The 1,068,411-nt window shown below is 39.2% G+C and overlaps 6 protein-coding genes, 5 long non-coding RNA genes, 2 other non-coding genes and 2 pseudogenes across 24 annotated transcripts; 8 read left to right on the plus strand and 7 right to left on the minus strand.

The window, feature by feature from the left end:
• The first annotated feature begins 32,882 nt into the window (after window positions 1-32,882).
• LOC131838147 (uncharacterized) lies at window positions 32,883-35,355 on the plus strand. Its single transcript, XR_009356494.1, has 3 exons — window positions 32,883-32,971; window positions 33,640-33,813; window positions 34,398-35,355. It is a non-coding gene; the product is annotated as an uncharacterized LOC131838147 (long non-coding RNA).
• Window positions 35,356-101,729: 66,374 nt separating this feature from the next.
• Window positions 101,730-102,426, minus strand: LOC131838148 (large ribosomal subunit protein uL16-like). Its single transcript, XM_059183898.1, has one exon. The coding sequence runs from the start codon at window positions 102,378-102,380 to the stop codon at window positions 101,736-101,738; it is 645 nt and encodes a 214-aa protein (XP_059039881.1). The 5' UTR covers window positions 102,381-102,426; the 3' UTR covers window positions 101,730-101,735.
• A 1,823-nt stretch (window positions 102,427-104,249) lies between these two features.
• Window positions 104,250-104,534, plus strand: LOC131839888 (non-histone chromosomal protein HMG-17-like; annotated as a pseudogene).
• A 30,054-nt stretch (window positions 104,535-134,588) lies between these two features.
• GPR158 (G protein-coupled receptor 158) lies at window positions 134,589-563,631 on the minus strand. The gene is made up of 11 exons (XM_059183899.1): window positions 562,648-563,631; window positions 532,135-532,240; window positions 362,408-362,510; window positions 331,386-331,582; window positions 281,507-281,575; window positions 203,811-203,920; window positions 174,814-175,052; window positions 150,234-150,372; window positions 143,516-143,621; window positions 139,824-139,970; window positions 134,589-139,030 (listed from the first exon to the last, which is right to left on the minus strand). The coding sequence occupies exons 1-11, from the start codon at window positions 563,547-563,549 to the stop codon at window positions 137,555-137,557; spliced, it is 3,594 nt and encodes a 1,197-aa protein (XP_059039882.1). The 5' UTR covers window positions 563,550-563,631; the 3' UTR covers window positions 134,589-137,554.
• On the minus strand, window positions 195,431-195,536 carry LOC131840053 (U6 spliceosomal RNA). Its single transcript, XR_009357165.1, has one exon. It is a non-coding gene; the product is annotated as a U6 spliceosomal RNA (small nuclear RNA).
• On the plus strand, window positions 536,419-584,715 carry LOC131838151 (uncharacterized). Its single transcript, XR_009356500.1, has 4 exons — window positions 536,419-536,505; window positions 550,819-550,991; window positions 556,999-557,108; window positions 584,474-584,715. It is a non-coding gene; the product is annotated as an uncharacterized LOC131838151 (long non-coding RNA).
• On the minus strand, window positions 564,454-626,125 carry LOC131838150 (uncharacterized). 5 transcript variants are annotated; one of them, XR_009356498.1, is made up of 7 exons: window positions 625,793-626,125; window positions 616,532-616,709; window positions 615,338-615,588; window positions 613,439-614,076; window positions 605,052-605,141; window positions 602,616-602,761; window positions 564,454-564,558 (listed from the first exon to the last, which is right to left on the minus strand). It is a non-coding gene; the product is annotated as an uncharacterized LOC131838150 (long non-coding RNA). The 5 variants fall into 5 exon arrangements; XR_009356497.1 differs by lacking the exon at window positions 564,454-564,558 and adding an exon at window positions 598,634-600,956; XR_009356495.1 differs by lacking the exon at window positions 564,454-564,558 and having other exon boundaries at window positions 602,461-602,761; window positions 625,793-626,124.
• Window positions 626,126-667,332: 41,207 nt separating this feature from the next.
• Window positions 667,333-680,703, minus strand: THNSL1 (threonine synthase like 1). Of its 2 annotated transcripts, none has more exons than XM_059183901.1 (3): window positions 680,619-680,703; window positions 674,175-674,347; window positions 667,333-672,952 (listed from the first exon to the last, which is right to left on the minus strand). In XM_059183901.1, the coding sequence occupies exon 3, from the start codon at window positions 672,904-672,906 to the stop codon at window positions 670,675-670,677; it is 2,232 nt and encodes a 743-aa protein (XP_059039884.1). In that variant the 5' UTR covers window positions 672,907-672,952; window positions 674,175-674,347; window positions 680,619-680,703; the 3' UTR covers window positions 667,333-670,674. The 2 variants fall into 2 exon arrangements, with proteins under 2 accessions (XP_059039884.1, XP_059039883.1); XM_059183900.1 differs by lacking the exon at window positions 680,619-680,703 and adding an exon at window positions 680,341-680,529.
• A 243-nt stretch (window positions 680,704-680,946) lies between these two features.
• ENKUR (enkurin, TRPC channel interacting protein) lies at window positions 680,947-706,136 on the plus strand. Of its 2 annotated transcripts, none has more exons than XM_059183903.1 (5): window positions 680,947-681,283; window positions 690,477-690,622; window positions 694,533-694,756; window positions 698,519-698,665; window positions 705,586-706,136. In XM_059183903.1, the coding sequence occupies exons 1-5, from the start codon at window positions 681,207-681,209 to the stop codon at window positions 705,757-705,759; spliced, it is 768 nt and encodes a 255-aa protein (XP_059039886.1). In that variant the 5' UTR covers window positions 680,947-681,206; the 3' UTR covers window positions 705,760-706,136. The 2 variants fall into 2 exon arrangements, with proteins under 2 accessions (XP_059039886.1, XP_059039887.1); XM_059183904.1 differs by lacking the exon at window positions 705,586-706,136 and adding an exon at window positions 699,785-699,886.
• On the minus strand, window positions 695,307-695,471 carry LOC131839937 (U4 spliceosomal RNA; annotated as a pseudogene).
• Window positions 706,137-712,851: 6,715 nt separating the features above from the next.
• Window positions 712,852-734,811, minus strand: LOC131838155 (uncharacterized). 4 transcript variants are annotated; one of them, XR_009356503.1, is made up of 5 exons: window positions 734,412-734,811; window positions 732,515-732,665; window positions 726,111-726,178; window positions 719,570-719,688; window positions 712,852-714,584 (listed from the first exon to the last, which is right to left on the minus strand). It is a non-coding gene; the product is annotated as an uncharacterized LOC131838155 (long non-coding RNA). The 4 variants fall into 4 exon arrangements; XR_009356502.1 differs by lacking the exon at window positions 734,412-734,811 and adding an exon at window positions 734,252-734,399; XR_009356504.1 differs by lacking the exon at window positions 734,412-734,811 and adding an exon at window positions 733,283-733,652 and having other exon boundaries at window positions 732,519-732,665.
• Window positions 733,844-829,370, plus strand: PRTFDC1 (phosphoribosyl transferase domain containing 1). Of its 3 annotated transcripts, XM_059183905.1 has the most exons (9): window positions 733,844-733,961; window positions 743,033-743,139; window positions 748,945-749,128; window positions 809,006-809,071; window positions 820,133-820,150; window positions 821,516-821,598; window positions 822,085-822,131; window positions 825,068-825,144; window positions 825,696-826,982. In XM_059183905.1, exons 1-9 carry the CDS (start codon window positions 733,914-733,916, stop codon window positions 825,741-825,743), a joined length of 678 nt encoding a protein of 225 aa, XP_059039888.1. In that variant the 5' UTR covers window positions 733,844-733,913; the 3' UTR covers window positions 825,744-826,982. The 3 variants fall into 3 exon arrangements, with proteins under 3 accessions (XP_059039888.1, XP_059039889.1, XP_059039890.1); XM_059183906.1 differs by lacking the exons at window positions 825,068-825,144; window positions 825,696-826,982 and adding an exon at window positions 829,152-829,370; XM_059183907.1 differs by lacking the exon at window positions 809,006-809,071.
• Window positions 829,371-860,106: 30,736 nt separating this feature from the next.
• Window positions 860,107-873,535, plus strand: LOC131839889 (uncharacterized). The gene is made up of 3 exons (XR_009357058.1): window positions 860,107-860,201; window positions 871,914-871,999; window positions 873,406-873,535. It is a non-coding gene; the product is annotated as an uncharacterized LOC131839889 (long non-coding RNA).
• A 47,452-nt stretch (window positions 873,536-920,987) lies between these two features.
• ARHGAP21 (Rho GTPase activating protein 21) lies at window positions 920,988-1,058,417 on the plus strand. The gene is given in 27 exon segments (XM_059183908.1): window positions 920,988-921,335; window positions 922,718-923,177; window positions 981,647-981,826; window positions 982,054-982,078; window positions 1,007,025-1,007,117; window positions 1,008,558-1,008,636; window positions 1,011,369-1,011,423; window positions 1,018,035-1,018,064; window positions 1,019,446-1,021,342; window positions 1,034,085-1,034,252; window positions 1,034,388-1,034,490; window positions 1,037,999-1,038,035; window positions 1,040,605-1,040,730; window positions 1,042,073-1,042,357; window positions 1,044,229-1,044,293; window positions 1,044,376-1,044,512; window positions 1,045,357-1,045,499; window positions 1,046,298-1,046,453; window positions 1,046,555-1,046,633; window positions 1,047,290-1,047,363; window positions 1,047,441-1,047,530; window positions 1,050,565-1,050,690; window positions 1,050,881-1,050,922; window positions 1,051,242-1,051,347; window positions 1,053,268-1,053,299; window positions 1,055,925-1,057,520; window positions 1,057,522-1,058,417. Coding segments are annotated over 26 exon segments (5,853 nt in total). The 5' UTR covers window positions 920,988-921,335; window positions 922,718-923,099; the 3' UTR covers window positions 1,057,573-1,058,417.
• Window positions 941,162-941,263, plus strand: LOC131840015 (U6 spliceosomal RNA). Its single transcript, XR_009357135.1, has one exon. It is a non-coding gene; the product is annotated as a U6 spliceosomal RNA (small nuclear RNA).
• Window positions 1,058,418-1,068,411: the final 9,994 nt, after the last annotated feature.

Below are 1,068,411 nucleotides of genomic sequence, written 5' to 3' on the forward strand. Positions count from 1 at the left end.
TTTTTAAAAACTGACACTTTTCTTATAATATTTCAGCTCTGAAGACATGCTTTTTGTCTTTATGATACTAACACATCTTTCATGTAGCAATCAGATGTTGGCTAGTTCAATTTCTGGCAGCAGAAATCCTGGGTGAATCTTGTCATCTGAATAGCAGAATGACAGATAAGAAAAGGGACATAAGCCTGTGGTTCACGGGGCTGTCTGGCTAACCCGTGCACTGTGACTCCTATGTTGCGGGGGAAGCACAGGGACCAGCTAACAAGCTCAGGCTTCATCTTGCCTTTTCAAAACATTTTTCTGTACCCAGTACTTTCTTCTGAATCTAGAATCCCTCAATGTTAGCTTGGGTGGGAGGTACAATTTGGGGTGCTTTGCTAAGGGTCATTCGTATTGTTTCTCTCCTGATTAAGAGGAGTTCTTAGGGACGCCCAGGTGGCTCAGTGGGTTGCTGTCCGTCTTCAGCTCAGCTCATGATCCCAGGAGCCCCACAGGCTGCCTGCTTAGCCAGGAGCCTGCTTCTCCCTCTTGCTCTGCCTGCTGCTCCTCCCGCTTGTTCTCTCTCCGTCAAAAAAATAAATAAAATCGTAAAAATAAAAAAGAAGAAGAATTCTTGGTCACATCATCAACCACGAACCTTGATCTTCTCAGAGGCTCCACATCATCGGAAAGGAGGTGCCAGAGAGCATGGTACATGAAATTGCCCTGAATCAATAATGAATCAAGACACTCCAGGTCACAACAGAAAGCCAAAACCTGACCTTGAGGAGCACGGGGCTCAGATACAACAGAACATTCTTAAGCTCCTCAGTGGTCCTGCCAACATGCCCGTATTATCACCCAGGACAAGGACTAACGTTCACTGTTGACAATGAGTCATCAGTGAAAGGGTAATTTATGCTCAGTCATCTACTTAAAAAGCCAGATGAGTGTAGGACGTTTTCAGAGGCATTTCCCCCAAATGGTAAGATTTTAAGAGTCTTGTGCTTAAAGGAATGAACTGCCATTGCCTGGTAATTTGCCTTTTGTCAATTAGCCCATTGCTTTTCCTACCCACGCAAAATCAATAGAGGTATTTATTATACCATTTGACCATCTCCAAGTCAGTAATATACCTGCAATTCATTTTTAAGCATAAATGATTTTGAATAACATTTTATTCACCTTTGTGAGAGATAAGTGGTAGACATGGACTATTACATATACTCAAAATCAAACTCTGAAAAATGCAAACCATTTAAAATAATTACATAGGGGTGGCTGGGCAGCTCAGTGGGTTAAGCGTCTGGCTCTTGAGTTTAGCTCAGATCATGATCTCAGGGTCGATGGAGGGAGCCCTGTGTCTGGCTCCCTGCTCAGCGGGGAATCTGCTTGACATTCTCTCTCTCCCTCCGCCCCCTCCCTCAACCTGCTCTGTCTTCCTCTCCCTCTCAAATGGATAAATATGCGCCTGTGTGGCTCAGTTGGTAAAGTGTCTGCCTTTGGCTTAGGTCATGATCTTGGGGTCCTGCAATCAAGCCCTGCAATGGGCTCCCTGGTCAGCAAGGATCCTGCTTCTCTCTCTTCCTCTGCCCCTGCCCATGCATGCTCTCTCCCTCTCTCTCAAATAAAATCTTTAAAATAAATAAATACTTTAAATACTTAAAATAAATAAATACTTTAAAATACAATAATTACATATTGTGGCTTTCAGTTTTGCCTTATTATAAATATGTCCTCTTTTTGCTTCTTTGCCTTCCTCCCAGAATAGGTGGTAAGTTCCTTGAAGCAGAATCATGTCTAATACATCTTGTGTCCTGAGCAGTACATAAAGGAAATGACTGACACTATTAATATTCTCAGCATTAGTGGCGACAAGGGACTATAAGCATGGATCCCTAACCTGGTCATCACATACAGATCCTAAGTTTAAGACCAAGAAGGACTATGTCAGTCTGGAGCGCCCAATGCCACAAATGGGTGAGTCCTTAATGCTTCGGGAAATACAGGAGGAGGAACTGAACTGTGGCCAAGATACAGAAGAATCCAAGTGTGTATTTAATAGAATAGTCACAATTTCGGTCACTTTTGTTGCCAAAATAAATTCTATTCTAAACCTCTAAATATCTTGAAATAGCATCAACTAGAGAAAGTCTTCCTTCTCTCAAAAGAGTGTCCACGGAGGATAGACTGACGAAGCTAATCAAGCAGTGTTTAATTCCCTAGAAGAAAGCAAGCCTGGATGCCATGATATTTGAAGAACGATCTCGCAAAAGAAAGAGGAAGGCAAGATGTCTATCTTTGCTGTTTAAGTGAAAGTCGAGTCCGTAAGTGCACTGCATTACAGAGGCAAAGAGAGGCATAAATGTCTGTGTGTGTGAGAGAGAGACAGAGACAGACAGAAACTAGACAGAGGCCGAGAGAAAGAAAGAGACGAAGGGAACCAGAAAATGAATAGAGAGCTAGAAGAGACATTGAGGTAGACTGTCTTATTTTCAGACCTCTCACGTGGGAAGTAATAAATTCTGCCAATTAATGAGAGATCACATGGGATGAGAGTTCAAGTCCTTCCGACTCCAAATTCCATGTGTTTCATGTCTGGATGCTTACCTTACTCAGAAGGCAGGGGATGATCGGCAGAAATAATGACTCAGCTCCAAATGGAATCTTAATAGCAATTTTTGGTTGTCATAGCAATTCAACCTCCAGCTTCTGAAAAAATCCAGTGGGAGCATGCAGACTATACATCTCCTCCAGTGCCTTTCCATCCAACAGGAGCAGTATTCCATGCTAACCCAGAGACCCAAGCCTGGTATTTTCCCTCACGAGTACCTGTGGGACATCCTGGTCGACTGCCACACACTCGCACAAATTCCATTAAATACAAATGACACAAGCTGGGTCAAAATACAAATGCTGGGTCTTGCCAACAGCCCAGGTTCAAGTTACCTTCTGTGTTACACGTCTGCGCTTCGAGATGCCACGGCACTGAAATGACCTTAAAAAATAAGTAAGACGTACTTGACGCAGAATGTGAAGGTAACTTTATAGTCCTCGAGGGCATTTGCTTTAAAACAATAGAAGGATATTCGGAAATATGTTAGCTATACAGTCAGCTCATAAACTAGGGTAAACTAAATGTCACAAACGGGACAAATTATAAAGAGCAGCACAACAAAGAAAAAAGCAGAAATCTGGTGGGAAAAGCAAGAGCAGAGAGAAGTAACAAAGCCAACCTTATCTCCCATGTCTTGTTCCTTTTTTTTTTTTTTTAAGAATTATTTATTTGGGAGACAGAGAGCACGAGCAGGTGAGGCAGAGGTAGAGGGAGTCTCCAGCAGACTCTGCAGTGAGTGTAGAGCTCGATCTCGGGACCCTGACATCAGGACCTGAGCAGAAACCAAGAGTCAGACGCTTAACCTCCTGGCCTACCCAGGTGCCCCTCCAAAAACTGGTGCTAAATTAAGCCAAAGATTCCTTGTAAGGAGGCATTATGTCTCTAATTCATCTGGTGAGTGCATTTTCATAGTCAATGACAAGTGTGGGTGAGGATACGAAATGAACTAGGAGTGAACAGAAGCCCGATTTGTAAAAAGTGCTTTTAAACAGCAAATGAACTTTCCAATTGCGAGAATATGCTTGTTAATTTTTTTTTTTTTAACAGAAAGAGAGCATGTGGCTTGGACGCTGGCCTCTGCAAGTCCCCCAGGGTCCGCCTTTCACGGACTAGACACCTTCTCTAGGGGAGCATGAGGGTCACTAATGCGAACGCAGCATTGATGTTCCTGGGAGCTCTTGCGTTGTCGCTGTGGCTGCGAAGTGGCCCCCGGTGCCTTAGCAGCAGCCTTTATGTTCCAGAACTGACAAGAGGAGTGCGTAATCCTCCTGCTGGCAGATTTGGGTCAGTGCGACCTGTTGTCGAGAAGCTTACCGGTGACTCTGCACCGCTCATTCCTTCTGCTGTGAACATTTGTAGCTCGAAGCAACATTTCAGGGAACTGGAACCCCCTTCTCATTTGGCAGATGTTTCAGCAAATTACTTTTCTTCTGCATAGCTCAAGAGAAGTGGCAACTAGCTGTTAGTGCCTACCTGGCATGTTGAGTTTCCTACAGGGGACAAACAAATCAAACGCAATTAGAAACTGTTTTTGAAGAGTATAGATCATATTCCCAGTGCATAGTATGACATAACCATTTCTATCTCTGGTACAATCTATAGCTCATATAGGACACTAGTAAATGGCAGGATATTACAATAAAATATACAATGCATATTCTCTTGATAAATATTATGGCCACTTTTTTTGTTTCCAATATGATTTTTGCTATGATGCATATTCCATTATGAATCTTTGCCTTGAGAGGTAACCTTTTAAAAAAAATTATTTATTTGTGAGAAAGCCTAAAAGAGTGAGAGAGGGGTGAGGGCCAATGGGAGAAGCAGACTCCCCGCCAAGCAGGGAGCCTGATGCGGGACTTGATGCTAGGACCCTGGGATCATGACCTGAGCCGAAGGCAGTGGCTTAACCGACTGAGCCACCCAGGCGCCCCTAGAGGTAACCTTTATCATAAAGAATCCTTTGGATTTTGAAAAGCTAAATTTAGGGTATTTTATGAATTAATTATTAAGACTAAATCTAGGGTAGGGCACCTGGGTGATTCAATTGGTTAAGCGGCTGCCTTCGACTCAGGTCGTGATCCTGGGGTCCTGGGATCAAGCCCCACAACCGACTCTCTCTCTCCTTCTCCCTCTCCCACTCCCCCTCCTCGATCGAGTCCTGCACCGGGCTTCCCTGCTTAGTGGGGAGTCTGCTCCTCCCTCTCCCTCTGGCCCTCTTCCCTGCTAGGGCTCTCACTCACGCTCTCCCTTTCAAATGAATAAATAAAAGATTTAAAAAAAAAGACTAAATCTAAGATGTTATTAGTTATAATATATAATTAAAGCTTGAGAAAACAAAGATCCTTTAATCAAGTAGAGTTGTGCATTAAATAAAAATTTTGCATTGAAGAGACCCAAAACAAGCTAATTAATAGGTAATAGGCCTTGGTATTGACACTATATACTTATAGTTTCAAACTATGAATTTTAAATATTAGGCACCACAATTAACATATTTTGGTGTTATCAGTTCTCTCAGGAGAAATCAACAGTAATAATAACCAACAGAGATGAAAAATTCTTTTCCACAAGAGTCTAGAAATCCAATGATCCTTTCAAAAAAGGAGGGTTCATGTTGATGGGTTCAGGACACACTACCCCAAAATATAACAACTTGGCATAAACAAATATTTCAAGTGGAGGGACTTTGAGAAATGGAATGTGCCGGAAGGACTTTCTGGGTTTTTTCCCCCAAAGCAAGTCATAAACCACTCAAGTAGGAGGTGCTCTCTCTATCCCAGAGTAAAGATGCACCCTTGTCTTTGAAGACAGAGGGGAAGCTGAACATCAGGCTTTACTAAGGTTCCCATACTTACCCCATACATTTGTATAAAGATATTTTCCTCCCCTACAATGTTTTCTAACTTCTTATTGTTCTCCTGGAAAATCTATTTCCCCCACTTTGTTATTGCATTTGAGTTTCTTCAGTCACAAAGCTGAGTGGATTTCCCTGTGTCCACTGGGACTCTAACTTCTTCATTTCACTCTCTGCTTTCTCCAGGTGTATCATCTCATTAAGGTGAGCACCCTGGAGCAAGGTAGTTTATCAACCTCCTATTCCAGGAACAAATTTGCCCTCTCCAGAAAGCTTTTCCTCTATCCTTCCAGAAATGTTATATGTGTACCCAATTAGCATATGCATATAAATATTCCTAATCTTTTTTCATACAAAACAAGAAAATAACAACGAAAATGAAACTTATTTTTCTTATCTAATGGTAGGTCTTTGAGAGCTTTCCACACCAGTCCTTACAGAGTCACTCCATTCTTTCTAAGAATAAACAACTTTGTAAATTGTGGACAAGTTTTACATATTATTTTATGGTGATTATATTGTTAAGGTTTTCTGTCTTATATATAGTTAATATTAAAATTTATAGTTTCCAAAAACATTCATGCATTTCATGTACTTTTTCAAATTTATATAGCTTTGATGATGGTCTCATATTTTTCTTAATTTCTCCTGTATATGTAGTAATTTTTCCGCTTTCATTTAATTTATATAATTAAATTTTGTCACTTTTTTCTTTGCTAGTTACCTGGGTATCTATTTTATGATTGTTTCCAATGAAATGAAACAATGAATAAATTTTTCACAGTCTTTAATTTTTGTTAGAATCACCATTTCTTCCTTCCTTCTGCTTTCTTTAAATATATCTTTAAATTTTTTTCTCATTTTGAATTGGATACATTTTCTGTTGTGTATTCATTCACTCTAGCTTTATTGAGGCATAATTCACAAATAAAATTGATACATTTAAGGTGAAAGAGGATGATTTGATATATGATTACCATAATCAAGTTACTCTGTGTGTGTGTGCGTGTGTTTGTGTGTGTGGTGAGAACATTTAAGATCTGCTCTATTAGCAAATTTTGAGTAAACAATGCAGTATTGCTAAGTATAGTCACTGTGCTATAGTTTAGATCCCCAACTTATTCATTTTTTAACTGAAAATTTGTACCCTTTGACCAATACCTCGCTGTTTCCCCCATCTCCCAGCTCCTGGCAACCACCATTCACTCTGTTTCTAGGAATTCAGTTTTTTAGATTCCACATATATGTGCAATCATGCAGTGTTTGTCTTTGTCTAACTCATTTCACTTAAGAGAAAGCCCTCAGAATTTATCCATGTTATCCCAAATAGCAGGATTTCCTTTTTCTTTTCTTTTTCTTTTTTAAGTGAATCTCCTTTTTTTTTTTTAAGATTTTATTTATTTATTTGACAGACAGAGATCACAAGTAGGTAGAGAAGCAGGCAGAGAGATAGGAGGAAGCAGGCTCCCCGCTGAGCAAAGAGCCCGATGCAGGGCTCCATCCCAGGACCCTGGGATCATGACCTGAGCTGAAGGCAGAGGCTTTAACCCACTGACCCACCCAAGTACCCCAATTTCCTTGTTTTTTATGACTGAATAATATTTGTTTACATATACACACAGCACGTTTTCATTATCCATTCATCTGCCAATGAATACTTATGTTCTCTCCATATTTTAGCTATTGTGAGTAATGCTTCAGTGAACATGGGTGTGCAAGTATCTGTTTGATATCCTGATTTGATTTCCATCAGATATATATGCCTAAAAGGGAAACTATTGGATCATCTGGTAGTTTCAGTTTTAGTTTTTTGAAGCATGTCCATACTGTTTTCCAAAATGGCTGCACCAATTTACGTTCCCACCAAGACTGCATCAGGGTTCCCTTTTCTCCACATGTTCTCCAACACATGTCATCTCTTGTTTTTCTCATAATAGCCATCCTAACAGACATGAGGTTATTATATCTGTCTTTTATTGTGTGTAAGTAGTTAACACTACGTATTTTCCAAGTATTTAGGGTAATGTATTTTCCTTGGATAGATAGACAGATTCATATTTATTTTCTAGAAATATTGCAACTTCAGTTGTTCATGATGCAGTGTCCCAAGGGTGAAGAGATGTTTTACTCCATATGGGAGTGGATTTGATACGGTTGTGATTGTTTTTAACGACTTTCTGTGCTATTTTCACTGCATTTCATTGCATTGCACTGAATGTTGTCTATTTCTATTTTTTATGACTTGTGGACCATATGTGGTCATTTTGGCATCATTCCATGAATAAATAAAAGGAAAGGAAAGTATGCTTTGTCTTTTCAGAGTATAGAGTTGGAGGTATACCAATTAGATATACCTTATTACATCTGTCAACTATGTTATTGTAGCAATTAAATTACCTCCCTTCGTTTTCGGGTTATTTTTACAAATACAATTCAGTCTCACTTTTTCCATGTGATCACTTCAGGAGAAGTGAAGCTTCATACTACTATTGTTTGTCTATCTTTCTCTAGATTTCTTATATTTTAGCTTTATGACTATTGATGCCATGATATTTGGTGCTTAATCACAAATATTAAATATTCCTGCTGAAGGAACCATTTGTTATTCTATGGAGCATTTTGTTTCCTTTAATGCCTGTTCATCCTGATTCAACCCTGTTCCTTTAGATTGCAACTTTTGCTTTCTTTTTATTTGAATATTTCTGGTGTATCTTTTACGAACTTTACTTTCAAACATTCTGAATCTGTTTTTTTTTTTTTTTTAAGATTTTATTTATTTATTTGACAGACAGAGATCCCAAGTAGGCAGAGAGAGAGGTGGAGGCAGGATCCCGCTGAGCAGAGAGCCTGATGTGGGGCTCAATCCCAGGACCCTGAGACCATGACCTGCGCCGAAGGCAGAGGCTTTAACCCATTAAGCCACCCAGGAGCCCCTCTGAATCCGTTTTTAAAGAGGCAAGTTTTTGTATGCCTCATGTTGCTAAATGTTGCTTTGTGCTTCAAACCTAGAATCCTTTTATTATCTTTTATTGGGAAGTTTAGTTCACTTGTATTTCTCAATATAGTAAATACCTACAGGCCTAATCCTAACATTTGAGGGGTCTAGTGCAATCGTATGAATATAGGTGCACATGCCACAGGTCACAAATGTCCTTTTTTTCATCTTCTAATGTGCAGACCAGAGTGACATTTTGTTGTTTGAGACTTGTGATTTTCATAGGAGCAATTCTTTTTCATTCTCATTATTTTGATCAATTATTAAATATTCACTCAATAAAGAAGATAAAATTGCAGAGATTTGATTTGTTCAAATTCTGGATTCAATAAGATTGTCTTGCTCTTTCTCAATGTTTTTTCCTCTGTATTCTTTCCTTTCTTTTTAAAAAAAATTCATGCATTTATTTATTTAAATTCGAGTATAGTTAACATATGAAACTATATTAGTTTCAGGTGTAAATATAGTGATTCAACAATTCTATACACGACTCAGTGCTCCTCATGATGAGTGTGCTCTTAATCCCCTTCATCTATTTCACCCATCCCCCACCCACCTCCCTCTGGTAACCATCTGTTCTCTAAAGTTAAGAGTCTTTGTGTGTGTGTGTGTGTCTCTTCATTTCTTCTTTGTTTATTTTGTTTCTTAAATTCTACATGAGTGAAATCATATGGTGTTTGTCTTTGCTGACTCTCTTATTTCCCTAGCTCCATCCATGTTGTTGTAAATGGCAACATTTCCTTCTTTTTTATAGCTGAATAATATTCCATCTTGAATATGTGTGTGTGTCTTTATCCCTTCTTTATCCATCTATCTATCTATATATCTCTCACATATCTCATATATATGTAAATAATCTCACATCTTCTTTTTTTTAAAGATTTATTTATTTATTTATTTGACAGACAGAGATCACAAGTAGGCATAGAGACAGGCAGAGAGAAAGGAAGAGAAGCAGGCTCTCGGTCGAGCAGAAAGTCCGATGCGGGGCTCGATCCCAGGACTCTGGGATCATGACCTGAGCCGAAGGCAGAGACTTTAACCCACTGAGCCACCCAGGCCTCCCACATCTTCTTTATCCATTCATCTGTTAGAGGATACACGGGCTGCTTTCGTAATTTGGCTATTGTAAATAATGCCACAGTGAACAGAGATACATACATATATCCTTTCAAATTAATGTCTTTGTATTTTCTGGGTAAACACCTCATGGTGGGATTACTGGATCATATGGTAATTCTATTTTTAACTTTTTTTCTATTTTTAAACTTTCTGAAGAAAAACCATACTGTTTTTCCACAGTGGCTATACCAGTTTGCATGCCCGCTAATGGTGCACGAGGGTTTGTTTTTCTCCACATCTTCACCAACACATGTTTTATGTGCTTTTGATTTTACTATTCTGACAACCGTGATATTGTTTTAGTCAATAATTAAATCTTCATGAAATACATAACTTATAAAGTCCTGTTTGAGAATTTTAGGCAGGTTATGCTTAAAAGAAGTTTTTTCACTTGCCTTGTTTAGAGTTTTCAAAAATTTGAACAATATTTCTTTCTGAAATCATTTCTACTTTCTTTCCTTTTCAGCTTTCTTTAAGCATCTGTACTATTGTGTTTTCTAATTCTATCAAGGTTCCATTTGTACCCTCTCTAAAATACTAAAAAGTAGGATAAAATTGTTTTCAAAATGTATACGGTTTCAATATAATTTGTGAAAAATCGAAGTAAACATTGGAAATTGAAAAAGTGTCTTACTATCCTTTTTTAGAAAACACATTTTCCAGGGGCACCTGGGTGGTTCAGTCGGTTAAGCAACCGACTCTTGGTTTCTGCTGAGGTCATGATCTCGGGGTCCCCTGGTGGAGATTCTAGTCAGGCTCTGTACTCAGCGTGGGGTCTGCTTGAGATTCTCTCTCCCTCTCCCCCTGCACCTCCCACTTGTGCTGTCTCTCATTCTCTCTCTCTCTCAAATAAATAAACAAATAAATCTGGAAAAAAAAGAAAGAAAGAAAACACATGATCTATTTTCTACTTTTTCATAGCACTGGATGTGTGTGTGTGTGTGTGTGTGTGTGTGCGTGCGTGTGTGTACATGTGTGTGTATTTATCCTGTCTGAATTCTAAGGTTTCATCCCCCCCAATTTTTCTGGGATTGTATTGTTTTATCTTTCTGGATTTATTTCTCACGGAATACAATATGTCCTTTATTATAGACTCAGATCTAATTTTACTTATGGGAAGTTTTCTTAAGCCATATGTTAAAGGGCATTGTAGTAGTCCTTGGAGATATTTGCAAATATTTTCCCATTCATAGTACATGCATAAGTACATAGGAACATTGAACTTCCCTCCCCACTTGAAATTAACTGTGGCTCTCTGACTTGCAAGTGACCAAGGGAATGTTTGTGGAAGTGGCATGTGGGACTTCTACTGGAAGATTTAAGAGCTGCTGTATGGCATGTCTTCTTTATTTCTAGTTATGGAGGCTTGGGACGTTCCAGATAACAGTGGTTTCTTCAGCCTGGGTTCCTAACTAGGGATGATGGAGCAGGCTCAGTCAACCCCCAACAAAACACATAACCTGACTGAGAGATTAAAATTTATTGTTTTGTTTTATTGGGTAGGCTCCACGCCCAGAGTGGAGCCCAGCCTGGGGCCTGAACTCATAACACTGAGATCAAGACCCGAGCTGAGATCGAGTCAGACACTTAATCAATGGAGCCACCCATGTGCCCCTAAAATTGGTGGTTTTAAACCACCAAGATTTGGGGGCATGGTGTCATTGCAGAGTAATTGCTTATAAATGTAAGCCTGCTTGAGAAAACTCAAGGCTGCCAAATGAACAGACTGTTCCAGCCAACCCATAAGGAAGGATAGGGCCCTGCCTCCCAGGCCCTGCTGGAAGGTGGGAGCCTAACTTTGATACGCCCCAGTCAGCAAATCCAGGTAGGTTCCCACAGACCAAACCCTCTCTTCCCACTTGTAGCGGTCACTTCTCTGACTCTCCCGAGCCCCGCTGTCCTCCTCTCTTCACCCCCATTCTCTCTGAAAAAATGCCCAGTCACTCCACAATCAACATTGAGTTCAGTTCCTGCTGGGCTCTTGTCCTTATTACAATAGTTATTACTGATTAAAATCAGTCGTTGCTATTTTAACCAGTGCCCCCCTTGGCTTATCTTCGACAGCTGTCTCATGTGATTCTTCATTCAGTTTCAATTCCCTTGCTTCTCCTGGGTGTCAAACCCAATCCAGACAAGTGCCCAGCACTAACATCTGTTCCCATTGTTCCAGACAGTGGATGAAAGTCTTGTCTTATGAGATGTGCCAACATTTTAGAGCTCCTGCCCTCTTTGCCCAAGAGACATAGCTGTAGATATTTCTGCCTTGCATTTCATCAAACCCAAATTCGACTTCGCCTCATAAAGACCATCTTTTCACATTTCTGTTTGGGACTCTAGTTGTCTCCTAGATGAAATTTATATTTTTACACTCAGTTCTCTTGTGATTTTTAGAATGATTTTTAAAAGGAGAGGAGACAACAGCGTTTTCAGTCTGCCATCTTAAAAGTGAAATTTCGTATAATTATATTTAAGATTAAATTCACTAGTAATACAGTCCAGTCTAAAGACTTAATAACAACAAAAAAAATACTTAATAACCTTGGATTTCTTGAAATCACAATGTTGGCCAGTAATACCAAAGCTTTTATGCATTAATAGAGCTAGATCGTCTCCACCATAGGCAGATCAGGCAGATGTCCCCGAACAAAATAACCTAAATGTTTTAAATTTGTCCCATGGAAAATACCATTAAGGTGTCCAGTGAGAGAATCTTTTTCAGCTAGCCCTACTTGCAGGCCATGACTCTTCCCATTGTAAGGAGATTAAAATGACCCATAGTAGAAAATGGATGGAGCCGGAGAAAAAGCCACCAGTGGCTCCCTACGTCTCTCCCTGGTGTTAAACCTTTAGAAGAGAGGAAGTTACAGAAGTTTTCAGATATCCTGGAGGGAAGTAAGACTCCCTTACTAATTAAGTCTCTGGTCAAGGGGTTAAGATCAGTGGTCTCAGGTGAATACAGGTTATTAGAAAGGCTGTATGGAGCACACAAACAAGGGCCGATACCAAGAAAACCCAAGTAGAGTCAAAATTTTGATGCTCTGCGGAGGCACCAGGAAAAACAACTTGTACCTATTTTAGTCACACTGAGTTTAGTTGCTGCTCTCAATGTGCCAGAAGACCCCCATGTAACATTTTTCTGCTTATAATCTTTCCAGTTCATTTCTTCACTCATTCACTTATTTATTCATCAAATAGTTTTTGGGCTAAGCCTGGTAGATTACTACTGATGTATAGAGCAGAGGAGAATTTTCATCCAAATCAACTTCTCCTAACGAATATGGGCTTCCAGATTTGAAAACAAAACCTTAATTCTCCAAACCAGCCTCTAAGGAACAATGCAATATACCTATGTTTTAACAGAACATTTTATAAAATCAATAATCATTCTGTCTTTTATTTTTATTTTTTTAAAGATATTATTATTTATTTGAGAGTGAGAAAAAGCATGAGCAGGGGTGGGGTAGGGGGAGAGGGAGAAGCAGACTCCCCATGCTGGCCTTGATCCCAGGACCCCAAGATCATGACCTAAGCCAAAGGCAGACATTTAACGTCTTGAACCACTCAGACTCCTCCATTCTGCCTTTTAAATATAACATTAAGAGTAGGGATGATGACCTGTGTTCCTTTTCCCCAACCAAAACCTAGTGTTTTTTGTTTTTTTTTTTTTTAAGATTTTATTTATTTATTTGACAGACAGAGATCATAAGCAGGCAGAGAGGCAGCAGAGAGAGAGGAGAAAGCAGGCTCCCTGCTGAGCAGAGAGCCCGATCCCAGGACCCTGAGATCATGACCCGAGCTGAAGGCAGCGGCCCAACCCACTGAGCCACCCAGGCGCCCCCCAAAACCTAGTTTTATGTATACAGCAGACCCTCCATGAAAATTTGTCAAAAGAAAAAACAAAAACAAAAACTTGTGGTATACATACCAGGTAAACAATTTCTTATCATGGCACATATCAACCATATTAACTGAATAAGGAATTGCTATGTACGAGGTATTGCTATGATAAATCATAGTTGCACTAGCAAGAAAGCAAATAGTGTCATTTACCCACGAAGGTGTCAGGGTGACATTATCCATTTATTAGCAAATTAGTTATTTGTCACATTCAAGGAAACCAAACATTTTCTTATATTTCTTCTTTCCATAAATGCTTTGAGTCTGTAAAAATACTCGTTAGTGGGAAGTGCCAGAATTCTCTGGAAACCAATTCAAAGAGCCTTGCCTGTCAGCAAGGTGACAGAACACATTTACTTGCTCAAATGCCCTAGATACCAATGTCAGTCAGCAACAGCCTTGCTAAAGCCACCGGCACAAAATTCCTAATTGAAAGAGTCCACAACAAAACCGATGAATATATTGCTTTTAATATTCAGCTTTATTAAAAATTTTGGTCTTTCAGTTGAAAATGTGCTATTCTAATGGAAGTATATAAGGAAGTCTCAAGGAAATGAAATAAAATTGAGTTTCATGAAAACTATACTTCAGATCTGGGAAGTGAGGAACCATGTCTCTCCCTTCGCTCCTCCTGGGTCTCTCTTCTCTGTGGGTGGGGTTCTCTGTCCCATGTTCTCTCCTCTGCCTGTTTGGCCCCCGGAATCTCCTAGTATTTTGTCTTTCAATGTTGACTTCCTCTGCTTCCTCTTACTTTGATTCCCTTTTACTGTACGTGATTGTGGCTCGCCGTGGTGACCTTTAATTTCTGACAACAACTTCGGTCTCTTAGTCAAATTATTGATAATCAGAGAGTAGGACAGTCTGGCTATCCAAACGGCTTGGCTTTTATGAGGTCAGGAATCCATCCCTGCTCCACCTGGTTAAAAATGACATAAAATATTGAGTTCTCTTGCCTGGCTGGGGCTGAGGGGTGATGATGATGGAGAAGGAGGCTTGAGGTGAGGGACACTTTCAGCACTGTCTACTGCACGCGCCAATGGTCCAAGGTCTTAGAGGTCAAAGTCCCTGCTTCTGCCACAGTCCATGTGTCTCAGGAAATGGAAACTGTATTGAGTTCAGGCTTCCCATCTTCTTTGTCCCGTCATTTATTCACTCATTTTCACTAAGTATTTACTGAAGATCGGCTATGAGGCACACACTGTGCTGTGGGGGGGTGGGAGGAAAGATAATTTTTAATCTTCCTCATTGCTCAAGAGAAGATAATATTTAGATTCTGACATATTAAGTCATGCTTTAATGTCAAATGGAAGACACCAAGGAAATGATGACAAAAAAACACATTCTTCAACCTAAGTATGCTTTTATTTGTCATAAGACATGATCTAAGTTGTGGAAGAAAGATGTTTGGAATCCAAGGAAAGCAGCCCTTGATCCCAGGCTGACCCCTCACCAGTGAAACATGTACATTCAGGGGACACCTGGATGGCTCAGCGGTTTAAAGCCTCTGCCTTTGGCTCAGGTCATGATCCCAGGGTCCTAGGATCGAGCCCCACATCAGGCTCTCTGCTCAGAACGGAGCCTGCTTCCCCCCACCCCCCACCCCCCCGCCTCTCTGCCTACTTGTGATCTCTCTCTCTGTCAAATAAATAAATAAAATCTTAAAAAAAAAAAAAAAAAAAAGAACCATGCACATTCAGGCAGATCAGTTCAACTCACTTCCTCAGTTTTCTTGCCTCAAACTGGGTACATCCTCACAGAGGGTGAAAACTTAGATTTTCTGGGTGTGCAATGATAAGACCTATTAATACTTCTCTAAAGGTTACCAAGGAAAGACATTTCAGATTTGAGGGGAAATCTGATGGTGCCCTACCTCATTCCCCTCCCCCGGTGTGGCTTGCATTTATTTATTTATTTATCTATTTATTATTTATTATATTCTTTATTGATGTCTAGTTGACCCACAGTGTTACATTAGTTTCAGGCAGACAACATAGTGATTCAACAACTCCATGCATTAAGTGAGGCTCACCACAGGTGTAGCTACCAGCTGTCACCATAGAACATGCTCACAATACCCCTGATTATAGACCCTGCGCTGTGTCTTTCGTCCCTGTGACTTACTCATTCCGTAAGTGGACGTCTGACCCTCCCACTCCCCTTCTCGCATTTTGCCCCTTCCACCACCTCCCACCCGTCTGGCAGCCATCAGTTTGTTCTCTGTACTAATGGGTCTGTTTCTGCTTTTAGTTAATTTGTTTGTGCTTACTCATTGGTTTTGTTTTTAGATTCCCACATATAAGTGAAATCAGATGGCACTTGTCTTTCTCTATCTGACTTATTTCATTTAGCATTATACCATGGTGTTATAAATGGTGAGATCTCATTCCTTTTTATGGCTGTGTAATAATTCATCATATATATGCATGTGTGTATATATATGTATGTGTGTGTGTGTGTGTGTGTATCACATCTTCTTTATCCATTCATCTATGGCTGGCTATGTCCTATCTTGCTTATTATAAATAATGCAGCAATAAACACAGGGGTACACATATCTTTCCAAATGAGTGTTTTTCACTATATTATATTGCTTTAAAATATAGTTGGAGATCAGGGTCTGTGTGTTTTTTCAGTTTTCTCATTTTAAGTCGTCTGATGTCCAACATGGTTAAGTTTTTGTATATACTGGTTGATTTTTTGAAAATTCCTAAAGAAGAAAAAAGTACAGGTATTTCTTAAAAAGATATAAGATTAGCTAAGTTTTTCAGTTTTTCCAAAATCATGCAGACGGATATTAGCAGAATTGCCTGGGGGAAAAAACAAACCTTGTAATAATGTCCAGTATCTGTCCATCACTTCTGCCGAGCTGCTCTTAGACCCTCTCAAAATCACACAAACACACAGATCATTCTATGATAAAACTCCATTATTTTCAAGGCAGACAAAAGAAAATGAATTTCAGCAGAGGCCAAATGCATTTAAGAAAGGCCTACGACAGTCTCTCTAAAAGTACTTATTTCTGTCTAATGCTAGAATTCCTTGGAAACCTCCTACTGAGGAGCAGAAGCCCATCCATGAATTAGTCTAACCCTTACTTTCAATAAAACCTATCAGTTTGTTCTATCTCCTTGTTCTGGTTCTGTCTGTTCTAGAATATTCTCCCTCAAACTCCCCACCTTTCTCACTCTTGGCCTTCATGCCTTGGGACAAATGCCTCATCTCTCAGGGTCAGTGCCCCCCTCATGTTCCCCCCCACACCCCCCACGCCCCGGCTCTCTGATAGCATCATTTTCAGGCCTGTAACCATTCTTTGTGAACTGACAGTTGCCCTCGGACGCAGGGAGAAAGTTTCCTCCCTTACTGGTACACCCTAGAGCTTAATGCAATGCCCGTACACACCTGCAGCAGTGCCTTATATGGAAACCGCTCCTGAGAACCGGACTTCAGCTGAGAGGACAGAGGACACGGACGTGCAGCCGGGGGCATCCGTGCACAGGATATGGTTTGTGATTATCTTCCTTTGGGAAAAGGGGAAATGAATGTACACCTACCATGTTTCAGCTTAGATGCTGTGATTGGTTTAAAGTACACAATCAAAGACAACTGGTCAGGAAAAAAAAAAAAAAAAAGTTTTAATCCAATGGGAGTAGAGCCCGGTGATGACGGAAGACTCTATAGGCAACCTCCAGAGCCTGAATAGTACTAATTCGCTTACTGGCTTTGTGCACTTGGGCACTGTGCTTAACCTGTGTGTCTCAGCGTCTTCATCCATAAACCGGGGAAATAACTGTACTCATCTTCCGCTCTGACCAAGGACTCTGTCTAAATCACAAACGGATCCTGTCTCTTCCTTTAAAACAAAAAGAATTGGTCCCTCCAAGAGGTAAAATGGCCCTTCTTGAGCTTCCCTTGGCTTCCCTCCAGCCCCGGTTCCTGCCCCCCCCCCCCTGTGTGGACTCCCACGTACTCCTCTGTTCAGTGAGTCTGTATTGCACGGCAGCAAGGGGCCCCGCACTGCCCCGGCATTCCACATCACAGCTGGCAGCGTGCAGCACGCCGTGTGGCGGGCTCGGTTTGGACTATATGGATACAAAGAGTCCTGATCAGCGTAGGAGAAATACAGAAGTCAAAATAGAAAGGTACAGTATGTCACACAGGCCGGAGTCTAGGCTAAGAACGTGGGTAAAAAAAGAGGGGCTGGCAAGGTAGGAAGGCATTTATTCTTTCACATTGGATGGTCGGTGCCGCCCGCCCATGAGGTTAAAAGGAGCAGAGACGTGCAGGGGACACGTGGGGGAGGTGGGGGGGGGGGGCCCTGCAGAGCCTTCAGGGCAGGGGCAAGAGCAGAGAACAGCAAGAGAAGTCAGGAGTAAGGGGTTGCCTACTGGGTTTGAGGATGAGAAAGAGAAGGGCGGGGGCTGAGCCTTCGGTAGCCAAGAGAGGAACCGAGAAAAAGAGGTCAGTGATGCAAGAAAGGGCCAGAAAATTTAGGGCTTCCTAGACCACCGGGAGGACTTTGGATTTTGGACTCATAAAACCGCAGGCAGGTGCGGAGTGAGGAGCGTCATTACATGATGCGGGTTTCAGCAGGTGCATGAGCTGCTGTTCCGAGAACACCGTGCAGGGGGCGCGGGAGCAGAAGCAGAGAAACCAGAGGGGAGCGCCCTTGTGGAGACCAGGGATGTTCTTTCATGGCTCCTGGGCTCCAGGCCTCTCAAAGGAAGGCTCTTTGTCTCATTTTCTTGTATTTTTCTCCAGCTCCGAGCTCACAGCCCTGCGGAGAGTCGGCCTCCCATAAACATTCGTTAAATAAACCAATGCTTCCATCCCATTGCAGATATGTTCGTCCTTTCCAGCAGGCTCTCTCAGCCCCCACGCGGTGGGGGGTGGGGGTGGGGGCTCAACCTTCAAAGCTGCTCAGACATTGTTCCTTCACAACCTAGTAAGACCTTGCCATTCGAGTCTCTCGAGAGACCTGGGGATTAGTTGGTTTGAAGAGCTTGGCAGGTGATCCTAGTGCGTAACCAGGATTACACAAGGAATCCCAAGGAGGACAGTTCTCAGAAGGTGTCTGTGCCAGAGCACAGAGAGACGCAGCATAGACCCCATCACTGTAAACTCAGACTCCTTTCCCCGGAGAGGGGTCAGGGTCACACACTGCTGGCTTGTTTCAGTCCCCTGGCACAGAGCTGCATCCTGTTGGCCAGAATGAGAGGATTGGTTAGTGTCGGGGGAGTGGTCAGAAGGCCAAGTCCATCCCCTCAAATCCTCCTGGGATCAGCTAGTAACTCATTAGGCGTAAAAACAAGGGCTAGAAAAAAATGGTTTTGTGAAGCAGGGGAAATGAAACGAGTGTATGTCTCCCTTGTGTCGACCACCTTAAATCTATGAGGCCCCTGCTTTGGTGTAATTTAAGTAGACATTTTTCTCTCCTTAAAATGTAAAGAGAGTATGTTTCTGGAATGCCCCAGATAGAACTTGAAGCTTGGTCCCTGTTTCTCAAAACAGTGCCTGCCTGGGTGCCTCCAGGTACTTGATAAAATGGGATCTTGAGCCCCACCCCAGATAAATGAATCATCCCCAATGGGGGTATTGGAGAATCTGCATTTTAATTAGGTATTACTTATTTATATGGCCTCAGGGTGCTTTTCAAAGCGACTTCCCCTCTTGAGAAATTGCCCTTGGTTTTTTGTTTGCTTTTATAATGCAGGAGGCATCAGAAGGTGCTCTGTCTTCCTTAAGTTCCCCCAAAAAAGTGCATGCAAAGAGCAAACCTGTTTCTGAGGATCGTGGGAACCTAGGGCAGTCAGCAGCCTTGGGACTGTTCCCGTGCCCAAATTTGTCCTTTTAATAGTCAAAAGCTTTTTGTTCCAGAGAGTGTTTCCATTTCACGGGGGAAGGAGATTCTGCACTGTATGACTTCATGTCACTTTGGATAGGATGGATTTGTCTGCGAGACCTCCAGGTGTTCTCTGGGGAAGCCTCAGAAATCAACACGGTGACAGGACAGGAGTAGGTGAAACCAGCTGGGTAGAGAGCGTGTAGACAATGGCCCTCACGCAGCAACTCAGGGTCACAGAACTCATCCTCTCCTGAGTAGACAGAGAGCAGAAACTGCACCGCCAAGATTCTCATTTCACTAAGGAAACCCTGATTGTCCCACGACCTGGCCCTGCTCTCAAGGAGCCACGAGGAGGAGCTGCCACAGCAACCATAGGAGAACAGGGTTGTTCCGAAACAAGAATGCAACCACGGAAATTTCAAAGCTCTACCTGGCTTCTTCATCGATTCCTGAATCAGGCAGCATCCCTTCCAGCAAACAGAGAGGAGCTCCAAAATGCTGCAGAAAAGGAACTGTTTTTAAAGATAGAAAGTGAAAAAAAGGAAATGATGAGCAAAGAATCTGTTGCTTTAGGCCAGGTCGCCCTAGAAGGAGGGAATGGGTCCACAGGTAACTGCCTGGTGCTGACTAGGAAATCGTCACGTTGCCTGGTGACAGATTGCATGTTTGGGGGGGTTGAAACAGCAGTCACGTTGGTGTTATGTCTTGGGTTATTGACTTGGGGCTGTAACCTCAGTGGCAACATTGCCATTCTGGGCCTGTGGTTTTCTTCTTGACACGGTGCCCTGCCCACCACGCGCTAGCAGAAATCCCTGAAGGAAAAGAAGCAGCCTTGCCTTTTAAAAAAAAATGGAAAGAGGCATTTCTCTTTTTCTAATTATAAAAAAAAAAATATGTTTATTTATTTGAGAGAGCACAAGCAGGGGGAGAGGGAGAAGCAAACTCCCCAATGAGTGGGGAGCCCGAGCAGGGCTCAATCCCAGGACCACAGGATCATGGCCTGAGCCAAAGGCAGGTGCTTAACTGACTGAGCCTCCCAGGGGCCCCTCAGCTAATGTCTTGTTGTACAAATCCCACGTGAATTCACATGGTTCAGGTTTACAAGACTTTAGAATCGAATCCACAGATTGGAGATGGACGCTGGTGAACAATGGCTTCCTTGTTGTGAGGTGAGGTGAGGACCGGGAGAAAGAAGAACCATAACTGCCACTGGTCGCCTGAGGCCACCTCCAGAGAACAGAGGGACAGGCGGCTCCCCCAGCCATGTGCTGCGTGGTGAAGAGTCCTAGGCCAATAGTACGGGCAAGTACCACATTTTAAATGATTCGGATTCCACGCATTGAGTAGGCACTTACTGAATACCCGCTGCCGGGGGCTGGTGTGGCAGTTGGCAGAGAGACAGAGCTCCCTTCCCAGTCAGCCAGCTGCCACCTGTCTTTCACGGACTGTCTGTCAGGATCTATTCTGGGATAGACGCGGCCTCACAACACGTGGCACCAAGACTTGATCTGAAACCGAATGGAAAAGAACCAAACAGGTGGTGAATATCCAGGGGTTTCTGGAGTTACATTGCTATCACCGGCGTTATCACTGGAGAGAAGGAAACCTGAGGTTCAGCCAACAACTGTTCATGAAAAGATCAGAGGCTGGAACCAAGAGCAAGAGGAGCGGCTCGTTCAAATTAATCCAATCCGGGTCATGGAAACAGACCTTAAAGATGACACACAGAAGTTCGACAGAGCGTGTGGGAATACACTAGTGTAGCTTTTATTGGTAGTTCAAGTTGTTTAATTGGGATAAATCTTCCTTTAAGATGAAATGCATCAAAGGACAAACAGATGGCCGTCAAGAGAGTACATTCCATAAGCTGGCATACTCCTTACCATTAGCTACGCACACAGGAAGCCCACTCGCTTCATTAGCCCAATGGTTTTATCCATTATGTAATAAATGGCCATGAGGACTGATTGAGAGTTGATTCTGAAAACATCTGATTCTCTGTTACGGCGTTGGTGCTCCTTGGCCACTCTCTTACAGGTCAATGTCATTACCCTTTATTAGGCAGATGTTTTGTCCAGACCTCCCCCCCTCAATTCCACAATGGCTTTGTTCGAAATATAATATCAGGAATGCATCGGTAGGGAAGCAAGAATTTCCTGTCCCCTCTTAGGTCCTACCTGGGCTAAGAATCAAATTGACAGGAGACAGGCAAACAGGAGAAAATCAAATGTGATGTCGTACGTACCAGGAATCCACACAGTTGGGGAAATTCCTAGGAGAGTCAAGCAAAATGAAGTAGAGGGGTCCTCTTCAAATAAGGAGAAGGGGATAGAGGTCTGAGACTTCAAAAGGGAGGGAATGCAAGCACAGGAAGATGAAAAAGCGTCAATGTTTGGTAAACATGTGTTTGCTGGGTCCTCAGAAACCATGGGGCATGAAGGACTTTGATCAATCAAACAGGTGTTCCTAGGTTTCTCCCTGTCTACCACACCTCGTTTGTAATAATATGATGTGGTTCTCTCTGGTGCTAGCTCCCTACTGGAGCAGGTGCTCTATCTCAGTTCTTTTGGGCACTACTGGGGGAAGTAAAGATGCTCTCCTGAATCTGCTGGGTTTTGATTGCTTTTTCTTTTTTCTTTTTTTTTTAATATTTTATTAATTTATTTAACAGAGAGTGAGTGAGAGTAGGGACACTATCAGCAGGAGTGGGAGAGGGAGCAGCGGGCTTCCTATCAAGCAGGGAGCCCAATGCAGGGCTCCAACCTAAGATCCTGGGATCGTGACCTGAGCCAAAGGCAGAAGCTTAACGACTAAGCCACCCAGGCGCCCCTTGATTGTTTTTTCACTCAAAATCATCTTCATGCCAAAGGGGCCCATTTTAGGGGGGTCTGTGCCCTCAGCCTGACACTGACACAGAAGCACAAAGTAAGAAAAATAAAAAACAATGCCATCAGGAGTCAAAGCATTTATACTAACAGTTACCCAAAATGAAATGGAGAAAAATCTTGGTAAGACCTGACCTCTCCGGTGCCTCTTTCACGGACCCCATCACCCGACCTCTGGTTCTTTGCTCCTCTTGCCCAGAAATCGCCAGTCAGAGCAGCAGGACTAGAGGTGATCGGAAAGGGTGAGGGAAGGAAGCACATGTCGAGAGCAAGGTGAGTACGGTGACTCGAACAGAGAACAGGGATGCTGCCCAGAGGGGGGTAGCGACCTCTGACCTTATTACTTTTTCCTAATCTACTACCTCAGACCAAATTCTGCTACGAATTCCTTAACTGAAAGTCCCAAACACTTGTTTCCCTTAACCTGTAATGCCCTCGCAAATTTATTGGCTCTTTGCCTAAAATGTATGAAAACTGCCCACCTTGGCCATTTCTCTAGATCTCACTCTCATTATTGGGACTCGTGTGCACATAATAAAACTTTGTGGTTTTTTTTTTTTTTTCCTCCTGTTAATCTGTCTTAGGCATTGATCTTCCACGGTTGAAGACTGGCAGTCCATGATCAAGGCACTGGCAGATTCAGTGTCTGGTGAGGTCCCCCTTCCTGTTTCAGAGCCAGTGGTCTTTTCTGCTACAATCTCGCATGATGGAAAGGGCAAGGGACCTGTTTGGAGTCTCTGTTGGGCGGGCAGGAATCCTATTCATAAAGGCTTCACCCTCATGACCTCATCGTGTCCCAAAGGCCCCACCTCCAAGCATCACCAGAACGGGGATTAGGTTTCAACATATGTATTTTGGGAAGACGCAGACATTCAGTCCAAAGCCCCATCTATCAACTGCCCTCTGATACGTTGTCTTATTGTCCTGCCTTTTCCAGGGCGGGACATACAAGAGGTTTGCTGAAGGAGTTTCTCACAATTGGTACTTCTTCATGGAGCTAGAAGGTACCACTCACATAGTGGTCACATGTGGCAACTCACAGGTTCTTCAAGACCCTTTCAGTAGGTTCCTTGAAAACACAAAAGGACCCATGTAGATAACTCACGTACAAAAAAAAAAAAAAAATGATAAGAATTACTACGTTAGTAATTGTAGACATGCAAATTTTCATTTTTCTTTTATCAAGTTGACAGATGTTTCATCAATGATATTTTGGAGTCTTGGGGATCATGCAATAAAATAGATCCTCCCAGTGACTGCTGGAGGGGAAAAAAGAAATATCCCTTACCTGGTGATTCCACTGATATTAAATTGTTCTAAGGAAATAATCATAGATGTGTACTATAATTTATATACGATGAAGTATACCATAGTTTTATTTATGAGCGAAAACCAGAAATAGCTTCAGTATTTAACAGTGGAAAGGTTAATTAAACAAATTACAATAAATTTATGTAATGGAACACTATGCCACCATTTAAAAATATCTTTATTAATACAGATGTTGGAAAATACTACGTGTATAATTTTAGATGAGAAGGTCAGGTCACAAAACTGTGTTTGGCATGGAACTTACGCATCAGTAGTTAATTTTATAATCAGAGACAGGAAATGCTATTAAAAATATTTTTCTAATCAGAAAGATAGTAAACATTTCCTAATGGAGCTAAAATAGGTAGATATCCCCTCATAATGTCTAAGTATGTGATCCCTTAGGGGATAACAGAGAAATGTCCCAAGGGGCTCTTCCCCTGGGGTCTTACAGAATGGGTTACCTGCAATGGACCGGGGCACAATGCAACAAGAACCAATTCTTTGCAGCTTGCATCGAATTGGTTGGGAAGTATCTCTTTGGGTCCTTGAAATGATCAAAGGTCAATGCCATTTGGAGATGCAAATAAAAGATTAGTGAATGTTTATCTCAGAAGGAGAATGCTCTATCATATCTTAAAATGTGAAGCCTGTGGCACCAGGAAACAAAGAGTCCTCTCTTGCATACTGTCTTCCAGGTGCAGAACCAGGAGACAGGCTTTGAAATGATCAATTTGAATTAGGTCATGAAAAAATGTTCACTCATCATACACTTATTTGTTCTCATTTATCTGATCTTGAATTCATGAAAACTGTCCAAGGAAGTCCTTTGCGTCCATCAAATGAGTGAGTTCAAGAAAGGAGAGAGAGAGAAATAAACCTTGAGCACATCATCATCTCATCAAAGATCAGGTTGTCCTGCCTTCCCCATTTCATTAAAGCTAGATAATCCTGAGGCTGACAATGCTGAATAGAAATAAACTACAGCACCATAGAGCTGGAAAGACTTCACAACCTGTCTCTCCCAATCATCATCTCTTATAGACAACAAAACACACTCTGCCGAGGTGAAGAGCCTTGTACGAGATCACACCACGACTTAATAGCAATCAGCACGAGAGTTCTGACCTTCTCACTTCTGGGCCACTCTCATTGCACAACAACACACTAGTTTGCAGCAAGAAATGTCTCATTTGATCTGTTTCATTTATGCATGTAGTCAGGGGATGTCCCCACCACCATAGCGAATGAGCCTGGGTGACAGGTATGGTAAATAACACATCCTCTAAAAATGCCGTCTTTCTGTACAATGTATTTTTATCTACTTTGATAGGTCATTTTCACTTTGGGCATTAGAAAACACCCTTTAGAGTTAATTCTAACGAACTTAAAGATCACCATTTTCCAGCATGACCTGTGCCATCAGAGTTCTGATCTATTTTATAGAAGGGTAGTGACTTTTTCCAGCAAGAAGCCACAGGCTTTTCACAGATACCCAATGTTGCTTAAATGGGATTTTTTATAGCCCCATGTGAGAGATCATAAATACACATAAAAGCTCAGACACATCCAGGTAGTAAATCAAGCACATCTCAAAAAAAAAAAAAATCTAGAAACATTTTTAAGGGGGGAGGCAGATATGGGAATAAAATATGTATAGAACTAGCTAGCATTTACTGAGCGTATTCACTCTGTTAGCACTTTACACACATCATGACATTGAATCTTCACAATAGCCCAATGGGGAGGGCACAATTATTTCCCACACTTCACAGATAAGGAAACTGAGGCATAGAGAGTTCATGTTAGGTAAACCAAGGCAGATGTAGGATATTAACCAAGATAGTTTGGCTCTGTAGTCCATGTTCTTTTTTCTTTTTCTTTTTTTAAGATTTTATTTATTTATGTGAGAGACAGAGAGAGAGAGGAGGACAGGGAAGAGAGAGGAACAAGTGGACATGAGGATCGGGAATGGATCCCAGGACCCTGAGATCACAACTAGAGCCTCCGAAACCAAGAGCCAGATGCCCAACCGACTGAGTCACCTAGGCACCCCAGTCCAAACTCTTAATAACAATGGGGAGAAATATAACTTACGAAATGAGGGAGAAAAGGAGTAGCTGAGAATTTTAAGAGTAAAGCCCTAAATATAAGCCTCGATGTCTCTTTTTATCTAAAAGCCTAGAGGTACAAACAGTGAAATGCACTTAAAACAGATTCCAAAATGTAGGTTTTGTTAGCCATTTCCTGGGCCCTGTGAGGCCGTATGCCTTCATAAGATTAACATAGTTAAGTCATTATAGGAAGGTGCATTTAATTTGAGGGCTCCTTGAGGAAACCACATGGGAAAGATATAAAGAAACACACGTTTCTTCTCCAGGGGCTCATAATTCCGTGGAGGAGATGTTCACATATGCCTCTGGTGAGAACAAGGACAGCAGTAGCCGCCGTTAAAATCAAGAGGGTACAATGCTTGAAGAGCAAGGGCTTTCTTGGGGGCTTTATGTCGTTGTTTCTAATCCAATGCACTTTAAAGATCGAGTGAGAATGGCAATGCCTCCAACAAAGGCACCAGCTAAGTTCTCCGGATCCGCACTGGCCAGACCTATGAAATGTAAGAGTAACAAGTCTAAATATCACCATTTACAGTGGCTGTGACTAAACCCTCATAAATCCGACACATGAGTTTTTTCCTGAAGATCAAAGATAGTAGCTATGTTTTTCTCACCCCCTCCTGTCCAACCAGACCTGAGAGGTCTGAGGCTGGACCCTTGGTTCCTGGACTTGTTTTGAAAGCATAAAGCAGAACCGTAGTTAGATTAGTTGCATTATTAACTTAGCGCCATGTTCTGTTTTGTTCCCTACTTAATTATGTTTTATGCACCCCTTAGCCCCATGCTCAGTCAATCATTAACGCTGCCTTTTTCACCCCTACTCCCTGTTTACCCACTGATTGGGGAAACCTAATGGGGACTGGATAGTAACATTTGTTTTGAAATTATCTGATGTACCTGATTGTACCAGGTCCCGAATGCCACCTCATTTTCTGGAAGAATGCATACCTCCAGATTGTTTCAAGCCCCCCACCTCAAGGTTTCAAGAAACCCCTTACTCTCCTCTCGTCTAATCAACTTCTTCTCTAAACATAGATAAGTTGTCCCTGGGCTTAGCAGGGAAAGGCAGTTGGGAAAGCATTTTGGAATGCTTTCTTATGGGCTGCTCTTCCAACAATAAAGCCTCCTTTGCCTCGAAATTGGTGTCTCAGACATAAGCTTGCGGCGTGTCAGGTGCACAGACTAACCTGAGTCCTGTAACAGGTCCATCACACGGGTGAGTGTTTCGGCAACCGTTGCGTGAATGTGCTTGGAATGCTGTGGTTACAACTCCTGGAAAGTCATCACAGCTTTCCCCAGGTCCAGACTGTTAGATAGGGATTTTGATCTCCTAACCAAACACAGGATCACAAGAGAAATATGGCCTTTCAGAAACTTGAGCTTGGAAGGAATCCCGTTCATTCAACAGAAATGTCAACAGCCCACCAAGGGCCAGCCTTAGGGATATACTGATAAGCAATATGGCCGGTTCCCATCAGGGATGTGCTGCGGCTGGTCTGTTACACTTGTAGGAACCTTACAAGCTGGTAGCCGGCATGTTGGTAGCTTGTGAGTATTTGACCACAGAGATGGGCCAACTCCGAGGGCTGGTTGTTTAACATTTAGTAGCATGTTAGTGATTTCTATGCTGGCAAGACTTACACTCTAGTGGGAAAGGAATTTGTTGGATGGCCAAAACATATAGAATAATGTATAGCATAACATTATTAGAAGTGGGATGAGCAGCAGAAAAGCTGATGTACAGTGTGCAGTGAGAGTGATGGCCAGGGGATCTGGCTTATCTCAGGGCTGCTTAGAAGTAAAACTCAGCTACATTCCTTCTTAAAATCAGCTATATTCTTTCATAGTGTGTTCTCAGCACTGATATGTATCCCACTTCTAAACCCATTTTGTATCACCCTTGTGAAATAAATATGCTACCTGGTATTATGAGCAGGGTGTGGTTTAGGAAGACATTTGAACTCAGAGTACAGCTCCCATACTTGCCAGGTGGTTTGTCTCTACATAAGGCACCGAATCTTACTGTGTGTTACTCAGTGTTTTTCATTTGCAAACACGGGATACTGACTGCTGATACCAGAAATGAGAGAGGGACATCACTACAGATTCTATGGACATTGAAGGAATACTGTGAATAATCCTAAATGCTATGCCCACAAATTTAATATCCTAGAGGACATGGACCAATTCTTGAAAGATGTAATTTGCCAAGACTCAAACAAGAAGGATTAGACATCTAAGCAGAGCTATATCTATTGAAGAAACTAAGTCAATAACTAATAACCTTCCAAAACAAGTCCAAACACTTAAGGGAAAAATTATACTAGCTGTCTACAATCTCTCTCAGAGCATGGACACAGAGGGAATATTTTCCAATTCATTAGTGAGACCAGCATTATCCTAATACCAAAATGAGACAGACATAACAAGAAAAAGCAATGTACAGACAAATCTCTCATTAACATAGATGCAAAAATCTTCAAAAAAATATTAGAAAATCAAATCCAACAATGTATAAAAATAAATATACACTGTGACTGAGTAGAATTTATCCTTGGTATACAAGGCTGGTTCAACATTTCAAAATCAATTAAGGTAATCCATCCAATCAGGCTGACAAGGAAAAAAATCACATGACCATACCAACAGATAAAGAAAAAGCAATTCAGAAAATCCAAAAGCCATTCATGATAAAAACTTTCATGAACTAGGAATAGAGGAGAACTTTCTTAATGTGATAAAGGAGATCTACAAAAACCAACAACTAACATTATACTTAATGGTGAGAAATGAGAAGCTTTCCCACTAAGGTGGGAACAAGGCAAGGATGTCCCCTCTTACCACTGCTTTTCAACATCTTATTGGAAGTCCTAGCTAATGTGATAAGACAAGAGGAGGAAATAAAAGATCAGGAAGAAAGAAAAAAAAAACTGTCTTTGTTTACAGATGACATGATTGTCCATGAAGAAAATTCAAAAAAAAAAAAAAAGAGAGAGAGAGAGAGAAAAGAAAGAAAAAGACAAAGGATCTCCTGGAACTAATAGGTGAAAAGTTGCATGATATAATTTACAAAAGTCAGCTGTTTTCCTATCTATTAACAATTAACAAGTGGAATTTAAAATAAAACAAAAAACACTATTATTTACATTAGCTCTCCCCAAATAAAATATTTAGGCATAAATTTAACAAAATATATAGAAGATCTCTATGAAGAAAGCTATAAATCTTCATCAAATAAAATAAAAAGAAGAACCACATAAATGCAGATATATTCCATGCTCCTGGATAAGAAAACTCAATAATGTCAAAATGTCCGTTCTTCCCAACTTGATCTATGCATTCAACCCCAATAAAAATCCCAGCAATTTAGTTTGCAGGTATTTGAAACAAAAATCAAAAGTTTCTATGGAAAGACAACAGACCTAGTACAGCCAACACAATAATGAAGGAAAAGAACAAAGCTGGAGGGCTGACATCACCCAACTTCTAGAATTACTATAAAGCTATGGTACTCAGCACGCCTAGGTGGCTCAGAGGGTTAAGCGTCTGCCTTTGGCTCAGGTCATGATTCCAGGGTCCTTGGATTGAGTACCACATAAGGCTCCTTGCTCAGTGGAAAGCCTGCTTCTTCCTCTGCTGGCTGCTCTCTGTGTTTGTACTCTCTCTCTGTCTCTTTCTCTCTGACAAATAAATAAATAAAATCTTAAAAAAAAAAAAAAGCTAACGTACTCTAGACTATATGGTATTGAAGAAGAATAAATAAGCAGACCAATGGAACAGAATAGAGAGCCCAGAAATGGAACCAAATAAATAAAGTCAACTGATCTTTGACAAAGGAGGAAAAACAAAACAATGGGTCAAAGACAGTCTCTTCAATACATGGTGCAGGAACAAGTGGACAAACACATGTGAAAAAATGAATCTAGATGTGGACCTTAAACCGTTCACAAAAATTAACTCAAAATGGATCATAGACCTAAATATAAATTGCAAAACTATACGATCCATAGAAGGTAATATGGGAAAACCCTTCAATGACCCTGAGTAAGTTAGTGACTAGATATAACTCAAAAGGCACAATCCATTCAAGAAACAGTTAATAAGCTGAAGTTCATTAAAATTAAAAAACTTGTGCTCTGCAAAAGACAATGTTGAGAAAATTAAGAAGACAAGCCACAGACTGGGGGAAAAAAATTTGCAAAAGATACATCTGATGAAGGAGTGTTAGAAAAAAACATAAAAACAATGCTTAAAACTAAACCGTAAGAAAACGAACAACCCGATTAAAAAAAAGGGGCCAAAGTCTGTCATGGACCCCTCACCAAAGACTATATACAGAACACAAACAAGCCTATGGGAAGATTCTCCACACCATGTCATGAGGGAAATGCAAATGAGAGCAATAAAGAGATACTAGACACCCCTCTTAGAATGGCCAAAATCCAGAATACTGACAACATCCAGTGCTGACGAGGATGTGAGGCAACAGGACATCTCATTCACTGCTGGTAGGAATGCAAAACTGTGCAGCTACTTTGGATGATTGTTTGGCAGTTTCTGAACAAAACTAAACATATTTTTCCTATATGACTCAGCAATCGCTGTCCTTGGTTTTTACCCCCAGGAGTCAAACATTTATGTCTACACAAAAACCTGCCCATGAATATTTATAGCAGCCTTATTCACAATTGACAAAACATGGAAGCAACCAAGATGTTCCTCATTTGGTGACTGGATTAATAAACTACGACCCGCGGAATCCAGAAAATGAAATATTGCTCCGTGCTAAGAAGAAATGAGCTAACAAACCATGAAAAGACACGGAGGAGCCTGAACTACATATTATTAAGTGCGTACTCTGAAAAGGTTACATACTGTATGATTCCAAATATATGCTATTCTAGAAAATGCAAAACTATAGAGATATCCAAAAAAAGACCAGTGATGGCAGGGATGGGGTAGGAGAAGAGATGAGTAGGTGACAATATTTAGAAGAATAGTAGAAGACAATATTTAGGGCAATAACACTAGTCTATCCAATACTCTAATGATGGATACATGTCATTATAGATTTGTCCAAACCTATAGAATATACAACACCAAGAGTGAACCCTTACATAAACCATGGACTTGGGTGCCTGTGTTGTTAATGATGTGTCCATGTAGGTCGATCAATTGTAATAAATGTAGTGCTCTGATCAGAGGTGTAATAGAAGAGGCTGTGTATGTGAGGGGGTAGGGGACATATGGGAAATATATGTACCTTCTTTTAGTTTTGTTGTGAATCTAAAACCGCTCTAAAAGCTGGAGTCTTAAAAAGAAAATACAGGATAACGATGACATTTTGCAGCATTGTCAAGACTAGAGGCGGTGGGCATGTGTTAAGTGACTAAAGACACATCATAAATGCTCAAGAAGTGATGGCTAGTGTTATTTCTATCATTTTAATTTGAGCCCTTGTTTTTATTCAGACTTCTAAATTTCAAATTCCTTGAGAAAAGGCACTATATTTTATTTCCCGCATACGCTAGAAGTGGATGCGTGATAAATGAGAAAAGTTTATCGAATTAATTTATTGTTAATTGAATTTAATTGCCCCTAAAAGTCTATTTGCAGAGTTAAAAAAAAAAAAAAAGTATTTCAATTCAAAATGTGGACTAGACACAGCTTTGCTGTACCGGGATCAAAGACAACATTTGTTTTAAAATTAAAATAAGGCAAAATGTCGACAGGTTAAAACTGTATTTAATTTTTCAATTAAGATAACGCCAACTACTGCACCATAATTACTGAACCATACTTCCTCACTATGACCCCAGTAATAATGATCTGTTGTTTCATTGGAGAGATTTTCGAAGAAAAGTGCTGGGCTGGGCAATGTAATAATGATCTGTTGTTTCATTGGAGAGATTTTCGAAGAAAAGTGCTGGGCTGGGTCGTTCCCCTCCCCCCATATCCCTTGTTTCCATTCCCCATATTTTGTCTAAGCTTTTTCTAAATGGCGGAGGAGACAGATTTTATGGAGTCCTACGAGATTTCAGAGCTGCAAGGGATCTTTGCAATCAAGCTTCATTTTATTTTATTTTTTTAAGATTTTATTTATTTATCTGACAGAGAGATCACAAGTAGGCAGAGAGGTGAGGGGGGGGCAGGCTCCCTGCTGAGCAGAGAGCCTGATGAGGGACTCCATCCCAAGACCCTGAGATCATGACTGAAGCCCAAGGCAGAGTCTTAACCCACTGAGAGTTAACCGAGGCATCCCCAAGCTTTATTTTACAGGTAACTGTGATTAAAAAAAAAAAAAAAAAAAAGGATAAAGAACCAAAGGCCACAGAGTGAGGGAGATTTTTGGAATGGAATCAAGACTACTTTTTTCTATTAAAAAAAAAAAAAACTCTATAAGGGAAGCTAGAAAAATATGAGTTATAAAAATAGGCCCATGAAACCTCTGTGGAAAAGAAAAGAAAACAGAAAACATCTCCCTGCTGGGGCTGAAATCTTAGAAGCAGTAAAATATGAAAAACTGAAAAACATGGCAAAGGAGAAATAAGAAGAACGAAGAAACCATCAGGTTGAATGTGAAATTGGGGGTGTGTGTGGGGGGTTGTTGTTTTCTTCAGAATGCATGCGGATGACCCACTTTGAAGCAATGGGCATTATGCCTTCTTTCAAGTTGCCCTTTTTTTTTTTTTTTTTTTTTTTTTTTAACTTTTCAGACATTTTGGTTCTAATCGCGCTGTTCCTCTGGTGCTTGAAAACCAAATCAAATGCCGAATGCGTCCCCACATTTAGATATGCGGACGTTGATAAGGTTCCCTAGTGGAGTATGGTTTTTCCTTGTTCCGTTGCTTAACTGCTTTTTTTTTTTTTTCTTTAATCCTTTCCGATCTAAGTCTACCGATTATATATTTCTAAGCAATTAATTTTTTGGCCGGGGCGCGCAATCCACAGGTGCGGATGACTGACAGCGCGCTGATAGGCTCCATCTGTTGGCGGCTGATAATGGGCTCCTGGGGGCTCGCGGGTGCTGTCGTAGCGCACAGAAAAGCGCGCAGCCTAATCTATTTGCAGGCAGGCGGAAAGGCCCTGCAGCTCGCATTGTTATTCAGCAGGAACAATTGGTTACAGACGGCACTTTGAGAGGCACAGTGGGGAGGTCTGCGGAGGGGAGGGGGCGGTGTTCCCACAGTGCGTGATGCTCTTTCCAAGCCCACGGTGACTTTCCTCCTGGGGGGGGGGGTGGGATGGGGGGAAAAGGTGGGACCGGAGAGATGGAATTTTGTCCTGTTTTAGGGGGAGGGATCTGTCATTCATTCCTGACTGTCCTTGGCTTCACCCTTTATAAAAGAAAGGTGAGTTGGTAATTATGATTTAGTTGGGGTGTAAGTAAATGGATACCGAAGTGGTAGGGCTGGGGGCAGAACTTTTGGAATGCAAATTAAAAATTTTAAAAAAAAAAAAAAAAGCGTGGTTGTTTTATTTACGTACCGAAGAGCCCATGACACTCCGCTTAAACAGGTGAGTTGGGTATGCGTTTTAGGGTGGTTGGAGGGGCCATACAATTTTGAATGCTTGAACCCTAAAATAGATTATCTATAGGATATAGATATTCTATAGGCTATAGACAAGCGGGACAAAGATTTTCGAACCAGAAATATCTTTAACGTTGTCTTAAATTATTTGTAAGTAGCAAATATCTCAGATTTAGGTATATGGTTGATGTGCCCAATTTGGGGGGGAATATCGGAAGATCTGAAAAACAAAGAGTCTTGTGCCTTTCTTGTCTCGTGACTTTGTTCCCTAAGAGGCTACTTGGGGATGATTTAGCTTCATCTGGGTGTATCGCCCCGCCCTTGCGGAAAGGAACAGGAATATTGAAGCAGACAGGTCTACTTTGATGATCCCATTGGAATTGTTTTTTTTAAAAAACCCACCATGATGTAGGAAATGGAATCCCCCCCCCCTTTAATTTTATCCGCACCCTGCTATCACTCTCTTCTCCCTTCTCTTTGGAACTCAGGAAATATAAGACCTCTTAAAGGAGACATGTGCATCCAGAACCTTCTGGAACCAGCAGGACCCCTCAGACTCCCTAGTATCACTTAGGCTCACCGACTTGCATCCAACCTCCTCCCTGGGAGATTTTATCTACTTCAGAACACAATCTGTATGGACATCTGAGAATTCCTAATGGGTAAGGAATTTAAATGCATATTTGCTAATAATAATCATATAAAATGCCTTGTTAACCTCTCTCACAGCTAAAGATGAATATATTTCGGTAAATGCTTCTTTTCTACTTTTAGACTCAGGACAAACAGGCCTCTACTGTAAACATCAGAGGTGATATTAACAGAACAATTAAGTCTGTGTAAACAGCACCAACACGTCTGGACTTTAAGTGATAAAAACAGATTCAAGATTCAATCGGCCCCATTCATCCAAGGCTGTAGGATAGTGGGGGCAAGTTTTGGGGATGACACAGTGTTAAATAACTAATTTATATTTATAATGGAATATTTGCATTTTTATGGTCATGATCATTGACAAGATTCCAGGTATTGGAAATACCGCTTTAAAAAAAATTTCTATGTCTCAGTTTAATTTTTGGTTCTCCGTGTCCAGTTCTGTTCTCGGCAGGAAATGTAATCTAGCATCTCTGAGATGTTTCTTCTATTGAATCCAGCATTTTTCTTTCCTCCTTCTCTATCTACATCTTATTTCATTCACTGTTCTGTGTTCCCATCCATGGTTTAATTGTGTAATTCTCACACACAGGTGGAAGTCCTGCTCCCATCACACCTGTTCACAGAGGGCGGAGAGAGGGAGACATCTGGGTCCAGGAGAACTTTTTGTATCAGTGCAGAGGGACTGTCCCTAGTCACATGTCGTCTATTATAGACGGAGATCATTCTGTCTGAGGTTCTGCCCTGACCTCGCCTTGGAGCCTGTGGCAAACTCAAAGTTGTCAGTGGATACAACATTGCCCTCCAACCCCCTCACTGACATCTGTGTAAGATGCCAGCTCTCAGAGAAGGAGCTGAAGAGACGCTATCTCTCTCACTAGTTTCCTCAACTGGTTGAGCACTTTGCCTCCTATCTCCTGTCCCCACAACAATTGGAGGGTGTTGGGTGGAAGAGAGGTTTTCTTCCATAAAATCCCCCTCTTTTCTTTCAGGTTTTCTGGTCTTGTGCCTAAAGTGTCCACTTACAAGCTGAAGTGTGTAGAACAGTCTCTACAACCTGGGTGTTCTCTGGTTTAGCTGTCAAGTGGGGAGTGTCCACACGTGGCGGGAAGAGAAAAGCCACCCCTTCCCGTGTTCCTTCAGAATAGGTAGCATTGTTAATTTATGCTATTGAGGGTTAAAAGCATGAGGCCCAATATTGGGATAAAATATATTAACACGTATTTTGACAACACACATACTTTATAATCTGAATTCCAAAAGTAGAGTGAAAAATATAAGGACAATGAAAAAAACAGGCATATCTGTTTAGAGATGCAATGTAAAGGTAGAGTTTTATAACGTTCTCATGGAAACCAGGGATGCCTGGACGGCTCAGTCGGTTAAGCCTTTGACTTTGGCTCAGATCATGATTTCAGGGTCCTAGGATCCATCCCAAGTGAAGTCAGGCTCCCCACATCAGAGGGAGTCTGCTTGTCCCTCTTCTTCAACCCCTCCCCCTGCTTGTGCTCTTCCTCTCTCTCCCAAATAAATAAATAATGTCTTTAAAAAACCAGAAACCAAACATGAGTTGTTACATAGCTTTGATCACAGCGCATTTATGGTTGGTTCCTATTGGGAGAAAATTAGCCTGTTTGGGATTAACTACTACACGTGAAACTCAAAAACGGCCCATAGTAAAGGAACACTGAAGGAAAGGGACTGAAAACAGGCTGGTATGTCCCCAGCTAGATGACCCAGTAAGGAAAAAACTGCCCCAAAGCAGTTAGGAACATGGGAGGAGTCAGGAAAGGAAACATATAAAGGTTATTTTCCTTTTTGGATAACTACCTCAACCCAGCTATGGGGACTGTGGCTTTCCCACTGACAGGATGGGCATCCTAGTTGCATAATTTTCATCAGAACAAGTATCTTAGTGTTAATTCTTTTCTTTTTCTACATGACTTGAAATCCTTTTTTACTTCAGTAAAGTCATAGAAACACAAAAATGGATTTCCAGTAAGTCCCCATTGTCTTACTCTGGGTGGGTTGCTATAACACATTACCACACACTGGGGTGACTTGAATAACAAACATTTATTTCTGTCTGGGAAATCCTTGGTCAAGATGCCTGTAGATTCGGTTCTGCTGAGAATGTTCTGCTGCTTCGCGGATGGCTGCCCTCTTACCAGGTACTCACCTGACAGAGAAAGAGAACGGGCTCTCCTGGGTCCCTTTCCCGAGGGCTCCAGCTTCATGACCTAATCCTTTTCCCAAGCCCCGTGCCCTCAAACCCCAATGCATAATATAGGCAGCTGATGTCAGCCTTCTGTGACCATCTCAAGTGACTGCAAGGAAAAATAAAAAACAAGGAGAAATGGAAGACCAAGTAAGCTGAGGTATACATGCAGTGTTTTTGATCAGATATAGAAACGTAATATATTAAGGTGACCTGAGGGTCTTTCTTGTATCTGTGTGGACACCAGCAAACCTGATATTTAAAACCTTAACAAACTATACCCTGTTATGGGCAAGTATTTGGAGAGCTGCTTGCCAGCAGATGTATCTCTTTCTCCCCTTTGTATATACCTCTATAATTCCCCTTAACTAACAAGCTTTGGAGCAGTTCTCTAGAACAATCTGAGAGACAGTCTCCCAGGGTATATAGTCTGTGGTAAAACAACGAGTAAGGTATTTACTAGCCTACTTTGAAGTTGGCTTTCTTTCCATTGACAGGTTCCCCCTCTTAAAACCATCACCTCTGGAGTTAGAATTTCAAAATGGCCGTTTCAGGAAGACACAAATACCCACTGACAACTTTTAACATCCCCGGGCTCACTCTCCTGATCTATCGAATGAGGTCTGTGCTCTCTGGAACTACCATCTGAAGTGTCTGTCATTTTATTTCGCTGCGAGAAGAATCATAGATTCCAAGCCTAAAGGAAATCTGTGTGATTGTAATTATTCACAGGCGTGCGTGTGTGGGCATGCGTGTGTGTATGTGTTCCTTCCCACCCCCGCCCCCGACCATAAACTTCTTTAAAACACAGATTTGCCTTTCATCCTTATATTGCTAGTACTGGACACATACCTGATGTTCTCTGAGTGTTTGTTGAATGACTACGGGAAGGATCAATGCCTCTGTAATAAATCGCGGAATAGATATCATGGAAATTAGGTTGTGAGCCTGTGGAGAAACCGGTGTATCCTATTGCACCTTTCTCTTTGATTTCGTGGAAACCTTACTGGTATAAAAGTATATGGTTTTTCCTCAGATTCTGGCGAGGAGTACAGACAGAGCTTAGTTGCTGGGCAGAGGTGTTCCTCTACAAGCTTTCTTTTTGTCCCTTAAAAAAACACCTGAAATGTCTAAATCTTTGTTTTATCAAACAATTAACACATTGGTTTTGTCTGGTAAGGGCCTTGTACTATCCAGGGGCAAAAGTTCTGAGCATCGTTAGAGTTTCTAAGCGTGTATTTGCAGTGACATAAATATAACTGTGGGAGATTGGATCAACCCTGCACTAGGCATAGAGCGTTTTAGAAGGCTGCTTAGCTAAAAAAAACCAAAAAACCTCTGCTAACTCGTGCCACTGCCCTTAACTTTTTCTCTTTAGTGTTGCAGGGCAAGAATCCGACTGATGGAACATTGTATGTCAGTTTCATTGAACTAATTTAATTATTGCAATTATTAAGGTAGTATTTAATGGGAGCAGTGGATGTGCCTTTTCCACTTCATAAATGTATACTAAGTGCATCTTCCTTTATGGTGTGGCAGGCACATTGGCTCTGTTTTGCTGTGCAAGTAAATGGTTAAATGTCTTGCAGTTTGCCTTGCCCCCCAGGGTGAGAAGGAAAACAAATCATTTACCTTCAAAAGCTCCCATGAGGCATGAAGAAGGGTGTGCTGCTTTTAAATAGATTTCTGTAGCAAAGTGCGTAGTCATTTTAAAGCCAGTGACGTATTTTGAGAATTATTCATTTCCTATCTGTCAGCTCCTACCTACCTTTGGAGTTTTGGGTTTTTTTCTCCTCCCGGACAGCGAAGTGCAAGCTGACTCAATGCTGCCCCCAAGTGGCACTTCAAAAGAGGGGCACAGAAGGGGAAAAGAAACAAAGAGCCACTTAGTGGGAAAAAAGAAACACATTCTCAAAATCCACAGTATATCTTGAATTGTCCTTCCAGTTGCTATTTAAAGAGAATACTTGGGGCGCCTGGGTGGCTCAGTGCGTTAAGCCTCTGCCTTCAGCTCAGGTCATGATCCCAGGGTCCTGGGATAGAGCCCTCCATCGGGCTCTCTGCTCAGCAGGGAGCCTGCCTCCATCTCTCTCTCTGCCTGCCTCTCTGCCTGCTTGTGATCTCTGTCTGTCAAATAAATAGAATCTTTAAAGAGAATACTTTATGGAATGAAATCAGTTCAACAAATATCTTTGGAAAACCCCATGCTATGCCCCATGCTATGTGTAGATGATACAAAAAAATAATAATATGATCCAAGACGTTAATGGCTTTTAAACAAGTTAGAGAGACGAAAGGTTAAATAAAAGTAACAAACAGATGTCACCAGAGGTAACTCTAAGACAGTCTAATCCAGGTAGCTAGTTTTAAAAATTATAATACACACAGTAACCATTTTTAGGCACTATGAAATCCTTTGCATTTGTTATTTTTGTACAATAACCCTGTGGAAAAGGTAATAGTGGGTCTTCTTCTTTGTTTCTTGTTTGTTTGTTTGTTTGTTTATTTATTTGACAGAGAGATGGAGAGAGGGAGGCAGAGAGGCAGGCAGAGGGAGAGGGAGAAGCAGACTCCCCTCTGAGCTAGGAGCCCAATGTGGGGCTCCATCCTAGGACCCTGGGATCATGACCCCAGCCGAAGGCAGCCGCATAACTGATTGAGCCACCCAGGCACCCCATAGCGGATCTTTTTTTAAAAAAGATTTTATTTATTCATTTGAGAGAAAGAAGGAGAGAGAGTGTGCAAGCTGGGAGGGATAGGGGAGGGGTTAGAGGGACAAAGAATCTGGAGCTCCACACACAACCTCCAGATCATGCCCTGAGGCGAAACCAAGAGCTACCCAGGTGCCCTGGTAATAGTATTATCTTTCAGTTTTTCCCCTGAATGAAACTGAGGCTTTTACCTGAGAGCAGGATCAACCGCCCCCATCCCCCCCACCCCCCCACCCCCTGCTACCCCATCCCCCACCCCCGGTATGGTAAGGACTGGAAGGCCTTTGATCTCCTGGTCCTGAAAGCCTTTGTTCCCACCTGAGAGCTTTAAGGTCATAGGATGCTGGGAAGGGGGCGTTTATGCAAGTAGAGTTAGCCCCATGGGGTCAGGAAGCTTTAAAATTAAAGAAGTAAGGAGTCAGGGAGGCACCAGCTTTTAAAAGGAGCCCTGTCTGGTTTGGTCAAAGGAACTAGAGGTTATTTATTTATTTATTTATTTAAACATGTAATGTATTATTAGCCCCAGGGGTACAGGTATGTGAATCTCCAGGTTTACACACTTTACAGCACTCACCATAGCACACACCCTCCCCAATGTCCATAACCCAGCCACCCTGTCCCCCCCACCCACCCCCAGCAACCCTCAGTTTGTCCTGTGAGATTAAGAGTCTCTTATGGTTTGTCTCCCTCCGATCCCATCTGGAACAAGAGGTTTTTAATCAGTTAGATCTGGATTTCTAAGTCTGAGTCTGAATCTCAGCTCAGTTACTTACTTAATTTCTTAAACCTAGTTTCCTTCTCTGTCAGATGAAGATATAATAATGTCCATCCCTACTATTCATCAGGCATGGGTGAGAAATGTCTGGATCTCGGCTGGGCAGCTAATATCATGGGAGAGGAGTAGAAGTCTTGGACCCAGTAGTTCAAGGTCATCAAAGTCAGACAAAGATGAGACTTCAGAACCTGGAATCTCTTCAAGGGGGATTTTTGTAACATGTCCAGGCCCCGGGGATACCACAATTGTAATGATTATGCAATGCATACTTTCGAACACCAGCCTAGAATGTACTTGGTTCCTTCCGCAAATGTCCCTGATCTAATTCCTGCTCTCCTGAGAATGTAGCTGAGGAAAACACAGAAGATGGTCAAAAAAGATAAAAAAGGAAAATTAACAAAGTTCTCCTAGATCAGATTTAGAACTTACGTATGAGCCTATCTAAGCCACTCATTACCATGTGTAAAATTAGGTCATATCTGGGGAAACCCAGATTCTCACTTTGTTCTGTTTTGCTCAAATATCCTTTAAAATGCTGTTGCTGTCACAGGGCTCTGTGGGCCCCTAGGCCCTATTCTGCATCATGGCAAAGTCACCTTAGAGGGCTTTTTGTCAGTGCTACATAATTTCAAAACTTCTACAATCACTATTGCTGTAAGCATGATTTCCCTGCTGACTTGAAATAGTTAATTTGCTTTTCTAAGCACCCAGCTTAGGAGCGAGCTGTGACTCAGGCTGTGCCCATGGGGAGATGGAAATGAACCTACTTCACGGGGGATCTTCCTGCCTGAGTGAAACTTCCCTTTTGCTGAGAATTGCAGAAACCAATAGGCCTAATATAATCTCAGTGTTATTTGCTTGAATGTATACCTCCCTCTTTAAAATACTTTTTTATTTCAGAAATAACCCAATTAGGAGTTTTTCACACTCGTGCTGTGGGTGTTTATGTCTCTTTCACACTCTATGTACTGGTATTTATGCCTTTTTTAGGAGAGGTTTTCAATTCGTGTTTTTCATCAGTAAAGTGTCTATTCAAAGAGCACTTTTTAGCTTATAGGAAATTGCTAAAAGAAGAAGAAGCAGAAGGAGGAGGGGGAGGGGGAGGGGAGGGAAAGAAGAAGAAATTTCTTTGACATTATAATTATACTCTCATGCCAAAGAAGGATGCAGTCTTAATATTCCCTGTGTTATCTGTGAAATCCCAATAGGAGATTTCTAATCTATTCACTTTACCTTTTTATCCCATTTTCCCCCATTTTCTGTCCCTGACCGCTCACTCTTCTTCCTCAGATTAGACCACGTGGCCCATCATTGTAAATCTCGCGCGCATATCACACAGTCTCTTGCCCCCTTTCCCTTCATTGCACTCACCCGGCAAAGCCTCCATGTGGAGTCAACCCCCCTCTCTGCCATTCCCCTCTCACACGGAGGAGGAGCTGAATGTAGTTGGAGAAAACCACCAGCACGCTGGCTGTGTGGTTGTGAACTCAGGAAGCCAGACTTCTTGAGGAACTTGGCTTTGTCCGCCGCCGACCCTGGCCACTTCACTCCCCCTCCCAGAGGACTTCCCCAAGTCTTCTCACTCTCAGCTGGTTCCTGTTTCCCATTTGCCTGAGATGATGGATGCCATCGATAAAGAACATCCACTTCTTATCTTTGCATGTTCCAATCTGTCTGGGTCTCTGCCCATAATCCTGCCTTCTCTCCGAAGACAGTGGATAAACTGTCCAGAGCTCTGGGCAACGTTTCCCCTTCATGCCTGAGTCCCATCTCTAAGTGTCTCTCCCTCCTAAGGATCCGGCTTTTGTGTGTGTGTGTGTGTGAGATTTTATTTATTTATTTGACAGAGATCACAAGTAGGCAGAGAGGCAGGCAGAGAAAGAGGGGGAAGCAGGCTCCCCACTGAGCAGAGAGCCTGATGCAGGGCTCCATCCCAGGACCCTGGGATCATGACCTGAGCTGAAGGCAGAGGCTTTAACCCACTGAGCCAACCAGGTGCCCCAGGATCTGGTTTTTACAAACAAATCCTGAAAGCGCTCCCTTCTTCCCACACCCTGCCCAAGCTCCTGCTTCCTGTCTTTGTTTCATTTTAAACAGAAATTCCCTAGAAGATCTGTCTTTTTCAGCTCTCCGTACTTCCTCCCTTTCCGCATTCTCTAGGATACATTCCAGTCGTTCTCGCCCCCCTCTTGCCGGAAGTCACCTCAAGGACCTAAGTGACCAGATGGTGACTCTGTGTCTTCTCACCACCGTTCTGATTAAAATCAAATGATTACTCTTATTGTTCCCTTTCCACTTAACTCACAACTGTCAAGCTGCTGCAAATGTCTTTGGCTGACGCAGTTACAAGAAGACTTGGTGGTGCACCACCACTTGGTGGTGCAGCAAAGCTGTTAGTTCACAGGAAGTGAAGTGTGAGCTCTGGTGAGCCGGAGTGGGACTGCGTGGGCTGTTGGTGTTAAGAACGGAACTCAGAGGTAGCCCACCACCGACAGAGCAGCAATCTAGGGCTCAGAAGTAGACTAGGCAATGGAAGCAATGGAAGCAGGAAGAAATCTTGACAATCATGTGACTTCATGGAGATTCAACAGGAACTAGGGCTTCTGACAGCTGATGATCAGGAATTATTCAGAAATTTTATTTATTATTATTATTATTATTATTATTATTATTTTATTTATTTGAGAGACAGTGAGAAAGCACAGAGGGAGAGGGAGGAGTGGGCTCCCCGCTGAGCAGAACTTTCATTATCTTTCCTGATTCCATAGTTGACTGGGCTCAGCCGGGCAGTTCTTCTGCTGGTCTTGATTAAGGTCTATCATGCTGCTGCAATTAGATGGCAGGTGGGTCTAAAACCTCCATGATGATTCCCTCCTATACCCGGTCCCTGTGCCGGGATGACTGGAAAGCTGCTTCAGCTGGGGCCCTGGAGCAGCTGGGGCCCCTTTGTCTCCACCTAGTCTCAGGGCTTATTCTCCATATGCTGCTTCCAGCAGAGCAGGAAGTCCTTACATAGGGACTTAGGCCTCCCCAAGATCACAAATAGAAACTTTCAGGCCTTTTTATGTGTCAGGCCTGGGACTGGTGGAGTCTCAGAGGACCATCCCACATTCAGTGTGGGAGAGGAATCCACAAGGTCTTGGTTAACAGGAGGGCTGGCTGGCCGGGGCCATCATTCAGGGCTACCTAGAACACCGGCATTCAGTTAATTCTAGTCATCTTTGAGAAACTCTGACATTCCCCAATATTTGTTTTGATTTACTACTTGTATCCCCAGTGCCTGACCCAGTTCTCAAAAAATAGGTATTGAAAGAACCATTTGAGGTGCCTGGGTGCCTGGAGGTCTCAGTTGGTTAAGCATCTGCCCTTGGCTCAGGTCATGATCCCAGTGTCCTGGGATGGAGCTCCATGTCAGCCTCTCTGCTCAGCAGGGGGAGGGGAAAAGGGGGGTTGGCACTGCTTTTCCTTCTCCCTCTGTTGCTACGCCTGCTCATGCTCTCTCTCTCTCTCATCAAATAAATAAAATCTTAAAAAAGAAAGAAAGAAAGAAAGAAAGAAAGAAAGAAAGAAAGACTCCCTACTACAAACTCCAGAGCATAGTGGTGGAGAATGTGGTCCAGCCACTGGAACCAATGTGAGCCCCCCCAAATCCCAGCTTTGTCATTTGCTGGCTGTAGGCTCTTGGGCAAGTTATTGATCTTTATGTGCTTCAGCGTTCTCTTCTGTAAAATGGGTAGATTCGTAGTCTCTACTGAAAACAATTTTGCGAACATTCAATGAGGGGATAAAGGTGAGGTGCCTAGGACAGTGTCAGGCATGTACAAAGCATTCTGGAAGTGTATGGTTGTTCTGACGACTGTTAACACCAGAGCCATGCACCCACCTGAGGGCCCCACAATTCTCTGTGACCAACAACTTGTGTCGACCCCCGAAGAACTCACTGAAACCCGCAAAGAGTGTCTCATTCCCCTGGACTCCCCTTTGAACCTTCTTCAGATTCACATTCAAAGAAGGACAGAAACGTGCCCTGTTCTTCCAGTCCTTCAGTTTTTTTTCCAGTTGCAAAATTCCAGCTCAGAAAGAGGCAACAGTGCAGAAAAGCAGACTTGCTTTGGCTTAGTCACTGGGTGGAAAATGAGCATAAAAGCTGGAGAAACAGTGACTTGCAAAGGGATGCCCTGTGAGAGAGATGTTCAGGCAACCCGACTCTCACCTTACCTGTGAAATGAGTGCCCAGGTGCATACATAAATTGATTGACGGATTGGAATTCCCATGCTTTGTTGTACAAATATGTTGTTATTTATAGTCCTGGGTGAGGGAACAACCACTGACTCCATCCATATCAGCATTGGTTGAGTTGATGTCAAAGAACAAAGACTGAAGTGAAAAGAGAGAGAAGGAGAGAGAGGGGTGAGGTGGGAAGGAGAATCTCATTTACTTTTGAGTACAGGACCAGCCAAAAGACAATGATGATAATAATAATAATAATAATAATAATTGGCATTTGGCATTTGGTTTTCCCCATGTCCTTTGCTAAGTTATTCTCCATGCACCTTATTGTAGCTCCTACCGACTTTTCCACATGGACTCAGACTCCGAAATTATTTCCAACACTCCCCCTTATCCACAGGACATTTCCCTGAGCACAATTGGGGATTGGAGCATTTCGGAACCAAGCAAATGGAGCCAACTTATTCACTTTACAGTAATAGCTCTTCAACAGCCCAGAAGTCATCCCATTTTTTTCCCCCCTGCATGTGTTTCTAAATTGGTGGAATGTGAGAGTTTCTCAAAGTAAAATGAGAAAAGAAGTTCAGTGAATTCACTTTGCATCTGCAATTTCTGCCTGTTTGAACTTCATTCTTGCCCTCGCTTTTGAAATCTATGAGGTCTTCCATCATCTTCCCAATGCCACAGCCATATTAGGGGGTGGCAGAGGGATGGGAAGTGGGAGTGGGGGACAGAGTCACATTTTCTCTAAAGGAGCGAGTTATCTTCTAAGTTAGATGCTGCCCAAATTCCTCAGACTCTGAAAGCCTTCATGGACTGAGGCGACTTTCCCACCTGAAATATTAAATATTTAGGTTTCTCTTCCAATCCTTTCTATAGCTTCATTAGGATGCTGTCAGAATGAGTGAAGGGGAGCACAGGAGAAAAGTGGCTTACTTAGTGATTAATCGGGACTGGTCCATACTTAATCACAGCTCTCAGCTCAGACTTTATAATTGAAGCCTCACTAATAGTCTTCATGATTTGTCAGCCACTTCTACAGGCTATCTTTGAACTGAGAGTCTGGCTTATCTTTGGAATTAAAGCAGGCAACGTTAGCCTCGGGTCTTCAATTTGGTGTGAGTCATTCAGTGGCTAAATCAAACAATGTGTCAGGAAGCAAATTGGTTTCCCAGGACCTCAGTCACTGATAATAATAATGAACCAGACAATTCCACTTTAACTTCTTTGGGATAATTCCCTAGTACCTTGACATGCAAATTTCCATAAATATTTCTGGGGCCTTGAGTACATAGATCACTTTGGGTACGACTTTTGATGATGGGCTTGACATACACAGTGTTCTCTCTGGAAATAGATGTATAACCAAAAGGTGATAATTCAGGTGGCCTTCCTCGAATCAGAGATTTTTGGTGACTCTGCTACCAACAGTTTACTAGGAGAACACATCCTACTTATCTATGATTATCAGCATTTCCCCAACTCATGATTATCTTGAGAATTTGCCTTAAACTCTTAACTCTTAAACTATGTGAATAAGGTTACCCAGTTAAAAAGAAGTTGTATTTGCCGGGGCACCTGGGTGGTTCAGTTGGTATAGCGTCCGACTCTTGGTTTTGGCTCAGGTCATGATCTCAGGGTCGTGAGATCAAGCTCGGGTTGAGCTCCACATCGGACTCTGCTCTGAGCATTGAGTCTGCTTAAGATTTTCTCTCTCCCTCTACTCTTCCCCTATTTCTTGCTTGGATACTCCCTCTCTCTCTCTCTTTCTCTCTTAAAAATAAAAAAAAAAAAAAGTTGTATTTGCTTAAATATTAACAGGAAGGCAAGTCATCAAACTCTGATAGAGCTATTAGAGAAATGTAAATAACATTTATGTATTCATACAGTTCAAATCAAATTTAGTTGGAAAGAATGTAGTTCTGAAATAGGGTGATAGCACCATAATATCTTTTGTGAAAAATCCTAATGCTAATGTTCATAAAATGTAAATCCAGTATGATCTGAAGTAGCAGGAGTGATTTGAAATTAAATCACTTTTCATAACTCAGTATCACACTCATCCATATAAATAAGAATGTTTGCATTTTCATTACTTCTTTGTCAATCTGACGTTAACATCGTTACCTCAATTCTGTGTCAGGATTGACTGGGAAACAGAAAAGTCCTGCTGAATGCTCTTCTGTCAACTACTAAAAAATCATTTCAAAAAATACATTGAATAAAATATCGTTTCATTGTGCATTGAAGGGTGGGGAGGAAGGAAGTAGACATTCATGCCTAAGATGATGCTTTGCCTAATGGACAAACTTTGAATAGTTATTAATCATGATGATGAAAAATAATGAAATCAGTTACCACACCGTTTTCAACATTGCAAAAGTTATTAAAATTTAAATAGAGAGGAGAATGAATTCAAGTTGTTCCTAAGGTGAAATGTGGGGAAATAAATAACATCTGGAATTTAGTTTGAAGGTTAAACACTGGCAAATAACTCAAAAAATTAGGGGAAGTCACAGGCACACTCAAACTAAACAAACTGGTGGTTTTGTGTAGACACATATTTATTCAAAAGACCTCATCTTTGAACATTTGTCTCTCTCCTTTGACACTCTCCTAGTGGAATACTGAAATTCCTAGGGTACGAACTTAACCATCTACACAGAATCTGAAGTCCCCACTCTAGAAATGCATGGAAATCACTATGGCAGAGAATAAAGGGACCATGACAAAGGACCTCATTTTTACAGATTTGTTTTTCCTTAAAATGAGGTTCGTGTTCCATCACCATGGTCCAGCTGTGTTTTCGGAAACTTTTGAGAGGATTCCTTCTATACCTCTACAGCCTACGAATTCTATATGATATGTTCACCTTCCCATCTCCCAACGGCTGTGAAGAGTTAGCTCCATATTATAAACCTGCCTTTTACGACCTCCACAAAGCTAGGAAATCTTCAGTGGCAATTCCCCACAATTTTACATTTCAGTCAAATCAGTTACATGGAAAGTCAGCCAACCTGGCAACACTGGTAGAGGGTATGGCCCATCTCCATATGCCTTTTTTTTTTTTTTTCCTTTTTACACTAAAATTTTCATTTTAGGATAGTTAGAGTTCCAGGAAAACTATGAAGGTTTACAGAGTTCCTGTGGACCTCATATTCGTTCCCCTATTTTAACATGTAAGAATTAATGAACACATATTAACACATGAATACAATATTATCTAAATTTCATAATGGATTCAGATTTCCATATTGGTTTCCTGGGGTCCTTTTCCTCAGTCATCTCCTTTCCTTAGACTCCTCTAGACTAGGACAGTTTTTCAGACTTTCCCTGGTTTTGATGTCCTTGACAGTTTTGAGACCTTAAATGGCAGGGTGTTTGTAGTCTGTCCTTCAGCTCGAGCTTGTGTGATGTTATTCTCACGATTAAATGGGCTGTGGGTTTTCGGGAGGAAGGCTATAGAAATAAAGCACCATTCTTTCAACATGGCCTGTCTCTGATGCTGACCTTGATGACTGGTCTGAGGTAGAATTTCTCAGGATTCTTCAAACATGTGCTTTCCCCCTCTTCTCTCTCTCTCTCGTTCATTCTTCATTCATTTGATAGAGGGGGGGGCAGGGGGAGGGGCAGAGGGAGAGAATCTCAAGGAGAGACCCCGCTGAGTGAGGAGCCTGACACGGGGCTCAAACTCGCAACCCTGAGATCAGGACCTGGGCTGAAACCAAGAGTCAGACGCTCACCTGACTGAGCCACCCAGGCGCCCCTCCCCTCTCACCATTTATAAGGAAGTCACTGTGTGCGGCCGCGTGTAAGGGGGAGAGAGTTATCCCCTACCTCCTTGAGAAGGGAGTGTCTGCATCAATGATTTAGACTTTCTTCTATGTGAGAAATGGACCTATTCCCCTCCTTTTATTTATGTGTTCCGTCATGTACATCAGTTAGACTCCGGAATACTTATTTCTACTTTGTGTTATAACTCCATACTACATTACGTGTTTTGTTCAAATTGTTTGGGTTTTGTCCATTGGAAGCTCTCAGTTGACAACTGTATAACCCCCATCACTGTGTCCCACCCCCCACTTTTTGCTTTACTTTTTGCTCCTCACTCAACTTGTACACTTTCTTCCCCAGTTCTAGAGTCAGGCATCTTCGAACCTTTTATTGGACAATGATCTTAGACACCAACATCTGGGAGCTAGTCTGCTTGTTGCTGTTAGGTTGCTTCTGGACCCTTTCAGCTGATGCCAGGAAATCTCTGTGTAATACTAACTCAGGTGTATATTTTTCTTTAAAATATTTCTATATGTAACCTGTAGCTGTAGCTCTATTAAGTTAGACATGAGTTCATATTGACCTCTCCAACTCTTAATTATTGAGCACTTGCGAATCTCTAACCTCCCAATGATGAGAAGCTTGTTTCCCAATGTCCACTATTTATTTACTTCATTGCTAGATTCCAGTATAGAGATATGGTAGTTTTGGAATTGTGAACTTGTACGCCCTTGGGAAACCCCTACACTAATTAGAGCACAATGCTTATGTACAATTTTTGTTGTTGTTCATTTTGTTTTGCTTTGCTTTGTTTGCCTTTAGAGTTATAGACTCCACTCATTTCCAGAGGGACTTAGGTCAGTATCTTTTTCCTTGCCTTTTCCAGCGACAGTTGCTTCATATATTTTTAATAGAGTGAGGGGTTTTTTGTTTTTTGGTTTTTTTTTTTTTTTGTTACATTCTTCTTTCCCTCCTAAGACCCCCTTGACCGAAATGATTTAATTTGCAAACATTAAGGTTCATTCTGGGTGCTGTAAGGTTGTATAGGTTTTGACAAATGCGTAATGTTATTTATTTAACATTACAGTATCATATAGCATGTTTTCACCACCCTAAAAATAGCCCTATGCTTTACTCATTCAACTCTGCTTCCCTCCTCGGAGCCCCTGCAACCACTGTCTCTATAGTTTTGTCTTTTTCAGAATGTCATGGATGGCGTAATATAGTATAGAGCCTTTCAAACTGGATTTTTGCATCTATAAATACACATTTAAGAGATTCATCCATGTCCCACATGATAGTTCATTTCTTTTTACAGCTGATAGTTCATTTTTAGTGAACTATTTTCATTTCAGTTTGATAGTTCATTTTTACGGCCTGATAGTTCATTTCTTTTTACAGCTGACTAATATTTCCCTGCATAGATGGGCCACAGTTTGCGTATGCAATTGCTGATTGCATGGTATCTTGGTTGCTTCCAGTTTGGGGAAATTATAAATAAAATTTATAAATTGTTGATAACAGATAAACTGTTTATAACAGATAAAACGGTTATCAACATTCATGTACAGGATTTTGTGTGGTTGTAAGTTTTCATATACTTGGGTAAAAAGCCAGTAGTCTGATGCTGGATCCTATCTAATGTTATGCTTAATTTTGTAAGAAACTGCCAAACTGTCTTCCAAAATGGCTGTCCTATTTTGCATTCCCAAGAATCATAAATGAGAGTTTCTGTTCCTTTGTGTCCTCACCAGCAATTGGTTTTGTCCATTTTTGCCTAGTAACCATTGTGGTAAGTGTATGGTGGTACCTCATTGTTCTTTTACTTGCATTTCCTTTATGCAAAATTATGTTAAGCATCTTTTCATTTGCTTATTTGTGCTATGATATGTTTTTAGGTGAAGTGTTTGTTTGTATATCTTGGTCATTTTTAAAAAAAAAATTATTTGAAAGAAGGAGTGTGTGTACACACATGCACACACACACACACAGAGGAGTGGTGAGGGAGGGACAGAGGGAGACGCAGACTCCCCACCGAGCAGGAAGCCCGATGTGGGCTCAATCCCAGGACCCCAGGATCATGAGCTGAGCCAAAGGCAGATGCCTAACTGACTGAGCCACCCGGGTGCCTTTATCTCTTGGCTGTATTTAAAAATAAAAGGTTTATTGATATATCATCCACCTATCATAAGATTCATGTTTTTAAAGCATACAATAGTTTTTAATGTGTTTACAGAGTTGTGCATCACAGTTCTCTAACTAAAACACTCTCACTGTGTGCCAAAGAAACCTCATAGCTGTTAGCATTTGCTCCCCATCTCCCTGTGGTCCCGGTGCTTGGGAACCACCAGTCTACTTTCCGTGTCTAAAAATTTCCCTAGTCTAAACATTGCATATAAATGAAATTTTACAGGAAGTGGTTTTTCAAGTTTGTTTTCTTTCACTTAGAATCACGTTTTCAAGTTTTATACAAGTTGGGGCACATAACAGCACTTCATTCCTTCTTATGGCCAAACAATATTCTATTTTATGGATATATCATATCTTATTTATCCATTTTTGGACATTTTTGGTTATTATGGCTATTTGGCTGTCGTGGATAATGCTGCCGTGTTTTTGGTGTCAAATCTAAGAATTTATTGTTAATTCTGAGGTCATGAAATTTAACCCCATGTTTTCTTCCAAGAGTTGTGATCTTTGGTGGATATCTAGTTGTTCTAGCATTTGTTGAAGACGCATGAAACTGCTGAAACTCAATTGGCTGTAGATATTTAGGTTTATTTTTAGGGTCTCAATTCTGTTCCATTTGTTGTCTATGTTTATCCTTGGGCCAGTATCAAGCTGTGCTGACAACTCCAGCTTTGTAATAATAGACTTTCAATTTTTGAAATTGAGAAGTCTGATTCATCCGGTTTTGCTTTGTTTTTACAATATTGTTCTGACTATTTGGAACCTCTTATACTTCCACACGAAATTGAAGATTGGCTTTTCCATTTCTGAAAAACAAATGGCTGTTGGGATTTTGATAGGAACTGTATCAAAATCAACATTGCTAAGATAACAATCTTACATTCTTTCAGTCTCTGAATATGTGATGTCGTTCCATTTATTTAGGTCTTCAAGTATTTTTCAGCAAATTTTATAGTGTTGTATTTTTCAGTGTATGAATCTTTCACGTTCTTGGTTAAATTTGCTCCTAGATATTTTGTTCTTTGATGCTATTGTAAACAGAGTTGTTTTTGTTTTTAATTTTAAAAAGTTCAATTCTCAATTTTTCTTTCATGGACTGCGCTTCTGGTGGTTTCTCTAAACTCATTACCAAATTAAGATTATATAGATTTTCTCTCCTGTTTTCTTCTAGAAGTTATACAGTTTTCTATTTACACGAAGGTTTGTGATCCATTTTTAGTTCATTTTTCTTAAAGATTTATCTATTTATTTGAGAGAGAGAGAGAGAGAGAGAGCAGGTGCATGTGCTTGAGTTGGGGGCAGGGGCAGAGGGAGAGAATCTTCAAGCAGACTCTGGGCCCAGAGCCCAGAGCCCAACTGAGGGGTGGGGGGGCTCCCTCTCACAACCCATGACATCAGGACCTGAGCTGAAATCAAGAGTCAGAAGCTTAACCGACTAAGGCCCTCAGACGCTCTGAAGCATGAGACTTTTAATCTTGTTCTTCTTCAGTATTGCGCTCCATGTTCTTTTCAGTCATCAACTTCATTTTGCTACAGTAAGCTGAGAGAAATAGAACATTTTGTTACCTGCAGGTCCCTCACGACCCTGCCAATCAAAAGGACGTACCGTCTGATTCTATTTTCATGAAGTTCTACATTAGACACAATCAACCTAAGGCAGAAAAAGAGCAGAACAGGGTGGCTCTGATGGCAAGTGTGGGGACTGACAGGAGACTGTGGAGACTAAGTAGAAAGTCTACGGCAGAATCCCTCGTCGCCCCCAATTCTGTGACCTGACTGAGAAAGAGAAGTCGTATAAGCATCTGAAGCAGGACCCAGAAAAGAAGTCAGAAAAGACAAAATAAGAAATCATTTTAGAGGAAGATATCCCATCACACTGAAAGCTTCAGATATGTTGTGGAAGTTCGAGACCGAGCTCTCTCCATTAGACGGAACAATAAGCAAGTTGTTAGAAGCCTTGTGGGAACAGTTAAATGTCCTTGGGGTTTGGGAACAAAAGCAGGAGGTCTTATGCAAATGTAAACCTATGATTTCTGAAAATCTGACAAGAAAGCCTTGAGCAATGAAAGTAATTATCGGAAATAATACAGTGTGACGGCCTAGTATATTAGTTTTGATTTCCGAACATGGTCCCTTAAGTGATAAAAATAACCTACGCTTGTCTCCCTTTTCTCTTTAGACATTGCCACATCGTACAAGGAATCTCTCATCCCAAGAATGTTAATTAAGAAGCCTTATGTATAATCACAGTTTACGACAAAGTATGGTACTGCGTCCTTAAACTATTTTAAGTTCATCTTTTTAAAAAATTCTGGAAGTGTAGGTTGTAAGGCCAATCCCAGGACCAGGCAATAATTTCTTCATTTGCAGACATTCCCTCTGTGGGAAATAATAGTCCATTCTCCCTTCACAGACGTGAAGAATGTTATTCTAGTTTGAAGAGCTTGTTGAATCTTAAAGACCATTGTTTACCATCTGGAAGCAGAATTGCAAGGCCCTGATGGTTTCAGATTGTGAGATCCTGAAACCAAACGAAGCAGGGTCAACGCTGCTCTGTCCCTTGTCCTCTGAACATCCGCTAAGGCGAGCACGTTTCCCCCGAAGCAGTGGTTTATTTTGGGAAACCTTATATTTTTATTTTTTTTTTAAAGATTTTATTTATTCATTTGACAGACAGAGATCACAAGTAGGCAGAGAGGCAGGCAGACAGAGAGAAGGAAGCAGGCTCCCCACTGGGCAGAGAGCCCGATGCGGGACTCGATCCCAGGACTCCGGGATCATGACCTGAGCTTAAGGCAGAGGCTTTAACCCACTGAGCCACCCAGGCACCCCATGGGAAACCTTATATTTTTATAAGATTGCAGCCCACAACTCCAAGTGCATCTCGCTCTAGGTGAGAATCCTGAGTTTATACACCAGTCTCCAAGAACCGTGCAAATATTTAGTGATATCTCAGCCCCCCCTCCCTACAGCCCCAAGAAAACCCTAGCTGTGAGTCACTTGAAATGACCACGTAGCTGCTAGAAAACAGGACTTTGTGACCTAGGGAAAGACCTTGGTCCTCAGTCCAGAGTCTCAAGATAAAACACAAAACACCTATAAGTCATTTCTTCTGCTACTTGCTAACCCTGACTCCTTTTTAACTTTATGTCTGCTTCTGTTAATAATAGTAGTCACCATTAGTATTCTCATTAGTATTATTAGGGTTTATTGATCATATACTACATCTCAGGTAGGATTCCAAGTGCTTTACTCATTCATGACTCAAAAACCAGATGAAGTAGGTAAAATTATTACTTTCTTTTCATAGGTAAAGAAGCTGAGACACAGAACAGTTAGGTCACTTGCTTGTGGGTATACAGAGCCAGGGACAATCCAAACCAAGGTAGGACCCCAGCGCAGAGGCCCAGATTTCCCTACGCCGGAACCATTCCTGGCCCCTGACTTCCTTGTGTCAGTCACTGGAGAGCCACTGTTGCACCTGCTGGACAACATCAAGGAGCCTGAGATGAGGGAGCAACCAAGGGGCGGCCTTCAGTTCTGCAGGCTCTGCCAAAAGCAGCCCAGAGAAGAGGCTAGAATCACCAGAACAGTGTGGTTTCCCCACCGGAGCGCCAGGTTCTAATTTCTTTTGCTTGTCTGCACTCCTGGGACAGAACCCCATGGCGCCAGAGAAACAAAGAATCAAAGTGCGAAGAAAGGGAGAGAGAGACAGACAGGAAGATATAAAAATTAAAAAAAAAAAAAAAAAAAAAAAAAGCAAGCAAGGTGGGGGAGGGAAGAAAACAGGAAGGAGGAAGGTGAGGGGGGAGAGAGAGAATGCAGTTTGCACTGAACTCAGGGCTGGTAGTAGGGACCCCTCTGCCTGACCCAGTGAAGTATTCCTGCTGTCACAAATGTTCCCTTTGTTTGGAATTACAAATATTTTGTTCCAGTATGTAGGTGCTTAGGACTGTTACGTTTGTTCTTAGCAAATCCATAAAGAGGAAAACTCAACACACATATATTGGAGGGGAGAGAACAGGTCCAAATAATGGCATCCTGCAGCCCCATAGAAGGAAGGAGGGAACAAAGCGCGAGTTTTTGCGTAGAGCGCCACCTAGTGGCCACGAGTGGCTATACGTCCATGTTAAAAGCAATCAGGGAGGAATCCGGAGTAAAAACCAGCCTGACAAGGAGGAATGAACCCAGAGGCTTGGGCGGTTTTCCACTCAGTTCCCTCTTGGTCTGTTTTCTGGGACATATTTTTACAACTGTAGTTATACAAGGTATCATGCAAAAGGCAAAGTAGGTTCTCCAATAAGCCAAATTTAGAAACTATGAAAGGTAACTTAATGGCAGTATTCACAGTCTCAGACCACTTGTCCATTAGTGAAGGGAGTAGCAAGTAATTTGAAAATACAGAGAGACCCGCATGGATGGTGAAACCGGGAAGGGCATGATCAGTTAGGCCAGAGGTCCGCAGCTCCTGTGGGCATGGGGAAAAAAAGTGAGAGCAATAAAGTGGGTGTGTAGTGTGACCTCATCTCACGCCTCTCTCCACATCATGCCTCTTGCTTCTTTGTTTCCTTTTATCCCCACTCCCAGCCCTCTGTCTTCTTTCCTCCCCTGCGCTTAGGACCCTCATCCTGGAAAACGAACAAGTAACTAAATGTTACATTTGAGGCCATCCTTCAACCCTGTGTCCAAGTATCCTTTGCAGAATATTAAGCTACCCTTCATTTTTATGGATGTTTTTTATGTTCTTGCAAATACATTTTGTTATTTTGAATGCGCCTGCTTTGTTCTCTTTTCTCTTTCTTGAAGGACATTTGATGCGCAGTGAAATGCACAGGTCTTACACGTACCGTGAGATGAATTTTGGCAAATATATGCACCCGTGTAGCACATACTTCTGTCAAAAGAGGAAACATTTCCATAAGCCCAGAAAGTTCCTTCATGAACTGCCCCAGTCCGTGCTCTCCCTCCGCTGAGTCAGAGGCACCCGCTGTTCTGCCGGCCATCATCAGAGTGAGTTTTACTTGCTGGGGAAAGTCACCGAGATGGAACCACACAGGACACCATCTTCCACATCTGGCTGCTCTCACTTACCTCACGGCTTTTGGGTTTCATCTGTGGCAGTAGTTTTTGATTTTGTTTAAATTGAGCAGCATTCCTTTGTGGAATACCACAATTTATCCGCTCCCTGCTTGAAGGATGTTGGATTGTCTCTGGGTTCTGGCTGGTAGGAAAGAGCTTCTAGAAGCATTACTGGGCGGGTCTTATGGCAGCATACGCTGCCATATCTCTTGGAAAAATGCCCAGGGGTGTGGTGCTGGGTCAGAGGGTAGGTTTATATCTCCCAGCGTTCTAAAAATGTGAGGGCGGTGTCCCATTCCCACAAAAGAGGTGTAGAGTTCCAGTATCTCCACATCCTCAGCAGCAATTATATTTCTCTGTCTTTTTAATTTTAGTGGGTGTGAAGGAATATCTCATTGTGGTTTTATTTTCTCATAATTAATAAATGTAAGCATTTTTAAATGTGCTTATTTATATACCTTCTTTCATGAAGTATCTTTCAAACCTTTTGACCATTTTTTACTGGGCTGATTGTCTTTGATTACTAATTTGCAGTCATTTTAAATATATTCTGGTGACAAGTCTTCTGTCAGATTTACATATGGAGAATATTCTTCTAGCTTATGACTGACTTTTTCTTTTCTTTTTTTTTTTAAGATTTTATTTATTTATTTATTTGACAGAGAGAGAGAGAGAGAGAGATCAGAAGTAGGAAGAGAGAGAAAGAGAGAGAGAGAGGCAGTAGAGAGCTCGACACGGGGGTGGATCCTAGGACCCTGAGACTGTGACCTGGGCGGAAGGCAGAGACTTAACCTACTGAGCCACCCAGGCAACCCACGATTGACTTTTTCATCTGCTTCGCAATGTCTTCTGATAAGCGATTCTTAAATGTATCATGGTCCAATTCCTAGTGTTCTCTCTGTGTGTCGTAATATCTGGTGAATTGTCTAGGAAGTCTATGCTTGTTCTTGGAGATGCTATCCTGTCTTCTAAAACATTTTTATTTTAGCTTTTATGTTTACTCTTATGATTGTCCTTGAATTAATTTTGGTGTGCTGTAAGCTTTGGGTGAGATTTATTTCCCCCTCTGTGTTTGCTCAGTTGTTCAGGTACCATTTGTAAATGTCTTTGTCAGAAATCAGTGGATCATCATATTAAATGACCATTTGTTGACTTTGGCAAAGATCTGTATCATTCGGTTTGGCTCAGGATTGCTTCCACTGACTTTTACTTGTGTAGGATGAGCACATGACTGTCTTTAAATGATCATTTTTTGTTTTCTTCCCCCCCCTTCTTCCGTATATTTATTTATTTTTTTTAATTTATATTAATTTAATTTATTTATTTATTGTCAGAGAGAGAAGGCAACTACAAGCAAGGGGAGCGGCAGGCAAAGGGAGAAGCAGACTCCGGGCAGAGCAGGGACCCCAGAGCAGGGCTTGATCCTGGGACCCTGGGATCATGACCTGAGTGGAAAGCTTATTAATCTACTGAGCCACCCAGGCACACCTATATTATATCGTTCTTTAAAGGTGTTTTGTGTTGTACCAGAAATCCCCCAACTTTGTTCTTTTGAACAAGTTTTCTTGCATATTCTGGCTCCTTGCATTTCTATATAAATTTTGGAATCATCTTGTCAGTTTCCTGAAAAAAGTCCTGCTGGGATTATGAGTGAGATTTTATTAAATCTATTGGTCAGTTTGAGAGAACTGACATCTTTTCAACATTGAGTATGTTCATGAGTATATTTGGGAAATTTATTTGTGTTTTCTTATTGTATGTAAAATGTTTAGTACCATTTTGTCTATTATTTATATGTATCTTGCTGCATTTATTCCTTTGTATTTACTTCTTCAGATGCTATAAATGGTGTCATTTAAAAATTATTTTAAATTAATTATTTAAATATAAAACTGTAATTGATTTTGTATGTTGACTTTAAAGCAGTGACCTTCCTAAGTTTACTTATTAAGGTAAGTGGATTGTCTGTGTATGGTTTTTATGTACTAATAAGGTAAGTGGATTGTCTGTGTATAGTTTTTATGTACTAATAATGCAAATGTAAATTATGGCACTTTTATTCCTCTACTTTCAATTTTTATATGTTTTGTTTCTTTTTCTTGCCATATAGTACTAAGATATCTAGTACCATCTGACTAGAACTGGTAATAATGGGCATCCTTGTCTCATTTCTGGTCTCAGGAGAAAAGCTTCCAGGACTTTACCATTCTGTATGATGATATTTATAGATACTTTAGTATTCCCTCAATTAGTTTTAATTTTCTTTACTTCTATTAGTAGTTCAGTAAGAATTTTATCATAAGTGTTAAATTTTTATTATCTCCTTTTCCCACATCTATTGGGATGACCATAATATTTGTTCTTTATTCTCCTAATGAAGTAATGGATTTTTTATTATTTATTTTTGGTAATGGATTTTTGAGTGGTAAAGCAATCTTGCATTCCTAGAATGAACTCAACTTGTTTTCTTTTTTTCTTTCTTTAAAAATTATTGCTAGGTTAGGTTTTTGAATTCTTTAAAAATGTTTGCATCTTGAAGCTGATTTATGTTTGATTTTCCTTTCTTATATTGTTCTTGTTAGGTTTTACTATCAGAATTCTACGAGTCTCCTAAAATTAACTGAGAATTGTTCTAATTCCTTCTTTGTTTAAAAAAATAGATTTTGTATATTTATTTGAGAGAGAGAGGGCAGAGGGAGAGAGAGACACCCAAGCAGACTCCGTGCTGAGTGCAGAGCCCGATGCTGGGCTCCATCTCATGACCTTGAGATCATGACCTGAGAGTTGGGTGCTTAACCGACTGAGCCCACCCAGGTGCTTCTGCTCTCACTCATTCTATTCACTGGAGAAATCTGTGTAAGATTGGTTAATTGTAAACACTTGGAAGGACTTCTAAGTAAAGTCATCTTCATCAATGGTTTGGTTTGTTTTGGGGGGCAAAAAATTTTGTTTTATAGATTTATTTCTCTAATACATATAAGAATATTTTTTTCCTGTTTCTTGTGTCAGTTTGGTTCATAGGTTTTTTTTTTTTTTTTTTTTTTTTAGGAGTTTGCTTATTATGGAAAATTTTGAATATCACATATGTAGCTGGTGTAGGTTAATGAATCCCATGTACCTATTACATCCCTCCCCCCACCATCAACCAGCAGTGCAGAGCCCTTTCCAGGCACCCACCACTAGCTTCACTCCAACATACTGGAGCAGATCCCACACATTGGATTTTCCCCATACAGTTGCATCATGAAACCCATCTCCACGTGCGTGCAGTTAGGTAACTGCATTATCATCACCACACTTACAAGATGGTGACAGTTCTTTGATTATCCAATGTTTAGTGCTTGAATCTCCAATTGTCTCATAAATACCTTAATTTTTACACTTTGACTATAATCTGTTGCTGTACCTTTTTAGGATAGAGTCTAGATTCATGTCTCTTTCCATGTTTCTGTGTTTTCATGATGCTTTTTCTTTAAAAAAAAATCGCACTTGCCAAAAATTTATCAATTGTTTTTAGTCTTTTCAAAGATTCTCCCTTTTGTCTCGTTAATTATCTATTGTACTTTGTTATCATTAAGTTTTGCTCTTTTCTTTATATTTTTCTACCTTCCACATTCTTTCATTTTAATTTGCTTGTTCTTTTTCTATCTTAAGACCAAAGCCCCAAATTAATTTATTTTCAGCCTTTCTTCTTTTTAATATTTCTCTTTAAGGCCTGTTAAGTAGAGTTTTATCTGTATTGCACATTTTGGAATGCTGTATTTTTATTATTCTTCAATTATTTTCTAAATTCCAGTATTATTTCTACTTCGATCTATGGTTATTTAGAAATATATCATCTAATCTTAAACACTTGGGGATTTTCTAATTATCTTTTTGTAATAAATTTCTAGCTTAATTCCGCTGCGGTCAGAAAACACACTCCCTACGATTTTAATTCATTAAAACATACTGGGACTTGTCTTACAGACCAGCAAAAGGGCAATTTAATCAACTACTCTGGGTGCTCTTGAAATGAATGCAATTTTCTGGAGCAGTATTTTATAAATGCCAAATCACTCAAGTTGTTTAATCACTTTGTTTCAACATTTTATAGCTTTACTTTTTTTTTTTTTTTTTTTGGTCTTGTTTTATGGGGAAAAGGGTGAATGATAAACATCTTCAAATATGATTGTAAATTTGAGTAATTTATCTTGAGGTTTTATATCATTTAAATATTTTGAAAATATGATATTAAGCACATATCAATTTATAATTGTGTCTTCCTGAAGTATTGACTCTTCTATCATTATGAAATATTTCTTTTTCTCTAAATAATGCTTCTTGCCTTAGAATCCATATTTTATGATTTTGTTTTCCTTTGGTGTTTTCACAGAAAAATTTTTCCATGCTAATACTTCAAGATTTATATACACTTTAAAAGAAACACTTGCAAGCAGCAGATGTTTTTTGTTTTTAAATTGTTTTATCAGCTTTATTAGGCTTCATTGGGGTATAATTCAAGTATAAGTCGCTTCCACTTCAAGTGTAAAGTTCATGGGTTTTAACATGGATACACCCATGAAAATATGACCACAATCAAGATACAGATTTCCAGACTTCTTCATGCCACATTACAGGCTCTCTCTTCACCACTCCTGGTCCCAAGCAACTACTGATCTTTTTTGGGCACTCCAGATTAGCTTGTACTTAATAGAATTTTGCATATAGGAAATCCTATAGTATGTTCTCTTCTGTGATGAACTATTTCACTCAGAATAATGATTTTGAAATTCATCTCTGTGGTGTGTGAATTGGTGGCTTCTTGTATCGCTGAGTAGCCGTCCATTACCAGGAGGCACCACAAATTGTTACTACAGATGGATGGCGAAGTTGTTTCCAGTTGGTGCTATGATGAAAAAAAAAATGTGCTATGAACATTCATGTATAAATCTTTGTAAAGATTTCTTTTTTCAAAAAAGATTGTATTTATTTATTTGAGAGAGAGAGAGAAAGAGAAAGAGAGAGTGAGAGAGTGAGAGGGAAGAGGTCAGAGGGAGAAGCAGACTCCCTGCTAAAAGGAAGCCAGATGTGGGACTCGATCCTGGGACTCCAGAACCATGACCTGAGTCAAAGGCAGTTGCTTAACCAACTGAGCCACCCAGGTGCTCTTCATAAAGACTTCTAAAGTATGTTCTTATTGATTGGGGGGTTGTCCTCAGGAGTGGAATGTCTGGGTCCTGTGATGGGTCTAAGAACTTAAAAAATTCTCTCCAATTCTAAGGAAATACTCTAACAATTTTTCAGGGAAGCAGGAAAGACTGCAGCATTGTTGATAGCTACAAAGTTTGCCAACAGACTCAATGTTCAAAATGCCCAGCAAATGACAATCAATTATATAAATTATGCTGCCTCTATAGCATAGAACATTCTGCAACCTTTACGTACAGAGCAGGGTGACATCCAAGTATGTGGAAAATGTTTCACGTTGTGGTTAGCCAGGAAAGCTAAGTCTTAGCACTGTTTAATAAAAATAAATGATAAATAAATAAACACATTTGCATCTATTTTATTTATTTGTGTTTATGTTCATATATTTGTCTCTCAATCTATCCATGTACCTGAAGGTTGTTAATAGTTTTGCATTAGTCGGTTGTTTTTTATTTTTTCTCTCTTCTTATGCTTATCTTTTTCATGAATTCAGTTGGTTTCCTTACAGGACCACCCCTTTTTACTGGTTAACAGCAGCTTAGGCTGACAAGTCACCTGCAGAAAGAGGTCATCTTTGCTTCCAGAGCTTAAACAGAAGTTCACTCCTGGAAGTGAACGACTTTTACCTAGTCTGGTCCTGTGATCCTGAGAGACTATGAGGACTAGAGAGGCCTGAAACCAGAGGGGTTGGCCAACGATCCTCCATAACATATGGATGACGGCTGAGTGGGGAATGTCTTCCAAAACAAATCTGAACCGAGGTGGGGAGGAACGTGGGTGTATGAAGGAGAGGCAAAAACACAGATGTTCATTCCATCTGTACCTTAAAATTTTTTATAAGATACCTGCGTTTCTTGTGTATCCGTAAACAAAATGAGGCCTGACCATATGAAAATGCTCAGTCCCTTTGCATTCCGATAGCTTTTTCAAACCACAATTTATGTTTTTATCCATCTTTGCGTCCCCTGTATAGGGCACAATTACTAACACATTGTAACCATTCACTGTATTTATTTGTTGAGTTGAAGCTGCGAGTGTTTAAAAAATCCATACTAAAATTGGCCACAAGATGTCCCCACAGCTCTAAAAGATGGCTTTTATATGGCCCCCCTACACAGGCTTTTTTTTCATTTGCATTGATTTACTCTGAGGACGCTAACCAGGTGAGGTTTAATGAGATTTTTTCCAACCTCCTTTTAAAATGTTATGCCTCTAATTTAATATGTATTCAATGTTCAGAATAGTAGATCACTTCAAACACGAGCTAAAGGACTATCTCCAAATGCCAACTGAGAGCTTATCTTTTAAAGGTCTGTATTCAACTACAGTTTTCTTAAATTCTGGGATGCCTTTGTGGCCACCTTGCTTTTACATTATCGGGAAAAGTTACTACTGTGACATGCATTTACTTGCAAGATTATTCTCGGTAGAAGCTAATTAAAAGGGAAGCAGAATTAAAGAAAGTAGGGCTAGCAATGTTTACTGCGAGATATATGAGGAATACAAATATATTTTATTTCTAAATATGAACTCTGGAGGGTGCCAGCCACATCTATACAAGAATCAGGGATGTTTCTCTTAGTTTTATGGGGCGCATCTCAATTGTGCCTGCTTTGTGCTACCAGTGAGACTCGCCTCTCTTCCTTACAGGTGTCCCATCAACACCTTAATCAGCCACAGATGGTCTCAACTAGACAGTTGTTGCCTGAAGGATTCCTTAAGTGGAAGGCGTTCTGGAAATAACTTCTAAACCTAACACATAACCTGGGTAGGAGGTGAAGAACAGATATGCTCAAAGGACCGAGATACTTCTAGAGGCAGATTTTATAAACCCATAAAGTGGGATCCACTTTATAATCAGGATTCTTCTTTTAGTTGGCTTAGGGTTTGTTATTTTTTTTTAATTGCTTCTGATTTAGTTATTGGTTAAAGTGTCATTGCAGAAAATACAGGTCCACGTTGACAAAGACTGTATCTTCCTTTTGAAAGCGGTAGAAAAATGAAGTATTTTATTTTTTAAATCCCTTGATGGACAGTGTTATGGGTTATAGAAGTTGGGAGAACGACCTGGGGCAGGTTCTCTTCTAGGGTCCTCAGAAGCCATCAATGCTGCTGACAACCTTGATCTCAGACGTCTGACCTCCGGAACGGGTGAGACAATACATTTCTGTCTTTGTGATCACAGCCCTGGTGAGCTAACACAGGCAGTCATCGCCTTAAGGACGTGATTCATGTGAATAAAAAATACACGCAGTGTATCTCTTGGTTATTTTTCTAATTTTTCTAATTTTTTTTCTCTTTGTTGACATTCATCCTCCTTTGGTATTCAGACTTTATAAATAGTCATGATGAAACGTACATGAAACAATTTTCTCTAGAGTCATAAGTAGATTTGAGTCCAACCCCACTAAATAATAGAATTGTGGAATCATTCAGGATATCTCCTTTTATTAGAGATGAGGGAATCAAGGTAGAGAGGTTCAGGGGCAAAGCTGTGCCCCCACGGAGATAAGATGGGAAACTTTCACATCTCTTCCGTTTTGATTGATTGCCTCATAATAGAAGGTTAAAGATAGAGTTTTCTAGTCGCAGGAGAAACAGATATATTCTGGGTCCTCTTGAAATGTGGGTGTACTATCAGCTGCCACGACAAGCAGAATACAGATGAAGGAAGACCTAAAATCTTGAAATTAAACTTTTCTTAGTGAATCACCCAGAAACAGGTGGGAGCTCTTTACTATCTGTTCTCCCCGTAACTGGTGTCTTTTCTTCTAATTAAGAGCAAATTAAACTTTCTTTTGGTCTGGTTACAGCCCATTTCATGAGTCTTCCCTTCTAGAAATTTATGTGCATTTCTTCCCCTTCCTCTCTGTCTCCACCTTCTCTGTGCTCCAGTGTGAGCTAAGCTTCCACGATGGGCTGACTTATATTCCTTGAAACTCGAAATGCTGAAGTCCTAACCCCCAGAACCTCAGAAGGTGACCCTATTTGGAGCTGGGGTCTTGAATAAGTTAATTCTGTTGAAATGGGGTCACTATTTTGGGTCCTGACCCAGTAGGACTGGAGTCATAACAAGAGGAGGTGAGGACATGGACAGGCACAAGAGGGGGACTGTGCAAAGATGCAGGAAGGAGGTGCCGTCTGCCAGCCAAGGAGAGAGGCATCCGAGGGAAATCTCCACCAACACCCTGATCTCAGATTTCTAGCTTCCAGAACTGTGCGGAAATCCATTTCTGTTGTGTAAGCCATGTAGCCCATGGGACTGTGTTAGGGCAGCCCTAGGCAATGAATACAACTTCTCGAAGACCCAGTCAACTTTTTTAACTGCCACATCATTCCCTGCTCAGGATGTGGCATATTTTAAGCAGTTTTTATTCTTGGGGCGTCTGGGTGGCTGGGTCCCTAAGCATCCGACTCTTGATTTTTGGCTCAGGTCATGATCTTAGGGTTGTAAGATGGAGCCCTGCATGGGGCTCTGAACTCAAGGGGTCTGCTTGAGATTCTCTCTCTCCCTCTGTCCCTCCCCACCCCGCTCACCCGAATGCACGCTCTCTCTAAATAAATAAATGAATAAAATATTTTAAAGAACGGTTTTATTCTTACCCTCACAGACTTCATCTTCTGTTCAAGCATCAAGCCTACTAAATGCACAGTTCCTTGACGCGGCCACTAGACGCTAACCATTGCCTTTCAAAGTCCTTCAGGTTTCAAAATCTCGAGAATACCCCCAACCTTCAGGGGGAAAACCTAAACTGAAAAGTCTTTCAGTAAAAGCTTTTGTACCTATCCAGGGCCTGGATGGTCTGAAGCAAAACCTTGGTGAGGGGCCTCTTGTTCTTCGGGTGTAAATGAAAATTCAGGATAAGGGGCCTGTCCTTGGCATGTCTGGCGTGGGCATGGTTGGGCCGAACTCGGACACACGGAGCCTGTGATCCTGGCTGCAACGTGTGTGCCCCCTTGGTCCCAACCGACCATGTTAAATCCGCTCAATCAAGAGCGAGATCCGGTCTTGGGCATCTAGTTTCCCCTTGGCCCCCTGCCCATACAAGGGGCTTATCCGAAATAAACCTGAGTCGTGCTTGTGTGGGGACAAAGCAGCAGCAGCTTGAGTGGTTTGCTGGGCAAGGATTGGGTTTCGGTGGCCTCCTGAGTCCAAGAGCCCTTTCAAAGTCCCTTAACAAACTCAGATACGGCCCTCAGGAAAAGGGTGATGCCCTGGTTTTTTGACTGAGATTCTGCAAAGAGCAGAGAATAGGCTGGAGGTTACAAGGAGCTTGAGTCTTAGAATAGTAAACCGAAGTCTACAACCCCCACTGGCGAAGACTACAGGCTCTGTTGACTGTTGAATTTTCTATCCCAGCTCTGCCTTGACTACCTGAGTGTGGCTGGGCAAGCTGCTTGATCTACCTGTGCCTTAATTTTCCCAGCTGGAAAATGGGTCTAATAGTACCTGCCTCGTAGGTGTGTTCAGTCAATGCACTGTAAATGATTGCTAAATATTAGCAACAAATCATTGTCATCAACAGCCGCAAATGCCCAAATTTGCAGTCTGCACCTAATATATGTTCTCTTAGGATTTTCTAGCTTTTGGGGGGAACAAACTTCATTAAGTCCCCGGATTTTATCTGTCATGGATGCACATTATAGGTGACACTAGGGGTGAGCAGACACAGCTGCTGGTTTTATTTATTTTTGATTTTTTTTTATTTTTTAAAAGATTTTATTTATTTACTTGACAGAGAGAGATCACAAGGCAGAGAGGCAGGCAGAGAAAGAGGAGGAAGCAGGCTCCCTGCTGAGCAGAGAGCCCGATGTGGGGCTTGATCCCAGGACCCCGGGATCATGACCTGAGCCGAAGGCAGAGGCTTTAACCTACTGAGCCACCCAGGCACCCCTGGTTTTATTTTTTAATGCCAACCCTGAAAGTGTAGAGCTGGCATCTGAGAAGACGCGCCCGTCCTTCTCTGAACTCACTTCACATATATACAGGGCTCATCCCTCCTGGGGATTACCTACTTACTGGTCTCTCACTTTGACCAGAGACCCAGGCGTCCAGGAGATGTGTTTTCCACTCCCTCTGGATCTGGCACAACGCCTAGCACAGGGCACTGCTACACCCACTGCATGGGTGTAGTGCTGTGTTCATCTCCTAAATATCTCACATCTCCCAAGCTATTCCAAATCCCCATGAGGACTCCATTATTTCAATCCTTATTTGTTCAACTTCTCCAACATCTCCTGTGATAGATCTGTCCCCAAATTGTTACCTTCCCTGACCAACTGAGTTTTGCCAATCTCCTACCATAGCCAGTGTGTTGTATAAATAATTTTTCAGATACCTCTCCCTCCCTGCTCCCTGGGAGAGAACCTCTACATCTTTGGAATTCTGAGTGATAGGAGTGTTTGTTACTCACACTGGGCCCCGTGGACCAAACTTGAGTTTGTGCTAATGAGATGAGTCAGGATAGGGCCAGCCATACCAGGAACCCCAACAGGGCTGGGGCTTTGAACCACTTGATATCAGCCCAATCTCTAGGGGAAGGAAGAGAGTTGGAGACTGTGTTCGAGGTATGGCCAATGATGGAGTTAATCACACTTCCATAATGAAACCCTAGTAAAAACTCTGGTCACCAAGCTCAGGTGAGCTTCATGACGGGTGATATGCATCTATGTGCCAAGACATCCATGGGATGCTTCCCGTGGACACTGAAGCTTGGTATTTGAGACAGCCCCAGTATTCTCTGGTGCTACCATGTCCCAAGATGGTTTCCTCCAATATTCAGGATTCCTGCCATTAACTCTTTCTTCTCCATGCCTCTCTTATTTGACAGCTTTAGCTCCTCCTATCTTACTGTGTTTCTCAGAAAGTTCTCCCAAAGCCTCATCTCTTTCCAGTTGTTCTATTTCATCCCATACTGTAGATTTTCCTTCTACCAAAGAAGGGTGCTCCCTTGCACCTGTGGGTCTGCTTGCCATGGATCATCGCCTAAAATGCATACTCTCACTGAGGCACGTTGCCTTTGTTGTCAATTTCAGATTATCTAGGTCCCCATAGCTCTATCTTCCTTCTTTCCCTTTTCCTGCCTCAATATCTTTGCCTTGTTTCTTGCTTTAAGACACAAGCTCAGGGTTCACTTTATCTTCTTTTTTTTTCTACATAAAAGGTAACTTCCACTTTGCATTTCAAAGCAATGCTAGCTGGGGCACATGGGTGGCTCAGGCAGTTAAGCGTCCTCTTTCGGCTCCGGTTATGATCCAGGGTCCTGGGATCCAGTCCCTCATCGGGCTCCTTGCTTAGTGGGGAGCCTACCGGGAGCTCCCGGTGCTTGTGCTCTCTCTCTGTCAAATAAATAAATAAAATCTTTAAAAGAAAAGAAATGTTAGCTTGGTCAGGATATGGCTTCTGCTCTTCTGTAGACATAGGCAGAGTTCTTAGGACAGAGTTCACAGAGTGACAGAGACATGGGGGTCACAATGCCTGGTTGCATCTGAACATTTTCTTTTCTTTTTTTTTTAAGATTTTTATTTATTTATTTGACAAAGAGATCACAGGTAGGCAGAGCAGCAGGCAGAGAGAGGGAAGCAGGCTCCCTGCTGAGCAGAGAGCCTGATGTGGGGCTCGATCCCAGGACCCTGAAATCATGACCTGAGCTGAAGACAGTGGCTTAACCCACTGAGCCACCCAGGTGCCCCTCGTCTGAATGTTTTCATAGAAGATCTACAGCGCTCTCACATGTTGAGTTATTATTACATTTCATGGGAAATGATTAAAGAAGACAAATTATAGATACAGATAAAAAGGAAATTATGTATCTAGAAATGTAAGTAATTTGTATTCAGAAATTGTAATGGCTACTTTACTAAGCATTTTCTATGAGTTAGGTGTGTTCTAAGCCCTTTATAAGAATTAACCCATTTTATAGATAAGGAAAACTGAGGCCCAGAGAAACCAGGTAACTTGCTCAAGATTGCACAGCCATAAGAGGCGAAGGCCAGCATCAATGACGATGATGTACCAGGTTCCAGGATGTACCTGGAACCACAATCTAGACCCTGGAAGCAGGAAAACAAATGGCTGGATGAGTGAGTGATTGTTGTGTAACAAAACGTAGTGGCTGGAAACAACAGCTGTTCATTGGCCCCAGCTGCTGTGGGCTAGGAGCCAGGTGTGGCTTAGCTGGGTCCTCTGGCTCAGGGAGCAGCATGTGCCCTTCCAGGCTCTTTTCAGGGCCCCCATAGACCTCAGTCCCTTGCCACAAGGCCTCTCCATCATCCTCCCTGTGTGTCCTTGTGGCCTGGCCCTTAGTGCTCCCAGCCACAAAGAGTAGTCGAGGCACAACATGATTTTGTAACCCTCATTTCAGAGCGGACACGCCACCATTTCTTCTGTATTCCAGTCATTAGAAGCAAATCCCCCGAGCCTCAGGCCACAATGAAGGCGAAAGACTGCACAGGGACGGGGGACCAGGAGGCGGGCTGACTGTCGCCCACAGAGCCTTTGGAAGTTGAACAAATCGCTCTGAGCAGTGCGGGCCAACTTCAGATCCAAGCTGTCAGGGATAACAGATAATGCAGGGTTTTTTGTTGTTGTTGTTGTTGTTTGTTTGTTTTTGTTCTGTTTTGTTTTTCCTTTTTTCTTCTTTTAAATAGGTAAAACCATCTTCCATTTCTATATTTCTTAAAACACAGAACAGGAATTGCACTGGTCTGCCCCTCCTGAAATGCGCCCGCGATGTGGGAGAACCGGCCCCTGACTGCAATGCGGGCCTTTTCCTTCTGGAAGTTGAGCAAGTAACCACGGACGAGATCACCTCCGCGCCCACCACGGCCCCTGTCCTTGTCCTCTCCTTTCTGATAGCGACTGTCCCTTTTCTATTCGGTACCACCTCACTGACCTGCCCTGTCCTTGTGTAGCATTAGAGCTGGGTCAACCCGTGCTTTCATGAAGACCTCCCCCAATCCAGCACATCCATTCCAGAACGGTGGTGTGCAGAGGCCTGGTCAGTCAGTGAGAAGAGGCTGAGGAGCCTTGGGGGTTGCCATGGCAACCGCCTGATAGGAAAGGAGCCGAGGACATGCAGGTTAAATGAGCTGTCTCCTGTCACCGGGGGCTGCGGGGTGGGGGCGGGGCGGGGGTGCTGCTGTGGCCGCGGGAGCCAGACGGGGATGCGGGCTGCATACAGAGCAGGGCCCGGGCCGACCTTCCTGGGGAGGTGAGACACCCCAACCTCTGTCTCCCGGTCCAGCGTCCCCCAATCCGTGCGCAGCTCGCGTCAAGGACTTGGGCCCCACAGGGAAGACAGGTTTCCGCAGCGGCCGCAGGCTTCCGCTTCTCCATGGGGTGCTCTTCTTTTTCCCTCTTTTTCTCTTCATTTTTCACTCAGCCTAAATCATTTTTCTTTTCTGACAAGATGCGCGTTGCCATCTGCTGACCGGACTCGGTCACTGCAAAGACAACGGAAAACCTGGGTGGGGAGGCGGAGGGCGAAGGCTCCCGAATTAATTCAGATTAAGATAGACGGCTTGGGGCGCCTGGGTGTCTCAGTGGGTTTAAAGCCTTGGGCTCGGGTCATGATCCCAGGGTCCTGGGATCGAGCCCCGCAGCGGGCTCTCTGCTCAGCAGGGAGCCTGCTTCTCTCTCTCTCTGCCTGCCTCTCTGCCTACTTGTGATCTGTCAAATAAATAAATAAAAATCTTAAAAAAAAAAAAAAAAGATAGACGGCTCTATTTCAGTGTGATCATTGTGGTATTAGGATCGGAAACCGTCAGCACGGTGTGGCTTGATGGGAGATTATAAAAATAGAAAAGGAGGCCCCAGATGCTACCTCTTTGAGCTAATTACAAAGGGATACTCATCTTTTTGCCTCCTCGCATGCATAAACAAAGGGCAAATATCTCAAATCCTCATACTTATTCATAAAGAAATCAATTGAGAATATCACCATTTAATGCTTTAAGGAGGAAATAACCAATATAGACATAATGACCTAAAATAAGGGGAATAAACAGGCCAGTGGTTAGGCCTGGTCCGGGCAGAGATTGGGCCGGCTGCCCCCCCCCCACCCCCATCTGTACAAACGGAGGTCCACACACCCTCTGTCCAATATTTAAAAGGAGAAATACAGCTACAGACTGTTTTATAAAAATATCCCGTCCTTCCTTGGCAAATTTAGCTTCGCAGTGACATGGTGCGTCAGGTTTGAATTCGGAACTCAGAGTCCCCAACATTGAGCCCCAGCATGCCGGCCCACAAGAAGGACCAGCCTCCGCGTCCCCGGCTTTCCGCCCCGCCCCTTCTTTTCTGCAGCCCCGCTGCCTTCCAGGAGGAGGCAGCCGCGTGTGCCTATCCCAGTCTCCCATCCCTGTTCTAACCCTTACCCCCTGCCTCAGGCCTTGGGGTGTACAGGCTGGAAGCATGGGCCCTCGGAAAAAGTGGGCAGATAATGCCGCCGCCCACTCGAGACCGTTGGAATAGGTCATTCCAGGGTCCTGGGTACCCGGAATATGCGGTCTGGAAGGGGGTGCCTAGGTTCCGGGGGCCATGGCCTTTTGCCCTCTTGGGCTCCTTGTCCAGGGGTGAGAAACCTCGCTCAGGAGGGGCAGAGCGGCTGACAAGCACGGAGCTGGGGCAGGGGCTCCTCTTGCCCACAATTCGGACAAGGCTGATGGGCCAGGAGGTAAGGAGGCGGGAAGGGGTGGCCGGGAGCTGGGTGTGGGAATGCCCTCTGCTGTTCCCCCACCTACCCTCTGTCCCTTCTTTTCTTGACCCCGTTCAAATCACGCGCATTATTCAGTTATTCATGCTAGAACACCTTTACCATTTCCCAATACCAGATCCTCAAAACTCTGCTGCCTGACATCCCAGATCGGTGTCATTTGCCCCTTGGTCACTGTCCTGAAGAGGCACCAAGAATGGACGTCATTTAAGGTCAGCACAAGTAACTGGGTATTTGTGCTCACTATTTTTCAGGGATTTATCATGACAAGATGTTGTAATTTCATTTTTCTGGTTTTTTTTTTTTTTTTTTTTTTTAGATCTGAATGTTTCCTGTTCCAGATTTTATTTTTTTGAGGTAATATGGGTATGTATAGTATTATATAAGTTGTAGGTGTGCAGCATTATAATTCGACTGTATATATTGCAAAGTGATCACCACCCAAAATCTAATTACTGTTTGTTATTAGATTTGGAATAGACCATACAATTGACCATACAATTGACCCCCTTCACCCATTTTGCCCATTCCCATATCCTTCCCTTCTGTCTGTGTCTGTGAGCTTGTTTTTGTTTTTTTTTTTTTTTTTTAAGATTTTATTTATTTGACAGAGATCACAAGTAGGCAGAAAGGCAGGCAGAGAAAGAGGAGGAAGCAGGTTCCCTGCTGAGCAGAGAGCCCAATGCGGAGCTCGATCCCAGCACCCTGGGATCATGACCTGAGCTGAAGGCAGAGGCTTAACCCACTGAGCCACCCAGGCGCCCCTGTGAGCTTGTTTTTACATGGTTTGTTAGTTTGTTTCATCTATATCCGTATCTATATCTATACATATATCATGTTCTTTTTATCCATTCATCCATCAATGGACTCATAGATTTATTTCCATACATATCATGTAAATATTGATGCAATGAACGTAGGGGTGCGTAAATATTTTTGAATTAGTGTTTTTGTATTCTTTGGATCCCAGAAGTGGAACAGCTAGATTGTAGGTAACTTGAGGAACCTCCACATGTTTTCCACAGTGGCCGCCCCAGTTTGCATTCCCACCGACCGGGCTCGAGCGTTTCCTTTCTGGCCACACGCTCACCAGCACTGTTATTTCCTGCCTTTTTGACAGCAGCCGTTCTAACCCTTTCAAGGTGACAACCCACTGTGGTTTTGATTTGCATTTTCCTAATACTTAGTGATGTGGAACACCTTTTAATGAACCCATTGGCCCTCTAAGATATTGTAATTTAAAAAAATTTCAGCAGAGATCATTTTTTAGATGATCTCCATAACCTAATTCCGCCTTGTCTTTCTGACCTCCTTCCTGCCTCTGCTCCCTTCGGTTTCAGGAAGGACAATGGCCCTGCAGCCTCCCGTGTGCAAACAGACCGCCCTCTGGTGCACACGTACACTTATGATGGACACAGCCCGGCAGCCATGGCTGTTGGCAGAACTTGTACCTCCTTCTTGTCTGAGTCTGCCAGGCCTGACATAACAAAATACTCCAGATTAGGTGGCTTAAACAACAGAAATTTATTCTCTCAAAGTTCTAGAAGCTGAAAGACTGAGATCAAGGTGTCAGCAGGGTTGGTTTTTCCTGATGCCTCTCTTCTTGGCTTGCAGATGGCCGCCTTCTCCTGGTGGCCTTGGCTCTTCTTGACGTCTCTCTGTGTGTCCTGATCACCTTTTCTTGTAAGGATGCTGGTCAGACTAGATCAGGGCCCATGTTAATGCCCTCATTGTAATGTAATGACCTCTTCAAAGACCCCACATCAAAATACAGTTAGATTCTGAGGTTCTAGGAGTTAGGGCTTCAACACACAGACTGGGGAGGAACATAGGTCACCCCCAGGGAAGAGGTTTAGAATAGCATCAGCGGTGAAGGTCAGGAGTGCTCATGAAAAATGTCCTGAACTGAAGAAAAGAAAGGCTCGACATGTACAAGGGACAACCTCACCTCACGTCCTTCATTCTGAGCTCTTAGGTCCTTATGTTACTTATTCCTTGTCACCACACAGCAAAGGGAGTTCTGAAGGTCATTGGCCAAGACTGGCCAAAGAAAGAGATTCTGTGGCTTATCCCCTCGCACCTCCAAATGGAGTAAATAGATATTCACATTCTTGGTGACTTTCCTCGTGGCTGAGCATTCTCTTGAAGGGGCTCACTTTCCTGGGCCTCTGGATAACTGTTCTGGAAGGTTGTCCACTGTTTCTCTTCACAAACCTCACCGGCTCCTTCTTTGGCTACCTCTATGCCATTCTCTCGTGCAAGGTTCCATCCTTTGACATCTGTTCTTGTTACTCTATGTACACTCCCTGGGTCTCTTCTGTCCCATGGCTTCAACTACACCTTTGATACAAATGATTCCTAGTCTGTGTCCTGATCTGTCCTGGCTGTGTCTAGTGAGCACGTCCCACGTGGATGGAACTGGAACCTTCAAACACGGTGCGTCCAACGACAGATGAATCCACTTCCTCCCCGAATCTCCTCCTTGCTGGACCTCCTATAATCAGTACAGCCAGAAAGCTCAGAGCCAGATTAGATTTCTCCCCCTCCCTGAGTCCCACAGTCGAACACACCACAGACTGTTTTCTTTCTGTTTGGTGTGTATATTAATCCCTTCTACCGTTCCTCTCCACGTCTGTGCTCTTGCTTCCGACCTCCCTGGCCAGATGACTGCGCTTTCTTCTTCCTTCCTTTCTGTTCACTTGCACCCTGTTCATTTTCTTAGATTAAAAAAAAAAAAATCTTTAAAAATACAAGAATTAACCATTTTGACGATTGGTCCCATTTGATTTAATTCTTATTAAGTCATTAAATGAATTCAACCTTATACAGCTAAGAAATAGTTCATTTTCCCAAATTATTCGATGATCTTTTGAAGCAACTACTCGGTTGAATTTAGATTATAACCTTTGAATTAATTCTTATCACAGTTACCTGTACATAACCGTATCCAGAGCAAGCGACATGCATTCCATTGTTTTAAATTTATAGACATGGTGCTATGTGTATCTTAAATGAAATTTTAAAATTTGCCATTATAACTTAGACTGTATCCCTGTCAATATATACGTGTGTGAAATGCATAATGTATCTGCATATACAGATTTACAGGTCTATCTGTCATCTATCCGTCTAGACAACTTGTTCACGCTTCTAACTTCAGAATCCCGATCCAACACCTAAATATATCACAATTAATTATTTATTCCTTTGTTAACTGTTATTTAAGTTTTTTTCCAGTGAGCAAGATTTTATATGTTTCCTTGTACACACATACACAATTTTTTCTCATTTTCCTTAAAGATTTTATTTATTTACTTAGAGAGAGAGCATGAGCAGGTGGAGGGCCAGAGCAGTCAGAGGGAGAAGCAGACTCCCCACTGAGCAGGGAGCCTGAGATGCCGATGTCTGGACTTGATCCCAGGACCCTAAGATCATGACCTGAGCTTAACTGACAGCCACCCAGGAGCCCCCACACAACACTTTTCACTGGGTGTGTACTTGGAACTACATTCATTGAGTCATTTCAAGGCTTAAGGAAGTGGATTGTTTTGTAAGAACACATGGGGTCTGAAGTTGGAGCAGAGAGGTGGGGGTGACAGCTCCAGGTCTCAGCCGGGTCCTATGTCCCCCACGGGTTCGGGTCTCCCTCGTAGCATTGCTACTTCTCTCTGTCTGTCCCATTCTGTGCCTGCTGGCTCCACGCATTTCTGCTTCCTCGAACCTGCAGCTCTCCCAAAGTTAAGGCTCATCATTGCCTGACCCTCTTGTGGTAGCCTCAAAGCTCCTGACCCCTCTGCTGACTCTCTCTGTATTTATTGTGCCCAACACTCTAGAACCACCATCTGGCTTGTCTTCCTGAACCAGGCTGATGGAAGGCTGCTGACTTGCCGTGGCTGCTGTGCACGGGGCAGGGGCTGGAGCTGGACTCTGTGACAATCTTTGTGAGGTCAGGGCCGTGGGTCCAGAACCGGCTTCTGTAAGGGGGTGCGGGGAGTGGCGCAAGCATTCTGAAGTTGGGTCCGTCCAGCACACTCCTCTCTTCCATCAAAACTCAGCTGAAGCATCTCTTCCTCCAGGAAGCCCTCCTGACCTCCCTGTGGATTTCGACAACCTTTCTTCTTTCATGGCCCCAGGACGTACCTCTGTGAGAGTGCTAGTGACTTTGATCTGTTATTTCCCAATCATCACCCTGCTTGCAGGAACCTCGTCTCCTTTTGCTCTGCCCAGTGCCCGTCACATGTCAGATAATAAATGCCTGACCAGTGCCTCAAAAGTGCCCTCGAGAATGGAAGAGTCAGACACTGCTTCCCACGGGAACTGGAGGGTGAGCTCAGCCCAGCATTTAGCCTGATGACGTCGGTCGGACCTTTTCAAGATTGTAACTGATTTTCCTTCCATCATTTCGTCCCGTAATGCAAGCAAGCTGGTCTTTATCCCGTCACAACCCGAGCACACCTTTCTCCGTCCAACCCTTTCCTTAGCTCTTGGCTTCATTGCCCCCACACCAAGTCCACATCCACACCTTCCAGACTTTCCAGGGTGTCCAGATCTACCCAATTTGACTCAGGAGTGAGAAACCTTGAGGCCAAGTGAAAAATGAAACATTCAACAAACCAACAAAAAAAAGCAGTTCAAAGAGTTCTCAAAGCCAGGGTAGTGAGCTGAGTGAGTCAGAGGGACGGAGGAGGTGGTGGGAGGGTCTGGGAGGGTCGAGTCATCAGTTCAACAGGGAGGGAGGGTGGTTGGGGTGACACCGGGTGGGGAGTGATGGACAAAGAGGCCACTGCGGGGGTGGGGGGGCACAGTTCGCTGGGGGAGGGGTGAGGGGAGGAGGGAGAGGCCAGGGCATCTGGGGACACAAACTCTCCAAGAATGGCAAAGAGTATTCGTGGAAGAGAGGCCCGGGAAGGAGCTGCGCTAGTGAAGGAGCCGGAGGTGGGGGGGGGGGGGGGTCGGGGGGAGGGCAGCTCAGTGCTCTGGAAGGGCCTGCTCCAAACAGGGGCAGCCGCAGTGGTCTGAGGACAGGAGCATTTCAGAAGGGAAAGGGCAGAGGGGCTGGAGTGGTTCTGGGGGCTGGGAGGGGGGCTTGCTCCTGCCCCACGGGCAGATGGGAAGGCTGCAGGAGGCGGGGGCCTCAGGAACCAACAGGAGGAGGGAGCTTTCAGAGAAGAAGAGGTGGCGAGTACAGGGATGTGGCCTCAGACCGAGCGGGATCCCGAAGGGCCTGGTGGGAGGGCTAGAAAGCTGAAGCGGGCCGAAGGAGAGCAGCTTTGCAAAGACCGTGGTGGGGGGAGACAGACTCCGTGGGGGGAGAGGGCACCATGAGATGCCACCAAGGGTCAGGGTCCTGTAGTTGGTGTAGTGTATTACGAATATTGCCGATCCTGGCCTGCCGAGTGAGGACAGACGAGCCACAAGCCAGACCCACGGAGACGGCAGGGAGCTCCCGCGGCATCCGAGCTCCCACTTCGGGGAAGTAAAAACCCAGGGTCATGGACTTGAAGGTGCAGTTTCAATATACCCACACATAAGATTTGTTACTTAAGAGATCCTAGCAGCCAAGGGGCTGCGAAGGACAGTCCTCTGTCCCAGGTCCCCAGCGGGGACAGCAAGCAGGGTGGATGTCACTCATGACTTAGAAGGTGCCTAGAATGGAGGTCACTGGTTTTTCAAGGGCTCGACTCCAAGGCCGAAAACTGTGGTGGGGATTCTAAGCTCTGGCCTTTCTCTAAGCAGCCAGGCTGACTGTGAGCAGGGAGGTCCTACCGCAGAATACCCGCCGCCAGCTGAACCCAGTTGTCTTTTCCTCCCACAGTGGGAGGTCTCCAGACAGACAGATGTGGTGAAGCTTGAGGGGTGGGCCCGGAACCGAGGTCTTCCTGGGGAAAGGCAGAGTTCGGGAACCCCTGCTCGTGGCTGCCAAGACCTGGTTGGATGCGGGAGTGGGGGAGTATCCACGCCCTGGGTAAGGTCACCGGGACTGAGGGTGGTCGGCTCCGGAGAACCAGGAGCTAGTGGCAGGTGCCCACTCACTCCGTGAACGTGACCATGGCCGTGACCATGGCAGACGTTCCTCCTTTCTCCCTCCCCTCTTAACCATCTCCATGGCTGGTGCCAGTCTTTGCTCCAGGCTTGAGGTCCCTGGTGTTGCTAGGGGACCTGGAGTTGGAGTCCCTGAGACCACAGGTCAGGTCGCGCAGAGGCTTGCTCCTCTCTGCCCCCGCCAGCACCGTGTCTGCTCCCCCCGAGGGCCTCCAGCGCCCTGGGACTCGCTCCCACCCAGTCCTGCACCGCGCTTCACTGTGACTCGCTCGTGTCCGGACAGTGTCCCTGCCTTTCCAAACTGCACAAAGAATTGCTCTCCCTCCTTTGCTCCTCTCCCCAGGAGAAAAAAAGTCTCTTTGGGTAATGGTTTTAAGCTAAAATAAAATTTTAAAAGCCTGTAATGGATATATTACCTTTCTCTAATTATTGCACAGCCTGTGTACCACAATTAGAATTTATATTACCGATGAGTGATGAAAATGTGACTGGAACCTATGGAAAATTCCACGTTAACAAGGTAGCAAATTCTGAGAGAGAAGTAGCCAGTGTTAGAACAGCCTTTGGTTTTTACACAGGTCAGGGGTCAGACATTTAGATGCATTAAAACCTGGGTAGTTTGGCATAGTTTCTTACACATAGGGCTCTGTCACCTCATTGGCACGGCCCTGAGAGGGAGACAGGACCCGGTGTCCCCACCAAGCCTGCTGTGCCGCCAAGCTGCAGGACAAGGGTTCTAGCCTCACTCCTTCTCCACCGCTCACCCTAGAAACTCTCTGGAAGCTTGCCGATATCCAGGTCAGAGCCCCACCATCCTGGCAACATTCCAGGGATCTCACCTAGGGTCGCAGTGGAAACACGACACTGACCGGACACAGAAGTTGTCCGGGGAAGTCGGGTTCCACCCGCTGCTACCGGAGGTCACAGCTCCCATAGCTCCGTCCCCTGAAATACACAGGGGGTCGCTGGGGACGGAGGCCCTTCGGGCTCTCTCCTCAGAAGACAGATCTACATGAGGCAGAACGTGGCTCTCTGTTTTAGGACCTTGCCAAGGGAGCTGGCGCCGTCCTCCCTGATAACTGGGGCTGCAGATGCTTCCACCAATGAGCGCTCCTGTGCCCGCCGCCCCCATCATACGGCTCCGCGGTGAACGACCGTGTCCAAGATTAAAGTCATAAAAGGGTTAAATTTCGGAGTGAGGAGCAGTCCAAATCCTCCTCAGACACTGTCCCCTGAGATGATTTCAAAGATCGCATTCTGCAGGGACGCTAAGTCCTGGGACCTCCTGGGGCCGAGCAGGGCTGGGCAGCTGGAGAGAGGCTGGGGGCCGTTGGAGTAGGTGCCAGCTGAGCGCTGACGATTGGAACTGACCGTGGGAGGGGCTGTTCCAGAAGATCGTGGGGGAACTCAGGGGCTGTCTGGGCATGTGGAGTGACATCACTCTTCCCTGACTTTTTGTCATTTGTGTGATGGCCTGTTATTTCAGAAGGTTCTTTGAGATGTCCTCCCTCCTTTTCTTGCTGGACAGCGTTGCTCCTGAGACAGAGCCCCTGTCCTTTCTCTCCAGGGTACTCTTCAGATATGGGTCCTGTTACCCCCGCTCCTTCTCAGAAATCTTGTTTTTCTCCAAAGTGGTAGTAGAAATGCGGACTTCAGTCACTGGGGCTAAAGTGTTATTATGAGTGAACCTAAGGATGTGACTCTTTTCCTCACTCAGGGGCTCAACCAGGCTCAACCATGGAGAAATCTAGGAAAGGCCACAGAGCCACAAGGAGAGCTGGCCAAGATGTCCCATCCACCTGGGGTCCAGGGCATTTCTGTACTGGCATTTTCAAGCAGCTCATAGGTGACAAACCAGAGGTCACTTTCCAAGGTGATTCAGCAAGAGACCAATTGTCCTTGCAGCCAACTGCCCTTGGCCAGAGTGCAAAGGTGTTTTGGGGACCCCCATTCTGCTACTTTCTTTGGAGACATGTAGGGTGAATTTCACAGCTGATACTGTTTTCTGTCCCCCACAGAGTTCACATTGGCTTTATAGTGACCTCCCTGGATGACAGGAGCCACCATTGTGGTGTGAGCAGACATGAGCTAGGGCCGTCACATATCAGGTGTGTTCCTCCATGTTCTTCTAGGGCTTGGGTGTCGACCAGCATCTTCACACCACTTCATTGATTTGTTGCCTGACAGACCACACCTAAACTTAGTGGCATAAATCAACAGCAATATATAGTTTCTCATGATTTTTTGGGTTGACTAAGTAGCTCTTCTGTCTCACTGGATGTTGGCTAGAGCCCTGGGAATCGCTGGAAGGTTCTGAATGTCTGACTCCTTTCCATTTCCATCAGACCCAATGTGTGGAAACTCAAAAGCTATAACTAGAGGGGCTTTAACATTTTGGGGGGCGTGGCGGTGAAGGGAATGGTAGGACCCAAAGATTACAGGGTATACCAACTTTTAAAAAAAATTTATTTATTTATTTGACAGAGTGTACAAGCAGAGGGAGCAGCAGGCAGTGGGAGAGGCAGGCTTCCCGCTGAGCAGGGAGCCTGATGCAGGACTCGATCCCAGGACTCTGGGACCATGCCCTGAATGGAAGGCAGACGCTTAACTGACTGAGCCACCCAGGCGTCCCAAGAATACCATTTTAAAGAAATTAGTCAATATTGCAAACTAAGGAAATCTTATTCATGCTTGCTTTAACATTACAAGGACTTTGCCCAGTATCTTCTTTCATTGAGGTATGGAGTTTTGGACCTTGGGGTAAGTTTCCAATCTATGTTTCCGTAATTGCATCAGTCATTTTAACTTATCATGACATGACTAGAGGGTTCTCACTAAAATAATTAATTCTGAGATCTGGTAATGTAGGTTAAACTAAACACATTTAAAAAATAACATATATTGTATTCTTAATAATGATCTCTCCCACCCCCAAAAGTTCAGTCCTAATTTCCAGAGCTTGTGACTTTGTTACCTCACATGGCAGAATGGGCTGTGTAGATGTGATTAAGGTTAAGGATCTTGTGAGGGGGAGATTATTCTGGATTAAACTGGATGAGCAGAGTGTTGACTTAATGAGTCCTCAGACGTGGAGAACCTCTCCCAGCTGTGATCAGAGAAAAAGGCACGATCACAGAAACACTGAGAGAAGCTCAGTGCTGGCTTTCTAGGTGGAGGAAGGGGCCACAGTCCGTGGAATACAGGAAGCTTCTGGAAGCTGGAAAAGACAAGGAACCAGATTCACTCCTGGAGCCTCCAGAAAGGAATGCAGCCCTGTCGAGGTGTTGATTTTAACCCAAAGAGCCTGGTATCCGACAGCCTGCAGGACAGTAGGATAATACATTTCTGTTGTTTAAAGTCACCAAGTTTGTGCACACTTCTATTGTTTATTATTATTAATATTGGTTCTTTCTGTGTAGGGGCTTTTATTTCCAACTTTTTTTTTTTTGTACTTTGAAGCACTGCTGAGAATTTTTAAGAGGTGTGTGCACAGCTTTCTTCAGACTATTGAAGGAGTTTATGATTGGGAAGAGGAAGAAAAAAATAAGAAAAAAGAGAGGCAAAGACGAGAAGAAGGAAATAGAAGATTCTGGGACACATTTCCATTCAGATTTGATGACCCACTGGGCACTGTTTGGTCAAACCTATCCAGCCTCAGTTGGAGGTGGCTGAACACAGGTGGGCAGTGGCTCTTTCATGGCTCTTTCTCCTGTGTTTGTTGTCACCACACATTCCCTCAGACTCTGCCCCACTCAAGAGGAAGCTTGACCTGGGGGCGTGTCACTGTGTTTTTTGGCTTTAAACCGTCCACACTGAATTGAAAAAAAAAGTTGTATGTGATGTTATGAGTCTTCAGTAACCTCTGAAGTGTGTTTTCTGGAGCTCATGTCCCTTCTATCACAATTTCCTTCTTGACTTACTTCTTTTGTGCTTCCCCACCTCCTCCCGCCCCCAGTTTTATTGGAAATAATTGACATACATTACTGTATATGTTTAAGATATACAACATGATGGTTTGGGTTTCATGTATTGTGAAAGGGACTACCACAGTGAGTTCAGCCAGGGACGCCTGGAGGGCTCTGCTGGTTAAGTGTCCAACTCTTGATTTCAGCTCAGGTCATCATCTCAGGGTCGTGGGATAGAGCCCCATGTTGGCTCCATGCTGGGTGTGGAGACTGCTTGGGATTCTCTCTCTCCCTCTCCTTCTGCTCCTCCCCCTCCCACATACACACTCTCTCTCTCTAAAAAAAAAAAAAAAAAAAAAAAAAAATCTTAAAAAAAATAATAGTTTCAGCCAACATCTGTCATTTCATACAGACACAATAAAAAGCAAAGAAAAAAGAAAACACATTCTCCTTGTGACAAGAACTCTTAGGATATACTCTCCTAACAACTTCCCATGTATCCTGTAGCAGTGCAAGCCATGGTCATTGTGTCCCACCTAATTTTCTTATAACCGGCAGTCTGTCCCTTCTGCTTTCTGATAAGGAGACTGAACTGAAAGGCTTGGTGGCTTTTGCATGACTCTTCCTTATCAGTGGATCTCCCGCCCGCTTCTTGGCATTCATCCGCATTCTCTCCACAGAAGCCTCAGGGAAGCCTTTGAAACACTTCTCGTCACATCTCTCTGTGGCTCAGAATCTGCTGTGGCTTTTCTGTCTTGCTCAGAATAAAACCCCAAGTCCTTCCTGTAGCTTAAAAAGCCCGTCGTGAGCTGGTCCCTGATTCTAGGCCCATTACCGTCCTGCCTGCCTCCGCTACTTCTGGCCTCCTAGCCTCCTCGATGCTCCTTCCTCGAAGTTCACGCCCAGCTCAGGGCCTCAGCATCTGGTTTCGTCACTGCCGGCGATGCTCTCGTCCCGGGGGGCTCTGGGGTTTGCTCCTCATGCCTTCAGGTCTCTCCTCAAATGCCCATTTTCAGAAAGACCTCCAATCACTCTGCATAACCCTCCCAACGGTCGCAAGCTATCTCTTATAACTTGACCTTTCTTTAAAGAACTTGGTTCCCACTGTCATTAGCTATCTGTCTGTCTATCTATCAACTATCTATGTGTATATTTCTTTACTAATTGTCTCTATCCACTAGAATGTAAACTCATGAGATCACGGACTTTCTTTCATTTTTTTTTTTAAACTCTTTTATCTTTACTGCACAGCCTGATTGTTCGATAAGTATTTGGTGAATGAATGAATGAATGTATGAATGTATGAATGGCAATAAAATTTAATAATAATCCAGTTCAAGAGGCCTATGTATTCATTTGTGTCTGTAGAAAATAGCATTCCTAAACACAGGGACCAGAAGAAGCCTGCTTTAGAATAACTTAAGGGTCCTGCTCAAAATGCGTATTTCTGGGCACTCACTGAGTCTGAAAGCCTAGGGAGGGGCTGTGACATCTGCATTTATAGCAAAGTCCTCTAGTGATCCTCTGACCAAAGCTTGAAATCCATTGGTTTGCGACAACCTATGAAAGAATGGGTAGACCAGAGAATGAGTACAATGCAAATTACTGAGCTCCTTCTAAGCGTTGACTGCCTCTTTTTGAAGGAGAAAAACTTCATAATGAGAAAAAAAAAATCACTAGAACCAAACAATATCATACAGTCTGAATGCATCCGTGGGGACTGATACTAGGATTATGGTCAGAACTTTAAAAATATTTCAGGAGGTTCCAAGTCTCCTGTGCTCACACAAGCAGTGTTACCATTGAGGAAGAAGACTCCTTATCACTTCCCAGATTCTCAAATTCAGATTATTTAAGACTCATCCTTGACAGCAGAAACCACTCTAACCCTGAATTAATAGTGCTAAAACGAATGGTAACTTCCTTTCCTTCCAAGAAGAATTCAGAATCTTTGGGTCTTTCCTATTTGGCTTGAGGTGGGATTTTCTCTCACAGACATGGAAGCCTTTTTGGAAGTCCTTAAGCCAGTCTAACCAAACACAACCCAGACTCGAGTGCAGCTGGGTGGTGACGAAACACTCTTCAGATGGGTCTGGGACGTGGACATGATCGGGTTTTCAAGTTCCCCACATTTCTGGGTAATTAATAGTTTTTTTTCCCCTCTTCATTCATCCCAAAATATTGACTGAGACTGTACTGGGTAATGATTATGGCAGTAAACATTATCATCATAACTGCTAACTTTTGAGAGCATTTACCATGTGTCTGGTTCTGTTTCGGTACCTAGTAACTCAGGTAATCGTCACGGCAACCCACTGAGGCAGGGAGGGCTATTATTAACCCCAGTTCGCAGAAGAAGAAAACTAAGCACAAAAAGGTGCTGCATAGATGCTGAGGTAGCTCAGTAAAGGAGGGCACTTACGTAATAGGAAAAAAAAAAAAAAAACAAAACCCAAATTCCATAGAAGGTAATTTCAGGTTACCATGGACACAGCGTTGAAAAGGTTTGTAGCAGGGAAACTGCAACAGGGATGGGCTGGACATTAAATATCTTCAAGGAATTACAGACTCCAAGATGGCATCTGGAAAAGAATGGGCAAGGGAGACGGGGGTGAAAACATGGCCGGCGGAAAAACCACTCAATATTTTAGCCATGCAAGAAATGGCAACTGGGCCCGCACATGGAGGCACCTGTGCTCATCATGGTTCAGGGTCTCTAGGGGGGTCCCACTTTGCTGGGCTCGAGGCCTCACCCTGAACCTCGAATTCGCCTCTTCACCAGGCAGCCCCGTTGGCTGTTGCAAACGCGGCTGACAACAACGCACAGGCATATGATCTCAGTAAAAGTTTCTTTTAAAGCATACAACCAATGATGGCAACCAAGTCCCAGGATGAACCCCACCATGCCTTAAAATCTTGATGAAGGAACATTTTTTTCGTCTTGTCCCTGAGTGGCCCTTGCCGGCCACTGCCTTCTCCCAGAGGCACTGTGCATAACATCAGGGAAAGTGCTAATGTCTTCTCCAGGTCACTTCTCTTGGGTCCAAAGCCACAGAAATAAAGGGCATAGTAGAGACACCTGCCCTCTGCTTAACCCGGGAGTGGGGGCAGGGCACGTGCACCTGCATGCTGGGGAGGGACAATTCTGGCTCCTCTCTGCAGGGCTGCCTCTCCAAAGGCTGCCCACTCTGGCACTATTTTTATCCACCTTCAAGATGAAGAACCCTCTTCTTGCTGCTGCTTTTCTCTCTTCACTTCATCTTCCACCTGAATCAAAGCCATGTCGGATCTTACCATAACCAGCTCAAGGTGCCGTGTTGTCCTCTGTGTCCTGCGAGCTGGACAGAAATCCACCCAGGGCTGATTTTAATAGTCTTCCATGTTAGACCCTCACAGGAGAGTATTAGAAATATCTGAACCGAGGAGGAATTTTGTCTCTTTCTCATAAAGAACATCTTCTTTAACTTGGTGAGGGGAACTTTTCTCTGGAACTAAAATAATAGGATTCTACCCCAAAGGAAGGGCAGGGAGTGAAGCAAAGAGGGGGTTGGGGGGATGGAGGGGGGCTACAGGGTGGAAAAAATGTGTGCATGGGAAAGGACAAGCGTTGAATAAAATACTATGGATAAAGTTGGGCTCCCTCCTTAAGGCTAAGGGAAGAAGGAATTTGGCAAGCCTGAATTTACTTGAGTAAGGTGCCAAGATCCGGGACGCACAGGAAAAGGGTCTTTGCGGGGTGTTTTCCACCTCATTAACCCTGCTCATGCATGGCCGTTCTCCTGGGGATAATTTTCTCTGCAGTCTACAAAGTCAAAGATGAATCCTTTAAAGCCTGTACGTCCAGTAACATTTTATCTTCTTCTTCTAAATGACTTCTACCTCTCCGTCTCACAATTCCCGATCCACAGAGCATTTGCACGACTAATCTTTCCTATCCCCCTGCATGCCCTGTAGGTCATATCCCTGTGGATGAAATATGGTTTTTCTTGGAGAGCAAAATAAGGATGTGTAGACCTGAGAAAAAATCCAGTTCAACCGCATGTGAACAAAGGCACTCCAAGTTCTCTTTGATTAGAAGAGTTGGATAGAGGTTATGAACGCCAAAGTTTTTGTAGAGCCCGGGAGAGAGCTCGGGGAAGGACTGCCTCTAGTAGGTTCTCCGAACCTGAGGGTGGCCGAGGGTGAGCCTGGGACATGACCCAGAACAGTGCTGGGGAGGGGGCGCTGAACGTCCAGCGGACCATGCCCAAGCGCTCCGCGGACAGCCGCACGGATCCCTGTCCACTTTCGTGCTCTCGCTTTTCCGCGCTGTTTTTGCTTCCAACAGCAGGTGCCTGCGTCTCAGGTGCCGACTTGAGGCCAGCGTTGACTTGTGTTTAGGTTGGCAGAGCCTGCTTCACCCGCACTGGTGGGCAGCTCTGACCTGTTCCCTGTGGGTGTGGAGTGTAAGTAACAGGACGGGTTGACGTGTCACCTATACTGTGCCCAGAGCTCTCCTGGGGGACTGAGCCAAACTTACCTGCCTCGGCTTTTGCTGGATAAATCATGCTTGTCTAGCTTATTCCACTTGCATTCCTTTTTGTTTTTTTTTTTTTAAGAAGATTTTATTTTATTTTATTTTATATTTTATTTATTTATTTGACAGAGATCGCAAGTAGACAGAGAAGCAGACAGAGAGAGAGAGAGAGAGGGAAGCAGGCTCCTGGATGAGCAAAGAGCCGGATGTGGGGCTCGATCCCAGGACCCTGAGAACATGACCTGAACTGAAGGCAGAGGCTTTAACCCACTGAGCCACCCAGGCGCTCCAAGAAGATTTTATTTTTAAAGTAATCGTTCCACCCAGTGTGGGTCTCGAACTCATAACCTAGGGATCAAGAGTCACACACTCTGTCAACTGAGTCAACCAGGCGCCCCTTCTCCTACTTGCCTTCTTGCCGCACTTCCCCACTCACCTACCAGTTGTTCCTGGAGGTACATTCTACATATCAGTCTTATACACTTTCGTCTCTGAGTGGGCCTGCTTCCGGGGAGCCCAGTCCGAGACAGGAGGCATCACAGAGCATTTGAGCCCAGTGAGGATGGGTGAGCCTGGTTCTAACAGTGCAGTGATACGAGCCACTCAGATGATTCCATTTCCTCTCCTGGCCCCATGCTTCAGTCCCATGATCACCCGGCCATCTTCCAATGGTAACTCGCTTTCTCACATGCCTTTTCTACATGGACAGAAGGTGTTTATTAGCAAGAAAGATCATTTCAGGTTCATTGGACAATCTTATTTCTCACTGTGTATTTGGAGTTTGGGATTATAGATCACTGTCGCTGATTAGTGTCACTAAGGTAAGTCTGTCTCCGAGAGGGAGACTGCTCCTGGGAAATGAACAAATTGTATTTCAGTTCCTGCAAGGCTGGGACATTTGGAACCAAGGACATCAGGAGTCACCTCGAGAGGCCTCGTTTTGGAAGCCACTTGGCCTATCTTGGGCACCTTCTCTATCAGGCTCCCTTTTAACCCCCGAAGCATCAATTCTTTGATCTTCTGACTGGGCAGGGTTGAGGACACAGATTTTAAATGTTTCCCTCACCTCCTGGAGAGGAACCCCTTCCCCTCACCCCTCTGAGAGGCAGACGGATTCTTCGGTTAGAATCTTCAGAGATGGGGGTGCCTGGGTGGCTCAGTCGTTAAGCGTCTGCCTTTGGCTCAAATCACGATCCCAGTGTCCTGGGATCGAGCCCCATGTCCGGCTTCCTGCTCCGAGGGAAGCCTGCTTCTCCCTCTCCCACTCCCCCTGCATGTGCTCCCTTCCTCTCTTCACTGTGTCTCTCTCTGTCAAATAAATAAATAAAATCTTAAAAAAAAAAAAAAAGAAAGAAAAAGAAAAAAGAATCTTCTGAGATGGATCCCGATTTGGACTTTAATCCTGTGACTTGTACAATTCCTAAAATCCCTTACTTACATTCTGTGAGGTTTTACCCTATGGATATTAAGGGGAGAAGTGAAATGATATTCCCATGGATGCATCAAAGGTAGGGAGTGAAAATATGAACACATAAACTTGAGGACTTACATCTCCCATCTCCGTCACAACAGGCAGAATCACAATCAACTCTTTTGCTTCTGTGGATTAAGACTTATATACAGGAGGGGCTTTTTTGGGAGGGGGCAGCGACCCTGGGTGGCTCAGTCAGTTAAGCTCCGGCTTAGATCATGGTCTCAGGGCTGTGAGTTCGAGACCCACGTTGGGCTCTGCGCTGAGCAGGGAGGCTGCTTAGGATTCTCCCTCTCCCTCTCTGCCCCCCCCAACCCCCCATTCACACAGACTCTCTCTCGCTCAAGAAAATGAATTTTTTTTTTCCCAAAAGAAGAAAGCTTAAATTTTGATTAATGAGCTTACTCTAAGGTCTTGAGTGATTGATTAGGATGATTAATAAGTGTTTGTAGGCAGGCTCACACGCTGTGAGCACAAATAACCACATTAATATATTTTCCCAAATCGACTTCGCTTCTCAAGGATCTTCCTTGAGTGGAGGGTAATACAATTGTCATTTTGTTTCTTTTTCTGGAAAGAAGTTCCAAAGTCAAGGGCAGCATTTAACTCCCTCACCCTCCTGTTACAGACCTGAAGCTCATTGTAGCCTCTGCAGATGTGGGTCTAGAGATAAACCCCGGAGGAGAAGCTGCTCCTGACCTCTGCCTGGTCGCAGAGCTCCTTCGCCGGCCTCTCGCTTCCCTGCAGTTCTGGGCTGTGGCCACCGAGAGGCGCTGCTGCATTGAGTTCCGCCGCGCGGGGACCCAAAACTGAAAGTTGCCAAAATCACTGACGATGAGATCACTTCCTCTATGTGTCTTTCCATTTCGGGGGGCGGCGGGGGGGGGTGTTTTTCAATTAAAACTCCAGACGCAGACAATCATCATTCACGGCCTGCCTCCTTCAGAGCCCGGTCGGAGGCCAGGGCGGGCCGGAGCAAGGCTCGCTATTTGGAGGAGCAGCCTGCGCTGTGGCAGGAGAAGCCAGGAATAGACCCGGAGACAGAAGCGAATCGGGACTTAGCAGATGCTCAGAGCCGTTTCTCTCCATCAATCTCTCTGTCCACTTCCCACTCTCTTCCATGCCACCGAAGGCCATTAGCACTCTATTTTTGTCTGCGCGGAGGCTCAGGGCCCTGGTCACCCTGCTTCTCCCCCTGGCAGAGTCTCTCGTGAGGGCAGCACTCCTGGGCTCAGGGGTTGACATCATGAGTTATTTTTATCCCAGTAGATTGCAATATCATAACAACATAGATCTGGTGCCAAAGAACGCCCCCAAAGCCGACAAAGAGGGGGACGTTCTCTCAAAGGCAAACTCCTTGATGTCAGGATGCCCCTTCAGTGACACTATTTAAAGTTACTGCAAAATCCGTAACAAAAATAGACCCGTCCCGAGTGCGGGCTGGAAAACCGTGCGATGTGTTCTCCAGCTTTGTCATCCCCTGAAGAAATCCTTCTGAAAACGCTGTCCCACATCTAGAGGAGGTCGGTGGCCACCTGGCCATGATGAGACATGGGGTCCAGGAAAGATGCCCCTGTGGCCCCAGATCTACCCTAAGGGTTCATCTTTGCTCTCATTAAAATTTTGCTCTACTTAAAAGTCTTCTGTTGTGAATCCCATTGGGTTGAATTGTGATCAGGGCGCGGGAGCTGTGCAATGCCTGCGTGGAGGCGCACCTAAGTGTGGTCTCCCATTGGAGGACCTGGGGTGTGGGGCAGGGGCGGGAGCAGAGCCCCAGACCTTGCAACACGGAGGATCCGGAGAGATGTCCGGATCATGGGGCCTGTGGAGACGGTTGGGTGTCAGAGGGGAATGATCCGGGGCCCTGGGGGGGGGCACCAAAGACAAACCACAGACAGCAGAGCTTAGCTTAGAGTTGGAACACGCGATGTGGGCATCTTCGTTGGCCAGAATCAGTGGAGAATCAGTGCTGGAGCCGTGCCATCTTGAAAAAGGCGGGGCCTGCCAGCCCAGAGGGTGCAGTCCTGCCCCAGTGCACCCTGCTGGCCCCTGGCTCCTGCGCCTGCTTCTGCTGCCCCTCCCCAGCCTCTTCACAGCACTGTCCTGCCCCTAAACTCAGTGGGCGTGGTGTCAAAATCCTCAACCACTCTTCTTTCAACACACTCAACAGATAACATCTCCATAGAGGACACCCCAGTAAGAAGTGTGGCCACAGTGCTGGTTCTTCTACGGAAAATGTGGGGATGGTCCAGGCGTGTTTCCTGGCCCACTCTCCCTCATTCCTGCCTTTCTTGTTTCCAGCGACCAGATGACCCTGTGGTGTGGAGAGAGGCCATTTAAGAACTGCTGGTCTGTCCCATCAGGATGGCAAGAGAATCTACGGGGGGCGCAGTTATAGCAGGGACATTTATCGGCCCCTCTACTCCAGATCAGAAACGAACAAACAAAAAACACCTGCCGTCGAAAGTCTAATTGAATTAGGCTTAATTTGAGAGTATCTAAAAGATGGAATCGTGACATTTACGGTCATTTGCATGGGGATTGACTAAAATGGGTGGTTGTGGATAAGGAGCACTCCAAATAAGAACCAGATCCTGTGTCGGATGCCATATTCCTTTGTCAAATGTGGGCTTGGTGGATGCAGCCAAGGTGCCATGACAGGTGGCCGTTGTTGTTGGGAGACTTGATTTGTACTTTCAGCAACTCAGTCAAAGTGGAGCTTTAGTACACGGGCTGAGCTGGGAGCTGTAACTTCCTGAAGGGATAGGAAATAAAAAAGGGTCAGTCTTCTATCTCAACGTTATGTCCTATTAGCAAGAAAGCAGGATGCAGTTACGCTGCCCTATAGGTCCCTGTGGAAAAAAGGGGAGTTTGCGAGCATTCCCCACTCTCCCCCCTCCTCAGGGGCTGGGCAGAAAAAGTCTACACGCACAGAAGCTCATATAGGACTGACCTGACAGATCAAAGAGGCTTTCACTCTTCCATGTTCAAGTTTTAGGGAACGTCCGTAAAATCATACAGCAGAATTTGAGAACTTTTCAAAAAAAAAAAATCATGTGGAATAGACACTAACTACCCAAATCCAATCTTATTTGTAATTTATTTTTCATGCTTATTCCATCTTGCTTTCCATTTACTGGTGAGTATTTGCAACCATAATTGTCTTGCTGAACACATCTGTAGACAATCCTGGGATTCAGCCCAGAGTTGTTTAGCTCCAGAAATCTTTCCTTTAAAGAAGTGGTCATACCTCTCAGGGTGATACCAACAGTGGTACCAACCATATTTTAAAATAACTTCATCTTGGGAATAAATGGACAGTCTCCCACAGAGACTCTTTTGAAGAAAAAAAAATACATTTGTTTGGTTAAGCTGTGTGGTGTGTGCATTCATACACATCAATTTCATTTTTCTGAGTTCACCCACTTCTGGACCTCGATAGGCATTTCTGGAAAGTGAACATCTTCCATTCGAAAGACCTTAAAAGTTAGCATTCAACTTCTCTTTGCAGAAGTTTCTCAAGTAACTCGTTTAGCACATGTAATTTTTTTTAGCCTAGGGTTTTAGAGGTATTACATTTATGAGGGTGGTAAATGCTAGTGTAACATTCAAAGAGCTTAGTTGCTGGCTTTGGAGCCAGGCGCGCTGAATTGGAGTAAAGCCACTCACCAGCACTGGCAGGCCCAGCCTGAATTCAGGATAACTTGGCTCGACAGCCGAATTTCGACCATTCCTGGTTTCCAAAAATGGCAATTTTGTATGATTCAACTCAACTGGAAGCTCTAGTGCCTTAGGCTAGTGCCTGGAATTAGAGCCACAAACTAGCATTTAATTTTCATAGGCAGGTTGCTGTAGTTAGTGTAGGACCATAGAGCAGAAGATACATGACGCTTTATAAGGTCAGGAGCACAGCACATGCTTTTGCCTTCTGAGCAAAGGTCAGAAAGGACAAATACCAAAGTTCAGATCCAAAGGCCTGAAATGCTCCCTAATGGGTCCGAGCATTGTGGGTCCGTGATATTTGTAAGACCCTAAAAGAAATCTTGTCTCTGACTTCTTCCCCAACACAATGTGAAAGCAAAGGCTGATGTCTATTTGACAATTAGCTTCAATTAGGTACGAAGTCATTAGGATGTCTCTGATGTAATTACAGAGAGTTATACACAGTGCAGTAAATGCCTTTTAAAAACACTTGGCCTGTGAAAATCCTATTCTGTCTGCAGCAGTAGGCACCGGTCACACCAATGTTTGTCTGTTGTCTGTTTAACTCTTCTGTACCCCACACATTTTCCTTCGTTGAGTCATCTCCCAAAGCTAGGAGGAAACCAACTTCTGCCCACAGAAAATATATTGAGATCTCTCATTAAGCAGCTTAATTGTAAAAGCATCTTATGGACAAAACCAAAAGGGAAAGCCATTTACAGTTGGGTCCAGGTGTAGTAACTGGTTTCCATTTTATTTCGTACTCCAAGGAAGCAACAGAATCTAAGAAAATATGGGATTTTTTGGATTGTGTACTGCACTGTCCTATTTTACTTTTAGTAAGATGGTCATCTTTTCCCCAACTTAAAAAAAAAAAATGATTGCTTACTTTTCTTGTTGACCTTATGCATGTGAGTTTAGTAGTTTTTTTTTTTTTTAAGATTTTATTTATTTATTTATTTGACAGAGAGAGAGATCACAAGTGGGCAGAGAGGCAGACAGAGAGAGAGGAGGAAGCAGGCTCCCTGCTGAGCAGAGAGCCCGATGTGGGACTCGATCCCAGAACCCTGAGATCATGACCTGAGCCGAAGGCAGCGGCTCAACCCACTGAGCCACCCAGGCGCCCCGAGTTTAATAGTTTGACAGAAGGAATCTCGAATCTTAAAACTTAATCTTATGATCTCCAAAATTTAAACTGAGCCGGCAGCATCCTTTACTACATCAAGGCATAATAGGTACCTGGGGTTAAATAATCAGTAATGAGAGCGGAAGTAATTCATATTTCAAGTAGCTTCTTGATAATTTATATTTCAAGTAGCTTCTTCTCTTTTTTGTGAGATTGCATGAAGACTGCTTTTACTGAAGGTGTTGCAGAGAAATTGTATGAAACCCAAGGCAAATGGTGACTCTGCCATTTTCTTTTTTTTTAAATTTTTTATTTTTTTATTAACATATAATGTATTATTAGTAGTAGTAGTATTAGTATTACCCAGGGGTACAGGTCTGTGAATCGCCAGGTTTACACACTTCACAGCACTCACCATAGCACACACCCTCCCCAACGTCCATAACCAACCACCCTCTCCCTAAACCCCTACCCCCAGCCCAGCCACCCTCAGTTTGTTTTGTGAGATTAAGAGTCTCTTATGGTTTGTCTCCCTCCCGATCCCATCTTGTTTCATTTATTCCTTTCCTATCCACCAACCCCTCCACGTTGCTTCTCAACTTCCTCATATCAGGGAGATCATATGACCAATGTCTTTCTCTGAGTGACTTATTTCTCTAAGCATAATACCCTCTAGTATCATCCACGTCGTCACAAATTCTGCCATTTTCTTATTCTTCGCTTTTGCTGAAATTGTTAGCATGATCATTGAAATATAACTTCTTAGCACAAATCTTTTGATGTCAGTTGTTCATTTGATAAGGATACATCTGTTTTAAAATGAAGAAATGTAAACCACAAAATTATTTCATCCAGTGTGAAAATCAATTACAGTACATCACAGTGCAGTGAACTCTTGTGTTGGAGGGCTTTCTTTCATTGGATCACCGTAAGGGAGGTGCTTGCTGTGCTTTGAACGGTACCACACTTAGAAGCAGGTTCTTCTAGGACTAGTTTAGCACCAGGTTCCCCACATATGCTCCTTGCCCTTGATGAGGGGCAAGTGGGTGGTGCCCCTTCTGGCCAGCCTTATTTCCTGGAAGGAGGGGCTCTTCACTCTGGACCCTAGTCCTGGCACACAGTGGCTGTCGGGGGGAGGGGGGCGGGTGGGGATCGGCTATCCTGAGCCAGCTAAAGCTTCATATCACTGCCTTATTGTCCTGCCTGGGCAGATTCTGACTTGGAAGACTTCCGTCATAATCCCATAGGTGGTAGATCAAGTAGTGTTTTATTTTATTTTATTTTTTTAAGATTTTATTTATTTATTTGACAGAGAGAAATCACAAGTAGATGGAGAGGCAGGCAGAGAGAGAGAGGGAAGCAGGCTCTCTGCTGAGCAGAGAGCCCGATGCGGGACTCGATCCCAGGACTCTGAGATCATGACCTGAGCCGAAGGCAGCGGCTTAATCCACTGAGCCACTCAGGCGCCCCTCAAGTAGTATTTTAAATAGTGTTAAAAGAATGTATGTTTAGATAAAGAAGGCAAATGGAAATAGAATACCCACATTTCCTCCTAAAGCCACCCCAATCATCTTTTTTGTTTGCTTGTCCATCCCTCTTAAGGGCACAGGTGTCGATCCCTGTCTCTTAAACTGGTCCAGGAGACACTGACATCAAAATTACTAGAAATAATTATTTAAAATGCAGATTTCCAAGATCTGCTTTGGATGAAATTTTCCAAGTGTTTGAAAGTACAGTCCAGTACCCACAATGAATAATAATACATATTGAGTGTGTGTTGTTTGACAGATACTTTCTTAAAAAAAAAAAAAATAACACACACACACAGGTTAAGTAATTTGCCCAAGGCAATGTGCTAGCTAATAACTGGTACAATTAGTATTCAAAACCAGAACTGAAATTCAACAAGCTCATAGACACTATGATATGCTAGTTCTCTGTATGACTCTTACATAAACGTTAGGTTTAGAATCATTGCTTTACATGATTTTCTGAACATCCTGAAATTGAATATATATGAAGATCATCCTTGGCTTCTGGGTCTGATTATTTGTGAGATTAACATGAAATTAATTTTTATTTCTAATTAAAATCTGAATATGGATTAGTAAACTCTATGTCCCAGGAAAATAGAAAACCAAATGTGGGTCAAAATATGCACAGTATTTGGTAATTTCCTCAATTAATTTACATGTGATGTCGATAGGTGTGATTAAAATTGCGGTCTCGTTTTTTTCCCCTCATGTGATCTTTTAACAAAAAAAAAAGAGGCCACACCCACTCCCATGTGTCACTTCCTAGCAAGAGTGATGGAGAACACATGTGTCTAGAAAAATGTCTCTGGATCACAGCATCAAAAAAAAAAAAAAAAAAAAGGAAAAAAAGGAAGCAGCTCCATTCGAGGTGTTTTGGGCAGGTGGGGTCTATTTTTAGTCTTCCCGGCTATACCTGTGAGGTGGGAGTCTACAGGACAATAGAATCTCTTAGTGCTGCACAGAGACAGAGTGCCCCGTTAAACCAGGGACAGCAATGAAGGCACAGAGCCATTGTCCTCAGGTTCCCAATGCAGCCAGGGTCTCTGGTTGTGCCTCACCTGAAGGCAACTGGAGGCAGGTGTATGAGGGATATCGAGTCACTGATGTTGCTGCTTTGATGTACAAAGTCTAGGTCAGTAGCCCAAAGGTGCCACAGCATTGTTAAGGGATTATGTTAAAAATACATACTGTTGGACTCCTTTTCAGAGATTCTGGTCAATAGGGTCCAGGATTCAGCATTTCATGGATTCCAGGTGATGCCAGCACAGGGCGGGGGGGTCTGATCACCACCCATTGAGAAACAAAGAGAAAAGAGTTGTTGACCTGCAGGATGGATATAACTGGAGCAAAAGATAACAGCTTAAATGATGAGAAAGGTCAATCACATACAGCAGCACAGAGATGAGCCACAAAAAATGGGGGGCAGAGGGAAGAACCAAGACTTGGGGTAATGATGAGCATGGGAGGCAGCAGGAGGATGAGGCTGATTTACAAAGACCCTTCCTCTGCTGCCTCTTTCTTCGGCTGAGAATCACCGAAGAGAATAATGACAAAAGAGCCATTGGCCATCACCCTGGTCTGGATGATTTTGATGGCCAAAGAAGGTGACCAGGTTGTTTCAATATACTTGGGGGTATCTTTTAAGGCCATGTTTTGATCGCCATGCAGGGCCACTCAGAGGCTGTTCTTGGGAATCAGAATGAATAATGGGGGATTGAGGAGGCGATGGTTTGTAGCACCGAGAGGGGGGTGCCCTCTGGTTCCTACAGGAGGATGTGATTGGGTTGCTTGAGTGATATGATGGACTGGCAGGTCTTAGCAGGGACGGTGTCTGGGCTTCTTGATAAGGAGGGTTGTTTGGTTAGTGAGCCTTATCCACAGGAGCAGAGCTCAGAGAAGAACCCACAATTAGGCCATGTGAGGCTCTCAAAGTCTGATGTCAAGGCAATAGGTAATTTATGTGATACTGTGGCTTATAAGAAATATATATTTGGTCTTCATCTTGTTCCTTGCATAGAGCTCCTAAAGTCCCTAGAGTTTCCTAAGTGTTGAGAGCAACAAAAAGGTGTCTTTTGTTACATTGATAAGGCGACACTCTTGGAAAGTCCCTAAATCTGTGCAGGATGGAGACCGGTTGCCAGGGGAACCAAGCAGGTAATTAGAGGGTCATAACTTTTAGTCCCATCTCCCTGACTGCTGGGGAGCAGAGAGGGGCTTAAGACTGAGTTTAATTGCCAATGGCCAGTGATTTAATCAATTGTGCCTATGTAATGGTGCCGTCCTAAAAACACTAAAGGACTGGGGTTCAGAGACCTTCCAGGTTGGTGAGTACATAGAGATGCAGGAAGATCGGTGCCCTCAGAAGGTCCTTGTGCTTTCCCCATCCCTAAGCATTTCTTTCATCTGGCTGTCCCTGAATATATCCTTTTATAATAAACCGGTGATCTAGTAAGTAAAGTGTTTCCCTAGGTTCTGTGAGCTGCTCTAGCAAATTAAGCAAACCTAAGAAGGGTGTGGGTGCTGTGGGAACCTCTGATCTATAGCCTGGTGACGTCTTGACCTTTGGTTGGCATCTGAAGGGGAGGGACAGTCTTGGGAGACTGAGCCCTTAATTTGGGGAATTCGATGCTATCTCCAAGAAGATGTCAGAGTTGAGCTAGATGCAAGCACAGCTGGTGTTGGGACAATTTCCTTGGTGGGGGTTGGGGCACACTCACGGGAATTGGTGTCAGTAACACAGTACGAAACCTCGGCTGCCTCATAGGCTCGTTGTCTCTTGTGTTCTAAGCACAAGACAGGTGGAGGGATGGGCAGGCTGCCTACCCATTCCGTGGAGAGCACTGATTAGGTGCCTCAACTTTTACAAAATGTCCTCTTATCGGAAGGGATCCCCTTTAAAGGTCATGCTCTCACACACACCTGCACTCCAGGGGCAGATAACCGGTCTGTCAGCAGCTCAGCTCTTCATCTAAAGTCTCCAAAGGGGGAGGAGGGTATGTGCCTCGGTGGTGCAGTTGGTTAAGCACCTGACTCTTGGTTTTGGCTCAGGTTGTGATCTCAGGAGAGTGAGATCAAGCCCCATGTCTGGCTATGTGCTCAGCGTAGAGTCAGCTTGGAGTCTTTCTCCTTCTCTTTCTGTCCCTCCCCATGGCTCTCTCTCTCTCTCTAGAACAAATACACAAATCTTGAAAAAAAAAAAGTCTCCAAAGAGGGAGACAATCTGTATTTAAAATTGAAAAATAGGACAGAACTACTGGAATTTCCCCCTAGATAAAGCTGGAATTAAGAATGCACGCTGAAGGGCTCCTGGGTGGCTCAGTTGTTAAGCATTTGCCTTTGGCTCAGGTCATGATCCCAGGGGCTGGAATCCAGCCCCTCATCGCATCAGGCTTCCTGCTCAGTGGGAAGCCTGCTTCTCCCACTACCCCTGCTGTGTTCCTTCTCTCTCTGCCAAATAAATAAAATCTTAAAAAAAAAAAAAAAGAATGCAGACTGAAACTACAGTGTTTTAACATCCTACAAACTTTATTTTGGCAGTGGGCCTCCTAGCTGACTTTCAGGTGCATTAGAAGCAAGAGCCCCCTGCACGATTCTGCTGCATTTACAGAAGGAAGTGACTAAGAATGTCATCTACTTCCTCACTCAGTGTTCTCTATTTTCAGTTTCATGTAAGAAATTTATTTCAAGCTTAAGTGTAAGGGCAAGATTTCCTTTTGCTGATAAGCTGGCATAGCTTTTCCAAATGCTCTAAATATCTGGGTATCCGTTCCAATCTTGATCTGACTCTTTCTCTGTTATCCAGAGTTCCTCCAACTCGATTGGCTTATATTTTTCTAATGAATTTAATTTTACTTCTACTTAATTTCTAGAAATATTTCTATTCTATTTAAATTATTATTTATATATTTTATGTTGCTTCAAATTGCTTAAAAAAAAAGACTTCATTTATTCATTTGAGAGAGAGAGGGAGAGCACAAGCAGGGGGAAGTGTGGAGGGATGAGGGAGAAGCAGACTCCCCACTGAGCAGGGAGCCTGACTCAGACTCTGGGCTCAATCCTAGGATCCTGAGATCATGACCTAAGCAGAAGGCAGATGCTTTACCGACTGAACCACCCAGGTGCCCCATTGCTTCAATCTGTTGTGAAATTAGGGAGGTAGGAATGTAGATAGATAGAGAGATGGCAGATAGATAGATAGGAATAGATAGATAGCAGATCGTTTTTTTAAATTAAGAAAGATGGGTTTTTACCCCAAAGATATAGATGTCGTGAAAAGAAGGGCCATCTGTACCCCAGTGTTCATAGCAGCAATGGCCACAGTTGCCAAACTGTGGAAGGAACCAAGATGCCCTTCAACGGACGAATAGATAAGGAAGATGTGGTCCATATATATACTATGGAGTATTATGCCTCCATCAGAAAGGATGAATACCCAACTTTTGTATCGACGTGGAAGGGACTGGAATAAGTTAAGGAGAGAGAGTCAATTATATGGTTTCACTTACTTGTGGAGCATAAGGAATAACACAGAAGACATTGGGAGAGGAGAGGAGAAGTGAGTGTGGGGAAATTGGAGGGGGGAGAAACCATGAGAGACTGTGGACTCTGAGAAACAAACTGAGGGTTTTGGAGGGGAGGGGAGTGGAGCATTGGGTGAGCCTGGTGGTGGGTATTAAGGAGGGCACGTATTGCATGGAGCACTGGGTGGGGTGCATAAACAATGAATTTTGGAACATTAAAAAAAAAAAGTAAAACTAAAAATAGACACACACAAAAGAAAGATGGGTTCGTCCCCTTATCATCTGTTTCATTCCTGAAACCTTCCCTGTGAAGGAAATTCCAGGCTGTGCACCATTAGTTACCTGTGGTGGCTACACTAGTTCTTATTTGTAGTGTTTCTCCGTCTCCTGCTCACTTACTTGTATACTGTCTTTACTGCTCAGTGTTTAAATGACTGCTCCGTTAATTTAACCTTTGGTTCAGTGGTGACCATGAGCAAGAGCTTCCATCCTTAGGTTATGGAAGTGAAAACATTTCATGAACAAGAAAGTACTGAGCAAATTTCTTCACCGTGGACATTGGCAGTAGTGCTCAACAGTTGAACCTCAACTCGGATTACAAGTCCTGGTGTTACAATGGGAGAGCCGAGTTGCCCCCTTGTCGATGGAGGATATCCCATGACCATGGCACCGCTCCTCCCAAAACTCCACTTTGAGTTGAAGCTTTTAGGAGCAGGGGCCCCTGGAAAGGGCAGTTTTACGTAGTACAAACCTGGTGTGAAAACTCTGCTTTCTCCTTGGGGGTTCATTTATGGGTAATGCTACACATACTGTTTGACATGTGTGATTGGAGATAGATATTAATTTTGAGATTTTAAAAAATCTCACTGACTGACTCCTGCATGATAATTCTCAAGCAGAACCTAACCACTCAGGCATTCATTCAAACACACCTTTCATTGTCATCCTCTCTCCGGGGCTGGACCAGAAATAGTGATGATTAAATAAACGAATAAGTTGCTTTCGAGCTAGAGGTCCATGTGAGACCTGTCTTTATTTTACTTTTTACCCTTTTGAGATTCTGAATGAACAACTCTAGTTTGTTGCCTGCTTTATGTTGTTTTCTCTGATGCCGCTGCTGTGAGGTTTAACCCAATGTGGGTTTCCACCAGTTGGGTGTACAACAATTTAATGAACAAAATGTTTTACAGCCCCCGAGCACCAAAACCTTGGTAGCTCAGAAACAGGTATTTAAAGATAATAAGCAGCTCCTTTGATGGAGATGGAGGATGGAAAATATGCCACAGATCACATAATTAATGTCTACAGTCCTTATGAGGATCACACAGGTTAATGGAAGTAAAACGCACAGCACACTTTCTGGTTCGTGTGAGAATAAAATAAATGATGGAGGAGCAGGCTGTCTTAGCTGAGGACAAAGTGGGAGTTTTCTCTTTGGGAAACAAGTGGATTTCGAGCACAGGTACCACTGCCAGGTCCTACTGCAGATTTGTATGGTGGAATATTTATTAAATTGCATATTAAAATCAAACCAAGGGCTATATATTGGAAATCAGTGACTATGCCAGGATAGTGGACTGCAAGAATTTCTGAAGAGGACCACAGTGTTTAAAAAAAAAAAAAGTTAAAAACTCAAGCATGCAAAGGTGGGTTTGGAGAAAACTGTAAAAAATATGAACCCTTCTCCAGGGGGAAAGCAGCCCAATAAAGGAAATAAGTGATGGGCAAGTAAACAACTGGACACACTAAAAAATAAATGTAATAGGTTCCAGGCTAGAAAGCTGGGGTCGGGGGGTCATCCATGCAAAAGTTCTGTTAGGAGAAATTCCAAACTCATAGACCTTCCATGGAATTCTTCCTTGGCTTCCATGGTCCTGACTCATGAGTGTACGAGAAAGAGAACAGCTCTCTGCTATTTCATGACATTGTATATCTTCACATGTGCTAAATGGCACAATCAGGGGCAAATTTAAAGAAATGAATTTTGTCTTAGTCAAAGAAATAGCTTTCATTGTGGTGTCTTCCAGGCAACGCTTCTGTTTTGAGCTTTACTTGACCCAAATTCATAAATTCATTGAATTTTAGAGCTTTATCTAACCTGAAAGATAAGCTAGTCTGATGTCCCCATTTGGTAGAAAGCAATGATTTTTGTGCAAAGCAGATTTGGATTAAAACCTCTGCTCTGGTGCTCAGAAACTTTGGACAATTTACTTAAGTTCTTTTAGCCTTGATTGTAAAATGAAATGCACAGTGCTTGGTATAGGAATTTCTCACAAGTGATAGACGTGAGTGGTATTATTTTTAGACCCAGGCCAACTAAGTGACTAGTTTAAGGCCACACAGCTCACTGTGGAAGAATTCAGGTTAGCAAGGAGATTCCCAGGCAGCTGTTCTTACTATTATGTAATACGAGTTTGTGTATCCCCTCAAATAATCTTCCATTTCTCAAAAAAAGTAATCTTTCTTCTGATTGCATTGCTGCCTGAAACGTTCTTTCAGAGTTTGGTTGATGACTGTTATTTAGGGAACGCTGACATGTCCTTCAAGGAATGAGCTGCTTCTCCAGAAAGGAAATGTGGTTTCTTATTTCTTATTGGTCCCATGATATAAGTAGATGACAAACAAACTGGGTTACCATGTAGGGGAACTGAATAAAATGTAAATCAGTATCTCTTAAATATACATTTGGTATTGTGGAACATTCCACAGAAATGAGAATAGTGAGAGAGGAAACAAGAGAAAACAAAGTGAACACACACACACACACGCACACACACACATACACACACGTTTTATCCTTCATTTACTGGGCTCCAACTATGTGTTCAGGCACTCTATTTGATGTTTATAAATGTTACCTTATTTAATCTTTATCATAAATCTGAAAGCTGGGTATTGTTACACTTATCCCCAAACTGAGGCTCAGAGAAGTTAAGTAACTCACCCGAAGTTACAAAGCTTGGAGATGACAAAGCCAAGATTTGAACAAGTCTGTCTGTCCCACAGACCTGTGGTACTGATGAATGAATAACATTGCATTTCTCTATTGTCTATCTTAAATGATCACTACATGGGATTTGGACTGCAGAAATCTCAGTAGTAGACCCAATAAACATGTGACTTCACATAAAGGAGCAATGATGAAAGTCACCCAAGTCAGGTTTACCAATCTTTATCTGGGCAAAAGTTTGTGAAATGGTCCCTCCCATTTTGAGCACCGCTTCTTACTCATCTGATTAACAGAGTTGATTGCTATGCCAGAGATGAACCTGAGGTTGAGTTCTGAGAAGGGAGAATTAAATGGATACTACTAACTTCCCACCAAAATCCATTTTCCCCTTCTTATGTGTTCAGGCAGCTGTACCATGGCTGTCTGGCTACATTATATGTTTTAACCTCCTTGTCATTAGGTATGGTCGTATGACTAAGTTCTCACCACCAAAGACTTAAGCTGTTTGGAAGTTCTCACCTCCATTATATTCTCTCCCATACACCAGTCTGCTCTGGAACAGAAAGTGGGAGAAATCCAATACTGCAGGGATGGTGTATAGTGACTGAAAGATACCTGGGAAGGAGCTGCTCTGCTCACTCTGGTCCATTTACCTTGAAACTATCATTGCAGAGAGGAGTTTCCATCCACGTTAAGGCACTGTATGTGCTATGGTTTCTTTTCTGGCAGTTGTTTGGCTTTATCATAATTTCAACAGGGATGAAATCATTGGGTATGATCCCCTGGAGGAATAGACTTGAGTCTGTCCTCAAAATATTCATTAAAGATTAATCATGTGAAAAGAAAAAAGGCAAAGACAGAGAAAAAAGACCCTTCTTTATAATTGTCTTTTAGGGACTAGACACTCCCCTGTGCATTATAAAATAGAACAATAAAATCTACCTATGTTGAGAGTCTCACTTTATGACAGAATAGAATTTATGGAAAGTAAAAACAGATTCTTCATGCAAATGTCCAGTAGAATTAAGTTACCTTAATTTTCATTAAAGTATCTCGACCTGGCTTCTCTATCCACATTTTAAGGACTTTTTCATAGAAAAGAAAGGGATTGCTGTGGTTCTATTTGGGATTACATAAAACTGTAGGATAGAACCAAACCTCCGTTCTCTGGTGCAACTGAAAAAAGTATGAGCAATTATAGTTTTACTCTATAGGCTCTATCCTTATGTAACTCTTCACAATTTTACCTTCTAAAGGGAATGTTTCCCACAAGCCATGATGGGGTTACTGGCACCAGACTCGTTGTCCTGCCATAAATTAGAAAACTGCTTGAAGACATTAGACAAGGAGCAATGTAGAAGTGAAATCCCTATGAGAAAAGAGACAATGTGAGTCTTATGGTGAGCCTGGTTTTCTCCCTCGAGGCATTTTCTGGGAAGCAGAAACTTGAACATATCTTGTCTGGTCTCACTGAATGGAGACACAGAGGAGACAGAGATCAGAGTCTGCACAGGTTGAGGGTTGGAGTGGGGAGTACCCAAAAGAAGGGTATGCTGGTAAAGAGATCCAGGTCCATGAACGGAGGTCACCTTAGTGCTGTAGAATACCAGATTTGCACATGCAAAGAGGAAAATTCTATGAGGCCAAGAATGGCATGGGATTTATGGGCTAGCAATTCCCACAGTCCACAGGGGTTAGGGGATGTTCAGCTTTCTCTCAGCCCCAGAAGAGTAATACCTGGAGTTCCCTGAAAAGTCACAAGGTAGCTATAGGGTGAAACCATCCCTAAAGTAAAGGCAACACTAGCCTTGCCCAAATATGTATTTAAAACAAGCTTTAAAAAAATTAAACCAATCCTCAAGTAGTTGTGGCACATATGAGAACAATGTTCAGTCCTCTTTAAAGACAATAAAATCTAGTACTCAACATCATACTAATTACAAGGCTCAGCTTCCAATAACAAAAAATTAGTAGGCATATGAAAACAACAATAAAATGTCACTTGCGCTTAGGAGGAAAATATATTAAAGATGGAGAAAAGACAGACATGATCAAATTAGCAAAGACTCTTGAATATTTACTAGACAAGCTGTAAAGGGTTCAGGAGAAAATATAATCATGAGGTAAGATGTGGGAAATAAATCTTAAAGGAACCTAATAGAAGTTATAGAGTTGAAAATGCAGTATTTATTTATTTATTTATTTATTTATTTATTTTGACAGGAAGTTGGATTTATTGGTGGGCATGAATATGACGGGAAGGGGTAGTGCTAAGGTTCTCATGAGTGCAGAGCCCTCCATTTGTCCAAGGGACCACGGTTAGGGATGTATTTGACCCCACAGCCATCTGGGATAAGCCGCTTTTCAGCCACCATGTCTTCAAATTCATCCACATTGAACTTAGTAAAGCCCCACTTCTTGGAGATGTGTATCTTCTGGCGGCCAGGGAACTTGAACTTGGCCCTGCGTAGGGCCTCAATCACATGCTCCTTGTTCTGCAGCTTGGTACGGATGGACATGATGACTTGGCCAATGTGGACCCTGGCTACTGTGCCCTGGGGCTTTCCAAAGGCACCCCGCATACCTGTCTGCAGCCTGTCCGCTCCAGCACAGGACAACATCTTGTTGATGCGGATGACATGGAAGGGATGGAGCCGCACTCGGATGTGAAAACCATCTTTGCCACAGCTTTTCACTATGTATTTGTTGGCACAAATACGAGCAGCCTCCAGGGCTTCAGAGGAGAGCTGCTCGTATTCATCGGACACCATGTGGCCACACAGTGGGAACTCATCTACTTTTGCCTTCTTCCGCCCCAGGTCAAAGATGCGAATCTTGGCATCAGGGACACCTCTGCAGAAGCGAGATTTTGGATACGGCTTGTTCTTGCAATACCGGTAACACCGGGCAGGGCGGTGGCCCATGGCGACACCAGGATCTTCAGTGGCGCGCCGAAGAAAAAGAGAGAAAATGCAGTATTTAAATGACATTTTTACTAAATGCTACAAACAGGAGATATTAGGAGCTATAAAAGAAAACAGCAATGAACTTGAGTGCATCCTATCCAAATGGAGACAACAAAAAGAAAAAAATGACCTGCGAGATGATATCAAACATGTGCCACATCATTACTATAAAAATGAAGGTTAGAAAAAATATTTTTAAAAACTATAGCTCAGGGGCACTTGCGTGGCTCTGTTGGTTAAGCAATCAATGTGGCTCAGGTCAGGATCTCAGGGTCCTGGGATGGAGCCCCGTAGCAGGCTCTGTACTCTGTGGGGAGTAAGCTTGAGGGTTGTCTCTCTTCCTATGAATAAATAAGTAAATCTTTAAAACAGCAACAACAGGGAGATCATATGATAGTTGTCTTTCTCTGCTTGACTTATTTCGCTAAGCATGATACGCTCTAGTTCCATCCATGTTGTCCCAAATGGCAAGATTTCATTTCTTTTGATGGCTGCATAGTATTCCATTGTGTATATATACCACATCTTCTTGATCCCTGATATGAGGAAGTGGTGATGCAACATGGGGGCTTAAGTGGGTAGGAGAAGAATAAATGAAACAAGATGGGATTGGGAGGGAGACAAACCATAAGTGACTCTTAATCTCACAAAACAAACTGAGGGTTGCTGGGGGGAGGGGGTTTGGGAGAAGGGGGTGGGATTATGGACATTGGGGAGGGTATGTGCTTTGGTGAGTGCTGTGAAGTGTGTAAACCTGGTGGTTCACAGACCTGTACCCCTGGGGATAAAAATATATGTTTATAAAAAATAAAAAATTATTTAAAAAAAACAGCAACAACAAACTATAGTTCAAAAATATACAGATTTGGATATCTTGACAAAGTCATAGGGTTCAAGGTCAATATAAAAAATCAATTATACTTCTATATACTAAAATAAATAATTGGAAAATAAAATTTTATAAAACGACACCATTTAGTGTCATCTGAAAACACGAGCTATTTAGGAATAAATTTAATAAAATATGTGCAAGAGCTGTACTCTAAAATACAAAAAATGAGAGAAATTAAAGATAATGTAAATAAGTTTAGAAATGCAGCATGTTAAAGGATTGGAAAACCAACATATGAAGGTTTCAATTCTTGTGTTAATTAATCAATTATTGTGTCTAGAGTTAACAATACTGACTTGTACACTTAAAATTTTGTGAAGAGGGTAAATCTCATGTTAAGAATTCTTGCCACAATAAAATAAAATAAAGTAAGATAAATTAAAATAAAATTATGTGAATGGTACCCAAATTGTTCTGTAGATGGAAAGCCACGCTAATCAAAATCTCAACAGGATTTTTGGGTAGAAATTGGCAAGTTGATTCTAAAATTTATATGGAATCCAATGCCAATACTAAGATAGTCAAAATAATTTTAAGGGGAAAAAAAGAACAAAGTCGCATGACTTGTAACTATCTGATTTCAAGACCTTCTGGGAAGTAACTAATCAAGGTAATGTAATATTTGCATATGGATAAACATACAGATCTATGGACTGAAATCTAGATATAGACCGCACATGTATCATCAATTGATTGTTTATAAAGATGCAAGTTAATCGATTAGGATAGTCATTCCAACAATTGGGCCTTGAGTATCCGAATAGACACTGATTAAATAAAAAGAACCTCAAGATCTGTTTCTCATGCCACACGCAAAAATTTACACAAGATGGAAGACAGATCAGAAGAAGAGGTGAGAACGACCCTGGACTGGCCAAAGCCAGCACGTGCCCCATGCCCCCGACCCAGCGCCTGTGTCCCACTCCATGGCCGCCATGCCCACGCGAAAGGCCCAAGGGGGTGCTAAAGGAGATAAAGCCAAGGTGAAGGATAAACCACAGCGGAGATCTGCAAAGTTATATGCTAACCCTCCTTCTCTGAAGCAGAACCCAAGCCTAAAAAGGCCCCTGCCAAGAAGGGAGAGAAGGAACCCAAAGGAAGAAGGGGAAAGCTGAGGCTGGCAAGGACGCGAGCCCCCCTGCAGAAAATGGAGAGGCCCAAATGGAGATGCCCGAGTAGAGCAGGCGCAGAAAGCTGAAGCCGCTGGACCGGCCAAATGAAGTTTGTGCATTTTTGATAACTGTATTCCGTTGACTGTACAGTCTGAAATATGACTTTTTATCCAGTTTTATAAAAATGCAAAATTTTGTTTTACCTTTTTTAGCCCTGTTGTTAGCACACAGAATGCTTCATTGTTGTGCTGGGGGACGGCCATAGATCACTAACAGAATATCTCCAAAGCTAGATTGATAGGAGTGAAAACACCTCTCCGAGTTTTGAGAATCTTTCTCTTGGTTTCCAGAAGGAGGGATTCCTTAATGTTGACACACATGAGCCACATTGGCACAAACGCTTTGTCATGTGGAAAGACTAAAATTTATTTTTTATGTCTTCTCCCTCTGCCTCCAACATAGACTTGACTCCCTTAAACCCAGACACCTGTTGGAACCTGACTCCAAGAAATGGTTCTAGTATGTCAGGCAATCTAGACTCTCCAGTGTCACCGTGGAGATGGCGTCCTTCAAAAGAATTCCTTTTTTAGCTTTTGCATCTTTAGATGGATACCTCTGCCATTTTCATTTCATTTCCTGAAAGTCAGGGTCAGGTTGTGAAAACCCGTTGAAAGACCTGCTAAGTGTGACATGACAACCTTCATGCTAACCTCTCCCTGTTCAGGGCATTCCATGAAGAGTTCATTGGGTTTTATAATGGATTTCTGATTTCGGTAGTCCATTGAAGAAGGGAGTTTGAAAGTTGTTGTATACTGTTACCGATTGTCTGCCCATGTCCTGCCTGAAGTACCATGATTATCTGTGGAAAGTATCTTTAATAAAGCTGGATACAGTTTGGCTTGGGGGGGAAAAAAAAGATGGCAGGTAGATCTAAGTGTAACACCTGAAATTATAAAATGTCTGGCGATAAACCAGAGAAAATCTTGGCAATTATAGAGAAAGCACAAAACACAAACTATAAAAACTAGAGCAAAACTCAATTTTATCAAAATTTAAAATTCAGTTGCTTGGAAGACACCGTTAAGGAAACGAAAAGGCAAGTTAGACTGAAGGATACAATATATATCTGACGGGAGACTTGTGTTAAAAAATTTAAAAGAACTCTTCTTACAAACTAATAAGAAGACAGCCCTATTTTTTGTAAAAATGGGAGAAAGATTTTAAACACTTCACAAGAGAACTTAATGAATGGCCAATAAATACATGAAAAACTATTCAACATTACTTGTCATCCGGAAAGTATAATTAAAGCCACACTGAGATATAGATTTACACCCATTTCACTGGCTCTGGTTTGGAACAACTGGAAATCTTGGGCATTATTGATGGAAATACAAAGTGGTATAGCTAGCTTGGGAAACAGTTGGCAGTTTCTTTTAAGTTAAAAATACACTTACTATATGAGACAGCAGCTCCATTCCTAAGTGCTTACCCAAGAAAAATGAGAACATATGTCCACAAAAATTTTTGGATGCTAATATTCATGATAACTTTGTTCATAATAGCCTAAAACAGAAAAGAATCCAAATGTCTTAAGGGTAAACACATTGAGTTACAATCATATAATAGAACATTAGGAAGCAATGAAAAGGAATGGGCTGCTGATGTCCGTGCAACACGGACTGAATTTCAAAAACGTTAATTGAGGGGCACCTGGGTGGCTCAGTCAGTTAAACATGTGGCTCTTTGGTTCTGGCTCAGATCTTAGGGTTGGGGGATCGAGCCCCGCATGGGGATCCGTGCTCAGTGGGCAGTCTGCTTAAGGACTCTCTCTCTCCCTCTCTGCAACCACGTGCATGTGTACTCTCTCTCTAAAATAAATAAATCAACCCTAAAAAAATTTAAGTGGAATTTTTAGGAAGTCATGATATTAACTTCATTTATATGAAATTCTATAAAAGGCAACATTCACCCACAGTGACAGAAGACAAATTGGTGGTTGTCTAAGACCAGGAATTTTGGGGTGAGGTAGGTGCTCCCTATCTTAACGTAGTTGTGGTTATGTGGGAATATACATTTATCAAGTTCATGAAACTGTGAGATAGACAAAATTGGTATTTCTTTCTTTTTTATTTTTAGATTATTTATTTATTTGATTGACAGAGATCACAAGTAGGCAGAGAGAGGAAGGGAAGCAGGCTCCCCTCTGAGCAGAGAGCCAGATGCAGGGCTCAATCCTAGGATCCTGGGATCATGACCTGAGCTGAAGGCAAAGGTTTTAACCCACTGAGCCATCCAGGCGCCCCCCAAATTGGTATTTCTTAAAGGGGGAAGTGCTTCTACCCTCCGTTTTAATTCCACTCCCCACCCCGTGCTTTTCAGAACAAGGTACACCTAGCAGAGTTGCCTGGTTGCTTTCAATCAGGAACTCCTTGAAAAGTCTGCTGATGAAGGGAGCCTCACAATTAGGCCATTAGAACAGCTTGATTTGACACCTAAATGTAGAAATCCTTAGAGAAAAAAAAAATCGCATTTGCATTGTCGCCATGGAACGAATGGCCCAGAGAGAGGACGTCATGGCGACAGTTTTAAGATGGGGTTTCCTTTTCTAGCAAAGTGCAGGGGCATAGGATTGTGAGCTCATTATGAACAAGGATTCTGAAACTTCTTTTTGTTTTTATGAATACATTGTTGTTTGGACGGAGGAACTGCTACTGTGATGGAAACTGTCTCCTGCACTGAAGAAACGGCACCAATTAACAATATTCATCTGCCAATTCAGGCTATTTTTGATAAAAATAGCTCTTTTTTTTTCCTGAGGAGGGAAAGTTTTCCCTCTGTCTCCCTCTCTGGTGATGGGCAGAGATGGCAGAGGAAATATATTCCAGATCAGTTACCCTCCTGTCTCATGCTCTGGCCTCAGCCACTGAGTCACAAGAGACCGGCATCCGAGGGGACCCGTTCCAGGACCTTACCTTCTCTGGCTTTTTTTTTTTTTTTTTAAGATTTTATTTATTTATTTGACATAGAGATCACAAGTAGGCAGAGAGGCAGGCAGAGAGAGAGGGGGAAGTGGCTCCCCACTGAGCAGAGAGTCTGATGCGGGACTCGATCCCAGGACCCTGGGATCATGACCTGAGCCCAAGTCTGAGGTTTTAACCCACTGAGCCACCCAGGCGCCCCCCTTCTCTGGCTTCTTAACCACCAAAGTCAGTCTGTGTACGTTCGTTAGCCAAAGGCCCCACTGGAATGTTTGCCATTTGTCTTTTTCCTCTTACTCTTCATATCTTGTTCTCCTTCCTTTCAATTCTCTCTTTCTTTTGGTCTCCTGGTTCTTCCTTTCTTTTATGGAGGATTTCACCTGTCCCTGGCATATTTTTACACATATTTTACTCCTTTAATGAAATGAAGGTGGACGCTCCCTTCACAGCGTATCAGATTGTTCTGTTTCTTCCTGATGCCACTTCCTCATGCGAAGCGATAACAGGTCCTCCCCACTCCCGTCCTCACCTCCTCTTCGTTTTGGGTGTTCTGTTCCTGTCCGGAGACGGGACTGGCCATTTCTTCCTGGTATCTTGCCCTACTTAAATACCTAGAAGCTAATTCCCTTCTAGAGCCCAAGTTTTCTCTGTAAGAGGAAATCCTTCCGTGATCCCTGTAAAAGTGACAATTGTCGATTGCATTTAAAGAGCAAAGGATGGGGCATCTGGGTGGCTCAGTGGGTTAAGCTTCTGCCTTCGGCTCAGGTCATGATCTCACGGTCCTGGGATTGAGCCCCGCATGGGGATCTCTGCTTGGTGGGAAGCCTGCTTCCCCTCTCTCTATGCTTGCCTGCTTGTGATCTCTCTCTCTCTCTGTCAAATAAATGCATAAAATCTTTTAAAAAAATAAAGTAAAAAGAGCAAAGGATAAACATCCATTGCATCACAATGAAATGGATGCCGAAAAGTAAATTTGTTGCCATATAGTGGAAACAGGCAGATACAAAACAATTACAATAAAAGAGTGTGAAAGACAACAGCAAAACTTTCAAGGGTGATTGGCAGGTTCATTAACTTGACTATAGTGATGGTTTCATGGGAGTTTATTATGTCAAAACTCATCAGATAGTACAATTTCAATATGGACAGTTTATTTACATCAATTACACCTTAGCACAGTTGTATAGCGAGCAAACACTCAAAAAACATCTGTGACTTAAAAACCAGGCTATCATCACTTGCAGACAAGTGTACATGGAATTATAGCCACGTTATTAACCAGTTGCAACTGTATTATATTAAAGTCTCACTTTACCTTAAAAAATTATGATGTGATGATAAATGTAATGGGGTGCTCTCATGCAAGATTATGTCACTATAAGCCGACGGATCAGCCTAAAACCTGTATCACACATACTGATCACATTCACTTTTACAAATGAGATTGTTTTAACTCATTGTTCCCATATGCTGAAGGGCACTCACTGTGGAAATACAGGAAGCAGAGATGTTATATCTACCCTGAACCCAAGTAACTTCATTTCTAGTCCTACACTGTCTTACATCCTAGTGGAGCTAAGGTCCTGAGATCACCAATGAAGGGCTTATCAGTGTGTACACATTAATCAATGCTCTTGATCAAAGCAAGGAAAATTTTCCTTTACCCACTTTGCAATAGAAAAAGCTATGAGTAAGCAAATACAAACAATGGAAAGATAACCTTATTCCACAAAGCCCTTTTATTATTTATTTTATACAATGCATTATGCTTCAAAGTAGAATGTTTTGATAGAAATGAACATGGATTATGTGGGTCATCTATATTCTGTGTGTCAGAAGCATTACCCCATTAACTAAACAATCCTTGATTATGTTTTGTTCTGATTATGGATTTCTGTTCAGGAAACCTGTTGTTTGATAATATTAGAAAAAATGGTTAAGTGTGGTTTTCTTTGTTTTCAATAGCTTTACTGAGGTATAATCTCTATCTAAAGAATTGAATTCGGCAATTCTTACCATTTGATGGGTTTGGACATAAGCAAACACCTGTGATTCCTTCACCATAATCATGGTGAAGAGACATACCCAACATTTCCCCAAGTTTCCTATGTCCCCCCTTTTTGGTGGTAAGAATACAACCTGACATCCACTGTCTTAATAAATGTTGAAGTCACAATACTCTACTATTCACTATAGGTCCTATGCTGACAGCCGATCTCCAGAACTCATTCCTCTTATGTCACCAAAACCTTATTCCCGTGAAACAACAATCATGTGTTGCCCCCTCTCCTGGTAAACACTATTGTATTTTCTGCTTCTATGAATTTGACTGTATGAGCTACCTCCTATAAATGGAATCATGCAGTACTTGTCCTATGACTGGTTTATTTCGCTCAGTAGAATGTCTTCCAAGTTCATCCATGTTGTTGCAAATGGCGGAATTTCCTTCTTTTTTTTTTTTTTTTTTTTTTTTGAGCCTGAGTAATATTCTATTATGTGTATATATACTATATTCTTTACCCATGCATCCATTGATGGGCACTTTTTAGAATTCTCCAAAGTAACCATAAAGAACCCATGTTAGTGACAATAGTGATTCCTCCATGCTTGCCGTGGGTGCCGGGGAGCTAGAAATCCAATGCCCAGCTCTGTCTTTTAAGGATGTTTACATGCGTGATGGGTACTATCCTTACTCTAGCAGCAACTTCTTTTCCTACTATTGTTTCCTCTTCATCTTCATTTCCTTCTTTAAGTCTATTTTATACTTCCAAGCTTCCATCGCCCCCTTTTCAAACAAGGTGGAGGATAAAAGGAGTCACAAACTTGAGATGCATGAATGTTTTTAAGTGTTATTTTCAAGAGCCTCAAGGCAACACCAGGATAACAAGATAACATGAAAACTGTAGAGATAAATTGTGAATCTAGAAGCCCCAGGGTGGCTTTTCCTTACAAGTCATACTTCTCAGAGGGCTGGACAGATCTAAGCCTGGGATTCGGAGACAGAGCTCTGAGGCCAAAGCTTCTCTGTGCCTAACCATGGCGTGTTTGCAGCAGAACAAAGGTAACACTGGGGAGGGCCGTGGAAGGAGGGAAGTCTGTTTTCGAGGGAGATCATTACACTAGCCCTCTCAAGGTACAGCAATAGGTCATTACTATTACCTGGTGAACTTAAGAAAAAAAAATCGTCATTAGGAATCGTGTATGATAACCAAAAAAGGCTAATTTTTTACTTTTTCCAGGTGGATTTTAGTGCATTATTGACACACCATCTTTGTGGGGTTTTGTTTGTTTGTTTATTTGTTTGGGCTTCTATTTCCAAGGATTTTCATGTCGTCCATAAGGAGAGGCATGGACACAGCAGGCGCCAGCCCTAACAGCACTTTGCCTTGGTTGTCCTCACAATGTGTCACTCCATTCAGTGTGACCTCCCTTAGAGGATCCACAAAGCAGGTGGAGACTGATGGCACACACAGCACAGGCCTTCAGGTGTGGCCAAGCTTCCGCGCTACCTGATGCCCCACACAGAACCCAGGGCAGGGGAAGACTGGAGTGTGGTGTCTCTGTTACCCTGAACAAGGAGGCTGCTGGGCTCCTGGGGAGCCCTAATGCCATCGTGACCTCGTAAGGAAATCCAAAATCGAAGCCTGCAAAAGTCTCAGGGCTACAAAATGAAAGCAGCCGAAGGACAACCAAGCACAACCACCAACAGGACCAAGCCAGAGCCGATCGAATCATTTCCTGTCTTGGCTTCTGCCCTTTATCGAAGTCTGGCTCCCGTGGTCAGAAAGCTCCCAGTCACTTCCTGTTTGGCGATGCTGGATTCCAACTGATAAATGCTCACATCAGCTCTTAAAAATTGTAATGTGACTCAGTTCATCTTTTAACAACTCTGTTCACCTGATTCCCAAGTGGAACACCAGGTTGGATAGTTTGGCCTTACTGGTACAGGCGTTTCCTTTCTATATAACTGGGGTCAAGTAATTATAAAGCTTAACTCGTTATTTACTATTAGAAGCACTATTCATACCGTTACATAATCTTTATAATCTATTTAAAAAAAGATTTTATTTTTATTGAGAGAGAGACAGAGATAGCAACAGAGATGGTGAGTGAGAAAGCAGGAGCAGGGGGCAGAGGGAGAAGCAGGCTCCCCACTGAGCAGGGAGGCTGACTTGGCTCCATCCTACAACGCCTGAGCCAAAGGCAGATGCTTAACTGACTGAGCCACCCAGGCTCCCCTAACCCTACTTTTAAAAAAGGTTTCTTATTAGATCAGGTAGATGGACCATGATTGAGTTAATCATTCCCCTGTTGTTAGATATATTTTTTTCTAGTTTTTTTAATTATTAAATAGTTTTCTCCATTTTTTTTTTTACTATTAATGATCTGAAACACTTTTTTGTGCATATGTTCATTTTTCCATATTTTGGATATTATATTAGGCTACAGTTTCAAAAATTGAGGCTAAACCTATGTAAAAGGCATCAATCTTTTTATTGCTTTTGATTCATATTGTTTAATTACTTTCAAAAAGGAGAACAATTGTGAGTGCTATTACCAACTGACACTATCCTTACTCACTCTGAGTGATATCATTTAAAACAGTCTTTATGGGTGTGGTGCATAAACAATGAATCTTGGAACACTGAAAAAATAAAATTTAAAAAAATAATAAAATTCAGCAAAAAGGAAAAACAAAAACAAAAACAATCGTCACTTAACAAAGAAAAAGGCACCTATGCAATTTCAAAAGGATTTCACATTGGACACTCTATACTGGTATCTATTTTCTGCTTTGCAATACCTAGAAACAAATACTGATCCCAAGGGGATTGGAAACATTTCCTAAAGACATATTCCCTAGACCACAGTTGTTAAATTCTGACTTGTGAAGGCAAGCTGCTCAAAATATTGGGATAGGACCATATACTTTCAAATTCAACTCAGATCTTTATTTGGATCATTTTGTGTTTGGAGAGGTTAAGAGAATCATCAGTGGAGATAGTGTGGAGGCAATAGAAACACTGTGCAATTAATGTTCTTATCCTTTTTATTTTAGGTAATAGCACTTCTATTTTTCAGAATAACATCTTCAGGGAAAGCATATTGGATTCAATCTGTTGTGTGAATATTTTCAGTTAGAAGGTACAGTATGTATGTATAAATGAATGTACAGACTGCTGATGATTTATTTTGGTTCTATAGCAGCCTTGGAAATAGAACCAGGTTTTTTATATAGCATCTTCTAGAGTCAGGGTAGCCCTAAGCTCTTTATGGAGCAGTGATTTGGGCTATGTCTAAATATGGCTCATCCTTATAGCCAAAGATAAAAAGTTCAGATAATAAACTACTTCATTTTTCTATACAACATAATGAATATGGTTTTATTTGGGGCTTCCAAAATTGCATGGCTATTTTTGCCTTGGCGTGTGCATCTTTTGCAAGTCCTGATGTCCTATAAAAGTAGTAGGCTGTCAAGGGTGCCCTAGGTGACTCCACGGGTAGGGCTGGGAAGGCCCCTCTTGGAAAACAGTCATGAAACCAGTCATGGGATCCACATGGATCTGTGACTTCAAGATGTTGCCTAGGTATGCAAGGACAGCTCTGTCTCGAAAGGAACAGCTCTAACTTGTCCTTAGTGAGGGAATTATAGTGGAAATACTTGGAATAGTAATTATTGTGGATAGTTTTTTGCCCTGCCTATCAAAAGGACCCTCCGAGCTCTTCAGTTGCCTGGTGGGTAAATGTATGTATGCGAGTCTTTCCTCGTGCTCAGGAATAAATCTAGCAGCCATATTTACCAAGAGTAGCTTTTTATAGCCTGAACCATGCATTTTGGTCTGTGTTGTCATATTAATAGCAATGCTTTGCACTTGTGCAGACATCCAGACTTCTAAAAACCTACTTATACTTCATGAGATTATCCATACAATAATAACTCCGTCATCAGCTACAAGTCTTCTCAGTTCTACCACTTAACTGTATCTCAGTTTCCACTTCTCCCCGCTACACTTCGTTTTGAAACTGTCATTACTCTTGTTTGCACCACGTCAGTGCCAAGCTGGTCTTTCTACTTACTACACTCCTGATGCTGTTGCAATCTCTTCTCCACAGTAGAGCTTGAGTCAGCTTTAAACGTCGAACTCAAAACCTGTCTCTGTCCTGCTTAAAATCATTTATTTGTTTTCCATAGTGCTTATTTAAAAAACCCTACATGCACAAATGCCCTACAGGATTGGCCCCTCCCAGCCTCTCCAACCCATTCCACTCCCCTGCCTCACAGCCACACCTCTGTAGGTCTTGAGTACAACCCCCCAACTGACTCTCCTGCGGACCCTTGCACATGAGACGTCTGCCTGAAAACCTCTTCATGTGCCTGAATTCTTCTCATCCTTTGGGATTGAGCTAGAATATCTCATCTCCAAGAATCTTTCCCTCTAAAACAAGCATTAATGGAGAACGTGAGGCCCAGATGGGGGTCCATAGCGATAGAATCATGGAGCCCGGAAGGGGCCCTGTTTTCCCACTCCTTGTCCACGACCCCTGCCATAAATTCTGCCAACCTGTGATTTATATACTTTTCTCTGTCACTAACTAGGGAGATCCTAAATTATATGGACATTTCATCTATTTTTGTTTGTCGGCATTATTTTGACGACAATGTTTAGGAAAATGGGGAGGACGTTGCTGATGTTAAGTAATTTCCTAATGGTTGAGATGATTCTGACAGGACGGGTTTTGACTATTTGAGAACTGACACAAGCATGCTTCCTGGCCTTCATGGAACCATGCACCCTTGGGTTCCTTTCCAAAAGGGACAAGAGCTCCTCTGGCTACATATTTGTCTGACAGCACCCTGGATACTGTCGTTTAAAAAGTGACCATAAAACATCTCATCATGAGTTATTTGATTTAAAATGGAAACATATTTTAGGCCCAGTTTCTGCTCTTAAGTAATATTTCCCCTACACTTGGGTATTATAGAGTAAACAAATCATTATTCCTCTGGGATATTTTTTTCAGTCAAACACGTTGCAAATATAATTTTTACGTCTGTTTGGGACTCACTCTCACTCTTTTTGCCTAGAAACTCTCCGTTGTCAGCTGGTCTCTCCTGAGTTACTCATCCAGGTCTGGAACATATCGAGTACCTATGGCATGTGTCACCTTGGATGGCAAAACCAAAGAGGGTAATAAAAAAGAAGCAAACCACTACACAGTTGCATTTCAGCTATTTTCATGGATCTTTATTTTAGAATAACTGAATCCCAAAATGGAAAGATCTCTTAAAGATATTTAGGTCCATAGCCTCCCAGGTGCACTGCATCCCCTTGGCTGTGTCCCCACCATGCTTCACCCAACCTCTATTTTACCGCCTTGGGTAGTGGGAACTTTCTCTTCCGGGGGCTGCACCATCTTTGCATGGAATTATTAGAAAGTTAAGTTGAGCCTAAATTTCTGGTTACTAACTTGATCAACAATTAACATAAGCTTTCATCCAAGTCATCATCAATTAAACCCTGAAGAGTCAAGAACAGAGAACAGTGGTCAACTTCCTGAGGACTCTAGAACTATCAATCAGCATGGGCTGTGCCTTAAAATCTGGTTGCAGTGTTTGATGAGGAGACCATGGAAGTCTTTGGCAATTAAGGTAAACTATATGTCCTATGAACATTCCTGGGTGAGTCTCCCTAGTCTAGGAGACTCTGATGACCTCACGTCGCCCCCTGACATCCTGGTGGTTGGCAGTGTTATTAAGTAAGCTAAGCCCAAGGGAAGGATTTGACAAAGATTTATATAGATTAACACCTCTTCTCTCACTGCAAATTTTTCAAGTCCCCTCAAAGGTCCTCTACCTCTTATCTCCATAATAATCCATGCCATGATGGTCCATGGGAGAGCCTGATTGTTTGATGTCATCACAAACCGAGAGATGTTCATCTCTGCATACATCTCCTGCTAATGGTATCTTCTTTCCTGGGGCTCTTTGCATTTGGGGATGCGTAGTACATGCCCAATCATACGAGAAGAATTCCCAGGTGATTCTAAAGCTCCCAATGTCTTCCTGCAGTGAGGATGTTATGTTTATGTGTATTCTCCCCAGTATTTACCATTCACTAAAAAAAAACCCCAAAACCCAAAAAACCAACTCTACAATTATATGAAACCTCTGTCTCCAGGTTGGAAAAGGTAAAGGATCCCAAAGACTGTAGAAGAAGGCAGGTAGACTCTCACTTGTTGGCTTGTCTTAGGTGGAGAAGTGGAGGATGGCTGAGTCCTGGAAAAGGCTTAGGGCAGGGAAACAAGGAGAGGAAAAATACAGACCGAGATAGGTCGGTTATAGTCTTAAGCTGGATAAATACAGCCTGCCTCAGTTCTGCTGGAGTGTATCCCCACTTCGGCTTACTATAATACTGTATACCTGTGTTTGTAACTGCATCAAAAAGGAAATGGGGTTAGCCTGGCCAGACTTACTTGTTCTAACTGAACCCATGCTGGTTGCTAATGACTGCTTTCTTTTTTAAATGCTCCCAAGCCATCTGTTTAATAATCAATTCTAGAATTTCGCCTGAGAAGAATCTCAATGCTAGTGTAGCAGAAAGATCCCCAGGCAGAGGTCAAGAGACCCTGGATTCTAGCCCAGGCTCTGTCGCTAACTAGTTGAATGCTGCGAGGTCAGAACCTTCCTGTCTTGTCCTGTTTTATCTCTAAAAGGAGTGGGTCAGAAGAGATGATTTCTGGGGTTCCTTTTGGCTCTGAATTTATGATTCCTCCATGACAATAGTCTGCAGTTCTTGGAACCTGCTCTCTTTCCTGTTGAAAACTAGGACTTCAACCATTTATAGTCACTGAGCATTTCTGCTCTGTGTGTTCTAGATCTGGCCCTTCCACTAACTTGCTAATAGCCCAGGCAAGCTGCTAAAATTCTGTAAGTGCCAGGTACCCCCTCTTTAAAAATGAAGGTGTTCAAGCCAGATGACGTCTAAATTTCTGAGTATGAGTCCGTAACGCCGAGGCAGTATTGACTATCATCTCTGTGCTCACGTCCTGCACAGTCTTAAAGGAGCCGAGTATTGTGTATGTGACCTTGGAAAAAAGGGAAACAGATTCAAGGTGGGGCAGCAGGCTTTAACATTATCAGACAGTTTACTGAATAATCTTTAAAGTGACCAGTTGCTTTCTTCCTTGCCTTAGATTTAAATAACCTTGAATTTGCAATTCACACACTGAAGTTTTAATTTAATTTTTCTCTTTGCCACTGAACATTCAGGTCTGCTGTCTGGTCCAGCTGCACTGACTGAGGGCAACTTGTTTATCTCGGAGAATGTTACAGAAGCTCTAAGGTTACAGGGAGAGGGACCTCTAAACTGCTTCTATTTTTTTATTTCGTAGGTAATGAACGCTTTGGGTTCTAGAGCTATTTTATTCTGGCCTGATGGTGTTGCATGACTCAGTGTAGATGATTCCCACAGGAAGGTCTGGTTTTTATCCTTTGACTAAAAACTAAAAATAGAGCTTTCGACCCATCCCGGACTCTCAGCTGTCATATGCTGTAGAAACCTGGACACTTGGCACGGCTGCTTGCAGCTTTAAAAAAAAAAAAAAAAAAAAATCACTGCATTCTTTAGGTTAAAAGAAAGGACAAACAAATATAAGTATGTGAATCTGGGATGTTGTTTTATTTCCCATTGTCTTTATTCTGGGTGAATTACACAGCTGAAGGTGACTTTCCTTTCAAATTGATTTACATGCTTTTTTTTTTTTTTTTTCAAAGATGACCCTAAACAGGTAAGGCCAGGAAAATTGAGATTCTGATTAGCCCTGGAGTCTTGTTAAGGGTGCCTTCTCAAGAATAATAAATGATGATGGAATAAATGAGAATAATAAATGATGATGTTGTTTACATGGTCTCACTGTGTGTGTGGGGGGGAGGGGGGCGTTATCTGTTACCATTATCTGTTGTCCCTTCAGGAATAAGCAGATTGAACTTCAGTAAGTCCTTGACCTCAAGTCACACTTGGCCTCAACTAGTGAGGAGATGAGCTAGAACCGGGACCTAGGATTGGTATCTTTAAAGCTTAAATCTTGCCATGACTGGTACCCCACATGCCACTCCACCCAACAAAGTGTCAGGTGAAGCCAGTGCTGTCTTCTTCATGAGCCCTGCCCCGGGGGGATTCCTTCACACACGGTCATCCCCGTTCTCTGATATCCCTCATAGCTAATGTTGGTGCCGCCCAACTGAGGTGCTTTCTTAGTTCCTTTGTCAAAAGAATGAAGGCTTCTCATACCTCTCTATTTTGACTAGACTGTTTCTTCTCCAGAAGCCTCTGTCAGCACAGAGCACGGAGTTGAGTTCACGGTAGGTTCACTAGTTCAGTTCAGGGAAAATGAGCTTCCAGGCCAGAAGAGAAAACTAACCCAGACCTGGAAGTAATGAATGGGATCTCTCTGGCACTTAGCCCACCTCAAGGCTCCTTCTGGTCATGTGGGTAGATTGCTGTGTGGAATCTCTCTGTGTGGAACTTCAATCAGTCGCCATTTTTTAGTAGTCAAAAGGGAAAAAAGGAGCAATTATACCTAAATTAAGTCCCCGGAGACCCTGAACAATAAATTTCTATTCTTAAAACTTTCCCTAGAGAAGACTTTCCAGTGTCTCTCAATGAATCCTTTACACGGTTGGGAAGTTAAATTGAATCATAGTAGCAACCAGCAACCAGCTTGACTGTTTTGACTGAATAAGTTGGTGAATTCATTTTATTCACAGTAATTCATAGTAACAATTGAATTTTAAGATATTCAAATTGGGTTTATATGCTTCCGTAGCAAATGTTTACTCCAAATCTCCCTTTGTTCAGTTCCAGCTAACGCTGTGGGAAGTTACTAGCCATGGGCGTGCAGCCCTCACAGAGCATGCTGCGGAGCTCTGTCTCATTAGGTCTTAGGCCAACCTGCAAAGAGAAGGATGCTGGCTGGCCTGTTCTATTTCTTTCAAGAACTGGGTTGGGGAGGGCAGACTTGCGACCTTGTGATTCCATAGTTAGGAGTAGGATCATGGACATAGCCATCATGTCTACCCTGTTTTACTAGTTAGTCCCAATATCCTCTTGTCAGTGATCGCGAACTTGACATTGCAAATCACTTTGGTGAACCGAGGACATTCTCTAAACCTGTACTTACCATATTGCCTATTTGAAACTATGCCAGATACTAAGGTTTCGGTTCCAAATACACTCTTTTTTGCTCTGCTTGGTGTTCCTGGAGATAGACCCTGGAGGGCTTCTCGTTTGTCAGCTAGTGCAATATTAGGACTTGACATTGGAGAGCATGGGAGAGACACTGAGGGAGGAAGGAGCTTTCTATTCTCTTTCTGGTGCTCTATTTTTCTTGTTTTCTTGCATGGAAGACCCAGTGATGCACAACGTCCAGTGATTTCCATCACTACCCCGGCAGGAGATTTCCCAGCAAACTCCCCAACGCAGCCCCCACCCCCATTCCCTTGGGCAGTTTTTCTCCTGTGACATCTCAGCAAGCATCCCCATCCAGTGGGCTACTCATGTACAGAGATGTCCTTTCCAAAGAGGTGAATGTCAGCTAGAGTGAGCGTTTTCCAAGTTGGTTACTTCTCCAAGTTGGTTACTTTCTCTCAGTCTTAGAGGTAGTGGCTACACTCTGTGTCTGCTATTTCTGTATTATTAACAGTTCTCTTTACCTTTCTTAGATGTTGATCCCTTGTTACTAGTTAATGCTTTTTGTGTTAAATTTTCCCAGTCAAAATTACTAGTGTGGTTTCTGGTCTTTTTTGACTGGACTCTGTGATAGAGAACTCTTTCAGAAATAGATCATCCTTGACCTCGGATCCATTTGGCTTCAACTCTTAGTTCTCTCCCCTGTTCGGCCCTGGTTATGGTTTGGCTTTGATCTTGGCTCCCTGGTACTGACACAGAAAACTAATTACGAAGGTCAGGTAGCAGGAGTGGGAGCCATGGGCATTTGGGCAAGTTCCTTGAGTAACTTCCTCATGTCTCAGACCTGCTTGAGCCTGATGTCATATAAACCACTTCTATTTGATGATGGAGTGCTGCTAATCATACCTCACTCTGGCTTGGCAGGTCAGATAACACCCAGTTCATGATGGGCAACTCAGGTCACATGGCAACTTGGTGGCCATGGCTAAGTACTCAGTCTCTACTAAGACCCAATAGCAAGCCAAAAGCTGTTTCTCAAATGGAAAGTAATTATCTGCAGAAGATGGTAGGTTTTCGTTCTAAAATCCTAAGGGTCTGAGATGTGGCTGATCAGCCTGCTGAGCCTGCCAGAGGCTCTAAGCCATGTGTTTAGCCCCCACTAACAATCTGAGCACCCTGATGTGCTGGGCCCACTCTCCCAAGTAGCAGAGCAGCTTGTCCACAGTGTAGACTTGTTGCAGATCCTCCTCTCGCTCTGGGCTCCACTAAAAAATGGCAGCTTTTCTGGTTACTCAGTATATGGGTCCCCATAGCATATCCAAATAAAGACTATGTCACCTCCAAACTACAGAGACCCATGAGGCATCGTGCTTCTTTTCGGGTTATAGCAGAGATTAGACGTGACAATTTATCTCACACTTAAGAATGATATCTGGAAATGCCCCTCATCATCAGACGCCCAGAAATTTCACTGAGGTGGAAGGTCTCTGAATGTTTGTCAGACTTCTCTCTCACCCTCTGACCCATCAATATCTTATCAATAAGTCTATAGAGTTCTTGCTCAGTGGGTCCAACCGACATAATATCATCATTGTCATGGACCACTGTGATCTCTGGTGGAAAAGAGAGGCAGTCAAGCTCCTTGCAGACTGAATTATGACATACGGCTAGAGAATTAATAAACCCCTGAAGACAGGCAGTGAAGGTATACTTCTGGTGTTGCCAGCAAGAAGCAAACTGCTTTCAATGGTCTTTACTAATAGGTATGGAGAAAAAAAGCCTTTTCCAGATCAGTGACTACACACCAGGTACCAGGGGATGTGCTAATTTGCTCAAGCAAGGAAACCACATTTGGAATAGCAGCTGCAGTTGGAGTCACCACCTGGTGAAGTTTGTGATGATCCACTGTTCTTCTCGAGGAACTGTCTGTTTTCTTCACAGGTTCAGTAAGTGAGTTGCATGGGGTTGTGGTGGAAATCATCATTTCTGCCTTCTTCAAGTCTATGGTGCTGCAGCTAATCTCTGCAATACTTCCAGAAATGCAGTACGAAATTTGGTTTATTTCTATGCAGACCTGATTCTAGTGGCTTCCACTTGGCCTTTCCTACCATGCTTTATAGGTCATAGAAACAATGTGGTGATTCAGCCAATTGCTGAATATTTATACCTTAACTATGCATTTTGGAAACAATAGCAAGATCCACAGGATGAGCTCAGAGGTTCACCATGTGACAGATTTTGCTGAGACTCCATTGATCACTTGACTTCCGTAGGTCCCTACTCTTTTAGACCATAGTGACATTTCACGTTTCTTGGAATTTGTGTCAGTACAGACCTAGTAACCAGTCGTCCCTGAAAAGTGTGATTATTTCCTTTTCCCCATTGCATGTCACCCTTGTGAAAGGCTGTAGATCTCCTTGGGGAAAGCTGGGAGAAAGATTAACAGTATAAGTTTTTGGCCGTACAGTGGGGTCTTTCTCCAGGGACCTGGTCTCCTCTTCATCCAAGGAGTTCTGGGTATGTGAACTGCCCCAAGTCTAGGACTTGACTCAGGGGCCATGACTCTCTGTTTTGGTGATTCATGTCAGACTTCTATCACTTCACCTAAAACTTTCCCACATATGCAAATCAAGGAAGAATTTAGTAGACTGTTCATCTGTTTCTCTCCTAGGGAAACTATGATCAAGTAGCCAATGGGTCTCTGTGAGTCAGGCTGTTCTGATCTCCATTCTATGGCTTCAGGGGCTAAAGATTTTTTTTTTCTTTTTTTTTTGGTCAAGGCAAACATAAAAGCTTTCAAGTCATTATGTGATGCTGGAGGTAGGGATTGGAATCCCCGAATTCATCTTTTTCTTTCCCCCATACTGTTCAGAGAAGTTAGGCACAAATAGGTAACCATATTATACTTGTCATTTTGGCAAAATGTTCTAGCATAACAAATATATGGTCATGCAGAAACTTGCTTTTGTAAGTACTTGATTAGGAATGTCCGATGGTGAAATTTTGGAGATATATTATGAAAAAGTTGGAAAAGTCTTGAATGTGTCAGGAAGACAGAATCATCCCCCCAAAGAAATAGTCTAGGGATTCTGTGTCAGGGAGAGAAGAGGAGCTAGAGGACCCAGAGAACATGTCACGGAAGGAGCTTGAAATTTGATATAGTGGACTGATTATCCAGAGCATTTTCAAGCTCTCCTGCTCAAGAACCCTTTCTCCTCTGGTATTACCCCAACACTATTGTTAATTTCTTGCTCTGAAACTGAACTCAAAACTTCCGTAGTTCTTTTTAAACTTTCATTTCTACAATATACTTTCAATATTTAGGTAACTTTTCCCCCAAATTAATGTACTTTTCTCTTACGTTATTTCTGTGAAAATTGCCATCTCTTTTACAAACCTGATATAGAATGGGGATCTGGATGAGGATTATACAGCAGGCATCTAAAAAAAATTAGTTAATATTACATTTCTGCTATCCTAAATGGGATTTTGTAACAGAGGAAGAGGCTTGCATGCCTATTGATATAGGGAGAGAGGGTTTTTCTAAACTATTTTAGACCTGGATGACTTGGATCATAGATTTTATTCCTTAAAGGTAGAGAAGATGCTTCTTCTACTCATGTGAAGAAAATGTGATGAAGGAAGAACTTGAAACCTACCACTTCTAGTCTGATGGGACTGCAGGACAGAGAAAGAGGAGAGGGAGAGGGCAAGAAAGTCAGATACCGGGTTCTCATGCGTCCACCAAAGACAGCTTCTGGGTAGAAGCAACTGGGGTGGAGGAGTGGCTTCAGGAAACATGGACAGGCATGGGAGAGTTCAAGAATATCTAGGTTCATGGCATACTTCCTCAGTCCCAGGGGCCAAGGGGAAGTTGTGAGCTTCAAGAGAAACACTATACGGGGTGTTCTGATACATGGGGGAGGAGGGTGGGAGTCGGATGGTGTGAAGGTGGTAGCAGATGACAGATGTTGAGTAAGGCAGCTAATCTGAGCCCCATGGGTTATCCTTGGTGTATGAGAAAACTAGATGACTGTGGGCCCCAGTTATGAGATGTGGAGATGCTAAGAGTCCCTACCAGGTGGACTGCAGTGCCCTGGGGTAAAAAAACTGCCAAAGGCTGAAGAGAGAGGGATTTCCAAACCCGGGTCGAGTATCTGGGAGTGCAGGCTCTAGGGTGGCAGCAGTACGGATTGCAGAAGACGGGATGGAGGTGGTTCCCCATCACGTGCCCTGTGAACATGAACCCATCAGAGTGATCAGAACCAAGGACCATGTCTCCCTCTCACTTTGAGAGCCCAGAAAGACCCTTCTCACACCCAGACACATGGGAGAGAAAAAGGTCAAAATACGCCACGACTTACACAGAAGTTCATCATACTGAAGATGGGCATCATGCTGCGTGAAATATGACAGTCCCAGAAAGACAAGTACTGCACGCTTCCGCTGTGTGAGGCAGGAAACAGTGAAACTCACAAATGCGAAGAATCAAGTGGTGGGTGCCAGGGGCTGGGGGAGGAGGAAATGAGCGGTTGCTAATCAACGGGTATAAAGTTTCAGTCATGCAGGATGAATAAATTCCGGAGATTTGTTGTATAACTTTGTGCCTGCAGATAACAATACTGTGTTATACACATTTAATAAACTGTGAAGAGGGTAGATCCCCCCCCCCAAAAAAAGAAGGTAGATCTCCTGGTAAGTGTTCTTACCACAACAAGAAAAAAAGAACGGAATGCTTACAAAACAAAAAGGAAAATTGCTTATATTAGAAGGAACCGAGATACTAATAATTTGCAAATCCAATTTGTCCTTCTCTCCCAGAAGGGTGAAGCTGGGAAGAAGGGCAGAGCATTCGGGGCGGGGGGGTGAGGGGGTGCGGGACGTGGGGGTAGGAAACTACATTTTTTCCACATATCTAAGTGTAGGGTAATCCTACTTCAGTCTGAACAGTAGTTCCTTCTTGATTATATGGTGGTCTGAAAGCCCCTTAAGCAAGCCAAACATTCTAAATGAAAATTTAAAAATTAGGTTAATATTAGGGACAGTAACTGGGTTTTTCATCTTATGAAGGTAATTTCCAAGAAAACTGCTTTATTTCTTCAGAATGACTTGTCACAGACTTGATTCACAAAAAAATTAAAATATTTTTTTAAAAGATTTTATTTATTTATGTGATAGACAAGTAGGCAGAGAGGCAGGCAGAGACAGAGAGGAGGAAGCAGGCTCCCAACTGAGCAGAGAGCCAGATTTGGGGCTTTATCCCAGGACCCTGGGATCATGACCTGAGCCGAAGGCAGAGGCCCCAACCCACTGAGCTACCCAGGCACCCCCAAAATTAAAATATTTTTAATACAGCCTTTGAAAAACTATATATTTTGGGGCACGTGGGTGGCTCAGTGGTTAAGGCCTTTGCCTTCGGCTCAGGTCATGAGCCCAAGGTCCGGAGATTGAGCCCCACATCGGGCTCTCTGCTCGGCAGGGAGCCTGCTTCCTCCTCTCTCTCTCTGCCTGCCTCTCTGCCTACTTGTGATCTGTCTGTCAAATAAATAAGAATCTTTAAAAAAAAAAAAAAAGAATTTTGTGAGCTCTAGGCCTTTCATGAATATTAATTAAAAAAAAAACTATATTTTTCTGTTACATTCCTTTCATATTTGCTGGACTGTAAACTCCTGAAGGGAAGAGAATGCATTTTCTTCCAGTGAGTATGACACATTTTACAGCAGGTCACAATGTGAGTTTGGCAATTGGAGGCCCCTTTTATTCACTGGGGATACAAGACGTATACGTTTTATATAAAGGTGTGAAGGAGAGCAAAGCAATACTCCATTGTGTTGAGCATTTGATGATACGTATAATGATTGCGCAATAAATAACATCATGATTTTCAGAGTTTGTTCAAGGTTCTGTTTTACTTGTTTTTTGTCTCTACATTTCAGGACCCCAGATGGCCCTGCTGGTTGAGGGCACTTGGGACAACAGTCAGTCAGTCTGCGTTTTGCTGACCCGTCACTACTCACCTCTGCTATATTCCCTGCTGCCTCCTACTTCTCCTTCCTTCCCCTCCTTCTCTGATACTTGTCAGTTTGATGTTCCTGGCTCTAGGCTTTAACAACCTCATCTATTTACATCAGGCTCTTCTTTCCCACTGGACCTTCTGTACTTTACCTGTTTTCTGTACTTGGAGCATTTCTTGGCTATTTTCCTGCCAGTCTTTGTCAATCACTAGCTGCCCTCCAAGTTTGGGGCTGCTCCGGAGCCCTGAGGCTGTTAGACTCCCCATGTGTGGAAAACACAGGTATTATAATGCAAATAAAACAAAAACCAGAAATAAAAAGTCAAGATGAGGGAACCAAATATCTGTTAGATGAAGTTTAAAAGGAGAATTTGATCTTATTTATCTATTTTTAAAGATTTTATTTATTTATTTGACAGACAGAGATCACAAGTAGGCAGAGAGGCAGGCAGAGAGAGAGGAGGAAGCAGGCTCCCTGATGAGCAGAGAGCCCGACACGGGGCTTGATCCCAGGACTCTGGGATCATGACTTAAGCCGAAGGCAGAGGCTTTAACCCACCGAGCCACCCAGGCACCCCTAAAAAGAGAATTTTAAAAATCAAGAAAGTATGCCTGCTAAATGGTGAAGAGATATTGAATAATTTACTTCTATTTAATTTGAGATGCAAATTAAGCAGTTCGAAAATTGTGTTAATTTAATAATTTTTTAAAAGATGAGCAGGGGGAGGGGCCGAGGGAGAGGAAGAAGCAGATTCCCCACTGAGCAGGGAGCCTGACATTGAGCTCCAACCCAGGACCCTGAGACCATGACCTGAGCAGAAGGCAGATGCCTCAGCCAACCAGGTACCCTGGAATTGTGTTATTTTGAATGAAGGTGGAAACAAGCATATAAGTACTTTCTTGACAAACTAAAAAGATGGGAAGAAATATGATTGGGTCATAGAATGGGATGTGCCTTTTGGAGGACACACTGGTGGAAAGAGGTCCTATGTAAATGCCAGGTTATTTTTATATCCTTCTTACTTTAAGATGCTCCAAAAAGGTCAGGCATTAGCCAAAGAGAACAGAATCTTGAAAACACAAATGTTTTCAGCTTTTAATGGACTAGACTTGGAGGACGCTTACCAGGGGTCTCACAGACAAGCTAGATATAAAAGGTTAAAGATTTTTCACCAAAATATTAATATCTTAATTAGGTCTTAACACTTCTAAATTTGTTTCAAAAGGATTTGAATCCTAATTCGTAATCAACTTCCTGTTTCTTGGGTAGACCGGGAGGACTGAACAGATTCAAAAAAGAACATCAGGTATCTTAAAGAGAGGGACCCTGATCTTCAAAACTCAGTTCTCAATTCATGTAAGGTGCTCAATAAAAATTCACTGATTCGACTTGGTTGGAAAGAAATGTTAGCCCATTGTGGAGACCAAACCAACAACTCAGTGAAATAGACTGTCCTTTCATGATCTTCTTGCCTGAATTTAATGTGGAAAGTGTCTCTCTCAAATAGACTGCAGTTGTCTTGATTCAAATGTTACTTTTAAATGATCATTTCTAGAGGTGCCTGAATGGCTCAGTTGGTCAAATGTCTGCCTTAAGCTGAGGTCATGATCCCAGGGTCCTGGGATCAAGTCTGGAGCCTCACATCAGGCTCCCTGCTCAGTGGGGAGTCTGCATCTCCCTCACCCTCTGCCCCTCACCCCTGCTTGTGCTTTCTCTCTCTCATGCTCTCTCAAGTAAATAAAATTGTAAAAAAAAAAAATCATTTCTAGGAAAAAGTAGAATTATATCCTCATGATAGTATTATGCTCAGTTTCCTTTGGATTTTAACTTAGACTCTTGTTTGCAGAAGTGTAAAAGGAATACTCTTGAGAAATTTTCTGGGTTTTCACAAATTGCTATTAAAACATAGATATTACCACTTAGAACCACCAACTGTGTTTGCCACTGAGGGAGCAGAAATGATGCTTTATCATCTTTCTCTAACTGTTCAGGGTCTAGTGTCTATTCTATAGAACAGTGTGTATGTTTGATGTCTATAAACATCAAAAAAGTTAATTATATTAATGTTACATCATAGAAGAGCCTAAAAAAAAATGCAGTGACCCTCTCGGACCAAGGGGATAAAGCACATAGAAGCAGAAACCAGGCTACAAAAATGGCTTATTTGCTGTTATGTCCCAGAGCATCACCTTCTGCAATGTCAATTTTAAGAAAGGGTGACCATTCAGGTAAATTGGCTAACAGAAGTCAGAAAATGCAATTCTGTCCCTCAATGTGCACTCCCCAGGTGGGTATTATAGGATCAAACATGTCATTATGAGAGGCAGATCACTTCACTTTGTAATTTCTCTTCTCCTGTAGTGCCATTATACAGTTAAAACTTTCTGTGCACTCAAAGCCCACCATGAAGAGGTTTACACCAAAAGAGGTTCAATATTACTGACTCAGTATATTCAGTATTACAGACTCCATAGTACTAGATAAAGCTGGGACATTCCAAGAGTAGACTCAAAATCTGTACTTAAAATAGACCTTCCACTCACTTGTTACCTCAAGCAGTAGCTAGAATGGAACTATGAGATAGATCCTTCATAGAATGGATCCTTATTAGCAGGATGGTTTCTTACTCTATCAAAGGCGATTCATCTCCTCAATAAATATTCTATTCATGGCATGGCCTCCTCCTCCTCACATTACCTCCATGGTGGAAAGATTCAAAGCAAGGACTATAATGATGGAGTTTAGGCTACAGTTTGGTCCATCAATTGAATAGACTTTCAGTATCTGTCAGCTTTTCCTGGGTTAAGCTGTGGTAACAAACAACCCTGAATTCTCAGTAGCTCACAAAAACAAAATTTCATATTTTGCTCATATTATGTGTTGGCTATGGAGATACTGCAATTTTGCTGGGTTCTTTGTGGCTCTGCTCCACATGTCTTTTTTATTCTGAGATCTAGGCCAGAGGAGAAGTTCCAATTTAGGACATGCTGTTCTTGAGGCAGGGAGAAAACAACTAAGCCAGAACCACATGAAAATTCTAAAAGTTTTGCTTGACTGTGTTGAGCCTGAAGTCAGTAGGGGAAGGCACTACCCTTCTCCCCAGGAAGGCCTTGCAAATCATGTGCCAGCGGGCAAGGATGTATGCAGAATATTCTTACAGGGAAAGCAGTCCATATTCTTGTTCTCTTCCTTCCTCAAGCAAAATACTCACATGCCCCTTTTTCTAAGGAACACACAGTAAATTCTATTTAGTCACTATATAGAGCTCAGTGTCTACCATCTCATGACAGACCCTCTGTTAGATAAGGCTTTCCTTGATCTAGAGTCCTGGGAACTAAAAAGACAAGTTGCTCCTCCCCAACTCCCCATCTCATATACCCAAGATACAATAGTTTCCATTGATTTATTGAAAGAAATAATGCAGAGACCTATGGCTTTCACATGCACTATCAGAACTAAAATGAAAAATCTTAGTCATGTAGAACACATTGAGAGCCAACATAGCTTACATTATATTTGGTAACATTTAAGTCACTGAGATAAACTAAGTACTGGCCTCCTAGACCATAGTACAGAGTGTTAAGCTGGGTCTATTCATATTTTTGTCAACATCAAAAGTTTTGCTTAGTGTTAGCCTTGCCCTCCTTTTGTTCTTGCTATTAGCTGTACTACTACTGTCTGTTTTATTATCTTTAGATATTCAAGTCTACATATATTTAGATATATAATATAAAAAAATATAAAAAAGATATTTAGATATCTTTAGATATTCAAGTCTTTTTTTTTTTTTTTAAAGGCTGGGGGCTGGGTTGGGGCAGAGGGAGAGGAAAATAGAGTATCTTAAGCAGGCTCCAGGCTCAGAGTAGAGCCTGACACAGGGCTTGATCTCATGACCCTGAGATCATGACCTGCGCTGAAATCAAGAGTCAGATGCTTAATTGACTGAGTCACTCAGGTGCCCCATAGATATTCATCTCTTTAAAAAAAAAAAAAAGGTGAACCCCCTGGACAAAAATCCTAACCCTTCAAATTGCATACTGGAAGCCTTTAGCAAAACCAACCTGATCTCCGAATCTCTGTACCATTCATGCCAACTCTATGGCTGCTGTTTTGTGTATTCTGGTCCCAGGCCAAATGGCCTAGAAACTTGAGTTTCATTAATTTCAACTGGAAACTAGGAAGGGATTTCCAGAAAAAGAAAATTATTCTAAACTTAACTTTCTTATGTCAGCTGCCTGCTACAAATATTTTTTTATCCCTTATAGAGAACCAAACTCTTTGCTTTTGCACAAAAAGGGCTTTCAGCGGTCTTTGCTTCATTCCCAGTATTTCACCACCCCTTGGGATCAAAGATAATAAAAATTTCTTAAGTTAAACACAGCTTTATGAAACAACAGGGGATAATTACCAGAGAAATAAAATGCAAGGGGTGCATGATGCATTTATGCAATATTCGGACTTGGGAGAAGATCGGCTCTTTCAATGTAGGGAGGAGTAGTAGGATGTAAAGTCTGCTTGTAAAATACGCCCAATCTCAGGAAAACTAAATCAAGTTTAAATTGATGCTATCCGTTTTATGTTTCAATAAAATCAGAAAGTTGTAAACAATTAATGTGGAGAAAGAGTACATAATTTGTATTACTCATTCTATTTCTTTTCTGAGTATTAGTAATTACCTACTGTCCAAGCTGGTGTTCAGCTGAACGTCAAGGGAGAATATGGTTTGTTGTACTCTGGGGATAATTTTGGAAGGGTAGGCATTTGTCATACAAAACTGACTCTGGATTAATTGTCCACCGATCTTACTACATAGTAGGTTTTTACACTATATTTGACCCTATTAAATGTCATTATGATGATAAAATTCATTTAAAACTTGGTCTCCCCAAAATATTTTGATGAGTCTTCTAATGCTACATGGGCTATTACTTCTTAAAGAAGCAGAGCTATTCATTCCTAGCAAAGAGTAATAGTGAAATGTTGAGCAAGGAACAAGAATCCAGAAAGCAAACTGCTTTCTAGCTTCTGATTCAGGGCATGGCTCTAGCTTCATTTTACTTTTTGAAATACATATTCTGTGGCTTTTTTCCCCCAGAATATGAGAACTCTCTAACTTTATTTTAGTACAAAATATATCAAAAATCAAGGGGATGGGTCTTAGTCATCACACTGCTATTCCCTTTCATTTGTGTGTCTTCTTCCTCTGGATGATTTTAAATTTGCCAAATGTTAAGGAGTTTGCTTAGTTGTATATACTCTAGTAAAAGAGTTTAAATACATTCAAACCCAGAGTGTAATTTTACACACACACACACACACACACACTGGAGGGGTCCTGAGATGCCATCTCCCCCAGATCTCTCATTGTCCAAGTTAAGAAATGTAAACACAGGAAGTTGAAGAGACTTTTTCAAACCAAACATACCTATAGGAGAACCAGGTTTCAGAAACAGTCTTGAACTCCCAGTTTTTTTCATTCTACTCTTACCAACATTTACCAGTATTTGTACATGTTATAAAAATCTCTAAAATATCTCCCAATATACAAAAAAATTTTACATGGGTTTTAAAAAAATTTTTGTTTTTATATGTTTTGAAATTATGTTTTGAATATGTTTTTAAACTTGAAGTTATAGAAATACAATTACAGCAAGAGGTATAAGAGCACCAGGGGAGGTATGTTCTGCTCTAGCTTTTACATGGCTCCTGGGTCTCTAACCACTGAGGAGTGTTCACAGCTCTGTGTGGTAGCTCTCTCTGCATGGGGAGAGTCAGGATTGAGCAAAGAGAGGGTTCTTCTGTATCTTTGCTGGAGGATATAAAAAGGGACAGTGCCTATGTATGTTTGGATAACAGCCTTCCCAGCTTTCCAGCAAGTGGTTCCAGAAGAGTCAATCTGCCAACTCTAATTTTATTCAAGTGGTTATGAAATGGAATTTGTACCTGAGTATTCTTGAGCAACCCTCTCTCCCCCTTACAGTTTTCTCATGCATCAGAAAGTAATTTGCCTACAAGCCACCCTTTACCCTGGTTCAGTACTGATTTATTTGCGTTCTTCTTTTTTTTTTTTTTTTTTTAAGATTTTTTATTTATTTGATGGAGAGAGAGATTACAAGAAGGCAGAGAGAGAGAGGGGGAAGCAGGCTCCCCACCGAGCAGAGAGCCTAAGGCAGGGCTCAATCCTGAGACCCTGAGACCATGACCTGAACCGAAAGTGGAGGCTCAACCCACTGAGCCACCCAGGTGTCCCTATTTGCATGATTCTGACACTGAATTTGGCCTGAGAACTACAATAATAAATCCAAGTCTCCCAATTACTTTATGTACGGAGTAATGTAAGAAGCAGAAGGACACATTTTTTTTTTTTAAAGATTTTATTTATTTATCAGAGAGAGGGGGGGAGAGAGCGAGCACAGGCAGAGGCAGAGGGAGAAGCAGGCTCCCTGCTGAGCAAGGAGCCCGATGTGGGACTCGATCCCAGGACGCTGGGATCATGACCTGAGCCGAAGGCAGCTGCTTAACCAACTGAGCCACCCAGGCGAGAAGGACACATTCTTAAGCTACACCAGTCACCATTTGTGGTCATGGTTACTAGCCTTTAAGACATAAGGGGAAGGGCGCCTGGGTGGCTCAGTGGGTTAAAGCCTCTGTCTTTGGCACGGGTCGTGATCTCAGAGTCCTGAGATTGAGCCCCGCATCGGGCTCTCTGCTTAGCAGGGAGCCTGCTTCCTACTCTCTCTCTGCCTGCCTCTCTGCCTACTTGTGATCTGTCTGTCAAATAAATAAATAAAATCTCAAAAAAAAAAAGACATAAGGGGAGAAGTATCTTTCATGATCTTTAATATCATCACTATTTATATATATATAACTTATATAAATTATATACATAACTTATATATATGGGTAACTTTTATACTATTCCAAGTTACCAAAAAGTTGTTTATGTGTCTGCACATATTTCTTTCAAATAGAGCACCTTTATATTGTCTGCATATTAGGACTATTTCTAGATAACATGAAATGTATGGCTAAGAAATCTTGTAGTCAGTAAAACATCCAAAGACTTTGTTCAAATATGTCATTTCCCAGAAACTTCTGGAAGATAAACAGCAGGATCTATGTTTACGTGGATGTCTTCTATAGATCCTGATCCACTTTATTTTTCAGAAAGAGTTCAAATAACTAGTAGCAATTTTCTATAACCAAATACTTTTTATGAAATATGGAAGTGTCTTTTATAGCTCTAACAAACCACTCTATGTCCCAAAACCTTAGGTTTCTCCCTCATGGTGACAAAGCGACACTTACCTTATGATGCTAGAGAGTTAGACTTAATGTATCACAGTCTGTCATCATCTGTGATTTTTCCCAGGAACTGTCAGGGTGTAGACGGAAGACTAATTAGTATTCAACATTTGAGATATTTTGCATCAAGATTTCATCCAACTCATGAATTTTTCTTTTTGTCCAAGTGTATTTTAGACATGGGTTAGTCATCAAAATTTCAATTTTGCAAATATTTAGGGAACTCGGAGAAAAACACACCGCTTGATATTGGGGATAGATAAATGAATAAAGAATTCCTTGCTCTCTAGGAGCTCTTAACTTGGCAGACGATTCAGGGAAGTACGTTAACTAGCTAAATTGTGAGTCCATGTAATCACAGATTTAAGCCAATTCCTAAGGTGAGCACAGAGGAAGGAAGAATTCACTCTGATTTGGGACATTTGCAAAGGCTTCCCATAGAGGGAGTGGGACATTTGTGCTGCTCCTTGGATAGGGGAAACACTGGAACACCCAGGGTTTCCTGGGTTAGTCCCAGTTTACGTTGTTATTCAGGCACAATTATAATACTGCCTTTTCATGTTCGAAGGTTTTCTTTGGACAATAAATTATATGATCACACTAGTATTCTTTCATACATATGGTGTGGACAGGGAAAATAAGGGGGAAATAAACTTCAGATGGATCAAACAGCAAGTCAAAGGGCATAGGGGAATAAAATCCCATGGCGTATTTGGGGAAAAACTATGCATCTTTCTCTTATGTGCTCAAAATAGGGCATTTCCCCCCCTTTCCTATTGCTGTTTGAACTGAAATGGGAGTATATTCTAGAAGATCTGTCATGAGCTTTTCTGTTTGCATGTTTAACTTATTTTTCTTTCTAGGAATGTGACTGTTATGCAAAGACCTTTTTCTATATTCATCTTTCATTTTCCATTTTCATTTGGCCAGTTTTATTTCTGACAAAGTACCACTGTCACATCACAGAGGAAGAGAGAGAAGTTAAAAACCAATTCATACATTTCATCATCTGCCTTCTGACCAATTAATATTGAGTTAGAACGTACAATGTGCCTGGACTTTGTGTACATTCCAAGAAACAAATAATTAAAGAGAAAGTAACCAAAATTAGAAAGATATTATTTCTGTCTTTATAACTATTCAGGGGGAGAGGAATGGAATATGCTGAAATGAGAAAGAAATTCTTAACCAACTTGCATTGTTTTAGAATAACAGATTTACATTACTACTTGTTGTGTGATAAAGGCCATTTCTCATGGAAATATTTCCCTTAGAAAATATCTTTTACCAGAAAGTTCTACATTTAGAACAAAGACAGAATGCCTAGCACATGCGTATATAAGAAAATAATAGAGCCATCAGCTAAGCAGTCCTACAAACACTGAGAAGACCACCTTATCACACAAGAAAGAACAGTAGACTTGACTTTCCTGACTTGTTAATTGCCAGTTGCTTTTGTTTTAGTCCTTTAGGGTCAAAGAACTCAAAACGCTGATTCTTTGTCTCAGTACCTAAAGTATGTACAATATAGGACACACACAGTGTGAAGAGATGGGGGAGGGCATTCCCAGCGACTTGGTTACGGGAGAGGTGACTGCAGGGAGAAGGGGGCATCCAGCTCCCTCTTCCGCCCCCTTGCTGCACATCTGCTTCCCTGGCTTCAGAGAGCTGCCTCCCTACATGGAATTTAAGACCTACTGCAGGCAGGTAATATCAAGATTTTTCGTAGCATGAGTTTTGTATTCTTTTCCACAGCTTTTCTCCTGAGCAGGTGATATGAGGTCTACAAATTTTCCAAGAGGGCTTTAAAGATTTTGGAAACTACTCAATATGTCCATAAAGTTGGAAGGAGCAATTATATTGGATATAGTTATCGATGACCCTGATTTTTCTGACCTCCTAGAATGTAACACCAAACCGATCTGAAGATGCCAATTTGGTAAAATAACCAATCATGTTTTCCTCTCCTTCTTAGGTCCTCGCCTTCCTTTTCCTTGACTCTTGGGCTGGTATTCTAGCTAATCTAGCAGCTTGCGGTCTCTTCCCGCTTCAGTCCATCCCTGGGCTTATCCCCAAATGATTCTTCTACTCGGCGACTTGCTTATGACCCAGTTTACTGCTTTTTGATAGTTTCCGGTACCGCAGGATGAAGGTGTGGTTACTCTGAGGCATGGCATGCAAGGCTGGGCACAATGACCTTTCCGGCCTTAAACCTTTTCCCGTTCATAACTTATGCCTTTGCAGAATTTCAGCCTTGGGAGCTTGCCCTCTCTCTTAAGCCTCCCTTGACTCCATGAATTAGTCAGGCTCTCCTCTGTAGTAAGACAGTGATGATTGGATACTGGATATTGGAATTCTTGTTCATCTAAAGATCCTCATCATTGCTTAGCAAACGGCCTATGTGTGTTCAGTAAATTAGAAAAGGTAGCTGGATTACTTCCTGTTTGGGCAGAACTTTCTTAAATCAAAATCATGAGCCCTAAGAGGTTTTATTGGCTCCAAAGGATGACCTGTTTGTTTGAGGCCACATTTAGCAAATCACATAAGTCTGTAGACGGGCATAAGAGGATGCAGGTGCACAAGTGTACCAAAGCCAAAGATACATGGGATTCTCTCTAAAGTTGGCTACGTGAAATAAATTTTATTTTTGATAAACACGCAAATCACCATAAATCACTTTCGTATAAATATGTTTTATTGCAGAGAAGTTATAATTATTTACATGCTGTAACACATCACAACATAAATTTACCAAATATTTTTCATGGTGGGATGCTGTAGGTTTCAGATAATAGTTTCAGAAGAACCACAGATTAAGTGAAGAGACTTACAGCTTTATTGACTCTACAACTCTCGGTTGCTATATGCTAGAAGTCAAAAGGCAGTGTTTCTCAGTCCTACCTGTCATCACTTGCATGCAGAAACCTAGGAAGCAAATACAAGAGAACTGTCGAGTTTCAAATCCATATTGCCACCAAAGTTTACAATGGGCTGAGTTACAGTTCATGTTGTAAAGCATTTAATTCTTGCATAAAATATACAGTTCTATTAAGGTTGGTATAAATCTACTTATTTATAAACCCTGGCTTAAAAACAAGGACGGGAGGCAGCCTGCACATGCATTGAGAAGGACAACCTAGCAAATGTTTGTGACCTTAACAGTGTGGATTCACTTTCTTATTGTTACTGATCTAGGAAAATAACCTCAAGAATTGGAGATTTAAACTTCTCATGGTGATAAGTAATGGCAATGAAACTCTAGGAAAGACCCGAGGCACTCTCACGATTTATGCTGGTGGAAGAAAATCTATGGACTGTAGAATGTCACTAAGGTATAATTTGGCAAGTCTTCTTTAAGCCACATCTCCAACAGGATCATCCTGAAGTGCAATAAAAAGTCACCGATGCTTGAACTGCTTATTTCTCAAAAAGTGAATAAAGTGCTAACAGACCTTGAACATAAATGAAACAAGTAGGTGGGCCTAGAAATTCCAAACCAAGTTCATAAATAGACCTTAACATTGTGTTCCGAGGTTACCAAATAGAGAGGCCTTGACTGAAAAGGAAGAAAAGAAGGAAATAAATGAAGGAAACACCAGAAAAATAGAATTTCTCTATCTCTTCACACCTACCCCACCGACCTGAGTAGCGCACAAAGCAAGCGAATGGGTGAGGAAGATGGACGCACAGCTTTGCAAAATGGCGACGTGCTCGCTTCCTCCTGAATAGAAACCAGTGAGAAAATCCCGATGAGGAGTAAAGAGAAGTCCTAGTTTCTAGCTTCCACTGAGAATGATCTTCTCTCAGAACAGCCCTCTATCTACCCTCTGATTCCCTTTTCTCTCCTTTTACTCCCCTAGCATGTTCTCCTTGCTGCCCAGGAGATGAAAAACCGTTCGTTAGGCTGGAGATGTCCTGGCCAAGGAAGCCATCGATCCTTCAGCGTCTAGCGTGAGAGAAAGGGAAGTCTGCGTTCTACCCTTAAGTGATTCTTCTTTAAATAAAAGGAGACCAAGCTTTGGAATGGAATCTCTTGCATGATCACATCAGTAGGGCTAAGTCAGCAGCTTAGGATTCTCATGCCAAGTGATCAGGGTAGAACGCAGTCAGTACATTTTACAAATTTTGCTCTGGGGGCTGTTTTGCTTTGCAAATAAACCTTGCTTTTTTTTTTTTTTTTTTAAGCTGGGTGGCTTGCAATGGCAATTTTCAGGACTTGTAAGTTTTCCAGTGCTTGGCAGGAGGAAGAGCCCACACCACCTTATAGGCTTTGAATAAATCAGGTTGTAAACCTCTTTGGGATTGAAGCCCAGCAAGTGTTACCTCTAGCTGAAGCAATGAATAAGACTTATGAGAATAAGTAGTTTAAGGTAATTTAAAATATATATTCAGTATGCATAATAAAAATATATCCATACAATGATCTTGAAGCTATCATAATTTTTCTCTTTAAAAAAATACTCCCTTGAAAGTGCTATCAGTAGCCCCCTTCCTGTCTGTGTTTTGAAAGGTAGATTCCCTGGCCCTGCAGTACTGCTGTAACTCCCATGTCATTCCTAGAGTCTTCCCTTTTCAGTGGTAATAATAACACACAGTATGTTTTTCTCACTCTTAGCTTCTTCCTGGCGAAATGCTGCTAAGTATGGAATACTGAAAGAATTAAAAGGGACAGTAAATTGGAATGAAGGTGTGACCTTGTCTCTGACTCTAAACAAACAATAGGTAAGTTGTCCTTTATTGAGACATACGACTCGGTAGGACCCCTGGGTCTCTGAGTCCTAACAAGAAGTGCAAAACAAGTAACTCAACTTGGTATAAAAAAACCCTGATTAAGACAGTATAACAAACCATGATGTGAAACAATAGAGTCAAATCCAAATTCACAATATATAAACCACAGCCAAAACAGAAAGATTTTATCATAACGGTTACGGCTTCCCAAGCCAGAGAAAGCTTACTGTACTTCGAGAATCAACTAAAGTTGGTAGATAGCAGGGATTCTGGAACTTGCAATAACAATTGAGTAGCTGCAGATTGCATAAATGTGTTGTGTCACGTAATATCAAAGTTATTTGCAAAAATTATACAATCTGGAATGCTTGAATATGAGACACAACAATGTACTGAAACATACATTTATAAGAAAATGAGAGCAATCATTAATATAAAAGGTATTTTTGGGATGCATTACGTGAGCAGTGCTATCAAGGTTAAACAGGTGAAGGAAGTTCAGTTAGCTACTTAGAACTTCGGTCATATAGGTCTATACCTTCTTCTTCTTTGCAGAATCTCATACCTCTTCTGTGTCTTACGGTTGACCTTGCTTAGGATTTTCAAAATGCCACGGGTAAATACTGATCAGGGGCAGACAGTGAGGGTGACTCCCGCTAACCATGCTGAAATGTAAGGCTTCTCCTCATGTTCCCAGGGGAAGACAGACTTCCCTTGGCCAGTCTCATTCTTCCACTGTGGCGTTGCTCTGCCCTTCCTGTCTTTTTCCACCTGTGACTTCCACGTTTCCCTCCAATGACAAACACTCCTTGGGAATTTTGCATCCTTCTGTCTTCTGTCGAATTCAGGGTTTCTTCCTTCTCCTTTTCTCTCTGGGGATGCTACACTTTAAAAGGATCCCTGACCTCTTATTTCCGAGGCCCTGCCATCTTATTTGCACTTAGAGTGCAAGAGGCAGGGAAAGCTACACTTCTTTCAGCATTTGGTTGATCTGCGGCCTCAAACTCCCAAGGACACACCTCAGCTCGTGATGTTAAAGGCTGCCGAAGGTTATTACTTGAATTATAGGAGCGGGGCGCATTTTCCTCGGGGGAAGAGGTCTTTTTTTCCTGGTCTCCTGTTGGGTTGAGATTTTCATTCTTGATTTTTGATGCTACAACTTTGGGGGGCGGTTCTTCGTACTGCCCAACACACACGTTGGTGGCATAATGCTGACTGCCGTTCTCATCTTTGGCTCTCCCTGGGGGAACCTGAGTCTTAGAAATCAAAGGCTTCTCATCTTCAAAACCGGGCTGACCTTGGCTTTCCCAAGGGCATACCTCAGCCTTGTCTATGCTCTTCTGACTGGTTTGCTGACACAGTTCAGCTGCCTTGGGCTTCTGATGAGATTTCTCCTTTAAGGAAAACGCTGGGTTTTTCTCCATCTCAGAAGCTGCAATAGATACGTGTTTTTGAACTTTTGATTCTGAAGGCACAGGACCAGGGGCCAGGTCATAAATCTCCCAAGGGCACACCTCCCCTATGTCAAAGTTGTTCTTCTTCTTGGTGGTGCCTGGGCTCATGTCAGAATTGGCAGTGGGCGGGTTGACCCTTTGTTGCTTCATAATCCCAGATTTCTGAGGTTTTCTTGGCTCCTCCAAGTGATTGGAGTTTGGGGGGGCAGAATCTTTAGTTTCTGCATTATCTGAATTGGAGTACTTTCTGTTTGCTTCTTTATCTTTTGGCAGAGGTTTCTGGGATTTCGCACGTTCTTCCACGCCCGATGTTTGGGTTTTCCCCGCCAATCCAAGAGTTTTCTCCTTGGCACTTGCTATGACACTGAGAGACTTCTGCAACACGGATGTTCGGGGGTGGCCCGGCTTCTTCTCTGAGCTGAGATTGTGAGCGCTCGCCGACTTACACACCAAAGGCACAGACTCTGTGGACTCGGTCTCACTGTTTTCTTTCAGTTTCTGGGTTAGTTTTTTACTTGACAGAGACTCCAGTGTGGAATTTTCTGTAGCCTCCTCTTCCTGACTTTCCACCGGTAAACTGTTGGACTCTTCCGTGTGCTCCCTCACGTGATCGTAAGTGCTGTGCGATTTCTTTAGCGAGAAGACTCGGTTTCTCAGGGACTCCTCTTTGGGCTTCCCGGTGTTACCTGAAGACTCTTGTGGGTTCTTCCTGGTCAGGGCAGTGCTTTTGGTCATGCTGTGGTCTGTGACTTCCTTGTCCTCTTTGGAACACTGCCTGCTGACCGTCTCTGGGATCTCGGTGATGCGCCTCATGATCGAACGGCCCAAGCCCTTCTTGGAGCACCGCTTTTTCTGGAGGTGGGGGTTATTCGTAATCATCTTCTTTCTTTTATATATTTCCAGCTGGGCATAGAGTTTCTTCAGCTCATCCTGCCAGAACAAAAGCAAATTCACAGAGATGCAGAACTTAGTGGTTCAGCCAGATACTATTACTAAATGTAACTTGGTCAGTAAGCTTGAGCTCTTTAGGGAAACTGACCTAAAGCTTTTCACACCACGTGTGCTCCTCACCCTTCTCCTCATTCTTACTTTTCTGATGAACCTGTGCTCTGTTACCCATAGAGTTTGAACTTTAAGACTTAAACACATGCATCCTGCACAAGGAATGAGCCCGCTGGACTTACAAGTTGTGTGGGTCGGACTTGACCTTGGCCATAACAAAACACAGCATTTCGTGTTTCCTAATCAATACTGGAAGCATCATGTAGCCATTGATAAAATTACCTGTAATGTGGATTAGGTTTAGGGGACAACAGACCATCAATTACTAAAAGCAGCTTCTTACTCCAAATGCTGATATACTGTCACAGATCACTTTCAGTAATCCGGGCTCTCTGCTCGCAGATCTATCCTATCTCTCTACCAGCAAGATGTCAGAACCTGTAGTAGGGAACGTGTATCATCAGTTCATCATCATGACTGCTCCTAAGTCAATTGTGACTGTCAAGATTGGCCTGTGTAACTTCTACCATGATGTGGGTTTTAGAACCGGGTTAGCCCCGCATTCGATGTTTTTCAGTTCTTAGGCACACACGTTCCCCCCTCTCTTTTTCCCTCTGGACCCATGTGCACACAGGTGAGCATATGGATATGTCAGCCCACACGTGCTTGCCTGTGTGCACGGGGTGAGCCCGAAACAGGAAGGCTGAAATATAGACATTACCCGAATGTCTTCCGGGTCTAAGCTGTGCTCACTCCACGCGGAGTTGATGCTGCTGTTCAGGTAGGACCCAGACCGGCCCAGGTCCAGCTCATCTTCATACGCTTCCGTAGCAATGTCATCTCGGGGGTTATTGCTTGAATGTGAAAACTGCAATAGAGACGCCGAATGAGCTGCGGACATTAACCCGCTGGCAGACACAGCAGAATAATTTGTTAAAGGTTCTCATGTTCATATCATTTCTTCAGCTTAGATGAACTCATTTACCAAGCTTCTTAGAAAAGATCTGTTGCTATATTTATGTTTTGCTTTTCATGTTACGCACTAGAGCTCTTAGGCCATCTTAATACGTGGTTCCTTATTACGTGGTTCTCTGACCCCTATTTTCATCTTTGTCTTTTCCCAGGCTCACACGGTTCACTTACAGTACTCCTCATACATGTGGTTTGCATTCTGAGAATGAAAGTAAGTCAAAAAACCCACACAAATGTTCTCCAAGAGTAGGAATCTGGACCCACTGGCAGCTGGAGGGAAATATTTTTCTTGAGCAGTAGGGTCTACCTTGTGTTTCTTGTTCTGCATCACCTAGGGGAGGCTATAGGTCACCAAAACGTACAACTGGCTCTGATCACAGACAGTGACTTTGAGTCTATGACACATGGCTCCAGAAATGTTGCCTCCGAGACCTAGGGGATAGGAGATCTGCATGCTGGCATCAACTGTGTCGATAGTCAGATTGGAAACAAATCACGGACGCTCTCTGGAGCACAGGGCTCTTTCTGCCTAAAATGATGATCATATCTAAGCTTAAAATGCAAATGTTCACTGAAATTACAGAATTTTTTCTCAGGCTCAGCATTCCCAAGTGCCTCCTTCGTCACATTTTGAGGTATTTTTATTATTTTCACGTGGTCTTTGAATATGTTTGTTCATGGACTCTTGCTATCTCTATTCTTCATCAGATGGAGATGTGGAGAAGAAGGAAGGGGGAAATGATGGAAATCAGGAAGAATCAAAACAATTTGGCCATTTCACGTAACATAAAAGCCCACGGATCGTCCTATGAAAATGGAGAGAATGGTCTAGGGAACATGGGTTCTCTTCTCCCAGCTGCTCATCAGGTCAAATATTCCTTTAAAAAAATTAACACATTACCCTTTCATGATACAGAGCTATTTTAAAATGTCAGTGCTTGTTAAAATATTTAAGTGGCAGGTGAACATCTATATAACATAACATGAAACAGCAATTCTCTACGTAAGGAATCATGAATGTTCTGTAACTGGAACTGACTGAGAAACCACAGAAACAGGCGACTCTTTCCTTCATTCTTCTACTTACAACTGTGGTTCTGACATGTGTCAGGAATTTAAGGCCATAAAGATGAGTAAAACAGAGCCCCTCTCCTCCAAAATCTCAAATGCTGCTAGGAAACCACTCAGAAGTTATTGATAAGAGAGTAATTGTTCTTGAGCACAGTCTCAGAGATGATCGTGAGTTTAAGGAACACTTTTCAGATAATACCCATTTTCTGCTTTATTATTTGACCTTAGTATTTATATCTATCTAAAAGAACATTTTGAATTCTTGTCTTCACCTATTTCTTCTGTGTCCCCCTTCTCCACAATATAAATACCACAAGAGCACATATTTTATCTGTCCATTATTCTTATTCCAGGATATAGAACAGAGCTTAGCGAACCTCCTCAATGATTTTGTTAAATTATCTCAAGTTGCGACATAGTTCACATACCATAAAATTCTCAAATTTCAATTGTACAGTTGAGTGCTTTTTGGTATATTCACAGTGCTGTGCAACCATCACCACTATCTAATTCCAGAATATTCATCACCCCCAAAAGGAACCTTACACCCACGAAAGCGGTCATTTCTGTTTCCTCTCTTCCCTAGCTAGTGACAACCACTAACTTGCTTTCTGTCTCAACAGAGCGGCCTGTTCTGGACATCTCATATACATGGAATCACATGAGATGTGGCCTTTGTGTCTAGCCTCTTCCACTTGGTGTAATGTTTCCAAGGTGCGTACTAGCTGTAGTGCGTACTGGTGCTTTACTCCTTCTTATTGTTGGGCAGTGCTGCATTGTGTAGATGACACTGCATTGTGCTTCTACGTTTCCACTTCTTAGCTATTATGAATAAGGCTGCTAGGAACATCCATGTATCAATCTTTGAATGAATATGTGTTTGAATTCTTACCACTGAATGAGCCGTCTGTGTGTGTAGTACCTCCATCTAATAAAAAATGTAACCATATAATGCAAAGTATGAAAAAAGGAGAAGATAAATTGCAGTAACAGATTAGTCCATGAAAATGTGGCTATTTGGTATATATAATTCAAGTAAGGAAGAACATAGGAATTTTGTTTTGTTTACATTTGTTTGCCCTTTTAGTCAGGCTGAATTTCAGTGTTTCGCTTATTATAATGTTTCGCTGGAGTGAATGACAAGCAATCATAAATTCCTGTCTCAGCTGTGTTAATATTATATTGTGGTACTAATACAGATAAATGATGTTCCAATATTTTGTTTTTCTATGCGTAAATGAGGAAAATAATAATAATGATCTAACTTGGGGGCACCTGGGTGGCTCAGTGGGTTAAAGCCCCTGCCTTCTGCTCAAGTCATGATCCCAAGGTCCTGGGATTGAGCCCTGCATCAGGCTCTCTGCTCAGCAGGGAGCTAGCTTTCCCCTCTCTCTCTGCCTGCCTCTCTGCCTACTTGTGATCTCTGTCAAATAAATAAATAAAATCTTTAAAAAAAATAATGCTCTAACTTGTGTGTTTTTTCCCCACACTCTGATATCATATTATTTCATTGTAAGCTGTTTTATTGCTATCGTATCATAGATGAAGAAACTGAACCTCAGAGAGATGAAAAGTTTTAGCTAATGTCATACTGTATAGCCAGTGTGAGTGTGAACATATATTCTTAATCCGGGTATTCTGAGTGCTGGCCCATTTTCCCCCACTTCGGTATGCTGTCTAGATAAGTCTTTGCCAAAATCTATCATTATAAAGCAAGATTTTTCTATACAAAATATTATAATTATTTACATAACAATTTTCTGAATGTTTACAACACAAAGCTTCCTGAATATAAATCCCAACAGGAGGATTCTTAGAATCTCTTTAAAGATTACTTTGATGTTATAGGTACAATAAAAGTTACCTTGGACCCATGATTAAATCATATCTGAATATAAAAATATTTGAGAAAGGGGCACCTGGGTGGCTCAGTTGGTTGAGTTTCTACCTTCAGCTCAGGTCATGATACAGGGCATTGGATTGAGCCCCAGATGGGGCTCTCTGCTCAGCAGGGAGCCTGCTTCCCCCCTCTCTCTCTGCCTGCCCCTCTGCCTACTTGTGATCTCTCTCTCTGTCAGATAAATAAATAAAATCTTAAAATATATATATATTTGAGAAGGAGCCAAACCAGATGATGAGTTTTGTACAAACTGAAGCATTTAAAAATTCTATGGGATGTTTAATAAATTCTAAAAGAAAAGAGATATCTAGTTCCCTGAGGAGAGAGCTTTAAAAACATTTTAGTGTCAACTAAATCTCCACACTTCCCTTTCCCTATATTGCCAGATACTTTTTTTTTTTTTTAAAGAGGAAACAACTCCATGCTTATTTAAACTGTCTTACAAGAGAAAAGTAATGTTAAAGGAATACCTTTGGAATCAAAAGCAACCCAATGGTGACTGTCACAGTCAAATGAGTATGTGCAAAATACAGCATTAGCATCCAGTCAGACTGAAGTCTTGAGGCAAGAACGAATCTGAAATGAGAATTCACCAAGTTAGTAATCCAACAAGATCTCTATTTAAAATACTAGGATATTTGGAAACTTTTTTTCCTCAGTGTTTTTTAAAAGCAAGCAAGCAAGCGTGAAGAAAGCTGTACTGTCGTCTCTGTGGCACACATTTTCATCACAGAACAAGACCCAGAGTAACTGTGACTTACATAAGACATGAACTCCTTATTTATTATTTTAACTTATCAGTAGTAGGAAAGACAGCATATAGACATATAATATGCTAATCATTTCCTGGAATAATTATTTTGCATGTCAATGGAATGTCTAAAGTGAAAACAGTGAATACATGTGAATTTAAAAGAACAGATTTACAAACTAGTGGCTTCAGGCAATTTGGGTTATAAGACACAGCCACATAATTCTTGATTCTAATCTTTTTCCCTTGAAAACATTAATTAAGAAAAAAGGGGTGGGTAGTTATCTGTCTTTGTGAATGACCTCAGAGGCTTAAATGATAAACAATGCAATGGTTAAATGAATATACTAATGGTTTGTAATATACATCTTTTAAAATAAAGATTTTAGTTGTTGTGAAGTATCAAATTGTTTTAAGATAACTGAAAATCCTATCTTGCTGAGGAATTTATAAAACGGTGTTCTAGGACAGTCCTGCAGGCAACGTGTATAGGAAAAATTCAGTACTGATACCTACTCTGGTGATTTTGGAATGTTTTCATGAATCAGTAGGTCTGTGTACACACGAAAACTCAGGTTTTAAGGACTCATTCTTTTGCGGAAACCAGGTGATGTTTTATTAAGGTCATTTTACAATCATACTCTTCTTTTAATTTTTTCCCAAGCATTGTTTCTCCGTGAAAGCTAAATAGGAGATTTTATTGTGTTTAGAATGAAAGAATTGGCATTTTTAAAAAAGATTCACTTATTTATTTGCGATAGAGAGAGAGAGGGAGTAGAGGGGTGGCAGGGGCAGAGGGAGAGGAACAAGAGAGACGCAGATTCCCCACTGATCCCTTGCAGAGCCCCATACAGGACGCAGCTCCCCACCTGGAGATCTTGACCTGAGCTGAAATGGACAGTCAGATGCTCCGCTGACTGAGCCATCCAGGTGCCCCTAGAGAATCAGCATCCTGATACACTGATATATGTCATCATATTTGAAAAGCTAACATCTTAAGAAAATGCTTATGATAGAATCATAAAACAAACACATGAATCTAAAACCAGAAGAAACTCATTTTATACCTGCATTATGCCGTATTCATGACAAATTTACTGAGTAAATTAGCATTATTAATACTTGAAACAAAATTTCCATGAAGGGGATTTCTTCCTCATTTTCACCTCCATCCCAGCCCCCGTCTTCCTTCCCCTCCTCCCCCCAAATCGAGCTAAAGTGGAAGCTCGAGAGTTGTTTGACATGGAGATAGTTTCCTCTGTGTTTGGAGACATAAAACAGACTTAAAATATATACATAGAAGTACAGAAAGTTCGTGATGGTTTACCTATAACCAAATAGCATTTTAAGAATTAACAACTTCTCTAACTCCTTGGCGAAAAAAGTGGCTTTATGCCTGCCTTGAATATGATTAAATGAATAGTCACTTTGTTTGGGAATGACATACTTTTGATAGATCCTGTGCTGGGTCAGAAGAGATTTTTTTTTTAGGCACTGAAATAGGATCATCATACTCAGGAACAAGTAACAGTACCTGAGGCATAGGACTGAGGCATAGAAGCAATATAAAATTGTGACCTGGAAAATTATACAATCCAAATCTGCTGGGGCCATTTCCAGCACTGGAGCAGACAGTTATATCAAATGAGATGGATTTACATTCTAAAAGTGTTCTCATGCACTGCGAATTTCTGTCTCAAATGCCAACACAAGTGAACCTGAAGCCAGCCTGACGATATCTGAAAAGAACATGGTTACATATATTTTAAATTAAAACGGTGAGTCTTCCAAAAAGCTAATTTGAAGTACTCTATACTAACATCAACTGATTAAATTAATCAGTTTTTAAATACTGCTAGGTTTGTTAGGTTGCAGTTCTGAGTAGAAATATCTTAAGAAAAAGTGGGTTTTGCAGTCTTCTTCAAGATTTTTCTTTAAAAGACTTTTTCAACTTCTAAAAAATAGATCTAACAGTCAGGAACATAGAAATAGTTAAAATTGAGGTTAAGAATAAAAGCAAACTTTTTAAAAGTCTTGCACTTTCCCAAAGCTTTGCTCTATGCTTAGTAAAGGATTATAGAACAGATTAGGCAAAATGCCTTCTGCATTATTAGACTTCTAGACTTAATCCTTTTAGTTTATTTTTGCTCAGTCTGGCAATTTGGTGAGAATAAAAGTAAATCTGCATATAAATATGTAGTCATAGCTTTAAGTTTATGTATTTATGTATGTAGATATGTATCCACAGTTACGTATATATAATTTTATATTTTAAGCAAACAGGAATGAACATATATGCCTATTGATAGAGAATATTTGCTGATGTTGGAGGCTTTACTTAATATTATTTCATTCTAGTAAAAATCTACAAAGATGGGTCTAGTTGATTTATATTATTATGTTATTGTTTCCTATTCTTAGACTTTATCAACACTGGAACCACAGCAGGTATGAGTTCAGTCCACATGTAAATAAGAAATTATAGGGGCGCCTGGGTGGCTCAGTGGGTTAAAGCCTCTGCCTTCTGCTCAGGTCATGATCCCAGGGTCCTGGGATGGAGCCCCGCATCAGGCTCTCTGCTCTGCAGGGAGCCTGCTTCCTCCCCTCTCTCTCTCTGCTTGCCTCTCTGCCTACTTGTGCTTTCTCTCTGTCAAAAAAAAAAAAAAAATCTTTAAAAAAATAAATAAGAAATTATATATACTTGATTTCTTTAATTATTACTGCCTATTGCTTTCTCCCTGCTCATCTCCCTAAATCGGTGTTCTGTAGATTTACTGTGTTAAACTATAATTTAAACAATAATTCCATCTTTGGTCCTTTATGGCCATATAATTAAATTTCCAAGACAGAGTAGCTTGTCTATACTATAATTCTTTGAAGCCAACATGCCACAACTAATTGGGTTTGGTCTATGGAGAAAGGTAAGTTGAATTTAGAACTTAAAAGTAGGGCTTTCCAGCAATGTCCACAATAGCCAGACTGTGGAAAAAAGTAGAATTCCATCAACAGATGAACGGATAAAGAAGATGTGGTATATATACACAATGGAATACTATGCAGCCATCAAAAGAAATGAAATCTTGCCATTTGCAATGACATGGGTGGAACAAGATGGTATTATGCTGAGCAAAGTAAGTCAATCAGAGAAAGACAATTATCTTATTATCTCCCTGATACGAGGAATTTGAGAGGCAAAGTGGGGGAGTTTGGGAGGTAGAGAAGGAAAAAATGAAACAAGACGGGATTGGGAGGAGACAAACCATAAGAGACTCTTAATCTCACAAAACAAACTAAGGGTTGCCAGGGTGAGAGGGGTAGGGCTAGGGTGGCAGGCTTATGGACATTGGGGAGGGTATGTGCTATGGTGAGTGCTGTGAAGTGTATAAGCCTGATGATTCACAGAACTGTACCCCTGGGACTAATAATACATTATATGTTAATTAAAAAATTTTTTTAAAAAGTAGGGCTTTTCATTCAGATTTTTTTAAGCTTGTCTAAGAAAATACCCAAGCCTACCAAGGCCAGTCACTTTGCTACCACTAGAAGTTCTCCCTGTTCAAAACTTAAAGGGACTATACAGTTGTGTCAAGGAAAGCTGATTTTTTAAGTAGGTCATGTCTACCAACACAAAGTCTACTAGGTTCAACATGTACAACTCAGTCAGATCTCGCATCTCTGTGAACCCAGCTAGGCTGATGACTCTGTAGGAAAGACCTAAACAAAGTAAGAAAGTTATTATTATTATTATTATTATTATTAAAAGCAAGCTCTATGTGTAGTGTGGGGTTTGAACTCATGACCCTGAGATCAAGAGTCACACGCTCCCTGACTGAGCCGACCAGGTGCCCCTAGAAAGCTATCCTGAATGAATATTTAGAATACATTTCTCCTCACCTTGGCCAAGTATCAAAACAGAGTTTTCTGAAGAGTAGCTTCTGTTACCAGATGTCAGTTGAGATTTGGGGGGATATCATGGTGAATGGTTTGGAAAGTGCTGGTTAAACAAACTTAACTAGCTTTCCTTATAGCAGGACTTCCTGGTATGTCACACTGTGCTGTGACATTCCTAAAGGGGAGCTACCAAATGCAATGTGTTATAAATATCCAAAAGTGATATCCTAATATATTAACAGTGCTTACCGTCATCGGGTGGTTTGATTAGGCAGTTTATTTTAATCATTTTATGATTTATCTATAATAACCACCTATTGCCTTATTAGGAATTTTTAGAAGTTCATTTAAAAAATAACTATCTTGCCTACTTGGGCAAACTGAGAGTTTAAAGTCCATTGAGGGATGCCTGGGTGGTTCAGTGGGTTAAGCATTTGTCTTCGGTTCAGGTCATGATCCCAGGGTCCTAAGATCCAAGCCCTGTGTCGGGTTCCTAGCAGCAGAGAGCCTGCTTCTCCCTCTCCTTCTGCCTGAAGCTCCCTCAGCTAGTGCGCGCTCTCTCTCTCTCTCAATGTGTTAAATAAATAAATAAATAAATAGAATCTTAAAAAAAAAAAAAGTCCTTTGAAAAAACATATTTAATGATGAAAACATAACAGATGTAAATCTTAAGATAGAAAAGGATAAAGATCAATTTAGGTAAATGCTTTGAACAGATTTAATTTCTCAGGCAATTAATTTGATTCTAAGAAATACAGCAGCTGATGTAGGGCAAAAGTAGGAATCCCTTTGCATGACCTGGTCACATTCTGACAACAGAAGACATTTAAACATGTCTGTAAATTTCTTCTGGCATGCTTATAACTCTTTAATTGGTTTGTTAATACAGCATTTAACTTACAAATGGTTCTAGAGAAGCATGTTTGTCGTATCTTGAAACGCAGGCGTTTGATATTCTGGAAACAGACAACGAAAATGCAGCTTTTCTTGGGAGATGGTTTGGGAGAAATGTGCAGGCTGTGGGGCTCTGCCCACAACAGTGTTCTTCAGAGCTCACTACAGAGCATCCCCTCTCACATCCTTCAGCTCTAGTCCGAGGAGAAATGAGAGAGCCTTCTTTTTGCCTATTTATAACATTGTATTTTGTTTTGCATCTTTCCTTCCTCGTTTCTTTTTCTCTTCTCTCTCTCTCTTGAGAGGGGGCAAGACAGAGCAAGGAGGCATATTCCTTTGATTCCTGGTGCTTTGATGGAATTTCTAGGGTTGTCAAATCATAAATACTTCTTTTCTTACTTAAATGTTGAAAAAGTGTAGGTATGCCTAAGGTTCAGCTGTTCTCTGGTATCATCTATTCCTACAAATGCAAGATGTAACTTGATAATTATTGACTAAAGTGAGAAGTGATACATTTCTAAAACTTCCAAAGATCCACACCTTCCCACTCTGACTGCCACCATTATTTATCACTGTTTTTCCACTGAGGTAAAAGACAAATATTCAAAAGTTCTCAGTAAACTCTTATGTATGTCCTAACTTTGTCGAGCAAATGAATGACATCTTTTTGTTGCTTTGCAAGTTATAGGATTCCTTTTTTTTGTTCTCACTGAGGTTTTCATTTCATTTTCAGATATAAATAGGTGTAAATTCTCTGAAGATAAGTCATACATATTTCATTTTGTTCACTATCATAAGCTACTTGCTTCCTCCTTTGTACTTACTGACTAGAGTAATAAATGGGATATTAAGAAATGGAGGACCAGGCCATACTAATAAAAAGTCATTGCTAAAATGTGATAGTGATAAAACCTCATTGCACACAAAAAAAATCCAGTCATCGGGTTGGAGTGGTTTTTTTGGTTTTGAATTTAGCAGAACTAGTACACATAAGTTGACTATCTGAGCATTAAGATTTTAAAAGTATAAATCAGTGTATTAACATGAATGGAAACATAGACGATTTATCTACACCTACTTTATAATGTAAGCATGTGTTGTTTTATATCTTCAGAACAAAAGACATTATCTATCATAACAATATTCAATGATATTGCCATAAGTGGTTTAATTAATACAGTAATATTGAGTTAACCTTCAAATAAATAAAGGTAATAAAAAACATTAGAAGTAACTAAGAACATCAGTTTAGGAAAAAAAAAATAAAGGGGCACCCGGGGACACAGTTGGTTAGGTGTCCGACTCTTGGTTTCAGCTCAGGGCACGATCTCATGGGTCCTGAGATAGAGCCCCACGTTGGGCTCTATGCTCAGTGCAGAGTCTACTTGGGTTTCTCTCTCCCTCTCCCTCTGCCCCACTCCACTGTGTGTTCTCCCTCTTTAATAAATAAATCTTAAACAAACAAACAAACAAACAAACAACAAGCTATCTTCATTTGCCATTTGTGCAAAGACAAAGACATTAGTCAACTTAAAAACACCATCCTTCCTAAATCTTTCCCTTATGCATGCTATCCAGTTTTGCTATTTAAGTTAAACTGAAACACACCAGAGAAACAAAACGGTTATTTACTAGCTCTACAGGGCACTCGCCTGATTGTGTGGAATACAGCAGAGATAATGAGCTCGTTGTGAACTGCAACAGCCATATAGCGTGGCTCATGAAACGCTGACGGCACCGTCCGCACTGCATAGCAGAGATAAACACCCCACAAGAGGAATAAAAATTCAGCTGTGAGAAGGGAAAAAAAAAAGAAAAACAATCTTCCATTAGTTTTATAGGTGAATAATAATGTAAAATTTAAGTTCTTTAGCATGCATTTTGTGTTTGAGAAACATAAGTTCAGTTAGAAACAGATGCATATAAAATGTCATTCACATATAAATACATATGACATATTTATTTTAAGATTTTATTGAATGTAACAGAAGATTTTACAAAGGTATAGCTTGGTTTTTCTTTTCTTGCTTTCTTAAAACTGTGGTTGGCCCCTCAGATTTTTCTTTTGCTAATACCTGGCTTTTTCCTAAAACAAATATAAAATAATTTTCCACATTCCCAACCTAAGTTTAAGATACTCATAGAGCATCTGGGTTGTAATGAAGTCATCAAGGCAACCAAGGCTTGTAATGTGTTTATATCCAGCTTCTAGAAATTTAAACTCTTACTGTATTGAATCTGGTTCCACAATGTAAAGATACCCATTGCCAGAAATGTGAGAAAATAGGTTGTTAAACATTCAGTGGCATTTTTTATAAATGAACCATTATTTCTTCACACATGAAAGAAATCTTATCTTTTATGGGTGGAGTGCTGAAGGCTTCATAAAATTCACAATCGTCTTATTTGTGGGGCTCAAGTCAGAAGAGACAAGCATAGCATAGCATTTAAACATAGGGCTTTGGAATCACACTAGACCTGATTGGAAATTCTAGTTCTATCTCTAATTAACTTTGCATAATCTAAGCCAACTTAATATTTCTGGCCACAGTTATCTTATCTGGAAAATGACAATAACAAAAGTCCATATTTCACGAGATTATTTGCTAATGAAATAATGAATATAAAGCACTTAACATAGTTTCTGTCTGGTAGATATTAAATAAAGGAATAAATAAAAACACACATTAAATGGTTCTTATTGTTGAACATCTCATTTGACTTTTTTTTTCCAACCTGGACATCACTATTTTAACTCATTCTGACCAATAATTGTTCAATCCATTTTCTATCTTAGTGACACGACCTCACTGGAAGATAGTATCTAAAGAAGATCATATCTAATCCATCAGAGTAAAGAAGAAAGCTTTAATTTGGAGAAAGTCTTCAATCAAATGCATCACTTCAAGGTAACCTACTTACTTATCTATTGAAACATTGACTTCCATTCCCATATGCCAAGTTGTTTACCTGCCAAGCTTTCAGCATATTTCTGTCAGTATTTAAACAATAGGTAGTGCCCTAATTACTGAAAATCCCTTAAGTAAACACATCCTTTAAGAGTTACTCTAAAACCCTGATGTGGTCAGAAGCCAAATATAAAATAAGCCACACTCAAAGATCTCCATGAGATTTATTCAGTCCCAGTTATTCAGTACGTTGGCCATTGGCCATGTGCTATAAATGTTTTTTTTTTTTTTTTTTTTTTTTTTTGGTCCAGCCAAGTTCTACTGGATCAGGAAAAGTGAATCAGGAAATGCTGAGGTCTTCATGTACAACTTTCCTTCCTACCTCTTGTATTTCTGTCCATGGTACTATTATTGCCTCTTTACCCAGGTGTGAAATCTCTGCACCACCCTTCACTGGTACATTTCTACTTTGAGCTGTTTTTCATACAAATCATTCCTCTCAATGCCCACAATGACTATCCTTTAAGTGCCTATGATGTCACTCCTTATTGGTTATAATTATTTTTCAACTGCCCCGTCTAAACCTGGATTTACCCTGAGTTCATTCGTTCTTCATTTCCTGAAACTTCCTTTGGATCACATCAGGATTTGTCCAAATCCCTGGTACTCCATGTGGAGTAGCTGATTCACATTTCCACTACAGGATTCACTAAGACTCACTTAGGGCCCAGGAAATAATTCCTGCCCCCCGCAAAGAAAGACTAGAAGGGATTCATGCCTGGGTAGACATGTGCTCGCTTTTAAGATTTTTCTTGCCACCCAGGCTTCATGTTAGCTGTCCACTTTGCTTATTCTTTTGTACCTATATACTTTTCTTAGGCCCTGACTTATCTAGTTGCTGACCCTCAGGCCAGACTTTGGTAAGGTGTCATGTGCACCTTCATTCAGAAATCAGTAGTGCCTTACTATTATTTTACAGATGCTTGGTCGTGGCACTTCTTGTCCCCTATGACATCATGGTATATGTCCAGCATGATCTTCCAGGGCTCCCCAGCATGAACTCTAAGCTGATCTAGGCAGACTCACCCTCTGAACCCTTCAAAGATTCCTCTTGCTTCTGAGTCTTCGTTCATGCTATTGCTCACCCATGAAATCTCTCACCCGCATTTCCAAATCCAATCCAGTTTTTCCATGTTTCATTCAGGTCCTACCTCCATCGCAAGGCCGCATGAATTGATTTCACTTTGCATGGAATTTTCCTTCCTCTAATATCTTACAGTTTTTAACTACTGATATTACGAAATGCAGAGAATAATCCCACACAATATATAACTGAGAGAAAATCGTGGAGTCTTGTTAATCACTCCATTCCTTAGCCCCAACTAGTGATGACCTTCATGGCAAGAAGTGAGTCTTTATCTATTTATTTATTACTTACTCACTTTTTAAATTCAATATAATTAACATTCAGTGTTTATTCATTTCAGGTGTACAATATAATGATTCAACAAGGAACTGAGTGAATTATTATTATTATTATTTTTTTGCCTCTGCCTCCTTACATAGCTCAACAGTACTGAGCAGACATAGATAAGATTCAATAAATATTTGTTGAATTGAAAGAACCTAGATGATACCAGTTTCAGGTTATTAGAGGTGTAGAACCTCTGTTACCTTGGCTACTCCATCTAAAGCTGCAGGCCTATACATGATCTAAAGGTTATATTGGCATTGTTATTAATAGTGGTAACTGCTGTTTACTGATGGGCCACTAAGAGTATGGTGATGTGTTTGGCAGTTAAGAATAGTTAAAGCAAAACTATTTTTAAACAACAGCACAAATATATGGTGAAATTGAAGGATTCACATGTAACTGACACTGTCTCCTTTTAAAGACACTCTTCCCTGCCACTTATTATAGTGTTTTGATATAATGTTATCCTGAAGATTGAGAAAAAAAAAAAAAAGGACAATAGCTAGGTTAATTAGGGTATGACAATGTAGAATTACATTTAAAAATAAGAGATAAAATAAGATTCCTCCTAATGGCTACGCTTAACATTAAAATCATTTCATTAGCAATATCAAACAATATGCTCTAGCTGAAAAACAATTTATTATTCAAAGTACCAATTAAACTAAATGTGATATATGAAAGTTGTGCTTAGGAAAAAAATCAGTTTCATATAATTAACTTCAAACTAACATCGCAATTAAGAAAGAAAATATGCAGATGTTACCAAATTTTGCAGTGCTATTACGTGGGAGTTGAAATATGTGTTGTGCTTCTGCTTTAGAAAATAATTTCTGTGGTTAAATGATTTTGATGGGAGGCATGAGTATAGTTAAAAAGGGAATTGCATTTATATTTAAAGTTCCAAATAGGGCTTTCAGAAAACCGAGGTATTTTACTTTTAATCTATAAAGGATAACAGTTTGAAAGTTAACTACCACAGCCTTTTACAAATTAATAGACCATAATGAAAGTGATTTCATGTTATCATTCCAACGGGTTGGGTCAAGCAAAGAAGTGAGAATTTGTATCAGCTCTTGAAGGTGTCTTAGCTCTGTGATCTTAGAACACCCACAAGGGCTGAGAGAAAAATGACTTCAAAGTACAAAGTCTCTCACAAGATGTGGTCTCCTGCCTTGCCATGTTGCAAAGGAATTTTTTCTTTTTAAGATTTTATTTTTTATTTATTCATTTTTTATTTATTTCACAGAGAGAGATCACAAGTAGGCAGAGAAAGACGGGGAAGCAGGCTCTCTGCTGAGCAGAGAGCCTGATGTGGGGTTCAATCCCAGGACCCTGAGATCATGACCTGAGTCAGAGGCAGGGGCTTAACCTGCTGAGCCACCCAGGCGCCCTGGCATTTTTTTCTTAATAACATTTTATACTTCTTAGCCCCTTTTAAAAAATGTTTATATGGCACAAATAAATGTACAGATGAAGCATTTAGGTTTCATTTTTTTTTTTTTTAATGTCCAAGGATTTCTTGTAACGTCTTCCTCTATTTTCCCTCTAAGTCCTTCAAATTAGATGTCCACTGTCTTTATGCTAATAACATGGCAGCTGGCACAGAAGTGATCATGAAGGATTAACCAACCTCAATAATCCTTGAGACTAGCTCAAGTTCCAGTATTCTAGGGTTCAATTGGCACACACGAGCCTTTATATTCTGGAGGCTTAGTTGCCTTTTCTTTGGTTAAAATGAGAACAGTTATCAGAGTTATAAGGCTTAAAACAAAGAGAATGATACTTTTGATAGAATTTTAAAGCTAGGGGCACCTGGGTGGCTCAGTGGGTTAAGCCTCTGCCTTCAGCTCGGGTCATGCTCCCAGGGTCCTGGGATCGAGCCCCGCATCGGACTCTCTGCTCAGCGGGGAGCCTGCTTCTCCCTCTCCCTCTGCTGCTTTGCCTGCTTGTGGTCTCTCATTCGTTCTGTCAAATAAATAAATAAAATCTTAAAAAAAAAAAAAAGAATTTTAAAGCTAGAAGACACTTTATGAGACCATGTAGTCTGGGGTACTTTTTTTGAGTGTGTATAGGATCATCAAGATGGGTGACTGGTGAATTGCTGTTACTCAGTTTGCCTGAAGTGGGTTTATTCAGCATTGGGACAGCGAGTGACGGAGAAGGTAGATGTTGCAGTAGGTTTCCCAAGCACGACAGTGGAGGCAGGAATGTTTGTCTGTTCCCTCCTCAGCTTTCTGGAAGCAGTGAGCCAAGGGATGGACAGTGTTGGGCTACCGAACAAGCCTGTGGAGAGCCTTGTACCCCTGTTGCCCTCACAGAGTGCACAACAGAGTGGAGCCTGGAGCACAAGGCTCTTTAGTTCCTGACCAGTGTTCTTGAAATTACATCCCTGGCCTGAGGGTTTCTTTTGCTCTATTACTAACAGGTAGAGACAAAACCTGGGGAAATATTGTTTTAATCCTACAGAAGAAAATTTCCAAGCAGTAATTTTTTGTATTTAAACAATTAATATGTTAATCATAAACAGCTAGTACTTCCACTTGGACTGACGTTTTGTCCCCTCAATCTGACTTGGTAGCGAACATCTGTTGAATGTGTCAGGCACTGTGCTAAATGCATTTTGTACATTACCTACATGCGTGAAAGCTTTATTATAGGATGGGGCAAAATTATGAATGTCCCAATTTCAAGCTTGCAGCAGAGATCCTGTGTAGTAATAGCAAGGAATACTGTTGTTCATCATCTGAACTGTGTAGGTCACATAGTGACTTGATGATTCCATTCTGGTCCCCCGGAGGGAGCTCTCCGAGGCAAGAACTGCGGTGAATGGTCACACATTTGCATGCTGGCTTTTCTTGAGAGGGAAAATTCGAAAACGTATATTTTCTTCCCTCTGTCCTTGGCATGGGCACTTAAGAGTTTTAAATTCTGATGTGGGATGACAGAAATTTAGTGAAATCAGACACTACACAGCTTATGGACACACAATCAAGATCATGAATGTAAGAAGGGCTCATAAAGACAAGAGTGGGGACCTCTCCGGGCACAGGGTCAATGACGGGGCAGCAAGTTTGGTCTTCTAGTAACATTCTTCTGTTTCCCTCTCCTGCTCATTGGCCTTTGTGTTGTTTGAGGAGGGAGTCGGAACTGGGATTATTTGTTACCATTTAAAAAATACATCTAAAATTGTCAATCTTTTTGTAAAGACTGACAGCATTGGCAATTTGCTTTTGCTTGGGCAACGTCTCTAGATTTACACATACTTTTTGAAGGACTAGCTTGAGTGGTTTTAGGATGATTACAGTGGGGGTTAAATTTCTGTTTGTTTATATTCTGCTTTTGGGGAAAATTATTTTACTTCTTTGAGATGTAGTTCTTTATATAACCTTAAAGGGCAAAGAGAGAATAAAATATTTTATACCTTAATTTTATACTTAGAACATCATTTTCTCTTTTGGAAGTTTAAATAAAAAAACTAACTTCCTTGTTCAATTTCTAGCTTATAAAATCTTTGAGACAATTTTGCTGAGTTAGGCTTGGCTCAGGACCTTGCTTGACAACTGAGTGGCAGATTTACACGCTCATTACAAATCTGCTTTTTTCCTGGCCAAGTGATCTCTTTCTTATTTAATGTATTCCAGAGTTTTGACTACTTTGGGGAATGGGTCTCAGTGAGTAGAAACTGAAAACCCACATACTTTTCTCCTCCTAAGTAATCTAATCTCAGAGGAAATGGTAGCGCCCAGCTTTCTATAATCACTAAGGAATCAGAATGCTTGGAGCTGTAAGAACACGCTGAGACCCGCAGTCCATGCGGACTAACAGCTTGTTGTTTGAACTATGACAATCGTTTTAATACAAGGAAAAGATCTGCCAAAATCTTCTTGACAACTGAGCTAATCTATAGACTATTATTCTTCAAGAAACAGAAAATGGCTTTTTTCCCCTCCTTTTCTTTTTAATTTTTTTCACTGTTCCAAAATTCATTGTTTATGCACCATACCCAGTGCTCCATGCTATACCTGCCCTCCATAATACCGACCACCAGGCTCACACAACCCTCATCCCCCTTCCCTTCCAAAACCCTCAGTTTGTTTCTCAGAGTCCATAGTCTCTCGTGGTTTGTATCTTCCTCCCAATTTCCCCCCATGCACTTCTCTCCATCTCTCAATGTCTTCTGTGTTATTCCTTATGCTCCACAAGTAAGTGAAACCATATGATAATTGACTCTCTCTGCTTGACTTATTTCACTCAGCATAATCTCCTCCAGTCCTGTCTACATTGATACAAAAGTTGGGTATTCACCCTTTTTGATGGAGGCATAATACCTCACTGTATATATGGACCACATCTTCTTTATCCATTTGTCTGGCTCTTTCCACAGTTTGTCAATTGTGGCCATTACTGCTATGAACATTGGGGTACAGATGGTCCTTCTTTTCACTACATCTGTATCTTTGGGGTAAATACCCAGTAGGGCAATTGCAGGGTCATAGGGTAGCTCTATTTTTAATTTCTTAAGGAATCTCCATGCTCTTTTCCAAAGTGGCTGCACACCAACTTGCATTCCCACCTCTTCTACACTTGTTGTTTACTGTCTTGTTGATTTCAGCCATTTTAAATGGTATAAGGTGGTATCTCAATGTGGTTTTGATTTGATTCTCCCTGATGGCTAATGATGATGAATCCATGGTACTGGCCAAAAACAGACACATAGATCAGTGGAACAGAGTAGAGAGCCCAGATATGGACCCTCAACTCTATGGTCAAATAATCTTCAAAAAAGCAAAAAAAATATACAGTAGAGAAAAGACAGTCTGGTCAATAAATGGTGTTGGGAAAATTGGACAGCTATATGTAGAAGAATGAAACTCGACCATTCTCTTACACCATACACAAAGATAAACTCAAAATGGATAAAAGACCTCAATGTGAGACAGGAATCTATCAAAATCCTAGAGGAGAACATAGGCAGTAACCTCTTAGACATCGGCCACAGCAACTTCTTTGAAGATATGTCTCCAAAGGCAAAGGAAACAAAAGCAAAAATGAACTTTTGGGACTTCATCAAGTTCAAATGATTCTCCATATAAAATTTTAACATTTATATTGAGGTCTTTCTAGATTTGTTCACCTTGGCGGGTGATCTTTCTACCTCTAGTACACAAACGCTGGTTCCATTCCCAAGATTAGGAAGATTTCCATGGAGAATTTGTTCAACTCTATCTTCCAGTCTTCTTTCTTTCTCCTCCCCCTCAGGGATCCCAATGATTTTGATGTTGGAACGTTTCATGGTGTCATTTATTTCCCTAATTCTTTTTTCATGGCTTCTAAGCTGTTTGTTGCAGGCCTCCTCCTGATCATTTTTCTCTATCATTCTGTCCTCCAGATCACTAATTCTATCTTCTGCCTCGGTTACCCTAGCTGTTAGAAAATTTAGATTAGATTGGATCTCATTGATAGCATTTTTAACTTCTTCCTGGGTGGCTTTCACTTCTGCCCTAATTGATTCCATGTTATCATTAATGGTTTTCTCCAACCTAGCCATTGCCTGGATAGTTGTTACCCTGAATTCCCTTTCCGACATACTGGTTATGTCCATATCCAATAGCTCTGATGGAGAGGGCACAGTCTCTGAATTTTTTCTCTGTTGGATGTCCCTCCTCCTAGTCATTTTGCTGAGAGGTGGTTGAGGGGATGTAGAGCTGAAAATACCAACCATGATTGAGGCAAGGTGCACCCTGGAAAGTTTCAGAGCAATCGAAGTCACAACCAAAAAGAAATAAAAAGAAAAAAGGAGAGAGAGAAAGAGAGAGACATCAAAAAAAGAGAAGACCCAGCCAGAATGGGCCCTAAAGGCAAGATTTAAAAGATATACAAACAAAAATGGACAAAGAAAAAGACCAAGAAAAGAAAATGACAAGAAAAAAAGAAAAATACTCAGCCAAAATGAACCCCAAGGATGAGATTTATATAATACCAGAACAAAAACAAATACATAGAAACACTGACAGAGGAAAAAGATGGGAGAGTGGTTATAAATCCTCGATGTGGGCGAGGAAGGTTATTTTGATTCTTCCTGGGTGTATCTTGGTATCTTTGCTAAAGGAGTCAACTTTCTAGAGATAAAGGGAGATTAAAACTTGTTTATATATAGAGGTAGTATTGATTAGGGAAACAGGATTACCTTGAAGCTTATATCTATATATATATATTTAAAAAATAATAAAATAGAAAAGTGAAAGAAAAATATAGGTATATATATGAAAAAAATTCAAGTTAAAAAGGTTATTATGGAATATGCTCTATTACACTCTAGCTATAATGGAAAGTAGGTTAAAAAATTAAAAAGAACAAGAATAGAATGTATTAAAAATAAAAGTTGTATCTATGAAATATACAGGTTTTAGGGCAATACCGTCAGCTTAATATATTGTTTTCACCTGATATTGGGTTTCTACAATTTTATGGGGACTCTGCGGTGGTTGTCCTCTCGTTCTTTTGGCTGGTTTACTGGGGGAGGGGCCTGCCACAGTTTTCAGTCAGTCTTGCTTGGGTTGAGTTCTCCAGCTCCCTTTCAAGGGACTGGGTTCTGTGGAAACCGGTTTTTCAGGCTTTTGTTCTCTGGAGGTTTTATCCTTTGGAGGATTTTTGCTGCTTTTTAGAGGTTTGGTGGAAAGCAAACTGCACCCAAACCTCCGCCTCAGAGAGAAACCTCAGTCTGCTCCCCTCTGGGTGGTCTAGAACACACAGACTCCCCTCTGCAAACTCTGCTGAGCTGTCCTCCACAGGTGGTGCGCACCCCTAGCAACCGTCTCAGGGGTTGCCTGAAGTGCCTGCTTGTCCCTGCACCCCCATGCCAAAACCACGAGTGATACTGGTCCAGGGAGCCTGCTTCTTCTGGTGGCTGTCTTTGCCGGGGGTTGGGGGGGGGGGGACTGCTGTCTGGGGTAGTTCTTTCAAGTCCTGGGAGGGTTCAGACTCTCAGCGGGTCCTAGAGACCACTAACTAGCAGCCACACAGAGCACTCTCAGGTGCGGGTGGGGAGTGCGGTTCAGTCGTCGAGAAGTGAGCAGAGTGCAAAAGGCTGTGGTTCTAAAGAGCACCCACCTGACTCCCTCAAGCCCAGCAACCTTGGGGGCTCCAGGACCAGGACCGCACTCTGTCTGGCACTGGTGGTCGCTAGTGGTGGCTGACCTGGGTCAGTGGGCTTAGGTCCATGCCTGTGACTGTCTGATTCCACCAGCTGCCCTTTAAGATTTTTTGTTCTTTTTGAGTGCTTTTAACTAGACTCCAAGTCAATGCTGGTCCCCAATCACAGGGCAATTTCGTATTGGGGTATTGCTTTCCAAAGGGTTGCTTCCCGTGGCTCCCTCCTGCTTCTGTTTATCCTCCAATATCAGTCCTATCAGTCCCAGTATGCTTTTTACCTCTCCACTGGCTTCTTCTGCCCCCATAGAGATCCAGAAGTGTATAATCCTCCATCTCAGGCTGGTTTCATGGGGGTTCAGAGTGTTCTGGTAGATAATTAGCTCACTTTAGGGGAACTGCCGCTTCTCTGCCATCTTATCCCCCATCCCCCTTTTTTCCCCTCCTTAATGTTGCTCCCCCCCCCCCCTAAAATCCCAGAGTTCCACCAGGGGGTTGAAACTCGTGGAAGAAACTGTGATGGCCACAGATATCTTAGTTACTCTTGCTCCATGTCCTTCAGGAGCTGTTCCAAAATAATGCCCAGTCCTATCACAAAATTTAACTTCCAAAAAGAAAAGTGGCATTGTAAGGATAAAATTAAGATACAGAAAAATTTGTCCTTTCAGCCCTGTAGCATCATATAAATAAATGCTCCTCGAAGTTGCAAAATATTTTTCAAAAGAGGTGGTATCTAAATAAATACGAAAATAACTCCCACTTCACTCTTTCTAAAAACACTCAAGCAGGACCTCCCACAAGTATGTGCAAGTTTCTAGCAATGTAGCCCAAGTCAAGGCAAATAAACTGTCTATGTGGTCAGGCTTTTATCCTTTGATTGAAATTAAAAGCACTTTTTTGAGGTGGTAACAAGTGATGGAGTATGGATTAAGACATACAGGACAATGGGATAAAAGAAGATGTATGTAAATGAAGCTACACCAGGAGCATTAATCTAAGTCAGATGAAGAGGAAGTCTAATCTATTTTCCCTCACACTCATTAAACGGCGCTTATATCCCATTCACCTGTCATAAGACAGCCTAATCATCTAGGGTAATGAAATATTTAAATCCTTAGAAACAATTGCTATTTTAGAATTTTCCTACACAACTCAGTAGGACAGTTACTGTAGTCTTCTTACTTCCTTCTAAACAGCAGCATATGACTAATTAAATTACCGAACATATGGTCACGTATGTTTAAAATACTATACCAGGAAGGAAGAGAACAAAGAAGAGCATGTGAATGAGAAGGAAAGCGATGATTATGGTTTCTGCAGTGAACTCATTCTATGTGAAATTCATCTAAATGAATTAGAACTTCTAAAGAGTGGATGAATCAATATTGGGATTACCTTAAACAACGAAATATTTAAAAATTCCCAAATGGAATGTGAACCCAAGCCGGGCACACCTGTTTGATTATTGCTAGACTCTTCTCTATGTCTTTCTTTCAAAGTCAGTGAATACCATATTTAACAAGAAATGTCAAGCTCTAAGAAGTTTCCCAAACCACAAGATACTTCATGCACCGGACTTTTCACAACTATGATGACATGGGCAATTTATAAAAAAGTCTTAATTTATAAAAGAGTCCTTGTCAGGGAATAGCTAGGCCATAGCAGTGATATAGAAAGATACAGAGAACAAGAGAAGGTAAACAGAAACTTGGATATAACTTTTTGTATATATTCTTGTGCTCGGTTAAGGAAGGCAGCAAAATAGCTTGATTCTCAATTATGTTCCTTTTAAGTCATGTTAGATTATCATCACCTAACTTCTAAAAGTAACCAAGGAAACATTTCTGCACTTGCCTAGATCTGAACTAAAGTCTGAGGCAGGGATTTAGCCGTGGAGAGGAAGTTCCCCCATGTCCTTGACATTACCATCTATTAGTCACCCTTTGGCCTTGTTGTTTCTTGTAGGTAAGGTAAGAACCTGCTCACTTATTCTAACTTCTCTTGGTCTCTGGTACTGTTTCATTGTCATCAGTCTATGTTCTGATGGTGTAGTCAGAAACTGCCTGCTAACCAAAAAAAGAATGAACTCCATGGTATCACCCTATTAAATTTATGTATTCCAAATGTGGAAGCCGCATATTAGAGGACCCTGCCTGTAAGGGTTAAATTCAGGTGGTTTTCCTTATGCTGGGGTGACATCGTGAAGGGAATTCAGGCATGAGAAGTTAATTTTACTCATTTGTCAAGTTTTTACCAACACATTAGGAAACTCCTAGAGCAACAGAGTTTTAACTTTTTAGCCATAAAAAAATTGTATTGCTATAGTGCAAAATCCTGAACATGCACAACTAACTACCAACTTATTAAATAGAATAAGTAGATTCAGAAAAAAAAAATCTGAGAATCCTGCTACCAGCATTTTTAGATATTTATTTGCTTTCTCCATTAATTTAGAAGGGTGTTTCTCAGTCCCAACTCCCTTATTCTTTACATAGCTCTTAAAGGATGGTGAAGTAATAAAAATTTTTCTCAATAGCACATCAGATTTGTTCAAATGCATTATGTGATATTTTGAAAATTTTAATTCTGACTTATTATGCCAAACTGATACCAATCTCTTACTTTTGACTGTTGGACAAGTCAGAGGTAGAATTTCATAAAAGTGCTAGGGACTGCCAATTTTTTTTCTTTTCTTTTTTTTTTTTAAGATTTTATTTATTTATTTGACAGAGAGAGAGAGAGAGAGAGAGCACGCACACAAGCAGAGGGAGTGGCAGGCACAGGGAGAAGGAGAAGCAGGCTCCCCACAGAGTAGGGGGAACCTGATGTGGGACTTGAACTCAGGACCCCGGGATCATGACCTGAGCAGAATGCAGTGGGCTTAACCAACTGAGCCACCCAGGTGCCTGCCAATTTAGTTTCTTTAACTTTTTCAAAAATACTTTCCAAAATCTGAACATATACTTCATCATTAAAATGAATGTAGAGACAATTGTGTAACTCCTGGAATTCTAACTTTAACATGTTTCCTCACACTGGTCTAATTCTGACCATGGAAAGTATTATAAGACAGAGGGAGCTGAGCTCCTCCTTTATTCTTTGAGCAAATGTTTATCAAGAGCTGACGGATACTTTACTAGTTCTCAGGGACATAGTGAGAACAATCTAGGTAATGTCACTGAGGAGTGTTAGGGCTACTGGGTTAGGAGAGAAACAAGGGATAAGCAGATATAAGACTAGGAATGGTAGATAGTATACTTAAAAATACTCAGAAAAATTCAAAAGTGTTGAACCACATGATGAATAGTTTAAGTACTACAGTATTATAATACTATAATATTATAGTTATAGATGATTTTCAAAGATGTATGGCAGCTTAAGTCTTTACAGGAACTCTAGTCTAGGAATATTCTGGAACATTCACATTTTGAAGTTCATTTTCCAGCAGATTAAAAAAAAAATCAGTAATAACTCCCAGACTACTGGGCCTGTAAAACACTGCCCCATGTTCACCTGTCTTTTATAGTCTCAAAGTTTACACCTTTATCTGTTTTCCATTAAAGCTGACCGCACAATCTTTTATATAGGATGAACCTGATAATTGAAAATTATAAATACATATAAGTAACAATAGGATTGTGAATGTCAACTTTTCCCCCTTTCTATGTTTTCACACATTTCCTCGAAGAAGAAACTGAGTCTCATAGAGTTTTGGGGGTTTTTCCAAGCAGTTTCTAAACCTGTTTCCTGTCTGAAACACTTGGGGTAGGCAAATCACCTGTCTGAGCAGATTTGGAGGTGCCCCATACAGTAAGCAAAACAGAAGAGACCCATCCTTTACATTTCTGACCCATGTTCTAAACAGGGTTCTACTTCGGTGGGAAGACTAGTAGTGCACTCTTTCAAATGGTTCTTCAATTTGTATTTTTTAAAAAAATAGATGCTTTTTGACAGGTAAAGCTAATCCAGAATGCTTGTTTATAAGCATATGAATAATCACTTTCTCTTTTGTTCTAAATTGACTCCTGACACTAACGTTAAGTATACAGAGCTTCCAAACAAAGATTGTCCACAACCTCAAGATAAAACCTATCCATTGCTTCTCCACAGCCTGTCCCCTATGTTGAAACATTTCCATTTAGGAAATGGAATAATTTAGCTTTTGGGACAGGTTTCTTCTTGGCTGACTGAAGATACAAGAATTTCTTCTTAAATAACAGTCTGAGTATAAAAAAAAAAACTAAGGGCAAACATGCTACTTATAGAAATATGTAAAGAGAACTGAAAAGAAGCATCTGCCGCACATTAGAAAACATTAAATTAAGAGAGGTTAAATACAGAATATCTAGTGTTACATGTACTAGAAATAAAAATGAAAGATTCATGGAAGATAAATAAATGGAACTGCTGTAGGGTAGTGTGAAAAAAAAAATCACAGCAACCACATGGCTCTGATTTTTTTAAGACAGTCCTAATTTCAAATATTTGTTCCTGTTGTTAAATCATGTGTCTCGACTTTTCTTTAGAGAAATGTGTCACTGCAGGAAAAGGGTATTATTGAAATGAAGGTGTTCCGGGAGTTTATAGGATGGAAACAGTGCCTGGAGACGACAAAACCGCCACCACCACCACCATCTAACTTCCTCTCACCTCTTGGTCTCTGCACGTTATCACTAGTCTTTTATTTCCTGAGACCCGAATGTTCTTGAACACCCACGGGAGTATTAGTTTAACTAATGCCTGCCTTTCAAGTTTTGCTACTTTTATCTCACTCCTAAAGCCTCGACCTAGATCTTCCCATCATAATAATCCATCTCTTCTCTTAGCTTCTCCTTCTCTTCTTACATTAACTGAGACCGGCTTCTTGTCCAAGGAACTGCATTCCCGGTAGCCGTCCCAAGCTACGGACCTCAAGCTAGTCTCTCTTGTACTACCCACCCCAGACTCCTCAGGAAGGTGGGCTTAGTCCTCCTTGCTCTCTGTGTACCCCTTACTCTGGGATGATCCAGAAGTACTTGTATTTAAAAAATGCCTACTTTTTTCATAGTTTCATCCTTGCTAGTGGAAAAATTTGCTACCTGGTAAGCTATGTCTCTGGAGGAAAGCAGAATTTAAGGGCATAAAGCACGATAAAAATAGCTGATGAATCTAAATGCTATTGCAGACAGAGTAGTTAAATAATCTAAGAGAGAAAGTTGGGGTCAGAATGGAATTTTTTTTTTTTAAAGATTTTTTCTTTATTTATCTGACAGAGATCACAAGTAGGCAGAGAGGCAGGCAGAGAGAGAGGAGGAAGCAAGCTCCCCGCTGAGCAGAAAGCCCGATGTGGGGCTCGATCCCAGGACCCCGGGATCATGACCTGAGCCGAAGGCAGAGGCCTAACCCACTGAGCCACCCAGGTGCCCCCAGAATGGAATTTTTTAATGAGAGATCTGAGAGGTAGGGGCGTTTCAGATAATAGGAAAGTCATATAAAGTGAGAAAGGCCTGGAGATAAGGAGTTTAATGTTGGGTGAGTGTGGCACAGGTCATGAGAATTTAGGTAATGGGGGGAGGTGGATAAGAATGGGTAGGAATATGGGAAGATTTATAGATATGATATGTAGACAAGCACTGGAAGACAACTGATGTCTGACTGCTCCCTTACTTTTTTAAGTGAAAAGAGGAACAAAGATAGTTTGGAGGTGTGAAGAGGGGATACACTACACCATTTGAAGAATCTTCTAGTGGCTGATCAGAGAAACAGTATTACGGAGTGCCCAGAGCACAGCTGAGATAGATGATGTAAACTCATCTGATTACTTCCTCTGAGTCAGTAGTTCTACACTTTAGAATAGCATCAGAGTTACTTACAGGGTGTGTTAAACACAGACTTCTGGGCCCCACTATCCCGTTGTCTGACTAGGTAAGTCTGAGATGGGCCCCAGAATGTGCTTTTCTCAGAGGTTCTCAGGTGTTGCTGCTGCGTTGGTTCTGAGACCACATGTTTGAGAATCACTGCCCTTCCTCCATTCTAATGATTCTTCTTTCCAAACCCATGAATTTGGGGTGTGTGTGTGTGTGTGTGTGTGTGTGTAACACATATATACAGATATACATACACACACGTGTATATACATATAACATATATACCACACAGATACTATATGTATGTACATATATGTATACATATATGTGCATATATATATCTTCTAAAGACAATCTAGGTTGACCTTCCTAGACTGACCTTACTGATTCATCACATCACATTCCTAGTTCTCCAAATTCCTCTAACAGCTTTTCAAGACTCAATAAACCTAATATCCAGAATTAATCACAATGTAGTCCAACATAATCTTCTTTTTTTAGTTGGGCATTTCCTTCACATTTCATATAAATTCCATCCATTTCCAGCACTATTCCTATCAAAGAGAACATTTTCTGTACCACTTTACAATAACCTAAGTGTTATCCATGGCTCAAAGAACTTCTCTTTAAAGATTCCTAGGTTCTGGTCCAAACTGTAGTCTTCCTTTATTGAACTATTATTATACCCAAAGTCTTTACCACATAATTTTGTTTTTAAAAAACTTTTAATAATTCATTATTTATATAAACCAACAGACTCAATGGGTCTTGTTTATTGTATGAAACTTTTACTTATATATAAAAAAAGTTTATATAAAATAAACTGAAGTTTACTATCAGCCACATATTCCTATTTATTCCTAAACAGAGATCAGAAATCATAAACATGATTTACTCCAAAGTGTAAAATAAATTTTAAAAGGTATTAAATACATCTCAAGACTAAGGTGTACAAAATTTTTTTTTTTTTTTTTTTTTTTTTTTTATTTTTTATTTTTTTTCCTTTTTTTTTTTTTTTTTTTTTATTTTTTATTTTTTATAAACATATATTTTTTATATACATATATTTTTATCCCCAGGTCTGTGAATCACCAGGTTTACACACTTCACAGCACTCACCAAATCACATACCCTCCCCAATGTCCATAATCCCACCCCCTTCTCCCCAACCCCCTCCCCCCGGCAACCCTCAGTTTGTTTTGTGAGATTAAGAGTCACTTATGGTTTGTCTCCCTCCCAATCCCATCTTGTTTCATTTATTCTTCTACCCACTTAAGCCTCCATGTTGCATCACCACTTCCTCATATCAGGGAGATCATATGATAGTTGTCTTTCTCTGCTTGACTTATTTCGCTAAGCATGATACGCTCTAGTTCCATCCATGTTGTTGCAAATGGCAAGATTTCATTTCTTTTGATGGCTGCATAGTATTCCATTGTGTATATATACCACATCTTCTTGATCCATTCATCTGTTGATGGACATCTAGGTTCTTTCCATAGTTTGGCTATTGTGGACATTGCTGCTATAAACATTCGGGTGCATGTGTCCCTTTGGATCACTACATTTGTATCTTTAGGGTAAATACCCAATAGTGCAATTGCTGGGTCATAGGGCAGTTCTATTTTCAACATTTTGAGGAACCTCCATGCTGTTTTCCAGAGTGGCTGCACCAGCTTGCATTCCCACCAACAGTGTAGGAGGGTTCCCCTTTCTCCGCATCCTCGCCAGCATCTGTCATTTCCTGACTTGTTGATTTTAGCCATTCTGACTGGTGTGAGGTGATATCTCATTGTGGTTTTGATTTGTATTTCCCTGATGCCAAGTGATATGGAGCACTTTTTCATGTGTCTGTTGGCCATCTGGATGTCTTCTTTGCAGAAATGTCTGTTCATGTCTTCTGCCCATTTCTTGATTGGATTATTTGTTCTTTGGGTGTTGAGTTTGCTAAGTTCTTTATAGATTCTGGACACTAGTCCTTTATCTGATATGTCGTTTGCAAATATCTTCTCCCATTCTGTCAGTTGTCTTTTGATTTTGTTAACTGTTTCCTTTGCTGTGCAAAAGCTTTTGATCTTGATGAAATCCCAGTAGTTCATTTTTTCCCTTGCTTCCCTTGCCTTTTGCGTTGTTCCTAGGAAGATGTTGCTGCGGCAGAGGTCGAAGAGGTTGCTGCCCGTGTTCTCCTCAAGGATTTTGATGGATTCCTTTCGTACATTGAGGTCCTTCATCCATTTTGAGTCTATTTTTGTGTGTGGTGTAAGGAAATGGTCCAATTTCATTTTTCTGCATGTGGCTGTCCAATTTTCCCAGCACCATTTATTGAAAAGGCTGTCTTTTTTCCATTGGACATTCTTTCCTGCTTTGTCGAAGATTAGTTGACCATAGATTTGAGGGTCTATTTCTGGGCTCTCTATTCTGTTCCATTGATCTATGTGTCTGTTTTTGTGCCAGTACCATGCTGTCTTGATGATGACAGCTTTGTAATAGAGCTTGAAGTCCGGAATTGTGATGCCACCAACGTTGGCTTTCTTTTTCAATATCCCTTTGGCTATTCGAGGTCTTTTCTGGTTCCATATAAATTTTAGAATTATTTGTTCCATTTCTTTGAAAAAGATGGATGGTACTTTGATAGGAATTGCATTAAATGTGTAGATTGCTTTAGGTAGCATAGACATTTTCACAATATTTATTCTTCCAATCCAGGAGCATGGAACATTTTTCCATTTCTTTGTGTCTTCCTCAATTTCTTTCATGAGTACTTTATAGTTTTCTGAGTATAGATTCTGTGTCTCTTTGGTTAGGTTTATTCCTAGGTATCTTATGGTTTTGGATGCAATTGTAAATGGGATTGACTCCTTAATATCTCTTTCTTCTGTCTTGCTGTTGGTGTAGAGAAATGCAACTGATTTCTGTGCATTGATTTTATATCCTGACACTTTACTGAATTCCTGTATAAGTTCTAGCAGTTTTGGAGTGGAGTCTTTTGGGTTTTCCACATATAGTATCATATCATCTGCGAAGAGTGATAATTTGACTTCTTCTTTGCCGATTTGGATGCCTTTAATTTCCTTTTGTTGTCTGATTGCTGAGGCTAGGACCTCTAGTACGATGTTGAATAGCAGTGGTGATAATGGACATCCCTGCCGTGTTCCTGACCTTAGCGGAAAAGCTTTCAGTTTTTCTCCATTGAGAATGATATTTGCGGTGGGTTTTTCATAGATGGCTTTGATGATATTGAGGTATGTGCCCTCTATCCCTACACTTTGAAGAGTTTTGATCAGGAAGGGATGTTGTACTTTGTCAAATGCTTTTTCAGCATCTATTGAGAGTATCATATGGTTCTTGTTCTTACTTTTATTGATGTGTTGTATCACATTGACTGATTTGCGGATGTTGAACCAACCTTGCAGCCCTGGAATAAATCCCACTTGGTCGTGGTGAATAATCTTTTTAATGTACTGTTGAATCCGATTGGCTAGTATTTTGTTGAGTATTTTCGCATCTGTGTTCATCAAGGATATCGGTCTATAGCTCTCTTTTTTGGTGGGATCCTTGTCTGGTTTTGGGATCAAGGTGATGCTGGCCTCATAAAATGAGTTTGGAAGTTTTCCTTCCATTTCTATTTTTTGGAACAGTTTCAGGAGAATAGGAATTAGTTCTTCTTTAAATGTTTGGTAGAATTCCCCCGGGAAGCCGTCTGGCCCTGGGCTTTTGTTTGTTTGGAGATTTTTAATGACTGTTTCAATCTCCTTACTGGTTATGGGTCTGTTCAGGCTTTCTATTTCTTCATGGTTCAGTTGTGGTAGTTTATATGTTTCTAGGAATGCATCCATTTCTTCCAGATTGTCAAATTTATTGCCGTAGAGTTGCTCATAGTATGTTCTTATAATAGTTTGTATTTCCTTGGTGTTAGTTGTGATCTCTCCTCTTTCATTCATTATTTTATTTATTTGGGTCCTTTCTCTTTTCTTTTTGATAAGTCGGGCCAGGGGTTTATCAATTTTATTAATTCTTTCAAAGAACCAGCTCCTAGTTTCGTTGATTTGTTCTATTGTTTTTTTGGTTTCTATTTCATTGATTTCTGCTCTGATCTTTATGATTTCTCTTCTCCTGCTGGGCTTAGGGTTTCTTTCTTGTTCCTTCTCCAGCTCCTTTAGGTGTAGGGTTAGGTTGTGTACCTGAGACCTTTCTTGTTTCTTGAGAAAGGCTTGTACCGCTATATATTTTCCTCTCAGGACTGCCTTTGTTGTGTCCCACAGATTTTGAACCGTTGTATTTTCATTATCATTTGTTTCCATGATTTTTTTCAATTCTTCTTTAATTTCCCGGTTGACCCATTCATTCTTTAGAAGGATACTGTTTAGTCTCCATGTATTTGGGTTCTTTCCAAACTTCCTTTTGTGGTTGAGTTCTAGCTTTAGAGCATTGTGGTCTGAAAATATGCAGGGAATGATCCCAATCTTTTGATACCGGTTGAGTCCTGATTTAGGACCGAGGATGTGATCTATTCTGGAGAATGTACCATGTGCACTAGAGAAGAATGTGTATTCTGTTGCTTTGGGATGAAATATTCTGAATATATCTGTGATGTCCATCTGGTCCAGTGTGTCATTTAAGGCCTTTATTTCCTTGCTGATCTTTTGCTTGGATGACCTGTCCATTTCAGTGAGGGGAATATTAAAGTCCCCTACTATTATTGTATTGTTGTTTATGTGTTTCTTTGATTTTGTTATTAATTGGTTTATATAGTTGGCTGCTCCCACGTTGGGGGCATAGATATTTAAAATTGTTAAATCTTCTTGTTGGACAGACCCTTTGAGTATGATATAGTGTCCTTCCTCATCTCTTATTACAGTCTTTGGCTTAAAATCTAATTGATCTGATATAAGGATTGCCACTCCTGCTTTCTTCTGATGTCCATTAGCATGGTAAATTCTTTTCCACCCCCTCACTTTAAATCTGGAGGTGTCTTCGGGCTTAAAATGTGTTTCTTGGAGGCAACATATAGATGGGTTTTGTTTTTTTATCCATTCTGATACCCTGTGTCTTTTGACAGGGGCATTTAGCCCATTCACATTCAGGGTAACTATTGAGAGATATGAATTTAGTGCCATTGTATTGCCTGTAAGGTGACTGTTACTGTATATGGTCTCTGTTCCTTTCTGATCTACCACTTGTAGGCTCTCTCTTTGCTTAGAGGACCCCTTTCAATATTTCCTGTAGAGCTGGTTTGGTATTTGCAAATTCTTTCAGTTGTTGTTTGTCCTGGAAGCTTTTAATCTCTCCTTCTATTTTCAATGATAGCCTAGCTGGATATAGTATTCTTGGCTGCATGTTTTTCTCGTTTAGTGCTCTGAAAATATCATGCCAGCTCTTTCTGGCCTGCCAGGTCTCTGTGGATAAGTCAGCTGCCAATCTAATATTTTTACCATTGTATGTTACAGACTTCTTTTCCCGGGCTGCTTTCAGGATTTTCTCTTTGTCATTGAGACTTGTAAATTTTACTATTATGTGACGGGGTGTGGGCCTATTCTTATTTATTTTGAGGGGCATTCTCTGAACCTCCTGAATTTTGATGCTTGTTCCCTTTGCCATATTGGGGAAATTCTCCCCAATAATTCTCTCCAGTATACCTTCTGCTCCCCTCTCACTTTCTTCTTCTTCTGGAATCCCAATTATTCTAATGTTGTTTCGTCTTATGGTGTCACTTATTTCTCGAATTCTCCCCTCGTGGTCCAGTAGCTGTTTGTCCCTCTTTTGATCAGCTTCTTTATTCTCTGTCATTTGGTCTTCTATATCACTAATTCTTTCTTCTGCCTCATTTATCCTAGCAGTGAGAGCCTCCATTTTTGATTGCACCTCATTAATAGCTTTTTTGATTTCAACTTGGTTAGATTTTAGTTCTTTTATTTCTCCAGAAAGGGCTTTTATATCTCTCGAGAGGGTTTCTCTAATATCTTCCATGCCTTTTTCGAGCCCGGCTAGAACCTTGAGAATTGTCATTCTGAACTCTAGATCTGACATATTACCGATGTCTGTATTGATTAGGTCCCTAGCCTTCGGTACTGCCTCTTGTTCTTTTTTTTGTGGTGAATTTTTACGTCTTGTCATTTTGTCCAGATAAGAGTAAATGAAGGGGCAAGTAAAATACTAAAAGGGTGGCAACAACCCCAGGAAAATATGCTTTAGCCAAATTAGAAGAGATCCAAAATCGTGAGTGGGGAGAAAGGGGATAAAAAGAGGTTCAAAAAGGAAGAAAGAAAAAAAAAAAAAAAAAAAAAAAAAAAAAAAAAAAAAGAAAAGAATTTTTTTTTAAAAAAGAAAACACCTAAGAAAAATGTAAAAAAATATATATATATATTAGATAAACTAGTGAAAAATCGTTAAAAAAGAAAAAGGTAACAGTTAAAAAAAAAAAAAAATTTTACCCGAAGGCGAGAAAAAAAAAAAAATGAAAAAGAAAAAATTAAATTAACTGCAAGACTAAAAAAAAATCACAGGAAAAAAGCCATGAGTTCCGTGCTTGGCTTTCTCCTCCTCTGGAATTCTGCTGCTCTCCTTGGTATTGAAACCGCACTCCTTGGTAGGTGAGCTTGGTCTCGGCTGGATTTCTTGTTGATCTTCTGGGGGAGGGGCCTGTTGTAGTGATTTTCAAGTGTCTTTGCCCCAGGCGGAATTACACCGCCCTTACCCGGGGCCGGGGTGAGTAATCTGCTCGGGTTTGCTTTCAGGAGCTTTTGTTCCCTGAGCGCTTTCCGTAGAGTTCCAGAGGACGGGAATACAAATGGCGGCCTCCTGGTCTCCGGCCCGGAGGAGCCGAGAGCCCAGGGCCCCACTCCTCAGTGCGCCCTCAGAGAACAGCGCCCAGTTACTCCCGTCTGCCTGACCTCCGGCCGCGCTCCGAGCTCACCGAGCCTGCGACCGGTTCAAGGTAACACGGAGCTGCGAGCTTACTGTCGGCTCTGTCTCTGTAGCCGGCTTTCCCGTTCCAATACCCGCAAGCTCTGCGACACTCAGACACCCCCGATCCTTCTGTGACCCTGCGGGACCTGAGGCCACGCTGACCCCGCGTGGGCTTCGCTCCGGTTTAGCCTCTGGAGCGATGTCCCTCCGCGGAACAGACTTTTAAAAGTCCTGATTTTGTGCGCGGTTGCTCCGCCGCTTGCCGGGAGCCGGCCCCTCCCCCCGGGGTCTATCTTCCCGTCGCTTTGGATTCACTTCTCCGCCGGTCCTACCTTTCAGAAAGTGGTTGTTTTTCTGTTTCCAGAATTGCTGTTCTTCTTCTCTTCGATCTGCCGATGGATTTTCAGGTGTTTGCAATCTTTAGATAAGCTATCTAGCTGATCTCCGGCTAGCTGAAGCAGTCTCAGCTTGCTACTTCTCCGCCATCTTGACTCCCGACAAACCAAAATTTTTTAAAAATGCTAGATAAATAGGCCATACTTTCTGCTTGTTTATTTTCTACCCAATGATGCATCATTGTATATTTTTGAGTAGAGTAAAACAAATGAAATATAGTAGGCTTTTCTTCACAGTAATATGGGAAAATAATTTTTCCTAGTTTGCTTAATTTGGATTGAACAATGTAAAATAATGTTAGAGGCTTCTACTGAGTAGTAATTTTATATCTATACAATTCATTTAATTTTCATATCTACACTAAAGTCAAAATCAGACTAGTTCTATGTTTTATCTTCTGATATGGGTATCTACTGGTACATGCTGATATCTTTGATATTTCAATATCTTTGATATTGATCAAAATAATGATGGTTGGCTTTACATAGAATCATTATAATCATTCCTTTTACATACCCACATTGCTTTATTATTATAGATATAGGCCAATACAATTCCTAAAATATCTTGCCCAGAAAAACATTATTACATTTAAGTTATAAATTAAATACATCTTTTATTGACTTCTAGCAAAATACTAAATGTGAATATTCAACCAACAATTGCCAAATATGGGGGAGACAGAAAATAGGAATTAGACCCACGTGTTTATTTTTGACATCTGCCAAACAAAAAATAAGACTTGTTCTGTGGTTTATTGAAGGGAATGACAACCAAATAACAAAAATTTGTTTTCATTATTTTTCATATCTTTAGAGGCCTGGCTTAAAAGAGCCTAATGTTCAACAGAAATATTCCTACTGATATCTCTTCCTCATTTTCCAAAAACCAAGGTGCCAGAAAAACCTGTGCTTCTGGCCTAAGACATCATGTGATTCTCCAAGTTCTCCAGCTTCTCGGTCATAGAACTCTAACTAACCCCAGCGAGCGTGGCTTCATTTTTGTGTAATACTGGACCTTCAGAGAATTCCTAATAAATCATCTTTAGAAGAACGATAGATCAATTAAAAAGTCTGCAGGGAAAAATCTCTACCCAAAGAGTGCCCTAGATCCCAAGCCTGAAATATCAAAGGACCAAAACTATATAAAAAACACCACTGTGTTTCCCTTTTGCTCCCACCTAAAGAACTAAATCAGAATAGCTATTGCTAATCAAATCGGAATACATTGCTAAGATGGAAAACAGAAAGTCTCTGTATACGAAGAAGTTGCTCTTACCTGCTGCATTTCCCCTTTCTGATTTACTTGATTACATTTTCTCAACAAAGCTACAAATCTATATGCCTTTGAAAAAGAATGGAAACTCAGAAAAAGTCTGCATTCCACACGTCATTATTGTCCTTTTTATAATATTGTTTCACCCAAACCACATTAGGTGAAATCCCTTTCAGTTTCGTAAAGGATATGGTAAGGCTTCTTCTAAGGAAGTCCGTTTTATTGTCACTGGAAAAAGGACAAGCCAAACCGCACACACCAAGTGACCACATACCGACTGCTGTCATGTAATCCCAGCGCTCGGTGAGGCACATGTTGAAGATGAGGTGATCAGATGTTTGCCCTTGGCCAATAAGTGAAATCTGCCTCTCCAAATTCTGGCAAACAGACGAAGTCCAGCCAACAAGAAACCAGAATACTACCAGAAGCATTACTGCCAGCATCCTCATGACCCGTCCACCAGTCATATATGGAATCCGCTGGGCTGTTCGCGAAAGAAACACCTTCAAAACCCTGGAAAAGCAAAATATCAACATGTGAAGCAAACTTAACCCTCAGAAAAACTCCGTAATACTTTATTTCACCTGGGTGAGATTTAAACCCACCAAAACCTACTTAATGCAGAGTTATAACATGAAAAAAGCCCACAAACAGTATTACTTATATTGTCACTTCATTTCATTCCAGTTTTTGTCTTCCAATAGCAAAACAAGTACCCTACATTAGATGCCAGGGAGTCAACAGATTTGTATAGGATGGAATTCTTTTGAGTGTGTCTTAATATTTTAAGGAACATGCTCAAGATCTTAAGATCCATAGACAAGATCTATAGGCAAGCTAGGGTTTCTGAGGAATCAAAAGGAACAGGGTTTCTGAGGAATCAAAAGCACTCCTGAAAATGAGTAGTTAGATTTCACAATATTATACTAAGTCAAAAACTTCCTTGAACCAGTTACTTTTTTACAGTAGGATGATATGAAAGGTATTTTCTGAAAATTATTCTGAATGACCTCCCTTCGTCATGAATTTAACACATTACCAAAAATCATAATGAAATAAATATGAAAACTATGGAAGAGGTATTTAAACTCTGGAGTAACTGAATTAAGATCACCATACTAAGGAAGAGGTTTGGGATGACCTATAAGAAATCAATTAAAATAAATTTTTTTCTGTGTATGTAATTCAAATGAATAGCCAGGGTTGAGAACTACTGGATTAAATGATATCTAAGAGCTGTGCCATCTTTCTTACTGTGTGGAGACAAAATCCAACCTTACTACAAAGGTCCTTCCTTTTGCCCTTTTCTATAATTTTATCTCCAGAGTGTTCTTAGCTGATTTAACTCCCCACTCTCATTCTGATTATTCTATGTCACAAAACTGAGTGGTTCCTGAGACTATCCATAATCAATTTCCAAAAGGCAAAATTAAATTTATTTTCCCAAACTTTCCATTTCCTCATCCATCTCATTCTTTCAAAAAATTTTTATGAAGTACTCCTATAAATTCCTCATAAAAATGATTATAAATCCAGAAATGAAGCCTACACACTTGAAATAGCCTAGATGTATTATACGATTTTTTCTCTTTCTACAGATCTTTGGTGAATCAACAAACAAGATCTAATGGTGAATCTACAGCTCTTCCTGAATCAACATAACACATCAAGCAAAGAAAGTTTTTTATTTATTTATTCATTTATTTATTTTTTTAGCAGATTGTTATTTATTCTTCTTTCCCCTATACTTTTAACTCCATGGTCCTTTAGCTAACACAGAGGATGAAGATATTTAATTCTAAATAAAATACTTACCCTTAACTTTCCTGAGGAACAATGTCAGAAAGATATTAGTATAAAATAAGAATATAGTAGATCTCTTTACTCTCCATTTAAGTAGTTCACCAGGTTAACGGTTATTCTCCATTCTACGTAAAACATATTGAGTTCTGTCCATGTCGTGCTAAATGCAAGCATTGGCAGCTAACTTGCTATCTCTGTCTAGTATGCCTCAAACACTTCTGCTCCAACCAGCTGAACTGCTACTGGTTAAGAATCAGTTGTCTTTGTCCCCAAATTGTGCCTACTATTATCACCTTATATAATTTAACTAAATTATAAATAAAATAACTACATATGACTGTGAAACAAAATGAGACTTATTTGTATCAAATCTATCTTGAATGCTTTGGAAAGACTGCATATAGGTGAATCATTAAATAAGCTGTTAACTTAGGGGAAAGTGAGGAAACTTTAATATAGTGGGGTGGTCAATAAACATAAAAATCCAGAAAGAATCTATACTCAGATTACTTTAAAAATCTTTAGGTTTACACTCTTATTTAAAGATTAACATTGTGAAAAGGAGATAATGCATTACAGTGATCTATGTTAGAAAGAGAACAATGCACTCCAAATACCAGACCCATATTCAAAGAAGGGGCTTTTTCTCAAAAATATTGGTAAATGAGGGGCACCTGGGCAGCTTGGTTGCTTAAGCATTGATTCCTAATTTTGACTCATGTCATGATCTCAGGGTCCTGGGATTGAGCCCCACGTGGGCTTCTCTGCTCATCACAAAGTCTGCTTGAGGATTTCTCTCCCTCTCCTTCTGCTCCTACCCCCACTCATGCACATGTGCTTGCTCTCTCTCTCCCTCTCTCTAAAATAATTTAAGAAAAAGTTAAAAAATATTGCTAAATAATTATTTGTGCATTTTAAATTATAGTCTCTTACACACTTCCTTAATGCTTTTCTGCTTTAAACAAGTGTATCAATTTATTGGCCAATGACTAATCTTATAAGAAGCCTTCTATTGTAATTAGCAAATCAAAAATTTCAGAGAACCCTCAGAAATAAGAGAAACTTTAAAACAAATTAGTGTTTTTGCTTGTGCCAATCTTATTGTCTGTAGGAGAGACTTGCAGCCACTATGTACACATCATTGTTTCTGGATATACCTGGATGAATTATAAATTTTGAATGACTAGGAACTCAAAAGAGGAAACGTGGCCCATTTTTATGGCTTTCTATGTTTTGGCTGGGCAGAAAAAAGAGAACTCTTCTAATTCTAGGTATAATTTGAATAACTGAAATGTAAGCGTAACAAATTAATATTTATATAGTGACAACCCTATGCTGGGTATCATGCTAGGCAACATGGGGGATAAGATATAGTTCCTGGAGCTTACAGTTTAACTAGAAATAAGTATGCAAATAACTGCCATATAAAACAGCATATAGTCTATGTCGTATGTACTTAGTAAGTATAGTAAGTTAATAGAATCGGTGGTATTTGATCTGGACTTTGATGGATGTCAACAGAAATAGGGGAAAGTGAAGAAGATACAAGGAGATATTCTAGCTGAAGGAAATCACATAAGAAAGTACAAAGCAGGAAATATTAGTTGCATTTTGCAAAGGAAATCTATACGATCCCAAGTTGGTAATCTTTCAGTCAATAAATCCCAATTCTAAATTATTAGAAATTTTCATGTGTTCCAGATGACCCTCTGGATATTTATTATATAGTCTGAGAATTCAAGATTGTCACAGATCCCATTATCTCATTTCCAGAGAGGAATAAACAAAGCAAAATCCCTCATGAGTCTCCCGTTACTGATTTTAACTGGTTTTTGAATCCTGGGAAACAGTCTAACTAACACAAGTCTGCACCTCAATGTTAGCATTTCAGGATATTAGTTTTGGTATAACGGAATAAGATGCATTTTTCTAGTGTTGCCTTAAAATAAAATGAAAATTCTACCATATCTTTAAGAAAAGAAGCTCTTGTTAGTTTATATGGGTTCATTCCTGAAAAACCAATTTCAAAAAAGGAAATCTTTAGATGTGCATTTGTATGAAATACAGCTGTAGGAAAAAAATACAATCATTGAATTTCTTAGATTACTTTTTCTACTATTTTTTTTTTCCATAGGTAAATCTTCAGGCTACCCATCTGTTCAGAAGGTCTCACTATTTCTGAAGGAAAACAGTAACATATACAAGAAGACTGTAAGAAATTTCTAGAATTTAATATGAAAAGGCATATTTAAACACTATACTAAGTTTTCATTATTAGTAATAGATAAATTCATAGAAATTGTGTTGAAACAATGGAAAGGACAACCCATGAACTGGCTGTCACTATATTATATGCTTCTACTTTTTCACTTTCCATACATTTCTGGCTTAAATGCATGAAACTCCACTGTCAGGACTTGTACTTAGGTATCAGTTACTGTCTTCAAGTACATAATTGATATTGTTACTCCTTATGTTAATTAATCTCTCTCTACCTTTCAGCATGGCTAAAGCACTTGGCTTACATTCTGTCATGTCCTCTTGATTTTCTTCCTCTTCCTCTGTTAGCAACTTTGTAGTCTCTAATGCAGATTTCTCTTCCCCAGGTTTCCCCTTAAATGGTAGCATTTCTCATGGATATCCAAAATGTAGCCATCTAGATCTATTTCTTGCTCTGCATATTGTACCCACGGAATTCCATCTACTCCCTTGTTTCAGTTATCTATGGACTGGAAAGTCCCAGATCTGGGTCTTAGTTTAGATCTCTCTCCTGAGCTCAAAATCTCTCTACTCAGTGACCTACTGGACATCAACAGGTCCCCAAATTAAATTATCCCTCTCCCTACTCCTTGTTCCTCTAGCCTTCTTTTCTCCTATGTTACCTGTCTCAGTGACTATTACCATTTAATTGATCAAAACAGAAACCTAGGAATATACTTTAATTTTTCTCCTTCACCTACATTCCAGACATGTAATGAGTGTTTAGAAATTTAATTTCTACCTCTTAAATATCTTTCAAATCTTTCTTTTTCTTTATCTTCACTGTCCCTATATAGTTCTTGGTCATCAACCTACTCCTACAGAAGCTTCATAATTATTGGTCTTGTCCACCTTCAATCCACACCATACACTGAAGCCACAGTGATCACTTCTGATCACATTGCTCCCTGATTATAGTCCTTCAGTGGCTCTTCACCCAAATCCTAGCTCCTTAATATGGTAAAAGGTCTTTAAATGTCTTTGAATATTGGTTCTCTCTTGCCTTGGCAGCCTCATCTCTCATCACTCTCCTTTTCCTACAAACCTGCAGGTCCCTGTGAACTATATGCTGGTGTCCTCTGTCTGAACCTTGCCCTCAGCTTTCCTCACTGCTCCTCCCTCCCATAATACCAACACCTAATTCACCTAATTCCTATCTATTTTTTCATGGCTCAGTTTAGATGTTGCTTGCTCTAGGTCAGTGGTTCCTAAACCTTTATCATCAACATCATTTGTAAACTTATTAGGAATGCAAATGCAACATCTACCTGCTCTCAGGCTCAATGTAATGTAGTAAACATAAATGAATAGGCAATTAAAATATAATGGTTTTGGGTAATGATATCAGCAAAAGTAGTAGAATAAAGAAGTCTATCCATGCATAAAAGCAATGAATAAAGTGGCAAAAGCTATTAGAATCAACTTTTTTTTTTTTTGGAACCCTGGAAAAGAATCAAAAGCATACAGAAACCAGAAGGATGCTTAACAAGAAGAAAACAGCTGAATCTGAGTAAAAGAGTTTTGTGACATTTTAACATACTGTTCTATCCAGTGTCCTATTTCCCATTCCCCAGGTCAGTGGTGAACTCAAAGACAACATCATGCATTTTCAGGACAAGTAAGTAGTACTAGGCAAACACAATGGATCTTATTCTTAAAAAACTGTGGTTGTTCATTTTGACTTTTCTGGAGGCTCCCTGAAAGACTAGTTCAAAGGGTCTGCCTTTTTTTATTATTTTTTTAAATTCCAATATAGTTAACATGCAGTGTTATATTACTTTCAGGTGTAAAATACAATGACTCAATAAGTCTATACATTAATCAGTTCTCATCATGACACGTATACTCTTTAATCCCAACATCTATTTCACCCATTCTCCCACCCACCTCCCCTCTGGTAACCATCAGTTTGTTTTCTAGAGTTAAGAGTCTATTTTTCATGGCGTATCTCTCTCTCTCTTTTTTTCCTTCGCACATTTATTTTGTTTCTTAAATTTCACATATGCATGAAATCATATGGTATTTATGTATCTGATTGACTTATTTTGCTTAGCATTATAGTCTCTAGCTCCATCCATGTTATTGCAAATAGTAAGATTTTATTCTTTTTATGGCTGAATAATATTCCATTGTGTGGTGTGTGTGTGTGTGTACACACACACACACACACACATATATATATATATTTAACATCTTCTATATCCATTCATCTATTGATGGACACTTGGGTTGCTTCCATAATTTGGCTATTGTAAAAAATACTGCAATATAGGGGTGCATGTATCCCTCTGAATTACTGTTTTTGTATTTTTTTGAGTAAGTACCCAATAGTGTGATTACTAGATCATAGGGTAGTTCTATTTTTAACTTTTTGAGGAAATTCCATACTGTTTTCCACAGTGGCTGTACCAGTCTGCATTCCCACCAATAGTGCAAGATGCAACATCCTCACCAACATTTGTTGTTTCTTGTATTTCTGATTTTATCCATTCTGACAGGTGTTGAGATGATATGTCATTGTAGTTTTGACTTGTGTTTCTAAGAGGCTGCTTTATTTCACTCAACTGGGAACATTCCTAAGGCTGGGATCCCTACTTGGGGGTCATCTGACTAAAACAGTTAAAGGCAAATGGATTGGTTGATGCCACTTGGAACAAGAGATAATGGTTAGGACAGAAAACAGACTAAACAGAAAGGAAGAAAGCCTAGGGAATGAGACCTGAGCAAAAAGGGTTTTGAAAAACTTCCATATATTCCCAGGTATCTGGAAAGCGGGAAAATACTCAGAAAAGACTTAATAAGACCTTAAACTTTCATATCTTGCTGACCCGAGACTCTGCATAAGCAGGAAATAAAGTCTAAGGCAAAGTTGTAAAGTGCCTGACTGAGTGTTGATGACGTGTCCCAACATACACATATACACACAAAATCCATGTACAAAAACTAAATTTTAAAAAGTTCTTATTTGTTCAAGGCTTTAAGGAAATCTCTGTTAAACCACTAGCTCATCAGTAAGTCAACAGAACAGAACAGAGACTTCAGTGGCTATATAAAGCAAAGATATAACAGAATTAGTTCAGAAAAGCCAGTAAACAAACCAACAGCAGCAACTATAACAAGGAACAACAATAAGTGCTGGGGAGGATGAAGAATCTGATTCCAGATTTATCACATTATAATATTCAAAATTTCCAGTCACCCCCCCCAAAAAATAAATAAATAAAAAAGAAAAGGAAAAGAAAAAAGAAACAGGGAAAGAAATAAGGGTGTGTGGCCCACATGAAAAAAATTAAATTAATGGAAACTGTCTCTCAGGAAGCTCAGGCATTATATTTACTAGACAAAGACTTTAACTCTATCAAATATGGTCAAAAAGCTAAAAAAAAAAAGGGGGGAGGATGCCTGGGTGGCTCAGTGGGTTAAAGCCTCTACCTTCGGCTCAGGTCATGATCCCAGAGTCCTGGGATGGAACCCTGAGTCAGGCTCTCTGCTCAGCGGGGAGCCTGCTTCCTCCTCTTTCTCTTAGCCTGCCTCTCTGCCTGCTTGTGATCTCTGCCTGTCAAATAAATAAATAAAATATTAAAAAAAAAAAGCTAAAAAAAAAACCATGCACAAAGAACTAAAGTAAAGAAAGAATGATGTTTAACAACAACAACAAAAGAATATCAATAAGTAGATAGGAATTATATAAAGGAATCAAATGGAAGTTTTGAACTTGAAAAATATAATAACTGAAATGAGTTGAAATAACTGAAATAAAAAATTCACTAGAAGGATTTACATGCAGACCCAACCATGCAGAAGAGTCAGTAAATTTGAATATAGGTCAATTGAGATTATATGGTATAAGGAATAGAAATAAAGATAAAATGAAGAATAATAAGAGACCTGTGGTACACTATTAAGAATATCAAGATTTGCAAAATGGGAGTTCCAGAAAGGAGAGAAAAAAGTCAATAGGAATATTTGAAGAAATAATGACTAAAACTTCCCAAATTTGACAACAGATTTAAATCTACATATTCAAGAAGCTCAAGTAATCAAAGTAAAACAAACTCAAAGAGACTCACATTAAGACACATTATAATCAAGCTCTTGAAAGCTAAGATCAAAAGAAAATCTTGAAAGCAACTGGGAAAAGTATCTGCTATATAAAAGGGATTCTTAGTAAGATTAAGACCTATTCTTTCATCAGAAACAGTGGAGGTCAGAGGGCACTGAGATAACATATTCAAGATGCTAAAAGGAAAAAAAAACTGTCAACAAAATTCTGTAACTGGCAAAACTCTTTCAATAATGAAGGAAAAATTAATTTGTTACCAAATAAATAAAATTGAGAGAGTTCATCATTAATAAATCTGGTCTACAAGAAATATTAAAGGAAGTTCTTCAGGCTGAAATGAAAGATACTAGACTGTAACTGAAATGTACATGAAATAATGAAGAATACAGGTAAAGATAATCACAGAAATAAATATAGAAGTCAGTATTAATATATTTTTGGTTTGTAACTGTTCTTTTTTCTTCTATAATTTAAAAGACAACTATATAAAGTAATAAGTATACATCTATGTTGATGGGCAAATAATGTTGAGATTATAATTTGTGATATAACATTGTAAAAGGGGGGACAGAATGATATATGGCAAAGTTTTTGTATTACTGAAACTAAGTTGGTATTAATTTAAATTGTAATCCCCAGGACAACCATTGAGAAAATAACCATATATAGTAAAAAATGAAAATGGAATAAAAATGAGGGATTAGAAAACATTGATTTATCATAAGAGCAGACAGTAATGAAGCAGTTGAGGAATAAAAATGATGAAAGATATATAAAAACAAGTACCAAAATGAAAGAAGTATGTCCTTCCTTATGAATAATTACATTAAATGTAAATTGGTTAAATTCTCCAACTAAAAGACAGAGATGGCAGAATAGATTTTTAACTAGATCCAGCAGTATATTGTCTACAAGAGATTCAGTTTGGATCCAAAGAAACAAATAGGTAAAACTGAAACAATGGAAAAAAATATCCCATGCAAATAGTGACCAAAGGGGAGCTAGTATGACTATGTTAATATCAGATAAAAAAATACTTTAAGACAAAATTTGTTAAAAGAGACAAAGAAAGACATAATTTTAAAACTGCCAATCCATCAAAATATTAATATTTGTAAATACATATGCACCAAACGTCAGGGCCTCAAAATGTATGAAGCAAATATTAATAGTATTGAAGAGAGAAACACAGTTGGTTCTACAATAGGAGTTGGAGATATCAACATTCTGATTTCAATAATAGATAGACTATCTAGACAGAGAATAAGAAAATCAAAGGCTTCAACACTATCATGAATCACATAGATCTAATAGACATATATAGAACACTCCACCCAACAACAGCAGATTACACATTTTTCTCAAGTGCACAGAGAACATTCTCCAGGATAGATAAAATCAAGCCACAAAAGAAGTCATAATAAATTGAAAAAGATTAAAATAAAACAAAGTATCTTCTCTGACCACAGTAGACTAGCATTAAAATTAGTAACAGAAGAAATCTAAAAAAATTAACAAATATGTGGAAATTAAATGGTACATTCATAAAAAACCAATGAGTTAAAGAAGAAATCACATAAAAAATTAGAAAACAATCTGAGATAAAAATGAAAACACAACATACCAAAGCTTATGAGTTTTAGCAAATGTGATGTTTAGAGGGAAATTTATAACTGCTAATGCCTGTATTCAAAAGGGAAGAAATGAAATTAATAAATTTCCACTGTAAGAAATTAGAAAATAAAAAGCAAACTAAATCCAAAGAAAGCTGAAGGAAGGAAATAATAAATATTAGAGTGGAATAAGATGAAATGAATAAAGAATAAGCAAACCACAGTTGGTTCTTTAAAAGGATAAAAAAAATTGACAAACTTTCAGTTACTCTGACAAGGAAAAGAGGGAAAGATTCATGTTACTAGAATCAGGAATGAAGGGAAGACATTACTAGCAACTTTACAGAATAAAAAGGACTATAAGAGAATACTATGAAAAACTGTATACCAAAAAAAACCTAGATAACATAAATGGAACGGACTGATTCCTAGAAACATACAAATTGTTTACACTGACTCAAGAAGGAGTAGGATATCTCCAAAGATCTATAATAAGCAAGGAGACTGAATCAGTAGTTGAAAACTTTCCAGTAAAAAAAAGATAAGGACCAGATGGCTTCACCAGTGAATTTTACCAAACATTTAAAGAAGAATTAACACCAATTATTCTCAAACTCTTCTAAAAATAGAAGAATAAATGCATTCTAAATTATTTTATGAAGCCAGCATTACTTTGACTGTAAAACCAGATAAAGACATCACAATAGGGGTGCCTGAGTGTTTCAGTTGGTTAAGTTTCCATCTCAATTTTGGCCCAGGTCATGATCTCAGGATTGGGACTTAAGACTCTGCACTGAGAGTGGATCCTGTTTGGGATTCTCTCTCTCCCTCTCCCTCTGCCCTCCACCCCACGCTTTTATTTCTTTATACCAGTGATCCCAAAATGAAATTAAGTAAACAATTCCATTTACTAAGGCATGGAAATGAGTAAAATATCTAGGGGTAAATTTAACCAAGGAGGTAAAACATGCGTATGCTGAAATCTATAGAATATCACTGAAAGAAATTAAAGGAGACCTAAAGAAATGGAAAAACATGCTGTGTTCACGGATCAGAGGATACAATATTGGTAAAATGGCAATACTTCCTAAATTGATCTCCTATTCAAGTCAATACGGAGATCGCAATGTATTCTCTATTAAAATTCCAAATGAGGGGCCCCTGTGTGGCTCAGTCGATTAAGCACCTGCCTATGGTTCAGGTCATGATCTCAGAGTCCTGGGATTGAGTCCTGCATGAGGCTCCGTGCTCAGCAGGAAATCTGATTCTCCCTCTCCTGCTGATCCTCCTCTCAGCTTGTGCTATTTCTCTCTGTCTCAAATAGATAAATAAAATATTTTAAAAAATCTAACTGACTTATTTTCAGAAGTGGACAAACTGATACTAAAATTCATACGAAATTGCAAAGCACTTCAAATAGTCAATCTAGGGGGAAAAAAAAGTGGGAAGACTCACACTTTCTGATTTCAAATGCTGCTATAAATCTATACCAAATAAAACAGTATGACATTAGCATAAGGAGATATATGTGTGTGTATGTGTGTATAGATATCCACATACATATATATGTATGTATCTATATTTATCTCTCTCTCTCTCTCTCTCTCTATATATATATATATATATATCTCAATAGAATAAAACTGATCATCCAGAAATGAACATTTATTTACATCCACGGTCAACTGATTTTTGACAATGTTGTCAAGACTATTCAATGAGGATGGTCCTGGGTTGCCTGGGTAGCTCTGTTGTTTAAGTGTTTGACTCTTACTTTCAGCTCAAGTCATGATCTCGGAATCTTGAGATCAGGCTCTATGCTGAGTGTGGAGCCTGCTTGGGATTCTCTCTCTCTCTCTCCCCCTGTTCCTCCCCCACCATTCACACACACACACTCCTTCTCTCAAAATAAAGAAAAAAATAAAAAGGAACAGTCTTTTAAAGATGATCCTGAAACAAGTGGATATCCACATGCAAAAGAATAAATGCAGACCTTTAATTTATATGATCTATAAGAATTAATTCCAAAGAAATCCAAGACCCAAATATAAGAGGTAATGTTATGAAATTCTTGGAAAAAAACAGGGGTAAAATTTTTGATCTGGGGTTAGGCAATAGTTTCTTAAATATGATATAAAAAGCACATGTAACAAAAGAAAAAAATTAATTGAACTTCATCAAGATAAAATTTTTTTTGTATATCAAGAAAATGCTTGTGCTCCAAAGATGTTTAATTTTGAAAAGATAAAGATTAAATCTTGCAAAGAAAGATTTAAATACAGGTACTATTGCTCCTTCTCCATTGTTCTCTCACCCCCAACTTACTACAGAAAGATATTTCAAACAATAGACAGATGACGAATCATTGTGAAGATGAAGAAGAAGTCAGATTATCAAAAGTTATTAAAACTACATGCTTGTTCCTTTTCTTACATCTAGAGTAAATATAATTTCTATGACCATTGTCTTCCAAGTAGAAGTATATAAAAAGGTTCTGTCCTTTCATTTCAATTACTTAGCACTGATTAATGGGTAGAAATACTTTTTTTTATACTTTTTTAAAAGATTTATTTATTCATTTTAGAGAGAGAGTGAGGGAGAGTGAGTGAGAGCATATGAGGGGAGGGGAGGACAGAGGGAGAAGGAGAGAGAGAATCCTCAAGCAGACTCCTGCTGAGTGTAGAGCCTGGCGGGGCTCCATCCCAGGACTCTGGGATCATGACCTGAGCTGAAATCAAGAGTCAGCTGCTTAACTAACTGAACCACCCAGGCAGGCCGGCAGAAATAATTTTAAGTTAAAATTTCATTCCAGGTTTCAATGTCTTTAAAAGTTGATGTTTTACTATTTAATATGATATTTTGGTATTTAAAAACATGACTTTAGACAAACTATAAAAACATTTATTACAGATGGTTGCCTAATAGCATCATTACTTAAATGAGCAATTATATTATAACCTCAAAAGGGAAACATAACGCTAATGGTTCTATAGTTAGAAAATTTTTTAATGATACCATTTTAAGGTTACTATTTAAATTTTGATCTGTTCTTACTTCTAACTCAAGATTTAGTTTTGATGCCTGAAAAAACAAAACAAAACCCTTTCCCTCTGAAATAGGTTAATCACAGAATAAGTATTTCCCAGGCATACCCTAAGGCAAAGTTGTTTGAATCTCTTTTCTCTTCAGTCATGATGTTAAAATTGGGATATGGTAGAAATAAAAGAAAACTTGTTTCTCTTTCTAAGGTTTTAATAATTTTATAAGATCTAATACTCCAGTCTTTCAGTCTCTTTAGCATACATTTAAAGATAAAGAATTGTACCAGACTATATGGGGGTCACCATAAGATAACAAAAAATTTGTGAATATATAGTTACTCTTTTCTATGTGTGATAACTTATAAGAAAACAAAATTCTCAATGAATAGCTGCACATTAACTTATTTAACCTATATTAGCTGTTACTTTCATATAAAAGAAATGCTAAACAGTATAAATGAAAGTAAATATAAAAAAGAACTCTAAAATTACTGTTGCATTCACCTTCACCTTAACCTACAATAAAATACACAAACTATATTAATTAGCAAGTAGAAGGTGCCACCACAAAAGAAGTTCAGGAGATATGCTGTGTGAGTATGTAATAATCACTCTGTTTATCGACTGGTAATATTTTTAACTTTTTAGATGGCAGTTAGTTATCCTTGAAATAGAAGAACTTTTAATTATTGTCAATGAAGGTTTTGGAAATTAAATATAAAGTATTATTGTGATTGCTCTTTGGTTCTCATGCTGTTTAACTATTTCCACTTTGTCTCACTGCTAGATTTAAATCTCTTTGACTAAACTTTGCAGGTCCCAAAGTCCCTGCTACATCAACTTGCCTATTATGGATCGTAAAGTCTCATCTATTTTTACATGCAATTTGATTCCACCATTAAAACTATATGATCAAAGTAAAAAAAAAAATAGAAAACGATAAACAAATAAAAAGAAAGAAATGAATACTACCTAAAATAGCATTATCTATACATAAACACTGTTAGAATTTTGATGAATGTTATTCTCTAGTATTTTTTCTAATGTATATAAAATATTTTATAATATTAAGATTACAATATATAATTTATATGATTTTTAAAATATAATATGGAATTCTGAGCATTGTCATATAACATTCTATATCTGTAAATAGCATGTTATATGATAGCACATAATTATTTTTAAAAAGACTTTATTTATTTATTTGAGGGAGAGAATGAGAGAGAGACAGAGACAAAGCATGGTGGGGGAGTGTGAGAAGGAGAAGCAGACTCCCTGCTGAGGGAGTTCAGGTTTTTTTTTTTTTAATTACTTAGTAATATGCCTTTGTATGAATTATTGTAACTTGTGTATCCATTTTTCTGTTGCTGGACATTGGGTTGGTTCAAATTTGAGGCCATTTATAAAGAAAGCCATTGTGATCATTCTTGCACAAGTGTGTATGGGTATGTTATTATTTATCTTGGATAAATATCCAGGAATAGAATTGCTTGATCATATAGTAAATGTATATTTAACTGTGTATGATAATTCCAAACAGTTTCCCAAGTGGCTAAGCCAGTTTTCATTTTCACTAACAATGTATGAGTGTCCCATCTGTTCCACATTCTCACTAACACTTGTGGTGTTAATCTTTTTAACTGTATGCAGTCTAGTAATTATAAAATGGTATCTCACTGGGATTTTAATTTTAATTTCTCTAATGATGAATAATATTTAGCATATTTTAATGTGTTATTGGCGATTTGTGTGTCTTCTTTTATGAAGTGTCTGTTCAATTCTTTCTTTTTTTTTATATTGTTTGATTTTTCATAATTTGTAGAACTTTTCATAATTTGTAGAAGTTTATATATTATGGATAAGGTCCTCTGAAAGATATTTTTCTCCCAGTCTGTAACTTACCTTTTTTACCTAATTTTAAAAAATAATTGAGGTAAAATTGACAAATAACATTATATTACTTTCAGGTATATAACATAATGATCCAATATTGGTATATTATGAAATGGATCAATACAGTAAGTCTAGTTAACATCTGTTGCTGTACATAGTTACAAATATTTTTGTTATAATGGAGACTTTTATGATCTTCTTTCTCAACAACTTTCAAATATACAATATAGTATTATTACACATAGTCACCATGCTGTACATTATATTCCCATTACTTAGTTATTTTATATCATTTGACTCCTTTCACCCATTTGCTCATCCTCCACACCCACCCTCTGGCAACTACCAGTCTGTTCTCCATATCTATGAGCTTGGTTTTTTTGTTTTGCTTGTTTTTTAGATTCCACATATAAGTGAGATCATACCGTTTTGGTGTTTCTCTCTCTGACTTACTTCACTTAACATAATACCCTCTAGGTCCATTCATGTCTCAATGTCAATATTTCATTCTTTTTTATGGCTGAATAGTATTCTACTCTGTGTGTGTGTGTGTGTGTGTGTGTGTGTGTGTGTATATATAAATATATCTATATCTTTTTTATCCATTCATTCATCAATGGACATTTAGGTTGTTTCCATATCTTGGCTATTATAAATAATGATGCAATGAGCATGGGGTACATATATTTTTTCAAGTTTTCATTCTGTTTTCTTCAGATAAATATCCAGAAGTGGAATTGCTGGACCATATGTAGTTCTATTTTTAATGTTTTGAGGAACCTCCACACTGTTTTCCATAATGACTACACCAATTTACATTCCCAACAGTGTAAGAGGGTTCCCTTTTTTCCATATCCTTGTCAATACTTGTTATTTTTTGTTCTTCTGATAATAGCCATTCTAACAGGTGTGAGATATCTCATTGTGATTGATTCGAATTTCACTGATGATTAGTGATGCTGAGCATCTTTTCATGTACCTGTTGACCATCTGAATGTCTTCTTTAGAAATATGTCTATTCTACCTATTTTAAAATTAGATTTTTTTTGTTACTGAGTTTTATGAGTTCTTTTTATATTTTGGGTATTAACTCCTTACCATATATATGAATTGAATATTTTCTCCCATTTCCTATGTTCCTTTTCATTTGTTGGTGGTTTCCTTGGCTGAGCATAAGTTTTTTGTTTTGATGTATTCCCACTTGTTTACTTTTGCTTTTGTTATCTTTGCTTTTAGAATCAGATTCAAAATCATTGTCAAGACTGATATCAAGGAGCTTACTGCCTATGTTTTGTTCTAAGAGTTGCATGGTTTTAGGTTTACATTCAAGTCTTTAATCCATTTTGAGTTAATTTTTGTGTATAGTGTAATATACTACTCCAGTTTCACTCTTACGCACGTGGCTGTCTGGTCTTCCCCCAGCACACTTTATTAAAGAGACTATTCTTTCCCCATTGTATATTCTTGCTTTCCTTTGTTGTAAATTAATTCACCATATTCGAGTGAGTTTATTTTTTTTGGACAGTCTTCTCTTTCACTGATCTGGGTTGTTGTTGTTTTTTTAAGTAGGCTCCACATGGAGCCCAATGCATGGCCTGAACTTATACCTGATATCAAGACCTGAGCTGAGACCAAGAGTTGGATGCTCAATATACTGAGCCACCCAGTGTCCCTCTGTGTCTTCTATGCCAATGCCATACTATTTTGATGGCTACAACTCTGTAACACCATTTGAAATCAAGGAGCATGATGGCTCCAGCTTTGTTCTTTCTATTTGTTTGTGTCTTCTTCAATTTCTTTCATCCATGTGCTATAGCTTTCAATGTACACCTTTCTTGGTTACATTTATCTCTAGGTATTTTATTCTTTTTGATGCAATTTTAAATAGAATTGTTTTCTTAATTTCTTTTTATGATAGTTTTTTATTAGTGTATAAGAACACAATAGATTTTTGTATTTGGTCTTATATCCTGCAACTCTACTGAATTAATTTATATTCGTTCTAACAGATTTTTGGTAGTGTCTTTAGGATTTTCTGTATGTATTATGTCATCTTTAAGTGGTGACAGCTTTATTTCTTCCTTTCCAGTTTGGATATCTTTTATTTCTTCTTTTTTTTCTTTTTCTTCTTCTTTTTTTTCCCCCTAATTGTTGTAGTTAGGACTTGAAATACTATGTTGAATAAAAGTGGTAAAAGCGGGCATCCTTGGGGCACCTGGGTCGCTCAGTTGGTTAAGCATCTGCCTTCAGCTCAGGTCATGATCTCAGGGTCCTGGGATTGAGCCTTGTGTTGGACTCCCTGCTCAGTGGGTAGCCTGCTTCTCCCTCTCCCTCTGCCTGCTGCTCCCCCTGCTTGTGCTCTCTCTCTGTCAAATAAATAAATAAGATCTTAAAGGAAAAAAAAAGTAAGCATCCCTGTCTTGTTCCTGATCTTAGAGAAAAAGCTTTCAGCTTTTCACCATTGAGTATGATGCTAGCTGTGGCCTTGAGATCATGTATGGACTTTATTATGTTTAGGTACATTCCATCTATACCTACTTAATGTTTAGAGTTTTTATTATAAATGGGTGGTGAATTTGTCAAGTGCTGCTTCTGCACTAATTGAGATGATGCGATTTTTGCCTTCATTCTGTCAGTTTATTTTTTATTGGAGCATAGTTGACACACAACGTTACATTACTTTCAGGTGTACAACATAGTAATTGGAGAATTTCATACATCATGCTGTGATCCCTACCAGTGTAGCTACCATCTGTCCCTATACAATGCTATTATAATATCATTGGTATATTCCCTATGCTGTATCTTTTATCCCTGTAACTTATTCATTTGGAACTGGAAGCCTATATCTCCTACTACCCTTCACTCATTTTCCTTATCCTCTTAACCTCATTATTTACCTTTCTTTTTTTTTATTCTCTTTTTTTTTAAGATTTTATTTATTTATTTGACAGACAGAGATCACCAGTAGGCACAGAGGCAGACAGAGAGAGAGAGAGAGAGAGGAAGGGAAGCAGGCTCCCTGCTGAGCAGTGAGTCGGATGCTGGGTTTGATCCCAGGGTTTCAAGAGCATGACCTAAGCTGAAGGCAGAGGCTTTAACTCACTGAGCAACCCAGGCACCCCCCTTTCTTGATCATATTTTTTGATGTACAAAAGTTTTTCATTTTGATAAAGTCCAATTTATCTCTTTTTTGTGTGTGTGTGCTTTGGGTTTTTCTCCAAGATTATGAATATTTGTATTTTCTTCTAAGAGTTTTATAGTTTTAGGTCTTTGATCCATTAGGAATTAATTTTTGTGTATGGTGTAGAGTTAGAAGTCCAACCTCATTCTTTTGCCTAGAGAAACCTGGTATTGATCTGTGTGTCTCTTCCAATGCCAGTATCACACTGTCTTGATTGCTGCAGTTTTGAAATAAGTTTTAAAATCAGAAAGTGTGAATCTTTCTAATTTATTCTTCTTTTTTAAGATTGTTTTGGCTATTCTGGTCCCTTGCATTTCTATACGAATTTTAGAACCAGCTTGTCAATTTCTAAAAAAAAAAAAAAAAGTCAGCTGGGATTATATTAGGAATTAGGCTGATTCAATTTAGGAAATAGAGCAATCTGAAAATACTAAGTTTTCCAAACCATGAATAAGAGATCTTTCCATTTATCTAGGTCTTCTTAAATTTCATTCCATGAGTGTTTTGCAGTCTTTAGGGAACCTTTCTAGTGGTTCTATTGTTAAACTTATTCTTACATATTCTATTTTTATGCTACTGTAAATGAAAATACCCCCTTAATTTGAACCTCTGTTTGTTGCCAGTGTGTAAAATACAACTGATTTTTGCATAATGATCTTGTATATTGCACCACTGCTAAACCTTATTACATCTGATAGTTTTTTGGTGGGTTCCTTAGAATTTTCTTCATAGAAGATCATGTCATCTGCAAATAGTTTTACTTCTTTCTTCCATTTGGATACCTTTCATTTCTTTTTCGAGCTTAATTGCTGAGGTGAGAATTTCCAGGACAACATAGAATAGAAGTAGCAAGAGTGAACATTCTTATCTTGTTCCTCATCTTAGGGGGAAAGACTTCAGTCCTTCATCATTAAGCAGGATGTCAGCTGCAGATTTTTAACAAATAACTTTTATCAGTATGAGGAAGTTCACTTCCGTTCCCAGTATGCTGAGTGTTTTTATCATGAGAGTGCGTTGGATTTTTGTCAAATGCTTTTTTGGCATATGTTGAGATGATCATGTGTTTTTATCTTTTATTACGTTAATATACTCTATTACATTGATTGTTTTTTATATTCATGGGCTAAATCCCACCTGGTCATGATGTATAATTCTTTTTGCTGCTGGATTCTGTCTGGATTGAGATTTTTATGTCTAAATTCATAAGAGATATTGGTCCGGAGTTTTGTTTTCTTGTAATATATTTATCTATTTTTGTTATCAGGGTACTATTGACCTCTTACAATGAATAGGAAATGATCTCTTATCTGTTTTTCAGAATGGTTTGCAAAGAATTAGTTTTAATTCTTCTTTTTTTCCCCCCAAAGATTTTATTTATTTATTTGACAGAGGGAGAAATCACAAGTAGACAGAGAGGCAGGCAGAGAGAGAGAAAGGGGGAAACAGGCTCCCTGCTGAGCAGAGAGCCCGATATGGGGCTTGATCCCAGGACCCTGAGATCATGATCTGAGCTGAAGGCAGAGGCTTAACCCTCTGAGCCACCCAGGCACCCCTTAATTCTTCTTTAAATCATGGTATAATTCATCAATGAAACCATCCAGTACAGGGGTGTGTATGTGTGGTGGTGGTGGTGGTGCGGCGGGGGCGATTTTTAACTACAAATTCAATGTTTTCATTTGTTTCAGATCTATTAGATTTTCGATTTATTCTTGTCTTGGTTTTGGTACTTTGCATCTATCTAGGAATTTCTAGAATAGTTGTGCTTCCAGTATTAAGTTCCTTATTAGTTCAAGTCCAGCTTTTTGGACTGGACACATGTGAATTCTGTGTGGTGAGAAAGATGGGAACTAGGAGCCAGGTGAGCCAATGGCATGTTAGAAGGTATTATGCAGGTAATGCTATTTAAAATCACAAGCTTAACAACAGTCAAGTTTAAAGGAAAGTAGTCTAAATACACAAACTAAAAGGCAGAGATTGTCAGATTAGACTTAAAGAGGCAAGGCCTAACTATAAACTTCCTACAAGAAATGCATTTTAAATCTAAAACAAAATGTTTAAAGTTAGAAAAATGGTAAAAAAAAAAAAAAGATATCACATGCTAACATTAATCAAAAGAAATCAGAAGTGGTTATATTCATATCAGTTAAGTAAATTTCAGAGCAAAGAATATTATCAGGAAAAATGAAGGTCATTTCACAAAGAAGTCAATCCTTTATCATTATGAACAGGACATGAATAGGACATGAGTCCATGTCCTATAAACAGGACCTAACAACTCCAAATGTTTATGTATTAGAACAGAACTTCAAAATATATGAAGCAAAAGCTGACAGAACTGTGAGGAGAAACAGGCAAATATGTAATTTCTAGCTACTCTCTCAACAGAACAAGTAGGGATAAATTAAAAGGATATAAAAAAAACTTGAACAAAATTATTGAACAACCACAAAACCACAGAAGGCTAGTGCCCATGGAACACTTACCAAGATAGATTATATTCTGGACCATAAAATGAGTCTCAATAAACTTAAGAGAATTCAAGTCATACAGGGTATGTGCTCTAACCACAACAGAATTAAATTAGAAATCAAAACCAAAGATTTATGGAAAATCCCTCCAGTATTTGCATACTAAATAGCACTTCTAAATAATCTGTGGGCTAAAGAGTAACTCAAATTGGAAATTATTTTGAACTGGATGAAAACGTAAACACAACTCAGGTGTTCTGGATTGGACGCATGTAAACTCTAGGTGACAGGAAGCAGAGCAACCAGAGGTCAGCGGGGGGAACCAATGGTGCGACAGAAAGGACACTGGTGCGTCCATCCAATAATGCAAGGCAAGCCCCTGCCTCTGGGCCCTGACAACAGCAGCGGGGGGACAGTGGTAAAGGGCTTTCAGAAGCAGACTGTCTCCTTGGTTTCCTCCTTTCCTTCCTTCTTTCCAACCAACCTTCCATCCATCCATCCATCCATCCATCTACCCTTTCTTTCTGTTTAAGTTAATATATTTATTACAGCAGGTCTCCAGTCAAAAATACAGACAGCTTCGCAAATCTGCATGTCATCTCTGCGCAGGGCCATGCTAGCCTTTCCTGTGTTGCTCCCATTCTAGCACATGAGCTGCTGAGGCGAGCACTCACTGTGGCCTTCAAAGCCTGGTGGTCCTTCTTTTTGCTGGGCCAATGAATTAATCTCATCTCCCACTTATTCTCTTATATCTACTTCACACGAGGAAAAGAAACATTTCTACTTGAGGGCATACAGGAACTGTTAGTTTCTAATGAAGAACATTAGGATAAAGTATCAACTATAGTCTCAGAAGTACTAATTCTGAATTACTGGATGCTTTTTTAATTTATAATTTTAAAGTGGATTCACATACACACATACACACACAATTGTATGCACACATATACAAGTAAAAACCATACAATCCAGGCAATAAAAAAATCCCATGTTTCTGATGTGCCACACAGCCCCTAAAGTATACATATTAATTCAAACCTATTTCCAGAAATCTTGACATAAAATGTTGATACTTTGACTAGAAATCAGAGCATGTATATATATAACAAAAACAAAAAGAGAAGTGTAATATTGAAAAGTTTTGATGTAGATGTTATAAAATAAAATGCATTTCAAACTTATGTGTCACAAAACAATCAAATAGGACATCTGATGTGAGACAAAATAAGTAAAACTTTAAGTCACTTCAGTTTTCTGAGTGAAATACATTCCCATGATATTCCTAATATTTAATATATTCTGAAAAGTAGAACAATATAAAGTGAATTTTGCTTTTATTTCTAATTGTATTAAAAAGTTACTCATTGATGTTTTAAAAGTCCTGTATGACTATAGACCTCTAGTTAATAAAAAGACATCTTTTATCAATATGCTTATATTTCTCAAATCTTTTACTTCCTATAAGCAGATTATATTGAACATATTAATTCATAAATGAAGCTGTTCAGGCCAGCAACACTTCATTAGCTTATGAAAGTGACAGGAACATACCAACATAATTAGCAATACTTAGGGTCATTCAGCTGGGGTCCCACAGGAAGTTAGATGAGGCAGTGTGATGTCATTAGAAGGGGCAGGGTGGGGAGGAATGAGCAGAGGGAACTGTCTTATTCTCTAGTTAGTCAGAGATTTTATAATCAAAGAGAAATTCCTTGGAGTTTAGGAGATTCTGTTTCCGTGGTTTCTGGGAAGCCATCCATAAGGACTAGCTGTATGTAAAGTCCCACCGGGCTCAGACTACGGCAGCCCTGGACGGGTGAGGAGTCTGCCAACAACGGGAAGATGAGTACAGGGAGGAAAAGTGACAGGTCACAATTTGCTTATTTCTCAGGTTTCAGGGGCCTCTCTTCTAGGTCTTTCCAAGTGTTTGAGTGATCAGAATGACAGAAATGTCGTGCCTGCAAAACTAACGCGTGAACTACACACTTTCTGAAAGTTCATAGAATCAGGATAGCACACAGACAGTTCTCTGCATTAGCACGAGTCATTATGGTGTGTTTCATGATGCTTCCTGAATTAATGAAATTATGAGGTAAATTTCTATTGTTAAGAGCCAAATGACTTTTAATCTTTCCTGTTTCATTGACGATAATTTAAAATTATAAAAATATCTCCAGGGAAATTGTTTAAATCTTAAAATCACCAAGCCTAGATTGGCACTTAATGAACTAAGAAACTGGAAAAGAGAAAGTCAAATTATTTACAAATCTCAATCCTTCCCCAAATCTCTTAAAATGCCAGTATTAGAGATAGTTCCAAAACATGAATTTGAAACCTTTGTTTTCTATATTGTCACCCCAAGCATGTCATTTACCCATAAGGCATCTAGTTTTTTCTAGCATATGAAAGGTATATAAGGTAAGGCTCTGATATTTTGTAGTTTATCTCTGAAGCTAAGTAACTTTCTTTGCCTTTGAAACTTACTTAGCTACCTATTGACAAAGGTTGTCCCCTTAATCCAACTTTAGCCAGACTCCTCTGAGCCTTCTCCTTGACTGGGTCCAACCTTTGGATGTCCCTTGTCTTTGCATTGCCCAGTTGTAGCAAGAATTGTACTAAGTCTGCTTAGTGCGAATCTCTCACCCTATTTATTATCTGAGACCACCTTGGCCTGCCTTTTGCAAGACTCCGGTCAAGTTGGTTTAACCAGAAATTCCCCTTTGCCTCTGATACTTTCTCTTGGTAGTTTTTAATCCATTGAACCACACCCTGCTTCTTAACTGCAAATCTCCACATTTCCTTTATGTATTTTTTAAAATTTCTTTCTTTATTTATTTGACAGAGAAAGAGATCACAAGAAGGCAGGGAGGCAGGCAGAGAGAGAGAGGAGGAAGCAGGATCCCTGCTGAGCAGAGACCACCAACACAGGGCTCAATCCCAGGACACTGGGATCATGACCCAAGCCAAAGGCAGAGGCTTTGACCCATTGAGCCACCCAGGAGCCCCTCCTTTATGTATTCTGAGTTGAACCCAATCTCTCTCCCTGGCTGTAAAACCCCTCTTGTTGTACCCTTGAATAAAGTTTGTCTTACCATTCTTTGACAAGTGTCAGAATAATTTTTTTTTTTCATTAACAATGTCCAAATAGTATCCTGACAGGGAAAGAGAGCTTCTTCAGGAGTTTATGAAGGAGTCTCTCTTCTCTGGAACAATATGGTTCTTAAGAAACGTCACTGTGAGTAATTCTTCACTTGATTGTATTCTACACCCAGACTGGCAGCCAGAAAAGATGATCAACCACAGTGAGCTTAGCAGAAAGGAGCCCCTGAGATCCCTATCATGACCAGCATCTACATGGCAAACTCTTCCCATTTCCTAGTCAAAATGTAATGTCCATGGCTACATGATCAAAGCACATGTTCTTGGTAAATTATTTTGGCTGAGGTGGGCAACTGTCTAAAACCATTATGAAACTGTTCCATGTTCAAACCCCTATGGGCCATGATTTGGGACGTTATACATTGTTCATCCGTGAGCGGGGGTAAATGCAAGATTTTTAGAAGAATCTTGTGCACGCCCATAGGCATTTTGCTCAGCCACCTAAGCACAAAGGTTGTTATTATTTATTTGTTTGTTTATTTATTTTTGGCTTTCATAAATGAAGGCTAACTAACACCTTGCTAAAGCAGACGGTTCTGAAGCTAGTAGTCTAATTTGCTTGAGTCTCTATCTCAAATTGCCTACCAGGCAGCGGTTATTGTAAGTTAAAAAAGAAGGCAGCCTTCATTTTGTTACAGATTCTTAGCTTCTCTAGACAGTCTTAACTTGCTTTTCTTTCATTCTTCCAAAAATTTAAGGTACCTTACTGTATTTTATGTAACCTTATATAGAATACATAAAGTAAATAAATATAGGTAACTTCCAGTCACTTTTTAAAATTTACAAGGAAACAACCAAAAAAATAAAACTAAAAAAAAAAAAAAAAACCTACAAAACTTTCCCACAAAGTGTAAATATTTGGTGCTAATGAGCACAGCAGAGAAAACTGTTACGTATTTTGTTGTATCTAGAGCAAGGAGTACTGAATAATGTATGAAATGGAAATCCCTAGTCCAAAGCCAGAAGAAGGCTTTTTCACAGCTTGCTTAAATATTCATTTTAAATATGGTACAAAAAAGTCTTTTGTTTTGTTTTTTTTCCTTGATTAGCCTTGGAAAAAGGCAAAAGACAATTTGCTTTCAGAAACCATATTATAGGGAATAGGAAAATGTTCTTTTAGCATTGAGTTTCTTAATCTCTCCACCTCCTTTCATCTAAAACATTTCCTCATTTTGCCTCCTGAAAATGTATTTGGCTTTTCTAAACCTAGAGATATTGCCTTAACAATTTTCTTAAAACAAACAAACCTAACTTAGCAAGTATTCTAGGCCCCCACACAAGCACACAAAGAACTAGATGTTCTTTGAGATGTGTCCTGTATCATTCATGTCCCAAGTCAAACATCTGTAGAGTTACTGAAGGGAACTCCTCCTTATAAATGAAGCTCCTTCATTTTTCCTGCTTCAGCTCTATTTTCTCTTTGATCCGTATTAAGATCTATACCATTCTTCCTTCTTTCTCCAAAAAGGAATAAACAGTTTCAGGTTGAAATAAATTGCACTGCACGAATGGCCTTCCAGGGAGGTGGGGCATTGGGACTGGCTTGCGCTAGGACGTAGGTAACAAAGGGACACATTTGCCTGTAGAGAACTTAGGGCAATAATAAAGACAACTGAAAGTTGGTCTGCTTTTTCTCACCATCGCGTAACAGTGACTCTAAATGTCAGTGATAAAAAAAGACTCCTCCATGAAGAAGCAAATCACTCTTGCCCTGCCCCCAAATTGTTACCCTATATTGCACTGTGAGAACACAAAAGACTCTTGCAATTTTCCTTTGGATGGGCATGGTAGTCTCTGATGTATAATTCTCAAACACAGGGAGAGACCACTACATTAAAAAGTGGAATATTTGGTAAAAGCAAATGAAACCTTGAAGTTCCCTCCCAGGCTAATAGTATCATTTCAGTGACAGCGTGAGATCCTGTTCCTTTTTCATATTTGCTCCAAGTTTTCAGGGCTACTGGATTTCTGTAAACACTACCATCAATCAGTGAGAAACCAGGAGATGGAGAAAGAAGTGTTCCATAATTTTACTAAGCCTTGAGGGAAGTGACTGAAATAAAACAAAAACCTAGTTCTTTCTTGCCTGAACTATTCTCAAGGGACTTTAACAGTCACTTTATATATCTGTACTGATAATTTCCTCAGAATTTTCTGCCTAGAGAGGCAGGATTTACTTTTTGAAAAAAAATCTTGAAATAAAAAATGAAGTTTCTATGAAATTGATATATGGCATTTACCATGCTATCTTGATCCCTCAATCTATCTTGGGTCAGGTTCTCTAAAGCCTAGTTCCGTACCTTTCTCCATACTTTTTCTTTCATTTTTTTTTTTTAATTTTTAATTTTTTATAAACATATAATATATTTTTATCCCCAGGGGTACAGGTCTGTGAATCATCAGGCTTACACTCTTCACAGCACTTACCATAGCACATACCCTCCCCAATGTCCATAACCCCACCCCCCTCTCCCAACCCCCCTCCCCCAGCAACCCTCAGTTTGTTTTGTGAGATTAAGAGTCACTTATGGTTTGTCTCCCTCCCAATCCCATCTTGTTTCATTGATTCTTCTCCTACCCCCTCAACCCCCCATGTTGCATCACCACTCTCCATATTTTTTCTGATGAATTTTCTTACTGCTTAATTAAGCCATAGTAGCCCCGTCCCCCTTGATATATTTACACACATTTCAGTCAAGTTTAGCCTTTGTAACTTTACAGATGAGGCAAGAAAACTGATTTTCAGGTGTTAAAATAACTTCTTCTTGGTTATATAAATAGTTAATGGCAGAACTGAAATTTGAATTTGGATTTGTTAGGATTTACACTTTATCTCTTTTTAAATTTTTTTAGAGTTTTTTTAAAAAATTTACTTATTTGAGAGAGAGAGAGACAGTAAGCAAGAGCATGCAAGCTCAGTGGGAGGGGCAGCAAAGGGAGAGGGGGAGGGAAAGGCACACTGAGCAAGGAGCCCAGCACTGGGCTTGATCTCAGGACCCTAGATCATCATCTGAGCAGAAGGCAGACACTTAACTGACTGAGCCACCTCAGTCAGTGCCCTTTTAGGTCTTTCCTCTTTCTCATGTTACTACCAAATCTTAGAAGTCCACAAAATGCTTGAATCTAAGATACCAAGCAAAGACACCCATGGCAGCTGCCTTCACTATAACTATCCACCCACTCATTCACTTAACAAATACCTAAATATATAAATATAGGCACGGTGTACAACTAAGAATGGGAAATATGAAACTGGTTCAGTCAGTCTTCCATTGGGTTATTCACATTCTTCTGGGTTATTAATTGTTCAGTTTTACAGACTTAAACAATGTTGGAATTGGTAAAATTTAAGTGATATGAAAAACCCAGAATATAATATAAAACCATATGGTTCAGACAGGTTAAGAATAATCCAGCTCATTAAGATAGAAACAGTTTCTACTTGATTTAAACCTTCAGTGGTAACTCTTCACTACGATGACCTCTAAAGACAAATAGAAAATAGTTTGACCAGTCTTTGAAATAAAGAAAAGAATGATGGACTAATCTAGTTTCTCAAATTCTAATCATTTGCATACCACAGTCTTGATTTCTGCCTAAGTCTGCGTACCAGCTACATATTCTCTAAATCAATTTCTACTGAAAATATTTTAAAGGAAACTTTATATTCCTACTTTACATGAAAAAATGGTAATGCAGAAATAGAAAGTAACTATAGAAATACAGTGAGATGGTCAGTAAATTATATCAATTATATATTATATTGGAATGGAAAGCTCTGAGCCTGAAGCTTGATCTGCTTGTTGTTGAAAAGGGAGATTAGCAAGTATTTGGCAGGTGTTAGAGACCTACTAGTGCCCCGCTAATTTTTTTTATTGGAAATAATCAGAAAGATGGAAAGAGCATCTGAATGAAAGTAATTTTCTCATTACATGATTCAGTGCTATTTAATATTATGTTTGTATCCCACCAAATAGCCTGTTGCAGACCACAGAGTTCTAGACACCTGGGGACATCCAGTGAGTCAGGGAGCTGTGAATGCATTATGTGTGGAGAGAATTGTTGGAAGCAGCTTCTAAGTCTGCATCTGACGTTTTTATTCATTCAATCATCAACTCATAAGTACTAAATATCTCTCATGTATTAGTCATTGTGCTAAGATCTGGGGATTCAATGGTAAGACCCTCACTTCAAAGAGAAAGTAAATTAGGTAAAAATGAAAAAGATAATGAAATAAACAAACTGTATTATATAATAGAGGACCCAAGAGATGCTAAGTGCTAGACTCATAGGGAGAAGGATCATTTTTAAATCTCAGGAGGTCACCCATTCTCTCAGGATTTCTAGAAGGCTTATTGTCTATTACAGGTTGCCAATGATTACTCATTTCCTCCGGTGAGCATCAGTTAAAAATAGCTATCATATAATGAATGGAAACCGGAAGATCCTTGAAGACTACAAGGATATAATAGCAAAGTGTTCCGTGATGTGGAAAGAATAAAATGAATGTCAGAAAGAACACCAGAGATTGGTCTAATCTTTTCCTTTTATAAGAAATAGAAGCCTATGATTTCCTAGAGTTAGAAGCTGAAATGAGATTTAAGCTGGATCTCCTGACATCCAGTCCCATGTTCTTTGTACTACGGGACATACATAAGAAAAGAATCTTGAGAGTTAAGGATATTTATGTTTATTCCAACAAGATACTCTGGAGCATTCCCAGTAAGTAAGTACCAATGCAACAAAACAAACAAAACCAAACAAAAACCCAAAAAAGAAATTAAGATTCTTGTGTAGTAGATAGTAAAATGATCACATTTAAGGAAATACTGAAAGGAGAATATTTAAAGACAAATAAAATACATATAATGATTCTAAGATAAACTTGTCTAAGCCATATTAAAATACTTTTATAGAGAAACACGCCCCATCACATTAGCATGGAAATATGAATGGTTTACTATGCCATTATGTTATATTATATGCCATATATTTCATTATTAGAGTTAAAAAAAAAAAACTGTAAAGCTAATCAGCATAAAGGGTTTCCTCTATAGAGTTGATGTTTTATCTTGAGGGAGAAATTACATTGTCTCTCCAGTGGTCTTTGGCACCACTGCATTGAGAGATCTTGGAAAGAGGAGGCAAGGGAAAGCCCTTTGTGGATAGGTAATGTACTATATGCCTCTTTCTTCTTCATACTCATCATATACATTAAGAAAAGTAGGTGGTTTTGAATGTATAAGAAGATTTACCCCATTGCCTAGTTTACAAGCTTGATAATCACTAGGGCACATTGCTTAAGGAGGAAATCAAGAACACTATTTTTTTAACTTCACCCATTTAATATCAGCAGGATTACTCTGGAGCATGTAATTTACAGATGAATAATAGTAGTCTCTGTCAAGTCAGCAGACTGGTGAATTCTACTATATAAGGATTCTTTGGGAGCACTCGACCTGGATTTTTAGCTGTATTGTCTTTGTATTCTTTACTGTTCTTAGCTAGTAAATACTCTCTTGTCTTCATTCTAAATTGTTTTTTATTCAGAATGGAATTTTCCATACCCAATGGCACAATTTTATTGAAATTTGCTGTTCAAATTCAGTTGTATGAAAGATTTTCCTAGAGAATCCTAATGATATTGCCTTGAAAATGAAAAAAATATGTATTGTCTTTTTGTCTAAATGAAACCATTTAAGTGGTTGACCCAGCTTGCAATTATATGCCAAGCCAGACACTTTGTTCTCCCCACAGGAATGAAAACTAGTGGAATACAATATACCTGTGAAGCTTGAGAGTGACAGTTCCATAAACAGTAGCAAAACCGAGAAGACGGACCCATCTGAGGAGAATACAGCGAAATGTGCTTGGCTCAAAGTACAAAATAACAACCTGTGGGATGAGAACAGAAAGAAAGAGACCTTCAAGATCAACTGATGACCCACAGACTAAAATCAATATTTCACATATGGATTTTGACATAAGCACACATCCTTCTCAATAAAACTTTAAAATATTATTTTGATTATTCATTGTCCAAATCAAAAGACTACAGTCTCCTTATTGCTTTCAAATCAAAACTGAGTTTTTAAATTCTGGCTTTCAGGAGTTTCTACCAATTGTCTCTCAGCCTTTGGCACAAACTTAACTCTCTTTATTTCCCCAGATGGGCCGGCCAGGCTGTCGTCCATTGTCATACTCCACCTCCCTGCTTCCAGCATTAGTCTCCCCTGTCGGAACCAGCCCTGAGAGGATTGTCCTGTAACCTACTCCCCAGTCAGTTCACCCTCAGTACCTGTCTGCACCTGTCTCAAGCGCCTCACTAACTCTTCTCTCCTCACTCCAGAGTTCTCACTGAGCAAATATTAAATAAACATTTACCATGAGCCAGATACTATACTAGATGCTTTAGATACAAAGGCCACTAAGAAAGAGAAGCAAGACCTGTAAATGAGGAATTGCATTAAGGTTGCACAGGTGCTATGGGGAACACCTGGCGGGTTCAGTGGGATGCAAAGCAACAAGTGATCAGTTCTGGGTGGTGGGGTGGGGCCGGTCTAAAGGCATGGGCAAGGCACTGTATGCAGTACCCTTCAGATGCTACTGATGGTTTTGAACAAGCCCTCATAGAATGAGTATTGGTTTGGCCCTGCTTAAGAAATCTAAAGAATAGGGACGCCTGGGTGGCTCAGTGGGTTAAGCAGCTGCCTTTGGCTCGGGTCATGATCCCAGCGTCCTGGGATCGAGTCCCACATCGGGCTCCTTGCCTGCTTCTCCCTCTGCCACTCTGTCTGCCTGTGCTCTCTCTCTCTCTGACAAATAATAAAATCTTAAAAAAAAAATAAATCTAAAGAATAAATGTTGAAGAATGTAGACTTACACTCTTATGGTGGAGTGGCAGGCCTGGACTGATTTTGCTGAAAATAAGGTCAGCATAACAGAAAAACATACGCACTCACAAAGATAAAATTTGGGAAACATAAAGCACAGCTGGGTGACATGGGATGGGTGCCGACATCTTCTTGCTGGTAATGCACAAATGGAGCCCCAGTCTCCAACAATGCCAGGAACAACATCACCGGCACCTCTCTGATGGTATTTCTCAAATAGGCCTACTGTAGAAAGATATTAAACTAGGTACTTCCAATACCATTAGAATCAAATTCTCAAGGAGTGGGAAAAAGGCTGGTATTAAGAAGAAATCAGAGGAAGGTAAAAATAGGTGTGTCCAGGAGATCATGTTGCTTTGTGTCTAGGTCGTATCTGTCCTTAATTTTTTAATCAGTAGGTCTATGCTGGAGATGCAGATCAAGATGGGATTTTAAAATTCAGTCTACCGGGAAAAGTGCTTGGAGTCATCCAAAAAATGATATAAAAACATTTCCTTTATTTGCTATTTACACAAAACAAGTTCAAACTCTGTAAATGTGTGTTCTAGGTTTTAGCTCATAAATTCTAGAAATAGTTCTTTACACAAGGGTCTGGCAGTAATTACAAATTCTGCAAAACAAGCTGCTGTACTGTTTAGCAAGGAATCTGAGCTGAAGGAAGATGGGAAAAAAACAAATGAGGAAAACTTGGTGGATTAAGGCTGGGGGTATGTGCTCCATCTTATGGCAGAGATCAATGATAAATTAGAAACCAGTGAGAGAGGGACCTAAATTCTAGAATATGCAAAATCTCAAATATTTCCACTAGAAATGGCTTTAGAGATTATTTAGAGGTTAGTCCAGGACAGTGGATTCCTGGAATCTACAAAACCCTGTGACTTATTATAAAGTTTCCTGTGGCACACCGAACACTGATTAGGGGCATGAATAAGCAAAAGTGAGGAATATAATACAGAAATCTGCGTGTCTGGAGGAAAGAATTGCTCTTGGATTGTTCAGGAACTACTGTTATAGCTTCAAACTTCTATTTCACAGATGAAGAATCTGAGGGCTTGTTGCTGTAAATGAAAGACTGAATAAGTGAGAAATAATGAAAAAATAATAGTCAATTTTTTTCAAGATCAGTGGGTGAGGTATAAGCTGAAACATAATAGAAAAAGAAATTCCAGTGAACTTAATAAAATACATTATTAGAAACAGTTCAGCGAATACTGAAGGAAAACTCCTAAGTTTGGACTGTGGTAATGGGAGAATCCAGGCTCTGCATCCAGTCTCCCTGGGTTCTAATCCTGGCTCTGTTCTTTACTAGGGTGACTTTGACAAATTACTTGACATTGCCTTGCTCTGCCTCAGTTCTCCCATTTTTACAATGAACACACTAGCACTTCCAGATAGGTTTGTTTTGGAGTTTGAATGTGGTAAACATAGCACCTGGTACATTGGGCATTCAATGAATTTTGGCTAATATATTAGGAGAGCTGAGTTATGTGTACTTTGTTCTAGAAGTTATCATTCTCACTGATGTGAATTCTTTTCTGATTGTTCCAGCTACTCCCTTTGAATTCCTATAGTCACTTTTGACCATACACTTTTTTTTTTACTTTACATTATACTGTTAACTGCATGGGTATTCCCCTGAATCAACGTAAAACCAAAGAGGGTATACTTCTCCATATATTCTGTGTGCTTGGTACACAGAAAATTTAAATATATTAAACATTTGGTAAATGATCTAATTTAGCTAATTTAACAAGGAAAATGTTGTCTTCAAAATAATCTATGTGAAAATTCCGATTAGGATTCACTAATCATTGTGATTCTGACCTGCTCAGTTTCCATTCTGTTTCCGACCTGGGCCCGTTCACCCTTCCTTAGGTAACCTGGTGGTCTTCCGCTCCCTGAAGGTCACCATGTTGACGGCCGAACTTAGTGAGGACACCTGATCGGCATAGCGCACTACAGCCCAGAACTCCTGGCCTCAAGCGATCCTCCCACCTCAGCCTCCCGAGTAGCTGGGACAACAGCAATCACTGGCAATCACTGTGATTCTAATTCATTCATTCACTATTTAGTCTGTGATTTAGAAGCCACTGTAATTAATCAGATGTGGATTAGGTCCTCAAGTTACAGTTTAGAAGAGGGAATGCTCTGTGTACATGATAAAAATAATGGCATGATCATACCAAATATTTACATAGCACTATTATTAGACACAAAATTAAGCTTTTTTTTTTTTTTTTTTTTTTACAGTATTTACTTCTTTAATCCCCACCATACTTCTACAGTAGGAATGTTTATTTTACAAAGGAGGACTGATGCACAGAGAATTTGGGAGATGTGCTCAGCATCACATAGCCGGGAAATGTCAGGGCAAGATCTGAATCCAGGCAGCTGAGCTCCAGAGTTCGTGTCTTGCTTCTCTCAATAGTTCTACCACGTGGGGGAGGTGATGAATGCTATTACACTGTGAATTGAATCATATTGAGGATTCGGAGAAAAGAGGAATTACTTTCAGTGGAAACAAGTGAAGTTATCGTAGGAGGGTTCACCTCTGAGTAAGGACCTGGAGGAGGAGAGGGTTTAAGTATGTAAGCAGACAGAAAAGAGGGAGGGAACCCAAGACAAAGGCCTCATTGTGGGAAAGCTTCAGGAGTGTGGAGTATACAATTTTGGACAGAAAGACATAAAGGGGAGTACTAAAAACCAAGATTTAAAACAGAGATGGGACCAGCTCATTCATTGTAAGTTTTAAATAAAAGGGTTAGGGATTCAGATTTTTATTCCGTATCAAGACCTGTCATTAAACTTCTATAAACTGAGATCAGAAGTGTGTCCCATGGAGTTAATCTGGCAGCATCACACAAGACGACTGGATGCTATGGAAGGGGAAGATATTGAAGGGGAGAAGTCCAGCTGGGAGACATCAAAACAAAACAAATTCATCACCTTTCTCACCAAACTTTCCCTTTTCTTATATCTTATTTCAGCATCCTCCTTACTCTAGTCCCCAAATGCTTCTGCTTCCTTAACTCTTCTGTGTAGAACTTTTCAGTGGCTCCCAGGGTTCTCATGAAAAAGCCTACATTGGCATTTTTGTGAGAAGATTTTACTTAGTTTATTTGAGAGAGATGGAGAGAGAGAGCACCCATGTGTGTGCACAGGGGGAGGAACAGGGAGTAGGGAGACAGAGAATCCCAAGCTGACTCTACACTGAGTGCAGAACCCAACTTGGGATTCGATCTCATGGCCTGGAGATCACAACCTGAACCAAAATCAAGAGTCAGATGCTTAACCAACTGAGCTACCCAGGCCCCCCAAAACCTAAATTATTCAGGATGATAAGATGCCAGCTTACTTCTACTACATCAGTACTTTCCACCTACCCAAACCTTCTGACCTTGCATATGCTGTCCCTCCTGACTAGCTGTTCCTTATACAACCCAACTGTCTCACCTGTACCTGGCTTACTCCCATTCCCCTTTCGGGCTTCAGTCTAAATCTCTCTTCCTCTAGGAAGGGAAGCCTTCCCTGTGGCTTCGCATGCCACCCCTACTTGATCACGGCCCAGGATCCTTAGCCACGGGTTACATTTGCAGACCTGGCAAATGACCATGCTTATCGTGTACAATTCTACACTACTGGCCCTAACTAACTGATTCCCTGGGCACACAGCAAGAGCTCCTGAATATGTGCTGAATGACAGAAAAAATACAGCTGTCGGAGCACGGTAAAGAAGGCTGGAACTACTGTAGTGAGAACGGGAAGCAGGCATTCATGAGAACAGAGGAAAGAACATGCTGAGTCAAGAAAATTGGGCAGCTGGTTATTTGTTGAGGCAAAAGTGAAGAAAGTGTCAAAAATAATGTGAAGATTTTTAAGCCTGGGTGACTGGAAGGATGATTGTGTTTAGAAAGAAACAGCTAAAAAAAAGATGATGCATCGGTCTGGGTATAACGGTGCCAGCTCTGCTAAGAAACCTCCCCGTCCAGCTTCATCCTTCACGTCTCCACTCAGAGCTGGCATTCCCGAGACTGAGTCAGGTTTCCATCTTATCTGCACACGATTTCCTTGTATTGAATTCTGAGCTTTCCTTTTTGACACTTACTGACTGTATTTTGATAGAGCCATCTGTAATTCATTTGTTAAATGTGTCTACTAGCTAGTTTGTAAATTGCATGATAAATGATCATGAGTGATTTACGATCCCTACCGGGATCGTAACTATCTTTTTTTTTTTTTTTAAATTCTTCTTGAAAAGAAATCCTATATTTTATTTATTTATTTATTTATTTTTAAGATTTTATTTATTTATTTGACAGAGAGAGATCACAGTAGACAGAGACGCAGGCAGAGAGGCAGGCAGAGAGACAGAGAGGGAAGCAGGCTCCCCGCCGAGCAGAGAGCCTGATGCGGGACTCGATCCCAGGACCCTGAGATCATGACCTGAGCTGAAGGCAGCGGCTCAACCCACTGAGCCACCCAGGCGCCCGGATTGTAACTATCTTATTCGGGATTGCATACCCATTCCCTAGGACGTGGCAACAGTAGGTAACCAATAATCAGAGGTAACCAAGGAAAGAGATTAAATAGAGGAAAGGAAGGAAGGAGAGGGGAAGGAAGGAAGAAAAGATGTAAGTTTACTTTTTGATATATTGAGTATAAGTTGTCCATACAACATCTAACCTAGATCTAGCCTTTTAGTAGTTAATATAATAATTACAATAATTATATAATAATTGTATATGATAATACAATATACAATAATACATGCAATATATACAATTGAATATTGTATATACAATATACAATAATAATGAGAAAAGGGGGGAAGATGAGAAGTTTAAATATTTTTTAAATCTCAATATTTCACCTTTCCTTACTAAATATAATGTGTATAAAGCTATAGCTTAACAAATTATTGTAAATATCCCTTCCCAAATTCCAAGTGAATAACAAGTTTTATAACAAACCTCTATAAAGGAAGAAATGGAGAAAACCTAAGCCACCGGGCCAAGGAATGTATGAGCGATGACGATAACACAACTAGTTGCCATTTTATGCAGCATTTACAACAGCTGCCTGTGTTCCCCTGCCACTGATCACTGTGACAGATATCTTCTACACATTTTTGTCCAGTATACTTTATTATTCCCACTTTAGAGATAAAGAGACTGAACTTTAATGGAGTTACCTAATTTGCCCCTGGTTATAGAAGATTATGGTTTTCAACCTGAACCCAGAAAAATTTCCTCAACTAGAATAACTGCCCGAGGTGTATTTTCAAAGTACGTATTTTAGGACAAAGCTTTCCCTATTCTCTTTCCAATACCAGAGGCTAGTGACAGGCATGAAGGTGTTTAGCATGTGAGAAGCAGGACAGAAAGAAGTGCACACTTCGGTTACTGAGAACCCTAAAGACCCAAGAGTGCACACTGTACGTGAGCACAGTGTATGGTCTAAGTAGGTTTAGGAGGGGAGGGTCAGAGCGAGAGAGACCTTCTGTGTATTTTAAGGACTTGATTGTTCAACACTGGACGTTTTTTCAGATGCTTACAAAGTTCAGTCAGCTGATCTTAGTGGTGGGATACTCTAGGCATTGTGCTTTTATAAAAAGCACTGCTGTTTTGAAAATGGCCTTCCAAGCATTCCCCTTGTTACAAACAAATCTGCACAGATTTTACACCCATTTCATCAAATACATTTTTTTTTTTAAGCTAGTTTTGAAGTCAGCTTGATTGCCTCTACACTTTGGATACTGAACACAGCTAATGGGGAAGAAAAAGAACCACAAGAGAAAAGAATATTAGGCTTTCCAAATATGCACAAAATAGAAGAACATTTTTAAATAGAATAACTTTCTTTTTGCAAATATAGACATAACACCAGAGATAGAACATGAACCTCTGTGTGTTGGCTCAGTAGACACTGGGCCCCGCGCTTTCAGAAGACAAACGCTGGAAGGGTAAAATGGTCAGAAGCTAGCGCAGGCCAGTGCTCTTCCTAGAACTCTGAGAGGAAAAATGGTGAAGGAAGGTCTGGCTTTAGGCCCGATATTTTAAGGATCTGAGCAACAGTTTCCTAACAGCATGGGACACAGCAGTTCTACTTTCTTAATGGACTCGTCAAGTGTTATTTGCTTCAGTTCAGTGAAACTGGTCATGAATGAAACCACTTGTACAGATGAGTAAGGTGCACGATGTCTTAGCATCTGTGCTAGTGGGCGTGTGGGGACGATTTTATTTACAAAAAAGATTACTGGGTGATGAGAGCCCAGGGACAGATGCCAGGGACAAGACTTGTGTTGATGAAGTTGTCCTTTGATAAGGATGTGAAGGACTTGTAAAGCTTTAAGGACTCTCTCTGCCATGTCTACAATTTCTTTCTGCTTCATCCATGGAAGAGTCTTGCTACTTAAATATTCTCCAGGGCCACTTAACCTTCTCCAGCTTGCCGTGCTCCCAACAGTCCTTACTGAGCAGGGGAGGAACAAAGCTGGGAACTTGTCTGAAGGACAGTCTACAAAAGGAACGCTCGGAAATATCTCATATTAAAACCTATTACTTAATCCAGCCAGGCTTGCTATCTTTTGAAGTAGGACGCTGGAAATAAATCATGTAGGTGGATCTAGGTATATTAAAGGACTTTTATACAGGATTTGCTTGATAAAATAAGGAGTTTGGAAGTTCCTTGAGTGTTCTAAAATTATTTTTTCTATATTTGGGAAGATATATGACTCTGTACACAAGAAGTATTTAGGATGAAGACGTATGTCCTATAAATGTTTAATTTTCTAAAGTTAGATTCAAATGACAAAAAAAATAAAAATTATTTAATACCACTTTATGCCCATGCAATTATCACAAAAATGAAAGAGGCTAAGATTGTGATTATGTCTTTACACAACACAATGGTCTAGAACGTAATACTTTATACTTGGCTCCTATTATTCAAAGCAACAAAACAGGGATAAATTGATAGACTAAAATATAAAATATGTATATGATTTTTACTCATTTATAATATATAAGTAATATTTTGGGGTTACCATGATAGCAGATGAGTTCTGCCTGACACAGCTCCTCTAAAATCCCCAATATAATACCCCCCAAAAGATTAAAAAAAAAATTTTTTTTTAAAGTCACAGCTCTAGGGACACATGGGTGGCTCAGTGGGTTAAGCCGCTGCCTTCGGCTCAGGTCATGATCCCGGGGTCATGGGATCGAGTCCCGCATCGGGCTCCTTGCTTGGCAGGGAACCTGCTTCTCTCGCTGCCTCTGCCTGCTGCTCTGCTTGTGTGTACTCACTTGCTCTCTCTCTCTCTCTCTGGCAAATAAATAAAATCTTTAAAAAAAATAATAAAAAATAAAAAAATAAAAGTCACAGCTCTAAAAACAAAAGGCAAAGATGACAAGATCCCCAGTTCTCACTGGTGATTCTACTTACTGCCTGGTAGATGGTATCGAATTAACAAGCACCTTTTAAATAAAACATCACATGTCTCATTCTCTGAACCAGAATAAGATCTGAAAGCCCAAAGATAACAGGGAGAGATTTTCATTCCTATTCCTTGTCAGAATTTCGTTCTGAGACCCACAGGCTTTTCCTAGATGAAACAAGCACAATGAAAAATCTTGGGTCATGTCCTCATTGTGCAGGGACGATTTCTGCCTCAGCCAGTCCTGCAGCCTTCTTGTCCGTGAGCACTTTTCCCGATCAGCTCCCCTCTCCTCCATCCATTCGGGGATTAGAATTCCTAGGATGTGGCATTCAGAAATGTGATACTCAGCTGCCTAGGGCAAAGCACAGTAGGTGGGGGGGAAGAGCCAGGATGCTGCTGGAGAGTACAGAGAGACTTCCTTCTCTGTTTTCCTATCTCTCCACAAAAAAAGGTGCTTTATAGAAATACCCCATCACAACAAACGGAATATACATAGAAACAAATGACTATGTTCATCTAAAACGTTTACAACCTCAGCTTATGTGTTCAGAAGGAATAATTTTTTGGTTAAGAGTAAGTTATGCAACATGACTTCGATAGAAGATTGTACCATCCTAACAGTCATGCTCTCAAGAACATTCATGAACATGGTAAAGTTCTTATGATTTATGTTAGGTGAAAAACCAAGCAGCATGTAAAATACAGAGAGAGTATACAGTGTGGTATTGTTATGTTTAAAATTTATTTGTATATATGAATATATATATGAACACACACATACACATACATAAATGATAGCATACCTAATCCCTGCTTATTACTCTTAATTTAACACCCCTAATTTGTTCCAGAAAGTAGATCACGAAGGGGCCACTTATAAATGCCAAGGGGGGAAATGTACTGTATTGTTTATTCCTATTAAGAGGTCCATCTTGGGAAGCCTGGGTGGCTCAGTGGGTTAAGCCTCTGCCTTCGGCTCAGGTCATGATTCCAGGGTCCTGGGATCGAGTCCCACATCAGGCTCCTTGCTCAGTAGAGAGCCTGCTTCTCTCTGCCTCTGCCTGCCACTGTGCCTGCTTGTGTGTGCTCTCTCTCTCTCTAATAAATAAATAAATAAATAAAATCTAAAAAAAAGTCTATTTCAAAATTATGTTTTCTATAAATTATCAAAAAGGCAAAAACAAGGAAACAGAAAATCTAAAGCTATGTTTCTGCTTCCTATTTTTAATCCTGATGCCCTTAGGAGTGAACTACATTGTCCTCTGAGAAAAACACACCAATGAGCAGGGTGCTGAGATTATGAATGAAGTATTACTGTTAAGATATTTTTGGTTTTGTATTGTTACCATGAAAAAATGTATATTTTTGGAAATGGTCATGAACTCTCTTTAGGGTTCAGTTCAAAATCTTATTTGCAAATTTTTATTATGCAAGGGTTGGTTTTGAGGAAATTATATATACGTATATGTGGGTATATATGTTAATATATATATATATCTTGTGAACCTAACAGTATTTCCAGTGATTCTCTGGGTTTAGCATTAAGTATGCATACACTTCTTAGTATTTTAAAATTTTTCTATAATTAGGAAAAAAACATTAATTTTAGTAAAAAACTATTCTAATATCTCTTCCAGGAGTGTAATAAATGGTAAGACAACATAGGATAACTGAATCTTTTAGTTTAGTCCATGCAGATAATTGTGAACACAAAGTTAAGCATTCTGGGTCCTCTCCTAAAAGTTGACAATAAGAAAAGTATAATTTATCTGTGAGCCACTAAGTTGTTAGAGAGGTAAAAATATATCTCTTGAGAATGAACAGTTTCAGGAACAAATGGGTTCTAAATATGATCTAAATATGATCTGTGATTTATGGATTCAATTTAAAAAAAATAATGAACAAAGAATAATACAAGAGTTGGTAAATGGAGTAGTAATGAAATGCCATTAGACACTGGGGGATTTCACTTCATTCTGAATATAAAATATATGTAACATGTATCTTAGAAATTTTTGCTGTGATTGCTGGTACAGGGATATACCTGGTTTAGAGCAAAATGAAAATAAACACACACATGGAATGAATTAACTAGCTTAAGGAGAATATATATGAGGAAGGAGAAGAGATCTAATAAGATAAAAAAAATTTAAAAAAAAAGATGAAAATTTTCATTTGTAAAATAGTACAAATGTATGAATTGCCTACCAATCAGGTGGAAGAGATTCTGCAGCCTAGTACAATGGATAAAAAAGAAATTTGGAGTTAGTTGCCATAAATGCCAGTCGGGCTCTACCACTAACTAGACATACAACTTACAAATCCCTTACATTCTGTGGAATTCAGTTTCCTTAACAGTTTAATGAAGACAATGCAAAATCCTATAGTATTTATAGAATCAGTTAACAAACCACAGATAAATAGCAAATGTCAGTTTGTTATTAACATGAAAATTAATTTGGATATTTGTCCCATTTGGGTCAGGAATCTGTTTAGTCCTCTAGTACATGTACCTTCAAATACTGACAGAAAAGAAGCTTCTAAATACTGTGGAGTGGAGAATGGGGTATAGAGGGAAGGTGAAAGAAATACAAGGCAAACTAGGTCTTTAAAGCAGTAGGGGAGCTGTTAGTATGAGGGGTAAAGGCAGGAAAAGCCTGGTGTATTCATTATCTATTGATATATAACAAATTATACAAATTTAACAGCTTAAAAAATATGTATCTATTATCTCACAAAATCTATGGGTTAGCAATCTAAGCATTGTAGATCTCACAGTCTCTCACAAAACTACAATTATAGTATTTATCAGGGCTGGGGTCTCATCTGAAGGCTCAGCTGGGAAAGGATACACTTCTAAGCTCACACAGTTGTTGACAGGATTTGGTTCCTTGGGGGCTGACAGAAGTGGAGCCCTGAGCTGGCTGTTAGTGGAGGCCTCACCCAGTTCCTGGACCTGTGGACCTCTCCAGCATAGTAACTTGCTTCCCTGAAGCTAGCAAGAGAGAGTCTGTTTGCAAGATAGAAGTAATAGTCTTTTATAACCTCATCATGGAAGTGACATTCTTTCATTTTATATTGATGTTTTTTATTGATTAGGAACAGGTTAGTCAAGGAGATGAAACTGCATAGGCTGTGAATACCAGGAAGCAGGAGTCATTGGGGCTATCTTAGAAGCCATCTACCACAAAAGGCAACCCTACTTTTATATAATCAGAAATGCTGTTATGTTCAAAGTGAATGAGGTAAGAAGAATAGAGAATTAAAAGCCATTCAATGCCTAAGGCATGCATTTAGAGAAAGGATAATGTGAAAAATAATTTTAAAAGAGAAGTCTTTAGTTTTTTTCTTTATTTATTCATTAGAGAGATAGAGAGAGAGATGAGCAGGGGGGAGAGGCAGAAGGAGACGGAGAAGCAGACTCCCTGTTGAGAAGGGAGTCTGAAGTGGGGCTTGGTTCTAGGCCTGGAGATCATGACCTGAGCCAGAGGCAATTAACTATCTGAGCCACCCAGGAGCCCCTAAAGGAGAAATCTTTAAAAGATGAAAAGAAATCAACCAAGGCTGGCTGTCCATGGGGTCTAATTCATTGTGAAGTTCATAATTCTGAGGTTGTTTGCACATAGCTCCTGACTAGGAACTGCTGAGAAATGGCTTTTTTTATTTTAATGTTTTTAAACAATGAGATAAATATGATATGGTGGGTTGGGAGAAATAATTTGGATCTTGTCAAGTATTTATGTCTATGTTTAAATTGTGACTAAGAAAGAATGAAGACTTCAAGTTAAACCTGGCCAACTGAACATGTGTATGTCTTCTACTTCTGGAAACTCTAGTTAATGATGGTAAAACACTCAAGACCAAAGGGAGTATGAATAGAAATGCCAATGGATGATAGATATCAACAAAATTCTGGAAGATGGAAAGCAGGTGGCAATGTATAACCAGATAAAAAAATCAAAGAAAACAAAAACCTGTACCCAAACAGAGAGAAGCCCCTCAGGAACCTGTCTCACAATCTTTTCTGGGGAGGGGAGTTGGGTAATAACAATAATTACATCTAATGAGTACTTGCTATGTTTCAATTACTCTTAAGTTGTCCTACATGAAACAAACTACATATTGCTTTAAAAAATCCTTTAAGGTAGGCTTTATTAATATTCCCCACTCTACATGTGGGGCAACTCAAGGCACATAAAAGTTGAGGAATTTGTGCAAGGTCACACAGCTAGTAGGTGGCAGAACTGGGCCTAAAAACTGGCCTGAGTCTAGAGCATAAGCTCATTATCATGGTGCCTCATTGCCGGCCATTATGTAGGAAAGATTGCGTAATAAGGTAAAGATAGGGGTTTTTCATGGTGACTAGATATTGTCCAATGCCTGGTCACCGAGAACTTCGACCAGCTTGTCAGTGTAGTAAACATGGAGGGGTTACACTGAATAACGTTTATAGGGTAAAAATAATTTTCAAGCAAAAAGAAATGGAAAATATAACTGAAGATAAGAATGCAATTAACAACCGGGAAAATGAACACTAAAAAACAAAACTGGAATGATTCATGAAGAAAATTATGAAAGAAAAGCGTGACATCCCAGAGACTGAACTACTGAGTCAGACAGAAGAGGTGGCCATAATCATGGCAAAATTTGGAACCAATGCAATGGTCTTCAACTTTGACTCAACATGAGAATCACCTCTGGTATTAGAGCATGTGAAAGCCCTGGTTTCCTTTGTCGAAACTTTGAGTCAGTAGTTCCAGGGCACGGTCTGAACAATCAGCCTTTTAGAAATTGCTCTACAGGTAGCTTTAACTTAACAAGGGTAAAGAGCTGCTTATAATAGTTTACAGCCCAGAAGCAAGCCACACGTAGAGCTGTTGTGGCCACAGCTCAGACTAAGAGTAGGGAAGAGTGAAGGAAGTGCTCAAAGACTAATAAAATGCAGGAAGAGTTCTATTGCCAGAAAAATATCCTACATACGCATGCATTCAAAATACACAAATATTTAAGTCCAATATGCACAAAAGCATTATTTGCAACAGCAAAAACACTGAAAATATTGTCTACCCAGAGGGGACAGCTTAAATCTACAAGTCCTGTTACATCCATACAAAAGGGAAAACCAGGAAGTTTAAAATAATTAAGTGGATCTGATTTTGTTGTTGAAAAAACATCTTTAAGAGAAATCGTTCAAATGAAAACAAAGTTGCAGAACAGCAATAAAGATATGATTCTGTTTGTATGTATGTAAAAAGGAATGTCTGGCTGCAGACAGTAAACGATCAAGACTATTGACCTCTGGGGTGGGTGGGAGTGACCACTGGGAGTGGAGGAGGCAGGGAGGGAGAAGGGGATTTGCACATCCTTTGGTGCTAGTTGATTTTTTTTTTTTTACAATGAAAATATATTACTCTTATAATAAAGGAATGAGAAAACATGAAAAGATTTTTGAATAGTTTGCTGTAATCAGTATAAATCTTTGTTTTAACATTTAAGAGAAAGAATCACCTGTTCAACCTGACAGCCTTGCCAGGCTTGGTCACCCTTTAAGTTTTACATGTGTGCATGTGTGCACATGCACGTACACACACACATGTACCTAGAAGGACCTGCACAGTGCTTTCACTGAGGGAGTCAGGGCAGAGGGGCCACTTTCCCTGATGAGTTTGTCTTCCACAAGGATGCCTTACTCAAAATGGGCTGTGGGGAGGTTGTGGATGAACCTTGCCTCTGGGGTGCGGGAGGCTGTTTCTAAGTACCGGGATGAGCGAGCAAAGAGGAGAAGGTTCCATATGTAGTGCCTATACGATGTGACATTAAATGGGGCAGCAACATACAGAAAAATGAAGAGAAACTGGAGCCTCTGAAGGTCCCAGACCTCAATAAAGAAACAAGGTACAAGAGTCCACATACACACAAAATGAATTAAAGTACAGCATTTTGAGAAGAAAGGAGAAAAAAATGATAAAGAGACACAATATATTAATAAGATGCTTAATGACCAAAAGCTTTTTTAAGACCAAGAAAAAAATACACAAAGAACCTGATCTGTGTGCCATCTCCTGGTTCTTTTTTTTTTTTTTTTTTTTTTAAGATTTTATTTATTTAACAGAGAGAGAGAGAGAGAGATCACAAGTAGGCAGAGAGGCAGGCAGAGAGAGGGGGGGAAGCAGGCTCCCTGCTGAGCAGAGAGCCCGATGTGGGGCTCGATCCCAGGACACTGAGATCTTGACCTGAGCCCAAGGCAGAGGCTCAACTCTCCGAACCACCCAGGTGCCCCCCATCTCCTGGTCCTTAAGTGGCCCCTGTCCCTTGACCATGGCCCACGTGTTTACCTTAGCTTCGTGGGTCATTGTTCTACTGACAGTCTTGCATAGACCATTCACTGGAAAAACTGTCTTTCTGTTCATAGTCCAAAGATCCTTCCAAATTTGTTGAAGAAATTGGGCAGACTATACAAAACATTAGGTTCTTTGAGCCACAGCTTACATGAAAAGTCTGGAAAAGTAATCATTCAAGCTGCAGTCCCAACCCAGGCTCAGAATTGGCCTGTCAGTCCTATGTGTGCCTTTGTGGAGAAGTCACCCTTGCCAGTACCAACTCTCAGTGCCCTGGGCAGAAAGAAGCATATATTTCCTGAGAGGCAGAAACATGTCATGAAAAGATCATTGTATCTGAAGACACAGAGGACTGCTCTGCCACTTAGTCACTACATGACCTTGAGCACATCCTTCTGACCATCTCCTTCCTCACCTAGAAAGTTGAGTTAATCATCTCCTTTCTCCCTCTACCACAGGATGGGAAAATTGTACGGGAAAGCACTATTTCAGCTAGAGTAGTGCCATTGTTTCTCCTATACATTTTCCTTAAAGATTGATGCAGAATTACATTTATTTCCATTTAAAGTGAGCATTAGGTGATTCTACCTGATCCTTAAAAATTCTCTCTCAATGGCAAAGTAACATAAATAATACGAGATCCCTTGGTAAGGGAACGGCTTAGCCAGCCTGATTCTGTCTGAGTCATTCACTGCCTTACCCCTTTTGGAGAGGACACATTCTTATAACTCAGCTCCAAGTAAAGAAGCTGAAAATAAAAATCTAAGTTTAACTGTAGGAGACCACAAAAGCTCTTCAGAATTTGTCAGTAAGCAATATCAAATGGATTTTCTCAATATATTTTCAGGCCTCCTTTGATTCACTTTCCTGTTCTGGAGTACTCTGTTTAACACGTAATCATTACCAATAATAAAAACCAATCTGCACATGGGGTTTTTACTGTTTATTATGTACTTGATTATTTCTTTCCCAGAACTGAGATACTTAGGAGGTTAAGAGACTTGCCCAAGATCACAGTAATTTAAATATGTCAAAGGCGGAATTACTCTAAATAGTTAACATTTTCAAGGAACATTCCCTCTCCTTTGTAATGAAAAGCTGTTTGATCTCCAAAAGTTGCATTTCCTCCTTGGTAAAAAGTCAAGTGACAAATAGCCCCACAACCTAAGTATTTCAAAGTCAGTGTTCTTCAGATGAGCTTTCTGTATTTAGACATAGACCTTCTCCCTTTAAAATCCTTGCAGTAACTTCCCTCCTACACTCCTGTCTCTACAAGAACTCAACGTGAAGGTACTTCATACACACAGAACTTTCTCCTACAACACCCGTCCTCTGTACTCCTCCACACCCAAACTTCACAGGTCCTCTGCGTCTGTATTCCGCTGGCTTTTGCCTCTAGTCTTTCTCAGACTAGAGAAAGTATATACATGGCCACGTCCTAGATCACCTGGAAACATGGTATCATTTTGAAAAGTTGTCTTTGGAATCCTATGCAACAGGCTCAAGGCCACAGATAAAGGTGTTTCTAAGAATACTACTTGTTTGGTATTTTGAGAACGTCTTTTTATCAGTGAATGGCACTTATGCTCCATGTTCTGTTAGAGGTTGACTATCCAAAATATAAATCTGCTAATATCTCACCCATGGTAAGAAACAGCTTCTGGCTTCCTGTTTTTTGTTAAAGTAAACACTGCTTGTCGTGGCATACGAATTCCCTTTCTTCTATGTCTCCACAAGTTTTTATAGTCTTCTCTTCCAATACCATCTAACATGTATCCCTACGTGAGCCACATGCAACTTGGAACACCCAAAGGAGCACAGACTTTCATAACTCTGTGTCTGTATTTGTGCCATCGGTCCTAGAACATTCTTTTCCCTTTTTCTCCCAGCCACATAGGTAGTAGCTCTTTTCTCTGTGCTCAGAGCGTCTTTTGCTCATATCCTTATTATGGAACATAACACATTGCTTAAAAAATACCACCTCTCACTCTCTCTCTCTCTCCTCTACTGGACAGTATGTTCAATTTTGCTTATTGAGTGACTGAATGAGAGCGTTTTTCATTTAGGAAACAACAACTCTAAATTCAGCTGCCTTCTTAGGTTCAACAAACTAAGTTCACTAAGAGACTTGGAGGCATGGCAAAATGCCCCAGTCACAAAGAAAAGTGGAGCTCTTGGAATAACCTTTGGGAAGACTGCTGCTATGTTCTCATAAAGATGTGTTATAAGTCACATAATTTTAAAGACTTCAGTAAAAAGATAAATTATTCAAAAATATTTTTTTTTCTTACAGGTTGTCACAATGTTTAAAATCCCTACCGTTGGAATCACTATTTATATTTTCAAAAGATCCCTATCAAAATGTATCTGAAAGGATTAGAGTGATGACAACTAACTGAAAGCCACTTTGGACAGAATCAGTTCTTAAAGGAATAGGCACAGGATGGGGAGTTCTGATGCAATGTAGGAGGGAAGAAACTATTCAGGACATGGTCTACTGCTCAGATTGGAAGAGCCCAGTGAGTCAGACCTTAGGATGCCAGAAAGGGTTGCCATGGAGACTGAAGAGCTTGCACTGATGCAGGAAGGGACATGAAAGAAGAGGCAGAGAGGGACCGAGAAGGAAAGGAGCAGATCCTTGGCCATGTCCTATTGCTTCATGTGAAGACGTCGTATCTCTTCTGGAGTATTGCATAACGAGATTCCTTCATTTAAGCAAGACCCTAAACAGAATTTTAGTATGCATTTTTTTCTCTGCGTATGTGTTTAGTTATCTGGATAACTGAGGAACACTGTTTATCCTATGTATTTTTAACCTCTTCTGCTTGTTGTAGATGCTAACAACAGAGCACGCTTGTAGCAGCAAGCTGTCTGCGGGGGTTGGGGGGGCATGTGAGAGGGCAAGGGACCCATAGCTGCAAAAGCTTCAGAGGGCGTCAGACAGGCTTCCTACCTTCCCACAGTGTCTAGTCATGTACTAAGTTCTGTGGATTCTGCATCTATAATAACATTTCATGACTACAGGTCAGTTTGGGCTTTTTTTTTCTTTTTAATATTTATTTGTTTGGGGGGCTGAGGGAGGGAAGGACGCAAAGGCAGAGGAAGAGGGACAAAGAACCCTCAAGTCAATTGCCTGCTAAGTGCGCAGCCCCATGAGAGACCTCATTCCAAGGACACTGAAATCATGACCTGAGCCTAAATCAAGAACAGGCTGCTTAACCAACTGAGCCACCTAAGTGCCCAAGGGCTGTTCTTTCTTTTCTTTTCTTTTTTTTTTTTTAATAAAGATTTCATTTATTTATTTGACAGAGAGAGATCACAAGTAGACAGAAAAGCAGGCAGAGAAAGGGAAGCAGGCTCCCCGCTGAGCAGAGAGCCCGATGCGGGACTTGATCCTTCAACCCTGAGATCATGACCCGAGCTGAAGGCAGTGGCCTAAACCACTGAGCCACCCAGGCGCCCCCCCCCCCCCGAGGGCTGTTCTTAAACGTCATCGAAATGGGATCATTAAGTGTGCATTCTTTTGTGAGACTGAATGACTATCACATTTTTGGTGAAGTAACTAGCTTCACAATGGCATTGCAGTGCTATAATGTATTGGGAAAACCTTTAGAATTTTAAGAAATTTTTTTCCTATGTATTATCTTATTTTAAAAGCTCCGGTTCTCCTCTGGCTCATCACAGAGGTATGAGGTGAGAATGTGTGCACAGATCTCTGATTGCCTCCTAATCTCCTGATTCCCACCACAACCTGAAAGGACCAGGGTCGAGGAGGCAGAAGGCACTGATCTGCATTAGTGGGATGAAATTAGAACTTATTCTGGTGCCATACAAAAGCCGTTAGGTAAGAAGGACCAGTAAGATTTCTTTGTTTTTCATTTTTGTCTTTCTTGCTTGTTTGCTTTTGTTTATCTGGTTTAACTTAACCCGATGGAAAAGTAAGACAACAATGTATGAAAACCACTTTTGGTCACTTACAAATTATTAAGAAGAGAGGATCTAAAAAACCAACCAAACAAACAGGGAGAACAGGGCAGATCTGGGAGGTAGAACACAAAACAGAGAGGGAAACCAATGAGAGTTAAAGATCAGGCCTGGCCGTACTGGCCAGGAAGGAAGACATTTTAATGGCTCTTCCCCATTGGAGCAGTCACTGGGCCAACAGATGATAAACTTCCTGTGTTCTGTTTAATCCTATCAAATCCTCCACAACATCGCCAGGACAGTGTCAATGTGTTCCACCACAATTTTTTTCAGTCATCCTTACATTGTACTTTACGTTCTACTTGCATGAGCTAGTATGATAACAAGTTACCAGAGAAGACAATGCCCGAGTAGTCACGACAACCCCCAGTGCAGCTGCACACCTTCCCCTCCCAGCAACTGAAGGCTTATTAAAGATGCCTTCTGGAAGCAGAAGTTTAAAACTTCTCTAAGTTCCAAATTTCCCGTTCTTTTTATGTTCTGTGATGTGTGTGTCCTCCCAAAGACATCGTTAACCTACCCCAACAATGTCATCATTTCCTCCTATATATTTATCCAGTTCAGCCATGTTAACCATGTGTTGAAGAGAGATTATTTTCACATCGACTTCCCTTGAATCTTTTGTAAAGAGATCAATTGGCCTTTACAGGTGGGTCTATTTCCTCCTGCTGTATTTTGTCTGCTGACCTATTTTCCTACTCTTAGTCCAATTAACACAGTCTTGAGTCCTGTAGTGTTAGAATAACTCTTGCTGAACTTGATAGCTTTATTCTTTCTACATATTGATTTGACTAGTCTAGACCCGTTGCTTTTCTGTATAAATTTTAGAATCAACTGTTAATTTCTATAAGAAAAGCCTAGAGAGTTTTGATGTCAATTGCAATGGTGGAGGAAAACTGACACTATTGTATGAATAACATACATTCCTCCACTTACTAGGTGTTCCTTATTTTCTTTTGTTAAAATTTTATTGTTTCCAGGATAGATGTCCTGCATATTTTGGACACATTCATTTCTAAGTACTGGGTGCTTTTAGAGGCTAAAGTAAATGTAATTTAAAATTCATCATTTTCCAGTTGTTTGCTACTATGTAGAGAAACAACTGATTTTTATTAACTTTGTATCCTACAGCCTTTCCAAATTCACTTAGCTCTAGTGTTGTAGAAGTCTTCAGATTTCTGATGCAAATAAGTATGTTGCCTATGAATAAAAACCATATTACTTCTTCCTTTCTAATCTGTAGCCTTTTCTTTTTCTTGCCTTATTTCAACTAGCCAGGTCTAGTTGAAATATGATGCTGAGTAGCATTAGTTTGAACAAACATCCATGCCTGGTTCCTGACCTTAAGGAAAAAGTGTATATTTCTCTATTAAGTATGGTTTTAGATGATGGCCTTTACCACCAGTGAGGAAGAACTATTCTATTGATATTTTTCCCAAGGGTTTTTATTATAGATAGGTGTTGAATTTTGCCAAATGCTTTATTCTTTATCAACTATGAGCATATAAATTTTTTCCTTTACCCTATTAATGTGGTGACTTATATTTGAGTTTTTAAAAGCATATTAATCTAACCTTGAATCACTGAGATAAAAACGAGTTGGCATGAGGTATTATCACTTTTATCTATATCTAGAGCTAATTAGTTAATATTTTGTTAAAGAATTTTTAATCTGCATTCATGAGGGCTATTGTTTATTTGCTTTTCTTACAATATTTTGGTTAGGTTTTGGTATCAGAGTATAATAGACTCATAATATGAATGGAGAAGTAGGGGTGCCTGGGTGGCTCAGTGGGTTGAAGCCTCTGCCTTCGGCTCAGGTCATGATCCCAGGGTCCTGGGATGGAGCCCTGAATCTTGGCTCTGCTCCGCGGGGAGTCTGCTTCCTTCTGTGTCTCTCTCTGCCTGCCTCTCTGCCTACCTGTGATCTCTGTCTGTTAGATAAATAAATCAAATCTTAAAAAAAAAAAATGGAGAAGTAATCTCTTCTCTTTTTTGAAACAGTTGCATAAGACTGACAATCTTTCTTAAACTTGTGATAGAAATGGATAATAAAGACAAGCTAGCCTATCCTTTTCTTTTTGAGAAGTTTTTTTATTACAAATTTATTTAATATGAACATGGCTATTCAGATTTTCAATTTCATCTTTTGTCAATTTTGGTAAGTAGTATTTTTCAAGGAATTTATCAATTTCATCTAAGTTTTGAAATTCGTTGGCATACAGTTTTACAGTAATATTGTTTTGTTACCCTTTTAATGTCTGAGGAATCTTCAGTAATAAGTTTTTTTTTTTTTTCATTTCTAATACTGGTAGTTTGTGCATTGTTTTCTTTTTTTCTTGATCAGTCTTGCTAGGGGTTGGTCAAGTTTATTCTTTTTAAAATAAAATATCAGCTCTTGATTTTATGAGCTTTCTCTTTTGTTTGTTTTCTATTTAATAGACTCTTAACTTTCTTATTATCTTTCTTCTACTTATGTTGTGTTTAATTTGTTTTCTCTCTAGATTTGTAAATATTTTTGTTTTTAATATTAATATATAACCCTATAATCCTTATAAACATTGCTTTGGCTGTATCTAAGTAACTTTGATATCTTGTATTTTCCTTATCATTCAGTTTGAAATATTTTCTCATTTCCATTGTGATTTTCTTATTTTAGAAATTGGTTTTTTAGATATAGTTTAATTTTCAGGTATCTGAGGACTTCTAAGTTACTATATTATTGATTACTAATTTCACTCAATTGAAGTCCTAGAATATGCATTGTAAGATCTCCATTTTAAAAAAAACGTTGAGATTTGTTACTGGGCACAGGATTTGACTATTTTGATGAATATTTCTCATGTACTTTAAAAGGATTTGTATTCTCCCATTGTTTAGTGTAATGTCCTATAAATAGCTATTATGCCAAGTGTTTTAAAATCTTTCAATCTTAACTGATTTTTGTGTAGCTGTATCGTCTCTTGTCAAGACAGGAGTATAAAAATTTAACTTAATTGGGGGGAGGAGTCAAGATGGCGGAGAAGTAGCAGGCTGAGACTACTTCAGCTAGCCGGAGATCAGCTAGATAGCTTATCTAAAGATTGCAAACACCTGAAAATCCATCGGCAGATCGAAGAGAAGAAGAACAGCAATTCCGGAAACAGAAAAACAACCACTTTCTGAAAGGTAGGACCAGCGAAGAAGTGAATCCAAAGCGACGGGAAGCTAGAACCCGGGGGGAGGGGCCGGCTCCCGGCAAGTGGCGGAGCAACCGCGCACAAAATCAGGAATTTTAAAAGTCTGTTCCGCTGAGGGACATCGCTCCAGAGGCTAAACCGGGGCGAAGCCCACGCAGGGTCAGCGTGGCCTCAGGTCCCGCAGGGTCACAGAAGGATCGGGGGTGTCTGAGTGTCGCAGAGCTTGCGGGTATTGGAACGGGAAAGCCGGCTACAGAGACAGAGCCGACAGTAAGCTCACAGCTCGGGGTGACCTTGAACCGGTCGCAGGCTCCGTGAGCTTGGAGCACGGCCGGAGGTCAGGCAGACGGGAGTAACTGGGCGCTGTTCTCTGAGGACGACTGAGGAGTGCGGCCCTGGGCTCTCGGCTCCTCCGGGCCGGAGACCAGGAGGCCGCCATTCGTATTCCCGTCCTCCGGAACTCTACGGAAAGCGCTCAGGGAACAAAAGCTCCTGAAAGCAAACCCGAGGGGATTACTCACCCCGGCCCCGGGTAAGGGCGGTGTAATTCCGCCTGGGGCAAAGACACTTGAGAATCACTACAACAGGCCCCTCCCCCAGAAGATCAACAAGAAATCCAGCCAAGACCAAGTTCACCTACCAAGGAGTGCGGTTTCAATACCAAGGAGAGCAGCAGAGTTCCAGAGTAGGAGAAAGCCAAGCACGGAACTCATGGCTTTTTCCCTGTGATTTTTTTTAGTCTTGCAGTTAATTTAATTTCTTTCTTTTTCATTTTTTGTTTTTTTTTCTCGCCTTCGGGTAAAATTTTTTTTTAACTGTTACCTTTTTCTTTTTTAATGATTTTTTACTAGTTTATCTAATATATATATTTTTTCATTTTTACATTTTTCATAGGTGTTTTCTTTTTTTAAATTCTTTTCTTTTCTTTTTTTTTTTTTCTTTCTTCCTTTTTGAACCTCTTTTTATCCCCTTACTCCCCCGTCACGATTTTGGATCTCTTCTAATTTGGTTAAAGCACATTTTCCTGGGGTTGTTGCCACCCTTTTAGTATTTTACTTGCCCCTTCATATACTCTTATCTGGAAAAAATGACAAGACAGAAAAATTCAACACAAAAAAAAGAACAAGAGGCAGTACCGAAGGCTAGGGACCTAATCAATACAGACATTGGTAATATGTCAGATCTAGAGTTCAGAATGACAATTCTCAAGGTTCTAGCCGGGCTCGAAAAAGGCATGGAAGATATTAGAGAAACCCTCTTGAGAGATATAAAAGCCCTTTCTGGAGAAATAAAGGAACTAAAATCTAACCAAGTTGAAATCAAAAAAGCTATTAATGAGGTGCAATAAAAAATGGAGGCTCTCACTGCTAGGATAAATGAGGCAGAAGAAAGAATTAGTGATATAGAAGACCAAATGACAGAGAATAAAGAAGCTGAGCAAAAGAGGGACAAACAGCTACTGGACCACGAGGGGAGAATTCGAGAGATAAGTGACACCATAAGAAGAAACAACATTAGAATAATTGGGATTCCAGAAGAAGAAGAAAGAGAGAGAGGAGCAGAAGGTATACTAGAGAGAATTATTGGGGAGAATTTCCCCAATATGGCAAAGGGAACGAGCATCAAAATTCAGGAGGTTCAGAGAACGCCCCTCAAAATCAATTAGAATAGGCCCACACCCCGTCAACTAATAATAAAATTTACAAGTCTCAGTGACAAAGAGAAAATCCTGAAAGCAGCCCGGGAAAAGAAGTCTGTAATATACAATGGTAAAAATATTAGATTGGCAGCTGACTTATCCTCAGAGACCTGGCAGGCCAGAAAGAGCTGGCATGATATTTTCAGAGCACTAAACGAGAAAAACATGCAGCCCAGAATACTATATCCAGCTAGGCTATCATTGAAAATAGGAGAGATTAAAAGCTTCCAGGAAAACAAAAACTGAAAGAATTTGCAAATACCAAACCAGCTCTACAGGAAATATTGAAAGGGGTCCTATAAGCAAAGAGAGTACCTACAAGTTGGAGATCAGAAAGGAACAGAGACCATATACAGTAACAGTCACCTTATAGGCAATACAATGGCACTAAATTCATATCTCTCAATAGTTACCCTGAATGTTAATGGGCTAAATGCCCCTGTCAAAAGACACAGGGTATCAGAATGGATACAAAAACAAAACCCATCTATATGTTGCCTCCAAGAAACTCATTTTAAGCCCAAAGACACCTCCAGATTTAAAGTGAGGGGGTGGAAAAGAATTTACCATGCTAATGGACATCAGAAGAAAGCAGGAGTGGCAATCCTTATATCAGATCAATTAGATTTTAAGCCAAAGACTATAATAAGAGATGAGGAAGGACACTATATCATACTCAAAGGGTCTGTCCAACAAGAAGATTTAACAATTTTAAATATCTATGTCCCCAACGTGGGAGCAGCCAACTATATAAACCAATTAATAACAAAATCAAAGAAACACATCAACAATAATACAATAATAGTAGGGGACTTTAACACTCCCCTCACTGAAATGGACAGATCATCCAAGCAAAAGATCAGCAAGGAAATAAAGGCCTTAAACGACACACTGGACCAGATGGACATCACAGATATATTCAGAATATTTCATCCCAAAGCAATAGAATACACATTCTTCTCTAGTGCACATGGAACATTCTCCAGAAAAGATCATATCCTCGGTCCTAAATCAGGACTCAACCGGTATCAAAAGATTGGGATCATTCCCTGCATATTTTCAGACCACAATGCTCTAAAGCTAGAACTCAACCACAAAAGGAAGTTTGAAAAGAACCCAAGTACATGGAGACTAAACAGCATCCTTCTAAAGAATGAATGGGTCAACCGGGAAATTAAAGAAGAATTGAAAAAAATCATGGAAACAAATGATAATGAAAATACAACGGTTCAAAATCTGTGGGACACAACAAAGGCAGTCCTGAGAGGAAAATATATAGCGGTACAGGCCTTTCTCAAGAAACAAGAAAGGTCTCAGGTACACAACCTAACCCTACACCTAAAGGAGCTGGAGAAAGAACAAGAAAGAAACCCTAAGCCCAGCAGGAGAAGAGAAATCATAAAGATCAGAGCAGAAATCAATGAAATAGAAACCAAAAAAACAATAGAACAAATCAATGAAACTAGGAGCTGGTTCTTTGAAAGAATTAATAAAATTAATAAACCCCTGGCCCAACTTATCAAAAAGAAAAGAGAAAGGACCCAAATAAATAAAATCATGAATGAAAGAGGAGAGATCACAACTAACACCAAAGAAATACAAACTATTATAAGAACATACTATGAGCAACTCTACGCCAATAAATTTGACAATCTGGAAGAAATGGATGCATTCCTAAAAACATATAAACTACCACAACTGAACCAGGAAGAAATAGAAAGCTTGAACAGACCCAAAACCAGTAAGGAGATTGAAACAGTCATTAAAAATCTCCAAACAAACAAAAGCCCAGGGCCAGACGGCTTCCCGGGGGAATTCTACCAAACATTTAAAGAAGAACTAATTCCTATTCTCCTGAAACTGTTCCAAAAAATAGAAATGGAAGGAAAACTTCCAAACTCATTTTATGAGGCCAGCATCACCTTGATCCCAAAACCAGACAAGGATCCCACCAAAAAAGAGAGCTATAGACCGATATCCTTGATGAACACAGAAGCGAAAATACTCAACAAAATACTAGCCAATAGGATTCAACAGTACATTAAAAAGATTATTCACCATGACCAAGTGGGATTTATTCCAGGGCTGCAAGGTTGGTTCAACATCCGCATATCAGTCAATGTGATACAACACATCAATAAAAGAAAGAACAAAAACCATATGATACTCTCAATAGATGCTGTAAAAGCATTTGACAAAGTACAACATCCCTTCCTGATCAAAACTCTTCAAAGTGTAGGGATAGAGGGCACATACCTCAATATCATCAAAGCCATCTATGAAAAATCCACCGCAAATATCATTCTCAATGGAGAAAAACTGAAAGCTTTTCCGCTAAGGTCAGGAACACGGCAGGGATGTCCATTATCACCACTGCTATTTAACATAGTACTAGAAGTCCTAGCCTCAGCAATCAGACAACAAAAGGAAATTAAAGGCATCCAAATCGGCAAAGAAGAAGTCAAATTATCACTCTTTGCAGATGATATGATACTATATGTGGAAAACCCAAAAAACTCCACTTCAAAACTGCTAGAACTTATACAGGAATTCAGTAAAGTGTCAGGATATAAAATCAATGCACAGAAATCAGTTGCATTTCTCTACACCAACAGCAAGACAGAAGAAAGAGAAATTAAGGAGTCAATCCCATTTACAATTGCATCCAAAACCATAAGATACCTAGGAATAAACCTAACCAAAGAGACACAGAATCTATACTCTGAAAACTATAAAGTACTCATGAAAGAAATTGAGGAAGACACAAAGAAATGGAAAAATGTTCCATGCTCCTGGATTGGAAGAATAAATATTGTGAAAATGTCTATGCTACCTAAAGCAATCTACACATTTAATGCAATTCCTATCAAAGTACCATCCATCTTTTTCAAAGAAATGGAACAAATAATGCTAAAATTTATATGGAACCAGAAAAGACCCCGAATAGCCAAAGGGATATTGAAAAAGAAAGCCAACGTTGGTGGCATCACAATTCCGGACTTCAAGCTCTATTACAAAGCTGTCATCATCAAGACAGCATGGTACTGGCACAAAAACAGACACATAGATCAATGGAAAAGAATAGAGAGCCCAGAAATAGACCCTCAACTCTATGGCCAACTAATCTTCGACAAAGCAGGAAAGAATGTCCAATGGAAAAAAGACAGCCTCTTCAATAAATGGTGCTGGGAAAATTGGACAGCCACATGCAGAAAAATGAAATTGGACCATTTCCTTACACCACACACAAAAATAGACTCAAAATGGATCAAGGACCTCAATGTGCGAAAGGAATCCATCAAAATCCTTGAGGAGAACACAGGCAGCAACCTCTTCGACCTCAGCCGCAGCAACATCTTCCTAGGAACAACGCCAAAGGCAAGGGAAGCAAGGGCAAAAATGAACTATTGGGATTTCATCAAGATCAAAAGCTTTTGCACAGCAAAGGAAACAGTTAACAAAAACAAAAGACAAGTGACAGAATGGGAGAAGATATTTGCAAACGACATATCAGATAAAGGACTAGTGTCCAGAATCTATAAAGAACTTAGCAAACTCAACACCCAAAGAACAAATAATCCAATCAAGAAATGGGCAGAGGACATGAACAGACATTTCTGCAAAGACGACATCCAGATGGCCAACAGACACATGAAAAAGTGCTCCATATCACTCGGCATCAGGGAAATACAAATCAAAACCACAATGAGATATCACCTCACACCAGTCAGAATGGCTAAAATCAGCAAGTCAGGAAATGACAGATGCTGGCGAGGATGCGGAGAAAGGGGAACCCTCCTACACTGTTGGTGGGAATGCAAGCTGGTGCAGCCACTCTGGAAAACAGCATGGAGGTTCCTCAAAATGTTGAAAATAGAACTGCCCTATGACCCAGCAATTGCACTATTGGGTATTTACCCTAATGATACAAACGTAGTGGTCCAAAGGGGCACGTGCACCCGAATGTTTATAGCAGCAATGTCCACAATAGCCAAACTATGGAAAGATCCTAGATGTCCATCAACAGATGAATGGATCAAGAAGATGTGGTATATATACACAATGGAATACTATGCAGCCATCAAAAGAAATGAAATCTTGCCATTTGCGACAACATGGATTGAAATAGAGCGTATCATGCTTAGCGAAATAAGTCAAGCAGAGAAAGACAACTATCATATGATCTCCCTGATATGAGGAAGTGGTGATGCAACATGGGGGCTTAAGTGGGTAGGAGAAGAATCAATGAAACAAGATGGGATTGGGAGGGAGACAAACCATAAGTGACTCTTAATCTCACAAAACAAACTGAGGGTTGCTGGGGGGAGGGGGTTTGGGAGAAGGGGGTGGGATTATGGACATTGGGGAGGGTATGTGCTTTGGTGAGTGCTGTGAAGTGTGTAAACCTGTTGATTCACAGATCTGTACCCCTGGGGATAAAAATATATGTTTATAAAAAATAAAAAATTAATAAAATAAATTAGAAAAATTTAACTTAATTGTGAATATATTTAGCTATATTTTAGCTTTTTAAATGTTTCTTATAGTTTTGTTACTTATGTTCACACATGCTTAGGATTACCATGTCTTCCTGACGTATTGACACTTTTATCATTATGATAAAATGTGCCTCTTTATTTCTGTTAATTTCCCTTTATTTGAAATCTATTTTGTCTGTTATTTACAAAGTCTATTTGTTATTAATAAATTCCAATTTTCTTATGTATAGTGTATCTATTCAAATCATTTTACTTTCATCCTATTTAAAGTGCATCCTTTTCAAACAGCATATAGTTAGGCTTTGCTTTTCTATGTCTGGCAATCTATGCCCAAGTGCTGCCCATTCTGAGAGCTGGCTCCCAAAGCCTTTACTCTCTCCGCATGCTTGCCCATCAGTCTTATTTTGCCTGGGTCCCAGAAGGTAGTTTTTTGCTTTTCTGGCAATTGTGGACCACAGCTCCTATGCAAACTAGTACCTTTCTCTGCCATCCACGGGGCTGCGGGCACACCTTCTACAAGATCTAAACTCCTGCCCTTGGAAATGGAGACCCTGTTCAAGTTTGTTTTTCCTTAGTATTTTTCCCCAGGCATATGATGCCATTTAGAATACCCAATATTCAAATTACTTTATAGTTTCTCTCCAGATGGGACTCAGACTGACACATTTCCTTCCCCCACATTTTCACAATTCATTCCCTTAATTTCTAAGATCTCCAACAGAACTGAAATCTAGCCTCCAACACTTTAAGACAATTAGGTTTCAGGTTTTTGCTTAGGTTCTAGCCTACATACACTGCATAAACTGGGGAGTGCCCTCAGGGGAAAGTCAAATGATATAGACCCCACCCAGTGCAGTTCTGTTATCCAAGGGTTAAATTCCTTCCAGTTTCTGTTTGCCTTGGGTAGTTTTCCAATATCTTCAAAAACATTCAGAGTTTCTAATTATTATGTGAGGTAAGGTTAGTTTAACATAAGCCACACTGCTATTATTCAAATAAGAAATGCTATGAGGGACGCCTGGGTGGCTCAGTTGGTTGAGCATCTGTCTTTGGCTCAGGTCATGATGTCTAGGATCCTATGGTCCTAGGATGTAGTCCCACATTTGGCTCCTTGCTTAGTGGGGAGTCTGCTTCTCCCTCTCCCTGCTGCTCCTCCTCCTTGTGCTCTGTCTGACAAATAAATAAAATGTTAAAAAAAAGAATTTCTGTGAGTTGTATAAACAACTTTAGTGCAGTATAATTCACATATCGTAACATACACTCATTTAAATAAGTGTCCAATTCAATGTTTTTACTCTATTCACAGAGTTCTACAACCATTATCACAATCAGTTTTTTAAAATGTTTATTTTTAGAGAAAGAGAAGGAGAGAGAGAGTGAGAACGAGTGGGAGGGACAGAGAGAGAGAGACAGAAAATCCCAAGCAGACTCCCCACTGAGAGCTGAGCCCAACGTGGGCTCAATCTCACAACCCTGAGATCATGACCTGAGCAGAAACCAAGAGTTGGATGCTTAACCGACTGCACCAGCAAGATGCCCTTATCACAACTGATTTTTGAACATTTTCACCACCCCAAAAATAAACCCTATACCAATCAGCAATCGCTGTCCATTTGTTCTCTTTTGGGTAACCTACTTCCTATCTCTATAAATTTGCCCATTTTGAAAAATTCATATAATTGAATCATGCAATATGTGGTCCTTTTAAATTGCCTTAGTTGCTTAGGCATAATGTTCTCAGGGTTGATCCATGTTGTAGCCTATGTCAGTACTTCAACCTTCTTTATTCATGAATAATATTCCATTGTATGGATATACTACTCTTTGTTTATCCATTCCTCAGATGATGAGCATTTGGGTTGTTTCCACTTTTTGGCTATTGTGAAAAAGGCTGTGAACATTTACAAACAAGTTTTAGTGTGAACATGTTTTCATTTCTCTTGGTTATAGACATAGGAATGAAATTGTTGTCATATGGTAACTCTGTGTTTAGCATTTTGAGGAAATTCCAAACTGTTTTAGAACATGGTTTGCATTATTTTAGATTCCCACCAGCAATATGTGAGGTTTCCAATTTCTCCACATCCTTGCCAACACTTGTTATTGCCTGTCTTTTTGATTATAGCTATCCTAGTGGGTATGAAGTGGTATCCTACAATTTTTGATTTGCATTTCCTTATGATTATGTTGAGCATCTTTTCATGTTCTTGTTGGCTATTTGTATATATTCTCTGGAAAAAAGTGTACTCAGTTCCTTTGTTGATTTTTAAATTGGGTCATTTGTCTTTTTATTGAGTTTTAAGAGTTTATTATATATTCTGGATACAAGTCCCTTCTTAGATGTATGAGTAGTAAATATTTTCTCCTGTTCTATTTTTTTCTTCTTTTCACTTTCTTGATGTATCATGGCAGCAATTTTTTTAAAATTTTGATGAAATCCTACTTATCTATTTTATCTTGTGGTTTTGATATCATATCGAAGAACCTATTGCCTAACCTTAAGTCATGAGTTTTATATCTGTGTTTCCTTCCAAGAGTTTTATAATTTTAATTATTCCATTTAGGTCTTTGGTTCATTTTGAGTTAATTTTTGTATATAGTGTGAGGTTGGGATCCCATTTCATTATTCTACATGTGGATATCCACCTCTTCTAGCATCATTTGTTGTGAAGACTTTCTTTTCCCCATTCAATTGTCTTCACACCCTTATAAAAAATCAATTAGACATAAATGTAAGGATTTATATTTAGACTTTCAATTTGTTCCACTGATTTATATTCCACTGATCTATCTTTATGCTACTGACTTATGCAGCATCTCTTGATTACTACAGCTTTCTAGTAAGTGTGGAAATCAGAAAGTATGATTCCTCAAACTTTTTTTTTAATTTGTTTTGAATATTCTAGTCTCTTCTATTGCCATATAAATTTCAGGATCAGCATGGGAAAGTCAGCAACAAGATAGCTGGGGTTTTTATAGGGATTGCATTGAATTGGTAGATCAGTTTGGAGAGACTGACATCTTAATAATAAGCTCTCTAATCCTGAATTCCATGCATGTAGACTTTTTAAACTTGCCTCTCCAGAGGCAAGCACTAAATGAATTTGATGTAAAAGCATCTGGGATGCCTGAATGGCTCAGCTGGTTAAGCAAGAAGCTGCCTTCAGCTCAGGTCATGATCCCAGCGACCTGGGATGGAGTCCCACATTGGGCTCCTTGCTGGGCAGGGAGTCTGCTTCTCCCTCTGCCTCTGCCTGCCATTCTGCCTGCCTGTGCTCACATGCTCTCTATCTCTCTCTCTAACAAATAAATAAATAAAACTTTTTTAAAAAAGCATCCAGAACATGTTTTTCTATTTGTGTTCCACTTATATGTATTCATAAATAATATATAACCTTATTTCATGAGTTTTAAAATTTGCATATAAGTGGTAAACTGTGGATTAGCTCTGCCTTCATAGTGAACTTAATTAAATGGATCCAACTTCCATCAAGGCAAAGTTAAATCCAGGCCTCTATTTTAATCATTCATTTCACCCCTATTCCTGTATCTCATTATTAAAACCAAGGAGAATTTGATTAAAGTTAACATTATAAGGAATAAGGAGGCTAAACCTCTGTTGGAAGATCTCTTTTTATGAAAAAGCAAGGATAGCATTCCCTTGAAAACAGGACCCAAAAGATTTCCAGAGCCCTTTAAAAGCAGGGGATCTGTTACATTCCCTGACCATGCCAAGATATGGCCTCCTACCTGCAGAGTAACATAATTAATATATTGAGACTAGTTGAAAATACTTACTTGACTACTTTTGGACATTTCCCTAAAACGGGCAAGTAATTATAGAAGTAAAAAGGGCTTCTGAGATCACCAATGCCAATTGTCTTAACTGATAAAGTGTGCAAGTCAGACTCAAAAAGATTAGCTGATTTTTTGAAAAGTCAGTCTGTTAGCCAACCCAGGACTTTAACTCAGGTCTCCTGATTCCTAGTTCATTACTCTTTACACTAATTACTGGTTACTAAACTGGGCTCTGTGGAAGCATCCCAAGGGCTGTTTGTAAGGGTCAAGGTAGAAGATCAAGCAAATTAGTCTCTGGGTCTCTATCTCCTTTCACCCTGGGGGTTTCAACTTTTGGTGACTGTTAGCACTTTCTCACAGTTACTGTAGTCAATGACTCCTTAAATGCAGGTGGCCACAGTCCTCACAGGCACTATTATCTGTGTGGGGTTTTCTGCCATTGCTTTCACACCACCAGCAAATTATCATTATTTTTGGTAAATTCATTTGACGGAGTCTCAAAAATTCACCTAATCACTTAGATTTTACTGGGCCAAGTTAGCAAGTTATATTATTATCACCTTTGTATTCATTTACATATTGTACTAAAGTAAGTAAAATGTAAGGATCTATAATGTGGCTATTTTAATTTAGATAAAATGTAAGGCTTCTTCTACATAATACCATCTTGAGAATTTATTAACTATATGGGATATATATTTTTTATTCTTCTTAGGATTATTTTATCAAATAACGGTACATCAGTAAACACTGTTGGCTATCTATCGAAACAGAATTCCCTTCTTCATTACTAACAGAACTCAGATGTCATCCAAGGGTTAGCCATCTCTGTGGCATACTGTTTTTTCCAAAGATGAGTACACTGATCCCTGTCCTAACCTACATGCTCTCCTTACAATGTGATGTTTATATGCCTCAATGAGCCTTAACTGCATTGTCCAGCAGATTATGCTAGATATGATGTGATGTGATGGGACTTTGGAGTTAGGTTATAAGAAGTAATACAGCTTACAACTGGCTCTCTTTTTCTTGGAATGTTTGCCCTTGGAACACAGACACCATTTTGTAAGGAAGCCAGGCATATGCATGGAAAGGCCAGATGTAAATGCTCCAGCCCCACCCCCACTTGCTTGCTATATCTTCCAGCCAATAGTGAGCATCAGTGTTCGATGTGTGAGTGAGAAGCCTTCAGAAAATTTCACCCTAAGCCTTCCAGCTTTCTAGTTAAGGCTTTAGACATTGTGGAATAAGGGCCATCCCGGCTGTACCCTGTCAGAATTCTAGACCCACATATTCCATGAGCATAGTAAGTGGTTGTTTTATGCCACTGAGTTTTGAGGTAATCTGTTATGCAGTCACAGTAACCAGAAAAACACTGTACAATAAAGTCCATGATATTCAGGGGACACTGACCCCCAGGGGTGGGCTCTAATGTAATTAAAGAAGAAGTTCTCAATTAGGGGCAATCATCTGCCATGTGACATTCAGAAATGTCTGGAGACATTACTGGCTGTGATGACTGAGGATGCCTCTGGCATCTAGAGAATAGAAGACAGAAATACTGTTAACCATCCCACAATACACAGGACGGCTCCTTCTCATCATATCCCCAAAAGAATTACCAACCCCAAACTGTCAATATTGCCTTAGTAGAGAATCTGTGGATTACGCCAACCAATACCCTTGTTTATATTTAGTAATTAGTAGCTATTTGTGAAAGAAATTCTTAACAAACAGGTGGAAGAAAAAAAGATGCTACGACATCTTATCAAAGGAGATTATATTCTAAGTATCTAATTCTAAACATTAAGAAGTTGGGAAAATGTTTATAAAAATACCAACTATACTTTGTATGGCATGGAATTCAGGTAAAAATCTGTAATTGTAATCCTTTCTGTCTCTTTTTCCTGGCCCCTAAAAAAAATATATATCCTTATAAACTTTCTGTAATGAAGAATATTAGTTTTAAGAAACTTGCACATCAGAAATTGTGGCCACATTCTCTGGATATAAATTTAGTATTTGAGATTCTTTTTTTCTGAGTAATTAAATCAATTGCTCTGGGTGATAATATTCAGATTGGAATCCCAAATTTCTCAAAGTGTAAATATTTGAATATTTTTGTTAGTCAAAGAAGCTTTGGAACTTCCCCCTTCCTCCTTTGGCATAAAGAGAAATTAATGGATGACTCTGGGAGGTTTTTTTTGTTTTGTTTTGCCTTTTTTTATTTTTAAGCTTTTATTTATTTCTTTGACAGAGAGAAAGAGAGTATACATGCGTGCACGCGTGCACACACACACACACACACACACACACACAAGAAGGGGTTGTGGAAGAGGGAGAAACAGACTCCCCACAGAGCAAGAAGCTTGACTCAGGACTGATTCCAGAACTCTGGGATCACAACCTGAGTTAAAGGCAGACACTTAACCAATTGAGCCACCAGATGACCCAATGGGAGTTTTGTTTTAAAATAATGTGTTCAAGGGGTTATTCTAATGTTGGATAATTGTTGCAGTATCATTAGACTTTCAAAGATTTTCCCTGATCGAGTGTATCTTTTCCTCATTTGTGATAAATAATTTACCTTGAAGAATGTTATAAACATATTTTTATAGCAAGATTGAGCTTTATTTTTTTTTTTTCTTGGTAGAGTCTGTAAAGCATGACCTGAATTTCTTGAATAGTGTAAAATACAATATGAAAGTTACTGTTTTGTAGCATAAACACATTAGGATCTCAATTACCAATACTATTTTTTTAAATTTTTATTTTTTCATTTTAATTCTAGCATAGTTAACATATAATGTATGTTAGTTTCTGGTGTACAATATAGTGATTCAACAATCCTATACACTATTCATCATGTGAGTAATTCTATTACTCACGGTAAGTGTTCTCCTAGTCCCCATCACCTATCTCACCATCCACCAACACACCTCCTCTCTGGTATCCCTAGGTTTGTTTTCTATATTTAAGAATTTTTTTGCGGGGGGTCTCTTTTTTGTTTGTTGCTTTTCTTCTTGAATTCCACTTGTGAGTGAAACCACATGGCATTCATTTTGCTCTGACTCATTTATTTCACTTATCATTATACCTTCTAGATTCATCCATGCTATTGCAAATGGCAAGATTTCATTATTTTTTATGGCCAAATAATATTCGATTATATATATACCACATCTTCTTTACCCATTCATCTATCATTGGACACTTGGGTTGCTTCCATAATTTGGCTTTTGAAAATAATGCTGCAATAAATGTCGGGGTGCATATATTTCTCAAATTAGTATTTTCATATTCCTTGGGTAAGTATGCAGTAGAGGAATTACATGGTAATTCTATTTTTCATTTTTTGAGAATCCTCCATCCACGGTGACCCATTAGATGGCATTCCCACTGACAGTGCACAAATATTCCTTTTTCTTCACATTCTTGTCAACAGTTGGTTTTTGTGTTTCTGATTTTAGCCATTCTGCCAGGTGGGAGATGATAGCTCATTTGGTTTTGTTTTGCCTTTCTCTGATGATGAGTGATGTTGTGCATCTTTTAATGTGTCTGTTTGTCATCCGTATGTCTTCTCTGGAAAAATACCTGTTCATGACTTCTGCCCATTTTTAATTGGATTATGTTTATTGAGTGGTGAGGGTATAAGTTCTTTATATATATTTTGGATACTAGCCCTTTATCAGATAGGTCATTTTCAAATATCTTCTCCTATTCTGTTGTCTTTTTGTTTTTTTGATTGTTTCCTTTGCTGTGAAGAAGTTTTTATTTTGATGTAGTCCCAATAGTTTATTGTTGCTTTTCTTTCCTTTGCCTCAGGAGACATATCCAGAAAAATGTTGCTATGTCTGATGTCAAAGAGGTTACTGCCCATGATCTCTTCAAAGATTTTTATGGTTTCACCTCTCACATTTAGGTCTTTAAATCTATTTTCAGTTTATTTTTATGTATGCTGTAAGAAAGTGGTCCAGTTTCATTCTTTGCTTATGATTTTTGGTTTCATAGCTTGATTAGAAATGGATCACAAATTTTTACTTTAATAATGAAAAACAGAGAACAGAAAATATAGAGATAGGCTTTAGTAGATATCATTATCATCAAAATAAGAGCTGACGTTTATATAATATCTCATGTATTAAAGCCTGTTCTAAGACTTACATGTATTATCTCATTTAACCTGCCTAATAACCCTATGAGGCAGTACTATGTTTTTAAGATTTATTTACTTTTTTATTTTTTTATTTAGTGCAAGTGAGGGGAGAGAGAGAGAGAGAGAGAGAATCCCAGGCTGACTCTGCGCTGAGTGCAGAGCTTGATGCAGTGCTCAATCTCACAACACTGAGATTGTGACCTGAGTGGAAATCAAGAGTCCAATGCTTAACTGACTATGCCACCCAGGGACCCCAAGGCAGGTATTATTTTTTTTTAAGATTTAAAAAAAAAATTATTTATTTGACAGACAGAGATCACAAGCAGGCAGAGAGGCAGGCAGAGAGAGAGAGGGGTGGGGGGGAAGCAGGCTCCCCACTGAGCATATAGCCTGACATGGGGCTCGATCCCAAGACCCTGGGATCATGACCTGAGCCAAAGGCAGAGGCTTTAACCCACTAAGCCACCCAGGCGCCCCAAGGCAGGTACTATTATTCACATTTTACAGATGAGGAAACTGAGGCATATACAGATGAAATCCTTTTCCCAAGATTGTACAGCTAATCAATGATAGAGGTGGGATTGAGTCCGAACAGTATTATTTTAGTGTTCATGCTCTCAATTCTACATTTAATTGCATGTAAGGCACATAGGTAATGATTTATCCAGAACTAACATTCATGTTTCTAATGTAGTGCACATTATAACCTGCAACAGAATAAAAATTTCTATTAAGAGATAAAACATTATTATATGAATTTGGAGTTAGAATATTCAACCATGATAAAACGGTTGAATCAGTAGAGAAAAGCCACATTCCTGCAGGTAGGAGTCAATATATTATGGAAAGAGCTAGATCCTCAATAATATCAATCAATCACAAGATATTATATAAAGAGCTAGGTCCTCAATAGGTCTTCTGGGAAGAAGACCTGTCCCACAGAAAGCAGAACTCAGTAGAGATAGGAATGCTCTAGACTGAAATCTGCTTTTGTTGATCTTAACTCTGAAGGTGATAAGGGCTTAACGGTTTTTTCCACAGAGTGGACTGTGCAGTGATGTTCACCATGTAGAAGCTGGCCAAGGGTCAGGAAGTAAGGAACCAGACAAGGTTGAGCCTGGGGGTCTGTTCCTGGGCCACAAGCTAATGAAAATCAAAGCCAGTTAAGTTGGAGACTGAACATGTCTAAAAAAAGGCAGAAGTACTCGGTTGGCCACCAATCACTCTAGTTTCTTTACTCTATCATTCATTCACTCATTATTCAACAAATACTTGAGTTTATAGACAGGCATTGTGCTAGGCAAAGGACAATGTATTAGTAAATAGAAAATGCGGTCCCTGAACTCACAGAGTTGAAACCAAATGAAGAGACCCATAAATAAGTAAACAAAACAGTATTATAAATTGTTATAAATGTTACTGAAGAAACAAACAGCATGCAAAGAGAGAAAACAACAGCGAGGGATCTTACCATAAGTAAAGGAGGCCAGAAGACCTCTCTGGAGAGGTGACATTTAAGACATGACAGGAAGTCAGTCTTCAGTCACGTGATAAGCAGTAGACAATAGTTCCAGGCAGAGATCATAGCACATCTGTTTGTACAGAGTTTGGTGTGCTAGGAGGAAGATCTCTGTGGTAAAGTTTTTTTTTTTTAATTAATGTTAAAATAGGACTGAATTAAATTTTGGTATCATATATAACCTTAGATTTTTCCAAAACTGTGAAGTTATGCTCATGATTTCAGATCAAGTATTTTAAAATTACTATCTCTGAAAATTTTTATCAAGGAATAGAAGCTTTGCCCTTCAGATAACCCTATCTACAGCTAAAAAAGAAAAAAGGTGGCTTGGGGATTTTCTTTAGAAATTTTGGGTAGTTCTATGGTAAATAATGATACTATAATAAATATATAATAATAAACAATACAAAGATATCAGTGACCTTATTATCTGCATTTATTATTTTTGCCATAGCAGTGTCTATAGGAAGGGATGTTTTAAATATAAGAATGTTACAGGAAGGAATGTTAGAAATACCACAGCACCTTCAACATGTGAGGGGACACAAGGAGGCAAAGGTGTCTACAAAAAAAGATATAAATGTAACTTCAAGTCTTTCCTTGAGTGATATTTTACTAACAGTCCATTTCCTTGGCAACAGACGTGGCATAGCCTGTAGGCCATGAGCTTGGGTGTGATGCCCTCGTGCCCTCCTAATCTGCACATTGCACTTTTTTCAGCACAGTCCCCCAATATTGAAATAGGGCATCATTGCTCAGTGGAGGCAGGGAAAAGAAGCTTATTTCCAGTGTTTGGAAGTGTACCAGACCACAAAGTGGTTTCACCTTGACCTCAGTCACTGTGCCATTTCCAGGCAATCCTATAAATGTGGTTCTAAATTAGAGCATCATTCAGAGCTCTGGTTAGATGTCACACTTAACCTTAAGCCACCTTTATACAATAAGCTGTGTCAAGTTCCTGGCACATGGTAGGCTCAGTACATGGTAGTGTTCTCCACTGCCAAGGGTCCTGGGGAGGATGGTTTATTGTGGAAATACCCTAGCTGTATCTACTTTAATCAGCTCTGCAATTAGCTTTGAAAATCATGGCTGTTCTGAGATTATATAAGCCTATCTCTGTCTTGGGGGAAGCTTAAAATAGTCTTAGATTCAGGCATTCCTTCTTTGGGACTAGCCCTGGGCTCAACCGTTTCATTGCAAGAAGCAGTAATCAGAGCTGGTAATCTTCCCCGGCGAGAGGCACCTGATGCGGCAATGCTCAGAAAGGCAGAGTTAGCAGACTGGCTTTGGAGGCTGAAGCTTTATAGAACCGAGGGACAGGTCCCTGGTATCGGTTGGGGGAAAGACATAGTTTGCAGCTGCTGGGAGTCCAAGTGCAGGGAGAGCAAAGTCAGAAGATGAAATGGAGGGGAGCACGTGGCCTGGGCTTAGAGTTCAAATCCCGGCTTTGCTATTTATTAGTATGCAAGCTGGGCAGCTTCTTTTTACATTTGGTCCTGTTTTCCACACTGAAATGGGAATTGTGATTTTCCCCAGCCGATTTCACAGGATATTAGGAGTATTTACAAGGTGGCGTCAGGCACCCTCGCCAATCTGATTGGCAGGTTCAAGTCTAATCTCCTTAGGCTTACTTGAGTGTGGAATGTTCACGTCCCTTAGAGCCAGAGCTGCATTCTCCAGACTATTGTACAGGGGATACAACCCAATCCATAGCAGTTTTCAAGTCGTTTTCCTCCAGGTTCTCTATGTTCCTTCAATAAATATTTCCTACCTGCCTACTATCTGTCAGGAAGAGTTAAGTGCTGAATTAATTGCTGGGAACACACTGACAAAGAGAACAGGATGCTTCCCTATTGCAAACTGTGAGTAATTCAGTCAGGGAGAGAGATGATAAATACATAAACACAGAAATAAATATACAGTTTGAAATTCTCATGAAGCGGGGAGAAAGCTAGGTTCAGTGACAGGAAATAACAGAAGGAGAGGTTCTGGTATGATGGTTAGGAAGGACCCTTCCAGAGAAGTGGCACTGAGGGTGAGACCCAAGAGATGAGTGAGAAGAAGGGCGCTGTGCCCCTCCAGCGGGGATGTGCAGCATGGCTTCTCTGGGAGGAATCCTTGCACGGGTGCTAATCACCCTTTTCTCCTCCCCAAGTAGTCCCAACTGTCCCTGTGCCGAGCCCGAGCCTGTGGGACTTCTCCTGTCCGGCTTGCTCAAAGCAGGTCTGTGCCCCACTCTTTCCTCTTCCTGGCCTCTACCTTGCACTAGGAATGATTCCCATAAAGCCTCCATCTATTTCTGGGCATGACAGACTGAAACCACTGCGTGCTGCGCAACTGCACGTCTGAGAGCACGTTTTCCATCAGCGTGAATATGGCCTCTTGCCAAACACAGTTGGAGGCCTCCCAGCAAACTATTTTCAGAGGAATAAAATGTCCAAATGATTCCTGAATTAATTTGATCTCACATGGCAACCTAATTTTTTCTTCCATTCTTGTACCTTGCAGCAGTTTAATTTATATGCCAATAAGCTGCCGTGTGTAATCGAGGCAGTTGTAAGCCCTGTTCATCTATCAGTCCCTCCACGCTGTGCAGACCTCTCTGAGACGTAAATGCATGCATCTGCCACCGTAGAAACCCAACCAGTTCTCTGTGTCAGCGAAGGAAACCTCTGGAGGAAACTCACCAGCATTTATGCGTTACTTCCAAACAAATAAATAAAAACTTGATTACTTAGTTAAGATTGATCATCTTAAATAAATCACTGTGTGAAGTTTCCATGTGTCGCATTCTAGAGTAACTTAAGAAGGGTCCTGTCTGACTTTTGTCAGGATTTAAAAGTGATAGGAATCCAACCTATCCTTTAATTTCTTCCTTTTTTTCTGCCAAAAGGCATGGAGTGATCCTCAGCTGTTTTAAAAAAGTCAAGGTAGGCCATCAAATTAAAAGCAAATATCATTCTAAAATCCAATGAAGGTGTCACACGAGTGCTTCCTTGTATATTTACATAGAAATGTAATTTTATAAAATATAGGTTTTTAAAGAAATCTGCAGCTCTCCGCAAACCCAATTCAATTAATGATTACCACAGACCACAAGTTCCATCACTAATTGGATAAAGGGCAAGGATCTAAACATACAACTCTCTCACATCTTCCTTTGAGACTATGGTACTAATCCTCCTGAGGTTAATATGAAGCTGAAAGAAAACTCACAAATGTCTAATCTTCTGAGAAAAATGGGTTCACTCTGCTTTTTAAAAATCTGGTTAATTGTATGCTGAAATGAAATAAAGCAAAGGTCATCAACCTGTGGGATTCAAAAGGCTTCCCACCGATCTCAGAATAAAACCCAACTCCCTCCACTACCAAGGCCCTCTATTTGAGCTTCTCCTCTGGCTCACTGTATGGCAGGCCCTCTGGGTTTCCTTCTGATCCTCAAACCTGTCAAAGCCTATGCCTGCCTCAAGGCTTCTCTACTTGCTGTTCTTGCTGGAACGCTGTTGCTCCTGGGGTTCGCTAAAATGCTCCTTCTCTTCTGCATCTCATCTCACAAGCCACCTCCTTAAAGGGCTCTTCTAATGCTGCTTCTGTTTTGTATTCTCCATAGCATGCATCATTGTCTGGAACCCTTATTAGCTAGCTTTATCTTCTGAACTCCTCTACTAGACTACAAACTCCCCCAGAGCAGGGGTCTTATCTCCTGTGAACTGCTATATCCTCAAAAGGAAACATAACTAACTCGGACCATAGGAAGTACAAAAAGGCAAGAAACAGACACATGCTCTTCAGAGAACAGGAAGGAATCTCTCTGGCTCTTGAATGGCTGAGATCCAACTTATTACCACAGCAGTACCAAGACATTCCTTCTGAATGGTGGGGAGAAGCATTCTTTAAAAGACTTCGCAAAATGAGCTGGAGCCTCTGAGTATGGAACCGCAGATCCCATTGTATTTCAGGGAAGGTAAATTGTCCTTCCGCTGAATCCTAATGAACCTCTTCCAGCCTCTTGAAATTTCAGTTTATCATTAGCAAAATAAAATCCTTTGAAAATTTTACTATCATCAGAAAACTTCTGAGAAAAGATAAAAAATAAATGAAATATATCTACTTTTATCTGCTTGCTACTAAGTCAATCTTCAAGCTCAATGAAAATCATTTCATAGAATTCAGATGCTTCTACACTGACCCACTTTTCTAGATTCCTGAGAACTCAACTCTGTTTCCTTCCAAGTCTGAAATACCTTAGTTACCCTGAAGGCTTCCTTAGGTCCTAAGAAGAAAACCATACCCAGTCCCCAGGGCTATCTACAGCCCCTGCAGGCTTAACGGGTTCCTAAAACTCTCAAAGAAATGATTCACTGCTTTTCAGTCTCAGTGCCCAGCAGGTAATGCCTTTTGACACAAATCTGACAGTTCCGCAACCCAGTAGGTGATAACATTCCAGTGTCTTATAAGCAGAGGCTGCTCTAAAACAAGGCAACTGTATTTACCTCCCACAGAGACTGAATTAAAAAAAAAAATGGTTTGCTGCCCAGGTGACAGATCGTGGGAGGGTTATTAGTCACATAGAATATCTACTTTTTCTGCCAAATTACAACCTCAAATCTAGATACAGAAAGCCCAGGTTTACAAATATTAGTCAGACAGTTGGGCACAAAGCTAGCTCCAATATTATGTAAACAACTATGGATTGCCTTTCAACACATTGCAGTAGGGAGTCTCAACCTTAGGCGCACAGAGGAATCATCTGGAGAGCTTTTAGAAGGCTGTTGCCCCAGCCTCACACCATAGCAACTACGTTAAGTACCCTTTTAGGTAAGATTTAGAGGTGAGCAACTTTTAAAAGCCCCTCGGTGTTTCCAGTGTGTGATCAATTTTGAGAACCACTGAATTACAGAAAGATCTGTATTTAGAACCAAATATGCCTTGTTTTCCTTTAAAACTCTATATAATGGCCAACAGCATTTATACACAACACGCATACCTGCGCGCGCGCGCGTGCACACTCACACACACACACACACACAGAGGCAAATACAGTCTTAGCTGAAAGAAGTGGAGATAGAGGTTATGGTGACGAGCAGGGAAGTTCATAACTGGAAGGAAAATGAGGGGTGTTTCGGGGGCTGATATCATTCTGCTTTGTTTGGGTTTTGTGGGTGTGCTCAGCTTGTGAAAATATATCATGTTGTAGGTTCATGATATGTGCACTTCTTTTGCATATATGTCAAACAAAAGCAAAAACATTACAAATAAAAATTCTCTCTCTCTTCTCCTGAAACTTCCTTTCTTTTCTCCAAATTTATATTTTAAAATGTTATTTTCAAAATGCTAAGCTGGTCCATGATTAAAGAAAGCTACATTGAAACCTTAAGACGAGCAATGTTAAATTATTTTAACAAGGTTTAGGGACATATTTAAGAGTAAACGAAATGGTCTCTTTCAGCACTATTGTTCAACAAAAAAGCAGAAGGGTATAGTCTTTCTTTTCTTTATTTTTAACAGTATCTGTAAAAATTTAAATCTACATTTGTCTTCTTTCAGATTCTAAACCCCATGATGGTAAAGACCATTTTTCCTCTCTTCACCATTTTATTCACACTGCTTAGCACACAATACATGGTATTTGCTTAATGAGTATTTGGAGACGGTAGAGAGAATGAAAAACCAAATCAGTGAAAAGCTGGAACAGAAGCTTTCTCTGTTGTAAGGGTCCTATCTTTTGAATATTTCATGTATATTTTTTCTAATCCAACTACAAGCTGATACTGACTCAAATATCTCTTTGATAATACCACCTCCTGTTTCTGAAACATGGCTAAAGCCTCCCTATTATCAAACTGCAAATTCTAAGTTGTTCCACTGTTGATAGGTATTTTATGTTATTCCTCATAACTCTCCCCTATATGCACCTTGTGATCAAATGCACTTGTAAATGTTGGCTTAAATGAAGCGAATCGAAGCCTTTAAATACCATTATGCATTTTAAGTCACCAGGCCAGCATACACACTTAGCATGCAACACTTTCCACGTTTATTTAACCACAGAACACTTTATCCAAAAAGCATCTGTTGGGATTATTGTTTCACAGAACCAGAGTGGGAAACATTAGCTTCCATTATTTAATCAAAATTCCTTAGCTTCCTAGTCAAGCCCTCAAGGATCTGGCTTCAGCCTCTCCTTCTGGTTTTCTTCTCTTTCTCTCCCCCCACCCCGCCCCAGTTTTACACACCAAATATCTCTTATCTCAGCCTCTTAACACATGCCACCCTCCTCCACAGAGATTCTCCTCTTCACCTCCTCTGCCTGTTTCCTTTCCAAGCTCAGAAACAAATTTTTCCAATCCCACGTTTCTGACCTCTCCAGAATTCTGTCATCTAAACTCCTGCTCTTACTGTCTGGAGGACCCATTGGGCAACTGATGAAACACTGCTAATTGAGGAAGTAACTGTTTCTCACCGAGAGTAAAGTTATCAAACTGTAAAAATGTTTATGGACAATTTTCCCCAATACTGTAAGCTCCATGAGGACAACTCTGTTCTCCCCCCAGATTGTTTCTTTAGGACAGTAATGTGGAGGCCAAGAAAAACAAGGCTGCACACACCTTGAGTCTAGCTCAATTTCCAGAGACAAATAACTCAGTTCCTTAAGCCCAAATGTCATCCTCCCCTCCATAAACAGAACTGAAGGAGGCTGAGGTAGAAGGAAAAGTAAATAAAGTTAAATTTCTTCTAAACCCAAATCTCACTAACAAGGATGTTTGATAGCAAGAATGTGACATTCCACCAGGAAACTCCCAATTGTCTTCATGCTAGTGCCTCATTAAAGGGAAAAACAGCGTTGGCTTGATAGACACCAGGCTTTCAATATCCTGACTGTCTTCTTTACCCTGATAGCCCTTCTGAACACCCTCTGTGTCCTCACCCACCGCCGAGTCCACCCCTACTCTGCTTTTAAAAACTCTGACTGTAATCTGGCTTGGGGTTCAAGTTCCTACTCCGCTGTGTCGGGTATACTTGGGCCCAGGCTTAAGCTTGTCAAATAAACCCTCATATGATTGCATCGGTGCTTGGCTCCTTGGTGGTCTCTAGGATGCAAAAACTCGGGCACAACAGTAACTGTTGAATATAGGTTAATAATTGTTCTAAGGTATACTCAGCAGCCTCCCATTTGGAAGATAATCTTTATCTAACCCAAAACGACTATAAGGATAGCTATTTCCACTGTTAAAACTCTCTCCTTCTTCTCAAATGCCTCTATTTTTTTCCAAGCATTCTTTCCCAACTAATTGGAAAAGCACTAATGATTTCCACTAACTTGAAAAGTCCCCAGAGTCCTTTACTTTTAAACTTGTTAAACACCTGGTTATATATATAGAAGTAAAGTTAAGTCTGCTTAATTTGTTTTGAATAAAATCTAGCAGTCATGTGCAGTTCAACACCAGCTGTAAAGTGGTAAGACCTCTGGTCAGCTCTATAGTGTCTCTCCATTTCTCATGGTCCAAGGCAGCGGCATTCCAAAGGATGCCTTTATTTAGTTGATACTCAGAAGTAACTGGGGCATATATGCACATACACAGCCAAGGCCTCTCAAAGTTTTACCTCATTAATCTGAAATCACAGCAAAACACAAAGACCAGAACCTAATAAGCAGAGGAATAATAAGTGATTGATGGGGAGATATGTATAATTAAGGAATATTAGTAATACAATAAAGTGCTACATTATTTTTAAGTTAGGGCTCTCAACTAGGAGTGGATTTGCCTCCCGCAGGACATTTGGGAATGTCTGGAGACATTTTTGCTTGTTGCAGCTCAAGCTGGGATGCTGCTGGCACCTAGGAGGTTGAGGCCGGGATGCCGCTAATCATCCCACAATGCACAGGAGTGCCCCCCACCCCTCCCCGACAACACCGCAGTGGTGTGGATGTTGAGGAGCCCTGCTGTAAGGCAACCAATGGAGGCAATGAAACATGGAAAATTCCTCAGCTGAAGGACAGAAGAACAGAGGCTTCTGTTTAATTTAAATGCATATTAGTAATTTTATAATGTAGGCTCATTTCAGGGAAAATAATAATTTTAGGAATTTCCACTGCTTCCTATCATAAATGGAGATCAAAGCTGCAGACACACTTACTAGGAAACAGACTTAACATACACCTCATCATCATCATGCGGTAGTTTCTTCTTACAGTTAAGTGACAGAGCAGTGTACAATATATTTTTGAAAATTAATAAAGATCATAAAAGAGTGACAGCTTAAAATAATCTCGAGAATAGCAAAAGTGGCAGAGTTACTTATGAAATCTTGCCTGTTAAGTCAATGAATAAACCTCACCCAACTGAATTTTTCTTCATGTACCTATGAATCCAAAAGAAGTGTGCTATACCAATCTCAGAATGGTAAGAGTAATTCCTCTCTCTTTGCTTGTCTGTACTTTATAAATTTTCTACAGTCAGTCAATTCCCACCACTCACCTCTAGCTCTAGGTAACCACTACTTTCCATTACTATTAAGTAGAATTGTCTTTCCTAGGGTTTCATATCAATGAAATCATACAGTATACACTTTTTTGAGTGGCAATATGCTCTTGTTGGTGAACATTTCTGTTGTTCCCAGTTTGGGGCTCTTATGATAAATAATCAGTATATTCTTAAAATAAATATATAAAACCTATTTAAGAACACTACATTAGTTTTAAAATATTTACATTTTTAAATAAATGAATATTTTAAATAAATGAGTTCATAGTCTTTAACCCACTCAGGGTGATGACCTTTACAGAAACAATTAGAGATATATATTAGTCACATATAAAGTACTTCACTGTTGAATGGTTTAAGATAGCCTCGAACACTAGAAAAAGAGAAAGAAAAAGAGGAGAAAAGAAAAGAAAGAAAAAGAAACTAAAGGTTCAGGAAGAACTAAATAAATTTTGGTACTATAGTACATCCACGTAAGTGAATGACTATGCAACTATAGTATAGGATAACACTGGTGAATACTAGTGATACAGGTAAACTAAATGAGAAAAACAAAAACAAAAACAAACAACCCAAACACTATCTAAAGAAGAATTTCATTTTTTCCACTTAGGTAAAAGTAGTACTGACCAAAATGCATGACTACTTTAATAGTTATCTCTGAGTAATAATATATGGGTGATCTTTACTTTTTTTTCATGCAGCTTTATGTGTAATAAGTTTCTAAATGAAGCACAATAACTTATGATTAGAAAAAAACACAAAAAGTTAAAATCTGTTGAGATATTAATGAGCAAATATTTGAATTAAAATTAATTTGGGGCGCCTGGGTGGCTCAGTTGGTTAAGCGTCTGCCTTCAGCTCAGGTCATGATCCCAGGGACGTGGGATCGAGTCCTGTTGGGGGGCTCCCTGCTCACTGGGGAGCCTACTTCTCCCTCTCCTCCTCCTCTTTTCCTGCTTATGGGTCTGCTTTCTCTCACTCACTCTTGCTCTCTCAGTTAGATAAATAAAATCTTTAAAAAAAAACTAATTCATAATAGAGATGAGTTACCTCTCTATATTGATTTATGCTATCCAAAACAGATATTATTAAGCAATATCCCTAAACATACCAAAGATTCTTCTTCCTATCCTACAATATCCTGGTAGATTTTATTCTTGGCTTCCCTCCTCTTTCCCTTAAATTAGCATCTAGGCATTGGGGGATCCCAAATGCAAAGTCAACCTTCCTCTCTAGTGTATAGTGTAATTTTATACACTGAAAGTTTTACATTTTAAAAGTTAAAATGTAAAAATTTTACGCTAAAAATTTTATACACTAAAAGTTGTCTATAATAAAGTCACTGTTGTGACTTTTGTGACTTTTTAAAGTCACTTTTGTCACTTTTCTGACTTTATTATGGATAAATTTGTTTTAACTCTAAAACATTCTAGACATTAAGTGCCATTTGTTTTTGTGTAATATTTTAAAAATAATTTAAATCTTAGAGACAGTCATTTAGAATGATTTAAACTACAATAGGTACCCATTTATGACTTCCAAGGAAAACCTTTAGCACAATATACAAATAAGTACAAAATCATCTCATACACATTTCTGCAAATAAAGAAGCCCTCAAAAATCATCTGTTTTATCAATTCTGACTCAACAGACTAAATGTGACCAAATGGTCACAAAATATACATCTTCACAGCTTTGATATTCCTATGATAATTTATATTATAGCTGTTTAATTCACTAGTCTAAATGGGCAACATTGAATGATTCTCCAGTACAGATACTGAAATCTGTGACAGGTGAGGTCACTGAGACATCAGGCTGCTTGCACCAGGACACTGCAGGAGCATCTAACTCAGACTATTCTTATACTCTGTTTATCCACCTAACAAGTCCACAGAGTTTTCTGAGTTGATAATGGGCTGTCTGCTCTGTCTCCAGACACTCTCTGGGAAGGTAAAAAAGAAATAAGCCCCCAACCCAAACAATCCTTCAGAGTGAATTCAGTCAGTGAACCCTTCAAAAAACAACTCTTTCAGAAAACACCCTAAGACTACCCTCTTCTAAGAGTGGCATTTACAAAGAACAGCATGGGGCTTATCTGAGTGTGCAGAGATATACTTGGCTAGAATAGAATGGTGCTGGGTTATATAAAAGGGAGAGGAATTGAGTGAGTAATGCTGAAGTCAGACCAGGGAAGACAAAAGCAGGGCAGAGGGCTTTCACTGCATTTCTGTTTAAGTAGGCCCCATACTAGGCGACCTCTCAAGCCTAGCTCTTCAGTGTTCCTTGAACAAAAGCATCTATGATTCAACAGTAAACACATCCCAAAGGTCTCTTTTTTGTGAAAGAGCTATATATCAATAATTTTTAAAAAATCTATTAGGAAATGTGTTCTTTTAAGTTGCAATTCTGTACATAAAGATTTTTGTAGTTATTGTGATTTCACTCTTTGTAAATCCTAATTTTTAGTCAAATCCAATAAATGGTTATCAAATATTAAAAAAATAAAAAAGGTAATTTAAGAAAACATGTCTTTTAAACCCAAATTTACTATATTAGATAATAAATATAATTAATATCAAAGTAGAAAAAGTTCATTTTTCATTGATTAGGTAAGTGGACTGCCTATCACTTGTTACAAGATCAGTAAAAGAAGCTCATTATGATGACTATTTTCATTTTCACCCTATCATGTGAAATGTCTTGGCTTTTGCTCTAATATCTTCTTGTGTGTGGACAGTCTTCCCACCACATGTTCAAAGACACCTGGCCACAGGAAGATAAAGCAATAGTCAAAAAGTCTGTAATATTTTGGGTTAGAGCATAGGAAAAGAGTTTAGAGTTCATAGATGAAAATACTTTTTTTCCTTTCTGTAAAAGGTATTTTATTTATTTATTTGAGAGAGAGAGAGAGAGAGATACAGAGAGAGAGAGAGAATAAGCAAGAGGGAGAGAGGGAGAGGGAGAAGCAGGCTCCCTGTTGAGCTGGGAGCATGATGCAGAGTTCAATCCCTGCACCATGAGATCCTGAGATCCCTGGGCCAAAGGGAGATGCTTAACTGACTGAGCCAACCAGGTGCCCCTGAAAATATTTTTCTTTTGAAGGTACTGTTTTATCTAAGACTGAAGGATGAAAAGAAATAGACTAGGAAGATTAACTCACTACAACACACTCAAAAGTAGACAATGAGTAAGGCACTTTGATACTTTTATCTCCTAAACAACATGTAACGGAATTAAAAAAAAAAAAAATAGGGACACTGAAGAAGCTAGAGATGTTGGAGGAAGGTTTGTAAGCAATGACAGTGTTTTTATAGAGGAAATTCATCACCTTTTCTGTCTGAATACTGTTTTTGTTCAAGAATGTTCTTCATAGCACTAGTTGTAATGACAAATATAGGAAACAACACTGACCATATAAATGTCCAACAGCTGAGAGTATCAGCAAGTTATCTTTGTTCTGTTTTAAGATTTTATTTTTAAGTGATCACACAACCAATGTGAGGCTTGAACTCACAACCTCAAGATCAAGAGTTACATGCTCTTCCTACTGAGGGAGACTGGTGCCCCATCACAGGTTATCTTTTTAGTAGAATTATGGGTAATTTTGATTAGCTTTGTAATTCTGTTCCTAACTTTTCTAAAAATAAACATTTTTATAATAAAACATAAAAATTACATTAAAAGTTTTAAGAATAAATTTGAGTTCTTTTAGGGACATAGGGAGAAACCAGGTGTGTTACTGTGAGTCATACATGATAATTCATCTCAACAATTTTGAGAAACATATTTTTTTGGAGACAGTTATTAGTCAATTTTCAATGAGGCTAACTTCAGGAACAAATCAACACTGAAATCTCAGTGACTTAAAGACTGTATCACACTCTTAAAAAATCCAGTGTGTCTTAGGCAATCCTCCTCCACTTTGCAGCTACCCCATGTAGAAAACGTGTCTTCCAAAATTGCCACAGCAAAGGGGAGCTCCGAGATGTTGGCATAGGAAGAATCCTAAGCTCACTTCCTCTCATGGATACACAAAAACTACAATATATGGAATAATTCCTGATGAAAAAGAATTGAAAACTAGCTGAACAGCCTTCCCCACAAGGGATAGAAAGGATGGGTAGAGGAGGCAGAGATAAGGTCTTACCAAAAACCCTACTACCTGCATGGCAACACACCATAGGGAGGGATCTCATGCGTCAGACTCACTCCCTGAGAAGTTAGGAGTTTGTGTTCTACACTGGATACCACAACTCTGGGGACCTGCACAAGACGGAGGAGACATTTCCAAAAATAACTGGCTTTGGAAACCAATGGGGCTTACATCCAGGGTATCCAGTGAGTTGTGGGGAACAGAGATTTTACTTTTGAGGAACTCACATGCAGACTCATTTGTCCCAGGAACCAGCGCAAAGGCAGCAGTTTGATAACATGAGTAGATTATATGTGAAAGTCATTCAACTGCTAATCTTAAAGCATCTCTGGGAGGGCAGGGATTATCTGGGATTTTCCTTAGGGATAGAGGCAACTTGAAAGTGTCATTTTTTGCCCTCCATCTCTACCTTGTTAGCCCAGGTGGGTATGCTCAGACATAATTTTGTTAGGGCATGTCCTACCCCAGAGCTCACCTCAGGGCTTACTAAGGCTACAGGTGTGCCATATCCCCAGTACTCTTCCACGGCCTTGCTAAAGCACAATCCATACAGGAAATGCCTCTTGATTGCCTGGTTTTGGTGACCAGAGGGGCTTGTGCTCCTGGGCCCCACAGGACCATAAAAATAAGAAAGACAGTTCTGGGCAGAATATTATAGCCAGGGCACTACACAGAGAGCAGACCAAAATATACCTCTAGTTTACACATAAAAGGAGCCCATTTAATTGCCCTGAAGCTTCAGTTGAAGGACAGGCTTCAGGTTGAGGACACATCCAAAGGTTATAGAGGTGTTCACAGGGAACACAGGCAGGGAGACATCATGTGCTCACCCTCCCTTGGCCTTGCCACAGCGTGCTGTTACTGCCCACAAAGGAGTTTATGCATTTGTCTGAAGCCCCAGTTCTTGCAACTGCTGTCCAGGACACCTCCAGAACTCCTGGTCTGGAGGTCAACAGGGTCTATGATTGTGGTTGCATGAGACTAAGTATATATATTTGTATACTTTAGAAGCTGCTGCCTATGATCTGGCTTCCACTCAGCCTGAATCTAGTTGCTGACCCAGATCACTCTCTTTGGAACATGAACAAATCCTGCCATATCTTCAACAACTGGGACTTAACAAGACTAAATCAGGTTACTTAGATAATCCCAAAGGCCTAAGGGTAGAACAATAAGGTTTGTGTTCTATGTAAGAATACACCTTTAAGAAAGGGAGAGGTAGCTATTTCACCTAATACATAGAAACAAACAACAGAGAGTCAAGCAAAATGAAGGAAATAAAGCAAAAAAAAAAAACCAATCCAGAGGAACATGTTACAAATGAAACAACAAGGCAAAAACCTCAGGAAAAAAAAAAGAAATTAATGAAATGGAGTAATCTGTGCGATAAAGAGTTTAAAGTAATGGCCCTAAAGATACTCACCAGAATTCAGGACAAACAGAGTAAGAACTTCAACAATGAGATGGAAAATATAGGAAAGAAACAAAGAGAAGTCACAGAGCTGAAGAATGCAATTGCTGCACTGAAAAATACACTAAATATATACAAAATACAAAAAAAAAAAAAAAAAAAAACGATTCTAGAGCAGACTGGCTGAATAGTAAAATGAATCAGTAGCCTATAAGATACAGCATGGTACTCACCCAAAGACAGTAACAGAAAGAAGAAGAATGAGAAAAGTAAAGATAGCTTAAGGAACCTAATGTACAACATCAAGCAGAGTAACATTTGTATTACAGGAATTTGAGAATGAGAAGAGAGAGAAAAGGGGGCAGAAAACTAACTTGAATGACTGAAAACTTCCTTAACCTTGAAAAGAAACAGACATGTAGATCTGGGAAACAAAGATTCCCAAATAAGATGAACCCAAAGAGAACCACACCAAGACAAATTACAATTAAAATGTCACATGTTAAAGAGGAATTCTTGAAAACAGCAAGAGAAAAAGTACATCTTGTATACAAGGGAACCCCCATAAGGCCATGTACAGATTTCTCATTAGAAATTCTAAAAAAGGGGGGTGCCTGGGTGGCTCAGTGGATTAAAGCCTCTGCCTTCGGTTCAGGTCATGATCCCAGGGTCCTGGGATTGAGCCCCACATCGGGCTCCTTCTCCACAGGGAGCCTGCTTCCTCCTCTTTCTCTCTGCCTGCCTCTCTGCCTACTTGTGATCTTTGTCTGTAAAATAAATAAATAAAATCTTAAAAAAAAATTCTAAAGAAGGGAGTAGCATGATATATTCAAGGTGCTGAAAGGAAAGACCTGCCAACCAAGAATACTCTACATGGCAAGGTTATGATTCAGAAATGGAGGAGAGATCAAAAGTTTTCTAGGCAACTAAGATATAAAAAAGTTAATCACTACTACACCAGCCTTAATGTAGTTAAGTATGTAGTTTACACCAACTGAAATGTTAAAGGGTCTTATTTAAGCTCAAAATAAAAGGCAATAATAACAAATAAACACGTGAAAGGAAAAATCTCACAGGTAAAGGTGAATATACGTATATACAAGCAGTGGATTAACCACTTTTAAAATTAGTGTGAAGGTTAAAAGACAAAACTGGTAAAATTAAATATAACTACAAAAATTAGTTAAGGGATATACAAAGTTTTTTAAAAAGTAAAATATAATGTGGGAGGCTAAACATGTAGAGATTTTATAATGTCTTCAAATTTAAGTTGCTACAAACTTAAAACAGACTGAGATACACACACACACACACACACACACACACACACACACACAGTTATATGTAAACCTCATGGTAACCACAAAACAAAAAACCTATAGAAGACACACAAAAGATACTGAGAAAGGAAGCTAAACATAATACTAAAGAGATTTATCAAACCACAAAAGAACAAGAGAAGAAGAAAGAAAAAAAAGAAACTACAAAAACAGCCAAAGACAACAGAATGGCGATAAGTACATACATAACAATTATTACTTTAAATGGACTAAATTCAATCAAAAGACATAGAATGGCTGAATAGATTAAAAAAATACTCATCTATACATTGTTTATAAGAGACTTACTTCAAATGTAAGCACACACATAGACTAAAAGTAGAGAACTGGGAAAAAAATTTCTAAGCAAATGGAAATCAAAAGAAAATTGGTATAGCTATATTTATATCAGAAAAAAACAGACTTTTTAAGAAAAGACACTGTAATAAAAGACAAAGGAGAGCACCACATAGTGATAGGGGTGGTCAATCTAAAAAGTAGATCAAACATTTGTAAGTATATATGCACACAACATAGGATTACCTAAATATATAAATCAAACATTAACAGACCTAAAGGGAGAAACTGACAGTAATACAATAATAGGAGGAGCTTTTAATATCTCACTTATACTGGCAGATAGATCATCCAGACAGAAAATCAATAAGGAAACATCAGCCTTAAATGACACATTAGATCATATGGACTTAATAGATATATAGAACGTTCCATCCACAGAGCATCAGAAAAGACATTTTTCTCAAGTGTACATGAAATGTACTCCATGATAGATCATATGTTAAGCCACAAAACAAGTTACAATAAATTTAATAAGGTTGAAATCATATCAAGCATTTTTTTCTTACCATATGTTATCAAACTAGAAATCAATTACAAGAAGAAAACTGGAAAAATCACAAGATTAAATAACATGTTACAGACTAAAAGAAGTCAATGAAGAAATGAAAAGGTAATGAAAAAATACCTTGAGACAAATAAAAATGGAAATACAACAACCCAAAATCTATGAGATGCCACAAAAGCAGTTCTAGAAGGAATATATACAGCAATACAGGTCTGTATCAAGAAGCACACACAAAAAAATCAAATAAATAATTTAACTTCACACCTAAAGAAACTAGAAGGAGACAAGCAAACACAGCCTGAAGTTAGTATAAAGATGGACATAATAAAGATCAAAGCAGAGATAAATGAAATAGAAACTTAAAAAAGAAAGAAAAGGAAAAAAGATCAATGAAACTAAGAGCTTTTTCTTTGAAAGGATAAACAAAATAGACAAATGTTTAGCTAGACTCACCATGCAAAGAGAAGACTGAAATACATAAAATTAGTCATGAAAGAAATTAAAACTGATATCACAAAAATCAAAAGATCATAAGAGACCACCATGAACAATTATACACCAAAAAGCTGGAAAACCTACAAGAAATAAATAAATTCCAAGAAAAATATAACTTTCCAAGACTGAATCATGAAGAAATATAAAATCTGAATTGACTCATTCGTAGAAAGTAGCTTGAATCAGTAATCAAAAACCTTTCAGAAAACAAAAGTTCAGGCCTAGATGGCATCACTGGTAAACTCTATTAAACATTAAAAGATTAATAGCTAAGCCCAAACTTTCCACAAAATTGAAGGGGGGAGGTAATGCTCTTAAACTCATTTTATGAGGCCAGCATTACCCTAATACCAAAACTAGAGAAGGACACCACAAAAAAAGAAAATTACAAGCCAATAATCTTAATGAACACAGAGGCAAAAATCCTCAACAAAATATTAGTAAATGGAAGTTAAAAGTACATTAAAAGGGTCACACACCATGATCAATGGGTATTTATTCCACATATGCAAGGATGGTTCAACGTTAGCATTTTAATCAATGTGACAGACTACAGTAACAAAATGAAGAACAAAAATCACAAGATCATCTCAATAGATGTATAAAAAATATCTGACAAAATTCAACATCCAGTCGTGATAAAAACTCTCAACAAACTGAGGTCAGAGGAAACATACCTCAACATAATAAAGGCCATATATGGGGCGCCTGGGTGGCTCAGTGGGTTAAGCCGCTGCCTTCAGCTCAGGTCATGATCTCAGGGTCCTGGGATCGAGTCCCACATCGGGCTCTCTGCTCAGCAGGGAGCCTGCTTCCCTCTCTCTCTCTCTCTCTGCCAGCCTTTCTACCTACCTGTGATATCTCTCTGTCAAATAAATAAAATCTTAAAAAATAAATAAATAAATAAAGGCCATATATGACAAAACCATAACTAATATCACACTTAATGGTGAAAAGCTGAAATGTTTTCCTCTTAGATTAGAAGGAAGACAAGGATGCCCACTCTCACCACTTTTATTCAACACAATATTGGAAATTTTGGACAGAACAATTAGGTAAAAAAAAAAGAATTAAATTCATCCAAATAGGAAAGGAAGAGTAAAACTGTCATAATTTGCAGATGGCATGATTTACATACAGACAACCCTAAAGACTACCAAAAATCATTAGAACAAATAAATGAGTTAAGTAAAGTTGCAGGATACAAAATTAATATACAGAAATTGTTTGTATTTCTATATACTAATAATGAACTGTCATAAAGAGAAATTAAGAAAACAAGATCATTCAAAAGGCATCAAAAAGAATAAAATATTTAAAAATAAATTTAACCAAGGTGGTGAAAGACTTGTACATAGAAAACCATGGCACTGATGAAATAAACTGAAGACACAAATAAATTCTGTGCTCATGGATAAGAAGATTTACTGATGTTAAAATGTCCATAGTATCCAAAAAATCTAAAGATTCAGTGCAATCTCTATAAAAATTCCAAAGGCATTTTTCATACAATTAGAACAAATAATTCTGAAATTTGCTGGAATCACAAAAGACCCTGAATAGCAATCTTGACAAAGAAGAACAAAGCTAGAGGTATCACAGTTCCTAAATTCAAAATATAAAACATGCCTACAGGAATCAAAATAGTAAGATATTGGAATAAAAATAGACACAGAGATCAATGGAAAAGGATAAAGAGCCCAGAAGTAAATCTATGCATATATGGCAAATTAATTATGACAAAAGAGACAAGAATATACAACGGGAAAAGGACAGTTTATTCGATAAATGGTGTTGGGAAAACTGGACAACAGTGAAACTGAATCTCTATCTTATACCATATATAAAAATTAAGTCAATATGGATTAAAAAGGTGAACATAAGACTATAAAATTCCTAGAAGAAAACATAGGTAGTAGGCTCCTTGACATCACTTTTGGTTGTTATTTTTTAAAATCTGATCCCAAAGGCAATTTTAACAAAACCAAAACTGAATGACTAAAAGCAAACTAAAAGCTTTTCACAGTGAAGGAAACAATGAACAAAATAAAAAGACAATCTTCTTAATGGGAAAAGATATTTGCTAAGATAGGGGCTAATTACCAAAATATATAAAGAACACATATAACTCAATAAGAAAAAAAGAAACAATCTGATTAAAAAATGGGATAAGGATCTGAATACACATTTTTTTCCAAAGAAGATGGGCAATATGCACATGAAAAGATGCTTCATATCACCAGTCATCAGAGTAATGCAAATCAAACCATAATGAGACATCAAATCACACCTGTTCAAATGGCTATTATCTAAAGGACAAGAAATAACATGCACTGGAGAGATTGTGGAGACACGGGAACATACATTGTTGGTGGAAATGTAAATGTAAAATTGGTGCAGCCACTGGGGCACCTGGGTGACTCAGTGGGTTAAGCCGCTGCCTTCGGCTCAGGTCATGATCCCAGAGTCCTGGGATCGAGCCCCACATCGGGCTCTCTGCTCGGCAGAGAGCCTGCTTCCTCCTCTCTCTCTGCCTGCCTCTCTGCCTACTTGTGATCTTTGTCTGTCAAATAAATAAATAAAACAAAATCTTAAAAAAAAAAAAAATTGGTGCAGCCACTATGGAAAACAGTATTGAGGTTCCTCAAAAATTTAAAAGAAGAATTACCATATAATTTAGTGATTCCACTTTGGTATTCATTTAAAAGATGAAAGTACAGATTCAAAAAGATACATGAAGTGCCCCTCATATTCACTGCGAAATTACTTACAATAGCCAAGATATGGAAACCATCTAAGTGTCCATGGATGGATGAATGGATAAGATGCAGTATATGTACATGATGTAATATTCCTCTAGCTATTAAAAAAAAAAAAAAAAAGAAAGAAATGAACTCTTGCCATTTGAGACAAACATAGATAGACCTAGAGGGCACTATACTAAGTAAAGTAAGTCCAGCAGAGAAAGACAAGTATCCAATGATTTCACTTACACTTTTTATTTTGTTCATTGTTTCCTTCACTGTGAAAAGCTTTTAGTTTGCTTTTAGTCATTCAGTTTTGGTTTTGTTAAAATTGCCTTTGGGATCAGATTTAAAGCACAAATGAATAAAGAAATAAACTGAAAAACAGACTCAGATATAGAGGACAAACTGGTATTGCCAGAGGAAAGGTGGGTTGGGAGTTAGGTACAATAGATACAGGGAATTAGGAGGTACAAGCTTCTGTTTATATGGAGATGAAAAATAGAGCATAGGGAATATAGTCAATAATACTGTAATAGCATTATAAGGTGACTAATGGTAACTATACTTGTCATAAGAGCACAGAGTAATGTATAGAATTATTGGATCAATATTTTGTACACTTGAAACTAACATAATATAACAGCATTGCATGCTAATTATACTTAAAAATTATACTTAAAAAAAGAAGAATAAAAAGATCATTAAAAAAACTCTGTACCTTATTCAGTACCCTGTAATATCTAGGAGTTCAATTTGTAAATGGCTTCTCAGAATACGTCTTCCTAGTCCTTAAAAATTTCTATCATCACTCCATATGGTATGAGACCTCATCACTACCATCTACCTAGTGATTCAGGAAAATTTAGAAGTATAGAATATAAACAGAAGTAGAAGCAAAGGCTAAGTATATATGATGACAACCAAGAGTTGACAAAAATTGGTCCCAGCCGTAGTCCAGATAAAATGTCTAGCCTTTTAAAAATGAAGCTTCCTTAAACAAAGATCTTCAGCATCTATTCCCATTTGAGACGTCGTTAACTTCAAAGAAATGTGGAGCAATTTGTTAAACATCAAAATTAGTAATCTGTAACAGTAGCAAAGGGAATGAAGCTTAGAGTAAAAACCATAGCTACCAACCCCCCTCCAGTTTGAGCATACTATACTTACTGTGCCTACACTATAGCTTAAAATAACTTCCAAAGGTCTTTAAGCCATTGAAATTAGTACACCCTAAAAGGAGTTGGGCTGTCATCAGAAAACCCCATATGAGAAAATCTTTGGTGAGTCCCTCTTTTAGTAGTTATCTAATAGCCCCATGGATTAAATAAGGACTTTCTTTCCTGTCTGAATCACATTTGTTACATAATTACTTTTTTCCGAGCAAGCAAAAGAAACAAGAGGAGCTATATAAAGATTACAATTAATAATGATCGGCAGTTTTCCACAAAATGAGGTCTGCGTTGTGAGCTGCATAATCAGTATCTCAGTAACCTTAGTTCTCTCTTCAAAAGTCATGGCTAGGCAGAGTCAGGGACAAGACTCTATTTAAATTTTTTTTTCTTTTTATAAAGATAATATATTACTCAGCCATCGGAAAGGATGAATACCTACCATTTGCTTCAGTGTGGACATGGATGGCTCTGGAGGGGATTATGCTAAGTGAAATAAGTCAATCAGAGAAAGACAATTATCATGTGGTTTCACTCTTATGTGGAACATAAGGAGTAGTACAGAGGATCACAGGGGAAGGGAGGGAAAACTGAACGGGAAGAAATCAGGGAGGGAGACAAACCACGAGAGACTCTGGACTCTGGGAACCAATTTGAGGGTTACAGAAGGGAGGGAGGTTGGGGGGTGGGGTAACCAGGTGATGGGTATTAAGGAGGGCATGAGTTGGGATGAGCACTAGGTGTTATAAGCAACTAATAAATCGTTGAACACTACATCAAAAAGTAATGATGTAGATATACTGTCTAATTGAACAAAATAAAAAAAATGGAAAAAACCTCCCTAAAAAATAAAGATAATATATATGTATTGAAGAAATACAGAAGACGCAAACCAGCGACTAGAAGAAAATAACAGTTACAAACATGGCAGAGATGAGATCATGGGAGAATTCCCATCTCCCAGTTTTTTTCCCGATGGGCACAAGGCCCCCCAGACAACAAAACAAAACAAAACAAAACAAAACAAAACAAATTTCCCAGCCTTTTTTGATGCTAAGAGTGACTAGGTAATGGACTTCTGACAAATGAGGCTAAATGGAAGAGAGTATAATATTCCCTCCCCCTTCACAATTTCTTCCCACCTTCCTTGGATGAAGATGAAATTGTTAGAAGGGCTAGAGGGAATGGGTCACCCAGGATCCTTGTAACTGTGAAACACAATTAGCCTTCCACTATTCATTTCCATACTTCTTTTTTATGGGAGAAATGAGTTCAGCATTTTAAAGCTTCTGTTCTTATGCAGCTAATCCTGATCTGATCCTAATACCACCATATATTTTGTTACCTACCTTCTGAATTTTTATATAGCCACAATTATGCACTACTTCTCTGAATTCTTATTTTTAGTTAGTTTACTTTTTTATTTTACATGGGAACTCATGGAGCGTATGGGAGACTTCCTTAATTTAAATACAGTGTTATTCTTTGGAATTGGAGTTTTAAGTAGGCATCAAAAGAAGGATGCTTTTCCTTTTCTTGTCAGAATTTTCAGTTTTAGGGACAGCAATATCAAACACTATACTGAAAGCCAGGCAGTAACTTACTCTGTATGAACCAAGTAGGTCAGGTGGGACCATGAAAAACAAAAAAACAAAGATACATTCCTAACTGGGGTCGCTACTATGTAAGTCCAGCAGATGGCTGACATTGAGCGACTGAGGGTCCAGTATTTATAATCATGGAGAAAAATTACCTTTTTTGAAGGTTTAAGTTCACTTTAATAAAGTGAACCTTTACGTTCACATTAATAAAGTAATTATATTTCCTATAGATTATAGAAAAATTAATTTTGTAAGAGAGTAAAATTATCTGGACAAATTATGATATAGGCACTGTAGTGTATATATATATATATATATATATATATACACACACATATATATATATATATATATATTTTTTTTTTTTTTTGGTCTGTAGGCTGGTTACACTTATTTATTTATTTAGTTAGTTAGTTTTATTTTTTACTTTTTAAAGATTTTATTTATTTATTTGACAGACAGAGATTACAAGTAGGCAGAAAGGCAGGCAGAGAGAGAGGAGGGGAAGCAGTATCCCCGCTGAGCAGAGGACCCCAGGACCCTGGGATCATGACCTGAGCTGAAGGCAGAGGCTTTATCCCACTGAGTCACCCAGGCGCCCCTGGGCTGGTTACATTTAAAATCAGGCTTTGGATATTAAAGTGACTCAATTATTTTTAGTTGGATTCGGGTTGCCTGACTGGTATGCTACATGAGAATTTTTGATGATGATAACATCCAAAGATAACCATATCTTAAGCCCAGGAACCTATATATGTGTTATGTTTTAGTCTCCATTTAAAAGAAGGTAAAAAAGGGGTGCCTGGGTGGCTCAGTGGGTTGAGCTTCTGCCTTCAGCTCAGGTCATGATTCCAGGGTTCTGGGAGGGAGCCCCGCATCCTGGCTCTCTGCTCAGCAGGGAGCCTGCTTCCCCCTCTCTGCCTGCCTCTCTGCCTACTTGTGATCTCTCTCTGTCAAATAAATAAATAAAATCTTAAAAAAAAAAAAAGGTTAAAAAACAAAGGAAAAAAAGGATTGCTAAAATTCCAGAAGGGACTAGACTAAAATGAAACTTCAGTGCACACGTTCACTTTACTTGCTATGTGAATTGTCTGCATTTTTGAAGATGTAAATTCTCATTTATCTGCTAACAAAATCAACTTCCTATCCAAAATAACTAGTTTTTTTTTTTTCATTTTACTTAATTAATATTTATTGTATTTTACCAAAGACTTTGTCTATGACAGATTGTCATAAAACAAAACAAAAAAGTCTGAAAAGCAAGGCTGTAGGCCAATGGTTTCAAAGTGTGGTTCCAGGACCATGGAGCAGTGACAGCAGCATTCCTTTGGTATTTATTTGAAATGCAAATTCTCTGACCCTACCCTAGATTTACTGAATCAGAAATGTAGAGGTAGGGTTCAGCAAACTGGAGCTTAACAAGTCCTAGATGATTCTGATTCTTGCAAAGTCAGAGAACTACTACTTTAAGATATGCTACTTTATTAACTAATACATACCTCATAATATATGTCAGGCACTACTCTAAGCATGCATAGATTTTTGCATGCATAAAATCATCCAACAGTACATTTATAATCCTGATTTTACAGGTAAGGCCATGGATATCCAGAGAGGTTAAATGACTAACCTAAGGTCACACAGCTACTAAGTGTCAGTTACAGTGGCCCCACAGTACATGCAACCACTATAATGTAAAGCTGATCAGATAAGTAAATGAGAGATAAGGTGTATATCAGCTAGTTTATTAAGTTTTTTAAGAAACAACTGCTTTAACATAACTTAATCATGTGTTTCTAGAAAGGTAAGGAACATTTTAAATTTTGTTAGTATGTCAACCGTAAAGACAGGCCTCTATAACAGGGATTTGTCAGCCTTTTACATCATATTATCAAGTAGCGACCTTTTTATGATGTGAAGCTCGACATTGGTGTTGGCACATCAAATTCCGTTTACAGGTAACTGGAGAAATAATCATTGGATTTTTACTATATGTCAGGCATTATGCTACACATTGGCAAATACAAGGATGTATAAGACATAAGATAACACATAGAAAGCACTTCAGATATGTGATAGGGAAAAGCACACAATAGATGTCAGCTCTTATTATTAAGGAGATCCTTTTGCTGCTATTTAAGTGAAGAGAGAAACACAAGAACTCAACTGTAAAACCAAACATAATACAGTAATACTGCAGTAGAGAAATGACAGCTGTAATGCTTAATTGTTCTGTAATACTGTTACTTTTGCCCTAAATTCATTAACAATGTTAATACGAGAGATAATCTCCTTCTTCCCTCCCTTCATCTTCCTGCTGCCCCTCCCTGAAGTCCAGGACTCTGAAGACAGGAATTTATTTCTCATTGTTTTTGGAACATTACCGTAAGACTTTCCCCCCAAAATCATGGATTCATTTCTTTCCAATACAAAGGGGGCAGAAACAGAATATATTGTTCTAAGGAAGAAGTAAGACACTGAAGGACAAATGTGAGACTTCCTTAAAAACCAAGATTTTCAAGATGAAAATAGTTCTGCTTAAACATTAACTAAAAATTGTTAACATTCAGCATTTGACTTTTACTTTCAACATTCTACTTAAACAGAGTGGGACAAAAAGGTGAAATAAAATGGCAAAAGGTTGATCAAATGAAGGGTGTCAACAGCTGCCAAAACATCTGGGTTATTAAGTGTTTAATTCATTTTTGTAGCTTAAGTTTTTTAAAAAGATGTATTTATTAGAGAGAGAGGTTGAGAATGGGCAGCAGAGGGAGTGGGAGAAAGAGACTCCCTGCTGAGCAGGGAGCCTGAGGTAGAGCTCCATCCCAGGACCCCAGGATCATGACCTGAGCTAAAGGCAGATGCTTAACCACGAAGCTACAGAGGCACCCTGCAGTTTAAATGTTTTAATTGAAATGCTATCTGAGCTTCTATCACAGATCAGTTCAATGTTAGCCCTGAAGATCTGTACTGCCTGTGCAGAGTAGGTAACTACTGAATTTTTCATTTGCTTTATGATGGCAGAAATAGCCTAAGTGACCGAATGACCAGTACAGTGACAGCCTTTGAAGAGTGCATGGATACAGACGTGCCTGAACCTGGACTGAACAGAACTATCACTTTGGTCATTATGTCATCAGAGACAGTCATTTTGCCATAGAATGAACAGTTGTCTGGAGGAGGAGATGCATGAAGCCAGATCATGGCAGACTGTGGAGCAGTGATCCCCAAGTCTGAAAAGTCACCTTCAATTATGAGGAAGTAGCAGTTTATTCGTAAGGCTCCCAGCTAACTGCCCTGAGATACTTCCTGAATCTAATAGGAAGTCCTCAACAGTAGGAAAATGAGACAAACAGCTCAAACTTACACCTCAGAGACAACTCCAGTTCTGATTTGTACGCTGACCCCAGGTTTTCATCTGCTATTTCTGGAAAAGAAGATTCAGTACCTCCTTTTTTTACTAATCAATGAGTGAACTGGATGTGTTCTAAGTTCAGCCCCTACACTTACTGGCTCCTATCTAAGGGCTTCCCTTATGACAATATTTACATCTCTCCCACACCATCACTTTCCATCTTTAGGAGTCATTCCATAGTCATGCAAACATGTAATTTATCTCATTAAAAAAAATGTCACTTGACCTATAACTTCCTCCAGTACCCCAAATCCCTACTTATCTTTATTGTGAACCATATAGATAAAAGGGGTTTACTTGCTGTTTCTGTTTCATCTCCGTCTATCACGCCCTACTACTCCAAAACGGGTCTTGTCAAGACCACCTCAACATTCCCAAGTCCAGCAGGCAATTGTTGTTCCTCATCTTAGAAGACAAATCAGCAGCATCTGAAGGTGTTACCCCTCTCTTCTCTCTCCTTCTTGAAACACAATGTGTTTGAATGAATTCAACTGATCCTACTCCTACTTCCCTGCTAGATCATTCCCAGTCTCCTTTGCTGGATGCTCTTCAACTTCTGAATCTCCAACCATTACAACACGTCTCTCTGTCTATCTATCTATCCGTCATGATGATTTTTATATAGAGATACAATAAATAGCCATACCCACTTATCTACCACTCTGTTTAAGAAAGAGGATATTACTGTTCACTACAAGCTTCCTTTATGCTCTTCTTTCTCTTTGATCCCATGCTCTTCCCCTCTGTCTCAGGCAACCATCATCCTGAATTTTGCGTTTGCCATTTTCCTGCTTTCTTAAGGTTTACCTCATATGCTTGCATTATATATATATAGACACACAGACACACAATTTCAAACTCTGTATAAATGGAATCAAACAGCATTATGAGATTTTTGGTATGTATCCTTTAAGGCAACTATTATAGGATTTATATTATTAATTTTACAATGATAAGTTATATAATAGGTATTATGTGGAAAAGGGTATAATGAAATCAAGCAAGATAGAGAAATGGCTCAGTTTTAAATGCATTCCTTTATTGCAGGCCTCAAAGCCTTTAACCAGAAGTGTTCGCTGTGACTCCCTAAGTAGGAGCATTTGTCAAATACACTTGACCTCTTCTTTTTTTAGAGCCTCTTTTATTTCAGAGCATCTGATGAAATGCTGTGCTTTACATCAGAAGGCAAAATGTGCAACTGTTTTGAGAGAAACCCATATGATCAGCAAAGGCTCTGATATCCTCTTCACAATGAACAACAGAACGGATTGACTGATGTGTGAAGTGGACAAGACCACAGAGCAAGCATTTTAGTCCACATTTCTGTAAGCATGATAAAAAGGAGACACTCTCATATAGAAATGAAAGTGTGAAGAATGAAGAAAATCAAAGTTAAATTGAAAGTAAGTTTGGATCAGAATGTCATCTGAACATGTCTCTATTTCAATTAATCATATTTATATTATTGCTGAAGCCTGGACATGGCATTCAAAATAAACCTCACTTCGAATATTCAAGAAGAGACAAGTCATGGAGATTTTTATACAACTAATCATAAATTCCATTTCCTTTAAATAATTTATATTAAGTATTCCTAAAGGCCTATCAGTAATGATTATATTTTCACAATATACAACTAATCTATTTTCTTCATATTATAGAAATTGTAATGTGAAGAGATATTTGTATATAATAATCACAGCTTTTACATAAATGTATAACTGAAATATAAAAATTAGCCCACTTTTCCAATACATTCTAGGAAAGCAATCTGTCCTTTAGCCCAGAAGTTCACATTGACTTTGCTAGTTTAAGCTATAGGTCCAAATGCTTTCTTCAATCACACTTATACCAGGCTCAGGATACTCTGATGTTGGGTATTTGTTAATATGATTCTATGTAAGGATTACATCTCTTTTGCTATTTTCTTTAAGTAATAAATCCATTTCACTGTATTGCGACTCTCTAGTGACATTGTGTCGTCCCTGACATTCAAGGTATGATTTGCCTTGTCAAAACGTCATCTTCTTGTCACTTTTAAAAGAATGCTTGCTGCCCTTTCATACAAGTCTTCATGATTTTTTCCTCTAATAGCTTTGAAGAGGAAATTATTTTTAAAGGTACATTGCCAATTTCATTTCTTTCACAACTTCTTTTCTGTTTGTGACTATTTTACAAATTATCTCTTAAACATCTTTAACAGTATCTTTTACTTTCTTATGTCAAATTTTTCATGTAGAAGACCACAGAAATAAACCTGGACATCATGGTATTTGTAGTCTGCTAATATAAATGTCTAACAATTGCGAGGATATTTTTAGAGACCATTAATGTTCTCTAAAATCACATGTTCACAAATAGTACCTTAAACCTAAAATATAAATTTGTTGGTCTTTTTATTAATTGAAAATAAACAACCAAACTTCGGAAATAATTAACTACTAGTGTCCTGGGTCTGTGCAGGAAAATTTAAGATGCATTTTTGTAAACAGAGGAGAAACAGTAATTTGGAAAAGAGGCAAATGAGCTCCTGATGTGTTTTTTCTCATGGGCAAAGACATTACCCCATAAACTCTAGCAAGGGAGTTAGAAATGAACTGAGACTTTATCCTTTTGTGTCCTTTCTTTCTTTCCCATTCTCTCTTTCTTTCTTTTGTTACTAGAGAGCTATAATATGCTAGCTAGGACACTGCTGTTTTCTTATCTTTTGACTCAAACCATCTGACTGTCAAATTCTCTCTTATTGCCAGAGCCAGGATCTCCATATTTGTTGTTATAAAGGCATTCTCAGGGTAATTTATTATGTTCTTAGTCTACTGTTAAACTGTGACATTTCTGCCTCCACATCTCTACTGTTGTGGTGGTTTATTCTCACTTTAATGTCCTAATTTTTTAATTAACCTCTCTCCGTTTATTACAAAATAATGAGTTCCTTAACTTCCTTTCACAGAAGAGTTGATATCTGAGTGGGGAGCTGGCCATGGAGATATGTGGGTTAAGACTACTCTAGGACACAGCCAAGGTCAAGGCTGTGGGCTAGATTGCCAGGCCTGCTCAAGGAAGAGCGTCAAGACCAGTATTGATGTTGCAGAGTGAGAGAGGCAGAGAGCAGGGGAGCACAAGGTTAAAGAGGTAAAAGTGGCCAGGTCATGTAAGACTGTGTAGGCTAGAATTAAAGTCTGGGTGGCTCAGAGGGGTAAGCATCTGCTTTTTGCTCAGGTCATGATCCTGGTGTCTTGGGATTGAGTCCTGCCTCAGGTTCTCTGCTCCTCGCTTCTCCCTCAGCCTTTGCTTCTCTCTCTCTCTGTCTATCATGAATAAATAAATAAAACTTTTTAAAAAGAGTCTCTTTTTGATCTAGATTCTTTTCTACCTCTCCATAGGGAACCCAAAGATAAAAAAGAGATCTACAGCTGTACAATTATATAGGTGTCTGTGCATGTGTGTAATTGCTTTAGCTAGAATTATATTGAAACTCGATACATTTTTTTTTCTTTTTTTTTTTTTAATTTTTTATTTTTGATAAACATATATTTTTATCCCCAGGGGTACAGGTCTGTGAATCACCAGGTTTACACACTTCACAGCACTCACCAAATCACATACCCTCCCCAATGTCCATAATCCCACCCCCTTCTCCCAAACCCCTCCCCCCGGCAACCCTCAGTTTGTTTTGTGAGATTAAGAGTCACTTATGGTTTGTCTCCCTCCCAATACATTTTTAATGTGCTATAATGGAAGCAGATGCAGCAGACATGGTCCCACTCTTGAAAAACTTGTAATTAGAAAGTATGATTCTAACAGATCTATTCATTGGAGAGTGAATATTTGTCGTAGGAGGGCTGAAAGGAAACTGGGGAATTTTCCTAAAGAAACACAGTGTTATCCCAGATTGGAGAGAGATCTGGAGACACATCCTCTTTGTTGATAGACCTAAGTGGCACACTAACCAAGGAAGGCCACCAGACCTTAAGTGAGTAAGAGAGGAAGGCGAAGCCTCAGATTATAATATGACCTAAATTTGTGTGGCTTCATGTGATTTCAAAATAAAGAAGTAGCCTGTGTCAATCTATGCCTCCTGCAGCTATCCACTTAGTTCTTCATAAAATAGCTACCTATAAAAACTGTTTTCTTAAAAAATGAAAAGCAGTGAATCAAAACCACAGTGAGGGGCGCCTGGGTGGCTCAGTGGGTTAAGCCTCTGCCTTCGTCTCAGGTCATGATCTCAAGGTCCTGGGATCGAGTTTCGCATCGGGCTCTCTGCTCAGTGGGGAGCCTGCTTTCTCCTTTTTCTCTGCCTACCTCTCTGTCTACTTGTGATCTCTCTCTGTCAAACAAATAAATAAAATTTAAAAAAAAAAAAAAAACCACAGTGAGATACCACTTCACACTCACTAGGATGGCTATTAAGTTTTTTTTGTTTTTAATACATACAATAACAGGTGCTGGTAAGGATGCGGAAAAACTGGAATCCTTGGGCATTGCTGGTGGGAATTTAAATTGCTGCAGCTACGTTGGAAGACTGTTTGGCAGTTTCTTAAGAGTTAAATTACCATATGATCCAGCAATTTCACTCCTAGATATATATACCTGAAAACTGGAAAATGGGACTCAGATACCAGTGTTCATAGCGACATTATTTACAATAGTTAAAAGGTGACAACAACCTAAATGTCTATCACAGATAAATGGTAAACAGAATGTGGTATTATACATATAATGGAATATTATGCAGCTGTAAAAAGGAATGAAATTCTGACATATACTACCACATGGATGATCCCTGAAAACATGATGTTAAGTGAAATAAACCAGATACAAAAGGACAAATACCATACAAACCCACTTACATGAGTACCCGACAACAGGCAAATTCAAGACAGAAAGTAGAATGGAGGTTACCAACAACTAGGGGTAAAGGAGGAATGAGAAATTATTATTCAATGGAAGAGCTTTAATTGGGGTTGATGGAAAAGTTCTGGAAACAGTGGTGATGATGGCACAACACTATGAATGTATTATACATTAAAAATAATTAAAATGGTTAATTTATATTTGTGCATATTTTACTACAATTAAAAAAGAATTATAACAAAAAATAAATCAGAAAGGAACCAGCACAGACTCTTTGTTTAAATACTGGAGAAAAAGGGCACATGAAGAATGGACAACAAAAGTGATGTTACCCAAGAAAATTGGCACAAGTTCAAATAAATAATTCTCATGGCCTCAAAGAAATTATAAAAAAACATGTTCCCTCTGATAAAGCTCAAAGAAAAAGACATTAGAATCAAAGAAGAGATAAGAAAAACAGAGAAAGAGATAAAATTGCTCCAAGAAAGCTGGAGAGGAGAGGATAAAGTGAAAATGGAAATAAAATACAAACAGTAGAGAGGTTAAAGGAATATTAGAATTGACTCAAGCAGAATAAACACACCTGAGATTAGTGTAAAGGTCACAGAATAAAAGGCTCGATGGAAACACACAAACCAAAATAGAAAAGAGCAAAGATATAGAAATGACTAAAAACATTATAGATAAAGAAGGAAAAGAAATCCAATGCATACATAATTCCTGCTCCTGAAGAAAAAACAAAAAATTAAATAAATATATTTTTTAAATTCCAGGAACGGAAGAGGCCTTACACCTTTATATTGAAAAGAAACACCATGATCTAAGAAAACCAATAATACAGAATAATAAATTTCAAGATAATGTTTAGTTTCAAGACTGAAGAATGCCATCAGGCTATTTCAAGAGCTGAAAATATTCAGATAATGGATATAAAGGTCTAAGTAATAGAAAATGTGTCCTGAAATTTTTATACTCAACTAAATTATTCTTCATGAAAAAAATTATTCTTCATGTATAAGGACAATGGGTAGAAATTCTCAAGCATATAAGAACTCAAGAACTATACAACTCTTCTTCCTTCATGAAAAATCTGTTAATGAAAACTAAGGGACAAATCAAAATAAAGAACCGAGGAATGAAGAAGGCAGGTTACAAAGACTAGTGGAAAATATTAAACCTATTTAATACAGACTTAAGGTTAAACAACTATGTGTATAATAGTTTCGTAATTGCATATCATATATTCATTATAAATGTTAACAATTCAAAAATTATTTTTTAAAAGATTTTATTTATTTATCTGACAGAGAGAGAGAGAGAGATCACAAGTAGGCAGAGAGGCAGGCAGAGAGAGGGAAAAGCAGGCTCCCCACTGAGCAGAGAGCCTGATAAGGGGCTTGATCCCAGGACCCTGAGTCCATGACCTAAGCCAAAGGCAGAGGCTTAACCCACGGAGCCACCCAGATGCCCCAGCAATTCAAAAATTATTAACAAAAATCAAAAAGTAAAGGGAAGGGCTAATAGGAAATGTATTTATATTTGATTTTTTAGCTGTTCCAGCTGAAGTCAAGTGATACTGTCTAAAGTTGAAACACATAGCTAAGTGAAGAAGAATTAACCCAACTTTTAAAACATTTTATGGTCTTTTTTAACTTTAGATAAATATCTATTAGAACTAACAATGCTTGTTGTGAAGATTCATTTATCTAAAAGTTAGTAACATTTTTAGTATCACTTCAGTTTTTTGGTTAAAACAATAAGGATTATAACTAATTTTTTATAAAATGTCTTAGATTTGTATCTTGATTTCTACCATTCATCCATTTTCTCTTTCAACTTATAAATGTGCACACACAGATGTCTCCAATGATCAAATGTATACAGTGATTATTTCTGGATGATACTGACTTTGGTTGTTTGGTTATGATTTTTTCTTTGTGCCTAGTTTGGAAGTAATAGTAATTATTATATTTCAAACAATCAACATAGTATTTTTAAAAGGAATACAGTCTAATTGGTACATTTTAGCATTTACATTTTAGGAAAAATATAAACACTGTTGCTTTTTCACTGACAAACTAAAGCCAGGGGTCAAATTCCCAATGATTTAAGGCTTTCTCAGTTTATTAAAACTCCTTCAGGTAAAGGTAGATAATTACTTCATTCCTGACATACCACGCACTGATCTAAGATTCTTAACCAGATACCCTGGAATATACATACTGGTTAGCCTCCATGCTTTTATGAGTAAAAGACCAAAACCACCAACAATCAGTTTTCTCTCTGGTAGGCTGACGGAAGAATATAGGAACAAGTGGATAAATGGAATTACACAGAATTCCAGGATATTTATAACCATTTCTTCTATTCCTCTAACCTAACCTATAAAAGGAAACAGTGTCTTAGTGGCACAATCGTTAAGCTCCCTTGAAGGAGGTGGTCTGGTTTTGTCTTATAATTTCAATATTTTAACCAATATTCCCAAAATTAGCAGGCAGTTTGGGGATTAAGAGTCTTCTATTCCCAGGCACCTGGGTGGCTCGGCCAGTTGAACATCCAACTCTTGGTTTCAGCTCAGTCATGATCTCAGGGCCTTGGAATCGAGACCCATGCTAGGTTCTATGCTTAGCACAGAGTCTGCAGGCAAATCCTCTTCATCTCCCTCTGCTCCTCTCTCTACTCGGAAGCACATAAGTATATGTGCACATACACTGTCTCCCTCTCTCTCAAATAAAGTCTTACCAAAAAAAAAAAAAAAAAGAAAAAAAAAAAAGAGTCTTCTATTCCCATACTCTTTAAGCTACCTTGGCATGAAATGACTATTCCCACACTACTGTTTTCTTGACAGTACTGCTAAGCTCATGAGTATTTAACTATCCTTCCAATTTACTTTTTCCTTTTTGCTCTGGATTCATCCCAATGGATCTAAATGACACCAAGTAAGATGCAGTCTAGATCAGCTTAAAAAACTGTGTTTTAAGGATGGAATCTTTGAGTAGAGGAGAAATCTCCTTACAAAAACCCCTAGATAACTGAGGTTTGAGAAACATTGGCCTAGCTGTAAAATTGGGAACGTTGTACCCTATGTTTGTCACAGTGGAAGTAAATCGGTCTTATGATGGACTGCTACCATTTCTCTCCAAAAAAGAACCAGGGATCCTTGGAGAAAAGGCTGATTCCGGGGCTGGGCTAGGGAAACTCTATTGAACTAGAATGCAAGGAAGTGCTTGGGATACTGGGGTAATATGAAAAGAATGCAGGAGCCAACTTAAAGGGGCTTCACTGGGCAAATTTAGGTTAACTTGAGCTTTAAAATAAATAATTATATTAATAATGGATTGAAAGCTCAGCTGCTTTAGCTATATTCTCACAGTCACATTCTTACTCTCCCTCCCTGCTTTCAACTCTCTGTCCTTTATTTCCCTCCCCATAAGCTCTGTGCTCAGAACAATATGCTCCTGTTTTTCCTCTGCTTCTGAATGCTGTGTGCTCTATACCAGAGATTAAAAAAAAAAAAAAAAAAAAAAAAAAATCTGAGTTTTAGTTTCAGGCTTTGGGGTGATCATAAAAAAAGTAGTCTTAGGTCCTGAGCCACTGAAACCAACTTGCTATGGTCTGTAGGGTTATTTGTTAGGTTCAAATATAAAATAGGAATTTTTTAAAGTAAAATGGTTCAGTATCAGAAACATCATATGGTTCAACAGCATGCTCACAGCAGTTTTACATTGGGTCTTACAGTCAAACCATAAGCTCTTTTAAATTGGTTCCCTGTTTTATCCTCCTGCCTTTTATTTCCTTGGAGACCTAATGAGGAAAGGTGCCTGAACAAGAAAGAGGGTAGAACATGGGCATTCCTGATTATCCTGTCCAATGTTATCTCAATCATACATTCATCCCTCTACCCCAAGTACTGTCACAGAATGAAAGGAGTGGCAGACCAGGAATCAAGAGACTACATTCTAATCCTGGCTTTCTCACTACTTAGTTGAGAGAGAAGTTGGGTAAATTACAGTTTCTCTCAGACTCTCCTTTCATTTGCAAAATAGAGGCTGAACAAAGACTAAGTTGTGTTTGATGCTCCTTTCTGTTATAATATTTTGCAGTTCTTTATTTTTGGGCATGGGGTGGAGTAGGGAAATGATGTGAAAATTTGCATTTATTTATTTATACATGTATGGGTATAGAAAGGCTCATTAGCCAACCAAAGAGTTAATCAAGGTTAGAGGGAAAAAATTCACCTAAATAGCTGAAACTGGTGGTTTTGTCAAGTCAAAAACAAACTTCCAGACTCCGTATCACGTAAAATGATTTACTAATCTATAAAAATGTGATTTTATGTAATTTAACAGGTAGAATATAGTTGAGTTGATATTTTAAAGTCCTTTTTTTCTCTCTTCTATAAATTATATTAAAGTTTTTAGATGATTATGAAGACTAATCATTTGTTCACAAATGTATGGACTTCAAATCATGAATCTCTTTTGAGAATCTGTAAGAAAATGTTTTAAATGCTTTCGGTCTCTGCTATCCAATTATAACAATGCTAAATTTAGTCAGATTTTGGTTTGTCTTCATCTGCACAATGATGATAATCTCTAATTTGGACTTTCCAAGATAAGCATTGTTATGAAATCGTCTGTAGTCTAAGATTGCTTAGAAAAGGCAAAAATAACCTTAATTCTTGCAAATCTGAACAACAATATGCAGCATAAAAAGAAGAAAAGGCTCATTGCATAACAACTCAGCAGAACAGTGAATACCCCAAGCCTCCTTCCATGGAGTTACCCAGCCCTGAAAACAATTCTCCTTTATTCAAACACACTTTAAAAAACAACAACAAAAAACTATACGCCCCATAAAACTTTAACAAGCAATTTTGGTAAGGACCACACCAGGAACAGAGAAAGTTGGTAAGATATTTAATAAATAAGGAAAGTGTAGATCGTATTTATATCATCACATGATTAGACTTTTGGGCTATATTAGGTTTACGGAATCATCTTTATCACTTATAACAGAGATCTTCCTTGCAGCATAAAGTCTAGCCAAAAGTTACAAAATTCATTTCTGCAAAACCCAGGGAAGTCAATGAGCCTTGGTCCAATAACCAAATTACTTATTCCTCTTGTCAAGAATGCTTTATGCACATGTACCCATGCACATATACACACCCTATGTAGCAAAAAGTTTCCTATCAATTTCTGATACATCATCTCTCATTCTCTCATCTAAAATAAAATTACTTTCCTTACCAGACCCAATCAATAGTATATTTTAATCTCCTTTTTTCCCCTATATCTTATGCTTCAGCCAAATCTTCATTAATAAACCTGACTCCTTCTGTCTTCAGGGCATAAACACTAACTTATTTGAAACCAAGGTACACAGTATAAACTTGGGAACTATATACATATATCTCAAGCAGTTACAGAAAAATATATATTATAAAAGACAAAATAGATAGCTAATTAAGCATGAAGTCAATATAATGAGGTTTCTGTTAGAATTTTTTTGGTAAGTCTTCTTTTCTGTTTTTTTTTTTTCCCCCTTTCATGTATATTAGAATTACGAAGCAGAAGTGCTATCTTTACATTCTCTTAAATTTCCATTTCTTTCTCCCTTTTTTCTCTGCAACTGACATCATCATTAGATATCTTTCAAAATTGTATACCACTCAATGAAAGGGTCTTCAAAAACTGCGTCAACATTTAGCAGCATAAAACTTACTCTTCTTTCATATATTCTTGTTTTCTAGAGTACTTCATCCATTTAAGAGACTTTAAGAATCTTTCCCAGATTTTAGACCCATGCTCATTAATATAACCACTTGATTTGACTAAATATGAATCTTATAAATAAAAATAAAATGAAATTTAGCTAACGTCTCAAAATAACCTTAAGAAGTGTTTTACTGGGGCACCTGCGTGGCTCAGTGGGTTAAAACCTATGCCTTCGGTTCAGGTCATGATACCAGGGTCTGGGATCGAGCCCCACGTTGGGCTCTCTGCTCAGCGGGTAGCCTGCTTCCTCCTCTCTCTCTCTGCCTGCCTCTCTGTCTACTTGTGATCTCTGTCTGTCAAATAAATAAATAAATAATCTTTAAAAAAAAAAAGAAGTGTTTTACTGCCTATTATCACTAAATAAAGTAATAATAATAAGGATCATTATTCATAGTCTTCCACAATCAAGCAGATTCTTCGGAAGCTACTTAAATAGGACAATAGCCACTAGTTTGCAGTACAGGTTTAAATTCATTCAAGTATAACCTCATGCATTCACTCACTGCATATTGACTGTGCTTCAACTACAGTGACAGCTACTCGACTGTGAGCAAAAAAACAAAACAAAACAAAACAAAACTGTATTATCTCCTATTCTCAAAGAACTAAAGTTTGTTCAGGAGAATGACATTAATCAAATAATGGCACTTGTAAGTGTACACTTACAAACTGAGATGGGGGTTGTAAAGAAAGAGCGTGGGATTCCATGAGAAACTATTAAAATGAATTTGACTCTGATTGGGATTCAAGGAAAGAAAGCTCTCTTAAAAAAGTGATATTTAAGTAGAAATCTGAAGGATGACCAGACAAGTTGTTAGTTAGGCAGAAGAAGGGGTAAGATGGCGGGGAGGAGGAAGATAAGAGGACTGTTTCTGAAGGAAAAGCATGTGAAAATGTCCTCTATCAAGAGGCATATTCATTTCTTATTGCTGCTGTCAGATATTATGGCAAACTCAGGGGCTTAAAACAATTATAGACTTATTATCTCACAGTTCCAGAATTGAGAAGTTCAAAATATATCCTACAGAGTTAAAATCAAGGTATTCTTTCTGGAGGATCTTGGGAAGAGTCTGTTTCCTTGCCTTTTCCAGCTTCTAGAGACTGCCTGAATCCCTTGGCTTGTGGCCTTTTTCATCCATCTGCAAAGCCAGCAAGAGCCAGTCCAATCTTTATCATGATACTTTCTCTTTGGTTCTCTCTCTCCTGCTTCTCATTTTCACTTAGGACCCTTGAACCCATCTACATAATCCAGGATAATCTCTATCTCAAAGTCCTTTATTTCATCACATCTGCAAAGTCCCATTTTCCATGTAAGGTAACATATTTATAGGTTCCAGGGATTAGGACAGTGGACATTTTTGGGAAGCCATTATAACACACCATGAGAGAGATTATGTATCATTTATGAACTGAAAGAAGGTCAGAGTAGGTGGGGGCAGAAAGTGAGAAGAAAAGTGGTATTGGATGAGGCTGGGGAGGTGGGCAAGTACCTCACTATATATAACATCATACACCATATCAAGGGTTTTGATCTTTATTCTAAGAGCAGTGGGAAGCTAGCTATAGAAGTAGTAACAGAGTAGATTTTGTATTTTAAAATACCCTCTGGCTTCTGGATAGAAATTGTATTTAGCAGAGGTTCAGGAAAAAGATGATGGTGACTGCAACAACAGATATTCAGATGATTATTACTCAGATTAGTGAAGTCATTTGGGTCTTTTACTTCCTAATTGGGTGATCCTATAACTTGGGTTAAACATCTTTCTGATAGTTCTATGGGGAAAATGAAAAGTTATGATACACAACTTGCCATTTATACGGAAACAGTCCCATGCGTGTTAAGGACCCTTTGTATTATATCGCTTCTGTTATTAGTTACCATGCATAACTCCATACTAGTAAATTAGACTTCAGTAACATGGATGATTTTATAGAAAAAGTTTAAATGATTATATCCAGATAGATTTCTATCTTAAGAATAAATATAATTCTAGAAGTAGAAGACTTGAATAAATCAAGAACCCTATAAACACTGAGTGGGGAAGAAGATTAGAAAATGGGGTAATGGAGGGGGCAGGATCGAATCACGTTAGAACCTAGAGCTCATTCTAAGAATTTTGGCTTTTACTAGAAGTTAGAATTGTGAACCTTTTGAGCATCTTGAGGTGTGGCATAGTCTTACTTGGGTATTACAACAAGCTGATACTTTGAAAATAGATCATTGGGGGGGGGGGGCGGTTAGTGTGAAGGGACAGAGGCCAGGGAGAGACCATTACAATAATCCAAAAGAGGCTGATTGTGGTTTAGTCCAGGATGGTAACACTGAATGGGGTAGAGGGAGTGGCTGGGCTTTTGGTATGTTTTGGAAGGTTTCTGATGATGTGAGAAAAAGAAAGTTGTTAAGAACGACTCCCAAGTTTTAGCCTGAGTAACTAGTGGAACAGGGTTGTCATCAGTGGAGATAGGGAGACTGACTTTGGGGGTGTAGGAGACCAAGTATCTCAGTTAAGAACATGGTAGGGAATTCTGGTGGACCCTCAAATAGTTGTAGAGTAAGTAATTGAATATGAGTTTGGAGCTCAGAGGAAAGGTCTAAACTGGAGATACGAATTTGGAATTTGGGAGTATTTGCATTTAAATAGTATTTAAGCTTTGAGGCTAGATGAGATCACCCAGGGAGAATGTAGAATCAGAAAGCTCCACTAGGACTGCTGCCTGAGGCACTTAAGTATTAAGAGGTGGGAAAGGAGATTAAGAATCAGCAAAGAAGGCTGAAATGGAGCAGCTAGTGAGGTAAGAGGTAACCCAAAAAGAACATGGTGCCATGGAAGCCCTACCTTTTTCTTCTCTAACATCTACTCATCTTTCAGAGCTCAGTTGAGTGATATTTCATTCCCTGGGCTTAGTTGTCTCTCCTACGAGTCTCCAGCACCCAGTCTCCATAGCCTCTTGGCTTTTTTCAATTATATAGTAATTGCCTGTACTGACTCATCTCATTCTGTAAATTATAAGCTTCCTGAGAGGAGAAATCCAGTTTCTCTCACTCACAAAAAAATTCCCAGTTTAGCATAAGTACTTAACACACAGTAACTGCTGAATATAAATTGGCTGAATTAAATTAGGAAAATTAGTACTTACCTTGTGGTTACAGACAGGTTGCTAGTGTGACAGGAAGAGTCTACTAGGATTATCTATGCCATAATACCGCACACCTATTTACTTTATTTTTGTATGTAACCATCGGGAATTTTTCATCACAAACTTGGCATGTCTCATGGTTTTGATTCAAGTAGAGAGGGAAGGAGACCCTTATTTTATATGTATACGCATATGTATATAGCAAGCATGCATATCGAGCCCACCTTTTTTATGTTAGCTCACTTAAGCAGTTAAGGCTCCTGGCAAATGTGGGAAGAAAAGTATGATTACCTCCACTTTACTTTTTAACTTTATATGTCTATTATATATAGATATGGGCATGTAAACTTGTATATAGACATATAAAAAAGTAATATATATATATGAATAGTTACATATACTATAATATACATACATATACATTTATATAAACATATACACATATACACATATATAAAAAAACATACACATACATAAAATTTTCTGCCTAAGCAAAATAAAACAAATGGCTATTTTAAAAATTCAATTATGTTACTTACTGGAAAGTATAGCAGCAGAGACCCAAAAAGAATGGTTTCCAAGAGGATAAGGCCCGATGCCCTGATGCTCTAATAAATAAACAAATAAATAAATAAAATTTTAAAAAAAAGAAAGAAAGAAAAAAGAAAAAGTTATCGTTAGTTAACATTCCTAGAATGGAAGAACTTATGCTATTGTGACAATACCTGAACTAGTAAATGAAAACTGGCTAATATTTCAGAAGTGAACTTACCTGAACCATGCAAAAAGACTGACTATAAAGGTTGTAGTGGACTTAGTGATTTTGCCAGTGGTGTTACAGAATTTTGTTCTCTAAAATTTGAATCCATGAACAATATGAGCATCTGAGAACACTTTTTGGAAGATCTTTTCAATCCAAGAAGCTCACAGACACAAAATTTCTTGCTTATATTTCTGAAACATCAACAACAAGTATATACAGAATGCTAACTCTCAGCCATTTCAGAGATACTTGCAGGATGGTTTCAGTGAATAAAACAGACATACACACAAGGTCTTGGCATCTCAGTAATATATATCTCACCATGTCAAAATACCATCACCCACGCTCACCTAACAGAGCTCCACTATGTGAGTAATATAAATCACACTAAATAACAGAGGTATTTTACCTTGTGAACATGCTTAAATCATTCTTAACTGAAAATTCAATAGACTAAGTTGATATTTTAATAATTTCCTAATTATTTAAAGTTTACTATACATAAATATGCTTAATAACCTGAAGATATTTTGTTAGACTCAAATAACATTCTCTTTCCAAAGCAAAATGACCGAAATTGTGGCAAGAAATAAAAGACTAAATAATTTTATTTTCTAATAAAAAATTTTGCTTCAATGAGTTTAAGTGTCAATATAGAGTAAATATATTAATTAAGAATACAAACATAAAAGCAGGTTATTCTAGAGTACCTGTATTTTTGCTAAATGCAACATGAAATATAAACAAAAATTACACCTGGTGCAAATATTGTATCTTCACAGGAAAACAATCTGAAGTATCAGCAACGGATTTTGCAACAATAAAAAGAAGCTAAAAACCCAAGCTACAAGGGTCCATTACATTAAAACAATGTCAGATAAAAATAAAAATAAAACAAAAATTTTTTAAAAAAGTCATACAATGTCAGATAAATGAAGCCAGAGAAAGAAAAGTATAATATCTCTTCAAAACACAGCTAGGACATTGTTAAGACACAGAGGAATACTCTATGTAATCCCTCAAAAGAACTCAAGGCTTTGATTAAATCTGAGAATTTGCAATGGAGAAACAAGTTTTGTCAGTGAACAGGCTTGATTAAGTGGCTTCTCCCTTAATGAGAATGGTCTTTATGTTAGCTAGCAGATGCATTTTAGCGAAAAGAAAATTCCTATCAGCATGCCTTTAGATGGATTTTGGCTGCTGGAATTTCTAAGATGGCAAATTACATTCATACCTAATTATGAATGCTCCGTTTTTTAAACTTTATAAAAAGAAGACACCAAGAGTGAGAGCCCAAAATATTACATAAGACTGGTTATAAAACAATCTATGCAATATTGTTTAAAGATTTATTTATTTATTTGAAAGAGGGGGAGAGAGTGTGCTCGTGAGTGCGGGGGGAGGGAGAGAGAGAATATCAAGCAGTCTTTTCCCTGATGAGGGCAGAGCCTCACACCAGGTCTGATCCCATGACCCCGAGATCATGACCTGAGCAGAAATCAAGAGTGACACTTAACTGACTGAGCCACTCAGTGCCCCCTCCATGCAATACTTAAAAAAAAAGAAAAAAAAAAGGATATGAAAAGAAGCTGCAAGGTTTAATGGAAAAGACTTTGAAGTTCTCTTCATCTCAGTTTGATTTATGAAATAATCACTAAGGCCACCTTAAACATCAATGTCTTCACCCATAAAATGGGCACCCTAATAAGGTAAAGACCTTATTAAACCTGAGGGTTCTAATAAAATATAAAGCATACAAAATAGTTGTTATTGTGCCCGATTCTTAGCAAGACGGTACGCACTCTTCAAAGTAAAAAAACAGCACCAGGATGGTGAATTTGAATTCCACAGAAGTAGTAGTCAAAATTTTTTTTTTAATGCTTGGGATCCAAATGACCTCAGAAGAGCCCAAAGTGGGGGTAGAGAACCCAAGTGTTCTTTTTTTAATGAATGAATGAATTTTTAGGGCCAATAGTTTCTTAGCTGCATTGCAACCATTTTTATCATATAACAGCCGTAGTGATGCAGATATTCTCAGAGTAAATAACCTGTTTCCTTTTCATTTGGTAATACCAAACAATCTTCTTAACTCTTCACTGCCTTGCTTCTGGATGAGCAGAGGAGACCATAATTTCAAATTATTAATTGGAATTCCAACAAGTGGTTCTATAATCAAATGGAAGGCCTACTCAAAATATGTACTCTTCCTTTCAAAATATTCTTGGGCTGAGTTGGCTTCATGGCCTCACAGAATGAGTAGGTACCTAATAGGCAGGACTTCAGGGACAAAAAAAAGAAATGTCATGTTCCCTACAACATTTCCCCACTGTCTTAGTGATATTGGAAGTTCTTTGAACTGGAAAGAAGCTTTTTATTTTGTACTTGGTGCCAAGGGTTAATATATAAATATTATAAGTAGCATGTTGATTTAAGTTCAAAGTGAAGAACAGAAATCTCTTCCTCGAAGTCTAAGTGATAGGATAAGGAAGGAAAAAGGAAGGATTGAAATATGAAGGTGATGCTGCCACTCTGGAAAACAGTATTGGAGGTTCCTCAAAAAGTTAAAAATAGAACTACCCTATGACCCAGGAATTGCACTACTAGGTATTTACAAAAAGAATACAAAAACACTAATTCAAAGGGATACATGCACCCTGATGTTTACAGCAGCATTATCTACACTAGCCAAATTATGGAAACAGCCTTATTGTCTGTCAATTGATGAATGGATAAAGAAGATGTGGTACATCTACACAATGGACTAGTATTCAGCCATAAAAAGAATGAAATCTTGCTGTTTGTAATGATGTGGATGGAGCTAGAGAATATTAATGCTAAGTGAAACGAGTCAGTCAAAGAAACACAAATACCATATGATTTTACTTGTGTGCAATTTAAGAAGCGAAGCAAACAAGCAAAGGGGAGAAAAAAAAAAAGAAAGAGGCAAAACAAGAAAGGCTCTGATGGTTACAAGGGGAGGTGATGGAGGGATGGGTGAAATAGGTGATGGGGAATAAAGAGTACACTTGTCCCGATGAGCACAGGATGATATATGAAGTGTTAAATCACTATATTGTACACCTGAAACTAATATTATACTGTATGTTAACTAACTGGAATTAACATAAAAACTTAAAAAAAAAAGAAAACTGAAGATGAGAAAGGGATATAATGAGCAAAATAATAGAGCCCAAGAAAGAATTTCATCTCCTTCACAGTTGTGCCTGAGATAGAAATAGTGGTATGGAACCCTTCTAACCAGAATTGCTAACTGAGAAACTCTGAGAAAACGTTATTGAGAGGATCAACAATATACTATTTATTCATTTATACAATATACTATTCATTCAAAACACATACATACAATTAGCACCATATATTTTCTAGATATATATAAATATACCAAATATATATCCAGAAGATATATACCAAGCTGATAACATTTTTTTCTTCTACTGGAGAAGTGGATAGATTTGTGGACAAATCAACTTATTCAAAAATATTTTCATTTCTTTGGTGATGAAGTCATTCATTGCTATGTAATATGCATTATAGTAATTAAATTAAGTAATATTAAAGAAAAGTAATCTAAAATGTCACAGTTCAACTATTGGAAAATTCCACCACTAGGCATCATAATATGCCAAGAAGTCTAAACGAAGGCCTTTCCAACTAATATCTACTTAATAATATTTTATTCAGTATCAGCCTGAGGAATAAAATTAACAAATAGTACTTTTGTAATTTACAAATTTTTGAATTTACAAACAGGTAAATATAGAACTCGGGGAGTTAGCACTGAGCCTAAAACTCTCTCCTTTAGAATCTAGAAAGCCAACAAATATAATTCCAGAATTTACAACAGAGGTGTGTGGGTCCCATCTCATTCCATCTCACCTGCCCCACTTCTTAAACGTTCTCAACTGACTTATGAAGGTTTCTAACAGTCAAGTATCCAACCTGTATACTGGAGAAAAGAGCTCATCTCATTATACCAATTTTATTAAATTATGTCAAAGTCAATTTCTAAATTCCATAATCCTTGGATGCAAAGTAGAGAGGCATAAGAAGCAGCACAGCTGCAGCTGTCACAAGATTTGCTCGTGATGTAGGCATCCAAAGGGAGCTAAGTCACTACAAGTAGTAAGGCAATGAGAATGCTGAAGTCTGATCTTTTTCAAAAACAATTAAAAATGGTTTGTCATTATTTTCCTTGATTTTACAAGGACTAACTACTTCATTTATAGTTTTGAAACATTTTTAGCCCCTGGGGAAATTAATGTGTATCTTGCTAAAACAGTGCAGCTCTTCTGAATTACAGCTGATTTCTTTAGTCCTGTGACAATTGAAGTTTCTTTCTATTACAAAAGGAACCTCTGAGCATGAAGGTATTTTTACACAGCTGCACCTCAGAATGCATGATGAAAATATAATAAAGTAATAGAATTATATTCTGAAAAGAATGAAATGGCATAGGTTTGGATCATAAAGCAAGACCATAAATCTGTATCATTTACAAAAAGAATTAGCCATGCTAGCAGAACAGACTTTTTCTAGTTCTTTAGAGAAATCCATGGACAGGGAGATTACAAATAAACAAATGCCTGATGAAACAGTCATATAATAATAAATTGGAAGCAAGATGTAAAAGCAGCCTTAAAGAGAATCCTAACACTGAGAGATATGAGGATGCTATTTTTCAATAATTTTATTTATAGTTATATAAATAAATGAGAACACACTACATCTGGTTTGACAGACTAACATGCAATTATTTTGTCTTAGAAGATCTGTGATGAAATATTGAAAAACTATTCAGATTTAGAAAAAGTTGTCAGAGAACAATTGCCCAAAATGTGTTAGTTAAAATCATATTGGTTTTTCAAAAAAATTATCAGCAATGAAAATGGTACCAAAAAAGCAAAGAATATGTTCAAGACAGAGATTGCTAAAGTGAAATAAAAGCAATTCAGAGAGCTTTATTTTATTTTACTTACTTTAAATTTTCATTCAAGTATAATTAACATATAGTATTATATTAGTTTCAGGTGTATGATCCAATGATTCAACAACTCCTATACATTATTAAGTGCTCATCATATAAATATACTCTTAGTCCCCTTCACCTCTTTCACCCATCCCCTTCCCCCATGTCCCTTTTGGCAACTACCAGTTTGTTCTCTATGTTTAAGAGTCTCTTCTTTCTTTTTTTATTTTGTTTTTTAAATTTCACAAATGAATGAAATCATATGGTATGTATGGGCCTTTCTCTGACTGTTTTTAGTTAGCATTCTACCCTCTAGACCCATCCATGTTGCTGGAAATGGCAAGATTTCATTCTTTTTTATGCCTGATTAATATTTCATTGTGTATATATGCACCACTTTTTCTTGAGCCATTCATCTATTGATGGACCTCTGGGTTGCTTCAGTATCTTGGCTCTTTTAAATAATGCTGCAAGAAACACAGGGGTTACCTTTTCAAATTCATGTTTTCATTTTCTTTGGGTAAATATTCAGTCATGGAATTACTGGATCATATAATAATCTTATTTTTAATTTTATTTAGGAACTTCCATATTGTTTTCCACAGTGACTGCACCAATTTACATTCCACCAACAGTACACAAGTGTTCTTTTTTCTCCACATCTTCACCACACCTGTCATTTCTTGTGCTTTTGATTTTAGCCATTCTGACAGGTGTAAAGTAACTTCTCACTGGGGTTTTCATTTGCATTTCCCTGATGATGAGTGATGTTGAGCATCTTTTCATGTATTTGTTGTCCACCTGTATGTCTTCTTTGGAAAAATGTCTATTCAGTTCCCTGCCCATTTTCAATTGGATTATTATTATTATTTTGGTGTTGAGTTGTATAAATTCTTATATATTTAGGATATTAACCCATTATCAGATGTATCATATACAAATATCTTCTCCTATTCAGTCTTTTTGTTTTGTTGATGGTTTCTTTCACTCTATGAAAGCTTTTTTATTTTGGTATAGTCTCAATAGTTTAATTTTGCTTTGGTTACCCTTGTCAAAGGAGACATATCTAAGAAAAGTATTTCTATGGCTCAAATTAAAGAGCTTACTGCCTATGCTTTATTCTAAGAATTTTATGCTTTCAGATCTCATATTTAGGTCAATAATCCATTTTAAGTTTATTTTTGCTTATGGTGTAAGAAAGTGGTTCAGCTTCATTTTCAGTTTCCCAACATTTGCTGAAGAGACTATAATTTTTCCCATTATATATACTTGTCCATTTTGTCATAGCGTCAAAAAGAAAAGGTAGGTTTATTTCTGGGCCCTCAATTCTGTTCCACTCTCTGTGTGTCTATTTTTGTAACAGTACCATACTGTTTTGATCACTAGAGATCTGTAGTATATCTTGAACTCTGGGATTGTAATACCTGCAGTTTTGATATTTTTCAAGAACTTTGACTATTTGTTATCTTCTGTAGTTCCACACAAATTTTAGGATTATTTCATCCAGTTCTGTGCAAAATGCTGTTGATATTTTGATAGGGATTGCACTGAATCTGTAGATTGCTTTGGATAGTATGGAATGGACATGATAACAATACCGATTCTCCCAATTCATGATCATGGAATATCTTTCCATTTGTATATGTTATCTTCAATTTCTTTTATCAGTGTTTTATAGTATTTAGAGTACAAGTCTTCGGGTGCCTGGGTGGCTCAGTCAATTAAGTGGCTGCCTTCAGCTCAGGTTCTTATCCCAGAGTCCTGGGATCTAGTCCTGGCGTGGGGCTCCCTGTTCAGCAGAGAGCCTACTTCTCCCTTTTCTTCTGCCTGCTGCTCTGCCCACTTGTGCTTTTTCTCTCTCTGTCAAGAAAGAAAGAAAGAAAGAAAGAAAGAAAGAAAGAAAGAAAGAAAGAAAGAAAGAAAGAAAGAAAATCTTTAGAGTACAGGTCTTTCACCTTCACCTCCTTGGTTAAGTTTATTCCTAATTATTTTATTATTTTTGGTGTAATTGTGAATGGGATTGCTTTCTCAATTTCTCTTTCTGCTACTTCATTACTAGTGTATAGAAATGCAACAGATTTCTGTATATTCATCATATATTTTGTGCTTTTACTGAATTCATATATGAGTTCTAGTATTTTTGGTGGAGCTTTAAAAAGTTTTCTCTATATAGTATCATGTCATCTGCAAATAGTGAAAGTTTTACTTCTTCCTTACTCATTTGGGCATCTTTTATTTCTTTTGTTGTCTGATTGCTGTGGCTAGGACTTCTAGTAATATGTTGAATAAAAGTGGTGAGAATAGACACCCTTGTCTTGTCTTTCTCCGTATCACTACTTTTTTTGGCCATTTTTATTATTATGTGTCTTGGTGTGGACCTCCTTGGGTTGGTATTGTTGAGGGCCTTCTGTGCCTCCTGAATCTGGAGGTCTACTTCCTTTCCCAGATTAGAGAGATTTTCAGGTATTATTTCTTCAAATAAAATTTTGCCCCCATTTCTCTTTTCTCCTTCTGGGATCCCTATAATGTAAATATTTTTATGCTGGATTTGTCACTGAGTTATCTTACCTTTTCTAATCTTTTATTATTCTTTTTACTTTTGCTGTTTAGCTTGGTTGCTTTCCACTACTCTATCCTCCAACTTGCTGATCAATTTTCCTGCTTCCTCTAGTCTACTGCTTATTCCTTCTAGTGCATCTTAATTTCAGTTATTGAGTTTTTAATCTCTGATTGGTTCTTTTCTATATTTTCTCTCTTTGTTGAATGTCGCACTGAGATCCTCCACTCTTTTCTCAAGTCCAGTAAGTATCTTTCTTTATTACTGTTACTTTGAATGTTCTATTAAGCATATTGCTTATCTCCATTTCATTTAGTTCTTTTGCTATGATTTTGTCCTGTTCTTTCATTTGGGGCATATTCCTCTGAGCCCTCATTTTGTCTAACTTTCCATGTTTGTTTCTTTGTATTAGGAAAGTCAGCTACATCTCCTGATCTTGAAAGTAGTGTTGCCTTATGAAGAAGAGATTCTGTGGTGCCATGTGGCACAGTATCCCCCATTCACCAGAACCTGGCATTTAAGGGATATCTCCTAAGTATGTTGCATGCACTCTACCATTGTGGTTGAGCTATATTTACCTTCAGTAGTGTCATTTGCAATGGCATTCTCTGCCTGTTGTGGGCAGAGTTTGGTCCCTGTACTGTTAAGTGGCCAGTGTCAGCCATCCAGGGCTTATAGTTGGGTCAGACCAGATGTATGCCCTCAGACTAGTACTGAGGCCACAGAGAACTGTAGAATGCTCCTGGTGTTGTCTCCTGAGAAGTTTTTATTGGTAAGCAGAGCCAGCAATCAGATCAGTTGTCTGCCCCCAGCCATTGCTGGGGTTGCAGTTGAACTGATGTATGCGGTTATCTCCTACAGAGCAAAAGTATCTTTGAAGTGATGATGGTCACTGTCAGCATTGCTTGCAGAATGAAACATATCAGGTGCTGCTTGAAGGGACACCTACACAGTGGTGTGGGTTGGATGAGGGGAGTCCACAGGAAAATGTAGGGGTAGCGCATGTGTGTTAGCAAGCTAGGTAGTGGGTATTTGAGCTGGTTCCTGAAGTGTCCTGGTATCTAGGCTGAGCAGGCGGAGGAGAAATGGCACCTCCCAGCCTTTTTGTTCTTGAAGAAGTCTCCTAAGGACCCTACCCCTCCACTGCATGTTTTGAGACTAGTAAATAAGTCTTCCTGTTCACCCCAGGTACTTTCAAACTATTCCTTCTATGCTGCATCTTGGAGGTACTGTTTGTACCTCCTGCTCTTTAACCAGGGGGACTAAGCTCATCTGGTTTTCAAAGCCAAATGTTCTGGGGACTTGTTTTCCCAGTGTAGACCCCCATGTCTGGGGTATCTGGTGTGGGGTATGTTCTTCTCCCTTTTCCATTCTCATGATATCCCCCATTGTGGTCAGTCTCTAAGACCAGTTTAATTTTTGATTGGAACTGTTTCCTTCCTACCATTTTTTTTTTCAGTGTTCCAAGCTTCCTACCATTTTTAATATGGCCTCCTCCCTACAATTAACTGTGGACAGTCTATTTTGCCAGTCTTCAGCTCATTTTTTGGGTAAGTTCAACTGATGTCTGTTATCTAGGTTGAACCAAGGGATAAGGTGAGCTTAGGATCCTTTTACACTTGCATCTTCTCAAATAGTACCACAGAGAATTTTATAGTCATGGAATAAAATACATGAACTTTATTTCCAGGTGGTTTGGGATCTCATCACCGGCCACTTATTAGGTGTGTCATCGTGAGCCAAATGCTGAACCTTCTGAGTTTCTTTATATATAAAATGGGTGCAATGATGTCCCTCCTTGCAGTTCTTTGTAAAAACTGGCAATAACACCGCCCAGCACGGAGTAGGTACTCAGTCAAAGGTAGTTCATCAACAGTCTTTCATGGACATATAGAGTGAGGTCAACAGTCTATCTAAGCTCACTCAGCTGAGGAGTGATCGAACAAGGCCCCATCATCTACCCTGCTGATTCCCAAGTCAGTGTGATTTCTTCTGTACATCCAATCAGACCCTCAGTCATTTTCTTACCCAAAGGAACAATTACATATAAAATAATAACAAAAACATGTAGCACTACTATAGCATTTTAAAATAAATTACAAGTAAGGAGCTTGGTTCAAATGTTATTTAAAAAGTTACTATTCAATTTAAAATCCTAGACGGTTTTATGCAAAATATTAGAATTGTCACATTGCATTAATTAGGAATTATGTCTGATTTCTAAAAGCAGATCATCTCATATTTCACATAATGGAGATAAATTTTCTAAGTGTCAAAAAAGCACACACAAGTAAAGTACATAAAGAATCTCACCTTGAGAAGGGTTACTGTACATTCTCAAGTAAAGTGGCATGAAATTGTTGAAACAAAATAATGTCATTTGCTTAGATTTCTATCTTTTTTTTTTAAAGATTTTATTTATTTATTTGACAGAGAGCGATCACAAGTAGGCAGAGAGGCAGGCAGAGAGAGAGGAAGGGAAGCAGGCTCCCTGCTGAGCAGAGAGCCCGATGTGGGACTCGATCCTAGGACCCTGAGATCATGACCTGAGCTGAAGGCAGCGGCTTAACCCACTGAGCCACCCAGGCACCCAGATTTCTATCTTTTTAAAGATTTTATTTATTTATCTGACAGACAGAGATCACAAGTAGGCAGAGAGAGAGAGAGGAGGAAGTAGGCTCCCCACCAAGCAGAGAGCCTGATGTGGGGCTCGATCCCAAGACCCTGAGATCACAACCTGAGCCGAAGGGAGAGGCTTTAACCCACTGAGCCACCTAGGCGCCCCCTTAGATTTCTATTATTAATTGAAAGCTACTAAGATTGATATATTTTCAAATAAAAAGTTATTACTTGAAAGAACAATTCCTCCTCATTAAGAATCCTAATGGAATGATAATAAATTACAAAATATTAAGTAGTTTAAAAATATTAATAAGGTAAAAATACGGCTTCAAATAATTAGCCTTTGTTATAGAGATGAACTCAAATATCAGGTTGACGTCAAACTTTTTTTAACATAAATGTATTTTATACTTGTAGAAATTCAAAAGAAACTTCACAAATCATTGCTCAGATTGCTCAAATCATAGAAACAGCTCTAGCAATCTTTCCTCATCACTTGAAAACTGTCTAATCTCAGAATTTTTTTTTTTCTTTTTCAGTTTGGTATGTTGAAAACTATGGTCTGCAAGGTAATTACTCTAAAATACTACTGTCCACCCATGGTGCACTTGGATGGCTCAGATGGTTCAGTGTCCGAGTCTTGATTTTGGCTCAGATCATGATCTCAGGGCCCTGGGAGGGAGCCCTGAAGTAGGCACCGTGCTCAGCAGGGAGTCTGCTTGAGGATTCTCTTCCTCTTTCTCTGTCCACCCCCCACCCCGGCATGCTCTCTTTCTCTCTAAAATAAATGGATAAGACTTTAAACAAACAAAAAACAAATAAAGTACTACTGCTCAGGCAAAAGAACCCATCAAATATTAGCCAGACATCAGCATCTCTTCATCTCCTTGTGTAAGAAAAAAACAATGTGAGAACAGGAACAGACCTGCTCAGAACTGTTAAGCCTGTCTTTGATACATTGTCTGTATTCTAAAGCAGGTTTGGAAGTATATGGAATGACGAGACAAAGTGCAAAACAAGGAGACATTTCATATTTTGATATTTGGTAACAGTCTAAACATGCTAAGACTTGTTTATGTTCCTTATACTCCACATTAACACAGAAGTTTCACTTCTGAAAAGATACTTACAAATGTACAAAGAAATGCGATGAGCATTTCAGTGAATAAACCAATAGATGATTTAGTGAGGTGTATGAGATGCTTCATATTTGCTAGATTTGGCAGTTCAGAAATTTAAAATAGCAGTATTCTCTCTGACAGGCAAAAGCAAAGGCGGATTACAAAGTGTTGTGGGAAAACAACTGCTACTTAGATGCAAGGATGACAGAGACAGAATTCAGAACTCAGCCTCTACAGTAGCAAAAACACCTTTAGATTACATGGAGCAAATTGCATTTTTATTTCCCCCAAATTTGTAAGCAGTAAGAAGAATCACTAAATGGGCATTATGAAACTCAGTCCACATGGACTGCATCATTCCTAAACTTGTCTGCCTAAAGACAAAATTTAAAAAAAAAAAAAAAGTAGGGATATATTAATTAATTAATCATGTTTACATTTTGATTGTCAATTCTAACCATTTGTTTCATTAAATTCTGTTGTTTTAGTTAGTCTTAATGTTTATTAGCAAATCATAACATGTTTGCATCCATTAGGTAATTATCTTGGTATTTTGGAGTTTTGCATCTTACATTAGAGAAATGGTTCTGGAGAGATTTAAAAAAATAAATTCATAAGTTTTAATTAAGCAGAATTCAAGAGGTATATAATAACTGAGGGATGTTTTAATTAGTGTTTCCTCTCTGTTTGGATCCTGCTTATTTACTCTTTGTTCTAAAACACATTATAAAAATGTATTAGGATTAGGCTGTCAACTCAAAAAGACACACAAGAGAAGTAATTAAGTACATTTAGATATCTGACAGTAGAGACTTAGAGAAGTTAAAATAATGTTACAAAAAAGGAGAAAAAAGTTTTACAATGTAATAGATTAAAAAAATTATCTAATCTAGTCAAAAATCGAACGATTACTAAAGTAGTTTTCTAGAAATAATCAAATTTTGAAGTTTTTTAAACTAATGATTCCAAGTCTTCCTCTTCAGCCTACACCTCTTTCTGGAGCTCTAGACTCATATTTTCACTTTCTTATAAGACATTCTACCTGAATGACCTATAAACACCTAAAACTCAAGATTTCAAAAACTAAAACTTCCAATGGTTAATAGTAATCAATTACTGTTTTGTAATCAAACTCTCTCTGAAATATATATCTATAGGCTAGAAATAAATGAAGTGAGTTTTATGACATATTCATGGATTTACTTTTCATACTTTCCAGAACTTTCCAAATTTCATTGACTGTCTCAATAAATGAATAAGTAACCAAATAAATGAGCAAAGTGAGAACCAACATGCACTTGACCCATATTCAAGTGGAGAGGAAATTCTTGATTTTTAATTTATGGGTGTTCTCTACGATTCAGAGAATAAACAATCAAAATCTTAATAAGAGGAGGAAAAGGAAAAGGAAGAGAAGGAAGAGTGGAGGGAAGTAGAAGAAACCATCTGTTTATGTTTGGTTTAGCATACTGGGGTTCCTGATTTCACAGGAATTAAATGCAGGAGGCAGATGGGTGGGTGGAAGAGAACCAGACTCAAGTCTCAATGATGTCACTGTTCTCTGAGCTTTCTCGCAGATGCCTCCTGCTATCTTTATTGTACCCTCCTGCCCTGGGATCTCCCACCCCAGATGCCCAGTACCTTCAGGGCATCCTCTGTGTCATTTCATTCAGCCATGCCCTCTTCAAATAAGGTGCATATTTCAAAGTAATTCCCTTATTCCTCTTTATCTCCAACTTCTAATTTCTTCCATGTTTAATCTTATATTTATAAACAAAAGGAATATGATAAATGCCAATTAGGGTGTTAGTGAGTAATAATTTAATGTTTGCTCCTCCAGGTAGGGCTTGGAAGATAAAATAGATAGCCAATATTTAAAATCTAAACACAGGGACGCCTGGGTGGCTCAGTTGGTTAAGCAGCTGCCTTCGGCTCAGGTCATGATCCCAGCGACCTGGGATCGAGTCCCACATCGGGCTCCTTGCTCAGCAGGGAGCCTGCTTCTCCGTCTGCCTCTGCCTGCCATTCTGTCTGCCTGTGCTTGCTCTCTCCCCCCACTCTCTGATAAATAAATAAAATCTTTAAAAAATAAAAATAAAATAAATAAATAAAAAATAAAATCTAAACACAGAGATCTTGAACTTTAAAAGTTAAGAGAGCAAAGTTATTAACACAGTGGGCTTTCTGGGGCCCCCAAAGAGTCTAGGACTCTTTCCACGAAGATTTCCTCTCTTCCTCTAAGATCATTCCTTTATATAAGCAAACCATTCAGAAGATGTAGAGATTCTTTTTAAGAATGAAAGGGATCCCATCATCCTCACCTTTTGTTGAAGATATTTTTCTAAGAAGCAATTCATATTTCAAAAAACCCTTTTATTTCCAGTTGTGCATTAAATGCATCAAGAATAAGTCTATCTTACTATAATTACCACATATCTGTGACTGAGTTAACCCCTGTCAAGGGCACGCTAAATGAATAGGTTTGCTTCCCTTTATTCATTTCTTTCCTTGAAGCAGAATTTTGTATAATATGGAAGGTGCCTTTAAAACACAGCTTTCATTATGTGATAGGTTTCAGGACATGCTGTGTAAGTATGACTCCAAGGTCTAGAACAACAGCTCTCTTCCACCCCCACGAATACATTTCATTTACTATAGTTTTTTCTTTGTTTCTTTTTTGACTACATTTTTAAGCCTATGAAAGAGATATAAACGCATAAATTCTGAGAAAAGAATAGTCGACGAGGGGTGTGGGAAGGGGAATCAATCCAGAACCACCGTGTTTGGTAAAACAGGGACCGAGGAGTACATCTAGCATTGCTAGTTTGCTTATTCAGTGCCATTTTTCCCAACGGAAGACACATTTTGATTTTTGTTAAAATCAAATTTTGATAATAAAAGTGGTAGTAATGACAACAATAACAATAGTAACAGCAGAATTTTTGTACCAGCTATAACTCTAGGCACTTTATGTAAATTAACCCATACAAAAACATTCAACCCTCACTACATATAGTAGGTCCTGTTATGGCTCGCATTTTGTAAATTAGGAGCCTGAGATTTAGAGAGGTTAAAAAACTTGCCCCAAAGAAGTTGACAGAAACACTCAACTTTGCTCCATCACTTTCAAAATCCAAATCTGTAAAGCTGTCATTTAAAATAGCATCTGGGTGGTGGCTCTTGAAACAAAGGAAGACAGCGTGGTATTGGCACAAAAACAGACACATAGATCAGTGGAACAGAATAGAGACCTCAGAAACGGACCCTCAACCCAATGGTCAACTAATCTTCAACAAATCAGGAAAGAATATCCAATAGAAAAAAAGACAGTCTCTTCAGTAAATGAAAAAACCTTTCCTAAAAACCTCTTGCTAAAATATAAAGACACATGTGGAATAGCAAATCACAACCCTGCTGTGAATAGGGAATTCAAAGTAGAAATACAAGTAGAAATAAAAATGTAAAAAAAGTACTCATCCTCATCAATAATAGGGAAATGTAAATAAAAATTATATTATTTCATTTTGAATGCTCTCATTTTGGGGGCGCTCTTAGCAGTCAGAAACCTGAGCACCCTGACGGCCCTGTACCACACAGCTCGTGGGCCCTCCTCAGCCCCACCTGCACTCTGCTCCCCTTTGCTCACTGTGCCTCAGCCCATGTGGCTACTTTTCAGTTCTACAAATGCAGCTGCTCCCCACCTTCGGGCTGTCAGAGCTCATCCTGGTCCTTTACCAGGCCCATTGCCACCTCCCTCTTCAACCTGCATCTGATGCACTTCAACTCATTCCTCTGGTCTTAATTTCTTGACTTCTCACACAAGAAAGGTTTTTCTGAGTGCTTTCTCTGTGTCAGACAAGGTGGCAGACACAGGAGTTTCAGAGACTTTTGTGAACTACCCAAGCTGGTAAGGTTTCCCGTGTTTCATGCTCACGACACACAGTATTTCCACGAGGGGCACTCTTATCACAACTGAAATTAACGTTGAAAGCAACATTCATAAGGAGCACTTCCTAACAGAAAGAACATCTACCATAAATAAACTGCCAATCTTAGTGGTGAGGCCGGCCTTCTTCCTAAAACCAGGCAGAAGATGAGGACACCTGATATTAACATTGGGATTTTACATAATTGCGGAATTTCTATTAAAGACAATGAGATAAGAAAAAGAAATAAGAGCTATAAAGACCAAGAATGATACAACATTATTATCTGGTGGGAAGTTGTCCTAAAGAAATAATCTGAATCATATACAAGGTGTAATTATAAGAATGTTTCAAGCACAGCATTCATACTGAGAGAAAATAAGGAACAATCCATATCCCAAGAGACAGACAAATAGTAAAATAAATTATGATATATTCTATGATATAATAAAATGATGTAATAAAATTCAAGGTTTTGGGGTACATTTAATAACAAAAGAGTATATGATTATAATTTATATATATAAATATTTTATATTAAACATTTTAAAATATCAAATTATTGACTTATAGATGATTTTTATATTATTACTTAAAATTTTCCGCATTTTTCAACTGTAAAATATACATGTATTACTCTTACAAGATGGAACAATTTAGGATTCTAATTTCACAAAAGGACTGAAAAGATTAAAGTCATAAAGACATACCTTCTAGAAGTGTTAAAATTAAAGAGACTGACAATGGCAAATGTAGAGAAGATTTAGAGCAAGTGGAATTTGGGTATGTCGATAATGGGAATATAAAATGGGAATTTAAAACTGTACAACCACTTTGGAAAGTGCTTTGGCAGCCTCTTATAAAGCTAAAAATACATCTGCTCTGTGACCAAGCAGTTCTGCTCATAGGCATTTATCTAAAAGAAAAAAAAATATTTGATCACAAAAAGACTTGAATAAGAATGTTCACAGCGACTTTATAATAATCAAAAAGCAGAACCCAAATATCCATCCAACAGGAAAGTGGATAAACAAATTATGTAAAACTCTCATACCATGAAATCTGACTCAGAAATGAAGGGGTAAAGGGCCGATCCACATGATGAAGATAAATCTCAAAAACTAAGATACTAAAAAAGCCAGACCCGATAAAGTACATATTGCCTGATTCTATTTACATAAAGTTCTAAAACAGGTATATCTGATTTACAGGGATAGAGATCTGAACAGCGGTCGCCTCTGGTTGGTGGGGGGAGAAAGGCATGGGGACTGACTGGGAAAGGGCATGAGAGAACTTTCTGGAACAAAAGGAAATTTCTACATCTTTACAGAGGTGTGAATTACCTGGGTGTATATGCATTTGTTAAACTAACTGCACTGTACAATTGAGAACAATCCATTTCACTCTAAATGAATTATACTTTCACAAAAAATAAATAATAACAAAGGATCTAAAACTCAAGACTAAGGTGGTTAAAGATAAAAATCAATAGAGCTTTTATTATCCCTCAAATCTCATGAAGCTGGTGCCACCAATCTATAAGACTTCCTATAGAAGGGGTAAAGTAGCAAAGAAATTAGACTATAATTTTCTGGTATTTCTACCATTTATGCCTTCAATTTGTGTGTTCTATTAGCTTATATTGAAGCTAATAACATTTCCAAATTTCTTACTCATTTACAACTATCTGATTATCTTGCAAAGATAGAAGAAAGTCCTACAAAAAAGGGTACAAGAAATCAACAGAAAAAATTCATAGTTCTCTACCCACACTCTATCAAGACTAGGAACACACACACAGAGTGGTAATTAAATATAAAAGCTCTGCAGTTTTTATGACCTCAACTTGCATGAGGTTCTGCCACTTAACTGGCCCTGTGTCTTTGAGCAAACTTTATTATATTATATTAGAATTAGCTTTAGTTTATTTTAAAAACCATCAAAATTCAAATTAAATATGATTTTTTGAGAACAAACTAGTTATAGCAAAATGTATCTAACTATATAAAACAAATATGCCTGCTCGTTTCTCAGTGCATGTAAAAACTGTTTTGAAAACAGTCTCTAGAAATCTATTGTTAAATTCTGATTCTATACTCCTTAGATATAAATAATTTTGCCTTTCAATGAGTTCTCAAATTTAATTCTGATATCAGTGAATTTTTGCTAGTATATTACAATTGTGTTTAAATTTGCAATAACATTTTATGACCTTTCAGCTGGTTAGTCACTTTTATCTGGTCTCAGATAATGCCTTTTTCCAAAAGGGCATCATAAAAATAAGCAACAAAACCCCTATTTGCTGTTATTAAAACTGACAGAAGATTTTCTTGGATTATCTTTCCTATTTTATCTATGAATTTAAAATATCGCTACAAATATAAAAAATTTGCTGATTCGTCTTATGGCTAACAGAAGAAAGACACTGTATCCATTTGCTGGTGAACATTCAGATCAATTCCTATCAAAATCTGTTCACAGTACTCAGTTGTTATGACTAGTTTTGGCAGACACAGTTTTATGGTAACCCAATGTCACAAGAAACTAGGCAAGAATACAGACAACAATATTGTATTATAATCATCAAACCTGTTGAAGAACTAGAACTTATTATTCTAACCACTAAAAAGAAATGAATATAGACGTGATAGAGGTTCTAAATATCTCTACAATGGTAATCATTTTATAATCTATAAATGCATCAAATTAGTATGTTGTACATCTTAAATTTATATAAAGTTATATGTAAAATATATTTCAATAAAAAATAGGCTAAACTTGATTTGGGCATGCCAATTACAAAATAATTAAATAGAATGTTTTGGTTTACATAACTAAAATGGCCATATTCACATGTCCAGTCATTAACATGAAGGACCACATGCCAGATAGAATACAAAAAGTTCTGAAACTTACATATGGAAATCCATGGAGAAAGAATGCTCTCAAGTGAATGAAGTTAAGGTAGTCATTAAAACAGAATGGGTCCATTAGTGCTAAATCAGTTAAAAAACTGTCTAAACCATATTCAAACTCTCCTGCTTTTTTAACCACTGCTTTTGGAAGGCAAGAACTCTCTCACCATATGCCTGTGGTCTGCAAGCACGTATCTGGAAGGCTGTTCTTGAAGACTTGCAAAATCTACAAAGATTTTGTGACTTCCTGACTCATAGAGAGCCGTAAATAGAACTTATTTTAAGGCATTTTAACACTAGTTCTCCTGATACCAGAAGAATAAATAAATCGGTGTAAATGGACATAGAAGTAATTGGATTAAGTTTCTCTTCCTGAATCTTAAAATGCAAATCCTCAGGTGATGCAAATTTTGGATACAGACTTGGAGCAAGGGTTTTCTTTTCTAAGCCCCACCTGGGTGATACACAATAAGAGTCTGCCTCTCTTCGTAGGCCTTCTCTGGGGACCTCTTTCATTCCCATAGCGTCAGTAAACACCCCATCATGGTAACTCAAATCTGTCTCCAGTTGTGATCCCTCTTCTGAGCACCTGTCCTGGCCTCTCTCACTACATGTTCACGGATGACTTAATTTCAGCATAGCCAAAACCAAACTCTTCTTTGTCTATTCAAACCTGTTCCTTCGAAACCCCCTTTCTTTTGTTAATGGCTTCACAGCGCATGCTGAAAATTAGAAACCCGAGAATCATCTTGGACTCCTCTCTCTCTCTCATCACCACTGCCAATAACACCATGTCATTTCTACTTTCTAATTACCTTTGAAAATCACTCCCTTTTGTCACCCCTAGTGTCACTGCCTTGAATCAGGTGTGTCTTCATCTCTCTGGAAACTATTATAATAGATCCCTAACTGGTCACTAGACTTCCAGTCCTCACATTCTAGATTAACTGCTACTTTCAGCCAGGGAAACTTCTGTAATATATGAATGTACTATGTCATTTCTTTCTTAAATCCTTGTGATGGCTTGCTATATATAAATCCAAATTCCTTATTTCAGCATTAAAGTCCTTCATGTTCTAGCCCCTTCCAGCATTTCCAGCTTCATCTCAAACACGCCACAGACCACAGGCTGTGTTCCACTGTGTTCTATTTAATCCCAACAAATGTGCAGATTTTGTTCTTTTACCTAGAAAATTCCTACTCAACTTTCAAAGTTATTCAAATATGGCCTTTTATGGAAAGATGTTCCTGATGTTTCTATTTAGAGTCAACTGTTAATCCCTCTGTATATACACTCTCATCTACCTTTTCACTTATTACTAATGTATTTACGTCTGCCTTTTTCTCCAGCTACTTAGAGCTTCTAGAAAACACCTCACAGAAGACACAGAATGCATTCCTGCTACATGTAAGAAAGGCTTTGTACTCTACCTCCATTTCAAGTTTAAACATTAGCTATATTATAGGAATAGTTTATCCCCAAATAGCTAATAATACCAAACTGCCATGTAACTACATGAGGGAAGTGTGATTTTTAGGACATTTATTTAGATGGAGGAGTTGAGCCTCCTCCTCAAGGAGCATCATCTGGAACCTCAGGGAGCATAGTCTGGAGATTTGACGTAGTAGACCAGAAGCATATATACCATGACTAATGTTCTCTAGTGACGCTACCTCAAGATTATCACAGATACAATTCTCAAATATTCTTCTGGACAAGAAAGAAAGGATAAACTTTGGAGTTGAGAGTTAGTGACATTATTTCTCACTGTTTTTTTTTCCCCATTCTTCCAATCAAAACATACATAGTTCTTGTTCTCACGGAATATTCAGATTTTTAGGAAAGACATATGTTGCAGACTGAGGTAGAAGTAGTTACTCTAAAGCTATGGTTCTCGATGGGGCAGTAGCTATTTGACCATGTCTGGAGACATTTTTAAGTGTTATGACTTACGTCTAGTGGGTAGAGATCTGGGATGTCATCTACAATGTACGGGGCCGCTCCCCACAGCAAAGAATTATCTAATCCACTATGTGAATAGTGCTGATGTTAAAGAGCTCTGTTCTACAGGAAAATCACTCAGAACTATGATAGGACACAGAATATCACCTCACACCAGTCAGAATGGCTAAAATCAACAAGTCAGGAAATGACAGATGCTGGCGAGGATGCGGAGAAAGGGGAACCCTCCTACACTGTTGGTGGGAATGCAAGCTGGTGCAGCCACTCTGGAAAACAGCATGGAGGTTCCTCAAAATGTTGAAAATAGAACTGCCCTATGACCCAGCAATTGCACTATTGGGTATTTACCCTAAAGATACAAATGTAGTGATCCAAAGGGGCACATGCACCCGAATGTTTATAGCAGCAATGTCCACAATAGCCAAACTATGGAAAGAACCTAGATGTCCATCAACAGATGAATGGATCAAGAAGATGTGGTATATATACACAATGGAATACTATGCAGCCATCAAAAGAAATGAAATCTTGCCATTTGCAACAACATGGATGGAACTAGAGCGTATCATGCTTAGCAAAATAAGTCAAGCAGAGAAAGACAACTATCATATGATCTCCCTGATATGAGGAAGTGGTGATGCAACATGGGGGCTTAAGTGGGTAGAAGAAGAATAAATGAAACAAGATGGGATTGGGAGGGAGACAAACCATAAGTGACTCTTAATCTCACAAAACAAACTGAGGGTTGCTGGGGGGAGGGGGTTTGGGAGAAGGGGGTGGGATTATGGACATTGGGGAGGGTATGTGATTTGGTGAGTGCTGTGAAGTGTGTAAACCTGGTGATTCACAGACCTGTACCCCTGGGGATAAAAATATATGTTTATAAAAAATAAAAAATTAAATAAAAAAAAAAAGAAATCTAAACAGGAATGAGAGCTTAGGAGAGGCTTTGCTGAGAGTGATGGATAAGTTATTATCTGAAAGACCGGAAGGAGAAAAGAAAGAGCTCAAGAGATAGAGCAGGGATAGTGCTCCAAACAGAGGAACTACAAGTCCCTGGTGTGCATGGTTTATCAAGTGAGTAGGGTATGGCTACATACCAAAAAGAAGGGGAGAGAAGTCAGTGTTGAAGTTGTAAAGATGGCCAGTGCCAGTCATGCTCGGAATTAGAAGATTGGGTAGGATTTTAGTCTCCATCCCATGGCACTGGAAAGCCATCAAAGGATTTCTGAGGAAAGGTATGGGTTTCGAAGTGACAAAATTGAATCTAGAAAAGATCTCTCTGGCTGCAGGGTAGAGAACACAGGGAAGGAGAGCTTAGACGAATGCAGGAGGACACTGTAACGGGGCGGCGGCAGCGAAGATGGAGAGAAGTGAATCCATCTGAGGGGGGTGCCGACTGGACGGACGGGGATTTGTGACCGCCGGGCTATGGAGGATGAGGGAAAGAAAAGTGCCAAAGATGGTGGTAGCATTCCGGGAGTCAGGAAAGAATGGAAGATAAGTTCTGGCCAAGGAAGATCCAGGAGTTGTTTCTAAACATATTGGTGTATTGAGACACAAGCAGCAGTATCAATTAGACAGTTGGGACCATGGGGTTTGGAGAGCAAAGGAAATGTCTGTGATTGTTTAGGCAGCAATGAGAAGAGGACAGAGGGTCTAGGGTTCAGTGGAAATCCAGCTGCCTCTATTATTTATATGAGATTCTCATCTGCTGGCCGTGTTTGTTACATGTCTCATGTGGTCATGTCTTCTTTCTTATTTCCTATATTCATCGCACGGGTGAGCCAATGGTGTTTGCCTTCTGCATTGCTGGTTCATTTGCTGTTGTGCCTAACTGCTCATTTACATTCACACAAGGATTTCTGTTTGCTTATTTGTGTCAAAGACAAAGACAAAAACAAAAAACAAACCTAAACTTCCTCTCTAGTTCGTGTAGCCCTTACTGTCAGTCATTTCATGCAGCTAACACCGGGGTAAGACTAATTAAGGGCTTTCCTCCACATCTGATTTCGTCTAGAATCAGCTTTCATGTTTGTGTCCTCTCCACTTTGCTGTCATTTTATTTATTTTTCTTTTTTTTTTCTCACAGTCATTTTAAAATAAATTTTCCTTTTAGTCACTTGATGGTCTGGGGTAAAGAGATAGTGAATTTCGTTTCACCTAGTGAATCCTGATCAGATGGAATGGCCCCTTTTCTCTCCTGCATGTTCCGTTATTTCTGAAATTCACTGCCTTTAAGGGATACACCTTCCTTCGGTTTTATTTCTCCCTGACCAAAGAAAGCCAAAAAAATAGATTAACCATAATATCTAAGAGGTTTAGTGTTCATGTGATTGTGAAAAGCAGAAATTAATAAAGAAAAGTCTCACTTCTGCTTTCCCAGATGAGATCTTTCTTCAAGTTTTACCTTCAGCCATGTAAGAGGATACAAAGAATAATTTTCAAGGTTATAAGTCAATAGTTCTCAACCTTGGAGGTATATTAGAAACACCTATGACAATTTAAAAAATTATATGTGCTTGGAGACCCCTTTCCAAGAAACTGATTCATAGTATCTGAGACGAGGTCTGCTCATACAAATTTTAAATGCCACACAGAAGAACCTGTAATTGACAGCCTAAGAGATTTAAGGGACAGTGACCCCACCTGAGCATTCAAGACCCCACCCAAGCACACTACCAGCAGTGAGTGCCTAATAATAGGGTCTATATAGGCCAGCCAGGGTCCAACAGTCAGAAGGGTCAGAATTGTGAAATAAACTCCAGAGTAAAAAGGGTAAATCCCAAATCACACACACAAAAAAAGAGAAGTAGGTAAACTTGTTGTCTTAGCATTGCCAGAAAATGCTATTCTACTTGCTAAATGAATTAGGTGTAGAGACACCACCAGCAGACCCATGGCATTAGCGAAGGATTTGTATACCTGGGTTAAGGAGGAAGATTTGGAGAGAAAGAAGAAATTCTAGAGATAAAAGTGCTGAAGCTCAGAGACAGGTTGAGCAAACAGTAAATATGGATGATAGTAGCTCCCATAATAATTATGTACTAAATTTGTACTGCCATAAGCCAAAAAGTGTTATGGCCTTTTTTATTTGTTTTAAGCTTCTCTGCTATTATTAGTCACCTTGCTTCCCTAACTTTTCTATTTTTCATAGTGAAAATGAGGCCACATGTTTTAGAAATAAGAAAATGAGTCCTACCTCTAATCTGTTTTATATTTGGGTCTTAGAGCTAAAAATTGACTGTATTACTGAAATGTCAAAAATGATCCTATCTGAATAATATATTCAAAACAGAAAATAACATATACTCTTCAGAGCCCTCTGCAGTATTATAGAATAGTATTATCCTTAAATTTAGTAATATTTTATGAAGAAATGATAAAATAACATGGAAGTTCATAAGAATGAGTAAATAAGCTTTAAAGACTTTAATTTCTCAAAAATTTTAAACATTTCTAGGATACATGATAAGTAAAAAATCATCACTTTGCATATAATTAGCATTATAAAGACTCTTTAAGTCTCACAGACTTTGCAAAGTAAAAGAAGGAAAAGGAAAAAAGGTCAATGAGAATCCTACATCTCTTGAACTTAGACATTTTTCTCAACTGGGCTTTCTTCCAAATGAAATACATATCTCCCTATCAGATGTATTTCTTAGGTCCTATTGGAGGGGTGCTACTATAAATAATTAAAAGGGAAACTAGAAATCTATGGTTCTACAAACATCAACTAGCGAGCAGTCAAAGGGGGCGTTTGAAGAGGTCTTTTTTCTTCTACTGGCTACTGTACAGGAACCCAGCTGAAGGCATAGCCAGTAGTGTCTTTTCTTCTAAAGAGCCTGTCCCCCACCACCCAGGGTTAAGCACCAGTCTGAAGAGGGTGGGGAAGGCTCATGTCCTTCCCTAGTATTCAGTCCATTTCTCTCCTTTGATGTGTGCTACAGAGAGAAAGATGGATAATCTGCAGGAAGATCCAATCCTGAAGTGGAACCCCGGAGAAACTTCTCACTTTGAAATATTGCAGAGGAGAAAACATACCAAGAACAGCTTCACCTTTTGCCTTCAGGAAGCCAGATTATATATTTATAGGTATGTGGAGGAGAGCATGATTTTTATAGATGTGGAAGACAGAGATAAGACAGAACCTTGCTTTTATGACAGCTCATCTCTCAAAATCTCCAATGGAAAGAAAAAAAATGTCTAACTCCTTGTCACGGTTACCCTTCCTGTGGCTTCAGAGGCCTATGATTCTAACTATGTGAGCAGAGAATGCCGAAGGACAGAAAGTACTATAGATGCAGATACAGAGAAGGAAGGGGAATAAATGAGCTCTGAACTCTCCTCAGGGGATAGCTCCTGGCCTCTAGTTTGAGAAACACTGATGCAAAAAAGTCATGAGTCTCAAAATGTACAACAGACACATACCGCTCTCCAGCCGAGCAACATCAACCTTTCAAGCAGTGACAAGGCTAAATTGATTATGAATGAAATTGACTATGAATGAGCAGTGGTCCAAGAGCTGAGAGCCCAAATGAAATTTTGTTTACTGAAGTAAAAATAAAATTTAAAATTATGAGGAAGGCAGCTAAGCTATGCTACTCGAGGCCAGCAGAACTTAGAAGCAGAGAGTAGACTTGGCTCCTAGTAGCTATGTTTGAAATACAGTTTGAGGCCTAGCTCTCCTGCTTCCCTGCTCAACTATTCTGCCTATGAAAATTGTTTTGAAAATTTTTTTTTTTTCTTATTTTTTTATTTTTTATAAACATATATTTTTTATATACATATATTTTTATCCCCAGGTTCAGGATCTGTAGGACCAGATATGTCAAAGAGGGCAGCAGGTTCAGAAACTAGCAAATGCTCCAAATTAGAAACACCTTTGTAGGTGACAGAAGTAAGGGCATGGTGGAATTATAGGATACCAAGATGACATTTAACCAAAATGTATCCAAGCATCCTGACTTGAACCTGACATTCCAACATTGAGCCTTTATTCATTTGGGTGTAGGATTTTTAGAATTCCTTATAAAAAGACAGATAGCTCTGGAATGTGTAGCACCAATAAAGAAGGCACTGAGCTATGGGGAGATAGGGATGGACACTGGACTAGGCAGGTGCTGTATTTTAAGTGACAGCCAACTTTTTCAGTAAAGGACCAAAGAGTAAATATTTTATGATTTCCAGACCATACTACTCCGTCTCACTTCTGCCACAGTAGTGTGAAATCAGCCAGCGACAATATGTTGATATGTGAGTGTGGCTGTATTCCATAAAATGATACTGAAGTTTGAATTCTACATAATTTCCACATGTCATGAAATATTCTTCTTCTTTTGATTTTTCTTCAAAACAGCCAGTAGGTCATGGTTTGCTGACCTCTGCTGTATCAGCAAGTAAAACTCACAAAATAAATCTCCCTGAGGGGCACCTGGGTGCCTCAGTTGGTTAAGTGTCTGCCTTTGGCCCAGGTCATGATCTAAGGCTCCTTAGTGGAGAATCTGCTTCTCCCTCTCCTTCTGCCCCTCCCCACTGCTCCTGTTCAAGCACTCTTCTTCTCTCTCTCTCTCTCTCAAATAAATAAGTAAAATCTTTAAAAAAATAAATCTTCCTGATTTCAGTTTTAACTTAAATAATAGTGACAGGCCTAACTATATACTGAGCTCCTATGATAGCCTGAAGATGACATGTAATGATAATATTCCCACTAAGTGCTCTTTTCACTGAATTTGGAGGATGTTGTTCATTTAATTATAAGTAAACAGTGGTTTGCATCATGACCTCAGGAGTATCTGGGCATCATTTTCTCCATTTGTAACTGAAGATGCTAATTACTGTTATTTCTCTCCCCCCTGGGGATTTCTCTAAAATTAATTAATGGTCACACATGTTAGCGCTGTAAGTGGACTCAGAAACTTGGAGAGTGAACATTTTTGTAAATCTACTTTAAGAAAAAACAAATGGACACAAAGTAAAATGCTCCTCAGAAAAAAATCTGTACTGCCTCCGAATGATAACCATTCAGTTAACACAACTCTGTATGCTGATACTTTCTATCTTTTCAACCCTCTGTCTTTTCTTCCTTTCCACAGAGCTTCAGAGGAACACCTGTGTTTTCCAATTTGATTCGAGCTCTCAGCAATCCTTTTATCTTTCCCCTTCCCTTGGCTATACCAGATTTCTTCTCAAGTCTCCAGCTCACTCCACTGGATAACACTCCATAAATGACCGTGTGCCAAATCTCAGACAGAAAGTTCAAGAATTTCTTCAACTTTGTGGCCTCAACCCCAAATTATTGATATTTGCTTCATCAGCATCACTATTTCACTATCTCAGGTACAATTCCGATCTTCTCTTGTCCAAAGTGAGTATCTCCACCTCTACTTAGGATCCTACTTCCTTCTGTTGTTCATGGGACCCTTTCCAATAATTATTCCACGTTTCCCTGTATTTTCAACCTGTTGTTCTCTCCCTTCTCTAATGGTTTATAAATACGTTCCAATATTTCAAAATGAAACTCCCTCAACTTGGAGTCTCCTCTTTGGTCATTTGGTCATACTGGGTTTCTGTTTAATTTAGAGCCAAGCTCCTTGAAAGAACGCTATTTCTATCTCCAATCCACCTTTGATTCCACTACAATCGTACTTTGTGCCTAACACTGCTCACAAACTGCTCAGGCAAAATTTTCAGTATCTTCATAATCACTAAGTCCATAGAGTTGTTTTCATCTGGGATTTATTGCAAATGGTGTTAGGGAGTGATCTAACACTATATTTTTCTATATAATTAGACAACTGTTCTAGTAAATGCAATCCTAATCAAAATCCCAATAGGATTTTGCATTGGGTTTGACAAACTTTTCCTGAATATAAAATATGGAAGAGTAAAGATTAACAATATCCAAAATGTTTTAGAGATTAAGATCACCAGCTACCAAACACTTATATCCCAGTAAAACCAATTAAAACAGTGTGACATGGGGCAACAGTAAACTGGTTTCAGACTCATTTTTCTTCATTGCTTTGTATTATTTGTGACTGCTAATAACTCCCTCTTTTTGAGTCACTCTCTTTTTTTCTGTAAAATTCCCTTGTTGGCTCATACCTCCCATTCTTCTGTCCCTTTTCCTCCTTCCTTTTCTTCTTTCTATCCTTTAGATTCTGTTTCAGATTTCTTTTCTTACTTTAAACACTCCCTTACGAAAGCTCAGAATTTTTCAGTTTTAACTGTCACCATCTAGTCAACTCTATTTCTCTGCTCTCTTCCCCCACCACCGCGCCCCCCCACCCCGCCAAGAAAAAATTCTTAGAAGTTTTGGGTAAACGTGCTTTCTCTAATTTCTCAATCATTACATAAAAAATTCCCTGCTAAGGTTGACATTTAACCAAATGACCTCTGTATGGCCAAATCCACTGCATGCTTTCCACCCCTCATTTTATTTTCTCACGCTGTAGCATTCTGTATAGTTGTCCACTCTCTGATTCACTCATTCATTTTCACCTTCTTTTAAATGCTACCCTCTTTTGGATCCTGTAACAGGACACTGATCTGGCTTCCCTCTCTTCTCTTTGGCCACTCCTCGATTATTCATAAAGAGTTCTTGCATTTTACTTTACTTAAAATAGTTGAACTCAGTCCTGAGCATTCTCTTCTTTTTCTTCTTTGTACATTTCCTACGTGGGTCATCTCATTCATTTGCAGGCTGTAAGTTCCTATAACTTAAAGTTCATGACTCCTAATTAATAGCTGTAGCCTGAATTCCTGCACTCAGCTTCCAGTTCATATATCTAACTGCCTAACTGCCCCCTCTCCCCCCACAACTCCACTTTGATTCTCACAGGTGGGTTAAACATTAGGGTTGCCAGATAATATAAAGTGCAGATAAAATAATGCATTGGGTTTTTTTTTTTTTAAGATTTTATTTGTTTATTTGACAGAGATCACAGGTAGACAGAGAGGCAGGCAGAGAGAGAGAGAGAGAGAGGGAAGCAGGCTTGCTGCTGAGCTGAAAGCCCGATGTGGGACTCGATCCCAGGACCCTGAAATCATAACCTGAGCCGAAGGCAGCGGCTTAACCCACTGAGCCACCCAGGAGCCCCAAAATAATACGTTTTAAACAACATATGTTTTCATATGAGAAAGCAACATTTGTCACAGACTTATACTAAAACATTATCCGTTGCTTAAATAAAGTACAAAGTTAACTGAGTATCCTGTTTTTTTATATGCTCACTTTGGCAAACTTAGTTAAACTTGTGTTCAAAATGGAACTCTTGATTTTTTTCTTCTCCCACCCTTCAAACTCTTCTTTTCCCAGTGCTTCACATTTTTTAAATTTTGAAGATAGTCCACTCTTAACCCGCTTCCTCAAGCCTTACAACTGAGGGACTCAAACTTGATTTAATTTTTTTCTTCGCTTCTCACATCAAATTCATCAGCAAGCCCTGTCAGTTCTATCTTTAAATGTATCTAAAATTTAGCCATTCTTCCCTATTCCCACTGCCACCATTATCTCTCACCTCGACTAATTCAATAGACTTCTTATCATGTCCCCCCACTTTTAAACTTGTCCCTTACTAACCTATTCTCCACAGAGCAGCTGGAGAAATTAGTTAAATACCTAAATGGAATCATTTATTCCCTTGCTTCAAATCCTTCAGTGGCCTCTGAGTGCACTCCAAATGAAATAAAACTCTGTACTCTGGCCTATAGAACTCTGAATGGCTGGCCTCTGACTAGCTCTCTGACCTCAACTTTCTCTCCTGCCCTGGTACCATTCTTCATCCTTATTGGCTTCTTTCAGTTCCTAAAACAATGCAAGCTTCTTCACACTTGGGCACCTTCATAGATATGGCTTTCTCTTCCTAGAATACTCTCCTGTCCCTCTTCTTCTCCTCCCCCCTCCTGCTTATCCTAAGGACCCCAGATTCAATGACACTGCCTCAGAGGAGTCCTTCTAAACAACCCATCTAAACAGATTTTCCCTAGCCCCATTCTTCCCTCCAAATTCTGAGCTTTCCTAAGGGATCGTTCAAAGTAAGAAAAGAAGAAATTTGAAACAGTCACTCTCTCACTTTTCTCTGTCACTTTCCTGCATAGCACATTTCAGTGCTGGTATTTATCAATTTATTTATTCACTTATCTTTACCTCTACAAGATTAGGAACTCCATGATCACAGACCATGTCTGTTTTGTTCACTATCCAAAAAGAATGCCCAGGAACTTAGTGCACCCTCAAAAATCACTGAATGAATGACTGAATGACTGACCAACATGTTTCTGTGGTGCTATGCCCATATGTCTAACATCTTTAGCCAAACCAACAATTCATCTCAATGGCCTATAAGTAAAATCCAAAATGCTTGGCCAGATTTTTCAAAATCCATACTGAAATATTTGAATTTTCCTGAATGTGTCATGTGCTCTCCAGTATCTTTGCATATATGTCTCTCTGCCTAGCCTGTCCCTCTTACCTCCTATTAGTCTGACTAGGGAAATTCATTTTTCAAGATTCTTTTCAAGTGTCACTTCTTCTTTGAACTCTTCCCAGATGACCCCTTAATGCCCTTAATGACTCTTGTTTTTATTTACACTATCATATCCTATACATACCTTATTAATAGCTAATATTTACTGAGCACTTTCCACAGGTCATTAATTTAGTAAGAAGTTTATAAGCACAACACACATTTTAATCTTCACCACAACCCCATGAGATTGGTTTATTGTTATTCCCTATTACTGAGGAGGAAACTGAGATAAATGTGAGAGGCGAGGAGAAGGGTGTATCACTATCACTAATCACTACTCCTTTTTGCCTCATCAAGTGCTCAACACACTATAGTACATGTTGTCATATATCCCATATTCCCTTATATTCATTTCCTCACTACACTGTGAGCTTCTCATGGGCAAGCAGTATCATAATCACCTTTGTAAATCTAGCTAAATATTCATGAATAGTTCAGGAAAGCATTAATTTATAATTTTGTAAAATCATTTGCTTACCTAATATTTGAATGGCTTTAAAAATGAAAATCCAAGGAATTTTCAGCAATTCAGTTTATGAGTACATCAATTTTTAATAAGTTATTTTTAGTACGTTTAATATGTAACTGACTTAACCATTCAAATATGCATAAGTAAATATAAGTGCCTCAAAAGAAAAATGGAGCTTTGGTAATCATTAAGCATTTTGTGTCTCTTAAGGTATATACAAATATGTTATAATCACTCTGGTTGGTCTTCATAGCTCATAATTAGTATTGCTGCCACCAGATGGAGTAGGAGGTTATTTAAATGGTATTTCTTAAGAAGCATGGAAAGAAAAGAGATTCCGTTCAGTTAAACTATTTTTCTCTACTTTCTTGCTTCTCCCTATATTTATCCTTACCACCAGCCTCCCTGGTATTTATATACATACATTCACACACACACGTGCAAGTGTCCTTCCCTAAACCATTATACTTGAGTTACTCCTTGTGTTAAAGCACTAAATGATGCCATTAGAATGCAAGGCTGTGTAGTAACTCAAATAAGCAGAACCAAGGAACATATAGAGCCATTGTGCCATGCAAGAGCTTTTCCATTAAACTAGGGGGCACCTGGCAAGAATGAAGCATAGGACGTATAAGCTTTGATGGGGCATAAGGGAATGAGGAAAAAAAGAATGTGTGCAGGCCTAGAATTTGGATTACTACCGTGGGGCCAGGGCTGGCTCCATCTACTTTTTAGATTTTAAGATAAAATTGTGTTGTAACCATATGACAGACAGTATAGTTAGGAGATATAATGAGTTATAAAATCAAACAGATCTGGATATTAATCCTAGCTTCCCCATGTAACATTAGACGGGTCTCTTAAATTCTTTATGATTTGCTTTACTCAAATATAAAAGGAAGATATCAAGTTACATGGTGGCCAAAAGAATTCTGTAACTCCAAATTCAAACATCAAATTATGATGTTACACTATTTCCTTCTCATCACAGCACTTACTACCACTTGATACATTCTTCTTCATTTTGTGTAGTGCCTATCTCCACTGGCCCCACACTCCAATATAAGCCCCTTAAAAGCAGATCTTATTTTTCCTGTTCATTGCTATATTCCCAGGACGCTTAACAGTCCCAAGCATTCGGTAGATGCTCAGCAGATGGATGATGAATGAGAAAAAGGGATGAAGGGAGGGAGGCATAGAGGGACTGCATAAGAAGAAAAGAGAGAAAAATGGAAAATGGAAAATCTTGAGACAAAATCTCACTAAATGGTGGAAACGTGGTGGTGGAGGTTATGAATAAACAACTATATTAAAACCATTGCCCCCCATCATTCAGTGTTCTAAAAGATCACTTTTACGGGCCATATGCTTAAATGCATGGATGTCCTAGTCCAATTTTGAACACTTACTTGTTCCCCATTTGTGTATATTATAAATAGTGCTATGATAAACATACGCACACATATTAATATATTTGTAAATTCTTGCATGCACACATAGTTCTTTAGTAAAGACTCCTGGAAGTAAAACTACTATGGATTTTTAAGTTTATTATACATACCCTTAAATTTTATCTCAAAGTCTCTACCAATTTATACAATCCTCAGCAAGAGATGGGAGCACCTGGGTCCTTACATCTTTGCCAATACAGAGAATTATTACTGTTATAAAAGTACATGTCATTATTTTAATTTGCATTTTTTAATTACTCATGAATATACGGAATGCATTTTTATACTGTTGATAATGTTGTTGTTTTTGCAAATTGCTGATGTGTGTTCTGTGCCTATTTTTCTATTTGATATTCTTCTATTTCTTTTTGATTCCTAAGAGTGTTTTGTTTTTATATTAAGAATGTTAATCCTTCAGTATCATAGCATATCAAAAACACTTTTTTCCCCAATTTGCCTTTTAATTTTTTAATTGTTTAAATATTAACATTGTTGATATTGTTTAAATGAGTTCTAAAGATCACTCTTTACAAGTTGAAAAGCAGAAAGAACAGATATTCCTGATCACTAATCAAAGTAGCTTTAAGGAAAAGTAACCTACAAGTGAGCTAAATAATTTCTACAGTAACAAGAGGAAGAAAAGGAATGAAACTCTAAATTTGAGCTGAGGGGCTAAGCTCTACTCAGAGCTCATAAAATATTTTTGTGTTGACAAAATATACTGGGGGATACACATTGTGTACTGGGAAAGATACTCTAATTTTTTTCTCTCTCTTTTTTTTAAAGATTTTATTTATTTATTTGACAGAGAGGTCACAAGTAGGCAGAGAGGCAGGCAGAGAGAGAGGGACGCAGGTTCCCCACTAGCAGAGAGCCCAATGCGGGGCTCAATCCCAGGACCCTGAGATCATGACCTGAGCTGAGGGCAGAGGCTTAACCCACTGAGCCACCTAGGCACCCCGAGACTCTAATTTTTTAAGATCAAATTTTTTCTGGCACTTTTATTAAAATATATCACACATATTTGTCAGAAGAAAAGTAAAAATGAGTAAAAACGGAAAGCATTGCATTTTACTTGAAATACACTTACCTTTAAATATTTAGGGAAAAGCACCTGTCAATACATTTCAGACTGCATCAAGTTCAAAATACCTGGCTTTTAAGTTATGGAATGGGATAACTGATGGCAAATCTATTATACCTTGGACAGAGGTAGCAAGTTCGTCATCTGTGAAATCCTGAATTTTGATAGAATTGTTCAAGAAGTGGGCTATCCCATTGTTATCACAAGGCCCTCTCACCGCCTACATGATTTCCTCTGAGCCTGACACTCCCAGAGAAGGAGTGGCAAATCTGTGGTCACATGTTACTAGTTTTCCTGCTAACACCTCTGTCTGTTAACGTCAGCCAGTAACAATAGCCTTGAAGAAGAGATCCATTCACTGCCTCTGAATCCTTCTTAACACAGTGCTCCAATAAACAGGAAGAAGGTGGCAATCACATTTTATCTCAAGTTCCACTCCTCATTAGCATGACAGCTAATCTGATTTAGACAGTACCTATTTAAACAGGAAGCCCTTAAAGACTGGAGAACTTTCAAGGCCAAGATACAGGAAGCCCTAACACTGTGGGGACCATGGCACCAATATTTGGAAGAGAGATGCTTAGCCCACACTTCCTTGATCACACTGGGCCCTGCGCCTAACTGTAATGTTGGGGCTGGCCTTACTCAGACTTCTTGTAACTTAAAGAAGACCATTTGACGGTTAATTCAGAAAACGTGTTTTTTTCCTCTAGTTTTCAAGCCTAGCATTTCAGGTCTTTCTTTCTTTTTTTTTTTTTTGTTTTTTAAAGATTTTATTTATTTATTTGACAGAGAGAGACACAGCGAGAAAGGGAACACAAGCAGGAGGAGTGGAAGAGGGAGAAGCGGACTTCCCACTGAACAGAGCCCGATGCAGGGTTCGATCCCGGGACCCTAGGATCATGACCTAAGCCAAAGGCAGAAGCTTAACATATAAACATATAACCTGAGACACCCAGGTGCCCCTCAGGTTTTTATGTTTATATATATGTTTCATATATATGTTTAAATATATTTCATGGAAAGATAAAGTTCCACAAATGATACCACACATCATGTTACAAAATAAAATATTTTGTTTTAAATGAAAAAATTTCTGCTTGGTTCTTGTCTTTTCACTCCCATAAGGACAAAAGTGTAGAATTTAAAGTTGTGATACTTTCTCCTGTGGTAGCTCTTGGAATGTTCCAGAAATTCCTTCAATGAATGAGTCTGTATATACACATAAGTCATTAAAAAATTCATCTCGCATGAATTGTTATGAAATGATTCCTATTTGTACACTCAATACTCCCCTGAACTGCTTACTCTATTAGTCAGGTTTGATTTTAGAGTTTACATACTGTTATTGTTGTTGTTACTATTTTCTAAACTCTTGAACCCACTACAAGAGTTCTCTGGATTCAGTGACAATGACACTTGTGTCCACAGTCTGTTAGCAGAGGAATGATGGCCTCAGCAAGGCTAACCTTTCTACACAATTAGTATATCAAATTAAGATCTCCTGATTCAAAGAATCATAGAATCCTAGTTGCTTGGAAGTTACCTCATCAAATCCACCATTTTGAAGAGAAAGGATAAATAATAAATAATATTTATATTTATAATATTAATGTATAATACTGTCAATGAATATTACTAAATAAATAAAATCAATATTAATAATTAATATAATCATATAAGATTTGATAAAATTATTATATAATCGTATATGATATATTAATAAATGATATTACTAGAATAATATTATATATTATAATATAATAAGATTAATAAATAATAAATAAATGATAAATAGCAGCAAAATGTCTCTAACTCCTAGATCATAAAAAGTAGATATTAAATAAATTGATTTTGAATATAACAGAGTACTCTTCAATTGGAAATTAAGTAAATATTTATAGAGACTCGTACTTTCTCTTTACAATTACCTTAATATTGTTTTGCTGTGTTGCCTATAAATTTATTTATTCTTCAAACACATCTTATCAGTGAAACAAGTGTATAAAATAATCCAACACAATTTATTAATGGAACTAATTTATAAACGTTCTAAATTTTGTTAACTGATATATGTTTCAACCCATTTGTCTTTTAGTAAGAGGTATGCCGATAAAACAAAATCTTCATTTTCTTATGTTATATGCCAAAAGCGAGATGAACGAATTATCATAGGGACATAATGAGACATGTTTAAATTCCTAACAACTATGAACTCAAGCTTACCATATCAGTCTTGCACGGGCAGCTATGTGAAAATGGAAACACATATGCTGAAATAAGTATTACTTTAAGAAAAATACTAATATTAAATATGTGGTGAAGTTGAGCAAATAGGCAAGTTGAATATGAAATTTGCCAAGCTCACAGAAAAGAATTTATACCAATTCTAAGAGTTTACAACTGATATAAAATACCACAGAATATAGGTACTCTTAGTAAGACAGCAAGGCAAGCAAGGCATATAATGCAACTTTCTCTCTTATCCTTTCCAAAATTGATATGATTTTAAAATTATACAAATGAGAGGTGCCTGGGGTTCAGCCAGTTAAGCATCTGCCTTCTGTTCAGGTTGTGATCTCAGGATCCTGGGATCCAGCCCAGCATCAGGCTCTGTGCTCAGAAGAGGGTCTTATTCTCCCTCTCACTCTTCCTCTATGTTCTCTCTCTCCCCCCAAACAAACAAATAAATAAAAATCTTTTAAAAAATTATACAAATGAGAAAATCTATCTTAGCCATGAGAACCAGCAATGAATGATGTTCATGGATGAGTAAACAGTAAACAGGTAAATACAAACCTGAACAAAAAAACCATTATGGTCTGACCAGTGACCAATTCTGTAAAAAGAAATTCTTGGCCATTGGCTCCGCAGTGAGTGGGCTCAGGGTTAGTTGTAGTATAAATGAGTGCACCCAGAACAAAACACACTTGAACACAGTGTGGGGAGAGGTGGGGTTGAAAAGGGTGGCAGGAGATATAGGAGCTTCTCTCCAAGGTCATTGTTCCTTATCAGCAGCCCAAAGAGTAAGTGCTCCAAATATCACTACTGGGATGTTTCAGCCCCTTCCTGGCCCCTTTACCCCATTGCTGCATCTCTAACTAACAACTGTCTATTTCCTTTTAACTTAAATCTGGGCTTTGAATTACTCTGCTCTTCCTCCTTTTGACTATATACTAATATTGCAGAAGATAAGAATAAACAGTCCAAATTTGTGCAACTGAAAAGAATAAATTCATCGTTTTGAGGAAATGACTCTGAGATAGATTGATAGCAAAAAAAAAAAAAAAAAAAAAAAAAAAAAAGAAACAGAAGAAACAGAGGAACATCTTACTTGAATTTTTGGTGGCGTTCAGGAGAACTTTGCCCCAACTGAAATCACAGCAAGAGAGATGGGTAGGAACAGCGGCAGCAGCAGAGATACTGGGCACGCATCAGGCACTACACTAAGTGATTCATTCATAATATCTCATTAATTTTTCATAAACCCTTAGATATACATTACAACTGTCCCCATTTTACATATGATAAAAGTAACTTAGAAAGCTTAAGTGATCTGCTAATGAAGGACGTAATTAGGTAAACTTAGGGTCACACATCTAGAAAATGGAAGAAGTAGGATTTTTAACTTTTAACTCAGGGCTGTTTGACCCTGAAACTTTTGCAAAGAAAAAGAGAAAACATAAGGAACAATAGTACAGAGATTAAAAACAGTTACTGAATTTTAAAATAACCTGCAGATAGAGGACCACAGCTTCGAAGCTGATGAAAATGAAAAGAATGACATAGAAGACAAATAGCTTCTCACAAGAAACTCTTCAAACATAATACAGTGAGAATATTAAAAAAAGAAAGCCTTGGGACCCAACCTGTACTTAATTGGAGGTCTTAAAAGAGAAGCCTGGACTAACTAGAGAAGAGATAATATAAAAGCTAACACATACGGGAATTCTCAGTATCAAAAAAAGCTCTGAAGATCATATTTTTTGCAACCTCAATGAAACAAGAACCATATTGTGATGGTAAAAGTAAATAAAGAAGTAAGTATTCAGATGAGAAATACTGCTCCATAAAGAACAAAAACTGGGCAACCCTGGAAACGGTCCACAATGCTCATTTCTGAAACATAAATGAAACAGGAATAATAGATCCTTGAAAGAAAATGTAAGTAACCCCCCATTTCTGCCCTAACCAGGGTGTTGCCATGTAAAGTCACAGCTGGGGACGTGGGAGGTCAGGTATGACATAGGTATAAAATTACCCTTTTCAAAGCAAACTATTTGAAGATACATTTTGAAAACACATTGGCCAAAATTCAGAACTCAAGGGCAAGAAATCAGAAATGTTTTAAAGAATTGTTTCCCCTTTGAAACTCACAATGGCTCTTATTGAAAACCGGTAGAAACCAACCATAAGTTACATGTTAATAAAATGGGAAGGAGGAAACATAAAAGTGCCAAATTTCTCACATACACTGAATAACAAAATATTATAGTTGTGATATTGTGTGATATTTTATTAGCTCAACAGAACTAAAATACCTAATAAGATTTAAGACCAATACGGTCATTCTTAGGGAAATAAATTAAGGGAAATATCATATATCACAAATGTACAGAAATAAATAACAGCATCCTATGTCGAGTGTAGTAATTGGCTAGTACTTCAAAGAGGTTTAAGAAAAAAATTTTGAGGACACCTGGGTGGTGCATTCATTGAATGTCTGACTCTTGGGTTTGGTTCAGGTCATGATCTCAGGGTCATGATCTCAGAGTCGTGAGATAAAGTCCTGAGTCAGGCTCCCTACTTAGCTTGGAGTCTGCTTAAAACTCCCTTCCCTTTCCCTCTGCAATCCCCTCTCTAAAATAAATAAGTAAATCTGTAGAAAGAAAAACACTTTGTAAATCAGTATGCAACTTCTACAGTACCTCTACAGCTGCATTGAAGGTACTAGCTTCTGGCTTCTAGCCATTCTACCCTTTTTCATGTATTATGCTGTACCTCTCTTCCATAAATGGAAAAGAAAATGAAGAGGATGAGAGAAGAATATCAATTACTAATTATAAAAGGAAAATTATAGACGTGGTTGATTGGCAGTATAGAAGACAATATGTGAAAGCATCCATTTAATTGAAGAAAAATACAAATCCCAAAATCAATTTGTGAAAAGTGATATGTCACGATACTTAGGAATAAATTTAGCCAAGTAGACAAAAGGCCCGTATAATGAAAACTACAAAACAATGTTGAAAAAAAAAATGGAAAAAAAAAGACATCTATAAGTAGAAAGGTATCCTGTGTTCATGGATCAGAAGACTTAATATTGTAGAGATGGCAATAATAGCCAAGGGATCTACAGATCCAATGCAGTCCCTGTTTGAATTCTGATGGTTTTCTGGGAAAAACAGAAATTCATATGAAATATCAAGTGGCTCCAAATAGCTAAAACAATCTTGAAAAGAAGAATAAGTTGGAGGCCTCACGTTTCATAATTTTAAAGGTTACTACAAAGCTAATACAAAGCCATAGTAATCGCAAGATGGGATTGGGAGGGAGACAAACCATAAGTGACTCTTAATCTCACAAAACAAACTGAGGGTTGCTGGGGGGAGGGGGTTTGGGAGAAGGGGGTGGGATTATGGATATTGGGGAGGGTATGTGCTTTGGTGAGTGCTGTGAAGTGTGTAAACCTGGTGATTCACAGACCTGTACCCCTGGGGATAAAAATATATGTTTATAAAAAATAAAAAATTAATTAAAAAAAAAAACAGTGTTGTACTGGCATAAAGGCACAGATCAATGGAAGAGAATAAAGAGCCCAAATAGAGACCCTCATGAATGTAGTCAAATGATCTTTGATAAAGTTGCTAAGACCATGCAATGGGGAAATGACAGTCTCTTCAACAGATGGTGCTGGGAAAATAGATATTCACATGCCAAAGAGTGAAGTTGGTCCTTACTTCACAGTATACACAAAAATTAAAATGGATTGAAAATCGAAATGGATTGAAGATCTAAACATAAGGCCTAAAAGTACAGAACTCCTAGAAGAAAACATCGAATAAAAGCTTTGTGACTTTCGCTTTGGGAATGATTTCTCAGATATGAGACCAAAAGCACAGACAACAAAAGTAAGTGCAGGTAAAATGAATTTTATCAAAATGAAAAACTTTTGGGTGCCAAAGAATACACGTAAGAGATAAAAGACAACCCAGAGAATGGGATAAAAAAAATCTGTAAATCATACATCTGATAAATGATTAATATTTAGAACATATAAAGAACTCATACTCTAATGATGAAAAACCAAGCGACCTGATTCAAGTGAGTGAAAGACTTGAATGAACACTTCTGCAATGAAGACATACAAATAGTCTACAAGCACATGAAAAGACGCTCAACTGTCACTAATCTTGCAAATCAAAACCACAAAAAGATACCACTTTCATTCTTTAGATCGCCATTATTAAAAGCAAACAAATAGAAAATAACAAATGATGATAAAGATGTAAAGGAACTGGGATCCTCATGAATTATTGGTAAAAATATCAAATGGTCTGGCCTCCATGGAAAAGAGTTTGGTGACTCCTCTAAAAGGTAAACACAGAATGATAATAGGATTCAGTAATTCCATTCCCAGGTTATAGCCAAAGAACTGAAATCACAGACACAAATAGACATTTGTACAGTCATGTTCATGGTAGTATTATTTACAATAGCCAAAAGGTGAAAAAATCCAAATATTCATCAACAGCAAAACGGATGAAACAAAATATCTTAAATGCATACAATGGAATAGTATTTGCAAGTAAAAAGAATCAAGTCTGATAAATGCTACAACATGGATGAGACTTTAAAACATTAGGCTAAGTGACATAAGCCAGATAGGAAAGGACAAATAGTGTTTGATTTCATTTATATGAGACACTTTGCAAAGACAAATTTGCAGAACAGAAAGTAGAAGAGAGGTTACCAAGAGGTACAGAGTTCAGTTTGGAATGATGAAAGTTCTGGAATGGATAGTGATGATGGCTGCCCAATACTGTGAATGTATTCCATGGCACTGAATTAAAAATGGTAAATTATGTGTTATGGATATTCAGCACAATAAAAATGTTATATCTCTCCCTTTATTTCACCAAAATAAGTGTTAGTACATTATAATGAGCCTAGTAGAATTTTATTAACAAATCATAGTCTACATTAAAAACATCTAATTTTCCAAACCAAAAATGTACAGCTATAAAATCCCTTGTTAACTAGTTTCTAATTAAAAAAAGAACTGCTATAGGAATGTAAGGGAAAACACAAACCACAGTAAGCTCACTTTTAAAAAATGATTATCACTTTTTTCCCCCCAAACTACTAAGCTCAAACAAAAACATGCTAAAGTCTACTAAGACTAAATCAAGCAAATGATTATTTTCAGAAGTGGAATATGCTGCTGTTCCTTCCAGTGTATCTTTTCTCTTTCAAATTTTTCATTTGGAAATAAATTATACTAACACTTGACATTAAGCTGTAACAAACGATTCTCTTTGGAACAGCTAATAGAAAAATATTTTACTTGTAAAAAAAAAAAAGAAAAATATTTTACTTGTCATATTATTTGTTTAAAAACATAAAAATAATTTCAAAATATTTAATATTCAGCATCTTTATTCAGCACTGTTTTAAAATTGCTATTTTAGAAGATCTCACTGGAGTCATAATCATTCAGTTTGTTGACAGATTTAATCGTTAACCAAGGGCGTAAGGACAAATGTATAACATCAGTTTTCTTAATTATTTAAGAGTAAAATTTAATTTGCTCTTTGTGGTATCATATTACAAACCTCACCTAAAAATATAATGGAATCTAGTTTGTGTTGTTTAAAATGATAAAGTGTTCAACTAACCTTTGACCAATGATTGTTGGTACTTAACTGGAGAGCTGATATTTTTGGCATGGGTAAACCTCATTTAACTAAATGTACGTATAATTAGACTTCCCTGGGGAAAGAGTGCAACTAAAAGACAAATGTCAGTATCATCCTTATGTCTCTTCGTATTTCACTTTACAATGGAGAACTTCTCTATGTGTTATCATTATGGCGTATTTGCATGTTGTCTCCATGTACAGATGAGCTGCTGGGTTTGACACTGCCACCACTTGTCCTATTTTTGATCTGTGAATGTGCTTATTTCTGTGAATTCACAGAAAAAGTCTAATAAGTAAAAGAGACTGACGTTTTCAAGGGATCCATTTCTAACAGGTGCTAAATGAAATAGAGTCTATATACTAAAAGCATTTAAGATGTTACCTATCATGAATTCTGCTGTAATTGGGTAAAAAATACGACTCACATGCTGGACAAAGGGAAGTGGGCAAAAGTCTCAGATTCTCCGTGCTTTTTAGGAGCATGCCTGACTAGATGCCTCAGCCTTCCTTAGCACGTATCAGTTCTGTCACCAGCTTGACTCACCATTGTAGCACACAGCGTCACACTCAGTAGAAACACGAGAAGTGGCCATTCAATTTGACAGGGAGCAGAACCTCAAATTTGGTGTCACCCAGTGAATACCTTTTGAAAACTCAGGAAAGAACAACAATATTTAAGAGGGTTTATGTGATGACTTTGCAGTCCTCCCATTTTTCTAGATCCAGGATGGTAACCAGATTTTGTGCATAGAGCCTGGGGGAGTCCTGCTTAATGAGAGAGGTTTTGATGCTGATTCTGGATCAATGGGAAAGAGGACCATATGTGTCCATCACGGTCTTGCAGTGGTGGCATGTGTGATGCATGCTGGCCAGCTCCAACCTAGATATTCTAGAAGTATCCTTGCCTTCATATTAAATAGCAAAGAACAATGTATCAGGACCACATTTGTGATAACTCTGTAGAACTAATTTGCCTATGCTATATTTAAACATTAAATCTTTAGCACACTTTCAAGAAAATTCACAGAAATAAGGTCATAAAAATTATTCTTTTAAAGATGTTTATCATTCAGTACATTTAACAATATTCTAAGAATCCACAGGAGAAATTTCTCTCATGACTTAATAATAAGACAGGGTGCCTGGGTGGCTCAGTTGGTTAAGTATCTGCTGTAGGCTCATGTCATGATCCTGGGGTCCAGTGATGGAGCCCCTGTGTTGGGCTCCCTGCTCAGCGGGTAGTATGCTTCTCCCTTCTTCTTGAGCCCAGCACCCCCTGCTCATGCTCTCTCTCTCTTGCTCTGTCTCAAATAAATAAAATCTTAAAAAAAAAAAAAAGACTTAATGATAGTTGTATTCAAGTTTCACTTAGGTGACTGGTCAGTTTTTATCTTATGAACACTGACTCACTTTTTTCTCCTCTTTGCAGTGCTACTAGAAAACCCCAGAAAGTTCTTTCTGGCAAGGGACTAAAAATGGATACTTAGGCTCTCACAGAGTCCATTCCATATTTTAACCTCACCCTTGATTTCAACTAATCTTTTCTACTCTTTTTTCATTGAGCCTCAATCTAGTCACTTAATACTTTTAATCTTCTAGAAGGTTTATTCTCTGTGCTGGAGTAAGACAAAACATAAATATGTAACTAGCCCAACCTGGATGGGTAACTTCATGCAACTGACAGTCTCTCAGAAGCTGGGTTTTCTTTTCTTTGAAAAGAGGGACTGCTTCATTCTCTAGTTCTCATAGTTTGTCATCTTTTTTCTCTTAAAGATTTTATTTACTTATTTGTCAGAGAGCGAGCGAGAGAGAGAGAGCAAGCAAGTGCAAGCACTAAGCAGGAGGAAGAGCAGAGGGAAAAGAAGACTCCCCCCTGAGCAAGGAGCCTGATGCAGGACTAGATCCCAGGACCCTGGGATCACGACCTGTGTCAAAGTCAGATGCTTAACTGACTGAGCCACCCAGGTATCCCTTTTATCTTTCTTAATAAAAACCAAGAAACTGGTAATAAATTTATTTAAATTATCAACTTTTAAACTGTTACCACTGTAATAACATAAGAAGCAAGTGTTCCATGACTTAACAATTGATAATCTCCCAAGATTTCTGTAACTTTCCCATTTTGAAGGTAAAGGAAAGAACCTTCCTAGAAAAGTCAGTGATATAGATAAATATGAATAGTGAATAACCATAATTTAGTTGTACACTAAATCACCCATAAAAAGAACAAAAAGCTACATAAAAGTAAATGCTTTTTAAAGATGATCATCACTATAGAAATATTTGTGTAACTGCAGATGCGTATGTGATCAAGCACTTGTGGAGTTTGGGTATTTAAAAGATTGTTTTTGAGGGGGGAGGCAGGATGGAGGAAGAGTAGGGGACCTCATTTCATCTGGTCCCTTGAATTTAGCCAGATATCTATCAAATCATTCTGAACACCTGTGAAATCAACCTGCGATGTAAGAAAAGAATTGCTGGAATTCCACACATAGAAAAATGACCACATTTTGCAAGGTAAGAGGTGTGAAGAAGTGAATCTGAGGTTTGGATATATCAGAAGAGAAACAGTGGGTGGGAAAATACTTCTGAAAGGCGGTGGAAAGCGATTGGCCTGGAGTACAAAATCAGAACCTTTAAAAGACTGCTCCAGTGAGAAACATCCCTGCTGAAAAGTACTTATGTGGCAAGGGGAGAAGAATCCTAGGTGGGACAGTGTGGCCTCAGGATCCCTGGGGTCACAGAAAGAATGGGGGTGCCTGGACCAGCAGACTTCCCAAGCATTTGAGCAGGGAAACAGGCTATGGTCAGCAAGCCCAGGTGTGGGCTCTCAGCTCGGTTTGCCATAAACTGAGAACTGTAGCAGGAAGAGGCAACCATTGTCAGTGTGGAGGTCCAGCAAAGGACAGAAACTCAGCAATGCTCTTCCTTCCTCCTGGAGGGGCAGCATGGGTGAGCACACGATCCAGCGACCACTCTCTGGATGGGGGGCACTGCAGGCAGCAGACCCCTGGCAACCCTCCTCCCTCCCGAGGGGGGACTGGCATGGGTGTGCATGCAGCAGTCTGCAGAGTTTGGCACAGGCAAAAGTGAAGACTGCTTATCCTTGAGGCTTTATGATACAGAGGGGGCTACAATCTTTCACCTCCCCGGCTGCAAAAGGAAATAGTCAACAAAACTAAAAAAGCAACCTGCAGACTGGGAGAAGATATTTGCAAATGACATATCAAATAAATGGCTAACATCTAAGATCTACAGAGAACTTATCAAACTCAATATCCAAAAAACAAATAATCCAGTCAAAAAATGGGAAGAAGACATGAACAGACATTTCTTCAGGGAAGACATACAAATGTCCAAAAGACACCTGAAAAAATGTTCAGAATCATTAGCCATCACGGAAATTCAAATCAAAACCACAATGAGATACCACCTCACTCCAGACAGAATTGGAAACACTAACAAGTCAGGAAACAACTTATGTTGGCAAGGATGTAGAGAAAGGCGAAATCTTTACACTGTTGCTGGGAATGCAAGCTAGTACAACCACTCTGGAAAACAGTATGGAGGTTCCTCAAGAAGTTAAGAATAGAGCTACCCTACGACCCAGCAATTGTACTACTAGGTATTTACCCCAAAGGTACAAATGCAGTGATATGAAGGGGCACATGCACCCCAAATTTGTAGAAGCAATGTCCATAACAGACAAACGATGGAAAGAGCCAAGATGTCCACTGACAGGTGAATAGATAAAGAAGATCTCTCTCTCTCACACACACACACACACACACACACACACACACTGGAATATTACTCAGCTATCAGAAAGGATGAATACTTACCATTTACATCAACATGGATGAAACTGGAAGGTATTATGCTGACTGAAATAAGTCAATCAGAGAAAGACAGTTATCACATGGTTTCAATCATGTGTGGAATATAAGAAACAGTGAAGAGGATCAAAAAGGAAGGGAGGGAAAACTGAACGGGAAGGAAGCAGAGAGGGAGACAAACTGCGAGAGACTCTTTACTATGGGAAACAAACTGAGGGCTGTTGGAGGAGAGGTGGGGTGGGGGAATGAGGTAACTGGGTGATGGGTATTAAGGATGGCATGTGATGTGACGAGCACTGGGTGTCATATGCAACTGACGAATTACTGATCTCTACTTTTGGAAACTAATAATGTGTTGGCTAACTGAGTTTAAATTAAAAAAACAAAATAAAATTATTAAATAAAAAAGGAATACTCTCCCTTGCTCTTCAAATTATATTGGGTATCACAATGCCTAGCAATGGCAGATCCTCAATAAATAATTATTGAATTAAAAAACTAAAAATAAAAGATCTTTTTTTCCACTTGAGACAACCAAGCGAAACTACCCTGCTAATAGTTTAGCATTCCTTCCATTCTTTCATGATGAAAATGTAGCCAAAATAAAAGAATCTGTACCATTGGTGTTTTGCTCATTTCAGCTATCTGGACAACCTATTAAGATTAGTACAAGCTGACTGTTTGCGATTATAAAGAAAATTTAAATGAATTTATTGCCTAGAATTCCATTGCCTGGAATCCCACTGCCTAGAATCCCACTGGCTATATTTTTCAATACCTTATCTTTTAAGCTATTTTGAATATCATACTTGGGGCTCCTGGGTGGCTCAGATGGTTGAGCGTCTGCCTTCACCTCAGGTCATGATCTCAGGGTCCTGGGATATGGAGACCCACGTCAGGGTCCCTGGTTGGCTCAACTGCGGGTCTGCTTCTCCCTCTCCCTCTGCCTCCCCTGACTTGTGTGTTCTCTCTGTCTCTCTCTCAATGAATAAATTAAAGAATCTTTTAAAAATGTCATACTTAACCCCTAACAAGAAGCAAACGACTTCTTTCACAAACCGTTTCACAAACGGCTAATTTCACAAAGTGGTCTAAAATAATATAATAATAAAAGACAAATGTCTAGTAAGGTACTTTATATGAATTATTGCATTATACCTTCAAAAGAATCCTGTCAGGTAAGTAATAAACTCCTTTAAAAATTTTGTAATAGCTTTATTGAGTTATAATTAATATACCTTTTATCCTTGTAAAGTGTACAAGCCAGTGGTTTTTAGTATACTGACAGACTTGTGAAATGTATTACCATAACCTAAGTTTAGAAAATTTTCATCCCCTGCAAAAGAAACCTTGAACCTATTCGCAGTCACACCCCATTCTTCCCTCCTTGCATCTTTTGATAACCACTAATCTACTTGGCTCTATTGATTTGCCTATTCTGGGCATTTCATATAAAGGTAAACTTCATATAAATGATCTTTCATGAATATTTTCTTTCATTTAACATGTTTTTAAGAGTCAACCATGTTGTAGCATGTGTCAGTACTTATTCCTTTTTATTGACAAAAAGATATTCCATTTAATGGATATACCACATTTTATTTATCCATTCATCAACTGATGAAAAGTTGGGTTGTTTCCATTTTTTGGCTATTATAAATAATCTTCTATGAACATCTGTGTGAACATTTTTATGTAGGTAAATATTTTCTTCTTTTTTATTAGTTTCAGGTGTACAATATCATGATTTGACAGTTCTATACATTTCTCAGTGCACATGAAGATAAGTATACTCTTAATCTACTTTATTCTACCAACCTCTCTCCCCCCAGCAATCATGAGTTTATTGTCTGCATTTAAGAGGCAGTTTTATGTTTTTCTCTTTTTCTTTCTTTTTTCATTTGTTTTGTTCCTTAAATTCAACATAGGAGTGAAATACATTTGTCTTTCTCTGACTTAGCATTATACCCTCTAGATCCATCCTCATTGTAACAAATGGCAATATCTCATCTTTTTTTATGGGTAATATTCTGCTATACACACACATTGCATCTTTATCCATTCATCATCTATTGATGAACGCTGTGTTGTTTCCATATCTTAATTGTTGTAAGTAATATTGCAATAAACATGGGATGCATATACTTTTTCGAATAAGTGTTTTCATTTTGGGGGGTTTAATACTCCGTATTGACTCTACTAGGTCAGCTGATAATTCTATTTTTAACTTTTTGAGGAACCTGCAGATATTCCACAGCGGCTGCACCAGTTTGCGTTCCCACCAACAGTGCACAAGGGTTCTTTTTTCTCCACATCCTTGCCACCACTTATTATTTCCTATGTTTTTTATTTTAGCCATTGTGGACATATGTTTCCAATTCTTCTGGGCATATACCTAGAAGTGGAATTACTGGGTCACAATATAAGTCTATTTTTAATTTTTTGAAGGACTGCTAAACTATCTTCCAAAGTGGCTGCAATTAGAGTTCCAATTTCTCCACATCCTCAACAATGCTTTTTATTTTTAGCTATGCTAGTGTGTGCTGGGGGCTTGTTTGAATTTTCCCAATAACTTTGCTCGCTTCGGCAGCACATATACTGAATTTTCCCAATAGCTAATGTTCTTGAGCTTTTTTTCGTATGCATATTGGCCATTTGTATATCTTCTTTGGAGAAATATCTATTCAGATCCCTTGTCCATTTTTAATCTTTTTATTCTTTATATGTTCTAGGTTCTAGTATGATTTACAAATATTTCCTGCTAGTCTATGGGTTGTCTTTTTAACTTTTTTGATGATGTCCTTTGATCCACAAAAGTTTTTAATTTTAATGAAGTTCAATTTGTTTATTTTTTTCCTTTTGTCATTTACGCTTTTCATGCTGTAACTAAGAAACATCGCCTAACCCAAGATCATGAAGATGTATGCCTATGTTTTCTTCTAAAAATATGTTTCTTAGTTTTGAGCCTAATACTTAGGTGTATAACCCATTTTTAACTTATTTTTGCATGTGGTGTGTTAAGCCCCATTTTACAGAGGAAAAAGCTAGTCAAAGTAAAGCTAAGCAATTTTCCCGAAGTGTAATAGCATTCGCGGGCTAAGACAGGATTCGAGTCTAAACAGTCTGACTCTAGGGTCTGCACACTTACCCACAATATTATGCTACTTCTATGTTGGAACTAAAGTTTTCCTCTTTGGTCAAAATAGATGTAAACTTATAGATTAAGGTTTTCATTCTTTTAATTACTGGTGGGCGGGCAATTCAATGGGAAACTCATAAGACATCAGTAGTACTTCAAATGGGATCATCAGTTTTCTGCTTTATGCAAAGAAATGCTGTAAAGACATAAAAACTTTAAAAAGCAAAGCCAATGTCTACCTGCTATAAACATGCAATTTCCACAATGGAAATGGTTTACTGCTTTGATAATTAATCATTCTTTTTGGTAGTTGAAATCAGAAGAGAAAAGTTCACCAAGTGTTTCCTTTCATCAATATACTAGGATCCATGTTCACTGACTTTATTATCTATATTATTTTCTAAAAATAAACCCCTCTATGTTATGTCACATTCTGTGAAAACTGAATCTTCAAAAGGCGGCCATCTTAAAACTCAATAAAGTCTAATTTATCTATTCCAGTTAGTTTGTATCCACAGAAATTTCACCAAATGATATGTAAAGATACCAATTCTCATGAAAGCCCTATAAAGTAGCATTTCATATGAAGGTCCAGAGAAATTTGAAAAGTTAATAATTTTGGAAATGTTAAATAACATCAACAAAGATTAAGACTTTGGTCTAGCAAGAACTATCTCAGTTTTCTTAATATCCAATGTAATATTCTACCCATCATGTATCATTAACTTCTTTTAGCACAGCAATCATTAATGATTATAATCAAGTAAAATTCTTTTATCCCCTGTGTGAATGAATGGCATTATACAGAGTGATTTCACAACAGTTTATTAAATAGAACTTTCAATTCTATCTGCTCTGTCAGTGACAGGTTTTTTTTTTTTTTTTTAACTAATTAATTTTATCTAGGTAATGGTGGTTGGATATTTCTCCATTCTACTTGCCTGCTACTTTATTATATATACAATTTAACGCATATTTTGTTTCAAAAGAATGACAAGTATTGGTTAAATCAAGAGCAATTTGCCTGTCTGCATTTTCTTGCTGACTTAAAGCTTGATTTTGTGTTGTATGCTTCTGTTAATGAAACTACCTATTTAAAATTACTATTAAAGTCTGTAACATTAACATAATGGATACATTCTCTTACAATCTCAAGAGAGGGGATTTTTTAAAATGTTAACTGGAGGCCTTATAATAGACGCCATTCAGAGAATTGTTTTATTTTTTAAATTTCTAAAGGGAACACTTCATGATTCTGATGAGCTCTGTTATCTAAACCAATCTGTACAACTTTGCTAACATGAAGGGGTCATTTGAATTCAGAAAAGGTGGAAACTTTAGGCTTTCTATTTTTTTCCCCAATGGCACAAATAAGTTTCTGAAAGCAAGAGAACCACAAATTCTGACAACAACACTGGCAACATATAATTAATTGGGTGATCAAGTGAAGACAACTCCCCAGAAAGCTTTGCCCTGAATACTTTACCATTTCATCCACCCCTGATTGAGAAGCATACAAATATCTATACTACCGTTTGATTTCTCAGAATAGGACCGAAGGACAGGCTCTCTCAAAAGCCATATAAGCTCTTTGTAGGATCACTGTTATCCTGGGACACTAAAATAAGACCAAATATAAGCTGATAAGTAAATTTATTCTTCAACCTCTCATTATACTTTGAATATACTTGCTCAAAAAAGTCAAGTCCATTTGCCAACTTCAAATATGGCTAAGATAAATAAAAATGAAATATAATAAATATCAAAAAGCTTTCTAAATATGAAAAAAATTAACAATACTTTGGTTACTGGCAGAATAAGTTCTTCTAGAAGGCAAAGAGATATAAAAGAGAGTTCTTTAAGGCAGTAAAATACTCAAACTTCAGGCTAAATAGGGGGAAACATTCTGTAGAAGAAAATGTTATAATAAGATTCTATATTTTTAATCCCTATTTCTCCTGGGAAGACAGAGTTAAAGAATATAATGTGCATACTCTAGTCTGATTATATTATAGGAAGACTTTTGCTAAATAGAGAAGCAAGTGGAACATGGAAAAACTCTAGTTGCTCGAGAAAAGAAGAGGTCACTTCATAATAAAAGGAAGCTCATAACCAGGGTACCTGGGTTTACCTTTGCTTTGCGAAAGTGGTAGACCACCAGCATGCTAACGAAGTCGAGCAGCATACACAGGGCTTGGAAGGAGATGATAGCAAGTCGCAAATACTTATCCTCCTGGACAAAGCAGGGGCTGTCATCAGCACAGTAGGGGCAGCCCTCCCTGCAGGGTAGGCAGACATGGGCTTCTTCTGACACATCTTTTGCACTTCCTGAAAGTTCCAAATAAAACCACAGTGTCATTGCACCTCTGAGATAGGTGAGTACACAAAACACATCCTCACCTCTTTGTTCCTTATCCCTCTTACTAAAGACCTTTTATCAACCTTCTTGCTGGGGGAGAGTTACTTTGTTTTTAGACTTAAATAAAATTCTTTTTATCCTTTCAATTAAAAAAAAAAATTGACTCAAGGTAATTGAAAAACATTAGCAAAAATGGAAATAAAACTCCTTAAAGGCAAAGAACAGTTTTCCAATTCTGTCATATCATTATCTATCAATCCCCAAATGATATTTCCTATGGCAGAAATCATATTCATAAATATGTGTTAAAGAATTAACCAGAAGGAAGGATAAGAAAGTCATCTCTTTTCTGTACCAAGTAATACACAACACTTTTGGAACGTCTTGACCTAGATGGCACAGAATCCAAAATGAGGCTTTGATTGCTCCTTAATTCAGCGGGGAGCTCATCTACTAAGTTCATTAGGTCTAAATTGGATAAAATGGTACTTAACTGGCAGTTGTTCAGTGTGCAATTGCCTAATGATGGTGCATCCTTTACCCAGAGTATAAGCCATACTTACAGGCTATCATGTAATTTCCCACTTTGCCTACTCATAAGACATTTCCTCACTACTAACTAACTGCTGCTACTGATCACCCCTTTACTTTAAGATTCTTCCGTCTCAGTTGTCAAACTTAACTTAGCTCTGAAGCTCAATAGGAAAAAGATTTTCTTTGAGTTTAACACTGGGAAATATCCAATTAAAAACATATACTAAAAACAAAAAAAACAAAGAAAAAACTTTTTCCAACTCTGAACTCAATATGAAAGACATTAGTGAATATATACCTGAATTAGTATGTAACACAACTACCCTGTTCAGTATGTAATACAACCTTGACTGATTGAGGAATCTGGGAATGAGGTTGCTCTGGTTAACAGCATTTTAATAACACAAAGTTTAACAGAAAGTCTTTATCACTTTCAATTCTTGTTGACGGTTCATAATCTAACTGTATTTGTCTGCTCTTCTTCCTTAATAAATATAAGAACAAAAGCATAATTGAATATTTCTTTGATGATTCAGGATATTGTGCTGTTTAAAAGTCACTATTCGTTACACAGTGAAAAGTGCACAAGTTTTAGTATCCAGTAGATATGGTTCCCATTCCAGATAGCTCTGAGATATTAAGCAACTCAGTTGACTACTTTGGGTCTTAGTTTATTTATGTATGAAGTATGAATTGTTGTGGGTATCGAGTTAACACGTATAAATCAGAGTGCCTGGTTTTCTCTTCTCCAAATACTGAAGATGCAAACAGGGAGTTGAAATCCACCAGTGCCTTAAAGAAAAGTAGTACTGTTCAAAAACAAGACAGAAGAAAGAGCCGAGGCAAGGAGGAAGTGAGTGGGAATGATAAACTCCATTTTAGAGAAGATAATTTCGAAATCCAACCTACTGTCCAGCAGTAATATACAATGAGAAATGAGCAATAATAGAAGACTGGGGTTTGGGAGATGGGTCAGTCAGAGAAAGAACCTACAGAGAGCTCAGGGAATGGTGAAGACAATGATTAGGGAATACAACGAGTAAGAAGCTAAACAGGTAGGAATTTTTACAATGTCATAATAGAAAACAGATTTACTGGGACATGCTGACATGTGATCAAAGATGATGACTGAGGAAAGGCTATGAGGTTATGATGATTGTTTTATCTGTCACCTACTGTTAAGACAGTGGTTTCCAAGGAGTGACAGATATTGTAACTAGTTTGTCAGGGCTTAGGGAATAAATATGAGATAAAATAGAGTATTATTTCAATAAATCTTGCATTGAATGAAACTAATAATGCAGTATATATTAATTAACTGAATTTAAATAAAATTAATTTTTAAAAAGATTTTTTAAATAGATTTTTATAAAGGGAAGGAATCAGTTGAAAACTATTTTTCCAATATAGACAAAAGACAATGTGGCAGCCAATCTTATAAAGTCTTATACTTTTCAACAACTCAGCTTGAGAATGAGGAGGGCCAGTTTTAAGAATGTAGACATGAAATATTAAAGTGGCAACAGTACCCAAGATGACTCGTTGGGATCACTTGGCAGAAAAAGAATCCGTTTAGTGTAAGATGGTATGATTTACTGGAACACCTATCCAAAATGGCTTTTTTTTCCCTTATTTTCTACAATTATCAGCATAGAAGCAAATGAGGAGGATATAGCAGTCGAGGATAGAGAGTAAAGGACTGTGACAGTGACATTACATCACAGGGAGGGAGGAAAAGCCAGTTCAAGGCTGTAATGGGGCTGCAGCCCTCACTCCTTCAGAGTAGCCAGGGCTCAATCCTCCAGAGACCTCCTGAGCCTGAGTTAGTTTGAGGAACTAAAGAGGAAAACATTTCTTCACCATCAACCTTATTCATTGATCAAAGGTAGCCTCCAGGGTCATTCACTCCTGTACACTTTTTGGTTAGGCACTTGTGTACTTGGAACTGATTCCTGCATCTTGTGCCATGACTCTAGCAGTGCCCCACAGCAGAAAAGAAATTTAAAAGTGAGGTATGAGGTTCTAATCTGAGGCAAAGCATAATACACCTGTGTTTATGCAAAGTTTTCAGGCAATAGAACAATGACTGGATAAGACATAAGGCCAAGTGGCATTAGAAGGGATTAAAAACAAGTATCTGATATGGACAAAAACTGGCATATACACCAAGAGCTACAAAGTATGAAAGTCTGGGATACTAAGAAAGCAGTAACTGAATTAACCAAGTAGTAATTAGATAATCCTGTGAGTGAAGTGAGAAGGGGTCACTGCCCTGAATAAGATAAAGTTGGGAAGAATTCAGATGCACTAATGTTGGTGACAAAAATGTCAAGAGGTCCATGAACAAATTTGGAAGACAGAGGTCAGGATTTCCCTTTCTGGCCAAAATGGAAGAATATGGGTTGAATTTACCTTCCTATCAGAAACAATGAAAAGAAAAAACAAAACATTAAAGTTATGGTTTTACAGACTGGACATCTGGTAAGAAAGGACAGTAATTCCTAACAAGTGCAAACAATCCTCAATATACCAAGCTACTATAAACAGAGTCACAACAAAAGTTAAGTTAGTAAAGAAAAAGTATCTATGGAAAGTCTTTGTTTTGTGAAATAGTCCTTCTTAAGCCCATCTTTGCTTTCTTGCTTCAGCTAAATAGGCAGATATATTCTCATTGGTTTAAGAAGCTCCTAGTTGCCTATAAGCCTAGCAGTACATAGTATTTACTTTCAATACAAATTAAACTTAAAACTTCACTCATACCTGATGGCATAATTCTCTTAGACAGTATGAGCTATTTAGTATTTTGAATCACTCATGCCTGAGAAGTACAATTGAACAACACAGGTTTGAAACACATGGTCCACTTATACATGGATTTTTTTTCAATAAATATACTGATAAATTTTGGGAGAATTTTGACAACTTGGAAAAACTAGCAGATAAACTGCGTAGCCTAGAAATATTGAAAAATCAAAAGAAAAATTTGGATATGTCATAAATGCCTAAAACATATATAGCTACCATTCTATTTTAATTTTTATTATCATAAAACATATACAAATCTATTGTAAAAACTTAAAATTTACCAAAATGTATACATACTTACAGACCACACATGGAACCATTCTACAGTTGAGAGAAATGTAAACAAGTGTATAGATGTAGTATTAAATCATAACTGCTTCAAATTAAATGTAGTAATACTGTACTACTCCAGTAATTGTGTAGCCATCTCCTGTTGCTACTGTGGGGAGCTTGAGCATTGCCAGTATTTGCCTGAAGCCCATCTGATGCTAATCATCTCTGCAGGAGCATTTTGTCATTCCAGTAAATTTTGTACTCATAAAAAGTGGTCATTCAGGATTCTCATGTATTTATGTGTGTGTGTTTAGGACAATTCTGTAAACCTTGAATAACACCATGGGACCCATAAAGAGTACCACTAGTGATGCTGGAAGGGCTTCCAAGAAGCAGAGAAAAGTCATTACATCACAAGAAAGAGGGAAATTGATATGTACTAGATATGTACTTGAGATTGATATGTACTAGAGATTGAGGTCTGCAGCTGCAGTTGCCTGCCATTTCAACATAAAAGAATCCAGTGTAAGGACCATTGTAAAAAAAGAAAAGAAAATATTTTTATCTCATATTGAAAATGCAGCTTTTATGTGGGTACAGGATTGCTAAAAGGAAAGCATACCTATGGACTCTAATATTATTTGGAAAAAAGTGAAGTCATTATATGAAAACTTAAAGATAAAGGAAGGTGAAGGATCTAAATGCTGGAGAATTTAATGCCAGCAAAGGATGGTTTGATAATTTTAGAAAGACATTTGGCTTAAAAAATGTCAAGATAACAGGAGAAGCAGTGTTTGCCAACCAAGAGGCAGCAGATGAGTTCTTGGATGCCTTTAAGAAAACCATTTTCTGGGTTGGTTCCATCAATGCTGTGTTCTTAAAGTCAGGAAGTACTTCTCCAGTAAGGTACTGCCTATTAAAGTTCTTTTGATATCAGACAATGCCCCTGGCCAGCCAGGACCCCATGAATTCAACACTGAAGGCAGGGGAAAAGTTAAGCTTGCCCCTAAACAAGATATCTCTAATTCAGCCTCTAGATCAGGATGTCATAAGGACCTTTGAGGCTCGTTACATGGTGTTCTATGAAAATGACTGTCATGGCTGTGAAAGAAAACCACAATGGAATATTACTCAGCCATGAGATAGGATGAATACTTACCATTTACATCAACATGGATGAAACTGGAGGGTATTATGCTGAATGAAATAGGTCAGAGAAAGATAATTATCCTACGGTTTCACTCATAATGTGGAATAAAAGTAATAGTACAGAGGATTGTAAGAGAAGGGAGGGAAAACCAAATAGGAAGAAATCAGAGAGGGAGACAAATCACGAGAAACTCTTAACCATAAGAAACAAACTGAAAGTTGGTGGAGGGGAGGTGGGGGGTTGGGGTAATTGGGTGATGGGCATTAAGAAGGGCATGTGATGTGAGGAACACTGGGTGTTATATCCAACTGATGAATTATGAACTCTACATCTGAAACTAATAATGTACTACTGTATGTTGGCCAATTTAATTTAAATTTTAAAAAGAGAGAGAACCACAATAGAGAAAGCATCATAAAAGTCTAGAAGGATTACACCACCGAGGATGACATCATTATAACAGAAAAGGCCATAAAAGCCAAGGCCAAAACTAAATTCCTACTGGAAAAACCTGTGACAAATGTTGTGCATAACTTCACAGGATTTACAACAGAGCCATGCAAAAAAGGCAGGGGGTGAGGGTAAAGGGTGATATGGATGTTGGAGAAATGTAAGAGTTAATAGATACCACAGCGTAGGGATTGACAGAAGACTATTTGATGGAGATGAATGCTTCCAAACCAATGCCAGATGATGAGGAGGAAGAGGTAGAAGAAGTAGTATCAGAAAACAAACTGACATTAGACAATCTGGCAGAAGGGTTCTGGTTATTCAAGACTGCTTTAACTTCTTTAACAGCATGGACCATTCTATGATACAGGCACTAAAACTAAAGCAAACAATGGTGGAAGGATGGGTACCATATAGAAACACTTTTAGAGAAATGAAAAAATAAATGTATTTCCATAAAGTTACAGCAAGTGTGCCTCATTCTCCTGCCTCCTCTTCCACCTATACCACCCCTGAGACAGTCAAACCATCCCCTCTTCCTCTTCTTCCTCCTCCTCCTCCTCTCCTCCTCCTCCTCCTCCACAACCTACTCAACAAGAAAGCAATGAGGTAAAGACTTCCATGATGATCTACTTCCATTTAATGAATAGTAAATAATAATCATGTCAAACAGTTAATAAACTTACTTGTTGTGCATGTACACCACTTCATGTGAAAATCTAATAGCTGTCAAGCAAGAATTGTAGGAGACATTTCTGCATCATCATCACCAACCCTGCTTAAGCATTCATTGTGTAGAACATCATGTGCAAGACGCATATGGAAGTGGATAAGCTATCTTTCCAAAGATATGCAGTAAGTGATATTTAATATAAAATTAATATTGTGTTAGTTTGCTTACAGTTTTATAACTTGGCTTTTGAAGAATTATGTTACCATATCCTAGCCCTCTCTTTCTCTCATAATTGGAGAAACTGTGCTTAGCCTGGCAGCACAGGTAAGTGTTTTTCTCTAAAAATGTAACAATGTTTCCAATACTATATTAAGAAGATGATTATAATACTGCATGTCTTGGGGCGCCTGGGTGGCTCAGTGGGTTAAAGCCTCTGCCTTCGGCTCAGGTCATGATCCCAGGATCCTTGGATCGAGTCCCACATCGGGCTCTCAGCTCAGCAGGGAGCCTGCTTCCTCCTCTCTCTCTGCCTGACTCTGCCTACTTGTGATCTCTGTCAAATAAATAAATAAAATCTTAAAAAAAAAATACTGCATGTCTTGAAATTTTTTTCTTTAGGATTTATTTATTTTAGCAAGAGAGAGAGCACAAGCAGGAGCGGCAAAGGGAGAGAGAATGTCCATTAGACTCTGCACTGAACATGGAAACGCCACTGGGCTCGATCCCACAATCCTGAGATCATGACTTAAGCTGAAACCAAGAGTAGGATGCCTAACTGTACCACCCAGGTGCCTCTGTATGCCATAAAATATGCTATATTCCTTAGCAAATAGGGTAGGCCTTCATGAAGTAACTGTGTTGATTACACTAGGTTACTATAAAGCAATCATATTGCTGCTTCTTTATCAATGCATGAATTGTAATATCTATAACTAAATATAAATTTCTTTGTCACATTATCTTTTCATTTTTGATGTCTACTGTTAGTAATACACATAGCATCTACAGTGTCTTGTTACATAAAAGATAATACTGATGTAGGTATTGATACATGATTCATCTTGAAAAAAGATAACATAAACTTATGATACTGATAAGTGCAATGCAATAAATGTATTTTCTCTACCTTATGATTTTCTTAATAATGTTTTTTCTCTAGCTTTCTTTATTATAATAATAACTCATAGTATATAATATATATACAAAATATGTGTTAATCAACTCTAAAGTATTGGTAGGACTTATAGGCAACAGTAGGCTATTAGTAGTGAAGTTTTGGGGAAGTGAGGAATTATACATGGATTTTTCACTTTGCAGGGGATTGGCACTCCAAACCCCCATGTTGTTCCAAGGGTCAAATGCATTGCAGAATGTTAAGTGCTTTGTATATCTGAACTTGTTAACTTTTGTAACATGACCATGGCAAGCAGTTACAGTCACATTCTAACTACATTTCCAAGTCCTCCAGCTTTGTTAACTTTTCCATTGTTTTTTTGTTTTGTTTTGTTTTTCTTTTTTTAAGATTTTATTTATTTGACAGACAGAGATTGCAAGTAGGCAGAGAGGCAGGCAGAGAGAGGGGGAAGCAGGCTCCCTGCTGAGCAGAGAGCCCAATGCAGGGCTCGATCCCAGGACCCTGGGATCATGACCTGAGCCGAAGGCAGAGGCTTTAACCCACTGAGCCACCCAGGTGCCCAACTTTTTCATTGTTTTTAACCAATTTTAATTTGAGAGTTTCTTTTGGCTTAGGACCAAAGCTATGGTCCACCTTTAGTAAGTGCTCAACATCTAAGCTTATCCCTGATTTTTTTTCATGACAAATATTTTACTTTTGCCCAATTTCCTCATTAATTGTTAATTGTTATTCTGTTGTCAAGTATATATTTCTGTATGGTACTCCCAATCAGTTTTGGAAGGAGGTTGAAGACAAAAAGCATTGATAAAATAATACTTCAAGTTTTACAGAATTTGATAGAAACAAATTATTATTCAATTCAGCAACTATTTTCTGAGTGTTAAATTATGTGTCAGGAACTATTTAACTGGAATTAATTAGTGAACAAAACAAAGATCTCTGTGCCTGTGGAATATGTGTTCTATTGAGGAAAACGGACACAACCAATCAACGTAATAGGTAAATAACATGTTATGGAAACTGATAAGTGCCAAGAGGAAAAATTAGTAGAGCAAAGTCAGGGGAATCAGATCTACTGGAGGTAGGAGCTGCAATTTTAAGTAAGTGGCTAATGTAGATCTCATTCTAAAGGTGATATCGGAGCAAAGATTTGAAGGAAATAAGAGTTATCCATTCTGTTGTGATTGAGGAGAATTCCAGACAGAGGAAATAGCTATTACAAAGATCCAGAAGTGGGAGCATATCAGGTGTATGTGAGGAAGAGCAAAGAGGCTGCTGTGGCTAGAGCAGATTGAGTGTGGGGCAGTATAGTGGAAGTTGAAGGCAGAGATGTAATAGGGCCAATCATAAAGGGCACTTGTGGGCCACTTACAGGGACTTGGATTCTACCCTCAGTAAGATAGAGCGCCATGAAGGATTTTGAGTAGGGAAGTTACATGGTATACCTTGTGTTGTTACAGGATTATTTTGGTATGCAGAATATACTGGAGTGGGTAAGGGTAAAAGTAGGGAAATTATTGAGTGGTTTCCAGTAATCTACTTGAAACCTGTGGTGGCTGGAGCCACAGTACAACAGTAAAAACTTTAAATTCAAACAGAATTTTAAGATGGAGTCAAGAGGGTTTTTATGATGATTTGGTTATGGAATGAGGGAGAAAGAGTCAAGGATAATTCCTAACTGTTTGGCATTGACAAATGGATGGATGAAATTACTATCAACCAAAATGGAGAAGAATGCATGTGGAAGTTTTTGGAGTAGGCCATAAATTCAAACTTGACATTTCAGTTTGAAGATGTCTACTGGAGACTAAAGTGATGATGTCAAGTCTGGAGTTTGGAAGAAAGGTCTGCATTGATGATAAAGACACAAAGTTCATGGGCACATAGACAGCATTTATAGCTCTGCTACTGGGGCAGATCATCAAAAGAATGAATGTAGACAGAGATGACTCCTAGAGTCCTCTAATGACCAACAAAATTCTTAGTCACACAAAACTTTCCCTGTCTCTGACTCAAATTTTAGAGGTTATTGCATTTATTTTTTTCCATAATCATAAATTCAAAAAGTTTTAAAACAACCAACTGCAGATAAACACTTTCTTTGGGTTTAAATATGACTTACTATTATCAAATAATTAAAGCTGCTGTTTTGGTTTGGGATCCCCAAAGGCAGAGCCTGAGAAAAGGACCTGAGTATACATAGGTGATTTGTAGGTGATCCCCCAAAAAACAGGAGTGAAAAATGAGCTACAAACAAGAAAGAAAGGAAAGGCAATAAAAAGTATTGAGCTGGATATCACCATGGAGAATATGAACTAAATTTTCTGGGGAGGACCTAACAGCTGCATACAACACCCCTCAGATTTGTCTCTCCAGAGAGTGGAGGAACCTGGCACACTTACGCAGCAACCACCAATCCTGCTTGTTGATAACTGTTCCCAGGAGCCTTCAATTCCTCTGCACTCCTGCATAAGGCTGAGCAAGCTTATGGGATTTCAGAGAAAGCCCTGAGGCAAAAAAAGGGAAGAAATTCTGTGGACATTTAAAGTAAGAAACTGGCAGCATGTCCCATAACTATCATAATAGCTACAATATGAAGTGGGTCAAGAGTATGGGACACAGGGCACCAAAAAAAGCCAAAACCAAAACCAAAAACTATGATAGTTTCTAGATTCCAAAATCAGCTGTTTCTGGTGCTGTTCAGATGCAATACAATTTGAATGGTGCCACCTAGATGTGAGCAACATGCTTAGCCATAAGCTACACACAAAGAGATGAAGAAGCTTGGGGACCTTGCGGGACACACAGGTAATTCTAATAATGCTATTAAATACTTCCCTATACATTCACAAAGCAATTTACTTTGCAGAAATCGTTTATTGTTGCCTCTGGTCTTTTTCTTTCCTCTGTAATACTATGTCTCCACCAATTTGTTAAAGATTATAGGGAATACAATTAATTACTCCTATTTTATTTAAAGAGCAGGACCCCCTCCAGCTTACTTTTTGTTATATAGATTGTAACTGAATTGCAGTAAGGTGAGATGCTCTAACAAACTGGGTTGGTCAAACTACCCAAATCAGATTTTCAAGACCTGGAGGCCCAAGAAGCTTAAGCTTAAAATCATCACCAAAATAACAACCTTACTTTCACATTAGCAAAAAAAAAATTAAATAAATAAAATAAAAGAAAGAAAGAAAAATAGTTTCTCTTCTCAGATTTTGCCATATTCAACAACTCAGATTGGTATTGTCATGGGCTCACATAAGACATTTTGCAACATTCTAAACATTTGGGTTTGAGATCAGTTATTTCTTCTATTTAAGACATAACTGAAGATTTTTTTTAAAAAAAGGAAAAAGAACAAATTCTCTTCTGCAATTAAAACAGAGTACATTTGTTCTGGGAGCTTGGGAAGATGGCAGAGTAGGACGACCCTGCATTCTCCCCATCCCACATTTACAACTAGGTATCATCCACATCTAAGTCAATAAACTGGAGAGTGATCCGAAGACTGGCAGATCAAACTCCACAAATAAATATAGGGAAGAAGCTGCATCTGAAAGGTTAAGAAGGTCAGAAAGGCAGAGAGGGAGGCTGCCTTCATCAGGGAGGGAGCTGTACACATGAAGAGGGCAGAGAAATGGGCCCCTGTACCAAGGAGATCATGGAGAAGATTAATCCCCATAACCTGTAACATCTGGGTTTGAAAACCAGAGAAGCTGAATTGTGGGAATTTCTAAAACCAAGAGGACTTGCAGCCTAGTGTTTTAAGTCAGTGGACTCAGCAGTGGGCAAACCAGAATGGTTAGTGATAGCTGGGTCTCTGCCCTGAAAGAGAAAGCAGCTTGAGCAAAGAGACAACACAGAAACAGTTTACACAACAGGACTAGGGAAGGAGGGTGTTGGTATTGGTAAATGGGAGACAGAGCTGTTCATACTGATCTCAGAGCATGTTGGAGGATTTCTCCAAATCTGAGAGAACTGGCAGTTGCCATTTTCCTTCCCTGCCTTCCAGCATACACACAGAGCCACCTGCAGGAGGTGCTCGAGACACTTGCTATTAACCTGCTAGCAGTGCACCTGAGGACTTGCATACTCTATTCCTACTAGCCTCAACCCTGGGCTCAGGGCAAATTTGGGGAACATATAGGCTCCACCCAGCTACCGGATGCACAGCTGCCACCACATGCCAAGCCTAGCCAAGCCTAGCCAATGTGATGCATCCCAGCCACCCTGGCCCCCAGCTGGTGCATCATTTCAGGGAATCTGAGGTATGACTAGTGGCCCAATGCAAATTTGGTAATAACCCTGCCCCGCTCCCAAGTTCTTTGGCAGAAGGAACTATTCCAAGTTCCCCATCAAAGCTGGCCTGCTGGGTCCCCCTAACACCACAGAGAACAAATACAGACCACAACATGCAGAGAGTCAGTGCAGCTGACTGCACTGAAAGAAAAAGTGACTCAAACACAATAGGAGGGCAAAAGTAGCACACACAGGATACTCTCCTGAAGTTCCAGGTTTGGGGGAAGAGTGAACACTGCTGTGCAGGGCACTCCAGGGACTTTTCTTCATAAAGCCACTACTTTCAAAAGCAGAAGACATAGCTGACCTTCTTAGCATACAGAAACACACACACAGAGGCAGACAAAATGAGGAGACAGAAAAACTTATCCCCAGTGAAAGAAAAAAGACAAGGTCATGGCCAGAGATCTAAGTGAAACAGATATAAGTAACGTGCCTGATAGAGAATTTAAAGCAATGATCATTAGGATACTCATTGGTCTTGAGAAAAGTGTGGAAGACATTAGTGAGACCCTTAACACAGGAATAATAGAGCAGAAATAAAAGAAAATAAATGAAATGAGAAACACACTTGATGGAATGAACATCACAATGGAAGAAGCAGGGGAACAAATTAGTGACCTAGAAGACAGAATAATGGAAAGCAATCAAGCTGAAATACAGAAAAAAGAATTCTATAAAATGAGAATAGACTTAGGGAACTCAGAGACTTCATCAGACATAATCACATTTATATTATAGGAGTCAAAGTAAAAGAAGAGAGAGAAAAGGAAGCAGAAAATTTATTTGAAGAAATAATTGCTGAAAACTTCTCTAATCTGGGGAGGGAAATCCAGATCCAAGAGGCACAGAGAACTCCCATCAAAATCAACAAAAGCAGATCCACACCAAGACATATTATAATTAAATTTGCAACACTTAATAATAAAGGAAAAGAATTTAAAGCAGCAAGACAAAAGAAGTAATTTACAAAAGAAAAATCCATAGGGCTAGCTGGAGATTGCTCAACAGAACCTTGGCAAGCCAAAAGGAGTGGTCTGATATATTTAAAGTGCTGACTGAGAAAAATCTGCACCCAAGAATACTCTATCCAGCAAGGCTATCATTCAGACTGAAGGAGAGATAAGGAGTTTGCCAGACAAACAAAAACTAAAGGAGCTCATGACCACTAAACCAAACCTGCAAGAAATACTAAAGGGAACTCTGAGTGGAAAGGAAAAGACCAAAAGTGACAGTATGAAGGTAGGAAACACAAAGCACTAAAAATATTTCTGTAAAATAAAAAAGGGATATAAAATATAATAACACATATATAAAGTGTGGGGAGAAGAGGAGAAAAGATCAGGCTCAAACTTAACCACCAACGCAATATCAGCTGCTAAATACAAAAGAGGTGATACACAAAACAATGGTAACCACATATCAAAAACCACTAATAAATACGCAAAGAATAATGAGAAAGAAATCCAAATAGATCATTAATGAAAATCAGCAAACCATGAAATAAAGAAAAACCAAAAAGGGTCAAAGAAAATCTCCATAAAAAGAAAACAAAACAGGTAATAAAATATCAATAAATACATACTTACCAACCAAAAGACACAGGGGTGACAGAATGGGTAAGAAAAATAAGACCTATCCATATGCTGCCTATAAGAGACTAATTTAGACATAAAAGCAACTGCAGATTGAAAATGGGGAGATGGAGAAACATTATTTATGTAAATGGATGTCAAAAGAAAGCTGGAATAGCAATATTTATATCAGACAAAATAGACTTTAAAACAAAGACTAACAAGAGACAAAGGAGGACACGATATAAAAATAAAGGGGACAATCCAACAAGAAGATATAATAATTATAAATATTTATGCATCCAACATAGGAGCACCCAAATATGTAAAACAGTTAATAACAAACTTAAAAGAACTAATCAATAATATTACAATGATAGTAGGGCACTTTAACACCATGTTTACATCAATGGACAGATCATATACAGAGAAAATCAACATGGAAGCAATCAATGGCTTTGAATGACACACTGGACCCGATGGACAGAACATTCTATCCTAAAACAACAGCATACATATTCTTTTCAATGGAACATGAAATGAACATGGAACAGTCTCCAGAACAGATCACATATTAGCCCACAAAATAAATCTCAAAAATTCAAGAAGACTGAAATCATACCATGCATTTTTTCTGACCACAATGTTATGAAACCAGAAGTCAACCACAAGAAAAAAATTTGGAAAGATCACAAATACCTGAAATTTAAATAACATGTTACTAAACAATGAATCAATCAGTCAGGAAATAAAAGGAGAAATTTAAAAGTACATGGGCAAAAATGAAAATGAAACACAAATGTCCAAAACCTTTGGGATACAGCAAAAGCAGTTCTAAGGGGGAAGTTTATAGCAATACAGGCCTACCTCAAGAAGCAAGAAAAATCTCAAATAAACAACTTAACCTTGTACCTAAAGGGACTAAAAGAGAATAACAAACAGAACCTAAAATTTTGCATGAAGGAAAAGAATAAAGACTAGAGGAGAAATAAAAACCGAAAAATCATAATAGAACCAATCAATGAAACCAGGAGCTGGTTCTTTGAAAACATCAATAAAATTGATAAACCTTTAGCTAGACTTATCAGGAAAAAAAGAGAAAGGACTCAAATAAATAAATTACAAATAACAGAGGAGAAATAACCAATATAATAAAAATACAATTATGAGATAATATGAAAAACTACATGTCAACAAATAGGACAACCTAGAAGAAATTGATAAAGTCCTAAAACATAAACCACCAAACTTTAAACAGGAAGAAATAGAAAAGTTGATCAGGCCAATAAACAGCAAAGAAATTGAATCAAAAATTTAAAAAAACTCCCAAAAAACAAAAGTCCAGGACCAGATGACATCACAGGTGAATTCCATCAAACATTTAAATAAGAGTTAATACCTAATCTTCTCAAAATATTCCAAAATCAGAAAAGGAAGAAAACTTCTAAATTCATTCTATGAGACCAGCATTATCTTGATACCAAAAGCAGATAAACACACCACTAAAGAAGAGAACTACAGGCTGATATCCGTGATGAGCACAGATGCAAAAATCCTTACTAAAATACTACCAAACTGAATTCAACCAAGCATTAAAAAAGAATCATTTACCATGATCATGTAAGATTTATTCCTGGCTTGCAACGGTGACTCAATGTTCACAAATCAATCAATGTGGTATTTCATGTTAATAAGAAAAAGGATAAGAACCATATGATTGTTTCAGTAGATGCAGAAAAAAGCATTTGACAAAGTACAGCATCCATTCATAAAAATCCTCAACAAAGTAAATTTCAGGGAACCATACCTCAAATTAATAAAGGCCACATATGAAAAACCTACAGCTAACATTATCCTTAATGCAGAAAAACTGAGAGCTTTTCCCCTAAAGTAAGGAACAAGACAAAGATGTCCATTCTCACCAGTTTTATTCAACATAGTATTAGAAGTACTAGCCATAGCAATCAGACAACAAAAAGAAATAAAAGACATCCAAATCAGCAAGGAAGAAATAAAATTTTCACGGTCTGTAGATGACATCATATTCTATATAGGAAACCTGAAAGACTCCACAAAAGAATGGCTAGAACTAATGCACAAATTCAGTAAAGTCACAGTACAGAAATCTGTTGCATTCTATACACCAATAATGAAGCAAGAGAAAGAAATTAAGAAAACAATCCCATTTACAATGGCACTAAAAACAGTAAGATACCTAGGAATAAACCTAACTAAAATGTGAAAGTACTTGTACTGTGAACACTATAAAACACTGATGAAAGAAACTGAAAAATGACACAAAGAAATGGGAAGACATCCTGTGCTTATGGACTGGAAGAACAAATATTTTTAAAATGTCCATGCTAAACAAAGCAATCTACACATTTAATGTAATCCCCTCAAAATCCAATAGCATCTTTCACAGAGCTAGAATATACAATCCTAAAATTTGTATGGAACCACAAAAGTCCCCAAATAGTCAAAGCAATCTTGAACAAGAAAACCAAAACTGGAGGCATCAAATTCTAAACTTCAAGTTATATTACAAATCAAAACCATATGGTATTGGCACAAAAATAGACACAGAGATCAATGAAAGAGAATCAAAACCCAGAAATAAATCATAAACTACATGGTGAGTCTTTGACAAAGCAAGAAAAGAATATCTAATGGGAAAAGGCAGTCTCTTCGACAATGTTGTTGGGAAAACTTGACAGCCACATGCAAAAGAATGAAAATGGACCACTTTCCTACAATATACACAAAAATAAATTCAAAATGGATGGAATACCTCAATGTGGGATAGGAAACAAACAAACAAAAAAATACAGGCAGGAACCTCTTTGACATCGACCACAGCAACTTCTTTCTAGATGTCTACTGAAGCAAGGGAAACAAAAGCAAAAAAGCTTTTGCACAGTGGAAAACAAACAAACAAACAAACAATAAAACCAAAAGACAACCTACAAAATGAGAAAAGATATTTGCAAATGACATATCCACTAAAGGGTTAAGATCCAAACTATATTAAGAACTTATAAAACTCGGGTGCCTGGGTGGCTCAGTGGGTTAAGCCGCTGCCTTCGGCTCAGGTCATGATCTCAGGGTCCTGGGATCGAGTCCCGCATCGGGCTCTCTGCTCAGCAGGGAGCCTGCTTCCTCCCCTCTCTCTCTCTGCTTGCCTCTTTGCCTACTTGTGATCGCTCTCTGTAAAATAAATAAATAAAAATCTTAAAAAAAAAAAAAAAAAGAACTTATAAAACTCAATGCCCAAAAACCATATTATCCAATCTAAAAATGGAAAAAAAGGTAAACAGACATTTCTCCAAGGAAGATACACAGATGGCCAACAGACACATTGAAAGATGCTCAACATCATGAATCATCAGGGAATAGCAAATCAAAATAATGAGGTACCGCCTCACACCTCTGAAAATGGTTAACATCAACAACACAAGAACATAAGAAACCATAGGTGTTGTTGAGGATGTGGAGAAGAAGGAACATTCCTTCACTGTTGATAGGAATACAAACTGGCACAGCCACTCTGGAAAACAGTATGGAGCTTCCTAAAAAAGCTAAAAATAGGGGGGTGTGGGTGGCCCAGCTAGTTAGCATCCAACTCTTGATTTGGGCTCAGGTAATGATCTCAGGGTTGTGAGATGCAGCCCTGCACTGGGCTCCACACTGGGAGCCCCCCAAAAAAATAAATTAAAAATAGAACTACCCTATTGTAATGTAGCAATTGCACTACTAGCTATTTACCCAAAGAATACAAAAACATAATTCAAAGGGATACATGCATCCTGATGTTTATACCAGTATTATTTACAATAGCCAAATTAAGGAAACAGCCCAATTGTCCATGGAGATTTGAGAATATATATATATATATATATATATATATATATATATATATATATATATAATGAAATATTACTCAGCCAAGAAAAAGAATAAACTTGTTCCATTTGCAATGATATGGTTGGAGCTAGAAAGTATAATGTTAAGTGAAATAAGTCAGTCAGCAAATAACAAATACCATTTGATTTCACTTGTATGTGGTATTTAAGAAACAAAACAAATGAACAAAGGGAAACAGAGAGAGAGAAAGATAAACCAAGAGACGGACTCTTAATTATAGAGAACAAACTGATGGCTACTAGAGGGGAGGTGCATAGGTGATGGGTTAAATAGGTTATGGGTATTAAGGAGGGCACTTGTGATGGGCACAGGGTGATGTATGGAAGGTTTAATTACTATACTGTACACTTGAAACTAACACTGTATGTTAACCAATTGATAGAACTTAAAAAATACATTTTTTCTGAAATTTATTGTGTGTATTCAACTCATATAATTAACAAAAATTAGGCTCTCTTTCATCGTTCTTTCTCTTATCAGAAAAGTTCATTCCTAAATGAGACTTAGACACCATTTTGGTATTATGATAGAGATACATTTCTTTCACTAGTCCAATTTCATTGCTTGTCTGTATTTCCTAATTATGGTCCTCTCCACATTGGTTATTTTGTTATTCACATAAATGAAGCTTCTTTCATAGTGATTGTAATGTCCCCCAATTCTGATTTACTGGGGAGACTGAGTGACTATTGAAACCTACTGAATACAGCATCGCACTGAGGAACAGTCCTGTTGAACAGCGCATTACTGCTGTCCAAAGCCAGACTTAAGCTTATCTACTCTCCCCCATTATTCTCTTCACAAACCTATTATCCAGATCTACACCAACACAGAGGACTTTTCATGCTTAATTGCACTCTGTCTTTGTTCACTTCTCTTCCTGATGCTCCAAGTCCTTGTGGCTATCTTTATCTACCTGTGTTCTTCTACTCTGCCTGTGGCTAAAGTTCTACAGATATATATGCTATACCCAAAGAATCTGTGAGCACAGTAAGAATAGGAACATGGTTTTCTATTTTCCAACCTAGATTAATATTACAAAATATCCAATATACTGGGCCATAAAATACAATCATGAGTGCACGACATACAACAGAAGTTCATACACTGCATTATCTTCCCCAGGTAAGGCTGAAATAATAGTTACAGGTAGTATGTCTACTAACATAGTAGCAACTAGATATAATGTTGGAAACTGACAAGTCCAAACCATTCTATATTTCTTCATATAGGTAATACTTAATTATGTGGGTTAGATGAATACTTCAATATTTGTGGATTAAAGCAATTTGCTAGAAAATAAATTATGATCACATTTTATTCTTTGTTCTCAGAAGTATCAGAAGATCAACCCACAAATGTTGAATAGTTGAGTGCTCTCATGAGAAATTTCCTCTTTAATAAGTGCCTTAACTTTATTTGAATAATCATGAGGTTCTGTAAGGGACACAAAGTGGTATAATGGGAAGAAAGAAAACCCACAAGTCAGAGACCTGGTTTCTAAAGCTCAAAAAAACTAAAATTACAGATAGAGCCTTCTATATGCAGTATTTCCTACAGGATTCAAAGCATGATTAAATAATCTTCTGGTTCCAGAGACATTTTATCAATTTATGTTGAAGTTCTCTAACCAGGACAAGGGGAATATATGCAGCTAGTAGAAATCATAACTAAATAATAACAATGGGCTTTTTGTTAATATACTAAATGGTACCTTAATTTATGATGGCTTGAAAACTTAAGTTCCTAGAGGACCGGGGCCATGATTTATATATCTTTTTATGCACTCAGTGCATAAACACGGTGTTTTATACATATTAAATATTCAGCAAATAATTGCTAATGATGAAAGAGCTCTTCCCATGTAATACAAATGTATAGTTGAAAATGTTCAACCCAACAAATATTCGAGCTCTCAAATCATTTACGCTCAAGAATTCATTCAAAATGGTATTTTTCAAGATGCTAGACACAAATTAGAAAAATATGTTAGGAATAGGAGTTATTACAGGTGTCCTTGGAACCTATGGGAAAGTGTGTTTAGAAATCATCTTGGAGGAGAATTTGATTTGAGAATCTCAGTTCTGAGCAACTTAAAAACATCCTCCATGCACAGAATCCCAGCATGCTTTGTTAAAGCTTAAAAATGAAGACAGTACTTAGAACTTTCAGATAAAACAAATGCTTCCTGAAGACAAATGACAATTATGAAGAGCTGTGAGCTTTGGCAATCGATAGCAGCTTTTCAGCTCATTATATGGATGATTAAGTATGCTGTTTTGAGCAAAAATATAAAAAAGGACATTAGGAGAAGGTTATAGTAGCACCACAGAATATCTGAAGCATCAAATATTCACCTGTAAATATGAGCCTGTTGAGATAAATCGTGAAATTTGTGAACAAGATATTAACCTTTTTTCTTACTTTAACTACACTGACCTCAAAACTTTGTTTTTTTTTTTAATTTAAGTATAGTTTTATTTATATAAGCTAGTAAAAAATAGAAACTTTAGGATGGGTAAATAAACAACAGTACTTTACTCAATGGAATTCTATAGAGCTATTAAAATTATGTTCAAGAAGACTATGTATTATATGTATTATATTCACTATGTATTATATGTATTATATTCAAAAAGATCATATATACACATATTTTATAAAAACCATAAATTAAAGGAATTAAAATTATCAACAGATTTCAAAAGACTTTCGAAATTCTACTTTTCTATACACTCCAAAATTTCTTTAATGAACATATAATATTTTTACAATAAAAACAAATATTTTAAAACTATGATCCTTTAGATAACAGTGAATAACAAAGTGAATTTTTGCTCCAAATCCCAAAGACCTAATTAACCCACCAATGCTACAAGTGCTGAAAAGTTTTAGACCTCTGAATGAAAACATAATGTTCTAAAAATTAGATTTTTTAGCTTTTAATTTTGATATAATTTGACATTTACAGGAAAGATGCAAGAATCATACAAATAAATTCTGTATATATACACTAAAAACGTGGTATATATACACAATAGAATGTTATTCAGACATGAGAAAGGAGAATATCCTGACATTTCTGACACCATAGATAGATTATTCTATAAGAGATAAATCAGAGAAAGAGAAGCACTATATGAAATCACTTGTATGTGGAATCCAAAAAATTCAAAACCTTAAAAAACAGAGATCATATTGGCAGTGAAGAGGATAAGATTGTTGGTGTTTAAGGTTACAAACTTGTAATGAGTAGTATATAAGCTGTAGAGATCCAGTACACAGTAAAATGAATACAGACAATAATATTGTATTGTAATGATGTAATGTAACAAACATTGCCTCCATGAAAATCATATTAAAATAAAGAAATACATTAGAGTAATATGCTATAGGTACCTTAAATTTCAAACATAACAAAAATGGAAAAAAATTGCATATAGTCTTTATTCAGACCCACTATTTACATTCTACAGCATTTACCTTACCATTCATAGTCCTTGGGCAGATTGATAGATGTTTATAGATTTATATGTATACTACTTTTTCTGAGCCATTTGAGAGTAAGTTAGAGATACTGTGTGTCCCTTTTCTCATAAATATTTCAGTTTGTACATCCTAAGAAAAGAGCACTCTCATGCAAAACCACAGTATAATAATCAAAATTGGGAGATTTAATACTGATATAATATTTTTTACAACTAGTCTATATTAAAATTCCAGTAATTCTCAGTTATGTCTTTGTAGCTATTTTCATCCAACTAGGATGAATCTAGATGATGTATTGCATTTAGGTGCCATGTGTCTAGTCTCTGATTTGGAACATTATTAATGAAGAACACTACATCAAAAACTAGTGAGGTAAGACATGTTGGTTAAGTGAACATATAAAAAAAGAAAGAAAGAAAGAAAAAAAAAAAGAAAGAAAGAAAGAAAGAAAGAAAGAAGAAAGAAGGAAAGAAAGACTGATAAGAGAATCTCATTCCAGAAAATTAAGTCTGAACTTCCAGAAATGAAAAAAAAGTTTTCTAGTCTCCAAAAAAACTCTGCTGATGAGCTGCAAGTTTTGATGTTTCATAACATTTTTGTTTTATTAAGTATGAATCAGTAAAATTTTAAGATTGTTATCACACAGCGAGTATATAGCTATGAAAAATAATGTATACTAGATACATATAATATTAAATCCTGTACCTGTATGTTATTGTTGGCTACATTATTTTACATTGAATAATAAAGTGTAATACTTTCTAACATTAAACTAGAAAATAGAGATGATTCCATAATGAGCACTTCATTTTTATGCTGTTCTTTTAAACTTTGTACTGCCCTTTGATATTCTAATATTAGAACAGTTAGCAGTATTAACAATGCTTTTCTAAAAATTTCGCTCTATTTGCAGATTTTTACAAAAAAATCTATTGAAATAAGCTAGACAATTCAAAATAACAACAAAAAAAACCCAGAGACACAGTTTTCAGTAATTTTCTTAGTTATCACTTATTAAATATCGATTTCAGATAATAGTGCTGTTATTCCTACAGCAATACCAATTCCCACAAGAAAGTTCAGGAAAGGTTAAACTGCATTATTAAAAATAAAAGTTGTCCTTACAAATAATGTTACAAATAATGTGGTAACTTAAACTTTCTCCTTCAACAAGGCAATATTGTCATGAAACTTGAGAATTAAATTAGTAGATAACATTAGAAAACTTACAAAGTTCTACTTGAATGCCTTCTACCAAAACAAAAATTACATTGTGTATCCATTGACAAATTTTGTCATCTACCATAAAAACCTAAGTGGTAAATTGGTCATTGCTGATGAAACACTAAAACTTTTTGAAAATTTTCTTAAGGTATCAGTTTTTTGGTTTGGTTTTCTGAAGATTCAACTAATGGAACAAATTAAAAGAATAGTTTTCTTCTGCTCCTTTTAAAAAAAAATAAAAAATATATAACTTTCTTAATCTCTTAGATTGATATTTCCTTGGAATAGAAGTATCAACCTGATAGATCAAAATGTACTCACATTTTTATGACTTGTGGTACCTACTGTCAAAATGTACCACAGAAAGTTTTCTTCCTATGTTTTATGGACGAAAAGTACTGAGTTTCTGATTCAGAATAGAATGAGTTGAAGTGGACTGAAGTAGAAGTTATGTATTTCAGGTCTTCATAGTACAAACATCAGATGGAAATATTAAATGTTTTGCTGAGTAACATTTTTAAGTGCCAGAAGTATAAAACTGTTTTCACAAGAGCAAATAGGTAATATTTGAATATTTGAAATTGGAGAGGAAACATGACAACATTTTAAGGCTAGTTAAATCTTAAAAGCTCTTACATTTGATCTGATTTACTAATCATTTACTAATTATTTACTAATTATTTTAGTCAAGACTGCCTTCATTTGTTGTTTGTGGGTATTTACAATAAAGTTCTGGGAAGAGGTGGGTCTGTCCTGGAAGCTTAGACACTTTTTTTCTGTACTGCTTCAAAGAATGTCTGGGACAGTCAGTGCTCAATAATATTTTTGGCAGATGGATTTTTTGAACATAAGTCAATCGGCAGACCAATCAGAGGTCCCTTCTTGGAGGTACTGCAGCTCTCAGTGATGGGAACTGGCTCTGGCAGAGAAAGATAGAGTCTGGACTTTTGCAAGACTAGCCCACGGGCCCATCCACGTGAGAAAAAGATGAATCACAATGAACAAAATTCAGCTCAAAGTAACAGAATCACGTCAGACAATGAGAGTTCAACATTAGCTCTATGGACAAATAATGGTACAAATAACCTAATGAAATCAACATTAGGTTAAACATCTCCTTTCTTTCTATATATTTGCTTATGTAGCAAATATATATTTGCTTTCTCATTAGAACCAAGGACCGGGGAAGAACTAGAGGAAACATATTCATCCATCAAAGTTTGGACTTAAGATGCTGCAATTAGTTAAACATGGGAAGATATATTTGTTATTTGTTATTTGATGGGTTAGGATGATAAAGTAATCTGCCTCTAGTCTTCAGGTTGTTAAAATCACATCCAAAAATTAAGTGGAGAAAGGTACAGGTACATGAGTAACCAACATTCAGGAGATTTCTGTGTATATTTGGTTCAATATGCATAATATCCATATGGAGAGAAGAGTTAGTGGAATATGCGTATACTTAGACTGCTATCCAAAATGATTCCTCTTGTTAGGACATGAATGTATATTTGCATATCCTAAAATCAGTATTAGCTAATATCATATACTTGCATCACAAATGGGTAGTTGTGAAAATAAGTTCAAAATGAGGCCCAGTACAAGCATTTTATTTTATTTTATTTTATTTGTAAGAATTTATTTATTTATTTGACAGAGAGAGATCACAAGTAGGCAGAGAGGCAGGCAGAGAGAGAGAGAGAGAGGAGGAAGCAGGCTCCCCACTGAGCAGAGAGCCCAATGTGGGACTTGATCCCAGGACCCTGAGATCATAACCTGAACCGAAGGCAGAGGCTTAACCCACTGAGCTAGCCAGGCATCCCACCCAGTACAAGCATTCTAAAATTTGTATTTCTTCACCATGAATATAGTCAGATTTCAAGTTTTTCCCTACCTTTCTATATGCTTACTTATACATTTTATATTCATTTTTCTATTGTCTCTGACATTTTTAGTATTCTTCTTTGGACAAAAATACCATTTTAGATCTTAAAAAGATTCTGCTATGACTTATAAAATTATTAGGCCCAAATGGATTTTTTTGGCCAGTAGGCACTTTATTCATTCAATCCCTACAATATCCAATTCACAAATACTAGAAAGAAAAGGATTAAATTTTCCATATTCACATTAATATAACAATCACCATCATTTTAGGGATACAGTATGGTGTCTCATTTACCCCTTCCTCACAACAGGTAAGGAATAGATCCTACTATTCCTGCTTTATGAATATGGAAAGAGAATCTCAGAATGTATGAGAAAATTTCCCAAGTCTCCTGCTACTAAAAAGACACAAGATTAAAACCAAAGTATGTTTGATGCAAAGGCCCAGATCTGTTGTTGAGTCAATTATTTGGAATTGTTAACAATTTCCTCTAGAGAAAGCACTGTGGCCTACTGTGAACATTGGAAAGAATGTTGGGTAGGAAGCAAGCTGAGTGTACTAGTTTTCTATTGCTGCTTTAAGAAATTCCCACAAACCGAGTGTCTTTTTTTTTTTTTTTTTTTAATTTTTATTTTTTATAAACATATATTTTTATCCCCAGGGGTACAGGTCTGTGAATCACCAGGTTTACACACTTCACAGCACACACCAAATCACATACCCTCCCCAATGTCCATAATCCCACCCCCTTCTCCCAAACCCCCTCCCCCCAGCAACCCTCAGTTTGTTTTGTGAGATTAAGAGTCACTTATGGTTTGTCTCCCTCCCAATCCCATCTTGTTTCATTTATTCTTCTACCCACTTAAGCCTCCATGTTGCATCACCACTTCCTCATATCAGGGAGATCATATGATAGTTGTCTTTCTCTGCTTGACTTATTTCGCTAAGCATGATACGCTCTAGTTCCATCCATGTTGTTGCAAATGGCAAGATTTCATTTCTTTTGATGGCTGCATAGTATTCCATTGTGTATATATACCACATCTTCTTGATCCATTCATCTGTTGATGGACATCTAGGTTCTTTCCATAGTTTGGCTATTGTGGACATTGCTGCTATAAACATTCGGGTGCATGTGTCCCTTTGGATCACTACATTTGTATCTTTAGGGTAAATACCCAATAGTGCAATTGCTGGGTCATAGGGCAGTTCTATTTTCAACATTTTGAGGAACCTCCATGCTGTTTTCCAGAGTGGCTGCACCAGCTTGCATTCCCACCAACAGTGTAGGAGGGTTCCCCTTTCTCCGCATCCTCGCCAGCATCTGTCATTTCCTGACTTGTTGATTTTAGCCATTCTGACTGGTGTGAGGTGATATCTCATTGTGGTTTTGATTTGTATTTCCCTGATGCCGAGTGATATGGAGCACTTTTTCATGTGTCTGTTGGCCATCTGGATGTCTTCTTTGCAGAAATGTCTGTTCATGTCTTCTGCCCATTTCTTGATTGGATTATTTGTTCTTTGGGTGTTGAGTTTGCTAAGTTCTTTATAGATTCTGGACACTAGTCGGTGTCTTAAAAATAAGAAAACAATTCCCAAAAATGTATATTGCTTCTTAAATGAAACATAACATAGTTATATTCATTCTTACATTTCTATAGGTCAGAAGTCTGACGTGGGTCTCACTTGGCTCAAATCAAGATGTCAGCAGGCTATTTTTTTTTTTTCTAGAAAATCTAGAGAAGATTTTATTTCCTCACCTTTTCCAGCTTCCTGAGACCACCTACATTCCTTCGCTGGGTTTTTACCTCCATCTTCAAAGTCCGCATGTAGCATTTCTCTGACCATTCCTGTGCCCTGACAGGAATGGTATCTCTTGACACCTGTAGTCTCTTGACTACAGACAGGAAAGTTTCCTGTTATTACTGGGACTTAGAATGGTTCTAATAATCAAGGATAACGTTCTCATCTCAAGGTCTGTAACTTAATCACATCAGCAAAGTCCCTTTTTGCCACGTGAGGTAATACAGTCAAAGATTGTGAAAAATGGGAACACGCCAATCTTTGGGGGGTGGGAACAGATATCATTCTGCCTATTACAATGAGCTTATATGCGAATGACTGACAGTCAGATTTCCCTGCCAGAAGTTTTTTAAAAAATATTTTAGGGAAGATGATTATTTACAACAGTGAAGCTCAAGTTAGCAGTCCAATAAAGTAAAATAATATAACTAAATAAAAGTAGTAATAAAAAATTTTTTATCTAATGAAGTAAATTTGGGGGGTAGTAGGAAGAAGAAAGATTTTTGGATGATTGAAAATTATATATGAGAGCAATGCCCATTTTAAAGATTAAAAGAAAAAAATTGGGGACATGGGAATATGATCCTTTGCTGGGAAGTAGAGCAGAGACTAGATGAAAGGAAGAAAAATGGGGAAATAATTAGGGAAAGAGGGAAATGGAATAAACTTGGAAATAATTAGGGAAAGAGGGAAATGGAATAAACTTCCAAATATAATCATCAGAACAACAACACTTTTGAGCATTTGATATGTGTCATGGTTAGAACTTTGAATTTATTATTTAATCCTTATAACAATTTTATAAAGCATGTAATATTATCCCGATTTTACATATGTCATAAATGTAGGTTAGGGAAATGAAAGAATATAGCACAGTGCAAGAAAGTAGTAGAGCCAGGATTCAAACTCAACTTAGACTTGTTCCAAAGAATATGTACTTTTTTTTTTTTAAGATAACATGGTATGGAGTATGTCCCAACATTTAGAAAGAACATAACCAATGACTAACAGATTAAATGAGAGAGTCGAGAGTCTAAGAATCCACGTGGACAGCTCTGGAAACCCTTCCACCGGCAACTCACCCCATCTTCCAGACACATTGAGTGACAACTTCATTCACTATGATCAGGACTAACGAAGGAAGACATGAAAACTGAAAACTAGGCAAATGAAGGAGGCAAAAGCAAAAGCATAGCTAGATGGGTAATTGTGCTACTACAACTGGAAAAAAACTGATCAGGACTAATTGTAATACAGCAAAGTGGATCAGATCCCAAGGCTGAAGTCGGACCAACAGCAAAAGTGATAATGCTGATAATTAGACTGTGATGTTCGAGCTCTCTTAATCTGTTCTAAATTTGGGGTTGGTACCTAGTCTGCAAAAAGCCAAGTATCTCCAGCTCACTGGCCATGAAAAAGAGGAGGGACAAACTTATTCCAGAAAGGTTAGCCTTGCTTAACAATTTGCTGGAGTTCAGCATCCCTATATTGTACCTGCTTTCAAAGAGCTTCTTTTTCTTTTTCCCCAAGATAATACCTTTTTTAAATCTCTACATTCTTGTCCTCCGCCTTCTCCCATCATTAGCACCGGAGTTGCCTCTCGACTGTTTTGGTCCCTGTTTGGGTCATTTGTAATTAGATTTTTCTGGAAAGGTACACGAGCCAAAGTCAATCCAAAAGACAAGAGGACTAAGACTGAAAGGCTGGGAATGTATCTACCGAAAAGAGAAAAGAGGTTTCACTCAAGACAGAATTCATATTAAGATAGATGGATTTGAGAGACATGAGCATGTCATAAGCTTCTTTTTCATCAACCTGGAAGTGAACAGCCCGGATTTGAGGAGACAGTTAGACATCAGTACTTGGTTATTCTGAAATCCCGCTACCATCCAGATGTCAGATCCTATTAGTTCACATATGACCACCAGTTTCATGAGAGATGCCTAGAACACAGTCTCTGGGCTGTCAGCACAATTTAAAATCATGTCATTTAAACATTGCCTTGTTGGTCTTTACAAGCTTTGTTTACTGTGGGTCTTAGTCTGAATAAAGATTTTAAATCGCTTCATAGTTTAACAGGATTTTTAAGTCACATTTATATTTTCTCTAAGATGCCAGCGCTATATTTCAGCTCTTCTCTCCAAATGCAATAACATGACAATAACAGACATGGGGATTTCAGATTTTTTTTTTAGATGTACAACTGTAAAGTAAGTGAATTTAATCTTTGAGGTACATTCTTTGCTGTTTTCTGTATCCTACTCTCCTGGTCAGGCCACGAATTTCCTCCTGTTGCCTCTAGCTCCCAAGGATTTCTCCCACCGCCCTTCTCAATGCAGCACTGGTTGTTATGCTTCTGCTGTCCCCATCCATGTGAAATTTATTCTCGAAAGTTCTAGTCTTAAAAAATTGGTCAGTATGATAAAATGTGAGGTAAAGTGCTAATGACAAATGATGTTTAAGGATTATCTCTACACACATCACTGATGTTTATCACTTACTACACTTGCGAACACATGACATTCCATGTACTATGCTTGCAGGTGCACATGTGTTATCTCATTATCTCATATCGCATATCACATATGAAGACCCCCAAAATGAGGGTCTTCAATGTCTTCTTTACCCTTCATTCCAGACCTACACATAGTCATTCCTTAAGTCAAGGGTAGCGCCTTAAGAACATGAGAAAACAACTATTAATACGAACAGCCTGGATACTATGATTAAAAGACTGAATATATTAAAACACGGAGATAAGTAGTACATGTTTTAATAATAACCAGGAATACAAAAAAAAAAATGTTTGGCTAGTCCTCAATTGATAACCCTGGTAAGTTAGAACCTGCATTCTTGGTTAGATCACTGTATTCTTTCTTTAGAGTAAGGAATGAATAATAATAGATTTTCCTGCAACCGGACAAGGCCACCAGGAAAGACAGTTTTGGTCAAAGCACACTTTACTGACTTCAAATTATAACATGTAGCTGGCTTTCTGCTCTGTCATTGAGGAAGGTCAGGTCTGGCTAAGTATGTGCTGAGGTCAAAGCTGAATCACAGCTAATGTCTAAATATAGATCATCTTTTAAAAACTGTGGCCTCTTTTCCATGGCTTCAGTGTGTACAACACAGGAGTTAGGTTTTCATAGAGAAGCTGCCTTTTCTTAGGGAAAGTAGGTCCAGTGAAAAACGCTGGCTTTTAAAATAAGGAAGAAAGTAGGAGTGTGCAAATTAAATAAAGATAAGTTGTTAAAGGTTAACTAGTTTCTCCTGGTGGTGTTATAAGCAAATGGCATAGTCATTCTCTGGTTCTAAAATATTTAGATGTTTTATTTCAGTCACATAGTGGGAGCTGAGAACAAATGTGGGTAAACCAGATACAAAATACCTTCACAGAACATAAGCTAAAACCTATTCCCTTAATTCTTCAGTGTTGAATCATCTGTTATGTCTGGACCGTAAATGTGAAGAATGCCAAAGCAGCTCTGGCATTGCCGTGGTTTGGTCCACACAGATACCAGGAAAAGCGGATCTACCCTGAAAACAGGTTATTGTCCCTATTGTTGTATTTGTTTCTATGGCTATAAAACAAATTACTGGAAATCTGGGGACTTAAAGTACCTATTCATTATTCCCCAGCTTCTATTGATCAGAAGTGTGGGCGCCACATAACTGGGATCTGTGCTCGGGGTCTCCCTGGACTGAAATCAAGGTTTTGGCCTGGCTGTATTCTTATCTGGAGCTGAGGATCCTCCTCCATGTCTAGTCAGGCTTTTAGAAAAACTGAATTGCTTGAAGTTGTAGAACTGAGGTCCACGTTTTCTTGGTTGCTGCCTATGAGTTTCACTCTCAGCTCTTAGGGGCTGCACTAGGGTTTTAGACACATGGCTCTCTCACAACAAGGTAGTTTACTTCTTCAAGGCAGGCACTAGAATCTCTCTTCAGTTGGCTATGCTGGGAGGGAATCTTATTTAATGCAATGTAATCACATAGCTGACTACCAACACCTTTGCAATATAATATAACTCCCCCCCCATAATAATAATAACAACAACAATAATATAGCCTATTATATGTGACTACCTCTCTGTATTCCCAGATCCTACCCACAATGAAGAGAAAGTATTGGACAGAGCCTGTGGAAACAGAAGCTTGGAGGCCATCTTAGAATTATACCTGTAACTATTAATCAGAACAGGGGCTGAGTATTGAACTATACAATGGAGAAGAGAGCAAAATGTTACTCATCTCCAGAGTCTATATATTATATGTAAACTGATTCAGTACCAAGAATAATGCTTTCCAGGAGAAAAAAAAACAAAATGAAATCTACAAATGTCTACCAAAATTCCCAGTGGAAGAAACTCAGTCTCAATCTCAAGGTACCCTTTGAATTATGCCCAATAGAAATGCAAATTCCCATTCAGACCAATAATAAGGCTTGCAAAGATCTGTGAATGGCTCTCTAAAAGATACCTGTACCTCAGTTTTAGTAACCCCAAACCCCAACTTCCTATGTAAGTACCCTTTTTACCACTACACTCCTTCTTTATGTCTAACAGCCAGCTACAAGCCAGTGTGGTAACACTGCATTCTCTAGAGATAAAGTAAAAAGTCAAAATTCAAATTATAACACCGACATTTTCTGGAGTAGGAATAAAATAGCAGATGACCAAGTTTTGATTTTGGAGTACACACACTGTATAATCACCTCCTCTGGAATGTCAGTGGACATGTAAATACGATGAGATCGTCTTTCCTTTCATTAGATTACCCTACCTGGCAAAATGATGGGTCACTCACTCATAATTATTTTATGTTATAAATGATTCAGCCTGAGCACAGTGAGAAAACTGTTTTGTAAGCCTTGAAGAGGGTGAGTTGCAATGTGGTAAGAGGGTCATATGGACAAGCCTTAAGGAACTCTTAGGAGCTGAGAGTAAACCAGGCTGACGAACATCAAGCAAAAAAAAAAAAAAAAAAAAGTGGGGGGCCCTGCCAGATAGTGATCTGAATGGGCTTGGAAGAAGACCCTGGGCCTCAGATCAGATTACAACCCAGATGACGCCTCAATTTTAGCCTAGTGATTCAGGGGGCCAAGCTAACCTCTGACTGGAAAGATAACCAGTGAAAACTATGTGATAATAAATTTTTGTTCTTTAAACTGTTAACTCTGTGCCAGTTTTTTATGCAGTATAGAAAACTAGTACATAAACAAATTAATAAACAAAGTAAACAAACTAACAAAATTGGGTTTAGGAACTTTCTATAGCAACAGCTCCCAACAACAGAATCCCAACTGGTCTTACTGCGTAATTAACATTATTTTCAGGAAGTGTACTGAAAACTAAAACATACTTAAAATAAACACATTATTTTGTGGTACTCCAGGGCTCAGTAGATGACAAACCCAAAACAAAAACTCCTTAAGGAATGAAAGAATGTCAAACCAGTGGGGACTGAAACAAATAACTCCAACAAGGGTAAAAGAAAATCTGAATAATTAATAATGGTGTGTATTATGTGCGGGGTACTCATATTTATGCGGAGAAACAAAGGACACTTACTCTGAAAGTTGTTCACTGAGAAGTCTTGAGGATGATAGAATCCTGCTTTGCAAATGCACTGATAGGCTCCAAGCACGAATCCTAGGCCTTTAATTGGCATACACTATGAAAAAGAAAAGACAGCAGTAGAGTTGATCACAGTTTATTTCACAGTATAAAGACCCACAAATATCCATCACTGCAAATGATAACAGAACTATCACATTTTCCAGAAATAAATATCTCTTTTTTGAACTCTTATTTTAGATTTGTTTGTCAACAGACATTTTTTTAGGTACCACAAACTGAGTTTCCTTTCTAAATACACACCATTATGGCTGTAGGCGCCCACAACGTTAACTCATTCGGTTGACATAGGGAATGAATTTTTAAGCATGGCTTTTGGGTTTAATGCTCAGATATACTATTGCTTTAAGAGGTATTTCCAAAGCCTGTAAGAATGCTTAAGAAGGATTCCATGTAAAACATTTCTATCACAGCAAAGGGAGGTAGATAGGTGGGTAGGTAGATGGATAGAATTTGGAATGTGAAAATTGTTTCTATGAATTAAAAATTTACCAAATTTTCATCCTTGGAATAAAATAACATATTGGTAAAACAACAAAACAATTAAACTTTAAAGTGCAAATTTGCAAGAGAAAAATTAAGATAAAATAATGATCCCAACGACTCTTTACCTAAAATCTGTTTCATAGATACGTGTTCTATATGTACATACATTTTTTAAAAATGACCAACTTTCTAAATATGTCATATCAATAGATATAATAGATATCTCCCAAAAGCTTAATCTTGGCTTCTTTCAAAGATATCACTTAAATCTCATCAAATTTGGCTTAACATACTTCATTTCTGCTACTTTTCATTATATAGCATGGAATAACTTCTACTAAAATACAAATAATACATCAATAAAACAGAAGTGTCTCAAGAATACAGTTAACACTGAAATTTCATTTCTGCTGTCTCTCTACCATGATGATAATCCTTTGACTTTTTGCCATTATAATCAGTTAGAAAATCTTACAATCTAATAGATTTCAGTTATAAAATGTCTCCTTAATACAGAAGCCCTAAAGAGAAAACTCCAAATAATTCAAATAATAATTCCACAATCTAAGCTTAATGATTGGTATCAAGATCAATATTATATACTAGGAAAACCCCAAGAAATAGAAAAGTATTTATATATAAGGTACCAAGAGCTAACACATGTTCTAAATTCATATGGATATATCAAAAAAGTGTTTAACAAAGAGCTTTCTAAGAGACCTTGAATATTTTATTTCATTAATTCGACAACCACCCCAGCCTTTTTTTTTTTTTACCCAATACACAATTTATATCAAACTATACCTTGCAATTAAAAACACAGTTCTTGACCCAGAACAATATACAAAAAGAGATAAGTACCAATCAATTCAACTGAGTTGGCAAGTATTTATGAAATGCCTGCTGTGGGCTTAGAAAATTCCTATAGAACCTAAATGAATTAACACATATTATTTATAAAAATCCAGTTATACAAGAGGTCAGATGATATTTCTGAACTATGTAAATTAAAAACAACTGTAACACTTACTTTGCAAAAACACTAGTATTATGAATAGAGCATATTATTTGTGGTCAGTCAGAAAATAAGACTTGAATTATGACTTCATCACTAACTAGCTATGTGAACTTGGGATGTTCTCTTAACTTCTCTGAGCCTTAGTTTTTTAATTTGTAAGACGAATAATACAGTCAAATTCATATACAGTTTTGAAGAAGGCAGAAACACAGAGATGTTGTAATAGGTTAAACATGGGGTATAAGAGGAACATAGGGTGATTTTACTCTTTTTTTGGCCTGAGCAACCTTAAGACTGGAGATGCCACCATTGACATAGGGAAGTCTCCTGATGGAGAAGATTTGGAAGAAAGAGTAAAAGTTCAGTTTTGTAAATATTAAGTGTGAAGTGCCTATGTGAAATTTAACTGTAGGTATCAAATAGGCAAGCTGATAAAGCTTTAGGGAGTTTAGGAGAGATATCTGGGCTGTATTTGCCCAGATATTTAGGATATCTAGATATTTAGGACTGATTTGCACAAAGATGATAGGTAAAGCCATGAAATCAGGTAAGACTAGCTCACTAAGGGAGTGCCTGCCTACAGGCTGTAAAAGACAGAGGTCCAAAGTGGTGAGACTCAAGACACTCTAGGGCTAAAAGATTAGGCAGAAAGGAAGCAACAAAGCATACTTAGAAGAGTTAGTTCAGTGTGGTATCATTATCTCATTAACTAGATTGTGATACTATGGACATAACATGTAAAATTTCTTGTGAGTTACATTTAGTAAACATTCATAAAGCATAGGTTTATCCAGGTAGACTAAGTATTAGATGCTGTTAATACAATAGTATACTTTAAATATTCTGCCTCTGTGGAATTTGGAGGTTAATGCTATTCCTTAAAACAGCATTAAATTCCCTGATAATATGACAGTATACAACAGTAATGCAGTTGAAAATTTTAAACGTTTAAGGCAGATTTAAAGTTTATGGGAATAAGAATATCTCTTTACAAGCTAACTCTAAACTTGAGATAAAAATGAAGGTTAAAAAAAAAATCCTGGTTGATCAGATAAATATGACCAAATATAAAGTCCCTTGAGCATAAAAAAAAAATCTTCCCAATTTTATTATGGATAACACAGAAATATAAATTACTAGTTACCTCAAATCCCCTGTTCTATTCTTAAATTAACTTATATTTTCAAAGAAAAAAATAGTTAACATCAATAAAAATATCATCCTGCTGCACTTCAAAATTGTAGGACCTGCATGTAACTCAATATGCAATTGCTTATATAGGTTTGCCTTAGTATAAAAGTGATCTTGCTTATTTTTCTATTAATGATTATAAATTTGCAATCAAATTTCCATGCTTTCTTGCTCTATCTGCCATCACCACTCTGTAGCTAGTCTAATTGTGTCACACCTCTCAGACGTATACATTTTCAAGATTAGGCAACTAGTTTAGTATTCAAACTAGTTTTTCAAAATCTACATAAGTATGATGACTACTCAACTAATGTTCATCATATCTGGACTGAGGAGCTGTTTTCTATAATTTTTAAGATTTAGAATTTTAAAAAGATTCCCACGTAATATAGGGAAAAGTCTTCAGAACTTAACTCTAATTTAAAGTTCATTTAAAATATTCACTTGAAATATTAATTTTAGATATTTAAGACATTCATTCATTTTAGATATTCAAGCCTTTCTGCTTTATCTTCACAGAAATCCAAGAAGCTAGAAATGGAAAAAAACAGTACTTCTTTCTCCATGGAGGTAGCTGTTCCATGATACCGTTCTATAAACAGTAAGCTTCTTATATTAAGACTTAAGCATCCCTGTGAATGAAGCTACTCACAAGCCTGGATGCCCTCATCGATGAACCTACAATGCCAATACTTACTAAGCCATCAGCAGAGATATAGCCAAGGATAGCCTTGACAACCTACAATCAGTTACATTCCTGGGAGTAATCCAGATCCAAATAAAAGGAGATAGAGGTCAAGAATTTAGAGAAAAATAGATTCCTAGAAATATACAGCCTATCAAGTATGAGTCATGAGGAAACAAAAGTTCTGGACAGATTTATAACTAGAAAGAAGATTGAATAAAAAACATCCTAATGGAGAAAAAAAGCCCAGAACCAGAAAGCCTCAATGGACAATTCTACCAAACAGTCAAAGAAAAATTAATACTAAATTTTTCCTCAAACTGTTCTAAAAATGTGAAATGAAAATACTTTCTAACTCATTTTGTGAAGCCAGCATTTTCCTGCTAGTAAAATCAGACAAAGATACTACAGGAAATGAAAACCACAGACCAATGTTCCTGATTAATATTGATGTGAACATCTTCAACAAAATAATTACAAACCAATTTCAGCATATTCAGAGGACTACACACCATAACCAAGTGGGACTTATTCCTGGAATGCAACAATGATTCAATGTACAAATTATTCAATGCAATACACCATACTGACAAAATGGACAAAAACGACATGATTACTTCAAGTAATTTAGAAAAAGCATTTGACAAAATTGCATACATTTTCACGGTAAAAACACTCAACAAACTATGAATAGAAAAAAACTATCTCAACATAAGAAAGGCCATATTTGAAAAGCCTATACCTATACCTAACATTATGGCCTAATGGTGAAACGCTGAAAGACATTCCTGTAAGATCAGAAACAAGACAAGGCCAGTGTCACTTCCATTCAGCATTATTGGTCCTAGGCAGAGTAATTATGAAAAAAATAAATGACATTCAAAAAAGAAAGGAAGAAGTACAATTATTTGTCTGCAGAATACATAATGTTACATGTAGAAAGCCCTCAAGATTTTGCCAATAAAAGGACAAAAAAAACTGTTAGAATTAATAATCATATCAAGCTAAGTTCTAGGACATAAAATCAACATACAAAAATTGGTAAGTTTCTATACACAAATAATCACAATCCAGAAAGGAGATCTAAAAAAACAATCCCACTTATAATAGCTTCAAAAAGAATAAAATACTTAGGAATAACTTAACCAAACTGAAAATTATAAAATGTTGCTGAAAAAATTAAAGATACAAACATATAAACTGACAGTTATGTTCATGGATTGGAAAACTTAACACTGCCAGAATTCCAAGGCTACCCAATGCAATTGATATTAAAATCCCAACAGCATTTTTGGCAAAAACAGAAAAACCATCCTAAAAATCGTATGTAATCTCTAGAACCCCAAATAGTCAAAGGAATCTTGGAAATGAAAAATTTGGAGGTCTCACACTTTCTAAGTTCAAAAATATTTACAAAGCTACAGTAATCAAAATAGTGTGGTACTGGCATGATGGCAAATGTATAGACCAATGGCAAAGAATAGAGGCCCCAGAAATAAACCCTCATATATAATGATCAAATGACATTTACAAGGATGCCAGTACCATGCAATGGGGTAAAAAGGGCAAACTCTTTAACAAATGGTGCTGGGAAAACTGAATATTCATATGCAAAATAATTTAAATTACCTTAATTAATTACCTTAAAACATATACAAGAATTAACTCAAAATGGATTAAAGACCTAAACATAGGGCCTAAAACCATAAAACTTCTAGAAGGAAACAGGGGAAAAATCTTCATGACATTGGATTTGGGAATGATTTCTTGGATATGACATCAAAAACAAAGGCAAGAAAAACAAAAAATAGGCAAATGGGACTACATCAAATTTAAAATCTTCTGTGCATCAAAGGTCAACCTACAGAATGAGAGAAAAGATCTGTAAACAATATATCTGATGGGAATTAACATCCAGAATATTTAAAACGGCAATCAACAACAATAACAACAAATCACCTGACTTAAAAATGAGGAAAAAATCTGGAGTCTCATTTCTCCAAATAAGATAAACAAATGGCCAAGTCACATACGAAAAGATGCTTGATCTATGATGACAAATCATTAGAGAAATGCAAACCAAAACTACAATGAGCTATCAGCTTATACCCATTAGGATGGACACTATCAATAAAACAAAATAACAAATATTGGCAAGGTGTGGAGAAATTAGAATCCTTATGCACTCTTTGTGGGAATATAAAATAGTGCAGCCATTATGGAAACAATATGGAGTTTTCTCAAGAAATTAAAAACAGAACTGCTATATAATCCAGGTGTCCCACTCGTAGGTTTACATCCAAAAATCTTAAAGCAGGTCTTAAAGAGACATTTGATACCCAGTTCACTGCAGCATTATTCACAATAGCCAAGAGGTAGAAGCAACTCAAAAGTTCATCAATAGAAAAAGAAAATGTGCTATGTGCATACAATGGAATTACTATTCAGTATTTTTTAAAAAAGGAAATCTTGTCACATGCTAAAACATGAATGGACCTTGAGGACATTATGCCAAGTATAATAAGCCAGTCACAAAGACAAATACCATATAATGTCACGTGTATGTGGGAACTACAGTAATTAAATTCATAGAAAAAGAAAGTAGAATGATGGCTGCTAGAGACTGAAGAAAGGGGAAATGAGGACTTGTTTAGTGGGCACATAGCATTTCCCCATTGCAAGATGATCTCAATCTGTTACACGACAGTATGAATACAGCAACCTACTGAACTGTACACTTAAAAATGGTTAAGATTGTAAATTTCATGTTATTTTTTTAACCACAATCAAAAATTTTAAAAAATAATTTAGAGCAAAATGGTCTTCCTTTCTCGACAATGTATACATAAACTCTATAGATGGTATTGCAAGATATAATTGGTAAGACATATAATTCATTTCAACTTCTGGTGAATATAATTGCAAAACAAAACCTGGCCAGCTTGACAGTCATGAAGATTCTGCAGGAAGGTACTACTGAGCAACACAATGGCAAAAACACAGGCTAAACTTAGGTAAGTTTGGCATTTAATGGAAATAATGATTGTGCCTATGAATCACATTTACATATAATTCTAAAGAAAACCTAATTTGGACCTGAAGGAGGAACCAAAATAAAATACAAATACAATAAAATTGATATAATTCAAAATTCTCTAGAAATGGGTTTTCAAATACTTTTTTTAAAACTTTGCTTTAAAATCTTCCTAAAATGCAAAACAGTTTCTGGCTTCTCTAAACTGAGCACCATGAACAGAATTTAACATTTTCTTCCTGGTCAGAATCGTTGCTTTCAACACTAGGTAGAAAACAATGCCCTCTGGAGCTATTGAAGTTTTATTGCTATTTTCTCATATACTAAATGCCAAGACTGCTGAACTTTTTGAGTTCTTATGCTTAGGTTTTTTGTTTTGTTTTGTTTTTCTCCTTCTTTATTTTGAACAGTTGTCATCTTTTAAACGTAAAACATGGATGTAATGCTAGAATTGTCTTTTTCCTTCTAATTTATAGTTATAATTGCCTGTATATATGGAAATTAGATCACCAAGCAGGACAAGCAAGAGTATATGTAATAATAAATAACAATGTAAGAGTAAATAAAATAGAGAGGGCTTAGCAAGGTGGCAGAGGAGTAGCAGACCTAAATTTTATCTGGTCCCAGGAATTCAGCTAGTTAATTATCAAACCATTCTGAACACTTATGAACTCAAGAGGAGACCGAAGAAAAAGATAGTAGCAACTTTAGGAACAGAAAAGCGACCACTTTCTGGAAGATAGGAGGTGCGGAGATGTGAATCCAAGGCAATATATGGTAAGACAGACTGTGAGGGGAGGGAGCCTCTGTCAGCTAGCTACCAGCAAGTGATAAAGCAGCAGAAAACAAAATTGGAACTTTTAGAAGTCTGTTCCATGGAAGGACATTGCTCTGGTGGCTAAGTGGGGGGGGGGGGGAACTCTCACTGGGACAGTATGGTCTCAGGACCCTCGGGGTCACAGAAAAACCAAGGGTGCCTGATGATGGTGGCAGAGCTCCCAGGTATCAGAGCAGGGAACCCGGCTGCAAAGATGGAGCTCAGGAGTGGGCTTTCAGCTATGGGTTGCCATAAACCATGATCTGTGGCACAGTTGGGCCACTACTCTTCGAGCAGGTACCCAACAAGTGGCAAATCTGGGGAGACTCCCCACTCTCCCCTGAAGGAAGCAGCACAGAAGCACACTGTGGGACTCTGTTGGGTTGGAAACTCCAAACAGGTCGTGCGCCAGAGATAGAAATACTTAGTCACAGGCTGGGTGAGCACAGAGTGTGGCTAGAGACCATGGTCATGGGAGTCATTGACTGCCTTTCTCTGAGGGTTCACTGAAAAGAGGGGGCCCTGAGCTCTCAGCTCTTCTAGGGCGGAGATTAGGAGGCCACTAGTTTCATTCTCATCCTCTAAAGCTGTGAGGAGATTATTCAGGGAGCAAAAGCTCCCAAGAACAAATCTGAGCAGATTACTTAGCCTGGCCCCAGTCAAGGGTGGTACAATTCCACCTGGGGAAGACATTTGAGAATCACTGCAACAGGCCCCTCCCCCAGAAGATCTGCAAGAACATCCAGCAAAGATCAAGTTTACTGAGCAATGAGAACTGCTAGCTCTAACACTAGGAGAATATAGCACATAGAATCCATGGCTTTTTTCCCACGATTCCCTAGTCTTCAAAGTTAATCTTTAAAAGTTTCCTTATTGTTTTCCTTTTCTATTTTTTAAAAAAATTTTCTTCTTTCTTTTTTTAACCAACTTCTTATCAATTCATTTTTTAAAATTATTTTTATTAACATATAATATATCATTTGCCCCAGGAGTACAGGTCTATGAATTGTCAGGCTTACACACTTCCCAGCACTCACCATATCACATATACTCCCCAATGTCCATAATGCAACCACCCTCTCCATAAAATCTTTTTAAATTTTCATTTTTACAGCCATATTCTATCCCTTCATTGTATTTATATATATATACATATATATTTCTTTCTTTAAGATTCTGGGATGCAGCTTCTTCTAACAAAGCAAATCTAGCATATGACTTTTCATTTTTACAGCCATATTCTATCCCTTCATTGTATTTATATATATATACATATATATTTCTTTCTTTAAGATTCTGGGATGCAGCTTCTTCTAACAAAGCAAATCTAGCATATGACTTTGTTCAATTTACCCACCTGATCACAGTCAAAATCGAAAAGGCTATTAATGAGGTGCAATAAAAAATGGAGGCTCTAACTGCTAGCATAAATGAGGCAGAAAAGAGAATTAGTGATATAGAAGACAAATTTATGGAGAATAAAGAAATTGAGAAAAATAGAGATAAACAACTACTGGTCATGAGGGAAGAAATGAAGAGATAAGTGATACCATAAAGTGAAACAATATTAGAATAATCAGGATCTCAGAAGAAGAAAAGAGACAGAGGCAGAAGGTATACTGGAGTAAATTATAGTAGAGAACTTCCCTAATGTAGGGAAGGAAACAGGCATCAAAATCCAGAAAGCACAAAGAACCCCCCTCACAATCAATAAAAATAGGTCACTAACCCAACATCTAATATTAAAACTTACAAATCTCAGAAACAAAGAGAAGATCCTGAAAGCAGCTCAGGACAAGAGCTCTGTAACCTACAATGGTAGAAACATTAGATAGGCCGCAGACCTACCCACAGAGACCTGGAAGGCCAGAAAGGAATGGCATGATATATTCAGGGCACTAAATGACAAAAATATGAAGCCAAGAATACTGTATCCAGTGAGGCTGTCACTGAAAATAGAAGGAGAGAGAAAAACTTTCCAAGACAAACAGAAACTAAAAGAATTTGCGATCACCAAACCAGTGCTACAAGAAATATCAAGAGGGACCTTCTCAGTAAAGAGAAAGCCTAAAAGTAACATAGACCAGAAGGGAAGAGAGAAAATATATGGTAACAGTCACCTTATAGGTAATATAATAGCACTAAGTTCATATCTTTCAATAGTTACCCTGAATGAAAATGGGCTAAATTCCCCAATAAAAAGACACAGGATATCAGTTTGGATAAAAAAGCAAGATCCATTGATATGCCGTCTGCAACAGACTCATTTTAGACTCAAAGAGACCTCTAGATTTAATGCGAAGGGATGGAAAATCATTTACCATGCTAATGAACATCAAAAGAAGGTTGGGTAGCAATCCTTATATCAGAAAAATTAGATTTTAAACCAAAGGCTATAATAAAGAGATGAAGAAGGATACTATATTATACTTAAAGGGTCTACAGAACAAGAAGATCTAACAATTGTAAATATTTATGCCCTTAAAATGGGAGCAGCCAATTATATAAGCCAATCAATAACAAAACCAAAGAAACATATCAACAATAATACAATAATAGTAGGGGACTTTTGCACCCCCCTCACTGAAATGGATAGATCATCTAAGCAAAAGATCAACAAGGAAATAAGGACTTTAAATGCCACACTAGAGCAGATGGACTTCATAGAAATATTCAGAACATTCTATCCCAAAGCAACAGAATACACATTCTTCTCTGGTGCACATTGAACATTCTCCAGAAGAGATCACATCCTGGGTCACAAATCAGGTCTCAACTTGTATCAAAAGACTGGAATCATTCCCTGCATGTTTTTGGAACCACAATGCTTTGAAACTAGAACTCAATCGCAAGAGGAAAGTTGGAAAGAACTCAAATACATGGAGGTTAAGTAGCATTCTAATAAAGAATGAATGGGTCAACCAGGAAATTAAAGAAGAGTAAAAAAAAATTCAGGGAAACAAATGAAAATGAAAACACAACTCTTCATAATCTTTGGGATGCAGGAAAGGAGATCCTAAGAGGAAAGTATATAGCAATACAAGCTTTTCTCAAGAAATAAGAAAGGTCTCAAATACACAAACTAACCATACACCTAAAGCAGTTGGAGAGAGTACAGCAAATAAAACCTAAACCCAGCAGGAGAGAAGAAATAATAAAGATCAGAACAGAAATAAATGAAATAGAAACCAAAAGAACAATAGAACAGATCAACGAAACTAGGAATTGGTTCTTTGAAAGAATTAATAAGATTGATAAGCTCCTGGCCAGCCTTATCAAAAAGAAAAGAGAAGGGACCCAAATTAATAAAATCATGAATGAAAGAGGAGAAATCACAACCAACACTAAAGAAATACAAATAATTACAAGAGCATAGTATGAGCAACTATATGCCAGCAAATGAGAAAATCCAGAAGAAAGGGATGCATTCCTAGAGACACATAAACTATCACAACTGAACCAGGAAGAAACAGAAAACCTGAACAGACCCATAACCAGTAAGGTGATTGAAGCAGTCATTAAAAATCTCCCAACAAACAAGAGCCCAGGGCCAGATGGCTTCCCAGGGGAATTCTACCAAACATTTAAAGAAAAATTAGTACCTATTCTCCAGAAACTGTTCCAAAAAAAGAGAAATAGAAGGAAAACTTCCAAACTCATTTTATGAGACCAGCATTACCTTGATCCCAAAACCAGACAAAGACCCTATCACAAAGGAGAATTACAGACCAATAACCCTGATGAACACTGATGCAAAAAATTCTCACCAAAATACTAGCCAATAGGATCCAATAAGTACATTAGAAGGATTAGTCACCATGACCAAGTGGGATTTATTCCTGGGCTGCAAGGCTGGTTCAACATCCACAAATCAATCAATGTGATACACTACATTAATAAAAGAATAAGAACCATATGATACTCTCAATAGATGTGGAAAAAGCATTTGACAAAGTACAGCATCTTTTTTGTTTAAAACTCTTCACAGTGTAGGGGTAGAGGGTATAAACCTCAATATCATGAAAGCCATCTAAGAAAAACTCACAGTGAATATCATTCTCAATGGGGAAAAACTGAGAGGTCAGGAACATGGTAGGGATGTCCATTTATCACCACTGCTTTGTGAGATCAAGAGTCACTTATGGTTTGTCTTCCTCTATTCAACATAGTACTAGAAGTCCTAGCCTCAGCAATCACAACAAAAAGAAATAAAAGACATCCAAAACAGCAGAGAAGTCAAATTGTCACTCTTTGCAGATGATATCATAATTTATGTGGAAAACCCAAAAGACTCTACCCCCAAAACTGTTAGAACTCATACAGGAATTCAGTAAAGTGGCAGGATATAAAATCAATGCACAGAAATCAGTTGCATTTCTATACAGCAACAATAGGACAGAAGAAAGAGAAATTAAGGAGTCGATCCCATTTACAATTGCACCAAAAACCATAAGATACCTAGGAATAAATCTAACCAAAGAGGCAAAGAATCTCTAACTCAGAAAACTATATAATACTCACGAAAGAAATTGAGGAAGACAAAGAAATGGAAAAACATTCCATGTTCGTGGATTAGAAGAAAAAATATTGTGAAAATGTCTGTGATACCTATAGCAAACTACACATTTAATGCAATCCCTATCAAAATACCATCAACTTTTTTTCAAAGAAATAAAACAAAAAAATCCTAAATTTGTATGTAACAAGAAAAGACCCCAAGTAGCCAGAGAAATGTTGAAAAAGAAAAGCAAAGCTGGTGGCACCATAATTCTGGACTTCAAGCTCTACTACAAAGCTATAATTATCAAGATAGTAAGGTACTGACACAAAAATAGGCACATGGATCAGTGGAACAGAATAGAGAGCCCAGAAATGGACCCTCAACTCTATGGTCAACTAATCTTTGACAAAGCAGGAAAGAATGTCCAATGGAAAAAAGAGAGTCTCTTCAACAAATGGTGCTGGGAAAATCGGACAACCACATGCAGAAGAATGAAACTGGACCACTTGCTTACACCATACAGAAAAATAGACCCAAAACGTATGAGAGATCTAAATGTGAGATAGCAATCCATCAAAATTCTTTTTTTTTTTTAAGATTTTATTTATTTGACAGAGAGATCACAGTAGAGAGAGAGGCAGGCAGAGAGAGAGAAGGAAGCAGGCTCCCCGCTGAGCAGAGAGCCCAATGCGGGACTCGATCCCAGGACCCTGAGATCATGACCTGAGCCGAAAGCAGTGGCTTAACCCACTGAGCCACCCAGGCACCCCAATAATCCATCAAAATTCTTGAGAATAACACAGGTAGCAACCGCTTCGACCTCAGCTGCAGCAAATTTTTCCTAGATACACTGCCAAAGGCAAGGGAAGTTAGGGCAAAAATGAACTATTGGGACTTCATCAAGATCAAAAGCTTTTGCACAGCAAAGGAAACAGTCAACAAAACCAAAAGACAACTGACAGAATGGGAAAAGATATTTGCAAATGACATATCAGATAAAGGGCTAGTATCCAAAATCTATAAAGAACTTATCAAACTCAATACCCAAAGAACAAATAATCCAATCAAGAAATGGGCAGAAGGCATGAACAGACATTTCTGCAAAGGAGACATCCAAATGGCTAACAAACACATGAAAAACTGCTCAACATCTCTTGGCATCAGGAAAATACAAATCAAAACCACAGTGAGATACCACCTAACACCAGTCAGAATGGCTAAAATTAACAAGTCAGGAAATGACAGATGCTGGTGAGGATGTGAAGAAAGGGGAACCCTCCTACACTGTTGGTGGGAACGCAAGCTGGTGCAGCCACTCTGGAAAACAGCATGGAGGTTCCTCAAAATTTGAAAATTGAGCTACCCTATGACCTAGCACTCACACTACTAGGTATTTACCCTAAGGATACAAATGTAGTGATCCGAAGGGGCACCTGCACCCAAATGTTTATAGCAGCAATGTCCACAATAGTCAAACTATGGAAAAAGCCTAGATGCCTAGATGTTAATCAACAGATGAATGGCTAAAGAAAAAGTGGTATGTATGTATGTATGTGTGTGTTTATGTGTGTGTGTGTATGTGTGTGTGTGTGTACATATATAAATATTATACAGCCAACAAAAAATGAAATCTTGCCATTTGCAATGATGTGGATGGAATTGGAGCGAAATAAGTCAATCAGAGAAAGACAAATTATCATATGATCTCCCTGATATGAGGAATTTGAGAAACAAGGTAGAGGGGAAGAGAGGAAAAAATGAAACAAGATGAAGCCAGGGAGGGAGACAAACCATAAGAGACTCTTAATGTCAGGAAACAAAGTGAGGGTTGCCAGAAGATGGGGGTGGGAAGAATAGGGTGACTGGGGGATGGACACTGGGGAGGGTATAGGCTATGGTGAAGACTGTGAATTGTGTAAGATTGATGATTCCCAGAACTGTACCCCTGAAACAAGTAATATAAAATATGTTAAACACAAAAAAATCTAAGAAAAATCAAATCAATAAATATTTTTTTTAATTTTTTATTTTTTATAAACACATATTTTTATCCCCAGGGGTACAGGTCTGTGAATCACCAGGTTTACACACTTCACAGCACTCACCAAAGCACAAATCAATAAATATTTTTATTTTTATTTTTTAAAGATTTTATTTATTTATTTGACAGAGAGAGATCACAAGTAGGCAGAGAGGCAGGCAGAGAGAGAGAGGGAAGCAGGCTCCCTACTGAGCAGAGAGCCTGATGCGGGACTCGATCTCAGGACCCTGAGATCATGACCTGAGCCGAAGGCAGTGGCTTAACCCACTGAGCCACCCAGGCACCCAAATATTTTTAAAAGAGTAAATAATAGTTCATATTTTCTGAGTATTTACCATATGCCAGATACTGTTCTAATACCTGCACAAGTGTTAACACATTTAATCCTATATCAATTCTATTGTTATCTCTATCTTACAGGTGAAAAAAATTGAGGCACAGACCACTAAAGTAGCTCACCCAAAGCAACACAGCTAGTAACTGACAGCCTGGATTCAACCCCAGGGGTGTGGCTTCAGACTAATGACTACCCCCAACAAAATATGGGTACATAGTAATGCATTCTATAAACAAGAATAGATGTCACCACCTGGTCACTTTGGAATCTATGTTGATTGTTCTAAGACATTTATTTTTCATTTTCTTGGTTTGGGGTGTTACTCAAATAGATCAGTTTGCTGGATCATTTAGCTTCAGGTAAGTGAAAATTATTAATTTTTAAAATATTTACATAAATATTACATATATACATAATATATATGTATATACACATAATATATACATAATATATACACATAACATATACATAATATATATATACATACATGTACATAAATATATACATAAAATTAAGACACACAGTTAATTCTTATATCTGTTATAACTTTTAAAAGCAAGCCTCTGGAGGAGTCAAGATGGCGGAGAAGTAGCAGGCTGAGACTACTTCAGCTAGCCGGAGATCAGCTAGATAGCTTATCTAAAGATTGCAAACACCTGAAAATCCATCGGCAGATAGAAGAGAAGAACAGCAATTCTGGAAACAGAAAACAACAACCACTTTCTGAAAGGTAGGACCGGCAGAGAAGTGAATCCAAAGCGAAGGGAAGATAGACCCCGGGGGGAGGGGCCGGCTCCCGGCAAGCGGCGGAGCAACCGCGCACAAAATCAGGACTTTTAAAAGTCTGTTCCGCTGAGGGACATCGCTCCAGAGGCTACCCAGGGCAAAGCCCACACGGGGTCAGCGTGGCCTCAGGTCCCGCAGGGTCACAGAAGGATCGGGGGTGTCTGAGTGTTGCAGAGCTTGCGGGTATTGGAACGGGAAAGCCGGCTACAGAGACAGAGCCGACAGTAAGCTCGCAGCTCGGGGTGACCTTGAACCGCAGGCTCGGTGAGCTCGGAGCGCGGCCGGAGGTGAGGCAGACAGGAGTAACTGGGCGCTGTTCTCTGAGGGCACACTGAGGAGTGCGGCCCTGGGCTCTGGGCTCCTCCGGGCAGGACACCAGGAGGCCGCCATTTGTATTCCCGCCCTCCAGAACTCTACGGAAAGGAAAGCGCTCAGGGAACAAAAGCTCCTGAAAGCAAACCCAAGCAGATTACTCACCCCTGGCCCCGGGTAATGGCGGTGTAATTCCGCCTGGGGCAAAGACACTTGAGAATCACTACAATAGGCCCCTCCCCCAGAAGATCAACAAGAAATCCAGCCGAGACCAAGTTCACCTACCAAGGAGTGCGGTTTCAATACCAAGGAGAGCAGCAGAATTCCAGAGGAGGAAAAAGCCAAGCACGGAACTCATGGCTTTTTCCCTGTGATTTTTTTTAGTCTTGCAGTTAATTTAATTTCTTTCTTTTTCATTTTTTGTTTTTTTTTTTCTCGCCTTCGGGTAAATTTTTTTTTAACTGTTACCTTTTTCTTTTTTAACGATTTTTTACTAGTTTATCTAATATATATTTTTTTCTTTTTTATATTTTTCTTAGGTGTTTTCTTTTTTTAAAATTCTTTTCTTTTTTTTTCTTTTTTCTTTTTTTTTTTCTTCCTTTTTGAACCTCTTTTTATCCCCTTTCTCCCCCCTCACGATTTTGGATCTCTTCTAATTTGGTTAAAGCATATTTTCCTGGGGTTTTTGCCACCCTTTTAGTATTTTACTTGCCCCTTCATATACTCTTATCTGGACAAAATGACAAGACGGAAAAATTCAACACAAAAAAAAAGAACAAGAAGCAATACCGAAGGCTAGGGACCTATTCAATACAGACACTGGTAATATGTCAGATCTAGAGTTCAGAATGACAATTCTCAAGGTTCTAGCCGGGCTCGAAAAAGGCATGGAAGATATTAGAGAAACCCTCTCAAGAGATATAAAAGCCCTTTCTGGAGAAATAAAAGAAATAAAATCTAACCAAGTTGAAATCAAAAAAGCTATTAATGAGGTGCAATCAAAAATGGAGGCTCTCACTGCTAGGATAAATGAGGCAGAAGAAAGAATTAGTGATATAGAAGACCAAATGACAGAGAATAAAGAAGCTGAGCAAAAGAGGGACAAACAGCTACTGGACCACGAGGGGAGAATTTGAGAGATAAGTGACACCATAAGACGAAAGAACATTAGAATAATTGGGATTCCAGAAGAAGAAGAAAGAGAGAGGGAAGCAGAAGGTATACTGGAGAGAATTATTGGGGAGAATTTCCCCAATATGGCAAAGGGAACGAGCATCAAAATTCAGGAGGTTCAGAGAACGCCCCTCAAAATCAATAAGAATAGGCCCACACCCCGTCACCTAATAGTAAAATTTATAAGTCTTAGTGACAAAGAGAAAATCCTGAAAGCAGCCCAGGAAAAGAAGTCTGTAACATACAATGGTAAAAATATTAGATTGGCAGCTGACTTATCCACAGAGACCCGGCAGGCCAGAAAGAGCTGGCATGATATTTTCAGAGCACTAAACGAGAAAAACATGCAGCCAAGAACACTATATCCAGCTAGGCTATCATTGAAAATAGAAGGAGAGATTAAAAGCTTCCAGGACAAACAAAAACTGAAAGAATTTGCAAACACCAAACCAGCTCTACAGGAAATCTTGAAAGGGGTCCTCTAAGCAAAGAGAGAGCCTACAAGTGGTAGATCAGAAAGGAACAGAGACCATATACAGTAACAGTCACCTTACAGGCAATACAATGGCACTAAATTCATATCTCTCAATAGTTACCCTGAATGTTAATGGGCTAAATGCCCCTGTCAAAAGACACAGGGTATCAGAATGGATACAAAAACAAAACCCATCTATATGTTGCCTCCAAGAAACTCATTTTAAGCCCAAAGACACCTCCAGATTTAAAGTGAGGGGGTGGAAAAGAATTTACCATGCTAATGGACATCAGAAGAAAGCAGGAGTGGCAATCCTAATATCAGATCAATTAGATTTTAAGCCAAAGACTATAATAAGAGATGAGGAAGGACACTATATCATACTCAAAGGGTCTGTCCAACAAGAAGATTTAACAATTTTAAATATCTATGCCCCCAACGTGGGAGCAGCCAACTATATAAACCAATTAATAACAAAATCAAAGAAACACATCAACAATAATACAATAATAGTAGGGGACTTTAACACTCCCCTCACTGAAATGGACAGATCATCCAAGCAAAAGGTCAGCAAGGAAATAAAGGCCTTAAACGACACACTGGACCAGATGGACATCACAGATATATTCAGAACATTTCATCCCAAAGCAACAGAATACACATTCTTCTCTAGTGCACATGGAATATTCTCCAGAATAGATCACATCCTCGGTCCTAAATCAGGACTCAACCGGTATCAAAAGATTGGGATCATTCCCTGCATATTTTCAGACCACAATGCTCTAAAGCTAGAACTCAAGAACAAAAGGAAGTTCGAAAAGAACCAAAATACATGGAGACTAAGAAGCATCCTTCTAAAGAATGAATGGGTCAACCGGGAAATTAAAGAAGAATTGAAAAAAATCATGGAAACAAATGATAATGAAAATACAACGGTTCAAAATCTGTGGGACACAACAAAGGCAGTCCTGAGAGGAAAATATATAGCGGTACAAGCCTTTCTCAAGAAACAAGAAAGGTCTCAGGTACACAACCTAACCCTACACCTAAAGGAGCTGGAGAAAGAACAAGAAAGAAACCCTAAGCCCAGCAGGAGAAGAGAAATCCTAAAGATCAGAGCAGAAATCAATGAAATAGAAACCAAAAAAACAATAGAACAAATCAATGAAACTAGGAGCTGGTTCTTTGAAAGAATTAATAAAATTAATAAACCCCTGGCCCGACTTATCAAAAAGAAAAGAGAAAGGACCGAAATAAATAAAATCATGAATGAAAGAGGAGAGATCACAACTAACACCAAAGAAATACAAACTATTATAAGAACATACTATGAACAACTCTACGGCAATAAATTTGACTATTTGGAAGAAATGGATGCATTCCTAGAAACATATAAACTACCACAACTGAACCAGGAAGAAATAGAAAGCCTGAACAGACCCATAACCAGTAAGGAGATTGAAACAGTCATTAAAAATCTCCAAACAAACAAAAGCCCAGGGCCAGACGGCTTCTCGGGGGAATTCTACCAAACATTTAAAGAAGAACTAATTCCTATTCTCCTGAAACTGTTCCAAAAAATAGAAATGGAAGGAAAACTTCCAAACTCATTTTATGAGGCCAGCATCACCTTGATCCCAAAACCAGACAAGGATCCCACCAAAAAAGAGAGCTATAGACCAATATCCTTGATGAACACAGATGCGAAAATACTCAACAAAATACTAGCCAATAGGATTCAACAGTACATTAAAAAGATTATTCACCACGACCAAGTGGGATTTATTCCAGGGTTGCAAGGTTGGTTCAACATCCGCAAATCAGTCAATGTGATACAACATATCAATAAAAGAAAGAACAAGAACCATATGATACTCTCAATAGATGCTGAAAAATCATTTGACAAAGTACAGCATCCCTTCCTGATCAAAACTCTTCAAAGTGTAGGGATAGAGGGCACATACCTCAATATCATCAAAGCCATCTATGAAAAACCCACCGAAAATATCATTCTCAATGGAGAAAAACTGAAAGCTTTTCCGCTAAGGTCAGGAACACGGCAGGGATGTCCATTATCACCACTGCTATTCAACATAGTACTAGAAGTCCTAGCCTCAGCAATCAGACAACAAAAGGAAATTAAAGGCATCCACATCAACAAAGAAGAAGTCAAATTATCACTCTTTGCAGATGATATGATACTATATGTGGAAAACCCAAAAGACTCCACTCCAAAACTGCTAGAACTTATACAGGAATTCAGTAAAGTGTCAGGATATAAAATCAATGCACAGAAATCAGTTTCATTTCTCTACACCAACAGCAAGACAGAAGAAAGAGAAATTAAGGAGTCAATCCCATTTACAATTGCATCCAAAACCATAAGATACCTAGGAATAAACCTAACCAAAGAGACACAGAATCTATACTCAGAAAACTATAAAGTACTCATGAAAGAAATTGAGGAAGACACAAAGAAATGGAAAAATGTTCCATGCTCCTGGATTGGAAGAATAAATATTGTGAAAATGTCTATGCTACCTAAAGCAATCTACACATTTAATGCAATTCCTATCAAAGTACCATCCATCTTTTTCAAAGAAATGGAACAAATAATTCTAAAATTTATATGGAACCAGAAAAGACCTCGAATAGCCAAAGGGATATTGAAAAAGAAAGCCAACGTTGGTGGCATCACAATTCCGGACTTCAAGCTCTATTACAAAGCTGTCATCATCAAGACAGCATGGTACTGGCACAAAAACAGACACATAGATCAATGGAACAGAATAGAGAGCCCAGAAATAGACCCTCAACTCTATGGTCAACTAATCTTCGACAAAGCAGGAAAGAATGTCCAATGGAAAAAAGACAGCCTCTTCAATAAATGGTGCTGGGAAAATTGGACAGCCACATGCAGAAAAATGAAATTGGACCATTTCCTTACACCACACACAAAAATAGACTCAAAATGGATCAAGGACCTCAATGTGCGAAAGGAATCCATCAAAATCCTTGAGGAGAACACAGGCAGCAACCTCTTCGACCTCTGCCACAGCAACATCTTCCTAGGAACAACGCCAAAGGCAAGGGAAGCAAGGGCAAAAATGAACTATTGGGATTTCATCAAGATCAAAAGCTTTTGAACAGCAAAGGAAACAGTTAACAAAATCAAAAGACAACTGACAGAATGGGAGAAGATATTTGCAAACAACATATCAGATAAAGGACTAGTGTCCACAATCTATAAAGAACTTAGCAAACTCAACACCCAAAGAACAAATAATCCAATCAAGAAATGGGCAGAGGACATGAACAGACATTTCTGCAAAGAAGACATCCAGATGGCCAACAGACACATGAAAAAGTGCTCCATATCACTCGGCATCAGGGAAATACAAATCAAAACCACAATGAGATATCACCTCACACCAGTCAGAATGGCTAAAATCAGCAAGTCAGGAAATGACAGATGCTGGCGAGGATGCGGAGAAAGGGGAACCCTCCTACACTGTTGGTGGGAATGCAAGCTGGTGCAGCCACTCTGGAAAACAGCATGGAGGTTCCTCAAAATGTTGAAAATAGAACTGCCCTATGACCCAGCAATTGCACTATTGGGTATTTACCCTAAAGATACAAACGTAGTGGTCCAAAGGGGCACGTGCACCCGAAGGTTTATAGCAGCAATGTCCACAATAGCCAAACTATGGAAAGAACCTAGATGTCCATCAACAGATGAATGGATCAAGAAGATGTGGTATATATACACAATGGAATACTATGCAGCCATCAAAAGAAATGAAATCTTGCCATTTGCGATAACATGGATGGAACTAGAGCGTATCATGCTTAGCGAAATAAGTCAAGCAGAGAAAGACAACTATCACATGATCTCCCTGATATGAGGAAGTGGTGATGCAACATGGGGGCTTAAGTGTGTACGAGAAGAATCAATGAAACAAGATGGGATTGGGAGGGAGACAAACCATAAGTGACTCTTAATCTCACAAAACAAACTGAGGGTTGCTGGGGGGTGGGGGTTTGGGAGAAGGGGGTGGGATTATGGACATTGGGGAGGGTATGTGCTTTGGTGAGTGCTTTGAAGTGTTAAACCTGGTGATTCACAGACCTGTACCCCTGGGGATAAAAATATATATTTTTATAAAAAATTAAAAAAAAATAAATAAAAGCAAGCCTCTGCTTCCCAATGCAGTGTTCTTTAGCTTAGATCTTAGAAAATGAATCTTCATTTCAGGCCATATAAATGAAGTATCTCTTCTCTACCTGAATTCCTGAAACGGAAGCCCCTCTAGGTCTCAGGAGAATCATGAGGCCAGTTCACAGATGCTTAATCCCCAAACTAAACTCAGCAAGTCCAGCAACTGAAACCAAGGACATTCATGGTGGTCCAGACGGTCACTTCTTTCTCTTTATTAGCAAAAACTATGACTTTTTTCTGCTTGGAAAGAAGACTTACCTAACTCTAGAAAGGATTTCCTGTTGTATTGAATTTGCTGGAACTTATTCAAAAAGCAGATGGCAACAACACAGAGGCACAAAGGAAAAGGTTTGATGCTTGCAAGATGCAGTAGTAACTGGGTCTTCCAGATAATTTTTAAAAGAGAGCAGCTTTCCCCCCCCTTTTACTCCTTCTATGTAACTTGTGAAGAAATAGTATAAAATGTTGAATTCATTAACTCGGGGGTGGGTTTGGGGATATTCAGTACTAAAAGAGGTTAATTATGCTATCATCCTATGGCTCTTCTCCACATCTATTTGCAAGTTTATTAAAAACAAAAGGAAAATACTCTAAACTGAAGAAATCTAAAAAGCCTCCAAGCAATGATAGAGTACACATCACCCACATATTTCATCAAACAATCTCCCAAGAAAACAAGAGTTCATGAATAACAAATAATGCAGTATTTCACCAGGGTGAAAAGAACTATGTTTTGTCTCTATTACTCATTAGCTGGAAGAATCTAGTTTAAAAAGCATTATAAACTGGGGCAGAGGAGGGGGTGAGGCATGAGGGGATGTTTTACTTTATGATAGTTAAAACTTAAAAAGAAACTGTTTTCTATTATTAATTTTTGACAAGCTTGTTGTGTTCAGTAGAGCCAGCTCTGGCAAAATAGAACTAAAGAAGGACATGCAGCATCTGGTGTAGACATATTACGAGTCTACAAACTTCACACTGACACACAGCGAGATGCTTTGTGGGGGTTGAAACTGACTCAGGGAAATGTCAGGATTATATCTCATTGAGTGAACAAGCCCAGTTTTCCAGACCCTCCTAACAGAAAGAGCCCCAAACTGGGCTTGACCAAATAGTTCTTAATATGATTAACACTTAAAAAAAATTAAACACTGCCCTCTCCTAAGCCCCAAACTCACTATGAAGCACCTATGTTCTACCTTTAACATCCTGTGTTTCCTGTAGCCACAGCTCATAACCCTGGGGATTTTCTTTTCATTCTTGACTTAATTTAGCACTTGTTTACTGAGCTTTACTGTATGCTATTTGCTTCAGTAACAAAGAGGAATAAAGTCACGGTCTAGTTCTCCAAGAGCACAATCCACAAGCACAAGAGTAAAATTAGAGTTGCTATATGGTGCTGTGCCCTATTCACAGCTAAAGGACCTCATATATATTTGTTTGTTTCTTTTTGAGTAGTCATACCGTCTTTAGATATTTTTCTAGAATCATAATTAAAATATAAATTTCTATACTAAGAATAAAAATTAATAAAATAATATATGCAATATGATTTTGATTTTATAACTTTCAAAAACTTGTAAAACTTTTATAAAGTACTGTTTAAGGATATATTCATAGGTGAAAATGAAGAACAGAGTGATAACAAAATTCAGGGTAATAGTTACCTTTTGTTTGGATGGGATGAGGGAGGAATATCAGGGAGTTTCTGAAGTACTGGGAACAATCTATTTTTTAACCTGAATAGTGGGTACAATCTTTACTGTAATATCCCCAGCTCCTAACATAGTGCTTGACATTAAGTAGGTACCAGTAAATATTACTAAAACAAAGGATGGAAGGAACTGACTTTAATTTCTAACTATGATATATTATGTTGTAACAGGTTAAAGTTCCCACCAAAAACAACTAAAATATCTGGATAAAATGAAAGAAAGAAAAAGAAGGGAGGGAGGGAGAGAAGAGAGAAAGAAACTAACCTACCTACCTATGTGCAGGCATCAGAAAACTGCCAATGGAACCAAAATTGAGGGGCCAAGGTCACAGAAAGAAGGGCAATACACAGCTGTTCTATATTCTACATTTCTGAATCAAACTTAATGTTTGATAAGATGAGGCATTGGGAGAAGACTAAGAATCTGACAGATGGAAGCTGGTAAGAGATAGAAAGATAGGAAAATTAGGTAATCTCACAGGCCTGAGGAGGAAAATGTAATCAATTTGGGGGCTGCCAAAAGACACAAGCCTAAAGACAAAATCCCAGAGAGAATGAAAGTGTAAGAAAAGAAGACTGAGCTTCAGAAACTTTTGTTGAATTTTTAAGTTGCCTAAGGTGAAAGTCAAAGAAGCAAAGTAGAAACTGAGGAGACACAGTTGAATCTGTGGCAGCATTATCATTTTAAACTCTTAAATTGGAGTTTAGGACCTTCCAAGGACAAATGTCTCTAACCAATCAAAGGTCCTCAGTGAGCCCTCTGGAGTGTTATACCTTAGAAGCAGGAGTGAATAAATAATCTGAGCTCTTCATACACTTCTGTTCATTTTGGTACCGATCAGGCACTGCTTTGGATTAAGGTGATCTGTCTGTATCCAGTAAAGTATCATAGACAGGATAGAGCCTTTCTGGAAGAAGGCAAGGCATACAGAACTACTTTAACAACACAGTGTCTAGCATTAACTCTTAAATTACCAAACACACCAAGAAAAAGACAATATAAACAGATCCATAAATGAAGAGGTACTCAAGTTATTGATAAAGATTTTTAAATAACTGTAATCAATATGTCCAAGAGAGTAGAAGACAATAATATACAATTTTCCCAGAGGATAAACAGTATCCTTATTTTGAAGAGCACTCAGTAATATACGGAAGTGTCAAATCACTATATTGTACACCTGAAATGAATATCACATTGTATATGATACTGGAGTTAAAATAAAACAAAATATAAAATAAAAATTCTCCAGAGAATTAGAATCTATTTTTTTTTTAAGGCAAAGAGTAAATTAATGATTCTAGAACTAATAAAAACAAGATTGGGCACCAGAAAAGAAAGGATAAGCCAGGTCAAAGAGTAGCAGAAAGTACCCAGTCTGAAGTGTGAAAAGGTTAAATAATGGAAAAGAACACAAAGACTACATGGGTCATAGTAAACAGATTTGACATACTTGTATTTAGAGTTCTATAAATAGAGAAGAGAACAAAAGTGGAATTTTTGCTAGTAATCTATTTTTTTTTATCTAAGTGCTTGTTAAACAAGTATAGTCATTTTGTGCACTATTCTGTATATTTTGTATATCAATAGAAGTTTTAAAAAAACAACCAAATACCACTATGAGGAACCCCTTCTCACACACGAGGATGGTTAACATAAAAAAAAAAGGCAAATAATAACAAGTGTTGGTGAAGATGTTCCCATCACAGTGGACCTAAAGAACAGAACATCAAACCATTGTTCTTGAACCTTAAGATCTAATGAAATCTGCCTTGCTAAGTGTGAACTTGTCTGAAATTTATCACACCTTTCCTCCTTCTGATTTCTCCCTCTTAAAAGGAATGAACATCTATCCTATCCCTATTCATTGTAGAAATTCTTGAAAAGAAAGACTGAAGAATATTTTGATTAACCCAAAAGAAGCCACATAAATAAGAAAAAAAGAAATGTGAATATAGCAGCTTTAAATCCTAACTCCAGGGGCACCTGGGTGGCTCAGTGGGTTAAGCCGCTGCCTTCAGCTTGGGTCATGATCTCGGGGTCCTGGGATCGAGTCCCGCATGGGGCTCTCTGCTCAGCAGGGAGCCTGCTTCCTCCTCTCTGCCTGCCTCACTGCCTACTTGTGATCTCTGTCTGTCAAATAAATAAATAAAATCTTAAAAAAAAAAAGAAGTATTACCAGAGATAAACAGGGTATCAAACTCTCAGGAATGTATCACAATCCAAATTTATCTGCATCTAAAAATGTTGCTTTAAAATATATAAAGTAATAAATGAAAGATGTCTGAGTAGTCTCTTCATACACAAAAGGCCTATCTTATTTTGAGAAATTAAAGACAATATAAATAATGAAAGGATATACCCATGTTCATGGATTAAAAGACTAATTAAAAAAACAATGAATAGTATTCCATTGTGTATATATACCACATCTTCTTGATCCATTCATCTGTTGATGGACATCTAGGTTCTTTCCATAGTTTGGCTATTGTGGACATTGCTGCTATAAACCTTCGGGTGCACGTGCCCCTTTGGACCACTACGTTTGTATCTTTAGGGTAAATACCCAGTAGTGCAATTACTGAATGGAATATTATGCAGCCATCAAAAGAAATGAAATCTTGCCATTTGCGATAACATGGATGGAACTAGAGCGTATCATGCTTAGCGAAATAAGTCAAGCAGAGAAAGACAACTATCACATGATCTCCCTGATATGAGGAAGTGGTGATGCAACATGGGGGCTTAAGTGGGTAGGAGAAGAATCAATGAAACAAGATGGGATTGGGAGGGAGACAAACCATAAGTGACTCTTAATCTTACAAAACAAACTGAGGGTTGCTGGGGGGAGGGGGGTTAGGAGAAGGGGGGTGGGGTAAATAAATAAAACCTTTTAAAATTTGGACATTGGGGAGGGTATGTGCTTTGGTGAGTGCTGTGAAATGTGTAAACCTGACGATTCACAGACCTGTACCCCTGGGGATAAAAATACATGTTTATTAAAAAATAAATAAATAAATAAATAGATTAAAAAAAAAAACAATGAATACTGTTACACTGAAAATAAATTTTAAAAAATTAAAAAAAAAAAAAGACGAATTACTGTCAAGATGTCCAGTCTCCACATTTAATCTATGGGTATAATGTACTTCCAATAATCTGATTCTAAATTTCGTATGGAAACTTAAAAGGAAATGTGAAGGACCAGGAATACCAACGAGAACTTAAAAACAAAAAGCCCTCAAAGGATGGCTCCATAGGTTATCAAGACTTTTTGTAAAGCAACAGTAATAATTTGTGCAATAATTGGTGCAAGTCAAGAAAAACTATACAAAGCTCCAAAACAGAAAGTCCAGAGACACCTGGGAGGCTCAGTAGGTTGTGTCTGACTCTTGGTCTCAGTTCAGACCTTGATATCATGGTTGTGAGCTTGAGCCCTGCGTTGGGCTCTGCATTGGACCTGAAACCTACTTTAAAAACAAACAACAACAAAAAAGAAAGTCTAGAAGCAAATCCAATACATGATTTATGACGAAGGTGGCTCTGTAGAGCAGTAGGGTAAAGAACAGTCTTTTCAATAAATGGTTTTGAGTCCCCTGGCTATTCATATAGAGAAACATGAAATTCTCTTCCCAGTCCCCAACATATACAAAAAAAAAGATCTAAATATGGAACATAAAACAAGCTTCTAGAATATAGCATAGAGGAACATCTTCATGATTTAGAGGTAGTAATAAATATAAAATAATGCATTAACATTTAAAAACACTTTGACTCAGGTCATGATCTCAGGGTCCTTGGATAGAGCCCCTTGTCAGGCTTCCTGCTCAGCGGGAACTACTTCTCCTTTCTCTCCTCCCCACTGCTCTCTCGCTCACTCCAATAATAAATAAATAAAACCTTTTAAAATTTTTAAAAAATAAAATCACTTTGACCAATAGACAATATTTATAAAGTAAAAAGTCAAAGTGCAGAGAGAAAGTATTTCAACACATAATAAAAAAGGTCGTATCTAGAATATGAAAAAAAACTTATACATAAATACATTCCAAGGTAAAACTGAGCAAAAGTTTAAATAGCATGTCACAATGGTTAGTAAACATATAAAAGTTTCCAATCTCATTAATCTCTAGAGAAAAGCAAATTTAAAATAACCAGTATTTACCAACAATGCTAAAACTTTAAAAACTGACAATCTGAGTACTAGTGAGGAAATGGAGTAAGTAGAACCTCATATAGTGCTGGCAGACCTATAAATTGATACATTTTTCTTAGAAACTGAATTTGGCATTATCTACTAAATTTAAAAGTAACATATCCTATTATCCAGCTATTTCAGTCGTTGATATACACCAAACTGAAAGGTATGCAAACACTCTCCAACAGACATGCAAAAAAAGCTGCACTGTTTCCAAAAGTCTACAACTGATAAAAAGCCAAATGTTCATCCAAAGTAGAAAGGAGGAATAAATTGTGCTCCATTTACATAACAGAATACTATTCAACAATGAAAATACACCAATGCTATATGTAACAGCATGGATGAATTTCTCAATCTCTCAAACAATGTTGAATAAAATATGTGATATATGCTACATTATTCTATTTATATAATGTTTAAAAACAGGGAAATGCAATGCGTGGTGTAAAAGGCAGGACATTTGATAATGTGGTGAAGAGAGAGGAGGAGATGATGGGTAGGGACATAGGAAGGCCTTCCAGATACTGGTAATGCCTTTTCTCTGAAACGAATGGTACTTATAAAAGTGTGTTCTCTTTGTGACAATTCATTGTGCTATATATCTATGATTCTATACTTTTATATAATGCTTTTCCTTTTTTTTTTAAGATTTTATTGATTTGAGAGAGAGAGAATTTATGAACAGGGGCAGAGGAAGAGGAAGAAGCACCCCACCAAGAAGGGAGCCTGCTCCGGGGACTGATGTGGGGCTCAACCCCAGGACCCTGGGATCATGACCAGAGCCAAGGGCAGCACTCATGTGCCCCACAGTGCTTTTTATTTCAAAAAATATATATAAAATTAATATTATGTCACACTTCTGCCTACCCCCACAAATCTTTTGGTTCCCTTCTCTTTCACCTATTATAGAAATTCTATTTTTTATTATTTTGATTTACTTGAAAGAATCAGAACATTCTGTTCATTCCATTTCCGTTAAAAGAGAAGGGGTCTATATACCGATACTGAAGAAGGAAGTCTCTGGACATTAAAAGTAATTATATAAAAATTGTGTAAAATTCAGAATGTGTTTGCATGCACTCAGTTCTTGGCTGCCTCTCAAGTATTTAGAATCTGAATATACATTTGCATTTCCCCAGTGAAATTTTAGAGGCTTTTTCAATAGTAATTAGCAAATCAGCTAAAGAATAAAGGGCATAGGGCTAGACCAAAAGCCAGGAACTGCACTGCCTATTAAATGCTAAATCAAAACTAAATGCTATATTCTCAAGTGGCAGTGAGCTTTTCTTTTATGAGGAGGAAAAAATAAAATATTATTTATCATTCACAAAGAAAATCATTTTAATTGGTATAATTGCTATCATTCTCAGCTGAAAAACATGCAAGAGTCTTTAAACAATTTATCTTATTCTAGAAAGAATTTCAAGACGCATGAATGTCCTTAGTTTATCATTGAATCACACACACACACACACAAAAGGGTTTTTTTCCCTAAGTAGGACAACTTTTAAGCAAATATTTAACACTGAAAAATGTTTTCAAGTACTTTAGTAATATATATTTTTACATAGACAAGTAAAATATTATTCATAAGCATCTTTACTTTATAATTAAATTAAACCCCTCTAAGTAATCTCTATGATATAACATTCAAAGTCCTGTATATACTCTTTAAAATCATAGAACTTTAGTATCCTTTTGCCTTCTGCTGCTCTAAATGTAATTCTAACAACAACCAAAAGATTGGATGGAAATATAAAGTAGCTACATCATCTTATCATTCCTAGCACCTGTGAGTAGAAATGTCAACTATAATTGATATGTACCCTAGGCTTTAAGAAGATAGACTTTCTAAAATAGAAGGCCTTGAAAAAGAAAAGCAAAGCTGAAGGCATCCCATTCTGAATTTCAAGTTATATTACAAAGCTGTAGTGATCAAAACAGAATAGTACTGGCACAAAAATAGACACTTAGATCAACAGAGCAGAACAGAAAACCCAGAATGGAACCACACTATATGGTCAATTAATCTTCCACAAAGCAGGAAAGAATATCCAAAGGGAAAGTCTCTTCAACAAATGGTGGTAGAAAAACTGGACAGCAACATACAAAAGAGTGAAACTGGACCACTTTCTTGCACCATATACAAAAATAAATTCAAAATGGATGAAAGACCTAAATGTGAGATATGAAATCATAAAAATTTTAGAGATTTTATGAAACCATAAAAATCCAGGGAGTAATTTCTCTGACATAAGCTCTAGCAACATCTTTCTAGATATGTTTCCTGAGGCAAGGAAAACAAAAACAAAGCTAAACTATTGGGATAACATCAAGATAAAATGCTGCACAGTGAAGGAAACTATCAACAAAACTAAAAGGCAACCCACAGAATGGGAGAAGATAATCTACAAATGACATATCTGATAAAGAGTTAGTATCTAAAATATAAAAAAAAAAAACTAAAACTCCACATCCCAAATATGAATAATCCAATTAAAAATGCGCAGAAGACATGAATGGACATTTTCCCAAAGATGACAGACAGATGGCCAACAAACACATGAAAAGATATTCAACATCACTCATCATCAGAGAAATACATATCAAAACTACAATGAGATACCACCTCATACCTATTAGAAAGGTGAAACTGAACAACACAAGAAACAAGAGGTGTTGGTGAGGATACAGATAAAGAAGAACACTCTTGCAACTGCTGATGGGAATGAAAACTGATGCAGGCACTCCAGAAAACAGTATGGAGGTTCCTCAAAAAGTTAAAAATAGAACTACCCTACTATCCAGCAATTGCACTACTAGGTATTTGCCCAAAGGATATAAAAGACTAATTCAAAGAGATACATCCATCCTGATGTTTATAGGAGCATTATTTACAATAGCCAAACTATGGAAACAGCCCAAGTGCCCATTAACTGATGAATGGATAAAGAAGATGTGGTATGTATATACAATGGAATATTACTCAGCTATAAAAAGAATGAAATCTTGTGTTTTGCAATGACATGCATGGAGCTAAAGTGTATTACACTACATGAAATAAGTCGGTCATAAAAACACAGATACCATATAATTTCACTCACATGTGGAATTAAGAAATGAAACAAATGAACATGGGGGCAAAAAGAGAGGAAAACCAAGAAAAAGACTCTTAACTATAGAGAACAAATCGATGACTATCAGAGAGGAGACGGGGGAATGGGTGAAATAGGTGATGAGGATGAAAGATGACACCAGATGTTGTATGCAAGTGTTGAATCACTATATTGTATACCTGAAACCAGTATTATATTATATGTCAACTAACTGGAATGTAATAAAAACTTAAAAAATGAAAAAAAAAAGCAAGGCAGAAGGAAAAATCACTCAATAAAACATACATAAAATTGAGAAAATAAAAATATTCAAGAACACTGAGAAGTTCATTTTTTTTAAAGATTTTATTTATTTATTTGTCAGAGAAAGAAAGAGAGCGTACAAGCAGAAAGGAGGGGCAGGCAGAGAGAGAAGCAGGCTGCCTGCTGAGCAAGGAGCCTAAAACCCTGGGATTATAATCTGAGCCCAAAGGCAGCTGCTTAAGAACATCTCAGGATGCTTGGGTGGCTCTGTCAAAGTACCAATTTGATTACAGAGTCAGGAAAAAAAACATTCCTTTAAGGAACACAAGGGTTAATAAGCATTAACATTAAGAGTTTAAAACTTCACAGTATCCTCATTTCCTTCTTGAGAATGTCTGTAATGGCCAATCAGGGCAATACAGAGAAGGCATACATATCAATTTCACTGAAGAATTTTCCATTATTTTTATTAGATTTTTTTTAAATTCTTGGAGAAATGTAAAAAGGTGAAGATATTATTTAATAATCATAAAAAGGGCTCTGATTAATGAAAGGAAATTTATGGCTATGCACTGTAAGGCCTCTGCTCTTGGCAGTATTTTCTTTAATGTGTTTAATAATTGTTTGGATAAAGCATTGAGGACAATGGGGAATTAGTGGCCAAGAACATGGACATTGGAGTGAGGTACTACAGTCACTAATTAATAGCAATGGAACTTTAAGGAAATTACTTAACCTCTTTAAATCCTATTTTCTTTACCCATAATACAGGAATGATAATGTCTTCTCTATTTCATAGAATGCATTATTTCACTTTGCAAACACTTATATCATGTTTATTATGTTAGACATTACTTCTAAATGCTTTATAAATATTATTTTATTTAATCCTCAAAGCAACCCAGTGAGCTAGATATGATTAATTACCATTATCCTCATTTTACAGATGAGGAGACTGGGGTAGAGAGGTTAAGTACCTTGCCTCAGATCACTGAACACATAGTAGAGTGGAGTTTAGATTAGATATACAGTATATCCATTCATACTCATTAAATATTAGAACTCATCTCAATCATCATCATTGGAGTGACTGAATTTAGTAGATTAATTTACTAGTAAGATTAAATTTACTAAAAGCAGAGACTGAAAGGACAATAGGTTAAGTAAAACAAAACAAAATTTAACAAAGAAATATTGAGTCCTTTGATTAGATTTAGAAAAACCAGCCACATAAGTTGCCAAATTGTGATATGGTTGCCAAAAAATACTAAAAAAACCTGGGCTGCATTAATAATAATAAAGTAACATAAAACCAATAATCATTCACATACGGATTATTGATATCAAAATTTAAGACCTCAGTTTAAAGAGAAGTTATATAGTCAAACTGAAGAGATACAGAAAAGAATGATTTCTTTCCCCACAAAAAAACCCCATGCTTCAACTATGTTGTACATAACAGGCACATAAGAAGTACCCCATGTTTACTGCAGCATTATTTACAATAACCAAGATGTGGAAGCAACTTAAGTGTCCATCAATAGATGAATGGATAAGGAAAATGTGCTTTATAGATGCAGTGGAATATTATGCAGCCATAAAAAAGGATGAGCCCGTGCTATTTGAGACAATATGGATGGACCTAGAGGATAAAATGCTAAGTTAAAGAAGTCACACTGATAAAAACAAGTATCATATGATTCCACTCATAAACAGAATTTAAAAATGAATAAACAAAAAACAGAATCAGGCCTATAAATACAGAGAACAAACTAAAAGTTGCCAGAGGGGAGGGTGATGGGAGGTTGGGCAAAATAGATTTAAGGGAGGGAGGATTTCAGGCTTTCAGTTATGGAATGAATAAGTAATGGAACTAAAAGGTACAGCATTAGGAGTACAATGAATGGTACTGTAATAGTGTATAACTGGACAGATGGTGGCTATGCTTGTGAACACAGTGTAATGTATAATCTTGTCAAATCACTAAGTTATACACCTGAAACTAATGTAACATTGTGAGTCAACTATACTCAAATAATTTTTAAAAAGAGGCATACTTTGGATTCAAACATAAATAGGTTGAAAACAAAAGGACAGAAAATATACGCCATTAAAATAGTAAGCAAAGGAGAACTGGTGTTGCTGAATTAATATCAGATACTACATAATTGAAAATAAAAGCTGGTACTGGAGAAAAAGAAGGATAGTTTATAAGGATAAAAAAATCAATACATTAAGAAAATGTAACAGTTAATAACAGGTATGCACCTCAAAATACAGCCCCAAAATATATGAAACAAAAACTAACAAAATTGAAAAAAGAAACAGAGAATTCAATAGTAGGAGACTTCAATGCTCCACTTTCAATAACAAATAGAAGAACTATATAGAAGACCAATAAGAAAACAAATGACTTGAACATTATAAACCAACCAGAGCTAACAAACATCTGGAGAAAACAGTTCATCCAACAGATTACACTCTTCTCAAGTGCACAAGACAATCTCCATGATAAACCATATGTTAGGCCATAGAACAAATCTCAATTGGCATAAGTGGATTTAAAGCATACATAATTAAATGAAATAAAAAATCAGTAACACAAGAAAATTTGGAATTCACAAGTGGAAGTTAAAAAAAACTCTTAATCAATGAAGAAAAATATCATAAAGTAGATACACAGAGATAAATAAAAATGAAAACACAGCATATCAAAACATAGAGGATATACCTAGGATGGCGTGTAAAGGAAAATTTATAGCTGTAAATGCTTATATTAAAAATAAAAATTTCATGTGATGCTTGGGTGGCTCAACCAGTTAAGCATTTGCCTTCGGCGCAGGTCAAGATCCCAGGGTCCTGGAATCGAGTCCCATGTTGAGCTCTTTGCTCAGCAGAGAGCCTGCTTCTCCCTCTGCCTGCAGGCTTCCCTGCTTGTGCCCTCTCTCTCTCACTCTCTGACAAATAAATAAATAAAATCTTTAAAAAAATTAAGATTTCAAATTAATAACATAAACCAATTAAACAGATTAATTTAAGGACCTAGAAGAGATGAAGAAATTAAAATACAAAGTAGGGAGAAGAAAGAAAATAGATATTAGAGTAGAAATTAATGAAATAGAATTTTTTTAAAAAATAGAAAAAACAAACGAAACTAAATGTTTTCTTTGAAAAGATCAACAAAATCAGCAAATCATTCGCTAGATTGACTGAATAAAAAAGAGAGAGAAAGGACTGAACCTAGTAAAATCAAGAAGAGAAAACATTACTACCAACCTTACAGAAATAAAAGGATTATAAGTGTATATTATAAACAAGGGTACACCAGCAAATTAGCCTAGATGAAATAGATTAATTCTTATAAAAATAAGAACTACCAAAATTGACTTAAAAAAAAATAGAAAATATCATTACACCTATAACAAGAGATTGAATTAATAATCCAAAATACTACTCACAATAAAAAGCACAGGCCAATAAGTCTTTGCTGGTAAATTTTATCAAAACTTTAGGGAATAATTATCACTAATCCTTCCCAAACTCCTAACCACAGAAAAGAACAAAACACTTCCAAATTCAGTTTAGGAGTCCAGTATTATCCTGATACTCAAATCACAGATAACATAAGAAAAACACAGATCAATACCTCTTAATACACAGACTTAAAAATCCTCAAGAAAATACTACTGCATTAAATCCAGCAAATACCAAAAAGAAATATATACCATGATTATATGCAATTTATTGCAAGAATGCAAGGTTGGTTCAACTTCTGAAATCAATTTAATGCATCATATTAATAAAGACAAAAGCCACAAAAACAAAGATCTGATCATTAAACAGAGAAAAATCATTTGGCAAATGAAATGTAATCATAAAAACAAAAAACAAACTATAACTATAAGGAAATTCCCTCAACTTAATAAAAGATACTTATGAAAAACTCAGTAATGGTTAATAGTGAAAGATGGAAAGCTTTCCGCTTAGGCAAACACTACTTCCACTCAACATTATATTGGAAGTTTTAGCCAGGGTGACTGACCAAAGGAAAAAAAAAAGAAAGAAAGGAAGAAAGAAAGAGGAGGAGGAGGAGGAAGAAGAGGGGAAGAGAAAGAGATGGAGGAGGAGGAGGAAAAGAAGAAAGAAATAAAGGAAGCATCCAAAAGATAAAGCATCCAAATTGAAATGGAAGAAGTCAAACTATCTATTTGCAACAGATACCATCTTATATACAGAAAATCCTAAGGAAACAAGAACAACAAAAAATTAGAATAAATTAATTAATAAATTCAGCAATGATACAAAATTATAAGAAAAAATGGATCTGTAATAGTATCAAAAAGAAAAAATTCTTAGGAATATATTTAACAAAATAAGTATAAAACTTGAATTCTGGAAACCAGAAACCATTATTGAAAAAATTTAAGGAAGACTTAATAAACAGAAAGACATCCTATATTCATCTTTGGAATACCTACTATTGTTAAGAAAACAATACTACTCAAATTGATCTACAGAGTCAACACAATCCCTACCAAAATCCCAGGTCCCAGGTACCTTTTTAAAAAAACAGAAAAACTGATCTTAAAATTCTTAGGGAAATTTAAGGAACTCAGGATAGCCAAAACAATCTTGAAAAAAGAAAAAGTTGGAAGATCCCCCACTTCCCCACTCCAAACTTACTACAGAGCTACAGTAATAAAAAGAGTGTGGTACTGGCATATAAACAGACATATATATCAAAAGAATAGGATTAAAGAGTCATGAAATAAAGACTTGTATTTATGATCAATTGATTTTTTTGATAAGGGTACCAATATAATTCAAAGAATGAAAGGGAAGAATGGACTTTTCAATAAATTGTGCTATGATAACTGGATATTCCCATGCAAAAGAATAAAGTTACATTCCTATTTCACACCATATACAAAAATCAACTCAAAATGAATCAAAAACCCAAAATTATAGAAATATTAAAAGAAAATATGGGGTAAATATTTATTACCTTGGGTTTGGAAATCTATCCTTAAATACGATCCCAGAAAGGTGAAAAACAAAAGGAAAAAATAAATTGGACCTCAAAAAATTAAAAAATTTGTACATCAAAAATGTCATCAATAAAGTGACTAGAAAACTCACTGAATGGGACAAAATATTTGTGAATCATGTGACTGATAAGAAAATTGTATCCAGGATATGTAAGATCTCTAACAACTCAACAACAACAACAACAACAAAATCCCATGAAAAACATTGCAAAGAATTTGAACATACATTTCTCCAAAAAAAGATATACCAAAAGCCAGTAAGCACATGAAAAGATGCTCAGCATCGTTAGTTATTGGGGAAATGCAACTCAAAACCATAATGAGATACCACTTCATATGCACCAGGATAATTATAATCAAACAAAGACATATAATAACAAACACTGACAAGGATATAAAGAAACTGGAACTCTCATACCTTGCCGGTAGAAAGGTAAAATGGTGTAGTCATTGTGGGGAACAGTTTGGGTTCCTCAAAAAGTTAAAAATAGAGTAACAGTATGATCCGGCAGTTCCATTCCTAGGTATATCCCCAAGAGAACTGAAAACGTATTTTCACCCAAAACCTTGTACTCAAATGTTCATAGCAGAATTGTTCATAATAGCCTAAAAGTAAAAATAATCCAAATATCCATCATCTTGTGAATTGATAAAAAAAAATAGAATATATCCATACAATGGACTATTCAGCCATAAAAATGAATAAAATACTTATACATACTACAACATGGATGATTTCTAAGTGAATGATACCAGGCATAAAAGGCCAGATGTTGTATGATTCCATTTATATGAAATAGCCAAAATAGGCAAATTCATAGACACAGAAAGTAGATTAGTAGTTCCAAAGGCTAAAGGGAGAGTGTAATGAAGTATGGCCACTAATGGGTATAGCTTTCTCTTTAAAGTGACAAAATATTCTGGAATTAGTAGTGATGGTTACAACTCCCTGGATATCTAAAAAACCACGGACTGTACATTTTAAGAAAATTAAAAAACAAACTGTAAACAAAGGAAATTAAAAAAAGCCGAGCATGGTATCATACAAGTTAGATACGGAGAAATCAGAAATATTTAAAAAGGAAAGACTCATGAAAGACATGAGCACTGCCTTGAGAACTTTCAAATCATGCAGAACTATATATATATGTGTATTGTACCGATATATTAACACATTTCTTTAATCACCTCTAAGGGTGTTATATAAATGAGCTAAAGATGGCTCCTTTCATTTGGGCCTACGTTATACTTCTTTAAGCAGACTCACAATTAGTTCAAACCTACCAAGGCCAAACTCAGATTTTTATTTATCAATCACTTTAAATATTGTCCAAATAAGCATATTTTTAGCCATTTAGGGTCTGCCTGCTTTCATACCCTTGCTAGTCACAACTTAGACAAACGCTTATGCATTTTATAAAAAGATGCCAAGCTTCTGCGGCCCTTTGGAACTCTCTCCTCCAGACACTTCCCATCTTGAAACTGAGCAGCATCACCTACATACACTACATCCCCTTTCTCCCAGGGGTTCTCTTGACTTCTCCTTTTGAGTGGTGACCCTGCCCTGCTGACTCTGGAAAGTCCGCTGTGAGGGATTTCTCTCATGTGACTGTCCAAGAGACGCCCAAATAAAGCACATTCTGTGTTCCTGTCACCTCATGGCTGTTTTTTTCTTTGATCCGTCCCCAGATCCTTCAGCTCACCACAAAGGGGTTAGTTCTACTGAATGAAACTACATTTTGGCTCAATATAAAAGAACATCTATTAGTAAAACATGGTCAAATACAAGTACGTGGTGAGTTCTCTGTCCTTACAAGTATTCACGCTTTAGTAGTTAAGCACTTACCAAAGATGTTCTGAAAAACAAAACAAAACAAAACAAAAACCCAAAAACTAGATTACATGGTTTGGACTAGAAGAATGTTGGTATGGCTCCCAACCTGATTTTAAAATTCTAGAAAATCATCCATTTTACCAGTTTTGTAAAAACTGGCATTTTACTGGTTATTTCCCTAAAACATCTAAGATTTTCAATTTAACTATAGACAGCAACTTGCTTTCCCACTGGAAAATGAAGATAGGTATCTGGAAAATGACAATGACTTCTTAATTTTTATCACAGAAATGAAGTATGATTCACCAGTTATTGAAGTTGTTGTAAATAATGCTAAGCTTCATGAAGAAAATATAATGACTTCTTAGAATTTGATAATACAAAACTGGATTCAAAGTTCCAGTGATGGGGCACCTGGGTGGCTCACGGGGTTAAGCCTCTACCTTCAGCTCAGGTCATGATCTCGGGGTCCTGGGATCTAGCCCCACATCAGGCTTTCTGCCTGCCTCTCTGCCTGCCTCTCTGCCTACTTGTGATCTCTCTGTCATAAAAATAAATAAAATCTTTTAAAGTTCCAATGATAATAGGTAAGAACTACATTTGGTAAGTGTAAAAAATATATTAAATAAACCAATAATCAGTCATAAATGTTAATTATATCATTTTTTCTTATGTAAGAAAATCTGTATTTGGAGTTAAGAAAAGGAAGCAAATATGATCATGATGATCATTTTGTAACATAATGATTGTTAAACACTCATAATATATTTTAACGTGAGAATAACCACATGAAGAAAATATTCAGTTATATACATAAAAACATATACTTACTTTCCTATATAGAGCCTAAGTCATTGCAGCAACTGAAGCAAGATATTCAGGGCTTTTCACAAATGAGAACCCTTTACTGTTGAATTAAAATTTGTTACTTTGTATACTTGAAAAGATTAACTGCACATTAGTAGATCACCACTTTAACATTTTTGAGCCTTCTGTCATAGGAAAATTCCATTATTTAGTAATGAAGGGAAGATCCTCTTCCAATCCCACAATAAGATATAGCCAAGCATAAAAGTAAGGAGGTAACTGTTCAAACTCTAAATCTTATATTTCATTATAAGACTACGATGCGCTTTTTTTTTTTTAAAGATTTTATTTATTTGACAGAGAGAGATCACAAGCTGGCAGAGAGGCAGACAGAGAGAGAAAGGGAAGCAGGCTTCCTGCTGAGCAGAGAGCCTGATGCGGGGCTCGATCTCGGGACCCTGAGATCATGACCTGAACCGAAGGCAGAGGCTTAACCCACTGAGCCGTCCAGGCACCCCTACGATGCCCATTTTTATTATAAAAAATCAGTAATGGAAACTTTTAGTGGTTTAAAACAGAAAACGTGGCCTCTGTTTCGTGATCTATTCAACAGTTCTAATTAGGCTAAACCTATCTTACAAAGTAAGGTGTAGGAAATAATTAATCATTGTACTAAGTACTTGTTAAATACCAAGTATACATAAATGTTAACTAATAAGCTTAAGTACTACAAAAATTAGCTATTTAATAAAATATTGGATTTTCTTGGAGAACAAAGTTCTCAACAGCAGAAATCTATTTGCCCTGAGTTGTACATAGTTGTAATCATTACACTTGCAGGATTTTAATAAGGTTGTTTAACTGAAGAAATATTATCATAGCAACTCTGTAATACTAAGGATGTGAAGAAATACATGCAAAGCTATAGAAAATTAATGGGCAGAAAACCACTTCAGATAACCTCTTATCTTCTATCTAGCACTGTACCTGTCATATGCTTTATATTTTTATCTATTTCTTTGAGCATATATCCTCTTAGAAACAAAAGAGATCTCCAGAACCTGTGCTTTTAATCTGGAATAAGCATCTCTATTGGCAGGGTAGGTTTTCAAGAATGGCTAATTTGAGTCTTCAATATTGCATTAGGCTCAGATAGTTAAAAAGCCAAAAGCAACCAAACAGCAAATCTGTATTTGTCTTTTATGCTTCATACAATATGCTTCTTAAAACTATATTAGTATAAACATATGAAAAGCTTATACTCTACAAAAAAGTTTCTAGAAATTGAGATTCCATTTTAAAGCAAGGATGAATATCAAGAAATATATGTTTGCATAAATATCTTTATTTTCAATTGCTACCTCAAAGATTCCCTTTTCTCCTCTGACACAATTCAAGGGCTGCCCTACTCAGTTGTAGGATGTTGCTGAGCTTGCTGTGAAGCTGGCAATGCTAGTTTTGCACTAACTGAACTAAAGGTCTTAACTAAGCTTCACTGGATTGATATTAAAAATATTTAGTGCCCTGTAGGGCACTGATACCAAATCATCCAAACAAAGGCCGCCACAGTACTAGAGCATGGGCCTGGAGAGCCCCAGCTGATCCAGAGGTCTACTTTTTGTTGAGGAGGTCCAGGGGTTTCTGACCAAGGGGCCAGGACGGGGAGGTGTGGTGACTTAGGTATCTAAGTGGTTCTGAGCAGTGGCTACTTTCCCATATTAAAAAAGAAAGAAGTTTCTTGGTGGCTTTAATGCACCAGGCCGGAGTATACTCTTCACAGAAGCAAGTCCCCACTTGATTCAAATAAAAAATGGGAATTCAAGGGGTACTAGGAGGCTCAGTCCTTTGAGCCCTGGACTGTTTGATTTGGGGCTCAGGTTATGATCTCAGTGTCCTTAAGATCAAGCCATGCATCTGGCTCCATGCTCAGTGCTGGGTGGGGAGTCAGCTTCTCTGCCTCTTTCTGTCTCTCTTCTCCTCCCTCTACTCTCTCTCTCTAAAATAAGTAAATCTTTTTTAAAAATTAAAAATTAAATTTTATGGGAATTAAAATGCAAGGTGACAGGAGCTACCTTTATTCCTTTGTCCCTTGGGGTTTTTTTTGTTTTGTTTTTTTTGTTTTGTTTTGTTTTGTTTTGTTTTGTTTTTTATAATGACACCACTTGGTCCAATTCAGGAAGCCTGAAATCCCCTCGGACTTTCATTACATCCTGCATGATCTGATTTGGGTGTTTTACTATTTGTCCCCGGGGCAGGCACTGCCACCCTCCAACCCAGTTCCCCAGGACAATTTAGCATGAAAATAAAGTTGCTTACTTGCTACTACTGCCACCCACTGCCTTCTGCTAAAGCTATCACACAGGCTGACTTATCCCTTGCTCCTCCAGTCTTAGTTGGAGACTTCTTAAAGAGGTCACATTTTTATTTCAAAAGTTAAACACCCTATTTGCAACAAAGAAAACGAGGCTTTGAACAGAATCCTGAGAATGCCTTCTCTTCACAGGCACACCTTGTGCCTAGGGGAGATTTATAGTGAGCACAGGGTTAGAATGTCAGCCTTTCTGAGCAAGCAAATTCAGTCTCCAGACTGCACAGATGTTAACTAACCTCTTCTGTGAAAGATTCCCCATCTCACCTGGAGAGAGCTATTTTCTCTTTGCCATTTGGTCACATTTCTATTATATATCTTGCAATACTCATAAGGCCCTGGCAACTAAATATTTGTTGAGTGAATTAGTGAATGAATAAATTAATCAATGAAAGACACTGAAGTCCAGGAAATAAAAATACAAAGATGAGCACATGTATATAAAAACATACATTTTTATACAGGAAGACACTGAAAGAATAAAAGGAGGCTGAATCCTAGCAAAGGTAGAGGAAAGGTCATCAACAGACACCAAGATTCAGATCTTAATCCTGAAACTACTGTCCTGTCTCCAAGGCAACCTATTCTTAGAAAACCTTTAGGAAATAAGAAAGTTTGACTTCCCAGTCAATACAACCCTCCCTGAACCCGCACTTTTTCTATCAACCCCACTTCTGATCCTGGCCCTAATCCTTTTAAAATTAGTATATGAAACTGGCCAATGGGCTAAGTCAAGAAAATGGTGTTGCAGCTCTACAAATAGCACCTTCAACACTATGCTCACATGTAAAAGGGCAGGTTGAAGAGAAGTGAAAAAAAGAGAGCAATTCGGAGGAATTTTGAAAGGTTCAGATAAGGAAATTTTCAATATACTGTCAGCTAAAGAAAAGGGATCCAAGGCTGCTGGTTAATCCATTCCCCCAACTGTCTTCTACTGACTGTCCCTCTGCCAACAAAATTTTATGGTCACTACTCCATCTTATTAAAAAAAAAAAAAATTGAATTTTACTAAAAAGCATTCATTTCTGGATATTCACAATACATAGCTGTTGATTATTCCAAGTTAGGGTCAACCCAGTTAAGATAAAGCCTGATCTAATGCATCTTTTTGTCAGGTAGGCCTAGAGTAGTTCATTAGCTAAACATGAAAATTCAGCCTCTATCACCTTATAGTTCAAAATTATTCAACTTTTATTGTCACCAGGATCATCTCTGCAACAAGTCAAACTACTTCCGTAAATCAGGCAAGACAGATTTCCATGGTATTATTCCACTGGCAAAATTTCCAGATGAAGTTGGCAAGCACAGCTTTCCTTCAGTCTTGCCGGAAAACGTCACCAGTTTGATTTCACTGGGATGATTTGACCCTGGGGTGGCTGTAACTTCTATGGGCTCATAACATTCCTTTCTAAGGTTGTCCATATCCTAACCACCAAAGCCTATGTCTATGTTACTTTATCTGGCAAAAAGATTTTGCAGATGTGATTAAGGATATTGAGATGAGGTTTATCCTAGATTATCCAAATGGGCCCCAATATAATCACATGTTCCTTACAAGGGAGAGGCAGGAGGGTTAGAGTCAGAGACAGATATGTGACCAGAGAAGTGGGAGTTGGTATAGTGCTAGACAGGGTCAACAAGAAAGGAATGTAGGAAGCCTGAAGAAGCTGGAAAATGCAAGTGAAAAGATTCTTTCCTAACATCTCCAGAAGGAACTAGTCCTGTTAACATCTTGACTTTCGACCAGTGAGACTGATTTCAGAATTCTGACCTCTCGAATGGTAAAATGATAAATTTGTGTTAAGTTACTTAGCAAGAGGAAATTAACTCAGCTGTTCACAGACATTTAGAATTGGAATGTCAACAGTGAAATAATGAGAAACATCAGGATTCCGGTTGATTGGTTTTCTTTAGGCTCCAAGAAAGAATTTAACGTTTTATAAATTAAATAGCTCCCTGACTAGAGTGAATCTTCGAAGCAAGTTTCAAGTCGCCTGAAGGGCCCTGTAATTGAAGCTTTTTTTTTTTTTTCTTTTTAACATAACACATCCTGGTCCCCCAGATCTATACCCTGAAATGTGGGCTCTCCTGTCAATGAGGGTGAGGAGATCATGTATACTGAATTAAAGAAGAGAGAACGTTTTTGCGCACTCCAATAACAATCTACTTTTAGCTCTACCAGAAAAGACAGGGGTTCCGTTTCTATTTCCTTGGCAATATGGAATGCTAGGGAGGGCCAACAGCATTTCCCCCATTAACTATATCCCCCAGTGTACTATATTTTTAGCCATTAATATTATAACATGTTTATGCAAAATTTTGACACTTATTAATGAGAATATAAACTCGATTTTTTTTCTTGGTATGTGGGCCGAATATAACATTGCTTCCTTCCATCCTTTTGAAAGTATCATTTCTCTTTTTTTTTCCTAAAATATAGGCCTTTTACCTAAGAGTTTCAGGAGTCAGCCAACACCTCTTTCTACTCACTTGAAACATGAAAAGGGTATAATAGACTCATACATCACAATTTTGAAGAATACAGAAGTCAGAGAATAAAAAAATTCAGGAAAATAATTTTTGAACATAGAATAATCCAGAGAATAGAATTATTTGGAGAGCTGCATTAACTATTTCTCAGCTTTCAGGTAGCACAGGCCCAAAGCTCTAAGGTAGCCAAGAAGTGTGCAAAGAGAAGACATGCACATAGCACAAGAGGCACAACAGTCCTTCACCAGACATCTGGACTAAAGGCTTGGCCCAGCAGGGCCCACAAAAATGCTGAGTGTCGGGGCACCTGGGTGGCTCAGTGGGTTAAGCCGCTGCCTTCAGCTCAGGTCATGATCTCAAGGTCCTGGGATCGAGTCCCGCATCGGGCTCTCTGCTCAGCAGGGAGCCTGCTTCCTCCCCTCTCTCTCTCTCTGCCTGCCTCTCTGCCTACTTGTGATCTCTCTGTGTCAAATAAATAAAATCTTAAAAAAAAAAAAAATGCTGAGTGTTGATAATGATGGCAGTGGGGACAACATGACAGAGTGAATAAAGACCACACTTCTCACACTGGCACTGCCTCTAACAGTCTGTGTGACTACCATCAGGTGATTCAGCTTTTCCATCTGTAAAATTATAATTGGACCATATAATCACCAACATTATTTTCAATTTCAAAATGCTGTAATTCTGCTGAAAAGTTCAAAATGCTATATAGAAAGATATAGAAATACTGGGAAAATATAACACATGAATTTATTATTGAAATATGTAGCCTATACCATTATCTATACTCTTAAGGCAAGTCTTCCAATTTTCTAAACAGTCCATTATTTAGGAAAAAAAAAAGAAGTATTTTTGAACTCATAACAGATGTCAAATGCAAAATGATGGAGACAGAAATGTTGGCTTTCACAATGATGATGATAGGATTAATTATTACCAATAATGCAATAGATTCTGCCCTCCCCCCAAACACATACACATTTTAATTCCTGGAACCTACGAACGTTACCTTACATGGTAAAAGGAACTCAGCACATGCCACTAAATTAAGGGCCCTGACACAGATAGATTATCCTGGATTATCAGAATGGGTCTAATATAATCATATAGATTCCCAAAAGTGGGGAACATTTTCTGACGGGGGTCGGTGGGAGGTGTGACTATGAGCAAAGGGCGAGAGAGCCACTACCCTGCTAGCTTGGAAAATGAAGAGAGAGGACCATGAACTCAAAAATGTGGAAGGCCTCGAGGAGCTAGAGGAGGTTCCTAGGGCCTCCAAAAAAGAATTCACCTAGCCCAGTGAGACCTGTATTAGACTTCTAACTACAGAATCATAAGATTATAATTTGTGTTGTTTTAAGCCACTAAATTTGTGGTTATTTGTTATAACACCAAGAGAAAACTAATGAACCACTAGATATGTTAAATACTTCACAAGCATCTCAGTTAATCCTCAACACAACCCTGTGAGGTTGGAATTATAATTAAAAATAAGACATCTGGGTCTTATTCAGATTGTGTAATTTTTCTAAGATTACACAATTTATGAAAATCAAGCCAGGATTTGAACTTGTGTATATCTGAGTCATCTGTGTTCTTAATCTGATGTTCCACACTTTTCCCTCCCTGTGTCAGGTCCCTTGGAGGATACCAGAAAAGAGAATCTAGATCTTTCATTATCTGTTGAAATGAGCGTGTTCAAGTTCTGTAACGCAAAACTCTGATCTATTTTCTTCATTTTTTTCAGGAATTTTCCCCAACATGAAGTCTCTATAGGCAACAGAACAAAAAAGGATGAATTCAGGCTTGTCTTCAGAGATGCAATACCCTGTATATTTGTCAAACTGCATTTTGATTTCTTTTCTTACCTAGATGCCCCATAGGAAGAATGGAATGCCTTACAGAAAGACCCCAGAAATTTATCGAGAACCCATGCACCTGAAAAAAGTTGGACAAGTTAAAAGTACATCTGAGAACACTTACAAAACAAAACACTATCTTGTGTGCTTGATTCCATCTTTTTAATAAAAGTTATTTTTAAAATTACTAATTCTTTCAGACTTACAAAAGAAGAAAGTCTACTTATAATGAACACATAATTTTCAGGTGCTAGGAATAATTTTTAAATCTATGTTAAGGTAGTTTTGCCTTTAGAGAGAATGTGGGTTGGAGACTTTTACTCTGACAGGTGATTTTATGAGCACTAAAGTTAAAATTGAATAAAGTCATATCCAATTATTTTGTCTTTCCAGAACAATATTTCTCTGTTCAAAATAAAGTAATTATGAGAGCACCCAGAAACATGAAAGCTTTGTAAGAACTTAAAATATAGCTATTGAAACTCTTAGGGATAATTTGGTGAAAAGTAACTCTCATCACACATTGCGTATATAAACACAGCCTTGCTAAATCCATTTAGGAGTGCTTTGGGTCAGCAGCTCAGCCCCAGGATTGATACTTTAGGTAGGCTACATTAAAACTCCACTTTCCTCATTATCTCATTACACCTTCTGCTCAGAATGCTCTAGAAGAAGCACAGACTGCTCATAGAGTCTTAATCCAGCACTTTTCTGTGCCCCCCCCCACCTTCCACACAACTTCACCCTACAAATGTGTTGCTGCCCAATGCTAAAATGGATTGTGATATCCTCTGGGGGTCTTCTAGAATAGAATCAGTTATTTGGGCTATCTCTGCTTTGGTTTCCCTATCTCTAAAACAAAGAAATCCCTTATTAAGACACCTGATATAGGTAAAGTACAAACTATGGTGAAAACCAACAGAAGTCAGCAAATTTTGATTTTCCCAATATAAATATAGCTAATACTAATGACTTCCAAAAAAAGAAACAAAAGAAAAACAAGCAGACTTATAAGATCATTAGTATATTTGGATTATTAATGGTCATAAATTATAACAATTATGAGACAGGAGTTAATATTGCTTCATGTTTAAATACAAATCTTTTACTTCTTTCCTTTGCAATAGTTTAATTGGGCTTATGTTCAAATTTGTGATTCATAAAAATACAAATGACCGCATTACAGGATTATGAGAAATATGGATCTTTTCCAGGCTTTGGATTCACAAAGGGTACTCTTGTTGCCTGATTTCACAAGAGATCAAAGTACTACAAAGAAGTCTTTAACTTTTCTTCTATGACAGAAGTCAGAAATCTTGTCAAAAGACTTGCCGCACAGTAAGATGGGCAAAGAAAAGGCTCCCGTCAGAGGGAGGTTTAGTAGAGTTCCCACTGGTCAGCCAGCAGGAGGGTCCTTTTTGTCTCTGTTTGCATAAATCTGTGTGACAGCACCACTGAGGGATAGGTTAGAAGGTTTGCTGTGGCAATACAGGACAGATGGCGTTTGTCCTTATTTACCTGGCAAATACAGACACTGGCTTCCATCTCAAGACAGGGTTAAGTACAGCTAATTGCATGCATTTCAAAGAATGTAGATGCCTTACTTGAATGTAGTAACTATTAATAGAACTAGCATTTCTAGTCAGTGATGGTGTCAAGGCTTCATGTTTAGACATTTGCTTTTTAATATAAAGCTTTTGTAATGTTTTATCTTGAATAGATCAAACCATAAAAGACAGGTGGAGAATGAGATTCTGCAACCTCTTTCTAAAAAGTCAAGATAAAAAATAAAATAAAATAAAATAAATAAAATTTAAAAAATCAAGATAATTAATGAATAAACATATGAAAAAAAAAATCAAGATAATTAGTTCTTGGGGCGCCTGGGTGGCTCAGTGGGTTAAGCCGCTGCCTTCAGCTCGGGTCATGATCTCAGGGTCCTGGGATCGAGTCCCACATTGGGCTCTCTGCTCAGCGGGGAGCCTGCTTCCTCCTCTCTCTCTGCCTGCCTCTCTGCCTACTTGTGATCTCTCTCTGTCAAATAAATAAATAAAATCTTTAAAAAAAAAGATAATTAGTTCTTAATTTCATCACCAGCTCCAAAAAAATTACACCTCCCCCCAAAAAACAAAAACAAACAAAAAAACCCTACTGCCCGTGAATTCTCCATGTCTTCACATTTTGAGATCTACTTTAAATTTAATGTTGCACAATATGAAGAGAATTTTCAGCTGCTTGAACCTTTAAAGCAATGAGTTCTGGTGAATGTCTCTTTTGAAAAGAATGCCAAGCACAGAGCAATAATGGAAATTCAAATACTAAGGAAGGCAAATGTGACCTAGTAGCTTCAGATTAGTGTAGGAGGTCTGAGTTATAGTCCAGCACCTTTAACTAGATATGCATAATGATCTTAAGTAAAACACCTAATTTAATAGCAACTCCCTCGTCTGTGAAATGATAATATATTTTTTTCTATTTCTCAGGACGATGATGACAATTTTCAATGATCCTAAGTCTATAGAGCTTATGTACCTTCTAGCAAGACAAATAATTATCTGCTAGGAGTAATATAAGTTAAACAACAGTTTTTTAAAAAATAGTCCATAGAACACCTGCCTAAGAATTGTCATGGGTGCTTGTCAAGCTTTCTGGGACACATTTAGATCTATTCAATTCAAAATATCTTGGGAATTAAGACCAGGGACTTGAACAATTCAAAATCAATCTTAGATGATTTTTATGCATTCTAAATTTTAGAAATGACTCAACAAGGTTTTGATGAATCAGGGATATCTAGTAGGATCACCAACTCAAGGATTCTATGACCAAACTCAAACCATATACCAAGAAAGTCAAATGTGTAAAATTTATAATATCATCTCTATAGGCAAAATAATTGAATTATGCTAACAGATTTAGACAATTTAATATCTTCATAAGAACATATAGATAGAGGTGCCTGGGTGGCTCAGATGGTTAATTAAGCATCTGCCTTTGGCTCAGGTCATGATCCCAGGGTCCTGGCATCACGCCCCACATCTGGGCTCCCTGTTTTGCAGAGAGCCTGCTTCTCCCTCTCCCTCTGCCTACTGGTTCCTCCCAACTCTCTGTCAAATAAATAAATAAAATATTTTTTAAAAAGAAAAAAAGAAGAATAGATGTAATGGATGTAGCCAAAACAGGTATTTTATATTCAATTTAAGTGAGTTGAACAAAATTAAATGAATCAGGAGCCTTATCAGGTTGTAGACTTCTGTTTACTCTCTTCCCCTCCAATTAGGCCAAAATTTAGAAGCCAGAGTCATAATTTTCTTTACTTCTCAAAATGCCTAAACATCAAAAGCAGGCATTTAAGGGAAAGGGGGGGGGGATCAGAAAGTAGATCATTCATATGCTTAGATTTTCATTTTTTGTGTGTTTGTTGTTGTTGTTGTTGTTTTTTCAGAAAATGTTTTCTGAAAAACATTAAGGATGGACTGAGCTTTGGATAAATGCCAGTTAAGCATCTGCCTTCAGCTCAGGTCATGATCCAGGGTCCTGGGATGGAGTCCCACATTGGGCTCCCTGCTCAATGGGGAGCCTGCTTCTCTCTTTACCCTGACCCTTCTTGTCAGCTTGTGCTCACTCTCTCTCTCTCTCTTAAATAAATATATAAATAAATCTTTTTTTTAAAATGCTGGTTTATGAAGGGGGTGGGGAGGATTATTAATTTCTTTGTGTCAAAAAGAACAAAGGAATTTCCACTGCTGGTAATATAGTGGCCCAGATATTCTGGTGGGCACTCCCACCTCAAGTGACTCCTCAATAAAATGCATCTGTTTCCTTTCTTCTTTCCTTGATTCCCTTCATTTGGATCCACTGTTCAGTGTTCCTCTTTGTTACCTTCATGGGTATTCATCCTTTTATTATTACTTCAGATGTTTCTCTAGAGATGACAATACCCATTCTCGATTTATCAAAATCTAATATAAATTTTCTTCCTAGACAATGCATGAACATTAAAATAGACAAGTAAGTTCCCTTACAATTTATATTCTAGCATATGTTATAGCCCATTATTGCTGTTGGTTAGTACAGTCAATATTCATTTATATCTACCCATATGCAATCTTTCTCGGCTTCACTTTTTCCCGTCGTCTCCAGACGCCCATTTGGAATTGTTTTCCTTCTGCCCGAAGAATGCTTGTTAGTATTTTCTTTAGTGTTATTCTGATGATGAATTTTGTCACTGCTGGTCTGAGAATGTGTTTATTTCACTTCATTCATGAAAGATATAATATTCTAAGCCAGCACTTACTTTCTTTTGGCATTTTGAAGATGTCATTACATTGTCTTTTGGCTTCCACCTTGTGTGATAAAATGTCTACTGTCAGTCTTGCTGTAGGCTCCTTTGATAATGTTTATTTCCCTGGCTGCTTTTAGGATTTTGTCTTTGCATTTGGATTTTCCCATTATACTATTGGATGTATAGTTGCTGTATTTTGTTTATCTTACTTAAGGTTGATGGTACTTCCCAAAAATCTGTGATTTGATGTTTCTCATAAGTATTCTCAGTCACTATTCCTTCATATATTGTTTTTGGTCCTTTCTGTCTCTCCTCTTCCTCCAGGGCTTCAACTGCACCTAAGTCGTCGTACATTCTCGTTGTATTCTCTGTTTCTTAAGCTCTTTTCTACATAGCTCATCTTCTGTCTCTCCACATCATAGATGGATCAGGTAGATTAATCCACCTGATTTGCAAAACACAGGGATCAACTGAATATATATATGGAGACAAAGTACTTTATCCCAACTTACACCTACATAAATATCAATTCCCGGTGGATGAAACAAATAACAAATCTTTTAAAGATAACAGAGAAGAAGGTCTTCATGACCTTAAGTCTTAAGCAAAGATTTCTTAGTCACAACAAAAAACAGTGACTATAAAGAAAAAGTGATACACTGGATTTTATTAAAACTAAAACCTTATTTTCTCCACAAAGATATTACTAACAGAGTGAAAAGACAAACTGTACAAGCAAAGAAAATATCTTAATACCAGAATTTGACAAAGGATATGTATCCTGAATATAAAACAAATTTCTACAAGTCAAAATAAAAAGAAAACACATTTTGGAAAAATTATTAAAAGACTTATATATGAACTTCAAAAAAGAGGATATCCAAATGTCCAGTGAACATAAAAAAAGGCATCAACTTCATTAGTTTTCAGGGAACTGATAAATTAAACGAAAATAAAGGGACCCCTGGGTGGCTCAGTCAGTGAAACATCCAACTCTTTGATTTTGGCTCAGGTCATGATCTTGGGGTTGTGAGATCAAGCCCTGTGTCAGGCTCTGCACTGGGGCTGGAGCCTGCTTTAAATTCTCTCCCTCTCTCTCCCCACCCCTAAAAAATGGTTAATCAACAAAAATGAAAAAATAAAGAATTTTAAAAATGAATATTAAAACTACAATGAGACAACACTATGTAATATCAGGTAGGCTGAAATTAAAATTGACATCATGTGTTAGCAAGCATGTACAGAAAATGTTATATTCATACATGGCTGGTAGAAGTATACATTAATCAAATCACTTTAGAAAACTCTTTGACAATATCTACTGCAGAGGGACAATCCTTACCTTAGGATCCAGCAATTCCACATCTAAGCGTATGAATACATATACGCCAAAAGATGTATATGAGAAAGTTCATAGCTACATGATTCATAGCAGCCAAAAATCCAATGTCCGTATTAGAATGGATAAATTATGGTATATTCATACAATAGAATACTAAATAAAAATTAAAATAAACTGCTATTGCTATGCATAACATGGATGCATTTCATATTACAAACTTTTACACAAAAGAAGTCAGACACAAAAGGCTGCAATTTATAACATTCAAAAAAGGAAAATTTATCTATGGTGTTATAAAAGTGGTTACTCCTGGGATGAGGGGATGGTGTTGACTGGGGAACACAGGGAAGACTTTTGGGAAGCTAATAGTATTCTGTATCTTGATCTAGGTGATGATTTACATGAGTGTGTTCATCTTGTAAAAACTGCTAAAAAACTTTTTGGCTGTCAAATGTAATTTGTGTAGTTTACTGTATATATGGTATGTTTACAGTAAAAGAATTTTGAAAGCTAAACAATAAATTTTAAAAGTTAAAAATTTTAGCACATTTTCAAAGTTAACAAATATTGTCAAGTATTGCTAAGATATCATTTTGGGAAGTGGTCCTACTTCCATTTGAAAAAGATGTCAAATGCTATATTTTCAGAAAATATTCTGTATAAGAATTTATGTATCTATGGAACCCTTATAGTTATAAATTACTTACAATCTCCATGTACATAATTTTTAACATGCTATTATAAGAAAAAATATACAATGAGTAACATTATTTAGGATGCTTTTAGCTGATATTTAGAATGCTTTTATTATTCAAGATGTTTTTAGTTATATCAGAAAATTCTGACTCAACTAATGACACCACTAAGAAATTTATTATTGTACAAAAGAAGCCAAGAGGTTGGCAATTCCAATGTTAGTTAATTCAATGACTTAACATCTCTTCAAGGACCCAAGTTTGCTGCATCTTACTGTTTTGCCATCTTCACGTGTCAATTTTGTCTTGAAACTTGTGACTTTATGATCACAAGATGGCTACAACAGTTCCAAGCATCACAATGTTCAGAAGCAAAAAGACCTTTTCTATTTTAGAACAAAAAGAACATTTCTCAGAATCCCTTCAGCAGATTTTCCCTCTTGTCTCATTAGTTACTGCTTTAGAACATCCCCTTACTTAAACCAATTACTGGCAAGAGGAATAAATGAGTGCACCAAATTTAGTAAGATTTATCAGGACCTAACCCTTGGTCTCCTACTGGGTAAGCAGACACCTGAAATAATCAGAGTTCTGTTAAGAAGGAAGAGGAAGAGGGGTAGGGAAATGGTTGTTGCTGAGGAAACCAGAAGTATCTAATAACAGCTGACTGAATCACAATAAAGGAAGCATAACATAAATGGTTTTAGGTATCAATCAAAATATCTGTAATGCTATTAGTTTTTAAATATTCTCTCTGGTTCTATTATCAATATATTTTTTATCTTGCAAGAATCATAAAGAATTCAAACATAAAAGTTCAAGTAAATAGATGAGTGTACCTACATTTTTTTGTCTTACTTGTACAGGATAGGTAAACAAACTAAATACAAGAATTCATTTTTTAAAAATATTTGCCTGTTTAACTATTTGAGTAAATATACATATAGCTACATCACCCATATCTTTTGCAGTAACAGTACTATGACAATTATCCATGTTCATGTTTAATAATAGTCCTGACACAGCTAGTAAATGGTGGAATCATTTAGCCATATTGACAACTGGTGACTTCAAAAGACTATTAAGAGGGCACCCATATAAAAAAAAATTCCTGATACATATCAAGATATATATTTTTTTAACAACATAATGACTTGGTCTCAGAGAAGCAAACCTGACACAACCAAGGTACTGGGTTATCAATAAACTGTAAACAAAATGATAACAACTGATCTAGAAGCTTCAAGAAAATAACAATAGACCTTACTAGAATAGCCTTCCTTCAGACTCTGCAACTCCCTGGACAGTGAGAGGAAGTAATTATCTAGAGAGAAGATCTTAGTTACTGGACAAAATACCAACACGGTTAAACTCCTGTGTTTAGAAAAATTCCATAGAACCATACAGCTGTAACAGTGGAAAATTTTATTCTAGCAGATTATCTAGGAAATATTCCAGTTACCACATTGAGATATTTTAGGTCAGATTCATGAATAACATTAAAAAGTCAATAAGTTATCTATAAAAACAATATTCCATCACCTATAACATCAACAAAAGGAACTGTTATTACATTACCTTGTAACCCCAGGAACTGTTATTACATTACCTTGTAACCCCATATTCCTATGCAAAAAGCTATTAGTGAGTAATGAAATATTAATAGCAAGAATGTAGTTGTATTTTTGGCATCAAACCAAGTTTTAACCATTAGTAAATCATGTATTTATGCCAAAAAAATCCAAGTATAGTACTCATTTGCTCTCTTTCTTTAAAAAGTTTCTTTTTCAAAAGTTTGGGTTGGATTAGTCTATAAACATAACACTGCAAAAATCTGTAGACTGCACTTACAAAAAGTGAATTATTTGTAACACGTGAAGGCCTCCAGTATCCTGGAGCTTTGTATAATATTCTCTTTAAAAATAACGTGGAGAAAAATTATGTAAAAATGGAAGATTTCATGGAGCTTTTTTATCTAGCCAGCTGCTGATAATCGGAGAGATCCTTTTGTTCTGACCTTTCCTAAATCTCACATTGATTCCTGCCCATTCCCTGACTTGCACATCCAAAACAAGGGTACACTTGATTTTGACTTTTTACAAATTCGAAAGTTTAGTATGAAAAAATCAAATATATAAAAGCAGGGAGTTAAAAATCTCCTTTTGTATATACTTGACCTGTGTTGTGCTTTTCGCATCTAGTATCTATTTTATTCTTACGAGAACTTCATGTAGTAGTAAAGGAGGTAAATTTATGCCGCTTCTTAAGGAGAACTGGGTGACACAGAAGGTGAACGTCTGAGATGATCCAGCTATTCAGAAACAGACATACCTGAAATCTAATTCTGACCTAAGGTTCAAGTCCAGACCTCGCTTCCTTCAGATATCATATTTTTTGCATAATATGAGAAATGGAACTCCTTATTTAAAACCAAAACTGACCTGGCATAACAGCTCTGTACTTCTCAGAAGTCCTGATGTCAATTCTGTTGTCAGAGGTATCAAAGCTTCACAATGACAGGAGACTGAGCAAAGTAGGGAAGGATATGTTTCCAGTAAGAAAAAATTGATAATTATAGATTTTGAGTAAATGGCAATAATAGAATCAGCTGACAATAAACTCCATTTTGGAATCTTATTTTAATATTTCTTCCAAATTCTTCTCATAATACACTCCCTATTTAAATTCATAAAAATATCTTGCTAAGCACAAAATGATTAGTTTAATACCTAAACTTTGGGGGTGTTGTTATTACGATGATTAGCTAAAACTTGAAATAAATCTATTTCTAGTTGTCATTTTATACAAGTAGCCTATTTTGCCTTTCAATAATTCCATTTTAGCTTTTTATAGATAAAATACTCCCTTTTGAATTCTAGTAGGAAACCACTCTCCTTAAAATGTTTTTATAAATGGAGCTAATGCATTTCCTCCACAGGAACCATATTATATTTGAACCACAATGTATAGGTTAAAAAAAAAAAAAAAAAAAAACAGCACTTGAGGAACCCCGCCAAGATACAGGGAGCAGGCTGTCTCTGGGCTGTCTATACTTGGCCTGGGACACTTGAAACTAAACCCAAATGACATAAAATAAGAAGCATTCCCAGTGATTTTCTTTCTGTCAAAGCTCCAGGAAATCACCCCATAATTAGAGAGTTGGTGCTATCTTCTCTTAGCAAAAATGAACAGCCATATCATGTGCTTTCAGAGTAAAATGTTTTGATATATAACTTCTGCTTATATGCTTAGTTAACATGTCCTTGGCCAATTCTCATTTTGGAGGGAATTTAGAAACTAGTAAATAATTGTTCTTTTCTTCTTCAGTGGAAATCAATTTTCAGTCATTTATTCTCCCTTCTTTGTTGTCTCATGCCCAGCGACTTAGTTACAGTGGGATAAGTACCTCACTACAGAACTTACATCCTACAGAAGATGAGCTCCAGAGTGACCTGCAGTCAAATGTTATATAATTAAAATTAAGACAATCTGCCCTAAAATATAGTATGTAGATATGTATATACATCTATGTAAGGTAAATCTTTCACATATTAAACTTGAGAACCACTGGGATACCGAAAAAAGAACCAAGAGAAGGGCTATCCACTGACATGTGACCATTCAAACCATTCTGCATTTAAGACAACTACTAACTCCCTAGCTGATAGGCAATGGGTAGAAATTTCTGATGTGTTCCTCATTGCCCACAGTCTTCACTGAATTCTCTTTGGATATTAGGCCTCCAAAACCTCAAGGAATATCAAGTGTGATTTTTGTTGTTATGGGAATCAGAGAAAATGGAAAAGTCACATGGGAAGGAGTTACGTTCTAATGCTAAATTTAAGTTAAAAAATACAATCAACAGAACATCAACATTCCTTGAGTGACTTTCATCTAGAAGGCCCTATAACCCTACAGACCCTAAGAAAGTGCAGTTCCCTTTGCCAGGTTTCTCTAAACTTGCTCTGAAATGCCCAGTTCATCCTCAAGAGCCCAGTTACTGTTCAGGCAAGGATTAATAACTCAGGCATCTCATCTTTCCTCTGCTGCTCTTAGCCATCTTTGGAAGTTTATGCTGGGGGAAACCTAAAATGTACTAACACTGTTCTTAACATGGAGAGTAACTACCCTTCCTTTGTGGTAAATAGATGTTATTTCTAGGATTAGCACTGATTTTTTTTAAGTTATAAAGAGAAATACTAAATACTGAAAATTAATTTTACTTATTTACTTAAGGTTTTATCTATTTATTGTTTGAGAGAGAGAGAGAGAGTACACATTCAGGGAGGAGGAGAAGGAGTGGGAGAGAGAGAGAGAACCAAAGCAGACTCTGAACTGAGCACAGAGCCTGACACCACACTCAATCTCCTGACCCTCAGATCATGACCTGAGCTGAAATCAAGAGTCAGATGTCTAACTGACTTGAGCCCTGAAAATTAATTTTAAATTTAAATGTTCTCTTTGAAGTTAAACAGACTTACACAGTTAGGAGAAAGATGAGAAGAGCGGCAGCATGGTATGATAGAATAATGAATGAAATTACAGCCAAATTTCTCCAGGTCAGAAAATAACTTTTAGTACTTTCTGGGTTCCAAGTGCCTAGCCACCCAATACAATGCCTGGTGCCTTGCAAGTTTTCAATAAATATTTTCTATACTTGGCCATTGAGTTTTAGGTCTATAAAACAGACACCGGACACGCTATGTTTAAGTAAAATTCCAGCTCTAATATTCTTACCCAATCTTATTTCCAGGAAACCAATACTACAGGGTATAAACTATGGAAAAAAGCATCATAGTTCTACTTTAAGAAACACCATTAATTTCATCAACTTGGTGAATTTCACCAATTTTCTCATTGTCTATCTTTGATCTTTACTGAAGTCTTTTTGCCAAAATGGGTTTCATGACATAATCCAGCCAGTTAACATTGGCGATGCTTCCCAAATCTGTTAGCACATGAGAATCACTGAAATCTGTTTCCCTCTCCAGATTTACTAAATTTGAATCTCCAGTGGTAGGACCCCAGAAATACATTTGCCTAAGTCCCCCTATGTGATTTAAACATAGTCTACAAATCTCTTAAGTTTAAAACATCAGAACTATATGTATATATATTTTCTTCTTGTATATCATATGTTAACAAAGGACTTTTTCCTTTATTTTTTGGCTCCATTTTTTGTTTTTATATTGATTTGTTTTAATCTTTTACTATAGACTATTTCAAACATACACAAAATAGGGCAAACAGAAAACCACCAGGTACTTTTCAATAATGATAGATTCATTGCTAGTCTTCATCTATACTGCCACTCTCACATATGATTTTGAACCAAATCCCACAGAGAGCAAAGGATCTTTTTGAACCATGATAAGATGGGTTCTTCTCAAAATAATTTCATATCTTAACTGTAGAACCTGCATGACCAAAGTTTCTACCTTGGAGTGCAGAGCCTGAGATGAAACAGGCCAGATATACTGATGAAAGCCTTAAGTAGTGGTGGTAATTCCTTTTTTAAGTCGTTGCTTTCAGCCTTTCTTATAGTTCATTTTACTCCCTACACATTATAATGTGCTACCACATCTCATGGAGTAACATTCATCCAGTCTGTTTTTCTACTCTGGGTTCATAAACAGAATTCTCTTGTTCCTCTTTACCCCTAATAATGATAAGCTTAGATAGATACGAACCAGTAGATCATACCAAAACAATACTAAGTGGTAGAAAAGTGTGACGTTTGTCTAAGTAACTTGAGTGCTACAATTAAGTCACCAAAGAAAAAAATTACTGGGGTAATTTGACTAAATGTGTCAATACCATATTCTCAGAGAAGATGGTCTTCTTTTTCTTTTTTACCTTTTTCTGTCACAGATCTGAAAACACTATTAAGGCAGCAGAGAGAAGGTACTGTTTTAAAAATGGACATTCATTGATATATTACTATTTATTATAATTTGGTCATTCAGTATAGAGCCAAATGTGGTATGCCAGAGCATGGTTTCCTTTCAATGTAGAGTAGACTGCTGCATTCTATTCAACTCCAGTTGATTCTCTTTGGTAGTTTAAAAAAAAAAATGGGGGGGGGGGCGCCTGGGTGGCTCAGTGGGTTAAAGCCTCTACCTTTGGCTCAGGTCATGATCCTAGAGTCCTGGGATAGAGCCCCATGTCGGGCTCTCTGCTCAGTGGGGAGCCTGCTTTCTCCTCTCTCTCTCTGCCTGCCTCTCTGCCTACTTGTGATCTCTCTCTGTCAAATAAATAAATAAAATCTTAAATTAAAAAAAAAAAAGGTGTTTTTCCAAAAGCTAGTGAGTTAAGGCCTTAACCCTTCATACATCAATTAGTCAAACTTCAACAACTTATTGAGTCAACTTGGTTTCATCTATGAAGGAAAGGTTTTTGTTTGTTTAAGGTTTTATATTCATCTGAGACAGAGAGATAGAGAGAGAGAGGGAGAGAGCATGAGCAGGGAGAGAGTCAGAGAGAGAGACAGAAGATTCCCCGCTGAACTGGGAGCCTGAATCATGGGGCTCAATCTCAGGACTCAGAGATCATTACATGAGCCGAAGGCAGAAGCTTAACCATCTGAGCTACCCAGGCGTCCCAGGAAATGTTTTCTTAACGAAGAATGTTAGAAAGTAAAATTCAACCCCAACAAAGACCATAAATAGTTTCCTAAATATTCCCAAGTTCTAATTTCTAAATATAATTCATATCAAAGATATAATAGGATCAACCTCACAAGATGAAAAATCCTATATGGTATTCCTAGGATAGTCTGGTATTCTTTGATTTCAAAGTGGCTATAGTACAGCCACTTTAATTAAACTATCTGAGGATCAGAAAAGAGCACTGAAATACTCCCCAAATTTGAGTTCCCTTATACTAAATTTCAGTATATGTGACTCTGTTTCTGTGCTTTTTTAGCAATTAGAAAAATTCTGTTTCATTAAATGTAAGCCATTCCTGAAGGGGACAATTATAAAAAGTAGGGGAAGCATGTGGAATAAAAATGAGAAGTAAAAAGATAGTTTAGATAGAAAAGAAAGATTTTAAGAAATTAAAGGGAATAAATACAGATGTTGCACAATCCTACATCTGTTTGAAAAGAGGAGGCTGAATAATGTATGTAAAAGGTAACAGACTATCCTCTGGGGCTACACGTTGGGAAAGACACAGTGGGGATCCAAGAGCTGGATTAACAAATCCAAATCATAAAATCTGAAAACTACTGAATGTTTGGACAACAGGCTAGGTAATGGAAATAAAACACATCTTAGTATGCATATTCCACAACAAAGCAAAACAGATTTATAAACTTTTCAACCAAACCATCAGGCAGAATGATCCTAGAACACTTCCAGTGAGCTAGAAATGATAAAGAGAAAGTAATCATACACGAAATCATTATCGAATTAAGATGTAGAAGATGTTATTCACATTTTTTCTTTAATATGCTATACTAATTAGTTCATTTCTGTGGACAAAAAGAAAAATTTATAATAGCTTTTATTGGTTTACTGACATATTGGCTTCTAAATCTGCATTATGTTATCAAGATGTTCTTCAAGATTCCCAGAGACTAAAGAAATGTTCCAACAAAATAAACACATACGATACCAAATATTTACACAGTGGAATATATCTTTAATAAGGTACTATTATTGGTATTTACAACAATTTCCTAGTAGCATAAATAAATTTATCAACAGGTCTTAGTGTTTCTAAATCTGAGACTTCCTTTTCAATCATAGTTCCAAATATGGGTTCTAGGACCAAAAGTTGTGAGGATTCCTTGGACTGCCTGCATATATTTCTCTTCCTCCATTCTGGAACATTTCAAGTGAATTAACTCTCAGACCAATGGACTAACCAAACTGGAGGGCCAAATTGTACATATTTTAGTATTATCCATAGGACACACTGTTGACATTGCCATTTTTTAGATCTTTGTCTTCAGTTTCAGAAAATGGCTTACCTAGCAATCAAACTATTAATTATAGTAGGGTAGTACATTCAACATGAATTCCACGAACAGAGTTATTATAATAATATATATAAACTTCTAAAAAATACAAATTTTAAAAAGGTTCTGATCATCCTACCAAATACAGTAATGATAAAAAGACTTGGTATTTCCTGCCAAACCATTCTGAATTCCAATCTCTTTCCTCATTCTTTTCTTCTGTTCTCCTCTACCATTTTTGTAATTTTGTTAACTTTTTGGTTTCCAGTTAAGCGCAATAGTTAAAAATGAAGTACACAGGCAATTAACTCCTCCATCAATCGTAACTGCTCAAAAGCCACTGTGGCAATTTACATTTTGTTAGAGCTTCATCGCTCCTGCCTTCCATCTTTGAGAATCATAAATCCCAAAACCGCTTCAGAATGCAAGTCTAGCACAGATGGAAGGAGTTTTATTTCACTTGGGAACTGAGAAGGTGAAGTCATTCCAAAGTGGAAGAGAACATAACCAGTCCAGTGTGTGCCATTTAATTCAATGATTCCCTTGGGAGGTACTTCATTTGCCGATGCACTGCTGACAGCAGAAATGCTGCTTAGCACAGCAATATATTAGCCATTTGTGAGGCATTAGGTTAGCAAATACGTAAAAGCATGGAAAAACTGAAGAAGTCAATGGAATCAGGTTGTCTGAGTGACTCTGAATCAAGGCTTCAGAATACTCTTTGTGAAAATGGACCCAGATGTGTGAAGTAGAAGGGCACAGCTGGTACTGGGGCAGGTTTTGCTTCCCTCCACTCTTCTGAATGAATAAAACAAAAGGTAATGCCAATCACAGGTTTTACACCTTAATTCTTTCCTTTTCTCCCCATCTCTTCTCTTTTTGCCTTTTTCTCTGCTGTGTAGACTTATCTCCAGAAAGTGCAGAGAAGCATGAAAACAAGTATATTAAAAATTAACCTCACCCTTACCCCGATACTTTTTATCTGCCTCTCCTGCTTTACTTTCTTTATTGTGGTCATGATCATCTGACATATTTATATTATGACCTGTGCATAGTAGACATTTAATAGAAAACAGATCTGTGGATAAACAAACATTTGTTTGCTTAAAGTGACATTGTAGTGTAGGAGGAAAATTAATATTTTAAGTGCATAAAATTAATAAAGAGTGGAAAGCGATGGTCACAATTAGCTACCAGGAAAACTGAAAACTATCTGAAATTTATCCACAGTGCTCTTCTAGTGTCCTTTTTATAGCCCGCCACACCCTCTTCACCTCCCCCCTTCCCTGCTTACACACCCCGGCATCCAGGACCCTCACGATGAGGATAATAATGGTGATGATTAGTATCTACTAAGTGCTCAGTCTGTCCCAGGCACTGCAACAGACATTTCACATATTTTATCTAATCATCTCAACAATCCTGTTTGGTCAGATTTTTATATAGAAATACAAAAATCTCAAGGGATTTTTCTTTTATGAGGATCAAATCAGCTAATGTATATTACGTGATCAGGACAGTACCTAGCTGTAAGTGATACATAAGTATTTAAGTGCTACATAAGCTACCACAACTACTGTTATCATTATTGATTTATCTCCATTTTGTTGATGAAGAAATTTACTGCATGTCTTTGGAAGGATAGCCTATCTACTTTCATATGCATACAAAACCTTTATAAATATCCCTCGTTACAAGTAAAATCAAACTATGAAATATTAAAAACTACAAAATACAGGGGCACCTGGGTTAAGTGTTTGGCTTTAGCTCAGGTAATGATCTCAGGGTCCTGGGGTCAATCCCAAGTCCTGGGATCAAGCTCCGTGTCAGGCTCCCTGTTCACCGGGGAGTTGGTTTCTCCTCCCTCTCCCTCTGTGCTCACTCGCTCTCTCTCTCTCTCAAACAAATAAATAAATATTTTTTAAAAGAACTACAAAATATGTAAGATAAAGAACAAATTCAGTATACGTAAGCCAAATTCTCATCACTGTAAAGTTTCAAGGGTCTACAAAGCAGTCTTATTTTTGGGACACCAATCAACAACTAGTTCTAGGCAGCACCAGTGGGGAAAAATGACAGGCAGAAGGTATATATAGATTCCCTATTAAAAGGATTATTTGTAAAAAAAAAAAAAAAAAGTCCAAGGGAGTATCAGTCATGCCCATATCCTCTCCAAATTACCCAAAATAATACAAAAGAATGTAAATAAAAACAGTGTACTTCCTATGAAAACAACTTCAAGACAAATCCCTAACACCATTCCAAAAGGCATCCCTTCCTTAATTCATTCTATGTAGATAGACTGGATCTAAAACTATTCCAGGTCTTTGTGTTCATTAAAAAAGACATTATTTTTTAATGGAAATACTCAAGCACAAATCTTTATTAGGTATTACAATTCCCTGGAAATACAAATCCCAATACAGCTGGACATGCTTTCCTATTATAATGTTCAGTTTCCTAACAAAGACATTCAATGCAGTACCCTCCAGTTTCACATCAATAGAAATACATGTTTAGCTTTAAATTGTGTATCTGACTCACAGAGCAGGAGAATATTGTCTATAAATTGTCTGCTGTAACTTTATCATTTTACAGGTGAGGAAATCTCTCTGATACCTAAAGAGATTAAGTATTCTGACTAGGTTTAAACAGTTAATCAATGACAAGCAAGAATTAAAAAGAAGTCTGCATATGCTGTCCAAAAGCCGATTAGTCTATGCTATGTAAATTTCTAAGCATCTTACTATGTATAAGTCACAGATAGATGCCAGTATGTAAATTATTCATGTATATTCAGAATTTTTTTTTTTTTTTTTTACAAATTAGATATACTAAGGGAGGACTGGATAAAATTCTCTTACTTCCACCAGTGATATAGAAAATAGTATTTATTTACATTTCTTACATATCATGTTAGTTGATCAGAATGAAAAATCTTGCTGGTGTGACTCCTTTTTTTTTTTCCAGAGCTGTCATTTTAGTTCAGTCCCAAAATGCCTATGAATCCTAGGAAAGATACCTAAATGACTTGCCAATATTAAAAATTTGTGTATACATGCAAGTAGCAAGGATCTTGTAATTTACATTTTTGGAATAGTTAAGGCCATATTCGCACACTAAGTACCCCATAGCAGGCTGCCAATTTATAAACAAAGGACTATTTCTATACTGGACACAGCAACTGTCAAAACTATTATTACCACTAGAAAGGTCATCTCAATGTGGTTTCAGATGCTATTTCTAACAAGTGAACAGCTCAGCTGGCTACAGCAGCATGGGAGTGTGAGGACCAGACTCAGACAGAGATGGTCCAAGTAGCTCCCCTCTCTTCCATGTTCACAGTCTGTTATGTACCTGGACTCCGTAATGAATAAGATATAACACTTAAGTAAGGGTGCTGAATGTTTTACATAAAAGACAGTATCACGACTGTGATAAACCAAGTTAGAAAAAAAAAAATCTCAATCAGCAACTATTTATCATCATTATAATGTTCTGTTTTTTTCTAAATAATATTGACCCATTTGGCAGCAAATAAGATTCATCATTAACAAAAAGGTATAATATAGCTTTTTACTTATTCTCAAAATTTATCTACTCACAGTAGGTTTCATTCTAAAGACCACAGAGTACCAAGTCCAAGGGATTCTCTTCGAATTTCTGAGCTTTTATTTTTAGTGGTGGTCTAGAACCAAAGGCAGTATCTCTAAGGTATGCCAGTAGATTGACAGACGCTAGTACATGTAGAGAACTATGTACGGTTCAATTCCCTTGGAGCTATAAGTCTGGAGGAATCAATTAAAAGAAAATCTTCCAAATCATATTAAAGAACTTAGACTTTAACCTTTAGTGCAGGGATTGTAAATTGTGTAGAAAACTTGAAACCTGAAGGTCCAGAGTTGTTTATTTCATCAACATGACACTGCTTAGAATTTTTACATTTGAGTACTTCAAGTCATAAAATACAATTTCCAGTGTTCCAAAGGAATAACATTATTTATTTGAGTCATTTGTACAGGTTATAGTAACTGACTGGAGCTTAAAGGCAATTAATGCATTTGAAGTACTAAATGAAACATGTTAGATTTTCATTTTTTAATAAAATACAGTGAATATAGCTAAAAATAATAGTGATCATGTGAATAAAAATACTGCAAAATATCTTCTAAAATGACAAAGATCAACAATAAGAATAAAATAAACAAATGAAACCAATAATAATAAATAAACATATACTTACATTATAACTAGAATACAAGGAATGCCACAGAAATCAAATTTGTTCTATGTAGAAAAATCAAACACCATTTTCCAGTGGAGTTATGTCTTAAAATTCTATCCCAAAACTTTAAGAGAGTAAGTCAGGGCCCAGGGAACATTGTATAGAAGAGAGAAAAATTAAATGGAAAGTCTATGATTAAACTCAATTACCCTTGAAAAGGGAAAGTCTACCCAGATGTGAAAATACTGGGAACAGAAGTCCAAATAAATCCAAGTATTAATTATAGGTAAGGGATGTCAAAGTGCATGGGATTACAATAGAAGTCTTGAAAAGGCAATGCTGATGGAGAAAGAAATATAAAGGGAGAGAGAGGCACCCACTAGAAATTGCACCATAAAAGGAGAGAAAAGCCAGAAGGGTAAATTCAGGACACTATAAGACATGTAGAAGAGAAAAAATACTGAATGGGATGCAGCAGTCCCCCCCCAACCCCTCACTACTTTCCAAAGAAGCCATCTATAAATAAATTATGTATAACTGTTAGTAGCAGAAGTGAGTGGTTCTTGAACTAAAAATCTCACAATTCACATCAAAATAGCCATCCCTATTCAAGAAAGTAGAGGTACAAACAAAGCTACTAGAAGAAGAAAATACAAGCTGAGAATCAAAACAATTCAGCTGATGAAAACCTAAATACAAAGCAAAAGAAGACTATAGCACAATATTCTCAATGGTATTGAATAAGTATTTGGGAGATATGAAAAAAATATTGAACGAGAAGTTTAAAAACTAGAAGTGAAATGACCAAAAAGAAGAAATATTGATGGAACACAGATGTTTTTTTAAAATTCAGAGAAAAAATAGAAGACAGATACAAATCAGAAATATAGATGAAATTACAAGTGCTCCCCAAATTAACTGAATAAAAACAAGTATTGGAAAGAAATGGAAAATGAAAGTGAGTTTTTTTTTAACAATACTGGTTTTTTTTTTAAAGATTTTATTTATCTATGTGACAGAGGGAGAGATCACAAGTAGGCAGAGAGAGGAAGAAGCAGGGTCTCCACTGAGCAGAGAGCCGATGTGGGGCTCGATCCCAGGACCCTGAGATCATGACCTGAGCCAAAAGCAGAGGCTTAACCCACTGAGCCACCCAGGCACCCCGAAAGTGAGTTTCAAAAGACATGAAAACATCTACAAGATCAATGAAGAAATTAAAGGGGAAATAAAATTTCTTGAGACAAACAAAAATGCAAACCCAACAGACCAGAACTTGCAGGATGAAGCAAAAGCAGTTCTAAGAGGAAAGTTCCTAGCAGTAAACACATATTAAGAAGCAAGAAAGATCCCAAACACAGCCTAACTCTATACCTAAGGACTGGAAAAAGAACAAAGTAAGCCCAAAGTTAGCAGAAAAAAGGAAATAATAAAGCAGAAATAAATGAAATAAAGAACAAAAAAAAATACAAAAAATTAACCAAAGAGGTGATTCTTTGACAAGATAAACAGAAATTAAGAACCCTTAGCTAAACTAACCAGGAAAAATAAAGAAGGAATCCAAATCAACAAAATTATAAATCAAAAAAGAACCATTACAATGAATACCAAAGAAAATGAAAGAATTATAAGAAACTACTAATGAACCACACGCCAAAAAACTAGAAAACCTAGAAGGAATGGAAAAATTCTTAGAAACATACAACTTACGAAGACTGAATCAGGAAAAAATAAAAAATCTGAATAGACTTATTACTAACAAGAAGATTGACTCAGTAATAATAATAATAAAAAAATCCAACTAAGGGATGCCTAGGTGGTTCAGTCAGTTAAGCATCCAACGTTTGGTTTCAGCTCAGGTCATGATCTCAGGGTTGTGAGATGGAGCCCCATGTCAGGCTCCATGCTTGGCACAGAATCTGCTTAAAACTCTCTCTCCCTCTACCCTTTCTCTCATTCTCACTCAAATAAATTAATCTTAAAAAAATTTTCCAACTAAAAAAAGCCCAGAACTAAATTAACAACTTCGCTGGTGAATTTTGTCAAATACTTAAGGAAGAATGAAAGCAATCCTTAAAAAACATTTCCAAAAACTTGAAGAGCCCACCTCCAAACTCACTTCGCAAGGCAAGAATTAGTAATACTGACACCCAGACCAGAAAAGGATGTTACTAAAAAAGGAAACTATAGGCTAATTGTAGGCAAATATCGCTAAAGAATATAGATACAAAAATTCTCAATAAAATACTAGCAAACCAAACTCAGCAGTACATTAAAAGGATCATTCACTATGATCAAGTGGAATTTATCCTTGAGATGCAAGGATGGCTCAGCATATGCAAACCAATCAATGTGACACATCACATTAATAGAATAAAAGAAAAGAATCATATTATTATCTCAAAAGATGCAGAAAAATCATTTAACAAAATTCAACATCAACTTACGGTAAAAAACAAACAAACAAACAAAAACTCTTAGCAAATTAGGCATAGAAGAAACATATCAACATAATAAAGGCCATATGTGACAAGTCCAGAGCTAACCTCATACCCAATGGGGAAAAGCTGAAACTTTTTCACTAATATTAGGAACATGACAGGATGCCCACTCTCACAACTCCTATTCAACATAACACAAGAGTCCTAATTGGAGTAATCAGGTTAAAAAAAAAAAGCCCGAAAAAAAAAAAACAGAAAAGAAAAGAAAGGAAAAGGAAAAGGGAAAGGAAAAGAAAGGAGTCAAATTGGAAAGAAAGAAGTAAAATTATTCCCTTGTACAGATGACATGATTTTATATGTAGAAAATCCTAAAGACTCAACCAAAAAATAAGTGAATTCAGTAAAGGTACAGGATACAAAATTAACATACAAAATTCAGTAACATTTCTAAACACTAAAAACAAATTTTCTGAAAAAGAAATAAAAATGTCATTTTAATTTACAATAGCATCATAAATAATAATTATTCAGGAATAAATTTAAGGAGGTTAAATATCTCTACTCTGAACACTGAAGACACTGATGATACTAATTGAAGATGGCACAAATAAATGAAAAGGTATCTTACATTCATGGAACTGAAGCAATTAATAATGTCAAAATTTCAATACTATCAAAAGTCATCTATAAATTCAAAGCAACCGCAATCAAGAGCCCAAAAGTATTTTCTACAGAAGTAGAAAAAACACTCCTAAAATTTATATGGAATTACAAAGACCCCAATAGCCAAAGCAATCCTGAGAAAGGAAAACAAAATAAGAAGCACTGTACTGCCTAATTTCAAACTATACTATAAAGCTATAGTCATCAAAGCAGTTTGGTACTGGCATAAAAAGAGACAGACTAGTGGAACAGAATTAAAAATCCAAAAATAAACCCACACAGATATAGTCAATTAATATATGACAAGGGAGCCAAGAACACTCAATGGAGAACAGACACTATTTTCAATAAATAGTGCTGGGATAATTGGATATTCATATGTAAAACAATGAACCTGGACTCATATTTAATACCATCCACAAAAGTTAACTCAAAATGGATTAAAGACTTAAATTTAAGTCCTAAAATCATTAAACTCCCAGAAAAAAAAAAAAAACAGGAATAAAACACCTTGATATGAGTCTTGGTCATGATTTTTTGGATATGACACCTAAAGCACAAGCAACAAAATGAAAAAACAAGTGTGCCCACATCAACCACAAATTTGTCCAGCAAAAGAAACCATCAATAAAGTGAAAAGAAAACATACTTAATGAAAAAAAATTGCAAACCATCTATCTGATGTGGGATTAATATTCAAAATATATAAGGAACTCATACAAATCAATAGTAAAAGAAAAAATAACCCAATCTAAAAATGGGCAGAGGGGTACCTGGATGGCTCAGTCAAGAAAAGGCCAAGGTATATGAAAAAGATGATCAATATAACTAATCATTAGGGAAATATAAATTAAATCCACAATGAGATATCACCTCATGCCTATTAAAATGGCCATAATCAAAAAATAAGAGATAATTAATACTGATGTGGATGGGGAAAAAAGGGAACCCTAGTACACTCTTGGTGGGATTATAAATTGATATAGCCATTCTGAAAAATAGCATGAAGAATATTTTAAATTAAAAACAGAACTACTATATGACCCCGTAATTCTACTTCTAGGAATATACCCAAAGGAAGTGAAAACTTACTTGAAAAAAGAATTAATTTTATCCCCATGCTGTACTTCAAATCTGCAGCATTATTTACAATAGCAAAAACATGGGGGGACCCCTAAAAGTCTATCAATGGATAAATGATAAATAAAATATTATTCAGATATAAAATAACAACAACAAAAAAATCCTACCATTGGCAGCAACATGGCTGGAACTTAAGGCATTATGCTAAGTGAAATAAGTCAGACAAAGAAAAACAAATACTGTATGATCTCACATGTGGAATCTTTAAAACAAAACAAACCAAAACAACAACAACAACAACAACAAAACACCTCACAGAAAAAGATATCAGATGGGTGATTATCAGAGATGGAAAGGAAACTAAAGGCAAGTGTTCAGGAGGTATAAATTTCTAGTTATAAGATAAAGAAGTACTAAGTGTATAATGTTCAACATGATGACAATTGTTAACACTGTTGCATGATATATAAGTAAGTTGTTAAGAAATTAAACCTGAAAGTTTTTACTACCACAAGAAAATTTTTTTTTCTTTTTGTTGTATCTATATGAAAAGATGGATGTTAAATAAGCCTACTGTAATATTTCAAAATATATGTAAGTCATAAGTCATAAAGACATTATGCTCTATGTCTTAAATTTATACAGTGAGGTATGTTAATTATTTCTTTATTAAATTGGGGGGGAAGCAGTGTCCTGGGATCGAGTCCCACATCAGGCTCCTTGCTTGGCAGGGAGCCTGCTTCTCCCTCTGCCTCTGCCTGCCTCTCTGTCTGCCTATGCTCGTTCGCTACTCTCTCCCTCTATCTCTGACAAATAAATAAATAAAATCTTAACAAAAAAATTTAAATTGGGGGGGAAGACATGAAAAATGTAAAAAAGAAAGTAGTTAAGACAGTCCAAGAATGTATAACAAATGTAAAGTTGGAGTCGCTGAAGTAGGAAAATAATACAATGGAAAAGAACTAATATTTAAAATTACACAATAGGGCGCCTGGGTGGCTCAGTGGGTTAAGCCGCTGCCTTCGGCTCAGATCATGATCTCAGGGTCCTGGGATCGAGTCCCGCATCAGGCTCTCTGCTCAGCAGGGGTCCCGCTTCCCTTTCCCTTCCTCTCTCTCTGCCTGCCTCTCTGCCTACTTGTGATCTCTCTCTCTGTCAAATAAATAAATAATATATTAAAAATAAATAAATAAATAAAACTGCACACTAAAAGAACTTTCTATAAGTAAAAGAAAACTTTAAACCAATGTTTCACAAGTGGTGTTCTGAGGCATGCCAGTATGCTGAGTGAACTCACAGGCGTGCCATGGAATATTTTTAATGTGTAAAGGAAATACAGTAATATTTGATATCTTTTGAAATTCACACTAGTTCAAATGAGAACTCTTTTGACTCTATGAACTTACCAGATATCCTGGAAAACTGATCCTTGATGATCAACTCTGAGATATAACCTATTAAAGCTATTAGATTATAAAAATTTAAAAAAACAAGGTCTAAGTGGAAAAATCAAATAACTTACAAGAGCAAGAAAATTAGATGGACCTCAGACTTTTTAAAAGCAAATTACAGAACAAAGAAACAACAGAACAATATTTTTAAGAACTAAAGCAAATATGAAACGTGATTTTCATATGCAGCCAAGCTATCCTTCAAGTATCAAGGCTACAGAAAAACAGTTTTAAACATGAAATAAAATAAAATAAAATGAAAAAAAAAAGTAGAATAACTCATGGACTACAATAAACATGAGCCCTTCTTATGCATTCTATAAGCAAATGTATATCATCTAACTTTTTCTGGAGAAATGTTAATTGTGGACAAAAGACCAAAAAAATGATGAAGATTCTATATCTATATCTATATCTATATCTATACCTATGAAAATGTATAAATAGTCCAAGTAAAACATTACACAGAAGAGGAGAGAGAAAAATAAAGTACAATAAGCTCATAGTTTTATAAGCAATAAGTCAAAGTGTACAATTAAAAACTGACAAATTTTAAAAAACTGACAAATTAGATAACAAAGGTGAAATAAAACACAGACTCTAAAAGCGTTATAAATATATTTTAAGGCCAAAAGAAGCCACTAGGAAAAAAAAAAAAAAACTTCCTTAATACCAAAGAAAATTTTAGAAATTAAAGAACAAACAAATGAGGGAGAATATCCCAGCAAATAAAACAGTGCGATATTACTTAGTTGAAATACAACTGTCATATCAATAAATGTGGATTGGCTTAACAAAACAATTACAAGACCAAACCTTAATCTGCTTCACAAATAAGACCCAACTATATGCTACATAATTAAAGACACACCTAAAACAAAGTGATTCAGAAAAGATGAGGATTCAGAAGCAAATTGAACCAATAATGAAGCAGGAGTTGTGAATTTGGTAACAAATAAAGTACAATTTAACCAAAAAGAATTAAATATAACAAAAACTATTTTTAAAACCCAATGCTGCAATTTATAATAAAGATACCACATTCACAAATATTCATGGACCACTTAGTTCAGAAACCACCTTTACAAAGCAGAAAAGATATGAAGAAGAGATAGAAACATAATTCAAAAAAAACTTTACATACCACCCTAAGTACAAGACAGATTAAATGGACAAAAGCCGAGTACAGATATAGCAGGCCAAAACTATATAATCAGTAAGCTGCACCTTATAGGTATATAACAAACTTTTATCCTCATGAGTTAGAGAGTATACTTTCATTTTAAGTGTGAATGAAATGTTAATGAAAGTTTACCATATATTAGTCATACAGAAAGCATGTTTCATAAAAATAGAAGTATTAAAGACATGGTTTCTGACAAAAGCTCAGTAAGCCTAGAAATTAATATAAAACAAAAGACAAAAAAGTTCTTTCCTAACTAAATATTAAGGGGAGAAGCCCCTTCTTCACTAAACAACTCTTGGGTGAAAAGGCAAAAACAAACAACAATTTGAGAATATCTAAAGACAATGATAATAAAAACACTTCAAACTATTATGGCACACATTTAAAATAAGAGAAAAATTTCTAGTCTTGAACACTTTTGTTAGTAAAAACAATAGGATGAAAATAAATGTGCTAGAGAAGCTAGCTATGGCGTAGAGAAAAAACAACCAACGTAAGCCAGAAAAAATAAAGTGAGGGGAATAATAGAGATAAGCAAAAATCTATTAAGTAGAGAAAAGAAAAACATTGACCTAATTAATAAATCAAAATCTTGGGTTTCTCAAAAAAGTGACAAAAATACTTTAAAAAGGGGGGAAGAAAGCAAAAATGCAGCACAAGAAAAAAGAGAAACCAACCATTAAAAATTTAAAAATAAAAATGATGCAAATCTTTATGTTAATAAGTTTGAAAATCTAGATATAATTAATAATTTCCAAAGAAAACACAGTTTACAAAATTTATTCAATTAGAGGTAGAATACTTAAAAAGACAGATTTATTACTCAGATGTAGAGAAAATTTAGGAAAAAATTCTCAACTAAAAAGCTCCAGGCTCTTACGGTTTCACTGGAGAATTCTACCAAACTTTTAATGATCAGATTATTCTAATGCTACATACATTCCTCCAGAACACAGGAGGAAAAAAAAGTAGGTCTTCCAAATTCTTTATATAAAGCAAGTGTAGCATTAAAATCTAAGTCTGTAAAGACAATAGAAATAAATTTACAGATCAATATCACTTATCAATAGAATTCCAAAAATAAAAATGTTAACAAACTAAATCTAAAAACCTAATTCTCCATTAAGATATATATACATCACAACCAAGTGAGATTTATTCCAGGAGCTATATTAATGGATCAGGGAGTCCATTAATAAAGTACAACATAACATCTAAGAAGAAAAATGATATGATTATGACTATCAATTTTAAAAAGTAAAAATCAAAAATCAAAACTTTTACCCTTTGATAAAATTTAACATTTATTTCTGATTAAAAAGCATTCAGGAAACATGGATTAATATATACTTATCTTTAAGGATTTATTTGAGAAAGAGCGAAAGCCCAAGCAGGGGGAGGGGCAGAGGAAGAAGCATAGTTCCTCCTCAGCAGGGAGTCCAACGCAGGGCTCAGTCCCAGGACCCTGGGATCATAACCGGAGCCAAAGGCAGGCACTTAACTGACTGAGCCATTCAGGCACCCCTATACTTTTTAAACGTAATAAAATATAGACAACTTAGTCTTAAAACCAGTATCTTAATACAGAATCACGAGAGATTAAATATTCTTAAGGTTAGAAATAAGATAAAGATATCCATTTTTTCCACTACTATATAACACTGTGTTGTATTGGTGTAAATAGTAAATGCAATTACAAAAGAAAAATTTGTAGAGATTAGTGGTTCTTAAAATGTGGTCTGTAAACCCCGGGTAGTTCCAAGACTCTTTTAAGCAGTTCACAATGTCGGAAGTTTTCCCCAAGTAACACTAAGATATTCTTTGCTTTTTCTGCTGTATTGATATTTGTACCAATGGTGCAAGAGCATGCAGATTAAAACTGCTGGCATCATAGTAAGAATCATGGTAATGACATCAAACTTCATTAATAACTATTATATTCTTTACTAACAGGAACTTAAAAAAAAATTAAATATCACTTAAAATGTCCTTAATCTAGTACTAAAAATAATTAATATTGTTAAATCTCAAGCCTTGAGTACATTTCTTTTTAATAGTGTGATAAAAGGAAAAGTATGCATAAAGTATTTATGTTGCATATAAAATTATACTGTTTGTCTCAAGGAAAATCACTTGTACAATTCTCTCAGTTGTGAGCTGAATTAGCACTTATTTCATGGAACACTATTTTCCCTGACAAAAATTGACAGATAAATTATAGTTGTTCAGATTGGATATCTGGCAGACATTTTCTAGAAAATGTACAAAGTGAAGTTCAAGAAAAACAACTGATGAGATTTGCTGCCAATGACAAAATTCAAGTTTTAGAAATCTTATATCTACCACCATAAGCCTGACAGCTTCCCAATATTTAAAGCTTTTTTCTGTTGTGATCAGTAGAAATTTTAACAAATGAGGATTTTTTTTTCTATTTTCTAATGAAATGTGCTAACATTTGGAATATGTGCATAACTCAGTGAAACATTTATCTCCCATATAAGTCATGCATCAGCAAAAGACCCGTTCAAACTACGAGATACATTAATGGGGTTTAATGTAACATCATACAAAAATATATTACAATTGTTTCAGGCTTCCAGATATGGAATGAATAAGTCACTTGGATGATAGGGGCAGCATAAGGAATACAAGCAATGGTACTGTAATAGCATTGCATGATGACAGCTACACTTGTGAATATGTATAGACTTGTTGGATCACTATGTTGTACACCTGGAACTAATACAATATTGTGTGTCAATTATACTTCAATTTAAAAAATAACTTCAGGTTCCATATTATAAATAACATTTAAGAAGTTACTATAAATCAATTTTGGAGCATAAAACAGAATGCTTGCAATTCTCTGAGAATGTTACTAAAATATCCCTTTGTTTTTCAGCTACAAACTTTACGAGGCCAGATAATCTTCATATAGTTCAAAAAATAATGCAAAAGACTGAATTCATTAGCATATATAAATATTCACCTATCTTCTTCTCAGCCAGATGTCAAAGGGATTTTTAAAAGTGCACAATAATATCAATCTTGTCACTAACTTAACAAAATAACTCATTAAAAAAATCTGCTAGCCTTAATGGATTTACCATTGTTATTTTCTAATGAATCAACAAATAATTATAATTTTCTGAGTCTTAATTCTAATGAGGTAAATATTAATAGATAACTCACAAACCAAAATGTCTTGGGGGTACCACAAAAGTATTTAAGAGAGTAAAAAGCTCTGAGACTAAAAAGTTTGAGAACTGCTGACTTACAGCATTAGAATGGAAAAGCAAAACTACCTGTATTTGCACAGATTTTGAAAAACCACACAGCGTCAATGATAAAACTAAGCAACACAAGAATTCAATAAATTCTTGGGTGGTTCAGCCAGCTGAGTGCTCTGAATCTTGACTTTGGCTCAGGATATAATCTTGGTTGGGGACATGAGATCAAGCCCCATGTCCAGCTCCGTGCTTAGCACAAGGTCTACTTGAGATTTTCTCTCTCCCTCTGCCCCTGCCCCCAGTCTCTCTCTCTAAAATAAATAAATAAATATTTTTTTTAAAAATCAATTCACTTTAAATATACAAGCCATAACCCAACAGAATGGATATATGGTTAAATAAAAGCATTTATCATGGCAAAACAGAAGTAAAATACCTGGAATAAACCTTACCAAAAAAAGCAAAGCCTATGTCAGAGAAACCTTAAAACACTTCTTAAAAAGACAAAAATAGTCTAACAAATAAGAAGATGTTCCTTTGTCTCGGATAGGATGGTTCAACCTCATAAAGATACCATGTCTCTTCAAGTTAATTTATGTATTTAAACCTTTATTCCCATAAAGATACTTAGAAGTTTTTCTTTTATGAAGCTACTACAATTTATGTGGAAAATAAGCATGCAAGCAGAATTGTGAAAAACTGTAAAAGAAATAATACCAGTGAGAAGTTAACTTAACAAAATATTAAAACTTTAAATTCTCTATAATTCAAACAGTGATACATGAATAGACAAACTGGGGACTAGAATAGATGTAAACCCAATACAGAAATATTTACCTTTAGTAAATAAATTTATTTACCTTTAGTAAATAAAGGTGTCATTTCAGATTACTAGAACTAAAAGAAGATATGTATTATTAAATGGTGCCAGGACAAGTGGATAGATGTTCAGGGGAAAGACCAAATAAAATCCATACCTCATAACATACACAATCTTTGTATATCAGAGATCCCAAACAAATGAAACCATAACAAGCTAATTGAGAATTTAGTATTAAGAATTTAGAATTTAAAAAAAAGAATTTAGAATTAATAAATTCTAACATAAACTGGTTATAGCAGAGGATTTCTAACTACAACTTAAAATCCAGAAGAATAAAAAGAAGATAAATTTCACTACAAAAAATAAACCTTTTGCATGGCAAAAACAATCAAACAAACAAACAATAAGCAATGTCAAACACTGAGAGAAAAGATTTTTAACATCTTTTACAGATGAGGTACTAGTATCTCTGATAAAGGAAGTACTCTTAAAAACTTAAGGAAGGAAAAATGAAAACTATAAAATATTGCTTAAAATATTTAAAAAGGCATAAAGTAATAGAAAGAGATTCCATCCATAGATTGGAGACCTTAATATCATTAAAATGTCAATACCAAAAGTGATCTAAAAATTCATGTAATCTCTATCAAATCTCAATAATGCTTTCTGCAAAAAGAGAAAAACCCATCCTAAAATTCCTATGGAATTCAAGGGACCTCAGATAGACCAAAAAAAAAAAAAAAAAAAAACTTGAAAAAGATTTACAAAACTAGAGGGCTCACACTTCCTGACTTCGAAACCCACTGCAAAGTGTGGCAAAGGCATAAAACAGACATATAGTCAATGGAACAGAATAGGCAGCCTAGAAATAAACTCCTTCATATACTCTCAAATGATTTTAACAAGGGTGTCAAGAGCATTCAATAAGAAAAGAATAGCTTTTTCAACAAACAGTGCTGGAAAAACTGGATATACATGCAAAAGAATAAAGGTGGACCTTTACCTAACATCATACACAAAATTAACTCAAAATGGGTCAAAAACCTAAATATAAGAATTAAAACTATAAATGTCTCAAAAGAAAACATAAAGCAGAAGCTTCCCATTAGATTTGGTAGTGATTTCTATGATATGACACCAAAGGCACAGGCAACAAAAGAAAAAATAAGTTAGACTTTGTAAAAATTCAAAACTTGAGGCTCAAAGGAAACAATCAACCATGTGAAAGGCAATCGATGGAATGAGAGAAAAGATATGCAAAGCACTTATTTGATATGGGATTCATATTCACAAAAACTCATACTCATAATGAATGAATGTACTTAATACCAATGAACTGCATATTTAAAAATGGTTAAGACCAATCTGCAAAAAAAAAAAAAAAAAAAAAATGGGGGCGCCTGGGTGGCTCAGTGGGTTGAGCCGCTGCCTTCGGCTCAGGTCATGATCTCAGGGTCCTGGGATGGAGTCCCGCATCGGGCTCTCTTCTCAGCAGGGAGCCCACTTCCCTCTCTCTCTCTTCCTGCCTCTCCATCTACTTGTGATTTTTCTCTGTCAAATAAATTTTTAAAATCTTAAAAAAAAATGGTTAAGACAGTAAATTTTATGTGTACTTTACAATAAAAAAATTTGAAAGAAATTAAAAGGACGAATAACCAAAAACAAAAACAAAAACAAAACAACAACAACCAAAAAAACCCCCAAAAACCTGAAAAACATGAACAGGTAATTCAAACACAGCCCATAACCACATGAAAACATATTCACCTTCACTAAAAATAAAAGAAATATACACAAATACAAGGCTGAGATATTCCTCACCTATCATACTGGCCAAAATTAAGAAGCCTGACAACATGTATTGTTAGTAAAGTTATAGAAAAACAGGTAAATAAACCTTGCTAGTCTGAACGCACAATGGCACAACCCATGTGGAAGGGAATTTAACAATATATGACACAATGATGTATGCGTTTACTTTCTGATGCAGTGATTCTGCTTTGGGGAACGTTTCCTAAAGATACATCTCCAAAGATACGGATATATATATATACACACACACATACATATATACAGCTTACCTCTGAACTATGCAGGCAGGGTCAAGGACATAAAAGCCCTGCAGTCTAAAATCCACAACAATTTTTAATTCCCCAAAAGCTTAACTACTAGTAGCCTACTGTTGACTGGAAGACTTACCAATAAAATATATAGCTGGTTAACATGCATTTTTGTAGACTATATTATATATCGCATTTTTACAATAAAGTAAGCTAGAGAAAAGAAGATGTTACTAAGAAAATCACAGGATCTTTAAAAAAGGGGTGGGGGTGCCCCTGGGTGGCTCAGTGGGTTAAGCCTCTGCCTTAGGCTCAGGTCATGATCTCAGGGTCCTAGGATCGAGCCCCGCATGGGGTTCTCTGCTCAGCGGGGAGCCTGCTTCCCTCTCTCTCTCTGCCTGTCTCTCTGCATACTTGTGATCTCTCTGTCAAATAAATAAATAAAATCTTTAAAAAAAAAGAAAAGAAAATCATAAAAGAAAATACCTTTACAGTACTATTTTTACTGAAAAAGATTCATGGTATAGTAGACCTGCACAGTTGAAACCTGTGTTGTTCAAGAGTCAGTATATATGTACAAGATTATTTATGAGAGCACTGCAAGAAATTGCAAAATACTGGAAATAATTAAAAGCTAAAACATAGAAGTCTAATTAAATAAACAATGGAACATTCACGCAACGGAACACTCTATAGCCGTGGGCAAGTATGAAAAATTCTGAGAACTAAGATGGAATTATTTTCAGAATATACTGCTAAGTGAAAAACCAAAATACAGAAGAACATTCAGAGTATGGTATCTTTTGGATAAGAAAAAAGAGGACTAATAGTGTGTGCATGTGTGTGTGTATATTAACTCATTTGTGGGAAAAAAATACATGACATATCAACCAAATAAACTAATGAAATTACCTACAGGTACGAGTGGAAACAGGATGGAAAAGGCTTGTAAGAGATGTAGTAGGAATTACATTTTCCTCAGAATTTCTTTTTGAAATTTTTTCTTTTGAACAGTATTAACATTTTTAACATTTAGAAACAAAAATATCAACAAGAATGGGAATTTCAAACCACAAAAATGGAACACAAACAAGCAAATTTTCAAATGAACAACATAACCCCTCAATATTTGGACTATTTATCTCCAGATTAAAGACAAAAGATCTACAGGAAAATACTGAACTTCAAATAGTAGGTTTGTTTATCACAGTGGATGGCTTAATGATTATGAAACTACTTTTGGTATACTCTACGCCTGAGGATGAGGAGAGTTAGGTGTCTCATTGTCAGAGAAGAGAGTCACAAACTGTGGACAGTGAGAATATTGTGGTGTTGATTTGGAAGCAGAGGTAAAAATATGTACTCACAATATGCACAAAGACACAGACAAAAGAGGTGAGGAGAGATGCACACACAGATTCCTAAGAGATCCCAGTATTTATACTATCCTCATAACAATGAGCATAACGGCATGCAAATTGTGTTTTCTAAATACCATTCTCCACTAAAAGGAATTACAACTTCACGAATGAAGCCTGATTCCGGGGCCACAGTGAAGAAAGTACAAAACAAGCCTGGAACACCTTGTGCCAGAAAGTAAGAAAATGCTCAGGAAATAATGAGGACAAGTCAAAAGGACAGAGGAGCAGCCTAAAGGAACTCCTACTGGCCAAACCTGGGACAATGACCGAGACAGACAACCCCTTACACATTTTATACCTATTATGACCTACTACAAACATATAGATTCTGTGATATTCTTGACAAAAATGTATTACTTAATCTAATCATTAGGAATCATCAGATAAACCCAAATTGAGGTTCATTCTACAAATCAACTCGCTATATGCTTTAAAAATGTCAAAATCATGAAAGACAAAACAGACTGAGAAACCGTTTCCCAGGAGGAAACTAAAGAGATATGATACTTAAATATACGTTGTGATCTTGGTTTGGCTCCTGGCCCAGAAATTTTTTTAAGCTATGAAAGATGTTACTGGGGCAATTGGTAAATTATAAAGTGTTGAGATTAGATAATAGTATTATATCAGTTTTAATTTTCTGATTTTGATGACTGTAATATTACAGGTGGTCCTTGTTCTTAGGAAATACACACAGAAGTATTTAGAGTTAAAGGTGCAAGATAGCTACAATTTACTCTTCAGAAAAATAAATATATTTATTCCTCCCCATTCATCAAGTCCATATATGTAATTTACCCGCTCATTAAAATTGGGTTGTAACCCACAAATCAAATGCAGCAATTTCACAGTTATTGTGGGCACGCGTAAAGTAGCAAAAACATTGAATCACTCACCAAACACATTCCAAGCTGAGGTCAAAAAATGTGATACTCTACCTTCTTGTTTCAACTGTCATATTATAAACTGTTTTGTGGTCTATTTAGTGCCACAATTTTTTTAAAAGATTGTATTTATTTATTTGACAGACAGAGATCACAGGTAGACAGAGAGGCAGGCGGAGAGAGAGGAAGGGAAGCGGGCTCTCTGCTTTGCAATCCCCAAAGAAAGATAACAAGCATTTATACCTATGAAAATGGCTTCAGTATGAGAGAACATAAGAGAAGATAAAATAAACCATAACAGTGAAGAAAGCCAGGTTGAGTTAATGGTCTGAGAAGAAAGAAAAAAGTTAGAAATGAATGTTAAGAGAAACCAAGTAAGTTAATGCATGGTAGCGAAAATACTACTGAGACTGTCTTTTTTCCACTGTATATTTTTTCCTGTTTTGCCGAAGATTATTTGACCATAGAGTTGAGGGTCCATATCTGGGCTCTCTACTCTGTTCCACTGGTCTATGTGTCTGTTTTTATGCCAGTACCATGCTGTCTTGGTGATTACAGCTTTGTAGTAAAGCTTGAAATAAGGTAACATGATGCCCCCAGTTTTATTTTTGTTTTTCAACATTTCCTTCCTTCCTTCCTTCGGGGTCTCTTCTGGTTCCATACAAATTTTTGGATTATTTGCTCCAGCTCTTTGAAGAATACCGGTGGAATTTTGATCGGAATGGCATTAAAAGTATAGATTGCTCTAGGCAGTATAGACATTTTAACAATGTTTATTCTTCCGATCCAAGAGCATGGAATGGTCCTCCATCTTTTTGTGTCTTCTTCAATTTCTTTCATGAGTGTTCTGTAGTCCCTTGAGTACAAATCCTTTACCTCTTTGGTTAGGTTTATTCCCAGGTATCTTATGGTTCTTGGTGCTATAGTAAATGGAATTGATTCTCTAATTTTCCTTTCTGTATTTTCATTGTTAGTGTAAAAGAAAGCCACTGATTTCTGTACATTGACTTTATATCCTGCCATGTTACTGAGTATGAATTCTAGTATGAATTCTAGTAGTTTGGGGGTGGAGTCTTTGGGTTTTCCATATAAAGAATTATGTCATCTGCGAAGAGAGAGAATTTGACTTCTTCATTGCCAATTTGGATAAAATATACAGTGGAAAAAAGACAGTCTCGTCAATAAATGGTGCTGGGAAAACTGGGCAGCTATATGTAGAAGAATGAAACTCGACCATTCTCTTACACCATACACAAAGATAAACTCAAAATGGATAAAAGACCTCAAAGTGAGGCAGGAATCCATCAGAATCCTAGAGGAGAACATAGGCAGTAATCTCTTCGATATCAGCCACAGCAACTTCTTTCAATATATGTCTCCAAAGGCAAAGGAAACAAAAGCCAAAATAAACTTCTGGGACTTCATCAAAATCAAAAGCTTCTGCACAGCAAAGGAAACAGTCAACAAAACAAAGAGGCAACCCACGGAATGGGAGAAGATATTTGCTAATGACAGTACAGACAAAAGGTTGATATCCAGGATCTATAAAGAACTCCTCAAATTCAACACACACAAAACAGACAATCATTTCAAAAAATGGGCAGAAGATATGAACAGACCCTTCTCCAATGAAGACATACAAATGGCTATCAGACACATGAAAAAATGTTCATCATCATTAGCCCTCAGGGAGATTCAAATTAAAACCACATTGAGATATCACCTTGCACCAGTTAGCATGGCCAAAATTAGCAAGACCGGAAACAACATGTGTTGGAGGGGATGTGGAGAAAGGGGAACCCTCTTACACTGTTGGTGGAAATGCAAGTTGGTGCAGCCTCTTTGGAGAACAGTGTGGAGATTCCTCAAGAAATTAAAAATAGACCTTCCCTATGACTCTGCAATTGCACTACTGAGTATTTACCCCAAAGACACAGATGTAGTGGAAAGAAGGGCCATCTGTACCCCAATGTTTATAGCAGCAATGGCCACAGTCGCCAAACTGTGGAAAGAACCAAGATGCCCTTCAACAGACGAATGGATAAGGAAGATGTGGTCCATATACGCTATGGAGTATTATGCCTCCATCAGAAAGAATGAATACCCAACTTTTGTAGCAACATGGACGGGACTGGAAGAGATTATGCTGAGTGAAACAAGTCAAGCAGAGAGAGTCAATTATCATATGGTTTCACTTATTTGTGGAGCATAACAAAGAGCATGGAGGACATGGGGAGTTAGGAGAAGGGAGTTGGGGGAAATTGGAAGGGGAGGTGAACCATGAGAGACTATGGACTCTGAAAAACATTCTGAGGGGTTTGTAGTGGTGGGGGGGTGTGAAAGGTTGGGGGAACCAGGTGGTGGGTATTAGAGAGGGCACAGATTGCATGGAGCACTGGGTGTGGTACAAAAACAATGAATACTGTTATGCTGAAAATAAATTTAAAAAATGATTTAAAAAAAAGAAAGAAAATACTACTAGATTAGAATTCATCAATTTACATTCCCATTATTAGATTATTTTCTCTAGCATCATGAAACACCCCAAATGTGTAGGCTGAAAAGTTCACTTACATGATTGATATGTAAGAGCACAGAGGGTCAGTTCAAAAGTCAGCAGAGCAAGAAAGCTGAGGCTATGATGGAAATATAGTTCATTTAATCAGTTCTGTACATCAGTCTGGGTGGGGGAGAAAGAAGCTTCATGAAGCGGCTAATAATAGTGGAGGGAAAGAAAAGGATCCAGAAAACAGACCCAGGAACTAGAGCTCAGAGGCTAACAGATGGTCAAGACAGGAAGTGGTGAAGTGGGAAAGTGTAGAGAGGGAAGAGTCAGGGAAGGAACAAGGAAAAACAGAATTGGAGGAGGTAGAGATGGAGAAAGAAAGAAAGGGAGCAGGAAGGAAAGAAGTGGTTTACCTGAGAGTCTGTTTTACTGTATATTCAGACAGAGGGTTAAGTGCTAGCGGTTGCTGGTTTCCTTCAAAAGAACAATGGTTAGCCTCCATCTCAAATGGATTTAGTCATCAGCCGAAGGGTCACCCTTAAGAAACCACTATTCTAACTCTCCACAGTGACCTCTCTGACTTACATCAGCACCCTGGCTTGTACATAATTTCATCAAGTTTTTTTCAGATATTGTCATCTTCAAGTCACAAAAAGCTTTCCTGTGGTTTCAAAGTGAAATTGTCAAAAAGAATAGAAATCATTTTTGTTTAACTTCAATTGGTATCATTCCAAAATACATATTTGAAGCCTCTCCCAAGTAAGCAGTGATAAAAATTTTATATCATGTGCTTACATGTTTTATTTTCATAAATAAAAGATGATACAAAATACTTCTAACTTGCCCAGCATTATCAAAATGGGTTGTATTGGTTGAGCATTGCTATTTGTAACTCAATTTACATTTAAATTTCAGCCTTTTGGAAAGTACATCTAAATCCCTATTGAACAGTTTTTCGAAATCTTGTTTTACATACAGACCAATGCAGTATTGAGGCTCAATCGGATTTTAACTAAGGATGCACAAATAAATATAATTCCAAAACACCTGCAGCATATTTACAGATGTAGAAAAGAAATAATTCTAAGTAACAGATACAGTACTGAGACATAACAGATAAAGATATAAATATATAAAAACAAAAGAATGTGTGTGCATGTGCACACACTGTGAAAAAGTAGAAAAAGTCTAATTCATATTCTTTTATTTTTTCTTAATTATCCTATTAATACAGTCTTCATTCTATGCCTCATAACAACAGAAGCCAGGTCTCTTTTGCTCTCAGTTGAATACACAATGCCTCAAGAAGTATTTATGGGATAATCAATATAAAGGCCAGTTTGACTACAGCAGAAATTCAATGTGAGATATGTAGTACTAAATGAAAACTAAGGTTGGAGGAGCCCGGTATAGCCAAATTTAGGAAGGTCTTAACAGCCAGCTAAGGACACAGAATGAAAGTGATGTAGGAAGCAGACAATGGGGATTCATTGTATGTGAGGGAAATCATTTCATGAAATGCCACTTAGGGAAGAGATCAAGATAGATTAACAAGAGGGGAGAAAAACAGGGAATAAGAAAATACATTGGGGGGGGGGGGCGCCTGGGTGGCTCAGTGGGTTAAAGCCTCTGCTTTCGGCTCAGGTCATGATCCCAGGATCCTGGGATCGAGCCCCACATCGGGCTCTCTGCTCAGCAGGGAGCCTGCTTCCTCCTCTCTCTCTGCCTGCCTCTCAGTCTACTTGTGATCTCTCTGTGTCAAATAAATGAATAAAATCTTTAAAAAAAAAAAAAAGAAAATACGTTGGGAGGCAATAGTCAAAGTGTCATAGTGATGGGAATAGAGAGGAAGGAGCAACCAAAAATGTATTAATAAAAATGGAAATAATGTTCAACATTAATGCCATTTTTAAAATCACTTTTTTTTTTGAGACTTCTCTCCCATTTATTAATTTGCTTCACTTCTCCCTCTGAGGCATTTACATGTAAAGAGACCAGAGCCACCCAGAATCATATTTGATTTAATTCCATGACGTCACAAGGCACCTTATAAATTGCTGCCGGTCTGTCTGCTCCTTAATTGCTCTGTACAAAATCAACCAGCCAAAGTAAAAGAGCACGGCCAAGAAAGGCTCCAGACATGCATACACTTCCCCACTGTCCAGAGTACCCTTCTCATCTTCTGTATTACTTCCAGCTTATTTTGAGCACAACACAGGCATCTCCTTCACTAAGACACCTTTTCTGATCCAACCAAGGAGATGAAACCCTGTTTCTATTACCATAGATCGTGGACTCATTTATATCGGTGCAATGCTAGATATCTGGGAAGTCATTCTTTAGAGAAAGAGATTACATGCCTCACCAAACTGGGACACACTTGCCATCACACTACTTCTGAAGTGTAACAGACTGATTTCTATTAACCAGTTCTTTCCATCTTAGGACCTAATCAAATTCTATACAGAGATAGGATTGAGAAGGCAACAAAGAATTAGGAAATTATTCTCAAACTGTGCTTCATGAAATGTTTTCAGAAGCCACCACCAAGGATGGAAGCTCACCTAAACAGTTAGAACCTTAGAAGTTCTTTGTATAACTTTCTAAGAGTCAGGGACTATATAAAGGTAGAACATGTCATTCCAAAAGGGTGAGTTCTTCAGACTCAGACTAACTGCTTGTTAAATTGCTACAAAGCATATGCAGAAATCAGAGGCTATCTGGGTTATATTACCAGTGGTGTGTCTTATGTGCTTGAGGTTTACCAGACTATTTATAGTCCTTTGATTTTCTCATATTCCGAGAGGCAATGTCAAAGGACAGTAATTTGAAAATCTACTTTATAACCTGCCACCTATTAGCTAGTGTAACTCTGGGCAAACTCCTTAAATTCTTTGATCCTCCTTTGCAGAGTTGAAGATCTATAAAAACATATGGGGAAAAACCACCAAGCTGCAGATACACAGTCACGCAGACATTCAATAAATTCTAGCAAGTGTTATCAAGCTATTATTTATTCTTTCTCTCATTTGTATGCGCCCTTCGCTTCTCCACAAAAGCAAAAGTATTGAATCTTTAGACAAAAGTAAACTGACGGGAAAATGATAAATAGCACAGCTTCCTTATATACCATGCATGATTATTCTGAAACAGAAAATAATGTGATACAGTAAAAATCACACTGGAAACTTCTAACTTCCCCCTCAACCTATAGTCATTCGGGAAATTTCAAATGGTTCTTCGGTTTCAATCAATTTTGTCTTATTTCCAGCCTTGGGTAAATGAAGTTTTTCTGACACCAGGAGTATGGTCTCACCATTATATCATTTAATTATTACGCATTTATTCTAGATAGCACCACAAATTTTCCAATGAAAGACTAGACGCATGTTTTTCACTAAATAACTAAGATAATAGCAATATGGTTAATATAGAAGAAAATTATTTTAAGTCAATAAATTTTGTTAAAAAAATCTATTTCTAACTTAGAGGAAAGGTTATGTATTTTTGGTTGAAAGAAACTGGAATACCAATAATTGGAGGACACAAGGATGAACGGAGAGCAAGGGTCTGCCTCAGCTGCACTGAAATGGCAACAGCTCTAAGTGCCTCCAAGCATTAGCCCGGCTGCAAGCCCCACGAAGTGTCACGGGCCAGCTGTCTTAGGTTAGCCCTCAAAACAACTCTGTGAGACAAGCTTTACTCTCATCCCTCTCACAAATGTGAAGACCCAGGGCACAGAGAGGGTAAGTAGCATGCTTAAAGTCATATAGACAATAAGAGTGGAGATGAACCTGACCCTCTTCTGGAACCAGCAGTCAGAAACGCTGTGAAGGTGAAGGGTGAAATGCCTCACCCCTCTTCAGCCTTGCCAGCTGGTTCCCTCAGTTGTGTACTGGAAGAGATATTTACGTCTTAGAGAATCCCTTCAGCAACCTTGAAGGCATGTATCCATGAGGGTATCATGTAAGACAGCAGCTAATATAAGTATCTAACATTATCATAGTTGAAAAAACTGAGACTTACAGAGTCAGGACACTTGCCAAGGTAGATAACTTCAGTAAACTTTGAATTTGAGATTTTTAAGCCAGATCTTTCCAAACCCTTCTGTCTGCTAAACCCGTTTTTTAACAAAAACCCCTGAGAAAGTCCACCATAAGGAATAAACATGAAACTGCTTAGAAGAACACAGAATTCACACCTGAATTAAAGGACATTCACTTCTTTATGTAAAGCATTACACGTATGTGGGTATAGCCTAACTCACAGTAACTTCTTACCGAGGTGGGCAGAGGAAGGGTTTGTATGTCTGACTACTGAGTCTGTAACTGGGTAAAATCCCTAAGCCCTTAACACACAGTCCTGCTTCTAGGCCAGATACCACTCATTCCTGTATTTGTGCAAATAATATGGGGACCCGAAAGGCAGGATTTCCCTTTTATCTTTGTTAAAACCTATCTTGTTTGATCTAATCCAACCCTCTAGGTTAATAAACAAAATAAAACGTATTTACTTAATCTAGGATTTCTCAGAGCCTTTAATATGTTGATATTCATTTTGACTCACGAAGGATTAGTTACCAAATTTTTTCATCCAAGAAAGAGATTTTTTCATATGATGTGGATTAACTAATTAGTAGTTTGGGGTACTATTATTTCAAAGATGCTGTCAAAACCTTTTAGGAAGCTGTTTCATTTAACATACTATTTATTTTCCCTCTCATACTTGTCTATAAATTTATAAACTAGATTATCACATCCTCTTTATTTGTGAAATCTTTATCTAAATTACGGTAAAAATGTGGATCAACATGATTAAAGAAGAGTTCTTTTTCATGGCCCTGGAATCCTCTACCTGGCAGTCTGTCCAATGAAACTTTCTATGATAAGAGAAATGTTCAAGCCTCTCTTTTTTTTTTTTTTTTATTTTATTATTTTTTTATTTTTTTATTTTTTATAAACATATATTTTTATCCCCAGGGGTACAGGTCTGTGAATCACCAGGTTTACACACTTCACAGCACTCACCAAATCACATGCCCTCCCCAATGGTTGGGATTATGTTCAAGCCTCTCTTATCCAAGACAGCAGCCACAAGCTACAGGCAGTTACTGACCATTTAAAATGGGGCTAGTGCAGCTAAGGAGCATAATTTTTAAATTTAATTTTAATTAATCTGCATGTATATCTATACGGCTACATGTGACCAGTGCTCACTAATTGGACAGCAACAGCAACTAATACCGCACCATGAACTGGTACTCACAATACAAAAGCTTTTATCTAATTGCTACAACCAAGTAGTACCAATTAAGAATTCTTAACTGTCCTCACATCTAATTGCTTCATTTCACCATGAGGTTATTCTAAGTGGCTTTGTCAAATGTCATGTGTTGTGATAGCTACATTTTATTCACCTACCAAACTAGGAACTGAGTCAGAGAAAGAAATGACAGTAGCCTATATATAGTTTTCAGAACTTACTTGGTATCTGTTTGGGGCTTCCTCATCAACTTTTTAAAATCTGTTCTAAATTTCTGTGCTCCACATGTGGCTAGTGGCTACCCAAAAGCACAGCTCAACTCTTAACTCTCATCACAGAAAGCTGTATTGATCAGCACTGACTTGGAGCAGGAATGGCAAATTACAGTCTGCAGGCCATGATCCACCTGCGGCCTGTTTCCGCATGGCTAATGGACTAGGAGTTGCTTTTACATATTTAAAGGGTTGTTTTAAAAATATCTGGCACAGATTGTATGCGGCTAACAAATTCCAAAATATTTACTACCTGGACATTTCAGGAGAAAGCTTCCTGACCCTGTGTAAGAGTAAGATGTATGCTAACCCCATCTAGCAAAGCCTAAAAATAAAAAAACAAGCCCCCAAGATCCACAGGAAAGAGTTTTATGGTTAAGTTCTGCCAAATTAGAGTACTGAAGGAAGTATTTTTGACTTTCCAATGGAATATTATTCAGGAATAAATAGTAATGAGTTACTGACAGATGTAATAAACAGATCAATCTTGAAGATGTTACACTTAACAAAAAGCCTGGACACAAAAGAACACATACCGTATGATTCCATTTACATGAAATCCTATAGTAATAAAATGAGATGAGTAGTTGCCTGGCACAGGAGATGGGGAGAGACTGATTGCAAAGAAACACTAGAAAAACTGTCTTTAGAGATGAAAATCCTGTACGTTTGACTTAGGTAGTGGTTACACAGGGATATAGCTTTGTCAAAAGTAGATAATCTTGTTGTATATCAACCACAGGTCAATTAAAAAAAAAGCAGATGACCTTAAAATGTATTTTAATATATATAAATTAGACCTCAATAAAGTTGGTTTTTTAAAACTCCATTTTAGATTCTCAATTTGCAATACACAATACTGGATTACTCTCCCTTTCCAAAAATCAGGAATTTGTCCCCTCCAGTCTTTCAACATCTTCCAATTCTTCAAAAAAAAAAAGAAAAATCTCTTAATGATGTATCTAGGAAAGGAAATAATTCAAAGCAAGTTAAGTGTTAACTTATAAACTCTTCACTCATTCTGGATAAATTTTGCTTACAAATATTCACCTTTAGCCTGAAGATCTTTACTTTGGGAAAGAATACTGAATCAAAATAAAAGTTGATGAATTCAACCAAATAAATCAATATTTCATTTTTTAAAATATTTTATTTATTTGAGAGAGAGCAAGCACATGCACACAAGTGAGGGAGGGGGTTAGAGAGGTGGGCCGAGGGAGAGGGAGAAGTAGACCCCCCCTGAGCAGGGAACCCAATCCAGACCTTGATCCCAGGACCCTGAGATCACAACCAGAGCTGAAGGCAGATGCTAAACTGGCTGAGCCACTCAGGCGCCCTTAAATCAATATTTCTAAAGGTTGGGCCCAGATATCAACATTTTCCATTTCATTTCTAATGAACAGAGAGGGTTGAGAAGTGACTTAGAAGACCTTTGAAAACTAGAATCTAGCAGGTCATGAACTCCGGGTCCTGCGATGAGCCCTGCCTCAAGCTCTGCAACCCAGCAGGGAGTCTGCTTCTCTCCCCCTTCCATGATATCTGCCCCTCCCCCAGCTTGTACCCTCTCTCTTTCTCTCTCCCTAAAATAAATAAATAAATCTAAACAAAACTAGAAGCTAGTATCCTAAAAGGTCATCTAGTAAGAACATCATATGTGAATTTTTAACAATTTCTTATTCAAGTACAATTAACATATAGTGTTATATGAGTTTCACGTTACAATATAAATGATTCAACAATTCTGTGCATTATTCAGTGCTCATCACAGTAAGTGTACTCTTAATCCATCCCCTCCACCTATTTCACCCATCCTCCCATCTGCATATTAAATTTCACGAGTGAAATTGTATGGTATGTGTCTCTTTGTTTCCACTTAGCATTATAACTTCTAGATCGATCCATATTGTAAATAATAAGGTTTCATGTTTTTTAGGGCTAAGTAATATTCCAGTGCGTGTGTGTACAGCAGCCACATGGATAAAGAAGGTGTGAATATAATTTTTAATTTAATTTTAATTAATCTACATGTGTATTTATATAGCTACATGTGGCTAGTGCTCACTATACATACACACACACACATACACACACACACACACCCCACACCTTCTTTATCCATTCATCTGTGAATGGACACTTGGGTAGCTTTCATATCTTGGCTCTAATAAATAGTGCTGCAAGAAACACAAGGGTACATGTATTTTCAAATTCACGTTTTCATTCTCTAGCAGATCATATGGTAATACTATTTTAATTTTTTTGAGGAACTTCCATAATATTTTCTACAATGGCTGCTCCAGCTCACACTCCCACCTATAGTGCATAAGGGTCCTTTTTCCTCCACATCTTCACCAACACTTTTTATTTCTGGTGATTTTCATTATAACCATTCTGACAGATATGAGAAGATATCTCACTGAGCTTCTGATTTGCATTTCCCTGATGATGAGTGATGTGGAGCATCTTTTCATGTGCCTATTGGCCACCAGAACAAGGTCTTCTTTTTTTAGTTTTTTTTTTAATTTAAATTTATTTATTATTATTATTATTTTATAAACATATAATGTATTTTTATCCCCAGGGGTACAGGTCTGTGAATTGCCATGTTTACACACTTCACAGCACTCATCATAGCACATAAACTCCCCAATGTCCATAGCCCCACTCCCCTCTCCCGACCCCCCAACCCCCAGCAACCCTCAGTTTGTTTTGTGAGATTAAGAGTCACTTATGGTTTGTCTCCCTCCTGACCCCATCTTGTTTCATTTATTCTTCTCCTACCCCCCAAACCCCTCATGTTGCATCTCTACTTCCTCATATCAGGGAGATCATGTGATAGTTGTCTTTGTCCGATTGATTTATTTCACTAAGCATGATACCCTCTAGTTCCATCCACGTCATCACAAATGGCAAGATTTCATTTCTTTTGATGGCTGCATAGTATTCTGTTGTGTATATATACCACATCTTCTTTATCCATTCATCTGTTGATGGACATCTAGGTTCTTTCCATAGTTTGGCTATTGTAGACATTGCTGCTATAAACATTCGGGTGCACATGCCCCTTCGGATGACTACATTTGTATCTTTAGGGTAAATACCCAATAGTGCAATTGCTGGGTCATAGGGTAGTTCTATTTTCAACTTTCTGAGGAACCCCCATGCTGTTTCCCAGAGTGGCTGCACCAGCTTGCATTCCCACCAACAGTGTAGGAGGGTTCCCCTTTCCCCGCATCCTTGCCAGTATCTGTCATATTCTGACTTGTTAATTTTAGCCATTCTGACTGGTGTGAGGTGGTATCTCATTGTGGCTTTGATTTGTATTTCCCTGATGCCGAGTGATGTGGAGCACTTTTTCATGTGTCTGTTGGCCATCTGGATGTCTTCTTTGCAGAAATGTCTTGAACAAGGTCTTCTTTGGAAAAATGTCTATTCAGGTCTTCTGCCCATTTTTAATCAGATTATTTATGAGTGTTGAGTTGTATACATAATTTATATATTTAAATATTAACTCTTTATCAAGCATATAATTAACAAATATCTTCTCCCAATCAGTAGGTTTTTTGTTTTATTGATAGTTTCCTTTGATGCATAAAAGCTTTTTATTTTGGTGTAGTCCCAAAAGTTTAATTTTGCTTTTATTTAACCTTGCCAAAGGAGACTATCTAGAAAAACGGTGCTATGACTGATATCAAAGAGATTGCTGCCTATGTTTTCTTCTGGGAGTTTTATGGTTTCAGTCTCACCTTTAGGTCTGTAATCCATTTTGAATTCATTTTTGTGTATGCTATAATAAAGTGGTCCAGTTTCATTCTTCTGCATGTAGTTGTACAGTTCTCTCAATACCGTTTGTTGAAGAGATGGTCTTTTTTTCTGTGCCAGTACCACACTGTTTTGATTAGCATAGCTTTGTAGTATAGCTTGAAATCTGGGATTCTGATGCTTCCAGCTTGTTCTTCTTTTTAGAGAGTTCTTTGGCTATTTGGAGTCTTTTGTGATTCCATACAAATTTTAGAATTATTTGTTCTAGAATTTCATGTTCTGTGAGAAAATGCTGTCGGCATTTTGACAGAGATTGTATTAAATCTGTATATTGCTTTGGGTAGAATAAATATTTTAGCAATATTTGTTCTCCCAACCCATGAGCATGGAATGTCTTTCCATTTGCTTGGGTCATCTTCAATTTCTTTTAACAATGTTTTATCATTTTTAGTGTACAATTCTTTTACTTCCTTGGTTAATTCCTAAGTATTTTATTATTTTGGTGCAGTTGTAAATGGGATTGTTTTCTTAAATTTCCTTTCTGTTACTTCATTATAAATGCATAAAAACAAAACAGATTTCTGTATATTGATTTTGTGTCCTGTGACTCTACTGAATCCATTTATCAGTTCTAGTAGCTTTTTGGTGGAGTCTTTAGGGTTTTCTCTACATTGTACCATGTCATCTGCAAATAGTGACAGTTTTACTTCTTCGTTACCAGTTTGGATGCCTTATTTCTTTTTGTTGTCTGATTGCTGTGGCTAGGACTTCCAGTACTATGTTGAATAAAAGTGGTGAGTGGACATCCCTGTCTTGTTCCTAATCTTAGAAGAATAGCTCTCAGTTTTTCCCCACTGAGTATGATATTAGCTGTGTGTTTTTCACATATGGCCTTTATTATGTTCCCTCTAAACCTACTTTGTTCAGAGTTCTTATCATGAATGGATGTTGTACTTTGTCATATGCTTTTTCTGCATCTATTGAGGTGATCATATGGTTTTTAAGGCCTTCCCTTGTTAATGTGATGTATCATGTTGAATGATTTACAAATATAAAACCACCCTTGAATTCTCTATCAGGCATATCACTTATTTCCACTTCATTTAGCTCTTCTGCTGTGATTTTGTCCTGGTCTTTAATTTGGAATATATCTGTCTTCTGATTCTGTCTAATTCTCTGTGTCCAATTCTATGTATTAGGAAAGTCAGCTATGTCTCGTGATCTTGAAAATCGCCTTTTAAATAATGAGTCCTGTAGTGCCCCGCAGTGCAATGCTCCCTGTTCACCAAAACCAGGCACTCGGGGGTATCTCCTATGTGTGTTGCATGTACCCTGTTGTTGTGGTTAAATTATGTTTGCCTTCAGTCCAGTTGGCTGCACTGACTCTCTTTGTTGTGGGCAAGGTTTGGTCCCTGTGCTATTAAGGGGCTAGTATGAGGCTGCCTTGGGTTTGTAGTTGGGTCAAGCCAGGTGCTTGCACTCCACAAGTTTTCTGGCACTCTGGTCACACCAAACTGCAGGACAGTCTCCCTCCTGTGTTGTCCTCTGAGAAGCTTCTGTTGGCAGGCAGGGCCTGTAGTCAGACTGGATGTCTGCCCCCAGCCTGTCTGATGAGGTTCAGTCACCCTAAGCCTCAGAGCTCTCTTCTTGTGCTGCTCCCTGGAACGTTTCTGTTGGTCAGTAGAGCCTGCAGTCAGAGTAGATGTCAACAACCGAGCCTATTCCTTGGGCTGCAGTTGAACTGGTGTGTATAGTTATCTTCCCCTCTCCCTGGGTCAAGAGTCACTTTGGAGTGGTGCTGGTCATTGCTGCAGCTGCTTGCAAAATGAGGTAAGTCAGTTGCCACTTTGGAAAGATTCCTGCCACGTGGGGCGGGTTGGATAGGGTGAATCCCTAGGAGAACATGAGATGGGGCATGCAGCGTTAGCAAGCTATGGTCACAGTGTTCATTCTAGTTCCTGCGGGGGTCCAGGTGTTTACAATGGGGAGGAGAGAAATGGCACCCAGAAGCTCTTTTGTTCTTGACATCTCCTAAAGGTCCTGCCCCCTACAACTCCAGTGCACTTTCTGAGATCAATGAATAAATCTCCTGCCTGTATCCCCCAGGTTCTTTTCAAACTGCTGCTTCTATGCTGTTTCTTGGTAGGGTTGTTTGCTATGCTGTAGGCCATCTTATTTTTAAAATGGAGAAACTAAGGTATGTGACAGTTTTTATTAGTTGAAAAATTTTTCTTCAGGAATACTATTCTCAGACCAATTCTTCCCTTGCCAATTCTGCCATTCATAGATACATATACCTTTTCCTAAATTCTCACATTATATTTTGAGAGGATTAACAATTGCAAGTATAACCGTAAGTAGGTATCATAGAAAGCATATGTTGATAGCACACAAATGGCTGAAATTGGAAAATAGCTGAAAAAGTTAAGCTGAGCAGCCACTAACTCAGCAAATTAGTCTTCACCTGAATCTGAAAAATGCCAATGAATGAAGCACTGATGTATTCACTCTTACCAAATAGTGCTTCATTTAGACAAAATAAAATTAATTCGGTTGGTTTTATTTCTCTTATTTGATCTGTCTTTGTCTAATACTATCTGTCTCTCTCCTTCTCTCTCTCTCTTTCTCTCTCCATCTCTGTCTCTCTCCTTTGAGGTTTATTTCCATGTTTCTCTTTCTCTGGATCAGAAGAGGCCAACTGGGAATTGAGACAATTCAAGAAAACAAACTGGTTTCTTTTATCCTCAGTCATGCCAAAGGGTACATTGGCATATAAACATTTGTTAGACTAATAAAACCATTACTATCTATGAAGTCAAGCAAGTTACATAAAAACTTTTACAAGAAAAAAATTTCCTTAAGGTTATTTATATTCAAACAGAACAAAGAAAAATTTATTTTCAGATGTGTGGTATGCAGAATAATCCCCATCCCCCAAATACCCAAATCTTAATTCATAGAACCTGTGAATGCTACTTTACATTGCAAAGGAAAAGTAAGTTGCAGATAGAATTAAAGTTGCTATTCAGCTAAGGTTGTTTACCTTAAAATAGATTAGCTTGGATTATCCAGATGCTTTCCTGACAAGCTAGACATTTAAGATCTTGACTTTGTATGAATAACAGATCCAGTATCTTGCCCTGTCAACTTATGTTTTAAGAAAGCAAAGAGAATGTCATTGCCTATAGAAAATTTTGCTTCCATGTTCTTAAGAGACAAAGAAGGGAGTTCTTGATGATATTAGAACATCTGCTAGAGGGGCGCGTGGGAGGCTCAGTAGGTTAAGCCTCTGCCTTGGGCTCAGGTCATGATCTCAGGGTCCTGGGATCAAGCCCCACATCGGGCCTTCTGCTCAGCAGGGAACCTGCTTCCTCCCTCTCTCTGTCTGCCTCTCTGCCTACTTGTGATCTCTCTCTCTCTGCCAAATAAATAAAATTAAAAAAAAAAAAAAAAAAGAACATCTGCTAGAGTAGTATCTATTTTACTATTCAGATCACTGGCCCTTTACCTGATATATGAAATTACACCCAAATCACAGACAATGGATTTTTTGTTCCATATTCCTCTGGTTATCTATCCTGTCACTTGAAGTAGTACACTTTCTCAACCCATGGCCAAAGATAAAGTGGTGGTGGTCAGGTAGCCTTATTCCCAGGAAATATGAAATGACTCACCATCATCAAAGCCAGCTCAGTGAGTCACAAGCATGACTCAGAGAATTCAGCAAGAAGATACCTTTATGAACTGAAATTATCTTGCTGAGCAAACTAAGTTGATTTAAAAGAAAGATTTCCATACCTTTTTTTAATTATAAGAAACTATTAAGACATGATTTTAATATTGGTTAAGAATTTTGTTAAATGATGATGACTCACGAAGTTTCTTCCACCATCCTCCCACTAAAGATGCTGTGTTTGCTCACTCTTCATCGGCAGTCCTTCCCTTGTTTCAAATAACTGGAATCTCATTCATCTTTTATTAGTTGATTGATTATACTACAGCAATATAATGTGCTTGGTGCAATGACAACACAAAAAAAATTTATTTGTAAGTAAACCTATATTGTTTAAAATATGAGACATTATCAATTTAAAGAACTTTATTTAAAATCCCCAAGTCAGGGTTAGGGAGACAAGATGATCCAAAGAAGCAAAAATATGCTGTTGGCCTTAGCTCCATCTTCTTGGAAACCTCCGCACCATGAGAGCCAAGTAGAAGAAGCAGCAAATGTGCAGGGTGAAGTGTAAAAGAAGAAGGATGAGGCAGAGGTCCAAGTAAACTGCTAGCTTATGCACACACGGCATCACAGGAGCATAAATAAGGAAAGCCCTCTAGAAGCCAGGGATGATGGTACCAGTTGTAGGACTGCCTGCCTACTTTCTAGAGCTTGATTCAAGTGATCTAGAACATCCATCGTCATTTAATCCCAACCATCACCTTTGAGAGACCCACCTTGCTTGTATCAAAATAATCTCTTTTGGTCCTCTGCCTGGACCTGTAACTTTCAGGGCTAATTCTGTTTTCATTTGCGGCTGAACAGAGCATGTGTACAATAAATCATGTCTTCTGCTGTCTTAGCAGAAAAAAAGAAAGAAAGAAAGAAAGAAAGAAAGAAAGAAAGAAAGAAATGTCTAAATTCTCTCTCTCAAATCCCAAACACTTGTCTAGAAAAGTGTGGTACCTATGAAAAACTTGCAAGAAATCTGGTTGCTATTTTTGCCAGTTTGCTTCAGAAAAATACCACCACCAGCAATAATAATGTCGCTACCGTTTCTTGAGAGGCTAATATTTACTTGTCACTGGGTTAAATATATAATGTATCATTTTATCTTCTAAACAAGGATTGACCCCATTGTGAAGCTTATCCCCATTTATTTAAAACCTACAGAACCTAGACAGACTGAACCTACTACATAAATAAGAGAGTCTGGAGCTAGAGTCAGTTTCATGGTCAGATAACTCTCCTGAATCCACAAAGCAGTCATGTTACAATGTAGGTTTTTCTTCATAAAATAAAAAAGATAAAAGTAGAAAGTAAATGACTTTGTGCAAATTCCTCTGTTCTCTCCTAGAAAAGAAATATTCATGAGGCAGCAGTGTATGAAGGATGCATCTTTTACAGTTAATCCACAAAGGAAAATCTACAAAATTTCAAGGGGTCATTTAGAAATCAATAAGCTTAAATCTCTGGTAAAGAACAGTAGGAGAGAGATAATCTTTTACAAATAGCAAAAGATACCTTTTGCATGCCATCTTTGTAGCTAGATCAAATCTCTCATCCATTTCCTGATGGGAAAAATCACATCTAACTCAACTGTAACTGATTTCTCCTGCTGTCATCTTGTATCCCCTGTATTTTTATCATCATCTATCATTGTTTACTTTCTTAATGAACCACATAATTCTGGACAAACAAGTGTCTTTTGTAACAAATAACATAATTCTTGGAGAAAATAAATCAGGTTAGCTAAGAAAATACTGTGTTTGGTCCAGCAAACAAATTTCTTCCGCTTTCCATACATACATGGACATGTGTATGTGTGTTCATGAATGTTTAGAGGGATATAAAAGCAATTCTGTGTATGAAATCTGGATCACATTTGTAGAATTTAGGTTAATGCCATTAAAATTCATTCATTTGTTTATTGGCCTCCAATTTTGTGCTCTTTCCACAAGTCATTATACCAAACATAGCTCAGCTTCTGGTTATCAAATCCTTTAGTCCCTCATTCAATGATTCTGTTATATAGAGCTAATAAACTAATAATGAAAAGGAATATTCAGGAAGCTTGCCTTGAAAAGCGTAACTAGATCTAAGGTCAAAGAAATGCTTTAAACTGTCTACTCATCCTGGGAAAATTTATCCAAAATTAAAGACAAAAGAGTATCCAGTCAAAGTAACCTTGAAAAAAATTTAAGACAAAGAACAATCAGCTATCCAAAATAGAATTTCTAAATGTTAAAGTAAACAGAATTACAAATGTTTCCTTAAAATGCATAATAGTATGTTAACTTTGGTTCAATAGCATTTACCAACACCAAATACATAAAAATGTATGTTCTAAAAAGCAGCTCCATGAAACTCACGAGCATATTTGATACCAAAGTGATGTTGAAATCAACCATATCTTCTTTGTGATAACAAACAAAAGAAATTTCTCTATCGTCTCAGGATTAAGAATACTTGTTGCTTCTCCTACCAAACAACTAGTCTTTTAATCTACTATACACTGCAAATCAGAAACTGATTCCTTTCCCCCTTTGTGTGGTTGCTCAAAGATAAATCTGTGGCCTACATTTAGAATCTAATGGATATGTTATCTCACACATTTCTTTTCTCACCCTTCGCGCTCTTTCTCTTGAACTCTCTTTTCTTATTGGTTTTTATTTAATGTAACCTTGTTCTGTTGTGCAGATTTTGGAAAGCTAAGTTAAATCTTTTTTTTTTTTTTAAACAATATTTTAACAAGATTTTTTTTAACTTTAACACAAAATACAATACAAAACTTAACATTTAAAAATGCATTCTATGGCTGTAATTATGTTAAAAGTATGACTGCATGCAGAAGATGGTGTATAAATATTAAGATAATTTAGTACTACAAACCGTTAACTTTTTTGAATTATGCCATATTTTTCATTTTTTTAATATTTTGGTTAAGTATTTTATTATGGCAGAATTTTATTTTTAATGTGCAGTATTTTGGTGCCCCCATACAACCAAAGAAATATAGTATATTTGGTTCAGTTAAGATTAGGTTTTAAATTAAACATTTCAAAGGGCAATTTTACTTACATAACATATAGTTATCTAGAAGAACTGAAATAAACAAAAATGATCCTATGTTCAAAGTGAGAGAATAATAGTAAGACAAATAAAAACTGCATGAAATGCCTTGCTTTATACATATGAACACTTTCCTACTACATAGTCATTTACAACCTGATTATCTAATATATTTCCACTTCTGATGACAAAAAGCTATTTTTATTATTTTTTTTTCTGAGTTTTGATCTATGTCTTCCTTGGATGATTTCTATTGTCTTTCCCTTTCCTTTGAAAATCACAATTTCTTTTTCTTGCACTGATAAGTTATTTTAAGATTTTACCATCACGTGAATTATACTCTTTTGCTTTTAGGCTTTATCAAAGGATTGTGTAGACTGTTAGTACATCTTTAACCACTGGATTACATATGTCATCAACTATCTTGCCTTATACTTTTCTTCTTAAATTCTAAATTCTGAAAACAAAATTTGCTCAAAGTACTGCAAATGACACTGTACAAGAGGACAGTAGTAATAGGAATTGTCATGTTTGAAAATTGGGATGAAAATATATGGAATTCTTTTCTAAAAGTCAGTGTTATGAAATGTCTTTGACATACTGGATAAAAAGAACTACACTGAATCTGAGTAAGTTTTCCTATGTTGGTCTTTCTGTGCTGTATGGGTTTGACTATAATGACAACCAATCCTACATTCAATTATTTAACTCTGACATTCTAAGCAATGTTACTTTGTATTTATTATGTTTTTGTGATCTCGCAGGGTCACTAATTGTGTGATTATCTTACTGCTAAGGTAATTAATGATAATGTTAATTAACATAGCTCATGATAATGAAGACTTAGAGAATCTAACTTCTTATGATTAATTAGCCTTGATTTGCCATCCTATCACCATATCTTATATGTAAATTTAAAACCAGCATTCCTCTAAGATTGTTATTGACAACCATAACAAGATGGTTTTCAAAATTTAAATTACATTTTTCATAATTCTTTAAAATATGGATTATTAAAAATAACAACAATCCCTCACTTCTGTTGGCCTATACCTGTTCTTGATTCACACTTAGAAAATATTTTAAATGGCCTTTCCCCTGTCTAAAATGCTTTCTTCTTACCTGCTTTGTGGACCTTTATTCATATTTTAAATCCACCTCCTGTGACTTCCGACAATCACAAATCTGCCTCTCCTACATTAAACTCATATGTGTATTTGCATATCATAATTACTTACTCATTAATCCTTATTTTAGAAATGAATTCATTGGGAAGCAGCAACTATGTCCTGTCTATGTCTTATCCCCAGTATTCATCATTGTATCCTATGTATAACAGAAGTACAATAAATGCTTGTGGCTGAATAAATTATCTAATTTGATCCTCATATATTATGAGGTGGAGGTCAAAAAACAAAAGCTCAAAAATGTTTAGACATTTGCCAGAGGCCAAATTGCTAGAGGTCAAATTGCTAAATTGTGTTGCACAGAACACAATGAGTAAGTTTCTGACTCCTGTCCCATTTACACTCTCTTGTATATACATAACCATCACAGAAAGTTAAAGAAGAGAGAGAAAGAAGAATATAAGATGGAAACTCTGCCTTTAAATGATGTACAAGATGAAATGGTATATAGAAATAAGCACCGCGTTAAGTAGAAGGGACAAATTAAAATAAGACTACACTATGGGACGCCTGGGTGGCCCAGTTGGTTGGACGACTGTCTTCGGCTCAGGTCATGATCCTGGAGTCCTGGGATCGAGTCCCGCATTGGGCTCCCAGCTCCATGGGGAGTCTGCTTCTCCCTCTGACCTTCTCCTCACTCATGCTCTCTCTCACTGTCTCTCTCTCTCAAATAAATAAATAAAATCTTTAAAAAAAAATAAGACTACACTAATGAATAAACTATAGATTTAACATTCATTCATTCATTCAGAGGACTAATAAAAGTTAGTCAGTTATTACAGAAAAAGCCCAAGTGGAACAAATAGTTTCTATAATCAAATATAATAGTTAACAAACACCTATAGGGAAAGAACCTTTTGATAGAAATTTTAATCCATGGGTATTTTTTCCATGTCTGAACAAAGATAGATATTTTAACTTTGGATGTGTTCTCTTCTCAGATATATATGTAAGTGCGTGTGATGTAATAAAATGGCACTAAAAATTACACTCACCTCCACCATTTGAGTTGAACCTATAAATAAATTCTAGTCCAAATGAAGAACAGTTAAAAAGATGAATCTCTAGGTCTCAAAAACCTAGAAAAGTTAAGATATTTGAGTACATTTCCTCCCAGTAACACAAATTAAAGGAAAATCAAGTGATCACATTTCTTCCCAAAAAAATAAATTGAAAAAAAAATCAAACAGATGCATTTAAATGAGTGCCAGGAGCACTGGAACTGTACTCATATTTGTAATCAAATGTTATTATAAAATAAAAATAGGATGAGAAAATGAAGATCTTGATTCTATATTGAATCAGCCACAAACTATGTGTCTAGCCCTAGAAAAGTCCTTTAATTCATTTGTTAAGATTTTTTTGTTTGTAAAATGAAAAATTAGGACTAAATGTTCTTAAAAATTCCAAGTTACCTGGATCTGTCACCCTTTTATATAGCTTTTTTCCCATAAAAAGCAGTAGGCTTAATGATTGAAAAACACAGCTTCAAACCCCAAATCTACTACTTAGAAGCATGTTATCTTGAGCAAGTGATTTAACCTCACTATACCTCAATTTCTTTGCTTGTAAAATATAAGTTTGGGTGAGGATTCAATGAGTTAATATGTGGAATATGCTTAAAGCAGTGTTTGGCACACAGTATGCACTACAAATATATTAGCTATTATTATCTTAACACTCCAATTTTCACCAATGGTGAAAAGGTGGATATAGGAAGATAAAAAAAATACGTTATAATGGGATTTCTGCTTGAGCTAATTGAAATCAAAGGTTTTAGTAATTTGTAAAATATATTCCATGAATATAAATTCCATATTTTCATGTTTTTCCATTAAAACACAATGGATGGGTAATGTCTGCTTCTATGGAAGACATAAAAGGTTGGAAAGAACATTGGTCCAACTCTTAACACAATAAAAAATAACCAAGAAAATTCTGGACAATCTGAAAACTCGCAACTTTTCTTGAACTCACTAGAAATCTGAAGTTGTAGAGCAACAAACTCTAACCTAAAATCTATAAAACACCTTCAAAAACAAAAAGAAAGGAAGGAAGGAAGGAAGAGGAGAGGAGAGGAAAGCGAAAAGGAAGGGAGGAAAAGAGAAAGGGAAAGGGAAGGAAAAGGAGAACAAAAACAGAATGTGAGACTTGCTTACCTGGCACAGACACTACCAGACACCATATAAGAAAGAATTCAGTTAAATTTTTAATAAATTGGCAAAAGTTAAATGTGGACTAGCAAGAGAGTAAAAATCTTGGGGAGCCACATGCATAAGAATTCACAGTATTTAAAGGCTCTTCACAGACCTGATCTGCTGCTCTTAAAAAAAAAAAAAAAAAAAAAAAAAGACTAGTGAGTCTTGAAAATGTGTTCTTCATGGTCCAGGCACAGAAGAAGTTATCAGCAGACACTCCAAAAAAGACATGAAAGCCTACCCAGATCTACTTTCTCTTTATTCCCTATAGAAAAAAAAACTACTAGCAGAAACCCAAAAAAGATATTTACCCTTAGGGCACAAGTGAAAACCCACTGAAGCTAGGAGAAGAAAAAGGGTGGAGGGAAACTGCACATCTAGAAAAGAGGCAGGGATACCTAGTTCCATACTTAATATGGGGGATGAAATAGAAGCATTGATAAAGTAATACTTTATCATGAAAATAGTGCCTGCCTAAAACAGAAGCTTAATCAAAGCAGTAATAAATCCCCCCCCAACCCTCACCAAAAGATAAGCATCAAGTAACAATATATGCTGCATGGAAATTGGGCAAGAAAGAGCAAAGAAACTCTCTCTAATGCACAGCACAAAGGGAAAAGCTGAAGCTGAGGGTAGAAAATTGAGAAAGAAAAATCCATGGCAAACTACATCACTGTAAAACAAGGTAAAAACTAGTAGAATCTGAAGTGTATGGTACAATGAGGGTAACTGTAGGAAAAGCAATCCCAAACCTAGATCAATTTCTGTCCACATTGACTAAAAAGAGCACACTCAAGGTTTAACAGAAGGAAAAACATACATTTCTAGGCAAAAAATCTATGCACTTCAGTTGCTATGGTCTTACACCCAGTGTCCACATTTCAACAAAAAATCATGAGCCATCACAAAACAAACAAACAAAACAAAAACAAAAACAAAAAAAACCACGATGTTAACAGACAAAATTACCTAAAGAGCCAGACTCAATATGAAACGCATGGTGAAACTATTAAGGAATCTAAAATACTATTATTAACAGATTAAAGACTCTAAAAGAAAAGTCAGACAAAATATAAGAACAAGTATGTAATTTCAACAGAGATGAAAACTATAAGAAAGAATCAAATAGAAATATTATAATGAGAAACACAGTTACAAAATTAAAGAATACCTTTGACAGGCCAATCACTGGACTTGAAAGACTGCCAAAGAAAGAATCAGTAAACTTGAAGATATGTCAATAGGAAGTACCAAACTAATACAAGAGAAAAAAGAGTGGAAACAACAGCAACAACAACAACAAAAAGAAAAACCAACCAACCAACCAACAAGTAAACAAAAACAGAACAGAACATCCAAGATTTGTGGGAGAACATCAAATTTAATGAAAGATTCTGAACCACAGATCCAAAGGGCTCAGACAATCCAAAGTAAGGTATAAGCATAAAAAATATAACACCAATCAGAAACTTGGATCTAAACACAAAAGAATGAAGAGAGCTAGAAATGGAATAAGTTAAAGAAAATTTGAAATTATTTTCTTATTTTTAAGTGCTCTAAAATATCACTGAGAGTCTGAAGCAAAAAGAATAGTATTTTATGTTATGCATTTATAGTATGTAGAAAAGTAAAATAGCACCACAATAGCACAAAAGATGAGAGGAAGGAATTGGAAAAATGTTGTTCTTGCACTCTATGTGAAACAGTATAATATCTAAAGATAATTAAGATGTATATTGTTAACCACAAAGCAACTGCTAAAATATTTTAAATAAAATGGCATAAATAAATAAGCCAATGTTGGAGATTAAATTAAGTAATAAATAATATCCAGTTTTTTAAAAAGGAAATCAGAATAAGAAAAAAACAAGGCACGTAATAAAACTAGAAAATGATATGCTTTTAATCCAAGAATATGAATAGCTAGATTAATTATAAATGATCTAAAAATAAAAAGAGATTGATTGAATGAAACAGCAAGACCTAATACATGCTATGTTTAAGAAAACCCATCTTAAATATAGAAACAAAGACAGGTTAAAAAATAAGGACATAGAAAAATAAATTTTATTCAAACATATACCAGAAGAAAGCTATTCTAAATAATGGTGTTGGAGAAACTGGATAAACACATACAGAACCATGAAATTAGACCCTTATCTTACACCACTCACAAAAATTAGCTCAAAATGGATCAAAGACTTAAACATTAAGATCCAATTCCATAAAACTCCTAGAAGAAAACGTAAGGCAATAGTTTCTCAACACTTATCTTAGCAATAATTTCCTAGATATGACACCAAAAGTACACACAGCAAAAGCAAAAATCAAGCAGGACTACACCAAACTTAAAAGCTTCTGCACAACAGGGGTGCCTGGGTGGCTCAGTGGGTTAAAGCCGCTGCCTTTGGCTCGGGTCGTGATCCCAGGGTCCTGGGATCGAGCCCCGCGTCGGGCTCTCTGCTCAGCGGGGAGCCTGCTTCTTCCTCTCTCTCTGCCTGCCTCTCTGCCTACTTGTGATCTCTGCCTGTCAAATAAATTAAAAAAATCTTTAAAAAAAAAAAAAGCTTCTGCACAACAAAAGAAACCTTTAACAAAATAAAAAGGCAGTCTACAGAACAGGAGAAAATTTTTGTAACTATAAGTTGTATAAAGGGAATATATAAAGAACACATACAACTAAGTAACAACAACAACAACAACAAAACAATGTGATTTAAAAACAGGCAAATAAACTAGAAATATTTCCAAAGAACCCATCCAAATGTTCAGTTAGTACATGAAAAGATACTCCATATCACTAATCACCAAGGAAAGGCAAATCAAAACCATAAATGACATATCACCTCACATCTGTTAGAACAGCTATCCTCATGAACACAATAGATAAGTCTTGGTGAGAATGTGGAAAAAGGGAATCTTTGTACTCTATTGGTAGGAATTTAAATTGTTCAAATACCGTAAAAAACAATACAGAGGTTTCTCAAAAAATTAGAAGCAAATCTACCATATGATCCAACAACTCTACTTTTGGGTGTACACTCAAAGGAAATAAAAACAGGATACTGAAAAGATAAATGCACTCCCATGTTTATTTCAGCATTATTCACAATAGTCAAGCTATGGAAACACCCTAAGTGCTCACCAATGGAGGAATGAATAAATCAGATGTGACATATACACATACAAACACAAAATGTGATATACACATACACAATGTAATATGTGCACATGTGTGTGCATGCACACACACACACATACACCCACACACAAATGTTATTCAGCTAGAGAAAGTAGGCTATCCTGCCATTTGCAACAACATGGATAAATCTTGAGCATATTACACTAAGTGGGATAAGCCAGACAGAGACAATTACTATATGATAGCACTTCCATGTAGAATCTAAAAAAGCTAAATTCATTAAAACAGAAAGTGAAATGGAGGTTGACAGGGGATGGGAATTTTGGAGATGGGACAGATGTTGTTTAAGTGTACACACTCACAGCAAGCAGTATATAAACCCTAGAGATCTAAAGTACACTATAGTGAATACAGACAACAACCCTGTACTATAATCATCAAACTTGCTAAGAGACTAGAAGTTAATGATTCTAATCGCTAAAAGGAAAGGGTAAGTAAGTAATTTGGACAAAGGCACTAATTATCACTACAATGGCAATCATATTGTAATATATAAATGGATCAAATTAACACATTATATACCTTAAATATACACATTTTATGTCAAATATATTTTAATAAAAAATTTTTCTTAAGAACAAATATGAAAAAAAAAGGAAAAGAAAACTCCAACTTCGGATAATCTTATGGGTCAATTCTATGGACTATTTAAACGAACTCTTCCAGAAAATAGAAGAGAATGAAACACTTCCCAGATCATTGTTATGACCGTATTCCTTTGATGACAAAACCAGACAAATACATTACTAGGAAACTAGAGACTGATACTCTCATTAACACAAAAATTCCCAATAAAATATTAAAAAATAAATCTGAGTGCTATAGAATAAGGATAACCCATCAAAAACAAGAATATCTAGTATGTATAAAAGACTCTGAAAATTTAAAATAAGAAAATTAAACAAAATTGTATAGGACCTTCACCAAGAAGATGTGTAAGTAAAACTTAAACATATGTTCAACATCATTAGTCATATATGGGAAATACAAATAAAAACCAAAGTACACACCACTACACACCTATCAGACTAGCAAAAATTTTTTTAAAACTATGAACTGCAACTGCTAGTGAAGATGCAAAACAAATGGAATTCCCAGCAACTGCTAACAGGAATGCAGAATGGTAGAGCTATACTGGAAAACAGGTACCAATTTCACTTTAAAGGGCGAAATTCATTTGCCATATGCCAATGCTACTCCTAGAACTTAGCAAGAGAAATAAAAATTATGTTCACACAAAAACTTGTATGTGAATATTTACAGCAGCTTTATACATGTTAAAAACTAGAAACATTTTAACAATGTTTATTCTTCCAATCCATGAGCATGGAATGGTCTTACAACTTTTTGTGTCTTCTTCAATTTATTTCCTGAGTGTTCTGTAGTTCCTCAAGCACAGATCCTTTACCTCTTTGGTTAGGTTTATTCCCAGGTATCTCATGGGTCTTGGTGCTATAATAAATGGAATTGATTCTCTCATTTCCCTTTCTATTTTTTCATTGTTACTGTATAAGAAAGCAACTGATTTCTGTACATTAATTTTTGTATCCTGCCACATTACTGAATTGCTGTATGAGTTCTAGTAGTCTGAGGGTTCGGTCTTTGGGGTTTTCCATATAAAGTGTCATGTCATCTGTGAAGAGAGAGAGTTTGACTTCTTCTTTGCCTATCTGAATACCTTTTATTTCCTTTTGTTGTCTGATTGCTGTTGCTAGGACTTCTAGTACTATGTGGAACAAGAGTGGTGAGAGTGAGCATCCTTGTGTTCCTGATCTCAAAAGGAAGGCTGTTAGCTTTTCCCCATTGAGGATGATATTTGCTGTGGGTTTTTCATAGATAGATTTTATGAAGTTGAGGAATGTCCCTCTAACCCTATACTTTGAATTGTATTAATCAGGAACGGATGCTGTATCTTGTCAATTACTTTTTCTGCATCAATTGAGAGGACCATGTGGTTCTTCTCTCTTCTCTTATTGATTTGTTCTATCACATTATTTGATTTGCGAATGTTGAACCACCCTTGCATCCCATGGATAAATCCCACCTGGTCATGGTGGATAATCTTTTTAATGTACTATTGGATCCTATTAGCTAGGATCTTGTTGAGAATCTTAGCATCCATATTAGTCTGAAATTCTCCTTTTTTGGTGGGGTCTTTGTCTGGCTTGGGGATCAGGGTAATGCTGACTTCATAAAGAGTCTGGAAGTTTTCCCTCTGTTTCTATTTTTTGAAACAGCTTTAAGAGAATAGGTATTATTTCTTCTTTGAATGTTTGGTAGAATTCTCCAGGGAATCTGTCAGGTCCTGGACTCTTATTTTTGGGGAGGTTTTTGATTACTGCTTCAATCTCATTACTAGATAATGGACTATTGAGGTTGTCAATTTCAGTTGACAGTTTTGGAAGTTTATAGGTTTCAGTTTTGGAAGTTTATAGGTTTCCAGGAATGCATCCATTTCATCTAGGTTGTTTAACTTGTTGGCATGTAACTGTTGATAATAATTTCTGATTATTGTTTCTATTTCCTTGGTGTTAGTCATGATCTCTCCCTTTTCATTCATAATTTTATTAATTTGGATCCTCTCTCTTTTCTTTTGGATTAGTTTGGCCAATGGTTTATTGATCTTACTGATTTTTTTAAAAAACTGCTTCTACTTTTGTTAATGTGTTCTACTGTATCTCTAGTTTCTATTTCATTGATCTCTGCTCTAATATTGATTATTTCCATTCTTGTGTGTGGGGTTGGCTTAATTTGTTGTTGATTCTCCAGTTCTTTAAGGTGTAAAGAGAGCTGGTTTATTCTGGATCTTTCAGTTTTTTTGAGGGAGACTTGGATGGCTATATTTTTCCCCTTAGGACCACCTTTCCTGTATCCCATTGGTTTTTGACCGAAGTGTCTTCATTCTCATTGGTTTCCATGAATTGTTTAAGTTCTTCTTTGATTTCCTGGTTGATCCAAACATTCTTAAGCAAGATGATCTTTAGCTTCCAAGTGTTTGAGTTCGTTCCAAACTTTTTCTTGTGGTTGAGTTCCAGTTTCAAAGCATTGTGTGTGAGAATATGCAGGGAATAATATCAATCTTTTGGTATCAGTTGAATTCTGATTTGTGACCCAGTAGGGTTTATTCTGGATAGAGTTCCATGTGCGCTTGAGAAGAATGCATATTCCATTGCTTTAGGGTGGAATGTTCTATGAGATCCATCTGATCCAATGTGTCATTCAATGCCCTTGTTTCTTTATTGATTTTCTGCTTGGAAGATCCATCCATTATGGAGAGTGGCATGTTAATATCCCAAACTATTAATGTATTCATATCAATATGACTCTTTATCTTGATTAACAGTTGTCTTATGTAGTTGGCTGCTTCCATATTAGGGGTATAAATATTTACAATTGTTAGATCTTCTTGGTGGATAGATCCTTTAAGAATGATGTAATGTCCTTCTTTATCTCTGACTCCAGTCTTTAGTTTAAAATCTATTTTATCTGATATGAGAATCGCTATCCCAGCTTTCTTTTGAGGCCCGATGGCATGAAAGATGCTTCCCCATCCCTTCACTTTCAGTCTGGATGTATACTTAGGTTCAAAATGGGTTTCTTGTGGACAACATATGGATGGGTCCTGACATTTAATCCAATCAGCAACTCTGTGCTGTTTTATGGTAGCATTTAGGCCATTCACGTTGAGAGTGATTACTGAAAGATATGTTTTTATTGACATCATGTTACCTGTGAAGTCTTTGTTTCTATAGATTGTCTCTAAAATTTCTGTTCTATGACACTCTTTCTTCTTTTATTGAAACCCCCCCTTAATATTTCTTGTAGTGCCAGCTTGGTGGTCACATGCTCTTTTTAACCTTGCCAGTCTTGGAAGCTCTTTATCTCTCCATTTATTTTGAATGTCATCCTTGCTGGGTAAAGTATTCTTGGCTGCATGTTCTTCTTATTTAGTGCCCTGAATATGTCTTGCCAGCCCTTTCTGGCTTACCAGGTTTCTGTGGACAGGTCTTATGTTATTCTGATGGGCCTTCCTCTGTATGTAAGGAATCTCTTCCCCCTAGCTGCTCTCAAGAGCGCCTGTCTAAAATTATGATTCATCAATTTCACAATGAGGTGTCTCGAGATCTTTCTAGATTCTGTGATCTTGTGGGGAGAGCTTTCTGCCTCTAGGACACGAATGCTGGTTACATTCCCCAGACTGGGAAAATTATCCTGGAGAATTTGTTCAGTTATATCTTCTAGTCTTCCTTCTTTCTCCCCCCCTTTAGGCATCCCAATAATTCTGATGTTGGAATGTTTCATGGTGTCATTTATTTCCCTAATTCTGTTTTCGTGGCTTCTAAGCTGTTTGTTCCAGGCCTCCTCCTGATCATTTTTCTCTGTCATTTTGTTCTCTACATCACTAATTCTATCTCCTGCCTCAGTTACCCTAGCTGTTCGAAAATTTAGATTAGATTGGATATCATTGATAGCACTTTTAACTTCTTAGCGGGTGGCTTTCACTTCTGCCCTAATCGATTGCATGTTGTCATTAATGGTTTTCTCCAACCTACCCATTGCCTGGATAATTATTACCCTGAACTCCCTTTCTGATATACTTTACTACAAAGCTGTGATCATCAAAATAGCATGGTACTGGCACAAAAACAGACACGTAGACCAGTGGAACAGACTAGAGACCCCAGATATGGACCCTCAACTCTATGGTCAAATAATCTTCAAAAAAGCAGGAAAAACATAGAGTGGAAAAAAGACAGTCTCTTCAATAAATGGTGTTGGAAAAATTGGACAGGTACATGTAGAAGAATGAAATAGGACCATTCTCTTACACCCTCCACAAAGATAAACTTGAAATGGATAAAAGACCTCAATGTGAGACAGGAATCAAATCCTAGAGGAGAACATAGGCAGTAATCTCTTCAACATTGGCCATACAAACTTCTTTCAAGACATGTCTCTAAAGGCAAAGAAAACAAAAGCAAAAATGAACTTTTGGGATGTCATCAAGATCGAAACCTTTTGCAAAGCAAAGGAAACAGTTAACAAAACAAAGAGGCAACCCATGAAATGGGAGAAGATATTTGCAAATGACACTACATAGGGCTGATATCCAAGATTTATAAAGAACTCCTCAAACTCAACACACACAAAACAGATAATCACGTCAAAAAATGGGCAGAAGACATGAACAGACACTTCTCCAAAGATGATATACAAATGGCTAACAGACACATCAAAAAATGTTCATCTTCATTAGCCATCAGGGAGATTCAAATCAAAACCATTGAATGGCCAAAATTAACAAGACAGTTAGAATGGCAAAAATTAACAAGACAGTAAACAATACATGTTGGAGAGGATGTGGAGAAAGGGGAACCACCTTACACTGTTGGTGGGAATGCAAGTTGGTGCAGCCACTTTGGGAAACAGTATGGAGATTCCCTAAGAAATTAAAAAAAGAGCTTCCCTATGACTCTGCAATTGCACTACTGGTTATTTACCCCAAAGATACAGATGTAGTGAAAAGAAGGGCCATCTGTACCCCAATTTTCATAGCAGCAATGGCCACAGTTACCAAATTGTGGAAAGAACCAAGATGCCCTTCAACAGATGAATGGTTAAAGAAGAGATGGTCCATATATGCAATGGAGTATTATGCCTCCATCAGAAAAGATGAATACCCAACTTTTGTATCAGTATGGACAGGACTAGAAGAGATTATGCTGAGTGAAATAAGTCAAACAGAGAAAGTCAATTATCATATGGTTTCACTTACTTGTGGAGCATAAGGAATAATACAGAGGACATTGGGAGATGGAGAAGAGAAGTGAGTTGAGGGGGGTAACTGGAGGGGGAGAACAACTATGAGAGACTTTGTACTCTGAGAAACAAACTGAGAGTTTGGGAGGGTTGGGGGGTGGAGGGATGGGTGAGCCTGGTGGTGGGTATTATGGAGGGCATGTACCACATGGATGTGCATGCATAAACAATGCTGGAACACTGAAAAGAAAATAAAGTAAAATTGATTTAAATTAAATTTTTAAAAATGAATATTCAGTGGCAAAAAAAAAAAAGAAAGAAAACCTAAAAAGCAAAAAACAAACTAGAAACATCCTAAATATCCTTCAACTAGTGAATGGATACACAAACTGGTATAATCATTCAGTAAAATGCTATTTAACAATAAAAAGAAACAAACTATTAACATGTACAATATGAATGAATGTCAAAGGCATTCTGTTACATAAAAGAGGCCAGACACAAAAGGCTAAAGACTTTATGGTTTCATTTACTTGACTTTCTGGAGAAGGAAAAATTTTAGGGAGATAGCAGAATCACTGGTTGCCAGTAGTTTCAGGGAGGGGGGAGTAGTTGATTAAGAGGGGCCTACACAATGGAATTTGGGGAAGTGATTGACTGGCCTGTTCTACAACGTGATTATGACGGCAGATACCGCATTAATTCATCAAAACTCATAGATAGGTATACAAAAACAGCTAATTTTGGTATACATAAGTTTAAAAAATTTAAGTGTGTAGAAGAAAAAAAATCAAGTAAAATCATTCTTATTTGGGTTATATATTTTTTCTGTTCCTTTTAAAAATTTATTTATTTTCAGCATAACAGTATTATTTTTGCACCACACCCAGTGCTCCATGCAATCTGTGCCCTCTCTAATACCCACCACCTGGTTCCCCCAACCTCCCACCCCCCGCCCTTCAAAACCCTCAGATTGTTTTTCAGAGTCCATAGTCTCTCATGGTTCAGCTCCCCTTCCAATGTCCCTCAACTCCCTTCTCCTCTCCATCTCCTCTTGTCCTCCATACTATTTGTTATGCTCCACAAATAAGTGAAACTATATGATAATTGACTCTCTCTGCTTGAATTATTTCACTCAGCATAATCTCTTCCAGTCCCATTGGGTTGTATTTCTATATCTACACTGGTATTCTGTGATGACTATCCTCACATTTTATACTAAGATAAGAAATGTCACTGAATATTTGTTGATTTTATTAACCTGACTTTAGGTTTCATTTATTTTCCATATTGTCTTCTATTTGATTAATTTTTGCTCAACTACTTTCTTCCACTTTCTTTGAGTTTATTCTACTCTTTTCCTAACTTATATTGGACATTTACCTCACTAATTCTCAGCACTCCCCCTTTTTTTCTATTATAAACATTTAAGGCTATATACTGATTTCCATGTACCACTTTTACTAGATCTTAAAATGATGATATATATTATTTTCACTATTATTAATTCTAAGTATTTTTAACTTCCCTTTTGACTTATTCATTTACTTATGAGTTATTTTTATTAACATATAATGTATTATCTGCCCCAGTATGTATTATTTGTGAATCATCAGGCTTACACATTACCCATGAGTAATTTAGAAGTGATTTAACCTACTAAAAGAGAGGGGATTAGTTTTGTTTCATTCTGTTTAGCTGATGACTAACTTAACTGCATGGGCAGTATATGTGGTATGGTCAGTGTAATATGAACTCTTTAAAATTGGTTGAAATGTGATTTATGGATTCATGGTCAATTTTCAAATGTTTTGTCTGTGACTATGAAAAATACAAAGGTACTAGTTTGGAGGTACAGCATTTTGTGAATGTATGTACATTGAGTCAAAGTTCTAGGCTATGTGGTTAATCTTCTATTTCATTTAATTGTCTGCCTGATCCATCAATTTCTGGTATCTTCCACCCTTGCAGTGGTTTATCCATTTCTCCAAGCAGTTCTATCAAGTTTTGCTTTATACAGGTTAAAACTATTTTATCAGGTACATACAAGTTTAAATTGTTATCTCTTCTTTGATGTATGACATTTCCTTTGCTCTTTATATAGTGACTATCTTTGTAACCAATAGTTTTTTGGGATTTTTTAGTTTTGTTTTTGTAAATGTTTTTTGCCTTCAAGTCTATTTTATCCTACATTAAGATGGTTATCTCAGCTTTCTTTTAGTTAGTATTTGTCTGAAATATCTTTTTTTCATCCTTATTCTGTCAGACTATGTCCTGGTGTTTTGACTGTGTTTTACCTAAAAAAAGAATATAGTCAGATTTTCTATTTTAATTCAATCTGCCAATCTCTACTAACAAGCAACTCTGATTTACATTTATTTATGACTGAAATCTTTTGATTTGTTTATACCATCCTACCGTCTTACTTGCTTTTTTTTCCCCCTAGTTTTTCTATGCTTCTGTGGAATTCCTAACAATTTTTCTCCCTTACTCCATTTCTCTCCTGTGCTGTACTGGTAGTTTCACATCACTTTTCTTTTAATGATTTTCCATTTTACCATGCATAAATGACTGAATTAATTAGGAGCAGTCTAATTTAAAATCATGGACCCAGTCTAGATCACCTAGATTCACATCCTGTCTTCCTTCTATGGCTTCAGGTTGTCAATTTTATCATCTGTAAAATGGAGATACTATCACTAACCTCACAGAGTTATTAAGGCTAATGCACGTTAATATACATACAGTGATCAGAACATGACTGGTATATGACAAGCACTAAATTCATGTAAGTTCATAACAGTAGTGGTAGTAGTAGTTATACTGTTATTGCTATCATATACCCTCCTCCAAAACCATACAAGAAGCTCAGACCTGATCCATTCTTTTCTAGCGTACATATTTTCATCCAATATTTTAATTACATCTTTTAATTTTTCTAACATCATGAATTATGTATTGTTGTTTTACACATAAAGTTTAATAAGTAATTTCCTATATATATATTATTTAATTTGCTTACCATTCTTTTTTCTTATTTCAAGTTATCTTTTTTCTTTTGTTATCTTTTTATCTTTAAGTACATCCATCAGACCTTACTGAAGGTCTACTAATAGTAAATGCTTTCAGCTTTTTATTTAGTTAGCTCTCATTCTTGAAAAACAGAATTGCTGGGCACTCAATTACAGTTTTTTCTTTCAGCATTTTGAAGATATTAATTTTCCAGTTATTATTCCTTCGTACTTACCATGTTTCACTCAAGGCTACTTTTAATATTTTCTCTTTTTCCATTATTTTACAGTTTAACCATGATGTGTCTCAGAGTTTCTTTTTATTTAAGTGAGATGCTTCATGTTTTCTTTGATCAAAGAATTTATCTCTCATCAGTTCTGGAAATTCCTAAGGCATTATTTTTTCAAATATTACTTCTTATTCCTATTTTTTTCAGTCTACTAATCTGGGTAGCCTTATGTTAATACTTCTTTTTTTTTTTTTTTTTTTTTTTTTTTTTTTTTTTTTTCGAACTTTCTGGGGCTACCCACCAACAGAGGGATAACCTTCAGGCCATTGCCTTTATTTCTTTTTTTTTTTTTTTTTTTTATTTTTTATAAACATATATTTTTTATATACATATATTTTTATCCCCAGGTCTGTGAATCACCAGGTTTACACACTTCACAGACAACTATCATATGATCTCCCTGATATGAGGAAGTGGTGATGCAACATGGAGGCTTAAGTGGGTAGAAGAATAAATATGTTAATACTTCTAATTTAATTCTCCATATGTCTTAAGCTCTAATATTTTCCATCTATTTCTCTGCTTTGCATTCTGGATAACTTCAAATCAATCTTCCAGTTTACCAATTATCTCTTCACCTAAGTCTAATACATTTATGATTTTTAATTTACTAATTATAACTTCATTTCTAGAAGTCTGTATTTAAATCTATGTGCCTCTCATGTACTACTTCCTGTCTTTATATTTTATATGTTAAGTGTATTATATTATTTTGTTGGTAATGCCAATACCTGAACTATTTAGAAATCTAAATCACTATATCCAAATCTAAATTCATTAACTTGCTTATGGTTTCCTAATGTGGTTGTCATTTTTTTAAACTATGGATTATTTAGCTAAACATCGCCTTGGGGAATTCTGAGGTCTTGGGTGGCAGGTGGCTCCTCAGGAAAGATTTATATTTGGTTCTGCTAGGCACCACAGGGGGGCTCCCAAACAAAAACTGTTTAAATACAATGTCTTGACTTAGATTTTTCCTACTATTAGCTTAGATTTTTACTACTAAGCTGATAACTTAAATTCAAGCTCCAGATCCAAATGAGGGAAAACCAAAGACCTGAAGTTGCAGATTCTCAGGAAAGCTTATCTCCTGAGCCAAACCAAAGTTACCAAGGTGTCAGACAGGTTATTTACACGATGTTCCAAGCAAGTGGAGTTTTTCCTAGTCTGCTCTCTCTGAAGAGAGGTATCCCTCTGAAGGTCCAAGTTTAGCCACTTTTTGATGGCTTTAGGTCTAATGTCCACAGAATTCTCCAACACAAAGCTATTAATCTCCAAGACAAATTTCTTCATTCCAGCATTTATTCCCACAGTGACTCACGTTCCCAAACTTGCTTATCACACTGGTTTCAACTCCATAATTTATTGAGCTGTGGGTTTTGATTTGGTTTTATTTTTTATTTTTGACATTTGGGGATTTCCCTCATTTTTTTTTAACAAAGTCAGCTATTCAATTAAAATTATTTTTCCTTCATTTGATCTAACTTTTCAGAATATCATATTTATCAATCTTCCCAAGGTAAAAGTTTCTATTGACTTATTTCAATAAGTCAATAAGAGCTAATATTACTATCCTACTCATTACAACTTTGTTCAAAAAAATCCCTGTTAATTTTTGTGGTTTATAGAAAAGCTTCAATTAAAATTAAATTAATAGGTAGATGGTATTAATACTCTTGTGTGGGGAAAAATTCTCTAGAATATATGCTTTACTGTTCTTAGTGATTTTATGACAAATCTGTTCAGAAATCACTCTACGTACCTTCACTTTTCTTGATTCAAAATCTGGAATTTATTCAGATGAGTTTCTTATTTAGGTTTATACTAGAGAAAGCATCTCTCTTGATTCAAAATGGTCTCTGTGCTCAGCAGATTCTGTTCTCTGGGACTATCATTTTTCATGCACAGAATGTGACACTTGTTTCACTCAAGTTAAAGTATTCCTCTTGCCTTATTTCTTTACAGACAAGGTCCAATTACAAGGATTTCTAATGATCTGTTTAGACTAGTGCTCTACACTTCATAGTCTCTGCCTAGGTTTTTAGAGTTGGATGATTTTATCACCTTTGTATGTTATACAAATTGTCATACTTCCAAATTTAAATAACTACTCATTTGAATTGTCACATAGTCAGAAAAGACTTCATTATTGTACCCAATCCACTAGATACTTTGAATATATCAAACTATCAAACAAACATTCTAAAACCAGTTTTACCTTTTTTGCTTTGTTTTTATGTGTTTTTGCTAAACCAAAACTGAGGAAGACAGAGAAGAATGCAGTGAATATTAACAGCATGTTAGCAGATTCTGCTCAAAGTACAGTAAGACTACTATCCACGTTTTAATCAACAGAATTCACACTGATCAGTGTTATTATGGCTAATTAAATGTATCATGCCTTGACACCTAAAATAAAGTGTTACCAAATTCAACCTCAAGCAACAGAGATCCAATGCCTCTGAAAGCTACAATTTGCATGAAAGCTTACTCAATAACAAATGCATTTCTTTAGCTGTTTTCCCAAAAACAAAATAAATAGAAATAGACCTGGAAAACAGAGCAACTATTTAGAACACCAAATGTCCTAGCTACAAAACAATTTTCTCTTCAAATAAATCATTGCAATATACATTTTCATAATAACATGTCCTAAAAAGATCAATAATCTGAAAGTCAATATATCTGGGTCCCGATTCTAGGTCTGCCAACAATTAGGTTTGTGATCTTGAGCAAATCACATAGCTTCTCTAGGCATCCTTTTCTTCACCCATAAAATGAAAGAGTTGAGTAAAATGATCTGGTTTTCCTTCTAGGTACAAGTTATATGAATTTTTTTAAAAAATGTTTACATGCATTTATATGGTTATATGACCATTAGCCCTCTAATCATGGCCATTCTTTGAGGCCATGTGTGAGCTGGGGCAATGAAATATGAATTAAAAGTCTGACAGCACTTAAGTTCAAGCATCTCCTTCTCATTTCTCCCTCTGAAAACCCCTCCAATCTCTCTTTTCCTGGCAGTGCGTGAAAGAATGGTGTTGAAAAAAACTGTTACTGGTATGAAAATCACTTATTTCTTCTGCTATTGTAGTACTTGTTAATGAGAGGTTAAAGTGAAGACAGATGTTTCAAGAGTTCAGCGGCATAAGGTATATAAAAGAAAAAGGATCACTATTTAATAAAGTAGTGGGTCTCGATCTTTACTGTGTATTAGAATCATCTGGGATTCTTATTAAGTCAAAAATTCAGTAGGTTTGGAAGAGGCCTCAACATCTGTTTTTGACAGGCAGCCAAATAACTGATGAAGGCAGTCCTGAACTTTATTTCAGAAACACAAATTTGAAAATGATGAAAGCTCAACAAAGTTCAAATAATGAAATTTGTTGTGAAGCTGTGAACAGTGCCTATAAAATTAGAGGTTATGAAAAATTTTTAAGATGACTTCAACAGCATGCATCCTTTCATACCAAGAAGCTATAAGCAAGATCCTAGAACTGAAAATGTTATTAAATTAGCTAATTTAGTATAATTTTTCCTAAACAAATGGCCCTAAGCACTTTCTCAAACAAGGATAACTTTCTATAATTATTGTAGTATTATATTCCAGATGACAAAGTTTCTTTTTCCTCATCACCATAACTCAGATTTTATAAAGCTTTACTTCTCAGCACATGCAAAAGTCAGAGTTTAGGATACAGAAGGTGAAGAACCTGTATTTGCAACTGGGGACTTACTAAATTGGTTATAATACATCAAAGAACACAATAAAGGTAGTTTAGTTCCTTTCTGTAGTACCTGGTAGGATTGAAATACTTCATATCTCTTCAGTGCCTATCTAAATAGTTAAATGGTTTTTCTGGTTTGTTAACATCAAAGAAAATTAGATTTTTTTTTTTTTAAGATTTCTTTCATTTATTTGACAGAGAGAGATCACAAGTAGGCAGAAAGAAGGGGGAAGCAGGCTCCCTGCTGAGCAGAGAGCCCAATGCGGGGCTCGATCCTAGGACCCTGAGATCATGACCTGAACTTAAAGTAGAGGCTTAACTCACTGACCCACCCAGGTGCCCCAAAGAAAATTAATTTTTAAAATATGTGCATTAATGGGTTTTTAGATGTATCAAAATGGTGGGTCAGATTCTGACCTCAGAAACAAATATTCACCTACCATGGAATTTATCATTTGCTTTCAGCTGTCACCAATGTCCTCATGATAGTCTTTACATAGTGAACACTGAGAAGCAAGTTGTTTTATAAGTCAGACACAGTCACCTATGTTGCTAACTAATGCATACTGATTGGAGGACTCACAGAATTTAATCTTTACATAAAGTTATCTTTTCAATAAAGATTTTTTATGCCCCCTCTATATGATTACTATTTGAAAACAAATAGTGAATAATTTATTGCAGAAGCAAGCTTATTTTATTCTCCACATGGTATGAAGGACTTGGTTCATCATGGTAATATGTGTATATGTTTTCCAGATATACGTGGGAAATGAGCATCTCCTAAAGAAAAAAGGTTTAGAAAGAGTTGAACAATGAAATCAAAACAATCTCAAGTGTTGTGTAAATAACTTTAATACAAATGTTAACTTCAATAGCAGAATAAATGGGCTAGGTGGAGAGAAAAATGTCTCAAGTTCAAGTGAATGATCACAAAGAAAGTCTTGCACTACCAACTTGACTCTCTTTCCAAACTACCGAAAACACAGAAAAATCACATTGAGCCAAAACCATTTTCTTCAATGCACGAAGAAGGTACAGAAGAGGTAGAGTGAACCGGAAAGCAAATAAATGCTTTCTCCCTAAGAAGTTAAAGCCCATAGCAGACTTGTCTACACAGACTTCTTGAAGTACTTTAGTTGTAGTTAGGTATGAATTACCTCATTTTTTTATCCCCAAACTATGTTTTAAGTAAGGGAACATATACATACACATAATGGAAAAATAAAATCCAAATATCTTTGCTTTCTGTTAGATGTGCAAAAAATGTTAAGATATCAATTCCCTTAAGGAAGTCCTTGAATGTTTTTAGGACAGAATTTCACATATAGCCCATTTGTCAAGTAAACTGCATCTCCCTGGGTAAGAGTGAGGACATTATAATTAGACTGAGTAGTCTACTTTCATTCTCCTTTAAGTTAAGAAACATTGCCCCTGACAATGAGGTTGCCAGTGTCGGAGGCGTGACTAAAATAGTCTGATGATCACATCCCATGTGCAAACTAGAAAGCAAAGGGAGGGACATAGGAGGTGCATCTCCAAGGAACCAGAAAATAATTACAGTGCTTATAAGCAGTGACATTTAAAAAAAAATGACTTGAGAATCAGGATATCTGAATTCTATTCCTAGTTATGACATGTTGTGTGACCCTAGGAAATATATAACCTCTCTAGTCTTAAGGAGTCCTCTACCTCTTGTGTTTTCAAATCTGATGAAATTATGATGTTGACATACGCACGGATCTTATCTATAATTCTAGGAGCTCAGCCTTGATTCAAAGCAGTTAGGGATAAAATTTTAAAAGTCGAGTACATCCGTGGATAACCCTCCTCCCATGTTGCAATTGAAAGAACATTTGCTGTTCTATTTCTTTGCCTCACAAAGCAGCCAACATTTTCCTCCAAATTAGGCTTCCCCTCCCCATCCAACCTCTGATTGCTGTGTTGATCCTACTATATTTTGACTGTTTCTATTTCCATTCCATTTTGTACAGGAGGACCAACTTCTGTCTTGATGAATGAATCTCCTGAGAGAAGGAATCCATTTTTATAAACATTCTGGGAAGGTAATTTCCCCTCAAAATAGAAAGCTGGCATTTGTACATCTTTCTGTCTATATTTATCGACTGACTTAACCATAATAGCATATAAATAGGAGATGGGGTCTTGAGACAGGATGAAGAAAAAAGGCTCGAGAGCAATGGGCAAAGAAGGAGAGAAAAACAAAGGAGAGGAAATGAAAAATACAGGAAATACAAAATAAATCATCTGCCAAAGGGAGACAACATGCCATCTCTATTATCCAAACATGCACTAAATCAAAAATTTCCCTAGTGAAGAAAATGTGACAGAAGAATCAAAACAACAAATAAGCAAACAATATATTACCAAAAACAACACTTCAGAAGTTTAACAAGAATTTAGAAAACTCAAATTTAAATTATTTTAACTGTTTGGCAACATTACTAAATTACATTAATTCCACTGAACTAAGTAGCTATATTAAAATGATTCTTTGTCCTCTGATCATTAGGTGCGCTCACAGACAGTTACCCTATAGCTTTCTGATGAAAACAGGCATACAAGCTGGTTTGCTTAAGGTGACCAAGAGGCATTTGTTATCACGAAAGAACAAACTGAGGGCACTACTGGGTACTTTTGCCCTAAAGAAACAACATACCATGATAATGTGATATCCTGACTCTAACTTAAATATTCTGGAATAGAACCCTGTATAGGCAGCATTCAAAAGGCCTTGGTTTCTACAGCCACATAATAAACCCTTAACTTTGTCTGCCATAGGACAAATGTGTGATGAGGATGAATGGAACAGAGTATGTTTGTCGCCACTCCAAGGAACAGCACCTAAAACAGACCACTCTCTGAAAACTGGACAGTATGCAAATAAGATATCTTCTTATGATATTTCTTTCATTCAATATTTGAGTGACTATTATGCTAAGCATTGTGCTAAGAACTGAAGATAAAATTAGGGGTAGAACAGACACATATGGCTAGGAGTTTAATGGAAAAAACAGACACAAGTAAAATCATCACATAAAATGTAATTTCAAATGATCACAACACTACGAAGAAGCATTTACCATGACAGCAAATAACAGGAAAATCAAAGCTAGTCTGAAGCTTCTGGAAGGAAATGCTGGCTTGAACAGATAACTGAAGGAGAAAGTGAGCTAACTAGATAACAACAGCAAATACACATCCAAGGAGAGTTAACTGGGCATCTAAGCGTCCTGGGGTATGAAAGAGCATGGAACACTTGAGGAGCTAAGAGAAAGCACAGTCATTGTCAGATGATTTATTTTGTATAAGAGCAGTGAAATTAACATAAAGCAGTGGGAAAGGCCAAAGCATGCAGGAACTTTATAAGTCATGATGAGGATTCTGAACTTCATCCTAAAAGCAGTGATGGCATCAAAAACTAAGCACAGGGGGGTGCCTGGGTGGCTCAGTGGGTTAAAACCTGCGTTCTGCTCAGGTCATGATCCCTGGGTCCTGGGATCGAGCCCCGCATCAGGCTCTCTGCTCAGTGGGAAGCCTGCTTCCCTTCCTCTCTCTCTGCCTGCCTTTCTGCCTACTTGTGATCCCTGTCTATCAAATAAATAAAAAATAAATAAAAATAAAAATAAACTAAGCAGAGGAAGAGCACATCAGCCTCCTAATTCTCTTAACTGCAGGGGAAAGGACAGAGCAGATAGGACAGCAAGAAAATTTAAGTTTTGGATAATTTCAACAGAGGTGCTGCTGCGTAGGTAGTAAGAAAAGTAAACAAAAATATTTATGAGATAAAATCAACGGGACATGGATAAAGGGATAAGAAGAGGGAAAAAGGAAAATTTGTAGCTTTCTGGCTTAGAAAAGTTGACAGATTGTGGAATCATTCACTTGCACAGAAACCATGGAAAAGGACTAGACCGGAACAGGGTGGCATTTCTGAGATCAGTTCAGGATGTGTTGGGTGTGAATTGCCTGCGGTACACCCAAAAGGAAATGGTTTGTCTGCACACACTTCTGGCCTTGCGGCCTAGCCCTTCTCGTCTCTCCTCCCCAGGCACTTTAAGCATGCCTTCTAGGAATTGCAAATGCCTCTCTATTATATAGAAAAATTCAACTGTACCAATTCTACTTTCAAACATGGCTCCAAGCCTTGTCCTGCAAATAGGAAAAAAAAAAAATCAAAGTTTTTAGGGAAAACAGACCACTTACTCTTCAGAAACACAAAAAACTGACAGAGTTCTTCTGGGCGAACCACCTTCTATGGAAGTCTCATACGGTTTTGAGTGTTTTTTTCCAGCTTTATTAAGATACATCCCAATTTAGAGTATACAGCATAATGATCTGACTTACATATATCATGAAATGATGACTACAATAATTTTATTCAACATCTACTATCTCAGATAGACATTAAAAAAAAAAAGAAAAAGAAAAAACAATTTCCCCTTGTGATGAGAAATCTCCTTGCAATCTCTTTGTGATCTATTCTCTTAACAGCTTCCCCATATGACACCGCCATGTTATTTACAGTCATTATGTTGTACACTACATGACTAGTACTTATTTATCTCATAAGAGGAAATTTGTATCTTTTGACTCTCTTCCTCCAATTCTCCCTCCCTCTCCTCCCCAACACAAATCTGATCTCTTTTCCTATGAGTTTGGGGAGTTTTTTGTTTGCTTAAATTATACATACAAACAAAAATCACATGGTATTTATTGTTAACTTATTTCACTTAAGCACAATGTCCTGTAGGTCCAACAATGTTGTAAAGAATTTCCTCATTTTTTAATGAGTGAATAATATTCCATTATGTATCTATACTGTATTTTCTTTGTCGATTCATCTGTTGATGGAGAGTTAGGTTGTTTCCATTTCTTGGCTATTATCAATAATCTTGCCCTGAACTTGAGGGTACAGATACCTCTGTTTCATTTCCCTCAGATATAGTCCCAGAAGTAGAATTCCTGAATCATAAGGTAGTTATATTTTTAATTTTATGAGGATCCTCCATACAATTTTTTGTAATGGCTACACCAATTTACAATCCTACTAACAACAGGGCACAATTGTTCCCTTTTCTTCATACCCTTGCTAACACTTGTTATCTCTTGTCTTTTGATGATGGTCACCCTAATATGTATGAAGTAATATCTCATTGTGGTTTTAACTGCATTTCCCTGATGATTTGTAACATCAAGCATCTTAATGAGTTCTTTATATATTTTGGATATTAACTCCTTATCAGAAACATGGCTTGCAAATATTTTTTCCCATTCCATAGGTTCCCTTTTCATATTGTTCATATGGTTTTAAATAGTTGCGAGGTACCTGGGTGCCTCAGTCATTAAACATCTGCCCTCAGCTCAGGTCATGATCCCAGGATCATGGGATCAAGCCCCGCATCAGGCTCCCTGCTCAGCCGGAAGCCTGCTTCTCCGTCTTTCACTCCCCCTACTTGTGTTCCCTCACTTGCTGTCTCTCTCTGTCAAATAAATAAATAAATAAAATATTAAATAAATAAATAGCGATTTTGTCTTTTTACCCTCAGTATGTAACAGTGTGCAAATTAATTTTTCTGAAGCTACAACAGAGTATACTTAAAGTATTTTAACACCTTGATGAACATATGTTTAAGATCTAAAATGTCCAGAATCCACCTCAAGTCCTCCTATTTTCCTACATGAACCATCTGTTCTACTTAAAAGAAAGTAAATCTTTCAATTATTAACTAATGTTAAATATTATAAGACATTCACTGATTTGTTAAAAAATAAATAAAATGTCAACCATGTGCCAGGTCCTATGTCAGAGATGTTAAGGTATACAGAGAAAGTTACATAACCTCCATTTTAAATGTTAAGAAAATGAGACAAGAAAAAATTTTAATTTGCTTAAAGTCACAAGTAATTTTTTAAGCAAGTTATTAGCAAAAACGTAAAGCCCAGGTTTCGTAGCTCCCACCTTACAGATCATCAAAAACTCAGTAACAAATGGACATTTGCATCACCTTAAATTACTCAGGAATTTCCTACCACAGCTCAAAGACTTTTCCAAAGTTTCAGTTTACCTGAAAACAATTTACTGAATACCAGTGACATTTTATTGACCCTATTTGATCCTTATTGATAAGGCAAAGATTGGCAACATGGTTACCTCGTGACTTTCCTGTTCTCTTATATCCCACCCAAGTTCCTGCCCCCATTTCCATGTGAACTATAGAAGTCTGAACACAAAAACAGAAACTATGTTGGCGGCCTTCTAGAAGAACTGAAAGAAAAGGTTCCACCTAGAATATACTGCCAGGTGACATTCTGTCCACTACTAGTATATTTTAAAGTCTTTTGTTCGGAATACTAATTCATAGCTTTTGGGGGGAGGGTCAGCTTACCTCAGGTACAATTTACATGCAGAAAATCACCAACTTTAAGTATGTATTTTAATGAGTCTTAACAAATATAAATGTGTAAGCTCTTAGGATCACACATCTCATTTATGAATCTGATTTAATCCATGGAGACTCTCCCTTAAAAAAGACACTCATACCCAATATGTTATATAAAACTGCAAAGATTTCCCAGATATTCTAAAGTTTATCCATGCACCCTCACAGATAGATCCTGGGTTAAGAACCTTTGGTCCCAGGTTAAGTATTCGCTTATGAAAATTACATTCAAGTAAACATTCTTTTCAGGTTGAACAGTATGCTCTTTATCCTATTCATAAGATAAAGATTATTTTTTTTATCTCACTTGATTAAGTATTCACTTGATCTTATATATATTCACAAAGTTCTGCTGTGCAATACTAAAATGTATATTCAGGTTACATATAAAAGACACTTTTTGCATATGGTCCATTGAAAATACTGCTTACAAAAATATACTTATTCTTTGGTAGCATATGGACTGGTCAGTACTCCCACAACTCCAGTTTGTACTGATTTTAAATTATTCTAGTAAATATTTCTATTTGTAGTGAAAGAAATGTGATAACAAAACTGAGAATAAGTTAAAAAGTCTTAATTTTTTTAAAGAATTTTACTTATTTATTTGACAGAAAGAGAGAGACACAGTGAAAGAAGCAACACAAGCAGAGGGAGTGGGGAGGAAGAAGCAGGCTTCCCACTGAGCAGGGAGCCCCGATGCGGGGCTCAATCCCAGGACCCTGAGATCATGACCTGAGCCAAAGGCAGATGCTTAATGATTGAGCCATCCAGGCCCCCCAAAAAAGTCTAATTTTTGTAAAACTTCCACCTCTTTGGGTAATTCTGCAATTCAGTTAACTCAAATAACGTTTACTTAGCACTTCCAATGTGCAAAGTATGTTAGATTTAGGAGAGGACACACACAAAAGGAATAATTCCCTATTCACCTATTTTTAAAAATTGTTTCTACAGATTTGGGCTCTATCATTAAATATGTAAAAATAACATTGTTCTTATTTAGATCAACACTGGGTTCAACCACAAATCCAAAACAAGTATAGGTTTCATCAAGAAAAGCCTGTCAAACTGAAAGGCAACATTTTAGCAGTGAAATTATGATGAGGTTATGAACTTCCTTCTTACATACTGTTCCAAAATAATTCCATGACAATGATAACATACAATCTACATAAACATTGTAGATATTTTTTATATATGATGCTTTTAAAACTCTGATCAATAATTCATTTTAATCATTTTTGCTTTCACGCTATAATGCATATAATCAGCTACAGGAAAGGGGTTTGAGTCACATTTGATTGAAGTTTAAAGAGGACAAGAAGGTAGAAAGATGAAACAGAAGAGAATTAACACCATCTCTCTTAAGTATATTGTCTTAAATGGCCAAATGAAAGGAACTACCAATTACAGTTTAATCCAAATAAATTGATTAATTTAGTGTCACAATTAAGGTAAGACTATCACTAAACGTAAATTAAACACTTGGAAGCAGATGCCAAGTTAAAATCTTTACTCCCATTTTCAGGGACAAAAAGGAATTCTCCATGCGACTTTTTTCCAGGATCATTCTCACACTCAGCATCAAAAAATATTTAGAGGTTATAAACTGCTCACATCATTTTATAAAATAGTATCATTCAGTCATTCAACACATATTTATTGAAAGCAGCTATTATTTATGGAGTTTATTTGCCAGCCTATGTGCTAAGCTTGTCTTCTGTCTCTATAACAAGAAAAAGAAATAAGTTCTCTCCGAAAGCTTAAAACATAAATAGACAACTGAAACCACACTGTATTTGTGTGTAATAGTGGATCCCAATTTGTTTAACTGCACTAAAACCCAGTGATCCAAGGGGTGCCTGGGTGGCTCAGTTGGTTAAGCGTCTACCTTTGGCTCGGGTCATAATTCCTGGGATGGAGTCCCGCATTGGGCTCCCTGCTCAGCAGGGAGTCTGCTTGTCCTCTCCCTCTCCCCGAATTCATGCTCTTTCTCAAATAAACAAAATCTTTAAAGACAAAGAAAAACCCAATGATCCAATTATGGAATGGCCAACAATACACTACAAGTCAATTCTCCCCTGCTCTTTAGATCCATTTGGACTTTTTTAGCCCTTCATAGCAAAGGCCTACAAAGGCATTCATTCCACTTTCCATATATCGGCAACTTCCTGAACACTGGGCATTAAATGATGAGAAAACACAAGCAAGGTCCCACCATCATGGGACCATAATTATCATGCAATTATTTTTAGTCAAATAATTACACTTAAAAATGTAAATTACAAACTGAGGTGATTTTCCTGAAACAGCTTATAAATGTCTTTAATAAAAGTCTTCAGTGGTCAAAGAAATGTTCCTGAGTATGAAGATGGAGCTGAGATCTGAAGGCTGAGTAGGATTAACTAGGAAAAGACGGGGAGTGAAGAAAAGATTTCAGATAAAGAAAGAACGTGCCCTTAAATCCAGTATGACTGCAACAGAGAAAGTGAAGAGTGTGATAAATCATACCAATCCAAGAATATTGATCTTTATTCAAATAATAATGTAAAACCAATGAAATGTTTAAAGCAGACTGTCATTTTGAAAATATCACTCTGGCATCAAAGTAGAGACTGGATTTTGTTGGGGTGGGGGTGGGGGAGATCTGGAACAGTTCTGAACAAAACCAAAAAAAGGAAAATTTTGTTTTCAGAGTCCCCACTAGTTCTTCTGCCAAAATATTCTACCTAGGATCAGCCGGTCTGTAGAATCCCAGTTTTCCTACTTGTTTTCTTCTCTATAATAAGTTGAGAGGTCTTTCATTCTTTCACTGCCTTGCTATGAGCTTTTTACAATTAACTAATCAAAAGTTAATTGCTCTGATCCAGGAAGCATGCCATCTCCTATTTCTTGCTGTAAGTCAGTATTTTAAGGGAGAAGAATACCTTAACTGATCGTATTAAGGTAGGTTAGCTTATAACAACCCATTAAAAAAAGCAATTTACATTTAAAAAATTAATCCTGAAATCCAAATAGATTTACACAACAAAAGTTTATTTTTCGTTCATATTACACGCCCAACTCAAGTCTGTTGAAGACTGCTCTATGTGGCCACTTAGGAATTCAAGGTATTAGACATTTCTCCACCTTGAAATTACATTACCTGGAGCACATACTCTTGCTGACTGTAGCAGGAGAAGAGAGGGTGTGATGTATTTTATGCCAGCAATAAATGGTTGGGCTTAGAAATGACACATAATCATTTCTGTTCACTGCCCATTCTCCACTGATACAGAGCTCAACCTGAATGTGAAGGGGTTGGAAGGTATAGTTTTCTGTGCACTTAGAAGAGATATTGGGAAACATTAACAAAGAATAATATATAGTCTCTTATATAGTAAGAAAACCCTTTATTCTCCTCAAAAGAATCCCATTTTTTAAGACATTCCAACTACAAGAACAAATAACAACAAAAACACTGCATTTAAGTATAATTCATTTCAGTGAGAAACACTGAAGGACTGAAGCAATGTAGTGTCTTAACACTTGTATGCTGTCTTATCTTGAGTAAATGTACCATTTTGGTTAGGCTTCTTGAAATATTAAAATAAGTCTCGGGGTCAATTCTAGTTTCAAGCAAACATGACTCCATAAATATTACTGGAGACTGGAAAAGGTACTCTTACATATCACTGCGACAATTTCAAGAACATTATCTTGACTTATGTGGAATCTGCCTGATACTACTGGCAAAGATAATCAAAAGGAAAAAACAAACAACACTGTGATACCAGTGTAGTAACTCATGCCAAACCCCCCTTCACTGTTCCTTGTTTCGGTTCCCCCTGCTGTGTAAAACCACCCCAAAGCTTAGGAGTTTCAAACAAGAATATTTGGTTCCCACATATAGCTCTGTGTGTGGATTAGGGTCCCCCTGGGCATCTCTTGTTTAGGTTCTTTTATGCAGCTGCAATCAGATAATAGTCGAGCCTGGAGTCATGTCGAGCATGGAGGCTTGACTGGTCTGGATACCCAAGATGCTTCCCTACTCACACAGCTGGTTTTTCAGCTGGAAACTGACCAAACATATATGTATGTGTATGTATACATATGTGTCTTCCCAAGTGACTCCTTCAAATGCCTCACCTGAGTGGCCTTGCAGAATGCAAGTGTCAAGATTAGCGGGGCTTTAAACGTGGCAGCTGGTTTCCCCAGAGCAAGCAACCCAAGAAATCAGGGCAGAAGCTGCAGGGTTTCTTACAACCTGGTTTAAAGTATGCCCATTATCAATCCAGTTACAAAGAGCCAGCCCAGATTCAATGTGTGAAAGACTGGACAAGGGCATAAAGACTGGAGGGTATGATTCACTGGGGGACGAGGAAGGGAAGGGATCTTTGGAAACTCGTGACCACACAATTGGTTTGGGAAATGAGAACCATAGTCAAAAACACCTGATGTGGCTTTCTTGAACATCAACCAGAAATATGTTCAATAAGGTGAAAATTCAGGTCTCCAAATACCAAAAGATAACATTAACCAACAGATAACATTTAAAGATTTCATTTGCTAATTTTGAGAGAGAGAGAGCGAGCATGTGTGCACATGCCCATGCATGCACGTGGAAGCAAGGGCAGAGTTGTGGGGAGGGAGAGAATCCCAAGCAGACTTAGAGCACAGAGCCTGACGTGGGGCTCAATGTCAAAACCCTGAGATCATGACCTGAGCCAAAACCAGGAGTCAGAGGCTTAACCAACTGAGCCAACCAGTGCCCCTTTCTTTTTTTAAAAGATTTTATTTATTTATTTTATTTTAGAGAGCCAACAGATAACATTTATATAAAATTTACACACCATGTATTGGAACTTACAGCCCTTTCTAGGCACACAGGATCATCACACAATAGCAGAACTTTTGAAAAATAGTAAAAAGCATCTTTAAACATGAAATAAAATTATAACAGCATCTTTGAAAAGGAACTAACTCTATTAACATGTCAGAAAAATCATTTCAAAAGATGTGGAAATAAGAGCTTTCTCCTTTAGGTTTCTTTTATCCATACTCCTTTTCTTTTGGAACTCAAATGTAAAATACTGAAAAGTGACTCAGAATGTCTTCCAAAGTGCACTGCAATCATTAATTAGTTATTCCACACAATGTTCCCCTGAGGAGAATAATGATAATTGTCCATTATTATGGAAAGAAATAGCAGGCTTCTAAAGACCAACTTGTCAAAGAATGTGATTTTTCTCTAAAGCTTTCCAGACCACAACCCTCACCATTAAATCATGAGATATCTGCCATTCCTAGTTAAGCCATCTGTTCACTTGGGGAGATATCTTTTATCTTGTAGACACTAAAATTAATGTGCTAAGCTAATCATTTGCTAATATTGTAGCTAGATCTCTGTTTACTCTACTTGGTTCCAAGCCCTAAGAAAGCTCCAGAAAGTGAAACAACTTGTTTTACTTGAAGGAAATGTCATGATTACTTCCCCTGAAGAAATAATTATAAATTTATAATTATGTCACACTTTCACATGATCTAAGCATCACATTAAAGTCATAAAACACAGCATTTTAATAACATGTTATGGTTAATTAACATATTCTGACCTAGAACAAAATCTGGTGATAACCCTACTTCTCTATTTTGCTACATCTGGCCAAGTGACTCTTGTTATTTATTTTCTCCTTTTTTGTTATCTCTAAAGCGAAAAAGGTGATGGTAGTCATAGAGGTTAAAAGCATGGATCACTTTACAAATAAAACAGAGTGCTCTTCTGAACAAATCTGCATTATTCAAAAAGCTAACTGACTCTGCCATGTTAATTGACTCTAATTTATTCCCTTGAAATTACATCATTTTCTGTGCTAAACTATTCATAATCTAAGCATATCACACACTGACTTGCTGAGACTCTGAATCTAGTCTATCAGAATTAATTAGCAAATTAAGAGACTTCGCACTAAAAATTTCTCAGCAGAGGAAAACAAAATTGCATCAGCATACTGTGAAAGATAGAAAAAAAGTAGAACCTTGTAAAGAAAAATAAAACCAGCTGAACATTTTCTGATTCGGTCAACCAGAGGTAGAATAGATTTAGTCACACAAAAAGCATATCAGTTTGAAGAGGATCAAGAACACTGGAAAATTGTTTTCTGTAAACTGGTCACCTGACCTCAGAAGCAAACTGTCTGGCAGAGGAAAGTGCAAAGGCAGGTGAAGAGGAACAGACATGAATGAGGACTGGCAGCCAGATTTTAAGGAGTTGTTCTTAACCTTGCTTTACAATGGAATCCTGGGGGAGCTTTAAAAATTACTGACGTCTGGACATTCAATCTAATTTATCTGGAGTATGGCCTGAGCATCAGGATTTTTAAAAGCTGATTTCAATGTGGGGCAAAGTCCGAGAGCTACTGATTGAAAGGTTAGCCACAGTCAGGCAGGATGTAGCTCAGGACAGGAGGCCTATCCTTTCAATCAATAGAGAAATACTGGTTGCAGTAATATAGCACAACTGATGTTCACAGAATCTCCTCCTGGCATAGCACAACTAAAAATGCTAAATAAAAATTTTTTTTTAATTTTCTTGGGGCACCTGTGTGGCTCAGTCATTAAGCATCTGCCTTCAGCTCAGGTCATGATCCCAGTGTCCTGGGATTGAGCCCCATTATCTGGCTCCCTGCTCAGTAGGCAGCCTGCTTCTCCCTCTCTAGCTCCTGCGTGCTTGTATTTCCTCTCTCACTATCTCTCTCTGTCATAAATAAATAAAATCTTAAAAAAAAAATTTTTTCTCTAATGCATTGCCCATCTGACAAGAAAGTAAGAGAACTCCTCAAAGGCCAGAATAAAAAGAAAGCACAAATCCTCAGAAATAAGCACCCGGGGAACTTGCCGTTGCTTTGAAGTATATGGCAATTCTTGCTAACCTAGACCCCGAGTTTTAATCAGCTACATATAAAAAACAGAAGACAAAGCCAAAGGCTCTTTTAGAGTTGAAGGCTTAACTAGAGAAGCTCCCTTAAATCTGAAGCATTCAAAGGATGATATCCTTAGAACATGAGTTTGGGGGTGGAGAACAGAAACCCAAAAACTATCCCACCAAAAAAACAATACTAGTCATTCTTAGCCCTTAGCCTTAACTCTGGATTCTTTGGCGGTGGAGGGTGGGGTGGAGTCTACCCTGCACAGGAATTCATATTAACCGAGTGGCCTAAAAATCTCGGGCCAAAAATTAGTTTGAAGGGGTCTTGAGATGACAGTAACCACGCTAGCAAAATCAAAACACAATTCTCTTGAAAGAACACACTTTGATCCAGGCTTAAAAGATAACTACAGATGATATTCTGAGAGATATGGCCCCATAATACAAGAAAAAAATAAGTTTCTGTGAGACAGAGTCAGAAGGAAGAAAGATAAAGAATCAAACCTAACATTCTATCAGATAAAGCAAATTCCTTGGCCTAATAAAGTATACCTTCCAAACGAACAAATTACCACAAATATCATAAACAGTAGTGAAAAAGTTGACTCGTTCTTTAAAAAAGGAAAATACAAGGATTCATTACTTCTATTCATTATTGTACTAAAGGCTGTAGTCAGTGAAATAAAATAAGATAAATAAAAAATATGAAGAGTGGAAAGAAACAAAACTGTCATTGTACAAAGACAATAAGCCCCAAAGAAAACCATTAGAATTATTAAGATAGTTAAGTTGGTAAATCAGCATGTAAATTCTGATTGAAATTTTACGTATAAATGTTGGTTAGAAAATGCAATTTTTAGAAAGATCCCATTTACCACAGTAACACCGAAGATGGGTAACTAAGAATAAATCTAAAAAGTGATGTGCAAGACCTAAGAGAATATTATAAACTTTAGTGTAAGATATTAAAGATGAACCAAATAAAAGGAGTCATATATAGGAATAGGAATACAATATTCTAATCTTAGTTCTCCCCAAATGGATGTAATATAATTCAATCAAATTCTAAATAGAGTTTTTAGAGGACTCAAGTTGATTTTTAAGATTCACGTAGAAGAGAGATATCCAAAAAAAAGGCCAAGGCACATCTAAAGAAGTGTCAGGAGGGAGCTCTTGCCCTGCCAGATATCAAACCTTATAATAAAGCTATAATAATTAGGAAGTGGGATAAGAGAACAGGAATGATCAACTAAAAGAATAAAAAAGTACAAAGCCTAGAAACAGTCACACACATATATGGTACTATTATACAACAGATTAGAGCTGAACATCAGTGGGAAAAGAAACAAAAAATGTATCTGATGCTGGCAAACTATGGACTAAAGTCCATAGGCCAAATCCAGTAAGACTTATGCTTTTGTAAAAAAAAAAAAAAATTCCATTAAAACACAGTCATGTTCATTCATTCAAATTTTGTCCTTGGTTGTTTTGGGGCTACAATGGCAGAGTTAAATATTACAACATGGACCGCATGACTTGAAGAAGTCTGAAATATTTACTATTTTGTCCTTTACAGAAAGTTGGCTGACCCCTGAATGACACTGAAAAAAAAAAAAATTAGAATGAATTACTACCTTCTGCCATAATAAAAATCACATCCAAGTAGACAAAGAACTTAACAGGAAATGCAAAATTTTAAAACTCATAGAAAAAATTACAGAAAAATATTTCTATGATTTTGGGGTAGGAAAGGATTTGTTTTAAAAGGTACAAAAAGCACAAATCATAAAAATTTAAAGTTTTTAAATGGTTAATAAAATTAACTTTTGTTCCTCAAAGACACTATCAAGAAAATTTTTAAAAATACAACCTACAGGGGGACCTGGGTGGCTCAGTGGGTTAAGCCTCTGCCTTTGGCTCAGGTCATGATCTCAGGGTCCTGAGATCGAGCCCCACATCAGGCTCTCTGCTCAGCAGAGAGCCTACTTCTCCTCCCCAACCCCCCCTGCCTCTCTGCCTCTTATGATCTCTCTCTTTCTCTGTTAAATAAATAAATAAAATCTTAAAAAAAAAAATACAACCCACAGACATAAGATAATCACATTAACCCACCAAAGGATTTTTATACATAATATATACTTAAATCCTACAAATCAGTGAGCAATATGAAAGGCAAATAGAAAAAAGAAAACAAAATACTCCTTTTACCATGTAGTAGAAACATAAATAATCAATTAACATAAGAATAAAAAGTTTATCTCATTAGTAGGCAGGGAAATGAAAATTGAAACGATAATAAGATGCCCTTTCACATCCTCCATATAAATCAAAATTAAAAAATTAGACCATACCAAAGGCTGTGGATGTGGCAGAGCACAAGAACTCCCACAACGCTGGTGAGAATACAGATTGGTAGAGCCACTTCAGGAAACACTTTGGCACTAGGGATAGAGGAGAATCCGTCTAGTGCACGACCCAGCAGTTCCATTATTTAGAGGAATTCTTGTACACTTGCACCGGGATGTAGGCCTAAGAATGCTTCCTGAAGAATTGTTCTTTATAGGGGAAAAAAAAAAGGTAGGGATGGGCCTGAAAACAATACAAATGTTCACTGACCACAGACTTGATAAAATATGGTATATTTATATAGTAGAATGGTATGCAATATCAAAATTGAATGAATGAACATAGTTACACACAATCACAAGGAGAAATATGAAAACATTATATTAAACAAAACAAGTCTAAATTGCAAAAAACATAAGTATAAATTGTAAAAATCAAAACTAAAAATGTTATTGTTTCAAGATCCACATGTATAATAAACTATGAAGAACACCAAAGAAACATTTCAAAGTTTTCTTAAAAGTCTCTGAGGAAAGAGAGTAGGCAGTAGCAAGCAGACGTGTATTGGGAGAAATCCATAGGAGGCTTCAAACATTTATTTTAGAAGCTGAATGGTATTTACATGGATCTTCATATTATCATTGTTGTTGCTATTATTACTAACGCTGTTAAGATATATTACATCCAAGAATTTAATAGAAAAAGAAGAAAGGCAGGAAGGGGGAGAAGGGAGGGAGAAAGTGAGGAAGTCACCTAGCAGCCATGTTTAAAGGCTAAAAGAGGCGTCTGGTTCAACAGACATTTTGTACTGAAGCATTTTTGTTTTCTAAGTTAGAAAACTAAGGTATAGGAATTATTACAGTGCTTATAATGCAGCTAAGTTTTCTATTTAGTATATTTTGAATGCAGAAACAAATAAATATATGAATGAGCAAATGCATGCCTGTAAGGATGTAAGGATGGTCTAGGACCCCGACAGAGCAGTTTCTTACCGTAGTTTAAGAATCTGCCTTGTTTTTTTTGTCTTGAATGTTTTAGACCTCTCCATTTGACTCTGGGGACCAAGAGAAATTCCTTGGTAGCTACAAGTATCTCATGGAATTAGCTTGCTAGAGGACAGATTATTTTTATTTCTTAAGTATATAACCTTGGAATCAACTGGTAAAACCATACTTTACCCCCATTTTGTAGAAGAAAGGCATTTATTTATACAACCCCAAAATTCAGGAGGCATGTAAGAGAGCAAGGATAAGCAACAGAGGGGAGAATTTTTCATACTCTTCATTCTTCCTAATCCTGTTGGACAGAAGACAAGGCTTGGTTGCAGGACAAGAGACTTACAAAACAAGACTAATCGTATAAGTAGATATTCCCATATGAAAATGGACCTACATCACTTGAAAACTGCATCTATATAAAGTGCATTCTATATAGAAAACAGCCATCTATTCACCAATTTGTACCTGAGACAATGTTTCTCATTTAGGAAAAACAACAATGTAGAGCCCTGTATGTATACCTATCAAACTTTACCTTGTTAACTTCAGCCAACTGCTTTTATTCTGTTAGAAGATATTTTGGAACTCAATTCTGTAACTGTAAGGCGGTTACTAATGCTATTAGCTTTGTTTCATCTCTAGATGTGCTGAACATATGTATGTTTCACTAGGACAACCAAGGATCATAACTAAAGCACTCCACTTTGAAAGATCATTCTCCATACAGAATACATGAAAATATACTCTAAATTCAGATTCTTGGACATTATCTCTAAATAAATATACATCTTTTTCTAAATATCTTCATATTATTTTCAGGTCATAATTGCAATTTTCTTTTAAAGATTTATTTACTTATTTTAGAGAGAGAAAGCAGGGGGATGGGGCAAAGGGAGAGGGAGAAGGAAATAAGAAAACTCGGCACTGAGCACGGAATGGGATTCGGGACTCAAGCCCACAATTCTACCATCGTGATCGGAGCCAAAACCAAGAGTCAGACACTTAACTGACTGCGCCACCCAGGTGCCCCCATAATAGTAGTTAAAGAAGTTATTTAATATTTATTTTGCTGGTAAAAATACATTTTTTTAAAAAGCCTAAAGCACTCACTAATTGTATAGTAAGGGCTATGGATAATAAATGCAGATGGCAGCCACAAGGTCATTGCAGTTATAGACCCATAAGGCCTCTAGTCACAGCACTCACTGACACACCTTTAACTCAGCACCTTGATCTTGAGACAAAGCTGCAAATAGAAACTCATTCTGAAAAGACAGGGCACAGATAGGAAGCAGAATACCAAGATGGCCGACAAGATTCCCACCCTCTTTTACAAACATTCTTTTCATAATCCTGTCCTCCTTGAGTATGGACAGGTCTGTGAATATGTGGAATTTTACTCCCAAGATTAAGTTGTGTTATGTGATAAAGGAGTTCTTCAGATCTAATTTTGAGTAAGTCAAAAGGGAGATTATTCGCACGTGCCTGACTTAATTAGGCAAAAGTTATTCAAAATAGACTGGAATTCAAAGTAAAAGAGATTCTCCTGGTAGCTTTGAAGAACTAATCCTTCATGTTGTGAAGGAACTATATGACTAGAAACTGGGCAGCTCCCCTAAGAGGTGAGAGTGACCTCTGGCTGACATCAAGAAAACAGGGTCTTCAGTCCTACAACCACAGGAGAGTAAATTCGGCTAATAACTTGAATGAGCTTTGAAAAAGACCCCAAACTCCTGATAAGACCACAACCCCCGGTGATACCCTTGAGACCTGATAAGACCCTGGGCGGAGGACTCACCTACAATAACTGAGATCATGAATTTTTATTGTAGTAAACTATTAACTTGGTGGTAATTTATTATGTAGCAATACAAAATTAATACAGCATATAAGAAATAAGAGTCATTTTGGCCCTGCCACCAAACAATGTACCTGGTAATTTAATACACAGAGCTAAACTGAGATACACTGAAAGCTATAAGGGAACGTGGGAGAAAAACAAAATCCAGCCATCACTGTTAAAATTATCTACTGGGAGCTGTACTGCATTAGTGTTGCTCTCAATAAAACAGCTATTTGCAGAGAAAGAGACAGAGACACAGAGACTGAGGGGGAGAAAGAATGAATATGAATCATTCACACAACTGGAGAGGCTGATGAAAATAGCATCCATGAATAGCGAGAGTCCAGACCACAGAACACTCGATGTCATTACAAAACCTGCAACAAGGATTTCTAAGAAGTAAGAGACTCAGCAGGACTGCCCCTAAGACTTTCTATGTTGATTTTAAGGACTGAGCATTAAAGTAGTTGTGCCTCCAAATTAGCTAACTCTCTCAAAAAAGTAGGTTTATAATTTATCTAGTAGTTAGATGTTTTTAAAAGAGGAGAAAGTCAGTTTGCTAAATAACACCTTTACAAATAATCAGTAATCACACTATGCCAATACACTTTCAAAAGCGTTTTTAGTCTCCAGACAATCACATACTCAACTGCTCTCCAACAAAAATAGCAAGGTATTCTGAATCCAGATCTTTAAAATGTTGCATCTTTCCCACTGCCCATCTTGAAATTTCTAGTCTTATTGTATATAGTGTAATGTAATGTAATAATATCAATACAGTAATAGTATTAGAAATAACATTTATGGGGCGCCTGGGTGGCTCAGTGGGTTAAAGCCTCTGCTTTCAGCTCAGATCACGATCCCAGGGTCCTGGGATCAAGCCCCGCATCAGGCTCTCTGTTCAGCGGGGAGCCTGCTTCCTTCTCTCTTCCTCTGCCTGCCTCTCTGCCTACTTGTAATCTCTGTCAAAAAACAAAACAAAAACTACACTTAAAAAAATAAGAAGTAGCATTTAGTTTTTCACTTCTAAATTATTCATTATTTTATAATTTACTGAACTCCTACAAACTTATTCTTTTATGAGGCTTTCGGAAATTTGATTCAGTGACTGCCAAAATATCTAAAGAAACTTTTACCAACCATTAAAAAAAAAAAAGCAAAGCAAAATTCTTTAGTAACAATACTATTTTAAACTGAAATAGTTATTTTTTTGTCAAGAGATAAGCAGCTTTGCTCTTCAGGATATGCTTCGTAAAATAGTATTTTTAAAAACCCATTTTTACAGTCAGTATCGGCTCATATGGTTTTGTAAATCAATTTGTTGTGTTTTACCATAAAAAAAAAATCACTTTTGTCAAGGCATCCTTGTGGATGTCTCAACAGAATAAAATAACTAACTTGCATAGGCAGCCTTGGTTTTCTTAGACAGTATTTTATAAATACAACAAACAGCCAAAGCCCAAAGTGCAAGTGGCAGCATAAATCTTTAAAAAATACCATGTTCCTTAGTCCTTAGTCACAGAAGGTCTCTTTCATTATTTACTTACTTACTTACTTACCTATTTTTCATGGTTCCAAGATTCATTGTTTACGCACCACACCCGGCGCTCCAAGCACTACATGCCCCCCTTAATACTCACCACCAGGCTCAACCATGCCCCAACCCTTCTCCCCTCCAAAACCCTCAATCTGTTTCTCAGAGTCCACAGTCTCTCATGGTTCGTCTCTCCCTCCGATTTCCCCCAACTCCCCTCTCCTCTCCTTCTCCCAATGTCCTCTGTGTTATCCCTTATGCTCCACAAGTAAGCGAAACCACATGATTTTTCACATGATATGAAAGAAGTTCTCTTTCATAATCCATAAGTGAAAGCCATATAATAGTCAAAGCTCTTGGATCCAAACACACATTATCCTTCCACTGGAAAAAGCAAGCTTAATCCTAGTTAGACGTGAGACAATCGTTTGGAAATATCAAGAACAGAACTTTATGGTTTCTAAAACAGTTTTACCACTCTGATGGATCGAGGGTTTGCAGCTGTTTTGAGATCCAGAAGCATTGCATTGACCTGAGAGGATATTCACGAAGCAGCTCTACTACAGATACTCCACTGACCCTCCCTGGTCCTTTCACAAGCAGGTGCATGAATGGAAGGACCCTCTCACAGCAAAGAGATTATGGCTTCCCTGGGTGTGGCCTGAGGCCCAGGTCTTGGGTGCGGGCTTTCAGTGTTGCTTTGTCCTTCCCTGTGATCTCCTTGGGTAACCGGGCAGCACCTGGCACCAGACCCAGGTCGACCTCACTATGCACTTAGCAGTGGGCAGTTCTTTTCAGGGGTCGAAGTGGGCCTGGTAGGAAAGCTGTTTTTTCCTCCTGCTCCTCTTCCTAGAGGGTTTCCTCCTCCTTCCCCAGTGAGTTTTATACGTAATCACTAAATTGGCAGAAAGCAGCAGGCAATATTCTATGTGCTTATTTTGTCCCAAGGCAAATTTTACAATTTTCAATCAGAAGGAAAGCTCCTCTTCATCAGAGAGTTTCCCATCAACAAATCAGAGCCACTTCATACATCATAAATTGCAGCACAGTCCAGAAACTATATGTACATAGTTTCATCATGGCTTCATCATGGTTCATATGCTTACAACCTTCATTCATTGGAAAAAGTAACCACATTTTACCAATATCTTCTCCACTGTTAAAACTGTGAAAATTAACATACTTTCTATAATTATATCTGCCTGTATCAAAGAAGATTGTTGAAGAAATTATTTTGCATAAGACTAAGTTCAGAGTTCAAAGGAATTTAAGGTAACAGTTTGGTAATACAGTTGATGCGACATCAAAAGAAGTCAGTAGTGGGGCGCCTGGGTGGCTCAGTGGGTTAAGCAAGCCTCCGCCTTCGGATTAGGTCATGACCTCAGGGCCCTGGGATCGAGCCCCACAACGGGCTCTCTCCTCAGCAGGGAGCCTGCCTTCTCCCTCTCTCTGCCTGCCTCTCTGCCTACTTGTGATCTCTCTCTCTGTCAAATAAATAAATATATAAAATCTTAAAAAAAAAAAAAAAAAGAAGTCAGTAGTAATTAAATGCCTGGTCTCCTGGTATTCGAAAGTTTCTTTATTGATCACTAATTGCTTATACATTGCTTGTTCCATATATGCTTCCATTCCCACTCAGAGAAACCTCAAGTTCCTTAAAGGCAGGTGTCATGTCTTTATCTTTCTAGCCCCCAAAATGCTTAATTCACAGTCTTTCACTGTTAAACAATGAATATTAAAGGTTTTATTATTAAATATTTTTAAATGTTTAATTTTTATTGATAATGCTACAATCAGAATTTCAGAAAAAAAATTTCTGAAATTAAACTACAGTCAAATTTTTAGAAAAAGTCCTTGTAATCATTAAAAAAAATTGCTTTACACAACATTTTTCCGAGAAGAGTAGGCCAAAGCCTTTACATGAGGTTAAGAGGGCTCATTCCACCATCTCTATTAAAGCACTGGCCCTCAAAAAATAGATCACGTTAGAGTAGATTTGTCATCAGGAGAGACATGACTGTGTACCAAGGGTAGCTCTGCCTGCTTTTAATGGGCAAGACTGAAGCAACAATAAATAAATAACCCCCCCCAAACCATAAAACCTTATATTTGAAAAAAAATTCAAATTAATTTTAGTGTCTCTTTCAATAATAATGACTAATTTAATATCAAAATATCTACTATAAACATTTCATAAGTTTCACCCATATCTGATAGAGTTCTTCCATGTTTTTAAGATTTAGAATTCATTTTACGATCAGCATCATCTCCCACTCTGCTCAATATTCCTTAAAATTATAAAAGTTACACCTGCTTTTCACATTTTAAATGTGATTTCCAAAATCTCAGGAGAGAGGACATTCACAGTCGGAACTAATTAAACTGCACTTTTGTTTATTCTTTACAAAGTTCCACAACAGGAGTTTAGTACGCGATTTTTTAAATGTGGAAGTTTCTTTTAAAGAACTTTGCCACAACCTTGGAAATTATTAATGTTGTCACAAACCAAGACTGAGAACCACAATCTTACACACAACCCACACAAACATTCAGACACACAACGGAACTAGAATTCAATTTCAGTTGAAGAATGGGTTATATTCCAGAAACAGATCAGCAGTTTCTATGTTACTATTTATGGTCCTTTTTTTCTTTTTTTAATCCTTTTCTGTCTCTTCTCTAAACACTCCAACCATAGGTACCACGTTCCCATGACTCCCTCAGAGGACTCACTGACAGGAGCCGGAGGCCACCTCGGAAGACCAGACCTAGGATGGGCCTCTTCAGTGTGCCCCTGAGACAGGTCGTTTGGTGAACAAATGCACCGATTACCCTCTCAGGCTCTTCTTTCACTTCCCCTTCCATTGAATTAGCATTCCTTTTGGATATCTTGATGAACAAAGATGCTTTTGAACACATTTCCATGTCTTTCTCCAAGAACAATTGCAGAACTAGTAGTTCAGAGGCAGTCTAGTTTAGAACCAAAAATTCTAAAGCAATGACTAAGAGGTAGTGCCCAAGGACCAGTAAATGTGAAATGCTATTTCAAAGTTTGCTGAGAACTATAGCATTAATAAATAAAAAGTGACCACAGCAGGCCCAGAATCATTTGCAGTGCCAAAATAAACATGCACGTCTGTATAAGTAAACCAAAAACCCAAGAGAATGAAGGTTAAATACAGAAGTACTGACTTCAAGAACCAGAAACATCCAGGGTACAGAGGTTAAGGATCCCAAGAAGATGATTATCTCCATTGTCAGGAGGACCAAACCTTCTTCATAACTGTTGCCCATGACTCTCCAACATTTATCCAGAATGGTGTTGGGGTCAAGGGAAACACTATTCTTCAAGCTTCTCACTGTATCCTGGCTGAGGACTGAGCTGTTTATCACACTTGCAGCTGAGCTTGAAATGTGGGGTGACAACTCAGATTGGCTTTTAGATCCGCACCTTGCCCATGGTGCAGAGCAGCTGACAGAATACAAAGAAACAAGCAACAGCAGGAATTTCCAGATTCCCTTGGATTTTTACATACCTTCCCTGATCTTGCTGGATGTCACCTTCTGCATTCTAAGATATGAATTATATCCACATAGGTATCACTTACAGAGTTTAAACTTTTTGCATATATACTGTACGTCCATCTTAAAACCTGGTGGGCAGAAAAAGATCCTACAAAGAAAAAGCATTAGCTCCTGTTCTAGGTTATCTCTGGTTTTGCTTGAGAAAGAGGGCACAGAGTCCTAGGAAATGACTGAAGGATATATAAAGAGATACTGTGACTACCAAATGCATGGAGGCTGAAAGAATAGTGATAATAGCAGAATGGAGTAATCCACCATTGGAGCCTTTTGATTATGAGCTAAGCAAGGGTAGTTATTTATTTTCTTAAGCCCAGGTAATTAAAAATGAAATGTCTATGAACATACGGAAAGCAAGGAGGACTCCTGTTCTAAATATATGTGGCAAGTTAAAACTGTTGAGACTCGGGCCTCGAAAATTGGGCCTCCCAAAGCCTGGAACCATCTACTATCCATCAATTCTCTCCTGATTGTATTTAGCATTACCTGTTCCTTTTCTTCTACTTCACTTGCTATAATCATGTAGAAACAAAGGGAATAAATAATTGTTGTGTCTTCTATATATAAACACTTATGTCAAACAAAAAGGACCCATAAAGGAAACCCTCAAGTCACTTCATCTTACCAGAGATAGAGGATCCATAATTTCAAAGATTGATTAAATAAACGATTTATTGATTACCCATTTTGTGTCAAACAATATATCCCTGACTGGCACTGGGGACACATTAATGAACAAGCAACACCATCCAGTTAGAAGAGCACGATGTAAGAGGGACTACAGACACAATTAAATAAAAGTTCGTATGCTGTGAAAAATACTCAGTGCTATGAGAACCTATATTAAGAGCTCCCTTTGGGATCAGAAAACTGTCTTCCCAGAGCAGGGGATATTTAACCTATTTTTTAAAAAATGAGTAGACATCAAGCACAGGAGACTCAGGATCGTATGCACTCGATTACGTTTAACTAACTCATTTTGCTAAAGAACATCACATGAGGGGTATGCGATTTGGGAAAAGCTTTACAAAACAGATCCATTTAAGATGAGCTCTGAAACACACATAGTAATTTACAAGCAGAATACGTGATTAAAGACCAAATTGAGTGACATAATACAGAAAACTCCTTCCATTTTAGAGCAAAATATAGCTTGCTTCTATTGATGATCAATGAAGAAATAGGGCTTGAACTGGGCTTTGAAGAATTAGCAAATTTAATAAGATAAAATAATATTCAGGGCACACAACACAGACTACAGTGTAAACACTGCAGGTACAGAGCTGGAAAAGAAGTTTTTATGATACATGAAAGACTGTATAGTTTGAGAAGTTCCTGGAAGGGAGGTTATTTGGATAAATTGAATAAAATCATTGTAGATGGCTTTGAGGGCCACAATGACCTGATTACACTTAATCTCACAGCAGTAAGAACTCATTGTCTGTTGCTGTCTTCTGTCTCAACTTCAGGGCTGTGAACTATGTCTAAGACCTGTCACATTACGAAAGTTATGAATCCCAGATCTGGTATGGGAATGGATGTGGCCAGGAACTGGGCATCTTACGGAGCACCAAGATAAGTGTCAAGTCTAAATTCTGGGAGTTACAATGAGGAATAATGTGCAGACTCACTACATTAATTTCTATTTGGCTGAGTCTTTTTTTTTTTTTTTAAGATTGTATTTATTTATTTCAGAGAGAGAGAGCACAAGCAGAGAGAGCAGGAGAGGTAGAACAGAAGAGGCAGAAGGATAAGTAGACTCCCTGCTGAGCAGGGAGCCTACCATGGGCTCAGTCCCAAGACCCTGGAATCATTACCTGAGCTGACAGCAAATACTTAAAAACAGAGCCACCCAGGTGCCCCATGAGTCTTTTTTTTTTTTTTTTAAGATTTATTTCAGAGAGAGAGAGAGAGAATGTGAGCAGGGTGAGGGGGCAGAGAAAGAGGGAGAGAGAATCTCAGGCAGGTTCCATGCTCAGCACAGAACCAGATATGGGGCTCAATCCATGACCCTGAGATCATGACCTGAGACAAAATCAAAAAGTTGGGGGGTGCCTGGGTGGCTCAGTGGGTTAAGCCTCTGCCTTTGGCTCAGGTCATGATCTCAGAGTCCTGGGATCAAGCCCCACATCGGGCTCTCTGCTCAGCGGGGAGCCTGCTTCCCCCCTCTCTCTCTGTCTGCCTCTCTGCCTACTTGTGATCTCTGTCTGTCAAATAAAAAAATTTAAGAAAATCAAGAGTTGGATGCTTAACTGACTGAACCAACCAGGGCCCTATTTGGATGAGTCTTAAAACTCCTTTCATGATGCACAGTTTCTGAGATTCCCTGTATATGACAGTAAGTCTCTGCTAATTCAGGTTCCATTGATTAAAATACAGTAAAGAGAGAGAACATACAAAAGTTATTGGGTTAAAATAAATGAAATTAGTTTTCTTCTGCAAATTGGCATAGTACTAATCTTAATTAAAATAAAATCCAACCTATATCTAAAACATTTCAAATCAAATAAAGGAAAGGATTATCTAAAGAGACAAAGTGGGTGATAACTAAACTAAAAGTCAACCTCAAATTTTCTGTTAACATTTAGTTCTAATAAGTTGTGCTTTTTTCCTACTATTAACTCTTCCCATATACCTCATTCATTTACCTGAAAGTAAAACCAAAGAAGATTAAGAATTATATGGAGAAATCTTAATCTCAATTTAGCATTCCCCAAGAAATTTAATCACTCAGAAAATATTAAAGTTATGTTTGTATAACTTGATTTATATTTTTAGATTTTGAAAAAGTAAATGATTTTAATTCATGACTTCATACTGCCATGAAATTAATGGCCACCTATCTACTACCCAGATTTTGAAATTTTACTTTATTTCAACATCCGGTGCCTTCTGAAGGTTCTGAGACAGCTTAATGAAATAAAGATTCACCAGGTCTATTGCCAATATTTGTCTATATATGTGGATTAATTACACTAAGTGTGGCCTAGGTTGCACTATGCTGTCAACAGCTGCTGCCTCTTGTTTTGGGTTTCCTCGCAAATTCCACAAATCCATATGACAACTGAAAGGTCCTTTGAATTGGTCATTTTCTTGGGAAATTGACATGTTTAGTTTGTATAACCATTCCATTCTTTCAAGACATTAACTTAGTCATTCAGCCCATATTTGGTAAATACATCCCAGAGACTGGTTCTCAACAATTTACAAAAATACTTAATATTTCCACTGAGATGTCTTACCTAATGCACCTAGGTATAGAAAAATGTGTTTGAACTGCCTAACTACTACCCAAGTGACCTAAGAATTCAATTGTACCAAATTCAAAAATTCATTGAACATTCTAAGTTTACGGAAGTGCCACCAACTATATAACAAAATAAGTAGAGAGGAGTTATTATCTTATTCTTGTGAAAGTGAAAATTTGGCACTGGATAATAATGGAATTGAAAGTTATACAGGGAAAACAAAAGTCCAGAAATTTCCTTAGCACAAAAAGTAGCTAAAATAAAAATATTATTTTCAGAATTTTGTTTTTTTTTAGATTCCACATACAAGTGATACCATACAGTATTTGTCTCTCTATATATAATTTCACTTAGCATAATGCCATCCAGATTCATTCATGTTGTCCCAAATGGCAGGATTTCTTTCTTTATTATGGCTAAATAAAAGTCCGTTGTATATAACACATTTTTTTTTAATCCAACCATCCACTGAAGAACATTTAGTTTGTTTCCATATCTTTGCCACTGTGAATAATGTTGCAATGATGGTAAGAGTGCAGATATATCACTTCAAGATACTGACTCCATTTCCTGTGGTTATTTACCCAAGAGTGGGATTGCTGGATTATACAGTATTTGTATTTTTAATTTTTGAAGAACCACTATATTGTTTTCCATTAAATGATTGTACAATTTACATAAAAATTCCCTTTTCTCCACACATCCTTGCCAATACTTGTAATCTCTTGTGTTGCTGTTGTTTTTTATAATAGCCATCCTTACACATGTAAAGAGATACCACAAAGTGGTTTTGATTTTCATTTCTCTGATGATTTGAGATGCTGAGCACCCTTTCATGAATCTATGGGCCATTTGGTATGTCTTCTTCAGAAAAATATCTATTAATATCCTTTGTTCATTTTTAAATTGGATGATCTATTTTTTGCTATTGAGTTGCATGAGTTTTTTACATAGTTTGGAAATTCACCCATTATCAGATACACGATTTGCAAATATTTTCTTCCATTCTGTAGGTTGCCTTTTAAATTTATCATTTCTTTTGCTGCACAGATGCTCTTTAATTTAGTCCCACCTGTTTATTTTAACTTTTGTTGCATATACTTTTGGGTGTCTTGCCCAAAAAATCATTACCAGAACTAATGTAAAGGATTTTTCCCTGTTTTCTTCTAGGAGTTTTAGGATCTCAGGTCTTACAACTAAGTCATCAATCCACTTTAATTTTTATAAATGGTATAAACTAGGGTTCAATTTCGTTCTTTTCACATGTGGACTTCCAGTTTTCCCAATATCATTTACTGAAGGGAATATCTTTCCCCATGTGTGTTCTTAACACCCTTGTCAAAATTAGTTGACTATATATGAGTGGATTTATTTCTGGGCTCTCTACTTTGTTCCACTGGCCTACATGCATTTTTTTAATGCCAGTACCATATGTTTTGATTACCATAACTATGTAATACATTCTAAACCAGGGAAGTGTGAAGCCTCCGGCTTTGTTTCCTTTCTCAATATTGCTTTGCCTATTCAGAGTCTTCTGTGGTTCCATACAAATTTTAAGATTTTTTTTTCCATTCCTGTGAAATGTACCATTGGAATTTTAATAGGAATTTCACTAAATCTGCACATCACTTTAGACAGTATGGACATTTTCATAATATTATTTCCTCCAAACCAGTATCAAGGATATTTTCCTATTTGTGTTGCCTTCAATTTCATTAATCATTGTCTGTATTACAGTTTCAGCTTACAGGTCTTTCATCTCTTTGATTAAATTTATTCCTAGGCATGTTATTGTTTTTGATGCTATTGTTAATGAGTAACTTTCTAAACTTCTCTTCAGATAGTTCATTGTTAGTGTATAGAAATGCAATTGATTTCTATATGTTGATTATGTATCCTGAAATTCTACTGAATTCTTCTATTAGTTCTAACAGTTTTTTGATGGAATATTTAAGATATTCTTTACATAAGATCATGTCATCTGCAAACAGGGACAATTTTACTTCGCTCTTTCCAATTTAGATGTCTTTTATTTTCTTGCCTAATTGCATTGCTAGGACATGCAGCACTATGTTGAATAGAAGTGGCAGGAGTGGGCATCCCTGTCTTGTTCCTGATCTTAAAGAAAAGGTTTTTAACTTTCCAACACTCACTATGATTTTCATTCTGGGGTTCTCGTATATGACCTTTATTATATTGAGATGAATTCCTTCTATGCCTAATTTGTTGAAGTGTTTGTTTTTTTTTAAATCATGAAAGGATGTTGAATTTATCAAGTGCTATTTCTGCAGCTACTGGAGGATAATGATTATTATCTTTCATTCTGTTAATGTGGCATATCACAATTATTGATTTTTTAATAGACATATTCTTTCATCCCAGAGATGCATCCCACTTGATCATGGTATCTGATCCTTGAATTTCACTATTGTGTTGAGGATTTTTACACCTATGTTGACTAGAGATATTAGCCTATCACTTTCTTTTCTTTTAGTGTCCTTGACCAGCTTCAGTAGCAGGGTAACACTGACCTCATAAAGTAAGTAAGGGTAATGTTCCTTCCTTTTCAATTTGTTAAGAGTTGAAGAAGGACTGGTAGTTTTGTTTGTTTGCTTGTTTGTTTTGATGCTGAAACCTGGTACAAATGGTAATAATTCTTTCAACTATGTAGTAGAATTCATCTTTGAAGCCATCTGGTCTTAAGGTTTTATTTGTTGGAAGGTTTTTGATTGTTGATTAAATCTCCTTACTAGTGATCAATGAGTTCAGATTTTCTATTTCTTCCTGGCTCAGTCATTAGGTTGCATGTTTCTAGAAATTTATTTATTTCCTCTAAGTCGTCTAGTTTTTTAGGATGTAACTGTTCACAGTAGTCTCTTATAATTCCTTGTATTTCTTTTATATCAGTTGTAATGTCCCCCCTCTTTCATTTCTGATTTTATTTATTTAAATCCTGTCTCCTGAATCCTGTTTTAGTTTGTCTGTTTGTTTGCTTGCTTTTGGTGAGTTTGGCTAAATGTCTGTCAATTTTGTTTATCTTTTCAAAGAACAGCTCCTAGTTTCATTTAGTTTTCTTTATTTAAATATAGTTAATATATAATGTTACATCAGTTCCAAGTGTGATTCAATATATCTATCATTGATCTTTTCTAGTGCCTTTATAGTCTCTACTTCATTTATGTCTGCTCTGATCTTTATTATTTTTTCCTTCTGCCAGCTTTGGGTTTAGTTTGTTCTTCCTTTTATAGTTCCTTGAGGTATAAAATTAGGTTATTTGAGATCTTTTTTTTTTCTTAATGTAGGTGTTTATTACTATAAACTTTCCTCTTCAAACTGTTTTTGCAGCATCTCCTGAGTTTTGGTATGTTGTGTTTCCCTTTCATTTATCTCAAGATTTTTTTTTTCTTTTAAATTCCTTTGATTTTTTTTCTTTGACCTACTGTTCAGAAATGTGTTGTTCCATTTCCACATATTTGTGAATTTTCCAGCTTTCCTCTCATTTTCAGAAAAGATACTTGATAAGATTTTGATCTTCTGAAATTTGTCTATTTTGTGACCTATCCAACGTGTTCTATGTTTACTTAAGAATGTGTGTTTCTATTGCTATTGGATAAAAATGTCTTAAATGTCTGTTAAGTCCATTTCATCTAAGGTATAATTCAACTCCAGTGTTTCCTTATTGATTTTCTGTCTGGAATATCAATCCATTGCTTAAAATGATATCATTAAGTTCCCTACTATGAATGCATTGCTGTCTATTTTTGCCTTCAGATCTGTTATTAACTGTTGAATATATTTAGGTGCTCCAGTATTGGGTGGGTATATATTTACAGTTATAGCCTCTTGGTGAACTTACTCCTTTATCATTATATAAGGGCCTTTTTGTCTCTTATTACAGCTTTTGAATTAAAGTCTATTTTATCTGATACAACTATAGCTAACCCTGCATTTTTAGTTTCCACTTGCATGGAATATCTTTTCCCTACACTTCAGCCTTTAAGTATCCCTAAAGATGAAGTGAGTCAAAAAAAATTAAAAAGATGAAGTGAGTCTCTTGTAGACAGCATATAGTTAGGGTTTCGCTTTTGTTTTTGTTTTTGTTTTTAAATCCATTCAGCCACTCTGTGTCTTTTAATCTGGAGAATGTAAAGTACTTACATTAAGAGTAGTTAATGATAGATAAGGTACAATCACCATTTTGTTAATTGCTTTCTGATTGTTTTGTAGTTCCTTTGTTCCTTTTTTCCTCTCTCACTGACTTTCTTATGAATTGATAGTGTTCTGTAATGATATGCCTTTATTCTATTCTTTTTATCATTTGTGTATCTATTTATAGGACTTTGTGATTTGAGGCTTTCATAATAGTTGCAACAGTCGATTGTAAGCTTATGATAACTTTAATCACATAAAAGAATTCTACACTTTTGCTGGCCCCCTTTCACATTTTATGTTGTTGATGTCCCAATTTACATCTCTTTATATTGTGTAACAGTTAATAAAATATTGTACCACTAATTATTTTTAACACTTTTGTCTTTTAACCTGTATGCTAGGATATAATGTGATTTATATACCACAACTGCAGTATTAGAGTATTTTTGATTTTGACTATATATTTACCTTTACTAGTGAATTTTCTATTTTCATGTTTACCAATTTGTGTCCTTTCATTTCAGCTTTAAAACTTCCTTCACCATTTCTTGTAAGGCAGGTCTAGTGAAATTTCCTTAGCTTTTATCTGGGAAAGTCTATGTCTCCTTCATTTCTGAAGGACAACTTTGCTGATGAAGTTTGCAGCTTTTTCTTTGACCATTTTGAATATCTCATCTCACTCTCTCCTGGTCCGCAAGGGTTCTACTGAGAAATCTGCAGGTAGTCTTAGTGGGATTCCCTTATATATGCTGAACTATTCTTCCCTTGCTGCTTTAAAAATTCTGTCTTTGATTTTTGAGAGTTTGATCATAATGTGTCTCAGTGAAAATGTCTTTGGATTGAATATATTTGGAGATCTTTGAGCTTCATGTCCTTGAATGATCATCTCTCTCTCCAGACTTGGGACATTTTCAGCCATTATTTCTTTAAGTAAGTTTTCTTTCCTTTCTCTCTTCTCTTCTGGGACTACCATAACCTGAATGTTGTTTTGCTTGATGGTATCCTATAATTCATATAGGCTTATTTCACTCTTTTTTAAATTCTTGTTTCTTATTCTCCTATGACTGAATAATACCAAGAGATCAGTCTTCAAGTTCACAGATTCTTTGTTCTGTATGATTGGCTTAATGTTGAAGCGCTCTACTGAACTTTTCATTTTGTTTATTGTATTCTTCAGCTCTAGAATTTCTATTTGGTTCTTTTTTTACTTCTAACTCTGTTGAACTTCTCATTTTGTTCATGCATTGTTTTCTTGAATTCATTGAATTGTCTGTGTTCTCTTGAATCTCACTGAGTTTCTTTAAAGTAATTAATTTGAGGGGCACATGGTGGCTCAGTCAGTTAAGCAACTGCCCTTGGCTCAGGTCATGATCCCAGTGTCCTGGGATCAAGCCCCACACAAGGTTCCCTGCCCAGCAGGGAGTCTGCTTCTTCCTCTCCCTCTGCTCCTCCCCACCATTTGTACTCTGTCATGTGTGTTCTCTCTCTCTTTCTCTCTCAAATAAATGGATAAAGTCTTTTTAAAAATTTAATTTGAATTCTTTTTCAAGTAATGTGCATATTTCTATTTCTTTGGGATCACTTACTGGAAAATTACTGTGTTCCTATGGTGGTGTCATATTTCCTTGCCTCTTCATTTTTTTGATGCCTCTGTACTGATGTCGATGCATTTGAGGGAGTTGTCACCTCTGCAGTGAAGAAAATGTTCATTTCTGCACTATAAAACATGATAGTCACGAGCCACATATGGACATAAAGCATGTGAAATGGGCTAGTGTTACTAAGGAACTGAATTTTATTTAATAAAACTTAGTTTAATTTTAAATAGCCACATATAGTTGATGGTAAAGAAACAGACATCAGTCAATGAATAAAAGAATAAATTATCTTCTTAACAATTATATTAAGTAGATACTGTTATCTGTTCCTCACATATAAGGAAAGGTAGAGCACCAGAGAATAAATGACTTGCTTAAAGTTTCACAGCAAATAAATTGTGAAACTAGGATTTGAACCCAAGTACCCTACACTCAATTACTGCATGGACATGTGTTTTCTCAGATGATTTCACCTCAGTAATCTGGTTTTCAGGGTTTTGGTAAAAGTTTTATGTTGTGATGTATGACAATACAACAGGTTATGTGCCCAGTACCAATAACTAGTATCTGAAAAGCGTTACTTCCATGATGTAAATTATATCTTAAATATTTATTCAATTATATAAAACATATTTCTTATACAGGAAAAATAAGCAATGCAAATGTGCTTCTGAAGTAGTCTCATCCTTAAAGTTAATAGTAATCTATGCTACTTATTCACTTAACAGTGTATTTCTAATGCAGCAAGTAATAAAGAAAGCTTAAAGGTTACTCCTACTTCAGCACAACTAAACATTGGGAAATACATAAATTTGGAGACATAACAGTCTACAAAATATTCCAAAGAGCCCCTTTAGGGGAAAAAAAAAAGAGAGGGGTGGGGAATAAGGTCAGAAAAACTGTATCTATGGAACCAAGCCAGACCCACAGAAATGGATGGCTAAAAGGGCAAAGCTGACCAGGGGCAACTATTTTAGCAATGAAATTATTCTTTGACCAGTCACAAGTAAATCAGAAAGCTCCTAACCGTTCTGCTGATCAGAGACCCTCAGAAGGGTCTTCCATGTCCCAGGTCAATCGTATTCCTAAAGAACAGAAAGAAAGCAGAAACAAAATCCCCCTAAATTTTCTTCACTTTAGGTCCAGAGAACTTCCACTGAGTAAAATCAAGCAATGAGTTCACAAACAAAAATACCAAACTCAAGAAACCCGGTTTTTATGATTGAGAGCCAGAAGAAACAACTGGCAATACTTTTACTCCCAAGTATTATTTGTAGAGAAACCACAGGGAAAAAATAATAGAACTGCTGTGCATAAACTGTTTTAATAACAAACAAATAAAGCATAATTACAAAGTTGGCCAATCAATACAATACTGTTAGAAATAAACAAATTTGGAGGAGAAAGACAGAAGCCCTACCTATGAAAATTATAATTGTTAAAAGGTTATCCAAAAAAAGGGAAGAAAATAACCAACTGATTAAAAAGCAGATTAGAAGCAATTAGTTGTACTAGAAAATATGTCCAAAAATTACCTTCAATATAGCATAGAGAAACAAGGAATTGAAATGTGAGAGGAATGTTAAAAGACATAAAGAATAGAAGGAAAAGATCTAAAATACATTTCACTGGAATGTCAAAAAAAAAAAAAAAAGTAAATGTAGAAAAAGTGATATCCAAAGAGAAAATGGATGCAAAATTTCCAGAACTGATAAAAAATGTGAACCTATCAATCCAGGCAGCACATATTCCAGGTGGAATAAATGAAACAAAATAAAACAAAAAAGTCTAAGCTCTAAAATATTATTTTTAAAAACTCTAAAAATATAGAAGATAAAATTAAAAGCACCTTCAGAGACAAGCCAGAATACTCACAAAATTATGGCAATTATAAAAATAGCAGACTTCTCGACAACAATAGAAGTCAGAAGGTAGCAGAACAGGATCTTTAAAAGGTCAAGGATAAAAACAAAATTTTGTGCCCCACAAAAGTATCTTTTGCTAGATGATAATGATGATAAAAAGAATGATGATAAAATAAAATATTTTAAGTATAGGAACAGAGTTCACTACCAAGAGACCTCAGTAAATGAACCTCCAAAGACTGTATTTCAGGAAGAATAAATAAAGGATCCTGGAAGGACAATCTAATGTGCAGCCAAAACAATGATAAACCTGCATTTTCTTAATGTAAACAAATACTTTTTTAAAATATTAATTATCATTATACTTTTTAATTTGTAGAATTTTAAAAAAAAAAAAAAAAACAGAGGTGGACTTCTTCTCCAAACATAATAGAGGAACAAGGACCAGATTTACCTTGCTGCCTTAACCAAATAAAAATTTGGAAAAAATAAATAAAACACCATTCACAACAGGCAAAGCAGAATATTCCCTGGGAGGAAGAGAAAAATGAGGTAATTCCTATGACTGCCCTACTTTACTGCCTGCAGAGAATTTTTCAGCACAGAAAGAGATAAACTAAGCAGTGTCCCTGAACTGAAGAGACAGGGATGGTAGTCCAGGAAGGCCAAAGTGGCTAGAATTCCAAGGAATTATACAGTTGATTGGATGTGTAGAAAATGTAATTAAACAGCTATTACAAATAAAACTTCCTATGTTCAAGAAACTAGAAAATGCTGCAAAGGGTACAAGAATGCCTCCAGAAAGGGACATGTGGGTGGGTGCTGAGACGGTGTTAATGCAGCCCTCTGGAACACTGGAAGATGAGTGCCACCGGCTGTCCCAGCTGACTGCGAGTGCCGTCAGGAGAGGATGTGCGGGGCACTGGGGATCCTGCGTGACATGGGCTGCAGTTCACTCTTGAAGCAGGAATAAAAAAGCATTTTGGAACCAGGAAGAAAAGCCTCTTCTTCATTCAGTGTCTCTCCAATGCCATCTATTGAAAAGCTTAACATTGTCCTACCTGGCAAAAGAGAAACAATCACAGGGCTCAGCTCCAGCATCACAAAGCAGGGCAAAAAAGGATGGATATGGAGAAAAGAGATAAATTGACAACCAGTACAAAGAGTATATAAAACATTTAAATCTCTAGATTTCCACCTCTGTCATGGAAGATTCAATTTCAAGTTTCACTAATAAAAAAATAGAACTCTCTTGGGGTGCCTGGGTGGCTCAGTCGTTAAATTTTTTAAAAGATCATAGGATCCTGGGATCGAGCCCTGCCTTGGGCTCCCTGTTCCATGGGAAGCCTACCTCTCCCTCTCCAATTCCCCCTGCTTGTGTTGCCTCTCTCACTGTCTCTCTCTCTCTGTGTCAAATAAATAGATAAAATCTTTAAAAAAAAAAAAATAGAACTCTCTTTTAGCTTTTGATAAAAGGACAATGAAAATATAACTAATGAATAGAAGCTCAACTCTCCTGGCTTTTATTAGTAAAATGTCACATCTCTTTGTTTTTAGACTTAATTTTTGGGCTTATAGATAGCATAAATTGAGATATCTTAGTAAAATATATGTTATCTAATCCAAACATCCAGATATATTACATATGTAAAATAATATATATCTCTCATTATATTCATAAAATTACTTATTTACAAGTATGCATATGCACACACATACACAGGCACACACATACTTCACCATATTAGTTATCAAAGAAATACAAACTGAAGCAAAAATTAAGCACAAATTTTTTACCCATCAACTGACAAAAAAATAACTAACATCCAGTACTAGAGAGAGTGGAAAAAGGGAAGGCTAAAAACTGATGAAGATAAGCGTCTCCAATCACACATTTATATATACTGTAAAATCTGCTGTCAAGAATATAATCTAATTTTTAATTTGGTGGTTTGGTTGTAGAGGAGAATTTAGCTAAACAGTATTTGAAAAGTTCTCCATTTTTAAGTCCAAAGAAAGAGTAATGCAATTTTTAAAAGCATCATGTGTTTGTTCATTCTTTCAAATCTAGATCAGTGACAAAAACACTTGACAATAGCAGAATGAGAATAATCACTAGTCAATTTGTAGAGCCACCTACTCCAAATTCTTTACACCCATTTTACAAAATACATCTATCACAGATGGAAAACAATAGAAGCTAAAGCACATAACTAAGTCATTATGGCATGTGCAGAGTTTTTATTTGATTCTAAAAATAATAGTTGATTATAGTATTTGTGATAATAGAAGTTCTCTAATAAAAATTAAAACCATCAATTTTAATTGAACCTCTATTCATTTTTAATTAGAGCTGCCTACAATGAGTAAATTAAATCAACGAAGTAAATTTTAAATGTAATGAAATATAAAACAAATTAAGGTTAGACCTATAATCTACATACCCAGGAAGGTTTTCAGATACAAGAGAGAGTATCAGGAGTAAGTACTCTCTGCCTGGTATTTTCCATTCCTGAAGTAAGATGGAGCACCTGGCAAACTATGGTAGAATTCATCTAAATCTTTCTTACGGGTGTGATATGGTGACACCCGTGACCATAAGAGATGCTCTATTACAAGATTATGGTATTATGCATGAACGTAAACTGCAAGAACAGCCTTAACAATAAGATGTATGAATATGTCATCAGCTATTGATTGGTGTGAATTCTTAATGGAGATGTAATCTACATTAATTTTTAAGAATATCTGAAGGGAGCTTGCTTCCTTCTCTCTCTCTCTCTGCCTGCTTCTCTGCCTACTTGTGATCTCTCTCTCTCTCTCTGTCAAATAAAGAAAGAAAGAAAGAATATCTGAACCTCAGCTTCCTCATCTATAAAACTGAAATGATAGTATCTTTTTGGACTGTTTTCAGGATTAGCTATACCTTTATATATATATATATATATTTATATACATAAAATGTATATATACACATACACATATGACACAGTGAATGGGCATCCAATAAACATAGTTATTCCAATTGACAATAATGTAGTAATTTTAATACAGCATTACAGGTGGCACATAGGAGAGGACCTGCTATGCCATGTGGCTTCTTGCCTTCATGGTACTCACAGTCTACCAGAGAAAACAGATATAAATATGTAATTATAAATAATTAATAATTTCAAGCAGACAAAATGCTATGGAAAATAGAGAATATTTATAGAGGATGTACTGTGCAATGCATTTTACATATATCATAGTATCATTCCCATTTAAAGAAATGGGAGCATAGATTGGGAAACAGGCAGTCTGAATCCAAAGCCAGCACTTTAAACTACTATCCAAAACTATATCCAAAAAAAAAAAAAAGTAGTATGCAATACTCTGCATACATTTTTTATGAAGTTATAATCATAATATCATTTTTTAAATCACACTGGCAGCAGTGCAGATGATGAATTGGAGAGGAATAAAACCGAACACATCAGAGTACTGGAAGCATCCAAGTGAGAAATGATTAGTACTAGAACAAAGTCAGTTGTAGTAAGAATGAGAGAAGAAAACAAACTGACGAGCTATTGAGGTAGAATTGTGACTAGATATGAAAGTGAGGGAAAGGGATAGCTCAGCACACGGCCACCAGAGAGACCTGGCTACCAAGCACTTCTATAACTGAAGATTTATCCAACCCTGACCCATGATTTCATTTCCACCCCTCCCCACGCATTCCCACCCTTAGCTATAACATATGCATCACTGCTGCAGACATAACAAAATAGCATTGTATACCAATCAAATATTTAGCCTATATTTAAAGAAAATCTCTGAAATCTTTCACTAAAAAAAAAAAAAAAATGATCCGGAAGCTCTGTTTCAACAAAGAAATAGAATACTAAACTGACTTTTCATTTTACATAAATCATGGTACTCATTTGGTCCTAAGAATATCTTGATTGAACACACAAAAAAATGATGGCTACTGAATTCACAAACTGTTAACTAAAAACGAAAGGTAAGCAGCTTACCCAATGATAGAAGTAAAATTTCAGACCAATCCTCAGAAGAAATTTTTAGGCATTACTTGATGCCATTTTTTAATTAACAGCATTAGCTAGACAAAGGGTCTTTTCTTGGACTTTAGGGCTGCAGAATTCTATACAATTATGCATGCTTTAGCATGTAAAATGATTTAATTTACATTTAAAATTCCAATATGAGGGGCATCTGGGTGGCTCAGTGGATTAAAGCCTCTGCCTTTGGCTCAGGTCGTGATCCCAGGGTCCTGGGATCGAGCCCCAAAGGGGCTCTCTGCTCATCAGGCAGCCTGCTTCCTCCCTTTCTCTCTGCCTGCCTCTCTGCCTACTTGTGATCTCTTTCTCTGTCAAATAAATAAATAAAACCTTTAAAAAAAAATTTCCAATATGAGGGGCACCTGGGTGGCTCAGTCAGTTAAGTGTCTGACTTTTGAATACGGCTCAGGTCACAATCTCAGAGTCATGAGATTGAGCCCTGAGTCCAGCTCTGTGCTCAGCCTGGAGTATGCTTGAGATTCTCTCCCTCTCCCTCTCTCTCTCTCAAATAAATAAATCTTTTTTTTTTTTAATTCCAAAATGAAAGTTGGAAAGGTAAAATACAATATATTCCATTCTTTGATATTTTGGCCAAATTTGTTTAAAAATTAAATCAAAATGAAAAATCTGAAAGTTTCTTTTTTTACTCAAATTATCTGAGAAGTGAAACAATTTGTGATGGTTTTACCTGGAATGCATCACTATAGTTAGAAATACACATGAAATTAAATATTCAGTATTTTATTTTAGATAAATTATTATATTTTTTAGAAGATTTTATTTATTTATTTGTCAGAGAGAGAGAGAGCGCACACACAAGCAGGCAGAGTGGCAGGCAGAGGCAGAGAGAAGCAAGCTCCCTGCAGAGCAAGGAGCCCAATGCGGGAATCTATCCCAGGACCTGGGATCATGGCCTGAGCTGAAGGCAGTGGCTTAACTGACTGAACCACCCAGGCATCCCAAGACAAATTATTATTTTAGCTAATATTATTGTTTTTCTATCCTCTCCCAATTCTGAGGACACTGGACTGAGTTCAGTGGAGCCTGAGGCTAAATTGAACAAGAGGGAAGATGGAGGGCAGAGATGGGGTATAGAAATCTGTTGGCAGAACCATCAAAGTAAGAAAGAGAAAGAAAGAGAAATCAGGAAGTAGAGTCAATGTCGGAATTATAAATACACTAGGATCAGAGCTCTCCAACTTTTTGATCTTGGACTCTCTCTACACTCTTGAAAATTACCAAGAATCCCAAAGAACTTTTATTTATGTTGGTGATATCCATTGACATTTACCGTCTGGGATATTAAAACTAGGAAGTTTTGAAAATATTTAATAATTCATTTAAAAATAACGATAATCCCATATCATGCAAGCATAAACAATGTATTTGTGAAAAATAATTATATTTTCCCAAACAAAAAAAAAATCATTGTTTCACATTTCTGCAAATCTCTTTAAAGTCTGGCTTATTAGAAATCAACTAGCTTCTCATCTTTCTTTCTGCATTCAATCTGTCTCTATATCATATCTTATGAAGCCTCTGTACACCCATATGAGAATGGATAATTCAAAAGGCAAATAACATTTTTGAATTATTATGGAAATAGTTTTAACATCACAAACTCCCTTGATAGGGTCTTGAGGATCCCAGAGGTCCTAAGTCCCAGGACCATACTTTGAAAAAGACTGTCTTAGACAAACATATTTTAGAAGGTGGCAAATAAAAGTGATTTGCAGACCAGCGTAAAAACAAAGCCCATAAGCATAGTGGCTCTTCTTACGCCTCTGTCCCCTATGAATTTGGGGCTTCAACAGAACTAGAATTTCAATGGAGCCAAGCCTGTGGAGACCATTATCCATTATCTTATCTCCAAGTGTAAATATAGAATCAACTCTATAGAATTTCCTCCAGATAATCATGGCTCTGAAAGCACCAGCAGGAAAAACTGCTTTTGCCTGCATAAAACAGAGAATGTCCTGACAAGCTAATAGTAAACATCTACTGAAATAATTACATAATCAAGATTAGGTCATGGCTTTACTTCAATACAATAGCTATGGTAAGATAATGGAAAGCACTGCTTATGGACAGTTCTCTTTCCTGAAGAGCTACAACATAGATAACCACACATTTAAAACAGTATGAAGATACTACCTTCTGGAGACAGAATATGAAACAAAAGCCTCTTAAAGTCTCCCCCAACTTATGAGTTCTTGAGTATTTTTATCCCATTGAAATGGGCTCTGATACATCTGACATTTCCCCCTTCACACACTTTTCTAATTGATGTACAAAAATTGCTGTAAATATCCATTTATAGTTTTCCTCATTTTTCCTTTTAATCCTTCTGTTTTCAGTGTTTGTGTGCCACTTCCAGGCCCTACTCTGGTTCTGCTTTCATTCGATTATATTTAGTGTTCCCCACATCTCTCCACACATCTATATGTGAGTTTACATTGTGAAATACAAAAATATAATTAAATGTCACACATTCTTGTGCATTATAAAGACAATAGCAACCCAAACTATGAATAAGCTGAAAGAGAGGGAAAACATAATGACTTCCAAAGACAAACAATTGTGAAATAGACACTTGCATATTACCTCAAAGGCAAAAGTACTTAAGTTATTTCAATACTTTAGGTTCTGCTTGTATCATCAACCACCCACTTGTTCTCTCTCAATCTATAAACCTTGGGGAGGGAGAAATAATGATAAATTGAAACTTTCCCTGAATAAATACATCTGAATGACTTCGTAAAGACACCAAAAAAATAATAATAATAATAAAAAATTAAGAAGGTGATAAATAAGGCTTTTTCATTTAAAAGGAAAAAAAAAGATATCAAAGAATAGAGTTTAACTCTTGTATAATACAGTCAGTTACAGCTTTCTAAATCAGCCAAGGGCTGTAGCTAGGCAACATGATTCTTCACTGTGCTCAAAAAGGGGGCTGCCAAGCATCAGTAGCCTCATTTCTCACTGAAAGCTTTGACAAGTTTCCACCATATTTTATATAATTGTAGCAGAGGGAGTGCCAGATTAGATCTGATTTGCTGTCATAATGGGATTTTTCCCACATAAGCTAATGATGCAAAGCTATATTTAACCCCCCAAAAGTCACCCTCAAGCACTTACTGTATATTCTGATTGCTTCTCATATCGAGAATTGGACAAGTAGCAATTTTTCTGCTACTGAATATGACAAAAGCAAAGGTTTAATAGGTAGATTTTTTTCTCCTGATGGGCTCCATTATAAATTTAGCTACATATTCCAAATATGTTCACTGACTTCTCTCACCAAATTGAGATCAAGAAAGTCTGTTACTTTGAGTTCATACCCATCGGTATATACGAGTCACTTCTCTGCCCCAGTCTACTCCAGTTGGCTGAATATGCTGTTAATTTCCCAACTTTAGGCTGGGTACCACTCTAACCCTAGGTCACAGAGAAGTTTGGGAGCATTTAAGGCATTTGTCTTCACCGACCTCTGTCTAAGGAGATGGATTATACCTCTTGAATCCTATTTCAAACTGGATATTTCTACCATCCCAAGTCATGCCATAACTTGAAACAAGATACCATCACTGGCAAGAAACTTCTGATGTGGCCAGTCACACACCTACACAATGGAACCTTCTATATATTGGCTCCAATCCAAATCTTTGTGTGAGCTTGCCACATCTTTTGGAAATTTGTGTTGGCATCTGGAGAATTAAATCAGTTTTACACACAAGATTCTAGCATGTCTCCTAGCTGTCTCCCATGCGCAAAACTACAACGCTAACAGTATCAGCCTATGGGCCACTACCATTTAGTCATTCTCTTTCCAAACAACCAATCATCACCTATACAGTAGTCCCTCCTTGTCCGCAGGACATACATCCCAAGACCCCAGCAGATGCTTGAAACTGTAGATAGTACCAAATCCTATATATATGCCATGTTTTTTTTTTAACTATACATAGATACTTATGGTAAAGTTTAATTTATAAGTTAGACACAGTATGATATTAACATTAATAACTAATAATAAAACAAAACAATTATAATAATATACTATAATGAAAGTTATATGAACAGGTCTCTCTCTTTCTCAAATACGTTATTGTATTCCATTCACCCTTCTTCTTGTGATGATGTGAGATGGTAAAATATCAATGTGAGGGGATGAAGTGAGGTGAGTGACATAAACATTGGGGCATACTGTCGGGCTGCCACTCACTTTCTGACAACAGGTCAGAAGGAAGACCATCTGCTTCTAGACCACAGGTGAATGCAGGAAACTGAAAGTGAAACTGCAGATAAGGGGGACAGCTGTACCACCTCTCTAGAGTTTCAATCCCTGACCTACCATTTTCTGGTTTTATGACCTTAGTTAAGTTACTTAAAGCTATTTTAAGTCTTAGTTTCCTCACCTAGAAAATAAGAACAAGCATACCGAGTTCATAGCATAATTATTAAGTAAATGTCTTATTATCATTAAATAATTATTTTCTTATACAGAAACGAAAAAACAAACTTGTATCAACAGGACACTTCCTTTCTGGGGATCTCACAGACTTTTCAACCTTGGGCTAAAAAAAACTTAGTTAACCAGCAAGTATGAACAAAAGTGACTGTACCTACAGCACTCGTAAGATCTTATAAGAGTTTCATCTTTTTTTTTAGAAAAACATTTTATGTAGTGCATAAAGTTCATAAAATAGAAACCTATAAATCAAGACTTAATGGTTTATCTCAGATAAATAGGTAAATGATGTAGATAGAGGGACAGATATAGACAGACCTATCTGAGAGTCCATTCACCTTGAATAGACGGTAGCACTGTCCTTTGTACATTATAATTCATAGACTTCAGAGGTGCCAACATTAGGTCAACAGGTTCAAGGTTGATGATACAATGCAATGACATGGCATTATACAAAAGAGTGTTATTCAGGAACAGATAACCAAATATCACGACCCTGTCACAGCTGAAAAAAACAGGTTTATCTCCTACTCTAAGGTATCTGATTCCTTCATAAGTAAAGGAAGCAAATTAGCTTAAAGAAAAATTAATGACAGGGCGCCTGGTTGGCTCAGTGGGTTAAGCCTCTGCCTTCGGCTCGGGTCACGACCTCAAGGTCCTGGTATCGAGCCCCACATGGGGCTCTCTGCTCAGCAGGGAGCCTGCTTCCCCCGTCTCTCTCTCTCCTCCTGCCTCACTGACTACTTGTGATCTCATTCTCTCTCTGTCAAATAAATAAATAAAATATTTTTTAAAAAAAGAAAAAGAAAAATTAATGACACTCCCCTGTACTGCCTCCTTTCTGCTCAGATTGTCCTGGATCAACAATCCAATGTTAGCTAAACATCTTTTGGCTTTTCCTTCTCACTTCCATCAAAATTACTAGTCCCACATCACCATGCCCAAAGTGCTTAATGAGTAATTGGAAATCGAATCCTATAAGCCAGCTCAAGTGAAGGTGGCAATGATGAATAGTAGTTTGCTCTACCTTTCTCACAGAGAAAAATCAGAAAATCTCATTTGGGAAATATCAGCCACAACCACAGGCAGTGAGAGTGTTCAGGGTATTATCAATGCAAGGAAAATCAGAGTTTTTAGATGGAAGCACCTTTTAGTGTCTTCCTTTACAATGTACTAGGAGTATAAAACCTTAGGGCTGCAGACAAGCTTAAGAGGCATCAAGTCCAACTATACAGTCATGCTGCATGAAATTTTCATGAGCTCTGCAAAATTTTGTCAAGTGGTACCTTTCACTGTTGAAAATACTAAAGCCTATAGCATTCTCATCAAGTGGTCATCTTGGCCCTGTGTGATTAAACTCCAAATCCATATTTATAATTTCATAGTTTAAAATATATACTTCAATATTTTAAAACTTTCTTTGATTTTCTTTTTTTCTTTTTTTTTAAGATCTTATTTATTTGACAGAGAGAGAGACAGCAAGAGAGGGAACACAGCAGGGGGAGTGGGAGAGGGAGAAGCAGGCTCCCCGCCAAGCAGGGAGCCGTCAATCCCAGGGGACCACGATCTGAGCCTAAGGCAAATGCCTAACAACAGAGCCACCCAGGCACCCCTATATATTCTCAATTTTTGAACAACTATGATTGTTAAAATATTCCACTTACGCTGAGCTAAACAGAGCCTTCTGTTGTTCCTACTGGCTTACTGGTAAGTAACAGCCTAGCCCCTGGCTCCTTTCAGAAAAAAAAACATAGTCACATAATAGCTACTTTCATGTTTGAAAACAGTTGTCAGATCATTCCTGGGTCTTCTCCTCCCTAGAAAAACATCTTTAATTTCTTTGAGTCTTCAAAAAACAATGTTTCAAAGCCCTTACTAATACTATCATTCAATTTCTATATTCCTCATCACACTGTTCTAGGTGTTTTCTGTTAAGTTTAGACTCCAGTGAGATGTGAACCTCTCGACATCTCGAGAAAGACCTACAACTAAGACTGGCTTTTGCTCTTCCTGTTTCACAGCCAAACCATACTACGGACCCAGACTGAACTTTCAACTGTTCTCTCAAATATTATTGTTTGCATGTGCTACAAATAAACCATTTTATTCTTCCTGTGTTTGAAAAGATAGATTTTTGTGCTCATATTCAGGATCTTACCTTTGTTCCTATTAACTTTCATTAATAGAGCTGTCCATTTCTCCAACTCAGCAAAATCTTTCTAGTCTCTGATTTTTAACTTCTGATGTATTTATTCTTAATTATTTGCCACTTATATCATTTTGCAAAGAACTGATGAACTTTCTGACCAGCACAAGGCTCTACAACAAACTGCTACAAGCTTCACTGTTAACATCAGTCCATTTAATCTCTTCCTATGTATAGCTTTAGACTTAAACACAAATCCAAAACCTAAGCTTAATTCCTCTCTTCAGTGGGAGAAATGTGACACTTTTACAGTTGATACTTAATGCAATGCCTATATACCATGTCTAAAGTGACACCGACACAGGACAATATCCCATCATCTCAGCTACCCAATTCCTAAAGTTAAATGTGCGTTGGAATCTAAAACTCCCCGTACATACTCCCTCCTAATCCAAAGTAGATTTATCCCATTATATGTTTCCTAGAAAATAATAAGAACTGTAAGATAGTCATAAAAAAAAAAAAAAAATGTGCTCTGGGATGCCTGGGTGGCTCAGTCGGTTAGGCATCCAATTCTTGATTTCCGCTCAGGTCATGATCTCAGGGCTGTGGCACTGAACCCACTTTGGTCTCCATGCTCAACAAGGAGTCAGCTTGAAATTCTCTCTCCCTCTCTCCCTCTGACCCTCCCCCTGCAAACTCATATGTATGCTTTCTCTCTCTCTCTCTAAAATAAATAAATTTCAAAAAAATATGTTCTGGGATCAAACAAATCTGACCTCTAATTCCAATTTTGCCCATTACTAACTGTTTGATTACAGGCAGGTTATTTAACTTCTCTAGGCCTACCAGTCTCATTGGTCAAATGGGGATTATAAAGATAAAATTAATGCACATAAAACATGTGGAACAAAGCATATAGAACAAATCTTGACCCAAAGCAAGTGCTACTAAGTAGCTGCATCCCTTATTGGTATTAATATTAAAAAGAAGCTTTATTTTTAAGATTTTGATAAAATATCTTGAGTTGAAACAACAGAAAAGTGAAACCCATTCATCATCTTTACTGTGGATTCATCCACTTCCAACTGTAACCTTTAATTTGGGGAGGTTGTTTGCATTGACAATCCTCCCTGTGAGCCAAAAATGAAAAAGTAGTCTCTGAATATAACAACGAATCTGCCACCTCCTAATAGATACTCTCGGGATTCTTCAAACTGACTGTCTCCATCCTCCGCTCCCCAGCTCCATTAACTTCTACATAGAGGTACCATGAACAATGAAAATATAGATTTTTTTTTCCCTTGAGATTGCGTATGCCCTCTCCCTTTCAGCCTACCCACCTACGACAAATAATGAGCTACCTTATGCAAATCACTCTGCACATAATTCCCATAGTTACAAATTTCACTTCTTAAAATTAAAAGGAATTGTTTGGAGGGTAAGAAAGGAATGAATGAAACAAGTTGGGATCGAGAGGGAGACAAACCATAAGAGACTCTTAATCTCACAAAACAAACTGAGGGTTGCTGGGAGGTGGGGGGTAGGGAGAGGGTAGTTGGGTTATGGACATTGGGGAAGGTATGTGTTATGGTGAGTGCTGTGAAGTGTAAGCCTGGCGATTCACAGACCTGTACCCCTGGGGATAATAATACATTATATGTTAATTAAAAATTTCTTTAATTTTTTAAAAATTAAAAGGAATTGTTTTCAGGGGAAAAAAAGTTTGGTGGCTTCATATTAGTTTTCTACTCATCTACTACTACATTCCAAAAAGATTTTCTCACATAATATTATTTCTCTCTATCCCAAAATTCTTATTAATCCTGAAATCATGCTGGAGGACTTCATTATTTTCCTTACTATAGATCATAGATATCATAGATATCATTCCCTGTCAACAAATGAAGAATGATGTTTTAAATAGTATTGTGTTTTTTGCCTACATCATAACTTATTTAACCAATTCGTATTGTTATACACTTAAGGTATTTCTAAATTTTTATTATAACAAATAATACTGTAATAAGTAATCCAGTACATATACACTTAGGCCAGTTGTTAATATTTCCTTATAAAGCTTATTCAAAGTAGAAGTGGAAGAAAAAGAACAGATGGGACAAAGAAGAATGCAATTCTTTTATTTTCTTTTTTTTTTTTTAAGCTTTTATTTATTTATCTGACAGAGAGAAAGAAAGTGAAAGAGAAAATACAAGCAGGGGCAGAGGAAGAGGGAGAAGCAGGTTTCCTGCTGAGCAGGGAGCCCGATGTGGGGCTGGATCCCAGGACCCTGGGATCATGACCTTAGGCAAAGGCAGGCACTCGACAACTGAGCCACCTAGGCGCCCCAAGAATGTAATTCTTAATGGTGATACATTTTTACCATATTTCCAGAAAGTCTGAGAAAAATCTGCATCCCTATCAATAATTCATGAGAATGTCTATTTTGCAAAAACCTCACCAACACTGAGCATTATAATTTTTTTTTACTCTTTGCCAATTCAATAAATTGTGTAAATTCTTGCACTTCTGGAAGATGTGCAAACACTTGTCTTTAAAGATAGGGGTTATTCATTCCTGTGTCTCAAAAACTAATGTATGGTATTTTAGTCACTTAGCAAAGTTAGTATTTAGAAAAGTTAAAGTCAATTGACATATTTTTAAGCTCCCTGGTTCCCTCTAGAATGGAATGATTTCTTTTAAATTATGGATTTCCTCTGTCTTGGTCACCACTGTATATCTCAAGACACTAAAACAGTGCTTGGCATATAGCAGTTGCTAATAAATATACATTGAATGAATGAAAACAATGAATTTGAATTAATCTATTGGAAAATGTGTCCCATGTAAAAGAAAACATCTGCCTTGTTAATTATAATAATAAGTATCCATAAGAATAATTGTTCAGCGAATTTTTTTTCTTGACAGAGATCACAAGTAGGCAGAGAGGCAGGCGGGGGCGGGGGGGAAAGCAGGCTCCCCACCGAGCAGAGAGCCTGATGTGGGGCTCAATCCCAGGACCCTGAGATCATGAACCGAGCCAAAGGCAGAGGCTTTAACCCTCTGAGCCACCCAGGCATCCCTGTTCAGTGAACTTTTAAAGTGGGCCTCAAACAGAGAAACCCAGGATACTTATTTAGAGGTGAACAGACTAAAGTCAGAACTGGGCAGCATGAGGCAATGCTCGAAATAGCAGTCCAAGACTTGACCAGAACCTAACATACAAACCAGCTTTCAGCTAGGCATAAGGAAAAAGTACAGTCTTCCAATAGTGATTTTAGATTTTCCTATCAGAGATTCCCTTATCCCCTTGTCCCTTTTCATCTCTGTCCCTGTCCCTTCCCTGCATCTCTCTTTCCCCCAACCACAAGATGGCGGTGGCCACTGCTGAACTCTTGGCCAAGGTGCTGAAAACATCTTTCTGTAACAGAGAAAGTCAGATTTCCCTTAAGGGACTTTTTAGGTACCCTGGTACTCTTATTTGGGAACAGTAACCCTACTTTGGGAACAATTCCAGAATATCTAGTCCAAATAACTCTCAGGAGCATACTGAAAAGCTCTGGAAAATATAATCAGTTTCTAATAATTTAAGAAAAAAGGACTGTGTAACAAAATCAAACAAGTTAGGGCTTTATGAACTTCAGAAACAAATGGGAATCCATAGAGTAGTGGTATGGCCTTTTTTTGTTAAGCCTAGTAAAGCAAGAATACTTGACTAAATCAGGGACTATTTAGCCCAGGAGAAAGAAGACTTCAAAGCAGACTGACAGCAATCTTCAAATATCTGAATGAATAACTACTAGCAAGAAAAAATAATCTTAACTCTATTTTTGGGCAATTCCAATGGGAGAAATCAAAAGCAATGGCTGTATGTTAGAGGGAGGCCATCTAGCAAGAGTGAGCTGCTTCCATTAATTCAACAAATGTGTCAGGTACTGCAAAGCACCAATGAACACCTGATCATTGCCCTATATTCTAGCAGAAGAGTGTGAGTTCACATTAACCACATTTTGTATTAGTCATGAAGGGAGAAAGAAGTTTTCCTACAAATAAAGAATAAATTTAAATATCTAAAAGATTGCCAGTATTTACTTTTCTCCATTTACTGAAAGATTTTTACAGTTTTCAGGGTAAAATAATGGCATTAAAAATTTGCAAGTTTCTTAATACTTATTTTCTTTTTTAAAAAGATTTTATTTGGGGTGCCTGGGTGGCTCTGTGGGTTAAGCCGCTGCCTTCGGCTCAGGTCATGATCTCAGGGTCCTGGGATCGAGTCCTGCATTGGGCTCTCTGCTTAGCAGGGAGCCTGTTTCCTCCTCTCTTTCTCTCTGCCTGCTTCTCTGCCTACTTGTGATCTCTCTCTGTCAAATAAATAAATAAAATCTTTAAATTTAAAAAAAAAGTATAAAAATAAACTGAACTTAGAGACCTATAATCATTGCATTACTAAGTATTAAACTAAGATTTTTTTAAAATGATGAAGCATAATTGTGAATCAGTTAATTTATTGTTATCATTAAAGATATAATATTTATAATATACAATATACATTAAAATATTATTTATCTTTATCTCAACCTAAGTTTTTAATGAATATATAAAATATATAAATATAAGAAAAAACTCATATTTTCTAGATTAAAAATACACATATAGTATGGATGGATACTTAGAGCATTTTTACTAGTAGAATATAATCAAAAAATTTCAAGTCACTGTCCTACTTTATTTTTTTTTTAATTTTTTATTTTTTATAAACATATATTTTTATCCCCAGGGGTACAGGTCTGTGAATCGCCAGGTTTACACACTTCACTGTCCTACTTTAAATAGTGATTTTTAAAAAATCCTTATAATGGAAACAAAGCAAAAGAAAACCTTTAAAACAAAAATGAATACCAATTTATTTTAGCGGTTTTTTTTGTTTTTTTTTTTTTTATTTTAGCGTTTTTTAATAAACTATTCTGTAAGAGAGGATTTGGTGTACTCAGCACAAACAATGTTATGAAAATAGGCCAAGAATTATTTAAATGAATACTGACAACATGATCAAGTCCCTGTTGCAATGATCCGGACAACTTACAAAAACAGCCAGAACAATCCTACAATCCAGTTCAGGATGTTGGTTCAGATCCTGTTTTACTTTGCCCTCCAAAAAATACTAAGTGGCTTCCTAGTTCCTGTTAGGACCCAAACTCACTGAGAAATTATTTTCTTCACAAATCATTCCATGCCCTTCTAAAATATTCCTGAGGTTTTGTCATTGGTCACATGCCACTTACCTATTTCCAATATCAGACTCATTGTTCTGGTTTACAATACCTTGAAGGCTAAAAACTTAACACACCAGAAACATTTTAAAAGTGAAAAGTTTGCCTCCATAGAACTAAAATGTGTGACTTCCACTAGAGTTCGTAAAAGAGGAGTATTAAACATTGGCAAGATAAAACCCACAATAATATGTTTCTAACTATATAGATATTCATCAAGATGAATATCCTACACCCTACAAACGTCATGTTAACGACTTCCCAACATAAGCCAGTTTATATAGGGATCCTTGGGGTCCATAACAGAAAATATGTGACTGGAGGGCCAGTGAGATAAGAAATACCCAGGTGATTTTTCTGTTTTCCCAAGCACCAAAAAGGTCAATAGAAGCCAATTCCTCATCTCCAATTCACATCAGTACAGGGAAGGTGTGAAAGAACACTGCTAGTCCCTAGACTGAAGATGTGGTGTGGAATTATTACAGATGCCTAGAGTGACCAGCACCAACTACAGGAGCTTAAGGAAGCCCAGCAAAACAGTGTGAAGGGCTCCATGGCAGTCCTGCATGAGTCAGACTACCCACCAAGGGCCTCTCGGGCCCAACCCAGGACACCTATGTCTCCCACTCCCAATTTTAGCACCTGGCAAGGGAAGGTATTGGAGAGATGCAGAGTCTAAGTCAAAATCTGCATTTTGTACATTCACTGTTTATTGATGTTATTTTTGATCAGTGATCCCCTTTTGACAACATTTTTAAATGAGTTTCATTGAACTGTCAGTCTTGTAGAATACGTTTTCTCAGATTTTCCTGTAGGAATCTAATAAATATAATGCTCATATACACAATGCAAAATGTTACTTATTTCAATGTAATCCTTCTTAGCCAGAACAGAAGCTAACATTTTATCTTGAAATAATTTAGTGTATTTCAAAGCTTTAAAAAGACACAACACCCAGAAAATTAATCCTGGTACAATGAAAATAAATCACTCAGAAAGATAAAGAGATTCTTGCAATATAACCGTCTAGTCAAATAGATGTGTTGTAAGGAAAACAAATAAATAAACAAACAAATACACCAAGATTATTAGAGGCAAGCAGCAACTGTAACAATCTGAAAAGTGAATCCCACCTTGCTTGTAGACAGCCTGCTTATTCCAACCACCCAGGAGCACCAGTGAAACAAGGCTATACAGAAATAGTCACACTACAACACCCTTGCAGAAAAAATTCCACTCTGGCTAAAAGACAAACCTAAATGGTTATATGCTATTGGCATAGAGATAATAATCAGGCTAAAGATGTTCACTAGACCAGTGATTGAAATTCGTATCTTTAGAAATGCCAGAACCACCCAAAGGGAAGTGGAAACTCAGGAAAGTTCAAAATCAAAAGAACAAAGAGTGAAAGGAAGCAAAAAGAGGACCTTGAACTATGAATTGACAAAACCGAAACATTTCACTTACGTCATCTGAGTCCCAATTAGGGGGTGGGGGTAGTGAAGGAAATGAGGGCTGTGTTGAGGGGTGGTTTGTGGAGATGTACAGAACTGTGGGAGGGGCTATAGGGATGTGTGGGACTGTACAGGGGGCACTACGGAAGTGAGGGTTACAGGGATATTTGCAGGGATGTGTGATGGATTTAGAGAGATGTAGGGAGTCATGAGGTTTTCTAAAGCTTTTAGGGGGTAGGAAGGTGGAAGAATATTGCGGTAGAGCACTATGTATTGAATCATTATATTGTACACCCGAAACTGATGTAACACTATTAACTCTGCTGCAAGAAAAATAAAATAACAACAAATAACAAATAAAAAGCATCATATCAGATAGAAAAAATATATACTATATAAAACCACCTTTTGCAAGAACAAAAAATTAAAATTGAAGATTTAAATTACTACATTTATGGCAATCTCCCCTGTATTTTAAATAAATTAAGCTGACTTTCCTCACAAATCCATGGACTCGAAGTTGGGACAGTTCAAGTATTTATTTAGGATCAGAATATTTATTGTACTGTTGTTTCACAGCATTTGGGGACCTGAGAGATAGATTATTGAAAATGAAATCAGGATGTCATCACATTTCTTCTTTCAAACCACAAAAGACACGTAACAGCCTTATTTCCAGAAGTATGATCTCTTTGACTAATTTTTTAAACCAATCAGAGTCCCAGGAAATCAAGCACAGACAAGAGATTAAAATTGGAAAAACATACACAAATATACGTATTTCTTATCCCAGTCCCTGAATAATTTTCTTTTTGTTCTAAAATTTGCCCTGCCTTACTGTATCACTTTTCTAGCAGATGGCAGCATGTCTGAATGTACAGCATCAGTGTTTCAACAAGCATTATACTGCCTAAAAATATGCATAATCTGGTTGACCCCTCCTGGGTTTCACACTTCATGGTTATTTTAATCTCTAGCCCATTTTGAAGAATAGGGTCAGCCTTTGACTAATGCAAACTTTGGACATATTTTAAGTTTCAGCTTTCTCTTAGTCCCCAAATGAACAGTTTTTGTGCACAAAATTTTCTACCCCTTTCAGTTCATTTAGCAACAATTCAAAACTGCATATGAGACTTTTCTTTCCCAGTAAGATGCATCTTGTTTACTTACCCATGTAAATACAATATAATTCTCAAGTTATACATTTCTGAGCTTCTGATTTCAGAGGATTTTATCTTCAGGTTCTTACCTCTGAATTGTTAAGGTGACATTTGTGAGTTCCTGGAAACCAGCCATCACTTGAACATTGGTCAATGTCCACTTTCTGAAGATTTATGTCAACTTTCATAACACCCCTTAAAAACAGACAAAGATAAAAGCAAATTAATCTGAGCCCTTACAATTTCTAATCCGGTATCCCATCCCAGAAATTAGACAAATCAACATCAAAAGTGCACTAAAAATGTTCACATTGCCCACTCATATTCAACTAAAGTGTACCAAGTGAAGATAGGGACACAATACAACAGAACCAGCAAGTATTAGTTTGACTTAAGTCCCTGTATTGTTCATTGTCTTCAGCTCCCTGCGTAATGCCTAGCACATAGAGGTGCTCAGTAAATATTTGTGGATTGACTAAACTCCAGTTAGTATTGCTCTGGACATGGTAGAAAAGTCGACTTTAAAATAACACCTGCTCCCAGTACCTCTTCTATGAAAGTAAACCAAAGCAAAGTCCTCACCTCCTTTCTTTCTTTTCCTATTTCCCAGTGTGGGACAAGGGATGGGGGAGGGGCTGGATAGCATCTTTCCTTTGATCTTCTATCACAATGACTTTAAACAGGGCTTTGCAAGGGAATCAAAAGCAAAAATGAACTTTGGGGACTTCATAAGATAAAGAGCTTCTGTACAGCAGAGGAACAAGTCAATAAAACTAAGAGACAACCCACAGAATGGAAGAAGATATTTGCAAGTGACATTACAGATAAAAGGCTAGTATCCAAGATGTATAAAGAACTTCTCAAGCTCAACACCCAAAAAACAAGTAATGAAGTCAAAAAATGGGCAGAAGACATGAACAGACATTTCTCCAAAGAATACACACAAATAGCTAACAGGTATATGAAGAAAGTGTTCAACATCATTAGCCATCAGGGAAATACAAATCAAAACCACAATGAGATACCACCTTATACCAGTTAGAATGGCCAAAATTAACAAGGCAGGAAACAACATGTGTTGGAGAGGATGTGGAGAAAGGGGAACCCTCTTACACTGTTGGTGGGAATGCAAGCTGGTGCAGCCACTCTGGAAAACAATACAGTGGCTCTTCAAAAAGTTAAAACTAGAGCTACTCTATGACCCAGCAATTGCACTACTGGGTATTTACCCCAAAGATACAGATGTAGTGAAAAGAAGGGGCACATGCACCCCAAAGTTCATAACAGCAATGTCCACAATAGCCAAACTGTGGAAAGAGCCGAGATGCCCTTCAACAGATGAATGGATAAAGAAGATGTGGTTCACATATGCGATGGACTATTATTATTCAGCCATCAGAAAGGATGAATACCCACCATTTGCACTGACATGGATGGGACTGGAGGGGATTATGCTAAGTGAAATAAGTCAAGCAGAGAGTGTCAATTATCATATGGTCTCACTCATATGTGGAACATAAGGAATAACACAGAGGACATTAGGAGAAGGAAGGGAAAACTGAAGGGAGGTAAATCAGAGAGGGAGATGAACCATAAGAGACTATGGACTCCAGGAAACAATCTGAGAGTTTCAGAGGGGAGGAGAGCAGGGGGATGGAGTAGCCCGGGTTATAGGTATCAAGGAGGGAATGTATTGTAAGGAGCACTAGGTGTTATACACAAATAATGAATCATGGAACCCTACATTAAAAACATGATGAGCTGTACGGTGACTAACATAACATAATTCAAACAAACAAACAAAAAACCCCAGCACTTTAGGTCTCCCAGTATTCCACACCAGAGATCTGCACCATCTACAGAAGTTCTGGTTAGCATTTTTCTTCTCTTAAATCTGGAAACAAAAACACTGCCTTTCACTTAGCCATTTGAGAAAAATCACTAAGAAAGAGAACTCACAAATTCAGAGCCAAAAGCAAAACTGCAAAGAAAGCTCCAGCTTTATCTCAGATTTTTCCATTTTCTCCAACCGATCTTCCAACAATTTCCAAAGATCCCTCTCTTCTGTATTTCGGCACCATGAGCACTACCAGCAGCAGAAACATCTTTCCTATAGTGAACTTTCGTAGCTGTACATCATTAAAGTAAATATTCTGTGTCCTGGAGCCTAAAGCTCAAAGCTTTGTAATGTCATTTTTCACAAACTTGAGTAAAGTATAAAACCTCATTAAAATCCACTAAAACAAAAACACATTTTTAAGGTCTTCTGTTCCTAATTAAAAATACTTTCATTATGTATTATTAAATATGTACAAATATAAAGTTAGGTTCAAATTCTTTATATTATACTACTTGTAGCTACAAAAAAAAAAACCCCACAAAATCACAAAGTGCAAACAAAACTATAATGTTAACAAAACTTAAATTTAATATATTAATTTAAAACACCAATGATTATGCTTTGCCAAGCTAAATACCTCTCAGAACAGGAATATGGTACAGACTTTAGCCAGCCTATTTTACTACATGCTATGACTCATTTCTCTCTTTTCTTCTTTTAAACTACTGTGAAATCTTCTGACAGAGTAGCTTACTGTCATTTGGGCTTCATTTAAGGTGAATAAGTCTTTTACATTTTTAAAGGATGCCTCTGAGTTTTTCTTATTAACCTGCCACAAAATAATACACTAAGTAGTGGTAACATGCTCAAAAGAGACACAAAACAGAGACACCAAAATCTCCTGTTAGTATTTGGTTATCCAGATAGCCCAGAATATGTGTAAGTTAAATTTTCAGAGGACTGCTGGAACGAAATCCTAAAAATTATCATAGAAAACTCACAAATAGACCTCTTCAGCGAAATAGACCTCTATTTGCAAACTACTACTATTCTTGGCCATAATTCTATAAAACAAGTGCCTGTTCATGTGATAAATAAATGAATTCCCAGGTAACCTAATGCCTTAATGAAGTTCACTCCCTTGCTCTTTCCACAAATACTTATTATCTAGTATGAACATACCACTATAAGAGATACAACGAAGGTGAACAGCATAGGCCCAAATATAAAAATGTCAGAACATTTAATGAGAAAAGATGGTAAATTCTGAGAAATTTGAGAAGCTATCATTTAGGGTATAGCCGATATTCCACAAATATTTGTTCATTTTTTGGCTGTCTTTACTAGCAGGCCTTTGAACTATGTCCCACCTAGGCCACACCAATCATGCAAGCCCTCTCTAGGCTACTTCATGCTCTTTGAAAAATAACATACTCCTTTTTTTTTTTTTTTTTCATTCCACTAAGTCTATGTTGAGTGAAGCACTCAAGTTTTGGGCCAAAACTGTTCTTGGCCTTTGAAACACAACAGTAAGCAGAAAAAAAAGTTTCTGCCTCCATGGGGCTTAACTCTAGTGTGAGACAAATAATAAATTACAGCTATAACAAGTAAGTAAATTATGCTATATATTACAAAGTAACAAGTGCAATGGCAGGGAAAAAAACTTCAAGCAGGTGAGGGGAATGGGGTTTGTTTGTTTGTTTTTTAGAGTGGACAGATTTCTAACCCAACCGATGCTTCAGGCTCATATCACACTCTAAGTCACCAGCCATCTTCAATAACACAATATCCCCCCACTGGACTGTTACTGTCCACCACATTTCGGTGTTCTGCCGTGAATGGCTTACTGAGAATGTTTCTGTAAGTAATAAACTAATAAAACTCTCTATTTGTCTTTGTTCCACATCTGTTAGTAAGAGCGAGGTCAAGTTTCCCTCCCCTATCCTGCTACACTGGACGAATTCAGTCACAAGAGAGTGCACATGTTCCGCCTTGCTCGGGGACAGGAGCCACGTTGGGGTTCCCAAAGGCTGCAATTAACTCTAGTCCCTTTCCTGGGGGAACTGGCTTAAGAAATCGATATCTTAATCACTGAGAATTTTCCCTCTTGCTTCTTGGTTCCTACATGAGAACCAAAAGTCACATCAGACCTCAAGCTCAGCTCCCGAAGCTTTCCGGTCTTTGTGCAAAACCACCGAAGGTAATGAGTCGTGAGTTTACCAGCTGGGAAATCAGCGCTGACTCATCTTCATTAGCATCGCTGCCTCGGGTGCCTGGAGACCTACAAAGCCCTCAGGGAGGTGCGGGTGACTTCCGGAGGGGAAAGTGGAGGTTGGGGGGATTAAGTGGGAAGAGAACAGCTCTCTCTGCGGAGGAAGGTATCCTGCTGAAAACCACACAGAGGCGAAACCACTCACGAGACACCCCTGCCACGACAGAGGTTGGGCCTGGCTAGGAGCCTCACCGCGCCTGCGCAGAGCGTCCCCTGAGCGCATGCCTCTGGGGGCGGAAGTGCTGCTCGCACATCCGGTGAGCAGGCACCGCTGGGAAGCTCTGGGGGTGTGTAAGCCGCTGCGGTTTCCTGGGCTGAGGACTGGAAAGCGAGGGCTGAAAAAGCCTGGTAAGTGGCCTCCAGAGAAGAAAATATTAGCAAGTTATATCCCCCAACGCCTGGAGGCTTAGCTGAGCTGCAGACGTGCATTTTTGTCTTCTTGTCTGACACCTGAAACGCAACAAGCCCAAAATGCGATTCATCCTCCACCCAAATTTTCAGTTCCCCTAATGTTCTTTGTCCGTGATGGTGCTTCCGTCCTTCCAGTTATCCAAGGTGATAACCTGTTGTGAAACCAACCCCCAGCTCAAAACAAGTGCCACCTTCCCTAGATCGTACCCCCTGGATGCTCCTTGTATCGTAACCTTTCCCCTCACTGCCTTGGTTCGGGTCTTCATCTCTCAAGGCTAAAAAAATGTTTACAATCATTTACTGATTGAGCCCTGTCTCAGATTGCTCCAGGTAAAGATCCTGTTCCTGAAGTGTATATGATTTAGGGTCCTTCTCTAAGAAACAGACACAAAATCATGAATACACATATTACAATATGACCTTTGGCCTTCTATCTTTGCCTTTTAACTGCAGTGTGGATAATAAGATCATTATCAGAAGCTATTTCTATGCCAGTAGTACAAACTACTTTAATATATATTACTAGGGGTTCCTGGGTGGTGCAGTACCTTAAGCATTCCACTCTTGGTTTCCAGACAGGTCAGGATCTCAAGGTCCTGGGTTGCAGCCCCTGCTCGTCTCAGCTCAGCAGGGAGTCTGCTTGAGAATCTCTCTCCCTTTCCCTTTGCCCCTCCCGCTCCTGTTACCTGTCTCCCTCCCTCTCAAATAAATAGAAAAGTCTTTAATATATATATATATATATATATATATATATATATATATATATCTTGCTAAATAATGCTGAACTTTCCCTTAGGTGGTTTCCAAAAATACCACAGCCTAGGAAAAATGTATTAGAAGCAAGTTAAGTAGAAAGAGAACATTGCAGTTAAAATATCCTCCTTTTTCAAATTTTACAGAAAAACATATGACCACAAAACTCATTCCTAGTGTTCATTCTAGGACTTTAGAAGGTTTCCGTGAAAGCCAAGGGCATTGGAGCTTAAGCATCACACTCTGCTGTCTATGTAATCTTCGAAATATGTCCATCCGATCCTAATGATTTCCAGCTTAAAGTCAGTATTTCCCACTGTCCTAAAGAATAAAATCCAAGCTCTTTGGTATAATGTTGTATCATACCCCTCCTACTACTGACATCACCAACCACTCTTCTGCACACTTTCTTTGTTCCAAACAATTCACAATTACATGTGGTGTCCTTAAAAACTTATGCTATCTCAGAAAACCATTCTTTTATACATTTCTTTATACCTGAAGCCCCTTTCCCTAAACTGTGCTTTAACAATCATAGCTCCTCCCTGACTTTCTGAAGACTTTCATAAACTCTGATTTAGAAGCGACTTCCGTATTCTTACCATAATATGCTATACTTACCTTCTTTATACTTTAATGGTCTGTTTTCCCCACCAGACTTAAATTTCCATAGCTCATGTCTTTGTAATACTTCTCCTAGCTCCTGTGTGCATGTGTGTACACACCATATCTTCTTTATCTACTCATTAGTGGACATTTGGGCTCTTTCCATAATTTGGCTATTGTTGATAATGCTGCTATAACATTGGAGTGCATAATCAGGGAGAGTGGCAGGGAGAGGGAGAAACAGTTTCCCTGCTGAGCAAGGAGTCTGATGTGGGACTTGATCTCAGAACCCTGGGATCATGACCTGAGCCGAAGGTGGATAGATGCCTGACCAGCTGAACCACCCAGGTGTCTCAAGATCTGTAATTTAACAGTATTGCACTAACATTACTTTCTTAGTTTTGATAGTTTTACCATGGTTACATAAGATTTTATTGTTACTGGAAGTTGAGTAAATGGTATGTGGGAACTTTCTCTACTATTTTTGCTAATCTTCTTAAAATCTAAAATTATTTCAAAATAGTTAGAACTTCTCAGTTATAAAAACAACTAAAGTTCTTTGAAAAGATGAATAAGAGATTCAAGTATTAAAAAATACACAAATAAAAGAAAATAGGCAAATAAATATAGTGAAAAAATACAAAGGAATGCTCTAAAAAACAGTATTATGATTAATGATTCTCTAATAAACTTTTAAAAACTAGAATTAATGAAGAAAATATAAAATGGCAAACTTGCCCAAGAAGGAATATAAAACTTGAACAGGATAATAAGTATAAAAAAATTTAAATCATTCACTTGCCAGAAAAGCTTCAGGCTTACATGTTTTACTACAAATTCTACCAAACTTTTAAGAAATAGTTCTTATATTTTTACAAATTTTTAAAATAAAAATATAACAAAAACAATGCAGTTTATGTGATTTTGATTTCAAACCACATGAGAACAATACCTAAAAAAAAAAAAAAAACTGTAACCCCCCTTTTAACTACACGTAGATCCAAGAATCCTAAGGAAAATATTGGCTAAATAAAATGTTAAAATATCTTTTTTTTTTTAAGATTTTATTTATTTATTTGACAGACACAGATCACAAGTAGGCAGAGAGGCAGGCAGAGAGAGAGGGGGAAGCAGGCTCCCCACTGAGCAGAGAGCCGGATGCGGGGCTCGATCCCAGGACCCTGAGATCACGACCTGAGCCGAAGGCAGAGGCCTAACCCACTGAGCCACCCAGGTGCCCCAAATGTTAAAATATCTTAAAATAATTATAAATCATGATCCACTAGAGTATATCTTAAGAATGAAAGAAGGTTTTAATGTGAGAAAATCTATCAATGAGGGAAAATAGTTGCTGAGTAGGAGGACCACAAGCTTGTCTCATCCCATGAATATAACTAACCATTCTAAATCATCCTAATATCCCAGAGATTGACCTGAAGACTAGCAGAACAAACTCTACAACTAAAGGTTGAAAAGAAGTCACATTGAAGAAGATAGAAAGTGTGGATACAGCTTTTGGGAGAGAAGCAGATTATGGCTGCTGTAGTAAGGATGGAGTGGTATCAGAGAAGAGTGAGACACACACTAGCACATAGGGGAGTGATGGGAAATTAAAATCCCATAGTTGGCTTGGAAGGTGAGAGGGCCCAAATTTCTTGATTTCTGGCCACCAGTAAGGCATAAAGCCTGGAGTTATAAAAGTCATTGGGCTTGGCTATGATAGAGCCCCAAGGGCACTGAACTGTTCTTGGAGAGAAGGCAGGCAAACAACCTATGGGCACACATCATGGAAACAATAATCTGAAGAGCTCCAGGGGCACATAATGGGGAGGTTATTGGCCCATATCAGAGCACATACTATAGAGTGTTCGTGGACAGAACCCCTTCAAGAACAAAGGAAGTGGCTAGTGCCATTTTTCTCCCCTGCTCCTCTGCATAAGCATATCGCCAACTGTGGGAACTAGTACAGTTCTGACACCCACTACCTAAACTGCTTACACCAAACCCCACCACACCATGCTCCAGTGAAACTACCCTTCCCAGTCATGTCTCAGTCCCATTATAGTGGATCACCCCACCCCCCACCCCCACCCCCACAGAAGACCAGCCCAAGTCCCTGCAAACACTGCATTTCCCAATGTAGGCACTTAAGTTTCTGCAGTGGTGGTGACAGGTCCCATTTCACAAACATATCAGAGCACACCTAGTTAAAGCATGCCACATTCAGGCCAAGGATCAAACATTGCCCACAACAGCAAAGAGAGCCTCTGTAGACAACTGGAGTGAAAGAGAAAGGTAGGAAACACACAAAAAAAGCAAAGATGAGTATGTCTATAAAAAATCAGTCAAGAAACTCATGAGATAAAGGGGTATAAAATATAGAAATAAATACCTACATCGTGGGGAGGGGATGGGAAAAGAATGGGTTCAAAATTAAATGAACATCAACTTAATGTAGATTGCTGTATGCAGAAGAGGTTATATACAAACCTATTGGTACCGATATATCAAAAACCACTAATAAATATGCAAAGAATAAAGAGAAAAAAATCCAAATATATCATTAATGAAAATCAGCAAACCATGAAACAGAGAAAGGATCAGAGAAAATCTTCAGAAATAACCACAAAACAAATAATAAAGTTATAATAAATATGTATCTATAAGTAATATAAATGGACTAAACACTCCAGAAGTTATAGAGAGAATGACTAAAATAACAAGACCTACCTACATACTGCCTATAAGAGACTCATTTTAGACCTAAACCTACCTGCAGGTTGAAAGTGAGTGAATGGAGAAACATCTGTCATGCAAATGGATGTCAAAAGAAAGCTGGAGTAGCAATACTTATATTGGAGCAAATGGACTTTAAAGCAAAGACTATAATAAGAGACAAAGGAGTACACTATATAATATTAAAGCAGACACTCCAACAAGAAGATGTAACAATTTTAAATATTTATGCACCCAATGTAGGTGCACCCAAATACATAAAACAGTTAATAACAAGCATAAAGGAATTAATTGATAATATTACAATGATAATAGGGAACTTTAACACCCAGTTACATCAATGAACAGATCATCTTAACAGAAAATCAACAAGGAAACAATGGCTTTGAATGACACAATGAAACAAGTGGATTTAACAGATATATATCCAGAACATTCCATCCTAAGCAGAATACACATCCTTTTCAAATGCACATGGAACATTCTCCAGAATAGATCACATATTAGCCTACAGAACAAGCCTCAACAAATTCAAGAAGATCAAAGTCATACTATGCATTTTTTCTAACTACAGTGTTTTGAAACTAGAAGCCAACCATAAGAAAACATTTGAGAAGAAAACAAATACATGGATGTTAAATAATATACTGCTAAACAATGAATTGGTCAACCAGGAAATAAAAGAAGAAATTAAAAAGTAACATGGAAAAAAATGAAAATAAGAACAAAATGGTCCAAAATCTTTGGGATATAGCAAAAGCAATTCTGAGAGGGAAATTCATAGCAATACCTACCTCAAGAAACAAGAAAAATCTCAAATAAACAACCTACCCTTATATCTGAAGGAGCTAGAAAAAGAAGCATAAGCAAAACATAAAACCATCAGAAGGAAGGAAATGATAAAGATTAAAGCAGGAAAAAAAATGATATAGAAACTTAAAAAAACAAACAAAACAGAACAGATCAATGAAACTGGGAGCTGGTTCTTTGAAAAAAAAAAATCAATAAAATTGATTCATCTAGCCAGACGTATCAAGAAAAAAAGAGAAAGGACTCAGACACAATCACAAAGAGAGAGGAGAAATAAAAACCAACACCACAGAAATACAAACAAGAGAATATTATGAAAAACTATATGCCAACGAATGGAATAATTCCTATAAACATATAAACTACCAAAACTGAAACAGGAAGAAATAGAAAATTTGAAGAGACCAATAACCAACAAAGAAATTGAGTCAGTAGTCAAAAAGCTTTCAACAAAGAAAAGTCCAGGACCAGATAGCTTCACAGGTAGATTCTATCAAATATTTTTAAAAGAATTAATACCTATTCTTCTCAGACTATTCCAAAAAAACAGAAAAGGAAGGAAAATTTCCAGTTTCATTCTATGAGGCCAGCATTACCCTGATACCAAAACTAGATAATGATATTAATAAAAAAGAGAACTATAGGCCAATCTCTAATGAACATAGAAGCAAAATCCTCAACAAAATACTAGCAAACTGAATTCAACAATGCATTTAAAAAAATCATTCACCACGATCAAGTGGGATTACTCCTGGGTAGCACAGGTGGTTCAATATTCACAAAGAAATCAATATCACACCAATATGAGAAAAGATAAGAACCATATGATTATTTTAATAGACATGGGAAAAGCATTTGACAAAGTATAATATCCATTCATGATAAAAAAAAACACTCAACAAAGTAGGGATAGAGGGGAAAAAACTCAATATAATGAAGGCCATATGTGAAAAACCCATAGCTATTATCATCTTCAATGCAGAAAACAGAGCTCTTCCCCTAAGGTCAGGAACAAGTCAAAGATGTCCACTCTCATCACTTTATTCAACATAGTACTGGAAGTCCTAGCCTCAGCAATCAGAAAACAAAAATGAAAGGCATCCCAATTGGTAAAGAAGAAGTAAAACTTTGAGTATTTGCAGATGACATGATACTAATATACAGAAAACCTAAAAGACTCTACTAAAAACTTGCTAGAGCTGATAATTCCATAAAGTCTCAGGATACAAAATCAATGTACAGAAATCTGTTGCCCTTTTTTACACCAATAATGACATAGCAGAAAGAGTAAATTAAGAAAACAATGCCATTTATAATTGCACCAAAACTAATGATACCTAGGAATAAACCTAGCCAAAGAGAGAAGGAAAACTATAAACTCTAAAAACTATAAAACGTTGGTGAAAGAAATTGAAGAGAACACAAAGAAATGGAAAGACATTCCATGCCTATGGATTAGAAGAACAAATATTGTTAAAATGTCTATACTACCCAAACCAACCTACACATATAATGCAATTCCCATCAAAATAATGACAGCATTTTCACGAGCTATAACAACTAACTCTAAAATTTATATAGAACCATAAAGACCCTGATTAGCCAAAGCAATCTTGAAACAATCAAAGCTGGAGGCATCACAATTCAGACTTTCAAGTCATATTATAAAGCTGTAGTGATAGTATGGTACTGGCACAAAAATAGACATATAGATAAATAGAACAGAATAGAAAACCCAGAAATAAACGAACAATCGTATGGTCAATTAACCTTTGACAAAGCAGAAAAGAATGCCGAACAGGGACAGTCACTTCAAGTAGTGTTGGGAAAACTGGGTAGCAACACACATAGGAATGAAACTGGGCCATTTTTTATACTACACACAAAAATAAATTCAAAATGAAATAAAGACCTAAATTTGAGACCTGAAACTATAAAAATTCTAGAAGAGGAACCAGGCAATAACCTCTTTAACATCAGCCATAGCAACTTTTTTCTAGAGGCAAGGGATACAAAAGCAAAAATAAAGTACAGGGACTATATATAATTAAAAAAAAAAAAAGCTTTTGCACAATGAAGGGATAAAAATCAACAAAACTGAAAGGTAACCTACTGAATAGAAGAAGTTATTTGCAAATGACATACCTGATGGAGGTTTAGTATCCAAAATACATAATAACTTACATACCTCAAAACCAAAAAACCCCTCAATAATCCAATTAAAAATTGGCAGAAGACATGAACATAACATTTCTCCAAAGAACACATACAGATGACCAACAGACACATGAAAAGATGTTCATCATCACTTAGTATCAGGGAAATGAAAATCAAATCTACAATGAGATGTCACTTCCCACCTGTTAGAATGGCTAATAACAACACAAGAAACAACTGGTATTTGTAAGGTTCACTGTTGGTGGGAAGGCAAACTGGTGCAGCCACTGTACAAAAACAGTGTGGCGCTTCCTCCAAAAGTTAATCACACTACTGGGTATTTATCCAAAGAATCCATAAACCCCTCTGTTTATAGCTGCATTAATACAATAGACAAGTTACGGAAGAAGCTCAAGTGCCCATTGATTGATGAATGGATAAAGAAAAAAGAGGTGTTATATATAAATATATAATCACACAATGGAATATTAGTCATAAAAAAGAATAAAATCTTGCCATTTGAAACAGGGGTGAAACAAGAGATATAATAATAAGCCTGTCAGAAAGAGAGAGACCATATGATTTCACACATATGTGAAAATTAAGAAACAAAATAAATAAGCAGAGGGGGAAAAAGTGAAATAGAGACAAATCAAGAAATAGATTCTTAAAAAAAAAAAAAAGAAATAGACTCTTAACTGTAGAGAACAAACTGATGGTTAGCAGAGGGGAGAAGGTGTGGGCAATGGGTTAAACAGATGATGAGGATTAGGCAATACATTTATTGTGATGAACGATGGGGACATACGAGATTGTTGAATCACTATATTGTATACCTGAAATTAATAGAACACTGTATGTTAACTGGAATTAAAAACTTAAAAAGCTGGGACGCCTGGGTGGCTCAGTTGGTTGGGCAACTGCCTTCATCTCAGGTCATGATCCTGGAGTCCCAGGATCAAGTCCTACATCGGGCTCCCTACTCAGCGGGGAATTTGCTTCTCCTTTTGCCTGCCTTTCCCCACTCTTGTGCACATTCACGTGTACGCGCACTCTCTCTCTCTCTCTCTTTCTCTTAAATAAATAAAATCTTTTAAAATTAAAAATTTTTAAGCTAAAAAAAATAAAATGTAACAGTGAAATTCACAACTTTAAGAAGTGAGAAAAATTATCTGATTGTTTTAATCAAGATAAACGAACATATTACAAAATTCTACCACCTAATTTCCATTAACAATGAACTAGAAATAAAGAGCACTTTCTTAACTTGATAAAGATTGCTTCTATCAATGATATATTTAAAGGAGAAACTTTTTAAGATGTTACCTTTAAGTCAAGAGTGCTTACAATCTCTGATACTGTTTAATATAGTACTGAAAGTCACAACTAATTCTATAAAGAAAAAATTTATATGTAAAGTTCAGAAGAGATTAAAGCATCATTATTTGTAGACGATCATTTATCTGGCAATAAAATCAACAGACAAATATGAGAATAATAAGAAAGTTCAGCAAGGGTGATGGACAGAAGATCAATGTACAAAAATCAATAGCATTTATCTATATTGACAATCTCCAACAAAAAATTATAACTAAAAAGATGCCACTTAAAATACCAAAAGAATCCATAAATTCTATAGTAGGTAAGTTAATCACAAATACGCAAAACCTCTACAGAGAAATTTTGAAACTGTAATGAAGGACAAAATAGAGGAGCTGAATAATATGGGGAAATATCCCATGCTCTAAGAAGGAATAATTTACTAAATTAAAAGTGTGAATTATCATTAAATGCAGCTACAAATTTAATGAAGAACCAACTAAAATTCCATATGGATTTGTGAGAAACTTGATAGCTTGCTATAAGTAGAATAATAAAAATAAGCTGTGAAAAGAAAAGAGGTAGGCTTTGCCCAGGCTATTAGTAGGATGTACTGCCCAACCATGGCAATGAAACAATATTGACAGAAAAACAGACATGGGATGCAGTGGAACAAAATAAAGAATTCAGAAACATATATGCATATAGCATATTGGGTACCATACACATATGATAAAGATGATAGTGTTGGGAATCTGGCTCACTAAGTGAACAAAAATAATACTTTAGTCCCTACCTAATACCACATACAAGGGTACCTCTAGATGTTAAAAACCTGACTGTGAAAGGTAAAACTTTAAAGTTAGTAGTTGATAACATACAAGAATATTTTTTGATAAGGTATTGAAAGATTTCTTAAGCCCTAAAGCATAAACTGTAAGGCAAATTATTTTTTGTAAGGCAAATTTTTAATAACAGAAATTTTTGAAAATTCTGTTCAAGGGAAAAAGATTATGAACAAAGTTAAAGTTAACAGATTGAGTGATATTACAATGTCTAAAATTGACATGGAAGTAGTATCTAGAATACACCAGGATTTCTTGCAATTCAATAAATACAGAAACCCTATTAGGAAAAAGACGAAGGATATAAACAAGCATTTTACAGAGAAGTAAACCAACATGCTTACAAGCACATGAAGAGATGCTTAAGCAACTTAAAACAATAGTGAGATACCATTTTGCATTCATTAAACTGGCAAAAAATTAGAAAGCCATATAATACCAAGAGTTGGCAGTACTGTAAAGCTCTAGGATCCTTTGCTCCCTGCTGGTAAGTATGTAGACTGGTGCAGCCTATCGAGAAAACAATCCTGTAATATTTTATAAAACAAATGTACCCCTCTCTGTGACCCAGAAATCTTGCTCTTGGGTTTACCTTTCAAATAAATTCTCATTCAAGTCTATAAAGGGGCATCTAAATTTATCACAGTGTTGATGTAATAGCAAGAATTGAAAGCATTCTGGGTGCCCATCCCTGGAACTGGACAGTTTCTACACACTATGCAGTGGTAGAGAAATGTACTGGTTGTGTATGTAACAACATGAAGAGATTTTTTTAAAAGAGAGTTGTGGGAATTAAAAGTAAGAATAATCAGCTTTATAGCAAGTATTTAATTAAAATTATTTGCACACAGCATATGAGCACAAGAGCACGCTTCACCGTTTAGTTGTAAATGGGATAGAATCAAGGAAAAGTGAAAAGACTTTTAAAAGGGGAAGAAGTGTTATTTCCTTTCTGTTCCCATCTAACTATAAAAGAATCTAGATTCATGTTTCAGTGACTTAAGTAATCTTTGTATCATTTCCTCACTTGGGGCATCTCATGCACAGAAAACATCATCGCGAAATCACCCAGCCTCTGTATCATTTAGCTCAAGCATATAACTACAAGAAATGCAAAAGAACGAACAACATAGTCTGATGCCCTCTAGAACATCTAGAATTTGACAACAGCCTGTCTTAAAGCAAGTAAATGTTCTCCTCCCCCACACTGCTTTGCAGCAGACATGTCCAGAGAAAGCTTGCCAAACTTTACATAGTGACAAACGTCTTCCATCTGTCTGGCTTCTTGTTCTTGGAAGGTTTTTTGGCAATCAGGCCACACCTTCCTTGGGAAGATCTGTACATTGTGTGTGGAAAAAAAATAAATAAATTAAGTTTGATTTTTAAAGAAGAAAAAGAACCTATAAATATAAAATGAAGTAAGGTCAGTCATCAGGGAAGTAAGGTCAATCAGGAGGAACATCTATATACAATCTTTGTATTTTGGGGGCTCCTCAAGGTGATACTACTTTCAAAATTAAGTGCAGCACATCTCTTAAAATTTCTAGGATTTAGAATTTGATAATAGATGACTGTCCCTCTGAAAAATATATTTTGAGTCTGCTACTTTTATAGAGGTAGCTGACTAATGTCTCATTTTGTGGTTTTCCTCCACTGGGATAGTTTTGAGCTTCATTTTATTTCAATTTTGAATAACAAGAGGACAGTTTATTTTATCAAACATATCCACAGTGTTCCTTGTATCACCTCTATCCTTTCTGAATGGGGTAGGATAAGTCCTTGTCAGGGAACCCAGTACAAAGAGATCACCTGTATTGATTCATTTTTTTTTCCAAGTAAGAATCCTATAAAAGAGGAAGTACTTTCTCATTTTATAGATGAGGAAAAACGGTTCAGAAAAGTTATATAATATGTCCAAATTCATATTTTTATGTCTAGGGAGAAAAAAATGACAAAGTATATATGTCAAGGAAAATAAATGTTTAATGTGAATGCTGTAATCTGTCTAAAAATATAAAATAATGATCTTATACCTTCAGTTTCCTGTTGATTTAATTAAAATGCCATTTATGTTAGTGTTTGGCTATAGTAGCTCAATGAAAAAACCTTTTTTGTTAATCATTTCTTAAATTACTAAACTTGTCTCTTTTTATTTCTGTTGGCTCCTATTTATGTAGATTTTTCAAGTTAAATTATCCACCTGAATAATATGTCCAGTTTTTTTTCACTCTAAATGACTTTTTTCTAGACTCTAATAGTCTATAAAATAAAATGTCAGCTTAAGTAAGGCCATAAAGTAAATAAAAAAATGTTCCAATTGAAATTAAAATAAGTAGCCTTGGTTAGGTACCCAGTATGTGAACTAAATATAGGTTTTACTTGTATGATTTGAACCCTATGTTTTAAGTTACCATTTATTTGGTGCTCATTATGTCTCAGACATTACGCTAGACACCCTTAAAACATCCTCACTGAACCAGTGTGGCTGATATTATTTCCCCAGTTTATAACTATTGTCAATATCATTTCCCCTAAATAATAGGAAATTGGGGACCAAAAAGAGATGAAATGGGTTGCCTAAGGATACACACCTAACAAGGAAAAGAGCTGAATATGATGCGCATATCCTTGGTAAGGGTAACAAGACCATCAGAAGACCTCAGAGTGAATTCTTGTTCAAGTTGATGAGTTGAGCTATATTTATCTACCTCCACATCCCACTGTAATGACAGTAAATAAATATGAAAGGGCATGAGGCAAAATAACTGACCAGAGATTTGACATGATTCTCTGGGATCATACTGATGATAAGCTGGAGTGGTGACAGCTGAGTCCAGGACATAAGCAGGAAAAGCCTAGAAGGGAGGTAAAAACTGCTCTTCCAGCAGACTTTTCGGAAAGATTTTAAGCTCAACGTCAACTGGTATCAAGAACAGAAGTAGAAAATGAGGCAGACATCAAGGTGATGAATTGTAGGACATCCTTCAGTTACGCAAGTTGGTAGACCTCTCTTTGTGTGCAGTAAGGGTAGTTTTTCCCAAACTGAAAATCAAGAATGATTCTGTATAGAGGAAAAGAAATACCTGGGAAGAGCTAAAACTTCTAAAATTGGCTATTAGTTCTCCCAGAGGTTTAGGGTGGGCCAGAGACAGCCAGCTTCCTTTTCAGACATCCTAAAGTGATTGAAGCCTTACGTCAAGGAAGAGGTCTACTAAGGAACTAGGCCTACACACCAGACACAAGGCTTCATTTCCCCTAGCTATGTAAATTAACCTAGCCCTTCAGTCAGAAAATGGATGACTAAGGATCATATTTGAGATGAACGGGTAGCATAAGGAAGAACTGGTATGAAAAAGCAAAACAACTAAACCAGGAACAAACAGCAATAATTCAGGCAACAGAAGAAAATTTAATAAGTATTTTAATTTTCTCAAGGAGATTTAAGAAAATAAACATACAATTATGAAAAAAAAAACTAAACAAGAAAGAGTTCATAGAAATTAAAAGAGACTTCCAAATGAAAACTAATTTACTAAAAAGGAAAAAAATAAGAAAATTTCCTACAAGGAAAAGTAAAGAGCAAAAGATGAAAAAAATGAGAGGAAAGTTAAGAAATATGGAGATCAATCCAGAAAGTCAAATATCTAACTCTTAGAAGTTCCAGGATAGGAGAAAGTCATTTTAAGCAATCACAAAAGAAATTTCTGAGTGGAAAACTTTAAAAGGGCCAACTAAGTGGTAAGGTTGATGAATAAAAAGAATCACATCTAAGTATATCATCATGAATATTCAGAACCCCAAGGGAAAAGAAAAGATCTTAAAAGTTTCTATGAAGAGAAAAGAAACAAGTACCTACAAAGTGTAATAAATCAGGTTAATATCAAAATTTTTTGGCAGCATCAATGAATGCTGAAAACAATGTCTTTAAAATTCTGAGGGCAAAATGACTTTGAACCTATAACTCTATATTCTGACAAACAATCAATCATGCACAAAGACATGTTTTCAGACATGGGAAGACTTAGAAATTTTACTTAGAAAGTACCTGAAATGCTTAGAAAGTATTTGAAATTATACTCCACAGGATGAAAAAATAAGAACTGTAGAAATAAGAGGACCTGTATTCAACACAGAGTTGGATTCAAAATTCCAATAATTTGGTGAGATTTCCATGATGGTTATTCTGCTGAAGACCTAAAGCAACTTGTACAAATTATGGGACTCCAACAAGAATGCCTTCAACAAAAATATGAAATTTTCTTTTAACAAATAGTATGATTGATTAAAAAGTTAGATGGTCTTAAAAATGGGTAAAATATATGGCTCTTTTTTATTTCTTTAACATGAAAAGGCAAAGCAGGTGGCAATTCCAAAGGCAGGGGAGCATATGTGAAAAGTCTCCACGCAGATACATGTAAACTAAAGGTAGCATGTTAGTCTAGAAAGAGCAGTTAGTCTAGAAAGAGATAATCAATTGGTCCTTGAAATTTAGAACATTCTGAATATGCAGATTCAGTTATTCAAGGTTCATTTCTTAGAATCAACGAATAGACAAAGAACAGACTTTTTTTGTTTTTTTGTTTTTTTACTGCAGTGACAGGTTATGAATGCCATCATCTTCAATTATCTAAAAATATAGGAATAGAAAGAGAAGTAGGAGGATAAAGAAAAGTAAAAAATAGAAGATACTATTTAAAATGTATGGGTGTAAAAACCGAGGTAACCAGTAGAAAAATTAAAAATATAATTAATGAAACAAGGAAGAGAATAGGGAAAGGAAAAAAATGAAATATAAAGCAGCTAAATACCACATGTGTCACATTTTAGAAGCTAATGATTATTTTATTTCCTAAAACCCACAATCCCTATTTTCCTATGTCAATGTTCCTCATTAGAGATACATTCCTACCTATACTTCCTGTCATGCAAAGTCTACCTCCAAATTCAAGTCCAAATAAATGTTTATGGTCTCTCTCCTTGCCCTTCCAATCTCAAGTCCACACCTAATGCCTCTCACTGGCAGTTTTTCAGGCAGTCCCTGACCTCTACATCTGAAACCTCAGCATAAAGGACAACAAAGAATGTCAGGAAATGGCAAATGACAAGACCTGCCAGCTACCAGCTTGAGAGAAGTCAGCGACCTGCAGGATGTCATTCCAGGCATGCTGGTGAGGGAAAAAAAAAAAAGCTTTGCCGGTGAGTTAACCTGCTGTGCCTCTGCCCTTATTCTCCTGCTGTCTGCTGTCTGTGTCTAGAAAATGCTTCTCTTACAGGTTTGAGCCAGGGAGCAAGAAAAGCACCCAATTTATTTTTGCAAGAAATTTTGGATTTTTGATTTCTACCTCCCTTGCCTCTCATATTCCAATTTATTCATTCACATTTGAGAATGGGGCAACTAGAAATAGCTTATTCTCTGACTGAAATCTCATCAGAGAGACTGGAAAACTCAAGCTTTTAGAGCTAAAGAAGGCTGTGGCAAGAAGGCCAAGACTGAAAGGAAGAAACAGAAAAAGGCACCAAAATAAAATAAGAATACTACGATAAAACCACCCAAGGGAAAACAGTGAAAATGAATCCACAATGTACAGATCACTATGGGGTAGAATTTTTATTTTATTTTATTTATTTATTTGAGAGAGGGACAGAGAGTATGAGCAGGGGGTAGGGGCAGAGGGTGAGGGAGAAGCAGACTCCCCACTGAGCAGGGAGCCCGAGGGAGGGCGGGATCCCAGGATCCTGAGATCATGACCTGAGCCAAAGGCAGATGCTTAACCAACTGAGCCACCCAGGTGCCCGTGGAGTAGAAATTTTTAAAATACTTAGTATGTTTCTATATTGCCGCAATATTTTAACAACTTATTGAACATCTGCATATCTTACTCATCTTCTATCTCATTACCCACCTCTTAGTACATTCCAGTAACTCTTTCCACTCTTGAAGCTTTTCTATTCTATTCTATTTCTATTCTTGAAGGTCATCCCTGCCTCAAGCCTTTGTTACTATTGTTTCATATTTGGAATATGATTTCCCCAACTTGTTCCACAGCTGTTCTTTCTTATCCTTCATTTCTTAACTCAAAGGTCTTTTCTGAACACCCCACTTAATGAAACTCACCTTACCTCTCAGCTATTTTATCTCATTATCTACTCCTATCCTTATAGCACTTGTTTCTATCAAGAATTATTTATTATATTTGTTTTGTTTGCTAATCATCTATCTACCCCTATCCCCACAAGAAATACCCATGAGGACAGGAATCTTTATCTGTCATTTTCACTATTATATCCCCAGCATCTATAGTCCTAGCCGGGCACATGTTATATACTCTATAATGTTTCCTAAAAAAAATAGTACATTCCATACATTATCCTAAACCCTTAGGTATGTGATTGTTTACTCTCTACAACAATGAGAGATACTCTACACCCTTTCAAGATGCAGACACGGAAAGAATTAAGTGACTTGCCCAGTGTCACACAGTAAGCAAAAGTGGAAGTTTGTGGATTCAGATGTAGGTTTGTAATCCCCAAATCCTTCCTCCTAGCCATACTACGTCCCTGAAATATGCAAGGAAATTTCAAGAGCCACTGAATGTGGGAAGTCATAAAATGTGATCCTTGCATTTGAAGACCATGTAGAACTAGTTGGGCAAAATACGACTTTTACATAAAGGGACAAACAAATAATAGTAACAAGAAAGAGCTGCTTTCATGATAGCCCCTATCTTAAAGGTGTGAAAACAAAGAACCTGAAATAAAGAGAGAAAAATAGAGCATAATAGTTAGTGGCCTACCATTCCAAGGCTCAGTACCTGTGATCTCTCAGCCTTCATAAAAAACCTGCTATCCATTCTATCGCTACCAATAGGATCATTCACAATACTGGATTGCCAAATTCTGGGGGTCTTGAAAGCTGAAGGTGTTAAACATCTACAATTTTTAATTTTTATTCTTAAAATCTTGGGAATGGATTACATATGTTACAACCTTATTAAACACTACTTGCTTCTTCCCAAGTTTGTGCTTAAAGACCAATTACTTCTGAATTATAAAGACTTTGTATTTAATATAGACTTTTGAACCTATCCTCAGATTATCTCATTCACATGATCGGGGGGCGAGGGGGCGCTGCCTAGGAACATATTATCAGGCTTTCCAGGTGATCTTAATAATCAGCCATGTTTGAGATCAGTGAATAATGAATATAAATTAACCTTTACTTGATGACTTGAGGTGTTTTTATTTGTGCCTATGATTTGTGCAAGTGACAGTCACTTCCCTGGGTCTCAATTTCCTCACCTGTAAAAGTTACAATAAATTGGATTGTATGATCTCTAAAATCCTGTTGACTTCTAAAATTCTAATTCTGTAAAAAGGAGCTTTCCCAGGACATTGACTAAAACTTTCTTCTTCAAAGAATGCCCCACCATTCCCACACACATATTTTCTTTTCAAAATGCATCTCTTATTGAGAAACTTCAAATATAAGACATGTAACCATAGAAATAGTGAAACCATGTTAATAACAAATTCTGCGAATAGTCTGCCAAGTTTTTTTTTTCTGAGCCCTGATGACATATAAGTGTAAATTCATATTACATTGATCCATCAAATTTTCCAGTTCTCATTTGTATCAGGTTCTATATATGAAACAATCTGACATTCCAAACAAGCAAATGAATAAACAGAAATGTGATCTGACAGACTCATACGCACATGTACATATATATATATATACATATACATACAGAACCCTTGAAGTAAATAGCCCCGAATAACATGTTTATATGACTCTCTCTACACCAGCAGCTTTCAATCAAAGGTATTTTTGCCCTCAAGGTGATATTTGGCTATGTTTGTAGACATTTTTGATTATCACAGTGGGCAAGGAGGTTGCTACAGGTATCTAGTAGGAGTCCAAAGGTGCTGCTAAACATCTTAAAACAAACAAAACAGCCCCTACAACAAAGGATTATCTGGCTGAAATGTCAATAAAGTCCAGGTTGAGAAACCTTGCTCTGTGCAATGGTCTCAGGCATCAAATAAGGGAAAGTCAAACCCTTCACTCAGGCAGCTAACTAGAAAAAAGAACAAACACTTGCCTCCACAGTTGCATTTAAGTCTCTTTAAACAAAACTAGTTACTGACTACATCATGAAGTGTTTATTTCCACCCTGAAACTTCTAAGCCCTGTAGAAAAGAAAGAGCTATGTCTTCCTATTTTGGGTCTATAAGTGGTCTTTTATTCTCACTGTCCTAGGCATTTTCCTGCAGAGTGAGTGAAATCCTTTACCAGATGGTGGGGAAAGATCTTGATAATCCTTACCCCACCTAATCTGAAAATAAAAGTTTCTGCAACTTCTGGCCTAGTATTTTGTATATTTCACATACATTGAAAAGAAATGTGGGGTGGGGGGGTGCTGGCTGGCTCAGCTGGTAGAGCATGTGACTCTTAATCTCAGGGTTGTGAGTTCAAGTCCCACATTAGGTGTAGAGATTACTTAGAAATAAAATCTTAAGGAAAAAAAAAGAAATGTTCCATGTTTTAGGATAGCTTGTCTTTGTAAACGAAATTATTATGAAGACAAATAGCAATCTAATTTGCATGTAGTAGTGATGGTCTAGATTTTGTCTAGATATGCATATTTTGCTGTATCTTGATAACTTGCAGATAATAATAGAACTTTATAGTTGGAGAGATCAAGATCTTGGAATTTATTATCTCATTTCCTAATGCAATAAAAGTAATCAAATATAAGATCCCATTAATGAAAATATATGATATTAAATTGTATACCTTTAAAAGGAAATGTATGTCAATTGCAAATGACATGCTCTCAATCATAAGACAGATCTCAAGTTAAGAGATGTCAAAATGGGGGAAAAGCGCAGCTTAGAATTGGTAAAATACATTATTCTATACCATATTACCTTTTACTCTTTCTCAGACAAAAGCCATGTGTCATATTTTATGAAGCTTCTTCCATACTCTGGTTTCTCTTCAGATCACATAAATCTCTTGCCTTTTTCTATGAAAGTTCTTCCATAATAATGTAAAGAGGCATACCCATGGGACAAAACACATAAATGGTGAGAAAACGAAGTTAAAAAAATGAACCAAAATCTTATGTAATTCTAAGTTTCCTTTTAAATTATAGGTGCACTGCATACTTTGCTAATTAGACAGAAGTTTTTTAAAATTTTATGTTGTCTTACTGTAGTTACAGTTTTTAACTCGGGGAAGTTATAACAGGTATATAATGAAGGAAAATAACCTGGATTTCAATTAATTAGAAGTAATAATTAACCATGTAAAAAGAGAGAGAGAGAGATTGCCTTCTTTGACAGGTGGATAATTTTTGCTTGGAAAATGATCTTGGGGGCAGACCATTGAAGCTAATTCTGTGTTTTCTGTAAATTCTACCTATAATGAAGGTGATAAAACTAGATATATCCTTTAATTGCTTTGGGACACTATAATATCTTTTGATACAAAAAAGAAAGTTCGTCATGGCTCCTATACTAAGCTTGGCATTGTAGAAAACGGTGGGGAGGAACCTGAGAAAGACTTCTAACAGAAGTATTTCACGGAACAAACTATCCACCTAAATATTTGTATTGTTTTTTTTCCCTGAAGGAAAAAGACTTGTTGGATGAGTAAATGCCCAGAAAAAGTAGAAAATTATACAGAGGAATGGTTTTTTAACTAAAAGCTGAAAAGCAAATAAGGCTAAAAGAGCAGGAGAACAAATTCCCCCGCCCACACGCACACCCTAGTGCATATGCCAAAGCTGTGGACAAGAGCTTAATAACACTGTTGGCTGCAAACCCTCCAGGCATAGCCTCAGTACCAGTGTGCTGCCTGCTTGTGCATAGTGGCCATCAAGCTGCCAAAGGTACCAAAATCCCAGGGTGCTGTCTCAGTAATTCTGCTAAAATAACCCTGTAAATACCAATCCAGAACTGAAAAGAGAAAACAAACAGGGCCCTAATGCTTCAGTACCAACCAAGTGCAAATGAAGGTCAACAACCTACTCCTTGGCGTTGCAATATGTTACAATATAATCATAAAGCACAATGTTTGTTGGAAAAGGGTAGCCATAAAACCCTGAACAGTGGACAACTAACTGCTGCCTTTCTGAAACTGAAAGTAAAATCTGACTTATCTAGCAGTTGAGGCTATGGAATCAGTCTAATGAGGGCATCAGTTCCCTCTCCAGAGGGCAGCCATATACTCTCGTTATTTATTTAGCAGTCTCAGAAATCCCAGTTCTGCTTCCAAATGGACATTCTACAAAATGGCAAGTAATGCGGTGCTACTGCTGCACCACAATAAATAGCCCTTTTTGAAATATTAAAATTAGCCAACTACACAAGTGAATTGAAAGTGGGTTTTTGTTAAGAGTAGGCAAGGAGCTTCAAAATGCCTGAACATTGGTTATCTTGAGGGAAGTTACACAAGTATACTGACGCCCCCTATTAGAGACCTGCAAAATAGCTTTGTGTTGCTTTTAAATAAAATCGGGATCTTTCAAGATCTGCAGTATCAGATCATGTTTATTCTTATTTTGAAATGGCATTCCCTGCCCTCCAAAAAAAAAAGAGAGAGAGAGAGAGAGAGATAAATAAATAAATAAATGTCTCATTTCCACTAGCATATATACTCAACCTAGTATACATCAAAAGGGCTTTCTCTAAATATTCTATTAATAAATGACTATGATAAAAACATACATTGAACATATATGAACATGATCTTCATTTAAATAAAAATATATTAACTATTTTCAGTATTATAATAAAATAAAAGTTCAAAAGTTAAAGTAATATGTTCAGTTAGGTACATAATTATAGACTTTTAGGATTATAAGGAGCCCTACAGGTCACCTAAGACCAACTCCCTCAATTTATAGATAAAGTGAGGATTAGAAAGGCAGCCACTGCTCATGAGTCAAAGAAAAAATCCAGCGGGTGCCAACATATCTCTCCAAGACCCATGTTTCTACCCTGATCCACTGTCATTATAAATCTTCACAATAATTAGGGATGAAACAAAACCATCATATAAATTATAAATGACTGTTAGTCACATGACTTTAATTCAGCTAAGCTGATAAAGTTTATGTCTGAGGTAAGTATTTGGGAAGCCAAAATACTTGTTGAAATTTCTCTGTGATCCCAATTCTTCATTTGGTCATTACAGAATCCCAAAGGAGATGTACTTTACAAGTCACAGCTTACCAATGAAGTAACTGAGACTCAAAAACCTCAAGCGCAGAAGTTCATCTAAAAACTCTTTGATCTATAACCCAGGTAAGCCTCTCTGTGCTGCTTCTGTGGGTAACCTCTGAACCACTATCTTACTTGCAAGGGAGACATAGGATATGTTTAGCTTGGAGCAAGATGGTTATTTCCCTTACACTGTGAAGTGCCCTCTTCTGTTGAAAGCAGAGATCTGTTCTAGAATTGCTGGGGAGTTGTATGTGAAGGAGAGGGAGTAAAATAACCCCTCAGCAAATCAGTGACATCGAGGTTTGTTGCATTAGTTTCTAAAAAGGGACTTCCACACTATTGTGATCTTTCCTTCATTGCCCTATCACCTTTTTTTTTTTTTTTAACCAACACCAAGTCTAACATCCACATGGATTCCTCTTCCTCTGCATGTTACTTCCCCAGTGGTCTCATTTCCACAATGTACTGCACTTATGTGTATCCGCTCTGTTTCCAAACCCTACTTGTTGACAATTTGGATAGACCCATTAAGACTGTGTAGAACAAAGGATTATTATTAAGGTATTTGGATAGCATCAGGGGCATTCCCATTAATTATGGAGAAGCTGATTTCCAGACAGGTAATGCAGCTAATGAGAGACAAAACTGAGACTTGAGGCAAAGTTCTGTCAAGTCTAATATTCTTCCTATTATACAACATACTTGAATTGTATGATTAGTCTAAAAATAATAAACATATATGACTTATTTGGGCCAAATATATTATTTCAAGTCATTAACATGTTATATTTTTTAATAACAAGGTGAAAACAAAGATGGCAATCAAGAGATTGCATCATAGGATAGTAGAAAGACAATATAAGCTTCACAGCAGGATATATCTAAATTTGATTTGGGATCCCTAACTTACTAGCTGTGTTACATTGGACAGGTTGATGAACTTTTCTGAAGCTGTCACTACCTGAGAGTACAAAGAATTAGATGCAGTGGTATATATAAAGCATGTGACATATAGTAGGTGCTAAGTTTATATGGGTTTCCATTAATTCTAACCTACCACAAAAGAGCTGTGCCACTCTAGCAAGTTCCTTTAGCCCTCTGGGTCTCATTTCCTTCATTGCAAATTGAGAAGATGAAAGAAACCAAATGAACTCCTATGTCCCTTTTAGCTCTTCAAAAAATAATGAGTTCCCAAAGGTTCCTTTACCTTAATTTAAATTCAGCAGTTAAGTACCTTATATCCATCCTAAGCACTGAATAGTACCAACTATCAACAGGAAGATATCTATGATTTCAGCAAAATGGGATCCAACTCCATATCACTTTAAGTTCCACAAAGAAAAATAACTATGCAAAACCAAAGGATTTCACAAACCTAATGTAAGGACATCACAAACCTAATGTAAAAAATATAAACAACTGAGTGTATACATTAAATTACTACTCTCTCTTTTGCAGAGTTGAAAGATAAGAATTAAAATGTTTATACTATATAACAAAACATCTAAGAGACACTTGGTTAGAGCAAGTAATGCCATTAAAAAAATGAGTAATAAATTTCTCTTCCTATGTGAGTCCTTTAAAAAATATTTATTTATTTATTTATTTATCTATTATTTTGTGGGGGAGGACCAGTGGGAGAGTCAAGCAGACTCTCTGCTGAACACAGAGCCCAACACAAGGCTCAATCTCAGGACCCTGAGATTATGACCTGAGTGAAAGCAACAGTGGGGACTGAGCCACCCAGGCGTCCCCCAATTTGAATCTTAAACAAGTCTTTGATTTTAAAATACTTGTATAATTTGGAAACCAAGAGGAATAAAATTTACCCTGAGAGGTATTTTACAGTGATAAACATTAATATAAGAAGATCGTTAACCATGATCTCACATTACTTGTAAATCTCATGTTTGGGATTTATGTTCTGTAAAATAAAATATAACTTAAATGCTTGAATTTTGTAAGTGAGACCTGAGAAAATACTAACTGATCTTAAGTGAAAATTTTAACTACAAAGTTTTTCCTTATCTCCTCCATAAGAAAATTATTATCAATGGGTTTTTCATTACAGATAAGGCTTTTTGCAAATAACATTGTGGAGGTTCAAAATACATTTAAAATCATATGTAAAGGGGTGCCTGGGAGGCTCAGTGGGTTAAAGTCCCTGCCTTCGGCTCAGGTCGTGATCTCAGGGTCCTGGGATCAAGCCCCATGTTGGGCTCTCTGTTCAGCTGGGGGCCTGCTTCCTCCTCTCTCTCTCTGCCTGCCTCTCTGCCTACTTGTGATCTCTGTCAAATAAATAAATAAATCTTAAAAAAAAAACTTTGTAGATCTCTTAATCATGGTTTTCCAAAAATTCGTTTGAGGTTTGCCCTGTACTATGCCAGTATTATTGGCTTATATTATAGAATTTTAGAGTGTACATCTTAGATCATAAAACAACAACAACAACAACAACAAAAAACCTTTGCCTTATAGGAGTATGAAGAGACAGGAAAGTCTCATTTAGATATTATCTCCAGTGTATGAAATAAATTATATAGTTTTGTTTTGTTTTTTTATAAAAATTTTGTTTATTTATTTGACAGAGAGAGAGAGAGAGAGATCACAAGTAGGCAGAGAGGCAGGCAGAGAGAGAGGAGGAAGCAGACTCTCTGCTGAGCAGAGCCCGATGCAGGGCTCGATCCCAGTACCCTGGGATCATGACCTGAGCCGAAGGCAGAGGCTTTAACCCACTGAGCCACCCAGGTGCCCCTATATAGTTTTGTTTTGTTTTGTTTTAATTCAACAGCTGTGTTCTATGAGCTGATGTTTTTGTCCTGAATAGAGATGAAGAGTAAACTCTTTGCATTGTATGCAAGGTTCTGAGAGCCACAGAAATATGATTTAGGTCTATATGTATCAACCATAGTGTGAACCAGAGATAGAAGGCCTGGATCCTGTTTTTGTCATTACTATAAAATTGATTTGTGATTTGGACAAGTCACTTCACTTTTTTGGTTTTGTCTATTTACCTATGAAACAACAGGAGAACCATCTGATCTCTTTAAGATTTCTTGTAGTTCCTATAATTTACATCTGTGCAAATCCTCAGTGCAGCATTTGAGGGGCATGAGACATGGGGCAAAGGCATTCACAGGAGTGCACTTATTCTGCTTTCTATACATACTGCCAGGACAAACCAGCTTTGCAGAGAGCCAAATACTAAATAGCCTGGCTTCGTGCCTTGGCTAAAGAACACCATTGATGACTATGAAAGCACTTAAAGAAATTCAGCAAGAGGAAACAAACTACTTTCTGAATGTAGTCCAAAAAATAGGTGGGGGGCGTGTAAGCCCCTCACAACCTCAGACTCTTTATGTCCTTGGCCTTTCATCTTGGCTGGCAGGAGACACTGAGTTTTCTTAGGTGACTCCTGCTTTCTTAGCCTTAAGAGAAATTATTCTGAAGATGAGTGGTTCTCCTCCCTGGTCCCACATCTGACCCTTAAAAATACATGTATTCTTATGCATCAGCTGTATGATATGCAGCACTCTTAGAACACCTTCATAAAACAGAGTTCAGCAGAGTGGTTAAAAGTATGAAATAGGCCCAAATCCTGGCTCTACTACTTACCTGCCGTGAAATCTCAGGAGAAAGGCTTAGCCTCTCCCTGCTTCAGGTTCCTTTTCTGTAAAATAGGGAAACTAATAAAACCTAACTCATGGAGCTGTGAAAATTAAGCAAGATAATGCACACAACGCAGTTACAATAGAATGACAAGGTAAATGTAATAGATACATAGAGAGATGATAGATAGATAGATAGGTAGATATGAAGATGGATGGATAGATGGATACACAGATAACAGATGATAGATTAATCCTGGGAACTGGGTCTCCCTAAAAGGACTTATCCAAAGGCCACAAACAATGTGTTGGCAGTGAATGGCATCTGCTGATCTTTCCTCTTCTGAGCAAACAATATGGCAAAGACTCAAAGCCCGGCTCAGTTCTTACTAATAGGATCCTGCAGAAATCAGGGGGAAATGAGATTATCCTGAAAGTAGGAAAGAGTTACTCTGGCTTAAGACAAGGTCTTTAAAAGCGATAGAAACATATGCAGACATCCGTGCGCGCACACACACACACACACTTAACATAGTCATACAGAATCAGAGAAAGGGGTTGTTTTCTGCGCCTTTTCAAGTGTTGCTGGCATTAAAAGCTACCGAATTTTATTGCTAGATGGCCCCCTGGAGACCATCTAGTTCAACTCCCTCACTTGGTAGATAAGTAGTTGAGGCCCAGAAAAGTTAAGCAACTTACTGGGGGTCATCCAGCTGTAAATGACAGTGCCAACACAAGCTTTCTGATCTCCCCTTTTGCCCACCCAGTACTCAGCCTGGTATCTTTCACCAGCTTGGCACCCTGTCCTTGTTGTGCCAAATAAAGCATGAAGGCACGTGTGCATGCCTAACACACACACACACACACACACACACACACACACACACACACGTTTCTCACTTTTGCTTAAGTTCCCCGAAAGTACAGCAGCAACCTCAACCACCAAGGTCTTGCCAGAGCCTCCCATCAGGGAGGATCCCACTCAGTCTATGGTCCTCTCTCAGGCTGTCCTTGGAGATTCTACTCTTCCCTTTCTATTCCTTCCTCACATCCATTCTTCAGTGCTATTTCTTAGACATTCCTCACCAAAAAAATCAGGCATTTCCCAGGACAGAAGTGACCCGCGCTAACTTGCAAACTCTTCATCTCCCCACGAATGCTATACCTTTAGACAGGAAACCCAGAGGAACTGTGATTAAATTTCGAACAAGCTCCCCAAGCGAATTCAGTCAGAACGAATCCTCCCCTCCCCCAGATAACTCAGTCAGGTTCATTGATAAAATGTGTGACCAGGTGAAGGACTGGAGAGCCCTCAGGTATGCCTGACACGGAGAACAGGAGGAAGAGGGGAAGGGAAGGAGACTGGAGGGAGATGGTAGGAGGAGCACACTGACCTCACTGTCAAGTGTGGGTCCTGGAAACAGCTCTGCTGTGGAGACTGACTCACTGCTAAGGGGACAGAACTACAGAGGAGACTCGCTGTTTTAATCACACCCCCTCTGGTAACTGACTAACAGCAGACTGGTGTGCCGAACTACACACATAGGAAGCAGGAAGAGACTACCCCTAAGTGGCAGAAGCAAGGAACTCTGTCTTCTTGCTTCCTTTTCTCTCATCCCATCTTGGCCACTCTGCCTGGCGGCACACTCCCTCCAGCTTCCCTCCAATCACCTCCAGACGGGAACCCCCTCCCTGATCTCCTGAGGGTTGAAAAGAAGCCTCCGGCATCAGAGATTTCTCTCCACTCTGCCAAATGCTCCCCAATTCCCTGCCTCTTGCAGGGAAACTGATCTGAGAGAAGCTTTCACTGAGCTGACAGAGGTTAGGGCGCTTCTTGTCCCTAAGCACAGGCGCCTGTGAAAGGTGTCCCCCAGCCTGGGTCTCTGCTGTGAGTATGGGCGGCGTTAAGTGTCACAGCCAAGTGTTCCTTCCCCAACGCGAAACCGGAAGGAGGGTTTTGTTTTTTGGGTTTTTTTGTTTTGTTTTGTTTTTGCCTTTTTTCCACTCCCTACCTGAATTCCGGGACCAGGTTAGGCTGCAACCCGTAGAAAGCAGCGGAGAGAGTGACCAGCCACCCGGGCTTGTAACTCCCGTTCTCGCACTCCAGATAAGGCGGAGACCACTTGACGTGGCTCTTGTCCCCGCCAAGTCCGTCCCTGCGCCGCCAGCTATGGCCCAGGCTCCGGGGGCCCTGATTAGAGCCTCGGCGGTGTAAGTGGGTCCTCCACTTGCGCCGCAGGCCGTGGAACCACTCCGTCTCCAGCGTGGCGTTGGCCAAGTGATGTGCGGAGGAGGACAGATCTTGGAGCAGGATGCGACTCTCTTCGCGGGTGGCCTGGAGGAAAACCTGCGGGGCCGGCGCGGACAGCGACTCGGTGCTGAAGGTGATGGCTGCCCGGGAAATGCTGGGTTCGCCCTCCAGGAGACTCCGCACCAGTGCCTGGTACCACTCCAGGTCGTCCTGCAAGTTCTGCTCCCGCGACTTATTGCTCTGCAGCATCATGTTGAGGAAGTTAGTGGCGTGTGTCAGCGTGTCCAGCGCCCCGTGCAAGGAGGGATGGGAGCTGGCTAGGGCTGACGACTTCCCCGGCAGGCCCGCCAACTCGTAGCGGCCGGAGCAGTTGGCTCGCTTCAGCTGGTGGGAGTCCCCGGTGTAGAGGTAAGAGGCCACGTCCATGGGCACCTCCTCGGCGAGTTTCTGCGCCAAGATGGTGCCGTCGGTGGAGCGGCTCCAGGGAGCCGAGGGGTCCGAGGCAGAGGCTCGAGCCGGCTGCTGGGCGTGCTGCTTCAGCCTCAGAGTTCTCTCTCGAGGGGAATCCAGCCGTCCCGGAGGGTCGCGGCCGGTGCTAACAGTTCCCAATCCCAGATGAGCAAGCAGGAGGCAGAAGAGTAAGGGATAAGCCATGGCTCCCATCTGCTTCGCAGAGACGAAAGGAGGTAACAGGAGACACTTTTTAAAATTTGTTCGTCAATTTATCAACAGTAAGACTTTTACTAGGAGTCGGCCGCCTTCCCCAAATGGCACCCAGTCGAAAGGGACTTCAAAATAAGAATGTTTCGGAATTGGCCCGGCTGGCTGAGCTACCGTCACAGGAAATCAAATCACCTGTGGCAACGCTGGCTGCACCCGCTCCATAATGGGTCGGCTCGGGATTACGCACCTCACAGCCTTGAGCCGAACAGGTTACATCCCCTCTCGCTCCCGGCGGCTATAGTTAGCCTGCTTACGTCTTTCTGCTCAGCAGCTTCCACCGCCGCGCTCATTGAGGTGTGTTCGAGAGCTGCTGCTGCTGCTGCCGCGGCGGCCGCCAAAGACGCTGCTCCATCATCTCACCCGTGGCAGGTCGTTCCCGCCTCCCGGCTCTGGCTCCTCCTCGTTCGCTTCGCCGGGAGGCGCGGAGCGCGCGCACACAGATCCGCACCGCGAGCGCAGGACTGAGTCCCAAAGAGCGGAGATTCCTTTTAAGACGTGGTCTCTCTGGAGTTTATAGGACCAGGCAACTGGTTCATGGGAGCCCTCAGGTTTGGCCACGAACCACACTCCTGTCTCCCCCTGCTCCGGAGGAAAGCCTGTTTAAAGAGGCAGCTTGGCCGCAACCAAACCCTTGAGGGGCGGCTTCAAGCCGTCTTCTTCCCTGTTTGGTCGGCTCCTCTGTCAATCAGCGGACTGCCATTTGTTGGGCTGGGGCGGGAGCTGTCCAGTGCTGAACCCGAGGCGGCACGGAGGAGGCGCAGGAGGAGGCGGTGGCTCGGGATGCAGCAGCACGGAGTCCTTTCACCCACTCGCGTTCCCTGATGACTCGGAAACCTGAGGGGGTGGGAGAAGCAGAGCGTTTGTGGCTCAGAGCGAAGGAAACTTGGACGTACTAAGGAGGAGGGTGTTGGCGTCTTGCATGCTTAGCTAAATCAGCCTTTTCTTTTGCCTGGAAAAGAGGGAGAAAGGAGTTTTCATTCCTGACTTAAATCGAAGGGGGGGGGGCGTAGGATGGAGACGTGTCCTCCCGAGCATCTGCTCATTTTAGGCAAATTATCAAATCCTCCTCCTTATTGTCGGTTAAAGAAATGATTAAAAGCTACTTGCAAGGTCTTAGCTATGAGGGAGTAGTGGAGACATCTACCGGCTGAGCTTCGAGAAAAAAAAAAAAAAATGCTATATTTAAGGAACCTTTGCCTGAAAGGGGGCCAGGACAGAGGGGATGTGAAAGTGTATGCAAATGAGTCTGTGAACGGAGAGACATGTGCCAGAGGTGGGACTCAGATGTGAGAGAATGAGAATGACTGAGTCTGTGTTGACTGAACAGGGAAGTCATTCTGACTGGGAGTTTTTAGAGTTAATAGATATGAGAACCAAGACATCAAGTTAACTACAGGTTGGGATACTCCAGCAAAAGAAATAAGAGATACGGAATAATATTATGTATAATAATAATAATAAGCTGAATAATATGTGAAACCCCCCCCCCCATTACTGGGAAATCCCTCAACAGAGTCTAATTGTTTTATTTGAAATTTTAGGGATGTCTTCTGATACTCAGAAAATACTAATTACTACTGGATATGTAATATTTTATGGATCTCTACTTCCCACAGGCACCTCTGTTTTCAAATTCCCCAAGAAAGACAGATAATCCCAAATTTACTTCAGTTCCTAACCAACAAAAATGGCAATAATGGCATTCTGGGATCACACTGCTTAGATTTACTTTATCATTTCATTTCATCCTCCCTATTGAGAGCAGTGAAATGTAAGTTCCAAAGGGGGGGAAAAAAGTTGTCTGTATTGGTCACTGTAAAGGTGCCTGGGGTGGCTCAGTCACTAAGCATCTGCCTTCGACACAGGTCATGATCCCAGGGTCCTGGGATCAAACCCCCGCATCAGGCTCCCTGCTCAGCGGGAAGCCTGCTTCTCCCTCTCCCACTCCCCCAGCTTGTGTTCTCTCTCTCGCTGTCTCTTTGTCAAATAAATAAATATCATCTATATTGGTCACTGTAGTATCCTGAGCACTTAGAACTCACAGAACTGCCTAGTACATAGTAGGTTCTCACTAAATATTTGATAAATTAATGAATGAACCAGAAGATCGTAATGATAAAGCTAATTATTTCTAAATCCACATGCTTACCTAAGAAGAAAAGTTTGCCTAATAGGTCAGTGACGAGGACTTTTCGAATGAGACCGAGTAACAAGTTTTCCAAACTATAGCACATGATCGCCAAGTGAAATTGTATACTTATGCAAAGAATGCTTACTAGATTTATACTTATTTACAAGTAGATTTCATGTTCATATCCGACTTCTGTTTAAAATTTGCTTTGCAGTGTATACTCCTTTGCTAAATAAATGCCATCCTGGTTTAATGCTCTACTGTAGCGAACATGGCAGTAGTAACAGGAGTTTCTATTTGCTTAATTTATCAGAGTATATAATAAGATCTTCAATCTATATAGCAAGCTAAGAATTTAAATGTAATTTCCTCATTAATTGATATTCTTAGAAAACATATAAAATTTATTAACAGTTCTTTAAAATTGTCCAGTATGGGATTTTTTAAAAAAGAGGATATAATTTTATTAGTATGCCCTTCTATAAGTAATTCAATGACTGAACATAATAAAAGATTTGGATTCTGGTACCAGCATTCTCCTAAACAAGATTTATGATCACTGGTAGACATTTAAAGTTTCCAGGCCTTAGGACACAAATTGGTCTTCATGACTTAACACTGAAGGAATACTGAATGGACCTAAGCCACTCTCCAGAGGTGCCAGCCCTCCCCTAGCTAACATTTGTCAAGAGAAGAGCACACTATGAGAGGCTTTTGGAATTTTAGCATTCCCTTCAGTGGCTTACCCTCAGTCTATACTGTCAAATAATTGAGGTAGACTAGTTGGGTCTAGAACAACGCCAAAAATAGAAATATAATGTGAGCTACAAATGTGATTCATACATATAATCTTAAATGTTCCAGTAGCACATTTAAAAAGTAAAAAAAAAAAAAAAAGTAAAATTAATTTTAATAATGTATTTTATTTGGCCCAATATATCCAAAATAATATTTCAATAAGTAAAGAATTTAACAATTATTAGTGAGATATTTTACATTTTTATACAAAATATTCAAAATCCAATGTATATTTTACACCTACAACACAAGGCATTTCCCACTAGCGACATCTCCAGTGTGGCCAGAGGCTACCATAGAATACAGGCTCAATCAAGAAGATAGCACATTGTGGTCTTGAATGTTCTAGAAACCTAAGTACACACAAGATTGAGATAAGGAGTCCTGGTCCATTTAATAGGTCTGGAGTCAAGGTAGCTGAGTAGTAGACAACCCTTTGTCAATGTCAGCATCCATCAATGAAGGAAATAATCCAGAAGAGGTTTTTATAAGAGACCAAGATTTAACACATCCTCATACACCTCTAAACAAATTACAAGATTCCACACCAACTCACAAAGACATATTTATTCAACAGATGCTGATTGAACCTCTACTCCATATCGGGCATTAGGGTTGCTATTGGGGCAAACTAAACACATCTTCTGCACAATAGACACATGGATCTTACAATCAACTGTGTAGAGACAGACGTAATAAAAAGAGAAAACAAACTTAAAAAAATCACATATAGTGGTAAGTGCCGTGAAGAAATAAACACTGTAGAGATCCAAAGGGACACATGCACCTGAATGTTTATGGCAGCAATGTCCACAGTAGCCAAACTATGGAAAGAACCTAGATGCCCATCAGCAGATGAATGGATAAAGAAGACGTGGTGTATACATACAATGGAATACTATGCAGTCATCAAAAGAAATTAAATCTTGCCATTTGCAACGATGTGGATGGAACTAGAGGGTATTATGGTGAGCAAAATAAGTCAATCAGAGAAAGACAATTATCATATGATCTCCCTGATATGAAGAATTTGAGAGGCAACGTGGAGGGTTTGGGGGGTAGGGAAGGAAAAAATGAAACAAGATGGGATTGGGAGGGAGACAAACCATAAGAGACTCTTAATCTCACAAAACAAACTGAGGGTTGCTGGGGGGAGGGGCATAGGGCGAGGGTGGTTGGGTTATGGACATTGGGGAAGGGTATGTACTATGGTGAGTGCTGTGAAGTGTGTAAACCTGGCGATTCACAGACCTGTACCCCTGGGGCTAATAATCCATTATATGTTAATAAAAATAATTTTTTTAAAATAAACACTGTAGAGTGATAAATACTGCAGTGTATGGAGACAGGGACCTTCCTATATAAAGAGATAAAGAAAAGAAAGACTTCTATGAAAAGGTAACAATTGAGCTGAGACTTCAAGAATGAGGAGCAGTTAGCCAGGGGGTAGATAGTAATGAACTAGCTAAAGACAAGATGGAAAGAAACTTAGAGAGTAATATATGAGTCCAATAAGACTACAAATATTCCATTCTTAACAGGAAAGAGGTCTGGAAGAAAATAACTTCAATAACCTAAAGTTCATATATAATATGACAAGTACAAACAATTGAGACAAAAAGAAAATCATTTTATATAGTAATCAAGTGATTCTGGCATGAATAGCACCCACCCCCACCCCCACCACCAATTAAGTGAAAATAATTTGTATATATAGATAAATACCCCTGTGTGGCCTCAAAATTAAGAATGAAATTGTCTAAACAGATGTGAATACCACATAGGAGTTTGACCGTAATAGAACAATGCATACAAGACCTGTCGGCCCTCCGCAAAAAGTGCCAAAGCTTTTCATCACAGCCTGAGAAGCCAGTCTAATTGCCTGAGAATGGTTTAGTGTGGACTGATGAAAAAGCAATATGCAATGGAATCATGAGTTATTGGTTGTCATATGACTAATTTATCAATATTATAAAAAAAGATGTGATGTCTGCATATCTTGTGTGTGTGCGTGTGAGATGTTTGCATATCTTCAAGAAAAAGAAATTAAGGGAGGTCAAAAACTGCTGAGACCAGATTTTATGTGAGCAGTGTATGTAGTTATTTTTAAAAATTTAAGTGCAGCTTTAAATCATTTAAATTAGCAAGGATTAGGACAGTGGGATATGGTGAAAGGACACTACATTGGCAGTTGGGAGACCAACATCTACTCTTGGCTCTGCCATCATCCAGTCACATGACTTTTAACAATTTCCTCAACCTCTCCGAGCCCTTCTGCTTCATCCGTACCATAAAAGTGATGTGTTAGGGGCGCCTGGGTGGCTCAGTAGGTTAAAGCCTCTGCCTTCCGCTCAGGTCATGATCCCAGGGTTATGGGATCTAGCCCCGCATCCGGCTTTCTGCTCAGCGGGGAGCCCGCCGCCTCCTCTCTCTCCCTCTCTCTCTCTCTCTCTCTCTCTCTGCCTGCCTCTGCCTTCTTGTGATCTCTCTCTGTCAAATAAATAAAATCTTAAAAAAAAAAAAAAAGAGTGATGTGTTAGATACACCCACAACCAGAATGATTGCAGCCGAGCAACAGATCATGGGCCAGTTGTATTTTCCAAGAACTTGTCATCCTTAATAGTTCTAGATTTACAAGGTAAAAGTTATTTTCAGATTAAATAATGATGGACCTCAATACACAAAGTGGCAAACCCCAGTCAGATTCCTGATAAAGCAAATAACACTACAAAGGAACGGCACAGTCTGTCAATGTGACACAAATTCAGAAATTCAATTCTTATTCCTGGTCTTACCGAGATTCTGGATTTCCCTAAACATATGCCATCCTGTGCCCCATGTGCCCATTTGCAAAATGGTCATGGTCTTTGTTCTCCAAGAGCAGTAGTTTTGAAATTTCTGGGTATAGTAGTATCACTAGAGAATTCTGAATACCACTGTGGATCTGGGGAAGACTTGAGAATCTGCATTTTAATAAGCACAACAGCTGATCTTGTTGCAAATGGTCCACGGAGCTCATGCTGAGAAATACTGCCTTGAGCCATGGAAAATAACTCTAAGCCATTGGGGAAGAAGAACTCCTGTGAAATGCAAAGCCTTGTTATTAATTGTGAAATAAAGCCTATGAATAACAATGAAATTAACATCAATAAAGAATATTTTTTATTAATATTAACATCATCATCATCATCCGAACATTTATAGAACACAGTAACCAGGCATTGTACTACGGATCTGACAGAGGTGAGCTCTTTTAGTCTTCCTTAGGGAACTGAGTTTGATACTGTTTCCATTTTACAGATGGGGAAACAAAACAAAGAATTGCCCTAAGAAATGCAGCCATCTGGTTCCAGAGATCATACTTTTAATCCCCAGTGGTTCTCACTGATGTGCACTAGATTCACCTGGAGAGCTTTTGTCAAAGCTCAAATCAGTGGCCATACCCGCCACAGAATTGCCAATTCAGTAGGTCTGGAGTAGAGCCTGAGAATTTGCATTCCTAACAAGTTCCCCAGTGATGCTGCTACTGCTGGTCCGGGAGTCACTCTTTGAGAACCACAGCTCTGCATGGTACTTCTCCTCAGTGTGATCTGTCACCTCCACCTGCTTTCCCTCTCCGTTGTATTTCACATGGGAAAAGAAGAAAGTCAACATGAATGGATGAAAATATGCCTGAAATCTGCTCAGGGGAAAAAAAAAAAAAAAAAACAACTCTCTGATTTTCTATTTCCGGCTTAGAAAGTTTACCCAAGATGTTTATGTTTTTTACTTCACAGTTTATTCTCATCTGCCTCCAGTTTACCCTTAAAACTCTTACTCCCTGTCAGCATCACTTCTAAAAACGCTCCTGTTCTTTCGGGAGTCATCTCCTCTTCTTTCCACTATAAAGTCATGACTTGGGCTGTTCTCTCTTTCCCAATAAAGTACATCTTTTTTAAGTACTGCTAAACAGTATCTGAGTCCCTGAGGCTTTGGCCCAAACTGCTAGTTTCCCCTAATCTTCCATGCCTCCATGCACACAAAATGGTTCTGTAAACCTAAAGACACCTGAAGAACTGTCTGACCACAAGGGAAGAGAACACCAGGAAATGGCATTTATGTAGGAAAATCCTGAGTGTGTGAAGGCAAAGTATTTCCTTTAACGGCTTTCCAGGTCTCTGAACAAACATCCAACAATGCTGGAAAGAACTAGTACAGCATTTACAAAAAACAAACAAACAAACAAAAACCACTCAATTACTGAAAGCCCAATTCTATTTAATAGAAGGATTGGCTCCCTTTCTCATTAAGAAGTAAGAACAACTCAAGAATTTGAAACAAAATTTAATGGAAAAGGAGCTTTGTGGATAGAAAGAGATGGGAAATGGACTATTTTCTCTTTGCTGAGTTTTGTCTGCTTCCCTTCTTGGAGGGAAGCTCCCATGCCACAGCTATGTGTGTGTTATGATAGTCTATGATAGTGTTTTCATCAGCACATCACCTTGAGCATAACAAAGGTTTACTCCATGTCCAGTTTGGGACTTGGCTCTCCATCTTAATGCAGCAGCTTTTGAAAGTTGGGAACTTCAAGTGCCCAGGACCACATCCACAATGCATGTTGTAGGCACATAAGAGATACGGACTGATGGCAATTCTCCACTGAAGAAGAGCAGAAACTTGTAAACCCAAACAACCTTATAAAGAACAAGTTTATCAAAAAGAAGACTCATACCTGTAAACACAGAGGACAAACTAATGGTTGCCACCAGGAAGGGGTTGGGGATGTGGGCGAAATGAATGAAGAGGAGTGGGAGATGGAGGCTCCCAGTTATGGAATGAATAAGTCACAGGAATAAAAGGCACAGCATGAGGAATATAATGAATGACATTATAATAGCATGGCATGGTGGCAATGGTAGCTTCCCTTGTGGTGAGCATAGAGCATGGCATGGTGGCAATGGTAGCTTCCCTTGTGGTGAGCATAAAGCATAATGTATAAAGAAGTCAAGTCATTATGTTGCACACCTGAAACTAATGTAACATTGTGCATCAACTACATTCAAATAAAAAAAAAAAAACTTAATAAAAAAAGAAGTTTAAAAAAACAAGTTTATAATAATATTATGTCACTTGTTAAAGTTTACCTATTTTTAAAAAGTTGGGGGAAGTTAATCCTGTAATGTTGATATTGTTGGAATTTCAGATACCTGAATTGTATGGGAAAAAATAAAATAAGGAGACCTAACACAAAAAGATATTCCAACAAAATGTAGTGGAAGAAGAAGAAGAAGAATATCGCTACACTTATTCTGAGGGAAATAACTTCAGGCTAAGATAATGACAAACCTAAGCATGAGTTCAGCACAAAACAGTCTTGCAAATGTCCCATATCACTGCTGTGATACAGAAGTCTGAATCCTGTGCCATATAAACATTGTTTCTAGTTGTCATTTTGAGGTATTCTTTGGAATAAATAGCCTCAAGGAAAATTTGCCTGGTCTTTACCAACAGCTCACTATTCAGACACGTAAGAATTTCAAAGAAATTTTGCCACAAGAAGCTTCCAGCTTCTTTTGTTCCCTGTGTCAATAAATGTTCTTCGGTAATGGGTCTGACTTCAAGTATACGTGGCCATCACGTATCACAGCGTCTGGGAAGAAATGGGTTCTTCGTGAGCACTCTGCAGAAATGAGTTCTTATATATTGCATAGAAAAAAGCAGACTAGAGAACAGAAGGCTAAAAAGAGAAACAATTTTCAAGAATCTGCTGTATCATGAGTACCAAATGTGACGGAAAGGAGCTGTTTCAACTGTTTGTTTTTGTATCTCAAGTCAGATATTCTAGAGAAAAAAGTTAAAATTTAATTAAATTCACGAAAGAAATAAGACTGTAACAAGAAAGCTTTTCTGAATGTCGAGGTTATCTTTAATTGAGATGGATTAACCAAGAACTGAAGCGAATCTCTTTCCTTGAAGAATAATTTGTGATCTTTGGTAGAAACTATATGCATGTAGCAAAAATGAGTTATACTTATTTATATTCCTCCTGGATTGGACAAACCAATAGATCATTGGGATCTATTTCTTCCCTACGGTTCTTTGATAGACTGAGATTACTGACAGACTCACGTAAGTGAGACTGTTAGGTCACAAACAGGAAAATTAGTACATACATATTTAACACAAATACTTCTCTTAGGCATCAAAATCCTGTCCCTTTTTGCTACCATCCCTCTTGTACTGCATTACTCAACCTGGCATTCAAGACCATTTATAAATTTTAATTCCCCAACCCACCAGCCCGCCACTACCTTTTGGAGTCCCTACATTTGGCCACAGCTATGCTGTTTACATTCTTCCTTTTTCAGTACTTAGCATACTCCAGTCCTATGCCTGCATTTATAAAAGCTAACCCTATTTATTGAGAAGACTTCTATAAATATGTCTCCTTTAAAGTCTTAAATACTACCAATTTCTGAATGCAAACTCCTCCTAGAAGGCATACGAATGGCTAAAGAGTGCATGAAAAGAGGCTCAACACCATTAGTCTTTAGAGAGTGAAAATTTAAACCACGAGGTACCATTACAGACCCACTGGAAGGAATATAATAAATAAAGCACACAATTAACAACTGTTGGTGAGGCTGGGAAAGAACAGGAGGCTTCATGCATTGCTGGTGGGAATGGAAAGTGGCATGGTCACGTTGGAAAACAGATTAGCACCGTCTCAAAAAAGCGAAAAATAAACTACCATATGACCCAACAATTGTGCTCGTAGGTATTTACCCAAAAGACATGAAAGTACATGTCCACACAAAGACATGCACATGAATGTCCATTCATCATAGCCAAAATCTAGAAATGACCTACCAGTACATCAGCTTGTAAATGGATAGACACGATGTGGTACATCCATATAATAGAATGGTACATATACTATAGTACCTATAATAGAGTGATACATCCACTGCCTGGGTGGGTCAGTGGGTTAAGCCTCTGCCTTTGGCTCCGGTCATGATCTCACGGTCCTGGGATCGAGCCCCGCATCGGGCTCTGCTCAGCAGGGAGCCTGCTTCCTCTCTCACTCTGTCTGCCTCTCTGCCTACTTGTGATTTCTCTCTGCCAAATAAATAAATAAATAATATCTTTTAAAAAAAATAGAATACTCTTCAGCCATAAAAATGAGCAAACCTCTGACCCAGGCTTTGTCATGCATAAAGCTCAAAACATCACACTAAGTGAAAGCAACTAGACACAAGAGACCAGATATTGTGTTTATATGAAATGTCCAGAAAAGACAGATTTATAGAGAAAAAAGGTAGATTGTTGGTTGCCTGGGCCTGAAAATGGGAGCAAGAACCAGCAGTAAACTGGCATAGGGGATGAAAATGTCCTGAAACTGGTGGTAATAGCTGTAGCACTAGTACCTTACTTGAAATCATTGAACTGTGCACTTAAGTGAGTGATATGTAAAATGTACTTCAGTAATGTTTGTTTAAAGGGAAAAAAAAAAAGAACTACTAATTCTAGTATTCTCCATAATTAACCTGATTTTCTAGAATCATCCTTTGAGTCTACCTAGTATCATCTTAGTTCGTATGAACCCATTTCGTATTAAATGATATTACATTTGCTGATTTAATGTTATTTCTAAACATTAATCTGGACAATTGAAGAAGTTTGGAGTAGCTTCCTCATCTGAATTATTTATGATTTTATTTTATTTAACATTAAAAAAATATCTGTTGGGTATTGGGGCAGGGAGGGCCACTATGTGCTAGACACCATTCTAGAAAAAAGTGATACTGCAGTAAACAAATCAAGTCTCTGTCATCACAGGGCCTACATTCTAGAAAGGAGACCAACAATAAACAAATGAAAAATAATATAATGTAATTGTATAATAAGTATAATTTTATAGTAAGTATTATAAGGAAAAGTAAAGTAGGATAAGGAGTTATAGAGAGATTGTTGGTCAGGGAAAGCACCTGATTAAGTGGCGCTGAGTAGAAATATGAATGATGGGAAGGTGTGATACATGGAAAGACTCAGAGGAACAAATTTCCCAACTGAATATAAGGATCACGAAAGCCCTCCAAGAGGATCAAATCTGGTCTGCCCAGAAAGAGCAAAAATGACTGCAGACAGAGACTTAAGAAAGAGGTGGGGGGTGAGGCAGAGAGAAGGCAACGCTCAAATCACATAGTGCTTTGGGGGACTATGACAATGAGTTCTGATTTTATTGTAAGGACAATGGGAAGTCACGAGGATTTGACAGGAAAGACAAAATCCTGGGGACTGCTATGCAGACTGAAGGAGGAGGGTATGAGCGGAAGCGCAGAGACAAGGTAGGAAGCTACTGCAATAGTCAAAATATGAGAGTATGGTGGTTTGGACTGGAAGTAGACAGGGACAGCAGAATGATAATGGTCAAAATGGTCAAAAACTGTTGAATTCAGGACTGTAATCTTCTGAAGATTCTTCTGAAATCAGAACAGGTGAATCTTCTGAAAACAGAACAGGTGAATTATTAATGTTGCCCATTAATAGCCTGTGTTAGATGCAAAGAAGACTTTCTTTCTTTCTGTTTTTTTTAAGTAAGATTTTCTTAATGGAGGAATGTTAACATATAAAACCATTTGTGCCAACTCCATTTGAGAGTAGAATCCTAAATTTAGATTTAAAAGTATTTATTTTTTTGAAAAATCACTCTTCCTACTTATTCTTAGAAAGTACTTTTATCCCAATTGAAAAATGAGCAGAAGACATGATCAGAAATTTCAAAGCAAAAGAAACTTATGTAGCCAGTTAACATATGAATCCCATTAGTGAGTATGGAAATGCAAATCAAAACACAATGAGGTACAAATTAAATCCACAAAAATTAAAAAGTCCAAAAAGGCAAGTTATTGGATGTGGAGAGGATGTGAATTTCCAAGATCTCTTATGCAGTGTTGCTGGAAATGTAAATTCGTAGGACTGTTTTTGGAAAACAATTTAGCATCACCTTGTAATGTCAACATTCACCTACTCTATGATCTAGCACTTCCACTCTTGATATAGACACAAAAGAAATTCTGGCACATGTATGCCTTATGATATGCACAAGAATGTTAATAACATTACTGTTTAAATAGTTAAAACCCTTGAAAAGCTTAAATGCTCATCAACAGAACAGGTGAATTAACTGTGGTCTGTTCACACAGATGAAAGCAAGGACCTTATGAACACAGGATTCAGAGAGATGGCCGAGCACTTTGGGTGGGGTGAGGTATGAGAAGGGCACTGGGTGCTAGGCTCAAGAACACCCAGGCTTATCTAAAATAATTAAACTAGGGGCACCTGTGTGGCTCAGTGGGTTAAGCCTCTGCCTTTGGCTCAGGTCGTGATCCCATGATCCCTGGGATCAAGTCCTGCATTGGGCTCTCTGCTCAGCAGGGAGTCTGCTTCCCTCTCTCTCTCTGTCTGCCTCTCTGCCTACTTGTGATCTCTGTCTGTCCCACAAATAAATAAATAAAACTTAAAAAAATAAAATAATTAAACTAGATAGATCACATATTGGTCAATGATGAAAGGGTATTGAACAAAGGATTATGCCAAATCCAAGGTCCTGGAGTCAATCAAAGGAACAAAAGAAAGGAAAGGGAAGGGAACAGAAAGGGTGGGAATCACTATGAACTGTCCTACTTCTAAAGCCCAGTCCCCAAATGAATGACCCTCACGAGCCGTAAGAAACTCTCATCCTTTGCAAATCATCGAGGTGACAAATCCAGCAAAGCAATGGTGTGAATGTTTCAGTCGGTGCCAACGTTTCACTCCTCCAGACTAACACAGCCCGCTTTTGTTCCCAATGCCAAAAATCCACTGGTGGCAAGTCTCGGTGCTCAGACAGGCCTCCTGATTTGAAATCGGGCAGGGTTTTCAGTGCCTGCCTTCAAGTAGACCTGCGTATTAATTAAGGTTGTTATTCACACTCTGCTGAGCTGTCATCTTTGATGGCAGTCCACTTCAGGCTGAAGTTTGATTTTACTTTCTGAGGATCAAGTCCTTTCTTCCCTTCCCTATCTGTCTCTAAACGTGGAGCATCTGTATCCAGAGCACTATTTCTAGGCCTCCGATGTGTCTCCTCAAAGACTGGCTGACCCACTTTCCAGATGGAGCCAACATCATCCTCTATCTGATCCATAAATCATGAACAGAAGGCTGAGGAAATGAGAAGCTGTGTACCCACTGGGAGAGGAGCGAAGCTTCCAGCATGGGGTCTACAGCAAGATCACAGCCCCACAACCTAATTCTCCAGAAAGCCGGTTTTGATCAATGACAGAACAACCTGGTTCCAGATGAAATTATCCCAGATTTTTAAACATAAATGAACAGTCATATTGAAAGTCGGTAAGATTTACCACAGATTTAATTTACCACATATTTAATGCTATGTAGTATGGTAATTATGGCCCCTGAAACTAGGTAGCAATAGTAAGGCATTCACATATTTGACAATAATAGCTATTTCTGGGATTCCCTCAGACAAAAGATGGGAAAGAGAAAAGATAAAGTTTAGGAGCTCCTCTCCTGCCAGAAAGACACTGGGCAGTGTTCCAGTCCTCCTTCCCTGGAAAGGATTTAAGGTGTGAGCTCAGGGAATAAGTACCTGAAACCAGGGAATAAGTACCTCCCCTAGTACTGGGCTCTTTAGTCCTCTTGGAAGAAGAAAATAACCAGATACCCCCACAGAGGCTGATTTCAGTGTTTACAAGTCAAAGTATCAGGTCAGATCTGTCTCTGATAATAAGTGGAGAGCAGCCCTGTCGGGTTGGGGGGGGGCTTTCTTTAAGCATCAGGAAACTGTGGGAAGCAGGCTGCTTTCTAGAGAGAGATGGTGAAGACAGCTAGATCCATAAGCAAAACAGCCGTATTTTCAGTAGAATGAAATAACATTGAGTACTGATAATTTCTTAAAACTACACATCTTACTACTTAACTCATTCCCAAGTAAGTTAGGAATAAAAGTGAGAAAGAACACCTAAATACAGGCAGAGAATTCTAGACTTCTTACAACTATTTCTTCATCGTCAACACATTCGTCTTTAAAATTGACCTGGAAGACATGCAAAGGGTTAGTTCTCAGAAAAAGATGGCCAGGAACTGCATTATTTATCCCCAAAGATATAGATGTAGTGAAAAGAAGGGCCATATGAACCCCAGTGTTCACAGGAACAATGACCACAGTCTCCAAACCATGGAAAGAACCAAGATGCCCTTCAACAGATGAATGGATAAAGAGGATGTGGTCCGTATACACTATGGAGTATTATGCCTCCATCAGAAAGGATGAATACCCAACTTTTGCAGCAACATGGATGGGACTGGAGGAGATTATGCTGAGTGAAATAAGTCAAGCAGAGAGAGTCAATTATCATATGGTTTCACTTACTCGTGGAGCACAAGGAATAACATGGAGGATATTGGGAGATGGAGAGAGGAAGTGAGTTGGGGGAAATCAGAGTGGGAGACGAACCATGAGAGAAATGTGGACTCTGAGAAACAAACTGAGGGTTTTGGAGGGGAGAGGGTGGGGGGATGGGTGAGCCTGGTGGTGGGTATTAAGGGGGGGCATGTAGTGCATGGAGCACTGGGTGTGGTGCGTAAACAATGAATCTTTGAACACTGAAAAAATAAAATAAATTTAAAAAACAAAAGATGGCCAGGAAAAGGGCTCTACATTGCCAAATGACTTCTGAATTGGGGAATTCTTAAAAACCAGGACAGAGACAGTTTCCTACAAATTATGAGGCTGCTTTTGCCTCCAGTTCACTGGTTTTGTTATTACGGCATCTATTCCGGAAGCTGGGTTTACCCATCCTCACGCCCACTCCCTCTCAGGATGAGGGCAGACTTGGAACCAGAACCAGGAGAGAACTGAGCTGCTGTGCGAAGGGGTAGATTTTTTTTAAGCATGAAGAGTGAAGAGGATTAAAAAAAAAAATTCCTGTCTCTGCGTAATGTACCCACCTAAATTTCTTTTTTAGATTCTTCTTCCTTATTTAAACTTGTCATTTGAGGAGCTGAAGAAAAAATATGGGCCCAGGATCTCCCTCTCAGTGAGAGAAGTGCCTCCTCCTCTCCCACAACATCCTCACCAAAACAAATCAATTACAATAGTTTCCAATCAAAAGTCAGGAAGAAATCAGAGGGGAGATGGAAGGGAAGTAACGTTGACTAGGTGGATAAGCCTGGCCACTCTAGATCTTTCTAAGATCTCTAAGTTATCTCTCATTAGCTCTCCATTCCTGCTTGTGTTTGACTCCTGTGGGGTTTATTGCCCTCTTACTACAGGAATGGTAAGGCATTAAAGTTTACGGTGGGATCCAAGAGGGAAATGGCCATGCAACAGCCTGGAAGCCTTCAGGCTCTGTTCCAAGTCATAAGAATGGAAGAAGTCCTTGCATGAGATCAGAAGAGCCACATGTGCATGAAGGTCAAAGTTCTGAAGTAACAATGAGTATGTAGGACTTGGGGGGTTTTCCTTCCTACACGGGTGGTCCCCTGAGGAACCTCCTTCAGTTGGGCTGAATTTACAGATTCTGGCCATGACCACATTCTCTGTGACCAAAACTGACTAATATCTCCCATTGCCATCAGACAGCTCTGAGGTGGCAGACAAGAGTGCCATCTGTGACTAAGCCAGACGTGTGTCCTGTGGGTCTGAGCTGGGCAGATCTCCCTTGGCAACTCAGAAACGCCTCAGGGGAAACAGCAACCCTGTAAGGTCGCAGGAGTAGGCAGCGATCCGCAGGCCTTCATCCTGAACCCTTAGTTCTGCTCCTCTCCTACACCGAGAGAGCCCTTTCTTGAGATGTGACCATTGGGAAACAAGAGTCAAGCCGCTAATCACCTAGGTTTTGAAACTCCAAAGCTTTTTTGGTTTTGGTTTTTGTATCGTCCCAAGAAAGAGTCTTTATAAACTCAGATGTAAATGGAATGTGGCTTTCCAATATTTTAGGAAACTAATTTTTACTCCAGTATTTCATCTCAATTCTAAATTCAGCCTCAAACATTCTAGAAAGACCTACCAGTCTCCCACAGCAGACTGGACCTGGGTTCCAAGGCTTCACACAGTGACACACTGTGGGGCCTTTGTCTTCAGTCGTCTGTTCACTCCACCTACCACCAAGGTACCCACTGTCCCAGATCCAGTGGCTCTCTGACACGTGCCAGAACATACATGGGTCGCGGGAATCTCTGCACCTTGCAGAGCTGAGCTCTGAGGTGCCTGTGATCTAGGATGCCAGGATGAGCAAAACAAAACAAAATTAAAAATAGGCTGACAAAAAATTAGGACATCCAGTTAAATTTGAATTTCAGATAAACAATACATAATTTTTTTTCATGTACGTATGCTCTATGCTATTTTAGGACATACTTACACTAAAAAAATTATTCACTATGTGAATTTCAAATATAACTGGATGTCCTATATTTTATCTGGCAACCCTGTTATGATCCCCTCTCCCAATATTCCTCTCTGAGATCTCACTGCCTCACTGAGGTATCTCCAGTAAAAAGACCTGGGTCACTGTTGCTCTGGGATTATGAACTTTTTCTAATACTAGACCAGGGAGATTTTTTCTTCTGGGGAAATGCTGTTCTCATTGGGATTAAGTTTTCTGAAACAAAGACTAGAACATTCTGCTGATGGTTCTGCTTTCTGTCACATACCTCCCTGAGGCAACGAATTATAGGCTACTCCCTTGACATGAAAATAGGGGAGAGGATTAGGTTCTCAAATTGTTTATCTGCACATCTTTTTTTTTTTTTAATCTTGTTTTCTCTCTCCACTCTTCCCTCTTCCTTTTATCTCTGCTTTCTTTTGCCAATATCAAAAGAAGCTGTTCGAAAAATACATTTTTATTTATGTCAAGAGATTGGGCAATTCTGACAATGTAAGAGATTTATTAAAGCACAGTAAGACTGTTAGAATCCCAGAAAGTTCAAGTACCTTAAAGCGCACATACAAAGGAATAGGCAGCTGCACATCTCTCAAAAATCATTTTTCTAAATTTACATTTCAAGACTGTAGAATTTTTTCAGTAGATGTATGATCCCATTCTAACTCAAAAGATAGGTTACTAAGAAAACACATTGCTGCCCAACAACTACATATACTTGTTTTAAAATATTTTTAATGTGCTTTATATGCACTTAATTGTTGACCAGATTATTTCAAGAAATTCTGGAATTCATACTAAGGAATGAATGAATGATATGACTGCATAAAAATGTTTGTAAAAAGATGCTCTTTGCAGCATTACTTATGAAAAGAAAAGACTAATTTAAGTGTTCTTCAATCAAATATTGCTTAAATAAAACATACCTTATAAAAGGTAAAATAATTACCTACTATGGCTATTAAACCTGATATTTCATCCATCATTATATCAGAGTTCCTAAAGTAAGGAAAATAAGTTAAAAGAGGTTAAGAGTGGAAAGGAAGATATAAAATTGTAGGCATGTACGACAAAATTCAAAATAATCTACAGTTTAATTATTTGAATTAATAAACTAAGTTTCACAAGGTTGGCAGATACAAAGGCAATATGCAAAAATCAGTTGTATTTTATACCAATATAAATTTCCAGCAGCATCAGAAAAAGGAAAAAGATTTTTAAGGCCTCCCTGCAGAAAAGAGTAAAATACAATTTATTAAATTAGCCAAGATCATCTTGAAAAACAGCATGTCCCTAATATCAACACTCAGGATAAAGCTGCAGGAATTAAGATGCTGTGGTATTGGCTCACAGATTAACAAAGAGACCACTGGAACCGAACAGACTTCAAAAGGAGACCCACACATACAGTCACCTGGTCGGTGACAGATTGTGGCACCGCAGCGACCTTTGTGGGGAGAGGACAATCTTTCCAACAAATGGTGCTGACTCGACTGTTCTACTCAGATTCACCTTCAGGACTGAGGCACTCATTCCTGGGTTGCTGGGGAAGTTGGCTGCTATTGGCTCTCAGGGGCATCTGTCTCTCTGGGATTTCCCCCTCAGTCAAAGAAAGCTGCTTTATCCAAGATTATACTCTCTCCCAGGGGGTATCCCACATCCAATGACTAGTGGACGCAAAGGTCCAAGTCCTGGCTCTTTCCTAGATTGGTCTCTGAAGGATCATTCCAATTCAAGAGCTCCCCTTGGGGCTAGCTTAGGTCTGGAAGGCAAATGTATCACCCACAGACTAACATCTCCCTCCACCTAACCCTGCTTCTTCCGCTCCCTCTCAGGTTGTATCTGAGGGTTTTATCCCAGTAGAACTTCTGCACACAAATCTCAAATGCCCCAGGTTCAATATCCAGGCAATAGGACCTGGAACACGCTGGAAAAAAATTAACCTTGGCCCTACCTCATACTTTACATGCAATCAGTTCCAGGTGAGAGTATAACTGAATGAGAGTAGTAAAACATAAAATTTTTTCTTTTTTTTTTTTTTAAAGATTTTATTTATTTATTTGACAGAGAGCGATTACAAGTAGGCAGAGAGGCAGGCATTGGGGGTGGGGTGCGGGGAGGAGGAGGAAGCAGGGTCCCCGCCGAGGAGGGAGCCCAATGCGGGGCTTGATCCCAGGATTCTGGGATCATGACCTGAGCCGAAGGCAGAGGCTCAACCCACTGAGCCACCCAGGAGTCCCAAAACGTAAAATTTCTAAGAGAATTTCTAATATAACGAGCCTCCGCAAAAGCACTAACTATAAAGAAAGAGACTGATAATTGGACTGCCTTAAAATTAAGATCTTCTGTTTATCAGAGGATACCATTTAGAACAAAAAAGCAAGCCAGAGAGTAGAAGATATACACAATACCTATAGTCTACAAAGAGTTTGTATACGAAATACATTTTAAAAAGACTGAAAAATCAACATGCAGACAGCCCAATAGAAAAATAGGGAAAGAGGTGCACCTGGGTGGCTCAGTGGGCTAAGCCTCTGCCTTGGGCTCAGGTCATGATCTCAGGGTCCTGGGATCGAGCCCCGCATCGGGCTCCCTGCTCATCAGGGAGCCTGCTTCCCTCTCTGTCTCTGCCAGCCTCTCTTCCTGCTTGTAATCTCTTTCTCAGTCTGTCAAATAAATAAATAAAATCCTCTACAAAAATTAAAAAAAAAAAAAAAAAAAGAAAGGGACTTGAACAGGTACTTTCTTCAAAAAAGATATCCAAATGCCCAGCAAACATATGACAGGGAATTCAAACTTATTAGTACTCAGGAAAATGCAAATTAAAATCACAATAAAATTCTCACCTGAAACCCACAGAAACGGCAAGACTGAGAGTAGTAGCGAGTGTTGGTGAAGCTGTAGAGCGCCTGGGATTTTCAGATAGAGCTGGAGGACATTTGTATAACATAATCTAATAAAACGGAGCACGTGCCTTTGTATCCTTGTAGTAATATCCCCAACAGAAATGAGTGTTCACATATACCAAAACACTTGCACACAAACATCCGTAGCCGTATTATTCATAATAACAAAAAAATTAGAGTAGTCCAAATGCCTGTTAATTTTTATAGACAACGAAGAAAAAAAAGAAAGCAGTGAAAATATAGTCGAAATAGCTGAGGCATAATATGGAAATGACTGAAAAGCAATGAGCTTCTGCTGATGCAAAGCACTGAGAAATTGGGACAGTGTTGAGTAAGAGAATTGTAGGAGGAAATAAATTTAAAATTTTAGAAACAGTGTCTCAGACAGCTAAGGAATAATCGGTACTTGATTTATTTGTAGAAATTCATACAATTCCTTTCCTCTAACTCAAGTGTTACACACACACACACACACACACACACACACAGCTTGTAAATAGAAACAAGCAGAATGCAGATAAGGTAGTAGATCCCTTATGTGAGGAGCTCCCTGTCAGATCTCTGCTCCTCTTAGTTGTGCAACGTAGTAGCAGCCATACTGTGTACACTGCGGGCACTACTACCACCAGTGGCACCGAGCAGCTTTCCTGGGTGGAGGCCTACGACAGTAAATTGTACATGTTAACCTGGTGGGGCTACAGTGTCCAGATATTTGGGCAAACATTGTGGGGGTTATTTGTGGGAGGGCGTTGTTTGCTTAAGAGGGATATTTAAATTAACCCACTCCCAGGAGAGCAGACTGCCCTTCCTGAGATGGGCAGGCTACATCCCAGCACTTGAAGGTCTTAATAAAACAAAAGACTAACCTCTCTGGAGAAAGAAGGAATTCTGTCAGCAGACTGCCTCTGGAGTCCATCTACAACTCCTCCTTGAGTCTCTGGCCTGCTGGCTTATTCCGACAGATTTTGGGCTCATCAAATTTCTATGGTTATGTGAGCCAATGCCTTAAAACAAATTCCTTAAAACAAATTCCTTGGGGCATATGGGTGGCTTCATCAGCTAAGCGTCTGCCTTCATCCTGGGTCATGATCCCAGCGTCCTGGGATCGAGGCCCACATCGGTCTTCTGGCTCAAAGGAGAGTCTGCTTTTCCCCCTGGCCCTTCCGCCCCTCATGCTCTCTCTCTCTCCCTCTCTCTCCCTCTCTCTCACTCTCAAATTAAAAGAAAAAAAAATATTAAAAAATAATAAAAATTTTTTAAAAAATGAAACAAATCTCTCTTCTCATAAAACTTTATATATATATGTATATAAATATATACTTACATATGGAACATATGTATATATGTGATGTATACACACACACACAAGTTCTTGGTTCTATTCTTCTGATAAAGCCTAATACAAGGTCTAATACTGGGAAAAATCAATTCCCTCACCTGGGTGAGCCTGGGATGAGTATTACTGGCTTCGCTGCATCCCTAGCCCTAAAGGCTGCCTGCCTGCTGTGTCAAGTTCATCTGTTCTTTCTGGAAATTCAGTCTTGAATGTACCCTCTCCTTCCGGTCTCTCAAACTCCCACCATTTCTTCTGTGTCTTCACAGGGACCAAATTGAAGACTATCTGCATTTTTTGCAAGACTCTGTATCTGTGCCAAGTTCCGGTGCCCTGCCGTGCTTTTATGTCTGCTCTGACAGCCTCCTGGCTGTCCTCTGAGCAGGCTTGTCTCATCTCCAGTGTCCCCTGACACTCCAGTTTCTTCATGCTCCTCGTCCTTCCTTGGGCTTTTATTCAACAGTTTGAAACTCTCTAAAAACAAAACCCTTCTATTTAATATTGAAAGCATCTCAGATTTCAATTTTGTTGTTGTTATTGTTGTTTTGTTTTGTGGATTAATAGAACCACATTCCCCAAGGTCAGCTCTGGTGAGCCAGGTTGATATCTGAAGGTTACAGTTCCCTCCCTCTGGCTAGGTCCAAGAAATCCTTTCTGGTCATTAGGTTGATTCACTACCTGATCATTCTCTGGCCCAGAATCCCCCAAGGCCTTGTAAAAACATAGTCTGTGGTTCCCACTCCTGGAGTTTTGATTCATTAGGTCTGGGGTGGGGCCTGGGAATTTGAATTCCTAACGGGTCCTCAGGGGAGGCTGAGGCTGTGGAATCTGGACCCACACTTTGAGAACCACTGCTCTAGCTCAGTGGTTCCTTAATTCTGCCTCCTATGCCTGTTGATTCCCTTTAGTTCCTAAATCTTTTATAAATATTATCTCTGCTGGTCTAAGGTAAAACTCAGAGTGGGGAAGGGGAATGGGAACTCTATAACCTTCCTCTATAGGGACAGGCCAAGAATCGAGGGAATTCAATTCCAACATCACAACCCTTTTTTTTTTTTTTCTTTTTTTCTTTTTTGGAGGACTGATAACGTTCTAAAGCAGTGGTAAGGGGTTAGAAAGATCAGTTTCTGTTCTCAAGAAACTGAACATCTAAAAAGGGGAAAGCCTAGAACATTGCCAGTACCCCAGGAATATTCCCCGGGCTCACCCTAGAGGTCAAGGTCAAGACTCACCCTCAGGGTCATACAAGGGCAGGGTCAGCAAGTTCACAATCCTGAGTGAGTGCCTCCTCAAATTTTGTCCTCTGGGGACTTCACTCGCCTCCCCTGTTCTCAGCCCTGCCAAAGGTCACAACAGAGACTTCCAGTAGCCCTGATGGATTCCAGCCTTTTCCTGCCCAAGTATATTCTCCACCAGAGAAGTCCACTTGGCCTGCAAGCTTGGTGGACCAGAACTGCACATGCAATGCTCAACCACACATAAAGCTGGAAAAGGAGCCAAAAGCTCACTAAATCACCATGCAAAATTTATAGAGTAGGAAGAGCAGAAGGACTAAGGCTGATATTTGAGGCATGCAAGCATTTAAGAGATGGGATTTGGAAAGAGAGACTTGCAAGTTGTTGAGAAATGGGTAAGTGGAAAGAACCAATATAGTCTGAGATCTGCTTTGATGTCTGAATGAAGTGTGCAAGACACAGGACTTGCCTTCAAGAAGCTTCCAGGTTAACAGGGGAAATAAGATCCTCACTTGAAAAAATAAATATTCTGGCTCGAAGCACCCAATTAGTGTTGAGGATAGAATGTAAGAGAGAGGAATAAGCTAAAACTTGCCCTAACTTGAGCAATACAATCCTTAGTCTTTCCATGTAGAAAATGGTGAGAATGATATTGATCGCATAGGGTTTTTATGAAATTCTAGTAAGATAATTAAAGTCCTAAGGAAAGGTGCAGACCTATAGTAACCATTAAGTACCTTAGTATTTTTTATTGTAATTTCTGTGATGATGCTGTTATATGCTGGTTATGGACAAAGTTTAGGAGGCAGGAAGGAGATGTGAGGTGTGCTCATTGACAGACAATGAGGAGCTGGGATGGTCAGGATTTAGAGTTAAATTCCCCTACATCTTGAGGCAAGATGCCTGAGCAAGGAGGAAGTCAGTAGTTGCCAAAATTGGGGGGCAAGTCAACAGATTGGTTTCTGTAGAGTATGTGCGGCTTGAGGAGAGAGACATGATTGTGGCCAAACTGAAATCTTGGAACAAGAAACTTGGGCTCTTCCCTAGAGTTCATCCAGAACTTCTGAGGATTTATAACCCAAAAATGACATAAATAAAATGGTCTTTTGGTGAGATTTATTTATAAATCTAAAATGGCAATAGGAAAAATGATGTCAGGTTGTTTGGTAACTTTTTTAAGAAAAGATTTATTTATTTTAGAAATAAAATATGAGTCAATATGTTTTTTAAAATTCAAATAAATAACTGTCTCATGACCATGTGTAGCCCTAGGAGGAAGAAGCAGCATTTTGTTTTGTTTTGTCTTGTTTTGTTTCTTTTCATTTGACTCCTCAAGGGAAGCAGGGGGAGGAGGAATGCAAAATCCCTTATTAAACCTCACAGGGCGATTCCTCCCCAGTACCTCCTGAAGCTTGTCATTTGCCAAGACAACCCTTGTTTATAGCTGTTGATCTTACATAATTTTTAAAAATTCCTCCATTTCATTCTCAAAAGTGCCCATGTTAGGGCAATAAACTATGTGATCACCTCGAACTCACCTTGCCAAAATGAGTCAGTCTGAAGAGAAGAAGGGTAGGAACAGAATGACCCACCCCCGTTCTTGCAGCCTATCCTATTGGGTGGCTGGCTTTGTAGTCACTGTTCCCTTCTGTCAGCATCTCCTACTTCCTTTTAGAACCCCCTTCAGGGCTGCGTAGTTTTTGTGGAAGCACCATTTCCAAGGCATTGCTTCAGACTTCCTCAAACGCTTTATTAAAAATCACCTCATGGTCCTGTTCTCCGAGCCTAGCTGATGAGAAAAACTAATAGCTAAAAAGGGGCTAGATGTGCTACCTTCCCAGAGAGAATTTATGAATTTTAAAAGGACCTTAAGAGCCCTGACCAAAGGAATGACTAATGGAGGAATCCGAGGAGAACTGTGTAGGTGTCAACTGTGTCATTAAAGTGATGCGTCAGAGGCCAGAGATGGCATGAGGGACCAAGGATGACGTGGGCCATTGCTCACTCCCCTGATCAACAGAATGAGGGAGAGAGAGTTGGGGGTGGAGGTGGACAAAAGTAATGAATGATCCTGGAAACCAAGAGAAATGGGAAAATTAAGGAAAGGAACAACTCAGGGCGATTACAGCCGGGAACTTTCTGGGCATATATTTGGAAGCTGAACATAAGCAAGAAACTATCAGAAGTAGAAAATACACAAAGATCCGGCAGTATTCCAGCCCAACCCACTAAAAGATGCCTTCTTCCATAGAAGCCTTCCCTGACTCCTGGCCCCGGTCAGGTTCCTGCGTTACGTGCTCTCCGAGACTAGTTTCTTCTTCCCTCAGAGCAACACCTAAATTTGTAATAATTCACATGTTCATTTGGTGTAACTATCTGTCAATGTCCATCATTCCCACCTGAAGGTAAGCTCTACCCCCCCTCAGACCATATTTCTTTTTGTTCTCCAGCATTCTTTCATAATTAGCAAGGGTCTGATGCATATTTTATATTTAATAAATGGTTGTTGAATGAATGAATATTTGCATTGAAATATAAATAAATGTATAAAAATAAATGAGTATCAAGATTCATCCTAACCTGATGTTTTAGAAATCTTCCAGATTAAATAATGCTCACAATTGGTAAAAACCAATGTGGATCTTCCAAGTCTTTTATGGTCTGGAGCCAAATAACCTTCACCACCCAAGAGCATACAAACCTTATATTCAACACGCATTTATTCATCACCTATTACATAATTTAGAGGTTGAGATCACAGTCCTTAGGGTGAATGGCCTGGTCAAATACTTGCTCATGTGACCATTGAGAAGTTAATTAATAATTCTGTGCCTTAACTTATTTATAAGATAACAGGAATTTTAATTGTACATATGTCAAGAGATTGCTGGGAAAATTAAGTTACTATAAACAAACCAGAGAGCCTGGCACATAGGCACAGCATATAGGATCAATAAATGTTAATTGTTATCATTATTACTGTCAATTTTTGTATCTGAAAGCCCTGCTACCATAGGCTTTGGAGGTTGCAGTAATAAATCAGGCAAGGTATTGTCTTGCAAGAGCTTGTAGTTAGAGAGAAAAGAATGTAACAGAGGAATGAACCCAGATGAAACAAAAGTGCTAAGAGAATTCGGAGGAGGGAGTAAGGTGCATCCAGGCATCAGATCAAAGGCAAATGCTGTTTAAACAGAAAGCTCTATCTTGTTTACATTTAATGATCTCAAATAGATGTTGCGAACCAAATCCGACAAACTCTCCACCAGCCTGGTTAGTCACTTCAGCTTTTTTGAGATGATGTCACTGCAAAGGACCACCACAGCTTTGTGCACATTTCGAAGGGATTCACACAAAGACATCTCTATGCCAGTTCTCCCCAAGCCTGGCTGGCCAACGAGCATAAACATGAGCGTCGGCACACATCTCCAGGCAACCCGGGGTCACTCTTCGGCGTTCAATACTCTTCTTGTTTTTGCAAAGTCTTGAACAAGGAGCCTTCCCTGAGCCCTTGTCATTCTGCCGTTCAGCCTGATAGAAAGGAGTGACCACTCCCCCCTCCTGCTTAGTAATGGCTGTTCTCTGCCAAGATAAGGTCACACAAGAGGAGATAATTATTACCTAATAAATAGCTTGTCCAACTCAATACTAATCATGAATGAGTTATGCAAACTGCTTAGAGAACTATCCCCTTGGACAGCCAGTAGAAATCCTTGCATACATTTTCTCTTTCAGTATAACAATTATCAACGATCTACAAAGGGTCGTTTCCATGAAATATTGCTTGAAAACAGCCCCACTAAACCTCTCTATGAATACTCCCCACTACCACCATCTCCCTCACCCCACCCCTCACACTAGAAGGGCCTATTTCTCATTCTAGATAGCCCTGTGTATCAGCTTCTCCATAAGTTCGCTGTGTCTCAGTCTTCAAAATAAAATGGTAGAGCTGGTGGACAGAAAGCAAAGTTAGTCAAATCCAAACACAGCTCAGAGGATTTTAAACAGACGTAATCCATAGTACCGCAAATAAAGGAAAATAAGCAATCTTTGAGATCAACATTACTAACTAGTAGACTGGTTAACCACATTAAAAGATGGAATATTTTCCATAGTTATAAGGCTGCGCAGAAAGCATACTTTATTACTTATCTTTTTAAAAGATTTTATTTATTTGAGAGAAATCACAAGTAGGGTGGGGGGTGGAAGCAGGATCCCTGCTGAGCAGGGAACCCAATGTGGGGCTCAATCCCAAGACCCTGAGATCATGACCTGAGCTGAAGACAGAGGCTTAACCCACTGAGCCACCCAGGTGCCCCAGAAGGCACATTTTAAAAAATTAGGAATTCTTAGCTAAGGGCTAGTTAATTCCCATTCATTCAATGAAATGAAATAGACAAGAATCAAATAAACAAATAAACAGAGCATTTACATTTTTCTAAGTGCCCTAAAGGAAATAAATGGGATGGAATAAAAAGAATGGTCTGTAAAGGACAGGAAGACAAATGGGAAGGAGAAGTAGAAAAGACAGAGTCGACAAAGCCTCCGAAGGAACACAACGTTTGAGCTGAAACCTGAAAGGTGAGGATGAACCCACCATGCAGAGAGTCAGCTAGACAGAGGGAACGCGTGTAAACTCTCAGAGATGGACGAGAGTTTAGTGCATTAAGAATATGTAAAGGGATGGAGGTGTTAGTTAATGCAATGAGGGGTAATTATTTAGCAATATATAAATGTATAAAGTCAACATGTTGTACCTTAAATTTACACGTTATATATCAATTATGTTTCAATAAAACTGGGGACAAAATTGAGACAGGAAACCATAATGGGTAGAGTAGAGTGGAATGGGGAGTTTGGAGTGCTGAGATAAAGTTGGAAAGGTATGCTAGATCCAGTTTGGATTTATTGTAAAAGCTAATGGAGGGATGACTGGGTCATTCAGATGGTTAATCATCTGCCTTCAGCTCAGGTCATGATCCCAAGGTCCTGGGATAAAGTCCTGCATTAGGTTCCCTGCACGGCAGGGAGTCTGCTTCTCCCTCTCTCCTTGCCTCTCCCCCGGCTTGTACTGTCTGTCTCTCTCTCAAATGAATAAATAAAATCTTAAAGAAAAAAAAAGCTAATGGAACACCAGATACAAAAATTAATTTAAAATGATTCAAATACTTATGCATAGGAACCAAAACTATAAAATTCTTAGGAAAAAAAAAAATTGGAAAAAAGCTCCATGACATCGGATCTGGCAATGATTTCTTGGATATGACACCAAAAGCACAAACAACAACAACAACAAAAATAGATAAATTAGACTTCAGCAAAATTGAGAAATTTTGTGCATCAAATTAAAAAAGTAAAAAGGTACTCTATAGACCGGGAAAAAATATTTGCAGAACATATACTTGATAAGAGATTAATACCTAGAATATATAAAGAACTTCTATGACTCAGTGACAAAGACCAGACAACCCAATTCAAAAATGGCCAGGGCACCTGAATAGACATTTCTCCAAAGAAGATATATAAATGACCAATGAGCACATAAAAAGAGGCTCAAAATCATCAATCATTATGAAAATTCAAATGAAACTACAATGAGATACCACTTTACATTTATGAGGATGGCTATTATTTTACAAAGAAAAGGAAAGGAAAGAACAAGTCTTGGCAAGAATGTGAAGAAATTGGAACCCATGAATATTGCTGTTGCGGATGTAAAATGGTGCAGCCATAGTGGAAAACTGCAGGGTGGTTCCTCAAAAAAATTAGACACAGAATTACAATATGATCCAGCATCCCACTTCTAGGTATATACCCAAAAGAACTGTAAGCAAGGACTTGAATAGGTATTTGTACACCAGTATTCTGACAGTATCATTCATAATAGCCAAACAGTAGGAACAGTCCAAATGTCCAACAGAAAAATGGATGAACAAATGTGTTATAAACATTCAAGGAATACTATTCGGCTTTTAAAAAAATGAAATTCTGATAATATGCTACAACATGGAAGAACCTGGAAATCTTCTGTAACAAACCAGACACAAGTATTATATGATTTTTTTTTTGAGGTACCTAGAAAATCAAATTCATAGGCACAAAAAGTAGAACAGTAGTTATCAGGGGCTGGGTGGAAGGGAGAATTTGGATTTATTATTTAATATATACAGAGTTTCAGTTTAGGATTATGAAAAAGTTCTGGAGATGGTTATGATGATGGTTATACAATAACATGAATGCACTTATGCCACTGAATTACACACTTAAAAATGTTTAAAGTGGTGATTTTGTGATACATATATTTTATTAAAATTTTAAAAACCTATTGGAAGATATTGAAGAGTATTAAGCAGTAATTCTCATGATCTGATTATATTTTTAGAAACCATCTGTCTTATGAATGTCAGACTTCTGAAGTGGAGTAACAAGATAGAAATAGATAGGAGGGCGCCTGGGTGGCTCAGCTGGTTAAGCAACTGCCTTCAGTTCAGGTCATGATCCCAGAGTCTTGGGATCAAGTCCTGCATTGGGCTCCCAGCTCCACAGGGAGTCTGCTTCTCCCCCTCACCTTCTCCTCGCTCATGCTGTCTCTCACTGTCTCTCTTTCTCAAATACATAAATAAAATCCTTAAAAAAAAAAGAAAGAAATAGATGTAGGAAATGAAGGGTTAGTGACAGTGACTATGTAGTAGTAAAATGGACAGATCTGAGATTCTGAAGATAGAACCATGAAGTTAGATGACAAGCTAGATATGGGGTGTAAAAAAAGGACAAATCAAGAATGACACCTAAGTTCTTGGCTTGAACAACTGAGCAGTACCAATAATAATATATTGGAAACTTTAGAAAGTACACGTTTAGAATGAGGTGAAGTCACCAGTGGTGTTTCACATGTTAATTTCAAGACACTTACTTTGTCATCAAAATGGAGCTGTTGAGTAAAATATATGAATAGGAGACTGAGAGAAGTCAACACTATCCCATCTCAGTGACCCTGTTGATGACATTTAAAGCCATCCTACTGGATAAAACCAGAGAGAGAGACTAAGAGACACATAGAGAAAGAGAAGAAGGAGCAGAAGAGAAGACAGATGAGAGAAAGAGAAACCAGAGAAAGAACAGATCAAGGAATAAGTTCTGGTCCACTTGGACATTAAAATCTTCAGCGAAGGAGGGGCACCTGGGTGTCTCAGTCGGTTAAGCCTCTGACTCTTGGCTTCAGCTCAAGTCAGGGTCTCAGGGCCATGGGATCGAGTCCCACATCAGACTCCATCAGCGAGTCTGCTTGAGATTCTCTCTCTCCTTCTGCCCCTTCCCCAATTTGTGTTCTCTCTCTCTCCCTCTCAAATAAATAAAATATATCTTTAAAAACAAACAAAAACTTTAGTGAAAGAGACTAAGGAGACTAAGACTGAGAGGTCAGGAGGCTTGCAAGAGGGGAAGTAGACAGCAGTTGGTTGGACCCCAAAGAAGAGAAAGCTTCAAGTGGGAGAGCATTGTCCATTTTCCTGTGAAGGGAAAGCAGAAATGCCCTTAGTCCTGTACGACCTACTCTTCTCCAGTCCATGGACCTCATCTTCTACCACTCCTTTCCTGCTAGGCTTCAGTCTCCTTCCTCTTCCCAAACCAAACCATTTTGTTCCGTCTTAGAGTCTTCATATTTGCTATTCCATTTTCCATGTTGTTCTTATAAATCTTAATATGGCCTTCCCTTATCATTCACATCTCTGCTTAAATATTATTTCTTCAGAGACGCTTTTCTTGACTCATTAGGATAATTCCATCTCACCCCAATTTCCCCAAGTCCCTATCTGGCTTTTCACTCCAATGTATTTTCCTCACAGTACATAATCACTATCTGAAAATATACTGTTCATCCGTTTGTCTTACTGATGATGTGTATCCACTCTCTCCCCTCTAATATACAAGGAAGAGGCTTGATCTTTTCATCTTTGTATCTGTAGAGCCCAGTTGTAGTGATTATTCAACAAATATCTGTTTCATGAACGAACCAATGTGTGCAAGTAGAGGGAGATGTAAGGATTTACTGATGAAAATGCAAAGGAGTTTCACTCTCTTCTTGGTCACTTTTGACCCAAGGTTACAGACTGAGAATTAGTTTGTAAGAGAGGTATGTTTTGGCAAAGGAAGATTAGGAGAATGGAAAAGTAGAATTGTTCAAAATTGTTAAGTGAGCGATGGAGGTTTGTGCTTACAAGTTCAAAGTGAATTTACTCATTAAATGACTGCCTAGTCTGGACCAGACCTTGTGCCAGTTGCTTGTGACTTAACAGGAGAAAAGTCTGGCCAAGACAGTTGACTTTATATTCCAGACTTGACAGTTTTGTAGGGAGTGTCTTTTTCCCCCAACTTCTAGAAGATGTGCTAATGGTAGTGAGAAGAGTTGAATTTATTTGCGTTCAACTCTCATTTTCTGAGCACCTACATGGCGCAAAAACATTTTACTCAGCACTGTAGGATTATGTTCACTGCTCCTGCCCTTACAGACACTACAAACTACTTAGGGAAGCTCAACATTTACATAGGTCAATACACATGGCCTACAGCTGGAGACCTTGAGCACCAGGTTGAGACAAAACTATTGGATAAAATCCTTCAATGGATGCTCTTTGAACTAGTCTTTTGACTTCCTCTTGGCAAGAGTTTTATTTCCTTTTTTAAATTGTTCTTCCCTAGGAAGGACTAGATTAGGACTGCCCAGGAGAGGCACCTGTGTAGAGAAAGCAGCCCTTCCAGGAAGTAATCAGTCAGCACCTGTTTGGTTGCAAGAAACAGAAAACCCAACGCAAACTGCACAGGAAGTAAATATATTGCCTGCTTCCATGCATGTCCAAAGATAGATTCAGGTGCTGTTTGATCAGGATTCTGGCATAGTCTTGTTGTTCTCTCTGCTCTACCTTCATCCTCAGGCTAAACTCCTCTAAGACAAGATGGACAGATGGATGCATCTGTCCCAGGCCTCCAATCTCCACATCACCCCATCTTAGAGCAGAGGGAACTTTCAATTCTCCAACCACCAAAAGCCTTCCATTCTAATTAACCCAACCTCGTTCTCTCACCCCTCACAACCAATCACTGAGACTAGGGCAATGTCAAGGGCTGACTGGGATAGGTTTAGAAATAGGAAGGTAATCTCTCAGCCAGTCACCATGGCAACAGGAACATGATTTTGCTATTGGTTTAGGTCAGTCAGGACCTCCTCCGCCTTCAGCTGAGGGTTGCGGTAATCAGGAGTCAATCCCATGGATGAACATTGTGTTAGGAAGCCGCAGAGGGAGGGGGAGAGGTTGACAGAAAGGAAAGCAATAATGTACATGACAACTAGACCCTCCAGAACTTGAAAGATTCAGACTCATTCACTAAAAGAAGGCAATAATACATACGGTAAGTGATATCTGGGGAAATGAATCGGTGCCTGTGAATCATTTTGTAAGAATAATCCACTAAACAATAAGAGTGTCATCATCGGAATGCTTTGTACACACACGAACTCTGCAGATTGCCTGGGCTCCGGATCATCTTACTGTTGTTACTCCGGCAGCAGCCCTCCTTGCCAAGATTGTTACTGTGGGACCAGCTGAGCCAGAGAAGCCTGGAGGGTTCTTTAGCTCGTCATTCATCTCTGTGACATTTATTACCTATTTCATAACAGAGCCCCCTCAACATCCAAAGACAAAAACTGGAGGAAGGTCATCAACAGTAGAACCAGCGCACCTCCTCACAGCTCCTTTTCAACACAAACCTAAGCAGGAATGGGGTGGGCCCTTCATTGGTTCAGTATCTCTCTCTCATCATCCTTTTCTCTGAAGGGAGCAAGTGATTACCACCGGCTATCAGCTGCTGCCTCCCATCATGGCGATGTCAGGGCAGCCACACAGTGTGGATAAGAACCCTGTGTTAGGCGTCATGACAACTGAGTTCCAGCCTGGCCCTCATTTGGTATCTCATGTGTGACCTTGCTGCTTTAGACTCTCCGGGTGTCAGTTCTTCCTCTGTAAAGCTAGCTAATACTGCCTTACCGAGTTTTAAGATGCTCAGTTTTTATGATCCTAGGTAAACTTCCCTGGTAGAAAAGTCTCAATCTCCATTCAAAATTTAAAAGATGCTCCCTCTTATTTCAAGGGTCCTCAGGAGACAGACTCTGAGATGGAGCTGTGTGAGGAAGTGTTTAGGGAGTGCTCTTGGGGTCAACGTCCCTGGGAGAGAAGGAAGTAGGACAGGGAGAGGGACAGCTTGAATGGCAGTGCAGTCTTCATAGCAGTAGAGCTGATGACCCTTCAGAGCCCAAATTGAGGCAAGAGGGCTGCTGGGTTTTTATTAACAGGGCATCAGATGCAGCTCCCCCAGAAAGAGTGCCTGACCTTGGGCAAGGCATTTCTGTTAAACTGTTGACAATTGCCCAGCCAACACTTCCGGGAACTAGAGGACTGAATGCTTCAATCCTGACAGGGAATTTGAGGACCTTGATGAAGAACCACAGCAGCCAGGACATGTCCTACTCTTCTGTCCTCTGAATATGGGAACCAAGGCAACGAGGGGCCATGTCTCTTCTCTTCCCAGTTTCTGTTCCTATATGAGGACCCAAGGTACCCAACTTTTCCTCTAGTCATTTCCTGAAGGAAAACTAATCCTGGAGTCCTCCGGGGCTGTGACTGAGCAACTGGATTATGCAAACAGCCATCAGAAGGAAGCCTGGCTCCTTGCCATTACAGACGATGTTACTTTGACCCTTGTGAACCAACGCACTGCCTTTTAAAGTGCATTTTAATTTATCCCCCAGAAAAAAAGAACTTGAAGCATTGACTGTTACCTTTGAGAACAGCTCCACCCTTATACATCCTTGTGACAGTGGATAACATCTTGTGTGATATTAACATTTCTTTAATTTACATCTGGGGGAACTGGAGGCCAATAGTCTTTGTGGAGAGGCCCTATGTCTGAGAAACTCTCTCTAAGAGTGAGAAAAAGACTTTCTTTACAAACTGAAATAATTTAGCTAATTTTGACATTTATTGTTTCTTTACCTGCTATTTTTTTTTTCTAATTTAACTATTTTAGATTACACTTTTCTTATATCTCTATCCTTTGGTTTTGAGCAAAAGGCACATCTTAAAAATATCGAATCAATAAGGAAGATGCAATTCCATTATGCATCACTTCCCATAAGAGAACCTATTTTAAACTTGGACTTCCTGGAATGAAGATATCCAGCGGTTTATCAGAAATAATTAGACAGTTCGGGCATATGGCAAGTCCACAACTGCTTCTTTGGATACAAATTCATACAAAACCATCACAAGAAATCTCTTAAAGCTACACGACTTGAAGTGACATCTCCATTTAAATCATCCAAGTGTGGCTGTTTAGGAAGGAGACAGAGACAGAACCCCCCAAAATAGTTGTTTTTAGCATCAATCAGGAGTTTAGGAGAACTCAACTTTCCAAACATAATTCAGTGTGTTAGAAACCATTATCTGGCTGAATGAATTCTCACCACTATAAATCAATTGTGAATTTTTTGCTGGGAGTCTACTTTTATGCCCAGCACGGCTCATCAGAGTAGCATGTATCAAGATGAGTTAAAAAAAAAAAAAAAAATCCTATCTTGAGAAATTTACAATCTCACTGGCAAGAAAAGACTAGCCCATGAAATAATTAGAGCACAGTTAAATCCAAAATGCTCTAAGCTTAGTAGTAGGTCAAGGGTGGGGGGTGGGGAGGCTCAGTCACTGCAGGCTGATGTAGGTATGAAAGCTTGTACAAAGGGGTTTGAAGGGAAGCCTTTGAAAGCCCCACTCGAATTGCAAAATTATTTTCTGGGAGGGGCAGTGTTTTAAGTGTTCATTACTTTTTAATGTCTTATCTATAAATTATTGATTAGACTGCTGAACACTGAGTTGTACTTGAAAGGAATAGCCAACAGTGGGTCAGGTAAGCTTGGAGGAAGGGAGGACCCAGAGAAGGTCTGAAAGCTGATGGCACCACTCGAAGGAAGGCAGGCCTGAGTGAGAGTCCCAAGGGTGTCAGCAAAAGGATATTGGTCCTTGGTCCATGTGAACAGAAAGATTCAAAGAAGGGAAGAAGGGGTAAGCACGGGGAAGTTCCCCCCACAGCAATCTGTGCCTCCTCCAAGATTCAGAGCCAAATTTGCTGGCCTTACGCTGAGTGTAAAGGGAGCTGAAAAGGATTATGGGGCGCCTGGGTGGCTCAGTGGGTTAAGCCGCTGCCTTCGGCTCAGGTCATGATCTCAGGGTCCTGGGATCAAGCCCTGCATCAGGCTCTCTGCTCAGCAGGGAGCCTGCTTCCCCCTCTCTCTCTCTGCCTGCCTCTCTCTCTGTCTACTTGTGATCTCTCTCTGTCAAATAAATAAATAAAATCTTAAAAAAAAAAAAGGATTATGGCCCCCTCTGCCATGTCAAATAACCCCCGATCCTGGTCACAGTCCCTCCCTGGCCCCGCCCTTCTTCGCTGATTCTCAGCCTTTAAAAGTGTTAAAGAGAATAATGAGGAAGACCTGAGTCACAGCAGCATGACTCAAGAATTTCAAGTAGAAATCTAAAAGAGTTTGCAGTAGATAATCAATAACAACAATTACCATTAATTGAGCAGGTACTCTGCCTGGCACTGATATATACGTTTATAAGTCAGTACCTCATTAATCTTCAAAATCATACTTTGAGATTGTGGTTAGCCCACTGTGCAGTGCAGGAAAGTGACCCTTCTGGAGGTTACACAACCTGCCTGAAAGGAAGTATTAGAATGAGCTCCCTCATTCATTCAAATGAATAATTGAATGACCCAATCAATTAAGGATGCTCCATGAGAATGAAAATGGCCGAAATTATCAAGATTTGTAAAGTGTCTGAATACTGGCAAAGGACTTTCATGTATATTTCATCTCTCGATTCTTACCACACCATGTGAGAAACCTGTTACTTTTGCTTTCTACAGGTAAGAAAACAGACACCGAGAAAAGGTACGTGACTTGCCTGTGATTTCTCAGCTAGTAGGAATAGGTGGAACAAGATTTAACCCCAGATGTTTGAATACCAAAGCCGCCTCTGTTCCCATCAAAAGCTCCAAGTCCGGGAATAAGATCTTCTGGGGCTAAAGGGAAAGGATGCCCCCACATGGACGAACATGGTCACAACTTACAGGATTGGTTTGACTTTCTTCCGGCAATTATTTTTGTTATTCTCCTCTACCTCCATTATCTCGCATACAAAACCTACCTGTTTTCAAGGACTTTGGGGTATGTGTGGAATTAGGAACATCAGAGAAGGTGAACGTAGACAAAGACAGCAGCCTACCCTGAACCAAGTCTTGAGCAAGGGAAAGGCATAATCACAGTGATCTCAAGAATTAGGAGGGATGTAGCGAGCAGAATCCCTGGGGTTTGTGCAAAAGAAGAAAAGGAGCAGAGAGGAACAAGAACAGAAATGAAAGGTGGCACCAGGGCTTAGGTGGTTGGAAACCTGCCCTGTGTCTGCCACTGGGGATGTTACCATGGCAGTCAGGTCCCTGGGAACAGGCCTCTTTAGCCAAACTCCTCGCCCATCCCCCAGCAGCCACCCTACAAAGCCAATGCCTGTCTTGGAAAAATCTTGTGGAAACTATTAAGAAAATGCAGTGCCTTACTGACTTTGCCATTGGGAGCGCCAGGAAGATCCCTTGAGCCAGACTTTCTTCGAGTGGAAGACTAGAGGAGTTGCTACCATGGCAACGCCGTTCCCCTGCCCATTTATACTATCCGGGAGCTGGGGGAGATCCCTAGAGGAAGTGGTTCCCCACCTACTTCACCAAGGCAGGGAAATTGCCAAGGACACACAGATGGAGAGGAGCCTTAGGGAATGTTCTATCTAGCCTGAAATGGTGCTGGAAGTTGCTATGGCAACCGGATTTCTGGCCCACCAAACCATGAAGGAAGGAGATCAGCCCTAGCTGAGGGGCTCTAGAGGAGCCTCCCCATGCCACGGGCAGCTCCGGGATCCCACTGGGGTTCTGTGGAGGAGGGGCCCCTCTTAGGTTAGAGGCATCCCTGGGAGCCCAGATTTCTCCTGTGGTTACCTGGAAGGGCTGGCTGATTATGAGCTCTTTTCCATGAAAGGACATTGGTGATGAAGTACAAGGTCAAAAAGGAAAGGCTAAAGCAAACAAATGGGTGGTTGCTGTCCATCTCAGCAGTGACTGTCATTGGGAAGCACTGGAGTTGCGTGCGTCATTCATAAAGTCCCTTATTTTTGTTGCTGTTGTTGAGCTCCCTTGGGCAAACCCTTTAACTAATAAGTATCTAATATTCAAATAGGTGGGTTTGCCTCCTGGAGGGAGAAAAAGGAGTGGAAAGCAGCACTGGGAGTGGTTGTAGGAGAAAACAGGTTCTAACAAGTGAAAAATTTAATATTCAGGTTATACATGTGTGTGATTTGTATGATTAATAGTCTGAACCATGAAATACATGGAAAAAAAGGAATAAACATAGACCTGTTTTAGGAGCCCAAAGAGCTCAGAATCCCAGCGTTTTGATTACAAGAAGTATGTGACTCGATCAAAGCCCAGCCTTTGGACTCAGAGACCTCTGGATCCGTATCCCTGTTCATTTTACCTATTAGTCAAATCCACAGCCTAATATGAATGAAGGATCAATAAAACACACTCACATATAATTGGTCCTTTTTCAGGCAGCCTTAGTGAGGTATAATTAACATACGATATATGGAACATATTTAAAGTGTATCATTTGATAATTTTTGACAGAGGTGTACCCCCTTGAAGCCATCAGTAGATCAAGCGACTATATCCATCACCTTCAAGTGTCTTCATGCCCCTTTGTAATTTCTTCTTCCCGTCCCTCTCTGACTCCCACACCTCGGCAAACACTGATCTGCTTTCTGTTAGTACAGATTTAGGCACGTTTTTGAAAGTTTTATATAAATGATACCAAACAGTATGTGAGGTTTGTATGCGTGTGGCTTCTTTCACTCGGTATAATAATCTTAACGTTTATCCACGTTGCTCTGTGTACCAATACATTGTCACTTTTTATCGCTGAATGTATTCCATTTTAGGAGCGTGCTAGACTTTTGTTTATCCACTTAACTGTTGGTGAACGTTTGGGTTGTGTCTAGTTTGGGGCTATGACCACTAAAGCCACTATGAACATTTGCGAACAAGTCTTTGCATGAACATGTATTTGGGTTTTTTTCCTGGGTACAAATCTAGAAGTGGAATGACTGGATTGTACGTATGGTTGTTGTATGTTGAACTTTTCAAGAAAGTGCTAAATTGTTTTCCTGAGTGATTGCACCATTTTACATTGCCATCAGGAGCAGATGTGATGATTCCATTTTCCTCATAGTCTCACCAATACTTGATATAGTCCGTCTTTTAAGATTTTAGCCATTTCAATAAGCGTGAGATGGTATCCGTGTAAACAGCGTCTCTTGCAACATAGAGGGGGTAGATGGTGAATTTAACCAGCTAACAGGCCACATGGCTAAATCTGCTTTAATGAGAAGAAGGAAGTAGATTTATTTATTTCACCATCATTTTCCTGCCCAAAAATGACACGGAGACACAGCACGGTGACTTTAGTACAAGATACCGGTAGCAGATGATACGTCCCTAGATGACCACAGTTACAGCTAACTTGTACCAGGTTCTAATCATGGATCAGACACAGTGCTGGGGATTATATAATTCTTCCCTTTCCTCATCACAACATAGCAAAGTGGGCATTGTTATTCCCACACTGCAGATGATGGAATGGATGATAAGAGAGGTTAGGTAAGCTTTGTGCAAGGTCACTTGGGAATAAGCAGAAAATGCCTGGCCCAAAGCCAGTCCTGGGTGCAAAGACAGTGCTCCTAATTACTGTGTTCCAAGCTTCCCTGGTGGCTATGTATACAGAGGCTGCCTACCTCATGGATGGCATCTAGATTCATTGGAATAGAATTATAAAAATGAAGTCGGAGGAAATATTACTCATTTCCTTCTCATATTTGTCATTTACCAACAATATCATTATCTCATCACCAGCTTCAGGCTGTCCCTCTCATGCCTCTCCTCCTGCTGCTATGCCTTTCCCTGTATGATCTGATTCATTCTTAAATCCAACAAAGATTCTGTGATTTACATTCCATCCCACGTACATAGAAGGAACCCAGCCCTGAAAGCTGGTTCTATATCAGCCTCTATGATAGGAAGGCACATAAAGATTAAATATGTATATACAAATCTTGCTTTAACATTCGTATGAATCTCCTGGGAAAATGATTATTCAGGCCAATCACTGATCATTTGATCTACCCAAACATCTATGTAAAAGTACTCAACCTCACTAGTTATAAAACATGCAAGTTAAAATAGACATCCTATATGTGTACATATATATATAACCAGAAGCACTCCTACTATTCAGGGCGGTAACTATTCTTCTAAAAATCTGCCCTAAGGAATGAAACTGAGACTATAAATTCACCTAAAGGGAATTCATCACTGCTTTATTATAGTGAAAACTATAAAAACACCTGAAATATTGGCCAGTAGGAGACCCACTAAATAAATCTTGGTATAACCATATATGCTAAACTATCATGCAACTATTAAAAATTACGTTGAAAAATAATGACTAAAGCTAACAGCACTGTATAATATATAGGAGGCTTGTTAAAAGAGTAAACCCTAAAAGTCTCATCACAAAGAAAATATGTTTTCCCTTTTATCCTGTTTTCTTTTTACTGCATTTATGAGAAGATGGACGTTAGCTGAACCTCTCGTGGTAGTCGCTACCATAAATGGAAATCAAATCATCATACCGCATGTCTTAAACATACCGAGTGATGTATGCCAATCATTTCTCAATGAAACTGGAGAAAAAATTTTAATGATGATTTTGAGACAGATTTAAAAACATCAGGAAATACTACCTTCTAATGCTAAGTGAAAACAAGCAGGACACAAAATGCTATGAGGACCATGATTCTAGTCATGTAATAGGAACCGTATTTATCAAAACTTCACCAGGTGTTTATTTTGCTTTCAGAAAATAAGATATGAAAGGAAAGATCCCCAAATATGTAGCCATAGTATTCTGTGGAATTGTAATTTTGTTATGTTTGGTTTTTTTTTTTTTTTTTTAGAAACACAAAGCAAGGGGCACCTGGGTGGCTCAGTGGGTTAGAGCCTCTGCCTTCGGCTCAGGTCGTGATCCCACGGTCCTGGGATCGAGCCCCGCATCGGGCTCTCTGCTCCGCGGGGAGCCTGCTTCCTCCTCTGCCTGCCTCTCTGCTTACTTGTGATTTCTCTCTGTCAAATAAATAAATAAAATCTTTAGGAAAAAAAAAAGAAAGAAAGAAACACAAAGCAAAATAGTAAATGAGCTGGTGACTACAGTTCGTTGCCCAACTTCCGAGCTCACCTCATGCACAAAGATAGAACTAACGTAGGCTTGAAGAGCTACCCAGATCCGGAGTGCCATTACCACGTGAGATGCCAAGACTCTTCTCTCTAGGCTCTGTGGCATAGACTCTTGGCCTCCAGGATCTGTGAAAGACCACTGGAGTCTTGTATGGAAACATGCAGATCCAATACAAGCGATCTTGAAGAAGGCCGTTACCCCTTCCAAGGAAGAGGAAGGTGGTGGCCTGCCCTATAGGACTTATTTCGGGCACTTTTCCTTTGCGCAAGTACAGCGTGACTGGATCCTCGGCAAAGGGATCTTAGGAAAAGGTCCCATGAACAAGGAGTCAGGGTCATGGGAGAGGGTCAGAGGAAGTAAGATCACGGACCCTGTGGGAAGGGGGTGGGGCGGACATCATGAACATACGGCACAATGGACAGAAAACAGGCAGCCATCCATCAACTTCATTCCCACTGGCACACGGAGTAACTCACATCCTGTGACATCCCTTGACAAGGACAAGGCTTTCAGTCCTTGATTATCTCAAATACATGAAAATATTTTCAATCGGCCTTTCTGAAAAAAGACCAACTAATGAGCCACATTTCCTTTCCGTTCATTGGTCTATGTCAGCAGGGCCAGTGTAAACCTTCCTGAAATAGAAACCGGCAAATTTCTTAAAATATTTTTTGATAAGTGGTCCTCCCCACTTTGCCTTTCATATTGTTTTCCATGCCTCTGACCAGAAAAATGAAAGAATTCATCAAAATTCTTCCCCGATTGAGTATGTTTTGTGTGTGTGTGTGTGTGTGTGTGTGTGTGTGTGTGTGTGTGTGTGTTTTAAGCTACCTTCCCCAATTGAGGTTATTTCCACAACAAACCGAAAATAACTACACTGGGGCATCTGAATGGTTCAGCCAGTTAAGCGTCTGCCTTCGACTCAGGTCATGATCCTGGGATCCTGGGATTGAGTCCTGCATTGGGCTCCTTGCTTCCTGGGATCGAGTCCTACATTGGGCTCCTTGCTTGGCGGGGAGCCTGCTTCTCCCTCTGCCTGCTGTTCCCCCTGCTTGAGCTCTCTCTCTGTCAAATAAATTTTTTAAATCTTAAAGAAAAATAACTATATTGCCTATATTAATAAAAACTTGGGGGGGAAAAAAAAAGATGTTCGATTCATGTTAGTCATCTGTTCACAGGGCATAAAAAACATTCAAAGAAGTGAATCATTGCCATGAGGGGCTCAGAAAAACTAGCCATTTCAAATGCAGGATTTATTAAATGTTTCTGTTTGTTTAATCATCTCTCCAGGATTCATGCTGGCCAGATTCGATTGAGCCTGTGGAAGCATTTGTAGAGCATCATAAGTAAAGCCTCTAAGAAACACACTGGGGCCGGGGTGGGAAGGGGGTCAGTGAAAGCCCCAGCCTCGGACAATAGGCCAGCGCAGGCCCGGAATGGAAAGCTTGGAAAAGGAAACAGTACAAAATTCCTAGTTCTCAAATCCCCGCACAGGTGAAGGGGGGTTGCATAAGGTGCAGTGTAGGCGCCCATAGGAAAGATTACATAAGGATGACACAGAACAAATTTCAGGACCCATGACCCCAAAACTAGGCCTGGAGAACATGCCTTTGCTGAGTAGCAGAACTGGTGTCTTCTTTGGTGGGGGAAAGTGTTTCTGGATGCTGATGGAGCCTTTTAAGATGTGGATAAATTCCTGGGGTGCCTTTTGGGGAGACCCTCACTCTGGGCAGCCCGCAGACTCAGACAGCAGACCTGAGCAGAACTGTTTGCAGCAGGAGGACACCAGCAAGTCTAGGCCTGTATCTTGGGAAAGAAATACATCACCCGGAGAGTCTGGGGAGCTTTTACTAAGCAACAGATTCCCAGGTATCAGGATGATACGAAAGCCAAGCTTCACTTAAAATCTCAACTGCAGGAAACCTTGCCTAGGACTTGTCCCTCCTGAACAACAGCATCTCTGAGAGGTCCTCACAAAGCCATTTATTTCAGAAAAGATTCCAAAAATCTTCCAGTTCTTTGGAAGAAGTCTGGAAAAGTCCTTGATTAAACGTTGGGTTTTAGATGAAGATGCGATACATTGTAAAGAAAGCCTCAGAGATCCTCGGGGTGGATCAGACGTGGCCATATGGAGAAAGTGATTTTAGGAATCTTATTTTGAGTGCGTTGCAAACTTACTGGCAGGGAGAGATGAAGACTGTGTAGCTGTCCATAGCAGGCCTGGGCTGGAATGCTCAAACAGCAGGCAAGTTCACTTCGCCCACAAATCTGGAAGGAAGCCATTCTGTTTAGAGTCAGCGTTTGTCTTAGAACCTTCAACACTCCAGGTCCGATTAAGGGTCCCAGATGGTTCTGCGTAGAACCAAGTTTCCTTCCCACAGCAGCCTGCCCTATTTCAGAAATCTAAGGTTTTGCAGAGATACAATTGTTCAGGAAAAACAATTGCCTCCTAGAGATGCCTGGGATTAGAACATTTGGTTAATGAGCCTCAATCTTTCCATTCATATTTGGATGAGAATTAGGTTTGTCAGAAAGCTAGGATCTGAGGCTAAAGAACAAAAAGAATGATCTGCAACATTTGCATACAGGCGGGTGGGGGGAAGGGAAGCATGTGGCAGAGACAAGCATCTGGAATGATACACAAAATACGGGTAGAATAATAGGATTTCGTGTACTCCTGCAATTGAAGGCAAGCAGCGAGAAACAAAAGGTAGATTTTCTAGTCCTTTCTACACATATATAGTCAAAAGATGTAATAAAAAATGCCTATGTTCTCTGTCACAGATGTCAGAGAGAACCAACACCCACATGTTAAATCTGAATAAAGAAGAAATGCTGCCCCTGTGAGTAGATAGGGAAGGGCAAAGAGGAAAAGAAGGCAGCGGTGGGCAGAATGGGTGACTTGCCCAGAAGGGCAGCTTTGTCATGGCCCATCATCCAAGGTGATGGGTACAGAGTAAAGGAACTTAATTCCAAGGGGCTAACATTTAGGGAGCACCTTCTCACGGCAGGATCTGGAGAGGGTAAAAACATAGAAATAAACAGGATGCGACTCTTCGCCTTCTGGGGTTTACCACCAACTAATGGGAACCAGATCAGAATGGGAATAAGATATAAGTAAACCCAATCTTTAAGAAATAGATGTGAAGGATGGGAAACCACTTGTTCAGGAGAAGGATGGCACTCTGTCCAAATGCACACCAAATGTAGCTCTCGGCCCTGGCCAGCCCCCCATGCTTGTGATTTAAGAGGTCCCCAGTTAAAAATCTCAAATCACTGGGTACCTGGGAGGCTCACTGGGAAGGCCTCTGCCTTCGGCTCAGGTCATGATCCCAGGGCCCTGGGATCAAGCCCCGCATCAGGCTCGCTACTCCACAGGGAGCCTGCTTCCTCCTCTCTCTCTCTGCTTGCCTCTCTGCCTACTTCTGTCAAATAAGTAAATAAATATCTTTATTTTAAAAAAAAATCTCAAATCACAACCCATTTGTGCCCCCAGAAACCTGCAGTGCGGTGCCTTGCGCCTTTGAAGCTTTGTAGTATCTGGAGCCAAGTATAACACCTAAGACTACAGGCTCAGAGACAAAGACTTCCTTGACTCAAGTTACGGTTCTACCCTCTAGTGACTGTGTGGCCTTGGGCAAACTTCTTAACCTCTCTGTGCCTAGGTTATCTTACTTGTAGAGTAGGTACCTTCACCATGATGTTGTTGAGAGAATTAAATAAGCAACAGTTATGGAACCTTTAGAAGAATGTCTGGCACCGGGTAAACACAGAAAAAAAATGTTTGCTACTTTGATTCTAGAAGCCCTGATTAGGAAGTCCTTATTAATCATTATCAGCCAATACCCTAATGGGACTGAATAAGAAAAGATGGAGGTTTAGGAGGAAGTGGAAGGAAGTCCAGTGAGACGGTTAGAATTAGGGTCAGGGAACCTCCACAAGGGCTCCCCAGCGGAGACTGAGTGCTTGAGGCAAGACCATTGCAGGGGCCAAAAATGTCAAAGGAGGCACCTGTTCTCAAGCAGTGCGCTCACAAGTCTCCCCACATGCCTCTCTTTTCCCATCCTAGTTCTGGGTCTGCTTACTGTTCCTACAGAAAGGGAAACCCTGGGTTTCCCTGTCATCGTCTTTGATGGGACAAGAAAGGACATGGACCCATATGGGACAGAAATGAAGAAGAGGCAGCCAACCAGATACTCACCAAACACAAGACCAGCTCCCACAAGAGATCCCAAGAGGGATGCCCATCCCCATCACGGCTGCCCCCCACCAGGGAGCCAGTCTGCAAGCAGAGGCTGAGCCAGATGCCCAGCCCCACCGGCCCGCCCCCGGCTACAAGCGCTGCCCCCTGAGTGGGGTTGGGGGGCAGGGGTTGGAAGGGACCGCTAGGCTGGCAGCAGCAGGAGGAAAACCTGGCTTGGCTACCCAGGCTGCCGACTGTCTTGGAATGGTTCACGCTGACCTTATTTGATCCCGAAGAAGCATTTTCCCCATGGTTATGCTTAGGAAAGCTGGAACAATAACCTGAAGCTTAGAGCCGAGAACCCATTCTATCAGAGAACACTGCTTCTGTCCTGAAAAGGCCGCTGGCCTGGAAGCTATGGGAAATGCCGAGGCGCCCCCTAGTGGTAATGGCTTGTGCCCTGGCTGCGGAGAGCGCTGGCCACCTGCCAGGCCAGATCCTGAGAGATCCTGGGAAGAACTGAGGAAATGTACCTTCTCTCCTCCCCAGTGAGAGTGGGCAAGCTGAACGCCTCCTGTAACAAGGGGCGCGTTGCCTCAACTCTGCCAGACAATATGGGGGAAGGACGAGATGCTTGCCAGGCAAAGAGACCACACCGAATGTTCTGCTTGCTTTCTCCCTGTCAAGCCTCCTTAAGCAGTTTCTGGGTCCGGGTAGGGGGCAGAACCTCAAGGGGGGTGCTGGGATTTTGATTCCTTGCCTGTTTGGCAGTGGACTGGAACATCTCTGAAAATGGGATGAAGTTTCTTCCCTCACCTTCTCTTGGTCCACATGGTAGCCAAGGGACTAGAAGGAAAGCCTTAGGACTGGCTCAGACCTTTAAGGACCCTTGGTCCTTGGCTTCCACGCTGAGAATGAGTCATAGATTTTACTCATATTTATACATATGAGTAATTAACATATATTGGTCACTTGAGGGAGTTTGCATGAGAGTTGGACTCTGGAGCCAGAATGCACAGAATCAAATCCTATCTTTATCAGTCACCCGCTTTGTGACCTTGGGAAAATTACTTAACCTCTCTGTGCTTCCATTGCCTAATCTGTAAATGGGGATAATAACAAGAACTACCTAATGGAGTTACCCCAGAGAATTAAATGAGTTAATGTACATAAAGCCTTTAGTATAGAACACGACACCTTATAAGTGCTAAGTGCTAATTATTATTACTGTTCCTATTGTGCTATAATGCTGGGCATATAAATTATTATTAGTAGTAGTATGCATTATTACATATATCACCTTCTTTCTTCTCCTCAACGATCCTATTATTATCTCTATTTCAAAGAAGAAAAAACGGAGGCAGAAAAATGCTACATTGTAAGCGGCTGTGGCAAATTAGGTGCCAACACTGGGGCTCTTTCTTGTACATGTAATCACAGAAGTTCAGAGATTCATAATGAATTACCTAAACAAAAATGTGTAAGAAAGTGATATCAGGGGCTTCTGGGAGGCTCCGTCAGTTAAGCTTCTGACTCTTGGTCAGCTCAGGTCATGAGCTCATGGATCGTGAGCTCGAACCCCACTTCGGGCTGCTTGCTAGGTGGGGAGTCTGTTTGAAGAATGTCTCCCTCTGCCCCTCTTCCCACTCATACATGCAGGCTTTCTCTCTCTCTCTGTCTATCTCTCTAAAATAATGAGTGAATCTTAAAAAAAAAAAAAGAAAGAAGAAGAAGAAAGGAAGAGAAAAAAAGAAAGAAAGATCAGTACACAGGCAGATATCTAAATAGGGAATCATGTGGTGGATAAAGAAAAGGCAGGTCAATCAGGGAAAGAGATGTCAGGAAATAACTCCTTGAGGAGGAAAGGCTAGAGCCAGGCCATAAAAGATGAACAGAAAGAGGAAGAGAAGTGCAAACAGAAGAGACGCGTGAGGCAGCAAGGCATATTCTGGAAGCATGGCTAGTGGTCAGGATGAGGAGTAGGCTGATGGGGCTTGGAGAAGAGAGGAGGAGGCAGATGGTGGAGGGCTTTCTGTGCCCGGCTGTGCTCTCGCACTGACTGCCCACAGGACAGCGGGGAACCCTTACAGGATTTTAAGCAGGGAAGTGACTGAGAGAACCAGAAAATCCATTTGTCTGCTCTCTTTTACAATAATTTACAAAAATCCTGATGCATAGTTTGGATTCCTTTTTGCACTAAACTGGTCCTGAGATTGGAAAGTATAGGGGTGTTCAGCATCTCTGAGCCACAAGCCATTTCTCTAGTGAGTTCTGACCAATTCTAGGCTAAAAATGGAAACAACATGGAGAGGAACAATAAAAGTACTGGCCTCTTTTATTGCCCCCCACCACCTCCCTGAAAGAAAGCAATAAGATGCACAATTTCCCCTTAAAAGTTCTAAGTCAGTAATGGCTCCCAGCCTCTCTCATGTTTTCTGTTCAACACCATCGCTACCTAACCCACTCACTGGTATACTTGGAGAGGACAAATCTAGGGTCAAGGAATCTGTCCTCCTCAGTCAAGGTCAAAATTAGAAGAAATAGAAAAGACTGGGACATCTATTGCTTCACTGAAACTCAACACGCCATTTCCCAACCAAAGAAAGCTTTCCCCTTAGTTACCTTCCAGAGGTCTGAGCACCAGCGAGACTTCCTCAGCTGAGCCCAGAGGTCAAATAATGGCAAATAATGGAGTTATTTGGTGCTGGAGATGATGGAGGCACATAGTGCTCCAGACTGAGCCCCACGTACCACATCCTCCTCCAAAGCTATGAACAGCCAGGGAAGGTGACGGAATCAGGCATCATTACAAAATGAAGGTCACAGTAAGATACGTACAAATGCAAAAGGGATCATGGTGGCCGTGTGAAGCATCAGGAAAAAAGCTGACCCATTTCTTGACCTGTTTCATGTGCATTTTATGAATATGATTGATAGCAGTAGTAGGAATAGTGATGCCAAACATCACAGCCTGGAAATCCATGATCAAGTACAATTCCACAATGTAAGGGTCTATTCAGCCAGAGCAGCCCCACCCCGGTTGAACTGCCATTTTGTTGTAAAACTTGGGTTGACCTTGCCCCCCTCCAGGGGAACTTATTTAAAAGCAAGTCCGGGAAACCAGTCCCAGGTAATGAAGTCCAAGTACAAGGGTGGGTCAGGCCAGATGGAGGTATTCAATCAGTGGGGGTGCATACTGTCTCCTAGCTACCAAGGAGTATGGGCCCCCACCCTTTGGGAACCTTTTGGCGCCAATCCTAACCAAGGTGTGATAGGCTGGTTCAAATGTCTACTACAGTAAATTGTAATTCAGTTGGTCGCCTAGCATCACTGGAGTTTCCTGTATGTATTACAATCTCATTGGCCACCTGTGTGTGGCCAGGCCCAACCACATGGCCTTTGCTCTAAAAAAGTTAGTCTGGAAAGCAGGGAGGGGTCGTCCTCTCTGGAGGGGCGGCCCCGACAGGTCTGTTTGACGCGAAATAAAGCTTTGCTTGACCTTCGCTTCGTATCAGTCTCGCTCCTTTAATCACGGACACATTATTGGGGTACCCAATTCTGGGGGACCCAACACACAGCAGTCATTGGCAATGAGTTTTCTGTCTTTAATACCCTACCCTCTCTTTAATATCCTATAGTTCCCTAGTTGTACTTTAGAATTATCTGGAGAGATTTAACAAACGTTCCCTATATACCATTCCAGACCAATTAAACCAAAATATCTTCAGAAGGGCTCTTAAGTATTTTTAGAAGTCCTTGTTACAAAAGATCTCTCTATAAATTGACATCACATATGTGATAAGGTTTCTAGGCCATCCTGATCGTGAGTGACAGTGTCATTCCTGCTAGAACAGAAGTGAAATGTGATGGGGATAAAAAACTGGGAAGGCCATGGACTTCCAAGTTGAAGAGAAGCAGAATACATGACCCCAAAATATGTCACTTTGGAATGTGGATTATTTGGGTTGAAGGCAGTCAAGACTCAACAGACTCAAGAAGAATGTCTACCTCTCCCCTAGGTACCTATAAGAATTTAGATAGAGGGCTTGCTCGAGTTAGAGAGCTATTGCTGGAGATAACTTGTATCTGAATGACCTATCTTGTAAGGCAGGGCCAAGAGTGAACTCTCAGCTGTTCTTATCATCCTGGGAATCAGCCTCCCCGCCCTTAAAGCCCCAGCTTCCTAACCTATCGCTTAGCTCAGGATGGCATATAAGCTTCAACTGCTTGACTTGCTCTTGGGTCTTGTATTTTTATGGGTCTTCCATACTTAGAAAATTAGTTTTTCTCCTGTTGATGTCTATGTCAAAGGAATTATGAGACCAGCCAAAAAACGTAGGGGGTTGAAGGAAAATGTTTCCTCCCTGCCATGAACCATCTCTCTAAACTAAGGTCCCTAGTCTTTCACTCACCAATTTCCCAGACACAGTTATTCAACCTCATTGAGATGTAGCTCCTTCATTTGCAAAATTAGGATAACATGGCCCATTTTGAGGAGTATGATGGGGACTGAATGCCTGTGTGGCACTTGACACATAGAAAGTACTCAAACAAAATTAGCTATAATGATAACCACCACTAGAAAACAAAGATAAAGAATCAAGACATACATAGCATCCCAAATACTGAGGCTAACTAGATAGATTCACAGCCTGGCCAGGCAAATTGCTTAAATCCTCTGGGTCTAATTCCTTGTAAAATTTCCACCAGTTGAAAAGTTTGAGCTGGTTGTGTTCAGAGGTCACTTAAATCTCCAACGTTGGGTCTTAAGCAAACACCAGCACCAGACTGGAAGGGATAAAATTCTCAACAGGAGGTTAGTGAATATGGCTGTCCTGTTTCTGACAAAAAGGAGCTAGAAGAAAGGGTAACAGACAGTTCCACAAGGCACAGTGCCCCGGCAGAGCCGGGCCTTTCCCTGGACACATCCAAAATAGATTCTACGGCCCTTCTCCAGCTTCAGCCAGCAACTCTATACCATCTCTATGTCCTACATTCGACAAATCTAGCAGGCACTTAATCAGGCATCACTAAGTAGTGACGTAGGGAGGGGAATGTAAAAAAAAAGTACATTAACTAGAAATCAGAGAAGCTAATTCTCCCTGCTGCTCCAAAGCCAAGGGGGCGGAGGTCTCAATGTCTCTGTACCTCAAACTCCCCTCTATGTGAAGGGAATGGCAATACTTCAACTTACTTCCTGGCGACTTGAGAAGGTAAATGATTTTGACCTACTAAGATGAACTCTGGGAACTCGGGAATATCGGATGAAAAGAAAACCTGAGATGCTCTGAATCCACTGCAGGAAGATTTTTAAAGATCAGAAATGGATGCTATTCCACTTAAATGAGATCTTCAATTAAAAAAAAAATGCCATTGCAAACTAGGGGTGGCCTCAGAAAGCTGACAGTGGAAATGCCCATGAATAGAACTGAATGCACAGCACGGATAACAGACAATAAAATGCAAATCTTGTGTAAGCCTCCTGTTGGGTGCCTCAAAGAGCGGCAGATTCTACCCCCGACCCCCACTTCTCTGGCTTCCCCTGTAGAAACAATCGGCACTACTGCCCACGGCACTTTAAGAAATGTATTACTGGTACATTTGCATACATTAGCATTATCTAGAATACGAAATGGTGCTATTATTATGTGAGCAGGCTCAGTTTAAACGGGCTGTCAGTTAACTGCCTCCAGGCTTGGCAGCATCTAGTTTGTTGGCAGATAGAACCTTCCAACCTGCTTTTTCCTGTCATGTTTTTGACAAACATTATCATAAACCAGGTGCATTTTGAGCTGTCCCCTCATGGAACATCTGCCTTATCCATCAAGGAGAGCACCCATTAAAAATCGGGGACATTATTTCAGCAGCTAATTAACCAAGCTAAATGAACATGTAAATTCATTTTCAATTCAACTTTCCATTCCTTTTTCCAGCTGCTAATAGAGGGAGTCAAGTCAGTGATGTGTTATGAATGGATGATGTGTGAGCTTATGTCTTAATAAAAAACACATGTCCGTGCAGATTTTTACGGCCAACAACTATGAAAACTCTAACAATTTTAAAACACCCACAACACATCCAAAAAGGCGCTATATTGCATTTAATAATTCTGAGATGTTGATTATTAATATGAAAAGTTCTTTCCCATACATATGAGAAATGCATTTGGCATCTGAGCTAAAAATACTGGAGAGTCCCAGGATGTCTCCCCTAGCAGACGCCTGTGAACCTCAGCACCTGACCATGACCTCATCTCTCTTGAATGCCCCAAACAAGGATATTCTCCAGAAGGACCAACTCAGTGTCCTGTGTCAACACTTCTCAACATGCTTTCTTTCAAAATGAAAGGGAATGAGAAGATTGTCTTTGAGTTTAGACTTACTTGATTTTTAAAACCGAGGAGCTTTGGGTTTGCCATCTGCCCAGTTGCCCCCTTCCCTTCAGTATGATCCAAACTTCAATCCTGGGAACTACAGGATCACGCTTGAGACGATGACTTTTCAGTCAGAGCAAAAAGTGCTCTGTGAGGGGCACCTGGGTGGCTCAGTAGGTTGAAGCCTCTGCCTTTGGCTCCGGTCATGGTCTCAGGGTCCTGGGATCGAGCCCCACATCGGGCTCTCTGTCCAGCGGGAAGCTTGCTTCCCCCTCTCTCTCTGCCTGCCTCTCTGCCTACCTGTGATCTCTGTCTGTCAAATAAGTAAATAAAATCTTTAAAAAAAAAAAAAAAAAGAGTGCCAGGCCTGAGTGCAACCAGACCCTGCTTCAAAAGACAACCGGCCCCCTCTAGGACAAGTTAGTTCCGGAGTACGATCTGGTCCTGCACTTTGGAAAAGGAGCCGAGAGGCAACTCCGGGATGTGGAAAGAAAAGCGAAGGTGGAGACATTCCTGTCGACGACGCAGAAGCCAAGCGTCATTCCTCTGGCAGCCGGGCTGGGCACCGGCACTCACGCGCCAAGTAGGTACAAGATGGACAGTCTGGCAGCTGTTCAAAGTGCTCTGATTCCGCAGGGCCCTGCCAACTGATGTGCGAAGGAAGAATTGTGTTAATTAATAGGGAATGTGTGTGAAGGAAATGATGATCACATAGCAAATGCTGCTCTGCTCAAAGCAAGTGGATTTGGGTCTTCTGTAGGGCTGGATGGAAGACAAAAGCATTTAGGAATAAAACCCTAACCCACCCATCAGTCTCCGTACTGACTTCCCTGCCCTCTTTACTGGCCAAATAAGCCTAAAGAAACCACTCATTCGCCGCCTCTAGCCATAAAAGTCTATCGAATATCTAAAAGGTTCCATGTCTTGTCTTATACGCCTGGTCCTCAGCCCTGGGGGCTGCAGAAATGACCCCAGGACCCTGTTGGCCTCCAGAATTCATCGATCACAAGTCAGCAGGTGAGGAGATTACTCTATCTGTGAGTAATTTAAAAGATGAGACATGCTCTGAGAGCAGCGGGAATGTCGTAGAAGAATCTTCGAGAAAAGGCTCCATCTACACTCCCTTCTTTGAAAACTAGCCATGCCCACAAAGGGACCAGTGAAGGGACAGGGCACTGTCGGGCCACAGCGATGAGATGCAGACGAGAGAGGGGACCTCAGATGAACTAAGAGATTTTTTTTTGTCTTGAGAATTAGAATTGTAATTCTGAAAGGATTTTCCCAGTCCTTAGAGCTGAGTGGCTCAAGAAACCTGGGGCTGGGACAGCCATTTCCTCCCGCCTGCACCCTGAGAAGCCGGCAGAGACTGTCTGGCTGTGGAAAAGGAGCAGAAGGAGGCAGATACCCAGAGCGAAGCAGAGATAAGGGATTACCTCAGTGTCCCCTCAAAGATGGGGGAGCCACTTCAGATTCTGACTGGCCAGCCCCTGGTTCAGCCCCCGAGGGACCTACCTGGAATTCCTACCACAGGCACCTTGATGTGGGCTGGACCCAGGGAGCCAAGGAGGCAGACAGCCCTGCAGGGAGTGCGGAGGGGAGGCTGGTTCTGCGAGCAGGTGTGTGGGGCTGGCAGGACTGGCATGCAAAGGGCACCAGGTGCAATTTCATTCCCTCCATCGAAACAGACAGTCCTGGGGGGTCTGCCCCCATGGGTTTCTTGCCATTCTGTCACCTCTGCCTTGGGGACTGAAGCCCTCTCCATTGCCGACAGACGGCATAGGGTGTGATCGAGGAACACGTGTCTTAATCCTTTTTCTAAGACATGGTTCCTGTGACCTCGGCCTCATTCATTCCAGCTTCCTACTACTGTCCCTTCTGCTTTCCCCCAAAGGGCTCTGGAAACATTACCTGACGGCTGCTTCCTGAGCAACGAGTCAGTACACCGCAGTCTGTCCCTTGGTGACGTCTAAGAAGTCTAAAGAGCGTCTTTCTGGACATTCAGCTGGCACACCTTCATGCGACGCCTCTGGACAGAAGCCTTGTAACCTTGACTGCTTTTCAGTCTTTCATATATGTATGTCTTGTTTTCACAGTTACACACTGCTTGAGAGCTAGGACTATGCACTGTTCCTCTCTTCAAAGCCCTAATATGTGGTCACCTTAATGTGAGAATAAGATCTTCATAAACAAATGACAACCAAGTCCCCTCAGTGCTCATCAGGACACGTGCAGACGGCGACATCTCTGAACTCCAGCCGGCCAGCTCTCTTGCCGTGAGCCCCTCTGCCCTCCACCCCAGGGCAGGTCTGAACTGTAAGGTCAGCTTCTCAGCACAGGGAGACCTTAGGGATCAAGAAGACCAATCCCTGTTCCAGAAGAGAAAACCGAGGCCCAGAAAATGTCACCCTCCACACATCCTCTGCTAGCCAGTGGCCCATGTGGCCTTTATCAAATAGATGTCTGCGTTTTGTGAGGAGGAGGAAGTGGAAGAGAGTCTGGACAGCTACCCTAACTCTGCTTCTTTCTCCAGCCTCTAGAAGCTGTGGGGAGCCAGGCTTCTGAGGTTTTTCTGCCTGCTTTCAGATGCTGAGGAGCCTCTGTTCCTGGCCAAACTCCTGGTCACCAAGCCCAGCCCAGCACCGATCTGAAACACATGCGCAGAGGACTTCTCAGGACTTCTCAGGTTTAAACTACTCTTCTGGGCATCTCCATCTGCCCACCCCCACCTCCCAGGCCAGAGAAAACAGCTCCAGGATTCAGAAACCCAGGCAAGCTCACTTCACTCCAGCTCCCAACCTTATCTTACACGAATCTGTTCTGGCTCTCTGACCACAGCAGTGAGCTCCCCTTCTCTGTAGGGGATTCCGTCTAAGACCCCCCCAGTGGACGTGTGAAACCACGGATAGTACTGAGCCCTATGTACACCTTGTTTGTTCCTGCACATATATACTTCTGAAAACTTAATCTATAAATAAGCCCAGTAAGAGGTTAACATCAATAACTAATAATAAAATACAACAATTATACTGATATACTGTAATAAAAGTTATGTGGATATGGTGTGTGTCTCTCTCTCAAAATATCTTCCTGTACTGTACTCACCCTCCTTGTGATGATGTGAGATGACAGAATGCCTAGGTGATAAGAGGAAGTAAGGTGAGTGACGTTGTCACGGTGACTTGGGTCAGGCCAGCCTTCTGCGGATTCGTCAGAAAGAGGGTCATCAGCCTTTAGCCCCTGTGTTCATTGACCAAGGTGACCGAAACTCTAGAAGGCAAAACTGTGGATAAAAAAAGATTTCTGTGCTCAGATACCACAGCTCAAGAAACCAGCTCCTGGGGCGCCTGGGTGGCTCAGTGGGTTAAAGCCTCTGCCTTCGGCTTGGGTCATGATCTCAGGGTCCTGGGATCGAGCCCCGCATCCGGCTCTCTGCTCAGCGGGGAGCCTGCTTCCCTTCCTCTCTCTCTGGCTGCCTCTCTGCCTACTTGTGATCTCTCTCTCTGTCAAATAAATAAAATCTTAAAAGAAAGAAAGAAAGAAAGGAATCAGCTCCTAATTGGGGGGAGGATGCCCGAACCAGTTGCTCTGCCCACGTCCAACTTCAGACCAAGCACCTTATGCAAAGCAGGCACAAGATGGACAGTTTGGCAGGAGTTCAGCTATCTTGGTTCTCGGGAACTCTCTGGCAAACGCCTAGGCGGAGGAAGGAGTGTGCTAATTAATAGGAAATTCATGTAAAGGAGATTCGTGCCACATTTCACATCAAAGACCCTCTCCGGAAAGGGGGGCTCTGAAGAGAGACGCGGTATGAGGCAGGTCTGAGGTGTTTGTGAAGGAAGACACGGTCCTGCCTTCCCTCTGGAGAGCCACACAGTCCCTCTGCCCCTCCTTCCCACACTAACGAGACACTTGCCTCTTCATCGTCTCCCACAGTAGTGGAAATGAATCTTTTCAGAGCATTTGGTGCTCAGAACCCTCCTCTGCAGAGACACCCAGCCAGCAGGCCCGGGGCCCTTGGGTGCTGAGTCCAAGGATATGCATCAGCAGCCCTGCTTCCCCTTGGGGGTGTTTCTGTTTTCTTAGCAACGCTCCCCCCATCCTCATCGGCTCACAGAGCTGTGCCTTCTCTGTGAACAGGCAAAGAAACAGGCCAGAAAACCAGCCCCATCGCGCTGAATGTCAATTGCTGCTTATGTGTCTCTCTCTCCCATAGGACTGAGCCTTCCCCGAGGACATAACCGGTCATATTCCTGGGACCATATTGTAGGATGATGAAACACGTGGAATCAGTGAACAGAAGAATGCATGACTAAGCTCCAGGGATAGGCTCTGATAAACTCCGATTACAGTGAAAACCACCCCCAGGGCAAAGAGATACTGTACCCCAATATTTGCATTTGTCAGGTCTATCACTCACGCAGTGAAAGGAGGAATTTAAGTAACAGGTCCTCGGTGGAGAGGAGTTTAGGGAAAAGGCATATCAGGGGCAGAAGAACAACAGGGAGCCCTCAAGCACTGCGTACAGCTGAGAAGGCAGCCCGTGGTCTCTAGAGAATTTGCCAGAAATTTTAAACAACGTCATTGATAGTATCCCCTCATGCCCCCCCAAAATCTGTAGCTGATCTAAGTTTTAAAGAGTTGTTTATTGAGTATGAATAATATACGTAGGTGTCAAATGACACATTTTTATAATCTGTCAAATGATATATTTTTATAACTTACCCTTTAACGTACATTGTATTGTACACAGAGTTTAATTAGATGGGGGTATATATAGCTCAGTGTAGAGCATTTGACTGCAGAGTTTAATTAGGAGAAATCCCATTCTGTCATTGGCTCCCAGCACATGCCTACTCAGTTACACCTGTTCCTTTGAAGAGTAAGTTTTTCCCAGTCCAGAATCTTCACGCCTGCTCTAGGTGGAGTTACATCTGTGGTCTCTATGGTACCCTGTGTCCTTCACCTAAACAGTGGGTTCTAAGGAGACAATGACCGAAGAGTGATTGGAAAGACAGATTTGAATTCTAATCCTGTCATTCCATGGGACCCCTTGGAGGGATTTTTTGAAATGTGCCTGGGTGGCTCAGTGGGTTGGGCTTCTGCCTTTGGCTCGGGTCATGGTCTCAGGGTCCTGGGATCAAGCCCCATATCAGGCTCTCTGCTTGGCAGAGGGCCTGCTTCCCCCTCTCTCTCTGCCTGCCTCTCTGCCTCCAGTGCTCTCTCTCTCAATCAAATAAATAAATTAAAATCTTAAAAAAAAAAAAAAAAGAAACCAGTGAAATACTGAGAACTATGAGGTGTAATTGTGTATGGAGGGATGCAAACTTTAATTCCTATTTTACTGTTTTTTTTTTTTTTTGTTTTTTTTTTTTACAGAGAGATTGAGAGAGAGATCACAAGTACACAGAGAGGCAGGCAGAGGGAGAGGGAGAAGCAGGCTTCCTGCTAAGCAGGGAGCCCGATGTGGGATTCGATCCCAGGACCCTGGGATCATGACCTGAGCCGAAGGCAGACGCTTAACTGACTCAGCCACCCAGGTGCCCCATTTTACTGAATTTTAATCTTTGAATGTAAAATGCATTCCTTTTCATTGATAATTGTTTTCGAACTAAGAAGCGAACTCAGAAAACAATTTCACATTGCTGACGTGACGTCGTAGTTGCCTCAATTACACTTTTTCCATTTTATGAATTTTCATTTACTCATTCCTGAAAAGTCATTTACCTAAGATGTTATTCTATCAGTTTGTAACCAAAGGATTGAACTTTCCACTGCGAGGTAGATGTAAAATCTATTGATTAGTTGCGCTGCTCTTTCTTTTTTATACTGTAATACTTATTTTAGGCTTTAAAAACATTTTCTTCTTGACCAGAATATATAACAAAGTTCAAGAAAAAAGAAATTGTGCCATATTTCTTTTTTAACATTCTTCCCTTAATTTTACAATTGTTGCTGAAAATAGTGCTGCTGTCTAGAGGAGGTGGTTGTTAAAATATGATCCACCCCAGAAGTCCAATATGTTCCCCCCGGGGAGATCTAGGGCAATGAAATCATACTGTGTAAGCCATCCCCTCACTCTGATCCGCTCTGCCCCTACCTGTCACTCACTAGTCCTTATTTTACTTTATTCATAGCATTTCTCATTATCTGAAATCCTTCCCTCAACCTCTTGCTCCTGCTCCTTTTCCTTCTCCCTCTCTCTGTCCGCCTGCTGGAATATGAGCTCTCAGGGGAACAGAAACTGTGTCCTTGTTTGTATTGTACATCGAAGGTGCTTCAGGAACATTTATTGGATTAGTTCATTAAACACACCACACCTAAGGCAAATTTCTATTTCAGTCTGGAAATGCTGACCCCCTTAATGATACTCAGATCCAGAGGGAATGGACCTTCCCCCTGCAGGCTGCCAGGGCTCCCCAGTGCCATATCCTTTAATTATGTCGCTATTTTTGCTCCGTGGTGCTATGATAGTCGAAGTCGAGTTGCTAAGGGCAACGTAACTTTGCTTTTCCATCTTTATCGACTGCCCTCAGAAAAAGTACCCCAGAAAAAGATATTTTAGAAAGTGCAGGTGTAAAAAGCCCCCAGAGGAAGAAAAATGCCCCCAAACTATACTCTTATGTAATGCAACCATAATTATAAAAATCTCAGTTCAACAATTTGAATGATTTCTTTCCAGCTGCCATATTAATGGATTTTAAAGTGTTTTGTTTCTTAGTGATTTTTACATTGGATTATGGAGTTCTTTGGTGGGGGGCAGGAGGAATCTTCAAGATATGAAAACATAAAAAGATCGATTTCCAGGCACTGTGAGTTGCGATCCATGCCATTCGGGGCAGTAGGAAGGACAACACGTAGCTCGTCGCAGCGTTCTGAAGGTGAGGCTGATGGGGGGACCTAGCTCAGTGTGACCCGTGCTCACATTCAGTCAGTCTCTAAATCTTAAAGGCTATAACTTCAAACTACTTCTCACATCTAACCCTTCCCGTCCATTTATAAACCAACAGCCTTGGTTTCCCTGCCTTCCAATATTGCCTCAATTCCGCCAGTCTATTCTTCCCAAAGCCAACAGTCAGACCATAGCCCTCACTGTATAAAATGCTCCAATGGCTTTTCTTTGCCTGCAAAGGAAGGTTCAAGTTCTTTAATGAGTTGTCTTCTCCAGGATAGCACCACCTCTCTCTGGTCCCTCATCTTGTACTTGACAATCTTATCAACCTACCTCTTAATAGTTCTCCAAACACCCCATGAGGCTTCTCACAGGAGCTCTGTGTCTGCGTCTAGGTTGACCTTACGCCCATTCTCTCCTTACTCAACCCTCTACACGGTGGCTGATTCCCACTCACTTTGTAAGACTCAGTTAAGTGTGACCTCCTCCAGAAAGCCTTCTTGGAAACACTCTTCCGCTTGGTCAGACTTAGGTCCAGCCCCTCTGTATTCCCAAAGACCCTCCTGTCATTCTCTGTATGCTGTCAAATTGTAATTATGTGAACATAGATCCATTAACCTTATTAGACTGTGGAATTTCTAAGGTCAGAGACCATACCTCATTCATCTTTATCTTGGTACATAGGACAGTGTCTGCACAAAATTGGCATTTAGTGAATTAATTAAGTAAATGAATGCACAAATGACAAAATGGGCTTTCAATTAAAATATATATTCTTAGGAAGGGCTAAAAGTAAAACTAAAAGAATTGCTTTTATGTAAAAATAAAGTCATATGAACATGAGATCACCCTGGTCATTCTGGGAAAAGTTTGCCCAACAGCCAGTTCAGCCCCCTCCTTGCCAGGCTTTCTCAAGTCCCATGAAGGGACTCCTTGCCCTAATTTGTGCACGGATGATATTATCCTCTGGGGTTGCTAACTTAGCACTTCTCACGGGTGCTGAAATAACTGTCACCGGGTCCAGTTGTACCTTGGGTCGGAGCAGAAATAGATGTGTAAGGAGCTGAGACATGCTGGTTTGGGACTGTACTGAAATCCCAGTTGTGATGTGTAAGCTTCAAGGGGCATCTCGTTGGTTCCCTGAAGTTAGATCTGGGTTTCTGGAGAAGCTTTCTTGGCCTGCGTGCCTCCCAGGTCTCCCTTCGGTCCCATGAGCTGATCGTCCCCCAACCCTACATTTATTTGGCTCTGACAGGCTCTTAGGGTTAAGAACATATATTTTGATAAAGCTTCCCAGTTACTTCCCAGTTATGTACTCAACCTCACATTGCCAAACACAACCCCCTTGGACAGCTATCAGACTATGCCCCCCTCACCAAATGCTAGGGTCAGAGCAGTAGCAACAAGGCTCTTCTGGGACTGAACACCTCACTCTTCCTCTCGTCACACTCAGGGCAGCCCCAGTGTTTGCAGTGTTTCCCTAGGAGAACCGTAAGAAACCGGAAGACGTAACATCGTGGGTCATTGGAAAGGACATGATCAGATGCTAGAGGGGGAAAAAAAGTAAAGTCAAGACAGAATTCTGAGGAAATGAATACAGACTGGCCTTCTGAGTTGGCACAACTCAAAATACGGTTCTCCTGGCCAAGAATGAATGCATGAAGAACAAGTCTTTGTCCAAGCCTTTGTCATCACCAAGCCTGCAACTGTGGGGTAAGGACACAGTTTCCACCTTCAGGGAAGCTCCCCAAAGGCAGAGGAAAGAAAATAACAGAACAATGATAGCAACTGTTACCACCTGCACTGCTTTCATGAAACTGGAATTGGAAGGAGATTTTGCAACGTTGTAATAGAGCAAACCGACTGGAGGCAGGCATTGCCCTCCTAACACGCCAAGTGCCTCTAAATGTCCACAAAGCCGGCTAGCGAGAGGGTGCAGGAATGTCTCAGGCCTCTGATCAAAACAAAACAAAACAAAAACCAAACAGAAACCATGAAAGAAAAGCATATTTATTTGTAGCCATTTATTTATTTGACAAATATTTATTGAGTTCCCTCTGGATGCCATGTCCCTGGCTAGATCACAAACTACAAGACTATGTCCCTTTTGTTGGCTATCATGTCCCCAACACTTGGTATAATACCTAGCATGTGGTAGGTGCCCAATAGAATGGCCAAATAAATTCACAGGAAGATAGATTGTTAGCAGGACAGCATTAGGAGCTCCACAGACATTTCCCAGGGAAATGGGGAAAAAATATTATTTTATTTTATTTATAAGATTTTTAAAAAAAACATTTTTAAAAGACACAGGGCTTCCTCTTTCCCAGCTCCCAGCGGAAGGGCTTTCTTCCTTGGAGGAGCTGGACATCGGCGTTCTGCCTCAACTCCCCAGTGCTGAGGCCAAGTTGTGAGCAAGCGTGGTAGGGAAGTGGGGGTTCCCTTGAACCCCCACTGGTGGAAGGTAGGTTTTACCTTGGGTTTTAGGAGTGCTAAGAATAGTGGGTCCTCCACTCCGGTTCAGGCTTGTAAGGCAGTGAGTGGTTCCACGCCCGGAGAGGTAAGAAGATCTCAGACTATGGCTCTCCTCTCTCCATCAAGTGCTCGACTCCTAAAGTAGGGGTATCATTCAGAGAGAAGGCTGTCTTGGTCCCCGCTCCCAGCTCCAGAGCCCTGGCTCAGAAATTCTAATGGGGGGAGAAACAGACCATACAAAAGGTGGCTTCTAATCTTCCCAGAGGAAACGGCTTCATTTGCAGCTGAGGGGTAGAGAGATTCGAGCCTAGGGAGCCCTCAGTAACAGGGGACATGGTGATGGGGAAGAATTGGGAGGAGGTTTGTGGGATTTGGTGAGGACAGAGGTTAAGCTGTAGGCTGGTTAATTTTCAGAGGACAGAGCACCGAGGAAGGACATGGCGGGGCGGATTCCTCCCAGGGTCAGAACATGTAACAAACAGTGACCTCAGGAACTTGTCCTTCAAGGAAACCTGTGATTGGATGTGTCTATAGAGCAATTTTGTCTCTAAGGTATTGCAGGAAACAATCAAGCAATTAATCGGCCAGCCAGAGTGGATCCTAATAGCTGGGAGTGGTCATCTGCCATCTGCCGGAGGGGACAGTGGGCACCCCCCAAACTGTGCTTCCCTGAGGAGCGACAGCAGAGTCCTAATACTGTAGGGGGAAGGAGAAGGGGCAGTGAAACTTCGGGGAAAGGAGCCAAGCCTGTCACTACACAAGCTCAAGAAGCGCAGAACGCCGACCACACCTCGGGCGGGAGAGGAGGGATGCACAAGTGTGGCTCCAAGATGTTCAGTTCCCAGTGAAAAATTACCAGACATGCGAAGAAACAGGAAAGTATGACCCATATACCGGGCAGGCAACAGAAACAGCCCGTGAAGGCAAACAGATGGTAGAATTCTCGGAAAAAGAGACTTCCAAGTAGCTGTTATAAATCTGTTCAAAGAACGAAAGGAAACTGCGATTAAAGCCGCAAAGGAAGGTATCAGAATGATGTCCCATCCCCTAGGGAATCTCAATAAAGAGATAGACCTGAATTAGGATGGGAGTCAAGGAATGAACTGGTCAATAAAAGATCATAGCCTTTGAGCAGCAGGATGACCCCTAACATGTGCAGAGACCAGGAAAAGAGTAAAAATGGAGGCTTGTCTACCATATGTCTAAATATTTAAAAGTTATCACATCAACTAACAGACTGTTAAATAAATTGTGTTTTAGCCCCATACTCGGAAAAATGTACTTTCGCCGTGACTTCGATACTTGATGTAGGATTGTGAGCGACGCAGACCACCACCACGTGCAAGGCCTGGTCCCCCCTGCTTCGTCTGAGAGCTGCTTTTGGCCACTGCAGGTACGCCCACCCTTGGATCCAGAGGCCTGTACAAACCCCGAAGGTGGCCCCAGTGCCTTTGCACCGGGAACCTCTGAGTCTCAGGTTCCCCAGAGCATAACCCAGATCTGAAGAGCAGTTGTCAGCTGTGAGCAGACCTCAGAATCGCCAAGAGGGCTTTTAAAGCACTGACCGCTGGTCCCATCCGTGAGCGTGTCTGACTCAGTAGTGTTTGTTTGTTTGTTTTTTAAAGATTTTATTTATTTATTTGACAGAGAGAGATCACAAGTAGACAGAGAGGCAGGCAGAGAGAGAGAGGGAGAAGGAAGCAGGCTCCCTGCTGAGCAGAGAGCCCGATGCGGGACTCGATCCCGGGACCCCGAGATCATGACCTGAGCCGAAGGCAGCAGCTTAACCCACTGAGCCACCCAGGCACCCCTGACTCAGTAGTTTTGATCGGGGTCCAAGAATCTACATGTCTAACGAATTCCTGGGTGATGTGATGCTTCTGCTTTGGAAACTGCATTCCGAGAACCACTGGGGTAGAGAGGCTCTGGGTAGGCATTGTTTTATTGCTCTGGGAGTATTAGGACTCTGCTGTCCCTCCTCATGGAAAGCACAGTTTGCGGGGTGCCCACTATCCCCTCCGCGGATGGCAGATGACCACTCCCAGCTATTAGGATCCACTCTGGCTGGCCGATTAATTGCTTGGGGAGAGCCCTTCCACAGAGAGCCAGGGCAAGGCTTTAAGCACAGGGCCTAAGACAGGGACCCTGGTCCGGAGCTGTAAGCAGCGGCAGAATGAGTACCAGGGGGTTTGGGAGATTGCAGAGGAGGAGGCATAAGGGGGTGTCTGGCCTCTGAATGCAGCCGTTCTTCAACCCTGGAGGCCGGTCATTTGATCAGAGACTCATACTCCCTCGCCATCGACCAGCCACTTGCCTCCCACCAGTCGGAGTGCCGGAGGCTCAAGGATGCTCCCAGGCCTCCTATCACCAGTCATGGGACGACACAGCAGCAGGGTCAACGGAGGTTCCAGTGAGAACAGGAATTTCTTTGTTCACTCTGAGAAATGCCAGCTAAATCATTTGAGCACAAAACCTCTTTCTGGAGTATCGACTATGAACACCACGTGCGAGTATTTCGGGAACTGCGGCCCCGCCCCCTTCTATCAGGAGGTTCCACCGCCTCCCTCATCAAACTCTTAAGAAGGTAACCGAGCGAAGGAATAAAAGATTTTTTTTTTTTTAACTTTCTCTAACCCCAAATTAAGAGTTGTCAAATGACTAAGCTGTGAACAGCAGAAGAGCAAAAGCCAAATCACAGGATATGGTTCCCACACAGTTGCCCATTGCCTGAACCTGGAGAGGCAGAGGAAGGCTTCCGCAGCCGTTCCCAATAGAACCACCCTGGCGAACCGCTTCTGTCCAACAAATTGATTCTTTGAGAAAATCTGCACTTTCCTGGCTCATACCACGGAGGTAGGAGGCTACTTTATTTAAAAAAAAAAAAAAAAAAAAAAAAAATTCATGCATTCCTTCCAGAAAATGGCCACGACTAAAGGCTTGAAAACACCAGGTCAGGAAGGAGCCCTAAAAGTAACAGGGGCAGCCTCAGTGCACCCTACCTCGGCCGATGAACTTCTTTTCTTTTCCTGTGCCTTAGGACGGCACCATCCAGCCTTGATTTCCAGAGCAAGAGCAGCACAGGGAAGAAGTGACTTTCCCAAGGCCATGCGGTGTGTTTTCAGCCCACGCCAGACCATGCCTCTCTCCCAGGCTTCTGGGGACACCGCTGGAGGAGGTGACCTGGGCCGGAAGATAAAGGGTTAAGGAGCGGTGTCGCCTTTTGAAATAAACACCCCCTGAATTTGCTCAAGGACATCCTTGAAATTCCTTCCCTCAGGCACTTTGTTTGCGAGCCCATAAATAGCTCCTCTTCAAACACAAACTGAAAGCCCAACCTAATAAAAGAGGGAAAACTGTTTCTGGGCTGAAGTGCTTATTGTATTTGCACAGGTCAGAGCTATCCTGTTCACTCTGATCTCAGTTTAAATAAAACGCAAAGAATTTGAGGGCAGCATTCTCATGCTTGAGATTCCCGAGAAATGGGGACATTTTCCCATGCCTATTGCAAATGCACCTGAGGGACGGCAAGGCTGGCGGACCTTTGACCAGTACAGATTGGGCAGGACACGTGCTCCGGGCCTAACAGCAAGGGAGTAGGCAGGGGACTGAGCCAGGCACAGGGGGAAAAAGAAGGGCTTCCTGCTTTGCTGCTGCAACTTGCCTTAGATCATTAGTAAATAGTGATGGCAGCGGACCGCAGAAAGGAACAGAATCTTCCCGAACGTTGCTCTCTACAGAGAGGCTAAGTACTTTTTTTTCCCCACGCAGACTTATAACTGGAAGAGCTATTTATAGTTCCTCAAATTCAATCCTCTAATTTTACCAAAAAATTCTAAACCCAGAGCTCTCAAGCAGTTTGCCTTAGGCAGGTAGGCAGATAAGTGGGTAAGTGGGTAGGAGTTAAGTGGGTGGGAAGTAGGAGGGTAGGTACAGGTAGGGAGATTGATAGGAAGTGGGTAGGGAGGTAGGTAAGTAGAAGGTGGCCAGGGAGGTGGAAATTGTCAGGAACAAGGTCTCCTTGTCTGGCTATAGCAGGACTTTATCACCATAAGAAGAGATCAATAAAGGATTTAGGCAGTCGCATATGGAAACTTTTCAGTTCATTCTTGAAATAGCGGCTTTCCAAGGTGACTGGCACAGCTGTGACAAAGAATCCCATATAGGGACTCTGGGCGGAGCTCTAAACGTCTCTTGCCGGTCAGTCACTCTTGTAATATTCTCTTCTGTTTTTCTCAACGTTCCTAAAAGTTTACATTTACAGAAAGCAAAACAAAAGCGATTGAATGACTTTTTGCAATACTTTGAGGATTCTCGGGGTTTCAGCTGCTTTATCCTAGGCTCTGTTTATAGTAGCAACGCCTTTTGGCCATGACACAGCAGAACGTGAATCACAAGTCACTACCACTGGTGACAGAGACACACAACTCAGTAGATTCCTGAATTAATGAAAAGATAAAAAGATAAAAAGCCCAGCTGGCTCAGTCGGTTAAGCATCTGCTTCAGTTCAGGTCATGATCCCAGCCGGGAATCGGGCCCCACATCGGGCTCCCGGCTCTTCGGGGAGCCTGCTTCTCCCTCTCCCTCTGCTCCTGCTCTCTCTCGCTAGTTGCTGTCTCTCAATCTCTCTCTCTCTCTCTCTCAAATAAATAAATAAATAAAATCTTTGAAAAGAATAAAAAGAAGCTGGGCTATTGGCCTGAAGGGAAGAACATCCCCTGATGTCTTGTGGCAGCAGTAGCCACAGATGGCCCGTTGAAGACAAAACCTTCTATGGAGTCAGAAGAGTCTCCTTGAGAGACACAGCTGCCATTGTTTCAGGAGGGCATTTAAGGACACCAGATCTTGGCTTCTGGACCTCGCAGGGCCAGACTAGCCTGTATGCCTGGCGTGTCCTCCACTAGAGGGAGTGAGGGTCCTTCTGTGGACGTCAGTGGGGGAGAACCGGCCAAAACGGCAGCGCTCTGAAGTTCGGACAGGACAAAGGAGGCTAGGTGACTTCTGCTTTAGACACGTCTCTCTTTGACTTCAGTCTTCTACTCTGAGACTGTCCAGTGTGTGTGTCTAAAGGAGGCAGTGGGCACCCCGGGATTAACAGACAAAGAAGGACCAGCCTCCATTCTGGAATGACCCATGGCGAGTACAAGCTAGGAAACGTGGGATCTCGGTTTCCTAGTTAGAAACTGCTCAGCTGTCATGTCACCTCCGTCTGGGGCCTAAATGATAACCCACGCACGCGTCACAAGTCAATCGCATTTGCTTTGTCTGCCTCTGACTTTGGCCACACCCAAAGATGGTTAAATGTTTTATGACTTTGTTTATTTATTGGACAGATTGAGAGATCACAAGTAGACAGAGAGGCAGGCGGGGTGGGGCGGGGGGAAGCAGACTCCCCGCTGAGCAGAGGGCTGGATGCGGATGCAGGGCTCAATCCCAGGACCCTGAGATCATGACCTGAGCCGAAGGCAGAGGCTCTAACCCACTGAGCCACCCAGGTGCCCCAAGATTAATCTTTTTAGTAAGCAAACAAAGCAAGAACCCCTTCTCTCTTCAAAATTCTAACTCCATCCTGTAACGGATGATGGCGGTGTGGTGTTACAGAGTCGTTTCTGGGGTCTTCAAGAACACCCTGCTAAAAGACAGAGATAGGCAGGGGGAAGCCTTTGTCGTATTATTTACCAGAGCAAAGTCAGAAAGAGACAACACGCGCATCGCACAGGAACAGTAGAATAAATTATGAAGAAGTCACACCATATAATCTGATGAATCCTTCAAAATCATGCTTCACTGGGTAGCTGAGTAATTAAGCGTTTGCCTTCCTCTCAGGTCCTGATCCCACCAGAATCGTGGGATCGAGTCCTCCATCAGGCTTCAAGGGAGCCTGCTTCTCCCTCTCTCACTCCTCCGGCTTGCGTTCCCTCTCTTGCTGTCTCTCTCTCCGTCAAATAAATACATTTTTTTGAAAATCATACTTTATTAATAATTTGAATGACGTGAGAAATATTACAAAATAGTGTTAAGTGGAAAAAAAAATAGCACCTCGGGTAATGAATACATAAAATGATCTCAACTAGTGTAATTAAAAGAAAAAAAAGGAAAGACCCCAAAATGCCAGTATCTCTGAAAAAGTTACAAATGGGCTTATATTTTCCTCTCTCTCTCTCTCTCTTTTTTTTTTTTTTAAACGGAGCACTTACTTTTTGTAATTGTCAAAAAAAAAAAAGGAGATTTAAACCACCGGGCAATAACCAGGGCTGGTTCTTGGGAGACACCGCAGGGCGGGCATGGGATGGGGGGTGAGGCGAAGGGACATTAGAACAAGACCGGAAAGACTGAGCAAGCAGTAGTGATAGGGTCCTAAGGACTCATTTCACTTTTCTTCCTGGTCAGAGGACAGCATTGTGTCTAGTCCATCACTGTGTTCCACCATCAAAAATCAGAAAGAAAAAAAAAAAAAAAAGAGTGACAGCATTATTGAAGACACTGCCTATTGAAAACTGGCTCTTTCGGTCAGAGACAAATTAACGTATGAGCTCTAAGATCTTCTCTTTGACGGCTTCCCCGGGCAGAGAAAACAGAAAAATTAGTTACCATTTGAAGTTTTATTTTTATTCTGCTTCGCTCAGTTCACACTGATTATGAATAGCTCGAATAGCATTTAATGTGTTTTAAATGGTTTTCTGCACTTCATAGGATCCATTTGGTCATTGGCAGGTATCCACGGATGGGTGTGTTTTCTATCCTGATGGACATTTGCATTGTATACCAAGGAGTGAATATATTTGGCTTGGAGGAAAAGGAACATCAAATTACCACGGGGAGGGGCACCTGGCTGGCTCAGTCATTGGGCGGCTGCCTTCCGCTCAGGTCATGATCCCGGGGTCCTGGGATCGAGCCCCACATGGGGCTCACTGCTCTGAGGGAAGCCTGCTTCTCCCTCTCCCACTCCCCCTGCTTGTGTTCCCTCTCTCGCTGTGTCTCTCTGTTAAATAAACAAATAAAATCTTTAAAAAAAAAAAATTACTATGGGGATGAGAGGGCATTTCAGGCATTTATTTTGAAAGAAAGCTTTGAGGTGTCTTTTCCAGGCACGGGAAGTCCTTCCATGAGCTAATTGTTTCCTAAGACCTTTGCTGGGTTCCAGAGACACAGAGTCTGGAAGAAAAACAGTCTGGGAAGAAAGTGGCAAGAAACAGTATTTGGAAACATGCTGGCGAGTTCCTAGGACGGTGGTCTTGAACTGTGGGAGTCGCAATAAAAACCGTACCCACAACTTGAACCAACTCCGTGTTGTATCTCACCTGGAAGGATGCTCTATGGAACAAGGAGAGGGTTGGTAGGCTCTGAAATAAGGTGAACAGGGGAAGGAAGATTATGAAAATTTGGGGAATGAATAAAGGATTTTTTAAACTAAAGAGAGTAAGTAATCGAAGATTATTAGTAAGGAGGAAAAAGTCAAGAAGAAACGAGTAGAAGACCAAGGGGTCTATCGTAGGTGTCGGAAGGCCCGGCGGCTTAGCAAGGGCTCAGTGCCATCCAAGAGGAATCCTGAAATCACTCTGTTGTCCTCACATCGCCTTCAAGGCTCGGCCCTCACTCTGGGGGAAACCCAAACCTTGAAATTGATCACATTGGCTGCATCGACTAATCTTTTGACTTTGAACTTGTAAACGTTCCTATGAGGCTCTCCAGCTTTCTTATCTCTTTGTGGTGGGACTTGTTTATCTGCCTAGACTAAAAATTGTAAATGATTAATGGGTAGAAACTAAAGGTCTCATTCTTTGGTCCGTTTCCCCCAAACAGATACTTTCCCTCCATCGCCAATTTTCTGCGATTTTCGGAAACTTTCCTTTCAAATTGTTAAGATCAGTCCCTTTGGAAAGTGCCTTTTTATTCTTTTTATTTTTCTGGCTCAGAGAAGTGCTGGGTCGTTGCTTCAGGGGGACACAGAACAGCCTAGTCCTGGTGTCTCAGTGTGCTGATCACTATCTCTGGAGCCTGACTGAGGAAGCAGCAAGCAGCCCAGGCAAAGAGAAAGCCACGAGAAGGTGCTTTCCCTGGGGGAAGAAAAAAGATGACATTTCAGGCTCTGTGAGAGGGAAAAAGACAATTACCCTTCAAATGCCTGGCAACCCCAAGTCAGCAGAGTTTTAGTGACTACAGTACACCAAGTAGGAACCGTATGGTACCTTCTCTAAGGTCTCACCATTTCTGTAAGTGTATGACAAGAATCAGGGACCAAATAGATGATATTGTGCCATTGCCGGTGTCAGTGTTTAGTCAATAGTTAGTAATTAAGAACAACTTCTTCCCAGAAACTCTTAGATTATAAGTGTTCAGGACACCATACCTAAATCTAAAATGATCCGTACCCCCTCCTCCCTCCAAAGGAAGAAACCAGGATTATTTCCTAACAAAGGGAAAAATTAACATAAATAGCTCAGGGAGAAAGTGTACTGAAACGAAGGCTTTAAAGGCACAGAATTCGGGTAGGGACGCTATCCAAAGTGGTGTGGGGCAGGGGGAGTGGGGAATTTTCCAGAATGGGAGCAGCTGTGAGCTGTTGGCAGCTACAGGATGGGTGTGCTGGCTGGGAAAGTGGATACTGGTGGGGTATCCATGGCATCGACTACCTTAAACAGGTGTGACAAGAACAGCATCAGGCCATGACCCGGCGCACAGATCAAGAACTTGGCCCCGCAGGGCAGTGGCGGCACGTGATCCAAAGCTATGATGGACATTCACTAAAATCCATTCCCAGCTCAGAATGAAAATCCTTCCTTTCGGGGAATGCAGAAGATCACATTGAAGCCACAGTAGGATTCTCAGGTAATGAATCAGACACATGTGGACAGGATGCCTACCAGCTCTTCCAAGCTTCATAACACAGAGCAAGTTACCCACTTCCTCTACACCTCAGTTTTCTCATTTATGAATTAGTAATAAATACACATAGACCTATTATTAGAGATAATAATACTACCTTGGTTATGAGGTGAGGACTAAATAAGGTCTGTATTTTCACGAGCTGTGCGCATAGTAAAGTCTCTATAATTGGGACTTAATAATTATGAATTTGGAAGGCAATTTTCCAGTTTGATCAGAATTGTAAAAATGCTGCCACGCCAGTGGGAAATCCAATAATTGTACCAAAACCTAACATAGCATGTCTCTGGTACTTTGTAGGTTACCCAGTGCTTTCATATGCTTAGTTTTATTGACCCCGTTTTATAGGAGAAGAAACAAAGTCTCAACATCAGGAAAAAGCCTCTGGGACCACTGCCCCAAGCTGGAGGAGGTCTCCCGTGGATCTGGCTTTCGGGGTTCTCACAAAGTCTCACCATTTCCTTAGAGGGCAGATTGGTCAGCTTTTCCAAGGACTGGGTGATGTCCAAATTTCATGTCAGGAAGCAGGACTACTTAGTATTTCATCCACTGTGGGATGAAAGAATCATTTAATCAACAAGGAAACATCACATATTTAATGGCTTCCCGAAGGTTTCAGTGGATTTATCTGTGCTGCTGGCAGAGCGAGTCTCATTATTGGTCCTTACACAGGCGGAGCCCACGGACTGGAGAGAACTGTACCTTCTAGTCTGGGAAGCAGGATCCTTAAGCCAAAGGCAGCCAGAGACGGCAGGAGATTCAACTCAAATGACCTCTACTTTGTCTTCCAACTCAGAAATTAGCCAACAGAAGTGAAAAAACCTAAAATGTGAATACACATTGCTTTGCAAAGTGCCATTGATGTCACAGCACAGACATTTGGAAAAAGTGAGCTAGGTCTGAATTTTCTCTTCAAATAGCTCAAAAGCAAAAAGAAAAAAAAAAATAGGGCGGGGGGAGGGGAAAAGGTTCATTATTTTAAAACCGCATGCCAGTAAACAACAATTTAGCTAACTTTTCCCCCTACTGAATATTTTTGAGCCTCATATAGTCATTCCTGTAGTAAAAAATACAACTTAGTCCCCAGAGGTGAGTACTTTTTTAAGTCACAACTTTCCTTGATAATCTGTTCCTAACTAAGCTTTATAATTTACAAATTATAATTTATAATTTATAAGTCACAACTTTCCTTGGCAATCTATTCCTAAGATTTAAAATAATTAATTATAATATAATTATAATTTATAATTCCTAAGCTTTACGATTCCTCTTCCAGGAATTCATTCTTAATATTGAACCTGGATCATTCCACTCAAATGTGTCTCTTATTTTGTTTTCAGAAAAAAAAAAAAAAAAAAAAAGAACCTTGTATTACTAAATGCAACTGAATCGTCCAACTTTGCCTATGTGAAATATTGGTCTACTCGCCCAAATTGTCTCTGACGTAATTCAAATAATCATACATTCTTAATTTCATCTCTTCCTCAGGCATTATTGTTAATACATGGGTGATAGCTACTGTTTTCCAAAGTCCTAAATAATTGTGAGATGGTGTGATTCGGGACTGGTGCAGTCTTTTCAAGTTCTGAGTCAAAGAGCCTCTTCAGGGAGCCTGATTCAGGGCTGCCTGGGCCGCAGCCATTCAAAATATCTGGAAGGCTCCAGTCTCCTGTGAATATAGTGGTTAAGACTGTGGGAATGGAAGTGGACAGCTCTTGGGTCCGAGTTCGAGCTACGCCATTTACTGATTGTTCATACTTGGGTAACAGTGAACACCTCTGTGCTTAAGAAATGAGGCTAATGATTGTACGCCTTTCCTAAAACTTTTATGAAGATGGAATGAACAAAACTATGAGATAACAGACGCCCCAAGAAGATCAGTGATTGTTAGAGCAAACTTCAGTTCTTCTTACCATGATGGAGTCATCTGCCGCGTGCCTGCCTTCTCGTGGTAAACGAAAGAATAAAAGATTTTGAGTTTTACACATATTTCTTTCTCACCTTCAGTGTTCCCTTTTGAATGTGTCAATGTCGTGAATGTTATTGACATCCCCGGGGCCAAAAATATATCTTGTGTCCCTTGAGTCATGGGGAGAAACTTCTGGCCATGTCCCATCCAGTCTGAGTCCTTTAGGACATGCAGGAGACAAAGTAAGTCTTCTAAGAAACCTCAGTTTGATCGAGTTCAGTCAGGCAGCTTGACTTGGTAGAAAGTTTTTCCCTGTTTTGAGTTAAACTGTTCTCCATTATGATGATGCTTACTCATTGGTTCTCAGTTTTCCCTTAAGATCCCTAGATCCCTGAAGGATAGTCGAGGTCCCCTGCCACTGGACAGACCTTTCCTGTGGAAAACATCCATCTGGTCCTTCTGGGGCCCTTGTTACCATCTTCAGAATTTGATCTTTTTTTTTTTTTTTTTTTTTTTTTTTTAAGATTTTGTTTATTTATTTGAGAGAGAGCATGCGCAAAAGATCACAGAGGGAGAAGAAGAAGCAGATTTGCAGCCCAGCGAGAGCCTGATGTGGGGTTCCATTCCTGGACCCGGAAATCATGAGCTGAGCCAAAGGCAGACATCTAACCAATGCAGCTACCCAGGTGCCGCTAGAACTTGATCTTTTTTTAAAAGTAGGTATCTCAGGACACCTGGGTGGCTCAGTTAGTTAAGCAGCTGCCTTCAGCTCAGGTCATGATCCCAGAATCCTGTGATCAAGCCCCACAACAGGCTCCTTGCTCAGCAGGAAGTCTGCTTCTCTCTCTGCCTCTGCCTGCCACTCTGCCTGCTTGTGCTCTCCTCTCTCTGACAAATAAATAAAATCTTTTAAAAAAGAAAATTAAAAGTAAATATCTTCAATTTTTTTATGAAAATGATAAAAAATTACTTTGCTCTTAACCCGTGTGAATACCACTGTAAGAAAGGATTGTTTAAAAAGCTGATTACACACACACACACACACACACACACACACATTTAAACCTCACCTTCTTCTACCATTTTGTGGCCTTGACCCTTTCATAGTGTTTCTCCATATTCCTTTTGTTTTTTTACTCAACAGGACTAAAAGAGAATTTAGCTGTTTGGGGCCAAGAAATATCATAGAATGCACTGAATATTGCCATTCTGCAGATAGCTTCATATGTGCTGTGTCTCATATGGAACAGCAGCTTGCCTAGGCATGCCCAGGTCCCCGAATTAATGGAGGTCAAAGACCGCCCATTCCAGCTTCCTCCTTCCCAACCCGTCTTAAAGCATATAACCACACAGGTAACATAGGAGACCGCTGTGGCTTTCTACAATTACAGAAAGACATTTTGGCTTGAACTTTCCTTAGTGTGACATGTGTTTCCGGTTTTAGGGGGATCATTATTCGATGGGAAGAAATTGCTGAGGTTTGCCTTTCTGTTTGGTGATACAGCATCAATACAGATACACATATTTAAGGAAAATTTTAAAATAAAGAGAGTACTCCTACCACCGTAGTGGATGTTGGTAGTTGGACACGAAGAGCTACCACAGAGTGAAGTGTTTCTCAGCCCCTGGACCAGGTTCCTTCCTTAGTATTTTTTAAGATATTTTGGAGAAACAGTAAATAATTTGGGAGAGCCTAGATGGTGTGTATGATCACCATTCTCGTGTCCTGAATGGGCAGAATATTAAATTAATGCTCTATAGAATGGTGCCCAAAACAGAGCTCATTATTGAGATGTCTCTGCTTAAAGATATACTGATGTATTGTTGCCAAAATGTTGTTTTATATAGATATCTTCTCAAAGCTCAAGACTATTTTGATTTCAGTATTTAGGAGAAATGGCAAGTAATTCAGATAGAGGACTTCCTCGCAAGCTGAAAATTTTTAGAATTCTCAGAGTGGCTTAATCTCAGAAAATTCTAGTTTCTTGAGCATCACCTCCAGAAAAGGCATCATAAATTCAAAAGCATAATATTGTTTCTTATACAGAACTGTAGGAATTTAAGGGAGACTTTCAACCACACTTTGACTACTTGGATTTCCCTCCTCTAGTCCATGCTATTCTGTGAGCTTAATAATCTTATAAGATTCATTGCACTATCCAGCTGTTGAGATGTTGGATGTCATTTACTCACTCTATTCTTGACATGGCATATTAGAAAAGGAAAGAAAAAAAAAAAGGAATTGGAGTATAATGAGGTTGAGAATGTTACCTTATCAATTTTATACAACAGGAAATCTTTTAAGAAATTTAGCAGTTTATTGTGAGTCTGTCCTCAACACCATATGGTGCATATTTCCAAATAATGAGATTGCCAGCAGAAATGCCACAAGGGCTTATTTTTGTCAGTGACTAGGAGGCCTCTTATTTATTCATAGGCTTTTGCCAGGAATTTTCATTTTCCCAGTGTGATCTGCGCAGGGTGGGACCAGTTGTCACATTCATCCTGAAAAACAATAGCAAGCCTATGTTTTGTTAAAGCCAAGGAAGATGTGCTGATGAGTATCAGTAAACCCTATGTCTGTGGCCACCGGTGGAGTCAAGATGTAACTAATATTATGTTTATTTGACCAAGACAGGGCGCCAAACTGGATAATTCTCCAATCTAATCTGATTTTACTGAAAGCATCACACTTTAGCTGCTTATCTTGGTCTTCTTTCTGCATGGTGTTGAAAAGAGATGCTTTAATCTTAAGGCATAGCTTCCAAACTCTCCTACCTGCTTGCCCCATTGATGTGGAGAAAGATCCAAAAAGTAATAAAAAAAAGAAAAAAAAATGCTTGCAATAAAAAAAAAAAAATTGAAAAAAGAAAAAATGCAAACCCTTGCAGTGACCTGGTTCTTTCCTAAGGTTCCTTCCTGGTCTATCTGCTTTTCCAAAGAAGCTTCAGAAAAAAATTGCTAAATGTGTGATCCAAGGCTACTGACTAACAAAAATAACAAGATCATTCTTGATGAGTAGATTAGATCAATTTTTAAAAATGTATTCACATAATGTCTGCCTAATGGAAAGCCCCCTATTGTGTTCCTCTGTGATTAAAGGGACTTACCCCAGAACTAACATGGGAACTTCCTGGTTACATAAAGTTTGCGCACAAGTTAAAACTTGAAATATTCCCTACCCAAGGGTTAATTGGCCGCCATACATTGGGCTTATTCTGGGTTTGACTTTTCTCTGGAGGTTTTCAAAATTTTTCAGCATCCACTCATACTGTGAAATTAGAGGTTTGGGTCAACTCAAGATTTACCTGATTTTTTATTTTTAAAACTATTGTTGGTTTAAAATCATTCTGGTTTTAAAGCCAAAATGGCCTCCTCAGCCACTGTTGTGCTTTTGGTAAGTGGACCTAAAACCCAAAAATCTGATACAAATAGTTTACAATTCTACGTCCATTTTGCAACAGCCAAAGCAACAATCTCACAGAATGTATTTCAATAAAATCATCTTTGTTATTAGCCACATATGGGATAAGAACATATGCAAGTAATAAAATTGATCAAAAGACACACAGATTATTTGAAAACTAAAAAGTATACTTAGAAGAGTTAAGGACATTAAGATAGAGAATCAATATATAATAAAGCTCAAGTATTTATTTCAGAATGTTCCACAAAACTGTTTCTCATATGGAGTGGTCAAGAATGTCAAAAAATGTGAGACAGCGTCTTACAGACCACTGTCCTATGCCATGGGTACATCCATCTACTGTTTCTGGCCCCTGCTGAAATAACCCTGGGCAAGGAAATACCACTGAGGGAGCTCATTCCAGTTTTGAACAGTCACAGAAGCATTTCCGTATATTCTGCTGATCTCTATCTGAAATTTTCAAATCAACTTCCTTTACTTCTTTTCCAGGTGACTACTGTTCCACCATCGGATGGTAATTCTCAAGGCCTCTTCCCGAGGGTCTCTTTTGGGAGCCATGCATCCCTAAGTAGTTCATGCATTTGTTCATTAACTTATTAAGTAGTTATTGAGTATCTATTATATACTAGGCACTGGGGACTTTGTTATTTAAAAAAAAAAAAAAAGGCATAACTCCCTCCCTGAAGGAGGGAATGGTTTTTAGGTTTTGAGATAATACACAAAAGGAAAACTAACCATAAAGTGTGGTACACTTTGGCTAGACTTTGTGAGAGCCTGGAGCAGGGACATATTTGGGTGTGAAAAGGGGCCAGAGAAACCCTCTCGAAAAGAAGACACTTGAGATGAGTTTTGGTGATCAAGCAGGAGTTACCTGGGTGCTATTATTGAAAACAATAGCATTTTCCCTGTGCTAGGCCCCCAGCTAAACCCCTTACAGACATAATCTCATTAAATTCTTAGTAATATAGTAGGGAGTGATTTTTTTTTCTCATTTCATAGATGAGAAAACAAAGGTTTAAAAATGGTTAGTGTCTTCAGGGAGTAGCAGCGCTCTGTCTAGGAGCGTTTCTGGCCAAGGCAATGGCATACGAGCAGGTCTTAAAAAGGGTCACAGTCTAACCCGCTTGAGCCAAGACGGTGGGACGGTGCAGCTAAAACCAAACCAGCCTGTGCGGAAGCAAGGGTTGCTGACTGCCGTAAGGAGGCTCCAGCCCAGCAAAGCAGAATTGATAAATTAAATATTTTGGATTTAACTCCACAGCTATGATAAACTCTTGAGACAGCCTACAGAGGACAAGAAAAACTGGAACGTATTTATCTGTGAAGACTTTAGTTTCTTTTTTATTTCATTTGAGACCTGGTGTTACCAATTTGCGTGACTTGAACACCGCCCATTCCCATTCCCGGGAAACGGCACTTCCAACATCCCTGATGCTGTTGGACATAAAGCATGTCTGTGGTGGAGATCTCAGTCATCATATTTGAAACGCTAAGGAACCTACCCTCTCCGAAGCGGGGGTCCCTCATTAGGGGTTTTCAAATGCTAACTAACCACGTTTGGAAAATCGGAGCCTCTTCACCGTGCACAGAGATTATATCAAAATGTTTTCAAGCAAATTAGACCATGTAACCCCTAGATAGGGCTTACCACGAAAAACAAGAGAAGAGTATCCCTTTGTGTGTGTGTGTGTGTGTGTGTGTGTGTGTAGCAACAAGGATCTCCTTTCTTTTTCCTGAATGGGTGTGCAGATGATGAGTTAGGAATGTGGGGTCCTTTGTCTGCAGAACCTTGTGACACACTCCAGCTCCATAAACATAACCATTATCCCTCATGCCTCTTCAGTAGCTGGGCGGGCCCTGACCAAGAGAAGTCCAGGCCCAGACAGGCGGCCACATCTGAGAAACGAGAGCAGGACCGACAAAAAGGCCCCAGATGGCATCTTGTTTCCACATGGCTGGCCTTTGGACACACTGCACATTGCTGGGCCCTGCTCAGGAAAGGGAGACTTTTTCTGGGCTAAAGACAAAACCCCAACACCTCCGAGGCAAGCGGACACATGGGAATGTCAGTGTGCCTCTCGCTGAGCAAGATCTGAAGGAGATCCAAGATCCGGTCTACACTCCTTTGGAGTGTAACTCCCTCAACTCAACATGGGGCTCGAGGGATGGCGCAGAGCCCTGTGGGACTCCTGGGCTTACGGAATCTCACAGAAGCTCTGGCCCCAGGCCCCCCTCCCAAACTACGGAGCACATATGCTCACACTCACATGGTTTTGTGTCTAATTTCAGGAGGTTCCTGGCCCTTTGCCTTTCCTAAGAAACTGGAGTCTTTCTGTGCAGCCTAAAATAAATGATCTCTGAGGGCAAGACCATCTCAAGAAAGTAAGTAATTTTTCTATCATTTCACCTCATTTCAATTCAGATTTTGGCTGAAAATCAATATAGAATTGTCTGACCTTTGGGGCATCCAGCAATGTCATCAACAGCCCTGATTTCTTTATTCTAGTGATGACTGACTGAGGTCGGGGGCTACCAGCGGGAATGCTGGGGAGGGGTTCCTATCCCGGACGGGAGACTGGACACGATGCCACACACACGGGCCTTTCAACTCTTGAGTCCGTGTGCTTCCATTTGGGACTCCAGTGAAGGAAAGTGCTGGAGAATCTCCAGGAATCAAAGAGAGTTCATCTCCTCACAGGTGGATCCAAGTTTATCTGGAGAGACTTCAGGTCTCAACACGGAATCAACTCGAACACCTTGAGTTCCGTAGCTCCTGCCCCTCCAGCCTGCTCACTCCCTTAAGTCCCCAAATTAGGAACTGGAAGAGCAGGAAGCAGGCTTGGGGTCCAAATGACTCCAGGACTAAGATTCAGAGCTGAGAAGTTGGGTATTTGAAGTCAGGAGGTCTACTTCTAGAATAGAACTGCAGTTTTCCTGTGTGGTTGTTTCCTCATCCCCGCCCAGCCCCAGGCAAAGAGGGAGTCAGCATTTCAAAGATGATTCTTTGAGGCGCCCCAGTGGCTCGCTTGGTTAAGCAACTGCCTTCGGCTCAGGTCATGATCCTGGAGTCCTGGGATTGAGTCCCGCATCAGGCTCCCTGCTGGGCGGGGAGTCTGTTTCTCCCTCTGACCTTCCTTCTTCTCATGCTCTCTCTCTCTCTCATTCTCTCTCTCAAATAAATAAACTCTTTAATAATAATAAAAAAAAGAACAAAGATGATTCTTTGAAGATAACAGAATAATAGAATGTGTTTATAAAAAAATAAAACATACATATACAACCATTAAGACAACGCTGAAAGCAGACCATAAAATGTTCATAATTACTTTTGGGTTGTGAATTGATTGGTATTTTGGGGGTCTTGTATTTACACATATCTTTATAGGGTTAGCTTCTGTTTTCTGCAACAAACATTATGACTATTTTCCCATAAGAGCACTGACAATATTTGTAGATACAAATTCTGATTGAGAAATGCAAGCCATCATTGTTAGAAGGTCAGACCTGGTAGGACGACTCAAGACCAGATCAAATAATTCTGGGGAATAAGGTGCTCTGGGGTTCTCTGGATGCCTCGAGATAATCACCAATGCCACAAAACGCCTTGTCACACACCCACACAATTTCACAATCGACACACTGAATCTTACCGGATGTTGGGGGGGGGGGTGCGTCAAAACACAATCTGAGCACATTAGACTTTCAAATACAATGACAGCCTCTCTGAGATAGAAAATCCATTCTTGATTTGGGGATCCATACCTTCGGACACTCTCTCTTTCTCCTAGCACAGTTTCAAACCTCTCCTCCTTCAAGAGCTTCTTTATTGCCTCAGGCAAGGTTGGGAACAGCGAGGCTGGCCACCGCTTCCAGTTTCATTCTCCTGGCCAGTCTCACGCAGTCACTCAGACCTCCTACTCCAACTACTCCAATCATCTGCAACCAGCCCCTGCCTCTGTTTCATCTTTCCCACAAGATCCTTCCCACACCTGCCAAAACTAGGTGTCCGTCATGGGATGCTACTGCCCCATGAATCACCAGCTCTGTGTGAAACTGAAGGGCAGGTGCCCTGCCCCGAAAGCATCGATTTCCAGGCAAGCTGTTTCCAACATGAGTAATTTTATATAGAAAGATCCAGGAAAATTAGAAGCAGGAACTTCTTCTTCTTTAAGATTTTATTTATTTATTTGACAGAGATCACAAGTAGGCAGAGAAGCAGAGAAAGAAGAGGAAGCAGGCTCCCTGCTGAGCAGAGAGCCCGATGCGGGGCTCGATCCCAGGACCCTGAGATCATGACCTGAGCCAAAGGCAGAGGCTTTAACCCACTGAGCATCCAGGTGCCCCAAGAACCAGGAACTTCTTTACTTAAAAACGTGCAGTGATTCTCCCAAGCAACCGCACATGGGTCGATCTTGGTTTATATGGTCTCATGACAGCCCCACTGCCTTTTGGACTGGGCTCTCTGGTCCCTGGGAGCACAGGTTGCACCTTCTACCTCCCCCGAATCCCCCACTTCAGTTATCGTCAAGCCGATCACCGAGTACATAGTTTATAAATTCTTCTTGGCACAGCATAGCCATGGTCTATGATCCCTGTAAGGGTATCAGGGGAAAGTTGCAAGGGACGGAAAACGTTTGACTTGGGCTTTGAAGCCCAGGGAGAGATCAAACAAATACAGACGTGAAGGAGGAGCCATGGAGGCAGAAGCACAGAGAAGGGAGAAGCAGGTTAGAGAGGGAGAAGCACACCCCCCATGAGTCCAGAGGACTTGATGAGGTGGGAAGACAGGAGCTGGCTTCCAGCAGGAGGTGGGGAGAGCTGGCTGGGGTGGGGCGGGGGGAGGAGGTGGAGGAAGCTGGGAGGGATGCCGGGAAGCGAGGGCTTCCTCTCTTGGTTCCTTCTTTCTTTCAGGTCACTTTCCTGTAGCCCCGGTGACTACGGGTTCTGCCGTGATGTGAGTCACTGCCTGTCTTCTATTCCCCCCAGCCTGAGAGCGGCCTGATGGAGGTGAGGGCTGTTCCTAACATGTCCCTTCGCACGCACGTTTCAGTCATTAGCAACAGCTGAGATCCGGCCTGCTGTGTCACCGGCTGCCACAAAGCTGCCCCCAGAGGTGCCACCGACACTCCGACCTTGCCCAAAGACAGGTTCCTGCCTCAGGAAACAGGACAACACACTCAGGAGAGACACACAAAGAGGAAAAACAGGAGGGAAAAAATTGCAAGAGGTTGACCTGACACTTCCCAGACAGGGAGTGGCTGTGTCAAGCCCAAGATTTCCCTCAAACATTCCAGAACAGTCAGAAAGAAAGAAAGAAAGAAAGAGGAAGGGAGAAGAGAAGAGAGGAGAGGAAAGAGGCTTAGTTTCTTTTTCTGTCCCTTCCTAAGAATCTCAGTGGGTCTGTGAAAAGCAAAGAGGCCTATGCGCTTGAGGGAATGATTAGGGAAGCAGAATTAGGCTTGTGCAAGCCAGGAAGGAGTTTCCCCAATGGTATCATTTGTAAGATTTTTCCGTACAATAAAGCGTCAACTAGACCACAGAGCTGTTGGAAATGCACAGACCCTGTCCTTTGAGTGTGTAAACGTGGCTCGTAAGCTTCGAGTAAGTGGTGGCAGTTAGTGTTACCTTATTTCTCTGGGCAAATACCCCGGGGGGTGGATGGATCCTTGGGATTTCACACTTTTTCAGTCTTGTAGTCAGCAGATACTTGTTGAGTGGCTACCGTGTGCCCAACGCCACTGTCGATCCCGGGAACATGGCAGTGAAGGGCTCGGTTATCATCCAGGGGTGTGAATTCCTTTAACCACGTCTTATCCCGACCGTCTCCTGGGCAGAGCCAGGAAGGAAGGAAGCAAGAGAAGAGTGTGCGGGCAGACATCATGGTGGTTCGAGGTCCCTGGGACCTGGCCGTGGGTTGAAGGGAGACCTGCAGATGGAAGAGAGAAGAAGAAAGGGCTTGTTGGAGAATCTGAGGAGCAGCGTGTTGATTTTACCATTCTGTGTGATACTCATCTTAGCTACAGCCAGGACATGGGCAAGAGTCAGCCACTCTGGTCCTATGATCCCAAGGGAAGTTGTCCCAAAGCTCACATGTTAAGCTTTTTTTCTCTTCTCCCCCTCCCTCTCTGAAACGGGAAATCAGGAAGCAAGCCTTGGCCGGGCAGGGAGGGACAGGAGGAGGAACAGGGAGCGGATTCCTGCTAGGAAGGTCCTACCTTGCTGTCGGCGGTCCTGTTCCTTCTCATCGCAGAGTCCAGGTATGGAGGAAGCAAGCGGGCCTGCAAAAGGCCAGGTAAGAGGGGCAGGGGCCGTGCTGGAGGAGGAGCCCAGAAGCTGCTCTCGATGCTAGCTCCGGGAGAAGGTTGATTGCCCTCACCTGGATCCGTCTGGCAGCTGGGGGCTGCAAATAAGGCCTGGTTTCAGAGCTCCTTCCGGGCACCTGGCAGCTTCCATGGCACCTGATTGCCGCAGAGCCTGGAAACCGGAAACGGAGCAGGTGGCTGGCTGGAGGTGGCTCAAGGTCAGACCGATGCTCTTGAGCGCCAAGATGTGACCTCCACGCAGCGAGCCCACCAGGGGTCCTGAGAGACTTTCTTGTCTCATCAAAGGAAACAGGAGGGTTTGACATCATCATTACATTATGCCCTAGGCACTGCTGGGATGCGGTTGACTCTGCCAACAGAATTCAGTTCCAGGCCAACCGCCATTCAAGCTTTATGATGTAAGACCACAAAAACTGGAAAAATTGCTTTTGGGCAAAGGCCACATTTTTGGTGTGGCGAGTATGCACATGTGGGGAAAACATTGGGGGGTAATGTTTCTTCATTCAGTACTCTGTTTTTGTTTTGATTTTTAAAAAGATTTGATTATTTATTTGTCAAAGAGAAAGAGAGAGAGTGTGCATGCACAAGCGGGGGTGGGGAAGCAGGCTCCTCCTGAGCAAGGAACCTGGTGACACGGACCTCGATCCCAAGACCCTGGGATCATGACCTGAACCGAAGGCAGACACTTAACTGACCGAGCCACCCAGGCGCCCCCTCTTCATTCAGTACTTTGAAGTGTCAGTTTCCCTCACTAGACCTGACTTGTTTAGGATGAGCGGTGAGTTCCAGCTGATGATCTATTTCAGAAATCAGGGCAGCCTTGACCGATTTCTGGTTGAGGTGTACTTTGGCTCCTTGTTGAAGCATGTGTTGAGGTTGGAGCCCGGCATTCCTCATCCAGAGCCTTCCCCAGCACAGCCAGATTACCCGGGAGCCTGGCACCGGGTCTGTTTGCACAATGCATTTTTAGACTCTGAATCATCCCAAGTTCTCCCCCTTGGTATCCCTTCAGATTAAACTCAACGGCATCCTAGTGCCTTAGCTTCTCCTTGTACAGACAGGTTGATCTCCCAGGCTTCCCGGGCACCCTGCCTTGAGGAAAAAGAGAGGCCCCTCAGATAAAAGGGTTGCCTACATTAGACGCCCACTCACCTGGGACGACCAGGTACTGGTAAGAGGCTTTTTATCACTCCCAGCCCTTCGAAACTTATACAAGGCTGCCCTAGGCGAAGTGGTGAAACAGACCCAATTCATCCAAATTTGTTCTCTCTTTCCTTATGTCAACACTAGCTAGCATTCCCTTCTATTTACTCTGAAATGTAGCTTCATTCAGCAAGCGTTCATTGACATTTATTTTGCCAAGCAACGTGTGCCAAGCAGTGGTCTGGGCCTCGGGGATGAGGCAGTGAACAAAATGGGTGAGGCCCCTTACCTCGTGGAAGGTGTACAGAAAACCTGTACATAGTAGCGAACTATATGAGACGTTAAATACTAAGCGGTTAATATCCATGTGCTGCAGAGCTACACGCCCGCCTGGTAAGGAAGGCATAAAGAAATGCAGAAGAATGACACATACGCCACATCAGGAGCTCACCCCTGGGCGAGGAAAGAGGACATGGTCAAGAAGAATGCCAAGGGGCTCCAGTTCTATTGCTAAGGATTTCTCAAGCTGAGCAGTGGGTACGAGTACTTTGAAACAATGATTTGTGCTCTTTTGCATATCTTAAATCATTCATTACACTTAAAATCTCAGTACTGGATACAAAAGTGTGTGTGTGTGAGGATGCTCATTGCCAAGCTATCCGCAGCAGTCAAAATATTTTAAACCGAGTGTCCAACAAGAGAAAATTGGTTAAGTGAATTATGGTGCAGTGTAAAAAAAAAAAAAAAAAAAAGGCAAAGATGATCCTGTGAATGTTACTCTGGTTGTCCTAGGAAACTTAAGTTACCTAGTTTAAGGGAGCTAGCTGCTGCATCTACCAGCGTAGGGTGGAAGATGACAGAAACTTGGTGCCTTGTTGGAAATTGGGAGTCCTCACATTTTGTTTTCCCCAGTACTTTGTTAAACCTGTGGTCAGTAGAAATGTGTTCACGAGTTAAGTATTCCTGAGGATTTAGAAACGTTCAGTGAGCACCGCACATCATTTTCCCATCACAGATTATATTTAATTCTTGAGCAAGAAGATTCGAAGAAGGACGAATTTGAGAGGCTGAAAGGAGGTTCCCTACAAGAATCTAAAAATCTAAAAACTCGTCTCTAGCGCACGTGCCTCTTGACTCTCCAGATGCGGAAGCTTGACTCTGGTAGAATTGTTTCCTTTCTCTTATCAGATTGTTCAGATAAGGGGACAGTTTCTCACTTGTTTCATTAGACTCTACAATGTATATTAAATAGGGGTGCCTGGGTGGCTCCATCCGTTAAGCATCTGCCTTTGGCTCAGCTTTGATCCCCTGCCCCAGGGATGGAACCCGAATTAGGCTTCCTGCTCCGCTGCGAGTCTGCTTCTCTTTCTCTCTCTGCCTGCCTCCCACTCATTGCTCCTTCTCTCTCACTCGGTCAAATAAATAAAATCTTTTAAGAAAAATGTATATTATATCATAATGGACCTTGCCAAGGATTTGGTTATTTCTGTCCCTCCCCTTTTGCACATCCCAGCTAAGTATTCTAAGGAATGTAGCTTTCAAATCAGTGTCAAAAGACAACTGGCTTTCTACTCTGCTGCGGGGTGATTAAACTGTGATTCGGTAGCGGAGGGTAAACTTTTTCCATTTAAAACAAAAGTAGCATGGTTTTCTAAAGGCATATGATGCAGATATGGCCACCAGCCACTAGGTGTCACTACAGAGAATTACAGAATCTTTTAGAGCATCACAAGGGCGGTTGCAGCAGAAGGCTTTGCGGGATTTGTGTTCAGCTCAGGAAGACCTCTGCTTCTGCCCTGTTTCCCAGTTTGGTGATTTCTCCTGAATTTCCAAAAAAGCTTCCCAAAAGAGCTTCATGGGAATATGAACATATGTAACTCTTCTACTCTGGTTTATTTGCATTTCAAACTTTATCTCAAATTGTTGAAATGCTTGTGCTCTGTTAATAAACCAGAAACAAGAGGAGATGTATTTCAGGGGAGGGAAGAACTATGAGAATTTTCAATCATCCCATACTCCAGGCAAGATTTGCAAGTACATTCAGTTTTATACTTTTGTTTATGTAGCCTTTGTAGAATGCTGTACTGTAGAAGCTTAAAAACAAGCTTGTGGGGCGCCTGGGTGGCTCAGTAAGTTAAGCCGCTGCCTTCGGCTCAGGTCATGATCTCAGGGTCCTGGGATCGAGTCCTGCATCAGGCTCTCTGCTCAGCAGGGAGCCTGCTTCCTCCTCTCTCTCTCTCTCTCTGCCTGCCTCTCTGCCTACTTGTGATCTCTGTCAAATTAAAAAAAAAAAAAAAAAAAAGATGATTTAAAAAAAAAGCCAAGCTTGTAAATTCAGTTTATAAGTAAAATGTCTCGTTTTCATGGGCTCAGACAGTTAAGCAGCTGCCTTCGGCTCAGGTCATGATCCCAGAGCCCTGGGATCAAGTTCCACATCTGGCTCCTTGCTCAGTGGGAAGCCTGCTTCTCCCTCTGCCTGCCACTCCCCTTGCTTGTGCTCTCTCTGACAAATAAATAAATAAAATCTTTAAGGAAAAAATGCCCAGTTTCCAAAGTCTGTACCTAAAAAGCACATACAGGAAACTAAAACATCAGTAAAAAGTAAGTATGAAATTTGAGTTGAATTAGAAACGATTTAATTGTACCATAATTTGCCATTTACCTTGATTTTAATAAAGGAGCCTCATTTTATCATAAAATGCCCTTCAACCTTTTTGAAACTTAAGATACATTTATATAGTTTGATCATTTGTCTCAACTTCACTTAAGAGCTTTATTCTGCAGTAAATGTCTGTGTTGTCTCAGCTGATGAAAAAAGAAATAAAGGTAGGAAAGCTCTAAACCCGTACAGCACCTTGGTCCTGAGCACCCTGGACACAAAGGAGGCCCCTCCCTTTACGGAGAGCCCCTCCCCGCCCTCCAGTTTGCATGACAGCAGAGCCAGAAACTCATAGGACCGCCAACAGAACTAATTTCAAAACCAGATGATTATCGCCTCTATCTTAAAAAGTTATGAATCTAATGTTTTAATCTCACATGATTTTTAAAATCCGAACTGTACATTTCATGTTGATTCTTCTACAGTTACAGATGTGGGTGACAGTATGATGTAGAGGATACTAATCAAGTGTAGGTATAATTTCTTCAAAAAAGGAAAGATGATTCATAAGGGGGAAAAAATGAGTCTGAGAAAAAATGGAGTTTACCGATTTAGTGATAGAGGCCAGTCGGGTCAACCAGCCCTTTCACGGGACCGCACCGACGCCAAGTCTAGCGCCACGTCAGGATACTGTGCTCCTCACTAATTATCACCCAGGACTGTATAAACACTGCTCAGGTGTTTGCTACTTGGGATCCGACTTTGAGACTTCTACTAAAACTCAGCCTACATATAAAGAAAGAAAGAATTGGTGATTGGAATAACCCACAATGATGACTTTGACAGTTTCTGTATTACTCAAGGATATTGATTATACCGATGTAAATATTACTCAAGGAAAAATGTTAATTAAGAAAATTATGAGTAATTCAATAGACTTTAGTAAAGATGAGAAATGAAAGAGGAAGGTAATAATGGTAATATATCTCTTCACCTAGCATCACCATGGAATGAGGCATTCTATGCAAGTGGGTAAAGATTATTTACTAGAAATTTTAGGGCACATTTTATATTTAATGGAGAAAGTATAGATGCTTTCCTTGAAGATCATAAAAGCACTTACTCTCATTGATCCTACTTAACTTAGTACCAGAGGTCCCTGCCAACATTATAAGAAAAGAAAAAGAGAGACAAAAGATAAAAATGTCATCATTTACAACTGATATGGTCTCCTACCTGAAAAAAATCAACAAAGAAAGCTTAACAAGGTTGCTGGGTGCAAAATCAAATGACAATAAACCATACTATTTCTCTATGTCAGTCCTATCTACTAATGTAACTAGTTATATCCAAGTTACCGTTCACAATGACAACAAAAACTATAAATATCTAGAGATTAATTTATCTAATAACATATAAGATCTCTAAGGAGAAATTTGTTAAACTCCAAGACATAAAAGATGATCCAAATAAACAGAAACACATTCCATGTTTTCAGGAAGGGCAAGCTATTATTATTACTATTATTATTATTTATTCATTTAAACAGAATGAGAGAAAGAGAAGGCATGAGCAGGGGGGAGGGGCAGAGGGAGAGGGAGAGGGAGAAGCAGGGTCCCCACTGAACCGGAAGCCTGACATGGGGCTCGACCCCAGGACCTGGAGATCATGACCTGAGCTGAAGGCAGATGCTTAACCATCTGAGTCACCCAGGCGCCCCAGGAAGGACAACTTATTATTATAAAGATATTAATTCTCCCCCCAAGTAATCTATTTAATGGAATTCAAATTCTGACAGGACTTTTTTAAGGAACTCAACAGACTCTGAAATTTCTATGGAGGAACTCAGGCCCATGAAGAGCTAAATCTACACAAAGTCCCAGGGAAAATTGGGGGTATTAACCCTTGTGGCCCTAAACGTTACCCCATGGGTTAGTTTTTTCCCCATCTTTGTTTCCGCACCCCACGAATCCAACAAAAGCTTTGCTCAGCTTTCCAGCCTCCTAGCTCCATCTCCCACAATCGGCAAAGCCAGGAAGGGGGACTGTGGCACCCATGGTTGTGGTTCTGTGGGGGCTCCTTCACTTTTGGATCTTGGCTCAGCAATTTCTTACTTGTCATGATAGGTCTCCAACCAGATTTGTCACACTGAGAACTGTAATAGCCGGTTCTCAGAGAGAGGGGTTGGTTTCAGAGATGAAATTCCTTTTGTTCTGTTTGACCCCTTTACCTCACTTCAAGAAATTTTCCATGTACGTGTTTCCATAAGTGTAGAGGTTATCTCGTTCGCCTCACAAGAAATTTCCCGCAAACCCTAAGTATGTAACCCTGGGTTTTCCCCTGCGTTCTGCAGGTTCTGATCACCCCCCGCTGTCATTACTGTCACAGGGTTCCCATGATGACACAGATTCTCTGACCGCTGTCTCCCAGATACCCACGCTCTTTTCTATTTCTGCAGCTTAACTGGTCCAAAAACGAGCTCTCGACATTTCATGTCACCCAAATCAACTTTTTTTTTTTTTGCCTTCTGCAATGTTTTATGTACAGACCCGTACCTAGATTTCCAAATTCTGCTCACTTATTACTTCCTAAGATCACGAGGACCTGTCAAGGTGCCTAGACGGTCAGTTGTGGATGATCAATAACTCTCTGCTGAGAACATGCCTAAGAACAAAACAACAGCTAAATATATTGAGACCTCCCTGTCAAGGTACTCTTGTAAGCAATTTGTAGTTAATCCTTCCTACAATCTTACGAGGAAGGAGACTCTAGGGTCCTCACCATAGTGGGGGGTTGGTGCATAGACATTCAAAGCTTGCCCTAGTTACTCAGGTAGTAAATGGCAGAGATAGGATTTCCATAGAGGTATTGTGACTCCAAAGCTGGCCTTCTTTTTTTTTTTCCTCCAGATTTACTGAGATATAATTGACACTTAACATTGTATACTTTTTTTTTTTAAGATTTTATTTATTTATTTGACAGAAAAAGATCACAAGTAGGCAGAGAGGCAGGCAGAGAGAGGGGGGGGGGGAAGCAGGCTCCCTGCTGAGCAGAGAGCCCAACGCTGGACTCGATCCCAGGACCCTGAGACCATGACCTGAGCTGAAGGCAGCGGCTTAACCCACTGAGCCACCCAGGCGCCCCAACATTGTATACATTTTAAGTGTACAACATAACGATGTGATTTAGTACATAAACACTGCAAAATGATCACCATAGGAAGTTCAGCTAACACATCCGTCCATCACCTCGGGAAGCCAGCCTTCTTGACTTCCTTTGTCAGCCTTTTAGAAAGCACTGGATGCCTTCTCTTGCCCTACCTGGCTCCCCCCAACAACCATTTCCACTTCCTTCCTTTCTCATACAACACTGAATATTTCCAAGTCAATACGTACCTGCCTTTAAGATAAAACCTTGATGTGGCGGGGGGTAGGGGGGGGCTGGCATTGAGACCACAAGCAGTCCAGTACCTGAGCTTGGCTTTGTGAGAATCCCTTGCCTCTCTTAGGTCCCCAGCGTGTTCTACAACCCTGGCCTGCTCCCCGCCTCCATGGGTCAAATATGCAGGGCAGAGAACAGCAGAACAGGCATCTCACATCTTTGCCCCTGGGTTTTGCTGCTGATCTGGGCCATTGCCTGTGTAGGACTCTGCTTCTTATCAGCATCTCCTGGTTACTGTGAATCCCTGACTGGGGACCTGGTTTTCCTTCTGCTTGGTTGTTCCTCCTCATGTAGCCCTTCCTGGTGACCTGTTGCTTGTCTCCCCATGCCTTGGAAGGCTCAGATACAGAAATTGGCCTTGGTTTTTTCACAAGACTAAGTGGCCTGCTTAAGTTTGTGAACACTCTGGCCTTGAACTCATGTGTCACCTCCAGGCCATGTGCAAAAAAAGACTCCCAGTGGTGATCTTTTCATAGCCCTCTCGGGCTTCCCTAAAACCTCGAGGCAAGAGCGCCTGGGTGGCTCAGTTGGTTAAGCGACTGCCTTCGGCTCAGACCATGATCCTGGAGTCCCAGGATTGAGTCCCACATCGGGCTCCCTGCTTGGCAGGGAGTCTGCTTCTCCCTCTGACCTCTCCCCTCTCATGCTGTCTCTCTCTCTCTCTCAAATAAATAAATAAAATCTTAAAAACAAACAAACAAACAAACAAACACCTCAAGGCAAACGTGTGTACCCTAGGTTTTTCTCATTCTCCCATTTATCAATGAAAGGACTTCAGTATATTCCCTCAACTCTTTCTTTTCTTCCTCTCTTGCTGATATTCCTCAGCTTACCTCCACCTCGTGGCTTCTGGTTTCGTGAGAGAACCAGGTGCAGATGTGGGAAACCTTCCTAATTGTTAGCAAAGAACTTTGGCAGGGGAGCTGTCGTGAAGCCATTTATGCTAACAGTATGATGCACTGTTCCCTGTGGTGTGGAGATGGGGATCAGGGAGGTACAGGGTCTGACCTTGAAGAAGATTCCAGAATCTGTATGTAAGGGACCACAGAGATAAAAGGCAGAAACAAACAAACAAACAAATGTGACTAGAAATTATTCTGTGGGAAAAAAACATAAAGTAAGATCGAATCGACTCCATTATGTATGCTTCCCTTTTGTACCTTGTGTGTGTGTCAGGGAAACTGCTGGGACCATCTGTTAAATGTTTATTTCCATTGTTACTTCTGAGGTGCCAGAAAAGCCTGTAATGGGAAGAAAGAGGAAAATCGTTTTTTAAGTTCATTGGAAAATGATCAAGAAAAGGAAAAGCCAGGAGCCAAATTCAGCCTCGAGTTCTTTCTTTTTACAACCAGAACGTTCTAGAATAGGCAAGTCTACATTTTCGGGGAATTATTACCTACACCTCCGCTTGTTGCCTTGTTGATACCACTCCTTTACGGCAGAGGAAACGGGGTATAGGGGAGAGACAATTTGTCATTTGTCAATACGTCTCTGAAAGGACGGAGGAAATAGAGCAAAGACAGGAAACAAACCATTTTATTTGTTAGCTCTTCTGGAAAATAGCTGGAGAATAAGGGTGCAGTCTTCGGCCAAAATAAGGTACAAGAGTTTGTCTGTACAATTTAATTATTCATGCTTTCCCTTCCTACCATTAGTCTGGATAATCAAATACTGAGTGACCCAGAAAGAAGAAAAAGACAATGAAGCATTTTCCAGTGGCCTCACATGCTCCTGAGGTTTAATCCTGCTCGCGGACATCCAAGAATAGCTTCATCATGGAAAAACCGGAGAAGAAAGTAATTAGCATCCCTGAACAAACCTTGAAAGTTTATGTTTACATTGGATTAAATTCATAAGAGGGAAAATTGGGTTTTCTGTTCTCTGAACTATAAAAATTTGGTTAGACAATACTTAAAGCGACAGCAGCTTCAGAGTCAATTACCTTGAATCTTGTTGCCAACAACTAATTTCATTTGGTGAAAAGCAAAGTGAGAGTCTCCTGGTTTGGCCCAAACCTCAAATTAGCTCGCAAATCACAAATTCTCATTTTTTCCATCTAAATAAAACAGCGCTACTTAAGCATTGTATATTTCTAAGAGATCGAAACTAACATATAGGACTTACTTTTCAGTAAGCAACCACTTAACAAAGACCTGGGGGCCCTTCAGTAAATAAATCTCTTGGGTAGAATACAGCAGAGCAGAATTTGGTAAAAAGTCAACTCTGTTTAAGGAAAGTTGTGGTGAGATTTCAGTATTTTATGGAACAAATCACTTTAGGCTCATCTGATGGAAGACTGATGAAAGTGAAGGGCAGTAGGGCTTGTATGAACTGTCTCATTTCATCTTCACAGTCCAGTAAGGCAGGCATTTTTAAAAAAATTTTAAAGATTTTATTTATTTATTTGACAGAGAGAGAAATCACAAGTAGGCAGAGAGGCAGGCAGAGGGAGAGGAGGAAGCAGGCTCCCCGCTGAGCAGAGAGCCCAATGTGGGGCTCGATCCAAGGACCCCGGGATCATGACCCAAGCTGAAGGCAGAGGCTTTAACCCACTGAGCCACCCAGGCGCCCCTAAAAAATTTTAGAGGGTAGATTTAATAACTCTCACAGCATCCTAACGCTGGTATTGGAGCCAGAACCTGCCTACAGGTGACCTAGCCCCCTATCTCTATAAAGCAAACAGGAAGTTTTTCCCCTCTAATATATTACACAGATTGCAAGATACAAGAAAACATTTAAATTATGGGGCACCTGGATGGCTCATTTGGTTTAACGTCTGACTCTTGGTTTTGCCCCAAGTTATGACGTCAGGGTCATGAGATCGAGTCCCACTTCGATTCCACATTCAGTGTGGAGTGGGCTTGAAATTCTCTCTCCTCCCTCTGCACCTCCTGCTTGTGCTCTCTTTCTCCCAAATAAATAAATAAACTTTTTTAAAAATTATGAGACTAGAACTGACCACCCACCCAGGAAAATGAAGGTAATAGATCCTAGTCTCATCCTGCTCATTCTACCAGCTTCTGATATGGCCAAGCAGCTTATATCAGACCAACTCACCTAAGAATATGATTTATCCAGACAATATACAAATAAAACAGCCATTTAAAGACAATGGAGAGCGAATAAATGCAGGCAGAAACTCAAAGGGATTTAATTCTAAAATAAGGGAACTATACCAGATATAACCCTTATTTATTCAACTTTTCCCTGAGAGCATCCTGCAGACTGTGAGGCATGAACAGACACAGCTCAATCAAGAAGTAGACACTTTATTAGCCTAAGAAGTCAGAGATGGAATTAGGAGCTACTAAAGTCGTGAGAAACTGAGGAGGAAAATTCTAAGAAAAAGGAGAAACTATGGTAGAGATAAGCCTCAAATCTCAACATAAACCACCTTCAGGTACTTGGTTGACTGGGAATGGAGCATGTACAAGACATGACTCAGGGATGCATGAATAAAAACAGCAGCTGCACACTGCAAAGAGTAGGGATTGTGCAGTTGTCTACTGCAGAGAAGATAAAGTGAATTAAAAACCAGAAAATTATGAGGAATTTGATAAACACTTAGAACATTTCACTGAAAACCAAGAAAGGCCACTCTTTCAAAATGAAGTTCAAACCCCAGGTCTAAAGAATTTGCCTTGGAACTCAGAGAAAAATGAAAATGGGCCTATATTAATAAAACCTAAAACTGAACTTCTACAAGTTCAAAATGACTGGTGAGCAATTTACATGCTTGCTACAACAAAATCTGATATTCTTTAAAGGTGGGCCATAGAATTCAGGATCTTTACAGTGATTTCTCCACCATATCTGGTATATAATAAAAACTAGACATAAGAAAAAGGAAAACGTTATCCATAATTAAGAGAAATATCAGTCCATACAAACAGTTCCATAGATGACTCAGATGTTGAAATTAACAAAGACTTAAAAATAACTCTGATAAATATGTCTTAAAATGTATGGAAAATATAGCTATAATGCATAAGAATATGGGGACTGTTTGGGAAAATATGGGAAGCATAAAAAAGGAACAAATGGAAATTCTAGAACTAAAACTAATAACATCTAAAACTAAAAATGTGGGTTGTCTGGGTGGCTCAGTTAGTTAAGTGTCAGGCTTCAGCTCAGGCCATGATCCCAGGGATCTGGAATTGAGCTCCGAATGGGCTCCTTGCTCAGTGGGGGGTCTGCTTCTCCCTCCCCTGCTCCTGCCCCCAACTTGTGCTCTTACTTTTTCTCTCTCATGAATAAATAAAATCAGAAAGAAAGAGAGAGGAAGGTAGGTGGGATTAAAAGTGATTACTTTTCTCTTTGCAAATTTCCAAATTTTATATTGATAGCCTTAATATTTTAGTATGTATTTCTGAAAAACAATGACACTCTCATACATAACAACAGCACAACCCTCCAAACCAGGAGCTTAATATGGATATGCCACTGCCATGTAATCCAAACATTTCTCTCAAGCTTTGCTGAGTGTCCCAATAATGTCATTTATAGACCTATGATTGAGTCCAGATCATGTGTTGCATTTTTATTTCTTTTGTATTCTTCAATCTTGAACAGTTTTTAGATCATTCCTTAATTTTCATGACTTTTAAGTTTTGTATACTTTTTATTCTAAACTAATTTTAGACTAACAAGATTTTTCAGAATACATGAACTTCTATATGCTTTTCATTCAGATTCTCCAAATCTTAACCATTTTAACACATTCTTCTTCTTCTTTTTCCCCAAAGCATTTTAGAGAAAAATGCAAGCCATGATGCCTCCTTATTTCTAAAACTTCAGTGTGAATTTTCTGTTAACAAGGACTTTTGCTTGTATTATCACAGCACAATTATCAAACTCAGAAAATTAACATTAATATAATACTCTTATCTAACCTATAGACATTTTTTCCACTAATGTTCTTTTTATCAAAAGAAAAAAATAATCTGTTCCAGGATCCAATCCAGGATCAAGGTTGCATTTTGTTGTCACATCTGTTTAGTGTCCTTTAATCTGGGACAGTTCTATAGTCTTTATGTCTTTCATGATCTTCATGATTTCAGAATTTTTGAACAATACAGGACAATTATCTTGTAGACTTTCCTCAAAAAAAACCAAACCAAAACAAAACAAAAAAGTAAATATAAGCCAAGAAATGAAAGCAGTAGTAAAAAGAACAAATTGGAAGACTTAGAACACTATAACTGATATAAGAAAATCATTGGATGAGCTCATAAAAATAATAGAGGTACAGACGGAAATGTCAAACTTGAAGATGGATCAATCAAAATGGGTCAAATGTGAAGAATAGAGAGGAAAATACTGCAGAAAAGAACAGAAAAAATCATAATAGAGCTTCAGGAACCTGCCTAACATCATGAAAGTGGCAGGAGTCCTAGACAGAGAAATGGGAGATCAGGACAGAAAAAAATTTGAAGAACTAATGGCCAAGTGCTTCCCTTATTTGGTGAAAGACATAAGTTTACAGATTCAAAAAGCTTGGCAAACTCTAAACAGGATAAATCCAAAGAAAGTGGTGGCTAGACATGCCATAATCTGCTAGAAATAAAAAATACAGAGAAAGGGTGTGAAAATAGCTAGAGGAAAAAAAATAGATTACATTAAGAGAAACAATGATCTAAATTACTGCAGTTTCTCATCAAAACCATGGAAGTCATAAGACAATGAAATAACTTCTTTTCTGAAGAACAGTGTCAAGTTTCTAAACGTTTATACCCCTTAACCCAAAATTACACTTCTAGGAATTTGGTATGAATAAATGATCAAAAAACACCTAAAATGCTCATTTAAGTTTTGCTTTAAATAGGAAAAACCATAAATATTTATCAGCTGAAAAGAGATTAAGTGTATTTTTGTACATCTGTATAAATTTCTTTCTTTCTTTTTTTAAGTTTTATTAGAGAGAGAGACAGGGACAGAGCATGTCAGCAGGTGGAGGAGCAGAGGGAGAGGGAAAGAGAGAATCTCAGGCGGATTCCTTGCTGAGCATGGAGCCTGATGCAGGCCTTGATCTCAGCAACCTGACACCATGACCTGAGCAGAAATCAAGAATTAGATGCTTAACCGACTGAGCCACCCAGTTACCGCTGTATAAATTTGTATTCAGTCATTTAAAGCCTATTTATATACTTATTGACATGAGAAGATACCCACAATCTTATCAAATTTGGAAAGCAAGCTATTTAAAAAGTATGCATGGCATATTTTCTGAACTTATGCACACAAATTCTCACCAAAGCAAGAAAGACAATATCATGAATACTGTTAAGCTGAGAAGAAATAAAAAAAAAAAAAAAGACAATATCATAGCTTTGTCTAAGGAAGAAAGACCAAGTGTATAAAATACTATTAGTTTCAAATATTATTTTCAACATTGTTTTATCTTAGTGTTAAAATTCCCAAATTATGACCAAGAAGCTATGTCTTTTTCATTGAAGTGAGCTCCTCTTAAAAAAAGGAACTTCAGGGGATCCTGGGTGGCTCAGTGGGTTAAAGCCTCTCCCTTTGACTCGGGTCATAATCTCAGGGCCCTGGGATGGAGCCCCTCTTCAGGCTCTCTGCTCAGCGGAGAGCCTACTTCCCTTCCTCTCTCTCTGCCTACTTGTGATCTCTGTCTGTCAAATAAATAAATAAAAATCTTAAAAAAAAAAAAAAGGAACTTCAATTTAATTTTAAGAGGAACACTTAATATTACCACGGGGAAATCATTTAAAATGGTCCCCAGTGAACTGTGCCTCTCTGAGTCTATACCCTTTGCCATGTCACTTTGTTACTCTTCCTCTGGAGAGGAGGGGGTGTATATTTCTCCTGGATCTAACTGGCCTTGTGACTTGCTTTGACCAGCAGAAGGTAGTGGAAGTGGTATTCTGGGATTATTGAGCCCAAATCTTAAGTAGCCTGCTAGCTTCTGCTTCTGCTCTTGGAATGCAACAACTATGTAAAGGTGATCTTACTGGGAAGAGAAGTCACATGAGGAGCGAGTCCCAGAAGGATGGGAGACCATGGGAAAGGAGACAGAGGAGAACGGAGGCACCACAGCTGACAGCCAGCACCAAGGCCCAGACTTGGGAGTGAAGCTTGTTGGGCTCCTTCAAGTCTAGCGATGTTGTCCCAGCTAATACCACATGAAATAAGGATGAGCCACTTTTCACTGAGTGCTGCCTGAGGTCCTAACCCACAAGGTCAGCAGTAAGTGGTGGTGGTTGTAAGCCACTGAGTATTTTCAGTAGTTTGTCATCCATAGGTACCTGGAACATTACCATTCAGTTCAAAAATTCGACACCAACTTAAATACAGCTTATAGCTAGAGAGTAAGAAAATGTCCGGAACATAACGTGGTGACCATTTTGAGCGAGCAGGCAAGAACAGTCCCTATTAAAAAGACCCAATTTGGGTATTCAAGCAAAGCTCAATGAATGTGCTTTCTAAAAAGGCATCACCGTTTTTTTAAGCTTTTTGATTCTGGCATTTAGAGTTGTTATATAACATTAAATTCATTTCACCAAGGTATATTTGAAAATTCACAGTAAAAGAGTAAATAATTTAAAGCAACGTTCTGTTAAAATGACTATCAAAATTCATGGCAGTGAAAATTTTGAATTCATTGTGGAGACATCTGCTATGCAAACAAATTGCCAAAGTGATCTCAGTGATTCTCAGTAGACACATCCTTATTTAAGTTAATCATACTACCTTCGACGACTATTGAATCTTTCTCCTTCCTAGAGCAAACAATGTAGGTCCAGGTCATTCTACACGGTTGACATTTGAGAAATAGATACTATTCAAAAGCTATTAAAAAAAACACAATTTACAAAACAAAAAGTGTGCATTTGAAGTCATATTTGTCCGCTCTATTCCAGTATCAATAATTGGCATTCGTTTCAGAAATCAACCTGAAGTAGTATCATAAGGATTCTTCTTGAATATGTTAAAATCATTCCAAAAAGGACGCTGTGACTAAAGAAATCGCTTTTTAAAAGATTTTTATTTATTTGACAGACAGAGATCACAAGTAGGCAGAAAGGCAGGCAGAGAGGGAGGAGGAAGCAGGCTCCCTGCTGAGTTAAGAGCCTGATGCTGGGCTCGATCCCAGGACCCTGGGATCATGACCTGAGCCGAAGGCAGAGGCTTTAACTCACGGAGCCACCCAGGTGCCCCAAGAAATCACTTTTTTAAGATAATTCTTTTCAAAACTTAAGACAGTAAATAGTAACAGCACCCATATGAATAATGTCATATATTCTTTCAAAAAATCTCCTCACCGGCATTATTTTATTAGGTACCCAAAACAGGTATGTATCATAGGTTAAGAAACAGGGCCCTGTATGGATGAGAAAGATGCTTCCTGTCCCTGTCGTCAGAGTATCTTTTAAATTGTAAACCCAAGTTCCTAAGAGCTAAATGTCTAATGCCTAATTCATGTGTTATTGTCAGCGGAGATCATGACATTTGGTGCAGTCAGCACTGAAAGGCAGATAGGGAATGGGGACACAACCCTGCTCCATGTCTATTTAAAGCATAAATTTCATGGGAATCTTTCAGCCAGCTATCAAAACTCTTATGTTCCCTGACAACCAAAAAAAGTAAAACAACAGCTCCTTTTAAAGGGAAACTATCACTTCCTATGATACCTTATCATATATATAGATACATATATACATATATATGTATACATTTGTGTGCGTGTGTGTAGATATTGAACAAAATGGCACTAAGAGAATCTGAAATATCCTATTAATATTCTGTACCTTGGAAAATGGCTACAAGTTAAAAGGTTCCATTACATAAAAAGGCTGCCCAACAAGCTTAAATGCAATAATTCAGTGTGGGGTATGTTTTATTGCCAGTTATCAGAATGAAATATACCAAGAAGCCAGTAAGCGAAGAATTTATCCTTTAGACAATAATATACTATTACCCTTGGCAGGTACCAATGCATTTAGATGTCTAAAGAGAATTATAGGGAAACCTGGGTGGCTCAGTTGGTTGAGTGTCTGCCTCGGTCCTGGGATCGAGTCCCACATAGGGCTCTCTGCCCAGTGGAGGGAGCCACTGCTGCCCCTCTGCTTGTGCTCATTCTCTCTCTCTCTGACAAGTGAATAAATAAAATCTTTAAGAAAAAAAGTTAGTTGTAAAAAAAAAATAGGGTTATAATTAAATTGTGAAATGACATTTATCAGAAAAAATCTAGGATTTTAACATGTTAACTCTAGAAATTATTATAAACAGCATATAAATACTAATGCTAAAAAGAGCAAGTACGGTGGTCGCTCATGGAACAATGAAACAAAGTAAATCCTGAATTATGGCATGAAAACGTTGACAAATAGACGGGTAAGATTTACAAAGTCATTTTTAGTAAACAAGATGAGGAAAGCAGTACAAGAAAAGCTTGGAAGTTAGGGGAAAAACAGAAATGCATTTTGCTTGGGAAGTAAAACTTGGGAATCCCCAGCTGCTCTCATGAGTGACTGAGGTATTCTTCTCTTCTCTTCTTTGAAGAGGATTTGGAGACTCTTTATCATAACTTGGGGTGGAAAATAAAAGTGCAAGTGAAGTGTTCAGTGAGTTGTGTGTGCGACAAAATCAACATCTCCTCCCCACTCCTTCATCACCAAATCTGCACATCCTTCCATATTCTTGATCTTTGTAAATGATAAAACCATCCGTCTAGTTTATGAACCAGGATCTCTCTCTATGCTCTTCTCATTGAATCTGTCACCAAATCCTATAAAGTGACTTCCCAGTTCTTAAAGCCGCTCATTCTTCTACCTCCTCAGTCCATGTTCTGGCCTTTGAACTGGTCTCGGGCCCATGAGGCCATTTTCTCCCCCACCCTCAACTTCTATCCCCCCACACTCCCAGTGTTGCCAGCATGATCTTTCTAAAACAAAATGCTGATTATGGTATTCTACTTAAAACCCCTCAGTGACACCTCATAGCTTTCAAAAATTATACACACAGAGATCCTGCCTGATTTTCTAGCTTCATCTTTGACACGTTGACACATTTTGTTTCAGGCAAACTGTACTCTACATACTGGACTCCATGCCATGCCTTTTCCTTCTGCCCACAATTTATCCTTGTTTAACTGTCACTCGACTTTTAAGGTTTGAGTCATATGTGATCATTTCCTCCAGAATACCTTCTTTAATCCCTCACTCTGGTGTTTGTTTCTCTTCCTGGCTCTCTTCCAATGGCCCAAGGTCTAGAACATGATCGTGGCCTGAAGCGGATTAGGGAAGGGCCAGCCAGGCAATTAATTGTCCAGGGCACCAAACTTCAGGAAGACTTAACCTTCATTAAGAACATTGCAGAGATGAATTGTGCTTATCAGTTCTCTATGTGGTTAAAATGATACTTTGATATCCTCTAGGAATCAGAAGTCTGAAAAGACCCAAGGATATGCTTGAATAATAATAATGGTTCCTAAACTGCCTTCCAAAGAGGGTACTTTTGGTTAGTTCCCATGTTTTTATTTTGCTGGTTAGGGATTGCTGGTTTGGAGTCAGAGTTGAGCTGTTTGGAACGATATAGGAGAGGGTATCCTCTGTCAACAGAGGTGACATGAGTCTGAAGGGGAAAAAAAGAGCTAATTAGCTTTCTCAGGAGAAGCCATGTTTCTATCTGGTACTGATCATAATATTTATGACACGATCTTGTAATAAGTCAAATGACTTGTCGAAGTTCTCCATAAGTTTCCCAAGTGCTGAGACTATGACTTTTTTGTTTTGTTAACAAGTCCAAAAAAAGAACATGTTCACCCAAATGTGTGATTGGGATATATAATGAACTGACACCCAAAGATCAAAATTTAGCAGTATGTCCAGATGGCAGTATTGTCCACAGAAGTCAATGACCTTGAGTCAAACAGATAAGAATACTATGCTCACTAAAAAGAGGTTCTTTACCATGGGATAAGCACAGAAAATTGTGAGTGAAATATCCCTTAAAACTGTCTTTTCTTTGCTTTGGCCTCATGTTTACCAAGTATACTACTGACTGCTCATTTCCTACTTTCATATAAGGGATGGCGAGCCTGGATGGAGAAGACCAAATCTATGGTCCCTAGAAAAATAGATCTACCATTATAAATCAATAAATTTGCATTCTAGTTTACACATTATTCTCCTAAAAGTGGGGTATAAGATATCTTTAAATCTTATCAACTGTGTGTAACATGGAAATATCGTAATTTCTGGACCTCTCATTCTGGTGATCCCATCAACCTATCCAAGGTTTTGGGAAAATCAAATCAGATAATATATGGGTAACCATTTTCAAAATTATAAAGTTCCTGCATGTATTTTTTCCTCTTTGACAAGAATGACCTGCATATTTCAAAGGATATTTTAGCTTTGATTATTTTTGTCCTAAAATTTTATTTCATTTTGGTATTTCTTTTGACCAGTAGAAATTTTATGCTCTTGACCTGATTTAAACTAATATTTTCCTTCTTTCTGCTGCCAGTAAAATATTGTTCGATTCAACTTTTCTCAAGAGAAAGATGATCTGTATTTCTTCATAGTAGGCTACAACATTGAAAAGAAAAAGGGGTACCTCTTGACCAGATGACTCTCTTTCTGGAAAATATACAGAATTCTGTGAAAAAATAAGCTATTAGGATCTTTTAGGATTAAGTTACATTGCTTTACTAGAGAAGAAATTACACAGATGTGGAATTTACAAGAAATGATGTATTTTCTGGTAATGACCTGTATTGATTTGGCAGTTATTTAAATATTATGTCAAACAATTATATTTAAAATCTCAAGCAGATTGGAGAGATAATATGCTTGGCTGTTGGAAAGAAAAGAAGCACTATCAAGAACAAGGAAAATAATTTTTTGAAAACTGCTACTTGACCTGAGCCTTGTAAAATTCAAAACAAATATGAGTAATCCTCAACGTTGTCAAACCAGGGTATTAAATCACTTAGTTATACCACTCGACCCAGTAGAAATGCTACTTTCTTGCACATATTTTATGTTCTATTAGAAAACTGTGTTGTGCTAAAATGAACAGCTTCATAATCCCGTATCCAAAACCCAAAGGGCAAATGTATTGGAATTAAAACGTCTTCAGATTTTAGAAAACTAATGTGTTTGCCAGATATGCAGTGTGATAGAAGTAAAAGACTCTCTGAAAAACTGTGTTTGTGTATACGTTTATTATGTCTTCCACTGATTAAACAATGTACAGCAAAATTACTACTAATAATAAAACATACAATACTCCCAACTGATTTTCACAGAATTCTTTTTTTTTTTTTTAAGATTTTTTAATTTGACAGACAGAGATCACAGGTAGGCAGAGAGGCAGGCAGAGAGAGAGGAGGAAGCAGGCTCCCTGCTCAGCAAAGAGCCCGATGCGGGGCTCGATTCCAGGACCCTGAGATCATGACCTGAGCTGAAGGCAGAGGCTTTAACCCACTGAGCCACCCAGGCGACCCCACAGAATTCTTTAGTTAATTTTTGTCTAACTCTTACATTCAGAGCCAACCTATGGTCATGATTAATGAAGGTATGTAATGCAATCACAAGTGTTTATACTTTCCTTAAATTTTTTTAAGATTTTATTTATTTGAAAGACAGAGATCACAAGTAGGCAGAAAGGCAGGCAGAGAGAGAGGAAGGGAAGCAGGTTCCCTGCTGAGCAGAGAGCCTGATGCGGGGCTTGATCCCAGGACCCTGGCTGGGATCATGACCTGAGCCGAAGGCAGAGGCTTTAACACACTGAGCCACCCAGGTTCCCCATATTTTCCTTAATTCTTAAATCTTTGGGGGGTTTATTAGGTTTCTTTTCTAGCTTTTATACACATACACACAAATACATACACACATACACATATATGTGCGTACATACCGAAAGCACTGCAGGCCATGCATGTCTAAATTCCACTGTACCTGCACCCTAAATACTTTATGTTGTACTCTCATTTTTGTCTAATTTTTATTTCATTCTCAAATAGGTTGGATTAAATTGCTTTCTTACTTTAAAAAAAAAAACAAAAAACAAAAAACCATGACCATGAAATCTCTCCAAAGTCCTCTGCCTATATTCACCTATTCCAGCATTTCTTTTGTAGTGTGTCCTGCAAAATATTTACAGGTTTTCTTTCAATGGACAAATAAATTAGGGAAGAAAGGGTTAAAGAAAGTTAAAACAAGTTTCCTTAAAGCAGGATTAATATGCTATTATGGGAAAAACATAGCATGTCTGGCCTCACGTTGCTTCTATTTCCCTAGCTGCTGTGACCTATACCTTCGAACCTTCTGCTTAGCCCTGTACGTAGGCATCTTATAACTAAAATTTCCAGAAACTGCTTCTTTACCCAAAATCTACCTCACCTGGGGAGATAAAGAGGTATGTACAGAAATGACTATGCTGTTTAAGATTAACAGGAATGACATGATCAGATTCCTGTATGACATGATCAGATTCCTGTATGACATGATCAGATTCCTGTATGCAAAGAGCAACTGACTAAGGACAGGTAAGTTACTCAACCTTCTTCGACGTCTGCTGACAGGAGTCGCGTTTTGCCTCCCACTCCCTCCTACCTACTCCCTTTCCTAACATAAAAGCAGCTTAAATCTCAGGCTCGAGATGGTTCTTCAGGACAAAAGTCTGCCATCTCCTCCTATTTTCCAAACTGACTTTTAAAACTAAGTATACGTGTAACTTTGTCTTTTAAAAACACAATTTAAAAATCATACAAGCTCCCACTGGTTGGAATAGAAAATGGGCAGCAGCTATGAGAAACAGTATGACAGTTCTTCAAAAAATCACATAAATAGAATTATATGATCTAGTAACTCCACTTCTGGAAATAAAAATAGAAAGAATTGAAAGAGGTGTTTTTTTTTTTTTTTTTTTAAGATTTTATTTATTTATTTGACAGGCAGAGATTACAAGTAGGCAGAGAGGCAGGCAGAGAGAGAGGAGAAGGAAGCAGGCTCCCCACTGAGCAGAGAGCCCGACGTGGGGCTTGATCCCAGGACCCTGGGATCATGACCTGAGCCGAAGGCAGAGGCTTTAACCCACTGAGCCACCCAGGCGCCCCGAAAGTGGTGTTTTGAGAGATATTTTTACATCCATGTTTACAGCAGCCGTATCTACAACAGCCAAGATGTGGAGGCAATGTAAGTGACTATCAGTGGATGAATGGATAAACAAAAGGTGGCACAACACAGGGTGCCTGAGTGCCTCAGTCCTTAAGTGTCTAGCCTTTGGCTCAGGTCATGATCCCAGGGTCCTGGGATCGAGTCCCACATCAGGCTCCCCGTTCTACAGGAAGCCTGCTTCTTCCTCTCCCACTCCCCCTGCTTGTGTTCCCACTGTGTCTCTGTCAAATAAATAAATAAAATCTTAAAAAAAAAAAAAGTGGTACAACACAGATGGAAACTTGAGGACATTGTGCTAAGTGAAATACACCAGTCACAAAACACAAATCCTCTATGATTCCACTTATATGATACAACTGGAGTAGTCGAACCCCCAGGAAGAGAAAGGAGAATGGTGGTTGCCAGGGCCTGGCATGCAGGGAGGGGAAATGGGGAGCTTTTAATGTGTATAGAGTTTCAGCTTTGCAGGCTGCAAAGAGTTCTGGAGACAGGTTGCACACGTGAATATACATTGTGAGTAACGGTACTGAACTGTGCACTTAAAAATGGCTAACATGGTAAATTTATGTTATGTGCATTTTGCCATAATTATAAGTAATTAAAAACAATACCTGAGTTTCTGGGTCCCACTCCTGACTTAATGAGCTGGAACCCAAGGTTGAACCTGGGGAACCAATATTTTTAACAAGGACCCACAGTTCATTCTGATATACATTATAGTTTTAAATCTGCTGCCCTAGTGATACACCACCTACATTCTGAATTTAGTAGACCACCATTTTCATTCATTTCATTCTAGCATTCCTGATCAAGGGCATATACTCTCAGCTGAGGAATTAGTTCCCAACTCACTACAGAATAGTCCAACTTACACAGAAGTTATTTATATAGCAATTTGATTACAAAGAGGAGTTAGTTATTGACTAATGCCAATGATCATTGCTTTCCAAAGAGTGAGGCAAGTTATAAGTATTCTCCATCCACAACATATAGAAAAACCGAGGCAAAGGAAAATCAAGCATCCAGAAAAGACCAAATTTGAGGAAGATATAGTATCTTTTGGTAAGCATTTTGGTAATCACTACACTGTGACTACAAAAGAAATTCGAAGATGAATCCCCCTCTCCCAAAGAGTTCATAGATCTGTACTGACACCCCCATAAGCTATGGAGATCAGAAACTTCCTCTTGCCAGCTAATATCACCACCCACACCCCATCACTTACAAGTCCAAGGCCAGCTTATTTAGCCTTCTCTTTCCTCAGTCCCTAATTCCATGAACACTATTCTTAAATATTATGCAGCTTACCAATATTTATAATCAATATTTTAACAGAGACTGGCAGTAATTAAAATTAGGTAAAAGAAATGTGAATCCAATTTTGAGACAGATGAAGGAAAAACAGATGTACTAGACATAATATTTTTTGGAACTCAAATCAAAATCAAACCTTATATTAACTTCAGGTCCTACCAGATAAGTCTCCTTTTTACTTGATGAAGGAGAAGACAGATATCTTGGGTAACAGGACAGAATATTCACATCTCAAAGAACTAAAATAAAAAGAAAAATTTTCCATAATACTATTTATTCAGTAAGAACATGAGATGAGTGCTGTGCACAAAACAAAATATTTTGAAACATAGAAGTTTTCAAATTTTAAGGAAAATGACATACAAGCACATGAATTGCCAGTCTGGGGCATATGCTATCAAGTACACCCCAAACAGTATTTTTTACATGGCTTCAAAGAAAACCTATTGTTGCACAAAATTAGATTAGATTTTAATGTTACCACAAACACAAAAAGCCTGGTTTCTCTGAGAAAAAATTAGCTAAAAATTAACGTGTTAATATTTGCACCATAAAGAGTGCCAAGAATATACCTTTTAATCAAAAAAATTAACTTCTAGCTGTTTAAGATGGCTCCTAGAGGCTCTTCTCTTTTTTTCGGCATTACTCATGAGCTCTAGAATATTGATTTTAAAGTTTCCATTTTGAGAAATAGTAACAAAGCATTTGTTTAAAAAGCCTTGCAAGGATACCATCAATCCTTCTATGGGAGAATATTAAATTGACTAATTTTAGGACTCACTCACCAAATATGAGAATTTACTTAAAACAATTCATTGAGGATTTAAATAATTTACGTTATAAACTCTTCTAATATTCATGAATGAAATTCAACCTGCCACTAGCAAGTCTGTGTTTCATAGACCACTAAACTCTCAATAAAGTCTATAGCAATAAACTTCGTGTCACATCTGTACAAGTAACTTCAATGCAGTGACTCCAGACAAGTACCATCGCCACTTAGATGAAGAAAGTCTTTGAGATCTCAGAAAGAGGTAAGAGTGTGAAAACAAAAATAGCCAAATTGACTAATGCGCCCTTCTGTAGGAAGCAAACTCAACTTTTTGCTGGAGAGCGGTCGTGAAAATATTGCCAATTGATGAGAATATTGCTAGACATTATGTTGACTTGGTTTCTTGTCTCTGATGGGTCCCTTTTGCTTGACACTGGTGACTTTCTTGGTTGGCTCTCCTGTCTTGAATCAGAGGAGCTTATGCTAACTTTGATTTTAAAAAAGCCTATTTTGTTTTTAAAGTCTGAAGAGATAAAATGTATGATTTTAATAGTTGGAGTGCACAGAGAGGCCCACACAAATTACCTATTTCATATGCAGATTTTATTTCAATTTCCTGGATTGGGACAAAAACTGTACTATTTATGTTTTTACGGGTTTGCGGTTCACAGGAAAATAGCCTTTTTAAGAAAACTGACATTAAGTAGTTTGAATTATGAAAGGTTTATAAATTATTTAATGGATTGAAACAGTATTTGCCATAAGTGATTGGTATTCAGAGTGAATTGTTATTACAATCCAACAAAAACGTCATACAAAACAATTTATTGCTTTCCACCATTACTTTGATGGAAGCCTATTTTAGGATTTCCATGAATATATAATTTTAAAATCTAATTTTTCTCAAAAATCTTAAATTTGCTATATTTATGACATTATCAAGTAATTTCTAAAAGATAGTTAAAGCTAAATAATGATAGCCTGAAATTTAATAACTAACATTTTTTCATTTCATAGACAAAGCACAGGTTTTTTTTTTAATAACGCCAAGATATGAAACCTATTTTTACACATCGGAAAGAAGCACAAATGTTCCAAAGTCCATATTCACTAGTCTTCAACACAAATTTTACAAAACAGTACACCTACTACATAGAAGAACAGATAAAAATGAGACAACCTAGATGTCCACTAACTTATAACTGTAGCATCCATACACTGTAATATTATATACATATAATAATAATAAATTAATGAACTGTGGCTCCACTCATCCTCATGGATGGATTTTAACGGTTTTGAGCAAAATATAGTGTCATGGAAAAATATACGGTGTGACTCCACTTACATAAGATTCAAAAAGAGGCAAAACTAAGCAATAAAAAAAATTATAAAAACAAAGGAGAATGTCTCCCGGAGGGTATGTGCTATGGTGAGTGCTGTGAACTGTGTAAACCTGTACCCCTGGGGATAAAAATACATTATATGTTTATAAAAAATAAAAATTAAAACAAAACAAAACAAAACAAAAACAAAAAGGAGAATGATGAAAATTTAGGACCGTGGTTACCTCGGAGGGGAGAGAAGTGCACGTGATCAAGAGGAGAGCGCGTGGCTATCAGAGATGTGAGTAACGTTCTACTCTTAGAGCAAGGTGGTGAGTACACGGGTGTTTGTTTTATTACTCCTCCTTACACTGTACACATACTTTCCACACTGGAGAAAATGAGGCACGACAATGGTGACGGTATAGACGACTCTTTGAAAAGCACTGATCTTGAGGATAAAGGAATAAAAGAGTAGATGGGAAGAAATGTGAACGTTTTCAGAGATTTTGTTTTGCTCTTGTTGAAGACATGAAGGGAGCATCTGAAAGACAGAAAGGTTCCAGCAGAGGGGAGAGGCTGAAGCAACCGCACACGTGAAGGTTTGTCTGCCTGTGAAAGGAGGAGCAGCCCAACTCATTCAGGCAGAGGGCAACAGGGACAGCTACGGATAATGGGCACAGATGTACACAGTTGATGATGGAAACGAAGTTCACCAGATATGGTGCTCGCTCCTCCTCAGTGAGGCTGAGAGGGGAAAGGCAGAGCTGGCTTTGAGAGGAAATGAGGGTATCAAGTGACAGTTGGGAGCAGTGAGACGTAACAACTGACCACAGATAAATGCAGGTGCTCCCTTGGGCTCACCTTCTATGATTCCCTGGCCTCTGTCTAAAACATGTTTTCCCTTTCTTTTCACCTAGAAAATCTCCCCATCCTTCAAGGCTTCACCTCAGGTTCTACGTCCTTTGTGAAACCTGTTTTATTCCACGGCCATCTTTTCCTTCCCCTTTTAATCCTTACAGAACTTAACTATCACTCGTTTTGTACTTACTCATAAACTATCTTACAGTAACTCTTTCGTATTGTACATGGCTTCATTTTTGTGTGTGTGGTTTCCCTAGCTACAGTTCTTGAGACAGAAATAACTTTTTTTTTTTTTAGCACTGTGCTCCCCCTCTCAGAAAAATAGTGCAGTCTCTTACAGTAAACATTTAGCTGTTCATTGTTCCATTTTTAAAGTATGTCATCTACTTAAACAGATACTCTTAAAAGCAAAAGGAAAAAAAAAAAAGAAAACCAAGAAGACAGGAAGAACTGAATTGAACCCTCCATGATTTTCTTGTCCCTGCTTCTGGTTTTCAATTTTTGGTTTTAGAACTTACTCTGGAGAAGCCAAACCACATCCAATGTTAACACAAAATCAGTTTGATTTTTAGTATTTTTTAAACCAATTGTTTCTGCTCATTAAACCATTAAAATTTTTTCTTTACAACTTTTAGTATGTTTCTTCATGGAGGTAGTTCCTCCATGAACTAGAAAATGAAGCAGGATATTATCAGCAAAGACAAATTATGTTAGGAATGCCATCTTGTGGTTGAGGGTAGTCCATTACATTAAAAATCCTCTGAGTAACAATCTTTAATTCTGAAAAAAAAATCCAGTAAATTCACAAAGGTAAATCATGGTTAAAATTAGTATTACTACAAGGAAAGAAAAGCTAGATAGATATGTGTGTTTTCAATTTTGTGTGACTTCAGTTGCCAAAAAAGACAATGTTCATCGAAGAGAGAGACCACAGACAAATTACACAGGAACGGACTCCAAATAATATAGAAAAACTGCCACCTATAGTATAAATATACATAAGACTATTGAAGTACTCTGAATTTTGGAAAACTCTTCTCATGGAATAGATAATTTTACTTCTATATCCACCACTAAGTAGTTATGTTGATGATTATATCCTAGATTTAAATTATGTGTTTTGATTTTCAAAATACATCACCCTAAGTACAACCATCCAAAGGGGATGGAGGAAAGAACAGAGCACTTATCTAATTTGGATGGTGCAGGACGCGTATAATTAGTTGTAGTCCACAATGGGACTTGGAAGAGAGGTAAAAACACTGGCCCTGTCTTAGATGAACTTGCTTCTTCTTCCATACAAGACAGCCATTTGAATGATAAATCATCTTTCTAGTCAACAGAAAGCCAGTAGTGGTTACAGATGTATTCCTTAACAACTATGCTTAAATGTTCTAATCGCCAAGTTGAATACCAGACATTCGGATCCATTTCAAAGTAGGGATGAGGACGTGAAAACTGATAAATCCCTCACGAGGGCAAAACACAGCCCAACACAAAGATCCATGCACTATGCCACCATTTTGACTTCTAGATTATAAGGTTCCAAGGAGCATGTGTGGGTACAATGTTCAGTTACAGAGATCAGGTTACTTGAAATTCCAAAAGATAATGGATCTACATGTAGATATATTTACTGAAAAATGAAAATGCTATTGTACTGCAGATCAATGTCTGGGATTTATTTTTGCACGCCTATCACCAGGAAAAAAAATTTTTTTACTCAAAACATCGTTATACAAATTGATTTTGTATCAGTTTTTCCACCTGATTCTTCAGGACATTGACATCCGCTGCACAGACCTGGTACTCCATCTTCTCTTGCTGTTTCATTCTCCCTAATAAGGCTTCATGCGGTGGAGGCAACGCATTGTAGGAACTCAGTAAATAAAGCTGACTTGATGAAGCCTGGTTGATTTCTTTAATCTTTAAAGCCTGCATGATAGCAGGTGCAAACTTCAAGTAATGAGCCGTTGATGAAACGATCACTGGGCAAGTTTTGTCTTGCGTTCTGTCTGCAACCACTTTTGCAACAGCAGTGTGTGGGTCCAAAATATACCCTGAAGTGTTGTAGGTGGAACGGATGGCTGCCAGGCACTCTCCCTCGGAGCACCAGTCAGCGACAAAATCCTGCTGCAGTCTGTCCATCAGCATCTTTTCTATCTGGAAGTGATGCTGCTCTTCGAGCTGATTAAATAATTTTGTCATTAACTCGCCGTCTTTCTCAGCCATCAAGTGCAAATGTCGTTCCAGGTTTGAAGCTTTAAGAATATCGATTGCTGGTGAAAAGGTTTGTGTTAGTTTTCTTTCCCTTAGATCGTAGTGTCCTGTTTTTATAAAATCAGTCAAAACGTGGTTCTGATTAGAGGCACAAATAAATTTGCGAATAGGGATTCCCATCATTTTGGCATACACTGCTGCTAAAATGTTACCGAAGTTTCCTGTGGGAATACAGACATCGACCGGGCTTCCAAAGGAAATAAATCCTTGGCTAACAAGATCAAGATATGCAGAAGCATGATAAACTACTTGGGGAAGCAGTCGGCCCCAGTTTATGGAATTAGCTGAACTTAAGACTGTTCCATATTCCATAATAAGAAAGCCAGTAAAATCAGAATCTCTAAAAATTCCTTTGACGGCTGTCTGGCAAAAATCGAAATTGGACTTGACGCCCACTGCCCAACCATTTTCTTTCTGACTGCCAATTATTTGTGCTTTCTGAAAGTCACTTACACCGTTCTCGGGAAAAAATGTGGCCACAGCTATTCTTCGCTTATCATTCTTACTAATACGGCTAAAACCGTTTAAGACCGCACTCCCGGTGTCTCCGGAAGTAGCTACAAGGATCATATAGTTGCAACTTGGCGGAATACAGTGTGCAAAAAGATGAGGCATGAGCTGCAAAGACAAATCTTTAAATGACCCTGTGGGTCCGTGAAACAACTCCAGGATGAACTGGTTGCCTGAGAGGTGCCTGACGGGGGCAATTTTTGAGCAGGCGAAGTTTTCCCCATAAGCAGCCTCGATCATTTCTCCCAGTCTGGCGGCAGGTACGTCAGCGGGGTGGATACACTTTTCCAGAAGGATCTGGGCCCTTTCTATGTAGGTGGCTCCTACGAGGCTTTTCCACTCCCCGCAGCTTAATTTCGGAAACTCTTTCTCAGGGACAAAGAGTCCACCATCAGAAGCTAACCCCTCGATCACTGCTTCGCTGAAGAATTTTGTTGAAACCTTCCGTTCATTGTCTTTGGGCCAAATGTGTCTCGTGGAAACGAACGTTTCTGAGTCCACATCTTGGTACCGTTTGACTGCACAGAGCACTTTGTCGGCGACCTCCTCTGGGGAAGCCCCACTTTCACAGAAAACCCGGGTGTCATACCACTTCTTATAATATTGTCTTCTAAACTTCAGTAAGTCTTTCATAGGTGTTCCAGCATCCTGACCTACAATCCTATCGATTTTCATTAATTTTAAGCGGCTGACTATATCTATCAGAGGTACATCCAGGTATACAATTATCCCATTTTTCTTCAGATGCCACATGCTAGCATCGTGCATTGGATTGGACCCCGTAAGGGAAATCACACTTCCAGATGTAGAGAAGTTTAACACGGCTTTTCCTTCCTCTTCTAAAAATTGCTCGTTACCAACATCCTGTAATTTTTCAGACACACTCATATTCCAGGTTTTTTCAAGGATATCATCATCCACATCTATGACACAACAACCTAGTTTCTGACCTATTATTCTGCCTACTGTTGTTTTCCCAGCGCCAGGCGGTCCCATCAGGATAATATTTTTGTCTCCAACAAGAGAGTGGGTTGAGTGCCACGACTTCCTGAATTCTGCAAGTGCAAAGGTTCTTGAAAGAAACAGCTGCACATGTTTATCCGTTCTAACATGTATTCTAGAAAAACATTTCTGGGCTATTTGTTTCAGATGCGGACATCGGTTAAAGTGCAGCATTCTCTTCACTTTTCTGCCCAAGTTAACCTAAAAACTGGCTTTAGCCCTTTTCAAAACATAAAAACAAAAAAGACATTTGGTTACTAATTTCAACAAACTTAAAATCCCAAATAGGACTAAAAATAACCACGTCCATGGTACATAAACTGTTCAGAAATCTTTCATATGTATGGGATATTTTTTAAAGTATTCAAACCCAAATTCTCATATGTTACATATTATCCTTTTAATAATCTTTTCAATCTCAAGCCCGAATAATCAAAACATTAAAAAATTACAACTATAAAGCATGCTTTATTCAGAAAATGCCATATCATAGATGCTTTTTTAAAAAAACCATACAAATCAGATTAGTATTTCTTTTCCCATAATGAAAATTGGTTCTTGGTTTATAACCCATGTAAACAAGGATTATTTAGAATGCTATTTACTTACAATTCATAAAAGCTGAACAATATTCCTTATATTTAATTTCTTTTAGTTTTACTAACATGCTGACAGACTATCATGCTACTCAGAAATTTCTCATAAAATTCACAACAGGAAAGTAGAATATTTGCTTATAAGATGCTTAAATAACTTTTCAAACTATAGGGCGAAGGTATGGCATTTTCTTTCTCATGTGCCTTTTATAAGCATACTGTAAGGGATCATCCTTAGATATATTTCATATTGAAGGCCTTTTTAAAAAAATCTAAAATGAAAGGTAGAATATTATGCAAATAGTTAAGAAAATTGATAATCAACAACAAAGTCAAAGGTTACATGTCTATAGCCTTATCTGTCTGAAACTGTCACTTTTGTTTCCGTCCTCTAAACATTATCAGTGGAGACATGTAATGCAAATGCCAAACTCTACAGTGACAGCAATTAAAAAAAAAAAAAAAAAACTCAAAAAGGTTTCCAATGATGAGAGGAAATAATTATTCTGACCTCCAAAGAACCTCTGCAATTCCCCCATATTGCTCAAATACCTGTCTTTGGAAATGTACTCACCATTAAAACACAAACTATGCCAGGCAAGTCAAAGTCTTAGTCATACATAAAATGCAATTTAGTAACTGTTGCAATGTTCATTCAAATTGACTAAAGGAACTCCACAGACATGTGGTGGAGCTTTTCACATGTTCTGCAACTAAGCCATGTTAAATATCAGATGGTATGCTCAAACACATTCCGAAAACTTTCAATGACTACTCTATCTGTGCTACTGTGTTCTATAATTAAACATTTAAACCATTTTAAAACTAACACTAAATTTAACTTACAAGTTAGATTAGAACTGTCAAGAGAAGGAATACATTTCCTTATCTGGCTTTTCAGCTTGTATGTGCTGTGCTTAATTCCCACTGACTTGTAAACCATATGACACACAGGAACCAATCTCTGATGAAGAGTTTTTTGATGCTGAGGGAAAGTCAATCTTTGCAAAGAATGGAGTCTACAACAGAAAAATTTTCAAATTAATCATTACCGCATACAATGTTACAAAATTCCACACATAGACTGTTCTATTATTAAAATACCCACCTGAAAGATTTAAAGTCTAGAGAAAGAATGAATTGACTCTTTTCATGTTTCCCCAAATCTATTATTAAAAGATTAAGATAGATTAAGATATACTGTTTTTTTTTAACATCTGTGTCTTATAATGGAAAAGAAATTTCATTAAACAGTATTGAAGGAGCTTCTTCCACCAAGCAATATGAAAGACAGTAATATAACCAAATAAGAGCAAATATAAAATCTCTCACAATGACACCTGAAATTTTAATTACTTAACTGGACGTTTAGTGATGAGAGAAAAATTTAAATCAGTGGACTAAAGCTATGAAATGGGTGAATTACTCTTGTAGGTTTTTTTTTTTTTTTTTAAGATTTTATTTATTTATCTGACAGAGAGAGATCACAAGTAGACAGAGCAGCAGGCAGGGAGAGGGGGAAGCAGGTTCCCTGATGAGCAGAGAGCCTGATGCGGGGCTTGATCCCAGGACCCTGAGATCATGACCTGAGCCGAAGGCAGAGGCTTAACTCACTGGGCTGCCCAGGCGCCCCTCTTGTAGGTTGTTTTATCTATCTGAGTCACTACATGATTTGTATGTAATAATATTTACCGTAAAAAAGCACAAAGAAAGTGTCTGCTAAACACAAATATCCCTGTCTATTTAATTGAGTTTATAATAAATTCAAAACACATATCAAAGTGGTTGGCGCATAAGAGTATTCTCATATATAGTCATATTATTATCACTCAATGACAATGGACCAAAAACATTTAAATTGAATCAGAATATCTAGACTCAAGGCTAGGTGTATTTTTTCATGATTTGGTTAGTTTATAAGCCTTCAGAAAAATATGGGTACTTACCATGAATCAAGAACTGTTTTGCTATATACAGTCTAATTCTTTCCCTGCCATAAACCAAGGATCAGAGAAGTATACACTTGAACCATATCAGTAATGTCTTTTATTAAACTATATTCTAGTATAGTACTTTAATACCAGCTAGTTTTCTTGGAGGAAGGGGAACACTTTCTAAAAAACACCTGATTCACATGCTATTCAGGAGTGTGTGCTCTTTTTTAGTTCCCAGTGCATACCTTTCTACTGTCTGTATTAGTGATAATTGTAGTATTAACCTGAACAGCTGGTTGGTTTTTCTGGACATTGAATTTTTTAACTGATCTTTTTCACTTTGTGTTGGTTGCTACAATGTTTACCATCAATTCCATTAAAAGCAGAAGACTGTAACACAAACATTATGCATTCTTTGTCTTATCTTTTATAATCTTAGTTTTCCTTTATTTTGTATGAATTAGAAATAGAAAATTATGACAGTTTAATTTAATTTAATTTAATATCATTTTACAAAATCTTCCTGAAAATAGAATTTAGTTGTTAAAGGGCTATAATATGTAACAAATATTGCCATTTTTTAAGAAAAATAAAGATGAATTCTACTTTAAGTAACATACTAAATTTTGTTTCATAACATTTTAGCCACAAATTAATTTTAAGGCTTCAACATCCACTGTAAGCAAACCAAAAGACAAGATGGAATAATATCTGCATATGTAACTTTCATCTAGAAACTAAGTCTTTACTTAGGAGGTAATACACTTAATTCCCATTATACATGGTATTATATTCTTTTTTTAAATTTTTTAAAAAAAGATTTTACTTATTTATTTGTCAGAGGGACAGAGAGAGTCAGGCAGGCAGAGTGGCCGGCAGAGGCAGAGGGAGAGGCAGGTCTTCCTGTGGAGCAAGGAGCCCGATGTGGGACTTGATCCCAGGACCCTGGGATCATGACCTGAGCCTAAGGCAGAGGCTTTAACCCATGGAACCACAGAGGCACCGCTCATGGTGTTATGTTCTATAAAGTCATCATGAATACTGAACTAGTGAACAGTGAATATTCCCATTACTCCTAGGGGAAATACAGGGTTAGGTTTTTGTGAGCCTCAGGTCACATTTTTTACCAACTGATCAATACATAGGCTTGTTTTATGTGTTTCTCTTTAAAGTCATTTTATATTTTTTGCATTATATTATATTAGTAATTAACTCACCATTGAACAGCCAAGAGCACTCTAACTTATGCCTGAATGAAGCTTATCTAACACAGATTCTATCTGTAAGGCATATTATAGCCTTATTACCTTAGGAACACTAGGCAGCACCTAGTCAGCAACCTAGGCCATTTTAAACAACAAAGCCACCAACCAGAGGCACAAAAATGTGAGAAGTGTGGCACTAATGAGAATGGGAGAAGGACACTTGTTTACAGTATCTGAGCTGAAACAGCAAGGCAGAGCACCATCCTGCTTGACCACATTTTAGAGCACATACATCAGGAGACTCCTATCTTTCCCCACCGTGCGTGTGCGTCCATGAATGAATGCACAAGTTCTGCAAGTATTAATTTGGGCTTATAAATAAATAAATAAATTTTAGTGAGTAGAATTCACAAATATGGAACTTCTGAAAAGTGAGCATCAACTGCATACCATTTTCCTTTACGATTCAAAGCCATGTTATTAAGCTTTTTCATTTACTTATATTTTAGTATGTATTTTAGTCTAGTGGTCATGAATAAGCAATTTTTCCTCAGCCAAAGGACAAAACTTTTTCAAATTAAGTGGAAGTCAACCACAGGAGTCAGAAAACAAAAACAGTACTTAAAGACCAAACGTCTTGGCCATAAAGTACTCAGGTTTTACTGTATCGATGTTCTCAACTACTTTTTGCAGAGTCAAGTTCTTCATGAAAACATTTTAGTTATACTCTCTAATTCCTCAGAGGTTGGAAGATCTGCACAACTCCATTATACACGAATGCTTTTTAAATAGGTTTTCCTACTGATGACTTATAGTGGGGTTTTTTGATTCCCTAATTGCAATGGATACTTTTTAGACATAATAGACACTGTCTTTCTAACAGATAAATGAAGAGGTTGTCAGTTTCACAGCAAAAATTTTAAAAAACAAAACCAGAATGTCCACATGTACAAAAGAATTCAAGTACTCTTTGATCTCATGGTACAAAATTTAACAATTTTACTTTGGGAAGCTGATCAAAACTGAATAATGAATTCAAGAAAAAAAAAAGTACAGAAATCACTTTTTAAGTCACTTTTAAATTATTTCCTATGACTGCTAATAAACTTACATTTTTAAACCAGAAATTCCTATTAATTTTCAACAACTTATTTACAGTGATGTTTTCTCAAGGACACCACTAGATGATTGCTAATCATCTAAAGTCATACCTATTATCAAAGTTTACTTCCAAAATGGTCCAGAAGATTTCCATTATAAAATTACCTAGTTTCCGATTCCTTTGGGAAATTATCCAAATCCTATTTAGTCAGGATGATTTAGCATGTCATCCATTTAAAATATTTGCAACATACTATTTAAAAATTATTTCATGATGAGAACTGGCTGTGGTTCACTGAACTTTTGAAAATATTTATGCCATGATTATGCTTGTCACCCTATATTAATGCAATCTAAATTTCTCAGAAGAATGACTAAATCTAGTCCATTATCTTATGAAGATTTGCTGATATATTTTTAAAAATTCTTAAAAATGACTATTTTGACAGCGAGATATTGTTTTCCAATACATAATAAAAAATGCAAATTTCCTAGGACATAAACTAACCAGGGGAGGTAAAGTTCTGCTGCTCTGGACTATTAAGCAAAAATCTTCTCAACACGCCTTTTGGTCAGTCAGCTATGTGAAGAGGAACCACAGACTCCAGTGTCCTGTTGTAATCAGAGAGATCTTACAATCAAAGGTAGAGTTTCCAAGTTTATCACTCATCTTTGCCCCTATCTTAGTGTCAAAGCTGATTAAGTCTTTCCTGTTGCTCGCCTTTTGCTATTAGAGATCCTCCTAATGGTCTTGAGTATTTAATTCAAAAGACTTTTTAAGTACCCTTTTTAATTCTCTAACTTAAAAATACATTATAAAGAATATCTCTTATTCAGGGTTAGTTTTCCTCCTAGTTGTCTTTTTACTATTCCTACCTAATCTCATTTTATTCATCTAAGTAAATTAGAATTAATCTCAAGCAAAAAACTCTAACTTGTACGTACAACCATCTATAGCAGGGGTCTGTGCAAAACCACAGGCCAAATCTCTGCAAAATTATAACCACCCTTTTTGTAAATTAAGTTTCATGAGAACACAACTTTGCTTATTTATTTGTTCATCTGTTCTGTATTGTCTTTGGCTGCTCTTGATCCACAACAGTAGAGCTGAGCAGTTTTGACCAAAACCATTTGGCCTGCAAAGGCCTAAAATATTTATTGCCAAGCCCTTTACAGAAAAAGTTTGTGATCTCTGTCAGTATACCAATACTAATTCCCTGTGGGCATACTGGACATAGACATTTCCTTGAACAGTACTGTCATTTTAAGGGAATTATAAAAATTAGAAATATATTTTTGTAAACATGCTTTCAAAAGGCAAGCAGAATTATAGATCAGGTATCTAAGGAAAAAAGTTCCTTTCTAAGTGATTTAACAACTTCATCATGACTGGAAACTAAATTTACCATAGGGAGGAGATCATAAATTGGTATTTTTAAAACCACAATAAATATACTACTGACAACAGTGAAATTACTGTATTCAGTAACGCCATAAAGTCAAGACCAGCTGAGGTTGGTTGGGACTTACTAATTGGAGAAATCATGCTTTGCCCTTACTGGCTCTTTTAGGAACTGATTAATATGAAACGTCCCAAAATGTTTATTCTTCATGAGAATATGTATAAGCTTTGGCCAATGACCACCCACTAGGTAAACGGTATTATCATTATGAGTCCTTAGTTCAAATCTTAGCATGTATAAAGAAAATCTTCCTCTATACATGTTAAGCAAAAACAAAATACCTCCCCAAAACATAAACTAGTCAAAACGGAAAGGAAAATGACAAAGTGGTATATACATTAAAAAATGTTTTGAAAAGTAAGATCTGATGTGAAGACCCGGAACACCATCTCCAACGTGCCATTCATCTGAAATAAAATGCTCAAAGTCTGGGATAAAAATAAAAATCTTACCAACTGGTTAAGAAAAAACTAAATTTATTCTTATTTAATGACATTGGCTAAGAGCCCCAGATGGCAAGGACCCTCACATTCTGCACAGCCTTTTAAGTAGAAGCTAAAAGGTTAATGAAGCCATCCTACTGTTTTTCTCTCTCCACGGAGCACCCTGGCAGTGAGACGACCAAAGCTGGTGTTGGTTTTTATCTTAAACCACCTCTTATCCCCTTTGGGCAGTGGCCTCTGTAAGGCTCGTTTGGGCCAATTCCTCTTTCCCAAATATTGCCAAAATGTCTTTTAGAGACTCGGGATGGGGCAAAGGCTTTCGGCGGCCATACGTGCATAAATAGGTACAGGGGACGAGCAGACGGTTCAAAACGGAACAAAACCGCTTCCGAGAAGGCAATTTTCAGAAAGGGACACCATAAACATGGACCCAAATCCAGGGGTCCCTTTAAGAGGTTTCTCCTAGTTTCGGCTGCTTATTTAAAAAGCCTCATGGCCACATGTCTGTGGATAAAGAGCGAAGAGGAGGGGCCTGACCACGAGGAACACGGGGCTGAGAGCGGAGAACCGGAGAACGAGGGAGGGCGAGGGGAGTAGGGCGAAGGGAGGACCGCGGCGCGACAGGTGCACGGGGCGGACCCGGCGGACGGCGGGGGCGTGCGTGGGCGCGCACTCCCACAGGTGGCGAGCGGGGCCGCGCGGCGAGCTCCCGACAGCTCGGGGCAGAAGCAGCGGGGAAATGAGCGCAGACACGGTTGAGATGACAACGGAGCAGCGGGCGGGCAGGAACGAGGTGGGGGAAAGGCATGCAATGGGAACGGACCGTTTTCTACAGTTTACCCGTTCTTTCTCCTCAAATCACTCACCCAGAAAATCACACTGGGAAGACGGGGTAAAGGAAAGAAATTGGGGAGGAGCGTCCAGGAGCCGCCAGTGCCGCCTCAGAACGCAGGGCCACACCTCAGGGGCTCACCCACGCTCACCCACAGCCCCGGGCCAAAGCATTCCCTAGGCCTGACCCGCCCCCAACCCCGCGCCCCGGCCACTGCGCCTGCGTCAGTGAAGGCCTGCGCGCCCGCCGCCACACCCACGCGCCGAGCAACCCCACACTGGCCACGTGACTCTCAGTCCCCGCTCCACCTACCAGAATCCTCCGTGCTCCTCAGGCTCCTCCTCACCGGGTCCAGCTCTCCACAGAGTCCTAGCGTCAGGGAGGCCTCAGCGGCTCGCCCCGCCTCCCCCGGGATTGGCGCTTGCGCACAAGAACCTTATTGTGTGACGCGTGCGCCCCCGCGGCACTTCCGTACTGTCTGTCGTGGGGTCTATGTGTCTCTCCAAATATGCAGAGATAGAAACGCGCGTTTTTAGGAGGATGCCATTCAACTTATTATTCCCAAAGGCACAAATAAACAGTGGTTTCCATATTGAACTCCAGCAGAAAAACTGCAGGGGGAAGAGAGGAAACCGTGCTGCCTTCCACTTCCCCGTAGCCTAGCAACTGTTTCCAAGGCAACCACGCCGTCAACAACGCTAAGCAACCCTGCGAGAATTAGAAGGGCTGTTTTCTTCTCAAGAGAGAGCTGCTAAGAAGAGGTCAAAGGGGAGTTAGGTGAAAGAGAGAAACCTTAGTTCTGTGAGAAGACAAAAGTAGGGAAGGAAAGGGGTAACAGTGAAGAAAGAGAGAGATTGGTATAGGGAGAAAAAATATTTTTAAGCAGTCATTTTGGTGGCCATGGATACAACTTGCTTTTCTGAAAGCATTTATAACCTCATACCCATTGACTGGAAGGAGCCTCCCCAGCCTCCTAGGTATGTGGGTAAGCAACGATTATCACCTGAAACAAGAATAGGGAATAATTATGCCATTTCAGGATTAACTGAGCCTCATATGACGTTGAAAAATAACATAAATTTCTGTCTCAGTGAAGTAGTCTCTGGTGTCATCTTCATAAGGAAGTGGCTGCAAAATCTAGGTATTTCACATCTCACAATTCACAGAGAGGGCCATTTTATTACCCTGGACACCTATTAATACAATATGTAATTGTTTTGTAATTTTCTAATTGTTCGTACATGACGTAGATATAAAATTACGTAAAATGTCTTGTTGCTGTTGAAAAGAAAAAAATCATTTATATTATCCTCTGCTAGGATACTTGTTACTTGGTTTCAGGAGTTGGTTGTTTTATTTCTCTCTACACTACCGCTTCCTCTCTAAAGGGATAGTAGTTACTTGTTTCTGAGATGATTGTCAAGTATAAATTCTTATTTGTTTCTGAAGCTCAGTTTTTCGATTGGTAAAACAAAACAGAAAAGCTTTTAAGTTCTTTTCCAGATCGGATAGCTGGATAGAAGGAAGAGTAGATGGGTGGAGGCTCCCAAAATACATAATTGAGTTAAAATTTTTACCTAGGTATTAGGACCCCTTAATTTTCCCATTATTTCAAAAAGTTAACCCTAAAGTAAATATCTCAGTTACTCTCCTGTGTAGGGGTTTAGAACTTATGTAAATCTATGGGGAGGAAAGAACGTAGCTAGTGCAGAAAATCTTAGTCCTCCTAGTACTTGAAATATTTGCTTTTTTTTTTTTTTTTTTTTTTTTACCTTTTGTTCTTTTGCTGATGCAGGTCAAAACCACATTGAAAGAGCAGTAGGATAAAAAGCATGCTCTGAAACCCATTGGTTTGGGAATAATGAATAAAATTTCATTTGTTTTCTGACATGCAAAACGAACTAAATGATCCACATAATCTCTTGTTTCCTTTGAGTAATTACTTGGGGTGCATAACATCATCAAGTGGGCAAATCCTTCCATTTCAAGCCCGGGAGTCTAGTTTTAACAAGAGTAGTACCTGTATTATTTTCCGTTAGCTTCTCAAAATCAAATTGAGCACGGAAAGAGGAATGTAAAGTAAAATGTGATGGCATTACAGAGTTTATGAGGAGGATGCAAATTAACTATTGCTGAATGAATTTTTGGTAAAAAATTCCTGTATGTTGTACTAGATAAATCTCCTCCTTTGTGTAACCACTGGTAGGTTGTATTTTCTATACAGTACTGAATTTGAACGTTAAGAAATTTTATTAGATATGTGTTTTGTTCACTGGTAAATTAAAGATGTGCCTTTACTATATCTAAGTAATTTTTTCAAGAAATTTCATAGGCACAATCTTTATTCATTTGGCAAGCAATAACTGAGGCCCTATTATGTGTATAACATTGCTCTTGGAGAATGTCTTGGCAAATGTTGGAAGTGACAGCACAAACTCCATGGTTGACTCTGAAGGAATAAGTAGGAAAAAGGAACTCGGGTGAAGGGAATAGAAGGCATCCAAATGTGGTGCCAAAGAACTCTGTTTGTTAGAGTGAGACTATCCAGAACAACCTACACTACAATGACCCTGAAAAGGTTTTAATTTGATAATTAGACCACCAATAAATAAAACCACCAATATATAAACTACCAATATATTAAAAAAAGAACATAACACATTCAACACCTTCCTCTCACCACACTATTTGCGCTGACCCAATCCTCTTACTAATAGTAAGAATTAATCATTAAAAAGAAATGTATTAACCTACAAGACTTATTTGCTTTACTGAGTTGCAAATTCAGCTTCAAAAAAAAGCTCATTGCAGCTCTTTGCAAGATTAGCAAGATGACTGTCCAGCTTTCACAAAGAGGTGCATCCCTCAAAAACTGACTGCATTGTGATCTCCCACACCTCAGACGTTACAGTCTCCTTGGGACACTACAGTATAAACATTAACATTTGGACTAACAATAAAATCATATATTATTGGAAACCCTAATGAGAGATGCAGATAACTAAATGAGAACTTAGGAAATGGATATATGTAATGAAAATGGGGTGAAGGGCATCCTCTTTTAGTTGAGCTTAATGAGCTGGAACTCAAGATATAACAGTGTTTTAAAGTCAATGGGAAGCCATGAATCCATTTTCAAAATTTCAGTTGCTTGTGATGCATGAGATGGTTTCCAAGATACTCACCAAATTTGTCACCCTTCTATTGATGGCTCCAGTTACTTGATGTCTCCAATCATTCTGTCTTTCCCTTTTATTTAAGATAATATTCCATGTGTGTACTGGACAGCCCATGGCACCATTATCTCTTCCCTTGCAGCACAACACTTTTATTAATACACTCATTAACATTTTGACATTCATTTCCCTGTCATTGCCTCACATTGAAATTTCCACATGAATTATGACTAAGGTCGGTCTCTACCATTCTATAATTAATGTAACTGATTGTTTTTGATCTAAATTCATTGTTATCTATGGACACCGTTTTGAACTTTGAGTCTTTCGTATATTCTCTCAACCATCCTTCCCAGCTCTGTGACATTTGCAAATCTAGCAAGTATGTCTTTTATATCTCCATCTGCCATTGAACAGGACAAGTACTTGGCACTTTAGTAGGCTACTAGACCCCTCTTTTTTAGGCTGACAGCAATCCTGGTTTTGAGGGTATAATCAGTCATCCATATGCATCCATTAATCAATTCCTATGTCTCTACCTTATCAGTAAGGATAAGAGGCTTTGCTAACATAAAGATGTATATTATTTCTAAGGTACTTGACTGATTTATGAGTCACATAATCTTTTTTTAAAATGATGTTCATTTCAGTGACATGAAACTCCATATTGCTCATTTAGTCATTGCTTCTCTACAGATTTTTAGATGCTTTCCAAAATTGATGTCAGACTCACCATTGATGCATGGTTTTTAAAAATAGGAATATTTAATGTGTAAGCACCCACTAGTTGGCTGTTTTTTTAAGGCTTTTTGGTTTTCATTGATGTTAGCTATGACACGTAGTTAGAATTTCATTTTCAGAGCTCCTCATTCTCTTTGGACTATCCTTCCTTTTATTCAATTTCCATACTGTTGAATCTACATCTTCTGAGGCTTTGCAACATCTCTTTGTTTAAAGTCTAGTTATGTTTCTAACTTTGCTAAGCAATCTTGGCTATTATGAAATCTAGGATGACAGAGTCATTTTCTCTTGAGATACTTATCTACTTTGCTGACAATTTGTAGCTAATAATTCAATTGGAGAAAGCAGTAGTCCTTTAAAATGAACTTATATTCCAAAGAATGTAAAAAATATTCCAAAGTCTTTGCTTTTTTTTTTTTTAAAGATTTTATTTATTTATTTGACAGAGAGATCACAAGTAGGCAGAGAGGCAGGCAGAGAGAGAGAGAGGGAAGCAGGCTCCTGCTGGGCAGAGAGGTCCGACGCGAGGCTCAGTCTCAGGAACCTGAGATCATGACCTGAGCCAAAGGTGAAGGCTTAACCCACTGAGCCACCCAGGCACCTCTAAGTCTTTGCTTTTAGCATAATGAAAGTCTATGTTAAAATACCCATTGTGCCAATATATGGTCTCAGAGTTTTATAACTAGTGTTAGAAATTGTTATTCAGATTTTTAATTTGGCTGTCCAGTCTTTGCATACTTCCGTAATAATAACACTTCTTTTCATCTCTTGTAAAGAAAAGAAACTTTACATGTCTAAATATAGAAAGAGATCATGTTAAGTTTTAAAAATCAAGTTATATTTCATACATAAATAGAAATATAGAAAACTCAATTTATTTGGAAAATGGATTGAAGAGATAGAGGAAAAGTCTAATTATTAGTTTCCATCTTTTTTTCTATTTTTGTAATTTGGAAAAGTAAAAAATTGCTCAAATAGCATAATGTGTATTGTTTTGTGTAACAAACAGGCAAGATTTCAGCTCACAAAATAATGTATTGAATCACAAGATTGAAAATTAAAAAGAGCTGAGAGTATATACACTCTTTTCTTACTACAAGGAAAATAATTTTATTAATCAAGAGGTAATATCTGCCAGTTCCAACTTGCAATGAAATTTAAGGCACAAGCTTGGATTGAACATTATTTTCTGAAGGTATCTAATAAACTCATTCAGTTTACACCATAATTAATCCCTATCCATTGAACTCAAGATTGAGGAAAGGTCTTTAAAAGCAAGAAATAATTCAATGTTTCTCCAAACAAATTTATCAACATTAAGTTAGAAGAGAATAAGTTGTTAAAAGTGGTATAGCTGAACTTCTGCTTCCAATCAAATATGGAATTTACCCTCTCACCTTGAACAACTAAAACACTAGGGGGGAAAAAGTGTAAAACAATAGTTTTCAGACAATGGACAATAGGCAGCACAAAGCAGTCATCTCTAAGAGAAGAGAGACAAGCCTCACAATTGCCCAACAATCTTCTTAGAGAGTTTCCAGGCCAAAGTCCAGGGAAGAAGAATTTAAACAAAATCCAGCAGTTCCTTGAGTTAAAGGAGACAGAGTTCAGAGTCTGGGGAAATCAAGGCATGTAGAATTCACAGCACTGAGATACAAAGTACCAGAGAGGAGAGAACTGAAGAGAGAGAGAGAGAGCGAGAGAGAGAGAGCTATAGAAATATACAAGAAGATTTTTCTGAAGTCTTGGTTGACAGTACATGTATGCAATGAAACTATGGAGGTCAGAGAAATAACCAACAGAAGGTAGTAGAGTCAGATAAAGTTTGAGTTCCCACCAGCCAAAGTGGAAACACCTCCTAAGGCACAGGGCATTGAGTAGTGCGCTCAAAAGTATATTGCCTCAGTAGTGGAGCCAAATTAGAACTAGACTCAAAGCTCTTCTGGACCCAGAAATATAATGCATAACCAAAAGAAAATTAGTCAATACAAACAAACAAAGAAATGGCATTAATGAGAGAATTAGTAGACAAGACCATTAAAACTATTTTAAATATTCTCCATGTATTCAAAAAGATAGAGGAAAACATGAGCAAGATACAGAGAGAAAGGGAAGGATAAAAAAAGACCAAAAAAAAAAAAAAAGACCAAAACTGAACTTCTAGACATAAAGGATACCACTTCTAAAATGAAAATGGTCCAATGGATGGGATTAACAGTAGCTAAAACACTGAAGAAAATATTGTTGAATTTGAAGACATAGTAATAGAACAATACAAAATAAAAGAAAAAAACTGAAAAGGAAAACAGTGAAAAGGAAAACAGTGAATAATGAGTTGCAGACAATATCCAACAGCCTGACATAAGTATAATTAGATTTGCAAGAGAGGAGAGAGATGAGTAAACAGAAAACATATTTGAATAATGGCTAAAATTTGACAAAGTGAATGAAATTTCCAAATCCACAAATACAAGAATCACAATGAGCCCCAAGCAGAAAGAAGAAAAAGGAGAAGGAGGAGGTGGAGGAGAAGACCATACCAAGGGATATTACAATCAAATTTCTTAGAACCAGTAAAATAGAGAAAAACCTCAAAAGCAGCCAAAGGAAAAAGAAACATCACATACAGAAAAAGAAAGATAGCAAATATCTCATCAGAAACAATGGAAGACAGAACTTACAAGGTGCTTAATGCACATGTAAATATTAATTGGAAATTTGGATTTACACAATGAAATAAAGAACACCGGAAATGGGAAATAATATGGTAAACATTAGAAATTATTTTTCTCTTTAAATTTATTTAAAATGTAATTAGCTTTTTACAGGGAAAATAATCACAATGAATTATGAGTCTTATAACACATTGAAGTAAAATATAACAGTGGGAGAAAGGTGGGGGGTAAATGCAAATATTCTTTTGTATGGTTCTTATACTGCATGTGACATGGTATAATGTTACTTGAAGGTAGGCTTTGGTAAATTAAACATGTATATTGTAAAACTTTAGAAAGTCCACAAAATAAAATCAAACAAAAGTAAAAAATAAGACAAAATAAAAAGAGGAAGAATGAACAAAGGGGTATGTAGAAAATAAATAGCAAGATGGAAAATTTAAACAGAAACGTGTTTTTAAAATTACATCAGATATGAATGGTCTAAACAAATAAAAGAGATTTCTTTAGAAAGAATTAAATTTCTGTGTTCCCCAAAAAAAGAAAAAACCTTTAAAAATAAAGTCACAAAATAAGTAAAAAGTCAAAGAATGGAAAAACACTGTGTTGCCACAGAGCAAAGGAGTGCTGAAGTGGTTTTATTAATATAAGATAGAGTAGATATTAAACTACAGAGTTGTGTTTTTTCTCTCTCTCTTTTTTTAAATTTTTTCAATTTATTTATTTTCAGAAAAACAGTATTCATTATTTTTTCACCACACCCAGTGCTCCATGCAATCCGTGCCCTCTGTAATAACCCACCACCTGGTACCCAACCTCCCACTCCCCCGCCACTTCAAACCCGTCAGATTGTTTTTCAGAGTCCATAGTCTCTCGTGATTCACCTCCCCTTCCAATTTACCCCAACTCCCTTCTCCTCTCTAACACCCCTTGTCCTCCATGATATTTGTTATGCTCCACAAATAAGTGAAACCATATGATAATTGACTCTCTCTGCTTGACTTATTTCACTCAGCATAATCTCTTCCAGTCCCGTCCATGTTGCTACAAAAGTTGGGTATTCATCCTTTCTGATGGAGGCATAATACTCCATAGTGTATATGGACCACATCTTCCTTATCCATTTGTCCATTGAAGGGCATCTTGGTTCTTTCCATAGTTTGGCGACCGTGGCCATTGCTGCTATAAACATTGGGGTACAGATGGCCCTTCTTTCCACGACATCTGTATCCTTGGGGTAAATACCCCATAGTGCAATTGCTGGGTCATAGGGAAGGTCTATTTTTAATTTCTTGAGGAATCTCCACACTGTTTTCCAAAGAGGCTACACCAACTTGCATTCCCACCAACAGTGTAAGAGGGTTCCCCTTTCTCCACATCCTCTCCAACACATGTTGTTTCCTGTTTTGTTAATTTTGGCCATTCTAACTGGTGTAAGGTGATATCTCAATGTGGTTTTAATTTGAATCTCCCTGAGGGCTAATGATGATGAACATTTTTTCATGTGTCTGATAGCCATTTGTATGTCTTCATTGGAGAAGTGTCTGTTTATATCTTCTTCCCATTTTTTGATATGTTTGCCTGTTTCGTGTGTGTTGAGTTTGAGGAGTTCTTTATAGATCCTGGATATCAACCTTTTGTCTGTACTGTCATTTGCAAATATCTTCTCCCATTCCATGGGTTGCCTCTTCGTTTTTTTGACTGTTTCTTTTGCTGTGCAGAAGCTTTTGATTTTGATGAAGTCCCAGAAGTTTATTTTCGCTTTTGTTTCCTTTGCCTTTGGAGACATATCTTGAAAGAAGTTGCTGTGGCTGATATCGAAGAGATGACTGCCTATGTTCTCCTCTAGGATTCTGATGGATTCCTGTCTCACCTTGAGGTCTTTTATCCATTTTGAGTTTATCTTTGTGTACGGTGTAAGAGAATGGTCGAGTTTCATTCTTCTACATATAGCTGTCCAGTTTTCCCAGCACCATTTATTGAAGAGACTGTCTTTTTCCACTGTATATTTTTTCCTGTTTTGTTGAAGATTAATTGACCATAGAGTTGAGGGTCCATATCTGGGCTCTCTACTCTGTTCCACTGGTCTATGTGTTAAACTACAGAGTTTTAAAGGAATAAATAGCATGACTTTATAATGATGAAGTGGTCAGTTCAAGAAGATGTAATAATTTTAAATGTTATGAACCTACAAAAAGAGCTTTAAAATATATGAAGGAAATGCAACTGATTTCTGTGCATTGATTTTATATCCTGACACTTTACTGAATTCCTGTATAAGTTCTAGCAGTTTTGGAGTGGAGTCAAGTGGAGAAAGACAACTATCATATGATCTCCCTGATATGAGGAACTGGTGATGCAACATGGGGGCTTAAGTGGGTAGGAGAAGAATAAATGAAACAAGATGGGATTGGGAGGGAGACAAACCATAAGTGACTCTTAATCTCACAAAACAAACTGAGGGTTGCTGGGGGGAGGGGGTTTGGGAGAAGGCGGTGGGATTATGGACATTGGGGAGGATATGTGCTTTGGTGAGTGCTGTGATGTGTAAACCTGGTGATTCACAGACCTGTACCCCTGGGGATAAAAATATATGTTTATAAAAAATAAAAAATTATATAAAAATAAAATATATGAAGGAACAATTGATAAAACTAAAAGAAGAACGAATCCACAATTGTAGTCAGAGATTTCAACATCTCTCCATAATTAAAAGAACACTTGAAAACACTACCAGGTTGACCTGATTGATATTTATAGAACATTCCAGCCAGCAACAGCCAGTACACTTTCTTCTTGAGTGTATATAGAACATTTACCAAGATAGACCATACTTTGTGCCATAATACAAGGGTCAGAAAGTTTAAGAGGATTGAAATTGTACAAAACACAAGTTAATTAGAAATCAGAAAGACATCTGGAAAATCCCCAAATATTTGGAAACTAAACAAAACATATCTAAAGAAACTCTTAAGTCAAAGAAGATATCAGAAGAGAATTAAAAAAGTATTTTGAGCTGAATTAAAAGGACAGAATAAGCATATCAAGATTTGTGGGATGCAGCTATCAAGCAGTGCTTGGAGGGAATCCTACAGTTTTAAATATTTCCATTAGAAAACTAGTAAGTTTAAAGTCAAATACCTAAACATGCCCCTTAAGAAACTAAAACAAAAAGGGCAAATTAAATCAGAATAAGGAGAAATAACAAAGATAAGTGTGGAAATCATTAAAATGGTAAACATGTGAACGTTAGAGAAACACAGCAACAAGGTCAGTGAAATAAATGCCCAGCTAAACTGATCAGCAGAGAGAATGAGGACACGGTGCACCAATATCAGGAGTGGGAGAGGTGACATCACATGTTCACATGTTAACAACGAAATACTATAATCTTGACCCTGGCACCTCTCTAAGATTCCATCAATGGTGCTTGATAGACAGGGCTCAGATAATTATACTTTACATCTGTCTCTGAATGAATATAGACTTACATATATTTAAAAGTGTACAACTTAAACTTGAGATCACTTTTACTGGAAATACAAATGTTACAACTTTTTTTTTTTTTTTAACTTTAGGTATAGTTCCATTTTTAAGACATCTGTAAAAGAGGACATGCAAAAACATAAAACTGCAATGAAGACTATGGGACCACCAAAAGTTGAAGTACCTTCTCCGAAGGATTTCCTGAAGAAACATTCAAAGGAAAAAACTCTACCACCTCGTAGGTTTTATCATTTTTTTTTAAAGATTTTATTTATTTATTTGACAGACAGAGATCACAAGTAGGCAGAGAGGCAGGCAGAGAGAGAGAGAGAGAGAGAGGGAAGCAGGCTTCCTGCGGAGCAGGGAGCCCGATGCGGGGCTCGATCCCAGGACCCTGAGATCATGACCCGAGCCGAAGGCAGCAGCCCAAACCACTGAGCCACCCAGGCACCCCTTTATCATTTTTTTTTTTAATGTTAAATGTGCTAACAGATCATTTAACTAGAACTATCTTACTGCCAATGAATATTAAATGCTCATAGGTGAGAGGTTTACTTCATATTTAACAGAATCTGGCATTCTAGGAGAAAGTAGAAGTAGAAAATGTAGTGGAAAAAGAAGGTGGAGAATACTAAGTCGTCCCCAGAATAGACTTTCCCTCTGATGTGCAAGCATCTGACCTACAGCTTGGACTATCCAATAAAGCCCCACCTCCAGCCCCACAGGCCTCACCATCTTAGTTCCTAGCCAGACAATTTCAGTAACAAATAACGATTATAAGAAGAGTTTGAAACTCTAGTGAGAAGATAGCCTGGCATCTAAATCCGTCTCGTCTTTTCTGCAAGAGAAGAGAATTGCAACTGTTAGACCAGTTGAAGCAACTATCAGGCATGGGCTTTAACTCTCCCAGATCTCTAAGACCATTTGGACAGTAAATGAGGCCGGTGTAATGGGGGTGCCGTCATGAACGACTGGGAGACAAATCCAGCTTCTTGGGCATGTGTGCGGTCACATAGGGCCATGTGCTTAGAAGCTTGGTTTAATGCTCTGCCTTTGCCCTCTTGAAATTCTTAATTTTTGATCAAGAAGCTCCATGTTGTCATCTTGAACTAGGCCTTGCAAATTATGTAATTAATCATGGTCATAGAGTATATAGATAGTAGGGAGAGGGCTATCTGGAAAATGGACAGGTATGTATGCCTGAAAGCAGTTTCTTCCCATCCTGGTTTTGTCTTTCCTGATGTTTTAGGACAATAAAGAGGAGAGGGAAATTAGTCTCTCTCTTTCACAAAGTTAGCATCAAGGAAATAATGCAACATCTCAAGCCCAGCTAGGATGTTCCTTTTGACAAAAGTGAACTACTTCTCCCTATGGCAATATTTTATATCCCACAATCCTCCCTCATAACCCATAATGCCATGACAAAGGATGAGGATATTATCAGGAAAGATGGAAAGTGCAAATCTAGAAGTATAACATTCTTCCATAAATTCATGTCTTTCAAAAGTCTCTATTATCTCTTTCGGGGGGAGGCTTGGTATTTTGTGACCCACAACCACTTGAGAACACTGGAAAACCTTAAAATGGAATTAGTTTATTTCGATGATATTACTTGGGTTCTCATGCATCCTCTCTAGAGTTAAGCACATTATATAACACAAATACCAAACTATATAAATCCTAAATATCAAATAAGGGAAAGGGGAAGAAGTCTATCTCTCCCCTCATAACAGGACAAAAAACCCACAAAATAATATTGTCCTTATGAATAATGAGAAGGTCGGTTGCTGCAAGAGTTGAATCCAATGAGTTAAAGGTAATATAGAGCAAGGCTACTTCAAGTCTCTTTTTGGATATTCTGTCATTTTGAACTCAATAGTTTTGAAGACGGGAATTTGCTAGACACACTGAACAATACTTAACAGATACATGAACATTTCTATAAATTCAGTTGCGAGAATGTCTGCATGACAACAAGGCTGTGTTGACATTGCCACTTTGATATGACCGTAAGAAAACAAACCATTTGGTTTTCAGATTTATTATCATAACTCCCGAATACCTTGTGGAAAGACATCCCATTTTCCAAGGCTTACCCCATTGCCAACCTCTATGCCTGGGGTGAGAGAAAAGATGATGTTTAAAGAGACATAAGGGAAAGATAGGCACCACCCAGTGGACAACCACAACCAATCAAGGGTTGTGATTTACTCTACTTACGCACCTAAGAATGAATTATCAGTCTTTGTAAACTGCTTCCTCATTTTCTTAGAATTCAGCTTTACCTCTTATATACATTTCTAAAGCTATAGATTTCCTTCTATTTACATTTGCATGCACTGTCAATTCATAATTAGGTCTCTAAATATTTTCAATGTAAGTATCAAGAGGATAAGTAACTGGGTTTTTAAGCAAACAGATTTTGCAAGCTTCATTGGGTTGAGTGTATCTGGTTGAAGGAAGCTCTTTGGGTTGTAACAACGAGCCCCTATTCTCTGCTCCAGGCTTTAAAGGAACTCCACATTCAATTTCTAACATTGCTCATCACATCTCATTAATAGATAAATCGGAAGATACTATTTTGGTAGGTCAGAGTTAGTAAACAATTTCACATATAATTCAAGCAAGCATATACATTATAGTCTACATATTAAAATGCATTTTTTTCTTTTTGCCCTATAATGTAAACTCCACGAGAACAGGGACTTGTCTCTTGTTCATTGCTACATCTGCAGTTCCTGGAGCATTAACTGGGGACATAGTAATTCTCAACAAAAATATATTGCATTAATTAATGAATAAATATTAGTGATGTTTATGATAAACTCCTTTATGATATTTCTGGATGTGTAGAATTAATATCAGAAGTGTTGGCTTGCTAAGGCTGCCATAACAAAGTATCACAGAGTGGCTTAAATAGAAATGTGTTTGGTACTGGTGTTAGGGCTTCAACAGATGAATACTGGGAGGCATACAATTCAGCTCATAACAAGAGGTTAATCCAGTCCTTAGACATTTAATAATATCTTTTTTCCTGCTAGTAAAAGTGACATAAACTCATAAAAATTCAAACAGCACAGCAATGAAGAAAGGCAAAGTACCTAGTAATTGTGAGGGGTGAAGATGTGGGTAAAGTTTTGTCAAGATGGCTGCTGCCTTCAGTTCTTGGAAATAAATTGTAATTCTCTTACATTTTTGCATTCTTACAAACCATTTTGAGGTGGTTCTATCAAAATAGATGAGTCAGAACGGTCACATTGAAGAGGCTGTGTAGAAATGGCCAGTCTCATCTGCTGCTAATGAAGACAATGTGGTAGAGAGAAATAAATAAGAGGAATTCTGGATAGTAGTAATTTTAGGAAGTGAGGAACAATCAGGGAGGAGCCAACTGGAAACTTCAGCTGAGTTGCTAATTTTTACTCATTCAGCTGATGTTGGGGACAAAGCTCTTACATGATCTTCATACCTGATAAGAGTTCTAGTGAAAAAATCCATAATTCCTGGACTTTCATCAAGTTTGACTTATTGGTGACTTGATAGTAACTTTCCTCTGAAGAAAAAGTTACTAGTAATATTGGTAGTATTTAGAAAAGACTTCTAAAGTTTTTTGAAATTTTTTCAATGAAAAAGCTAAACACATTATTGATAGCTTTGTAAGAAAATATTTTCACACTAGCTAGTAAAAATATACTAGTTAGCTAGCAGATGATTGGGAGGGCTTGTCTTCTCCCCTTAGACTTGGATATTGTTCTTCAATATACTAAATGATTGTGTTGTGCTTAATTTGAGGCATTTATGATTACTGATGTTCCCCTAAATATTTGAATATATTATAAATAAAACTCTTAGGGGGGCTCTGGGTGGCTCAGTCATTTAGTGTCTGCCTTCAGTTCAGGTCACAATCCCAGGGTACCTGGGATGGAGCCCTGCTTCAGGATCCCTGTTCACTGGGGAGCCTGCCTCTCCCTCTCCCACTCGCCCTGCTTGTATTCCTTCTCTTGCTGTCTCTTTCTGTCAAATAAATAAATAAAATCTTTAAAAAAAAAAACCCTCTAATATACTAGTGGTAAAATATCAAGATATTATAAATAATATTGAATAGCAATGTTTATAATTTAATATTAACAAGAAAATGTTGTGTTTAACAGAAAAAAAGTTTGATCGGAATGAGCCCAAAAAGCCTCCCGTGCCCCTGAGGACTGAGCATCCAGTTATGGGAATACAGAGTGAAAAAAATTTTATAAATACAAATGCAGCCGATGTCATCATGGGAGTGGCTAAAAAGCCTAAGCCAATTTATGTTGACAAAAGGACTGGAGACAAGCATGATCTTGAAACCTCTGGACTAGTTCCAAAATACATCAATAAAAAGGTAGCCTTGTGATGTAGTAATGAGACCTTAAATGCAAATAATTTAAGTATGGTGTTCAAAATGATTATCTATATTATTAGTAATAGCGTTCTCACTGGGCAAATTATTCCTCTACAACCCGTGTTTGGTCCAAATCTAATGTGAGGAAGTTATGGGGAATTTGAAATTAATAGCATCACGTAGTCCAGTAGAGGAAAACTCTCATTGTTTCCTTTAATTTCAGCTTTTCATATATTCAACAGTTACAGCAAACATCCTCTAAAAGATGTCAATTTTTAGTGTGGTGGAAATTTCATGAACAGCACAGTCATTACTATGAGTCATTACTAAGAAATAACCTTTCAGAAAGTCCTGATATTAGTCATTAGGTTATAATATCTTGGTAACAGAATGAGGAAAAATGAAGAGGAAGATGATTTTAGAGTCATCCATCCTATCAATGTAGTGTAAATGAGTCACATTACAATTTCAACTTGAATGTGTCTGGAATAAAGCAGACCTTAAAAGCACTGTACAATAATCTAATCCTTTTGGGACCTTCATCTCTATCTGAAAAGGTGCTTACCAGAGAGGCATACAATTTCATTGTTGAAAATTATAGGACCTTCAGTTTGTTTAGATATAGAAGATCTTTAAAATTTAAAGAGCTTACAATTAGCAATAATCGCGCCTCGGATAAACCTCATTGGCTACGATACTGCCACTGCGCAAAGCTAAGAGCTTACAAAAATACCTTATGCAAAACCTATTTTACTTTGTATGCTTACACAGTGTAAAACTGCTTGGAACACATGTAGTAAAATATGAATGCAAAATCCTAAAGAATGATAATCCATAACAATAAGCTGTGGCAAAAAAGAAAGGAAGGACAGAAGGAAGAAAGGAAGGAAGGAAGGAAGAGGAAAAACAGAAATTGCAATAGTGCTGTATGAGGGGTTTACATGGAGGTAGTCCAAGGATCTACCATGATGAATCCAACGCCTGCTCAAAATCAAAACAGGAACCTCACAGCTGTTGTCAGAGTACACTTACTCTCTGCGAAACTCCTGTCACTCATTAAGCTAAGACACTTTCGGGAGACCTTAGCAGGTGTCTAAGGGTTGGCAGCACGTGGCGATGAAGTTATTTCCGGCTTCTATGAATACTTCCTCGGGTGCCCTGAAGGCTTCTCATAGCCCTTGTCCCAATGGGGGTGGAAAAACAGAAATTTCACTCTTCTGGCTGGCTCTTTAAGGCAACTTCCAAACCATTATTTATCCACTAGGATGTAAAACACTTCTTCTTTGCTGGTTATGCCACCAACTGCCCACGCTCTGCCCCTCCTTCTGGCTGCCTTCTGCCTAAGCTGTCCACTTCAATAAATTTTCTGTCCTGAAGAGAAAATTGAGAGTATTTGTCATGGAGACAGAAAAATATTAAGTTAGCCTCCCGGTGCTTGTTTACCACGCCATGCAAACACTCTGCACCCATTAGACTCTTGGTGTTGCTGGCTGGGCCTTCAGGGCTCATGAAGGACTTTCTCAGCTTACTCTCTACTGATCAGAGCTGCGTTTTTAAGACTTGGGGCACCTGAGTGGCTCAGTCAGTTGGGCAGCTGCCTTTGGCTCTGGTTATGATCTCAGGGTCCGGGGTTCGAGCCCACATACTGCTCCTCGATCAGCCGGGAATCTGCTTCTCCCTCTGTCCTTCCCCTGCTCATTCTCTCTTTCTCTCTCTCTCTCTCTCTCAAATAAATAAATAAAATCCTACGTGAAGGAAATTATAAAGTTTTAAAAAAGATAAAACCTATTAATGGTAAGTGAGAGATCAAGTCTTTAAAGGGCAATGCTATTTTTTAAAAAGTGAAGGAACCTCGTGTTTTAGTTTCCAGTAAAATATTGTGTGCGCATTTGTGCCATGGGAAACCATCTGTGAAAACCAACAGAAGCACTGATGATTGCCTGAGGTCCACGGCAACGGACGTGAGACCTCGTCTCAAATTCTGTCTCTGCCACTTAACTCTGTGATCTTTCTCACGTTACTAGATTTATCACAGGGTTGTAGTGAGAATTAAATGATATAAAATCTATCAAGTACTTGATACACTATCTGGAACCTAATAAAAGTTCCATAAAGAGTGGATATTAGTAATTATAACATTAAGAATATGCATTAGCCCTTAGTGGTCCAGCACTGGGAATATTTCAGATCCCTGAAGCTTTTAGCCATGTGCAAGACATTTCTTCTTCCTAAAATATATTACGTTATTCCCCTTATTAAACAGAATATGCCCAATATAATTTAATGTTTTGGTGATGACTCAGAATCATTGTTATGAGCATCAGTAACTACTTAGTTGTGATGAAGTTTTTCCTGAAATGAATTGGACTATTTACCACTGCTCTAACTTACCAGAATACTGTGCACTTAGAATTTATTTATAGAGTGTTTTGCAACTTGCCAGAACACACTTATAGCTAGGATTTCAAACTCTCCTTTTTTTTTTTTTTTTTTTTTTTTTTAGCCAGGATGGGTTAAGTTATGCTTTGGTAAAAAAAATAACCCCAATTTCAGCAGCTAAAAGCAAGTAAGTTTTATTGTTTGCTTATGCTCCATGTCCATTAAGGGTTGGAAGCTCTTCTTCTTGTCCTCATTCCAAGACCCAGGCAAACTGAAATATTTCCCATCATTATACTGAGTAGAAAAAGAACATGGCAAGTCATCTATTAATTCTTGAGGCTTCTACCCAAAAGGGACAGAGGCTACTTGCACTATTACTGGGCAAGTCAGGTCACATGATCACATCTTACTTCAAGTGGATGGGCAAAGTGTTGTCTCATCAACTGCCTAGAAGGAGAAGAACCAGAAGCTTTACAAATAATTTTAATGACTATCCTACCACCTAACAGCTGCTTCCTCCGAGAGCTTTTCACTGAGCTCCTTATTTATCTAAAATAGATCCTATTTCTTTCTTCCCCTTACTATTCTTTGCTTCAGTTTGAAGCACTGATACATATATTATTTTATACTCTATTTTTCGTTGAGTTTCTCTCACCACACAATACACATTCCATAAGGACAGAAACCTTGTCTTTCTTATTCACTAGAATACCTGGCATCAAGTAAATTCTCTAATTTTTTGAAAAGTAAACAAGGAATAGTATAGTTCAAGTTCTGTACGCAGTGATATCAAGCATAGCAGCTAGTCTGAAAAAAAATCACAGCAGATTGTTTCACTGTCAGTCCTTGTAAGCAGCCCAGGAAACTTCAAAATGGATTTTGCATTCCAAAAACAACCTTAGCGTCCCAAGTGTTTTTACTTAAAGCAGATGTGCGTTGTGTATTTGGTTTTTTACTATACTTTGGAAGCATTTGTCCTCTTTTATGTAAGGAGAACTTGCAAAAGAGACCTCAAGATATTCAAGATATTTAAAGGTAAAAGCTGAAGCACCTAAAAGAAATAAAGAAAAGCCAACTCTTAGAGGTAAAACCAGGGCTGAGTCATCAGCCAGGAACAGGTGCTGGAAACATTCAGAAGAGAAAAAACAAGCAGCCACAATAACAATTCAGATGGTTTTAAAAACCAAGAATCAAATAGTTCCCAATGGGAAAAGAAAAACAAACAAGCAAACATTGAATTTTGTCAATTTGCCATGTTTGGAGCAAAGGCTTTGCTCCAAAAAATCTGTAACATTTCTTTTTCTCCCAGTCATTAGTTGATATGTGCGTGTATGTAAGACTGCATTCAGAATATTAATTTTTTTTCTGAAACATCCTTGTAAGGATTATGGCGTCACACCAGAATATATATGTAAGCGAAATGAAGAAGTTAAGAAAGCCCAAGAAGAATATGATAATTATATCCAGGAAAACCTTAGGAAAGCAGCTATGAAAAGGCTGTCCGATGAAGAAAGAGAGGCCGTTCTGCAGGTAAGTGTTCTGTAGTTTATATTCAGAGGTAGTAGTACTTTGGAACATCTCTGAAAGAAGGGTCCATCCCCCATCAATGACTATTATAAGCCTTCATCTTGACTTTGAATCAGAACACTCTCTTTGGGTTATGGTGAGGAGAATGTGCAGTACACTGACTCTTTGGGGAGAGCAAAAGTTATATTAGGAATTATTGGATAATATTTTGTTTCCAATTTTGTGAACTTCTTTTTTTCCTGGGGGTAGTTAATGTTGTATGAAGCCCGCCTTCTGCTTCAGCCAACATGAGTAAGTAAAGCCAAAAGGCATTTTTATTTTTCTTGTCATGTCCCTAGATTTTTCAAAAATAATATCCATAAAATAGATATTTTTCACTAGATGGAGCTCTAGAATAATTGAAGCTGCTCTTAGGCCAACTTTTTTTTTCTTTCCTATAAGCCAAATGTCCAAATTTTAAAATAAGCAGGTGTTAGGGTTTTTTTAAAATATATTTTCTTTATTTTGAATAAAATAGGCATAGAGATATATGATCTTATGTGTTTACTGCAAGTCTTTTATCTGAAGCATATACAATATCATTAGAGAGTATTTATTAAGCACCTAATTGTACTCTTCTATAGTCAATGATATCTCTTATAGAGGTAAAACTAGTACTTTATTCTTGTTTTGTTGTTTTGAAAGATTTCTACAAAGTCATTTCTAGTGACCTTTTAAAAACAGAAAAAAAAATTTTGTCCACATAAACTTCTGTTGAAAATAGATTTGTAAGCTGTTTAAATTCCTAATATTTTATTAAGGTTATAACCATTATTAAACATTTACTAATTCCTGTTTTGCATTAAGTATCATGCTTAGCCTCAAGGATATTAAAAAGGACATAAGATAAAATTCTACTATAGATAATGTTATCATATAATGGAGGAGAGGTGATATGTATATATGCACATATGTAGATGTGTATGTGTATGTGTGTGTGTTAGGTAGAGATCGAACATTTTATCAGGTTCTAAGGCAGAGTATCTGATGAAGGATTTAGCTTGGTCTTAAACTGCAGAGTAAGAGGGTCTTCTGGACAGCAGAACTGACCTAAGGGCAAAGACTGTGTCTCTTTGTTGACAGCAGTCTCCTTTGTGCCTAACTTCGTGCCACAGTATAAACACGGAGGCTAAATATTGGTGTGCTGGAAAGAAGAAAGGAAGAAGGTAGGCAAGAAGGCTAGCGGAAATGGAGGTGGGACTTTGGATGTCATTTTCAGAGTACTGGTTTTTGGTCCATTCTCTCTCCCCCTTTCTCTCTTGCTCTTTCTCCTTCTTGCACTCCACCTCTCTGAATCTACCATTTATAGAAAGTACATGCTTTTATGAAAGCCAGGTTTTTATATCTAACCAATGCTGAAAAAAAAGAACACAAAACCACCAGTGGATAGATCATCCAGACAGAAAATCAATAAGGAAACCTCAGCCTTAAACAACACCTTAGACCAGACACACTTAACAGAGAGATACAGAACATTCCATCCAAAAACAGAATACACATTCTTCTCAAGTGTTCTTGAGAACGTTCTCCAGGATAGATCATATGTTAAGCCACAAAACAAGTCTCAATAAATTTAAGAAGACTGAAATCATATCAAGCATCTTTTCCACTTAAAACAGTATAAAACTAAAAATCAAATACAAGAAGAAAACTGGAAAAATCACAAACATATGGAGATTAAACAATATGCTAATGAACAACTAATGGCTCAATAAAGAAATCAAAGGAGAATACAAAAAATACTTTGGGGGTGCCTGAGTGGCTCAGTCAGTTAAGTGTCTGACTCTCTGTTTTGGCTCAGGTCATGATCTCAGGGTTGTGAGGTCACGCCCTATGTCGGGCTCCATGCTCAGTGTAGTCTGCTTGAGATTCTCTGTCTCCCTCTCCTTGGGCCTCTCCTCCTGCTTCCACATTCTCTCCCTAAATAAATAAAATCTTAAAAAAAAAAATACTTTCAGGCAAATGAAAATAGAAATACAACCAAAATCTATGGGATGACAGTTTAAGAAGGAATTTTATAACAACAAAAATCTCAAGCAAACCATCTAACTTTACACCTAAGGGAACCAGAAAAAGAGGAACAAAAGAAGTCCAAAGTTCTGGAAGGAAGGAAATAATAAAGATGGAATAATAAAGAGTGGAAATAAATGAAATAGAAACTAAAAAGACTAGAAAAGATCAATGAAAGTAAGAGCTGATTCTCTAAAAAGATAAACTAAATTAACCTTTAGCTAGGCTCAGTAAGAAAAAAAGAGGGCCTAAATAAATCAGAAGTGAAAGAGAAAAAATTACAACTGAACACAGGAATACAAATGATCATAAAAGAATACTATGAATAGGTCTATGCCAACATTTTGGATAGCTAAAAGAAAAGGATAAATTCCTAGAAACATACAATCTTCCAAGACTGAATCATGAAGAAGTAGAAAATCTGCATAGACCAAGTACTAGAAAGTAGATTTAAACAGTAATCAGAAAACTCCCAACAAATAAAAGTTCAGGGCCAGATGGCTTCACTGACAAATTCTACCAAACATTCAAAGATTTAACTTCTATCTTCCTCAAACTCTTCCAAGAAATTGAACATGAAGGAAACCTTCCAAATTCATTTTACAAGGCCAGTATTACCCTGATACCAAAACAATTCAAGGACACAACATACGCTTGCAAATCATAGTACGTAAATATCCCTGTTGAACATCATACAAAATCCTCCACAAAATATTAGCAAATCAATTTCAACAATTCATTAAATATATCATTTACCATGATCAAGTGGGATTTATTCCGGGGATGAAAAGATGGCTCAGTATCCATAAATCAATCAATATTGATATAACATAGTAATAAAATGAAGGATAAAAACCATATGATTATCTCAATAGACGCAGCAAAAGCATTTGACAATATTCATCATCAGTTTAATGATAGAATCAACATAATAAAGGCTGTCTATGACAAGCCCACAGCTAACAACATGTGAACAGTGAAAAACTGAGAACTTTTCCTTTAAGATCAGGAATAAGACAAGATGCTCACTCTTACCACTTTCATTCAACACAGCACTGGAAGTGCTACACAGAACAATTAGGCAGGAAAAAGAAATAAAAGCCATTCAAATTGGAAAAGAAGTAAAACTCCCTACTTGTGGATGACGTGATTTTATATATAAAGACTCCTCCAAACATTTCTTAGAACTAGTAAACAGGGAAGCCTGGGTGGTTCAGTGGGTTAAGCCTCTGCCTTCCGCTCAGGTCATGATCTCAGGGTCCTGGGATTGAGCCCCACATCGGGCTCTCCATTCAGCGGGGAGCCTGCTTCCCCCTCTCTCTCTGCCTGCCTCTCTGCCTACTTGTGATCTCTCTCTGACACATAAATAAAATCTTTTAAAAAAATAAAATAAAACAAGTCTGGGGATGTAATATATCCATGATGACGCTAGTCAGTAATATTGTGTCATATATTCGAAAGTGTGAATCTTAAAAGTCTTCATCCCAAGAAAAAAACATTTTCTATCTTTGTACAGTGACACGGTAGCTAGACTCATGCTGATTATTCCATAATGTATACGAATATCAAATCATTATGTTGTATACCTGAAACTGATATAATGTAATATTCTACTTTAAAAAAAAAACAACAACACAGGAAAAGAGAGGAATAAGAACTTCCCTCAGAAGGAAAAGGCTCCTCTGTTCTGTGTTTTTTTGGCTCTAGGGGAAAAGCAGCCCTCAGTTTCCTAATATGGTCACTGCAGATTTGATAGGCTAATAGCAGACCCTTCCTATATGTCTTATTACAGGTACTCTAGTTACCATGGTAACGGAGGCATCAGCTCTGGTCCTGATAAACCCTATCACGTTTCCCAACCTGAGTAAGAGCTGCCCACAGCACTAATAAGACAGTATATATAGTTGTATGTCCCTGAGTAGGCCACATCCTGCTCATTCTTCATAAAATAATGTTCTCACTATACCTAGGATCACCTGGTCTAATGATTTCACACTTCCCATTGGACATATGAGGATATAAAATGCAAATATATTAAGCTTTATTTGTTTATCTATTCATTCACTTGAACAGGCACTGTGTCCAGCCCAGGGGATACTATTGTCCGTGAGACAAATGCACTCTTTACCATCAGTGAACTTCAAGTTTGATTTACACTTGCCCTTGGTCCCAAAATTAGTAAGGAGCCGAACAGGGACTAAAACCCACATCAGCCAGTTCCTAGGCCAGTGCTCCCCCATGACATTGTACATGCGTGCATAGAAAGTAACAAAAGGAAGCTTGTCTGAGATCCAGCAGGAAATACAAGGCACCACCAGCCAGGATTCTGAAGGGCAATTAGGAAGGAACTATTTACAAAAGAAAAGCAGGGATAACGGAGCCAACAACAACAAAAAAACTCCGAAGCACCCCAGGACTAAGGACAGTGGGAATCCATTACTACCCAAGGCTCAAAGGGGAGAGGCAAGAAACAGTGTTACCAGAGCCTGGTAAGATCTGGAGCCTGGAAGAGGGGGCTACTGAGCAGTGTTGCTTTCAGACACCGTGAGTCAGAACGAGGTCCAGGTAGCATCAAGGGAGAGGAAGAAGAAATGCCCCAACCTCCCTCTCTTCCCACCAGGCTGGAGGTCGAAAGAGCGGGGCGATGGCGTGGGGAGCCACCCTGCCCTGGTCCCCAAGCCGATGAGATCCTTCATGAACCAAAGGCACTTCTTATTTTATGACTGCTTCTCCCTATTTGAAGCTTTTCTCAAAATAACAATAAAAAATAAAATAAAATAAAAAACAAAAGAGAAAAAGTCAACTAAGAAAAAAAGAAAATCACTATTCCTGCAATGACTAAAAGATTTTTTTTTATGAAATAACAGAAATAATTCTTAAAAACAGCAGAGAGACTATGTCAATATAATATATCAGTTACATTTAGTTCCCATCCCTGCCTGTTGACTTTGATCCAAAGGTTTTTGTCCACACTGGAAGATAAAGCAAACTGTCCTTTAAAAGATAAAGGCTGCAGAGAAAAAGTGTAGCTGCTGTGACCACAAGTAATGTGGAAATACCACTTAAGGAGCTATGAAAAACCTTTGATATTTGAAAGTGTATAAATGCATAGATTTCCTCCCTGCGGTACATACCCCTGTGGAGCACTGTGGACACATAGTTCCTGTTTCATAATGAAAGGCTATGAAAAAGGAATTCTTCTGAGGACGCCTTTTTGGAATACATCTCATACACTCTGAAGAACTGTGCTAACCCATCCCCCTCTTTTTAACATGTAACCTGGACGTTTTTCCTCATTCCTTGCCTTTTCCTTCAATCTTTCATTTCGTCTCACTCAGTAAGTGTTCAAAATCTGTTGCCCTTTTCCCCAGCCAACCTGGTCTTTACAGTGTCCCTTCTCCTTAGCATCATGGCCCACCTAAGCACAGGAATAAATCACTGAAAGTTTATCATCTCCCAAAAGTTTCTACAAGATTAAATTTGTACTATGAGGGCTTATTATGAAGATACTCTTATATAAGACACTTCTAATCTTGTCTTACACCTAAATATCTAGTCATGGATTTCAAGCACCGTATTTTTCAAGGCAATATTTTATTTATTTATTTATTTGAAGATTTAGTTTATTTCTTTGACGGAGATCACAAGTAGGCAGAGAGGCAGGCAGAGAGAGAGAGCAGGGGGCAGGGAAGCAGGCTCCCCGCTGAGCAGAGAGCCTGATGCGGGGCTCGATCCCAGGGTCCTGGGATCATGACCTGAGCCAAAGGCAGAGGCTTTAACCCACCCAGGCGCCCCAAGGCAATATTTGAAATTCACCTTTCAGTGTTGCCTTTTGTTTTTGTGTAAATAAAGTGATTTGTATACCTCTAGTGAATAACAGAAAGTGTTAATTTTGTGAAAGTTTCATAGCTTGAATTTGATTAGAGGTTTCAGCCCATTTTGTCAATGAGAGCCTCTAGTGCACTGTGATGAGAAATGGGGACCAGGCAGATGAAAAGAACCTTTATTGCTCCTTAGAGATCCCTAATTTTGAATCTGTCAGCTTCTGAGAATATAAAGCATTAACTACATTACTGAATTAGCATGTGTGTTACATTTAATGACATCTCAGCTATTTCTGGTTTACATTAATGGAAAGCATAGACCCCTTGACTATATGAAGCATTCTTTCTAATATATTGAAAAAATACATAAAAGATCATCTCCTGTTATATTGAATTTTGGCATTTTGTACAACGCCATTTAGTCAAATATAAGCAAACATGCCATGGGAGTCCAAATCTGGTCTTTTGATGAATGGCGATAATGGTTCAAAACTATAAAATTCTTCTTTTTTTCATTAACATATCCTGTATTGTTTCAGGGGTACAGGTCTGTGATTCATCAGTCTTACACAATTCACAGCACCCACCATAGCACATATCCTCCCCAACAGAACTATAAAATTCTAAAGGAAAAAACTAAAATTTTTATAAGAAATAACTTCCTATTCAAAAATATGTCTTGCTTGGGGAAGCAGGGGCATCGATTCTCACGTGCTTTTACCGAAGCATTTGCTGTGAGCTTAGTTTCATACTACTCATAACTCAGCATATGCATATTTAATGGCAAAAACGAGTAACAGTAACATTAAAAACAGAGCAAATAAATACTCCCTCTGGGAACTGAGAGCACAATCGAGGACAGGATTTGGCTTCTGCACAGTATTTTCTGTTACTGTAGCCAAGGACTCGATAAATACATATCATTTTGTAAAGTTATTTTCATTAGTTTCCTTTACCTATTTACATTTCTGTTCACTGTATTTTTTTTTTAACCATTTCCACTACTTTTGCAGCTACCTGAGCATTTACAGTTCTCGTTCCCCTTTGCAGGGGCTGAAGAAGAACTGGGAGGGGGTGCAGAAGGAGTTTCAGTCCCTCTCGGTGTTCATCGACTCCATCCCAAAGAAGATCCGCAAGCAGAAGCTGGAAGAAGAAATGAAGCAACTGGAACATGACATTGATGTCATCGAAAAGCACAAAATTATTTATATCGCCAATAAGTAATAATAGATTTAAAAAAAATAGAGTCATTTTAACATAGGGGGAAAAAGTGAAACTTTGCCTTTCAAAGGGGAAAATACTATGAAGAGAATAAAAATAGTTTTGACCAAAATGCTGAGGCAATGATTAAAGGATAATCGAATTATTCTACTGACGCGAGAGAAAAATGTTTTTTCACCAGTGTTAGGTTTTGTACATATAAACGGAGGTTTGATGTGGCGTGTTCCAGTCTCTAGGTGATCCATTACTTTTTATACACTCGTTTCATAAAAACATTCATTTCTGGACGCTGAAGAATAAGGTCAGCTCTCGGAATTTCAAATTTTTTCTATTCTGATGATACAAAGAGCACAACATTAAAAACCATGTAGAATTCCGAATTGGACTTAGTGGCGTATGCTTTCTTCCTACTCCCATGCTTTCTGCACACTGCTTAAGATTCCCACACATTTAACAGCAAGCAATTTCCTTTTTTCTTTTTTTTAAGATTTTATTTATGTATTTGGCAGAGAGAAAGAGATGACAAGTAGGCAGAGAGGCAGGCAGAGAGAGAGGGGGAAGCGGGCTCCCCGCTGAGCAGAGAGCCCGATGTGGGGCTCAATCCCAGGACCCTGAGATCATGACCAGAGCCGAAGGCAGAGGCTTAACCCACCAAGCCACCCAGGCACTCCAACAGCATGCAATTTCTGATAGCCTCTGTCATTTGCAGCTCTTCTCAACTATAGACACCGTCAATGTCCATAACGCTAGCTATGCTGAAGGGCTTATGTTGGGAGGAAGAAAAGTAAAGACAGTAACATAAAATCAAGAAGACAACTTAGAAAATGCGTCACTGAGGATAATCAAAGAGAATAGCCTTCTTCTGGAGCATACCAACTTAAGAACTTTGCTACTCCAAGTGCTTTATTCCATAATTCACTATAGGTGTTTCACTAAAATGGGATGTTCCTTTTTCTTCTTTTCTTCCTACATACCTATCTGGTGAATTCTAAAGTTTCCACTTGTATGATTAATTTATTAAGCAATAAGCGTATGCAAGTCGAGCAGCCTTTAATTCAAAATAAGTGTATAAGGAAAGTCTAAAAAGAAGATTCTTGTATGAAATTTTAACTTAGAGAAATTCAGTAAAACATGAAGTACAATATATCAGAGCTATCACAATGCCTGCTGCTTACATTGATTTTTATCTAATGGATGATAAGGAAAAAATAGCATTTATTTTTAGCTTTTTCACAAACAGAATTTGAGGGCATTGTACAAAAGTTTAATTGATTAAAAATGATTATATACAAATATTTTTGAAAGCTCACTTTAAACTTTTTTCACCTCTTTTTATGAACCTCATTTCTGTATTTATTACCTTGGGGCAAGTACTTGAGCCTAAAAGCCAAAGTTCATTCCTGCAGCTAGTTCGACTTGGTTTTTATTCCTATTCCAAAGAGCTCTGAGCAGAATGAAGACCTGATGGTCTGGCCCCTTGCCTGTGATCTCTTCAGCTTGGTTCCTTGAAATGCTGCCTCCTTCCCACTGTAGTGGTCATTCCTATAATATTGAGGTATAGAGCCTCTGCCCCACACCCAATCTTTGCACATAGTTTCCTCTGCCCTTTTCTTTCTACTCCTGCATATCTGCCCGGAGAAACTCTGGCTTCAAGAGTTGGGTCACATTACACTTCCGTGCCACCCCTTTTTGACTCCTTGGATTCAGTCCTCCTATTCCAGTATTGCTCATATTGTATTGTGTGTATACACAATTGTATACACACAATACAATAGAGCAATAGACTTTCCTTATACACTTATTTTGAATTAAAGGCTGCTCGACTTGCATACTGCAAACTTCTGGGGGAGAAGGGACCATATTTTTTCGTCTGCATTCCGTAAAATCTACATCATAGAAGGTGCTCAAAAAACTTTTGTTGAATAAATTAATGAATGATGTCCAAACATATATTTTGATGACCCATTGGTATTATTATCAGACTTAGAGGATAGGGATTTTGACTATTACACAAGGAAGTTGCTACCCCAGCCAAAGAGCTGCATGAGCAAGATGGGAAAAGGCAATCTCATGGGGCGCCTGGGTGACTAAGTGGGTTAAAGCCTCTGCATTCGGCTAAGGTCATGATCTCAGGGTCCTGGGATCGAGCCCCGCATTGGGTTCTCTGCTCGACGGGGAGCCTGCTTCCTTCTCTCTCTCTGCCTATTTCTCTGCCTACTTGTGATTTCTCTGTCAAATAAATAAATAAAATCTTAAAAAAAAAAAAAAAGAAGGTAACCTCTTGTCATGCTAATGAGCTCAAGCTCTGGAGTCAGGCTGATTCAAGGTCACATCCCAGCTCAGCACTTAACTGTGCTTCAACATCTTTTTAGGACACGTTTTCAGGGTCTTTAAGATGGGTTGATAACCTATAGCAGTGCTTTGTAGAGTTGTGATGGGAACAGAATGAAACAATGTGTGCACAACAGCATAATTCCTGGCATGTAGAAAGACAATACATTTCTTGCTAAGGTTTATTATTAAGAATCCTTCAATTCTGGGGGCAACTGGGTGACTGGTTTGTCAAGTGTCTAACTCTTGGTTTCAGCTCAAGTCATGATCTCAGGGTCATGGGATGAGCCCTGTGTGAGTTTCCATGCTGGGCATGGAGCCTGGTCAAGATTCTCTCTTTCCCTCTGCAGCACAACCCCCCCCCCACCCCACCAGGCCCCGCCGCCAAGCTCATTCTCTCTCAGAAAAAAACAAAAACAAAAACAACCAAAAAATGAACAAAGAACACTTCTCAATTCTATACTATTTTTATCCAGTTGGTCCTGGGCCCATTAGCATATTGATAGAATTTCCCAAGCTTATAAAATTCAGTCGCAGGAAAGGACATGAATGAACAGTTTAGAAGTCCTCGCCTGAAATTACCCCAGTCTGGCTCCTCAGTGGAACACGCAGATGATAACTGTATTTGGAAACTGCTATCTTTAATAACTGGCAAAAACTTGGCAATACTTCCTGAAATTACTCAGCACAGATATTCTACCCCCTGCCCCCAAGAAAGATAAGCTTAAGTCAGTAATGCTGCCAAGCGTCACTAAGGAAAGAGGTGCACAAGGTTGCCTCCAACAAAGCCTCATGGGTGACATTTATTAGTGAATTAATGTGATCCAGAGCCTGACCTCAAGTCTGAGGGCCCACAGGTTCACTGTTCTCAGGACCTCAGAGACCAGTGCACATGTATTAAAAGGCACAGGACTCTTGAGCTGCTACCTGAACATGAAATTTTTATTATGATAAAATACATTTTAAAATTCACTATCTTAAGCATTTTTAAGTGCACAGTTCAGTCGGATTAAATACGTTCAATGCCTTGTGCATCCATCACCATCTTTCTCCAAGTCTTTTCATCTTATAAAACAAACCCATACCCTGTAAACAGTAGTCCCTAGTCTCTCTCCAGTCCCCCACAACTGCCATTCTACTTTCTGTCTCCATGACACTTACAAATAGACTAAAGAATTAATAGAAGTTGGGAAAAAGAAGGTGGGAAAGAGGTTTGTAGAAGTACAAATTTCTAAGCAGAATGCATGAAGAATATGGGGTAGGGAACCCTCAACCCAAAGGACAAAGGCAGCCATTGGGTCTGGAGTATACAGAGAAAGGAGAAAGATTCAAGCTGAAGACGAAGAGGGAAGCAACAGGCATTAACATGTTCTAAGAAGACAGGGAGCATAATACAATCTATTTTTAAATGATCACTCACTACATGGATGAAAGTAGAAGAATAAATGAATGTGGAGAGACTAGGAAACTATCATAGTCCTCCAGGTAAAGAACATAGTAGCATATACCAGTGCCATGGTATATAAAAAGAAAGAAATGAAAAATTTATAAAAAGAAATATATAAAAAATTAAAAATGTAACTCGGTGATCGACTGAAAAGGGAGGAGGAGAAAGATTTCAAGGGTGACCACCAAATTTATGATTTTAGCAGCCAGGCAATGGAAGTGCCATTTTCCGAGATGGAGAAATCTAAAGGCAGACCAGACGGGTGAGAATAGGTGAAGAGATCAAGAATGTAAATTTTAGACCTTTATATTTATGACAATCTTGTGACATTTAGTTGGAGATAGATGATGATAAATGATGGTGACAGACAAAATTTTACATATGTATTTATGATGATTCTGTGACATCTATTTAGAGATAGATGATATACATAGGTAGATGGATGGATGGGTAGGTAGGTAGGTAGATAGATAGATATTTGAGTCAGAGGGGCACCTGGGTGGCTCGGTTAAGTGTCTGACTCTTGATTTTAGTCAGTTCTTGATCTCAGGGTTGTGAGATCCAATCCAGTGTTGGGCTCTGTACTGTGCATGAAGCGTGCTTGGGATTCTCCCTCCATGCACAAGCTTACTCTTTCTCTTTCTCTGTCTCTAAAAAAAAAAAAAAAGAAAGAAAAAGAAAGAAAGAAAGAAAGAAAGAAAGAAAGAAAGAAAGAAAGAAAGAAAGAAAGAGAAAGAAAAAGAGAAAGAAAAGAGATCTGGGATAGAGCTATAATTCTGAGAATTCATCAGCATGAATGAGATCACCTTGGGACAAAGTATCCAGTGAGAAGACAATGAATGAGGTCTCAATGACTCTACCAAGTAGAAGTCAGATGGGAGAGCAGGACGGAGCAAGTAGATGAGAGAAAGAGTGGCCTGAGAGGTTAGAAGAAAAGAGAGGGAAGTTCAAAAGGAAGCCAAGGAAGTTCAAAAAAGAAGGACCCTTTTCCTAAAGGAGATGTTGGACGATGGGAATGAAATTCTCAACACCCCACCTGGGCTTTCCTATCCCCAGCTCTGAGCAGGAAGACCCAGGTCAACTCCTACTTTGGCTCCCCTGCTTCTGTTCTGTATTTGCAGTTCAAACTCTTATGCTGAAATCCTCTTATCTCTCTAGATATGTTAATGTCATTGGTCAATGTCACAAGATTACCGTGTGACTTAACTTGTCTATTAATACAGCCCACATTAACAGTTTAACCACCAAAGCCAAGGATACTTTTCAACGGCTCAAGAAAATTTTTTGGTAGGTGAGAAGGCCCATGCTGGTTAAAAGCACAATTAACTCTTTTTTAATATTACTATGTTATGTTAGTCACCATACAGTACACCATTAGTTTTTGATGTAGTGTTCCATGATTCATTGTTTGCGTATAACACCCAGTGCTCCAACACTACGTGCCCTGCTTAATACCCACCACCAGGCTAACCCTCCTTAATACCCATTACCCCCTTCCCCTCTGAAACCCTCACTTTGTTTCCTGTAGTCCTTAGTCTCTCATGGTTCATCTCCCCTTCTGATTTGCCCCTCACCTTACACCAGTTAGAATGGCAAAAACTGACAAGGCAGGAAGCACAATTAATTCTTAAGAGGGCAATCGAACTTCTCTCATTTCCAAGTTCTTAGTAACCCACAGAAGGTGATTTGTTCATAAACACTGGCTATTCCAAGTAAAAGACAAGCATAGATAAGGGAAAAAAGAGCAAGATAATTTTTCTGGAGGGTTTGTTTCTTCCTGGCTGAGACCTGCTATGATGAAAAAAATTTGGCTCTGGTGGTTAAGTTACGTGACCTTTGGGAAATCACTCAGTGTCCCTCAACCTTAGTGTCTTCATCTTTAAAGCAAAGAAACTGAAGTCGGTTTTGTTCAACCCTCCCTCCAGTTCTAAAGGTCTGTCACTCTCAAAGTATACGACTACTTTCAACTGAGCTTATCCATAAGTTTGATCTCGATTCTCATCAGGGCACAGAAAAGCACTAGAAGATCCAGAGCCAATGATTTGCACCAACACTCCCCAGCTCAGTCTACCATTTGACATATTAGAATGTTAAGTAAAACAAAAATCTTGCTAATTTTTAGGACTTTTTAAAAAGAAAACTTTACTAATAATAGTCATTTGAGGTTTTCAGCTACTCTAAAGTGTTCTTCATGGTCTCTAGGTCTCAAATAAATGGTCTCTAGGAAACTAGTGCTAGAAGAAAGAAGTAGAGAACAAAGAGGAGGAGGGAAAGGAACAGGGACAGGAAGAGAACATCTAAAAAAGTATGTCCATTTAGCTAGAAAGAGTGGCTCCCATTACAGAAGAACATTCTCTTTGACCAGGTCACAGAATCTATGCTCTTAGAACAATGCCTGTGGCCAAAAAGTAAATAAGTAAAAAGGAATCTTGTCTTCCCAGTAAACAACTGATTGATTCATTCATTCATTGGTGAAAGACATCAAAGGTGGCATATGCATTTTTTCTTCATAATGTCCTTGGTAAGAAATAACTGAAATTAGCAACAGACTAAGTTGATGCTAATTATCCCTGGAAACTGAACATACTATTTAACAAGATCGATACAAAAAATCTATGCACATATTAATTTTTTAAATTGCACATGCAGATATGGCCTTTAGAATAAGACTTCTTATTCTATAGGATGTTGCCTATATAAGGAAGCAAGATTGGAGGGGTGATATACATACCGAAGATATTATATTATATATTACTTTATATAATATCATATATATATATACACACATATATATATATATATATAAAATTTTTAAATGCCTTAACTTAGTCACTCAAATGAATGTTGTCGGGACACCTGAGTAGCTCAGTCATTAAGTGTCTGCCTTTGGCTCAGGTCATGATCCCAGGGTCCTGGGATGGAGCCCCGCAACAGGCTCCCTGCTCAGCAAGAAGCCTGTTTCTCCCTCTCCCATTCCCCCTGCTTGTGTTCCCTCTCTCGCTGTGTCTCTCTCTGTTAAGTAAGTAAATAAAATCTTAAAAAAAAAGAAAGTTGTCTATGAAGCAAGGGTATACACTTAACTGCTGTTATTGATATGGAATATGGATATGGAATTCTTTTGGAATAAAAGTTATCTATCCTACCAGTGAAACTCTGCTACCAAGTTCTCCTTTTCTGAGACAGCCAATGTTACCAACTTTTATGTACCTTTCAGTAATACTGTAGAGCTCACTTTTATCAATATATACTGTTCTTTATTTCCTCTTGTGGATGTGTGCTATTAAATCATATGGCTGTATACACTTCACCAGTGCCAGTTAAGATTTCACTTGTTTTTAATACTTGTTATTAAAAGCGATGCTACAATCTAATGACTTTAAACATACACCATTTCACACATTTGGTTCAATTTGTGGGAGTTCATTCCCAGGAGAGAAATAACTAGGTCAAAAGGTACATGCACTCAAAATTTTATTAGAGACTATTGTTTTACTTTGCAGTGTGCATGTGTGAATAGGAGATGTACATACATGGTCCAATGATTTATCCAAATGGGAGAAGAGAAAAGTAAGTCTCCCTCATGCTGTTTCCTATGGCCTCTGCCTCCCCCTCTCAAGTAACCACTGTGACCGGCTTCTTGTGTAAGTTTCCAAAGAATATTCCATGCATATGTGTACCTATAATATAGAAACAATCATGTATGTATCTACAGGAGAAGTTCTCTGGTCTGACAGATATCCAGTTTTCTTCTGTTACAGTCATTGGGGATCAGAAGACTCTTGCCAAGAGAGACGTCAGAGATTGATGTCAGCATTCAAGTAAGGAATAGATTTTTTAATTATCTTGTCATTTTTTTATCAGCCAGACACCAACAACATTGTGGATTTCATCAGGAAAGCAATGTTTCTACTGACCTTCACAATGCCTATGTTACATTCTGGATGGAATAGAGACCATGGGTACTGGCTGAGTTTTCCAATCTGGATTCACTGTAACCATCTCAGATCTGTTCTCACCTTCCCAGTGGTAGAGTCTGTGCTGGGTCTCCTGACCTCTTTGTTTTGCGTTCCTCTCTTTCTTGATTGTGTTTTCCAACAGCAGAGGGCTACACATTTGGACGTTAGAGGGCAAGCTGCGTTCCAAGAACCCCTCCTTAGCACAAGTGTCTTCACTTCCATCTCTCCGTGCAAACTGCATGGCCCTTGCCTGACTTCTTTTCTCTCATCATGTCTTGATAAAAAGCAACAAGGAGCTGTCAACCTACCACAACAGTCTGAGTTCTTCCAAACAGTTCCCCTCGAGGGGATAGATAAGTGAGTGGTTTCTCCTCTATGACAGTTCAAGTGACGACTTTACCAAATATTTTGGCACGGGATAACAAGAGTCAACAGTTTTCCAGCCTGCCTGAGAATCTTGCCTATCATCTACAATAGGTCATGCAATTCAATCACTATTAAGAAGAATCAGAGTTTTGTAAGGCACAGAAAGCCCATCAAGTCTTACCTTTCATAGGACTGGGTCCCAGTGTGGCTTTATCACCTACGTGGACACAATATATTATATGCTCAAGGCCCCCTATCCACCAAGAGGGTTAATCAAGGCAAAGCAGTCCAGTTTCTCATAAGCAAAGAGAATAACAAAACAGAGGGACTCAGCAGCTGTCTACTTTCTTTTCCATCCCCTGGCCTTTCTGAGGCCAACAAAGAGGACAAACCCCAATCTTGTGCAATTCCCACACATGAACTGTGCTGTTTTGGACCAATGCAGGTTTCTTTTATCTTTCCTGGCTTTAAGGAGACATCAGATTTTCTTCTGGATGAGCTCCGCAGCTCTCCCAACGCCAGCAGGCTTCGGCTTCAGGCCCAGAGCACCCTGGAGGCCACATGTGGTTTCATCTGGACAAACACTTTCAAACAAATTCCCTGGCTTTCCTTCAGAATTGCTGAGATGACAGGCAGCTGCCTCTCCTGTAGTCAGATGATGTCTAGCGCTAAGCTGAGGGCCTCATAGGGTATGGGTGGTAAGAACAAGTGAAACTGGTGAGTTCAGCCTGAAATTATAACAAGATTTTAGATTTTAGGTCACCATCTTACTATATAGCATTAAACTGCTGGCGTTCTTTTGTAATGCACCCAAAGCTTTTTTTCTTGTTTTCCCCTAAAAAATCTCTTTGACACACCCTTTGGAGAATTAAAATACAGTAGTAGAAAAGCCTAAAAGACTCTGGTAAGAAGGCTTCTAAGTATATTTTATAACATAAAAAGTGAAATAAAGAACATGCCAAGATTCTAAGTGTTCAGAATTTCCAGTTACTTCAGTGTGAGCCAAGACATTGATGACAATTGACCCTTATCCTTTTAAAAATTAAATGAAACAGAGAATTCTAAAAAAGTAAAACTGTCAGCCAAGGGACTTCAGTAGAATATGATCTTTGTAAAAGATGCCGTATTCTATCATCATTTCATCTTAGGTTTCTAGTATTCTTTCAGAATTTTATGTGATGACCTGGCATTGATTCAGCATCTGAATTTTTAGATTTTTAGATTTTTTTAGACTGGGGTATTTTTCATGTAAATTCAATTCAGTTACAATGAGTGCTTAAATTGATACATGTTTTTAAAGATTTATTTATTTATTTGAATGAGAGAGCGAGAAAGCGTATCAGCAGTGGGGGGGGCAGAGGGAGAGGGAGAATCTCAGGTAGACCCCCCACTGAGAGCAGAGCCCTGAGCCTGATGTGAGGCTCCATCTCACGATTCTGAGATCATGACCTGAGCGGAAATATGAGTTGGACCCTCAACCGATGGAGTCACCCAGGCACCCCTAGGGTGATATTTCGTTATTAGAATCCTTTTCAATTTTAAAACTATTTTAAATTGTTAATTACTTTTAAAAGTCATATCAGAATTCATGTGTACTAGTTTATTCAAATGTTTAAGAGAAAATGAATCTACCATTACTATATTTGCTAACCAATATTTTTCTGGGGGTCTTATACTCTTTCGCCCCTCCCCCACTTCACGTATCGAATTTCTGCTTTTCTCTTGCGTGTCCTCAAGATCATATTTTCCTTATTCATCCTTCTTCTATACCCATATCTCCTTAAATCTAAAATGTTGTCATAGATCTGTCATTTTCGGTACTGTTAAGAAAAAAAGAAATCTGGGGGGCACCTGGGTGGCTCAGTGGGTTAAAGCCTCTGCCTTCGGCTCAGGTCATGATCCCAGAGTCCTGGGATCAAGCCCTGCATCAGGATCTCTGCTCAGCAGGGAGCCTGCTCCCCGCCCTCTGTGCCTGCCTCTCTGCTTATTTGTGATCTCTGTCAAATAAATAAATAAAATCTTAAAAAAAAAGAAGAAAAAAGAAAAAAAAATCTTAAACTGTCACAGTGCCTTCTTATCACTTATAATTTTTATTTGATAGGAAAAGAGCCCTTTTCAACTTCTGATGTAGATTTTTTTCATGTACTCTTATGTGAAATAAAGAAATTAAGGTTAAGGTAATCCTAAAACATCTTTACGTTCAGAGCTGGACTCAAATCCAACTCTCATAGAAGCATCCCTGACTCTAACCTCACTTGACACTTCCAAGTGTTCCCAGAACCCTATGTATCTGCTTGTGCATGCTCTCTCACATTTTCTCTCTTTTCCAGAATAAATTCTTATGGACCATGCTGTAAGACTCCTCTTTGAAATTGCCTGGCACAGCTTTCAGCTGAAAGATGGGGTGATGCCCTTCTGGGAAATTACAGCAGAATTTTAAAAAAGCAGTGGGCACCAAAGTGCCTATTTTGATGGCTTGTTTAGCAAACTTAGTTTGATCACTGGATGTGCCAAAAATTTCCTTATATTAGAGTCTTTACCGTCTCCCTCTAACATCAGCCTATTAAATCCACAGTCTGTTGGATTTGATTCCCAACTGATGGTCAATTGGTGTAGCTTAGATATTTGGGTGGAAATTTACTACAGTCACTACCCTTCCATCTAATGGGGAAAAAGTTTTGTTCCCATGGTAACTGTTTTCAGACCAGTGCATACTTACTATACTTCTAAAGTATGCAGCACATGCTTATGGGAGTACACATCATTATGAAAGATGTTTTTACTCCTTCAATAAGCATTGATCTCTTTTTTTTTCCTTTTCACCTGATTTCTGAATAAAATAAAGCTTTGTTTGTAAGAATTGCTAAGGCAGAGTTTCAGGAAATAAACCATGGATAAGCCTGGCCCCTGGCAGCTGCCATGAGAAAGCAGAAACACAGTCCTCAAGTGATTTCTGGGAACACATGACCAGTCCCTCCATAGCTGTATTTCTCCCAGACTCTTTCTATTTTCCATGCATCATCACATTTGCTGTGTTTGGGATGTTGCTATGCAAAACGATATAAAAGAGTGTTGTTCCCCCCCCCCCCCCCACGGCACTTAAGTTTAGCAAATGCTACTCTAGAATGTTGCAGAGTTCCTTAGAAAAATTTTAGAACTCCTTGGGGAATGATCTAAGAATGCTCCTGATAAGAAAGGATACATGTCCATAATGGCCTAAAATGTCATTCCACAGGACAAAATTCATCAGCTCCAGGGACTCTGCAACTATGGACATCACCGAAGCCACAGTTTTGAAAAGTGAAAAGTGTTTTTCTTTGTATTTTGCAAACAAAAGGCCCTCTTGATCTTTTTCTTGCAATTCATTGGGCTCTATGAATTTTTCCCTATAAAAATGATATACTACAATCTTATTCTAGGAAAGAAAGAGAGAAAGAAAGGAAGGAAGGAAGGAAGAAAAGAAAGAAAGAAGGAAAGGAAAGGAGAGGAAAGGGGAGGGGAGGGAGGGAGAAAGAAAGAAAGAAACACCAAAAAATTTGTTTGTTTAAACAAATTTTAACATTTGTTAAAAAAAAATTGCATCACGGTTTTTTTTTTTTTAAGATTTTATTTATTTATTTGACAGAGAGAGATCACAAGTAGGCAGAGAGGCAGGCAGAGAGAGAAGGGGAAGCAGGCTCCCTGCTGAGCAGAGAGCCCGATGCGGGGCTCGATCCCAGGACCCTGAGATCATGACCTGAGCCAAAGGCAGCGGCTTAACCCACTAAGCCACCCAGGCGCCCCCCATGGTTTCCTTTTTATCTTTCTTTTATGTGTATGTGTGTGAATTTTTCTTCAGAGCTCACTCCCAGAAAAAGAGATCTACGGATTCTATAGTTCTGTGATAGGCTTTTAGAAGAGGCATTATGAAACATGCTCATAGGATCGTGAGCACAGAACTTCCATCCTCAGCATACATCACCCATAATAGACTCTAAAACGGTGAGTCTTTGTAACTGAAGGGGCAGCACGGCTAACTTTAGGACTGGCAGCATCCATCTTGCTACTTATAAAGAAGCCCAAATAGGGACAACTGGGTGGCTCAGTCGGTTAAGTGTCTGCCTTCAGCTCAGGTCATGATCCCAGGGGATGGAACCCCACACCCGGCTCTCTGATCCTCGGGGACTCTGCTTCTCCCTCTTCTTCTGCCTGCCTCTCCCCTGTTTGTACTCACTCTCTCTCTTTGTGTCACATAAATAAAATCTTAAAAAAAAAAAAAAAGAGAGAAAGAAACAAAGAAAAGTAGCCAAAATACAAGGGTTGGGAGAATAGAGAGTGAGTGATTATACATGATTCAACTTTGGGGCTTCCAAATGGAGGAGTCCCTGTATGGTGGTCAACCTGGAGTAAGATACAGGGTTCCTAGGTGATACTATGGGATTCCAAATATTCTGTCTGCCCTCATCAACATGCTGCAGTGTCTGAAATGCCACCATCAGGTCTCATCGGGTCCTCTAAAGTCAGATTACCTACATGGGTAGAAGGGCCTCAACCGAAGTTGTCGGAAGGCACGTAAGGGAGTAGGGGCATCACGGGGGGCTGAAAAGAAGCCATGGACATGGAGTCATACCGTTCAAGGCAGGTCTAGGGGGCAGGACTGTGGGAGGAGCTTAGACAACAAAGGATATCGTGAAGGACATTAGCTGCTTGATGAGTGAGGGAGTGGCAGCATCTCTATGAGGAGATTGCTGAAAGACCTAGAAGGCTTTCCTGCTTGCTAAGCTTGCCTGGCGGGGCACCACATTTGTGTAGTCTCGAACTCCTCAACAAGGCTAGGCTTACACTTGGCTTGCCTTGTTCATCAGCCTTGGAAGAGGTTGTTGTCAGAGAGAAAGGAAACAGAATTCTTCTTCCTGCTGGGCCTGGGAAAACCCCACTCCCAAAATAGGGATCAGAAGGAAGAAAGAATGGTCTAGTACAAGATCTCACCTGCCGACAGGCCTAAAAAAAAAAAAAAAAATCTACCAGGTGATGACATTTCCACCAATATTTTCCACTCTTTTTGTGTCCCAGTGATGATTTTGCTGATAACCAGAAATACCAGAAGCCTTGTCTATGTAAATCTGTTAAAATATTTTAAGAAAAAATGTTTTGCTTTACTACTTCTTTTATCTTTAGGATGACTAGTGTCTTGCAGTTTTGGGGGTGCTGAGCCAAAATTATTTGGTCAAAATTATAATATACACACACACAAATATATGCATGTGTATTTAATCATATATAAGTATAAACATATTAAATATCTATATTTTTCACATATCTATATACATACAAGTGTCACTACTACCCACTTAAGGGCACAAAGTACAGTCAGGATCACAGTAAGACTGCTGGTAAGTCTCCTATAGAATTTTTTTTTTTAAGATTTTATTTATGTATTTGAAACAGAGAGAATGAGAGAGAGAGCATGAGAGGGGGAGGGTCAGAGGGAGAAGCAGACCCTCTGCCAAGCAGGGAGCCTGATGCGGGGCTCGATCCCAGGACTCCAGGATCATGACCTGAGCTGAAGGCAGTTACTTAACCAACTGAGCCACCCAAGTGCCCCATCTTGTAGAATTTTTATTCAAGGATCTAAATATGGAATTAAGCCAAGAGTAATGCAGTGAGAAATGCTAGGGATTTGCTGGACAAGGAGAAAAAAAAACAACACAATTCGTGATTTTTCCTGCCCTACCTCCATGGCGAGCATTCTGTTCATTTGAGGGGTATTGTCATTTGTAAGAGCCAAAGCCTTTCATCATTTCTGGGCATGACATCCATCAAAGGCAGGCCAGGTGGTGCCAGCTGCACTTGCTGAAAGAAATCACACGGTGTCATTATGAAGAGTAATGACAGAAGAATGGGTTAGTCCAGACCAGCTGGATACGTCTCTTCCACTTTCTCAGTGTGTGTGGCTATACACACATGCTCACACATAGACATACTCCAGAAAAAGATGACTTCGGAAGCTCTGAATGTGTGGCAGCAGAAACTGAACCTGGTACCTATGGAATCCAGAATCTTCTAGTGTGTTAGGATGAGCAAAGCTGTGGGTCTTACTCATAGTGGAGACAAAATATGCTCATTAAATTAAGTAAAAAAATAACCCAATTGTTATATGACTTTCCAAAGGCATGCATAGCCAATAAAATGAGAAACAGAGACATGGCCGCATTTTATTCCCCATTAACAGTAAGAACATCAAACATATACAGCAGTTATAGGGTCTGTAGTGTTCTCTGTGCTTATTAAATAAACTCACCTAGTCCTCATAATAACCTTATGATGTAAATGTGATTACTATATTCTTTTACCAATAGGAAAACTGAGGCACAGATAGGATGGGTAATTGTTCAAGACTCCACCATTAAAGGTCAGTACTGGAAGTGCTGATAGGAGAATGTGGATGTCCATAAATAAAGGTATACATTCGGGGATCTGGAGTACGTCTTACAAAGATTTCATTTCATCTCTAGCATCCTTCGTGTACCATATTCCAGTCACTTCATTGCTTACGTAGATGGAATGGTGCGTTCTAACAGAGGGAGATTGCACAATGGAAAAGGTGTCCGGGAACCCGGCTGGCAGCACAGGCTGCTCAGCTGACGCTGGAAAGTGACTCAGAGGAAGGTGTTTCTGGTGTCCAGAGAAAGCCCTACGGCACTCGCAGGAAGGATGAAAGGAAACCGGTGGGTGTTACGGTCCCAGAGAATGACGGCACTGCTTTCAAACTTAGTGAGAAAATTGCACATACCACACGTAATGGGGTCTTCCCCTTATTAGCCGTGTTAGTATTAAGTCCCTTTCGTATACTTCATTTCATTTTTTTTTTTTTTACATTGGAATACAGTTGGCAAACAATGTTACGTTAGTTTCAGGTGTAGGACATAGTGATTCAACAACTCTATGAATGATGTCCCACAAGCGTGTGGTGATCGTCTGTCACCATAAAGGACTATCACAGCATCACTGACCATATTCCCAGGGTTTGTACATACTTCATTTTTATTTTTTTTATTAAAGCTTTTTATTATTTCTTTGAGAGAAACAGAGAGAGAGCACAAGCAGGGGGAGCTGCAGGCAGAGGGAGAGGGACAAGCAGACTCTCCTCTGACCAAAGAGCCCGAGGTAGGGGTTTGATACCAGGACCCTCAGATCATGACCTGAGCCGAAGGCAGAGGCTTTTACTGACTGAGTCACGCAAGCGCCTCATACTTCATTTTTCTCCTCCAATTACAAGGCTGACATAAATGCCAAAATAGAAATGGCATAAAAGTCACATTCAAGGAGCGCCTGGGTGGCTCAGTGGGTTAAATCCTCTGCCTTTGACTCAGGTCATGATCTCAGGGTCCTGGGATCGAGCCCCGCATCGGCCTCTCTGCTCAGTGGAGAGCCTGCCTCTCCCTCTCTCTCTGTTAACCTCTCTGTCTACTTGTGATCTCTGCCAAATAAATAAATAAAATCTTTAAAAAAAAAAGTCACGTTCAAGTTTCTTTTTCTATTTTCTAGACATATCTAGAGATTTTAATTCATACTCCGTTGGAATGTGTTTGAAACTTGTTCTTCCGGAGGAAGACTGTGAGTCTGAATGTTCTTTGTTCATATCACTGGGAGATCAGTCATCTTCCAAGTTACATAATCTCACTAAATGCAAAAAATGAGACTAGGTTTCAGGTGGTTGTGTGGCTTCAGAATTAAGTTTCGTTATTTTGTGTTTGATGGATTCACATAGAAAGCCGTTAAAGGCAGCAAAATTAGAGCCCCATGACTTCCTGATGGTCATGTAGCTCATTAGGGAATGAGAAAGGAGATGTAACCCGTATTGTTCCAAAAGAAAACACAAAACGTACAAGGTAGGGCGATGGCAAGAATTAGAACTTACCGAGAAGGGTCTGAGTATCCCTCAGTGAAAGTAACCTGACCACACAGTGGGTGTACTATACAAGGAGCCCTTGCTGAACTAGATGACTTCCAATAGTCCTGCCCCAGCTCGAAGACTTCGCTGGTTCATTTCAAAGAGAACTTAATTTTTTACATGCATGGACATCTAAACATTAGAACATGGGATGAAACCATTCCAAAGAGTAAGAAATGGATAGACAGCTCTGTTCAATTTCTTTGAAGCACGTGAACTCGGTTTTCTAAAAACCAGAGAGGTGGTGGTGAGCTTTCTGTAATGCTGGGACTCAGAATTAGGGCTGAGCATGTACTCGAGGGCTCTGTGGCTCCTGAGGCCTGGGCATGCGCAAGGAACAGACACGGTAGAGGGAAAAGTAAGGGAGGGAGGAAAATTAGAATACTATGAGTGACAAAGATCATGATGCTAATGTGAGCCACAGCAATCACATCAGGTCATCATGGAAATTCTCATTTGCAGGCGAGGAGCTGAACCTCAGGCTGGTAAGTCCCAAGGTCACATTAATTGGCAGAGGCATGACACAGACTTCCGATGATTCAGGATTTGCCTGTGCGACCAGGTACTCACCCAGGCAGTGGCTTGAGCAGCCCAGCATGCACAGCTCTCTATGAAAGACAGGTCTAAGAAGGGAAGGTCACTTCCAACTTCCACGGTAAGCCTCAGGAATTTAAAATACCATTTGGGCAGTCTTATGTCCTCCCCCGAGACTCACTTTTCTTTATATTAAATGGAAAGAATATTAATGAACTTCGGAGGTCTCTTAAACTCAACTCCCTATTTGTAAACTCAAATCCCTATTTAGAAGGACTAGGAGAAAATGAAAAATGATTGAGTCATTAAGAAAAAGACAGTGTAGAAACCAAGTTTGGGTTTTGCTTTCCAACCTGAATGTTGATTTCTTCCTCTATGTTTGAAACATAGTCAATGTTTTCTTTATGTTTGGGTTATGTTTCTCTATTCCAGGAAACATCTAAGAAAGAAAACCCTCCCTCAAACTCTTCTAACATTATTCCATAGCCAAAAGGGCTATTATTGTTTATAGGTCTATTGGCTATGGGCTACACAGTTTCCTTTACCACCTTGAAATAGAGTAGGAAACAGGTAAGGCCATTGTAAGAGTTGTCACTCTAAGACAGTGATTTTTTTTTTTTTAAGATTTTATTTATTTATTTGACAGAGAGAGCTCGAAAGGAGGCAGAGAGGCAGGCAGAGAGAGAGGAAGGGAAGCATGCTCCCTGCTGAGCAGAGAGCCCGATATGGGGCTCCATCTCAGGACCCCGGAACCATGACCTGAGCCAAAGGTAGACACTTAACCCACTGAGCCACCCAGGCACCCCAAGACAGTGATTCTTAACTGGGAACAAGTTTCCCCCCACACCCTGGGAGGGATACTTGTTACTTTCTGAAGGGTTTTTTGTTTTTGTTTTTGTTTTTTGAGAGAGAGAGAGAGAAATAGAGAGGGTGCATGCATGCCCGGAGACATGGAGGTAGGGGAGGAAGGCAGAGGGAGAGAGAGAGAGAGAATACTAAGCAGCCACACCGGAATGAAGCCCCACTCAGGGCTCCTCCATCTCACGACCCCAACATCATGACCTGAGCTGAAATCAAGAGTTAGATGCTTAACCAACTGAACCACCCAGATCCCCTGGGGATAACTTCCACAACTGGAAGCTACTGGCTTCTAGTGGGTAAAAGGGATGCTGCTATACATCCTGGGGTGCACAAAACAGCCCCCACAGCAAAGACTGATTCAGTCCCAGATGTCAATATTGCTCATGGTGAGAACCTCAAGTCTAAGAGCAGATGAAATGCACTGAGCTTACCCACCTGGGCACTACCTTTTAGGCTTTCAGACCTAAAGAAAACAGCACAGTGGAGTTGCCTGGGGTGTTCTGACAGGGGGAGAGGGAACATCTCTTCCACATTCTCTAGTAATTTTCAGAGTTCATCGGATGAGCTTAGGTAATTATTTCCACCATCTCCTTTCTCTGTGTTTCTCATTACACAAAAGTAAACTGGCTTTTGAGAATTGCTGCTAGTCTGTTGGACATCACTTTTCATAGCTTGATCTTCAAGCCAGAGTTTCCTCCCTTTCTTTGTAATAAGGAATAGAAAATGTGGAAGAAGAGTCAGAAAAACTTTTCTAACACAAAGAGGTTTCCGATTAACCACCCAAGTGACAATCTCAGTAACCTTCTCAATATTTAGCATTTCTAAAAGTCTGCTACTTTAAAAAAAAAAAAAAAAAAAGTAGTTGATTAGACAACAGAACCCAGGAAATGCACCTAAAGCAAGAACTTAGAAACAAACACAAAGTAGTTCTAAGACCTAGAAAACATGTTGAGAAAGAAGGCAAAAGGTACCAGGTAACAAAAAAGTCATCACATAAAAGGTAATATGACTTCACTATCAAGGTAAAAAAGTAAGGAGTATAAAGTCCAGGTATGACGTTCATAAGTCTGAAGGCTGTCTGTATCACCTAAGCTTTGGCAAAATCCCCAGACCCACAGAGAAGTCTGAGTCACTCATCTCTCATGCCTTTATTCTCTGTAAAAGGTGACCCAGGTGCATGTTCTGTGGCTGAATGAACGCGCTGAGAAAACTGAGTGTAAAAGGCCACTGACGTCAATCGCAGGAAGAGAAAGAAATTATTTCTCAGGTAAGCATTTGGCCTTTACTATAAAAACTAGATTTTTCCTGTCTCCAATTGCTCCGAATGGCTTTAATTTAAAGATGCGTTAAAAATTTTCACTGTAGTGACTTTTCAGGTTGTCATTTGTGCGTCTGGTATGAACCGAAGAGAATCTGAAGGTTATTTCTCAAGCCAAGAACAGAGTCAGATAACGTCAATGTTGGCCTGAGCTTTGAGTTCAAGAGGTTCGTGATCATTTTGCTGAAAAAGTGGAGAATTTAGAGTGGAGAAATAGTGGAGAATTTGAGGTAAAGTGAGCGCTTCACCTCAGCAGAAAAGCCACTGATTGCAGTAACCAATTAGCATCTAAAATGGCCTGCTGTACCAAAGCACCATTTCTGATTCAAGGTACAGCTCTTTGCCATAGGATTTTCCAGGTCACTCCTTACAGAGACACTGAAAAAAATGTTAAATTATTATTTTCCTTAATTAAGTAGATGCCACACCCAACATGGGGCATAATTAAACTCATGACCCTGAGATCAAGAGTGCCATGCTCTACTGACTGAGCCAGCCAGGTGTCCCTACATGATTTTTAAGTTTGGTCCATTTACACTTATTATTTACATGTAAACCATACATACTAGATGACTGGTGTATTTATGATTGATATAAGCTTATCTGAAGTATGTTAAGACTTCTGGAAGTTAACTTTTATTGTTATCCTTCATATTCCAAACATTAAAAGCATTAAATCAAGTTACTTTTTTTTTTCTTTCTAATGTAAAATTTAGAAATATAAAAAATATAGACTTCTTAATTCAGAATCCATCATTATTTGTACTGATCAGATTCTTTTCCTGTAGGTTATTTTTGCTTTATACACACGTACACACATACTATATATATACACACACACATATTATTTATATATGTATTTATATTTATTATATATATATACATAAAACAAGTTGGTAACACAATATAATTTCAAGGAAATTGTTAGCTCACTTACATGAAAAAACTTTTAATAAGACTTTTTTTTTAAATTTTTTTTTGACAGTGAGAGAGAAATCATAAGTAAGCAGAGAGGCAGACAGAGGGAGAGGGGGAAGCTGGCTCCCCGCTGAGCAGAGAGCCCGGTGCGGGGCTCGATCCCAGGACCCTGAGACAAAAGGTAGAGGCTTAACCCACTGAGCCACCCAGGTACCCCAAGAAACTTTTATAGATTGTAGGTTTACTAATTCAAAACTCTTCAACAGATCTATTTATTCACACAGAAATTCCAACTGACCAGAAATTCCATCTAAAATTATTCTATTTTAGGGGTGCCTTGGTGGCTCAGTCAGTTGGGCATCTGACCCTTGATTTCTGTGCAGGTTATAATCTCAGTGTCGTGAGATTGAGCCTCATTTCCAAGTCTGCTCTGCCCCTCTCCCTTCCACTCCCCTGCCCTATGTGCAGATTCTCTCTCTCTCTCTCTAAAATAAATAAACAAAATATTTTATAAAAGATAAAGTTGTTCTATTTTGATAAAAGAGGTAATGTGCTGGGAACTCCTGAGCTACTCAGTCCCCTGAGTACATTACTTTACTTAAATCTCACAACAACCTTAAGAAGTAGGAACTAAAATTATTTTCCTTGAACAGATGTAGAAATGAAGGTAAAAAGAAGTTAGAAACTTACCCAAGTTCAGGCAGTAGGTGGTAAAGTCTGATTTTAAAACTGAGTTTGTCTGACATAGAGCCAAAACCCTGAAACAGAGCACCATAAACTTTTCATTAGTCTAGATATTACTTTATGGACTACTACAATAAAAGCACATTGTTTTAAAGTAATCTTTAGTTAAGAATTAATCACAAATTCAAACTGACTTTTCTTTTAGTTCTAATTACTAAGCTTTTAGCATATCTTAACTAATACCCTTTTCCTCAAACCTCAAAGTGTTTTTGCTGTAAAATTTTATTCAATTTCAGTTAAAAATTATATAAAATTTACTATAACTTTCCATTGAAGAGAGACATTAATATTGTAAGCTAAATTTAGCACTATATGTCAAGAACCTTAAAATATTTATACCCCCTAATTTAGGAACTCCATTTCTGAAGAATTTATCCTCCAGAAATGGTTAAAATGCATATAAACATTTTATTGAAAACATATTTATTTATATGTAGTTATGAAATCAAAATTTGGAAGTAATAAAAATACTTGGGGAATGGCTAAATAAATGATGGTATTGCCATTTCAAGTGACATTTGTACAGAGTTTATTAGAGCATGGAAAAAGACTTGTGTGATGTTTATTTTGCTTAGAGAGTGAGACAGAGAAGTACAGCAGTACAGAGCAAGTATTTAGTCACAACTGTGTAAGATACTTTCCAGAGTCACAAAAGTGGAAGACCCCAAAAACATGTTTTAAATGCCTTTCTATTTTACTTCTATTTGTCCAAGTGTTCTGATTTAAAATTATTGGTGCATACTACATTTAAAATGGAAAAATACATTTGAATTTTCTTTTTTGAAAAAGTCATAGGTCAGCAAGATGGCAGACTAGAAGTTCCTTGCTCCTATCGCCCCACAGCAACAATAATATGGCAGATATTCTGGGATAAAAAGGCCTCTCTGGAAGCTCTGGATCGAGGTTGGAGGTTGTGAAACCCTGGTGGAGCCCATCTGGAGGGCCCTTTGGAGAAAGCAAGCCCCGGTCCCCATGTGGTAGACTCCAGACCCAGAAGCAGCCCTGTGCACCTGTTGACTTGCTACAGCCCCATTTGGTGTTGGTCCTATGGGAGGAGCCACATTCATCCTCTGGGAAATCAGGTTGGACTTGCCAAGAGTCCTACAGGTACAGCTGAGGTGGTGACTACAGTAAAGAGATTCTTAGTTGGAAAAGACAAAGAACTCAGTTCGTTCAAGTACAAACCACAGAACTATTAATGTGGGAGCTACAATAGATGTCCTTTGTCCTGGATATTATAGAGACCTCCTTGGAAATTCCAGGAGCCCAGCATGCCCACACCCAGTATGTTTACTGGTTCACCTGGATATTCTCTATGCTGGCAATGTCTACAAACCATTGTCTTTTGAAAGCCACCATACTATCATCGAGAGAGACCAAGGGGAATGGAAGCAATGAGATGGCTTTCCTCTCTCTTGCTACTCAGAAGGCTGTTCTTGTTCACAAGCTAGGGGGAAGGAGAAAGAATGAATGGGGGTAGGAATAAATTCCTTGTCTTCTAGGACATGCAAAGTTTCATGTCAGCTTGAAGGACTATATGGAGATGGAAAAAGATCTCAGTCATGTCCAATTAAGTTCTTAGTCATATATTTTTTAAACATTTTACTTACTAGAGAGAGAGAGAGAGAGAGAGATCATGAGCAGGAGGAGGGGCAGACTGAGAGGGAAAAGTAGACTCGTACTGAGCAGAGTCAGGTGGAGGGCTCAATCCCAGAACGGTGAGATGACTTGAGCCAAAGGCACACCCCAACCAACTGAGCCACCCAGCTGTTCCATTAGTGCATATTTTAAAAAAGAAAAACACAACAATACTTAGTATGAAAATAATGTTCTATTTAAAGGTTTAGTTCTTTCAGTGTATTTTTAAAACCACGTAAAACGTCTTACTGGGAGAGAATATTAAAAGTATAAATTAAAATATTTCACGATAGTGTAATTTAAAAAACTTTTATAAAACACCCACCCTGGGAAAGGTATCCACGGTCAACAAAGTTAGGGAAACATGGCATTTTGCTACAGTCTCCTTGAATATTGACAATGTACGTTGGCATGTTGCAAGCTTCTAGAAGTCCCAGAAGATGGAGGTGTGTTTAACTTTGCTTATCTCCTTGTTTGTCCAACCTAATGAATCACAGCCTCATCTTTTTCAAATATAAAGAAAAGCGACACAAAACACACCTTAGAAAATGTTGCTCTAAGTCCCTCCTCTTTTTCTGTCTTAGCCTCTTCCCTCTGGAATTATCTCCAGATAATTCCAGACCTCAAGCCACCTCTCCCCAACCTCTTTCCCAGGCTCCCACTACTTCCTATCTAGAATACAACCCATACTGGCGATACTGATGAGTTCCTGGGACTCTGCCAGTGAGGACCGTACGTCTATGCTGATCTGAACAGAACCTATGTACAGTTAAGAGATTAAGCGGCTCAATTCCCACTCACGTTGGTCTTCCCTTTCCCCACCCCAGCCAAAGTTGAAGGAGATCTCCTTGGGTTTTGTTTTTGTTTTTGTTTTTTGAACGGGACATCTTTCCATTAGAAACTCAGCACTGGCTGAGACAGCCAATTAATTTTGCATAAGCTGCCACAGCAGCATTAGATGCTAATCTGTTCATTCATAACCACAAGGTATTGTGTTAGGGTCATGTACATGACTTGTGCCTCCAGCCCTGTGGATTTATTTAGTGCTTCGCCTCTAGTTCCTGCAGCTGTGTCCTTTCAATGACTGCTTTATGGTGGCCAAGAGAGTTGAGGTCGGCTGCCAGGACTCTGAGATCTGCAGGAACACATGGACGCATTATTCTTTTACTCTGAAGCTATCCAATTCCTGTTCCGGTCAGATGGGGAGATGGTGGGAGGATATCTCTGAAACAGCCCAGCACTTAGCGTTGGTGATATTACTCAGGCCTGACATTATTGCAGAAAAAGCAGGCTGACGTCTATCCATCGTGTGTTCTTCAGTGGAAGGTTAATTACTAATGAAAGTGTAATAATACAAAACATAATTCTGAAAGTAGCTCCTGGCTTTATTTGTAAGAACGACTATGGAGCCATTATTTCCTTTATTCTAAGACTACACATTGGATCCTGCTTCAAACAAGAGGCGGTGAAAGAAGGCTTACTATGCTAATCGAATACTAATGAGGCTTTGGTGTAAGTTGTTTTGTGTTACAATTATTTGCAACTATATTTCTTCTGAACATATGTACCAGCAGGGGCCAAACTACCTCAAAGGTAGCAAGATTCTCACTTAGCCTGAATATTTGGAAGAAAGTATCTTGCCACTTTTTCTTCTATACTTGTAACATTTGTAAAGGGTTTTGTTCAGCACTAAGGAAAAGCAAAATATCATCATCATTATTACTGGCCTTTGTCCACAGTGGATTTCATCCAGACTCTAACCAGTGACTCTGTGACTAACAATCTGAGTCACTAAGTTTCATATGTTTATGTATTTCAACACAATTCCCAGGCTGAGAGGTTTTTTTTTTTTTTTTTTCATGTTTCAGGGCTTAGAAAAAAATAAATGCCTTTCTGTTATTTTTGAATCCAGTGTTACTGAGTAACAGACTCCAAGCAACTCAACACACAGATTGAAATGCTCCTTCAGTAACAGATTAGTACGGTCAAAAGTTTAAAAGCTACCGGAGTGTCCAAAAAATCAGTACGCATTTTTAGGACAAAAGTGTTTTGGTGAGGTGGAGAATTCAGGTAAGTATAAATATTTGTGATTACACCATGGTAGTGACACATGATAATCTCAGAATTTAAGATGCAGGGAATCTTGGGGCTCCTGGGTGGCTCGGTCAGTTAAGGGGTTGACTCTTGGTTTCTGCTCAGGTCAAGATCTTAGGGTCCTAGGACTGAGCCTTGCATTGGGGTCCTCGCTCAGAGGGGAGTCAGCTCGAGGATTCTCCTCTCTTTCTGCCCCTCCCACTTTTGTACACGCTCCCTGTCTCTCTCTAAAATAAATACCCCCCCCCAAAATGAAATAAAATGCAGGGAATCTACAACTAAAATGTGATATGGAGAATGACTGAAAAACTCAAGTGTATTTATTGGTTATTAACTTAGCAAAGAGGTACATTTTTATTCTTACAGCTCCTTCAAAGAAATATCAGAAAATGGACAGTCTGAGCTAAAATATTCCTTTTTTATGTGGAAAATTCCATTATTTTACTAATTTTCTCATTTTCCTTATCAATTCTCATACCAACCCCAACTTGTCTCTAGACTGTAACTGCCCCTGATTGGTCCATCACACACATTTTATTTTATTTTACTTTTAAAGATTTATTTATTTATTTATCTGACAGAGATCACAAATAGGCAGACAGGCAGGCAGAGAGAGGAGGAAGCAGGCTCCCCGCTAAGCAGAGAGCCCATGCGGTGCTGGATCCCAGGACCCTGGGATCATGACCTGAGCTGAAGGCAGACGCTTTAACTCACTGAGCCACCCAGGCGCCCCACACCCATTTTAAAAAGGCAATTACCCTGTCATTTTCTGATCAACTAACTTCACAAGCATTTGCTCATACATTTTCACGGTATCTCAGATTAATAGCACCTTACAGTTTCATGCAATTTTTCTAAGGATTCTCTTGCCTGTTATGTTATTCTCATCATTATATGCAACAGAGCAGCAAGGTATTGTCCCTTTTTATAGATGAGAAAATTGTGGCATATTAGATTGGGGTATTTGGCTTAGCCTCATTGGCTAAGATGATAAGAATTATCACTAAAAAGAAAAAAAATCAGAATTCTAATGCAAAGCTATCCCACTAGACACGCAACAGAAAGTTGAGATTTTAAAAGAAGTTTTGCCCCTAGATTCTCATAATTCAAGAATAAGAATTAAGGCTGGCCAGATGAGTTGTTATTCTTGGATATTTGTCCTTGCAATTACTATTCCTGATATCAAGTATTACATTGTGTTACCTTAATGCTGCCCAAAGTACTGAAGTATAATTAGATCACATAAAACGTTATCCAAATATGACAAGATAATAAATTCACTTTTAAAAATGATTTGTTAAAAAAAAACAGGTATATTAAAAAACTAGAACGGGGTACCTGGGTGGCTCAGTGGGTTAAAGCCTCTGCCTTCAGCTCAGTCATGAGCTGGGGGTCCTGGGATAGAGCCCCGCAGCCTGCTCTCTGCTCAGCAGGGAGCCTGCTTCTCCCCTTCCCCTCTCCCTCCCCCACCGCCTGCCTCTGTCTACTTGTGATCTCTGTCTGTCAAATAAATAAATAAAATCTTAAAAAAAAAATTTGAACAAAACTCCAAATAGTTGGTGTCAGCTTTTATATTCTAGTATAATTTCTACCAAGTTCTTGGAAAATTCACTGATCAATTATATTTGAAATCTCATCCTTTTCGTCTTTAGTTCCTTTCACTCCCCAGGTCTTTAAGTCAATGCAGTCAATTCTAGAGTACTCTAGATTTGCAACACCCAAGTATGGGAACCACTAACTAACCACAGGTGGCCACTGAAAACCTTTAAATGTAGCTACTTTAAACTGAGATGTGCTGTAAGCATAAAACACACTAGATTTGAAAGATCTATTATGAAAAAATGAATAGACATCTCGATAAATGTTAAAGTGATATTTTTCCCATATTGGTTTAAATAAAATGAATTATTAAAATTTTTAAAAACTGTTCCTCATTGTGTGGTCTTCTTAGGATGTCCTATACAGGTCTATACAGAATGTTCTTGAGCATACATTCATAAGATTCCTGTTGCCATCCAAGCAAGTTATATTTTTTCATTGTGACCCCATTTGGTTCTGCATTTAAATTAATGGCCTTTCTAAGGAAAGATTCACCCAGAGTTTCTCTTTCATCTTCCACAGTGTCTGAGCTGGGCCCTTTTTGATTTCTGTTTAAAAGCTACACCTCTCACTTAATTTGAGGTCCCTTGCCCCTGATCTGACTGACACGGGACCTACAGTGAGCCTCCTAGGGGTAAGTTTGATTTTGCAGCAATAAGAGATAAAGTGGGATACTTTACAGCGGGCTTCGAGAACCACCTACCTTTGGCTCATCTTTGTGTCTTAGTAGCACGGATTTCCACGTCCCGCCCCATGACTTTTCCCCATAACCTGCGGGTAGGGTTAAAGCAGCTCCCCAGCGAGTGTTGGGAACTCTACAGTCTGATCGCAGCACAGGGAGAGTACTTCTCAGATCCTGGAAGTTTTAGGGACGGTGGTTGTGAAGATACTTCCTGGGCTTGGTCTTTGATAACTTTCAGCGCAGGACGGACTTTCTCACCTTTGGGAAAAGAGGTGAGAGGCAGAGATAAAAATGGCCCTGAACAAGGACCTCTGACAAGGAGGAGCGAAATGTTTACCTACACGCCAGGAAACAGTATCGCCCAGTGTCCAGCGCGGTGCCTCGTGTCTGCGAGCCACGGAGCGGTCCTCCTCGCATTGCGCTGGCATCTGGGGGCGTCACATCAGTGCTGAGCGCCGCCACGTCCGAACGACCAATAATTTTCCAACCTAGAGCGACATTAACCGCTCGATGACTATTTTCCCCTTAAGCCGAGCAAAATCTGCATTCCTCTCCCTGCCATGCGCCAGAACCCAGACATGAACAAAATAGCCTTTTGGAGAGAGAGGCCTGAGCCCGAGAACCGTGTTCAGCTCCGGGGCTTCAAGCCCAGAACCGGGCTGCAAAGACCGGACAGCAGCGAGCAGAAGGAGGATAGAAGCCAGGAAAGCGGGGCCCTAGAGGAACGGACAAAGAACCCGCACACTCGGTGGGGAGAAGCCTGGGACCAGGGGTTCCATGAACAAAAGCTTCATAAAAGAGGCTTTCGAGTCTGAGAGCGATCGCTTTAAACTGCAACCCGAAGCCATTAAAGTCTGGCCCTAGGGTCTCAAAAAAGTGGTAAAGTAGATAATTTGTAATGATTTCTCTCCCCTCGCTCGCCGCCCCCCGAATAGGGGTAAAGAAAGGCCCTATTTCAGATTCCGGATCCTAAACTACGGGCTTAGGCTGGGAAAAGCCATCACCGGGCTCTTTCCCAACCCGGGATGGGCGTTTCGACGGCACACACACACACACACACACACACACACACACACACTCAGGAGAGTTTCGTCCACAGCCGTACTTCGAGAACATCCCACATCGCAGACTCTTCCACGGATTTTAGTCGGGATAAAGAGCGCATAAAAATTAGCAGGAAGAATTCAAAGACATTGTTCGCCTGAAAGCGGCGGACCACACAGCCTTAGGGAGGCGGGGGCCATGGGAACACTTTCTGTTGCTGTAAAATTCCAGCCGCCGGGCAGCCTCGTCGTCCCGAGTCCCAGCGGGGAGCAGCCAGGCGGCGGGGCTCCGGGGCTCCGGGGCTCCGGGGCTCGCAGACGGGCGGGCGGCGGCCGCGAGGGACGCGCCCCGGGCCTGCGCTCAGGTGGAGCGCGCGCGGCTCGGCAGCTGCGCCCCGCGCCGCCCGCCCTGCGTTCCGGGCCCGCATGGCCGCCCGCGCCCCGGGACCCGTCGGGAAGGGGAGGGGAGGGAAAGGGAGGGCCGGCCGGGGGGACGCCGCGGCCGAGCCGCTGGAGCCGCGCCAGGCTCGGGGTCCGCGGCGCGCGGTCCTTCCCCAACGGCTGGCCTGGGGCGGGGCGGCCCCGTCCCCGGCCCCAGCCCCGTCCCCCCACAGCCCCATCCCCCTCCCAGCCCTGCGCCCTCCCAGCTCCTTCCCGCGCCCTCCTTTCCTTCCCGCTTTGCCCGGGAGAAACATGGCCGGGAGCAGCGAGGAGGCGCCAGACTACGGGCGAGGCGTCGTGGTAAATGCAAACTGCCGATTTCTGGGCCGAGTCGTGCTCTCCCCGCTCTCTCCCCTCCCCTCCCTCCTTGGCCCCCCTCCTTTTCGATTAAATGCCTGAAATGCATTCGCGTGAAATGCGGGCGAGCCCCTGCTTTGTTCTCCCGTCCCGGGGCGGATGGCCTCCCTGCTCCCTCCCTTCTCAGCCGCCCCCCTCCCCGCGCGCGACCTGACCCGACACTCAACAGCCCTTCACCCCGTGTTCTCAGTGTCCCCCCCAGCCACCGCGCCCCACTCCGCGCCCCTCCCTACCCGCCCGGGCCAGGAGTCCGACACTCCGGCGCTGAGCCTGTGTGGGGCCGGGTCCCCACTCCGGCTAGCGAGGACGGGTCGCCTTTAGGAGCGCGGCGGGTCCGTGAAGACCCTCGCGCGCTACTCGTGGGGGCCTCCCTCCCTTTGTGCTTCCTCTCACCCCTCCAGCGCAGGCTTCCAGTTTTGTTTTCCAGAAGGATCCTGAAGCTTCTCGAGGGCAGCTAGGAATTAAAGTTGCTCAAATGGACGGAGTTTGAGCTTTGAAACGTGGGCTGGGACCCTGGGGTCTTTGCAGATCGACACAGGCTAGAGCCTCTGGGGAGTCAAGTCAACTTGTGAGCAAAAGGGAGAGGCTGCGGCCTTGACCCTTTGAGCGAATTGGAAAGATTTTAAAATATCTATCTAGTAGTATGTCCGGATGGGAAGATGTAGGATGATGGGTTCCCAGACCAGAGCCTCTTTATTCCTGGGAATCCCTCAAAGAGTCAATCAGAGAGTACCTGTCAGTGTCCTGGAATCAAATCCGTTCTTGCCCTGTGGCCACTGGCGTCTGCTCCGGGCTCCTGTCTATGAATGGTTTCTACAGAAGGCGGTGGTTATTACTGTGTCAGGTGTATGAGCTGGGGTGAGGGTGGAGAGTGGGGCTGACTTGCTGCATTAACACTTCGTTCTTCAGAGACCTGTGGTATTTGCAGAGAACCTGTGATTATGCATGGATTGCATGGGATTTCAGGAAGGAAACACCCCACACTCAGCAGAACTCATCAGGTTGAAATGTGTCGCTCAGTTCTCAACTTAATCAGCAGACCATTTCTGTCTTCAAGAATGAGGAATTCATTTATTTATTCATTCCACATCTGTTGACTGTCCTGCAGAGTTTCCGGGTGGTGTTCTAGGCTCTGCAGATAGAGCACTGAACCAGACAAAGCTCTGCCTTCACTGGGCTTCCATTCTAGAGAAGGGACACAGACAAGCAAATAAAGAAGATAATTTTGCATAGGGATGTGTGCAGTGAAAAGAAAAGAGAGCGATGAGATATAGAGTGATTGGAGGAGAGCCGTGGCACAGAGCCGTGCTGTTTTTGCTCAAGTGGTCAGGAAGCCCTCTTGGCAGTGATATTTGAACCATGACCTGAGGCAGTAGCCATGTGAACACTTGGAAGGAGAGGTACAGGGCACACTGATTGCAAAGAAATCATTGTATCTTGAGAAGAAATCTTCACACCCAATTTATGCTTTAAAAAAAAAAAAATCACTCCAGTTGCCATGGAGAGAATAGTCAGACCTAGGGGTGGGGGATGGGGACAAATGAAAATATAACAAGGGAAATAAGTTCAGTTCTTGAGTCTGTAAGGCCTCCAGGTCAAGATGCACTGCGGGTGCAAATTCATATTTGCAATTGAGGAGAGTGACTGGATAGACTTGGAAGTCTTCAGAAAATAGAAAAATATCTGATGCTTGGCTTGGATAGGAAGGCACCGGGAAAATGGGGCAAAAAAATTATAAACTGCTGTTATGGGTAGAAACTTGGAAATCCCCATATGGAAGAGTGCCCAGCAGAAGTCCGATAAAGAGACCGAGAATGAATAGCAAAGCCCAAGAGGACAGACAGGGTAGTAAGTGTATAGGGAAGGGAGTTTTGTGGAGGGGCGACAGGGCCCCTTAAGAGCATCAGATGCTCCAGGAAGAGCAAATAGGACAAAGATGGAAAAGAGGCCGTTGTATTTAACAATTGCAAAGCCATTAGCCTTGAGAATCATTTAAACAACCATCCCATCAGTAGAATGGCTACAGTATAGCACTACTCTTTAATAATATATGCTTTAGAAAGGAATTAGGTAAATTGATATGACTAATAAGATGGGCGGATTGTTAAAATCTAAAAAGCGAATTATGGAATTGTATAAATAGCCCAATCTATTAGTATCAAAAGAAGCTCTCTGAGAAGCAAGGTAATTTTGTGAGAAAGACGGTTTGAGTCAGTGAGAGGACCTCATGAGAGGTTGGAAACAATGTGTCATGGGGATGACCCCTGCATTTATGCTATTTTCTCCAGTAGAGCTTGGCATCGTCAGATGAACTCAAGCTGGATACAGGTAGGGAAGGCAAATTCAGAATGAGTTCAGCGTTCTGGGGAAGCTTCCCAGAACGTGGCTTCCAGTGTAGAAATGAAAGACAAAGCTTAAGAAGATACCTATACAGGGAAAATAGAGAGCCCTCAAGGATGGTTGCAAAAAACCCAAAGGGTATGTGTAGTACTAGTGGAGAAAGGGAGCAGGTAATGATAGCGAGTGTTTACTGAGCACTTACTATGTGGTTTCCCTGTATTATTCATTACCTCCTTGCAAATCCGTGAGGGAGGACTATGATGATCTCTGCTTTACAGAGGGGGAAACGGAGGCCCTGAGACATTAAGAAAACCCCCAAGGTCACATAACTAGCAAATGAAAGAAGCAGAATTGAAGTCAGGTTTTACTTACGGTGCCGCGTAGAAAGCTGTAATTGCAGGAAGTCCTTCGAAGGTGGGACTGCTCTAGAAGATGGGGTGTGGCATGACGATGAAGTAGTTTGGGTTAAGGCAGGTGAAGGAGCCACTGAATATAGTGTCTAGTAGGATGATGGAGGCAGGTTCGGGGCTGTCCAGGAATGAGGTGCAGAAGAAAATTCCAAGCTGGTAGGAACTTTGTGAAGAAGATGGGGGGGCGGTTTGCATAGAGCCAGAAGTATGGTTGGTGCAAAAGAAGGGACTATTAAGAGATTTAAGATGGCTCTCTGTTGAATCGGGGAGGCAGGACATTAGTAGATTCTTAACACTATGCGGTAGGAAATGCTCATTGCCAAAAAAGAGTTGTAGACCCTGAGTTCAGAAACTTTGCTCAGGATTGAGTGGTCCCTTGATCTGGAGGCAGAGAAATCACCAGCCCGTGATTAGCACATCTTTGTTCCCATTTAAGGAGAGATAAAGATCTCTACTCACCTGGCCTTTTGGGACCAGGTTCTTAGATATGTTTTGTTTCTGCCAAAGCACTGTCAAGAGAACCATAGTTAATACCTACGTAGTGAGTTTGGAAGGAAGAAGAAGAAAAAAAAATTTAAGATAATTGTTGTTCCTCTTATGGGTCTCCCCCGACCAAAGTATTGGGGCAGTATTGGAGATAAGTAACCAGATAATCCTTTTAAAACCCAACTTTACCAGGTTGCATGCCACAGAAGAGGAAGGCTTGTGTGATAACAAGGTGTCATTTGGTCTTTATAGGTCTTTATTCCTCTGGGAGCAGAATCTGGAGCCCCTCTTTTAGGGATCCGCTTCTACACATGGTCTCAGCGTGTGGTTTGAGGCGCCCATCACAGCATGCCTCTTTACCTGGGCCAGTCGATGTTTGATGTTCCAGTGTAGGGATTCCTGGAAGCGGAGCTGAGGGAGGAGACTATTTTTCTCCCTGGTGGTCGAGGGGTAGATGTAAATTGGCAGCACCCATGGTCACTGCCTGAAGGAGAGAGTGGGGCCCAGCCTGTGGGGCTCAGAGGCAGAGGCTTTTTGTCTGTGTTTCCAAACTAATTTTCTCTGTGGGGGGTTGGGGGACCTGAAAAATGGTGCAAGAAATATACTAAGCAAAAACATTATTTTTAATGGCTTAGAAGGCAGGTTTTCGATATACCTTCAAATGGGAAAAAAAGAGATGCCGAATGAGTTCTGGGGTTTGAATTTTGTATAAAATGGCTCAGTTAATGTGTTTGTCACTTCCCCAGCCTAGCCATGCTTTGTGTCTTTGGACAGAGAAAGCATTGTTCTGACTAAACTTAGAGCATATTATCTGTGATACTGAAACTATTTAAAGATTTCTTGTTTTGATTTTTTAAAAAGCAGATGAATAACATAATTATCTCCCGTTCATAGCAGCCTCTGTTCCTTTAGCTTTAGGACTTATTTGCAATGCAATTTGCATGCACCATTAAGAATTACAAGGAGTAAATCAGTAGCTTCCCCTTTAAAAAAAAAATATTACTTTTTCTTCTCCATGATAAGTGTACTCTTTAATCTCCATCGCCTGTTTCACCCATCCCCCCCCCACCTACTTCCCTCCTGGTAACCAGCATTTGTTCTCCAGGATTAAAGTCTGTCTCTCTCTGTCTTTATTTTTCCTTTGCATCTTTGATTTATTTCTTAAATTCCACATATGAGTGAGATCATATGGTATTTCTCTTCCTCTGACTTACTTCACCTAACATAATACTCTCTAGTTCCATCCGTGTTGTTGCAAATGGCCAGATTTCACTCTTTTTTATGACTGAGTAATATTCCTCTCTATATATACACCACATCTTTATATGTTCATCTGTCGATAGATACTTGGGCTGCCCCCCTAGTTTGGCTTTTGTAGATAATACTGCAATAAATATCGGGGTGTCTGTATTCCTTTGAATTAGTGTTTTTGTATTTTGGGGCATAAGTACCCTGTAGTGTGATTTCTGGATCGTAGGGTGGTTCTATTTTTAATATTTTGCAGAACCTCCATCCTGCTTTGCACAGTTTGCATTCCCACCAGCAGTGCATGGGGGCTCCTTTTCCCCACATCCCTGCTAACACTTGCTGTTTAATCTCTAATCGTCTTTTTATCTCAACAAGGACTATCAGACTCATTGGAAAAGGCAAGTTTGGATTACAGAATAGTTTTAGAGAAATGTATTTCTTCTAGTTTTAAATGTGTAACTTTAACTAGGGTAACGACATTGGCCAATAGGTTGGAGGCCTATTTGTAAATTAATTCTGTATTAATTGATTCTGTAAATTAATTCTGTTCTGTAAATTAATTAAGACCTTTAATTTGCAGGTTAACTCATGATGTTTCAGCACACCTAGATGGTTAACCCTATAGACTAGAAGACGATGTGAGAGTTTTATTTCCTTGATATATCTCACTAAATCCTCACAATAGCCGTGAATGACTGGCAGTGACTCCATTTTATAGATGAACACACTGAGGCACAGAGAGTTAAAGCCCCAAGTGAAGCTTTCCTCCCAACATGCACTGGATTTCTAAGTCTGGGTGCTTGACCACTGCGCCAGGCCATCTCTGACGACACGTTACCATGATGGCTCTTATCAATAGGTTGATTTTGCCATTTGCTTATAATTTTTTTTCTTCTTTTTGACATCAGTTACTAGGCACTTATTATACATCAGGAAGTGTCCTAGGAGCTCTAAGTAAATTATCTCTCTCTCTCTCTCTTTCGTTTTGTTTGTTTTTAAACAATAGACATGTATTTCTGATAGTTCGGGAACTTGCAAGTCCAAGATCAATGTGCTGGTTGACTTCATTCGTGGTTAGGACTCTCTTGCTGGCTTGTAGATAAGTGCCTTGTTCTTCTCATTGTGTCCTCACATGGTGGGGGAAGAGAAAGAGAGGAAGAGGGGAGAGGGACAGGGGAGAGAGAGAAAAAAGAGAGCGAGCGAGTGCGCGTCTGTGCTGGAGAACTACCTGGTTTTTTTCTTAGAAGAGCACTAATTCCATCAGGAGGGCTCTGCTCTCATGACTTAATTATTTCCCAGAGGGCCCACCCCCTCATGTCATCACCATGGGGGTTAGGGCGTCAATACCTGAATTGGGGGGGGGCACTGTAGATGCAGCTTCCTTGCAGCAGCTCCTCAAAATGGGGTTATTCCTGCCTGCTTTGGAGACTCGCTGTTCTCTCTGAATCCTCACACCAAGCCTGACCATAGGTTTTATTGTGTCTTATTTAAAGGAGGGGGAAACTGAGTATCTGGCAGGGTCAGTACTTTCCCTAACATCACAACTGGTAAGGGTCAGCGCTAAGCTCTAGAATACAGAGAGGAATGTAGGCTCTGAGATGTAGCCAGAGCCGTGGGGGCGGGCGGGGGGGGTGGTGGAATTGGGGGCAAGGCAGTAAAGGATTTGCACAGTGGGAAGAATGGGCTCAGAAGACCACTAGTTAATGGTGCCACCATCTGGAAGGGCTCCAGGAAGTGGAGTGGGGAGTGTGTATGTGTGTGGTCTGGAAGGGGAGCCAGAAAATGCCGTGTACTTGAATGATCTCCCGGGGGCCTCATGCTGGTTGGGGTTCTTGTCTGGCCTCTACGAGGGCTTGCTGGGGGGATCTTCAGCAGGCTCATCATGTCCAGCTGGCGTTCAGGCTCTGACAGGGGACGGTGGTGTCAATGGTTACAGCAGGCCCAGGGAGGTCTCAGGGCCGGAAGAGAGAGTTGCTCTGTGCAAATTCAATAGTTGCACCGAGCCAATTTGCAGATAGAGGCAGAGCTTACGTGATACTTTTCAAATATGCAGATGGCACACACCATTTGGCCAACAGTCTGCGCCTGGTAGATTTCTAGAGCCTTGAGCCGCAGTGCTCTTGATGTAAGGAGGCAGATCGAGACAAATCAGTTTGGGTTGGAGCTCAGGTAGTATTGGGTAGTCTGCGGATGGAGAATGTGTCAGTCATTAACCCACTGAGCATTTTTGAGCACTTACTGTATTCCAGATCACTTTGAGCACTTTGAGCTCCAGATCACTTTGAGCACTTACTTTATTCCAAATCTGAGTGCAGGGATTTCAACAGTGATTCAGACATGGTCCCTGTCAGAAGGCCCTGACGTCCAAGTGGGAGGAGACAAGATAAGAGCACACAGAGAGACATACATGTGTCACATCCGGTGGGAACACATGCTGGAAAGGAAAGTCAAGCTGGGGAAGAGGGATATAGAGATGAGTAGGAAAGAAAGGAGTGCTATTTTCTCTAGGGGATCAGCTAAGTCCTCTCTGTGGAGGTGACACGGAAGTCGTGGCTTGAAGGAAGTGAAGTGTAAGCCATGTAGAAATCTGGGGGAAGAGTATCACAGGCAAGAGAGCAGGTGCAAAGCTGTTGAGATAGGAGCATGCCTAGCATGTCCAAGGGTCAGCAGGAAAAATGTGGCTGATGCATGGCAAAGGAGGAAGAGAATGCTTGTAGATGAGTCAGAGAGGTGGCCCCGTGGGCCATGGTGAGGACCTGGGTCGTTCTCGGAGAGAAGTAGGAAGCCCCTGAAAGAAGACGAGTAGAAGATGGCAGCCATGTTGGAACGGGGTGGGGGTGCCAGGGTGGAAGGCAGTGGTCCCTGAGGAAATGATGGTGGTGCAGACAGGGAGGTAGCAGTTGGGATGCTGACAGGTGGCCCTGGTTAAATTTTGAAGGAATTGATGATAGGATTTGCCAGTGCATTCCATGAGGGAATGAAAGGAAAAGTCGACAACAACTCCAACATGTTGATCTGAGCGAGTAGAAAAATATGTTGTCCTTTGCTGAGCTAGGGAAGGGATACCTTTGGAAGAAAATGCCCTTAGGTTTGGTTTGGCTGGCATCCCAGAACCCAGAACTGGGGTGGGTCTGGGTAGGGGCTGGACCATAAGTTGCCCTTCCAAAACCTGAGCTAAGGTTTTGAGTCCTGGGTGAGGAAAAGGGCGGAGAGCTGGGGGACATGCCAGAATTAAATGAAGGGCAAATGGGTTCTATTACAGATAAGACCGAGTGAGCCAGAGGCTGGAGGAGGCAGGAGTCTTCTCAAGGAGCCCGAATGGGAGTCTTTGGAAAGACAGAGAGTTACGACGGTCCTGTCTATGAGGAGTTTGGGAGAGAAGATCAGAGGGTAGGAGCAGCTAGCAAGACCTCCAGAAATAAGTGAGGCCTGAGCTGAGCTTCTGCGGGAGGGGATTGAACGTGGAAGAGAGAGAGAGAGAGAGAGAGAGAGAGAGAGAGAGAGAGAGAAGGAGAGGATATAGGTGCAAGAAAGACAAATGAACAGAACACAGAGCTGGGAAAGGTCATGACTGGACTGAAGACCCATCTGAGGATGGGAAGGTGATGGTGCAGGGAACTGGGCTGCAAAATTAGGCTAGTTCTTCATGATGAAAGCTTCAGGTTGAACAGAGGAGTCTGATGGAAGTGTGCAGGAGCCATCAAAGAACAGGAACCCCCAAGACGGCCATGGAATGAACTGAGTGCTAACACGTTCCTGGTGTATCCTTTCTCAGTGATCTGAAAGTAAAACTCACTCACTCTTCACTTTCATTTTCTCTCCCACATCTTTGCTGTTCTAACCATAAAACTTTCACATCCAGCGCTAAGCAAGGGGAAGACTGGGTAGTACTCTATTCCCTATATGAATAGGCCAATTTGGGGGGACAATTTTTCCCGATAGGACTGATAGAAGTTCCCACCATAGTATATTATTCTGAAATATTTACTGTAATGACTAGACCACCCAGAGGTTTGTGTCTTCACACTAATCCCAGGATACATGTACTTCAATAGGTAATCTTTCCCAGGCGGGTGAGGCATTTACAATGCATAGAAATTTAATAGCATATGTAATAACATTTATAATAATGTATGATCAGACTATCCATATTTGTAAGTCCAGTATGCTTATGAACATAGTGTCACTTATATTCACAATGTTATATAATTTAGATATAACACCATTACATACAATACTATCAGGCTAGCTGTAAGACATCAAGTGGCTATTTCTTTGTACAATGCCAAAAGGTAGGAGTGAAATTCTCTGTTCCTTTCAGTCCTAGATCCTTTATCAGGTTTCCTGAAACAAATTACTTTCCCCCACTGGGCTTTTCACAGGTTGACAGAATGTCATCTAATGTCATACTGATCGTCAGATCTCATCTCTGTTTTTAATATCATCCTTTTTTTTTCCCAAATGATACCCATTTTTACTTATTTATGTCTTACAAGGAAAATATTGTAACCAAGGTAATTTGACTTACAGATTATGGACGATTGGCCAGGATATGACTTGAATTTATTCACATACCCACAGCACTATTATGGGGATTTGGAATATGTCCTCATACCTCACGGCATCATTGTGGACAGGTGAGTGTTTATTTCTTGTGTCAGTTTTGGTCCTGCCCTGGCTGGCCCCCTCTTGTACAAATCATATAATACACTTTACAATGCTATTCCTGAGTCTTTCTAGAAATAGTTCTGTGCCGATATATATATGTGTGTGTGTGTGTGTGTGTGTGTGTGTGTGTATATATATATATATATATATATTTTTTTTTTTTTTGGTCAGACAGATATCACAAGTAGGCAGAGAGGCAGGCAGAGAGGCAGGCAGAGAGAGAGGAGGAAGCAGGCTCCCCACTGAGCAGAGAGCCCGATGTGGTTCAATCCCAGGACCCTGAGATCATGACCTGAGATGAAGGCAGAGGTTTTAACCCACCTAGCCACCCAGGTGCCTCAATATTTTTTAAGAATATATTGGAATTCTTTTTTTTTTAAGATTTTTATTTATTTATTTGAGAGAGAGAGTGAGAGAGAGCATAAGGGGGGAGAAGGTCAGAGAGAGAAGCAGACTCCCCATGGAGCTGGGAGCCCAATGTGGGACTTGATCCCGGGAATCCTGAGTCATGACCTGAGCTGAAGGCAGTTGCTTAACCAACTGAGCCATCCAGCCGCCCCTTGTGCCGATATTTTTAAGTTCTGTGCACACACACACACACACACACACGTGTAATAACATATATATATATAGATATATATATATGTTATACATAACATCCTCAAAATAACAATGTTCTGCACAAACTGATTAAAACAGGGTTTGGAAAGCATTGCTGTTTACTTGAGGACCTTTGTCTTGCATTTTTCACAGACGCTTGAGTTAACCAGGGATAATTAACAGGTGAACTTTGCCTTCACGGGACACACCCCTACGGCCCTGGCTTTTCCTGCCACTTGGCACATATCTCTGATCAAGCAGTGTATCACAGTTCGGCCAGTCTGTGCCCGATTATGGTTTCTAAGCAATGGTAATGTTTTGGGAATAGGCCTATTTTCAACTTAAAAATATCTTCACAGAACTATTTCTAGAACACTATTTCTAGTTCTCTCTGACCCGTCTATATAGAGATGCTTTAGCTCTTCTTAGCCAACTGGCTTTCTATAAGCCAACATTTTCTCGCCTGTTGTAAGCCCTTAAGTCACCATTTGTTTCTTGGTTTTCAGAGAGCATCCTTCACTTGAGCCCACCCTAAGCATCAGGATTTAAAGGTCATACCCCTTGCACAAAACTGCCTAATGCCCAGACTATAATCATTCCATGTACTTCTCTGTTTTCTTGTACAAAGATCAAATACTTAAGCCTTCACATTTACATGGAAAGCAAGCCTCACAGTGCACTCCCAGGAACACAGAGACTCTTTAGACACCCAGAAATGGGGGCAGGAGAGGCACTGGGGAGTAGGAGCAGATCGAAACTTTGGAAACTCCACGCTACCTTTTGTTCTTAAACCACAGTACTTCTGCCCCTATTTTTTTGAAAATCTGTTATATCCTTCTGAGTTAATATTTAACTTTATGAAACAAGTCCTTAGCCAAAGTAAAGTTTGGAAAACACTAGATAGTCACTATTCCCAGGATATTATCTTTCCATCAATTCCTGTTCATAGCAAAAGGAAATGTTCTTTCACTCCAAGATTTTTCCATTGGATAAGACTGGGATATTGCACGTCCTCTCAAACTATAGTATATTATTAAAATAAGGTCTAGTTCGGAGTTTCTCATGGCCCAAGATGGCTTTCCATGGAATACAAGTTGCAATCCTCAGAGGGAACAAAATGTTCTGTGATCAAAGAAACTTGGGAAATTTTGCACCTCTCAGATGGCCAGATCCCCCTGTTAGCAATTTATATTGAAGATACAGAAATTCCTGCAAAAAAAAAAAAAAAAAAAAAGAAGAAGAAGAAGAAGAAACCAGCTTGACTTTAACAATTAAACCGACCTTTCTTGTGTAGTAGAGTCCTTGCCTTCAGTGTACCTCTTAATAACTCAGAGGCATTTCCCCCTTAACACCAGTTTGGGAACCCCCTGGTTTAAAAAAATTCCTGCTTTTCTCACCTGCATTTTATGACTTTAGTTCATTGCGTCCTGATCTAGTACATGATTGGGCCCTGCTAAGAACTACACGAAGCCAGTTCCCAGTATAGGAGACTTAACCAGTGAACTTGTTAAAATGTGTATTTTTTTTTAAGCTTTTATTTATTCATGAGAGGGAGAGAGAGGAGAAGCAAGGGGAGAGGGACAGCGATTCTGTGCTGAGTGCGGAGCCCTGCGTGGAGCTTGATCCCATGACCCCCAGATCATGACCTGAGTCAAAACCAAGAGTCAGATGCACAATCCATTGAGACACACACACCCAGGCACCCCATAAAATGTGTATTCTCATGCTTTTTATGTCTGGAAATTCTGATTCAGTGGTCTGGGGTGGGGCCCAGGAATGAATTTATTAAGCGTAATTTACATACTATAAAATTCACCCACTGTAGGTCAATGATTTAATGATGTCTAGTAAATGTTTATGGTAGGGCAAGCACAATCATCATTTTACAGTATTTCTATCATCCCCAAAAGTTTGTTTGCTGTCAGTCCCTATTCTTACCTCCAGCATCAGGCAGTCACTAGATTCATTTCTCTATAAATTTGTCTTTTCTGAACATTCCATATAAATTAAATCATACCATATCTAGATACTGATTTACCAATCTGGGGTGATTTGGATGTCGAATTTGGGGCTACTATGAACAATGCATCTATAAACATTCGCATGTAAGTCTTTGTGTGGATATACTTGTTCATTTCTTTTGGGTGGTTTCCTTGGAGTGGTATTCTGGGTTTCGTGGTTAAGTTTAAGAAACTGCCAATTATTTCCAGAGTGGCTGTACCATTTTACATTTCTCCAGCAAGGATGAGGATTCCAGTTTCTCCACGTGGTTACCAACATTTAGTATCGTCTGTCCCTTTGACTATAGCCATGCTCATGGAGGTATGAAAGTATCTCACTGTGGTTTTCATTTGTGTTTTCCTATTGTTTAGTGTGCTTGTTAGTTATTTATGTTTTCTTTGAAGAGATGACCATTGATGTCTTCTGCCATTTTTACACTGGGTGGGTTATTTGTCTTCCTACTGAGTTGTAATGGTTCTTTATATATTCTGGATATAAGTCCTTTACCAGATACATGATTTTTGAATACACCACCCCCCATCTGTGGCTTGTCTTTTTATTTTCTTATCTGTATCTTTCAAGAAGAATGTTAGATGAAGTATTCTATAAATGCTAATTAGGTCCAGTTGAGTGATGGTACTGTGTAGTTCAACTATATCCTTAGAGGTTTTCTGACTGCGGGATCTGTCAATGACTGAGAGAGGGGTATTGAGATCTCCAACTGCAGTAATGGATTGATTTATTTCTTGTAGTTTTGTCAGTTTTTTGACACTCTGTTGTTAGGTGCATGCAGATTAAGGATTGCTAGGTCTTCTTGGCAAACTGACCTCTTTATTAGTATATAATGCCCTCTTTATGCCTGATAATTTCCTTGCTCTGAAATCTGCTTTGTCTGAAAGCAATAAGCTACCCTCCTTTCTTTGGATTAGTGTTGATATGGTATGTCCTTCTCCATTCTTTTACTTTCAATCTATCTTTATATTTATAGACAACATATGTTAGGGTCTTTTTTGGAAAATCCACTCGGACAGTCTCTGTCTTTTGATTGGTATATTTAGATCATTCACATTTAAAGTGATTATTGATGTAGTTTGCTTAATATCTACCATATTTGTAATTATTTTCTGTTCATTGCCCTTGTTCCTTGGTTTTGTTTTTTGGTTTTTGGGTTGTTGGGGTGTGGGTTTTTTTTTTTTGTCTTTCACTCTGTGGAATCTGCCCCCCCCCACAATGGTATGTGACCTCCGATAATATGCAGTTTATTTTTCTTGTTTTTACTTGTAAGCCTCACTTACTAGGACTCATCCCTGTGTCTGAATAGTTTAATCTTCAGTCTAAGATTGGTTAGAGATTGTGCTCAAGCACCTCAAACCCACTAAGCTTCCACTTTCTGCTGACAAATGTGTGTGGGGGCTGACAAGCACTTCCAAATTCCCAGCCTTTCCAAGTCTTTCCTGACTTTTATTGTTTCTTCTATTGTTTCTTGTGCTTCCTTGCGTCCCGGAAAGCTTACAGGCTCCATCATTCAGGAATGTATAGGTAGCTGGTCTCGTGCTGGTCTCATGCTGATCTCTGATGAGTGTATCCATAGTTTCTGGTCAACTTGGGATATATGAAGAGTGTATTGTCTGTCCCTCTCCCCTGACGCTAACCTCCCAGAACTCCCTATCAAATCTCCAACTAGACTGGCCCGCTAGTTGCTCAGACAGGACTGCAACTTCACAATAATAGGGCCATTGGCAATCCCTGTTCACTGGCTACCAAGATAGCATGCTAACTGGCAATGCTCCCTATGAGGGGAGCGCCTTCTGGCAGTGCCCTGCCCTGGTTGAACTACCTGGTTGAACAACGGAGCTGATGTGGGGTGCAGGGAGACAGAAGCACTCTCTGGCAAGGATGCCACAGACTTGTCCTGTTTCTACCCATAGTTCAGTATTTTCAGGAATAAATGATTCTCAGTTTGTTATATGTCTCTGGTTAACTTCCAGAGTGCTGAAATGGTTGTTTTCGACAGTTTTATCTAGCTTTATAGTTACTTTTTTGTGGAGCAAAATGTGTTGACTGTCTCACTCTGTTATGCTGAAAACAAATGTCCCTTTTTGCAGACTATCTATCTGGCAGGCTGATGTCCCTTTTCTCAATGAGCATGTTTTGAGAAACATTGTCTGAAACCATGGTTGCCATTTAATATGTATAGGTTTATACATATGTATGCGTATACACACATATATAACTTATATATAAAATATATTAGGCAATATATGAGATATGTGGAACATATGTAATATAATGCTTTGTAGATACAGATGTAGATACATATACATATGTGTGTGTGTATATATATGTGTGTGTGTATATATATGTATATATATGTATATATATGTATATATTCAAATCATTCATTTATCACTTTTTAAATCTAATTCTATCTGAAGTTCCAGTAGGAATTTTTTTTAAATATGCACCTTAGCTCCTGCCTCCATTCAAGGTTTTAATGTTGTATGGATGCGTGGGCAATGGACTTCTGGACATGAAACAATTAGAAAAAATACAGTGGCAGTTCCAAATCAGGCTTTGGGTGCCAGCCCGAGGCTGCAGTGTTGCCTAGCTCCAGGAAGTCATCATTAGCATGGTGCGCCCTGGAAACGGTGCCCCCCGGAATTGTACCCTGAGCTCCCCGCATAGGTAATGTGCTATCTTTGTCCAATAGAAGACAGAGGTGATTCTTTTGATAGTTTCTGTGGGCTTGGCTTTTCTTCCAGTCTCTTCCAACGCTGTAAGGTGAGTCATTCTCCATGTTCTCCCTCTTTGCTATGACGTGGGCATAACATCACCAGGTACTTTCATAGCATTGTTAACAACCAGGCTCTGCAGTGATAAAATAATAGCATTCGTGATCTTTGACACGTATTTTACACCTTACCCGTGTTTGTCACACTGAGGAGCAAAAATATACGAGGGATGATATGGTTATCAGAAATAATGTTTTGAACACTCTCTCTTTGTCCAGTTTAAACAAAGCTTCTTTATCTGTAGGCTTCTGTCGCCCAAGCTCTCCTCCATGATCCCCTGTGTAATCTAATACGGGTAATGCATCATGCCTTTTTTTTGAAAGGGGAAAAAAATACTCAGAAGTATTTATGCCTTAATATATCTTTTAATCCCTCTTTCAGAACTGAACGGCTGGCTAAGGATATTATGAAAGACATAGGATACTGTGACATTATGATTCTGTGTGTGCTTAAAGGAGGTTACAAATTCTGTGCTGATCTTGTAGAACACCTTAAGAACATCAGTCGAAATTCAGACAGATTTGTCTCTATGAAGGTTGATTTCATCAGACTAAAAAGTTACAGGGTAAGTTCTTTTCTTAATTCCGTTTTTATTTTATAATGTTTAGAATAAAGAATTTTCTAGAATTAAAGAATTGATAATCTGGTAAAAACAAAGAATGTCATTTTTTAAAATTGCAAGATACTGCAAGCTAAAATTAAAATAATATTGTTTGAGCGGAGAAAAAAAAACCCTCTTTCTGTTATCACATATACGGAAAGAGGCTTCAGGAATGATTCATGCTTTCTTCTATGGTTATAAAGCTGAGTGGTTATTTCCTGATGACTAGCCTCACAGATGAGTGTGTTAACAATGACTGTTAAGAAAGTCCAGTGAGTGCTGACATGTTTCCGGTCTGGATGTCATTGTTGGCCCTAGAGACCTGTAGGAGAGTGTCCGGTCCAGAGAGGACAGTATTAGTGCTGGGGTGGCTGCAGTCACGGCCTGGAAATGGACAAGGGAAGTCTGTGGGACAATGAGTTACCAAGTGCAATGAGCCCAAATCAAAGAGCCTCCAACAGAAGGCCCCTCCACCAGTCTGTACTGGGGCTTTCTTGGCCCGCACTGGACAGAACCATGGGAGAGTATCCTCCAAAAATGTCATCCCCTTGGTCTTCCCTCTTCTATGATATGACTTTCTGTGATGCTTTTGGGTTCAAAGTATCATTAAAACTAGCCCACTACTCGGTGAGAAACTGTTGGAGTCAAAATCACAAAAGCATTTTCTGATTAAACTAGCTTGACACATTTTAATTCACTCTTTGAACAAGTTTTCTATTGCTCGGTGGCAGAATCACCCCAAACTTAGTGGTTTAGGCCAACACATATTTATCATCTCAGTTTCTCTAGGTCAGCCATCCACACACATGTTCTCTGCTCAAGAGTCTTCCCAGGCTGAAGTCAAGACATTAGCCGGGGTGGGATCTCAGATCTCACCTGGGGTTTGCAGATGATTGACCTTTCCAAGATCCTTCATTGGCAAAAGATCACTGGTTGTTGACAGAATTCCGTCTCTGCTTCCCTGCTGGAGACACTTTCAGCTCCTACAGGCTGCCTTTGGGGTCTTTTCTCCATGCCCTCCCCACCCAACACTGGGCAGTTCCCAGCACAGCAGAACCTTTCCATTTACTGAGGGCTAACGCTGACCTGGGGCACATGGGTGACTCAGTTGGTTGAGTCTTGATTTCGGCTCAGGTCATGATCTCTGGGTCATGAGATCCAGCCTCGAGATGGGCTCCACACTCAGCACAGTGTCTGCTTCCCTTAGTTTACTAGTTCCACCCACACTCACGTGGAGGAGATTAAACCGGGTGTGTACGCCAGGGAACAGATGGGCGTGTGCCTTAGGGTTCTGCCTTCCGCTCTCGGTGATTCAGTTCTTCAGCTCTTGAGCAGCTGGTGGATTATTACCAGTTCTTGGGACACTCTGTATTCTCCTGATGACTTCTAAGCTGTTTTTTATAGACAACTTAACCTCCAATTGTTGGTTTCATCTTCTTCTGGAAACCTGTTCTTTAGGTTCCTTTCATCCCAGATTAAGTTGCCGTGCTTCCGTGTAAGATTTTTTTCCTCACTTACTTGGCTCTGAGTCTTACTGGATTTTTCCCCCAGAAAACAGCCTTTAAAAATTAAAGTCAAATGTGTTGAAGTATAATTTATGTGCAGGAGAAATTACCTGTTTTAGTTTACAGTTTTATAAGTTTTGACAATTGCATACAGTCATGGAAGTCACCACAATCAAGATACAGAACATTCCTGTCCATAAAAAATGGCCTTGTGTCCCTTTGTACTTTGCAGTCAACTCTTTCCTCAGCTCCTGGAAACCACTGATACGTTTTCTGTCCCTAGAGTTTGCTCTTTCCAGAATGTCATATAATGTAATCACATACCACGTAGCCTTAGTACATCTGTAAATCTTAGCATAATCATTTGATATTCATCCATGTTGTTATGTATACCAGAAGTTTATTTCTTCTGATTGTCAAATACAATTTCATTATATATATATATGGATATATCACAGTTTTAAAATCATTTATCAGAGGCACTTGGGTGGAGCAGTCACTTAAGTGTCCAGCTCTTGGTTTTGGCTCAGGTAGTGATCTCAGGGTTGTGAGATCAAGCCCTGTGACGGACTCCATGCTCAGCATGGAGTCTGCTTGTGATTCTTTCTCCCCCTCTCTCCCTCTACCCCTCCCCCTGTGCACTCTCTCTCTCTCTAAAATAAATAAATAAATCTTTAAATTTTTTAAAAAATAATTTAAAATAATTTATCAGCTGAAGATGGAGAGGATTATGAACAAAGCTATTATAAGTATTTACATGCAAATTTGTGTGTGTACTTATATTTGCATTCGACTTGAGTTAGTTTCTCTTGAGATTGCTAAGTCATATGCTGAGTATATGTAAGAAATTACCAAACTGTTTTTTAGAGGGATTGAATAAATTTGCATCCCCACTAGCAGTAGATGAGAGTTCCAGTTCCTCCATATTTTCCACAGCATTTGGTATTGCTAGTTTCCTCCCCCCCCCCTTTTTTCCTATATTTTACCCATTTGAATAGGTGATAATGGCTCATTATGGTTTTAATTTGCATTTCCCTAAGGAATAATGATATCAAGCATACTTTCATTTGCTTATTTGCTATTCATACAGATTTTTTGTTGAAGTGTTTGTTCAGTGTCTTATTTCAATAATTTTGGTCATGTTTTCTTATTATTGAGTTTTGAGAGTTCTTTATATATTTTAGCCACAAATCCTTTATTAGATATGCATTTTGTATATATTTTTAAGCTAGTGGGTTATTCTTTCATTTTCATGTTAGTATTCTGTTTTTTTTTTCAAAGTGTATAATTGAAACATTTTTTTAATTATAAATTTTTTAAATAATTTTTTATTTTTTATAAACATAATTGAAACATTTTTTATGAATTCTCAACTTACCAATTTTTTCTTTTATGGATCATGCTCTTTGTGTATCTAAGTAATCTTTGCCTCATCCAAGGTCACAAAGATTTTCTTTTCTGTTTTCTTTAAGAAGTTCATAGTTTTGGATGCATGCGTGGCTCAGGAGGTTAAGTGTCCGTCTTTGGCTCAGGTCATGATCTCCAGGTCCTGGGACTGAACCCCATGTCAGGTTCCCAGCTCTGCGGGGAGTCTGCTTCTTCCTCTCCCTCTGCCTCTTCCCCTGCTTGTGCTCTCACTTTCTCTCTCTCTCTCTCAAATGAATAAATAATAGAAAAAAATCTTAAAAAAATAAGTTTCATAGTTTTGATTTATTTTTTAAAGATTTTATTTATTTATTTGAAGAGAGAGAAAGAGCACAAGGTAGGGGTAAGAGAGGGAGAAGGGAGGCTGATGCAGGACAGTTTTAATTTAAATCTAGGTATATGATCTATGTCATGGTAATTTGTTAATATGGTACTTTTTTCTTTCTTTCTTTCTTTTTTTTTAATCTAGTTAATGTCTGTTTGTTCTAGGATCATCTGATGAAAAAACTCTCCTTTCCCATTGTATTGTCTTTGATATTTCACTGAAAATCATTTGACTGTAGTTTATGGGTCCATTTCTGGACACTCTGTCTAGCTCAGTCCATCTATATGCTTATCCTTTTGTCAATACCACACTGTTCTGATTACTGTGGCTCTATAATCAGTCTGGAAATCAGGTAGCATATGTCTTCTAACTTTGTTCTAAGATTTTATTTATTTATTTGAGATAGAGAGAGAAAGCCCAAGCAGAGAAGAGGATCAGAGGGAGAGGAAGCAGGCTCCCCACTGAGGAGAGGCTTGATCCCAGGACCTGGAGATCATGACCTGAGCCAAAGGCAGACGCTTAACCATCTGAGCCACCCAGGTGCACCTAACAGGTTGTTTTGTACAAATCAACAATATGATTTTAAAATCTACATGGAAAGGGGTGCCTGGGTAGCTCAGTTGGTTAAGCGTCTGCCTTTGGCTTAGGCCATGATCTACGAGTCCTGGGATCAAGCCTTCTGTCTGGCTCCCAGCTCAGTGGGGAGCCTACTTCTTCTCCCTCTGCCTCTCCTCCCCCTGCTTATGCTTTGTTTCTGTATTTCTCTCAAATGAATAAATAAAATCTTTAAAAAACAAAACAACAACAAAAACCAACCTGTTAGAAATTTTATTGGGATTGTTTTGAATCTGTAGAACCATATGGAGAGAATTAACATCTTAACACTCTTTATTCTTCCAATCCATAAACAAGATATAGTCCTCAATTTCTCTAGATTTTATTTAATATCTGTGTTTGTCTAATTTTCAAGAGTCAGATCTAAGACATCTTTGGTTAGATTTACACCTAAATATTTAAAATGTTTTTGGTCATATTGTTTTTGGTAAGTTTTTCTTTGAAATTTAATTTCCATTTGTTTACTGCCGTATGTAGAAATATTACTGATTTTGCTTATTGAATATTAGGACTTAACAAAACTCTCTGAGTGTTCCAACAACTTTCTTGTAGGATTTCTTGTAATTTCTTCCGTGAACAGAAATGATTTTACTTCTTCCTTTCTAATTTGTAGACTTTTTATTTCTTTTTATTGCCTTAATGAACTGGTTAGGACTACCTGTACAATTCTGAATAGGAGTGGTGCCGGAAAACATCCTTGCTTTGTCCTCAATGGGTATGATATTGACTATTGCATCCCCCAATTTTTGGTACTTTGTTTTCATTTTCGTTCAATTCAAACTATTTTCTAATTTCCTTTGTGACTTCCTCTTTCACTCATGAATTATTTCTTGTTTAATTTCCAAATATTTGGGGATTTTCCAGAGATAGTTCTTTAGGATTTCTAGTTTAATTCTTTTGCAGTAACTATACTTTGTATGATTTCAATTTTTTTACATTTGTTGAGGTTTATTTTATGTTGCGGAATATGGGCAATCTTGCTGAAACTAACAACATCGTAATCCAAGTCAGATTTAGCAATACTGCTGTCTATCTCTTGTCCATTTCTCTGGACAACTTCTGTTTATTTGATCAATGTTTTAACCTAGAGGCACACATTCTAACACTCATATTATGCTAACTTATATTTATGTAATACTAATTCAAAGCGAACATTTGCATTTCTAAAACTGCAATAGCATTGTGGGCATGACTGCTGTCTCTAGACAGTTATTTTCAAAACAACATATTTTTCCTGAGGATAAGGATGGGGTGGTTCCTGACCAGTGTTCCGGTGAAGAAGGAAGACGGTGGTAGACTTTACATCTTCACCACCTTCATCCATTCTCACACACTGCGCATGTTTGCTTTCCTGCCCGGAAAGGTCCTAGAGTAAGTCCTGGAGGACCTGAGGACAACTGCCATGTGCCTTCTTTTCTTACCAACTGTTCTTCCCAATGTCTGTCAACAAGGTGGCACAGATCATCTCCTGAGAAACTACCTCACATACAATGTAAAAGCCTACCTGCTCAGTCAGAACAAGCTTTTCCCCTAACTAAATATCCTCAGAAATGAATGGGAAACCCGTATTCATAGACTGAGGTGTGATGTGAACAGGTTTCTGCTGGGGGCGTAAAAGCGGACTTCATCCAGAGGTGAATTAATTGCTGTGTCAGGTTAGGCCTGAGCTGACCATCCCTTTACATACTTGGGTTCTTTCAACATTCCTGAGGGCAGAGATGTATTTTTTCAAAACCAAAAAACTAATAAACACCACCAAATAAGGGGAACAGGACCAGCTCATTTTCCTCTGTGGTGTTTGGTGTTCCCACATACCTCTAAACCTGTTCACAGAGAGCAGATATCTCGAAAACATCTCGGCAGGAACAGTGACCAGGAAAGTGTTCTTTTTATTCCTTTAGAAATTTCTGGAAGGAGAGCAGGACTCTACCGTTCTGGGTGCTGATCAAAAGCGTTGTGTAGTTTTAATTCCTCCTAGCTTCTTGCTCTGTGATTCTTTATAGATTTCTTATTTGGGGAAGAAAAGTTGAATGTCCAGTTAGCTCAGACACCATGTTTCTTCCTGTGACAGCCATCTGCGTTCATACGTCACTCGAGGGGCTCTTCTCCCAGGAGGGCTCTCATTGCTGGATGCCCTCCACTCTTTACTAAGGGACCTTCCCGAGGGGTGAATGGTGCCAAATATCCCAGATTCCAGGCAGTTTGACTTGTCTTTGCTGTTATATGAAACCTCCCATAAAACCTGGAATGAATTTGCATGAACAATAGCAATCTAGCCAAAGATTATTTAGAAATTAGCCTTAGACTAATTCCTTGGAAAGCAGGGCCAATATAGTCCTGTTCTTTAATGAGAAGAGGAACACTGGTAACCTTAATTCTCTAGCAGTTCAAGTTTTCCTTCCTTCCTCCCTCCTTTTTTTTCCTTCTGACCTTCCTTGTCTTTCCATCAATGTTCATTCAGTACTTGCTATATGAATTCATTGTCTCATTTAATTCTGACTACAACCCTGCCAGGTAGCTCTCATCTCTTCTTTTAATGATGAAGAAAAGGAGGCTCAAAGAGCTTCATTAACTCACCTAATGTCACACAGCCAATAAATAGAAGAGATGGCATCAGAGCCCAGGCCCATCTGTCTCTCAAGTCTGTGCTCTTTGCAACATACCCACATTTCCCACAAATTCTTCTAAGGTTTTCCACAAAACTTTGTTTCATGAGCTATGAATTTGTTTGCCAACATTTATGAAGGAGTTAATTATATTTTCCTGCTAAAATATATGTTAGATACATACTAAGTACATCTATACAATTATTATCATAATGTAATAATGTGCCTTTAAGAAATTGTAGTCTTGAGTGCCTGGATGCCTGGGTGTTTCAGTCAGTTATGTGTCCAACTCTTGATTTTGGCTCAGGTCATGATTTTAGGTCATGTTGGGCTCAGCGCTGAGCATGGAACCTGCTTAAGATTCTCTCTCTCCCTCTCTCTCTGTCCCTCCATTCCACTGCTCTCACATCTGTCTCTCTAAAAAAGAAAAAAGAAAAAGAAAAAGAGAAAGAAATGGTGGCTTTACTTGAGAATATCTGGAAGTTGCCTCAGAAAGAGAATTTATTATGTGTATGACATCCCATATGCACACGAGTGGCTATAGTTTGTAGCTTTTCTTATAAGATCAACAAAATTTGTGGAAATATTCAGTTTAATAAAAGAATCAAATTATCAATTATTTCTCATAAGAATTTATTCACCTGTGAGGCCTAATTTTTCAGCAGATCTAATCCAAGGAAACACTACATCTCATCTCTTTATATTATACCAGTATGTGACACATTTTAAAAACCTTTTCTTTTTCAAAAAGTAATACATTCAAGTAGGTTAACAGACCAAACAGAGAGTTTGGCTGTGGAAGTTTAATGGAATAGACAGCTTGAAAAGCCTCTTGCTACCAACACCTAAAACTGCTCAGTGAACATAATAATAAATGTTTAAAAACCTTTTCAATGCTTCCTGGAGCTCATAAGAAGCCACAAAACTGAAATGAAAAGCCTGAGAATTAGACCAGAGATGAACTGGGGGGCTGGGCTTGTGGAAGAGGAGGAGTTGTTGGCTCAGCACTGGATTTTCACACCCGTGCAGAGACAGAGAATAAAGCCTTGGATCAATTTAAGACGGGAAGTTGGATGAGACCCTGCAGCAAAGCCAGTGCCCTCAAAGATGCATGCCCTTGGTAAAAAAAAAAATCCACCCTTAATAATGGGAGACCCTAAGGAACTAGCTTGTCTCTTGGCCTGGGTTAAAAAGGGAAAGGAAAATATCCTGTGGGAATTTCTTAATTCAAGTCTGTACCACGTGTGAGTTAAAGGTTTTAATTCACCTCCATCGTCTGGGAAAGTCCAACCTGAGAGTTTCGTATTAAAATTGGGCTCAGACCACAATATCCCCAAGGTGCCTGGTAGAAGGCTGCTGAAAACGCTCTGGAGGGAGTCCTTGCGCATAGGCCGGATTCTTTCAGATAAGCCATACTTCAGCTGAGGGCACAGACCCAAAGTGCAAAGGAAACGATCCACCACGACGAGATCAGCTGCAAAAATAAATAGAAAGAGGGACATGAACGATCTGAAACAGAATATAATTATACTTAGTATGACTAAAGACATAAATGAAAGGATTTAAAGAAAAAGTGAGACAGCACGAGAAGAAAAAAAATAAATGAAAACTTTTAGAAGTGAAGGAACAGAACATCCAGCAGCGAAAAATAACGTAACTGGATGGATGAGACTGTAAGTCGGATGATAGGATAATGTCGATATGGATGGGAATTCTGGACTGGAGGATAGAGCTGAAAACAGTTGCCAGAAGGCAGCTCGGATAGAGACGAAATATAGGAGGGAGAAGTTAGGGGACATCAAAGAGTGAATGAACAGGCCCAAAATATGTCACCTAGGAATTCCAGAAGGAAAGACTCTTCCTTAGAGAGAATTGAGAAGAGGGAATTCCTTTAGATTTTTTTTTTTTTTAATTTGACAGAGAGAGAGAGAATGGGAGGGGCAGAGGGAGAAGCAGGCTCCCCGCTGAGCAGGGAGACCAATGTGGGGCTTGATCCCAGGACTCTGGGATCATGACATGAGCTGAAAGAAACTCGTAACCGACAGAGCAACCCAGGTGCCCCACGTAGAGGAAATTTTTGATAAGCGAGTGCCTAATCATATTCTAGATCTGGGGAAGGGACATGACTATTCAGACGTAGGAAGCACAGTGTGACCACACCTAGCATGTCATCATGAAACTGAAAAACAAAACACTAGAGTCAAAGAATAGATTGTGAAAGCAGCTGAGGAACAAAGAGAAACTGTCTCTAAAGGAATCACCACTACAGGATGAACACACTTCTCAAAGCCACAACAAAAATCAGAAGACATAGAGTACTATCATCAACACTCTGAGAAATGATAATTGTCCACCATGATTTTCATTCCCTGTTAATCTTTAACTCAAGTATCAGCGCCAGCTGGAGACGTGAGCAATCACATGCTGAAAGTTTCCTGGTAACAAACCCTGACTGAAAGCACTTCTTTAAGCATGTATCTTAATAAGAAGGAAATTGAACCCAAATGAATAAATGTGATGTGAAAAAACTGATAGGAATGTAGGTAAATCAAAAAAGTTTTGATTGGGATGCCTGGGTGGCTCAGTCGGCTAAGTGCCTGCCTTAGGCTCAGGTCATGATCCCAAGGTCTTGGGATTGAGTCCTGCATCTGGCTTCCTGCCCTGCAGGGAGTCTGCTTCTCCCTCTCTCCCCTTCCCCCCTGCCCGTGATAACCCTCTCTCTATCTCTCTCTCATGTGCCCTCTCTCTCAAATAATAATCTAAAAAAAAGAAAGAACATTGGTTCTAAAAAGAAGATTTTGATTGGTTAACATAATATTTGACAAAATAAAAATACTGAAGATGACATCTCTTGGTGGTAAAACAAACAGGATGGAACTAAAATGCCAGTCCACAGGCACTTGTAAATGACTAGAGGGAAAGCATTCTAATTTTGTGCATCATTTAGGGGAAGCCTAGAGATGTCTATAACTTGCAAACTTTAAATTAGCTATGCCTATTTAAAATTTAGGGAGAACCATTGAAAGATTAGGAATGTTATGTAGATCATGGATAACTTCCCAGGAAGTGGAGAGCATGAGAAGGGATAAAGAAAACTCAAAACTTGACTGATGCGATAGCAGAAAAAAAATAAAAAACAACTAGGTAACATTATACCCATTTCTCAGATGAGGAAACTGAGACCTGAAATGTTAATTAACATGTCCAAGGTCAAACAGCTTGCAATCAAGTTTAACTCCCAAGTGCACGATTGTGACCATGTGTTGATGTGTTGAAAGGGAGTAGGTTAAGAATTTCACCAAAAGGAATCAATCAACTTTAGGGGCACCTAGGTGGCTCAGTCTGTTAAGCATCCAACTCTTGATTTCAGCTCAGGTCATGATCTCAGGGTCCTGGGATAGAGCCCCGTGTCGGGCTCTGTGCTCAATGTGGAGTCCATCTATCCCTCTCCCTCCACTCCTCCCTAGCTCGTGCTCTCTCCCTCTCTCTCTAAAATAAATAAATAAAATATTTTTTTTAAAAAAAGGGATAAAGGGATCAGCTATATTTTTTTCTGAGGTTTATTTTAATACCTACCTGACTAGGTCAAGCCAGCTCCTGTAATTGCTGGAAAAAAATGGCAATGTCTATAAATAGACAATTAACGGCATAGTTTTTGACACGTTTTATACCTGATATTAATAAACTATGAAGGAGCACCCTCCAGGAAAATGAATAATAAATGTTAACTCTTGGTTTTCCTGTAAATTATGGGAAACTATGCTTTTCTCTTCATGTTTCCCCTTTACTCCATGGAGACTTTCCAAAAGATTTGAACATTCACTATACCGCTTGCTATCTGGATTCCCTAAAAGCTGATGCTCTTGGGAAGCCAAATCCAGCAGAATGGCAAAAAAGCCTCGAGCACCAAGCTCCCTACCAACTCCTGAGAGCGTAAAGACTAGAATCAAGGAGAAACAGGCATACTTTAGTTGCCCTTGAGCCACCCAATTTAGTGTGTGGGGAAAACTCTGTCGGGGTTGGAGTGGGAGAACTTTTGGAATGTCTGTTCGAAGGGGCTTAGAAGTAGAGAAACATTGGAAGACCGAAGGGAAGTTGGAGGGCAGAACTGGTGGGTGCCAGCAAATGACGTTTCAGCCAGCTTTTTTGTGTGTGGATGTACTATTTGCCAAGCAGTTTTTCTTCATTGCCTCCAAAATGTTGCCCTTATTTAAAGGCCTGTTAATTTACATACAACCCCACCAGAGGCTAAAATGTAATACTCTTGACTTCTTTCTTTTCCATCAATTTGGATAGCTAACCTGTGAGCAAAGTCTTCAACAGACTTGGAGGTTTAAAAACTGACAAGGACTTTATATCGGGCAGTCTAGAGTTTCCCAAGATCCTTGCCTCATGCTGTTTCAATGCACACTGCTCTGTATTAATTAATAATTCCTGTGTGTTGGCAGCACCAACCGAAAGCTTTTTGGAGATAAAATACAGTCCCGAGATTCTCCATGCAGGCAAATGTGGGCCCCTGGGGAAGCTGGCATCTTTATTAAAGAGGCTCGTTAAAGCTAAGGTTTGGCCACAACCCTATTCCCATAAAAGAAGAGAAAAACTAAAATACGGCTCTTCTCTTTCATTCCCAGGGTTCAGAACAAAAGGTTTAGGTCAGTCCTTCATTAGCCATGCTGGTGAGGAATGAAGATGCGGAGATAAACCACGTTCAGCGTCCTTAGTGCTAATGAGAAGTTCTCACTTTTCCCTACAGTCGGCTTTTCACCGAACTTTCCATACGAACTTTGCATATATCGTAAGGAGGCTTTGAGTTGAGAGAGGGACTCTACCTTTAGCAGAGTCCCATCTTGGGTTGGGGTTGAGGAAGAGGATTCCAGTTCAACTCTTTGGTAAGGAACAAGTGGAGAAGACAGGTCCCTAGTTCTCTGAGGGTGCTGGATGGGTCCAAGCCTGTGTATATGTGTGTGTAGAGTGTATATGAATATACATTATTTGTATATATACAGACTTGTATATATACAAGCTGTATATGTACAAATTGTACATAATTTGCATATATGTATATCTATATACCTTTTCAGCAAGGAAAGGAGGAAAACTAAAGGAATAGGGAAGTCAAAGAAAAGAAAGAAAGAAAGAAAGAGAGGTGAGAGTCAGAAGAAATTCCATTATTTACCATATTTCATTAAACCTAAGACATCATAGATCGTAAAGTACACCACTAGTTCATGTACGACTTAAGAAAGGAAAAATGCTATAAATTAAGCCATGACATGACATGGATTGTATGCTGCATCCTGATCTGGGATATATTAAAATGTGAAAAAAACGTACCACTTGGAATGGATGAATTGGTGGCCCTCCCTTTGTTTGCAATAGCATTTGCAAATGTTTGAAAAGCTGAAATGTCGCAGAAAACATTGTCTTTACCCTTTGGTTATTCTTGTATCTTGGGTCCTGTGATATTATTCCAGTACCTTTTTGCAAATGACGAGATACTTCTCTGAAACTGCAGATTTTTTCCACCTAGTATCTGAAGTATTTTTAATATCCTCAGATCGTTTTTGCAGACTTCAAAGGGTGATTTATTTATGAAAGAATAAACCAGGAAGAGGCCTGGGTGGTTTGAATCCATCCACTGAAATCCTTAAAATTAATCAAAAGCATTTAAGAAAACTGGAGTATAATTTCTATGTGACCTCTGGATAGAGACACTGGAACATCTGTCATGTTCATACGTTTACTGAAACAGAGTGTTGACATTACCTGTTTTGTCTTTGACCTTTGGTTCTTAAGATTTATTTACTACTGGCTTTCAACATGCATGGATGAAGAAACTCAGCATGAAGCAAATATCTAGTTTGACCTTAAGAGACATAGTTGAGCCTTGCTCTGGGCAAGTTTACTTTGAGATTTCCAATTCTATCAAGTAAAAGATATTAAAAAAGAAAAAGAAAAAGAAAGATAGAAACCAAAGCTCACTGTGTAATAAGGTTAATGGTAGTTTCCAGTGATATTTTTAGTTATCATTCCTTATGGTCTTTATTTTGTAAATAATTCCACATTTTATTGGTACACATGCTTGGTGTTCACATTTCACTCTGGGATAGAGCTGTGCTTAAGTCGGTCACTGCCACAGGCTGGGGTTGAATTCAGGATAAGAAACAAGACCCAGCGCACTGTGCGGTGCACTGAGGAATGGACTCTGCAACCCATGTGAGTTAAAGTCAAGTGCAGCAAGTGTAACAGATAGTTGAAAAATGGGATGTAAGCACCACAGCCTTTAGAGCTTCACACACTAAGCTGGTAAGTGTCAGCTGGATTGTATTCTATTATTGCTTCTACAATTAATGAAACCTAGTATTCAAAGAGCCCTTGTATACTATGATCAACCATTGTTCCAAGTTCTGTATATGTATTAACTATTAAATGCTGTACTAATATTCCCTTTGCACAGGTTAGGACATGGAGGCCAGAGAGGTTAGTTGGACCCCCAAGGTCTGTCCAGCTCCTAAATTAGGACTATTAACCACAACACCATGGCTGCTCTTGGAGTTGTGGATGAGGAAAAGAACCCTAATGCCTAGGAAGCAGGTGGGCAGAAGGGAGCTTCCCAGTTCTTTAGGAGTGCTGCATGAGGTCCCAGGAAGGGGCTTGGGCACAGCAAACAGGACAAGGCATAAATCCAGAACACACATTGGGTACTGGATCTTGAGAACAAGGCAGAAAGCCAAAGCCAGCAGGAGAGGACTGAATCATGAGACAATTAGGCTCCAGTTGCCGGCCCAGCAGTTCCAGAGTTCCGATCCCATCTAAGGTTGGGTTTGTTCCTAGAGATTCACTGAGGTTGAGTCAATAGGTGAAGTGGGCGTGGTGGTCACGTGACTTAGCTCTTAAGCGTGAAGGCCGCATTACCTGGGAACTAGGCAAGGCCTGGCCCTGCAGGTGTGTGATCTGGGAGTCCTGACTGCATCAGATGCCTCAGGATTCCCATTGTATCATATGCCCCTGCTTTCGCCTCATTTCCCATACATTCTAGACCCACAGAACTTAAGCATGCTATAAAAGCATGCTGCTAATCATTTTGATTTATTTGTATCTGACCTTTTCCAAAAAAGTGGCAATGTGGTATTTTATTAAGTATGTCCAGAGAGGGACACCTGTGTGGCTCAGTTGGTTAGGCATCTGCCTTCAGCCCAGGTCATGAACCTGGGTCCTGGGATGGAATCCTGCATCGGGCTCCCTGCTCAATGGGGAGCCTGCTTCTCCTGCAGCCTGCCCCTCCCCCTGCTTGTTCTCTGTCTCTCTCTGACAAATAAATAAAATCTTTAAAAAAACATGATGTCCAGGGAATGTCTAATTTTCAGCACAAGAAAATAATCACAGGCAGCAAAAGTCCTTGCCCTGATTTTATTAAGTTGGACTGCTTTTATCAATGTTTTGTAACTGACATAGAATATAAAACCTAATATCAAGGCCATAAAAGTGTTTATGAACTCACATATGCCATGTGTATCTCATAAAACACATGGAGTTTATATGCTAGGTAAGACACCAAGAAATAATTTGGATTTGGAGGGGGAAAAATATTAAAAAATGAACTGGGGAAATAGTTATGATAAAATAATCTCTTTAAATATCTTTTATGATGGTCATTATGCTGTAATACAGTTGAAATTTAATGTTTTTATTCTCATTGTGGATTATAGTATAGATTACTTCATGGCATGAGTTTGCCCTTACTAAATGCAATATTACTGTTAACAATTTAGGTAATTTCAACATACTTGAAATGTTTGAAATTTGCAGCTTTCAAGGACAGAAATCATTTAACTTAAAAAAAATTAATTTGGCATTCATTTGGAGGATAGTTGTGAAAATATTTTTTGTGGTGTGGCTAACATTTTTTTTTTTCTCCTCGAGAACAGAAATGGAATTCAAACAGACATTGACAAATTAGGGAATAACACGAAAAACAGGATGACCCTCAGTGAGTAAAAGGGCACAACAATACGTCAAGGACCCTGAAGCTCACGCCAGGGATAGAAATGACTAGGCAGAAATGCCTCAGGAAGGGACTCAGCACTCATGGTAGACCAGTAGTCGGTGATGAGTCAGCACCGCCTTTAGGAAGAATGCTAACCGAATACAGTAGCGGGAAGCATTGGTGGTCATGTGACCCGTCAAATCCCGGAATTACTCCTTCCTCTTTCATGAGCTCTTGGCTGAAATACTGGCAGGGGCTTTGGTGCCCTAGTAACCTCTTGTCTGTTTTGTTGTAGAGGCTCTTCTAATCAGCAAAGGCAGATGGAAAGGACACTCAGAAGCTGCCCCAATTAGAATTCTAGTAATTCTAGTAATTCTGATACACTTTTGAAGTTCCTCTTGACCCGTGTTTAAGAGATCTAAGAAGGGAAAATGTACAGTGTTATCCTTCCTTTGCCTGTTAAGAAAATGTCTGAAGATGAAAATAGGGTTTTCCCTTATTCCACTGATTTCTGAGCCCAGGCCACAGGAAGAGATTAATTATGCCCATACTCAATTCTTTAAATCACTTTTCACTGTTGTTGGGTTATAGGCAGGGAAATACTTAACTATGAAAGAAACATATCCTGGTTTTATTTCATTATTTAAAGAAAATCCGCTCCTTTTTAATGCAGGTGAGTGGGGACCAGCAAAAAAAAAAAAAGGGTAACTTTCCATGTTTTCAGGTAGAGTTCCTTTTTGTTGTTTTTTTTTAAAGATTTCATTTATTTATTTGACAGACAGAGATCACAAGTAGACAGAGAGACAGGCAGAGAGAGGGCAGGGGGTGGGGAAGCAGGCTCCCTGCAGAGCAGAGATCCCGATGCGGGACTCAATTCTAAGACGCTAAAATCATGATCTGAGCCAAAGGCAGAGGCTTTACCCCCTGAGCCACCCAGGCACCCAGGTAGTGTTTTTGTAAGAATTAGAATTGTTGGTAATTTTAGATGATTAATGAGTATATTTTTACTTGAAAAGCCATCATGTAATCTAGCTCATTTCTTCTACTGCATAAATTTTAAGCATATTTCAAATGGATGGGTTCATGCAGACTTTTCCAAGGATGGTTTTTCTGTCAGCAGCCTTTTTAGGGTTACGTCTACATATAGAACACATATACTAGTATAAATTATCCCTAATATTGGTACGAATTCTTAGACTAAGCTCTCTTTCTACTATAATAGTACTGTGTGGTTTTTTTAAAAAGTTGAGTTAGATTTATTCAAACTAATAATAGTAATGTTGATTAATGGAAAGCTATGACTGCTATGTGGAAGTGCCATTTTAAGTGCTTCACAAATATTAATGCATTAATGCCAACCATGACCTGATGAGTTAGGTAACTGATATTATCCCCATTTTACATATAAGGAAAGTGAGTGACAGAGAGTTTGAGAAACTGTCTCAAGGTCCCAGAGCTGGTTGAAGATGGGGCCGAATCACAAAACCAGTCAGCCTGACTCAGTCCCCCTAGGCCTGACAACGTCTTCAGGCTGCTTTCCAGAAGAATCTCATGACTGCAGATCACTTTGGCCAAGAACTTATTTCTCAGGGATTTCCTTTCTTTTTTGTGAAATGACAAGGTCATCTTTCAAGATCGGTAGGGTGCCGGCATATTTGATTTGCTGTCATCTTTTCAATCTTTGAATATCTGTATGAAAATGACAGATTGACTGCATACATTTGATCTGCATTTTCCACTAAAGTGACATTAATATATTAATTATATGTGATAGTGATTATATACGTATAATATATATACATGCATGTATGTATGTATATGAAATCTCAGTTGACAAATTAAACAGGAGAGGCATTTCACAGCATCAGAGATAATGCACATAATGTCATGGAGGTCCACGGGACCCAAGTTCCTGCAGGAGGACACCACAAAGCAAAGAGCAAGTCAAGTGGGGCCTTGAGGGACTGAGTCCTGTACAGCAGTTAGTGAGCTGATATCTGCACGGTCCATTTGCACTTCCTGGTCCTCTGACCTCACCTTCCTTGTTTGAAGTCAGGTGACTACTCTCCTCCCCTCCCACCCCACTCTTATTTCCCTTTTCCCCTGTTGCAGGAAAGTAAAGTTTAATTTTGCAAGAAAAAAATGAACCAAAGAGGTGCCAAAATTGTGGACACCAAGGAAAACAGAGGCCTGGGGGGATTAAGCTAAGATTTCTATACGAGATTCTGGGAATATCAGCCCAGTTCCTTAGCAGCCAGACACATTACCACTCCACACCCCACCAGTGAGGCACTGAGGTTTGAAAGTAAATGCTCTTCTTTGAAGAAATTGAGTGGCCCTGAAGAAAAGACTTCCACATATTGCATTTGGGAGTCTCCCACAGAAAAGGACATCTCTCCCCTAAGGAATCCTCTAGTCAATTCATCTGTCATACTCTCTGCCCCTTGACGGACACATAACTCTTTCCAATCCGTTTGTTTGGTGTCACTCTTTTAAATAGGAAAAGACAAGCAGGAGGAGCTGCCTCTAACTTGGATGAGAAAGACCACGCAAAAATACAACAAGATAAAGGGGACCGTCAAGAAATGGAGATAAAGCAGGGAACAGAAGAAAACTTCAAAATGTTATGTTTAGCATTCCCTTGGAGACAAAATAAGGTTTGGTATCTCTAAAGCATGAACAAGACCCTGTAACAGAATAAGAGAAGATGAAGAAGAGAGAAGAAAAATTTCTTAGAAGTTAAAAATATTTGCAGGGCACCAGACACTCCTGCTTGCTTATCCAAAAGATATCCTTCCTCTCGACCGCAACTCTTCTGTTCTCCGTGACAAAAGCTGCTCATGCCAACTCACTCTCTCAGCCTCTCTTTCACTTAAGAGATGGGCATTGACACAGTAAAGGGAAGCCTACTGCAAGTCTTCCCAGAGGGAATGATTTGTTTCCCTAATGAGGAAATCCCTCTGTTTTTAAAGTAAGATTTATTTTGTCGTAAAGATTGTGGCAGTCTTCTTGGGGCCACCAGAAAACAAATGTGAGGACTCAGCTAATTACCAAGGATGGCAGAGAGGAAGGAGAGCTAGTGCATGGGTCTACAATGGCCCTGTGGAGACCAGGAACTAACTCTGAGCTATATGGCAATAAGAAGACATGAATATATAGCAACTGAGCCATAAGGGAAAGTCTCTAAATTTAGGTGAAGGAAGCAGTCTTGTCAGGAAACAGAAGATGATGTTACTGGGGGTATTATGAGCACAAAATTGCCATAGTGTGGTCATTCGAGAAATAGTTATGCTATGGGTCAGACCCTGTTCTGCATGCTAGAGACCCAGGAGTTAACAAAACAAATTCCTTGCCATTCTGGAGCTAACATTCTAGGTAAAACAGGCAGGAAATTTAAAAAATGAGAAAAAATATGAAATGTGTCAGATAGTGAAAAATATTACAGAGAAAAATAAAGCTGGGTGGGAGAGATAGAGTAGGTCGAAAGGGGTTGTGGGAAGAGTGGTCGGAGAAGGTAATTTGAAGCAGAGACTTGGAGGAAACAAGGGAGTAAATCGTGTGGGCAGGGGAAGTAAATTCCAGTAGCGGAAACAGCAAGTGAAACAACCCTTAGGTGAAATTATGGTTTGTTTGGGTTTTTTTTGCTCATTTGAAGAAAAACAAAGGAGAATATGAAGAAGATCAGTAGAGGGAGATTAATAAGAGATGAATTCAGAAGTAATGAGAGGTAAAATCACATAAAATCTGGCAGGCTGTTGTAGGGACTTCTTTGGCTCTTCATAAATGAGAAGACTTTGTTGGGTTTTGAGTAGATGACATGATCTTCCTTACATTTTAAAGAAGTCTGTTGTGTTGAGAACAGAATGAAGGAGGTAAAGGTTCAGGCAGAGAGATGTCTGGAAGACCTCTGCAGTAATCAGAGTGAGAAGTAATAATAGCTTGATCCAGAATGGTTACAGAGGAGGTGGCAGGGATCTAGATTCTATACACGTTCTAGAGGTAAGCCAAAACTGTCAACTGGATTTGCTGATGGATTTGACATTGCTTTTCAAGAAGGCCTTCAAGGTTTGGGGCCTGAGCCGCAGTATGAACTGAGTTGCCATTTACTAAAATCAGGAAGAGTGTGAAGAGAGGAGATTTGGAAGGCAAAACAAGGACTTTGGTTTTGAACATTTTTCCCCTTGAACACCCAAGAGGAGCACGCCAAGGGATATACCAATCTGGAGTTTAGGGAAGAGGCTGAGGATAAAGAGGTGAATTTGACAGTAGTCAATGTGTAGAAGAGATTTAAAGCTGTTATAAAGGATGAGGTCACCCAGGGAGTCAGAATAGATGGGGAAGAGATCCAAGGACTGAACCTTGGGACACCCCCAATATTTAGAAATGAGGAGGACAAGAAGAAACTAGAAAAGGAGTCTGAGGAAGAGCCGCCAGGGAATTAATTTCTCCTAGAATCCAAGTGAAGGGGAAGCTGATCAATCACTAAAGGCAGTTGATAGATCACATAAGAAGAAGACTGAAAACCGACCACCAAATTTAGCAAAATGGCGCTCATTAGTGGCTTGATCAGGTGTCCTTAGGAACAAAGAGAGAAGGATAGGTTTGGCAAGCCATGATCTGTCGCAATAGTAGCTAATCTAGACACACAATAGGAAGTGTGGGGGGACTCTGAAAATGGCTCCTTGTCTAGGAAGTGTGTGGCATTCCAACATTGCTTGTAAGGATGTGGTAGCCAAATGAGGGAAAATATATTTAAAAGGAAAAAAAGAGGCTCTGATTTTACCATCTAAGTTATGCTCTTTGCTACTCTTATTTATTTGGAATCATTGTAAAGGAAGCTAGATGACCCATTTCCCTGTCTAAATGTCAGAGGTCTTTGAAAAGGCAGCCATAATAAAAAGGAATATGGAAGTTATAAGCATCAACTTCCAAATAAAGATGTATCTGGCACAAATTCCAGTATCATAGACTGAATTTTTTAAAGATTTTATTTATTTATTTGACAGAGAGAGATCACAAGCAGGCAGAGAGGCAGGCAGAGAGAGGAGGAAGCAGGCACCCTGCTGAGAAGAGAGCCCGATGTGGGACTTGATCCCAGAACCCTGAGATCATGACCTGAGCCGGAGGCAGAGGCTTAATCCACTGAGCCACCCAGGTCCCCGACATAGACTAATTTTTGAAACCAAGTTACTGAACCTTTCTGAATCTTTCTCATCTCTAAATTAAAGCTAGTCATGCCTACCTCACGAGAAGATTTTACGAGCACCGAATCAGATAACATATGGATGACTCAGCATAGAGTCATGCAAATAGATAATTAATAAGTAACAACTATGGTAATGCTGATTTGTATTACATTCTAGTTAGGCCTGAGACAAGAGGCCACCTGCTTTGATGTGGAAAAGATGAAGCATTTGTTGATATGAACCTAGTTGGAAAAGGGGTTGGCTGTGCCTGCAGTTTTAACAAAATTCTTTGAAAGGCATTTATTATGACCTAGACCTTGTAAAAAACAGAACAGGGCTAAAGGCCGTATTTTCTTGAATGTATTCCAAAATAAATTTCACTGACTTCTCTTAAACTCTACTCTTTATACTAGATCATAGCATGTGTAAGGTTAAGATAATACCAAACCTCTGGGATGTTGAGGGCAGAAAAGAAAACACCTTGCTGTCTAAGAATGTTGCCAGGCCAAGAAGTACATCTTTGTGAGGCTCTAAGCGGCCCTAAACTCACCTTCATCCTTTGTTTTTCTTCTCACGCATGTATTTTTACTTCAGAACACTATGTACACATGGGTGTTGGTTTTATTCTCACTGGTTCACAAAATAGAAAGCAGATAGCAAATACCTAAGAAATAATTTTGTGAAAGTACACGATGACTTCCATTTTATTTTTGCAGTAATCCAAACCAAACTGGAATATTTCTAGTAGAAATAGTCACATTCCTCACACTTGAATAAAATATTTGGAAATTTAGCAAATGGGTCCTATGTCCTAAAACAATGTTTACTTGCAGCTATTATTAACTTCATTTTCTTACTTAAATATGTAATTTTGAGTCCCAGTCCTATGATTTATTTTTTCTAGCTGACTTGACTATGAAACTTTATGGCATGGAAGCACTGTAGCCAAGAGATTCACAGGGCAGTGTTAGTTTTGGATTTCGGTTTTGCATTACAGTTCATGGGCATTCAACATTTAAAAAAAAAAAAAATCAAACAAAATGGACATTCCAGAAGTCAAGTACAGAGAATGCCCAGCTTAGGACTTTTTGACTTTACAGATGATATGAAGGCAATATGTATTCAGTAGAAGCTGTACTTTGAACTTTAAATTTGGATCTTTTCCCAGGGCTAGTGACATACAGTCAGAATCTCTCTCGTGATGCTGGGTGTGACCGAGACACAGCCCATGGTCAGGTCCTCCATCATGAGGGTAAACAACCAATACATTTATAACCATCTTGCTCGCATACAACCACTCTGCTGTTCAGTTTCAATACAGTATCCCGTAAATTACATGGGATGTTCAATACTTTCTTATTAAATAGTCTCTGTGTTAGAAAATTTTGCCCAACCGTCGGCTAATGTAATTGATCTGAGTTCATTTAAGGTAGGCCAGGCTAAGTTATGGTGTTCAGTAGAATAGGTGTAGTCAGTGCATTTTTGACCTACCAATATTTTCAATTTTTCCATGGGTTCATCTGCACATGAGGGACTAACTCCCTCCCCAGAGGGAAAAGACAATTTCCCCAGAGGGAAAAGAAAATTGCATTAGTTCCCAAATTAAAAAATCCTAACCCTATTTAAAAATAACTGCGGAAATCCTATTTCTTCACATGTGACTCAAAGAAAGATTTGTTTATGCGTCTTGAATGCACAGCGGCTTTGTGTATTTCGTGACTTTCCCTTATATGAGTTCTAGTCCCTATATTAGAGGTAAATTGATTCTACAAATTGACTTAGAACCATTGCCTGAGTTGTCCTTACCCTTCTTAACCTCTGGCTATAAACGAATGAAAATACATTCTAACAGGGGCATTGAAAACCATGAGGCTAACTTGAAAGGGACATTTCTGTCAGAAATGCCAATTCCTCAATACCCAGATCAGGTACAGTAAGCCTAATTAGATTCTGACCTCTCTCTCTTTTGGGGAGATCACAGTAGAATTTTACATAAGAAGTTTCTGGGCATAAGGAATTGTCAAAGTTTGGGCCTGCCATAGGTTGAGATATTTGGAGTTGCAGAACAGGCATGTGAATGATAACATCCAACAGAGAACTTAACTATAATAACTACTACATAAGTAATCATCTCATAAACCTAACATATACACATGAAGTTACTTAAAGTGTCAAGTAAAAAGGATCAGTAAGATTGCTTGACATTCCTTGAGACCATTACACCCACCCCTCTCTTAGCTAACCTAATTTTGAACCAACAGGAGGAAGTCAATTACAAGGTTATCTCTCAATGTAAATTTACTCTACTAGATGACTCTGCCTTGGAAACCAGGCAGCCCTAGAAAAGTTGGTGTTTTCTCCCCTAAAGTGGCTGAAATTTCAATGGCAAATGGTATTAGGACTTCTAGATGCAGTACTTGAAATTCTTTATATTTGATTTACTGAAAAGATTGTGTTATACTGTATGGTTGTAGCTGATTCCAAAAAGTGAAAGTGGTGGCATTTTCTCTTTGTGAATAACCACCTGTAGTTTTTTACTTGGTCAAAAGGGAGGTTTTGAATGGAAAGGTGACATGTTGTGATGTATGGTTTAAAAGGGTCACTCAGGATGCTCTTTAGAATATAATGAAGAGGCAAGAGAGACCTGTTAAGAGGCCACCACAGTATCCCAGCTGAGAGGTGACAGAGCCATGTGGTAGCAGTGGAGGTGACGAGAAGGGGCAGATTCTGGAGACATTTCCACGTAGACCCAGAAGGACTGGATTGTGAAGTAAATGGGAATGAGGGATGTCAAGACTGATTCTAAGATGTAGGACTTGGGCACCAATTAGAAGAAAATACCTTCAAAACATATCTGAGAAAGGTCTTATATCTAGCCATATAAAGAATTCTTCTAACTCATTATAGTAAGCGGACACATAACCCATTTTTTTTTTTTTACAAGTAGGCAAAAGATTTCAGTAGGCAGTGCACCAAAGAGATAAGTTGAATGGCAAATGAGAATATAGGAAGATTCCTAGCATCGTGGGCCATCAGGGAAATGCAAATCAAAACCTCAATGAGTTCCTATTTCACACCCACTAGGATGCCTATCATCAAAAAGCCAGACAGTAACGAGTGTTAGAGAAGTTGTTGAGAATTGCAACCCTCTTCCATGGCTGGGGAGAAGGTAAAGTTGTATCACCTCTTTGAAAAACCCTTTAGCAATTTCTCATAAACTTAAATATGGCTGATGGTTGAACAATGCAGGGGTTAGGGACACTGACCTCCCTCGAAGTCAAAAACTTTGGAGCGAGAGAAGGGATCATCACACTGGGGTCCAGCAATGCAAAGGGTAGAAACCAAGCAAAGAACCATACACACAACAACACAGGCACCTTTCCAAGGCATTATGCTAAGTAAAAGATCCAGACTCAAAAAGCTACATACTGTATGATTCCATGTAAGTAAAATTCTAGGAAAAAAACCCCAAACTATCAGAACACAAAGCAGAACAATGTTTGCCAGAGCCTGCGGACAGAGGCGAGGGAAACAACTCAAAGGCCCACAAGGGAGGTTTTTGGGCTGACAGACATATTCTCTATCATGATCATAGTGACGGAGACTTGACTCTAGACATTTGCAAAACTCATTGAATTATATGCTCAAAATTAGTATATGTAAATTAAACCTCAGAAGAGCTCTCTTTTTTTTTTAAAGTAACACTAAATATCACTGCTTTTATTTTTGAGGTTAGCACATATTAATTGCTTGGGACTCGAGAGATGAATGCACAGGTGTACACAGCATAAGCACTCTTGAAAAATCGACTTCCCTCTCTAGCCATCTGTCGCCTCAGATGCAAACTGAAGACCATAGTTCCTGATGTAGTGACTTTTTAAATCTGAAAAGTCAGGTATAAGAACTGTTTCTGTAAATTGTGTTGAATTTTCATTGCATCAAGTTCAGTTTTTATTCATTGGAAGCCCGTGGTGATTCATTTTGTAAGGTATCCGTTTGGGGTAAAGTAAGTGGGTGAGAATTATTTTGTGGACTGGTGTTTTTGAAAACTAGATTTTAGTAGAGGTGGATGGATCTATAATTATATAATCCTGAGGCGGGGTGGGTAGGGGAGGGATGCTTGCTCTAATATGCACAAGCAGAAATTCTAGGTTCTTAGGTTGTTTGCACTCAAGTAACATTGGATTACTGTATTCACTGCGATCATACACTGTGCCTTCAGATATACTATCTCATCTCCCACAGCCCCTTGAAATAGGTGCTATTATCCCCAATATGCTTACAATGAGATAAAAATCTATGAGCTGTTTAGATGACATGCTCGCGGTCACCCAGCTTGTAATTGGTCAAACGAGAATTAAATCTAAGGTTTTCTGGTTTTATGCTTTCCCTCAACCAAAGCTGCCTTCTTGCTCTAGCCCTTCAAATACATGAAATTGTCAGGATAATAATTGGCCTTAACTTATGGAATCCCCAGCCTCCACCATTATTAAGCATATATTATTAGAATATATCTGCCTAGGAAGCCAGCCATGTCAGTAAGGTCTGGCCATGGCAACTGAGAAAGAGCCCCGTGCTGCTAATTTAGCCCTTTCCCTAATTTCATTGCGGTGCTAATGGCTTCATAGACTTTCAGTAGGAGGCGAGATGAAACAAAGTAGTCTTTTTCAATATAGAGGGTGAAATATGGAGTGAGAACATTTTGAAATCTAAAATTAATGCCAGGTGCAGCATTTTAGCCTTCCACAATTAGAAGAAGGGGACACTTTTCCCCCTATAGAAAGCTGACAAATTATAAAGACATACATGCCATGTTTTTAAATTCATCCACTTAAGTGATTTGCTGAAAGCCGGTTCATAAGTGATTCTGCTAGATCCTGCAAATTTGGGAAAACATTACACAATTGTACACAATCCCTGTCCTTAAACAGACCCACAGCTTAGTAAGGGAAACAGATGTTCCCACAAATGAGTTCTGAACAGTGAGATAATGGGTAATGGATACTTTTATATAATACAAAGGGAACTTGCACCCTAGCTACTTACTGGAAGTCCGGCAATCTCTTCCTCCAATCTTTGCCATAGATCTTAACGTATGGGGGAGGTTAGATGCCCTGCTTAAGGCTGATCATCCCAGGAGGGGAGTTTATATTTAAAATGCCTGCTCCTTTTCCTGCATAACCATCCCAGCCAGAGATGTTCTGGGTTTCTCGAAGGATCTGGACTCCAAGGGACTGTTCAGAAGAGGGGTTAACTCGAAATGTCCATCCCCGGCCTCCGCACCCCATGTAGGTACGAAGGCCAGAGTGGAACTAGGTCTAGATCCAGGGAGGTGCCCAATAGCACATGGAAAGTTCCAGCATTCAAGCCCTTTCCAGCCCCTTCAAACCCTGGCTAGTCAGCAGTGCTCTAGGGGGGAAAGGGGACACTTTGTCACTTGGTACTATATTTCATACTGCCTCAGATTGTGAAAAAACATCAAAAATGTGTAAAGAAACATTGTTCGGGCTTTAGAAACACTGCTTTGAAACGCAATGGGGTGGTCTTCTAGTTCTTTATTTGATGAAAGCTAGAAGGCACGTTCAATTAAATGCAATTCAACAAAAATGTACTGAGGGTCTTCTGTACCTCAGTGGTGGTGATCGAAGCATGTGATGTAGGCCTGGACCTCGGGGGCCTTTGCAGCAGATCAAGCAGCAGTCAGTGAAACTATTCTAAAAGGCCCTATTCAACGTTCCCTTTAAAGATCTTGGACCAAATCCTAGAAAGCAGTGCTGCCCTCAAGTAAAATTTTCCCACATTTAACGTTCAAAACACTTGGTTGCTAGAAAACTCTGTAAAGAAATTATACTGAAAATCAAACTCTTAGGGCAAAGGTTATGACATTTTGTTGCCTGACTCCAGAATGAAATAGGCTTTTATTCCCTCTTGCCTATTTATACTGGGTTAGAATACTTCACTTTGAAATGCATTTGCATGTAGTTTTAAAATGAAAGAGGATGGCGAGAAAAAGAAAGAAGACAATTGCTCCAAATATTTTTTTGATTGTTAGCCATTATATTTGAAAAAAATATAATTCTGTGGCATTGGTGGAACTTCACGGGATGTTCAGAACCTAAGCGAAGTGAGGTAACTCCAAAAATGATTATGTTGCTATTTTCAAAGACATTTTTCCCCCCAAAGAATTTGCCTGGAAGTGATTGAAGTCAGATAACTTTTATCTTGTGGAAATTCTAATTTATACAACTCTGTATCAGTCTCCATTTCCTGGGTAATTTTCCATTTTTATACTTATCTACACTATCCCATTTTTCTTTCTTTCTTTCTTTCTTTCTTTCTTTCTTTCTTTCTTTCTTTTTCTCCTTTTTGGAGTGGAGGATGGGCAGAGGGAGAAAGAACGAGAATCATAAGCAGGTTCCACACCCAGCGCAGAGCCCGACTTGGGGCTCCATTTCAGGACCCTGAGATCAAGACCTGAGCCAAAACCAAGAGTTAGATGCCTAACTGACTGAGCCCCCCAGACATCCTACACTATCCCATTTTTATGAAGTGTTTTCATGTGACTTTTATATTTAGGAAAGTAAGACATAGCTGCTTTGTATCCTCAATGGATATAATTATAGCCTATCCATATGCCTATATTCCATAGAATTCCCTTTAAGGAAAGATAAACCAGCAGCAAAACCTGGAAGAGTACCAAGATCTTCTGACATGTCCGTTTTCCCAACCCTCTGACCCCAGGCCTTTCAAAACCAGAGCCTGTGGTGCTCAAATGGGAGCAGGCAGCTAGCAGCCCTCAAGCCAGCTTTAAGAGCAGTTGAGGAGAACATCTTACGTGTGAGCCTTGTGGCCACAGTTGCTCTCATGAAATGAGGTCTTGTAGCAGCCCTTTTATTTCCCTGATAAATAAAAATGTTCCAGTTCACTGGCCTCTTAGCAGAAATGCCAAGGATATTATTAAAAAAAATAATAATAAAGACAGACTTTTGTGTGCCTTCTGTGTGGTCTGTATTCTGACCATTTACCAAGGAAGATATTATTCTCTTCATTCCACATGGGGAGACACATTCATTTGTTCATTCATACGAGTCATTTGTTCCAAGTGTCAGTGTAGCCCATCTTCATCTAGCAATGGGGGTGTGTGTGTATGTGTGTGTGTTATGGAAGTATTCAAATTTGCACATTTTTGTAATTCTTAATCTTCATATTCAGTATCTTTAGATCTCATGAGATGGTTGGTCCGGGCCTTGCTTCACTTCAGAGAGGACCGGGCAGTCACAGTGTAATTAGAGTTGTAATGAGGTGTCTATACAAAGCATGGGAGCAGAGGTGGGGGAGGGGAGGCTCCCTCAGCTGGAGCATCATGTGGACTGGGACTCTCCTTACAGACAACAGGAGAGGAGGAGTTGGAAGCTGAGAAAGCAGCATCCACAACTGCACAGGGATTGGGGGAAGCCCGAGCCAGCATGGATGAAGGGCCACATGCATGGGCCATGATAGGAAGCTGAGCAGCAGAGATGAGCCTGGTCTACCTCTGGACTTGACCCTAACCCTCTGGTCTGGGGGTTGGGAAACTATAAGAGGATTTTAAACAGGTAAGTAATACACTCAGCTGCGACATAAAGAGTCATTTTGAGGGTGATGTGGAACATCAGAGGTGGAAGAGACTAGGAACAGGGAAGCTAGTTAGGAGTCTATTGCCATAGTCCAGTCAAGACAGGAAGAGGCTCTGAACCAGAGCAAAGACAGAAGGGAAGTGGCAGGAAGAACAGGTTAGTCTGAGGCTTCGTGGAAGTATTTTGAAGGCAGTTGGGCAAATAACTGAATTTTTTTCAGTCTCCGTTTCTAATCTGTGGGGTTAATATAATAACACTTAATTTGAAAAATCGTATCAGATAAGATGAGATCACCACCCCACCACCAATGAGCCCTTCCTCTTTCTACTTCCCATGCCAGTTATACTGGCCTCCTGGTTTCCTGAAATATACCCTGTATACTCACACGCAGAGCCACCCCACCCATGGCTTTCCCTGATACGATGCTTCTTAAATGTCTCCTCATCAGAGATATTATTCTGACTGCCCTGTCTAAAGTAGTGTCCTCCACACCCTTCACCCCCCGATCCTGCTTTATTTTTTGATGGAATTTATCAATGCAGATATCTTATTTATGTATGTATGTACATAATCCCTGTCTTTGTTCACTAAAATTTAAAGCCCATAAGAGTAGATACTTGTTTGTTCACTAGTGTCCCCAGAACCTACAAGAGTTTCTAGCATAATAGTGGTTGGGATATTGTAATTTGTAATAAGAAATACATATTTGGTTTTCATCCACTTCCTGGCACAGAGCTCCGAAAACCCTTGGAATTTCCTGTGATGAGAGTGATAAAGGTATCTTTTATTGTTAATGAGTGACTTTTGGAAAGTCCTTAAGCATAAGGGTTGGTTGCCAGTGGAGCCCACCTTTTGATGAAAGGGTTGGATATTTCAGTCCCCCCCAACCTCTAACCACCATACCCTGACTTTCTGCAAGGAGAGAGGGACAAGAGATTGAGTTCAATCACCAATGGCCAATGGTTTAATCAATCATGCCTGTGTAATGAAGCCTCCCAAAACATCCAAAAGGCTAGGTTTCTGAGAACTTCCAAGTTGGTGAACCAGAACGCATCCCTGTGTTGCCGTGCTAAGCCCTAGACTCCACAGGGACATAAGTTCCTGTGTTCAGGGACTTGCCCTATGTATCTCTTCATCTGGCTGTTGATTCATATCCTTTGTAATTAACCAGTAATCAAGTGAGTAAACTGGTTTTCTTAGTTCTATAAGCCATTCTGGAAAATTGAACCCAAGGTGGGGGTTGTAGGAGCCTCTCTGATCTATAAACAGATAGTTAAAGCACTATTAACAACCTGAACTTGTGACTGGTATATGAAATAGACGGCAGTCTTGTAGGACTGAGCCCTCAAGCTGTGGAATCTAGGGGAATGTCCAGGTAGACAGCATCAGAATTAAGATGAATTTCAGGTATCAGAGAATTGCTTGGTGAGGAGACCACCCACACCTTGGGACTGGTGTCAGCGTACTACATATATTTTGAATGAACAAACAATGAATGTAAAGTGTCAGACACCTGAATCCTGTCACTTTTTGTATCTATCCATCTATCTTTCTACCCATCCACCCACCCATCTCTCTGATCAAAGCAACTATAGTAGGGGTGATGATACTACTAGGACTAATAATCATAACTCATTGCGTATTTACTGGTCAAACACTATGTAAGTGATCTACATGGACTTTCTCATTTAATTCTAAAAAAAATAAATGAGGGGCCCCTGGATGGCTCATTCAGGCATCAGACTTTTGGTTTTGGCTCAGGTCATGATCTCAGGGTCATGAGATCGAGCCTCACTTGGGATCATGTTTCTCCCTCTCCTCTTGTTCCTCCCACCCCCAACAAAAGCAAAATGAAACAAATGAAATGGGTAATCAATAGTGATCAATTCCTCTAGGTGATTAAATTAATAGGTAACATTGAATATGGTTGATAAAAGGAAGAGAAAATAATTCTATGGTTCTGATGAATAATATATCCTCACCGAGACACAGGAGGAAGAAACCATTCAGCGGAAAGATAATAGGCACTATAGTACAGACTGACTTTGAAGGGCCCACGGAACACCCCTGTGGAGGTTTCCAGTAGAATGTTAGGAATATGAAATTTGGTACTTTGAAGATACCTTAGCAAGAGGCAAATATAAAACAGGGAGTCCTTAGTATATGGGGGAAATGGAGACTATGGAAGAGATTGCCTATAGAATGTGAACAGAGATTGAAAGTGGGGGTTAAGACTTTGGTGGAGTGAGGAAAAGGAGCCCACACTAGGAAGGGTTAGTAGTGTAGGGAAAGGACCAAGTAAGAGTGGGCTCTGTAAACCATTGTTTAGTCTTCTGTGGCTACTTCTGGGATAATTAGAGGTCCATAGAGGGCCTGATGTATTAGGGTTTCCAGAAGACATGGCTCTGGAATGTTAAATCAGGGAGACAGGATGTAAGAGATGGCATAGTAGATGAACAGCGCCATGTGCCAACATGTTCCAAGCCCTCCGTACAGCTGACTGGCATGCCCCCTGACACGCTCTCACAATCACTGACATACCTACCTCACAGCCTTGCAGGAGCCCTTCCGAACCACTCACTCTTCATATGGAGGAACAGTTGGTTGTGCAAACATTCTGGGAAGAGATATCTCAATGAAGATATAGAATAGTGTCTCAGGTTCCACAAAAGTGGAGAATTGTCACATACTCGTTTTTATCAACTTCAGAAATGATAAGGAGAATCACAGACTTGCAAATGGAAAAAAAATTGAACCTTTCCGATGAAAGAGAACCTGAGTGGTTTAACTGTGCAGCCTACTGGGTTACAGAGGCAACCCCTTTTGTTTCCATCAAATGAACTTCATTGAAAGGAGGAAACTCTATCAAATTTCAGGCATTCACAGTACAGTGTATCAGAATAGAGATGAAAACTTCCAGCTTATGGTTTAGAAAGGCTGAACAAGGCCAAGAAAAAATGAAATGGTACATTTTTCTGAGTGACCCTCTTCAGAGATGGCCTTTAAAACAGAAGGCCAGACTGTTGAGGAGAGAATGTGGAGAGAGTATCAACCAGGAAAATCAGGTCCTATCCCTGGCTCTACCAAAACCAGCCATGTGACCTTTCTACCCTTTACTTTTATTTCCTAGATTTTCTAGGCTTTTTCTTTGTAAAATGAAAGAGGATGACTTTTTTTTTTTTTCTATAAAAACAGAGTCCCCAGTTACCATGGGGGATTACATTCCAAGCTCCCTATGGATGTCTAAAACCACAGAGAGTACCGAACCCTATATATACCCTATTTTTTTCCTATATGAATATACTTGTGATAAAGTCTAATATAAATTTGGCACAGTAAGAGACTAACAACAGTAACAAAAGAATTATATGTGGTAATGAAATTTATGAGAAAGTGGTCTTGTTCAAAAAATTTCATTGTGCTATATTCACCCTTCTTCTTGTGATGATATGAGATGATAAAATGCCTGCATTAGGAGATGAGGTGAGGTGAGTGACATAGGGTGACGTAGCCTAACACTAGGCTTCGGGCAGATCAGACGTAGGATCATCTGCTTCCAGACTATGGTTGACTGTGGATAATTGGAACTGCTGAAAACAAAACTATGGATTTGGGGGGGGGGGGGACTACTGTATCATAGGGTGACTGTATTAAAATATGAGCTACTTGAGAATTGGGATTCTGTCTATTAATTGCTTCCTGAGGTATGCATCTTTTAACAATGTTTTATTGTGGGGCGCCTGAGTGGTACAGTCAGTTGAGTACTGGACTCTTGGTTTTGGCTCAGGTCCTATTCTTAGTGTTGCAGTATTTATCTCTGCATCAGGCTCTGCGCTCAGCATAGAGTCTGCTTGAGATTCTCTCTTCCTCTCCCTCTGCCTCTCCCACTTGTGCTCTCTCTGTCTCTCTCTAAACTAAATAAGTAAATTTTACAAAAAAAATGTTCAGTTGAAATATAACTACATACTGAAAAGTGTTCAAATCATAAGAGGTCAGCTTAATGAATTTTTCATCAAATGAATATGAATGCACTCATGTAATCATTACCAGCTAACAACAAATAGAACATGACCAACTGTTTGCTATATTAGTTTTCTGCTCATAGGGAATGCTCAGCAAATAACAAGTTAGTCAATGGAGATGACCCAATCATCTTTTTCTCACAACAGTCTCTGTACCTGGTTACTCTATTCATAGTGTTAATTTTGTGCTGAATAATCCACCCAGTCTTTTAGAGTCTTAGAATAGCAGATATTTGTTGAAAGAATAAATGAATGAGTATTGAGGCAAACAATTATGGCAAAGCACTTAGACAACAAAGAAGGAAGAAATCTAACTGTAATCTTGTTAGACTACATCGCATTTGCTTTCCTGTTTCCTGTCACCGTGTCACTGTGTGGTAAGAGCAGAAAGGCCTTTAAGCTCCACTGTCACTCTCCTTGGTCCAAAGTATGAAGGAAAATGTGAACATTAAGTTCCCCTGGGGCTTCTAGAAGAGTCTCCTTTCCTAAGAGAGGCAGTTTGCACTGGATCAGAATTTATGGAGACTAGAGTCTCGTCCCGGTTCTGATGCAACCTTCTGAATCACAAGGTCTTGAACAGAAGTGGACTAGGTCTCATCTGGACAATCGTTAAAATTCATTCCTGCTCTAAGAGTCCAAGGACACCCACTTCTTTGCAATGACTGGCTGTGGCCCACAGAGCAGATGCAAATGAACTGGAACCCCACGGTAGTGAGCCATTGACCTAGGGCCACACCTCTATGAGCTTGCTGATCCAACCAACCAGGGCAGAGATGAATGCTTCACTCAAATGTGAATTGTTGCCTTGCATAAGAGCAATTTAAAGATTAGGGAGAAAAAAATTCCTGGCGGACCATCCCTCTGCCATCCAGCTAAACAGGCAGCTTTGATGAGCAATCCCTCCACTGCTCCAAGCCGCCAGCTTTGTTCTTTTGCCCACTTTGCTGATGCAGGTTTCTGTGTAGATCTCACCTACCTAACACTCCTCTGTGGATAGATGGGGCAAGGAGTGCAGAGACAGTCATTGGGAAGACCCCGGGGCTTTGACCCTGTGGACGGATACCTGTGACAAGTCGCCACACCTTTATACCACCTCAGCTGCAGTGGGTGTTATTCCTAGATGTCCAGGAAGAGAAATTGACTGTAGCTACAGAGTGATTCAGGACAACGGTAAGACATCAACAACATGGGGAAATTGGAAATGTTCTGTTTCAGCCTTTTATTTTTTTTTTTAAGATTTTATTTATTTATTTGACTGACAGAGATCACAAGTAGGCAGAGAGACAGGCAGAGAGAGAGAGGAGGAAGCAGGCCCGCCGCGGAGACTCTGGCATCACGACCTGTGTCGAGGGAGAGGCTTTAACCCACTGAGCCACCCAGGCACCCCTGTTTCAGCCTTTTAAAAACACATTTTAGCATGTATTCGTGAGATTAGGCCATGGTAGTCAGTTCTCTTTAAAAGCAAATTTTGGGGCATCTGGGTGGTTCAGTCAGTTGAGCCTCTGCGTTTGGCTCAGGTCATGAATCCAGGGTCGTGGGATCCAGCCTCGCGTGGGGCTCCCTGCTCTGGTGGGGCGCCTGCTTCCCCTTCTGCCTCTACCCCTGCTAGTGCTTTCTCTCTCTCTCTCAAATAAATAAATAAATAAATAAATAAATAAATAAAAGCGAATTTCTGTCTATGGCTTCTGTTTTCGGTGGATGATTATAGCGTGCGCATGCGCGCAGCCCTGCCAGTTTCCCTTACCTTCTAACTGCTGACGCGATGCTGGTAAAGAAGCCCTCAGTTTCTCACACAGTCACAGGTTCCCTTTTCCTTACTGGACTGACGTTTCCCTGCTAGGCCATTCAAGAAAGGAGAGCTTGACAACTGAGGGGTTTTAATTGTTGCCTTGTGATCAACTACGCATAAATAAAGGAACCGAGATACAGTGGTCTATTAAGTTATGTTCTGGGTTCTGAGGCATATGATTCTGAAGCAGGCTCCAAGCCTAGACACATGTCTGATGCTAAAATATGATTTCCAGACTGAGGTTTGACTTCGAGACCAAAGATTTCAAATTTTAAGTTCAAACATTAAATCAGTGGCTGGTGACTGTGAAATAATCTCCTTCCTGAAGGCCAGGCACAGGAAGCAGGGTTTTTGTGTTTCAAATACAGTCTTTATGCATAGATTTTATTTATATAAAATGTTTATCTGGAGTTTTTATAAACAGTATTTACCCAAGTTATTTGTTTTTTAATTCTGGAAATAAACATGCACAAAACTTTGCAACTAGAATCCAGACTCACTGGGTTTGCAAGTAATATTATCTAGATATGTTGATTGTGTTTGTGGGAGAAACAGTTGATTTTTTTTAAGCCAATGAATGAATTTAATGAGAATATTTAAAAGACAAAGGAGTTGTGTATCCCAAAGAGCATGTTTTTTTCACCCAATTTCTCTTTCACAAATTGGTTAGCACATTCCTCTCTAACTCCATGCAAGATTCTGGAAGGGTCTGAGGTATTGCCTTTCTGTTAATTGGCCAGAATAACAAGGTAACTTTTCTAGAGCCGCAGAAGTCAATGGGAAAAATTACGTTGCAAAAATACCAAATTACATAAGGTTATATAAAAAGTCAGCTACAAAAACAAGGCCTTAAAGTTTCTGGCTTTTTGCTGTCTGCCCCTCTTTGAGCGTTGGTGTGTGTGAACTATCAGCATTTGAAGGGTCTTTGGACCAATACCCCTGCCGTGTTGTTTCTCATTTCTCCTCAATACTGGCTTAGGTGTTCACAGGAATTTATATTTAGAAAGAAGCTCTATAGAGGCCAATACTGAAGGTCTCTCAGTTTAACAAAATGAGAAACGATAGAAAGTAAATGGTGTGGTTTTCATAAGGGAGAACTAGGCTGTCGTGGGTCAATTAAGTGCACTGTGGAATTCTGCCTAGTGATGGACAATAAGCAACAACTAAATTTCTTTCGATTAATTTTCAAACCTTCACCAGCTAGGAGTCGCTATACATTTACTACTCTCTCCATTTAAAAAACAACAACAAATCTGGGAGTTCATGTCCAATCCATCTTTTGCTCCCTTCCAAAGTCCCCCAGTTCCGATAGACGAGAGTCCACAGACATCTACGTCTGTATAATAAAGAAAATCTGTAAAAGCAGCATTACTGTTTAATTTAGAATACTTCCCACAACATTGTTGGCTATTCTCAAACAGAATTAGAGAATTTCATTGCTGTGGGAACATGTTTAAAATAACCGTCATGTGTCAGAATTATCTGTCTCTATTGAGATATTAGATTTTTTTTAAAAGATTTTATTTATTTATTTTTTTATTTGATAGACAGAGATCACAAGTAGGCAGAGAGGCAGGCAGAGAGAGAGAGAGGAGGAAGCAGGCTCTCCGCGGAGCAGACAGCCCAATGCGGGGCTCAATCCCAGGACCCTGGGATCATGACCTGAGCTGAAGGCAGAGGCTTTAACCACTGAGCCACCCAGGCGCCCCAAGATATTAGATTTTTAAAGGTTCATGTGTATTTCTCTCTCTCCCTCTCTCTCTCAAGTATATGGTTCAAATATGGCATCTCTATGATAGCATGATAGAGTTCATTTCTGGTTAGTTAGAAATCAGTATGTTTTAGGAATGCTCTACTGGATTCCTATGTAAGAAATGGCCGTTTCCCATGACCATTTCTTACCTGCTAAGTTTGGTGGAGGATATGAATTATTTTGTCAGTGATGGCAGCTCTTCTGTCCAATCCCTCAGACAGTATGGCTGGGGATAGTTCTGCACAGCTCCAATAGGACAACCCCTACCCAATGCCCTTTATCCCAGAGCACTTCCCAATCACACAGTCGCAAAGGAATCCCTTAGTTCTTAAAATAAAGTAAGACAAAGGTACTGTTTAACACTACAACTAGGACCAACTACTGTGGAAAGCACTGATAAATCCTATTATCAACTGAAGTTGTGGGAGACAAATTCGAGTGGGTGCCCCGCTTCCACCAATTTCCCCAATGGCCGAGACTGTGCTATTTCATCCACTCTGCTACTCTCATGGAGGGTCCACATTGCCCCCTTGGTCACAGCTAGTGACTTAAGTAAGGGTAGATATCTGATACAAAGCAGGCTAATCACCGCAGCTCAGGTATACTTGGCCATAATGATTGGTCCAAGGGGAAGAAATGTGATCTGTTCATTCTTCTATGGAATTTTTCACATCCAAGTTTAAGAAAAATCCTTTTCTCTTGGGTGATGAGGTTATTAGGATGTGAGGCTAGAAATGGATCAGAAGCAGAGATAAGAGAAAGGGAGGGTCCTGAAGCCATCTGAGTTGCCGGTTCTAGAGTCTCACCATTCCTCAAACTGCCCTCCCTACCTTCCTGAACTTAGTCACCTTTCTGTTTAAATTACTCATCACTAGCACTTGAGTAAGACATGTATCTTCAGTAAGACACATTTCAAAAAGAGGACTTTACAATCACTTTTCATGGTAGGGAAGCATCCCACCATTTGCATATATTTGCAGATTTTTCAAGTAATCCTCTATTATTGGACATTTAGATAACTTAAAGTCTTCCTGCATCATAAACAATGCTGTAATAAACACCCTTATTCATAAAATATTGTACACATCTCTGATTGTTTCATTAGGCTTTCTCCTAAAACAAGGTGTACTTTGAAAGCTTTTGATATGTTGTCACCAGATCTTCCTGAAAGCTTTTTTTTATTTTTTAAATTTAAGTCTAGTTAGCATACAGTATTATATACAGTATTATATTTCAGGTGTACAATGTAATGATTCAACAATTCTATACATTACTCGGTGCTCATCACCATAAATGTACTCTTAATCTCCTTCATCTATCTCGCCCATCCCCCAGCCACCTCCCCTCTGGCAACCACCAGTCTGTTCTCTATACATTTCTCTGAAAGCCTTTGATACATTAGCACCAGATTTCCCTGACAAACATTTGTATTTACTGTGCCTTTCCAACAGCAGTCTATGCAACTGTCTGGTTTTTTTCACGCTGTCACCACCTCGGGATATGATCGTTCTGTTTCTGTAATATGTTTCTCAATTTTCTAAGCAAAAAGTGCTAACTCATTGTTTTTTCACTTGGCACTTCTTGGGGAAAGCAGGTCATTCTTCTAAAGAAGGTCTGGGTTTCCATCACATTTTAGAACCCCACGCTAGTGGCGCTCTTATTGCTGCATTGAGCCCCTCGTTGCTGCCTGACTCACCCTATCAAAATGCTAACAGAGTTTCCTGACATCGGAGGGTTTTGTCAAAATATCACGTTGCCTAATTTTAATCCAAAATACCAACCCTTTTCATGCTGAGAGCAGAAGAAGAGAAGTCATCGAGTAAACATCCTAAGAGATGATAGCAGGTAGCAGGAGCACCTTTGCTTTATTTTGTTGGGTTTTGTTCCATTTAGACTTAGTGATTGAGGGGGGATGGGCAAGCTCTTTTACTGGCAGAGAAACTGACCCCAAGTTTCTCTTCCTAAGGAGGAGACTTTCTTTTGACTCATATTGCTCTCAATTTTTTTTTTTTTTAATGCTCTCACAATAGTTTGTTCTTTTGCTATGGAGCTGGGATGACCTTGGATTTCACAGAGGCACTTTTCAGGACTCTTCCACGTCATCCTTTTCCAAAGCATTTGCAATGTTTGACTGCCCAGTGCTCCCACAACGGACTGAATGACACACTTTCTCTTTCCTTTGCAGTGATTCCAAATAGGGTACATTTGCACTCCCTTCCATTAGCAGCAGGCTAAAACTAGCATGACATTGTCAGAAATTGAACTTGGTGAACTCTGGGATTCTCGAGAAGAGTCTCCAAGTGAAGACAGGCCATGTTTCACAATTAAAAACTTGGGGAAGTGTCCTTTAGAGTAACCACTGTTGACTTCTGTGCTGTTGTTGTCCAAAACCAAAAGCCCCTTTTGTGCCTATGTGGCGTGAATGTGATGTGGCCAAAGAGTTAGCTGAGGCTTAAGATTCTCACCGTGTCTGTGCAGTATAAGAAAGAAAGGAGGGAACTATTTTCATTTTATTTTTTGGTTAAGTGTGTGTTGACCTAGCTTTCAGTGGTTGGAAGAATTATCACGTGAAAAAGATTTTTAATATAGTTAGGTCTGTCCTAATATATCAAGAGATTTAATTAAGGCATATTCGTTTGCATTTTTAATTAGTCTATCTTTTTGTATATATGAAAAAATATATGTATGTATGTATATATATATTTTTTAAAGATTTTTAAAACTTATTTATTTGACAGATAGAGAGCATAAGTAGGCAGAGAGGCAGGCAGAGAGAGAGGAGGAAGCAGGCTCCCTGCTGAGCAAAGAGCGTGATGTGGGGCTTGATCCCAAGACCCTGGAATCACAACCTGAGGCAAAGGCAGAGGCTTTATTTAACCCACTGAGCCACCCAGGCACCCCACCCCGTATGTATATATTTTTATACATACATATGAAAAGCACAGACTGATTCAAAAGTGAAAATCCATATGCCTTGGTGCAATCTTATTTTAACCTATTACATCAATAATACTGATATTTAAATACATATATGGTAGGTGTGTAGCCCCAACTCTATCCCTCCTAAGTTTTAAGGTTTCTTCTCTCCGTTTTTGTCCACTGCTATACCTTTACCCTAAACTCACATCAGTACCACCATCCCCCATGTATAGAAAACTACTTTATTTGAATAAGAAAATTTAGAGATTTCTGGAAGAAAGAAAAAAAAAAAAAACTATCTGGAGCTGGAAACAGAATGGCTTATAGGCTATAGGTTTTTAAATTTAACCTTGGTACAAGTCACAGCTTCCCTGGATCTCAGTTTTCACATTTATAACAGGAAAGGGATCTAGTATTCTCTATAGTAGTATTCAGTTTTACAATTAGAAGTTATAACACAGGCAGACATGTCTGGGGAGCCAGGTCCCAAATTCTTCTTTTCTAAAGCTCTAGGCACTTCCCCTTCTCTTTCTGGATTTTAACCCAATTCCCCTCTAGTTCATCACCCTCTAATGGGACCAGATGGTAGTGTTAACAACTACCATTTCCAGATGCCTGTTCTGAGCCAGCATGTATCTGAGGTTCAGAAGGGTGGATTAAGTTGCTCTGTGAGCACCCAGTCCAGGAATGGTAGAACCTGGACTTGAACCCACACTGTCAAGCTCCAAAGCCATGATCTTTACCACCATGCTGTGTCGGTCTCCCAGTAGGCCTGTGATTTTCAAATGTGTTTTCAGCACTGAAATGTTTTAAGTGGCATCTTCCATAAAACCTCAAAAGTAGAGCGGCTTTGGGTTAAATAGAGTGGGAATGTGAGTATGGGCCCCTTTGCCTCATATACAAGCCTAGGTTGGCCTCACTGTGCTTTCACAGAACTCTGAACTGCATGACATGGCTAAGAAACACGATACTCCCATGACTACACACGGTTATGATAGGGCAACATGCACCTTGTCTCCTTTCCAGAGTTTTGGGGTGAAGCTCAAGCAATCAGTGTCCACAGAGGCAGAGGTCCAAGAGCATGACTCACAGTGTAAGTAGCAATTCCAACAGCCAAAGAGCCAGTAGAGCAGCCCTATTTTAATATTTCCTTTGGGGGCTACGATAATGTTATCAGGAAGCAAGCAGTTTCTGCATTTCCTTTGTCTTGACTCCATCACATTTTTAAAAAACATAATAAGTAGGAACCTTTGGGCCCTCATTCCTGGAGCACCACTGCTATTAGCATTGCCAAGTTGATTAGTGTATCATTTTCCTGAGGTTTAACAGAATGGTCAAGTGTGAGGACTCTGCTATGAACAAGCCTAGTTTTCCATTCTGACCCCACCAACTGCTGAGTGGGTTTCGACCAGCTATCTAATTAAGATACCATTTTCTCATCTCGAAAATGAGATAAAGTAAGGAAAACCCAGCACAGTATCTATCACAATAAAGGTTAGCTATTAATATTGTAAGTTACTGAAACATATTCTTCTAGTTATAAGAAAATGAAAAGAATCAGTATTTCCAAAAAGTTTATTAATATATCTGGTAATCTAATTATTCAAAGATGGACTCCTCTCTTTAAAAACTATTCTTTTAGGGGCTCCTGATGACTCAGTCACTTAAGCATCTGACTCTTGGTTTTGGCTTTGGTCTGATCTAACGGGTCGTGAGATAATGGAGCCCGCATTCAGTGGGGAGTGTGCTCGAAGATTCTCTCCCTCTGCCCCTCCCCTTCCTCAAATAAATAAATAAATCTTTAAAAAACTTTTTTTTGTTGTTGTTTGGACACTCCCCTGAATTGCATCTAAATTTTTTTGTTTTTATGACTGCCACAATAAGTCTAGTTAACATCATCAGCACACATGGTTACAACTTTTTTCCTTATGATAAGAACTTTTAAGATCTACAATCCTTTTTTTTTTTAATAGTAGAAGGAATTTTACTTTTTTTAAGCTTTTATTATTTATTTGATAGAGAGATCACAAGTAGGCAGAGGCAGGCAGAGAGAGAAGGAGAAGCAGGCTCCCTGCTGAGCAGAGAGCCCGATGTGGGACTCAATCCCAGGACCCTGGGATCATGACCTGAGCTGAAGGCAAAGGCTTTAACCCACTGAGCCACCCAGGCGTCCCAGGATCTACTCTCTTAACATGGTGCAATGTACAACATGGTGACCATAGTTAATAATAATACTATATTTTATATTTGAAAGTTGTGGTTGAATTTTACATGAGGTGTCTTTCTCAGATATGTAATATTATGTCATATGGGGTGTGACATAATTCCATGTTCCTGGGAGTCAGTTGTGCCATTACAAAGACAGATCTTATAAGGATCAGAATTTAGGTGAATTTTATTATCTATTGATAGCTAAACCCAAGGGATTTTTTTAAAGATTTTATTTATTTATTTGAGAGAGAGTGAGAATAGGGTAGGGGCAGAAGGAGAAGCAGACTCTCTGCTGAGCAGAGAGCTCTATCCCAGAATTCAGGGATCATAACCTGAGCCAAAGGCAGAGGCTTAACCGACTGAGCCACCCAGGTGCCCGTAAACCCCAAGGTTTAAAGAGAATTTGGAAACTCCTTTTCCTATTCCTCTCAGCCAAATGAAAACTGGAGTTATAGAAACCAAACTTCTGTGTGAGAGGTTTGGGAATCACTAATGCATGCTTAAAATGTAGCCATGTCTTCCAGTGGTAGCAAAACTTGCTTTTAGGTCTTTAGTGCTCCAGAAATAACTAACACTTTAATAAAACCGGAAACGTCAGTGTTCTCATGAAGAATCTGCTTTCAATGCCATTGCCTCCTGAAATACCCCAGTCCCTTTCTACTTGTGGACTGGTATATTTATAGTACCCACAATTTGTCATTCAATTTTGATTGTTGAATTAGGTGTGCTTAGAAGGCATATGAGCACAGAACCAAGGCTCCATCACTAATTGGCTCCAGCAGCAGATAAATAGGAAGAGAAGAGGATTTATTTTGACTGCAGGGGTAAAAAAAAATAATAATGTATAGCCCATCTGAGTAGATGAGAGTCAGGGGTGAATGTGTAGAAGAGACAGTTGGCGGTGAGTAAAGAGAAGGAGGCTAGACGTTTTACGTAAGAAGCGATTTAATCAGAACACCAGGGACTTGAAGCAGATTTGAAAGGCATTATTTGAAGGAAGTCTGACTTGGTCTCTATGGTGGTAATGGGATTGAGAAGACTTGGAGCAAATTCCTAGAACTTTTGGCTACAGAAGTTATTCAATATTCATTGAATATGTGTATTGACTTTTTTTTAACTGAGCTTTTTTTTTTTTTAATATTTTTGAATACTTAAACCTGATGTGAAAGTCAATCTTTGTAAACAGCCAATCAATAAGCATCCTTACAGGCACATTCTTACAGGCATAACATTCTTTTTTTTTTTTTTTTTTTTTAAGATTTTATTTATTTATCAGAGAGAGGGGGGGGGGAGAGAGCACAGGCAGGCAGAGAGGCAGGCAGAGGCAGAGGGAGAAGCAGGCTCCCTGCTGAGCAAGGAGCCCAATGTGGGACTCGATCCCAGGACGCTGGGATCATGACCTGAGCCGAAGGCAGCTGCTTAACCAACTGAGCCACCCAGGCGTCCCCAGGCATAGCATTCTTAACCCAGGGTTCTTTCCTGGTTGTTCATTCATTCAGGTGCCAGTGTTCTAACCTCAGCACCCTCCCCTGAGCCCATCTACTTGGCCCCTATTGATGGACAAGTGGGTAGTTTCCAGTTTGGGGCTATATTACAAATACAGCTGCTATGAATATTTGTAACAGGTCTTTGTATGGACATAGGCTTTCTTTTCTCTTGGGTAAATAAATACCAAAGAGTAAATGGCTGAACTTTATAGTAGGCACATGTTTAATTTTCTAAAAAAACTACACAACTGTTTTCCAAAGTGGCTTTACCATTTTAAACTCCCCGCCCCCCAACCCAACCAGGGAAGCAAGATAGTTTCAGTTCCCCTACATCCTCACCAACACTTGGTGTGGTTTTTAATTTTTGCCGTTCAAAGGAATTGAGGTATCTCACGGTGTTTTAATTTGTATTTCCTTAATGAATACTGATGTTTTTGGTTTCTCTACTTTTTATTTCTTTTTTTCTTTTTTTTTTTTACTTTTAACCTATTTGTTTCTTAATATGCAGAGCTGGTGTCTTGAAGGCAGCATATAGCCAATGTGATACTTTTGCATTTTACCTGTGACGTGGAGACCATATATATTTAATGGGATTATCAGTATGGTTCAATTCTGTCATCTTGTGATTTGTTTTCTATTTGTCCATTTGTTCTCTCCCATCATTTCCTATTTTCTGCTTTCTTTTTTTTTTAAGATTTTATTTATTTGACAGAGATCACAAGTAGGCAGAGAGGCAGGCAGAGAGAGAGAGGGGGAGGCAGGCTCCCCGCTGAGCAGAGAGCCCAATGTAGGGCTCAATCCCAGGACCCTGGGATCATGACCCAAGCTGAAAGCAGAGGACTTAACCCACTGCGCCGCCCAGGTGCCCCTATTTTCTGCTTTTGTGTGTGTGTGTGTGTGTGATTCCATTATATCTCCTCTGTTTGCTAATTAGCCAAAATTCTGGGTTTTTTAGTGATTGTTCCAGCATTTATAGAAACATTTTTAACTCACCACAGTCTACCTTGAAGTTGTATTATACCATTTCACCTATAGTATAAGAAGCTTATAATAGTACCTTTCCATTTTTACCCTTCTAGACTTTATACTATTGCCATGCATTTTACTAATACATAGGTATAAATGCCACAATATATTATTACTACTTTTTGTTATTTTTTTAAAGGCAATTATCTTTTAAGGGATATAAATATGAAGAAACTATGTCTCTATGTACACTCATGTAGTTATAGTTACCTTTTCTGATGTAGTTCATTCCTATGCATGACCATATTTGAACAAATAAGATGGGTTCCAAGGATTCTAAGTAATTTATGTAGATACTTATTTCCCAAGGAGAAAGAGATTAATTCCCCAAACCTCGAGGGTAGTCTGGGCTTTGTGACTTAGGAGAGTATGGAAAGCAGAGGAAAAACAAGTCACTGTCCAGTGGAGAAGCCTGGCAAACTCTACCCTAACCAGGTGGCCAAGGTTAATATCATGAGTGTTAAGTCATGTTAATAGCATGTACCCTTGGTGTGATGTAATGAAAATAGCACTTTACCTCCATGATCATCTTGTCAAGAACCCGTAGCCCAATTTAACTATGAGAAAAATATCATACAAACTTCAGTTGGGGAACATTTTGCAAAACACCCAACTACACTCCTCAAAACTGTCAAGATCATCAAGAAAGGAAAGTCTGAGAAATAGTTTCAGACCAGAGTAGTCAAGAGACATGATGACTATATACAATGCAGTATCCTGGATGAGATCCTGAGATAGATAAAGGACATAACTAATAGCCAAATAAATTCAGCGTTTAGTTAATGTAATGTAGTAATACTGGTTCCTTAGTTATAACAGATTGACAACAGCCATCTAATATGTTAACAATAGAAGAGACTCGGTAGAGGGTATGCAGGGAATCTTCCTACTAATTTTGTAACTTTTCTGTAAATCTGCAGTTATTCCAAAATTGATAGTTTACTTTTTAAAAAGATTTTGATACCAAATGTAAAAAATCTTCTCTATTTATTTGTGTAGTTACTGTATCTAGTCACATTCATTCCTTTGTGCAAATCCCTATTTCCTTTTCAGATCATCTTTCTCCTGCCTGCAGTTTTTCTTCTAACTTTTTTTGTAGTGTACTTCTGCTGATGATGAATTATTTCAGCTTCTGTGTGTCTGACACTGTCTTATTCATCCCCTTTTTTGGAGAGAGGGAGAGAGGACACATGGAGGGGAGGGGAAGAAGGGAAGGGAGAGAGAAGATCCTAAGCAGGCTCCACACCCAGCACCGAGCCCTTCGTGGAGCTCAATGTCATGACCTGGAGGTCATGATCTGAGCTGAAATCAAAAGTCAGACACTTAACTGACTGAGCCACCCAGGCACCTCTCACCCGATTTTCGAATGATAATTTTGCTGGGTACAGAAGTCTAGGTTGGCAGTCTTTTTTTAGTACTTAAATGCATTGCACCATTATTTTCTCACTGGAATTTTTTCTAATCAGAGCTACTTTGTCATTATTATTTTCATGCTTTAGTGTCGTTTTCTTCATGTTACTTGTACATGGCTTTCATTAAGCTTCTTGGATTTGTGGATGTATATGTTTCATCAAACCTGGAAATTTTCAGACATTATTTCTTCGAATAATTCTCGTCCCCACTTCCCATTTTCAGGAACTCTGCTGACATGTCGATTAGGCCATATTTTAAAGTTGCTCCAGAGCTCACTAATGATCTTTTTACCTTTTAAAAATTGTTTTTTGTCTCTGTGTTCCATTTAGGGCACTCTCTATTGCTGTCATCAAGCTCACTAACCATGTCTCCTGCTGTATCTCATCTGCCATTTGGCTTTGTCACTTATATGACTTCTGTACTGCTGCATGAAAAATCACCACAATCTTAAAAGATTAAGACAGCATACATTTGTGATCTCACATCGTCATGGGTCAGGAGTCTGGTGCCAAGATGCTGGGTCCTCTGCTCAGGGTCTCCCAAGGTTGTCAGCTGGAAGCATCCTGATAAAGCCAGCTCAGGAAATATATACCCTTGCAACCTCCACCAAGTTGTTGGAAGAATTCATACCCTCCAGGTTGTGAGCAAAGGTCCTCATTTTCTTTTTGGCTGACAGCTGTGGGCAGTTCTCACCTCCTGGAGGCTGCCCCCCATTCCCTGCCACTTGGCTCTCTCCATAGCATAGCAGTTCACAACACGTGTGTCTGCTTCCCAAAGCCAGCAGGCTTCCTGTTTCTTTGACAGACTCCTCTGAGTTCTCAGGCCTGCCTGCATCATCTCCCTTTTGGTTAGCTAGAGTGAGCTGATTTGGGATTTTGATTATATCTGAAAAATTCCTTTTGCCAAATATGGTAACATAAGTGTTGGAGTTATATTCTATCATATTTGTGGTCCCTTTCACACTCAAGGATGTGTATGCCAAAGGACAGTCTTGGGACCATCTTAGAGTTCTGTGCACCACACCCATGCATTTTTCATCTCATACATTTTATGTTTCATCCTTGGAAGCTCCATTTATGTCTTTTAAAAATTGTATATCTTCCCAGTCTACTTAACCAATGAGCCTATACAATACAACTGTAAGAACTGTTGTAATGTCCTCATCTTTTAACATCTAACATGTGTCAGTTCTTGATCAGTTTCTACTGATTTTTATTTTCTTCAATTTTCTGCCTCTTTCTGTGCCTGAGAATCTTTACTTAGATGTCAAACATTGTGAATTGTGCCTTACTGTGTGATGGACTTTTTACATAAATAAAATTATTTAAATAAATAAAAATGCAGGAGATTTGCCATCTTAATAATTTTTAACTGTGTGGTTCAGTATTCCACATTGTTGTGCAAGAGATATTTATTTGAGAGAGAGTGAGAGATGACATGAGAGGGGTAAAGGTCAGAGGGAGAAACAGACTCCCCATGGAGCTGGGAGCCCAATGCAGGACATGGTCCCAGGACTCCAGGGTCATGACCCAAGCCAAAGGCAGTCGCTTAAACAACTGAGCCACCCAGGGGTCCCCTCTAGAACTTTTTATTCTGCAGAACTGAAACTCTATGAAACTGAACAATTCCTCCATTTCCCCCTCTCCCCAGTCCCTTGGCAACTGTCATTCTACTTCCTTCCTATTTCTATGACTGGAACTAATTTCGACACCTCAAATGAGTGGAAGCATACCAGTATTTGTCTTCTTGTAACTACTGTATTTCACTTAGCATAATGTCCTCGAGGTTCATCCATGTGGTAGCACGTGACAAAGTTTCCTTCTTTTTAAGGCTGAATAGTTTTCCATCATATGCATATACCACATTCTGTTAATCTCTCCACCTATTGAACTTTTGCATTACTTTTATGTCTTGGCTGTTGTGAATAATGCTGATGTGAACCTTGATGTGCATATACCTCTTCAACATGCTGCTTTTAGTTCCTGTGGATATATCTACCCAGAAGTATAATTGCTGGATCACATGATAATTCTATTTTTTACTTTTTGAGGAACCACCACACTGTTTTCTAAGGAGGGTGCGCCATTTTACATTTGTACTAATGGCGTACAAGTGTTCCAGTTCCTCTACGTCCTCATCAACGCTTGTTGTTTTCTGGCTTTTTGATAATAGCCATCCTAATGGGTGTGAGGTGATAGCTCATTATAGTTCAAATTTGCATTTCTCTGACGATTAGTGATGGGGAGCAACTTTTCGTTTGCTTGTGGATGGGTACTTTTTTTTATTCCCTTATATATTCTCGAGCCTTGTTTTGAGATGCAGTTGTGACTTGGAAGCAGTTAGATCCTTTCAGATCCTGCTTTTATGATTTGTTAGGTGGGTCCAGAACAAACCCCATGCTAGGGCTAGAGAGTCTTCACCACGGAGGCAAGACCCTCCAAAGTACTCTACGCAACTCCCCATCAATGGTGGGATTTCACCTTCTGGTAGGGACAGGCACTATTCTTGGCTCTGCTTATGTTGGGCACTGCTCCCTCCAATCCGTTTAGATGGTTCTTTCTTTGACACAAGCAGTTTCTTCGTCTGTGTCTGCAGATCTGCTGCATGCTCTGCTGCTTTTCCTTCTGCAGCCCTTCTCTCCAATATTGTATCCTGAGAACCACTGTCAGGTTCTCCCGGGTCACTCCTCTCCATCTCCTACACTCCACCTCCCAGACTCCACCAGGATTCTCCTTCCCTATGCTGTGGTATGAAAACTCTCCCAGGACAGTCAGCCAGTCAGTCATAGGGTCCCCTTTGTTGGTTCCTATCTTGGGGATTGCTCTTCTTTGTTGCCTGACATCCAGTATCTTGAAACTGTTGTTGCCTACATTTTGCTTATTATTATTTTTTTAAATCTGGTCTTTGTTACTCCATCTTGGCAAGAAGCAGAAGTCACGGGGACTTATCAAAATATAATGAAATTTTAAAACTACAACAACAGTAAAAACCATCCCCTTAAAATTTTTAAATTAAAAACCGAGGTGCTACAACAGGGATAGTGTCATGAACTCCACGATGTTAAGGACGTTGTGAACTTCACAGCAAATGAATTTGATGTAATCAGAGGAAGGTTATATAAACACCAAATAAATATTCGACATTTCTGCAACCCAAATATCGTTTCCTATGCAGCTTTCATCTTTGGCATTACCCATTGGTAACTACAAAAGTAGATCCAGGTGTGAGCATGCCAAAGTACACTGCATTGGGATTATACTTTTCCCATTGGCCCGATCAAGAATTTTACTCTTTGGTTATTTCTGAGACTTCCCAAGGGGGTCCTCCCATGTGTGTCTGAGTCAGTCCCTCAGCTGCACTTACTCCACAGCATCTGCTACCTCCTCAGCCAGTCCCAGCTCTAGTTCCTGCATTTGGTATCTCTGCCCAAGAAGTGCCTTCTGGAATCATTATCGAGGCCACGGCTAACCATGCCTATTGTGAGTGCCTGTGTCTGTGCTAGGGGAGCCCCGCAAACTGCCAGCCTTGAGGGCACCAGGACAGGGCCAGGTTTCCCACAGAGGCAGGGCTCCCAAACGGTTGTGAATGGGCTCCACTTTGGACCCTTGACCCCTTCCAGAATCTTCGTCTCTAATGAAAGCAGTTCAATCCTCCAATATCAGGGCTCAAATGTAGTCAAAGGGACCAGATGGAGAACAGTGGTCATCATATCAGCCTCCAGCCTTCTCTTCTCTCTTCCCTGTCCCCTCTGACTCATACAAGTTCTCCTGCCCCCTTACAAAACAAAGGCCCTCGTGTCATCAGCCAATGACAACAAATACTCGATGGGGGTAAAGAGAGAAGAGTAGCTATTCATGTGTGAACAGTCAGACAGCCCACATGCCCTATTCTATAGCTGCTGGCTCTGTCAGGCCACCTCATATAGACATTCTGACTTTTGGGGCACTGAGGTTGTTGGGTCTACATCCTTAGCTGGATGCGTCATTAAGAAGTTATTCTTTGATCATCCAGCAGGAACTGAGAGCAAATCCACCTTCCCTAGGCGATCTGGCAGTCCTCATTGGCAAGTACAGAATAAGGTACTCTCCCATACCTTAGTCTGTATGGAACCCCACCTTTCCCATGTTAAAGAAGACACACCCGCTCTAAGTCAGACACAGCTGTGGTCTACTTCCTTCTCCCACTCCCCTCCCAGGCTTCCGCCAACAAATTGGTACTGGAGTCTCATTTCCTTTGCTGTCTTGGACCTTCCTTTCCACTGTGATTATAAAAACATTTATTAGAGAATAATTTATTCCTCAGGCACATTAATGGAGTCCAGATTCTGTTTGTATAACATGGACAGACAGATGTGCAGTGTATTGTGCTACTTTTAGATGAGCAACGCTGTTTACACAGAATTTTCCTGAGACCACCCAGCTCAGTTCACATGTAGTCTCCAGCCACTTCCAAGCCTGGCCTCCAGAGGCAAAGAAAAAATTTAATAACTCAGCGCCCCACCCAGTTTTGAAGACATGACTTAATACTGAAGGAATTTGCAAGCCTGCACTGCCAATCAACATGCCTACATCACATAAACCATCTTCTCTTGTTCTGAAAAATAAAAGGTGGCTCTAGAAGCATTCTGCTCTCAGACCTTCTCACGTGATACTTGTGTCTCATCAGATACCTGGAGAAGTTGGAGCAAAACTGTAAACCTAAAATGTAGTCATAGTAGATGAAATGCTTGACATTTGGTGTTCTAATTTCTTTGTATTCCATATAAATTGCCTTTTCCCTCTAGCTTTGTATTATGGCTGAGGATATTGTTAATGCAATTTTGCATGTAAAAAATTTTGCTCCATTTTTTCGTAGCATTTGCATGTATAGGCAATCTGCTTGCTCTCGACATGTAAGGAAGGCAGTATTATCCCCATTTTTCAGATGAAGTTAATGAGAAATCGAGTGAGTTTGCCAAGGTGTCCCAGCGAGTAATTGCTTAAGGCAAATCATTGTCTGGTCATAATCATTTCTTCTTGTACAGTCATGTTACTTGGAAACCATTACCTAAATTTAAATTTGCTTATCTTGAATTACATAGACATACTGGTATGTCTATGTAACTGTTACATATGTACATCACATGCACATTAAATATATTATGTACATTAACTTATACTTTACCACAATGTAAGGACATGTATTCCTTTCATCTGGTAAGCCCTAATTGAACATGAGTCAATGATTTGCACAGAAAGTGTGAACCAGGAAATACTACTCCAGGTTTCTTCTGTAAATATTGATAAATTTTAGTTACATGAGTGACTAGGGGTTACATAAGCAAAAAAAAGTGAAGTAGAGCTTGATAGAGTGGAAAAACCACATAAATAAATGTTAAGATACCTTGGGGGTAAGCCTGGCTTTGTCATTAATTCACTCCCACACTCTCCCCTTTCTCTTTTATGGGTAACAGAAAAGGAAAATCCAATTCCATAAATATTTATCAGGGGCCTACTCTGAGCAAAGCACTCTACATATGACATTGAACTTAAAGCTCACAACAATCCAAACAAGTAAGTGTTATTGTCCCCACTTTATAGAAAAGGGGAACACATCATGGTTCCTTTCTGCATGCAAGACACCTGCTCAGGGCTAAGGAACCTACAAAGATGAAAGATCTAAAGTCTCTATCTTCAAGTTGCTTTTAGAAGAGCAGATATGAACAGATGCATAAAAAATGAGTGAAGAGGAATAATGTAACAAGTGTGGTAAGAATACATGCTTAATGCAAAGGAAACACCTTGGCGGGAGAAATCAATTCTGGCTGATGGTGGTGGTGGGATGAGGATCAGGTGATGACTCACAGTGATAGTCGATTTTTAACTTGTACATCTAGGGAAGTTATGATTTTGACAAGCAGGGATGTGGCAGGAAGACCTGGGTGAAGGGTGCATCCATAAGACACACGATGATAAAATGAGGGTGTGTGCTGGAGTTAGCCAGCAGATGGAACATAGACCCCCAACCACTCAGAGCATGGCCTGCGGACCTGCCCCCTCTCTGTCACCTGGGAGCTCACGAGAAAGGCAGACTCTCGGGTCCCACCCCAGGCAGGATCACAGTCTGTGCAGGGGATTCCTGTGCACATTACAAGCACCTTGGCAGGGAGAGGAAGTCTAGTGCAGAGTCAGACAGAAAGGTAGATTCTGATCAGACCCCAGAGAAAAGCTGTAGAACATATTGGTTAGGTGGAGGTTTGGGAGCAAGACAGAGGGTTATCCTGTTTTCAGCCCCTCACTTTCCAGCTGTGTGGACTTGGGCACTGTAACTTAGCAAAGTTACTTACATTGGGATGATAATAGTGCCTGTTACCCCATAGGATTTTTTTTAAATGGACTTAATTTTTTTTTATTTTTTATTTTTTTATAAACTTATATAATGTATTATTAGCCCCAGGGGTACAGGTCTGTGCATCGCCAGGTTTATACACTTCACAGCACTCACCATAGTAAATAGATTTTATTTTTAAGAGCAGCTTTTGTTCACATTAAGGTTGAGGGGAAAGTACAGAGCATTCCCATGCACTCCCAGGCCCCACACACCTACAGCCTCCCACCATCAACATCCTACACCAGATAGTTACATAGGTTACAACTGATGAACCTACAATGACACCCCATAACTCTGTGTTTGGACAAATGTGTAATGACATGCATCTATCATTATGGTATCCTAGAGTATTTATACTATTCTAAAAATCACCTGTGGTCCACCTACTCATTCCCCCCACCCTTACCAGCCTCTTTTACTATCTCCATAGTTTTGCCTTTCCCAGAATGTCTTACGGTTGGAATCCTAGAGTATATACCCCCACCAGATTGGCATTTTCACTTAGCCAGATGCATTTAACCATCTTCCATGTCTTTTTGTGGCTTGATGGCTCATTTCTTTTTAGTACGGAATGATATTCCATTGTCTGGGTGTACCACAGTTTATTTATCCTGTCAACGTACTGAAGGACATCTCTGCTGCTTCCAAGTCTTGGGAATTATGAATAAAACTGCTATAAACATTCAAGTGCAAGCTTTTGTGTGGACATAAATATTCAACTCCTTGGGTAAATACCAAGGAGAATGGCTTCTGGATGGTACCTCATGGGATTTTGCTTGGATTCATGTTCGTGATGTGTTTTTGCGCCGTGCCTGGCACTTAGTAAATGTTCGGTAAATGGTTCTCAAAGTCAGCCTTGCCTCTAATATGAATGCAGAGGCACATACCATTATTTCTAAATGTTTAAGGTTTTGAAGCTTTATAGCTTTGTCCATGGCCAGGCTCATGTATCTACTCAGATCCCCTGAGCTGGAGACTAAAGGTGCTGTACTCATCCCTGCAGCCTGCAAGCCTGAGCAGAGTGGTGTGTCTGCTGGGCAGGGCAGGGCATAAGCTGGGCCCAGGACCAGCTTCTGGGTGGTGACTGAGCCTGCCTAAAACCGGCATGAGACTGACCCATTTAAGCTCTTCAGGGACTTGGGGAGGCTATGCTTTTCTCCCTTGTGCCTCTTTTTCCTGATTCTGGTGCCTCCAAGATGGTACCTTCTGAGTAGAGAGGCAGGAGGGAACATGGTTATCTGGGGAGACACCTGATTTGGGTGGTTTAGAGTCACCAACCTGAAAACATGTCAGCCCCTCTTTTTCTGGTTTCCCGAGATAAGGCTGTGCTTTTCTCCACCACCATCCTCTCCCCACCCTCCACAAACTTGACCCTATAAGGGGGTTGAGGGCAAGCCCAGTTCAGCACACATGTCCCTGTTGCATAGTTCTTATTAGTTTAACAGTTACAGAACTTTCCAGAAACTCCCTTATAAGACCAAAAAGAAAAAAAAGCAAATGTCTTTGTGTTTTGGTGTTTGTGATATGCAGGGGACTCTTGCTTGGCTCTGAGGCGGGGCAGGGTGGGGGTGCGGGGGTTGGAAATCAGATGCTATTTTGCAAGCATGGGCATCTTCAGAAATGTTCTGAGCTGAGAAATGATACAAGATAGCAGAAGTTTTTGGACCCAGAGTACAACTGGGTGGGAAAGAAGATAGATCCAAGTTTAATACTAAAAAGTGGTGTGGGTTCTAGAGGTTTCTCTGGTATGCTATCTGTTGCCAGTTCTCTCCCTTGGTCCTCCCTGTTCACCACCCCTTCCCCTGGTAATCCTAAAACCAGTTCATGAGAGCTGGTTTAAGATTTCATTACTGTTGAACAACTATTTTCAGTTGTTGTTCTTTTTGTTGTTTTTCAAGTTATAATTATAAATCTTCCCTGGGTATTTAGGAGGGAAAAATTGTATGGAGAAAATGGTCTTCCAAGAAAGAGTCAACCATTGGGATATGGCCATCCACATTTTAAAACACAGATTTTACTGAAGTCTTTTGGGGTCACTCAGATGTTTCCAGAGGCTCCACTTGTTTGTCCTTCTGATCCATAATTTAAAAACACAATTTCAACCAAAACAACAGCCCATACCAAGATTCAAAACAGAAGGATATCCTGCTTCCAAGTTTTCAGAGTTCATGTAAAGAGAAGTCACTGGATCTGTTTTCAAACTGTGTTTCCTCCTTCCTGGGGTCCTCTATAACTATATTAAAATAAAGGTCTATTTTCTTCTTCCTGTTCTCTTTTTCTTTTCTTTTCTTTCACTCTCTCACTCTTTCTTTTTCTTCTTCTTCATTTTCTTCAGCCTATAGATTCTTCAGATCATTGTGGCCCCTTCTAACCCAGCTCCCCTTTATTTCTTATACAGAAAATAACCTTTCTCTGTTGGGTGGAGATTCCTCTTAGCTAACCCATACCCCTCTTGGAGACCGGGTGGAGTAGATTGATTGGTATTCTACCAATCACAATGGAGTAATAAATCGTTGTCATTAAGCAGAAAGCCATTTTGTCTTCAAATAAAGTCACATCATGTTTGCAAAATTAGGCACACCAAATTCAAGAGATGCAAAGTACACTTGTACTTTCAAATAAGTGAAACTGTACATGCTAACCTGTATGGTTTCTTTCCTGGCTAAAACACTAGTTTGGCTTTAAAATGTATCTTTTACTAATTATGAAATTCCTGTTATTAAGATATCTTAATAAATCATCTTTTCATATTTCTTGTGTTCAGAATTCACATGGATATGGGCATGTAGGTTTTTAAAAATATTGAGGAGACAAGGAACTGAGACAATAAGAATGTGAGAATAAAGAAATATCATTTGGATGGAAATCAGACGTAACAGAGGAAGGTCTACATTATTTCAGTCATCCCATCTTTCAAGTTACTCAAGTCAGCTTTATTTAAGTCCTTCTCAGTTGAGCTTTACAGATATTTTCTCATGTGTTTGTTTATAGTTGTCATTTTTCTCTGAGTCCCATTGAGGAATAAGGTCCTTCAGGTTTCTGGACAGCTGGAGAAGAACTTAAAGGAATAGAAAACAAGTGCTGTCCAAGAACACTTGTAGTCCAAGTGGGCAGGAGAAAAAGTACTAAAAATAAAGCTAACGCATGTGCTCGGATGCTTTAGTATGATTCCATAAACACTGGATGCCACCATGTGCCAGCGACAGAGGGAACAATTAGGATGACAGTAAGGCTGTTGTGCTGAAGGAGTTTCCATTCTATTGGCAACTGCTACATTCATAAAAATAAACTCCAGTTGGATATGGTCTATCAACATGCAGATCTGTATAGAGTGTTATTGTGACACATATAAAGTCCAGGGGACTCTAGGAAAGCTTCCCAGAAGAGATGATGCCTGAACTGAGTCTTGATGAAAGAACATGAATCACCCATGTGAAGAAAGATGGAGACATGTAATGTGAACAACCGTGAGTTAAGACATGGAGGGTAATGCAGTAGGTTCTGTGCCGGGAACTCCTGGGGTCTCAGTGCAGGACAGTGTAGGACATCAATAGTGATGAGATGTGTCTCAAGTAATTTGTCACTAGTAATATTTATCAAAATTTGCAAATACCGACTTGTCCTATAAGTTAGCATGGTATCTTAGTTGAGGTTCTTTTGTTTACAAGTAGTACCTAAATCAATTTTAGATTACTTTAAGCTAAAATGGTGGATTCGTAGAAAGAAATTAGGGCAGCTTATGATCCCCAAGGTTAAAGTGTAGCTGGGCCTGGAAAGAGATGAGAAACCCAGTCTTCCATTCTCATGTTCTACCACAGACCTTCTGCCGCCATCTTGCAAGGCAGTTTCAAGGTTAACTCCTTGCTCTACTAACTGTAAATGGTTCTCACAAGGCTCTAAAGAAGTTAAGTATAAAAGTGGGCCAGAGCACCATCTCCAAGTGGCTTCTGCCTGTTGAGGAAAAGGATGAAAACAGCAAAGTGGAATGACAAGAATTATGCCCACCAAACAATCTGCTGGAAAGCATCAGACAGCACAGTGTGGAAGCTGGGAGGTCATTGAGAAACCCAAAAAGAAAACACGTAAGAGGTCATTTTTAACCAAAGCTCCAGCTGGGATACAAAGTGTCAGTGCAATGACATGAGTCCTCCTTACCCAAATGCCTCATGGGTAGCAGTTAGCCTTGGTAAACCCTAACCACGGAGCGCACCCACAGAGTAGTAAGACACCGAGTGAACTGAACGAAGAATACATCACAAAGTCAAATGTTAGGGCACCAGGTAGATTTGCAAGTTTCTTAGGAGAATATGGGGCCTGCTTTATGTACTGCTAACTGTTACATGCCAGGCACTTTTCTAAGTGCTTAATGTACATGAATTCCTTTAGTCCTCCAATAATCTTAAGAGGTAGGAATGATTAATATGTCCTTTTTATAAATAGGGAAACTGAGGCCCTGAGACGGTAAGTAACTTCCTCAAAGTCATACAACTCATGAAAGGTGGGGTTGTGAGTGGAAGCCAGGCAGTCTGGTCCTTGAGGGGACCCGGGGAGCCCAGCCACCTGGTCGCTTAATCTCCACATTCTTCTTTCCACAGCATACCCTTTGCCCCCCACTCCCTCCGCATAGGTCGTAAGAAGGAGTTCCTAAACAAACACTCTCAGAAGCAGATGGGTAATTAAATGAACAGAAAACCAAAAAGTCAGTCAATTCCAAAGGAGAAAATACGAAAACAATGGTTTTTTAAACTTTTTTTTTGCCTGCACCACCTCACTGTGAACCCAGTCGATGTAAGAAAGACAAGAGGAATTGTTCTGCTTGAAGCAATGGGTTCAGAAGCCATGCAGGCTCTGACCACACTGTGCCCTCTGCTCTGGCTTCAGGCAGCATGAAGGACTAAGGGATCCTGTTAAGAGTCCTGTCCTAAATCAACCACTGGTTGAAGAAAAAACTGGGGATACTGGAACCCATTCACCTGTCCTTGTTCTCTGACTTGGCATCAGATGTTAGAGTTAAAAATAATAATAATTAGTAGTTTGCACCATTTTAATCAGAAACTCTGCAGGTTGTTCATTAAACCTCCTTATAATGAAGACTTTCTGGGTTTTGTTTTGCATCTCTGTCCATGTAATATAGAATCAGTGACCTTACTAAGCACAGAATAGTGAAGAGGAAAGATAATTAGGGAGGAAAAGCAAAGTTAAGGAATCTGTGGTGGCGGAGAATATTGAGAAAACTTTTGTGTGTACAGATTTTGAAGCAAGTGTCTCTGTCCTGGAAAACGAATGGCTTAGAGAGTGGTTCCTTTGTTTATTTATTTTCCTTACTTTTCCCCTTCCTGTTCCCCAAAAGGACAGGAACTCAGGATATTTATTCTTGCTCGGTGCTGTTTTTTTTCTAAACATGATCTAAGCAGTCTAAATTCTCCATAGGAGGAATTGTCACATCTGTGGGGCTGCTTGGGCGTGCCCCCTTTGGTACCTGGAGATCAGGTCACCTAAATTAGTAGTTTCCAAAATATTTCTTCCAATGAACCAGGGCTAAATACCAGAGATTTCCTTGTTTTTTTGTGGGTTTTTTTGGGTTTTTTTAAGATTTTATTTATTTATTTGAGAGTAGGCAGAGAGGGGAGGAAGCAGGCTCCATGCTGAGCAGAGAGCCCAATTTGGGGCTCCATCTCAGGACTCTGGGACCACGACCCGAGCTGAAGGCAGAGGCTTTAACCCACTGAGCCACCCAGGTGCCCCTTCCTTGGCTCTTTAAATCTAAATAACCGCTCCACCATTTCTACAAGATTTTGGCTTCTCCTGGCCACGGAGAGAACTCGTGTTCTCCTGAACTCGTGTATTTCCCTTCATTGTGTGAGCAGGTCTCACTCCTTCTCTAGATTCCACTCAAAGACATACTATGCGCTTTTCTCTTTTAGGAATACTGGGTGCCAAGGGGCAGGGGTAGGTTACACCAGAATAACAAGGAGCCAGCCATTTTAGGATTGAACTAGACCCCTTCACCTATTAGCAACTCCTCTTTGGGCAGCTATGTAAATGCTCATTGCTCAGGTTTCTGGTTTATAAGCTGGGAGTTAAATAAGACCTATACTGGGCTTTATTGAACCTTAGCAAAACTAATCAATCCCTTCTGAGACAAACTTCTTCTAGAGCCTAGGAAAAAAAGATAAGTAACCACTCGATGCATTGTATAGGGCTAGTATAACTTTGCTTTAAAACTATAAACCCATCTGACTTACGAAGATAAGACGAAAAATCCCAAATAAAATATTATCAAGGAAAAACCAAGGATGTTTTAAAAAACACATCAATCCTAGGACTGTAAGGATGCTTTTGAGCCATCAGGAAAATATCATGGTTAAACACAGTGGATTGACTGCATACAATTAGCTCTATTCCCTCCTGAAACCGCACCGAAATGCCAGTAGAGAAAGAAATGGAAGTCTATATGTGCAAGGACAAAGAGGAGGGGAGAGATGTCAATGGTTTTTGGAGGCAAAAGTGATTAAGGAAGGGCACTGACGCAACGTAATAGAGAAAGTGAAAATCTAAATGCCTGTGGAGGGAATTGTCGATGAGCATTATAGGATTTGTGCCACAGAACTTCTGAAGGCTCACAAGTGAGTCACTAGGCTCTTGGAAGATGAAGTGATGGGGGAAGGGGATAAAGGAGCAAGAGGTTGGGGAACATATGAATGGAGAAGGGGGTCCTTTGAGTTCCCTTCTCCAACCCAGCAAGACACGAAAGCCTCCTTTGCTGGAGTCATTAAACCAGGGGGCTCCAGACCTCAGACCTCAGTGTACCAAAGAGGCCTGAGGAGTGACCAGTTCCTAAGAAGGTAGGAAAGAAGGAAGCAAGCAGGGAAGAAGCAGGAAGGAAGGGAAGAAGAAAGGAAGGACGGAAGTAGGGAAGAGAGAGCGGGAGCAAGAGGGGGAGGGAGGGAAATTAATTATATCCAGCATTTCCTGAGTACTGACCACGTGCCAGGCTCTGTTCTAAATGATCAGTATGTATTAATTTGTTTGATCTTCATAACAGCTCAGCAAATAGGCCAATAATTGTGCAAAGATAGCCGAGACAATTTTTAAAAAAAGAACACAAAAACGGGACTTACACTACCAGATACTAAAACATACTAGAAAGCTATAATAATGTAACAGTATGGTTTGGATGCTAAAATGGACATTTAGGTAAGGAAACAGAAGAATATAGAAACTGACCCTCACATAGGAGAATGAAAGATAAGGATAAAAATGATGTTTCCCATCAGTAGGGGGAAAAAAAAAATTAAGTAAGTGGTATTAGGACAATTGACTTTATAGACATTTGGAAGATACAAGCTCCAGATGAGTTAAGGACAAATGTAATAATAAAAACATGTTATAAACTTGGGCTCTAAGGAAGGTCTTCTGAACTAAGACTTGCTTGGCAACATGCTGAAGGCGACACTTAGAGCAAGCACATTATTTAGCTTTCTGATATATTGTGCTTTTTGTTTTTAATCAGTAGAATGAAGATGGTAATAGAATTATTATGAAGTTTACACTGATTGGCAGCGGGTAAATCTCGTTTGTTACGTCAAACTTTGTGGCTTAATAGTTGCATCCAATTCTGTATACCTCCCTCCTCTGGAGATATTGAAATTTCATTTTTCCTGCTGCTATGAGCAACACATTTGAGTCTAATATGCAGACATTCCCCCTATGTTAACTCCTGTGTCTCTGCACCTCCGCAAGTGATAAGAAAATCTCTCCTTTGACGTTTTGGACAAGTCCCTAACCTACTGCATGACTGGTTGTGAATGTACGGTTATGAATGCCTGTTCAGAAGCAGCAAGAGATCTGTGAATTCTGGGTGTTCTTTGACTTTCTCCTTTTGAGATCAGTTCCCATAAGAAGAAAATTTTTGGTCTCACCTACTTGGTGGGCATCCTGTCCACTCCACTGCCATAAAGAATGAATGCTTTACCAAGGGAAGTGAAAACAATTTAAGGTCGTTTTTCGCCCCCAGCTCTGGAGCAGTAAGGTAAAAGATAAAGGCTGCTTCATTGATGAAACTGTTCTGTGGGTTATTTGGCTGCTTTTCATCTTCCCAAACAACGCATTCTACGACAAAGTAGCTCTGTGCCTAGAGACTCAATTGCAAGTGACAGAATCCAATTCAAACCAACCCAAGGACTTTCCTAAGGGGACAAATCTGCTTCAGTCGCTGCAAAGTCCAAGACCTGTTGTAGCTTTGGGCGTAGCTGGTTTACCTACCCAGGTAAGGCCTGGCCCCACCTGATCCTTAGGAAATGAACACACCTGCTCCCCATCCCACCACCAGGAAAGAGGCAGAGCCTTTTTGCCAGAATAAAAGAGGAGAGCCCAGAGCTCCAAAAGCCACGGCAGTGACCTGAGATGTTTCCTGGCTCATCGAGTCCTGCACGAAGGGCAGCACTGTGACCTTCTCCCGTAGGTTATTGCTGGAAGGTCTGGCTTGGTTGTGAATCCACGGTCTGTAGGGTGTCTGCGTCAGCCCTTCTGCTGTGTCTTCCCAGTGAGGCCAGAAAACAAGTTGCCTGTCTCTGTTTCCTGTTCTGCCTCCATGTTATTTTGTTGTGATAGGAACTAGGTAACAATCCGTATTTGGTTTTGTGTGCGTGTGTGTGTGTGTGTGTGTGGTTTAATTAGAAGAGGATGATATACGATATATAATCATCATGAAAGGGATACTCATGGACCTTTAACAGAACTGGCGTGAAAATCTCTTAAACATATTCCTGGGCCTGCACAACGTTCCTGAGGCTTCTTCATTCATGCCTGAAGGTCTGAGTGCAATAGTTCTTGCTCTGTGTGAACTGTTAGAATTGCCCTTGACAGGGTGGCTCAGTCGGTTAAGTGTCTGTCTTTGGCTCAGGCCACGATCCCAAAGCCCTGGGATTGAGCCCCTTGTGGAGCTCCCTGCTCAGTAGGGAGCCTGCTTCTCCTTCTCCATCTGCCCCTCCCCCTGCTTGTGCTCTATTGCACTGTCTCTGTTAAATAAATTAATTTTTTTTAATTGCCCTGGACCTCAGATGGGGGGCTGGACCTGTATTGGTAGGAGGAAAGAGAAGGCCCCTAATTTCTTTGGGAACCACTACCTGATTGCTACCCCCTGGGGCAGAGGATGGGGCTTGGTGGCCCAGCAGACAAATGCGTGGCCCATTTCTGCCCACCCCCACATACACCCCCCACAAACAGTAGCCCCCTCCATCCAGAGAGGTCCCGGAACTTGACAGCCTTCCCCAATTCCATCTGCCTCAGGGTAGACTCAAGCATCTTCCATCATTTCTGTGTTCCCAAATTAGGTCTGTTGGTTTTCTCTCCACTCCATTTATCAGCCCCTCTCCACAGTCTCCCTCCTCTAGGAGCCATCCCAATGCTTTGTCTCCAGCACCGAGGCAGGCGGGTGGCTCTCGGTAACCAGGGGCAACCAGGAATCTGTACCAGCTATTTGTGCGGGATTTGTCAGGCACAATCTAGCCGCGAGCTGGGCAGACAGGGAAAATGTGCCGCAAAGGTTTTCTCGCACAGTGAAATATTATCTTCGCTTTTTTTAGAACGACCAGTCCGTGGGCGAGATGCAGATAATTGGAGGCGAGGATCTTTCAACACTGGCTGGAAAGGTTTGTGAATGTGACTCTGCTGGGGCTGCACTGAGGTCATGGGGAAATCAGTGACCTTCGTTTCAGGTCAGCTCTCGCAATGCATTTCAGACACTCTCCGGGGTGGGCTAATTCATGCAAATGGATGTGTGAATCCTTTTAATGATTTCTTCCTTCTAAAACACTCCTTTTATAAGGCTTCCAGGACCCGAGGCCGACCAGATCTTTGGTCTCCAACCTTCTTTCCAATCTCACTTCAGACAACCTCGTATTACAAAATCCCTTGGCGCTCCTGCTTTCTTCCTTTTCTCCTCTTGCTGTTCCTCCAGAAAAGAAACCTTTATTTCTATGCTTTTGTGTCTCTCATCTATGCCTCAGCACCTAGGCCTTGCACTAAGGCATTTAAACAGGTTTGTTGAAATATCTAATATTTAAGGAGGGGGTTAAAAAGTACTTCTGGAGAGCATATGTTCCAACCTTAGGCCTTTTCCACTCCCATGCAAAAAATGCAATCCATTAAATCATGGGGCAAACACCTCCACTTTCACCTTGGCGTTCCAGACCTTCCAATGCTTAATAGTTAAGTGAAAATCTGTTTGGATTCTGACATAAGTACATCCATGGAAGGAAGCGTTGTTTCCTAAAGTGCCTGGCCTTTGTCGAAATGGGCCCCGAGATTCAAGTTCTGCTGCGAATCCAAGCAACAACTCTTTTGACATCTCTAGTACTCATTATCCTTGGACAACTTTAGCTTTCCAAGTGACAGGAATCAGTCTCTAGCACAAGTTTAATCTCTCATATTCGTGGTTGTTATTGTGATGCAACATCTGGATGGGGTAAAGGAATAGCAGACATTTAACAGAAACATGTATAATAACATTAGGAACATGACAGAGCCCCGAGGGCTCTACCTATACAAACCAGCTTCTTTCCCTCTACTCTTTAGAAAGCCTCATAGCCATCCAAATGGGGCATTACTATCTAGACATAAATTATATTCTACAGAAATTGGAATTAACTGGCTGATGTTAATGCATCACGAGGCCATCATGTGATATTACTACGTCAGTGCATGAAATAACATCCTTGGGGCACCTGGGTGGCTCAGTCCATTGAGCGTCCAACTTTGGATCTCCGCTCAGGTCTTAATCTTGTGGTTGTGAGTTTGAGCCCCACGTTGGGCACCATGCTGGGCATGGAGCCTACTTAAAACAAATAATAAAAATAAAAATGACATGCTCGAAAATTAAAATACTCAATACCCAGAAATTAACTTTTCACAACCATGAAGTGGCCTTTAAATAAGTCACTTTGGGACTTTGCTGGAGGACATTGCCTTACAGGTGTATGACACAAGAGAAATACTATACCCGGTGCAGTATTACACAATCACCATGGGCTATTACCAGGAGAGTTTGTCAAAGTATCAATTCTAAGAATTCTAAAGGAAGGCCAAGAAAAAAGATGCATATAAAATTGGTTTTTCTTTCCTACTTTTTTAACATCATCTTCTATTTCATTTTAAAGTGCTCTCCCTCTTACATGAGTATTGGATATTCCCTTCCCTTAAGAGACAGAGAGTAGGGCAGGGAAAGGGTAGTTTCCTACAAAGCACAGAGTGATAGGAGGGGTGATAGTACTAAGCCTCAGTATCCCTCCCAGAATTACTACAAAGATACCTTCCCGCCATGAGAAAATAGAGATCATGGAAGTTCAGGTAGGAGAGGGAGAAAATCAGCCAGCAGGAAGTATAAGCAGGAGTCAGCTTCAGTGTTCTGTTCCCAAGACAAATGATTCTTCCAGGTTACCAGGTGCTACTCCGTGGTATCTTTACATTCACCTGTATGTGTGTGCATCAATGGATTTCTATATGTGCTTAAATATGAGCAGAGTAGCGCAGCGGAAGCGTGCTGGGCCCATCTATATGTGCTTAAATATGTGCTGAGTCGAACCCCTTGAGCTTACAATGCATGGGGTAAATATATCTGAGATGAATCAACATTGGTCAGCCAGGTTCTCAACGTTCACAACGACTTAGGTTTAAAGATCATGCATCATTATGCATTTCCGTGAACCTGGACTCACATCAGAGCGGAGTACTTGATGAACCAGTGTAGACCACACTCAGTGTTCTCAAATGTGTTTTAAATCTGCCTACTTCTCTCCATCTTCATGGTAATCACCCGAATCTAGACTTTTGCAGTAGCAAAATGTGGTCTACAGCAGGGCTTTGTGAGCTTTTTTTAGGGAGGAGCCAGGCAGTAAATGTCTTAAGAGTTTGAGGGCTGTATGGTCTTTGTTGCAACTACTAATTCTATCACAGCATGAAACCAGCAAACAGCCATAGATAAAATGGAAACAAATAGACATGGCTGTGCTTCAATAAAACTATTTATAAAAATGGACAGCAGGCCAGATGGGCCATAGTTTGATGATCTTTGGTCTAGGAATCAGCAAGGTCAGTACCACCTGCAAACTAATTAGAAGTGCAGTATCTCAGATCCCACCACAGATCTTCTGAATTAAGTCTTCCTTTTAACAAGAGGTCTAGATGGTTCCTAGGCACATGCAATTTTGGGAAGCACTGGTCTAGGGCCAGACCACTACTATCTCTTCTCCGGGATGCTATGGTAGCCTAACTAGTCTCCTCGAACTTCGGCCTTCATTTAACTCTTGCTACACTCCAAACCATTCTCCAAAACACAACAGCCAAAGAGATCTTCTTAAAATATACATGGGATCCCCTCACTTGCCTACTGAAAACTTTTCAGCGGCCTCTCAATTAGAGTTGTCAGACTTAGCAAAAAAAAAAAAAAAAAAAAAAAAAAACACCAGACATGCACACAAAACAGAGAACAGGATGCCAACAAGCTGAATTTGAATTTCAAATAAACAATGAATACATTTTAAGTATAAGCATGTCACATGCAGTAATTGGAACATACTTAAGCTCAAAAGTCATTTATTGTTCATCTGAAATTCAGATGTAACCGGGTGTTCTGTATTTTATCTGGGAACCCCACTCCCAGTGTTCTGAGATTTTAATCCAACATCCTTCTCACAGCCTGTAAGACCTATGTGATCTGGGCCTGCTTCCCTCCCACCATCACCATCACCGCACGCCGCTCACCCCTCCTCATCGTGCCACACTGGTTAAGCTCCTTCCAGCCAAGACCTCGGATAAGCTTGGCCTCCAACTTGGAATCCATTTTCCTCCCATCCGTCAGGTCTCAGCCCCCTGTGGAAGGGAGGCCCTCCCTGTCTCTCTGTCTAAAATGAGCAAACTGTCTTTCCCTTGCACACTCCCCACCATTCCCATTCATCCCTGTATCAGTACCCTCTTTCAAGTCAAGCGCTTTTCACAGTTTGCAGTGTTTACTTTGAGGCTAATTTTTTTTTATGTCTGTTTTCCCCACTAGTCTGTGTAAGGTGGGCAGGGACCCTGACTATATTATTTACCATCCTATGTCCTGCATCGTGCACGGTGCCTAGCTGACAGGTTGGAATAAATATTTGGTGGCTGAGTGAGGGCAGGCTCCTCTTTCTCTTAGAAAGAAACCAGAAAGATGTTTTCAATGAAGTATGGGAAAGGGAGGTCATGGTCGGAGGGAACAGTAAATAGAAGTCCATCTAGCAGGGCACCTGGGTGACTCAGTCAGTTAAGTGGCTGCCTTCGGCTCGAGTTGTGATCCTGGGATCAAGCCCCACATTGGGCTCCCTGCTCAGTGGAGAGCCTGCTTCTCCCTCTCCCTCTGCCTGCCTCTCTGCCTACTCTCTATCTAAATAAAATTTAAAAAAAAAAAAAAAAAAGTCCGATTAGCCAGAACAAAGGACACATCAGCCAGCAAGTTGGGTTTAAGCCGAATGAGAAATGAGTCAAATGAGAGCGCGTTGTCTTGGAGAAGCAGAAGGGCTTTAGCGTCCTAAGAGATTCAACCTGGGGACTGGGTTGGCGAATGCTGCACACCTGAAGATGAACGAGTGAAAACAGTGTCACTTAACGTTCGGAATTTCTTTTCCCTTAAGTAGATGAAGGCATTCATATGGCTTTATCTGTTCACCTTTCCTTCAGCCTTTCAGAGAGAGGCTATGCATTAAGACTTAGAGAGAACTTGAAAAAAATGTTTCAGAGGCCTTCCAGAATCTTTCCATCATGCAGAATGTACACCAGCATGGTGGGAGAAAAACAAACTTGAACAGGTGCCCAACAACAGGTGGGTACTTTCTTCAGTGGTTGTAGAGCGAAGTCGAGTCGTAGTAAACAGCTGCGTGGGATGGAAGGGTTGTTGGAGGCCATCAGCCAACTTCTCCCTTACAACGTGATTACACAATTTTCAATCAATACATTTACACTGAAGCTGCATTTATCATTATCTGATTACACCGCCATCAACTTGTACATTTTTTTTTAACGTTCGGCACCCCGAGAAGAACTTCAAGAGTCTTCCCACACGACATTCTTTCCTTGCCCTTAAAGAAATCCAGAGAAGGAATGATTCCTTGGGACTGTGACTGTCTTCACAAGTGGAAGTGGTTTCGCTTGGGAACAGAAAGCCTGGGGGAAAGGGAGAGAAAACGCTTGAGAAGAGGGAGGAAGAGAATCGCACAATGAGGGACAAAGGAAGGAAATGAGAGAGCCGGAGGACCAGAGCAGACCAACGTGACCCAAGGAAATCAGCTCAAAATAGAGAAACAATGCTTTAAAACACTGAGAATGTAAATTGGGTTTGGTTTGTAGAATATATTAAATGTCTCAATAAAGCATTTAACTCGCTCAGAAAAGCAAAGAGGAGTCGCAAACGTTTTTGAGGAGAAATGACATCAAGAAGCTGTGTTTCAGGGGCGCCTGGGTGGCTCAGTGGGTTAAGCCGCTGCCTTCGGCTCGGGTCATGATCCCAGGGTCCTGGGATCGAGTCCCGCATCGGGCTCTCTGCTCAGCGGGGAGCCTGCTTCCCTCTCTCTCTCTCTGCCTGCCTCTCCATCTACTTGTGATTTCTCTCTGTCAAATAAATACATAAAATCTTAAAAAAAAAAAAACAAGAAGCTGTGTTTCGGGAAAGTGAACTTAATAGGAAGGTAGAGTAACTGAGGGAGGGAGAGAGACTCCAGGCAGAGAAACTAGTCAGGAGGCCCCATGGACAGGGCACACACGGGCACTAGAACCACAGGAGCTGAGAAGGGGCCTTGGAGAAGGCACAGCGCTTTCCAAAGGAGCAGTAGCAGAGCTAAATGACAAAATGAAGGAGGGAGAGTTAGAAAAGATTTTTTTTTTTAAAGACTTATTTCTTTATTTGAGAGAGAGAGTGTTTGAGTGGGGTGAGGGACAGAGGGAAGAGGCAGAGGGAGAGAAACCCAAGCAGACTCCTGGCTGAGCGTGGATCCCGATGCAGGGCTCGATCTCACAACCCTGAGATCATGCATGGCCTGAGCTGAAATCAGGAGTCGGATGCTCAACCAACTGAGCCACCCAGGAACTCTGGAAAGATTTTTTTTTTTTATCAAATTTGTTTATAAAAGAACTTTTAAAAACATGGGGACATAGCTTACCTATATAATTATCCATACATTATAAGCCCCATAACTGTACTCCATAACTTCTTAAATTCTCTAAAGATGTGTGGATTAAAATATTCAGAAAAGAGACTACAAACCCCACGGACTTCTCTCTTTCTTGGCTCCTCTTTTTACTTTTCTTTTCTTTCCTTCTTTCTTTCTCTCTTTCTTTCTTTCTTTCTTTCTGTCTGTCTTTCTTTCTTTCTTTCTTTTTAAAGCAAAGAAAAGGAAACCCATAAGGGAAGCTGGCTGAGTCATGGTTCTAAATAGGTCATGGCTATTGAATAAAGGGAACCCTCAATGATTAAGTTAAATGGCCTCGTCGGCTCACAGTGTTTAAAAGCGTTTTCCTCGGTGTGTTCAAGCTGTCTGCACAACGTGCTCTCTGGGTGATTTTTTTTCAGAGTTGATTTAATCCTGGCACTTCATAAAATGTGTGTATCCATTAAAGCAAGAAGATTTTATTCATGTTCAAGGGAAATCTTTGAAAGGGGTGGAATAAAACCAAATGCATGGAGGCAGACCCAAATCTGGCAACAGGAAAACACAGATGTGCAGGTTAAATGCAAGATTTCAGGAGACGTGCCACCTTCCTCCACCAAATAAGTTTCTAATTGAATGCCAGAATGAAGCGTCAGAACCTGCCAAATTTCCTCCTTGGCTGCCTTAACTATTTAAATCATTCCTTTTTATTGCATCTGACTAGGCTGAGAACAATAATGGAAATGCCCACCAACTGATAATTCTGGCAATTTTGTGAATTATCACATAAAGTGAAATGCTGCACTGCATTCCTTTCTCCGTGGGGTTCATATTCACACTCCTACCCATGCTCCGCACCCACAATGAGCCCATCAGCATTACTGCCATCCCTCTGCTGGGCGTGACCATAACTGCAAAACTGTGTTGCTGCCATTAGCCTGTGGTGTGCTAATCAGTCTGTATCTTAAAAGACTGAAAGTGGGAATAACCTATTTAAGAAAATCACTTAGATTTGTATAACTCCTTCCTTCTTTCTTTTCTTCTTTTTCTTCTTTCCTTTCTTTTTCTTCAGGAAACTTGAGGTGATTAGCTTCCATCGGGATTGCACCATAGCAACGAAAGGACACACTCGAGAGACCCCCATAGAATTTTTGCCTGTGGCCCTCCCAGGTTGCAAATTTTACTTACTTTCCAGGAGGAAATGAGCTAGGTGTGATGAGATGACTAAGACAGTAACTGGCAGACATCTCAGATTCAGTGATGGGAGTTATCAGATTGGAAGCATTTAAGAGGCACAGCTTGTCCTGAAAAAATTGCTAAGGGTGCCCACTCCAAAAAAAAAAAAAAAAAAAAAAGAGAGAGAGGGGATTTTCGAAAATTTCTTGGTGCAAAATTAAAAGCAGTAGACATTAATTATAGCTCAGTTAAGGGGGAATTGTACATCGTTAAGGAAAAATAATGGAGGGAATGTGTCAAAAGTATAACAGACTAGAGAAAGAAATGGGGTCAAAATTGTTGATTTGTTCCACAGGCATTTCTGTGGAAATGGAAACAGAAGATCGTTTCCACCGGTCTCCATGTTATATGCTAATCGTATGAAGATGAATTTGTCTTTGTCCCTTTGTGTAGCTAATTCTGTTATGTTAAAATGTAAAGAGAATAGTACTCTTAGACGGTAGTGAAAATGTTTCCAAAGTTGGGGCAGTCAGTCACTTTCTCTGTACTCTTGAGCTATTTGTTCCGTATGGCAATTTCCAAAGGTACTAAAGGTATTGCTTTTTTGGGAAGTGAACTTTTCATACAACAGGTAGGTTTCTAACAATCTGGACAATAAACGCACATATTACTTAGGAAAGAATTTGAAAATAGTGTGATGTTCTGTAAAGGAAAAGAAATATCTGTATTGACTACTCTATTTAACTCACTGAAGAATTCTAGATTTCTGCATAGCCCCCTTTCAGTAGCAGATGGGTTTTTTTATATCAGTATTCCCTTGACCATCATTTATGAACCCACTGAATAATTTTACTTTTTTTTTTTTAGATTTTATTTATTTATTTGAGAGAGCGATCACAAGTAGGCAGAGGGGCAGACAGAGAGAGAGGGGAAGCAGGCTCCCTGCCAAGCAGAGAGCCTGATGCAGGGCTTGATCCCAGGACCCCAGACCATGATCTGAGCCAAAGGCAGAGGCCCAACCCACTGAGCCACCCAGGTGCCCCAATAATTTTATTTTTTAAATACTATACACAACTCAGAAAGTTCTTTATGTTGTTAAAGATTTTATCAACCCACTTAACCTCTTTAATCCTCCAAAATCCTTTGAGAAATATAGTTAAACCATAATTAACTAATTTTTTTTCATAACAATCCTTCCAAGAAAGAAAGAAAGAGAAAGAGAGAAAGAGAAAAATAAAAGGAGGGTTGTTGCAGTCTAAGACAATGGATGATGACAGGGAAAACAATTAGGAATTCCAAGGAAAGAAACAAACTAAAAGGGAACGTAATTATAGTATACTACTTGACTCTGTAGTGGGAAAAAACATGAGCAGTACAAGAAGATACAGTCATAACAAAGTATCTACCCCGGGGGGTGGAAAAAGAAGTGAGATAGTGTAAAACAACAAAATTCTTATCCTTATATAATATAGTAAGTAGATAATGTCTAAAATTATTAAATTGGGAAATAGTAGTAAGTAAAGGAGACTTTTAAATTAAAAGAGAATTAAAGACCCAATACATGGGCTTTAATTACCCAGACCTGCTACAAAGGCCATTTTAAAGACAACTAGGGCAATCTAAATATGTCCTAAGTTTTATATATGATATTAAGAAATTATTGCCATATAAAGAAGTTGTGATACACACACACACATGATGGAATATTATTCCACCATAAGAAACTGGGAAATCCTGCCATTTGTGAGAACATGGATGGACCCTGAGAGCATTATACTAAGTGAAGTAAGTCAGATAGAGAAAGACAAATACCGTGTGATCTTATTTGCAGGTGGAATCTAAAATAAAACAAAACAACACAAAAACTGGACTCACAGAAAAAGAGATCAGATTTGTGGTTACCTGAGGCAGAGGGTGGGGTTGGGGGTAGGGAAATCAGAGGAAGGTGACCAGAAGGTTCCAACTTTCAGTTATAAGATAAATAAGTATTAGGGATGAAATGTACAGTACAATGACTATAGCTAACACTGTTGTATGTTATATACAAAGGCTGTTAAGAGAGTAAATCCTAAGAGTTCTCATTATAAGGAAAAAATTTTCTTTTTTTGCTTTCTTCTCTTACTGTATCTATGTGAGATGATGGGTGCTAACTAAATTTCTTGAGGTAATCATTTTATAATATACATAAATCAAACCATCATGCTGTACACCTTAAACTTATATGGTGTAGAAGTTTATGTGTATGTGTATGTCAATTATGCCTCGATAAAACTAGAAAAAATGAAAAACAGAAAATAAAAGGATTATTGTCATTTCTGTTAGGTGTGATAATATTTTGGCTATGCATAATATAGAATGCCATGATAACTTTAATATAAAGTACATAAGCATTTTTAAATACTTTACAGTTAGATACACAGCAACATTTAGAAAATATTTAGACTTTTCTATTTGATTTTGAATCTGTATATGCATTCCTTGATTTTAAAATATGTTTAAGTAATATTTATCATGTATTTCTGGATTAGTACACATTTAAGTCCCACTTCCCAGTCACCACTATATCTTACAGTTAAAGCTAATTCATTCAAAGATGACTCCTGCTTTGCAAGGTTCCAAGCTTTTAAACAACAAATTTAATTATGTTCTGTGCACTTTATCTAATTAGGCAAGAAGGCAGACTAACAGAGTTTTAAAGAGTTTTTCATTATAAGATTGAAACAAACAAACAAAAAAAAGATTATGAGCTAGGGAATTAAATTAACCAAGTATTCTCCAAGTATTTGGGTTGGTTAACAAGCATGGTTGGTAAGCCTCAATCAGACTAAAAATGCACATCCTAAGTAACTGTCGTGGGATAATGGTTAAGAACATAGCAAATGTGTTCAGAATACCAAGGGGACTCCTCTGTCTCTGGGACTTTTAGGGTAGAGGATACTGTGGTCATGACCTACTTTAAAAGTGGATGAGATAAGCTTACATTTCAATGATAAAACTAGGATTTTTTAAATGTATTTAATTTGGGGGGGGGGGTGGATTGCTCCATCAGTTAAGCATCTGACTTCTGCTCAGGTCATGATGTCAGGGTCCTGGGATCGAGCCCCACATTGGGTTCTGTGCTCAGCAAGGAGCCTGCTTGGTTCTCTCCCTATACCCGTCCCCTACCTTACACACACTCTCTCTCTCAAAAAATAGATAAAATTTTTAAAAATGTATTTAATGACTAAATGACTATTTAATTATTATACCTAAGAGGAAAATAGTTCCAGAAAGATATTTCCTTCTAAGAAGCACATGGTACATAAAGTAAATATGGTTTTGGTTGGTTGACTAACACTTTCATTACTTAAATCTCTTTTGCACTAGGCGTAAATGAGCTTCCTAAGGTGTAAGGCTTGATAGAATTTTTAAAGTATCATATGAGTCACAGGGAGAAATAAGAGTCATCCAAAGGAAAACAACTTTACATCATATCCACAACCTTCAGTTCATTGCAATGTCATATTAACACAGTCGTGTTTTAATTCGGGCGACAGTACTGACATATAACTACTAATCCATTTAATTGGTTGGTTTTAACTCATTAATCAGTGTCATCAGTTATTAATCCTCCATTCAGTAAATAATTGCTAAGCATCTATATGCAGCTCTATATGCCCTAGGGACTGAGAATAGTAAGCAAGACAGACATGATCCCCATCCTCGTGGAGTTTATATTCTAGTGGGAAGACAGGTATCAAACAGGAATTGAAATGAAACATAGTCAGCGTTTTTAGGGGAGAAGGAGAGGTAGACCTTGAGAGCACATAACAAGGAACCCAACCATGCTTCTTAAGATATCAACCAGGCGATTCATAGAGCTCTCCCTAGTCCAACCCTTCCTCGGGGTTGAAAATCCAAGAGTAAACACAGAATCCCCAATGACCGGTAGCTATGCAGGAATACAGGACTGTCAGAGCTGAATATATGATCCTTCTGCAGAGCGCTGTCTCCATTAACAACATAGTTTATGTGGCTTATTTTCCTGGTAAACTTTGTGTCCCTCTTATAAACTTTGTGTGCCAAGGAATGCTTGGATGGGGTGCTTGCCGGAATTAGGGACATGGGGTGACCTTGTAGATAGGTCTTCAGACAGGTCTAGGATCTGACATGACCCTGCTAACCTCACCAAATATTTGCAGAGAGACTGTTAACATGAACCTGAGATACCTACATGACCACCGAGCATTTGAGTTAGATGGGTAGGGGAGGACCAGCTAAACAAATTGTGAAATTTCTAACTGTAAGCAAAAATGTGGGTCTGTCTTGTGAGCCAGATTTGCATCGTATTCTTAATAACTGTTGCGTTGGTTTTTGTTTGTTTAATTTCAGAACGTCCTCATTGTTGAGGTAAGCTGACTTTTCTTTATCCATACGGGGAAGTTGAAAGAATCTAATGGTGAGTTTTGAAATATAGAACTTATTATCCAATTGGTCAAGGATTTATTGAATTTCCACTGTGCACATGGCTCTCCAGATTTCCTAAGAGCTAACTAGAATCAGTGGCCTGAAACAGTTTAGAATAAAAGCTTTGGAATAATAGTTTTGTAGTACTTTATCCGTTTTTATGTCTAATTTCACGCCCGTCTACATTGGTTCTTCTACCGATGTGCGAATCAGACATTTTTACAGAAGAGGAAGCTAGCCCAACAGAACCAAATATATGGAATAGCAAAACCAAGGTTTGAACTCTTTTCACCCTTGAGTCAGTGTTCTTGCTAATGACCCCTAAGGACTTCAAACAATTCTACCTTCAGCAACCAAGTCATAAATACAATCAATTTTCAAATGGCAATCCAAGAGAAAGCTATAATTTAATTTCGTTTTCTGCTAATAAAGAAAAATGGGAGAGAACGGGTCCTTCGGAAGCAGCGGACTTAATACAGCACATGGCCACTTTTCCTTCAAGAGCACGCCTGTCTTATCAACTGGCAGGAATTCAAGAGAGCTGTTTTCAAGCTTTTGTTACACAATTGCCTGTGTGCTCCGTTTGTATCTGCAGTCCTCCCGGCTCAGACCTAAGCCAGGAAGTAAACCCTCTAGCCAAGCGAATTGCCCAACCCTGGCTAAATTCAGACCTGTTGTTTTGATAATCAGCTCCCGACAGCTGATTTCTGTCCCAAGGACAATACATTTCTGCTGCCCATTCTCCTCTAATTGTGCAGCAGCTCATCAGCAGAGATGAGCCGAGGCTCACTGCAGCCTCGTACCCTCAGAATTCACAGGCTGTCACCAGCTGCCGTCCAGACACATCTCACTTCCCGGCCACAGAATGCCCTATTGAGTGGGGAGGGCAAGGGGGAGGCGTTTATCCATTCAGTGTATTCAGATGTACATCCCACGTCCATGAAAATTCATGCGTTCTGTATTGTGTCACATAACCTCGGGGCCAAATTTGGTCCTTGCATGCGCGTGCACGAGTCCCAGTGTGCTCAGCGAGCAGCCCCACAGGCTCTCCAAAGGCCAAACTTAGATTTCAACACGGCTCAAGGATTCCAAGAGGAAATATTCACCGATATACTCCCCTAAGCCAAGCTTCCAAGAGAGGCACCTGTCTAAAAAATGGAACCAACCCCGCTTCCTACTTTGACTCCATCTGATGGCAATTCTAATTAGGATGCATTATTAATAAGGCATACGGTCATCTGTCTTGATGCAAAATCTGTTATGCCGTCCAAATGCGCCCAGCTGAACGTGTCTGTCTTCTTTGCAAAGGATGTCGTTGGAACTGGGAAGACCATGAGGGCGCTGCTCAGTAGCATAGAGAAGTACAAGCCCAACATGGTGAAGGTCGCCAGGTGAGTAGGACACTCACGTCATTGATGCTTCTGTGTGTCCAAAGAAGCCCGAGAGGGGCCCTAACACAGGAGGTTGTCCCCAAAGAGAGCAGTCTTTTCCAAACCAGTGACCCTTTGCCCTGGGGTGTTATGGCTCGACCACATTGAACAAATAGCCCATTTGAGTGCCAGCCGGAGACAGAGGAAGGGAAAGAGGACATGCTTTGCTGGGTGTCTGAGCCTCTCCTTACGGCGCCTCCATTAGCGGCTTCCGGGAGCAGCTGGCAGAGCCTGATGCCAGCGCCCCTTTCCCTTTCTTTTATCTAGAATCACTGATGTGGTGCCCCGGTCGCAAGAGCATGAATTAGGGGGCTGGGATGGTGCCCCATGTGCTCGGGGAAGTGGGGGAGGAGGGATACCTATTTTAATGATGTTCGGTTCTATTTGCAATTCCCAGAAGTTTTATCTGGATCACTAAACGCATTTTTTTTTTTTTTTTAATGCTAGTTTGTTGGTGAAGAGAACACCTAGAAGTGACGGCTTTAGACCCGACTGTAAGTGGATTTGCTTTCTATTGGTTGCTTACTTGGTTGGCTGGTGTTGTTTCGTGTTGAAGAATGTCTGGTTTCCTATTTGCCAGCATTCCGTGTGATGCAGAAGCTGGAAAGGTTTGATAGTGCCACAGATCTCCCGAGGTCTCCCCAGCCTTGCCGATAGAACCCTTTACAACAGGACAGAACCCTTTACAATGAGAGTTTTTAATCTCCCAGTTCACGTTTTTCACAGAAACTCTGTTGTGTGCAATGGATAGTTTCGTGTTTAGGTTTTCCATAGCACCTTAAAGCCCAAGAACTCAGCAAATGGGCTTCAGGGGGGTAGAGGGAGACTTGACCCCACCCGACTGGCTGACATGCAGGATCCCTGCCTTGGCCACTGGCCCTGTCAGTCAGACCAGGAAGGTAGAGGGATCCTCTTACCATCTCCAGGAACTGTCACCAGACAACGCTCAATGCCAACCTTCAGCAAGCCTGAATTTTAGCATGCAAAAGGGGGAAATTCAAGACACCTCTCTCGTCACCCTCAAAGGAAAGTTCAATAACGCAGAGAATTGGCCGAGGAAGTATCTCCATATATCATCTTTGTACTTGACTTCATATGTCCTGGAGGATTTGGCTCATAGAGGGCACTTGGCTACTCTCCTTCCCATAATATGAATAGTTCCAATGCCAGGAAGAATAAACAAGCAGCCTGATTATTTATTATTCTAACACTAGAGGCGACTTTTTTTTCACTCACATAGGCAGACTTCAGCTTGATTTTTATAACTTACATTTGCTCTAAAGCCTCTGGGATCATTTGGCTGTGGTTCTCATCAGCAAGCTGAAAAAACATCAGAGCAAAAGACGCATGCTATGAACGGGTAATGACATTTCACAAGTGACTCTTTATTCTAAAAACAAGTTTCATCCGTGCTGGGCAGATAGAACCAACAGCATGTCCCCGTCCAGGTCCTGGCCTGGAGAATATACTCTGGTTGCAGTAAGGTTAGGCAAAGTTAGTAAACAGAAATCTTCGAAGGAAATCATGGAAGATCTCACAGAGAAAATTTAACTGAAGTTGAAAGATTCGCCTCAGACCTAGCCAACTAATTACAGATTATTTGCATCACTGACAGCAACAACATGAATAAAATAATGGCTGATAACACCAGTAAGAGGTCACCATGGCCCTCCACTCTTCTAAGGGCAACACAGAGATCAACACATTTCCTCCTCACAACATTTGTCCAAAGTAGTTGCTCTTGTGATGCCCATTTTACAGCTGAGGAAATTGAACACAACAAGGTTGAATGGTTTGGGAAGGTCACGTTGCCGTAAGTGGAGAGTCAGTATTGACTGGAGTCAGTCTGGTTCTGATCACTGTCTTGCTCTTGCACTATGTCTATAAGTAACATCTGCCAAGTGCAAATAGAAGTGTAGGAAATGCACCCATTTTCCAGCTGGACATAGGTCACCCTGATTCCTAACCATCCCCCTCATCTACTGATCCAATGTCCTTCTTTGGCTCCCCGAAAGCTCTGGAGGTTTGACCTTCGGAACTGGCTTTAGCCAATCCCAGGTGCCATGCCTACTGTAGGCATTGTTCTGGTCCCTGTGATGTCGTTACTATGGTGACAGCCCGGGTGCTCTGGGATTTACTAATACCGTTTTAGCTGGTTCAGAATCTCTGTTTCTTCTCCCTGGATTTCTCAGGCTTGATACTTTTGATTCCTTTCTCGTAACTGACTCTTTCCCGTATGCTCAATGACATCTTCTATATGCTCTGACATCTTTTCTTCTGCTCTAGCTTCTCCTCTTTGATTATTTTTCTTAAGGCAATGTACAGGGTGGAGGGACCAAAGGGGGTTTCTATCAGTGACATATAATGCAATCCTTTAGAAAGTAAGCCCCTCTCTTCTGGCACTTCCTACAAGCAGGAGCTAGTTACCTACTCCATGTGAAACATCTTTGGTGATAGGAATCACAGTGGTAGTGATGTCACCAGAGGAACAACTTTCTCCATGCTCTAAGTCCATTGGCTATACCGAAGTCCAGTTTCATAAAACTGAGTTCCTCTCTCATCTGCAATGCTGTAATAAACAAACAGATTCAAAAAAACTGAAAAGAGTTTAAAAAACCATTGGATGATAGGCACATTTATTCTGTTCCAAGACCTGTGAAGAAGGACCACTACTGCCTGTTCCTTAAAGATCCTTTTCCACAAAAATCACCTTCCTTTCAAGACATTTTTCCTTTGTTTAACCTAAGTACCTCATACTGCACTTAAATCCATTTACTCCCATTATTCCCACAATAGAGATAGAGAGCTAATTCATATCATCTGTCTCCTGGATTCAAAGACTAGTGTTAGAATAACCCTTAGTGTTCTGTTCCTCAAACTGAACAATCGCACTTCCTGTCATCTGGTGTCCCAGGTTTGGCTTCCCAGGCCTTTGTCCAGCTGAGGGCACTGAGCACAGTGGGAGAATGGCTTCCAGTGGCAACAGCCTGTGTACCTAGTCAAGTAGTACAGGATTGGAGTACTGCTGTGTGAACTGCACTTTATGCTTCCAAGTATTTCCTTTGGCATTATATCATTGGATACTGCTCGCTTTGGAACCAGGGGGCTCCATGACTAACTCACACATACTTCATGATCTCCCCTGAGCTGGCTGAGCCCTTTCTCAGCTCTGTGTGGTAGGAGTACAGCCATCCTTCCTCGTATGTTTGCTTGTCTACCTGTCTACCTGACTACCTGCCTAGTCACTCTGGTCCAGGACCCGTTGGGCTCATCCTATGCTTTCCTTATCATTTCTCTCACACTTGCTTCTGCTTAAATGAAAGATCCTCCAGTTTAAGTGCCAACATTAGCATATGGTGACTTTCTACTCATTTGATTCCTTTTTTTTTTTTTTTTTTTTTTTTTTTTTGCTCTCTCTCTCTCTCCTCAGATGTTGGATTTGAGATTCCAAACTTATTTGTGGTGGGTTATGCCTTAGATTACAATGAATACTTCAGAGATCTGAATGTAAGTCATGCATGCAAATCCCTAACCTCCTTTTCACAAGAACTTAACAGTTATACGAACTTAACAAATTATTAAAATAGTAGTCATGATGACTGCCACATACTGAGTATCTTCTGTGTCGGGACTATTCTGGGCACTTTTCATTCATAATTCCAATTACGGTTGCATGCAGTTCCTATTCCCCATTTGGAGAAATAGTGTCAACATAAATACATGGACCTCTAGTGTAGACCCCTCAGCTGTGTGACCTTGACAATTGTTGAATGATCTAGAGGTAAACATCCTACCTAAAGTGGACCAATTGTGTGCACTTTGTGACCCAGGGAGCCAGATTCATAATAGAGCTCAAAACCAGAACAATGATGAAACTTTTTCAAGCATTTGATTGGGTCTCTTTAGATTTTCTATACGTGCACACACATAAATGCGCACACGTAATTTGAATGAACAATAACCAGTTTTAAGATGACATTCTGTTATCACTGCATTACATTCTCTGCACCTCCTATTTTGTTGAGAAACCAAGTCATTTAAATCATCTATTGTTTCAGCACATATGCGTGATCAATGAGCATGGCAAAGAAAAGTACCGGGTCTAGAGGAGTCAATTCTCACCGTCTACTCTCCAGATAACATCGTAACTTACAACCACAGTTGGAAAGCCACCATGTAGAGTTTGTCTCCCCAGGCATCTTCACTCAGCAGGATATAAAAGAAGAAAAAAAAATGTTTTAATGAGAGAGCTTTCTTTTCTGAGGTTTTAACATAAAGAGTACCAAAGGTTGTTAAGGAAAAGAAAGCAATGCTTTATTTGACTTGTTCCAAATTAAATATTCCGCCTTGTGACTCATGAGTTCTATCTACCTTCACACTCTCTGAAACTTCACCTTTCTTGATTCCAACACAGCCTTTAAGCTTGATCACCATCCCCCCACCTAGTTACTCAAATATTTTTCACTTAACTTTTTTTTTTTTTTTTTAATATTCCGTTTGGGTGACATTTTGCAATCTGAAGAAACTGGAAGGCTTTCCAGTTAAGCTCTGAACCCAAATCCTGGGACTGCAACTAGAGTCCCATACGAAAAAAGGAGAGAAAGAACAATTTCATATAAATTTCTATTTGTGCATTTCTGGCAGGCCATAACTATTTGCTTTGACAAAGCCTTTTTGAACTGTAGCATATAATGAATCTTAATGATGTTATGAGATGAGCCTTTGCTCAGTGCTGTTGATACTGGCTTCCGGTGTGTGATAACGGTGTGTCATGTCTGCATGGATGTACTCAACTGTGTTTAATACTCTGAATTTTAATTAGAAAAAATACAATGGCAGCAAGGCCCTCGTTTCTAAGCTGCGTCTCTTTATTTGTGTGGGACATGAACAAATGGCAGAATTCGCGGAGCGGGGGGTTCAATTCAAATCGAAGCAAGACTGAGGTTTTTCCCCTTATTTACATCAAAGGACAAGACACTGTTATATATTATCATCAACATGAACACAGAGGTTGAATAATTTTTTTGAGTGATCTTAGAAGGCTTATCCGACAGCCCAAGGCATTACAGAAAACCAGCACACTTAAGAAAGTTTTTTTCTGAATAACATTTTTTTCCATTTCCACTGTTTAATGAGATGTTTTCTAATTTATGGGAATTTTAATTGAAAGTACACTTGAGTGCCAATAGAACTGTTTTTTTTTTTCTCACTTCCTAAAAGGAGAAAATGCAAAATAAATAACTAAGCGGCCTTTGTTTGGTTCTGAACCATATATGGCATATTGTTATCAGGTTCTAGCTTCCTTTAAACTAATAAAGAATAAAAAACCTTGTTACATTTCATAACTGCTTACTGTTTTTCTTCCGCCTTTGTATTTTTTATATACTTTCAGCCATTAAAATGTGTGAGCCAGTAGCTTAAATATACTACTGCATATATCTTTCCTGAGGCTTTATTTTTGTTAACCTGGAAAAAATCCAGTATATGCACTAGTATAAGCAAACGATTAAGCCAGACTTGATCTACTGCTTTTTTTTTTTCCTTAAGCTTGTTTGTAAGACAAAGAATTTTAGTTGTAAAAGATTTTCCTGAATATCTTTGTTCCAGTCAGAGAAGAAAATAAACCACACCCAGATATCTCAAGTGAGAAACCAGCACAGGGAATTCCTTTTAGCTTTGTTCCGTAGAAGAATCAGTTACCAAGTTAGAGATTGAAAATGCTAATTGGACAGTTTCTTAAATTATCAAATTTGTGTTCTAAACACAGTTTTCACTACGCCACCTTTATATCAGAAGCCCTAGAAAAACCCAGATACATTTGATTATAAATATAAAAGTATCCATAATCTTTACAAAAGTATTTTCTATAGAATGTTGAGTTTTAGCAAATGTCAGTATAATTTCTGAGGACTGAATGTTTATTTGAATTAGGAAGGAAATTGATCTGCTTCACAAAATCTTGAGAAGGACTTATGCTAGTTAATGCTGAAAAAGAAAAATCCATTAAACACACAAGAAATTTAATCATTCCTACAATTTTTTTCCTATCACACAATATTTTGACAGTGATATCCAAGAATGTCATCTTGGGAAAAATAGTATTTCCTTTTCTCTTGCAAAACTCTAATCGGTTTAATACCTCAGGGTTTTTTCAATCCAGACCAAAAATGTGAAAACTCATAACCTGCTTAGCAACCAATGCATTTATTAATTTGGTGTTCCAAAGCTGATTGATTGGTGGGGGTGGGGCAGGGACAGACAAGTGTGTGATGTTTTATTTGGATTCAGTTACAGTAATTAGTAATACTTTTGCTACAGTAATACAGTTACCTAATAAGTAATACTTTGGGATATTCCATACAAATTAGAATGCTTCATTATAAATTGGTTCTTTCTTACTGGGTTGGAATGTATCCAATATTGAACCATGCACTCCCAGAGTGAACTGCAAATAGTTGAATCTTGATGCACCTTGTTTAACCTTTGGATGTCTTTGGGTATAAAATGGTTTACCATGTTCCAGGCCTTCTGAGCATTTTTTCAGCCTCCCATGGGATGAACTTGGGTTTCCCCAATGGAGAGAGAAGGTGGCCCACCCCACTTCTAGAGAACTAGTGTCATGGAAATATTTCCTCACTTGTGTAATAGAGGTAGTATGTTCTTGGAAATCAAAACCCTAAATCACACTCCCCACCCAGATGTCTGGTTAATTTGGGCAAAAATAGCATTTGGGACTTGTTGTTACTGTGCCATCATAAAGTTCCTTTGGGATCACCAGATGACACTTGAGGGCTGGTGGGCAGGCTAGTTTCAGGAGGGGAGCAAAGGGGTAGAAGGGAGGTTTGTGCGTTGATGTTGGGATGCATGTAGAGGGACGGAAGGTGTACATGGAGAAGACTGCTTTGTTTCTTGGCCCAGCCATCCACCATGTTTGGTTCTGAACCCCATGGAGAGAAGGAGACAAAGACCCCAACTGAAAGAGCCGCTTTCACCGTAGCCTTTGGGCCACACACTGGGACAGGCCATTGGCATTTCATCAAGGGCCATGCATAGTCCATTCCCAAAGGGGGAAAAAATGTTTTTGCCATTTCTTGGCCCAAAGGACCCCCTTTTCAGACTTTTTCTGCCAGGGTGGGCTTTGCTCAGAGATTGGTAGGAGAGGCCATGAAGACAGAGTGGGATACTAAAGTCCTGCATTTTCTAAGGGGGAGAAATAAGCCTTAACTAATGTTACTGTGACTTTGTTTTTATCCAGGGCTAATAGGTATTGGCTAGTAAATAAGCTGCAAATAGGGTAGTGAGTGTAGACGACTCTTTCAAGAAACCTGGCTATGAAGACCAGAGACACATAACCACAGCTAGAGGGCTTTTAAAAGATGGGAAAGGCCCGCACGTTTTTATTTACTGTGGAAAACTAAAAATAAGTGAACAGTAGAAACAGTGTATCATTATCAATGGCTCTGTAACAAATCACTCCCCAAACTGAGTAGTTTAAATGAGCAATTATTTCTCAGGGCTTATGAGAATTAGGAAGATGGAGCAGGCACTGTGGGGATGGTTTGCTTCTGCTTCATGAAGTCTGTTGCTTCAGCTGGAAGATTCAAAGGCTGACGGCTACAACCAAGTGACGGTAAATGGTCCAACATGGCAGCCATTATCCACATGTACCTGTTTAAATTTAAATGAACTAAAATGAGGGGTGCCTGCGTGGCTCAGTGGGTTAAAACTTCTGCCTTTGGGGGTGCCTGGGTGGCTCAGTGGGTTGGGCCGCTGCCTTCGGCTCGGGTCGTGGTCTCGGGGTCCTGGGATCGAGTCCCGCATCGGGCTCTCTGCTCGGCGGGGAGCCTGCTTCCCCCTCTCTCTCTCTCTCTGCCTGCCTCTCCATCTACTTGTGATTTCTCTCTGTCAAATAAATAAATAAAAAAAAAAATCTAAAAAAAAAAAAAAAAAAAAAAAAAAAAAAAACTTCTGCCTTTGGCTCAGGTCGTGATCTCAGGGTCCTGGGATCGAGCTCCACATCAGGCTCTCTGCTCTGCCTGCTTCCCCCTCTCTCTCTCTCTGCCTGTCTCTCTGCCTACTTGTGATCTCTGTCTGTCAAATAAATAAATAAAGTCTTTAAAAATAATAATAATAAAAATAAATAAATAAATTTAAATGAACTAAAATGAAGTAAAATTTAAAATCCACTTCTTCATTCGCACTAGCTACATTACCACTGCTCCATAGCCTCATAAGGGAGTAAGTTACTGTATTAGCACATAGAAAATTTCCACCATCCCAGAAAGTTCTGTGGGTAGCTCTGATCTAAAGGTTTGCCTGATGGTTGATACTGGCTGCTGGCAGGAACCTAAGCTGAGGCTGTGGTCAGTCAATTTTTCTGGCTGATGTCTCCGTGTGGTTTGAACTTCCTCACAACATGGCAGCTGGGTTCCAAAGGCAAGTGCAGACAGACAGAGACAGAACCGGTGTAAGCCATACTGTCTCTTAAATGACAGGCTCTCCACCAAATTCTGTTAGTCAAAGCAGTTACAAAGACTTGTCTGAGTTTAAGGGGAGGGAACGTAGACTGCTACCACTTGATGGAAGAACATTATAAGACCATCATCCAGTGGGGTAGGATGTATATGGCTCTGGCCATTGTCAGAAAGCTGAAGAGGAAATCTACCACAGATAGGTTATTCCCTTGCCCATTTTCCACTCATGAGATTAGAGAAGAAGGTGATTATGCAGTGGTCATAATGCATGCTTGTTTGCCTAGATTTTTAAGAATGACAGAATACTGGGGCACCTGGGTGGTTCAGTCAGTTAAGCATCTGACTCTTGATTTTGGCTCAGGTCATGATCTCAGGGTCTTGAGATGGAGCTCAGCGTGGAGCCCCACATCTGGGTCCATACTGGGCATAGAGCCTGCTTAAGATTCTCTCTTCCTCCTCCACTGTCCCTCCCCCTCAAAAAAAAAAAGAAAAAAGAAAAAAAGACGACTACTACTTAGCCACCTGGGGAAAGAGGAAATGATAAAAAGAACAGTGAAATAGCCCACCTTGATTATAAAGAAATACATGTTTTCCCACTGATAGTGTCTGGACCAGATTAAGAAGACGTTGAAAGAGCAGTTTAAAAAAAAAAGAAAGAGCAGTTTTATTTCTCTTATTATTAAGGTGCTTAAATTTGAAAAATAAAAACTATAGTAAAATAGTTTTTGCTTGCCAAGTATTCTGTAAATGTAAATTCAAGTGGAAACTTTAGAAGTAGTTCCGCTTTTATAGGAGGGAATTGCCATATAATTTGGCCAAGAACCTAATCCAGAATGGGACTCCCTATATATATTTATATAACATCATGCTAGAAATAGTACTCACCAAATCAATTAAAAAACATTTTTAAAACAACAAATCACTGAGTACTAACCAACAGGGCTTCCGATAAAAACTGCTGTGTCCAATTTATCTAATCTCCTAATATTGAATGACGGAGCTGGTGGACTGGATAAAGGAAGTGCTGTAATTTGTCTTATCTTTATTTGAACAACGCCTTTGGTTGTGCCGCATGAAGAGTATTCATCAATAGCCTGGGAAAATGATTTATGCTGCACTATGTACACTACATACGTAACTGCTGGGTGACTGCATGAATCTTTATGGTCGTATTTAGTAGAGATCTATCATGAGCATAACAAAAGATTGTGAAAGACTGGAACCCAGACATTGAGTGTGTTGACATTTTGCAATGATCTGGCCACAACTACTGTGGGTCATGCACTCTACGCAATCTTGACAATAATTCAATTTTGTATCTAGCATGAAACCCACAGGTAGGAACCGGCACCTCCATTTTAGAGATAAGGAAATGAGCACCAAAGAGATTAAATCACTTACCCAGGGTCACAGAGCTGTGTTCAAAACAAGATGTGGAAACAGTGTTATTAGACTGCTGGGTCAGTACTCAGTACACAGCACTGAGTTCATGGACCATGAATGGAATTGTGTCCATAGATTCGCAGGTGATAATCAGACGAGGAGAAGAAAGAATGGTATGGAATAATAAGAAATGTGCTTGTTCTTTGTCCCTGGTTCCTGACGCAGAGCTCCTAAAATCCTTGGAATTTCCAAAGTGGGGATGGGTTTATTTGTTACTCTTAACAAGCCCCTTTTATCTACCTGAGTTTATGCTAAAGAGATGACTTAGAATGGGACCTCTCTAGAGAGCCTCAGGTTGGGGCCGGTCACCAGAAAGACCAGTGACTGGGGGGTTGGAACTTGGAGCCCCGCACACTGACCTCTGTGTAATTATGCAACTGGATCTCATATGCTACTATTTTTATGAATCTACATTCAAATATGAAAGAATCCAATAATTTTTTTCTATTATTTTTACATGGTTTTGGAATCCGGATTATTTTAGCTTTAAAAAGTGACATCAGCTTTTACGTTTCTTCTGTTTTTCTCAAACAACTTGCATAAGATAGGGGGTTCTCTGTGTATTGAAATTGTTAGGACTTAAAATTCTCAATGCGTATATAGACATTTCTTCTTTTTATTCCATATTTTACTTGCTTCTAATACTTTTCTCCTTCCCCCGCCCCAACCAAAGAAACCAGTTTAACTTTGTTCATGTTCTTTTAGTGGATTTTCTTTTCCAGACTGGTGTACCCATCTTCTAGATTCCCTTGAGTATTGGCTGCCACAGTCCCCCATCGCCCCTTCCCTGCTTCCTGGAGTTCTACACCCTCCCCAAGGTAATCACAGCCAGTGACTTGCAGACATGTGAGCACCACGAAATCCCAAGTGGGACTCTCTGGTACGATTCATGCTCTGAACTCCCTGGGGGACCAGGCTGAAGTTCTGCACATCCTTGCTTTGCTTCTCTGTCCTGGCCTGCTTTCTTGCTTTCTTCACTCTGTTCCTCCTCAGAGCGCTCCCTCAAGACAACACCGAAGAATGAGTGTGCCTGAACAGTTTTTTCCAGCTCTGCTTCTAGGAGGGCAAAGTGCAACCCACAGGTCAAATTCAGCCCGCAGCCTGTTTTGACATGGTCTGCAAGCTAACAGTGCTTTTTCATTTGTATGGGATTGTTAAAAAAGAGAGAGAGAGAAGAGGAAAGGGAGGGAAGGAGGAAAGAGAAATGAAGGGAAGGGAAGGGAAGAAAGAAAAAGAAAAACAAATATATCAATAAACATCCTATGTGACCTGCCAAACCAAAAATATTTACTAGCTAACCTTTCACAGAAAAGTTGACAGACCTCTGTTCTAGGAAATCTGGCTTAAGATATTTCTCTATTCTTTTGTGTTCTACTTCATTTATTTCTGGTCTTAAATGACTCTATTGTTAAAAAAAAAAAAAAAAACTACTTGAGCTAAATTATTAGTTTTTTGGGTTTTTAACTTTTTGTTTTCTGATAAAGATCTTTAGAGTTAGATTTCTCATTTTCTTAGATTTGTTGTAAATACTGGTGTATTAAGACTTCATTTCTGCCGTTTTAGATCATATTTCTCATTTATAGTATTTTTTGTCTCTTTTTCTCTTTTTCTCAGATTTCTTGATTTTTCAAGAAAGATTTATTTCTTATGCTGGTTTGAAAGTTACATCATCAATTTTTGTTGTCATGGTCATTGGCTTTGGGTTACCAAGACCCACTCTCATATTCATGATTTTTAAAATGTTAGTATCTATTCTCCCCCAATATAAGTGCTATCACTTGTCTGGAAGTTAAGTTCTAAGGTACAGTGTGTGTCCTTTCTTTTATTCTTTAGTTCCAGCTATTTCATCTTCTTCTTTGTTTTGTTTTGTTTTTGTTTTTTTAAAGGATTTTATTTATTTACTTGAGACAGAGTGAGAGAGAGAGAGAGAGCGCAGGAGCAGGGGGAGAGGGAGAGGGAGAAGCAGGCTCCCCACTGAGCAGGGAGCCTGACACTGGGCTTGATCCCAGGACCCTGGGATCAGGACCTGAGCCAAAGGCAGATGTTTAATGGACTGAGCCAACCAGGTGCCCCCAGCCATCTTATCTTCTTAAGACAACATAAATTTTGCCAAGGTATTTGACTACCTTTATTGGCTCTGTCTCCTATGCACCCTAGCCTTGTCTCTCTTCTTATTTAAATACTACCTTAAAGCAACTTCTCATTGTGTGTGTGTGTTTATGATAAAACTTCTAAGCCTTCATATGTGTGTGAATACTTTTTTATTGTGTTTTTTATTTTGCATGAAAAATTGACTGGATATAAAATTCTAGGTTTCAAATGATTTCAAGACTAATTTACATTATTTGTTGATCTTCTTATATCCTATACTGCTTTTGGGAGCAGGATATCCCTCTGATCATTGTTTCTTTGAAGAGAATCTGCTTTTGGCCTCTGAGCACTCTAAGAAATGTGTTGCTTTCTCTCCTGTTAGGCACTGAACATTATAATCTGAAGACTTCCATCTCTTCTTTTAGTTTTGAGAAATCCCTGGTCTTATTTCTTCCACTATTTCCTCCTTTTTTTTTCCTCTCTCTTGGAGGTTTTATGATTCTGACCTAAGCTCTTTCACCTCAATCTTAGCCACTCCTTGGCTTGTCTATCTTAACTCCATTCTTTCCTGCTGCATTCTGGGGAAGTTGCTCAATAGGGTCTTGCAACTCACTAATGCATGTGTCATTCATAACCTTCTGGCTGTCCTTCTCATTTATGGTGTTCTTTAGTGTGACTATTATATTTTTCCTTTCTCATATTTTTACTTGTTCTCTACTAATGGCTTTTTCTTATTGATACGTGTCACCCATTATCTTCCCCCACCTCCTAGAGTAAATTTTTCGTGTTTATTTTAAAATTCAGGTGTGTTTAGCTCAGTAGTTCTCCTTCAGATTATGCTCAGCATAGGTTTTCCTGTACGATCATTGTATTCTTTGTGTATCTAGTTATTTTGACTTGCAACTTCACATCTTCCTGGAGGGATCAGCTGCTTTGGAGGAAAGGTGTAGTGCAGAAGGTCAAACCCTAGTCTGTGCTCAACCACGCGTGCTGAAGGTAAGGGGAAAAGATTATCCCAGAAACCACAAAACTGTTGTTGATCTATTCACCGCCATTCCGGCAGCCATGCCCTTGGTTTCACAGGAGTCTTCCCTTTAAACTCTTAGAGGCAGCATTGGGAGAAAGCAAGCTTCTTTGGTTACAACCCACCAGTCCTAGGGGTTTACAGAGAAAGTTTCCCCTCACTTCCCAGAGTGTAAGCACAAGGCTGGCAGCTCAACCTGTACTTGTTTTCATCAATTCCCCAACACTAAGGCTCTCTGTGCTCCTGCATTTTACCCTCCGGGCCAAGGAATTGGCTACTGGTATTGTTCTGTGGTGAAGGCTCAGGACTATGGGGTGGAGGGAAGGAGGCAAAAACAAAACCATCTTCCAACCACACTCACTTTGCTGCCTCCAGCCACTCCCCAGCCCCCACTCCACCTCTAGGCTTCAGTTACCCACTGCCCTATACCTCAGTGGAAAGAAGCCTCCTGTTCTCCCAGTTGAGGGCTGTTGTTAATTGGTTGAAACTGAACCTGTATTCCCCTTCTCACTTCTGTAGTTTCTCTAGGGCTTATGCGAGGGGAGGGATCCAGTAGTCCATGCTTGTTTATATTTATCAGCTTTTATCCCCTTAACGAGACTTTGCTTACAAATTTACAATTACATTATGTTCATTATAAAATATATACAAAAATAGACATTATGAAGTAATGAATGAGATAAATTCAGTGTCTAGCCTTGTGAAAATTTAGATATCCTGACTGACCTCCTTGAAGGAAATGATAAAAAAAATTGCTGGATGAAATTTTTTTTTAAAGATTTTATTTATTTATTTGACAGACATATCACAAGTAGGCAGAGAGGCAAGCAGAAAGAGGAGGACGCAGGCTCTCTGCTGAGCAGAGAGCACAATGCAGGACTCGATCCCAAGACCCTGGGATCATGACCTGAGCTGAAGGCAGAGGCTTTAACCCACTGAGCCACCCAGGTGCTCCTGAAATATATTTTTTAAGTCATTTTAAATGCACTCATAAACTGTTACCAAAAAAGCAAACAAACAAACAAACAAAAAAACAAATTGCTCAAAGGTTGAAACATGAGTAAAAGCAGAAACCCAAACAAGTAAGTTTACTAAAGCCATTTTTCATCTTAAGTTTGTGAAGGCCATGAGAATGAGCCTTAGACCTCCAGCAGCAGGGAGAGTGGGCTTCAGAGAGGAGGGTGGGGGCGTCAGCTCTACTTTGATACCCTCACCACATTTGCCCTGAAGTCACTCTTCCCACATGCTGCTCCTGGTCAGTGACTGGGCACAGTGAGACAGACCTAAGCCAGTTCTATTCATAGAGAACTTGGGGGTCCTTTGTTGGGCATCTTTGTCTCCAAGACTCCATGAGGGTTTTGCTGAAATTACCTTAGACCTGTACAACAGTCTAAGATGCTTCTATGCTCTTTTTCCAGATCCCTCCCCACTTTCTCTCATAGGAATGTTTCATTGTAAATTTCTTATACATTTAATCTCATCATGGCATCTGCTTCTCTGAGGACCCACGCCAACACAAGAGTATTTACCAAACTTGCTGCACCTGAGATTTCATTTTTATTGCCTTGTGAGGTGTAAGGAACAGGAGAGCAAGCCCAGGATTGGGGCTGGGTAGGAGTCTGATCACAGAAACACCCATGGCAAAAGTGAAATTAAAGAACAGCAATAGCATGATAACCTTAAACCTAACCACAACAATAATTACATTAAATGGAAAGAGCCTAAAGGAAGGGTAGATAAAGTTTTTTTTCTGTCAAGGGCCAGATAGTAAATATTTTATTCTCACTGGCTATATGGACTTGGTAGTAATGAGTCATCTCTGCCTTTGAATGCTAAAGCAACCATAAACAACATGTAAATGAATGACTGTGGCTCTGTTCCCAAAAAAACTTCATTTGCAAAAATAGCCTTTAGTCCAGGATCTGTAGTTCACCATCCCTTGGCCTAAACACCCCAATTAAAAGGAATAGATTGCCAAACTGGATAAAAATCCAAGGCCTAACTATCTATCAGAAACAAACTTTAAAGATAAAGACACAGATAGGTTCAAGGTAAAAGTATGAACAAAGACATAACACTCTGATACTAATCAAAAGAAAGCTGGAATGTCTATATCAATATCAAACAAAGTAAACTTTAGAACAAAGAATATTATCAGAGATAAAGAAATACATTTTATGATAATAAAGCAATTTATCATGTGGCCATGACAAACCTAAATGTTTATGCACATAACAACAGAACTTCAAAATACATAAATCAAAAACTGAAAAGTGTGAGGGAAAATAGACAAATCCACAATTATAAACAATGATTTCAACACCCCTTTTTAAGCAATTGATAGAACAAGTAGAACTAAAATCAGTAAGAAGGATATAGTAAAGTTGAACAGCACTGTTGATCAACTTAACCTGATTGATATTTGTTGAATACAATGTCTAACACAGAATATACACAGGGCAGGTAGAACATTTACCAAAATATACCATATTCTATTAGATAAAATAAGTCACAAAAATTTGTAAAGGATTCAAGTTATATAAAGTGTGTTCTCTGACTACAAGGGAATAAAAGTAGAAATCTTTAATAACAAAATGACCTATCTCTTGAAAATCCCAAAATATTTAGAAACTAACAGAGGTTTAAATAAACTCTGGGTCAAATAAGAGGCCCCCCAAAAAAATAATAAAGTATTTTGAACAGTATGAACATGAAAGCACAATATATCAAAGTTTGTGGGATACAGCTAGCGCAATATTTAAGGAAATCTTAGAGCACTAAACACATATTAAAAACGGAGAACAGTTTTAAGTCAATAATTCCATCTTTCACTGTTAGGAACTAGAAAAGGAGGATCAAATTAATTACAAAGTATATAAAAGGAAGGAAATTATAAATGTCAAAGTAGAAATCTATAACAGAAAATTGAAAAACAATAGAAAGAGATCAATGGATTAATAAATGGTTGTTTGAGAAGATTAGTAAAATTGATAAACTCTAGCTACACTGACCAGAAAAAAAGAAAACACAAATCACCAATATCAGGAATGAGGGAGCTGATATTACTACAGATTCCACAGATATCCAAAAGATAATAAGAAAGTATTAAAAACTTCTTATGCCCAGAAATAAAATAAACTAGTAGAACTAGTAAGTTTAATGAAGTTGTAAGTTATAAGATCAATATACAAAATCAAATGTAAATACTAGTGACAGCAATCAGAAATTGAAATTTAAAATATATCCTTTACTTGTATCAGTAAATATGAAATACTTAATGATAAATCTGAAAAAAAGATATGAAAGGCTCGTATGCTAAAAACTACAATAAGTGCTGAGAGAAATTTAAGAAGTTCTAAATTAATGGAGAAAAATATTTACTGTGTTCTAGGCTCAGAAGATATAATATTGCTAACAGTTCCAAATGAAATCCCAGCAAGACTTTTTTTTGGCAATAATTTAAAAAACTGAATCTAAAATTCATATGAAATTCAAGGACCTAAAATAGCCAAAATAACTTTGAGAAAGAATAATGTAGATTAATACTATCTAAAATCAAGTTACTATAAATGTACAATAATTAAAATAGTATAGTATTGGTATAAATACAGACAAATAGATCGGTAGAACACAGTAAAGAGTTTAGAAATAAACCTACTTCTACATGGACAACCAAGTTTCAGCAGAGATGCCAAGGCAGTTCAGGGAAAGTATAGCATTTGGTACTAAAATAATTGGATATTGCATATGCAAAAAAAATATGAACTTTGATCTGTACTGCACACTATATAAATAATCAATTCAAAATTTATTATGGACCCATATATAAAAAATCAACTCAAAATTGATTATGGACCCATATATAAAACCCAAAACCACAGAATCTAGATAAAACCTTTGTGACCTTGGTTTAGGCAGAGACATATTTGATAAAACACCAAAAGTAGGATATACAAAAGAACAAATTAATAAGTTGCACTTTATCAAAATTAGGAATTTCTGATCTTTGAAAGTGTTAGGGGAATGAAAAGACGGGTCACAAACAGGCAGCAAATATTTAAAAATCACTTATCAGATAAAGACTTGTATCTAAAATACATAAAAACTCTCTGGGCGCCTGGGTGGCTCAGTGGGTTAAAGCCTCTGACTTTGGCTCAGGTCATGATCTCAGGGTCCTGGGATGGAGCCCCGCATCTGGCTCTCTGCTCAGCAGGGAGCCTACTTCTTCCTCTCTCTCTCTCTGCCTGCCTCTCTGCCTACTTGTGATCTCTCTGTCAAATAAGTAAATAAATAAAATATTAAAATAAAATAAAATACATAAAATCTCTCAAAACTCAATAATGGGAAAACAGAAAACCAATTTTTAAAATGGGCCAAGCATTTGAATAATTACGGCACCAAAGAAGATATACACATGGCAAATAAGCACACGAAAAGATAGCAACATCATTAGTCATTAGGGAAATGCAGATTAAAGCCACAATGAGACAATACTACAGATCTATCAGTACAGCTAAAATTAAAAAGACTGACCATACCGAGTATTGTCATGCATTTGGAGAATTGTCCTCATACACTGCATGGGGGGAATTTCCAATGATAAACTACTTTGGAAACCAGCTCCGTTGTTTCTTAAGAAGCTAAATATATGCTTGCCATAAGATCCATCTATTTCACTCCTAGGTATTTCCCAAGACAAATGGAAGTGTATATCTAGAAAAAGGCACATGAATATTGATAGCAGCTTTATTCATAATAGCCCAGACTAGAAATATTTCAAATATCCAACAGTATGTGAATAAAAGAATTGTAGTCTAGCCATACATTTAGGATGAAACTCAACAACAAAAGTGGATGAACTATTGATAGACACTAAAGCATGGATGAATCTCAAAATACCTTATGCCAAGTGAAAAATGCCAGACCCGGCTCCCCGAAAAAAGAAAGAAAAGAAAATGCTGTGTGATTCTTTTACATCAAATTCTAGGAAATGCCAAGCAATGTATAATGACAGAGAGTAGATCAGTAGCTGCCAGGGGATGTGAGAGGAGAAGATGACAGAAGGTAGAGCAGGAAACTTGAATCAGTGTTGAATTACCTTGACTGCAGTGATGATTTCACACATATATACACATGTTAACAATGAACAAATCGTATACTTTAAATATAGGCAATTTATTACCTATCAATTAAACTTCAATAAAGCTTATAGAGAAAATAATACAGGTAATATAATCCCTCAAATTAATCCAATCAGAAATACACTATGAGTGACACGCGCACTGTGTGGCCGACCCTTTGAGATTATAGGCTCGGGCCATTTGCAACAATTTACGTGCAATGTGACATTGGACACACGGGCCATGTGAGGGCTCCCATGACAATCTATATGGTAAATGCCAGCAGGGTTTAGCTTCTTATTTTTAGATTTAAAACAAGAAACAAATAGAAATTTTAGTATTTCCTGCCCACCTAATGAATCATGTGTGTCCATCTGGAGCTATGAATATGAAAGTCCGCGGACATCTACAAAAATGATGGTAAGAGCAGGAACTGAGTGACTGCCTCACCTTTGTCACCAGTGCCAACATAGCTGGGGCACAATAGGCAGTTGATAAGTATATGTCAATTGCATGAAGTGGGGCTGTCCTGTTGACTGTAGAACTAATCTGACTTTTTCTGGAGTTCCAGCACCAGTTCTGGGAATAAAGGTGATAAAGAGAAAGCCAAAAATTGCAAAGAAGAAAGGGAGATTAGGTTTCTAATGACAGAATAAAGAAGCTTAGAGAAAAATCTCTGGGTAAGGGTGGAGGTTTGGAGCTGTTAGGGTTTAATTCAGATGTTGTAGAGGTGAAGGGCTAACCCCCACTTGTGAAAATCAAAGGCAAGGGATTCGCAGCTTCACTGGGATCAAAGAAAAGACACAGCCCAATGTGACACCTGAATGAATTCTGACATAAAGAAGGTATTTTTCTCAATTTTCTCTCTAGCAGACACTGTAATACCTTTGACATTAAAAAAAAAAAAAAAAAAAAAGTTCAGGATGCCTAGGTGGCTCAGTTGGTTAAGCAGCTGCCTTCAGCTCAGGTCATGATCCCAGCATCCTGGGATCAAGTCCCACATCGGGCTCCTTGCTCAGCAAGGAGTCTGCTTCTCCCTCTGCCTCTGCCTGCCATTCTGTCTGCCTGTGCTCGCTCTCTCTGATAAATAAATAAATAAATAATCTTTTAAAAAAATTAAAATTTAAAAATTTTAAAAATTTCTCTGGGGCGCCTGGGTGGCTCAGTGGGTTAAGCCGCTGTCTTCAGCTCAGGTCATGATCTCAGGGTCCTGGGATCGAGTCCCGCATCGGGCTCTCTGCTCAACAGGGAGCCTGCTTCCCTCTCTCTCTCTCTGCCTGCCTCTCCATCTACTTGTGAAATAAATAAATAAATGACAGAGACACAGCCCAATGTGACACCTGAATGAATTCTGACATAACAAAGGTATTTTTCTCAATTTTCTCTCTAGCAAACACTGTAATACCTTTGACATTAAAAAAAAAAAAAAGTTCAGGATGCCTCTCTCTGTCAAATAAATAAATAAAATCTTTTAAAAAAAAAATTCTCTGAAATGTGCTTTTGGGGGTGTAGAGGAAGAAGTGAAAGGTCGTGGAAGCCGTAGCTAGGATCTCTCCAAGTCCTTGCAACTAGGTGACGCTATTAAGATTTTCTAAATGGGCAAGTGTAAAAGGTATTTAAATTTAAATCTCCTTTCAGTACAGAACCTACATTTTTCTCATTTTGTACCATTGTTCATTACACATACCGCAACATGCTTTCATTAAAAGAGCTGCTAAACTTTGCTTAGCTGTGGTTGCACCCTATGACTCATCAGCTTTTTCCTTTTCTCTTTTTAAAATTCAATTCAACAACATCTGGTAGCTTATATAAGGAGAGAGGATGTTCTTTACAATCAGTGATTTTTCTGGACAATGTGTTTCTGCAATTGGCAGACTTCCTTTTTTCTCTGAATTGCTCTCTCCATGTAGTCTAACACTGGCATCTTTTTTCTAAAGATTAAAACATGCAGGGGTTTGGGACGCCTGGGTGGCACAGTCAGATAAGTGTCTGCCTTCGGCTCAAGTTGTGACCTCGGGGTTCTGGGATCAAGCCAAGGAGTGCCCTTCCCCTCAGGCTCCCTGCTCAGGCTCCCTGCTCAGCTTGTCCCTCTTCCTCTGCCCCTCCCCCCAGCTCCAATGCTTTCTCTCTTTCTCTCAAAGAAATAAATAAAATTTGAAAAAAAAAAAAAAAAAGATGCAGGAGTTTGATCTAATATTGCACAATAAATTCTTGTAATGATCGGTTCCTAAATCCCTTCTGTTCATTTGTTCTGAGTTGGTCCAACCCTGAAAAAAGAAAACTAGGAATAATAGTGAACGAATTAGAAGAAAACAAAAATATCAGTCTTAGACGCTTCCCAAGCCGAACAGCATTTCTTTTCTGGGATTTTATATTAAGAAATCCTTTTAGCCTCTTTGATAACCACTGAAAGAGAAGATAAGGATCAGAAATTGCAAAATGTATCCCCAGCTAGACAGTATTTTTTTCTACCCAGAGGTTTTTAACATCCTTTTGACTCACAGTGCTTGAGACAGAGATGAACTATGTGTGATATTCATGCTACTCAGTGATCTTGAAACATATCCCTGGATTTTTTAATGTTCCTGTGTTGGTCTAGTCTGTTTATTAATCTTTGAAATGGGAGAGCAGAACTAGGCTTGTTGTCTACAACAGGAATTATATTCACCTGAATAAGATCCTTATACAATTTTCTACTACTGTTTCTTCAGGAAAAGAAAAATGTTAGCTCAAGCCACTTATTCTCCATCTGTTTGCATCTCCATTTTTGCCAGGGGAAAAATGCCCCAGGAGTTAAAAAAAATAAATGGTAATCAAATTGAGCAAAGAGGTAATTATTGACTCCAGATACTTAAGGATATCAAAATGAATTTTAGGAAGAAATTAACCTATATTGGTTGACACCCAATATTGGTGTTAATATTGATTATAGATAAGATATTAATCAACAAAAGCTATTTTATGCTTATCTTTGCATGGAACTCTTCTAGCTTCCTAATAATTAGATCCACTTGATATTTGGTATCTTGAATATTTGGTAGTTTGGATGGTTTTAATAAATGTGATATTTCTCATTTCTTTTTTAAGCTGTGTTCTTATTTTCATTAGGGACTAAATTGTGTCATCAAGCCCAAGGAGAAAACAACTTGGTTTAAAATAATGTGTTTGGAAGAGAAATTAATACACACATTGAATATACTTACAGCAGAATTCTTTGAGGTCTTGGCATAGTTTCAAGTGTGGCTGATGTTTCAAAAGGTCGCCAGCATGTCCCTGCCCTGTCTCCACCCTTAATGAGACTTTAAATCCACTCATTCTTCTGTGAACAACATACCAGAGTAGGCAGGTGAAGAAATTACTATTTCCTTGTGCATTCATGTTCCTGGCAGCACTGTTCACAATAACCCAGGGGTAGAAGGAGCCCACTTTGTCCATTGGTGGATGAGTGGATAAAAATGCGGTCTGTCCTAAGAGTGGAATATTGTTTAGCCTTCAAAAGGAAGGAAACCCCGTCACTTGTTATATAGATGAATCTTGAGGTTATTGTACTAAGTAAAATAAACCAATCACAAAAAGAGAAATACAGTCGACCCTTGAACAGCACGGGATTGACCTCTGCCCATACATTTAGATGCAGACATTTCTCTATAAAACAAGACAAGACTACAAATGCATGGTCTCTTTCTTATGATTTTCTCAGTAACGATTTCTTTTCCCTAGCCTCCTTTATTGTAAGTATACAGAATAGAATACGTACAACATACACAACGTGTGTTAATTCATAGTTTACGTAATCTTTAAGTCTTCCGGTTGACGGTAGGCTGGTAGTAGTGACGTTTTGGTGGAGCCCAAGGTTAGATGCAGAGTTTTGACTGTGTGGGGGGTAGGTGCCTCTTACTCTCTGTGTTGTTCAAGGGTTAACTGTACTGTGTGATTCCATTTATAGGAGTTACCTACAGTAGTCAAACCAGCGGCTGGGCAGAGTGGGTGGTAGGGAGTCATTCATTATTCAATGGGTGTAGAGTTTCAGTTTTCAAACATGAAAAATGTTTGGGAGTTGGGAGGTGATGAATGAGTGAATGAGTGAATGAATATGGAATTACTCTTCCTTCAAAAAGGTTTTTTAATTCCCAAAGTTTATCTCGCTTTAAAATTGCCCGTTGCCAGGAGAGAAGAAAGGAAACCTGCTGTTATCTCAGCAGATGCACATGTTTCTTCCTTCCTCGCTCCAAAGGTGTTAAGTAATTCATCCCGACAAAATCTGATGGGGCTTGAGAAGTACCCAGATTTCAGGCAGGAGGATTGCTAGAACTGAAATTCAAAAGCAACTGTGTCATTTTAAGAGGCCTTGAAGCTTGCAATCAGTTCATACCTTCCCTTCCCTGAGAAGTCTTCCTTCACGTCAAATAGCACAGGAGATTGGTTTTTCGATAAGGAGAACAGGACCCGGAACACAGGGAAGGGGCATGTAGTACGAATACCAGAGTCTCTGCTGGTCTGTCTGCTTCCCTCTTGTGCTCAGCCAAGACACTGTGGTCCATTTCTGTTGTGTGGGCGTGCAAGGCCACGTCCAAGGAACTCAAATCTCCGTTTCAGATGTTCCCACGTGCAGCATGTAATAACGCAGCCTTCCGATCATTGCCTGAGCGGCTGTGGGTGCACACAGGCTCCAGGCGGCTGAATAAAGTCCTTTCTGCCCTGAAGTCTGGGGAAGGATGAATACGACCTTCATGGAAGATTCTCTGCTGTCACTCCATTATCCACCCATCTTATCCAAGATCTCTTTCCTAAGTCTAAGCTTCACTCTTGTGGAGAGGAGGATGGTTTCTCAACTTTCCAAACACACTAAGTATTTCCCCTGGGCATTAGTTCCTGGTTTTCTCTGGCTTTATGAAGACCCCCCACTAGCATTCCAAAAGAGAGTGGCCTTCTTTTTGTTGTCCGTGCAGACTCTTTCATTCATGTGACAAATATTCATTATTTAATATATAGTAGGCATTGGTTCTTTACCATTTAATTTAATATTTTTATTTATTTAATATTTTAATTAATTAAATTTTTTAAATTTAACTAATTAATTTAATGATTATTTATTTAATATTCTAATATTTACCGTCTATTTAATATGGCCTTTTCATATCCTAGATTTGGGCCCTTTAAAAATCAGTGGGGAAAAAAAAAATCAGTGGAGTAGCTTGAGAATGACTCTCTATGTTTAAACAATGATCTTGACCACCAACACAATGCTAGATATCTATGAGGCACGCTTAACAGCATTACACAGAGGGATGTGTGGGTGGCTCAGTTTGTTAAGTGTCTGCCTTTGGCTCAGGTCGGGATCCCAGAGTCCTGGAATGGAGCCCCTCTCTGATGGTCTCCCTGCTCAGCAGGGAAACTCCTTCTGCCTGCCACTCTGCCTACTTGTGATCTGTGTGTGTGTGTGTGTATGTGTGTGTGTGTGTGTGTGTGTGTGTGTGTCAAATAAATAAATAAAATCTTAAAAAAAAAAAAAAGAAAAAAAGAAACAGTGGGAAAAAAATAAAAATAAAAATATTACACATACTCTTGCTTCATTTCCAGAAATAAACAAACCAGTTATGTTTCAATATAAAACAAATATATTTTGGGCGCCTGGGTGGCTCAGTGGGTTAAAGCCCCTGCCTTCGGCTCAGGTCAGGATCTCAGGGTCCTGGGATTGAGTGCCACATCGGGCTCTCTGCTCAGCAGAGAGCCTGCTTTCCCCTCTCTCTCTGCCTGCCTCTCTGCCTACTTGTGATCTTTCTCTATCAAATAAATAAATAAAATCTTAAAAAAATATATTTTCTGAAATGCATACGGAGGGCGTCACAGTCTTGCTCACAAGCATCTATACTGGCCTTGAACACGGACAACCGTGACCCAGCTCTAGTCCAGGGCCCCCCATCCACGCACGCGCTCTGAGACAGGAGCTATGCACAGACCCCCAGACCGAGCCTGCGGGGTGCTGGGGCTTCCGGAGCTAACGCGGAACCTGAGTGTTCGGCTGATTCTGTCCACCATTCCTTGGCCTGCAGAGACCCAGTCTTCTCACATGACTTCTGGCCCTGCGCTCAGCCCACGGCCACAGACCCCACCACTTCTTGGCATTCCCAGCCTGCTCCTGGCTCCGTGCCCTGCTTCCGTTATCCACCACGGCTGAAGCCCAAAGCTTGACAGTTGTGACTAATAGGGGGCAGGTCATCCTTTCAGCTCCAAGAGGACACCCCATCTACCTCATCTGAGCTGGTTTTACTCAAAGGCATTCTCTTCCCAGCCCCAGCAACCTCAAAGCTACACTAGATTGTGCATTTGCTTCCTAAGGTGAAAAAGCTAAAGAGAAATAAATTTCCTTCCTAATCCTTAGAAAAAAATGGTAGCAAAAATTTACTAGAAATCACTTCACAGTTTGACCTGACTCTTAGCCTCTCTGTTAGCAACACGACATTTTACTTTTCTAGAACATATGCTTAAAATGCGGAGCTGAATGAGCCCTGTCCTCCATCTCTGGGTGTAATACTAGCATATGAAGGTAAAGTCCCAGGCATTGGAGACAGGCCTGTGTTTGAGTCCAGATTTCCCCTTTACAAACTGCAAGCCATGGACAAATGCCTTAACTCTTCTTAGATACAGTTAAACGGAGACCATACGTACCCCCTAGAGTTGTCGTGAGAATTAAATAGGATAATATATCTAAAATTCCAAGTACTTTGTATTAACCCAACTATACACAACATACAAATATATGGTCTTATGTAAATACCTAATATTGATATTTTTCTTATTGTTCACCTCTGAGCTTACCCTTCAGCTTCATTAATGTATTTTAAATTATTACTATTTCCACGGTCAAGTAGTGTTTGCCTGAACCTTGACTTTGTTACAAAGGTACAAAAATCTTGGTTTTTGAACTTATCCTAACAGAACTATGGTTAAAATAATTGTGGTGCTGTTTTAATTTGAACAGATGGCTTTTTTTTTTTTAAGTACAAATTATTTTGGTGACCATCTTTGAACTTAGTTAAAAACTTTTTAAGAAAGTTCTAATTTTTTTTTAAAGATTTTATTTATTTATTTATTTGAGAGAGCACAAGCACAGGGAGAGGCAGAGGGAGAAGCAAACTCGCCACTGAGCAGAGAGCTTGATGCGGGGCTCAATCCCAGGACCCAGGGATCGCGATCTGAGCTGAAGTCAGTTGCTTAACAGACTGAGTCACCCAGGCGACCAGGAAGTTCTAACTTTTAATCAGGATGCCAGAATGATTGTGTCGTGCACCGGCAAGGTACTGGGTCCCTGCTAGTTTAGTGCCATAAGTTCATAAACAGTCTTTCTAGCAACATTCAAATCAGGCACCTAAAACAGGAAGAGTGCCAACAGAGTGCAAAACAAAGAGAATTTTGATCTCACCATAACTCTCAGTTAACTTTAGCAGTTAAGACCAAACAGGTTCTACTCTCCCAGTTAAAGGCAGAGAAGTGAAATCTTAAAGCCAAAACTCAGAATCCAAGTAACTCTGACTTTTACAACATTGAGCTATCATTCTGGGCCCCACTGGGGTCCTCTCTAGGCCTTGCATTACTGAGCTACACACCCAGGTGAGACCAATGAGCTATGAGGAATAATGAGTTAATAAAAGAAAAGTAAACTTATCAACAATAGCAAACAGTAAGACACTTATGATTAATTTAGGGGAAAGAGTCAGGCTGAGATGCTTGCCTTCATCACGAACTGTCCTTCTCTGAGGCAAGGCAGCTCACGTTCTAGCATTTGGAAAGTCTTACTGTGAAGTCAAATGTCCTCGAATTGATATAAATTCAGGCCAGAGTTGTTTCAATATAAAACAAGTTGAGCAAGTTTACATGGTGAGCAGAGGCTCTAGAAGAAATTACTAATATGCATCACACTGTTCATTCATTCCTACTGAAGTCAACAGAATAATGATTGCCCCCCCACAAAGGTACTTGTGCCCTGATCTCCAGAGCATGTGAATATGTTGCCATGCATGGCAAAAGGAACTTCAGGGATTGATTAAATTAAGGATCTTGAGATGGGGAGATGATCCTGGATTGTCTCAGTGGGCCCCATGATATCACAACGGTCCTTGTAAGAGAGGAGAAGACACAATGACAGAAGTAGGGGGTCAGAATCAGGAGCCAGAAGGTGCTCCGTTTCTGGCTCTGAACATGAAGAAAGAGGGCAAGAACCAAGAAATGCAGGAGGTCTCTAGAAAGTGAGAAGGCAAGGAGATGGGTTTTTTCCCTGGATCCTCTGAAAGGAACACAACCCTGCCAGGGCTTTGATTTTAGCCTAGGGAAAGCTGTTTTAGACTTCCGGCCTCTAGAACTATATGGTAATTAATTCATATTGTTTTAAGTCTCTAGATATGTGACAATTTGTCAGGACAGCAATAGGAAACTAATACACTTACTATGTACCACTGCTTAGGTAGTAGAGACTCAAAGATGAACAGGCACGTTCCTCCTTGGGGTATTTCTCCAACAAATATTTATTGGTTGCTCAAAGTCACGTGATACCTAATGGTTTTTGGGCATTGACTACATGTCAGGTAATATGTTAGGTTCTTCGTGTGTGTTTCTTGGATCCTTAGATCCATCCTATGTTAGTATCCTACAGGGTTAATGTTTATTGGATATCATGTACTAGCCACTGGCCTAAATATTTAACATGCATCATATTTAATTCTTATAACCCTTTTAATGTAGATAATAATCATTTTCCCTCATTGGACACAAGAGGAAGGCTGAGGCTCATGGAGGTTGAAAGTAGTTTCTCTGGGGCACCTGGGTGGCTCAGTGGGTTAAGCCTCTGCCTTCAGCCCAGGTCATGATCTCAGGGTCCTGGGATCGAGCCCCGCATTGGGCTCTCTGGTCAGCAGGGAGTCTTCCCCCTCTCTCTCTGCCTGCCTCTCCGCCTACTTGTGATCTCTGTTGTTCGAATAAATAAACAAAATCTTAAAAAAAAAAAAGAAAGAAAGAAAGAGAGTAGTTTCTCTGGGTCAGATTGCTGAAAGGTGATAAAACTTTAAACTGGTCTGTTTCTAGAGACTGCCTTGTATTTTCCAGATGAGTAAACTGAGGAAAGTTAAATAAGTTACCAACACCACACAGCTAATCAGTGGCAATGTCCAAACTGATTCATCATCCACCAACATGGTCTTCTTTCTGACTCCCTCTGCTTCCTTCCCCACTGGCTCAGAGCCTTGTGATTCTAGTCTGAAATCAGTTTAGAAAACCTCACTAATGTAGCGACTAGATCCCTCCTAGCCTGATGCCCAACTGACCAGTTGACCCCACAGAGATCTGGGGGTAGGACAGCTCAGGCTGAATGGCTCAGCTCCTCCTTGGGGTCATCAGCCCCCTTTAAGCTGGAGCTAACTGAGTTGTCCTAGCAATACTTTCTTCCCTCAGAGGAGAAGCCACTACTCAGAAGAAGCTACCTTCTCTTTTCTCTCCCCTCTTGCCGTAACCTCTTCAGGACCAAGAGCTCTCTGTAGCGAATTTTTCACGCAGGTCCTAGAAAGCAATGGTTTTTCAGAATTGTGAGCTCCCAGATGAACACAAACCCCAAGCTGTGAACCTACAAACTGTGACAGAAGGAGCAGAGAGGAGGAAAGAGGCAGATGGGAAGGCTCAGTTGCTCCACTGCCTTCAACACCCTCAGTTTGACAGTATCCCGAATGTTCCCTGAGTTGTATTCTTGCTGGTGGCCTCACAGAAGGCCACAGTGCCTGTCCACCCCTCCCCCACCTAAACTACGGCACTTCCCATAGATTAGCCAAGCTGACATTGGGAAAAAACAGGGTCAATGAAAATCTAAAGGATGACAATAAAGAAAAAAAGAATTAAAAGCTATATATATGTTTCTAAATATATCTAGACTGCAAGTGTCTGGTGGTAAGAAATGCATTTTTAGAGAAGAATGCTAAGGTGCTCCAGACTTACTATAAATGGTTTGAACACATACCAAGTACCCTAGAAATGTTTATTTAATTGAGTTGGTTTACTTGAAATCAACTGATTTGACAGTCTGGCCTATTTTAATCTAGACACACGCCTTCCTCCCCTGCCCTCTCTCAACAGGAGGGAATCTTGTCCATTCGGTCTCTTTGCAAAGACAAGATGGCTTCCTTATGAAATTGCAAACCCTCTCCTTGTTCAACCTGCCCCGTCTTCCAGCTACCTCAGCTCCTTCCCATCAGTTCTAGTGGAGATCTTGAGGGAAATGCCTAGTCCCTGACAAATGAAAGAGAATGAGAAAGGCTTTCTTCACAGTCTCTTCTGTTTCAGGAGCCCTTGGCCCGGTCTTCTCCCGGTGAGTTCCCATGGGAGTTTACTCCCCACGTGGTCTTACAAAGTACTACCCAGCAGCCCCCACAGCGAGAACAGCCCAGTGATCAGAGAAGAGCCTTGCATCTCTCCAGGGAGAGAGCACGCCTAGAGAAGGGGTAATGCTGTCCTGGCTTGTGGCCAGAAGAGCAGGAAGCATATAAATGGACGCCTGATTTCTCTTCTTGAGTAGATGGCGGGGCAGAAAGAAAAAAAACAAAACAAAACTAATTTCATTTCCTCATTTAAACATCCATGAAACATAGAGATTATTTAGTGCCTCTGAGAATTCCTGGGTTCCCTTAGTTTTGGAAGACATAAAAAGAGCTGATTTTCTGCTGGAACTGTTGTCACAAAAACCATTTATAAAGAACGTCCAGAACAGGACTGAGCCTACCTTGCTCCTTGTATCGCTGGAGCCCAGTATCGTACCTGGAATAGAGTCAGGAGCCCCATCCCTGCTCTGGACGGGTTTATGGAGCTCGTGGATGGCATCATCATCACTGAGGCTCATGGGGTGCCCGAGGGAAACAAAGCGTGTCCCTTCATTGTTTTGCCTACGACGGGTCTTGTTCCTTAGCTGTCAAACCAGGGCAGATTCTCCAGCATCTCAAACATCAGCCAGCTTGCTGCCTGGAGGTATGACAGGAATGTTGTTAAAGTTGGTTTCTCTTCATGACGTCATTTCTCATTCCTTATAGATACAGACTCTCCGGGCCAGCCAGAGAGACCTGTTGGCTGCCCGTGCTCGCGGATCTCACTCCCTGTTTTCCTCTCCACCAATTCCCCTTCCTCTTAGTGACCTCCCTATAGAACAAGGTGTGCTTCTAGAAACGCTTCCTGCCTTACTATCACCCTGTTGATCCTTGAAGTCCCGAGTCTTCTTGACTTGGGAAGTGGTGAGATGCATTCATTGGTGTTTCCTCTCAGGGATCCTGTGGATCCCCAGAGAGGTTGCACGCCTCAGGAAGGGAGGAATCTATCTCTCACTTCTTTCCTGTCACATCCCTGATGAGACCAGTCATTAGTATGGCCTTCAGTGTTCAGGACACACTTGACAAGTGGCTGTAACTGGGTTTGCTCATTACTTCAGGGGGAGAGAACAGACCTCGATTGTCCTCCTGGCTCTGTCTTGAGCCACGTGAGTGGCATTCGCTGGGGCTCTTCACCTGCCGGCCTCAGGGCTCCTCAGTGATAAGATGAGAAAGTACTGGAATGATCTCTATGGGCTCTTTCAGTTCCAAAGTTGTAAGTATTTATTTCTACCTCGATGATGTTTCCCCCAGCTCGCCCCCTCCTTTCCCACCACCACCCTTTGACCTCTCTGAGACTTTCCCAACATCTTAAGCTGTCTGGGGGCACATTCGATGTTCGGTCACAGCCTGGTGAGCCTGAAAGTCAGGAGCTGTCTGCGTCCCAGTCATGGCTTTCTGAGCAGATCCATGAAGAAGCTCCTGGTGTTCGATTAATTGTCAGTTGAGGAAGGAAGCAGCCTTGTGGAGGTTGCTTCTTTCCCATCCCTAACCCTAACCCTTGCAGCTCCTCAAAACACTTCTGACCCCAGAAGCCCTCTCCTCGTCCCCTCTAGGCATGTCTGCCTCGTGCGAAACATGTGGACACTATTTCAAGTACCTGGCGAAGTAGAATGTCGCCCAGCAAAGTGGGTCCACGGGAGGCCCTGGGTATGTATTGGAGAAGACAGACTGTGACCTCAGGCAAGTGGCTTACCTCCCTATGCCCCAAAGTCTTCATCTGTAAAATGGGGCTACTAAAGGTACCCAGCTCATAGGATTCTCATGAGAATTTAAGCATTTAAAACTGGGCCTGCTGCCTGGGAAGAGCTCCGTAGATGTCAGCCATCGTGATTACCATTACCATTACGAAGGGTCTATCATAAACCAGCTCTCAACAGGGCTTTCATCCCCATGAGGATGGAAACTCAGGCAGAGAGGTGAGCTCATGGCAGAGCCAGCTGGCTTGCTGGGAAACAGAGAAGCCCCGGGTGCCTCACGCCAGTATTTTTAGCGGTGATAGTGAGTCACACGCATTTAATGTCAAAAAGACTTAAAATTGAAATAGCTTCTAACACCTCTCTGGTATTTTTACCGCACTGTTTTATCTGGGCATTAAAAAAAAAAAAAAAAAATAGTTTTAATTATATCTTGCTCTGCAGGGGAAAAAAAAAAACCACAAAGGTTTGTCATCTCTCCTTCTTTTTATGTGTTCTTCATTCTTAATGAACAACGGCCTCAACAATGATGGCATCAAGTGGAGGATGTCTCAGTCAGGTGGCATCAGCCACTAGGCCTCCTTGCGCCCGATGTCATTACAGGAAATGAACGCATTGTGTTGAAGGCTGTTTGTTGCCCATTGTTTCCCAGGGCCGGGCCTGTGTGGGACTGTTTGTCCTCCAGCACACACAGCAGCCATTATGTCCCCTGCAGCATCCTTCGTGCAGCTGTGAACATTTGTGCCCAAGCCAGTTCGGCGGCGGCAGAATTCTCTCAGAAAGGCGTTGTGAACAACATCCCTAGTCAGAGCCTTCCTTCTCTCTGGGAATATCCTGGAGTCTCTGCTTCCTTCTCCCACTCAAGCCAAGGAAATCAAGCAAAGAGAGGCCCCTTTGATGTAACATAAATACCTCTGCTATTCACAGGGGTGGGGGGTTTTCAGATCAGAATTTCTGATCTCCACATGGGCTGTCCATTCACAACTTTCTGACCCAGAGCCAGGAAAGGTGATGTCCAGGTGCAGACCGTGGCTTTCCCCAAAGGCAACAAAGTCTAATGACTGCCAAGCACTCTGTCCCCCGATCCACCAAGTGTAGGGATGTGCAGCCTGGTCCTTGGTGCCACCATAGCCATGAGACCAACTTGAGATGTGACTGTGAACACTCTCGGGCTTCTTCTGACCCACCGACCACCCACCAGAGAACACATATTTAAATCATCAGAGCACGAGGGGCCCCTGGGTGGCTCAGTCGGTAAAGTGCCCAGTTCTTGATTTTGGCTCAGGTCATGACCTCAGGATTGTGAGATCGAGCCTCGTGTCAGGCTCCGAGCCAGGCGTGGAGTCTGCTTATGATTCTCTCTCCCTCTCCTTTTCTGCCCCTCTCCCCTCCCCAAAATAAATCATCAGAACATGAAACCTTGGCTCCCAGGCTAGAAATGGGCTTCAAGGGAGACTGAGGCAGGAAGTTCCCAGACAGACGTTTCTTGTCAGACTCTGTGACCCCTGGGTTTGAATTTAATGGCCTATTTGCCCTCACCTTGAGGCTTGGGTTGGCAAGGGCAGCTCTAGAAACTGTTCATTTTCTCTTAGGCATGATTCCTGCCATTTTGGTTGAGAAACACTGGTGTTCGAAGGCTTGGTTGTGTAACGTGAACCAACCATCTGGGCTTTTCCTGGGATCGCAGTGCTGATCTGATGGAACATTTAGCAAGAGGAGCCATAAGTTAAAACATTTCCATAAGACATATACGTGTATGGGTATGTCTGTGTTCATATAAATATAAAGCTCTGTGTATACACTTATCAGTATAAATCCCTAACAAACACCATTTATCAACATTTGCCTATGACTTTTAAAGTGGATGTAATTTAGAACATGATTTAAATACATACAAATATATAGGTGTACTTGCAGTTCCTTATTGGCCAAATTTCCAGGTCCCACTGCTAAATATGATTCTGATATTCATTACTAGGGTGAAAGAGGGACTGAACTCACTCTGGACTCTTACGACTCTGGAACCTTCTGGAGCTTATGCTCAGCTTCTGGGCAAAGGCTTTGGCACTAAAACCCTTATACTCTTCTCCTTTCTGCTAGAATCCGTTGACCTCCCGCTGACTCTCACTGCCCTAGCAAAAGAATGTTGTCTTTGACCGCCAGTCCCCAGGACCCCAATGCCCTCCAGTTCCTTTGCTAAAGGAAATCCCTGTCTCTCTGTCCACAAGGAACCCAGCTGCCAGAGGTGTCTCCCCACTTCCAGCGCCTGAATGCCATCTCTCTTGCAAGCAACAAAGCAGAGTAGAAAGATATTCATGGAAAGTCCTTCCCTGTGAGCCAATTTTTCCTGGGACGGTTACTCTTTTTCCAATCAAGAAAGAGTTCTCTTGATAATCAAGTTACTGATTTATTCTCAACTCTTCCCTCCCCGCTGATATTTGAGGCTTGGAGTGGCAACAAAAATAACTTCACATGGAAAACTAAGGATTACTCACTAATTGTGTTCCCTTCGCACTCATCTTCCTTGCCAAGCGATCTTGAGTTTTGCCACATTTTTCTTTCTTTCTTTTTTTTTTTTGGAACATTAAAAAGCAGAAGGAGGCAACAGAGAATGAGAACAGATAAGGCTTTAAAATAGGAGTGTTAACATGGTTCCCTGCAAGGTGTGTTCCTCGTCTGGAGATCAGCAATCTGAGGTCTCTTGCTTGGGGTAGTGTCGGTCTAGTAGGAGACTGGGAAGCATGTGAACGAGGGAGGGTGTGCCAAATGAAGTAACCGTCGAACATCATTCTTCTTCTTCAAGGTTTCCGGTGAAAAACACGTCTAAGCAAACGTAAAATATTGCAAATGAAAAAGCAATCTGTGAAATAAAATCCATAGCAATCAGTCTCGCTCGTTTAGAACGTGTTCGCAAAACACTTTACACGGGAGGTTCTCAGACAAGTTTGCTTCCAACACTCCCTCCAAAAAAGTCATTTTGAAGAGCTCTGCGCTGTTTTAAAGACAACATCCAAAATTTTTTCACCGGAAGTTTAATTAATGGCCGAGGAGATCATTTCCAGCAGATGGTAAATGTTGATATTTTAAACTAAAAGTGCACACGACTCTCAAATGTGCCTGATGGGAGCAAAGTATGTGGACAATGTAATGACTCATTTTCATCCACTCACAAACACAGGAAGATTCTTATTTCATATTTGGAAATGATAAAGCCTTTATTTTGTCCTTGAACCTATACCCAGTCCACTCCTCCGGTTATTTGCACCTTCGTGATATGGACACTTACCCTTGAGAATCTTTTATTCGCTGTGCCATCATGCTTCTCTGCAACAAGGTAGATTTGCAAACTGTGTTTCTGGCTGGACTGCAGAAGGAGGATTGAAGACAGATTTATGGTCTGAGGGACTGAAGGACCCTAAGAAAGTACTCAGCAGCCTGATTCAACATAGTGCTCAGTATGAGTGGAGCAAATAGCCTGTGCCTGGGATCTAAATGTCTCCACAGCTGCATCCCTAGTAAATACGCAGCAGAGTCTTCATGGATGAGAAGAGGGAGGCATGTAAAAATTGGAAGTGGGCTATCATGCAAAACTCTTTATAAGACTCCGGCAGCACAAAGCAGCCTTAGTTGGGCCAGAGGCATGAAAGCGAGCCCTGAAAGTGAGAGGCGAGATTTAGCCCTTTCTGTATAGAAGGCCATCTCTGCACAGGGCACCATGCGTGGCCACAGTGTGCCTGCTGCCCCAGAAAGCAGCACAAGGGATCAGCATTCATGCCCCCAGGCCAGCACCCACTCTGGTGGGCAAAACCCACTCCAGAACCAGCCTGAGGGCACCAGCTGTGGGCAGCAGCCCCATTGGCAGCCCCGTGATAATGGCATTGGTGGTCTCATCATGGCGGGGAGAGCATCCCGAGACTGCCAGTGCCTTCCGTGGTCGTGGTGACTTCACCAGCTGCTAAGGGTGACTTTGACCAGTGTCAGTACGTTTGCTCAGATGAGGGGCTTCGCTGTGACTTCCAGGGCGATGTCCCCGGAAGAAGCCAAAATGGGAAAGCCAACAATTGGCCAACACAGGAAAGACTTCTTTGCAAACTCATATGAACCACCAACTGAGTTGTCACCCCTCAAGAAAACTGGGATGAACTTTCAAGATTCCCAGAGTTACTGCATTAGCAAAGGGAAACCAGAAGCGAGAAAGTATTGCTTTTCACTCAACACAATGCTGTTTTTACCTCAGACCTTTGAGGCCTGGGCAAAGTTGAGGTCGGAAAGAATCTCCCCGAAATTTCCAGTGGGTCAGTCCATCGCTGGACGAGAAGCAACAGCTGGAAAACAGAAGACTCCGAGACTGAACTTACCAGGATGGCATCTGAATTTAATACAAAGTGGGTCTGCCTTTACTTATTCTACAAGGCTTAAAGGGGGAATTCTCTGACGCGGGAGACCACCCAATCAAGTTAGGGGGAAAGATAGTTAGCGTCAGACAAACCAGGGCAAAGAGCACAGAGAGTGAAGGAAAGCGGAAGTTACCCTGGGGAGGTCTACCTTCCGATCCTTATACAAGATAAGGGGAGAAAAGAGCCTTGTGCTGATCATCAGTCTCTAGCTCCTGCCTAGAAAATGCCAACCGCCAATAACCATGACCTGTGCACTGAGTCGCTGATGTTAGTTGTGTTTTCAGAGAGTTTGAGGTTCTGTGAATGAGAAGTCACGTAGATGAGCCATGTATTTCCCTGATGTGGAAGACAAGAGTCTCTCCATCCCCTCTGAGCAGAATGCAGGGGGCAGGCAGGAAGACAATTGTCTAGAAAAAGACTCCATGCTATAAAACAGAGGCCTTGCTTCTAACAAATTGCCAAAAATGAAAAATCGGTAGGCAGCCAAGTCTGGCTACAGCATGTTCTGAAGAGAATTTTCTGTATCCATCAGCACGCTCCCTTTGGTTCCTTTCCCCCAAGAAGCTGAGAAAACAATCCCGAACAGAAACAGCTCTGGGCGGGGAAAGCATTTTGGCACCTGAAGATAAATCAGCAGATATGCACGCTCCCAGAAGCCTCCCAGAAGCCTCCTCTCCCCACCCCCACCTAAGACCCCAACCCATATTGGCATGCAACTCCCTAAACCCCCCTCAGCCCGCATGAGGTGAGCACATCCCTACCCAACACTTGACCGTATAGTATAGGTGGGGGCGAATAGGGTCTCAAAGCCAAGTGTGTCCCGCTCTGAACATCAGTGAGTCACGGACTTTGTCCACAGTCCATCACTTGGGTAAGTTCTCTATTACTTCTCTAGTTGTTTGGCTTCTGTCCACGAAATTGCAAGCTCCTTTCTCCTTCCTTTTTATCAGCTGTAGAACCTAGGGCACAGGACAGCGCTTAATAAATATGCAGTTCAATTGATGGGATACACCTGATTCAATCCCTGAGCGGGAACAAGCCATTAGCAGAGACAATTTAGGAGAGCCTTGAAAACCTGACCTCGGCAGATGTGCCAAGCCGTTTTACAGATGCGAACTCATTTACTCCACATCACAACCCTGACAGGTATTCCTTTTACAGTAAGGACATCAACAATGGAATCAGGGATAAAACCGGAAGTTGGATCTGATAGACTCTGGCCCTGGGGCTCTTTCCGGCACACCTGAGTCCTCCTTAGCGAGAGAAGCCTCCCTGGGTCGGTTCCCCATGTCTCACCTCTGGCCCCTGTGGGCAGGTCCCTCCCTCCTGCGAGACCCTCGCCTCCCTCAACACTGCGTAAGGGCTCCCTGCCCGCAGAGAAGCAGAACAAAAGTATCTCCCTTCTCACAGACCTTCATCTCCAAACCCCAAACTGGTCATGGCCTTCCAAACATATTGCATCTATTTATAGAGAAAGAATCAGATAAGAGAGGGGATTTCCTGAAGAGAAGGAAAGAGGAAATCTAGGGATGTCACGTGAGCACACGAGGCGTCCCCTGGACCCACTCTACTCACATCTGGAGTACTCGCTTTCTTAGGCAAACTCGAGCTTTCTCACCTTGGAAAACAACTAATACAGAAAAGAAACTCAACGGGTCTTCCAGAAAGAGTCTCTGGAATGTCATCTGAGCCTTGGTTGCTAAGGAATTCGCTCCCTATCTTGTATCTGATCACCAGCGTCTACTCCAGACTGGTCAGTCGTGAGTTTCTTGAAAACCACAGTCACAACCTCCACATCCTGTCATTTGAAATAACAGCAGCAATGATCATAGCAAACATACATATAATACTTAAAATGCCTGAGACATTATTTCACCTTTATGCTCTCAGGGACCTGGCGAGGCTGCTCTTTTTCCACCTGCATTTCACAGATGAGGGAACTGAGGCACGAGAGACTTGTCTCTTGCCCAAGGTCAAGGACTAAGCCATGATGGTGCCAGGATTCAAACCTCCGCGATTTGGCTCCAGCGCAGGCTTGTGGCAACTCTAGGACAGAGATACTATGCTGAATTAGAAGGTATATAAAATGTATCATCAGAAATAAATCAGATACCAACACAGCTGTGATGGACATCACAGCATCAGCATCTTACTTTCTTCTTGCTTTGCTTTTGCAAAAAAAAAAAAAAAAAAAAGTTTGGGGGGCGGGGATTCAGAGTCAAGTGCCTTTAAGGTATAGTAATATCTAGTCACTAGGACTAACTACTCCAACAACTTCTGTGTTTAGGTCAGGTTTGCAGAAAAGCCCTCCAAATGACTCCTTGTCCATACTCATTGGCCATTCCAAGTGTAAAACAACAGATCCTTCAGTTGTTGGCAACCAAAGAAGTGTTGCGCAAGACTTCAGGCAAGAGGGGAAGGCTAGAATTGATGGACATCTGTCATTTGTATCATTTCCTGCCAGGAGGCAAGAGGTTGAGTTTACTGAAGAAAAGAGAAACGCTACGTCCCTGCTCTCTGTCTTGCCGAGAAACATTTCCCCAGTAACTCCTTTGATAGCAAAGGATGGCCATTTTTGCCTTAGCTCGTTAGACTTCTAGTAAGATACAGTGGGTTTAACACAAGCCTAATAAATCTAATGAAATCTCAATAACAGAATGTCAGGATTAAAAAAGTAAAAAGTCCAAGAGACCAAATGAATGATATGTTCATATCTCCTTAGGAGACCAAAAATTTGATAGATGAGATTTTTATGCAGAAAAGAGAACCCAGCCACCCTAAATGGCTTCCAGAGGGAAAACGAAGAGAAAAGAGTCAGTTTGCCCCCACCCCCAGAGACCTAAAAAGACTCTGGTCTTGGAGGCACCAAGCAGCATGGAAGGTTGTGTGAGACTTACAAAGAAAACACAGATAAAAGAATGCAGACATGGTTCAGCTTCTGTCCCTTCCCCTGACAGCCAGACAAACTGCCCACCCACCCCCACATGTACACACGCATACACACACATGGACACATGCATGGGAAAAAATTATTTTCCATCTGATTCTCTTGATTTAAAAGGGCATTGATGAACACCTCCCTCAAAGGACCCAAACTATATATATCACTGGGAAATTTTAAGAACATCAAAAACAAAGAGGAGACCCTAAAAATATCTAGAGAGGAAAAGTAAAGCATTTCACAGAAAAAGTATCAGGACAGCAGAAGCTACAGGTCAAAGGATCATTACCTTCAAAAAATCAGAGGGATTTTTTTTTCTGGCATGAGAGTTCTATATCCTGCCAAATTATTAACCACACATAAAGATGGACTAAAGGATCTTTTTAGATATTTAAATCCTCAGATGTTTTGCCTTTCATATGCTCCCTCGTCAGAAAAATACTGAATGATGTTCTTCAGAAAAATATGGGAAGAAACCATGAAACAGAAAGTACAGGAACCAGAAGACCTAACCCAGGATGACCGCTGTCCAGAAACAAACCAGTCCAGGCTGGACTATGGGAAGGAACAGCTCCAGGGAGATCTTCTGGGTTATAAAAAACCAAAACTAATGTAGTGGACCGAGAAGAAAATAGAATCAAGAGGCATATTATCAAGCTACTGGAATATTTAGAATTAAATGATTATACAAATTGAAAAAAATAGTCAATTAATAATAATAATATTTTAGTTTTCATAATAGTACTTTCCCCTTCAAGGAAGTTTATTTCCAGGTCAGAAAAAGAGAAGCAGAAGCCGGCTCTGTAGGTGGGGGAGGCACACTGGGCCCCGCCCCCCCCCACTCTAATCTGCCCCGGACGGCATCCTTGCTTCCTCCAGGGAGCCTGCCAGGGATGGTGGCAAGAGCCTGGGGCAGAGACGGCAGAGCAGCGGGCCCAGAGGACGCAAGAAAGACCAACAGCCTACAGGCCCGGGTGGCACAGGTAAAGCCCTGCTTCCGGCCTTGTCTGCTGGGGCCCCGGACTCCGGAGGAGCTGCCCGCCGGGACTGGGAAGGCAGAGGCGTGAGGATACTCGGCCGCCCAGATGGGAGTGGAGGCCACTTCAGTGTTGGCAGTTGGGTCTTCCCCAAGGCCCTGGAGCCAGGAGCCAGGAACACATCCCTGGTTGGAGGAGGGAGGGGCCGGCCAGGCCCCGGCAGGCAGGGGAGAGGCAGCAGCACATCCCACACCCCTCCAGGGTTTGGACTGTGGATGGTTGCCCATGGGGCAGGGACCCGGAGACCACAAGCTTTCGCAGACTTATGCGATAAGAGGTTAGCCACGGCCCCACAGCACTGGTCCCACGTGTTAGGGCACCAGGGTTAGACAGTTACTGAACTGACAGGTGAAAGCTGGAGGGTGGCCGGTCCCCGTGGGGCCTCTCTCCTTCCTCCCAGCATCCCCAACTACCCTCCCACCCCCCCACCCCCCCACCTACCCCCCACCCCACCCACCACCCACCCCCCGCCACCACGAGGGGGAAAAGGAACAAGGTCCAGGCAACTGCAAAGACCCAGGGGGTCAGAGGCACCTGACTCTCTTGAAAAAGCCAGGGCCTCAGATGGGGTTAGGACAGGTGCGGGAACCTGGAAGGATATTCTAGGCTGGAGCCTTCCTTCACCACAGTAAAGGCAGAGGCAGCAACAGGAGACCACCAAAGAGGCTGGAGCCTCCAGAGCTGGGGGGGGGGGGGGGACCAGCCAGTACTTTGTATGGGGTTGGTGTGGGGTCTAGACTGGGTCTGAAGTGTAAGGATGGGCACATCTCTCTGTCCCTCGGCCCTTCCTGCTTCCCAAGCCAGGACTCAGTATACCTATAATTCCAGAAACATTTTTTAATTTGCATAAAAAAAGGAATGTAATCCTGATGTTCTACTTAGCTCAGACATAAACAAACAAAAATCTATACTCATAATAACGCAAACTGAATGTCGATTCACTCAGAAATTATGATATAGAGGTGCCTGGACAGCTCAGTCCGTTCAGTGACTGACTTTTGGTTTTGGCTCCGGTCAAGGTCTCAGTCAGGGTCCTGGGGTAGAGCCCCATGTGGGACTCTGGGCTCAGCAGGGGCGTGTGCATTTGGATTCTCTCTCTCCCTCTGCTCCTCCCTCTGTTCTCTTTCTCTCTCCCTCTGTCTCTCAAATAAATAAATCTTGAAAAATTATGGTATAAATTAGGAAGAATGAGAATTACTATTGGATTTCTAAAATTATGTTCATGTGTTACAGTCATTAAAATTAAAATTAATTAACCTTAAAAGACAGTAGGGACGCATGATTCCAGACATCTAGAATGGCAGATGCCATGTTTTTGCATTTGTTAAACCTCGCAGGGGTTGCTATTCATAGAGAAGGAAACAAAAATGTCTAAGAAACCAATCTTTTGTGGTTAGCCAGTGAAAGAGGAACACTTAATTACAAGAGGAAAGGCACAAAAAAGAGAAAAACCAAAAAGAGTTCAATGAGAAAAGGTGACCAGAAATTTATATGTGGCTTGATTATGAAAATAATCACATACGAGTTTATGAGGGAATTCAAGAGACAGGGTAATTTGAAGAGTTTATTTTCATTTTATATATCCATGTAATGAAAGTAGCATATTCTATACATAGCTATTGTAAGTCATATCTATGTATATTCTATATATATTTCAAAATATGAACAGAGAAATGTATTATGGTAGCTGAATTTGGTATTGTGAATGATCGTGGATTTCATTTCTGCTGTCACTGTTATAATTAGAAAAAAACATTTTAAAATGAGTTCTTTTTATAATTACTGAGTGTTTTCTGTTTACTTTTCCTTTTGAATTTATAAAATTATAACATTTAGAATTGGAAGAGACAGGAGATTGAATTAAGTTGGTTAACTGAACACAGATGCCTAAAAATGACAGAAAGCGGTTACATGTTTAAAATAATAAACCTGCAACATAACAGGAAAACAGAGACATTCTTGGTGGACCAGAAATAAGAAAGAAGTCCTAAATAAGAGAAGGCAGAAAGCATCGAGATTATAGAGGAAGGTGTTTTTCCAAAATAAATAAATAAATAAAAGCCTGTTTTAGAAGGAAGGAAACATTCTGGAATTCTCCAAGACACCAACCCCATGCTTGGAAGTAGCAGCAAGAGGGGAGCCCAGAGGCAAAGCTAGGGATAACTGGTAGAAGCAGTCAGATGGGACAAGGTCTGACTCTTTATTGCCAAACAGAGGTTGTGCCCTCAGGCAGGGGCAATGAATATGAGCTTTGGAAGAATGTTTTGGAAACATCCAGAAATAAAGGGGAATCCCAATACCCAGAAGACTAACCACTGGCTCACCTTGCTGCCAGTCTGTCTCACTTGCGCATGAGAATGCTAGGAAGCAGAGAAAACATTCGCAGCAGACACGCAGCAAGGAGACTCCACCTCAACCTCGAGCTCACAGCTAAGAATGGTCGATCCTTTGAGAAACACCAATATCCCATGAGTTGTACCAAATTCAGTAAATGGAAGCTATTTTTTTTTTTCCTGAGGACACAGGGATAATACTCTCAGACAGATACGAGGGGATATTGCATTTCTGAAACCAAACAGGCCTTTAAAAAAAGAAAAAAAGGAAACTATTTGAGGCTTAGAAATAAAAACTATGATGGTCAAAAGAAGAATCTACAAGATCTAACCTGTATGTCCCTTTCTACCGCATTTTGGACTGTCTCTGTGTTAACAGGGAACTCACCATCTTATCAACCAGTCCATGCCCTTGTTGCAGAGCTCAAATTTCAAAGTTCAAGAGTTCTGGGGCACCTGGGTGGCTCAGTGGGTTAAAGCCTCTGCCTTCGGCTCAGGTCATGATCCCGGGGTCCTGGGATCGAGCCCCACATCAGGCTTTCTGTTCCTCGGGGATCCTGCTTCCTCCTCTCTCTCTGCCTGCCTCTCTGCCTACTTGTGATCTCTTTAAATAGAAATATTTAAAAAAAAAAAAGTCAACAGTTCTGTCTTATACTGAGTCTGGTCTCCTTGCTCTCAAATCCATTTGTTCTGGATCTTTCTCTGGAGCAAAATTTAGCTTTTTCTTCTGCAAGCACACCTTTCCAATATTTACAGATATTTATTACGTCTCTTCTTGTCTCTAAGGTAAATAGTCAGTTATTTAACTGTTCCCCACCTGACAGCTTCTTTCTAGATTATCCCCAATACTTAGGAGAGAGGCTCTTTAAAGCAAGCTTGAACCTGCACATGGTATTTCAGAAGTGGCCTAATTTTCCCACAGTGGTATTATTACTTCCTCTGGTTACTCAGTTGCTATTAATAACATCTAAACTGACATGAGTGCGGTGCTTTCCTTGAAGAATTCCAGGAAATGAGTAAGTAGGTCTGTTTCTGTAATGTTCAATATTAGGTTCATCTAGCTAGTAAATATTTATTAACCACAAACTATGTTCCAGAGACTGTGCTAGGTAGTACTAGTGGGTCTCCCAAGATGAGCAAAGCATAGACACCTTCAGGAAGTATCCCGTTTACTAGGGAACTTAAAGTACACACATAAGTAACTACATAGTGGCGGTTATTTGACTAGTACAGACACAGGGCTTTGGATCTGATGGAAATGCATCATCCAAAAGCAGAAAGCCTTCCTCATGAGCAGTATCCCAGGTTCTTTGACTGGACTCGGACCCTGTTTGCCAAATAGTCTCTTCCCAATCCCTCCCGCATCCTGGTGCTTGGTGTGTGTCCCTTTGGATTTGAGAGGCCTGGCTTTAAGAACCAAACCTTCCAGGGATCCCACGGTTGGGTAAGTGCTCAGAAATATAGAAAGCAGTAATTCGGACAGATATATGTATTCCCATGTTCACAGCAGGACTTGTCACGATAGCTAAAAGGTAGAAGCTTGTGTCCATGGTTGGATGAATGGATAAACCAAGTGTGGTGTAAACATACAGTGGAATGTTTTTCAGCCTTAAAAAGACAGGATATTCTGACACAGGCTACAGCAGGAGGGAACCTGGCAGACATGCTACTTGAAATAAGCCAGCGACAAAAAGACAGATGTTGTACGGTTCCACTTATACGAGGTATCTAGAGTAGTCAAATTCATTGAAACGGAAAGTAGAATGGTGCTTGCCAAGTGATTGAGGAAGGAGGGAACTAGAGTTTGTGTTTAATGGACACAGAACTTGTTTTGCAAGATCAACAGAGCTCTGGAGATGGATGGGGTGATGATTGTACAATGGTGTGTACTCAATGAGACTGAACTGTACACTTAAAGATGGTAAAAATGGTTAAAATGATAAAACGTATACACTTATGTTTTAGATATATATACATATATTTTATCACCATAAGTAAAAAGAATCAGTCTATCCTTGGCCCTTACATATTACAAAATTCAATTCTTCACCCCTTTTCCTGGATCTGATCCACAATTTTGCCCTCGCTGGTGTATTGTGTTGACTTAGAGACATTCCCAACATAGAGCTGCCTCACAGCTGCTGTGCCTGTGACAAAATGCTAGCCAAGGGAAAACTCTGCTCCCAAAGTAGGGGCTTGTCTTCAGGGATTACAGCTGACAGACAGATTCTAGAATCTTCTAGGCAAGAGTCACATGCCACTCAGAGGCTCATCCGCCATTAAACCTGCATGGGCGCAGGCTCAGGAACTAACCAAGGGCTGGTTTGGCTCTAGTCTGGACCAAGCCTGACATGAAGGATCCCTATCCATGTCTGGGCCAATCTGGCATTTTCCACAGAAACTCATTCTGAAGGAGGTTTTGCCCACCATTTCTCCTCCATGCCCAGGAGAGGAGCTCATTCCCACAGTAGGCGGCCACAGCACCTGGTGTTGGCATTTAAAAGTTAGGGAACAAGCTGACAGATTTGAAAAAACTGAAGTGACTGTGTCATAAAGAGTACTTTATTAATTTTGTTGACAAAGGTTGTTTCATTTGAATTATTTATGATGCTTTATAGCCCACTGGAGACTGCCCACAGCCCATTCAATAAGAGGCAATTGGCAGTGTAACCTGAGACTTTGGCCTACCTCTCGACTGTCAGATCCTCCAACAAGGAGAGGCAGGTCTTTTCAAGAAAGAAGAGTTATTCATTTATTCAATAAATACTTACTAATATTGATATGATCATTTTACGGTGTGTGATAATAACAGGGTTATGACAATAAATGGGTCTGTGATTGGTTAAATGGAAATCCACTGGTTCTAGGTCCATAAACGTCTGTTTTCATGTGAAACCCACCTCACCACAATCTTACAAAGCCCAGGTTTATGTTTCTCTCCTGAGTATTCAGGGAGGCCACCAGGGACATGTTATGGGCCAAACTGTGTCCCTATCCCAGCCCCACTCAAATCCATGTATTGAAGTCCCAACTCCAGTTCCTCAGAACAGATCTGGAGATAAGGTCTTTAAAGACGTAGTTAAGGGCAAACGAAGTCCTTCAGATGGGCCCTCACCCAGTATTTCCAGTGTCCTTATAAGAATAGGAAATAAAGACATAGATACGCACAGAGGAAAGATCACATGAAAACAGGGAGAAGTCAGCCGTCTACGAGCCAAAGAGAGAGACCCTGCCAACACCTTGATCTTAAGCCTCAAGCCTCTAGAATTGCCAAAGAATAAATTGCTGTTGCTTGTGCTGCCCAGTCTGGGGTACGTTGTTTTTGGCTCCAGACCAAACTAATATACTCTACCATTGCTAGTCCACCTCTCTGCCCATTTAATCCCATGACCTCAGTGACATCATAGGCAAGACGTCAGGACTGAGCAGTTTGGATTCATGAAGGAGCCAAAATAACCCACAGCTCATCAATCTTCCTGGCAACACGGTGTACTTTAGGAAGGAAAAAAAAAACATGGCAGGAGGGGGTGGGGATGCACCATGCTACTACCCAGCAAGCCGCTGGTCTACTGAGAAAGCATATCTGGTATTACTCCCATTTTTACCCAGAGGAGGACTCCTCCAGTTTAGTAAGGCTCCCCAGGGGCTGGTATTGCTGCCTTAATAGCTCAGCACCCAGGCATCTTTGTACCAGAGTCACAAACAGTTCACACCAACTGTGCCATCTCTAAATAAAGACCTCCCTTTGGTCGTGATTTCCATGAATCTGAAAATCCCCCAACTCTAATCCCAAAAGAAGGATGCCATTTCCAGCAGTCAGAGAATGTAGGTGGTTAGCTCATTGGCTTTGTACTCCTAAAGCGTCTGCCTTGTGTTTCTCCCTCCCTGCCACCTCCGACACCCCCCACAGGAGCCATATGGTCACACCGCCTACTCAGCCTGGCCATGCCAACATTGGCTTTTGCTTCTTTAAGGGAACATGACAGACTCCAGGCAGAGACAGCTCTGGTTCAAACATCTTTCCGATGCCATGGACTCAACCTGTTGCCCAAATTTTCGTGCCAAGATTTGAACGGTTTTCCCAGCTTTTCCCCCTAATTTCCTGGGCCCTGTACGCAGTGTACTTCTTGGTCTGTTTCCCCCTCCCCTTTGTTCCAGGCTAGTCCATGCCTCAGCTCCCTGGCTTGTGGACTCAGTAGCAGCCCTTGGCTATGACCATCCAATTCTCACCCGCTCACCTGGAGGGGCGGGGCCTGTGCGTTTTCCCGGTTGAGGTTATAAGCCTGTCCCTGATATCAATCCAATACGAACCCTACCTTTCCATACCTTGTGAGAACTCCAGGCCAAGAACATGATCTTAGTGCTTGTCACACCTTTACTCTTTTGTCTTTTACTGCCTGAAGTCTGGCCCAGACTTAACTACTTCTCCCTTCCTCTCCTCTTGGACAAGGAATTTTGCCTCCAACTCAATGGCCAAGCAAATTTGGTATTTATGGCCAACCAGGCAAAAGATTCCTCCCTAAAGCTTTCTTCCTACAGTCTCACTGATAGCAAATTTGTGTGGCTGACCTAAGAACCGGGCTACTTTCCGCTTTGGCCTGTATGGTAGATGGCTCAAGAAATATCATTCACGAAATCCAAACTAAGGCAAATGATGCCACTCCCAACCTCTGTAAGAGCTCTCATCACAAGTGCCCTTCTCTGTCTTGGGAGCTCATCCGCTTCACCACCTGCTTTGAAATCCACACTCATGCGGACCTTCACCAGCTCTTGGACTAGACGGCAGGCAGGTTTGTTTCCGCCATTCTGTCATACTGCCCCCTCCCCCATTCACTCCTTCCCCCTCTAGTTAACCATATACATGCCGTGTCACCTAGAATTCTGGGATTCCTTTCTTGGTTCTTCCATTTTGCCCTACTCTCTTATTGCACTGTCTTCGCTGGTTCAAAACCAGAGGATCATGTGTGCAGAGATGTTTACACCCAAGGCTGTGCCTCCCGTACTGCCCATGGCGCGGACTCTGCAGAGTATATCATTGGCATAAGGAACGCTAATTGCCATTCTGATAGATTGAGACAGAAAAATGCCTCTGAAATGCCTCTGGGACAATGCCAGACCCATTTTAGAATAGAGATCCTTAAAGTGCATCTCCAGAAACAGTCATTTTGAGAAAAGTATCCTTCTCTCCCCCCCCCCCCCAATTTTTACTTCCTTTGGCTTCATCTTCTTAGGCCATTCTAGGATTGTTCTCACCGGGGCCTGAACAAGGCCGATCAAGCTGAAAAAACAGAGCACAGAATCAAGGTCTCTGCTGTTGTCAAGTTCAGGATTAGCTGGAAAAACCCTGCCTTTCGGGTACCGTCCCCCTATCATGAAACGCCATGTTCCCAAGACATTCTTGTAATCTATAGTCATTCTCCAATCAGAGAGCGCAGTAGGGTGATATTTAATTCATGTCTGTCAATCACAACACAAAGAAAGGCCTTCAGCTGGCCACCGAGAGAATCCTGTGCGGACGGAACAAAGGGTCGGCAGGGCTCTGTGGTCCCAGCGGCGCACTGCGCTCAGGAGCCAGCTCCTGGCTGCAGCGGCCCTTGCGTGGCTTCCGAATAATTGTGGCTTTGGAAGCAGCAAGGCAGATTAAAGAGATTAAATCAACAGTGCATCCCTGCGACACAGTCAGGAGAGAGAATAAGGTTGGCACTTTCCTGCTTTAGCTCTTCAGTCGCGGATCAGCATGTCCTAGCCATTAGACCTCTGCGTCAGATCCAAATATTTAAATTTTGGAGTAATTGCTACCCCTAACCCTCTCGACTGGGGCTTGTATTTAGCTCTGTGCTTTTTAAATGGACGCCTCAGCAAAACAGAGGACTTGTTGTATGAACTAGAGTATGAAAATGAACAAAAAAACCAAAAAACCCAAAACAAAACAAAAAGCAAAACTTTCTTTCCACGCCTTGCATTTATCGTTGGAAGTTGGAGGGATATGAATAATAAATAAATGAAATGAAACACTTCCGTGGTGATTGTCCCTAACACAAACACAGGATCCTGAGGCAGGCTGCAGCTGGACAACAAAGGCACAGTTCCTCAAGTTCAAGATTAGAGCACCAAGGATTTTTTTTTTTCCCTTTGCAAAAACAATCCTTGGGAAACACAGTGCCTCTGCCCTTCTCCCTGGCTCTCCCGTACTAGTAATGGAATCAAAAGGGTTTTGACTGTTAAGGCTACTCATGGGGACTTACGCCAACTCAAGGTAATGCAAAACCTAATCCATGTCTTTTTACTACCAGATATACACCCATCATTACCTATAAATATCTATACAAAGGTATGTACATATTACATATATACATATGTATATTTACGTGTATGTTACATCTTTCGCTTTCAAAATATTTTCACATTTTGTTCGCTCAATTTTCAGGAAAGCGAGGAAGGTTTTACTGGCTCTTTTGTAAACCCCTTTTACAAATGGAGAAACCGTGAGGGTGGTACGGAATGAGGGATTGGGGGGGGGGGTAAAAAAAAAAACAGATGGGTTTGGGGGTAGAAAGACCTGGCTTTGCATCTCCGCCCTCTGAGCCCTGGCTCTCTGACTTTGTCAAGCTCCCTAACCTTTTTTTTTTTTTGATCTTCGGTTCTGTCTCCTGTTAAAAGGGAAATATCATTCTCAAATAATATTTCCCTACAATGAAATCAGATAACACAGGTGAAAGTTCCTGGACCACAGTAGGCTCTTAAAGAGTAGTTTTCTCTTGCCCCCGAGTGAAGGCTGACAGCAGAGTTGGAACTTTCACCTCTAACCAGGACCCTCTGGACCACTGGGCTAGCTGTTTGTTCTGACAGCTGACTGGCGGTGCTGGTGTGGTCCGATCCTCTGGATGCCGGTGTGTGCCCTCCTGGCCCGGCAGCCACAGCTGCAGCATCTCTTCCAGAAGTTTCCCTTGCCCTTTTCCCTGTATTTGCTGCCTCCGTCTTGGAAAAACTTGCAACAGGAGGAGTTCCAGGAAGAGGTTATCCCTGTTAGACCCAAGGGCTTTTATATTCCAAAACATATGCCTATCGTGCGAGGCTATAGTTAATATTTCAGAAGTAGGAAATCTCCAAGAAATGTGTCTGCCTCATAAAGGGTTCATGTTAGGGGCGCCTGGGTGGCTCAGTGGGTTAAGCTGCTGCCTTCAGCTCAGGTCGTGATCTCAGGGTCCTGGGATCGAGTCCCGTATCGGGCTCTCTGCTCAGCAGGGAGCCTGCTTCCCTCTCTTTCTCTGCCTGCCTCTCCATCTACTTGTGATTTCTCTCTGTCAAATAAATAAATAAAATCTTAAAAAAAAAAATAAAGGGTTCATGTTAAATAAAATGCAAGTTGGTATAACCCATCTTTCCTCCAAGCTCAGTCTGTGAACTTGAAGACCCACTTTGCTTATCCAAAGCCTCCATGACCTCAGTTGCAAAAGGTAGTGTCCGAATGAGATTATGTCTTTTTATTTTCTCATTCTTTATGTAACCTCCATTTTAATTACTGGAAAATGGGAACAATAATACCTCACACATTAAGGTTATTGAGCCTTTTTATTTTTTTAAGATTATATTTATTTGACAGAGAGGTAGAGCACAAGCAGGGGGAGCCCAGAGGGAAGGGGAGAAGCAGGGTCCCTGCTTGAGCAAGAAGCTGAACACAGGACTTGATCCCAGAACCCTGGGATCATGACCTGAGCCAAAGGCACTTTACCGATTGAGCCACCCAGGCACCCCTATTATGAATCTTAAATGCGATGTTATATGGAATAGGAATAAATTTTAATCCACAAATTCTGATTTTTTTTTTTTAATCACATATGCTCTGGGGCGCCTGGGTGGCTCAGTGGCTTAAAGCCTCTGCCTTCGGCCCAGGTCATGATCTCAAGGTCTTGGGATCGAACCCCTGAGCTCTCTGCTCAGCAGGGAGCCTGCTTCCTCCTCTCTCTCTGCCTGCCTCTCTGCCTACTTGTAATCTCTGTCTGTTAAATAAATAAATAAAATCTTGAAAAATAAATAAATAAATCACATATGCTCTGAGCCCTAACCACCTGGGTGCTAGAAATTTAACCTTACGCATAATCCCAGACAGAGTTCCCGAGCCTTACACAGTACCAGGATGTAGTCAGGAGTGAGGGGTAAGAAATTCTAGTCAGTCTTGGAGATGTCTGATGCCCTCCCCCATGTGGGCCTTTCAGTCAACTCTCTTGCCATGCCTGGGATGAGGGGATGTGTGATGAGGCAGCATCTGTGGTCTCTTTTCCCATCCGAAGTCTTGCCCCCTCCCTGGATCACTACCAGGAAGTAGCTCTCCTTCCCCATGGGTCTAGAACCCATTGCTTCCTGTTGCTGCAATAAATTCCCTACCACTATGGATGGTGAGAAAGTTTTTCACCATTTAGCTTCTAACTAGTTCTCCAACATGTCTCCTGTCATCTTTCCACAGACACCTTCTAGGCCAGCCTTGCTAAGCAACCACCGGCATTGAACCATGTCCGCCATGTTTTCTCCCCTTATTGCTTCCCATTCATTGTCCCCTAACCCTGGAACAGCTTCCCGTGCCCTCCTCCCAACCTAAATCAGCCAATATTTATTCTTAAGCTTCAGCTTACTTGTTACCTGGTAGAAAAAGTCTTCTTTTGTGCTACCTGCAGACACTTCTCCTCACTGCATAGCACACAAGTACCACGGCCCCCATTCCACAGTACAATAACGGCCTGGGTGCAGGTCTGTTTGCACTGCTCATCTGAAGGAAATCTGAGCTTCAGCCCTGCAGCTCCAGCCCCTATCTGAAACAGTGACAGTGCCCGGTGTAGATTTGTTAAATCAATTTTCTTCTGCACAGCAGCCCTATCTTTAGCCTTCTTTCTCCCTCTCTTCTCTCCTTATAACCCTTGCCCTCTTCACTTGAATCCATGGCAGCGCTGCCCATAGTTGAGCCATTTGGGTATTAACGTGACCACCACGTGACCACCACATGACCGTGGACTTGAATGAATCCCGTATTCCACAATTATGCAGCCAGGAAGGGATCTCAGTGGCCAGCTGATCCATTTAGGGCAGGACTCACCCTTAGGGATGGTCCCTCAGTCTCTGCTGAAATAAATTCCCAAGGCTTTCATAGGAAGTGGACATGACGGAAACATCACGGAAGACTCTAGCATGTGAGGTCGACGTTACCGAGAAGAGCTCCCGGCACACAGGAGCGGACTGGCTCTGTGGTTGAGGGTAGGGCAGCCCAGAACAGAGAGACGCTGAGAAAAAAAAAGATATTGTCTGTTTTCTCCAGAGCTTATTTCTCTTTCAGATTACAGCCCAGGTGAACAAGGAGGCTTGCTGGCCCTAATCTTGTGGGCTGCGTCCCGCGGGCTGGTGTTGGCGGGCATCCTGCAGGTGAGTAACTGCAGCCTTCTGCTCCGTCTGCGAGGAGCCTTTGTTATCTCCACAGCAGTTTTGGACTCTTACAGCATTTGAAGAAGAAAAAAAGAGGCGAGGACAGTGGCTCTTTGTGTCTCTCAAAGGCGGCACTGTTTCCTTCGGCTGGCATGGCCCACGGACAACGTGCTGCCCTTCACGCAAGGTTGGTTAGCCGCCCCGACGCGCGGACGGCCCGGTGCCAGCCCCGCAAGCAAGAAAGGCTGGGTTCCCCCACCATGTGAGGGTGATTTGCAAAGCAGCCAATGGAGAGCACCTTCTGATGGGTGGCTCTTCTGCTGTCCCAAGGAAGCAAGTTTGGGGAAGTCCTTCCTGTCCCCCGACCGACTAGTGACTCCCATTGCTTAGCAGTCAACGGTGGCCTTGCAACTAGAAGGGAGTTTCTAGGGATCTCTGCCATATTTCTTTTAGTTAAGTTCATTTTCAAAAGTTGAAAGCCAATAAACAGTTTTTTCTTTGTAAAGAGCGATTCTGCACTGTTCATTCACCGATACATTTAACAGGCATTGGTTGAGGACCAGTTTTGTACACTACTCCCCCCAACACACACACACACTACATATACCTGCTACCGAGGTACTGATGGGAGCCACTCCTGTCTTCATGGAGTTCACAGATAAGTGGAAGTTCATGAGGATAAGTAACAAAGGGGCATCATGTGCCGAGGAAGTCCAGAGGAAGGGTCCCTGGGAGTCATGGTGGTTTCACGAGGAAGGCAGTGACTGAGTTGTCATGGAGGTCAAAACGAGTCAGCCAGGGGCTGACAGTGATGAAAGGCATGCAATATTGTGATGGTTGTGAGAAAGTGTAGCACATTCAGAAGACTGGCATTCCATTCAGGAAGGTTGGAGTGTCGGAGGTAGGTATACTTGGGGGAGTGGTGGGCAATGTTGAACAAAATATAGAGAGATTTTGGAAACAAGCCATGGGTGCTGTTTGGATTTTAGATTTTATTCTAAAGGTAGCTAGGGGACTTTGAAAAATTTTTGCTGGATGGTGACATGGTCAGGTACAGTGAGCCTGCCAATAAAACAATCCTACCTAGAAAGGAGCGCCTTGCCAGGGGGCCATGCCTGCCCATGGAAAAAGAAAGTCCCAGAAAGCTGGGACTTGTCCTTCTTCCCCCACTAGACTGTGTGTTCCTGGAGGGCAAGCAGAATTGCTCTTACTCCTTTCTGTACCTCTGAAACCTACCTTGGTAAATCGTGGTAAGTGCTCAGCAGATATTTGTTGAATGAATGAACAAATGAATGAATGACCACATGAATGGTTCTTTCCTCTTGGATTGGAGGGAGCAAGTATCACCTTTCTTCACGGGATTTCCTATCAGACTTGCTGATACTGGAATACCACTATTCTTTTAGTCTTATATTTCAGGCTCCACGGCCTCAGATCCATCAACTATCTCTCACGCAACAGGATTCTTCTACCACTGTCCTTATGGAATTTGCCATTGGCCGTCTGATTAAAATGTGCTCTTGAAAATGAAACATAAAATTCCAGATAAGCTCTGGCCTCAGGAAAGGTTCTCCAGGCCTCTTCACCTACCTGATTGCTCTCCAACTCAGTTTCACCGGGTTGTTTTGGCAATCACCTAACACTGATGACTCATATTGTGCTTCGAGTAAATTAAAATCTTGAAATATTTTCCATATGTTCTATTTTTAAGGCAAATCTCCTGCAAGACAAAAATAAATTCTAAAATATTTCTCCTATTTGGTATATACGGTTTATTTCATTTAGACTCAAGTGTGAGATGATACATTAACTCTTTGAAACTTCAACTTGTTTTCTTGGACCCATGGTTGCAGCCTATTAAACCCATATCAGCTACATCTTCCAGTCTGATATCATCTGCAAACATGATCGGTGTTCAATCAATACCCTAATTCAAACCACCAGGGGAAGTGTCTAACAGGCTGGATCCCTGTAGCATTCCAACTAGAAACTTCCCCAGGTCAATGTTTTCAAACTATGGTGGTGATCCTTTAAAGGATGATGAAATAATTTAGGGAGCTGAAATCAGCACTAAAAAAAAAACATCAAACAGAACGAACAGAAACAGAGTTTATTGCATGTAGTAAAGGTAAGTTGTATTTTGTGAAACTTTTGTCTCAGCCACACACACACACACACACACACACACACACTTCATATTCCCAGGGAGACACATGATAGAATTGCAATTGACCCTCTTGAAGCTAGCTGTGGCCATGTGACTTGCTTTGACCAATAAAATGGAACTGAAAGTGTTGTGTGCCCCTTCTAGGAGAAGGCATTTAATGGCCATGGCTAGTAGTTTGGTGTTGCAATCCCCTTCTCATGTTGATTAGGAAAAGTCTAGTGGCAAGGATGAGCAAACCTCCTTGCAGACCCCTGTCAGACATGGAGCCTGGAGAAAAATAAACCTTTATTGTCTTGAGCACCCAAGATTTGGGATTTATTTGTAACTAAAACATAAACTAGCCCACCCTAATATGTGGTTTATCATACACATATTTTCCTGTACTTTAAGCCATCTTAGTCTTTGTTTTAATTTGTGTCTTTGTTTCTATAGTGATAAATCTTGATTTTTATGTCTCTGTACAGTCTATTGAGCTGTAATAATTCTCTCTTCTGATTTTCCAGTGTTTTGGGGTTTTTTTCTGTGGAAGAGTCACATCGCAAGAATCCTTCTTGAATGAATATCAATAGTGGGGCAGTTGGAAATCATACTTTCTTCATTATATTTGGCAAAGAAAAAATATACTTCTTTTTAGAGGCACTCCACCCTTCAGCTGCAACTCATTACTGTCTACCTAAATGCACTAAACTAGCCAGAAAGCAAATGTTTCCCATTACAAATGACATTTATCAGCTAGTCTCAGGGCTAGGTCTCCTTCAAAATTGATCTAGTTTGGAAGAATGGTTATGAGTCACTACTGGATTTCTCAGTGCTTTCAAAGTGAAAAAATGTAATGGATGATATGATTATCATTGACCTAGTGCATCTTTCATATATATAAATATATATATCTGTATCTCAACCATAACATTTGTATTTCAAATAAGGCATTTTTATTTTACTACCAACATTAGAATGCCTTCCTGGATATGTCTGATAGTCTTTCATTTGCACTGATACCTTACATTTTGAAATTTTATGTTTAACATATTCATTATTGTATTTTCACAATCTGTTATTTTATTTTGCATTGTTGCCCAGAAATTGAACTATATTGTTAAAATGTTTATGTTCTTATCATCCAGACTTTAAATCTGATAGAAATATAGAAAGTCCCCAACTTCCACAAGGCTTATGTTCTAAAAACTTATAGTCTAATTTTGGGAGCTTAGGTGATATTTCCCAGAAATAATTCTGAAATCCATTATTAATTCCCACCCTAGCCACCCAAAGCCAACTTAATCCCTAAAGTGGTAGAAATATATTTTTGAGTGTTTATGTGTGGTCATCCTAGATATCTAACCATCATATATAACAATGTCTGGGAAAACCAACTCTTTGGCATAAAAAAAAGGCACATATTTATTTGGAGAAAATACTTGTTCCCTTGAACTTTCTTATGAGAAGGGAAGAAATGTGGCCGCCCTAGGAATACATTCTACTTTTTCTTAAAGCTATGGAAACAACAGTCTGCTGACTTTTTTTTTTTTTTTTTTTTTTTTTTAAGTATAGAAGCATGGGAATCTTTTTTTTTCCTCTTCAGATAGCTTAGGTGAGCCTCTTAAAACATCAGGTATGGCCTGAGATGGATGGTAAAACAAAAAAGGTTTTGTAAATCAGATATTTCTTTCAAAATACTCATACTTAATTTCATGCGGTAGCTTGAAAGATATAGACCCATGTAGAAGCAATGTAATGCAAAATTAACTCTTTCAGAGTCTTAACCTCTCATTCTGATTTCTCAACCATAAAATACTAATTACAAGCTAATAGGAATAATGACCTAATAATTTTTAGTGAAATAATGCAGTTACAAAATTCATGCTCCAACCAATCTATCCCTACAATGCCACAGAAAGAATTGGAATGACTTTGAAATTCCTAAGGTTGGAGATATGAAACAAATATTATCTGTTTATTTAGTGATAAGTTGTAGTTGGGCTCTGTATTACCACTTTGAACCAAAGATGAACTAACTCAATATTGGATCAGTAGGGATTTTGTTTTTAGGCATTGTTTGCTCCATTTTGAAGACAATAAAATGTCAGCCCATGAACAAGAAAGTGAAATAAAGAGGAAAACCTCTGACTCAATAAGTAATGATTCTGCCTTTGACTATATTAATATAGTACCATAAATTCAAGAAAAAGATTTTTCCCTGCTATGAAAAAAAAGGAAATAAAGAGATCAAAACAGTGTTTGAATTTTTGAAATCTTTTAAGCATCCAGTTCCACACATCCAGTAACACTGACAAGAGTCTTCCCATTACTTCTTGAAGAGGGAATCGAGAATCACCCACAAGGTTAAATGGTCTCAAGAAGATCATCCCATTGTAAAATTGCCTAGGAGACAAATGGAATTTTCTAAAAGTTACCAGGATTAACCTGTTTGCTAAATGAATGGACAATGCCAGTGCAACAAAATGAAGTGTCATGGAGGAGAGTCATCAGGACCTTGACTTTTGAATCAGGAGATCTTGGTTTTCATTCCTCTCCTATATTAATGACCTGGTCATTTTGATGGTCAAAACTTAGCTTAACCTTCTGCAACTATATATTACTTGCTCTCTAAGTCTTTTCCAACTTCAATATATCCATATTTCAGTGACGATTGCCAGTCGGCTCCGTCAGACATTGGCCCTTCTAGATGCTAAGGAGTGGCAGCATCTAGTCTTAAGTAGCAGTTGCAGCAAGAGGCACAACTGTCATTCATTGGAAATTGACTATGGACAAGAGTCTAAGCTTACATGCGTTTTCTTACTTAATCCTCAAAATATCATTAGAGACTTTATGTAATTTGCCTGAGTCCTCCTAGCTATAAAATGCTTAATGCGGGAAGAAGTAGTGAATATTGATTTTTTCATCATCTGCTATAAAATTAACTGCCATAGCAACTTTGAATGAAAACATAAATCTAATATACTCATTCTTACTGGAAATCAGTTGTCTTGTGTGTATTGGTAATATACAAAGATTTTAGTTTAGGTAAAATTTGGATCCATTCAGGGGTGTTATGTGTACAAAATTATGCATAAAATCATACAGTGTTAGAACAATTAGGGGTCTAAAAGACCATCTAGCAATGTGCTAATATATTAGCCACTAGCTATATATGACTATTTAAATTTTAATTTTAATTAGTTAGATTGAAAACTTACTTCCTCAGACACATGTGGCTACCATATTAGACAGTACAATTATAAAACTATTTCTATCATCACAGAAATTTCTATTGGACAGTGTAACTTTAGTGACTACTTTCTAATTCAACCCTTGTGGAGCAATTAGGTTGTCTTTGGTCACAAGTAGGAGAAAACCTGGCCCAGATTGACTTAACCGAAGAATTAAAGAGTGGGGAATTTATTGGTCCACATAATGGGATAGTCCAGGCCTTGACCTAGGGGTTCTTGGGACTTTCGTGTTCCTCCTCCTATTATTTGCTCATCTTTCATGTCTAATCTCTCCACACTTCCTCCCCACCCCCTAATGCTTCAGCTTTGTCTTAAGACCATTTCCATTCATGGTGACAATGTTCTTGGTGTTCACGGTGACAGAGTTCTAGACCTTCTCAACCGACCCAGAGGAAGAATTCTTTTTTGGGGTAGCTAGAAGAATTGAGGGGAAATAACTTCTCTGAAGCCTCAGCATACACATAGTTTTGTGTCACTGACCCAAATTTGATGATGTTTATTTCTGAGTAATTCTTATGGCGAGAGAGAATATTTAAGATAGGCCTAAATCAGTCAGGCCCACGTCTGGGTCAACCCCACTGCATTCACTGAAATTTCATGACTAACGGACAATGGATTTGCAAAGGGTTTCCCCTCAAAAAACTCACAGTACTTTAAGCAAAAGAAGAGAAGAATAGATTATTGTAAGTCACCCCCAAAATAAACACTGAGACCTTCATTTTTACTCTATCCCCCAAATGATGTCTAAGGGTGTGTTAAAATGCCATGCTAGAGTTCATAGAACTTAGGCAACAGTATAGCCTGGATTTGGTTTTTATATTCCTGAGCAGGACCCCTTCCACTATACTATGCTGGCATCCCATCGTGATATATATATAAAAGATGTATACCTTTGAGTAAGTATCATAGAAGGTATAAAATTACCAGATGTATGATAGTAGTGGGAATTCAATTTCAAGAGTTTTGCCTAGACCTGAGGAAGAGAGACTCTAGTGAATGGGTAACCTCCCAACTATGCTACTCTGTAAATGGACAGTTTAGTTAACTTCTACTGGTTAAACTTTTAACCACATTTCTCTTGCATTCCCTACAACATAAGTCTATACAATAGCCATCACACACAGTAGAGGTCTCTGAGTCCAGATGAATGTTTTCTAAAGCTCTTTGCCAGACTAGACAAGAAGGTGTTATTTAGGTGAAGAATATTATTATCCAGTTTCACTTAAAGGGGAAGCAAGTGGTGCCAATAGTCATTAGTTACATTTCTTTTGAGTCTTTTCTCTCCGTTTTTAATAAATATGAAAGCTGGGTCTTATTGTTTTAAATTTCTAAAGGTTATATAAATGTGGAAAAGAAAACTGACTTAACCTGCTCCTTCCTCAAATATAAATATATAAGGGGAATATCCATACAAGTCTGTTTACAATTTAGAACAACAACAACAACAAAGATTGAAAAAGTCACGGTGATGAGTCCAGAATGTCCAAGCCAGTTTTCAGGCAGCTGGCCCTTGGGTTGCTAAGTATGTTTATTTTTTCCATTCTCTTCTGAAACCATAGTTGCTACAAAATCCCAGAAACACAACTGCACTGAATCTACAGAGCTCCCTTATTCCATCAAGCCCCAGTCACTAAACTGTGATTAAATGGGTGTGAAGAGTAAAACAGCCCAAGATTTCTAAAATGTCACATATTTGCAATTTGACCAAAGTGGAACCAAGCCTGTAGGCTTGTCTCATTACTTTTTGGCAAGGGAAAAGTGAATATCCATGGAAATGCTCTTAAAATTGTCCTTATTTTCTTCTGAAAAATGGTATCAATTTATACAGTAAATCTAAAGCTTAGTGTGAGGGGTCAGCATACCCACTGAATAGAGACTCTCAAAGAAGAATCAACCTACCCCATTCCCTACCCAGAACAGTCTCTCACCTCTATTAGCTGCATTAGAAAGAGCTCTCGCTCCTTCAAAGTCACTGTTCTGCATCTGTGAGGCCCAGACATCGGGCTTTTCAGGACAATAATTGCAATTCTTCTCTGAACTAAATGAACCAGCCTCTTTGGTTTAAAAGAAAACATTCTAATGACCATTGATTATGATGGGGTCGGCTCTCCCTATGTACAGATACCCATCTTAGCAATCAGCAAACCCAATATTCTACTCACAGATTCCAACAACAGCTTCTACAGGTAGAACAGTTATTTTCTTGTTTGCCTGGTTTTTTGGTCTTAGAAGTTCTTGAAGATGACAGTAGCTCATATTGTTGTCCCATATTAACTCCTTATTTAAGACATCAATTGAGACCATAGCTTAACTATCTCCAATGTCTTTTTATTTTCCTGAGAAAAAGTAATTAGTAAGAAAAAGTAAATTAGTAAGTTGAAATCCTCTGAGCCTTTTCTGTACCCCTCATCACATACCTGTGCCTTTTGGGATGAATGTTTAACAACATTGGGACAAGAGCCTGTTCTGGGTTTTAGAGTATTATAGTATACTGATAAAACATTATCAGTATTTAAATATTCTTATATAACTTTCAGATAGTAACAGTAAGTCACTGATTAGATGAAGTAGATGAATACATATATGAGCCTTTAGTCATGTTTAAACCCAAATAAATATGAGCATATTTAATTTACTTATAGAATTGATGAGGGAAACTTGACATATTCCTTAATTAGTGTCATTGCTCTGATAGAAAGGGAAACCCCTTAATAATATTTACTTATATATTTCATTTCAACACACAATGCCTTATGATGGTAAACAGTCTGAGCCCTTACTCTTCCTACATTATTGACTAACATCTATTATTATATCTACTAATATCAATCATTATACTATCAGGATCCAAGATAAATGTTTTTATAAGTTTCTTAGGGAAATAGACAATAATGAGATGCATAACAACAGTATAGTTCTGAGAACAAATAGAATTTTCTGAAGAATGGTAGAAAGAATAATATGCACAGTGGTGTTGGGGGGTGACACCACCCATCACCCCGACAACACAGTCATTGGGGATGAGATCAGGGTAAAGATCCAGTTCTCAAGTTCGGTGTTTGTGCAGCCTTGAAAAAGCCACTGAACTCTCTGAGACCTGGTTCCTTCATCTACAAATTGAGGATGGGGTACCTGGGTGGCTCAGTCAGTTGGGCGTCAACTTGATTTCGGCTCAGATCATGATCTCATGGGTCAAGAAGTCAAGCCCCGCACTGGGCTGTGCTCAGAGGGGAGTCTGCTTAAATATTTTCCCCTCTGCCCCTCACCCTGCACACGTGGGTGTGCATGCTCTCTCTCTCTCTCTCTCTCTCTCTCTCAGATAAACAAATCTTTAAAAAAAAAAAAAAGTGAGGAGTGCCTGTGTGGCTCAGTTCGTTGGATATCTTCCTTCAGCTCAGGTCATGATCTCAGGGTCCTAGGATCGAGTCCCACACTGGGCTCCTCACTCAAAAGCAAGGGGAGTCTGTTTCTCCCTCTCCCTCTGCTTGCAGATCCCCTGCTTGTGCTCTCTCTCTCACTCTGCCAGATAAATAAATAAATCTTTAAAAAATAAAAAATAAAATGAGGGTAAAAATACCCTTCTTCTCTTTTATAGTTATCCTAAGAATCAAATGAAGTTATTCAAATGATCTTGAAGTTTTTAGTGAGCTAGTGATCAAAGTCAATGGCCTTCTCTGTCTTTGTGCTACTCAAACTGTCTATATACTCAGTTAAGTAACTCAAACTCTTTTTATAACATAATACTCTATTGATTCTACTTCCAACTTTAGAAAATTTTTCTTATCCATATTCTTTGTTAACTTCCTCCTGCCTCCTAAAATTAATGTCCTTTGAAATTGTTTCCTTGGGCTCTTGAGGCTTCTTCTCTACTCTGTGTTCATCTCTCTATCTCTCTGTCTCTCTCCCTGATCTCATTGTTCCTTAGGGCTAAGTATCCCCTCTAGGTGAATGATTCTCAATTTCACGTCCCTAATACACAATTCTGTTCCAGGATCCACAATTTCCAATTGCATGATCAATTAATAGACCTACCTAGAAAGTTCACAGGTAATTGACACTCAGGATGGACAGCTACTGCCACAACATAGCTCTTGCTATTAGATTTCCTGTTTCTATGGAATGACACCATTTTTCTCCTTTATTCTTTCTCATCCTCAATTTTTATGCTTTACTGATTTTCCTTTTACAGATCCTTTTGTATTTATTTCCTTCCTATTTCTATGCCACTGCCATGGCTAACACTCGCCTTACCTTATGTCTGAATTATTGCAGTAGCCTCCTCAGATCTTTCCTCATGCCTAACTCCTCTCTCTCAAGTTCATTGACTACGTGCTGCCAGAAAAATCTTCCTAAAGCACAACTCTGGACATATCATTCTTCCAAAGCAAACACTTTGAAAGATTCCCAGTTGCACATGACATTAAATTCAGACTTTTGATCTTGATTCAATTTACTAACTCATTCAATGACTATTTATTGTTAAATACTGGAAATAAAACAGTGAACAAAACAGGCATCATTCTTGCCCTCACTGAGTTTTCTGTCTGGTATGGAAGACAAACGTTACATGAATAGGTGAACAAAAAGTTAATTAGAATTGTGAACACTTTATAAAATGGAAATAAAGTTTATTTCAAATGACTTCACCTGGCCTGGAGGATCAGAGAAGGCTCTCCTACAGAAGTTTTATGCATATGTATCATATACAGATAGATTTTCATTTCCTCGGGTCCTCTACTCATAATTGATTTCGCTCAAATCAAGCATAATCAGAATCCCTGATTATGCATTCTTCTGTGCTTTGTTTATGCTATAGGTTTTATTTATAATCTATTGCACATATCTTTCAAATTCCACCTCCCTTATCTGGCCTTTCTAGTAATTTCCCCAACCAGCTGCGAGTTCTTGCTCCCTTAATCCACCATATCCCTTTACGGTTAGCTTTCTTTAAATGTGTGTAAGAGTGATCCAGTGATCTTGCTAAAGCCATACTTGCTTGGAGGATACAAAAATCAGTTGTATTTCTAAGTACTAGCAAAAAACAACTGGAAGATAAATGAAAATTCCATCAAAAATTATAAAATAGAGACTTCTGCTTCCAGCCCAGATTTACTCTTTCACCTGAAACAACCAAGCAACAGCAATAACAAAATACAAACAAACCAAAAACACAGACAAGAATATGAAACGATGATTCGAAACCACTGAGCATTAGGCAATGGAAGACAATGATCCCTGAGAAACAGGAAATGAACAGGGCGAGTGCTACAATGGCCTACACACATGACCTTGAGAAAGTCTGAGCACTTCTAGGTTTCTATATACAGAAAGAAAAACCAGTCAAAGCTCAGTAGACTCCTTGAATTGCAGAGATGGAAGTGAGAGTCCTGAGAGATTGTGAGACCGAGAGTGTTCAGGACAGGGCAACAGAGGAGAGTTTTTCGTGAAAAGAGAAATCTAGTTATCTAAAGAAAGTGCCCCTCCAGTATGCAGCAGAGTACCGATCAATGGATCTATGTAAAGAAAGTACTTGATGTTGGGAAAAGATACATCCAAAGGGTTGATGGAACAGAACCTCTTGCATACACATGACCAGGAGCAGTGACTGTTCCCACTAGACAGAGTGGAAAAACACCGTAATTCAGTAGGTATTCCGTAGAGTATATATAGAGAGAAGGCTCTGGCTTCCATAGGAAGGAATAATTGAGCAGAACTCTGGTTCTTCCTAACAAATTTAAAAGTAAGACCCAAATGTGTTAGACTGCACCCTGGAACAAATTTCGAGAAGTATCTATAGTAATATAAAATATCCAGCACCCAACAAAGTATAATGTACTATGTGTGGCAACTGATCAAATATTACTAGGCATAAAATAAACAGAAAAAATAGAACTTGTAATGAAAAGAAATATCCCCCGATTCAAACTGACAGAACATAGATGTGAGGGTTGACAGACATTGACACTAAAACAATAACTACTATTATACTCCATTTGTCCAAAAAGTTACACAAAGACATGAAAGATGTATTCTTTTTACATGGAAGATATTTTTAAAGGATCCAATTGAACTTGTGGAGTTAAACATACAATGCATGAGCTGAAAACACTCTGGATGGGGTTAACAGCAAATTAGACATTGCAGAAGAAAAAATTAGAGAACTTGAAGATAAAGTGATAGAAACTATTCAAAATGAAAGACAAAATCCTGAAAGACGCCAGAGGGAAAAAGTACTTGATCTATAGAAGAACAAAGATAAGAATTATATTTGACTTATGCTCAAAAACCATACAAGCAAGAAGAGAGTAGAGTGAAATATCAAAAATGTTGAGAGAAACACCAATTTAGAATGCTGTACTCTGCAAAACTACTTTTCTTTTTTTTCTAAAGATTTTATTTATTTGAGAGAGTGTGTGTGTGTGTGTGCACGCGCACAAGCAGGGAGGTAGCAGGGGGTAGTGGGGGGATAGTGGGGGGGTGCGGACAGGGAGAGGGAGAAGCAGGCTGTCCACAGGAATAGGCAGCCTGATGCAGGGCTTGATTCCAGGACCCTGGGATCATGATCTGAGCTGAAGGCAGGTGCTTCACGTCTGAGCCACCCAGGAACCTCATGCAAAATTATCTTTCAAAAGTGAAGGAGAAAAACAAAACAAAAATTGTGGGGATTTGTGGCCTGTACACCTGCCTTGCAAGAAACATTAAAAGAAGTTTCTTGAAGAGAAGGAAATACTACCGGTAAGAAATTTGGATTTACATAAAGAAAAGAAGAACATCAAAGAATAAATAAGTGATTTTTTAAAAATTTTTTTCTTATTTTCTTCTTTTTTTCTTATTTTTAATTGATCCAATAATAGATTACTGAGAATAATAATAGTAACAATGCATTCAATGATATATGCTTATGTGTATGTCATACACACACACACACACACACGTGCTTATGTGTGTTTATAGATGAGTGAAATGAATGACAGCAATGATACAAAAGACAGGAGGAAGAATTAGGATAACGTTTTTTCTTATAAGGTGCTCACATTACCCATGAAGTAGTGTAGTGTTATTTGAAAGGGCACTTGGATCAGAGGCGCCTGGTGGCTCAGTGGGTTGAAGGATCAGGCCCCTGGGATCAGGCCCCACGTTGGGCTCTCTGCTCTGGCTGCCTCTCTGCCTATTTGTGATCTCTCTCTCTCTCTGTGTTAAATAAATAAATAAAGTCTTAAAAAATAAAAAAATGAAACGGCACTTGGATCAGTTATGAATGTATATTTATAATAATTGAAAACAAGACATAACCCAAATATCCATCAAGATTTGAATGGACAAATTGTGGTATATTCATAGAATGGAGTGTATACTCAGAAAGAAAGAAAGTACTAATATATACAACAGTACTGGTTAACCTCAGACACAGTATGTTGAGTGAAAGAGGACAGTCACAAAGGTGTAAAATCTGTGTCTTTCCACAGGTGAAGTTAAAGAAGAAGCAAAACTAACCCATGGTGACAAGAGTCAGAACAGTGGTTGCCCCCGGATGTTGAAGATTAACCTGGAAAAAGATATGGAAGAACTTTCTGGGATGATGGAAATGTTGGTTGTCTTGACTGGGGTGGTGGTTTATAAAAGAACTTTCTGGGTGCCTGGGTGGCTCAGTGGGTTAAGGCCTCTGCCTTCGGCTTTGGTCATGATCCCAGGCCTGGGATCGAGCCCGGAGTCGGGCTCTCTGATCAAGCAGGGAGCCTGCTTCCCCCCTCTCTCTGCCTGCCTCTCTGCCTACTTGTGATCTCTGTCTGTCATATAAATAAATAAAATCTTGAAAAAAAAGAACTTTCTGGGGTGATGGAAATGTTGGCTTTCTTGATTAGGGTGGTGGTGTATCAAAATGTATGCTTCAGATATCTGTATTTTATTCTACCTGAATCTTGCTTTGAAAATTAAACAAATACGAACTTTGTCATGTAACATATGAATGAGGAGTAACAGTTTACAAAGCTCATTTGTGTTCCTCAATATTTCTTTAATTTTTTAAAGTAGCTTCCAATTTCTACTCATTAAACCCATGTCATCTATTCAAACTTAAGATGCATGTGCTTGTACAGACATACGCGTGTTTGGAAGCACACGCATATCCCAAGCCTTTACTTCCCTGAAGAGTTAAAAGTTTGAAGAAGTGGAAAATTGCTGAACCATGTGTAAAGAATCTGAGAAATTGTACAACAAATGCTATTGAAACACGGGACGTGAGATCAGACCAGCTTCCAGACAGAAGTGAAACTGCACGATAACAAAGATAGAGAACAATGAAGACAGGGGAAAATGATTAAAAATTAGTACAAGAATGAAACACCCTCGGACTGCTCTGATAGAAGGAATGGATATGAATAACCAGCAAGCAATCATCGTAACTCGGGAAATATGCGTTACAACTGTGAGCCCTGCAATGACCTTGGGTCCTGTTCTCATACCACGCATACCTCTCATTCCACGGGACACAAATATGCCTTTCATATTAGAAAGAAGACTATTTCCTATATGCTCAGCCTTTCCAGTGGCCATCAACAAACGCAGAGACAGACATTTGGACAGAAGCTACTTATATTCTCTAAAACCTTTATTTCTTCCCAGACAAACTTTACATCATTCTCTGAGGATTTATCCATTGGACTCATTACGTGCTGTATTTGAGAATAAAATACTTACGTGAGTTTATCATAAAATATATAATTTGAGAAACAAGTGTTAATATAATTAAGAATTCCTGAGATCTTCTAGAATGGGGGATCCGATGCTGGGTAGAGCCATTTTATTACAGTTTTATATCAGAGTTATTTGTTAGCTCTATTTTCTGCTCTGCTATGAGCAACTCGAGGATGGGGATTGTTGGTTTCACTCACCTGGGAATAGCTTTCAGAGCCTTGAACGTGACTGCAGATTAACCTTTACTCTATCAAAATGAATGGAATTGTCTTTCACATTCCCCTCCACATTTCCCGGAACTCCTGGGTCTCTAATCTGGATCCTTCATTATTCTTTTCAGAGTGTTTTGACGGTGAACACGTGAATATTTTTTATTCATTCGTGCATCTCTTAGCTCTTTCTTCCCTCTTTCCCGAGGAGTTCACCAGCTAAATAGATACACTGTTTCCATTTGTGGTATGAGTCCTATTTTCTCTCTGATTTCCTCCAACAGAAAGAGCAATAAATAAAACGGGGCAAACACGAGCTGTGTCAACACACAAAACACCTGCAGACCCACAGCTCTGTGCTGACAGTCTTACGCAACTTTGTAATGGTTTGTCCTGGGTCCAACAGCAAGAGTCCCCGGCAGTAACTCTCTCCCTGCCAAAGAGAGCATGACCCTCGAATGGGGTAGAGAAATGGAGTATGACACTGTATGCACTGTTGCTTCTGGGAATGACAGAAATAAAACATGTGGTTAGAATCTTAGTACAGAAAAGACACCATACACAGATTAGCATAGGACACAGAAAACTGTTGCTACAATTGCAATTAAATATATTGTAGGATCCGCGGTTTTACATATAGTAGAGCCCCTCTTCCACAAACACACACACACACACACACATCCCAAACCAAAGGGCTGGCTATAATTGTCTTCGTGTACAGATAAGGAAATGAGCCATGAAGGTATTTACTTCGTCACCAAATCCTGTCCCTCCTTGATATTTCGGACTCCTGCACATTAATCACCTACTTCAGTTAATGAAATGTGTAGCATTATTGCCCGCTAGTAGAGCCACTCCTCAGCTTCAATACACTACCATTTAAAATTCACTGAAGGGACTTCTGGTTTAAAAATTTCTCTCAATTGTTCCCTAAAATAGCTAAGAAACCACAGAAAGAGGAATCAAAAATTATCACGAGGAAAATTAAGACAGATGTCCGACTTACCAGAAACTGGGGGAAATCTTGACTAAACGAAAAGTAGATTTGACAAACATTAATGAGAAATACTGAGTACTCCCCGTGTGCTAGACACAGTGCTAAGTACTAGAAAGTACTAGAAATGCATCATAAACAAACACAATGACAGCCAGAGCTTATAGTCTAGCTCAACTGACTATAATCTCCCAGACATTGCTTCGTAGTACACCTAAACCACCGGGAAAGAGGGAAAACACGATTTTTATCATCCCTTTTATTCTGTACCACTGGGAACATTGGGTAGGTGGATCCTGCCCTATGCAGCAGTTGGACTGCTCATTCTTCTTTCTTGCTCACTCTCTTGCCCCCCACCTCTTTCTATATTTTTGGATTGACTGGAATGCTAGGCATAAAGCCACTGTACTTGAGTCAGAATAAGTTTCTATCAATGTTAGCTATTTTCATTATTGTTTTCATTTTTATAATTCAGAGCTGATCATAATTCTAGAGAGTGGTTAGACAGAAGGTAGGGCTCAGGAGAGCTGGTGGTAGTATATTGCAGGTATAGACGCCGTGTGTAAAGTTCCAAAGGTGGAGGGCCAAGATTGGAAAATCCCAGTAAGAGTCTATGTTAGCCAGCTTCTACGAAGAAATAGAACCAGTAGGATGTATATAGAATGAGATTTATTATAAGAAATTGACTCACCCAGTTTTGGAGGCTGAGAAATCCCAAGATTTGCAGTTGGCAAGCTGGGGACTCACGAGAGCTGATGGTGAGTTTCCAGTCCAAAAGCTGGCAGGCTTGAAGAGCCAGCATTTCAGAGTCCAAAGGCAGGAAAAAAGCAATGCCCTCACTTGAAGGCAAGCAGGCAGAAGCAATTCCCTCCTACTCAGGTCTCTTGGGCTATTTGTCCCTTCAACTGATTGGACAAGGCCCACCCACATACAAGAGAGTAATCTACTTCACTCAATGTCTACATTCAGTATTAATTTTATCTATGTAAATATCTATAACAGTGTTTGACCAAATGTCTGGGCACTCCATGGCCCAGTCAAGTTGACACATAAAATTGACTATTACTGGTACCTTATGGGGATATTCATTTTTTCAAACACTCCATAGTTTCAAAGTGCAAGGAACGAGATAAGATGAGTAGAATCACAATAAGCAAAAATACTCTAAAAGCTGGCAACCGAACGAGTAGCACTTTCACCCACTCTCAAACAATAGATCTAAGAAGAGAACACGATCTTCCCATATATGTGGAGAGAGAGAGAGGCTGGGGCAGTCCCTACTGCTATCTGTTAACAAAAAAGTATGACTAAATTTCACCTTATTCAAGAATGAACAACAGAAGGAAAACTATATTCTATAAAATATAGTGTAAAACTAGGGGAAAAGAGTGATCTCCACAAAGTTTTGAAGAATTTCAGGAATCTCTTTGACTTCTTCAATAGAGTGCAGAAAGAGACGGTTTCAATGAATGGGAGCAGAAAGACCAAAGAGGAAAGAAAAGGACGAAAAGGTGACAGGATGGGATAAAAAGGCAAAGGAAACATAATGGGTAAAATAAGAAAAAGTAAAAATAAACAGCACAGATAAAATTGTGTTTCTTTTGCGAAGCTAAAATAACAACTTCCCTGAAATTGCAAGGGTTAAGACAACATCTAGTGATTCTGCCTTTAGTCATTGCTCTTATTTAGGATTTCTCCAGGCATTCTAGTCATGACATAAGACAAGAAAAATAAACAGATATAATATAAGAAACGGAGGGAAGCAGAAGTTAATAGAGCTAATGAGATGGCTGCATAAGTTGTCCAGTTATAAAATCAACATGCAAAATGGATCATTTTCCCTTATACCAATAAAGAGTTTTAAAACATAGCAGACAAACATCCTAATCACAAATCACTATAAATTCTAAAACACCAAAGAATAAAATGAAGAAGAAATAGGCAGGAGTTAGATGAAAAAAATGATAAAACTTCACTGAGGGAGATAAAAGAAGACAAATCACTGAAAAGAAGAATCCGTGTTTCTGGATAAGAAAGCATAATATTCTATTCTTACACATACACGAAGTGTGACTTTTCCCCAAATTAAATTATCCATTTAATACTATTTCAATTAAAATCATATTTTTTTTTGCAATGACCAATCAAATACAAACAGCTAAAGAACAGATTAGAAAAATATTACTCAAGGAAGAGGCTTACTTTTACAGATTATCACTAATAAAGAATACAAGTAAAAAATAAATTTTCAGGGGCACCTGGGTGGCTCAGTCAGTTAAGCGTCTGACTCTTGATTTTGGCTCAGGTCATGATCTCAGGGTCGTGAGATGGAGCCTTGCAAAAGGTTCTGTGCTGAGCATGGACCCTGCTTGGGATTCTCTCTCTCCCTCTGTCCCTCCCCTACTCCCTGTCTCACACATGTGCTCTCTGTCTCAAAAAGAAGTGTGTGTGTGTGTGTATATATATATATACACACATATACATATGCACTGACATTTATATATGTAATATATATAAGTATATTGTGTTTATATTTAATCTATTTTATATTTATATTTATTTATATTATTATATTTTGGTTTCTATATTATATTATATGTTAAATATAAAATATATTTATTTTTATATATTTATTATAATATATTTATGTATAAATGCATTATAAACATATAATGTATTTATATTAATAAATATATATTTATATATACATGTATGTAAATGCATACATATATGTGTATATATATACTCATACATGTATATGTATACATATAGACATAGACATAAACATGGACACACATAGATACACACACACACACACACACACACACACACACATTCAGCTCTGAGTTAGTTCTCAGCCTTCCAAATGCCTGGTGGGCTTTGAAATCCCGCCAGAAATTTGGAATCAACATGTTCAAAGATGTCCTTCCCCAGATTGCTCTCATATAGCCAATTAAATCACAAATCAAATGGATTTAAACAGTCCAACACTTTTCCTCCGTTTCCACTGCTTACTACCTGAGTCAGGGTGAGGATTACTACCCCATCCCTAAGCTGTTGCCTGGCGTTCACCGCGATCACTCTGACTTCGTCGCCTTCTCCAGACCAGCGGTTCAGCTTCCAACCATGCTGCTGTTACCTGATTAATCCCTGTAAAGGGAGCCCTGGTCACATGCCTCTGAACTTCTAGCCACCCCCTGGCTGTCTCCTAAATATAATCTAAACTGTTCAGACCATATTAGTCAAAGGTCCCATGCTTTGAGCCCTTTCCTGTCTTCTTGGTTTGATCTCTCACTAACCTCCTCTCTCAACCTGTGGTCCAATCTGGGCTACTCCTTGGGCACTGAGGATGCATTCCACTTTGCTACATTTGTGATTTTACTAATTCTAGAAAGCTCTTTGTTCCCACCTCTGCATATCCAAATCTACTCCATCTTTTAATCTCACCTGATTTCTTATATCTACAGGTTTTCTTCCCCTCTGTCGATCCTTTGGTTCCTCATGTTCTGCCTCAAAGCATGAACATTTAGAGACAAATTTTAGTCTATTTTACTAGAATATAAATTCTTGTACGACATCGCTTATCCACTTAGTGTGTTTCATAGCTTCCGTCAAAGTACCTGACAAAAAGTAGATAACTGCCTTCTACATTGAACAAATTAATTAATAAACATAATACAACTCACTCAACTGAAAGCTTAACAAAAATTTAGTCCAAAGAAAGTGAGTGACATATTACTGAACTATAAGGTCAAAGACTAGAAATAGAACTGGCAAACAATAATAGCGCTTGAATAAACTTTGCTTTGTGGCTTTTCAAAAATGTTTTTATTTGTACAGTGTGCTAAACCTTTTTTTTTTTTGTATTTTCAACCTTAACTCTCCAATTTTTCATCTACAGATGTTGTTTACTTTTCGGAATTAACAGAAAGAAACCTATGCACTCGCATTTCTTATCTCAAGTAGTACAGACAAGAGGAGAAAAATTCAAGAAATGTTTCATCTAATACTTTTCACTATCCCTTACTCTTCATATCTGGTACATTTTGCCTTTTAAGTATTTCTCAACATCCCTTCCCTGTTTTTTGGCCAAGATAAAGTATTTCTTCTCTCTCCTTTGAGCTCCTTGTTCCCGTCTTCCCTCAAATATAACCTCCACAATATCACCAAACTGACCCATCTTTCATATGCATCTATGTTAATTGAGTAGGAAAGCCTACATCTTAGAAATGAATCTAGATTTGATGATAGACGCTGTGAACCCAGATGAAGTCAACCAAAGGACATATGTATACTGAGAAAAGATAAGGGCTGAGGACAGGTCAGTTAGGATCATGTACATTCACGGGGAAACAAAAGAAGATCGACCTATGTTAGTGAATTAAGAGCAATCGTCATAGAAGCAGGAGGAAAATCGTATGACAGTAGAGCCATAAACACCAGCAGAGCTGTTTCAAGAAAGGAGTCATCAACTATGTCAAATGGTGTAGAAACTTAAGACAAGAAAGAGAATGCCCACAGGAGGTAGTCAAAAGGTACAAATTTCCAGGGATAAGTAAGGCCAAGGAATGTAATGCCCAACATCACAACTATAGCTAATAATACTGTATTACATAGTGGAAAGTTGCTAAGATAGAAAATCTAAAGGTTCTTATCACACAAAAAATATGTAACTACATGTGGTGGTGGATATTAACTAGACTTATTGTGGTGATCATTTCACAACATACATGAGTATCAAATCGCTGTTCACCTAACAATGTAACATTATATGTCAGTTCCATCTCAATTTAAAAAGCAAATAATCACCCATCTGGATCCAAAAAATTATAAGAAAGTGAATCACTTAAGTATTAAAATAGTAATTTTAATAGATGTGTGATAGCAAAATCAATTACGGTTTTCAGTGAAACTAGATATTGTGACCTAAAAAGCTATATAATTCAAAAAAGAAAGTGCCTACTGGGCTTAACAATTGGAAAGTCTGGACTCGTTAGCAAGAACAGTTTATTTTTTTTTTTAAGATTTTATTTATTTGACAGAGAGAGAGATCACAAGTAGGCAGAGAGGTAGGCAGAGAGAGTGGGGAAGCAGGCTTCCCGCCAAGCAGAGAGCCCGATGCGGGGCTTGATCCCAGGACCCTGAGATCATGACCTGAGCCGAAGACAGAGGCTTAACCCACTGAGCCACCAGGGGCCCCACAAGAATAGTTTTAGAATGGTCAAGGAAAGACTGAAAAGAAAAGAGGTTCAAATATACATAGACTATTCATTTAAGAAACTCGAAGAGGGGCGCCTGGGTGGCTCAGTGGGTTAAGCCGCTGCCTTCGGCTCAGGTCATGATCTCAGGGTCCTGGGATCGAGTCCCGCATCGGGCTCTCTGCTCGGCGGGGAGCCTGCTTCCCTCTCTCTCTCTCTCTGCCTGCCGCTCTGCCTACTTGTGATTTCTCTCTGTCAAATAAATAAATAAAATCTTTAAAAAAAAAAAAAAAAGGAAAGAAACTCGAAGAGGACAGTAAATAAATAGTTGGAAGATTCATTTAATTTTGTTTTGAAATAAAAGACTTGAAGACATTTACTTTGCACATCAGTTACGTATCGCTGAATAAAAAAAACTACATCAAAACCTAGGGACAATACCAGAAGTTCACCAGGCTGCAGGGCTGCTGGGTGGTTTTTCTGAGCTAACTCACACTCAGCAAATCTTGGCTGAGCTAGCTCATGCATCATCTCTCGGCTTGTAGGTAGGTTGGGGACTGGCTGAGATGACTCATCTCTGCTCCATGTGTCTGTTGTCCTGCAGTAGGCGAGCTGGACCCGTTCATATGGTCATGGCAGGGTTCCCAGGAAGAGAGTAGGAGCCCACAAAGCTTCTTGAGGCCAAGACTCAGAACCGGCACTGCGTCACTTTACCTGCATCTATCGGCAGAACAAGTCACAGGGTCAGGTCAGAGTCAGTGGATGAAGACGGTGTTGGTGCACCATCTCTTGATGGTGAGAGTTGCAAAGTCACATTGCAAAGGACATGAATAGAGGGAAAGGGAGAGAATTGCACCACTTTCGTAGTGAATCACCAATTCACACCCTGTATCAGATCCCCCAGAAAAGGCAGGGACTTACCCTGCAGTAAGAGGGGGTTTCTTGGTTAGCCAGTCTGCTCCTGTTCTGTGATGTGCAAGGATCTCCATTGTCAACTGATCTCAATGGTCGCATTTGAGAGGAGTGTCATGTCTTTCTAAGAGCCAAGATTCAAACCCCCTATGAACTTTCACATTTCAAGAAATGGTTCAATGTCCTATCATGACAATTCTATAACTTCATAATTTTTTAAAATAAGTTTGCTCCAAAACACAAGTTTCAGGGCACCTGGGTGGTTTAGTAGGTTAAGCCTCTGCCTTCGGCTCAGGTCATGATCTCAGGCTCCTGGGATCGAGCCCTACATCGGGCTCTCTGCTAGGGGGAGTGGGGAGCCTACTTTCCGATCTCTCTCTGCCTGCCTCTCTGCCCACTTGTGATCTCTCTCTGTCAAATGAGTAAATAAAATCTTAAAAAAAAAAAAAAAACCGAAACAACAACAACAAAACATAAGTTTCTTCCTATTGTCCATGATCTTGTGAAGATTAAGATCATCCTTTATGAAATATATCCATCTAGGGGTGCCTGATTGGCTCAGTCAGTTAAGCATCTGACTTCAGCTCAGGTCATGATCTTGGGGTCCTGGGATCGAGTCCCTCATTAGGTTCTCTGCTCATCAGGGTGTCTGCTTCTCCCTCTCCCTCTGCCCCTTCCCCCCCAACTCATGCTTGCTCTCTCTCTGTCTCAAATAAATAAATTAATTTTTTTTTAAAAAAGGAAAGAAAAAAATATATCCCTCTAGTTATTCTCAAGGGCCCTATTGATCTCTTTTATAGAAGCCGAGGAACCATATTTTAAGCACTTTTATATTTGTATCTTCCAACACAATTGTTTATTTAGGAGATTTTATTTAGGAAGCAATTTTCGAATGGTTTTATTCCCTAGAATCAGCTGCCTTTGATCTGCCATCATTTCTAGTTTATTTGTATGCATTATGATAGCATTTATATTAATGCATGTCTAGTTTAAGATATGATTTGTTTTATAAAGGCTGTAATACTTTCATTGTAAAATGTCAACCTTAATGAATTACAATTTTTAAAAAGTTTTTTTTTTAAGATTTATTTTTATTTATTTTAGAGACAGAATGTGATTGGGGGTTGGAAGAGCACAGTGAGAGGAAGAGGGCTAGAAGCAGACTCCCCGCTTAGCACAGAGTCTGACCCAGGGCTTGATCTCACCACCCTGAGATCCTAGCCTGAGCCGAAATCAAGAGTTGGATGCTTAACCAACTGAGCCACCGAGGCTCCCCTACAAAGATTTTATATACACAAAAATAATGTTATACTTTCTTTTTTTCTTTAGTCTTATTTATTTATTTGACAGAGAGAAATCACAAGTGGGCAGAAAGGCAGACAGAGAGAGAGGAGGAAGTAGGCTCCCCGCTGAGCAGAGAGCCCGATGCGGGGCTCGATTCCTACACCCTGGGATTGTGATCTGGGCCAAAGGCAGAGGCTTTAATCCACTGAGCCACCCAGGCGCCCCATAGTGTTATACTTTCACAGAGTATTTCAGTTTATGCTTAAAAGTAAATATGATCCGGGTGCCTGGGTAGCTCAGTGGGTTAAGCCTCTGCCTTTGGCTCAGGTCATGATCTCAGGGTCCTGAAATCGAGCTCCACATTGGGCTCTCTGCTCTGCGGGGAGTCTGCTTCCTCCTCTCCTCTCTCTGCCTGTCTCTCTGCCTACTTGCGATCTCTGTCAAACAAATAAATAAAATATTTTTAAAAAAGTAAATATGACCTATGTATATCTGTGAGGACTGATGAATATTATTCTATACCTTCTGAATGTCATCTGCTGCTCTAAATAGCTTACAAAAAGAAAGACTTGCTAAAATTTAGGGTCACCTGTGTTCTTTCCCAGAAGACTGTAACTTATTAAATTGTGTTTTCAGTTCATTGAATACATAATTAGAGTTGTGCCCCAGAGCTCTGATATTACATGACATCTCATGTTGAATATTAAATGAAAGTTAACATTCGTATATTTTTGATCGACAGGCCGGTACTTGTGAATATAAATGTTAAAAGCCTCAAGGACATGTTAGCCCAAAGATTAAAATACAAAATGCACGGCCACTTCAGGAAAGACCTTATCGGCTGTCCTGATAGCTCTTGTCATGGTCGCTATGGCTGCTGTCCAGCAGCGTGAAATAACCCGGATTCCTCGCTGGAATATTGTTGTCACTAAGGATGTCGCTGTTGTGGCTTTCCTATTGCTTGATCCTTTCTCCTTCATTAATTTATTCTTCAGCACTTCCTCTTTCTCATCAAAGGATCCTACAATTCTTTTAAAATCAGTCAGCAAATAAGGATTTCAAGCATAGCTATGTAAATACATGAAACATCTTGTGGGTTCATTGTTCGGTTACAGTGAGAGCCAAGATTGTTCACTGTTTTCCTCATTATTCTCCTGGACGGAGCTTGTTGTTAAGGATACAAAGAAAAGTAGCATCTGAAATAAATACAAAATATGATACCATAGCTTATTTTTATGTTCAGATAGATCCTGACATCCCTATCTCTATTTTTTTTTTTCCTTATTTAACAGGAATGGTGTGTTTGGTCCATGGACATCCAAACATCCAATATTCTTTGTGGTGATGCATCAATTTTTTTTAAAAGATTTTATTTATTTGACAGAGAGAGAGATCACAAGTGGTCAGAGGCAGCCAGAGAGAGAAGAGGAAGCAGGCTCCCTGCTGAGCAGAGAGCCCGATGCGGGGCTCGATCCTAGGACCCTGAGATCATGACCTGAGCTGAAAGCAGAGGCTTAACCCACTGAGCCACCCAGGTGCCCTGATGCATCAATTTTTGAAAAAAAAAATTGTTTTTGTAATGTGCAATGTTAAAATTTTTCAAATAATATAGAAAGATATAAAATAAATCTTTGTCTCCCTACTAGTTCCACTCTGCTGTTTGTTTATAGTCTTCTGACAACAAATGTTTTTTGCAAACATTTTGATGTGTAAATCACACACACCCATATATATGTATATAATTTATTTTCCTCCTATGAGATAATTCTATGTCTATTATTGCCTTGCACATCGGTGCACATATGTTTGTCTAACTCATCTTAACAACCACATAATATTCTATTTTAGAAATATACCTCAATTTATTTAACCAACCCCATATTATAGTCATTTAGCCAAATGTCCCTTCATAGACGAGAGCTTTGTACATGTCATCAAACTCGCTTTAGAATCTTGTGTTTTATTTGTTGTACAATAAATATGAAAAAATATCAAAATACTTCTTACATTATTTGTAGATATCCTTTAAGGATTAGTGAATGACTGGGAAGTGCTATAAAATTATTATTATGCTGCTAATGATTTGATGGTCCCTTCTTTGTCATTCACAAGAGAACATTTTCCATCTTTACACTTTTAGGATGTATTTTACACTTTAAAAAGTACTGTAGGGGCTCAATCAGTTAAGCAACTGACTCAGTTTTGGCTCAGGTCATAATCTCAGGGTCTTGCCTCATATCAGGCTCTGCACTCAGTATGGAATCTGCTTATCCCTCTCCCTCTGTCCCTTCCCCAGCTAGCATGCTCACTCTCTCTCAAATAAATACATATAAAATCTTTTTTAAAAATACTGTATACAAGTTTTTGGAATAGTAGAGTATTACTAAAAACCTTAGAATAAGAGTAAATACTAGTAAAACTGGTTTATATCTTGGATTTAGAATAGAATAATGAGGTTTCAAAAGATTCTCCCCTTTCTTAATCTTGGGAATGACTGTAGAAATTTAATATAAAGTAAAGAAAGCATGTCTTGCACATGCTTAGAAATTCAGAGAATCGGGACCAGATTTACCCATGACTCTGTAAATTGCTGAAACACTTGCATTTTCAGATTGGAAGAGCTTATCAAGCATTTATCAAGCATGAAGAGACGCTCTCCTCTACATAGACTGATGACAGCTGGGAATTGTAAGGAAAAGAAAATCCTCCAGCCGGGGCTGGCATGTCCAGCAAAGGTTACTTTAAAAAGGAAAAATGGGGTGGGCATCGAAATAGTTTTCGGTCATATGAAATACCAGAGGACAGTTAAACAAATCTTACAATTGTGTGAAACTGTTATTTTTTACTACATTAATAATTTTATGAAAAGCATTATGACTTTTACTTAAATAAAAATTATTAAACATGTTGTTTGAAGTGTTTCGCATTCGCTCATTAAATCCTCTAAACAAGGTAGGTGTTAACCTTGTCTGACAGATTGGGAAACTGAGGAAAGAGAAGTTGCCCAAGGTTGCAAAGCCAGAATGTGGTTAAGTCAGGATTCAGATCTTGGCCATGAAGCAACAAAACTTGTTCTCTTCACTACTACTGTATTTTGACCCATCATAAAAGATAATGTGGAACTTTCCTCTTGCTGATGCTAAATACAACCCTGTAACATTATACATAAAGCAAGCAGAAGAAGAGCACATGAAGAGATTTCTGTATCAACAGCCATTAAGGAAATGCAGATTAAAACCACAATGAGCTATATTACTCTATGCTTATCAGAGTGGCCGTATACAGTTAAAAAAAAAAAATGATAACACCAAATGCTGGCAGGGATGTGAGAAACTTGATTTCATACTTTGCTGGAGGGAAATGGTAGTAGTAAAATGGTAGAGTCACTCTGGAAAGTACAGTGGTAGTTTCTTGAAAAACATGTAACTATCATATAACCCAGCAACCCAATTGCTGGATATTTATCCCAGGGAAATAAAAATTTGCATTCATGCAAAAACATGTACACTAGTGTTTTTATTAGTGACAACCCAAACCCAGAAATAACCCAGATGTCTTCCATCAGGCGAATCCAGATGTCTTTCATCATGATATATACATATCGTGAAATACTACTCACCAATGAAAAGGAACAAACTGTTGACACATGTGTTCCCATGGCTGACTCTCCAGAGAATCACACTGAGTGAGAAAAAGGGGATCCCAAAAGGTCACAGACCACATAATTTCATTTACATAATATTCTCAAAAGTTGCAGAGGGATTGGGAGTGGAAGAGAAATGGGGTGAGGGGTCCCTCAAAAAAAGGCAACCTGAGATTCTTGCAGTAAAAGAACTGTCCTTGATCTTGGCTGCAATAATACCAGCATCCTGGTTGTATCATAGTTTTGTAGGATGTTTCCTTTAAGGGGGACCCGGGTAAAGGGAGCGCAGGATCTCTGCATCATTTCTTATGCCTGCATGTGAATCTCCAGTTTTCCCAAAATAAAAAGTTTAAATAAGAAACAGGTAATGTGTTCCAGTAATAAGATGAGTAAACCGTGGGATGAAAGATGCACCACAGGGAATACGGTCTGGGCTTTTAACAGCATAGTACGGTGACAGATGGTACTCACACCTGTGGTGAGCAGAGCATAAGCTGTAGACTTGTCCAGTCACTGTGCTGTACACCTGAAACTAAAGAAACATCTTGTTGACTACACTTCAATAATATTAATTTAAAAAGCAAATAAGTAATGTGTTGAAATCTAGAAACCGCCCCCCCAACCTGCCTCTCTGCCTACTTGTGATCCCTGTCTGTCAAATAAATAAATAGAATCTTAAAAAAAATTTTTTTTAAAGGGGGAACACCTGGGTGGCTCAGTGGGTTAAAGCCTCTGCTTCGGCTCAGGTCATGATCCCAGGGTCCTAGGATCGAGCCCCGCATCGGGCTCTCTGCTTGGCAGGGAGCCTGCTTCCCCCTCTCTCTCTGCCTGTCTCTCCGCCTGCTTGTGATCTCTGTCTGTCAAATAAATAAATAAAATCTTTAAAAAAAATTTAAAAAAAGAAATCTAGAAAACCATATTTGTGTTCAAGGGCAATAAAAAGACAGGCTCATATTCACCACCATAATATCTTTTACAGCAGAGGGGGCAAGATGGGGAGGGGTGATGGCGGAGCTTAAAGACATTCTTCAAATTAGAGTCTAAAAAGATAGGACTCATAAAAGCAAATGAAAAACCTATTAAAATGAAAAACAATATAATAAAGCTGTGTTAAGACTAGACAGTGGATGATATGACGATTACTTCAAAAAACCACATCTAAGGGACAGTAAAAGCATATTACCAAGAACATTTCCCCCTTCACCTTAAACCCAGATTAATGTTCATTGCTCCCCGCTTCATCCTGGACTGGTCAAGTCCTTCTTGCATTTTAAAGTTGTTTTAGTTTTAACAATGCTTCAATATTCACCTCAAATGCCCATTAATGGGATTTACACATTCTTCTCCAGGAGAAGAAATCAAGCTTTATGGTTTCAGTAAAGCCTTTGAAGTACTAGGGTTTATTTGATTTTTTTTTTTTAATGTAACCAGTCCAGTTAAATTGAATTGAATCTTTACTTTAGAAATATTTTCTATGGAAATAAGAGAGAAAGAAAAAAAAAATCCCTTCGGAAAGGTTGCATACCCTTCTGTACCGCTCAGAAAATCAAAGCTATTTTGATAAGTTTTAATTGCTGCCTCACCCGCCTTGTTGCACTTTATTCAAAACCAGAATAACTCCCTGTTGTGTTGCCAGATGGCTGAAGCGATTTCATGGCGACATCGCCCACATGTGCTTTAATGAAGTCTAAACAGAACCGTTCCCATTTCTGGACTAAATAAGCACTCCTGAAATGCCTTCTGCTCTAGAATACAAGAAAGCTTTCCACACATTTCAATGTGTCAAGTTTCTGGAGGCTTCTGGGATGTAGCTATACCCTTTAGCGTTTCCTTGCATCTGGAGCCGTGATTACCACCAGCACTGACCCAGCACTACCTGCAGGATGGGACCGCACCCCCCAGCCCCGCCGCCATCCCGAAAGAGCTTTCAAAACTACTGATGGCTAACCCCCCACCCCAGCCCCCAGGGAGGTGAACGACTACCTCTGGTGCCCCCTGAGTCTCAGAAGTTTTTAAAGCTTCCAGAAGTCTGGGATTCCTGGGTGGCTCAGTCAGTTAAGCATCTGCCTTTGGCTCGGGTCATGATCCCAGCATCCTGGGATCCTGGGATCCTGGGATCGAGTCCCACATCAGGCTCCTTGCTCAGAGGGGAGCCTGTTACTCCCCCTGCTTGTGTACACACATAGATACTCTCTCTCTCTCTCTCTCTGACAAATGAATAAATAAAACCTTAAGAGGAAAAAAAAAAGAAAGCTCCCAGAAGTTTCAAATGTGGCCTAGGTTGAGAAGCACAAAGTTTCATGCTTTTGATCAAACGTAAGGTCAACTTAATCTGCCATTTTTATCAACTCACTTCTTAACCCAATGAAACCGCGTTGTTCAAAAATGTCATTGGAATTCTAAGTCATACTTGACATTCTGGTTCCAAGTTCCAGGTTCTCTCTTCAGTGATCAGACAGATCAATTTTAAATTAATAAAAATAGTTGACTTGGTCTTGGTAATCATTCCGCACTGGATATGTCTATCAAATTATCACATTATTCACTTTCAATAGGACAATACTTGTCAGGTATTCCTCAATAAAGTTAAAAAAATAAAATGCTTCTAAGTTTTACTAGTTAAAAAAAATAATAATTCAGTATTGTAGCTTGGATCTTCCCAGACGAACTGGAGGTCTCTGACATAACAGCAGGTTGCAATTTGGCTGAAGCACAAGTTGGAAGGAGATGGGCCTCTAGGTTGGAGGGCAGGTGTATCCATGGCTCAATTCAGTTTCCTAGTTTTCTGCTGGTTGTGGGGGGTCTCGTGCATGATACCTTGGTCTCCCCGGTAGAAATGGCCTCCAAGTGGGAAAGAAAGTCACAGTTGGTGACTGTGAAGAAAGCAATTGACTTCTGGTGGGAAGACAGACACACATCAAAACATTCAATTGTAAAATCGTCCTATGTTTACGTAACTCATGTATTTACCCCCCAACACACACACACCCAGACACACAGGCTCGCACTTATATTCTTCTCCATTTTCGAGAGCCAGTCATGTTTCTGTAGTCTATTTGGGGGTAAAGAAAAAGATAGTTAATCTCGTTTGTCCCCAAATCATGGAATAGCATAGCTGTGGCTTCCCGAGGCCCTCTTCCCTCCCAAGGCTTCTAGCTTTTGCACCAAGCCTCCGTTCATTTGCAGCTGGTTGTTGCTGAAGAGTTTGAGAGGACCCCACATTCTTCATCAACCCTCCTACCGTCATGCTGGTCAGAGGGATGATTTGGGCGAAGGGCAAATGTCCATGTACCACTCTAGCCTTTGGTTTTCCACACTATCCCAACCCGAGCCCACAAGAAGATTTCCTCAAGGTCTGCAACCAACTGGACAGAATTACAATTTAGGCAAAGGAACTTCAAATAGGAGGCGAGCTAGAGCTGTTCTCAGGCTGCGGCAAAAGGAAATGAAATGCACCAGTTCCCCTACAGCCTTCTTCTGGCCCATTCTAGTCCTTCACCTATCTTCCTTGTCTCAAGATCTACCTATCCATCTCTCTGTGCAGAAAAGCCTTTCTCTGATTCTTTACAGTACCAGAAAGACCTTTCCCTCCCTCTGAAATAACTCTTTCCCCCCAGCCAAGGCTATAGCACCCAAAACCCTCAGACTACGTTTCCCAAAATGGATTTGCAGCACAGATCCTCTTCATTTACTCAAATTCAACCCTCCCTTCCTCTTTTAAAAATAGCAAGTAGTGACAATTTGTACAGTGGAGGTAGTGCTGCCTACTTTCTTCTTAAAAAGCTTTTGACCAAAAGTGTAAATGAGCTGGGAAACATGAATCTTATACCTTTTATGGGTAGCATTTCTCCAGGCTTCTCATTTCACTGTGCTAAGGGTAATTCTGCCATTAGATGTGTGCGTTTTCCATACATCACTGTTCCTAAACATAAGTCAATCATTTACCTGGGGCTCAGTTGAAGAAACACTATTCCTCTATTTCTGGAGAAAACTCTAATAGGGGCTTACTGGGTGACCAAATATCCATCCTCACTTCCTAATGGATTTTCAAGGATAATGTTTATATGCACATTTCTCTTTGAAGTGCTGGCTTTAGGCCAGAGGTCAGTAGACTTTTTACGCAAAAAGCCAAATAGTAACTATTTTAGGCTTAACAGGCGATGAGGTCTTTGTCACTCTGAACTCAAGTCTGCTGTTATAATATGAAAGCTCCTAAAGACAAAATGTAGATAAATGTGTATGGCTGTGTTCCAATAAAACTTTATTTACAAAAATAGGTCGCGGGCCAGACTTTGTTCTTGGGGGGCTAGCTTGCCAACTCCTGCTTTAGACAATAACCTCACATAAAAGGTGAGCTCTGACGGGCAGAATATTCTAGGGTTGGTTTTGGCGTTCTAAGGCTTGCTGTCTTTGCAATCTTTGTGCCAAAGTGAGGTGAAAGGCCTCCTTCTCCCCGAGGCTAGCAGTCTTTGTGAGTAATGGCAAAAACATGCTCAAACATACTCCTCCACAGATACAATGGCTTACGTCCCCTCACACACACATTCGCACACCCTCTCAAGGACAAACAGTTCTCACAGACAGACATCCACATTAAGGGAAAGAAACAGTTTCCTAGAAGCAAGAAAATCCGCACAGCTGTCCCTGCTCACTGCAGAGAGCACGTTCTAAATTATACCCCAGAGCAATTTCAAACCTTTTCTTCTCTTTTCCTCCTCTGGGCCATGCCAAGGGGCCTCGCTGGGCATAGAAAATGCAGTCCCTTATGATGCCTTTCCAAACAATACAGTCCTCAAGCCCTTGGCTAATTGGACAACTGCCTGGGTTTTTAAATTATGGGTTTTTCTTTACCGTGTTCAAGGCTGCACTCCCTGCTAATTGTCTCTGAAGGAGAGGAACTGCAGAAGAATTCATTTTGCTCCCCTCATCTCCATCCACCGTGAGCCCCCAGAGGTCATAGCAGCAAGTGCATGTGGCACTTACAGTTACACCTGAGACCCTGGGGATTGGTTGAGCTCTTAATAGATATTTTTGATGAATGCCAAGGGTTTGCCGTGTTGATGTCACAGAAGAATAGGGAGGACCCTTACTTCTGCAACAAGTGCCTGTAACACTTTCTAGAAGGCTTTCTTCATGGGGTCTTACATAGTACATCACACAGAAAGAACACCCTACCTTCTGCCTGTCCTTCTTCCCTTTTTTTTTTTTTAAGATTTTATTTATTTATTTGAGAGAGAGATGGAGCAGGGGGAGGGGCAGAAGAAGAGGGAGAAACAGACTCCCCACTGAGCAGGGAGCCTGGCGGGAATGCCAGTGCTCTATCCCAGGACTCCAGGATCACGACCTGAACCGAAGGCAGATGCTGAACTAACTGAGTCACCCAGGCGCCCCTCCTCCTTCACTCTCACAGAGATTTGCTAAAAATAACTCTTCTCTCAGCCATACACAACCTCATCATCACTCTGGCTTTCTATTAACTTCTTTTTCATCTCCTGTCCCTCCGCGTCACACAGCCTGCCAGCTGAAAATGGTCACTGAGACTTTCACTCTTGCCTGATGGCCGAAGCAAGCCACTCATTGGCCAGAACAGTTGGAAAATCTGTGTGACACCATTCCTCTCTTTTCGTTCTCTGCGTAAGGGAAAGTCCACAAAACTCCCTAGGAAATATTGGTTTTCTTCCTTTGTTTTTGGTTCCGGTGAATAACATTCTGCCATGTATTGCAAACGTGGTAACCCTCTGTAGTTGAACATAGGATGGAAGGGTTATTTTCCTGTCTGACCGGATTTGAATTTTCTTATAGCCTGATGCAGTGCATAGACACTCTTACTTAATCAATTATGTGTTCGGTTCAAACGAAATTAATTTTTTTTAACTACCAACTCATTTAATAAATGCCTCCAAGCATTATTCTGTGAATGATCACACATATTCTCCACGTCCACGAATGACAAAGGGAAAAGCCATGCATTTTAAATGAAAGCAGGAGAGACAAAGATCAGATTTTTCTTCTTTTTCACTTTGAAATCAAATACTATTTTAATGTACAATTAACACATATCTACTACAAAATCCTCTAACATTACAAAAGTATAAAAAGCAAGAAATAGTAGTATTGTTGTCCTTTAATCCTACCGACCCCATCAAAAATAGCCAAAATTTACAGTGAATATTCTTCCCAACTCTAACCTTTTTTTGGAGGGAGTTTTACTTGATAATATTTCATGAATATTATGGGAGATGATATTAGGTCCATCTATACCTGGTGCTCCTTTTCTAAGGGGTTGTTTTCTGTGTGAAGATAAAAAAGTTTGGTTTTTGTTGATCTCAGGCATGGCCCTTGACTATGGCCAAGGAAATGTGAGCAGATACATATCATCTTCCAGGAAAAGCTTTAAAAGCTAGCTTATACTTTCATCATATCTCTCGTTACCCTCTTCCATGAGATCAGAGAATTTTATATAGAGGTTGTCCTATTATGCTGAGTTCTAGAGTTAAGATGATATAGAGAAAATGATGTAGAGCTGATTTACAGTGGATATGTGAATTGAGCAAGAAAAAAGTCCTTTGAGATTTGGGAGTCATTTGTTACCATAGCTTCAACCAGGCCTACTCAGACTGATACAAACACATTTACATATAAACACATAAGGCTCTACACATTTTTTTAAGCAGGTGCAGGGGATTGCATTCTTTGGATCAGCCATATTGTCTTTAATCAATCCCTACTTATACACATTCAAACTATTCTATTTTGACAATCTCAAATGAGAACATTTTTATATTTTTATTTTATGACTGGCCTTCTATCTGAAGTCCTTGGTTATGAATAATTTGTCATTTGTTTCTATTGGATATCCTAGTTGCATAACTTACCAGTTCTAACTTTGGAATTTTTACCTTCTTTTGTTCATTTGTGCCTTTTATTTCATTCCCTTTTCCAAATGCTTAGTCTAGAATTTCTAGAACAATATAAGATATAGTTGAGGAAGTAGGTCACCTACCTTACTGTGTTCCTGTCTTTAATGAAGATACCACTAGTGTCTCGTTGTATCATGACAATAGTTATGTTGAAGAAGTAAGCTTCTAGGGGTGCCCAGGTGGCTCAGTAGGTTAAACCTCTGCCTTCGGCTCAGGTCATGATCTCAGGGTCCTGAGATCAAGCCCCACATCAAGCTCTCTGCTCAGCAGGAAACCTGCTCCCCCCACCCCTCTGCCTGCCTCTCTGCCTATTTGTGATCTCTCTCTCTGTCAAATAAATAAATAAAATCTTAAAAAAAAAAAAAAAGTAAGCTTCTAACTATACTTTGCTAAGGGATTGTTTTTAGAGTTCATTAAATTAAACTTCGACTTTAAGATAACTAGGGATTCACACGCAATTGTAAGAAGTTACAGAGGGAGATCCACTGTACCATTTCCCTGGATTCCCCACTAATAACATTTTGCAACTCTCCAGCACAAGGTCATATAAAGGCTATACACATTGATACAGTTGTTCTCCTGCTCTTGTAGCCACGTCTGCTTTTCTTTTTGATGTCTGCAGGGTCTGTAGTGATGATACCTTCTGTTTCACTCCTGATATTTGTAATCTGTGTCTCTCTTTTGTCTTTGTCAGTGTTGCTGGAGATTTGTTAATTTTGTTGATCTTTCAAAGAAATAGCCAATTGTTTCATTGATTTTTCTCTTTGGTTTTTCTAGCTTTAATTTTATTGATTTCTACTCCTACCTTTATTAATTCCTCCCTTCTGCTCATTTGTGTTTGTTTTGATCTTCTTTCCCTAGGTTTTTGAGGTGGGAGCTTATTGATTTGAGAATTTTCCTCTTTTGTAATATGTGTGTTTTTAGTGCTATGCTTCTTCCCTCTCACCCCAGTTGGAGCTATGTCTTACAAATTTTGACTTGTTGTACAGTTGTTTCTTGTACACCTGGGGATGAGGTGCCCACCTGCCACACAGTTAGAAATCTGTGTATTTGACTTCTCCAAAACTTAACTAATAGCCTACTGTTGACTGGAATAACATAAACAATTTGTTAACACACGTTATGCATGTTACATGTATTATATACCATATTTTACAATAAAATAAGCTAGAGAAGAGAAAAAAATATTAAGAAAATCATAAGGAAGAAAAATACAATTATGCTGTATTTATATTAAAAAGTTTGCATATAAGTGGACCCATCCAGTTCTTATCTGTGTCGTTTGAGGATTGACTGTATTTCTATTTTAATCTGCTTAAATGTATTTTTAGACTTCCTTTAAGACTTTTTTTTTGAATCATGCATCATGTATAAATGTGTTGTTTGCTTTCCGAGTGTTTGGGTTTTCTTGTGATCTTTCTATTATTGATTTCTAGTTGGATTCTACTATAATTAACATGCTCTGTATAATTTCAATTTTTTGTAATTTGTTGAGGTTTGCTTTATGGCCCAGGAGAGGTTTTGGCGTATAGTCTGTGAGCACTTGCAAAGAATGCTTATTTGCTGTGTTTTCGTGAAGTATTCTCTAAATATTGATTAGATCCTGTTAGTTGATGGTGTTGTTAAGTTCTCTATATCCTTACTGATTAGTGTAGTTGTTCTAAGCAAATGTTGAGTGTGTGTTGATGTCACCAACAAAAATTGGATATTTGCTTCTTTCTCCTTTCATTTCTATTCATTTTTGCTTCATATATTTTGGTTCATACATACTAGGCTTTCACTGATAACTCCTGGCGGGAAATGGTAAAAGAGTGTCTTGTTACTACTCCCTGCATGGCCTCCATTGGCACCATATTGTAATGGCTTCATTACTATTGAAGTACTCAAAGTCCCAATGCTCTCTGAAACCTCCTTAGACAACACCTTAGGGAGGAGGGAATATGCCACCTCTTTACTGCACGATGCGGATGGAATTCCATCCCCCCCAGTCAATCTCCACTGACCTTGTGGGCAGCGCTGGGGAGAGTACTCATTACAGCCTGGTGAGTGTGGTCTTCTAGGCTCTCTACACTACCTTTGCCATTTTGGGTGGAGATGTCATGAGGCCACAATGTTTTCTGCGGTGTTTCACTGGAGTGTTTGTTTAGAAACTTTCTTAGTTGCTAGGCTACCCCTTTCCTGGTCCTCTGGATAGAGAGAGCCTCTCATGGGATTTTGTGTGTGTGTGTGTGTGTGTGTGTGTGTGTGTGTCTGCATCTGTTGCCCTTTCCAGGTTGCCAGCTTCTTCAGCTCCACTTTTGGGAAATATGAAGCAAAAAAGAAATCCAGGAGGTTCATCATTATGTAATTCCTAGCCAGTCTTCTTCCTTGTCTCTACTTTCCTGATATTCCTTATGGTTTATCTATGTGTGTGTGTGTGTCACATATGCCTTTTTTTCTAGGGTCTTTTTTTTTTTTTTTAACTGTACTTAGTGAAAGGAATAAGGGAAAGTACATTTAGTCCATCATCCCCAAAACAGAAGTCCAGGAATTTTATTAGAAGTGAGTACTGAATGGTTCAGCTGCATCTACCTTGATGTACTAAAATGAAGAGATCTCCTGATTCTGAACAATAGTTCTATTTATGTGATGAACCCTTCCCCTAATCATGAAATATCATGTGGTATTTTGCTTAAAGCTAATACTAATATCTTATTAGTGTGGTTCATACATACTAGGCTTTCTATATTGAATAGAAATATTGATATTTAAAAATTTAAATATCAATATTTAAATATCAATATTCACTTGCAAAATGGGCTCAGTTTTCTTTGCCTATCATATATTTATCTTTTAGTCTTTAGAATATCATTTGTTGAAATTTTTCTGCTTTATTTGTGTCCTAGAACCATTACATGGGATAAGAGTTATCTATTCCTTAAAGATCTATAGAAAAATTTCTGTTTCCCAGAAGCCACTTGGTTATGGCACTTGCTTAAAAGGTAATTCTTTGAGAATTTTCCTGATTTCTTCCATTATTGTTGGTCTCTTTTAGCATGATTTGTCTAAAGTCAACTTTTAACATTTTTATTTTCCTGGTTTTCAGATATATTATCAAGTTCTTACTTTACTTCTCTTATTTTTCCTCCAGATCTGTGGTTATTTTCTTTATCAATTCTTATTTCCATGTATTCATATTTCCTCCCTTTTTTCTTATTAAATAATAAAATAATTTATATTATTGCTTGTGTTACAAAGGTTTACTTGTAATTTCCACTGCTTTTTGCTTCCTAATTATTTGATTCCATATTTTACTTCTGTTAATTCCTTCATTCTGCCTTCTTTAGGTTTAACTTTCTTCTAATTTCTCAATTTTTAAAAAATAATTATTTTCATTTTTTCTTTTTCAGTAATAAGGTGATATAAGGTTATGAATTTTCTTAAAAGTACAATTTTGATCACATTCCTCTGTTCTTATTATATTTGTTTTGTTGATATTCTGACATTTTGGCTTCGATCTCCTTTGATATAAGAGTTGTTCAGGGGAGCGTATGAACATCCCCAAAGGGTTGAAGGCTTTACTTCCATTTGAGAAAAACAAAACAAAACAAGAACAAAAACAAACAACTGCTTCTAGTTGTACATGATAAAAATATTTTATGCTCCTCATACCTTGTAGAATGTATTGAGATCTTTTGTATGGTTTAATGTATGGTCAGTTTTTATTACTATTTCATGGGAGCCTGGGCAGAATGTAGTCTTATATTTCCAGAAGGAGAGTTTAACATATGTTTATTATTTCAAACTTGTTAATTCTATCATTCAGGCCATCAGTGTTTTTATTTTTCTGTCTGCTCGATTTGACAAGCACTGAAGAAAGGCATTTTAAACTTGTCATTTCAAAAATAAAAGTAATGCATTCTCATAAATAATTTTTTTAACTCTGAGTGGTAAACCATGGTACTTCTGTCCTTTCTTCTGCCATTCTCAGTTCCATACCAAAGACAAATGTTGTTAACAGTTTCTGGTTTTAGTATGTGTTGTAAAAATAGATAAATAAACTGTATGCTGCATCATGTATAAAATATATATGTTATAATTATATGTCTTCAGAGTTACCTTTTCATTTTATTTTATTTTTTTAAAATATTTTATTTATTTATTTGTGAGAGAGAGACAGCACACAAGCAGGTAGAGGGGCAGGCAGAGGCGGAGAGAGAAGCAGGTTGCTGTTGAGCAAGGAGCCCGATGCGGGACTCGATCCCAGGACCCCGGGATCATGACCTGAGCCGAAGGCAGCGGCTTAACCGACTGAGACACCCAGGCACCCCTACCTTTTCATTTTAAATAACTGAAATTTTGCAGCCAAACCCTCATTCCATCACTCTTTCCTTCCCCTCTTCCCTCATCGGAAGTTGATGTATATCACTACATGATTTTTATACTTTCGTTTTTTAAAGACTTTATTTATTTATTTATTTATCATTTATTTATTTTAGAAAGAAATAGATTGGGGACAGGGAGGGGGAGCAGAAGAAGAGGGACAAGTGGACTCCTTGCTGAGCACAGAGCCCAATGTGGGGCTCGATCCCAGGACCCCAAGATCATAACCTGAGCTGAAATCAAAAGTCAGACACTTAACCCACTGAGCCACCTAGGTGGCCCAATTTTTGTACTTCTAATTCATATCTATATATTTATAAACAATATATGTTACAGATATGGATACATATGTATACTATATATATATATCATCAGATTGTTCCTCCTTTGACAATTTGCTTTTTCACCCATCATTCTTTTGCTATAAATTGTTATACGTTGATGTAGTCATTTATTTTAACTGCCAAATAGATGCATACTGCCTGCAGAAAACCGATTTTATCCATTCACCTACTAAAGAACAGGTTATTTCTACTTTTCTAGAAAGGTATACTTTATGCATGTCTGCATCTATGCAAGAGCTTCTCTGGCTGGGCATCCAGAAGTAGATTTTTTTTTGTATAGTAGAATATGGGCATCCTCAACTTTCTTAGCCAGCATCCTAAGAAATGTGCTTTCCAAAGTGGTTATTCAGTTACTCTTCAGGATGTATTTCATTGGGTGTTTAGCATATGCCACGTCTGTTCTAATCAATAAACAGAAGACTTATTTCCTGTCCTTCTTAAGTTTACATTCTAAACCAAGAAGATAGATAATAAGTAAAAATATAAAACACCAGATGGTAATTGGGGCTTTGAAAAATTATATAAAATGCAAGGGGTGGACAGAGAGCAGTTGAGCTGGGGTGGGTGAGGAAATACGGCACTGTTTTTAACAGGTGGTCAGGAAGACCTGCCCAATAAGTGACGTTTAAGCAAAAGCCTGAATGAAATGAGGGAGAGAGATCTGGGCGTCTTTTTGGAGAAAGCACTGGGAGAATAGCTGGTGTAAACAGTAGGTCAGATGTGGGAACTGTGGGACCCAGCCTGGTGCGTTTGAGGAAAAGCAAGGAAATTGCTGTCCCATCGGAACAAATAGCCAGGGGGTAGACAAGCAGGGCCAGTGTAAACTATGGTAAGGACTTGGGCTTTGTATCTGAGTGGAATAGGAAGCCAGTGAAAGGTTTGAGGCCAAAAAAAAAAAAAAAAGAAAAAAGTGACTTGATCTGACTTAGGTCCTAAAAGGGTGACCCTTGGCTCTGGTGTTGAACAGCAGCCAGAAGACTGGTTAAATAAAGACTGTCGTTATAATCCAGGTGACAGACCTGTATGAGTGAGGGCTGTGGAGGTCATCAGATTCTGGATATCACTGGGCATGAGAGCTGCCGGTTTTACTGATAACAGGATGCAGGGAGTGAGAGAAAAAGGACTCAGGGCTTCCCTGGATGTTTTAGTCTCTATCTGTAGAAAGAACAGAATTACCACTTAATGTGGGAGGAGTGCATTAGGCTTTTAAATCTGAGACCCCTACTGAATCCTAAGGTGGAGAGAACAGCTATTTCTGGGTTTTGCAGACAATCCAGAGTTTGGGACCTGAGCAAGTAGTGTTGCCATCGACAAGTTTTATGAATTTATATTTCCCACCTGCAATGTGTAAGAGCTTCTGTTTTCATCAACACTTTAACACTTGATGTTGTCAGACTTATTTTTGCCAGTCTGATGGGTTTGAAATGGTCTCATTATCATTTCAATTTGCATTATCCTGATTCCAGGGATAGAGCATCTTTTATTATGGTTAGCGGCCACATGTATTTCCTCTTTTGTGAATTATCTGTTTATCTTTTCTTTTTATTTATTGGTTTATAGGGGGCTCTTCATAAATTTTCAGTATAAATTGTTGGTGGGTTTTATCAATCATGGATCTCTTCTGCGAGTCTGTGGCTTGTCTTTTTTTTTTAAGTAAGGTTGGGGCCTTACTTTTTTTTTTTTTTTTAAGATTTTATTTTATTTATTTGACAGAGAAAGATCACAAGTAGGCAGAGAGAGAGAGAGAGGGAAGCAGGCTCCCCGCTGAGTGGAGAGCCCGATGCGGGACTCGATCCCAGGACCCTGAGATCATGACCTGAGCCGAAGGCAGTGGCTTAACCCACTGAGCCACCCAGGTGCCCTGTGGCTTGTCTTTTTATTTTATTTCAAATTAGTTACTCAATCATCCTGTCTTAAATAACATAGGAATATCATTTCTATAAGCCCCCATAACCAGTGAAGGAATTAGATCAGTTAATGCTCTCTTCCATTTCTCCCTGTTCTGCCTCTCCAATGTTTCTCTATGCTCATTTTTCTTTTTTAAGATCTTATTTATTTATTTGTCAGAGGGAGAACGAGAATGAGAGACTGAACTAGCAAATGCAGGGGGTGCAGCAGGCAGAGGGAGAAGCGAGGCTCCCAGCTGAGCAGGGAGCCTGATGCGGGACTTGATCCCAGGACCCTGGGATCATGACCTGAGTTGAAGGCAGATGCTAGACGGACTGAGCCACCCAGGTGTCCCGCATGCTCATTTTTGTCTTAGTATATATTACTTCTCACTGTAGTCCTTCCCTTTCAAGATTTGCGACACATAAATTTTGTACCATCACAATAATAATCCCATTCTTTGAGCTGGAGCTCGTCCCTCCCATAGTTACGCTAAATCACCCTTTAGTTGTTTACACTATCATACCATTTAATTGCTTTGAGGACAGGTGATACAGTCCCCAATTCTCTACGTATATGGTCTATATGGTCGTAATCTTTAAGTCCACATTCTTTTCTCACTTTGAAACTTTTCTCAAGTCAGTTAATGCTGACAAGAGTTCTGTGATATCAGTAGTGTTTTTCCTTTGGGTCAGAGGTCAGCAAACCTTTTTCTGTAAAGGGCCAGACAGAAATTACTGTAGTCTTTGCAGGCCACGTGGTGTGGGTTGCGATTACTGAGCTCTCCTATTGCAGTGTTAAAGTGGCAACAGACATGAAAACAAGAGTGTGAACGTACTCCATAAAACTATATTTACAAAAATAGGTAGCAGACCTGATTCAGTCTGTGTGCCCTAGTTTATTTTTAGATGAGTCACTTCAGTTTGCTTGTAAGTTCCTTTTTTAATACTCAAAGTTTAATAACTTCCCCCAGTTAATTATTCTCTGTTAATAAATCTGGAAACATGGTTTGTCCTCTTCATCCTGGGAATTGCAAGAAAGTTTCACATATCAGTTAGAACAAAGGGTAAGTGCCTATACCAAAAAGATCTTAAAAATAGCATGGTCCTTATGCAAAGGAATGGCAACGTACAAAATTATGTCTGTTTTAGATAACAATGCAGTAGGCACTTGAGGCCTGCTGCAGTGTCTCGGCTGTCTTCCACAGGTGACTTTCCTCTCTGGGTCAAAGGCATACGCTCCATTTCTCACTCTCTCTGGGAGTGTTCCCAGATAAAAAATAGGACACCCAGTTCAACTGGAATTTCAGATAAACGATGAACACTTTTTTAGTATAAGTATATCTCATGCAATATATGAGATATGCTTACACTAAACATTTATTCATTGTTGATCTGAAATTCCAGTCCAACTGGGTACTCTATTTTTATTTGCTACATTGAAGCAATCCTCATCTACAACCAACCAATAGGAAGGGGGAGAAGGACTAGGAAGGCACAGGCCCAGTTCTTCTAAGAGACCTCCAGAGTAGCAGACACTCCTTCCTGCCAACATTTCATTGCCTAGAATTTAGACACATGGCCACGCCTACTTAGAAGAAAGGCTGGGAGATATAGTCTAGCTTTTTGATCATGCGCTCGGTAAAAACGGTATTCTTAAGAAGGCGAGAACAGCTCTTAGAGGACATTTAGTAGTCTGCCAAGTTATATTTTCAAATACTTTTTTAGTTTCATTAGGTGTAAACTCTTTGGTAGAGACATCCATTTCTCTAAATTCAATTTTTATCATTTATCCTCCATGTTTCTCATCTCTTAACTGATTTCTTTAATTTTATTGTCTTTTTCCTTTGTGTTTGACGTGCTTTTAAAAAGGCTGTCATCACTGGGGCACCTGGGTGGCTCAGTTGGTTAAGCGACTGCCTTTGGCTCAGTTCATGACCCCAGGGTCCTGGGATTAAGTCCTGCATCAGGGTCCCTGCTCAGTCGTGAATCTGCTCCTACCTTTCCCTCTGCCTGCTGCTGCCCCTCCTGGTGCTCTCTCTCTCTGTCAGATAAATAAATAAAAATCTTGGGGTGCCTGAGTGGCTCAGTAGCTTAAAGCCTCTGCCTTCGGCTCAGGTCATGATCCCAGGGTCCTGGGATCGAGCCCCACATCGGGCTCTCTGTTCAGTGGGGAGCCTGCTTCCTCCTCCCTCTCTCTCTCTCTCTGCCGGTCTGTCTGTCTACTTGTGATCTCTATCTGTCAAATAAATAAATAAAATCCTTTTAAAAAATAAATAAATAAAAATCTTTTAAAAATTTAAAAAATAAAAACAAAAAGGCTATTACCCATCCCACTATTTTTCTGCCAGATATCCCTTCTTTTTCATTCTTATTTCTAATTCATTTATTACTTCTACAATGGTCTGATTTTTTTCCTTCTCAATGTCTTTCCTTAGCTCTTCCAAATCCTTTTATGTCTCATTTATTCTCTTGTTATTTCACTTTTAATATATTTTATTTCCTTCAGGATGTAAAACATTTGTCACCATTTTATTCCTGCTTATTAGGGTGAGTGTTTTCTATAATATATTCTTTCTTTCTCGTTTGATTAATATACTCCTTTATTTCATCTTCACTACAACCTCCTCTCATTTAAAAATGTTTATATCAGTCTTTTAATTTTCTTCCCATCCATCTTTGATCAGGATTTCATATCTATATTTTCTGTTTATATAAAAGAGAGTGGAGGAGGGGGTGCCTGGGTAGCTCAGTGTGTTAAGCCTCTGCCTTTGGCTCAGGTCAAGATCTCAGGGTTGTGGGATCAAGCCCCGCATGGGCCCTCTGCTCAGCGGGGAGGCTGCTTCTCCACCTCTCTCTACCTGCCTACTTGTAATTTGTAATCTTTCTCTCTGTGTCAAATAAATAAATAAAATCTAAAAAAAAAAAAAAGAGAGAGAGAGAGAGAGAGAGAGTGGAGGAATTATTTTTGAGTACCTTGGACTTCCTGTTAGATCCAGCCAATGAAGAGCCTGGAAGAAAGCAAGAGGTGGATTCATGAAATGTAATACAAGACTGGGCTTTCTTATAGTTGCAAAGACTCTTTTTTTCTTTTATGTCACAATTTTTAAAAATTGAAATTTAATTGAAAAAATCTTTTCGGGGAAACGTTATGCAAGCCTGCATCTTTCATACTTAAGGCCAGATGTGAATTGCCACATACTCCTGCAATCTTTTCCTATCTGAAGAAAGAAGTCTTGGTTAGTTGACTTTTGGATTAGTAGGGAATGCAGGCAATTACAGGAATAGAGGAATGGAATCTACAGTGCCAGAGAATATTAAAAGACACCCAGACTTTTACTGAATTAAGTAATTCAGAGGTTTTTCAATGTCTCTCCTACTTTTGCTCTATGAAAATGGAAGGGAAAGCTAGCTCATTTTTTTTTTTTTCCATTCTTTTGAAAAAGATTCGGTTGCTCTGGATTAGGGCTATAATATCAAAGTCAATTGCTAGCACACTTTCTTAGTTAGAATGTTTAAGACTTAGCTAAATTCCAAGATAATAAAAGCATATTTTCATTTTCCAGTAATATGGCTTTCTACCCAGATTGCATGGTATTTTCACAGGATGTTCTAGCTCATATGTAGTTGGGTGGGTGGAAACATTTAAAAAAATGTGTCTCATATTTTAAGGAAAACTGGAATGCTTATAAGTGAAAATCACGATTCTTAGGATAAAATAGAAACTTGTATATTTTTATGCTAGTTTTTCTTAAAATATAGAAATATAATCTTAATAATGCTGATGAATAAGACTACTGTACCATTCAAGTTTAATTATGGAGATGCTGCTGCTGAAAAATAATTTGAATCTAGAGGAAAACAATTGATACATGACTTTGGATAAACTATGGGCTGATATTTTAGAATAACTGACAAAATGCAAGTGACCTTAATTTTTGGCATGGTGTTGTGGCCAAAAAATAGCTCATTCACCAGAAGTGAAGTCAAGTAGAGATAGGATGTAGCATTTCTGGAAGGTGAAGGAAGAGCTCTCTTTTGGACAACTCATAATTTATACTCTCCATTTTAAGTATATGCATACAGGATGTACACAATCTTCCTGGACTCTGGAGAGTTGCTGGCCAGCCAGGAATTTCTTGAGGTATCAATCTTTATCAATAATAGTAATGCAACCACCATTCCATTCTTGAATCATTTTATAGTGATTTCTTTTTTTTAAAAATATTTTTAATTTATTTGACAGACAGAGATCACAAGTAGGCAGAGAGGCAGGCAGAGAGAGAGAGGAAGCAGGCTCCCTGCTGAGCAGAGAGCCCCATGCAGGGCTAAATCCCAGGACCCTGAGATCATGACTTGAGCCAAAGGCAGAGGCTTAACCCACTGAGCCACCCACTGAGCCACCAGGCACCCTCATTTTATAGTGATTTCTGTATGTGAAAGTTGTAGTAGGTATTATGGGGACTGAAAAGAAGTAAAAGCCCTACGAATTCTCCCCCCAGAAGTTTACAATCTAGATAGAAAGGGAGACAATATTCAGTTACAGTTAAATGAGAACATAAGATTGTTTATGATCAAGTAAGTAATTCATAGCAACAATCAAAGAAACAAACAAAAAAATATCCAAAAAACCCCAAGCAGAATAGTAATCCAGAGGAGGAAAAAACCACAATAAGCTGAGGGCAGGGAAATTATTAAAAATTATCTATTGTGTATGGTAGTTTTCTAGGCCCTGTATACACTGGATTAAGTAGTGTCACTCCTCTTTAGATTAGAAATGAATAACTGATGATAGTCATCCTGGGGACAGAAATAATGTCATGTATCTAGCCAAGGCAGAACATTAAATGAATAAATTATTTACATTATTATCATAAAAGAGATGATGAAGAAAGAAGAATCTTAGAAAATTTATTTATTATGGACCATTACTCCATTCTCTTGATTATAGCTGTGAATGCCTTGCTAGAGAGGTGGGTTTTCTGGAACTATTCAGTTCAGCATGAAAGTCTTTTTCCAAGAAATATTAGCAGGTAATATTTTTACTATTTTCCAAGAAATATTAGGAGGTAATATTTTTACTATTAGCAGAAAATTTTCCAAGAAATATTAGCAGGTAATATTTTTACTATTAGCAGAAAGCAGAAGCAGAAGATATATTAGCAGTGTCTTTTTACTATTGTATGAAAAAGAAGTAAAGTCTAAGTATAGTCCTAAAACCAAAAGAAATGCTTACTCTTCTGAGGGCCATTGGTCTTAACTGCCTCAGACACATAGTTTTGCAAATGCTTCATCCCAAATTACACATTTCATCTGTGGAATTCACTGGCAAACACTTGTGCCTCTAAGAATTGCCAACTTCTATATTCAGAGTAGAAATCATCCATAGTTTATAACAGAATGACATTAGACCAGGGGTTAAGACACTTGGTCCTATTTCTGGCTTTGACATTTTTCCTTGATTGTGGTTCACCAAAACAGTATTATTATGTCATTAACATAGTCAAAAGTTATGTTTTCCTTAAAACATAATATAATATAATCCGCATCTTTAAAAATGTCTTGCCTACATTGTCAGAATTATGGTGAACAAGATTGTCTTGTAGATGCTATTAATATAGCTGTATTAATCTCTGAGACTCAATGGAAACTCTAAGAAGCTAGATTTTTTATTTTTTTAAAGATTTTATTTATTTGCCAGAGAGAGAAAGAGCACAGCAGGGGGAGAGGCGGGCAGAGGGAGAAGTAGGCTCTCCACTGAGCAGGGAGCCAGATATGGGACTCCATCCCAGGATCCTGAGATCGTGACCTGAGCTGAAGGCAGACACTTAACAGACTGAGCTACCCAGCCATCCCAAGAAGCTAAATTATTAATCAGCTTTGCTCAAAAGAGGAAAATATTAGCCTTTCAAAGTAAAACAAAGGTAGAATTACTGTTAGCTCTTGCTTATCCATGATATTTAGGATAAAGAAAACTATCAAGATATGAACTGTGAAGCCCACAGTTAATTCCAAAGCTCCTTTCAGTTACAGTGGTCCCCAAACCCATTGTTATACCAAATCTCTCACTGGAGCAGTTAACAAATAGCCACATGATTTAAGTTTGGCTCCTTTTCCTTTCTCTTGCCCTCCCTCTGGTGGAGGTGTTAATGAGTGAAATGCCGAAGATGGGCAGCTAAAAGGGGAGCTCCAAGGGTTTACATTCTCCACTAATGACACCATCAGCCTTTGGAATGGCGAATGACTTGCTGATGACTGCCACTTTGTAGATGCCCAGATAGTGTCACATCTAAATGAGAGCTCAAGCCGTTAATAAAGTATTATTACAGCTCATGCCTTCAGAAAGGAATTGACCTCATTTTTAGCTGGGTCAAACATGTGCCTAATAAATAAAAATAAAATAAAGAGTATAAAGAGTTCCTAGTTGGGGGAAGAGAATAAACACTTGGCTTTGTAACCAGACTGTAATCAGAATTAGGTTTTTACATTTTGAAAACCCCTTCACCTGTATTATCTCATTTGATGCTCTCAACAGTCCAGTTAGCTCCAGAAGGTTCTGTCACAGAGGTCCCAAGAGAGGACTAGGGCCCAGATATCCCCAATCTTAGTTCTGTGTACTGGTACAGTCCATCCAGATAGCCTAATTCACTTAGATACATATGATAGCAATCTATCATAATGATTCTTAAAAATATTCCCAAATTTTAGAATATAATGATCATTCCCATCCTAACAGAAGTAAGACACATTTAATACTAACTTGTCTTCACGGCTCTTAAAAACATTCCCCAACATAGCACATCATAATCATGCCTAACCCAGAGTTAAGATTCAATTAGTTACCCACAAAGCACAATAATTAGCACATAACAAGCTAACTAAAGGTTAGTTAATGTTGTTATTATTGTTCAAAAACCGTGTTTGAGGTAGTACAATGTTGCGGAGAAAAGCGTGGACTCTGGGGCTGACTCTGGACTTAATCCTGGCAGTTATCTCACTAAGTTGTGTGTAAAGCTCTTGGAATACCTAGCACAGAGGCGGTGCTATATAGATGACAGTCAGTACTATTACTTGATAGCTCTAATACTTAAACACGTAGGTAATAATTTACCTTAAGTCACAAGGTAGGTGATGAAGCTAGCCTACAGTCAGGATGCTTCCTTTTATCCTTTATAGAAATGTCTTTCTGGGTTATGTCATTTCCCCACAATTTCTGAAATGTATTTTACCTCCTTTCGCGCCTCCTTCCATGGCCACCATTTACTCCCCTTTAGCAAACTGAAAATCTTTTTCAAAATCAACATTTATAGAAATTTCCATGGCAAAAAGCTTAACCCTAGAAGTCCTCCGTTTAGCCATGCATGCCCATTTGCATTTGTAAGGAGCTGTTTTGTGCTGGAAATTGTTTTTTCTTTCTGGACACGTTCTATAAGCCCACTAGAGGTACGCTATTTGAACCCTGCATTTCTATTCACTTCTTTTTAATTTACTCAACAGTATCTAGAACAGGATACTGCTATAGCCCAGTGGGCTATTCAGTAAATTACCAAGTGACTGGCAGGCATTCCCTCTATTTTATTCTTTTTTGTTGTTGTTGTTCTTTGTTATTGGCTGACTAGTTTTGTCAGGGGCTGTCACGAACATGCAAATTTCATGGCCATATAAAGATGATCCAGGCTAAGTCTTTCCTCTAATTGAAGCTGAGGATTTAGTTGTATGTTCTAAATTCTGGGCACCTTCCACTCTGGGGAATGTTGAAAACTAAGGCACAGGTATTCAGGCTCCAGGGAGTGTGTTTTTAAAGTGTTTGGTTGGTTGGTGGTTTTTTTTCCTCATGGAGAAACAGGACCCCAGGCAGCGGGCGGGGAACAGGGGATGGGGAGGTGTCTTAAAATTTTCGGGGGATGATGTCGTAAGAAAGAAGGAAAAGGTAAGCAGACCCCGTAGCTTCTTGGTTTTGTTCCTTTTTTTTTCCCTCAGGACGGTGGTGGCAGCTGATCAGACACAATAGCTGGCAGTCCCCCGCCGGAGTGAGGATACAAATGACCCTCAACAGCACCAGCAGGAGGACTGGGAAAGAGAGTAGGGGTGTGTCTGGGAGGGGGTGAGGATGAGGGTGACAAGGTGACAAACGCCGCCGCCGCAGCGGGCTACCCCACTGCAGGCAACCCGGCGAGGATGCGAGCGGGTGAGCCACCTCCCCGCGGGTTGGGCGGGGGGAGACAAGTGGGGGTGGTTGGGGAGGGGAGACAGAGGGGCGGTGGCTTTTCCTATTAGGGGAGGGGCAAAGGGTGGAGGGAAGCGTGAGTCAGCAGCCTCTGATTGGCTCGCGTTCTCCCGTCGCGTCTCCGGATTGGGCCATTTGCAGCGGGAGATGTTGTGAGGCGCGGCGGGGCGGAGCGAGCGGCCCGGGGGCTGAGGCAGGCCTCGGAATGGGTGGGGAGGGGCTGCTGCGGCGGTGCTCCGGTCCCCGAGCCGCTGTGACCTGTAGAGTGGAGCGGCGCAACCACCTTCCCTCGGTTGCGCTAGTCGCGCCGACTTCATCCAACCGTCTGCAGATTTTCAAAAGGAAAAATAATTGAATGAACGCCTCGCGGCGACCCCCTTCCCCCAACACGAGAAGCTATTTGGCTGTGGGGCGTGAAGGGACACTCCCTTATTATCTTGAAGTCGCACGTCGCATCGCAGCTTCTTTCCTCTCCCGCAGCCAAAAGAAAGGGGCGAAAACTCGCCAAGATAATGTTCCCCGCAGCCTGGGACTGGGGACCCCTCCAAGTCGCGAATCCTGCCATAGCGCTGTCCCCCTCTCCGGCCCTGCCCCCAGGCACCTAGTCTTCCTCCCCGGTGGAACCCCGGTTCCTGGCCGCTCCCGCTCTGCGCTCCGCAGACTGGGGAAGGCAGGGGAGGTTTCGTGTGTGCCGGATTTGGGGGGGGGAGGGGGGAGGCAGCGAGGGCTCGTAGGTCGGAGACGCCTTGGGAGGGGGTTTGCGAGGACCCCCTGCCCCGGCTAATCCCCCTTCTCCAGCGTCGGTTCCCGGGACCGTATTATTCAAGACAGAAAATATTCAGCCTCAGAGCCTCCCCTGGGGAGGGGAGGGGAAGGAGGTGGAGTGGGAGGAGGTGGATCCAGGGAGGAAGAAGCGAGAAATCCGCCCCCGGGAAACAGCTCGGCGCGGCTGCGGAGCGAGGCACTTCTGTCACTTGGCGATCGCGGGCGCCCGAGCGCGGCCCCGGCCCGGCCCGGCGAGGCGAGGGGAGAGTCCGGCGGCCGCCGCCCCGCCCCACGCCCTCCCGCGGCGGCCGAGAGCCCGGGGCCGGCCGGGGCAGGTCGCGGCGGTGCCTGGGAGCGGCCGGCCGGGGGCGGCGGCCTCGGAGCGCGGCGGCGGGCAGCGCCGGATCGTTCTGCCGCTCGGTGCGGCTCGCGCTGGGCGTGCGAGGCGCGCTGCCTGGGGCCGGGCAGCCCCGAGCGGATCCACTCGCCCCGCTTTCTCCGGTGCGTGTCTGTTTTACTTTCCGCCTTAGCCGAGAGGGCGCAGCGCCCGCGGGCGGGTGGAGAGCCCGGCTCGCCGCGGGCTCCCTCCCTTCCCGCCACCTCGGGCCACCCCGCCCGGCGCTGGCTCGGGGTCGGAGGGAGCCTGCGGCGGGCGCCCGGCGGGGGCGGAGGGGCCGCGCCCGCGTGTGCGGAGCGAGGGAGGGCCGGAGGAAGGAGGGAAGGGCACAAAGGCCGGCGGCGGGCGCCGGGGTCCGGCCGGCCGGCCGTGGAGGAGGGGCGCCTCCCGTCCGCTCATGAATATTAACCGAGCCTGCGGCCTAGCGCGTCCCGGCCCGCGTCCCCGCTCCTGCTCGCCGCCGCGCCTCGGAAGCTGGGCCCGGCGGGCTGGGAAGGGTAAGCCCCTCGTTTTTTGTCCCCCACCCCGGGTCTCCCGACACCTTTTTCAGAAGTGCATATTTGGGCCGCCCTTCCCGGGAGATCGAGATCACCGACCCGCCTCTGGAAGGGGCGGAGGAAATAGTGGTAGGTGGGTGGTGGTTTTTTTTTTTTTTTTCCGTTGCTTTTTTTTTTTTTTTTTTTTTTTTTTTTCCCCTCTCTCTCTTTCCTAGGTGGCCCCAGGGAAAGGGAAAGATGGTGTGTCGACTGGTAGTTTGGGTAGCAGCAAGTAAATAAAAGTTGCCTGGGCTGCGGCTTCATTTCTGTCGCTCCAGAATAATGCCCCGGAGAGGGAGCTGCGCCCGGGTCCCACCCGCGGCCGCGCACGCCTCCCCGCCCAGCCCTGCCGCCGGCCAAGCAAAACAGCCGCCTCCTCGGGGGCAGCCTCGGGGCGCAGGGGCAGGGGTGCGGGCGCCCAGACTCACCCGGCCGGCCAGCGAACGCCGGCGAGCTGGGCTGCCCGCCTCCGGGACTGGCTTTTTGTTTTTATTTGGGGGCCGGGGTGTCGGGGAGCGAGCAGGGTTTTTGAAAAGTAAAACCTCTCCATTTTAATCTCGTGGGGAGAAAACTTCCGTTAAGTGTACGGATCTGGGTGATGCCCAAGAGCCTGGACACTGTCTCTTCTGCCCAGAAAATACATTAATTAAAATGCACTTGAAGACGGATTTTTTTTTTTTTCCCTGAAGGCTGCACACCAACCAGGCGTGTTTGTCGCAGCCACCGTGCAGTTCTGATGTTTCTCATTCTCTCCCCCTGATTTATAGTTTTCCCCTTTTTTCTTAATGTTTTATCTGGGAGGATTATTTCCTTTTTCCTGCGGGAGGTTTATCCGCAGGGATCGAATAATCTTTCCGCGTGTTGGAACCGCGAACTTGGTGTAGACTTGTGGCAAGGCTAAGGTCAGCGTCTGGAGAAAGTTCATGCCCTTTAACTATTCCCTGTTCTAGGAGAGATCTCTTTGGGGAGCTGACGCTCGAGCCTTCGCGACCCGCTCAGATTCCTCTTGGTCTCCGAGGAGCGCTAGGAGGAGGAGGGGGACCGCTTTCTGCAGTTGGCCTCGTTAGCTGCCAAGAGGACCCGTCGTCTTTGTTTTTGGAGTCTCGAGAAATGGACGAAGACGGTGAAGTCAGTTGAAGTCCGAAGAAATCATCAGGGCGTTCTGAAGGGGCTTCATAAACACATTCCATTCCCAGGCACATTACCTGTTTCACCAGCCCTGCACCTCCTCGGAGCCTGGTGTGGATTTCTTCCCTTTTTGGTGTGTGGTGGCATTCCGCCCCCCAATGTGGACTCCAAAGGGTTGGTCCCTTCTATGTAATTTGAAATGAAATGATGGCCACACGTCGGACTGGTCTACCGGAGGGAGATGGTGACAAGCTCAAAGCCTGCGGGTCCCCCACCTGTGAGGTAAGCGCAGGGGCAGCACCTTGGGCCACTGTCTACACTGTCTACAAGGTGTCCTGCGGGAAGAGAGTGGGGGGACAGCGGGGGTCAGCCGCCACGGGCCTCAGGAGAGGCTTTGGGGCCTTTGGGCTGATTTGTGGGAGTGTCCCAGCTTGACCCTAGGGCGGTGCAGTCTTGCACATTTTTGCTTCCAGGAACTTCCAGTGATTTCTTCTGCAAGAAGGGTTTCTTCACTTCGAAATGCCCCATCTTGCCCCACCACCTCCGAGTAGGGAATTCTCCCATTTCAGGTGACTGGGAATCCTGCAAGTGTCTCTGTTTTCCTTCAGTTCCCATCCACCAGTGGTTCCCCAGTTGGGCCGGTTAGGAGATGCCTTTGTGCGTTTTGTGGGTATGTAGCCAAGACTGGCTCTCCGAGGTGGGGAGAGGGCTCCTGGTATGCTCGTTGTAACGGGACTTCAGTCTCACTTTGGCTCTGGTGGGTATTCTGGCTTGCTGTTGGTGCGGATCTCTGCTCTGGGTAGAAAAACAGGTCTTTTCCCGTGGACAGTTGAAGCACAGCCTTGAAAAACAGATTTATAGAGTCTGTAGAGTTGTAATTCCAAGTCCCTGAAAAATCTCCTGACATTCCTGTTCTTTTATTTATGCCCTTCCTTTCACTGCTTAGAAGTTCTGTGAGCTGCCCTTGGGGTGTCAGGTGCCTGGCTTTGCCTTTGGACCATCATCTTTGGGAAGGCTCTGAAGATGATATGCCAGGCTTCCTGAAGTTTTTTCCGCAGGCAGGACAGAAATCAGAAAATCCATTGATTTATGACACCCATATGCCCTGTTACCTCTTAAATTCTTTCATCTCTCTCTCTTTCTATATATATATTTTTTTCTTTATTTTATATTTCATTCTATAATGACTACATGGTATTTAATTGGTTATTGGTGGTTTCTGTGTAATTTGCTTGCTAAATGTACTGAATATTGTTACTCTTTAAATTTTAAAGCCTGTATTGAGCCGTGTATATTTTTATTGAAGGATTGAATAGATTATAGTAACTTCCCCCAAAGAGGCTTTACTCTCACTATTGTTTTTGTACCTTGTGTTAAATTTTCACTTCATGCCCATCGAAACAAGGTCTAGTTATTGAGTGTGTGAGTTTTGGCGTTTTAATAAAAATGAGTCAAGTGAAATTTTGTTTTTAAAGCATGCAGAGAAACTTGCTTCATGTAGCTCACTTCATACTGGATTAGGAAGTTTTATGCAGAAAATACAGGGAGGTGGGTACAATGTGCCATTACTGTACAACTCCTTAGTACTATACGTTTACAGTTAGAATCTGTGTTTTGCTTTTTGACACCTGTAAACACCTGCTTGCAGGTAAAAACGTGATTAAGTATAACACCACAATCCTCTGATGATGGTAAACCATAATAACTCCTTTTGGAAGGCCTACCTGCAACTTGGTGATTGCTTAATGTGTATGGTAGTTACATAATAATATGTGCTGTGGTCCCAAAGCCTCATTTGTCATTGTCTCGTGAATACTTCAATTAGCATGTTATTTGCATTATATTTGCAAAAACTAATGTTATTTGATTTTTTGGGGGGGGTCATTTAAGAGGTGTCCTCTAACCAAGAATTTATAATAGATACATCTTGTCCTTAGCTAGAAAGCAGTGTTTCCAGTTGCAAACTTGGCTTCTGTTAACACTGACAGTTATGTATTTTTTTTAAGGGCTGTGAAATTTGTTCTCGTTTGGCTGTTACTGCTGGTATAGATGTGTTATTTGTAGTTCGGGAACCGAGAAAACATTATATTGCCTGTATTTTGCTTATTTAAAGATTATACACAGAACTTGAGCTTGATATTAACCTATCATATTGTTTGACTTTTTAAAGAATAGGTAGGTATTTTTTGCTTGTGGGAATAGGAATAAAGGAGCTTAAATGCTTTCAGACAGCATTTTAAAATCTCAGCTTAAGGAGTTGCCTGTTTCATTGTTGTGTATTTAACTCTCATTGATACTTCTGATCACTTTAAGTCTTGTGAATATTTTTTAGTAATAAACGTAGAGTCACTATTGGAATACTTTGGGTCGATACATATTTAAGTCTTCGAACACGGCACTTGATTTCTGTGCTTAATTTTATTAGAAGTATTACATTCTAGAGTCGTATACTGTCATTCTTTAAAAACTTTTAGAAACCAATAGCTGTGATCCTTAATATGTTTTTGAATAGTAAATTTACATGTGTTTTTTGTAACGAAGATATGAGCATGTATGTCTTTTTTTTTAAGATTTTATTTATTTGACAGACACATCACAAGTAGGCAGAGAGGCAGGCAGAGAGAGAGGAGGAAGCAGGCTCCCTGCTGAGCAGAGAGCCAGATGCGGGGCTCGATCCTAGGAACCTGAGATCATGACTTGAACTGAAGGCAGAGGCTTTAACCCACTGAGCCACCCAGGTGCCCCGAGCGTGTATGTCTTAATATTCATGTTGCTAATCAGCCAAAAGACTTAACTGTGCATGACTGAAGAAATTGGTATAGTAAATTAATAGGAATCTCTGATTCATGACTTAACCTAGTTAGTTAATTCCACCTTTTCTAAATAAGGGCTACTGCTCTGTTGAAGAACATTCAGAAACTTCTTGTTCATCTTATGTATTAGAATCTAATTGTGTTGGTACGTGAATAAATATGAATAAATAAAAGCATCCCTCCCCAAGGATATATTGAAAGGTTAAAAACCAAACAACTAACAAACAGTCCTCTTCAAATAATGAATTGTGACAGCTCAGTAGAATATATCTTGGGATTATGCAGTAAGGATGGCACAATTCTATTTCATGCAGAGTTATAGACTTTGCATGTCTGCAAATAATCTTTCACTCACTCTGAGCCAGTGAGTGTGTTTTGGTGTGTGTCTGTGTGCAGTCTGGTCTGTGAAGTGTTCCGACATCTCACAGAATCGCTTAATTTAGACCCTGGATCCTTGTTGATGTGATCACCCCTTTCATATCCTATAGTGCTCATCCTTCCCGGATTCAACTTGCCTCTTTTTTTTTTTTTTTTTTTTTAAATCAGAGGTAAAAACTTAGTCCTCAGCTTTTTAGACCACATTATTTTTCCTATTTCTTTGTTTGTTTGTTTTAAGATTTTAAAAATATATTTGACAGAGAGAGCGCACGAGCAGGGGGAACAGCAGAGGGGGCAGGAGAAACAGACCCCCCGCTGAGCAAGGAGCCCTACACAGGGCTGATCCCAGGACCCTGGGATCATGACCCGAGCCAAGGCAGATGCTTAACCGACTGAGCCACCCAGGCACCCCTATTTTTCCTATTTCTGATATTTATTTTACTCTTTATCTGTAGACCATAGTATTGCCCAGTAACAGAATCTTTAGCACTTTTCATTGTCTGTTGTTCAAACAAACATATTTACTGATGCCAATCAGTATTATTTATTGATTATTTCATTTTATGTCTTGCTGCTTCATCTAGACCAAGATTATCCTGGGATTAAATGTATTATAGCTGATGAAAGATAATCGTTGGTTGATTTTGGAATAGGGTAAATAACACAGCAAGGTATTTTTCAGTGTATGAACTATGAGAATTCATACTTTTGCTCTTCTTTCTGAAATACTGTGCACTTGGCTTTTATCCCAGACTCCCTTGTTCCTTCTCAGGCGCTCTCCTGCTCTCTCTCTCTTTCCTTCTCTGTCTCCCTGGGGTTCTTCTTCTTCTCTGCCCTTTTCCTGTTGGCTTTACCTAGAGCCAGGCTTTTTGCCATTCCTCTGGGCTCTTCTCTTTCTCACTCCCTGGGTTTCACTTGACGCTCTCCCATGGCTTTCCTCTGCGTGCTGGGGCTCCAAATTCACAGCTCAATCCCAGGTTTTATAGTTGATCTCCAGACCTGTGTAGCCTTTTGCCTGTTTTACGCGGTGGTTTTTTTTCGTTGTGTTTTTGTTTGTTTGTTTGTTTGTTTATTTTTTTGTTTTTTGATCCCCCGCAGGCAGTTCAAACTTGAACAAATTCTACTCTGACCAGCAGCCTTCCCCTCTTGCTTCTTTGAGTGAGTAGCACCGCTGTCCCCTTATCTGTCCCAGTCAGAAACCAGGTTATCATCCTTGACCCTTCTCTCTCCTCATTCCTCCTATCCAAAGTCCTGTGGAGTCCGCATTCCACATCCCGCCTCCACCAGCCGAGTTCAGCGCTGAGCCACTGGCCCGGCTTCCTAACAACTTTCCCAGGTGCCCAGCCTTGAGCCTTGTCACCTGCCCGTGCTCTGCCCCTGCCGTAGTCACAGTGCTCCTCCTGAAATCAAAGGCTGATTGTTATGTTCTCCTGTGTAAAAACACCTTTCTGGCTTCCGGTTGCCTTTGGAATAAAGTTCAAAATTCCAAGAAGTCTGCAGAGACAGTCAATAATCAGGCCCGCCCTTCTCCTGCACGTCCTGTACTGCACGGCTGTCCCTTCCACAGGCCTCTCCACTTCTGCACCTTGCAGATGCTGTTTTCTCCCATTCTTCCTTCCAGCTGCCCCTCCTCCACGCCCCTCCCCTCCATGCCTGATTTTCCTCACCATTCTAGTCTCCAACATCACTTCCTCAGGAAGGCCTTTCCTGACCCTCCAAGACTGGATTAATTGCCCCCACAGTGCTATCCCCAGACACCCTGTACCTTATCAGGAATAGTGCTTGCAAGTTTGTTTAGTAATCTGTATTCCCCCCCTGGCCTGCAGCCCTCAGAAGAACAGGCACCGTGCTTGCTTCTCCTGTGTCTGTCTCATAGTAGGTGCTCAGTAAATAGTGTTGAGTTAATGAATGAATATGTAGGAAGGGCTTTAATTTTTATTCCCCGTTCACTTAGATTCAGTACCCTGTACCGTCTTGGTTATCTCCCTGCCTCCTTGATCGCTCCTTCTCACTTCCCAGTCCCTGGATTTCCTCAACTTTCTGACCTGCTAAATCTTCGTATATGTCAGAGTTTGACCCTCTTTTCTCTCTGTGCTGTTTCATGACTTTAAACATCAAGTGTATACTGATAACTCATATTTACACCTATATATTTGTGCGTGTGCTTGTGCGTGTATGTGTGTGTGTACGTGTCTGTGTGTGTGTGCGTGTGTTGTCTCCACCTGTGTGGTCTTCATATCCCTTGAATTCAGATTCCTATATCCACCTGTCCAGTCTGCACTGGAATAGTGATGAGGCATATGGAAAACCGAACTCCTGATTCTCTCCAACTACTGCTGCCCATTTTCGCAGTTTCCTCCTCCTCCCAAGCACTAGCACTCCCTTCCACCTTCCAGGTCAGGCTTCTTGGAGTGATCTTTGCTCTCTCTCCCGCATACCATGCAAATCTGGCCGACTGTCTGGTTGACAGTCTTTCAAGTGCTTGCCAGCCTGGAGCCTGTTCTCTACACAGTGACCAGAGCGGACCTTCTGTAAATCAGAGCACGTCACTCCTTTGCTCACATTCCTCTGATGGCTTCTCATTTCCCCCGGGCTTCAAAGCCAAAGTTCTTACTGGCCTGCAAAGCCCTGGACTATTCGCGCTCCCACCACCTCCCTGATCTCCCCTCCTGCGGCTCTCACTGCCCTTGCTCTGTATGGGCCATTCTGGACTCTTGTGCACACACTGGGCATGGCATTCCCCAGAACCTTCCTACCACTAGCTGTCCCCTTCACCTGGAGCACTCTCCTCCCTCAGGGGTCCACCGGCCTCACTTCCTCGTCTCCTCTAGGTTTTGCCTCAAGGTCACCTGAGTGAGGCCTTTGCTGACCATTGAGTTTATTGAACGCGTCTCCCCTACTCCCAGGGCACAACCTGCCCTCTTTCCTTGCTATGGTTTTCTCCCCTGTCACGTATTCTCCATGTGACATGCTTATCTATCTGATCTTGCTTATTTGTTCAGGCAGATCATATATCTAAAATATAAGTGTTAAGTGCAGTTCGTTTTGTTCAGTGGTATTTTCTGTGCCTAGAAGAATGCCTAGCCCATTATTGGCAACAAATATTTTTTCCAGTGAGTGAATGAATGAGTGAATCAAAACTGAGAAAAATTCCAAAATGTTATTGAGTTTGTATATGTAAACATCTACATACATCATTGTGTATGTATGTATACATACAATACTTAACTTAGATTGTACAGAAGTGTGTAGGGTATGAATATTTTGTCTTCTAGACCTCCATTTCCATGAGGAGTGCTGTTCACATCTTTGATGCCTTTTTTCTTTGCATCTTTCCTCCCTTTGGGAAACTGGTTACCAAGTAACAGTAACGCAGACAGTGTGCAGCACTCATATATGAAATAATTTGCAGTAAGAGGTGAGATAGTGGTAATTAACACACCACTGGATGGGGAATCAGGCTGGTGGGGAAACTATAAAAAGATAACATTCCTGTGTTGGTAAAAAATTTTTTTCTTGAAATGAATGGTTTGTATATTAATGTTCTTTATTAAGTATTTTTTAATACCATAAGCATTTTGTTACAAGTTTAAAATGATCATGGCATTGATTATGATAAAATGTTAGCAGTTGTTAATTCTAGATGATGAGAATTTGGGGATTATACTATTGTTGTATTTTTCTCTTTTTTGCTTAATTCCAAAACTGATAAAAAGAAACCATTTGTAGATTTTTTAAGATAGACAATATGTCACTAGTCTTGTGGAAATCTGGTTTCTGGAAAACCCGCACTGCTTAAAATAATACTTAAGTACTTTATGAAAAGGATACATGCTACTCAAAACAATACTGGAATATTTTTTTTCAAAGTATGTGTTTTTATTCAGGGCAGGCCTAGGATCCATTCTAGGCTCATTGTACCACCACATAATAGAGCACTATTATTTAACTTTAAACATGTGTTCCTTTGTATATCTGAGTCTGTATGTCAGAATACCATTGCATGGCAAAAGCTTTATGTTGCAGGTTGGGATTAAAGGTAGAACCTGCCAGAAATTAGAATAGTGCAGTAGCAGTAGCAAGCATGAAGGGACATTTTGGCAGAAGTCCGGGTTTGAATGAATTGAGTGGGACCCTATCACGAGACAGAGGCCATCAACAAATGAGGACCCCCAGCTGCAGAAGATTTCTCCATACGTTGTCAGTGTTCCTTAGCATTCATTTCTTCCAAGATAAACATTTTGCGAAGTCCTTATTCCTTGGTTCCAAAATCTCTGATCCTTTCTTCCTTTCTTTAGTTTCTACCAGGCTAAATAATTCTAGTACAAAAGTGATATTTCATTTCTTTTGTTCTTTGCCCTGTGAAGGGGCCTGTCATCTTACGATAGTTAACAATATGGTGATTTCAGCATGAGCAGCGCGACTGTGAGTAGAGACGCACAGATGCGCCTCCTGAATGCAGCTACTTTCTGTTACAGAAAGACCATATGGGAGGCCCTTGTTTTTCTTTCTGGTTGATGTGATTAGATTAGTAAACCCAAAGGTTATTGGATTTAAAGATTGTCCTATAATTTATCTAATTTTAATTGACCATAAAGAATTAAATATGTTAAATCTTAGGAGCCTTCTATATGTTCTGTTGGTTTGGAGTAGGAAGACATCTTCGTGTGAAATCTTCATTTGGGATTGCTTCCACCAGAATAGTTTTTTAGCTGAAGCTTCATATTCTTAAAAAAAAAAAAAAAAAAAAAAAGAGAGAGAGAGTGTTGTGCAAATAGTTTATTTCACAATAAAATCTGGAAGCTGGCCTTTTCTAAGATAATCTGTGACTGAGCGCCTGGGTGGCTCAGTCGTTAAGTGTCTGTCTTTACCTCAGGTCATGATCCCAGGGTCCTGGGACTGAGCCCCGCATAGAGCTCCCTGTTCAGTGGAAAGCCTCCTTCTCCCTCTCCCACTCCCCCTGCCTATGTTCCCTCTCTTGCTGTGTCTCTCTCTGTCAAATAATAAAATCTTTAAACAAAAATAATCTGAGACAAATGGATACGCTGTACTTTGGTTTAAGAAACTGAATGTGATGGAAATTGTTTTTGTAAGTCCTCTTTTTTCTGGTTATCTATTAATATGCAAGGGATCCCATGGTGTAGATTTGTGAATAAGAGAATAGATTGAGAACCCAAATGTGGTATTTCTGAATGCTCACCCACCTTTGGGAAAGTTTGTAGGCAGACCAGAGCAAACTATAATTATCAAAAAATGGCAAGTTGAAGAGTGTATTTGCTTTTCCTTAGTCACACTGGCTGCTCTTGAGTCTTCTGTGTGATCCTGAGTGTGTTTTTGATGCAGAATTGGTTTCTTCTTGCCTTTACCCCTTGTCACGCACCCCCATTCTGGCTCCGCGTCTGGCGGTCATGAGGAGTGCTGTGTGCACCAGCCTGCTTCCCATCCCGCAACTTCCTGTTCCTTCTTCAAGCGAGGACAGAGTCTCTTGACTTAACACTCTTGTTCACTGCATTTACCTTTAATACATCTTGACAGAACTTCTTAAGGAAATCAAGATGTTCTTTTTTCCTTAGAATGTGGAGAGCATCCTTAAATATCAGTAGATAAAAAACTGGATTTGTGATTACTTTTCTCCTGGATATGTCTTAGCTACTATGATCTTGGAGATTCATAGGCATGATTTTTTTTTTTTTAAACTCAAAATATTTAGGCATCTTTAATCCCCACAAGTTTGCTAATATGTAAAGATTCTGTATTTTAAAAAACTTGTGTTAGGTTGATCAGTGAGTCCTACTTTTTCCTCTGATTCTGCATATTGGCTTCTGGAAATGTATCTTCCTAGTGAATGTGAAGGGAGGGAAATGCTCTGGACACCCAGTTTATTTATTTATTTATTTATTTTTTAAAGATTTTATTTATTTATTTGACAGAGAGAGATCACAAGTAGGCAGAGAGGCAGGCAGAGAGAGGGGGGAAGCAGGCTCCCCGCTGAGCAGAGAGCCCGATGCGGGACTCGATCCCAGGACCCTGAGATCATGACCTGAGCCGAAGGCAGCGGCTTAACCCACTGAGTCACCCAGGCGCCCTGGACACCCAGTTTCAATCAAGCATTTATTGTAATGCTTTTAGGAAGTGTTTTCAATTTACTTTTTTTTTTTCGTTTAATAGTATATTATAGACACCCTTCTCTGCCCACAGGAAGATACATTCAATTGACCTTTGAACAGCGCAGATTTGAACTATGTGGGTCTACTTATATGCGGACATTTTTCGACAAAAGCAAGATAGTACTGTAAATGTATTTTCTTTTTCTTATGATTTTGTTAAGAACATTTTTTTTCTCTAGCTAACTTTACTATAAGGATATACTATATGGTACATATAATATACAAAATACGTTTTGTTTATTTTTAAGATTTTGTTTATTTATTTGACAAAGAGAGACACAGCAAGAGAGAGAGCACAAGCAGGGAGAGTGGGAGAGGGAAAAGCAGGCCTCCTGACTTAATGCCAGGACCCTGGGCCTATGACCTGAGCCACAGGCAGACGCTTAACGACTGAGCCACCCAGGTGGCCCTACAAAATATGTTTTAATTGACTGTTTCTGTCATCAGTAAGGCTTCCAGTCAACAGCAAGTTTTGGGGAGTCAAGAGTATACACAGATTTTCAACTATGTGGGGGTCAGCACCCCTCTGTACATGTGGGTCTCTCTATGTAGATGGATAGTGAATAGATAGATAAAAAGACATATACATGCTTAGACAGACACACATAATATATCTTACCAATTTTGTAAATGGAGGGAAAGAAACTTATAAAGCACTGTACAAAGGTATTTTTTAAGGATTGTAATATGGGAAAGAGGTAAGATTTATTTTGTATGGCTATGAAGAGTAGAGCTAGGATCAGTGGATAGATAGATGAGCCCATTCATTCAGCTCAGTATTCAGAAGAAATAATTTTTTTTTAAAAGATTTTATTTATTTATTTGACAGAGATCACAAGTAGTCAGAGAGGCAGGCAGAGAGAGAGAGGGGGGGAAGCAGGCTCCCTGCTGAGCAGAGATCCCGATGCAGGGCTTGATCCCAGGACCCTGGGATCATGACCCGAGCCAAAGGCAGAGAGGCTTTAACCCACTGAGCCACCCAGGCGCCCTGGAAGAAATAATTTTTTAATAGAATGTAACTGAGATTGAATGTATTCTTTGCAGACAAGATGACCTTCACTTGGGGAATAACAGACAGAATTCCTGCGTTGGTAGGAATTTAAGTCAGGTGAATCTGGGTGATCATTAGACTCACTTGGACAACTTATAAAACCACAGGTTCTTCTTTCCACCATTAAACTAATGAATTAGAATCCCTGGAAGTGAGACTGAAAAGCTTTAACTTTTAAAAAGATCCCCTGGTGATCTTCCAAGTTTGGGAAAAACAGGACCCAGAGACATTCATAGCTCCTTCCAAAGTCCGAATATTTAATGGTGGCCTGATTTTGGAATTTTTCCGACCAAATTGATATCAGTGTAAAGAAAACATGCAAAAATATGGAGAGAAAACTTAAATGACTAAGCAAGTGAAAATTTCTAGATTAAAATTGTGATTATTTTCTTCTATTTGTAATCATACATATTTCTACATGTCATTAGTATTCCAAAGTAATATTCTTTTTGGATAAAATAAACTTCGTGTTAAAGAGCACTTTAAAATCCAACAGTTGATACGTATTGCACATTTTTGTGTGTATGTTATACTTCAGTCAAAAGTAATATTTTGAAAGTGATATAGCTCTGATTCTGGTCATATTGAAGCTATTGTTCCCTTTTAGGTATGTTATAAAAATAATTTTTTTAGTGTCATTTACAGAAGGGTATAATAATTTCTCTTGTGCATCTTATGATCAATTGTATTAACTCTATCAAGAATAGGAAAAGTTATAATGGAGTAAAACATACATACTTACTCTCTCCATATGTTCTCTTTCATATTTATCATTCATATATATCTGTGGTGCTCTTTACTTAAGTATACATCATGAAGGGTTTCAGAAGATACTTTAATGTAAGTAATAATAAACTAATTATCAACTGAAGAATTCTCTCTCCATACTCTTCCTCGTTTAACACCAGCAGCTTTTCTGTCTGTCCTTTGAATCAGTCTTGTCTTTCAATCTCGTGGAATGTGAGATGCACGGGATAACACAGTGCAGATAACAATGTAAGCTAATTACAGAGTCCAGCTGCCATTCTGCAAAAGAAGCAGGATTTCTTGAAGTCACTGAAAGTGATGTTGGAGAAGGAGCAAAGTCATTGACAAGATAAGGAGGATCTGGCATAGCGAGACCAGTAAGCAAATGAAGAAGGCATAACCAAGGTTGATAGGCATCTCGGAAGAGGATGATTTGAATTCAAAGGATTAAGAGAGGCCTTTGAGAAAACTGATACCCTTGAATGTGAGGGCATATATGCGATATTTCTTGTCTTCTCGGAAGTGATGTTTAAGTTTAGAACCCCATGCTTGAATCTCTGTGTGCCAAGAGACACTAAAAGGTGGGCATGAATATATCAATAGAAGAAAGAATGGCAGTGGTGAATGGATTTCTCTTTTGCTTTTTTCCTAGGCAGAGACACTGTCTCTGAGAGTTCATAGGAAATCCCAGCTTCCCAAGTTGACTTAGATATAAAACTCTTTAAACCAAAGTCCAACATTGCTTCTTCAAAAGTCCTTCTGTTATAGTAGTTGTTAGATACCCACGTATTTTAGAGTTCTGGATATTGTCCATGCTTTGGTTTTTTTAAAAAAGGTATGATTGAGGGGCAGCTGGGTGATTCAGTGGATTAAGCCTCTGCCTTCACCTCAGGTCATGATCTCGGGGTCCTGGGATCCAGCCCCGCATCGTGCTTTTTGCTCAGTGGGGAGTCTGCTTCCCCCCCCCCCCCTCTGCCTGCCTCTTTGCCTACTTGTGATCTCAATCTCTCTCTCAAATAAATAATAAAATCTTAAAAAAAAAAGGTATGATTGATAGGTAAAAAGCGTACATATTTAACGTGTACAACTCAGTGAGTTTGGGGATAAGTATACACCATGAAACCATTCCCTCCATGAAGGCCGTAATTGTTATTGCTATTTGTGTGGTGTGTGTGTGTGTGTGTGTGTGTGTGTGAAGAACTCTTAAAATAAGATCTACCCTCTGAGCAAATTTTAAGTATGTGATATAGTATTGTTAGGTATAAGCTCTAAGCTCTATAGTAGGTCTCCAGAATCTTGCATAAGTGAAACTTTGTACCCTTTGACAGTCAATTCTCCATTTCCCCTACTCTCTAGCCCCTCACAATATACTCTCTTCTGTGAGTCTATTTCAGATTACGTATATAACTGAGATCATATAGTATTTATCTACTTTTCCATGACTCACTTATTTCACTTAGCATAATATCCTCCAGGTTCCTTCATGTTGTCACAAATGGCAGGATTTCCTTATTTTTAGGTTTGAATAATATTATCTTCGAGATCTTGATTTCAGTTCTTTTGGATAAGTACCCAGAAGTGGGATTGTGGGATCATATGATAGTTCTATTTTTAATTTTTTGAGGAGCCCTGATATAATGACCGTACCAATTTACATTCTCACCGGCGGTATGCCAGATTCTCTCTTTTCCACATTTTCACTAACACTTACCATTTGCTTTTTTTTTTTTTTTTTTTTTCTTTTTTTGCAGTAATAGCTATTCTAACAGGATGAGGTAGTATCTTACTGTGGTTTTGGTTTGCATTTTCCTGATGATTAGTGAGGTTCAAAACCCTTTACGTACTTATTGGCTATTTGTATGTCTTTGTAGAAATGTGTGCTCAGGTCCTTTGCCCATTTTTAAATTGATACACTTTTTTATTTTGTTTTGTTTTTTTAGCTGCCTTCATTTCTGACTCTCACTAGTTTTGGATACCTAAAGCACCAACGATGCCTCAGCAAAATGTGCAGTTGATTCAAAATTATACTAGTGGGCACACTCTAGACTTAGTGGGAGGGACTAGGTACAGTTGAAGTCTTCCTTGGGGTGATATGAGCCGAACTAGAATCCCTAGTTGGAGATACTGACGGAACTTCATATCATAATCATAGTTTATGGTTACTAGAACTGCATCTGCTCTAGACGAGAGATGGTGCAAATTCTCTTCAGTTTAGGTGAGGAATTTGGAAGAAGAATCATTTTTCCCTGTTTAATCCTTAGCTTCTGTCATCATTCTTGGCTGTCTTTTTATTTGATCATAATCTTGAATCAAACTGTTACTTTGAACTGGTTACTGGTTACTGAAACATTGTGTTTGGATTAAGGGCGATCTCTAGGAAGAAGGTAGGCAGATATTTAAGGCTCTGAAATTTTCATATATATATTCAGGATGCATAAGGATACCAAAAACATAACTTAGAAAGTGAATACTACTTGATTTTGCCAAACTGTGGTGAAATGTTTAGCATATTCTTGACAGTATGTCTTTTCTAGTGGCTTTGAATTGACAGCAGACCAGAGAGCGACTCTATGTCAGTCTCTGAAAAGGATTTCAAACTTGAGAAATCAGTTTGTGTGATAAAGAGGGAAAACCTAAAATGCCAATATCAGGAGTCAAAGAGGGGGCATCATTCAGAGCCTGCAGACATTAAAAAGATAAAAGGGGACTACTATGAACAACCTTATGTCTGTGACTTTGACAATTTAAATGAAATGAGCAGATTCTGTGTAGGGGTTCTGTACCCATTCAGATTTGTTTGTGTACATAGGGGGAGTGGGTTCCCAAACCAAGCTGTTCTCCAACACCAGCCGGGTATCCTACAATTCAACTCAATTCTGACACTGGCTACCTGGAGACACCATAGCATCAGATTCCACAGGTGAAGGGCTCAGTCCTGTAAGACTGCCTCTTCACCCTTTAGCTACCAATTGGAAATCCAGCTTTGTTGCCTGACCCACCAGCTGTAGAAGGCTGTAGATCGGAGGTTCCAACCACCCCCTCCTTGGGTTCAATTAATTCAGTAGAGTGACTCACAGAACTCAGAGAAACATATTACTGACTAGATCACTTCTTTAGCAGTAAAGAATATGACTCAGGAACAGCCAGGTGGGAGAGATGCATGGGGCAGGGTATGGGGAAACGTGTAGAGCTTCCATGTGCTCTCCAGGCACTCCGCTCTCCCCAGATCATTTGGGTTCAGCAACCTGGAAGCTTGTGAACCCCATCCTTTGGGATTTTTATGGAGGCTCCATTACATGTGCATAATTGATTACATGATTAGCCATTGGCGAATGGGGGGCAGGGTATGGGGAAACGTGTAGAGCTTCCATGTGCTCTCCAGGCACTCCGCTCTCCCCAGACCATTTGGGTTCAGCAACCTGGAAGCTTGTGAACCCCATCCTTTGGGATTTTTATGGAGGCTCCATTACATGTGCATAATTGATTACATGATTAGCCATTGGCGAATGATTTTGGGCTGGAGTCCAAAATCAGAGGTGTGGGATTGAAAATTCCAACTCTTTAATCACAGGTTTGGTTCTCTTGGCAACCAGTCCCCCTCCCATCCTTAGGTGCAATCCAAAAGTCACCTCATTAACACAACAAAAGACACCTTTGTTACTCTTACCACTTAGGAAATTCCAAGCGTTTTAGGAGCTCTGTGCCTGCAATAGAGATGAAGACGAAATTCGTATTTCTTCCTGTAAATCACAGTATTACACCTTGAGAGATACAAATTACCAAAACTGCCACAGGAGAAATAAGAAAGTCTGATTAGGGCCATATACGTTAAGGAAATTGAATTTGTAATTAAAAACTGCCCCACAAAGAAGACTCTGGATCTGGATGGCTGCACTGGCATATTCTATAAGGTGTTTGTGGAAGAAATCATACCAATTCCATCCAAACTCAAAAAACAAGGTGGAGGGAGCACTTATCATCTCCTTTTTATGAGGCCAGTGTAAGCCTGGTAATTACTAGACAAGAACATTATAAGGAAAGGAATTTAGACCATTAACCCACAAGGTTGTAGATACAAAAATTCTTAAAAAAATGTTAGCGAGTTAAATCTATCAATATGTGAAAAGGATAATAATGTCACGATTAAGTTGGAGTTATCGCAAAACAAAAGACTGTCATTTTAATATATTAATAATTAACATATTTAATAGTTTAACAAGCTACAATAAAGGAAAAAATTCACATGCTCATCCTCTCTGGAGATGCAGAAAAAGCATTTGACGAAATATAAGACTCTCTCATCATAAAATCTCTCAGAAAACTGGAACTATAAATAAATTTACCCAATTTGATAAGGGAGTTCTGTGAAGAATATTGAATACTTTACTAGTAAGGTCAGGAACAGGGTAGGATGTCTGCTCTCAGTACCTCTCTGTTCAACAGTATTATTGAGTTTCTACTTAGTGCAATAAATCATGAAAAATAAATAAAAAGAAGGAAGGGAAAAGGGAAGGAAGAAGCAAAACTCTTTATTTGCAGACAATGTGATTGTGCACATAGAACATTGTAAGGGATCTACCAGAAATACTTCCTAGAACTAGTGGATTTTTCACGGTCATAAGATACAAGGATACAAGGATACTGTTCAAAAGTCAGTGTATTTATATATATTAAACAACTGAGAAATGAAATAAAAACAATAGCCTTATTATTTTAATGTCCTGAAGACAACGTAAAGAAATGGAGAGATATACTATGTTTATTGGATTGGAAGACTCAGTATTATTAAGATGTGACTTAGCCACAAATTGCTGTAAAAATCCAACTCAATTCCAGCAAAGTTTAGCAAATTTTTTATTAGAAATAGACAAGCTAATTCTAAAATTTATTTGGAAATACAAAGGACACAGAGTGACTAAAACAGTTTTGAAAAAAGATTAGTTTTATGTTCTTTATATTACTATTTTATAAATACTTACTCAAAACTACAAAAATCAAGACGGTATAGAATTGGTTTAATGATAGATCTGTATAATAGTGGAAGGCAGTGGCGAGTTGGGAGACCCACGCAAACATGACCGTCTGAATGCAGCGGAGTGATTTTTGAATGGTGTGCAAGCAAGAAGATATTCATATGGACAAAAGTGAACTTTATCTTTACCTTACATCACACAGAAAATTAACCCCAATTAGATCACTGACATAAATGTAAAAGCTAAGACAGTAAAACTTCTAGTCAGGAACAATATATATATATGACTTTGGGGGTGAACAAAGAGTTCTTGGATAGGACACAAAAAGCACTAACCAGAAAAAACAAAACAATAAATTGGATTTCATCAAAATTAAAACTCGTGCTCTTTGAAAAACACCATTTAGAAAATGAAAAGTAAAGCCACAGATGGGGAGAAATATTTGTAAAAGATGTATCTGATTGAGGACCTGCTTCCAGACAACACAGCTTTTAAAATGGGCAAAAGTTGAACTACATAAAAGAAGATGCATGAATTGTGTATCAGCGCATGAAAAAGAAGTTCAATAGCTATTGAATAGCTATTGAAAAAATGCAAATTAAAGCTACAATGAGCTGCCACTGTACTCCCACTAGAATAGGGTCTGTGGGGCAACTGAACTCAAACATTGCTGAGAGGGATGTAAAGTGACATAGATACTTAGCACAATATTTTGGCAGTTTTCAGAAGTGAAGCACACGTTTATCATGTGGCCCACTCCTAGGTATTTACTCAAGGGAATTAAAAACAATGTCCACAAAAAGACGTACATGAATGTTCATAACAGCTCTATTCATAGTATTCCCAAATTTGAAACCACCCCAAATCCATCAACACACATTATGGTATATCCTTGTAATGGAATACTACTCAGAAGTTTAAAAAGAACAAACTGTTGATATACTCAGTACCACGAATGAATCTCAAAATGCTAAGAAAAAAGAAGCCAGAGTTGGAAGAGTACGTGGTTCTGCTTTACATAAAAATTTTGGAGCTGAGTAAACTCATCTACAGTGAGAGCAGACCAGTGGTTGCCTGGAGTTTGGAGGGCTTTGGTTGAAAGAAGCATTAAGGTAGTTGGGGAGATGAAAGTGTTCTTGATGGTATCGTGGCTGTGGTTCTGTGGATGTGTACAGTGGCCAGAATTCACTGAACTGTACATTTCAAAGGAGTGGACTTTCTTGTGTATACATGAAACTTCATTAAAATTTATTTGAAAGAACCAGTTTGGCGACACCGCATTTTGGTAAGGGTGTGGAGCAGCAACTGGACCTTCGATACATTCCTGATGGGAGTGTAAAATGGGACAGTATTTTTAAAAACCTTTTGGCATTTTCTTAAAAAGTTCACCATATACCTACTTTATGATCTAGCATTTTCATTCCTACGTAATTACCCCTAAGGGAAGTAAAACACATGTTCACACAAAAGACTTGCTCAGGAATGTTCATAACAGCCTTATTCATGATGGCTCCAAACCAGAAACAACTCAGTGTCTATTAATAGGAAAACAGATTTTTTTTTTTAAGTTTTTTTTTTTTTTTTTAAGATTTTATTTATTTCTTTGACAGAGAGAGATCACAAGCAGGCAAGAGGCAGGCAGAGAGAGAGGAAGGGAAGCAGGCTCCCTGCTGAGCAGAGAGCCAGATGTGGGACTCAACCCCATGACCCTGAGATCATGACCTGAGCCGAAGGCAGCGGCTTAACCCACTGAGCCACCCAGGCGCCCCGAAAACAGATTTTTATATATTCCTACTGTGGAATACTTTTTGACAATATGAAGCAGAAGACTATGTGTACATGTAGCTATATGGGTGAATATCAGTATCAGTATAATAAGTAGCAAGATGGATGAATATTGCCCCTTGCAGGTAAGGGAGGAGACTTCCAGAATGACTAGGAGGACACACAAGAAACTTCCTAGGGGTAATGGAAATTATCTGTCTTTTGAGGTTGGGGTGAATTACTTAGATACAGGCATGTGTAACATATCCTGAACTGTATACTTAAGAGCTATGATTTATAAGTGTTAAATACTGTGTGTATTTATGCTTCAATTAAAAGATATGGAAAATAACAATTACAGATACAAACCACTGCTGACTTGAGTAGCCCATGTACTAAATTGGAACAACACAGAGAAGATTAGCATGGCCCCTGCTCAAAGATGACAGATATTTGTGAAGTGATCCATATTTCTTTAAAGTGCAAAACAAGGGGAAAAAATACAATGAGAAGTTAATAGACAAAACGAAAGGGGCGCCTTTTAAGCCTCTGCCTTTGGCTCGGGTCATGATCTCAGGGTCCTGGGATCAAGCCCTGCATTGGGCTCCCTGCTCAGTGGGGAGCTTGCTTCCTTCCCCCTCTCTTTCTCTGCCTACTTGTGATCTCTGTCTGTCAAATAAATAAATAAAATCTTAAAAAAAAAATAGACAAAACTAAAAATAATGGCTAAGACATTTAACACCTTGCTCACTACTGGAATATTAGTTCTGTCTTCTCTGACTCTCAAATCCTTCAACTATATATATATATATATATATATATATATATATATATATATATTTAAAGATTTTATTTATTTACTTGAGAGAGAGAGCACACGAGCAGGGGGCAGGGGCAGAGGGAGGGGGGAAGCTGACTCCGGCTGAGCGGGGAGTCCCCTCCGGGCTTGATCCCAGTATCCAGAGATCATGACCTGAGCCAAAGGCAGACACTTAACCAACTGAGCCACCCATGTGCCTCCTCTCACTCTATTTTTTAGAAAGAAGGAATTCAAAATACTTTTAGCTTCTGTGATTTCTAAGATCTAATTTCAAAGCTCTTTTTGAGAACAGTCAGGGAGAGAGTTGCTGTACCTTTCAGAAAGTTGACTTCTTAAAGCTCTAATATCATATCATGTTGGATCGTATCATTGGACTTCTCTTACCCTCCTAAATAGTTTGGCAAAATTCTTAAGTTTTGTTTTTCAATAGAGAACATTTTTAATTTGTTTTCCTTCATTGAAGGTAACACTGAAAACTTACAAATAATTGAATATGAAAAATAATTGAAAAATTACATGTCCTAGAGATTTTAAGTTACAAAACGTTGATACGTCTTGGGTTTAATGAGACTGAAATACAAATATTAGGCAATTTAATTTTATCTAAACCTTTGATTTCTTTTGGAAGCCTACCTAATGAGTAAACTTCTCTGAATACAGTTTGTTTAAAAAAAAAAAAAGTAGTTGATTCATTTGCTTATGAAGGTACTATACTTAATTACTATAATATTAGATTTTTATGTAGGTAAAAGCCCATGTTGTAACATTTCCCTTGGTTATGACAAGTAATTATATTTTTTATTGGTTCAGAAATTCTTGATTAACTTTTTTTTATTGTGGTAAAATACACATAAAATAAAACCATTTTAACCATTTTTAATGTACAATTAAGTGTATTAAGTACATTCACAGTGTTGTGTAATGATTATCACTGTCTGTTTCCAGAACATTTTCATCATTCTAAACAGAAACATTTTACTCAATGAGTTATAACTCCCCATCCCCCTAACCTCTAGTAGTCTCTATACTTTTTTTTTTTTTTTTTTTAGATTTTATTTATTTATTGGAGAGAGAAACACACAGCAAGAGAGGGAAAGCAAGAAGGGGGAGTGGGAGAGGGAAAAGCAGGCCTCCTGCTGAGCTGAGCAGGGAGCCCGATGCGGGGCTCCATCCCAGAGCCCTGGGATCATGACCTGAGCTGAAGGCAGACGCTTAACGACTGGGCCACCCAAGCACCCCTTATTCTACTTTTAATATGCATTTACCTTCACTGGATAACTGGTATAAGTGGAATCATTACAATAAGTGCCCTGTTGTGTTTGGCCTGTTTCACTTAGCTTGAAGTTTTCGAGGTTCACCTGTTATAGAATGTATCCGAACTCCATTCCTTTTTATGGCTGAGTAATGTTCTTTTGTATGTACATACTATAGTTTCTTATCCACTCATCTGTTGATGTATACTTGGGTTGTTTTTGCCTTGACTAAAGTGAATAATGCTGCTATAAATATACTATCTAAGTTTCTGTTTGAGTTCCCATTTTTTAATCCTTTCAATTATTGCTGGGTCATATGGTAATTCTATATTTAATATTTTGGGGACCTGCCCAACTGTTTTCCACAGAGGCTTACTCTTTTCTATGTCTACTAGCAGTGTATGAGCACTTCAGTTTCTCTACATCTTCACCAGTATTTCTTATTTTCCATTTAAAAATCACTTTAAAAATTATAGCCAGCTGGTGTATGAGTGAAGTATTACCTTGTTGTGGTTTTTGGTTTGCATTTCCATAATGACTGATGATGAACATTTTTTCATGTGCTTGTTGGCCATTTCTCTTGTTTACAAAATGTTTATTCTAGGCCTTTGCGCATCTTTAAATTGGGTATTTTGTTGTTCTCGTTAACTTATAGGCGGTTTTTATATATTCTGGATATCAGCCCTTTATCAGATACATGATTTACAAGTATTTTCTCCCCTTTTGCATGTTTTCTTTGCACTTTCTTTTTTTTAAAGATTTTGTTTATTTGTTTGACAGAGATCACAAGCAAGTAGAGAGGCAGGCAGAGAGAGAGGGGGAAGCAGGCTCCCTGCTGAGCAGAGAGCCCGATGCGGGCCTCGATCCCTGGACCCTGAGATCATGACCTGAGCCGAAGGCAGCGGCTTAACACACTGAGCCACCCAGGCGTCCCTTCTTTGCACTTTCTTGATAGTGTCCTCTACTGCATAAAACTTTTAATTTTTATGAAACCCAGTTTTTCTTTCTCTTTTGCTGCCTGTGCTTTTAACATCAGAAGTAAGAAATGGTTGCCAATTCCAAGGTTATGAAGATTTTTCCACAGTGTAATGAAGAGTTTTATAGTCTTAGTTCTTAAGTTCTAGTTTTTATAGCTCTTAGTTCTTAGTCTTAGTCTAAGTTCTTAAAAGATCTTAAAGTAGATCTTTGATTCATTTTGGGCCAGCTCTTCTATATAGTGTATGGTAAGGTCTGATTTCATTCTTGTGGGTATCTGGTGTTCTCAGCACCATTTGTTTGAAAAACTATCCTTTCCCCATTGATTGGTCCTGGCATTTGAAAATCAATTGACCACATAGGTGAGAATTTATTTCTGGGCTCCCTCATCTATTCCGTTGGTCCACAGGTCTGTACTATACCACAGTGTGGCAGTAACACACTGTTTTGATTACTGTAGTTTTGTAGTAAGTTTTGAAAGTGGGGAGTGTGAGTCTTTAACTTTGTTACTGTTGTTTTGTCATTGTTTTCTTTTTTTTTTTTAACATTACTCAGTGCTCATCATGAAAAGTGTACTCTTTAATCCCCATCATTTTTAAAAATTAATCAATTAATTTAAGAGAGAGACAGAGTGAGCACAGATGGGGGGAAGAGCAGAGGGAGAGAGAATCCAAAGCAGATTGCACTGAGCGTGGTGGTCCTTGCCAATGAGCTTGATTCCATGACCACAAGTGAGCTGAAACCAAGAGTCAGACGCTTAACCGACTGAGCCACCCAGGTATCCATAGTTTTGCTTTTATTTCTCTTGAGACTTTTCTAGAAAAACTTTGTTATGGCCAATGTCAGAGAAATTACTACCTGTGCTCCCTTAGGATTTTTATGGTTTCAGGTCTCACATTTAGGTCTTTAATTAATTTTGAGTTTATTTCTGTGTGTGGTATAAGAAAGTGGTTCAGTTTCACTCTTTCGTGGGTAGCTGTCCAGTTTTCCCAGCACCATTTGTTGAAGAGACTTTTTCCCATCGCATGATTTTTATGGTGGTGGTTTTGCTTTTCTCCAGATAATACTAACAGGCAAGGTCAGGAGAAAGTGAATTTGTTTCTATGAGATTCACGTGAATATTTCTAGAAGACTTTGTTTGCCAGAGGGTCTCAAACCTCTAGTAGGAAAAGAGGCTAATTGGATTTTTTGGTTTTAAAGCAAAAATATAGACCATCAGAATAGATTCCTAATAGCTGGAAATAAAACAGTAATTAATTAAGTTTATGCAGAGGGTGCTATGATTGTTAAAGAGCCATATAGTTTATACTTGCTTTTGCCTAAAAATATGTAAATCAGAGAAAAATTAACTTGTAACGCTTTGATTTTTAGCATGCAATATTTATTAGTCTCCAGTTTTGAGTGTCACAGTCTTTTAATATTCTTTATTCCTGTTGCACTTTAGGTATTTATACTGTTGACTTTGACTAGCCTGTTATTTAATCTTAATATACTTTTGGTAAATGCTAGGCTGTAATGTCTGTTTCCTGGAAACATAGAGTGAGAGAAACCAATTTTAGATAACTTTTTAGGGTCTTAAGAGAGAACACTGAACCCTTATTAAGTATTCTAAAATTTCTGTGTACCTCATTTAATCCTGACAGCCACTCTCTATCATATAGTAAAAAGAAATGTTTTCCTGAAGAAAAAGTTCACTTAAAGCTGAATGACTGTGGCAGGATTTAGAGTACATACACTTCTTCCACATAATGTCTTACTGTCCAACCTGGAAAATTGACTCAAAGCAGATGGCAGATCCATTGTCCCTTAAATATTTGTGACGGAAGTGTTTTCATGTCTGTTCATGTCCATTTTGCCTGAAATGCCTTTCTCATGTCTTGTCATTCATGTAAATCCCACACTTCCTTCAAAATTTGGCTCAGGTTTACCTGCTTATAAAGCTTTCTCTGACCTTAGTGACCCGATGTGAAAAAGATGTTCCCACTGCAGGGTCGATGGTCTTGCGTTCTGTGGTCTTCCCTGTTCTTTTTCCCTCTTGGATTCCTGTTGTCTCGTTATCCGTATTTCCGGTGCTGTTTATGCAGATCTGTAATCTATTATCCAAAATTCTTGGTTTTTTCAGAATTCACAAGTCTTCAGATTTTAGAGATGTAAGGTAATGCCGGTTCTGGGACATCACCTAACTCTCAGTAATTTCTGCTGAAAATGTATTAATATTTATCCTCTGGGGAATAAAGAAAAGCTTAGAGCTTTGTATCAGCTCAGAGCAGGACAGGTTTTGCCCATGAATGAGTTACCAAAAAAAGTTTTGATTTTCAGGAATGTTTGAATTTCAGAAGTGTCAATATGGGATTATAAATGGGTATTAACTAGTTTTTTAGGAGTGTAAACTCTATGTTGGGAAAGGAGTTCCACCTCCTTTCAGAGGCGGCCTGTGTGTGTATATACGTATTTATGTACCTATCTGCCTATCCCTCTGGTATCATAGCTGGTACATGCAAACATGCGCCAGAGGTTTCGCATCTTAGAGCAGCTCCAGTTGTCCCATTTTTGACCAGTGGTAGCCTCTTCAGGTTTCCAACTGAGTCCTTTAAACATGAACCTGATTGTCTTTTGTCCTTACTGTCGAATGGGTTGTTCTAGTTCATCTTTTTTGTGTACATTTCCCACCCAGGACCTAGACTCCGCCATTTCTCTTGTAGCGGGGAATGGTTAGTTCGAGATCACTTGTGGATGTTAGGGATGTTTCTTGCCCCTGGGTTGCTGTTGTTTATGGTCCTTTTATATGAACTTTTGGATTTTGAAATAACTTTAGACACAGAAAAGTTGCAATATAAAATAGAGCTGCCTTATGTTCTTCACCCAAATTTCTTTAACATACATCTTAAGTAACCATAGGACGGTTATCAAAACCAGGAAATTTGGGGTGCCTATGTGGCTCAGTGCGTTAAAGCCTCTGCCTTCGGCTCAGGTCATGATCCCAGGATCCTGGGATCGAGCCCCACATCGGGCTCTTTGCTCAGTGGAGAACCTGCTCCCCCCCCACCCGCCTGCCTCTCCACCTACTTGTGATCTCTGTCCAATAAATAAAGTAAAATCTTTAAAAAAAAAAAATTTTTAAAAAAAGGAAGAAAAGCAGTCATTCTTTAAAAAAAAAAAAACAACAGGAAATTAGGACTGCTACAATATTATTGTTATACACTGTGTTTAGGAATGATGTATGAAAAGCTTGATTACAGGAATGATTTAATAAAAGGTTGATTATAGTTGGGCCTTGAGCCTCTGGGTCTTATTTATTTATTTATTTATATGCATCTGGGCAGTGGTTCTTAACTAGTAAGGTCTATCACTCACCTGGGAGCTTTTGAACACCAGATGCCTGAAACCTTTCCTTTCCCTCTCCCAGAATTTTTCAGAATCTCAAGATGGGCATAGAGTAGATGGTGTCAGTGTAGGTTTTGGGGGATTTTGCTAGAATCCTGCCTGCTTCAACAGCTTAATAGGATCATTGAGGAAGGATGCAAATTGCGTTTTCGCTCACAATTGATAATAATGATGACCCTTTGCTTCCCAGGATAAAAGTTAATCTATCTTAAAATGATTCCCATGTGGTATTTCTAGTTCCAGAGATTCCTAATATGCTTAGAGTTGTCCTTCCACACTTACTGACTCACTCACAAAATACTTACTACGTACCTGCAAAGTGCCAGAAATGAAGATATACCAGTGAGAAAGTACAGAAGTGGTCTGGTCTCCGCCTTCATGGATATACATGAATAATGAGAAGGTCAAAGAATTGAACACATAATTTTAGTGCAATTCATGCAATGAATATTGTTGTAGGAGAAGAGCAGGGAGCTATGAACAGAGCAGCCAGACTTCACCTAGTGTAGGGCTTAGGGCAAGTCTTCCTGGGAAGATTGTGTTGAGCTAAGTCAAGTAGGAGTTAACTAGGTAAAAAGAAGAATCTTCTGGCAGAGGGAGCAACCTTGCTATCCGGTTATGCCGAGTGGAGGCAGCTAGGGAGAATTTCCAGTATCTTACTGGAGAAAAACTTACCAGACCAAGGAAGGAAAAAATATAGGCATGAGCAACAGCCTGTATTGAATCTTTTCAAGGCATTCAGGTTTCCACAGGCATACCATCTCTCATTTTTCCTCCTATGTCATCGGTCTGTATATCATCTAAGCTACATAATAGCAGTAACACAAATAAAACTGACATAAAAGACATTTGCAAAAATAAGCTGGTGTGTCAAGTGTGGGTCTTGGTGGGAGCAGAAATAAGTGACTAGGGACTGTCTTCCCAAACATAGAAGAGTAGAGCTTGCCATGGGCTTAGCCAGTTTTCCTGCAACAGGAATTGAGAATTGAGAATTGAGAATTTTGGTTTGTCTGGCAGGTCACTGAGGCAGAGGTCAGCTAAGCCAATGTCTACTGTAATTATAGTTCGGGAAATAGATGAGCTCATTGGGAGCGATGAGAGGAGAGGGCCAAAGTCAGAACCTTAGGGACTACCAGCAATTAAGGGAAAGCTAGAGGAAGAAGAACAAGCTAAAGGTTTCAAAGAACTAGTTAAAAACAAGCGTTCCAGGAGCCTTTGAATCTCATTGTCATGCTTAGACTCTGCGCAGTCCTGCAGATTTGTTTTTTATTTAGCCTGGCTTTTCCCAAACTTATTTCACATTGAAAAACTTCTTTTTCACTCAACTCTTTCATATTCTGTATCGTATAGAACAAGTCGGAACATTATTTGGGCAACATGGCTGCAGGCAGACCGGGCAAGGAAGGTATTTAGGCGGGGTAGCCGCAGGATTAGTCTGTAGTTTCAGAGATTCTTTTGGTAGTCCTCTGGAGATGAGATTCCAGACAGGAGTGAAGCAGGGTGTTTGGGAGACCAGCTAGAGGCCCTCGGGGTAGTCCAGTAGTCCAGGAGACAGTTGATGAAGCTCTGAATTTAGACAGTGACATTGGGACTGGCAAAGCCACAGGCTCACTCCACATTTTCATTGAGAAGACAGGATTTGGTGACCGATGTGAGTGCTAAGGAGGAGGGAGTCTAAGCTGACTGGTTTCTGTTTTGGTGACTAAGGGGCTGAGTTGTGCTGCCGCTCTGCAGAGGAGGGGCTGCTGAGCTGGAGCGGGTCCTCAGGGGGAAGGTGAGTTCAGTGGGGTGTAAGGGATCTTACCAAGAGTTTAGACGTGCCGATTTGGAGTTTGGAAGAAAGGCTGGGGCCAAAGAAAGGTTTGGAAATAATTCATAATTATAAAATCATGGGTCTGGAGGTATCTTGGGACCGCATAAGAAACGAGAGGTAGAATTCTGATACGGACAGGAAGGGAAGCCCATCTTAAGAATATTAATAATGTTACTTACCAGGTGTTCATTAGACACTGTTTTTTTTTTTTTTTTTCTTTTTTAAAAGATTTTATTTATTTATCTGAGAGTGAGAGAACACGAGTGGGGGAGAAGGGCAGAGGGCCAAGCGGACTCCCCACTGAGCAGGGAGTCCCATGCAGGGCTTAATCCCAGGACCCTAAGATCATGACCTGAGCCAAAGGCAGATGCTTAACCTACTGAGCCCCCAGGCGCCCCTGTTAGACACTGTTTTTTGCTTTTTGTTTTTTTTTAAAGATTTTGTTTATTTATTTGGCAGACAGAGATCACAAGTAGGCAGAGAGGCAGGCAGAGAGAGAGGGGGAGGCAGACTCCCCACTGAGCAGAGAGCCTGATGTGGGGCTTGATCTCAGGACCCTGGGATCACGACCCAAGCCGAAGGCAGAGGCTTTAACGCACTGAGCCACCCAGGCGTCCCTAGACACTGTTTTAAGCATGTTACAGATGTCATTTTATTTCATACTAAAACCCCCATGAGGACAGGTGTTCTCTCCATTTTACAAATGAATGAGTTGCAAGAGAGTGGTAGAAGATACTCAAGACGAGGGACTTTATGAAGTTGTTAGCCTTGAGATGCACTGAGAGACGAAGAAAGGATTCAGAGCTACCCTTCGGATTGAACGCAGTCTGAGGGGCATGGTTGCTGCCCCGGCTTTGCGTGGGGATCTGGTTTTTCGTGGGATGCGGCCAACACTGATTTATTGTTCCACCTTCCCAAGTTTTGTCTTCGTGGACCATATATGCCAGCTTCTGGTTTCCAGAAAGGAGGAGAGCGCCATCATCTTTTTAAAACTCAGATGATAGTAAATATAGAATAAGGCTTTTGTGGAAAGTCTTCCCATCGTGATCACATAATTTAAATGTACCAGCATTTAGGAGGATGATGTAGTTTTGCCAGTGAGTTATTGCTGCTTAGACAGGAAAGGGAGGGGAAGCTCGGATTTGCGGCTCCCATCACTGCAGAGCTCTGGTAACCGCGCTACGGTGCTGACAGGAGCTGAGTCAGAGAAGACATGCAGAGTGTGCTCTAGGCAGCCATGGCCCAGTTCAGGATTTTCGACTGTATGATCAACCACAATTGGAGCTTATTGTGCAATCTGTACTGTGCTTGGAGCGGTCAGGTTTGTTTGATAAATATATATATAAACATATGTGTATTTTGGGTAAATTTTTAATTAAAAACTGCAATAATGTATAACCAAAAAAAGAAAGAAATCAGTGAAAATGCCGGGTATAAAAATCAGTGTCTTCCTATAACTGAAAAGGTAATCTTTTAGACTGTTCCTTTTTGTTGAAATACTTACTTAACATGGCGTATCTCGACTCTGATCATCTGAATGTCTCTAAAAGAATTAAATTAACTCTTCAGTTGCACAGATGAGACTTTTGTTGGTAGAGCTTTAAGTGGTGGTGGGGGAGGGGAAGTTAGAATGAATTACTTAAAAAATAAAACTAGGAATAATTAGAGCAATAAAATTGTAAGACAGAGTAAATGTTCTGTATTTTTAGAGACGTTTCATATTGTGTTTATAGGAAGGCAGGCAGGATTTTGGAAGGAGCTGCTTTTTGGCCAGCTTTTCAATTTGAATGAAATATGGTTCTTGATTTCTTTCACTATGGGATTAAACGGAAGTTCTTTCTTGAACTTATTCTGTTCCTGGACAGGCTTTTAGGAAATAGTTCTTTTGCAATAGAGAAACTTTGCTGGGTATATCTTTTATGATAGTTGTCAGATGCTTTTGACTTTTCCTTCCTAAGAAGCAAAAATTCTTATTTCTCCCTTCAGCCTTCAGTGAACATGGTTATTATCGGGGCAGACTGCTTTTGTAAGTCATAAATCACATCGTATGTATTCAGCATAATAGCTTCTCCAACAAAATAGATACCCAGTGGTAGCTTTGTTTGAGTTATCATTGAATCTTTAAAAACTATGAATTAATTACCTTGTAGGTTATTAATCACTTTGTGGATATTCGTTTTCCTCATTTAAAAATGTTCTTTAGTATTGTTTGAAATTTAAAAGAAAAACTAAAATATTGAAAGAGTGAACGATAGATGAAATGCAACATTGCCCCCGCCCCCCAACCAAAGAACACGCAGCACCATTTCTCAGTTTTCCCAGACCCACGGCATGAACAGAAGTTTATGAGACATGGATTTAGTTCCAAGTGCGACGTTTGGGTCTCTAGTGCTTTACTTTATGTCGTATTATGTCCCTTCTGGAATGGTGAGAGGATATTTTCATAGTTCAGGTTGTATACAATAGACTACATATCAGAAATTAGAGATGGAGAAGGTCATTTAGTCTGTATTTCTTCCAGCGTAAGATTGATTCATCAGTGCACTTTCTAGTTCTCTCCTAATGGATTTACATTACCGTAAAAATATGGATTTTGAATGGCTACTTAGAGAGTAAAAGAAGATAGATACTGCAATTATCTTTGCATGTAAAATTCATAGTATCAGGAACCTACCAAAGCTGAAACTTAAAAAGAAAAAAATGAGTACTTAGTAACTGGTTCACAGTTATTACTAAACTTACTAGAAAATTTTCTCGTTTGAGGTCTAGGACCTTGTCAAGACTTTGTTCTGGCTAATCCCAAGGGAATATTTGAGTTGACGAACTCTAAGGCTGAGTTGATCTAGTGAGCTTGCAGTAGAAAGTGTTCTTGGAGCTGTGTTGGCTTGGGATTTTGCAGGATTACTGTTGCTGCTTTCCCTGTGGTTTGCATTCAACAATAGGCCACTTAGTTGTTGGCATCATTCAGAAGAAGAGTTTGCAGAATTTAGCAGAAAGTAAAAATGGCATGTGATCATGTCTCCAGGGGCCTTTATGCCACCACTTAAAATATTTGTGGAAGACACAAACTTGGTGCTTTGGGGGTGACGTGGCAGGTTCCATAAAAGTGAAGAGAGTTGAAAAGAATCAGGTATAAGACAACAGGGGCTGGTGGAGACTGCGGCACACTGGAGAATCAGCATCTGAAGATCGATGCCCTGTTGGACCTCCTGTTCTCAAATCATTTAGTTATCAAGAAGAACTTAAAATTAGCCTTCTTATGTGAATTCATCCTAATTTTTAAGTGTTGGTGACTCATTTAAGTTTTTCAAAATACCGAGAGCTAAGCAAAATACATCTGTGGCCAAATGTGGCATGAGGCTTCCAGGTGTATAACTTCTGGTTTCTAGAAAACTTTAGGGCAGAAGTTGATTTTATTTGAATTGTACTGTTGAAGCTAAGCAGTGCCAAGGATGCTGCTGGAAGGTTTATGAGAGAGGTAGGGAATTGTGGGAGAGAAATAAGGAAGGAGAAAAGGACAAGGCGGGATGAGGAGCAGAGGAGGCAGACCCAAGGAGGGCGCCACGGTTGGCACGGTTCTCAGTTGGCCGTTCTGGGGCATACTGCTCAGGAATTCTGATGGAGGGTCTATTATTTATTAACTACTTCTACACTGCTCTGGGGAGGCAGTATAGTGCTGTGCAGAAGGTTATAGACTTCCTCGCCCAAGAGCTGGATTCAGGGCCGGGTGGCTGTCCTTGGCTCTCTGATGGCTCCAGTTACTCACTTACCTCTTCTCTCTCATCTCTTGAGTAGCATCTTCGTGGACTGCTGTGAGGATTAAATCCGGTAACCTGGATCCCACATTTAACACAGTGCCTGGCACCATGGTGCTTGATAACGTTTACTGTTCTTATTAATATATTCTAGGCTGATGCATATGTATAGGGGTGATATCATATGAGATCCATATTGGAAATAAAAAGATGGGAGTGAAGAAGTCCCATTAATTTAATTTTTAAAATTTAAGCAAAATGCACAGTCACTTATAAAAATTGGAAAATATAAATCGATTAATATTTTGATATGTTAACTGCAGTTTTTTTCCTGCCGCATAATGCTGTCTTCTTCTGTGTGTGTATTTAACAAGTTGTAATCATAGTATGCACATCTTGTGACATCATTTTTAATGGCTGCACAATATTCTAACTAGAGAATATATATATATCTTTACTATAATCATTATAATATCTTTAATGTTTATTATCTATGTATAGCACATTATCATTATAAAGTATTTAGTATTTTATATATTATACTATCAATATATTTAGTTATTTAACTGTTGCTGAACATTTACATTGCTTCCAGTTTTTTGCGATTATAAATAAAATATGGTGAATACCTTGTGATTAAAACTGTTTTCCTGCTTAGGGTTACTTGCATAGGATACCGTTTCAGAAGTGAATTTACTGGGTCAGAGTAATAACACTTTTATATATGTATTTGTTTGTAAGTGATAATACTTTTAAAGGATAACTTTTATGAAATACATTTCCATATTAAGAAAATCTTGGAGTATTCTTAGACTTTGGAGAAATGAGCAAATTTTAAATTTTTGTAGATTATCATACCATCAATTCGCACAACACCATTTGGAAGGGTGAACCCTATGTTTCTTTCTTGGTGTATGAAATTTCAAATGTTCTAATCAATATTTAGAACTAGGGGCTGAATATTGGGTGATAGTAGAGCTGAGTCATACAAGAAGCTGGGCATTAAGGCTACACGTGTACGACATATCCAATAACCCAGTTCTTGGTTTTTCCTGAAACCCGGTGACCATGCTATTGCATGGCCGCATATCTAGGGAACTCTAAGGGAATGCTGGGAAGCGCTAAGCATGGAAGACCCTGGCATTATCATTCTTTGTATATATTTGTGTAGAGCCTACAGCCTGTTATTAGCTCAGCAGCCAGTCTAATCCTGCTAAACACTGGAACGTGTTACTCCACTCACAGCGCCACCCCCCCCCTACAAGATAGCCCAAGTCAGTTAATATAAAAGCCAAGGGCCCTGTGTGATCTGCTCCCCTCCATCATCTCCACGACCTCGTTTCCATGGACAATTCCCCACCCTGTCTTCTCTAACCACACTGAACTCCTGGCTCTTACTGTTCCCTCTTCCTGAAATGCTTCACTCCCAGACTGCTGCATGGCCCGCCTTTTCCTTTCCTTGAGGTTTTTACTCACAGGTCCCCTTCTTAATGAAGTCTTCTGTTCAAATTCATTGTAAAATGTTACAAAGGGAAAAATAACCATACTGTTAAAGAAGATACATGTTTTTCCTTTGAAAGAAGATTGTAAAAATGATTGGAATCTTCAAGTATTTATTAGAAGTAACCATTCTGTGTCAGTTGATTTCAGGGAAGAAGAGCCAGAGGAATCTTGGATTAAATTCTCTGAGTTGGAAACCAGGAGATAACCATACTGGGGGCCCAGGTGTACATTTTTCATTTTTTCTTTGGGGAAACCAAATGGAAGCTGGGAAGAGAGGCTGCAGAGAACTTTTTTTTTTTTTTAATTGCTCCCCCTTGAAGTTCCTTCCTCATCTCCAGCTCCTCTCTTTGCTCCTTTATTGTTAAGAAGCAGTTGGTAGGGGCTCACTTTGTTCCTTCTAGCTGTTAGAACACGCGGCTGCTTCTAACACCAGTTGGAGGAGGCTTTGAATTGATAAGCTAGGAAATTGGGAATAGGTCTTTTGACACTTACAGTACCTTATATTCTTGCTACTCTTAAGTGTGACCCACAGACCAGTAGTTATCTGTTGTATCTATATGGCCACGAAGTTTGCAGGAAATGCAGATTTTCAGGTCCCACCCCAGACCTATAAAATCAGAATTTGCCTTTTACCAAGTTCCCCTGGTGATTCTCCTATACATTAAAGCTCTGCCTTAAATGATGGCAAGAGTTAAATGTGGTGGTTTTGTTTTTTTTTTTTTTTTTTTAGAGATGTTTAACTATTTTTCTTTAAATATTACTTTACGTTTTTTCTTCCTTTCAAAATTAAGGGAACTGTAAAGTATTATGGTGTTATCACTTACTACTAGATTATTTTGATAATTGTACTTACAAAAATTCTAAATGGTTAATTCTTCCTCCTTCTTCTTTTTTTTTTTAACCTGGGAGCCTGAAAATGAGGACTCCTGGTGACGGACCCTCAGGATTTCAGCTTTGCTAGGCAGAAGAGTGTAAATTAACTTTTTTTTTTTTTGGCTTGACCTCCAAGACTGCCCTCTCTGCAGCTTTGCGGCATGCGTCTGAGTCATCTCTGTCCTCGTTATGATCGCTGCTCCCTTCCGTACAGATGGCCTTGTACTAGAGGTGTGTCGGTGCTGTCAGTGGGAAGTAACACAGGAGAAGCTTGTCGGCGGGCCGGGTGAATAGGGACCTAGCAGCAACACTTACCTGTGTCGGGGTACAGCTAACCTCGGCACCGTGCCCAGAGGGCTGACTGCGCAGGGAGAGTTTGCAGGTGAGCTCAGGCAGGCTGGGAGTTGAAGGAACGAGTCCCCTTAGTAATCATGAGGACAAATCCAAGTAGACCACGGCTGCATCCCCTCAGCACGACTGGAGAACCCTTGACCTAAAACTTCAGGACTGAGGTTCTCAGAATTACTGGGCTAGGGCACAGGCGGGGGAAAAAACAGCTCGATGCCCTACTCCTAGCTCCATAACGCCGAGCCTCTAAAATGCTGAACGATGTCAGAAGGAGCTTTAGCTCGGTGTTTTGTGAGAGATAAAAATAGCTAACGTTTAGTAGGTACTTACCGTGTGTCAGACCCCTTATGCAGTTAACCCCCTTTAAATCTCATACCAGCCCTGTCCAGATGATCCGATTTTCACACTCCCACTTTGCGGGAAGCCCATGAGCCCTGGGGTTAAGTCACTTGCCCAAGGCCACACTCCAGAGCGGATGCAATCCCCGGAGTGACTGGTGCCCTGACTCTTCGAGCCCGTGCTCCACTGCCTCTGCCCTGAAGGCTGTCATGTAGTGTTCGGTGCATCAGCTTTTAAAACTGGTACCCTGTGCGGCACCTGGGTGGCTCAGTGGGTTAAACCTCTGCCTTCAGCTCAGGTCATGATCCCAGGGTCCCTGGATCCAGCCCCTAGAGGTTCTCTGCTCTGCAGGGAGCCTGCTTCCTCCTCCCTCTCTGCCTGCCTCTCTGCCTACTTGTGATCTCTGTCTCTCTCCCTGTTAAATAAATAAATAAAATCATTAAAAAAAAAAACCAAACTGGTACCCTAAAGCTGTATGAAGAAGGTAGAGTACATGACCAAAAGTACGTATAGATTTTCGGTTGATGGGGAGTGGTGAGCAGAAGCGGACTGAGAAAGGACTTAGAGGAGCAGGGAGAGGGGAGGAAAGGGAAAGGAATGTCTGGAATGATCCATCCACAGTACGGAGGGGGAGATTAAAAGGCCAAAGAGAGCAGGGTAAGACAGGTGAGAAAACCGAAGGAGGGACAACTAGGTTTTGCAATAACTATTGGTGGTTGTGAGTTTTAGGTTCCTTTTGTCATGTGGGTCATTGATGAGTCATTTGACTCTTCCTTTGTTCTGATATTGAAACTTCAGCGTTGCTAATATGCATGTACGGATGTGGATATACTTGGAGTTGGTGACCGTGTGATGTAAGCAACGTCATTCTAAACAGACTATGTGAGCACAGCTTAATGTTGAAATAAAGTTCTAAAAAGTAGCATCATTGTCATTTAACAATAGGCGTAATCGCTTCTGAGCTGAAAAGTGGTTAAGTTGGAATGTGGTTAAGTTAAACTTACTTTAACTATGTTGACTTAGTTTAACTATGTAGTTAACTTAGTTAACTTAGCTATGTTAACTTAGTTTAACTACGTGGTTCATATCGATGGTTAACATGGACCAGCTGCCTCTGGAGCAGTAACTCGAGGGCCCAGCAGCAGACTCTGTCATGCCCATGTTTGGCCAAGATACTCTTCCGCCTGGGAGCTCTGGTTGATGGGTCAACTCAGGTTTAAATGAATAAGAAAGACGAAATAGAAGTCTCTGAAGGAAAAGACAGATTTGGAAAGGACAGACTAACTGGTGTGTGGCTGAATGGAATGGCAGATTGATCTGTTTTGGCCTTTTGATGATAGTTGGACCTAATGACAAGGAGAAAAAGCACTAAAAATATTAGCTTCTGAGTGTTTACCTTTCCCCGCCTTTGGGAGGAACCGTTTGCTGGAGAAGTCGGACAGTCCGGTGGAAAGAGCGAGCGTTGGGCTGTGTGCTTGGTGAGCTTTGCTGCTGCTTGGTTGTGTGATTCTGAACAATTCTAATTCTCTGGACTTTAGTGTTCTTATCTGTAGACTGAGTAGATGATTCCAGGGCTGCTTTCTTCCAGCTCTAACAAGAAGTGATTTTTAGAAAAGCAAGATATGGGGGCGCCTGGGTGGCTCAGTGGGTTAAAGCCTCTGCCTTCAGCTCAGGTCATGATCCCAGGGTCCTGGGATCGAGTCCCACATCCGGCTTTCTGCTCAGCGGGGAGCCTGCTTCCTCCTGTCTCTCTGCCTGCCTCTGTCTGCTTGTGATCTCTCTCTGTCAAATAAATAAATAAAATCTTTTTTAAAAAAAAAGAAAGAAAAGAAAAGCAAGATATGTCTTATATGCTGCTGTATATTTGAGGAATGAAGTTTTAACTCCTGTGTTTACCGTGTATATTCATGATTGAGGGGAAACGTTGCTTCTGTAGGGCACCATTCACTGTGACTTTCAGTTTAGGTGATGAATAGGGAAGTCTTTCATTTAATACAAACTTAGCAGTAGGTGCATTGAAGTCTGCGGTACCTACTTTTCCCAAGGGTGTCTGAACAGAAACAAATGGAGGAGCTACAGAATTTGCTAATTTTACCAACATAATGCCGTAGAATGTCCCCCCAAAATGCAGTACCTAATACTCTTAAACTCTAGGTTGAAGAATATAGTGTTCGATGTTTCGGCTTTTAAAATGGCAATTAGAAAGCTACATTCGTAATGCGGAAAAAACATGTTTCTCATTGATGGCTGATTTAGGGAGTGCTGGAGAAAAAGCTGCCTGAACAGGGAATAATCGGGGCAGGGAGAAGAAAAAGTGGGATAGGAAAGGGAGGAGACAGAGAAAAGTAAGAAACCAGAAGGCTGCGTAGGGTCTCTCCTTTGGCCTCTTACGGGAAGGCCTCCTTCCCTTTATGGCCGCTCGTGTCCCACACCCCCTCTCGCCCCTTCCCCCAGATCCGCTCTGCACATTCCCTCCACCCAGCTTCCAGCAGTAATAGCTTCAGCCGTGCGCCCTCGCTGCCTCACTGTGGTTTGTCTCTCCGGGACGTTTCTCCTGGCTTCTGCGGGGGCAGGTGAGAGCCAGCGACGGATGGCGCCAGGAACCACGTGTTTTCTCACCTGTCTCTGCAGATTGTCAGGCCCCCTGGATGCCATTCTAATTTTGATACACCTTCCTGAATTTCTCCATCGTGACTCTCAAAGCTCGATGCTGCTTCCTGGGCTCTGCTGTTCTGTGGTCCTGTCGTCTTCATTGCTCCCTAAGAAGCCCAGATGTAGACCGAAGAGAACTGGCAGTGCCGCCCGCGTGCGACAGACGCAGCACGCTGCCGCAAAGGGCTCATGAGCCACCTGCTCTAATCCGATCTCAGTTGCCTTGGGAAATGCGGTGTCCTCGGGCCCTCCCGCGGGATGTGGTCGGTTGGCTGCTTCTCTGGCCTGGCCCATTAGACCCGTCTAGCACCCCCGGTTCCCTGGCCTCTAGAGCCAGCCTTCTGTCACCGTCAGCGGTTCTAGCATCTGTATTTCATTCAAGATGGGACAGCACGTCCGCCAAGCTTCTTGAAGCTATCGCTCTAGTATATCCGAGCCTCTGCTGTCTTATTCCCTGCCTCAGTGTTGGATCCTGTGTCAAGTAAATGCCTGTCTAAACCGTTATCCAGCTTCCTGTTCTGCCCTGGATCGGACACCCTCAGAACGCTCCCAGCTCTGCTCTCGCGGTTAGGATAACCATATAGTTTGGCCTGTAGCTCTTTTGGCATATAATCCTATAATCCTTCATCTTTTCTTTTCCTTCCTTCCTTTTTTTTTTTTAGTCTTATTTTTAAGCCTTATTAGTGGGATCAGAGTAGCTTTAGTCTGGAGCTCATTTTTTCCCACTGATGAGGCAATATACTTGGGAATGTTTTACCTGTGCCCATGACTTATGGGGTTTCCCTGCTCCTTCTGGCGGGAGCTGCCTCTCTTCCCATCCCAAGGGGAGCTGCAAGGCTTGGTCCCTCCAGTTCTCCCCGCTGGCTGCCTCATAAAGGCTCATTAGTCCTAAGCTGAAGACTGGTTGGAGAGGCCCCAGAGCTAACTCCTGGTCAATGTTCAGAGCTCCTTTCCTGTGCCACTTTCTTTCTCTTACTTTTCCCTGTGATCTCTGGCCACCATGACTTGTATTGAACTTAGGGAGGCCACCAGGTGTGCCACGGCCTTGACTCTGTGTGGTACGCTGCTCGGACAGTAGTGCTCATTTTTTCTTTTTCTTTCTTTCTTTCTTTTCTTTCCCCCCTGCAGTCACTGTCCTTTGTTGTCTGATGTCCAGTGTCTAGAAACCATTGTTTCATGTATGTTGTCTAGATTTTTAGTTGTTTTAGGTAATAGAATGTGTTATCTACTGTGGAGAAATGGATTATCTACAAATTCAGTGACTTAGAATAACAATATTTATTATCTCAGTTTCTGCGGGTTAAAATTCCAGGCGTGGCTTCACCAGGTCCACTGGCCCAGAGTGTTTCAGTATCTTACGAGGCCACACTCAGGGTCAGCCAGAGTGACATCATCCCAGGGCTTGTCTGGGGAGGGATCTGCTTCCAGCTCACTCACGGGGTTGCTGGCAGGATTCAGTTTCTCACGGGCTGTTGGGCTGTGAGGGCCTCAGTTCTTTGCTGGCTGTTGGTTGGGGGCTGTCCTCGGTTTCTTGTCACACGTTCCTCTCTGGAGGGCAGCTCACAAGATGGCAGCTTGTTTCATAAGAAGGAGCAAGAGAGAAGAGCTAGGAGAGATAGTGTGGGCAAGACAGAGGTAATAGTCTTTTGTAATCTTTTTTTTTTTTTTTAAGATTTTATTTATTTATTTGACAGAGATCACAAGTAGGCAGAGAGGCAGACAGAGAGAGAGGGGGAAGTAGGCTCTCCACTGAGCAGAGAGTCCGATGCGGGGCTCGATCCCAGGACCCTGAGATCATGACTTGAGCCGAAGGCAGAGGCTTAACCCACTGAGCCACCCAGGCGCCCCTAGTCTTTTGTAATCTAATCTTGGAAGTGACATCCCATCACATTTGCTGAATTCCATTCATTAGAATTCACCAGTTTCAGCCGACACTGAAGGGGAGGGGATTCTCTATAGGCGTGAAGACCAGAAGGTAGGGATCACTGTTCTCTTTCTTTTGTCTTTCTCTAGTTGGGGTTGATTGTAATCCATTTCAGAATTGGGAAGTATGTTGGGGATCCCTCCCCGCAAAACCCTTGGTTTGATGATGTGCTTAGAGGACTTCCAGGATTCCACATAGTACTAAACTAGGGTTCATAACAGCCAAGGACACAAAGCAAAATCAGCAAAGGAAATGACATATGGGACAAAGCTCAGAGATAACCCACAAGCGTCCAGGAGTCTGCCTAGGGGAGTGACACACAATGCACTTAATTCCTCCAGCATCAAAATATGACAGTATGTGTGAAATGTCTACCAGGAAAACGCATTTAAGACAGTCTGCCTGGCATAGACTGAAATTCCAGACTCCCAGAAGGGAAACAGTTATTCAACAAAACCATGTTGTTTGCACACACAGGTAGGCACCGTGAGCCACTTTCAGCAGTTAGGGACGAGTGGGGCCCCCTCCTGGAATCCAAATACCCAGACCAGGCCCCGTCTGGTGAGCAGGCCTTTCTTAAGGTGGGTGGTCTCAAGCCTGCTAGGTTAACTCTTCTCTGCACAGGAGGGAATGGGAATTTATGTTAAGTTTACCATAAATAATGGTCATCAGTCAAAATTGTTAAATAGTTGATTCGGGGCCCACGCCTAGTGGTGAGGGAGAAAAGGTGCTTTTTCGGGCCTTGAAATTAAAGGAGCTTAATTCAGGCAGTAATCCTAATGTGTAGCCAGCTTAGAAAATGATGAAGTTTCAGTGGTGCATTGATATATATCTGTTGCTTCTACAAATATTTATTGAGGACGTGGTTTTTACCTGGCTTCTGTGCTAGATATTAGCTATAAAATGCTGAACATGTAGTCTGTGTCCTTGGAGATTATAATCAAGTAGGGCAGACAGACTTAAACAAATAAACACAGAAATAAGTAATTACAAATATAAAATTTCCTCAGTGGGAATAGAAAATTCATTTTCTATTGATTCAGGGCAGTTTGTTATACGTACCTGCTTTGTGCCATGGTTCTGGTGTGAACAAAACAAAGTTCTTGGGGCGCCCGGGTTGCTCAGTGGGTTAAAGCCTCTGCCTTCGGCTCAGGTCATGATCCCAGGGTCCTGGGATTGAGCCCCGCATCGGGTTCTCTGCTCAGCCGGGACCCTGCTTCCCTTCCTCTCTCTCTGCCTGCCTCTGCCTATTTGTTTTCTCTCTCTCTCAAATAAATTTTAAAAATCTAAAAAACAAAACAAAACAAAACACAAAGTTCTTGTTCTTATGGACCTAACATTTTAATGGTAGGGGGTGGAAGAGAAAATCAATCGATCAGTCAATGAAGCAAAGGTGTTTCAGATTCGGATAAGTGCTATGAGGAGAAATAAAGGAGAATGGAATGAGTGATGGAGAGATAGATAAGGTGGTCAGGAAAAGCCCCCTCCCAACATCATTCTCTAAATGACGTGTAGGCAGAATCCTGAAGGAATTAAGGAAGCAAGCCATATAAACATCAGCATTTGGGGAGAGGGAATTGCAAAGATAAAAGCCCTAAGATGGGAAAGAGCTTGGTGTGTTTGACTTGTGTGGCAGAAGCTGGTGGGGGTGGGGGCAGGGAATTAGGTCAGAGTCCGATCCAGGACCAAGGTCATGGAGAGTCTGTAAGAGTTTTGGATTGCCTTCCCAGTGTGATGGGAAACCTGTTGTAGGGTTTTTAGCAGCCAGTAACATAATCAGATTTATGTTTTCACAAACATGTAAACATTTTAAATAGAAATATAGCAGTACACAGCATACATAAAGCATAAATACATAGCTTGATGATTTACAGAGTGAACATACCTGTGGACCATTGGCCAGATCAAGATACGGCATATTATCAGCTCCTTAGTAGCCTCTGTTATGCCCCTCGGGGTCATGTTTCTCTCATTTAAAGATAATCACCATATATTGGTTTGCCTGTTTTGAATTTTATAAATGTCTTGAATTTTATAAATATAATGTTTATATATAAATATATATAATGTAAAAAATATATATAATTTTATTTATTTATATAAATAAATAAATAAAAATATAAATATAATTTTATAAATATAAATGTTCTGAACTTTTTTTTTTTTTTAAAGATTTCATTTATTTATTTGACAGAGAGAAATCACAAGTAGATGGAGAGGCAGGCAGAGAGAGAGAGAGAAGCAGGCTCTCTGCTGAGCAGAGAGCCCGATGCGGGACTCGATCCCAGGACTCTGAGATCATGACCTGAGCCGAAGGCAGCGGCTTAACCCACTGAGCCACCCAGGCGCCCCAAATGTTCTGAATTTTATAAATGTACTCTTGTGTTAACTTTTTTAACTTAATATTATCTTTTTATTTATTGATTTATTTAATTTTTTAGAGTGAGAGGGGAAGAAAGAGCATGGGGGGGTGGGGGTGCTGGGAGGAGGGGCAGAGGGAGAGAACATTTTTTTTAAAGATTATTTATTTATTTATATGACAGAGAGAGATCACAAGTAGGCGGAGAGACCGGCAGAGACAGAGAGAGGAAGGGAAGCAGGCTTCCTGCTGAGCAAAGAGCCCGATGCGTGGCTGGATCCCAAGACCCTGGGATCATGACCTGAGCCAAAGGCAGAGGCTTTAACCCACTGAGCCACCCAGGTGCCCTGGGAGAGAGAATCTTAAGCAGGTTGCACATCTAGTGTGGAGCCTTACATGGGCTTGATCTCATGAGCTGAGATCATGACCTGAGCTGAAATCAAGAGTTAGATGCTTAACCGACTGAACCATCAAGGTACTCCTACTTAGTATTATCTTTGAAGTTCATCCATGTTGTTGCATTAGGTGTAAATTTGTAAAATTGCATTTATAGTAGGCCATTGTATGAATATACCACAATTTATTTATCTATTCTTTTGATGGACATTTGGCTTTTTTCCAACTTTTAGCCTTTACAAATAATGCTGCTATGAACTTTTTGAACATAGTTTTATATGTGTGGATTTCTGTTGAATCTACATCTAGGGGTGAAATTACTGGGACACAAGATACACACATTTTATGGCCAAACTTTAACAGATACTATAAGCAGTTTTTCAAAGTGGTTGTACCAATTTATATTGCCATCAGTAGTATCTGAAAATTCTTGTTACTCTACATCCTTGCCAATAATTGATTATCAGTTAAAATAATTTTTTTTTAGGTGTTTTGGTATATAGTTAGTAGTATCTTATTTAAATTTGCATTTGTCTGATGACTAATGAGGTTGAGCATCTTTTCTCAGCTTAGTGACTATTTGGATTCCCTCATTTGGAAGCATTTGTTCAGATCGTTGCACTAGCGCTGAGAACTTGTTACCTAATATCTTTGGGTATATTATTTAGAAATCCATAAAAATGGACTAATATCATCCAATTTTCAGTTCTTTGAGTAGTTTCTACTTGAGTAACCAAAGCAAGTTAGTATCAGTCTCAGGCCTTCATTTATCAGATGTCCTTAAGAACCACTCCTTGGGTTAAGCCGCGGCCTTCAGCTCAGGTCATGATCCCAGGGTCCTGGGATCGAGTTCCACATCCTTGCTCGGCAGGGAGCCTGCTTCTTTCTCTACCACTGCCTGCCACTCTACCTGCTTGTGCTCACTCTTTTTTTCTCTGTCTCTCTGACGAATAAATAAATCTTTTTTTTAAAAAAGTCCTTAAAAACCACTTTTTTTTTTGAGATTTTATTTATTTATTTGAGAGAGCACGAGAGCACATGCAAGAGAGTGCAGCGAGCAAGGTGAGGGAAAAGCAGGCTCTCCACCAAGCAGGGAGCCAGGGTCAAGGCTTGCCCAGAGCTGGAAGCAGACGCTTGCCCAGAGCTGGAAGCAGATGCTTACCCAGGTGCCCCCTTAAGAACCACTTATTAAATGCTTAACTCACTGACTGTATCTACTGAATATAAAGGTTTTTAAAGATAGAAGTTCCAGGGGCACCTGGGTGGCTCAGTGGGTTAAAGCCTCTGCCTTCGGCTCAGGTCATAATCCCAGGGTCCTGGGATCGAGTCCCGCATCGGGCTCTCTGCTTAGCAGGGAGCCTGCTTCCTCCTCTTTCTGCTTGCCTCTCTGCCTACTTGTGATCTCTGTCTGTCAAATAAATAAATAAAATCTTAAAATTAAAAAAATATATATATAGAAGATCCAGACTGAGAGTGAGTGGAAAGTCAGTCTTCAAAAAATAGGACTAGTTTATAAAAAGATAGACTCTTATTTCTTCCTGTGGAAATTATAATTATTTAGTCCAAATTTGAATTACTTTTACAACAACAGTATCAGTATCATCAACAAAAATCTGGAAATTGATTTGGAAGATGGTTCAGCCAGCTGGTATATAAGGAAGTACCCCGTGTCTTCCAGTGTAGCTGTAAACACCTGTGCTTATAACCAAAGCAAAGGAGTGGAGGGTAAAGGAACTAGAAAGCCTCCTTTTAATATATAATTCCCCTGTGGTTTTTCAGGCTAATCCAAATGATTACTGTTTCTTATTTCTAACATAAAATTTATGGTATGTTGGATTTGTATTTTTTATGACATGTTCATATTTTATAATACTTTAAGGTCCTCCTTATATGATATGCAGCTGGTATATTTATGCCTATTTAAAAATCGTAAGTTTGTATTTTTAAATGGCTTTAGAGGCTTTAAAATTGTTTTATCTTTGTTTTTCTGGCACTGTTAAATCATTTCTGTGTTTTAGCCAATTAAAGGAATTTTTTCTGTGTGAAAATATTATCTATTAAAAATGATCCATTCTATAATGTACTTTCCAGAAATATGTTATGTTGAAAGGCAGTTATATTTATAGGACATAAATTACAGAGTGATTAAAATAATTTATTGCCTTCCATAAGGCTTTCTCCCAGAGTTCCTTTAAATAGTAATCTCCACCATTGCCTCTAAAATGTGTATAAAATACTTGTTAATATTTAATCATAACTTTTTATGAACAAATTATAAAACAAGGACCTCTTGCATTTGGAATTTTTTATGTAGCTGAGTTTTTGAAGTAAATAAAACACAATTGACTTTGACCAAGAAATAGTGACGCATATGTAGACTGTATATTACTACATTAGAAATTGGAGGGCAGCCCACTGGCTCCATCTCTCAGCCCTGTCTTCCCAGGGGACTATGGATGCTGGTAGATCACATCATCTTGTTTGCCTTTGCTGGAACTGGCAACTCAAAGTTCAATGTCTCCGCCTGAAGTTGGGGTACATCCCAGTGTTCCGATTGCTCTGAACCTGAGACATTTTGGCTGTCCCTCCTTGAGCGTCTTGTCTGCTCTTCGAGCTCTGGAGTCTGTTTACCCACATGTTTGCTTCTGAGTTCCTATGTATTTTAAGCTCTTTTTCTAGTTCCCAGGGATTTTGCTTTGATTTCTGCAACCATGATTTAAGCTATTACTGTCAGCCCTCATTTATAATCTTGTACGAGAAATGTGTTCTGAACTCCATTGACGACATAATTCTTTTGTAATTGGGTCTTAAGGTGAAGACTCTCTATTTTTTCCATGTCATTTATACTGTAGGTCTTTAAGAATAGGATGTTATATGCAAAGATGCTTAGTCTTGCTACTAATGAAAGAAGCAAAAAATTAAAACAGTAAGAACCATTTTTCATCGTAGCATATTTGCAGAGATTGTACACCGGAATATGGATGTGGCGGACCCAGATGGTGTCATTGGGTTGTGACTTTGTTCTCTATTGCATAGATAGTACTTTGAAATTTTGTATGCGAAACTAAAACAAAACTATTTGAGCCAGCAAAGCCATTCTTAGAAATTTATCCTAAAAAACTACTCATGGTTTTTCCACAGGGATTGTCTACAAAGTGGTTACAATAGTAATAATATTAATACTAATAGTAGAATAAGAAAGTTTAGTGAACAGTGTGCATACCTAAAAGAGGAAAGAGTGAATAAATAAAATGTGGTTTATTCATATAAAGAAATATTATGCAGCATTCAGTGTGTGGATAAATATTAATATGGAAAGACATTCATAACATATTAAGTAAAAATAAGTAGATATGAAGAACATTTATCTAAAGTGTATATTTGTATATATTTACATATGAAAAAGTCTGGAAGGAAATATATACGCCAAAATATTGATGTCAGTTTTCTCTAGAGGAGGAATGGTAGATAAGTGAAATTATTTTCTGTTTGCTTAGCTTTATTTTTCTAATTTGTCTTTAGTGAACATAGCATATATTATGTGTTTAATAAATGTGAATTACGAAAGGAAAAAGAAAGATAGGTTACCTATTAGCTGTTATCCCAAAATTGCTAAAACAGTCTATTAGTGGTGTAGTGTAGTGGAAAAGTTCCAAGATTAGGAGACTGGAAACATAGGTTCTAGTCCAAACTATGTCACTAATTAGCTATGAGACCATCGCAAGTCTCTCTGGGCCTCATTTTTTGTATTTGTGAAGTAAATTGGTTGAACTAGATCTCTGGCTTATAAGCTCCTTAACAGACTGTTGGAGTTTCTGTAGAACTAGCAGAATGGAGCAGGTTTTCCTACAAACTCGCCCTGCCCCTCTCCCCCAAGCAGTGCAGCTCTGTGTATTTGATACTCTGTATACCAAGCTTCTGTTTTAGGCTACCTTTCAACCAAAGGTAAGGGAAAGGGAGAAAGTACCCTATTTCTAAGACTCAGTAATTCTAAGTACTTTTTATGCTACTTCCTTTACGCTTCACACCATCTTTCTATTCATTGGGGTGCAAGTTCCTGGAGGGCAGATCTAACCTTATGTATCAGGATGCCCATGCACTCCTGGAAATATCAGACTATGATGGGCTACATTCATTGAGAGCTAGTGAGAAATGGATGCTTCACATCTGATGTAACCTCTCTTCCTGACCTACCCTACCTCAGTTTGGACCACAATGAATAGTTTGGGTCCCCAGTAATTGTGTAACTTTTGGCAAGTTACTTAACCCCTTTGAGACTCCGTGTTCTATTTTACGAAATATGATGAATGACCAAGTTGGATTATATTATCTCTGTTTCCTTCCAACTCCATCAAATTTTGTGAAATTATATAGTCTCCATAGTTCAGTCTAATGAAATTGAGTCAATTCTTTACGTTTTTTGGCCAGTGTACTGTCATTGATAATCCTAAATTAACTTAGATTTGGAAAATGTATGTGGATGTACATCTAACAAGATGAGTCCTGACATTCTAGATCATTCTAGTGCTTCAAACAAATCACATAACATGGGTCTGACCTTCTATACCTATGTCTTCTCTAGCCTGCGTACATGCTCAGAATTACTTCTATCTGCTCACAGGAGACTGCATTATTCATTGGTAGCTAAAATGATCTGAAATTGAAGCTTAAACTAGAGATTTCTGTCTGCGTGAAGGGTAGGGTTATAATTGTTTTTAACCTAAAAATAAATCTGGTCTCTGATTCAGAGTAAACAAGATTTTATTCATATCAGAAAATAAGTAGCTTCTGAAAATAACTCATGTTAATAAAGCTTCTTTATAAGAAAACATGTGTAAACATAGACATCTATATTTGAGTTTATGTGTATTTTTCTATCTTTGTCTATTTGATAGAAATAAAGCTGTATACATTTACTGTCTCACTTGAGAAATATGGGGGGGAAAGTGAACAGGAGTGATTCCACCACAAGATTTTAAAGTAATCATTTTATATTATTTTTGTTTTATGTAAACTCTACTCATTTAATTCTTTCTGTCAGGTTTTTGTTGGGTACTGGTATAAGACATAGACCCCCTCCTCAGGAAGCTGCTCAGGATTAAGAAGACAAATGTGTAAACAAGTAATTACAGCATGGTAGGATACCTTCTACAGTAAGGATGCTCTGTGGGATAAAGGGCCTGGGAAACTGCCCCGAGTACTGGAGTACACTGGTTGGGGAGTTCTTTGGCACTGAAGGGGAGTGGACCATTCAGCACAGATGGAGTTTTCAGAATATAACCTTGTAGCAAGGCATGTGCTACACAACATTGAAGGCTGGTGGGAGAAGTTATTAGTGCTTGCATGCACGTTCATTATACAAAATCTATGGTTTGTGTGGAAACAAGAGGACACTGGCCCTAGATTCCAAAGATTTTGTGTGTGTGTGTGCGCGCACGCGCGTGCGTAAAATAATTTTTACCAAAACTCCGACTTCTATATCTTACTTTTTTTCTTAACGTATTTTGGGCATGCCATTCATTTCCCATGCCATTAACAGTTTTTCACAATTGTGACTTCAGTAGTTACATCATAATTGTATTTAATTGTTCCTTTCTGTCACTGTTGTTGGAAAGTTAGTTTCCAGTTTGAGTTTACAATACCTTGGAATGAACATCTTATTATATGAATCTTTACTGTCGTCTCCTATTATTTTGCTAGTGCTGAGGTTAAAAGGTTCGAAATTTAAGTCTCTTGATAAATATTGTCGAATAGGTTTACAGAAACGTTTCGCTCCCAGGCAGAAGGGCATGGGAATTTGCATTTGATTTCATCTTCTATAACACTGTAGGACCACGTTGTTGGGTTTTTGTTTTTGATTTCGTAGGTAGGGAGGGACAGAAGGAGAGGGAGAGACAGAATATTAAGCACACTGCATACCTACCAGGGAGCCGGTTGTGGGGCTCGATCTCACTGCCCTGAGATCATGACCTGAGCTGAAATCAAGGGTCAGACCCTTAACCAACTGAGTCACCCTGGCACCCTGTTTTTAGTTTTTTGGATTTTTTTTACTGATCTGTTTTAGTATAGTATCTTTTTTTCTATGTCCTTATCTGAGTAGAGAGAATATTGTTAATAAGAGTCTTAACTAAACTTTAGATCAGTAAAGTAGTTCCCTTCAGAAATCCTTAGCAGAAAAGTGTTTTGGAAATTCAGGGTCTTTCCTTTATGATTTGAAAATCTCATGATATGAGAATTTGGGAATTGACTAACTTCATGTTTAAGGAGACAATTCTAGCAATATAGTACTGTATTTGGAAAAGAGAGAAATTTGTTTCTTGCCCTAAATGATCAATTCTGTCATTGCATGTTTAATGATTAACAGATACTTTTTGGCAAGGTAGCAGCAAATGAGGAATGTTACTAAAATTATGTTCCTTGATTTTGGTAGATTTGTTTAAAAGGCAGTAGATTATAAATTCTCAGTAGAGCTCAGATAGGCTTTGATAGTATGGACAAAATGCTGGTCCTTGTATAAATTGTATTGAATGGTGAATATTTGCAGATTATAATACTCTTGTTTTATTTTTGGGTGTGTACTAAATGTGATTGACCACTTATGTGTTCTTTTAACTATGCATTTAGTAAATGATTTATTTCTTTCCATTCTTTGGTTCTCTCCTCGTTCGGAAGTTCCGTATTTATTAAAATGCAGGAAAAGGAAAAGCAATTAAGCAGAAATCTTAGTACTGGTTAGTACAGTACTGTACATGCTTTGTTGGGAAAGTACCTGATTCTCTGCTCTTTTAGCTAAATAAAAATAAATAAGTTCATGTAAAGCAGATAGAAATAATTTTGGCATTTCAGTTGTGTATAAGTCTATTTTTAGTAATGCTCAAAAAGTGTCCAGTAGTCAAACTGATAAATTTCTGTGAAGTATAATTTTTCCTGAGTAATTTAGTTTGGAATTTTGTTTTCTGTAAAATCTAAATTATCTAAGGCTTTATTAAAAAGAAAATGCTTGGGGCACCTGGGTGGCTCAGTGTAGGGTAAAGCCTCTGCCTTCAGCTCAGGTCATGATCCCAGAGTCCTGGGATCGAGCCCCGCATCAGGCTCTCTGCTCAACGGGGAGCCTGCTTCCCCCTCTCTCTGTCTCTGCCTGCCTCTCTGCCCACTTGTGATCTGTCAAATAAATAAAATCTTTTAAAAAAAGAAAAGAAAAGAAAGAAAATGCTTGGGGCTCCCAGGTGGCTCAGTGGGTTGAGCGTCTGCCTTTGGCTCAGGTCCTGATCCTGGGATCCTGGAATCCACCCCTGCATGGGGCTTCCTGCTCAGCAGGGAGCCTGCTTCTCCCTCTCCCCACTGCTGTTGCTCCCCCTGCAATTAAGCCTTCGACTCTTGATTTCAACTTAGGTGATGATCTCAGAGTCCTGAGATCAAGCCTGCATCACACTGTGCACTCAGTGGGGAGTCCGTTTGAGAGCCTCTCTCTTCCACTGCCCCTCCCCCTGTTCTCTCTTGCTCTCAAAGAAATAATGTGTTTTTTTAAAGGAAAGATGCTTAAAGTATATTGCAGGCCATCCTTCTGTATGGATTTAAGTATGCCGTGTAACATAAGGAGATTTTATTAGATTAAATAAATACTCGAATTAGTTTAATATGTATTTAATTTTATTTGCTATTAATAAATGGACTGATGAACTTTTTTTTTTTTTTAAGATTTTATTTATTTATTTGACAGAGATCACAAGTAGGCAGAGAGAGAGGAGGAAGCAGGCTCCCTGCTGAGCAGAGAGCCTGATCCAGGGCTCGATCCCAGGACCCCAGGATCATGACCTGAGCTGAAGGCAGAGACTTTAACCCACTGAGCCACCCAGGCGCCCCAGACTGATGAACCTTTTAAAAAATGAAATATTATTTAGAAGTCCTGTATATTTTAGAAAGATTTAGCCAACATTCTTTCTCTGAAAAACTTAGTCCTAGTTAGGTAACTCAAAATTTTACCCTTAGAATATCTTAGAATCAGATTGGGTTATTTTACATTTTGGGAGGGAGAGCTGTTTTTTATTTTTATTTATTTTATTAAAAAAAAATTTTTTTTAATTTACTTGACAGTCAGAGATCACAAGTAGGCAGAGAGGCAGGCAGAGAGAGAGGAAGGAAAGCAGGCTTCCCGCCGAGCAGAGAGCTCGATGTGGGGCTCGATCCCAGAACCCTGGGATCATGACCTGAGCCGAAAGCAGAGGCTTTAACCCACTGAGCCACTCAGCCCCCCCCCTTTTTTTAATTTATTTGACAGAGATCACAAGTAGGCAGAGAGGCAGGCAGAGAGAGAGGAATAGAGAGCTGGTTTTTAGAGGAAAGATCTCTACAACTGGAGTTTTATGTTTTATGACTGTGGGAAAGTCACTTTACTTCTCTGAGCCTCATTTTTGATAAATGTAAATTTATGCTTCTCAGAGTTGTAGTAACAATTAAATATGGCAACACTGACAACACATGAGTGAGGCTCTGTAAAGGCTCACTGGATGCTATTTGAATTTTTAGCATCATTTATCCTCATATTTAACTGTAGTTAACACTTGAAGAATTTTTGGTATAATGATATATTTTTTTTTCAAGATTTTATTTAAGGGAGAGAGAGAGAGATTGCACCCCCCAAGCAGAGGAAGGGGAGCAGGAGAGGGAGAGAGTCAAGCAGACTCCCCACTGAGCAGGGAACCCGATGGGACACGGGGCTCGATCCAGGACCCTGAGATCATGACCTGAGCCGAATTGAGATGCTTAACCTCTTGAGCCACCCAGGAGCTCCAAAGATGTATCTTGAAGTAGAACTACTTCCACTCTTATAAAGTGGAATTTAGGCTTTCATTTGTTTAGGAAACAACACTGCAGTGTGTGCTGTGTGTGCAAAATACTTCATAAAAACATTTTTCGTTTGATTTCTTTTTCCACAAAACCAAAGCTGTAAATATTTTTTTAAATGAGAGATGAGTTTTAAATATTTCCAAAGATAGCACTAGGGGAGTACAAGTGAAACTCTGAGGGAGAAATATTGAACAGAGTCTGTGTGTGTGTTCAAAGAGTCTCCTAAACCATATGTCCCTTCGGTGAAGTAGGATGGTAGGAGGAAACTATGATAGTGTCTGCTTATGGCCACCGTCCAGATCGGATTTCTGAATTACACACTGGAATTTACTATATTAACAAGCCATCTTCTGGCATTGAATTATAAAAGTAAATACCAGGTAAATACCATAAAGAAACCATCTAAATGGTATGTAAACCTATGTAAATGCCTTAAAGAAAGCAGGTAAATCCTATGTAAATCCTTCAAAGAAACTATGGTATAAAGGACATCCTTCCAATGGGGAGATGTTCTTAGAGCTTTTTTTTTTTTTTTTTTTTTTTTAAAACCGTGACAGCAAAATAACTGGAAAAAGCCCTATTTCCATTTATAGGTTAATGGATAAATAAGATGTATTATATTCACAATGAAATTTTATACATCAGTGAAAATCAGTGAACCACATTAGAGATTGGGTAGCTGTTCATCAAAGCTTTGTCTCCTCTTTTGGCCAATAGTTTATAGTCACATTCTCCAGTCTCCCTTAATTACTTTAATGAATATTTTAAATAACAGAATTAGAAAGTCATGTCAGAGACCGCTAAAAAGAAAAAAATGGACACAGTCATACCTGCTTCTGGAATCAGAGTAGTAAGGAGGAATTCTTTCAAATTATAAGGAAAGTTTTACAAATGTCAGATGACACATGAGAATTTTTATTCCAATTAATATTTTGAAGGTGATTTCTCTGTTTTAGCAAATGAACTCAGATTCTTACCCTGTTATCATGAAGACATTTTTTTTAATTAGTCACAAGGAGGGGGGATTAAATTTAAATTTAAATGTCCTCTAAACCCATCAGCACTGCTGATAAAACAACTCAGAGGATATGAAAAGGATATGAGGATATGAGTCTGAATGTATCATTGGTTTTAAAGAGAAATATACTCTGATTTTTACCTTCTTTTCATTTTATGAGACTTATTGTTACCAGGTTATATAGATCATAAGCAAATTAGAAATAACTTTTCAAAGCCATAATAGTAGTTTAAGCTATTAAAAATTTCTAGAAGTTTCCAATTTTTTTTATTTACTTCAGATTTTAAAATAACTATCATTTTTTTTTTTAAGATTTTATTTATTTATTTGTCAGAGAGAGTGAGCACAGGCAGACAGTGTGGCAGGCAGAGACAGAGGGAGAAGCAGGCTCCCTGCTAAGCAAGGAGCCCGACGTGGGACTCGATCCCAGGACGCTGGGATCATGACCTGAGCCACCTAGGCGTCCCTAAAATAACTATCTTTTATGAAGCTGTAAAATTGAGGAATTAAGAATTTGTGTCTTTGAAATGTTGGGACCTGAAAATCAGAGAGAAAGAGACAGAAGTGAGAAAAGTGCATTTAGATAAAAAATCACATTAAAAACCATAACTCTGAATAGAAAAGGAAATCACATTAAAAAAAAATACTAGCTGTTTCAAAATAATCATAAATGAAACCATTTAGAAAGGACCCCAATCGGGGCACCTGGGTAGCTCAGTGGGTTAAAGCCTCTGCCTTTGGCTCAGGTCATAATCTTAGGGTGCTGGGATCAAGCCCCAGGTTGGGCTCTCTGCTCTGCGGGGAGTCTGCTTCCTCTCTGCCTACTTGTGATCTCTGTCCATCAAATAAATAAATAAAATCTTTAAAAAAAACAAACAAACAAAAAGAAAGGACCCCTATCAAACAGTCACCCTAAATAGAAGATACTATAGGAATGTCCAAGTAAATAATAAACTTAAAAATTAGTTATATTTTAAAAATGAGGACCAAGTGTTTAATTTGAAATATTTTAGACTAAAGTCATCTAGATTTTTCAGTTTCTTTGGTCATCATCTTTTATCTCTGAAATATTAAAATATTTACTGAAAGCTAGAATTAATTCTAAGGAAACCACATCTACATACATCTAATAATATTCAACATCAGAATAGTTCCAACTGTTATCCTGGGTTGGCAAAAACACAAACAACAAAACAACTGTAGGAGAACTCTTTAAACAGAAGCTGCAAGTAAAGGGTTGCCAAGCATACTTAGCATATAATAAAACTATTCAAGAGTCTTTTTAGCTCAGTTGAAATTTAAACAACAACAAAAAAAACCCTAAAAGCATTATATTTCCACATATGTTGAAAAATTTTGCCCGATATGTGAGGAATAATTCGTTACAAGATTAACTCTGTGGTATTAGAACAATAGAGGAAACACTTAAATAAGCAATATCTAGGGGTGCCCAAGTGGCTCACTCAGTTAAGCGGGCTACTCGGACTGGGCTTAGCTCAGGGTCATGACATTGAGCCCTCAGTTGGGCTCTGTGCTGGGCATGGAGCCTGCTTGTGATACTCTGTCTCTCTCTGTCCCTTCCCCTCCTGCTCTCTCTCTTTCAAACAAACAAACTAATTAATTAATAAGCAATATCTAATATCTCAATGATCCATGTGGCTTCCTTTCTTCTCATGCCATAGAGCAGAGAAAGTAGGCTAATTCTGTCACCCCCTAGCCATTTATTTTTGACAAATCCCTCAACCACTGTGAACGTATTTCTCCATCAGACTTGCTATGATACATGTAAAAATCTAGTAGAAAGTTAAATGGATAGGGGCGCCTGGGTGGCTCAGTGGGTAAAGCCGCTGCCTTTGGCTCAGGTCATGATCTCAGGGTCCTGGGATCGAGTTCCGCATCGGGCTCTCTGCTCAGCAGGGAGCCTGCTTCCTTCTCTCTCTCTCTGCCTGCCTCTCAGTGTACTTGTAATTTCTCTCTGTCAAATAAATAAATAAAATCTTTAAAAAAAAAAAAAAAAAGAAAAGAAAGTTAAATGGATAGTTAAGATTCGGTTTGTCCTTTCAGACAAAACTGTTTTATATGCTATTCTCTTAGTATCTGAAAAGTGGTTTCCTTGTACATTTTTGAAATAAGAGAGAAAATCAGAGAGAAAGAGACAGAAGTGAGAAAAGTGCATTTAGATAAAAAATCACATTAAAAACCATAACTCTGAATAGAAAAGGAAATCACATTAAAAAAAGGAGGATTATACTGCTTTCCACACAGAAAGCGAAGATGAAAAGAAATACACATAGGTGCCTTACTTACTGGCAATCTCTGCGGGGTTTTTTTTTTTTTTTTAAACAGTTATCTAGTGCTTAGTATGTGTAACATCTTGTTTTAAACACTTTATAAACTTTAACTCATTTAATCTCATCAGAAGCATATGAAGCACTGTTACTATCATCCTATAGTAAAGACGAGGCCCCGAGGCACAGCTATGGTGGGGATCTTGTCCAACCTCCACAGCTGGAGAACCAAGGACTCAGGGAGTCTGGCTCCTGGGTCCGGGCTCGTCCCCCTGCACACGCCAACTCCCTGAGCAATGAAAGAAAAAATTATCAAGCCAGATGATAGACGTAGCTATGATAACACTTCAAATATGTAGAAGGAAAAAAAAAATCTAAGGACCAGACATTCCAATCTTATGTTTCCTCAGCAAGTGACATCTTAAAAAGGCATTACTTCAGTTTTTAAAAGTCTGGCCCTAAGATAAGGAGGAAAATCTTACTTTAAACAACAGGTGCTACTAACATTGTCAGTGGTAAGATGAAGTGAAACATTTTCAAAGAAGTAGGAATAGGGCTCGTAATCTTTGGTAGAGTCAGTATTAGGATCTTTTACGGCGAGCACAGAACGGATGCTTCTGTGTACTTTATCATGAGTGATACCTGCCTTATACTGGGGAGTTCTCCATTCTTCAAGTACAAGTACTTACAACAGATAGCTGAGGGGTTATGTGTTTATTGTGTGTACATTCCTTCAAAACTCTCATGTTTACTTTCATGACAGCCCAGGATAACGTTTAGACTTTATACTTTTTACTTGAGCTTTAAAAAAATACCTTTATTGAAGTATAATTTACATTATACTATACTATGCTATAGTATAGTATAGAATTTTATAGAATACTATAAAATTCACCTACTACTGGAAGTACTGAACTTATACAGCTGTGAAACCGCGATCACCGTCTACTTTTGTTTTGGAACATTTACATGATCCAAAGTTCCCTCATGCCTGTTTGCACGCTCTTCTGTGAGGTTTTAATTTCCTTTATTGTTACATGATTGTGTTCCCTTACACCTTCCTTCTCAGTCCTTTAGGTTGCTTTGTCTAATTCTTATATCTGGGTAGTTCTTGGCCTTTATTTTGGCTTCTTTTAACCTTGAATTATTATTTATTCAATCAAGTGACCTTGTTATGAAGTCTTTTAAGGGGATCAAATGACAGTTCTTCATCAACAGGAATTTAACTGCTATTGTTCTAGTCGCTTTTTTTTGCACCTGATGCTGTGGTACATGACTTGGTGCTCACAGTGGGGAGGTGTGACGTGTGGAGAGGGGCGGGGTTAGGGGTCGTCTTCGTGGAGGGATCTGTGACTGCTCTGTCCTTCCCTGTGTGCCTGTGGTTTGCCCTTCGTATAAAATGCAACAGATCAAATGGCTCTGTGGGTAAGGAGAAGAAAGAGTCGAGAAGGCACATATGTGTATTTCTTTTCATCTTCGCTTTCTGTGTGGAAAGCAGTATAATCCTCCCTTCTGTCCTATAGGGAAAATAGAGGAAGCTGGAGAGGACTCCGTGTAATGTTCTGGGAAGAAAGAATAATAGAGCAACAGAGCTGTGTTGCATTCAGAAATCTTAAAAAGTTTATAGGGATCAAAAAAGGAATTGCCTATTCTTCTTCCTTGCCATTTTTGTGAAGAACTTGGTAGAACGAGACCTAGCAGGCTTAGTTCAAAACTTGAAGCATGAAATCCTAATACGGATGGTTCTCTCTATATTCAAAGGAAGAGAGAAGAAAACTTGAATACATTTGGGAGCTGTGGGGCCAAGTCCTAATAATGCACTCAATAGAAAATTAATACATGTACAGTTTTTAAAGTGCTCAATTCAGAGTCCTGCAGGAAAATGAAATTTTAAAATATAATAAATTAGATCGAAGAGCTTTTGGGGAGAAGGATCTGTGCAGGCTACAGAAAAAATGAGATGGAAAATAAAATGAAATAGAGGAGATATGAGATATTCTAGCTTCAGATTCAGGAAACCATGCTTTTATTTCTTGCCTGATTTTAGGCAGCAGTAATCTCAGGTCAATCACTTAACTAATCTGGGCCTCAGTTTCCCCATGTGTAACATGAAAGGGTTTATTGATCTTAAGCCTTAAAGAGTCTTTTGTGCTTTACAATTACATAATGAGACAGCAACACATGAAAAGTTGATTATTATCCATTAGGGAAATGCAAATTATAATCACAGTACCTGTCACTGCACACCTGTAACAATGGCTAAGATAAAAATAATGATGGTACCAATGCTGTCAAGGAAAGCAAAGCAACTAGATCTCTCATACATCCTGGGACTGTAAAAATCTATATTCAATCTGGAAAACAGTTTGGCATTTTCTTATAAAGATGTCGGTACCTGTGACCCAGCCATTGGATATTTATTCCGGAGAGATGGAAATTATGTTCACACAAAACCTGCCTATGAAGGCTCATAACCTGTTTATTCCTAGTAGCCCCAAACTGGAAACAAGGAGATGTCCTTTACACAGACTGCCATCCATCCAGAGCTTGGAGTACAGTTCGGCCACAAAAGGGGCGAGGTGTTGACCCAGGCAGCAGGTTGGCTGAATCTCCGGAGAATTTGCCGAGTGGAAGGAGGCATTCCCAAAAGTGTACTGACTGTGTTATTCCACGTGTATGACATCCTTGAAATGGCAAAATGATAGAAATACGGGACAAAGTAGTGGTTGCCTAGAGTCAGAGACTGGGTGAGGGCTGAAGGGAGAGGGTGGATTTGATTATGAACGAGTCACAGGAGAGATTCTGTAGTGACAGAGCTCTGCTGTCCCTTGACCGGTGGTGGATGCACAAGCTTACACAAGTGACAAAACTGCAGCGTAGAACTGAGGATAAGCAGGATATGAGTGACTCTGCTGGGGATGAGATGACTGGATGGTATCCATGTCATTATGCTGTTGTGATCCCTACTGGAGTTTTCCAGGATGTTACTGTTGAGGGAAATTGTATAAAGATCAAGGAGAACCCTCTGTGTTAATTTCTTACCAATACATCTGAATCTGTAATTATCTCAAAATAAGAAGCTTAATTTAGAAAACAGATTATGTATATTTTATTTACCCTCATATCCTCACTGGGTGGAATAGCATTGGATATATATAGTAGGTGCTCAATATTCACTTACTGAATAAATTGGGGGGTGGCTTGTGTGCATGTGTAAAAGGATTCTCTCATTTGATTCACAAAAGGAGGGTCCAGTCACCACTCTAAATCTTAGCTATTTGAGTAATTCAGCCCAGAATAATAACCTTTATCCTGCAGATTTCACCTGATCATATGATCACGTTGAGACTCCGTTTGACTCTCCCATGTTGATGTTTGCTGTTACTTCCTTTTTCTAGCAAAATCCCTAACTCCTAGAAGGAAGGATAAACTAAACTGCGTTTATGATAAATTAGCTTCAGATGCACAGTCTTCATACGTGGCTTCAGTCTTGATTATGGTGCTGTGTAAGTCTTGAGGTCTTATATTCCAGGTGCACCAATTTTGTTCTTTTTCTAATTCGTTTTGGCTGTTTGGAATCTTTTCATTTTAAAGTAAATTTAGGAACAGCTTGCTAACTTCCAAACAAAAATCTCCTGGGATTTTGACTGGGAATTTCACTGAATTTCTAGATCAGTTTGGGGAGAGTTGACATTATAGCAGTACTGAGTCTCCTGAATCATGAACATGGTATATCTTCCCATTTATTTAGATATTCCTTTAATCTCTCAGCAGTGTTTTGTAGTTTAATAGGCTTTGCAGATCTTTTGTCAAATTTATCCTTATTATTTCATATTTTGAACGGTAGTTTAAAATTTTTTAGGTACCATTTGCTTACTGTTAGTATATAGAAATACAGTTGATTTTTGTATGTGGTATACTACTTTCTTTACATTCCATTGAGTAGAACTTGGTCCCTACTGCCCTCACTGCAAGTGTGATTGGAGAATGTTACTGTCTAGCTATCTTTCCAGAAAGAAAAGAAAATGAAATTAATAGGTCACTAGTAACAGTCCAGATACTGACTATGTGATGAAAATATTCAGGATTTAGAAGTCTCTTGGACTTACTTTCTTCTTAGTATAATTTTTAAATTTAACACCTTCATAAGAAGCAAGTCATTGTAAAGGAATAGATAGGTTCACTAGTGCAACATAAAAAATAAAATCAATTTAAGCAATTCAAGTATCTGCTGTTTGATAAAAGTGACATTTCAAAACTGCTAAGATGAACTTGGAATTGTAATTTAATACAAAATCTTAGTAGCAATGCAGACGTAAGAGATACCTATTAGATTGGAAGTTAGGGGTCACCTGTATATAAATGGAGTTTAAAGCATGAGACTGGATGAAATTACCAAAAGACAGAATAGAGCTGGAAAAATCCATGGACTGAGCCCTGGGTATTCCCAAGTTCAGAAGTTTAGCAAATGATGTAGTAACAAGGAAGGCAGAAGAAACAGACCATGAATTAGGAATAAAATCAGTATGGAAAGTCAAGTGGAGAAAAATTTTCAAAAAGGGCAGCGCAGTCCTTGAACCAGTCGATATGTCAACACAAGACAAGAACTGAACATTGGTTGCTCTATTTAGCAGTGTAGAAACCATTGTTGACCTTGACCAGGACAGCAGTAACAGGGAATTGTGGAGACAAAACCTGATTCAGGGGGACCAAGAGGAAATGCAAGGAGAAAAATGGAGAGAGCTACCGTAGTCAACTTTAGAGGAATTTTGGTCTAAAGAATCAGCAGACAAACAAGGTGGTAACTGGAGATGGTTCTGTGGTTCCACAATTTTGTTGTTGTTGTTGTTTTAAAATTAAAGAATTTATGAAATGTGTGTGTTCTGATAGGGCTATAGTAGAGAAAATAGATGATATGAAAGAGAGGGGAGAATTGTGGGAACCACATCTTTGACTATTAAGAGGGATCTAGTATACAGGTAGGGGCCCTAGAAGAATGGTCCATCGGAGCAGGATTGTATGGGAAGGAAGGGAGGAAAACATGGCTCCCACTGCAGGTGGTAAGTGGTAGATGTGGCAAGTGATTAAGTTCTCATCTCATGCTTCGTGTTTTTTCAGTGTAGTCGCAAGCAGGGTCATTAGCTACAGGCGAGGCTGGAGGAGAAGGGATGGGATAGTCACGTAGCGTGAGTGGACTGGGGAGAACGGTATTATTACTGACAGACAACACGGAAAGTCTCCCTTGAGGTTAGTGGTTATGAACTTATAGTGAAAACAGCTTAGTTGTTTTGTTTTGTTTTTTTAATGCCAGTCTTGTTCGGCTGTCTAGGTACAGGTCCGGAGTAGGCAATGGTAATTATTTATCCAGCGTTAGGTTTTGTCAGGCGACTTTGAGGACGCACGAGAAAGGTAAAGGAGTGAATTGAACTAGCTTCGGAGAGAAGTGAGAATGTGGGCTGGTGAGGGACAGGGAGGAGGTAGGAGGGGCAGCCCCACCTAGCAGATTTAGAAGAGCTGAGGAATGAGAGGAAATGAAAAGTGGAATCTTACTTGAAATTGCACAGGGTTTTCAGTTATAATCATGAAAACCAAGAGTGGAGGAGAAGAGATCAAACTACTGGATGGCCAGGAGAGTGGAAGGATTATCTACGTGAATACTGGATTTGTGCTCAGAACTTGAAGGCCTTGTCTACTAGTTTCTAATCAACGTTTGTTTCTGTTGGACTCTGATAACAGTTTCAGTGTTCTGCCTTAGTAGTAAGAGTTACATATCTTTTCTTTCTTTCTTTTTTTTTTTTTTTAAGATTTTATTTATTTATTTGACAGAGAGAGATCACAAGTTGGCAGAGAGGCAGGCAGAGAGAGAGGAAGGGAAGCAGGCTCCCTGCTGAGCAGAGTGCCCGATGCGGGACTCGATCCCAGGACCCTGAGATCATGACTTGAGCCGAAGGCAGTGGCTTAACCCACTGAGCCACCCAGGCACCCAAAAGTTACATATCTTTTCTTTCATAGCTTCTGTTTTGTGGTGTTAGCTTCATTCCTTCTATTGCATTTTAAATTTAAGCCATTATATTTCTAATTTCCAAGAGCTCCTTCTTGCTTCTGATTAACTCTCATAGCATCCCTTTCTAGAAAAAAATTCTGTTTTTGATGCTTTCCATGATTTGTTATAATATGAAGAACCTGATTCCCTTTTCTCCCTTAGGTTTGTGTCTGTGCTCAGGTGATTATATGTTTACGTACGATTTTTTTCCTAAGTGAATAAGTGTATTGAGTTATCAAGTTAACTTTTAAATACCTTCTTATTTTAGGTATCAAAAACTAAAGATGGAAAAGAACAAAGTGAAACTGTATCACCGTCCGAAGATGAAACATTCTCCTGGCCAGGTCCCAAAACAGTTATGTTGAAAAGAACATCTCAAGGCTTTGGTTTTACATTAAGGCATTTTATTGTGTATCCCCCAGAGTCTGCAATTCAATTTTCATATAAGGTAAGAGAAATCATTCCACAAAATCATTCCTGCCTTCTTCTTGTCTTCTCTCAACCTCCCCTCTTACCCTGTGTGTGAAAGCGCTGTCCTTCTGGCAAAGGGCACTTAGTGAGATTGTTACTGGCACACTTTGGGGAGGGTGGTTTGAATTGAGTTGAACCTTGCTGTGATGTCACTAGCGTTTATAATTAAGTATTCATATATGGCTGTATTTTTTTATATTGTAGGATGAAGAAAATGGCAACAGAGGAGGTATGCTATAAAAGTTTTAATTTTTCTCTGAATGTTTATTTACATATTTTTCTGCTCTTGAAGTAATATTAAATGAACTGATACTGTTTTTGGAGTCTAACTGTATAACGCTTAGATGTGAGAGTCATGGAAATCAAATAATTTTACTGTCAACTGCAGAGTTTTATGGATGCATTTGTCTCATCATGATTTGAACATGTGATGACTTTATTGTTAATTATATATTAGTATTTATGTGGAGGAACAGAAATGATTATGAGGAAACTAATCTGATATTTTTATTTAATTAGTAATCATATAAATTTAATAATTCTTTTAGGTAAGAAATGCTGTGTGTTTTATCTAGTAGATTTATTGACTCAAATACTGAAAGGTAGAGTGTTTTAGGTCTTCTTGTAGTTAATCTTACTCCTGACTTAAGCATTATATTTAATGAGTTTAAAAGGAGAATCAGGCTGGGGATAGGGATATTTTTTAATAACATCCACATATTTTTGTTTTAATTTTATATGAATTCTAATAAGCTAAAATCTGTATACAATAAAATGCACCCATTTTAAAAACTTTTATTTCTAGATAATTTGAGACTTGAAAAAAAAAAAGTTGCCAGAATAGCACAGTTTACATATATCCTTCATTTGACTTCCCCTAATGTTCAACAACTAACATAATCATGGCACAGTGAACAAAAGTAATATACTAGCATTGGTATGATACTGCTATCTAAACTACAGACTTTACTTGGGTTTTACCAGTCTTTCTCCTAGGGTCCTTTCTTTGTCATAGGATTCCACTTTGCATTCAGTTGCTCCGTGGGGACATGTGGCAATATCTGTAGCCATTTTTGACTGTCGCCATTTTGACTGACTGTGGGGGTGGGGCTTCTGGCGTGTAGGTAGAGGCCATGCGCACAACATCCTGTGCTACACAAGGCAAGCTATATTCACCATCTGGTTGAAGACTTAATCCATGCCAGGCATCATAGTATATGTTCTTATCCTATTTCATACTCATAATAATGCTGAGAGGTGTGAGCCAGTATTCCCATTTTGTAGATGAGGAAACCCAGGCTGAGAAAGATGTGAAATGACCTTCCCAAGATCACACCACTAAAGAACCGAGCTGAACTTCTAGAGCAGGTGTCTAACTCAGAAGTTCATCTGCACTGAACTCTGCCATCTTTCTTCTCTTTACTTAACTTTCCTTCATTTGTTTTTGTTTAAAAGTAAAACTTTCTTTGGGGGCGCCGGGGTGGCTTAGTCAGTTAAGCATCAGACTCTTGGTTTTGGCTCAAGACATGATCTCTGGGTTGTGAGATTGAGCCCCGTGCCGGGCTCTACACTCAGCAGGGAGTCTGCTTGAGGATTCTCTCTCTCTCCCTCCCCTGCTCAGACACACATGCGCTTTCTTTCTCAAATAAATAAATCTTTAAAATAAATAATGCTATCTTTTAAAAAATAGTTTGACTTACGTAAAGTTAGGAATCAGTGGATGAAATAGGGTATATTTAGTATGTTATGAAATTCTGTGATATTTCTCTGCCTTGAGAAAATTAAAAACAAAGAAATTTAGGGGCCACTGGGTGGCTTAGTCATTAAGCATCCACCTTTGGCTCAGGTCATGATCCCAGAGTCCTGGTATCGAGCCCCGCATCAGGCTCCCTGCTCAGTGGGGCTGAAATAAATAAACAAAATCTTAAAAAACAAAAACAAAGAAATTTGTTCCATATTTGTGGATACCTAAAGACAAAGAATTCCTATAAAAGTCAGAGATATTCCAAGTTTAGAAGCCCTGAACACCTTATGGGAACAGTCAGCACTTACTACTCAATTCTGAATGCCTGGCTAGCAGTGGACTCAGAACGTTCATTGAGTTAAGGAGTGCCTAGTGCTCTGCTCCTCTGCCTCCCAGGAACAAGGTTTGCTCCTGTCATCCCGTTGGTAGTGGCTCACGGGCTAGTCCTCCGAGGCCTACTTCACTGAACTACAGCACTCATAATACCTTTTCAACTCAACCATCAATCAACCATGAGAATATATTTTATGTGAAAATTTTTCTTTATAGATCATTTGTTTGAGAATGCAACCAATTTAGAGGCAAACTACATTTAGTTTATTATTTTAATTCAACTGAACATTATGATTTTTATTTTACAGTTTTATATTCTTTTAAAACTTATTTTCAAGCATAGTGAGATTACAAAATCCTTTTATGTAAATTTTGTTTTAATGAAATGGAATCCCAGCCTCCAGTGTAAAGCCTAGAATCACTGGAGAGGAAGTAATTGCCAGACATTTATTCAAACTCCTAAGAGATCCTGTTACAATGCCAAAATTCTGTGAAACAGCTGAAACGTTTTGTTTTAGTGTTCTTTCCTTTTGGCAATTTAGTGGACTCTCTTTTGCCACTTAATTTTCTGATTATTCTCCTTACCCAACTTTCCCATTCTATTATGTTTCTTAGATACTATATATGTGTACTATCTTGTGTTTTTAAATTATTTTTTTCTTATTGATTAGTTTTTGGTATTATGATGCAAATAATATTTACAAGAAAAAGGCCATCAAAGTAGAAAAATATTTTTTGGTGATAATAGTTGCTTGTAGATAATTGCTGTCTTGCTGCTGTCCTGTTATCCCTTAAGTCTCTGGAGAAGATATTCATAAATAATCAAAATAAGAATAAGTAAAAGTTTATAATTACTATTATTTCTTTTCTATTTACTCTGTGAGTAAAAATTCTGTCTCAGTTTAATTATAGGGACATTTCCAATGTTTTAAAAATGTGTTTATCATTTTGCTAGGTATTTAAGTAACTGTTGGATTTCTACTTTGGGATTAAAATCTATATTTAAGCATTAATAGCAGAAAAAAAGTAACTGGGGATATTATAAATTTTCTCTGTAGTAAAAATTTGTGTTTTGTGATCACAGTTGTTTCTGACTAGACAGCTTTGTAGCCTATGTTTGGGTTTTTTAACCAAGGCTCTTTTAGTGGCAAGAAATAGAAACTTCCGGGGCAACTGAGTGGCTTAGTCATTAAGCGCCTGTCTCTGGCTCAGGTCATGATCTCAAGGTCCTGGGATTGAGCCCCTGCCTGGCAGGAAGCCTGCTTCTCCCTCTCCCACTCCCCCTGCTTGTGTTCCCTCTCTCTCTGCCAAATAAATAAATAAAATCTTTAAAAAAAAAAAAAAAAAAGAAAGAAAAAGAAAAGAAATAGAAACTTCCACAAAGTACCTCAGGAAAGATGTGTTAATTCTAAAAAACCATCAGGGCATCTCCAAATTCAGTGTCAAGGGCAACAGGATATGTAGGGAGCCACAGGCACCAGAATTAGGACCTAGAAAGCTACTAAATGCAGAGAGTAACAACAACAAAATCTTGGCTCTGATCTTCCAAAGACCCAGAGTCTGGTATTCACTGGAGGTTCTAAATGACTTTCATAGTTAACTTTGATTATACCTGGTTTTTTCATGAGCCGTCATCTGTGTAAGGTACAACCCTGACTGTATGTTCTTCCTTCCTCTCTCATCGTCATACTTCCAAATCCCTGAGCGCAAAATCTGATTGGGCCATTTCAGCATTTTATGCCAGCTGCACAGTACCCACTGTGCCTAGAGACCAGTCTTCCATTTAATGAAGAAGTAAATTCTGGAAAGCCGAGAAAATTGGGTATATTTTATGCTACTAATTTCCATTAATAGGCTGGAAACCTATTCCCTCGGAGTAATATAACGCTAAAAAATGGACCTGAAAGTTTTTTGTAAGAGGAATTTCTTATTTTGGGCAGTCCATGCTCTATAGTGTGGAGTAAGGCAATAGAAGCGTGTTTCATTATTTCTAAAAGGTAGCAATACTAAATGAGTTCCATGGGTCTCTGCTGACATCGTAGAGCATTCACTAAACCCCTTGGGACCCATTTTTAACTATATTGACAGTTCCAATGATTTGAGTTTCTCTTGTAGGTAGGTAAATATACTAATTAGTTACATATTTTTATTCATTTTTAATACCATTCAGTAGACTATCCACAAGTGTCTGACATTATCTTGAAGTTACTTTAGGAACTAGAGATGGTGATGATGTTGAAGAAGAAGGAGGTAGTGGTGGTCATAGTGTGGTGGCAGTGGCCGCCCCTGACTTACAGTGTGTCTTGAAATTTTGCATGGACTAACTCATCAGCCTTCTGGAGTGCATAGTATCACCTCCAGTTTTTAGACGAGGAAATGGGGGCATAAAGTGTTCAAGTAACTAGCAAGGGCAGTATTGGACTTATGAACTGAAGCATCTGGTTGTAGGGTTTCCTCCCAGTTTCTTCCATGACTTCTCAGAAAATTCTTTATTGTCATAATTCTTCCTTGGAAATGTGTGAGAAAGAGCGTTCTGTTCCCTTCAAAGGTAAAGAGTGTGAAAAGATTCTAATTCAACTTTCAGATACAGTTTTGGCTAACCTCGTATTAGCATTTCATACTTGTTCTTTAATTTTCTTCTTCGTCTTCCTAATCGAACATGTCCTGTTGGCTTAAGTCTGCTCAGCAGCAGGGATACCACACCATTTGCTTTAATATTTGCAATTGATTTCCATCTTTGATGTTTTTAGTAGTTTTGATACCTGTGCACTTTATGACTGATAGAGCTGTTGATATTTTTCACTTATTGTTATGAAATGATAAGGGCACTCATAGGTATTTACTAAAGATTACTGAAACATTTGCCTGCAAAAATGTTTATATAGGAGTATTCATAGCTGCTTTATTCATAATCAACAGGCAAACACTGGATTCAATCTAAGGACTCATCAACATATGAAGCGATAATGAAATTGTGCTATATCCATGCAGTGGGACACACACAGCCTTGTGGCTCAATCTCCAAAACTATTTCTTATATTAGGTGAAATTTACAGAACATGAAATTCATTTTATGTTCATTCATTTTAAAGTGAACAGTTCAGTGGCATTTAGTACAGAATTAAAGGACCTGTCTGAGCATCTACCACCTCTTTGTAGTTCCAAAACATTTTATTGCCCCGGAAGGAAGCCTGTATCCATTAAGCTGTCATTCACTCTTCTCCCCTCCCCAGATCCCCTGATAATCAACGATGTGTTTTCTGTCCCTTTGGACTCATCTGTTCTGGATATTTTATATAACATTTTCATATGGCTTCTTCACATAGTGTAATGTTTCTGAGTTTTGTCCGTGTGAATGTTTCTGAGTTTTGTCCGTGTGTGGCAAGTAGCAGTAATTCATTCCTGGCTGAATAACATTCCCTTGCATGTACAGACCACAGTACGTGTATCCATTCATCCATCGTTGGACGTTTGCACTATTTCTATCTTTTGGCTACTGTGACTAGTGCTGCTCCAAATCTGTGTGTGTAAGTTTTTGTTTGAGTCCCTGCTTTCAGGTCTTTGGGGTATATACATCCGGGAGTGGGATTGCTGTGTTTTAATGGTCATTCTCTGTTTAACATTTGGGGAACTGCCAAACTGTCTAACACAGCAACTGCCCCATTTTTATGTCCCCACCAGCAGTGTGTGAAGGTCCCAATTTCTCCACATCCTCATCAACGCCTGTTATTTTCCATTTTTGAATTATAGCCAACCTAGTGAATGTGAAGTGGGATCTCATTGTGGTTTCCGTTGCATTTCCTTAATAACTAGTGATGGGGAGCATCTTTTCATGTGCTTGTTAGCCATTTGTGTCTCTTCTCTAGAGAAACGTCTCTATTCAAGTCCTTTGCTCATTTTTTTTATTAGGTTGTTTGTCTTTCTGTTTTTGAGTTGTAAGTGTTCTATATATATTCTAGAGAGTAGATTATTATCAGATCTGTGATTTGCATATATTTTCCCTCATTCTGTAGATTTTTTCACTTTCTTGATAATGCCCTTTGATGCATAAAAGTTCTTAATTTTGATGAAATCTAATTTCTGTACTTTTGCTTTTGTTGCTCATGCTTTTTGCTGTCAAAAACATTTTGATGAGTGAAAGAAACCAAGCACAAAAGAGTACAGACTGTCTGATTCCATTTGTATGAGAGGAAAGATAAATCTAAACCAGTTCATTGGGAAGGCACATAAGGGAAGTCTCCAGCATGATGGAGATGTTCTTTATCTTGATTGTGGTGGTTACATAGGATCAAAACTTAGGAAGTGAGCACTTAAAATGGGTACATTTTATCATACATAGGTTGTACCTCTTTAAAGTTGACGTAAAACAATGGGAAGTACACAACTTTAGTTAGATTCCCCCCAGTGTTTAGCTAATTCAACTGATGCAGCCAAAAGCATTCTTATGCATGTACTTTTGGGCACATATGTGCTTTTTTCTAGCGGTCATGTCTATCCAGGAGTGACATGCTGAGTCATAGGTATTCATACAGTTACATGTAATAGATATTGCTAAGTCTTCTTTCAAAGTGATTGTACAAATTTATATACTCAGCCATAGGGTGTGAGAGTCCCAGTTATGCCATATCCTCACTAACATTTAGCATTAGTCAGTCTTTTTAGTTTTTGTCTTTCTAGTAGGTGTACAGTGATATGGAATGTGGGTTAATTTTAATTTTCCTGACTAATGGGGTTGATTACCTTTTATTTGAATTTGATTATTAGGTATGAGTGGCCTTTATTTGGATATTAGGTATCAGTGCTCTTTTTAAAGAAAATTAACCTGTAAGAGTTCTTTTAATATTCTTGATGAGAATTTTATTAGTTTTATCTGTATCAGATATCAAATTGTGACTTGCCTTTCAATTTCTTATTAGTAATTTTGACAAAGAGAAGTTCCCAATTTTAATATAGTCTAAATTGTCAGTCTTTCCTTCTATGACCACTACTTGGAGTCCTGCTTAAGAATTTCTTCTATTGGGGCACCTGAGTGGCTCAGTGCGTTAAAGCCTCTGCCTTCAGCTCAGGTCATGATCTCAGGGCCGGGGGATCGAGCCCCACATCAGGCTCTCTGCTCAGCAGGAAGCCTGCTTCCTCCTCTCTCTGCCTGCCTCTCTGCCTACTTGTGATCTCTCTCTCTCTCTCTGTCAAATAAATAAATAAAATCTTTAAAAAAAAGAATATCTTCTATTGCATGGCCACAAAGGTATTTTCCCGTATTATCTACAAGGTGCTGTATTGTGTTATCATTCACAATTAAACCTACAGATTACCTGTGATTGGTTCTTTTTACATGTAGTATGAGGTCAGGATTAACTTTTTTCCCATATGAATATGCATTTAGCCTTGCATTACTGAGTGAGAAGTCTGTACTTCTGTCTACTGCTCTGTAACCCACCTTGATCATTTAGTATCTGTATACACATAGGTCTGTTTCTGGACTTTCTTCTGTTCCAGGGGTTGGCCACTGCCTCACTTCCATATAGCTTTCAAGCTAAGAACACTTCTATATTTTTAAACAGTTGTTTAAAAAAGAAATGTGCGGCAGAGACCATATGTGTTCTGCAGAGCCTAAAATATTTACTGTTTGGCTCTTTACACACAGTTTGCCAACCTCTTTTCTATTACATTGGTCACTTTCTTTGCAGCAAGATTGTGATCTTAAGTACTATAATTACTACATAATAAATGTTACTATTAGGTAGAGCAAGTCTTTCAGTTTTGTTTTTCATGATTGGATTGGCCATTTTTGTCCATTTGCAATACCATACACATTTTAGAATCAGTTTTCAGTTTCTACACCTACAAAAAATTTCTTTTGGAATTTTAATGGGTTTTGTATTAGTTGCCATATTTGATTATTTGAAAATATGAAATAATCAAATCTTCTAATCTATGAACATTGTATGTCTCTCCCCCATAGGTAAGGTTTGAATTTTCTGCATCTTTTGGCATAAACCTTTTACTTTTTTCCCCATTAATCTCTCAATATAGTGAATTATATTGACTTATTTTTCCAACTGTTAAGCATTGCGCTACTGGACCAAACCAAGAGTCTCCATAATATGTCATACTTTTCACATATTGCCAGATTTGGTTTTCTGTTGTATTTAGGGTTTTTCCATCTCTGTTCAGGGATTGCCTTTACTTAAAGGTAGACCTTAGTCTCTTTGATGTTTGGTTTAGCATTTCAAGTTCTCTGAGAAACAGATGCCAGAACAAGAACAGATGGCAAGACAGTATTAGACATGCCAGAGATTTATTGGGAGAAATGCCTGTGAAGGAGAAGGGAGCAGGAGACGCAGGGGAAGACCTCAGACCATACTGTAGGTCTGACAGCTGTGAAAGAAGAGAGGGAAGGGAGGATTTGGTAGGAAATATACCAGACTACAGCACAATGTAAGGAGGTCTCAGTGAGGCCACTGAGGAGCTCCCAAGCAAACACTGCCCTTCAGCAGAGTCCTGCTTTGAGCAGGAGGGGGGAAGTGTGGCCTCTGTGTGACCATGGTGGTGGATCTGAAGGTGTGGCCTCTGGGGCTGTCCCTCAACTGTGTCCCCCACAGCAGGTTCTCTCAAGGGAAATCTGCACAGCACACCTGTACGCTTGACATGCTTGGGCTTTCTCTTTTTAGCCCTCCTCACACAATGTATTCCTTTGGAGGCCCCATCTGACAGCATATGGTGTTTTCCAGACCCTCTTCCTTGGCTGGCTTTAGATACCCATTTTTGCTCTCTTGGCCCTTTGAAACTGATGGAGGTTCTATGCAGCTCCTCAGTCTTTCAGCCAGTACTTTCGGAGCAGAAAGAACCTTAAGGTGGTGAAAAGCAGTGCAAAACATTGAACTCTCCTCACTGGACTTCCTTCTCTTTGGGATCTTGTCCCTTTGAGTCCTCTTGCCTTGAAGACTTTCTCTGCCTTTACACGAATGTTGCCTGTACTAGTCCAGCTTTTCTGGTTGTTGCTCATGGGTGGAAGAATTGATTCTGAAACAAGCCAGTTCACCATCGTTAGATTTAGAAATTTAGAAATTTTTGTCTGTTTACATTTAATGTAATTAATTACATTTATTGTTTAATCTACTTTATTTTGAAGTTTCTATTTTATTTTGAATTTCTTATATTTTCTCTTTTCAGATTAAATAAGATATTGCAATTCTTTGGTGGTTATTTTATTCTCCTCTGAAACAGTATAATGGCCTTAAGACATGTTACCTCTACTTATCTTCCCTCTACTTGCAAGTTACTTTCATGTTATATTATAGTTCTCTTGGGGTTTTTGCTTGTTTTGTTTTATTTTGCTTTTCCCTGAAAAGTCTTCGTTTTGCTCTCATTTTTTGGAGAGATTGTTGCTGGCTACAGAATTCTATATTGATATTTTCTTCCAACATATTGTAGGTAATATCCTGCTCTCTTTTGGGTTATATTTTTGCTAGTATGAATTCATATTTTGATTTATTGGCTTTCTGAAGGCAAACTTTATATCTGCTGTTAAGATTTTCTCTGTATCTTTGTAATAAAGCCATTATGTAATAATGTGTCTTGGTGAGAATTATTTTATTTTTCTTGTTTACAATTCATTGAGCTTCTTGTGTGTGTCGACAAGTGGCTATCATCAGCTTTAGAAAATTTTCAGCTAGTATTTCCTCACATATTATCTGTCTTTCAGTGTTTCCTTCAGTTCTTCTGGGGATCAATTAAACAAGTGTTAGATGTTATTATTCTGTCCCCCATGGCTCCTAAATTCTGTTTTTTCCTCTTTTTTTTTTCCCCAAGTATTCCTCAGCTGCATTTAGATAATTTCTTCTAATATGTGTCTAATAATTTTCTTCTTAGCAGTTTGGGTTTTACATGTTGAGTGTTAGAAATTCTTCAGAGTAGTGCACCAAAGTATACATGATTGCTTCTCATAGTTTTCTCTTTATCATGTTTAGGCTTTTTTTCTTCTTCAAATATAGTAAGCAGAGTTGTCTCATAATCTGTGTCTGGTAATTCCATGTTCTCTTTCCTTTCTTTCTTGTTTTTTTTTTTTTTTTTTTTTTTTTTTTTTTTTTTTTACCCTGGTGGTTCTAGCTCAGAGTGGGTTTTTTGTTTTGTTATTTGAAGTTTGTTGTTGTTGTTGTTTTCTTTGTATATTAGACTATTCTGCCTTTGTTGACCTTCAGAAATTATTACTGGGGATTTTTTGAGATCTAGAATGAAAACGTTTCCAGGCTATTATATGTTCAGCCTACAAATCTATGTGAAGTTTGGTCCATAGCCACTTCTTAGAGATTGGTTTTCTTCCTTTTTCCCCCTTTCTTTGCTTAGCACCCAGATAGTCTTTGGTTGTTAGGAGCATTATTTCGAGTTACCCTTATTATTAATGTGGGAGGATCTCCCGATAGATTCGTAACTACACAGGACCAGGACTTGGGCTTTTCTTCTGCTTGCTGGGTGGAGAAACTCTTAAAATGAAAGGGGCTCATGTTCAGTAGCCTGGACATAAATTATATTATTGATATTAATAGTACTTTGAGATGGGGTTTTCTAGCGGTCAGGCTTACATGTATACGCACTGTGGTTCGGATATAAATTATGCATTCTCCTGTACTAGCTCAATTTGTTAGTACATCGATGGATACCTCATTATAAGATTTGCTACCCATATGTTTATCTTATTAAGATACCTTTATATTGTGTCAACATAGATAAAGTAAAATTACCAAGCTATTTGTAGTTTGCTTTTATGGACAGTGTTTCCTAATATAAAAATGTGTAAGCTCATACACACACACACACACACACCGCCCCCAACACACACAAAGATGGTAAGTGATTCTACATTTTGCTATTAACGACTTACCTACAATATATTTATTTTATTCCTCTCCATTTGATAGGTGGGAAATGAGAAATGAGGGCCCCTAGATTCTCTTATGGTAAAATAGTCCATGGTCAAAACACAGGGGTGCCCCAGAAATAAAGGACAATGATGGCAAGGATATGTGTACATTTTAAAACTGTGATGTATAGTTTTTGAACAGATTGCAAGAACTGAAACCTTTGCTGGCTCGAGAGATGCTGAGGGCAAGAAATTGATAGTTATTCTCAATGTGCGGAGAAGCACACTTTGTACAAGATGAAATAAGTAGATTGTTCAATGCTTCTCAGTTAATTTCTCTCATTCTCTTCTGGAAAATCCCTACTGCTGTTTTGCAGACAGTTCATCTGAGTGATTAATAAACAAGAGGAGACTTTCTGCCTCCTCCTCTACCTGGTCCTGGGAAGTGGTGGCAGCAACACAGATCTGATATGGGAAAATGCAGAAATAAGAGGGACAATTATATCCCTTATAAAAAATTAGTCATTAGAGCATGTAAACTGAAGGTTTCCCCCCACGCAAACTGTTCACTGTCTTTATGAAAAGTGTTTTTATGTATTACTTTAAGAACAAAAGTCATTAAGGAAGGAAACTGTCTTTAATTGTTGAATTTTCAGTGCCTAGTAAGTACCTGGTAGGAACTCAAATGTTGTTGAGTCAACACATTGCATAAAGGGAGGCTCCGCCACCTGAACTTGGCCCTGGTCCAAAATGGCTCTTCCCGAAGCTGCACAACTCTGCATGTTCATGTCTGTGCCTCTGCTGTCGAGGAAGAAAATGATTATCTCCTACCTGCCTTCCTTCCTTTCACCTTCCTCCCTTTTAACACAAAGCGTCAGACATATTTTAAGTTTAGAGATCTTATTTCACGTAGCTGCTAGATGTGTAAGCTGGGGCAGTAGGAACAAAAATAGAGTAATCCTGGACTTTAGTAGGAATTTGGGAAACCTCTTCGGAAAGTACACTGGTCAGGTGGTCAGGTTAGATGCGAGGTTAAAAAAAAAAATCCGACTTCACTTTTAAAGTTCCAGAAAACCATTTTCACAGTAATCTAAAGTGAAAGGAATTTGATTGGATTAAGTAGGCACTGTCAGAAATCCAATTTTTTGGAGTTGGTTTTAAGACTTTGAATGGCATGAAGTTACTTTGGCAGTCAAGAAAATAAATGCAATTTTAAAGAGTTTCTGGAAGCGTTCTAAAACCTTTAAGAAATATGAAATTTAGGGTCTCAGACAGTTTAATTAGAGATAGAGCTATAAAGGTGAAAAAGTCCAGGAAAGTACATGACTGGATTAGTAATGTTCTAGGCTGTCCTCTGGAAAAACTCCTCTACAGAAAATGTTGCAGAGGTGACCCTGTAATTAGGTGATTTGAGCTGTCTTTTCCCAGCTGCTGCATGACTTAAGAGCTTGATCACAGACACCATCTGGTTGCATAGTCCCATTTTTTTCCCCTTATTGCTTTCCACCTAGTCTACATTCAAAATACGTGATTCATAGATGCAGTTATTAAGTTAATTGTGATAGTTCTGGTCCCTGCTTTCGAAGTCTAACATAATTTTCCACACAGAAATATTTGCATAGATATGCTACGTACATTAAATCTAGAAATAATGTTTCCTGTTATTAATTCATTCACTTAGCAAATATTTGTTGAGTCACTGCCGCAAGCAAGTCCCTAATCTCATTGCTGGGAAGAAAGCAGTAGGGCCTCTAACCTGGCTTTCTTCAGGTAGGTGTTCCCGCGTCACCTGTTAGAGAGGACTTGCCTGACCATGTCAGGGGCGCCTGGGTGGCTCAGTAGGTTAAGTGTCTGCCTTTGGCTCGGGTCGTGATCCCAGGGTCCTGGGATGGGGCCCCATGTCGGGCTCCCTGTTCAGCAGAGAGCCTGCTTCTCCCTCTTCCTGCGTGTGCTCCCTCTCCCCGAAATAAATGAATAAAATCTTTTTAAGAAAGAAAAAGAAAATAGTCTTATCGCCCTGCCTTTTGCTCTTTCCCCCTCCCCCCTTCCTATTCTGCTTATTATTCTCCTTGATGCTTATCACCACCTCTTCTACTGCTTATCGCTTGTTGAACATCTTCTTCCTCAGTTGGAATATAGAACAGGAACTTTGTTTTATTGGCCTAAAACCCAGAACAGTTCCTGGCATGTGTACATTTAACAAACATCTCTGTAAGGTGAGAGCCCTGATTTCAAGAAGCCGCCACGCTGATGGAGGCGGAAAGTGTAGAAGAATCACGTATGTGCAGCCAGGCCACAGCACCAGGAATCCTCTCTGGAGTGCCAGGGAAGGGGTCTCTGGAATGTTCTTTGTGCTCTTGACAGATGATGAGGATTTCATCAAAAGGAAGGAGGGACACCTAGGTGGCTCAGTAGGTTAAGTGTCTGCCTTCGGCTTGGGTCATGATCCCAGGGTTCTGGGATCGAGTACTGCATCAGGCTCCTTGCTCAGCGGGGAATCTGGTTCTCCCTCTGCCTGCTGCTCCTCCTGCTTGTGCTCTCTCTCTTTGTTAAGTGAGTAAATGTAAATCTTTAAAAAAAAAGGGGGGGGGGGTGAGGAACCAGTGTTCTAGAATAGATTTCAGAGATATGGAAGCAACCAGAGTTGCTGGTAGGGCTTGGGAATGGTTTTTATGTCACCAACTCAGGATGTTTGTGAATTTATACTTAGCTTCTCTGGCAGGAATGAATAGATAGATGGAGAGGCCGTTAAACCGGGGGATTCTGGAGGAGAAACATATCCACCTCCTTTCCCTGGGGAGATGGGATTAGTTTGGGAGAAGTTGCATTTCAGATGCCTGTAGAATGTTCAGTACCTAGTTAAAAACTTGGATGTATTAGCTATGCTGTAGCTAAGTCCTGTTAGACATAAAGGAAACCATGCCCAGAGAGCATGAAAACACAGATTAAAGATAGGACCCTAGGGAAGGTAACATCTAAGAAGGTCAGAGAAAGAAGAATCAGAAAGGAAATCTGAGAATAAGATTTGGAAGGTATGGAGACAACCAGGAGGAGTTGATGACTTGCTAAGTGAGGGGCGGTCGTTTTGGGGCGGGTGATTTACCATTTGTCATAGAAATTTCATTTGGATTGGGACTGAAAAGGGTAATGATAGAGCTAATTTGGCCAGTAGCAAATTGGTTAAGTTACTGAGAATAACTTCGGTACAGTGAGCAGAGGGGATCCGGAAACTAAGTGTCCGTCGGTTGGAGCACACGTTAGAGCAGGGAAACCGAATGAGGATGGGAATGGGGTGGGTGGGAAGTTTCACGCTGGGAGGGGCTCCTTGCTGGTGTCTGACAGTCCCTCAACTTAGAAGTCAAGAAATGAGGGTATAGACTGTTCTGCAAGAAGCGTGAAAAGGAAGGAAAGGAGAATAAGAAATGGTAGCTCCGTGGAAGGACAGGGAGACGTTTTGCTGTTCTTTTAAGTTCGGGAAGCTTTGGTCTGTCTCTCAGAACACGTATGTCTGTCCAGGGCAGAGACGAACAGAGGTTGACTGAAGTTTTGCACATGAGAGGGGACTGGGAAGGAAACCGGGTCCTGAAGAAGGCCGGTAACTCAGTCCTTACTTGAGGTAGAACAAGAGGAAGCAAGGATGGGCAGAGAGAGAGATACAGCCACTGAGGTAGAGTGACACGAGAGACAAGGCTATCCAGATAGTGTGAGGAAATCGAGGTGGGTTCAAGAATATCATTAGAATTTGAAACAGAACCTTGAGAGAATGGGGATTAAGACATAAGCAAGAGACGTTAGTGAGCAGTATCAAGAACTTAGCCGAACTTGGGAACTAGAAATCAGTGGGTTAGAGGTTATGCAGTTTTATTCAACCAAGATACCAGGACAAGAAGAGGAACGGAGTGGGCGTTGGATGGAATTCTCCATAGTTGGAGACTGGCAAACTGAATGCTTGGAAAGGTCGAGGGAGGAAAGAGGCTGAGGTTGCTGGTGGATCTTGTTGAGCTATGGGTGATCTTAGTAAGAAAGAAAGTGGTTTCTGGAGGGAGACTGCTAGGCTTAAAGAATAGGGAGGCTAAAGGAGACGGAAGGTCTTGAGAGCAAGTTGAAATAGTTCAGGGGTCCAGCAACGGTAGGGTCAGAGACGGGAGGATGTTTGCTTGTGGTTAGGACACCGTAACAAACTTCCTGGGTTTGCAGAGCAGTTAAAATCCAGCACAATAGGAATGGCAGGGCTATGAATCCAAACGTGAGACGTACTTTGTGAAATTCCTGAAACTTTAGAGAAAGAGAAAAAAAAATGATGCTGCATAAGCTTCAAGTACTCCAGAAGGCACATCCCAGGACTGTTCTGTTCATTGCAGGATAATCGGACCCAGACACATTGAGGAGCTCAGTAAATATCTGTTGAACGAATAACACTCTGCCAGTGTCTTTCTTGCCCAAGTAGGGTATCATGCCAGAATATTTTGATTCATGTCTGACACCTAGTGGTATTTTCCTCAAACTACTAGTAAGTGGCCCCATTTCCCTTCTGTTTCAGGGAGACTGCAGATCAGTTGCAGTACAGTAGCTTTGGTTCCTAAAACAAATTTCCAGCTTGGTTTTGGGCAGTTTTACCATTGACATTTTCCAAGGCTGTAATTTGACATTTTCCAAGGCTGTAATTTGAATAAGTCGGCAGTAAATATTTATTGATCATCTACTATGTGCCAGGTGCTGTTCTGTGTGCTGAAGTTTTTCACGGAGTGTACGTTCTCCTGCCCGTGTGACCTCACTGAATTTGAACACGTAGGCAGAGCATTCCACTGGGAATGGTTAACTTGATGGGAAACTTAATTTAGGGTTTTGTTGTGCTTTCACAAGTGAAGCCTTTCTAAACTTAATTCATAGCTTTTGGTGCTGTCATTTCTACATCATGACCTGTTGCTTTTCATTAATGTTAAGTAGGCAATCAGGAAGAGGAAGATAGAAGGCAAGATTATGTTTGTTTATTCAGTTTATTCTTTTTTTTTTAACTCAAAATTTTATTTTATTTTATTTTATCTTATTAACATAGAATGTATTATTTGTTTCAGGGGCACAGGTCTGTGAATCATCAGGCTTACACAGTTCACAGCACTCACCATAGCACAGACCCTCCCCTGTGTCCATCCCCTGGCCACCCTGTCCCCTCCCATGCCCCCAACAACCCTCAGTTTGTTTTCTGAGATGAAGAGTCTTATGGTTTGTCTCCCTCTCTGGTTTCATCTTGTTTCATTTTTTTCTTCTCTTCCCCTGTGATCCTCAGCCCTGTTTCTCAAATTCCACAAAAAATGAAATCTTGCCATTTGCAGTGACGTGGATGGAACTAGACAGATGGTATTATGCTGCACAAAATAAGTCAGTTAGAGAAAGACAGTTATCATATGATCTCACTGGTATGTGGAATGTCAGTTGATTCTCATCCGCTGTGGAAAATACCACATACTATGGAGAACTATGGGAGTGTTTTGTTATCTTTCCTTAAGAAAGAGTGAAGTTCCTATTTCTTGGTGATACATAGTGAAGTACCTGGAGTATTTACAGATGTCCCTGCACTCTCTCTCAAATAAATAAATAAACCTTAAAATGGGGGGCTGGTGTGCGTGGGCGGTGCAGTCAGTTAAGCATCAGGCCCAGATCTGATCTCCGGGTCATGAGATCAAGTCCCACGTCGGGCTCTACACACAGCATGGGGTCTCTCTGAGTTTCTGTCTCCCTTTTCCTCTGCCACTTCCCCTCACCCCACACTCTCTCTCTCTCTAATAAATAGAGAAATGTTAAAGTATTTGTGAATGAATTGACATGATACCTGGGATTTGCTTTAAAATACTTTGTGGGGGGCACCTGGGTGGCTCAGTGGGTCAAGCCTCTGCCTTTGGCTCAGGTCATGATCTCAGGTCCTGGGATCGAGCCCTGCATGGGGCTCTCTGCTCAGCAGGGGCCCTGCTCCCCCGCCCCCTGCCTGCCTCTCTGACTACTTGTGATCTCTCTCTCTCTGTGTCTAATAAATAAATAAAGTCTTTAGAAAAAGAAAAGAAAAGAAAACACTTGAGGGGGAAAAAGTGAGCAGGAGTGAAACAAGATTGACAAAATTTGATTATTTAAGTTATCTTCATGGGGATTAATTCTGTTTTGTCTAATTTTGTGTATACCAGACATTTTCCATAATAAAAAGCAAGCAGAAATAATTAGCTGGGTGTGGGTTGAAAGAAAGTTTATCATGATTAAGTGAGAATATGATCTGCTTTTTAATATTTAACAGATTTTTAAAATTTCATTTTGTTCCATCTGATATTACTTGAAGACCAGGTTAAGTAGAGAATATGTGTTGGCTTCTAATAGATAGAATCTGACTGAGATCCAATATCCAACAGGTGGCATTCTACAATGTCCAGAGGCTTTTGGAATTTGGGGTTTGAAGCTCATAATTGTTGGAGCTGTAGATTAGAGGCTCGGGAGATGTAATTTTTAAGTGTTAGTCATCACTCGGAAAGCGAGAGCATCTTTATTAGGAATTTGGGAATACCTAGATTTAATAAACTGGCATATATATATTTTTTTAATTAGTGCTTCTGCCATAACCAAAGGAAATGGAGTACCCAATAATCTGCATACCAGTCTTCTTAAATTAGATGCTGCTTCATAACGATATATATGGATTTTTGGTTGTTAGACAATGTGTCTCTGTTAAGCTCTTAGGATAATTTTGTACACCCTCAGCAAATCAAACCCCCAAAATGAAGATTAGAAGTCTGTTTTCAACAATTAAAAAACAGTTATGAAATATTTCAGGCAAACAAAATATAGGGGAAAGTATGTCTTCCAAATACTTGCCACCTATCTTTATCATGTTAATATTTTACATCTTTTCCCCCCAGTCCTAACCCCCCACGTTCCCCCACACATGAGACATAAGTGATTATAAGCATGGATAAGGCCATTTTATACCACTCCTTTCCCAAAGTTAATCACTGGCCCGAGTTTGGTGTTTATCTCTCCCCATTTATTTTCTGCCTTAAAAGATTCTTAATTCCTAACTTTTGGTCAATAAATTCTTATGTGTGCCCTAATTTTTCCCCCCTGTGGCAATCTGTTACCCATCAAAAAGAAGTTGAGGTCATTTTTCATTATTTAGATTTAACGTTGATATCGATTTCAATTTACATTGTGGTTTCACTTATATTTGGTCTGAAAACTAAACATCAATTTCAATAAGCTATTTAATTGATTTTCTTTAAATAATTAACGCTTGGAGCTTTAATGCTCTATTATGTGAAATATCACTTTAGTTTTCCACTTTTGTGAAGAGTGTCCTTCTTCCAAGGCTTATATAACTTTCATCTGAAGCACAGTTTAATTTCAGTGGTTTTCTCGTACATAGATTTTTTTTTAACAACGAAGAAATCAATTAAAAGAATACCTTAAAAAATTAACTGTCATTATAAAAGAGAAGATTGGTTCCATTTTTAAAAAATTGTTCAGTAGCATCTTCAAGAGTTCAGAAGAATTTAAAAAGCTTTATTTATCTCAGTGACAGCCATTATTTTCTGTTCCTTTGTTTTTGTTTAAAACATGGGATGGAATTTATTTGTATAAAGTATTTGTTTTTTCACTCTGTTAAGAAATATTTTCCTCTTGTCCCCAGAACTGTAGGATTCTCTGACTTATACCTACCTATTTCTCTGTGGGTATTCATTATAGGGTCCTCTTTATAAGTGGCATATTCCAAAGGCAGACGCTTAACAGACTGAGCCACCCCCTACCCCTAAATTGTCACTTCTTAAAATAATCCATTTGCTTGAGTCTGTTTGTTTTTATTCTAAGTTTAGACTTTGAAATAATTTAAATGTTGCAAGTGATTTTTGGCATTAGCAGTCTCTATAAAAAGAGGGTCATACAGATTTAAATAATCTTTCTTCACTGACAACCTATTGGCCGTCTGGTTTTGATACCAGTTTCTTTGAAAACAGGTTATGTAATTCATACCAGAGTTACTGGGATTAGTTTAGTACAGTTTCTTACTTTTGTCCACCTTTTTCTCTTTAGAGCTCTTTAGTCTTGATTTATATTCCTCAATTTCCTCACATTATGACAGTTACATTTGTAGAGATAATCCTTCAACCAGTATTTGGTTAAGCATTTGCAGAGTAACACGCACTCCAGCCTCATTTATCCCTGATCCGTATGTAAACCTTCTAAAGGTTTATTATCAGACGAGCACAGTAATAAGGCTTATTAAATACCTTCTTGTATTAGACATTATATAAGCATTTTAATGGATTATCTCTTTTAATCCTCACAACAACCTTGCCAGGTGGGACTATATTACCATCATCCTCATTCTCCAGAGGAGTTAACTAGAGCAAGTAATCATTTTTCTAAAATCACTCGGAGGTAAGGTTACAGATAAAATATAGGATGCCCAGTTAAACTGAATTTCTGAGAGACAACTAATTTTTGCAACATTTGATAACCCTCCCTGGAAAATAAATGGCAAAGCTAGGATTTTAAACCATGTAATCTGTATAAAAGGCACAAGCTGTTAACTACTATATTATCCTGGATATTGATAGAAGTCACATCTCCCTGGATATTTATCCAGTATTTGGGTGGCAACTACTACGTACATGTTACTTATTTGTTTATTTGCTTTTCACTCATTATTTTTCTCCCAACTGGTTTTATTTACCATAATGTAAAAGTATGTGCTCCCCCCCTCCACCGATTTCAAAGTAATATTCAACTTCAAGTAAATTCATATAAGCCATCTTTGTCTTATTGTTTAAGTCTTTACTGATTGCATGTTAAGTAGCTTAAAATGGGATATTTTCTGTACCTGGCCATTTTAGCTGCTGTCATTTAACCATTTAGATTATTCAGATTGTTGTCTTTACTCCTTTTCTCAAATGTAGAAAGATTTATGTGTGTTTGCTAAAAAGACACATTTCCCTTTTCTTTTGACAAGGTCAAGGAAATGACACTTAAATAAGGTGTTAACAGTTCTTTGCATTACGTCCTCTGTGTTCTTCTTTGAATTACTCCTAGGTGTTCTTAAAAAAATGAGATATTATAAAACACAGATGTAGAATTAAAAGAGACTTTTTAATAAGAATTGCCAGGGAAGCTATCTGGCCCTGCCAGATGATAATATAGGGAAGTAAGGAATCATTTTTCCTTGTGAATTACCACAGTTCAGGATCAGACTTTTGATTTTACCACATCTGGAAATTTATTGACTTAAAAAAATTAAAGACAGAAGAGATGGAATAACACAATCTTAAATTTTTTTTATTTCCAGTTCCAGTAGAATATATTAAAAAGAAGACACTTTTAAGAATTATCCTTTTTTTAAATTAAAAAATTTTTAATTGAAGTATAGCTAACAGAATATTATATTAGTTTCAAGTGTATGGCATAGTGATTTGACATTTCTATACATTACAAAATGCTCGCCATAATAAGTTTGGTCACCATCTGTCACCACACGAGTTATGACAATATTATTGACTACATTTTCTGTGCTGCATGTTTCATCGCCATGATTTACTTTATTACTGGAAGTTTCTACCTCTTAATCCTCTTCACGTATTTCACCCATCCCCAGACTCCGTCCCCTCTGGCAACAACCAGTTTATCTCTGAATTTTATGTTTTTTTGTTTGTGTGTTGTTATTTGGATTCCACAAATAAATGAAACCATGTGGTAGTTGTCTTTCTCTGTGTGACTTACAAAGAGAAGACACTCCTTTTTTTTTTTAACTTTTTTATTTAAACTCAGTGCAGGTCACACATACTGTATTAGTGCCAGAGGTAGGATTTAGTGATTCTTCAGTTGCATAGAACACCCAGTGCTCATTTTTTCAAGGGCCTTCTTAATGCCCTTCTACCCAGTTACCCCATTCCTCCACCCACCTCCCCTCCAAAAACCCTTAGTTTGTTTCCTGTAGTTAAGAGTCTCTTATGGTTTGTCTCCCTCTGTTTTCATCTTATTTTATTTTTCTTTCCCTTCCCCTATGTTCATCTGCTCTGTTTCTTAAATTCCACATATGAGTGAAATCATATGATATTTGTCTTTCTCTGACTGACTTTTATCCTTCGCATAATACCCTCTAGTTCCTTCCGTGTCATTGCAAATGGCAAAATTTCATTCTTTTGATGGTTGAGTAAAAGATTCCTTGTATATATACACTACATCCTCTTTATTCACTCATCTGTCAGTGGACATCTGAGTTCTTTCCATATTTTAGCTGTTGTGGCCTTTGCTGCTATAAACCTTGGAGCGCAAGGTTTGTTTCAAATCACTATGTTTGTTTCTTTTGGGTAAAACCTAGTAGTGCAATTGCTGGGTCTTTTGGTAGCTCTATTTTTAACTTTTTGGGGAACCTCCGTGCTGTTTTCCAGACTGGCTGTACCAGCTTTCATTCACACCAGCAGTGTAAGAGGGTTCCCCTTAAGAAAAGACACGCCTTAAAATTAATGAGCCAAGCATTTAACTCAAGACAGTCAAGGAATAGGAAAATTAAAAAGAAGTAGTTAAGGAATACCAATTTTGTGTTGTCCAGAGGAATTGGATAATATCTAGGCAGGAATAGCAAGTCAGAGTTTAGAGAAAGTTCTGAGAGGAAAGTGACAACAAGAAACAAAAGTATAATTCTCAGCAGATGTGATAGTTCTTGCTGTAAGATTGGCCCCTATTTTAATCTGTTCCACCTTCAAATGTTTTCAGGTGTAGTGTATTGAAAGATTTGTCAATGGTACAGTGTCTCTGATTTTATAATGGCAATCATTGTGGAATTAATATTTCTTTTATAGAAATTAAAACAATTATTTTGGACTATGTCTATTTTGCATAAGTGAAATTTTCTATCAGAATTTTCAGAATTGACTGCATTGCCACCCAGCCAACTTCTAACTTTTTTTTATAGACTTCATTAATGTACTTTACATTTAATATTTTCATATATAAGTACAGTATAATCACCTTCCAGACATAGTAAACAAAAGACATTAATGAGGAAAGTGTTTCTTCTCTTTTATTATATAAATCTATTATTATCTAAATCCATGGAAGCAATGACTTGATTCAACGAAACTTACCAAACCTTCAGATCTCTAGCTACGAAAAAAATAGACGATTTTCTTTAAATGCCAACTCTTGTAAATGTTGAGTTGGCTACAGAGAAACCTATCCTGATTACGAAAAGTAATTGCATTTTAAGCACCTGATATTGAAAAGAAACTTTTTTCCATTCAGAGTAATTATAAGTGACTGTCTACTTATATTCAGTAAAGCTTGACAAATAGAGTAAGTAGTTAAATTATTTTGACATAACTGGGAACCCCATGTTTGGATTCAGACCTGGGTTCAAATGCGACTCCGCCTTTTTCCTAAGTTACTTAGTCTGTCTCCTCCTACTTACAGTGTTAATCTTAGGATCCTTTTGCCCACCCTGAAGCTTGTTATGAGAATTAAACTAAATAACAAATGTATTCATTCATTGAATATTTATTGAATCCCTGTTCTATGCTAGGCATCACTCTAGGTACTATGGGTATCAGAACACGACAGAAATCCCTGCTCTTCATTTTAATGGGCAGGACAAACAACCAAAATGCAAGCAAATAAAAAGGTAGTTTTAAGTAGTGAGTGATACATTCTATGAAAAAAAATAAATCCTGGCACATAACAAGAAGTTTCTCCCAGCTTTTCGTTATAATTTTCGAAGTACAGCAAAGTCCTTGTCCATCTTGGTTCAACAATTAACATGTTGCTCTCTTTGCTTTATCTATCTGTCCACGTGTGTGTGTGTGTGTTTGTGTGTGTGTGTGTGTGTGTGTGTTGTGTGTGTGTGTATCCGGGGGTCTGAGTATCTTGGTTTATTTTTTTCCCTCCAACCATTTGAAACTTAAGTTGCAGGTATAATTATAATTATAGAAATATAATAATATAATGATAACAATTAGTCCCTAATTTAACAAACATCTCTTAAGAATTAGGACATTCTTCTTTATAATAAGTAGGGATTTAATGAGTATCAGTTCTCTTTTCCTCCAAAGCTTCATGGAGAAAGCAGTCATGGCTCTCTGTCATAGCTAATCCGAAATGACAAAAGGATTTGTAATATTTTCGTGTCATCCCAATATAGAAGGCCCTATAAAGTTTCTTTGGGAAGATATCTGATACATATTTACAGTTTTTTAAATTGGATAATAGATACTTTGCATGTGTGTTTGTATTACCTTACAAGTTTTTAATTCTTAAAGACTTAAAATAGGGCACTAGTTTTCATTTAAGCACCATGAAGAGTGGAAATGTACATTTACTGAGGAATTATAACTGACGTAATCAGTTACATACTGTGCTGAGTACTCTCACATGGTATCTTATTTAGTCTTCAGAGAAACTCTTCAAGGATGTAAAAATATAGAATACTTATCTCTTAATATTATAGTAGAAAAAATAGTAGTAAAGTAAAAATGTTTACTTAATTGCACCTGGACTGTCAAGTGGGGAAGCAAGGATTTGGATCTGTATCTACTGGCTTCTGAAAGCAATTTGGGATGTCTGGAAGGCTCAGTTAAGCGTCCTCCTCTTGATCTCAGCTCAGATCTTGATCTCAGGGTCATCAGTTCAAGGCCTGTGTTGGGCTCCACGCCCAGCATGAAGCCTTGTTAAACATACACGCACACACACAACAAAAACTTAAGCAATTTCCACTATGTCCTGTTGCATTGTTAGTGATTGAGTTAGTCATTCGCTTCTTTAGAGGACTGCTTTTAGAGTAAATAGTTTGTAAAGTAAACAAGTATGCAAAAGAGTAAGTATGTAAAAGGAGTGACTGATGTGTATTCCTTTTTAAAGAAATTTCTTTGGAGCCACCTCTGTGATACACCATGTTTCTGCCTAGCATTGCAGTTTAATGAGTATTATTCGGTTACTCCCTACATATATCTGCTTTCTCAGTCATGTTCTTTAAGTCAGGGCTGTGTCTCAGTGGTTCCCAAACCTGAATGCTCTTCACAGTCACCTAAGTTTCTGATCCCGTAGAGCTCAGATGGAATCCCTGAATTAGCATTTCTAACACATTCCCTGGTTATGTCATTGCTGCTGCTCTGGGGACCACACACTGAGAACCACTGTCTGCCTCTGCTCTTCTCCTACCACAATCCTCATCTTGGTGCTTATCGCTTAGCTTAAATGCCCTCTCATCTGGGCATCCTTGATGTCTCATCCTTGACTTCTGTTTTAACTGAAACTGTTGGTTGTTCTCACATGTCACTGTATGTAAGAATCACCTGGGAGACCAGTTGACAAAGTAGATTTCTTTTTTCTTTCCTTGTTTAAGATTTTATTTATTTATTTGACTGAGCAAGAGCAGGAACACAAGCAGGCGGAGTGGGAGAGGGAAAAGCAGGCATCCCAAAAAGCAGGGAGCCCAGTGTTGTACTCTATCCCAGGACTCTGGGATCATCACCAGAGCCAAAGGCAGATGCTTAACGACTGAGCCACCCAGGCGCCGCAACGCAGATTTCTGATTGAACCCCAAAACACTGATGTCTAGCAAACGCATTCAGTGTTAACGCAGACAATCCGTGGACAGCAATTTGTGAAATATTGGCTTACAGAGTTGATTATTTGCTCGTCATTGCCATGACTGTATGTCGTATTTAGCTAGGATTGTTTGTTTTTTTTTTACTGTAGTGCCGTTTTTTGTTTGTATGTCTCTCTCCCACTAGAGTGCCTGAAGGGAAAGGGCTGTCTTAGTCACAATTATAACTTAGTGCTTAGCACAATACAGTGTTAACAAGCAACAGAGTGAGTACTGCCTGTGTAATCTAGCTATATGACCCTGGAGAACTTAATCTCTCCTAGCCTCAGTTTCCCCTTTTATGCAATAGTGGTAGTAACACTTAACGTGCTATGGAAATTAGCTCTCAGGGTGTGTATAGTCTTTACTGTAGTAAATTACATACATTATACACCCACTAAATGGACACCGTTGCTATTTTGGTGGTGGTTGTGTTACAGAAGCAAAAAAATAATGTCTGAATGAATGGAAACACCTAAATTATGATTTTACCTTCCAAATTCAGAAATATGTGTTTAGCACTTCATTCAAAGTCTTTGCTTAATTGTCTAAAATACCATTTTATATTTTGGTATCTTAATGAAATCAAGTGAAGTAAAATCATGCTTTGGGCTTCTTCTTTCCCATAGGAAAACAAAGAAATCGCTTGGAACCAATGGATACCATATTTGTTAAACAGGTTAAAGAAGGAGGACCTGCCTTTGAAGCTGGATTATGTACAGGTGCTGATACTCTTCTTTAAACAATGCTTTTACATTTCTTTTCTACTTCATTTCGTCCTTCTTCCTGTATGTTTTTTTCCTGTGTCTTCACACCACTTTTTACTATTTTTGAGACCTGGTTAGCTGTTTGTTTCTTGATACCCGAATGGGTGGGTTTGGACAGAAATAACTTAAGATAAATTATAAATTAGTAGCACTTTTGGTTACCACTTAGATAATGTACTCATGGAGGCCCTTTTAAAAGCACCTGTTTAACATACTTTGAATTTTGACAAGGATTACAAAATAGCAAAATGATGAAGATATTTATGGACATAACTGAAACCATCTTGGATCTCCCAACTTCGCGAAGTGCCTTATCTGCTAGAGGTGAATTAATTGATTTGTACTATGAAGAGTGACTTAGGTCTCCAGTGCGAGGCAAGCCCTGCTTCTTCTGTAGGGTTCCCTGCCTGTGGTCTGGTAGCTAGTCTAAAATATTCAGCGATATGTGATTTTAATAAAACCTGAGCAGAGATTTAATACACACACTAAAATAGTTACTCTTTTGTTTTTGAACATTAAGTAATTTAAAGTGGGAATTAATGAAAAACTATGTCTTACTGCCTCTTGCATAAAATGTTTTCAGCTATAAATACTGTAAACAGCGGATGTCGTTGCTAAGATTTACTAGGATGTGTTAATTATCTCTTTGGTCGTGGTTCCAACCTCCGATCTCATTAACATAGATATAATTCCAATCTCGTTCCAATCTCATTAACATATATGTAATATGTATATTAGCATCCATATGGGATTCCGTTACTTAACATGAGGTCAGGAAGATGTGGAAACACTGTGATAAGCACACAGAAGATACTTCTTATTTTTCTTTTTTCCAGTTTTTCCTTATCTTTTCTCTCTCAGTCTTTTCCTTTCTGCCCCCCTGAGTTCTTATTGGTAATCCAAATGCCCTTTTCTTTATTAAAATGAAGAACACGTTAATACACATAAAGTCAAAACCATGTGCATACCCATATTTCAGCTTTGTAATATAGCACTATTTATAGCATATATAACATATATGTTATATGTGTATATGTTATATACATATATATGCTATAATACAGCATATAGAAGTGACAGAATAGACAGAGGAATAACTAGGAGTTCTGCAACTGAGAAAACAAATGATAGGGGCGTAGAGAGTATACCCATGGTCACTTAGTGATACCTTTTAGAGTTTCTAAATTCATCATTGACAAGGGCTCTTAAGACATAAGCTACATTTCATCAGAAGCTGAATATATTAAAATTTAGATTCATGTTTGTGAAAGACACTTTAAAAAACAGCGAGCAAGAACATATAGAAAATAAGTACATTACTCAAGGAATATTTCAAAAGTAGTCAGAAATGACCTTTAAGGAATTCCTCATATGTTTTTTTACTCCTCTTTGAAGGTGATCGAATTATAAAAGTCAATGGAGAAAGTGTGATTGGAAAGACCTATTCCCAAGTAATTGCTTTAATTCAGAACAGGTAAGATTCTCAAAATACGATTTATTTTGGCCAAAAATGGATATTTATAAATCAGTGGAGCAAGCAGATTCAGTGTAGTCTTGTCTATATCCTACAATGGGATGGGGAGCCGTGGGACTTTCCCTTCAAGTGGGTCAGCCATTTGAGCATTGTCAAGGACAAGAACCTGGTTATAGCTTACTTGGTGCTTTGCTTCAGCAAATCTCTCAGATTTGTGATTAAAGTCCTTTAGAATCCAAAAGCAACATGTTTTAGATTTACTGTAAATTCCTCACGTTTGCTTAAAATGACAATTAAATTTATAATTTGTTAAATAAAATTATAAATAAATGCACATATATTTTATTTTAAAACCTCTTACTCAGATATCTTTATTGATATCTTATTGAGTAATACTCTTACTATTGAATAATGCTCTTATTGAGTAATATTCTTGGCTCAAATTTATTCATTTGTTTTAACAAAGACAGTAAGAAATTCTCTTTGAATTCATCTGTCTGCCTATGTGTTACAGAATGATAGCATTTTTGAGCTCTCAAAGCAAATAAATATGTACAGAGTAACTGGGAGACCTTAAAGATAACTTAGTCCTACTTTCTTTTTACCACACACCGAGAACATTTTTCTTAGTTATAAATAAATAAATTGAAAGCCAAAGTGGTTACCATGTTGAATTCCGGTCAAGAACAGGCCTTGACTGGGGTCCCCTTGCCTGGATCATCCCATTGTAATTAAATTGAAGTTCATTATTTTCTGAAGACTTTTATGAAGTTCCTATAATGATGTCTAAAAACAGTTCATGCTATAGTCTAAGTTATTTACATGAATGCCCTAATGCATTGTCATTTTTGTAATTAGATGATGTGATTGTGATTTATGGCTCTCTTGAGTACTCTTACTGTTTTAATATATAATGAAACTTTTAGAGAAAGCAAGTCTTAAATCTTCCCTCTAATGTTGGATTCTAGGTGTTCCTGACAATGATCCCTATTTGATCTTAAGTACTGGAGAAAACAGGGGACTAGTGAAGAATTTAAAGCCACCCCAGAGGCAGTGGGGAGATCACCCCAATTTATTTTCCCTTAAAATAATTTAGATCATCATAGATACACTGATATGTTTTATCAACCTGTAAATTAAGGATTTTTTTTTTAGTGTATTTGTTAAACATCTTTTCTTGAAAAATAATATTTTCCCAAAGTAACCATAACTTAATCTTCATTTTCCTCAAAATCCACATTAATTTTTTTGTTACTGGTGCAGTTTATCTTTTGGAGTAATAACACTTTGGGATGACAGTCTTGTTTTTTTCAGCTGATGAAGCAATTGGAAAAATAGAGAAACACTAATTTTTCATCATCTTATATTCTTTTAAACAATTGTGTTGGGGCACCTGGGTGGCTCAGTGGGTTGGGCCGCTGCCTTCGGCTCAGGTCATGATCTCAGGGTCCTGGGATTGAGCCCCGCATCGGACTCTCTGCTCAGCGGGGAGCCTGCTTCCTCCTCTCTCTCTGCCTGCTTGTGATCTCTCTCTGTCAAATAAATAAATAAAATCTTTAAAAAATAAAAAATAAACAATTGTGTTCCTTTTGTCTACAGTTGGTAGCAAATGGATAACGCAGCACAAAGCCATTGAAATTCTGCAGGGTATTAATGTAAAATGTATCCTTGTAGAAGAATTTAACTAAACATCAGTATGCATTTTCTACCAACTCCAAATATTGAAATACAAGTACCTACATACTTAATTATTTATTGTATATTTATTATTATTTATTTGAACCTGTGGTTCTTACGGTTTACTATTCTGAGCATTTATGAACCTGATAAGGGTTCAAATCTAACAAAAAATGACACTAGTAAAATTATTAGGTTTTGTTTTCTTTTTTGTTGTTTGGTTGTTTCTTAATCTCTTGATTGTATTGGGGGAAGAAAAAGCTAATTGTTAGAGTTAGATACTGACTCACTTAACAGAGATAGTCCACTATTCTTGCGTTTTCCAAATGTAATACCAGATCAAGACTGGTATAATTTACCCCTTTGTACTTTTTTAAACCTCGAGAAACTTCTCTGTCATTTTTAACTAGTTTATAGTACCAAAAGAAAGTGAGAATGTGAGCTGTTTCTGTAAAGGCTCTAAGATTAAGTCAGAGAAGAAATCAAATAGTTGAGATGCTGTACAGTTTTTTAAAATGAGTCATTTTGATAGTTTTGGTGGTAAACTCCAGTTCCCTTCACTTGTGAGGCCAAGAGGGACTATTTCAAAATTTAGATATTTAATATTACTTGAAATGTTAAATTTGAGGTTCTTTTGTTATTTCCATGTGAATGTATTTTTAGCTTTATAAATAGTGAAAATATGTGGTAAAAATTTACAGCTTTTTCTGTGACTTGAATTAAAATAGTAAATAAATATATATTGAAGAGTTTTATTCCAGGAGTATAAGTAATATACTTCATGTTCCTAAATTAGAAACATGTTATAAAGAAGACTTGCCTACTTAAGAATAGTTCAAACTTATGTCAAGATGTGTTCTTTTCATTCATAGTTAGCTTTATATATGAAGGTGACTTCTTTTTATTTTAATGATTTGGGCTTGAAAAATAAAGGCTAAAAAAAAATTAAATTCATAAGCAAGTTTAAAAAATCCTTCTGAGCAAATCATCTTTTTTTTTATGTCTTTTTGATACACTTTCACATCCCCTAAAATAATTTTTATGTTCAATTTCAGTGATACAACATTAGAACTTAGTGTTATGCCAAAAGATGAAGACATTCTCCAAGTGGTAAGTTTTATTTACTCAAATATGCATTGTTCTATAGTCTCAAATGTTAATAAAGATCCTTTAAAGATGGAGGGGGACTGAATATAAGATTCTGGGGGGGGAAAAAAACCCTCCAGTTCATTTAGCAGAGTCTGAGATTCTCGACATTTTACCAAAAGACAAATGAACAAACAAAGAACTATTGACAGTTTTTACAATTAAGTGACATAAGAATGTTTTATGTGTTTGACCTTGAGCTTCTGTTGTTGCCGTTTGGAATGAGATTCCTAATGAGTTTGCCCCGATGTCGCATCCTAGGTAGTCCTTTGAGCAGAAGCCAAAGCTCAGGGTACAAGTGTATATCCCCAGGAATTAGAATCTTTTTTTTTCTTATGAGAATAGAAATTTTATGAAAGCCACTTCTTAATTTTTCAATATGTATGACTGTTTGTAAATTAACCCACCAAGCAGTTTTGGAACCGTATCAGTTCATTCTATCAGAAGTAAGGTTCACAGTGAACGAGTCTGTACCAGTGTGTCAGGGTCTTCAAGAGGAAATGAAACTATACGGAAGATTTTAACATTTAGCCTAAACTTTTTCCTCATTTTTAGAAAAAATAAATAGAATCCTTGACTCCTTTGTTGAGCTTAAATATTGCTGAAAGTAAAAAGAAAGTAACATACATGAAATTGCATTCAAGAAAATAATACTTTTCTTCAGTTGCCTTTTGTTCAGTAGAATAAAACAGCATGAGCAAAACCTTTGAGATAACACATGAAAGCTGACCACTCGAACTAAGAAATGGCAGTGGCCACTGAAACTTGTGTTTTAAAAATTTTTTTTAGCAAATAATTTTTTTTTTAATTCAAGTACAACAGGGAACTCAAGGAATCTTTGTGGTAGGAATGGAAATGATAGTCCTTTTTTTTTTTTTTTTTGTAAGCCATTAGTTTGACTTTAGTTCAACATGAGTTCTAAGTAATCTTCTGCAAACATTTTTTTCACAGAAATATCATTAAAGCTGATCCTGATGATTCAGTGTATTGATGCAAAATGTAATTAACTGAAATCCATGGAGATCTGCTTTGTGTTTTCAAAGCATGTGGATTTTATTTAGGAATGGCTTTTTAGGGCTAATGGACTATCAGGGGAGGGCTGATTTTAGGGCTAATGAATTATGGCATTGGGGAGTCTCAAGAAGGTGCAACTGACGGGGGGTGTTTTCCTGGGCATAGAGAGCTAGTTGTAGAGTACCTGCCCTGATAATTCAGCAGAATAGAGAGCCGCAGACATAACCACTGAAGGCAGCGGGAGTCACCAGATTAGAAGTAGATGAGGGAATCCACTCTGGTGTTCCTCCTACACAAAGGACTAGGAGAGGAGGCACAGGCGTGGGGAGGCTTTACCTTGAATCCTCGTTGGCAATCCAATGACTCAAAGGCAGAATGCGCTTCCAAAACAGGACTTTTGCTCATCTTCACTGGACTCTTGCCTTGCCGAGGTGAAGGCACCGGTGGGATGCTGTTTACAACAGTGCTCATTTCACAGCACGGCTGGCACTGTCCTGAGCTCCTAGGGCAGGAATCAAGCCCAGAACTGCCATCGCAGACTGTCGTGTGGTCGATGAAGAGCAGCGGCCCTGGAAGGAAGCGTTGTCTAATTTTGTGATCAGTGGGAAAGAAGGTTAATTCGTCTGTTGTGTTATGTTTTAGTTAAGATATATTTATTTCAAACAAAGGCAAAATACAAAGTGTTGCAAACACAGGAAAAAATTGGCTCACTTGAGTGGCACAAACACACATCTTCTGAGTTCATTAGTAAAAGGGTCTAGTAAAATTGTGACGAACATTTGTTTTTCAAACATGTTATTTGAATTATTTTAAATCTTAAGAGATTACAAGCATATGCTCTCAATGATACAAGAAAACCTCGCATTTAACCCCAGCCTTCATTCATATTTGAATGCACTGTAATTCACAAGACAATCAAAGGAGTGTATGTAATTAATGCCTACTACACATTGTTCCTAAAGGACAATAGGACTTGGCAACTTCTTTTTGGCATCAGTGGTTTTAGCTGGGACATCTATGAGGGTCATTTTTTTAAGGCTATTATACAACACAAAGAGAGTCTGGGATTTCAAAAACCATATGCAGAAATTCTTCCCTTTAACAGATTCTAGGGTTAAGATATTCTGTAAGGGCCTTCAGTACTTATGTTGGTCTGTTACCCACAGGATACGCTTTTAAAGACATGTACTGTGAGGTTGAATATTCGTCGTAAAGAAAAAGTAAACACGAACATTTTTCTGGCCGTTGTGAACATGGTTTACTCAAGTGGAGGCTTCTCGTAGTTTGTATGTGTCAGTCTGGGCAATGGCGGGACCGTGTGTCCGGGACTTTTCTTTCCCTGAAATGGAATGTGCACCAGACAGTTCTAGAGGTGCTCAGTTCCTCTTTGAGAGGCGGCTTGGAGAATTGAATTTGGTTTAAAGTTTGACTTGTGTAAGGATAAGTATATAATAATAAATTTCTACTTACAGATAATTGTGATATAATATTGAAAAACATGAAGTAAAATTAAGAATAATTCATTCTGGTACCACACTAGTGCTGGTAATAATGTTCCTGTTCTTGGCAGCCTCATTTGCTAAATCAACATATATTTTCTAGATTAACAGTGTGAGTAGTATATTACATTCATTTTTACTCATTTTTGTATTTTACAACAATATTTTAGACTCTGATATATTAGTTTCATGTTTTAAAGGTATTACTACAAAATAAAAAACACTTTCTGTTCCATTTTCAAAGAAACAGAATGGTTTCCTCACCCTTTTGAATGTTGGCTGTGCATGAATGAAGTAGCCACCACCTTGGGGCGCCTGGGTGGCTCAGGGGGTTAAGCGTCTGCCTTCAGCTCAGGTCATGATCTCAGAGTCCTGGGATCCAACCCCACATTGGGCTCCCTGCTCAGCGGGGATTCTGCTGCGCCCTCTTCCCCTCCCCCCCCCCCGTTCCCTCTCTCTCTCTCTCCCTGAAATAAATAAATTAAAAAAAAAAAATAGCCACCACCCATCAAGTCACCTAAATAGTGATACTGACTAAAGAAAACCCTTCCTCGAATGGGCTTACGGGAGAACTGAGAGCTGGCCATTCTTTTCAGTGAACCCATCACAACATTATTGTTAAGCAACTGACTCAATGGACTCAAAGCTGAGTTTTCAGCTGATCGGTTCTGATAGCTGCAGAGATTCTTGGGTGTATCTAGTGTTTGGCCGGGGCACCCTGAGCCTGCTTTGTGCTGTTCTGTGTCAGACACAGCAAGGCTAAACAGCTTCTCTAGGATGACAGAAAGAAAGCAGTGGCACCAGGATGTGACCTGAGGCGGGTCCAAGACTAAAGCCTGTGACTTTCAGCTGGACCACAGTCCTTGTTGCCATTGGGTCCAGGTGAGGACTTCAGTGGCTTAGCACTGTCACCGTGTTAGTAAGTGCCAGAGCTCTTGTTCTAACTCATCTCTGGACTCTCAGTCCAGTGCTCTGCCACTCTGTAAATACGTCATATAAATTAGAAAATGTAATTTAATTAAAGTTTTTCTTAAGATTTATTAGAATTACTTTCAAAATAATTATTATGTGTATATATTATATATAATATATATAACGTTAAGTTCCATAATCAATATATATTGCATTTAAAATTAGGTAACCATTTGTCAAGTGTGCATGAAGGTGGTCCTGCCTTGAGTAGGGAAGCAAGAGTAGGAGTTCTGGAGGTTTCTTTCATATTTTGCAAGTTTATGTTTGCTTTGTTTGTTTTAAAATCAGTTTTTAAATAATTATAAGAATAGTTATGTGCTTGATAGAAAAGTTACAAATAATTTAGAAAGCTATAGAGTAGGCACACTCTCCCCTTTTCCCACACCCCACGGTGGCATGTTTGGCATGTATTTTATTAGACAGACAGACATGTAATTATTTTTTATTTTATCGTAAGTAAAAATGGTATTAAATTAATAGGTCAGCCTGTTGAAGGTGAAATGGTAGGGAGGAATTTCAATCTTACCAACTTAGTTACTCTGCAGGAAGTTTTTTGTGGGGTTTTTTTTTTCTGTTTGTTTTTACCATTTATTTGACAATAATTATGCAATAATAATAGTATTATAATAGTAACAGGCATGATAATAGTGATTTTGATGCAACTCCACTAAAACCGAGCTTGAAGATTATTTTGGGACTAAGTTACTGTTAGATAACTGTACAAAGAATCAAGATCCAGACTGTTAATACTAAATTTTATTTAATATGCTCATTACAATTTTAACTGCAAATGCAGAATTCTTTTTTTGCTTTTGAGAGAGAGAGAAAAGAGTAACCCAGGCCGGGGGCAGAGGGAGAGAATTTTTTTTTTTTTTTAAGATTTTATTTATTCGTTTGACAAAGATCACAAGTAGGCAGACAGGCAGGCAGAGAGACAGAGGAGGAAGTGGGCTCCCTGCTGAGCAGAAAGCCCGATGCAGGGTTTGATCCCAGCATCCTGAGATCATGACCTCAGCCAAAGGCAGAGACTTTAACCAACTGAGCCACCCAGGCGCCGCCAGAGGGAGAGAATTTTAAGCAGGCTCCATGCCCAGCCCACCCAGGACTGACCCAGAGTCAGACTAATTTTTCTTTTTTAAAGATTTTATTTATTTATTTGAGAGAGAGACTGAGAGAGAGCATGAGTGAGGAGAAGGTCAGAGTGAGAAGCAGACTCCCCGTGGAGCTGGGAGCCCGATGCGGGACTCGATCCCGGGACTCCAGGACCATGACCTGAGCCGAAGGCAGTCGTCCAACCAACTGAGCCACCCAGGCGTCCCCAGACTAATTTTTTTTTAAGATTTTTTTTCTTGAGAGAGAGAGAGAGCAAGAGCAGGGACAAAGGTAGGGACAGAGGGAAAGAGAGAGTCTTAAGCAGACTCTGCACTGAGTGCAGCTGAGGGCTCGATCTCATGACCCCAGCCGAAACCAAGAGTCCGTCCCTCAACTGTTGCTCCACCCAGGTGCCCTGAGAATGAGGAACTTTTAAACAGATAAACAGGCTGTTTTTTACTGCTCATGAACTGAGATAATAAGGAAATTCAGTCAAGCTCTTGAATGAATTCATGTTTTACTCATCTCAATTGTATCTGCTTACGTTAGACAGAATACTGTCTGCGTAGAACATTCTATTTAGTTAGTCTGCTGTTAATGCATGGTCCCTGTGTGCGTATGTGAGGACCCACTTGGCATAACTTTACTCAGAAATGAGTAATCAGAAATGAGGACCCACAAACATGGGCTATTTAGTATTTAGAGCTGATATATAGGAATCTTAGAGATGTTCGAAATATGCCAGATATCTTTTCAGGTTTTTCGTTGTTCCTGTCATATACCTTCCTTATCCCCAAATTTGAATAAAGGCGGTATCTCTAAATTATTAGTTCTAAAACAGTACTTCCCAGCAGAAATTTCTAGTTGTATGAAAACCCCTGAGAAAAAAAAAATGGGTTCTGTGGCCGAATAAGCTTGTCATATCCCTTTGAGTCTAACAGCATACATGAATGCAGGAGAGGTTTTGAGGAGTCGGGAAGCCTGCCAGTCAGTCCTTCGCTACATCCTGGAGCAGAGAGAGCGCTCTCCTCCTCCTCCTCCTCCTCTTCTTCCTCCTCCTCCTCCTCCTCCTCCTCCTCCCTTCCGGGTGATGCGTAATAAAATTGCACAAACACACTGTGGGAAATACTGTCCCAGAGTGTTCACTCATCCAGACACAATCTCCCTGGCGTGGAAAAGTCTTGGTGTGAATATAATCAGCATCAAAAAGACAGTCATGTTAGATCAGTGGCATATAACCCAAAATGTGTATTTTGACTATATTCGTACCTTAAAGATATCACAGCATGCGTGCTTTCTTGAATCTACTCATTCAGCTTTTCCACGCATCCTGGCTTCTCTAATACTCCCTATCAGTTTTAAAGAATTCCTCTGGAAGTAGTATTTTTATGTCTATCCAGTCATCATTTTCTTAAGCCAGTAACCCAGGACAGAAGGTACAGGAAAAGATCTGAATTTCTGAGTGAAATGTACTTAACGCAACAGTCATCCTTTCTCTCCCGATCCTCGTGTCCAGACAGCTGCTGTCGCGGACAGCTTGTGGTGGTGCTCCGATGTACACGGGAAGGAGGAGGTTGTACTATTTTAAATGCATGATAGAGCATTCGTTTCGTCATCTGGAAGCAGAGCTGGAAGAAGCTCAGGGGAGATGAGAGGCATCAATGTTGCTCTTGTGGAAGGGAAGCTTCGGGGCGCATCACCACACAGCGGTGCCGAGGGAATGAAATAGCCATTAGGAAAGCCTGTCACCACATGTATTTTGCTTTCAGAAATGGTAGACAGCCCAAATAAGAACCAGATAAAAGCCCGAGAAAAAGATGCTCAGAAGGATACTGAAGTTATTCTTTATGCTCCACTGCCCTTTACTTCTCTTGGTACCTTCCAGAGTAATCAGTATAGATGTATTTTTAGCTTGCTGTTTCCAGCATCAATATGACAACATGATTCTGTCTTTATATCAGTAAGCAGCTTCTACTATGTTTTCCTATTTTCTGCTAGCTACAGTTTACAAAGGATGTCACAGCTCTGGTAAGAAATGCACAGAAGCCATTTCCTTGCTTTTTTTTTTAAGTTACGTTCTATAGAGATTTGTAATAAGCCAACCTATTAAAACTGTCAGTTTGCTTAGAGAAACCCTCCATAGTATGATGTTAATCTTACTAATTTGTGGACTGTGTTTGTGATATCTGATTTTCTTTTTTTTTGTTTGTTTTTATGTTTGATTTCTTTTGAATCCTGTGCATAACTGGTGTTAAAACATGATAACATCTACCTATATGTGGATTTTTTTTTTTTTTTTTTTTTTTTTTTTTTTTTTAGTATCTCACTCTCTCTCTTTCCCCGGGACTTTGCTGTTGTGTATGTGGCTGCACTTGAGCTTTGCAAGCTTAGATGTCTAACGCAAAGACAGGATATGATGATGGATGTGAATTAAGCTTGTTTTGATTAGGGGAGGATATGTAACATGATACTACACCTCAGTGTCTCAGATGCTGACCTAGTCCTCAGTTACTATCAATTAGTTCTGTTTTATTGCGTGTCTGTCTTTAATTTCAGTTATTTTGAAGTTTTGAAATACGTTGCTAGATAGTTTCATAAATAATAAATAGAATAGAATTTGAGCTGCATGCCTGCCTGTTAGTAATAGAGAAATGCCTCCTCCCAGTAAGTAAAAGAGACCAAATAAATGTGTGCACTATAATTTTGCATTAGCTTAAAATAAAAAATAAAAATTATATACAGAAAGATGAATTACGTTTTTTCATAATTTCATGCCTTTACTTTTCGTGCTCGATTTAAACATGCATGTTTTCTCTTATTTTAAATATTCAAATTTTTGAAATATTTGAATATTTTAAATATTCAAATATGGCCTAGGACTTAATTTATCAAAATGGCTTATTTTTAAGGACTCGGTAATCATTCATTGACAAGCCACTGCTCAGTATGTCACATTTAACTTGTGCTTACAGTAAAAATATATTTGGTTAACGTTTTTAATACCTTCACCCTCACTCTGGCAAAAGATCAAAATGTTCTTTTGCTGAGATTTATCAGGCAGCTATTTAACCTGTCAAATGCTGGGAGATCATAAAATTTGAGTGGGGAAGATTTTAGAAGCCAAAGCTCTCTCTAATTGGCTGGGGGGGAAAAACTGGTATGTCTCCGTCTTTTGAGAAAACAGGCAGTTGTAATTAATATCGTTGCAAATTCTCCGGTTTGATTTCTGAAACGCTAGCCCTTTTCTGAATGTGTGGCGCATCCTTATGTTGTGTTTGCATGCTTGCTTTAGCGAATGCCACTTAGGAATAAGGTACGGCACCGTAAACCAAAACGGTCCATTGCAAGAATGGAAATTGTTGTTCTTCTTGTGAATCCGAAATGACACTTTTTTCTCCTTTGCACGTAGGCGTATTCTCAAGATGCCTACCTGAAAGGCAATGAAGCCTACAGTGGCAATGCCCGCAATATCCCCGAACCTCCACCGATTTGCTACCCCTGGCTACCATCTGCCCCCTCAGCCATGGCACAGCCAGTGGAAGTATCTCCTCCAGATCCATCATCGAGCAAACAGCAAACCAGTACCCCAGTCCTGACACAACCCAGCAGGGCCTACAGAATGGAAATACAAGTGCCTCCGTCTCCCACAGATGTCGCAAAGTCGAACACAGCAGTGTGTGTTTGCAATGAAAGTGTCAGGACTGTTATTGTACCTTCTGAGAAGGTTGTAGATTTGTTAACTAATAGAAACAACCATACAGTTCCTGCACATAGAACCGAAGAGGTGAGGTATGGCATGAACGAGCAGACCTCGTTGAAAACAGTGTCCAGAACCACTTCCCCATCGTCATCGGTTCCCACCACCCATCTCCTGCATCAGACTGCAGGCTCCAGATCATTGGAACCTTCGGGAATTTTACTTAAATCTGGCAATTACAGTGGACATTCGGAGGGAATCTCCAGCAGTAGACCTCAGGCTGTGGATTCGCCTTCCGTGTCTGTTAATCACTATTCTCCGAATTCCCATCAGCACATAGACTGGAAAAACTATAAAACCTACAAAGAGTATATTGATAACAGACGATCGCACATAGGTTGTCGGACAATTCAAGAAAGACTAGACAGTTTAAGAGCGGCATCTCAGAGCACAACAGATTATAACCAGGTGGTACCGAACCGCACTGCTTTGCAGGTACGGCGTCGAAGCACCTCCCACGATCGAGGGCCCCAGTCTGTTCAGATCCGGCAGCGCAGTGTGTCCCAGGAGAGGCTGGAGGACTCTATGTTAGTGACGTATTGTCCACGAAGTGCATCTCAAGGAGCCCTGACCTCTCCATCTGTTAGTTTTAGCAATCACAGAACTCGTTCCTGGGATTATATCGAGGGACAGGGTGAAACCTTAGAAAATGTCAATTCGGAGAGTCAAATGCCCGATTCAAATGGAGAACGAAAGCAGACCTACAAGTGGAGTGGATTTACTGAACAAGATGATAGACGAGGGATTTATGAAAGACCCAGGCAGCAAGAAATTCACAAGCCTTTTCGAGGTTCGAATTTTACCGTGGCTGCAAGCGTTGTGAATTCCGATAACAGGCGAATGCCCGGCAGGGGAGTGGGATCTGTGTCTCAGTTTAAAAAAGTGCCACCAGATCTAAAACCACTGCAGTCCAACAGAAACTTTCCAACCACTTGTGGAATGTCACTGCCTCGAGGCGTTTCGCAAGACAGGTCACCTCTTGTGAAAGTCCGAAGTAATTCTCTGAAAGCGCCTTCTACGCATGTCACAAAACCATCATTTAACCAGAACTCATTTGTTTCTGTCAAAGACCAAAGACCAGTAAATCACTTGCATCAAAACAGTCTGTTGAATCAGCAGACGTGGCTGAGAACCGAAAGTGCCCCCGATCACCAGGTGGAGCCCGGGAAACCCCCCTCTCTATCTGGAGCTGCCGTCGCGCCTGCCCCTCAGACCACTGAGAACTCGGGCGCTTTGGATTTAGAATTATCTGTCACTCAGAGAAGTCAGGACTTAAATCTCCGAGAGGCTGACATTCAGGAGTCAGATACTTTAGATAGTAGAGAAACTGTCGTCCTCAGAGAGAAACCTCCATCCGGTCGCCAGACGCCACAGCCTTTAAGGCATCAGTCTTACATCCTGGCGGTGAATGACCAGGACACAGGGTCGGACACCACCTGCTGGCTGCCCAACGACGCGCGCCGTGAGGTCCATATAAAGCGGATGGAGGAGAGAAAGGCCTCGAGCACCAGCCCACCGGGGGATTCCTTGGCATCCATCCCGTTCATAGGTGAGCTCATAGGTAGTCCGTGGCTACTGTGTCAGATACGTTACACATCTTTCCAGAAAGGTGGTCTTTCTAGTGCAACAGACACAAAAATTTTACGCTGATTTTTAAAACATTTGTCCTGAGTTTCCTGAACCGTGCTAAAGCTAGAGCCATAAGTTTTTACCCTCAAAAATGATGTCAAGTGGCAGTTTTCCTTTTTTATTTTAACATTATCTACTCAATACTTTACTTTCTTTCCTTCCTTCCATTCTTTCTTTCTTTCTTTCTTTCTTTTTTTTTTTTTTTTTTTTTTTTTAAATGAAACAGACTTCCACTGTCTGGGCCAAGGGACCCAGCAAACCAAATGGTACCTAGTTGATGATCCTTCTGAATCAAAAGCCAAGTTGAACGGTTTTAATAATTAGTAATCAGTTTTTATTTAAACCGTGCTTTTGACTTTCTTATTTCCTATTTCTTTGGGCTGAATGAATAGCCCTCTTCATTGTCAAGGTACTTTGTTTTGGAGTGAATCTTGGGTTAGAATTGGAAAAAATAACTCGAATTACAAGCATGTGTCCCAGTGTAGAAGAGCTAGTATGTCCCCCTAGGTTTGCGGCTGCTCCCACACACCCCAGGTGTACTCTCCACAATGCAGCCAGTGTGGTGTTTTAAAAACGGAAAAATCAGATCATGCCACTGCTCTGACCAGACCCTCTGTTTACTTTCCCCATCACCCAGGGTACAATTCCAAATCCCACTGTGGCCTGCAGGGCCCTCTGTGGTATGTGCCCCCCACCACCACTCCACCTCTGCGAGCCCATCTCCCGTCTTCGGCTGCCCCAGCCTCCTTGCACTTGTGGGACCACGCCAGGCATGCCTCGAGGCCCTGGCACTGCCACTTCCCAGCCTCGGGACACATTTCGTCGAGAGTCCCAAGACTCTCTCCCTCTCTGCATTGGGATCTGAGCTCAAGTGTGACCTTATCAAAGCGGCTGTTCCTCACCAGCCTGTCTACAGTAGGTACCCCCCCACACACACACATACACAGCACCTGACATCCTCTGTCCCCGTCTGCCACTTTATTTATCTTCGGATCACTTATTTCCGCTGGATGTATTTTTTGTTTCATGTTTACCTGCAGAGCTAGAATATAAGCTGCCTTAGAGCCAGGCTCTTAGATCTTTTGTCCGCTTTTGTAGCCTCAGTACCCAGAGCACTGGCTGCATGTAGCACTCACTCAGTAAATTCCAGCTGAAATGATGAAATGATGGGCAGTGGTAATTTTTGAGATGATGGTTAAGTATATAGCAAAATCAAAAGAAGAGTTCTCAGGGTAGTTACTGTGCAGCTCCAACGCGTAATCCGCTAACAGGCTTATCGTATGTGTCCTTAATATTGCCTTTCGTTTAAGCTGTAGAGAGGTTAAATGACTTCCCTAAAGTGTCACAATTAATAAGCAGTAGAGACTGACACTTGGCTGGCTGATTCAGGCTCCCCACAGAGCACAGCTCCAGAGGGCGCCATGTACATAGATGCATTGTGAAGAGCGCCCCCTGGAGTTGTGGGACGCAGGGCCTTTTGAGACCAAGGCGGTACTCGTCCTCCCCCTATTACCCTATGAGTTCACGAGGAGTTCTCCATAATCTTACAGTATAGTGTGCTTCTCTTTGAGCAACATTTCAGGTTGCTCAAAGAGAAATTTTCTAAATACACTGAGCTTATTGGACTGTCAGGCAACACTATCAAAGTCCGCTTTTGAGAAAGTTCTGTGGAACTTCTATTATTTATAAATAAGATATATGCAAGTTGTAAACAGTTGTGGGGAATCTCAGCCTAAATTGTAGTCCTATTTATATCCATACCCTTAAATCTAACCTCAGAAAATAGAACTTTGCCAAAAATGGAACCTTACACATCATCTAGATATTTTATAGAATTAACTGGGCACTAATGATTGTTTTATGCTTTTTTTAAGAAGAAAATAAAAGAACTTTTAGATTTCATTAAGTATAAGTTCCATAAAATAAAAGAAACTTTTAGTCAATAAAAGAACGTTTAGATTTCATTAAGCATAAGTTCTATATTTTAATCACTATTGAAATCCTTTTATTATTGAGCTTTAAACTGTTATCTGACCCATAGGTGTTTCTCTTTCCAATCTATTTTTTAAATTATATACGTGAATATATACTATAACATATAAAATGTGAAATTTTATTATATATATAAGTGGGATATAGATCTGTAATTTTATATATATATATATATATAAAACTGGGATAAAACATCAACATTGAAATGGAGTAAAAGAGACTGTTTGCAACGTTTGCCGATATATTTTCTAGGAACATGAATTCCATTTGATTAAGGAGGAAAAAAAATTAGTGATCAAATAAATTGAGAAATGCTGGATTTAAATAGCTAAACAGGTTTTGTTTGTCTTTGCTATGGGACTCTTAGAATCATAAATATGCTACTTTGTATTTCCCAGGTGTATTTTCTCTTTTTTTTTTTTAAGATTTTATTTATTTACTTGACAGATAGAGAGCACAAATAGGCAGAGAGGCAGGGATGAGGGAAAGGCAGAGGGAGAAGCAGGCTCCCCGCTGAGCAGGGATCCTGAAGCAGGGCTCCATCCCAGGACCCTGGGATCATGACCTGAGCCGAAGGCAGACGCTTAACTGGCTGAGCCACCCAGAGCCCCCTAGGTATATTTTCTAACACTATTTTTCATAGAAGTATTTGACCATGAATCCTTTTATTTAGAGGATCTCTGTTTAACATATATCATAAAACACACTTCAGAGAATATACTTTATGCTATCTCATGGAACCTTTAATTAAAAGGAAAGAAAGTAGGTTTGCCTTTGTATTATCACATTCTAGAATCTTATATTCTGTGATTTTAATAATTATTTTTTATCATTTGAACACATTCTAGGGACACCTGGGTGGCTCAGTTGGTTAAGCAGCTGCCTTCGGCTCAGGTCATGATCCCAGTGTCCTGGGATCGAGTCCCACATCAGGGTCCTATCCCAGCTTGGCAGGAAGCCTGCTTCTCCCTCTGCCTCTGCTTGCTGCTCTGTCTGCCTGTGCTCACTTGCACTGTCTTTCTTTCTCTGACAAGTAAATAAATAAAATTCTAAAAAAAAAAAAAAAAAAAAAAAAAATTAAAGAAAAAGAAAGAAAACATTTTAGATTAATGCAAGAAAAAAAAAAAAAAGAATTAAGTGCCTTGGCTTTATTCCCAAAATACCAGAGAATGGAGCCAATTCATTTGTTTAGTCATTTATAATAGAGAGCACATGGTATGTCTTACAGAAAGAAAATTTTCCAACATTTTGTTACACATTTAATGTCTAATATTTCTTTTGGTTCACAAAGATTTAGAGAAATGAAAATAAACCATTTTATTTGTTTTTAAACTAGGAATATCAGTCATTGGCAGTATTTTCTTTACCCCCCACAGGCGATTTATAAAGCTTCATAGTAAGTACTGAAAATAAATTTTTACTTCTTTTATGAGTAAACACAAAACAAAATGAGTAATGAGTTCATAACTAATTTGACATTTACTAGGAGGATTTAAGATGTATTCTACAATCTGAACTTCCTCCATTTCTTTATACTACTCTTATAATTATTAATATAGAGAAACTATAGCTGTATTACCCACACTCAGCTTTCATTTCAAATTCATTTTCCTCCCTTTTTCTTGCTATTTTTTTTGTTTTTTTACTTTTAAAAAATTTTTTTAAATTTCTTGCTGTATCTTTAATACTCTGTTCTCATCTCAAAGTTGGCCCATATGCATGTACTTAGCGTTAGCCTATGTAAAATTGAATTAGATTTGTACAGCCTTACTGGTCCTACCTTTTTAAACCAACTTAGCAGGTTTAAAGCTTGTGAGATATATACCTAGATTACAGGATTGAAATTTACCCAGCAGCAGTGGGAGTGGGTGAGTGTCCCCTTACACCCAGCTTCTCCCTCTGGGAGCTCTAGTCTCCTAATGCTAGTGGTGATATTACGGGCGGTGCACCAAGTGCCCAGCCATTCTTTGATACTAATACTTATTGAGTCTTTCTACAAAGCATCTGATCTATAAAGACAAAAATTATACTCATCACCTTACAATCTTTTTCATCCACCAGCATTCCCACAAGATGTGACTCCATTGGCACTTAAACTTTTTTAAATTTTTAGTTCTATTGAGTAATGGGGTGGAGTTCATTTTTAAATATAACAACAACAACAAAATCCCCAAACTTCTGTAGTACTTTATAACCTAACAAGTATTTCATGTACCCATCCTTTTAACAGCCCGGTACAGAGTGTAGGTCAGGAGTTAGATGCTTATCCATAAAGGACCCACTTTATAAAGTTAAGTTGTTTGCTCAGGGTTTCTCAGCAGGTAACTGGCAGAGTTGATTCTCTGCTAGCTCGGAATCTCCTATTCTTTGGACAATGCCCTAAAAATGTGCTACAATTTAAATCCTGGCTTTCACTCTTTTATTTTTTTGAAAGATTTTATTTATTTATTTGAGAGACAGAAATCAGGAGTAGGCAGAGAAGCAGGCCGGGGGTGAGGGGTGAGGGAGCAGACTCCCTGCTGAGCAGAGAGCCCAGTGTGGGGATCAATCCCCCTGGGATTATGACCTGAGCCGGAGGCAGAGGCTTTAACCCACTGAGCCACCCAGCCACCGCCTGGCTTTCACTCTTTTAAAGTTAAACCCAGAAACTAATTCTACATTCAGTATTCACCATTCTTAACTCAGACTTCGTAAAATTGAACTTGCCTCTTTTTAGTAAATAAATGAGTGTGTTCCGAGTTTGTTAACAAAGCTCTTCCCCATGGAATAATTTTAGATGCCCATTTACCTTCCTTTGGTAGTAGCATTAGCTTTTATCCCGAACTATTTCAAATTTATCGGCAGCACACCTTGTAGAATAATATACTGAATTATTTAGGGGAAAAAAAGTTTTAACTTAGCTCTATGAAAACTATAGAATTAATTCCCCCAAGTTAGACTTTCTCGATTTTCAGCTAGTTCTTTCATGTTGAAAACCGCGCTATTAGTAACTACACTCTCAGCTACATCTGGCAGTTTAAAAAAAAAAAAAAAGTCCAAACCTTCTAAAGCCCCCTGACAGATCCCTGGTTTAGAAAAACCTGCAGGTATTTTAAATTACTACACAAATGATCATTTTACACCCTTAGTGGATCTATTACTCTAGACCTCTTGACCAGAATTGACCCTCCTGATATTCCTCGTCCAGTTTGGGGACTTTATAGGTAACGAACTCAATATCCAGGGAAACTGAGTGGCTTTCACACAGTCAAACAAGACAGGACCCCCTGCCCAGTCTTCCCTGTTCCTCATAGCTTGCTTCTTTTCTGTGTGAAGATTACTCATTTGAAAGAAAAATTGGTGCCTCGTGTTTATTGACTGTTTTTAAAGTAACTGTCAGATCTCTTGAAATGAATACTTCCAGCATTTGTCAGCTAGCGAGCTGGGCCGATTTTCATACCCACGTGCCCCCGCCCCAGCACCCCCCCCCAAACACACATAGAATCTTAAAACCTTGAGTTAACCCATCTCATCTCTGGGACAGCAAGAATTCAGCAAAATAAATGGAACGGTTATCTGTGGTATATCTGAAAGTGGGCTCCCACTTGCCCTCTTTAAATGTGGATCACTTGCTGCGCAAACATGTTCATGCTGTCCTGTCTGCTGGCCAACCAGCCCCAGCACTGGCCACGTGGCCACGCACAGCCCCTCGCTCACTTCATCCCCCCCCTTCCCCGTCCCTACTGTCACGACAGTTTGTCTTCCATTTACGGCTCCACTCCTTTTCCCTCAGCACCAGCTGCCAACTGGTAACGGCAAACATGCATAAAGCATCGAAATTCTCCTCCCTTCTTGATCTTTTAAAAAAAATCATCTCTCTCCTGGGAAGATGGAGCATTGGATTTTTGGTGTGAAAATAACCAAATCTCAAAATGACTTTCACAAAGCCAGCTGTTTACCTAAATGCATGTTATTGAGCTGATTAGCAAAGAAGTTTGGTCATGATAAATCCTATTATGATAATGAGTTGAATTATTATTCAAAAATGGGAATATTTGGACCAGGTGATGGGACCCTTTACCAGTTGATATAAAATTTAATAGGACCTACTGTTTCCAGAGCTCTGTTTGTGACTAACAAAGAGTTTCAGTAAGTAGAGATCTGTCACTTGATGATCAGAGATGAGAACCTCATGTTAATATATTACTGGCTTATTTTTTAAGCATTCTTTCTAACCAGACCTCTTAAATTTAAGGTGTGTGGAGTTTCTTGAGCACGTCATCTTTATCAAACCCAAAACTTTTCCACCCGATGTTGAGTAACTGGTATTGCTATTAATAGGGTAAAGTATAAATTTTCCTAGGGAGTTCAATTTTTTAGAATGACTTTATTTCATTGTGGTTACATTAGATTAAATGTATCAACAAAGGGTAATGAGTTGTTACTTGTTAGTCCATAAGAAAGAGCTCGTGCTTCCCCACTGGAAGGAGAATTCAGCCTGATGTAACTGCTGTCCGTCCCCTTTGATTTACACTGAGTGTAAATATCTCAGAAGGCCAGTAAAAAGAAAAGACAGTTTTCCCATTTGAATTTCTTTGTAAGAAAAAGAATCCATTTGCATTATTTTATTCTCCTTTTCCTTAAGGACAAGGAAAAAAATCTCAAAGGTTTTTAAATACATATTTTGCTTGAGGGATAGATTGACTTTCTAGGTCATTTGTAGTCAGTGTCCCTTTTTGTGGATTTGGAACAGAAGCAGTTTGTTCAATCCATACTTTTAGTAAAAATTATATAAGCACACTCATGCTGTTTTGGAAATATGCCCAATGCGGGGTTTGAACTCACGACCCTGAGATCAAGACTTGTGCTGAGATCAAGAGTCGAACACTCACCTGACTGAGCCACCCAGGCGCCCCTCCATATACATTTTTACATTAGTCACCATTTCTTCCAACTTATACTCCTCCCCTTGCAACATACAGTTTATTCCGAATCGTGTTTGAATATTATGATGTTAACATTCCTTAAATGATAGTGCAATTCGGGGAGGGGTAGAGTCACCTCTTCCTAGCAGAGGCGAAATAAAGAGCAAAGGTACTTCCAGGAATGGACTGTTTAGCCATAGGCTACGCCCCAAATTCCAGTAATTTCACTTGAGTTTTATAAAATGATCCTCAACTATAATTTTTAAAATACAAACTACGTTGATGTCATGTTTTCTTTGCATACTTATTTGAATGGTGAGAAAAATTCCCCGTAACCCAGCTCGTTTTAGAAGAGGCCCGTTGTGCTCTGTTCTAACGCGCAGCTCTGGACAGTATGTCTCATGAGGAGTCATGCTTGTTTGTGAAGGGGAACTGGAAACACTCTGTGTTCTGTGTTTGTGTTGGTTGGAATTCTCTTGATGACAAATGATAGTTTTTTTCATATTAGCTCATGCCAAAAAGGAATGTCGGCTCACAGTGAAAAAGTTTTGGGGTAGACCTAGTTCTGTGCATGACTGGATCTGAAAACTCAAGTGATTTGGCATCAAGATTGGGTATCTTTTTCTCAGTTTTGATTTCTTCATTCTCAGATAGTTTTTCTCCACATGGTAGAAAAGATGGCCTCTGGCAGCTAAGTTTACTGATTTTTATAGGTCTTGTTCCCCAAGGAAGGGAAGAAAAAGACTGTACTTTTTTCAGTATCCATATATCAAATCCAATGGAGAGACTATGACTGGTCCTGACTGGATCAGCTTCTTCGCCCTTGGCCCATCACTGTGGACTCAGTGAGCAAGGGCCTCCTGCGGAGTCAAGCCTGGCACATCCACAGAAAGGCGAGCACTCTGGTAGCCTTGCTGAACCCCAAAGACAGAGATGGGCAGCTAGCAGCATCCGTTCTCTGCAGTCATCTTGCAGAAGATGGAGAGGAACAACCAGGATAGGAACATCATGAGATGAAAGTATCTGCCAGGTTATGAGATGAAAAACAGCTGTCCAATTTTACTTGGTTTTATTTTGTTATTTCATTAGTAGTCAGGTTTTCTTTCACATTTTTATTAGGCTTTTACATTTCTTCCATGATTTGTCTTTTCATGTGCTCTGCTCTTCTGTTACGGTTTTAGTTGTTCCTATTTCATACGAGCTCTCAATGTGTATTAGGGCTTCCATTTTTTTTCTTTGTTGTTTGAAAAGCAATTCTGAGAGTTACCCATAAAGTTTTACAGTATGCTTAACTGATTCTGTACCTGTCTATATTTTTCTTTTTTTTTTTTAAGATGTATTTATTTATTTATTTGAGAGAAAGAGAGAGAGTGGGGGCAGGGGATAGAGGACAAAGGAGAGAAAATTCCAAGCAGACTCCCCACTGAGCAGAGTCCAATGAAGGGCTCGATCCCAGGACCCTGAGATCATTACCCGAGCCAAAACCAAGAGTCGGATGCTTAACTGACTACGTCACCCAGGTGCCCCTACATTTTTCTTGATTTGTGAAATCTTATAGATGTTCTTCTGGAATTTTAATTGAAAGAGATAACAGTGAAATTTTTTTTTATTCAGATATGAATCATCAGCTTAAACATCATAATTTGTAGTAGTCTCCCTTTGGAAAAAATCCAAATTGAAACATGGAGTATATATTTTCTGTGAGAATTCATTCATTATCTATTTTTGGAAGACAGTATTTTCCAAAAATGAAATAAAGATTTGGGGCATTTAGGTCTGACTTTTTTACAGATGAAGGAAGAGTGATCACTTTGAATTTGAATATATAACAATTTCAGTGTCCTCTCCACCTTTTCTTTATTGTGAAGAGCTATGGGGCTCTTAGTGAATAAGGGAAATTAAGGCCTCAGATGTTCAGTCAGTCCTTGGATTACGTAGTTCAGGAGGGATTATGCCCTTGATAATAGCAAGTCTACAGCATTGATAGTTCATAACTGTGTTCTGTGTCCATTACTTAACATCTTAATGTAGTGTGTGACATGCCTCAGAGATGATCAGTTGTTTTTATCTGACAGAATATTTAAGTTTGATGATTAAAAATATAGAAATTTGTCGAAAATCTGACGTCCCCCTGGTTTTCTCTTTGGACAACTTAATAGTGCACATTTTCTTACAGTGGAAAATGAGATAAGCCTGAATCATTCTTGTTTGCACGTAGTCTACGCATTGGTGATCATGAAAGCATAGGTTAAAATTAGGGCTTTAAAATTCCAATTAATCGGGACGCCTGGGTGGCTCAGTTGGTTAAGCAGCTGCCTTCGGCTCAGGTCATGATCCCAGTGTCCTGGGATCGAGTCCCACATCGGGCTCCTTGCTCCGCAGGGAGCCTGCTTCTCCATCTGACTCTGCCTTCCACTCTGTCTGCCTGTGCTCGCTCTCACTCTCTCTCTCTTACAAATAAATAAATAAAATCTTTAAAATTCCAATTAATCATCACAACAGCAATAGTATTTTTAAAATAATGGAGGGTGCCTGGATGGCTAAGTGGGTTAAGCCTCTGCCATTGGCTCAGGGATCGAGCCCTGCATCGGGCTCCCTGCTCAGCGGGGAGACTTCTCCCCGCCAACCCCCATCTGTCTGCCTAATTGTGATCTATCTCTCTCTCTCTCTGTCAAATAAATAAATAAATAAAATCTTAAAAATAAAAATAAAACAGTGGAAAGTTCTCACATTTTTACAGCAAATGAAGAATTGGATTTATTAAAGTATAATTCATAAATATGAGGTAATATAATTCTTTGTATTTTAGAAGTACAGCTAGCTTTTCCTCGTCTCTCTTTAATGCAGTAATACATATATATATTCTAAAGAGAGCAAAAGGACTGAAGTGTGTGAGCACAGGGTGCTAGGCTCCCGCCCAGGCCTCTCCATTCACCCTTGCTCCCTGGAGCAGGTGGTGTCTGTCCCAGCTCTTTTTGTACACATCTGCTTAAAGCGGAGATTATTCCAACCCAGTGTGATACAGAAACTTCCTCCAAGATATAGCAAGTCAAAAGAGATTAAATGCATACCTCTAGGAAGTCCAGAGTCACAACAAAAATTGCCTTTTGAAATTTAGTTTAATACTTAATCCATGAACATTATGAATTTCAGAAATGTTTTAAATTACTTTGCAAGGCCTAAAATTGTCTTGAAAGATTTTCCCCACAGCATTTCCTAGGCACTCTTGGACATACGTATTGCCCACCACTGTTGAGAATGTTTTCTCTCCTGCTGTTAATGCTCTCGGTACTATATATGCCACGTAATTTCTAAAGAATACAGATTTTCCCATTCATAACCGTGCATCTGAATCCATAACAGATTGGTGTCCCAAGCAGACCCCAGAGGACCCAACTTACTTGATGTATTATTTGAAAAGGTTGATTAATTTGTGGTAATTTACATCATAATAAAGTTTGAAAGAATATAATCTTTTTTTTTTTAAGATTTTATTTATTCATTTGTCACAGAGAGATATCACAAGTAGGCAGAGAAGCAGGCAGAGGGTGTGGGGGCGCAGGAAGCAGGCTCCCTGCTGAGCAGAGAGCCCCATGTGGGTCTTGATCCCAGGACCCTGGGATCATGACCTGAGCGGAAGGCAGAAGCTTAACCCACTGAGCCACCCAGGTGCCCCAAGAATATTATAATCTTTAGTAAAATTAAATTTTTATCCTTATTCAGTTTATTTAAAATTAGTTCTCTTCTCTTGAAAAAAAGAATAATTTCATGCTCACTAACATGATATTTAGTTGTCATGTACTTGATTCATAGAGAAATTAGTAAACTTGATTCATAGAGAATTTTTAAAAATGTTTTCTGGTGCTAAAATATAAAGGCTTTGTAAAAACATAAAAACGTAAATTAAGCTCAAGATAGTCAGAATTTGTAGATTTTAGCTGTAAATGTTAGAGTTTATATCATTATTAGTTATCTTGATGAAAATGCTACCCATTAAAATGATAGAGCATTCTTAGGATTTGGACAAAATTAAAATAGTTTGATTATTTAAACCAAGAAATCAAAGTCTGTATCATCATTATAGTATATTCTTTATAAAAGCTGTTGTTATGATTTTCTAAGACTTAAGGCATTTGATTTTAGGGAATAGAGTTCCAGCATTCTATTAAATTACACTCTCCTGGCCTAGAATGTTGGAATTTAAACCATTGATGTTTGTATAAGAGTAAAAATTTCGAACAGAGCTATTACTCACCAGTTTGGAAAACAAATATAGTTTACACTTCTGGATTAAAAATTCTGGCATCAGACTCTCTGGGTCCACATTCCGTCCCTGTGGATCAGTAACTTTACACGAGTTACTTAACCTGTCTGTTTTGGCTTCTTCGTCGTAAAATAGTACTTACTTCATAGGGTTTCATAAGAATTAAATGAAAAATATATTTAAAATATTTAGAATGGTGCCAATACCTACCAAGCTCTGTGCATATGTTAGCTGTTGCTATTAATGTGTCCGGGCATATAGCATTTCTGTTCCTGACAGATAGTGACAGGCTTTTGAGAAGCTTGAAATTCATAACATCTAAAGCATCTATATTTCTACAGGGGCACCAGGGTGTCTGCTCAAGGGGGCATGTGGGGATTTCTCCTCTGGGTGAGGGCCGACATTTGCTTGGGAAGAGGGCAGCTATTCCTGATTAGCACAAAAGTGCCAAACATTCAACCTGTGGCTATCTCAGTCCATTCGGGCCTCTGAATACCACAGACCGGGCAGCTTAAACAAGAGCCATTTATTTCCCCCAGTTCCAGAGGCCAGTAGACTTGGTGTCTGATGAGATACCGATTCTTGGTTCATAGAAGTTGTGTCCTCATATGGAGGAAGGGGGTCAAGGGATCTCTCTCTCTCTCGGGCTACTTTTTGAAGGGCTCCCTAATACCATTCATGAGAGTGCCACTGTCCTGACCTTATCAGTCCCCAAAACCCCACCTTCAGATTCCATCACATTAGGGATTCGGTTTCAAGATGAGTTTTGGGGGGAACACAAACATTTTATCTATAGCAGCGGTCTTGATAATGTGTAACTTTTTCTGGAAGCCATAAACTGTCCTTTCTCATTTTTCCATAAAAATTGAGGATACACTCATGTGTTTTGTGCACAGGAAGGTTTTAGGACTTGATACTCTGAAAGGTAAGCCTCAGCCAGGTCACCTTGCTTAGCTTCCTGAAATGAAGACATTTAAAATTAGGAGAGCAATTCTTTTAAGGGGGTACATGATTACCATTCTGCTTTCATAGGTTCAGGTTCTAAATACCTATAACTTTGGTATCTTGATTATCTGTTAATGAAGTTATTAATTGTTGGTAGAAGCAGCAACTTATTTAATTTCTTAGATCACATTCTCAATTATTTGGAATTACTAGACTAACAACTGTATAAGATTTTTAACAGACAGGTGTTTTCTTTATTGGTACTGTAGTGTCTAAGTGTTAAAATCTATATCTTTTTAAAAAAATAATGTGTATTGATTATTAATAATTAGGTCATTTGGCATTCTGGGGTTTTTTCTTTTTTCTTTTCTTTTCTTTTCTTTTCTTTTCTTCTTCTTCTTCTTCTCCTCCTCCTCCCCCTCCTTTTTTTTTTTTTTAAGTAAGCTCTAAGCCAAGTGGGGGGCTTGAACTCATGACCCTGAAATCAAGAGTCACATGCTCCACTGACTGAACCGGCCAGGCATCCCACCAATATTTATTTTCATTTTATTTTCTAGATGAACCAACGAGCCCCAGCATTGATCATGACCTTGCACACATCCCCGCTTCTGCTGTCATCTCAGCCTCCACCCCGCAGGCCCCCCAGGCACCCTCCATAGCAATGGTCCCTCCCAGCCTCACCACGTCGGCTCCTTTAATTCGCCGCCAGCTCTCCCATGACCAGGGTACGTTTCAGTGAGTGGCTGTGCAAACCATCTCTCTTTCTCAGTTTTCCCCGCTATGACAAACTATGGTCTCCTCATTACGAAAAGGATCTGGAAACCACCTGCCGATGTCTAAACGTTGGCTTTTGATTACAGAATCTGTCGGACCTCCCAGCCTGGATGCCCAGCCCAGTTCAAAGACCGAAAGATCAAAATCCTATGATGAGGGCCTGGATGATTACAGAGAAGATGCAAAATTGTAAGTCTTAAGCATATCATTTTAAATATTTATTTGTGGGTGTTCAGCATAACTTTGACATATAAGTACTGAATTTTAATGATTTCTTTTATACTTTTAACTTTATAACATTAGAAATGCAAATAAAAAATAAAATAGTTATTCCATTAGCTGTTCAGTTGAATTTTTAAAATTAGCATTCGAAAATCAGTAATACACAAACAGAATGCCAAAAATATTTATATTAAACAATCATGGCTACTGTAGGCCTCTGGCTACCCAGGTGTCTTCTCGGACACCATTATGTTACTGTTTTCTGAGCTCTTCTCTGCATAAAATCACATACAGACATTTACACAGGCTTATATGTGTGTGTACATATTCTAATTATTTTTATAAACAAATGATAGATGCCAGGCACACAGATCACGGCGATTATCCAGTGTGTCTATTCCTGGCTCAGCTTTCTCGTGCTTGTTTCATTCTCCACCGAATAGTTTTACCAAAAGATATTTAACGGTCATTCTATATTCTATCAATGGGCATTTAGACTGATTGAATCTTATGCTACTGCAAACAATACTTCAGTGACTATATTTGTTCATTTAGTATATAAGTGAGTATGGTTGGAAGAAAGATTGTCACATCGAGGGGGTGTGTATTTTTTATAATAATAAACATTGTCAGCTGCTCTCCATAAAGCTTATACCAAATCACATTCCCACCACAGTTTCCAGAAGTCTCTGCCCCCCATCAGCCCAGCGTGCTATTTAACATTTGATTTTTTGTAAATCCAGTGGTATCACATGATAGGGTTTTTTTCTTTTTGGAAAATTTCTTATTAATTGAATATCATTTCATATGTATTTAAGAGATATTTATATTTTCCTTGTGAACTGCTTGTTCATATCTTTCACCCGTCTCTGTACTGTCTTCCTTATTGACATCTGGGGGCTCTTTTATTAAAGGAAACTAGCTCTTTTCTGAGATGAGTGTTGAAAGTCCTTTCCCAATTAAGTATTTTTCATTGGATTTTCTTTTTTTTTATTTTTTTAAGATTTTATTTATTTATTTGAGAGAGTGAGTACAGAGGCATGAGTAGGGAGAGAGGCAAAGGGAAAGGGAGAAGCCGACTCCCTACTGAGCAGGGAGACCGACACGGGGCTCGATCCCAGGACCCTGAGATCATGACCTGAGCAGAAGGCAGCCGCTGAATGGACTGAGCCACCCAGGCACCCTTCATTGGAGTTTCTTAAGTTTTTTTAAAAACTGTACAAAAATGTTAAACTTTTTCCTTGCAGTCAAATTTAGGATATATTTTTTTTAATGGCCTTCAGATTTTGAGTCATAATGAAAAAGCCTTTCCTCCCAAATTACAACAAACTTCTTCTATGTTTCCTCTCAGATTTATGCTTTTCTTTATCTTTGTGTGTGTGCATGTATTTACAACTTTGATTCATCTGGAGTTTATTTTATTCCAATTAGTGAGATAAAGGGCCAACTTTGTGTTTTCTAATGTGTCTCAGTTGTCCCCAAAGCATCTATTGAATGTTACATTTTTCCCACTGATACTTCATCTTTACTATATACTAAATTATTAAACATACTTAGTTTTATTTTTAGCCTCCATTCTGATCAGATGATTTATCTGTGTACTCACATACACCAGATTCTTTTCATTGTAGTGGTTTTATACTGTCTTTACTATTGATGGGACCATTCTCTCATTACTTCATGTTTTTTTCTAAATTCTGGCTATTTCTGTTTATTTTACTACTTGAATTTTAAAGTCAATTTTCTAGTTCTTAAATTCTTATGGATATTTTTAGCAACACAGTGTTTTAATTTATACAGTTAAGGAACATTGACATTTTATGATTCTGAACCTTTCAAAGAACAATTTTGTCTTTTTTATCCGTGTTTTTGTATCGATTTTCTGAAGTTCCATTTGATGATGATTTATACTCCAATAATAGCAGTTCTTCCCGGACCGACTACACACGGGAAGTTTGTGTGGGGGCGTGGCCACGGCAGTGGTCCAGACTAGCCGGAATTGTTCCGATGATGCAGAGTTGAGTTTGTGAGCTCTTTTAGCCTTTACTTCTTCCTCACTAAAAAGATGGCTACACCAACCGCACACCGCTTCCTGCAAAGATGACAGGACTGTGTGTTTCCTCCTTCGTTCTCATACCCCCTGATATCCGCGGCAGTGAGTGAGGCTCCTGTGGCTCTGGCTCCCTGTTCCCCACAGTCCCAAACAAGGGCAGCTTTTGATCTTCAGAGAGCAGTGCAGTGCAGTTTGATCTGAGATATGCCATGAGTGGTGTCCTGCCTCCTTGTATCCAGCCTGTCCTTCACAGCATTTAACCCCCCATCTTGGTGTACGGGGATCCATTGCCGCCCAGACTTACAGGTGTCTCCTGATCGTGCTGGGGACACAGTTTGCTTATCTGTTTCTGGCTGTCTGGTTTGGGGTGCTTTAAAAGGGGATGGCAGTCATATTTTGCAATCCTAAATTCCTTAAAATGAATTTTGAATTAAAAAAATAAGTCTTGGGACACCTGGGTGGCTCAGTTGGTTAAGCGTCTGCCTTCGGCTGAGGTCATGATCGTGGAGTCTTAGTAACGAGTCCACATCAGGCTCCCTGCTCAGCAGGGAGTCTGCTTCTCCCTCTGATGCTCCCCCTTCTCATGCTCTCTCTTTCTCTCACTCTCATTTTCTCTTTCACAAATAAAAAAATAAAATCTTAAAAAAAAAAAAATAAGTCTTTGTCCCTTAAAGTTTAATCGTTTTGAATAGTTAATGCAAACCTATCTTCAGAAGCCCTAAGCCTTTTCAGTTGGCAGCAGCTGGTCTCATACCGAAGCATCCCGATTGCGGTGGGCAGGAGGAATGGTGGGCCCAGACTGGCCCTGACGACGCTCTCCCTGCCGCATTATCCATCATTATTAACATTGCGGAGCCCTTAACAGAGTGTTGCAACTGGGGCGCCTGAGTGATTCAGTGACTTAAGCCTCTGCCCTCGGCTCAGGTCATGATCTCAGGGTCCTGGGATCGAGGCCCGCATCGGGCTCTCTGCTCAGCAGGGAGCCTGCTTCCTCCTCTCTCTCTCTGCCTGCCTCTCTGCCTATTTGTGATCTCTGTCTGTCAAATAAATAAATAAAATCTTTGAAAAAAAAAAAACCAGAATATTGCCACTATGGTTAACTAATCATTTATCCTAAAGCTCATTGTTTAGCCCAAGTAGTTTTTTCTTTCATCTAAAAGGAGAGATAAAATCTTCCACTTCCTGCAGAGACAGTTTCAATTTACCAGTTCCACTAAGGAAGCTTCGGCTGTGGAATCAGGAGTTTAAGTACCGATACAGTTAGCTCGTTTCTTCATTTGCATGGCACAGTGAATATTTAACATGGTAATGGTGAAATGTCAGCTTATCACTGACAGGTTACTAGTAATGTTCAAGTTGTTTTTACTTCTTTAAGGTGTGTCATGTACTTACTGCAAATACTTACATGCTTCTTTCCAACAGGTCCTTCAAGCACGTCTCTAGCCTGAAAGGAATCAAGGTTGGTATTCAGTATTTGTTTAAGTATCAATAAATGATAACTACTTCTATTTACCTTAGATTATTACTTTGGCTCATCATAGGGAATTATTTCTATTACCCTATATTCTGTCAGTTTCAGGTACATTTGGAAAATATTACCTGTTAAGTGTCCTTTTCTAATTTCTAAACATACTCATCAAGTATATAATACTTTGCACACATTATGCTAATTTTTCTCACTTCATTGGTCAACGGCCAAAAATCTGACCACCCAGCAATCCTGTCTATGTCGTACGCGTGCGTTTCTCTCCTCAGAATTCCTGTCAGGCCTCGCCTCCACCTTCCTCCGTGCTGTCCGCCCCTGTCCTGCCCGTCTTCGCCCTCGTACTTCATTGAAAATTTCTTTGTTTTATGTTCTCCAAAAGTGTCAGCCACCTTCATTTGTGCCCGCAGTTTCTGCCCTTTTTACTCTTAGCCTACGTATCTGTACTTGGAACACGATCCTATGAAAAACCTACATCACATTTCCTCTTTGATTCTATCGCTTTTCACTTTCTCAAGATCCCTCTCCCCTTTGCAAAATCGCTCTCGCCAGCGGCTCATTCGCCATCACAGAAGCACGTTCCACTGTGAACTATGTATTGTCTAAAAACCTCCCTTAAATCTACATCCCCCTCGATTTCTTATGCCTGTTTTCTCACAGCAAAACTGAAATTTTTGAGAAAAATTGTCTGTCGTGTCCACTTCCTCACATCACGCCGCACACACCAGAACGACACACACCAGAACGACAGTGCCGCACACACCAGAACGACAGTGCTCACGCCGCAGCGACCAGAGTCGTTCAGGCTCCCAAACTAACAGTTATCTTCGATTTTTAACTTCTTTGACCTCTCAGTAGTCTCCACACAATTTCCCACTCCCTTCCTAAAACATTTCTTCTGCTGGTTTCCATTTCTGCCTCTGCCTAATATTTAAAGTGGTGGCATGTCTTCAGCTGGTTCCGACCCTCTTTCCTCTCTGTCTGCCCTCACTGCCAACATGATCTTAACCAGGGTCTCCCAGAGTCTACACTGCCAGCCTTGGCCTCTTCCCTAAGCTGCAGCTCAGGTGGGCTGACGTCTTTAGGGGGGTGTTTAATAAGGGATCACGGTTTAATGGCCAAAGAGATCCGGGTTACGCCCAGACATGATTATCTACCAGCTCTCCCCATCTCACGAAGTTCACTCTCCCCAGGTGTTCAAGCCCCAGATCTGGGCATTAGCCTTGTGGCTTCTTTCCCCGCCCCTCTCATATCAAGTGTTATCCACTCGACCTTCAGGACACACTGTGAAGCTCTGCATTTCTCCCTGCCTTCACTTAAGTTAAATTTGGCCCAGGCCACCATCGGGCCTCACCTGGATCCCTGCAGTAACACTTTCTTGGAGATCCCTCCAGTAACACTTTCTCCAGGTGGCAAGCAGGTGACCTTTGAACTGGGACCAGATAATATTACTCCTCCGATTCCTCACCTGATCACTTCCCATCGCACGTCCTACCATGTCCCAAAAGACCCTAAACAATCTATTCATGAGCTGTTTCTCACACTGAACAGCGAATATTTAAAATGAGAATGGGTAAGCGGCACCGGGGTGGCTCAGTCGGTTAAGCATCTGACTCGGCTCAGGTCATGATCTCAGGGTCCTGGAATCGAGTCCCATGTCGTGCTCCCTGCTCAGCCGGAAGTCTGCTTCTCCCTCTCCCCCTGCCCTCCAACCCTGCTCGTGCTCTCTCCCACTCAAATAAAATCTTTAAAAAAAAAATGAATAAAATAAAATAATAATGGTAAACATACTTAATCACTAACTATACATCCTCTCTGAAGTTTTCTTTTTCCTGACCTTTCATGGATGGCCCCTTTTAAAATTTTTCCTCCACATTTCATCTTTTAAAAATTCTTTCTTCAGGGGCACCTGGGTGGCTCAGTGGGTTAAGCCTCTGCCTTCAGCTCAGGTCATGATCCCAGGGTCCTGGGATCGAGCCTCACGTCGGGCTCTCTGCTCAGTGGGGAGCCTGCCCCCCCCACCCGCCTGCCTCTCTGCCTACTTGTGATCTCTGTCTGTCAAATAAATAAATAAAATCTTTAAACATAAAGTAAAATAAAATAAAAAAATTCTTTCTTCAGGAGGCCTTGCCATAATAACCCCAACTTCTAGCCACGACTCAGTCATTCGTTACTGTGTCTCCCTGTTCCTCTCCCAAATGGTACTAATCTCAGTCTGATCATTTTCTTGTCTTTTTCATTCTGATTTGTCTTTTCTCACTAAAATATGAGCTCTTGAAAGCAGGAAAATTATACTGCTTCTGTTATTTTTTAATGATTAAAAATTCCTGTACTTTTAAAAAATGATGGTAGTCAATTCAGTTTTTTTTTTAAATGAGACCAGAAATTTTTCTAATGTAATTGGTAACAGTAGTATTTTTTTTCAAAAATAACCCTTCATTTGGAACATTAAAGATTTTCTTTTTAGCAAATTAATTTCAATGTGCAAACGTTGATAAAAAGAGAAAGCTGGTGTTTTACTATATTTTCTTGCCCTTTTCTTTAGATGGTAGACAGCCAGAAGTCATCAGAAGACTCTGGATCCAGGAAAGATTCTTCCTCAGAGGTTTTCAGCGATGCTGCCAAGGAAGGGTGGCTCCACTTCCGACCACTTATCACCGACAAGGGCAAGGTAGTACATTTTCTCAGCTGCTGTGGGTATATGAAATGCAGTCCCTGTAAAATAGCACATGAAGTCTGGATAGACAAATGGCAAATTACCCAGAAGAGAGAAGAAAATATCACTTCTAGATAGCTTTTTCTGCATAAAGGGAGTAAACATTTTTTAATTCTTATCAGTGATTTAATTTTATATTTTTCATCCTGTATATCAACTGCAAATAGAATATACAGCCCTATATTTTGCCAACAAAAAGAGAAATCAGAGTATTTAAAAGGAGCTCAGCTTTTCTTATTAAATAGTTTATTAGCCATAGATTTTCCCAGAGTCTTCCTTTAGGGAGTGGCAGTTCTCCATATTAATAATTTAAAATTTTTAATTTAGCTTGTCCCAGTTTTTCCTTTTAAATTGCCTTTATAATTTGTTCCTTTCACTTTATTTTATAAATATTGGATTATAAAAATGAGTATCACAGTATTTATATGCTTCATTAAGTAGATTTCAATATAATAAAAACTTTACCATAAAATTGCTTACAATATTTAGGCAGATAAGTTATAAAAAAAATTTTGATACTGTCAAAAGAGTCTAATTTTTAAGAAAACCCAACTTGCATATGGATTTTGTGCCGGACCATATAAAGTTGATCAGTTTTGTTAGTTTCATTCATTACTCATGCCTGTTGTTTTGGAATCTCCTTATGTAGTGTTTGTCAATTGCATGATCTGGGGCTTCTCTTAAGCCTTACTCTCACTCAAAAAAATTTTTTTTGATGGATTTTTTTCTTATTTTCTATTCTCTTAGCATTTTTATATATTTTATATATTTTGCTACTCTTCTTTTACCTTACTTTATTCAGTTTCTCTTATTTACTTTGTTCGTGAACAATACAACAGGTTTTTTTTTTCCCCAACCAGATTAAAGTTGATTTTGGTCAGGAATACCTTGCCCAGCTTGGTTTCTGCTCTAGGGTTTGTCATTCCTCTCCTAAGAAGCAGATGCGATCTCGGGGCGCCTGGGTGGCTCAGTGGGTTAAATCCTCTGCTTTCGGCTCCGGTCATGATCCCAAGGTCTTGGGATCGAGCCCTGCATCGGGCTCTCTGCTCAGCGGGGACCCTGCTTCCTCCTCTCTCTCTGCCTACCTCTCTGCCTACTTGTGATCTCTGTCTGTCAAATAAATAAATAAAATCTTAAAAAAAAAAAAAAAAAAAAAAAGCAGATACGATCACGAAGCAGACACCCGCTCTAACCGCTGGGTGTACACGTGTGTGTGAACAGCGTTGCTTGATGTGTTTGTCCTACCCTGAGACTGAGCCAAGCATGAAGTGTCCCCTCACTGTTCCGTGTTTTCCAGCGAGTTGGTGGAAGTATTCGGCCGTGGAAACAGATGTATGTTGTGCTTCGGGGACATTCGCTTTACTTGTACAAAGACAAAAGAGAGCAGACGACACCATCCGAAGAAGAGCAGCCCATCAGCGTCAACGCCTGCTTAATAGACATCTCTTACAGTGAGACCAAGAGGAAGAATGTGTTTCGGCTTACCACGCCAGATTGTGAGTGCCTGTTTCAGGCCGAGGACAGAGACGACATGCTCGCGTGGATCAAGACCATTCAGGAGAGCAGCACACTCAACGAGGAGGTGTGTGTCCAAGTGACAGAAATCAAACCAGGTTCTTTCATCACTTTTCTCTCAGGAAGACTGAAAGAACTGGATACATTTTAAAAAATTAAAATACGCTCTTTTCATATATTTTGCTTACTTTTTCAGAAGCAGGATCAGGACTAGTCCTGGTCATTACCTTTATGACTAAATCATTCCAGATCTGGTTCCTTATCTCAAAGACAGGATTATTGTGGGGCTTACAAGTGTAGTGAAGATACTTACCAGAACAAATTACTGTGTAAATGCAAAGAGATACAGATACGAGGATTTTCATTCATGAGATACGCACTGGAGAATATAGTAGACCCTGCTGTCAGACAGTTCTGGCTTCGAAGAAAACTTGCATTGTCAGAAATCATGCGAAAAGCCAATTTTCCTTTTTATTAAGGAATGTTTGGGGACTTGAGAGTTTCTGGCTCATAGCCATCAGGATAGTTTTTTACAACAGGAACTTCATTGGTAATGTAGTATCTCTAGCATATGTAATTATACATTTGACAGCAAATTCCACAGTGATTAAGTCTAGCTTTTGCTCAAGAGTATCTTTTAATATCATTAACACAGTTTTTCTTACATGTTGTTCTCACTTTTCTTGCTCACTGTTATGACAAAAAAAAGCACGCAGTGTTCTCTTCCCTTAACTCATGGGACACAGGGACACCCACGTTATTGTGAGGTTGTGCAAAATATGTTCTCTAATATAGTCATTTCCAGTTATGTCCAATTCAAATTGTAAAAACTTAGGTCATAGGAAAAATGACTGTGCCTTTTTTCTTTGATAGTTTACACCCCTGCCTTGTTTGTGGTTAAAAATAAACACTAGATCCGTGTCAAATCAACCTTTGTTCTCTAACCAGCACTGTAAAGAAAGCATCGGACATGCATGTTTGCAAAGTAAACAGGGAAAATAAGAATGTTTTACATGAATAAGTCTCAGCAACCATATGAATGTGTCCTGTTACTGTCATCACCATTTTGCATCAAGGACACTGGCAAAAAGAGGTTACGTAATTTCCATAAGGTCACACAGCTGTTAAGTATCAGGGCCTGGGACTTAAACCCCAGGAATCTCAGTCTAGATCCTAACCATAGGATCTCTCAACTGATAAGTAGGAAGAATATTTGAACCGAGATTATTTGACTCCAAAGCTTATATCTGTAAATTTTATTGCTTGTTATAATCAAAATGAAACAAGTAATAAAAAAAAAAGTTGATGCTACATGTCAATGTATAATTGAAATCAGTAGAAAAAAGTCATCACTTCATGGTGAAATCAGAGTTTACCATACAGCATATTATAAAAGCTAATCTATTAAGGTTGAAATGCCCAGTTTTGAGCTTTTTCTCTTCTGGTAATATCAGTGCCACTTCTGACACTAAATGACCCTCTGTCTCACTGCTCCTGTAAATTCATCATTAACAAATTTTGACAGTATTTTTCCATCTTTTATCCAACTGTCTTATTTTGAAATGCTGATCAGTCCTTCTGGGATTAGAGAGAGAGGAACAAACAAAAAAAAAACTGGCCTGCTGCTTCCTAGTCGTTTATAAAAAAATGTCACATCAGTAAGTTTGAGCACCTGCTGCTTGCTGGTACTATTCTAGGGATTGTAGGAGTACAGACAATAAACAGAAAGCTCTTTTGGCAGTGGATGGGGGGTACTTGGATCATTTCTTGCATAGTGATTTTGGATGATGATGTGGAACAGAGATTTTTAAACAACTCCACTGAGAGTCTAGGGGCCGGATGGGCTAAGCAGTGCGTACAACAGAGCCTCAGAAGAGTAGAGATCCCGACTCATGTTTCAAATTGACTTTCTAATCTTACCTCCTGTTTATTCTGTAGGACACTGGAGTGACTAACAGGGATCTAATCAGCCGAAGAATCAAAGAATATAACAGTCTGATGAGGTGAGAATCCCACGACGCCTACAACTTAATTTGGATGTAAAATGCCCTACAGTTGTTAAGAAATGTTCATTTCTTTCAGCAGCAAAGCAGAACAGTTGCCAAAAACACCTCGCCAGAGTCTGAGCATTCGGCAGACTCTGCTTGGTGCTAAATCAGAGCCAAAGACCCAAAGTCCGCACTCTCCCAAGGAAGAGTCAGAAAGGAAACTTCTCAGTAAAGGTACTGATGGTAGTGTTCCTGCATAAATTTAACAAAGACGATGGTTTAAAGTTGGGGTTTTAAAGGTATTTCATGGGGCGGCTGGATGGCTCAGTTGGCTAGGCATCTGACTCAATTGTGGCTCAGTTCATGATCCCAGAGTCCTGAGATGGAATCCCGCATCGGGCCGCATGCTGAGCAAGGAGCCTGCTTATGATGGGCTCTCTCCTTCTCTGTCTGCTCTTCCCTGCCGCTTCTGTCTCTGTCTTTCTCTGTCTTTCACTCTCTATAAAAAATTTAAAATAATAAATAAACAAATAAAAGTATTTTATGTTCTTCTGTACCATTTCTGCTGACCTCAGTCCTGTGCGAGCTAGCTCAAAGGTGACCCTGGGCCCCATCTAGGCTAATGGGGCTTTCCCTTAAGGTGAGTCTTTGTCTTGTAATAAAGATGAAATGAAGTTAGATATACATCTACACAAAAGGCACTACGGATTTAATGCAGGGGATCCAGGCACTGTTACTTTTGAAATAAAACCATCATGTTTCTTTTTGCTAAAATCTCACTACTGAGATGTCACATTGATCCTGTTTTCTTGACTGTTTTAAAGAAAACCATGGTGCAGATTGTAAAAGGGTAGAAAAGCATAACTGATTCCAATTTAATTATATGGGAGGTTAAAAGGAATGCTATATTAGGAAGAGAATATAATACAATATTTTTGATAAATATAGGATCTGTCATTTATAGTACAGGACTCTGATGTATATAAATCTTGATAAAAGACTCTTAAAGTCATGATTTAAACTTGCTTGTTTCCATTTTCTTTTTCTTTTTTCTTTTTTTTTTGCATAAAATCAAAAGATGATACCAGTCCCCCAAAAGACAAAGGCACGTGGAGAAAAGGCATTCCAAGTATTATGAGAAAGACATTTGAAAAAAAGCCCACTGCTACTGGAACCTTCGGTGTCAGATTGGATGACTGCCCACCAGCGCATACCAATCGGGTAGGAGACCCCAGCCTCCCGCACTTCCTACGGTCATTAGTTCTGCTGGAGGCCTTATAAGGACCCAAGTACACAGCCCCTCAGATGACACAGAGTATCTGTTAATCTGATGAGTATCTTCCTCTTCATAGCAGACCCAACTTCCCTAAGCATTGCTGGCGCATAAGGCCGTGTTGAGTAATTTCATCTATAATTTCACCTAATGCTCTTTTTCTAACGTATTGACTCTGAGATAGAGTAATGATTCGTCCATTAGGAATGTATCTGAAATGGTAAGAGTTCATGTTCAAATCCTGTGTGTTTCTGCTTCTAGCACCTTAAAAGAAGGATGAGAACAAGAACCTGATTAAGAAAGTATAACACATGTAAATGTGCGTGTGTGCACGCACGTGTGTCTGTGTGCGCATGTGCGTGTGTCTGGCGTCTGTGAGGTTTCTGTGTCATGAGTCGCGATGTTATTCTCTCCCCCCCTTCTCCTTTGGACTTTACTTGTCTTTATTCACGGGTGCTGCTCCCACATTCTCTTCACTTCAGACTTGCCTCATTTCCTCTTCGATGTTCATCTCCTGGTCTTGACCTATTCATTCTCCTCCCACTGTCCCAGATTTCTCTTGCTGCTTCTGCTCCATTCCCGGTTCTGCAGTCAATGTCTCTCTTCTGCGTTTTCCCTCTATCAAATAGCAGAGATGTATGTATTTTGTCTCAGATGGAAAGGGCCTCTTAGCTACGATATGTATCTACTAACAAATAGAAACGTTTGTGCTGTATTAAATAAAATATTTATTTCTTGTTTTGCAGTATATTCCATTAATAGTTGACATATGTTGCAAATTAGTTGAAGAAAGAGGTCTTGAGTATACAGGTATTTATAGAGTCCCTGGAAATAACGCAGCCATTTCAAGTATGCAAGAAGAACTCAACAAGGGGATGGCTGACATTGACATACAAGATGACGTAAGTGTGTTTATTTCTGTCTGAATACCTGATCTGTGGTTCTTTTCCCCCTTTGATGGTATTGACTACAAAAACACCATGTTTCTCTTTTACCCACCTAGAAATGGCGAGATTTGAATGTGATAAGCAGTTTATTAAAATCCTTCTTCAGAAAACTCCCTGAGCCTCTCTTCACAAATGGTGAGTGAACTCCCACAAAAGATACCAGTTGAAACAGTTTAAAATTACATTGTTGGAAAGCCAAAGACTATTGATATTTTGTCAAAGGAAGCAGGAGATTTCATTCAGTTGTTACTTCTCTGTAAAGCATAAGTATGGCTATTTTTTGTCACTGGGATTTTTTTTCTTATGGATAAATTTCAGTGAAAAATGAGAATTTATCCTGTCATTTAGGTTCAGTAAAATATAAGTTACCCTGTTTATCCATATTTGCTTGCCAAGTTAAAAATGTATTATTATTCGCTGTCAAAAGTCTTCAGACACAATAAAGTACAATTAGTAGAAAAACGTTTTTTCAGTCAATCCAAATATTTAACTTATATAAGACACTGTTCTTGATGTTGTGGTTGGGGGTTAAAGGGAGTGAAGACTATAAATACAGGACGGTTCTCTCAGAGAACTCACATTTTAGGGAATTTTATTTGATGATAAGATTTGGGGAGTCATTGAAAATGATAGCTGTTTTGGAGACTTACATTTCAAAGGCCATTTGGGGTCATCCCTACATTTAAATTTTGTATTGGGTTTTGAAGCCAAACCTTAAAAGAAATCTCGATCACAACTCACCTAAGCAATTTGAGATAAACTTGTTTTATTCTTCTTATTGTTGTTGTCAGATAAATATGCCGATTTTATTGAGGCCAATCGTAAAGAAGATCCTCTAGACCGTCTGAAAACGTTAAAAAGACTAGTAGGTATTATTTTATATTTTTGGAGGTGCAACTGAAATTCAGCCTCTAAATCCATCATGAAAATAATATGTTTCAGATTCACGACTTGCCCGAACATCATTATGAAACTCTGAAGTTCCTTTCCGCTCATCTGAAAACAGTGGCAGAAAATTCAGAAAAAAATAAGGTGTGTAAAGTATATATTGAAGAAGTGTGCTTTCGGGGCTTTAGTTGAAAAGATATGCGTCATTGCTTCACGCCAATTAAAATCATGGTTATAATTCAACAAAACCTCTCAAATACACACTCTTGGCCAGGGAGCCCCTCTAAAGATCACTCTTCAAAGCAAAAGATCCCAAAATATCAATTGTCACCATTTTGAAAAGACATTTCCTTTTCTATTTGTCCAGCAAGAAAAATGGAAGTCAAAAATTTTACTTCCTTTTTCATCTGTGCATTTGCTATACTTTTGTGCAATGTGACAATCAAGTTGTACCAAACAGTATACAGGGAAAACTGACAGACATGTTCTTTTTTTTTGTTTTGTGTTCCGTTTTAAGCAGAGAGGACCTTCTTCTTTGTTGTTTGTTTGTTTAACAGAATCACATCTCCTTTGTCAAACACACCAAAATGTGTTATCCCTTCATATTATCTACTGCTCAGTTCATGTTCGGTTTTTCCAGATTGATTTCAAGAAATGTCTTTTCCCCCCCTGGTTGTTTAAATCAGTATCTAAAGGCTCACACAGTGTGTTCAGTTGATATGTTATAATCTTAACTTTATATCACTTTTTTTTAAAGTTTTTTGGTTTTTGTTTTTTAATTTTTTTTTTAAGATTTTATTTATTTATATGACAGAGAGAGATCACAAGCAGGCAAGAGGCAGGCAGAGAGAGAGAAGGGGAAGCAGGCTCCCTGCTGAGCAGAGAGCCCAATGCGGGGCTCAATCCCAGGACCCTGAGATCATGACCTGAGCCGAAGGCAGCGGCTTAACCCACTGAGCCACCCAGGCGCCCCTATATCATTAGATTCCATTATTCATGGTTGTTGCCTCTATACCTTTAGAGGTTGCAAAACAATGATTTTCTGAATCTCGGGCATTACTTAAAAATATAGAAACAAAGTCATCTTGGCTTGTGGAGAAGAGAAAAAAACAGAACACCACAAGCTCAGAAACACTGCTGTCACCTTTTCCCTAAAGGTCCTGCCTGTTGAAGGTGAAGCAAAATGCTTTCATTCAGGTCAGTTTAGCATCTGTCATGTTCCAGAAGACAGTTGCTCACAGTTGTAGTAAGGCTGGGGTTTGAGAACAGGATCAAACCCTATTACCTGTGGGACGTTTACAAGCAGTGTTATAATATCCCTTAGATTCTCAATTTCCTCAACAGTGATAGGACATAAAAGGAAAAAGGAACAAAAGAGAATGAGAGAAAGAAAGAAAGAGCTAGTATCAATTAATGGTACAGTTTCCAGAAGTTCATCCAGAAAATTCTCAGTATAATTGTAGCTGAAATATTTTCTAATTATTTCCGCATTTCCCAAAGCCCATTACATCATTCATCACTTTTGCTGGATGTCAGCAGTGCAGGGGACATAGCATCTGATGGTCTCATTAGTTTAGAAAGCACCGAATTAAGCAAAATATAACAGTTATGTAATGTTACATAAACAATGTAATGTAATTTTTATGAACAAAAATTCTTTACTGTAGAATTTATTCTGGCTTTACTGTATTAACTAACACTGTGCCTACATGTGTGGGACGTCTTTCCAGAAATACAGAATTTTCCTTGGGTAATTAATGACTAAATAAGTGATGAACTACTTATGTTCCCAGCTTTAGGTAAGAGCCAGCTAAAACTATATACCCACATAGTAAATACGACTGTATATACATAGATAATAATGTGTGCATTATTACAAAAACTGAAACGAAATCCTAGTAGACAAGAACCCAGTAAAAAATTTTGCAGAAGACCTTTGAGATGGACTTGATTTTCTGAGCCACTTTGACCAGTGCAGATTTGGGAATAAGATGACATCCTCCAGCGGGAGAATAAGAAACATGCCTGTGCGCCCAGTTCAAGTCAGCCCTTCCTGCAGTCAGATTTTCTTTCCACTAGGTCAGCTTGCTCTGAAAATACTGGCTTTGATCACAATTTCTCCTTATATCTCTGTCTTGAGCAGAGTGTAAGGATGCATGTGTTATGGTAGATGACACATTTGATGCTGAGCAGTTGCTTCGGAACAGGAGATCTGTGCATTTTCTGCTTTCCACCATACCTGAAATGTGTGTGTGTACATGTGTGGGCATGTGTGCGGCTCTCCCAAAACAGGATAGTAGTGTGCTTCCCTAAACCAGTTCGACTTTCTGAGTTCTGCAGTGATTTTATTTATTTATTCATTCATTCATTCATTCACCCCCCTGGTAAGTTTTCAGGGTTGGTTAAAGCTATTTGACATTTTAATCAAATCCTGACTTCAAAATATTACACCAGACTCTATAGGATACAACAAAGGAAAACAAAAGATCTATACCTTTGATAATTGTGTAATTAAACAAGGAATACAAAATACCGTGGAAATGAATGTCCAAACATAGAAGCATGATATATTGAGGTGTTCAGGTTGGCACAAGGATAAGCAAAGAGCTTCGGAAGTTTTTGTTGAAGTAAAAATTGGTCAAAAAAGAATATTTCTGGACATTGGGTTTTTAAGGGTTAGCACTTTTGATGTACCATGGGGGCAAGTTTGTAAAAGGTAATATGTCTTTGAACATTTTTTTCTAGTTGTTTTTTGGGTTGTTGTTTTTGTTGTTGTTTTGCTTTTTTAGTTTTTGAGGGGAAGAGGGTTGCCCTATTCTTTGTAAGGTTTTTTTTTCCCTTTGATTTTAATATTTTTGTCAGTTAATATAGCTCTTGTATTACTAGTTTTGCAGCAGATCAATTGCTTGCAATCAAAGACTTCATGGAAAAAATGAATGCCAGTTAAACACAGTACATTGTCATTAAAGCAGGAAAAAGACGTTAAGTGTAGATTAGCTTATAGAAAGCCTAACTAGGAAGCATTAGTTTTTTTATACACAATCAGTCACCGTTCTCCTTTGAATTCTTTTTCATCAAAAGAGCCTTTCAGAAATAAAATGCCAAACACACGATGGGAATTTAAGCCTACTTGCTTAAGAAAAATTCTGATATCTTTCAATAACATCCTTTGTTCCAGATGGAACCAAGAAACCTAGCGATAGTTTTTGGTCCAACTCTTGTGAGAACATCCGAAGACAACATGACCCACATGGTCACTCACATGCCAGACCAGTACAAGATCGTAGAGACCCTTATCCAGCACGTAAGTTCAGGCTTCATCTCATCAAGAAAATAATTTTCTTGTGAGCAGCTGGTGTTTGGTAGGGCAGAATATGGTTGTAATTTTTGTTTTCTAAGAAAACTCCTCCCCCCCAGTATTATCCTCCAAAATATAGTTATATTATGGGGGTCCTTTAGTTTCTCTTTTCACCTTTTTTTATTTTAAATTTTAGCATGACTGGTTTTTCACAGAAGAAGGTGTGGAAGAACCTCTTGTAAGTATCGTCCGTCAGCCTTCGTACTGACTTTTTTCATTCGGGACACAAGCTCCTGACCCAACAGCGTCAACTTCCTGCTTTGTATGCTATTGTCCGCTTTGCACCCCGGAAGCAGGTCTATAGCTCCTCAGTTTCCGGTCAAGTGAAAATACAAGTATGATGTTTATTTCGTAGTTAATTAATGACGTGTAAACGATGTAAAAAGTTAAGCACGTGTGCTCCACTCAGGAAATGTGTCTTTTACTAAATGTTGTTTGAATTTTAAAGAAATTATCTTTGAAGAGATGTTGAAGAGATCTTTGTTTATTAACCATAGACAACAGTGCAGGAGGAAAACACAGTAGACTCCCAGCCAGTGCCCAACATAGATCATTTACTCACCAACATTGGAAGGACAGGAGTCTCCCCGGGAGATGTATCAGGTAACTCTTGCCTGGGCAGTACCGATCTGGTTAAGGTTAAGCCAAATCCTCGTAACACGAAAGAACGAAATCAATCATAAGTAACAATTCACTATGATTTTTTTTCCTTTTCTTCTCCTTTTTTTTTTCCCCCTTTCTACTAATAAAAAACTGAATCTTCCTTTTCTGATTGATCTCAATTATCTTCCAGTGACTCTAATGCCATTGGCAGTGCATGGGATTGTAATGCTTGTCAGAGTGGAAATCTGAGGGAAATGAGCATGCAAACCACTGTTTTGTTCTTTTTTTTTAATTCACAGTTTCCATGTAATAGTCATCACAAGGTAAAACAGATATATGCTGCTGAATATGTGGTTGCTGTGATGGCAGAAAGTGTGATCGAGACTGTACAAGTAGTTCTTATTCTTGAGCTAGACGTTCTGTTTAAAAGCAGCAAGTGAAGAATGTCGAACTACTAATGGGCGCCATTTTCATAAATACAGCATATTATTTGTCACTACAGATATCACAGTAGAAGTCGAACTGATTTGACATTTTCTTCTGTTCTCTCTTGCCGCCCTAATGTGTGGTTAAGTAGCAGTTTTCATAGGCTCTTTTGCTGACGATTTTCTCCCGCCGAACTGTTGCACTATATCTAGCATGTTATTTCACACGCTGTTCTCCCTTTGTCTCTAGTTCTTGTTTGAGTCCTAAAGGGTTTTTTCAGCACTTACTGACACAGGCAAATCTATACTGATGTTGCACAGGCGAAGTGGGAGGAGTCTATCACACGGTAATGTCGCTAGTGGATTCTGTGGTGGCCCTGATGGACAGCTGGAGCTGTAGGAAGAAGGCGGACTGCTGTCCACACTGTAGCTGCCTTGTCTGCAGAAACCCCCGATTCTTGTAAATGCAAACACGGCTGATCTGTGGTGTAAATTTTCTCGTAAAGATTATTGTAAACAGATCAATACTACTTTCTTAAAAGTTTTTCTGCTGTTTCTTGTTATTTCTGAAGCAGACCGAGAGGAGAAATAGCATGGTATGGTCTACCAGTTCTTAAAGTCATAAAGCATTTAGCCATGTGTTCAAAGGGGCGTGGCACGGGGCTCAGCTCATTAACCTTGAAAATCAATTTCCCTCAACTTGAAAGACAAAATTTCCCAATTGGTCTTCTCCCGATTAGTGCTAGCCCCTTCCTACCCTCTTTATACTTGTATAATCTGAGTTTTTGCCAGACAGTGAAAATTATGGTCTCCATTTTTCCATTTCCATAATAACATTTGTGATAGATAACTACAAAACTGGTAGCAATTTAACCAAACTAGTCAAAAGGATCCCTGACTGCACAGATGTGAAACTGGGGTCTGAAGCCCAAAGATCAGCATTACTGAAAAACCAAAGTGACTTGGAAGCAGGGTTTCCTAATGCATCCAGATGCATGCAAATACATGCTTACAAAATATGAGTTTGACAGTCTGACAAAAATCAACGTAAACGCACCGAGTATGAGTGTCTCGATTTGTAGCTAGGACAGCCAACCATCTTGAAAGTTCTACATTGTGTATCAGTTTTACATACAGGATGTGGCACATAGTACAATTCTTAAAAAGGTCTTCCAGCTTCTTTACTGCTAGATTTAATATTTAGAAATCTTGATAAACACTAGTGTTTCTGTTTTTGTTTAGTACAGGGCTCCTTTGCCATTCCTCTCATTGAGCTGATTCTGCCTACAATTCACAGCATCCTTTCATGGCGGTGGCTTTCTGTGGTGCAGCTTGCATCTTTGTGAGCTCTGACTATCCACTGTGTTCTCTTGTTTTGTTTGAGTTTTGCTTTCTCATTTCGTTCTGTGCCTGTCTTTTCCATAAATTTTGCATTGTTTGTTGAAAGCAGCAAAGATTGACTGATACTGACCATGTTTTGTTTAACTTCTCACAGATTCAGCTACCAGTGACTCAACAAAATCTAAGGTAAATGGTTTCATACAATTCTGAACTACGTGGTAGTGGGGGAGTTTCCTTCTGGCTGATTGTTAGGACTAGAGCGCATCCCTCTCTGTGTGAGATGACACAGACCCACAGAGTCTTTGAGAGGGAAAAATGAGTTCGTAGACTGTGGTTGAACAAGGGATTGTGCGTTGGAATGTTGGGTTTCTCTCGGCATAGTTTAGCCTACTGCAGAGGAGTAGACCCCTGTTTCTTAAATTCTTAAATCTGAACATTTTCTAACGTACACAAAAGCAGAGACAATGGTATAATGAGTCCCCATGCAATCATTATCCATTCTCAACAATTAACATGTGGGTGGCCATCTGGTTCCATGTACATTTCACCCCCACTTCCCTCCCCCTGGACTACCTTGAAGCAAAGCCCAAGCGTCATGTTTCACCTGTAAATATAGTAATACAGTTTTCATTATCAATACAGTTTTCATTATCAATAATTCTTAAGAAAAAATATATTCTTGCCTGTCTTTCAGAAAAATCAGTATTTTTACATAATTTGTATTCTGTTGACACCACCAATTACAAATTTTGAGTAGCTCTGGGAAGTTCTTAGTCTTAGAAGGGTTTTTATTAACCCAGTTTATCCAAACTTGGATCTGCTGAGACAGTAGCAGCTAGAATTGTCAATAGATTTCTTACATCGTTCTATTTGGAAGTGAGACATATATATCATGTTTAGTGCGTTTGTCTGTGATTAAATTATAATTCTTGCAGGGTGCCTGGGTGGCTCAGTGGGTTAAGCCGCGGCCTTCGGCTCAGGTCATGATCTCAGGGTCCTGGGATCGAGTCCTGCATCGGGCTTTCTGCTCAGCAGGGAGCCTGCTTCCCTCTCTCTGTCTGCCTGCCTCTCTGTCTACTGTGATCTCTGTCAAATAAACAAATAAAATCTTTAAAAAAAAATTATAATTCTTGCAGGAGATTTTACAAAGTGTTCCAGTCATATCATTCATTATCACTCACCCTGTATTTCTTACTGGCTTTTTGCCCTAACTTTTTATTTTGAAAAGTTTTAAACCTAGAGAAAAGTTACGAGGATAATAGTTAGCAACCAAACCTTTTGCCTTAGATTGTTAATTTGGTCCATCTTGATATATATCATTTGAAGGGGGGAGGTGACTATTTGAGAATTACTTATAGACATGAAAACACTTTACCCTAAATGCTTCAGCATGCACATTCTGAGAACCGGGCGTTCTCCTCTGTAATCACAGGGTAATTCTCATACCCAGGTAATTAACAGGAGTACACAACATTACTATTTCTAATGGAGTCTTTACACAAATTTCTCCAATTGTCCCAAGTCCCAATAATGTAAATGTAGATTGTTTTTTTATTTTCCTGTATAGGATGAAATTAGGGATCATCCCTTGCACTTTATTTTATTTTTTTTAGGGCTGCTTTTGAGACTGTTCCCCCCCCCCAAAGATAAGATTTCAGATTTAGATTTAGATTTGGATTGAGATTTGAGACCTGTTTGAAATTTCCTCCTTTCCCCTATTAGATGTGTATTTCTTAACATGTCTTAGTCTCTCTGTCTAGCGGAAGCTGTTAAAATGTGGATAACCAACGAAGCAGTGTACTGGATAACCAGGGAATTCTTTCTTACTTGTAGAAACAAAGTTCTGTTAATGTGCAGTTTCATTCTGGTGAATCCTTTTTAGTACAGCAGCCTAAGTTTTTACTTTTTCAAGACTTCAGGATAGTAGTTTTAGTTTGTCTGGGATGTTTACGACCATAGAGAAGTCCACTCTGCTTCTCTTACTCAGCATACTCCCTGCCTTCCTGCTCGTCTTACATGGTCTCTGGTTCATCAGCGAGTGTTACTGACTCCCCCCACCATTCACTTAGCCAGTAGGCCTCCCGAGCAAACTGATGAAATAGTCGTCATCAAGGGTCTATCATGCATAGCTACCGAAGCCAATAGCCTGCATTACAACTTTATCAGGAATAGTGCTCCCTTGGTAAGGATTTAAGATCCTCAGTTGACCTTACGTTCTTTGAATTTTCTGATTTTGTTGTTACCTTGAGAGGCAAGTCTGAAGATCGAGTCTGGCTGAACTGATGGAAGACCAGAGAGTTCCCTTAGTGAGTTTACCCCATACAGTGTGTGTGTCATATGGTGTCTGTAATCAGGAAGGGGAAGTCAGTCACAGAGTTGTAGTAACCTATGTCAGGACATTATACTCAGCTGTGCCAGGATATTAACTCTTCAACCTGTGTTCCAGATTAAGGAACCTGAAGAACGTGGAGCCCCCAGGAGCAGGGGAAGTCAGGAGATGCAGGGAAATGAACGAGAATAGGAGCGCTAGACAGCTCTAAACACAAAACACGGCTCTGAAAGGTGGATGTATATGGGGCGTGACCCAGCCGCTAAATACCACCAGTTGCCAAGAAACGGACCTAGTTGAATAGAAGTAACAGTCTACCTCATGAGCAGGTCCCAAGGAGGTATAAAAAACTACGTTCTGTCCGTGCTTCCGGAGCTTTAATAGAGTTAATGCAGTAAGAAACGTTTGGGGGAACACCTTTTCAGAAGAGGAACTCAGCGGTGTGCCTGTGCTCACAGTCTCATGTCTCTGATTTCTCGCAGGGTTCTTGGGGATCAGGAAAAGATCAGTATAGCAGGGAGCTGCTGGTATCCTCCATCTTCGCAGCCGCCAGTCGCAAGAGGAAAAAACCCAAAGAAAAGGCGCAACCCAGCAGCTCAGAAGACGAACTGGACAATGTATTTTTTAAGAAAGAAAACACAGAACAGAGTCACAATGACATTAAAGAAGAATCCAAAAAAGAGAGTGAGACATTGTGCAGAAAACAAAGGATCGCCATTTCCAAAGAAAACATGGCTAAGAAGGACCCCGGGGCCCCAAAAGACGAAAAGACGCCGCCCCGAAAGCAGAGCGCCGCGTCGGAGGAGCCCTCCCCGCCGCACAGCGCCAAACCCCCGAAGTCGCCGGCGCCAAGCTGCCGCTTCCCGGGGCCGAGAGAGAGCCCCCGGCCGCCCGGCGCCCCCAGGTCCTGCCCCTTGGAAGAGCCGGGCTCCGACTCCGGCTCGCAGGCCTCCCCGGCCGGGCTCTCCGCGGGGAAGTGCGGCAGCCCGGGCACGAGGCACCGCGGCTTTCTGGCCGCCCCGGGCGCCCTCGCGTCGGACTGCCCGGGCGCGCACCCCGCCGGCCTGGACGGCAGCCGGCTCAGCCCCGACGTGCGCTCGGTGGCCGAGAGCCGGGGCGACGAGGCGGACGACGAGCGCAGCGAGCGCGTGAGCGAGGGCCGCCCGGTGGAGACGGACAGCGAGACGGACTTCCCCGTGTTCCCGGGCGCGCTGGCGTCCGAGCGGCTGCTGCGGGGCCCGCTGCAGGACGCCGGCAAGGCGGGCCGCCGCAACTCGGAGGGCAGCGAGCTCAGCGGCACCGAGGGGAGCCTGACGCCCAGCCTGGACAGCCGGAGGCCGCTCTTCAGCTCCCACAAGCTCATCGAGTGCGACACCCTGTCCAGGAGGAAGTCGGGCCGCTTCAAGTCCGACAGCGGCGGCCTGGGGGACGCCAGGGGCGACCGGGACAGCCCGGGCATCAGCAGGGTGTTCGACGTCATGAAGAAAGGCAAGTCCACGGGGAGCCTGCTGCCGCCCAGCAGGAGCGAGTCGGAGAAGCAGGAGCCCACCTGGAAGACGAAGATCGCGGACCGGTTAAAACTCAGGCCCCGGGCGCCGGCCGACGACATGTTCGGCGTGGGAAGCCAGAAAGCCGGCGCCGAGGCCGCCAAGCGCAAGAGCATCAAGCGGCGGCACACGCTTGGGGGCCACCGCGACGCGGCCGAGCTCAGCGTGCTCAGCTTCTGGAAGGCGCACGAGCAGGCGGCGGACAGGGACGCCGAGCTCTCCGCCGTCCACCGGCTGAAGCCCAAGTGCTCCGCCCAGGACCTGTCCATCTCCGACTGGCTGGCCCGGGAGCGCCTGCGCACCAGCGCCTCCGACCTCAGCGGGGCGGACACGGGGGACCCGGCGCCCCACGGCGGTGCCCGCACAGTCGACGGGGCCGCGCCCGACGCGCCCCAGAGTTCGCAGCCCACGGCGGGCGCTTCTCCGAGTCCCCCGGCTCCAGCCCCCAGGCCCCTTCTTTCCATACCGCCACCCGACCAGATCAATGGAGAAAGCTTCCAGAACATGAGCCAAAATGCTAGTTCCGCAGCGTTATAATGCCCAGCCTCGGAAACTGGCCGAAACCCCAGGCAGTGGAGCATAGTCTCATCCCGGTCTTTGATCTGGGGCATGTCCACTACGGCAACTGAAAAGCTACTGTTACACGTTCCAGTAACTCTGTAAATATTTTCTTGTACCAGAATTGTTATTATGCAGCCTTCATTTGGGCTGGTTTCATCATTCTGCACTGTGGAATAGCTTCACAGTGCATTACTACAGCCAGAAGAACATATATATATATGTGTGTGTGTGTATACATGCATATATATATATATATATATATATATATTACAAATGTTGGACAGTTGTATACAAATGAGCAAGCTATTTGTTGCAACTTACTACACAGTGTATACCCGAGATGACTGAAGCAAACATCGGCATTTGTGTGCAGCAAATTTGTTCTTTTGGTTTCATCACTAACAAAAGTGCCTCATCATAAAAATCCATTTGGTTATTAGGGTGCCATATTGTTAAAATTAGATAACTTACGTTGAATAAATAAATGCATTTTATTGGTAACAAATTTCATGGCATTTACCAGTTTTAACACAGGTGGATACAGAACTAGCATTCTCTCGTCATTCCAGGTGGATCTGAGTTTTATATTCAAACTTTTAATACAGTTTTTGAGTTTTGTGTGACTTGAATTTTTAATCTTTCTGTAAAATACGTAACTTAAATGAACATATTATATGTGTATCTTTTCTTCAGATACCAGATTTGATATAAATGTTGTAACATAGATGTGTAGATAGTGACCTGGATGGAACTGGCTTCTTTATCGAGAAGAATATAATTCTGCATGAGGACTTAATGAATCCAAACCTGTGTCATGCCTGTGTGCATACCCAATTAAACACTGGAAATAAAAATTGTTTTGGTGAACTTGGCATGTCTTGAAACTCACTGTAGTGTATTTTTAAATGTTACCCATTTATAACTGCCTTAATTGGTCCTGATTTAAAAATATATATATATATATATTACCTACTCCGGGGGCACCTGGGTGGCTCAGTCTGTCAAGCGTGGGACTCTTGATCTTGGCTGGGGTCTTGACCTCATGGTGGTGAGTTTGAGCCCGGAGCTGGGCTCCAGGATGGGCGTGGAGCCTACTTTAAAAAAAAAAAAAAAAAATTTTTTTTTACCTACTCTCTTTCTATATTCTACTTCTCTCTCTCTCTCTCTCTCTTTTTTTTTTTTTTTTTGCTATGGCTGGGTAGGGATCTCTTACAAATGTTTACACTGGCCTAACCTCACTTCTGTACACAGATAATATTTAACTTTTCTAGCTAAAGTAATACGTATTGTTTACTTTTTGTCGGTGATAATGAGTTAAAAGAATATGCATTTGGGAATACAACCAACTCTACACTTCCTAGATATGTAAACTTGGACAAATTATTTAACTTCTCTGAATTTATTCCTTCATATAAAAATGATAATAATATCTATTGTAAGGGTTATTGGATTTATTTATTTTTTTAAAGATTTTATTTATTTATTTGACAGACAGAGATCACAAGTAGGCAGAGAGGCAGGCAGAGAGAGAGGAGGAAGCAGGCTCCCCGCTGAACAGAGAGCCCGATGCGGGGCTCGATCCCAGGACCCTGAGATCATGACCTGAGCCTAAGGTAGAGGCTTTAACCCACTGAACCACCCAGGAGCCCCGGGTTATTAGATTTAAATGAGATACTCCAGATACAGCGCCTGCCACACTTGACTTGCAAAATCTATCAAACCTATTCTAAAAAACTAACAGATACTTAAAATCTCAGAAGGGTAAGACTGAAAGGGCCTTAAAAATCATCAAATCTAGTGGTTTTCAACCCTGCCAGACCCAATATTCTCATTCTGTATAGTTTTTAATTTCTCCTTTACTATTCTGCAGTGAAATTCACAGATAATGTAACCTACCTGTATAACAAATCTACATATATAGTTTTTAATTTTATTCAATATAGTATGGGATGCCCTGATTTTCTTATTATTATAGAAAAGAAAAGGAAAGTGATTTATAATAAAGGAATAAGCATTTCAGTAAGAAGATCGCACCAATATACAGTCACTAACAGTGCAATAACTTCATGTCTCATGAATAGTTTTGCTATCGATGATGCGATTTTCTTAAATGATGGTAAAGTTCTGAACAAAATAAAAATACACTCTATCCAAGTTTGCATAATAGGTGCCTTACTGGAAAAGCCATGTATTTTTAAGATCAAAAATACTTTTTATATGTAAAAAAGAAGTTAGGCTCAAGGCTCAAATAATTATATTTTATTCATTTCTGCTCTTATATTTATCAGCTTCAATTTTCTTTGGAACCTCAGACATATCCTAGCTCATTGATTTCCAGGTTTTTGTTTGTTTTTTGATATTTGCTTTTTAAAGACTATTTGTTTTATTTTCATTTATTTCAGAACATTTTCTAACTTCTGTTGTGATTTTTTTTTAACCCGTGAGTTATTTATATGTATATAGCTTAATGTGTAAACATTTGGAATCTCTCTACTTTATCTTTAAAAAAATTATTTCTAGTATAATTCACATGATTATTAAACATACTTTGGTAGTTTTAAGCCGTTTGAAATTAATGGAGACATCCATTACATAAACCAGCATATGGCCAATTTTTATTCAATGTTCCATGCCCATATACTTGATGTTCCATGTCATATACTTGAAAAGAATATGTACTCTGAGACTGGCTGCTTTATCATGTTGACTAGGTCAGGTTTCTTAATCGTGTTTTTTAGATCTTTTATATCCTTATTGATTTTTTACTCGGCTCTCAGCATTTCCTGAGAGGTGATAAAGCCTTATGTTACAATCACAGAGTTATATGTCCCTTATTCGTCAATTTTTTCCTTATACATTTTGAAGCTAGTTTACTAGGTGGACATAAATTCAGAATTATTTTATCTTCATGGTGAATTGACCCTTTTCTCATTATGAAATGCCCTTCATTATCTCTACCGAAGCTGCTTGGGTTAAAGTTTAATTTTATATGATATTGTTGTGACTGTACCAGTTACTTTTGGTTAGTGTTTGCCCAGTAAATCTCTCTCATCCTTTTGCTTTCAACCCTTTTGTGTTTATATTCAGTTTTTCTCTCCAGCAGCATATAGTTATTTTTTTAATGTTGTCAGATAATCTTTGTCTTTTAACTAAATATGTAATCCAGTTACTTTTAATGAAATTCCTGATGTATTTGGATTCATAGCTGCTGTCTTACTGTTTGTGTTTTCTACTTGTCTCACAAGTTTTATGTGCTCCTTTCTCTTGTTTCTTGCCTCTTTGAATTAATCAAATATTCTTACTATGCCCTTTTCACCTTCTATTAGCAGGTTACTTATTTATTCTTTTACTAGTCTTCTAGAGACGTTCTTCACCTAATAGAACCTAATTTAAATTAAACATTTACTGCTTTCCACATACCGCTTATTATAGTAAATTATATATATCCCCATACCTTGTAAGACGTTATTACTTCATAAGCTTGAATATTCATCTGCGTTTACCAACAATGACCATTTTTGTTTTCTAACAATGACCATTTTTACCGCTCTTCATTCTTTGCTGTATTTTCATGTTTTTATCTGCCGTCTTTCTCGTCTTTCCTGAAGAGATCTAATTATTATCCGGATCTGCTAGTGCCGTTTCTCTGCTTATGTGTATTTGGAAATGTCTTTATTTTGCAACCTTTTTCCAAAGGATGTGCTTACTGCCTAGAGAGTGCTGGAATTTTCTTTCAGCGCTTTAAAGATGTTCTGTTTTCATCTGGTTTCTATTGTTACTGATCGTTACTGATCGTTACTGTTGAGAAGGGAGCTGGAAGTCTTCCTGGTGCTTCGAAGGTAATTGTCTGGGTCGCCCTATGTTTGCAGGCGGGCGGAGCTGGTAAGGCAGGCTTGTAAACACTTTTCAGGTATCTCAGTGTTAGGGGATTTGCTGGGGCCCCTCCTCCTGGGCGTGTCCTGAACCCCACTGTGTTGCTTGTCACCTCAGCCTCTGAGGCTGTAACCAGACACACCAATCTCTTTCCTAACTGGCCTTCTGCCCTGAATGGTTGAAGTACTGGCAGATGCTTTAAAGGTAAAACCACCAAATACGGGGTTCTCCCCTCTAGGATTCACTTTGCTTGGGGATTTTGTTTCCCCACGTCTTAGCCCAGACTCAGCATCCCACACCCCTGGGCATCTTTTTACTTAAATTACTTTGCCACTCCCAGCCCAGTCCAGGAAAATGGAGGAAAGCCAGCTTCTGAGTAGCCCCTGTCCCCCCAAGCCTGGCTTTCATTTTTGCTCCCTGCCTGAACTGCCTGGACAGCTCTCCAGTTCATTTGCTTATGGACTGACAGAATGGCTGGTGGTTATTTTCTCCAGCTTGTCTCATGGTTCTCAGTACGGGTTTTCGTCAGTTATGAGCTATTCCACGGTGGTTGGAAATAGATGTTCCCGAATCTCAAATCATTATACGTCAGTTCTTCACCTACACAGTGTCAGACAGAACAATGAAACCCACGTGAGATACGAGCTACCCCTTTTATCATGTGGGAATTTCGACCCTTGTCTTACTGGAGCCTCCAGGGTGAAGCTATGTTTCTTCTAACAATAGGGGAGGATGTACTGATACGCTGAAATAGTAAAACAAAGTATTTTCTGAAAACTCTTAGAAACAGTGGATTCTCTAAGAGCGCCCAGATCACCAGGTAGCCCCTTTAGGTCATCTGATTTTCAGCAGGGCATGTAGTCATTTCAAGCACCCTCAGCTGGTTATTCTCATTCTACTTCAGTAAAAATGTCCTGGTTAGACTAGCTTATGCGACAGGCATTGTGGCTACGTTTTGTTTCTACTTTTTGATGAAACTGATCTATGGTAGATTTTGGGGGTCTTATTTTGAAAGTAGTTTATACAGCTTCATTACTGAAACCATTTATTTTGGGTTCATTTTTTGAGAGACTGGTGAAGTGCTTGCTGAAACGCAGTTTCTGCCCTCTTGCGGAGTTGACAGAGGGAGCTAGGGCATTCCACGGAAATGCCGGAGGTTCCTCCTTCTTGATTTTTAAATGAGATAATATTCTTCAAACTTCAAACTTACTTCAAACCTACCTGGAGTGCTGCATTGGATCTTCAGAGTACCAGCGTACAGCCATGACCTGATGCTGGCCAGCTGTGTGACTTTAGGCAAGTTACTTTACTTCTCTGAGCCTCAGTTTTCCCACCTGTAAAAACGAATTAGAACAGATGACCATAATGTAATTTCAGCTCCACCATTTTCATTCTTCTGGAGACTCTAATGCTAGAACCCTTAGATACAGCAACATTTCTTTATTTTTAAAAGAAGTAGGGGAAAATATTCTTATACAGATTTTATTTATTTATTTGACAGAGAGCACAGCAGGAGGAGTGGCAGGCAGACAGAGAGGGAGAAGCAGGCTCCCAGAGCAGGGAGACGGATGTGGGGCTCGATCCCAGGAAGCTGGGATCATGACCTGAGCGGAAGGCAGACGCTTAATGACTGGGCCACCCAGGTGCCCCAGAAGTAAGAAAAAATATCGACAACAGAAGAAAAAGGGGCACTTCGGTGGCTTAGTCAGGTAAGCGTTTGCCTTCTGCCCAGGTCACAGTCCTGAGTCCTGGGATCCAGTCCTGCCTCTGGCTCCCTGCTCAGCGGGGAGCCTGCTTCTCCCTCTCACCCCTGCTCATGTGCCCTCTCTCTCTCTCTCCCTCTCCCTCTCTCTCTCTCTCTCTCTCGCTATCTCTGTGTGTCTCTCAAATAAACAAATAAAACCTTAAAGAAAAAAAAAAGAATATAACACTCTATATTGCCCTGAATGAACAGATACCAACATGTTTTAATCTCTGCATCAGCTCTTTTATAGGAGGACAAATATTTCTATCCAGCTTTTACTCCGCTCCGTTACCCTTTCCACTCCCCAGCTCTTCCCCTCTCCCTGTAGACGAACATCATGGGCATATCTTCCCAGTTACATTTTACTTTTATTATATACATAACCATAATTATGACACAGTGTTCTATTTTTAATTAACCTAAATCAGCATAGTATCTAACTTGCTTTTTTTTTCACTTCATATGTTTTTGAGATCTCTCTTCATTGGACCAGGTGGCTCTATTCTGTTTTCCCTTTTTCCTTGCGGTGGGCATGGTGTTTGCTTTCTTAGTACTCGTCTCCTTGTGTCTTTTTTTTTTTTAAGATTTTTATTTATTTATTTGACAGACAGATCACAAGCAGGCAGAGAGGCAGGCAGAGAGAGAGAGAGAGAGAGGAGGAAGCAGGCTCCCCGCTGAGCAGAGAGCCAGATGTGGGGCTCGATCCCAGGACCCTCAGATCATGACCTGAGCCGAAGGCAGAGGCTTCACCCGCTGAGCCACCCAGGTGCCCCGAGTCTTAAAGCCACTGCTGGCTACCATGCCCCATTCCAACTTGACTGTCAAATTAACCTCCAAGTTGATGCAGTCAGCAGCATATGAGTTCTCTCATTTTTTTCACCTCCCCGTGGATGCTAGATATTTTGGGGGTTTTCAATGTGTTGTTTTGGAAATGGATACGTGTGAGGTGAAGTCTGACCGTTGTGCCTTTTCCACATTACTCGTCAAGAAGGTTGTTTCTGTCGTTGGCTTTTTCTCAGAAATCTTTATATAGTCTGGATACAAATCCTCTATCTGTTGGCTGGATTTCAAGTATCTTCTTTCAGTTCGAAGTTTTTTAAACCTTAAGGTGTTGGATGGTATATTTTAAATTTGTTTTATTTAATCAGAGTTACTAGCTTTTATCTACACATGTTGAGCCCCACCGAAGAAATGCTTTCCCACCCACTGGCATCAGCTGTGTCTGTTTTCTGATGGGCTTCGCCTGTGGTTTTCAGTGTTAGGGGTTTTGGTATCTGGGATTTTTTTTTTAATTTTATTTATTTATTTGACAGAGAGAGATCACAAGCAGGCAGAGAGGCAGGCAGGGGGTGTGGGGAAGCAGGCTCCCTGTTGAGCAGGGAGCCCGATGCGGGACTCGATCCCAGGACTCCGAGATCATGACCTGAGCCGAAGGCAGCGGTTTAACCCACTGAGCCACCCAGGTGCCCCAAGTATCTGGGATTTATTTAATGAATAAAGTGAGGTGATATGATGACATTTTGTTTCTCCTATGGTAGTTACTGCTGAGGTTTTTGCTACAAAAGTCCAGATCCACAGGAATTCCTTTCTTTTCTTTTCTTTTTTTTTTCAAAGTATAGTTGACATGCCGTATTACACTAGTTTCAGGTGTAGATCCAGGAATTCTTAGACAAGACAAAGAAATATCCCTACTGGTCACCAGCAGGGGCGACAGTTTAGCAGCTTGTTTTGTGCCCAGAGAGAAGAGTAGGAGCTGGGTGTTTGTTGTTGTTGTAGTTGTTTTTCTACCATTTTAAATTTAAATGTAATTTTGTTATTTTAATTTTTTGTTATTTTAATTTTTTGCTATTATGCTGCTAGTCATCATACGGGACACCATTAGGTTTTGCTGTCGTGTTCCGTGGTTCATTGTTGGCATTTAACACCCCATGCTCCATGCAATCCGTGCTCTCCTCAGTACCCATCTGTAGGAGCTGTTTGTGACACTGGCTGCTCAGAAAGGAAGTGGAGCAGTGGGTGGTGCTGGGCGAGGTGGGGGAAGGTGGGGGGGATGACACCTGCTCTCTGCCCCCCCCCACCTCACAGCACCCCTGCTGAGACAGCAAAGGTGAGAGCCAGAGCTGTATTTTAGAAGAGTCAAATGAAATAGAAAAACAAGAGAGAGAGAAGACATCTCCTAACCTTCCCATTAAAGCAGCTACAAAAGGGAAAATATTGGGAAATGCAGATAGAGGTTTATCAATTGTCCGCTTGGCTATGGGGTTCCTAAAGATGCTTTCTTACAGACAGAGAGCAAAAAGATGCCTGAAGGCCTTTACCTTTTGAGAGTAGGATTAAGATGACAGTTAGAAAGACCTGCCGACAGAATTGAACAAAACACCAGGGTCTCGCGTGCTGGTGCTGAATTTCACAGAGATCAGTCAGCGTAAGATTGTTGAAATACGGATATGTTTGCTCTAGTAGGTGAATTACTTTGCCCCCCATCTTGACTGCACTATTTGCTGATGTTTTGGGTCATCTTACAGTGATTTTCACAGTTTCGTGGTGGGTTTTTAAATTTACATTTTGAGGTCAATGTCCCTTTTCTACAGAATTATCCAGCAAGTATCTGAAGACCTTTATCATGTCTCCCAAATCTTATCTCTTTCCGCTTTAAGCCTTCTAACTGCTTACCATGGGAGAGTGGTCAAACACTAGAAGCAGGTAAATATTCTCTCCGTATGAGGAAGGGAATTCTGACCAGTTGTGTTAAAAGGTGAGTTGAGCAGACTTGGCAGAGTGTGAAGGGGACCTCACTGCTGACAGCCTCCCGGATGTCCCGCCTCTCACTCGCCACGTTTGCAGTGTGGATGACCCTCCATCGTGCTTCCCTTCAGGGGGCCTGTTGCTGGACAGATGGTAAGTAGAAAGTGGATTTTGGAAACAGGTTGTGGGGCACCTGGGTGACTCAGTCCTTAAGCATCTGCCTTTGGGTCAAGTCACTGATCTCAGCATGCTGGGATCAAGCCCCGCATCAGGCTCTCTGCTTCTGGGAAAGCCTGCTTCTTCCTCTCCCACTCCCTCTGCTTGTATTCCCTTTCTATCTGTGTCTCTATCAAATGGAAACAGGTTGTGTGCAGGCTCTCGCAGACGCCGTATCCTCCTTATGGAGTATTGTTCACAGAGACCCACACTCCCCTTTCTGCTTAGATCTTACCTCAGCGACCTGGGAAGCACACCTTCGTGATCACTGCCAAGGACATTTGTTCACTTGAAGAAACAAGGAAATTCTAATATCCCAAAAACAATCACGTCTACTACTGCCTTTGGTCTGTAAGGGTTTTCTTCCATCCATAGGGAATAAGTTAACCCGACTTTCTTTCATGTAAAGACACGTAATTCCAATCTGAATCCTTACATGCTGGCCATTGTGGAAGGCAATAGAATGTCCCCTGTGTCACGCTTCTTGTCATAGTTACGAGCGTCCCAAGATGTGGCTGTGAGCTCGCCTAGCATTCTGGCGACTCTGCAGACTTAAGCCTCTGATGTCGTAGGCTCCCTTTAACAATAGCGCAGAAGGGCCATGTAGTGCTCCAGTAATCTCTTGCTGAATGATTAACCACTCCAGAATGCCGAGGCTTAAAAGTAACAATGTTTAAGAGGCTCCTGTAGGACTGGGTGGCTTCATTAGCAGCTGGGGCAGCTCCCACCCAGACACCTGCCGGGGCAGCGGATGGGGCTCTCTGCTGGGAGCTCAGCGGCCCCAGTGGACCAGTCCCAGGCCTCTCCCAAGGGCTCGGGCTTTACACAGCATGGAGGCTGGGTTCCAAGCGGGGGCATCCCAACATCAAGCCGCTCTCAGGACAGTCGATCAGAAGCTGCCAGGCTGTTTGTGACCTACACTCCGAAGCCCAGAACATTGCTTCTGCTGCATTCTGCTGGTCAAGCAAGGCACCAAGCCCAGATCAGATGCAAAGGGAGGAAAACCAGACACTACATCTCAAGGCACAGGACAGCCTAGCCTGTGTGTGGCCTTCTTTAGATGAACTCAGCGTGTACTTGTGTGTAAATTCGTTATCTCTAGCCTACGGCACTGCTATTCTTTTGCCTTAATGTTTCATCCTTGCCTTAATATTTCACCTACCTATACTCTCGGTTTCCTCAAATACGTACTTTAGTATTAGTATTCGTATTTTTGGACTCCCCAAAAGGCATTTTCTCTAAGCAGCAAGACAGACAGACACAGTTTCCAGAATCAATCCTTCCAGGCCTCTCCTCCCCCACTCATATGCTTAAAAACATAAGCATAGTCAGCTCTGTTTCCGTCTCCCAGGCCCATTCTTCCAAAACTGAATGCCAAGTAAGGATCCCATAAGCAACCCCCCTCAGTAGCCCCCGTCTCCTTGCAGACCAGCGAAGGCGTGTGGCTTCACTAAGGTTTGCTGCTGGACTACTCGGGATGAGCTCGACCCGCTGCGGCAGCAGCAAATCAAAGGTCCGCGGCTGTGCTCGCTTTGGCAGCACATATACAAAGGTCCGCGGCTCACAACAAGCAAAGCTTCTTTCTTACTTGCTTTTGGCGACTGTGGGCCACGGACTGCCGCTCTGCTCCGGTCACCAGTCACTGCATCAGCAGAAAAGAGAACCGGGCAGACTGCCTCGGCTGGGGACACCCTCGCTCTTGGTGGTCAGAGCCAGAAGGGCTCCTGGCTTCTACAGGGCGGAGGGGTCTCCTCTTGAAGCGGGACATGGGAAGCTCTATCACTCTCCGCGCGCGTCTTGTTTAGCTCATCGCATCCCCGTCCTGGTGCTAATGCTCCCTCCTGCCCTAGGAGAGACAGAGTTTTCCAAAGGAGGGGTGCAGTCCTGAGCCTGAGCTTGTTTCAGTAGAAATAACCGCTCTATTAACTTCCTAACATTGCTGTGACAGATCAGCATGGACTTAGTGGCTCAGGATTACATGCATTTAGGCTTGTCTATTTCGGGGGTTGGAATTCACTGGGTTGAAATCAAGGTTCCCTAGGGGAGGCTGTGCCCTCAGAAGGCTTTCTGGGAGAGTCTGTCCTGGTCCCAAGCTATTCAAAGATCTAGGTATACTTTATAGGTATACTTTCCAGTTGTCCTATCCCAACTTATATACTATTTTTTCCAGAATTTTTCACTTTCCAGAATTTTACTTTTATTTTTTTACTCCATAAAGTGGACACCATTAATGTTTTATTTTTATTTTATTTATTTATCAGAGAGAGAGAGACAGTGTGTGTG

This window comes from Mustela lutreola, chromosome 8 (assembly GCF_030435805.1).
Source record: "Mustela lutreola isolate mMusLut2 chromosome 8, mMusLut2.pri, whole genome shotgun sequence".
NCBI classification, from domain to species: domain Eukaryota; kingdom Metazoa; phylum Chordata; class Mammalia; order Carnivora; family Mustelidae; genus Mustela; species Mustela lutreola.

What these genes read in the sequence shown, in the direction of transcription:
- LOC131838148 (XM_059183898.1), bottom strand. Translation starts at nt 102,380, where the DNA reads ATGGGCCACCGCCCTGCCCGGTGTTACCGGTATTGCAAGAACAAGCCG.
- GPR158 (XM_059183899.1), bottom strand. Translation starts at nt 563,549, where the DNA reads ATGGGAGCCATGGCTTATCCCTTACTCTTCTGCCTCCTGCTTGCTCAT. An exon ending in AACCTGGTCCCGGAATTCAG is followed by an intron (nt 532,241 to 562,647) that starts GTAGGGAGTGGA and finishes TCTGTTTTTAAG; the next exon opens with GGGTGTTATGAAAGTTGACA. An exon ending in GCTGTATTCCACACAATCAG is followed by an intron (nt 143,622 to 150,233) that starts GCGAGTGCCCTG and finishes TTCTCATTTCAG; the next exon opens with ATTCGTTCTTGCCTCAAGAC.
- THNSL1 (XM_059183901.1), bottom strand. Translation starts at nt 672,906, where the DNA reads ATGCTGCACTTTAACCGATGTCCGCATCTGAAACAAATAGCCCAGAAA.
- ENKUR (XM_059183903.1), top strand. Translation starts at nt 681,207, where the DNA reads ATGGATACAACTTGCTTTTCTGAAAGCATTTATAACCTCATACCCATT. An exon ending in CAAAATACATCAATAAAAAG is followed by an intron (nt 694,757 to 698,518) that starts GTAGCCTTGTGA and finishes CATCCTTGTAAG; the next exon opens with GATTATGGCGTCACACCAGA. An exon ending in AAAGAGAGGCCGTTCTGCAG is followed by an intron (nt 698,666 to 705,585) that starts GTAAGTGTTCTG and finishes TCCCCTTTGCAG; the next exon opens with GGGCTGAAGAAGAACTGGGA.
- PRTFDC1 (XM_059183905.1), top strand. Translation starts at nt 733,914, where the DNA reads ATGGCCGGGAGCAGCGAGGAGGCGCCAGACTACGGGCGAGGCGTCGTG. An exon ending in TCAGACTAAAAAGTTACAGG is followed by an intron (nt 749,129 to 809,005) that starts GTAAGTTCTTTT and finishes CGCTTTTTTTAG; the next exon opens with AACGACCAGTCCGTGGGCGA. An exon ending in AACATGGTGAAGGTCGCCAG is followed by an intron (nt 821,599 to 822,084) that starts GTGAGTAGGACA and finishes TTTTAATGCTAG; the next exon opens with TTTGTTGGTGAAGAGAACAC.